At 41.3% G+C, this 1128852-nt stretch overlaps 27 protein-coding genes and 10 long non-coding RNA genes across 119 annotated transcripts; 16 read left to right on the plus strand and 21 right to left on the minus strand.

Annotated features, from left to right (window-relative positions):
* The first annotated feature begins 1028 nt into the window (after positions 1-1028).
* SPATC1 (spermatogenesis and centriole associated 1) lies at positions 1029-111586 on the plus strand. Of its 7 annotated transcripts, none has more exons than XM_056822876.1 (6): positions 1281-1420; positions 73738-73872; positions 77730-78428; positions 78676-79248; positions 79656-79795; positions 111102-111586. In XM_056822876.1, exons 3-6 carry the CDS (start codon positions 77795-77797, stop codon positions 111426-111428), a joined length of 1674 nt encoding a protein of 557 aa, XP_056678854.1. In that variant the 5' UTR covers positions 1281-1420; positions 73738-73872; positions 77730-77794; the 3' UTR covers positions 111429-111586. The 7 variants fall into 7 exon arrangements, with proteins under 7 accessions (XP_056678851.1, XP_056678852.1, XP_056678850.1 ...); XM_056822877.1 differs by having other exon boundaries at positions 1293-1420; positions 73765-73872; XM_056822873.1 differs by lacking the exon at positions 73738-73872 and having other exon boundaries at positions 1029-1420; positions 111022-111244.
* Positions 79973-115690, minus strand: LOC130458306 (uncharacterized). Its single transcript, XR_008917452.1, has 3 exons — positions 115551-115690; positions 81703-81743; positions 79973-80795 (listed from the first exon to the last, which is right to left on the minus strand). It is a non-coding gene; the product is annotated as an uncharacterized LOC130458306 (long non-coding RNA).
* Positions 115691-116572: 882 nt separating this feature from the next.
* LOC100617706 (sphingomyelin phosphodiesterase 5) lies at positions 116573-119271 on the plus strand. Its single transcript, XM_003340707.4, has 7 exons — positions 116573-117409; positions 117499-117571; positions 117811-117951; positions 118045-118134; positions 118328-118391; positions 118487-118622; positions 118785-119271. The coding sequence occupies exons 1-7, from the start codon at positions 116573-116575 to the stop codon at positions 118875-118877; spliced, it is 1434 nt and encodes a 477-aa protein (XP_003340755.1). The 3' UTR covers positions 118878-119271.
* On the minus strand, positions 118929-167754 carry OPLAH (5-oxoprolinase, ATP-hydrolysing). Of its 4 annotated transcripts, none has more exons than XM_007488728.3 (27): positions 167450-167754; positions 157855-158126; positions 157257-157448; positions 155922-156024; positions 155430-155553; positions 155032-155227; positions 154522-154687; positions 154075-154213; positions 149579-149646; positions 148931-149196; positions 148062-148174; positions 142979-143149; positions 142608-142745; positions 142378-142516; positions 141298-141410; positions 140872-141023; positions 122429-122589; positions 122136-122237; positions 121467-121641; positions 121089-121273; positions 120743-120889; positions 120440-120574; positions 120184-120333; positions 119933-120090; positions 119689-119849; positions 119386-119483; positions 118929-119175 (listed from the first exon to the last, which is right to left on the minus strand). In XM_007488728.3, exons 1-27 carry the CDS (start codon positions 167676-167678, stop codon positions 119023-119025), a joined length of 4206 nt encoding a protein of 1401 aa, XP_007488790.1. In that variant the 5' UTR covers positions 167679-167754; the 3' UTR covers positions 118929-119022. The 4 variants fall into 4 exon arrangements, with proteins under 4 accessions (XP_007488790.1, XP_007488792.1, XP_007488791.1 ...); XM_007488730.2 differs by lacking the exon at positions 167450-167754 and adding an exon at positions 159200-159533; XM_007488729.3 differs by lacking the exon at positions 167450-167754 and adding an exon at positions 159205-159422.
* A 2868-nt stretch (positions 167755-170622) lies between these two features.
* On the plus strand, positions 170623-177415 carry EXOSC4 (exosome component 4). The gene is made up of 3 exons (XM_001364391.5): positions 170623-171133; positions 175508-175714; positions 177021-177415. Exons 1-3 carry the CDS (start codon positions 170963-170965, stop codon positions 177378-177380), a joined length of 738 nt encoding a protein of 245 aa, XP_001364428.1. The 5' UTR covers positions 170623-170962; the 3' UTR covers positions 177381-177415.
* Positions 177416-183607: 6192 nt separating this feature from the next.
* GPAA1 (glycosylphosphatidylinositol anchor attachment 1) lies at positions 183608-193257 on the plus strand. The gene is given in 14 exon segments (XM_056822880.1): positions 183608-183676; positions 184726-184910; positions 185150-185243; positions 185782-185961; positions 186131-186242; positions 186651-186798; positions 187010-187111; positions 187600-187796; positions 189431-189627; positions 190997-191172; positions 191328-191425; positions 191769-191968; positions 192105-192281; positions 192498-193257. Coding segments are annotated over 13 exon segments (2109 nt in total). The 5' UTR covers positions 183608-183676; position 184726; the 3' UTR covers positions 192742-193257.
* Positions 193258-203581: 10324 nt separating this feature from the next.
* Positions 203582-208445, plus strand: LOC100017630 (cytochrome c1, heme protein, mitochondrial). Its single transcript, XM_001371092.5, has 7 exons — positions 203582-203970; positions 206198-206394; positions 206571-206697; positions 206923-207080; positions 207201-207361; positions 207844-207944; positions 208105-208445. Exons 1-7 carry the CDS (start codon positions 203857-203859, stop codon positions 208207-208209), a joined length of 963 nt encoding a protein of 320 aa, XP_001371129.2. The 5' UTR covers positions 203582-203856; the 3' UTR covers positions 208210-208445.
* Positions 208446-211890: 3445 nt separating this feature from the next.
* On the minus strand, positions 211891-215441 carry SHARPIN (SHANK associated RH domain interactor). Its single transcript, XM_007488736.3, has 9 exons — positions 215012-215441; positions 214676-214862; positions 214342-214458; positions 214001-214142; positions 213755-213845; positions 213468-213636; positions 213227-213342; positions 212285-212413; positions 211891-212160 (listed from the first exon to the last, which is right to left on the minus strand). Exons 1-9 carry the CDS (start codon positions 215207-215209, stop codon positions 212074-212076), a joined length of 1236 nt encoding a protein of 411 aa, XP_007488798.1. The 5' UTR covers positions 215210-215441; the 3' UTR covers positions 211891-212073.
* Positions 215442-258730: 43289 nt separating this feature from the next.
* LOC107651919 (uncharacterized) lies at positions 258731-261927 on the minus strand. The gene is made up of 2 exons (XR_008917175.1): positions 261775-261927; positions 258731-258891 (listed from the first exon to the last, which is right to left on the minus strand). It is a non-coding gene; the product is annotated as an uncharacterized LOC107651919 (long non-coding RNA).
* A 166-nt stretch (positions 261928-262093) lies between these two features.
* On the plus strand, positions 262094-272058 carry MAF1 (MAF1 homolog, negative regulator of RNA polymerase III). 3 transcript variants are annotated; one of them, XM_007488749.3, is made up of 7 exons: positions 262094-262394; positions 263582-263728; positions 268875-269040; positions 269253-269374; positions 270773-270892; positions 271037-271174; positions 271441-272058. In XM_007488749.3, exons 2-7 carry the CDS (start codon positions 263646-263648, stop codon positions 271460-271462), a joined length of 651 nt encoding a protein of 216 aa, XP_007488811.1. In that variant the 5' UTR covers positions 262094-262394; positions 263582-263645; the 3' UTR covers positions 271463-272058. The 3 variants fall into 3 exon arrangements, with proteins under 3 accessions (XP_007488811.1, XP_007488810.1, XP_056676703.1); XM_007488748.3 differs by lacking the exon at positions 263582-263728 and adding an exon at positions 268610-268738 and having other exon boundaries at positions 262115-262394; XM_056820725.1 differs by lacking the exon at positions 262094-262394 and adding an exon at positions 268610-268738 and having other exon boundaries at positions 263589-263728.
* Positions 263558-270773, minus strand: LOC130457934 (uncharacterized). Its single transcript, XR_008917177.1, has 2 exons — positions 270057-270773; positions 263558-263805 (listed from the first exon to the last, which is right to left on the minus strand). It is a non-coding gene; the product is annotated as an uncharacterized LOC130457934 (long non-coding RNA).
* A 102-nt stretch (positions 272059-272160) lies between the features above and the next one.
* Positions 272161-347340, plus strand: WDR97 (WD repeat domain 97). 7 transcript variants are annotated; one of them, XM_056820693.1, is made up of 33 exons: positions 272161-272338; positions 273236-273442; positions 273772-273914; positions 274176-274810; positions 275025-275146; positions 275539-276286; positions 276395-276537; positions 277598-277840; positions 277998-278088; positions 278268-278400; positions 278909-279027; positions 279977-280040; positions 280430-280585; positions 282683-282748; positions 287894-288013; positions 288126-288224; positions 315970-316104; positions 317761-317901; positions 318355-318594; positions 318801-318878; positions 319094-319168; positions 319420-319494; positions 319737-319823; positions 320405-320479; positions 320731-320805; positions 321025-321099; positions 322577-322774; positions 323194-323315; positions 328022-328184; positions 328300-328350; positions 330136-330830; positions 340902-340966; positions 341302-347333. In XM_056820693.1, the coding sequence occupies exons 1-33, from the start codon at positions 272194-272196 to the stop codon at positions 341508-341510; spliced, it is 5793 nt and encodes a 1930-aa protein (XP_056676671.1). In that variant the 5' UTR covers positions 272161-272193; the 3' UTR covers positions 341511-347333. The 7 variants fall into 7 exon arrangements, with proteins under 7 accessions (XP_056676671.1, XP_056676672.1, XP_056676675.1 ...); XM_056820694.1 differs by having other exon boundaries at positions 273320-273442; XM_056820695.1 differs by lacking the exon at positions 272161-272338 and adding an exon at positions 272573-272750.
* LOC107651918 (uncharacterized) lies at positions 276532-353077 on the minus strand. Of its 9 annotated transcripts, none has more exons than XR_008917167.1 (6): positions 352956-353077; positions 352540-352659; positions 316917-317011; positions 294090-294162; positions 277890-278066; positions 276532-277222 (listed from the first exon to the last, which is right to left on the minus strand). It is a non-coding gene; the product is annotated as an uncharacterized LOC107651918 (long non-coding RNA). The 9 variants fall into 9 exon arrangements; XR_008917173.1 differs by having other exon boundaries at positions 352876-353069; XR_008917169.1 differs by lacking the exon at positions 352956-353077 and having other exon boundaries at positions 352540-352949.
* Positions 334589-391336, plus strand: HGH1 (HGH1 homolog). Of its 2 annotated transcripts, XM_007488751.3 has the most exons (9): positions 334589-337547; positions 381900-382066; positions 383312-384488; positions 384726-385516; positions 386015-386115; positions 386209-386307; positions 386912-387003; positions 387107-387229; positions 390234-391336. In XM_007488751.3, the coding sequence occupies exons 4-9, from the start codon at positions 384927-384929 to the stop codon at positions 390417-390419; spliced, it is 1191 nt and encodes a 396-aa protein (XP_007488813.1). In that variant the 5' UTR covers positions 334589-337547; positions 381900-382066; positions 383312-384488; positions 384726-384926; the 3' UTR covers positions 390420-391336. The 2 variants fall into 2 exon arrangements, with proteins under 2 accessions (XP_007488813.1, XP_007488814.1); XM_007488752.3 differs by lacking the exons at positions 334589-337547; positions 381900-382066 and having other exon boundaries at positions 384465-384650.
* Positions 391140-400285, minus strand: LOC100018056 (testis-specific serine/threonine-protein kinase 5-like). 2 transcript variants are annotated; one of them, XM_007488750.3, is made up of 8 exons: positions 399447-400285; positions 397497-397604; positions 396971-397173; positions 395240-395295; positions 394345-394477; positions 393488-393603; positions 392896-393069; positions 391140-391427 (listed from the first exon to the last, which is right to left on the minus strand). In XM_007488750.3, the coding sequence occupies exons 1-8, from the start codon at positions 399648-399650 to the stop codon at positions 391339-391341; spliced, it is 1083 nt and encodes a 360-aa protein (XP_007488812.1). In that variant the 5' UTR covers positions 399651-400285; the 3' UTR covers positions 391140-391338. The 2 variants fall into 2 exon arrangements, with proteins under 2 accessions (XP_007488812.1, XP_001371428.1); XM_001371391.4 differs by lacking the exon at positions 391140-391427 and adding an exon at positions 392151-392665.
* A 2791-nt stretch (positions 400286-403076) lies between these two features.
* On the plus strand, positions 403077-610826 carry MROH1 (maestro heat like repeat family member 1). 13 transcript variants are annotated; one of them, XM_016432035.2, is made up of 46 exons: positions 403082-403223; positions 407800-407898; positions 423142-423209; positions 429525-429556; positions 430716-431167; positions 442187-442332; positions 454430-454561; positions 457168-457330; positions 464623-464721; positions 465535-465686; positions 466413-466553; positions 467345-467437; positions 472609-472687; positions 483320-483433; positions 484577-484650; positions 485103-485225; positions 492822-492932; positions 525908-526052; positions 526307-526347; positions 526646-526787; positions 527099-527151; positions 529229-529366; positions 533032-533151; positions 534169-534291; positions 535908-536054; positions 536292-536318; positions 538379-538501; positions 538906-538985; positions 539506-539617; positions 539848-539943; positions 541111-541215; positions 542839-542974; positions 543615-543727; positions 551439-551591; positions 553913-554067; positions 558775-558940; positions 560328-560524; positions 577459-577596; positions 590343-590457; positions 606346-606492; positions 607414-607602; positions 608164-608319; positions 608464-608598; positions 608770-608872; positions 609167-609232; positions 610405-610826. In XM_016432035.2, the coding sequence occupies exons 5-46, from the start codon at positions 431140-431142 to the stop codon at positions 610488-610490; spliced, it is 4962 nt and encodes a 1653-aa protein (XP_016287521.1). In that variant the 5' UTR covers positions 403082-403223; positions 407800-407898; positions 423142-423209; positions 429525-429556; positions 430716-431139; the 3' UTR covers positions 610491-610826. The 13 variants fall into 13 exon arrangements, with proteins under 13 accessions (XP_056676683.1, XP_056676684.1, XP_016287521.1 ...); XM_007488757.3 differs by having other exon boundaries at positions 403083-403223; positions 529259-529366; XM_007488756.3 differs by lacking the exon at positions 536292-536318.
* LOC103099623 (uncharacterized) lies at positions 415266-422983 on the minus strand. Its single transcript, XR_008917176.1, has 2 exons — positions 422731-422983; positions 415266-415601 (listed from the first exon to the last, which is right to left on the minus strand). It is a non-coding gene; the product is annotated as an uncharacterized LOC103099623 (long non-coding RNA).
* A 3046-nt stretch (positions 610827-613872) lies between the features above and the next one.
* On the minus strand, positions 613873-685483 carry BOP1 (BOP1 ribosomal biogenesis factor). Its single transcript, XM_007488760.2, has 16 exons — positions 685160-685483; positions 682375-682563; positions 656832-656927; positions 621184-621338; positions 620919-621036; positions 620726-620827; positions 620440-620652; positions 620154-620315; positions 619870-619950; positions 619682-619751; positions 619346-619478; positions 618466-618646; positions 618031-618319; positions 617826-617910; positions 614527-614634; positions 613873-614364 (listed from the first exon to the last, which is right to left on the minus strand). The coding sequence occupies exons 1-16, from the start codon at positions 685466-685468 to the stop codon at positions 614211-614213; spliced, it is 2445 nt and encodes an 814-aa protein (XP_007488822.1). The 5' UTR covers positions 685469-685483; the 3' UTR covers positions 613873-614210.
* Positions 625841-630750, plus strand: SCX (scleraxis bHLH transcription factor). Its single transcript, XM_056820727.1, has 2 exons — positions 625841-626570; positions 630239-630750. The coding sequence occupies exons 1-2, from the start codon at positions 626016-626018 to the stop codon at positions 630275-630277; spliced, it is 594 nt and encodes a 197-aa protein (XP_056676705.1). The 5' UTR covers positions 625841-626015; the 3' UTR covers positions 630278-630750.
* Positions 685484-685565: 82 nt separating the features above from the next.
* Positions 685566-753160, plus strand: HSF1 (heat shock transcription factor 1). 17 transcript variants are annotated; one of them, XR_008917164.1, is made up of 15 exons: positions 685568-686024; positions 713751-713859; positions 719929-720065; positions 720896-721020; positions 734758-734833; positions 735013-735074; positions 735245-735341; positions 735694-735830; positions 736198-736458; positions 736895-736981; positions 739010-739115; positions 739202-739267; positions 739512-739605; positions 739881-745950; positions 752696-753160. XR_008917164.1 is itself a non-coding variant. In XM_056820717.1 (14 exons), the coding sequence occupies exons 1-14, from the start codon at positions 685908-685910 to the stop codon at positions 752698-752700; spliced, it is 1479 nt and encodes a 492-aa protein (XP_056676695.1). In that variant the 5' UTR covers positions 685566-685907; the 3' UTR covers positions 752701-753160. The 17 variants fall into 17 exon arrangements, 14 of the variants coding, with proteins under 14 accessions (XP_056676695.1, XP_056676694.1, XP_056676696.1 ...); XR_008917163.1 differs by having other exon boundaries at positions 739881-745928; XR_008917165.1 differs by having other exon boundaries at positions 739881-745928; positions 752888-753160.
* On the minus strand, positions 734954-737955 carry LOC103100197 (uncharacterized). The gene is made up of 3 exons (XR_001629253.2): positions 737522-737955; positions 736854-736958; positions 734954-735054 (listed from the first exon to the last, which is right to left on the minus strand). It is a non-coding gene; the product is annotated as an uncharacterized LOC103100197 (long non-coding RNA).
* On the minus strand, positions 741666-744626 carry LOC103100694 (uncharacterized). 4 transcript variants are annotated; one of them, XM_007488763.3, is made up of 6 exons: positions 744497-744626; positions 743293-743348; positions 743053-743088; positions 742792-742929; positions 742611-742655; positions 741666-741789 (listed from the first exon to the last, which is right to left on the minus strand). In XM_007488763.3, the coding sequence occupies exons 1-6, from the start codon at positions 744586-744588 to the stop codon at positions 741782-741784; spliced, it is 375 nt and encodes a 124-aa protein (XP_007488825.3). In that variant the 5' UTR covers positions 744589-744626; the 3' UTR covers positions 741666-741781. The 4 variants fall into 4 exon arrangements, with proteins under 4 accessions (XP_007488825.3, XP_007488824.3, XP_056676707.1 ...); XM_007488762.3 differs by having other exon boundaries at positions 742777-742929; XM_056820729.1 differs by having other exon boundaries at positions 741666-742655.
* Positions 750130-792861, minus strand: DGAT1 (diacylglycerol O-acyltransferase 1). The gene is made up of 18 exons (XM_007488766.3): positions 792654-792861; positions 792164-792578; positions 774872-774959; positions 766420-766460; positions 766037-766122; positions 765820-765872; positions 763850-763955; positions 763420-763527; positions 763234-763308; positions 762610-762713; positions 762466-762504; positions 762314-762355; positions 762034-762078; positions 761797-761909; positions 761661-761726; positions 761424-761511; positions 761208-761270; positions 750130-761025 (listed from the first exon to the last, which is right to left on the minus strand). The coding sequence occupies exons 1-18, from the start codon at positions 792859-792861 to the stop codon at positions 760873-760875; spliced, it is 1893 nt and encodes a 630-aa protein (XP_007488828.2). The 3' UTR covers positions 750130-760872.
* On the plus strand, positions 792615-844508 carry LOC100018308 (TBC1 domain family member 20-like). Of its 3 annotated transcripts, XR_465632.3 has the most exons (10): positions 792615-792772; positions 822447-822650; positions 823985-824164; positions 826346-826426; positions 826766-826952; positions 827174-827275; positions 827492-827633; positions 827827-828011; positions 828212-828773; positions 844164-844508. XR_465632.3 is itself a non-coding variant. In XM_001371548.4 (9 exons), the coding sequence occupies exons 2-9, from the start codon at positions 822524-822526 to the stop codon at positions 828453-828455; spliced, it is 1248 nt and encodes a 415-aa protein (XP_001371585.1). In that variant the 5' UTR covers positions 792615-792772; positions 822447-822523; the 3' UTR covers positions 828456-828837. The 3 variants fall into 3 exon arrangements, 2 of the variants coding, with proteins under 2 accessions (XP_001371585.1, XP_007488827.1); XM_001371548.4 differs by lacking the exon at positions 844164-844508 and having other exon boundaries at positions 828212-828837; XM_007488765.3 differs by lacking the exons at positions 792615-792772; positions 822447-822650; positions 844164-844508 and adding an exon at positions 822674-823893 and having other exon boundaries at positions 828212-828837.
* Positions 829446-839508, minus strand: SCRT1 (scratch family transcriptional repressor 1). Of its 2 annotated transcripts, none has more exons than XM_056820724.1 (2): positions 838806-839508; positions 829446-835876 (listed from the first exon to the last, which is right to left on the minus strand). In XM_056820724.1, the coding sequence occupies exons 1-2, from the start codon at positions 838918-838920 to the stop codon at positions 834912-834914; spliced, it is 1080 nt and encodes a 359-aa protein (XP_056676702.1). In that variant the 5' UTR covers positions 838921-839508; the 3' UTR covers positions 829446-834911. The 2 variants fall into 2 exon arrangements, with proteins under 2 accessions (XP_056676702.1, XP_056676701.1); XM_056820723.1 differs by having other exon boundaries at positions 829446-835879.
* Positions 844509-884888: 40380 nt separating the features above from the next.
* LOC103101878 (cation channel sperm-associated auxiliary subunit TMEM249-like) lies at positions 884889-891092 on the minus strand. The gene is made up of 6 exons (XM_007488767.3): positions 890948-891092; positions 890388-890535; positions 890078-890172; positions 888113-888308; positions 886993-887078; positions 884889-885284 (listed from the first exon to the last, which is right to left on the minus strand). The coding sequence occupies exons 1-6, from the start codon at positions 891035-891037 to the stop codon at positions 885093-885095; spliced, it is 807 nt and encodes a 268-aa protein (XP_007488829.2). The 5' UTR covers positions 891038-891092; the 3' UTR covers positions 884889-885092.
* Positions 891093-904572: 13480 nt separating this feature from the next.
* LOC103102063 (cation channel sperm-associated auxiliary subunit TMEM249) lies at positions 904573-912360 on the minus strand. Its single transcript, XM_007488768.3, has 6 exons — positions 912216-912360; positions 911679-911826; positions 911369-911463; positions 907727-907922; positions 906678-906763; positions 904573-904968 (listed from the first exon to the last, which is right to left on the minus strand). Exons 1-6 carry the CDS (start codon positions 912303-912305, stop codon positions 904777-904779), a joined length of 807 nt encoding a protein of 268 aa, XP_007488830.1. The 5' UTR covers positions 912306-912360; the 3' UTR covers positions 904573-904776.
* A 3063-nt stretch (positions 912361-915423) lies between these two features.
* LOC103102772 (uncharacterized) lies at positions 915424-946675 on the plus strand. Its single transcript, XR_465633.3, has 3 exons — positions 915424-916079; positions 943552-943631; positions 946559-946675. It is a non-coding gene; the product is annotated as an uncharacterized LOC103102772 (long non-coding RNA).
* On the minus strand, positions 930343-949327 carry FBXL6 (F-box and leucine rich repeat protein 6). Of its 4 annotated transcripts, XM_056822882.1 has the most exons (11): positions 949203-949324; positions 946437-946565; positions 938775-939319; positions 938479-938637; positions 938066-938129; positions 934573-934704; positions 934357-934464; positions 934078-934191; positions 933360-933591; positions 932154-932400; positions 930343-931487 (listed from the first exon to the last, which is right to left on the minus strand). In XM_056822882.1, exons 3-11 carry the CDS (start codon positions 939272-939274, stop codon positions 931349-931351), a joined length of 1695 nt encoding a protein of 564 aa, XP_056678860.1. In that variant the 5' UTR covers positions 939275-939319; positions 946437-946565; positions 949203-949324; the 3' UTR covers positions 930343-931348. The 4 variants fall into 4 exon arrangements, with proteins under 4 accessions (XP_056678860.1, XP_001371748.1, XP_007488832.1 ...); XM_001371711.5 differs by lacking the exon at positions 946437-946565 and having other exon boundaries at positions 949203-949327; XM_007488770.3 differs by lacking the exons at positions 946437-946565; positions 949203-949324 and adding an exon at positions 942123-942170.
* Positions 949300-953101, plus strand: SLC52A2 (solute carrier family 52 member 2). Of its 2 annotated transcripts, none has more exons than XM_007488772.3 (6): positions 949300-949393; positions 950338-950407; positions 950689-950825; positions 950969-951896; positions 952109-952232; positions 952355-953101. In XM_007488772.3, the coding sequence occupies exons 3-6, from the start codon at positions 950699-950701 to the stop codon at positions 952565-952567; spliced, it is 1392 nt and encodes a 463-aa protein (XP_007488834.1). In that variant the 5' UTR covers positions 949300-949393; positions 950338-950407; positions 950689-950698; the 3' UTR covers positions 952568-953101. The 2 variants fall into 2 exon arrangements, with proteins under 2 accessions (XP_007488834.1, XP_001371785.1); XM_001371748.3 differs by lacking the exon at positions 949300-949393 and adding an exon at positions 949476-949779.
* An 8599-nt stretch (positions 953102-961700) lies between these two features.
* LOC103103391 (uncharacterized) lies at positions 961701-962774 on the minus strand. The gene is made up of 2 exons (XR_465636.3): positions 962688-962774; positions 961701-962071 (listed from the first exon to the last, which is right to left on the minus strand). It is a non-coding gene; the product is annotated as an uncharacterized LOC103103391 (long non-coding RNA).
* Positions 962775-985545: 22771 nt separating this feature from the next.
* ADCK5 (aarF domain containing kinase 5) lies at positions 985546-1028127 on the plus strand. Of its 7 annotated transcripts, XM_007488774.3 has the most exons (15): positions 985548-985707; positions 1004405-1004508; positions 1005803-1005952; positions 1021152-1021227; positions 1022161-1022361; positions 1022719-1022859; positions 1023980-1024093; positions 1024307-1024438; positions 1024639-1024722; positions 1025016-1025097; positions 1025196-1025274; positions 1025431-1025522; positions 1026885-1027137; positions 1027466-1027582; positions 1027681-1028127. In XM_007488774.3, exons 1-15 carry the CDS (start codon positions 985696-985698, stop codon positions 1027784-1027786), a joined length of 1743 nt encoding a protein of 580 aa, XP_007488836.1. In that variant the 5' UTR covers positions 985548-985695; the 3' UTR covers positions 1027787-1028127. The 7 variants fall into 7 exon arrangements, with proteins under 7 accessions (XP_007488837.1, XP_007488836.1, XP_007488842.1 ...); XM_007488775.3 differs by lacking the exon at positions 1005803-1005952 and having other exon boundaries at positions 985546-985707; XM_007488780.2 differs by lacking the exon at positions 985548-985707 and having other exon boundaries at positions 1005765-1005952.
* A 13-nt stretch (positions 1028128-1028140) lies between these two features.
* Positions 1028141-1050394, minus strand: CPSF1 (cleavage and polyadenylation specific factor 1). Of its 5 annotated transcripts, XM_016432039.2 has the most exons (39): positions 1049826-1049999; positions 1048287-1048353; positions 1046452-1046626; positions 1046073-1046100; positions 1045801-1045943; positions 1043810-1043890; positions 1043277-1043428; positions 1042839-1042985; positions 1040861-1041000; positions 1040592-1040702; positions 1040377-1040470; positions 1040001-1040088; positions 1039702-1039839; positions 1039451-1039502; positions 1039211-1039305; positions 1038612-1038686; positions 1038314-1038394; positions 1037788-1037877; positions 1037119-1037229; positions 1036682-1036823; positions 1036361-1036539; positions 1035806-1035942; positions 1035546-1035720; positions 1035082-1035288; positions 1034874-1034963; positions 1034210-1034353; positions 1033944-1034096; positions 1030655-1030771; positions 1030351-1030441; positions 1030116-1030200; positions 1029880-1030021; positions 1029645-1029797; positions 1029372-1029548; positions 1029216-1029282; positions 1029081-1029128; positions 1028781-1028936; positions 1028561-1028690; positions 1028339-1028477; positions 1028141-1028245 (listed from the first exon to the last, which is right to left on the minus strand). In XM_016432039.2, exons 3-39 carry the CDS (start codon positions 1046593-1046595, stop codon positions 1028198-1028200), a joined length of 4350 nt encoding a protein of 1449 aa, XP_016287525.1. In that variant the 5' UTR covers positions 1046596-1046626; positions 1048287-1048353; positions 1049826-1049999; the 3' UTR covers positions 1028141-1028197. The 5 variants fall into 5 exon arrangements, with proteins under 5 accessions (XP_016287525.1, XP_007488835.1, XP_056678862.1 ...); XM_007488773.3 differs by lacking the exon at positions 1048287-1048353 and having other exon boundaries at positions 1049826-1050394; XM_056822884.1 differs by lacking the exons at positions 1048287-1048353; positions 1049826-1049999 and adding an exon at positions 1050152-1050386.
* Positions 1050395-1061941: 11547 nt separating this feature from the next.
* On the minus strand, positions 1061942-1074450 carry SLC39A4 (solute carrier family 39 member 4). Of its 4 annotated transcripts, none has more exons than XM_001371832.5 (12): positions 1074265-1074450; positions 1072215-1072481; positions 1071258-1071459; positions 1070618-1070793; positions 1070349-1070517; positions 1069043-1069215; positions 1068552-1068695; positions 1068281-1068397; positions 1067749-1067803; positions 1064174-1064326; positions 1063780-1063967; positions 1061942-1063678 (listed from the first exon to the last, which is right to left on the minus strand). In XM_001371832.5, exons 1-12 carry the CDS (start codon positions 1074448-1074450, stop codon positions 1063550-1063552), a joined length of 1959 nt encoding a protein of 652 aa, XP_001371869.4. In that variant the 3' UTR covers positions 1061942-1063549. The 4 variants fall into 4 exon arrangements, with proteins under 4 accessions (XP_001371869.4, XP_007488846.2, XP_007488844.2 ...); XM_007488784.2 differs by lacking the exon at positions 1074265-1074450 and adding an exon at positions 1073943-1074174; XM_007488782.3 differs by lacking the exon at positions 1074265-1074450 and adding an exon at positions 1073180-1073934.
* On the plus strand, positions 1074347-1079141 carry LOC103104868 (uncharacterized). 3 transcript variants are annotated; one of them, XR_008917455.1, is made up of 4 exons: positions 1074347-1074483; positions 1076540-1076657; positions 1077009-1077118; positions 1078293-1079141. It is a non-coding gene; the product is annotated as an uncharacterized LOC103104868 (long non-coding RNA). The 3 variants fall into 3 exon arrangements; XR_008917453.1 differs by lacking the exon at positions 1074347-1074483 and adding an exon at positions 1074590-1074721; XR_008917454.1 differs by having other exon boundaries at positions 1076540-1077118.
* A 3723-nt stretch (positions 1079142-1082864) lies between these two features.
* On the minus strand, positions 1082865-1094486 carry LOC100015907 (vacuolar protein sorting-associated protein 28 homolog). Of its 3 annotated transcripts, XM_001364740.4 has the most exons (9): positions 1093932-1094486; positions 1093597-1093625; positions 1093308-1093345; positions 1092542-1092631; positions 1090354-1090459; positions 1090099-1090200; positions 1085149-1085202; positions 1084850-1084941; positions 1082865-1084614 (listed from the first exon to the last, which is right to left on the minus strand). In XM_001364740.4, exons 1-9 carry the CDS (start codon positions 1093966-1093968, stop codon positions 1084497-1084499), a joined length of 666 nt encoding a protein of 221 aa, XP_001364777.1. In that variant the 5' UTR covers positions 1093969-1094486; the 3' UTR covers positions 1082865-1084496. The 3 variants fall into 3 exon arrangements, with proteins under 3 accessions (XP_001364777.1, XP_056678864.1, XP_056678865.1); XM_056822886.1 differs by lacking the exon at positions 1093597-1093625 and having other exon boundaries at positions 1092542-1092645; positions 1093932-1094287; XM_056822887.1 differs by lacking the exon at positions 1093597-1093625 and having other exon boundaries at positions 1093932-1093950.
* A 1632-nt stretch (positions 1094487-1096118) lies between these two features.
* Positions 1096119-1103721, minus strand: LOC103105807 (uncharacterized). Its single transcript, XR_008917456.1, has 3 exons — positions 1103335-1103721; positions 1102166-1102299; positions 1096119-1096399 (listed from the first exon to the last, which is right to left on the minus strand). It is a non-coding gene; the product is annotated as an uncharacterized LOC103105807 (long non-coding RNA).
* Positions 1103722-1128852: the final 25131 nt, after the last annotated feature.

The raw sequence follows: 1128852 nt of genomic DNA on the forward strand, positions 1-1128852 counted from the left end.
ACCAAGTTATAATGATCAACAAGTTAGCTCAGGTACTGGTGCTACCCTTTTTCCCTTAACAAGACAAAGCTCTTCAGATGGACACAGCTGGGGAAGCACAGGAATCCTAATATCTGCTAACTCATAAAAGGTATAATATCTAAAAACATTATTATGGAAAAAGCATTTCTAGGATTTTTAGCACCATTTCTAGCATTCATTTCCCATGGCCAAACCACATCATCAACCCCTCCACCCCTACCGTTGTGAGATCTGGGAAGAATCCTTGGTTCACATTCTTCTAACCAGTCTTCTTTCCTCTCCAAGTAGATCCCTTCTCCCTAATCTGGACCTCTTCTTGCTAGTTGACCATACTGAAATTTCTAGGGACTGTCTAAGGGATGTGTTCAGGGTCCATGTTCCAAAAGAGAATGCAGAGACAGGGAAGGGTCCCTTGCCATACCCTAGTATCACTTGGACTCACAAAGTTGCCATTCTACATGACTGATGGTCATGACATGGGGTGGGGGGTGAAGTCCCCTAGTGGAAGAGCTCTGTAATAAAGGAGACAGAGAGGGTGAGGACATGGATCCAGGAGAAGGCCCTGAAGAAGTCAGAGGCCCTGGTGATAGAAATCTAGTAGAAGACAAATGATGTTGAGTCTCTGGCATCTAGACAAGAGTGAGACTGAGGTCTTGAATCCAAAAGAAAGAGGCATCCGGGGGCCCTGGAGAAGATACCAGAAGATATGGAGAAGACCCAGAAGATATAATTTGTATGGGATGTGCAGGGTTCTGTATCAGACCTGGTGTCTGAGATTCTAGTTTCTTTCTAACATTTAGGCTCCCAATGGCCCAGCTTTGCCAAAATCCCCTAGTTTTCTAGTTTGAGGTTTTTAATGTCAGAGGCCTGATTGGGCTGGAGCAGTCATTAGCCCCTTTACCTGACAATCCCAACATCTTATTAGGTCAGAGACATGAGGAGGAGAGGTTACCATAGCAAGAAAGGTGGGGTCTTCCTAGGTCTCTAGGACTCTCCCTCCAGATGAAGTCAGTTGGAGTCTAGGGTAGGGAGGGGCTAGAGTGGGGTGCCTCTGACCTCATAATAACCCTGGAGTCCTGCATAGCCACCATTGCCTGCTCCTCTATGCCTCCCAACAGCCCGGGGCTAAGGCCCCGGCCCCCTGGGCGCAGCCATAGCACTATTTCTATTCCAATTCCTAGGACCATGTCACTCCTCAGCAACTATGAAGGGCTGAGGCATCAGATTGAGAGGCTAGTTCGGGAAAACGAGGAGCTAAAGAAGCTGGTGAGATTGATTCGAGAGAACCATGAGCTGAAGTCAGCCATAAAAACCCAGGCAGGTGCCATGGGCATCAGTGGGCTCACCTCCATGCTTGGCGACGGGACGACTAGCTCTACCTCTCGGACACCTGATCGTAGTAAGAGGGTTGAAATTATAGAGATGGGTGTATATAGTAGGTGGGTGGCTCAGGAGGCCAGGATGATTTTTTCCCCCTCCTGTGGCAAGATGATATAAAGACAATTAAGATATTTTTATTTAAAGGGGACCCTAAAATCAGGAGGCAGTGGAAAGGTGGTCTGGTTACAGAACAGATAGCAAGACCTAGGTAGAGAAAGAGGGATAGGATTTCAAATCTCGGGTCTCCTCTTGAAAATTAAACCTCAAGGAGATGGGCCTCAACTCTTTCTCCTATGGAGGAGGATGATTCTCCGTCTGACATGTTTCTAATGTACCGCATTCTCTTATGTGAACCTCTAGAAGGACTTTCTCAACCTCTCCTGGCCTTAAAATTCCTCACTTCCATTCTCTCCTGGGCCTATGTTTTCCACGCTACCATAGCCCCAAGATATTATCCCTCAGTACTTTCCCAAGCTCCTTCCACTCTACAAAGTTCATCCACAACTGACACCCACCATAATCCTAGGATATTACCATTCAGTGCTTTCCTAAGCTCTATTTCACTCTACAAAGTTCATCCATAATTGACACATTTACAAAGTTCTTCCAGCTAGTGAAGGCTCCCCATCACTGACCCTTGAAGTCACTTTATTAATCATCTCTAAATGACCTGTCTCCCATTATTTGTCCCTGAATATCTCCCTCATTATCACTCATGCCTTAGTATGTTCCACCATCATTCACCCTTCATTGTGCCTATTAATCTCCTCAGTCTCAATCACTCCTTCCTCACAGTCCTCATCATCAGTTCTTTCATCACCCCTCTCAGAGTCACTCCAATATTTATCACTTAATTCCAATGCCAGCCATCACTCACCCTTCATTGTTCTCACCACTGTCCTGATTTTCCTTTAACTTGCCCTTCATTATTCCCATCCACCCCTATCCCAAATCACTTGCCTCCAAATCACCCCAGTCACCCTCACATTCACCTTTATATTTTCTTCTATGACTCACAAATTGGGCTATCCCACCCTTATTCCTCTTTTTCAAAAGTATTTGTTCTTATAAATTTGATAATGCTTTCTCCATAAGCAAATAAAATAAAATATTGAATCTTTGAATAAGACCATTAGATAGGAAATTATTACATTTTGATTTAAAAACAGATGAATAGGAGGATTTGGCCAACAATAACAATTTCTTCTGTGCAACCTCCCAAATGTTTTGCTGTCTATTTTTATAAAGATTTACTACTATTGTTAATTTTTAGTAGAAATAGCATCATGAATCTGGGGACAGATTCGGATAGAATGGCAGACCTGGAGTTAAGAAGACTCGCCTTCTTGAATTCAAATCTGGTCTCAGATATTTACTACCTGTGTGACCCTGAACAAGTCACTTAACCCATTTTGACTCATTTTCCTCATCTGTGAAATAGATTGGAGCAGGAAATGGGAAACTGCTTCAGTATTTTTATAAGGAAACCCAAATGGAGTCATGAAGAGAAAAATAACATATACGCTTACTGTTTTTGTTTAGTTTTTGTTTAGTAAAAAAATGACTAAACAAAAACAGTAAGCATATATGTTATTTTTCTCTTAACTATATCACTTAGCATAAGTCATATTTCTTTATGCTTTTCATATGTCATTTTAAGGTCATAATTTCACCACATATATATGTCTATGCACACATATCTATTCCATACACTACTATTGAACAAGTCTCTTACCATATTTTAGTTGGACAAGATCCTTCTCAGAGACTGTTTTCTTCTCTGTAAAATGAGGGAATTAGACTAGATGATCATAAAGGTCCCTTATAGCCCTAAATCCTAATATATTCAATGATTCACCATTTAAAAATTTTTTCTTTATTTTATTCCAGTAACAAATCTACACATAAGTTTTCCAAGGTAACATGATTCATGTTGTCTCCCTTCCTTCCTTGGGTTGATAAGTAATTCCACTGGGTTTTACATGTGTTATCATCACTCAAAGCCCATTTTCATATTGTTCATTTTTGTAATAATCTTTTAAAATCAAAACTCCAAATCCTATACCCATATAATAAGTGATAAATCATATGTTTTCTTCTGCATTTCTACTCCAACAGTTCTTTCTCTTGATGTGGGCAGCATTATTATAAGTCCATCAGAATTGTCCTGGATCATTGTATTGCTATTAGTAGCAAAGTCTATTACATTTGATCATCCCACAATGTTTCAGTTACTATGTATAATATTCTCCTGGTTCTGCTCATTTCACTCTGCATCAGTTCATGTAGGTCCTTCCAGTTCTTATACAAATCAACCATTTCATCATTTCTTATAGCACAATAGAATTCTATCACCATCATATACCATAATTTGTTCAGTCATTCCCCAATCAAAGAGACAACCCCTCAGTTTCCAATTTTTTGCTACCACAAAAGTTCAGCTATTAATATTTTTGTGTAAACAGATCCATCCCCATTTTTTTAATCTCTTTGGGATACAGACCTAGTAGCAGTATTGTTGGATCAAAAGGCATGCATTCTTTTAAAACTCTTTGGGCATAATTCCAAATTGCTTTCCAGAATGGTCACTCACAACTCCAATGGCTCACTTCACAACTCCACCAGCACTGCATTAATGTCCCAATTTTGCCACATCCCTCCCAACATTTATTATTTTCCTTTACTGTCATGTTGGCTGATCTGGAAGGTGTAAGGTAGTGAGTCACAGTTGTTTTGATTCGCATTTCTCTAATCAGGAGGGATTTAGAACATTTTTTTCACATGATTATTGATAGCTTTGATTTCTTCCTCTTAGAACTGCCTATTCAAATCCCTTGAACATTTGTCAACTGGAAAATGGTTTGATTTCTTATAAATTTTACTTAATTCTTTATATATTTGAGAAATTAGACCTTCATCAAAGAAATTTGTTATAAAAATCTCCCCCAGTTTGTTGCTTTCCTTCTAATCGGTGTTGCATTGGTACAATTGCAAAGGTACAAAAACCTTTTAATTTAATATGATTGAAATTATTCATTTTGCATCTTATAATGTTCTCTATCACTTGTTTGGTCTTAAATTCTTCCCTTCTCTATAGATATGAAAGGTAGACTATTCTATGTTCACTGAATTTATTTATATCATTCTTTATGTTTGTCATATACCCATTTTGAACTTATCTTGGTATAAGGTTGTGAGATGTTGATTTAAACCTAATTTTTCCCATACTGTTTTTTAGTTTTCCCAGCAGTTTTTGTCAATTATTGACTTCTTACCCTAAAATCTGAGATCTTTGGGTTTATCATAGACTGTCTTGCTGAGGTAATTTACCCCAAGTCTATTTCATTGATCTGTCCTCCTGTCTCTTAGCCAATACCAGATTGTTTTGATGATCATTATAGTACAGTTTAAGATCTGGTACTGCTAGGCTACCATCTTTCAAATTTTTTTAATTATTTCCCTTGATAGTCTTGATCTTTTGTTCTTCCATATGAATTTTGTTATTATTTTTTTCTAATTCTATAAAATAGGGTTTTTTGGCAATTTGATAGGTATGGCACTGAATAAGTAAATTAATTTAGGTAGTATTGTCATTTTTATTATATTAGCTCGGGCTACCCATGACCAATTAATATTTTTCAAATTGTCTAGAACTAGTTTTATTTGTGTGAAAAAATGTTTTATAATTATGTTCATATAATTCCTATGTTTGTATTGGCAAACAACTTCCCAAATATTTTATATTATTTAGTATGATTTTAAGTGGAGTTTCTCTTTCTAATTGTTGCTGCTGATGATTTTTGTTGGAAATATATAGAAATGCTGATTTATGTAGGTTCATTTTTTATCTTCCAATTTTGCTAAAGTTATTATTTCAACTAGCTTTTTAGTTGATTTTCTAGGATTCTCTAAGTAAGTCATCATACCATTTACAAAGAGTGATAGTTTAGTTTCTCATTGCCTACTTTACTTTATTATTGTTTTTTAAACCCTTATCTTCCATCTTAGAATCAATACTGTGTATTGGTTCTAAGGGAGGAGAGTGGCAAGGGCTAGGCAATGCGAGGTTAAGTGACTTGTCCAGGGTCACATAGCTAGGAAGTGTCTGAATTCAGATTTGAACCCAGGACTTCCTGTCTCTGGACCTGGCTCTCAATTCTCTGAGTCACCCAACTGCATCCCCCATTGCCTACTTTAATTCCTTCAATTTCTTTTTCTTCTCTAATTGCTACCACTAGCATTTCTAGTATTATATTAAATAATGATGATGATAATGACCATCCTTGCTTCCTCCTGATCTTACTGGAAAAACTTTTCTAACTAATGCCCATTGCAGATGATACTTGCTGATGGTTTTTGGATACTCATTATTTTGAGGAAAAGCCCTTTTATTCTATGCTTTCTGGTGTTTTCAATACGAATGGGTGTTATATTTTGTCAAAGGCTTTTTCTGCATTTATTGAGATAATCATTCTGTTACTCTGATTATTGATATGGTCAATTATGCTGATAGTTTTCCTAATATTAAACCAGCCTTGCATTCCTGGTATAAATCCCACCTGGTCATAGTGAATAATCCTTGTGATATATTGCTGTAGTCTCTTTGCTAGTATTTCATTTAAGATTTTTGCATCTATATTCATTAAGGAGATTGGTCTATACTTTTCTTTCTTTATTTTGGATATTCTTGACTTTGGTATCAGTACCATATTTGTGTCATAAAAAGAAATTGGTAAGACTCCTCATTTGTTTATTTTGTCAAATAATTTGTATAGTATTGGGATTAATTGTTCTTTAAATGTTTAATAAAATTTACTTGTGAATTCATCTCTCCCTGGAATTTTTCCCGGGGGAGTTCATTGGTGGCTTGTTCAATTTCTTTTTATGAAATAGGATTATTTAAGTATTCTATTTCCTCTTTTGTTAATCTAGGCAATTTATTTTTTGTAAATGTTCATCCATTTCACCATTGTTAGATTTATTGTCATATAATTGAGCAAAATAACTTCTAATAATTGCCTTAATTTCTCCTTCATTAGAGGTGAAACCACCCTTTTCATTTTTGATACTGGGAATTTGATTCTCTTTTTTCTTGTTTTTTTTTAAAATCAAATTAACCAATACTTTATTTTCTTTTCTTTTTCATAGAACCAGCTTCTAGTCTTATTTATTATTAGTTCAATAGTTTTTACTTTCAATTTTATTAATTTCTCCTTTAATTTTTAAATTTCCAATTTATTCTTTAACTGAGGATTTCTAATTTGTTCTTTTTCTAGTTTTAGTTGCATATCCAATTCATTGATCCCCCTTTTCTCTATTTTGTTGATATGAGGACTCAGGAATAGAAATTTTCCCTTGAGTACTGCTTTGGCTATATTCCATATTTTTTGATATGTTGTCTCCTCATTATCATTCTCTTCAATGAAATCAGTGAGTGTTTCTATGATTTGCTCTTTGACCCACCAGTACTGAAGAATTAGATTATTTAGTTTCCAATTAATTTTTAGTTTACCTGTCCATGAACCCTTAATGATTATAATTTTATTGCATTATAACCAAAAATATTATTTCTGTTTTTCTGTATTTGGTTGTGATATTTTTATGCCCTAGTACATGGTCAGTCTTTGTATATGTACTGTGTGCTACTGAAAAGAAGGTATATTCCTTTTTATCCCTATTCAATTTTCTCCAGATGTCTATTAACTCTAACTTTTCTAACATTTCATTCACTTCCCTTACTTCTTTCTTTCTTTTTTTGTTGTTAGATTTATCTAGTTCTGATAGGGGAAGGTTAAGGTCCCCCACTAGTATAGTTTACCATCTATTTCCTCCTTGAGCTCTTTTAGTTTCTCCTTTAAAAATCTGGATACTATACCATTTGGTGCATATATGTTGAGTACTGATATTTCTTCATTGTCTATAATGCCTTTTATCAAGATGTAATTACTTTTCTTATTTCTTTGAACGAAATCTATTTTTGCTTTAGTTTTTTCTAAGGTCATAATTGCTACTCCTGCCTTCTTTTTCTCAGTTGAAGCCCAATAGATTCTGCTCCAGCCTCTTACCGTTACTCTGTGTGTTTGCTCCCTCATGTATGTTTCTTGTAAAAAACATATAGTAGGATTTTGGTTTGTAATCCACTCTGCTCTTCACTTCCATTTACAGGTGAATGCATCACATTTATATTCACAGTTATGATTACCATCTGTGTATTTCCTTCCATCTTGATTTCTTCTCTTAATCCTGCCCTTTCTCCTTTCCCTCTTTCCTTGCACACCAGTGTTTTGCTTTTAATCACTGCCCCTTTCCTTCTACTTTATTGTACTACCCTCCCCACTACTTTCCTTCTTAGTCCCCTACTTCTCTATAGGGTCTTTTAATCACCCCCTATGCTTTTTCCTCCCTCATATTACTCCCCTCATCACATACCCCTTTCTTATTTCCCTTCTATTTCTCTAGAGGATGATAAGATTCTATACCCTAATGAATCTGACTGGTATTCTTCTTCTGAACCAATTCCAATGAAAGTAAGGTTTAAGTATTGCCCATAAGACTCTCCTTGTAACAGTATTCCCCCACCACCACCACATGCCTATTTATGTGCTATAATTTACTCAATTTTACTTTTTCCTTACCATTTCTTTTTAGTACAATCCTCTTCTTTTTCTTCTAACCTTAGTTTTTTTTACAAATCCTAAATAGTTTAATACCATATCCTTTGTCTATGTACACTTCTTCTAACTATAATAATAATGATAAAAAATTGTAAGATGATAGATATCATCTTACCATATAGGAATATAAATAATCTGATGTTGTTTAAGCCCTTAGATTTTTTCTCTTTCTTATTTATCTTTTTATGGTTCTCTTGAATTTTATATTTGGACATCAAAATTTCTGTTTAAGTCTGGTCTTTTCTTTAGGAGTGCTTGGAAATCTTCTAGTTTAATAAATGACCATATTTTCCCTAAAAGTAGATAGTCAGTTTTGATGGGTAGGCGATTCTTGTCTGTAAACCCACTTTTCTTGCCTTCCAAAATATCATATTCCAAGCCTTATAAGTCCTTCAATATGGAAGCTACCAGATCCCGTGTAATCCTGATTGGGGTTCCACAATATCTGTAGCAGTCCACACCTAGCTATGGACAAGGGAAACAGATTGTACAGAGTGGCTTAAAAGAAAGCATGCTCAGTCTTGGCTAGGAAAGCCTCTGACCCTTGATCCCAGCTTCCCCCAGGTTAGGCGGGAAAACAGGTTTCTTTGTGTTCACCTAGCTAAGATAAGCCACACCTATACCTTGTCGTTAACCAATGATAATCATCCCTATGTATTGTGTATATTTGCATATCAAAGAGATTAAAAAGAGAGCCACAGAAGTCTCCACCCTCTCTTGGATCTTAGCTCTCACCTATGTCTATCTTTGCTGGAGCTTGGCCATCTTTAATTCCTTTCCTTCTCTATCTCTCTCACCTGGGACCTGGCTTTTGGCCAGGCACTTTCTTTTCTCTATTATATCTCTGGCCTGTGTGGTATTAAATTTGGATCATTGGACAGAATTAGCCTTTTGAGAGGTCCACTGATCGGAGTTCTGCTGTGGCTCATTTGTAATCAATACGGCCTGGTTTCTGACTCATTTCTGACATCTCATATCTGTAACTTAGCTCCACCACACCCCTCGTGGAATCCTAAATTACTATCCTTTCTCTATCTTTCTTATCTTGTGGCTTCTTGCTGGCGAGAGGCTCTCGCATAATCCTAAATTACTATCAGCGAGAAGCCACAAGATATGAAAGATAGAGAAAGGATAGTAATTTAGGATTCCGTGAGGGGCATGAGGGAGCCAAGTTCGAGATGTCATAAATGAGTCAGAAACCAGGCTGTATTGATTACAATGGAGCCGCAGCCACACTCCGATCAGTGGACCTCTCAAAAAGGCTAATTTCCATCCAGTGATCCCAATTTAACACTTCACCAGTCAGAGGATGATATAGCTTAGCTGGGAGAATAAACAGACTATAGTAGGATGAATTAGAGAGTGCTAGGTATTAGCATTGGAAGGGAAAGACACCTAGCCGGAGGCCAGGGTTCAGGTGAGAGATAGAGAGGAGAAAGAGAAGAGATAGTGTTAAGCAATCCTGTGAGGTCTCCGAGAGAGATGGAGATGGCTTCGAGCTCTCCTTTTAATCTCTTTGACATGCAAATGTACCCAATACATATTGATGTATTACATAGTGTATTGCCATTGGATAATTGCAAATTACGACAAGGTGAAGGTGGGGTTTTATCCCAGGTGGGTAAGACAAAGGGAAGTAAGATTTCGCGCCCTAACCTTAGCCATGCTGGGAACACAGTTCATTGCCATGCGCAGAATGGCCATGTGCCCACACACAATCCTTGCCTCTTAATTATACATATGGGCTGGACTGCTACATATTGCCCAATTCTAATTTTCAAAGACTGAGTTTTTTCCATGATCTTTTGATCCTCCTTTTCCATTTGGTCCATGCACTCTTCTTCATTTGATAATTTTGTCTCTTTCTCCAGGTCAATTATTATTTTTAAACTGTCTATTTCTTTATTGATTTTTGTGCCTCTTTTTCCATTTGACCAATTGTGCTTCTTTAAGTTGTTATTTTCTTTTTGTATTACTTTCACTTCTTTTCCCCATTTTTCTTCAACCTGTATTATTTGGTTTTTTTTTTTAATTCCTTTTTGAGTTATTCCAGAAATTGCAACCAATTTGGGGCGGGGGGTTGTTTGTTTGGGGGGATATTTTGCATGTGTTTGCTTATATCTCACCATCTCTTGTTGCTTCTGTTCTTTGCTGTTTCCCCATAGAAATTTTCAAGGATCAAGAGGGGTTTTTTTTGCTTTGTTTTGTTGTTTTTTGCTGCTGTTTGTTCATTTTCCCACCAGTGGACTAGGAAATCTGCATCTTGCTGGCCATTTCTGCCTTAGCTTCTGGCTCACAGGGTTTTGCCCAGGGCTGTCTTTGCTGCTGCCCAAGGAGGCTTGAGAGCATTCAGAGCTATGTACCTATGGACCTCGCTGCCAGGGCCTGGGACTTCAAGGGGTAAGTCCAAGGTGCTATTTTGTTGGTATAGTCTGCGACCCAGGATCCTGATGTTGTCTACATCCTGGTTCTGAGTCTGATGTGATAGGTGGGGGTGAGGGGTGGAGTATGGTAGGCCTGCCCTTTTCTGTTTGCAGTTTTGCTTTCAGTTCCCCCTTATATTATGGAAATCCACTCTCTCTTCCTATCTTTCACGTTGTGTTCAGTGGGAGAGCCCCCTCACTTGTCCTGGTTTAACTTCGGTCCTTTTAAGGCTCCTTTTAAATATTGGTTTGAAAGGATATTCTGAGAGGTTTCTGGCTTTCACTGCTACTAAGCTGCCATCTTGGCTCCAGCCCCCCCACTCCCATCTACCAATTATTGGCTATGTTGGCAATAACCAATTTTTTGTTATCACAAATAATGCTACTTTGAATGTTTTTGCTCACTCTTCCTTTTTCCCTTTTCATAATCACTTTAGCCTGTGCTCTCAGCATTGAGATCCCAGAGTGAAAGGGTGTCATCAATTCTGTTCTATTCAGTTCAGTAAGGATTTAATCAATTCAATTCTATTCAATTTAGTATGTTCTTATTATAAACAAAGCATTGTTAAACCCAGGAATATAAAGATGAAAAATAGTCCTGGCCCCCAAGGGGCTTAGGGCCTCCTGGTACAGTGATAGAATAGCAAATATATATAATTTGAAGGAGAAATACTAACTACTAGGAGGATTAGGGAAGGCAAAAGATGAAATAGAATTGTGGAATAGAATTGACTAGACTTGGAAACGTACTTATTTTCTATAAAGAGAGGGAGGAAAGATAGTAGAGTTGAGAATGACCATGAGGTTCAACATGTGGGTGAATGGGTGCAGGATATTTCCAAAAGAAGAAGCAAAGTTTGGAGGAATGGCAAACTTAGAGAGCAGAAAGTCAGCTTCATTTTTTATAAGCTGAGTTTGAGATTTCCATGGAGTATTCAGGTAGATGCATCCAGCAGATAGTGATGTGGGCGAGGAGCTCAGGAAAGGGTTGTGGCTGGGTTATATAAATGTGAAAATATAATATAAGAGTTAGTTATAAGATCACTGAAAATAAAGTTTTTTAAAGAAAGAAAAAGGGATCCCAGGACCAAGCTCTACTAGACATCCATGCTTGAGGGATGAGGCAAAGATAATGATCCATCAAAATGGATGACGTCAGGGGCAACTTGGTAGCTCAGTGGATTGAAATCCAGGCCTATAAGATGAAAAATTCTGGTTCAAATCTGGCCTCAGACTCTTCCTAGCTGTGTGACCCTCTCATTGCCTAGGCCTTACCACTCTTCTTCCTTGGAAACAATTTTCAGTACTAATTCTAAGATAGAAAATAAGAATTTAAAAATAAAAAGAGATGATGTCAGACAGGTAGGAAAGGAAGCTGGTGTAGGAGATTCAGGAGGAGAGACTGATCAATAGAGCCTACGCATCAAGCTATTGCATCCTTGCTGCAGAGCAAGTAAATATCCTTTCCCAGATTCCCCTGCATCTCTCTACCACAATCTCTGTAAGACATTGTGTATTCTGAGTACAAAGTTTTCTCCTTTAATGCTGCATGACAGTACCAATGAAGTTAACACATGCTACTTGTGATGCTTTTTACCCCCACTGAGTCTCTAACTCTTCCAAACAATCTTGCCAAGAGACTCCAGCTTTCCCTTTGAGACTTTCTGTCCAACTCATCACCTTCTCTGACTCAGTTTCTTTCACTGTTTTGGTTCCTCTGAAGCCTTTCACTGCTGATTTCCTGTTGGAGGGTCTGGACACACCAGAGCCATAGTATTCACTTTTCTGTTGAAATGATTCTTGTCTAGAGAAAATGTCAACTTTAGGTCTAATATATTTGTCTACAAATTGTTACACAGCTACAAGGGATAAGGCTTTATGTGTATCATAGAGGTAAAGGCTCAGCCCCACTTGCAAGGTGCAGTGACACTTCTAAACTTAATTGAGACATTCAGTTTTCTGTAGGACTGACTTCTTTGACTTGTGGAGTTCCTACCTTTTAAAGCCACTCTTCCCTTTCAGAGGGCAGTCTAATATAAAATACCCAGGAGTAACTCCCTGTTGTCTTTTCTTAAGGTGTATGTCCATGACTGAAATTCTCAGGCAGGTCTAGAAATACTTCCTGAAATATTTCACTTGCCTTAAAGTTAATGGCCTAAATTTTACAGTCTTATAAATCACTTTTCTACCCATCTTCAAAATGCTCTCATTATTAAAGTTTGGATCTACTGATATTAGAATACCTCTATAATTATCTATTGTAAATGTGAAACAATACCATTCCATTGCCTCAATTCTAATCTTAATTTTTAAGAGAATGATCTCTTGATGAATACTTAAGTCAATACACAAATATTAATATAAACAATAAATTATGGTATATAGCAAACAGTCTATCTAGGTGGGTGCTTAAACAGCAATCTAGATTGTTCTGAGGGATCCTTTGCTGATCCCAAGCTTCCAGTGAAAACAAAGGTTCATTCTTTTAATATCAACAATCTACTGTTTTGCTATATGTTTAGCAGCAAGAAATGGAGTACAACTGCCTCAGAAGAATAAAAAAAAATTGGTACCCCAAAGAGGGCAATCGAGAAGTGTGTGGTGGGTATGATCAGGCTGCTCCATAAAACCAATGAGATGCACCAAAGAACAAGAGTAAAAGGTGCCATCAAAATCTTCTCTGAAAGGAAGAGAGGTTTAGTTTGTCACATGCTTCAGTGAAGATAACAGTTGGACAGCCAGAATGCTCCATTGTTACCCTGGCAATGCCAATTTGCTTGTTGGACTCTCTGAGGTGAACTTAATAGGAGGAAAATATGGGCAAGAATCAAAGTCATGGGATGATCAAGCAGGGATGCATTGTGCTCAACATTGTTGGAAGGAACTTTCAAGTTAAAGAGATTATAGATCTCTTTGAATATTTATGGTATACTAACATTCCATTACAGTCATTTTACTATAATTAATTTAGTCATCCCCAAATCCGGGTTTTTTCAGATTTTTTTCTTTGCATAAAATAGTGCTCATAGAAGTCATTTTGTACATAATAGATTTTTTTAAAAAAAATTTAAGTTCTTAACTTCCATCTATAAAGGGTAAAATTATGGTTGGACTGAATATATGAGCGTGATCGCCAAAATTTAAGAGTGTGGTCACCGAAATAAATTACTCAAGTCAGAATGACTTTTATGATAGTTTATTTACAAATAGAAAGAGAGAAAGTGAGGAAAATCAGAGAGAGAGAGACATAGAGAGAGACAGAGAGAGACAGAGAGACAGAGAGACAGAGAGAGACAGAGAGAGAGAGAGAAAATTACTCCAATCTAGTCCGAACCAGGCAAGGTTTCAGAGGCCCCAGCAAAGCGGGGCCCAGAGGTAAATTAAACAAAGATTCTAGCCATGAGGCCTTCCTCAAGATGAGGGGCCTCTCCAGAGGCTAGTGCTTCCAGAAAAACTAGGAAAGGGAGTCAGCCTTTTCACTTACCCAAGTGGCAGTCCAAAGGGAAGCAGTCTGAGGTCTCAAATGTAAGCTCCTCCAAGACCAAGTTCAAAGGGGAAAAACCTGGTCACAGGAAGTTACCACCATTTTTAAAGGCAATTCTTTGTGTCATTTACAATGCCTTCCTTCCACTTTTTATGTGGATCAATGGAAGCTTTAACTTTGCTTTGGACTGCCCAGGGGACAGTCAGCTGTTTTTTATTTGTCACTCGTTAGCACACGTGGGTCATAGCCCCCTCCCCCACCTTGACTTAAGGATTACGTAGGGGTATATACATTCCTGGTGGCTAAAATCTAAAGAATAAATAGGGGAGAGTTTATCCCATCTTCACACATCTTAGAATCAATACTTTGTACTAGTTCCAAGATAAAAGAATGGTAAGGGCTAGGCAATGAGGGTTAAATGCTTTCCCCATGGTCAAATAGGAAGGAAGTATTTGATATCAGATTTGAACCCAGGATCTCCTATCTCTAGCCTAGTTCTCAATACACTGATATCAGCTGCTCCACCAGGCTCTTTTTTTGATCATGGTTTTCAAGTTCAATGATTCTTTGATTATCTCACCTAGATCTATTTTCCAGGTCAGTTGTTTTTCCAGTGAGAAATTTCAGATTTTCTTCTATTTTTTTCATTCTTTTGATTTTGTTTTGTTGTTTTCTAATATCTTATGAAGTCATTGACTTCTATTTGCCCAATTTTAATTTTTAGAAAGTCATTTTCTTTCTTGAGTTTTTGTACTTCTTTTTCCATTTGGTAAATTCTAGGTTTTAGGGAGTTTCTCTAGTGAATTTTGTATATAGGAGACCCAACTATTGATTCTTTTCTTTTCCCAGATTTTCTTCTGCTTCTCTAATTTGCTTTTTTATTCTACTTTTTGAACCATTCCAGGAATTCTTTGTGAGCCTGACATCTTTTCACACTTTCCTTTGAGGCTTCACATGTTTCCATTTTGGCATTGTTCTCTTCTGAGTTTGTCCCTGATTTTGTTTGGCTCTCTGCTGCTTGTGGCTGACCTTGCTACCTTGAACTTGGAGCCAAGAAATGTAGTAACACAATGCAATGTGGAGAATTTTTATAGTGAGACTGACCAGGTGATATCTCTTTCTCCTTTTCTGGTTCTCTGTCTTGCTTTTCTTCTGGGACTGAGCTTCTCACCTGGGCAGGCACTGCTGTCCTTGTTTTATCTGACCAAGGGGCAGAAGACTTCCCAGAAGCCAAGAAGTTGTCCAATCAACTGGGACCATGGATACTGGAACCAGGAGGGTCTTTCTTTTGGCTCAGGCCACATCTTGAGTGAGGGTTCTCCTCACTCTGCTCAGCAATCTCTGATCTTATTTTTCCCATGCTGGGATTACAAAACAGGCTGGAGTCAGCTGGGAAACTGGGAACTGAAAAATGCAGCCAGCACAGGTGACTTTGGTAGCTAAGGGCAACCTGATAAATTTCTCTCTTTTTCTATCTCAATTTTACTAATAAATAACTCTAATTAAATATACTGTCTATGAGATTAATTTTAATCATAATACTAAAGTGTAAACTTTGAGGAGATTGCCTGGCTAGCTTGTTGTAGAAAGGCTTGAAGTTATTTTATCCAAATGCTGCTTGTCCTGGACTAAGATGGATTCTACTCTCCTTCCTCTCCCTTTGCTAGTTTCCTTGGATTTAGTGTCATGTGCTCCTTTGAGCTGGATTCCATTCCCTCTGTTGCCAGTTCACCTGGAGTGCCATATGGAGTCAATTGATCTCCCCTATAACCCCAGTAAGAGGAGTCTTTCCTGCTCTGTTTCTATGTTGTCTTGGGTAGAATACTGTTTCACTTTGTTTTTTGTTGGTTATGAAACTCCAGAATTCATTTTAAGGCATTTTTTTTAATGTGGTTGTTTGGAAGTAATTTTGGAGAGCTTTGAGCATTCCCCTCTTAACCTCTGCCATCTAAGCAACTAGGAGCAGAAGTCCCTTGAAGTGCTTCTTTATGGATGCTTGCAGTATTTTTTCTTTGATCTGGAAGCTCTAGATTTTGCCTATGATGTCCTGGGAGTTTTCTTTTTTGGAACTCCTTTCAGTTGATGATCAATGGATTCTTTGGATTTTCTTCTTGCCTACTTATTCTAATATCTGGAAATTTTCTTTTGTTTTTTCTTGAAATTTCATAATCAGGTTCCTCTTTTGTCAAAGTTTCCAGGTGTTTGAAGAATTATTAAATTGTCCCTCCTTAATCCATTTTTGAGAAAAAAAATAAATCACTTGTTTTGGATATGAGATACCTTACATCTTTTATTTTTTCAATATTTTACTTTTCTTTTCACATTTCTTCTCTCATGGACTTATTTATTTCTATTTGTTCCATTCTAATTTTTAGGAGGTCTGTTGTTTGGCAAGGTTTTGTTCCTCTTGTGAAAGCTTGTAATTCTCTTTTCAAGTCTGTCCTTCATAGCTCTCATTTCTATCAGTTCTTTTTTCCATCATTCTTATTTCATTTAAATATAATTTTTAATTCCTGAATATTTTCCTTAGGAATTCTAATTGATCCTGTAGATCAATTATATTTTTCTTTGAGGTTCTAAGATTCTTTGAGTTATTCTCTTCTGTGTCTGTGTGTTGGGCATGTCTGACCTCATAATAATTCTTTGTATTTTTTTGTTCGTTTACTTGGTTATTTCCTTCTTATTCTGCCTTGGACAATCCAAACTTTTTATCCCAACTAGAAGCTCTAGGGACTCTGTGTTCCTTCTCCTCTGGGAATCCTTCTTCTCTTCCTTCACACCATCCCCATTGTTATCCTGAGGACTGCATCCACCATCTTCTTTGATTTCTCAATCACTACTTGATCCAACATTCTTTATTATTGGGGTGCTTTTGAAGGGAACTAACCTATGCTTCATCTTACTCTACCATCTTGGTTTGACTTCAAAGGGACTATTTGTAAAACTGGCAAATTGTCCAGTATCCTTGTGACATAGTACAGTATGACTTTTCATTGGTTTGCTATCTTATGTGATCCATGAACACTAAAATTCCTTATCAGAATACTATCACTGATAAAGATTTTGACAATGTATTCAGGCATTTTTCAAACACTTATTTCTATCAGAGTTTTTCTGAGCTCTTTAAGACTATTTCTTAGCCAAATGCATAGGTTATGAGTCCCCCCATTTTCCCCATTTTCTTGAACTCCTTGAAGCATCAGGTAAGAGGCAGAAGTGGCTCCCTTCTAGATATTAGCAAGTTTGGAGAAAAACCTAAGACATTATTCCTAGTAGCTTTGTAATTATACACTGGAAATGCCACATGTTGAATCCTTTGAGATTTCAGCATAGATTTTAATGATTCTAACATATTTAGCAGGGTATGGTGGCAATATTCAGACTATAGTTCTCCCTCAGAGCATAAGATGTGGTTCTCACATTCTCCATTACTGACATGTTATATTATAGGGCAAAGTCTTTATCAGGATATGGCTTCCTTGCTGGAATTCATTCTAATCAACTCAGAGCAAACTACTCAAGGAAATAGTGGTCAATAGTCTTGTGGTCCCTCATTGAGTATGCTTCTGCATATTAGGTGAAATGGTCAATCACCACTAGGCTAGGGCTCGTGTGCTTATTGCCTGCTTCCAGAAATAATACATCTATGAAGCTAGGTGGCACCCTGGATAGAGTGCTAGACCTGGAGACAGAAAGACCTGAGTTCAAATCTGATCTCGGATACTTTACTGGTTGTGTAACCCTGGGCAAGTCACTTAACTTCTATTTACCTTAGTTTGTCTCCCAGGGTTGTTGTGAGAATCAACCAAAGCAAGATATTATTTGTAAAAAGCACTTAGCATAGTGCCTGGCAATGGTAGGTACACTAGCTATATTATTAATTCACAAAAGCTCCAACAGTTTGTTGGTGCCTACATTTTCTGAGTATGTAGCTGTAAGGGTTAAAATTAAGGGTTTGACTTAATTCAAAGTATTGATGCTCAAAGTTAAAGTGACCTTTTAATAGCTTTTATTTACAAAAGAGTGAAAGTAGAGAAATACAAAAGGGTATAGAAGACCTACTCAGCCAGGACTTGTTGACCTTCAACCAGAATTAAACTCTCTCCAGAAGACAGGAAGGGAAAGCCAGTTATCCATTTACCCAAGTTCTCTCCAAGAGGCAGGTCAAGACTATGACTCGAGCTGAAGGTGACTCCTGAGGCTGTCTTTTTTCCTTAAGCTGACTTCCTTCTTGAAGTCCAATTCCTTCTTGAAGCCGACTTCCTTCTTGGAGTCAACTTCCCTAGTCCCAGAAATTCAGGGCCTTTAATAGTGGCTTCTTGTCCCTTCTCTTTTTTTACAAGGACCAATCACAGTTTTCAAAATTATCTAGCACTGCCCAGGGGTCAATGTCTGTGGGATGGACTTCTTACCTTCTGAAGTTCAATTTTTCATCATAAAGATTCAGTTTCCTAACTGAACAGTTCCTGAGAGTGTGAACTCTTAAAAGAATTCACAAGTTTCTGACTGTGATTGAGTTATCATCCACTTTAGCAAATGACTTGCCAGAACTCTTACTTAGTGTTGAGTTCTGGAGTTATCACTCATTTTAGCAAGTGACTTGTGAACACCCTTACTTGGTGTTCACACTTCACATAGCCTAAATTGGTAGAACTTTCCTTGCACATGTCAAGGACAAGCTATATGATTCTTATATATATTTGCTACCATTTGGGGACAATCAAGCCTGTTCCTTGATAATTGATGGGGTTATTGTTTGATTCAATCCTCCCAAGTCATCACCCAATGCAATATCATGGCCAAAGGCATGAAATTCATAAGGCAGTGAAAATTGCTTCCTGGTAATATATGTCAAATCAGTTATAGACCAGTATATAGCTCTCCATTGCATAATTCCAACTTCTGCCATTGAGTTAACACTAAGATCTCCAAGGAACAAAACTTGAGTCCTCAAAGGTCAATCTCTTGATTGATTTGTTTGATTATTTTTCATGTTCCTTCATCATATATCTAATCTTCCGATCATCCAAGGTCAACTGAGGCAAAGAGGTTTGGATTGGTACAATAAGATACACATATCCATGTCTTCAACAGAAAATTCCAGACTTTCAATTGCATTTTTGATTACAAACCAGTACTTTGGGTTATCACAGATAGATAGCCTTTATCCCTTTTATGGGTATCGACCTAATTTTTGGTGTCATGAGGCCTATGGGAGAAAGTATCTGCATTTCTCTTGGTACTTCTGGACAACAGTCTGTGAATTGAACTCATAATTAGCTAGCACTGCTACCCATCTCTGGCAGGCAGTTTTAATATAGATCAGAATATGTCAGCAGGTTGTTGTCCATTCACACTGGAAATTTTGCTCTATTCCTAGTTTCTGGACTTTTCAGTGATAGCCTATTTTAAAGCTAAGAGCTCTAGTTTATAGATGGCATACCAAGTCTCCCTGCCAGTAAATGCTCTATTTTTGAGGACAACAGTATCTTTATGAGCATTATTCATTTAATGTAGGGCTTCTCCAAAGTGTTTTAAAGTTTTAAACTAGCATCAGAAGAAAACATAAAGAGTTTATTTGAGTCTGCATAATTCAAGACTGGTGTGTGCATGAAGCAGATGATCAAAATTTTAAAAGTTTTGCTCTCATTTCCCAGTCTGGGTCTCCAAATTACTTCCAAAAATTTGAGCCAATTTCATCTTTTTTGTCCCTCAGCTGCCAATTCTTTGCCATTATATATCCTCAGGTGAAACTCTTGAGAGATTTAACAACAGCAGCACAGTTATTCACAAATTCACGATTCTAGAAATGTCCTTAATTTGCACGAGTTCTTTGGACGTGAGTAGCTGAGATGTGTGTGTATGTATGAATGTGTGTCTGTCTTTTCCAGATCAGTGTTCACTCCTTGCTGAGATACTATATCAAAACTGAAAAGGCAACATTAGCATTTGTTAAACATTACTCTCTGTCAGGCACTGAGCTAGGCTCAGGCATTTCTCCACTGAGAGCTTTAGATCATCTTCCTCTGATCAGTTTAAAATCTTTATCAGAATCTCCTCAGGTGGTCCTAGTGTCTTTCTGAAGATAATGGTTTCAGTTCAAATCTACCAATACTTCCATGTAGTTTGTATCACTAACTACCTTTTTTCTAAGCTATTGAAAATTTGCTGTCTTGAGGCATGGGTTCAGACTGGCAAAATCCCACTGGACAAATGAATTACGATTTCTCTCTCTTCTTCTGCCATCAGAATCTGGCAGGATCCACTATGTAAATCCCAAACTGAGAACTGGTGACCACCTAGACCAAAGCTTCTTCAATCCTTGACATGGCATACTGGCTGTAATATTTATTGGGAAAAGAAATGGGGGGGAAATGGGAGATAATGGGAGGTTTGTTGCACATGGCCCATTTCGGTCCTTTTATTAAAATTCAGTAGTCTGAAGCACAGGGTGGGTCTTCCTAGTCTTTTTTTTTATGTTCTTACTCTAGGCAATGAATATGGATTGCTACCATCTATGATAATACTGGTTATTAATGACTCTTTCAGATTTCTTAGAAAGAGGAATCTTCTATGCCTGCTCTCAAAAAATGTCTGTTAGGTGACTTATATGAATATTTTCCCCTGGGCATGTCACACAGTTCATTCTTACATTGAGAACATCTTTGTTCTGCTGATTCTCCAGTAGTCCTTCCCCTTTTTAGGTGCTGAAAACTCAACAGTTAAATTTTGAACTATCTATCCCTGAGTCAGTAAAATTAGCACTCTCTTCCCCCACTTGCTTCTCTTTTCCTATAAGGTTCTGTTTAACTGTTTGAATGGTAAAAATAATTAGGTATTAAATCCTAGCTCGTCATTTATAGGGGTGCTAATGACATCTTTGTTAAGCTGGATTTGGTCCCAATCAAGATTGATACTTGTACTCAATGTTCTCCGTGTATGGACATATCAAAGATATCTACCTCCATACCTATCTCCATAGCTGTCTCCATAACTGTCAGCATCAACTACTTTAATAAACCTTAAGATGACTCTGATGTAGGCTAAGTATGGATAGTCTTTGTCATTTAAACCAGAGCCCTAACCCTTTCATAAGTTATAGGGGAATTTTTTTCATGAATCTTTGTAGGAGGACTTGAACAAAATGGTCACTTGCATCCACTGTCCAAATAGGGATGCATTTCATATTTCTAATCATCATTGTCACATTGATGTGAGGTCCTATAAATTCAGGTGCAATCCAAACACAAGTGGATTTGGAGATAAGCTTAGCATCTTTGGGGTCCTAGGACAACCTCCATCCCTATCCTTATATCCATCTCCTGATGCTGGTTCCTTGATTCACCTTCTCACACACCAACTCTCTCTCTCTCTCTCTCTCTCTCTCTCTCTCTCTCTCTCTCTCTCTCTCTCTCTCTCTGTGTGTGTGTGTGTGTGTGTGTCTCTGTCTGTCTGTCTGTCTGTCTGTCTGTCTGTCTGTCTGTCTGTCTCTTCCTCCCTCCCTCCCTCCCTCCCAAGTGGTAAGGGCTAGGCAATTGGAATTAAATAACTTCCCTAGGGTCACCACACAGCTAGATAGAATATGACTAAGGTCAAATTTGAACCCAAGTCCTGTTGTCTCCAGGTATGGGATACAATCCATTGTGCTGCCTAGCTGCTTCTCATTCCTCTTTCTTGCACACAAATCACTCCATTCAAGTCCAGTTGTATATAAGGATTCCTATGCTACAACTTTGCTTGTACTAGATCAATGGTATTCTTGTATAGGATGGTTAGTTTCTTATCCTTTGACACCTGGCTATTCCAAGTGGAATAATCCTATCTGTGGTTCCATTTCTCATCAGATGTTCTGTAGGTTCTTGCTCTTGCGTCTGAGTAATCAGAATTTGCTCCTGTTTGGTTTTGGTAGCCCATACTTGGGATGATGAGTTTTCCTAAGTTAAGTCATCTTTTGCTACCTGGAAATCACTCAGACCAGTTCATTATTTCTAACAACGGATAAAAAGTATGATATGTACGCCTCCACCTCTTTCTCACACACTTGCTTTGGTCTAATCAAATCTGACAATAAAAGTCCTTCTCTCTATTGTTTCTATATCTCATCATCCACCTGAGTTATCAACTCAAAGGGGCCTGTCTTCTTTTTGACCAAATGTGTAGACTTTATAAACATGGATAGGCTTTCCCTAGTTGCCCACCCACCATCAAATTGTCGGTCTTGTTTCTGTACTTGGCGTCAATACTCGCCAAGTGATGTTGACTTTATAACTGAACAATTTTAGACTGCTGTTCAAAATGCTGTGCCTTTATGACTTTCTAGCAGCTGACCTCCTTTTTTCCCACTCCATGTTCCTGAAAATGCTGCCCTGCTCAGGAATCCCTGAGGATTCCTCAGGAATACATTGGCGATATATCTGACCCTAATATGCCATGTTTTGTTTTTTGTTTTTGTTTTCAGGAAATATGGGTACTTTCCTAAGAAAAATTCTAACCTGAGGCTTGTGGTACTATGTAGTATTACACTCTACACTGTCAAGGGTGGGGAATTAGAGGGTCTTGTTCTGCAGATAGCCTTTCCTTTCAGTTCATTTCTGAAAACTGTCCCCAAATACTCCCTCATTGATGAACAGAGGTTTAACCCTATACAATATTATCTCAACCTTTAAGAAGGATATTATAACCAGGTTCCAAGTACTTTTGGAAACTTCTCTCTTAACAAACGCTTTAGATGGGTATATATTCTAAGGTAACAGAAAAACGAGGCAAGATTTTATTCTTTTCATATTGTTTAGAGAGTATTTCACATTTCCCCAAAATATTCAAAGTATCTTGCAAAATGCACTTAATGTCTTTGTCTCTTTGTCTCTTCTGTCCCTCTTCCAGTACCTTCTGCTTGAGATTACCCCCAGTTTACCCTGTTTATATCTTGTATGCATCTTAAAATGCAAATTCCTTGAGGAAAGAATCCATGTGGCTCATCAGATTCCGTATTTGTAATGACCTCAGCAATACATAAATATTAATATGTAAGCATTAAAATTAACAAAAGATATCTCAAAAGAACTAATCTGATATACAAAGAAAAAATAATAAAACTATCCAATTATAGTAAATAATAATTTTCTAGTGGATCCCCACAAAAAATAAAGTATCCATTAACAAAAGTTCTGAATAAGAAATCTCTCCAATAGGTCCCAACAAATGCGAAAGAAATCCAAATACATCTTAAATAAGTTTCTACAGTATATGTATGACCCCACTCCTTCTGTATTGGCTTGTTCTACTGAATTCACACTAAAAGGTAGGGATTCCTGAGCAGGGTAGTTTCTTATAACTGCTCTCAAGGGTCTAGGGATAATCTTTGTGGGTGACTATATTCCTCCTACTATAGGCCCTGAGCCCCCACTGGTGTGCTTTGTATTAACAAATCAGCCCATTGACTCAATTAACTCTTTTTTTTTTTAACCCTTACCTTCTGCTTTAGAATCAATACTATGCATTTGTTCCAAGGCAGAAGAGTATTAAGAGCTAGGCAATGGAGGTTAAATGATTTGCCCCAGGGTCACACAGCTAGGAAATGCTCAATTAACTCTTAACAAAGACATTTATGCAAAAGGCAAAGCAAGAACAATAATTATATAATATTCTACCCAGAAACTTAAGGTAAACTTTCCTACTAGAATATAGAGTGTCAAAGAGAGAGATTAGGAACAAACTTAAAGTACCATTATATTAAAGCATACATGTAGGGGAACATGTGGCCAAAGTAACTCACAATTCTAGAGATACAGAACTTGGTGTCCTTTCCCTTTCTCAGGGACTAACCTCACACTGTTCACTAATGGGCAAATCATCTAAGGTGGACAGGAGGTTCCGCTTTGCTATAGGGCCAGATGCCTCTTCTGATGACTGAGTCACATGTCTGCTGGACCAAGCTATTGATATGCTAATAGCCTTTTCTTGTGTTCTCTTTGGTTGACCTTTAACTTCATCTCTTTGAAGCTATAGTGTTCTATGACTTAGTCATGTGATAAAGAATATTAATATTAAATAATATTATTTTAAAAGATAAGCTTTGTTTCAGAGAGCAGCTGGAGTATTTAAAGTCAAACCCCAGCCTCTTCTCCTACTATTCAATTCTAAACCTTGCTTAGCATTCATTTATGTCTGTCCAAGATAACTATACTGATAACTATACTTATAGCTCTATAAGTTGTAGATCTAGCTGCATATCCATTCGCTTTAACGGAAATTCTAAATTCTAATTTGTGGAGAACTCCCATGAGATGCTTCTTCTAGTTCTCATCATCAATGTCTCTTGCAACTTGCAGTCTTAGAGTTGCATTTTACCCTGAGACATTACATGATTTATCCAGGGTTACACAGTCAATATTGGTTCCTGACTCTGAGACCAGTTTTCTTAACACACTACGCCATGAGCATCTGAACAGTAAGCATTCTAAGTCAGGCAGTCAGCAAGCACTTATTAAATATTACTGGGTGTCAGGTACTTTGCTAAGTGCTAGGAATAATGAAGAACAGGGAAGAATAGTCTCTGCTCTGAAGCAGTTCACATTTTAATGGGAAAGACCATTTGCAAACAAAAGATATTAAAAAAACTAGACTAGAGATATGGAAAAGGGAGGGCACTAGCACTATGGATGATCAAAAATTGGTTCTTAGCAAAGGTAGAATTTTAGCTAGAACTTGAAGGGAGACAGGAAAGTTAGTTATGAGGAGAGAAGTCTGGGCAAAGGGAACAGCCAAAGAAAAGGCATAAAGAGGAGACAAAATATCTTTTGTGAAGAGCAACAGGGAAGTTAGTGTCACCATACTTGTGGAGGGGAGAAAGGTGCAAGATTAGAAAGAAAGCCTGTTAAGAAGGGCTTTCTTCATCCAGTTGACTGTCCTGTGTGGATACTTGGGCCAAACTCTTTTGAGTTATTATGGGTCTTATGTGGATGGCTCTACAATGGTTCTATGTCCTTATATCTTGATTCCTTCCTCATCCTGACTCTTGAAACTATCCAAAAAATGGTTCCCACTTACTTTTTCAGACTTATTTCATACCATTTCCCATGATAGGCCTCATATTTCAGGCAAACTAGACTAATGGCTATTCCCTGAGGTCAATATTTCATCTTCAGTCTTCATGCCTCTGCACTTCCTTGCTTGGCATGCACTCTTTCATCACATCTACCCTTTATAATCTCTAACTTTCTTTGAGCCTCAACTCAGGTGCCATCTCCCATAACAAGCCTTTTCTGGTCCCTCCAGGTATTAGTGTCTCATATAAATCATCTAATATTTACTTATCTGTATATATTTTTATATGAGAGGAAGCATGATATAGCAGATAGAAAGCTGACCTTGGAGGGAAGACATGAGTTTAAGTTCTGATTTCAAATTATGTGACCTTAGGAAAGTAACTTTACCTTTCATTGCCTTGGAAAACTCTCTAAGTCTATGAGTTGAGGAGGAACTGGTAGAGAAGTTCCCTATACAATCATCACTCACTATAATGTAGTTTATTTATTGCAGCTTCACTGTATCACGGATTTAAAATATATATATATATATATATATATACATATATATATATACACACACACACACATATATATACACATAATTCTGTATCATGGAGTTTTCATTATATTGCAAGATTTTGTGAATGAATGCCTTATTGTACACAATGGAAATGCATTATGCCACTACCACTTGCACAAGTTTGCCAACTTGAGATTGTACATAGCACACTATTGGCTGATGGAATGAAAGGGGACCAACCATAGGGCTATATTCTGTATCCTGGGCTCTGATTAGCTCAGTGACTGTAGGTTAATAAGAGTGTATAAAAGGTTTATGGGAGAGTGGGGAGGGTTTATAAAGCCTTAGAATACATATAAATAATAAAATATAATACCACTACTTGATGGATTTTTACCTGTCGAGGGGGCCTTTGGAATGTAACTCCTGCAATAGGGGAGGGATCATGGTACTAACTAAATCACAGGTCCAGGCAAAAATAACTAATAGTGTATCCTTCCAATGCAAAGTCAGCTCCTTGAGGGCAGGGACTTTCCTTTCTGGCTTTCTATCTCTAGTACCTAGCACAATACTTTATCATAGTAGGTATTTTGTTTTGAACTTTATTAAAATTTCCATAATTTTCCCTCCAATGTCTCTATCACATATCACTACTTCTTCACTCCTATCTTCCCCATTCACCATCTTTGTCATTCAACTGCCCTATCACATGTAATTATCCCTTATCACTCCTATCTTAATGTCCCCATCAAATACCCTTTCTGGTTTCCAATTCTTACCCACTCATTGCCTCTATCACTCATCCTTCAAACGCCTCCACCATTTTACTTTTGGCATGTTCATCACACACTTCTCAACATTCCTCTGCCACCCATTCCTCAGAGACTCCATCATTTACTCACTCAATGTCTCCATTTCTCATTTCTTAAAATACCCACTTACTGCTCAGTTCTCATCATTCACCCCTTGCTGCTCTATCAATTTCCTCCCATCTCATCACTAATCTATTGGCCTTGGCATTTCTAAACATTTAGTGTGTTCTTATCATTTACTAGAGTGTTCTCCCCTCATTCACCAACTACCCCAACTACCACAAGTGAGCATTAATTTTACTTTCATTTTCCTACCATCTCTAGACATTACAGAGAGAGAAATGCAGGGGCTGAGATTCAAAATTTTCAGAAAGTCTGGTTATGTAATGCTGTAGTGGGACATTCAAAGCTGAAGCAATTGACTGCTTTATGGGAAACATTTCCAAGATGTAGTTTTCCAAGGTCAAAAGCCCTTGAAAATCATGCATGTCAGTAAGCAGATACTTCCAGCCCAACCGAGTCCCTACGGCAATAACCCTACAGGAGAGATTACATAATATTGTTTTTTTACTTTCACTTCTATTCAATAAATGTACTCTGATTTATAATGGAAGTGTATGTTCCTTTTGGTTCATTTAAAGTTGAGGAGGAAATTAAATTCTTAATGGTAATGGAAGCATGAGTCAAATAAATTTTGATAATCTTCAGAATAACAAGGATAAGAAATTTAAAGGGTGAGAGATGAGGAACCCAGGCAAGTCAATCTACACATGAACAAGGACAAAAGAAGGGGAGGGCAAAGGCAAGGCCCACATTCACACTTTACCTTCCTTCTTAGAATCAATACTGTGCATTGGTTCCAAGGCAGAAGAGTGGTAAGGGCTAGGCAATCAGGATCAAGTGACTTTTCTAGAGTAACACAGCTAGGAAGTGTCTGAGGCCAGATTTGAATCCAGGACCTCCCATCTCTGGACCTGGATCTCAATTCACTGAGCCACCTAGCTTCCCCCTATTTTTTTTAACCCTTACCTTCCTTCTTGGAATCAACACTGTGTTTTGGTTCCAAGGCAGAAGAGTGATAAGGGCTGGAAAATGGGGGTTAAGTGCCCTGGTTCACACAGCTAGGAAGTATCTGAGGCCATATTTAACCCAGGACCTCCTGTCTCTAGGCCTGGCTCTCAATCCACTGAATCACCCAGCTGCCCCCCATTTATGCTTTTGCAAAAGGACTGGGAACTTGGGCTTAGAGCATCATTTGATGTCTCACTGAATGCTCTTCCAGTTCCACCCTTGGGAGACACAAAGATATTGCCTTCCTGCCCACCTGAATTTCCACTTTTAGTACAATGTGTAAGAGAGGTACCAATCACTTGTATATTGAATGTTTACTCTTGAAATTGTTTTTAAATTTTGAAGTTTTGAGGATGTATATATATATGTAATATATGAATATGTGTATTATATATATATATATATATATATATATATATATATATATATATAAACCCTTACCAAAGTCTTAGAATCAATACTAAGTATTGGTTCCAAACTTGCCCAGAGTCACATAGCTAGGAAGTTATCTAAGGTCAGAATTGAACTCAAGACTTCCCATCTCCAGGCCTGACCACTCTACCCACTAAAACACCTAGCTGTCCCAAACTAAACAAGAATTGTTAGAAGAAACCTAGAAAGTTTAAGTTCTGAGCAAAAAAACTGAAGAGCTTAGAGCCATCTGTTTTATTTTCATCATTGTGGTTAATGGAAGGTATAGGTTCCAAAAGACAGAAAGATGAAAGAAGCTAACTGAGAAAGAAGATAATAGCATTTAAGGATGAGATTTGGATGTCTAGATCATGGCTTAAAATAATAGGAGTGATGGTCAAGAACATAGTGTATCTAATAGGAGTTAGTTAGAAAAAATAGATTTGTGAATCCACTCAAAAGAGTTTTCCTTTAAAATGGGAAGGAAGTGGGAAACTGCCCATATTCATCTGCCTAGCCAGAAACCATAGAGTAGTATATATGATATAGGAAGAATATCAATGAGAATGACCAGTTATTCATATATATTCAATATAATTCATATGTATTCAATATAATTTACATATTCAATATAAAAATAAACTATCCTAAAGGGAATAAGCATATATAGCACCTTGCTTTTCACTATGCTAAGCACTTTTCTAAATATATTCTCATTGGATCCTCACAACAATCCTACAAGGTAGGTGTTATTATTATCCCCATTTTACACCTGAGGAACCTGAGGCAAACAGAGAATAAATGACTTGCTCAGGATCACATAGCTAGTAAATATCCGAGGCTGAATTTGAACTCAGGGTCTTCCTGACTCCAGGCACAGTACTCTATCCACTTTGATACTAGTTGCCCATAGGCAGCTTTCCCTTCCTATTTGACTATTTTCCCTCCCCTGGGAATTTTTAATACCTCAGCCATGTTTTTCATGTGCCTTAGTCTGACCTTTTAAAACAGGAAATTATCTTTGTCTTGAAATTCCCACTACAGTAATTCCATCAAATCTCAGCCACCCTCTGTGTTTAAAGATGGCAGGAAAAAACTGCTCACCAGTCATGGTTAGCATATGATAGGGGGACTGTCATTTACTAAGTGGCTGAGGCACAATAGTATTTCATAATCTGATGAATCAGTGATGGGAAAGCGTGGATCTGAAGTAAAAAAGGCCAGAGGAATTCCCAAGTGGCACTGTCAAAAGTCACATTCCCCCCAAAGAACTCTTTAAAAGGAATCTCAGCACTTGGTAATAAATTTTGCTGGTGGGCTTCTGGGCATGGAGGAGACTTGAAGAAGATGTCTGACAACATGGTTGGGGGAGTTTCCCAAAGCCAATCATCCCATGGAAATATCAAGCAGAAAACTCACTTGACCAAGAATTGGTCAAGAGTAGCAGGCAAGGCTTGATGAAAGTCAGAGTCGGTGATGGGCAAGAGCCATGCCAAAAAGGCTTCGGTGGGTGAGATAGTTCTCCTTTTACACTAGCTCCAGATGGATGATAGCTGGAAGCATCCATGTACCAGTAAAGGCCTTTGCACCCCCAGTCTTCTTAAAAGATGGGAGAGAAGGAAATAAGGTATGGGGGACAGAGGAATTAGAATTCCATGCCCTTCCAGAAATGGTGGCAACAGTTTATTCTCAATTGTTTGAGGGCTGATGCTCATTCCCTCTACCTTTATTTTCATGGAAATAGATAATATATTTATTTAGTCTTTATATGGAATTAGTGAGTTCTTTGAGTTCTATCAAGGAAGCAGGTTTGGGATGCTCAAGTTGGTGGTGGCATAGGAATCAAGCTGTATGGCACAGCGTCTATAAATGCCAAGTCTGGAGTCATGAAGAACCAATTTCAAATCTGGCTTCAGACATTTCCTAGCTATGTGTGACCCTGGGAAAGTCATTTAACCTTTGCCTCAGTTTCCTCAACTGTAAAATGGGAATAATAAAGAGCGCCAGTCTCCCAGGGTTTTTGTAAGGAAGATAATATTTGCAAAGTGCTTAGCACTGTGCCTGGCACATAATTAATATAAATGTTAGGAATCATCTTTTCTGGGGAAATTAATCCATTCCCCAAAACTTTAATGCAAAACAGAAGCTAGAAGCATGAATGAAGGGCTGCTGACCATACCGCCTCCATTTGTAACTAAAAGTTGAGACACTACCAGGAGCATAAATTTATGCAAGCTTATCTGAATGTGCTGCTGTAGCTCATGCTTTGAGTATAAATTGGTGTCTTACATAGATAAAGCCCTGCAAGCAATTACACTGAACCATACTCCCTAGTGCAATGAACACTGGCTCTGTGGGGTCTCAAACTGTTCCTGGGAAGGGGCAAGTGTTGCACCAAGAAGAGAGGCAATAATAAAATATGTAATATCGGATGTCGCTGCAGGTCAGGTCAGAAATGTGCAAATTATAAATTATAAACCAGGTGAAGTAACAACTTGATTCAAAGAAGAACACTTTGCCTTGTGCCTTTTAAAAATGTTTACATTTATTTGTTTATTACATTAAAATTCCCAGGCATCTCCCTCTCTCCCTCCCATTCCTGCCCTAAAAAAGGCTATCATTAGACAAAAAGATATGTTTATATAAAACTATGTCATGCTTGTTTCTATTGATCAGCTCTTTAGAGGTAGACAGACATCATTCTTCAAACAATATTTCTATTGCTGTATAGAATATTGTCTTGGTTCTGCTCATTTCACTCTTCATAATTTCATGCAGATCCTTCTGTGTTTCTATCTTACAAGCCTTAACTTCAAGAAAGAAACCAGTGACGGATGATCGATGTCCTAGAAAACCAGCCCTTTCCTGTCTCTCCTTCAGACATGTAGATAGTTCTGTTTTGGGAGAGCCTGCCTCTACTTAGAGCCACTATGCTTCCTGATGGGGCAGCTGAGTGGTTCCTGTGCAGTGAGGTGGTGGATAGAGCCTCTCGCCTGGAGTCAGGAAGAACTGAGGTCAAATCTGGCCTCAGATACTAACTCTGTGACCCTGGGCAAGTCACTTGCTCCTGTTTGCCTCCGTTTCCTTATCTGTAAAATGAGCTAGAGGAAGAAATGGCAAACCACTCCTATATTTTGACCAAGAAAACCCCAAATGGGGTCACCAGACGACTAAAATGACTGAGAAACAAATGCCTCCTGATCTCATGGTCATTTGCTTTAAAGTCCCTCACCCCCAGTATGCCAGGTACTATTTTACATAAGGCTTATATCTAGTGCCTCCCCTCAAAAGATAAAGGAATATTTAATGCCCCATAGGAATCAATTCCAATACAAAAATTCCAACACACACAGAAAAAAAGGATGCTATGTATAAGAAACTCACAAACACATGTTAATAGAACAGGATTCAGAAATTTAACTGAGAACTACTAGAACAAAATGCTGCAAATCTAATCTGAAACAGCAAGCAGTTTGCAGGACTACTATTTAGGGAATTTTTATTTTGTTTCAGCTAGACCCGGTCCAAATAATCCCTGGAATATGTCTCTGGCTAAAATAGCCAAACATTGATAAAATAGCCAAGGTCGATGGGGATATGACTGGGGATGCAGATTCTAAATGATCACTGTAGTGCAAATATCAATAATGTGGAAATAGGTCTTGGTCAGTGACACATGTAAAACCCAGTGGAATTGTGCATCGGGTATGGGGGGAGGGAGGAGAGGACAGAAAGGACATGACTCTTGTAACCAAGGAAAAATATTCTAAATTAATTAATTAAATAAAATTTTCCAAAACTTAAAAAAATAAAATAGTAGCCAAGCATGCACCAGTCCCCACATCAATGTCAAGCTCCCCTGCCCTTAAACACCACCATTCCTATAGAAACCACATCACCACCCTCACAGGCTTCTGGACCTCTTGAAGTCACGAAGGTCACTATCAAGCCTAGATATGGCCATGACTCCAGGTTGCTATTCACTCATGAAAGGAGACACAAAAGAGGCAGCCCAAACCCAGCCTCAGGCTTGTCTTGGGCAGGGCATGTACTCAATGGCCATATGCTCACAGCCAGCTGCCTCTCCCCCATGCATCTAGGGATACAGTCCAAAACAGACCTGCATGATTTTCAGCTAGAAAAAAAGGAAGGATCACAGGCCAAATATGTACATTTTTTTCTGGGAAGAAAAAAAAAAGAAGGTATACAAGATATATTTTATTTTTTTAATTTATTTATAATTTTAAAATAATAAATTTCCACATAAGTTTTCCAAAATTAAATGGTCCATATTGTCTCCCTTCTTCCCTCCCCCCCTCCCAGAGCTGATGAGCAATTTAATCTGGTTTATACATGTATATTCCATTTTAAATTTTATTTTACATTTTACATTTTAATTTCCATTATTGTTTTCTCCATCACTTTTTAAGATCTAGAAAATTAACTAAACAATATATCAACCCCTGATTTGTAGCTTTGACAGTCTCTGAGGTGTAAATGCTCACACTAAACATTTAACAATTGGAACCTGTATGAGAAAGCTGCAGCATACCCATTGGGTAAGACCATTGGGTCGCCAGTTCTTCTGACTCACTGTCTGTAAAAAGACTCCTTGTTATCTTACAGTGTGAGCCCTTTTGAGATGAGTCACATATGGCCAGAGAAATCATCCCACCACCATCCTCCATCATCCACCACATGGTCACTATGAGCATGTTCCAAGGGGGTTGAAGGGGATGGCCTCTGCTACATAAGTATAACTGCAATGCACAGATGTCCATCTGTAATCTGCAAAAATCAGCCAGTCTTCCTCCTTTTCTAATTATACATTTCCTTGAGGTAAATCCTCATGCCTCCCCTCATGCCACTTGTGTAACACTGTTACTACAAGTAGTTCTTTGTAAACCTAGGCAGCAATATAAAGGTCTCTGCAGATTCACATGACTCCCTCTTCTGCTTTATTCAGATGAAGAGCTTTGAATTTGATCATAATCATTCTGGGCCCACTTAGGAAAATTCAGGACATTTTAACAGAAGTTGGACTCTGCCTGATTTGACGTTTGTTTCTATTTCTAGCTAACCTCCGGCCTCTTTGTGATTATTGGGAAATTTATTTTACTGAAAATGTTTGCGTAATGAAACAGCAAATTATATCATAGTGTCTGTGGGAGAGAAAATTTGGGAAAGAGCTGCTTTTTTCTCAGGCCTTAACTCAGCTTGAATCTTTTGCTCCAAGATGTCTGTGTGGTCAATGACCCTCCTCAGAATCTCCCTTCTCTGTCATAGTTCAGTCTTTCCTTCCTTTTTTTTCTATTACAGGTTGCCCCTGATCTGCCAGGTCTTGGCTCCACTCTGTATCCCCCCACTTCTTTCTCTCTCAGAATCTCTAGCTGGTCTGAGATAGCTCCTTTTCATAAAAATTCCTTAGGGTGCAATCACATTCCTCACACAATGTTTCCGATTCAAGTTGGCTGCAGAGGACATGCTCCTTTTCAGTTCTGACTCAGTCAATCTAGAGAAGTGTTTACTTAACAAAAAGTAATTACTTTTAAGTGGATGGGGTCAATGGATCCATACATTATACTTGCATGTTACCCACAAATGGAAATATGTAGCAACTCCTTCCCACCATAAATCTCCCCATTATCCTTTGGATCACGTGCAACTTTGATTAATCAGAAATTATAGTGTTTTAAGACTTGCAAACCTCCTAGAGCACTAGTATCCAAGAAATGTAAAAATACCTAGAGGAAGGACTACATATGTTGGGTAAATCTTCTGTGTGACATTTATAAGAGAACATGGAAAGGAATCACCTACTATAAGGCATGGATAGTTTGTAGTTGACAGATCACACAGATCCATTGTATCACTGAAGTAGAAGTATCATTCAGGCAATATGTGATTGATGACTGGACTATGGTTATGAAAAGGCATTACATTGGTTAAAAGGAGTAGAATATACATTTAAAAGAGTAGTAGAGCAACATTTTATATTAGGAATATATATGAAGACAAAGTATTCCCATTGATTAGGAAATGACAACAAATTGTAGAACATGAATATGATGGAATATTACTGTGCTATAAGAACTGAAAAATGTATTGAATACAGAGAAGCATAAAAGATCTGTATGAACTGATGCAGAATGAAGTAAACAGAGCCAAGAAAACAATATGTATGACTACAGCCATGTAAATGGAAAGAACAACCAAAAGAATCAAAAGTGAATGCTATAAAAATATAAAGAACAAGCATGACTTGAAAGAAGAGATATGAGAAGACCTTCTCATTCTACTACCCTTTGAAGAGGTGGGAGGTTCCATGTGTTGCCCATTACACATATTTTCAGACTTTTCCAATGTGTTAATCGGTTATTCTGTTATCAGTTCCCTCTTTTTCTTTTTTGCCTTTAAAAATATAATTTTATATGGAATGGCTTTCTGCAAGGAGGAGGGGAAAAGAATGCTAGGGAAAATACAATGAAATTTTTAAAACTCAAGAGATCACTGAAAACATTTAAAAAACAAACTATATATATATATATATGCAATCATGTATAGGAATCCAAAATTCAGAAAGGGAAACATAGCAGAGAGTTGGGTGAGAATATTATATATAAACTATATCCTTGACAGAGATTTCTAAGACATAAATACTTGGCCATAGTTTCCAGACTAACTTTTCCTAGTCAAGCACATCAATCAGTCTTTGTTCATGTTCTTCCAGAATCTTGCAAACTATATTGTCATCCACATATATAACAATACTTTGAAGTGAATATAGTTCGTTCTTTGTAAACCATTGAAATAACAAGCATCCCTGAGATACCTTAAGACATTTATTCAAACTGGCAAAAATCCATCTGGACAAGTCACTATGGAAAATTAATATTGAATTATAATGGTTTTTATAGAAAAAATAGATTTTTATAGAAAAAAGTGATTTACTCCTAGACCTTAGGACATCTAATGGGGCTGGCTCTTATTAGAGGTAAGGTGGAGGCCTGTTCCTTATTTAACTAAAAAAGAACTCTCTTAGGTAAGAAGAGTCAGCAAGCTTTCACTACCATTTTGGACTATAGTGACCCAGACACATGGTGAGGAGGAAGAGATATATTAGTGCCTCCTTGAGGCCTCACCCCCCTTCATGTGATGAAATAAATGAGGAGGAGATAGGATCTGTAACCCTACTTCCTCAGTGGCTATTTACCAATCAGAGATGTCTTGGGATGTCCAGGGGAGAGACTGAATGATGAGATCACAATATATAAGACATGTGCCAGAGGAATTTTCTCTCTTGTACCCCACTCTCACTGATTCCTATTCAATTATGGAGAGTGCTTACTGGCCATTTTAGATTTTCTTGAGAGATGGATTAACAAATTAAATTAAAATTAAGAAATACTGGCTGTCAAGAATTTTGATCATTACATCACTTAACTTCTGAGTCCTCCAGCTAGCTCTCTTAAGAGTATAAGTTACAGAGAAGGTGCCAACTTGCTCTGGTCAAGGGACTTTTCTCACTTAGGACTTCCCCATATTAGTGTAATCACAGGTCCAGTCTCTCTCTCTTTCTAGGTTGCCTGACTGATTCATGTCTCTACCAGTTTTACTCTCAGAGAATATGGGTACTTTCTTGAAAAAATTCCTAACTAGAATTGTGTCCCTATAGCAAGTCACCCATTCCCAGCACTACCAGCAAGGGTAGCATTATTTTCATATTTTATCAAGAGCTTCATCATACCCATACTTCTGTGCTTGCTCTTTTAAAACTAAAGCAAATTCTCTTCATTAGAGGGAAGCTCAGATTTCAATTTTCATAATATTATCTCCCATGTTGATCACATCAGAAAATTGGGAATGAACAGCTGATCATTATCTAAATGTGAAATGATCACATTTATCCAAGTCCTTTATAATGCCTTTCAATTCTTTTCACAATATTCTTGTTCATCTGGTCATCATCATCATCATCGTCATCATTGTCATTGTTGTTGTAATTGTTGTTGTTTTGAGTCATGTCCAACTCTTGGTGACCATAGCATGCCAGGCTATCCTCCACTCCATCCTCAAAGTCTGTCTAAGTTCATGTTCATTATTTTCATAAGACTATTTATACACCTAATTCTCTACCATCCTCTTTTCCTTTTGCTTTCAACATCAGGGACTTTTCCAGTGACTCCTGTCTTCTCATTATGTGGCCAAAGTATTTAAGCTTCAGGATTTGACCTTCCAACGAATAATCTGAATTCACTTTTTAAAATATTGACTGATTTGATCTTCTTGCTGTTCAAAGGATTCTTGAAAGCCTCCTCCAGAATCAACCCATATTCTATAAGTCAGGTCCTATTCCTGGAATTTTAAAAATCCTCTGCACTTTCTTGGCTCATCATGACACATCACATTTCTAATGTTTTTATTTCTATTTTGTTCGTATTCTAGTCTAGTAGAGTAGTTACTAGAAACTACCAAGCTGAGGTCACAGGCTATTTACATGTGCCAATCCTTATCCTTTCTTGCCTCTAGAGTTTGCCCATAGTTTAGCTCTTGAAAAAGCCTGCTTCTCAATAAAGGATGTAGTAGTCTTCCTATTTTTCACATTCACTGACTTATTGCCCTTATCTTAGTTACCATGGGGACAATTTTACTTTTGGTTCTAGTATAGCCTTTCCTCACAGTAGGGGAAATAAAAGAGGTAGCCAGTGAATTATATGAGTTAAGTAAAGGACAGGTCATTTTATTCCTGCACAGAAAGCAACGTTAAACAAGAGAATCATGGTGTGTATTAACAGAATGATTGTAACAAGATTCAGAAACTCAACTTATAGTGAGGTTATACTCTGTTGGGATGCTGGTAGCAAGCCTCATAAATAGTGCTATTTTACATTTTACCCTGACTGAGCAAAAAAGACAGACCAAACAGAAAAGATAATCTAGATGTAAAATTCTTTTCTGGGGCTTTCCCCCCTTCTCTCTCTGTGATGTCAACTCTTTCCTTGATGCCAGTCCACTTCTGATGCTACAACTGTAATCATCCCTTCTGATGGGTACTGCCTTGTTTGACCTCTCAGGACCTTTGGAACCTCACAAGGTTGCCTAGACCTGCCCATCTCAAGTTTGCTGTTTAGTTACTGTATTTGGGAAAGAAACCCAAGAGAAGTGGCTCCATCCCAGGCATGAGGATGTCTACATAGGATGTGTTAATAGCTGTATGGTACAAGATGGTGGAAAGACTTCTACTATTCCTCCAACCAGCTCTCCTGGACACAACTCTAAATAGTTTTCTCACATGTTAAATCAATAAACGAATAGGAACTTGGAGGGGTAGGTTTTTATTATATCCACAGAGTTCTGACTCAGCAACCAATCAGAGGAACTCAACTCAGCAATATGTAGAGGGGAGCAGGTGGAGGATATCTACAAATACTCAACTTTCCAGGTGGTCCCCCAAAATGATGTGGTCAGTCCCAAGTTCTTTTGCCTAGAGCAATGTTTGTCAAAGTGTCTAGGAATCTCTGAGGGTTCCTGAGACCCCTTCTAAGGGTCTGTGAGGTCAAAACTAATTTCATAATAATACCAATATGTTTTTATTCCTAATGTGGTCAGTAACTCAAGATATATTTATACCCATATGAACAAAAGCTCTTTGGGAGTCTTTCACATTTCTAAGGGATAAAGAGACCTTTAGACAAAAGAGTCTGAGAACCACAATTGTAAGTTCCTAAACATAATTCATCAAAATGCCTTGTGCACGTCCCATTCTCTTTAATACCATAATTTCTTCTCCAACTTGGAGTGATCTAAAAGGGGCTACAGAGTCACATAGACTAGAGTGCTTTTACTAGTTGAAATGGCAATTAAAAGATTCCACAAAATCCTTTCAAGGATGATCCCAACCATTCATAGAAAGATCTGGATCACAACTCCCTCCACCTTCCCAATTTGGAGCCTGTTGGAGGACCCAAATGATTTTGCTAGGTGGGGAGAGGACCACTTCCCGTGATCAAAGCCTCAAGGGGGAAAAGGGAGTAATCTTCACCCACAGTTTCCTGGGTTTTGACCCTGATGTTTGCTCGGATGGTCACCAGAGGCTCAAAGGTCAATAGCTGTCCTGGGTTGCACTCTTAGGGCTACCACAATGGTACACCAGGGCTCTACACCCTAGAACCCTGCTGCATACTATCTTAGGCCAGCAGAATCTCTTATGGATCCCCTGTATGTCTCTAGGAGAGTCTTCAGTCTCCTAAGTGTTCAGCCTCACCTGAAACTTTCAGGTTGCCTATTCTGACCCACGGATGCCTAAGAGGCAGAAATTCTGGGTGTAGTGGATGTTCTCTTTTTAACAGAAAACAACTCTAACCCTATGCCATGTTTTTAAGTTCACAGTCTATATGGCGTTTCCTTCTGCATATTTATAATGTTCATAAAGAGTCTTTCTTCTTTTTAAAACATCTCTCTGCTTCATAATATTAAACCTTAAGCAACATTACTTATTGTAATATATAATATAATGTTATGTAAAAAAACTTATGTAATAAGCATATTACAATCTACATTAACCTTCTGAAGCTATTCAGGCTACATACTATTTCCTAGAAGGTGCACTTATGACTTGTGTCGCCTTGGAGACATTTAACTTCCCTAGGCCTCAATTTCCTTCTCTGTAAAATGGGGATTGGGGTGGAAAACGGACTCCTTTGAAGTCTTTTCTGACTACATCTATTATCCTTTAGCTGCTAGGTGGCTCAGTGTCTCAAGCCAAGCTTGGAGTGAGGAAGGATTCATTTTCATGAGTTCAAATCTGGCCTCATATACTTACTAGCTGTGTGACTCTGGACAAGTCACTTAACCCTGTTTGCCTCAATTTCCTCATCTGTAAAATTATCTAGAGAAGGAAATGGCAAACAGCTCAATTATCTTTGTCAAAAAAATGGATTGATAAGAATCAGTCATGACTGAACAACAAAAACAACACTATCTCTTTAGTACTTTTAAGTTGGGAGAAAATGAGTTTTCTTTTCTGGAGATGAGAGTAGCTTACCTAAGTAAGACTTGGGGCTTAAAGTCATTCTTTAGAACCTTTGGGGAATAAAATGGGGAAACTGGTCTTAAACTTTACATGCTGATCAAAAAACTTGAGGCCAGGGCATTCCTAGATGAGTTCTAGCTGAATAAAGAAATAATAAAGGGGAGGGAAAGAACATGAATCATGTAACTATGGAAGAAAAAGAAAGAGGAAGGAAGGAAGGAAGGAAGGAAGGAAGGAAGGAAGGAAGGAAGGAAGGAAGGAAGGAAGGAAGGAAGGAAGGAAGGAAGGAAGGAAGGAAGGAAGGAAGGAAGGAAGGAAGGAAGGAAGGAAGGAAGGAAGGAAGGAAGGAAGGAAGGAAGGAAGGAAGGAAGGAAGGAAGAAAGGAAGAAAGGAAGAAAGAAAGAAAGAAAGAAAGAAAGAAAGAAAGAAAGAAAGAAAGAAAGAAAGAAAGAAAGAAAGAAAGAAAGAAAGAAAGAAAGAAAGAAAGAAAGAAAGAAAGAAAGAAAGATGGAGGGAGGAAGGAAGGAAGGAAGGAAGGAAGGAAGGAAGGAAGGAAGGAAGGAAGGAAGGAAGGAAGGAAGGAAGGAAGGAAGGAAGGAAGGAAGGAGGGAGGGAGGGAGGAAGGAAGGGAGGAAGGGAGGGAGGAAGGAAGGAAAAATAAAAAGCCCTAGTGGTGAAATGGAGGAAATCATTTTGGTGTTCAATGTTTGAAAAAAAAGCTTTGCAATGAATGAATGAAGAAAAAAAAGGAGGGAGTTGCTAGGGAAAATCCTATCTATTGTTTTATAATTCCAATTGCTCACTCTACCCATTAATGTCATTCTCTGAGGCATAAACAGGAGAATGTTGGGGTCAACTTTCCAAAGAACTAGTTGTTCTTTGTGAGTAAATGAGAGCATTTACCTCTCATAAATTGGAAACGCTACATCAGGACTTGATTTATTTAGTTAATTGTCCAGACTCAAGAAAGTGATGGAGAAAATGTTAATAATGCATCCTTCAGAGAAAATTGTTACATTCTCCACGTGAGAATTTATATTTGACAAAGTTACATATCAAAGCTTGATTTATTTTGTTGATTGCCTAGGCTTAAGTGATGGAGGAAAGGGAGGGCAGGTTAGGTGGATTGAAAACCAGGCCTAGAGAATGGGAGGCCCTGGATTCAAGTCCAACCTCAGACACTTCCTAGCTGTGTGACCCTGGGCAAGTCACTTAACCCCCATTGACTAACCCTTACCACTCTTCTGCCTTGGAACCAACACACAGTATTGATTCTAAGACAGAAGGTAAGGGTTTTGTTTGTTTGTTTGTTTTTAAGTGATGGAGAAAATGTTAATTCTGATTAAATTTTAAAGTGTTTCCCCCAGGGAGCTGGTTGTTAAACACTTACCAGCATACCACTTGGTACAGGGGTTCTTCTCCTCCACAAGAGTGTCTCTGTATTTTAGTACTAAAAGGAAAAGCAAGTGGGTAGTAAGTGCTTTTATATCTTGCAGGAGCTATATTGTTCAGCAGATAGAACAGTAGGCCTAGAGTCAGGAAGACCTGAGTTAAAATCCAGCCTCAGGTATTTACTAGCTATGTGGTCCTAAGGCAAGTCACTTAATATTGTTTGCCTCCGTTTCCTCATCTGTAAAATGGGAATAATAATGGCACCTACTTGACAGGGTTTGTTATAAGAATCAAATGAGATAATATTTGTAAAGCACTTAACACAGTGCCTGGCACATAGTAGGTGCTACATAAATGGTTATTACCTTCTCTTCCCCATCCTGAGGAACTCACTAGTGGATCCAAGCTCAAACTATTCCTTTTGAAAAAACACCTTCAGGATCTTAGTGCAAGTAGAGAAAAATCAGCCCAGATTCTCCAGAGGCTCCCAGCCTCCTCTTAGTGAATTGAAAATCATCTCAAATTCTATTTCATTTATTCTAGGTCATAAAATATTACTTGATCAATTATGGATAAATTTATTTGAATGGCTTCTGTACCATTTCTCAAATGATTTTCCTCTTTTTCCCAACTTCCTAGGACTGTTTCACATTAATAGATTAGAGTACATTTGCTCATTAGAATAAAAATCTGGCCTCAAATACTTCCCAGCTGTGTGACCCTGGGCAAGTAATTTAATCCCCATTGCCTAGACCTTACCACTCCTCTGCCTTGGAACCAATACACATATTGATTCCAAGATGGAAGGTAAGGGTTTTTTAAAAAAAATCCTTAAAGGCCTTCTGTCTTAGAATTGATACTAAGTATTGATTACAAGATAGAAGAGTAGTAAGGACTAGACAATTGGGGTTAAGGGACTTGCCCAGGGTCACACAGATCTAGGGAAATGTCTAAGGCCTAGAGTGAACCTAGGACCACCCAACTCCAAGCCTGCCCCTCTATCCACTGTGCTATCTAGTTGCCCCACCAGAGAACCATTAATGAAACATGCTGACATAAATATGGCGATGATGGACTCAAGATGCAAAAGGAGGCATCCATTTTTTTTAACATGGCTAATGCAGGAATTTGCTTTGTTTGACTAAATGTATTTGTTGAAAGGGTTCCTTTTTCTTTTTGTTCAGCTGGAGGAAGGAAAGAAAATAAATGCTTGTTAATTAAATAAATACATTAAGGAATCATTTCACTAACATCCAGACTCCTGGACAGCATCCCAGGTGGAAATTATCTGCTCCTGGTAATTTAACAGGCTGGTAACTGGAGCATCTAAAATCTTGGCATTCTCCCAGAGAGCATTAGCACAGCTCCTGAAATCCTCCCCCCACTTAGCACACTGCCTACATTTGCTCCCGCCTGGCAGGTCTTCTTGGTGTCTCTGGAATCCAAGCAGCCTTGCCCTCATCAGCAGTTCTAACACTAGCATCTTGACCTCTAAAGACCCCGGGGGGGGGGAGGGGGAGAAGATCCTCTCTTAACATTTACCAAGAAGAATGGGATCCCCCCCAATCTGCACAGTGGAACGTGGTCATCTGTCTCTGGCTTGAATCCACCTCTCCTCACTCTATTTCCTGCCGTTTGATCCCAGTTTCTCGATCATCTCCGTCATTTTCAGTCTCTCCTCCTATGGGGTGTCTCATCCAGCGTCCTGCCCCTTATTCCCCACCCCCACCCCCCCACCATATGCCTGAAACAGGCTTCTCCACAAACAACATGAGATGGCCCTCCATCCACCGGCCACAAAGAATTCTGGGTGAAGGAAGGGGAAAGACGCCTGCTCACGTGATGGAGAACTCAGTTTTGCCCCTCAGTTTGGTACCTGGCGGACTTTGTCCAAGTTCAAACATTTAACGAGCCCTAAATCTACATTCCTATAGGCTTGCTCCCGACAAAGACTCGGAGGAAGCTGGAGCCGCTACCTCTGCCGATTCCGTTAAGGATGTGCGGGATGCTCCGCCAAGAGAGAGTGTAACCGGTGGGAGTGGTGTTGGTCAGAGCAGATCTGATAGGCTGGCTCCAAAACCCCCTCAAAGACCTTCTCCCTCTTCTGGGAAACTGTCAGAGAAGGAAGCAATTGTCCAGACTTCTCTCTGGGAGAGGAACGAGTTGGAGAAGCCAGTTCTCTGCTCCATTTGGCAGAGTCCATTAGTGCCTGTGTATGCCCACATATTGTTCCCCTCCCCCTGTTCCTCTGTTCTTTTCCTGGATACTGTTTGTTCCCACTGTGATACAGAGTGTCCCAAAAAGGTTTCAGCTTTGATCACTTCAGGAGTGTAAATGCTAAAAAATTATCCCCCCAAAAAACAGTATTTAAAATGTAAATTATTTACATTTTAGTATTTCCTAGGCTTTGAGTGATAACAGGAGTAAAACCCAGAGGAATTGTTGGACCACTAAGGGAGAGAGGAGGGAAGAGGGGAGGGAGATAACATGAATCATGTAACCTTGGAAAATTTCTGTGTCGATTTGTTGCTGGAATAAAGTAAAGAAAAATTTAAAAATAAATAAAATGTCGGTATTTCCTATATAACCACCCTCTTATGCTATATACATCACTCGTTCAGTTTTTGACCCTTAGCTGATGTTCAGTAACTGAAAGGAACTCATTTGTAATCCTCACCTTAAGATCATCCCGAGAATGAAGTTTTGGTGTGGAGCGAACACAATGGTTTTGTTCTTTTTAAAATCCTTACCTTCCTTCTAAATTGACTAAAATTTTCAAAAGAACAAAACAAAGCAAAACAAACAAACAAACAAACAAAACCCTTACCTTCCATCTTAGAATCAATACTATGTATTGGTTCCAAGGCAGAAGAGCGGTAAGGGCTTATTGGAAGTTAAGTGACTTACTCACGTCACACAGAGGTCAGATTTGAACCTAGGACCTACTATCTCTAGGCTTGGCTCTCTATCCACTGATCCACTGTCCCCTACCCAACAGTTTTGATGTGACACCACCAAAAAAAAAAAAAATCTAAATAAATAGATCAGGTGACCTGAATGGTCAAGCATTGATCCACCAGAATTTTGCAGAAATGAGCACACAAGTAATGGATAATGACAAGGTGCTCCATCTTATTATTAAAATTTTATTATTTTTAATTTATGAGATGAAATATTAAATTTTTATTTTATTTTATCATTTTATTGTTTAAAATTCACACAACTAAGTATCAAAGAAATATAAATAATTAAACTCGATGTTTTTTGTAAGTTTGAAGCATTTATACTCCCAAAGTTCTTGAAGCTTCAAATTGTACTAAGACTTTTGAGAATTTCTGCATGAAGGAAATTAGTGGTCCCTTACCCTAGTTTGTATGGTCCGTGTTCTCTGCAGAATGGCAAATAGGAGAAAAGCTTCCTGAGAAAAGAGGAAGGAAGGGGATGTCCTGCACTTAGCCTGAGACATGGAACATGAGCTTTTTATTGTTTGGAACTCAACTTAGTGATCCCATTTACACTATTTATGTTGTTCTCTTGGATCTCTTTATTATCTTTGTTAATAAGAACAATAATAACTAATGCATTTTATTTTCGGGTTTTAAAGCACTTTACAAATATCATCTCATTTGCTTACTTCACTCTAAAACAGTTCCTGCAAGTCTTTCCCCATTTTTCTTAATTAACTCATATCCTTCGTTTCTTCTTCCATAATACTCCCTTAATTCATATGCTATTGGGGGGTTTTCCCAATTATTCTCCAATTGAATGGGTAATTGCTTGGTTTTCAATTTGTTGCAGTACAAAAAGTGCTATGATGACCTTTGTTTTTATCTTCGATGTTCTTAGGGTATGCACCCAGTCATGGGATCATTGGGTCAGAGGATATAGATCATTTGATTACTATTATTACATAATTTCAAACTGAAATCCAAAAGGGTAACACCACTTCAGAGCTCATTCAACAGGGAATTTAGTGTGTCTGACTTCCTACTGTCCCTGCAGTATTCCCATCTTTTTTTCATCTTTGCCAAATTTGCATGGAATGAGGTTAAACCCCTGGGTTGTTTTCATTTGCTTTTCTTTTAGTAATTAATGATTGGGGCTTGTTGCCATGTTACCTTTTGTAAATATTTTGAAAACTTTCATATTCTTTGGTCACTTTCCTATTGGGAAATGGCTTTTAATGCTTTATATTTTTATCTATTCACTATGTATTTTGGAGATCAGAATTTATTTCAGTGATAATTATTAACATCAGCATTTTCCCTAATCTATTATTTATTGATTTGTTCAATAAACGGTAGCTTTATTGATTTTATTCATGCAAAAACTTTTACAAACTTTCCATAGTCAGAATTGCCTATTTTATCTTTTATAATCTTCTCTATCCTGTTTTAATTAAATATTACCCACCAGTCATAGTTACAAAAAGTGTCTAATTTCATTCTTTACTAATATTTTTATAATGTCATAATTTTTTATATCCAAGTCACACATCTATTTTGAGCTTATTGTGACATGTGGTGTAAAATGTTCATGATCCTAATTTCTACCAACTTGTTCTCTAGTTTTCACTGTAGTTCCTATTTAAAAAGGAGTCCTTCCTCCCAGGGATTTGTATTCATGGGTTTATCAAATTGCAATGTTTTTTCTTTTTCTTTTAGATTTGCCTTTTTAATTTCTTTTCATTTTGCATTTTTATTCATGTAAGTTAAAATTTAAATTGATATTTCTTGTTTTCTACATGACCTTCAGATAGATATACCCTACCTTATCCAGTGAACCATCCCTTATGGTTTTTTTTTTATTAAAAATTTTTTTTTTAATTTTAAAAAGGATTTTTAAAAATGAAAAAAAGCACTTCAGCCAAACTAACCAACATTAGATCAACTATGTCTGATAGTATATAGAATATCACACCCAGAGAGTCTCCTACCACTGCAAAGAAGGGAAGGAGGTCTATTTTCCTATTTAATTTTGGGGGATAAGCTGTCATTATAATTATACAGAATTCATTTTCAGGTTCTCAGTTCATTATGCATAGCACTTTCCTAGTCCTTCTTATTGTTCAATTGTATCTGACTCTTCCTGACCCCATTTGGGGTTTTCTTGGCAAAGATACTGGAGTAGTTTGCCATTTCCTTCTCTAGCTCATTTTTCAGATGAGGAAACTGAGGCAAACATGGTTAAGTGACTTGCCCAGGGTTACAGAGCTAGTAAGTGTCTGAAGTCAGAGCAGAACTCAGGAAGACTTATCTTCCTTTCCATGACATCTGCTTTGTAATATAGGTTGATTCTTTGTAATGCCATGTTCCCTTCATTTGTACTTTTCTCCCTCATTTTTTCCTTTGAGATTCTACATATTTTGTTCTTCTAAATGGATGTCATCATTCTTTTGCCTAACACTAAATAGTCTTCCTTCTTTAATTCAATTGGAATTGAGCTAAATTTTTCAATTAATTTACGTATTATTGTCATTTTTAATTATACTGTCATGGCCTAAACCTGAGAAAATCTCTGTAATTACTGAAGTCTCCCTTCAATTCTCTAAAATGTGTTATATAAAAAAAATGTATAAGAGCCTTGGTAAGTTAACTCCCAGATGTTTTATGCTTTGTAGTTATTTTGAGTGGAGTTTTTCTTTTTTTGTCATTTCTTCCTTGTTTTTTTAGTACAGGAAATGCCAGGTTGTTGTTGGGGCTTTTTTGTTTTTATCACAGATCCATTTTATGTCCTGCAAATTTGCTCCAGCTTAATGAATATCTCAATTAGCTCCTTCACTTCTCTGAGATTTTCCAAGTATACCACCACATATCATCTGCAGAAAAAGTTCCAACTTCTCTTTGCCAGTGTTTATACTTGGGTTTTGTTCTCTTGTCAAAACTATACTGCCTAACTCTAGTCTCCTACCTCTACAAGGAAGAGAAAGAAGTACTTTGAAAATCTCTTTTTTGGGGGGCAGCTAGGTGGTTCAGTGGATTGAGAGCCAGGCCTAGAGATGGGAGGTCCTGAGTTCAAATCTGCCTCAGATACTTCCTAGTTGTGTGGTCCTGGGCAAGCCACTTAACCCACATTGTCTAGCCCTTACCATTCTTCTGCCTTGGAACCAATATACAGTACTGATTCTAAGACAGAAGGTAATAACTTTAAAAAAAGAAAAAATCTCCTTTTGAGGGAACAAACATATTTACTAGAATTTATTGTATATTATATCATATATAATATATTATTATTTTTTATTTATTATAATTACAAAACAGGCTCTATGTTCTTTTCATTTATATTGTAGTAGTCATTATGCACACATATTGCTCTCCTGGTTCTTCTTACATCATATTGCATGAGCTGCAATGCTCGCAAGAAATAGATCAAATCACAATAGAGATAGGCAACATCTTTGTTTTACTGGATACACGCTGGAAAAAATTCTAATGTCCCTCCATTGTAAGCAATGTTAGTTTTTAAATATATGTTTCTAAAAAGTGCATACAGTAGGATGCCCATACTTGTGCGGGAAACAGTCTAAGACCTACCATGGATGGCTGAAAGCATGGATGTAATCAAACGTAACTGACTTATCAGATTACTGGATCAGCAGATATGGGGGCCCAATTGCACTACCAGCGCCATTACTCTTGTGCTTTGGGGCCATTATGACAGCCCATGAGGGCTTCCTTAGATAAAGACACTGCTGTAATGATAGCACTAGAAGGAATGTGACCATTGAGAACACCAGAGGCAAACTGAAAGAAAGTTTCACATGGGAACATGGGTATGGGGGACAAAGGGAGATGAGTCATGTACTGGGCTGGCGGACTTCACCTTTTTATAGTCTGTACTCCCTTGTAGATAGTTTGAAACTTATCAACTATTATTTTTTTTCTGGAATTTTCCAAATTTTCCAATTTTTCATTCTTTTCCCCCTGAGGCACAACTATTTGTGGATGTTTTTGTGTATATATTTCTCTTTGTATACATACATATATGTATATAACTTTTTATTATATTAATGAAGCCATGCCCATATTTTTAGGATTTTCAATATGAATGAATTTTGCATTTTGTGAAAGGTTTTTTGGCATCTATTGAGACAATCATTTGGTTTTTGTTATTTTTTGTTTATATGATTAATTACGCTTATTCTTTTTCTAATGTGGAACAACCCTTGTACTCTTGATATGAATCCAATTTAATCATAGTGAACTTTTTTTTCACCCCTACAAATCTTACAAATCTTCAATCTCTTTGTTAAGATTTTATTTAAAACATTTGCATCAATATTCATTAGTGAGATTGCTTTATCATTCTCTTTCTCTGTTTTGTGTCTTCCTTGTTTTGGGTATCTGGACCATGTTTATCTCATTAAAAAAGTTTGGTAGAGTGTGCTGTCTCTATTTTTTTTTTAGATTAAATTTTGGAACACAGGTAACTGCTTTATAATTCACTTTTAAATCCATCTGGCCTGGGAATTTTTTCTCCCTTTGGCAATTACTTATGGCTCACTCAGTTCTTTTTCCAAGGCTCTAAGATGTACATTCCCTTTAAAATATTAATTATTGGGGGCAGCTGGGTAGCTCAGTGGATTGAGAGCCAGGCCTAGAGACAGGAGGTCCTAGGTTCAAATCTGGCCTCAGACACTTCCCAGCTGGGTGACCCTGGGCAAGTCACTTAATCTCCATTGCCTTGCCTTTACCACTATTCTGCCTTGGAGTCATATTGACTCCAAGATGGAAGGTAAGGGTTTAAAATATACATACATATTATTTTCTACTTTTTCTCTATTTCACTATTTTTGTACATTTTTATCAATTTACTTTGAATTCTAATTTTTGCTACCATGGAACTGTGTGCAATTAGTTCTGGGAATCCTTATTTTTCCTTCTAATGTGAATTCATCTTGTTCATTCCTTCTCAGTATTTTGATTTTCCTCTTTTTTTTCTTGATTAGGTAGACTAATGATTTGTTATTTTTCTTAGTCTGTTTAAAATATAGCTCTTAGTTTTATTTATCAGTTTTATAGTCTTTATTTTTTGTTTTATTTCCTCTAATATTCAAGATTTTTTTGTACTATGTTTAGAGTTTCTCTGTTTCTTTTATGGTCTTTTTAAATTGCATGAGTTCATTGATCCTCTCTTTTTTCTACTGTACTATTATACAGTTTTAGAGATAAAAAGTTTCCTCTGAGAACTGCTGTACAAATATATCAAAAGTTTGAGTATGCTGTCTCATTATTACCATCAATTTCAACATGATTGGTTATTGTTTCTGTGATTATTTTCTACCCAATTGTTATTCATGATGTCATTACTTGGTCTTTATTTAGGTCTACATCTTTTGTTCATATTTCCTTTGCAGAATAATAAATATTGGGATCTACTGGGTGAGGAAATTCCTTCTACCAATTCAAGTTGGCATCTGCTTGGCAACTTATAAGAGAATTTCCCAGGGCACTGGGAGGTTGCCTGACTTACCTCCAATCATAGACTCAGTTTATCCATCAATTTCAGTTGTATATCAACTAATTCATGATGACTCTCATGCTCTTGTCATTCATTATTAATTGATTGCACTATAGTCTATAATGGACCTAGAGAGAAGTAGCATGACATAGTGAATATAGAGCTAGCCTCAAAATCAGGATGACCTGGACCATGCCTCTCTGACACATACTGGCTGTTTCCTCACCAAGAGGTATTGTACACCAGTGAAATCACAAGCCTGTAAAGGATGTTTCTTATATTTGCCTTTGAGCCTCCATGTTTGATTCCCTTATGCCAATGGTTTTCAAATGGTGTTCACCAGATAATGTTTCACCAGTGTGTCATGAAATTTTTCTCTATATATATCCATATAAATTATGAGCTGTCTGTTTTTATTTCCACAGTAAATTTAGCTCCTCTTTTTGTCGTTCAGTCCTGTCCAATTCTTTGTGATTCCATGGTACATCAGGCCCTTCTATTCTCCACAATCTCCCAAATTCTGTCCAAGCTCATGTTAATTGTTAAATCTATCCATCTCATCTTCTCACACACTATCTGTCCATCTCATCCTCTCTTCTTTTTCTTTCAATCTTTCCCAACATCAGGGTCTTTTCCATTGAGTCCTGCCTTCTTACTACATGGCCAGAGTATTTAAACTTTGCCTTCCCATGAGTAGTGTGAATTAATTTCCTTACATTTTGACTGATTTGATTGCTTTGCTGTCCAAGGGACTCTCAAAATCTTCTCCAGCACCACAATTTGAAAGTATTGCTTCTTCGGTTTCTTCAGATTCTACACTGTGCAATTAATGTTTTAACAATTGTATGCCAAAGAAAATAACTACCCTCTTGTACTACAAGAGTGTGTGAACATCCACATTTCTCAAATGGTCATTTCATCTATATTCCTACACCCCAAGAATTCCAAATTTCCTATCCACTACCCCAGTCGCAGTTTGTTGCCTCCTTTTCCAGCCTTGAAGTTGGAAAGGACATAGTAGCAAATCTTGTTTTAAAATTTTTTAACATCTTTTGTTTTTTACATATCATAGTTTTCCCCAGTATTACTCCCCCCCCCCAAGAGCTATCCCATATAAGGCAATCAGTCAATAAGCATTTATTAAGTAACCTCCATGTGTCAGGCATAGTTCTAAGGTCTGGGAATACAAAGAAAAGCAAAAGATAGTTCTTGCCCTCAAGAAGTTCACAATCTAACAGGAGAGAGAAGTACATGAATATGAACAAGTAAGCTATATCCAGGATAAACAGGAAATGATTAACAGAGAGAAGACTCTAAGATGAAGAGATATTAGAAATGGCTTTCCTGTATAAATTAGATTTTAGCCAGGACTTGAAGGAAGCCAGAGGAGCCAGGAGGTGAAGAAGAGAGAAAGCTTTCCAGTAATTGGGGGGAAGAGGGAGTCAGAGAAAATGCCCAGAGCTCAGAGGTAGCCAGTATCAGTGGATTGAAGAGTACATGGGAGAGAAGAAGAGAAGCAGGATTAGATGTGGGGAAAGGACAGGGGAGAAAAGATTGTGAAGGAATTTTAAGGCCAGCAGATTTGAGATGATCCTGGAAGTGATAGAGAACTAGTGAAGTTTACTAGGAGGATGACATCTTCAAACCTGTCCTTTAGGAAAATCACTTTGGTGACTGAATGGAGGCTAGATTGGAGAAAGGGATACTTGTAGTGGCAGGGAGATCCACCAGCAAGTGTGAGGTGATGATGATTGCATCAGAGTGATAGCAGAGGAGAGGAGGGGAGTATATTGGTGGGATCCATCAGAGGAGAGAAGGTAGGAATATATCTGAGAGATGATGCAAAGGTGAAATCAAGAGGTTGTGGCAGGGGGCAGCTGGGTGACTCAGTGGATTGAGAGCCAGGACTAGAGGTTCCTAGGTTCAAATCTGTGTGACCCTGAGCAAGTCACTTAACCTCCAATTGCCTAGCCCTTATTACTCTTCTGCCTTGGAACCGATATACAGTATTGATTCCAAGACGGAAGGTAAGGATTAAAAAAAAAGAATTGATATCAAATCAGAAGGTAAGGGTTAAAAAAAAAAAGAGGTCATGGCAGCAAATTGGATATGGTGGAGTGAGAAGATAAGCCTGGAGATCAGGGAGGAGGATGGTGCCTTTGATAGTAATATCAAAGTTTGAAAGTTTGGAAGAAGGGAAGGTTTAGGGGGAACTTATTGTTTGAGATGTCTAAAGAGTTGAAGATGCAAGATTGGAGGTCAGCAGAGAAGTTAGGGATGAACAGTTAGATTTGAGAGACATTTATTATGTATATGTGGCTTTTATGCTATATTATGTATGTGATATGTTGCTAGACATCCATATGTGTATACACACCCATTGAGCTTTAAGCCTATGTGGTTTAAAAAACAATAATGCTATAATGAACTTGTGATCTCACCGATGCAGTACTACCTCCAGTGGTATAGAGCACAACTTCTTAAATGTTTTTCATTTTTGCTTCTATAAATGTCCTTTGGATGAGCCACACAGGCAGCTTTTTTCTTGATCTTTTAACATTCCATGGATCAAACAAGATAATATTTGTAGAGCACTTACACAGTGCCTGGCATGTTCATAAATGCTTCTGCCTCTCCTCCCTTCAGTGGATAAAACATTTGGACTGTTCCTCTATTATCCTTTGCTTTCTCTACATGGCTGTTCTTCATGCATTCCTAGCCTTACTGTTCTCCAACTCTAATACATCTTTAAGACAAACATAATCCTAGACCCCCAAATGCTTCATCAACAGAAAAGGACCTGGGTCCAAATGCCTGCTTTTCTACTTGCTGCTGTGTGACCTTGGGCAAGTCATTTAACCTTGCTGTGACTCAGTTGCTGTAAAATGATGGTTTTGAGATGGATGGCTTCTGAGGTCTTTTCCAATTCTAATATCCATGATCCTATAGATCCAATTCTAATATCCATAGATCCTATAGATATGACAAGTCTTATAGCAGAAGCGCATGGCACTGGGAGACATGTTTGTCTGGTCAAACTCAAGTTGCTCAGAATTTTTAGATCTCCCAGTTCCCAGCTGCCTTTTGCCCTTTGTCTTTTTTTCCTCTCTCCATAAACCTAGAGTGCACCCCCCCAACCACACTGTATTAGTGGGAAGAATGGGAATACCTAGAGACCGTACTAGGTGAGACTAGAAATTATAGGGAGTATATGTGGACAAGGCAACTCATTCCCCTAACACCACAGTACACAGATATCTTTTCTTCTTTTTTTTTCCTGTGGTGTCCTCATGCTTTCTCCCCTGGGCACGCCTCTGCTGAGCAGGTCTCACAGCTAGACCCCTGGACCTATTCCTTTTTGTAGTTCAACTTCCAACTGATTCTCTCTCAATTCTTACTACAGAGCATGGCACCTCCTACTGGGAAAGTTATTCTCCTACAAGAAGCCATTGCTAATGAGAATGAGGAGAAAGAAATCCTCGCTTCCTCCCCACTTGGAGAGCTGCAGTGATCAGGGACCAGTTTTCTGGGAGAGACCAGACCAGAGAAGGACAGAATTCTGTTGGGAAAATCTCAAGAGGGCAAGAGAGAGAGAGAGTAGGGATCACTTTCTTACCCCAACTTTCCCAGAGTTTCCTATCTAGACCTCCCATCAAGGTCCAGAAGTGCAGCTTCTCTTTTTAATCCTTTCATGACCTTTACTTGCTAGGAGAAGTTGGAATTTTTCCCCAGACACCCTGATCCCCATCGTATTGGCAGGATTAGTGGGGAGTAGTTAGGCTGAGGGCATGATGGATTAGCTCTTTCTTTTTTAGCCCTTCAAATGTATCTTGATCAATTTTTTTGCTTCAGGACAGTGCATGACCACAGAGTACATTACTAATACAACAATATGAATGTAGAGCAAGGGTTTGTCATAGAAAGTCCATGAAGTTAAAAAAATTATAACTATTTCAATACAAATGGCCTCTGCTTTTTTATTTTTATTTTTATTTATTTATTGCATTACATTAAAAAACATTATTCTGAGAATAGATCTATAGGCTTTTCCAGACTACCAAAGGAGGTCCATGACCTCTTCAACAATCTTGGCAAAAAGGGTTAAAAAAAAAGTAGAAGAATCATGACTAAGAAAGAGAAGTCCCAGTCAAATGGAGTTGTCCTCTGGGACCAAAATATTTTCATAATTTTAATATTAAAGGGAAGTATTTCACTTTTTTCTACACTTACTCCTAAGTTATTAATGATTCAGAGCCAGAGGTGCGCTGTGAGTCCTGGGAACACCGAGTGATGAGATGAGCAGTAGTCAGAGCATCCTGTAGCGAGGAGTAGCTACCCTACTTGTAGGAATGTCCTCTGATGCCAACTAGTGAGCTTGTGAGTTAGAGAATAGCCCCACTTGGCGGCCAAATTATTTACTACAGTCCCTTTCTGGTCAGTTGACTAGCTAGCTACCTAATAAATTGATTTGTTTTTCTGAAGGTTAACAGAAAGTAGAGCACAGACTAAGAGTGAGTTATTATTATTACTGTAGCACCTTAATGCCACTTGGGCTATCCACCAAGAATATACCCAGCTTACACTACTATAACACACAAGTGGGATTGTTACTGTTATTAATAACAACCTAGAGATATAAACTCAGCAAAGGAATTGCTAGATAAAAGAGAATAATGAATTTTTGTAACTCTTCTTGCACAATTTCAAATTATTTTCCAAAATGGCTGGAGAAATTAATAATTCTGCTTGTTATGAATTAGTGTGCCTTTTCCCACACTGCCATTGAGACTGAATTTTTCATCTGTAGTAAAGACCTACATCAGCAAGTTCAATCCCTATGGGAGATACAGGGGGCTCAAAGTTTGCTGTAGGAGAAATTGTCAGTGAGGCAGTGAAAGTGAAAGCACCTGAGAAGTTGCTTGGGGAAGGGATGAAGCTACATGAAAAGTATGGAATAGGGGGTAGCTGGGTGCCTCAATGGATTGAGAGACAGACCTAGAGATGGGCAGTCTTGGGTTAAAATCTGACCTCAGCCCTTCCTAGCTGTGTGACCCTGGGCAAGTCACTTAACCTCAACTTCCTAGCTTCTACCACTCTTCTGCTTTAGAGCCAATGCACAGTATTAATTCTAAGATGAAAGGTAAGAGTTTAAACAAGTAATTGATAGGAAGGAAGGAAGGAAGAAAGAAAGAAAGGAAGGAACGAAGGAAGGAACGAAGGAAGAAAGGAACAAAGGAAGGAAGGAACGAAGGAATGAACGAAGGAACGAAGGAACGAAGGAACGAAGGAAGGAAGGAAAAAGTTCAGGACAAGATTTAAATTCAAATTGATCTTTCATCCTTTTAGTCTTTTGGTGATTTTGCCTTTGGTTTAAGAACTAGGCATCTGAGACAGAGTGGCAGAGAACTGCTTTTGGAGCAGGAGGAGGAAAGGAATGGCATATGACCATCAGTGGGTACCACTTCTTGCTGCTACTGTGGCAGCTGAGATATCTACTGTGACCAAGACCAGGAATGAATCTCTTGCAAAAATGGCAAGATAGAGTAGAACTAAACCAGCCATTTAAAAAAAAATCTTATCAGAGGTTGGGATGAAAAATAGGACAGCTTTCTCTCTCTACTCCATGCTCTCTTAGGGAAGTCCTAACTTATGAGAAGCCTCAGAAAGCATGTCATCATATGAGATAACACATATAGCACTTTGCAAACTGTAAACTAGTTCTAGTTATTGTTATTGCTACTATATCTTCCACTAATCCTTCCGTGACATGCAGGTGTTATCGGAATTTGAAAGGTCTCTTCAGATAATCCGCCTGGAAATAATGGGAGTAATCATCAGAAATGGCAGAAAGCAATTACACTAAGCATCCCATTAAGTGGAATAAGTTATGTGGCCACAGTGTGGATAGCCTGAATAATATAAGAGAAAAGGTCGGTGGGAATTTCCCAGATACAAGATGGAGCATGATGCCCATGGTGATTTTTTCCTATACATTGACTAGGTGGTATTTCACTTAAAAACTGTGTGGACCTGAAGCATTAAATTTTCAGGCTGTGTATCTTCTAGTGTGTCAAAGAGATATTGCAGTCTTTAAGAAGGCTCCCACATGCAGCCCAGAAAGGAGACTCCTGCCGGTACTCTAGAGAGATTCTGATGCTGCCATTTAATTTTTGCTCAAATATAGTGCCACTTCATGGGCAAAGCATGAGTTATACTCCCTTAATGGTTAATTGACTTATTAAATGACAATTTATGTTCTATAAGCTTATAAAAAGCAAAATGCTTTTAAATAAAAGCATAATATGTCTGCATATGGGCTGATATTACCACTTAAGCAAGAAAACGTGTCTTATTTTTCACCTATATTCACTTCTTTGAGTTACGTTGCATGAGAGTTTCACTGTCAGTCCACTGGAGTCAAAATTGATTATTGCTTTAGCAGTCAACAAGCATTTATTAAGCCATACTATAATCAAGACACCTTGCTAGGCACTTCACTGATCTATTGTTATCTTTTAATGCTGTTTTCACTTACATTATCATAATCATTGTGTATATTGTTTTCCTTCTTTTTTAAAAATCTCTGCTTCACTTCATAATGCAGAATGTCTCCAGGGCAAAATTCCCAAGTTTGCCTGAATTCTTTAAATTTGTAATTTCTTGGGGGTATGATACCATTCCATTTTATTCAATTTACTCAGTCATTGGACAACTAAAGATCCTCTTTGTTTCTAGTTTTTTGCTGCTATAAATATTTTTTTGTAGATTTAGCATTCCCTCCAAGACTTATCCCCCTCACCTTTACACTCTCATTCATGAGTAGTGTCCCCACATTGGGCACCACCCTACCTTTACAATCTCAACTCATATTTTTCCCTTCCATGTGCTCCACAGTTTAGTCAGACTGGACTATTCCTCATACTCCTCTCCACAAACTCACGCCAATGCCCCACACGTATGTGTGTGCTGTCCCCATACATTATTTCACAATATCCCTTTTTCTGGAAAGTCTTTTTCCAAAGCATCCACCTTTTCTTCATCCACCTGCCCATTCTTTTAAGACTACCTCAAAATGTAACTCCATAATGAAGCCTTCCCTGATTGCCTCCAGACCTGAATGCCCTCAGACCTCACAAAGTAGTACAAGTATTTCTCTTAAACATTTATTAGCACTAGTTAGTATATATTCATTTGTATTATAATTATTTTGTACATTGTCATATGCCCCTATTAGACTATGACTTCCATTAGAGTATGGACAATGTTTGTTGTTGTTGTTTTTCAGTCATTTCAGTCTTGTCCAACTCTTTGCAACCCCCCATTTGGAGTTTTCTTGGCAAAGAACCCAGAGTGATTTGCCATTTCCTTCTCCATCTCAGATGAGAAAACTGAGGCAAATGTGCCCAAGGAAGAGTTTGAGGACAGATTTGGACCGTGTCTTAGTCTAACTGAGTTATTCATTATCTTTGGCTAGTTATATAAAATTAGGACATGGGATTATCTCTAAAATAGTTTCTACCTCCAAATTCCATTACCCTATGTTCTAAATTGTGTATGTCTCTCTAGCACTAGCTATTTTTCTGTACATAACAAACATTTAACATGTATTTGTTGAATTAAACTGAAGTGCCTCCAGAATACATTTAAGACTCCTTAGCTTTGCATCCAAGGCACACCAAAAACTGATGTTATCTCTTCAGCCTTATCTCATGTTAATGAAATAATATCTACTGGACTTATTTGCTATTTCCTGCCCACCCTCCAAAATTTCAAAATTCCTTGACTTTGCTTGTAATATTCCATTCATGCCCTTCAATTTCCACATCATTGGAAGCTCAAATCAAATTTCAATTCCTTAATGCAGTCAATCCTGGACAACTCACTCTTCTCTGTACATGTTTTGTACTTTCCCATTCAAAAGCATTCCCAAATAATGCCTTTGTTCATGGAATTCTCTATTCCTAGAACCTCCTTTTTCTCCCCTTCCAACTCCTCATTTATGCACCTCAGCAAGTAACTATTAAGATCTATTGTGTTCAAAGTACTATACTAGGTGCTGGAAATACTGAGACAAGATTTAAAACAGTCTTACCCTGTAGGGGCTTACATTCTATTGGGGGTGGGGCAGAAAGCATGTGCCTAGATAAGTAAATACAAAGTAATTTGAGGAAAGGAATTAGGAAAGGAAAGGCTTTCTGGAGAAGAAGACATTTGAGATAAGTCTCTAAGAATGCTTAAGATTCTCTGAGGTGAGTGCTGAGGAAATATATTCCAATTACGAGGAGGTTGTTCAAAAGGCACATGTGGGAGACATAATCCTGGGTTCAAAGAACAAAAAATGGACCAGTTTGGCTACATTTTAGAGAATGTGACTATAATTATGTGAAATAAACCTGTAAAACAATAGGTCAAGAATCACAAGAAAAACAATGACAAAGAGAAGGAATAAAAGGATTCCAGTAGTCAATAAACATTTAAGTACAAACTCAATTTTCAAAAATATTTTATTTTTTCCAATTACATATAAAAACAATTTTTAACATTTACTTCTTTTTTATTTTGAAGTCTAAGTTCTCTTCCACCTTCTTTCTTCTCTCATTAAGGCAAGCAATTTGATATAGATTATACACGTACTGTCATGCAAAACATATTTCCATATTAGTCATATTGTGAAGAAAAAAACAAACCAAAAAAAAGAAAGAAAGAAAACCCAAGAAAAATAGAGTTCCAACAAGTATGCCTTGATCTGCATTCATACTCCAACAGTTCTTTCTCTTAGGTGGATGTTATTTTTCATCATAAATGTTTTGGATCATTATATTGCTGAGAATAACTAGGTCATTCATAGTTGATCACCATATAATTTTTCTATTACTTTGTACACTGTTCTGGTTCTGCTTACTTCACTTTGCATCAGTTCTTATAAGTCTTCCCAGGTTTTTCTGAAAGCATCTTGCTCATTACAATAGTATTCCATCATAATATACTACAACTTGATCAGTCATTCCCCAATTAATGGATACTCCCTCAATTTCTAATTCTTTGCCATCAGAAAAAGAACTACTATAATTATGTGTGTACATATAACTCCTTTTTATTGTTGTTTTTAATCTCTTTGAAATACCAACCTAATAGTATGACTCCTTCCTGATCTGGCTCAAAAGGTATATACAGTTTTACAGCATTTGGGGCAGACTTCCAAATTGCTCTCCAAAATGGGTGGATCATTTTACAATTCCAAACAGTGCATTAATGGGAGTTCTAAGATGGTGGATTTCCTAACTTCCTAAAATTGTGGAGTAAGAAAGGCTCCAAGCTCACCAACCATCCTCCAGACGAACAAAAAAAATCAAACACACAAAAAAACAAAAAAATGCCTCAAAATGAATCCTGGAGTGATAGAACCAACAGAAGACAGGGTGAAGCAGTGTTCTAGCCCAGAATAGCATGGAGGGAGAGCAAGGAGGGTCCAATCTTGCTGAGGTAGGAAGGTAGGAAGGAGAGCAAGCCAGGTTAGAACTCAGGTGATTACAGCATAAGCAGCAGGGAAAAGGGCACAGCCAGGCTTAATTCAGCCTTAGATAGGGAAAGTAAAAACCAAGGTGATACAGTACAGGTAGCAATGGGAAGAACTCAGCCCAACAAGATTCAGCCACACAGGAGAGGGAAGAACACATTGGGACCCAGCAAAAACAGCATTCGAAGGAACAGCTACAAACCTTCCCACAGTAGACCAACCAAGCCACCTCTGCAGACTTTGCAATCTGGAACCCAACCCCAGGCATTGAACTAGACAAGTTTGGGACAGTACTCCTTCCACCCCAGGAATGGACCTAAACTTCAATAAATAGGCAAAATATGGGGGAGGGGGCAAAATAAGCAAAAGAGAAAAAGCCTGAGACTAGAAAACTATTTGAGCAACAGAAGTGACCAAAATGCAAGCTCAGAAGAGGACAGCAATAACAAAAAAAGTATATTAGTTTTCCAGTTTTCTCAATCCCCTCCAACATTTGTCATTTTCCTTTTCTGTCATACTAGCCAATCTGAGAGGTGTGAGATGGTATCTGAGAGTTGTTTTAATTTCACTTCTCGAGTCAATAGTGATTTAGAGAATTTTTTTCACATGACTGTTGTTCAGTTCTTTGACCAAGATACTGGATACAGCTCATTTTACAGATAAGGAAACTGAGGCAAATAAATTTAAATGATTTGCCCAGGATCGCACAGCTAATAAGTGTGTAAGGCCAGATTTGAACTCCTGACTCTAGGCCAGGTATTTTATTGACTGTGTCATCTAGCTGCCCTTCATATGACTATAGATAGCTTTTACTTTTGAAAAATGCCTGTTCATATCTTTTGATCTTCTGTCAATGAGGCAATGACTTATATTCCTAAAAACTTCACTCAGTTCTCTGTATATTTGAGAAATGAGACCTTTATCAAACATATTTCCAATAAAAGAATATTTTGCTTTCCTTCTTGGCTGCATTGGTTTTGTTTGTGCAAAAACACTTAATATAATCAAAATTCTCCATTTTATATCCCACAATACTCTCTTTTTCTTGTTTATTCCTAAATTCTTTTCATACATAAATCTGTTAATGAATATATTTTATATTCTTCTAATTTACTTATGGCATTTCCCTTTATATCTAAGTCATGTATTCATTTTTACCTTTTCTTGGCATATAGTGTGAAGTGTTCATCCATATCTAATTTCTGTCAAACTGCTTTCCAGTTTTCCCAACATTTTTTGTCAAATAACAAATTCTAAAAGCTTAAATCATTGCATTTATCAAACACTAGAATCCTAGGGTCATTTACTACTGTGTGCTGAGCACCTAATGTATTCCATTGATCCACTACTCTATTTCTTAGCCAGTATCAGAATGTTTTGACATTTACTGCTTTAAAATACAGTTTGAGATCTGGTACCTTCCTTCACATTTTTCCCACTTTAATTCCTTTGATACTCTTGACCTTTTGTTCTTCCAGATTAATTTTATTATTTTTTCTATTTCTATAAAATAATTTTTGGTAGTTTAATTGCTATGGCACTGAATAAATAAATCAATTTAGGCAAATTAGGCAGAATATTGGCTTGGCCTATCTATGTTTAGATTTGACTATTTGTGTGAAAAGTGTTTTGCAATTACATTCATAGAATTCCTGGGTTTAAATTGGCAGATATACTATTAAGTATTTTCTATTGTTTGTGTTATTTTAAATGGAATTTTTCTTTCTACCTCTTGCTGCTGGACTTTGTGAGTAATATGTAAAAATGCTAATGATTTATATGTAGGTTTATTTCATATCCTGTGATTTCATTAAAGTTGTTAATTATTTCAACTAGTTTTTTAGTTTATTCTAGGATTTTCTAAGTATATCACCATATCATCTGCAAAAGAGTGATAACTTTATTTCCTCATTGCCTATTTTAATTACTTTGATTTCTTTTTCTTCCCCTTTTGCTATAGCCAGAATTTCTAGAATAATAACAGTGATAATGGGCATCCTTGTTTTACCCCTGATCTTATTGGAAAGGTTTCAAGTTTATCCCTATTATTGATAATGCTTGTTGATGATTTTTGATAAATTCCACTTATTTAAAGGAAAGTTCCATTTATTCTTATGCTTTCTAATGTTTTTAATAGGAATGAGTGGTATAGTTTGTCAAAAGCTTTTTCTGCATCTATTGATATAATCTAATTTCTGTTGGTTTTGTTATTGATATGGTCAATTATGCTGATAGTTTTCCTAATATTGAACCATTCCTATATTCCTGGTTTAAATCCTACCTGGGCATAGTGTATGTAATTGTTGTAATCTCCTTGCTAGTATTTTATTCAAAATTTTCGTGTCAGTATTAATTAGGGAAATTGGTGTATTCTTTTCCTTCTCACTCTTCCTGATTTAGGTATCAGTACCATATTTGTATTTGGTAGGACACTTCACCTATTTTCCCAAATAGTTATATAGAATTGGAATTAATTTTTCTTTAAATGTTTTGTAGAATTCACTTGTGAATTCATCTGGCCCTAGGGATCTTTTTTTTAGGGAGTTCATCAATAGTTGGTTCAATTTCTTTTTCTAAGCTGGATTTATTTAGGTTTTCTATTTCCCCTTCTGTTGATCTTTTTATATTTCTATAAATATTCATCCATTTCACACAAATTGTCAAATTTATTGGAATACAATTGGACAAAATAACATGTGGTTATTGCTTTAATTTCCTCCTCATTGGTGGGAAATTCACTTTTTTATTTTTATACTGGTAATTTGATACAATGTTGGCATAATTAAACATTTTTAATTGAATTATCCAATGGTTTATCTATTATTGGTTTTTTAAAAACAGCTTTTATTCTTATTAGGTTAGTATTTTTCTTACTTTCAATTTTATTCATGTCTCCTTTGATTTTTAGGATTTTCAATTTGGCATTTAATTGGTGATTTAAAATTTGTTCTTTTTCAAGTTTTTTTAGTTGCATGTTGTATTCATTGATCTGCTCTTTCTTCATTTTATTAATGTAAGCATTTAGAGATAAAAATTTTCTTCTAAGTATTGCTTTGACTGCATCCCATAAATTTTGAAAGTCTCTTATCTCATTGTTGTCATTCTCTTCACTGAAATTAATTGATTGTTTCTATGATTTGCTCTTTGACCCATTCATTCTTTAGGATAAGATTACTTAGTTTCTAATTAATTTTTAGTCTTTCTACAACTCTTAGTTGAATATAATTTTATTATAGTCTAAGAAGGATGCACTTAATATTTTTATTTTTTCTGCATTTGATTGTAAGTTTTTTATGCTTTGATACATGGTCAGTTTTTGTTGTAGGTGCTCCATAATGCTGAGAAAAGGGTATATTCCTTTCTATTCTCATCCAGTTTTCTCCAGAGATCTACCATATTTAACTTTTCTAAAATTCTATCCAACTTTAACTTCTTTCTTATTTAGTTTTGTTATATTTATCTAGTTCTGAGAGGGGAAAGTTAAGGGTTCCTCACTAGCATACTTTTACAGTCCATTTCCTCCTGTAACTCATTTAACTTCTTTAAGAATTTGGATGCTCTACTATTTGGTACATATATGTTTAGTATTGATATTAATTCATTATCTATGATATGTTTTAGCAAAATATACTTTCTGCCTAGTTATCTTTTAATTAGATCTATTTTTATTTCCTTTGTCTGAAATTATGATTGCTACCATCTGATTTTTTTTTAACTTCAGCTAAAGCATAATAGATTCTATTCTTGCCCTTTATCTTTATTCTGTGTGTCTCTCTACTTTAGGTGTGCTTCTTGGAAATAACATATTGTAATATTCTGGCTTTTAATCCAGTATGATATCTGCTTCTTTTTTATGAGTGAATTTATTATTCATATTCACAGTTATTATTACAGTGAATTTCTATCCATACTATCTCTGTCTCTGTCCCTGTCTCTGTCTCTGTCTCCCTCTCTGTCTCTCTCTCTCTCTCTCTCTCTCTCTCACACACACACACACACACACACACACACACACACGTACACATACCACCCTATCACTCTTCAAAAGTGTTTTGCCTATGACCACAGCTTCCCTCAATTTTTCCTCCCTTCTTTCAACACCACCTTTCTCCTGTCCCCCTCTTCTGCTTTCAGATAGTCTAAGATACATTTATATACCCAACTAAATGTGCATGTTATTCCTCTTTCAGTCAATTTTGATGAAAGTGAGATGCAAGCATTGCTGGCCACACCCCTCCATCTTCCCTTTCACTGTTAAAGCTCTATTGTACCTCTTTTATGTGAGATAATTTACCCCATTCTCTCTCTCTCTCTCTCTCTCTCTCTCTCTCTCTCTCTCTCTCTCTCTCTCTCTCTCTCTCTCCCCTTTTCTCCCAGTGCTTCCCTTTTTTCCACTCCTTAATTTTTTTGGGGGATATCATCCCATATAGTCAACTCACATCTGTGCCTTTTGTCTATGTATACTCCTTCTAACTGTTCTAATAATGATAGAGTTCTTAGGAGTTACAAGCATCATCTTTCCATGTAGGAATATAAACAGTTTAACCTTATTGAATCCCTCATTATTTCTCTTTCTTGTTTGACTTTTTATGCTTCTCTTGAACTTTGTATTTGAACATCTAAATTTCTATTCAGTTCTTGTCTTTTTATCATGTTTGAATGCTTGAAAGTCCTCTTTTTCATTAAATATTTTTCTCCTGAAAAGTTATACTCAGTTTTGGTAGGTAGATGATTCTTGATTGTAATCTTAGCTCCTGTGAATATCATATTCCAAGTCCTTCAATCCTTTAATGTAGAAGCTACTAAATCTTGTGTTATTCTGACTATGGCTCAACAATACTTGAATTGTTTCTTTCTGATTGCTTGCATTATTTTTTCTTTGGCTCAGGAGCTCTGGAATTTGGCTATTATAATCCAGGGGTTTTGATTTGAGGATCTCTTTCAGGAGGTGATTGGGTGGAGTCTTTCAATTTCTATTTTACCCACTGATTTTGAATTTCAGGGCAGTTTTCTTTGATAGTTTCCTGAAATAGGATGTCTAGGTTCTTTTTTTGAGCATGGCTTTTAGCTATTCTAATAATTCTTAAATTATCTCTCCTGTGTCTATTTTCCAAATCAATTGTTTTTCCAATAAGATATTTCATATTTTCTTCTATTTTTCCATTCTTTTGATTTTGTTTTAGTTTCTTGATGTCTCATGGAGTCATTAGCATCCACTTACCCAGTTATAATTTTAAAGGAATTATTTTCTTCAGAGAGCATTTGTATTTCCATTTCCATTTGACCAATTCTGTTTTATAAGATGCTATTTTCTTCAGCATTTTTATGCGTTCTTTACCAAGCTATTGACTCTTTTTTCATTATTTTCTTGCATCGTTCTCATGTCTTTTCCTCATACCTTTATCTCTCTTGCTTAATTTTTAAATTCTTCTTTAGTTCTTCTAGGAATTCTTTTTTTTTTTACCTGAGACCAATTCACATTTGTCTGTATCTTTGGATGTAGCTACTTTGACATAGTTGTCTTCTGAGTTTGTGTTTGGATCTTCCCAGTCACCATAGTAACTTTATATAGCCAAGTTCTGTTGTTGTTATTTCCAGACTATTTCTTAACTTTTGAGCTTATATTGAGGTGGTCACTACCCCTAGAGTGGGGAGTGCAATGTACAACACTTCATATTTGGGGGACTGCTGTTTTCAGAGCTAGTTCTGGGGGTCTATAAGTTTTCAGTTCTTCCAAAGTGGTATGATCTAAGTAGAAGTGTGATCACTGATTTGACCATAAGCATTCTTTTCTACCCTAGAACTGTTATCAGGGTCCTGTTCCTGCTAGTATTGTTCTTTGCCCTGGGACTCTGGACCAGAAACATGTGGGGCCCCTTGTGCCACCTGAAACATTTGTTGAGCTCCAGTTACCCTTTAGATATGTAAATATGTCCTTTGATCTTTCTCCTTGCATCAATTCTTTAGGATCTTGGAGTGTGATGATATATTGCAGACCTCTAATTTCCAAATATCTTTACATAAGACCAGTCATTTTTGTAACTGGGATTAAAATAACATGAAGGGTGTAGTTTTGGGGAAAGGAGTGCCAGCAAAGGATTTCCTGTAACATCCTGCTGTTTTGGGAGTTGAGCCTGCAGTCTCCCAAAGTTGGGGGTCCTTCTGACTAAGTGGAGTGGTCAGATGAATAATTGAAGAGAGACAACTGAGTGCTCAGACCTGTGCTTAGGTATCACACAGTTGTTCTGCCATTGCATGGGGTTTATGTTTGTTTTATAGCTTCAGTGAGTACATGCTTTTTTGGCACATAATCATTTTTCAATATACATGATCTACAGATAATTGGATGTGTCACACATTAACAAATCACTTAATCAACATTCTGTGATCATTTACCATGTTGCCACAACAAAAATATTCATGATGGAGATGAATGACATGGATAGGGTGATCTGGAGGTTAGTTCCCTCTGACCTGTGGGATGACCAGCTAGGAGAATCATTGTTGCTTTTGATTAGCTTTTACAATCAATCACAATTACTTAGGAGATGGGTAACAAAACATTTCATAGCTAGGTACATGGTTAAAGGGTAATTTAAGACAGACTGAAATCAGGAATTTTCTCAATTTCCAAGTTACATTTTTCTTGTGTTGCATCAAAGCACCTTGACAATGTTGCCTGGTTATTGTAAACATAACGAACCAACGAAGTGTGTCAGTGGCTTGTGTTTCAGAGGAGTGATTGATTGTGGTGCTTGTGTGTTTGGCCAATAATGGGTGTGGGGAATCTAAGTGTACCTCTGCTAAGAGAGAAAAGGTAGAGGTAATGGGTAATGATCGTTAGGTTTTAATTCTGTCAAAGTAATCTTTTTAGGGTGATGATCTGGGGGGATTAAAGTTGGACATATGTGTGTTAATCCTGTAATTATTTGCTCTTATATTATTTCTCCTGTGCTGGGAAGAGAACAATTCCATTAGTAAGGGAAGTTGGAGGGAGAAATCACACAGAGGGAGTTCAGTGGGTGCTTCATCTTTTCTGAAGGCTGCTCTGCAGCCTTCATTTTCCCAAACTGAGACTCTGTCAGTCAGCAGGGGTATGATGACTCTCCACAATGCTGACCAATTGTCTGACTCCCTTTCTGTCTGTGGACTTTAGATCTCCAGAAGTCACTGCTGCTGAATCAAATACACCCAAGGCCTGCTGCTGGCTTGCAGAGGCATAGCTCCACTCTTACTCCAGTGAGGCAGACCTTTCCTGTTGACCTTCTAAGTTGTTTTGTGAGGGAAAATTGTTTCACCTCATCCTTTTGTTAGTTCTGCTGCTCCAAAATTCATTTTGAGACATCATTTTAAAGTTACTAGAAGAGGAATTTGGGAGAGCTCAGTTGAGTCCCTGTCTTTAATCCATCATCTTTGCTCTGCCCTCTAGTATCTCTTCAGTGCAATAAAACATTTATTAAGCATTTTGCCAAACATTGTGCCAAGGGACAAGGATACAGATATGAAAAGCAGACATTCTCTGCCCTCAAGGACCTTTTAACTTACTAGGGAAATACAACAGACAAAAAAATGTAACATGTAGAGTTGAGCAAAATTTTTTTTCATATTGGCCATGTTAAAAAAAAAAGACTAGATATTGAAAATGATTACCACCCTGCTCCTAGGTTCTAAGCCCTACTCTTACTTCTGAAATTTCTCCTTTTTCGGAACACAACCCAGGGTCTCCCTACTTGGGAACCCCAGCCCCAAGGCTCAGGTTTCCTTCTCAGTCCACCCTTGATCTGTGACTGGAACTAAGGAGTAGGCAACAAAGTTTCCAGTTAGAACCTGTTCCCACATCCTACACAAGGTCATGGGTACACCAATATGGGTCTGGTACATTTTTTTGCACTGAGATACTTTCTTAGACCTCTTTCAATCCCTCCATGCTAAAATACTCTGCAAGAACATCCCCAGTGTACTAAGACTTCTTTTTTTTAGTTTACTAAGACTTCTATTTATGCTAACCTGGACTGGAAAAATGACTCACTGTGATTTTAAATTCCCAATTAGGACTCAGTATGCAGCATTTTCTGGATAAGTGGAGGAGGTGTTGGGGAGATCTCATCTGTTGTTTCTTGCTACTCCTTCATCTTGGCTCCATGCCCCTAAATCTATGTATCTCTAGCTGTGACTTCTCTTCTGAGCTTCAATTTTTATTTTATTATTGTCTGTGAGATCTTTCCTTCCATATGCTGTCAATTCAAACCAAGTAGCAGGAAAGTTCTTATTAGGAAAGGCTCTTTGAAGCTCTAAATTTGTTCCCCTATGATATTTACTCCTAAATCTGCTGACTTCACAATTTCTGGCAATGACATCTCCCTTTACCTAGTCTCCTGTATCTGAAACTTTGCTTCCTCCCCACTCATGTCTAGTCAGTTAACAAGTTAGACTGATTTTACCATTACAGCATCTCTTGCATCTATCCCCTCCCTTTTCTCTTCCTATTGCCATCATTATTCCTATTTACCTGGACTGTTGCTGTAGATCCCTAAGAGATTCCAACCTTACATTCTGTCACTTCCTATCTACACTTTATATTGTTGCCAGAATATTTATTATTTTTATCAAGATATTTCAGAGAGTTAATCTTACATATATAAATACATATCAACAGGTAGATGACAAGCCCAAATACTAATTCACTTTAGTTGTTTGGGATATGGAATGACTTACACATTCAGACTGAAGATAATGGTGTCTTACAAATTTGCATTTGTACTCTTTTCTTCTATTGACCATTTGCTCTGATTGTAGAAATTTGCCATAAGAAGAAAAAATCAGGAACAGGATTATAACAGCATCAGATTTGATCTTTAGGGTCTAAAGGCATAAAGTGACTCAATATATGTTAACCAGGATAAAGCATCTTTAACTCTGTTTGACTTCAGGTAAGAGTCACTGTTGAAAACCAGTCATGCAATAATAATTCCAGCTCACAACCAAACTTAGGAATAAACAGATGGGAAACTTTCAGATTCAAAAGGAAGTAACATAATGTAGCAACTGGGTACAAGAGGATCCTATCTTGGGCTATTCCAAGGTCGTACTCTCAGCTTTTTCCCAGCTAAAAAAGACCTCCACTTATCACAGCTCAGGCTCACAGTCCTTCTAAGTAACTTGTGGCATTTCTCTTGAATTGTGGATTTAGTGATCCATCAGGCAACTGTACTTGAATTCAAAGTTCAAAATAATATCAGTTACAGTCCCAAGAGTTTTTACCTCAAATAACAAGTTTCACTAAGCACAATTTAAGGCTCAATACAATTAATCTAACTCATGAAGTTGCAATAAACAATAAAAGTAAAAGTTTACCAGAACTCACACTCAATAATGGACCTAACTGATAGGATCTCCCTCAACTATTGCAGTTCATCCTATCTGGAAGTTTTCAGGAAGGCTCAGGGCTTGCCCCTCCTGTTTCCATTTAAAAGTTTTTCTTTATGTAGTGGAGAAACAAAATAATTCTTAAAATTCAATTGAACAAATTATAAACCAGGTAAGAGACTCATATACTCCACAGCAAGGTTCTCCAATACAAACAATCTTTTTCTATGGACTAGTAAGAGGTTAATAATAGCCAGGAAGTTCCTAAGTTTTCTTTTTCTGAAACTTTTACTAACACCACCTCCAAACTAGTCTCTCTATATATAATCACTGATGACTTCATCTCCTACAAGAAATCTGTCATTCTGGGTGTTAGGAGATGGGGGAGTACTCTTGGATGCCTATTAGCTCAAAACTTATTAGCATTTATGAAACATTCAGACTTATCTCAGACCTACTGTTCACACTTTTAATACAGGTTGCAACTTTGCTTCTGCCTTTATTCCTCTTGCTTAGAACTTCTATACTAATTATATTTCCCCCTTAACATACTTCATACCTTGATTAAAGCCTCTTCACGTCTTGTTTCTTTTATATTCAGATCTAGCACATTTTGTATCTTCTTCTATTTGCTTTCACCAATTATATTTGACAAAAACTTCACTTTATTGTTAATTTTCTTTCTAAGTTATGTCCAAATCAGATGCTTCTAAGATTTCAATATCAGGACACAGATTCCTAAAAAACTCAATCTTAGAATAAAAACAGTATATTCATTATATTTCTGAAAAATAGTTTCAAATAATTTGCATCATTCCTTCAGCATTTAAAGGTACAATAATGTAATCAATAGGCCAAAAGAATCCAGATTTTTAAAAGAATTTGCCTTTTAGACACTAGGTATTAATTTGAACCATAATACAATTTAGTAAACTGAGATCACATAATGAGCAAAATGTTTGGTATAGATGCATTTAGTTCCAGTCACATTGAAACTTCATACAGAATTATCCAGTATGAGACTTTTATATCCAATCAATGAAATAATAAGGCAAATATTCAATGCTTATCATATCCCAGGTTCTGTATTAAATAATTTACAATCACCAAAGTGGCAGTCACATTTCAAATTTTAATCTATACCAATTATTTCACATTTTAAGAGCACATAATTAAATTTAGTTCTTCTGATTTTCATAATTACTAATAATAGTAAAGTTTAAAATGCCACAAGAATTCTGCTTTCAGAATGTCCCTAACTCAGTATAGTTTCTTCTTTATTTTACCTTTAATCAAAGTCAAAGTGCAATTTTTAGTACTATAGTTCCCCAAAAAATAAATTCATGAAGTTCCACATTTCCCAAAGTTCAAATTTCCTTCAAACTATTCTTAGTTTTGTGCACACAATTCTCTGAAAACAATCTTAATACACACAGACCACACAGCCACAGATACAGAGGAACAGATAGTAACAAGACTGTTAACAACATCCCTAATTTACTATCTCTGCCATTTGGCTGTTTCCACAAGCGAAAGTGAACTTATATAGACACAAATATGCAGATAAGAAGCTGCAGCTTTTTTTTTTTAAGCCAAGTTTAAAAAATGTTGTAGTGAGGGAATTTTATTTTAGAGTCAGCTCTGTTTAAACAATTTTATCCTGATCAAAAACCTCTCATGTGGCCAATAGTTATAGGGGTTACTTTTATTACTAATTATTAATTAGTATATATCATATATATATAGTATGTTACATATACTATATATATAGTATATATAATAATAATTAATTATATAAAGCTAAACCTTATGCCGAAATAATGGAGAACTCTCTTAACTACTGACACCGCCTAATGAAGATCTCTCAGAGGTCCATAAACCAAATGCATATACCCTACCACCACGTTCCTTTGGTGATTCTACTTTATTAATCCAATTTCCGATAGTCCACAGGAAATAACCAGATCAGAGGCCACTTTACCCTGAAGTCAAAGACTTCCCAGGAAGATATGGTCCTCTTTTCAGTCACAATGGTCAGTCCTCTCTTCAGTCATGACACCAGAAACTCAATCTCTCAAAGGAAAAAAGGTATTTCCACCAAAAAAAAAAAGAGAGAGAGAGCTTCAGGAACCAATATCAGAGAAGAGTTACATTCATTGCTATCTGCAGGGGCTCAAACTGAATTGAGGCAAAAGCCTCTGTAGGTTCCATAACTCAGCTAGAACCTGGAGAACAGAAGGGAGTCTTGCTTTCTGATCCCACCTCTGTAATACTAATTTACTGTCAATCCTTAAAAGCCAGAAACAGTTATCCCATTTCCCTGAAAACCAAAGAGCCATAGATATTATACCTACTAACCCTGAAAAACCTGAAAGCCACAGTGTTCTCAGCAACTAAGGGAATAAATAAACGTGTGGACATTGGGATAAAACCAAGCACAGGGAAGAAAGGAGCTTATAGGTTTTATAGTGTTCTAAGAAAAAGGGGGAAAAGAGTCTCTAGGATTGAGCAACAAGAGAGAAACTTCTGTGTATCAGTAGGAGATGTTTATTAGCATCTTGGAATGTAGATCAAGATGTCATTTCAGTTACATGGAAGAAGAAAGCTTTAGTATTATCAGCAGGGAGTTAGAGACTATTCAGGGCTAGTCTGAACTGTTCTCATGCAAGAAAATTTACAAAGTTACTTCCATCATTGTTAATCCTGATGTTCCTCATCAAGATCTAGAAACCAAGGAAATTCCAAAACAACACAAAGCCATGAGAAACAGCATTACCTTAACAACTCTCTTCTCGTTTTTTCCTCTACTTGACTGACTACTCCTTTTGAGTCTGCTTTGCTAGAATCTCATCCAGGTAATGCCTACAAACTATGCATGTCTCCCAAGGTTCTGTTCTGGCCCTCTTCTCTTCTCCTTACGCTATCTCTTGGTGATCTCATCATCAAACATGTTTTTTTTTTAATTTATTTGGAATATTTTTCCATGGTTACATGACTCATGATCCGCCCCCCCCCTTCCCCTCTTGGAGCTGACAAGCAATTCCACTGGGTTATACCTGTATCATTGTTCAAAACCTATTTCCATATTATTCATATTTGCAGTAGAGTGATCTTTTAACAACAAAACCCTAATCATATTCCCATTGATCAATCATATGTGTTTCTTCTGCATTTCTGTTACCACAGTTCTTTCTCTGAATGTGGATAGTGTTCTTTCTTTCTCATAAGTTCCTCTGGATTGTCCTGGGTCATTGCATAGCTGCTAGTAGAGAAGTTCATTACATTCGATTGTACCACAGTGTATCAGTCTCTGTGTACAATGTTCTCCTGATTCTGCTCCTTTCACTCTGCATCAATTCCTGGAGGTCATTCCAGTTCACATGGAATTCCTCTAGTTCATTATTTCTTTTAGCACAATAGTATTCCATCACCAACATATACCACAATTTGTTCGGCCATTCCCCAATTGAAGGGCATCCCCTCATTTTCCAATTTTTTGCCACCATGAAGAGCCCAGCTATAAATATTTTTGTACAAGTATTTTTCCTTATTATCTCTTTGGGGTACAGAACCAGCAGTGGTATGGCTAGATCAAAGGGCAGGCATTTATTTGAAGCCTTTTGAACATAATTCCAAATTGCCCTCCAGAATGATTGGATCAATTCACAACTCTACCAGCTATGTATATGTGTCCCAATTTTGCCACATCCTCTCCAACATTTATCACTTTCCTTTGCTGCCATATTGGCCAGTCTGCTAGGTGTAAGGTGGCATCTCAGAGTTGTTTTTATTTGCATTTCTCTAATCTGGCATCTCCCATGATTTCAATTATCACCTTTATGCAAGTGATCCCTAATCTGTTTCCTGACATCAAGTCCTATATCCAGTGCAAAACCTCTTGCACTAGTCTTTCTTCCTTTTTTCTTGAGGCCATCTGTCTGTTAAAATTAAAATTCTCTGGAGTTTGTATCTTAACTTTATAATTATTTATTAAATAAGTTAAAAGAGAGGGTCAGAGAAAGAAAAGACACAAGCCACACTAGATGGCTGTTTTCCGTTCCAAACCTCCTCACTCAATGAGTGCTTGCCCAAGCTCACATTTCCCCAGTTAACTTGTCTCACCATCCTTTCCATGTCAAAAGATGCTTTCCTTTCCCCAGACCTGAAACATAACGTCCACAATGCCACTTTTTGAGGTCACTCTGATTGGCTAGTCTTAACTTCAGTACAGATCAGAGACCAGTCACATGGGGCAAGAGGCAAGCATCTTCTAGGTGCCAGGGAATCATGAGACTTCTGGCATCCTCCCACAGTGCAAATATGCCCCCTTTATACAGATACGCCTCAGGCCTTGCCCTTAATCCAGTCAAGGGTTGGGGGCTGAACCTAAACCCAATTCACTAGAGAATGGGTTTTCAAAATCAACATGAAACTTTCCTTTTAAAACTCTAAGACTGATCTTAGGGTACCAAGAAAAAGGGGTGCAGACTAGTGTTAAATTCTCACAAGTCACAAGCTCTTTTACCCAACTCCATGCTTCAAAATCCTCTTAACATCCCCACTGTTATTAGAAGAACCCATTCTCAGTAAAAGCTAGTAGACAGAAGGGAAAGTAAGAGAAGGAGGTCCAGATGGTAATGAGTTTGTTAACTATGGAATGGGAATTACAGAGGGTACAGTAGAAAGGAGTGGTCAGGATTAGAGAGGGAAATTGGGGGGGGGAGTTAAGGAATATGCAGGAAAGGAAAATGTGGGAGTCAGGCATAATTTACTCCTATATGGCCAGTGATTGACTACTATGTAGATAATGAGACAAAAAGGTGTTTGGAGATTACTTTTGTTTTAAATATTTTCTCAACTATATGTAATCACAATTTCTAACATAATTTCCCAAAATTATAAAAATCCAAATCATCTCCTTTCCCCCTTTCCTTCCACCCTCCATGAGATGATAAGCAATTTGATCTGGATTATACCTGTATGATCATGAAAAATATACTTCCATATTGGTCATTTTATGAGAGAATACTCATATAAAATCAAAACCCCAAAATTAAAAGTTACAAATAAAATAAAGTGAAAAATAATATGCTTCTATCTACATTCAGACTCCATAAGTTCTTTCTCTGGAGGTAGATAACATTCTTTGTCATAAATCCTTCAGTATTATCTTAGATTGTTGTATTGCTAAGAATAGCAATTGTACAATTGATCATTGTTTGCTGTTACTGTATACAGTGTTCTCTTGGTTCTGCTCACTTCGCTCTGCATCAGTTCATGTAGGTGTTTCCAGGTTTTTCTGAAATCATTCTGTTCATCATTTTTATAGCACAAGAGTATTACATGATAATCATATACCATAACTTGTTCAGCCAATCAATATCATCTTCTTGGACCCAAATTGTGGTGCAACTCTACTAGTTTCTGGTTAGCCTCAAGAAAGTTTATCCTTAAAAATGAGGGGATGCCCTTTGTTTGGGGAATGACTAAACAAATTGTGGTATATGTTGGTGATGGAATACTACTGTGCCAAAAGGAATGAAGAACTGGAAGGATTCCATGGGGACTGGAACAACCTCCAGGAATTGATGCAGAGTGAAAGGAGCAGAACCAGGGGAACATTGTACACAGAGACTGATACATTGTGGTACAATCGAATGTAATGGACTTCTCTACTAGCAGCAAATGATGGAGGACAATTCTGAGGGACTCATGAGAAAGAATACTTTTCACATCCAGAGAAAGAACTGTGGGAGTAGAAACACAGAAGAAAAACAACTCCTTGATCACATGGGTCAATGGGGATGTGATTGCGGACATAGACTCTAGATGATCACCCTAGTGCAAACATAACAATATGGAAATAGGTCTTGATCAAGGACACATGTAATACCCAGTGGAACTGCACGTTGGCTACAGGAGAGGGTGGGGGAAGGGAGGGAAAGAATATGATTCTTGTAACCATGTAAAAATATTCTAAATTAACTAATTAAATAAAATTTTCCAAAAATTTTTTAAAAATAAATCTCTTGCAAATGGGGGGGGAATAAATAATTTTTAAAAAATAAAAAAAAAGTTTATTCTTGTTTGATGGATTTTTTAAAGAGACTCCTCTTGATGAATAATTACCATTTTATTTCACAGAGTCGCTATTTTCCCTTTTCTCTCTAGAGGGCCCAAGTACTCTACTTCCAGCAACCTGGATTGATATGTTGCTTTCCCCATTGTGACTGGTGGCAAGGAGGTTTACCTAATTGAAGATAACTAAGCCAAGCCAATGTAATAATAATATATATATATTTAAAAACCTGACATATATCACTTTAAAGTTTGCAAAATTATTTACATATGTTATCTCATTTGTGCTTCCTAACAACTCTATAAGGTGGTAGGTTCTGTAGGTAGTAAGCCCATTTACAGAAGAGAAAGTTTAAGGACAGAAAGATTAATTGATTTGTCTATGGTCATATTGATAAGTATTACAAGTTAGGGTCTGAAAACTCTTTATGCTAGGACATTCCTTATGGGGAAGCATCTACTCTAGCTATGCCATTGCACAGTATACCAGAGCATTCTCCCATTGCAAATTCCTCCCTTCCACTCCCTTCATTCATACTCACATAAAGTACCCCTTGCTGTTACCTTTGCCCCCTCATGATCTATGTACTCTTCATCAAACTCTATGCTTCAAACCCTAATGCCTTTGCCCTGACAATCCCTCATGCCTTAGACTGCTCTCCCTCCTCACCTCTGTCATGCTGAAAAATAATCAAAACTACCAGAGTAGTAGTTATAACAAGTTTTTAATCAGGACAAAGGATTCTATAATCAAAAAATACTGCACAGAGCCACTGCCCTGAGACAACTACAGTCTCAGGAAAAGATACACAACAATCTAACACTGGGAATTTCTGCTGATCTACAAAAAGTAGGGGTGCTTATATAATTTTTGCAAACATTTCAGAAAGCTGAGGTGGCCAGAGATTAAGATGACTAGGAATAGCCTAGACATCCTAGGACTGTGTTGGTGGGCAAAGGCATGGCACTTGTGCCCCAGTGCACCAGAGGGGGATGCTCAGTTCACCCATCTCCACTGAGCCTGAGAACAATTTTCACATGCACCACTCCTCTGCCCAGCAGTCCATTGTGAGCACTTCCTCCCTCTGCTGCCTGGGGTAATGCAAGGGGCTCATGGCTAGCCTGAAGATACAGTTTGGGCACGAAAACTCTAAAAGGTTCACCAGTGTTGCCCTAGGAAAAGCTAAAGTGACTGAAGAGATACTTAAGGTTTATTGTCTTCTTTGAACTCAGTCCCTAGTGCAAAGGCAATCACAATTTATAGTTAAATCAATCTTTTTTCTGTCTTTAGGGGTGGCTAGAGTGTCTAGGAGTGTATCTCCAATCTTCAGATTTGATTGTCCTCTTTCAAATTCAGTCCTCCAGTTTCTGGGAAGTAGGACAGAAGATTCATAGTCTATTCTGTCCTTTGAGTTCTTTGTTTTTACCTCTGGGAGAGTCAGTAATGGGATTAACTAAAATAATGGTGCCATCTCTAACTCTTAGATGTTGGTGTCTTCCTTCAAGACTCAATTCAAATTCCTCCTTCAGCTGAAGGGTCTTTCTTTCCTGGTTCCATCTGTGTTCCTGGCTGCTAGAAGGGCTTCCCCTCCAAGGTTACCTTCCATCTACTCCATGCATCATATGTGTGCCTATTTACTTTAATGTTGATTCCTCCATTCAAATGTAAGCTTCTTGAGGACAAGGACTGTTTCTTTCCTTTCTTTGCAAAATTGACTGGGCTATACTTTAATATAAACATCCTCACAGAGGGTGTCAAGCACTTTGAGAGCCATAATAACTCCAAAGAAAATTTATTTCTCTTTTATTCAGAGAAGAAAGCCTTAGCAACTGACCCAAGTTGGAGAGAGGGCAGGAAATAAGCTATTTTAAGGAAATAAAATCCCTTCTAAGGAAAAACATTATCCTTTTTCAGATTGACCCTGAATATTCAAACTGGTCCATGAAAACTCAGTCTTGAGTTAACTTGGCCATAGGTTACACAGTCAATGTTTTATTTTTCTTGTCATTGTTCAGTTGTTATTCAGTCTTGTCTGATTCTTTATGGTCCCATTTGGGGTTTTCTTGGCAGAGATACTAGGGTGATTGGTAATTTTCTTCTCCAACTCCTTTTACAGATGAGGAAACTGAGGCAAAGAGTGTTAAGTGACTAAAGTCACATAACTTAGTAAATATCTAGGACTGGATTTGAACTTCCAGGGCCAACACTCCACTGTGCCACCTAGCCCCCATCTTTGTCTTTACCAGGCACCATCGTTAAGCATCCTGGTACATCACTTACACATCAAGACATTTCTCTTTCTCCAGTTCAATAGCATCTCTGCCATTTTTCATAATTCTTATTCACAACACTCACGCCAAATCACCAGCCTGGACTCATTACCAAGCTAGGATCCTGGTACATTCTTCCAGACTCAGTTTCATTCATCAGTCAAGAAGCCTTCCAAAAGCATAGGGGGCTCATGGTGGGCCAGACACTGTATTACAGTATACAGTATTACTTAACTAACTAGTTATCTGATTACACCTCTGCTACCACTCCCAAGAAATAAGTAAATATGAATAGATACGTGGAACAGTTCCTATCCCCTCACAATCAGAATTCAATTCAATAGTTTAGCCCCCAGGTCCACAAAAAATAACTTCATTTTTCACAAGTGGTTTAATATTAAAAGCTAGCATTCATATAGCACTTACTGTGTGTCAGGCATTATGCTACATGCTTTATAAAAATAATCTTTTTTTTAAAACATTTACCTTCCATAATCAATACTGTGTTATTGGTCCTAAGGCAGAAGAGCAGTAAAGGCTAGGCAATAGGGGGTAAATGACTTGTCCAGGGTCACACAGCTAGGAAGTGTAAAAATTATCCTATCTGATCTTCACAACTGTAGGTAGGTGCTATTTTTTGCCCAGGGCTACACAGCTTATAAGTGTCTGTGACCCAGGTCTGAAGTCAGATCTTCTGACTGGCTCTCTTATCACATTGCCATTTAGAGGAAAAAATAAATTTTTGAGGATCTTTATTACAAGGGTTTTGGAAATATGGTCTTGGAGTCTAGGCAGATGGTTGGAGCTAGAGAAGTAAACTGGGGAGCTATTTTAATATAGGTGATAGATATTGGTAGCTACTTCATTTAGTTCACTTGGGTTCCATAAACACTATTTCATTTTAATTCATAGCATCATAGATTTAGGAAACTAAAGCCCTGCAAAATGAAGCCATTTGCCCAAGATCACATAATAAATAAATGGCAAAGATTTGAAACTCAATTCCCTTTACTCCAGGTCCAGCCTACTGCTTCTCTAATTCAATTCCACACTGCTTTTAAATTTAAATTTAAATAAAATTTAAATACCACACTGCTTCTCTAATTCAATTCCTACTATGTACAAGATGCATAGCCATGTTGTTGTTGTCTAGTCATGCCTGAGTCTTCATGATCCGGTTTGGGGTTTTCTTGGCAGAGAAACTGGGGTGGTTTGTCATTTTCTTCTCCAGCTCCTTTTACAGATGAGGAAATTGAGGTAAACAAGGTTATGTGATTTTTCTAGGGCCATACAGCTAGGAAGTATCTGAGTCCAGATTTCAACTCAGTCTTCCTAACTCCAGCTTAGTGCTCCAAAACAAATAAACTTGTGGGGCAGCTGGGTTTTTCAATGGATTGAGAGCCAGGCTTAGAGACGGGAGATCCTGGGTTCAAATCTGGCCTCAGATACTTCCCAGCTGGGTGACCCTGGGCAAGTCACTTGGCCCCCATTGCCTAGCCTTTACCACTCTTCTGCCTTGGAACCAATACACAGTATTGATTCTAAGGCAAAAGTTAAGGGTTAAATAAATAAATAAACAAACAAACAAACAAATAAATAAATAAACTCTGTTCTTCAAGAGAAAGCATAGATAAGATCATCAAGGGATGAGGATTATGTATGGCTAAGTAGGTGGTAGGAAGAAGCCACTTTCGGTTAAATAGAAGACCACGCTGGAATTTCTTCACAAATTCTTGACCCTCATGAGGGATCTGAGGTCTCACTAACTTCTTTTTGTTTCTTCCCAGGTGTCTTTACACCCTTACCTGCAGGAACACCAGTGCATGAACCTGGATTGAACGAGATAGGAATCATGACCCTATCGTCATTGTCTGATGTTCTGAACAACTCCCAGTCCAACTCTGTGACTAGCTCTCTTACTGGTCCTTTGCCTGTTCCCCTAAGTACTTCACTGCCTGCCAACTTGGCTGTTCCTACAAATAATACACTGTTAAACTTCCTAAACAGAGGCTTAGTGCCTTGCTCCCCCAATGCCTTTCCAAACAACATGCTGCCAGAGTCTGTGGCTAACTCCCTGGCCAATGCCCCCGTTACTAACGCCCCTTTAACAAGGGCTATACCTGGCTCTATGGCCTTGCCTAGCCCTACAAACAGCTCTCTTTCGGGTGTTATGACCAATGCCCTGACAGCCCCTGCAAGTATATCTCTAGGAAATTCTCGGGGGGGTTCAATGGCTGTCCCTCCAATCAGCCCATTGTCAGGCTCTCTGAATTCTTCCTTGGCTGCCCCTCTAGCCAATTCCCAGGTGACCTCATTATCAAGCTCTATACCTGGCTCTCCAGGCCACTTGTTACCCGGCTCTACAGTCAACAACATACTACTAATTGACTCCAATCGACCCCACTCCCCCTTGGATGCAGCGCGTCAAGTTTCCACCAGTCCCACCAACGCAGCCAACACTGTTCCTTCTGTCATGGTCCCCAAAGGTAACAGGTGTGTGGGGGGAGTGCCAGGGAAAAATGGTGAAGTTGCTGGGGGAGGAGGGCAGGAGGTTGGGAGGCAAGAAATCATAGGGATAAACCATTTGGGCATTGTAGTAACATACCCAGTTTTCTGATCCCACTTACTATTCAGACCTTATTCCTCGTCCTAATCATAATCACAGTTCTGACACTTCTCCAAATCCCACCTTGTTTTAATATCCTTCCTTTACTCTGCCTTCTCTACTCTCAGCAGTCAAAATTTCTACTGATTATAACAAAGTGGCACTAGGCTGGGATACATCTTCAAACGTGGATCCTTTCAACGCGTCCTTTGTGAACCCACCAACCCAGGCTTCCACACCCAGCGCTGTGGCCCCCAACACGGTCTTCTTTGGCCCCCCAGACTCCTCTGCAAAACGCAGTATTTCTGACAAGTCTTCAGCTTTGGCCAGTGCCCCCATGGCTGATGTTCATTCCCCTCCTGGCCTCCCAGCCTCTTCTAATTCCCAAGCTACTTCCACCTCTCTTCCACAAGGTGCTATCACATCTCCCTCAGTTATGAATGCATCCATTCACTCAGACACCGCCCATGGCGTCCAACACACTCACCGGCTGACTTCCCCAACACGTATTGCCCATGCCACACAGGCTTCCTTTTCTCCTCCAACTGCCATACGCTCCCCACGTGCTTCCAATTCCTCTCCCTCTGCCAATGATGCTCAAGGGCCCCGTTCCTCAGAAAACCCTCAAAGGAGGAGTCTAATAGAAATGGAGAGGAAGATGGCCCAGCGGAAAAGCAGCAAATTCAATGATTGTCCCAGAGGTTAGTGTTCCACCCCCTATTTCCATGGTGCACATGGCATAGGCTCTAAATAAATCATTCTCTCTCTTTCTTCTCCCTCTATCTATATATGTATATTTATCTATCTCTCTGGCTCTGTCTGTCTCTCTATATATATTTTTTTTCATATATAGGTATATTACCTATATATATATATATATTTTTTTTTTACCATGACCCATTCCTTTTTTCCTAGTGCCTTCAGAAAACTCATCTTTTGTACTCTTTCATTTTATTAAACTTCTCTCTCTCTCTCCATATTGATTCAACATTCCCTTATCCCGCCCCCCAACTCTAGTCTTGTTTTTTCTGCTGCTCCCCTCTTCTACTAATGCTCTCCTTCTCTGATAGTCTTCCCTTTCTGACCCAGCCCTCTTCCTTTTCCTCAGACAATAAACAGCTGGCAGGGGACCGTCTGGTTGGGGAGATTGCCTTCCAACTTGATCGTCGAATACTCTCCAGTATCTTTCCTGAGAGAGTACGCCTCTACGGCTTCACCGTCTCCAACATCCCAGAGAAAATTATTCAGGTCTGACCACAACCTCAATTCTTGATCTCTGACCCCTTCCCCATAGGTTTCACCAGCTCCTACATCCCAGCCCCTAGCTCCCTAACTTCTTCCTCCCACCTCTCAGTAACTGATAAAAGGCCCTGAGGTATAGAGCTACCCAAGAGTATATTATAGCATGGACTACAGACTACTAGCCAGTGTTAAACCCATTGTTAGATATGGTCTAGGTGTCTGTAGTATCAATGGAGGGTTACAAAATTTCAGTCACCATCCAGGTTACAAGGGGTTTAACATTATGGGCAAGATGAGGATAGTGGTAAGACAATCTGTAAACGTGGTGAGTTGGAAGTCAAATATCAGGACAAGGGTGAAGAATCCTACTCCTTAGTTCAAAGTAGTACCCAGGAAATCTCATGGGTAGTATCAAGAAATGAGATCAAAGTATTAGTGAAATTTAGAAATCACTGGATCCAGGAGAGTTCAATGTCAATAGTTCTTCCAAGTATATCTGCTAAACTAAACTAAACTTCTAAACTAAAGTGGTTCAGATTTGGTGCTTAGCCCCATACTTTTCTTCAGCTGGCTCTGACAAGATTCATTCCCTACCATTATCTTCTAGTAGGGCTGCTGTCTTGGGAAGAAAGTCAGGAATTTAAATGTTCAAGGTATTGGGTCTGGGAAACCTACCCACCTTCTCATCATCACACTATGAAAGTGGATCAGTGGCCCTAGTTACAGGAACTTTGACACCTTTCAAATTTTTTTTGGTTCAAGATTAGACTATATCTCTCTTTATTCTCTTCTGCTTCAGGGGCTGATATGTCATGCAATACCATTTATAATCACTAATTGCTTGTTGGAAGGAAAGTAGCACTTTTGTAAATTAAAACATTAAAGAAATATGTTCATCCATCTTCTCTGGCCCATTGTGGATCAATCTCATTGCCAATTTATTCACTCTCCTTTGGTTCTTAAAGTATATTTATGGATCCTGCAGTGTTATCAGGTCTCAGTAAGCCTATGGAGGAACAAACAAGGAAAAAACCACAAAGTTATCAAAAGTATTATATGTTCTTATCCTCAAATTATGTGCTATGCAGCATTTAATGTCATTATCTTTCTGGATGTTCTATCTCAACATTTATTCTCATTTTCTAGCTTAACTATCAAATGCCATCTTAAAAAAATCAGTTTCTGGTGCTCATCTCGCCTCCTTCTGCTGAAAGGAGTTTTCTGCATTTTCTACCATTTTGCCCATCAATTGTGATACTAAGTTATTTGATAAGGAAAGGATGAAATAGGACTCATCTGCATTAATGGGAAATCCTTTCCTCTCAGAATCTCTTAATTACCCTTTCCTTCACAATTTAATATTACTCAAGGCATTACTTTACAAGTTCTCCCTCCCAATTTAAAAAAGAAAATGTTAATTCTTCATTTAACATCATCCCTGAAAGTCTGTGGATGAGAAGTCTTTAAGTAGCCCCCAAAAAAACTGTCATTTGTGTATATTCCAAGACTATTTTCTATAGATATGCTGAACTCCTATGACTTCTATGACAATATCAGTAGCTTGGAATTAACATATTTCATACTGTTCAATTGTTTTCCCCAAAATAGGATAGTATCTCAGAAAACAATCTGTACTTAAATAGGAATCTCTTTTACAGCATCTACAAATAGCAACCAGCATCCATTTGGAGATCTACTATGATCATGAACTTATTACATACATAGATGGTCAGTTCTACTTTTGGAGGTTTAAATGATAGGAAGTTTTCCCTAACACAAAGTCTAAATATGTCTCTCTACAATTTCTGCCCCTGTCTAAGCTCTGCCCCTTGGGATTGGGTAGAGCAAACCTTATCTTTCTTCTACATGACAATCTTTCAAATAATTTGAAGACATCTAATTTGGGTGCTTACCTTTTTTTTTCCCTCCAAGCTAATCATTCAGTCTAGTGAATCTGTCCAAAAAAAAGGGGGGGAATAAGATTAGTTTTGTATATCTTGTTCTTAAAGTAACCATGCTGGTACTTAGCAATCACTATTTCCCCTTTCTAAATGCTCATCAATGATCTCTTTAATAATAAAACTTTTATAACAGATGTGCCCACATATACCTCCAGAAGGAAAGCCCTCCTCTCCCTCCCCCCCCTCTCTCCTCTACCTCCCTCCCCCAAACAAGGTGATATTCCCTGTCCATCTCTGATAAGGCATGATGTCACCTTATTGTGGGTATGTGTTGCCTGTGGACAACACATTGTTAATGAAATTCATGGATAATTCATACACTTGAACTATACACTTCTAATGTAGAAAGGAAGACTACTGATAGAGATAAGGATTCATTTCCATGGGAAGGAAGAGGCCTCATTTGCCTGGAGAGAGAGTAATAGTGGAACTCTTGGACCAAGCCAAGGACACAGATCAAGCCAAGAGTTGGAATCTGTGGAGCAGTTTGGCATAGAACTATGACAAAGGAGCAAACCTGGATCTGGCACTTTAGTAATACTGTGAGACAGGTGGAATGTATAACTTCAGGAGAGGAGGAATTGGTTATCTAGTGACCCTAGCTTCATCCTCTTTATTGATAACCTCTACTCAATATAGCATACTATAAATCTAGAGGACCATATCTAGGTCCTTCAGAAAGGACCATACCTTACCATAGAGGAGGGTTCTTTGCCTCTTAGGAAATCCCAAGTTCTTTCCCCTTACAAAGGGGAAAGGGAAGATCACAATAGAGTACTATAAGTCTGGAGTACTTGGGTAGGTAATGGAAATTGCTTTAACTGTTTATAGGTTCAGGTGTGAGTTGTTTGTGTCCTTTTGTCAAATTTAATAAAACCTTGATGTTCTCTAGCTCATTAATATCATCCTTAAACCATAAAACCCAGAAAGGAACACAGTATTCTATATGAGATCTGATAAAAAAAAAAAAAGCAGAGTGGAGAAGGACTATAACTACCTTATTCCTAGAAATTATGTCTCCTAAGGCAGGCCAAGATTGCATTAGCTTTTTCAGGTGCTGTCATATTGAGTTACTATAACTCACTGAGCTTGCTGTCCACTAAATACCAAGATCTTTTTTCAGAACAACTATTTTCCCCATTTTGTACTTGAGAAATTATTTAGAAATTATTTGTGCCCAAGTGTAAAACCTTACATTTATTCCTATTGAATTTCAGATCAATTGATTCAGCTCAGGGTTCTAGCCAATTAAGATCCTTTTGGGTATTAATAGGGTGTTATTATCCATCCTGCCTGGACTTATGCCATCTTCAAATCTGAAAAGGAAGTCATTTATACATCCAAGTCATGGATAAAATTGTTAAATAGCATAGAACTAACTATACATCCCTAGGGCACTCCACAGAATATCTACCATGGTAACAATGAAACATTAACAACTACTCTTTTTTTTTAACTATTTTATTTATAAGTAAATTTTTAAAAAATATTTAAATGGATTTGATGACATTCCTTTTTAATTTTTTTATTCAGCCCCTCTCCCCACACACACTATAGAAGGCAACATATAGGATATATGTTTCATGTTTCCACTTCTTAATTCATTCTCTGAAGATGAACATTCACAAATACTTCTTCAAATATTAAATCTATAGCTGTATAGACTGCTTTCTTGGTTCTACACATTTCACTCTTTATTATCTCATGTAGTTATTTTTAAGTTTTCTTAAAATTAATCTGCTCATCATTTTCTTATAGTGAAATAGTGTGTAGTGTTCTATCAAAACCATGTGCCACAATTTTTTTAGCCATTCCCTAACTGATGGACATTCCCTGGATTTCCAGTTCTTTGCCATCACAAAAAGAGCTGTTTAAATATTTTGGAACATATAGACCAACTTGTCATTTCATATAGCACATTAGTATTCCATTATAATTATATATAGTAACTTGCTCAGCCATTCCCCAATTGATGGGCATCCCCTCATTTTCCAATTCTTTCCCACCATAAAAAGAGCTTTTATAAATATTTTTGTAGATATAGGTCCTTTTCCTTTTTGTTTTTGTCTCTTTGGAATACAGACCTAGTAATGGTTTTGCAGAGTCAAAGGGTATGTATGTACAGTTTTATAAAGGCATAATTACAAATTACTTTTCAGAAGTATTAAATCAGTCACAATTCCCCCAACACTGTATTAGTGTCTCAATTTTCCTCCATCCCCTAACTTTTGTTATTTTCCTTTTCTGTGCAAATAGGCAATTTGATAGGAATGAGGTGGACCCTTAGAACTTTTTAAATTTGAATTTCTCTAATAGTGATTTAAAGCATTTTTATAGACAGCTTTGATAACTTCCTCTGAAAACCACCTATTCATATCTTTGGCCATTTATCAATCAGGGAAAGACTTGGCCTCTTATATACTTGTTTCATTTCTCTATGTATTTGAGAAATGAGGTCTTTATTAGAGAAATTTGTTATGATTTTTTTAATCATTATATTTACTGTGTATTGCCCTCTACTCTATTCCCCCCCCCCGTTATCCTATTCTCTCTTCTTTTACCCTGTCCATCCCCCAAAATGCTTTGCTTCTGATCACTACCTATCTTATTTGCCCTCATATATATCACCTTCCCCTTCTCTCACACCCTTCCTTTCCTACTTTCCTAAAGGTTAAGACAGACTTCTATACCATACTGAATGTATGTTCTCTCTTTGAGTCAGTTCTAATGAGTAAGGTTAAGGCATTCCTCTCCTTACTTCTCCCATCTTCCTCTCCTCTATAAAAACTTTTTCAAACCTGAATTATTCTTCTCACCCATTAATTTTATTTTTTTAGCTATCATCCCATCCTATTCAACTCACATCCTTTCCCTTCATTTATGCATATTTCTTCTAATTACCCTAATAATGATAAAGTTCCTAGAAGTTGCAAGTATCTTCTTCCCATGGAGGGATATAAACAGTTTAACCTTATTTGAATACCTTATGATTTCTCTTTCCTATTTGCCTCTATATGCTTCCTTGAGTCTTATATTTGAATATCATATTTTCTATTCTACTATGGGCTTTTCATCAGGAATGCTTAAAAGGTTCTCTATTTCATTGGAAAGTGAGCATAATCCATTGGAAAAAATTTTCTAGCTCCTTTGCCTTCCACAATATCATATTCCAAGCCCTTTGATCATTTAACATAGAAGCTGCCAACTCTTGTGTTATCCTAACTTCACAACATTTGAATTGTTTCCTTTTGACTGCTTACAATATTTTCTTCTTGACCTAGGAACTCTGGCATTTGGCTACAATATTCCTGGGAGTTTTCATTTTGGGATCTCTTTTAGGAGGTGATTGGTAGATTCTTTCAATTTCCATTTTACTCTCTGGTTCTAGAATGTCAGGACAGTTTCCCTGATAATTTCTTGATGTCTAGGTTTTTGTTTTTGTTTTTTTTTGATCATGGCTTTTAGGTAGTCCAATAATTCTTTTTTTAAAAACCCTTACCTTCCATCTTGGAATCAATATTATATATTGGTTCCAAGGCAGAAGAGTGGTAAGTGCTAGGCAATAGGGGGTTCAGTGATTTACCCAGGGTCACACAGCTGGAAAATGTCTGAGGCCACACTTGAACCCAGGAGCTCCCATCTCTAGGCCTGGCTCTCAATCCACTGAGCTACTCAGATTGCCCCCTAGTCCAATAATTCTTAAATTAACTCTCCTGAATTGATTTTCTAGGTCAATTGCTTTTCCAGTTATCTATTTTCACTTTCTTTTTTATTCTTTTGTCTTTGCTTTATTGTTTCTTAATGTCTCATGCAGCTATTACCTTCTACTTCACCAATTCTAATTTCTAAGAAATTATTTTCTTCAGTGAATTTTTGTAACTTTTTCCATTTGGCCAATTCTGCTTTTTAAAGAGTTCTTTTTTTAATGTATTTTTGTGCTTTTTTTATCAATCAGTCTATTCTGTTTTATGCTTTTTATTTTCTTTAATATTTTTTCCTCCTTTACCAAAGTGTTCTCTTCTTTCATGATTTTTCTGTGTCACTCTCAATTCTTTCCCCAATTTTTCTTCTACATCTCTTATTTGATTTTTAAAATCTGTTTTGAGCTCCTCCAAAAATTCTTTTTGGACTTGACATTAATTTACATTTTACTTTGAGGCTTTTGATGCAGCAGTATTATTTTATTGTCTTCTTCTGAATATGTGTTTTGGTCTTCTCTGTCACTGAAATAACTTTCTTTTTCTTTAAACCCTTACCTTTTGTCTTAGAAGCAATACTGCGTATCAAGGGAGAAGAGTGGTTAGGGCTAGTCAATTGAAGTTAAGTGACTTGCCCAGGGTCACAGCTAGAAAGTGTCTGAGGCCAGATTTGAACCAAGGACATCTCATCTCTTGGCCTGGCTTTCTATCCATCGAACTACCTAACTGCCCCCAAGGTAACTTTCTATATTGAGTTTCTTTTTTTGTTATTGCTCCTTTATTTTTCCATCATTTTTCTTGACTAACAATTTTTTTTTAAAAACTATCAAAGTTGAGCTCCATTCCTATTGTGAAGAGGACATTGTTCTAAGCTTTAAGTTCTTTGTGCAGCTGCTTTCAGAGCTCATTCCAAGGGTCTATATATTTTCAGTTCTTCCCAGGTGATATGATCTAAGAAGCGTGCTTATTACTTTCCTGACCTGTGCTCTGGTATGTAAACAAGTACAAGCACTCTTTTCTGCCCTCGAACTGTGATTAAAGTCCCCAACTGTGATGAGAATCTCCCAGTCTCTTGCAGTTGCAGGTGCTTGTGTGTCCCTTGCTCTGGGACTGAGACCTGGGCCTAAGACCCAAGACTTCGACCTGGATCTGCTTATGGTCTGAGTGTCTTGCTTCCAGAGCCAGCAAAAGGACCCCGTAATACTCTTTCTCTCCAGTTGTCTGGCCCACTGGCCATCTGTGGGCTGAGATCTCTGGAAGCTGTTGCAACTCAAGGCCAATGCAGACACACTACTCTGTGCTCTACTTGACCCCTGTGTGATAAACCTTTCCCACCAACCTTCTAAATTGTTTTGGGATGAAAAATTGTTTTACCCCCTTTCCTTTTGTGGGTTTTGCTGTTCCAGGATTCATTTTGAAGAGTTTTCCCAGAGTTGTTTGGGAAGGTCATTTGAAAGAGCTCATGAGAGTGCTTATTTCTTCTCTGCCATCTTAACTCTGCCCAACAAACTACTCTTTTAAATGCAGCCAGGAGAGTGACATGGTCAGAACTATACCTTGGGAAAAGTGTTTTTGTCACTGGTGTAAAGGATATATTAGAAAAGGGAGGAGATGGTGTCAACCAGTCAGGCATCTCTTCTAGTAGTCTAGGCAGAAGGTAATGACAGACTAGAGTAGCGGCCATATAGCAAAGGGAATAGATATAAGAAATGTTGCAGAAGGGGCAGCGAGATTGACTCCATGGATAGAGATCCAGGCCTGGAGATAAGAAGTCATGGATTCAAGCCTGGTCTCAGATACTTTCTAGCTATGTGATGCTGGGCAAGTCACTTAGCCTCAATGACCTAGACCTTACTGTTCCTCAGCCTTGAAACCAATACTTAGGTTAATTCTAAGACAGAAGATAGGATTTTTTAAAATATTGAAGAAGTAGATTTGGCAAGACTTAGACTGATAAATGTAGAAGTTAGAGAGGGGAAAAGTGGCTCCCAGGTTAGAGACCTGGGTACTAGGGAGGGCCATTTGCCATCCAGAGATTGCAAAGTTTGTATCAATTTATTGAAAGAAAGATGATGATGGTTTCATGGATCTCCCACCTCTTAATGCCCTCCATCCCAAATTTATATGATTTTTAAAATATATATTCTATATATACTTATATGTATATTATATCTCTTAATAGACAATAAAGTCCTTGAGAGCAAAGGTGGTTTTATCTTTGGCTTTGTATACTCCAGTTCTTAACTCAGTATTTGGTACAGAGTAGTAGGCACTTAATAAATTCCTGGTGTTTAAGGTGCTGATATGACATCCCAATAGAGAGATTCAGATGATAATTAGAGATGTAGAAATAAAGCTTGGGAGAGAAGTTAGGACTAGACAAAGGAATAAGCTAGATTTGGAAGGAGTATCATAGAAAGTCAGTCACAGAAACTAAAAGAATTATCATGCATGGGGCAGCTGGGTAGCTCAGTGGATTGAGAACCAGGCCCAGAGATGGGAGGTCCTGGGTTCAAATGTGACCTCAGACACTTCCCAGCTGTGTGACCCTGGGCAAGCCACTTGACCCCCATTGCCTAGCCCTTACCACTCTTCTGCCTTGGAACCAATACACAGTATTGATTCTAAAATGGAAGGTAAGGGTTAAAAAAAAAAAGAATTGTCATGCACTAGTGGTGGTCTGGTTGAGCTTAAATAATATAGTTTTGTTTTGTGGCAGTTTTGTTGCTTTAAAATTTTGGGAGTAACAATGGAGAAAGGGTGATCCCCCTTGATTATTGGCAGACAACAAAGGGTAGAAGGAAAAGCAAGTAAAAGATTCAAGGACAGAAAATAATGGTTAACTATAGGATTAATACTGAAGGAGAGGCCAAACTGGACTGGAAGAAAATAGAAGTATAGAGAGAATAGAAGTCACTAAGAAAACAAAGAATAAGTTTAGGAGTAGGTCAAAGGGACATATTGTAAAATGGAGATTTGAACCCCAGACTTCAATCCCCAGAAGCCCTTGGTACTTCCCAGAATTCCCTATAATCTCACCTGGGTGACAGGGCAGATGGCAAGATGTAGTCTGTAAGATGTACATCTTGCCATCTTGGAGTAGAGGAAGAGAGAGCCCAAAGTAAGCGGTACAGCCAGTTTAAATACAAATTGTGATCTCTCCCAGGTGGGGACTCAGGTGAGATTATAGGGAATTCTAGGAAGTACCAAGGACTTCTGGGGATTGAGGTCTGGGGTTCAAACCTCCATTTTACATTACCCCCCTGAGGCCTGAGGAAGACTAGTCTTTCCGCTGGGGCTTGTAAACACACCAACTTTGAAATTACAATAATTTGAGGATAAGAGGAAAAGAGAACAAAACCAATGATGCTAGACGCATTGACAATAAGCCAGTTGGGGGGCAGTCCCTTTGGCATAAGAGTATACATACAAGTAAATGTTCAATCAACCACACCCAAAGTTCATTCTTGATCTTCTCATGCACAGCTTGTGATCTGTGGAGGCATCTTCATGGTGTCTTCTCCAAACAGTTCAGTTTCCGGATTCGGAGAGGTAGCATGTTTCTGAACCTAAAATTACTCTCAAAAGGAATTTACACTTTGCAATTTAGAATAATAATAATTTTACAATATGGAATTAGGAGAGAGAGGCCACTAAGTTATGCATTGATTAGAACACTGGATCTGGAGTCAAGAAGACTCAAGTTCAACTCTTTCCCCAGACAATTACTAGGTGTGCAACCATGGGCAAGCCACATAATCATGATCTGCTTTCAGTTTACTCACCTATAAACTGGGGATAAAAGCACCTACCCTAGGTGTTCAAATGAGATAATATTTGTAAAGCACTTTACAAACACTGAAGTGATACATAGATGCTAACTGCTATTATTGTTGGTATCAGACAGGTGGATATTGAGTTCAGGATCATAGACATGGAAAATTTTGAGAGATGGTGAACTCTAAAATATGACCACCCAATTGGTTGAGTCAGTGTAGGGATGTAGGCTATAGGAGATGAAGAAGCTGATTAACTTAGGGGAATGTCAGAGTGTTCAAAGAGGCATTTATCTGAATATTGAACTCCCTAGGTCTTAGGGAGAGGTCAACTTAGAAATGAAGTTCATGATCTAGGTTCTGAATTTTTTTTTGTAAATGAAGAGCAAACTAGAGGCTAATAGGTAACATCACATAGGATTTGGACCGAGTAATAAAGGCAGACAGGGTGAAACTAGAAGGAAGAAAGATTGCTAAAAGGTTATGACAGATAGAGGTCTTATTCGTGGCCATTGGAAGAGAGGAATATGCTGACCCCTCCTCTTGACCCAATGCAACAGGGGATATGAGAAAAGGAGTGACCAGTAATGGAGAGGATGTCATAAGATGAAGTTCCTTCCAGAAGAATCCAAATTTCCATGAGAAACAGCTTAGGGGAGAATGAAAAGAAGAGTTCCCAGGATGAAAGAGAATATATTAACATTTAGCTAGAAGTTCCAAAAACGTAACAAAAAAGAAAAACAGAAAATTATAAAGGCTAGATAGAAAAGAGATAAGAGATTGAAAGGAATAAGATTGCCATTTGACTCAATGATCATAGGAATGAGAAGAATGGGAAATGGGAGTGTGCTATCCATGAAGTAGATAATATACCTATTGACTGTTATACTCAAATGATTGGACTTGGATACAAGAAATGAATGGTGTTGGTTGTCAGAAAAGTCTTGTATTCAAGGATAGTAATCCTGGATGAGCCACAGCAAGGATATCCACTAGACTTCTTCCCATTGCTTTGGGGGTTATTTTTGTTTCTTTAGAAAGCATGGAATTCCATTATTTCAGTTCCATAGCATCACTGAGAGAATAATGTGTTTAAAAGATGGACTTTTGTGAAAATTATCTCTTTGAGATCATTAATTGGATTTCTTATCCAGTATGATTTCCTTCATTTATTCAGGTATGGGGAGGGGGGAAGAATCTGTCAGATAGATAAATAGAGAGACAGACAGACAGACAGACAGAGACAGAGGGGGGAAAGCAAGGGAGGGAGGGAAGGAGAAAAGGAGGGAGACAGGCAGGCAGGCAGAAAGACAGAAAGATAAATAGGAAAGTTCAACAATCTGTTCATTCAAATACTTGGTATAGTCTGAACATTATCTGTCAATGTGACTCTTTAAATCAATCTCTTTGACACTGTCCTGGATTTCACTGAGTAGGCTTTGTAGTAATCTGGGGTTTAAAGTAATTAGCAATAATAACTTGCACTTACATAATTCTTTGTCATCTGTAAATAGGAATATTTAGATAACCTTACCATGAATAGAGAATGTTTTTGTTTTGACTCTGTGAAGGACATCTTCCATGCCACTGGCCAATACCTTAGGTGAGCATGTCTCCTTACTTTATAGCTGACTTTGTGCAATACTCAGTAGTTTGTAGGATAGTTATCTCTAGTTAAATCTGTCAAAGTGTCTTGTATAATTTTTTATGTTTGAGTGGGAAAACCTTCAAATTACATTTTTTCTACTGAATCAAATATTTGTTAAGGTTTGAGTTTTTTTTAAGAATCTGTAGGCAATATGCATAGTAGAACCTCATTTTTACACCTCTCGGTCAATTGTAAAGGAAAAAAATGTGTAATGGAAGAGGAGAAGATAGATAGAATTTGAGGTAAGTCTTGATTTGGAGAGACAAATTTTTAATTTATTAAGAAAAATGACAGGTTCTAATAAATTTTTAAGAGAAGTTATCTTAAGTTATTGGAAATACTCTAGAATAAAATTCTTATGACACAAATATCAATGATTACAAAAAAGAAAAGGAAAAACTAAAGAAAATCCTGGTATGAATGATAGGAAACTGATTGACCCATTTAGATTTTTTAAAAGATATATATATATAGAAAATTAAAGCAAGACAAATATAGATTCAAAAGAAAAGAGTGGCATAATCCTGTAAGAATCATAATCCTATAAGAAGAGAGTATCAGTATCAATAAAGTTCTGAATGAGCTGAGTCTACACATTAGGACTTCATTTTCTACACTTCTCATTCAAAGAAAAAGAAATATGTGGCAGGAGAGAAGATAGAATTTGAGGTGAACCTTGATTTGAGGAAACAAATTTTTATTTAATTAAGAATTCAGTTGAATGCTAGCTAAAACAAAGAGGCAAAGCAGCCTCAGTATAATAGAATGTGATATATTTCAAATGAGAGGACTTGAATTTCATACTTCCTTCTTCTTACTAACTGTATGACCTTGGGCAAGTCACTCAACTTCACTGGACTTCAGTTTTCCCATTTCTAAGGGAAGTAATCTAGATATTGCCTAAGGATTCTTCTAACTCTAAATGTATGTTCTGATTCTAGGTTACTAGGACCTAATGAACTATAAATCCCAGGATTCTAAAAGATAAAAATAATAGCTAATATTATATAATTATTGTGATGTGCCAGGCTCTGTACTAAGTAAATTGTAAAACAATTATTATCTCATTTAAACTTCACAACTCTGGAAGGTAGGCTTATTTTATGGATTAAAAAACTAAGACAATCAGAGGTAAGTGATTTGACCAGGGTCACATAGCTAATAAGTGCTTGAAATTAGATTTGAACTCAAGTCTTTCTGACACTTAGGCTTGGCTGTGCCACTTGGCTGCCTCACAGGTAAGATTCCTGAGTCACTGTCTGTAGCATCCCAGGTATATTATCATCTTAAAAGTATAACCTATGTGCCATGAAAATATTAATTTGAGATTGCAGGCAGACTCACTGTTATAAGGGCTAAAAGATGGTTAAAATATGGTGAGTGAGAGGGACACCATAGGACTGGAGAATGTCAGTGTTGTCACTATTTTTTCTTTTTTCCCATTTCTATTAAAGTCCATTTTTATTGATGCTTTATTACATCATAGTCAGTTTCCAACTCCCCACCAGACTCAACCCTCCTTTGTGACAAAAGCAATTAAGCATAATATCTAATATGTAATACATACATTATTACATCCTTGTAGTCTACAATTAGCTGTCCTCTAGGAACTTTTCTGATTTTTCTATTACTCAGAGATCAACTTTCTTTTAGTGCCTTTTTTTTCATTAACAATGTTGTTATATACATTATTCTCTTAGTTATTTCCTTCACTCTGTATCAGTTCATATAAATTTCCCCATGTTTCTCTGATTTCTTCATTCCTTCCTTCTTTTACAATAATATTCCATTATAATCATACACTATAGTTTTTCCATCCATTCCCCATTCCATAAGCACCATTAATCCCATGTTCCCATTTTCAAAAGAGAGAGAGAGACAGAGAGAGAGACAGACAGACAGACAGACAGAGAGACAGACAGACAGAGACAGAGAGAGAGAGACAGAGAGAGAGAGAGAGAGACAGAGAGACAGAGAGAGAGAGACAGAGAGAGACAGACAGACAGACAGACAGACAGACAGACAGACAGAGACAGAGAGAGAGAGACAGAGAGAGACAGAGAGAGAGACAGAGAAAGAGAGAGACAGAGAGACAGACAGACAGACAGACAGACAGACAGACAGAGACAGAGAGAGACAGAGAGAGAGACAGAGAGAGAGACAGAGACAGAGAGACAGAGACAGAGAGACAGAGACAGAGACAGAGACAGAGAGAAGTATAGATTCTTCAGGGCAGCTAGATGGTGCAATGAATAGAATTCTGAGCCTATAGTCAGAAAGACTCATCTTCTGGAGTTCAAATCTCGTCTCAGACACATATTAGCTGTATGATCCTGGGAAAGTCACTTAACCCTATTTGCCTCAGTTTTTCTAATCTGTAAAGTGAGATAGAGGACAAAATAGCAAACCACTCCAGAATCTTTGCCAAGAAAACCTCAAACTGTGGTCATGACTGAAAATGACCGAACAACTACAATAGATAATTCAGTCTATAGGGCAAAATGCTTGACTTCGATTTCTGTCAAAAGTCTAGATTTAGGGGGCAGCTGGGTGGCTCAGTGGATTGAGAGTCAGGCCTAGAGACGGGAGGTCCTGGGTTCAGATCTGGCCTCAGCCACTTCCTAGCTATGTGACCTTGGACAAGTCACTTGACCCCCATCGCCTAGCCCTTACCACTCTTTTGCCTTGGAGCCAATACACAGTATTGACTCCAAGACGGAAGTTAAGGGTTTAAAAAAAGTCTAGATTTTTTTAAAGGAATAGTCTATGTATTTAAAAAGTGAAGTGATGGTCACTAAAAACCAGCAAGCTTTCCAAGAATAGGTCATACCAAACTCAATTCATTTATTATTCTGAAAAGCTTATTTTTGATAAATTGGAAGATTATAAGATTGTCATTTACACAGTATTCCCATTTTTCAGTAAAACAGTTGATAGTCTTTGATAAGATCCTTGTGAACAAGACAGAGATATGTGGACTGAATTTTATAGTGCTATGAGCCTGATTCATATTGGTCCCTTTGTAGTTTAGACCGAATAATGGAATAAAATCAGACACCAACAGGTCATTTGTCAGTCTAACAACTATAGCATAGAAAAGATATCTGACAAAGATACTCATTTGTATAGATAAAGGCCTACCTTATTTCTATATCAGCAGATCTGGTCAGCAGGGCAGGGAATGGTGACTTGAGCAGCCTTAGAACATCCACCAAATCTGAAGGACCCTAATTTTGCCTGGGTAGAACTTTTTTATACCCTTAAGTGAAGAGGAAACTATATCAGCATAGCTTAAGATCACCATGGTAATTCCCGGGGCCAATCAGATCTAAGGAAAAATTCCTTAGTTTTTAGTAAAAAAAAAAATCAGCCTAAGAATATTGCATTGTTGGATGAGTTGTGAATCAGTATGATCATTTTGGAAAACAATTTAGAATAATGTAAATAAAGTGGCTAAAATGTTCATGGTCTTTAATGTAGAGATTTAATTATTAGGCTTATACCCCAAAGAGGCCATTGATAAGAAGAAGAAATTCTTATATGCCAAAATATTTATAGCAATACTTTTTGTGAAAGCAAAGAGTTGGAAATAAAGTAGATGTCCACCAATTGGAAAATGACTAAACAAACTATGATATGTGAATGCAAAAGAGTATTACTAAGTTGTAGAAAATGACAAATACAATGAATACAGAGAAGCATGAAAGATCTCCATGAACTGATACAGAGTGAAGTAAGTGGAGTCAAAAAACATATACGCAATTTTCCAGTATGATTTATCCACTTACAACAATGTAAATGGAAAGAACAACCCCCCAAAAAGTAAATGTTACAAAATTACAAAGAACAAGCATGGACTAAAGAAGAAATATAGGAAGTTCCCATTCCATCCCTTTGCAGAGATGGGAGATTCATGTGTTTGGTGCATTACACATATTTTCAGAATTTTTCAATGTATTGATCAGTTAATGCTGATTTTTCTCCTTTTTCTTTTTCTTGTCATTAAAAAAAACACTTTTTATATAGGATGAGTCTCTGGGAGAGAGAAAGGGAGATACTGGAGGAATTATAATGTAAAAAATAACTAATAAAAAATTTTTATAAACTCTTACCTTCTGTCTTAGAATCAATACTATATTGGTTCCAAGGCAGAAGAGTAGTAAGAGCTAGGCAATGGGGTTTAAGTGACTTGCCCAGGGTCACCCAGCTGGGAAGTGTGAGGATAGATTTGAACCCAGAACCTCCCATCTCTAGACCTGGTTCTCAATCCACTGAGCCACCCATATGCCCCCAAATAAAAAAAAAGTTTTAAAGGACTAACCTAAAGTGAATGTGCTCTTCCAATAAGAGTAATGATTCATATCTTAGAGTGAGTAGAAGCTTATTGTAATCTCTCAGAGCTCCTGAAGTTTGTCACCTCTAAGTGACTCCCTTATTTGGCAATATTTCCTGGTTCAGAGTAAGTTCCCTCAAAAAGGTTCACTTCAATCAGTGAGCCTTGAGAGGATCTGCTGAAGTCATTTTAGACAGAACTTTTGTAGGAAAGATATCCTAGGAAAAGTTCAGAATCTAGAGTCAAAGGGTTTGGGTCTGAATATTGGTTCTACTACTTTCTAGGACATCTAGGTAGGTGCAGGGGTAGAGCTCCAGGCCTGGAATCAGGAAGACCCAGGTTCAAATCCAGCCTCAGAAATTTACTAGCTATGTGATCCTGGACAAATCACTTAATGCTTTTTGCCTCAGCTTCTTCATCTGTAAATGAGCTGGAAAAGGACAAATGGCAAACCATTTTATCATTAAGAAAATTCCAAATAGTGTCACCAAGTTAGGCACAGCTGAAACAACTGAACAACATAAAGGATAAAAAAGAAGGCACATAATTGAGGATGAATATAGAAGAGTAGCCCAAGCTTCTTTAGAGAGGCAAGAGGAATATTAAAGAAGGAATAGGGCTGACGGGGATGGATGAGGTAATGATAATGGAGAATGGAGAAAAGGCAAGCTACTCTTTATTTTTCTTCTCTTTTCCCTACCAATAAAGGATAAAACTAAAAAGATTAATAGGGAATTAAAACCCAAGATAAGTAGAGATGGTAAAAAAAAAATATCAAACTAATCTCAGTGAATTTGAGTTACTAGTCTAAATGAACTACATCTTAGAAGATGAAAAGAATTGGTAGAGGGGGTTTCTAAGCTACATTCATCATTGAAAAATTGGAGAATGAAGGAGAAGCTGAAGTCCTGAAGATAGATATTTTTCCCAATTTCCAAAAAAGGGGAGGGCTAACATTATTTCTACATCCATCAGTCATAGAGGCCAAATCATCGTGGAATAATGTTAATTTTAATTTAACTAAGAACTGTGCCACATACATCCTAGTAAGACTCTTTAGTCCTAGGCACTGGGGGAAATGCTCAAGAGGGAACTATCTGAGTCACTAGAGAGTATTCAGGATTTTTATATGAATATATCTCCAAAGCAGCCCGAGGACAGATTTTTTTCTGATTATAGCAAATATTTAACTAGGAAGGAAGAATAAAAGGGAGTTGATCATTTATCAACCTCCCCACCCAGAATATAATCACACCCAAAGTAAAAGTCAAACAAGAAGGTGTTAAACTATGTAAAGATGTGGCCAGGCCCAGTGATTCTTTTAAGAACAAGTTCATAGCTTGAATTAGAAGGGAATATTGGCCTTCAGCTAAGTAAAAGGTAAAAGGCTTTTAAGGATGGAAGGAATTAAGCATTTATTAAGCACCTATACTATGTGCTAGATGCTGTGCTAAGTGCTTTGCAAATATTATCTCATGTTATTCCTACCACAATCTTAGGAGGTAGGTACCATATTATTATCTCCATTTTTTTATTCTTGAAGAAACTGAGAGTTAGAGGTTAAGTGTCTTGCCCAGGGTCAAAATAGAAATAGAATAGAAAGTCATTGAGAAGTCAATGAGAAAAAAGACATCAAAGCCCTGCAGTATTTAAAGCCTGAGTTACTTGATCACATATATTCCCTACATATATGCCTTGTTGCCTACCATTGTACTACAACTTGTGACAATTTTTCCCACAGATGTAATGGGAGATCATACCCTGGATGTATAAAAGGAATATTTTGTAAGAATTCTATGTAAGTCAATACATTTGTTTTGAGCTCCTTGTGTTTACTGGCTGACTGTTAATGGAAAACATCAGTGGGGGCTCAAGTAGTGTAACAGGAGGAGGAGGAAGAGGAGGAGGAGGAGGAGAAGGAGAAGGAGAAGTAGTAGCAGTATAATCTTAGAACCTTGGTATAAAATCTAATCTCTGGCGGGAGGTCCTAGGTTCAAATGTGGCCTCAGACACTTCCCAGCTGTGTGACCCTGGGCAAGTCACTTGACCCTCATTGCCTAGCTTTTACCACTCTTCTGCCTTGGAACCAATACACAGTATTGATTCCAAGATGGAAGGTAAGGGTTTAAAAAAAAAATCTAGTCTCTGGGCACCTAACTTAAGAATATGTACATGTTGTGTGATTAACTCAAAAGGGGGGGGGTTATACCTCTCAAACAGAATTAGTTTTCTTTTCTCTGACTCCAAACTCTAACCCCTGATTCTCTTCAATCCATCCTCCATATTGCTACCAAATTGATATTTCCAAATCTGACTATCACACTTCCCTACTCAAGAAGCTCATTGCCTCTAAAATAAAATACAATCTCCTCCTCTATTTAGTATTTAGACTTTCACAATCTGACTCCAACCTCTTTCCAGACTGATTTTACACTATTCCATATCACAAAGTCTTTGTTCCATCCAAGTGGCCTACAGGATGCTCTCTGAAACTCAACATTCCATAAATGCTTTTATACACATTGTAACTTGTGCGTGAAATATTCTTTTTTTTAAATATAATTTAATTTTTTAAATCTTATTCCATGGTTACATTACTCATGTCTGTCTCCCTCCCCTTTTTCCTCCCCCCTCCCAGAGCTAACAAGCAATCCCCTGGGTTATAGATGTATTATCACTCAATACCTATTTCCATATTAGTCATTTTTGTAATAGAGACATCTTTTAAAACCAAAACCCCAAATCCTATACATATATAAACAAGGGATAAATCATATGTTTTCTTCTGCATTTCTACCCCACCAATTCTTCCTCTAGAGGTGGATAACATTCTTTTTCATAAGTCCCTCAATTTTGTACTGGATCATTGCATTGCTATTAGTTGCAAAGTCTGTTATATTTGATCATCCCACAATGTTTTGGTTACTGTATACAATGTTCTCCTGGTTCTGCTTATTTCATTCTGCATCAGTTCATGGAGGTCTTTCCAGTTCTTATAAAAATCAAGCAATTCACCATTCCTTATTGCACAATAGTATTCCATCACCATCATATACCACACTTTGTTCAGCCATTCTCCAATAGAGGGATAACCCCTCATTTTCCAATTTTTTTGCCACCACAAAAAGTGTTGTGCATGGAATAGTCTCTGTCTTCGCCTCCACCTGGTAGAATCTCTACCTCTTCACAAGATTCAACCTAGTTGCCAGTTCCTGCATAAGCCCTTTCTTGAACCACCTTTTCTGACCCACCCCAGTTGTTAATGCTTCTCCCCTGCAAATAACAATAATGTATTTTGTATTAGTGTTAAACTATTACCTACGTACAGGTTTTACTCCTCAAGAAAAACATATGCTTCTTGAACAAAGAAATATTTTATTCTTGTCTTTTTATTCAGAGCACTTAGCACTATGTTTTGCATAAATTAGGGAAATAGTTATTAAATTAAATTGAATTACATAAGGAAATAGAAATAGAGAATAGTGATTTTCTCCAGGTTTCACCAAATATAAATGTGAGAAGGGCAACTAGGTAGTCCAGTGTATAGAGCACAAGGTCTAGAGTTGGGAGGACGTGGGTTCAAATTTGATCTCAGATACTTCCTAGTTGTATGACCCTGACTGAGTCACTTAACCTCATTTGCCTAGTCCCTGCTACTCTTCTGTCCTGGAACTGATACTTAGTATTGATTCTAAGGCAGAAGGTAAGGATCATAATTTTTTTTTAATCTGACAGTAGATACCTCCTAGGAATGTGATTCTGGATGAGTCATTTAGCCCCAATTGCCTAGCCCTTATTGCAAAGTCTGTCTTAAAGCTAAAGGGTTGCTTTTTGTTTTTAAGTATATTTGAGAGAGAAGACTAGAACCTAGATCTTCCTCCAAGTCCTGCATTCTAAAGACTCTGCTGAATCTGATTCTAAGGTCAAGTAATACCATTTTCCAGTGAGTAATAAGATAGTTTACCTTTTGCTCAAGAAAAATGAGGTAAATAGTCCCAGGAAGACTTGAAGCTCTTGATTTCTTTATCACAGAATAAATAATAGCATCTATATACAATTTTAATGTTTATAAAGTACTTTCTATATGCTATTTCATTTTATCCTCAAAAAAACCCTATGGAGTATTATGAAGAATCCTATTATTATTTTCATATTATCTTTACAGAGCAGGGAAATGAAATGATTTGACCAGGACCACACAACTAGGAACATCAGTGCCAGAATTTGAAACCCATTTTCCTCAATCCAAATCCAGTACTTTTTTCCACTAAATTAAACCAAAGATAGTTCTAATGTGAATATCCATCATTTTTGTAGTTTACCCTTTGAGTCAGAGGACACCTCTATTTTCAGTTGCATATCTTTTTAAGAAGTTGAATATCTTAATTTAACAGAAATTTATTAAATCCTTACTCTAGGACATGAAGACACAAAACAAAATAGTCCCAGCCCTAAAGACCTTACATTTTGCTGCCTTTTTATCTCCTACTAGTCTTTAATTTAAAGACTTAGGGTCTTCAACACAAATCAACATGTTTGTAGCTGGGGTTATTAGGAGAATCTCAGCTCAATTTGATGTCTCTTTTCTACCAGTCTCTAATCTACCCACTCCACCAATTGAGATGATAAAGTATAGATTTTTATCAAAGAATTGAGAACCTCCCAAGGAACTGGATATGTGCCTTAAACCTTGGATATGTGATCTTCTTGCTGCAAGAAGCTTTCTAATTGGCCATCGGCAACAATGGATCAAAGATGATTTGCTTCTGTAAAAGGAGACTGATTCTAATCAAAAGAATCTCTCCCTTTTCCCTTCTTCCCTCTTCCTTCTGCCCTAGCATAGTTTGGGAAGGAAGGAAGTTTCTGCCTTCCTGATTCTTCTCTGCAAAATGGGGAAAACAGGGCAAAGTCTTGGCAGCTCACCACACCTGGCACTTGGTTATCACTCTGTAGCCAATATTAACAGAGCAAAAAAGTTTCTGCAGATCAACTGACTCAACTTAGAGCCCAGTAGCCTGCTTCTTTAGACCTCTTTTCATGCTCATTTCTATGACTAGAGTCCTGCTGCTCTTTCTCTATATGAATTGACTCCAACTTCCTTTTCCTAGATGTCTCTTTTACCTCCCTATCATATTATAGGAACTCAGGCCCATGAGAACTTAAATACCAGGAACCTTCAGACTCATCCTGGAAGCCAATGGAAAATAACAAAAAAGGAGTCCATGTTCTCAATTAGTACAGGAGACTATGAGTTCTTCAGTTCTACAAGTCTTCAATTATTGCCATATTTTAGAAGATGGGAGCCCAGGGCAATGCCAGTTTGGAGTTCAAGCTCATTTACAAAACATGACCGAGAATTTTAAATAGTGTTGCCTCAGAAAATAGCAAAATGCAGTGGAAGCAAAAACAAGCCTACTGAAAACTCACTGTGACTAAACCAAATAATCCTAAGAGTATTTATAGATGAAATTGGAAAGACAATAAATAGAAACCGATTTGGAACAGATTTACCAGTGTCCTAAAGTAAACCAAATAATCCTAAGAGTATTTATAGATGAAATTGGAAAGACAATAAATAGAAACAGATTTGGAACAGATTTACCAGTGTCCTAAAGTAATCAATTTTCATCTTCTATGTAGAATAGTAGAACCACCACCCCATTTGAATGTATAATAGACATAAATAGATATGTTATACAAGGAAATATAAATGTATTTGAGAAGAGGAAGCCAAGAAGAAGCAGCTAGATCCAACTAAGTATGACAAAGAAATATAAGCTACTTTCAGCATAAGTTTTTAGGCACTTATTGAAATATCTGATAGAGGAAAAGATACTAGAAGAATAGGCAAAGTCACAGATATTTACTTTTTTAAAGGGTAACAGAGAAGGCAGAGCCAAGATGGTGGCTTAGTAGCAACAAAAACTGAAACTGCTCTGAGAATCCTCTCAAACCAACTTTAAAATAGTACCTCAAAATGACTGAAGTCACAGAACCAACAAGGAGATGGAAGGAGGGGCTCTCCTATGGAAAACAACTTGAAAGGTAGGCAGAGAGAGTCAATTTTCATGGGATAAGGGGTAACCAGAAGTAAAACTGGACACAGAGGAGTCCCAGCCAACCACTCCCTACCGACTGTGCCAGGTTCCAAGCCTGGGCAGGGGTCAAATTTGGTTTCCTAGGACCCTGACTAAGCCAACAGCAGCACATCCCACATCCATCCCTTGAAGCCTCAAGGCCAAGTATCAGTCTGCAGTGAGGTCCAGAAATCCGTAAGGCTTGACTCTTTTGAGCCTCTGGTGAAGCCCTTAGCCCCAGGGCAAAATAGCTCACAGTACTCTAAGTCCTATGAGCAATCAGTAGAACAGCAGAATCAGCAGTTTTCAGAACTTCCAATCCATAGGCCAAAAAACGGCTGGGGAAATAAGCAAACAGTAAAAGAAACACTGAATCATAGAAGATTTTTATGGTGACAAAGAAAAGACCAAGGCACAAATTCAATAGTGAATAGTGATAAGCAACTACATGCAAAACTTCAAAGAAAAATGGGAATTGGTCTTTGGCACTGGAAGAGCTCAAACATGAATTAAAAAATCAAAGAAGAGAGGTGGAAGAGAAATTGGAAAAAGAAATGAAAGTAATGCATTACAAAAAATAACAGCTTAAAAAAGCAAAGTTGGTCAAGTGGAAAAAGAGGCACAAAAATCCAATGAAGAAAAGAGTTCCATGAAAAGTAGAATGGACCAACTGGAAAAAAAATAGTAAAAGGTAACAAAAACCATAAATAATTATGCTCCTATCCTCTGGCAATCACTAAAACCTGGGTCCTCTCAATGATATAGCCTCCATAACCACTCTTTCCAATACCATCTGCATTTTCAATCATTCTTCTCTTGAGGCTCACTGATTGAGGTGAGGAAAATGGAATGAATACTCCTTGCTCTCCATTGCCATTTCCAAGTTTATTCCCTACCACCCTCACTCAGTATCATTTCAGAAATGCGATTGTAATTGTTTTAAGACCTTTTACTGGTGCTATTTTATAGAATAAGGACATTACTGTTGACAGTTTTTCTTTCCTTTTTTTGTTTGTGTTTCATAATTTTTTTGGTAACAGTAGCCCAATAACAAATGAAAAACTGCTTTGTTTAAACCGTTTTCTCAATTTTTAGAATGGAAATTGCTGAATGTCTAGAGTTTACCTTATTATAATGGTTTAATTAAAAATCAGTATTTCTCTAAAAAAAAAAAAGATCCATATAATCCACATCTTCCACCCAATCAAAATCCTAGTAGCTGTTGTCTACAAATCTCCAGGACTCTTCCCTTCCTTCCTCAATGAGTTCAGTACCTGGTTCACAATCTTTCCTTTCCAACTCTTGCCCTCACTTAATAGGAACTCAACATATAAATTCTCTCTCAAATACCCTCAATGCCTCAGTTCCTCAGCCTACTCACTTCCCATGGCCTAGTTGTCTACCCTACCTCATGAGGCTACACATAAAGATGATCATTCATGATTTTGATCTTGCCATTCATGCTTTTAATCATGCCATCACTAACATGTATGTTCAAGAGCTCTGAAATCCCTTTATTCTTTTATTCTGACTATATATTAGCGTTCTTCCTCTTGCTCTTTCCCTTTCTTTTCTCCTTTCCCATACCCTTCTCTTTGCCCATACTGTAGCCTCCAATCTCCTGATCCTTCAGCTTTCTCCCAAATGCTTGCCACAACTCTTTTCCCCAACTTGACCTTTTGGTGAACCAATTCAATTCTACACTGTCCTCTTCTCTTGAATCTTCATAATAATATTGCCAACTGTACCCTGTCAAGACTACCTTTAAGTTATTGAGATTGCCAAAGGAAATAGTATAGAGGGAAAAGAAGAGTAAAGGACAGTGCCCTATGGGACAATCATGATTAGTTGGAGTGACCTGGATGAGGATTCAGCAAAGGAAACAGAGTGATCAGTTAGGTATGAGGAGAAGCAGGAGAACATGATATTCTAAAAACCTAGAGAGAAGAGAGTATAAAAGAGAAAGGAGTGATTGACAAGTTTAAAGGTTGCAAAGAAGTCAAGAAGAATAAATATTGAGAAAAAGTCACTCAGACAAGGTTCTTACTTAGAAGGTCATTGATCATTTTGGAGAAAGCCATTTCAGTGGAATGATGAATTCAGAAGCTGGATTTTAAGGAGTTTAAAGAAAATGAGAAAAGAGAAAGCAGAGGCATATATATCAGATAATTTTCCACAGCAGACTGTTTCTTCAGTCACATAATTGACACAGTCATATAACAACATAGAGAATATGAGAGCCAGTGTGTGTTGATTACCAAAAAAAAAAAAATCATCTGATTCAATAGAACTAAAAAGCCTCAAAGGCTTTCCTGCAACAAGATTTCTCCCATCCATATGCTAAAACTATACAAGAGTCCTTGCTAAATGGAACAATAAGAGTAGAATCGTTCAATAATTCCCTGATTACCAACATCAAGTAAATCATAAAACAGGGAGACATGACATCAGGGGTATTTGCCAATATCCTGGGAACATTCTTTTTAGGGTCCAAATGAAAGATTTATGGTAAAGACCTCTCAGATCCTCCTATTGAAGATAACATATTAATTGTATCAAGCCCCAAAATATCAATGAGATCATTATCCAATAGAGAGATCTAATAGTCTTTACAAAAAAAATCAAATGAATAATGAAAGCATACAGTCCAAATTACACCATGCATAAATAGCCCATTGAATTAATCCCTTAGCACACATTTCTGAAATAAACATGACATAAAATATGAACAATGAACTGGGCCCAGAATTGAAAATTAGGAAAGCAAAAGGCTTGACTGTATTTGGAAAACTGCACAGAACTTTAAATGATTCTAGGTTACATCTTGTCAAAAAAAATCATCTTTTTGAAACCATAATTCTAGCCACAATCTTATATGTCTAAGAATCATGGAATATCACAATCTTCACACAATCAAAATTGTAGGTGACCCAAAGGACAGGAGAGAAGGTTCATGAAGGATAAAAGTAGAGTGTATTATGGACCAATGAGGATTTATTTACAAGAAGTATCATAAAGGACATCAAAGAAAATTTTTAAATTAAAAAAGGCAGGCTGATCCTATAATATGATTGACAAATATATGAATGAACAACCTCAGCTCTGTACCAGAACTCACACAATATTTAAGGATCTAGAAAGCTTGTAGTGCAATGGGTAGACTTACAATGGACTTATAGGAAAACATGAATAGGAGAAAGAATAATTGCATTGCATTCTATACCAATGGATGGAGTACTCACCCCAGTAAAGATCATATAGATCAATTCACAGATTTTAAATGTGTTAGAAAATTAATTATTACCTAATTCATTTTACCTTAACTGATTTTCTATATTTTTTTTCTCTAAAGTTTCAGAAAGGTGGATTGCCAGTCTTCCTTTATGAAAAAAAAAATGGCTCTGTTAGTCATCCTGTTGCAGCATAGACCTAAAGAAGGTCTATGTCTTAAGATGTCTATAGAAGCAATGTGATATAGCAGGAAGAAAGGTGGGATGAGAATCAGATGATATAATTGAATCCTGGCTCTGGGAATTCTAGGCACGTCACTTAAGCCTCAATCTCCTCATCTGTAAAAATGAGGATAACGGTGCTTGAAAATACACCAAGATTATCACCAAAAAAAGTTTTTTTGTAATCCTTAGAATGTGACATGAATGAGTTTTCACCATCTTGCTTTGTGTTGTAGGGCTGATATTGATTTTATTTTAACTACTACTATGCTAATGTCAAGCCAGTTCTATAGCCACCAAAGCCAAGATTCTAAGACTAGAAGACCACCATGGCACCTCAGTCTACATACTCACCTAGTTGGAATATTCATTTCCCTACACCTGTATAAAGTACATCTATAGTTTTCTATAAGTCTGATTTCCTAGAGGTCCTCTCAATTCCACTTTCATTATAGAACTGATAGCCAGGATTTTTGTTTGTCTTAAGGTACCACTAGGGCAGCTAGATGGAACAGTGGATATAGAGTGCTGGGCCTGGAGTCAGAAAGACTCATCTCCCTGATTCAAATCCAGACTCAGATACTTAGTAGCTGTGTGACCCTGGGTAAGTCACTTCACCTTGTTTGCCTCCGTTTCCTCATCTGTCAAATGAGCTGAGAAGGAAATGACAAACCCCTCTAGTATCTTTGCCAAGAAAACTCCAGATGGGGTCACTAAAAGTCAAACATAACTGAAACATCTGAACAAAGGTACTTATTACCTGTCCAAATTTGAAAGTTTATCCAAACTGTCACTATATTTGATGCAAGGTCCCACCTGAAAATGCCTACTCTGCCCTGCTTTCACCCAGGGATCTAGTGTCATCTCCATTTCTGGGTTTCTCCAAAAACTCTTTATGTCATTAACGCCTTTCTTCAAAACAAAGTTATAATTTTCCCTTCTTCAAAACAACATTATTTGGGCATCTAGGTGACTCAGTGGATAGAATGCTAGGCCTGGAGACAAGAGGTCCTGGGTTCAAATATGATCTCAGACACTCCCCAGCTGGATGACCCTGGGCAAGCCACGTTATTAACCCCCATTGCCTAGCCCTTACCACTCTTCTGCCTTGGAGCCAATACACAATAGTGATTCTAAGATAGAAGGTATGGGTTTAAAATTTTAAAAAGGATAGAATTGACAGAGCTTGACAATGGACTAGAAATGTAGGGTGAATGTGAGGAGCTAAGTATGACATTGAGGTTGAAAGCCTGGGTGGCTGGAAGGATGGTGGTACCCTCAACAGTTTTGGCAGAGTTTGGAAGAAAGAAGAGTTTGGGGGGGAGGAGAGATAATGGGTTCTGTTTGGGAAATTATGAGTTTGAGATATATGGGTGACATCCAATTTGAGATGTCTAGTAATGTTGGCAATATGAAATAAGGTCAAGAGAGGTTAAGGTGGAAGAAATGAGAATTACTTGCATAAAGATGATAACAAAAGCCATGGGAGCTAATGAGATCACAACGTGTAGTAATATTGAGGAAGAAAAGGATCTAGAGCAGAGCCCTGGGGGACATAGTTAATTGGAAGGACCTTGAGAAAGATCCAGCAAAGGAGAATGAGAAGAAGGGGTCATCCAGGCAGGAGAGAACCAAGAGAGAGCAGTGTCATGAAAACCTAGAAAGGAGCAAGTATCCAGAAGAAGAGAGCATCAAAGGCTTCAGAGAAGTCAAGTAGAATGAAGATTAATAAAAAGTCATTAAATTTGCCAATTAAGAAATCATTAGTAACTCTGGAGAAAGCAGTTTGAGGGAAGTCAGAAGCCAAACTGTAGAGGGTTTAGAAAAGAAGAGGCAATAATTATTGGCAATTTTCTCATGGAAATTAGCCACAAAGGGAGGAAAGATAAAGGATGATAGTTGGTAGGCTTGCTGATTTGATTGGTCAATCCACTTGGGTTTTCTTGTGTGTATAAATAAGACTCCTGAGTCCTGGTTCTCATTTAGAAAGCACTTAAATGCTCTGGAATTTAATAAAATTACTACATTGACATTTACAAACAGGGACATTTGGGAGACCTCACCATCAATAGGGATTCCTTCTTCAATTTGAACCCTGTGCTAAACCTCTCCTCCATGACAATGGTAAACATCTATTTTATATCTTTGGAGTTAGAGCTTCTGAAGCTTCCTATACATACCTAAATTTCTTACTTCTAAATTATAACTTTTGGCCCATTTCCACCTGCCCTGGTTTACAAAAAGAAAAAAGATTATCGGGGAGAGAGAGAGAGAGACATTTGAAGAGAAAGAGAATCCAGTTCCTCTATTTACCCACCTTCTGTTCATATCTATACTTCTTGCTGTTTTCAGTCCTTGTGTATTAGTGAAAAGAGCATTGAATCTAGAGTCATAAAATCTGGCTTCATATACCAGTTATATCTACACAAACTTGAACATGTCAGTTAAGCCCTCTGGGACTCAGTTTTTTCATTATAAAATATGATGATTAAACTAGTTCCAGATTTAAATCTATAATGACTTTTCCCCAACCATATTTCCCCTGATTCATGTCTGTCTTGATATCAATAATCAGAAAGTCACCAAGTAGTTATTTCTATTGTTAAATTTTTCAAGATACTTGTATAATTTTAGCAGATATATTTGTATATATGCATATATTCAAATATATTCATTGAGAGAAGATACCCCTTACTAGCCTTTTAAAGAAGCATTTTGCACAACTGAATCAAAATTTTATAATTTAAAAAGATAGGACCATCTCATAATGTCTTCACCTTTCAGTAAATTGAGTTACTTTAAAGATGTGATCTACTGTAGGATATCATTTGTACAAAAGTCTACCTTGTAATAACTTTATCAGGATTATCCTTATTGAATTATAGATTATTCTCATAAAATTTTACATAGATCAGAAAATAGGAATATTGGTCAGTCATTACTGATATTCTCTGTTGGCTTTTTATTGGTAGTTTAGTATTCAAAGATTCTTTCTATGCCTTCAGTATCCTCCTACTCTTTCATATGTTCCCAAGACAGAAATCATCTTCAGATCCCTCAAAATTGTCACCTCCACCATAGACCTCTCAAGTACATGGTCTAGTTCAGCTGCTTCTCTGAAATTTTCTTTATCCCATGCCATTAACATTTTCCCAAGCCTCATAGATGAGATTCTGATGTTCAAACTTGGGAACTTGATTTTAATCAAAGGATACTGAAAAGAGGTTATAAGGAAAATCATCGGAGATCTTTTCCATTTACCATCTGTTTGTTGATTTTCCATAAATGTTCTTGAAATTAATTTGCTTGGTTGGCTTTCTTGTCAAGCTTCTTTTTTTAAAATTTACTTTTCCTTTTCCTGCTTTTTTTTCATTTCTGAGGCAATACAGCTCATAATGTTCATGTAAGATTGAGTTTATGCTCAATGAGTTTATACTCTTGACCATCATATTTCCATGATTGTCAGGAAGATAAAATATTTGCTGAACAAGGCCATTTCTAGGCTGTTTTATCCCATTTTATGGTAGTTTATATGGATTAGTTAAATTTAAAATTTTGTTTTTTCATTATGTTTTTCCCTATTGCATACAGAAATAATTTTTAACATTGGTTTTCTAACATTTCATGATCCAAATTCTCTCCCTTCCTCTTTCCTCTTACTCCTTCCTGAGTTGTGGCAAGCAATATGCTGTTAAATATCTGCTATCATTTAATATATATTTCTACATTTGTCATGTTGTGAAAGAAGGCACATGTTGCATCTTCAAGAAAAACTCATGAAGGAAATAAAGTGAAAAATGGAATGCTTTGATCTGCATTCAGACTCCTTTAGTTCCTTCTATGGTGGTGGATAACATTTTTCATCATGAGTATCTTGGGGTTATCTTGCATCCTTGCACTGTCGATAATAATTAAGTCATTCACAGTTGGTCATCATACAATACTTCTGTTACTGTGTACAGTGTTCTCCTGGTTCTGTTCACTTCATTTTGCATCAGTTAATACAAGTTTTTCTAGGTTTTTCTGAAATCATCCAGTTGGTCATTTCTTATAGCATGAGAGTATTGCATTACAATCATATACAACAGCTTGTTCAGTCATTCTCCATTGATAGACATCCCGTTTCCAATTCTTTGCCACCACACACACACACACAAAAAAAAGCAGCTATAAATATTTCTGACCTCTGGGGGGAAGGGGGGAAAAAAAGAAAATCTTTCTTTCCTGTGATAACTCTTCAAATACTTAAAGACAATTGTGGTATTGTTTAGTCTTACTCTGTTCTACTATAATTCATGTCTATGCTAAAAAAGGAAAATAGTTTGAACTTTTATTTTCACATCCCATTTCTGGCTCTGATAGTTACACACAGTGTAATGATTAGCAGGTCATCCAACCTGTAATCACAAAACTGGGCTAATGACACCTCTAGTATTATACTTCACAAGGTAGTTATAAAGTCTAATTAAGAAAATGTATAAAGATAGTTTCCAAAAACTTTGAGTCATTCATCTAAGTCTGGTGACTGAGACTCATTAAAAGTGGGTAGGTACTTATCATCTGCTCCTTTACCTTGAGTTTCAGTGTCTTCATTAACAATTTTTGCTCTCTCCTTCCCAATCCAAAGTTCTTTTTTTTTTTTTTGGTAGAGAAAAAAGAAAATTGAGTTGAACAGTTCTATCTTTTCTCTCTTAATTGCAGTTTCATCAGTCTAAAACTGTGGTCCTTATTATTTCTGTCATCATTGAAACTCTTTCCCTGAACCTAGCCAGAAATAAGCTTTCACCACCAGTCTCTATGCTGAACTTGCTGAACTTGAATACTCCTGACACTCTTCTCCTACCACTATCTTGTTTTGTTCCTTAGTTCTTCTTAACTTTCATCTCCTGTATAAATCTTTTAAAAACCTAAGGAGTCAGTATCCATATCGTGTATCCACATTGGTCTGTTTAAATCACTTCTCCTATTCTTCCTCATCACCATCCTTTATGTTACCAGAATCTCATTCTTGAGGGCATTCTAACTCTTTTGGACCAACTTGTGTCCTTTCTAGAAACTATTGGAAATCCACTGTCCCAAAACCTAAGGTGGCATCTAACTATGATTAGTGTTATAAAGTGAGAAATGGATTGCTTTGACCTGCATTCAAACTCCTTTATTTCCTTCTGTGGTGGTGGATAGCATTTTTCATCATGAGTATTTTGGGGTTATCTTGTATCGTTGCACTGTTAATAATAATTAAGTCATTCACAGTTGGTCATTATACAATATTCTGTTACTGTGTATAGTGTTCTCCTGGTTCTGTTCACTTCATTTTGCATCAGTTAATATAAGTTTTTCTGGGTTTTTCTGAAATCATCCAGTTGGTCATTTCTTATAGCATGAGAGTATTGCATTACAATCATATACCACAGCTTGTTCAGTCATTCTCCATTGATGGACATCCCCTGTTTCCAATTCTTTGCCACCACCACCAAAAAAAAAAAAGCTGCTATAAATATTTCTGTCCTCTGGGGGGAAAAAAAAGAAAAAAGAAAGTCTTTCTTTCCTGTGATAACTCTTCAAATACTTAAAGACAATTGTGGTATTATTTAGTCTTACTCTGTTCTACTGCAATTCATGTCTATGCTCAAAAAGGAAAATACTCTTATCTTCACATCCCATATCCTCTAGATAAGTAGCATACCCTAGGGAGTGGTCATATCCACCATTTCTACTTCAACAACTCCTCAAAGAATATAATCAAGTTTAGAATTGCAGTTGGCCTCATCACTTCCTCCCCTTCCAGTCTCCTTGGCCGGATCTTCCTTTAGGTTACACCACTATCCAGGAGTGTCTTCCCCACTCCATCCACTAAGGCATGGTCCTTGGCGCTTGGCCCTCTTCTCCCACTTTACCACCTCTATATTTTCTAACCAGGCAGCTTGCTCAGACTAGGCAGGAAAAAAAAAAAAGCCTGTCTGTCCTCTCACGCAAGTGGGGCAATCAAGGGGGTTACAGTCAGTGGCTTTCATTGATATTTCTAAAACTTCCTGTTTTAGCTTTAACTGTGCTTCTAATTCTCTGCTCTTCAAGCTGAGGGATCATTCCCTAATTTCTTAGGCTGCCCTTTTGCCCAATAGAATTGAGACACAGAAGTGTGTCTTCAGCATTGACTTGCTCCTGACTCCCTTCCCCTCACCTCAAAGCTCCTGGTCTCCCCACTACCCCTTCTTCCCTTAGGCCTCCCTGATCCCCCTTCCCTCAGACCTCCCTAACTCACTCACCATTCCTTTCTCTCCTCCCAGGCCTCCCTCCTTCCCTTCCCTCTCAGGTCCTCCAGACACCATCCCTCTCAAGCTTCCCTTTACCCCTCCTCTCCCCCCAGGCCTCCCTGAATTCAAACCACAAGTTGGATGAGGAACTATGCCAGACACTCACTCAACGTTATGTGAGTGTCATGAATCGGCTGCAGAGCCTGGGCTACAATGGGCGAGTCCACCCCGGCCTGACGGAGCAATTGGTCAATGCCTATGGTATCCTGAGGGAACGGCCCGAGCTGGCAGCCTCGGAGAGTGGCTCTTACACCATGGACTTCCTCCAGCAAGTGGTTATGGAGACCGTGCCCCACAGCTTGCTCACTGATGCCTTGCTTCTTCTCTCCTGCCTCTACCAGCTCTCCCGTGATGATGGCAAACCTATGTTCATCTGGTGACTGATCTGCTAAGCACCAGTTGCTGGAACCAACCCCACCCTAATACTAATGAGGCTCACTATTAGGCCCTGGGTATGGCCACCTTAACTTGGGCATGGTTCCCTGGGTTCCCCACAACCAAGTAAAGCTATTAAAACTATTAATTGCTGGGCTAGGAATCAGGACTCTTGGGTTTTTGGTACCCAAATTCTAATTACGGGAAAGTAAAGAGAGCCATGCTAGAATTACCAGCACTCATCTTCCTTTCAGGGTCTGATAATGGGATTGGCTTCAGCGTCTAAAATGTACTTTTCTCAAAGCACAGATTTGTTTTGCCTAGAGCCTTTCACACCATTTTAGGCCTAGCTAAACCCCAAGTAGCCCCAAGTGTGGGAGATGTTAGCAGGAAGGAAAAGAGCAGAAATTTGAGTGAGTGACCAGGATATTTACTTCTTCAGCCACTGGATAAGAGGGTCCATCAGGGGACAGCTGGGTGGCTCAGTGGATTGAGAGCCAGGCCTAGAGATGGGAGGTCCTGGGTTCAAATTTGACCTCAGGCACTTCTCAGCTGTGTGACTCTGGGTAAGTCCCTTAACCATTGCCTATCCCTTACCACTCTTCTGCCTTGAAGTCAATACACAGTCTTGATTCTAAGATGGAAGGTATGGGTTTTAAAAAAATCCATCTATCCCATTCTCCCCTCCAACTTTCTCCTGCTCATAGTCCCTGTCATCTTCCACAGCTCTCTAAGAATAAATAATTCTCTATTTTAGTCATTCACTTGACATACATTCTATGTGATGGAGAGAGAGACATTCAGTCTGAGTGGGGTGGAATGGATCCTCCTTCCTCCTAGTTTTTTTGTTTGTTTGTTTTGTTTTGTTTTTTAAACTCTTACCTTCTGTCTTGGGGTCAATACTGTGTATTGGCTCCAAGGCAGAAGAGTGGTAAGGGCTAGGCAATGGGGGTCAAGTGACTTGAGCCTAGTTTTTTTTCCCCAAAACTGATCCCGAACCCAAAAAGGTTTGAAAGAAAAACCAGATCCCAAACTGGTTTCCTCAAAGATTCTGCTTTAGGAAATTCACCAGGTGGGCTCAGAGTTCTCTAGGCTCACTTAAAACATTATAATCACACAAAACCAGATCAGTTAAGCCCTCCTAGACTACAGGATTAACTGTGTCCCTCTCACCCCTGACTAAAATGATCAGTGAATGGTTAATTCATTATAGATACATTAATTCTTCTTGGGGCTTTTTCTTTTCCCTAGGAAAACAGAAAAATTAGAGTCATCAAGTCACTTTTTAAAGGTCTCATGGCTGATGAGTCCTATAGGATCATAAGGCTAGAGGTGAAAGGACTTTAAGGATTCCCTTCATTTTAGAGAAGACAATACTGGGACTCAGAGGAAATGATGTGTCTAAAGTCACCCAGCTAGTAAATAAATAGCAGAGCTAAGCTTTGAACTCAGGTCCTCTGATTCTAAGTCGAGTGCTCTTTCCATTCTTCCATATTGCTTAAACATTTCTAATGACGAACAAATCATTACAATAAAGAGCCTCTTGAAAGAAGTGACATTCAAGGTGGATCCTAAGGAATGGCTAGGATTTCAATATACAGAGAGGAGAAGCAGGTCATTCAAAAGAAAAGCTAGGTATATTTTCTGTGCAAAAGCATAGAAATAAATGCACAAGAGCTGGGAATGAACATAAGACCACCCTTTGGTCTAGTTTGGCTGATACTCTATATATGATGGCTGGAAAGCCAAGATGCACCAGATGGTAGGGACCTTGAATTAGAAATGTAGGTTCTACTCAGTAGGCAATAGCATTTTGAGCAGTGAATGTGAAAGTTGGGTTGGAAAAGATATTAAGTTAATATCTTTAAATCCTTTCAGGTCTGGTTGAGATCTAGAAGAGTAACAAGAGAATTTTTACTTACTACAATCCCTAGAGTCTAGGGCCTAGACAATAATATTACTTTTATATTTTCACTTTCTCCTCTCTTATTTTTCACATTCTTCTCTCTCTATCTCTCTCTGCCTGTTGGTCTATTATGTCTTTCTCCCTGTCTCTCTCTCCCCACCCCCTGGGAGAAAGTCACATAAGATTACTTGTTAAAGTAATGGGGGGAAAGCCAGATAGGGAAAGAATGAATGATTAGGGGGTGAAGTCAATTTTTCTAAGCTTTAGTTTCCTTATTTGCAAAAAGAAAACAAAATCCCTATCACAGCTGTTTCATCAAGTTGAATACCATACTCTATTATAAAGTGTGAAATATCTCTATTGCTTAGAAAATTAGTGAACTGAAGAGCTCGATTTTTATCTCCTGAGCTGGATAGGGCATCTGAGGCTTGTGGATTGCACTTTTTATTCATTAGAAACAGAATAATGATTGCTCCTCTGAAGTCCAAGGGTAGGGATGGAGTATCACTTGAAGGGAAGGTAAAGATAGACTCACCACCACCAGCAGGTTTTTTAAATTTAGCTTAACAAAGGACATTATGGGTTTGAGTTAGAATGGAGTTAAGCAATGGAACCAACCTAACCACTAGTTAAGACTCATAGAATCAGAGGCCTAGACCTCTTATTTTAAGAGAGATTAGTTGGTGGAAATATGGTAAAATCTTTTTCAATAATTTTACTCATCCTTTTTTTTTCCCCTCAAAGAGGCCCACCAAAACCAAGATGGCTCTGAGAGAGGCAGAGTCAGAGACAGACAGACAGAGAAGAAAAAAGTAAAAAAAGAAGAGAAAGAAAAGAAATGGAAGAGAAAGGAGAGAGGGGAGAGTTAGGAGGAGAGAAGAGGATAGAAAAAGAGGAAGGAGGAGAGAGAAAGAGAGAGGGGAGACAAAGGGATTAAGAATGAGAGAGAAAGGAGAAGAAAAGGGGAGAAAGGGAGAGAGATTGAGGGAGGGGAGGGGAGGGAGAGAGAGAGAGAGAGAGAGAGAGAGAGAGAGAGAGAGAGAGAGAGAGAGAGAGAGAGAGAGAGAGAGAGAGAGAGAGAGAGAGAGAGAGAGAGAGAGAGAGAGAGAGAGAGAGAGAGAGAGAGAGAGAGAGAGAGAGGCATCCGCAGGCATCATTGAGGACAGTATTGTGATACTGAATCCCCTGTCTACTATGGTGAGCTCTTTCAGCAGAGCCCCCGAGTCAGAAGACAGACCTGGGCACTTAATGACTAAAGCAATAAGGCAGGTCCTTTTCCACAGACTTGTGCCTTGTATCCTTCAGAGTAATACACTGCAGTAGACTTAACCAGGTGGTAAGACGGCCTCTGTCAGAACAATTCAAGAGGGAACAGAAGGAAGAAATATTCCAGTTTGAATAAACCAAATGTAGGAATAGTGACTGTGTGAAGTGAGGGAAAAAGAGGAGTCCAAGATAACACCACTGAGGTTTCTAGGCTGACCAATAATAGTAAGTTGGAGGGGATTAGGTCTTGTACGTGTTGAGTTTGAGATGGGTCAGCAGCCTGAAAACCAAAGTGGAAATGGGCATTTGGAAATGGAGGTCTAGAGATCAGGTCTGCAAAGTTGGGAGTCCTTTGCAGAATAATTGCAGAGGTCATAAGCTGAAGCTAGGTGAGGGTGACTGAGCTCTCTGGGAGGGAGGGGGCAAGTAGACAAGGGGATCCCTCAGCTTCTCTGCCTTTCTGCTGTCTTCTCTGATAAGCCTTCTCCTTGTGCTGTCCCTCATACCTGTGGGTATGGTTGGCTTTCTTCTCCTGTCCTCATAAGCTCCCTGAGGTCAAGGCCTGCCATTCATTCATATGGCCCCCTTCTGCTCCCGGCCTTGAAAGGCGCCCAAGATCAAACATCAATAAACGCAGGTTGAAACGTGAATGTTAACAAAGGGCAGCTTTGCCAATGACTAACAGCCACCACTGGTCTAGGCTGGGCTATTGAACTTTGAGGTGGGGTTGCATTCCGACGCTGGAGGTCCCTGCACACCTAACCGGTTTCTGTTCCCTTTTTCCTTGGCAGTGCTGGGATGGGCAGTATGAGAATACAACGGGAAAATGGGTTAGAAATGAGAATAACACTCCCAAGCCTTCCCCGGCCTTCCTGATTTTCTGAACCTGAAACCATAGGCCAAAAGGTTTGATTCCCGGCTACCTCTAACGCAAGTACTTTACAAATCAAAATACCTCAGCCCCAGGCTCAAAACACAATGGCCTGCCGCTCTTGGCACAGGCTGGCAGAGGTCTCCAGCCGGGTCCCTTTTCTCTCCTCAATGCCCTCTGGTAGCGCCCATTGCTCCTTTCTCCCGCTCTTTGCCGCCGCTGCTGTCCAGGAGGCAGCCATGACCCTGCCCTGGTCATGGGCGCCTGTCGGAGGAAGCAGGAAGACGTCTCGGTGGCAGAGTGAACGGAGCCACCCCGGAGCCGGGAAGACTCGCGGCAGCGTTTGAGCCCTTGCTAGGGGTGACCCCGGGCAAGATTCTTTACGGGGCTCCGAGCCGCTCCCCAGAATTCAAGTCGCAGAAAAGGGGATGCCCACTGTGAGAGCGGGAATGCCCCGCGCCCACGGCATTCCGGGGGCCGTTCGAATCCGCAAAGGGGAACTACCTTCACAGTGGTAAAGGGCTGTTTATTCCGCTAGCAAAGGAATTTCCTCAAGGTCCCATAAGCCGTGCCAACGCTAGAACGGCAGCCCAGATACCCCTCGAGGCTTAGAGCTGGGTGTCTGCGGCTCCATCTCCAAGCCTGGGGGCGGCTCCCTGGCGCCTCGGGCTGGGGGACGGCCTGGGCCCCCGAGCTTCCAGGCTATCTGCCGGGGCGGAACCGGCATGGCCAGACTGCAGGGGCGGGCTTTCGTCTTCACTTTCTCTTTCTATTTTCCTGTTTCCGCTGCCGCGGGTCTCCAAATACAGGTAAGGAGGGGGTGGGGGGTGAGTCCCCGGGATCCCCCTCCCGCCCCCGCCTCCAGTGCCCTTCCCGAAGCCCCCTCTTCACATTTGTTCTACTCCCTCCCTGTCTCTGTTCTCCAGGTTCTCTGGTCACCCTCTCCGTCCTCTGCCTTGCAGACTCCTTGGGACAGATGATCGGCCTCCTCCCAGACCCCCTAGCTGGGGGGGAAAGATGAAGCCCAGGGGCAGCCCTCTCTCCGCCTGTGAGCCCGGCGCTTGCCACGCGGGGTCCTTGGCACCTCGCCTTCCCCAGGGCAGGACATGGGCCCCGGAGCACCTCCCGCCAGCTGGTCCCAGAGTCTGGGAGGGTTTCGGTGCTCCCCCTTCCCCCACCCAGCCCTGCATGTTCTACACAGCCTGGCCCGGGCCCTGCTCTTCCCTGCCTACTGGGCTCTGGACCGGCTTCTGGTCTGCTGTGTGCCCACTCCCTTCTCCCAGGGGCCGGGGCATTTTCTAGGCGCTCTGCTAGGAGGCTTAGCTTCTCTGCTGCTGCTGCTGGCAGCCCTTCCGCTGCTGCTCCTGGGCCTGCTGCTCTGGTTACCTCTGCAGTACTGGCGACGGCCTTTCTGCTACCAGCCGCCTCCTGGGAACTGGACACCCCCCTCGCCCTGGTGTCCCCCCTCAGATCCCCCCCGAAGCTTCAGATTTCTCAGTGCCAACCTCTGCCTGCTGCCCGATGGCCTCGCCAGATTCAGCAACCTGAAGCACAGCCAGCATCGAGCAGAGTGGACAGGCACTGCCCTGCTCAGGGGGGCCAGGGGGCCAGGCTATGGGGCCACAGGCTCCAGCCCGCCCCGGGCCGGCTCCCTGGTAGGGCAGCTGGTCTCAGCCCTGCCCGGGAGCGTGGACTTTGTGTGCCTTCAGGAAACCTTTGATGTGCGGGCATCGAGCAGGCTGGCCCAGCGCCTAGCAACCACTCTAGGCCCCGTGATCTATGATGTGGGGACCACGGGCATTCATCCAGGCCCCCAGCTCAAGCTGCTGGGCAGTGGGCTCTTGCTGGTCTCCCGATACCCTATGCTGAACGCCCGCTTCTTGCCCTTCCCTAACGGCCGGAGGGAGGATGCTCTGGCTTCCAAGGGATTGCTCTCAGTTCAGGTACGCCAGGCCCCTAGGGCTGGAGGAAGGGCAGAGGCCAAGGATGGGCCCAGGCCCCGGGAGAAATAGAGGTGCCTGTGCTGTTGCAGGTGCAGCTGGGCATGCTGGACGGGCGCAGGATCGTGGGCTACCTGCACTGTACTCATCTGCAGGCCCCCGAGGGTGAGCCAGAACATCGTTTGGGGGGACTCACCTTCCTCTTGCAGCTGCTGCATGGGGGCTGCATTGGCCTTGGCTGTCCTAATGTCCCCACCTACTGTGGGGCTGGCCCCTCACCCGTACCCCTTAGGGCCAGGATCCAAGGAGGGCCACCAGTGAGCCCTCCTCTAAGCTGGAGGAGTTGCAGGATCCCGGTGGGGGGAAGGACCACAGGCCCCCGGCCCATTCCCTGCTTTCCCCAGAGGACTGGGCCATTCGCTGTGAGCAACTCTCACTCCTGCTGGGCTGGGCGGAGCAGTTCGAGGCACAAAGGGACAAGGACACCGACGCCGTGGCCTTCAGTGTGCTTATGGGTGACCTCAATTTTGACAACTGCTCCTCAGGTATGGAGCCAAGAGCCGGGGAGGAAGGGGGGAAGGCGGGCCACCCTGTCCTGAGAACAAGCCACTATTCCTTTCCCTCTATCTCTCCTGAAGACGATGCCCAGGAACAAGAGCACGAGCTGTTCACCCACTTCAGAGACCCCTGTAGGCTGGGGCCAGGCCAGGATCAGCCCTGGGCCATAGGTAGGAGAAGCCAAGGTCTGATCACCCTTCCCCATCCACCCTTGGGCCCTGAGTAGGAGTGGAGACATCTGTTCCACCAAGGGAAATATCCCCGGGCAGGGAACTGGGGCCCCACACCCCTACACCCCCATCCCTTTCCTCGGCTTCGGAGCCCAGGGCACCAGAGGAAAGCCAGGTGTGCTCTGGTCCCCAGGAACGCTGCTGAGTGCCCCAACACTGCATTGCCCAGTGGCCTGTTGTCCCGAGAAACTGAAAAGGCAAGTGGGGGGGGGGGGGGGAAGGGGGGAGGGGAGGCCTGGATTGCGACAGCTCGGCCTTTGCTGTAGCAGCCTTCCTTCCTTTATTGCTCTAGTGCTCTGGAGCAGGAGGATGGCAAGAACATGTACCTGGCAGGCCCTCCCTCGGGGGACCTCCCCTCAGGGACCTGGAGAGGCAGAAGAATAGACTACATCTTGTACCGGGAAGATCCAAACCCCCTTTTCATCCCTGTAAGTGCCCAGTGGAGTTCGGACAAGACCGGTAACACTGATCTCATCCCAGATGGGGGTGGAGGGGAGGGGGCTGGACACGATGGTACCTTTTGATTCTGGGAGAGGGGAAGAGCAGGGGTATCTCTTCCCTCCCTCATGTAGAATTCCCTCCCCCCACAGGCCCTAGAGCAAATGACTTTTAGCACAGGCCTGGCGGGCCTCACCGACCACCTGGCTGTAGGGCTACAACTCCGGGTTTCTCTGACCCAATAATGGCGAAGCCCACGGAAGGACCAAAAAGACTGTACAATGAAAGCAGCAAACTGTGATCCTGGCTCCTCCCCAGCCCCTCCTTTCTGGTATGGGGGCAACTTCAGGGATTTTTATTGTTGCCCCAGCCGGGTGCTCACCTTCCCCCTCACACACATTCCTGTGCCTGTTGGTAATCGAAGATGCTGCCTCGTGCAGAAAAGCAGATAGTGTGGGATTTGGAACCAGGGACAGAGAGAGAGGCTGGCTTCTTAGGGTCCCCGTACCCTCCTCCACCGGGTGTCTGAAGGCAGAAGACATCCTGAAGTGATAAAGAAAAGACTTGAGTCTCCCCTCCCTCCTTTTCATACTTCTCCCCTTCCTAAACGGAGCCAAATTAAACAATGAACACCAGCAATCCAGAGATCTCAGGCTTACTTTGTGGGTGCTTGGGGATAAGGGTGACTTGCTTCCCCCCATTCTCTAGGACTTTTTTTTTGACTCCCTCCAACCAGGTCCTTGAGCCCCTTACCCCAGGGAACACAGTCACAGATGTTTTCCCTCCCAAACTGATGGTCCGTCCATCTTTTCGGATTAGCAGATTGAGTCCAGGGGCTCCAGCTTCTCCCCCTGAGAAAAACCACACTGGTTAGATGGGAGAAAGGGAATTTCCAAGGCGGCAGCTCATAACAATAATGATCTTTTGTCACAGCTGGGCCCCCCTCTAGTATGGGAGCAACTTCAGAGATCGTGGGCAAAGGCCCCTTTGGTCATCCCACCAGTGTCCCCAAGTAGAATAAGCTGTGAAACTAATGCTGAGCGGAAAGGCCCTCACCATGGAGCCCATAGGGCTGGAAGGCTCGTCGCTCAGTCAGGACAGACAGCATGGCTTCTTCTCGGAAAAGCAATTCTCGGACCACACCATCCCCTCCTTGGAAGAGGCCCTTCCCTCCAGAGCCCACCCGTAGCTCAAACCGGCGAAGAATCACAGGATACCTGGGGAAACAAGGGGATCGGCCTGGTTCCTCCCTCTCCCCCTCTCCCTGGGGGCAGCTGCCCCTGACACCACACACACTCACCGACTCTCCAGGATCTCAGGGTCAGTGATGCGGGTATTGGTCATGTGGCTGTGGACTCCACTGCGCCCGTGCCAGCCTGGCCCTGCCCCTGTACCCCCTGCCACCGTCTCATAGTAGCCCACGTGGTCATTCCCTAGGGTCACATTGTTCATGCAGCCCTGAGGAGTGGGGAAAAGAATTCAGTGTGAGAAGAGCAGACCGGAGTCATCACCCACCCCACTGCACTCCTCGTCCCTGGGTGTGCCCCAGACCTGAGAAGCAGCACAGGCTCCAAAGGCAGCCAGTATGACATCCACGATGCGCTGGGAGGTCAGCACATTGCCTCCAACCACAGCTGCGTCTAGAGATGGATCCAGGATGGAGCCTGGAGGGATCACCACATCAACAGGAGCCAGACAGCCCTGGGAGTGAGGGAGAGGTCGCAGAAGGGCTAAGTGAGTGGGGAGTGACCCCTAATCACATCCCCGGGTCACGCATGCTTCAGAGATGTTACACCAGGGAACCCACCTGATTCAGAGGGATGTCCTGGCCCACCAGACAGCGCAAGCAGTAGATGAGAGCTGACAGTGTGATGGCCCGGGGAGCATTCAGGTTGCCACACACCTCTGGGCCTGTGCCACTAAAGTCAAAGATGGCACTGCCCTGGGGTCAGAAGACTATGTGTCATATCATACCCTTACCAGAGGAGAACACAACCAGCCCTACGCAGAGTCTGATCAACCCCCAGAGGCCCAAACCAAAGCATAAGCCCCTCTGTGTAGGCCGAACCCAAGCACCTGCCCCTGGCCTTCCCCTCAATACTGGCCCTACCTTTACTGGATCGATCTTCACTAGAAGGCAGATGGGGGAGCCGTCATCCATGTGATCTTCTGCCTTCACCTCCAGGGGCAGCCCTTGTGCCTGCCGACCTTTCCCAAAGGCACGGAGCATGTCCCGAACAGCCAATTCTGCATTAGTCTAGGGAAGCGGACATCATTCAGAGACCAATTCCTCTTGGCTGTGACCCAATTCCTGGCAGATTCTCAGATCCAGCTTCTGCTCAGGCTCTTCTTCCTTCTCCCCTCCCAAATCTCAGGAAAGGTTTGCTGAATGAATGTAAATCAACAGCCCTGGGAGAAGACCCCCTCACAGTCCATGCCTCAAGGCCCTCTCTCACCTGGATGTAGTCCATGTAGGCCTGTACCACATCTAGTCCATATTGGCCAATCAGCTCCGCTACCAGTTGGATGCCCTTCTGATTGGCTGCCACCTGAGCCCGGAGGTCGGACAGGTTGTCATGGAGATTTCGGGTACCACTGCAGCCAGGAATCTTTCCAGGAGCCCTCAGGATTTCTGCCACAGCTGGGGAGCAGGGAAGGAAAGAAGTATAGGGATCAATGGCTGACGTGCTCTCCTTCACCCCTTCTTCCTCAGTATCCCACCTTCTTTACACAATACACCTCAGCTCCCTCCCCAAGTGACCCTGGCTCCCATCTCCCTCCCACTCCCCCTTCCTGGAAGACACCACCTCAGCTCCCCCTCCCTGCCTCCTCACCCTCCTCCTGGAAGACACCCTTCTCCACCAGCTTGAAGGACAGAAAGATGGCCCCTTCTTGTTGCAGCATTGTGGAATGTGGTGGCATGGAGCCTGGTGTAATGCCTCCTATGTCAGCATGATGCCCTCGACTTGCCACAAAGAACACAGGATAAGGCTGACCGGGCCAAAACACCTGAGGCAATTGAGGTGGGAAGTGGAACAGAGAAGTTACTCATCGTTTCTGTCCCCCAATCAGTACCACAATGATTATTCTTAAGATCAATCTTGGGGCAGCCAGGTGTCTCAGCAGATTGAGAGCCAGGTCTAGAGACGGGAGATTCTGGGTTCAAATCTGGTCCCAGATTCTTCCTTGCCTAGCCCTTATTGCTCTTCTGCCTTGGAACCAATACTTAGTATTGATTCTAAGACAGAAGGTGAGAGTTTAAAAAGAAAAAAAAAGGATCAGACTTAGGAATTAGAGGAAGACTTCAAAGGCCATCTATTCCAATTTCCTCCTTTTAAAATGAAGACTTTGAGGCCCAGATGTAAAGTGACTTGCCCAAAGCGATGCAAACCTAAGTGACAGCCCTGTGGTTACCCAAAGGGCAGGTATCAACCCCACTCTATGATGGAGATGCTGATGTGGCTTCCCTCATCTAACCCAATCCCACTGGTATTCCCTCTTACCGGAGTGATGACTGTGAGGTCTGGCAGGTGGCTGCCCCCTGCTCTCGGGTGGTTGCTCAGAATTACATCCCCAGGATGTAGGTTCTCACCCAAATGATGGATCTATAACCAGGCACAGGGAGAAGGGTTAGTAAGGGATAGAGTTGCTGGGATTTAATCATAATGGGGGAAGGCCAGAGAAAAGGTAACTAAGACAAGTAAGCCATACAGTCCCTGTCTGTCACAGGGAAAGGAGATTGGGCATAGGAACTAGGGGCCAAAGGAAGAAAGAAGAGAATGGGGTTTGCCCAGACCTGAAACTGCACGGTTTCTTGCATGGCACCAAGATGCACAGGGATGTGAGGTGCATTGGAGACCAGGCCCCCATCAGGTCCAAAGAGAGCACAGGAAAAGTCCAATCGTTCTTTGATGTTTGTGGAGATGGCTGTACGCTGCAGGATGCGCCCCATCTGCTCTGAGAGGGGAGGCAGAATTATTTGCACTGTCTGAGTCCCCACTATCCTTTCTCATTCCAACCTTACTGTGACTCCCATCACAAAATAAACCCTCAAGAGCATCAGAAGGCACATAGTTCAACTTTCACCTAGAGTAGGAATTCTCTGAATAGTAACCTAGACAGAGTCATTCCAGCCATTACTTAAATATATTATAAGTCACTACTTCCCAAACTAGCTCATTCTAATGTGAAAGTTCTGATGGTCATTTTCCCATCATTTCCTCCTGCTGAGCAAACATCTCCTTCGGTGTCACTTTGCCCTCCCCCCATCCTCTGCTCCTGACTCTGTCTTCTGAAGCCAAGAAGAACAATCTAATCCCTCTTGGATCTGACAAAAATAAAACAAAAAAAATGCTCTTACTTATAAGTGGAAATTGCATGCTCCTAATTCTATGGATTCAGTGTCTACATAACTTATGCCCATGTGCTTCATGAATGGGGAAAAACTCAGAGGTGGGTATGCTTGACATGCATACTTCTCTGAGGCACAACTTCCTCCAGGCACAACCCTGAGTGAGATAGGGGGTCCAATTGCTCATACTGCAATTGGGTAGGTTTTATGGCCCTGACAAAGAAACAAAGCCAGGATGTTCCTGGCACAGGATGAGCACTGAGTCATTGTCCAGTCAAGATCAAGTAACTGGAAATGCAGTCAGGGGAGCCAAAGGGCCAGATGTGGTAAGCAGTACCCAGCAGACGTGGGGTAAAAACCAAGGCTTGAAAGAAGGAGCAAGAAATGGGATCTATGATTTAGCTGTAGTAGGTTGAAGTGCCAAGCTTGCTTGACAAAGAGTTTTCTCAACTTGCCTCCACCAGTGAGGTTCATCTGGACCTTGGAGCCTAGTAATGACATATTGCCCACTAAAGGTTTCCTTCGATTCTGGAGTATGAATGGAGCATGTTGGCATCAACCAAATCCTCTTTTCTGGATGGACCGTATTCCATCCAAGTACTAGCAAACCACCCTATATGAGCCTGGTATATGGAACATGGCAAGGGCCATCATGAGTAAATGCATATGGAGACAGGAAATTATAGGCAGATTATCTGCTCCAGTGGATCTGTGATTTCATGAATGGGGGTACTCCCTCCAACAATGACACTGCCTCCATCCTATGAAACTCATGTCCTTGTGCTCATGTAAATATACCACAACCCTATATAGATACCAGTGAAGAACACGGGCTATCCACTGGTTATCCCTCCTCCTCCCTAGATTAATAGCCCTTTTGCCCTCCAGTAATATATTTCTCTGATGACATTCATCATTTCTCTAAAATTTTTAGATTGTAATGTTCTGAAGCCTTTTCTCCTGCCCACCTAGTATTTTTTTGGGGGGGGGGAGTGATTTCAACTTAAATTTTTTAGACGCTTTAGTATTCTGCCCTCATCACCACATAATACCATCCCAAGAATAAAAGGTGGGCATTTATTTCAGGGAGGAACTCTAGTTATTAAAAGAACTGGCCACTTTCGCTAAAGCAATCCAGCCTACACTCCTTTTTTAATTCTGAGTTCAGCTTGTTCCTTTGTAAAGTCTGCCCAAGATACATAGTCTGGAAAATGGGCATTCTTCATTCATTTGGATTTTCATGAGTAGATCATTAGGTCAAACTCATTTAAGTGATTATGGATCTCACTGAAGAGGTTCCTAGTTGTTCCAGGGGGTTGATGCAATTAACTGACATTCAGGCACATGTCCTAGATTTTCCCCCACACCTTCAGCATCTTCCTCTCTTTTGGACACTTTGAGAACTGATGCCTGGATGCCATACCTAAATGAAATTTAGTCCAATTGCTGTTCATATCTTTGTTTTCTTCGGGGCCATTTCTGTTCCCCTCATATGACACATCTGGGACTGTGTCCAAATGCATGCACCACTGTTCTTGACAGTGAAAAGATTCTGTTGGAGAGAACTTGACTATCCGTTTTTCATCTGTTCCTTGATCGCCTTCCAGTTTCATCTTCAAATACCCGTGAGCTGATTTTACTTAGTAAAGTCCCTCACCAATACTTCTTTCCCTTGCCTTACCTCTTGCTATTTTTTGGCAAAATATTGCTCATGATATCGCATCATCTTGATCTGGAATAGTCTTATAAACAAGTTAATATTCATAGTCAATGTTAGCCTTGGCTTCCATTTCTCTCTCTGTCTGCTTAATGAGAAGAGCAAGTGTTTGCTGGCTGAGAAAATAGCCAGGCTCTTTAGGCCTACTCTTTATGACATTATTATTATTTAATTTATGCAATCAAAATTCTTTAGGAGAGAGTTGTCATCTATGTTGGTATCTATTCCTCCACTCTTTTCCACTTTTCAGCATCACTGGCTTCATCATGTCAAGATGGAGTTTAGTTTAGCTGCTCACCAAAATCTTTCTTCTCATATGGACTTTTCTGTTGCACAGATCAAATGAGATAATATTTGTAAAAACTTAGCACAGTGCTGAACACATAGTAGGCTCTAAGTAAATGCTTGTTCATTAATGTTGATCTTTTGATTTGATCTTTGCCCCTAATAAATCAGTGGGCTTCTTTTGAGAAGTTGATTCAGAAATGGCTTGTACATCAATGACAAGTCATTTACTGTCAGTCAAAATTTTATTGATTTAATTTGTGATATTATTTTGATGCTTATGACACATACAGCCCTCCACTTATTTTCTCAAAGAAAATATTCCTAACATATAGAAGAGAGGTTCCTTCAGTCTCTGAATCATAATTTCCAACCTTTTTTAAATCACTCTCCTCCTCTCCAGTAACCCTTGGATTTCAGACACCAAGTATCCAAGGATAATAAGTTCATTTAGGGAATTTCAGGAGCCCTTTATTTATAGCTTTTCTCTCTCTCCATCCTCTATAACAGATTCTGACACTGAATCTACAATTATTTTCTCGGTAGTCTTTCTGCAAATACTTAACATAAGTACTGAAATACAAGATGACCAAATGAAATATTTCTTGAAGCTTGTGGACTAACAACAAAACCAGCTCTTATTTGGTTCTCCAAGGAGGACCTTTACAATGATACAGCATAGGAGCAAGCACCTTTTGTTCTCTTTCATTTGTGAGGAGGTGGTTTCATTCTTTGTCCTTGTTTCCAAATACCTGCTACAGCCCTTGCATACTGCAGGTTTTTAATAAATTCTTGCTGCTGATTGACTGATTTCCCTTGACAATACCAGATAAGTCACTGAATTGCTAGTATGTCTGATTCTGCAGAGGCATCCTTGAAGGTAGCTTTCCACCTAACATGACATAAACACCCTTGCAATATGCCATGTAGAACAAAGACCACCAATGTCAAAGTTATGCTGAGCTAGCCACCCAAAACCTAAAATGACATGTGCATTAAAGAACTGGTGCCAAGTGAAGACACGGGCCTAGAAGAGTCAGAGTCAGGGAAATATATCAAGAAATGGAAGAGAACCAGTATACACACGCTTGCATGTGCATGCACACACACACACAGAGCTTCTTAGAAGAGGAGAAATCAGATAGAGACATAGAAGAATAAAAGTAGCCATCATCAGATGGCAATATGAGAAAGGAGGGTTGGCACACACTGTAGTGTGCCATGAGAGGGAGTAGCAAACCAGACCCATTCCTTCTCTGGTACAGTGAGTCACATGGACTCTGTTAAAGCCTAAAAGTAAGTGGGCTTCACTGGCAGCACACTCTAATAGAGCAGGCAAAGGGATTTGTCTAGAATAGTAATACAACACAAAAATATATGTAATATTATTATAATTACATTATATAATTATCATTTTATGTTACATATTATAATCAAGAAAGATTGCATAGGTCCTTGAGTTGGTGTAATCACATGGTGGGGTAGAGGGGGTATACTTGACTTTCTTAGTAATCTCCAGGTTCTTTCCCTTTAGGCATGTGCCATATAAAAACCTGGAAGACTATAGAACTCTTGGGAAGGAGAAAGTACTCTAGAAAAGTGTGTTCCTTTAGTTTCTCTAATACTTTGGAAGATTATTTCCCCTTTGGGGAAAATGAAGGGGAATCAAAAGGATCCACTTAGGGTAGTGCTATATATATCAGTCAATTGTTAAACATTTCATTAGCACCTATAATGCGCCAGGTGCTGTGCATAAGAGAAGAGAAGAAAGGCAAAAGGCAGTTTCTAACCTCTAAGAGCTCACAATCTAATAGAGAACGATAAATCTGGAGATCTAGAGAACCTGTTAACAAGAGCTTATATGGCTACTCAAAAAGGAAATTGGGATCCCCTGGGAGGTACTTGGTTCCCTCTCACTAGATGTCTTCAAACAGAGTAGGGATGATCATTTGAAAAATATATTGGATGATCCAGAACAATTTGGAGGGACTTATGAGAAATAACACTATCCACATTCAAAGGAAGAACTGTGGGAAGAGAAACACAGAAGAAAAACAACTGCTTGATCACATGGGTCCATAGGGATATGATTGGGGATGTAGACTCTAAATGACCACCCTAGTGCAATTATTATCAATAATATGGAAATAAGTCTTGATCAATGACACATGTAAAACCCAATGGAATCATGCGTCAGCTACTGGAGGGAGTGGGGGAATGGGAGGGAAAGAACATGAATCTTGTAACCATGGAAAAATATTCTAAGTTAACTTATTAAATAACATTTTCAAATAAATAAAGAAAATAAAAATAAAGAAAAATATATTGGATAAGTGATTAGACTAGAAGGTCACTAAGACCCTTTCCAATTCCTGAAATTTTACAATCCTGTGGTTCTAATATTTCCAGAAGAAATCCTAGATTAGGGCATTAGCCAGAAAATATGATCTTTGAAAAATCATTAAAACTGAGCCCAGGGGCAGTATGGTGGCTCAGTGGAAAGAGAGTGAATCCCTGGAGACAAGAGGACAAGGGTTCAAATCTGGTCTCGGCAATTCCCAGCTATGTGTCCCTGGGCAAATCACTTAACCTCAGTCGCCTACCCCTAACAGCTCTCATACCTTGGAACTAATTACCTAGAACTAAACTAATACTTGGAACTAATACTTAATATCAATTTTAAGACAGAAGGTAAGAATTTTTAAAAGAAAAGATAAAATAAGATTGAGGCCAGAATTTCAACAACAGAGTAACACTGGTTTGTAGCAGAAGTAGCATAAAGCTAGAGACAAATGACTTCTTTTGCAGCAGAGAAGCTGGGCAGGTGTGACATATTGAGAGCCCGAAGGCGTCAATCTGCCTTGCAAAAAGAGTCCACAGTACCATGAAGACAAGAAATAGGAGAAACCAAATTTTAAACAAGAGTAGTTTGAGACTCTGGAGTTTTGTAACTTCTTTGAGAGACAGGCACACAGAAAGGCCAAGAGTTACAGAGAGAGGGCCACCACTCCCAACAGCTCCAGGCTATGGGCCTAATAAAGCAAAAAAGAGCCTTGGAAACCCTTGGGTCTAGGGATCAGACTGAGAGTGATGTCTCACCCTTTCTAGATAAGATAATTCCTTCACTTGATATCTTTCCCCTTCACTAACCCAATCTTTTGTCATGGTTTCAAGCCTCTTCATCACACTGATTATCTTCCTCGGGAGATACCCTAACTTGTCAATGTCCCTTCTACACTGTAGCATCCACAACGTCACCTAATCCTGACCAGTTTGAAAGACAGTAGCACAATTGCTCTTGTTCCTTCTAGACGCTACACTTTTATTAACTCAGGTCAGGCAAACAGGTATTCAAGTACATGTTGTGGAAATGAATGTAATCTAACCACTTCCTTAAAAAATTCTCATTTTTAGAAGAGGCTTTAGACTGACTGACTAATTGCAGGCCTAAGTCTCACTTTTACCTGCTTCCTATAATTTCTTGATTTTTAGTTCTGTGTTTCTGAACTTAGTTCAGAATTCAACTGGTCTGTAATGGGTTAAGTTTAGAAATTCAGCTCTCTCACTAACCATAGATATTTTCCTAAACAAGGAATGTCTTCTGGCCTTGGGGAAATATGTGAGACAGAAAAGAAGGGCTTGGCATCTTTGGCCACCAATCTATCTTTCAAGGACATCTGTTTTGTTATCTGAAAGTGTGGGCTGCTACCTGGTGCCTGGATTCCAACAAGATCTTCTTAGTCCCCAGGGAAAAGAAGGGGCACATTGCTAGCCCCAATCACCAAACTTTCTAACCAATCACATCATTTTGTGCTTGATTACATGACGCCATTCACTGTACCCTGGGCTTTGTGTGCTTCCCTCTCTCCTACTCCCTTTTGGGATTTTTGTTTTAAAAGCCCCAACACAATAAATGGATTTTAGGCACTCTTGTATGACAGTACCTGAAGTGTCCCAGTATGCACATCCCCTGGTCCTGTCCAATTAAAGATACAATTTATAGACTAACTCCCCTGTTTTATTTATTATTTTACAGATAGAAAATATATACATGAGTTCATTTGGGGCCTTTACTCTTCTTGGATGAAATTAATTGAAAACCAGGGTCCTATCTCTAAAAAGCCTTCTGTTGACCTTTCCATTTCCTCAAGCTATGGCTGCCTCCACTTTTCCTAATTCCTTGAAATCTGACTTCTGAAGACTCAACTGAAACTGCTTTTTCCAAGATTACCATTTCTTAATTATTCAATCCAATGGTCTATTCCCAGTCCTCATCCCTCCAGACCCTGCTGGAGCTTTTGACCATACTGACCACCCTTTTCTCCTTGAGTTTTTGTTACAGAGAAGTCTTCATGCCTATCTGACTACCCCTTCCTCTCCTCTGCTGGATCATCATCCCTGTCTTTCCCCCATGTGTGGCTGTACCCCAATCCTTTCTCCTGGGCCCTCTTCTCTCCTGATGTTATCTCTCAGGGATCTCAGCTTACAATTAACTCATCTTTCCCCCCAAACTCTCCCCTCTTCTAATTTCTCTATTACTATCAAAGGTACTACTATCTTTCCAGTCACACAGGTACACAAACTAAGTCATTCAATTCTTCACTTCTCTTTCTTCAGATCAGGTTTCCAGTGTTCTGAAAATATCCGAGAGGCAATACAGCTTTCCTATGTTTGCACATTCACCCAGGTCTTGGCAATTTTTCCAGTTCTTGAACCCAGAATGTAGAAAGCACTCCCTGGAGTAATAGCACCTGACTGGGCTGAGCTCAAGTCAAATACCATCTGTTGGATTGTTGCCTCAAGCACCTATTTAAAGCACACTCCATAATCCAAATCCAAATCCAAAGGAGGCAGGTTCCTCAGTTCTAATAGAAAACAGGGCACCTACCCCCAAACCCAGGCACATTTCTAGAAATTAAAAGCAGAGGAGTTGTACAAAAGAGGCTATAACTGCCACACAGAGAAGGCCAATTCCTGAGTCTTTTTGCATTCTGAAATTAGGTCTAATATGCTAACAAACCAACTGAGACTATGATTCATAGAATCACATCATGAGAATCCTTTCAACCTGGGACCAAGACAGCATTTCTTTTTATTTGTTTGTTTTAATTTATTTATTTACCATGCAAAAGATATTTCCATATTGTTCATTTTTGTAAATGAATAATTATTTAAAACCCAAACCCCAAAATAAAAACTCTAAACTAAAGTGGAAAATCATAGGCTTTGATCTGTATTCTGACTCCAACAGTTCTTTCTCAGGAAATGGATATCATTCATCATAAATCACCCAGATTGACCTAAATCATTGTATTGCTGGGAGTAACTAAGCAAGACAGCATTTCTTAATCAATTCATCCTCTGTCACATTTCTTCCATCCATCCCTTTTCTCCACTTAATGCAGAAGCTGCTCTAATTTAAACTTTCTCACCTCTAGCTTGAGATTCTGTAATAGCCTCCTAATTGGTCTCTCTATACCTCAAGTCTCTTCTCCAATGTATTCTCCATATACCTGCTTAACTAATATTCCTAATTAATCAAAAATTAAAATAAATAGAGATAAAAAGGAAAAAATAAACTAATATTCCTAAAATAAGGGTTTGGTCATGTCAGTCTTCTGCTCAAGAAGCTTCATTGATTCCCTATTACCTCTGGGATTAAAAAAAATTAACTTTTCTGCTTTATTATCCAGTTTCATCCTATCTTTCCAGAAGTATTTCACATGACCCTGATGTTCTCTACCCTCCAGCCAAACTGGTCTAATTACTGTTCCCTGAAAAGTATTCTTTCTCTCGCATTCATACTTTTAACTAAGATGTGCACCATGCCTAGAATGACCTCCTTTCTCAGTTCTAACTCTTGGAACCCCTCACACTCCCTTCAAGGTCCATCCAGCTTAAAGCTACCTTCTACACGAGGCCTTGGTCTCCTCTCCCCAATTGTTAGTGGTCTCCCTATTATTTATTTTGTGTCTAATTGATATTGACTAGGGTCCAACTTGGGTTGTTTCCCTCTAATAAAATGTATGTTTCTTAAGACCAAAGACTGTTTTCTCTATATCTCTGTATCCCCAACATTGACTTACACATGGTCAATACTTAATGAATGCTTGGTAAATACAAAGTGTGAGAACAAGTCAGGCTGAAATTAAATAAATGGGTTTCATTCTTTTTTTTTATAACATTATTTTATTTGGTCATTTCCAAGCATTATTCATTGGAGACAGATAATTTTCTCCCCCCTCCCCCCACCTATCCCATAGCCGACGCGCTGGATTCCACTGGGAATCACAAGTGTTCTTGATTCGAACTAAATGGGTTTCATTCTAAGGACATCTGAAAACTTCATAGGAAAAAAGAAGAATAGTCTAGGGCAGCTGAGCAGTAGCTGACCATGCCCAACCTTGGCTTGGGTTATTCTACCCTAGTTGGCTGTCAGGGATCTCAAACCTGTCCACCAGAATCCTATCTTCTGTTATTTTAGCCCAAGATGTCTTCTAAATCTTAACTATGGGGGAAAGGGACATGGAGGAGAAGAGGAGAGGGGAAGCAGTCAAGAAAGGCTGATTCTACCTCTGCAATACAATATAGCACCTGCTTTTCTCCCAAAATTGCCACCACCTTGATGCAGGACCTTCTCATCTCACACCTGAACTCATTGAGGTTTCCCTACTTTGAGTTCCTCCCTATACTAGTCCATCCTCCAAACAGTTATCAAAAGGATTTGATAAAAGTGCATCATGTCATTCCCCTATACAATAAACTCCAACGTCACCTTCCTGATGCCTCCAAGATCAAATATAAAATCCTTTGTTTGGTGTTCAGAGTCCTTTTTAACCTGTTCCCTGCCTCCTTTTCCAGTCTTATTGACTTCCATGAACAGTCCTGTGACTCTAGTCTCCTTGCTATGTGTCTTGAACAAGAGACTATCTCTTGGTTCCAGGCATTTTCACTGGCTGTCCCCATGCCTGACATGCTCTCTCTCCCTGATTGCTTCCTTCTGACTTTCCCAGCTTCTTTCAAATCACACCTAAAATTCCAGCTGATATTTCTTAATCTAAGTGCCTTCCCTCTGTCATTATTTCCAACTCATCCTATAAATGGTTGTTTATATGTGGTCTCCTTCATTAGACTGAGTTCCTTGAGAATGGGGATTTTTTTTGTATCCCTAGCACTTTAACACAGTGCCTGGCACACAGGGGGGAATTAATAAATGCTTCTTGACTTGACTTGAATTCAAGACACAGAATCAAAGAATCAGCAAGTTGGAAGAGACCCCACAGAACTATCCTGGTCAACTTATACCTGACTAAGAATCCCTTCCTCTGAATACCTTTCACTTGCTTGAAGTCTTCTAGTCAAGGGGGGACCACATCCTACCTCCTAAGATGCATCATTTTATCTGAGGATAACTTAGTGGCAAAGATTTTTCTGTACCCAAACCTTTAGAACTCCAGTTCTTCCCTCTGGGGTCAAGCAGGAAAAAATCTAATCCATCTTCTTCGAGACAAGCTGTCACTTATTTGAATATCACTATCATGACCTCTCTGAGTCTCTTATCCAAGTGAAACATCCTAAATTCCTTCAAATAATCCTCATCTAATATCAAGAGGGCCTTCATCATTATGGTTATCTTCCTCCCGAGACTGTCCAGTTTATCAATTTCCTTCCTAAAATGGAACTTGAACATAATATTCTAAATGTGTTATAACCTTAGAAAAGTTATAGCAAGTCTATCCCTTCCCTTTTTCTGTACACAGTCTCATAATACTAAGATCACTTCGTTTTTTTCATCTACTTGTCATACTGTTAACTCATTCTTATTGAGTCAACAGTTCAGGAAAATCACCAGACCATTTTTAAATGAACCACTATCTAGCCATAGCTCCCCCATCTTATATTTATAAAATTTATTTTTTTAATTCAAGTGCAAGACTTTATATTTAACTTTATAAATTTCATCTCATTATCTTCAGTCCAAAATTCTAACTAGTTAAGAACTTTTCAGATAGTGTGTCATCCTATCCCTGTTATTTTTCTGTCTTCTGTAAATCTGACAAACATACCTACAAATTAGACAAATATATCATCTATGTATATGCCCATACCATTGATAAAAATTACTTTTAGTTAATTAATAAAACAGCACAGGGCTGAGCACAAATGCCTGAGAACTTCTATTGGAGACCTCTTTCCAAGCTGACATCAACCCATGAATAACTACATTTTGTATCCAACCCTTTAACTAAATACAAATCTACCTGATTGTAATATGAAAAGTCCATATCTCCCCAGGTTTTATACATGAACAATATGAAAAATTTTGTGAACTGCTTTGCCAAAATCTAGGTGAACTATCTCTACAGAATTCCCCTGATCTACACAAATAGTAACATGGTCAGAAAAGAAAATGAAGTTAGTCTGACATGATCTTTTTCTTGATGAAGTCATGATCATTCACTATGATTACTGCTTCCTTCTCTAGATATCCATTAACCATCCCTTTAATAATTACATCCTAAAAATTTCCCAGGAACCTAAGCCAAGCTCACTAGCCTAGAATTTATAGAGTCCAAATTCTTCCCATTTTGGAAACCAGAATTAACATTAGCCCATCTCCTCTCCCATTTTCCACAATTATTTTAATATAACTGAGAGTGAGTGGCTTAGCAATCATATCTGGGAGTTCTTTCAGTACCTTAGGATGTAGTTCATCTGGGGCTGGTGACTTGAACTCTTGGTATCAACTCCCTATTAGCCATTTGGGTTCTGTCCTTTCCAGTCCAAAGATCATTCTCCTTAGCAGGGAAAACAGAAGTAATATAAGAGTGGAACAGCTTGGCCTTCTTATCATCATCATTCATGATCATGTCTAGCAAAATAGGTGTACCCTTGCATTGGTATATTTCAATGACTATGTTTCCATTGCTATATTTAAATTTCAATATTTATTTCCTTTTGTTTTAAAATTCCCAGAATGCTTTTGTTCTTTTTGTTCTTTCAGATATGAGATATCTGAAGTCACATGTACTATTCCCATATTGCTTCCTCTTGAGGATGACTTGAAGCCTAATCTATTATGGTTTTTTCTATGTAATATGTATTATCCCTAGGATTCAGCTTTACAAATTCACCAGAGAATGTTCCTCCCTCCCACTGGAAAAGTTAGATGGCACAGAAGATAAAGCACCAAGACTGTAGTTAAGGAAGATCCAATTTCAAATCTGGCTTCAGATACTAGCTACATGACCCTAGGCAAGTCACTTAGTTTCTATCTGCCTCAGTTTCTTCAACTGTAAAATGGAAATAATAGCACATGGTTCTAGTATCATAAGCCATGGTCCAATATATTGAGTCCTGTTCTCTGAACACTCTAAGTGATCCACTGTCCTTCTTTCCCAATCTATCATCTTCACTTGGAAGAAATAAGGAAACATCTACTTCCCTATACCACCACTAAGTCCTTTGATTTTCTAGCCAGGACTTCAATCATTTTCCCTACCTGAGACTCAATTTTCTCATTTTTAAAAATGAGACTAATACTTGTATGTTAGCACAGTGCCTGGCACATAGTAAGCATTAAAGAAATACTTTATCCTACCTACCTGTCTTGTGTTATACACCTCAAAAGACTTTTTAGAGTTTAGCTAAGTGGCACCATAGAGTTGGTAATCCCATTTCAAATACTAGTTGTGTGACCCTGGGAAAGTCACTTAAATGTTTTATCTCAGCTTCCTCATCTATAAACTGGAGATAAAAATAATATTGAACCTCCAAGATTGTTGTGAGGAATATTTATTGTATAAATTTCTTTATTTGTAAATATGTGCATTTCTTGTTCAATGTTGTATTGAATATTTGGGTGATATCTGTAAAGCACTTTACAAACTTTAAGATGCTATATAAATGCTATTATTATTAGAAAATGCTTTGTGAACTATAAAATACTTTATAAATGGGAATGTCTATCAGAAGAACTCATTCCAGATTTTCCTGCCTAAATCATTTATTTCCATAAACACAAGGGTTGGTCAGTGAATTTCGCAAAAGTATCTTAGCTGGTTCTGTGAAGCCTTGGATTCATGTTCATGAAAGCAAAAACACTTCCTGATTTGTCATGTCATGCCTGTACACAGTCACCTCTGGAGAGTCATTCATCCCCACAGATGAACTGTGTGAGCAAAAAAAATCTCAGGAAAATGCTAACAGCACTCAAGTATGTTTTGAGTATTGGCCAAGATTCATCTTTAATGGGCAGAGTTTTACCTCTGTGTTGAAATGCAAAGTTTCTCTTTTCAGAGTTCCATTATTCTATTCACCTAATACCTCTTAATGCTAGCCTTAGTGCCCCCTCTACCCTCTGCAAACTCTTTTCTTCTTAGATTTCTCCCAAGATATTTTTCCCTAATTCTGCTTAGGAACTTTTCATTCTTTCTAGAAAGCCAGAGGATAGTGTTGTACCTCAAGCCATTTCATCTTCGTTTGACCAAATATGAATGGAGCTATTTTGAAAAACAATTTGAAATTAACAGAAGAAAAGGTATTTAGCCCAGAGCCAAAGTTCTACAGCTTCTAAAGACCAGTTCCCATCTTTGGGAGCATTTCACAAATTACTCTTCAGCTCATGCCACAACCCAGGGTTTTCCCTTAAGAGTATAGGAATATAGTTCATGTTTAGGTCTCAACCAAAAAAGATTAGTAAGTTCTTGTATTCCTTGCAAGCCTTCAAGTTAACCATACATCAAATACAGCACATGTGACTATGGAGACAGGAGTAACTGAAGCATAGCCCCTGGAGTAGTGGAGCAACAACTGAGGAGATCTAGGACAAAAGGAGGAAAGCTGGGAGAGAAGAATAGTAAGTAGTTCCTGGATATTGCTATGTTCTCGGACCAAGATTTCCTCACTGAGGTGAGAAGTTTCTGGTCTCATCAAATACAGCACTATTCTACTAGAGCTAAAACCCAAACAGAAAAGACTTATCATCAAGTCTATACAAAGCCAAGACAATTCTGTTTCCCTCTATCGTGAGTCCGGTGATTCTCCTATAAGAGAAAAGCACATTACAGAGAAGCACTCCTTTTTATCCTGGTGAATCCAGCCTCCCCCAAGAAAATAGAAAGTCTTCTATTCTTAGAAAAGTTGGAAGGAAGGGAAACAACAAATTGGGAAAAAATCTTCATAGAAACCTCTGACAAAGGTTTAATTACTCATATTTATAATGAGCTAAATCAATTGTACAAAAAATCAAGCCATTCTCCAATTGATAAATGGGCAAGGGACATGGATAGGCAGTTCTCAGATAAAGAAATCAAAACTATTAACAAGCACATGAAGAAGTGTTCTAAATCTCTTATAATCAGAGAGATGCAAATCAAAACAACTCTGAGGTATCACCTCACACCTAGCAGATTGGCTAACATAACAGCAAAGGAAAGTAATGAATGCTGGAGGGGATGTGGCAAAGTAGGGACATTAATTCATTGCTGGTGGAGCTGTGAATTGATCCAACCATTCTGGAGGGCAATTTGGAACTATGCCCAAAGGGCGACAAAAGAATATCTACCCTTTGATCCAGCCATAGCACTGCTGGGTCTGTACCCCAAAGAGATAATGGACAAAAAGACTTGTACAAAAATATTCGTAGCTGCGCTCTTTGTGGTGGCCCAAAACTGGAAAACGAGGGGATGCCCATCAATTGGGGAATGGCTGAACAAACTGTGGTATATGTTGGTGATGGAATACTATTGTGCTCAAAGGAATAATAAAGTGGAGAAGTTCCATGGAGACTGGAACAACCTCCAGGAAGTGATGCAGAGCGAGAGGAGCAGAACCAGGAGAACATTGTACACAGAGACTAATACACTGTGGTATAATCGAACGTAATGGACTTCTCCATTAGTGGCGGTGTAATGTCCCTGAACAATTTGCAGGGATCCAGGAGAAAAAAACACCATTCATAAGCAAAGGATAAACTATGGGAGTGGAAACACCGAGGAAAAGCAACTGCCTGAATACAGAGGTTGAGGGGACATGACAGAGGACAGACTCTAAATGAACACTCTAGTGCAAATACTATCAACAAAGCAATGGGTTCAAATCAAGAAAACATCTAATGCCCAGTGGACTTACACGTCGGCTATGGGGGGTGGGGGGGAGGAAAAGAAAATGATCTTTAACGAATAATGCTTGGAAATGATCAAATAAAATATATTAAAAAAAAAAAAAGAAAAGTTGGAAGGGAAGGAGAGAAGAAGGAAGGGATTTATTAAGCACCGGCTCTGCACCAGTCATTAAACTGAGTACTTTACACGTATCTCATTTGATCCTCACAATAACCCTAGGAAATGGGTTCTATTTTGTGAATGAGGAAATGGAGTTAGATATAGATTAAATGACTCACCCAGGTTCACACAGGTGGTAGGTGTATGAGGCCAGATTTAAACTCAGGTCTTTCTGATTCTGGGCCCCACGTTTTATTACTGCATCATCTAACTGAGACCACTAAAGAGTTGATCCCTCTGGTTACAACATGCAATACAAAATACTGACACAGAGTATATGTGATCTACTTTTGTTTCTCTACACTGTGGACCTGAATACCTCTTAGTTCTTTTTTTTTTTTATAAAAACCCTTACCTTCCATCTTAGAATCACTGTTGTGTATTGGTTCTAGGGCAGAAGAGCGGTAAAGGCTGAGCAATGGGTGTTAAGTGACTTGCCTGGGGTCACACAGCTAGGATGTGTCTGAGGCCAGATTTGAACCCAGGACCTCTCATCTCTGGGACTGGCTTTCAATCCACTGAACCACCCAGCTGTCCCCAATACCTCTTAGTTCTGACTCCTGTTTAGACTCAAAGTTCCTCCAACTGGTCAGCCTAGTCCAGAAACTCCTCACTTTGGTGAGGAAATCTTGGTCCAAGAACGTGGTAATATTCAGGAACTACCATTCTTCTCTCCCAGCATTCCTCCTTTTGTCCTGGATCTCCTCAATTGTTGCTCCACTCTTCCAAGGGGCTTTGTTCCTGCTACTGTCAATCTCCATAGTCACAAGATTCTTCTTCTGGGGCCACCTGTTTTCTTGGGGAGTTCTCTGTAGCCTGTAATCACTTCATAAATGCTCCTTGACTTGATCTGTAGTCTCTTCTCATCTATAAGCTTCTCCACCCTTATTCTTTCTGCTCTGTATCAGTCAATCGTCCAAAATATGTGGTCACTATGCCAAAGAGTATCCAAGGCAAAAGCACTCATTCACACGCCTCAGTCAGCCAGAACAAAGTCTGAAATGTGCTGCCAAAGAGGATGTTTACATCTTTGGTAGCAAGACTTCTTTGAAGACAGAACAGAGATCTTATCCTTTAACCTTCTTACCCCTGACCAGATTCCTCCTGACAGTTAACATCTATAGTTATAAAATCCTCCCGTACCTTTTCAACCCAAGAATCATCTTCCTGGGTTTCTATCCTAAGGAATTTAGGAACAAAAGAATGCACTCCTGCACACACACGGAATATTCATAGCAGTACTACCAGTAGTTTTTTTTTCCATTGTTTTTTCATTGCCAGTCAAAACTGAAACACACCAGATGCTGAGTGACTGGGAAACAAATGGTGGAGTGAGGATGTAATGGAACATTAATGTATCATGAGGAAAGATAAATATGAGAGACAAAAAGAAATATGGGAAAATGTGGATGCAGAGAGGCAAGCTGCATAGGACAAAACCAAAAGAATAATATACTATACACAATTACTACCACCACCTAAATGAAGACAGCTTTAAAAAGTCACAAATTCAATTTAAAAAATGGAGAACCTCAGTACTGACTTATAAAACGCATAACTAACTACCCAAGGGCAAGGCGGAACATTTTTTTTCCAATTCCAAATTCTTTCCCTCCCTCCAACCCCTCCATGTCCCATAGAGAAAGCAATGCAATACCCATTGTATATGTATAGTCATAAAAAACATATGGGGGGGGCAGGAAAAATAAAGTGGAAACAATTATGCTTCAATCTACGTTCAGAGTTCACTGCTTTTTTTCTCCAGAGATGATAACATTTTTTTTATTATGAATCCTATGGAATTGTCATAGATCATTATATTGATCAGAGTTACTAAGTCTTTCATAGCTGATGATTGTTAGAATATTGCTGTCCAATTCTTTGACACCACAAAAAGAGCTGCCATATTAACATTTTTGTACATTAATGGAATTGACGATTTTGGACCGCCCAGATTCAGTTTTAGGGAACTTCCCATAAATCACTCTGGCTCATCTTCCTGCCTAGGGTTTCTTATGGAATTCCCAAAATTGACTCACTTTGCCCCTGCCCCAGTATAACTCTCCTGGGAATGATGGAAGATCGGCTATGTCTCCATCCCTACAGACCTGGGTTAAAAGATAATGCTTCCATACAAGCCCATAAGCTAACTATATCAGATTCAGGGTTTCTTTTATTTCCTCCCACAACATTTTAAAAAACAAAATTCAAAGGAAACTATAAAGAGTTAAAACACCCCTCCTTTTTCCAATGAGTTCTCTCTCTTCTCCTCTCCCATTCCCACCTTCAGGATCTATACAATTTTCTAGATTCAAAGCATTTATCATGTAACTGAAACTTCTTTGGAAGGAAATGCACTTAAGACCAACAGATGACCCTTTATCCACTGGTGAGCTCCACCATGCCCTAGGGACATATTTAGCCCTCCAGACTTCTAATGCTCCTCTAATGTAAGGTTAAGGGCTCTCTCAGAAGGGAATTTTGTATTTGGAATTGCTTCTCACCTTCTGGGGACCTTTTCTAATGTCCCCTGATAAGCTATATAGTCTTTCTCACTAATGGTGCTCCCTAAGCTTTGGAAGCAACCCCAAAGAACAATTTGCATTTGGGTTGCTGGAGAGACAACTGTCTGTGGCTGAGGATGTACAGGTTTCATCCAACCCTTACCCTAACCCTTCAAAGGCCATTATCTATCCTCTGTAAACTTCTATCTCCAAAAGACCTCACTGCAAACTTTAAGAGGCCCTAGGCCAAAGGTGGGACTCATATCTACCCCCTGACAACCTCATATTCTCAATAAAATGTTAGTGGTCCAAGCCAAAAGGTACTCTCCACAACCCATTAAACAGACATCAGCAATGTTCTCAGTGAGGTCATTGAATTTGTACAAGGAGTTATCTTCAGTATATTTCTAGTTGCACCCTCTATACCAAATTGTTTTAAGGAATTACATATTGTGGAAGATAAATTTCTTTTTTTTTTTAAACCCTTACCTTCTGTCTTAGAATCAATACTATGTATTGGTTCCAAGGCAGAAGAGTGATAAGGGGTAGGCAATGGGGGTTAAGTAACTTGCCCAGCTGGGGTCATATAGCTAGGCCAGATTGAATTCTAGGACCTCCTATCTATGGGCCTAGCTCTCAATTCACTGAGCCACCCAGCTGCCCCTAATAAACTTCTTTATCAATAATTTGTTTAGCTTCTAAGAAGTTATTGTGATCCTAATTTAGCCTCGCGCTCCCCACTACTTGCCATAATTCTATGAAATATTAGCAATTTACAAACAGTTCCTTGCTCCTTTAATGCACATACACACACAATTCCCAAGAAAAACTCCCAGCAGAGACGACCCCATAGTCAATGCTCACAAGAATGCCCCGTCATCTCCCTTATATCCATGGAGAAATGAAAAATGCTAGAAAACATCTTAGTATGGAAGTCTAAGAGTATCAAGAGACTAAGAGGTTAAGGTCACAAGACACGAAAGGTTTAGGGAAAAAGGGCCTGGGGGGAGGTGGGGAAGGGTACAACAAGTAGCCATCCGTAGACTAGGTGAGAGAGATGAGGGAGAATGGAAGTTTGAACGAGATACAGTCACTCACCAGCGATGCTCATGAAACGATGGGAGAAGATAGACAGTTGGATGGGGTCGAGACGGGAGCTGACAGAAGTAAGGGACTGTGCTCCCACAGTGATTCGGATATCGCCTGTTTTGGTCACCTCAGCATGGCATCCTGGTTCCACCAAGATTGTACTGAGAAAAGAAAGGAAGCTTACTCTTACAGTCTCTGAAGAGTTCTGACCTAACCCTTCAGGAGGAGCCCTCCCCCAGAAAATATATCAATCGGAGGCTCAAGGCCTCCCAAATTGCTTCTGGTTGCGACTAACATGGACGCATTGTCACCTTCCATCCTCACCTCCACCCGTGTTTTTGTGACCCTCTAGACACCCGATCCATCTTCCTCTACCCCTGCACGCTCCTCCGCTTCACCCTATTCCTGTAACTCCCACCACAACATCCCCCTGACCTGTTGCTGTCAATGATGAGACATGGTCCTGGGAGTTGGTGTCCCTGGTTCAGCTCTCCCAGTTGGTACACAGGAGTTTTCTGGTACCCTCCTTCAAAGTAGCACTGGGTGACCTGGGAAAAGGCACAGGGTGAAGGCCCTGTCAAAGCCCCACTCTGGACAAGGAGAGAGGAATATGGGCTCCTTCCATAGCTTAGAGGAAAAGGATTCTCTAGCCTGAAACCCCGTGCTGTCCAAAATAACCTTGGGGTAAGAGGTAAGGCATCATCATAGAATCCAAGTGTTAGAAGTGACCTCAGACTCGTAACCATGGGAAAATATTCTAAATTAATTAATTAAATAAAGTTTTCCAATAAATAAATGAATGAAGAAATGAAGAAATAAAAAAAGAAGTGACCTCAGAGATGATCTAGAATGACCTAAACTTGAACGACTATATCACTAAAAAGCAGTGGCCTCTGCTTAAGGGCCTTCTGTGAAGAATTCACTCCTCCCAAGGCAGCTCTTTTCTCTAGCACAGTGCTAATGATTAGGAAGCCCTTCCTTATACTGAGATGAAACCTGGCCCAGAATCATGTTCCTGTGAGAGCAACACTGAGATTCCACATGGAATTTGCCATCTATCAGATAGCAGAAGCCCTTGGCCTTCACACCTGAGAAACTCTGAGGCCCCTGGACCTTGGGTCAGTTTTCAGCATCCATATATTCAGGGTGGTAGTAATATCAAATAAAAATGGGAACCACTAAACTGTACACAAGGATCTCTGCAGGCCCTTAATTTTAAAATGCAATATTCCCTGTATTTTACTTAATTAAATATTTCCTAATTACATTTTCATCTGATTTGAGCCATAATCTGGGCCTGTACCCACGGGCCACAGGTTGGACCTGCCAATGTAGAGAACCTCACCACTGGCATGTGGGGAACAAGGAGGTATCTTCTTGTATTCAGGGAATAGTTCTTTAGAAAGTCATTGCATCTACCAACTGAGAGTTGCTGTTAAGGAAAATGCTTTGTCCTTTTTAAAGTGCTATAGAAATGTGATGACCCCTGAGTTTGGAAGCTTGGTGGAATCTTACCAAGTCAACACGAGGAGGTTCATTCTGGGCCTGGACAGGGTGGTCCAGCTTCAGGCCGCTGAGGCCCATCCCTCGTACCCGCACATCATCCACAAGGACTGGCCGCTCCGGGATGATGAAGCCAAACTCTTCTTGATACCTATATCCCACCCAAGAGGGAAATTAGTCAAGGAAGCCCCTGAGGAGGGCACCCCACTCCCCCATCCCCTTACAGGCTAGGACTCCAATACCTCTCTGTGAAGGCTGTCCCAAAGTCCCCTTCTTGGGAAGAATAAGGAGTGGGAGGGTGCCGACGGGCAGAAACCATGAGAGCACAGTCTGTTCTTTGGTATCGAAGGTGCAAAAACTTCTCAGTTTGGATCTGGGATCTGGGATGAAAGGGAAGGGAAGTGTGAGAGAGGCTGAATGGGTAAGGGGCTGACAGAGAATGTCATTGCTGACTGTGACCACCCTCCTCCCTGTCTCTTAGACCTGGTCCTCCTTTTAGATTTTCCTCACAGGGCCCGTTTGCCCATTTCCCAGCCCAGTGTGGACAGCAGCCACCTTCCATCAGCCCTCATTAGCTGGGGCAACCCTGGACCCCACACCCGTGCCCTGATACCTGGGGAAGCCCTGGGCCTGCAGGGCCTCCACACATTGCTTCTCCAGGAACCTGAGACGTTGGTCAATCTGCGGGAAGTTTTCAGGGATGTAGAACAGGGAACAAGGCTCTTGAGCCTCATGTACAACATCTGCCAGGGCCAGCCCCAGTGCTGAGAGTAGCCCGCTGTGCCTGGGGAGGGGAGTAGGTGTATGTAGGGAGGAGTCACCCCACCTCAACCCTACAGATCCACCTAGGACACATATACTAAAAGCAGAAAACCAATTGGATTGGTAAGTCTTAGAAAAAGCAGTAACTTTGTCCTCTTCAAAATGGGATGGGAAATTCATGGCAGGGGGAAGCCAAAGCAAAAGGGCTGATGTGATGGTGGAAGAATGCCTCCCCTACAATGCCTTCTGTCAGTCCCTTCAGCCTTCCTGAGTTCCTCTTCTTCCTCCTTTCCTACCTAAGAACCCCTCCTGGGTGAAACCAGACTCTGCGACCTAGCCAGGTAAAGCGGATGAGAAATCTTCCAAAGATGTTTAAAAAAGCACTCTGCTCTTTATTATTTCCAGCAGATAAGATGCAGGTGGCAACAAATGGACCAAACTTAGATTGAGGTGAGGTTGGGTAGAGTGTGGTAAATAGAAGAGCAGATACGGTCCAAAGGCTCCTCCAGCCAGATCTAGAATCTGGATAGGCTCCAAAACTATTAATTAGGTAATTTTTCTAGTTTATGAACTGACCAATTTAGGAAACTAGACTGCTTTGAGACAGCATGGTACAAAAGACGAAGATTGGACTTGGTGCCAGAAAACCTGGTCCAGATGTTTACTAGCTATATGGAGATGAAAAGGTCACAAACTCTGAACCTTTGTTTTCTAAAATTACTTTATTTTGTGGCTTGTTTGTTTTTTGATCTTTTGATAAGTTTTTTAGTGTGGAAGGTATTCCCTAGGGTTAGGTGAGAAATTCCCTATACAAGGTCTTCCTGATTAGCAACCACTAAGAGCCCTGTTCTAGTATTGATGACATGTCTCCTTAACAAAGGATGAAATCCAGAGGCAGCTGGGAGCTCAGATAGAGCCAGGCCTAGAGATGGGAAGTCCTGGGTTCAGATCTGTCCTCAGATACTTCCTAGCTGTGTGACTCTGGGCAGGTTACTTGTCCGACCACTGCCTAGCCCTTACCACTCTTCTACCTTGGAACCAATATACAATATGGATTCTAAGATTAAGGATTATTTTTAAATAAATAAATAAAGACCATGTGAAAGTAGTAATTCAGATACTTCACTAAAATAGCAATGAGAGGTCAACCAGGCATGATAAGCCAGAACTTCACTGTCTAAGTTAAACCAGTGATACCTGACAGGGTAATTTACACCTTGTCAAATAGTTTAACTTTGTCAAGGAAATCTCAACCTTATCTAAGGGAAGTTGGCCTGTTATTTCCTGTCACCTTTATCTGATCATAATTTTTTGTTATTCCACCTCTCTTTCTGTTCTGCAATTCCAAACCTAGTTCTCATCCACACCAGGATCTCAAGTTCCCTCACCCTTCAGTTTTTTTCTCAGGCCATCATCCCATACACTCTTTTCCTTTCCTCATCTTGACTTCTTGGTGAACCATTTCAACTATTCACTATCCTCTTGAGTTCCCTCCCTTTTAAAAATTTTAGCTTTATCTTTTTACTAATTACATGTACCTTCCCTGCCTTTTTATTTTATCAGAGATCTTGCCTGGCTAAACCCCAACCTTGGATTTCTCCAACCCTTTGCTGTCTTCATTCCTCCTATATGTGCTACTCAACAAAGATGGAGAGAATCACAAAGTATGCTACCTGGGTTCACTACAAACTTTGTTATATAATCTAAACTGGGCTCTCACTGCAGCAGGACAATCTTTTTACACATCCCTCTCCCACTTACCACAGCAACTCTATCAAACTTTTTCATCCTTCTCAAATCTCCCCTGGCTCCTCCTCTTACCACCCTTCTCAACAGAGAACTTTGAGGCCATTTGCCATAAACTTTGTCTTCTCCTATCTGCCCCTATTTCCACCTACATCTTATATAAAGAAGTAGCCCTTCTTAACAAAGCAAACCTCTCTACATGCACAATTAACTTCTCTAGAAAATTATCCCTGCTATCATCCCCACTCTTCCATTTATCTTCAATCTATCTGTTTACTCACTGCTTTTCTTTTTTTTTTTTTAATATATTTTATTTGATCATTTCCAAGCATTATTCGTTAAAGACATAGATCATTTTCTTTTCCTCCCCCCCACCCCCCATAGCCGACGCGTAAGTCCACTGGGCATTAGATGTTTTCTTGATTTGAACCCATTGCTTTGTTGATAGTATTTGCATTAGAGTGTTCATTTAAAGTCTATCCTCTGTCATGTCCCCTCAACCTCTGTATTCAGGCAGTTGCTTTTTCTCAGTGTTTCCACTCCCATAGTTTATCCTTTGCTTATGAATGGTGTTTTTTTTCTCCTGGATCCCTGAAAGTTGTTCAGGGACATTACACCGCCCCTAATGGAGAAGTCCATTACGTTCGATTATACCACAGTGTATTAGTCTCTGTGTACAATGTTCTCCTGGTTCTGCTCCTCTCGCTCTGCATCACTTCCTGGAGGTTGTTCCAGTCTCCATGGAACTTCTCCACTTTATTATTCCTTTGAGCACAATAGTATTCCATCACCAACATATACCACAGTTTGTTCAGCCATTCCCCAATTGATGGGCATCCCCTCGTTTTCCAGTTTTGGGCCACCACAAAGAGCGCAGCTATGAATATTTTTGTACAAGTCTTTGTGTCCATTATCTCTTTGGGGTACAGACCCAGCAGTACTCACTGCTTTTCTACCACTTCCAAACATGCCCATGTTTCCCCCATCCTCAAAAAAAGAAACCCTTCATTTGATCTATGTATTCCTACTAGTCATCATCCTATATTTCTACTCACTTTCATGGCTAAACTCCTAGAGAAGGCTGTCTACAATGGGTGTCTCCATTACTTTCCTCGAACTCTTAACTCTGTTGTCTAGCTTCAGAACACATCATTCTACTGACATTGCTCTGAGAATCACCAATGATCTCCTAATTGCCAAATCTAGTGGCCATTTCTCAATCCTCATCCTTCTTGCCCTCCCTACAACTTTTGCTTTGATGCTATCAATTACCTTCTTTTCTTCTCTAGCCTTCCTTGACACTACTCTCTTCTGGTTCTGTCTCTCTACTCATCATGGCTCTTTCTCAAGTCTCTTTTGCTGGATCTCCATTTCTGCAAACTAGACGTAAGTGCTGGGTTCTCTTCTCCCTCTACTATTTCACTTGGTGATCCCATCAGATCCCATGGATCCAATTATTAGAGCTATGTAACCAGTCTTAAACTCTCTTCAGATCTTCAGTCTCATCTCTTCAACTGTCTATTGGTCATTTCAGAAGGATTTACCTTGATTATTTTCAACTCAACATGTCCATGGCAGAACTTATCTTTCCTCTGCACCCTTTGCTCTTTGTAGCTTTTCTATTACTGTTGAAGGTACCACAATCTTCCCAATTCTTCACAATCTACCACAATCAAAACTTCACTCTCTATCACCCTTATAGCTATTCTTTTGCTAAGTTCTGTTGATCATATCTTTGCAATATCTCTTGTATGGACCTCCTTCTCTTCTGACTGCCACCACCCATCCTGGTGTAGGTCCTTATCATCCCAGTCAACTGGTTATCCTCCATTCTTCAAGACTCTTTGGTTAGACTGACCTACCAAAGTGCAGTTCTGACCATGCCACTCCCTATTCTGTCAATTCTAATTGTTTCCTATCACTTCCAGAATCAACTATAAAATCCTCTCTTTGATTTTTAAGCCTTTCACATGCCAGTCCCCTTTCTATCTTTCCGATCTTTTTACACTCTATTGTCACCCCTATCCCTTTACTCTGCAATGTAATAACATTGACCTCTTTGCTATTTCTTGAGCAGAACGCCATATCTCCTGAATCTGGGCATTTTCACCAGCTGTCCCCCATGCTTAGAATTCTCTCTTCATCTCCACCTCCTGACTTCATTCAAGTCTCAGCTACAGTCCCATCTTTGATGAGGTTTTCTCAGCATTCCTTAATCTCAGAACCTTCACTCTGAGATTATCTCCAAATCATCCTGTTCGTGTATTGTTTGTATGTATTTGTTGGCATGTTGTCTTTCCCGTGAGGCTGTGAACTCCTTGAGAGCATACAGGGATTAGTTTTGCTTTGTATGACCACTAAGCACTTAGGACAATGCCTGGAATATAGTAGCCACATTCATAAATAATAATTAATAAAGTTAATACGCTATTAACTAGCTCTTCCTCCCCAGCCACCATGGGATGGGTGTAGGAGGTAAAAATAAAGAGATGTTTCTCATGTATTTATAAAAGAAGGCTGAACATTTGACCAAGCATGAAAAAACACAGGATAGAGAGATTTCTAGAAGGCATGTAGCTAAAGAGAGAGGAGGGAAATGTGTCTTATAGAACTTATAGAGAACTAACAAGCTAATCAGTGCACCCTGCAACACATTCTCTATGATGCTTCTGGATATCTGGATTTCAGACCTCTTATTCCCACTCCCCTCCCTGTCAGGAATAAATTGTCAGATGACACATGTAAAACCCAGTGGAACTGCTCGTTGGCTATGGGAGGGGGGTGGCAGGAGGGGAGGGAAAGAACATGAATCATGTAACCATGGAAAAATATTCTAAATCAATTAACTAAATAAAAATTTTCAAATTAAAAAAAGTTAGATGAGTTAAGGGCTAGAGTTTCTGTTTACTGAAGGAAGTATTCCTTGGTGAGCAGAAGCAGGATCGGATGAGGAAGAGGATGGGCTGGAGGATGGGAGAGATCATTCCCTGGGAGTTACTGGTAAGGGGAGACCCTTGCTGAAATCAGCAGGGAAGAGGTACACCCCATACAAGCTGACCTGGCATTAGTACCTTGGCAAACTGGCCACAACTCAGAGAACAGCTGCTATGCCCAGGTATGTACTGGAGAGAAAGCAGGCACAGAGGCATATAACCCAGCCACCCAGCCCCGCACACCCCAACAGGTACCTGTGTATGTGGACAGTGTCCATGCCCAAGGAACGTGCAATGGCACAGGCATGCTGTCCCCCTGCACCCCCGAAGCATGCCAGTACATGGACTGATGGGTCATGACCTCGAGCCTGTGGAACAGAGTGGGGAGCAGTTAACAGGGGTCCAAAGTCCATCCTCCAGGTCCTCCCTTCCCGGGATACCAGGCCCTTACTCCCTCCCCAGTCTCAGCACTACAATCTTTCCCTACACTAGCCTGGAAGCAAAGACATCCTATTTCCTCTCTCCTGGAAGGGGTTCTGAGATTTTTCTTGAGTGCCAGGAAAATAACCACAGTTTGGAGCTAGATTGGGGTTGGGAGGGTGGAAGGGGAGACTAGACAAAGCAAGCAAATAATGATTTGGAAAGGATGATCTGCTAGTATCCATGGATATGGATATCCATCAACCAACATCTAGGGCATATCAGTCACTGTGATGGCTAGTTGGGTGACCAAAAAGTGTAGCTGATCAGAGGTTGGAGCAATGGCCCAGGTAGAAATAGTCAGTGGTCCTGTGGTTGTTCAGTAGCCAGAGAAGATGGCCAGAGGCATGACTGTCACTCAGAAACTGAAAATCATAGTCAGCCTCCTGACACAGAATTGATGAAATCAGGGTTAAATATGAGGTGTACTTTTTGGACATGGTCAATGTAAGAATTTGTTTTGCTTGACTATATTTGTAAAAATAGTTTTCTTCTATCTTTCTCCCAACAGAAAGAGGTAGGCGGTAGAAAAAAATAAATTGTTAGAAATAAAATTTAGTTTTTGAAAAAGAAGCCAGTAACTTAGTATCTGTTTGTCAGTGAATGATCACAGTGGTGAGACAGCATCTGGGGAATGTTCATACCTGGGTAAGAGCACGAATGGGCCGGCACATGGCCTCATTGGCCACTCGTATAAAACCCATGGCCACTTCTTCAGGAATCATGACATCACCCCCATAGGATCCTTGAGCCATAAAGGTTTTGACCTCAGCTGTCACAGCATCTAGGGCCTTCTTGGAAGCCTCTATGGAGAGTGGCTGGTCCTCATTAGGACCAAAGATGCAAGGAAAGGAAGAGGGAAGCAGGCGACCCAGGACCAAGTTGGCATCAGTTACTGTCAATGGTCCCCCTGTAAGGAGGAAGATAAGACAATGATACATGTAAAACTCAGTGGAATTGTGTGTCAGCTACAGGAGCAGGGTGGGGAGGGAAAGAACATGAATCTTGTAACCATGGAAAAATATTCTAAATTAATTAATTGTTTCCAAATTTAAAAACAAAAAAAGGAGGAAGACAAGAGAATAGTGGGACTTGTTGATGAGAGCAAGGAAGAAAAGGCAACTTCCCAGGAGGAGGAAGGATGGAGATTTGGAAGAGGAATAAAAGACAGGATAAGGAAGAGTACTAGGGAGGAGGGAAGGCTAGGAATATTTACACCCACCCATTCGGAAAGCATCTGAGTTGGTATTCAAGTTGGATAAGCTGGAGTCAGGGTCATGGTCTTTACTGACCTTTTCTATAGCAAGCAGGACCAGGATGAGCACCAGCTGACTCAGGACCCACCACAAATAGGCCAGATCTGAAAAAAAGGGCATATGAATGAGGCCTGGAACTTAAGGAAGGAATCAGGGTTTGGCATGACATGAAGGGCCAGTGCAGAGAAGGCAATGATATCAAGGGTTTCCTTTGAAGGTTATTTCATCTCATTTCACCACCCTCCCTAGGTCACTGTTGCTGTCATGTACCACTCTCTAGGACATTCTCCCCCACACCACATCTATCTCATCGACCTCAAGAGTCTTGGCCTTATAGTCTTCCTCTCTGTCTTGGGCCTTGCCATCATCCTCAAAAGCTTCAATATTGACAGTGAAGACTCTTCTTCAAACCTCCTGGCTTCCCCATTCATCAACTCAGTTCCCAGAACCTCCATCTCCACCCAAAGAAGTAGTCACATCTCAGACCTTATTATCTCCCCCCAACTATAGGCAGTGACTAGAGGGCTCATCTTGTAATCAGGAAAATGGAGTTGAATCTTGCCTCAGCTACTTGACCCTGAGCAAGTCACTTCATCTTTTTGTGCCTAAGTTAGTAGTAGTAGTAGTAGTAGTCTCTTGGTAACCGAGGATGACTATTGTCTTTGTGTGTTTTTGTGCACAAAGACACTTGTGTGCATGAAGATTTAAGTGGAAAAGTCGATGCACAGAGACAGTCCCTAAGTTATTCTGTCTGTAAAATGGGGATAATAGTAGCACCTTCCTCAAAGGGTTATAGAGCAGATCAAATGAGATAATGTATGAAGAGTGCTTTGCAGACGTTAAAGTACCATACAAATGCTATCTGGCTAAACTACTCTTTACCTAAGATTCAGAACTCTGAAATTCCCTTCTCTGCTAACAATCTCCTTTCTTCCAAACAACCTCCTGAGCTGGCTCTTCTCCCAGTCTGTCTCCTCCCTTCTAGTTTTACTTCCATCTCTTCTCAATCTTGACTCTCAGTCAATCTTTTACTCTCCTTCCACTGTCCTCTGCTCTGTGAATCCCTGGCCCCAAGTCACACTCCCCTCTGGAGCTATTCCAAGCCTTTTCCTCTCTTCTCCAGCCTCCAAATTGATGCCCACATCCCCACCACCCCCAAGTAGAAGAGCTTACCCCCTGCATCAGAGAGAAAAGGAGCAATGGAAATCCATTAGAGGGTGGGTTCAAGGCTCACCTCTGTCGATGACTTCTTTTACAACCTTGGACAAGTCACTTAACCTCTTTCAGGGGCTCAGTTTTCCCATCTAGATAGCTTCTGAGGCTGCTTCAAGGTCTATAATTGTTCCTATCAGGACATCTATTGAGGGAACTCCTCTTGTTACCACATTTCTAAATCTCTGTGTCATTGCCCATGCTCTTCTCCTTCCCTCCAGTCAACAACTAGCCTATTTGCTCTTCCCTGTACATGACAATTTCCCAATCTCTGAGTTTTGACCCTGGTTGTCCCCCATGCCTGGAAGGGACTCCCTCCTCACCTCTGCTTCTTAGAATCTCTACTTTCCTTCAAAGTTAAGTTAAAGGGGCAGCAAGCTGGCTCAGTGGATTGAGAGACAGGCCTAGAGACAGGATGTCATCAGTTCAAATTTGGCCTTAGAGATTTTCTATCTGTGTAACCCTAGACAGTCATTTAACCCTGTTTGCCTCAGTTTCCTCATATATAAAATGGGCTGGAGAAGAAAATAACAAACCACTACAAAACCTTTGCCAAGGAAACCCCAAATGGATTCAGGAAGAGTCAGACACAATTAAAATAACAAACAACAGCTTTCTCCAGACCCATCGCTGTATCCACTGCAACACCTAGCTGCCTCCTCCATGAATCTTTTTCTATGCCCCCAGCTTCTAGTACTCTGCCCCCAAATTACTTTTTATTTATTTCTTTGCAGGAATGTGCTGGTAAATGTTTAAAAAGAGGCTGGAGGAAGGGATATCCATGACACACTTTTAAGTTGAATCTGCATTATTAACACTTTCTCCGTCACTTTTCTTAAGTCTAGACAACCAATAAAACAATCAAGCCCTGATTTGTAGCATTTGCCAATTTCCAAGGTACCAATGCTCACACTGAAAATTTAATGATTAGCTGGAGCTCACTCCAGGACACCACTGTGTCAACTGGGTTTTCTTCAAGTTTCAAGTTTGCCCCATCCCTTGAGAAATCACCCCTAAGAAAGTTTCAGACACACCTATTTTGGACTGAACAATAGACCTTGATGTGTTTGGTGACCCCAGTTTGGGTGGGGGTGGTAGGCAGAGTCAAAGGTTATTTGTCCTAGTAGCATCTCTCTTGTATTAAAGTCCTCTCTCTGGAAGTCCAGCTCTTGGTTTGTTTGATATTCATTGTAGTTGTCCACTCCCTGATACCCTGGCTCTTGCTGCAGTCTCTTTGCAGCCAGTCTATGCAAGCTTGCTATACCAAGTTCTCAAAAGGGTATAAAAGACCCCCAAGTTCTGTCACTCTTTGGAAAATTATCTGGTGCCCTGCAATCTCCCAGAGATACTGTTCCCAGAGTCCCAGAGCCCCTGGCTTTGTGGGCTTCAGTCTGTGTGGTGGCCGAAATTGAACACTATCTCTTTCCTGATTAAAGATTTGGTTTTGCTGACTACTTTAGTAGTTCAGTGTTATTTCCAAGTTAATAACTGTTTCCATGTATACATATTGTCTTCCCCTTCTTCCCTCTCCCCCAACTCCATATCCATTTAAGCTCTTGAGGGCAGGGAAGATTTTTTGGTATCTCTTGTACCTCAAACAGTTCCCGACACCCAATAGACATCTAAAAATGCTTTTTCACATTTGTTTGATCACGTGGTTCAATGAGGATATGATTGGGGATATAGACTCTAAATGATCACCCTAGTGCAAATATTAATAATATGGAAATAGGTCTTGATCAGTGACACATGTAAAACCCAGTGGAATTGCTCTTTGGCCAAGGGAGGGGGTAGGAGAAGGAGAGGCAAAGAACATGAAACATGTAACCATGGGAAAATATTCTTAATTAATTAATTAATTATTGAAAATAAATAAAATAAAAATGCTTTTTGATTGCTTGATTTATAAAGTATCCTAATGAAATCTGAAAGGAAAAAACACTTAGCTGGAAGAAAACCAAAGAAGACTTCATTGAGGAAATAGAACTTGAGTTAACTGTCTGCTGAATATCTCCACTGGATTTCCCACCAGACTTCAATACTCCAAACAGAGCTCCCTTCCAAATTCCTATTTTTGTTGACAACTCAATACCTCATTGTCACAGATGACACTTCTCTCTCTCCCTTATCTCCACATGGACCAGGCACTATGCTAGGCATTGAGGATATGAAAAATAAAAATTCTGCCTTCCCTGCCTGCAAGGGCCTTATCTTCTACTAGGAGACATCCAAACAGTACCCCTTTTGCCTCCACGGTATCATATCCATCTCACTTTCTCCCCACCTACAGAACCACCCTCTTTAATTAGACCTTCAACAACTCACCCCTACGCTATTGCATTAGCTTTTTCACTCCTCTCTCTCTCCTCTACAATCTGTCCTGCAAATGATTACCCCCCAAAAAATTCCTAGTACCCAAGCCTGATCCTATCTATTTCCCTGATCAAAAAAACTTTCAATCTTCTAACTCTTTATTGACATTCAAGGCCCATCTACCATATAATTTTAACGTACTTTTCTCTTATTACTTTCCTTCAAGCATTCAACATTCCCAGCTAAGTTGAACCACTAGTTGGCAGCTTCCTGAAAGTACCTTCCTGCCCTCTCTTGCTTCCATTCAGGCTCCTCCTTATGCCTAAAACATATTTCCTTCTCATTCTCTTTCTTAGAGACCCAAATGAGAAGCCACCTCTGCCAGGAAGACTTCTCAAGAATTCTAGATGAAAATGGTCTCTCAATGCAGAGAAGAGAACAAAAAGAAGGCCATAAAGAATCACAGGTGAGTAGACTCTAGATGATAATTAAAAAGAAAAACAAGCCATGAAGAACTGATCTCACAGACCAGCTTTTTTCTGTTCAATTCTGAATATGAAAATGCTCATTTTCTTTGGTTGTCTGTTAAGTTCAGAATAAAAATAAAATAAAAAAAGAAAGTGATCTCTCTCTCTCTCTCTCTCTCTCTCTCTCTCTCTCTCTCTCTCTCTCTCTCTCTCTCTCTCTCTCCTTAAATTCTATCAGTGATTTGTCAGAACCTTTCCTTTGCCTTCATTATAGACTACTTTTCTGGTTACACTTAATTCCACATCTCTCATATTCTTATTGGAGGGTAAACTTGAGACCAGAGAGGGGATCATTTTTCAACTCAGGACAATGGCATACCCAGAGTAGGACTTCACAAATATGGGTTTAATTGAAAAGAATTATACCAATGGCAGAGCTAAGAGGAGAAAGATGGCAGGGCATGGGCCTAACTTGAAGACAAGAGTAGAATTCCCTAAATAAGAAAAGAGGATAGGCAGGGAAGGAGAAAAAGACCTGACCTGAAGAAGAGTCTGGAGCCCCCTCCAGCAGCCACAGTGTTGATGTCCAGCTGCGGGGCCTGAATGGTGATGCCAGCAGTGCTGGCCTCAAATACATGCTCATAGTCACCAGCATACCGACTGACATCTGTGGAGGTACCTAAGAGTGGAAGATGGTACATGGGATACAGAGATATATTGGGACCCGGATTCCACAGATTTTTCCCAGAATAAAATTGGGGCTCAAAGCTCTTCCACTCCAGTCTCCCTCACTCCAGACTTCAGTAACCACCCTGTAGGTACTCTGATCCCCACAATTTGGAGTGCTCGGAACCACGGCACATTTTTTCTGAGTTTTGGGATGGGGGTGAGGGTGAAAAGGTATATATACCCTAAAGCCAGGCCAGTTCCATTAATCTCAATGCCCTGCCCCTATGAGATGAAATACCCAGCACCCATCCTCCATACCGCCCATGTCAAAGCCAATGACCGGATGTCTTCCCTCAGCAGAGTAGGTAGTAACTGCATAGCCGACAACACCACCTGCAGGGCCTGAGAGCACAGCCCTGGAGCCACTAAAGTTTTTCATGGGTACCAGTCCCCCATCGGAACGCATAAAGAGCACCTGTACGTCCTAGACAAGAAGGGACATGGGCAAAAAAAAAAGGATGGTAATTCAGGAGCCACCCAGGAGGGGGAGATCAGGACACAGAAGATGAATAGACACAGGGAGAACGTATCCAGGCTGGGGATACTGAGACACAGATAAAGGGACACAGGGAGCCCAGAGTAAGCAGACATGGGGAGGGAGAGCCAAGAGCAGCTGTGACAGGAGATAGAAAAGTCACAGAGTAGAAAGGGCAGAGGAGGACAGAATGAGGTGAGTCAGGATTAAAAGGAGGCGCTGAGTTGAAGACAACCAGACGAGAAGAGCGGGTAAGTGGATGCAGGATGAGAAGGCTAAGAAGGTGTCCTTACTTTCAGGTTCCCCTGGAAGCCCTTGCTGAAGCCCTTCAGGTAACGCTGGATGGTAGGAGTCAGGTAGGCATCAGCACATGCCGTGTGCCCTCGGGGAACAATCCTCACCATGGGCATCACATCCGATGACAAGGACACGTGATCAAAGCCCAGCTCCTGGGCCAGGGCACCCACTTGCTGCTCATGTTGTGCCCACCTGCCCAAGGGTATATGGGGTACATTTTAGAGCATAGGCTTAGCAAGGAACTGGAATATGTTCAGATCCTTCCCAGATTCCCTTTCTCCTGGTCCCCCAACTTCTCCAGCTTCTCATCATAAAGTCACCCCCTTTCCTGATCTGTGGTCCCTAGGAATCTGGCCCAGGATCAGTGTCAGTCAGGTCCCTGAAATGCTCTCACATGTATGAGTGCATGAACACCACAGCCAGGCTCCGGATGCCCCGGGCCAGTAGGTCCTTCAGCTTTCCTCTTAAGCTTCCTAGGTCCACGGGTCGCTTTATCTCTAGAAAGTCCCCTGTTGTACCTGGTGGGGAGAAATGACCAAGTAAGTGTCACACCAACCTACCTCCCCATCATTTCAACCCAAACTACTCATACATTGGCCCCTATGCAGACCAACTCCACAGGCTCCAATCCAGCTCCCAAGCCCCAAATCTAACCCCGAGTCCACTTCTGAGCTTTCATTTATCCCCACCAGAGACAGACTAGGACCAAAGAGGCAGAAGTTTAGCGCTGGGGGTAATAGACCAGATTTGCTGGGTTGTCAGAGGAAGAGGGAGAGAGGGAGGGAGGAAGGGAGGGAAGGAAGACAGGATTTGTGATTCAGAAGGGAGCTGAACTCAGAGGACCTAAAAGTCCAGGTTGAAGATCAGGGTAGAGTGAGGCACAGACCTTGTATGGGGGTCCCAGCCCCTGGCTCCCCTGGCTGATACAGCACCACCCGCTCATCCACCTCCACCACCTCCTCATACAGGACCTGAGGCATTGGCACTCTCTAGAGGGAATAAGGGGGAGGGTGGGATTAGGAGGGAAAAAACAAGAGCATATTCAAGAGGAAATGTCCTCCCAGTTCTGCCCTCAGGGCAGAGGTTCCCCAGAGTGAAGGTTCCCCTTTATACTTGAGTGATCTGAAGTCCTGTTGAAGATGAAAGGTCAGGGTGGGAGACATTTCTTAGACCAATCATGGGTTCCCTAGTAGAAGAAAAATTGTCCAGGAAACCAAGGGAAAAGTGGGGTATTCCAATAAGGAAAGTCAGAGATTGGGGGGGACCTGAATGAAGTGAAGAAATTATAGGGGATGAATTAGAGAATGATATCTCCAACCAGTTTTTAAGTTTCATGGGCCACGAACTGTGACTGGGGAAGGGCAAAATGGACAGTTCTGGCCAAGGAACAATATTTTTGGCCAGCTGCAGCTGCTGCTGCTAACTTTTTCCTGACCATTAATGTCTGTACTTGTCCAGGTTCTCAGCTGGCCTTTGGCCCAAGTTTTCATTCCAATCTAACCTACCCTCCCTCCAACAGCAACACCCCCCCCCCACCCTCCATGAGAGAACCAGTTAAGCCAGTTCTCTTCCTCCCAGTGGAGAGTAGACATCAGGTTATAAAAGTAGGGGGGAGGGAGAGGATAGATTGGGACACTGGAGGCTGTCCAGGTGCCCACTATACAAAGTTTATTATAAGAGGCCTCCTACACACAGAACAATGGAATGCTCTCAGGCATTTTCTTACACCAAAGGGACAAACAGGAATTAAAAAAAAAAAACCCTTTATTATCCCTTTTTTATGGAGATATTTAACCTTGGTTGTGTCATAGACCCTTTGGCTAGCCTAATGAAATCTATGGGCTCCTCTCAGAATAAATGCATAAAATAAATAGGTTTATGAAAGAAACCAATGACATTAGAATACAATTATCAAAAGAAAAACTATTCAAGAAAGTTCACAGTTAAGATCCCTTATTTTAAAATAATTCCATTTATACACAGTTTTGGTAAGGGCAGTCACTAAAAGTGAGAGGCACTGCCCCTAAGAAAGCCGTCTCATAAAAAAGGGGTTGGAGATAAGGTAGGTCTATAAAGACAGCCAGTCAAACAATAAATATTTATTAAGTGTCTACTATATGTCTGGCATTTGGTAGGCATGGCTGAACAAAACACTGGACAAAGGAGAGAATTCTCCCCTGAGTTGCCTTTATGAGGAATAGGCTGGTCAGTAGGCTCTCACCAAGTCAAAGAGGTCCTTTCGGGCCTGGTTCCCAATGTGCAGTAGGTCTTTGAAGCCCTGGGTGACCAACAGGGCCATGCGCTCTCCACAGCGCTCCAAGAGTGCATTGGTGGCCACAGTTGTGCCCATGCGGATCCAGGCAATGCGGCTGGTGTCCAGAGGCATGTCCCTGGGCAATGTCATAGAGCATTCCTGTGAACATAGAGCATCAGTGTCTGTCCCTCTTATCCCCTGTCCCAAAAAAAACAACTCTCCTCTTTTCTGGTAGATTCCCAGAGACTGGTGCTTCCCTGACTCTTGTGAATGACTGGGATCAGGATCCTCCCAATTTTGGTCCTAAAATCAGTGCCCCTCAACTGTTGGATATCTAAAGGTTGGATATCCTCCCCCTCCCAAGTTGCCTCATTTTTCCACAATCCAGGCATCTTCTGCAACAGAACCTTTAGCCAAAACTTGGAAGTGTTTCCAGGAACTCTGTGATCAGGATTGCCAAGATAAGGGAAAAGAGATAGTTGCTGCCTTTATCAATAGTTTCATTATTAATAGTAATAATAACAATAATTCCTATTTTCACAGTAACTTCCTGAGAGGCACTGACCTGCTCCAGGATTCGACGGATGCCCTCAGTTGGGGCATCTTGGTAGTTGGCTGGGTCCTCAGACAGCAGCTTGAGCACCCTTACCCGGCCCCCAGGGCATTGTGCAAACACATCTGTAAAGGTGCCACCCCGATCAATGGCAAAACGAAACTTCCCCTCCTCCCCCTCCTTTTTGGCCTTGAAGGCACCAGTGGTACTAGGCCTGGCCATTAAGTTGGAGAGTGGAAAACGCCAGTTGTAGGCCACCAGCTCCGCTTGTGTCTCTTCCTCTTCTGGAAGAAATGAGAGATGAGGCAGACAAGGAATCAGAGGATATGGGAATGGGGGTGGGGGCTGTTAAATCAGGGAATCAGGGAGCATGGGAAGTGAGGAATGGGGGCCTTGGAGGAGGAAATCCCTGTAAGGAATCAAGAAGCCTGATGGAAGTAAGGGCAGAGAATCAGGGAGCAAAGGATAGAAAGTACAAAGGCTGGACCGAAGGGCAGTGGAAATGGGGAACAGAAGAGGAGGGGAGGGGGACAGGGGAAGCAGGGCAATAAAAGAAAGGGAAAGGAGACAGATACAGTGCTGGTCTGCTGGAGGAGCACGGAACCCGAGAAAAGCGGACCAAGGAAGGTTGTAGTAGGGAGGATGAGGGAAGGTGGGATGGGAAAGACGGGTCAGACTACTCTGAGGAAGCCAGGAAAGGAGGGTCACACTAGTTACGGGATTTGGCACTGGAGTGCAATTGGGGATTCTCTCCAGGCTTCGATAAGAAATAGGGCTCCAGTGGACAGGCTTAGGATAGGCGCAAAAGGACAGGCATCGGGAAGCTGAGCCGAGGGGCGGGTATCAGGCCTGGGAGTGAAAGGTGGGGAACGCTGAGCTGAATTCCAATCAAGGAATAGGGGGAGTAAAGGACGTTCGGATCAGGACGCTGAAAAGGGAGGCTCTGAAAAGGAAGGGTGAGGGGTCTCTGACTTGAGATTAAAGGCAAATGGAAGAAGAATTAAGGCGGATTTTCTAACGAAAAGGAAAAATGAGTGGGCATTCTCAGACACGAGACCGAGGGAGTGAGGGTAGAGGAACAGGCTCACACGGAAGAGGTGAAGAGTGAGCGAGGCTGTCCTTGGGGGCTGGTTGGGACACAAGATATGAGGGGGAGGGGAGGAGAACCGCAGAAAGGAGCGATGCTGGGGAGAGAACAGACGGGTGGGGCGGGGGGAGGGGGCTATCCCAGAGGGAAGGAAGAGAGGTCTAAGGCTTGGGGTAGAGATAGGAAAAGGGGGTACGAGCGTGGGACTGGGGGTAGCGGAATGAAAGAGGTGGACAAGACCAGACCGGACTCGACAGGTTAGGGACGCACTTAACCAGGTTTCCTCCTGTTCAGGAAATAATGAGGTTTGAGGTGGGAATGGGGCTCCGGCTGATCCCCGGCTGGGGACAACTTCAATCTTCAGCGCTCGGCCCCTCCCTCCCTTCCTCTCTTCCTCCCTCAGCTTGCAGCCCGAAGCGATCAAGCTTTCGGGTCGGGCGGTGGAGAAACTGGTCCCATCCCGCCGAGACAAGTGCGGTAGTTCTATCCTGTCCTTCCCTGAATCCCACCCATCTCGTGCTACCCCACCCTCTCTCACCGCTTCCCCCCATTGGCTCTTCCCTCCTCCGGCTCCTCCTTTCAGCTCCCCCCCACCCTGCTCCGGCCCCTCTCTGGCCTTGGCTACTCATTCCTCTCCCGGACTCCCTCCCTCCTTTCCCCCTTCTCCCGACTCACTTTAGCTCCTGCCTAGCTTGGTTACCTCCTTTCCTCGCCACGATTGGCTCCCCTCTCCCCCCACCCTTCCCCACTTTCCTCTGAATTCCCTCCATCCCCCACCCCTGCCCTCCTTGGCTCCTGTCTCGAGACTCTTACTTGCTGGCTAATCCCTTCTCAGTTACGTAAACTCCGGGCCTGGCCCAGCTTGCCTTGCCCCCTCACCCGATCCCCTGGGGGAGGGGTGAGTAAGTCCTTAGTTAAAGGGCTGCAAACTGCTCTGGAAGAAGTGAGAAGCCTGGGGTCTTGGCTTCCGGCTCTCTCTGGTGATTTTCCTGGGGTGGGAGGGCAAAGGGGGAAAGAAAGTGAATGATAACGGAAGAGGGCGGACCAGGGGACCTGGGGGTTATGAAGAGGATAGAGAAAACCTTAATCCTCCCCTCTTCATAAAGAACTGTTTGAAGCTCCCACTGGGCGATACCATCACCACCATCCAAAAGGCTAGGAGTGAGGCAAAAGCGTTGTCTAGGCCGTCAGAAGATCTTCCAGTCAGTCAGTAAGAGAGGGCAGACGTTGAAAAAGGTGAGGGACAGCCACCACGGGCACTTAGCCTAGAGAGCTCACAAGCGAGAGAGAGAACATTTGGAGGGAAAGGGAGGGGAGTGGCAACAAGATAAATAGGGTGGTCTCTAGAGCCAAGAAAGTCACTCATCAAACTTGGGGGGGTGGGCGGCATGTGAATAGAATGCCTAAGAGCTCTTTAACGTCTTCCCAAATCAACTCCACCCGCCCACCCAAAAAAATAGATCCGAGGGCAAACTCCCATTTTAAAGTCAGTCTTTTCACTCCCTTTCTTTGCCCCTCCACAAGAGCAAAGTTGGGAAATGCTGAAGAGCATTATTAGCATGTGATGATGCCTCTGCTCTTAAAATAGACCAAGCCTCTCTATTCGAAAGTTCAGTTCTCTCTGCTTTCAGAGGCACTGACATTGGTTAACGAATGGCTACAGACTCTAAAGAAAGAATCTCAGGTTGTCTTCTTCACAGCCAAGGTTCCAAATCTTGACGGAAACATCATCTCTTATCTAACTCCATCCCTTCCCACAAGCATCAGCCCCTAAACTTAGTTTCAATGGAATTCATTTGAGGGCTTGGGCTCCTTCTACATGCTGATAGAAACCACCAAAAAAAAAAAAAGGCAGCCCTTCCTCACTCTCCTTAAAATGTGTCTGAAAAATTGTGTGGGTTAAATGAGACAAGCTATGAAAGGAGAAATAGGATTTCTTTGTAAACGGAAATGTCCTCTTGTCTGATTTAAAGTTCACGAGAATATAACCCATCTCTATGTAGCTTAATGTCTCACCCTGAGACCCAGAGCCAGAATGGAAAAAAGATAGATGAGGGCAGAGTTATTAGGAAAGGAGAGCTAGAGACGTTTATATAGGTCAAAATGGAGAAAGAAGTAGGTCATTAAATCTTAAACTTGGAAAAGCCATCACAGTTCATCTAGTCTGGCTCCTACCTGATGTATGAATGAATCCTCTCAGCTCTCAAAATTTTTATCTTTAAAAAAAATTAATGTTCTTTCTACTCCTTCCCTTCTCTCTCCATTGTCTGAATAAAATTGTGAAAAATAAAGGCCTCAATACTTATAGTCACCAAGTCCAGCAAAATAAATGCCCACATTGGGCATATCCAAAAATGAAAATAGACTACAACAAGGATTATTCTCTGTGACCAGGTGGGATTTATACCAGGAATGCAGGACTGGTTTAATATTAGGAAACCAAAAATGAATGTCCCTGTCAGCATTTTTAAACTCATCACACCTCTGTCAAGTAGTGTATTTCTTTCTTCCCTTTGAACTCATGGTTAATGAGTTTGATAGAGTATTAAAGGTCTTCCTAAGTTGTTTCTCCCTCCAATATGGTCATTATAAAAATTTTTCCTACTTCTACTCATTTCATTCTGCATTAGTTCATACAAGTCTTTTTTTTTTTAAAACCCTTACCTTCTGTCTTAGAATCAATACTGTATATTGGTTCCAAGGCAGAAGAGTGGTAAGGGCTAGGCAATGGGGGTGTCAAGTGACTTTCCTAAGGTCAAACAGCTGGGAAGTGTCTGAGATCAGATTTGAACCTAGGACCTCCCATCTTCTAGGCTTGGCTCTCAATCCACTGAGCTACCCAGCACCCCCCCCCCAGAAGTCTTCAGAAGTATTTCTTCTGGAATTGTGCATTTCATCTTTTCTTATGGCATAATAAAACTCCATTACTTAGCCATTCACCAAATAAATGTCTCTCTTCCCCTCCCACCCACATCCACCTTGGTTTCTAATTTTTAGCTCCCTAAATTCCCATAACCCCTCCAACATTTTTAATCTTCCTCTTTTTGTCACTTTTGGCAGTCTGACGGGTCTCAAATAGAACCTGAGTTGCTTTAATTTGTCTTTCATTAATTACTAGTGAATTACAGTATATGGTTGTTGATAGCTTGCATTTCTTCTTCCAAAACCATTTGTCCATATCCTTTGACAATTTATCTTTCAAGGAATGGCTCTTACATCTTATAAAATTTGAAGTGGTTTCTTTTATGTCTTGGATAAGAGACCTTTATCAAAGAAACTTGTGGAGATTTTTTTCCAGCAACTCATTTCTCTTCTAATTTTTAGTTAGATTTGCCTATATAAAACTTTTGTAATTTCTATAATCAAAATTGTCAATTTTATCTGATCAATGCTCTCTATTGCCTGTTTAGCCATCTTATTAATGCTCTCTATTGTTTGTTTAGTCATTAATTCTTCCCCATTAATAAATCCAAAAGGCGATTTCTTCCTTGTTCCTCTAATTTATGATGTGATCTTTTATATCTAAGTCATATATTCATTTGGTGTTTATCTTGGTGTGAGTGTGGGGTGTTGATTGAAGCCAAACTGCTGGCTAACTTTCTCAGCAATTTTTTGGAATACTCCTTCTACCAGTAATTGAAATCTTAGGATTTGTCAAAGACTATGCGTTTGTGTTTATCTGCTCCAATATGCTGTGAACTTCATCTTAACACTTAACACAGTGCCTCCAGTGCTTAGCACAGTACATGTTTATTGATTGATTGATTAATCTATTCCAATAACTTTCTTTGAACAGTACCAAATAATTTTAATGATTAATGCTTTTATAGTAGTTTGAGTACTAAGAGAACTAGTACTGAGACATCCTCTTCTGTTCTACTTTTTTTTAATTATTATTGCATTTGAGATTCTTGACCTTTTGTTCCTCCAGATGAATTTCATTATTGAATTTTTATTCAGATAGACTCTTTCTTGGTGTACTTTCTCTCTTCTTGATTATATCGCAAAGTTCCCAAGAGTAAGGACTTGTCACTATATGATCCCTGAGGGCACACCATTTTCCATCCTTATTTTTAGTTCTAATTTATGTATTAATTTTAATCTTTGCTCCAACATGTCAGTGGTACAGTGCCAGCTGATTTTCCTCGTATTTAAAATGGAGATAATAGCACATATCTCCTAGCATTATTGTGAGAATCAAATAAGATAACTGTAAAAGCACTTTGAAAACCTTAAAGTGTCATACTAGTTGTTATTATTATAGATCATGAGATAATAGATATATAAGGTTTCTCTCTAGTCTATGTTTCTGGCCCCTTTTGTCTCTTTCTTTTGAGCCATATTTTCCAACATCTATTTTGATATACTCTACATCCTCTTTCAAAAGGAGAGATCACAAAGACAGAATGATAAAGACAGAAAATCTCTAATTTTCCCAAAGGCCATCATTCTCCCTATCACCTCTATTCTTTCCTACAATTTTTTTCCAATTTCAAACACATATTCATATCCACCTTCTTTAGAAAGTCTTCTTTGACTTACTTTGACTAATCTGGCTTTAATTCCTAATAAGTCGGTGTTCTTGGTATAAAGTCATATTATGTACAGATTTTAACTTTCCTAGGAAGGTGATCTCATTCTTGCTCATATGTAACCCTTGCTTGTAACAGCTGTGCAAGGAGCACTTGTTTTCACCTGCATTTTCCTTATCTGCTTATAAGGCAAGGGAAGGTTATCCTCCAAGATCACGGGTGTCTCTATTGTCCATTTCTATAAAGAAAAAGGAAATAGTTGTCCAGTGACCATCATAGGAAGGGGAGAGGGTAGGGGGAAAGAGGTAGACATTGCTAACAAGATTTTTGCTAGTCCAGCTTAAAAGGCTGATTCTTCACCTAGAATATGATCACCTATGTTAACTTGGGAAAAACACAGAACTACCAAAGTAGTCAGAAAAAACAAATCTTTAATCAGGAAAGAGACAGTGTTCAATATTGGGCTGCCACATACAGTCGACCACTCTGGCAATAGTATCTCTGAGAGCATAACCATACTAGATCATCCTCTCTAAAGGACAATAGAATTTGGGGAACTTATATACCTCCTGGGGACCTCGGGACAGGGAAGTATGATTGACTGACATTACCATGGCTACAAGGAAATGACAGGCCCAAACTCAACTGACAGGACAAAAACAGGCTTGGGAAAGTAACCATAGCCAGAAACTGGGGTAGCATGGGCTAATTACAATAATACTAAAAGGATAGTCCCTGCCCAGGTGTTTGTCTTCTTGGGAACAGGATCTCTGATACAATGGAGGTAACTTCTAAGATTAAAAGAGTATTTAGCATTTGTTAAATCTGCTAGATCCACCTAAACTGATCATCAATTACTTTAAGGTCTATTGTTCAATCTGAAATGGCCAAACTTGGGGTGTTGACACCTACCAAAGAGCCAGTGTGGCTTAAGAAAGGGCCCAAGAATGATAGATATAGTGCTTGCTGCCCAACAATCCCAGGAGAAAGGCCAGGAGCAGAATAGAGGTCGTCAACCTAACCAAAGCCTTTGATTCTGTCAGTTATGAGAGCTTTTGGAAGATCATGGCAAAATTTGGTTGCCTAGAGAAGTCTATCAATATTGTACCACAGCTCCATGATGGCATACATCCCTGGGGTTCTAGAAAATGGACAATACTCTCAAGCTTTCTCAGTCAACCAATGGAGTGAAGCAGGGCTGTGTGCTTGCTTTTTTTTTTTTTTTAGCATGGTGTTTTCAGTGATACTGTCAGTTACCTTCAACAAGGATGCAAATGGCATCAAGGTCAGCTACCGCATTGATGGTAAATTATTTTACTTGAAAAGACTACAAGGCAAGACTAAAGTAGAAGAATTGGTGCACAACAATTGGTTCACAAACTGAGAGGCAATAAAGTATGGATCATTTCTCTGCCACCTGACAATTAACACCAAGAAAATAGAGGTTGTCCACCAGCCAGCACTGCACCATCCACATGTGGAACCAGCAGTCACAACAAATGGAGAAATTCTGAATGCTGTGGACACATTTATGTTCTCTACAGAGAACATAACTCCAATGGACTGGACCCATTTGAATGCCACATGTACATTTGCCCAAGTCTATTTCAAGTAAAACTCACACAAGGCAAAATCTCACACAGAGGTCAGAAGAAGCTCTCTGAAGAACTTTAGTAGCAATTTTGAGACATGGAAACACTGGCACAGGATTGTCCTGCCTGGCATGTCCTCATCAAAGAAGGCCTTGTGCCCTATGAGCAAAACAGAATTGCGATAGCTCAAAAGAAATGTAAGATGCACAAATTTAGAGACATTTTCATCCCAAATGTTCATATGAGCTATTTGTACCTGACCTGTGGTAGAGGTTTCTAAGCTTATATTGGTCTGATCAGCCACAGTCAGACACACTTTACATGAAACTGGAGATCACAATATCATTTTGGTCTTCTTCAAGTACAAAGGACAACAACTAACTAACCAAATACAAGGGTAATTTCTGCAACAGAATAACCTTGGGACTATGGTAAAGGGGACCCGTTAGAGGTTGTGCTGGTTGCTCTGGTCTGTGAGGAAATTTTTAGAAGGGAAAGACTATACTTTGACTGAATTGCTATATCTGTGAACTGCCCCAGCCATTCTAAAAAGCAGCTTGGAACTATACCCCATAAAAGTTACTAAGCTTCATAAGCTTTGACCCAATAATACCCCAGTGAAAATCAACAAAAGGGAGAAAATATCTATGTGTACAGAAAATATCCATAGCAGCTCTTTTTATGATGGCAAAAAACCAGAAACCCCAAAGTGTCATTGTTTGGGAAACAGCTCAACAAGTTATGGCATAAGATTTTAACAGTATAAGTATTATGCCATAAGAAATGATGAAGAGGCTGGTTTCAGAGAAATCTTGGAAGATTTGTATGAACTGATACAGAATAAAATAAGTAGAATGGGTACAATTTACATAACAACAACATTGTAAAGATAAGCAGTTTGGAAAGAGTTTTAAGAACTGTGATCAATGCCATGATCAACCATGATTCCAGAAGTCCATCGTCAAAGCATGCCATACACTTCATGACAGAAAGCTGACAAATTAAAGATACAGAATGAGAGACAAATTTTTGGATGTGACCAAGATGGAAATCAATTCATTTGCTATTAATATTTATTTAAATGACTTTGTTTTCTTTTTTTCCAATGAAGAGAAGAGAAAATTAATGTTAATTGAAAAAACTATATTTAAATTTTAAAAAATACTTTATGACTGACTTCATGCTTATGAGTATAGCTGAGATAAGTCAAGAGGCAAACTGAGTGGTCTGTGGGAGAATTTCCTGGAACCAATCCATAAAAATATAAAAGCATCAAATTTGCCTGGAGGCTAGCCAATAGTTGGGTACAAAGATGAAGGGAGTAAGCTTAGATTTGCACAAAAGCTAAAGAGAAAGCTAATGCAGGTGACAAAATCAATATTCCCAAAATGTCAACAATATAGAATGTTGGGCCAAAACTAATCAAATGAAACCAAATGAGATTAAATGTGGCTTTATACTTGGGGTAAATCGTCAACTACGCAAATATAATATCTGGAAGGCATGACTTAAATAGCAGTTCATTTAAAAAAAATCAGATAGTCTTAGTAGATCAAAAGCTTGATAAAAGTTACAATGTGCTTAGCCACCAGGGATCTTGGATTCCATTGAAGAAGGGACAGTTTCCAAGACCAAGAAGTTCACATAACTCTGCCCTATTCAGACATCTAGAGGGCTGGCTTGAGTTCTAGACACCACATTTTTGATGGACATTGGTAAGATGTGGGCAACCTGGGTAATAACATTCCTCCATATCATGCAATAGAAGGATCAGTTGAAGGGACCAAGGATATTTAGACTGAAGAAAAGACATGATATAAGGTGTCCACCAGCATTTGGAAGAGGTGTCATGTGGAAGAAAGATTAGACTTGCTCTGCCCGACCTTAGAAAATAGAACTAGGAACATAAAGGCAGATTTATGCTTAATGCCAGGAAAAACTTCCTTACAATTAGAGCTGGCCAAAAGTGAAATAGGCTCAGTAGGCCTCCTCTCAATCAATAAATGTTCCTGGACAAAGGCTGAACTTATCAGGCATGATGTGCAGAGTTCTATTCAAGTATGGATTGGACTCAATCATTCAAGGTGCTTTCTCTCGTCTCTCCTATTAAACTGGGAACTCTTTGAAAGTAGAATCGGTGTCTTATCCCTTTCTCCCTCAGCAATGAGTACTACAGGAGGTAATTAATACATATATGATGAATGGATGAACTTTCTCCTCTACTAGTTGGTTTGATGAGTTTATATCTGTCATTCCCTCATATTGTAGCAAATAGGGTACACATAGGAATTCTGGTAATTTTTTGTTGAATACTGTTACCCTTCCAATGACTGCATCACTTAACTGTAGCAATATGCTGGTCCCCTAAAATGCACCCTTTCCCTCTCAAAGCCCACCTTTCTCTGATTCCTCCAATATGACAGTCTTTCGTAAGGGGATCTGTGTAGCGAAGAGAGATGGTGTCTCTCTTGAGATGTTACTGAGATTCTCCACTGGGATGTTGAGCACTGCCTTCAGCTCATTGTTCTCTTGCATCAGGTGTACCAGCTTCTTCAGCTCCTCATTCTCTTGCACCAGCCTCTCAATCTCAAACCGAAGCCCCTCATAGTTGTCGAGGAGTGACATGCCCTGAGTTTCCAAGGTGGAAACAGTCCACCAGAGGTCAGAACATCTTAGGGGCTGGGGATGAAAAGGCCTCTTCCCAAGGGAATCTGCAGGGATGGCTTTGTGGGACTACAGGGTATTGTGAGGTCAGAGGCTGCTCCCTCCCACTCCTCTAACTTCCACTCCAACTGTACAGAGAATCAGAGGCTTTTATACAACAGTTTCATCATAACTAATACTGAAAATCGCCCAGGTTCCTTCTGGGATTACTTCAGGACCCCAGGGCTACTGCCAAATCCCCTCCCCTTTGTCCTTCTTTCTACTTCTGAGTTGCTAGCCCTGACTGCTTTCCTCAGTTTCTTCCCTTCCTGAAGCTATGAGCTGCCCCAAGGAAGTCTTTTTTTTTTTTTAATATCAGACTGAAATTTCTGCCCATTTCTCAGGGTCAAGAAAAACTAATTTAATCCTTCTTTCGCATGACAGCCCAAAGGTCTACCTTCTTGAAACAGAAGAAAAACAACTGCTTGATCACATGTGTCAATTGGGATATGATTGGGATTATAAACCCTAAATGATCACCCTAGTGCAAATATCAATAATATGGAAAGAGGTCTTGACTAAAGACACATGTAAAAACTACTGGAATTGGGTGTTGAATATGGGAGGGGGTTGAGAGGAGGGGAGGAAAAGAACATGACTTTTGTAATCCTGGAAAATGTTCTAAATTAATCAATTAAATAAAATTTTTAAAATTTTTAAAAGGACCACCTTCTTATTCTCCTTGCAGAGCTATCATGATAAAAACACAGAAATGTCAGCTATTAAGAGAAGATATTCTCCTAAGGGACTGTGAACTCTACTGGAGCCTACACCTGGAGGGGAGAAAACAGGGAAGGAGCCTTTTAACTATCTTTGTATCCTCCTCAGCACAGGGCAGGTGCTGAATAAATCATCTTTTTAATATTTTTTTTAATTTTGAAATAATTTTACATATATAAAAATTAGCATTTATCATTTATGGGGAGGTCAGTTGGCAGGACAGTACTTGAGACACATAAAGAATAAACAGCCATTTTCTTTGTGGTAATCTATTTCTTATGAGTCTATTGCTGCAGTACATCTTGCTTAACAATAGGTTTTCATTCCCAATTCAGCAGGTTTCTATCTTAGACTTGCTTGTTTTACTAGAAAAATATATTGGATGTTAAGTTCAACATTTTTTTCCCTTTGTGGTGTGATTGGTAGATGTGAAAATTTAGGGGAGGTGACATAAGAGAAACTTTTCTTTAAAAGGAGGCTAAAAATTCAGTTCGGAGTGTTCAGATGTTCAGAACTCAGTTCAGGAGATTGAGTTCAGTAGAGGACTGGAACCCAGCTTGGACATGGTCTCGTGGTAAGTGATAAGACTGACTCCCTTTCCTTTAGGCTCAGGGAGGCCTCTTTGGCTAAGGCCTTTAACTACTTCCTGGCTCATAGTGAGCCAGAGCAGTTTAAATTAATTCTCTCTCTCTCTCTCTCTCTTTGTCTCTCTCTCTCTCTCTCTTTGTCTCTCTCTCTCTCTCTCTCTCTCTCTCTCTCTCTCTCTCTCTCTCTCTCTCTCTCTCTCTCTCTTTCTCTCTCTTTCTCTCTTCCTTAATTCCTTCTCTCTATATTAATTAAAATCTCCATAATTCCCAACTGTCTTGGGTATTTTATTATTTGGGAATCAGCCCTGGCGACCAATTATTTAGATTTTAAGTCAAAACACTAAAATTATCTTACAGTGGTTCCCTTGTCAATAGCACACCATAAAGAGATGTAACAGACTACTACAGTACAAACCAACATGGAAGACAGTATTTTGATGTGAGTATCCCAATAAGAATGAGTACTTCATAGGCCATAAGTTATGTGAGAATATCTATTAAACCCCACACCCCAACAACCACGGCCACTTTAAACCATCAGACATAACGGTGACCTATGTTTGAATAAAAACACGACCCAAATTGAATATGTATAAAAATGAATGACACTTGTTGAAAAAAGCAAAGATCCCAGCCAATAAGAAATGCCATTCTGATAGTAGTATCTCAAAGAAGTCCATGGTTGTTGTGATCATTTTAACTTCACTGGTTTTAGTGACCAAGCGGCTAAGTTTCCCAAGTGGAAAGATATGTCTAGTGTACTACTGAAGCACCTAGTTGTTAGCACTTTAGTCAACTGGGCAGCTAGGTCACACAGTGGATAAAGTGCTGGGTCTAGAGTCAGGAAGAGCTGGGTTAAAATCTGTCCTCAAATACTTATTAACTGTGTGTCCCAGAGCAAATCAACAGTTTCCTCATCATTAAAATAAGTTACAGAGGGAAATGGCAAACTACTCTAGTATCACTGCCAATAAAACTTAAAAAAAAAAAGGTTATAGAGTTGGACACCACTGAAAACGACTATACAATTAGTCAACTAGAATTATCTGCAAAACCAAAAGAATATAACGATATCACAACAGTGAGCCTTTCTGCCTATCACAGATTGTCATTAATTGCCTACCACATGATAAGATCAACTCTTATTTCTATACAGTCCGTCAGGGCTGTCCCAATCATTTCCCTACACTAGCTCCGGGAGGCAGGCATTGTCAGCATTAGCTCTCATTTTTCAGATAGTCAATTATAGTATTATCTTGGATCGAGAGTTGTAAGGAACCTTTGAGGGTATCCAGTCTCGATTGTCTCTTTCTACAAATGTAGAAACTGAAGTGTCGAGAGACGAAGAGATTTGCCTAAGGTCATATGTATAATAAGTCAGGAGGCTGATTTTGACATCAAAGTAGATCCTGTATCCTTTTAATGCCAACTAAGCGCCTAGACGGTCAACAAACTAACGGTCTGTACTAGACTCAGTGCACAAGTGAGAAAGTTCCACTTATCACCGCCGGGAGAGACCAAGGTAACGAAGGGGGCGGAGCCCCAGGGACCGGAACCTTAAGGTTGTTACGTTCCCAGCAGGGACCGCTGGGAAATATAGTCAGGGCGCTGCAGTAGGAATTAGAGGACATTTCTTTCATTCCCAGCCTTGCCACCATTTAGCTTGGCAGACTCAAACAAGCCAATTTCATTCTCTTGGATTCAGACTTCTTCTCTGTAAAAATAAGGAGGTTGAATTAAATGGCTTCTGAGGTCCTTCCTTTGCCTAGATCCATGACCCGACAGTGTTAGAAAAGGCCAAAGGCAGGAAGTATAGGCCGCCGGAAGGCGGAGCCAGAAGCCGGAAGCAGTGGGGCCGCCGGGAAGTGTAGTCGAGCTACGCTAGGAGACACTACAAGCATGGCGGGATTGGAGCTGCTGTCGGATCAGGGTTACCGCGTGGACGGGCGGCGGGCCGGAGAGCTGCGCAAGATCCAAGCACGGATGGGTGTCTTTGCGCAGGCCGATGGTTCAGCCTACATCGAACAAGGCAACACCAAGGCGTTGGCAGTGGTCTACGGACCTCACGAGGTGCGAGGCTACCTCCAGATGCTTATTGGGAGGGAGAAGGGGGGGAGTGACCTCACAGGTCCCGGACCAATCGCAGTCTTTTTGGAAATAAGACCTCGGGCCGCATTGGGACGGGGGCGTGGCCTCACAGGTCCAGGACGAATCGCATTTCTTGAGAAATCCTGAGGCTGAGGAGAGGGCAGCCTGGTTCTTTAAGGGAGAAAACTGGAGACTGGAAAACGGACTGCGAGATTTTGCTATGATGTCGTTTTTGCTTCTGAGCTCCAACCCCACTCCCACTCCCAACTGTGTTGATACTAGGTTGCTGCTGCTGCAACCTGGTCTGAGTGTCTGAGAACCGGGCTTGGATTCGTCTTACCTCCCTGCCCCACTAACAGGCTTTGAGACTATGTCAGCAGGCATTCATTAAGCTTACTGTGTGCCAGGCACTGTGCTAAGCGCTGGAGATACAAAGAAAGCAGAGACAAAAACAGGCCCAGCATTCAAGGAGTTCATATTCTAATGTACAGGAGAACATATAAATAGCCATATCTAAGATATCAGAGTAGGAGAAGGGAATAGGGAAGGGCTCCTGCCAAAGGTTGTTGGAGGTTCTCTGGGCTGGGGGGGGGGGGGGGGCGGCAGGGGGGGATGGCACGGATTAGACAAAACTGGCCTTCAAAGTAGGCCAGTGCAGCTGCATGCTAAAATGAGTGGAGGGAAATCAAGTGTAAGAAGGCTGGAAAGGTAGGAAGCTGTCGGGTTGTAATGAGCTTCAAATGCCAGGAGAATTGCTTTCTTTTTTTTTTTTTTATTAAACCCTTACCTTTTGTTTTTAGGAGCAGTACAGGTCAGGCAGTTGGGATTAAGTGATTTACCCAGGATTGCAGAAGCTAAACTGTCTCTGAGGTCAGATTTGAATCATACCCTCCTAATTCAAGTTTTGTATTTAATCCTGGGTTCCTTCAAGATTCAGCTCAATTTCCATGTTCTCTTAGGATATTTTTCCCTCCAGGCATCTGTTTCCTTGTCACTTTCTCCCAACTCAGTGCCTTCCTTCTCAGATTACCTTCCATTTATATTGTATATAGTATCTTGTATGAAAATAGTTGTTTGCATATTGTATTCACCACTAGATTGTGAGCCTCTTTAGGTCAGAGAGCAACTAAATGGATATACCATGTATTTGCAAAATGGGTGGCTATTAATGTTTAACTAATTGACATCCTGGAGGGCCACTGAAGCTCATGAGAAGAGGGTTAACATGATCAAAACTATGTTTTGGAAAAATCTGTTCTTCTAATAGTCTCATGCCATTTATCCCTTTTGGATACCATAAGGACAAGCACGATAGTAATAAGAACCATTTAACTCTTACATATGTGATTGAACTGAACCTGTGATTTCCTTGATGGTTGGGACTCCCAGGGAGGAAATTCCCTTCTACTAATGCAGATCTTAAACATTGCTCTAGTGCTTGGCTCAGCCAGGACTTGTTAACCTTCAACCAGTATTAAACTCTCTCCAGAAGACAGGAAGGGAAAGCTAGTTATCCACTCACCCAAGTTCCCTCCAAGAGGCAGGTCAAGACAATGACTGGACCTGAAGGTGACTCCTGAGGCTAACTATTTTCCTTGAGCTGACCTTCTTCCTTAAACTGACTTCCTTCTTCCCTTTAGCCTCAGAAATTCAGGGCCTTTTATAGTGGCTTCTTGTTTCCTCTCCTCTTCACAGGGGCCAATCACAGCTTCCAAATTGTCTAGCACTGCCCAGGGGGCAGTGTTTGTGGAAACCAGTTTTCACCTTCTGGAGGGGTGAATGCTCATCAAAAGGGTTCACAGTTCCTAAGGGTGTAAACTATTAAAAGAATTCACAAGTGTCAGACTGTTTGAGTTAGAAAAAAAGGTGGAGCTCTCCAAATATTTTGCTGGCTTCTCACCTAGCACTGGGTAGGGTGGGAATTCACTAAGTGCAGTTCCTCCACCTAATTCAAGTTTGTGTTGATTCAATCAAAAGGTATACAAAAGAGAGTTAATCCTGTCTTCACAATCTAGTGAGGCACTTAAATTAGTGTTAATTCAGGATAGATAATAATTTTCTTTCACAATTCTCCCTGTGATCCTTTGGGAGACTAGTCTCCCCAATGGATCATTTTAAACTAAGAGGGAAATGAAAGAAAAGGAAGACAGAGAGAGAGAGAGCAAACCAATGTTGCTGGGTGCAATCCCCTGTGGCATACAAGTTTACATTCAAAATACTTGTGTTCAGCCCCTCAAAGTTGAATCAGTTTTACTCTAAAGTTTATGCTAGATCTTCTGGTGCTATGGAGGTTTCTTCAGGAATCTTCATGGCGCCTTCTTTAAACAATTCATCTTCTAGTTTCAAAGAGTAATTGAGCTCTCTTTCCTGAAATGTTTCTTTCTTAAATGATTTTTTTTGTTTGTTTTATGGCAATTATACAATCCCTGTGGTAATTATACAATCCCCCTGAGAAGGGTGTTGCAATCCCTATGACAATTATAAACTGTGTAACCATGAAAAAGTTATCAGTTTCCTTATCTGTAAATTTGGGATAATAACAGACCTATACCTACTTCTCGGGGCTGTCGTGAGGATCAAATGAGCTGATATTTATTAAAAAAATACTTTAGCACAATTCCTGGCACCTAGTAGGCATTATATAAATGTTTATTCCTTTCATTTCCACTCTTCTTCAGTGGCTCCCTATTGTTCCTGGGATACAGTATAAACTCTTTTGGATTTTTTTTTTGAAACCTTGCCTTCTGAAGAAGAATAAATGCTGAGTATCTGTTCCAAAGCAGAAGAGTGGTATGGGCTAGGCATTTGGGGTTAAGTTACTTGCCAGATTGGAAAATATCTAGAAATCAGATGTCTCCTCCTCTCTCCAGTCTTAGAGCTCTATTCACCAAGCCTCTGCTCTACCTGCTTCTCTATTTGGCATTTAAAACCCTCTACAACCTGGACCCAACCTATCTTTCTAAACTTACTATCCTCTACTATACTCTTACTATAAACTTAGCCAGAAGTCTCTTCCTTAAGGCCACTGGAACCCTAAAACAAGCTGAGTTCCCATGAACACCTGAGAATAATCTATCTCAAAGATTCTCTTTCATCCCAGAAAGGTCCTCAGAAGTTTGTGGTCCTGGAGAGGTCTTCCAAAATTATATTTTGCCTCCATATCCTCAGGGGATACATCTCAAGACCTACCATGGGTAGTTGAGAACTTCAAATAGGTGAACACCTGCTAACCACATATATAGTGTGCTCTCTTTCTCCATGCCTGCCCCTTTTTTCCCTGCTGCCTCCCACTCCCCTACCAATAAAGCCTTTAAAAAAGTAAAAGGGAAAACAAGATGGTAAGGGGGATGGGAACAGTACTGGACCCTCCCTGCATTTCTGCATTTCTAAGGTCATGACCTTAGGTAACTGAAACCATGGGAAAAAACAGCCTCAGATAAGGGGACCCTGCTGGGGGTGGGGTGGGGATGTATGTGGGTGAGTGGATCATAGGGGTGGGGGATAATATATGATAATATCTGTAATAATTATCTCCCAGCCCCAGACAGAGGTCAGACCTTCTGAACTCAGAAGGCAAGTTCTGCTTGCAGATGCTGAGACCTTCCTAGAGGCCATCATTCTGTGGGATTCATGGCCCCAGATAAGCCTTGTCTTCTCAGCCCCATCTAATTTCTTTGAGTAAACAGGAGCTGAGGGTCCATAGGAAAAGGAAAAAGCCTACAAGGCCCTTCCATGGAAGAGCCCACATAGAAAGATATTAAAAAAGATCCAGGATTCTTCCTCATTCCCTTGGAAAACAATTTTAGAATGAGGATCGTGGAATTAGTTCCATGAAGTCTAGGGGTAAGGTTAAACAAAGAGGGTTCCCTTGGCTGGGGGGCTGGTAAGCCCAGGATCAATGAGGTGACAGGTCATTATGTCTTGAAGTGAATATGGGTATTAATGAAAGGAGGATGCATTTAATATTTCTGCTTTCCTACATTCAGTTGTGAGATTTTTACATCCTATTAAATGAATTTGGAAAATAAAAATGTTTAAATTTTAAAAAGAAAAGAGAAAGTCATTGATGGGGAGGTAAAAGGGACCTTGGGGTTTTATCTACCCTCTCCTCACCTGAGAGATGAGGAATCCTTCCCAGAAAGTTTACAGAATTTGCTGAAAGTCACATGTTAGTAGGGTTTGAGTTCAAACCTGAGTCACCTTACTCCTTGGGACTGTTCCACTTTAATATGCTCATTTCTTCACTCATCTGACCAGGACACCACTCTCCCATGTTCAGTAAAAGGAAGGTTTGAGGGATGACCCCCATAGCTTCTGCTTAACATGTTCCTATGTCTTCTCTCCCCAATTTCCTAGATGCGGGGGTCTCGGTCAAGAGCACTGCCAGACAGAGCACTGGTCAACTGCCAGTATAGCATGGCCACATTCAGCACTGGGGAACGGAAGCGCCGGCCACACGGGGACCGAAAAGCCTGTGAAATGGGACTCCAGCTAAGGCAGACCTTTGAGGCCGCCATCCTGACCCAGCTCTACCCTCGCTCCCAGATTGATATCTATGTCCAGGTAAAGGTGCAATTTTTATTGGGAGAATAGGTTGGAAAGAGCAGACAGACCTTTGGCCTTAGATAAGTGAAGGGCAGGGGAGCACAAATAGGGGAGGTATTTAGGAAAGACTTGAGAAAAACACAAATCAGAAGCCTTGGTTTCTAGTCCCACTTCTGATCCTCCTAACCTTGGCCAAGTGCCATCTCCTTTTTTAAACCTCAGTTTACTTATCTGTCAAATGAAGGTGGTGATGCCCACTCTTTTCCTTCACAAAGTTCCTGTAAAAGTAGTTAGCACCATAGAACATCAGAACCAGGAAACGCCTCAACCCTCTCATGAGACAGAATGAAGAAAGGGAGTCCACAGATACAACCCACTTGCTCAAGGTCCCACCGGCAGTTAGGGACAGAACTTAGCCTTGACCCTGTGTCTCCTACCCCCTTATTAGAAATGCTCCCTTCTCCCCCATGCAGCCTGGCAGACTCCTCCTTCACTGATGCTGAGATGCCCCCAGCTGCTGGCAAGGATGCCACAGTGTAAGCTGTGCTGCTTGCCTTCCCCCAGCCCCATTATCATCTGCAATCAGTCGCTGTGCCCACATACTCTTCTTAGGAGTAGAAATAAAATTAAAGGAAGAAACATTACTCTTGCTATCACGGGGCTCCCTAGATGGAGTGTAGGGATATTATTCTCATAAATAACCATAGTTTGAGATGAGATGTGGTTCAGGTGATTAGTATAGACAGTATCTTTTGGGGTCTCAGATGGTGGCCTTCATACTGTCCAGGATGAGGAGGGCTCAAGGAAAAGTTCCTGGAAGAAGTGACCCTTGAACTGAGGCTGGAATGATACCCAGAATTTCTAAATACAGATGGAGAGGAACCAAGTTGGGGAAGGAAGTAGGGAAGAGAGTGAAGAAGAAGGTGCAGGATCTATAATAAATCATTCAGTCAACAAACATTTGTTAAGAGATTATGTGCTAGGTACAGTATCAGAGGCTTGAAAACAAAAGTTAAAAATGAAGCATTCCTTGCTCTAAGGAGCTTTTGTTCTCTTGGGGAAAATATTTACACAAAGAAATATAAACAAAATAAATATAAGATGATTTTGGATAGAAGACACTGATAGATTGTTTAGAGAGGGGGAGAATTAGTAGAGGCCTCAGGATATGTCCAAGAATTTAGTGGAAGATGACTCCAGCAAATAAAGGTCTCTTTGGATCAGCTACTCTGGGATTCACATTTTTCCTCTGTGCAATGAAGGGGTGAGAGGAAAAGACCTCTTGGATCTTTTTCATCTCTAAATCCTTTTGCCCTGTGACTAGGTGCTGCAGGCAGATGGTGGTAATTATGCGGCCTGTGTGAATGCAGCCACCTTAGCCGTGTTGGATGCGGGGATCCCAATGAGAGATTTTGTGTGTGCCTGTTCAGCCGGCTTTGTGGATGGTACAGCCCTAGCTGACCTGAGCCATGTGGAAGAAGCTGCTGGTGGGCCCCAGCTGGCTCTGGCCCTACTCCCTGCCTCCGGCCAGCTTGCTTTGCTTGAGATGGATGCCCGCCTGCATGAGGATCACCTACAGCAGGTACTAGAAGTGGCTTCCCAAGCTGCCCGGGATGTTCATGCCTTATTGGACCGAGTGGTCAGGCAGCATGTCCGGGAGGCTGCCCTGCTTCTTGGAGACTGACCATGACCCTGCAATAAAGTCTTTCAGCCCTTCTCCATGAGGCTGGTGCCTCCATTGCCTTCACCTCTGCATTTCTATCATCACCAAATCCTTTTCTCCACAGGGAACAGCCCTTTCTCCCTTCAGAGATGGGTCATTTGAGGCACGGAAACATAGATGGGCTCCACACAGGGGAAGAAGCACCCTAACAGTGGCAGTACTTATTAGAGCAGTGTTTGAGATATGTATGACCTTTCAATTCAAGAAGTATAAGAAGGTTTATAGGGATCTGCTTAAGAGGTGTCAACCCTTAGCCTGCCACTTGACTCATTACTATGTTTAATTTGATCACACCCAATGCTAAAGCAATCCATAAAAATGAATGTCTCATTCATTAACTAACTCTCACCTCACATCATTGAGTAATTTATTTGATGAACTAGAGAAATCTCTTCCAAATAGCAATACTCATTTTTCTATGTAGTGAATAAATATTAAAATTACTGAATATACACAGATTTTTAACTAACAAAAACAATGAATAAAGATACATAGAATTATTTACAATATTTGACTCTAAGAAAATTCATAGCCAGTATGACCTCAAATTAAAACCTTAAGAATTTTCTTTATATTTCTCTTCAAAATAAGAGCTAGATTCATTCAGTCTTTCAGGAAATAAGCTAGATTTATTCTTTTTCTTTGCCTTCTATTTGGTAATCTTTATTGAATACACTTGACTTATTACAGATTATTCATAGAATTCTGTCTCTTTAGAACATCGAGTTTAAAATAGTTCTAATAAGAGTTTCTCCTCCCATTCTTCCTCTTTGACTTCACAGATTCCTTAAAGAGCATTCTCTGACTCTATAGGGAAAAGCACCTCAAAGAAAGATGTTTTTCAACAAACCTACCATCTGCTAGCACAAACTGCCTTTGCTCAATATTCCTTTTGGCCTTTAAAGTAGTAAGTAACACTAGACATTGAGGAAGAGCCAAGGATTAATGTATTTCCTATATGCTCAATTTTAAGCATAGAAAGATGAAATTCAATGCAATCCTAATCTTTAGAGAGCTTTTGATCTAATGGGGAAACATGACACATATGACACAAGATACAACTGATGAGAAAAGTACCAAGGGAAAATATATACAGGATATCAGAGAAATCTAAGGAGCTTTTCAACCAAGATGGCTTCCTGAATGGTGACAAACCATCCAGCTCCCACATATATACTCTAGGAAGAACCTGAAATCCATACAACTGGATAATGATGAAGAAATCCAGCAAGAAATTATAGTAACTTCTCTCCCAAGAAGTACATACATACACACATGCCTGTTGGCAATAGGAAAGCCCCCTCTTACATTCATGCATACAAGCCCATCCCAGTATAGCTTCCCACCCTCCCAGAGATGGTAATGGACATGTGTAACCTATAAGGCTCTCTGTCCAAAAATATGAAGGTTTCCTTCCTCTCTCCCTTCTCACCCAAGAATGTCCCAGGCAATGATAGAGACCACAGTAGCATAGTTGTGCTCAGATAGCATAGGTATCCAAGGACTGAGACCCCTAGTATTCTGTCCTGAGATATCATACAGGAACCCGAAGCCTCATTACTTTGAAACTCAGAAATCCAAGAGGGGCCTAGCTCCTTGAAGGTGGAGTTCAGTGAAGGGACTGAGAAGAACCTAGATGAAACCAAACACCTCAGGGCAAACCATTCCACCTCACCGCATAAGACAACTCAGCCCTGGCACAAAGTTTCAATTCAAGAACTAAAGCTGGAGAGATGAGTAAATAACGGGAAATACAAACCAGTACAAAAAATTATAGCTCTGTAATCCCAAAAAGGAGTGAGTAACCTCATAACATCGGCAAACAGCATCTCAAGTGAACATGAATTTATACAAGGACTATGTAAATACCTAAAAGAAATGAAAGATGAAAACAAAAGCTCTGGAGAAAAGAATTAGAAGACTAAATAGCCTAGAAGAGAAAGAGGTGAACCATATCCAAATAATGGACTCCCTGAAAAGAACAGATCAAACATTTCAGTGGCTCCATAGACAACAATACATAGTAGGACAAAACCAAAAGATTAAAAAAATAGAAGAAAATGTAAACTATCTAGCAAAAAAGATTGACCTAGGGGGCAGCTGGGTAGCTCAGTAGACTGAGAGTTGAGCTTAGAGATGGGAGGTCCTAGGTTCAAATTTGGCCTCAGACACTTCCCAGCTGTGTGACCCTGGGCAAGTCCCTTCACCCCCATTGCCAAGCCACTACATAGTATTGATTCCAAGACAGAAGGTAAGGGTTCAAAAAAAATTTTTTTGACCTAGAAAAAAGGTAAAGGAGAGAGAATTGAAAAATCATTGAACTTGAAAACCATGATTTAAAAAAAAAAACTTGAGAAATCATAAATGAAAAATGTCCAGGACTTTTAGAACCTGAGAGAATTGAATTTCATGCAACACATCCTTTGAGTGGATTGGCTCTGTTCTGTGAGTTTGAAAATGGGAAATAAAAGAAGGGCCAAAAGAAATATACTGCTATAGAAAGGAGGAATAAAGGAATGGAATTTGCTGTTTCTCCTAATTGGTATAAATAAGAAGAAAGACTATATAAACACTTGAAGAAGGGAGAAACAAGCGTCAAATGAATCTCACTTATCTGAAGCAGACAAAGCAGGATTGAATATGTGCTTAAGTACATACAGTTTTTGGTGTAGAAACATCAAATTCCACAGGGAAAAAAAAAAGCAGGGATAGGAGAAAGAAGTTAAGAGGGAGGATAAAACCATGGAGTCAATAGCTATAAGCAAAAAAAAATTCCTGATCCCACAAGGGAGTAGGAAGACTAAAAAGGGAAATTAAAGAAAAACAAAGTGCCTTAGATCACTTGTCAGACAATTATGGCAAAGGTGAAAAAAGTATATAATAAACATAATGGAATATTATTCTACTGTATGAAATTGTCAGAAGAGAAAAGTTCAGAAAATCCTGGGTAGAATCAAGTATGCAGAGTGAAGTGAAAAGAGCCAAGATAATTTATAAAAAGACAGGACCATTGTAAAGAAAAACAAATTTAAAAGACAAGAATTCTGAGCAATACAATGACCACCTATGACTTCAGAGGACATATGATGAAACATATTATTTGCCCTCTGATAGAGAAGTGATGGTCACAAGTTGCAAAAAGACCCATGCATTTTTGAATTTAGCCAGTAAGTAGGTTCATTTGCTTGGCTATACCTATTTCCTTCAAGGAGTTGTTTTTCCTTTCTTTCTCGTGGTTTTTATTTGGAGGATAGGCTTAGAGTTTAGCAATAATGATACCAATTCAAGAGATCCCTTGAAATGCTTTCTTAAACACAGAAAAGAGAACAGAAGGAAGCATAAATGTGAATGACAATTTTGAGAATAACATGAAATGTATTGTATGCCCTGCCTCTCTTTTTTCAAGGCAAGTGGTTTGAAATGGAGATTCGTTTTTTCATATTTAAACCCTGTTTCATGTTATGCTGTGTTATGAGCTTTTTTTTGTTTAGGTTCAGAATAAAAAAATAAAAATTATTTCTTAAAAACAGCAGGACAAATCCATTAATGGTAAAGCTTATATATATATATATATATGTATGTGTGTGTGTGTGTGTACACACACACACACACACACCAGGTGAACAGTAAACAATTAAAAGAATTCCATCCTGATGTGAGAGTAAGTGACTTTAAAGGTTCCTAAAATATCCCAAATCAGGTAACATTTCTTCGTTTTTATTTGACCTGTATTGATTCCCTCTGTGGTCCTAGAGCATCTTCATTCTGCTGACCTGAAAAGATAATGGTATCCCTCTTCCTAGAACCTATCCCTATTTGGTTAGTCATTCATTGCCTTTCATATTCAAAGAAGACCAAAATGACTTCATGCTGTACAGGTCCATCTGCAATATGTCTGACTGTGGCTAATCAGACAAATACAAACTCAGAAAGCTTTACCATAGGTCAAGCACAAATAGCCCATATGAATATGTGGGATGAAAATGTCTCTAAATTTGTGCATCTTGCCTTTCTTCTGAGCTAATGCAATTCTGCTTTGCTCATAGAGCACAGTGCCTTTTTTGGTTGTATTCACACTATGCTGGATAGACCTGTACCAGTGTCTCTCATGTTTCACCATCCATACCAGAGTTCTTCTGGACAATTATGAGTATCCCTGTATCATTTTGTCAGATCTCCAAATGGATCCTTGACTTTTGTGAGTTCTCTATAAAAATGGTTTTTTAGGCAAGCATGCATTTGGCATTCAAACAACATGGCCAACCTATTGGAGTTGTGCTCTCTGCTGTAGAGTTTGAATGTTTGCAGTACCTCTCAAGAAAGAACCTCAGTGTCCTGTACTTTATCTTGCTAAATAATCTTCAGAATCTTCCTAAGACAATTCAAATGGAAGCAAATCAGATTCCTGGCATGGTGCTAATATATTGTCCATATTTTACAGGCATACAACAATGATGTCAACACAATGGCTTTGTATACCTTCAGTTTGGGAGGCAACCTAATGCTTCTTCTCTCCCATACTTTCCTTCAGAGCATTCCAAACACTGAGCTCTAGCTATGCCAATGTATATATCAATGTAATCATCTATATGAACATCCCGGGAAAGTATGCTGCCAAGATAAATGAACTTGTCCACATCACTCAGAATTTCTCCATTTGCTGTGATTGATGGCTTTACATATGGATGGTGCAGTGTTGCCTGGTGGAGAATCTGTTTTCTTGGTGTTGTAGGGCCAAAATTAGCATAAGTGGCAAAGAAACAATCTGTACTCTGTTGCATCTTAGCTCCACAATATGAAATATCCCTGCTGACTTAGGATTGATTAACCTAGCCAGGCATTCTAGACAAAGTCCATTTCTCTACATAGCAGTTCCAGCCAAGTTTACCTTGGAATTCTAGGCCAATCATTAATTCTTCTGATTGAAACAGCTTTTACTTATACCTTCTGATTTAACCACTGTCTTAATGCCATATCCCATCCCCAAGAGAGATAACATGACATGACAGGGAAAGACCATACATAACAATGATACTACAAAGACTGTCATCAGTCACCTCTGCCCTTCAAGGAAAAAAAAAACCTGAGGAGAAAGAGATTAGTGGAATCTTTATGAACGAGATGACACCTAAATTGTTCCTTGGAGAAAGATTCCAACAAATATTTGAGTGTGTACTATGTGTGAAACCCTTTGGAAGGCTTTGGAAGAGAGAAAGAGGTGAAAAATGACAGTACCCGCTTCTCAGAGTGCTAACAATCTAATGAGGGAGGGAGGGAGATATAAGTGATTGGTCTTTGGGAGGAGATAAAGACCTGTCAATAAGAGGTCCAAACAAAGTGTTCTGGGAGTGCCTACTATGTGCAAAGCCCTTGAAAGGAGATGGCACCTGCCTCCGACATTGAAGGAAGAGCGGAACTCTGATAAATAGAACTGGGGAGGAAGGGGATTCATTCTAGTAATAGGTGACAGAGAGTAAAATCATGAAGATGAGGTTCCTGCACCAGTTGTACCCAAATTTGGGGGGGATTTGATTGTCAAGCTAGGAAGTGTACCCTTTAATTGGCAGACCCTGTTCTCTGTGAGTGTGCAGGTTTACTCTGGAGTGGGGAGGGGAGTAGAGGTACAACATGAATGCCGATATTTGGTAATTTGGAAAGTGAAGGTAAGAATAGAATTTGAAGATAGGCAGGAGATACAGATGTGAAGGGAAAACAAAGATAAGGCTCTGAGGTGCTGTAATAGTGAAGGAATGAATTCCAGGCACCGGTGCAAATGCGGGGTGTGTGGAAAATGGCATGTTATAGGTTTTAGGTACGACTAGTAAGCCAAATTAGCCCGAGGGGGAGCTTGCGAAAGGCAGCAGCCTGAAAAAACAGGTTAGAGACATGTGGTGAAAGGTTTAAAATTCCTGAGGATTTGTATTTTATACCGAAGGCAGCAGGAAGTTCTTAGGGAGATAGATTACCCAAGTCAATGGATGAAGAATGGACTGAAGACATTGAAAAGAACTGAATGGGGCTAGGAGGCTTTCATGCCTAGGCGGGAGTACCAAGGCTCAGAGAAAAGAGGGAGCGGGCGCTTCTGGGCGTCCTTCTTCAAAAAGCCTGGCAGAGGCGCCTGAGCCCAAAGGACTACAACTCCCAAAATGCTCCGTCCATAGACAGGAAATAAGTGAGTCCTGGGCGGAAGTGGGCGGGCCCCGAGCTTGGTGTGTGAGGAGCGAAGGCAGCTGTGAGCTGGGCTGGGGGCGGTGTCGGTGCGTCCATCGTCCCATGTCCTTCATTCATTTTGTGTGTATGCGTGTGCATGTGCGTTTGTGTGTGTGTGCGCGCGCGTGTTTGTGTGTGTGTGTGTGTTTGTATGTATGTGGTAAGCGCGCTAATTGGAGGTCCTGTGAGGTGGCTGTGCCTGAGGCTCCTGCAAGAGAGGTTGCTCTGAGTGTGAAATTGTGATTGTGGTGTGATTGCGTGTGCAGATGGATCTGGGAGGGGTGAAAGCTCTGTGTGACTGAGTGTGGAGTGTGTGTGTCGCGCGCACACCTGCGCATGCTCACATGCTCGAGTTCCTGCTTATCTTGCAGGAGAGGACGCTCTGGGTGTGAAATTATGTGTGTGTGTGTCTGTCTGTCTGTCTTTCTGTCGCGCTGTGGTGTGTCTGCCCATCTGTACGTCTGTCCTCGCCTATGCATGCTCATATGCTCCCCTTTCCACAGATCTTGCAAAAAAAAGAATGCTCTGGGTGTGAGATGGTGTGTGTGTGTGTGTGTGTGTGTGTGCCTGCGCAGGGGCGTGTGTGTATTGCCTGCACACCTGCGCATGCTCACATGCTCCCAGTTCCCACAGATCTTGCAGAAGAGGATGCTCTGGATGTGAAATTCTCTCTCTCTCTCTCTCTCTCTCTCTCTCTCTCTCTCTCACACACACACACACATTCACACACGCGCACACACACACACACACACACGGGCATGCTCAGGCACTTGTTCCTGCAAATCCTGCAGGAGAAGATGCTCTGGGTGTGAGAGTGTGTGATTGAGTATGTGATTGCATGTGCATGAGGATCTTGCCAGGGAGGGTGCTCCATACATGACACTGTGTGATTGTGTGTACTGGCAGATCTTACAGGAGAGGATTCTCTCCAGGTATGAGACTGTTTTCACCGTGTGCCTGTGTATCTTTAAGGGGATGAGACTTTGTATGATTATGTGTGTGTGTGACTGTGCTCATAAATCTTGAAGGGGAAGATGCTACATGTATGCGGGGGCAGGGAATTGTATCTCTCTGACTCTGTACTTGTGTGTGGCAGAATGTGCATGGTTTGTGGAAAGGGCCCTGGACTTGGAATTAGAAGACCTGAATTCAAGTCCTGGCCGTGCCACTTATTAATTATGTGGTCTTCGGTGAATCCCTTCACCTCTCTGAACCTCAGTTTCTTCATGTGTAAGATGAGAAGGATGGACTTGATCTCCTTCCAACTCTGGCATTTATTGTGTATGTGACTGATTATACCTGACTGTGACTGTGTCTGACTGTATGTGTGACTCAATGATTGGGTCGTATAGGACTAGTAAGAAATGTTGGGCAGGTCAGTGTATTGGGATGGGGGTGGGGGTAGGAGGAGGGTCTCTGTTGGGGGGTGGAAGAGGTGATAATGAGTGAGGGAGTCAGGGAAAATCAGGGTGGCTGATGGTGGGAAATTCTGGTTATGCTCATCTGATTCCTTTCCCCAGGTTCTATTCATCCCCTAGCTATGGGGCTCCTGTTGGATTCACACAGGCGTCGGGCCTTGGCACGGTTGCTTCTGCGCCTAAACACTCCACTCTGGTGAGAGTTCTGTCCTGCTCAACCATCAGCCATTTGCTAACTTTTTTCTTTCTAACTCCTCAACCATCCATTCCTCTTCCTTCCCTTGGTTGTGTCCAGTGTCCCATCCATACTTCTTGCAACCATTACCTGGGTTTAGACAAATACACAGTGTGCCATGTATGTGTGTGTATATGAGATGCTGACTCAAAAGAAATATCTTTAGCCATGATCTCCTGTTTCTTTCCCTGCCCCCACACCCAGACTCCTTAGTCCCTGAGAGTTGGAGGGGAAGCAGAGGCAGGAAAGAGTGAGTCTCCCAGAAGGCTGTTATATGTTAAGTGAGGGCCTGGGTTCTAGAAGTCAAAGGCTGTCTGCTTCCCATGCCTCAATGATACCTCCTTCTCCCACCCTGAGTTTTAGAAGGAACTTGGATTTGGCATAAAGTGAATTATGAGAAAGAAACCCTGGAGAAAGGATTGGCAGTAAGGTCATTCGTTATGATGAGCTGTGTAGTGGCTGGTTGCCAAGGTCCCAATAACCTCTGTTTGTTCTCCAGTGTGGTGAGCTACATGGCTGGTGTGATCTGGTTCCTGGGCCTGGCCTTCTCACCACTGACCCAGAATACATACATATCAGAGAATGCTATGGGTTCCACTATGGTAGAGGAGCAGTTTGAAGGTGGAGAACATGCTCTCAGTTATGCCAGAGATTTCATTGCCCAACGCAGGAAAACAGGGTAAGTAGATAGGCAACCATTTGAGTTCCGTGGAAGATTCCCTTTTCAATGGTTATTCAGCCATGGGTTTCATTTTAGGAGGCCAGATTTGGAGGGTTCTTCTTAAAAAGAACACTAGGGGATTCACTCTCTCTAAAGGTCTTATCTACTCCTCTCTTCCCATAATCAGAAGCTTGCCTGTGACCTGGCTGGAGCGGACCATGCGTTCTGTGGGCCTGGAAGTTTATAGTCAGAGCTTCTCCCGAACATTGCCCTTCCCTGATGAGACCCATGAGCGATATGTACTGCAAGGGCCCCTTGGAGGATGGAGGGGACTCTGGGGTCATTCAGGAGAACAGAGGGGACACTATGGGAAAAACAAAAGAACCACTTACAGAAGATAGAAGAGATACTTTTGGAGTCCATTTGGAATTTAGTATCTATTATAGGTTCAAAAGGCACAGTTAGAGGAATAAAGGGGACCTCCCAGAGGAGATATAGGGGAAACATGGTACAAACCATTGGGGAAGATGGAAGTCACTATTTAGGCCCACTAGAGTGGGGAGGAGGAACACCATGGTGGAGGTAATTGGGGTTCAGACAGTGGGAAATAGAGCAGTAACAGTATTGGGAGCAGGTCATGAGTAAAATAAACTGTGTCACCATGTGTCTGTTTTCCCACATGGTGACTTGTGTTAGTTCCTCTGCAGATGGTGTCAGGTACCAATGTGTATGGGATTCTACGAGCTCCAAGAGCAGCCAGCACTGAATCACTGGTGCTTATTGTGCCCTCCAGTCCTGGAACCCTCAATGCTCAGGCAGTAGGACTGCTGTTGTCCTTGGCAACTTACTTCCGGAGTAAGGGGGTAGTGGAGTGGGTAATGAGGAGAGTGGTAAAGAAGTGACCTGGGGGAAGTGATCAGGGGTAACTTCCTAGGTAACTCCAGAGGAGTTGAGCCCCTGGGTCTGACCCTTGGGATATTGACCAGGGCTGACTCCATGAGGCTTACCTTAACCAAGTAACTGATTGCCACCTACCATCTCTTTTTTCCTCTTCCCTTCTGCCCAGGTCAGATTTACTGGGCCAAAGACATCATCTTCTTGGTGACAGAGCACGATTTGCTGGGCACAGAGGCGTGGCTAGAAGCCTACCATGATGTCAACATTACCGGTAGGACCCTCCAGTACTCTTTCAGATCCCTTTCTCCTATTAGGCCCCCCACTGATCTCTTCTCTTAATAATAATGTTAAATCTGTGAGTATAACCTCCTTCCTCCCCTTATCACAGCATCATAGTTAAAATGTGATTCCCCACCCCATCCTTTATCCACCAGAGAATATAGTCTTAAGACCCAGAGTGAACTATAGAGTCCCAGAATTAAAAGGGGTCTTCTAGTCCAATCCATTTCTGAGCAAAAATTCATTCTTCAGAATCCCTCAAAAGGCATTCCACAGTTTCCAACTGAAAATCTCCAGGGAGGGGAAAGTGACTCTTTGCTAAGGCAGTCTACACATTCCACTTTAGGATGACTCCCATCGATAGTTCAGCTCCTGTAACACAGGAGCAAATTGAGGCCAGGAGTTGTGATTTACCCAGATCCTATAGGTAATCTCTAATCTGAGTCCCACTGTGATGACATCCCTTCCTTCCTCCTTCAGGGATGCAGTCATCTCCACTTCGGGGCCGGGCAGGAGCCATCCAGGCAGCAGTGGCTTTAGAACTGAATAGTGACGTGGTCACCAGCCTGGATGTAGCTGTGGAGGGGCTGAATGGGCAACTTCCTAACCTGGACCTTCTTAATCTCTTCCATGCCTTCTGCCAGAAGGAGGCTCTGCTCTGCACCCTGCAGGGGAAGGTGGTCTTCTCCACATAGCTGCCTTGGCTAGATAGGGTGTTCTGGTGGGAGGTGTCCTCTCCTTCCCTGCATCCATCCCTTCTTTCTGTAGATGTCAGTGCCACACAGGATTTTCTGGCTTTCTGGCTTTTCCCTCACACCTTCTGATCTTGTGTTGCCCATCTCCTTTCCTCCCCTCTGTTCCCTATAGCTGTAGCAATTAGATAACATATCCCAGGTGCCTCCTTCCCCTGACCTAATTAGATCCCACAACCCTATATACTGTTACAATGCCCTTCTGACCCTCTGCCTTCATCTTGCTCCTCCCATAGCTGCTATACTCCAGATGAATTATCCTTGCCATAAGAGCCCTTAACCCCTTTGTACCTCCCCATAACCACCATGGTTAGATAGTATCTAACTGTGTTCCCTGTGTTCCCCCTTTAATTTCTAGGGCTGGACAGAGTCCTTCTGCTAGGCTTATTTAAACCCTGCTGCCCTGTAATGGCCCAGGCTAAGCAGGGCATCCCTAAGGGGACTGAGGTGACCCAGACCCCTGAGACTCTGTGCTTTTTACCCATAGCTACAACTTCTAGCCTGAGCTCCCTAGATGCTGCAAGGGTGTCCTAGCCTTCTGACCCAGTGAGCTACTTCCATGGGTGCCCATATTTGACTGGGGAACCTCCAAATCTCTGTACTTCCCCATAACTATCAAAAGTCATATATGTTAGAGGGCATTCTAGGCCAGCGATGGTGAACCTTTTAGAACCTTTTAGGAATCCATGCCAGGCATCACCCCCCAGACTGGATGCTGTGCCCTGCCTCGACCCCTACATTACAGGGAGCAGGGCTAGACTTCCAGCCTCCCCTCACTCCCTCCCCCATCTCCTGCAGCCACAGGGACCACCCCTGCACCCAGCTGTGATGGGGCTGCTGCTGCTGCCAAAGCCTGGAGGGGAAGGTGGGGGAAACCTGGGTGAGGAGGAGGCTGAGAGAACGAATGCCTGCCTCCCCACCCCCAACGTGGTGGGGCCACCTCCTATAGCCATGGGGACCTACCCCTACATCCAACCTCCCAGGGGTATGGGCTGAGGGAGGGGGCAGCTGCCTGGCTTCTATCTGCCAGGAAGGTAGGGGAAGCCTAGGGAGGAGGTAACCCCTTCCTCTGCTTTTGGGGGCTGACTCCCAGCCTGCTTGTGGCAGGGAAGGGAGAAGACTGGCCCCTGTATCCAGCCTCCCTTGGGCTGCATATTAGGTTGCAACCCACGTATGGGTGAGAACAGGGGGTGGAGGGAACACAGTTAGCTTTTGTGGGACAAGGCCACCACCCAGACTGGGAGGAAGGGAAGAAAGTGGAGCTTTTTTAGAGGGTGGGACCAGGCCCAGTGTTAGAAAAGGAGGCCCTCCCCCCAGCCCTTCTTCTCAGACAGGGGAGGGAGAAAGAGAGAGGCATGGCCTAAGTGCTACACTCAGAGGAGGGAATAAATTCGGAGGGGCAGAGGCATAGGGAGGCATGGTGGAGAGGGGAAAGGGAGCAACTCTGGGAGGGTTGTGAGTGTGCCCATAGAGACATCTCTGTGTGCTATCTTTGGCACATTGTTCCATAGGTTCACCATCATGGGTCTAGCCCATTGACCCCTGTGCTCCATTCACAGTTGCAACACTCAGACTGGGCATCTCTGGGAGGCTCCCTTCATGGACTACAGACATTGATGCTTATGGTACTGCGTCAAGCTTCTGGCCGCCCTCATGGTCCCCATGGGCTTTTCCTGCGCTACCATGTAGAAGCCATCACCCTCCGTGGTATCAACAGCTTCCGCCAGTATAAATATGACATGACCTCTGTGGGCAAGTAAGTTGTTAAGAAGGAGTAATAGTGAAATGGGTAGCATCCCTTCAGGGGGATCAATAACCAAAAGAGGTCAACATCTTGGGTAGATTTCCTCTCATCCAGGTAGCTAAAGCACTTTGACAGTAATAATAGTTGACATTTCTTAAACCCTAAACATTACAAAGCCCCCTTCTTACGACAATCTTGTGAGATAAGAACTACAAAAATGCTTTTGTTATGCCTTGAAGTACATCCTTCCCTTCCTAGATCTGTGCTCCCTCTAATTTTTTAATAGCTGGTTAATTTCATTATTCTTTAAGAGCCCTCTTTCCCCCACCTCACTGATGGGGATTCTGGGGATCAGATGGCCCCTTCTGTCCCCTCTCTAGCCTGGGACAGAGTCTGTCCTTCCCTTTGTCTCTGGATATGTCTTTCAGACATGGCCTGGCCCTTCCCTTCTCCCTTTTTTTCCTCTTCACCACATCTGCCCAACAGAATTTTAAATGCCCACTGTGTGCAGAGCCCTATACCCAAAGCTGGAAGAAACAGAGTTTAGGAAAAACCAAAGTCCCTGTCCCTGATGGAGTATTCAGTCTCTAAAAGAAAGGTAAAACATCAATACAGATAGCCCTGGCGCTATATTGTATGATAATGGCATTTGAGAATTACACAGCAAACTGCAATGTGAGGTCTGAGCAGTAAGGCCTTTACCAATTTGGGGGGAACCAGGGAAGGCTTCATAAAAGAGTTGGCTTTTTTGAGTTGGGTTTTAAAAACTCAGTAGGAATTAACAATGTGAACCAAGAAGCCAAGGCAGGGGAGAGCAAAGGGCATATTTGGAGACAGAGAGAAATGTGGTTTGGCTGGAGCATCTAAGGAATGAAGTAGAATAGTGTGGCATGAAGCTGGAAAGGAAGGTCAGCATTAGGTGCGGAGAACCTGCCTGTCCTCTGAACACAGACTGTGGGCATAGCCCTTACAGCTAAACCTAAAAAGGCTTCGAGGTGCCTTTTTACTAGAACCACCTTAGAGCTTTACAGAACACTTCTACATTTTAAAGGCAACTCAGTGTTTAACTTGAAGGGGTTCTTAGAGACTCTGGGCCCTTAGGGTTCTCAACCTTTGTGGTTCTTGGAACCCTTTGGTGAAGTCTATGGCTCTCTTCTCAGAAGGACTTTTAAATGCATAAAATAAAAAGGATTTCAAATGAAACAAGCAATACTGATATGCTATTACCCATTTCATCCTGCTGCGTCTGTATCTTTGGCAGCTTTTCAAAGATCCACTTCAGCTCGGCACCTCTTGCTACAGAGAGAGAGAGCTGTGGCTCTAGGTCAGAGGGGGCTTCCTTGAGGGAGGGCTAACTAAGCAGACCATATTCCTTTCCCAGGACCTTGGAGGGTATGTTCCGCAAATTGAACAATCTTCTGGAGCGACTGCACCAGTCCTACTTTTTCTACCTCTTGCCATCACTGTCACGCTTTGTCTCCATTGGTCTCTACATGCCTGCCATAGGCTTCCTGCTTTTCATTCCTGGTCTAAAGATATCCTTTCTTGTGTGACAGGGTGTTGGGGATAAGCAGTGGGAGGCTGCCCAGAGACTTGGGGAGTATTCCCAGATGAACTAGAGAGAGGGAAAGCAGGAGAGGCCTGGAAATCTTATCATATAGGGGGAAAGGGATGGACAGGGTCTCCCTAGGCCTGTCATTGCCCTTAACTAGACCATGCCCTGGAACTGTGGGTGAAACTCAATAAGGTGGACTTTGGCCCTGAGGATCGGTCAGGCCTCAATCACAGCCCTCCTCAACTTATTGGACAGGTGAGGAGATGAGGAAGACCAGTTGTGGGGTAGAGTTATTCCCAGGGGTCAAGGAAAAAGACTAGGTCTGACCTGCCTGTCATTGTACTTGGAAATGTGGCTCTGGAGGAAAAGAGATCTTGTTCTCCTCAATCAGTCCCCTTGTCTTCGTGGCTTGGGTGCCATCCTGCCCCTGTCCATCCCCCCAAACACATATCTAGGATTCCCTGGAGAGCGGCCCTAATACTGATTCCCTGGTGGTTTCTATAACCCCCCTCCACTTTGATTCCCTGCTGCCCCCAGGATGTGATTTTGACCCCTGTGACTCTCAACCATATGACTTTGATGCCCTGTGTCTTTCTAGGAAAACCGAGGTGTGGCCCTTACCCCTCTGGTAGCCCCTGTGCTGATATCTCAGGCCACTGGTTTGGCCCTCTACTTGCTGCCTGTCATGGGCCAGCATGTGGCTGCCCAACACTTCCCTGTGGCTGAGGCTGAGGCTGTGGTGCTCACACTACTTGCCATCTATGTGGCTGGCCTGGCCTTGCCTCACAGCACCCACCGGTGAGCTCCTAGTGGGATGGGGCTTATGGGACCCACTATTGAAATATGGGGGGAAAGAGGGCTCACAGTGGGGTGGGGTGGGGTGGATTCTGTGGGTGTGTGCCAAGACCTCCGATCCATGTCTCCTTGTCCCCAGGGTAGTGAGCACTTCTCCTCGAGGCCCAGATAGTGGATGGATGGCCCTGAAGCTCCTAGCTCTACTCTACCTGGCACTACAGCTGGGCTGTATCTCCCTCTTCAACTTCTCACTGGGGTTCTTGCTTGCTGTTACTATGGTGCCTGCTGCTGCCCTCACCCAGCCCAGTGGACCCAGGTTTGTATATACTCTCAACCCATCCCAGCCCCAACTTACCCTCTGCTCCCTCCCTAATGCTATTACACAGTCCAATGTTGCCCCATTTAGGACTCCTCATGTCCTGGATTCCCTTCCCTCAAGCCACCTAGCCCTTGTATCCTCCTGCCTTCCCATAGAGGCGTCTCCTTTCTGGAAACCTCCTCCCCTGATCTTGCCTCTTTCCCCCTCTCCTAGGCTTCTGTATGCTGTATTGCTAGTGCTGGTGAGCCCAGGGGCCACCCTCCTGGGCAGCCTTTTCCTGTGGCGGGAACTGCAGGAAGCACCCCTGACACTTGCTGAGGGTTGGCAGCTGTTCCTCAGTGCTCTGGCCCAAGGTGTCTTGGACCACCACCTCTATGGTGCCCTGCTTTTCCCACTACTCGCCCTAGGCCTCTACCCCTGCTGGTTACTCTTTTGGAATGTCCTCTTTTGGAAATAGTTACACTGTCCCCCTACTTGCCTATCCCCATCCCCTCACTATCCCTCGGGCTTACTGAAACCAAGAGGGAGCTGAGGAAATAGTCCCTTCCATGTCTGTGGTGAAGAATTTTGTAAATGTACATACATTTGGATGGGCCCTTAGAGGCCATCCAGTCCAACCTCATCTTTCAGAGGGAAAAACAGTATTGAAGTGGGGAGAAGTACCGCACTTAGGTAACAGAGCTGGGGCTTTAACTCGGGCCATACCACAGGCCAAAGTTTTTTGGGGGACATCCTCACAGCTTCCGGGAATCATTACTTCAATACTTCTGGGGATCAGTTAACCCAGGTCCAAAACTTACTGCTGGAAAGAAGTAGGACTGTGTGGCTGCCTACAGTGGGGGCAGGGAGGCTGAGGAGGGGAAAGGAGAGGGCTATACATGCCCCAGAGCAGCAGTTCAGTTGGGTTGCTTTGGGAGGCTCTCTCAATGTGTTTCTCTCCCATCCCATGGAAATAAACAGGTTTGGGGGGTTTTTTGTGTGTGGATTTTGTGGGTTTCTTGGTTCCTGATCTGAATCTTTTGGGGAAGTCTGAACAGGTGAAGGGGTCTTGGGGAGAAAGGACTGATTCCCCCACCTCCATATATCAATATCATAACATTTGGGGATTTTAATGGACTGCAAGGTTGATAGGAATTAGTGCTTTAATAGGGCAACCCAAAATATTAATACAACCTCCAGTTGTGTGAGGAGAGGCCTAGTGTCCAAGACTGGGAAATTGATAGTCCCAGTGCATTCTTACCTGCTCATAATACATTTGAAGCATTATTTCAAGTTCTGAGCACCACCTTGTTCAGGACAACTAGATACCCATAGAACATAGAGGGTTGAACTTACACTCAGGAAGACCCGAGTTAAATCCCATTTCAGTTGCTACCAGAGTGACCCTAAGCAAGGCACTTAATTTCAAAGTTCTCATCTATAAAATGGGAATAATAATAGCACCTACCTCACAGGGTTGTTGTGAAGACCAAAGGGGATAATATAAGTAAAACACTTTGCATAGTTTAAAGCAGACTGATAAGCTCCACAAAATATGATTCCTATACCCCATGACAGTGTGATGGTGACTTAGGACTCTCCAAAAGGCTATGTCAGCCCAGTATGGGCTCTAGCAGGTTGTGGCATGTGGAAAAGGTTTTGAGAATGGGTCTTATAACTGACCAAGACCCACCTGGCAGATATGAAAAGATATAGCCCCAGGGGGCTGGTCACTCACTGTGGCAACCCATGAAGAAAAATGCAAATAGCCCTCGATCCTCTACTGGCTGAGTGTTGGAAAAGAGGCAGGGAGTGCCAAGAACTTCACCATTTTTCTGACTGTGTAAAATAGTTTAGCTGTATATAATCTCAGTGTGAGATTCTTGCCCAATGTCTGAGAGAAGGTATATCTAAAAGAACTGAATCACATCAACTTTGAAATTTTCATCATCAACGACAAGGCAAAAGGACATCACAGCCAAAGGAACAGAGAGCTCCCAGGTTCTCCATGGAGAGGCAACTTAAGGAGTTGGCAAAGTTCACAGTTCAGAGCTGGAAGGTTTCTTGAGTCATCTCATCCAAATACATTATTTCTCAGTTGAGGCACAGAGGGCTCAAATGACTTGCCCACTATCACCAAAGGTTGTTTAGTAACAGCAAAAAACTTCAACCAGGTCCTTTTAAGTCTTAATCCTAAATCCAGAATTCTTTCCACTGTAGCACATTGCCTGACTCTGGTAAGTTTTATCAATGTTCCCAAGGCACCAAGAGACATTTCATAGGATGTTTGGTCATCTCATATTGCAGCACTCATGACAGGTGCTGGTAAATGATTGTAGGTCTCCTACAGAAAATGGGCAGTAGAGAAATTCTATGAAGAACTTGATGGAACCCTCCAAATTAAATGCACATGGACTTGGATACTTGATGACTTCATTGCAAAAAGAGGCAAAGAAGAATGGCCAAAAAAAAGCTATAAATATAATTCAGTAGAACAGATGTCCAAATTGACACTATTAGTCAAAGAGATGTAAATTAGAAAAACTTTGGAATGCCACCTGACCCATCAAAATGACCAAAAAACAATGAAATTCAGTGCTTTCAGGCTTGTGGAGAACCAAGCATGCATTAATTGCTCTTGGCGTGTTTCTGAAGAGTAATATGATAATACAAAGTTACAAAAATAGCCATAGCCTTTGACCCAATAATTCCAGCGTTAGGATAATGCTGTTAATACCCTGACTATTAAATAAACAACCAAAAAGTTATCTGTTGAATGATTTTCATAGCAGCCTTATAGGTTGTTGAAAAAAAGTGGAAGAAATGTAAATATCCAGCTATGGGGAAGGGGAGGTTAGTTAAGTTGTGGTTCAGTAATGAAAAAAGCAACTAAGTTGCTTAACTATTAAAAATATGAAAAAAACTAAGAATGAAGTATGAATAAACTGCAAAGGAAAATAAAGAACACCAAAGAATCCTCATGAGATGAGGGAGGAATAGAAATTTTCTAATTGATGTAAATAGTAAAACTAAGCTTATGTAGCTATTGGGGGCTAGAGGTACATATGTCAACACTGCCATAACTGTTCACCCACATTGGGTTCCTTCCCTTACTTTCTCGAATCAGTAGAGAGCAGTGGAACTGCCATTGGATTAATTCACCAACTGTGGTTGTAGCCACCAGACGGAATACTGATTGTACTCCCTCCAATCTGATCAAATTGAATATGTTAGTTTTGTCCTAGGTTTTATAAAGACCTAGGGTTGTGACCTGAATATTCCCCCAAATTAGCAAAAATAGGAAAGCCTCTCATTTCTACTCTATAACCTCCATCCTATTTTTATTCCCAGCTGTCATTTATTTTTTTCTTTAAAAAGTCCATGTAATTTATTGAAATAATACAACTAAAAAACAGCATAGCAACAAAAATTAAACTATATAAAGCTTTCAATTGGCAAGCAAGTTGTAAGACTTGTGGCAGCTCGCATTTGTTCCACCTTATCTTCACACATCCTCCCATCTTAGGTTTAATGGGGAGAATAGAAACCCCAACACCAATTAACATAAACAGATTTGGACTTCTAAATTGAATCAATTGATCAGTCAAGGATATGGACTGGACACAGGGTTACCAGAAAAGAGGAAACAGAATAGTCTAGCTCTCCTCACAATTACTCCAATAAAGATTTAAAAATACCACCAAGCCATGTGATCAGGAAATCTAAGGGAAAACTATATCAGATTATTTTCCCAGGGCAAGCGAGCAAGACTGGAGTTATAGACAGGGGTAGGCCAGCATCTCTATTGCTCTGATCCCAGACCTACATCTAGAATTCAACACAGGAATAAGTGACAAGGGTAGGTTTTTGTTTTTGTTTTTTTACTCTGAACCTACAAAACATTGCAGCTAACGAATGGACTAGGGCTAGTAGCAGGCAATTGGAACTCCACTGTAACCAGAAAAAGGGACACGTTTGTAGTTGTACTACCTAGCCTCAGCAGTAATACCTCTTCAGCATCTCTCATATCCACCCCATTCCCTTCATTGATAGCCAAGTTCAAGACCTTTTTCTTTCTCATCTAGATTATAGCAATAGTAGCCTAATTGGTCTCCCAGTATCTAGCCTCTCCCTCCCAAACCTGTCTTCCATAGCTGCCAAGGAAGGGAGGGAGGGAAGGAAGGAAGGAAAAGAAAGAGGAGGAAGAAAATACATACTATGTGCCAGGCTCAATGCCTGGCTTTATGAATATTTGATTCTCACAATCTCCCTGGGAAGCAGGTACTATTATTATCCTCCCCATTTTGCAGGTGAAGACCAGAGGCAGGCTTTGGTTAAACAACCTGCCCAGGGTTACACAGATTGTAAGTGTCTGAGGCTAAATTAAAATTCAGCTCTCTACTGTTCCACCTAGTTTACTGGGGACTGGTGTGGGAAGGGTGAAAGAGTGGGGTGGAAAGTCATGATTTCAAGGAGAGTGTGAATAGTAACCCATTACTGGGGATAGCCAATCATGGAATTTATTTCCCCAACAACTTTCTCTGCTATTAGCTCTCTGTGCTAAATTCCAGCCCCTTCCAATTTGCAAGCTCCTCTCTTATTAACCCAGTGTAGACTCCTCAGGGCAGTTAAAACCACTTGAAGCAGAGGTTTCATAACATGAAGTTTTCTGTATTGGCAGATACCTTGGGGATTTCTCATATCTCTGACTTGTCCCTTGTGTGGGATGCTCGCCCAGGGACTCCAAATAAAAAAAGAGATTTTGTTGTTTGTCACCAAGTCCCCTTGCAAATAGAGAGGTGAGAGACTCAAGTTGCAGGAGACACAATTTTGGACCATGACCAATGTGAGAATTTGTTTTGCTTGACTATGTATATTTGTTAAAAGATTGTGTCTTTTATTTTTTCAATTTCTTTTGGGGGAGGGGTAGAAAGGTGAATCTCACAGGAAGACTGGGGATAGAGTTGCTCCTCAAAAAGAAAAATAAAATAAAGGGAGTCATTGATACATTTTGGAAGTATATACAATCAGAGCAGCTTTGGGAATTACATTTGAAGTTACTATATACTTAAAAGAAAAGCTACACTGATAAAGATTCACAATTTTATGGACAATAGCTTTTTTTTTTTGGCCTACTTTGTATATGGAAATCCTTATTTTCTTGAGCATCGTTAAGCTGAAATTTTTCTTAAAAGCTGAAAAAAGAGTGGCATAGTCTCAGAAAACACTGAGTGGCTGATGCCAATACAGAAACCAAAGAACTCCCAAACCACAATTTAGCTACTAAGGCTAGAAATATCTGCTGTTTGCTGGTTGCAGACTTGTGGCCAAGAAAGAAACACAAAGGCAAAAGACGGTAAGGGTCCTGGGTTCAAACATACCCTCAGACTCTTCCTATCTTGGTGGCTCTAGACAATTCATTTAACCCCCCATTAACCCCATTACTTAGACTATTACTCTTCTGTCTTAGAACCAATATTGATTCTAAGACAGATGGTAAGGATTATTAAAAAAAAAATCACCGCCAACAATGAACCAAAGGCTCTGAAGGACTCCAGTTCACCCTAAGCAAACACAAAGCATTTTAGCTTGCTACTGCTACTGCCACACCAATGCCAATCCCCTACCATCATTTTATTATTATTTTTAAAACCTTATCTTCTGTTTTAGAATTAAGTACAGTGATCCCTCACCTATCACAGGAGTTACATTCCAGAGACCTCCATGATAGGTGAAGATCCACAAAGTAGAGGTGTTATATCTATTTTATTATTTATATATATTTTAAGTCTTTATAAACCCTTCCCACTCTCCTTTTCCACACTCTTGTTAACCTTTCCCACACTCATAAACAATGAGCCAATGAGCATCCAGGATACAGAACATAGTACTGTGGTTGGTTGCCTTTCATTCTATCAATCAATAGCGTGCTATGTACAATCTCATGTCAGCAAACTTGCACAAGCAGTAGTGGCATACTGTATTTCCATTATATACAGTATGGTATACATCCACAGAATTCTGTGATATAGTGAAAACTCCATGATACAGAATTAGGTTGTTTGTTTTTTTTTTAAACCCACGATATAGTGAAGCCGAGATAAGTGAACCACAATATAGAAAAGGACAACTGTATCAGTTCCAAGGCAGAATTAGCTAATGGTTAGGCAACTGGGATCACTTTTACTCAGTGGGGGTCTCAAAGCTTTATTGTATGCTTTCCTCTGTCTTATTTTCTCCATTTACACTTCTCTCTCCTTTTAAATTTTACTATAATAGCCCTGGGATGCTTTATTTCAGGGTCTCTTTCAAGGGATGCTCAATGTATTCTTTCATTTCTATTTTCCTCTTTTGTTTGAGGATAATCAGGCAGTTTTCACTGATGATTTCTTGTAATGTGGTGCACAGGCTTGTTATTGATCTTATATTATCTCTCCTGTATTTATCTTTCTAAATCAGTTGTTTTTCCAGTGAGATATTTCAGATTTTCTTCTATTTTTTCATTCTTCTGATTTTGTCTTATTGTTTCCTGATGCTCCATGAAGTAATTAGCTTCCATCTGCTCCATTCTAATTTTTAGGAAGTTATTTTCTTCCTTGAGTTTTTGTGTTTCTTTTTCCATTTGTCCCCTTCTAGTCTTTAGGAAGTTGTTTTCTTTGGGGGGGGGGAGTGGCCTCCATTTCTATTTGGATCATTCTAGTCTCCAAATTATTGATTCTTTCTATTCTTTCTTTTATTGTTTGATTTTTAAACTTCTTTTCAAATTCTTCCAAGAGTTATTTTGGGGCCCAGCATCCTTTCTCAATTTCCTTTGGGGCTTTATGTATTTTCTTTTTGCCATTGTTGTCCTTTTTCAAGTTTATATTTTGATCTTCCATGTCACTAAAATAACTTTCTATGATTTGGTTTTTTCTTTGACTCTTGCTCATTTTTCTAGTTATCTTCCTCCCTCCCCTCATTACTTAATCTATCTGTTGAGGTTCTGTTCAGAAAATTAAACCTCTATCTCCTTAGTCACTTCATCTTTTGCTCATCACCCTAGCTAATATCTACCGCCTCCCAAAGTCACTCCCATTCTTTTCTCAATGAGTTTTGAACATGGATCACAATTTTTCTGTCTTTCTCAAATCTTGGCCTCATACTAGGGGGCATAAATATACATACTCTTCTTCAAATATCCTATCCACTCAATTTCTCACCCTACTCACTTCCAGTGAGCTACTCCTCCACCATACCTTAGCCAGACACAAAGATGGTCATATCTATAGTGGAAGTCTAGTCACTATCCAAGAGACTGAGAAGCCATCAATTACAATGCAGTGATTTATTGAAAGAGAGAGAAAGAAAAATAACTGGGATACAATACCTCAGTCCTTGACCTGGTCTAGATTCAGTTGGAATACACTCTCTGGTCAGGGTTCAGTTAGAGATTCTATTCTGCATATAAACTCATTGGAATGCTCTGGTCAGGATTCAGTTAAAGGTTCTTTTTTTTTTTTAATTTAGAGTTTTTTCCATGGTTACATGATTCATCATCCCTTCCCCCTTTTCTCCTCTCCCCTCCCAAAGCCAACAAGCAATTCCACTGGGTTATATATGTATCATTGTTCAAAACTTATTTCCATGTTATTCATATTTGCAGTAGAGTGATCCTTTAACATTGAAACCCTAATTATATCCCTATCGCACTACATGATCAATCATATATTTTCTAATGCATTTCTGGTTCCACAGTTCTTTCTCTGGATGGGGATAGTGTTCTTTTTCCTAAGCTCCTCTGATTGTCCTGGGTCATTGAATTGCTACTGGTAGAAAAGTCTGTAACATTCAGTTGTGCCATAATGTATTAGTCTCTGAATACAATGTTCTTCTGGTTCTGCCCTTTCACTCTGCATCAATTCCTGGAGGTTGTTTCAGTTCACATGGAATTCCCCCATTTCTTTATTCCTTTCAGCACAATAATATTCCATCACCAACATATACAACAATTTATTCAGCCATTCCCCAATTGATGGACACTCCCTCATTTTCCAATTTTTTGCCACCACAAAGAGTGTGTCTATAAATATTTTTGTACAAGTCTTTTTCCTTATTATCTCTTTGGGTTACAAAACCAGCAGTGGTATTGCTGGGTCAAAGGGTAGGCATTCCTTTAAAGTCCTTTGTGCATAGTTCCAAATTACCCTCAAGAACAGTTGGACCAATTCACAACTCCACCAATAGTATATTAGTGTCCCAATTTTGCCACATCCCCATCAACATTTATCACTTTCCTTTGCTGATATAATGGCCAATCTACTAGATGTGAGGTGGTACCTCAGAGTTTATTTAATTTGCATTTCTCATTTTTTAAGTGCTTATTGATAGTTTTGATTTAATCCTGTGAAAATTGCCTATTCATGTCCCTTGACCATTAGTCAATTGAGGAATGGCTTGATTTTTTTGTAGATTTGACTTAATTCCTTATATATTTGGGAAATTAAACCTTTGTCAGAGAGTTTTGTTATAAAAGTATTCTCCCAGTTTGTTGCTTCCCTTTTAATTTTGGTTGCATTGGTTTCGTTTGTACAAAACCTTTTTAATTTGATATAATCAAAGTCATTCATTTTACATTTTGCATTATTCTCTTTCTTGATTGGTCTTAAATTCCTTCCTTTCCCACAGATCTGACAAATATACTAGTCTATGTTCACCTAATTTATTTATGATTTCATTCTCAGAGTTTCTAATCTGCATATGAACTCAGAATGTAAATTTGAGGTAAATAGTGTAAAGTTTACAGAAACTGGGGGAAAGGGCAAATTTACTAACATTTTAAAGTACAAACTTAAACACTAGTTGTTTCTGCCTTCTTCAGACCAAAAGGGATTAAGAGGAATGGGATGGGGTAATAGACAGGGAGGGAAGGCTGCAGACACAGGGTCTTTAGGGGCATGCCCTCCGTGAATGCCTGGGTCCTAGGTTGGTGGGGACCTGTTTGGAGATTTGAAGGATGTCCAGTGACTGCTTCCCCCGATTGGAAGACAGGTCACAAGGGGGAGAGTCAGCCCCTAAGACTGGAATGTAGAAACCAGGACTGGGGCAAAAACTAGAACACCTGATAGAAACAGAAATAAAATTAGTACAATAGCAATTGGCATTACACATTTGCATTTGGGTATCTTAGTCACAGACTTCTTCAGAAATCGTCTTCTGACAGGAATATATCCCTTTAGGAAATAGGATTCTTGAGTTGTTTGCAAAGTTGGTATGTGATGTCTCTGTTAAAGAATATCCTTTTGCAAAGTACACATTAACTATTAGCATCTATAAACACTTGAGTAACAATATTTTACAGATGTATTCCTTTACCCCAAATTCTGTGGGAAATTCAAGAAAGCTTTGAGCTATATATTCAGGCTCAAGATCCAAACTTCAACTGTGGCAAATTGAGGCTACAAATACTAGCCATCTATGAATAAACTTCACCTACTTCTCAAAGAATGTTCCCTAACAATTTGAGAATTTTCACTTATTAGGGTTGTTTGAGGAAATGGAAACTTTAATTTTACAATTTGCATTATGTGCTGATTATGGGAATTTGTCACCAAGGAAAATATTTCCTCATAGTGAGTGGCTTCTCATGAAGGTCAAAGCTATCACTGGCTCATGCCAACATTGTATCCCTCAAGGATTAACAGCCTAGATGGTCAGAAAAGATCCATTCCCAGATGAGCCCAGAATATGCCTCTGTAACCATCCCAGGACATTCTCTGTCCTTGGTGTACTTTGTCACCATTAGATCCCAGAAGCCTTTTTCTCCTTAAAAGACAAATCTTACCCATTACAGCTCAGAAATTCTGCTTACCAGCAGTCCAGAAACAAATTTCCATACCCTCAAACAAGCCTTTCTGATTATTTGTCCTCTCTAAGGATTCCTTAAAGCCTATGAGTCTACATTATACTAGTTATTATTACTTTGGCAATAATTTACATATCACACTTTAGTCACAAAAACCTGAAATAAAAAACATGAGTGCTTAACTGAGTAGCTCCATAGTAATATAAATCAGGGCTGTATCATCTCCTGGACCTAAGTCATCTGAAAGACTAAGATAAGATCAGTCAGGAATCTCTCTTAAGAATTTCAGAAAAATTCCAGAATCATTTGTGATTTTCCAAAACTACATACATCACACATCAATTCTATGACAACTATTTTCAGCAAATCAGTGATCCAAGACAATTCCAAAGGACTGATGATGAAAAATACCATCTTCCTCTAGAGAAAGGACTGATAGAGTCTGAATGCAGATAAAAACAACTATTTTTAATTTTCTTTATTTTTTGTGCATTTTTTGGTCTGTATTCTCTTTCACAACATGACTAATAATGAAATGTTTTGTATGACTGAATATGTATAAACTATCTCAAATTTCTTGCATTTCAGGGAGAGGAAGGAAAGAATTTGGGATTCAACATTTTAAAAAATGAATGCTAAACATTTTTATGTGTAATTGGGAAAATAAAATATTTTTAAAATAACATTTGGAAACTGATATGTGGGGGTTACAGAGATTGAGGAGTCAGAGATGGCAGCAAGTTTTTAAACACAGGGAACTGGAAGTATGGTGGTGCCCTTGGCAGGAATAAGATTAAATTTTAATGGAAAGATGAATTTTGATCTAGATATGTTGAGTGTGAGATCATTGGGGGGCATCCAATTCAAAATAGGCAAATGGTAATGTGACACGAGCTCAGGAGAGACTGGAATGGTATATAGATCTGGAAACATAGACACAGAGATAGCAACTGAATCCATAGGAACCGACGAGGTTACCAAGTGAGAGAGTGTTGGAGGCAAGAGAGGAAAACAAAACATTCGGGGTGACACTAATGATGATTGATGGAAAGAAACCAAAAAGGAGTGTTAAATAGATGGGGCAACCAGAATAGAGTGGTGCCATGAAAACTCAAGAAAAAGAGAGTATTCAACAAGAAAGAAAGTGAGCAATTCTGTTAAACAATGCAGAAGGGTAGATAAAGTTCTATAAAAATATCTAATGTTAATATTTTCTGTTTGTTCCTTGAGGATGCTGGAGAGGCAATTCCTGCTTAGATATGAGTTGGACCAAATGTTCTCCAGGAGCCCTCTTCCACTCTCACTCGTATTTTATTTCTATTGCCGGAGGAAGGGAGGAACTACCCACTTCCTAAATACTAGGAAAATGATGCCTGTTCCTATGACAACAGAAGAGGTCCATTTGCCATCCCTCTGTTCCCATGGCAACAAAGAGAGATTGGTGCTCCCTCTTGCATCGCCCTCTGGTGTTTGCAGAAGCTCTCGGTTTTATTCACCTGGTACAACCCTTGAAGGCTTATTCCTTGCGCAGGCGCACTTTTTCAGTACCCTGACATTCCGCCCCCACTTGCTTTCATCCTGGCTATGCGGCACTGAGGTTGGACAGTCTGGTCCCCGACCTCCTTGTTGAGGCTCCTCCTCGTTGCGGCGGCCTTGCCCAGCGACGCGGCTCTCGCGAGGCTTTCGGTCCTTGCTGCCGGGGCCGCACGGGCTCACGGGACGGCGGTGGCGGCGGCGTTGAGGAGGCCCGAGATGGCGGCGGCCGGGGCAGTGGGGCGCTTGTCTGTGCTGGGGCTTCCGCGCGCTCATGGCCGGGTTCTGCTAGGCGGAGCGAGGCCCGGGCCTCTCGTGCTGCGGCTGCCTCAGGTGAGCGCGTGCCGCCCCCTCCTCTCCTCGCTCCTTCCCTCTGTTCATTCCGGGCGGCCCCGCGCCTGTCTGAAGGTCACGGCTTCGGACGCGCGGCCTGGCCTAGCCTCGGCTCAGCGGGTTCTCACCACGGCCCCGACGCTGCTCCGTGGTGTCTGCGCCACAGCCTAGGCCTGGCCTGGCAGCGAGTCCTTGCTCTGCAGCTCGAGCCGGGCATAGTTGCATGTCCCTGCCCTGCAGCCCACCTTCCGGCTGGGTTTGGTTCCTACCCCGCTACACTAGCCCTACCCTCTTGTTAGATGGATGTCCCTAGTCCGGAGCCTGTCAAATGTCAGTCTCTGCCAGAACCACTCACTTCCCCAAATCCACCTCATCTCTCACCCTAAGGCCTTTTTCTAGCCCCCATTGGGCCCCTACCGACCCCCTTCCTCCCCCCCCCCCCCCAGGTCTTTCCACCCAGGCGTCCCTGTCTACCTGAGCTTCCCATTAAAACCCCCGATTTTCATGCCCCAGAGGTCACTGTAGAAGTCAGGCTTGAGGACAACCCCACCCTGTGGTCTGAGCTTTCTATGCATGACCTCCCATGATTTCTTACTGGTCGCTCTGAGTCTGTTGTGTGGCCCCCTCCTAGGTTATTTTGGGGCCACGGAGCCCCTCAGCTTGGGCTCAACTCCCATGGTCCCTCTACCCTTGGCATGGAGCCTGAGGTGACCTTGGCCCAGGACTATGGGCTAGGGAGGGAAGCTGTCACAAAGTACAAAGGAGGAGGGGTAAGCATTTGTAACTTATCTCTAGCCCTAGGCTCTGCGTCCTCTCTAGGAATTGGGAAGGGGATTGTAATGGGAAAGAATGAGATCACACCCCAGAAAAATTTCACCCCAGACACCTGCTGTCTGATCAGATCTCCTCTGCCCCATGTATAGGTGTAGGTCCTTTCCCTGACCCAGAGCTCCAGCCTCTAATCAGCTCCCAGCTAGGTGGCTGACTGTCAGGAAGTAGGTTTTTGCCCTTGGATTGCATTGTTTTCAAATTCTGTCTGTGGTTTGCAGCATCCCACCTTGCTCTTCTCAATATTTAGGACTCTGTGAGGTACATTCTTTTTACTCATTCCCTTACTCCTGGATTTCTCCACCTTTGTCAGTCCCCATATTGGAGAGCAAGGAAAGGTGTGACCTTGGTCTTTTTTTTGGCAAATTGAGTTCCCAGGACCTGGAAGCTGGAGAAGCTGATGGGAGGTCTGCTTTACAAGAAAGAGGGGGGCAGGCTATTTTCCATCCCTGCTACCTTAAAGTGGAGAGGAGGATATGAAGAGAGGTTAGACCACCAATGAAGTGTAGCTTCTTGATAGGAAGTAAGTGAGCAGGGTTTGTAGAGTCCTCTAAAGATAAGGTAGCTCCCCTTTACAAGCTAGTCTAGAAAAAGAAAAATTCTGACTAGAATTCCCGAGTATCCTGATAGGAGATATTTGTATACCTTTACTTGGCACAGTACCCCTTCTCTCTGGTGTCTAGGTATGACCTCAGTATCTAGCTACCTTTGACCTTGAGCTTCTGTCCTTATTTAAGAGACCTATCTTCCCCATGTTCTCCTAAACCACTTCTTAAAATTCATTCATTGTCAAAGGATGGGTTGGGTGAACCCTGAGGGTTGGTCTCCAGTTTGGATTGGAAGAAAAAGATGAGGGATTGTCACCTTTTCTGTTTCTAAGGGAGCAAGAATGGAGGGGACTCTAGGCCTTATTGAAAATAGTTTTTCCCTTCCCTCAGTTAGGAGAGGTAAAATAAATCTTAGACCTAGAAAGTACTTCAGCCACATAGGAATATTATAGGATTTGGAACTAGAAAAAGCAACGTTAGGGGTCATCTTTTACTGATTAAAAGACCAAGAAGACCACAGCAATTAATGAATGGGCTTCCTTAGAATTTAGTCACAATGAATCAATTACAAAGTCAGGACTAAAACCTAAATCCCAGTTTTCCTCCACCATTCTTTCAGGGGGTGGGGGTAAGCCTAGGAGTGGGGATGGCCATAGTCAATCCAACTATATATAAATGCCATTTCTTTGGGGATATGGGCTCTGAGATGAACCTGGGCTGGGGAGGTGGGTTGTAAACTAGTTGGAGTATTGTGGACTTCCCAGAATGGGAAGAAGAACCTTGAGACACTGAGCTGATGAGAGCCCTGAGTGAGGGTGGCATGAGCTCTGAGTTGAGTGGGTACCTTGCAGGCTGCCACAATGTCATCATTCTCAAGTCTCTCGAGGGGCCGGAAGGTGGTACTATCAGCCCTGGGCATGCTGGCAGCAGGAGGTGCAGGGCTTGCTGTGGCCCTGCATACTGCTGTAGGTGCCAGTGACCTAGAGTTGCACCCACCAAACTACCCCTGGTCTCACCGAGGCTACCTCTCCTCCTTGGACCATAGCAGGTAGGTCTGGGGTTTTGATATTAAAGCTTGGGAATTTTAATTAATGGGTAGAACATTCCGATAGGGTGTGGTGGGAGGTGGTAGAATGGAGAACAAAATCAGTTGGCTGCCCAGGAATTGGCCACAGTAGAGGGTCGCTTAAGGCTTCCCTGAATTCTTTGTCTCTTCCATTCCAGCATTCGCCGGGGCTTCCAGGTATATAAGCAGGTGTGTTCTTCCTGCCACAGCATGGACTACCTGGCTTATCGCCATTTAGTGGGTGTGTGCTACACTGAATCAGAAGCCAAAGCCCTGGCAGAGGAGGTGAGGAAGATGTGATTATACCAAAACAGAGGTCTAGGTCCTGAGAGAGTGAAATTGATCTAAAGAACAGAAAAGGGCTGGGGGTCTCTTCAAGGTAAAGGTATGGAGAGGGAACTTATGTCTGAACTTTCATCAGGGAGTCTTGTGGGATTTGGAAGAGGGAAGTTGGGTACTTGGGTATAAACTGCCCCTGAATAGCTCAGTAACTTAATGTCTGGGTTCTAGATAGAGGTTCAGGATGGCCCTAATGAAGATGGAGAAATGTTCATGAGGCCAGGGAAGCTTTCTGACTATTTCCCCAAGCCCTATGCCAACGCTGAGGCTGCTCGAGCTGCCAACAATGGGGCATTACCACCCGACCTTAGCTACATCATCCGAGCCAGGTACTATATCCTTTTTGTTTTTTAACAAGTCATTGGGAGCTAAGCTAGGTCCTGGACTTAAAGGACCCCAGTGGGTGATTCAAGGGCTTGGGCATTACTGACTACTGTGTTCTGGGCCAGGCATGGCGGTGAGGATTATGTCTTTTCTCTGCTCACGGGATACTGTGACCCACCTGCTGGAGTCTCCCTTCGAGAAGGCCTTTACTTCAATGCCTACTTCCCTGGCCAGGCCATTGCCATGGCACCCCCTATCTACAATGAGATCCTTGAATATGATGATGGTGAGCTTCATACCACACCCATCCTCCATTTTTTTTTCTATTCCTTTTCCCTACCTGCTGTGTCCTATTTGTATTCCATCTCACTATGCCTTACTCCTTCCCATTCCCCACTATTCTTAGCCCTCTTCTCCCATTCTTTATTCTGTTTACTTCCTGTGGGACCATTGGTAATTCTCTTACTTTTCTGAGCCTAGGTTTCCTCTTGTTGGGCTCTTTTAGCTCTGAATGCAATGACCCTTCCCTACCATTTCCTATTATCAGGGCTGAAGTGGAAGCTCAAGGCTCCTGTCAGAGGCACTTACTTGACCCATAAAATCAGGAGACACTCCTTCCCAAATCCTGTACAGCCCATAATCTTAGCATGAGGACTTGTCCTCATGGTCCCTTTGCTTTGGGTCCAATCCCTTCAGTGGTCTGGACCTATTTGTAGATCCTGTTGGTAGTGCTTTGCTTTCATCACATCACTATTCTGGTCTCCACAGGCACACCAGCCACTCTGTCACAGTTAGCAAAGGACGTGTGTACCTTCTTGCGTTGGGCATCTGAACCAGAGCATGATCATCGCAAACTAATGGGGCTCAAGGTGATAATGGCCTAGGAGAGGGTAGGGTTGGGGAAGGTGGGTGGAAAGGGAGGAAGGGAAAAGTGGGATATTGGGGCAAGGAGTCCTCAGCCTATGGAGGGAGGGAAAGGGGAGGGAAAAGGGAGTTCCTTCCTGAACTCTTTGAGGTCTGCCTCCCTAGATGCTGCTAATGTTTAGCTTGCTGATCCCCCTCACCTACGCCATGAAAAGGCACAAGTGGTCAGTGCTGAAGAGCCGAAAGCTGGCATACCGGCCCCCCAAGTGATCATACCTTCATGTGGACATCTTCCCATACCATTGGGCTTAGTTCACCTTGGCCCTGCCTGGCACATTTCGTCTATCCTACAGGCATGGTCAGCCTGGCCATCAGGTGCAGCCTGGTCTGATCAGTTCTCTTGGATGGGCAAGAGTGGGGGTGGGGCAGAAGAACTGGCTTTGCCCCACCAGCACTGCCAGCCTCTCCTCTCTTCCACCAGAAATAAATTAAGTTTCTCAATGTGATTGTGTGAATGGCTAAATGAGGAGACCGAATAGGGCCAAGTAAAAGTGACTAGCTTGAAAAACTAGGCTTATGAGAAAACTGGGTGATTACAGTTTAGGTGCCTTCAAGAATGAGGAATGGGCTATGCCTGTGCTCCTGAAGCAGTTTGGATAATTGTAAATTTGGTTTAGGCAGAAACTAAGCTCTTACCCTTTAATAGCAGAGACTTGATGCAGAGGAAGGGTCCAAAGATAGTAGGATCAGTTACCCATATTTTCATCTTTTTTTTTTAATCTGTCTTAGTAACAATTCCAAGACACAAGAGCAAGGGCTTTCTCAGGTCACACAGCTGGGAAGAGTGAGCTCAGATTTGAGCCCAGGTCCTCCCCACTCCAGACCTGATGCTCTATCCATTATGCCACTTAGCTGCCTCTCTTTTCATTTTTAGAGAGGAGGAAACAGCCCAGGAATTGCTGATTTGCTCAGGGTCATTGTGGGAAAGCAGCAGAAGGGTTTGAAGGGAAATTGACTTGGAAAAGAAAATGTTTGAGGGAGGAGTGCTGGAGGTGGGAAAGATAGATCTAAATTTCTTTATGATTCCTGAGTTACTTTCAGTGATGTCCCACCTTGTGAAGAGAACCCTCTCCTTATTGCTTCCCTTGAAGATATTTACCAGAGATGGTAAATTTGGTTTAGGGTCCCATCCCTAAGAGATGAGTCAGAGATGACCCATCCCTCAGAGATGAGGGAGGACAGAGCATAAAGGTTGATGTTTCCTATAATTTGAACAAAAAGTTGCATCCTATAAGATTGAATACCCCAGGATAAGGTGGAATTGTGCCTATCTTATCTTACTATTCCCTATCCCTCTTCCTACCCACCCCACTCCAGGGCAGCCCAACACCCAAGGCAGTGTAGGAGATGATACAGGAAGAAAATATTTACCCACACACATCCACATCTTTGAGAGTGCCACCTTATAAACTATCCCAGGCAAGACCAGGAGACTGTTGTGCCCTGCCTTGGGGAGTGTGGACACTGGGATTTTTTTTGGCCTTGAAGCTGTTACCATTACACAGCAATCCCAATTCTTCCCTTTGATATTCACCTAAAAGGGATTGGTATTCAGCATCCAGCTAGATTAGGTTCACATCCTGTCATCTTCAATGTAGACTCTTCCTCTGCTACCTTAGATCTTGCCCTTTTCCTAGTGCTACTGCCCTGGTTTCAGTCATTAGCCTTCTCTATCCCACTACTGAAGAGCTTTCCTCTAGCACCATTCTCATATCCCTCTAATCAGAAATCTTCAGGGATTCTTCACTAAGTAAAAGCACAAATGACAGGTCCCAGCCTGCAAAGCCTTCCATAATCTGACTCCAATCTCTTTCCTGCTTTATCTTGCTATTAACAAACCATTTGAAGCAAGCTGTACTAATGTTTCTAGTTCCTTCTTCCTCTCCTATTTCCCCAAAGGGCTAGAATGAACTGTTCAATCCTCCCAACTGCTGAAATGCCTGCATTCCAAGCCCATGTCATGCTCTCCTCCTATGTATGTAATTATAACTTTCTCCTTTCCTCCTCCAACCCAGTGAAAATGGTCTCTCCAAGTTCCTCAGAAAATACCTTTACCTGTCCTAGGTATTTATCTTGCTCTTGTATGTGCATGTCTGTTCCCTTCATGCCACATCAAGAAGTCTTTGAGATCATGGCTTATGTTTTGTCTTTACTTCAGTAATTTGTGTACAGGTGTGGCTTTGGAATGCATGAATTAAGGGAAGGAGGGGAGACAAGTTAGATACCCACTCTCCTAAGAGCCCGTCTTGGCCTATACATTTCATTAAAGATTAAAAGAATTTCCACACACTTCCTCAAGCCCTTCCTCCACTCTCCTCTTAGCAACTTGATTTCCCTAGTTATTCCTCAACTTAATAAGGTGAATCCTTCTATTCTCACCCTTCTGACTCCTCCAGAACTGCATTTCTTTCATTTCATCCCTTTATGCATTTTTAATTTCTCTTTCCATTGGTTCCTGCTCTTCACCTGCAATTATATAACATTTTATCCACATCACTATGCTGGGAGGATAGGTGATATTCCCATTTTGCAGATAAACAAACTGAGGCAGGCAGATTTGATCTTCCTGACTCCAAGGCCAGTACTTAGTGCACTATACCATCCATTTTCTTTTAGGAAATGCCTGATGATACCTGACATTTCTACCCATTTCCTTACCATTCCCTCTTTTCAATCTTGTCTGGCTTTCATCTCTACAGTTCTCTCTGAAACTGCTTTCTCAAAGGTTGCCAATGACTTCCAATCCCATTTCCAGTGGCTTCTATTTAGACCTCGTTCTCCAGTACTTCCCCATCATTTTACAATGCTGACCATGTTTTCCTGCATAGTCCAGTTTCTCCTCTGACTCAGGGATTTCTTAAAAGTGGGCATTCTCCAGGCAAATCTTCCCATGGCTCTCTTCTCTCTACACTCTGCCTTTAGTGATCTTAATTATTCCTATGGAGATGATGCCCCAAGCTACCTTTCTAGTTCTAAACTTTCCTCTGGGCTCAACAGTTAATCTCTACCTTGTATACCCTGCTAGAATCTTTTCCCCTACTAAACTTATTTTATTCTTCCACTCTCCTATATTTGTCACCTTGGATATCTTTTCTTTACCCCTTCTTATCCAATCATTAGCTGTCCTGTCAGTTCTACCTTACCAACATCTCACCCATGACCTTATTCTTACTGTCACCATGCCGGCATAGACTTTTATTTCTAACTATTTATATTATTCATAATAACCTTAAGTAGGTTTCCTTGACTGTTTTATATTGATCCCAGTCCTTCATAGTGATTCTTCCTTACATAAAGATTCAGTCACATCAATCCTGCTGCAAACTCTAGGAGCTCCCTATTCCAGAGCCTCCTGAGGAAAGTTGAAATTTCATATTGTGAAAAGGGAATTTTTAAACCAATTTTAACTCTTACAACACCCTGTCATTCAAGGACCTCCACAACCTAGTATTCCCTTTACTTTTCTAGCCTTATTTTATATTTACATCCCCAGCATTATTCTAGCCAAATTGGACAATTCACACACATACCCTGCACATTTCCACCTCTGATCTTTTGCTGTCTCACAACCATCTCTGATGGATTTTTACCTATCTTCTTTTAAAGTTCAAGCATCTACTCTTCCAAGAATCCTATTCTCATCTATACTCCCTTCCCCCCAAAAAATTCTTTCTAATCCCTCTTGACTTCACAGAATACCCTGGTTTTGATTTCTAATTAATTTAAGTAATGTTTATTATAGTTGTCTATTTTATTCCCTTCCTGCCTATGAGGTCTGTGAAGGGCAGGGATTCCATGTAGATATGTGGCGATGGTACTGACCAGACAGCTCTATAATACTCCAGCTTCCCAGTACATATTGGGGAGAGGTCTCAATCACAGAAGCCTGGCTTAGATTATGGATGTAAAAGTGCTTTTACTAAATCTTCTCCAAATATGATGGGTTATTTTTATTATTATAGTCTAATTTCCATCCTGTTGTCCATCTAGGCTTAAATGGGTAAGTCACTCTCGGCCTTCCTTGATCCTCTAAGTTAGGATATGTCCCCAGTCTGTCCATTTGACCCGCTTGGGTCAGGAAAATTCACTTGACAAGTGAAGGAAGCCATCCAAGGACCCGCTGCTGGGAGGAATTGCCAAGTCTTCTCCCCATCTTGTAACCTGAAGAGGGAACGATAAATGGGGATCAGTTCTAGTTCTTGGCCCAGTGCATTGAGTATAAGATGCTTCATAATGTTCACTTAAGAATTAATGATTGATCCTGAACACTTTTCCCAGCCCTTACCTTTGGGGGCTGTTGAGCAGGAGCCTCTGGCTGGGGGCTTCCAAAGGCCGGTCGCTCGGTGCTGCACATCTCGCACCCTGGTCTCCCAGGAACATTGATGAAGGTGCATGAAGGGCAGGACCAGCCGACCTGGTAAGAGGACAGATAAAGATGGAAGGGGGAAATCATTCAACCACCCTTTCTCAAGCTCTGAGCCTTAAGGATTGTGGATTAGACTATGAGGCAAGAGTCTGGTTTTAAGAGACATTTCCTGCAAGGGATGATGGTGGGGCACAGTGGGTAGAACATTAGACCTGGAATTAAGAAGACCTGAGTTCAAGTCCAGTCTCAGATACTTAATTACCTGTGTGACCCTGGGCAAATCACTTAACCTGTCTCCCTGAGTTTCCTCATCTATAAAGTGGAAATTCTAATAATATCAATCTCCCAAGGTAGTTTAAACATAAATGGAAATGTTTATAAGGTCCTTCATAAACCTTAAAGTGCCACGTAAATGTTGGTTATTATTTCTTCCCTTTCAGTTTGTGCTTCTATACAATCCAGATACTGAACTTCTAGCTCCGCCAGGTCTTTGTGTCTAGCATATAGCAGGTGCTTGCAGACTGAACAACTCAATGACCACTTTTTCATCATACCCTTCCTCAAAACCTAGGGAGTATGGGGGTAGATCAATGGAATAGACTAAGGGTAAATAAACTCAGCAATTTAGTGTTTGATAAACCCAAAGATCCCAACTTTTGGAATAAGAACCCATTATTTGAAAAAAGCTGCTAGGAAAAACCGGGGGAGGGGGGGGAGTATGGGATGGAGATATATGACAAGGCAGAAGTCAGTTACCTCCTTTCACAGGTAAGGAAAGTGATTTCATGAAACTTTCAGCCCAATCGCATTCCCCACCCCCTTCACAATGGGCTGGGAGACATTCTCACGTGATATACTCACTTGCAGACATCCAGAAAGGTTGGTGGAGGCTGGTGGACGAGAGGCTTGTGGGGGTGGGTGGGTGAGAGGGGAGCTGATCTCCCCATTTGACTTCTCCCTAGCTTCTAGCCTTCGGCCTGTGTCAGAGAGTGGATTACAATTTAGAAAGGAATAACCCTACCCTCGACCCCTTCTCCTTCAGACTGACCCCCACACCTGGCCCTGACTGATTCACCATCCCACCCTCCAAACGGTCACTGACCTGAAGGCCGAGCACCATGAGGCCCAGGGGGCCCAGAAAGCAGGTATAGGAAGGCGGGGTCTCCATCCCTCTGTACCCCATAGGAGGCCAAGCTCCTTTCGGGCACACACAAACAACGGCCTATTACCCAGCGCTGCACCCGCGGAGGGAAGCCGTATTCTTTGAACACCTATGGTCCCAAACATCCCAAGTCAGGAGGTCCCTTATCTCTATGGGGATTACAGACAACCACCCCACCCTTCCCTTCCTCCCCAAGGCCTCAGAGGCCCCCCCACAACCACTCTCACCTGCTCTTGTAGAGCTGCTACTGTGCAGTGAGGATGAACCCGCAGAGAGATGTGAGCTGATGATGCTGCATCCTCCACTGTGACCTGAAGCCTGGACCAACAGATGAACTGATGGGGGGAAGGATGGATGGACACCTTGGTGGCCTGGGGAGCTGTCAAGGGACCTCACAGAGATTCTGCAATGTCTCCCCTCTAAGGCCTGGGTGGGGATAGAATTGGTGGTGGCCAAAGAAAGGAGGCTCTCACCTGATGGGCCCTGGGGGAAAGCAGCTCTCCTGGAGCACAATGTTGAGAGGCACCTGCCTCTGGGCCAGGGCTGCTGCAGCTTGAGCTGCTCCCTGCTCATCGCCCCCACAGATGGCCCGGGTCAGTCGGTTTGTCAAATCCTCTGCAGGGGACGTGGGGAGAAAGGGAGGGTGTGTGACAGTGCTGGGCTTAAGGTCTTCCCACCCCAGCCCCTCCACCCTCTACTCCTCCCCCTCCAGGTAACCTCTTCTCTCCTCAGCCTCCTATCTTCCTGACCCAACTGAACCCCACCTGACCCAGACATGCAATCTCTGGAGATGAGAGCCACCATCTAAGCTCACCTTTCTCAGAAAAATCCTGAGGGCTCCATAGGGACTCAGCCTCAGAAGCTGGAGGTGGTGTGGAGATACTAGGGGGCAGAATGCCGGGGGTAGGAGCTGAGGCAGAGCTGGCAGCAGCTGAGAGGGAGAACATGAGACAAGATAGGCAACTTCCCACAAAACCCCGAGCTGGCCCCGATGATATGAACCCATCTCCTGTGACTCTGGTCATCTTCTATGACTCCATCTAATATGATCTCATTTCTCAAGCGCCTCCCCATCTTTGTGACCTCTACCCCTAATCCCCTCCATAAGCCCTGCAACCTCCTCCCTGGGGCTCCGGTTCAGAACTGACCTGTGCCCCGGAAGGCAGGATCCCGGGCTCTCTCCAGCAGCGTACTCCAGCGCTGGGCGTCTTGGGTATCTTGGAAACACAGTGTCACAGCACCCGGCCCAGGCCCTTCCTTAGGCGGCTGTAGCTCTAACTCACAGGGGCCACGGCTAGTGCAGGTCACGGATTCAAGGGGCCATTGCAAGCCCTCCTAGGAGGGGGACCACAGCGAGCATGCAACTAAGTCCAGTTGGGGGGAGGGGCACCCCGGACTCCAAGCTCATCATAGCTCAGACACTTTAATGCCTCCTCCACCGCCCATTCCATCCTCTCTCCCTCTTAGCCCCTAGTTGTGCTTACCCCGGGAGGGCTCCCAGAGCCCTGCAGCGCCAAGCGGAAGTGCCCGGGCCGCGCGGCCTCCGCGCTCAGCTGCAGCCGCCACAGCCCATCGGGCCCTGGACCCGACCCGGGTCCCAGGCCACGCACCTCCACGAACACTACCGCCTCCTCCAGCGCCGCGCCCTCTGGCTCCTCGCCCCCGCCTGCAGGCGGCGCCATCACTCCGGTCGCCTGGGGCCGGGAGTCCCCAAGCTGCAGACCGGCCTAGAGCAGGGGGGGCGGAGGAGCAAGCGGTCAAAGCTACGGGAAGGGGCCGGGCAGTACCAGGTGTAGTATGGCGGAGGGGAAGAGGGAAGGGCTCTGGTAGGACTCTACCACTGAGCCGCGGGGGTGGCTTGGGTGAGATACTGACATATGGGGCCTCTTTCCCAGAAGGAGCTAGAAGAGGACTATACCAATGATGGTGCTGGGGGGAGTGCGGGCTGTACCACTGAGGGTAGGATGAGAACAGCACCTGGAAAGCGAAGCACTCAGGGCGGGTGACTCAGGCGCAGAATCTAGGAGAGCAGGGGCCACCCTGCTGCATCCAAATTTCCTAATTTTGTGTGGAGCACTAACAACAATAAATTAATAAAGGCTAGGTGATTTGGGCCTAGTAAGGGCCTCAGGAAGGATCTAAGGTAGGATCTTGTGAAGATAAGATTAACTTTCCCCTCCTCTATTTTTAATCAAATCAAGAATAACTTAAAGTACCCCTACTTACCATTAAGTATGAGAGTTCACAAGTCACTTACTAGAGTGACAACTACAAAGGCACTGCCCCGCCCCCCCCTTGGGCAGTACTAGGCAAATTGAAAGACTGCCATTGGTTTCAGTGAAGGAGTGACAGGAAGTGACAGGAAGTGGGAAAAGGGGGTATAAATAGAGACCACTATGGTCTGGCATTCATTCCCTTCCTGGCATTTGGAGAGATTGGTTCTAGAAATATTTGCCTTGACCTGGAGGAGACCTTTTCCCTGGATCCTGTGTCTACATGCTGGGTGAGTAGAACTCTGGCTGAAGACACCACTAGGACTTCTGGCTGAGGTTTACCAGGAAATCTATGTGGGGAAGCCCCTGTGGGGCTGAACCTCACTTCACCAGAGAAGGGTTGGTAGGCTTGTTAAAATCTGTCTCTTTAGCTATATTTTTCCACTTTCACTCTTTCCACCTCTTTTATTTTTAAATAAAGCTGCTAAAAGTCATTTTGACTTAAGCTATAGTATTTTAAATTCTGCAACCACAATATTACTTTATAACTATCATATTTAGCATAAAACCTAAATTTAAACTCTTACAATCTGAACTCAGGTTTTCCTGATGCCTGCTCCAGAGCAGGTCTAGGCCAGATTCAGGAGGAGTGACCCAGAAGTGACTAGGTCCTGCACTGCTTCATTTTATTGCAGACTTGGGCAGAGGCAGGGATGGTCTCATCAAAGATGCACATGACCCAAAACCAACATCCTCTCAGGATCCAAGAAGATCTTGACAGGCTAGAATTGGATCAAATCTATTAAGAATGCAGTTCAGGAGGGGTAAGTATAAAGGTTTACACTAGGGTTCAAAAATGATGGTGAGTCTGAAAAAGATTTTGGGCTTTCAAAAGCTAATTTAGGCTTGAACTGCAGATCAGACATATTGTTTTCCACATTAGCTTATTTATGGTTTTATTTTGGGATTTTGTTCTTATTTGAATTTTTCTTACAACAATGACCAATGGGGAGGAATGTTTTGCATGATAATACGTGTATAACCCAGTTCAAATTGCTTACCATCTCCAAGAGGGGGAAGGAAAGGGAGGAAGAGAGACAATTTAGATCTTATCATTTTGGAAAACATTTGTTGAAAATTGGTATTACATGTACTTAGTAAAATAATATATCTATGCATTTTAAAAATAACAAATGTTTGTTGATTGATTGCCCATTGGCTGATATTTAGACTGGAAAAGAGAAGACAGCTAAGAGGATTTGATGTGTTCTCTTTGTTCCCAGAGGACAGAACTAGAAGCAAAAGGTTACAAAGAGATTAATTTCATTTAAATGTCAGGAAAATTTTCCTACTAGAGCTGGCCAAAAATTGAAATTAATGGAGTGGCCCATCCAAGTTATCCTGAAAATCTGCAGCAAAGGCTAGATGACCACTTGTATAGTGGTCTATTTCCTTCTATCATAGACTGGAACTGAGGGTCACTTGAAAATCCCACTATAATAGGGAGATTTTTAAAAATCACCATGCTTTCTAAAAGAAGATACTAAAAAGAGACATTATTTGCGAGAAAGATTCCAATGTGACCCCTGACCACTAGCCCTCTAGAGATTCAGCCATGAGGTCAGCAGCTTCACCAACTTGGGAATTATTAGGATTTGGAAGAACCTATAGAGAGGCATCAGATGTCAAGATGTTAGGAGACATCTTGTACTTTGTACCTTTGGACCAAAATGCTTTGTTCAGGGGACTTCTTAACAGTCTTTAGGTGTGCCTATATAAAATCAGGCACAAAAGACTAAATGGGAGAAGCTAAGATTCTAGAAAGTGCCCAAGAGTGGAAGTAATGCCCAGCAGTGGCCCATTACCCAGGAATGACCCTGATGCTCCTGAACTTGGTCCATTTCAATTCTCCTTTCATAAATGTACTCTGTACATGTATACATATACATGTATGTATATAAATAAATGTATGTATGTAAATAAATCTGTACATACACACATATATCCTCTCTGGAAGTGAAGATGAACCCAGAGGGAGATATAAGGAAATAATCCTTTTAGAATTATATGAAAAATCGATTCTATATGTGAAAATTTATTATTACATTAATTGGTAAAAAAATTTTTAATTAAAAGTTAAAAAAAAACAGTGATTCCATTCTGCCTTTACCAGCAGACTTCCTCTTCCATCATTCTCACTCTCTTCTTATCTTCAATCTTTCCCTGTCTACTAGCTGCTACTTTATTGCCTACAAACTTGCCCCCAAAACCCTCACTTCATCCCTCCATCCTTTCTAGTCAGCCCATAAATATCCCACTTTGAAAGGCTAAAACCCTTGAGAAGGTCATCTACATGACCTCTCACTCTCATCTTAACTCTTCAGTAATCTGGCTCTTGACCTCATCATTCAACCAAAACTACTCTCTCCAAAGTCTGAACAATTTCTTAAATTCCACATCCAATGGCCTTTCCTCAGTCTTTGTTCTTGACCTCTCTGAAGCCTTTGATACAATCACCCTTTTCTCCTAGATATTTTATTTGCTCTAGACTTTTATGACACCATCTCTTCTAGTTCCTCCTTTGCTTGCTGTATCTTCATCCAGGTCACTCCTGCTAACCAGACCTGTTATGAGTCTTCTTCTCTTCTCCCTCTATATTATTTTGCTTGAACTCATAAGCTCCCATGGATTCAATTATCATCTCTGTCCTGATGTTTCTCAGATCTAGTTATCCAACTTTAACCTCACTCACCCCCACACTCTCATCTCCAACTCACATCTTTCCAACTTTCATCTCAGAGTCCTGTAGATGTACCATAAACTCAACATATTTAAGTCTAAACTCATTCTCTTTCTTCCAAAACTCTCTCCTCTCCCTAACTTCCTTCCCAATTGCTGGCATCACCATCCTTCTAGCCCTCCAGTCTCAAACTCTGGAGGTCATCAGAGACTCCTCACTCTTTCTCATCCCTTATATCCAATCTGTTGCCACAGCTGTTGATTTTATAACATCGTTTATTCATGGCCCCTGCTATCCTCTGGCACCATTACCATCATAGTGAAGGTCCTCATTACCATATGCCTGGACTATTAGTGTCTACTCACTCCAGTCCACCTTCCATTCAACTGCCAAAGCAACCTTCCCAAAGCTTCCCTCTCCTACTTAAATTATTATTATATATTTTAATATTTATTAGTATATATTATACACAATATATAATATAATAAAATGTATTATACTTATATTTATATATAATATATATTATATAAATTATTATTATATAGTGCTTACTATACCAGTACCAGACACTGTGCTAAATACTTTACAAATATTAACTCATTTGGAGCATCAAAGTGGCTCAATGGATAGGGAATCAGGCCTGGAGTCAGGGCATCCTGGATGCAAATCTGTCACACTTTTTAGCTGGGTGACCCTGGGAAAGTCACTTAACCCCAATTCCCTAGACCCTGCTGTTCTTCTGCCTTGGAACTGAGACTCAATATTGATTCTAAGGCAGAAAGTAAAAGTTTAAAAAACAAACAAACAACCATTATCATCACATTTGAATCTCATGAAAACTGAGGGAGGTGTTATTATTACCCCCATTTTACAGATGAGGAAACTGAGGCAAACAGATTAAGAGATTTGCCCAGGTTCATACATTGTCTGAGGCCAGGTTTATGAAATCAGATCTTTCCACTATGCCACCTAGTTGCCTTGGTAAACTCCAGTGACTCTTTATCAACCCCAGGATCAAATATAAAATTTTTTCTTGGCATTTAAAGTCCTCATGTTGTGGGAGAGCTTTGAGGGGAAACCCTAGGTTCAGGACAGGCTATCTTTTACAAGAAAGCAAGACTCTAAAACTTAGCTTAAAAACAAAGCAAAAAAAGAAGTTTATGAATTTGGAGGTAAGGCTGAATGGCTGGGAGACAATGTGCAGGTGGAACACTACCTCCCCAAGGAGATGGGGTTTGGGGTTTTTATGCCCCTTTGACAACAGGGGTTACTGGATAAGAGAGGGGATGGGGTGAATCAGGAATGAGGTAATTCATTGGGTTGGGGGGGGGTATAAGGGATGATCTGTGGAATTCAGGGGATGATTGGATTAAGCACCCAATGCTTCTCTGGGTGGAATTGGAAGATGTATATCTATATTGAAGAGCTAAAGGAAAAGTCCAAGGTGGGGGAATGCTCCTCTCAGGTAGCAGAAAGGAATTTCCCATGTCCTCTTTGACCTAGAACACGTCTAGAGTCTAGGAGGAAACCTGTACCCCACCATCATTCAATAACCTTGTCCTCCTGAACACACCCCCCTTTTCAGTCCTCTTACACCTTATAACACTTGCCATCATGTGCCCTGGGATCCAGAGACCCTGACTTCCTTACTTTTTCTTTTTTTTTAAACCCTTAACTTTGGCCTTAGAATCAATACTATGGAGTGGTGAGGGCTAGGCAATGGGGGGTTAAGTGACTTGCCCAAGGTAACACAGCTAGGAAGTATCTGAGGTCAGACACTTTTTTTGAACCCTGGACCTCCAGTCTCTAGGCCTGGTTCTCAATCCACTGAACCACCCAGATGCCCCTTCCTTACTATTTCTTGAAAAAGATAATCCATATGCTTATTCCAGGTATTTTCATTATCTCTAAACCATGGAATGCTTTCCCTCCTTATCTCTACCTCCAGACTTCCCTGGCTTCCATTAAGTCCCAGATAAAGTTTCACCTTCTACAGGAAGCCTTTCCTAACTCTTCTTGATTCTAGTGCTTTCTTTCTGTTGATTATTTCTAATTTAACCTGTATATATCTTATTTGTACGTATAGTCTCTCCCATTTGATTATGAGCTTCTTGAGGACAGGTACTATTTTTTTAACTTTCTATTTCTCTTCAGCACATTATCTGGTACAGAGGAGACAATAGATGGTTATTGATTTACTCATTAGTATCTTGATTCCTTAGGAACCAAACCACAAGATATTTATGAGTTATCATTTAACTAGATAAATCCTGGAAAAGCCAAAGAGGGCAAGAATTTAGATTTCATGCTTGCATCAGGAAGAAGGTGAGAAGTAACATAAGCTTTTGTATACTCTCTACTGGCTCCATCCAGATAGAGATAACCACCAGGAAACAGTTTTGTTCACTAAAATTATCCAGGGAGTGATGGACAAGGTTGTACATCTCTTGTATAAGGTTGGGGAAATCTCTCCCTTTCTGCCTTAGAGCACCTCGATCATAGATGTTAGGGTTAAAATTCTCTGGAGACCATATCTTCATTTTATTACTATTTATTAAAGCATGAAAAGTAAGCCAGAGAAAGAAAAGGCTTTAGCCATGCAGCCTAGAGCTAGATGACATGCCTCCTCAGTCTGGGATTCCAAGGAAAAAAGAGCTACTTTCTCTCCCTTCTCCAATTTAAGCTCTTCATGGCATCCCTTTCCCAAGCCTATCTGATTGTAGGTCTCCAACCTCAGTCTGGAAAAGAGATGAGTCTTCCAGCTGCCCAGAGTCAGGAGTTAGAATGTTTGCACAGTGGACATATCCATTTTTCTCTGCTTGACTTTGCCTGGTTTATTAGTTGTTTCACTATTACAGCGATTTGGTTGCAAATAAACAAAGAACTTGTCTCCATCCAGATTCAGCAAGTGGGGAGAAGCAAGTTCATAGCTTCAATCTTAAGATAAAACTTTTTTTCCTTTAAAATCTAAAGGTTTTCTTGGGGTGACAAAAAGAGGTTCAAATTAATATTAACCTTCCCACTTTAGTTTCCCCAATGAATCATCCAAATATTATATCTATACATTTCCTTTTTAATTGTTGGTTCAAGAGATGGTTCCCTTGGTAGGGTAAGATATATTTTCTCTATATATACTAGTATGCATATATTTAGAAATGTAAATTATATGAGAAACAAAAAATGATCAATAAAATAGATTTATTTAAAATAATAATAAACAATATAAAGCACCTAGTCAGACCTAAACAATATATTAATTGCTTATAGGAAGGCCAAGCTGATATGATAAAAAGAACAAGTCTACCTAAATTAATTTATTTATTCAGTGCTATACCAATCAAACTACTCAAAAATTATTTCCAAGAACTAGAGTAATAACAAAAATAAATAGAAAAACAAAAGGTCAAGAATACCCTTTGATCCAGCAATATCACTACTGGATTTGTATTCCAAAGAGATCAGTCATAGGGAGAAAGGACCACAAAAATATTTTTAGCAATTCTTTTATAGTTACAAATGTAAAAATTAAATTTATTGTCAAAAATAAAAGTATATTTTAAGGGATTTATTAATGATCATTAGAAATCAAGGAATAAAGAAGTTACAAAATAAAAGCCACATGCCTGTGGCTGATCAGCCCATTTAAATTCCTCATGCTTAACTTACCACCACCACTATGCTGGCAGCAAGCCCAAGAAAAAGGCCCAAAAGGACCACCCGCTCACTAATATTCTGTGTCTACAGGAAGTACGTAAGAACCGGAAGTCAGTGGGCTCCTGGGAGATTTTATTTCAATAATAAAAAATGTTATATTTTAGGAGGTTTATTAATGATCATTAGAAATCAAGGAATAAAAAGGATACAAAATAAAGACCACATGCCCATGGCTGATTGGCCGGTTCAAATGACTGCCTTACCACCACCAAGCTCAGGACAGGAAGTAAAGAGGCAGGACCCTCCATGTCCCCACCTAATATATACCCTGTCTACAGGAAGTATGTAATAACAGAAAGTCAGTGGGCTCCCAGGAAATATAGTTCTTTTTTAGGGTAACGGATTTTCAATATACATCCCCCTGAGATCCGTGGAAGATAGTCTCTTCAATGGATCTTGTAAATATAACCAACTTTGAAATTATAATAATTTGGGGATAAGAAAAAAACCAATAACCACCTATGTGACAATTTAACAAAGCCAAAATGGAAGAAAAAGCTGTATCCTATTTAAGATTTTTGCATCTATATTCATTAGGGAGATTGGTCTATAGTTTTCTTTCTCTGTTTTTGATCTGCCTGGCTTTGGAATCAGTACCATATTTGTGTCATAAAAGGAATTTGGTAGAACTTCCTCTTTGCTTATTATGTCAAATAGTTTGTATAGTATTGGGATTAGCTTTTCTTTGAATGTTTGATAGAATTCACTGGTGAATCCATCAGGCCCTAGGGCTTTTTTCTTAGGGAGTTCTTTGAGGGCCTGTTTGATTTCTTTTTCTGATATGGGATTATTTAAGAATTCTATTTCTTCTTCTGTTAATCTAGGCAATTTATATTTTTATAAATATTCATCATTCACCTAGATTGGCATATTTATTGCTATATAATTGGGCAAAATAGTTTTTAATGATTGCCTTAATTTCCTCTTCATTGGAGGTGAATTCTCCCTTTTTGTCTATGATATTGTTAATTTGTTTTTCTTCTTTCCTTTTTTTAATTAGATTGACCAGTACTTTGTCTATTTTTTTGTTTTTTAAAAATACCAGCATCTAGTCTTATTTATTAGTTCAATAGTTCTATCACTTTCGATTTTATTAATTTCTCCCTTAATTTTTAGGATCTCTAATTTGGTTTTCTTCTGGGGGTTTTTAATTTGTTTGCTTTCAAGTTTTTTTGATTTGCATGTCCAATTCATTGAACTCTGCCCTCCCTAATTTGTTAATATATGAACTCAAGGATATAAATTTTCCCCTGAGTACTTCTTTGGCTGCATCTCATAAAGTCTGAAAGGATGTCTCATCATTGTCATTTTCTTCAATGAAATTATTAATTGTTTTTATGATTTGTTCTCTAACCAATTTTGGAGAATCATATTATTTAATTTCCAATCAATTTTTGATTTGGCTCTCCATGTACCCTTACTGATCATTATTTTTATTGCCTTATGATCTGAAAAGGTTGCATTTATTATTTTTGCTTTTCTGCATTTGTATGCCATGTTTTTATGACCTAGTATATGGTCAATCTTTGTGAATGTGCCATGTGCTGCTGAAAAGGTGTATTCCTTTTTGTCCCTATTTATTTTTCTCCATATATCTATTAACTCTAATTTTTCTAAGATTTCATTCAACTCTTTTACCTCTTTATTTTTTTTATTTGATTTATCTAAATTTGATAGTGATAGGTTCAGGTCTCCCACTAGTATAGTTTTACTATCTATTTCCTCCTTCAATTCTACTAGTTTCTCCATTAGAAATTTGGGTGCTATACTATTTGGTGCATACATATTGATTAGTGGTATTTCCTCATTGTCTATACTACCTTTTATCAGGATGTATTTACCTTCCCTATTCATTTTAATCCGGTCTATTTTTACTTTGGCTTTGTCAGATATCATGATTGCAACTCCTGCCTTCTTTCTATCAGTTGAGGCCCAATAGGTCTTCCTCCAATCTTTAATTCTGACCTTGTGAGTATCTACCCACCTCAGGTGTGTTTCTTGTAGACAACATATGGTAGGATTTTGGATTCTAATCCATGCTCCTATTCATCTAAGTTTTATGGGTGAGTTCATCCCATTCATGTTCAAAGTTATGATGGTCACTTGTGAATTCCCTAGCATTTTGATATCCTCTCCTAGTTCTGTCCTTTCTTCTTTTGCTATATCCTTTTCAACTAGTGGTTTACTTTTAGTCAATCCCCCTAATCTCCTCCCTTGATATGCTTCCCTTTCTGGTCCCTCCCTGTTTCTTTTTAAGGGTCTATTAAGTTCCCTTCCCCTCTCTCCTTCCCTCCCTTTTTGTACTCCCTCCTCCATCCTCCCTTTATTTCCCCTTCTCCCTTACCCTGTAGGATAAGATAGAATTCAAGATCCCAATGGATCTAAATGCTCTTCCCTCTCAGAGCTTATTTCACTGAGAATAAGGTTTAAGTATTACCTATTAGCACTCTCTTCCCTTCCTTCTTATAAACGGATTCTTCCCCTCCTCTTCCCATGTGTATCTTTGTGTGAAAAGGATTATTCTATTTATTTTATTTCTTCAAGTATCTCTTGGTACCATCATCGATTCTCCCCCACACCCCTTTTCTTTTTTCTTTTTTTGCATTTCATCTTATAGCCCTTAATGCCCCCAATCTTTTCCTATGAGTGATTCTTCTAATTACTATAATAATGAATGCAATTTTTGAGTTACAAATAACATTTCCCCATATATTAATATATATATATGTGTGTATATATATATATATATATATATATATATATATATATATATAATTTGAACTAATTGTAGCCCTTAAAGAAGAGAGTTTGAATAAAAAACCATTTTTCTCCTTTTCCCTCTTTTTCATATTTACCTTTTCATGTTTCTCTTGATCTCTGTGTTTGGATATCAAACTTTCCACTTAGTTCTGGTCTTTTCTTTACAAATACTTGGAAATCTTCTATTTTGTTGAATGCCCATACTTTCTCCTGGAAGTATATAGTCAGTTTTGATGGATAGGTGATTCTTGGTTGAAGACCCAGTTCTCTTGCCTTTCTTAATATGGTGTTTCAAGCCTTGCGGTCCTTTAGTGTGGAATCTGCCAGATCTTGTGTGATCCTGATTGGTGCTCCTTGGTATCTGAATTTTCTCTTTTGGGCTTCTTATAGAATTTTCTCCTTAGCTTGAAAGCTCTGGAATTTGGCAATTACATTCCTGGGAGTTGTCTTTTGGGGATTTAGTGTAGAGGGTATTCTATGAACTCTTTCAATGTCTATTTTGCCCCCTTGTTCAAGAACATCAGGGCAGTTTTCTTGGATCATTTCTTATATTATGATGTCCAGATTTCTGTTTATTTCTGGCTTTTCAGGTAGACCAATGATTCTCAAATTGTCTCTCCTTTCACTGTTTTCCTGATTTGTTACCTTGTCAGTGAGATATTTTATGTTTTCTTCTATTTTGTCAGTCTTTTGACGTTGCTTTATTAATTCTTGCTGTTTTGTAAGATCGTTGCCTTCCAGTTGCCTAATTCTGGTCTTTAAAGACTGGTTTTCCTTTTCAGTTTTGTCTATCCTGCTTTTGGTGGCTTCCAGCTATTTCTCCAATTGGGAGTTCTTGTCCTTTAGACTGTTGTTTTCTCTTTGAATTATTTCCCACTTTTCTTGCCAGAAGGCTTCCATCTTTTTGATAAGCTCCAATTTGAATTCTTCCAGAGCTTGTGGACAATTTTCTTTCTTTCCTTCTTTCCTTCTTTCCTTCTTTCCTTCTTTCCTTCTTTCCTTCTTTCTTTCTTTCTTTCTTTCTTTCTTTCTTTCTTTCTTTCTTTCTTTCTTTCTTTCTTTCTTTCTTTCTTTCTTTCTTTCTTTCTTTCTTTCTTTCTTTCTTTCTTTCTTTCTTTCTTTCTTTCTTTCTTTCTTTCTTTTTTGAAATTTTTGACTTTGTTTGAATTTCTTCCTCTATTTCCTCTATAGCCTGGGTTTTATAGCCTGGGTTTTCCCTCCATAAAAATTTTCCAGGGTCAATGCCTTCTTCCTGTTTTTCTTGGAGGGTGTTTGTTGGTCCTGGCACAATTAGCCATCCCTGTGGTGATTTTTCCTTCCCTTTTCAGTCAGAAATCTGAGTGAGATGGGCAGGTTCTCTGTTTATGGAGTTAAGGAGCAAGGTTTTTGCCTGAGGCAAGCTCTCAAATCTCCACAGCCTCCACTGTTCAGGAGAGCACCCATGGTCTGCATTCCCCAGCACGTCAGGGTTTCCAGTGTAACTGCTCTCAGGGGTAGGTCCCCAGCAGTCCTAGTCAGCTTCCAAGGACCTAGAGGTGCCTCTAGCTCACTCAATGATTCTGGCGTGTGCTGGCTCTGGCTCTGACTCTGGCTCTTTAGGTGGGGTGGGGGAGGGGAGATCGGCTCATGTTTGGGTGGGAGCTTTTTCACCCTCTTATAATGTAGAAATGCCCAAACCCCATGTATCTTCAATGCTGCACCCTACTGTAGAGTTCCTCTGTTCTTCTGAAAATGGTTTTTATGGTCTTTTGAGATAGTCTATTTCTGTGAGTGCTGGGGAGAGGAAGCATCCTGTGTCTAGACTGCCACCATGCTTACCCGGAAGTCCCACACTTTCACATATATTCCATTCTTTCTTAGAAGAAATATGCAGCAATAGCTTTAGGACCTTCCCTCTATATCCAGACTTAGTTTCAGCTGGAAAATTTTTTTTAATGAAATTAAATTAAAAAAAAATAACTGTTAAAAGAACAACTTTTGTCAGACTAACCTTATTCCTTTTTTTTAAAAGTTACTGAACTATAAATTAGGAAAATGCTGTAGCTATAAGTGTAACCTAGATTTTAGTAAAAGCATTTGATAAAGAATCTATTCTTCTGTGGAAAAGGAGGAGAGATGTGCTTATTCATCAATAATATAACTAAATGGATTTGGACCTTGTAGGATGGCTGAATTCAAAGTTGAGGCTTTTTTGTTTTATTTTGTTTTTGGTTTTTTTTAGTGGAGAAGAGAGTTAAGGAACATTGGTTCTTCCTTTTAAGACTACTGATTAATTGGCTTTTCCTGGCTCAGAACCCATCACATAGAGCAGGGGAGGCATATCCCTTAGCAAGCAGCTGAAATCCTTATCTCCCATGCTCCAGTAGGGTGTGTTCTACTCCATTATACACACATTTAATGATAAATGTAATTCATGTGAGATGAAGACAAGACAGATTTGGGTAAGGAGTGGGGGCACTTACAGATGGAGAGTTCAGGAAAGATGGAGATTGAGATGAATCTTAAAGAATACCAGGAATTCCAAGAGGTAGAGATAAATGGGACCTAAATTGTAAGCATGGCAGTTGGCCAACCAGTGCAAAGGCATGAAGGGCCAAGTCATGGAGCATGGGGTGTATAAGAACCCTGAATAGTCTAGATAACAGCATATTTTGGGGGTTGGAGTAATGGAGTCAGGAATCAGTGTGAAAGAAGGAAGACTGGAAAGAGAGGAAGGAATCAGGCTGTGAAGAGATTTAAATGCCATACAGAGGAGTTTATATTTGATCCTAAAAGTAATAGAAATAGGGAGTTTATTGAACTTGGGTGTAATATGATCAAATCTATATTTGAGAGCTGTGCAGAAGAAGAAGTAGAGCTGGGGAAGAGACCAGAGGCAGGGATGATAAATTGCCTAGTGAGGTGGAGTGGATAGAACTTGGCTCTTGGAGAAATACTTATTCAACTCCAGACTAGAACACATTAGTTATGTGACCTTGGGTATATCATCTAACCTCTGTTTTCTCAGTTTAGCTATAAAATGGGGGTAATAACAATTCCTACTTCTGTGAACTTGGAAATTACTCCACCCTACTCAGACAATGCCTTAGGGGAAGATAAAGTTGTAAACTCCTGATTGGACGATGAAAGTCCCCAACTCATACCTTATAGTAAAGCTAAAACCTTAAGCTAGGTCTATTTTAGATCTAATACAAACAAGGTGTTAAGTGCCTGTAAAGGTTAAATTAGTACCTAAAAAGGTCAAATAACTTACAAAAAGCAAGCTTAACAAAGAGGTGTGAATACTCAGAAGATTTAATATAACCAGAGAAGGTGAAAACCAAAGAAGGTAAAAACTAAGAATGGGCAGTCCTGGAAAAAAGCGTCTACTGTGATTGGTAGATGTGAAATTTTAGGGGAGGTGACATAAGAGAAAAATCTCTTTAAAAGGAGGTGAAGGAACCATTCAGGGTCAATTGAATTCAGTTAGGAGTGGAAGAACCCAGCTTGGAGACAATCTTGTGGTGAGTGATAAAGACTGACTCGCTCTCCCTTAGGCTCAGGCCTAGGCCATTTTGGCCTAGGCCCTTTCTACTGCTTGGCTATTTTCTTTCTCTCTCTCTCTCTCTCTCTCTCTCTCTCTCTCTCTCTCTCTCTCTCTCTCTCTCTCTCTCTCTCTCTCTCTCTCTCAATTAAAATCTCCATAAAACCCAGCTGACTTGGGTATATGGGAATTTTCCCAAGGTGACCACTTAATTTTAGATTTTAAATCAAGGCACTAAAAATTATCTTTACAGTTTGGCTGAAACCTTTACAGTTTTTAACATTCACAGTAGAGAGGCTATGGGAAAACAGGTACTATTTTTTTTTTTTATTTAAACCCTTACCTTCTGTCTTGGAATCAATACTGTGTATTGGTTCCAAGGCAGAAGAGTGGTAAGGGCAAGGCAATGGGTATCAAGTGACTTGCCCAGGGTCACACAGCTGGGAAGTATCTGAGGCCAAATTTGAACCCAGGACCTCCAGTCTCTAGGCCTGGCTCTCAATCCACTGAGCTACCCACTGAGCTGCCCCCAAAGCAGGTACTTTTAATTTATTATTGGTGGAGCTGTGAATTGGTCTAGCAATCCTGGAAAGCAATTTGGAAGTAAAACTTTGCAATCACTTTGATCTTACAACTAGGCTTATACTCCAAAGAAATCAAAGAAAAAAGAAAAGGAGCCATAATTACAAAAATATTCATGGTGGCTCTTTTTTTAGTGGCAAAGAATTGGAAATTGGTGGGGTGTGCATCAGTTGGGAAATGACTGAGCAAGTTATAGCATATGAATGTGATAGAATATTATTATGTTATAATAAATTATGAAAGGGGAAGACTTATATAAACTGATACAGAGTGAAATGAGAAGAACCAGAAAAACGATTGATTCAGTAAGAATAATGTTGTAAAGATAAACAACTTTAAAAGACTTAGGAATTCTGATCAACACAGTGACCAACCATGATTCCAAAGGTCTCACAATAAAACATGCTGCTCACCTTCACCATAAAGAGATGATGGACTCAAAATGCAGATGGAGACATTAAAAAAAAAGTAAGGCCAATGCAGGAATTTGGTTTGACTATACATATTTGTGAACAAGTGTTTTGCTTTGTTTTTATTTTCTCAGTGCAGCAGTATGTGTGGGAGGTGAGAAGAGAGAATGTGAACCTGAAAGTAAAACTGAGCTCAAAAGAAAGAAAGGAAGAAGTCAGAAGGAGGGAGAAGGAGGGTGAGGGAGGGAAGAGAAAAAGAAAGTAACCTGACTGAAGTGGTATTTTAGGAAGATTAATCCTATGGCTATGTGCAAGATATTCTTCGAATATTTGGGAGATTTTTCCACCATAAAGAAGACTGTCTTGACTCCCTTTAGGACAGAGAGGGGACAACAGAGGTACTTTGGGAGAGAAAGCTATATATCAGAAAAGAGAGGTCAGCAGTTGATTAGATTAGTGAGATAGAATGGAGAAAAATACTGGATGAAATGTCAAAAGACCTAGTTTTAAATTCTAGCTCTTGCACTTATGATATCTTGACTTGTGCATGAATTGGATTTAAGTGAGGCAGAATTGCACAAAGTCATAAACTCACTCTCTGCCAGAATATTCAAAGTCCAGTGGCAAGACAAAAATTAAGATGGCTCAGGTGGTTATTCTTTTAAGGATTATGGTAATGAAGAATCAGATCTGCCTCCCTCTTCCCTTTGTTGTACTCCTCCCTTCTCCATTGTAAACCTTAAAATTTCTTAGACTTATAAATGTTGGAAATTTCACCATTGGGAAATTTCATACTTGAAAAATTTCCTATTGATAGTGGGAACTCTATTGGAATGTGAACCCCATTGGCATGGGAGGTTCCTCCTCCTCCCTTCTTAAGATTACTTTAGGACAGAAACCTTTTGCTGAACAATGGAAAGGGCTTTGACCTATGCTTAAGCATAGAACAGGAAGTTCTTTGAGTCATGATTGATTTTAGAATTGATACAATAGAGATACTTGGAATGACGGAACCAGGTCTTGGAAAATACAATTTCTACCCCACTCAGTCCTAACAGGATTTAGGAAGGGCTGTAGCAAAGGATCAAGATTTAATTATTTGAGAATATGACCTTCAACAGACATGTGCAAAGCCACAGACCTCTGGGCGGTCCTGGGTTAAGCTCGAGCCACCATTGGCACAGGGAAGACATGGACAGTGATTGGTAGATGTGAGAACTGAGGGGAGGGAACTTGGATGGTTTCCTTAAAGATAGAGGGGTCTGAGGACTGAGGGGGGTGGTTGGTTGGAGAGGTTTTTGCTCTGAGAGGTGGTGCTTTGAGAAGTTTGCTCTGAAGGAAGCTGGAGGTGGAGGCCCCTGAGACTGTTTCTCCATTTTGGTCACGTGAGTGATAGGGACTGATCTCTTTTCTTTGCCTCAGCTATCTAAGGGCTTGGGCCTTTTGGCCCAGCCTAAACAGAGGGGATATTTAAGCCCTATTCCCTTCTCTCCCCTCTCTCTCTCTCTCTCTCTCTCTCTCTCTCTCTCTCTCTCTCTCTCTCTCTCTCTCTCTCTCTCTCTCTCTCTCTCTCTCTCTCTCTCTCTCTCTCTCTCTCTCTCTCTCTCTCTCTCTCTCTCTCTCTCTCTCTCTCCCTCTCTCTCTCTCTCATACCTTTCTTCTTCCTGTTTGTAATTAAAAACTCCATAAAAGGTTGACTGCTGACTTGAGTTTTCATTTAGGAATTACATAGCTGAATTCCTTGGCGACCTTAAATTAATATATATCAGTCTTTTAAAGTGATTTCCTTGTCACACCCTCCCACTTCAGTTAATCTCTTCAGTTGGTGACAAACTGGGATTCAGTTCTGAGTAAATTTCTTGATATATCTAATAGATAATTCCCTCTTTGAATGGTTGGATCAAGGGGTTTATTTAAGGAAGGGGAAGGAAAAGGAAATTGGATAGGAGAGAGGGTTTAGGGTTTCCTTGATTTTAAATAATCCTAAATTGAGATTAATATTGTAGTCGTGAATGAGGGATGTGGCTAACAGGGTTGAGGATCTTTGAGTCACTTCCTGATACAATAAAGAGAAAATTAGTAAGAAAAGGGTCTTCTAAGTCCTTACTCCTCCCTGTCTCAGGAGAAAGAGAGATCTCCAACAGTTTGGATGTTTCTTTTAACAGTCTTCTTGGAGCATTCAAGGAATGCTCCTTGGTTGACAGCTTCCGCAAACCTTCATCCGTTGCCTCTGTTTTCAGGTTTTCTTCAATTTTACTCATCCACAGATGCAGTGGATGATCTTTGCTTCTTTGATGCCTGACCAGACTCTAAGCACTCCCTAGTGCCTGCTTCGGCCACCTTTGTGGCCATTGGAACAAACTGTTCTCATCCACCATTGCACCTTCACATGCTTGGAGTAGACATTGTGACCACAAAAATATGGGTTCAAGACTTTGAATTACCAAAACTGTAAAGATAATTTTTAGTGTCTTGATTAAATAAAAAATAAGTGGTCACCATGGGAAAAATTCCCAAATATGAAATACCCAAGTCAGCTGGATTTTATGGAGATTTTAATTAATATAAATGAAGGAATTAAGGAAAGGGAAAGAGACAGAGTAAGAGGAAATAGTAGGAAAAGGCTAGGGCCTAGGCCATTCTCATTAAGAGAGAAACTAAGTCAGTCTTTAATCACTCCTCACAAGATCTAGCAAAACTCTAGTGTTCAGAGACCCAGCAGCCTCCTCTAACTCTTGACCTCCAATTCAGCTACCAAAGCTGAATTAATTTGAACTACTTTGAACTGGTTCAGACAGCTCCTTTTAAAGAGAAATTTCTCTTGTGTCACCTCCCCTAAATTTTCACGTCTACCAATCACAGTAGACGCTTTTCCTAGGACAGCCCATTCTTAGTTTTTTAGTTCTCACCTTCTCTGGGTAGATTATATCTTCTGAGTACTTCTCACCTTTTTGCTAAGCTTTCCCCTTGCAAGTTGCCTGACCTTTTAGTGATTAATTTGGCCTTCATAGGTACTTAGCACCCTTTTGTATTAGATCTAAAAACAGACCTAGCTTAAGGGATTTTGCCTCACTATAAGTATGAGTTAAGTACTTTTTCATTGTTCAGTAAGGAGTTTTACAACTTTATCTTCCCCTAAAGTATGCCTAAGTATGGGTGGAGTAATGTAATGTTCTCACATACATTCCTGACTAAGTACCTCCATTGTTTAAAATGGGGAATAGCCTTAACCAAATGTTCTAAATTAGAGTCTGAGAAATTTTAAGATTCACACATGAGCTAATTCATTGATTGGTTTGTGATCCATCAGTTACTTTCAACCTGATTTGACCCATTTGCTGAGATGGTTTTCCTGGGGTAGGGAAACTGCACCTGCTACAGCTTCCTGGAGCCACAGATGAGAGTTGGGTGAAAGGGGTATGAGCAGCCCTGGAAGACAAGAAGAAAAGTCTAAAAGATATGGTGAATAGAGCAACAAGATAGCAGAGTAGATAGAAGGCAAGACTTGGAGTTGGGAAGATATAGCTTCAAATCTGGTCTCAGATACTTCCTAACTGTGTGACTCTGGGCAAGTCACTTATAAGACCCCAGTTGCCTAGCCCTTACCTCTCTTCTCCCTTGGAACCAATACTTAGTACTGATTCTAAGACAGAAAATAAGGGTTAAAAATAAATACATAAAAGATACAGTTGGTGTTAGGCTCAAATTGTAACAGGCCTTGAATGTCAGATATAAATTGTGTGGAATGATTGTGCCATTTTGTGGGTAGATTATGGGGCCCTGAATTTGGTCGCAAATGTAAACAGAACAAGTGGGTTTGTAGCCTGCCTTCTTAAAGCCTGTATGTAGAAAGGCAGGCATTGCTGTGTTATAAACTGAGAGTATAATGTGCCTGTGTTTTCCACTAGGTGGCACTCTATGCTAGTCACCATTTAAGTGGTTTGGTTAGAGTCTCTCTAGCACACATCTGAGAATTTCTTACATTATAGTGTCAGAAGGTTCTGATCCACTGAGTGGTTTAAAACCCATGTATGGAGGGGCAGCGAGATGACTCAGTGGATAGAGAGCCAAGTCTGAAGTCTGGAGATCCTGGGTTCAAATGTGGCCTCAGATATTCTGAGCAAGTCACTAAACCCAATTGCCTGGCCCTTAGTGTTCTCTCACAAATAAAGTCAGCTAAACACCTGGGAAAAAATGAATTGCTCACATATTGACTGAGCGAGTATAACAAAGATGACAATTCTACCTAAATTAATTTATCTATTCAGTGTCATACCAATCAAAATTTCCAAAAATTATTTCAAGGAGCTAGGAAAATAAAATAAAATTCATCTGGAAGAACAAAAAAAAAACAAGAATATCAAGGGAATTTTAAAAAATAGGAAGGAACGCAGCTTAGCTGCAGTGGACCTCAAACTATATTTTAAAGTGGCAACCATCAAAAGAATCATACTGACTAAGAAACAGAATGATAAATTAATAATATAGATTAGGCACTTAACAGGAAATAGTAAACAATCATAGTAACCTAGTGTTTGACAAACTCTAAGATCCAAGCTTTTCAAAGACCTCATGATTCCAGAAAAACTGCTGGGAAAACTGGAAAATAGTATAGCAGAAACTAGGCACAGATCATGACATATACCAAGATAAAGTCAAAACCAAACAAGAGTCAGAGTGTATTAGAATATAAAAAAATGAATAATTTTGATTATATTAATTTTAAAAACTTTTTTACAAACAAAACTAATATGACCAAGATTAGAAGGGAAACAACAAATAGGGGGAAATGTTCATAGCAAATTTCTCTTATAAAGGTCTAATTTCTCAAATGTATAGTGTGAGATTTAAAATGGTTGAGGTCTTAAACTATAGTGATTAAAATAGTGGAAGATATAAATTGTGATAGATATAAGAGAGGGTGAGTAAATTTTGACCGCAGAAATATGTTTCACTACAGTGTCTTGGGTTTTAAAATCAAATATAAGGTGGTCGCCAGGGAAATATTCCCAATTATTCAAATACCCAAGTCAATTGGATTTTATAGAGATTTTAATTAACAATACAATGAGTAATCAAAGAAAGAGAGAGAGAAAGAAAGGAATAAGTATGAAGGGCCTCAAGCCAATATGGCCTAGACCTGAGTCTTAAAAAGAGAAATCAGTCAGTTTTTTAGCACTCACCACAAGGTCTGACTAAACAAGGATTCTAGTAACACCAGGCCAGCGTCCTTCCTCAAGGAGTCTTCCAGCCAGAGATTGTTTCAAAGGGCCTCTCTCAAGAGCCTCCAGAGCTCCTACCCCAGAGGGACAGAGCCCCTTAGAGGAGCTCCTCAAGGAGCTCTCCTTCAGAATGAGTCAGAAATCGAGATCTTTTCTTCTCTGAGCTCTTATTTTTAAGGGCAAAATCTCCTCTGTCACCTCCCCTAAGTCCTTACATCTATCAATCATTGTAGATGTTTCTAAAGGACCGCCCATTTTGAATTCACAGCTGAGTAGTTTTAATCTCTTTAGTAAGTCAGGAAAAAATGCTGCTATGTCGACAAATTTCATTAAGAAAAAAACCTCTGAATAAGTTATCACCCTATTAGGTTTAAGTAGTTTACAAGTTGTCCCACCTTTATAGGTACTTAGTATCCCATTGTATCAATTCTAAAACAGTCATGACTCAAAGAACTTCCTGTCCCTTCCATAAGCATGGATCAAAGTACTTTCATTGTTTAGAAGCAGTTTTCTGTCCTAAAGCAGTCTTAAGTAGGGTGGAGCAGGGACACTCCCATAGCTAGGAACCCCCTCACTCAAGTAGAGCTCTCACCATCCGCTAGGGAATTTTTTAAGTAGAAGATTCCCCAATGGGGGAAATCCCTAACATTCATAAGTCTCAGAAATTTTGAGGTTTACAATAGGGAACTGTGAAGCTGGGATTAACCCTCCCTTGCCCATTTTTAGATTTAATCACCAGAAGCATATATACCCCACTTACACCTGAGTGGGGAGGTCTATGATTCATGTGTGTGAAAGTGGGTGACGAATTAGAAACCACTGAGTGCCCCTGGGCAGTCCTAAGCAAAACTATACACTATAATTTGTCCACATAAAAAGTAGAGGAAGGCATAGGAAGTGATGCAAAGAAGTGTCTTTAAAAGGAGTTACAACTTCCTGTGAAGGAGTTCTGAGTTTGAGGCTGGTGAAGAATCTGCTTACTGGACCTGAGACCTTGGACTTGGTGAGACTGTTTCCCTTTGAACTACCATGTAGGTGAGTGAAAAAGGCTGACTCCTTTCCTGATTTTCTGAAGGGAGTAGCCTCAGGAGAGGCCTCCCCTCTTGAGAGAGGCTTTGTGACTGAAGTTCTTGCTTTATTCATCCTTGGGTCCTTGGCTCAAGGCTGAGGCCCCTCCAGCTAAGGACTAATTAACTCTGCTTGGGTTGAGCCAGGAGCTGGAGCAAAATACTTAGTGTGTTAGATTAGATATCTTACCTTATCCTCTCTGATTTTCTTACTATAACTCTTTTTTTATTTTATAAAGAAACTGCTAAAAAATTATTTGGAATTGATAAATTCCTGGTGACCATCCTCTCTGATAAATCTAGTCCAAACCTTTACATTCTAGCGAATGTAAAACAAACAATGTCCAACGTCCACATGGTCTTGAATGAACAGAAAGGGAGGGAGGGGGAAGAGGCTCAAGTCAGTCTCATAAAAGAGGAAAACAAAATAAAAGGACTGTTCTGGATGGGGGAAATGGGAGCAGAGGAGTTCTGACACTGGTACATATCTGATGTTCTCAAGAACTAAGTCAAATTTATAAGAATACAAGCCATTTCCCAGTTGACAAATAGTCAAAGGATATGTGAAGATGGGATTAACTCCACCATATTTATTCTTTAGATTTTAGCCACCAGGAATGTATACACCCCCACTAAAGGATTAAGTAGGGGGAAGGGGAAGGTCTATGGCCAACTTGTACTAGTGTTACAAGGGAATCGCTTTAAAAGACTGATATATATTAATTTAAGGTCGCCAAGGAATTCAGCTATGTAATTCCTAAATGAAAACTCAAGTTTGCAGTCAATCTTTTATGGAGTTTAATTACAATAGTAGGAAGAAAGGAATTAGAGATAGAGAGAAAAAGGGAGAGAAAGGAATAGGGCTTAAATACCCCTTCTGTTTAGGCTGGGCCAAAAGGCCCAAGCCCTTAGATAGCTAGGGCAAAGAAAGGAGATCAGTCCCTATTACTCACGTGACCAAAATGGAGAAACAGTCTCAGAGGCCCCCACCTTCAGCTTCCTTCAGAGCAAGCTTCTCAGAGTACACTGCCACCACTCCGATCAACTCCTCAACCCCCTCGAGTCTTCAGACCCCCCTGATCTTTAAGGAAACCATCCAAGTTGCCTCCCCTCAGTTCTCACATCTACCAATCACTGTCCATCAATTTCCCTGTGCCAATGGAGGCTCTAGCTTAACTCAGGACCGCCCAGAGGCTTTGCACATGTCTGTTGAAGGTCATATTTTCAAATGATTAAATCTTTGCTCCTTTGCTACAGCCCTTTCTAAATCCTGTTAACCTGAGTAGGGTAGAGATTGGAATAATTAAATTTTGATCTAGGCTGCAGCCCTTACTCAATCCTGTTAGGACTGAATAGGGTGGAGATTGATTCCAAGTATCTCCATTGTATCAATTCTAAAATCAATCATGACTCAAAGAAATTCCTGTTCTATGCTTAAGCATAGGTCAAAGTCCTTTCCATTGTTCAGCAAAAGGAATTTTGAGGTTTACACTAGCAAATGACAAATCAGAAACAACTGACTGCCCCCTTGGCAGTCCGAAGCCAAGTTTAAGCCACCATTGGTACACATAAAAGGTGGACCAAAGGCACAGGAAATGATGCAAAGAACTGCCTTTAAATTTGGTGGCTACTTCCTGTGAGGGAGTCTTTGCCTTTGAACTTGGCCTTGGAGGAACTCAGGTTGAGATCTCAGATTGCTTCCCTTTGGACTGACAGGTGGTAAGTGAAAAGCTGACTCCCTTTCCTTGGCTTTTCTGGAGGTACTAGCCTCTGGAGAGGCCCCTCATCTTGGAGGAGGCCTTGTGACTGGAAGCCTTGTTTAATTAGTTCTCTGCCCCTCCCCCCCTTTGCTGGGGCCTCTGAAGCCCTGCCTGGTTCGGATCAGGCCAGAGTACGCTGGCGCTCTCTCTCTCTCTCTCTCTCTCTCTCTCTCTCTCTCTCTCTCTCTCTCTCTCTCTCTCTCTCTCTCTCTCTCTCTTTGTAAATAAAACTACCACAAAAGTCATTCTGACTTGAGTAATTCATTGGAATTTAGTAATTAAATTCCTGGTGACTATACTCTTAAATATTCAGTCTAACCATAATTTTTATCCTTTTCAGATATCAACAAACAGTTTTCAGATTAAATCAAAGCCATCAATAATCATATGAAAAAATGTTCTAAATCACTCTTGATTAGAGAAATGCAAATTAGAACAACACAGAGGTATGACCTCACACCTTTCAGATTGGCCAATATAACAGTAAAAAAAAGTGATAAATATTGGAAGGGAAGTGGCAAAATTGAGACACAAATGCAATGCTAGTAGGGTTGTGAACTGATCCAACCTTTCTGGAAGGCAATTTGGAATTATATCCAAAGGACTATAAAACAATGCATACCTTTTGATCCTATAATGTCACTACTAGGTCTGTTTCCCAAAGAGATTTTTTTTAAAGGGGGAGGAAGGACCTACTTATACAAAAATATTTATAGCAGCCTTTTTTTGTGGTGGCAAAAAATTAAAGATTGAAGGGATGTCCATTAGCTGAACCAATTGTGGTACATGTTGGTGATGAAATGCTATTGTACTATAAGAAATGATAAGCAAGGTGATTTCAGAAAAAGCTGGAAAGATCTACAGGAACTGATGCAGAGAAAAATAAGTAGAACTGGGAGAACATCGTATTCAGTAACAGCAATATTGTACAATGATTACTTGTGAAAACTTGGTTACTCTCACCCATGCAATGATCTGAGACAATCCTGAAAGACTTAAGACAGGGAATGCTATCCACCTCTAGAGAAAGAACTCTTGGAGTCATCTTTCACATCAGGGTATTTATGGTTTTATTTTGGGATTTTGATTATGTATGAGTGTACTCTTGCAACAGTGACCAATATGGAAGTGTATTTTGCATGACAATAAAAATTAAATTTAAAAATTAAATTAAAAATGAATACATGATTTAGAAATAAAGGGTGATATCATAAATAAATCAGGGGGGCATAGAATAGTTTACCCATCAGATCTATGGATAAAAGAAGAATTTATATCCAAGCAAGAGAACATGACAAGCTGTAAAATAGATAATTTTGACTACGTTAAATTAAACTTTTTTTGCACAAGCAAAACCAATGCAACCAAGATTAGAAGGTAAAGGGATTGCCAGGACTGAAGAACAATGAGAGAAATGATATTGCCAACCTGCTACCCTGGATCTCACAGCAAAAGCTAGGAATCAGTAAAAACAAGATATTATTGCAAAGGCATTTTTCTTGTTGTGGCAAAATAAAAATACTCACGAGTTAACATGTCCTGACAGTCTACCTTTAAAAAAATAAAAATAATTAGTGGTCACTTCAAATTTCAAAAAGTCTATTCATTGACAATGTGGCTAAATTCACAAATGAAATTCAGCCTCTTCTGAAGGTGCTTGACCTAGCCTTTCTAATTAGCATTACAAGCATCCATAGCCACAAAAATAGACCTCTCAAGGTAGAATCTTTTAATATTGACCTAGTGTTTCCCAGATCCAAAGTCTCCAAGAATCTTGGTTCTCACCTCTTCCCAAACTTCCTTCTTAACTAGTCACATAGCTATAAAAATACGAGTGGGGCAGCTTGATGGCTCAGTGGATTGAGAGCCAGGTCTAGAGACAGAGGTCCTAGGTTCAAATCTGGCCTCAGACACTTCCTAGCTGTGTGATCCTGGGCAAGTCACTTAACCCCCATTGCCTAGCCTTTACCACTCTTCTGCCTTGGAGCCAATACACAGTATTCACTCCAAGAGGGAAAGTAAAGGTTTAAAAAAAAAAAAGAATCCAAAACTGTGATCCACCCTTTGTTCATCAGTGCCACTACTAAGTATATATCCCAAAGAGATCAAAGATAGGAGAAAATTACTTACAAAAATATTTATAGCAATTCTTTTTGTAGTGGCAAAGAATTAGAAACTGGAGGAATGTCTCTCAATTGGCAAATGGCTGAACAAATTGTGGTATATAATTGTAATGAAATACTATTGCACCATAAGAAATGGCAAACAAAATGATAACAAAAAAACTTGGAAAGATTAATATGAAGTGATGCAAAGTGAAGTGGGCAGAACTAGGAGAATGTTGTACACTGTGTCAACTTGAAATTTGGAGACCCCAAGTCTTTAACTGTCCCTTGAGAATTCACCCAGAGGTAAGTCTCAGACTGGCCCATTTTAGACTGAACAATGGACTTTAAGGTAGACCTAGTAGTAGTCTCTCGGAAACTGAGGATGACGATTGTCTTTGTGCGTTTTCATCTATGGATAGATGAGTGTGCACAAAGACACTTGTGCGTGAAGGAGATTTAAGTGGAAAAGTTGTTGCACAGAGACAGTCCCACTCTCTCTCGGTGTTGGAAGCCTGGGTCCAGTCGTTACACCTGGAGACTTCCTCAGCTGCATTGGATAGCCATGTTTTCTTTTGTGCTCCAACACACCCTAAGCACTACACAGTGCTTTGCTGTGTCGCCATCTCAGCCGTTGAACCTTCTTATTGGTTTCTTCCGCCTGTTCCTCTGAAGCAGTCTTCACATGCTGGGTGAGCAAAGCCCTAGTTCACCAGGGGTCCACAACGACCCAATGGCTACCCTCACAAGGTTTAGCCAGCCTGTTGAAGCCGTTGCCCGGGGTGTGACTGCTGCCGCATGCTAGCAGCTACTAGGAGCCACAAGTGAGAGCTGGGTGTCAGGTGGGGGTCAGAGGCTGGAGAGCTGCCCTAGGAGGGCACAACAAGCCCTCCATACCAGAGATACTACCCCTCCCTGAACACCCCATACACCCTAAGGTATGACCTTGGGCTAGGTATGACCTACCCCAAGGTAGACCTAATCAAATGCTAAGTACCCTTTTGTCCTAATAGTTTCCCAGATAGCCCAGCCCTTGGCTGGACCCTTCCCTTTTGTATTCATTGTAAGGCATCAGCCTCTCCCTGATCATCTCATCTTTGGACTTCTAGTTCCTTTTAACCATGGTAATGTCAATCAATCATACTTCCCTGTCTGTAGTTCCCCAAATGGTATGTGGTTCCCCAATTGTTCTTTGGAGAATCATCTAGCATGGTGTATTCTCCCAGGGATACAGAGCCCCATTGGTGCTTGGCTCTGTGATAGTGACCAATTACTAGTCCTATCTCTTTCCTGATTAAAGATTTGATTTTTCTGACTACTTTAGTAGTTTCTTATTATTTCCAAGTTAACAACTATAACAGCAATAATGTATGATAATCAACTGTGGATGATATATCTATTATCAACAATGCAAGGATCCAGGACAACCCCAAGGGACTCATGATAAGAAAGGCTATCCACCACCACAGGAGGAACTGACTGAGTCTGAATGCAGATTGAAGCATACAATTATTATTTCCTTCATTAATTTTTTTCCTAGTGTAAGCAATATAAATCTTCTTTTACAACAGGATGAACATGGAAATATGTATTATATGATAGTACATGTACAACCTATATATTACTTGTTGCCTCGGATGGGGAGAAGAGATGGGAGGGAGAGAGAGAACATGTGAGGGAGGCCCAAGCAGGGAGCTGTGCAGCACATATCACTATAGAACATCTGACCAACAGACCCCTGTCAGGGAACCTAAATGTGCCGATGCCCAAAACGTAGAGTCCAGGAGAAACTTGTACCAACGCCCAAAACATAGATTCCAGGAGAAACTTGTGGGCCATGTATGGTGGCTAGTGATATGCTATCAGGCATTGGGTATAAAAGACTCTGCACTCACAACTGCAGGTGGAACTCTTGTGCTGAGCTTCCCCAGGTGCATACCAGAATAAAGGACCCTTTCTGCTTGATTGCATTGTCCGTGGGCTTTTCCTTGGTGGTGGGCGACGTTCTGGACCCTAACATCTTGGGGGCTCGTCCCTAACCTCGTCCCCACCTTGGAACCCTCTGGACAAAGGGGCAAAAGGCGCTGCCTTGGACTGGACCTTCAGGTGAGCTGAGTGGGGTGTGAGAGAGTGTGTGACTGTGGTGACTGGATGTGTATGGGGGAGAAGAGGACCCTCAATGAGCATACGGCTTAGTGAATGACATGTGCCTGTGATCTAAACAGGACATTCTATGCCAAGCTCTGAGGCCCATCCCATTCTGGGGTGAGGGGGCTTGCCCCCGCGGCATCGGTCCGACCCTCCCACCTATTTCTGAGTGTTGACTTGGGAGTACCGCAGTTCTGTGTTCTTCGCAAGAAGGCCAGTCGGGAAACTAAGGAAGCATCTGTGATGGGGGGGGGGGGGGATACGGTCCAGGGCAGGTGCCCTCCTAGCCCTAGCCTCCGTGACCTATCTCATCATCTTCGCCTTAACCTCAGGACCCAATATGGGTCAAAGCCAGTCTACCCCCCTAGACCTGGTCCTCCAACATTATGAGGACTTTAAGTCAAGAGCCGAAAACCTAAGCCTGATAGTTCATAGGGGAAGGTTGTAGACTCTCTGTAACGTAGAGTGGCCCACTTTTGGGTGCAGGTGGCCCCGAGGAGGTACTTGGCAGAACAGTATCATCTCTGCCACTCAGGGACGGATCCGCCTCCCTGGACCAGAAGGACACCCAGACCAGGTCCCTTATATTTTGACCTGGCAAGACTTAGCCTTAGATCCCCCACCTTGGCTGAAACCCTATACTGAGGCTATCCATGTTCTAGTGGCTTCACTAGACAATAAGAGCAAGTCCAGGGAACAGCCTGAGAAACCTGATCTTGAAAAGACCTGTCTGCCTCCAATCCTCCCACCACCCGAGGAACCCCTCCCTGACCCACCTCTACCCCCTCCCTATAATCCCCAGTTGTACCCTCCCCTCCTCCTTGATGGAAACGAGGCAGCAGCGATACAGGGAGCAGGCTTACCCAGCCCTCCCCCAGATCATCGCACCAGGGGCTGAGTACCTACAATGCAACTTCCGCCTCCCATTCCAGCGGAAGCCCCCTCCTCTACCACTGTCCTACCAGTCCGCACCGTCGGACCTATGGTAGAAGGAGGTCCCATGGTTTTTCAGTACTGGCCTTTCACTTCTTCTGACTTGTATAATTGGAAACATCAAAACCCCCTTTCTCTGAGCAGTCCCAGAAACTAATAGACCTGGTTGAGTCCATTTTTCTCACCCACAGTCCCACTTGGGACGACTGCCAGCAATTATTCCGTATGCTTTTCACTAGCGAAGAGCGAGATAGGATCTTTGCGGAAGGGAAAAAGCTGGTCTTGGGGGAAGATGGGAGACCCACCACCGATCCTGTGTGCCTCGCCGCGGCGTTCCCCACCGAGCGGCCTGACTGGAACTTCGCCACTGATCAAGGTAGGGAGCGTCTTCAGTCCTACCGCCAGACTCTCCTTGCTGGGCTTTGGGCAGCAGCCCGTAAACCCACCAATTTGGCTAAAATTGATTCTGTTAGGCAGGGCCCTGAGGAGACCCCTGCCGCATTTCTTGAGTGGCTGCAGGAAGCTTTTCGCATCTATTCCCCGGTGGACCCAACAGCACCCAATAGCCAGACAGCTGTTCTTCTTGCTTTTGTCAATCAGTCTGCCCCTGATATTTGCAGGAAGCTCCAGAGGGCCGATGCATTTACAGCCCAATCTCTAACTGAATTACTTAAAGTAGCTGAGAAAGTTTTTAACTCCCGCGAAACCCCTGAGGAACGAGCTGACAGATTAAGACAGGAGGACATTGCTAGACAGGAACAGAGACAGAAAGAGACCGAAGAATGGGAACTCAAGCATTTGCAGGACCTCCAGTCCAGGGAAGAGAGGGCTAGAAAGCAGCTAATTCGGACCCAACAACACACAGCCCGGGTCCTCGTGGCAGCTCTAACCCAAACCCAACCCCCTCCCCTCAATGGACAACCGCCTGACTGGCGCCCACAGGGTCCTTGTTTTCTCTGCAGGAAAATTGGCCACTGGAAGCATAACTGCCCCCAGATGATGCAAGGCAGAATGAGGCAAGGCCGGCAGGGCCCCCCTCCCTCAAGGCGCTGGGATAGCTCCTCCAACACAGACAGGGGAAGGCCCAATAGGAATGTTATCTCCTTTGCTGAAGATGACTGAGGGGGACGGGTCTCAGGCCCCCTCCCTGAGTCCTGGGTAAGGGCTTATATTGAGGGGAAACCCCTTCCCATGCATGTGGATACTGGAGCCGAACATTTGGTCCTCCTGTCACCCTTAGGGAAGACCAGCCCCAAAACCTCCTTGGTCCAAGGGGTGACGGGGTCTAGCCGATACCCCTGGACCACAGCATGAACCGTCAACCTAGGAACCCGCCAAGTTTCCCATTCCTTCCTCGTCATCCCTGAGAGCCCGGCTCCCCTTATCGGGCGGGACCTCCTCCACAAGATCGGGGCCCACATTCACTTTTCTCGCGGGACCGTGTCCCTCACGGATGATTCAGGGGCCCCCCTCAGGGTCCTTACCCTAGCCCTCCAAGATGAACACCTTTTATATTCTGACCCAGGCCCCCTGGACATTCCCCCCCATGTGCGACCATGGGTGGACTCCATTCCTAAGGTCTGGGCGGAACTTTCCGGAGTGGGGCTAGCCATAAACCAACCACCCATTATCATTCCCCTCAAGAGTGGGGCCACCCCTATATGGGTTAAACAATACCCGATGTCAGCCGAGGCCAGAAACGGCATTCAACCTCACATTAAGCGCCTTCTGGCCTCTGGGATCCTCACACCTTGCAAATCTCCATGGAACACCCCACTCCTCCCCGTCCTTAAACCAGGCACAGGGGATTACAGACCCGTTCAAGACCTATGGGAAGTCAACAAGCATATTGAGGACATTCACCCCACCATCCCAAACCTGTATATTCTCCTTAGAAATCTGCACCCTTCCCTGACCTGGTATACTACTTTAGACTTAAAGGATGCCTTCTTCACCCTCCCACTGGCCGCTGTTAGTCAGCCCATCTTTGCCTTTGAGTGGTTCTCCCCTGAAACCCACTTGACTATACAACTCACCTGGACTCGACTTCCCCAGGGGCTAAAACTGAGCCCGACCATCTTTAGCAATGCTTTGGCGGAAGATTTGAAACCTTTTAGCCAGCTACATCCCACTGTGACTCTCTTGCAGTATGTAGAAGACTTGCTGATTGCCTCTCCTACGGAGGAATCCTGCAAGGAGGCTACAAGGGACCCCTTGCTCTGTCTCGAGGCTGCTGGCTACTGTGTCAGTGCCAAGAAAGCACACATAGCCCGCCTAGAGGTCACCTTCCTTGGCTATCACCTGCACGATGGCCTCCGCTGGCTCACCCCAGCCATGACCCAGGCCATCCTTTCCATCCCCACCCCCTCTTCGCCTCTGCAGGTACAGGAATTCCTGGGATCTGTGGGATACTGTCGCCTTTGGGTGCCCAACTTTGCAGAGATAGCAAAACCCCTCTATGCTGCCACCCAGGAAACCTCAAACTGGGTTTGGACGGAGGACGGAGGACGAAGGCTGGAAACAGCTTTCCAAGACCTCTGAAAGGCTATGCTGCAAGCACCGGCCCTAGCCCTTCCTGACCCAGAGAAACCCTATCAGCTGTTCATTGAAGAACGTCAGGGGGTGGCGAAAGGGGTCCTCACTCAGAAACTGGGACTCTGGGACCGGCCGGTGGCCTACCTTTCCAAACGGCTCGACCCGGTCTCAGCGGGATGGCCTTCTTGTCTCCGCATTATCACAGCAGTGGCCCTCCTGGTCAAGGATGCTGACAAACTCACACATGGCCAGCCACTGCTCATTGCCACCTCACATGCCATTGAGAGTGTCCTCCGTCAACCTCCGGTGTGCTGGCTGTCCCATGCTCGGCTGACCCACTACCAGTCACTCCTCCTGAATGAGGCTCGGCTGTCCTTCCGGGTAGTGTCCACCCTGAATCCCGCCACACTTCTCCCCACCGGGGATGACAACACTGAGACGCACTCCTGCCAAGAGATCCTTGTGGAGTCGATATCTGCACGACCTGACCTCAAGGACGTCCCTCTGGCCAGTCCGGACCTCGTCTTCTTCACCGGTGGCAGCAGCTTCATGTCCCCACAAGGTAGGAGAGCCGGAGCCGCGGTAGTAGATCATACTGGCCAGGTCATCTGGGACGTTTCCCTCCCCAAGGGGACGTCAGCACAGAAAGCAAAGGACAGGCGAGTCACTATATACACTGACAGCCGCTATGCCTTTGCGACCCTGCGTGTGCATGCACCGATATACCGGGAAAGGGGGTTTGTCACTTCAGCTGGGAAGTTGGTGGCCCACCTCGAGGACATCCAAGATCTCCTCACAGCCGTCTGGGAGCCCCGTGCGGTTGCCGTTGTCCACACTCCTGGACACCAAAGTGGCTCGTCCCTCCTCGCCATGGGAAACCACTGGGCAGACGAGGTGGCTAAGGCAGCGGCAACGCGGGATCGGGCCCAGACCCTAGTGCTGCCCATCCAGGCCGACCCAGAGCCACTGGGCCCCTCGTCCCTTATCCCAAACCCCCCACCAGACCCTCCACAATATTCGGACAGTGGCCACCGATGGATAAAAGGGAAAGAAGGACGGCCGATTGGGTCCTTCTTCCAGGACCCTGCTGGTAACCTGCTTTTACCTAGAATCGCTGGCCAACTTTTGTCCACCCACCTCCACCATCTCACGCACCTGGGTGCTAACAAACTCCATGAACTACTCCGGAAAGGACGGATTTGCTTCCAAGGCTCTCGGTCCTTCCTAACAGAATTGGTCGACAAGTGCACCGCCTGCCAGCTGATCTGGCCGGCAAACCCGAATTCGCACTTCGGAACCCGCCTCCGCGGCACCCGACCCTGTGAACACTGGGAACTCGATTTCACTGAAGTACGGCTTGGCAAATTTGGATTCCGGTACCTCTTAGTTCTTGTAGACACCTTCACAGGGTGGCCTGAAGCCTTTGCAACAAAGACTGAGACCGCTCAGGCAGTCGCTAAAATCTTGCTGGAAGAAATAATCCCTCGTTTCGGGGTGCCCTCCTCTCTAGGCTCGGACAATGGCCCTGCATTTGTGGCCAAGACCTTACAGGCGCTGGCAGGGGGTCTCGGGGTAAAATGGAAATTACACTGTGAGTATAACCCTCAGAGTTCAGGGCAGGTAGAAAGATTGAATCGGACCCTAAAAGAGACCCTTACTAAACTCTCTTTGGAGACTGGCCGGGACTGGGTGACGCTCCTTCCCCTAGCCCTTTTTAAAGCCTGCAATACCCCTGGGCCCCTCTCCCTCACCCCTTATGAAATCCTTTATGGTTCCATTCCCCCTGTCCTCTCTGCCTTCCCGGATGCGGCCCCCAGTAGCCCCCCACTGCGGGACTTTGTCCTCTCTCTCTCCCAGATTCAGTCTGACCTCTGGCCAAGGCTCCAGGCACGGTTCCAACCTCCTCCCCATGACCCTCACCCCTTCAAACCTGGGGACTGGGTCTGGGTTAAGAGACACTGCAAGGCCAACCTTCAGCCGCAGTGGAAGGGGCCCTATGTAACCCTCTTTGTCACCCCTTCATCCCTTAAGGTCGATGGAATTGGCCCTTGGATCCACCACTCGCACGCGAGAGCCGCAGAACCACCAAAGACCACCAAAGTCTGGACAGCCACATCCCATCCTGACACTCCTCTGAAGCTTAAACTTCACCGAACAGCATAACCCCCCCCATCTGCGAGATTTTGTTTTTTCTCTTTCCCAGGTGCGTGCCGAATTGTGGCCACGTCTTCGAGCCCGGTTTCAACCACCACCCCACGAGCCCCACCAGTTCAAGCCAGGTGACTGGGTCTGGGCTAAGAGACACCGAAAGGAAACCTTGCAACCCAGGTGGAAAGGACCATACATCGTCCTGCTGACCACCCCATCAGCGGTAAAAGTGGAAGGCATTGGGCCCTGGATCCATCATTCCCACGTCAGGCTAGCCACAGCACCAAACCTAGAGTGGGAAGTCAAGGCCCATCCAAACAACCCGCTGAAGTTGACATTGAGCAAACCCTAATGGCTAGCCACTTCCAGCCCCTGTTCCCCATCCTTTTGGCAATAGAGGTACTGAACAGCGGTCCATGCGCTGGGACTCGGATTCCCGGGTTTCCCGGGTTGTGGTGTGCGAGAGTTAATAATACTCTTGTACTCATCCGTGACTCTTCAACTTGTCCCCCGCCCACGACGACCCTGAGCACATCAACGACGGCCACTCCAGTGGACCAGGTAACCAGCACCAGCGACGGCGCCATCTCAACCACCACGACTGCCGCCAACACCGCCTTGACCCCTGAGATTTCTACCTCAGCCGAAACCCTTTCCCCAGCTAATGCCCCTTCACTGCCCCGGATTCCGCGAAGCTTATCTGTGCCACTTGCCAGTAGCCCGCACTGGCCATGGAAGTGGATATTAACCAGCGGACAGTCCACACGACCCGTGGAAGAGATAAGCACCGCAGGGTCTCCCTCCTTAATCGTGTATCCCTGCGACCTGGCCGATACTCCCCCCTGTCGCTGTGACACGGCTCAACGCGCCAGTGCAGACGGCTATACTCGAAAAGGGACGGACTATGACCCCAGGACCCGACAATACTAAGCCTGCCCGGCTTCGAACCCGGGAAGCCGTACTGCCACTCCCCAGGCCAGTACTATTGTTCTTCTTGGGGTTGTGAAACCCTGGCCACTAACTGGCAGACACAGGAACCCGACCGATATTTGCAAATGAAAAGACATACTGATGGCCAGAATCTCAACCTCACGGTACTACAGCCTGAGGACGTCAGATGGCTGTCCGGTAGGACTTGGGGGATTAGGCAGTATATGTCAGGAGCAGATGAAGGAGACCTCTTTCGCATCCAAAAGTTACCTATGGTGACCGCCCCATTTTCTTGGGACCTAACCAAGCCCTAAGACCCCGACCCCAGCCGCCGCCCAGACCTGAGACCACCACAACTCTTGCTCCGGCTGTCAACAACGCAGCTAGTGCCCCAACCCCCATTGCAACCGCTGGAGCTCTGACAGCTACAGCCTCCAGACCCGCAGTTCCCAGACCAAGCATTCCAACACCTAAACACTTATACCTGCTACAGGCGGCCTTCGCAACTCAATTCCTCCGCCCCTAATCTGACCACCAGCTGCTGGCTGTGCCTCGTGGCATCACCCCCTTACCTTGAAGCTTTTGCCATCAATGGCCCCCCCTTACCACCCACAGCGCCCAACAATTGCCTTGCAATTGGAGCGAGACAGGCACAGGTTTGACTGTTCCCCTAGTGGGAGAGAAGGGCACTTGCGTCCTCAGGAATTCCTCTGCAATCTCGACTGCCGAAGTTGAGGCATGGGCAAAACAAGCCCCAAACTGCCATACCATCGCCACCTTCAGTGGCACTGCAGGTACTCAGTATATGATCCCTCCTAACGGGACCCGGTTCTTGTGCTCAGTGACAGGGTTACAACCTTGCATATCCTCGGCAGGGCCCAGGGAGATTTGCCACTTGGTAGCGGTCACCCCGTGAGTCACCGTACGGTCACATCAGGCCTTCATGGCCTTGTGGGAAAGACCTCAGATCCTTAGGGAAAAGAGGGCGCCTGGAGCCATTGCACTAACCATTGCCACCCTTCTAGGGGCAGCAGGGGTGGGGACTGGAATAGCCGCCCTCACCACTCAAGAGCAGGGCCTGAGACACCTTACGGCTGCCGTGAACATGGACCTCACGAAACTCGAAAGCACTCTGAGGTACTTAGAGAAATCCCACGACTCCCTAGCCGAAGTAGTCCTACAGAATAGGAGGGGCTTAGACTTGCTCTTCCTTAAAGAGGGAGGACTCTGTGCAGCCCTAGGAGAAGAATGTTGCTTTTATGCCAACCATTCCGGTATCATTAGGGACACCCTCGACCAGCTCCGAAAGGATCTCGAACAAAGGAAGAGAGCAGCTATTGGCCCCTGGTACGCCCACCTTTTTAACACCTCTCCCTGGCTCACTACCCTGGTCTCGTCCCTCCTAGGACCCCTCACCATCCTAATCCTACTCTTAACATTTGGCCCCTGTATTCTCAACCGCCTTGTCCGGTTCGTGAAGGATCGTCTGGATGCGGTCCAGGTGCTGGCCCTCCGACAACAGTACCAACCCCTAGCCACTATCGAGCCCCAAGCCGAGGGCTACGAGATGCCCCCACAGGCAGGCCTTCCCTCTGACCCTTGAGAGAAAAAGAGTAGGGAATGAGGGAGGCCCAAGCAGGGAGCTGCTTGGTCAGTGCAGCACATATCACTATAGAATATCTGACCAACAGACCCCTGTCAGGGAACCTAAATGTGTCAACGCCCAAAACGTAGAGTCCAGGAGAAACTTGTACCAACGCCCAAAACATAGATTCCAGGAGAAACTTGTGGGCCACGTATGGTGGCTAGTGATATGCTATCAGTCATTGGGTATAAAAGCCTCTGCACTCACAACTGCAGGCGGAACTCTTGTGCTGAGCTTCCCCTGGTGCGTACCAGAATAAAGGACCCTCCTGCTTGATTGCATTGTCTGTGGGCTTTTCCTTGGTGGTGGGCGATGTTCTGGACCCTAACACATGGATTTGTGAAGATTAAAATTAATATTAATACTCCAAGTATTATTTTAATACTATTTATTAAAAATCAACTTAGAGCAAAGAGAAAGTAAAAAAAAACAAAGGAGCCTAGCCAGCCACTCCCTTCCTCCATGCCAATCCAGCCAGAGGGACACTCCTGGGAGAGAACCCCAGTTTGGAGGAAGTCAAAACTGCATACCAAATTAGCCAATGACACATAACAGGAAAAGAGGATTGCGGGAAATGTAGTCTCTAGGGTTCAAGATTCTAAATCAATACAGATTGCAAAATGTCAGAAAATGGTTATTAAAAATTCTATTGACATATAATCTGGAAAAACACATGGGCTGGGTTTGACACTTAAATTAATGGATGACATGAAATGTTGATCAGAATGATTAAAAATAGGAAATCTTTGACTCTTCCACTACCCTATATCTCTGTCAAAATAACTTCACATTTATAGGACATAGATATTCAGTATGATGTAGCTATGTGGTTTATTACACAGAGAAACAAATGAAAGGAGAATAAATGGCTGAGGTTTCCACATGGAACCTTCTGCTTAACTATCTCCCAAAATTCCTCTCTTATCCATAGGTCATAGAGAGGGAATAAGAAGAAAAGATAAATCAAGAGAAAGTAGAAATTTCATGAATGGAGCTATCTTTCAATCTGGCTACACCATCTGCTGTTTCTAATAGCTGCCAGTCTTTACGGCTTTGGACATGCATCTACTATGACCCTCTCTACCATCTGTGTCTTAGAGTGCTATAGATTTGGGGAGCACTGGTTTACAGTTTTGGCTCTATCTCCTCTAACCCTAGCCATCAGTAGACTATTCTGCTTTTGAGGCAGCTGCTACCACCCAACATCTCTAACTTCCCAAAGGTATGTCTCTTGACAGCATTTTGATTAGTGTATAAATGGAGATTTTGAACCCTTGTAACTGCGAAAATGTGGGTTTCAAGACTGTGAATTGCCAAAACTGTAAAGATAATTTTTAGTGTCTTGATTTAAATAAAAAATAAGTGGTCACCATGGGAAAAATTCCCAAATATGAAAATACCCAAGTCAGCTGGGTTTTATGGAGATTTTAATTAATACAAATGAAGGAATTTAAGGGAAGGGAGAGAGAGAGAAAGAAAAAATAGTAGGAAGGGACTAGGCCATTTGGCCTAGGCCTGAGCCTTAAGAGAGACTAGTTAGTCTTTTATCATTCACCACAAGATTGTCCTAAAGCAAAACTCCAGACCTTCACTGAAATCCTCAACTCCTGAACTCAGTTCCGAGAGCCAGCTCCTCCAAACTAACTCCAAACTCCAACTAAGTTCCAAGAGCCTCCTCTGAACTCCTGACCTCCTTTTAAAAAGAATTTTCTCTTAGGTCACCTCCCCTAAATTTTCACATTTACCAATCACAGTAAACACTTTTCCCCAGGACTGTCCATTCTTAGTTCACATCTTCTTTTGTTATCACCTTCTCTGATTAGATTATATCTTCTGAGTATTTCACATCTCTTTGCTAAGCTTGCCCTTTGTAAGTTGCTTGACCTTTTAGTGATTAATTTAACCTTTATAGGTACTTAGCACCCTTTTGTATTAGATCTAAAAATAGACCACCTAGCTTAGGGTTTTTGCTTCACTATAAGTATGAGTTGGGGACTTTTCATTGTTCAGTCAGGAATTTTACAACTTTATCTTCTCCTAAGGCACTGTCTGAGCAGGTTGGAGTAATTTTAAAGTTCTCAATACATTCCTGACTAAGTACCTCCATTGTAGAAAATGGGGAATAGCTTAATCAAATCTTCTGAAGTAGAATCTGAGCAGTTTTAAGATTCACACCCTAGACTTCATTCCCCAGAAGTCCTTGGTATTTCCCAGAATTCCCTATAATCTCTCCTGAGTCTCTATGATAGCGAGATCACAATTGGTATTTAACTGGCAGTAACAACTCCCATGCTCTCTTCCTTTGCAAATGATGTAGCAAATATAGTGGTAAGCTAAGTGCAGGGATTTTAAATGGGCTAATCAGCCATGGGCACCTGGTTTTTATTTTGTATCTTCTTTCTTCCTTGATTTCTAATGATCCTTAATAAACCTCATAAAATATAATATTTTTATTATTAGAGATATAATTAAATTTTTTACAGTTTTGGCAACCATAAGTTGGACTAGAACTTCTCATTTTTTTTAAGATAGCCTAGATAATTTTTTTTAGCCATATTTCTCCTGCCAAGGCATTTTGCCCACCCTTGCAAAGCTGCTTCTGATTCAGCTCACTTCTGGTGCCTGCGCCTGCCTCCTGCCATCCTCTTCTGACCTTCTTGACCCAGATCACTCACCCAGCCCCTGTCCCAACCCCAGGCTCATGCCCTAGCAACTCTACTCCTGATCTCTGGCCTCTGAGCCAGATCGGTCATCCAATCCCAGGCCCAGCCCCAGGGCCCAGGCTGCTGGTAGCAGCCACTGTGTCTTCAGAATCACAAACCAACTAGTAAAAACTGGGGTATTCTTTCCTTAGGCTACAATTAGCCTCCACATGGCTGGGGACCTGAGGGGAGAGGGGAATGAGGAGAAGGAAGAGACTTTTCCAAACAGGAAGTTGATTACAAACATGGCGTATTCTAGGAGAGAGCAGTGCATTGCCTATTTCAAAGGATGTTTTTTGAGTGCACTGATCCTTTTACTTATTTTACCTGAGATGCAGGGGAGAAATTCATCTCCCTGCAACTCTTTGCTATTTGGGCCTGCCCAATTTGAGATTCCTAAAACCCATGTTCTTCCTTGCTGTGGGATATTCCACAGTACTGACAAAAGGAATCTCAACAGATTTTTAAAAAATGAACTTTAAAGAGACTGGAGGTTATATTTTTAAGGCTTTTTAGATTCCAATGTTTTATAAAAATCTCTGTATTTTATTGCATTTTGCTGATCGTTTTAAGATTTAATTTTGTTGGTTTTAAGTTCATATATTAATGTAGTCAATACTATTCTGTTACACTGAATCATTTTAATGTACTGGTTTTTAACTACTGTTATATTCTGTTGCTTTTCCCCTATAACTATATTGAACAAACATTATTGAATAAGCCCATATATAAAAACAGTCTTTTTTACATTTTGGCTTTGTAAATTGCCTCATAGAGGATGGATGGATTTCATCAAAACTGGTTACAATTGTATAAAAACCTTTGAAAAATTTAATGAGCTAAATATCTCAAATTGATTTTAAGGGTTTTTTAGACATGATTTTTAGATTTTTTTCCCCAACAACTCTGATCATTTTGCCCGCCTCTAACAGGAGGTATGGTCCATTTTAATAGCTGAAGTGAAATACAATTATAATCTACACCTCCCACATTTATAAAAATGTGAATGGATGGGACATCACAGTCTCATACCAAAGGAGCTGGGAAGTTAATCCCAGGGCATGGTACCCCTAGATGGCTCCCAAAAGGGAGAATCTCTCACTTATAACTCTTCAGCTCACTTTACCCTTTCACCAGAATGATATCTAGATTTCTTGATGATGTTCTAGACCCAAATAAGTTTTACTTTGTTTAAAAATGTATTTGCCAGGGTTGAAACATTGCTACACCTAAAAAACTTGTGACAAGTATCCATTTCTTTATATGTCATACAGCAGATTCATGTTAAATATGATAGTGGTTTTGTTTGCTATTGTCATTAAATGGGCGATTATACCTTTGGGGATTTTGATATTTTTTGAATGTGCATTACCTGTTGTATTATTGTTCTTTATAAAAAATGGTTACTTTGTGAAATTTCATTTGCTTGTACTCACAGTGGATCATGGCCAGCTATGAAGAAGAAATAGATATCATTTTTGGTGAGAAACCTTTGTATTCTACATTTCCTTAGCTGACACAGTGTGTCAATGATTATAGGCTATATTTTTTATTTTTAAAACTTTTATTATTATATTTTTCTTTCATGTGCAATATGTTATTTCAATTTTTAATTTTTTCTTTTTTATATTTGAAGCACATGTCACCAGTATTAAGAAGATTTTAACTTTTTCTGATTTTTCAGTAATATAAGTTTAAATAAATGTTTGCTATAATGTCAATGTATACCCAAAAAGCTTTAGACTATAAAAAACAATGCCACTGATTGTTTAAAAAATTATGAGGCTTTGCTTAATGATTCTGTCTGATTCCAGGACAGGAGAATACAAAAAGAACCATTGCACAGTGCCAAAGAAGCACAAAGCTAAACTGCATAGTGCCAATCAAGCACAAGGTCAAAGAGACCAACCAATCCCAATAGGGTTGATGCAAAATTTTGAGCCATGACAAGAGGACTTGAATGTGTTTGGGGTTTGAGGTTGCGGCTGTTTAACGTGTGTTAAAGACAGGTATTCCTTGTTCCACATTCTAGCAAATATCTCAAATTTGGCTTCTACCTGGCTCCTATAATCTAGTCCCTTTTCTGTCTTTCATAGTGTGGCAAACTTTCTGACTACTGATTGGGTAAATGCATAATTGCTTAAATCATTTTAATTGGGCCCTGATTCAAGGACCTGTTATAAATTTATTTTTCCTTTACTTAGAATTTTTACACGTAAGACTTTGATAGTGTATATTTCATCCAGAAATTATCTTGTTTTAATTTGGATTTTTTTAAATGTTTTTTAATTTTCTTGCCAATTGATTCATGTACCTCATAACTCAGCCATGTATCCCTAAGAGATCCCTGTGTTTTTCAATCATCCTCTTCAGGGAGGGAATGTATAATTATTATTATTTTAAATTGCAAAGTTTAAATTCCTTTTGAGAGAGAAATTTTAGGTTAAGAAACATGATACCTCTCTGAATCCAGAAAGTGAACTGTTTGGAGAAGGCACCATGAAGATGCCTCCACAGACCACAGGCTGCACCAGAAGATCAAGAGTGAATTTTGGAATGTGGTGATTTGAACTGTTGGGGGTAGTAACATTTATTTTTTATGTATATTCTTATGCCAAAGAGGACTGCCCCCTAACTGGCTTTTTGTCAATGCGCCTAGCAATCATTGTTTTTGTTCTCTTTTCCTCTTATCCTCACATTATTGTAATTTCAAAGTTGGTATGTTTACAAGACCCATCAGAGAGACTAGTCTTCCTTGGTTCTCAGGGGAAATGTGTAAATGGAGATTTTGAACCCTAGACTTAATTCCCCAGAAGTCGTTGGTATTTCCCAGAATTCCCTATAATCTCTCCTGAGTCTCCATGTTGGTGATATCACAATTAGTATTTAACTGGCAGTAATGCTTCCCACGCTCTCTTCTTTTGCAATGATGTAGCAAGTATAGTGGTAAGCTAAGTGCAGGGATTTTAAATGGGCTAATCAGCCATGGGCACCTGGTTTTTATTTTGTACCGTCTTTCTTCCTTGATTTCTAATGATTCTCATAAAATATAATATTTTTATTATTAGAGATATAATTAAATGGAAAAACAGAACCAGTATAGTAGTCAGCAAGACTAAATCTTTAATCAAGATAAGAAACAAGTCCTTAATAACCTGCCACCACACAGAGCCAAAGCTATGTGGGACTCTGGGGACAGTGTCTCTGGGAAATTCACTGCCAAAGATGATATTCCAAAGAATAGAACTTGGGGAATTATACATTTTGGGGAAATTAAATATAATAAACATACACTGAGAGTTTACAAAGAGGCTTGGGAAAGAGGCTATAGCCAGAGGATGAGGTATCAGGAAGGGTCTTAATACTGCAATGGTTCCAGTAAGGTGCTGGTCTTCTGTAAAGGGTGAAATTATGGCTGAGACTGAATGTATAATTAATTTAGGTCACCAAGGGTTTTATTCATAAAAATCCTAATGAAAAACCCAAATAATAAAATACCCAAGTCAGCTGCCAAATTTTATGGTGATTTAATTGATATAGTAGAGAAGATTAAGAAGAAGGAAGAAGAAGGAGTAGGTTTTCTCTCTCCCCTCTTTCCCCCCCTTCCCCCCCCCCCCCGCCTGGTTAATACTGGATGGGGAGATCAGGAGATAAGGGAGTAAAGGTTTGGAATATGAAGGAGAAGGAATCAGCCTGACCTCCAAAGGGGCTCAGCTAAGATGCCCGAACCTGAAATCAGCTCCAGGGCAAAACTTACCACCCAACACTCCAGATGTTGGAACACTTAACACGCTGCCAGTTAGAGTCGTCTCTCCAGGGGAAGAGAAAGAGGCAGGAAGTGACATGCCTTGTATGGACGTTTTTACATCACTTTTCTGTGTCTCATCTGTACCAATAAGTACTTAGCTTGACTTAGGACAGCCCAGAGGTCTGTCCTTTTTTTGCACATGTCTGTTGAAGGCCATCTCCTCAGATAATTAAATCTTGAGTTTGATGCAGACCTTCAAAATCTGGTAAAACTGAGTAGGGTGGAGAATGTAGAGTTTCCAAGACCTGATTCTGTTATTCTAAGTATCTCCATTGTTATTGATCAGGAAATAGCTAAATCAGATCTTCTAAAGAATGGTCTGATTAGGGTGGAATAGTTTTAAAATTCACACTTCTTGGGAATGAATCTCTGATACAATGGGGGAAACTTCTAAAACAAAAAGGGTGATTGAGTATTTGAGCATTTCTAACATATTTATTCAGGACACTTAATGGATGCTTGGTGGTCCGTTGTTCAGGCTAAGACAAGGTCAGTTTGGGACTTCCCTTAAGGCAAGTTCCCAAGTGACTGGTATGAAGAGTGAATCAAACTCTCTTTGTCTATCAATCAACAACTTTTAAGTTAATCAATCAAAAACTTAAGTACCTCTATTTATCAGTCACTAAGTATGAGAGTTCATAAGTCACTTGCTAGAGTGGGTGACAACTCCAGAGGCTACTGCCCATCCCCTGGACAGGGCTAGACAAATTGAAAGATTGGATTCTGGTGAGATTCACTTTCGTATTCACATTTGCAGTCTGGAGACATTAGGATTAAACTTCGGTTATTTATAGCTAGGCAGTACTTTCTGTCTTTTTATCTATATTTTCCACTTTCACTCTTTCTACCTCTTTGTAAATAAAGCTGCTAAAAGTCATTTTGACATAAGCTGTAATATTTTTAAATTGGCAACCACAATACTACTTTAGAATTCTCATATTTAGCATAAAACCTAAATTTAAATTCTTATGCTGGGGCAAACTTTGGGTTTCCCAAAATATAGTTGACAAACCCTAGCACCAAACCAACCATTAAGAGACTGAGTTAATAGTATTTATATGGTACTTTAGGGTTCGTGCAGCACTTTATCCTAACTTGGAGCATAAGGGGTATTCAAGGAGGACTAGAATCTGTCATGAGGGTTTGCTGAGCCCTATTCAAAAAAGGGCTCTTCATCCCTGACTTTGGCGTCCCCCTTTCAACCAACTCTCATCTGTGACTTCAGGAAGCTGTAGCAGATGCAGTTGACCTACCCCAGGAAAACCATCTCAGCAGATAGGCCAAATCAGGTTGAAAGTAACTGATGGATCACAAACCAGTCAATGAGTTAACTCATGTCTACCCCAAGCATGTGAAGGTGCAACGGGTAGATGAGAACAGTTTGTTCCAATGACCACAAAGGTGGCTGAAGCAGGCACTAGGGAGTGCTTAGAGTCTGGTCAGGCATCAAAGAAGCAAAGATTGTCCACTGCATCCTGGGCCATCTTGATTTTTGTCTTGCCACTGGGTTTTGAATATTCTGGCAGAGAATGAGTTTATGACTTTGTGTAATTCCATGCCCCATGTGCCACAAACTTTGCACCTCAGTCTTTGGACTCCAAAGCCACATGAGGGTACACCGTAGATGAAACTGCACAAAGACAATAGTCATTCTCGGTCACCGAGAGACTACCACTACTAATTCTGTCTCACTTAAATTCAATTCATGCACAAGTCAAGATATCATACTATAATGTTATTGGTCCTTTTAAAAAAATGAAGGACAAACAACAACCTATGCTACTTCACTTGGGCCACACAATAACTTCATGTTATTATTATCATCATCATCCCCATTTATAGATGAGGAAACTGAAGCTGATGGAGATTAAGTGATTTTCCTCTGGTCATGCTTTCATGACCAGAGGTCATACTGAATCAGTATTTTAGTTAGATCTTTATGACTCTCAGACTAGGACTCAAACCACTTCTCCACCTGGTTGCCAATTCCTCTAAAAGTCTTTTCAGGGCAAATAAGTGAAAAACAGAATTACAGCCACAAGTGTTCTACATTAGGAATGAGAGGAGTTTCTCTTTCACTATAAACACACTTAGGGAAATTCAAGGGAGGAGGAAGGGCAGTTCCAGATCACAACATTAAAGGGATTGTCAAAATAAAGCGTTGCATTAATTTTTTGTTACCCGGTACATATAAAAGTTTACACTATACCATAGTCTATTAAGTATGCAATAGTACTGTCTAAAACAATGTACACACCTTAATTAAAAATATTTTATTGCCAAAAAATGCTAACCATCATTTGAGCCCTCAACAATTTGTAATCTTTTTGCTGGTGGAGGGTCTGGCCTCAATGTGATGACTGCTATCTGATCAGGTTGTTGTAGTGGTTGTTGAAGACTGGGGTGGCTGTGGCAATTTCTAAAAATAAGACAACAATGAAGTTTATCACATTGGTTGACTCTTACTTTCACTTTAACACAGAGGCCAACGTAGGGTTATTAATTGGCCTAATTTCAATATTGTGTCTCTAGGAATAGGGAGGACCAAGGAGAGAGAGGGAGATGAATAAGCTGGTCAGTGGAACAGACAGAACACACATAATATTTATAGATTAAGTTCTTTGTCTTACATGGGCAAGGTGCCCCAAAACAATTATAATAATGATATTAAAGATCACCATAACAGATATAATAACAATGGGAAAGTTTGAAATATTGTGAGAATTATCAAAATGTGAGTGACATAGGGATACAATGTAAACACAGGCTGTTGGAAAAACGGTACCAATAGACTTGCTCTATATGGAATTGACACTGTCATCATGGAATCTAGAAACCCCAAACTTGTAGCCTAGTAAGATCTAATGAACCCCAAGTTTTAGGACTAGATTGTAAGTTGGAAACCCCCAAGTTTGTACTTGTTTCCTGTTCCCTGAGAATCTAACTTGAAGGGAATCTCAGGCTAGCAGTTTCAGACTGAATAATGGATCCTGAGGTAAAAGACAAATCCATTTGATGTGGAGGCTAAGCCCAAGCCCTGGGACTCTTATCTCCAGAAGCCTCTCCCAGTATATCATACCCTTCTTCTGAGATCTAGCACAGTAGGCAGCACTCGGTCTTGAAAGTTGAAGGTTCTTGGAAGGGAATGTGGTACAATGGGAGAATCTTCTAAGGCAAAAAGAGGCACTCAGCTTATGCTTAGTCCCACCTAACTGGGAATGTTATTTAACTTAGGGTCCATTTTTCAGTCTGAAACTGCTAGCCTGGGATTCCTTTCAGGGTGAATTCTCATAGGAACAGGGAACAAGTATAAGCTTTGGGGTCTCCAATTTACAAGCTAGTCCTAAAACTTGGGGTTCTTCAGATTTTACTGGGCTACAAGTTTGGGCTTTCTAGATTCCATGTTGACATAATCAAAGGTAAAATTGACAGGTCTTGCTTGTAGGGGCTGTCAACTTGAAATCTGGAGACCCCAAGTTTGCCCCTGTCCCAAGATAATTTGCCCAAAGGGAGGTCTTGGACTCACCTTCTTAGAAGTTTCCCTCATGGTATCAGAGATCTATTTCGAAGATCAACACCTGTGCAGGGACCATCCTCTTAGCATATATTGTAAGTAGAACTACTCCCTGATACCCCAGCCTCAAGGGCTATGGTTTCTTTCCCAAGCCTGTTTACATCCTGTTAGTATAGGCTGGACTTCTCAATGGAAACATTGTAACCATGGCGATATCATTAATCATACTTCCCTGTCCCTTAGTTTCCCAAATGGTATATACATTCCCCAAATTCTATTGTTCTTTGGAGAAATCATCAGTGTAGACCCTGTGAAGCTTTTTGTGCTGGGTTCTGTGTAGTGGCCAATTATGGGACCTATCCCTTTCCCGATTAAAGACATGTTTTTTTTTTTTCTGACGACTTTAGTAGTTCTCTGTTTCCCAAGTTAACAGGACTTAGATATGGGAAACGAGAAATAGGAATCCAAGATGACTCCTTGTTTGTGAGCCTAAGGGAGTTGGAAGATGATGCTGCCTTTATAGTAACAAGGAGGTGAAGGGTGGGGTGGGAATGAGTAAGGGGAAAAGATGAGTTTAATTTTGAACATGTTAAGTTTAAGACGTCTACTACTAAACATCCAGTACCACAAAAGTTTGGAGAAGTAAGATTGGAGATCAGCAGAGATTGAGGCAGAAAATAAAATGGTAATTAAATCCTTGGTTAAGTTCTCTGCTGACAGAAGAGAGACATATGTGGGACTGTTAAGCTGGAAAAATACAGAGCTACAAAAGTAATTATAAGAGGATCCTTAATGGGGGTAGCCAGATTAATCTGGGAAGACAGAAGAGCCACAGTCCTTGGAAACTAAAGAAAAGGGGGAGCTTAAATCGATTTTAGAAAAGGGGATGGGGCTGTTACATTGAGTTTTCTGAAGTTTAAGAAAGATGTAATAGCCCTTGTCGTTGGTAAAGTTAGGGTGACTGAAAGGTACTTAAGGTTTTGATAGCCATTAACTAAATCTTGGCTAGATTGGAAAGGTACTTCGGATTGGCTTTTTTTTTTTAATACTTAGTTCGAGGGAAAAAGCAAACCCAATTCTTAGTTCAATCTTTGTCTTTGGGGTTCTTTCGTTTTCACAAACTGGGAAAGAGTCAATCTAGTGATTCCTTAAAGACGATGTTGTCAGGACATTTAAGAAGAGAAAAATTTAGAACACCGGTGTGAGGAATGTGACGGCGAATCAAATGAGGAGTACATGCAGGTTTGGGGGGTGGGGGCTCCAGTTGAGATTAGCTAACAGATTTGCAATGGACCAGTCAGTTTACATGACACAGTAGGGTTATAAGACCATAGGTTTAGAAAAAGGAGGATCCTTAGAGGCCATGGAGGGCTAGGCAACAGGACTGAGTGACTTGTCCAGGGTCACACAGCTAGAAGTTATCTTGAGGCCATATTTGAACCCAGGTTCTCCTGGGAAGAAGCTGTAACAAGCAAGATAAGGGGGAAAAGAGATTCAAAAGAAGACTGAATGAAGCCAGGGTCAGGGTGATGGCCTAGGGGTGGAGGTCAGAGGGACTGGGATAGATGAGGCTGCGAGACACTTCTCCGGCTGGCCGACTATCGCGGATCGTTCTGAAGGCCAACATTTGTGAGTTTACCCGTGAGACAGATTATAGAAGCGGCAGGCAATGCTCTTTTGGTTCCTTCTCGCATTCTTTGTCTCCGAGAGTCCAACCCGCAGGCGCGACCCAGCCCACTCCTCCCGCCCCTTTCTAATCCCACTCTATTCCCAGAGAGGAATCGGTACCTAAAGCACACAGAGAAAGGGTGGGAACGGATAACCGAGACGAGAATGGCAAGCCCGGCCACCAACGAGAAACAAGGCAGGGTCCGAAGACGCAGAAAGAAAACTACACCAATATGAGAGCTCTCTTCCAAGACAGACCAATCAGTGGGGCGGGCGCACAGGCTGTAAAAAATGACGAGCAGGAATAAGGACCAATAGCTATGAAGGACTTGATGAGAGGCGGGGACCTAAGCCAATGGAAATAGGCTAGTTAGACCAGGGAAGAAAAGGAGAGACCAATCATCAAGGCCAGATCCGTGGTGGGGGAGGGGCCTGGCCTAGCGGGCGCTTGTTGTTCTCGGGTTGAGGGAGGCGGAGGCGGCTTCCTGTGTTTGTCTGTCTCTAGCTGTGTTGCTATAGTCGGGCGCTGAAGGCAGCCAGAGCCGGATCGGTGGTAGGGCCATGTCGCGGAGGTCGCCCGCAGAGGCGGGCGGGACCCAGAGGAGAGGGCTGTCGCTGCGAAGTTTTCCTCGGTTACAGCGCGGCCCGAGCGAAGGCCGCAGCGTCGTAGCCCCTAGGGACTGAAGAGCCTCTCGGACCTCGGGATTTCCTGGTACCGTGCAGCTGGACGCCCCAGTCAGGTTGGTGTAGCTGACGCCTCAGTGGCTGTCTCTGGACTACAGCTCCCAGCAGCCCTCACACCCAGCCTTCTCCCTTTCTAGCGCCGCACTGCCTCCTGGGAGTTGTAGTTCCAGGGAGGCGGGGCTTGACCTGGGGGTGTGCCCGGCCTAGGCTGAGGGAGGGGTGAGCTGGGAGCGGGCTCCTGGGAGGCTCCGGTTCCTTTCCCGTGCTCGCGTATGGCGCCTCCTCCTTGCTCTGGGGAGTGGAAGCCGGTACTGTGGAGATCTCCCAGTACTTTAAGCAACCTGGCGTACCAATCCAGGTAAAGGAGACTCGGCCCTGCTCATTGTGGGGTGGGATGGAGGCATCTTGGGTTGGTTGGTGACCGACTTCTTAGGGTGTGGCCTTCGATTTCCCTTCCCCTCCCCTGGCCCCTAGTGTGGGGACAGCAGGTGTCCAGATCCTCAGACCCTGCCCTCACCCCCACCCCCTTTTGCTGAACCTCTAGACATTTATGGACAACTTCCTACACTGCACTCTCCCAACCAGCCCCGCCCCCCTTCCCTCCCCCCAGCAGCACCCTGGGGTGATAGAGGGATAAGATAGGTAGACTTCTATACACACACATATATATCTTTTTACACTTATACACATCTAAACACTAAGAAAAGGAGGGAGGAGTGGCTGTCAGAGAGGTTTTGTAAGTGCTTGGAAACCTTGGTGAAGGCTCTGGTCATTGATTGGGAGAGAAAGAGACACTATAAAAGGGACCACACCTCCCCTTTTCTCTTCGGTAAGAGGATCTGCCCTCAGAGATACCAGAGCCCTCCAGTAGGGGAGGGACTAGGGTTCTGGCCTCTTAGGGTGTAGGGACAAGAAGGGAAGTTGGCACTTGGCCCCCTTGCCTGCTGTTCACTCCACAAGGTCTGGGCCAGGGCCAGGTCTCTGCTTGTTTACAATTTCTCTACTTACAAAGCAGGCAGCTTGTGTGTTTGGGGCAGGGGAAGCAATAGGCTAGAGAGGGACCCAAACCTGGCTGGGATGGGTGATGAGAGATATAAGATTCCTTTTCTTTGGGACTAGAGGCACAGGGTTTCCCTGCCATGGTTGGGGTAGGTGGTTGTGGAATTTTAACAGTGATTTTCCCTACCCCTCTCTCAAACAAAACACCTCTGAGCCATAGTGACGGGCCCCATGTACCCAACAGGCACACTTTCTTTGCTGCCCTAACCCAAGGCCCTTGACTTCCTTGGCCCTGGCCCCTGCAGAAGATGAAGCTCTTAGAAAACTCCAGTTTTGAGGCGATCAACTCCCAGCTAACGGTGGAGACAGGTGATGCCCACATCATTGGCAGGTGAGGCCTTCAGCCCCTCAGGGTCTCTCTGCTTTAAGGGGAGGCACTTAATGAGACAGGCTCTGGGGTTCCTTTCCCTATGAAGGCAAAGGAAAGGCAGTGTGGTTAGTGCCTCCACCCTCCCATTTCCTTCCTCTTACTTTTACCTTCCCTTCCTCCCATTTCACTCACTGCAGCTTTTATGTCTTGTTTCTAAGGCTAGGTGCTTTTGAATTCCTAAATCTAAGGATTGGAGGTTCCACAGGAATTGCCCCCTAGAATCCAATTAGGCTAGATATATGATGAAGTAGAGTGGTGTTAAAGCAAATAGAAACAAGAGCCATTAATCTGTATATAAGGCTCTCTGGTGGCCACATTTTAATTTAGTTTTACACGTAATATTGTTTTTGGCTTGTTATATTTTTATTTATTTTATTAAGTATTTCCCAGTATATTTTAATCTGGTTTGGACTATACTTCAGAGTATTGAGGGCTGCTGTCATATGTTTGGAATCTCTGGGGGAGTAGAATACCTATCTTGGAATCAGGAAGAATTAGCTTCAAATCTAACTTTTGACAATTGGTCAGACTTCTCTAGGTCTCAGATCCTCATTCATAAAATGAAGGCATTGGACTAAATGGCCTCTTAACACCTCTTCCAACTTGATCTATGATCCTACAATCCCATACAACCCTAATCCTTGTCCCTTTTTCTCCTCTTTGTTCCAGGTACTGCCTCCCAACAATATATCTGCCATCTATTCCCTCTGTATGTGTCTATCCAGTTTTCCATCTTCTTGTGTAGCTAACATGTTGGTTTCAGGTTTATAACCTTTTCTTCATTCCTGTTTGTACCCATTTACTATCTCTTTGAGGATGTCCAGTCCCATTTCAGATTCATCTCCTATATCAACTCACAGACTGTTAGAATTAAAAAGGTACCTTGAGTTTAACTTCTCATCCTTCCTTTCCCTCATTTTATAGCTTGAGCAGCTGAGATCCAGAAAGGAGAAATGCAATTTATCAAAGATTTATTAAGCCCTTGCTTTTTTGCAGATTTCTATGCTAGGTGTGGAAAAGACATAAAGTTGATAATTTAATTAACCAACATCTGTCAAGTACTTACTGTGTGTTATACCAGCAGCTAGAAATTCAAAGACAGAAAACAAAAGTCTTTTCAATCAGAGTGTCTGTATTCTATGGGGTGAATACAGCATGTAACTAAATTAGTAAATATTAGGTAACCTGAATAGGACTAGGGCATGAAGAACTTGAGAAATCAAAGAAGATTTCAAAGAGGAAGTGACACTTGAGTTTAAAGGAATGTGAGAGCTGGAGGTGAGGTGAAAAGTACATTTTAATGATGTTGTGGCTTCTGCAAGTAGTAAGAGTCCTGCAGATAGAATGCCAACTTTGTGTTTTGTAATCTATTTTGCCTGGATTATGAAGGAGAATAATGAGATAGGAAGCTGGCAAGATTGTGAAGGACCTCAAACACCAAGCTTAGCTTTGGAACACAGGAGTAACATGATCAGGAAGTAACAGGTAACAGGTCCTAGGAAAATAATTTTGCTGTTTCTTGGAGGGTTAAATAGGGGAAATACTACAAAATTTCTAACTGTAGGAACATAAATAAGGGAAACTAAATCTCCAAGCCAAAAAGAAATAGGTTTATTGAGAGAGGGACAGTCTCACAATAAAGTCAGGCCTCTCTGTTCAAGACCAAAAGACCCCAAGCACTGTGAGAGGCCTTTCTTTATACCCCAAGAATATCACAATTTACATACCAGCACAGAAATAATCCAAGATAGTGATAAAAATAGAGAGATGTGGATTGGTTGAAGTAATCAGGAAATACTTGTCATTGGAAGAAAAAGTCACTTGATGACTTGAAAGTCACTTGATAGACAAAGGAGGAGTGGGGGAGCCCAAACCCTACTTTCTAAGCCTGATGATGTCACTGATATTGTTTACTAAAGTGACCGAGGAGGAGGAGCCAGGCCCCCAAACAGGGCAAAAGCCTGGTGATATATATTAGGGTGTATACAGAGGTGAAGGGGTATCACCAGGCTTCTAACTGAAGCAAAAGCCTCTATGCTAAAGAAGACCAAGTCACAAGTTCAAGACCATGAGTGCTGAGGGTGCATGATATAGCAAGTTAAAGGCTAAGGTTAAAACTGAGGCCTATGCTAACAATGATTAGCTATGTTAAAGCAGTTATCTTAATTTTAAAACCGTAGAAATTACACTAAAATAATCACAAAAGGTCTACTGAAGTCATCACTTATGCTAATATTATTTAACTGTCCTAGAATTACAATTATGATTAACTTAATACTACTGCTAACATTTAAAATCTAACCATCATAAAAGAGGGGGTAGGGGATTTTTCACTCACAGAATGATCAGAAATAGATCATTTAGAAGGTTATTATAACAGTTCAAGTGAAAGGTGACAGATGAAGACCTGAGCTATGGTAATAGCCATGTAAGTGAAAAGAAGACAGATTAGATATGATGGAGGTAGACTTGGCAACTGTTTGGATATAGGAGAGTAGTAAGAGATAGGAAAGGATTAAGGAATATTCTGAGATTGCAAACTTAGTTGATTATAGTATTCTTCACAGAGATAAGGAAGTTAGAAGGATGATGAGCTCAATTTTGGACATCCAGAGTTTTAGCTGTTGATGCGACATCAAGGAAGGGATGTCCAGCATATAATTAGCATTGCATTTAGTGAGGCAGGAGACAAATTCAGCTGGGGTGTATAGATTTTGGAGTTATCTGTCTAGCAATGATAATTGAACCCATGGAAACTGATGAGTTCACTAAGAAAAAGAGTACAAAAAGAGAAGACTGTCTTGAAAGACATTCATGGTTATAGGATGGGAAATAGATGGTGAATTAGCAAAGGAGTGGTCAGATAGGAAGAAAACTGAGAGAGTACTAAGGCTAAGGGATGAAAGAAGAGATGGGCAACCATGTTGAAAGTTGCAGAGGTCAAACAGGATGACTGAGAAAAGACAGATTTGAAATAGATTGCATAGCAATGGAAGAAAGGCAAAAGAGATAATAGGACAATAGTTTGAGGAGATAGAAGGTTCAAGGTTAAGTTTTTAAGGACTGGAGATACTCGAGCCTAATTTTAGGCAGCCAAGAAGAAAATTGCACAAAATAAGAAGACCGAAGATGAGAGGGAAGTAAGGATTGGAGATTGGATGAAATTCCTAGAGGGCTGTTCCTTGACAAACAGAGTCCCTTCTTCCTTAAGAGTCTACATCAAAGGAGGAATAGACAGATGAAGGAAGATATATAGAGTGGTTTTGAGATATGGAGGTGGGATGTTGATGAGGGAGCTCACAAAATGGACAGGTTCAACACTCAGTAAAGTAGTGGGGTGATTTGATAGGAAGAGATCAAAATAGAGTAAGAAGCTGGAGATTTTGAACAGCTGATTTAAAGAATGTGGTACTTAGTCCTATAAGAGCAAAAGAATTATTGGTCAGTAGTGAAGTCCTAGTACAGGTCCTTATTACTTGTACTATTACATAGTGTCCTAATGAGTTTTTCTGCTTCTAATCTCTCTCTCTCTCTCTCCAAATATGTCCTTAGTATCCAGAGTAATTTTCTTTATTTATTGATATGTTCTTGTTACTTCTATGTTAAAAAATGTTGATTGGTACTTTCTTGCTTACTAAGTCAAAGTCACACTCCCCTTTCTGATTATTTTAGGCCTTCTATAACCTGGTTTCACTTTGCCTTTCCAGTCTTATTTCATGTTATTTCTATCCATGTAGTCTGTACTCCAGCAGATCCGAACAACTCTCTTCTAAATACATCTTGCACCAGACCACTTTTATATCCTACCTTTGCTCAGATAGTTCCCTATGCTTTGACTGTCCTCCTCATTCTTTGTCAGTGGAATTCCTGCCCATGTTTTCCAGCTCAATTCAAATACATCTTGGACTTCATGTGGCACTTTAAAGGATCATCGATTTAGGACTAGAAAAAAAATTAAGGTCTATTTGATAGTTCTTTGTTTTATAACTCCTGAAGGCACTTTAAAAAATTGAATAGTAGGATTAGGGAGCTGGATAATACTGTGGATAGAGTCCTGGGTCTGGAGTCAGAAGACTTTATCCTCCTGAGTTTAAATCTGGCCTCAGACACTTACTACTTGTATGACCCTAGGGATTTCATTTAGCCCTGTTTGCCTCAGTTTCTTCATCTGTAAAATGAGCTGGAAAAGGAAATGGCGAGTGGGTATATCTGCCCAAAAAACTCCAAATGGGATCACAAAGAAGAGTGAGATAAAATTGATATACATATCTGCATTTGTATCATTATCTCCCTACTAGTAGAGCCAAGATCTTGGAGAGTAGAAACCAGTTATCTCTTTTTCACTGCCCATTTGTTTGTTGAATAAATGAATGAAGGACTGGAGAATGAACTAAGGGGAATTGGGGAATACTTCCTGGGGATTGGAGACCATTTGAGTTGGGCTTTAAAAAGAGATCTTTACGGATTGTCTCAAGGGAAAATATGAATAAAAGGCAGGAAAGCAAGATGGGTGTAGATGTCAAGTTGTTTCATGACTTCTGGGGTCACACAGTTCATTAGTAACAAAGACTAGCAGCCACATTTGTTGGAAAGAGCACTGGACCAGAGATCAGGAGGGATCTGAATTCAAATTCTAACTCTGATAGTTACTAGCAGTGTTTCCGGTACCTCAGCTTCCTTATTTTTCTTACATGATCTACTTCTTAAGGCTATTGAGAGAAAACTCTTTAAAAGCTTCAAAGCTCTAGAAATAGGAGTTGTTGTGGTTGTTTCCTGATTTCTAGTCCTGTGCTCTTTACATTCTCCACCCTCATCTGTGGATCCCTCCCCCTCCCCCCCCAGGATCGAGAGTTACTCCTGTAAGATGGCAGGTGACGACAAGCACATGTTCAAGCAGTTCTGCCAGGAGGGCCGGCCCCATGTGTTAGAGGCTCTGTCACCCCCCCAGACCTCTGGTCTCAGCCCCAGCAGGTATGGTCCGTCTTATAAGAAAGCTGGTTCTCCAAGCCCTAGGGGAAGGGCACCCAGGGATTCTGAATCTGGGGGTGGCAGGTGGGAACTGCCAGAAAGGAGGTGGAGAAGGATGACCCAACCATGTCCCCGACAGGCTGAGCAAGAGCCAGGGAGGGGAAGATGAAGGGCCACTGAGTGATAAGTGCAGCCGAAAGACCCTCTTCTACCTGATTGCTACTCTCAATGAGTCCTTCCGGCCTGATTATGACTTCAGCACCGCCAAGAGCCACGAGTTCAGCCGGGAACCTAGCCTCAACTGGGTGAGGGGGAGTAGGGGGGAACTTGAGGGGAGGGGACTGGGCATTAGCTGGGGCAGAGTGTGTGTAAGGAGTATGGCTTTAGTGGTGGATGGCTTTTTAGACCTGGACCCTACTCCCACATTTTTGTCCTGGCCAGAAGTTGTTTTGTTTTGGAAATGAACAAAACATTCTTGTCATGTTCCCCTCTCTCTGTCTCCCCTGTGCCCCCCCAGGTGGTGAATTCAGTAAATTGCAGCCTGTTCTCTGCAGTTCGTGAAGATTTTACTGCTCTGAAGCCTCAGCTCTGGAATGCAGTAGATGAAGAGATTTGCCTGTCTGAGTGTGATATCTACAGGTGGGAATCCATTAGGGATTTTGGAAGTCAGTCAGAGCATGTACAGGGAGCTGTCAGGACAGTTTATGCTCCTGGCCACACCTCAGCCTGCTGGTTCATCGTTCAGGTCTTACTGTGCATGGATACACTCATTTCATCTTTTTATACCTGGGGTTTATACCTTTCTGGTGTCCTGGACTCCTTTGGTAATCTGGTGAAGCCCATGGTCCCCTTTTAAGAATAATGTTTTTGAGTGCACAAAATAAAATACATGAGATTACAAAAGAAACCAATTATATTGAAGTACAATTAAAAAATATTAAAAACAACAAAAACAAATGCACAAGTCCAAGATAAGATCCCACTCTATACACCTAATACTCATCACCTTCCAAGGATTCAGATATACAGACATACAGACGTATCTCGCCCATAGGCATTTCAAATTCACTGCCTCCAAAATGGAATTCATAATCTTTCTCCAAGCCTACCCCTCCTCTGTATAACTTCTTATATCTGCCAAGGGCACTATTAACCTAGTCACCCAGATTCCAGACCTCATAGTCATCCTCAACTTGTCCTCCCTCATTTCTTATGTACAGTCATTTACAACTCTTATCAAATGTTCTTCCTCTTATAACATTATCTCTTATTTCCATTTACATAGTCCCCACCTCTTTGATGATGACTAGACCTTTATTACCTGGACTATTACAATAACTTCCTAAATGGTCTCCATGTATCCAATTTCTCTCCTCTCCATAGCCACAGAATTGATGTTTTTAAAGCACAAATCAAGAAGGTCCAGTGCTTTCCTGTTACCTCTAGGATAAAATAGAAAGTACTTGTTTGACATTTTAAATTCCTTCCCAATATGATTCCAGTCCCATCTTTCCAGACTGGCTTCACATTGTTCCTACAATGGGCCTTTGAACTTCCTGAACTCAGTATTGCCTCATCAGTTTTGGTGCCTTCCTACAAATATAGACTGAACCCCTGGAGCAGTCTCCTTCTTCCCCTCAGCCTCTTCTAGTCTCCAGGGTTCTGAAAGACTCACACTTCAGGGAGCACCTTCTATATGAGAGAAGCCTTTCATTGTCCTATACTTTGATGGTATTTTCATCATCTGGAAATTACTTTTGTATATATTGAGTGTTTACTTAATGTTGTCCATATTTTCCTCAGCAGACTATAAGCTTTCTGAGGACAGGAACTTTTAGCTTTACCTTTGTGTGCTCACTACCCTGTACAGTGCCTGGCTCTAATAGATATTTAATGAAGTAAAGTCATGCAGTCTTCATTTTTCCCTTAAAGATAGAACTCTTTCTGGGGCTCCCCTACCCCAAATAAGAGGCCTGGGGTGGGGGTGGGGTGTTCTGGTACCCGTGGGGATCTCTAACCTTGTGCCACCCCACCTAGCTACAATCCTGACCTGGACTCTGACCCCTTTGGTGAAGATGGCAGCCTCTGGTCCTTCAACTACTTTTTCTACAACAAGCGGCTCAAGCGCATAGTGTTCTTCAGCTGCCGATCAATCAGGTCTGCTCTGTCCCCCATCCATTGAGCCAGTGCCTTAGTCCTTAGCTCTCCTCTTGGGGCCAGTTGGGCTGTGTACGTATGGGAGAAGGGGTGTGAGAGGTAGAAGGGGGTTCTAAGGTCCCATCTCCCCTGCTCCTCCTACAGCGGCTCTACCTACACTCGATTAGAAGCTGGCCATGAATTGGACATGGACTTGGGAGAAGAGGAAGAGGAGGAGGAAGAAGAAAGAGGGGGGAGCAGCAGTGAGGGGGCAGCTGAGGAGACCAGCACCATGGAGGACAGGTTTGCCTTCAGGATTGGGGCCACTTTGCAGTATGTTCTCTCTCACCCTGGCCCATCCACAAGAGGGGGAAGTTTTCAGTAATCATGTTTTTCTCTATTTACCTCCCACTCCTTAATACTGCTCCTTCTTGACCCTGACCCTTCAAACCCCTATCTTTGGCTTTTTTATCCCCCTTCTACCTCAGCTTTTAGAGTTGACCATCTCAACTCCTTTTTCCCCACTTTTCGGCTCCTGACTATAATATCCTTCTGTCCTTTGTTCTTAGGCTCCAGGTGATCTGCATGTGAGAGGTGCCAGAACCACTCATCTTCACTGCTCTTGGGCGGGGACTTTTCCTGTCTGCTCGACCCCCACGGGCCTCCCAGTTGGCCATCCCTCTGCAACCAGCTGGGCTTAGCCCTCCTAGCACTTTGGCTCCAGACTGTGAGCAACTGACTCTTCCTCCAAACCTTTCCCATTCCTAAGGAACCAGCACCAGAGCCCCTGCCTTCTCCCTCATGCTGCCTAGCCCTGGACTCTTGGGGTAGGATTGAGTCCCACTGACTGTGTCCTTGGGGGCGGCAGGGCTAGCTTTGACCTACTCCCTTGGGCTCCCAGATTGTATTTTTATATTTTGTACAGGGGCACTAGCTCCTCTTTCCCCCACCATACTCCACCCCAAGTCCCTGGGGGCTGGTGGGGGAGGATGCTGTACTCTGGGCCTGCTGGTAGTAGTCTGGACTCTGGGCACAGCCTTCACCTAGTGGTGCTGGGGCAGGGCAGGATGGGACCCAGGCCCCAGGCCCCTCCTACCTCGGCCCAGCCCTGAAGGGCAGCCAGTGTGCACTGAGGGGTCACTTTGCTGCAGCTCTGTGTTTGTCTCCAATAAAGTTTCTGTGACTTAGCTTCGAGTGCCTGGGCTGGGTGGGGGAAGAGTGGAGTGGGGACATCTCTGAAGACGATCGCGGATCTAGATCCACTGGAACGGGTGGGGAAGAGGGATGAAGGTGCTGCAGCGGCAGGGGCATGGTCAGATTGGATGGATAGTGTCCTCGAGCCTCATTGGAGATGTCCTCCCATACGATTCTTTCCGTGGGGGGGAGGGGTCTGGTTCAGCGTCCTTGGGTCTCCTAGCAGCCAAGGGTGGAGCGCTTGGAGTGACCGGTACTGGCCTCTAGCTGTAGGTGAGTTACAACGGGAGCTGCTCCATCAATTGATCTAAAAGCTTGGAGGGGTGCCCTACTGCCCTTTCCCAAAGCAAGACTATTGGAAGAGTAAGTTAGGCAAGTGGTTGGTCCACCTCAACCCGGGAAAGCTGTGCCCGCGAGTCACAGTCACACGTGATTGAGTTCTGTCCCCGGATTGGACGCTGCTGAGGGAGGAGTTACAGAGCAGTTCACAGCGATACAGGCTAAGGACTGTGGCGCTGTGAACAGGGTGGTGGGGTTCACGGGTGCACTTGTGAGAGAGAGCCTGTGAGGGTATGGTATTTCCATCCCAGGGGGTGCAGTGTGGGACAGGGTCCTAGGACTCGGCGCTGCTTATGGGAGTTGTTGGGGGGCGGGGCCCGCTGTTGCTGCAAGAGAGATCTGTGAGGTGAGAGATGTGGTGGTCCAGACCGGAATAGGGTGCTGATGTGGGAGCATTTCTGGATGCAATGAAGAGGACGAGTCCTGGGAGATGTGGTTTTGGGGGGGTATTTCAGGATGGGGAACTATGGGAGGAGATACGCCACCCTGATGAGTGGTTAAGCCAGGTACTGAACTGTGGTGCTATCCCTGAGAGAAGTAAGGAGACGTGGTTATGGGGAAGGATCTGACCTCACTGGAGAACTACTACTGGAGGAATTCAGGAGTGGAGTGCACTACTCTGAGGAGGGATGATATTAAAGAGTCCTTGTCAGGGAGGAATTCTAGGGGTGGTACTGATGTGGAGACAGAAGTACTGAAGGATGTGTCTACAGGACTCAGTGTGGGGAGCACTACTTTGGGAGTGACTGTCCTAAGAGGTAGTTATGCTGGAGGGTGGGATTGGCGCTGTTACGCAGAGGTGCTTCAACAGTGGGGCACTGTGCCCTTTAGGAGTACAGAGGAGGAGCCCTGTCCCTCTAAGCATTGTTATTTCGAGAGGGAGCTATATTTGGGGTGACGAGCCCCCAACCTCAGGTCCCAGAGCCGCAATGGATCGGACAAAGTCGAAAGCTCAGAAAAACTCCCCATCGGGAAATGCCAAGAAGAAACATGAGCAACTAAAACGTATGGAAGCCAAAAGCCAGGGCGCTACCTCAGGTCAGTCACGTTTCATAGTATCCGTGTCTGAATTGATTTCGAGTTATCAGGAGAGAGATCCTGTCCTCTTGTCGTGCCTTGGTGTACTTGGGGACTCCTCTTACCGCCATTACTTCCCTTTCCCCACTTCCCATACTTGAGAACCCCGCCCCACTCACCTTTCCAAACTTCTCTGATAAGAGCGGGCAGAGGAAACAGGCTCTTCCGAAGCCCCACATTTTCCTCTTTTCTGGGCCCGGTGTGTGTGAGGGAGAGGAGAGGCAGGAGAAAGGGAATAGGGGAAATCCTAGATTATTCCTCATCTGGACTTCGGTTTTCTTGTCCAAAAGTTGAAAACACTACCTCGACTGCAACATCAACGACATCGGGCTCCTTCTCCTCTAACGAGCTGTGGTGGAGCATTATGCCTTTAACCCGGGCCCGCCGCCTGTGGAGTATTTTGCGGGATAGCTTGGAGTATTTGGTGGAAAGGGTAGGGATCCAGCTCCTATACTGTCTTGGCCACCTGACAGCTGCTTCTGCGTTGCCAGGTGGTTGTCTCTTGCTCTGAGCCCCCTACAGGTCCCCTTTCATTCCCTTGTCAAGTGCCCACCCCTGATACGTACACCCTTGGGCAATCTTTGCACAACCTGGTCCCTTTTCCCGATTTGAAGTTCCCTTCTTATTCACCCCAACTCCGTGCCCTTGGAGCCTATGATGCTCCTGCTCACCAGAAGTCTGGTTCTCTCTTCAGATGAAGCGCGATGAGCTGCAGGTGTCACACTTGAGGCACGGGCTGGAGCCCCTTCGACGCTTAGAGGTACCACAAGGGCTGGTGGCAGCTACACAGGATGCAGAAAGGTCACTCTTGGTGCTTTTGGATAGTCAAAGCCAAGTGCATCTGCACGCTGAAGATGGTTGGACCCGTGGCCACATCCAACTGCCAATAAAACTCACAGGGCTTGTGGCCCTTGTGGGTTTTCAACACATGGGCCAGAACTCAGGTCACTTTTTTGGTTGGGGACCCAAAGGAGTAGTAGTAATGGATAAGGACCTGCAACTGCTGTCCTTCAACTCCTTGGACCCCTCTCGAATTCCTGTGTGCTGTGCTTTGTTGCCTGGAATGGGGATGGTGGCCACTGGTGAGGTGGGTGGTGGACTGTCAATCTGGGAGTTCCGAGGTGGTGGCCATCGTCTAGTACTGAAAAATTCTGTACCACCTCTCCCACACCCGCCACAATCTGGCCCCCATGCTCTCAGCCGCATAGCTCTAGACACGGCCCCCCATGGGATCTTTCCCCACTGCTTCGCCATCAGTGGCACAGACCTGATCGTTTTCGACCTGGGTACCTGCTCAGTTGTGGAGGTGCGCCGGAAGCTGCACAAAACGTGAGATGTGGAAGTGGCCTCAACTGGAAAGGCACAGGGAAGGAAGGGGGCTCAGATTCATTGAGAAGGGAGCAAGGGAAAAGAGTAGGGGGTGGGGCAGCCTAGGGCTTCTAGGGCTAGCAGGATCTGGCACAGAGACCATTAGAGCACCTTTCTGGCATAGAGGGGCCGCCTTGCAGAGAGAGCTTAGCCTCACCCTCTGCTCCTTCCCCAGGGTAATGTCGGATGTGGTGTACTGTGAAGCTGCAGAGGCTGTGGTGACAGGCTCCCGGGACAGCACTGTGAAGGTGTGGGAGGCTGACTGGCAAATCCGTAGCGTTTTTGTGGGGCACAGAGGTAATGAGGGGACAGCCTCCAGACTTCACCTCCAGTTCTTCATATTCCACAGCTCTCCACTAAATTCTCCTCTAGTTGGTTAATCCGGGATCCCTGGGGCCTCCTGATATCTTCATCCCCTCCATTCAGCCCATGTGCCATAAAGATGCAGCACTCCTGGATCTCACTTGGGCCCCCCTCTTTATACTTCCATTTACCCCCATGATGTCACCCACTTCCATGGTGTGGGCCCCTCGGCCGCCTTGCCCCACCTTGCTCTGCCTTTCACTTCTCCCCTTATGTAGTTCTCTCCTTCTCACATACAAAACACATGTATGCCATTCCCATGTAGCCCCTGCCTGCAACCTCCTGCTTTAACTCCTGAGTTGGGATCCCTGGTTCTGGTGACGCAGGTCCAGTGACAGCTTTGGCCGTGCTACCCGGCACATCGCTGCTGCTATCAGCCTCCCAGGACCTGACTCTGCGCACTTGGAACCTGGAGGTGGCACAGCAAGTGGGTGAAGTATCTTTTCGGAGTCAGTCGGAGGCCTCGAGGTTGTCCCAAAAGGACCAGAAGGAGATGCCCACCTTCTCTTGCAACAACTCTGAGAATGTATACTACCTGTGGCCCCCTTCCCACCCTGGTGCTCCCCTGCTGGCGCAGGGCTTGGTGTTCGCGGAGCTATGGCTAGTGCGAGAGCTTCACCATATGGTGGCAACCTTTAGCTGCAATGTGAAGGACCTGCAGCTGGTGCCTCTGCCACAGCAGGCTGACCATGATATTCTGCCTCGCCGCTTGGTGGGCACGTGCTCAGATGGGACCGTGAGGATCCTCACTCCCGATGGGCAGGTGATCACCACCATGCTACTGCAGCCCCCAAATGAAGCTATTGCCACAGCCTATTGTATGCCTCGAGAGGTCCTGCTGGTGCTGACCAACAAAGGGGTAGTGCTGCGGGGCAACGCAACCCGCTGCCCCATCTCAGTGGTGCATCGTTTTCAACCACCTGAGCTGCCAAAAGGCCAACCCTGCTGTCTCCATCTAATTAGCCATGTTCCTGACCTAATCCATGCCAACATGACCTGGGAAAAGACTCAGCAATATGGCGGGGAGGTCCAAAGGAATGACTTCTTTGGTACCATTTGGGAAGACAAAAACAGGTCAGCAAGCACACTGACCCTGGGGAGGTGTGGTGGGCTTCTGAAGGTGGGAGAGGGCCTTGAGAACCTGGGGAGTGGAAGAAGTGACATCCTGCTTCTGGGCCATAGGTTCCTACCAGTGTTGGGCTACACAGATGGAATGATAACGGTCTTCGACTGGCATACTTTTCGGAGGCTCTTTCACGCAGAAGCCCACAACCCAGGCTCCGTGACTATCATTGCTTCCAATTTGCAGACTCTGGTGACTGCCGGTCAGCAAGTCCCACCCTCTTCTGTACAGACTTCCCACCCTTTGCTCAGGCAGCCTCTGTCCAGCCTTCCTCTCTCCCCTCTTTTCCAATGGGCCTTTACCCCTTTCCCACCTGTTAACCATCTCATCACCTAACCTGACTCTCATATCCCTCCACCTCAGGATCCCCACATCCCTTCTCCTCCCTGGCCCCTGCTCCTTTCTACCCTCTACACATATAGCTCCCACTTCTTCCTCATCCATGTTCTTTCCCCTTCCCTCCCCTTCTTGGTCCAGCCTCTCATGTCCCTCTGAAGTGGTCATATTTCTTTAAAATTTAAATTGTTATTGATTTTTTTTTTTGGTCACAGCTTCCGTACCTAATGCCCCTCCCCTCTGCAATCCAGAGAGCCATCTCTTAAAGGCCCTCACCTTTGTAGAGAAGGGAGGGAGGTTGATTGTCAAATCTCTCCTTTGGGGCCAAGCTTGGTCAATAATTCATGGAATTCAGTTTCTCTTTTGTTGTTTCCATTTAGGCACTGTGTGTGTTTTCCTGGTTCTGCTTACTTCACTTTGCATCAGATCTTACAAGTCTTCCCATGCTTTGTATTCTTCATCCTTTCTATAATTGCAGCAATGTTCCATTACCTTCGTGTTTCACAGTTTGTTCAGCCATTTCCCAAATGATGAGCATTTACTTTGTGTCCCTGTTTTGGAGGGGAAAGAAAGTGCCATTATGCATATTTTGTTTCCTATATTAGACCTTTCTGTCTTTGATTTCCCTGGGGTATGTGTTTAGCAATGGGGCTTTTGGGTAAGCATCACTTCAGTAGCATAATTCATAGTCAAAACAACCCAAGCCCCAGAAGACTGCTAGATCCTGCCCTGCTGCTCTGAGAGGCTCCTTGGCCTCACCCCTTGGCATGCACCAATATGTACCAGACCCTCCCAGAAGCCTCTGTGCATCCCAGTGATCCTCCCCCAGCCCCAGTTTTCTACCTAGGGACCTACCCCTCAGGCATCTTCATGTCCACAAGCAGGCAGACTCCCTGAGGCTTCCCACTTTTCTTTCTGGGGTGTAGGCACAGACATGACTATAAAGATGTGGCGGATATATCCTTACTCTGAAGAGAGCCTGACCTTGCTCCGGACATTTTTCTGCCACCAGCCAGCTGTGGCACTATGCCCCGTGATTAATCGTCTCACTGTGGCCTTTGAGGACCCCCAGAGGGCCATCTACAGCCTGGTGCAGTATACTTCATCTGACAGCGACCAGTCACGCTATGACCATCACCCCCAGGATGACTCCACAGACCACATCACAGGTCAGCAGCCTCCGCCTGTGACAGTGTGCCCTGAGCACCTGACACGTACCTTCAGGCACCAAAGAGGGCTTCCCCAAGGATGCCCTTTGCTCCCCTGGCCACACCGAGACCGCCATTTTGAGTCCGGCATCTCTTTCTCGGCTTTCCCAACTCCCAGGCTTGTGCTGCTGCTCTTACTTGAAGCTCTACGCCTCCTCCAGCCTGGATTGCACTTTGAGAATCTGGACTGAGGACAATAAATTGCTCAGGTATGTGTATTCAGAACCCAGGCCTGGTTCCTAGTGGACCTCGGGAGATTACTAACTCTCCTGCGGCCTTTCCCTCCCTCCCTGCAGAATGAAGGCTTCAGAGGAGCGAGGTTGGCAGGGACGTGGAAACTCTGTCCTTGACCTCCCCGCTTACTCTCCTCCCCACCCTTCCTCCCCAGGGTGCTACATCTGACCACGCCTCCAGAATCCATAACCTTCTGCAATGACAAGGGGGATCTGATTCTTGCTCTTGGCTCACAGCTTCACCTGCTCTCCCACAGACTCTATCTGCCCACGTCTTATCTAGTCAAGGTACCTGCCCACGCTGGGCTGGGCTTCAAACCTTGGCCCTATTTGTTGTCCCTTGTGTGATTTTTTTTTTAACCTTTTACCTTCCGCCTTAGAATTAATACTGTATATTGGTTCCAAGGCAGAAGAGTGGTAAGGGCTAGGCAATGGGGGTTAAGTGACTTGCCCAGGGTCACACAGTTGGGAAGTGTCTGAGGTCAGATCTGAACCTAGGATCTCCCATCTCCAGGCCTGGCTTTCAGTCCACTGAACGACCCAGTTGTCTCCATCCCTTGTGTGATTTTAAACAAATTCTGAGCTTCAATTTCTCCATCTATCAAGCGAAGGGGCTGGATTACATATAGGGGTGATGGTGGGAAGCACTTAGCTCTGACTCAGACTCCTGGAAACCCAGATATTCTCCTTCCCCAAAAGGGGCCCAATATGTCGGAAGGGGGATGGTTTGGAGGGCATAAGGAGAGTGGGCTCCCAGACCTAGTGCACACATTGCTCTCTCCTCCAAACTCCGCAGGTCCTGTGTCGGAAAGAACCATTCTGTAAGCCAGAAATCATCCTACCACTGACAAATCCTGAACTGCTGACTCCTGAAGACCTGAAAAGACTTGAAGGATTGGCACTCCCTACTATGGGGTCAGATCAATCCCCATCCTCGTCTTCACACACATCGTTCTCCCCCCAATAAACATGCTCTCATACCCCCTACATACTCTCATGTCCTCAGGCCTTTCCAGCTCTCTCAGGCACTTGCCCTTTCTCCCTTGTCATACTCATAGCCTCAGAGCTCATAACTACCAGGGATTTCTAGACGCTTAATACCCCCATACCCAAGTCCTGCAGACCCTCTGACCATCAGCCCTACTAATCCCATCAACTCTCCAAACCCTCCTATTCCCAACTTTCTGCCCCTCTCCCTGCCTCAGCTTAAAAACCGCATTATCTCAGGTCTCAGAGTTTCAGCAAAGCCCCACGAAAGCTCAGGACCCCGCTTCCCCCCCCACCTCCTCCTCACAACACCCCCTCCCACACACACCATCACCATCCATCAGCATGAGAAGATATCTTCTGATGTCTAAGCAGGAATTCTCTCATAATATACCTGACAAGAGGATCAGTTTTAGGGAATCTTTGGGCTCTTGAGGCGCCATTTCTCTTTCTGATAGGCTCTGATTGTTGAGAGGATTTTCCTGGCATAGTCTTAAATCTGCTTCTCTCCACTTTCTAGTTTCACTTTGTTGCCAGGTAGAACAAATCTGGTATCTCTTCAAATGAGATCCTGTATATACAGTGCTTTGTATATTATATAACTCAGCTATTTATTCATTATTTATTGCTTGACTTCCCCTGGTAATCCTTGAGATAACTGAAGAAAGCAGTCCTGTCATCCCTAAGTCTTCTAATAGCATAACACTCCCAGTACCTTCAGTCAGTTCTTATCTGGGCAAGGGGATGGGGTTTGGGGTTCCTTTCCTTCCAAGGCCACTCTGATCCCTCATTCTCTCAAGGTCCCCCTATGGGCCCCAGCTCCATCCCATCATGACTGTGCTTCATGGTCTGGATGGGTCCTATGTGTCCTGTGCAGGATGAAGGCGAGTGTTAAGAAGGAGTATGTGGAAGCAAGGAACAAGCAAAGAGAGATAGATAAGGTCTGTTGGGGAGGTGGATGAAATAAGTGATGGATAGAGGGAGTGGGGTTGACCTCCTTGGGCCCATCTCCTTCCCTAGTTCATGCCCTGAAAGTTTTGTCTGTGTACCTTGGTATCTTTTTGTCTCTATTCTTTCCTTTGATTTTGCGTGTCCCTGTATCTCCCTGTTTTTATCTCTCTGAATGAGTCTCTTTTTCTCCATTTCTAACCCAATGCCTTTTTTTAAAATCTCTGGTTTTGTCTCTTTTTCTGCCTCTGTATGGGTCAATGTCCCTGTACCTTTGCCTTCTGGGAATACCAATGGGCAATTTGGGGTGAGAACTTTCTTGAAATTGCTTCTTGGGAAGAAAATTGGACCGAATTTGAGAGAAACTCTTTGATTCCCTTAGGCCTGTGCCAAGTTGGCTGCCAGGGATGAGGAGTTGCAGACTTTGGCCTTTGGACGAATGGAACCCTTGGCCCATATGTTCGTCACTCCCGAACTGCGTTTAGAGGCCTTCCACAGTTACTTACAGGTCATCTATGGCAACCAATTGGACAGTGTGGTGAGCACCCCTTCCAGTTTGGTAATCCAGTCCTTGTATCTACTGTTCTTACACATGTTCCAGGCTTACATGCAGATGCTCCAAATTCAGACTGAGTAGTCCTCCCAGCTCCCATCTTTCTCCCTAAGAGGCCAAGTTCCCCTGTTATACCCTGGGGATTTTCTGGGCTGAAAGGCAAGAACAGTTGAGCCAAATATATAACTTGGCAATTTTGTGAAAATGGTGCTGGTGAGAATGTAGTGGGATTGGGAATGATTGCAGAGTGAGATGCACAAGGGTGATTTTTTTTTTAAACCCTTACCTTCTGTCTTGGAATCAGTACTGTGTATTGATTCCAAGGCAGAAGAGCAGTGTTAAATTTATTGGTTGAGACTGAATATAATAATTGGTGGTCCCCAGGGATTTAATTTCTAAATCCCCAAATGAATTACTAAAGTAAAATGTAATTTATGTAGAGGGAAGATATTAAGGAAGTGAGAAAAAGGGAAAGAGAGAGAGCTCTGGCTTCCTTAGACCCAGGTAGAAATTCTAAGCCCCAGCCAGGGGAAAGGAGCCTCAAGATGATGGGCCTTTCTCAGAGGTTCACATCTCCAGAAAGGCAAGGAAACTAAGTCAGCCTTTCACTCACCAAGGTGACTGTCTAAAAGGAAAGCAGTCTGAGGTCTCCTGCATGAGCTCTTCCAGGGGTCCAGTTCCACAGCCAAGAGTCTTCACCCTAAGTCTGAGTGTCTGTTTTCCAGTCTCTCCTCAAGTTTCTGTCTTCCAGTCCAGCTTTGAGTGACTGAATTCTGTCTTTTTTGTGTGTGTCCCTGTTTCTTCTATTTAAGGACCTTTTTCTCTTGTGTCACCTCCACTAAATTTTTATGTCTACCAATCACAGCAGACAGCTCCTCTCCAGGACTGCCCACTCAATGTATGAAATGAGTGTTCACAACTTTTGTATTTAGTTATACCTTTTGTGGTTAGTTAGCACCTTTTGTAATTAGTTAACACCTTTTTGTAGTAAAATGGGTAGATCAACTTTAAATACTGACAACACTTTGGGGATTAAAATCTAAAAATAGACCTGGGATTACAATTTAATCTTCCCAATAAAGGAAGAGCTAAGTATCTTCATTGTTACAATTAGGGGAGAGCTAAATCCAATATTCACAATGGTAAGGGCTAGGCAATGGGGGTTAAGTGACTTGCCCAGGGACACACAGTTGGGAAGTGTCTGAGATTTGAACCCAAGACTTCCTATCTCTAGGCCTAGCTCTAAATCCACTGAGTTACTCAGCTTCTCCCCACAAGGGTGATTCTGAGAACATCAAGTTAGGGAAGGGGATTTGCATGGGTAGCCCAAAGATTTGGGCAGGTAGAGGGAGAGTCTGTGCTAGAAGGAATGACAGAGTTGGTATATATACCCCTCCTGAGCATGGAGCCCATCCTCAGTGGGTTGGATGGATTCTGGGGCCTGTTGCACAAAGCAGTCCCAGTCTGGGCAGAAGTAATGACAGACAGCTTATAATTAAATGGCACAATTCTGAGCTTTCTCTGTTCTCCACATGGAAAACAGTATATACATAAGGAGGTTTAAGAGGTGCTAGTAGTGGGACTGACAGGATGTACAAGTGACTCTGTAACACATTCAGGCTCAGGATTTCTCCCTTCTCAAGTTTATTCCACACAAACACCCCCCTCTACTTTTAGGCCCAAATTTCTTCTCTCCTCCTCCCCCCCCTTTAAATTCTTTTTCCACACCCAGAATTCTTCCTTTCAAGTTTAAATGTGTTTCTCTCTAGGCTCGAGTTTTCCTCTAAGTTTTCTTCAAGATTCCTTCCCTTTTCTTGTTTCTCTCCCCACTTCAGTTCTAATTAGGTTAAAATTTCTCTCCATCCCCATCCTGTCCCTCCCTCCACCCCCCAGCTCAATCCCATTTCTTCTTTCTCCAGGCTCAATTTCCCCCTTTCCTGTCCTCTCAGGCTCAGATTTCTTTTCCCTGAACTTGGGTTGAGCAGCCCCCACATAGCACAGCTAAATTCTTAACATCATCCTACTCCACACTGAGACCTTCAGTTCATGACCTCTTTCATTTCTTCCCTCACAATGGCAAAGAGCAAAGAGGAGGATGAGGCTTTGAAAAACCCTTCCACATCTGAGGAGAAGCCTCCTGTGACCTCGGTGAGAATTCCCTAACTTCCAAAAAACCCAATATACCTTCCTTGGACCCTCCCCTGCCTATATATTTCTAGACTCTGCCCTGATATACCCAATGAACCCATCCCCTCAATGTCTACCTGGGACACTTTCCTAGTATCTTGTGGGACACCTACGAAAGGACTCCTACCCAATATTCTCTATTCAGTATTCCTTTGATTTATGCCTAGACCCTTCCCCTCCTTGACTTTTCAATATAACCTTGGATTTTTTCCCACCATCCCCTTGGACCTTTTCCCAATATTTCCCTCAGTCCTCCCTATCTATTTTCCCTTTATTTACCTCTAGTATCCTTTCCTAATAGCCCTATGGGAATCCTAATTATTCTTATGTGACTCCACTAATATATCTTCAAGATTCTCAATACTCTCCTGGAACCCTTCCCCTTCTTCAATGCCCCAGAACATCTAGAGGAAACTCCCTCATTATGCATGAAGGATACACTAGTATCCTCTCCCAATATGCCTGAAGGATACTAAGCTAGTATTTCTTTTGGACTCTCCCCCACAATGTGCTTCCTCAGTGCCCTCCCCCAATGTTTCTCCATGTACCCATAGATCCCTCTCAGTATCCCCTGGAACTCCTCCCCCAGGATCTCCCTAGATTTCCCTCCCAAATATTTTTTCCCATTTCCATGTCCCAGCATCTCTCAAGTACTCTTACCCAAAATCTTCTCGTTACCCTCCATTCCCCCCCAAAGTGTAGGACGTTGGCCCAGTACTGTCCTGAGATCCTCTGCCTGTTCCAGTCCCTCCTAGGACCTTTCCCTTCCTCAATATCCCTTGGGATCTTCTTCCTCTCTCTGATATATTCTCAGAACCTTTGTCCAATCTTGTCATTCCTCCCCCCAATTGTTTATATCCTCAAAATGTTTCCAGCACCCTCCCCTAATTAAATTTGCTTTACCCTCCCCTGACCCTTTCCCAATATATCTACTAATCACTTGCCAAATGTCTATTTGGCACTTCTCCACTTCCTTTCCCTTCCTTCTCCTCTCCACATTTCCTTAGGACCTAACTTCAATCTAACCCCTAGGACTTCCTCTCAAGATCTCAGGATATCCTACCCAATATCTGACTAGATCTTTCCCAATATTCATATTTTCAGCATTATCTCCTAATATTGCTTGGGGACCCTCCCCTAATATCCTTATTACCTCAGCTACCCACTATTAACTTGCAGGATTATATCCCAGGCACCCTTCTCCAATATTTCCACAGGACCCTCCCACAATATGCCTGCAGGACACTTGTCCAATAACTACCTGAACTCTTCCCTCCCCTGATATTCCCTGGGACCTTCCCCCTTCCCTACTGTATCCCTGGGACTCTCTCCTGATATCCCCTAGATCTCTCCCCCAATATTTGCCTCCTGTTTCTCATCCCCAAAGATCTTGTAGAACCATCTCCTAATAAGCCCTCAGAACCTTCCCTTAATTTTCTTGTGCGACTATCTCATAATATTACTGCAGGATGCTTCTCAGAATACTCCAATATCCTGGGACCTTGCTTGAATATGGCCCTCTCTAGGGCTGTCCTTCAACTTCTTTTCCTCTGTGTTTAGCCTGGAGAAGAGGAGGTTGGAGATGGGTTTAAGATTTGTTCAATTTGACCCCAGAGGGCAGAACCAGCAGCAAGGGATGGAAGCTGCCCATTTAGGTTCCATGTCATGAAAGCTGCTTAACAATGAGAAGCTCTTCACAAGTGACCTGGGTTGTCTTGGGAGGGAGTGGGTTCCCTCTCCATGGAGGTCTTCAAGCAAAGGCTGGATGACTACTTATCGACTATGTTGTGGAAGGGATCCTTTTTCAGGTATGGGTTGGACTAGGTAACTATGGAAAGATTTTGAAATTGGAAAGCAATTTTGTGTTTTGTGATTGAACACCCCTTCCCATATCCCGCCAATCCCTTTAGCATCCTTTCCTAATGTTCCAACTTGGACCCCACTCCCTAATATTTTATGGTACCTTCCATAATACATATGAAGGACACTTCTACCATGCCCTCTTGAGACCTTTTCCCAATGTTCTCCCAGAACAACTGCCCACCTGCCTGCAGGATATTTTCTAGTACTTTCCCAGAACTCCTCCCCAAGTATGTCCCTAGGACCTTCCTTCCAAATACCTATAGGATACCAATACCATACCCTCCTGAAACTTTCTTTTAATATTCTCCCTAGTATTCACCCCCTCCCTCCTTATGCCTGCAAGATATTTATCCTCCTGGGGCCCTCACCCATTGCCCAGAATTGTAGGATACTCATTTAATAAACTCTTGGTACCCCAATTAATTATGCCTGAAGGATATTTATATAACACTCTTTGGAGTGCTGTCTCTGGGACTTCACCTCAGTATGTCTTCAGGATCCTCTCTCAGTATGCCCAGGAATTTTCCCCTTCTTCCTCCTAGGCCTCTCCCTCCTCTATATCTATTCCCCTGTACCCCACCCCCAAATTCCCTTAGCACCTTTTCCTAATATCTCTTCCTATCCTTGTTTGATCCTCCCCTGATATATCCATAGTATACTTTCCCAACACTTATGAACCTTCCTCAACATTTCCCCCTATGATACTTGTTCAGTACTCTCCCGGGATTTCCTTTCAGTACCACCCAGGACACCCCAACTCTCCCACCAAAATTAGCCTCCCCACAACCCATCCCTAGTATTTCTTGGTACCTTTCCCCAATATAACCTCCTCTTTTTTCCAACTCCCAAATCTCTTGCTCCTTGATATGCCTTGAGGTCATGCCTTGAGGTCATGCTAATATTTTTCTGTGACCCAAAATAACTTGTCTAACACCATTCTAGGACATTGTCTAATACCCCCTAAGCCCTCTCCCCAAAATCTTTCCAGCATCCTTTTCTAATATCTCCCCCACCCAGAAGTCTCCTATAGAGAATTATTATAGTTAATATATTTCAGTATATCTTCAGGACATCTAATACCTTTCTGGGACTCTCTGTACCTAATATTCCCTAAGGATCCTTTTCCAATATCCCTTGTGACCCTCACCCAATATCCCACTAGGTCTCTTCTTCAGTTTTTCCTTTTCTCCATACTTTATTACCTTTTTGTAATATCTCCTCACATCCTTGTGTGATCTTCCCTCACACCAAAATTATTCAATATGTTCCTAGGACCCCTTCTTAGGCAAGAATACTTACCCTTTATTATCCTCTTGAGACCCTCTACCTCTGCCTAATATTCCTAGGGGATCCTTTCCTGTTTCTACCTTAAAATAGTCCATCAGTACTCTTAATTTTTCTAGAGGACCCTTTCCAGAGATTCTTCTGTGACCATTCCCAATATAAATGCAAGTTAACTTCCAGTACCTTCCCAGCATCTAACCTCCATCTTTCCTCAGGGTACCCTCCCAATATCCCTGGGATCTTCCCTCAAAATTCCTGTAGAATCCAACTAGGATCTTCCCTCTCACTAAAAACCCTAAAAACCCCTTTCCCATTATTCTCCAACATGCCCTCCAGAAACCATTTCTCTCTTCTCAGGTCCTCCACCAAAAAATATACTCCTAGGCATCTCCCCCAAAATATTTTCCTTTGTATCCACTCACCAATTCCCCCCAACAGTCCTCTAATACTAGGACTCCCTTGTGGTCACCTTTTCAAGATTTACCCAATATTGTCCTGGGACTCTCCCCTAATATTATCTGAGGCACACTTACCCAATTTCTTCTTCTGGGACCTTCTCCCAAAAGGCCTTCTCAGGACCCTTTCCCAATATCATCTGGAGTTCTCTCCCAAAATTTCTTCCCATAGTTCCTACCACCTAACATTTCCTCAGTATCTTTTCCTAATATTCCCCAGAGATCTTCCTTAACATTCTTCTGTGACTATTCTCCAATATACCCAGAGGATACTTATTTACCCAACACCCTCCACTGCCTTCCCCTAATATTTCTCCTACCTTCTTCAATATACTTATAGGACACTTTCCGAATTTTCCTTCTGTGACCTTTCTCGGGTATCCTTTCAAAACTGTTTCTCAATATTACTCCTCAGGACCCTTTCCCGATATCCTTAACCTCATGGACCTTGATCCCTTCCCTCAAAATCCCTCTATTGCCTTAGGGGGAAAAAAATCCCTCACCAAAAATCTTTTCCTTTGTATCTAGTCATTAACATCCCCTTAGGACTCTCTATCCCCTAAGGACTCTCTACTAATAGGCCAATTGAAACCCTCCCCCCTACAACACTGCCCCCCAGTATCCTTGTGTGATCCCCCAATAATAACTGTAGACTTACCCACAATCCCTTCAAGGACTCTCCCCCAATAACACCTTAGACTTTTCAACAATATATCCTGAGGACCTTCTCTCTGTATTCCTTGGGTCTGTTCCCCAAATATCTTTTCCCCTATTTCTTCTTAGCCCCCTATTTCTGCCACCATATATCCCTAGCATGGTCTCCTAATATCCTTGGGTGACCTTTTCCCAGTATACTGTAGGACATATACTCAAACACCCTTCTGGTATTGCCTTCCCCTACCATCTCCCTAGAATATACCCTCAGTATATAGGAAGTCTATTTCCCCAACATCCTCCTGGGACCTAGCCGCTATATCTCCCCAGAACTTGACTCCTAATATCCCTGTAAGATAGTTATGTAAAAGTTTCCTGGGATTCTCCTTCAGTATCTCTCCAGAACTCTTTTCCAATATGTTCCTTAGGACCTTTTCTCAATATCTCCTAGCACCTTTCCTTAATAATATACCCCTAGGACCCTCTTCCAAGATAGCCTGTGACTCCCTTCTCAATACTTCCCTAGGAACCTCCTCTGTTTCTTCTCACTATTCCTCTCCCCAATATTTCTAGAGCACCCTTCCTAATGTCTCCTAATATTGTTGTGTGACCCCCCCCCCCAATAGCCTTAACAGAATCCTCTCCCATTATTCCTCTAGGTCCTTCTCTAGTATACCTTTGGGGGCCTTTTCTAATATTATCCCAAGATTCCTCCAACAGTGTCCCACTGGGATTCTCTTTTAAACCCCCCACACCTTGGGGGGACTCTCTACCAACATCTTCCCAGTGACCCTTCCCTAATACCTCTTGGGGATCCTTCTCCCAAATCCCCTCTGGGACCCTTCTTCAGCTTGTGACTAAGAGCTCCCTATATGAGAAGTTGGAGCAGGACATAGATTCCATGTTCATGAATGGAGTGACTCCTGCAAAGAACGTCAGAATTCGTAGAAGGATCCAAAAGCGGAGCCAAGTGAGTGCCAGAAGGGTTTGGGAATTGGGGTGAGGGTTTGAGGTCTTGAGGGTTGTGGGAGGAAGTCTTGGCTTAGAGCTATCCTCAAGCTTTCCCATGCCCCATCCTCTAGGTCCCACTGACTGAGAGGATTCTGCTTCCTAGCATAGAATGCAATGGCTTCTTCCCCTCCCACATGACTCAGCCCCGACCCCCTTCCACCCCGAGCAAGGTGAGAAGTGAATTCCTATAGAGATAGGTATATTTGTGTTCCAGAGACACATGTATACAAAACCCCCCCAGAGATCTTATCTTTCACCAGAGATTATCCCCCCACTGAAAAACAGGTGGAAAGAACAACCCCACCCTCAAAAACCAGTTGAGGGGATATGACCTCCCTCAGAGACCTCTTCTAGGTATCTCTCCTTTAAGAGCCCACATACCCACCTCCAGGGATTTCTACAGAAACATCCCAGAACCCTATCTACCCCTTGTGCATGGAATCAGTCAACCCCAGGGCTAACCCTGCCAAGACTTCCCCTAACACAAGTGGAGTTCCCTAGAAATTCCCAGCAAGGTATGAACTTCCATTCATTGAAAACATGCAGAATCAAGTGAATACAGGCAGAAACAGGAAGGTGGAGTAGTTCTTCTCAAAGAGACATGCACATAGACCATCCTACTCCACTGCACCCCAGGAAGATCCTTCCACATAGAGATACCATTCCCTTGTATAGAAATTGCCTCCTAGAGATCTCCCAGAACCCTACCCCAGCCCCAAAGACCCTCTCTAGGAGACCCACTTTTGACTCCTCCCTCATTTACACCCATCGATTCCCCAGGGAGAAAATACACCCCAGAAAAATAATCCCAACAATCACTTTTCACAGAAGATCACTCATCCACTGGGACTCCTCAGTTTTGAGCTCTCTGTTCACTCCCATTACCCTTCAGGCTCCACTCATTTCAGGGGGTTCTAGGGGTTTTGATGCTAGTATTATCAGAGTACAAATGTACGCCAGAAGTAAAGTCCAGCATAGATAGGGTTTGTCCTCAGTTTCCATTGGACTTCAGAACACCCACCATGTCTTTTCCTTGATCTTTTCCCCTCCCCATAGATATTTCTGGGGCTGGTGCTCCTGACTTCTCTTTCATATTGTAAAAAAATTTCCCTCTTCTCTTTTCTTGTAGGTGAGGAGCCGTGGGTTCTAATTCGAAGGACTTTCACCAGGAATTGTATCTTGTTCTTACTGTCCATGTCAAGTGTCTTTCTCTTGGAAACCACAGGGAGTGTTTTGGGGTGGTATTGGAGCCCTCTTCCCTTAGGGGGCCCAGATATCATGGGATCATAGATTTGATTTAGATATCATTGATTTAGAGCTGGAAAGCAGCATTGAAATCACCTAGATCACTTCTGTTTTGCAAATGAGTAAACTGGGGTAAAAAAAAAAGGCAAGTGACTTTCCTAAAGTCATAGAAGGAGCTGGAGTTGGAATTCCAACTTAGGTCATTTTAACACATATCTAGGGTTCTCACCACCACCCACCCACATTGCCTTTTGGGATCAAATCATTAGACCAAAGATGGGAAAAACGAATACAGCTAACAGATCCAAGGTAGGACCAATGAGGCATGGCGCTGAGAACTGATTCACTGTGGCCCAACAAAAGCCCACCTTGGAAAAGAAGTTGGAGTGGGGTGGGAAGAATCATAGAATGTCAGAATTGTAAAGGATCTTAAGAAGCATCTAGTCCAACAACCCTTTTGTTTTCCAAATAAGGAAACAATCTCTTAAGGGCCAAGAGAAAGGGGGCTGAAATCAGCCCTTGAGGAAACTCACAGGAAAAGATGACACCTACCTTCAAGGAATAATAATCACTTGGGAGATAGATGGGAGATGAAATGAGAGACCCCAACCCTAATCCCACTTACTGTTAAATGGGTTTTGGAGAACATGGACAGAGACAGACAACTCATGGGCAGGGTGTGATTGCAAATTCAATCCAAGTCAACATGGCAGCCAAAAAAAAGGTAATGGTCTCCTAGGCTATTGTTGTTAAAGAGGCATGTTGTCTAGAATGAAAAAGGAATAATTTTGCTGTATTCTGCTCCACTCAGACTCTATCTTGTGCTTAGTTTGGGGTATTACATTTTAGGATGAACATGGGATTGGCTATAGAGTGTCCAGTGGAAGGTACCCTAAAACCATGCCAGATAATGGTTGGTTGAAGAAATCACTTTAAAGGAATGATATGATAATTATCTTTGGAGGGCTATCATATGAAAGAATGATTAGACTATTTCTGCTTAACCTTATAAATATAGTACTAGGAGCAATGGGTCATTGTAGAAAAAGGCAGATTTCAGTTCAAAGCAAGGAAAAACTTGCTAGTAATTATAGCTATCAAAAAATGGAGTTCTTGAGGCAATGAGTTCCCTGTCATTAAGGATATTTCAGGATGTAGTGCAGGGAAGATTGTAGAGATTTTTTAGGGTTTTTTTTCAGGTGCAGAATAGGTTTGAAGCACCTTTCCATCCCCAAGACTCTGTGATGTGCAGGGGCCAAGGCCAGAGAGGCCTTCAGGTGAATAAAGGAAGTTAAGATCAGACTGAAACTTAGAAGAATGTTTTGACCTAAGTCAAAAGGCCAATATTAGTTGTCAAATACCAGGTTCCATTCTATTAGCTGTGTTCTCATCCTGACACACTCATGTCTGCCCCCTATCTTTGCTACTTGGGTACCCTTCCTAGACTGTTCTCAGGCTCTTGCTCTGCCCTGTCCTGGATCCCTCTTCCAAGAAGGGGTGGAAGAGGTGTGGTTAGACAAGTTTATGAAAAAAAGTAAAGGTTTTAGAGCAGCGGTTCTCAACCTCTCAATTTGTAGCAATGAGAATACATAATGCATATCAGGTATTTACATTCCGAATCATAGCTGTAGCAAAATTACAGTTTCGAAGAAGCCACCAAATAATTTTTTGGTTTGGGGTCACTGCAACATGAGGAACTGTATTGCGGGGTCATGGCATTAGAAAGGTTGAGAACCACTGTTTTAGAGGATCATAAACTTGGTGAGTGAACGTTTTATAAGAGCAGTTTTAGGTTGAATGGAAACTGCCCAGATGGAAAGAGGTGTGGTAGAGGCAGGGATTATGGGGATTTTGCCCCAATCAGATCACAGCTGGAATTTTGGAGGCCACATTTTGGGGGAAACATTGATAAAATGGAAACTGTCAGAAGAGAAACATCAGGAGACCAGCTATAAATAAGTGCCCTCTCAGAGACCAGAAGGGACCACAGGATACTTCAGCCCAGAAGCAGTAAGCTGGAAAGTAGTGTTCAAAGAAGTATGTTCTCAAATGGATTTCTACTTGAGATATTCTTACAGATGGCAGCTGGAGGGATGTTTTCATTAGAACTCAGCAGGACACTGCTAATTATCAGTCATAGATGAAAAAAGGTGGCACCCTAGGGGCATGATGAGCAGACATTCCATGAGAAATTAGTCCAACGAGCTACCAAAAAATGACAGAAGATTATGGGTCATGTTCCCATAAAACGAGAAAGACAGCATTTTCAGTGACCTGTTCCAGAGGATACCATTTCTTTCTGCAAAGTGTTCTCCCTACTTGGATGTTTTTGTACTTTCTAACTTACCTGGTAGTATGAAATATATTCTTTAAAAGAATGGGAGAAAAGCTTTGAAGAGAAAAGTAATTTGGAGAGCAGATAACTTGTCATGAAGTGGAAAGAGATACATTGGAAGAATGACTCAGAAGGAAGAAGACTACTGAACATTTGGAGTTATGAGGATCAGTTTCTGGACCTCTTTGGCTGTCTGGTTCCTAGGTACCCTACTAGAAATGCCACTTCTAAGTTCACAAAATGAAATATGTAAAATTACTAAAGAAACCAGTAATATTGAAACAGTTATCAACATGTTTAAAAAATTCACAAGCCCTAAGATAGAAAACCCTATTGTATAGATTGGAGCTGTATCCTGAGAAGAGGAAACAATCTCTTGTTCATCAAAGAATGTTGATGAATACCCAAAAGGGCTTGCCCCAAAGAGATGACTGGCCAAGAGAAAAATAGTGATGGTTGACTCCATACTGAGTCAGGGCATCAAGGCAGCTTTGTACTGATTTGAACTGTAGAACAGTCTGCTACCTTCCTGGGGTATGATACTGCCAGATAAATTTATGGACTTTGAAAGAGGCAAAGATGAAGTCTTGAGAACAGATTTTGGATTTCTGGACCATGACTTGAGTGATAAGAATGATAAATTCGGTTCATGCCATATGAAGATTTATCCTAGAGAAGAGAAGACTTAATTGGGTTCATGATCACCACCTTCAAATCTTTGAAGGGCTATCATGTGGAAGAGAGATTAGTTTTGTCCTAATTGGCCACAAAAGGCAGAACTAGTAAAAATGGGAGGCTTTTGAAAGATAGAAATTAAGATCTAATGTAAGAAAAAAACCTGCAAGCCATTATGCACTACACCAAAATAAAAATGGGCTGCCCCCAAAGGCAAGATGTTCCCTTCACTGGACATCTTTTGACAAAGGTTGGATGACCAGTCCTCAGAATGTTTGTAGAGAAGATTATTTTTTTCAGATCACAGACTCAAATAGGCTCCTGAGGTTCCAACTCTGAATGAACTGCTTTAGAAGTCTACAGGGAATAAACGAGGTATTAATAAAAGGAGGCAAGTAAAGAGACTTGTGACAAGAATATGATTATGGAAGGATATACTATAGTCAGGGGAAGACTAGATAAAAGGAGTAATGGCATGACATGTTTAAGAACTTACTTCCTACTTGTGAGGAAACAAAATACATGAAACAAAATGGGAAGCATGATGGAGAGCATTCGGTTAAGGATCATTGGAAAGAAAGTGATGATGTCATGGGAATATACTACAGACTATTTGCACAGGAGGAGGGAACAGATAGTTTAGAAAACATGAACATTTTATGGTAGTGGAACATTTCAACTTACTGGACATTTGCTGGAGCTCTTTTTCTATCAAAAGCAAAATGGAAACTTTCTCAACTTGTCTTCATTTCATTTTTCATTTGGTGGAGGAAGCAAGGGGATAGGGATGCTTTCCTGAATGTGATTTTGTTTAGTAAGCTCTTAATTTATACTTCAGTAAAATAGTTACTGAAATATAAATGATAAGAACTTTGGGAGGAAATTATTATCTTTGAAATCATGAGAAAGGAAAGTCTACCATTGTCTTATAATTAATACCCTAGCTTTGGAGAGAGCAAATGCCAAAGACTATATACTACATAAAAGATTTCAGTTCTTTAAGGAAGTTGAGCTTAAGAGGGAAAGAAGGTTCTTAATGAAATTCTGCAGCCATCAGCAGGAATAATTCTAGTGAGGAAGAAAAGGAAGATTTAGATAGATGCATGCACACAGAAGCAACTCATGAATCTGATTAGAAGAAAGTGTATTAGATATTTATATTTATATCATATAATAATAATATCTTCCACAAAAGGCAGAGAAACTATTTTTTACATAGTATGATCCTTTTAAGTATAGGACCAGGAATACTAAAAGTACAATGGAGTGAGACTGACAACAAAATGTTAAGGACAACAAAAAGTATTTAAAAGCTATATTTGGAGCAAGAACTCAAGACTAATTTTTGAACTGACAGGATATAAACTCCACCAGGGCAGGATTTTGCCTGTATTCCAAGTACCTAGGGCACAGTGCCTGATACATAGAAAGTGCTCAATTGTTGCATGTTGCATCAATGAATAATGGAGACATTGGACAAAAGTTGAAGCTATTCAACACCTTTATTTGAATGCTACAGTTCTTTAAACTCAGGAAGGTTAGAATAAACCCAGTTAATAGAAAACTGAAACCCAGGATGACAGAAATATGTGATTGCTCAGTTACTAGACAGTCTTCTTGGAGAGACTGTGGTAAACAGAAAGACTATGAGATTGGAGGACTTTTTGTTTCAATTTCCTAAGAATAGGGTGGAGTCTTCAAAAGTACAGTCCTTCTAGCAAAACCAATTCCTTACAAAATTACAGAAATTCACCACCAGGTGGCATCAAAAAACACTCACCTGATGTTGTTCAAAAGGCATCTGGCCTTGAGTCTTTCCTGACTGAATCCTGGTGGTGTGTGCTTCCTTCCTGCTGAGTAGAAGTACTAATTTCAGAGCACTCAATGATTTTCAGAGAGCTATTGACTTCTTGTCATCTCTGACTTTTTATCTATGCATGTGTGGACAGTTCTGAGCCCCATACCTACTGGCTAAACCTCACCCCCATCAACAAGATATGAATCTTGGTCATGTGACCTTGGAATAATGGCATCACATTTACACTAGATAAATGTGCTTGGATACAGTATGCAGTGTTTGCTCTTAGCATAGGAATGATAAACGCAATAAATGCAAAATTGAATACAGAAGGAAAAAAATCTACCAAGTAGATACATATGCCTGCTACTCTCCTAAACCCCTGAAGTCCCCAGACTTGAACTGATCTGAACCTCCAGGAGTTTTAAGTTTTAACAGATGTACAGTTTATTCCCTGCACTGGATGTATCCACTTGATGTTTGACTCACTTCCTGTCTGGACTCAGGATTTCAAAGTAGCCCAACCTGGGATGTGGAACTCAAGCAAAGTTAAGTGATCTACTCTTAATTGAATTATCCTTGGCAGTGATATCTGATTGATCTTGGTCTCAGTTAACTTCTCAAAGAATAGGGTAGGTGGACTCAGCAGCCAAGCAACCTAATAAGAAGTAGCATCACCATTTCACTGCCTTGCAATCTCCCTGGTAGAAAGTATTCCTGAGCATAGTTCCCCATTTCTACAGCTTCGTTGGGCCATTTTCTATAACCTCCTTGCTCTGCCACACCAAAATCCAAAACTGTTTATCAGGAGAGGTGATGGGGGGGAAGGCAGTGTGAGAGAAGATATAATATTAATATGATTAAAAGGATAGTTTATGAATTTTTATAAAGGGAAGTAATGATAGCAAGAGCAAGTATTACTTGATTGAAAATACATCCTAGATCTGAGGAATGTCATAGAAACAGTAAATCTAGATTTAATCAAGGCTTTCAGCAATCTCGTGCTCTTTGTGGATGAGATATGTGTGGGTGTATGAAAAGAGATGGACTTGAGGATGGTAAATTTAGCAAGATTAAAAATGAATTAAATAGCAGGATTCCTCCTCTTCTCCCAGTGCATTATTAGTGGCTTGATGTCAGCTCTGTAGATCAGTGACTACATTTTTTGTCAGATGAAAACATAGCTGATACCCTTATCCATTTTACAGATAACACTAGGCTGAGGGATAACTGGTAAGATGTTTAGGATTCAAGGAGATTCCAACATGCCAGATGGGTGGACTGAATCCAAAAAGATAACAGTTTAATAGGGATAAATGTAAGGTCTTACATTTGGGTCTAGAAAACAAATCAAAGAAATATAGAATTGGGGAGGAGTAACTAGTTCATGTGGCAAAGATCTGGGAGTTTTCATAGGCTGCAAAGCTTCCTGTGAGTCTTATGCAATTTTGTGTTGCCTTAAGAGAAGTGTAATGTCTAGAACCAGGGAAAAGGTAGTCTTGTTGTACTCTTTAGGTCATACCTGGACATGGTAGTCATTTTAGAGAGCTACATTTGGGAAAGACATTAATAAATTGCAGAACATCTAGGATGCAGAACATCTAGGATGTGTCAAGTAGGATGGAAAATTGGTGACTATGCCACAAGAATTAGCTGAAGGAAATGTTTAACCTGAAAAGGGCACATGATGGCAATCTTCTAGTATTTGAAGGCTTCTCATTGTGGAAACGGAATTAGTCTTATTCTGCTTGGGACTAGAGGACAGAATTAGGAGTAAGAGGTGGAAAATACCTAAATGTCTAAATGTAGCAGAGGAAAAAGATTTGGTAGGGGTTGGCCTAAATGAACTCTGTGGTCCCTTCTAATTCTGACATCTTGTGATTCTCTCTGGGCCCCATCTGCCCCAATCTAGCAGACACAGCTCTCCACAACCTTTGTCTGAGAAGCAAGACAAGGGGGCCTGGGAAGATGGCCTAAGGCCTTGCCCTTCTCTGGACCAGCAACCCAGAACAGACTCACTGGCCCATCAAAGGCTGGTTCTCCTTTAGGCAAAGCCCTCTTGCTTCCCCACCTTCACCTTGCCTTGTCCCAAAGCCTCAGAATAGCTCCCTTTCCACATACACTGATGAATATATCAATCAAATCTCCTGGGATTCCTAAACATTTGAGCTGTCAAGTCAACCACTTCCATCCTCTTCCCTGTGAGCTCAAGCTGATAAGCTTGGGAGTCCCATTGGTTCCCTCCAAAAGGTCCCCTTTATAAGGTGTATTAGTCTGACAGACAAGGCAATCAGTGTTTGAGTTTGAATTGCAAGATACTGGAAGTGACTGTGTGAGTATTATGTTTAGAAGGATAGAGACACTTAACTGAACACAGAGGATCAGGTGAGAATTGACAGCCTCATGGTCCAAACCCAGCAGTCCATAAGTGAAAACCTCATTTGCAACACAGATGACCCCAAGCTCAAACTTCTTGCATTCTGGGGGTGCTGAAAAGCTTACTATTCAGAGGTGTATGGCTACAAGCAAGATATTACTCCAGTACTGAGTGAGCCACTCTTCTGAAGTTATGAGGTTTTTATGCTCCCAAAGAGGGCCTGGATGGAAAAGTCCTTATGATCCTATCTGGGTTTTTGGTTTTTTTGAAGGGTGGTCATCTGAGAATGCCTAATGCAAGACATTCCAGGGGAGAAAGTGGCGTGAAGGCTCTGAGAGCTCTTTGCTCTGGGAGGGGGCTAGAGGACCCCCAGATAAATAATCAAGTAGTAATGGAGTTGGCTTTCACACACAGATACTGAATGATTGCTGGGGTCATATCCTTTTCATCTGGTATCAGAACCAGACTAGGGCTATATAATCCATATTGTATGTTGGCCAGCCTGCTGTGGGTCCGGCTTCAGCCCTCTCTGGACAAAGATGTGCTATGGAAATTACTTGTTTTTAAAGGGACCCACTGGAGACAGATCTTAGTGGCCTTGAAAGCCTGTGTGTCCTTGCAGAGGTGAACCTAAAAGGACCAACATCCCAGAAATGACTGCAAGAAAGCCAAAGGGTGGACTTAAAGACCATACCTCTCACACTTAACCTACTTCATATGCCATATTAGGAGAAATCCTCACATTTGCAAACTTGGGCCTTTGGGGTCTGGGATGAACCACAAGTGTAAAGAGGAGAGCAGGTGTCCTTGGCCTATTTTGGCCATGGAAGCTCAGATGACTAAGACAGTATGACTAGAATGAATGTCCTCCCCAGGGTCTGGGGAATTGAAAATGCCTAGGTTTCAAAAATAACAAAAATCCTTTGGGCCCTTGTCATTCTCCTAATCCCTAGTCTTCTAGAGCATCCACTGACTAGTTCATTCCTCTTGGGAAACCAAACTCTGACCATCAGTCATGAGCTCTCCTGTATGTAGGAGAGCCTTGAATTGCAAAGGGGGATGTTGCCATTCACTAGAAGCTATATTTCCCAAGATACAGAAAGATGTGGTCATCCATTCGGCAAATTCTGGGTAGCAACTCTGTGCAGGATTATCTTAGGCAGAGAAAGAGACCTGCTCCCCAGAAGTTTCCAATCCATCCAAGGAGACAAAAACATGGAACCTGGGTTCCACATTGATAAACTGACATCCTCCAAAGCTGCATCAGAATATAAAGGTAATCCTGGGTTCTGGCAGTTTCTCCCATGTTGAAAAGACTTCAAGAACATGTTTGGTCACAGATCAATAGCTGACTCAATGCCAGGAGATTTAGCACTAGCTAAAAAAAAAAAAAGGACAATTTTCAACCAAATACTAGAGATTTTGGTTGTACCAGAAGAGGGACTGCTCATACCAGTACATTAGATCCCAGAAAGGTTGACAAGTTGGAGACCCTAGCATCAGAGAATTGGTATGAGAAATGGGAATATTTAACCTGAAGACTTGGGGGTAGGAGAGCATGATAGTTGTCTTCAAGTAATTAAAAGGCTGCCTTGTAAAAAAAAAAAAAGGTATTAGGTTTGCTCTGTTTAAACCTCTGCCCTCCTCCCTCTAAGAGAACACAATTAGGAGTAAATAGTAGAAGTTGTAGGGGGGGCATAGAAAATGGAATCAATGGGATTTAGCCTAACCATTTTCTCTTCATCTCATAAAGTTATAAGATTTACAGTTGGACAAGATCATCCAACCTCATTCTGTGGAGGAGGATGCTAAGGCTCAGGAAGAAATTTGTCCATGAACAGACAATGGCAGAACTGGGATGCCAGCTTGGGTCTTCTGACTCCCCCATCCACAGAATGTGCCTTCCATTACAGCACTGTCCAGCCAGACTCATAGAGCTGGAAGATAGAGGTCATTAGCTCAACTTCATTTTACAGATGAAGAAACTGAGGCTGAGAGAGATTTAAGTGACTAGCTCAAGGTCACTCAGGTATAAAGTGGGAGAACTGGGATTTGAACCCATGTCTACTGACTCTAAAACCAGTGCTTTTCCAAATGTAGCATGCTATCTTTCTGTTCTTCTCCTCAACTCCAGGGATCCCTTTCATGAGAATAGTTTTGTTCTGGGCCCCTTAATTTATTCTCCTCCCCCTATTCTGGGGGAGACACACTTGCTCAGTACTTTGTTGGTTCTGAAATCAGATCCATTTGCCTCTTAGTAACTGACAACTTCAAAGTTGAAGTTTATTCATCAATTTGAGATGGCCCTATTTGAGTGTTATACTGTGGGGTCATACACACCTCTGTCCTGATAGGGCTTGGGTGAAGGGTGGGGAGTCTGGAGGGGGAGGAAGGAATATGAAGCCTTGGCTATCGTCTTAGGGAATAGTTCCCTCCCTCCTCTACCTTGCTCTTTGTTCTGAGCCAGGGGAGGCCAGACAGGGGCCCTGAACTTTAACAAATTTACTGAGCACTTAATGTGTGCAAAATCCTGTGTTTGGTGCTGGGGAAGTTTCTGATCTAGCTAGGACACAGTTGCTGACCTCAGAGCAAGCAGTGAAAGTGTAGCCAGATAGTGACTCCCCCTTAGCTTCAGTGATGACAGATAGTATTCCTTTGCTCTTACCTTTTACCCATCCCCTTATGGAACCATGATTATTTACCATAGATGTGAACTCTTCACATAGCTGCTCCCAGGCACATCCCATGGCATTCTTCTTTGGCCAATATGGTTTTGTGCCCTCAAATTGCAGGCCCCTCCCCATTTCTAAAACCCTGTGCTTTCAGCTCCTTTTTTTTGAGGGGGGTATCCCTACCAATTCCCTGCTACCCCATTGCCTCCCCAAGGACTTTGAATTGGAAGCCAGTTGATCCCTTTTCCCCTAATCTCTCTTGGAATATCAAGCTCTGAAAATGGAACCATGAGCTTGGCTGATTGGAGAGGTGGGGAGAAGGAAAAAGCTTTCCGAATATCCTGGGAGAGAAGGTGCTGCAGTTCTGAATTCATTCTACTTGTACTGAGCACCAACTCTGAGCAGGAAGCCTTTCCCAGTGCAGACAGTGCTACCAAGGCAATGGAGGTAAGGAAGATCATGTTTGAATCTGAGCACCTTTCAGAAAGAACATTGACATATAACCAGAAGAGGGTGGCCAGCAAGGAGCTAGAGAGACTAGGACATATGAAGATTTGTGGAAGAAACTGGGAAAAGTAAAGTTGAGGTGGGTTGGAAGAACTGTAGCTGTCCGTGTCTATGAAAGAATTATTCCTCTTTGTCACAGAACTTGGGAGAAGGAAGCAGATTTGGAAGAAGGTAGATTTAGGGACCATGAAAGGAAAAACCTTAGTAGAGGTGTCCCAAAATTGAATGGGAAGTTCTAAGAGCTCCTATTACTTAGCTGTCTTCAAGTTGAGGCTCGATGACCATTTGAGGATATCGGAGAGGTGATTATTGTCCTGCTCAGGTACTGGTCAGGCCAGATGATCAATGATGATGGTATCCATAGAGCACTTTAAGTTCACAAAGCCCTTTATATATCTCATTTGATTCTCTCAATAATCCTAAACTAAGTCTGAGAAAGATTGACTTGCTCATGGTCACATAGCTAATGAAACAGGATTTGAATTCAAGTTCTCTTGACTCTAAGACTAGCACTCTATCCACTGTACTGCCTAGTTGTCTAAGGTCACCTCTGGAGTCCCTCCTAATTCTTAGATTCTGTGTTTCAGCCCTTTCCCCAGTAAGCACCAAAAGGATGTTGAGGGTACTACTAGTGCCATCTTCACCAAGGCTAAGGAAAGGGAATAAACATTTACATAAGCATCTACTACATACCAGGCAAATACCTGATTTGATCCTTACAACAACTCTGGAAGGTAGGTGCTATTATCCTCATTTTACAGTTGAGGAAAAAGACAAATGGGTTAAGTGAGCTGTTGTGGAGCCAGATTTGAACTCTGGTCTTCCTGATTTCAGACCTAGCATCACCAGTTGCCTCTAAATAAGTTCCATGGTCTATAGACGATGGCTTTCCCTAGAATAAGACTCCAACATTGGCATTCAAGGAGCAAATGGACTAGGTGGGGATGGTTAGCCTTGAGAAGTCAACATGCGTCATTTACTAAGATGTGCTTAGTGTGAGGGATAGAAAGACGAAAATAATTGCTGCCTTTGAGCTTTTAATCTAATGGAGGAGACAACATGCAAACAACTGTGTACTAATTATGCATTTAGGGTAAGCGAGGTGATTTTGGAAGGAAGTTACTAGTTTTGAAGAGAACCAGGAAAGGCATCTTGCAGAAGCCGGAAGGAAGAAATGAGGGAGAACATTGCAGGCGTGGGGAGTCATCAGTGACTAGGGCAGAGTTGGGAGATAGAGTGTTGTAGTTGAACCAAATCCCAGCCACTGAAGTTTCTTGAGTAAGATGGTGGTGACTTGATTAGGTCTGTGCTTTAGGAAGTCACTTAGGAAATGAGATGGACAATGGCCCAGAATGGGGAGACATGAGGTGATGAGATCCTGAAACCAGGTGGTGTTAATATTAGAAGACAAACTAAAGCCAAAGGTAATGACGGGACTTAGTGATAGATTGAATATGGACAGATGGAGGCACAGAATAACACTTGGCTTGTTAGCCTGGGTTATTGGGAGGATATTTGTTGCTCTCTACCTATAGTAATAGGGAAATTGGGGAGAGGGGAGGATTTGGGGGGAAAGATTTTAATTCAGTTTTGGCTATGCTGAATTTAAGGTGTCTATGGGTAATCCAGCTTGAAATGTCCAATAGGCAATTAAAGAGGCTAGGGTTGGGTAAATGGATTGGAGGATCATCTGCATGGAGATAACCATGGAAGTCAGTTAAGCATTAAGTACCTACTGTGTGCTAGGCACTGTGCTGAGCTCAAGGACCTCACAGTCTAATGGGAATGAGAAACATATATATACAAATAAGCAATATACAGGATTCAGAGGAAATACGATGGCATTAGAATTAAGACGACTGGGAAATTAAGTTGGAAGCTAGGGAAGACAGTAGGTGGAAGAATATTCCAGGCATGGAATATTGCCTAGAGCCAAGAGATATCCATGGAACAGCCAGAATGTCAGTGTCACTGGATTGAAGAGTAGCAGAGAATAAGCTTGAAGACTGCTTTTGCAGAAGAGAGGAAATCGGTTATGAAAGGCTTTGAATACCAAACAAGTTTTTGTATTTGATCCTGAGTTTGAGTAGAGTGACAGACAGGTAGTGGAAACTGCTTTAGGAAAAGCACTTTGGTGGCTGGCTGGAGGAGAGATTGCTGAGGCTTGATACAGGCAGATCCACAACTGCAATAATCCAAGTATGAAGTGATGAGTGGTTTCACTAGAGGGATGACTATCAGAGAAGAGGCAGGAATGCATAGGAGAGGTGTTGCAAAGGTGAGATTGACAGGTCTTGGCAATAAATTGGATCTGGGAGGTGAGAGAAAGGGGTCAAAGATGGCACATTGCAAGTCTGAGGAACTCGAAGAATGACAATTCCTTTGACAGTAATAGGGAAGTTGGGTTGAATTCTGTTTTGGACATGTTGAGTTTAAGATGTCTACTGGATATCCAGTTCAAGATGTCTGAAAGGCATTTAAAGATATAAGACTGGAGGTCAGCAGAGAATGTAGGGCAGAATAGATTTGAAAATCCTCAGTATAGACATGGTAATTAAATCCATAAGATAAACAAGCAGAAGAGTACAAAAGGAGACAAATGCCCAGGAAAGAATGCTCCGAAACACACATGGTTAGAAGGTATCTCCTTGTCTCACCTGGGTGAGACTCAAGCAAAGGAAACGGAGGAATGGTTTGATAGAACCAGAAGAGAGTGATCAACAGTGGCAAAAAGCTGCAGAGAGGTAAAAATGAGGATTGACAAAAGGCTGTTGGATTTGGCAATTAAGAGATGATTAGTAACTGGAGAGATTGCTTCAGTGGAATGATGAGGTTGGAAGTCAGATCACATAGGAGAGTGAGAGGAAAGAAAGTGGAGGTATTTGTACACAACCTTCTCAAGGAGTTTAAACACAAAAGGCAAAAGATACAGGAAAATAATGGAAGTGGAAGGATCAGGCAAAGGGTTTTTGAGGGTGGGGGAGATATAGGCATGCTTGTATGTAGTAGAGAAGAAACCTGTGGATGGGAGAGATTGAAAAGAAGTGTAAGAGTGGGGGTGATGGAAGAGACGATTTGTAGGAGACAGGATGGAATTGGGATCACTTATGGAGTAATTGGCCTTAGTCTTGGTAAGAAATAGGACCAAATGTTCCTGTGAAAGAGAATAGTGACAAGACATCTGATATGCAGAAGAAGGGAGAAGAGAGATCTCATGGTGAATGATTTCAATTTTTTCTGTAAAAATGAGGCAAAGTTCTCAGCTGGGAGTGGGGAGGAAAAAGTCATGGGAGCTTTGAGGTAGGAGGAAAAGGTTTGGAAAAGCCACTGTAAGCAGTGGAATATAGTTGATAGGGTGTAGAAGGATGGCCTAGTGCCAATGAGGGTGTTTGGTTGAGTTTTTAATGGATCCAGTTAGAACAATTTGATTTTCTCTACCTTTATTCAGCTGCACACATGTGGTAACAAAGCAGCAGATGATGGGAGTGATTGAAGGTAGAGGCTTGGCAGGGCCAGGGATTCAAGAGGACAATAGGGAAGGAGCCAATAGACAAAAGATTGAAAATAAGTGAAAGGACGAGGATAACTGGGAAAGTGTGCTGGAAGAAATGAGAAGAGGGTGGAGGTTAGCCCTGGTAAGGAGTTAAGACCTCTTTATTATATGAGATGGATGAAGGAGAGAATGGCAGTAGGAGCCTGAGTGGCAAATGAAGAAGGGAGGAGCTCTTGGCAAATGGCCTTAAATAGTAAATATTAAATATGGCCCAAGGTTCTCAGCTGAGAGGGGAGGGGAGGGGAGGGGGAGGAGAAGCCATGAGAAATTTGAGGGATGAAAAGGTTTGGAAGAGCGTCTGGGGAGAGTGGGATATAATGAATTGAAGGGGGAGGTATAGGGTTATCTAGTGCGGCACAGAGAGCCCAGTTGAGATTGAATAATAAATTTGGATGGACTCTCACAGGCCATCTCCCCTGCATTACTAGCCACTGCCTACTCAAGGTGACAAATGGTGGGAGACATTCAAGGCTGAGGCTTGGTTCAGTATAATAAAAAGGGGCTGGGGATACCAGAGAGGAAAATAGTGTAGAGCTGAAGTGGCTTACCAAGAGGTCAAATAATGAGAATGGCTAGTGCAGGGGAGATGGTCTAGGAGAGAACCGAGGGATTGGAAGTCATGATGCAGATGAATAGGAATTTGTGAGGGAAGACAGATTGAGGTGAAAAATAAATTCTAGGGAGAACTTGGAAGTAGTGATGGGGAGAAAAGAATATTCCAACTGCTCTGCCTCAACCAGGAAGCTGAGGGGAATGAAAGTGAAGCCTGCACTGGAAATGGTGGCCAAAGGAGGCTTTGTCATCAGGGAGGATGCTGGTTTCAATGATAAATAGAAGATGGAAGGAGTAGGAGAGGGAAAGATTTAGAATGAAGGGAAGCATGTTGCCTATGGAATAGGCATTCCAGAGAGCACAATGGAAGGGTTTGGATGGCATTTCATTGGGACTTTGGGGTGAGAGGATTGAAAGGATGAGAATAAGGAACCAGATGGTAGGGGATAAGGAATGGAGTCTGGATGGTGACCAATAAAGGTGCAGAATCAGTAGGGTATGTAGGAGATGACCAGATCATCATTGAGGGGAAGGGATCTCTCCTCTTCCTAGAGAAGGGTGGAGATCAGTCTAGAGACAAGTGTGGCAAGAGAAAGCAGATACAGGGAAATGGGGCACCCCCTCCCCTTTATAACTCCTTTTCATCTGAAGGAGATTAGGCAGGAGCTGGCCCAACAGGAGATAGAAGTCCCATTCTGCACAGAATTTCCTCTACCTCTTCCCTCCAGGGACAGGTGCTACAGGGGATGGAAGACCTGATGCCAAACGGATGGTTGTTCCTCTTTGTACCAGAAGCTTTTCCCTTTGAGAGTGGGAGATCCAAGTGGCAGGAGGTGGAAGTTGCCTTGCTTGCTCTTCCAGAAGGTTGCTCTGCTGCCCCCCCCCCTCCCCCATGAAGCCTTCCCTTGGGGCATGCGCAGCAAGAGACAGAAGGTGGTCACAGGTTCTTCTTGACTCTCTTCTGCCAGATATCAGGCAGGTGCAGCAGGTGTTGATGGGATCACCGAGTGGGCTAGTATGGAGGGAGAAGAGGGTCCACGACAGAGCCTGGACACTCATGGTTAGCAATACAGGAAACCGAGGAGCAGTCAGATCAGAGGAAACCAAAAAAGAAGGGAGTGTCAAAAAACTGCAGTGATCAAGAAGGATGAGTATGAAGAAAAAGATTTGGTCATTAAGAGACCATTTTGGAGAAAAGACTGAAGTGGGGGGTGGGTACAGCTAGATTGCTCAGTAGATAGAGCCAGGTCTGGAGAGGGGAGGTTCTGAATTCAAATTGACTTCAGCCACTTCCTGGACAAGTCACTTAACCCCATTTGCCTAGCCCTTCTCTTCTGCTTTGGAACTGATACTTAGTATTTAAGGTAAAGGGTTTTTTTTTTGTTTGTTTGTTTTTAAACATGGGTGTGTGTGGAGGGAAGAGACAAAAACCATTGTATTATTCTAATTTGCATTGGGACAGAATTAAGCTTCTAGCTCAAGACTTCCAGCTATGGATCATTTCTAATTTTTTCTAGAATCATAATTTATGAGCTCCTTGAGAGCTTGCTTTTTTTGTATCTCCAATGCTTAGCACATTGCCTAGCACAGTCAGTGTTTAATAAATTCTACCTGTCCTTACCTGAAGAGGAATTCCTTTTTCAACATCCTCAACAAATGGCCATCTATTTCTTAGGACTTGTTTCCAATTGCCTCTTGGCAATTCACCCTTCCTAATGCTTTTAGTTAGTTCTCTCTGAGGCCAAGCAAAACAATAATGTCACATACCCAAAATAGCTTTTCAAATACTTAAAGACAGCTAAGCTTCTTTCGCCCTAATTCATTCTTGCATTCTCATTGGCATGATCTCCACCAATTCTGCTCCCCCATCCTAGCTGCTCTCTGGATGCTTTCTGGCTTCTCAGGGGATCATAGATTTAGAACTAGAAGGGACCTCAGAGACCATTTAGTCTAACTGCCCTCATTTTGCTAAGGAGGAAACACAGGAAGCCTTAGAGGTGGGATTTGAACCTGGATCATCTGAATCTAATGCAAACGTATACACAATATATTCCACAGCAGTATACTGCCTTCCAGTGGCCTTCCTAAAATATGACATCCAGACTCTAGTTTGGGTCTGGCCAGGGCAGAATAAAACAGGACTATCCACCTCCCTCTTTCTGTACCTGGTACCATCCCATGCAACCTAATCAAGCTAACTCTTTAAAAAAAATTTTTTTTGGCTGCTTGATGAAGGTCCATCTTGATCCTCCAATTAGTTAATCCTTCTTGCCCAAAGAGCTTTTAAAAATATTTTACTTTTAATTCATAATTTTTCATTCCAATTACATGTAAAAACAATTTTTAACATTTATAATCATTTGAATTTCAAATCCTCCCCTTCCTTCTTCCCCCCCATCCTTTAGATGGTAAGCAATTTGATATAGATTATTAATGGACAATCATGCAAAAAAAATTTCCATATTATGTTGTAAGACATAAAAATACAAAGAAAAGTGAAAACCAAAATGCCTTCCATCTGCATTTTCTCTGGAGGTGAAGAACATTTTTCATCATGTGTCCTTTAGAATTGTATTGCTGAAAATGGCCAAATCATTTACAGTTGATCTTCATACAATATTGCTGTTACTGTGTACAATGTTGTCCTGGTTCTACTCACTTCACTTTGCATCAATTCATAGAGGTTTATCAGAAATCCTCCTGCTCATTTCTTAGAGCACAGTAGTATTCCATCATCATCGTATGCTATTCCCCAATTTGCCACCATAAAAAAGAGCTGCTGTAAATATCTTTGTAAAAATAGGCCCTTTTTCTTCTCTTTTTTAATCTTTTTGGGATGGGTCAAATGTATGCACAAATTTATATTTCCTTTGGGCATAGGTCCAAATTGCTTTCCAGAATCTATTCACAACTCCACCAGTAGTGCATTAGTATCTAAATTTTCCAAATCCCAACATTTATCATTTTTCTTTTCTGTCATATTAGACAATCTGATAAGACACCTCAGAGTTTTTTAAATTTCCATTTCTCAAATAGTGATTTAGATTATTTTTTTAATGTGACTAGATAGCTTTGATTTTTTTGACTGAAAACTGGCTAATTATTTCCTTTGGTCATTTATCAATTGGGGAATGACTTGTATTCTTATACATTTGGGTATTCTCTATATATTTGAAAAGAGAGGCCTTTATCAGTGACACTTGCTAAAAAAAAAAAGCTTTCCTTCTAATTTTGTTTGTGTAAGACCTTTTTAATTTAATATATAATTTACAATTAAAAAATCCATTTTATATCTTGTAATGTTTTCTGTCCCTTTTTTACTCATAAATTCTTTATCCATAGATCAGATAACCTTCCATGCTTACCCAATTTGCTTATTACATCACCCTTTGTCTAAATCATGTACCCACTTTAACCTTATTTAACCAAAGTGTTTTCTAACACAATCTTTTTATCCTGTACTTGTAAAGTTGACTTTTTAAAAACTTAAGCACAAAACTTCATATTTCTTCATGCAAAGGCAAGTAAAGTGCCTATGCTCTCACCCAAGGGCAACCTATGATTTATCTGGTCTCCTTCTCAAGGAATATGACTGTAAGAAATACTCTAGGAGTAGGGAGGTCAAATACAATGACCACAATGGGGCCTGTGACACTCCAAAATTTGGCCTACACCAGATTGAAATGTAATTGGGAAATATTTTGCAAAAGAAAGAATACAATAAAATCGATAATACGTTTTAAAACTAAGCCAATAGGCAGCCCTTAGGGATGGAGTAAATGGTCCTTGTTTCTATTTGACCACTTGTTCCAGAGCACAATATCTGTAAGTTTTAAACTGTCTTCCTGTTTAGATCAAGAATTCTTAACCAGTTTTTAAAAATCATGGACTCCTTTGACATTTTAGTAAAGCTTTCTTAAAATAATGTTTATAAATGTATCAAATAAAGCACATACAATTACAAAGGAAACCAATTGCATTATAAACCAAAATATCATTTTTTAAATTTATAGACATCCTCTCCCCTAAGAGAAAAAAAAATTATCCTTTATGTGAATTCCCTAAGAGCAGGAGCAAAAATCCTAGGTTAAGAATTAGATCATGAATATTCCCAATCATAAGTCAAAATTTATCAAATAGTTCTTATTTCTATAGGAATTTCCCCCAACTTTGAGTGCCTCTGAAAAATTATTCATATATTAATAGAACAATTATATATTCATAAGAGAAAAATTGGAAGACCGTTGCTAGAAGGAAAAAAAATGGAGAAAATTTGGGGGAGAATTAATAGTGGCAGAGCCAGGTAGGTGGTTCAGTGGATAGAGAATCCAACCTAGAGATGAAAGATCCTGGGTTCAGATTTGGCCTCAGATACTTCCTTGCTATGTGACCCTAGACAAGTCACTTAACTTTTATTGCCTAGCCCATACTGTTCTACCACCTTGGAACCTATATCTATATATGTACCTTCTGTCTTAGAGTTTCATATGATTCTAAGACAGAAGGTAAGGGTGTTGGAAAAAAAAAGAAAAAATTAATGGTGATACAAATAGGAAAAAAGTTAATATTTACTATAGTCCATCTAGGCAAAAAATAGTTAAGATCATAAATCTTAAACTAATAATTATTTTACTGTTAATTTCATCTTCCATGTGCCTACAGAACCAAAGATGCTTTAAAATTTTTTGTTACACTAAAATTCCCAGATAACTTATTTTCCTCTTCCCCTCCGTCCCTCCCTGCTCTAGAGGAGGGCATCATTTGACAAAATGATGTATGGATATTTAAAACTATGCCTTGTTTCTATCAGTTCTTTCTTTGGAGTTGGACATATACAAGTCATTCTTCAAACAGTATTTCTGTTACTGTATATAATGTTCTTTTGGTTCTGCTTGTTTCCCTGTTCATAATTTCATGTAGGTCTTTCCATGTTTTTTATTAATTTCTTACCAAGGAGTAGTATTCCAACACAATCATATACCACAATCTGCTTAGTCATTCCCCAACTGATGGACATGCCCTCAATTTCCAGTTCTTTGCCACCACAAAGAGATACAAAATACAAATATTTTGGAACATATACGTTCTTTTCCTTTTCTCCCAATTTCCTTGGGAAATAGGCCCAGAAATGGTATTGCTGAGTCTAAGGATATACACAGTTTTATAATGATGTATAATTCCAAATCCCTCTCCAAAATGGTTGGATTGGTTCACATTTCCACCAATAGGGTATTAGTGTCCCCATTTTTCCACATCCCCTCCAACATTTTTCATTTTGCCCTTTTGTTATTTTAGCCAGTCTGATGGGTGAGATGATACCTCAAAACTGTTTTGGTTTGCAATTCTCTAATCAGTGTGATTTAGAGCATTTTTTATCTTACCTATATATGGCTTTGATTTCTTTATCTAAAACTGTTCATATCTTTTGCTCATTTATCATTTGGGAATGGCTCTTATTCCCATAAATTTGACAAAGTTCTCTATATATTTTAGATATGAGACCTCTGAGAGACTTCTATGAAATTTCCCCCCAATTTTCTGCTTTCTAATCTTGGCAACATTTGTTTTATTTGTACAAAACCTTTTCAATTTAATGTACTAAAAATTATCCATCTTACATGTCACAATGCTCTCCATCTCTTGTTTACTCATAAATTCCTCTCCTGTCCATAAATCTGATAGGTAATATGTTCCCTGTTCTCATTTTTATATCACTTTTTATGTCTAGATCATGTGTCCATTTTGATCTTATCAGTGAATGGTGGAAGATATTGGTCTCTACCTAGTTTCTGCCAAACTGCTCTCCAATTGTCCCAACAATTTTTACCCAACAGTGATTTCTGCTATCTTTTTCAAAAGCTGATAACTTTCAAAAAAAATGACTTTCAGCTTTTTAAAAAGCTGAACCCCACCTCCTAAACTCCACCACCCCCTCTCCAGCATGATCCTTAAGTAGGGATCCAGGGACTTTCAAAGGGTCCTAGGAACTTGAATGGGGGGAAGGGAATCCTTGTTCCAGTAGAATTGGTTTCCTTTGAAAGTCTATGTTTAAAAATATTCTAAAAAGGGCCCTATAGGTTTCACCAGACTGTCAAAGGAGTCCAGAATACAAAAAGGTAGAAGAACCTCCCCAGCATTAGAAGAACTTTGGTCAATTCACTTAAGTGATATGCTCCTAAACCATTCAGCCTTGAATTTTCTGGACTTTCTACCCACCAAAAGACCTGGGAACTCTGAAGGAGAGAGAACCAACAGCTAACAGCTGAGACATCAGTTACTTTGAAGATTTGAAGATTAGACCTGCTATTCATTTGCATTTGATTTGGATCAACAGTTTCTGTTGATGAAATTTTCAACTTCCCACCTCAGCTTTGGGGTTTTATAAATGCCCGCTACAACAACCAATCCCTAATTAATTATGGTGTTCCCACCCTTCAGTAGCTGTTCCAAATCTTTCTTCATTACTCCTTTTAGCCAAGTATTTGCCTCATTTTATAGAGAAAACAGAAGTCCTCCATTGAGCTTCTTTTTTTCAACCTTCTTTGCATCTGGAAACCCCCTGATGTCATCTCTTATTTTCTCCTTTGTTCTAGACTGATGATGAGGTGGCCCTTCTCCTGCTCCCTTGATCCCACTCCCATCTCTCCTAGAAAATTGCTCCTGCTATAGTTTCTCCCACCTCCATATCCCTCAAACTTTTTCCTAGAAAAAGCTGTCTATGCATCTTAAAACTTCTCAGTGTTTTAAGTTAATTTTTATTTTATTTATCAAACATTTATTTTTTCTTTCCCTCCTCTCTTCCAGAAAAGATAGAAAAATCCTAACAAATGTTTGTAATTAAGCAAAACAAATTCCCATATTGCTTATGTTCAAGAAATGTTTCTCATTCTGTATATTTAGTCCATCACTTCTCTGTCAAAAGTCATTGATTTGATCAGAGTTCAAAAGCTTTTCAAAGTTGTTTTTCTCTATGAGGATGTCATATTGTTCTCTAGAATCTGCTTACTTCCCTTGGCATCAGTTCATAAAAGTCTTTCCAAGTTTCTCTGAAAAAGTCTCCTGATATTTTTTTATAACACAATAGTATCCCATTATGCTCATATACCAAATTTGTTCAGCTGTTCCCCAGTTGATGGTTTCTCTCTTATTTTTCAGTTTATTGTTCAGTTATTTCAGTCATATTTGACTCTGTGTCCCTATTTGGGGTATTCTTGGCAAAGATACTAGAGTGGTTTGCCATTTCCCTCTCCAGCTCATTTTACAAATGAGGAGACTCAAGAAAACAGAATTAAGTAATTTCCCCACAGCCACACAGCTGAAGCCTGAGGTCATATTTTGAAATTAGGTCTTCCGGAATCCAGGCCTGACTCTATTCACTATCTCACCTAGCTGCCCACTTTTCTGCAACTATAAAAAGAACTACCATAAATATTTTTGTACATTTAGGGCCTTTTCCTCTTTGATCTTTTTGGAGGATAGGCCTAGGTATGGTATCACTGGGTGATGAGTGTGCACAATTTACTAATTTTTTTACATGGTAACAAATTACTTGCTAGAATCATTATACCAATTAACTGCTTCACCATGATTGTATATATGAGTGCCTGTTTTCCCAAAACCCTTCCAAATTTGTCAGTTTCTCTTTTTGTCCACTTTGCTGATCTGATAGATTTGAGATGGAACTTTAGCATTGGCCTACTTTGCATGTCTTTTGTTATTAGTGATTTGGAACAATTTTCCATATTACTATTGATAGTTTGTATTTCTTCCTTTGAAAACTGCCAGTTCAAATGCCTTTGACCATTTATCTATAGGGAAATGACTCTTACTCTTATAAATTTGAATCAATGCCCTATACATCTTGGAAATGAGACCTGGATGAGAGAAACTTGTTGCAAAGTTTTTTTTTGTTTTTTTTCCCCCTCTCCAGTTAATTTTTTTCTCTACTAGTCTTAGGTAATTGTATTTATTTGTGCAAAAACTATAAAATTTTATCTACAATCTGGCTTATAACCAGTCTTATTGATTTGCCAAATCCAATGTCCTTTTCTCATTCCTCCTTCCTTGAGCTCTACAGAATTTAACATAGTACAGCAATGGTATCAAAGTCAGATCCCTGCTGGCTGCATTGACATTGACATAGAAAACATCAGTTGGAGTCATGAATCCAACCATTCTGGAGAACAAGATGAAACTCTAAAAGCTATAAAACTGTACATACCCTTTGATCCAGGTAGGTCTGAATCTCAAAGAGATTTTAAAAAAAAGAAAGAAAAAAGGATTGGTTTGTATAAAAATATTTATAGAAGCTCTTTTTTGTGATGGCAAAGAATTGGAAATCAAGGGGATGTCCATCCATTGGGGAATGACTGAACAAGTTGTGGTCTGTAATTGTGATGGAATACTATTGTGCTGTAAGAAATGAAGAACAGGGAGCTGATAGGCTCAATGGGTAGTCAGGCCTGGAGACAGGAAGTGCTGGGTTCAAATCTTACTTTCAACACTACCTAGTTGTGTAATCCTGAGCAATTCATTTAACCCCAATTGCCCAGCCCTTACCTCTCTTCTGTCTTGGAAATAATACTTAATATCTACTCTAAGATAGAAGGTAAGGATTTATTTTTTTTTAATGATGAGCAAGATGCTTTGAGAAAAAAACTGGGAAAGACTTATTAGCTGACGCAAAGTGAAATAAACAGAACAAGGAGAAAATATTATACATAAGAACAGCAATATTGTAAGAATGATTAATTGAGAAAGACTTATCTACTTTGATCAAAACACTGATCTAAGGGGGCAGCTAGGTAGCTCAGTGGATTAAGAGCCCCTAGAGATGGGAGGTCCTGGGTTCAAATCTGACCTCAGACACTTCCCAACTGTGTGACCCTGGGCAAGTCACTTAACCCCCATTGCCTAGCCCTTACCACTCTTCTGCCTTGGAACCAATACACAATATTCCAAGATGGAAGGTAAGGGTTGTATTTAAAAACAAACAAAGAAACCATTGATCCAAGACAATCCCAAAGTACTCATGATGTTGTCCTCTTTCAGAGAGAGAACTAATGAATTCTGAATGCAGATTAAAGCATACCTTTTTTTACCTTATTTTTCTTGTTGGTTTTTTTTTGTCTGTTTTATTTCCTAACATGGTTAATCTGGAAATGTGTTTTGCATGACATCACATGTATAAATGGTATAAAATTGCCTTCTCAAAGAAACTCCTCCAGAGTTTTCATGGCACTTCTCTCTTGGTTCTCTTCCTACTTACCTGACTACTACTTCTCAGTCATCCATATGGTGCCCCCTCTCCCAATATGGTTGTAATGGATTTTCCAAGGCTGTGTCTTGGATCCTCTTATCCTTCCCCTTGAACACATCAGTACTCATGGTTTTGATTATCTCTGTGCAGATGACTTACAGATCTATATATCCAGCCCTTCCAGTCCCTATTTCTCCCTTGAACTTTGAACCTGTGTTATTATTATTGGACATTTAGAAATGGAAATCCTGTAGGTATCTCAAACTCAACCTATTCAAAGCAGAACCCATTGCTTTCCATTTCTTCCAAACTTCCCCATTTCTGGTAAGGGTGTCACCTTAGAATCAGCCTCAGTCTTTCACTTTCACTCACCCAACAAAGCCAACAGGTAGTGATTAGGACACTTGATTGCCAAGGCTTGTCAGTTCTTTCTTCCCACTGCTGAATTCAGCCTTTTATCACCTCTCATTTGGACTACTGCAATAGCCTCCCAGCTTCAGTCCTCTCTCACTTCCAATCCAGCTGCCCAAGTGTTTTTCCTAACACAGGTATGACATTGCAATAAACTCTTGTGACTCCCTGTTACCTCAAGGATCAAAGTCAAACTTCTCTGTTTGGCATTTAAGTTGCCACAATCTATTTCCCAGCTACCTTTTCAGCCTTATTTATTACTACTGTTCACGTACTTTGCAATCTCACCAAAATGTCCCTCTTATTTCTTATCTATGAAAATTACATATCTTATCCCTTGGTCTTTGCACAGGCCCTTCCCTATTTTTGTTATATCCCCAATGCTTAGCATATATGGTACCTGGCACATAGGTGCTTGCTGACCAATTGAGCAGAGGATTAGGAAGGCCTAGGTTCAGATCCTGCCTCTGAAACTTACTTGTTGTGTGAAACAAATTACTTAACTTCTTTGAGACTCAGTTTTCTCATCTGTAAAATGGAGTTAATAGTTGTAGTTCCCATCTCATAGGTTTTTTGAGGCTCAGGAGATAATATACGTAAAGCTATTTCCAAACTTTCAGGTATCATATAAATGTCGGTTCTTATTAACATGACAAATAGTAAGCATCTACTGTATGTGGTGGGTAGACAGTCACTGTAGTCATCATGAATGACAAAACCAGGGGGAAGCTTCCTCAGACCAACTCTGAATGGGAATTCCCCATCCATCCATTAATCCATCCATCCATCCACTCCGTTTCATTCCACAGATATTTATTAAGTATCTTCTACTTGCAATGTCCCATACTGGGTTACAGGATGAGTAGACAAGAGAAGAATAAGATAACCTGTCCTTACTTCTTCCATAGAGAATGGCAGTTTACTGCCATTGTCCTACTTCCCTGACTTTTCCTATATTTCAGTTGCAGGACTTTCTGCCCATTCACCATAAACCAGGCTTTTGTTAGGCAGGAAATTTCCTCTGGCTATGGTCACCCCAAGAATGTCTCATTCTAGACTCTGAACCATCATTCCTGTTTGTCTGATTCCTTTCCATCATTGGGTTTCCTCAGCACAGATTAGATTGACTTCCCTGGCAAAATTATATACATGGTTAATAAAAAACAGAGAGGAGACCTGAATGGGGAAAGGATGAAAGACCATGTCATTCACCCTAGGTGGGAATTTATATTTTCAAGAACTTGACAGCTTCCATGTGGTCAACTTCAGACATGGTCCTAGAGAGCAGAAATGGAGAAATTGGCTGGAGACCTCAGGGAAGGGGGTGGGGGATGGAGTAATTCGAATTTAAAAAATTTATTTAATTAATTTGGAATATTTTCCCATGGTTACATGATTCATGTTCTTCCCCCCCCCCATAGCCAATGAGCAATTCCACTGGGTTTTACATGTGTCATTGTTCAAGACCTATTTTCATATTATTTTTAATTAAAAAATTTTATTTAATAATTTAGAATATTTTTCCATGGTTACATGATTCATGTTCTTTCCCTCCCCTCCCTCCCATAGCCAATGAGCAATTCCACTGGGTTTTACATGTGTCATTGTTCAAGACCTATTTCCATATTATTTTTTTATTTAAAATTTTTATTTAATAAATTTAGAATATTTTTCCATGGTTACATGATTCATGTTCTTTCTGGAGTAATTCTAAAGAGGCACATTTTGGCTTGATTTTAGAAAAAGTTTCCTATTAAAGCTTTCCATGAAGCAAAAGGATGCCTCCAGAAATGTAGCCCATTCCAGGAGGCATTGTAAGATCATCACATTTAGAACTTGAAGGAAACTTAGAAATCATTTAGTCAACTCCTTAATCTTACAGAGGAAGAAACTGAAATCCAGGTGCCCCAAATGGCTTAATGGTAGAGCCAGGATTCAGTTAGGTTCCCTAACCAAATCCAAGGGCTCTTTCCATTGTACTTCCATTCAATAGAGGTTAGATGACCTCTTGCTGGGGACATGGTAGAAGGCACTCCTATTCAGGCATGAACTTGAAGTGCCTGCTGCACTTCCTTCTATCTCTGAGGATTGGTGGGGGGCGCTAGAGTTCCCATTCTGTGATTCCTCTGTGTGTGTGGTGTATAGATGGAGCAAATAATGATTCTCTTTTAACCAGGGGTTATTCATTGACTTCTCTCTGGAGTTCCTAGAGGTTGTGTTACAGCTGCAGGTGTAGCCATGGAGCCCAGAGTGAGCAGTAGCCTACCTTTGCAGTTCAACCACAATCTAGTGTCTGTTTCCAGCAAGATCTGGGATAGACAAAGAGTCTTTAAGGTTAGGGGTGACTGGAGGCTCCGTGAAGGCTGAGCTCTGTCTCTCCTCTCACACAAGAGACTTTTTGAAGACCAGGGTGTGTCTCCCTCTCAGAATATCATACTAACGTTGAATGGGAGAGTCATTCACTGGTTTTCTTGTCTTCTAAGCCCTGTGTCCTCCTGGTCTTCTGACACTGTTTTTCCCCTCCTCTTTAGTGGAAGCTTCAAAGTATCCAGTTCCCAGGTTATATCCCTAATTCAGTGACATTACAACAACTATGGGATAAATCAGATTTGAAGGGGCTTGGGCACCTTGAATTCCTGAAGTCAGAGAGCCTCGAAATCTTTGAGGTATGGACACAAATGACCTTTAACTTGGTGAACCCCTACCTGGTAAAACATTCCCATGATCTCCCTTGTCATCACTCCAACCTTGAGACTGCCTCTTTCCAATGACCACCATCTCTGTGATCTTTCCTCACTCTTTCCTTTGAATCTCCATTCCCATAAGCCCTTTCCATTATCCCCCATTCCTTTGACTCCTGGGGCTACTATCTCTATGCCTTCCACTCCTATAACTCTCATTCCTCAAACGCTTATCTCTATGAGGCTAATTAGATCTGCATATGACATCAAACTAGAAGGGATAGTTAAGAACACTGAATGACAGGTAAGAAGCAGAAAGATTTTGAAAGACCAAGGCATTGGGCTGAATCAAATAAAACAAAATTCACTCCCATATAAATTCTTACAGTTGAAAAAAATCAACCTTAGCAAATCCAGGACAAAGAAGGTATAGACAACAATTTGTTTTAAAAAGATCTGAGTTTTAGGGGACCATAAGCTCAATATTAATCATCATATCATGTTTTCATTAATAGAGGCAAAGTTTAAGGAGATGATAGTCTCACAGATCACAAATGGAGTATTGTGTTCATTTCTGGGTACCAGTTTAGGAAGGATACTGATAAACTAAAGAGTATTTAGAGGAAAGTAGCCAGGATTGTGAAGGATCTTGAATCCATGGTTAAAGGAACTAGGATGAAGAAGAGAAGACTTGGGGAGGTAGAGAGGGAGAGAAATGTCATACCTATATTCAAGTACTTTTAGAGTTACTATGTAGAAGGAGAATTAGATGGATAGCTGCCAGAATCTCACCCTACCTGTGTGAGTCCACAGACTTTTGGGGTCTTTGGGCCATGGGTCACATTTATTCTGTTTGTCCCCAGAGACCAGCATCTGAAGCAATATATAGAACCTATAGAGGTAAATATAAATGCTGTGAGGGAAAAAAAACAACCAAACAATTTCCTCACAATTATAGCTGTCCAAAAACTCTAGACATGAGTTCCCCTACTTAGAGGTCATTAGGCAAGAATCGGAGAGCCACTTGTCAGATATGTTGTGGTGGGTATTATTCCTTTAGGTCAAAGTTAGACTAGAGGACCTCTCAAGTCCCTTATGAATCTCATATACTGTAATTGCATGATGTTATATTCTTCCCACCCTCCACCCTCAACTAGAATGTAAACTTGGGTAGAGATTTTTTTCCTTTTCCCCTTTTTTTCCAGAGATCTTTTTATTTTATTTTATTTTTCTTAGCACCTACCTAGTACACTGCTTTATACACATAGATAGGCTTATTGGATTGGATCCATCATCCCCAAGACCTTCAATCTCTATACCCCTCTTCCTTGTGATTCTTCCCCCTTTTCAACTCATATCTTTGTTAGCTCTCCCATCCCTCTGAACCCTATCCCTGAAGCCACTCATTCCTTTGATCCTGATCCCTGGAATCTTCTGGAACCATCCTCAGCATCCCAATTCCTCTTAAGTCTATTTGTGTGATTATTCTCCCATTCCTATGATCTCCTTCTATGCTTTTAGTCACCCTGACTGACCTTCCTATCCTTGTAACTCTTCTTCCCCAAATCCAATGATTTCTCCATTCCTGAACTTATTGATTCTCCATAATTGACCCATCTGTATTCTCTTGTTTGTGATCAGCGTGAACTGGACTCAATATGGCTTCCATGGGGCACGAGTAAGAAGAAAGAGCGAGCCTGGATGAAGAGAGCCTTGGGCTTGGGCTCCAGCTTCAAGTATCCTGAGGAACGTACAACGAAGAAGCCACTGAAATTCTTTCCTGTAGGTGACTAGACACATCTAGTTTTCAGTTTATTCAGATCTGGGACCCTACTCTACCCCATAAGAAGTCCCCAGGACTAAATCCTAGATAGCCCCTGGGACTCACAGGCCCTTCTCCTTCTGGCTCCCTACTAGGACCCTTAGACAGCTCTTGGGACTAACCCCCCAGATCTATTTTTAGGGCTTTTCAGTCCCTTCCAGGAACTTCTATCCCTCTTTGACCTCCAGACTCAGCACCCCAAACCCCCAGAAGACACTATATGCTGTATTTCCTGGACCTACCCTCAGATACTCTCTCAAAGTCCTCCCAGTCATCTTTCTGTTTACCCCACCTGTTGTCTCCTTGGAGTCCCACTCACTAGAGGAGACCCTATGGAACAGAATCAAGTTATCATTTAGTACCTTTCATGGAAACTCGGGACTTGGGCCAAACAATCCTTTTTCTGATCCTAGAGGTATTTGTTCTCTGAAGATCAAGAAGAGCTTTATGAGGATGATCTGCTGTCTGAGGAATTTATGACTCCGGAATTCCGAGCCCATCTAGAATACCTCTTTGGTTCTACTGATCCTGATATATGGAACAAAATCTCAGCTACTATGCCCACTGCACTTGCTAAGGAATTGCCTAAGTTTCTCTATTCTTTGTCGGTCCAACCATGGTTCCAGAAACTTTTCCCCAATTACAAGCCTGAGGTACATGGCAGGGGGTGGCATAAAGAAGAGAAGAAAAATGTTCTTAAGGATTTCACTTTCCCTTTTCCAAATCTTCTCCTAGCCCTGATCCTAGCTCCCTGACTTCCCTTCTCCACCCTAACAAATGTTATGGTACTCTTTGGAATCTCTAACTTAGCAGTATAGTTGATACATAGAACCCAGCCTCAATCTATATTCCCACTCAGCTCTCTCAGGATTCGGTGGAGTTTTTCTTGTTGATGCACGACTGGTTCCAGCAATTTTTTCCCAATTTCAGGCCTGAGGTACATGGCAGGGGGTGGCATGAAGGAGGGGAAAAATGTTCTTAAAAATTACCCTTCCTCATTTTCCAAGTCTTCTCCCAACCCTGATTCTAACCCCACTGATTCTCTTTTTCTACCACAACAAATCTGGTGGTAGACCTTGGAATCTCTAACTTTGGGATATAGCTGATATATGGAACCTGTTCTCAACCTATATTCCCACTCCATTTGCTCAGGAGTTCCAGGCTTCTGTCATCCCTTTATTGACTCAAGAGTGGTTCCTGAAATATTTTATCAGTTTTAATCCTGAGGTACATGGCAGGGGGTAGCATGAAGGAGGGAAGAAAAATGTTCTTAAAGATTGCCCTTCTCCCTTCTCCCTTAACCACAAAAAAGTTTGTCCTTCCCCTCCCTTCCAAGTCTCCTCCCAGCCCTGATCCTAGCCCTGACTCCCCTTCTCTACCCCAACACATCTTGTGGTAGTCCTTGGAATCTTTAACCTTGGGGAATAGCCGTTACATGGAACCTAGCCTCAACCTTTATTCTCACCTGGCTCATTCAGGAATTTACCACCTCTGAAATCCCTTGGTTGGCTCAAGAATGGTTCCAGGATTTTTTTACCAATTTCCAACCTGAGGTACATGGCAGGGGGTGGCATGAAGGAGGGAAGAAAAATGTTCTTAAGGATGGACCACCTCTCCCAACTCCCCACCAAAAATAGAATGCCCATTCTCCTTTTCCAAATCTTATCCTAGCCCTGATCCTAATGCTGCTGACTCTCCTTTTCCATCCCGACAAATCTTATAGTAGTCTTTGAAATCTTTAACTTTGGAAAGTAGGTGATATATGGAACCTATTCTCAACCTATATTCCACCCAGCTCACTCAGGATTTGATTGGCTCTGGAGCTTCTGTGTTGTTGACTCAAGAGTGGTTCCACAAATATTTTCCCAGATTCAAGTCTGAGGTACATGGTAGGGGAGGGGGTGACATGAAGGAGGGAAATAAAGTGTTCTTAAAGATTTCTTTTTTCCCTGCCCCCCCCACCTAAAAAAGATTGCCCTTCCCCCTTTCCAAGACTTTTCCCAGTCCTGACTTTGGCCCCCGACACCCCTTTTCCACCACAATGAATCTTGTGGTAGGCTTTGGAATCTCTAACCTTGGGGTATATGGCTGATAAAATGGAACCCAGATTCAGCCTATATTCCCACCCAGGTACTCAAGAATTGCCCCGTTGTCATACTCCTTTGTTGACTCCAGTGACTCCAGAAATTTTTCCCCAATTTCAGGCCTGAGGTACATGGCAGGTGGTGGCACGAAGGAGAGGAGAAAAATATTCTTAAAAATTGCCTTTCTCCCCCAACACCCCATCAAAAAAAGATTGTCCTCCCTTTTCCATGTCTTCTCCTAGGTCTGATCCTCACTCCCTGACTTTCCTTCTCCACTACAACAAATCTAATGGTAGTCCTTGGAATCTTTTTACCTTTTGGGGGTATAGCTGTTACTTGGCTCCCAGCCTTAATTTATATTCCCGTTTGGCTTATTCAGGAATTGCCTGGCTCTCAGGCCCCTTTGTTGTCTCAAGAGTGGCTTCAGAAATACTTTTACAATTACAACCCTAAGGTACATGGCAGAGGGTGACATGAAGAAGGGGAGAAAAATGTTCTTAAAGATTGTCCTTCTCCCCAAACCCCCCACCAAAAAAAGATTGCCTTTCCCCCTATTCCAAGTCTTCTCCCAGCCCTGATCTTAGCTCCTTGACTCCCTTTTCCCACCTCAACAAATCTTGGGGTACTCCTTGGAATCTCTAACTCTGGGGTAAAGCTGTTACATGGATTCCAGTCTCATTCTATATTCCCACCTGGCTTATTCAGGAATTGTCTGGCGTTTATACTTCTATGTTGATTCAAGAGTGGTTCCAGAGCAATTTTCCCAATTTGAAGTTTGAGGTACATGGCAGGGGTTGGTATAAAGGAGGGAAGAAAAATGTTCTTTAAGATTATCCTTCCCCCTTTTTCAAGTTTTCTCTCAACCCTGACCCTCGTCTCCTGACTCCCCTTCTCCTCCCTGCAACAAATCTTGTGGATCCTTTTTGAAATCTTTAACCTTGAGGTATAGCTGATGTGTGCAACCCAGCTTCAACCTGTATTTCCACCTGGCTTATTCAGGATCTGCCCAGCTTTATCATCCCTTTGTTGTCTCAAGCGTGGTTCAAGAAATATTTAACCAGTTTCAGGCCTGAGGTACATGGCAGGGGGTGGCATGAAGGAGGGAAGAAAAATGTTCTTAAAGATTGCCTTTCTCCCTTTCCCAAGTCTTCTCCCAGTCCTGATCCTAGCCTCCTGACTCCCTTTCTCTACCCCAACAAATCTTACAGTCCTTGAATCTCTATCCTTGTGGTATAATTCAAACCCCCCTAAACCTTTCCAATCTCCTGCTACAAACCCACCCCAATTCTAATATCTCTAATGTCACAGTGTAACCTAGCACCTCACCTCCCACTCCGCACCCCTACTAACCTTGTAGTAGAGTCCCAAGCAAGTGAAGTGCCCTTTGGCTGCCCAGCATGGTTTTGGTACACCCTGTCCCATCACCTCTACCCTCCTGGTATGACACCTAACTCCTCCAGTGGGATAGCTGAGGGACCCTGATACAATCTGTAACCATAGGAGGCCTTAGAACCCCACTAATGAGCTTCAAATTCATCCCTTGGTCCCCATCTGCTCCCATTTCCCTTTCACCCAATGTGCCAATGAATCAAGAAAGCTTGGTATCAATGCATTGCTCCCTCCTCCCCCAGAGGCTCCCAGACTAGGCCCTGTCTGCTTTCCTTATCCATCCCAACTCCGTCTCTTCCCTGCATTTCTCCCCTTCCATGGGACCCTAGAGAAAATGGATACATGTTTCTAGTATGTTTCCCCCCAAACCCCAACTCTCAGAGGTTGCCACATGACCCTATGTGAATGAAAACTTCTTTCTTTTTTTTTTCCCCCAAACCCTTACCTTCCATCTTAGAATCAATGCTGTGTATTGGTTTCAAGGCAGAAGAACATTAAGGGCTAGACAATGGGAATTAAGTGACTTGCCCAGGGTCACACAAAGAGGAAGTATCTTGAGCCACATCTAAACTCAGGATCTCCCATCGCTAGGCCTGGCTCTATCTACTGTGCCCCTTAACTGCCCCCAGTAGAAAAACAATGGAAATTTAAATTAAAATTAAGGAAAACAATGTAGAATGGTAGGAAGACCCTGGACCTAGAATCAGAAGAGACCTAGGTTAGAATTTTGACTCCAACACTTACAAGCCACTTGACTCTAGCCAAGTCATCTTCCCTCATTGAGTTCAGTTCTAGTCTTCCAGAGAATGAGAGGAGTCAATAATACGTGCACTGCTCATCTCAGTTGCTCTAAGGAATGTGCTTTGTAAAACGTAAAGCAATAGAAACTTGGACGCCATTGAGGGTAGCGTAGGTCAAGACAGGAATATAGAACGTAGAATATAAGAGAAGATTATCCAGTATCTGCTACTAATGTCTGCTTCTTCCCAGGTCTCCTTTTCCCCCTGCCTTGTGCCTTGAAGCTGAATCTGGCAGGAATTGGGACCCAAGCACACAGAGATCCTGCAGCTGGATCTTTGGGGGCCCAAAGGGTTAGGGTCGGGCTTCTGGCCCTGGTCCTCCATCTTCTCTCAGCCCCTGTTCTCTTGCCACTACTTCAAAGGAATGCCCAGAGAGCTTCACAGAGGAGGGCATAGCTAGAATGCTGCTGCAGGCCCTGGAGAAAGCTGACTGGGAGGAAGGGACCAAGATTTTATCGCTGCTTTCGGATCTGATACCCAAGCTGGGACACGATACACGAAAGCAGTTGCAAGCCTTGCTATTGAAACTTCTCAACAAAGATCCTCCCCCAGATCTTGTGGTATGACCTCACAGCACATCCCACCCCGACAAGCTCCAGACTTCATGTTCTAGCTAGGGGAACCCTCCTTACTGACTTCCCACTGGCCCGGCTCTGAGCAGGTGATAAAGCCCTGACCGAGGCCCCAGATCCTCTGACTTGACAGTAGGAACTTTAGGGCTTTTCTTTCCTGCATGCTTAACATCCTGAAATAGCCCTGGAAGCGCCTCCCTCCCAAGCCACGCGCCTCCCCCTTCACCTGCTCCAAAGGCCAGGAGAGTCCCCACCACTAACAATAAATGTCCCCAAACCCAATACCTTCAAACCTTAGGACCCCCTTAGATCCAAGGATGACGGCCCCCCGAGGGCCCGACCATGGAAGGGCTAGGACAGACCTGGCTATGTTGACACTGACTCAACCCCCACCTTGGGGTCCCCAGCACAAGATAGAGAAGAAATTTGTGATGATGGCCCTGCAGATGCTCATGGTTGTCTCCCTGGGCTCCCGGGACGTGGTCCTGGAACTCATGTCCTACTTCCTCTACTCACCCCCTCGATGCAGGTGAGATACTCCCCTCCCCCCCTCGACCCCCAGCACAGAGGTGGGCCACCCCTGGGACAACAGTGAGAACCCCCAGGGACACAGGTGAGATTCACCCACACGTGCACAGGTGTGATCTCTCCTGAGAAAGGAGGGCGACCTCGAAGAGAAATAAAGGAGAGCTACCACCCCCAACAGGTAAGACACAAAAGGATTCCCCACACAAGGGAGCAAGCCAGACCCTCCCTGTGACACCCAGGCACAAAGGAGACCCCCCTGGCCACCTAGCACAAGGGGAACCACTCTCGAGACTCCACTCACCCACCCAGGAAAGGTGTCCCTGGCGAGGGAAATTAACGCACAAGTAAGACACACACTAGTCCATTTAGTGCCTGCTCCGTGCCAGGCATTGTGCTAAGTGCTGGACATACAAAGTCAAAAACTGTTAAAAAACCAAGAAGTTCCTGCCTTCAAACAGGCAGAGCTTGTAAACAGACAGCTTATACACAGACTAGATTATCCAAGGGGAAGAGCATCGAGAACACTTGACAGCTGGGGAACCAGAAGACTCCCTAATGGACCTGGTTCCTTAACTAAACTGGGAATGAAGCTAAGGGGGCAGAAGTGAGGCAGGGAGGCATCCCAGGGATGGGAAAAGAGGCAGGCTTAGAAGCCAGAGGCTAAGGGCTCAGTTCCAGCAAGTGAGTTGGCCCATTTGGCTAAAAATATAGAGTGTGAAGAAGAAATGGGTAAAATCTATTTGGAAAGGGAGGCTGAAGCCAGATCAAAAAGGGCTGTCATGGCCAAGTGGAGTTTGCATTTTCACTAGCTCACAGGTACAGTTCATTGGATGATCACACCAACCCTAGGAAGCAGGTGCTATTAGCCCTATTTTACACATGAGGAAACTGAAGTTTAATGGCATGCCCAAGCTAGTAAGGGTCTGAGGCAGGATTTGAATTGAGGTCTTCCTTTCTCCAAGTACAGCACTTTATCTGCCATGATCTCTAAAGGTCTCCTTAGACAGGAGAATGTCATGCTTAAAACTGTTTTGGTCAGTTGTATGTGGGATGGATTGGAGGGGGGAAGGGAGACTGGAAGCAGGAAGTCTAATTAGGAGAAATATTATAATATTCCATATGATAGATGATGAAGGTCTGGATTCAAATGGTGACCACGTAAGTGGAGACAAGGGGAGAGATGAGAGATGTAATGGAATTAGAATTAATTAATAAGACCTGGGAAGTGACTGGATAAGGGATATGTGACAGGATGATGCTGAACATGAAGTGGTAAACATGGGGGACAGAAGGCACCCTGGACAAAAATAAGGAAATCTGGAAGAGGGGCAGATTTAAGGGACTGAGACTTGTTTTAGAGAGTTTGCATTTTTTCCTTTGTATCCCCTGCACTTAGCACAGTGTCTGTCACATAATGAGACCTTGTGGATTGATTATGGAGGGAAAATAATGAGTTCTTTTATGACATAATTGAGTTAATGATATCTATAGGCACTTGATATATATATATATATATATATATATATAATGATATCCAGCAGGCACTTTGATAATAGGGGAGTAGAATTTGAGAGATTAGGGTTATACATAGACCTGGGAATCAACTACATAGAGATGACCATTTAACTCATGATACCAAAGAGCTTACCATGATAGAGGGTCTAGAAAGAATAGGAAAGGGCTCAGAACAGATTCCACACAGGTAAAACCTCCCTCACAAGCACACGCACATCACCTATGTATTCAAAACAACCTGGATTCTAAAAAAAAAAAAGCACAGAAAATGGAAGCAAGGACAGGTAACAGATGGTGAATACAAAGGTAAGTAAGGTGCAGTTCCATAAAAAGAACATCAGAGTAAGCTAAGAAAGTGACTAAACATCCCTTGACCAGAGATTCTACTGCTAGGCATATACTCCAGGGAGGTCGGCAATAAAAAAAGAAAGACTCCATATACACCAAAATATTTATGTGTGTGTATGTGCCCTTTGTAGTAGCAAAGAACGAAAACCAAAGTTGTTTCTGCCCATTTATTGGAGAATAACTAAACAAGTTGTAATAGACTATTACTTTGTGATAAGAAACAAAGCATATGATTCAGAGAAGCATGAAAAGACCATACACAGATGCAAAGTGAGATTAGCAGAAAAAGGAAAAGGACTGCCGCAGTGTAAAGGGAAAGAACTACAGCTAGAAATAAATGCAACAGAGTGCTGGGAAACTATACAAGTTTGGCTCCAAAGATGAGATATGATAGAAGAAGTGGGGGACTATGGGCATGGACCACTGTATATAACGGACTTTTTCCGTGTGTTGGTTAGTTTTGCCAAACTATGAGATTTTTTTCCCCTGTTTTTTTTGTTCTGTTTTGTTTTGTTTTTTTGTTTTTAATCCTTTGCTCTGGGAGAGGAGGAGCAAATAACACCAAATGTAGGTGATGTTAAAATAGAAAGATAGCAATAAAATGGTAACAACAACAACAAAATTAGTATCAGGAGTGGTAAAGCTCAGAATAAGCCAAGACTGGTGAAGAGAGCTAAGGACAATGTTTAAAAAGAGAATTTTCAAATAGCTATGATGGTGACGAGAGGAGGTTCTGTAGCCATCCTGCAGCTATAAGATGTTCTTGTGTGGGTTGAGCACCTGAAAGGGAAGCTGGGGACTGAGGGAATATGGGAGGAAGGGTTAAACATGAAGTTAGGAAGGACATAAAGAGGGAAAATAGACACAGAAACACAGGAGTCAGCTTCACGTTCAGCTTGTCAGCCTCTACTCCGATGGTCAGGGAGAGAGTGTCCGACTGACTCCGAATGAGGGAGTTGATCTATTTATTAAGGATAGTTGCATAAGAGGAGGTGGCAGGGTGACCATCACCCATTCAGTACATCAAAAGTTTTAACAGTTTAATGACAAAGCCAAAAGGATGGATGATAACACAATAGGTTGCCAGGTATCCGGGCCAGGACTCTTCTCCTTTCCGGAAAGCCGGCACCAGCCTTATCTTAGGAATGCATGTGTGACTCTTTAATATTCCAAAGGACCTTAATTTAATAAATTTAATCTGTCACAAAGCAAAACAAAAGGACTCGAAAACTGGTCTGTGACCTTACACACAAGAGATAACAGCAGAGGTTTGGCTTTTAAGATCAACCAAATTTAACCCCATCCAAATTTAAGGACTCAGCAATCAATCATGTGAAATATTAGAAACATATCCATAAGTCTGGTCCATGAGCACTTTGCTCATTAGAGTTAGTTTTTGAATACATCCTTAATACCTTCATGATTCGTTATAACTAAAACCCTTTGGGTTCAAAGAAGGGATGATATCACTTTTCATAGTTATGATAGCTGAAACAGAAAAGGCAGAGCTCATCAGAGTTTATTTTGCTTCTATTCCTTCTACCAAGGAGGATGATCTTTAGACTGGAAAGGAAAGAACCACTATGGAGAATAGGTAGTTGATACCCAAGATTAGTAATGTGGGCAGAAACATGAAACCCCTAGATTTCTCTAATGACTTCTTTACTGGGTCTGAATGGACTACATCCAAGAGTACTGTGAAGGAATTGACAAGATGGGCTACTGTCAGTGATCTCTGAAAGATCAGGAGGAATGGGAGACGTACCTCTAGCTTTAATGAAATGTCCTGCTCTTCAAGAAAAAGGGAGAGAATGAAGTCTACAAACTCTAGGACCGTAAGCTTTGCTTGGATTTCTGGACAAAAAGGGATGATTAGTGAACTTTTGGAAAGGAAGCAATGATCACAGAGCCAAACATGAGAACATGTCATTCCAGGCTAACCTAATTCTCCTTTTTTGGGCAGATTATGGAAATATTAGGGGGATGGGTATAGATATAAATATATAATTTTAATAAGCATTTAATAAATACCTACTATGTGCCAGGAGATTTAATAAATATTATCTCATTTGATTCTTACAACTATATCCCCATTTTACAGTTGAGGAAACTGAGGCAGGAAGCAGCTAAGTGAATTGCTCAGGATCACACAACTATTAAGTATGGGAGAGCAGATTTGACCTCAGATTTTCCTGACTCCAGACTGCTCTATCCACTGCGCCTCCCAGCTGTCTCATTAGAGACCTTCAAGCTGAAGCTGGATTTAACACTGTTGGGTATCTTATAGATCAGATTCTTTTTCAGGTCTGAGTTGGACTGGATGGACACTGAGGTTCCTTCCAACTCGGAGATTCTCTGATTGTGTGTGAGACACACAGGTAACATCCCCACACATACGTGAAATCATACACACAGGTAAGATCTCCTTACAAGGGAGCTCACCTATGTAGTAGTAAAGACATCCAATCAAAGAGATAAGACTATCCACATAGTCCCCTCCCACAGGTGAGGCCTCACTTTCAGGTGAGACAGAGGGGAGACCAAACACACACACACACACACACAAGACTTCCTCCACACAGATAAGAGTCACATACTCCATGTAAACACAGGTGAGACCATATGCACTCAGGTAAGACAATATAAACACAAGTGAGACCATATACACTTAGATGAGACTCAAACAGAGGTGAGGACACATATACCACACATACAGACCCAAAGTGAGACCACACTCATCCACACTCACTGGGGAGACCCTCACACACACAGGCCAGACAAGTTCTTACTGCACACCTATAAATGATACCTTCTCCCCCTCAATTCTGTTCTCTCTGACTCTAGACCTGCACTGAAGAAACTCCTAGAACAAATGGGCCTGAAGGATCCTCATGGTTTCCTGTTCAAGGAAATGATTTCTTGGGCAGAAGGAAAAAATCTACACTCCAAGGCAGCTCTAAGAGGGCGCTGTGGGCAAAAGCTGGAATGTCTAATTAAGGACCTTAAGGTTAGGGAGGAAGGAAGAGAGCAGGGATGCTGAGGTGGGGAGGACACTTTTTTGAAAGAAATGGGGAAGGTCTGTGAACAGGCCTGGTCCTTTTGACTTGCCACCTTCTCTCTAGAGGGACATGGATAGATCCGTGGATTATGACCAAGGGAAGAGAAAGCGGAAGGTAGGGATGACCCTCCCTTCCTTACAAGGGATATGCCCCAATCCCTCCTACCCTTTTGTTCCTGTTTCCTCCCAATGTCTTTCATGCTTTTCATGTTTTTCTATTCCCTTGCTTCCGACCCCTTCCCCATTGCCCTATCCCTTTTACCCCATTTTCTCAATTATCCTCTCTTGCCTACACATTTTCAACCCTTCATCTCTGTGACCTTATGATAACTCAGTTCTCAGTCTCTAGTTCCTAGACCCCAACCCCCATCTCCCTGTCCCTGCATCTTCAATATGTTATTCTTTTTTCCCCATTCCCCTGTCCCAAGATCTCTACTTATCCCATTCCCCATGCCATCATATTCCTGCCATCAATCCTTTCCCCTCCTCTCCTCTCTACCTGACTTGATACTCTTAATGGAAACATTCCTTACTCCAGGACTCCTAGTATTCTTCTGATCCTCTATTGTTCCCACTTCCCTCCAGTCATCTCACTAATTTCCCATCTCCTGCCTTTATGGACTCAGTTTCCAAGTTCTTGGCCCATCTGCCCATTCTCATACATCCATTATGCAATTCTCCCCATACTCTCCAGGGCCTTCTTTGCTTCCCTATCTTCAATCCCTCCATACACCTAAACTGTATAACTCTAGTGTCACCACTCCTTAACTGTGGTCACCCAAGGCCAAGGTTCACCCCTTCTAATCCCACTTCCTCTACACCTCTAAATCCCTACCCCAAAGCCCTCGATGTTCCAATTAACTTGTATCTTTATTCCTATTACCCCCTATCCTGCCTCTCTTCCCCCAAACCTCTATCTCCCTGACTTTGTACCTTCAATCCATAGTCTTCAGGTCCTATGTCCCTAATACCCCATCCATTTACCCCTAATATGCTATACCCACCCCTTTCCTCATTTTCCCAACTTCTTATTCCCTTCCCAATCTCCCATACCCCTGGACTCTTATTACTATTATCCCCTCCCCTGCCTCTATATCCCCAATTCCCTAGCTCTCTTTCTTTGTGATCTTAATCCCTCCATTACTCCATTCCCTAGTCCCTGTGCTATCAATTCACCATATTCCTGCCCCCCAATTCTGGTTCCCCTGCCTTCAAACTTCCAGCATCCTTTTGCCCAGCCTCTGTAGCTTCCTTTTAGTCTCCTACCTTCCAGTTCTCAATGCTCTGTGATTTCTCATCCTCTGGATTCCTGGTTCTCCTGTCTTGATGTCACTCTGCTTTCCCATTCCCCTGGGCCAGTGATGGTGAACCTTTTAGAGATGAACTGCTGGCCCCTCCCCCCACATCCTGGATACACCCCCACCTCACCCCTTATCCCACACAGGGGAGGGAGGAAGAGCTCCCATTGGGCTACTGGGCAGAGGGAGCAGGTGAAGTGAGGAATGTCCTCAGTAAGTGTAGAGAGGGGGAGAGGAGTGGCCCCAGCTCTCTGCTCCCCTCCAGCTTTACTGCCTGTGAGCTGCCACCTTACCCCTGTGCACTCCCATTGGGCTGCTGGGTAGAGGGGCCAGGGATGGGAAAGTTTCAGGCATGGTGGAGGGGGGGGGGGAGAAGCTCTGCCAAAGTCCCTCAGATTTTCTAATAATGAATGGGAGGCAGAGGAGGGAGGATGGCCAAGTGCCCACAGAGAGTGCTCTGTGGGCCATCTCTGGCACCCATATTATACGTTAGCCATCATGGCCCTGGGCTCTCCCTCCTTTCCTACTCCCTGGGCTCTCTCCCCTTCCCTCCTTACCATGTGCTCCTGGTCCATTTACAGTGCTTGCCTTTCCACCCACAGACTTCCGCCTGGTACCAGGAGAAGCTAAACTTGACAGAATTGCCTGAATTCGGCCCTGAAGAGCCCCAACTCAAGCCCCCACAATCTCCCACCTCTGCCCTCTTAAAGGCCAAGAGCCCTATCCCACCCAAAACCCCAGTCATGACCTGGAGGCCACGGGGCTCCACCACAGTGAAACCCAAGGAGATCCCCAGGCGATCTCCCAGGGATATGCCCTCCAGGCTCTCCATCTCAACCCGTCCCTCCCCGCAGCCTCAACCGCCACCTCCTTTAGGGCCAGAGCCAATCCTCAAAGTCTCCCCAGAATTCCCTAGACCCGGCTCTGCCGATCAAATTCGCCTGCGAAGGACAAAGTCTGAGCCCCAGTGGTATTCTTCAATCTTTGAAAAGTCTTTGCCCCTCAAAGCCCCTGAAAAGCCTTTGGGCCGCAGCCTCTCGGCGCCCGCCTTGTTAGGTCCAGCCTGGGCTCCATTTGGCGAGAAGTCAGTTCGGTTTGCCTTCAAGGCCCAAAGGCGGGAGCCCCAGCCCTCTCCGATTCGTAAGGATACCTGGATCTCACCTATAGATGCTCTCAACTACTTCTGTGAGCAGCGGCTCAAAAGGCATCTGACCCGGCTCCAGTTGCAGAAAGCCTTACAAGAGTGCAAGCCGAACAGTATTATCCTGCAGCCCCTGGATATCTTATCCACCTTTCAGTGAGCAAGCACCCTTCTCTGAGAGCCCTCCCGAACAGTGGCAGGATCTGAAAGCTGTGGGGCTGGTGGGGAGGGGATCTGAGGAGTCACATGGTGTCTCCTGCCCTTAGCACCCTGATAGCCCAGAAGACAGTCTCACCGTCAACCCTGAACCCCCTTCCCATCCCCATCCCTTTCCCCTCTCCTGATGAGGAAGCCCCTGATCCCTTGGGGAAGTGGAAGGAAAAGGAAAGGGACCAAGCATTTGTTAGACACCTACTGTGTGCTGAGCAGTATACTAGGTGTTTCACAAATATTTCATTTGATTCTCATCACAAGACTGGAAGGTAGGTACTATTATTTCCCCCATCGTTTAGTTGGGAAAGCTGAAGAAGAGGTTAAGTGAATCACCCAAGGTCACACAGCTTGGCAGGATTTGAACCCAGGTCTTGCCGATTCTTAGCTCAGTGCTCTCTCTGCACCACCTAGGTCCCTAGAGCTATTTGGATGACTGGTGGTCAGGAAACTTTTCTCATAACCATCTAAAATTGGATGCCTAATAACTTTTACCCATTGCTCCTTAGCTCTACTCTCTGGGGTCAAGAAAACACCTTCCACCCTGCATCCCTTCAGATACTTAGAATGATTACATCTCCCCTAAGTACTCTCTTCTCCAGGACAATTGCAGTCCCACAGGGACAGTGTTTATACTAGCACAAGGAATCAAGTGGGCATAAGCCACCAAGTCAAATCTGCAAGCATTTATCATTTACTATGTTCCAGGCACTTGTTCTAAGTGTTGCTGATACAAATAACAGCTAATGATAAGGGCTAGCATTTATATAGTCCTTTAAGTTTGCAAAGCACTTTACAATTATCTTGTTGAATCCTCACAACTACCCTGCAAAGTAGGTACAATTATTATCCACTTTTACAGTAGAAGAAATTAAAACAGACAGAAGTGACTTGCCCAGAGTCACACAGCTAGTAAGTATATATCTGAAACTGGATTTGAACTTAGATCTTCCTGATCCCAGGTCCAGCACTCTATCAGTTGCAACACCTATCTGCCTAAAGAAAGGTAAAAAAAGTTCTTCAAGAAATTTGAATTCTAATCAGAAGATTAACATGGAAATGGCTAGACACACATTATCTCAGAAGAGAAGGTACAATCCTCTAGAGGGCCTGGCAGAAGGTGGGATTTGATCCGAGTCTTTAAAAAAGCCAGGGAAACTAATGGACAGGGTTGATGGAGCAGAGCCTTCTAGGCACCGAAAACATTGGAAATTAAGTCATAGAGTTTGGAGAGTCACATTCAAGGAACATCAAGCCATCTATTCTAGCTGGACTGTAGAACTGATGAAGGGGGGTGGGGGGGACAAAGTGTAACAACACTGGAAAGGTAAGAAGAACTTCATATTTGATCCTGGAGATAATAGGGAGCTGCTGGAGTTTATAGAGAAATGGATTGATACTTTAGAAAAATCACCTTGGTAGCTGAGTGATTTGGAGTCAGGGGAGACAAGGCAGGAAGAAAAGTTGGAAGGCAATTGGTGGTAGGAGATTTGCACTGTTGAAGCTGTGTGAGTGGAGAGAAGGGAATACACAATTATACACAAACAAACACACACACACGGGTGTATATGAATACACACACACAGAGTTGTTCAGTCAGTCATATCCAACAATCCTTATTTTCCTATTTGGGGTTTTCTGGGCGAAGATACATATTAGAGTGGTTTGCCATTTCCTTCTCCAGATCATTTTATAGATAAGGAAACTGAAGCAAACATTTAAATCAGTTGCCCAGGATCACACAGTATCTGAGGACACATTTGAACTCGGGAAGAAGAGTCTTCCTTGCTTCAGTACTCTATCCACTATACCACCTACCTAGTCCATATTTGCACACAGGCATGTGCACACCACATGAATGTGATTTTCCATAAAGGTTGAATGAACAAGACTTGGCAATGGATTGATTCAGGTGATTGAGAATCTACATGCCAGTACATCTTCATTCCAGTCTACGAGCATCTATGGAAACATTTCCAAGGGTTAGGGTAGATGGGGTAGGAGATATCAATTGATCTCCAAATTGATATTCCTTTCCCAGGTCAAAAATTTTCCATTTCCTGCAAAATCACTTGGAAGCACCATAGGGTTCTACAAATATACCACCTAAACCATATGATAAATATCAACACCTTATGTAGAATAATTATTCCAACTTTACAAGTAATTATCCAGTGGTACCTTTTATAGCCAAGCTTCATTAACATTACATAATACACTGCAAAGCAGCACCTAACAAACTGCTTTGGTGACTGTCTAAATTACACAAAGTATACCTAAATATGCATCCATCATGACAATACATGGGTATATTGTTGTTCAGTTGTGTCTGACTCTGTGACTCCATAGACTAGTGATAGCAAACCTATGGCACAGGTGCCAAAGATGGCACACAGAACACTCTCTGTGGGCACATGGCTGCCCCCCCTCCAAAGGCAAAGGGCCTTAGGAGGAGCTGCTCCCCTCCCCCTCTCCACTGTGCCTGATGACATTTTTTCACATCCCCCATCCCTCTGCCCAGCAGCCCAATGGGAGTGCATAGAGGGTAAGGTGGTAGCTCACAGGTGGCAGAACTGGAGGGGAGCAGAGAGCTGGAGCCACTCCCCTCCCCCTCTCTATACTCACTAAGGACATTCCTCACTTCATCCATCCCTCTACCTAGCAGCTCAGTGGGATCGCTTCCTCCCCTATGTGGGGTAATGAGGGGGCAGGGCACACCCAGCACTTGGGGGGGGCAGGCACAGCACTCAATCTTTGGAGGGGCCCAGCAGTCCATCTCCAAAAGGTTCGACATCACTGTCATAGACCATAGCATGCCAGACTCGTCTGTCCACCACTATCTCCTGAAGTCTCTCTAAGCCGATATTCATTGCTTCCATGACACTATCTCTTCTCCTTTTGCTTTTCATCTTTCTCAACATCAGACTTTTCCCCATTGTTTCTTATGTGGCCAAAGAATTTAAGCTTCATCTTCAGTATTTGTCCTTTCAATGAATAGTTTGAATTATTTTCTTTAAGTATTTATTGATTTGATCTTCTTGCTGGCAAGGGACTCTCAAAAGTCCTCTCTAGCACCACAATTTGAAAATGTCAATTCTCTATGGCATCCAGCTTTCCTTATAATCTAACTCTTATAGCTATACATTACTACTGGAAGAAACATAGTTTTGAGGATACAGACCTTTCAGGAAGGTAATGCCTCTGCTTTTTAGTGTGCTGTTCAGGGTTGCCATAGCTTTTCTAAGCAAGCATCTTTTAATTTCATGGCTACAGTCACCATCTGCAGTGATCTTTAAGATCAAGAATAAAATCTGACATTGCTTCCATTCTCCCTCTATTTGTCAGGAAGTGACAGAATCAGCCGCCATGATCTTAGTTGTTTTGTTGTTGTTGTTAACCTTCAAGCCAGGTTCTACTCTTTTCTTTCATTCTAATCAAGATGCATCTTAATTTTTCACTTTGTCAGAGACTGCATATATATGAGCATCCCTAACATAAAAATACTCATAATCAGCAAGAGGAAATGTAAACAACAAAACGACAGTATCAATAGGCCTATAATACACTGTACTTTTGCTAAAAACTTATAAATATATTTTATATTAAAATAAATGGCAAATAACTTACAATGTCATGGCTAACAGACTGGATACAACTATTAGCTGTAGCTATAGTGCATATAAAAATATAAATAGTAAGATAGAAAGGCAATCATGCTCATTAACATTAATATTAATACTTACTAATATAACAATGCATGTATAATGTGCAAGACAAACCTTACCTAAAGGAAGATTAGGATCACTGTCTGGCTATACCTGTAATCATTTTTCCTGCAACATCCTAAATGAGCCTGATCACAGATTAGGAAGGCACTACCTCCTTTGTGACTTGATCTTTCTGTACCTAGACCTGAGCTGGTTAATGGTAGGGATCACTAGCAGGATGATAATGATCACTAGTGTGATTACTATCCCATCTTCAGAGGGATAGGCCTGCATTTCCAGACCTGAACCTAGTGGGTGCCCAAGCCAACCATCAGAAATTCCAAGTTCTATATATTGTGTCCGTGTCTTCGAGGTCCTCCTAAGTGAAGTTCTATTGAAAAAAGGGTTGCCTCCGAGTTCTACTCTCCCTTCCCCTTTGACCTGGGCTCTTCTTCGGTCCCCGAGCAGGGGCATCCTATATGAGAGATAGTGTGGTAATAGGATAGGAAAGGTCAGCGTGAAAAGTCGAGGATGACGCTGAGGTCGTGAGCCTGGCTGAATTGGAGGGAATTCGTTTAGAACAGTTGGGAAGAAGGGGCTTGGCTTTTGGAGGCAGGGGAGAGAATGGGTTCTGTTTCGGACTGGTTGACTTTGAAGTGCCTACAAGACATCTAATCCAAAATTATCTGAATAGAAACTCTCTAAAGCATCTTCCAACAATGGTTATCTGATGGCCTCCACTGGAGCACTTTCAGTGATAGGAAGTTTGTTACAAAACAGTACATTCCTGTTCAGGTTTTTTTTTTCCCTTTAGACAACTATAATCATTAGGAACCTTTTCCTTTCACTGATACTAAAATCTTCCTTTCTGTCTTCTGCTCATTGCTCCTAGTTTTGAACTTTGGAGCTCTACAAAGCTCTTTCCTCTGGATGTACAATACCCCTCTGACATTCGCCTTTTTTATCTGCCCCAATCCTTTGGGACAAGGTCTGTCATATTCCTGTCTTTAGTTTCTTCTCTCTACATCTCAGTGATTCCCATATATCAGCATTTTGACTCTATTTGTGGCATATCCTCTGGGCTTATTGCACTGCAAATGTGGGTGACCAGAGATCGACTATTTCTCCTGTAAGGGATTTAACTAGAGGTAATTTGTGGCTTCTAATACTATCACTGATGGGTTGCACCCACCCTCAATGATAATATGATTATGTTCAACAAACCATTATGAATGATGGGTAAGAGGACCTGGGAGAGGCTAGACATATAATGGACACCTTACATTTTTCTGCATCCTCTCCTTCCTTCCTACGCTTTCTGGATACACTAAATAATAATCTGTCTTCCCTTCTGCAAACCACACAGTGTTTCCTGTACTTGCTGCTATAATATCTATGTGCATTCATTTATCGACCCCCCCAGATGTCTAGAGCAAACTCTACCACCCTGTTCTAGTTGTGGGAGCTCAAGATAGGTGGACAAGGTAATCAGAGAGTGCCCTCTTATATTCTTGCTGAGGAAGGCCTCCTCTGTGTGGGCACAGGGAGAATGGAGAGTAATGTGGAGACCTGAGAAAGATTTCCCCAAGGGGATAAAAGCTGGAACTGGGAGGGCTGAGAGGTTGTGCATGAGGTTGGTGCCCATGCCTTCCTGCCTTTCTACCACATTGGAGCAGGTTAAGAAAAGAAATGAGCTGGATAGTTCAGTGGATTGAGAGCCAGGCCTAGAGATGGGAGGTCCTAGGTTCAAATCTAGCATCAGCCACTTCCCAGCTGTGTGACCCTGCGCAAGTCACTTAACCCCCATTGCCTAGCCCTTACCACTCTTCTGCCTTGGAGTCAATACACAGCATTGATTCCAAGATGGAAGGTAAGGGTTTAAAAAAAAAATGACCTTTCATACAGTCTTGCCTTTAAAAAGAACTTCAGCTGGTAAGTGCAATATCAATCATTGTCAAAGGTGCAAACCCCCGTTCCAGCCCAGATAAATGTGTATTTAGCAGATGGGTGAGGGAAGGGGACTCCTTTCCTTTTTTGTTAAAAAAATTTTTTTAAGTCATTTTATTTTCCCAAATACACGTTGAGGGGACCCCTTTTCCTAAGGCAGCATTGGTGAAGGTTTTCAAGTTCGAGTGCCCAAACTGCAACTTCAAGCTGCCTGTGAGCCCCCCAAATTACCCCAAAGAGTGGAGGAAGTGCTCCCTTTGGATGGCTGGACAGAGCCGGGGGCAAACAAAAAACAATGTCCTGCGTTGCTGGACAGCGGGGGAATGGAGCCGCTCCCCCAGAAGCGGGACACAAGGGCAAATACTTCCGCCAACACTGCCCTATGGCATAGTGGAATTTAAAATGAAGACGAGCCAAGGCAACTTCACCCAGCTTTCCAGTGATATTGAAAGTGAAGCCTTTGAGTCAAGCTTTTAACTAAAAGCCCTTCAGTCGTTCAATTATCCCAGCTGCCAGAGAGCGATAAGCAGGGGATGCTTTGCCTTCCCTCCCATTCCTGGGGAAAAGCCGCACAAAACGAGCTTCCGAGGTCAGTGGAGCTATAATCAAACCCCCCACGGAGGTGATTCTGGAGGGATCGGACAGTGGCTTGTGTTTGCGCTTTTGCCGTTGTAGTCGCTCAGTAAGTACAGCGGAGGAGGTGAATCTCTAGTCATAGGACTAGAGGACTTCTCCCTTTAAGGCATTCTCTGTGATGGCATTGCCCGTTGGGGCACCTTCACACCCCGTGAAGTCTTTTCCCCACGATCTCTAATCGGCCGTGTCGCTGGTGACTGACATTTGTAATTCAGTATAGTCCTGCGCCAGAGCCTGGTTCTCATGCGGTGATGGGGCGATTTAACTCCCCCCTGGACCATTTCAAGGGCGCGTCGCTTTGGGGGTCCTCAGAAAAGAGGGCTTGTTTGACTGCTGCAGACCACAGATACGAAGCTTTGAACAAAAGACCAAGGTGAGGAATGTGCTGCCTCCGGGGCCTCCTATCCGTTTTGGCATCTCTTCCATTTTCCCGGGGAGTCAACATTTTGTCCTTTACCTGCTGCTGAGGTGGGTGGCACCGAACTCCGGCCATTGGGCTTCACAGGCTCCTTGGATTTTACAAGCTCAGCCCAGCCATCTCCCTTCAAAGGTTTTAAGAGGTCAGTCAGTGCCTGCTTCCCCCTCTTGTTCCAGTTGAACAACACAGTGTAACAGAGATGCAAGCTTGTAACCTCAGGAGGGAAGGGGCCTTTGGACGCTGTCCACTGGTGACAAATGGCAGGACTATCCACGAGGTGGGGCCGAGTAGGCGCACTCTATTTTTTCCTTCGGCCAAATGAAAGCAAATTGTCCCTAACCATCCTCTCAGAGAGACGGGAAAGAATTCATTTGCAGACTGGCCCATCACAAAGAGAATCCCTCCTCCAGTTCACTGAATTTAAATAGGGTCCCAAAATCTCCCAGGGGAGTCGTCCTTGGACCTTGACCCAGCCTTTCCCCCCAAAGTCAAGTCTTTGACCCGAGCCAAGTCGGGTTTTGGCTTGTTCCGGGAGGTTCTAGGAAGCAGAGCGGAGAAGGGGTGACTGGACGCGGAATCTTGGGTTAATTATGCTCCATCTAGTCTTTCTTCCCTTCTCCCTGCTCCCCCCCCCCCCCCCAAGGGCTCCAACACGCATATTTTTGGAGTAGGAAATTGGCTGTGGTCGAGGATTTCAAGTGCCCGTGCCCAGAACGCCATTGCGTTTGTTCTGGTATTTTTGCTACATAATGTCAGGTTTGGGATTCTATCTATATCTTCTCTGGGAATCCTTTAATCGAATGATTGCTACAAGAAAACAGACTTCCTAGAATCTGGCTGGGGGCTTCCGAGGGAGGGAAGAACGAAGAGCTTGCGGTTTTCTCCTAACTTCGCTTTCCTCTCTTCCGGGGCTTTCTCCCCTGCTCCTCCCGCCTCCCAGCAAAAATAATAGTAATAGAATAATAATTCCCAATAAAGTCCCTCTTGGCTTGCCCAGTTAGGGAATGAAGGAACAATGTCAGTGAAGCGCAGCGCTGAGGTGGCCAGTCGGGATATTCAGAGCCATGACAATAATCCATGTTCTCTGTGGCATGTTGACTGTCTCTGAGGGAATTTGCTGCTTAAAGGGAACTGACCGTGGGAAATACTTGGCCTACCCATAATCCCATAGGCATTGGGAGAGGTCTGCCCATTCCCGCGTAGGATGGGCTCGGGATTGGAAGAGATCTACAGAACATTCGTCTGCCAACCCCAAACCTAACTAACCCCATGCGAGTCAGGAACTGTAGGATAACTGAGGAAACAACACTGAGCTCCACCCCCATCTATTAGCCATTCATCCCGTTTCCCTATTATTGCCTTATGCCATTTTACTATAAGTCTTACAACTTCCCATTTCAGTCAGCATCCCTGGTTTGCGATCCCGGCTGTCCTCTCAGTAACCATGGGAGCAAATGTGTTTGTTTCTTTGGTTGTTTCACTTTCTCCCTTGCATGGCACCCAGGTAGATCTTTTGTAGTTTGGGTGACTCATTCCCTTGTCCACTGAGCTCACTTGACAGGACTTCCCAGAAGTCCTTGCCACCTCTTTCCAAAAGGATTCTTCCTAACCCTTTGGGATTCCCATTGCCTCATTCTAGAGAGAGATGGCCACAAACCATATACCCAAAAGGATTGTGGGTGAAGGACCAAGAAGGAATAGAAGCATTGGAAGGACCACAGGCATTACTCCATTTCTACAGTCCCAGGCACAAGCACAAGCCTGGTTTCAGATCTCTGGGTTTCTGTTCTTAGATTTGATTTTTGTGGTTGAGCAAGATTTTGATCAGTAGAGCCTTGCCTTCCTTGTCTAAATGTAACTGGTATGGGGTACATGGGAATGTCCCCTTATGTAGGTAGGTCAGTCAATGATCAAATGTGAAAGTCACATCAGTCAACTAGGGCCTAGCCCATAAGTCAGTTCTCACAGATACTTATTCACCTGAGATCTGGAAAGAATATGCATGAAATAAAACTATGTTTAGGGACACATGGCAGCAAGGCCGGAGATGGAGCAGCCTGCTCCAGCCCTCCAACCAACCTTTCACTTGAAAGATTCCAAGGAAGATTGCCTTCTCAGATTTTTTGTATGAGAATTAAGTTCTGGCTCCTCAACCAGTCAGAAAACTCATCACATGATACAGGCCTTTCATTTAAATGCTCATGGATAAAAGAAGGTTCCTCAAGTCTCATGTTGGGAGGAAATCGGGCTCATTTTCTGTATGTATTCCACCAGGAAGCACACATCCAACCATACCTTAAAGACTGGACTTTCATTGGTCAGTTTTTCCATTATACAATATTACATCCCTTATTTTTTTTTCACACACACTCTGAACACTGATGCATAGACAACCAAATTCTGATTAGTTACCCCGATGAGTGAATTCTCTGCTCCTCCTGTGACCTTAAGAGGCTTTAAAGTGGAGTAGAAAGAGTCATTGGGTCTGGATTGGAATCCTGGTTCTACTACTGTGTGACCATGGGTAAGATACTTTTTCTCTTTGAGCTTATTTCCTCATGTGGAAAGGGAAGGGATTGGACTAAATGATTCTTAAAAGTGAATTTTTATTGATATCCTTTGTTGTTATATCACTTAGAGTCCCTCTTGTTCCTCTCCTCCACTCTCAGTTATTCCTCATAACAAAATTTTAAGAAACAAAATTGAAAAAGAGACAAAAATTAACCAAATGTATCAAAACACTGAAAAAAAAATCTGACAAAAATCTAGTGGGGAGGCACAAAAGATTCCATATCTATGTAAAGGAGTAGGGGGACATATCTTCTATCTCTTCTTTGAAGTTTAATTCTTTGCCATTTTGCCATACCCATTTTTATCATTTTGGTGGTGGTGGTTCTTGATGTTTCCCGAATGCAAAATGAATTCTAAGATTTTTCCCTGTTCTAAGCCCGGTGAGCCTAATATCTTGCAAGGTCAGAGGTGTATAATCCTCACCTTTAAATTCTGTTTTCCCTACCCTTGGACAGCTGAAGGGTCGGGGCTGAGAAAACAAAAGTAGGAGGAAGGGCTGTGAGACTAGAAGGGACAAGACTAGGTTCTAAGACAAGACAAATTCTAGGACAAAAAGAGGGATCTACAGGAGAAATGGCCTTAGCAAAAGAGTTGGACCTGCAAGAAGAGGATAGAGTTTCAAGAAACACTGGGGCTAGGTGACCAGTAAGAAGGACTATAGGGAAGCATATGAAAGAGAAGGGATTATGGGAGGTGTGAGGGTTGGGCTAGATTCAGCTGGGCTTCCGTTTCTACCAGCTCTATTGAAAGCAGAAAAATCCTTCGACTTCAGGAGCATAAAGATACCTTGGGAGTCCTGGATGGTGAGTGGGGTGGTGAAGGGTGGGGTGGGGTGCAGTAAAGAGTGTTAGTGTCTGGGAGTCAGCTCCCTTACCTGTCTTTTCTTTTTCATCTTATCCCCCAGTTCTGACCCCAGTAATTTACCTAAACTTGACCTCCACCTCTCATTCCACTCCCCTGGGCCTGTCCCTCTCCAACCCTGTCTCCTGACACCCTAGCTACATTCCTTCTTTACCCCACAATTTGAATCTCCTAGTTCCTCTAATTCCGGAATCTCCTTCCCAACCCCCAGGTTCTCTTCCTTTTCATCAGCCTTCATCTTCTTTCTTCTCCCTTTACTGCTTGATTTCTTCCCCAGCTCCTAGGATGATAAATTACCAGAGAAGCCGATATGGGCAGAACCTCCTGAAACGGCGTTTGAAGCTCCCCCTGCCCCGGGTGGAACCAATTCCCTTCCCACCAATCTGGCCACCTCCATCCCGTCCGCAACCTCCCTTGCTCCTGGATGAGGCCTTGCAGCGCTTTTTTCTACCTGAACTTTCACAGCCTGACTCTGACTTTGGATGAGCCCATCTGGGCCTTTGACAACCCCCCACCCTCTACCCCAAATCCAACTACAGATCTATCCCTGGCCAGACCCAGCTCAATCTGGCTCAGCCTGGGCCACTCAGATGAACCCTGATTGTGGATAGACATGGCTATTGACTGGCCAGTCCAGACCTAGCCATAGACAGAACCTCAAACTCTAGTTGGCCCAGACATAAGAGACTCTTATCCCAAGAACCACTATAGGCATAGGCAAATAGTATTCACAATAGAATAGAATAAAGAGAGGATACTTTTACCTGACACAGACCCACTGGGACATTGACTTCAACTCTACCTTACACTGGATTAGGACTAACTGATGTCCTGGGATGGGCCACCATCCTGAAGGCTGGGATGAGAGTAGGGGGAAGTGGACTAGGAGGATGGATGAAACCAAGGTGCTAGGTACAATCAAAGATTTAGACCTAGAAGGGACCTTAAAAGAAAACTGAAGCCCCAGAAGGAAATTTACCTCCTCTCCTAGAAGGGAAGTGGCTTGCCCCAGACCCTAAGACCAGAGGCAGAGCTAGAAATGAGGTATTCTGACCCCCAAATGCAGTGCTTTCCCTAACACAGCACATTGCAAATCATCTGAATATAGAATCTCAGAATCTCAGAGTTAGATGGGACCTCAAAGACCACCTAGACCAATTTAAGATTGAGTCAGAATTTCCCCCACATCCCACCCAACCATTGGTCATGCAGCCTCTGTTTGAAAGTCTCCAGAGGTGGGGAACCTCCATAGTATCTCATTCTACTTTGGGTCCATTATCATTAGAAAGGTTTTCCTTATGTCAAGTCTAAAGTTATCTCTTGGCAACTGTCATTGCTCTTAGTTCTATCCTCTGGGACAAAACAGAGAAAGTCTAATTAATCCCTCTTCTGATATGGCAGCTCTTCAAAGATTCCAGAGCTACTTGACTTCTTAAGATTTAAGACTTCTTGAGACTCATCTAGTTCCTTCAAATGATCTTTACAAGTCTACAGAGTACACAGAGAGACATTTTTTGTCTTGGGCCTCATTCCAACAAGTCTACCTATGAGGCTAAACTTGCCTCCTATGGAAGAAGCTCTTTTTTTTTTTATGTTAGAGATAATTTATATTTAGTGCATTTATGTAAAGCTCTAGACTCACTCTCCCAAAGCCAGACTAGTTACATTTCTCCCTCAGGTTTCCAGTTTGAGTCCCCCATTCTGCTGTTCCTCCTCCCTGCCTTCCACCTGTGAAGTTATAGATTAGAAGTACCTACCACCTGAAGGACACTCTCTCCCCTCTACCACCTCGGTCCTTAAAGAAAGCAGGCTCAACCCTAATGTAGTTTCCACTTAGCATTTGCTCTATCAAGTTCCTGTCCAAATGTAGCATATCTGCTAGACGAGTTAGAATCTCAGCTACCTGTGAGAGGGGTCCCTAAAGTCATTCCTAAATGCTGTACTGGCTGGCTAAAAAAATCATCATGGACTTCACTCTCAGAACTCCATAACTTTTATGTCTATTCATCAAGCTAGACACTATGAAGAGTAATTGCAATGACAGAAAAATATTAGTAGTAAGGATTCCAGAAATTCAGAGGAGACAAAAATCTAAGAAAGGAACAGGTAAAAACCCAAACAAACAAACCCCTCTGGCTTTAGATGATTTATATACAGAACAGGAGGCTGATCCAGTCTCCTAACCTTTTAGAAACTTACAAGGTTGTAACCATCTTTAATCCACTTCACTTAAAGCAGGGTGGTAAGCTTGGTGTAGATACAAAGACCCATTGCCTCTCTCCCCACCAAAGCCTTAGTCTTTGCCTTTTCATTTGAGCATTCTAGGCAGGAAAAACCCATACCAAACAAGGGACAGACCTTGGCCAACTGGTACCTTTTGAATGAACCCTAGGGTTCCAGCTAAGCTGCTGATAAAAAAGAGAAAGCTCTTTATTACAGGGTTAACAGAATAGAACCAGTTTCAGAATGAAACTCTTCAGAATAGGAGATAAAGTACTTCTATTCTGTTATACACAGAATAGAAGGCTGATCCTGTCTTCCCATCCTCTTCCTCTTAGAAAACTGGATCACCTGTTATGGATAGAAATCATTTAAAGCCAGAGGGTTTTTTTTAAATCTGTTCTTTTCTTAGATTTTTGTCTCTCAATTTCTGGAATCCCTACTACTGATCTTTTTCTGCCATTAAAATTACTCTTCCTAGTGTCTAGCCTGATGAATCGACACAAGCAGTTCTCTATTTCTCTTTATCCTTTCAGTTAAAAATCATCCTCAGATTTGTAAGACACCAGAAAACATATTCTTGTCAACCCTTGATAAGTGCATTTCATCTCTGATCAGGAGCCTATCATTCCTATATTTAAGCTGTGATCCAGAAAGCCAAATCTCATTCCCAAACACCACTTACTTCACTAGCTGTTTACTTCCCAATTATTCTTAATTTTCTGAATCCTCTCTGATAGGCAGTAGTGATGAAAACCTCTTTTGTCCTAAGGTCTATAAGTTTCTTGCCTAGGTTTTATAGTTGAACAATCCAGCTTTAAAGATAAGGAAACAAATGCCCAGAGACATGAAATTATGTGTCCCAAATTACCCAATAAACAGAAGCCCTAAGATTTGAATCCAGGCCTTTGGGCTATAAATCTTGAGGCTCCATTATTCTACACTGCCCCATATTCTCTGAGGTTACACTGTGGTTCCATTGCATTTGTTTTAGAAAAAGGTTATGATTAAGCAAAAAACAAACAAACCACACATACACACAAACACATGAAAGAAATGGTGATGAAATGCTAATAATACAAATTAAAGTCCTAACATTAGGAGAGTCCCATATTTTGAGCTTCAAGGGAGCACCTCTGAGTACCTACTACATGCTAAAAGATAAATTCAGCTTCACACTTTCCAGAGCTTTTTTGCTAATCTCTAATTTAGCCCTTTGGGTCCCATCTTCCTCTGTGGTCAGACCAATTTTGCTAATTAATGATTCTGGCTTTGTTGATTTGGCCAATATTCAGATAGACAATGTAGTCTCATCGTTAATAGCACTGGTCCCCAGAATTCTCCAGCAAAGCCAGCTCTAAAAGTCAAGAGATTTGGGGATATGAACCATAAAGCCTATCAATCAATTGCAGTCCCAAACCACAAAATCTCAGGAGATCTGGTAAAGAAGGGACTGATGAAAGCCTTCTGCAGAAAGGATGATGGAACTTAGACGTGTGGGACTAGTAAAGGCAGAGAACAAGTTCTATTAGAGTGGCCTTTCAGTATCTCCCCAAATTGGGTGTCCCACCTACCCATTATCACCTACTGAGGGAAATAGACTGTCCAGAGCTAAGGATTTAAGAGAACAGAAAATAGGTAGCAAGTCTTGGGATTTAGTTCATTTGAATAAATCAACAAAGAATAAAACAATCTCTGCTTAGAAAGAGCTCATAGTCTAAAGGAGTGGGGTGGGGGGAGAAAGTAGAACAGAGAATTAAATGCATAATAGGGATCAAATACATGTCTTCCTACCAAGATGGCTACTGAATAGGAGGCACAACTCTCAGTTCTTACTGCAGTAAAATTCTGAAAATTCATTCCAGACTAAATAAGGATCAAGAAACCTAATGAGAAACTATAGTAAATTCTTCTACTCCAAAGCTGCTCAATAAAAGGTCATACAGAAGTGCATAGGTAATAATTGGAAAGGAACAGCTTACACAAAGTACCAGCATGCCTGGAAATGGCGCATAGTTTGTAAGGATCTGTGACCGGAGGCAGCAAGAGCAGAGGGCTCTCCTTAGAGAGAACCAGAGTGGTCAAAAAGTCTTAGAATGAGGACCTTGGAAACCCCAAAGCTTATAATGCACAGTGCTCCAATGGGGACAGTCCAAATTCAGGGACTTTAGAGTCTCTACCATTCTAACTTGAGATGCCAGAAGGAGCCCTAAAGATCCAGCTCTCTGAATCACAACTGTCAAATGAGAGCCTAATCTTGAGAGGTAGAGGTCAGTTCAGGAACTAGGGGGCCTCCGTGAGGCTATGCAGGGAAACAGCCATATATGAAAATGTAGCAGGAGTAAAGTCTGGCCCTCATTCAAAGACTTAATTAAGGAATTAATATTGGAGGGATGAGTAAATAAAAGAAAATACTATCCAGGGTAGAAAATTGTTGCAAATCTAACTTCATAACAACTGCAAGCAGAAAATCAAAGGGAAAAAATGGACTTTCACATGAACAAAATGAAGCAAGAGTTCTACAAATAAAATAAAAGCAGTTGGGGAAAAGAATTGGCAGAAGAAATAACTTAGAAGAGAAAGTAGTAAACCTTTTTCACGAAATAGAATCTTTGAAAATCAGAATAGGTCAAATAGAAATCAATGACTTCATGGGGTGGTTGGTGCTTGTCCTTCCTGCTCAAAGAGGAACACAGTGACTATGTCAGGTCACTACCAATTGTGGCTGGTCAGACCAGTACAAGCTTAGAAGTCTCTCCGACATGTCAGACATGAATAGTCTGTATAAATATTTGGGGAGGGTGATGTCTCAAAATTTGCACCTCACATTTCTTTTGAGCTATGCAATTCTGCTTTGCTCATAATCCACAGTGCCTTCTTTGATGCAGGCACACCATGCAGAATGGTCCTGGGCCAGTGTCTCCCATGCTTCACATTTGATACTAAAGTTCTTTAGAGAGACCTTGAAAGTGTCCTTGTATCACTTTTTTTCTGACCTCTATGTAAGTGCTTGTCTTGCATGAGTTCTCCATAAAATAGTAATTTAGGCAAATATACGATTGGCATTGAACCAGCATGGCCAACCCATTGGAGTTGTGCTCTCTGAGCAGAATGTGAATGCTTTGTAGTTTAGTTTGAGAAAGGACCTCTAGGTCTGGTATCTTATCTTACCAGGCAATTTTCAGAATCTTCCCAAGACGATTCAAATGGAAGCAATTCAGTTTCCTGGCATGGGGTGTACAACAATGAGGTCAGCACCATGGCTCTGTACACCTTTACTTTTCTTTCTCACACTCAGCTAGCTTTGGTAATGCATGCCTTAACCTCATCATCTCTGTGGACATCCCTGAAAAGTATTCTGCCAAGGTAGATGAACTTATCCACAGCATTCAAAATTTCTCCATTTTCTATAGGTTCCATGAAGGTTCCACGTATGGATAATGTGGTTCTGACTGATGGAAAAATCTATGTTTTCTTGGTGTTAATTGTCAGGCCAAAATTAGCACAAATGGCAGAGAAAAGATCCATACCGTGTTGTATCTCAGTTTCATCAAACCAATCCTGATGTTTATGAGTGTTGAAGACTCAGATGAATCAATGCAATACTATATACCAAATTCTCGGAAAGTAGCCCACTCCTTTTTGCTCCACTGTTGCCAACCATCCCACCAAATCATTAGCAAACTATTCCTGCATGGATAAGCACTCTAACCTACTGATAGGACTTTTTCCCCCCTAGGAAAGGGACAAGGTTCTTTATCATTCCAGTAACCTAGAACTGTTTACCCTTTCAATCTTTTTTCATTGCATTTTCCCAATTACACATGTAAACAATTTTTAACATTTATTTTCTGACATTTTGCAAACCAAATTCTTTCCCATCCTTCCTCTCCTCTCCCTTCCTTGAGGCAGCAAGCAATATGTTATACATTTGCTGCCATGCAATACATATTTCCATATTTGTCATGTTGTGAAAAGACATTACACATTCAAGAAAAAACTCATGAAGGAAATAAAGTGGAAAATGGATTGCTTTGATCTGCATTCAGACTCTGTCAGTTTCTTCTATAATGGTGGACAGCCTTTTTCATAATGCGCATCTTGGGGTTGTCTTGCATCCTTGCATTGTGAAAGTAGTTGTCATTCACAGCTGATTATCACACAACAGTGATGTTACCATGTTTAATATTCTCTTGGTTCTGCTTACTTCGCTTTGCATCAGTTCATATAAGTCTTTTCAGGTTTTTTTGGAAATCTTCCTGTTCCTCAATATTCCATCATAATCATATACCACGCTTGTTCAATCATTTCCCAATTGATGAGTATCTTCTCAGTTTCCAATTCCTTTCCACTAAAGAAAAGAGCTACTATAAATATTTTGTATAAGCAAGCCCTTTTCCCTTTCATTGATCTCTTTGGGTTATAGACGTAGTAGTGGCATTACTGGGTTAAAGGAAATCCCAAATTGTTCTCCAGAATGATTACATCAGTTCATAGTTCAACAGTGGTTACTTAATGTCCCATTTTTCCCATAATCCCTCCAACATTTAGCATTTCCCTTTTTTGTCATATTAGCCAATCTGATAGGTGTGAGGTGGAACACCAATTTTGTTTTAATTTGCATTTCTCTGATCAATAGTGATTTGGAAGTATAACAGAACAGATATACAACAAACAGCAGCAAAAGATTATAGTAACCTTATAGTTGACAAAAATATAGATCCAAGGTATTGACATAAGAAATCACTCTTTGGTAAAAATTACTGTGACGACTGGAAAGTAGTTTGGCAGAAACTAGATATAGATCAATATCTTACACCATTCATTAAGATGAAATCAAAATGAACATATGATCTAGACATAAAAGGAGATATTATTTTAATAACCTTTACCTTCTGTCCTGGAATCAGTACTGTGTATTGGTTCCAAGGCAGAAGAGTGGGTAAGAGCTAGGCAACCGGGGTCAAGTGACTTGCCCAGGGTCACACAGTTGGGAAGTGTCTGAGGCCATATTTGAACCCAGGACCTCCCATCTCTAGTCCTGGCTCTCAATCCACTGTTACCCAGCTGCCCCCAAAAGGAGATATTATAAACAAATTAAAACAGACAATATATTATCTATCATATTTATGGATAGGAGAGGAATTTATGGGTAAACAAGGGATGGAGAATATTCAGAGATGTAAAATGGATAATTCTGAGTACATTAAATAGAAACATTTTTGTACAAATAAAACAAATGTTGCCAAGCTTAGAAGGAAAGCAGAAAGTTGGGGGGAAATTCCCATAGACAGACTCTGGGAGAGAGGTCTTATATCTAAAATGTATAGACAACTTTATCAATTTTATGGAAATAAGAACCATCCCCCAATTAATAAATGGGCAAAAATGAAGGAATCAAACTAACAAATCTTAAAAATATGGTCATAAACTGATCCAAAAGACAATGGTCTAGGGACAGTTTAAAACAAGACATAGTTGTAAAAGCAGTTTTCTTGTTAGGATCATATTTGGAAATTCACAAGATTGATGAGTGCTGAAACCTTCTATTATCAAATTGATTCAGATTAAAAAACAAACTTATTCTCTTTCTAAAAAAAGGGCACATCCTTTTATCTACCAACAGAGTAAGCAGACTCCTAATCTACCAGCTTTTCAAAAGTCACATAGCAAAGGGTTCTCGTTATCTACATAAACACACATCTGTAACAGCAGGAAAGGGACACCATAGATAGAATTATAATACAAGGAAGATCTATGAAATAGATACAGCGTCATAACTTGGAAGAAACAGGTACTGTGCTTCATTTTTAAAAACAACAAAATTAGGCAGGAACATCATTTCCCAAAAATCCTGTTTGATCTAAGTGGAAACAGAAGTTGTAGCTTTTCAATGTTCTATTGTAACGGCAGTTTCTTGATCCCATTGGTTGATTTGCATATAAATATTGAGCTCCAGTCACCAAGGTTTGAAGTGGCTTCAGGCTCCTTCCAAATATCCTTTTGTGAGTGTGTTTTCTTGAGTCTTTTCTTTCACTCTCACTTTCCCCCTTGCCCTATGTTTTCATGTCAACAGTTTCCCTCCACAAATTAAAACCCCATGTCTCTGTATGTTGTGCTGGATGCAACAGCCATGTATAAGTGCATTAAAAATGCTCTAAATTACTACTGATTAGGGGAAGGCATTACAAAATAATTCTGAGGTATCATCTCACACCCATCAGATTGGCTAAAATGACAAAATGTTGAGAGGATGTGGAAAAATAGAGCCACTAATACACTGTTGGTGGAACTGTGAACTGATCCAACTATTTTGGAGAGTAATATGAAATTACACCCAGAGGGCTGTAAAATAGTGTATATTCCAAGACTCAGCAATACCATTTCTGGACGTATTTCCTAAGGAGATTGGGGGGGGGGGGAGGGGGAGAAAAGAACCTATATACTTAAAAATATTTATAATAGCTCTCTTTGTGGTGGCAAAGAACTGGAAATCAAGGAGATGTCCATCTTTTGGGAATGGCTAAACAATTTGTGATAAATGATTGTGATGTAATACCACTGAGCCAAAAGAAATGAGCAGATTAATTTTTTTTTAATCCTTACCTTCCATCTTAGAATGGTTCTAAGGTAGAAGAGTGGTAAGGGCTAGGCAACAGAGGCTAAGTGATTTGCCCAGGGTTACACAGCTGGGAAGTGTCTGAGGTCAGATTTGAACCTAGAACCTCCCAGCTCTAGGCCTGGAGCAGATTAATTTTTAAAAACTTGGAAAGAACTACACGAGACAATGAAGAATGAAACAAGTAGAATCAAAAGAACATTATATACAGCTACAGATTTAATATTTTAAAAATAACTTGTGAATGTTCACCTCCAGAGAATGAACTGAGAAGTGGAAACACAAAAGACATAATCTACATATACATATCTGTTTGCCAGCTGATGCCTACTATGGTATGGAGAGGGGAGGGAGGAGCTGAAGAAATTTTTTTGTTTCCTTTTGACAATTGATTCATATACCTCGTAACTCAGCCATGTGTCCCTGGGTGATTCTAATGTTGGTCAACACCCTCCTCAGGGGGGGGGGGGGGTTGTATAATTATCCTGAAATCCAAGGTTTAAAATATTTTGAAGAAATTTTAAGAAAAGAAAATTGCCAATACCCCAAATCAAGAAAGCAGATCTTTTGGAGAAGGTGCCATAAGGATGCCTGTGGAAACTACACACTACATCAAAAGATCCAGAGTAAACTTTGGGATATAATGAACTGAACTGAAGGGGGTTGAACATATTTATTATGAATTGTAAACTCTTACACCAAAGGGGAATGCCCCCTAATTGGCTTTTTGTCATTGCATCTATCAATCATTTTTGTTTTCTTTCTCTCTTATCCCTATATTGAAATTCCCTCTAGGTAAAAACCAATATTTTATAAGCCTCTAGTAAGAGAATCTTTAGAGGTATATATTGGTTATTTGAAATGATTCATTGGGGAGACTAGGCATGTTCATCTTCCAAAGACCTCAACTGAGGAGATTTCAACATGCTAGTCTCCCAATAGAATCACAGCAGGGATTATTGGAAGAGAATTTCCCTCTCTATTAATGTTGCTTTGTTTTATGTTACCTCTCAGTGACCTAAAGGTCAAAGAACACTAAGATGTGTAGATACAGACAGGCCCTCAGAGAGAGGAAGTTAGAGAATCCAAGAACCAACAAGACAGAAAGCTGATTCTACAGGCACTGCCCGTCTGGACAGTCCAGCCAAATGAAGAAACTATGGTTGGTTCCCAAGATATAATGTGTGAGAGTTAGTGGGTGGAGAAAACTGCTTATAAGGGGAGACCCAGCAGGAAGTAAATATCTTCTGGCTGGAGCTTGGATCCTGAAGGAACTCATTGGTGCTCCGCTCCAATCCATCATGGCGGCCAATAGAGTAGTAAGCTAAGCAACTTTCTACCTCTCCCCTACATTTCCCTGTCTTTACTATTACTACTTCAATGTAATAAAGTTATTAAAACTACTAGCAGTCTCATAATTTAATTTTAATTATGATACCTTCTACTTCTTTATAGGGTAGGATAGATTTTTGTAGCCAACTGAGTGTGGCTTTTAGTATCATTTTGATGTAATTCCAAGGAGGAAAAGATTCAAGCTTTGGCTACCACCTTGCCAATTTCCCATACACTTTATTAACTCTTACATTCCTCCTCATCTGAGATAATTCAACCTCATCTATTTCTCCTTTTCTCTTCTCCCAAAGTTTTCTTCTTTCTCTTCCCTTAATTTTTTTTTTTTGGATATCATTCCATCATATTGTTTACTCCTTCTTATTGCCCTAATAGTAATAAACTTCTTAAATATCTTTACAATCTTAAATACCTAAAGTAGTTTAAGTTCTTTAAGTATCTTAAGTATTACAAACATCTTAAGTATTTTAATTATTACCTTCCCATGTAGGAATATAAACAGTTTTTTCCTATTGAATCCTTAAGTTTTCTATTTACAAAAAAAGGCTTTTTTTGAGTGTTATATTTCATCCTCAGATTTTCTGTTCTGTTCCAGTCTTTTTGTCAGGAATGATTGGAAGTCCTCTACTTCATTAAATATCTATTCCCTCCCCCTGAAGTTTATGCTCAGTTTTGTTGGGTAGATGATTCTTGGTTGTAATACTAAAGCTTTTGCCTTCAGGAATATCATGTTCCAAGGCTTCAGGTCCTTTAATGTAGAAGCTGCTAGTTCCTGTGCAATCCTAACTGTGGTTCCACAATATCTGAACTGTTCCCCACTCCTGCTTATAGTATTTTCTCCTTGACCTAGAAGTACTGAATTTGTTTTTATTTTGCAATCACTTTCAGGAGGTGATGCGTAGATTCTTTCAATTTCTATTTTACCCTCATGTTAAAAAATGTCAAGGCAGTTTTCCTTGATGATTTCTCATAATATGATGTCAAAGTTATTTTTTGATAATGGCTTTCAGATAGTTCAATGATTTATATGATCTCTCCTGGATCTATTTTCTGGACCAATTATTTTTCCAATGAGATATTTCAAATTTTCTGCTATTTTAAAATTCATTTGATTTAATTTTATTACTTTATTGTTTCATTGAGTCATTAGTTTTAATCTGCCCTCATTCTAATTTTTATGGAGTCATTTTCTTTTTTGTATTTTGTATTTCCTTTTCTATTTGGCCAATTCTAGTTTCTAGGGAGTTGTTTTCTTTAGTGTATTCCATCCCCATCCCACCCCACCAAAAAACTTACTTTCACGTCTTTTCCAATTTTTTCTCCTACCTTTATTATTTGAAGTTTGAGTTCTTCCAGGAATTCTTTTGGGGCCTGACATCTTTTGAGGCTTTACATCTTTCAGTTTGGGCATTGTTGTCCTCTTCTGAGTTTATATTTTGATCTTTCCTGTCACAAAGTAAATTTCTTGAGTCAGGTTTTTTCTTTGTCTTTTGCTCATTTTTCTGGGCTTTTTTTGGTGTGACCTTTATATATATTAAAGTTTAGCTCTTTTCCTAGGGTAGTTTTCTCTGGTGTTTGGGGTTTGCTTTGCTGACTTTGGATACTGACTGTAGTGTGAACCTTCAGGGAACCAGCTTGCTGGTTTGTCATGGAGAGGCTTACAGTGCTGTCTAGTAGTCATTTGTGCCAGATTGACTTGGGCATTAATCCTCTCAATGCTGGCTCTCCTGAGTGTAGCTCACCTGATTGGGCTGGACTCTGCTCCCCCAACTGCCACTGGATTGAGCTGGGTTCTACTCTTCTCACTGCAGGTGGTGCACCTGACTAGGTTGGACTCTACTCCCCCAACTGCCACTGGATTATACTGGGTTCTGCTCTCCCCACGGCCAGCTCCCCCAGGTGTAGCCTGCTTGCCTGGGCTGGGCTCTCTTCCCCTAGCTGCTGCTCAATAGAACTAGTATTGGTTCTCCCTATTGCTAGATCCCCCAGATGCAACATGTTGGACTGGGTTGCCACTGGATTAAACTAGATTTTACTTCCCTCACTGCTGGCTTCCCCAGATGCAACAAGGGCTGCATTGTTTTCTCTTCTTACCCCATGTAACAGGTCCTTCTTGCCATTCTTCCACTTTGTTTTATTATGGAGCATCTTTCAACAACTTTTGTTGTTTCAGAATTTGTTTTGAGGCTCTGGGTGTGTGTGTGTGTGTGTGTGTGTGTGTGTGTGTGTGTGTGTGTGCGTGTGTGGTGTGTTTATTTGAAGGTGGGCTTGGGCAAATTTGGAATATTCCTTAGCACCAGAAAGTGGAAGTCTGACATTAAGACTTCTAATAGTCATCATATAATAGTGACATCTAATAGTCACCTTGGGGCTGCTGATTTGTGAAATATAAATGTTTAGCTAAGACAGGATAATTCTGTGATTGGTCCAACACTCTGCCCCACAAACTGACTTACTCACTCTCACAGCCTATCTTTTTCTTCTTACAATGACATAGTCTATTAAAAGCCAATGTTTATTGGGAAAATGCATCCATAACATTTTATTGTATTTAGCTAAACAGAAAACAGTGTTGGTAATGGGAAGATCCTGAGAGACACACATTTTCAATGGTAAGTAATTGTTGCTATGGCTATTTCTGATTCCATTCCTCCCAAGGACTCCCTGCAACATCTGATAATCAGTGCCTTCTCTGGCATGAAAGTCACCTAAAATTACAAGCTTGTCCTGTTTTAGCACATTGATGATAACTGTCTCCAAGTCTTAATGAATTTTTTTTACCTCATCAGGGTTCATCATAGTGATAACACACATAATGATGTGGTATAGCATCTTCCTGCCAATAGCCTGTTGTTCATTCCTTTCACAAGCTTTTTGAATAGATTATATATGATTGCAAAACCTATTCAACCTTACAGTGATCACTCTAGGAAAACATACATCCATCTCCAACTTCAAGAAACTGGACTTTATTTGACAACCTTGGTTCACACAAGGTTGCTATTTAGATGTCATACCTGCAGAGTTCTCTTACAAGAGCTATTTACCTTTCATGAACTGAAGTTCATGTTCTCTATATAAATGGTGAATGGAATTGACTTCACAAAAAGTTTCTGTACATTTTTTGTGCAGGGTAGGATCATTGTCTGCCTCAGCTAAGTAGTGCAGGGTTAGGTTGGATAAAACAGACATTTTTAGTGCACTTTTTCTAGTCACTTCCTCAGGCTGAGAAGTGAACAGTGTGGTTCTTTAAAAAGGCTGCTCAGGGAAAAAGAAATGAAAGTAATGCAAAAAGAAAATAACAGCTTGAAAAGCAAAATTGGTCAAGTGGAAAAAGAGGAACATAAATTCAATGAAGAAAAAAAGTTTCTTAAAAAACAGAATTAACCTACTGGGAAAAGGCCAAAAAAAATTTCAATGAATAAAAGAGTGCCATGGAAAGTAGAATGGAACAAATGGAAAAGGATGATAAAAAATTATGGTAGAAATTCATGTCTTTGAAAACTAGAATTGGAGGGAGCAGCTAGGTGGCTCAGTGGATTGATAGTCAGGTCCAGAGATGGAAGGTCCTATGTTCAAATCTGGCCTCAGACAATTCCTAGGTGTATGACCCTGGGCTAGTCACTTAACCCCCATTGCCTAGACCATGCCACTCTTCTGCCTTAGAACCAATACCCAATATTAATTTTTAAATGGAAGGTAAGGTTTTTTATTAGAATTGGGCAAATAGAAGTTAATGACTTCACACGACATTAAGAAACAATAAAACAATCAAAAGAATGAAAAAAAACAGAAGAAAATATGAAATATCTTGCTGGAAAAACAAGTGACCTGGAAAATAGATCCAGGAGAGACAATTTAAGAATTATTGGACTACAATTTAAGAATTATTGGACTACCTGAAAGTCAAGACAGAAAAAAAGCCTCAACATCATAATTATCCAAGAAAACTGCTTTGATATTTTTTAACAAGAGAGTAAAATAGAGATTGAAAGAATCCACAGATCATATCCTGCAATGAATCCTCAAATGACAACTCCTCGGAATGTTATCGCAAATCAGGAGTTCTCAAACCAAGGAGAAAATACTTCAAACAGGCAGAATGAAATATCATGGAGTCCCAGTCAGGATTACATAGGATCTGGCAGCTTCCACATTGAAAGACATGCAGGTTTGTAATATGATATTCCATATGACAGGGGAACTGGGCTTAAAACGTAGAATCACCTACCCATCAAAATTGACTATATTTTTCAGGGGAAAGTATGGTCATTTAATAAAATAGAAGATTTTCAAGCATTTCTGAAGAAAAAAGAAACAGACAAACAAAAAATCTGATGTCCACATACAAAATTCAAGAGAAGTATAAAAAGGTAAATAAGAAAGAGAAAAAATGTAAGGGCTTCAATAAAGTCTAATTGTTTATAGTCCTATATAGAAAGATGATATCTGTAACTCTTCAAAATTGTTATCATTATCATGGTAGTTAGAAGAAGTATACACAAGCCGAGGGTATGGTAGTAAACTATTTAGGATGATATATAAAAAAACTGGGGGTGAAAAAGAGGATTGTACTAAGTAATGGGAAGAGGGAAGTAAAATGAAGTAAACTATATTATATAAAGCGGCATGGGGAGAATACTATTATAATTGAGGAGAAGATGAATGTAGTGACAGGTAATACTGAAATCTTACTCTCATTGGAATTGGCTCAGAGAGGGAAGAACAGCCAGATGAATTGAGATATTGAATCCTATCTTACACTATAGAGAAGCTGAAGGGGAATAAGAAAGGTGGTGGGAAGGGAGGGAACTATTATTAGGGAGAGGGGAAGAGGGAGTGCTTAAAAGCAAAACACTGGTGTGGAGGGAAAGATTGAAAAGATAAAGGGCAGGATTAAAAGAAGAAATCAAGATGGAGGGGAATACACAGGTGGTAATCATAACTGTGAATGTAAATGAGATGAACTCACCCATAAAATGGAAGCAGATAGAGTGGATTAAAAAACAGAATCCTACCATATGCTGTTTATAAGAAATACATTTGAGACAGGTAAATACACAGAGTAAGGGTAGGAGGCTGGAGTAGAATCCACTGAGCTTCAACTGAGACAAAGAAGACAGCAGTAACAATCATGATCTCAGATAAAGCTAAAGCAAAAATAGGTCTTATTAAAAGAGATAAGGAAGGTCTTGATAAAAGGCAGAATAGACAAGGAAGAAATATCAGTACTTAACATATATGCACCAAATGGTATAACATCCAGATTTTTAAAGGAGAAACTAACGGAACTTAAGGAGGAAATAGATAGTAAAACTATATATTAGGGGGACTTCTACCTTCCCCTATCAGAACTAGATAAATCTAACCAAAAATTAAATAAGAAAGATGGAAGAGAAGTGAATGAAATTTTAAAAAGTTAAATTTAATAAATATCTGGAGATATTTGAGTAGGGATAAAAAAGAATATACCTTTCTAGCAGCACATGGTACATATTCAATATTGACCATGTACTAGGGCAGTTCTGGCAAAGCTTTTTAAATTTGTGTGCTCAAACTGCAACTTCAAGATGCCTTTGATCATTACCCCAGAGAAAAGAGAGATGAAGTACTCACTTTGGGTGGCTGGACAGAAGGGCAGGGCATGCAAAAATGTCCTCAGACACACATGCCAATACTTTGCCAATTCTGTACTAGGGCATAAGAACATTATAACCAAGTGCAGAAAGCTGCAATAATAAATGCAAATTTTCAGATCATAATGCAATAAAAATTATAATCAATAAGGGTTCATAGAGAGGCAAATTAAAAATTAATTTAAAACTAAATAATCTAATTCCTCAGTACTGGTGGGTCAAAAAACAAATCACAGAAACAATCACTGATTTCATTGAAGAGAATGACAATGAGGAAACAACGTATCAAAATTTATGGTATACAGCCAAAGCAGTACTTAGGTGAATGGAGCATACAACTAAAAAAATCAGAAAAAGAACAAATTTTAAATTGCTAGTTAAAGGCTAAATTGGAAATCCTAAAAATCAAAGGAGAAATTAATAAAATTGAAAGTAAAAGAACTACTAAAGTAATAAATAATGCTAGGACCTGGTTCTATTAAAAATAGTGTATTGATTAATTTGATTAAAAATAAGAAAGAAGAGAATAAGATTACCAGTATGAAAAATGAAAAGGGCAATTTCACCTCTAATGTAGAGGAAATTAAAGCAATCATTAGAAGGTATTTCATCCAAATATATGATGAGAAATCTGATAATCGAGGAAAAATGGATGAATATTTACAAAAATATAAATTGCCCCCTTGGGCAAGTCACTTAACCTCCATTTCCTAGCCCTTATCACTCTTCTGCCTTCGAAGCAATACATTGCATTGATTCTAAGACAGAAGGAAAGGTTTTAAAGAACAAAAAATTGCCTAGATTAAAAAAATGAGGAAATAGAATACTTCAATAAGCTCATTTCTGAAAAAGAAGTTAAAAGAGCCATCAATAAACTTCCCAGGAAGAAATCCCCAATTCCAGATGGATTCACAATGAATTCTATCAAACATTTAAAGAACAATTAATCCCAATATTAATCAAACTATTTGACAAAATAAGCAAAGAAGGAGTCTTACCACATTCTTTTTGTTACATAAATATGGTACTGATTCCTAAGCCAGGAAGACCAAAAACAGAGAAAGAAAACTATAGACCAATCTCCTTAATGAACATAGATGCAAAAATCTTAAATAAAATACTAGCAAAGAAACAACAGCAAGTTATCACAAGGATTAGTCATTATGACCAGGTGGGATTTATACCAGGAATACAAGGATGTTTTAATATTAGGAAAACCATCAACATACTTGACCATATCAATGATCTAACAGAAGTCACATGATTATTTCAATAGATGTAGAAAAAGCCTTTGACAAAATACAACATCCATTCCCATTAAAATATTAGAAAGCATAGGAATAAGCCTTTCCTCAAAATAACAAGTAGTATTTCTTAAAAACCATCAGTAAGTATTGCCTGCAATGGGGATAAGTTAAATGCTTTGCCAATGAAATCAGGGGTGAATTATCACCACTATTGTTTAATATTGTACTTGAAATGCTAGCTTTAACAATAAGAGAAGAAAAAGAAATTGAAGGAATTAAAGCAGGCAATGAGGAAACTAAACTATCACTCTTTGTGGATGATATGAAGGTATAATTAGAGAATCCTAGAAAATTAACTGAAAAGCTAGTTGAAATAATTAGTAACTTTATCAAAGTTGCAGGATACAAAATAAACCCACATAAATCATCAGCATTTCTATATAGTTCCAACAAAAATCAGCATCAGGAATTAGAAAGAGAAACTCCATTTAAAATCACTATAGAAAATATAAAATATTTGGGAATCTATTTGTCAAGACAAACACTGGAATTATACGAACCCAATTACAAAACACTTTTTGCACAAATAAAATTAAATCTAAACAATTGAAAAAACATTAATTGCTCATGGGTAGGTCAAGCTAATATAATAAAAATGACAATCCTACCTAAATTTACTTATTCAGTGCCATACCTATCAATTACCAAAAAAAAACCCTATTTTATAGAACTAGAAAAATAGTAAAATTCATCTGGAAGAACAAAAAGTCAAGAATATTAAGTGGGGCATCTGGGTGGTTCAGTGGATTGAGAGCCAGGCCTAGAGATGGGAGGTCCTGGATTTAAATCTGGTCTCCGACACTTCCCAGCTGTGTGACCCTGAGCAAGTCACTTAACCCCCATTGTCTATCCTTTCTTTCTCTTCTGCCTTAGAATCAATACATAGTAGTGATTCTAAAATGGAATGTAAGGGTTTAAAAAAATAAGAATATCAAGGGAACTAATGAAAAAAATGTGATAGATAGTGGGGTGGCAGCACCAGATCTTAAACTGTATTACAAAGCAGTTATCATCAAAGCAATCTGGAACTGACTAAGAGATAAAAGGATGGATCAATGGAATAAACTAGGGGCAAATGGTCTCAGCAATCTAGTGTTTGGTAAACCCAAAGATCTCAGCTCAAAGACCTCACTCTGACAAAAACTGCTGGACAAATTGGAAAACATTATGGCAAAAATTAGGTTTTTATCAATATCTCACACCCTATACAAAGATAAGGTCAAAAATAGCATCAAGGAAGGACTGAAGTTTAAGGGGGCACCCCAAATTCCCAGAAAACAGAACCTACCTATAATTAGATAGGAAAAATGAACAAACAATTTAAAAAAAACACCTAACTCTAAAGACTTTTTATGGAGACAAAGAGCAAGGTGTAGACACAGAAAGGGACAGTGAAAGCACAGGAAATACACCCAAAGTCCAAAAGAAAAATATGAATTGGACACAAATTCTGGATGAGCTCAAAAAAGACTTTGAAAACCAATTATTAGAGGTAGAGGAAAAGTGGGAAAGGGAATGAAAATGATATAAGAAGAAAGGAAATTAATGTAAGAAGAAATGAAAGTGATGCAAGAAGAAATGGGCCAATTGAAAAAAATAGAATCAAAAGCTGACAGAGGAAAACCAGGCCTTAAAAATCAGAAGTGACCATTTAGAAATTAACGATTTCACAAGAAATCAAGAAAAAATAAAGCAGAATCAAAGGAATGAAAAAACAGAGGAAAACATGAAATAGCTTATTAAAAAAACAACTGATCTAGAAAACAGATCCAGGAAAGATGATCTGAGAATTATTGGGTTACCTGAAAGCCACGATGAAGAAAAAAAACTTTGGATATCATATTATGAGAAATTATCAAAGATAACTGCCTAGAGATCCTTGAACAAGACAATAAAATGGAAATGGAAATAATTCACAGATCGCCTCCAGAAAGAAATCCTCAATTGACAACTTCCAGGAATGTTATTGCCAAATTTAAGAGCCACCACACCAAGGAAAAAATACTTCAAACAGCCAGAAAAAAAAACCATAAAAAACCATGGAGATACAATCAGGATCACTTAGGACCTAGTGGCTTCTACATGAAGGAATCATAAGGCATGGAATATAATGTTCAGGAAGGCAAAAGAGTTGGGTTTACAACCTAGAGTCACCTATCCAGCAAAACTGAATGTACCCTTTCAGGGGGGGAAATGGTCATTTAATAAGATAGAAGATTTCCAAGCATTCCTTAGGAATAAGCCTGACTCAAACAAAAAAGTTGAAAGCCAGATATAAGACACAAGAGAAGCCCAGAAAGGTAAATAAGAAAGAGAAAATTTAAGGGACTCATTAAGGTAAAAATGTTTATATTTCTATATGGAAAGAGGATTTCTATAATTCTAAAAAATTACTCTCAGTAGTAGAGAAGATAGAAGGAATTTACTCAAAAGAGGGTGGAAAAGTAAGTTGATTATCATAATATGATATGATGTATATGTAAAGATGATGATATAGAGCAATATGTATATGTGATATGTATGCATATTAATTACATGTAAAAAATCAATCAAGGGCTGAAACAGAAGGTTGCGTTGAGAATAAAGGGAAGGGAAATAAAGAATAGGATAAATTATACATAAAGAGGTAAGAAAAATCAGTACATAGAGGGGAGGATAAGGGTGGTGACAGGCAATGCTTATACTTTACTCTCTTTGTAACTGGCTCAGAGAGGAAAAAACGAATATCCTCATTGGAGCATAGAATTCTATATTACCCTACTGAGAAGTAGAAGGGGAACAAGAAAAAGGAAGCAGAGGATAATTGAAGAGAGGGGGAACTGGTGTGGTGGTGACAAAAAGCAAAATACTGGTGAAGAGGAATAGCATGAAAGGGAATAGAGCAGGATCTAAAGGGGATAATATGATGGTGATGGAAGGCAATACACAGTTAGAAATCATAGCACTTTATGTGAATGGGATTAACTCACCCATTAAACAGAAGCAGATAGCAGAGTAGATTAAAAACCAGAATCCTATTATATGTTGTTTACAAGAAACATATTTGAGGCAGGGCGATACACACAGATTAAAGGTAAAAGGCTGGAGCAGAATATATTATGCATCATCTAAAATCAAATAGGCAGGAGGGACAATCATGATACCAGACAAAGCCAAAATAGAAATTGATCCAATTAAAAGACATAAGGAAGGAAATTACATTTTGCTAAAAGGTACTATAAATAATGAAGTAATATCATTACCAAACATTTATGCACCAAATGATGCTGCAAGCTCAGGGACCGCCTTGCTCAATGTTTCAAGGGTCCTCAGTTAGGTGTGGTGGTGAAGGCATAAATGAGTGATGGAAGACAGCTGTGTGTGTTAGCCTGGGGTCATGCTTTGCATGGAACTGCTTCCCCAGGCCCATTTTTTAAAATATTTTTTATACCCCAATGAATACATATTCAACACACTTGTTCAAATGCAGATAATTAGATAAGTGATACATTAACTTTTAACAAATCATTTGATTAACAGTCTGTGATCATTCTATATATTTATATTATTACTATTGATTCTTACAGGATACATAAAGCTTTTGAAAAAGATAAATGATTTCATCACAAGTGGAGTAGTTAGAGGTTAGTTTTCTCATTAATATGTGAGGTGCTTGAGCTTGCAGACAATGAAAGAAAATAATTTGTTACTTTTAATAAAAATAGATAATCAATCAGAAGTTCTAGAGACAATTGACAAACACGGCAGCCAAGTTGAGGGATCAAAGGCATAATATAAACACAACTCAGTTTTAATATTAAACTAATCATATTTTCAGAGTTTCATGGGGAGTTCCCGTGATGGGTTTCAGTTGGTAAATCAAGTCACTGAGGCATGATGTATTAAGGCATGGTGTACAAGCCTCTCCCTATGATGATTGACGTACTGGCTTGGGAGAATTTGTTCTGTGCATAGGAGTGGGGAATTTCTGAGCACAGCTTTTTTAGAAGTTATATGCATAAGCAGAAGTTAACCCATGATAGTCTTTTGGGTTTGGTTTTGTGAGTATGATCTTTTGGTGGTATTCTGTGGGGGGATAATGTACAAGTATTTTGTTCTCATATTATTTTTCCTGAAGTTAGGGAGAGAACAATAATCATAGCAATTCCAGTAGTAAGGGATGTGAAGATTGGATTTGGCTTTCCCCGATTGTAACAATGAAGGTACTTAGCTCTTCCCTGATTGTGAAGATTTAAATTGTAACTCATGTCTATTTTTAGATTTTAATCCCCATAAGTGTAAACACCCTACTTAAAAGTTAAGTATGGAGACCTGCCTATTTTTAGATTCAATCACAAAAAGTGCAAACATGGTATTTAAAAATTAGGTATGAAGATCTTCCCATTTATTCCTAATCACCAAAAGTGCAAATATCCCACTTAATCATGAAGTGGGAGGTCTGTGACCCATGTGTGTGACAGTGGGTAACAAATCAGAATCCACTAACTGCCTTCCGGGCAGTCCTAGAGTAGAACATCAGCTATGATTGGTAGACGTAGAATTAGGGGAAGTGACGCAAAGAAAATGTCTTCATTTTTTCCCATTTGAATAAGTTTATTTATTCAATTTAGAACACTATTCCTTGGTTACAATAATCACATTATTTCCCTCCCTCCCTTCCGCCCACTCTTCCCCCACAGCCAACGGGCAATTACATTGTGTATTACATGTGTCCTTGATCAGAACCTATTTCCATGTTGCTGTTTACACTAGGATATTCATTTAGAGTTTACATCCCCAACCCTATCCCTTCGACCCATGTATTCAAGCAGTTGTTTTTCTTGGGTGTTTTTACTCCCACTGTGTTTCCTCTGGATGTGGATAGTGGTTTTTCGCATAGGTTCCTCCGAGTTGTTCAGGGTCATTGCATCGCCACTAATGGAGAAGTCCGTTACATTCGATTGTACCACAGTGTATCAGTCTCCGTGTACAATGTTTTCCTGGTTCTGCTCCTCTCACTCTGCATCACTTCCTGGAGGGTGTTCCAGTCTCCATGGAATTCCTCCACTTTATTATTCCTTTGAGCACAATAGTATTCCATCACCAACATATACCACAATTTGTTCAGCCATTCCCCAATTGATGGGCATCTCCTCGTTATCCAATTTTTGGCCACCACAAAGAGTGCAGCTATGAATATTTTTATACATGTCTTTTTCTTTGGGGTACAAACCCAGCAGTGCTATGGCTGAATCAAAGGGCAGACAGTCTTTTATCACCCTTTGGGCATAGTTCCAAATTGCCCTCCAAAATGGTTGGATCAATTCCCAACTCCACCAGCAATGAATTAATGTCCCAACTTTGCCACATCCCCTCCAGCATTCATTACTTTCCGTAGCTGTCATGTAAGCCAATCTGCTAGGTGTGAGGTGATACCTCAGAGTTGTTTTGATTTGCATTTCTCTAATTATAAGAGATCTAGAACACTTTTTCATGTGCTTATTAATAGTTTTGATTTCTTTAACTGAAACTTGCCTATTATGTCCCTTGCCCACTTTTCAATTGGAGAATGGCTTGATTTTTTTGTACAGCTGGTTAAGCTCTTTATAAATTTGAGTAATTCGACCTTTGTCAGAGGTTTTTGTAATGAAGATTGTTTCCCAATTTGTTGCTTCCCTTCTAATTTTGGATGCATTAGTTTTGTTTGTACAAAAACATTTTAATTTGATGGAATCAAAATGATTAATCTTATATTTTGTGGGGTTTTTTTCTAGTTCTTGCTTGGTTTTAAAGTCTTTCCCTTCCCAAAGGTCTGACATGTATACTATTCTGTGTTCACCTAATTTTCTTATAGTTTCCTTCTTTATATTCAGGTCATTCACCCATTCTGAGTTTATCTTGGTATAGGGTGTGAGATGTTGATCCAAACCTAATCTCTCCCATACTGTCTTCCAATTTTCCCAGCAGTTTTTATCAAAAAGGGGGTTTGGGTCCCCAAAACTGGGATCTTTGGTCTTGCTGAGGTCATTTACCCCAATTCTATTCCACTGATCCTCTTTTCTGTCTCTTAGCCAGTACCAAATTATTTTGATAACCACTGCTTTATAGTATAGTTTGAGATCTGGGACTGCAAGTCCTCCTTCTTTTGCATTTTTTTTTCATGATTTCCCTGAATATCCTTCATCTTTTGCTCTTCCAAATGAACTTTGTTATGTCTAACTCAGTAAAAAAGATTTTTGGTAGTTCAATGGGTATGGCACTAAATAAGTAGATTAATTTGGGTAGGATTGTAATTTTTATTATGTTAGCTCTTCCCACCCATGAGCAATCAATGTTTTTCCAATTGTTTAGATCTAATATTAATTGTGTGGAAAGTGTTTTGTAGTTGTGTTCATATAGTTCCTGTGTTTGTCTTGGCAGATAGATTCCTAAGTATCTTATTTTGTCTAGGGTGATTTTAAATGGAACTTCTCTTTCTAATTCTTGCTGCTGAAATGAGTTGGATATATATATAAATGCTGATGACTTGTGTGGGTTTATTTTGTATCCTGCAACTTTGCTAAAATTGTTGATTGTTTTGACTAGATTTTTGGTTGATTCTGTAGGATTCTTTAAGTAAACCATCATATCATCTGCAAAGAGTGATAACTTGGTCTCCTCATTGCCAATTCTAATACCTTCAATTTCTTTTTCTTCTCTAATTGCTACTGCTAGTGTTTCTAGTACAATGTTAAATAATAGAGGTGATAATTGTGGGGTTTTCCTTAATGGACTTCCCTGACCAGCAGGGTCCCACAAGGGAAAGGGGCTCACCTTTGTGATGGGACCCGAGGAGAGGTAGGAACCGAGAACCAGGGTGGAGAATGAAAGACACGGACAAATCAGTGATTGGATAGGGCAGGCAACCCTATGATTTTCCTTAAGGCGGAAAATGAGGATAATGGAATACAAGGTGGTTGAGAAGATTAAGATAGAGAATACAGGCCGAGATGGTTGCAGCCTCGGGGAAGGAGAAGGTCAAGAAGAGAGAGACATAGTCATTGAGGAGCCCAGTGGAGCTCCATGGAAGGGAGAAAGGCCAAGAGGAAGTTCATGGGATTGCCTCTGAATTTATTCATGTCCTGCTTGGGCGGTACTCCCAAGGACGTAGTAACCACATCACAAAGTATAGACAATTAAGATTGGGTGGCAAGGTAGAGGGAACACCTTTGGGTGTGTACATTGCAAACCGCGCTTTCCTGGGGAATTGACTCCGAGCATGCTAATGGACTTGTGTTGGGCAATAGGTCTCGTGATCAGGTCAAGGTTACCTTCACAAACCTTATCGGTAAAGCCTCATGCTTGGAGACACAGTAATAATACCGTCATCTCTATTTCATAGATGTGAATATGCTTGGGATGCTACAATAATGGGCATCCTTGTTTCACTCCTGATCTTACTGGGAAGGCTTCTAGTTTATCCCTATTGCAGATGATGTTTGCTGATGGTTTTAGAAATATACTCTTTATTATTTTTAGTAAAGGCCCTCCTATTCCTATACTTTCTAGTGTTTTCAATAGGAATGGTTATTGTATTTTACCAAAGGCTTTTTCTGCATCTATTGAGATAATCGTGTGATTTTTGTTGGTTTACTTGTTAATATGGTAAATTATGTGTATTGTTTTCCTAATATTGAACCATCCTTGCATTCCTGGTATGAATCCTACCTGATCATAGTGAATAACCCTCGTGATAACTTGCTGGAGTCTTTTTGCTAGTATCCTTTTTAAGTTTTTTGCATCTATATTCATTAAGGAAACTGGTCTATGGTTTTCTTTCTCTGTTTTTGACCTGTCTGGCTTTGGGATCAGTACCATGTTTGTGTCATTAAATGAATTTGGTAGAACTCCTTCTTTGCTTATTCTGTCAAATAGTTTGTATAATATTGGGATTAGTTGTTCTTTGAATGTTTGATAGAATTCATTTGTGAATCCATGTGGACCTGGGGATTTTTTCTTAGGGAGTTATTTGATGGCTTGTTCAATTTTTTTTTCTGATATGGGATTGTTTAGGTAATTTATTTCTTCCTCTGTTAGTCTAGGCAATTTATATTTTCATAAGTATTCATCCATATCACCTAGATTGCCATATTTGTTGCTATATAATTGGGCATAGTAGTTTTTAATGATTGCCTTAATTTCCTCTTCATTTGAGGTGAGGTCTCCCTTTTCATCTTGGATACTGTCAATTTGGTTTTTTTCTTTCCTGTTTTTAATTAGACTGTCTAATACTTTGTCTATTTTATTTCTTTTTTCAAAATACCAGCTTCTAGTCTTATTTATTAAATCAATAGTTCTTTGACTTTCAATTTTATTAATTTCTCCTTTGATTTTTTGGATCTCTAATTTAGTCTTCATCTGAGGATTTTTTAATTTGTTCACTTTCTAGTTTTTTTAATTTGCATGCCCAATTTATTGACCTCTGTCCTTCTTAATTTGTTAATATATGAACTCAAGGATATATCCCCTGAGTTCTGCTTTGGCTGCATCCCATAGGTTTTGAAAGGATGTCTCATAATTGTCATTTTCTTCAATGAAGTTATTAATTGTTCCTACGATTTTTTCTTTAACTAACTGGTTTTGGAGAATCGTATCATTTAATTTCCATTAATTTTTGATTTACCTCTCCATGTACCCTTACTAATTATTATTTTCATTGCATTGTGATCTGAGAAGGTTGCATTTATTATTTCTGCTCTTTTGCACTTGTTTGCAATGTTTTTATGCCCTAATACATGGTTAATTTTTGTGAATGTACCATGTGCTGCTGAAAAGAAGGTATATTCCTTTTTGTCCCTATTTGTTTTTCTCCACATGTCTACTAACTCTAATTTTTCCAAGATTTCATTCACTTCTCTTACCTTTTTCTTATTTATTTTTTGGTTTGATTTATATAGTTCAGATAGAGGAAGGTTCAGGTCTCCCACTAGTATAGTTTTTCTATCTATTTCATCCTTCAGCTTCAGTAGTTTCTCCTTTAGAAATTTGGATGCTATGCCATTTGGTGCATACATGTTGAATACGGATATTTCCTCATTGTCTATACTGCCTTTTATCAGGATGTAATTGCCTTCCCTTTCTCTTTGAACTAGATTTATTTTTACTTTGGCTTTGTCAGATATCACGATTGTGACTCCTGCCTTCTTTTTATTAGTTGATGCCCAATAGATTTGGCTCCATCCTCTTACTTTCACCCTATATGTATCTACCTTCCTCATGTGTGTTTCTTGTAGACAGCATATGGTAGGGTTTTGGATTCTAATCCATTCTGCTATTCGCTTGCATTTTATGGGTGAGTTCATTTCATTCACATTCAGAGTTATGATTACTAGCTGTGTATTTCCCAGCATTTTGATTTCTACTCCTGATCCTGCCTTTTCTTCTTTCACTATTTCCTTCTACACTAATGTTTTTTTAATTAGTCCCCCTAGTTCCCACCCTTATTTTACTTCCCTTTCTACCCGCCTCCCTTCTTATTCCCCCCTTATTTTCCGTGTAGTCTTTCTAAAATTACCCCCCCCATCCTCTCCCTCCCTTGTACTGCTTCCCTCCCCACCAGTCCATTTATTACCCTTCTACTCCCCTATAGGGCACAAATCTATTCTCTGCCCCAATGGATTGGATTGTTCTTCCCTCTTTGGGTCAATTTCAAAGCATGTAAGAGTTGAGTATTTCCTATCTCCAACCTCTTTATCCTTCTAGTCTATTGATGTTCTCCCCCCTCCCGCCATGAGCTTCTTTGTGACATATGAATTTACCTCCATTTGTTTCTTTTCCCATTTCTTTTAGTATTAACCTCTTTTTTTAGCTCTAGTTGTATGTATATATATTTATATACACATATATATATGTATTTATGTATGCATATATCTATATACCTATTTATGTCTTATCCTTTCATCCTATACAGTTTGTCACTGTTCCCTCTAATTGTAATTCTTCTAACTTCCCAGGTGATAACAACAGTTTTTAAGAGTTACCAATGACCTCTTTTCTTATAGGGATACATATCATTTTAACTTATTGAGGCTCTTAAAATTTGTTTTGTTTTTCTTTTTTCCCTCTTTTTTAATTTCCTTTTGATGATTCTCTTGAGTTCTGTGCTTGGACATCAAATTTTCTGTTCAGGTCTGGTCTTTTCTTTGTAAATTCTTGGAATTCTTCTATTGTGTTGAATGACCATACTTTCCCCTGTAAGAATATAGTCAGTTTTGCTGGGTAATTGATTCTTGGTTGTAGACCTAGTTCCCTTGCTTTCCGGAATATCATATTCCATGCCTTTCGGTCCTTCAGTGTGGACGCAGCCAGATCCTGTTATCCTCACTGTGGTTCCATGGTATCTGAATGACTTCTTCTTGGCAGTTTTTTTTTCCCTTTGGTCTGATAGTTCTTGAACTTGGCTATAACATTCCTGAGTGTTGTCAGTTTGGAATTAAGTACAGGAAGTAATCTGTGGATTCTTTCAATCTCTACTTTTCCCTCTTATTCTAGAATATCGGAGCAGTTTTCTTGAATAATTTCCTGTAGTATTGTGTCCAGGCTTTTTCTTTTGTCATGATCTTCTGGTAGACCAATGATTCTTAAATTGTCTCTCCTCGAAAGATTTTCTAAATCCTGTTTTGTGAATGAGATGCTTCATATTTTCCTCAATTTTTTTATTCTTTTGGTTTTGTTTTATAGTGTCCTGCTGCCTTGTGAGGTCACTTAATTCTAGTTGTTGTATTATGGTTCCTAAAAACTGGATTTCATCCCTGGCTTTTTGTTCATCCTTCTCTTTCTGGTCTGATTTTCTATGGAGGTCATCTTTCATCCCCTTTACCTCATATTTCATCTCCTTTGCCTCATCTTTCATCTTCTTTGCCTCATCTTTCATCTCCTTTGCCTCATTTTCCAGCTGATTAATTTTGGCTTTCAAGACACTGTTTTCTGTTTCCAGATGACTTATCTTACTGTTAAAGTCATCTTTGGCCTCTCTTAATTGTGTTTTGAGTTGCATTTTGGTTCTTCCAATTCAGTGGGATTTCTGATTTATCGTTTGCTGATCCCTCCCCCTCTGTTCTGTTCACTGTATAGAAGCTATCTGTTGTAATTTATTTCTTCTATTTCTGTTGTTTGCTCATATCCACTCCTTTTTTGTTCCCCGTATTTGTCTGTGCTCTTGCTCCTCTCATTTTTTTGGTTTTGGGGGCTTCTGTCAGTCTCCCCTCTTGGAGCTTTGACAGAAGATCTCTTGGTGCAGGCTCTGGGAGAGGGTTGTTGGAGGGGGGTTGAGCTTCCCTGTCCTCTGGAGGCTTTTGATTGGATTAAAGTCCAGCAGTCAATGAGGGAAGGGTGTGGAGCCTGGACTTCCCTGAGTTCTGAAGACTTTTTATGGGATTAAGCTCAGCTTGGTTGGGCTTGGTGTGCTCTGAGGCCAACACCTCCTGTAAGGCTTGAGCAAATATGGAGGATCTCCACAGCTCTGGCCAGGCTGCCAGCTCTATGCTCCCTTTCTATCTCATTCCCTGCCATCTATTTTCAACTCTCTGAGCTTGGCACTTTCCTTCCCACAAAGTACAACCCCCAGTCCAGCACCTTTGCCCGCCCAGAAGTTCCTGCTGCCACTGGAGTCTCAGAGCTCTAGGTGGGTGTGTGGGGAAGGGTCCTGGGACCTTCCTTCTGCCTTCCCCTTAAACCCGAGTGTTCTTGGATTCTGGCTTTTGGGGGGATGTACATTTTGAATTGAGTCCAGCACGAGGGTTCCTTTGCTCTGTCTTGTTGTTAGGTTTGATTTTCAGTCCCCTAGGAACATTCAGTTTGTGATCAGTAAGGAAGGGTATTCTGAGGTCTGAACATCTGCTCCTTCTAGGCTGCCATCTTGACTCCGCCCCTGGACTATGAGAAAATGTCTTTAAAAGTGGAGTTCGACTTGGAACTGGAATTCTTGGACCGGGGTTCAATTTGGACTTCCACTTCTGCTGGATGCAATTCTTTACGCTTTTGAATTGAGGTTGGCGAAGAGGGGCAAAAGGATCTGATGACTGGACTGACATGTGGTGAGTGAAAAGGCTGGCCCTTTCCTGGATATTTTTCTGAAGAGACTAGCTTAAGGAGAGACTTCCCCAGGTCCTTGGCTTTGCTGAGGCCAGTTAAGGACCAACTCTCCTGGTCCTGGTTTTGATCCAGGGGCTGGGAGTAAATTACTTAGTGTTTAGGCTAGATATCTTACCTTATCCTCTCTCTGATTTCTTATTTCACTTTTTCTACATTTTGTAATGAAATTGTAAATAAAATATTTTTGGAATTAATTAAATTCCTGGTGACCAAACACTTAAATAATCAAGTCCAACCCTTAAAAAATATCCTTATTTTCCCCCTTACACACTTCATTGATAGCTCCCAATTCGACCCCAGCACATCACACATTCTTTTTATTCCTCTGCTCCCATTCCATCCCCTTTCACAGGTGCTCCCATGTTATAATATAGTCTCTAGTGCATGGGTGCACACACACACACACACAGAGTGATGTACCTGTAGACAGTGTTGCCAGATTCTGTCCTGTAAAGGTTAAAAATTAAAGGGTTGGACTAAATTTATGAGTGTGGTCACAAAAATTATTACTTGAGTCAGAATGATTTTTTTATGGTAGTTTATTTATAAACTAGAGTGAAAGTGGGGGGGGGAGAGAGAGAGAGAGAGAGAGAGAGAGAGAGAGAGAGAGAGAGAGAGAGAGAGAGAGAGAGAGAGAGAGAGAGAAATAATTACTCCAGCCTGGTCTGAACCAGGCAGGACTTCAGAAGCCCCAACAAAGGGAGGCCCAGAGGTAAATTAAACAAGGGTTTTAGCCATGAGGCCTTCTTTAAGACAAGGGGCCTCTCCAGAGGCTAGTACTCCAAAAGCCAGGAAAGGGAGCCAGCCTTTTCACTCATCCATGTGGTAGTCCTAAAGGTAGATCCAAGATCAGTCTGAGGTCTCAAACTGGAGCTCCTCCAAGGCCAAGTTAAAAGAAGAAAAAACCTAATTACAGGAAGTTACCGCCATTTTAAAAATAAAAACCCTTACCTTCCATCTTGGAGTCAATACTGTGTATTGGCTTCAAGGCAGAAGAGTGGTAAGGGATAGGCAATGGGGGTCAAGTGACTTGCCCAGGGTCACACAGCTGGGAAGTGTCTGAGGCCAGATTTGAACCTAGGACCTCCTATCTCTAGGCCTGACTCTCAATCCACTGTGCTACCCAGCTGCCCCCAAGTTACCACCATTTTAAAAGACAGTTATTTGCATCACTTCCCTTGCCTTCCTCCAACTTTTACGTGGACCAGTTGCAACATTTGCTTTGCTTTGGAGTGCCCAGGGGCAAGTCAGTTATTTTTGATTCATCACTCATTAGCACACGTGGGTCATAGACCCCACCATCACCACCACTTAAGGATTCGGTGGGGGTGTATACATTCCTGGTGGCTAAAATCTAAAAAATGGGCAAGTGAGAGTTAATAGCATCTTTACAGTCCACATTTGCTTCTTCACTGTGACCAAACTTCCACCGTCACTCTTATATCCTTGTGTACATTTAGAAAGAAGTTTCTCATTGGTCTCTCTGTTGTCACTGTTAATATTGCTATCCTTGATTGCTATATTTATTCACTTTCTCATTTATAATTTGGGGTGTTCAAGAAGCAAATGATCTCTTCAGTTCTTATTTCCTTTCTAAAAGCTTCTTTATTTTTGATCATCCATCTTTTTTAACATATGGTTAAATTTAGATTTATTTGCAAGGTAGGTCAACACAGGCTGCATCCTGAGCTCCATTTCTTCTGAAAACATTATTCCATTCCCTCCTATGTTTTCTGGTAGGTCTTGGAGTATTGAAATTTCCATTCCTTTATATTTGAAAGTCTTTCCCTTGATTGCTTGTAGAACTCATTGTTTCTGAATAGAATTGTTAAAATTAACTCCCATGGGTCTTGAAGTTTGAAGTCTTAGTTTTGTTTTGTTTTCTGAAGGTGATATGTGAATTCTTTTAATTAGTATTTCAATTTCTATTTTTGGAAATTTCATTCTGGGTAGTTTTGTTATTTTCTCCAATATGCTATTAGGATTTCCTGTCCTATTGGGCTCTTCAAGGAGACCCATGATTCTTAGGTTGTCTCTATATACTCTCTTTTCCATATCAGTATGTTTTACTTGCAGAGGGAGTATGTTTTCTTTTAATATTATTGTTTTTTCCTTTTCTCCTTCTGGATTGTCCTTCAGTTCTGTATATTTACATTCACAATACATTATTCCTTTTTTTCAATAATGTAAAACATTTTCCCATATTAATAATTTTTTGGAAAATAACTTGAACAAAAACAATGAAGAAAGAAAGTGAAATATAGTATGTTTTGATCTACATTCAAAATCCATCAGTTCTTTCTCTGATGGTGGATAGCATTTTTTTATCATAAGTCCTTGGAAATCATTTTGGATTACTGTTTTGCTAAGAATAGCTGTCATTCACAATTGTTCATCATATAATATTGCTGTTACTATATACAGTGTTCTCTTGGTTCTGTTCACTATATTATACATCAGTTCATACAGCTCTTTTCAGGTTTTTCTGAAGTCATCCTTATCATCATTTCTTAAAGTATTGATAGTATTCCATTATGCTCATATATTACAACTTGTTCAGCCATTCCCCAATTGATGGATAATCCCATAATTTCCAAATCTTTGCCACCACAAAAAGAGCTACTAAATTTTTTTTAAATAAGCCCTTTCCCCTTTTTTAAAATTACTTTGGGATACAGACCTAGTAGTTGTATTGCTGTATCAAAGTATTTACCATTATAATGCCTTTTGGGCATAGTTTCACATTGCTCTCAGAAAGTCTAGACTATTTCCCAACTCCACCCACAGTGTGATAACATCCCAATTTTTCGGCATTTGTCATTTTCCTTTACTGTCATATGAACCAATCAGATAGGTGTGAGGTAGTACCTCGGAGTTGTTTTAATTTGTATTTCTCTTACTAATAATGATTTAGATTTTTTTAAATGTATTTATAGGTGTTCTTGGTTTCTTTTTTTTCTTTTTTTTCCCCACTTGCTCTTCATTGATTTACATTCTATTTTTTTTTTAATTTTTACTTTTTATTTCATACATTGTTCCTTGGTTACAAAAATAATTTTATTTCTCTCTCTCCCCTCCCCCGCCCCTCCCATAGCCAATGCACAGTTTGACTAGGTATCACCTGTGTTCTTGATCAGAACCTCTTTCCATGTTGTTGGTATTTGCGATAGGATGTTCATTTGGAGTCTATTTCCCCATTCATATCTTCTTCAACCCATGTCATTAAGTTGTAGTTTTTCTTTAGTGTTTTTACTCCCATAGTTTTTCCTCTGGATGTGGATAGTGTTTTTTCTCCTGTACCCCTCTAGGTTGTTCAGAGTCATTGCATTACCACCAGTGGAGGAGTCCATTACCTTCGATTGTACCACAATGTGTCAGTCTCCGTATACAATGTTCTCCTGGTGTAGGGTGTGAGGTGTTGGTCCAATCCTAATCTTTCCCACACTATCTTCCAATTTTCCCAGCAATTTTTATCAAATAGTGGATTTTTGTCCCAAAAGCTGGTGTCTTTAGATTTGTCATAGACTGTTTTGCTGAGGTCCCTTACTCCAAGTCTATTCCACTGATCCTCCTTTCTGTCTTTTAGCCAGTACCAAATTGTTTTGATGACCACTGCTTTAGAATATAGTTTGAGATCTGGGATTGCAAGGCCACCTTCCATCACATTTTTTTTTCATGATTTCCCTGGATATCCTTGATCTTTTGTTCTTCCAAATGAATTTTGTTATGGTTTTTCCTAATTCCGTAAAGAAGTTTTTTGGAAGTTCGATGGGTATGGCATAAATAAATAGATAAGTTTGGATAGGATGGTCATTTTTATTATGTTAGCTCGTCCCACCCATAAGCAGTTAATGTTTTTCCAATTGCTCAGATCTAGTTTTAGTTGTGTGGAGAGTATTTTGTAGTTGTGTTCATATAGTTCCTGTGTTTGTCTCGGCAGATAGATTTCTAAGTATTTTATATTGTCTAAGGTGATTTTGAATGGGATTTTTCTTTCTATTTCCTGCTGCTGTGATGTGTTGGAGATATATAGAAATGTTGATGACTTATGTAGGTTTATTTTGTATCCTGCTACTTTGCTAAAGCTGTTGATTATTTCCACTAGCTTTTTAGTTGATTCTCTAGGATTTTTTAAGTAGACCATCATATCATCTGCAAAGACTGATAGCTTGGTCTCCTCATTGCCAATTTGAATACTTTCAATTTCTTTTTCTTCTCTAATTCCTACTGCTAGTGTTTCTAGTACAATGCTAAATAATAGCGGTGATAATGGGCATCCTTATTTCACTCCTGATCTTATTGGGAATGCATCTAGTTTATCCCCATTGCAGATGATGTTTGCCGATGGTTTTAGATATATACTGTTTATTATTTTTAGGAAAGACCCTTCTATTCCTATACTTTCTAGTGTTTTCAATAGGAATGGGTGTTGTATTTTATCAAAGGCTTTTTCTGCGTCTATTGAGATAATCATGTGGTTTTTGTTGGTTTGCTTGTTGATATGGTCAATTATGTGGATGGTTTTCCTAATATTGAACCATCCTTGCATTCCTGGTATAAATCCCACCTGATCATAGTAGATAACCCTTGTGATGACTTGCTGGAGTCTTGCTAGTATCCTATTTAAGATTTTTGCATCTATGTTCATTAGTGTAGTGGGGGGCTGGCCCGCAGCCCTCCCAAGAAAGGAAAGATAGAAGGTTGACCTTGGGGGAAGGATTGGAGCCAAGGAGATGGATAAGGAAGCAGACACACTCACAATATTTATAATAATCAAGCTCCACAGAATAAACTCAGCTACTTAGCTTTCACTAGGACCTGAACCAGTTAAGTAGCTTCGAATCAACATATGGGAGTAAGCAATGAACATGGTGATTAGCTGAAAGAAAAGCCACAATCCCTTATAGCCTGGGCTGCAGGTATGGATCAGTCCAGCTTGAAGAGAGGAGATCAAGAAAGAAATCACCAGTCCCTTAGAGCTAGTACTCTAAGCATGGACCATTTGAGGATAGGAGATTAAGGTAAAAAGGTCTTTCAGAGAGAGAGGGAGAGAGAGAGAGAGAGAGAGAGAGAGAGAGAGAGAGAGAGAGAGAGAGAGAGAGAGAGAGAGAGAGAGAGAGAGAGAGAGAGAGAGGAAGTTAAAGTTGAGCTTGGCCTGAGGCCAAACTCCAGGAAAGACAGAGACAGGTGAAGGGTGATAAGGTAAAAAGAGAGCTGGCTCTCTGTGGACTCTCCTATTCATTATTATTGAGATGCAAATACAATACATGGATGAATACATAGTGGATTGCCATTGGTCAGTTGTAAATTACGACAAGGTATAGGTGTGGTTTGTCTCAGCTAGGTGAGCACAAAGAAACCTGATTTCGCGCCTAAACCTGGTGGATGCTGGGATCAAGGGTCAAAGGCTTTACTTTCCATGTGCAGGACTGAGCATGTGCTCTCCTAAGACAATATTTACATTTTAATTGTTTCCCTTGACCATAGATAGGTGTGGACTGCTACAATTAGGGAGATTGGTCTGTAGTTTTCTTTCTCTGTTTTTGACCTGCCTGGCTTTGGGATCAGTACCATATTTGTGTCATAAAAGGAATTTGGTAGAACTCCCTCTTTGCTTATTCTGTCAAATGGTTTGTATAGTATTGGGGTTAGCTGTTCTTTGAATGTTTGATAGAATTCACTTGTGAATCCATCAGGCCCTGGGGATTTTTTCTTAGGGAGTTCTTTAATGGCTTGTTCAATTTCTTTTTCTGATATGGGATTATTTAAGAATTCTATTTCTTCTTCTGTTAGTCTAGGCAATTTATATTTTTGTAAATATTCATCCATTTCACCTAGATTGACATATTTATTGCCATATAATTGGGCAAAGTAGTTTTTAATGATTGCCGTAATTTCCTCTTCATTGGAGGTGAGGTCCCTCTTTTCATCTATGATGCTGCTAATTTGCTTTTCTTCTTTCCTTTTTTAAATTAGATTGACTAGTACTTTGCCTATTTTGTTTATTTTTTCAAAGTACCAGCTTCTAGTCTTATTTATTAGTTCCATAGTCCTATCACTTTTGATTTTATTAATTTCTCCCTTAATTTTTAGGATTTCTCATTTGGTTTTCTTCTGGGGGGTTTTAATTTGTTCGCTTTCAAGTTTTTTTTATCTGGCTCAAGGTGACTTTAACTCTGGCTCCATAGGTGTGGTGGGGGAGGGTAGGTCAGCTCAGGTTTGGGTGGGAGCTTTTTTGTTCCCTTATATTGTGTAGATGCCCGAATCCCACGTACCTTCAGTGCTGGACCCTACTGTGGCATTCCTCCGTTCTTATGAGGATGGTTTTTTGGGGGTCTTTTGAGGTCATCTGTATCGTTGGGTCTGAGGAGGGGAAGTGAGCCATGTCTAATCTGCCACCATGCTTACCCAGAAGTCCCAGTTTCTTTGTTTGAAAACTGCCTATTTCTATCCTTTGACTATTTTTTAATTGGGAAATGACTTGTATTCTAATAAAGTTGGCCCTTTTCTCTATATATTTGAGAAATAAGGCCTTTATCAGAGATATTTGCTTAAAATCCACCCCCCCCCCCAGCTTTCTGCTTTTCTTATAATCTTGGTTGCATTGGTTTTTTATGTGCAAACCCATTGAAATTTAATTTAATCAAAATTATTCATTTTCTATCCAATAATGTTCTTCCCTTATTCATAGATTTAACAGGCAAACTATTCTATGCTCCCCTAACTTTTCTTTCTTTTGATAAGATTTGCAATTGCAGGTTCTAGTTTTTTCATTCTGCTCATTAATTTTCCTGTGCATCCCACAAATTCTACTCTTCTCTTTTTTTCTTTCCTAATTGTTATTTCTCCTTTGAATCGTTCAGGAATACTGTCTTGTGGTTCCATGTTCTTTTCACATTCTAAAGGGTCCTCTCTCATTAAGAGTTGCTTCCCAATTTCCCTTTGGTTTTGCAGTATTTATGAATTTGTTTACTATATCTAGAAGCCATTTTTCTATTTTTAGTATTTTTTACTGTTGATCTATCTATTTGTGTTCAAGGTCTCTGAATTTTCTTCCTAAGATCTTTGGTGAGTTTAGTTTTTCTCTCTCCCTTATTTTCCCTATCATTTACTTTCTTTGTACCCTCTGATGGTGGTTTCACTGGGAGATGAGTCTCCCAGCATCTCTGTCTCCTCCTGCACTGGACAATTAATACTTCACTAGCCTATGTCTGCCCCAAGTAACTTTTGAGTGGTCAGAACTGGCCTCAAATTTGGACTGTACCCTTTTCCTCAGACTTAGTGGAGTGCCACACCATTTCCCCACAATCCACCTCCCTCCACTCTTGTTCTGCTCCCTCCATTCCTTAGTTCTCTGACCCAGCACTGACAGTTCATAGCTTTGTAGCACTAATGCAGCGGGGTTGCGATCCCTTTTTGTTTGTTCAGCCAAACTTCCACAAGCTGGAGTCAGAGTCTGCACAGTACTGGAAGGTGGAAGGGGGAATCATGGTGTGGCGGTGGGTCCTTGGGTCTGGTAGTGCAACCTAGATGCTAGCATTTTGGGAGGTAGGGAAGGGGTGCTGAATATGCTCAACATTGGAGAGCATCAGTTTATGAGTGTGGGGTTTTTTTTAACCTTCTTTTTGATTCTGAGGAACATTGACCACTGAGGCAGTTGATGTTGCTTTGTCTTTGCTGCATAATTTCTGTTTTCAAGAGGTTTCAAAGGTCATGGAGGTCTTAGAAAATTTCTAGGCCTCTATTTTGTTTTATTTATTTATTTATAAAGATTTTGCCATGTTTACATGATTCAGATTCATTTTCTTTCCTCCCCTCTTCTCTTCTCCCTCCCAGAGTCAACAAGCAATTTCACTGGGTTGTATAAATGTTAACACTTGATATCTATTTTTATATTATTCATTTTTGCTATAGAGCAATTTTTTAAAGCCTTAACTCCAAATAACCTACCTGCCATGGGCAAGGTCCAGCCTCACTTGCAACTCCAGGGGTTCCCAACAGGTGGCGAATGATCAGTCAAGAAAATAACAAATGGAAGATAGCTGTATTTTTATGACCATGGGAATGCTTTGCATCTGATAGCTGCCCCATCCTCCCCAGAATTGGTGTTTGTTTTTATACCCATTTTCTTGGCACACAGATACATTACCTAAAACATATGTCTAAATGGAGATAATTGGAAAAGTGATACATTAACTTTTAACAAATCACTTGATTAACATTCTATATTCTTGTATTGTGATTACAGACAGCATAAAGGTTTCACTTAAGATGAATGATTTCGTCACAGGTGGCTTAATTTTCTCATTACCCTGTGAGAAGTTTTTGAACTTACAATCAAGGAAATTTACTTATTACTTTTAATAAAAAGAAATAATCAATCAAAAGTTCTTAAAAGACAATTCAATAGTCATATCATTGAGGCTGAGGAGTACTGGGAACACAGTTCAGATTTAATATTAGACTGATCCTTTCTCAAGGCTTACTAGGGAGTTTCATAAGGGGAAGAAATCAAATCACTGAGGCATGATGAAGCTTAGTGTACCTGTATGTTTTGTATGGGCCTTTATGATTAATTTGTGTGCTGGCTTCATGAGAAAAAGTTTCTGTGAGTGGTGTGATAGAGACATGAAAGAGAGAGATTTTGCAGGCCTTGTGGACCAAGATGCAAGAGAAGATTTCAATGGAATGTCCCCAGTTGTTGGCAGTTTGAGCTGATGGGGGGAGGGGCTTTTGAACTTGGTCTCTATTTCTCTGGCTCTGAGCAGTTGAAGTTGACACTGAGAGGAGAAACTGGGTTTTTGGACTTTGTCTCTGACTGGGAGACACACTCTCTCTCCTTGGAGGTTTGAAGCTGACTGAAAGACCTTTTTGTGAGACTGACTTGGCTTTTTGGGACTTGGTCTCTGGCTCTGAGCAGTGGAAGCTGATCAGGGGAGAAGCTTTTGAGTTGGTGATCTATAAGAGAGTTGAGCTGGCCAGGAGAAAAGGGGAGACTTTGAACTTTGTTTCTTTCTGGGGTCAAGCTGAGAGATCTGGCTGATTTGTGAGGAAGAAGAAAGAAGATTTTGAACTGCTATTGTTCTCCATCTTTCTAACTGTCTAAGAGTCACACTTGTGACTCCCCCAAACCCTCAATTTTATCTCATTTAGATTAGGGAAATTCCTCATCCCTCTTACCTCGGTTTCCCATCTTATTATCCCAATAAACCCCTTGACTGAGAAAGCAACTAGAATATCATTATAGTTCAATTCAGGAGGGAGGGAAGGAGCCAAAGGCTTCAAGAAGATCTGGGAGGTGAGGGAGGCAAAAGGGAGAGGTTGGTTAAGGGGAGGAGGAAGGGGGTTAGGAAATAGATTGATCCATCAGCAATCAGTAGAGATCAGTAGGCAAACCCCAGAGTAAACCCCAGAGCAGTGTCCCCTGTGTACCAGCCTTTCTGCGTGGCAGCATCCTCCAGCATTTGTCATTTCTACCTCCATTACCAATAAGCAGGTTCAAGTCCCTGTAGCAGCCCTCTGTAGTCATAGTCAGCCAGAGAACAGTCATTGCTGGAAAAACCAGTTCCCCTCAGTTTATCCTCTCTATTTCAATAAGTAACAGTTTACATCTTTATTAACAGTTTCTCTCAGTTTACATCTTTATTACAGTGGGAAAGTTCTGGGCTTGGTTTGTAGCTACAGTTTTACTGGGAATTATGTACCTAAGTAGAAGTTAACCCATAGTAGTCTTTTGGAATTGGGTTTTGAGGGTTTGATCTTTTGGTGATGTTTTGGGGAATTAGGGTACAGGTGTTTTGCTCTTGCATTATTCATTCTGAGACTAGGGGGAATAGTAATCATGTCAATTCCATAGGTAAGGGATGTTAATGAGACCGGTTTTTCCTTATTATCTCTTTGGGGTACAAACCTAGTAGTGGTATTGCTGGATCAAAGGCTATGCATTCTTTTAAAGCCCTTTGCACGGCGATAAAAGAAAGTCTACCCTTTGATTCAGCCACAGTACTGCTGGGATTGTACCCCAAAGAGATAATGGAGAAAAAGACTTGTACAAGAATATTCATAGCTGCGCTCTTTGTGGTGGCTAAAAATTGGAAAATGAGGAGATGCCCATCAATTGGGGAATGGCTGAGCAAATTGTGGTATATGTTGGTGATGGAATACTATTGTGCTAAAAGGAATAATAAAGTGGAGGAGTTCCGTGGAGACAGGAACGACCTCCAGGAAGTGATGCAAAGCGAAAGGAGCAGAACCAGGAAAACATTGTACACAGAGGCTAATACACTGTGGTATAATCGAATGTAATGGACTTCTCCATTAGTGGCGGTGTAATGTCCCTGAACAATCTGCAGGGACCTAGGAGAAAAACACTATCCATAAGCAGAGGACAAACTGTGGGAGTAGAAACACCGAGGAAAAGCAACTGCCTGACTACAGCGGTTGAGGGGACATGACAGAGGAGAGACTCTAAACGAACACTCTAATGCAAATACTAACAACATGGCAATGGGTTCGAATCAAGAACACATGTGATACCCAGTGGAATCACGTGTCAGCTATGGGGGGTGAGGGGGAGGAAAAGAAAATGATCTTTGTCTTTAATGAATAATGTTTGGAAATGATCAAATAAAATATTATTAAAAAAAAAAAAGCCCTTTGCACATAATTCCAAATTGCCTTCCAGAATGGCTGGATTAATTTACAACTCCACCAGCAATGAATTAGTGTCCTGATTTTGCCACATCCCCTCCAACATCTATTATTTTCTTTTCTGTCATATTGGCTAATCTGCTAAGTGTGAAGTGGTACCTCAGCATTGTTTTGATTTGCATTTCTCTAATTATGAGAGATTGAGAACACTTTTCATGTGATTATTGATAGTTTTGATTTCTTTGTCTGAAAGCTTCCTATTCATTCTATTCATGTCCCCTGACCATTTGTCAATTGGGGAATGGCTTGGTTTTTTTGTACAATTGACTTAGCTCCTTATAAATTTGAGAAATTAGACCTTTGTCAGAGGTTTTTGTTATAATCCCCCCCCCCCAATTTGTTTCTTCCCTTCTAATTTTGGTTGCATTGGTTTTATTTGTACAGAAACTTTTAAATTTTATATAATCAGAATTATTCATTTTATATTTTGTAGTGTTTTCTCTCTCCTGCTTGGTCTTAAATTCCTTCCTTTCCCATAGATCTGACAGGTTTACTATTCTTTGTTGATCTAATTTGTTTATGATTCCCCTTTTAAGTCATTTACCCATTAGGAATTTATCTTGGTGTAGGATGTGAAATGTTGCTCTAAATCTAATCTCCCCATACTGTTTTCTAAATTTCCCAGCAGTTTTTATCATATTGGGTTCTTGTTCCGAAAGCTGGCTTCTTTGGGTTTATCAAACATTATCTTACTACTGTCATTTACATCAAGTCTATTTCATTGATACACCCTTCTATCTCTAAGCCAGTACCATATTGTTTTGATGATCACAGATTTTTAGTATAGTTTGAGATCTGGTAATACTAGTAGGCCTCTTTTGTTGCTCACATGACCTGAAAGATGCTATTACCACTTTTTAACTGATGTAGCATAATGCTTCTTTCAATTCCTCCTTTTTTTCTCCTCTTTATCTCTTTCTAGTCTACCCTCCAACCCCCTACTGATGTCATAGGACTGTGGAAGGATCAGAAGACCACCTGGCATTTGCTATGTCTTGTTGGAGTTCTAAGTCCTTCCTGCCTTGAGTTGCATGTTTCCTCATGACCAGCACTACATGGAGTATGCCCTAACCAGAGAAAGTGTCACAGGTTTGCTTCACATTATACTCCACAAGCTACCTCACTGATCTGGGTTAAGAACAATCTTTTTGAATCACTAATCATTATGCACATGAAATTGTTATTGATGTTTTTGTTACTGTCTTTAATATGAGTTTCATCAGATGTCCTTGTTTGTGGATGGCTTTGCATCAAGTGCAGTCAGTCTTGAAATACTATATAATGGGTTCTTCTCCATGAGATCCAAAGCCACTCAAAAGAGACTTAGTCTAGAATTTTGCTCAGGGAAAATTAAACAGATAAAAACTAAGATATACCTTGGTATTGTAGAAAGAGTGGGAGTCAGAAGATTAGGACTTAAATCCTGGCAGTTAGATCACTCAATGGACAGACTGCTGTACCTGAAGTCAGGAAGATCTGGGTTCAAATCCAGCTTCAGACACTTACAGTGTTGTGGTCCTATGCCATTTACTTAATCTCTATCTGTCTCAGTTTCCTTCATTATAAAATGAGGATAATAACAGCATTTACTTCCCAGGGTTGTTGTGAGGACCAACTAAGATCATATCAATAAAGCTCTTGGTACACAGTAGATGCTAAATAAATATTTGTTTCTTTCCTTCTGTTACAACTTATTTCCTCTGTAACTATGGGAAAGTCACTTAATTTCTGTAGGTTTCAAATTTTTTCATCTGTAAAATAAAAGGATTTGACAAGATGATTCTAAGTATCTTCCAGCTCTATCTAAATATCTCATCCTATGAATAGTGTAAAAATTAAATTAGTCTCTAGTAATAAAAATAGTATATCTTGTAAGGTTTATTAAAGATTATTAGAAATAAAGGAATAATGAAAATACAAAATAAGGGCTGATTAGCCCATTCAAAGCTTACTTACTACATCATTGCAATTGCCAAGCAGGGAGAGCATGGGAGTCGTTACCAGTTAAATACTAATTGTGATCTCTCCCAGGTGGAGACTAAAGTGAGATGATAGGGAATTCTGGGAAATACCAAGGACTTCTGGGGATTTAAGTCTGGGGTTCAAATCTCCATTTTTACAATAGGGCATATGGCCCAAATTGTGCCATCCAATTACTTTGGCCACATATAGAGTTAGATGATTGGCACATATATCTCGAAAAGGTATTGAAGACGGACAATTATCTGGGTTCTAAATTTAACAGATGGAAAGTAGCTAGCTCATATTTGGGAAACTACATGATTATAATTGTCTTAAGTTACTCTCTGTTGCTCAAACCTATTTTTTTTTTAGAACACCAATATATTCTCCCAATGATGCACACAAGATTGTGACTTTTGAAGCATGAGAAGAACAAAACTACAGGAGACTCAGAAACATTGTAAAGTGGGTTGTGTCTAGGCTGCAGCATGTTACCAAAAGTGACTTTCTTATGAGAGATGGTATAAAAAGGGCATATGGAAATGATGGGTAGCCAGAGGGAAGATAACCAATGACAGCATTGAGGGAAAAAACACCAAAGTTTGTTGCAGGGTCTGGACTGAAGAATGGGAGGATCAAGAATCAGTTCTTCCCTGGAGGTATGAAAGTCTTTAAAGAAGAGGTTTAGGGTGATGATATGACCTCAGGGATGATGAAGGGGTGAATCAAGGTTTGCATATTTATCGAATAGTCCACCCCTAGGAATTCTGGGGTGTTCAGGTAGACGTCTCACTATGTTCCTGAAATGCCCTTATCTCCTTTGGGACTGTAGGGAGGGTACAATAGAATATAAGACCAGTATAAGCGATTAAAAATACACAACAGTACAATATTCATGTAAATACGGAACGGAACATTACAATACTATTAAAACTGATTAATAATATACAACAGTTAAATGCTTAGTAATACAGATTTTGTCATTTATGCTTGCTTAGGGCTAATAATACAGGTTTTGTGATTTATGCTTAACTAAAGTGCTAGCTGGTAAAAAATACAAGATCTCAAAATATGAGGGTCCCACTTCTTAACGCCCATCTCTTTCAACAGTTTGGGTAATCCCAAAGTATCCAAAGTCCAAGGAAGGCGTCCAGAACATTAAAGTCTGTGATGGAGAATTTATGACAGTAGCAAATTAACCTCTCGCAGCCTCAGTTTCTTCAACAACAAAATGAGGACCAAAGAAAGCAACAAACATTTCGGTGGAAGACCTTAGAAAGGATAAGTTGGCCAGTTTTCTTCTGAAATCCATAGCTGATCCAATCGGAGTTGGGAGCTTTCTAAACACAAGCTCTAAATTGACCTAAGCTTTCTGACATCCTCGCCCTTCCTTTCCAGAAACTACATTTCCCACAATGCTCCTCAAGACCTTCCCCGCCGATGGATGATTCCAATTGGTCAGTGGGCTCCTCCCTTCCTTTAATGCCGTTACCTCCCATTGGCTGTGCTGGGGCCCATGTGGTGGGGCGCCTGAGGCTGCTATCCCCAGGTAACGTGGAGGGTTGGTGCTGCTGGGCTCCTGTAAAGTTCCCTCAGTTCCAGTCCACTTCAGCTAGGCTCGGGCTCCTGGGTCCTGGGATGCGCAGGAGGATGCCTTGTTCTGTGCAGGGGCTGTAGGGGAGGAGAGAGCCTCCCTGCCGAGAGTTCCTGGGTGGGTGTGGGGGGTGGGGAGGACCTGGGCCACGGGAAGGAGAGTTAGCTGATCGGTACATTCCTGGGCTTTCAGATCAAGGACGAGGAGTTCACGGAGGCCAAGGCAGCTGGACCCCAAGACCTCTTCTGACTGCTGTGAATAAAGATCTGCAGCTTCCTGGAGGGAGCAGCAATCCCGGAGGGCTTGCTGGAGGAGGCGATCCAGGGGCCACAGAGGTGAAAGACAGCTTCTGTCACGTGTGTGATTCCCCCCACCCACCCTCAGGTGAGCCGCATGGAGTCCAATCTTGAGGCTGTGAATGTCGTGGTGCAGGAGTTGCAGTCCTTTCTGACCGTAGGTGCCCGGCCTGACATCCAAGCAGAGGCAGCTCGACATGTCTTGGGACTGACAGGGTCTGAAGCTGGACGGTCACTGCTGGCAGCACAGGCAGGACTGCTACAGGCATTGGAAAATCTCTTAGAGGCCCCCCCTGGGGCTGCGGCAGGAGCAGTGGGAGATGCCTGGCGGGCCATGGTGAACCTGTGTGCAGAACCCAGTGTTCATGAGTCTCTGCTGGCCTCTCTGCCTGGGCTCCCTGTCCATCTGCTAAACCAGGCTCTGGCCCCACACTGGCCCTGGGCCGGGGAGGCAGCAGCTGCACTGGCCAACCTGAGCCGAGAGTCAGGGCCCATCCGGGAGCTGTTGGAGAATGGCTTGGAGTCCAGTAACAATGAGGAAAATCAGGAGCCCAGCGTGGCCTGCATTGTGTCCGCCTTGACCACCCCTGGTTATAACCCCCATGCCCCACTCCACTACCTGGCCCCATTGCTCTCCAACCTCAGCCAACAACCGGGCGTCCGAGCCTTCCTGCTGGACCCAAATAGGTAGGGGTTGAATAGAGGGAAAGTTGGGAACCGGTATCCTTAGAGAGGCCTGGGGAGGAGGTGGGCCCTTGTGGGTGTCTTCTAGAAAAGTGTCCTGGGCTTAAGAGGTAAGGGTAGGTCTGCAGTTTAGACTTGTATGGAGGCAGCTGGGTGGCTCAGTGGATTGAGAGCCAGACATAGAGATGGGAAGTCCCGGGTTCAAATGTGACAGACACTTCCTAGCTGTGTGACCCTGGGCAAGCCACTTAACCCCCATTGCCCAGCCCTTACTGCTCCTCTGCCTTGGAACTAATACAGAATATTAATTCTAAGACAGAAGGTAAGAATTTTTTTTAAAAATTGGACTTGTAGGCCCCTTGGTGCTGAGCATAGGTCTGTGCACACAGTAGTTTAATAAACCTTTGTTAATTATGTGGATGTGTTGGGGAAGGGAGGAGGGTGAATTCCTGGAAGGTCACTGTATCCGTATCCTCAGGGAAGTATCTTTTGTTTTCCTAGGTGTCTGATCCAGCGTCTCCTGCCCCTCATCCAGTGCCCAGACTCTGCTGTCCGAAGGATGGGGGTGGTGGGGACACTGAGGAACTGCTGCTTTGAGCACCGTGAGTAGCTTCAAGGTCTTAGGGGAATCAAGGGGGAAGAGGGAGGGGAAGAAAGGAGTATTAGGGTCCCTCACAGGATCCCTATTTCTCTAGGTTCCCATGAGTGGCTCCTGGGGCCCCAAGTTGAGCTACTTCCCTTCTTGTTGATGCCACTGGCTGGCCCAGAGGAGTTTTCTGAAGACGAAATGGATCGTGAGCGGGGATGGTGGTGGCAGTGGTGATGGGGAGGGGGTATCCTTGAGGCCTTTGTTAGAGCCCCGAGGGTCCTACAGTGTTAGAACTAGGAGTCCTTAATCATATTAAGTAATTCCAAAGAGATTTGGAGCAGCTGGGTGGCACAATGGATAGAGCTCTGGGCCTGGAATAAGAAAGATCTGAATTCAAATCCAGATTCAGACACTTCTTATTCACTGGGTCTTATTATTGGGCAGGTCACAACTTCTGGCTCTCAGTTATCTGTAAAATAGAGATAATAGCACCTATATTCCAGGGTTTTGAAGATCAAATGAGATACTTGTAAAAGCTTAGCACAATATGCTTAGCACATAGTTATATGTTTATATATAAATGTTTATTACTTTGCTTCCCCAAACCCAACCCTCCTTCCCTCTCCCCCCCCAAAAAAGAAGGAAACTAAGACCTAAAGGGGATAAGGGACTTGCCCAAAATCCTTTAGTGAGTCAAGGTCAGAGGCTGTATTGGAACCTGGGTCTCCTGCCTATTGACTTGGCCCCTTGTGTCCCTGACATGGGAGACATGGGGTACATCCAGAAAGTCAGATCCATGGCCTCCCCAGGGTTACCAATAGACCTGCAGTACCTGCCTCCAGACAAGGAACGTGAGTCAGATGCTGACATCCGAAAGATGCTTATTGAGACTATTATGCTGGTGAGTTGGGCAAGTCTTAGGGGTCCCGGGGATTTGCCTGCACCTTTCCCTCTTCTGTTGCCTGGGGGGACTGGATCCCCTGACCTTCCCTGTGTCTCTGTAGCTCACAGCTACAGCTCCTGGACGGAAGCTGGTACGAGATCAAGGGGCCTACCTAGTGCTTCGGGAGCTGCATAGCTGGGAACGTGACCCTGATGTCCGGATGGCTTGTGAGAAGCTCATTCAGGTGAGTGGGAGGGACCAGAATGGTCTTACGAGCACCCCCTCATTTCTGGAACCTTGTGTTTTTCTTTCCTCTTACCTTGTAGCTGGACCCCTACCCTCAAGTCAGTAAGGTCTGAGTGCTCCATCCCATGGCTAATGCTTTGTTCTTTCCAGATTCTATTATCAGGTCTGAACTCTTTGGAGCAATCAGTCCTAATAAGTGCCAGGTACTGTGTTAGACTATGTGTTCAAAGACAAAAATGAAAGTCTTTATTTGTGAGGGGCTTACAGTCCAATGGGAAATACCACAAGGACATATACAACTATATACAGAATAAATATGAAATACATACATATATACAAAGTTAAATATAAGGTAATTTTGGAAGGTGGGACCTAGTAGTTGGGGGGGATCAGGAAAAGTTTCATACAGAAGGAAGGCTTAAGCTGTGACTGGACAGAAGGGAGGGATTCTTTGAGGCAAAGTTTAAGAGGGAATTCATTCCAAGATGGAATGGGGGAGCAGAGAAAAGATGGAATCGAAGAACATGAAAGGAAGTCTCCAGTGAGACTAGAAAGATGGGTTGGGACCAGAATTTAAAGAGTTAAAAAAAACTATACTAGTAATAGGGAGACATTGGGATTTCATGAGCACAGGGAACACCATGGTCAATTCTGCCCTTAAGGAAGATCACTTTGGTAGCTGTGTGTAGGATAAGTGGTAAGAGCCATGAGGCTGAGAGGCTCATTAGTAGATTGTTAAAATAATCTGGGGTTTTTTTTTGTTTTTGTTTTTTTAAACACTTACCTTCCATCTTCAAATCAATACTAGGTATTGGTTCTAAGGCAGAAGAGCGGTAAGGGCTAGACAATGGGGGTTGTGACTTGCCCAGGGTCACACAGCTAGGAAGTGTCTTGAGTCCAGATTTGAACCCAGGACTTCCCGTCTCTGGGCCTGACTCTCAATCCATTGAGCCACCCAGCTGCCCCAGGTTAAAATAATCTGGAAGAAGTAAGAGCCTGAACTTGCATGATAGCTTTGTGAGTGGAGAAAAGGGTATGATGTAAAACAATATAAAGTAAAATTTGGCATCTCATTCAATACATGAGGTGAAGAAGAATGAGATGAAGATAATGCTGAAATGAACTTGGGAGACTGAAGTTGGACCTTTAATAGAAATTGTGAAGTCTGGAAGTGAAGCTTTTAAAGGAAAGATGGATTCAGTTTTGACTATGTCTCTTGGACATCCATTTTGGAATGTCCAGTTGGTGATATGGAATGAAGGTCAGGGGAAAGATAAGGAGATGGAGATGCTGCATATATAGATCCGTGAATTCTCTTCCTGGCAATAACTAAGCCCTTGGGAACTCATGAGGTCCCCAAGGAAGAGAATAGAAGGACCTTGGGGAGCAATCACAGTGAGAGGGCATGATCTGTCTGATAAGTCCCCAGAGGAGACTGAGGAGAGGTCAGACAGATAGGTGAACCAGGAGAGTAGTGTCATGAAAACCCAGAGAGAGAATCCAGGATGAGATAGTGATCAACACCGTCAGGTGCAGCAGGGACCAGGAAGGTTGAAGAATGAGAAGAGACTGTAAGATTTGCCAGTTAAGAGGTTGCTGGTAACTCTGAAGAGAGCAGTGTCAGTTGCATGATGAGCTTGGAAGCCAGATTGCAAGGCCTGAGAAGTGACTTTAGAGAAAAGCGTAGATAGCTTTTCCTAGGATTTTGGTTGACAAAGGGAAGAGAGACGGAGGCCAATATTTTGAGGGGATGATGGGGTCCAGCAAAGGGTTATTTTTTATTTTTGAATATAGAATTGGGCTTGTTTGAAGGCAGTCGGGAAGGAACTGGGAGAGAGGTTAAAAATGAGAGAGTATAGAGAAGTCAGCTGAAGAATAAGGGAGTGGGGATGGGAAGGAGCAGCTGGGCGCACTGTGGATGGAATGCTGGACCTGGAGTCAGTAAGATTCATCTTGAGTTCAAATCTGTTCTCGGATACTTATTAGCTGTGTGACCCTGAACAAATCACTTCACCTTGCTTGCCTCAGTTTTCTTCTTTGTAAAATGCTCTGAAGAAGGAAATGGCAAACACTCCAGTATTTCTGCCAGGAAAACCTCAAATGGTGTCATGAACTGTACAATAGTAGAGATGGGGATGGGACCAAGAGCATAGAGAGAGGAGTTGATCGTATCAAGAAGGGCCACTTCATTGTCAAGAGACTTAAGGAAAGGAAGATAGAGTAGGGAAGAATACCAGTTGCTTTTGAAATGAAGAGAAAGGGAGAGGAAGCTTTTATGAAATGGTCTTAATTTTCTCAGTAAAGAGGCAAGGTCCTCTGCTGAGAGAGGAGGAAAAAGAGTTGTGGGAGGTTTGAGGAGGGAAGCAAAGGTTCAGAAGAACTTTTATAGGGAGAGAGGGGTTAGAGAGGAATCAAAGTACTGCCTTGCTACAGAGTGGACCCACCTGAGTTTAGATTAACTTTAATATATCATGTACCTATAAAGCATGTATCCATATGTGATACATGATTCACATATCAAATCAGCCATGTTGCATGACTTCCTCTGGTTCTATTCAGTGGCCCATGAATAAGAATGGATATGCCTGGTGGTAGGGGGGTCATGCAGGATTAAGGTTTGGCAAGAGATGAGTGGGAATGGGAAGTAGGGGGGGGACCAAGCCCCTAAAGTGCCTATGCCAGGAATGGAACTATCACTCTTTTACCTGGGGCTAAGAATCTCCTCTAAGCATAGTGACCTGTCTTGATCCTCATTATCTGGCCCCAAACCTCCCCAATAAAGGGGAGGCTCTCTTCTCTGTGACACCCCTTTGAATATTAGAAGACAGCTTTAATGCCTAGGCTTTTCTCTTGCCTTGACCCGTTTTTGTCCCCTCTACCTCTATGTTGCCAAGTCCTCCCTCCTTATATGCAGACCCAAGACTCTCAGCCCTATGATCTCGCCTATGTATTATGTATCTAGGCTCAAACCCATAAGATCCCCTTTCCCTGTGCCTGGGCAGGTGCTGATTGGGGATGAGCCAGAGGCAGGCATGGAAAACCTGCTAGAAGTGAGTGTCCCTCCAGATGTAGAGCAAAGGTTGCAGCAACTGGACCAGCAAGAGCAGCAGCAGCTTCAGCAGGAGCGAGAAGAGGCAACCCAGACTGCTAGCAGGGAAAGGAAGCTGGATGGCCTAGGCCCTAGCTGATGTCTTCTTCCCAGACTGGGACCCCTGACCCTCCCTATTTCTGCCATGGCTGCTGACCGAAGTGATCTTGTGACTGGTAGACACACTTGAGGTGCTCGATAAACCAGCCTTATTTTACTTTGGTCTTTCTTCAGCTGGGCAAGACCTGGACTGAAAGCCCCACTTCCCTACTACTACCACCTCCCTTCTTCAACTTGAAGATGAGAATCTGGTAAAGTAACTCCTGCCCCAAACTAGGGATTCAGAATGGACTGTGACCACTCTTGGGGTGCTTGTAGTTTGAGGAACTTGTAGTTGGGTGGGTGGTTAAGCATTTAGTCTCCCTGAATAAAGCTGTCCTAATGGGTCTTCAGGCACAAGATCATTTGCTAGACCCAACTCAGAGACATCCCGTTGTGCTTTTGAGAACTTGTAGTTGGTTAGTTTTTCCTTACCAGAAGCTAAAATCTGTCCCTTTCTACCTTCTCACTATGCTTAACTCTGTTCCCTCAATGTGGGTCAAGTCTTTTCTCTGCAACACCACTTTGAATATTGAAAGACAGCTATCATCGTTACAATCATTGTCTGCCCTCTCCCAACCTGGTTTCTTCCACTGTCCTGGTGAACCTCCCCTTCACAGATCTCAACTCATTAGTGTCCTTTGTAAAATGTCATGGTTCTCAAATTCTGAATATCAAGGGTGGTCAAGGATAGGAGAGGACAATAGGACCATCACCTCCCTAGTGTTGAACACTGTGCCTTTATCATTACAGCATTCCATGTCATATTGTTGATTTATATCTCCAAATCTTTAGTACACACTCAGTTGGCTTAGATCCATTCGTCTTCCACCTCCCTCCTCCCTCTTCTGTGTGGTTGATTTTTGAGCCCAAGTCTAGGAGTTTACATTTATTCCTATTAAATGTCATGTTGATTCAGTTCATTCTTCCAGCCTTTTCAAATCCCTTTCAGCCACATCATCATCATCATCATCTCTAAGTCCGATCGACATTGCTTCTATGACTTCATCTAGATCATTGGTTAAAAATGTAGAACATAAGACCAAGAATACGAGCTTTCCTACAGTGACCACAGTCCTATTAGTCACTGCTCTTGGTTTGGTTGTTCTGGTTTGAATCCCCCTAGCTCTACTATTGTCTACCTCCGTCTTGTCCATAACGATAATGTAAGAGATTGTAAGATGTTTTCCTAGAATCTGGGCATAATTCAGGGAGTTCCTGCAAGTATTGTGCAGTTTTAAGCTTTTAAGTACTGCTTTAGGAGATTAAAACTGCACAAAGATTTTTGGAACCCATTGTATTATGTCTTACGTTCCCCTGACTGATCAGTCCAGTAAGCCTATCAAAAATGGAAATAAGTCCTATAGAACCTTTTCTGGGTGATCCCATACTAGCTCTTGGTGCTCACTGCTTTTCCCTCTTAAGCGATTACAAAAAAAGGTGCTATCGGAGTTAGTAGGAGAAAATCACTTCTGAGAACTTTGTGGAAGGCTTCCTGGGTTGGGGTGCTGTTGTGGTTTCGGGAGGCAACCATCTAGGTTGCCCCTGATGTCCATTCCTGCTACTCTCTTATTCTCTGAGGGTTGCATTCAAGCTGAGCCTCTGTCTGATGGGTCTTCCCAGCTAATGGGGAGACTGCCTCTCCTTTCCCTCCTGTTCTCCCCCCAGTTCCTGGTCCAGGGCAAGGCACACAGAAGGCCATGTGCTGCTTCCCACCAGCCCTCCCCAGAGACATCTCCAGCAGCTCTGACAGAATAAATACTTTATCTGGCCCCTGTCCCCGCTCCCCTTCCCCAATCCAACCCCTTCCCTTCCCTCAGTTGACCAGGCGGTGCAGCGGGGCTTTCCGAATCACAGACATGGAGTAGAGGGACAGAATCTGCCGGGAAGTGTTGGGCCTGGCTAGGCTGCCCCCTGAAGGACCCCGAGGCCCCATTCCTCCCCATGTTGGCAAGTTCCCAGTCTTGTGGAAATTGGGCTTCAGGCTGGCCAGGATGCTAGGCCGACCTATTGATGTGGGGCGAGTGGGTGGGGATGCAGGGCCAGGACCTGGACCCAAAGACTGTGCCATCTGGGGAGCTGGCAGCTGGAGGAGGGAGCTGGGAGGCCGGAGCAGGGCTGGTGCTGATAGCTCGCTGGGTGGGGACTGCTCAGGATTGGCCTCAGAGGACCCCTCAAGCATCCTTATGGTTGTGGGGGTCAGGGTTCCTGCTTCCTGGTCCTGTGGCTCAGATCCCTCCAATTCCTCTATAACACAGAGTGGGAGTGAGGGGCCCCCTTGGGTGCCAGGATCAAGGTTAATGAGACGAGGGGCCCAGGAAACAAGGATTTGGTTTCTGGAAGGAGAAGCCCCATTAGATGTGGGGACATCTCAAAAGGTTCTGACTGGGATGGGAACTGCTATGGGAGGAGGGGATTACTTGGCAAAGGGGAATCCTAGCTCTGGGCTCAAGAAGTGGGGATGTGGGGAAAGTTACCTGATGCTAGCTCAGCCCTCTGGGCTTTCTCCTGTGTCCCTGGCGGAGTACTGAGCACATTGTGGAACAGGGCATGGGATGCAGGCAACATCCAGCAGTGGGAGGCCACCTGCTGCAGGCCCAACCGGGCTCTCGGCCGCAGCTGGAGCAGACCCTGGATCAGGTCCTGGCACTCTGGGTGGGGTTGGAGGTGGAATGTGGACCAGAGAATTATGGGGTGAGGATGTCACACCTCTGGCAGGAATTTGCTCCCTTTGCTCCCTGGCCTCTGTACCCCTACATCGCCATCATCACTGTGACTGGGTGAGGAGTTGGAATTCCCCTCGTGTTCATTTCTGTGGGTCACTTCCTGCTCCCAGCCCCCCCCCCCCAATATAACCTGGGTAGATTAGGAGGTCAGGATTTGAAGAAGGGATGTTAAAGATTTATCTAATCCAGGGCCCTTACTTTACTGAGGAGGAAGGGGAAAAAGGTCCTGAAAAGGGGAGTGACTTGTCCCAAGTCACATAGCTACCAAGTGGCAGAGGGTAGGACTGGAACCTAGGTCCTCTAACTGAATCCATTAAGGCCTTCCTCCCCAGGCCCGAGTTACCTTGGGACAGGCTAGGCCGGAAGGCCAGGCTCTGGCGCATGAGATGCAGCATTTTATGTGGTTGTCTCTCCTTGAAGGGCAGCTTCCCTGTCACCATGGCATAGAGGATCACACCACTGCACAAGGAACAAACCTGCCATCACCATCATCCCCGGCCCCTTATTTTTACAAAGAGCTTTCCTTGAAACCACCTTGTGAGGTAGGTAGCCCAAGCAGTATTGCCTCTATTTTACAGAGAGGAAAAGAGACTGAGGAAAGCCAAGAGGACTGATATGAGCAAACAATGAGGGCCTGGAGAAGCCCCGGGGGTGCGAGGCTCTCTACCTCCACATACACTTTGGCCTTAATGATTTACAAAGGGTTTCTCACATGGTGACAGGTCTGGCAGCTAGGATTTTACAGAGGAGATGAGCCCAGTCACTTGCCCAAGGTCACAGCACATGGGTCGGCCAGAATTTGAACCCAGAGTGTCTGAGTGGATCAGATGACATCTAAGAATCATTCCATTCAATTGTGGTCCTATATTTGTTTTTTGTTTTTTTCTACTTCATGTCCCCCATCTCAGCTCCCTCAGTCCTACTAGGACCGCTTTCTTGCCTCTTCTTGGGGCTCACTTGGTAGCCATGCCCCAGAAGTTGTTCTGTTCTTGTCAGTGGTCTTGGCCCCTACCCTATTCCCACTGTGCTCACAGCCCTGTTGTCTCGTCTTTTCTCCCTGGGGCTCACTTTCCTGCACTCTTGATTTGGGATTTGCTCCTCTGCTCCCTGTCTATTTCTCAGGCTTTCCTGTGTCCGTGAGACTTGTTCCCCTGTTTCCTGCTCTCCTCCCTTGGGGCCCCCCTCTGCTGGGTCACTCACAGGCTCCATAGGTCAGCCTGTTCCCCATTATACTTCTTGCTCATGAGGATCTCAGGAGCTGTGTAGGCCACAGAGCCACAGAATGTGCTCAATAGAGAATTCTTCACCGCAGTCCGGTTGGCAAAGCCAAAGTCTGAGGGGGCAGAGTAGAGGTTGGGGTAGAGGGGGTGGGGACAGAGGTAAAGGGGAAGCAGAGATGGGGCAGGGAAGAGGCTTTGGGGAAGGTCATTCTGAAAGATGAGGACAGCTCGGGATGATTAGAGGCAGAAGAGAGGACCTGGAGGCTGAGGAAGGGATGCTTCTAGGGGAGATCAATCATCCTTGACGTTTTCCCACAATATTTGTCCATATCCGAGGTTCCTAACTTTTTGTGTTCAAGGCCCCTTTGGTAGTCTGGGGAAGCCCAGGCACCCCTTTTCTGAGTGTTTTGGAATTCATAAAATACAAAGGAAACCAATGATACTGAAGTTGTTTTCAAAATATTTTAAAAATCAAGTCCACAGACCTCAGGTCTATGCTAAGGTGAAACTAAGTAAATATCAACATGATCACTAATGGTACTTTGAGACCCCAGAATTTTAACCTCTATCAGAGAGAGTGCCTCAGGATCTCAACCTGAACAGATCCTCTCCCAAGGCCATCTTATATTCAACCCATACTGGAATGGCAATTCCTTCCTTGACAACGCCCAGAAGTGAGTAACCTCCGGAGAGTGCCCTTTCCCCTTAGGGTCAGCTCTACTTGAAGTTCCTGCTTTGTATTGTGACAAATTCCAAAGGGGAAAATCTGTCTCCAAAGCGGGGAGGTGATTCTGGCATAGTCATAGAAGAGCTGGGATGGGGTGAGGGAGGTGACTTAGTCTTTAGGAAAGGCTGGGGCAGGAGGAGGGCCTTACCAGTCAGCTTCACAAACCCTCGATCATCCAGCAGGATGTTCTCACACTTTAGATCCCTGTCAGGGAAGAGGAAAGGAGATGGAGGCCAGAAAAAGGCCAGCATTTGGGTCTGGCTGGGAGTCAGAGGCCTAGTACCAAGTGTCAGATCTGATGGAGGAAAGAGTGGTGTTTGGGCAGCTAGGTTGTACAGGGGATAGAGTACTAGGCCTGGAGTCAGGAAGGACGATTCCTCATCTCGAGTTCAAATCTGGCCTCAGACACTTATTAGCTTTGTGACCCGGGGCAAGTCACTCAACCTCATTTATCTCAAGTTTCCTCATCTGTAAAATGGGCTGGAGAAGGAAATGAATGTCAAACTACTCTGGTATCTTTGCCAAGAAGACCCCAAACGGGGTCCTGAAGAGCTGAACAGGACTGGAACAATAATAGAGAGTGGTAATGGGGCTGGGGCGAAGAATGGGGCAGAACCATTGGGTCAGATTCTCCCCCTTGTACTCTCTGGTCTATCCCCTGACTTCTCCTCTGGGGACTTGGTCCTACCAATTCTTTCTTCTCTCTCATCTTCAGTCTCTTGCTAAAGATTTCCTCCTTCCCCAAAACATACAATTGCCAGTGTAATCTCCATAGGCACAGCCCACGATAGCCCCCCAAGCTTCCATCACGCTCTATTGCCTCCGTCTTTGAGGGTTGAATGACGTTAATGTTTGTGACAAGCTCAGCATGTAGCAGGTGCTGTTCTGTGTGACAGGCACTTAAGTGCTTTGCAATGATCACTTTTGAGCTTTTCAACAATACCAGGAAGATGTTATTATCTCCATTTTATAGTTGAGGAAAGGTTAAGGGACTCCTAGTATCATGCAGCTGGCAAGTGTCTGAAATGGGGTTTGAACTCATCTTTCTTCCCTCCTCCCATTTAAAGCCTTCCGCAATCTTGTTCTTAGCTCATCTTTTCATCATATTTTGTAACTTCCCTTATCATCTATGATCCAGCCACAGTAAGGCTGTTTCTCAAGCTTGCCATCCCATCAGACATCTTCATGCATTCAAATGGGGTATCTCTATGCCACTTCAGCTCCACCTTTCATCAGGGTCCATCTCAGATACCAACCTCCTCCATGAAGCCTTCCCTGGTTCCCCCTATACCCACTCATATTCATTTGTGCTCTTCAAACCCTTCATATTTACTGATTAACTGTATACATGGAGGGCTCCCACCCCATGAGACTGTAAGATCACAGAGATTATTTTGTTTTGGTCTGAATTCTCAACACTTAGCATAGTGTCTGGCATGGAGGTAAGCTTTTTTTTTTTTTAACTCTTACCTTCCATCTTAGAATCAGTTCTATGTTTTGGTTCCAAGGCAGAAGAGCAGTAAAGCCTAGACGTTGAGAGGTTAAGTGACTTGCCCAGGGTCACACATCTAGGGCATGTCTGAGGCTAGATTAGAATCCAGGACCTCCTGCCTCTGGCTCTCTATCCACTGAGCCACCTATCTGCCTCTGACAGGTCTGTGAACCTGAACCTGAGGGTTGTGGCAGACTGGTGTTAAGGGAAAGGCTAGACTGGGGCACAGTAAGGTCCACATGGGAGATGAGCGTGATCCTAAAGCTAGGGATGAACTGAAGGAGGGCACAGCAGTCTGTGCTCAGAAGTTTGGGGGCCGCCTCTGAAGTCCAGGTCAGAGTATGGAGCCTCGGGCCAAGCCTGTGTCTCTGAGGCCCCCTCCCTCACCGGTGGACGATGCCCACGTTGTGGCAGTGAGCCACAGCGCTGACAAGCTGTCGGAAGAGCCTCCTGGCCTCTTCCTCCTCCAGCCCCGGGCAGCATCGACGATCAGAGGTGGCGTTGATGTGCTCCAGCAGGTCTCCACGGGATGCGAGCTCCAGAACAAGATATGAGCGCTGGCTGTTCCGGTATGTCTCATAAAGCTGAATCTGTTCCTCAGGGGAAACCCATCCTCCTTAGGCCTCGCCTTGGGTACCCCCCCTTCTAGGAGGCAAGGCTTAATGTGGGCCAGACAAAGGAACTGAGGGGGACCAGCCCAAGCTTCAAGTGCCAGACCGAGGAGGTCGGGTGCCTGTCCATGGGGGATTGAGGAGAGGAAGTGGCGGACTGGGTCCGAGCAGGGAACCTTAGGGGCTATGGTGGGGAAGTGGGAGCTTCCCAAAAGCTGGACCCCGAGGAGATGGGAAATCGGGGGACGAGAGATCCCAGTGCTCCCTCCTCCTCCCCTCCCTGTGTCCCATCCTCAGCTCACCACATTGAGATGCTTGTAAGTGGCATTGAGTGAGTATATCTCTCGGGGAAGGAATTTCCTGGAGTATTCCAAGGGGGCTTCGGCAGTAGATATTATCTTAATGGCCACCTGTTGGGGGGCAGGGTTGTAAGAAAGGAAAATGTATAGAAAAGGCCTCCCAAGACCACCAAATTGGGTCTTCCCTGACCTCCTGAGATCAGCAAGCTCTCAGGGAAGGGATGGTATCCCCCAACAATCAGCCCCTTTTGATAATTAGGATGTTAGTTATATGCCATGCAATGCCCAAGCCCAGAGTAAGTGGTGAATAAATGCTTGCTGACCGACTGACTGACATGAGGGAGAGACAGAACCTGCCCTTGTGGAACCCTATAATTTCCATTCTCTTCCTAGTTTGCTTTCAGGACCTACCCAGGACTGGTGAAACCCTCTTTCTTATTGACAGGCCTCAGATATTTGAAGATGGCGGTTTTGGCCCCTACAGCCTTCTCTTCCATGTTAAACTTTGGCCATAGGATTTAGACCTCTCATTTTACTTTACTCATTTTAGCCCCTCATTTTACAGATACAGAAAAAAGAGGCCTTATGGGGGAAGAAGAGAGTTGCCCAAAGAACCAATATCAAAGCCAGAATTTAAATGTAGTTCTTATCACCCCAAGTCCAGGGTTCTTTCCACTCTACCTTCCTACTTTTCTCCTCCTAGGCAAATAGATGATGCGGTGGATAGAGTAAGTACTGTGATCAGAATCAGGGAGGCTTGAGTTCAAATCCAGCCTCAGACACTTGATAGCTCTGTGACCCTGGGCAAATCAATTTATCTCCATGTGCCTCATCTATAAAATGGGGATAATAGCATCTACTTCGCAGAGATGTTATGAGGAAAAAATGAGATCACATTTATAAAGTGCTTTATAAACCTTAAAACACTCTGAATACCAGCTATCACTTGTTTTGTCTAATTTCTTCTTCCATCTGGAAAACCCTTCATATATTTCAAGACAGTTGGTGTGTTCCTCATTTCCCCTTCTCTTCAGATATATATATGGAATATATATAAAACAAATCACTCTAGTTCCTTCAGCTAATCCACATAGGGCATAGTTTCCAGTCCTCCCGCCATCTTGATCACTCAGTTCTGAAAGCTGACTGGCTTCTTGATGTCCTTTGTATAATGTGGTCTCCAGAGCCAGGCACGATGCTTCAGATGGGACCTGACCTCTCTTTGGATAGCTTAGCTCTCAAGGCTAAATGTCCTGTCTTATTGTCATCTGTTAGCCCAGTTCTAGGCACCCAGAGGAAAAAAATGGCTAAATGGACTTGAGTACGATGTAGGGAGGGCAGTTAGGTGGCACTGTGGATATAGTGCTCGGCCTGGAGCCAGGAAGACTTACCTTCCTGAGTTCAAATCTGGGCTTGGCCACTTATTAGCTGTGTGATCCTGGGCAAGTCACTTAACCCTGTTTGCCTCAGTTTCCTCATCTGTAAAATGAGCTGGAGAAGGAAAAGGCAAACCACTCCAGTATCTTTGCCAAGAAAACCTAAATGGGGTCATGAAGAGTTGGACCAGACTGAAAATGAGAGAACAACAAGAATATAGGGAAATGATGGCTGCTTCAAGCATTTGAAGGTCTGCCCTACAGAGGAGGGATTAGATTGGTTCTATTTGGTCCAAGAAGGAAACAAAATAGGAGAGATGACTAGGCAAAAACTGTGGAGAGGTAGACCAGCCTGATGGAAGAGAAAAAGGGGTCACTTAAGTAGTCGGCAGGACCCCCTTGGAGGTCTACAAGTAGAAGCTGGATGAAAGCAATGAAGGGTATTCCTGCTCAATTTGAATTAGCTGGCCTCAGAGGCCTCTTCCTGTTCTTGAGATTGGGGGAAATCCCCAAGCCCAGGCGGGGCTGTGCCCTGTCCCCTCTCCCATCCCACCCTCTCTGTTCCCCGGCCACTCACCATAGTATGGCGTTTGGCCCGCAGGTCAGAGGACAGCTTATAGTTTTGGCGCATTCTCTCATGAGTGGCATAGCCCAGGTAGACTTTGGAGAAGGCTCCTGAACCGATCTTCTTAGAGGAGAGCAAATAGCCATTGTCTCTGCACTCCCGCACCTGATCCATGAACGCCCGCCGGTTCGAATCCCGCTTACTGCTACTCTTCATGTCGTTGCTGGAGCCAGTCCAGGGGAGGTGTGGCAGCTAGCAAGCTCACCTGGTCATAGAGAGAAACAGGGGGCTGGGCAGCGGGACCTCCCACAGACAGACTGGGGTTAGGGCCAGAGCATATGCAGGAGGCTCGGGTGAAGGGGCAGGGGCTGCCCCGGGCTCCCCACTGGGCTCAGGGGCAAGGACTAGGCATTTGCAAGGACTGAGTTCTCTGGTTGGGAAGGACGTGCTACTGCGGGGTTGGAGAAGGTATGGCGCATTCTAGAATGAAAGTTCACTTGGGAGTTCTGGAACCCGGGCCTGCATTGTCCTCTCCCGGCTGCTCCCCTCCCCCCCGCCCTGCCCCTAGGTGTGACCCGGCCACTAGGCATCACAGTCCCAGAGGCGGAAAGGGCTTCATTGGGAAGAGCTTCCCCTGACTGCCTGGGCTTGAAGACCTCCAAAGATGAGGAACTTACTCCCCTTTGGGGCTGGCAATTTCAATTTTGGACAGCTCTCATGATCAAGAGGCATTTCCTGTATGGAACCTCTCTTCTCCCTTCCGTCAATTCAGTCAATCAACAAGCATTTATTAGGCATCTATCATGGGCCGGTCTCAAATGCTAGCCACTGGTAAGACAAAGACAAAAATGAAAAAAGTTATACTTCCATCGGGGACACAGCAAGTACAGAGCATAGATGTAGAGCTGGAAGGAATCTTAGAGGCCAAAGAGTCCAACTCCTTCATTTTACAGATGAAGAAACTGAGGCATGGAGCAGTTAAGTGACTTGCCCTGGCTCACACAGTTAATAAATGTTTGAAGTGGGATTTGATATGTATATATTTTGTATATATGTATTTTAACTTCTTTATATTCTGTATGGACAGTTAGTGGTACAATAGATAAGGTGCTGGGCCTGGAGTCAGGAAGACGTATCTTCCTGACTTCAAATCTAGCCTTAGATTCTAGCTGTGTGACTCTGGGCAAGTCGTTTAACCCTGTTTGCCTCAGTTCCTCATCTCTAAAATGAGCTGGAGGAGGAGAGGGAAAGCCACTCCAATATCTGTCCCCCAAGCACCCCAAACTCCAATAGGGTCATGAGAAATCAGACATGCCTGAAAAATGATTCAATGACAACAAAATATATTTCGTATATGCCCTAGCATTTTAAAACAAATACAAGACGTCCATACACATATAATTATATGTAGAATAAATATGAAGAGAACAAAGAAAAGATAGAGTCAGAGGAACTGCACTAGAAGTTAGGAAGATCAGGAGGGCCTTTGTGTAGAAGATGGTAGGAATCTATTCCTTTTTTCACATGAAAACAATTATCATGCACCTTCTCTCTTAACCCTCCTTCCTCAAAATCTTGTGTTTCCTGGGGCAGTTAGGTAGTACAGTGGATAGAGAGCTGGGCTTTGGATTCTGAGTGACTCTGGACAATTCATTTAACCCCAATTGCCTAGCCCTTACTGCTGTTCTGCCTTAAAATCGAAACTAAGACAGAAGATAATGGTTTAAAAGAAAAAAAAAGGCTTGTGTTTCCTTCTCTAGTATAAACCTACCCAATTCTTCAGAATTAAGGATAGGATTAGAAATATACCAGAATGAATTAGTCCTAATAACAGCTTCCAGTCTCCTCACCAATATGTCACAAGATCATTGGGAAAAGAGCTTGAAGCAAGTATGGAAGCACCTGGTCCAACCTTTTCCTACTTATGGATGAGACAACCAATGGTCAGAGAGGTTGCCCACGAATAATAAATCTACTATATTCAACAGCTTTGATTTGAACATGGGTCTTCTGACTCCAGGTGTATTCTTTCTAATGCTCCATGGTCCCTTTCTGTGTCAAAGACCTTCCTAAAATGTGTTGTCCAGAATTGAATGCCATACTTAAGATGTGGTCTGATCAGCTGATGTGCTAGTACTTAAAAAAAAAAAAATCTTAATTCCTAACCTTTAAAATTCCTTTTCTGAACACCAAATGAAATGAGTCTTTCATAAATAATAATAGGAGAAAAGGAGAGAATTGTGCATGAAATTATGTGAGTTTCTATTATGTAAGGCTTGCTTTTCTTTTTAAGCATAAAATAAATACAATGTGTAACTTTCAAAGCTGTCCTGTTGTCTGTGATTCCCTCTGGCTGTCTTTCTGGTCTGTTCTGAGTTCCATTCATTCTCTCTCTTTTAGGGGGAGACTCTGGCCCTCTCTCACCTAGCTGAGGCATCTAGATGGTGCAGTTGCAGGTGCTGAACCTGGAATGGAGGACCTGAGTACAAATCTAGCCACAGACACTTATTAGTTGCATGACTTTGGGCAGGACACAACTTTTATTTGCTTCAAGTTCCTTAATTGTAAAATGTGTATAATAACAGGATTGTTGTAAAAATCAAATGATGTTTGGCATATAGTAGGCAGTATATAATTGTAAATGCTTATTCCCTCCCCTTTAACGTTTTTTTTAAACCCTTATGTCTTAGAATCAATACGAACTATTGGTTCCAAGTCAGAAGAGTGATAAGACCTAGGCATGGGTGTTAAATAAGTTGCCCAGGGCCACACAACTAGGAAGTATCCAGATTTAAACCTAGGACCTACTGTGTCCACACCTGGCTCTCTATTCACTGAGCTACCTAGATGCCACCAACATTTTATTTTAAAGAAAAGCAAAGCCATTACAATAAATATGCACAACAAAGCAAAACAAATTTCTATATTGGTCGCACCCAAAAATGTATATATTATTCTGCATCTTGAGTCCTTCACCTCTCTCTCAGGAGGTAGAAAGCATGGTTCACCACTGATATCCTAGAATATATCAACCAAAGTAAGTCACTTCATTGATTAGTTTTCTTAAGTCTTTCACAGTTTTTTTTTCCTTTACTATGTTGATATTGTTGTATAAAGTCTTATCCTGATTCTGCTCACTTCACTATTTTGATGCATTCAAGTCTTTCCAGTCCTTTATCATACAATATTCTATTACATTTGTATACCATAATTTGCTCTGCCAATGCCTAGTTTATGGACATCCAGTTAGTTTCCATTTCTTTATCACCATAAAAAGAGTTGTGTAAAGATTAAATTTAACTCTCCCCTGATTGTGAAAATGAAATTAATTAACTCTCCCCTGATTGTAAAGATTAAATTGTAACCCCTGCCTATTTTTAGATTTTAATCACCAAAAGTATAAACACCCTACTTAAAAGTTAAGTATAGAGATCTGCCCATTTTTAGATCTAATCACCCAAAGTGTAAACATCCCACTTAATCATTAAGTGGGAGGTCTGTGACCTGTGTCACAGTGGTTGTGGGTGACAAATCAGAATCGACTGACTGCCTCCTGGGCTGTCCTAAAGCAGTATTTCAACTGAGATTGGTAGATATAGAAGTAGGGGAGGGCACAGGAAGTGATGCAAGAGAAAGTGTCTTTAAAGGGGAGTTACAACTTCCTGAATGGAGTTCTACTGGCAGTTCTTCATTCTTTGAAGTGGAGGCTGGTGAAGAATGTGCTGACTGGACCTGAGACCCTGTTTCCTGGTGAAGCAGTTCTAAAATCTCTTCCTTTGAACTGACGTGGTGAGTGAAAAGCTGACTCTTTTTTTTTCCCATTTGAATTCATTTATTTAGTCAGCTTAGAACATTATTCCTTGGTTACAATAATCACATTATTTCCCTCCCTCCCCTCCCCCCACTTTCCTGCAACCAACGCGCAATTTCATTGGGTATTACTTGTATCCTTGATCAGAACCTATTTACATGTTGTTGTTTGCACTAGGATGTTCATTCAGAGTCTACATCCCCAACCATATCCCTTCGACCCATGTATTCAAGCAGTTGTTTTTCTTGGGTGTTTTTACTCCCACTGTGTTTCCTCTGGATGTGGATAGTGGTTTTTCTCGTAGATCTCTCCAAGTTATTCAGGATCACTGCATTGCCACTAATGGAGAAGTCCATTACATTCAATTGTGCCACAGTGTATCATTCTCTGTGTACAATGTTTTCCTGGTTCTGCTCCTCTCACTCTGCATCAATTCCTGGAGGTTGTTCCAATAAAGCTGACTCTTAACTGCTAGATTTTCTGAGAAAATTAGATTCAGGAGAGACTTACCTCTTGAGAGAGATTTCCCCAGGCACTCAGCTTTGTAGAGGCCTAAGGACTAACTCTCCCTTCCCAGGAGTAAATAACTTAGTGCTTAAACTAGATATCTTACCTTATCCTCTCTCTGATTTTCTTACTTCACTCTTTCTACATTTTGTAAATAAATTGTAAATAAATCTCTTTGGAATTAATATAAATTCCTGGCAACCACATTCTTAAATAATCCAGTCCAACCCTTTTAAAAATAACCCCTTTTCCCCCTTACAGTTGTCTTAAGTATTTTTGTACATATGGGTCCTTTTCTTCTTTCTTTGATCTCTTTGGAGTCTAAGTCTAGTAATTCTATCACTGGATCAGAGGATATTCCCAATATGGTGACTCTGGGAGCCTGGTTCAAAATTGCTTTCCAGAATGGCCCAACTTATTCCTAGCTCTAGTACTGTGTCAACACGCCTATTTTCCCAAAGCCTCTAAATTATTTGTCATCAGTTTAAACTGATGACTATGAGGTAGAACCTCAATGTTACTTTTAATTTGCAAACAAATCTATTATTTAGTCTATTTTTTCAAGTGTTTATTAATGATTTGAGTTTCTTTCTTTGGAAAGTGACTGTTCTGCCCTATTGCCATTTCTCTATTGGGGAAATTATTTTTATTTATTAGAACCTGTTCGGGTTTTTTTCAATGTGGCTGCCATTCTTCACTGTTATCTCATTTTTGAACTTGTAATTCTTGGGGACTCCCAGATCTTTTGCACACAAACCAGCATCTGTTTATGTATGCCTTCCTGCTTTGTACTTTTAAAGATGATTTTTTTCAACTGAAGGAAAGGTCTTTACAGAATCACCAAATCCCTAACTATTGGAATTGGAAGGAGTGTCAGCTAGCTAACCAATCCAGCATTTATCCTGGCTCATCATTAAGAATATTTTCACCTAAGACAAAAACAGGGTTGGCGAGAGAGATTGTGTTCACTTGATTAGTGAGTGACTGAGATTTAACCCACGTCTTCTGACTACATCTAATGGTCTTGCCCATATGGTTCATTCTAAAACATTTCATCTTTTTGCAGATATGGAAACTGGCTCAAAGAGGTAGCTTGCCCAGGGTCCCATAGCAAATGGCAGAGCAAGGAAGATACAGCTTTTTTAAAGTATTTGAACAGCTATTGGGTAAAGAAGGGATTTGCCTTGTTTTTCTTGGCCACAGCCTACCTTTCCAGCATTGCTCTAGTCTCTTTATTGTCACTCATGCTCTTGCAACCTAGAATGTCTTTTTCCCTTTTCTATGCCTTCCCTTTCCAATATTCTAGCTCCTTCCCTGAAAACCAGGGTTCCTGATTTGTGAGAATTCCCCACATATAGCCCAATATAGACCTATCAAGCTGCCATCTGATTATGTTAACTTTACTGTGGGTCCTGTACCCCTCTTTTCCACTTCTAACTCTGGAAACAGTAATCAAATCAACACTACCATTCTTGGAGACCACATGTCAATCAATTGCCCAATTGTTCCACTGAATATTCCATTGATTTTCCAGACCAAAATACCCCTCCCTGGCTCCTATATGTTTGTCTTCCAGAATTAAAATGTAAGCTTCTTGGGGGCAGCTGGGTGGCTCAGTGGATTGAGAGCCAGGCCTAGAGACGGGAGGTCCTAGGTTCAAATCTGGCCTCAGATACTTCCCAGCTGTGTGACCCTGGGCAAGTCACTTGACCCCCATTGCCTAGCCCTTACCACTCTTCTGCCTTGGAGCCAATACACAGTATTGACCCCAAGACAGAAGGTAAGGGTTTAAAAAAAAAAAGTAAGCTTCTTGAGGGCAGGGATCATCTTGATTTTTGTATTTGCATTCTCTGTAAAGTGCCTGAAATATAAAACATGCTAAATAAATGCTCATCCCTCCCTGCTTTCCTTTCTTTCTCCCTTTCCTTCTTCCTCTATTTTCTTTCTGCCTTCTTTTATGCCTTAATTCCTTTCTGCCTTCTTACCAAATCTTCAACTGTGCATAGTAATAGTTGGCATTTACATGGTGCTTTAAGGTTCCAAAGCACTTTCTCAACTGAGCCTCCAAGAAATAAAGTGACTGTCAGTGGTTGTATAGCTAGTGAGTGTCCAGGGCAGAATTCAAACCCAGGTTTTCCTAAATCCAAGTCCAGCCCTCCATTCAACATCTTATGCTGCCTTTCAAGACCTCTTTCAGGTCCTAACTCAACCATGAAATTTTTGCTGTCTCTCCAAGATACAGAAAAGTTTCTTTTCCCTGACAGAACATTTGTAGCAAGTTCTGTCTGTGTCACTAATACATATTCTCTTGTTATTTTTTATGGACACATTTCTTTTGTGTCAGCCCCTGAAGGACTTTATGCTTCTTTCTGTTCCTTACACCATGTGTAGAGAGTGTTCTTGTGTTGGATAATTTTGGGATTTGGGGATTTCAAGGCTTTGGGGACTCAGTGGAATTTCCTTTTCAACATAATCCCTCCCAAACTGTTTCAGCTCTTCATGCTAACTTATCTTTCCTTGTATTTTTCGAATTTCTAAATGCCCCAAAGAGATGAATGTGTGGAGGGAGGGACTTCAGGGAAATAATGTCAAGGAAAGGTGTCTGAAGTCCTTGTCCTAGTTGCCCTCTCAGGGAAGGACTTCTCTCTTGGACTTGAAAGGAAAGATGAGGGAATTTCCTGGATTCAACCCATACAAGTATTGTACAAGCAGATTTGCCTGGGTGATGGCCAAGAGTTGACTGCAGTTCCTTTAGGAATAGTGAAACAGTGTAACCTGGAGCACGGTGATGGTCCTCCCCAAACACCCCTTCACTTGTGACCCTGAAAATCTTGAATGCTTGATAATACTCGTCCACAAAAAAAAAAAAAAGACCCATTATGAGACAAAGTGAATCAGGATTCTGAAGAAAGGGTGGAGGGAGGGAGTTAAAAATTCAAACTGGGAAGCTGGCTCCCTAATGCTGGGGCTCAAATGCTGCTCTTTTTTTAAAATCTATAGACACAGAATGTGTTAATTATGCATCGAAGGAAGATAATATGTGAATTGTCCAATTGGTTTTCTTTATTTGAACCACTAGCTCAATCTAGTAAGTTACTTTTTCTGACTAATAAATATCTCCGAAGAATCTGCTATATCCCTGTTAGTCACCAGACAGACCTCAAACTAAAAACAGACAAACAAACAAACAAGTTGTCCTCCACCTCCAAGCTCACCTGGAGCAGGAGTGCTAAGCAACTTTGATTAATAGCTTCACTGGCTAGTGTAAAGTTAACCTAGGGGATGAAGTGAAATCTTACTCAAAATATTAAATTATAAAATCTGTTGTCCATATCTAGCTTAGAGCACCCACTATGTAAATATATTTCCTCCCTCTCAGTTCATTTCCCTTTATATTCATAGGTTTAGAGAGCATGCTACGGATCACATTGTTTATTAGTATTTAGAATAAAATTTAAATAGAAACTAAGGGGGCAGCTGAGTGACTCAGAAGATTGAGAGCCAGGCCTGGAGATGGGAGGTCCTGGGTTTAAATCTGGCCTCAAACACTTCCTAGCTGTGTGACCCTGGGCAAGTCACTTGACCCCCATTACCTAGCCCTTATCACTCTTCTGCCTTGGAACCAATACACAGTATTGATTCCAAGATGGAAGGTAAGGGTTTAAAAAAAAAAAAGAAAGAAACTAAACCAGATATACCTAGATGGAGGTATTTGCCTCTAAGCATCTTCTAGCCCTTCTTTCCATTGACCCCTCAGCTTTTTAGGTGTAGTTTGAAAGAATATTGACCTGTATATGTATAATATACCTGTATATTCCTTGTGGAAAAGGAACAAGGTAGAAGGGGTATGCATTCCCTGCCTTACACTCATGGACTAAAATAGAAAAGTAGGAAAGGTGGTGTTTCTCCTAGCTCATCTACCTGAAGGTACACATCATGGTAGCTGTTGAACCTTGGCTGTCTAGAGAGAGAGCTGTGTAGTAGGAGTATTATCCTAAAACCAATTATTAGATCAATTATCAGCATCTCATTTGGTTCTAATTTCAGACCCAAACTGTTTGTCCCGAGTCAGATCCAGCCCATAGCATGCTATGATTCCAGTCTTTCTGGAAAGAATTAGCCTGACTGCTCCAGGATCCCCTTTGGGTAAGTCATGATGCCTTCTCTCAGTCTGTCACCTACACTGGAGGATGTTCTCACTCTAAGCTTAGAGGAAGAGAATCATGAAAGAGATAGTGAGAAAAAAGGGGGAAAGAACATAAAATAATAACAATAAAAGATGTAGCATGGAGGTATTTATCTCTTTATCCTCTTGTGACTTGCTATCCCTGAGTGAACTTGGGGCAGGACAGCTCCTTTTCCATCCTAGGGAGAATCAAGGCAGCCTCATTTCTGATGGCATGTTTCTGCTCTCTCTAGGCCAGGATCATCAGAATTTGTTCTATTTCTCAATCTCTATCTCTGTCAAATTAAGTCAACAAGCATTTATTTTTGTTGCTGTCCAGTCGTTTTTCAGTTGCATCTGATTCTTTGTGATGCCATTTGGAGTTTTCTTGGCAAAGATACTATAAGGAATTAAATTCAGGGTTTGACTAAATATATGAGAATTCTAAATTAATCTTGTGGTCTCTGATTTAAAATATTATAGCTCAAGTCAAAATGACTTTTAATAGTTTTTATTTACAGAGGTGGAAAGAGTGAAAGTAGAAAAATGTAAAAAGAGGGTAGAGAAGATATCTAGCCTATCACACTAAATATTGCTCCGGTACTCAGCCTTCCAGGGCTTGTTAACCCTCCACCAGAGGACCCAGAGTTCCACCCACCTGGCCTCCTCCAAGAAGGGAAGGCCTTTCCAAAACTAATCTCTCTCCGGAAACTAGGAAAGGCAGACCAGCTATTCACTCACCCAAGAGACAGTCCAAGTCCCAAGTTACCTCTAAGAGGCAGGTCACCAGTTGAAGATGACCAGTACTTTTATAGTAGCTTCTTGTCCCTTCCCCTCTTCACAGGGGCCAATCACAGCTTCCAAATTGCCCAGCACTGCCTGGGGGGGGGGGGGAGGAAGTCTGTGGGATTCACACCTCTCATCCTCTGAAGGTGTTAACTCTTATCATAAGATTCACAAGTTTCTGATTGATTGGGTTAAACGGGTAGAGCTCTTCAAGTATGTGACTTGTGAATTCTCTTACTTCTTCAAGAAAGTGATTTGTGAATTCTCTTACTTAATGGCTTACAAAGTGTTAAGTAGGGGTGTTTTCAGTTTTGGTTGATCAATTTACAAGTTGCTGATGCTAGACAAAGAACGCCTGATTCACACTTCACAATACTGGAGTGGTTTGCCATTTCCTTCTCCAGCTCATTTTACAGCTGAGGAAACTGAGGCCAACAGGATGAAGTGATTTGCGCAGTCACATGAGTGGTATCTGAGACCAGATTTGAGCTAAGAAAGATAAGGCTTCCTTTCTCCAGGCCCGAAGCTCTGTGTACTTCATCACTTAGCTAATAAACATTTAAAAAGTATTTACTATGTGTTAAGCACTGGGAATACAAATATAAGCAGGACAGAGCCTATGTTCTAAAGGAGGAAGACAGTGCATAAAAAGGAAAATGGAAGTGGGGCCAGGAGGAGCAGGAAGTACCCACTATGTAGAGACATAGTGGAGAAAATTCAAAGAAGAATGGAGACATACATGACTGACCTGGGCATTTTCCTTAAAATGGGGGAAAGGGCCAAAGAGGCAGAATATATTTCAAATGTGAGAAGTCTGGGCAGACAGAATGAAACTGGAGAGTGAGAAGGTTGCTATTGCATGGTAGAGACAGTTCAGAAGTTCAGGAGTAGAACCCAAATAGGATACACTATTTGACAAAAGCTTTTGGGGAAATATTGGCCACAGGGGTTTTCTTTCAGAAGGAAGCTGATAGACACTCATACTAATACCCCAAATGCCTATAAATAGTTGATATACAAGTTGTTACCTCTGATGACCATAAGGTCCTTGATGTTCTTCATATCACTGCAAGATATAAAGGAACAAAATGTAGCCATGTGTCCTGGGACCGATAATCTGCATAGGAGATTCCTGTATTGCTATCTTGTGACAGAACTGAGACTGTTCCAGATAGAAAGGTTATTGGAACAGAGAACTGGAGCTCCCATTCTGCCTCTTTCTCCTTCTTATCACCCTGAGCCCAGAGGAAACAATAATTCAGAGAAATTAAAAGGACAGTGTAGATTCATCAAGGCTACAACACTTTGACAGAAGAAAGTATGCTCAGCCATTGTAGGGTTAAATGCTTTTACAATTTATTTTTTCATTTATAGTGTTGTTAACACACTTAACTCTTGTATGCTGAGTGAATGCATTCTTTGGGACTACACAGAGAAAGGAGCTGCGAATTGGGTCACTGATTTGAAAAGGAAATAAATTTAATTCCTCATGACTTATTCTTTAAAAAAAAAAGTCTGCCTGGACCTTATGAGGGCAGACAAGTGGTCCTCACATGGGACATGGGACACCTACTTTATGTCTGGGCTTTTGCCCTTCCTGCTGAGTCTTTCATGTCCTGCCCTTTCTTAATCACTCTATTCAAGTTTCTCTGAAATCTTTGCTACCTTTTAAATGGCAGCAAAACAATGCTTCCTAGTGCTTGGTGACTCACTTTTCATGTATTTCATGGGTAGTTTACATATTTGGTTTATGAGGTACAAATTCAACAAATCTATGAAATTAGCAATCCTTATTTAATAATGCCATAATCTTCAAACAGTTATAGGATTTCTGAATTCTGAGTTCTTCCTTTTTAAATCTAAAATCAATTTCATGCAAATGAGTTGTCGAACCACAATGTCCTACAGCTCCAGTCAATGATTTAGTTTGGTAGGTTTTTTTTTAATTCCATATCTTCCACTTTAGAATCAATATTGATTCTAAGGCAGAAGAATGGTAAGGCCTAGCAGCTAGCTATTGGGGGTTAAATGACTTGCTCAGGTCACACAGCTAAGAAGTATCTAAAGCAAATTTGAACCAAAGATCTCCCATCTCTAGGCCCGATTGTCAGTCTATGGAGTCACTTAGCTGCCCCTAGATTATTTTTGTAGTCTTTTTTTTTAAATCTTTAGTTTCTGTCCTAGTAACAACTCTAGGAAAGAAAGGCAAGGGCTGGGTAAACAGGACTTACTCGACATCAGTCACTTAGCTGCCCCTAGATTATTTTTGTAGTCTTTTTTTTTTTTTAATCTTTAGTTTCTGTCCTAGTAACAACTCTAGGAAAGAAAGGCAAGGGCTGGGTAAACAGGACTTACTCGACATCAGTCACTTAGCTGCCCCTAGATTATTTTTGTAGTCTTTTTTTTTTTAATCTTTAGTTTCCGTCCTAGTAACAACTCTAGGAAAGAAAGGCAAGGGCTGGGTAAACAGGACTTACTCGATATCGCAGAGCTAGTGTAAAGGATAAATTTTAGCATTGTGACCTAAATTATCTTAATTATTGGTCACCATGTATATCCCAAATAATAAAATAAAAATACCCAAGTCAGTCTGAAATTTTATGGTGATTTAATTAATATAGTGGAAAGAAATTAAGAAGAAGGGAGAAGGAAAGGGTGTAGGATTTTTCCCGCCTGGCTTGTGCCAGGTGGGAAGATTAGGGGATCTAGAAAGTAAGGTTTGGGAGTGTGAAGGAGGAAGGAATCAGCCTGAACTCCAAGAGGGCTCAGTCAAGATGCCTGACCCTGAATTAGCTCAAGGACAAATTCACCACCAAAACCCAGACAAATAGCTGTCACTACTCCAAGATCTTGAAACACTGCCAGCCAGAGCCCCGTCTCCAGGGAAAAAGAGGCCAAAGAGAGCAAGTGACTTGCCATATATATATATGGTTTTACATCACTTTCCTGTGTCTCATCTGTACCAATGTTAGCTTAGCTTGAATTAGGACAGCTCAGGGTTCTGTCTGCTGTTTCTGCATATGTCTGTTGAAAGCCATTTTCTCAAATACTTAATCCTTGAATATGATACAGACATTCCTGACCTTGTTAAAGTAAGTAGGGTGGAGAAATGTAGAGTTCCCAAGACTTCATTCTGTTAAACCAAGTATCTCCATTGTTGCTAATCAGGAGATAGTTAAATCAGATAAAAGTACGGTGTGAGTAGGGTGGAGTAGTTTTAAAATTCACATTAGGAAGTGTCTGAGTTAAAATTTGAACCCAGGTCCTCCCAACTCCAGGCCTGGCTGTGCTACCTAGTTGCTCCTCTAGCAGTTTGTTTTTTAAAACCAAAGTTCTTTTCCTACTTCTTTCAGATATCAAACTCTTCACAGACAAAAGGGGCTGTGTCTTATGCCCTTTTATCAGTTGATTTAATTCTTTAGGCAAAAAATCCCAAAGTGACAATATCAAGAGAAGGGAGAAAAGACAGATATTTTCTCCTTCATTCAACTTAAAGCCTCTCAAGTAGACAAGTCTCCCTAACTCATTCTTTTTGACACACTTAAGTCAAAAAAATCAAGGGACCAATCAGAAATTGTTGTGTCATATATCCCCTCTAGCAGTGGGCTTCAGCCCCATTACCCACAGTATAGAGTACATGCCCAGTGCTTTTGAAGTTAATTCTACTACATAAGTATCATTTTCCACATTTTTATAAGTAAAAATTCATGTGATCAAAAGTTTACAAAGTTTTTGCAAATGTAGCCTGGTGCCTGTTTCCCCTCATTTCTTTCTGGATTCATGGAGAACTGAGAAAAGTTGAGGAGAGAGAAAGGAAGGAGAGGAGGAGAGGAGAATAGAGGAGAAGAGAAAAGTGAAAAGCAGAAGAAAGAAGGGTTGGGGAGAGTGAAGGAGAAAAGAGAACAGAGGAGAGAAGAGGGGAGGAAAAGAGAATAGAGAGAGAAATTTCTGATGATCCCTTCCCCCTTCATATGGGGTTCATGGTTTAAATGAGTGAAATAAATGTAGGTTTGCAGGTATAATGAATCCTGAAAGTATTTTAAAAAGTATCCATAAATTGACTCTAATGAGCAAAGTGCTCATGGACCAGACTTATGGATATATTTCTAATATTTCACATGATTGATTTCTGAATCCTTAAATTAGTTGGGTCTTAAATTTTGTGGAACTTAAGAATCAAGACTCATGTGATCTGCAGTCTGAAAGTTGGCAGACCAGTTCTACAGGTCCTTTGTAATAGCAAAGACTTGTATTTACATAAGCTGATGCCAATGTGTTGGAAAGAAGAGGATTTCATGTGTGTTTCTTACCTGAGTACCTGGCTATACTGTTGTGGACATCTGTTCCTTTTGCTTGTCATTATTATTAACTTCTGATGTGCTGACCATTTTTGATTGACATCGTACCACTCCCATTCCTGAGATCCTATAATAGACTGTAATGGGCCAGGAGATGGGGAGACACATTGACTCCTGAGAGCTGATCACTGACTCCACAATAAACTTCTGTCTCTTTGTTATTTATCTCTTTATTCCTTCTGTGTCTCAAACTTTCTAGCCTATGGTCTTAACCCATTGTTTTCCAGCTTCCAGCTTTCCTCAACAGGTGATTCAAACCCATGGGAGAATGATAAGTGGAGCTGGACCTCTACAATAAAATTCAAAAAAATAAAGAGATTTATCTATGGTCCAAACAGCTGGTTTACTGTGGGTCTTGGAATTTGTACTGAGATCTTCTGATTCCATAACCAAGCAATCTATCCTCTGTTATGCTGCCCCTTCCAATTTGAGAGTTGGAAGGGTTCTCTTTGGTTATCTAGTCCAATATCCACAAAAAGTAAATCCCATTATACTATACCTGATGAATGATTACTTATTAGCCTTTGCTTGCAGACCTCCAAGGGAGGGGGAGCCTACCATGTCTGAAGGCAATCGGATCCATTTTGGGTCAGCTATCATGGTTAGGAAGTATTTCTTGACATCGAACATAAATTTGCCTCTTTGCAATGTTCACCATTGCTCCTGGTTCTGCCCTCTGGAGTCAGACATGATATTTGCTTTGTTTGGGGAGAAACTTTCAATTGTTTGTGATCAAAATAGCCCTTTTTATGTCCTTCCTATGACTTTTCCTGTTTTTTGTTTGGCAAGAATGCCCCTGCATAGTTGAATTGGTACTACTTTCCTGCCCCCTTACTTTATGATTTTACATTTTATATTAGAATCATGGATCTATTTGTAGCTTACTATGGTATATATTATGTGGCTAGTTTCCACCAGCCTGCTTTCCAGTTTTCTCGGCAGTTTTTGTCAGCTAATGAGTTCATACCCCAGCATTTGGAAGTCTTTCTGACTATGAATTCAAAAGAGGACTTTGGGGCCATAAAGTGCCAGGAACTGTGAGTTACCTTTTGCTGTACATATATTCTATATATCTGATTATTGTATCATCAGTTTGAGCCCACTATTTCTAAGGAACTATATTGGTGGGAGAGTGTTTTTGGAAATTTTTGGAAAGAATATTTTTGTATCAAATGTTCTTACTATAAAATCATAGTCATACATTTGCTAAAAATTAAGTTTATTGACTCAATGTTAATAAGCAGAAGCACAAGGAGGACATTGGTGGGGGGTTATGAGTAAATAAACCCAATCCCTCAAGGTTGTCTCTAAAACCTAGAGTAGAAGTAGTAGTGCTGGAAACCCAAAGATATGATACAATTTCAAGTTGAGAGAGCAAGCTCTATGGAGTGCTACACCTTAAATTTCTGGGTGGTCCAGTGGTGGTAATCATTGTCAGCTATTGCTGGTAGAAACAGCACCAGAAAAGACAGTGAGAGGACTGAAATCATCATGAGACCCATTGTATGGGAACTAACATTGGACAGGGAACCCTATTTTCCTCTTGATTTCATGATTTCCAGAACTAGAGCGAGACCCCTGGAATCCTATAACTGATTTTCTTTCTACAGTCTGTGGGTAGAAGAGGAAGTTGAGCCCCAAACATTTTCATGCATGAAATTTTTGATATATTAAATAGAGTAGCCAATGAATATTATTTATCTGAATCTCAGCAAAATGAAAAAGTGATGGTTTATCAACAGAGAACAAGAAATTTTCTAGGATTAGGGTGAAGTCTAGAGGCAAAAGTTCTATGTACTTAACATTCAGATCAATATTTTACTTTCCATGTCTTAGCATAATTCAGAGCTTGGATGAGTAAAGAATTCTTTCCTTCCTCCCAGGTCTAATGAAACTAATACCCTGGGAGGGTTGATTGGCCTGTACATGTGCATATAGGAATAATTACATCAACGTGCTCTGGGCTGATGGCTCAAATAGTACATTACTTGATGGGTAAAATTATGAACTACACTTCTCTTTTGGAAAAGAGTAAAATGATACTCTGTCTTTCTGTAGGATTACTGGAAATTTCTGTCCTATGGAAACTTCAAGTATCTTGTGAGATAACCAACAAATGCACACAAAGGCCAGCCCTGTATCACGTACTTGTGTGCAAAGCTTGATGTTACACATTAAGTCTCAAAGATTAAAAAACAGAAGACTTTACTCTGAAGGAGTTTACATTTTTAATAGTGGTGAGCCCATGGAACATATAACCAAATGGCGATGAATACATGCTTTAGCATTTTGAGAAAGAGAATGTTCAAGTAGAAGCTTCTATTTGGTACCCTGGTCACCATCATGGGGAAGATTTGGCAATTGAACAAGGAATAACTAACTTCTCAATGGCCTTTAAAAAGAGAGGACAATATGCTTCCCCCTTTCTCTAGCTTCCTTCAGAGACTTGAGACTTGAGACTTGGACTCTCCATCAGACTTCCTGCCAGGGGTTGGGGCAGGGATTCTCTTTTCCGTCCTCCCAGCAGCAATGATGACTCCCTACACATGACAAAGAGAATATATGATGGTCTAGATGCCCTTGAAACTTTTCCTAAATTCTCTAGCTCCCCTTTTGTTTCTTTTCAAGAGTGCAGATAATGAACTGATGCTATTGTATCTATTGCTTAAAATATATGCATAACAGACTAGAGATCTAATTACTTTGGCTTTAAGAGCAGATAGAATTTTAGGGAGCATAGTTGGTGTGGCAGTTCAAAGTGACAGTTGAAAAATGAATTGATAACAAAGCACAAGAATAAAAAGAGCTTACAGAAATAAATGACTATCATAAAAAAGAATAAGAGTTAATATTTATATAGAGCTTTGAGGTTTACAAGCACATTGCATATGTTGACAATTCGATCATCACAGTAATTATTACCGTGAAGCAGGTGCTATTTTTTAAATAATTTTTTAAATTTTACAAATGATGAAAGTGAAGCACTCATTAATTGTCTTGCCCAGGGAGTGCCTGGGGTAGGATTTTAACTCAGGTCTTCCTGACTCCAAATCTTGCACAGTAACCACTCCACCACCTAGCTAACCACAGCATCCTTCCTCCATTGGAGATAGGAAGGCACGATTATCTATGACCCCTGAGGATTCACAAAGAATCTGTATATGATAGACTCAAGGAGAGTGTGTATTTTACTTTTTTATCCATTAGGACCCACTTGATAAAATTATGGAGAGAGATGATTAAAAATGTTAGCTCATAAGAAGCTAAACAGAGAGGAAAGAGATTTGAGGAAGCTGCTTTCAATTTTATCTTATGAAGAAGAGTTAAGGCTTTTCTTATTATCTTAAGAGACAGTGAGTGGAACAAGACTGAGTTTCCTGAAAAGTTAAGAGGAGTCATTGATATCATTGGGGTGATTTGGGTGGTGACTTTGATCATGGCCAAAATATTCTAGATTTATTAGAGACACTTGTATTTGTGTCTATGTAGTCAGTTCAGGGTGTCCCAAAAGTTGCAATGAATTTAAGCTATTAAAGCTTTTCTTTCTTTTTCCCTCCTGTTTTCCCCCATTACATGTAGAAACAATTTTTGACAATTGTTTTCTGACGCTTTAGAATTCAGATTTTCTCTCTCCTTCCCCTTCCCTCAGCCCCCTAATGTGGGTGGTGAAGAGTGATATAGGTTATGCCCATACTTTTATGTAATACATATTTCCATATTACTCATGGTGTGATAGAAGATACATATCACACATACAATAGAAATCTTATGAAGGACATAGAGTGGAAGATGTCATGTTTTGATCTACACTCAGATTCCAATAGTTCCTAGTTTGGCTATGGATAGCATTTTTGTCATGAGTTCCTTATGGTTATCTTGAAGATTTGCTTTGATGATAATTGTTAAGTTCTTCACAATTGATCATCATATAATATTTCTGTTACTATATATATATTGTTCTCCTGGTTATGCACACTTTATTTTGCTTCAGTTAATATAAATCTTTTCAGGTTTTTCTGTTCATCATTTCTTAGTATTCCATTATAACCATATACCACAACTTGTTAAACCATTCCCCTGAGTGATGGACAACCCCACCATTTCCAATTCTTTGCTACTACAAAAAGAGCTGCTAAAACTATTTTTGTACAGGGAGGTCCTTTCCCCTTATCTCTGATCTCTTTGGGACACAGCACATTTTTGTAGTGGCAAAGAATTGGAAATTGAGGGGATGTCCATCAGCTGGGGAATGGCTGAACAAATTGTGGTGCCCATTGGTAATGGAATACTATTGTGTGATAAGAAATGATAAGTGAGATGATTTCAGAAAAAAGCTGAAAAGATCTGCAGGAACTGATGGGGAGCAAAATAAGCAGAACTGGGAGCACATTATACACAATAACAGCAATATTGTACAATGATTATCTGCAAAAACTTGGCTACTCTTAGCAGTACAATGATCTGGGACAACCCTGAAAGACTTATGACTGGGAATGTTATCCACCACCAGAGAAAGAACTGTTGGCGTTGTCTTTCATATTAATGTATTTATGGTATTTCTGAGGTTTTGGTTCTGATGAGGTTTGGTTATGTATGAGTATGTTTTGCATGACAATAAAATAAAATGAAATTTTCTTTTCAACTCTGTTTTTTTTTTTTGGTCAGGAAAGTGTTTCTTACCCTCTATACCTATGTTGAGTGACTCAAGTTGCCATCATTCCAGCTCTGCATTTTCATTGCTTTGGGTAAGAGCTGCAGCATGTTGGGCTGGTTCAAGTTCTGTTGGTTCTCACAGGTGCAGTGCTGCCTGGGCTACTCTACTTTCTATTCTTATTCTAGTGAGACATGTTCCTCCTGCTTTCTTTCTTCTTTTTTTTTTTGAGGTGACTTATTTTCTTTTTGTGTGTGTGTAGAGGGATTGGAAATGTGGTATATCCTTTACTCCACCATCTTAGCTCCCAGCATGTAACTCCATCAACTTTTCTTTTTAAAAAATGTCTTATTGTATTTATAATTTGCATACAGAAACAGTTTTTAACATTTGTTTTGTGACATTTTGTGATCTATATTCTCTCCCTCCTTCCATTTCCTATTCCCCAACACAGAAAGCAATAAAAGTTATATATTTACTGTCTTGCAATATGTATTTCCTCATTCATCATGTGAAAGAAAACAAATATTGCACCTTTAAGAAAAAACTTTTGAAGTAAATAAAATGAAAAATGGAATGCTTTGATCTGTATTCATAGTCCATCAGTTCCTTTTATGGTAATGGATAGCCTCTTTTATTATGAGTCTCTTGAAGTTGTCTTAGCTCCTTTAAGCTATTAAACCTTTAAATATGCACCAAGGCTTTTGGGACACTGTGAGTGTGTAAATTTATATGTGTGTATATATATATGTATATCTATATGTTTATTATTCTCTTTTGTTAAATTATACATATATAATAGTAATAGCTAACCTTTATGTAGTGCTTTAAGGTTGGCAAAGCACTTTACAAATATCTTCCTTACTCTTCATAGCCACCCTGGGAAGGAGGTGCTATTTTGATTCCCATTTTACATATTAGGAAACTGAGGGAGACAAAGGTTAAATGACTTGGTCAGGGTCGCCTAGCTACAAAGTATCTAAGTTAGGGTTTGAACTTGGATTATTACCTAGCTGTGTAAAGAGCTGATTGGCCCCTGGGAAGCCTATGTTTAGAACATGTACAACATCCTCAAGTGCTGCCAAATAGGCAGGGAGGCTTAGAGAGCCCAAAGGATAGATGAAGTCTTGCTCTGGAGGTTTTTTGAAGAGTGGGAGGTAGGATAAAGAGTCCAAGAACTTCCAAAAGCAGCATGTGTATTAAGCACTCCTTCTGTGATAAAAGAAATGAACATCTTTTTTAGATATGTTAGCTTCTATTTTATATGTTAATTTACTTTTCTAGAAGGGATTTATTTTTTTAATATTCATTAAGAGGGGATATTATTCATTTTGGTGATATCCCATTCACATACCAGACCTAAGCTTTGTTTTAAGAAACTCTCTCCAGAGTCATACTCTGGGATGGGGGCGTAATATGACAGACATACTAGTAAAGACCTAACTCCTCTCTTTGGGGATCAGGATCCCCCTGGGGCTGAATCCAATCCTTGTGAGTCTATAGCAAGGATCTCATATGAGAGAGGGATGCCCCATGAGTCACAGGTGACAACTTGTATTGGAGGGATAGTATAAAAAGGCAAGAAGAGATAGGGTTCAAAGGAGAGATTAAGTGCTCTAGGAAATTTTGAGGGAAAACTGACTTTCAGCATGGAGTAGATACATGAAAATTAGGTAAGACTTTATGAAAAGTTAGTGCTTGGCTGAGCCTTTAAGGAACATAGTGACCTCGGTTCTAGCCGCTGTGTACATTCCAAGAAGGAAGTGGTATGTCCAGTTTGGCAGGAATAGAGAGTATATGAGGAAAAGTAATGTTAAATAAAGTTAGAATGAAAGATTGAAGTTATATTGTAAAAAAAAAACATAATTGCCAATCTAAGGAAGAAAAGGAGTTTATATTTTGTACTCTTTTCAACAATAAAGAGCCACTGAACTAAGTTGGTGTACCTGTGAGTGGAGAGAAAGGGAAGGGATACAGGTTAGGAAGGTTACAAACAGAATCAACTGGAAAGACTTGGTAACCAATTTGATGCACCAAAAAGAGTGCCAGATGGAAATGAGAATTTGGATGTTAGGGAAGGGAGAAGAGCATAGATGAAAACTCTATTGAGAGAGAGAGAGAGAGTGAGAGAGAGAGAGAGAGAGAGAGAGAGAAAGAGAGAGAGAGAGAGAGAGAGAGAGAGAGAGAGCATGAATTAAGCTTTTGTGTTTTCGAGTTTTGGGAGCCATGTATATTCTAGGTTTTTTCTTTGTTTTTATCCCAATTTATCCCAATTGTCACTTGAAATATCAAGGGACAGAGGAGTATGTATTCTAATGCTATTGGCTCAAGTTCCTAGTGTTTTTTTCCTGATATTAGTGGTAGTCTCTTGGTGACCGAGAATGACAATTGTCTTTGTGCATTTTCATCTACAGTGTACCCTCATATGACTTTGAAGTCCAAAGACTGAGGCGCAGAGTTTGTGGCATATGGGGCATGGGATGCCAGTTGTTACAGGAGGTATTAACCTTCTCTATAACTCAATGATTCCCCAGTATCATTTAACATTACTTACCTTTTACAATTGGATATTTACTGAGGATATATATTTCCTCCTCACATCTAGGAAGCATGCTCTTCCTTGTCCCACCTTAACCCCTGGGGAAAGTGGGCTCAGATTTAATTAATTCAACCCATCAAGTTTATTTCTAGATTCAACATAGTTAGTGTAGAAATAGTTCCCTTGCTGAAGAAGGGCAAAGTGTTTTGGAATCAATGCACTAGTGCTGTGGGTCAAGCAGGTGCTCCTCAGTCAGTGGGGTCTCACCTGGCCAGGCTGAAAGAAAAATCTGGGATAGACTCCATTTCTTGGATTGACGGTGGCTTTCTTGAACTTTTGGAGCATACAAGGTCTGTTCTATTGTCAATCAATATTCCTTCACCCAAGAGCAAGAAAGAACATATATAAAGGTAAAGGAAGAGAGACACTATGTTCAAGGCCATGTGACAGCCCTGGGTGAGGAGACAGGCAGCTGGCAGCAGGAAGCCACCATTGCTGTTACCTCTATCCCCATCTCTTCCTCAATCATCCACTAAATAAGAGTTTGAGTTGCCAAAATGGGAGCCTTTTCTTCATTACACAGCAAACTGTAAGCAGTTATGCAATACACATCATGCGTATGCATTATCCTCATTATACCTTCAAAATTCAGTTCTATATTCACCTACATGAAATCTTTTCTTACTCCTTTTTAGTTTAGTATCTCTCATCCCACTTATTGCTTTGCACTTATTTTTATAAATATTTATGTTCATGTCTCTCCTTATTATAAAATTGTAAATTCTTTTTGAGGCCTGGGATTATTTCATTTTTGTCTATATCCCCAGTCCATAACATAGTGCTTGGAACATGGTAGGACCTTTTTGGTTGAAAGATTTTGAGAGGGAAGAAAAAGGAAAAAATAGATATTGAAGAAGGAATAAAAATTTTGATTTTGTGGGAGGATAAGAACTTGAATTATTAGGGGTGGGATAAAGACTTCTTTGTAGGAAGGAAAACTCCCTCATATGCATGGTTATTTTTCATATTTAAAGGTTTTCCTTTTGTTTCTGTTCTGGTCTAGATGTGTGAAGATTAAGTTTAAATCTCCCCTGACTATAACAATGAAATTAATTAACTTTCCCCTGATTGTGAAGATTAAATTATAACCCCTGACTATTTTTAGAACACCCTACTTAAAGTTGAGTATGTAGATCTGCCCATTTTTAGATCTAATCACCAAAAGTATAAACATCCCATTTAATCATTGAGTGTGAGGTCTGTGACCCATGTGTGCCATAGTGGGTGATGAATCAGAATGGACTGACTGCCATCTGGGCAATCCTAGAGCAGAGTGTCAACTGTGATTGGTAAACCTAAAATTAGGGGAAGACACAGGAAGTGATGCAAGAGAAAATGGCTTTAAAAGGGAGGGGTGAGTGAAAAGCTGACTCTTAACTGCTGGATTTTTCTGAAGAGGCTTCCCCAGGTCCTGGGTTACAAGGGCTGAGGCCTATTCTGTTGAGGACTAAACTCCCCTGCCTGGGTTGAGCCAGTGGACTGGAGATAAATTACTTAGTGTTTAGGCTAGATATCTTACCTTATCCTCTCTCTGATTTCTTACTTCACTCTTTCTACAGTTTGTAAATAAATCTCTTTGAAATTAATTAAATCCCTGGCGACCATACTCAATCAAGTCCAACCCTTCAAAAAATAACCCCTTTTAACCCTTACAGATGTGTCAGGAAAGGGACAGATGAAAATCTGACTGTTCTGAGTTGGGGGGAGAATCTGAATGGCCCTGGTTGGGAAGATGAGAATTGAGATGGACTAGTTTTTTAGAGGGAAGACAATCTGGGTGCTCTAGGTTGGTAAGGAGAGAATGAGAACCTGGATGTTCAACTAAAATCTGACCTACAGGAAGCTTTCCCTAATCACTCTTAATTCCAGTGTTTTCCAACTCTTTTATTTCCTTTTTTTGCTGTCTATAGCTTGCTTTGTATATATGTGTTTGCATGTTATTTCCCCCATTAGGTCTTAAGCTCCTGAGGGCAGGCTCTTTTCTCCTTTTTTTGTATCCCTAGTGCTTAGCACAGTGCCTGGCACATAGTAAAGTTCGAATAAATGTTTGCTATGATTATTAAGTGGTCTAGGTGGGGGTGGAGGGGCGGTTGGGAGGAAGGTGAAAACCTGGATGTTGGTGGGAGTGGAAAGAGAAAGAAACACTGAAGGAAAAGAGGTGTATGGGTGCCAGTCACAAGACAGGAGGGGAAGGAGGGATAAGGCGAGACTTTGGGTGTGGGTGTGAGATACACATTCTCCGCAGGAAACTGGAGATGACGAAGGAGGAGTGGACTCTGAAAGGCTGGGCAGCTCTATGAGTGGGGGCTGCGGGGCGTGGCGCCACCTTTGTAGGAGAAGGGGAGGGGGAGGGGCACTCCGCCTCTTACCGACCCCGAGGGTTTGTTTGGGAATCCCTACGGCCCCGCCCCCAGCTCACCTCAGCGGGGAGCGCGCACAACGCCCCCCTTCTCTCACTCCCCCGCCCCCAGTCAGCCCAACTGTCAGGTGCGGAATATCACGTGGTGATGAGCTTGGCTGATTGGGGAGCCCGAGGGGCTGCCAGAGAGGAAGCCCGGAGGGCGCGTAAGCTAGAGTGCGCGTGCACGCGAGCGCGTTGGGACCTCCCCGAAGAGGGGTTGGGGGAAAAAAAAAATCGGGGCCGTGGCAGGAAAGACCAATCGGAATGCAGAGCGCGGAGGGGGCGGAGGCCCGCGTGCCCGCCCCGGAGCCTGGGTTTGGTTGGACAGGAGAAAGAGGTGGGGCTTCCGCTCTCTCAGAGCGGGGCGTGGAGCACGGGTGCGCGGGCCGGCGGCGGCGTGACGCGCGCGCCTCGGCTTCCTCCTTGCAGCTGAGCTCGGGCCGGCGGCGGCTGCAGTGACTCGGGAGGAGACTCTGGAGGTGGCTGCTGCGACTGAGGTAACTAACTGGCGCTGGTCAGAGGAGGCAGAGGGCACCTAGTGCCCCCTCCTCAGGGAGCCGAGAACTTCTGGAGCCTGGGCTTCTGGGGGAGAGATTGTGGAGCCGGACCCGCCCCACCCTGGCTGCTGCTGTGGGGGGTGGGGGGTGTGGGGGACCGAGGCAGCGCCGCGGCAGGGGCCGCCTCCTCTGCCCAAGGTCATGGCCCACAGACTGGCTCCGGGTCTTCCAGCTCCTTGGCCTCGGGACTCCCTCCTGTATCCACCCTGCACCCCCTTCCTCTCCCACCTTTCATATGCAGGTATTCTCTCTCAGGTGAGGGAATCCCCCTGCACAGCATCTATCCTCCCGCGTAGCTCTGGGACCCCTGCCTGCTCCTCCAAGCCAGCGCTCCGCAGCAAAGCTCCCTGTCCACCTCTCTGGTGCTGTAATCCCTCGGAGACCCCTCAAGGATAGACCATTCTTCCTCCACCCACTTTATGTCTCAGTACTGCCCCTCCTCCCATCGTCCCTTGCAGGAATCTCCTCTCCCACCAAGTGAAGGCTATGCCCCCCCTACATCATTCCCCAAAAGAAGGTTCTTCCTCCTTGCACCTCCTATCCCTTTTCTTTTCTTTTTCCCCCAACCACTCTGGTCCCTCATTCCTTTTGCTGCTTCCTGCCCTTTATAGATGTTTCTGCCCAAGTTAAAGTGCCCTCACCTTCAGCATTACCTTTTAGTGTCCAACAGTGAAGTTGCTTGCACAGCCTTCTTAAAATATATCTTAAGAGTCAGGTAGATTATATTTGCTTCCTTGATAGGTTATCTTAATAGGGTCCATAGAAGTAACGTGATTGAAAGCCACACTGTGAGATGTGAGGGTCAAATAGGATAATGTATGTAAAGAGTTATAGAAACGTTAAAGCTTATATAAGTGTCCGTTATCAGTAGCACTATTATTATTGTTAGTGGTTCCTTGATGGTAGGCAGAGGGGCCAGGTCTCCCAGTCTATGAAGAATGTTGCAGCCTTGTCTCAATAGTCAGTGTAGTGGTAGTACTAGTAGTAGTAGTAGTAGTAGTAGTAGTAGTAGCAGCAGCAGCAGCAGCAGCAGCAGCAGCAGCCCCAGCCAGTACGGGTGAGAGAGAGGGAGAGGGAGAAAGAGAGAGAGAGTATATGAGAGTGAGTGTCTATGTTTGGAAAGGCCCCCAGGAGCCATGAGGTACAGTTCAACTGGGACCATACATTTAGTTAGAGGATATTTATTAACGGATCAATGGAAGGGCTGTCAAGAACTGTTGGTAGTGCTTTACTTAGATTTAGGATAAAATCTGCTTGTGTTTTCTTGTTGCATTATTAGCCATATGAGCCCTTATTTCCTGATTTGCAGTTTGGAGGGTCCCCTGTTAGGTTTTAGAAACATACCAGGTTTACCTGTTTGTACTGCTTTGTGGAGAAAACTGTTAAGAATATAGAAGTACATTCCACTCTAAAGAAGTTCTAAAGAAGTAGAGCATATAGAAATTTACTAGGAAAACTGAATGAAATTTTTTACATTTCTGATCTCACCCTTCCATGTATGTATTGAGGCTCCTTAGGTTGAGGGTATGGGTCACTTTGTTGTAAGTACAAATTCCTGGCCTGTTTTAATGCAGCTTAGACTCCAGCCCAATTAATTGTAGTAGAATCTCTAGTACAAGGTTACAAGTAATTCTCTGGGCTTGTCAGATGAGAGAATGAGGTTTATTTTCTGGATGTATGCAGAGGACAGGGTTTGGCTCTCGAATTGAAAGTATGAATCAAAATTGCAGGTGACCCCAGTAAACAGTGAAAAAGATGCTATATTACACCTCCCTCCAAGTGCTGGGCTTCTCTCCAACATGTGAACGTTTAATGCCTGTTTTTATAAAAAACAGTTTCCTTCATCAGTAAGCCAGACAGAAGGAACTGGTGCCTACTTTGAGGAATATTCCAGTTCAATTTGGTAATGCAGCTTGGTGCATGTTGAGAAATGACATTTAGAAGAGACCAGTATGAAGCAAACTCTATATCTTCATTTCTATAAACTAGCAGTAGCTATTTCTTTATCTTACTCTATCTGTAACATCTTGAGACTTTTCTTTCCTGTTTTGAGCCCTGGAGTAAGTAGCAAAATTTCAGTACTCATGGAGCAGGGGAATGGGTATGGATGCAGACTGAATAGTTGTCAGCACTCTCAGATCATAGGTAGATTCATATTAATTTTTACTCATAGGTCTGTAGCAGCTAGGTGATTTTTTGGCAAAACATGTTTCTGATCCAACAAATATTTATTTATTTTTAAAACCTTACCTTGTGTTTTATTTATTTTTTTGGGGGGGGATTTTAATTTAGGGTATTTTTCCATGGTTACAAGATTGGTGTTCTTTCTCTTCCCCTCCCCCATCTCCTCCTATAGCTGACATGCATTTCCACTGGGTTTTACATGTGCCATTGATCAAGACCAATTTCCATATTATTGATATTTTCACTAGAGTGATCATTTAGTTTATGTCCCCAATCACATCCCCATCAACCCATGTGATCAAGCATGGGTTGTTTTTCTTCTGTGTTTCTGCTCCTTACAGTTCTTCCTCAGAATGTGGATAGCGTTCTTTCTCATAAGTCTCTCAGAATTGTCCTATCATTGGCAAAACATTTTTAAACCTGTTTTGTCATCCGTACAACATACTATCTACCTGACAAAGTTGTGAGGAGCTAATGATATAAAGCACTTTTTAATTAAAAATTTATTGAGATGTTAAAAAAAAAAACAACACCTTACCATCTGTCTTAGAATCAATACGAAGTATCAGTTCCAAAGCAGAAGAGAAGAGCTAGGCAATTGAGATTAAGTGACTTTTCCAGGGTCATACAGATAGGAAGTATCTGAGGTCAGATTTCACCCCAGGACCTCCTCTTTTATCTGGCCTAGCACTTTTATCTGCTGAGGAACACAGTTGCCCTTGGAGGCATTTTGTTTTGATACCAAAGACTCCCTAATAAATACCTAAGCAACTTCCCTGGTGTGGAAAATTTACTGAAACAAATTAACAGAAAGGAATGTGTTTCTTTTAATTTTGGTAGAATGGGTATTAACATTGACCATAGGGATTTAAAAAACCCAAACATTTTATTGATGCTTTTTCTCTGCCAGGGATTTCTCACTTTTTCCATTCAGACTGAGCCTTCCTTTTTGACAAAAATAGTCATGCAAAACCCCACAGAGTTCTGGACTGACTGCATATGATATAGTTTATTGAGAGTTTTATTTTCTCTCAGTGTTGACTTTATTATTTTGGCATCATTGACTTTTTATCTGAATCATTTTATACATGCTTTGCCATGTTTCAATGCATTAATGATTTTTCAATAATTGTTATTTCTGGTGCAATGATAGTCTATTACATTTAGTTTGTTTCCCAGTTGTTGGGCACATATTTTGTTTCCAGGTTTTTATTATCCAAAATAAAACTGTTATGAATATTTTTGTGCAGCCAGGTTTGCTCTTGCTTTCATTAACCTTGATTGATGCAGTCCTGGTAGTGGAAACTCTATGTTAAAGGGCATAAGAATTTATTTATTCTTTAATATATATACCTATTGACAATTTATCTTTTAGGAAATGGCTCTTTAATGTTATAGATTTGTATAACAGATTTTGGACATCTGACTTAAGTCTATACATGCTTTTTTTTTCTTTTAAACTCTTACTTTCTGTTTTAATATCAATTCTAAAGTAGAAGAATAGCAAGAACTAGGTAGTCAGGATTAAGTGATATGTCCAGGGTCACAGAGCTAGGATCTGCCTGAGGTCAAATTTGAACCCAGGTCCTTCCAACTCCAGGCCTGGCTTTCTGTCCACTGTGCACCTAGCAGCCCCTATATGTGTTCTTGATCCTCTCTTCAGCATATTGCTTCCTTAATCATCCATCTCTGAACTTTAATATTGTCTTATTTATGGGTTTTTTTCCTACTGGGAAGGGTAATGAAATGACTATATGGAGCCTAGTATGTGTCAAACACTGTTCAGTGTTTTTGCAAAAATTATCTTGTTTATTGCTGATAACAATCCTGGGAGGTAGGTGCTATTATTATCCTCGTTTAAGGAAACTTTGGCAGACAGGTTAAGTGACTTGTATAGGCTCAGTTCGATTTAGTATGCATTTATTAAATGCCTACTGTGTGTCAGGCACTGTACTAAGCATTGGCTCACATAGCAAGTATTTGAGACAGGATTTGAACTCAGGTCTTTCTGATTCCAGGCCTAGCACTCTATCTACTGTGCCATTAGCTATCTTCAAATATGCTCAAGTCATCTCCATCCTTAAAAATAAAAACAGAACTCACTACCATCTCCTCAAACTATTTTCCTATCTCTCTTTCTTTTCTTGACCAACTTCTTTAGAAAAAAGCTATCTACATTGTTTCTACTTCCTCCTTCTCTCTTACTTTGTAATGTGACTCCTTAATTACACAGCTGAAATTACTCTCCAAAGTTACCAGTATCTCCTGATTGCCGAATCTGAAGGCTTTTCGCTCCTAGTCTTCATCCTTCTTGACTTCTTTGCTGCCTTTGACACTGTTGACTGGCAGGGTCCTCCCAGACACTTTCTCCTCTCTGGGTTAATGCTGGCACTTCTCTCCACAGTGAATTTTTACTCACTTCTCCCCATGTCTGGAATTTATCTTCTTCCTCATTTTAAATTTCCTGACCTCCCTGTCTTCCTTCAAGTCTTAGCTACACTGCTGCCCTCTGCAAGAAGGAACCCCTTAATGCAAGTGTCTTCTTTTTATTTGAGCTCTAATTTGTCCTGTATCTATGAATACATGGTTGGTGGTTGTCTTCCCCATTAGACTGTGAGCTCCTTAAGAGCAGAGACTATTCCCCCCACCCCCCACTCCCACCCCTTTCCTTGTATAGCCAGTCCTTAGCATATTACCTGGCACTTAGTGGGCACTAAATAAGTGCTTATTGACTTGACTTGGTTTTCCTCAGGTTGCTTTGCTGACTCATTATCTGTATCACACCCCTTAATTGTGGTATTTTCCAAGGCTCTTTTCTGGGCCTCTTCTTTCTTTCTCCCTATACTTTATCTCTTGATTAGCTCCATTATATTCTGTAAATGCCTTTTTTGAATATAGTTGTTTGCATGTTTTCTCTCTTTTAAGACTATGAACTTCTTGAGAACAAGAATTTTTTTTTTTTGGAAGCAAAACCTGTACATTTATTCAGAGAGGGATAGTTATACTAAAGAGAAAACATGAGGGTGGGAATCAGTGATTCAAATACTCATTTCCAGAAAAACCACTTTGTCAGACATAAATGTTCTCTTAATAATGAGATATCTTTTAAAACGTAGAAATGGATCAACATAAAGGCAACAGTATATGCAAAAGAATCAAAGAATCAAGGCCTGAGAATACTGATTTTATGTATTTATTCAGACACTCACTGGGATCATCCGAGTCCTCTGGGTGAAAAATGATAGTTAAAAATGAAAAATTTTCATCAAATTTGATTTTTTAAAAAGACTTTATTCATACACATTTTCTTATCTGCAATGTAATCTACAATTCATCTTCTATGGCCATTATAATTTCTACTTGGTCCAAACTATCCAAGCCCAAGCCTTTCATGAAGTGGGAAGATACTGAGAGCTTTTCTGGATCAATCTTATATAATTTCGAGACATAGAGGACGCAATCCTTAATGCTCTTCAGTGTCAGAGGGGGCATGTTGCTATATTGGTGTCCAAACTGTAGTAATATCCTTGAAACTGGCATGTATGCAGGGGCTGCCATGCATGGAGCGGAGTAGCTAGATCAAGGTGAGTTCAGGGGCCCGAGGGTGGGACAGCAGTGCCAAAGCCACAGGCCAGTGGCAGACACAGGCAGAGAGAATGCAGGCCACCATGTCTATGCTGACCCCAGAACAAGAATTTTTTACACTACCTTCTTTGAAAACTTTGATTTCTCCCTTACCTGCCAAAGCTCTTCTTTTCTAACTACTCTGTATTTGTTTTGTATATGTCCTGCATATATTCTTTATATGCTTACATATATGTGTGTTGTTTTCCTCTGATAGATTGTAACCTCCTTGAATGTAGAGATTAACAAAAAAAATGTTATTCCCAGTGCACATAGCAGGCATTTAATAAATGCTTATTGATTGATTCATAAAGTGCTTTATGAAGCATAAAGTACTATGGATATTTTAAACTTGTTACTGGTTTTACTGCCACTACTTAGTTCTGTCCTACTAGAATAGAATAATCTGAGAGTTAGTTTTGATAAAATGTTCTTTTACCCATATAGATGAAGCCCAGGAAATCACTTCAGGATTAAAGGTAACCAACTGTCCCCTCTACTATACCATTGTTCTCCTAATGGAGATATCTTTAAGAGTCAAGTGAATGGCTTCAATATTCACTCTTTTCTATCAAGTTCTTGTCTTGGGAGACTAGGCAATACTATTTCAAACTTCAAAGCCACGTTCTAAATTGTTATATACCTGGGACAGCTAGGTGGCTCAGTGGATAAAGAGTTAGGCAGAAGGTCCTGGATTCAAATTTGGCCTTAGACACTTCTTAGCTGTGTGACCCTGGGCAAGTTACTTAACCCCTATTGCCTAGCCCCTGCCACTCTTCTGCCTTAGAGCCAATACACAATATTGATTCTAAGACAGAAGGTAAGGGTTTTTTTAAAAAAAATTGTTATATGCTAATTCCCACCACTTACCCCAGTGCCCTCCTGTAACCTTAAATTGTATAAGCAGCTAGGGAAAGGAATAAAAATAATTGTGAAGGGTAGTCCAAGAGGTTTATATAAGAGGGCAAGAGTAGTTCCAATTTTTGGCTTTAGTGACTGGTCTCCATTGGGTAGGGAGGACAAGTTGTATATAATAGTAGCTAATATTTATATAGCACTTACTATGTGCTAGGCACCATGCTAAATACTTTATAATTATTATGTCATTTGATCCCCACAACAACCTTGGGAAATAGGTGCTATTATCTCCATTTTAAAGATGATGAAATCGAAGCACACAGCAATAAAATGATGCGTAGGATCACATAGCTAGTAAATGTCTGAGGCTAGATTTGAACTCAGATCCTCCTTACTTTTGGGCCAGTGTTCTATTCGCTGCTCCAGAAACTTTCAACTTTGGTTAGGGAGGGCCTATTGACAAACCCATCTTCACATTCTCCTTTCCTGAATCACTGATTTTGTTCTTATAATAGGGTGGTACCTCTAACATCTTACTCACCAACCTGAGGTTACCAATTTTCTTTGGCCTTCCCCTATGAGGGTAGGTGGTGTGGTGTGGTGTGTCTTCTCTTCCCTTCCCCCCTTTGAGTAGAAAGGAAACATTTCTATTTGAGAAGATTGTTCTCCATGTGGTCTTGCTTTGTCAACCTAGGGAGGAGGGATTTTATACATTATGTAGAAAAGTTAAACAGTAATAAATATACAAAAATGTTGAATCTGTTCATTTTTTCTTTGCAGGCCATAAAGGGAGAAAGATGCTCTAGAGAATGATATATCAAACATGTTAACTCCTGGACTGAAGTCTACAAAGAAACTCAACATTGAAGTGATGATGGAATAGCTTATTTATTATTTGCCAACAGAAACTATCAGAAGTTCAGAAACAGAAAATATTAAGCAAATGTGGATTGCTAACAGCTGGAAAATCAGAGAAGTTCATTTATACTTAATGGATGGCTTATAATCTTCTCTTTCATGGTTAAATTCAGTATAGAAATTTCAACATAAAATTTATTTTTTTCCAGTAGTTTTTGTAGTACAAAGAAAATCACTTGTTAAAAGCTGAGCTATGGTGTCGACACTTAGGAATTAAAATCTAGTTCTTTCTGGTGTTCCAGGCTTGAGAAGAAACCCATTTTTTGTTTTGGAGAAACTCCAGACTATGAAAATGACAGAATCAAATGTGAAAAGTAAGTGTGTCTAAATGTGGTCATGCTTGTACTTATTTTTGTGCCTGCTTAAACATTATAGAATACAGAATTCTAGAGCAGGGGTCCCCAAACTTTTTACACAGGGGACCAGTTCACTGTCCCTCAGACCATTGGAGGGCCAGACTATTAAAAAAACTGAACAAATCTGTATACTGCTGACTAGGATAGCAGAGGCTACAGCACTGGCTGTGATGTGCCTGTCACACCTTGCACAGGCCCATCACCACCACCACTGTACTGGGCAGCAATATACACAGTGCAGAATCCCCTCCCCCAGATTGCTGCTCACCATGCTGACATCTTCCATGGTTCAGCCACATAATCCTTTGCGCGGTGCCTCATTCTCCTTCAGTTACTCTCAGAACAAGGTGCCACGCAAAAGATTATGTCATTGGAAGTAGTACTGTACGCGAGTGATGCCTCGCTTTGCGGTGCTGCCACACACAGTGCTCCTGTCACTGACCACCAGTGAAAGAGGTGCCCCTTCTGGAAGTGCAGTGGGGGGTGGATAAATGGCCTCAGGGAGCCACATGTGGCCCACAGGCCATAGTTTGGGGACCCCCTGCTCTAGAGAATCTTAGAGATCCAGACTTGGAGGTTAAGTGACAAGGTTTCAGAATGGTAGTTTTAAGATTGAACTAGGTCTTTTCTTAGTGTTCTCTTTTTTACCAAACTTTAAGAATCAGTCAGTGACTTTCTTAGGTATGCCACCTGTATGCCCTGTTCTTGAGGCTAGGCATTAGATTAGTTACTTGGTGTAGAAAATAAAGAATAAGATATATTTCTTGCTTTCAAAGGGTAAACTGGCAAAAGTTGGAATTATATTTAGGTGGAGTGAAGAGCAACCTTTAAGGTTGTTTTTGGTCTCTCTTATCCACATTCCCAACATTTCACATTGTTTGCACAACCTCAGTTTCGAATAAGATGTGGAGAGTTTTTGTGACAGGAGACATGGGTTCCTATACTATTCTTCAGGAAATGAAGAATGTTTTCCTTTTCACTGGGATATTAGACCATAGTCTTAGTGGTGTTTCTTGGAACAACAAACTCTGAATGAAGAATAGCTGGCTAATTAGAGTTAATACCTATTAACATTGAGTTCCCTGCTCACTCTATCTTTCTTGACAAATCTGTAGCCCCAGGCATCTTCTTGCATTTTCTTTATGATATGATTGGATGTAGGATAGTGGAGAATTGGTAGACTAATTTTCTGTAAACTCTTTTTTTTTCCCCCTGTCATCTTTTTTCTACCTCCTACCTCCCCTTTTTTGAAGGGTCTAGTTTATGAACAAAGTAGAGGTTGTGTATTGGAATCTTTGTTCACCTCTATTCCTTTTTTCCTTTTTTTTTAAAAGAATTAAACAAGTATTTATTGAATGATTGCCTTTTGTCAAGCAATTTTGAATACAAAGTCAAAAATCAAAAATAAAAATTCCTGCCCTGAGTTTACATCTATGGAGGAAATAACATGTTCTAGAAAAATTAAATACAAAATAGATACAAAGTAAATAAAAAGTAACTTCCTGGGGAGGGTATTAGCCTTTCTTTTCTACATTCCTCTCCTATTTCTTGCCAACTGGCAGATCAGTATCTTTTTTTATTTTTTGGTTACATTTTGAGTTCTGAGTTGACTCCTTCCCTCCCTCCCAACCCCACATTAGAGAAAGCTAACATTTCATGTAGCTGTATATATGGAACCATACAATAAATACTTCCATATATCAGTTCTTTCTCAAGAGGGGGATAGCATTTTCCTTTATAAGTCCTTAGTTGGTTTGAATGATTATATTACTCAAAATAGCTTAGTCATTCACAGTTACTCTTTGAACAATATTCCTGTTTTTGTATTCAGTGTTTTCTTAGTTCTGCTTCATTCTATATTATTTCATGCAAGTGTTTCCATGTGTTTTCTAAAACCAACCTTCTTACAGCACGATAATATTCCATCATAATCATATACCATTGCTCATTCAGCCATTCTCCAAGTGATGGGCATCCCCTCATTTTCTAGTTCTTTACTACCACAGTATCTTTGCCATAACTGATGACAGATTTTAACAATAGCTGAAATCCCTGGGGAGTAAGTGGGGCTAACGAACCGCCAACCCAGGAAAAGAATACTAGACTCATAGATTCTGAGTATTTTGACTGGGCTGTCATGCCTTGAGGAAGCATAATGAATAGTGTGGTCTAATGGGAATCCTTTCTACAGGAGAGTAACCAATGCTATCCCAACAGCCAGTTTAATTATCCCACTTCATGAGTATTCTTTCTTTGGTGAGTTTATTGGAATGATGATCCTGTGTCCAAGGGGCACCTCGGCCAGGCTGGTTCCCCTTGACTTTTTCTAGCCTATGAATTAGGGTTACCTGATTGGGGTGTGGGTAGAGTACCATCGAGGATGGGACTTAGTAACAATAGCAGGCTGGGGGTATATAAAATCAGCTTTGAAGTGTTGCTTATAGTTTTAGTAGAGGTCTAGAGTTGAAAAATAGCACCAAACTTAGTAAGTGACCAATACCTTGGTACCATCTATTTCAATGGAGAGTACAGACAGTTCTTGTTTTACATAAGTGGATTGTTCAAGAGACCTCTACATTAAGGGATTTTTACTTAATGCAAATTTGCTGATGGATATAGGGAAGGAGGTAGGGAGGCAGGAAAGAGGCTGTGCGCCTTAGGGATAGAGGGGGCTGGCACACAGTTCAAGGACATGAGAGGGCTAGGTGGTGAGCGAAATCTGAAATAATTGAGGAAACAAAGGTTTTAGCTTCTGAACATACTGATTTATTAAGCATTATATGCCAATTGTATAACAAATAGGAACTAGGCCTCCCCAGCTTGGTACTTGTAAGAGTTTAAATTTAGGTTTTATGCTAAATATGAGAGTTATAAAGTAATATTATGGTTGCAGATTTTAAAATATTATAGCTTAAGTCAAAATGACTTTTAGCAGCTTTTATTTACAAAGAGGAGGAAAGAGTGAAAATGTAAATGTGGATAAAGAGACAAATTCCTAAGAAGTCTACCAAGACTGGATTTCCTGGTAATCGTCAGCCAGAAGTCCTTGTGGTATCTTTAGCCCGGGTTCCACTAATGCAGCCTACTCCAAAGCCTAGGTAGGAATCTCAGTCACTCACCCAGCAATCTGATGCAGGATCCAGGGGAAAAGTCTCTGTCAAGCCAGGAAAGGAATCTCAGGAACCAATCTCTTTAAATGCCAGGAAGGGAATGAATGCTACACTATGCTGGTCTCTTCTTTTATGTTTCTTTTTCCATATCACTTCCTGTCACTCCCCCTTCTTCACAAAAACCAATGGCAGCCTTTCAATTTGCCTAGTACTCACCCAAGAGGCGGGGGAGGGCAGTGGCCTTTGAAGGTGTGAATTTACTCTAGTAAGTGACTCGTGAATCCTCATAGTTTCTGGTTAGTAGGGGTACTTTAAGTTCTTGAATTGATTAGCTAAAAATAGACAGGGGGAAAATTAATCCTTTCTTCACACACTGGACCCCAAATACAGGGGGAAAACAGATTTTTATGCATTAAAAGTAAACAATGAACATGCTATAAACTAGGATACAAGATTAGGTAATCTGATTTCTAATTGAAGGAAAAACTAGGGGCTTTCCAAGTTGGGAAGGAGAAAGTCAACAGGTACAATTTGCTGAAATCAGAAAAAGAGGTGTCCTACTCCCTGAAGTGTCTATTTTAATCAAAGGATCAAGGAAACAATAACTGATAGACCAATATGGGGTCAGTTCTCAGATAAGATACACAGGTTTCTTGAAATGTATCATTGCAAGAAAACTCCTTTCATCAATCTTTGGCTCTCACTGGATTTATGGTTAGCAAAACCTAGGTCCTCAGTTAAATATCTCTAAGCAACAGGTAGAGGTGGTCCAGCTGCTCAACCATGCAGGATTAGGGGGTCTCAAGCCAAGCCCTCAATTAGTGGCAGAATTTATACCATGTCTTTTATTCTGCATTCATTTGGAGGGTTTTTGTTTTTGTTCTTTTGGTGGGATGGTGAGAGACTGCAGAATGCCAAGCTGCTGAACAGTAATGTTAACAAGTGTATTTTTTTGGAATGAGGATTTCTTTCAGGATTTTTTATCAAAAGTCAGATTTGTATAATGTGAATTTATGTGAAGTTAGAACTGTCTCTATGCTATTTGTCAGCCTTTCTGGGTGTTTAATGTTTGGGGTTTTTCTTTCTCTATGTTAGTGTGTGAAAAGATGTAGTTTAGGGATTTGCTTTTAAATTCTATGAATCATTATTAATGCCTATAATTAATGCCTACTACTACATCAATTAAGATGAAGACCAAAACCAAGAGAACAAATTTTGAATGACCTAGTAACTCTGATTAGTATAATACTACAATTCCAGAGGACCGATGATTCAACATACTAGCCATCTTTTGATGAGACAGATGAAAGATTTAAGAGGGCAGACATATATGTGTATATTTTGCATATATATATTTGGGGGGGGGAGAGCACTAAACTATAGCTCCTTGTACTGGGCACTGTGCTAAACAATTTTTATGCCATTTACAATTTACAGTTATTTCTATTATGCCCTTTACAATTATTAGCCATTTGATCCTCACAAAAACTTTGGAAAGTTAGATGTTATTACTATCCCTGTTTTACAGATTAGGAAACTGAGACATGTGGTGTTTAATGACTTATCCAGGGTCACACAGCTAGCAAGCATCTGAGGCCAGATTTGAACTTGGGTTTTCTTGATTTCAGGGCCAGCACTTTATCTACTGTTATAAATATAACATGTTATATATAAAGAGAATGTTATATATAATTACAAAATATAAAATAAAAATATTTTAATAATATATAATAAAAAGAAAAGAAAATCAATTACATGTCAAACAAAATAGATTTCCATATTAACTATGTACAAAGGGAAAAATATATGTATATCACATATACATACACATATCATATGTAATATATTACAATATAAATAATTTTTTTAATATGTCATGAAATTGATGATTTGTTATATGATATTCCTTTTGAACATGGCCATCATAGACATTTGTTTTGTTGGCCTATGTGTTGGTAAGTGGTTTTATTTTTCTTTTGTTCTCAAATAGGGGAGTGGGATTTTTGCTGATTGAAAAAAAGGAAAAAAAATCTATTCATATTCCTTCTTCAATGATTAATAGACTCCTCCTGGTCAAATTCTTCCTATCCCAATGATACCCAAATGATAGCCCCTGAAGGCTATCATTTAAATCCCTTTCTCCATCCCCAGTTGCCCATTCCTCTAACCTCTCTCCTAAAACATCATACTCTAATACTACCCAACCCTTCCACTGTGCTCTCAGTAATGTCTGTTTCATAGACAACAAACTTGCTTCCATCTCAGATCTTTTCCTTTCCCTTTACTTCCATCTGTTGGCTCTGTGAGACCTGGCTCCCCTTTATGAAACACATCCTCTATGGCCAACTTTTCTGGTACTGGCTACATTTTCCCTTGGCTCACTAGTTGAAGTTGAGGAGTTGGAATACTTCTTGCTCTCCATTGCCACTTTTGGGTTCTCTCTCTCTGCCCCCAGCATTCAGTAATCTCTTGTCCTTTTAGGTTTACTCAGCTGATATCTACCACCCAATCAAAATTCTGGTAGGTTGTGTCGACTGACACTCCCTCTCCTTTCTCAGTGAATTCAATGCTTGGCTTAAGGTTTTCCTCTCCTTCCTATGTTCATATTAGAGGACTTCAACAAACATATTGATACTTTCTTTTTTTGTTTGTTTTTTTGTTTATTTTTGTTTATTTTTTTAATTTTATAATATTTTATTTGATCGTTTCCAAGCATTATTCATTAAAGACAAAGACCATTTTCTTTTCCTCCCCACCCCCACCCCCAGTAGCCGACGCATGATTCCACTGGGTATCACATATGTCTTGATTCGAACCCATTGCCATGTTGTTAGTATTTGCATTAGAGTGTTCATTTAGAGTCTCTCCTCTGTCATGTCCCCTCAACCGCACTCGGTGTTTCTACTCCCATAGTTTATCCTTTGCTTATGAATAGTGTTTTTTCTCTTAGATCCCTGCAGATTGTTCAGGGACATTACACTGCCCCTTATGGAGAAGTCCATTACGTTCGATTGTACCACAGTGTATTAGTCTCTGTGTACAATGTTCTCCTGGTTCTGCTCCTCTTGCTCTGCATCACTTCCTGGAGGTTGTTCCAGTCTCCATGGAATTCCTCCACTTTATTATTCCTTTTAGCACAATAGTATTCCATCACCAACATATACCACAGTTTGCTCAGCCATTCCCCAATTGATGGGCATCCCCTCGTTTTCCAATTTTTGGCCAAAACAAAGAGTGCAGCAATGAATATTTTTGTATAAGTCTTTTTGTCCATTATCTCTTTGGGGTACAGACCCAGCAGTGCTATGGCTGGATCAAATGGTAGATATTCTTTTGTCGCCCTTTGGGCATAGTTCCAAATTGCCCTCCAGAATGGTTGGATCAGTTCACAACTCCACTAGCAATGAATTAATGTCCCCACTTTGCCACATCCCCTCCAGCATTCATTACTTTCCTTTGCTGTCATGTTAGCCAATCTGCTAGGTATGAGGTGATACCTCAGAGTTGTTTTGATTTGCATCTCTCTGATTATAAGAGATGTAGAGCACTTCTTCATGTGCTTATTAATAGTTTTGATTTCTTTATCTGAGAACTGCCTATCCATGTCCCTTGCCCATTTATCAATTGAAGAATGGCTTGATTTTTTGTACAATTGATCTAGCTCTTTATAAATTTGAGTAATTAAACCTTTATCAGAGGTTTCTATGAAGATTTTTTCCCAATTTGTTGTTTCTCTTCTGATTTTAGTTACATTGGTTTTGTTTGTACTAAAGCTTTTTAATTTGATGTAGTCAAAATTATTTATTTTACATTTTGTAATTCTTTCTATGTCTTGCTTGGTTTTAAAGTCTTTGCCCTCCCAAAGGTCTGACGTGTATACTATTCTGTGTTTACCCAATTTACTTATGGTTTCCTTCTTTATGTTTAAGTCATTCACCCATTTTGAATTTATCTTGGTGTAGGGTGTGAGGTGTTGATCCAAACCTAATCTCTCCCACACTGTCTTCCAGTTTTCCCAGCAGTTTTTATCGAATAGTGGATTTTTGTCCCAAAAGCTGGGATCTTTGGATTTATTTTATACTGTCTTGCTGAGGTCGCTTTCCCCCAGTCTATTCCACTGATCTTCCTTTCTGTCTCTTAGCCAGTACCAAATTGTTTTGATGACTGCTGCTTTGTAATATAGTTTAAGGTCTGGGACTGCAAGGCCTCCATCATATGTGTTTTTTTTCATTATTTCCCTGGATATCCTTGATCTTTTGTTCTTCCAGATGAATTTTGTTATGGTTTTTTCTAAATCAGTAAAAAAAATTTTTGGGAGTTCAATGGGTATGGCACTAAATAGATAAATGAGTTTGGGTAGGATGGTCATTTTTATTATATTGGCTCATCCTACCCATGAGCAGTTAATGTTCTTTCAATTATTCAAGTCTAGTTTTAGTTGTGTGGAGAGTGTTTTGTAGTTGTGTTCATATAGTTCCTGTGTTTGTCTCGGCAGATAGATTCCTAGGTATTTTATTTTGGCTAAGGTGATTTTGAATGGGATTTCTCTTTCTAGTTCTTGCTGCTGAGCTGTGTTGGAGATATATAGAAAAGCTGATGACTTATGTGGGTTTATTTTGTATCCTGCAACTTTGCTAAAGTTGTTGATTATTTCAATTAGCTTTTTGGTTGAATCTCTAGGATTCTTTAAGTAGACCATCATGTCATCTGCAAAGAGTGATAACTTGGTCTCCTCCTTGCCTATTTTGATGCCTTCAATTTCTTTTTCTTCTCTAATTGCTACTGCTAGTGTTTCTAGAACAATGTAGAATAGTAGAGGTGATAATGGGCATCCTTGTTTCACTCCTGATTTTATTGGGAATGCATCTAGTTTATCCCCATTGCCGTGGGGCTCTGAGATTGCCTCTGCTGCCTCGGACTCGGCGCTCTGGGTTGGGGGGGGGATGGGTCCTAGGACCTTCCTTCTGCCTGCCCCTTAGGTCCGAGTGGTCTCGGGTTCTGGCTTTTGGGGGGGGGGGGCGTACCTTTTGATCCAGGTCCAGGTCCAGGAGGAGGACTCCCGGGGTCTATGCTGTTGATCGTTTTGAATTTCGGTGTCCTAGGAGCATTCGGTTTGAGATCGGTAAGGAAGGGTTTCAGGAGATCTGAACTTTAGCTTTCTCTAAGCTGCCATCTTGACCGGAAGCCCTCATATTGATACTTTCTGAAGCACCTTAACCTCCCACTTTCTCAACCTTTGTCATTTTCCATGACACATTCCTCCATCCACCTCAGCTACCCCTATACACAGATGGTCATATCCTCGATCTTATCAATACCACAAAGGCTCCACTTCTATGTTCATGAATTCTGAAATTCTCTTATCTGATCAAGTTGATTGTCATTTACCTTTCCCTCTTTATCCATACCATGTCCTCCAGTCTCGTGACCCTTTAGTTCTCTCCTAGCTCATTAGCTATGCTCTCTGCCCCACCTTGACCTCTTGGTGAAACAGTTTAACTTTTTACAATCTGACTTCTGATCTCATCATTCAACTGAAACTACTCTCTTGAAGGTAGTCTTTTCTTTGTCATATCTAGTGACCTTTTATTAATGCTCATCCTTCTTGGGGCAGCAAACTGGCTCACTGTATAGAGTGCCAGGTCTGGAATGGGGAATACTTGGGTTCAAATTTGGCTTCAGACGTATCCTAGCTGGGTGATCCTGGGCAAGGCACTTTACCCTGTTTGCCTCGCCCTTGCCCATTTGTCTTAGAGTTGTTACTAAGACAGAAATGAAAGATTAAAAAAAAATACTCATCTTTTGTAAGCTCTTTGCAGCCTTTGATAGTGTTAATTGCCCTCATCTTCAGATAGTTTTGTGACACTATTGTCTTCTGGTTCTCTTCATAATTATGTGATCACTCCTCAGTTTCAATTGTTAGACTTTAATTCAGGTTATACCTGCTAACCACAGATATCCCATAGGACTTCTCTTGGACCTACTAGTTTCCCACTTTGCTGTTTTACTTGGTGATCTCATTGGCTCCCATGGATTCAGTGCTCATCCCTATAGTGATGTTTTTCAAATTCACTTATCCAGTTTTTGATTGTTTGCTGACTTTCAATCTCATGTCTCCAACTGCCTATTAGATATTGTAGACAATTAATATTGAACTTGGAAATAGTTTTTCCTTTTAGCACCTCCCTCAAGGAAAGGCTGAAATATCCTGATTCTGAGGTCAGATGGAGACAGTTTTTCTCCTAAGCTTTGAAACTGGGTTGGGTCCTCCCTTTTTTTTTTTTGTTTAGATCTTAAAAGGATAATCAGATGAAGCAAGGTGAATCCTGATTTAAGAGTGTTGGGAAGTAGTCACGTGTTGGGGAGGAAAGGGTGTATTGGCTCCTCCTGATATCTGTCTCTTCCTATGATGAAGTAATGGAGGTCTCTAAGTCCACCTCTTTAGTGGCTGTTTGGCAATCAGATGTCTTGGGATGTCCAGGAGTGGTAAGGTCACATATTGACCTTCACAGAAGGATCTCACACTCTTTGACCCCTCTCTTTTACCTTGCTCTTTGGCACTTGTTTGGATCATGGAGGCAATTCAAATTGTCTTGAATAGTTGATTGATAAATTAACTTATTGCCTCTCAAAAAAGTTCAGTTGTTAAATATTTTGAACTGGACCTCCTGTAGACATCTTAAACTCATCATAGTCCAAGCTGAACTCATTGTCTTTCTCACAAATTCTCATTTCCAAACTTTCCTATTCCTGTCAAGGGTACTAACATCTCCTCAGTCTTTCAGACTATAACCTAGTTGTTAATCTTGATTCTTCACTTTCATCCTCATCTTTCCCAGATATGATCTATTGCCAAGGTCTGTTGATTTTACCTTTGTAACATTTCTACTCTATGCTTCCTTCTCTGCTCTGACATTACTATCATCCTGCTATAGGCTCTTCATTACCTCACATGTGAACTCATAGTTTGATGGTCTCCTGCTACAAGTTTTTCTTTACTCCAGTCCATCCTCCACTCAACTGTCAAATTGATTTTCCTGAAGCTCAGGGCTAACCCCTCCAACTTCCTCTTCAGTGAACTCCAGTTATTCCCTATCACCTCTATCTAATATAAAATCCTCTTTTTCACATTCAGAGCCCTAGTAACCTGCCCGCCTCCTGTCACCCTGGATGTTTCTAGTCTTCTTACTCTTTATTCTAGTGATACTGGCCTCTTTGCTGTTCCTTGAAGACATTCCCATCCTGGGCATTTCACTGGCTATTCCACATGCCCAGAATTCTTCCCCTTCTCATCTCCACCTAACATCCTTCCTGGAGTGTAATATTGTTTCACATAGACAGGAAATACCTTGAGAAGTCAGTAAGAAGGGGACCATGATGGAAGGAATTATTGTGACAGGCTTTCATGAAGGGGCTGAGGAAATTTTAGATTGGTAGAATAAAGGGAAGAAGTCATTTTGGGTAACAGCATGAGCAAAGGTATAGAGGCTGAAATGAACATAGTGTGGAAGGGCTTCCTTGATTATAGCAGAAATTTGGTAATAGTATTGGGAGATAAGCTGAACTAGGTTGTATGGATTAGATTGTGGGACAATTCATATGCTTAAATGGGGCATTTTGTCACAAGGAGCCAGAACCATCCAGAAGACTGACATATTGAAAAAATCCATTAGGAAGTTTAGTGACAGCTATGTATAAGAAGGCAGGGAGAAGCAGAAGCAACTGTCGTATCCAAAACATGACTTAAGAGTCTTGGTTTAATATGGCTTTGGGGATGGAAAGAAAATTTGAGGGCAAAATGTCTGATGCATACAACTTTATGTTCCTGGATCCATAAAGTGTGTTTGTTACTTTCTCTTTTTTTCAGGGCTTGCCACGACACTGTTAGGTGCAATCACAGACAAGGACCCTTTAGTGCAAGAGCAACTTTGCAATTCTTTGTGTTATCTTGGAGAATCAAAAGCTGAAGAAACTCTTAATGCCTGTGATGAGTATCTCCGGCAGCATGAGAAGGTAATGTAGCTTTTAGCTTGTGGTATTATGTGGTGTGTGATCAAGGAACTGGTTTTAGGGGTAACGGATAACTTCCAGCCTCGTCTCTCTGAGGTAATGGTGGGGCTCACAGGTGACTTGAAGGTACAGTTTGGACATGTGAGCTCAAAAAGGTTTACCAATGTTGTGCTATAATACTCGGTAATGAGGGTTTGTAACATTTGATATGAAGTAATAAGTTCTAGTACAAGGTTAAAATAAAAAAATTTAATCCTCCAGAACTATCTTTCTACTTCTGGGAGGGGTTATGTCAAAGTAACCTTTCTTGGCCATAATACAGGCCAACTGAACCTGTAGTTGGCATAAATTTTCACAGGCTCAAACAACATTTTGACATGCGTAGTTTATTTTCCTCTTGATGTCATCAGGACAGCTGTCCATTCACCTTTCCAAATAAGCACAGCTTATTTCTTATAGCTTCCCTAGATAACTACATAGACCTGAAGTTTTTATTCCTCCAGCAGAAGCACTTAATCTTGTTAGTTGCTATAATATTCTAATTAACTATGGCTAGCATGCTATTATAATTATTCACAGTGTATATATATATATTTATATACAGTTAATGTAATAACTGGGTTTAACTTGTTCTAAAAATCATAATTTCAGTTATCTAGTTAATTGATTACATGTAATCACTTGGTTTATGATCAATAATATAAAAGCAATATAAAACAATTTCCCTTTCCAAAGACATTTCCCTCTCAGTGCTGCCTCATTGACTTTCCAGAAAGTTGGTTATGTGTTCCTTTCTCTTGGTGAGGCAGCTGCTGCTCTCTGTGTATATTTATTTTCTCTATAGTTAATGTCTTGTTCTGCAAGTTTCCTACTTGATTGCTCTCAATTCACTGAGCCACCTAGCTACCCCCTCTCCATATGATTCTTATATCTGCATATTTAGCATTAGTCTTTCTACTAAACTTTGGTTATGCCTCATCATCTGCCTTTTGGACATATCAGACCTTTTGTTCTGGAGGTATCTCAAACTCAATCTGTCTAAAACAGAACTCAGTATCTTTCCTCTCAAACTCTCTTCTTTTAAACTTCACTTTCATTGTATCAACTCCACTGCCAAGTTAGGTCTTTTCTGCCTTCACATTTTTTATATACATTCCCTTCTCTCCATTAATAAATCTAGAACTCTAGTTTAGCCTTTATCACTTCTCATCTGTACTACTCTAGTTAGTCTTCTAAATTGGGCGTCCTACCTCATCTTTCCCCACTCCAAACCATCTGATTCATTCAACTGTCAAGGATTTTTCTCAAACATAGGTATGACCCTATTATTTTTTCTGCTCAAGGAGTTCTATTTGCTTCCTATTACTTCAAGGATCAAATATATTCCTCCCTTAGGCATTTAAAGCTCTTCATTTCTTGACCCCTTCCTACCTTTCCAGCCATCTTACTCCCCTATCCAGCCAAATAGGCTTTTTTACAGTTTTTTAAAAATGTGACATTCCATCTTTCATCTCTGTGCCTTTGTACTGGTGGTCTCCCAGTATTCCTAGAATGCATTGCCTTTTCACCTTTCCCTCCTTGTTTCACTTGCTTCCTTTAAGATTCAGCTTAAACCTCACCTTCTTACAGAACTTTCTTGGTTCCCTAGGCAGCCTACTAATGTCTCTCTCACAGAACTACTTTTATCTATTGATGCCTTTTTTTTTAAAATCACAGTCATTTCTGGGTATAACAGATGAAACCTTCTCACCTCCCCACCTCTCCTCCCCATCAAGTTGAACTTTTTCTAGTAACAGACTTGTCCAGGGTCACTTGGTGTTTTCTTGCTTTTCTACAAAGAGGCATTCAGAGATTGTCTTTTTGTTAGTCAGATTTTCATTTATGTTATTATAGTTATTGCATATATTGTTCTTGGTGGCTGTCTTGGAGGTATATCATAGTGTGTCCAGCCACTTCCCAGTTAAGGAGCAGTGTCACATTGTTTTCAATTCTTTGCTAGCATAAAAGTTGTTTTGGCATGTCTCAGGTTTTTGTCTTTAACCTTGGGGAATGAGTAGTGGATATGAAGTTTAGTCACTTTTCTTGTATGGTTTCAAATTATTGTCCTGAACAGCTAAAGCTGTGAATTAGCCAAAACCCTGAATAGTAATTTGGAATTATGAAAAAAGTTTTTATTGAAAAAAATATTTTCACATTTTTTTTGTTGGCCTTGTTTAGTTGGGTCTTTGCTTTAACATCTGCTTCTTGATGTGTTATGTGGTGATACTAATTAATCATGTTTTTTCATCCTTTTCTGTAGGATTTTATAATGCAATTTATCTCCAAAACCAGTATTATGCAGGGCTTCCTTGTCTTTAATGCATAGCAAGGATATCAAGTATTTTCAGGCTAAATTGGTTTCTAGGTTCTTTTTTGACTCCCTGTTTAGCAGTTGATTTCTGTTCATTAAACTTTTAAAAGTTATGTGTATTTGCATTATTGCTCATTTTTCTTATTTCCCATTTTTCATAATCAACAATTTGTTTTAATAGGTTGGATTAAACCTATTTCAGTTTAGTATATTTCATCATATATTTTCTAGTTTTCTATTAGTAATTAATAATAATAGAAATAGCTAACATTTAGCTAGTGCTATAATGTTTAAAGAATGTTTATATACATCATTTGATTCTCATGATAATCCTGTAAGGTAGGTGATATTATTTTCCCTATTTTACAGTTTAGGAAATTGAGGCTGAGAGAGGTTAAGTGATTTGCTTAGGGTCACACAGCTAGTAAGTTGGTTAATAAATAAAAATTTATTAAATAACTGCTATATGCCAGCCTCTGGGCTAAGTGCTGGAAACTGTCTAAGGCTGAATTTGAATTTTGGTTTTCCTGCCTCCTAAGTCCAGCATTCTGATCTTTGTGTAAACAGATTTGTAGTCTGACAGACATTATATTTAGTAATATCGCTTAGCTGTATTGTTATCATTATCTTCATTATTAATAAATCACTTCTTGCCTGTTAAAATAATACTTTCATTTTTGTGATGTTAATTGGTGCTTGCCATCTTCAGTGCCTCTTAATTTTTTAAAAAGTTTTTGTGATGTATCAGCATAGGAAACTATGTAATTTGTAAATCTTTGTCCCTATTTCTTGCTATGCAACTATATTTTCCAACATGTTATTTTGTTGTCCTCCCCAATGCCCACTTTTGCATTTAAGTTACCAATAGCCAAATATTTGTGGATTTAATTTGGAGGGTCTTTCATAGACTAATTTTTCATAGACTATATCTAATGCCTTATCATTAGTGTAGTTTATTTCTCAGTGGTGTCATACTTTACATACTAGCTTCCTATGTGTGACACCTGACCCTGACATACTTGTGGCATTTGACTGCAAAAGCACAAGTTAGCTCATGCACTTAAAACTCATGTTCTAGGACCGTGTTGGCAAACCCATGGCATACATGCTAGAGGACCTTCTCTCTTCCCAGCACCTGAAGAAATTTTTCAAATGCCCTGCCCCTCTGCCCAGCCACCCAAAGTGAGCATTTCTCCCTCTGCTATCTGTGGTAAAGAGGAGGTGGAGGGGGGTACTCACTGGCTTGAGGATGTAGTTTGGGCACGAAATCTCTAAAAGGTTCACCATCACTGATTTAGGATAATAGTAAGCCATTGTATTAATTTTCCAGTAAGAGAATGTAATTATCCAAGTTGCTCTCCTGGAAGCTTACCCATCTAGGAGCTATGAGAAATTTTTTCTTTCATGAATATTTGTATGCTTCTAGAGATTGCAGCATCTCATTGTCCACGAGAGGGCACTTAGCATGTAGCCACATCAACTGGCTTCCCTATTAACAGGACTGAGCATCCATGGTAGTGCTAAGCAGTTTATACCCAGACTTGCTGGGTTTGCAATTATCTACGACAGCAGTCTCCAAACTTTTTTTGATTGTGCACCCTAATAGTAAACAAAATTTTGAATACATACCCTCAATAAATGTGTAGTCAATTATTCATTAATTTTACATATGTATATAGCTATTCTAGTAATTATGCACATTATAAAAATTACATAAAAACTAAAAATTAACAAACAGTGACCTCTAAAGATGATCCTGAAGTTGATCCTGGAGCAAATAGGAAGTCATTGGAGTTTTATTGAGTAGGGAAGTGATTGTTTGGATTTGATTTTGGGGAAAATCATTTTGGCAGTTTTGTGAAGGACCGATTGGATAAAGGGAGACATTTGGATCAGGGACACCATTTAGGGAGTTACTGTAATAGGTCTTGAATTAGCTCATGTGAGTAGAAAGAGACAAGTTTGAGAGCTCCTGAGCTAGTAGAAGTGACAAAATTTGGGAACTAATTAGATATGTAGGATGGGGGTGAGAGGTGGTGATTCAAGGATAAGGCCAGAACTGAATGATTAGAAGGGTATTGATGAAGAAATGGAAAGTTTGAAAGAGACGTGGATTTGAGGGTAAACATAGTGAGTTTTGTTGTGTATTGCTTTTTCTTTACTGCCAAATCACATTGCTAACTCACATCAAGTTTTCAGTCCCTTAAGCCCTGAGATCTTTTTCAGAACAATTGCTGTCTAATTATGCCTTCTTCATTTTGTACTCAAGAAATTGATTTTTGGGAGGTACCTAAATGCAGTACTACATTTATTACTATTGGATTTCATCTTAGATCTGCCTAATGTTCTAGCTTGTCAAAATTCTTTAAGATTTTCACACTTTAAGCCTTCTCTTTAAGTTATCCCTTCTAGCTTTGTGTGATGCAGATTTGATGAGTGCTTTCATTTGTGTCTTTGTTAAACAGCTCAGAGCCAGATTCCTGGGATAATCTACTGGATACCCTCTGCCATATTGACCTTGAACCATTAATAACTACTTTTTGAATCTCACCATCCAAGCAGCCCTGACCCTGTTTATATTGTCATTTAATCTATATCTCTTCATCTTTTCTATAAGAATAGTATGAGATACTTTATCCAAAGCTTTTCTAAGATGTAGGCAAGCAATGTCCACAGTGTTACTCTTATCTAATTTACTAATTTAGCAATCCTATTCAAAGGGAAATTGACAGAGGAGTAAGAAGAATCAGTATGATCTTCCATAATTACTCCAACCAAGTTTTGAGAAGAGCAACACACCAAATAGTGAGTTGGAAATACCAGGAGAAACTATACTGAACCATTATCTTAGCCCATGTCAACCTAACAAGATAGCTAGAAGCCTTCAGGCACTGGGAAAGGTTCCATGTAGGGAGTCCCAAACAGAGCTTTTCAGTATGGATACTAGGTGTTATTTATTTGGAAATGTATATCAAAATATATGTGTGTGTGTGTGTGTAGATATTGTATGTATATATCTATATGTAAACCTTGGGGTTCTATATCAGAATAAAGATTAGAATTGTAGATCCCATGAGAACAGGGTTTGAAGATTTATAGCATGCAAGGAACAGGAAGAGGAGCCTGAAGCTCTGTTGCTCTGAACCTGGGTCAAAGAAGGAGTTGTGGCTATGTGCCAGGACAAGGTACAGGTACAGCAGTGATAGGCAGTTGTGTGGTCCTGACCCTGGATTCATAAATCCCATCTGATTCCTACATCTTAGTAACAAGGGCAAGGAATTCTTGTCCTCTGAACCTGCAAGGCCTTTTTAACTGATAGGTCTGGATGTGAGCTGTAGCCTACTAGAGTTCCAGTTACATTAAATTCAACTATTCTGTTGCCCAGGGCCAAACTGATTTCTCAGAAGCTTGGAAAACTCACACCAAAGGCATTGCAATAAGACTTTGCCCCAAGTCAGAATGCTTAAGACAAGCTGAAAGTTTGTAGCTTTGTGCTTGAATGGCATCTGAGATCCTTAAATACCCACAGAGAATGGTAATAAAACCCCAGGGATATAGATTACAATCAAATATGGCCCAGATACTCTCTGGAAGTGCACAGAACTTAAGACAAGATTTCAATTTGAGAAGTAAGGCTGGAAGACTGAGTAATCAACAAAATGACATCTCTAATAAGGAGCTATTATGGAGTTTGGAATGCCCAAGCCCCAGAAGACAAACCCAGAAGAAAATATCTCCAACGTGTACCAGCAAAGCAAAGATTAAAAACACAATGTGACTGAAAGATCAACTAGAATTTTTTGAAGAAGTGTGAAGCAAGAGTTTAAAAAACTCAAATGAAGGAAGGACTTTCAAAATAAATGAGAGAGCTAGATAAAATATTTGGAAGGAGAATTAAAGCTTAGTATAAGGAATACATGAAACCTTACATAACAGGCTTCCTAAAAATCAAAATGGATCAAACAATTTCTGTTAAGAATATTGCCAAGTGTAGGAATAAATGGATGTTTCTTTCATATGTTAAGTAGTGTATCTGAAACTATGAGCCAGTATTATATAATAATGGGGATAAGTTAGAAGCCTTTTCAGTAATATCAGGGATGAATTAAGAATTTGTTTTTTATCATCAATATTACTTGATACTGTGCTAGAAATTCAAGCTGTTAACAAATAAGAAAAAGAAAATTGAAAGAATACATATACAGAAAGAAAAAATGACTGGTTTTTGTTAAATATGGGTCATTTATTTAGAGTCGATTAAAATTTTAATTGAAACAATAACTTCAGCAAAGTTGCAGGATATAAAATCAATTTACACAAATCATTAATATTTTTGTATATTACCAACAAAATCCAGGGGGAGATAGAAAAAGAAATTCCATTTAAAGTAAATGCAGATTGTTTAAAATACTCCTAAGATACACAGAAACCTTACCAGTACAACTACAAAACGTTTTATAGAAACAAAAACAAATAAATAATTGGAAATATATGAATTGCTTATAGGTAGGATGAGCCAACATAATAAAAATGATACTACTACTTTTTAAATTCATTTTCTTAGTGCCATGCAAATGCTTTATAGAACTAGAATAAATTTAATATGGAGGAACAGAAGGTCAAAGCTGTTTGGGGGAATTAGTGAAAAAGAAATTGGGAAGGAGGCTTCCCAGTGTCAAATCTCAAATTGTACTACAAAGCAATAATCATCAAAATAAACGCCAAATAGATACTCAGCTTATATATAAAAGTCACATCATAAACAAGTTATGGCTAGGAGAAAACAAGCAATATGTATGATTCCTGTCATACATATGAAGACATGCATAACATTTTCAAAACATTTCCATTGCCCACAAAAAAAAAGGAAAGAAAAATTAGGTTTAAAATTGGTATGCTTCAGTCTGAGCTCAGAGTTCATCAGTTCTCTCTCTAGAGGTGGATAGCACATTTTATCACTAGTTCTTTGGAATCATTGTATATCATTCTAGTGATTAGAGTAGCTAAACTTTATAGTTGATCTTCATTATAGTATTGCTGTTACTGTGTATATAGTGTTTTCCTGGTTCTACTCACTTCACTTTGTATACATTTATATAAATCTTCCCAGATTCTTCTGAAATCATTCCACTCATTATTTCTTTTTTTTTTTTTTAAACCCTTACCTTCCGTCTTGGAGTCAATACTGTGTATTGGCTCCAAGGCAGAAGAGTGGTAAGGGTAGGCAATGGGGGTCAAGTGACTTGCCCAGGGTCACACAGCTAGGAAGTGTCTGAGGCCGGATTTGAACCTAGGACCTTCCGTCTCTAGGCCTGGCTCTCAATCCACTGAGCTACCCAGCTGCCCCCTCCACTCATTATTTCTTATGGCACAATAGTGTTCCATCACAATCATACCATAATTTGTTCAGCTGTTCCCCAGTTGATGGGCATTCTCTCAATTTCCAATTCATTTTTTTAAAAATCCTTATCTTTTGCCTTAGAATCAATACTGTGTTTTGGTTCCAAGGTGGAAGAGCAGCTAGGACTAGGAATTGGGGTTTAAGTGACTTGCCCATGGTCAAAAAGGTAGGAAGTGTCTGAGGCCAAATTTGAATCTAGGACCCTCCCATCTCTAAGCTGGCCCTCAATCCACTGAACCACCTAGCTGCCCCTGGGTTTCTTTTTCTTTTTCTTTTTTTTTAAACTCTTACCTTCTGTCTTGGAATCAATACTGTGTATTGGATCCAAGGCCTGGCTCTCAATCCACTGAGCTACTACCACCACACCCCCCCCCCCCCCCTCCCCGGTTTCTTTTTGAAGAAAATGAAAGTCTCCTTTTTAAGTTTCTTTGTTGGTTGAAAAAGGATTATATTATCTTAGGAAGCTTCCTGGAGGCGTTGGGCTTACAGTAGTTGTTCAACAAGTATTTATTAAGTGCTTACTCTGTGCCAGGCATGGTTGAGTACCAGCAAATGGAAGCAGAAAGGAGAGTTCCTATCCTTTAAAGAGTTTATGTTTTAATGGGAATAGACAACACCAAAAAGGGAGTTGAAAAGAGTAGAATGGAGGTACACGGCTATGGCAGGAAAGTCCTGTGGAGATCATTCATTTGCAGTGAGGACATCTTTGGTCTGGGTCTCTTCCTTAATTGGAGGTTCTAGGAGGAACCAACCAATCAAAAGATGAGGCTACAGAGGCAGACAGTACTTATCCTGTGAGAAGTAGTGTGGAATGAAGTAAGCTTCCAAGGTTTGGTAGAGAAAGTCCTGTGGAGTTGTCAGCAGTGCAACCTAGAGAGGGATGAAAACATCTTTGGCTTGGGTCTCTTTATAATTGGAGATTCTGAAAGGAGCCAGCCAATAGAACATAAAGCCATGAGGTAGAGCCTTTATGGCAGAGTAGGAGGAGGAAATACAGTTGAGTTCCCATCCATAATTCAAAACAGATCTAGAAAATGCACCAGATTGAATCATAATGGAGAAATTAAAAAAAAGTCATAGTAAATCCTTTGGCCCAGATTGGCATATGGAGGCAAGACAGCAATTGACAATGGAGACCGGATTGGGACAGGAACATATAACACTTGAAGCAATATACCACCAGGGAGAAGCTGAACACTAGAGTAAAAAGAGACCCATACCGGGGCACCTCAGACCAATGTTGGATCCTTGCAGTGGGTACAGCTACCAACTGGCAACATAGAAGACCCATGCCCAGTGTTGTGTTCCTTGATATTGAATGGGATAGTGTGTTTTTTTCAGTAAGGTGTTATTAGCCCCCTGACTTGCACTTCAATATTTTCGGGGGTGAAGAACCATAGTTTAAAGCAGTTTTAAGACAGTTTTTGTCCTAACTAGGGGAAGACCTCGAGTAGAGGCTTAACTACATTGGAGGCAGACCTCAGTCTGGGAAGGATGCCAGCTCTAAGGAGTAAAAGATAACACCAAGACAAGAAGGAGAAAGGGAGGAAGAAACAGGGGGTTCAGATATGTCCCTGTTACTTCATATGTATCTTCTCTTGTCCCAGACAGAAGACCATCTGACATTAAATTATGGGGATTAGGAGTATGTCATTGTCCCTAAGATCCTGGAATAACACATCATTCAGTACTCCAAGAAAGCAGCAACAGAACCAGTTCTCCAGAAGTGTTGCAGAGCCTATCCCTAACATCAAGTCTGAATACAGGAATTAGGCTGAGAGAATGGGCAAACAAAAAAGAAATCCTCTGTAATGAACTGTTATTGTAGCCAAAATGCTCAAGACACAAACTGGAAGAAGAGAATGACTCCAAACCATTTACAGACAATGACTTGGAGAAAAACACAGTGTGGGCATAAACTTAGCTAGAATTCTTGGAGCAGATGAAGCATGAATTACAAAAAGTTAATTTTTTAAAAATGAAATAGCACTTGAGGAAAAAATTAGAAAAGAAATGAGAGCTATGGAAGAAAGAATTTGAAAATTAACTACTTGACACAAAAAGTACAAAACCTTGCCCAAGCAACAAACTTCCTGGAAGTTAGTGTATATCAAACATAAGTCAGTGACTCCAGGAGACAGCAAATATCAAAACTAAGTCAAACTGAAAAAAAAAAAGACAAGGTAATAGAGCAAAAATAACTGACCCAGAAAACAGGTCAAAGAGAAAAAATTTAGGAATCAATGTACTCTCTGAATGCCATGACCAGAAAAAGATTTTAGACATCCAATTTTAAGAAATCTTAACTTCCTAGATCTCTTAGAACAATGATGGTGAACCTATGGCACAGATGCCAAAGATAGCATGCAGAACACACTCTGTGGGCATGTGGCACCGCCTCCCCTCTTCACCCCAGTTTGTTGCTAGAAAGGTAGAGAAACTTGGGTGGAGCTGTTTACTTCCCCCTCTCCACCATGCCTGATGACATTTTTTCACATCATCTGCCCCTCTGCCCGCCCGATGGGAGCACTTTCTCCCTCTCCTGTGTGGGATAAAAGGGGGCAGAGCATGCCTGGCACTCCGTGGTGGGGAAGGGCATGGACCAAGTTTTCTGGGGGTGGGGGCCAGATATAGCACTAGGTTTGTGGGCTGGGGTCAGGGCAGGGCCTGGCACTCCATTTTGAAAAGGTTCACCATCTCTATCTTAGAACCAGAGGGCAGAATGGAAGGAAATCTAATGAACCCACCAGTCATATCCTGAAACAAACTCCTAAGTGAAAACTAAGATCATCACAGTAGGTCAAATAAAAAAATACTGTAAATAGAAAGAAAGGAACCATAATCAGGATCATCTAGTATTTAGCAGCCATCCCTAAAAAATGAGTATAGAGAACTTACAATATGATATTCCAGAAGGCAAAGGATATAGGCGAATAATAACTTGCCCAGCAAAACTAAGTATAATGCTATTTGGTGGGGTGTGGAATAAATTTTGAATGAAATAAAGGACTTCCAAGAATTCCTTATGAAAAGTCCCAAGCTGCATAGAAACTTAAATGGTAACCATGAATATTTACATTATATAAACTGCTTACATTCAAATATAGGGAGATGATGTAACCCTTCTGAATCCTGTTTTTGTCTGGGGTTATAGAGCTAGTCCAATTAGAAGGAATGAGAATGGCTCTATTATGTCCCAGTGGTCTTAAAAGAAGAATGGAAAGGAGGGAAGAGGAAATACCTGGGGAGAAAAAAGAGGGGAGAGTTAGGAAAAATGTTTCTTACATAATTAGGGTATGCAAATAGACACAAAGGGAATGGGAAGCAGCTAACACTTCAACCTCACTTTTATTTGAACTGGTTGAAGGAAAGAATACATACCCAAGCACAATTTGGTAGAGAAATGTAGTTCATTCAACATAGAGGAAGGAGGGAAAGGGGAAAAGAGAGGACTAGAAATTAGAAAGAGGGTAAATTATAGGAGGGATTAGTTTTAAGTAAAATGAACTCTTAATACTGTACACAAATATTTACAGCTCTTTTTAGGTAATAAACATTGGTAGTCTGAGGGCTAGGCTGTAAATGAGGAATGGGTGAGCAAGTTTGATATGTGAATGTGATAGAATACTATTGTGTAGGAAAAATTATAAAGGGAGTTATTTCAAAGAAATCTTGGACTTGTATGATCTGATGCTGAGTGAAGTAAACAGAACCAGAACAATTTATCCAATGACAATAAATATGGTAACGAGGCAAATGGCTTTATAAGAACTAGTGTCATAATGACCAAACATGACTCCAGAGGACAAATGATGAAACATGCTACTGCTTTTACGATAAGAAGTGAAGAATTCAGAGTGCACAACAAGACAAAAAATTTTTTTTGGATATAGCCAATGTGGAAAGTTGATACATACATTGGCATTTATTTTTTTTTTTTTAGTTTTCAAGGGGGTTGAGAGGATGAAATTTGGGTAGGAGGAAGTGAAGGCCAATTTTTGGTGACTCAATAGATATGTGTGTGTGTGTATATGTATATATGTGTCTATGTAAAAGTGAGGCCACAGGGGCAGAGGATTCTTCCAGTCTGAAAAGTGAAATGGGAAGGGTAGAGTGGAGCTTCCAGAATGAAGAGGTTTATATATGGCATGGTGGAGAAAAACCTGAAGAGATGAGTCATCAGTATAGCTTCAAGTGTCAGGCAGCATTCAGGAGAACCCAGTGGCTATGATTGCCATAATTTACTTTTGCTTCTTATCTACACAAGAAGCCTTTGCCACATGTCAGGAATTTATAGGAATCCTTCAGCACTCTCCCAGCTTGACCTGTAGATTTTTCTTTCCTTTTAGCTAGTATATCCATACCGAGTCATTATCCTGAAGGCCATGGAAACAATTGTGAAGAATAACATAGATGAGCTGGATCGGTGCACAGCCAAGATAGTTATCATTTTGGCCTCAAATGAAATGACCAAATCTAAGGTAAGAGCTGAATAAGCAGTTTTTATAGTCTTATTTACCTGCCTTGCAGAATGAAGTGCTTATTTTGTCAAAGGATAGTTCTCTTTCTGTCTTTATTTGTAGTTTTCTACATCAGCAACAACACTGAAATAATGTTTCCTTAATGCAGTCTTTCTTAGGGTTCAGTGGTAACCTCTAAAGCAGAGGTTTCAAATTAGGGTCCCAGTGTAGGCCCTGCACTGCCCAGATTAAAATGTAATTGAGAAATTTTTAACAAAATAAAATAAAAATATTATAAATCATAGATAATGTTATTTTGTAGTTTTCTCAATTAATATTTCATCTGAGTTTGATCCCACTCCTCTGAAAGACCCAGAGGTCTAATCCTCCCAAAGTCCCTGAAATGTAGATTTGGGTACAGACAAACTTGAGTTTTTCAGGTGGGGAAACTAAATCCAGAGCAAGTACTTAGGACATAATGGGACCTATTGCTCCTTGAAGGACTCTGCTTTCTCAATCAGACCCTATTTTTTATATAGTTTCTGCATCCCTGAAAAGGAGGTTGTGAATTTAGGTATACAGTATAGTGGAACACTTAAGGCCTCTTGATATTTTTTCTTTTTAACCCATACCTTCTTTCTTAGAATTGATAATTATGCTAATTGATAATTATCAGTTCCAAGGCAAAAGAGTGGTAGGATCTAGGCAATTAGGGTGAAGTGATTTGCCCAGGGAAGTGTCTGAGATCATATTTGAACCCAGGACCTCCCATCTCCAGGCCTGCTTGTCTTTCTACTGAGCCCTTAGATGCTCTGTTGTTTACTTCTTTACTTCTAAATTAACTACCATGGAAAGGAATGAAGAGAGCATGCCATTATGGAAAGAGCTCTGGCCTAGGAGTTGTGAGACTTAGATTTTAATCTTGGCTCTGTCGTTGATTTACTAAGTCATTTACCCTGCCTGGGCCTTAGTTTCCTTCTCATTAAAGTGAGGGCAAAGGACTACATGGCTGCTTGGTCTCATCTAACTCTGACATTCTGTGATTCCAGTGAATTAATTTTACCTGCAACATGAATGATAACCAGGGCCTTGTAGAGTTTTGAATAGAGCTTGTATTTTGGCACAAGCCATCATTTGGTCACATAGTGTTTTTTTTGTTTGTTTTTCCCTAGAAAAACATTGTGTGTTCAATTGTGTCCATGTTTATTGGTTTCTGCTCTTGTACTCTCTACTTTCTCCAGCCTCTTGAGACTAGTTTTTTTAAAATTTTATTAATAACTTTTGTTTTTATATCATCTTCACCATTCTTTACCCAGCAAGTCATACCTTATACAAATATTTTTAAAGGAAGAAAGGGGATGGAGGAAGCATTTTAAGAGAAAAAAAGTTAATATCTCAATCCAGTCTAACATTGTAGCCCTTTGGGAGATAAATTTTCCTAGAATCGCAGAAACTCAGAGTTTGAAGGGACCTCAGTGGCCATTTAGTCAAACCTATATATGAAAAGAATTCCTGTTTGAACATATTTGACAAGTTGATATTTAGCTTCTACTTGAATGACCCCCCAAATGGGATAACTTATCATTCTAGAGGTAGCCCATTTCACTTTTGGGCAGCTCTAATTTGGGGGCAGTTTCTCCTTACATCAAACCTAAATTTGTCTCCTTGTAACTTCTACACATTGTTCCTGATTCTGCCTTCTGGGACCAAAAAGAACAAATCTAATCCCTCCTCTATATTACAGCCTTTCAAATACTTGAAGACAGCTATTGTGTTTCTCCTGAGTTTTCTTTCCTCCAGGCTAAGTAAACATCTATTCTTTCATCTGGTTCTCATGATATACTTCACCAGCCTGGTTGTTGTCTTCTAGACACTCTCCAGCTTTATCATTATCTTTCTTAAATCATGGCATCCAGAGTTGTACACAACATCTCTTCTCCAGGGCCAAGTTTAGTTAAAATTACACTGCATTCAAGATTGGGTTTTTTTTTGTTGTTGTTGGGGTTTTTGTTCCTTCTCTTTATATGATCACAATCCTTATGTATATTGTTTTCCTTGTTTTAACTTAATTCATTTTGCATTAGTTCATGTAAGTTTTCCTTGAATCTTTGAATTTTTCATAGTCATTTTTTTACATTGCAGTAATATTTTATTATATTAACATACTGCAGTTTAGCTATTCCTCATTTGTTTTTAATTCATTGCTATCCCAAGAAGTACTTCTGAACATTTGGGACTTTACTTCTTGTCTTTGTTCTCCTTAGGGTACATATCTCTAGATCAAAAGTGACATTTTTGTTGCTTTTTAGTATAATTCCAACTTGCTTCCTGAAATGATTGTACTGATTCATAGCTCCATCAACAGTTTTTTACTATGGAGACCCTAATTATCCATGGCATGTAGGTAGCCATTGGTTAGTGTGGGGAAACACAGAAAATTGAATACCATCTCTCCCATGTTACACTGGTGATAGTGTCTCAATATTAGGATATCCCTATTGGTTTAGAACTGCTTCTCTTTTTACCTACTGATGGTTTTTAGTGATGCTTTTTATTTGATTCTCTGTTTCTGAATATTATTGTCAGATGCTTGTTAATATCTTTTGTATCTCTTCATGGTGGTCTAGGAATTAATCCTGGATTGGCAGCAGGCTGCTAGCAGTGTCCTTGTTGCTGTGGGGAAACGGTTTATCAACAGAGTGATGGAGGAGGTTTTGACCAAATTTCAGCCAGGGATCCTGCCTCACTATTTTGTCATGCAGACATTTGCAAACCTCTCTGTCACCAATGGTAGGTTTCAGTTATGTCCTCTTTTCTCTCTTTCCTCACCTCACCAATTTTGAACCTAGGTTAGCAAAAGCAGCAGAATGCTTTGGTGGCTGGAGTGATGGACATATAGTCAGGAAGACTAAGGCTGGACCTTACCCAACACTCAATAGCTGGGTCACCATGGCTGAGTAATTTCACTTCAGTAAGCATTAGTTTTCTTATCTGCAAAATGGTAGTAATTAGAGCTGTAAAACCTACCTCTGAAGTTTATTGTGAGGTTAAAATGAGATAATGTATGAAAAGTGCTTTAAAAGCTTAAAAGTGCTATCTAAGTGTCAGTTATTATTATAGTTGTTAAAGAGTCTAGGGCTTTCTAGTCACAGTGTTCCCATTGACTCACAATGTGACTTGAGGTAAGTCCTTAATTGCTCTGGGCTTCAGTTTCCTACGGGCCACATAATATCTGTTCCACCTGCCTTGTGTTGTTTTAGCAATTATTAAATAAAATTGTATATGTTAAAGTTTAAAGTGCTATGCTTATGGTGGTATTATTTCTCCATAGAATGCAATTTACCTTTTAGAGAAACTCCAGTTCTAAGAAGCAAGAATAGAAGTAGGTTTTGAGTTGTTCTGGAGTAGGGTTCCATAAAGGCCATAATATTTAGGCTTGTGGGAAGGAGTGCTGAGACTTTATAACTGCTATAATTCTATCTTAGACTCAGGGCCTCCCCAAGGTTTGAGAAACCCAAGATTAAGCAAATCCTAGAGAGAGCACTAAAGATCATCACAGTCAGGTCCAGGTGATCTTTGTAAACCCTTGCCCCATTCTTGGCTATTGTGTGCCTGGGATAGAGGACACTCAAATTTCCTTATGTGTCTTGAGGAAGAAAGCTTGTGCCATGTTTCCTTAATGAGTACTTATCCCATAACTCTGTTTCTTGAGCTCCCATTATAGTGAAAATCAAAGATCCTCTGGGAGACAGAAGGAAACAAACCACTGTTTTTCTGAAGGTTAAGGTCTCTTCAAAGAGATTCACAACTAAGAGTGTAAATTTTCTAAATCTCACCTAGTACTAAGTAGGGTGTTTAGTCAAGATAGACAATAGAGTAAATAATTCTCTTTAACAATACAAATAAGTAATCAAACAATTGCTACCTACAAAGAATCTTAAATTCCAGTGGAGAGGACAGAAAGGACATATATAAGTACATACAGAATGAATACAAAGGAAATGAATACAAAGTACCTAAATTCAAGGGAGTTTGAGAAGGCAGGACTCTTAAACATTGAAGAGATCAATCAGGAAAGGTATGTTGAAGATTATGCTTGAGTTGTGACTTGAAGAGAGATTCTGTAAGGTGTAAGTGAGGAAGGAGTACAACTAGCCACAAGAGGCAGCTAATGTAAAGACACAAAGAAGAGTTAGGGTGTCATGTGAGGGATGGAGAAAAGGTTAAAGGTTTGTTTGGTTGAGTCACAGTGGAGGACAGAGTAAAATGTACAGTGAATCTGGAAAGACTGATTAGGACAAGGTGACAAAAGGTTTTAAAGGCCAAACAGAAGTTTTTATTTGATTCTAGAGGCAAAAGGGAATCACTGGAGTTTATTGAGTAGATGGTTGACATGGTTAGGTCTACAAGTAAGGAAAATAATTTCTGTAGCAGTATGGAAGAAGGACTGAAATGTGAAGAGACAAGTCAGAGATACTAATAAGGAGACTGTTGCAATAATTTAGGCAAGAGGAGATGAGCATTTGAACTAAGATGGTAGTAGTGCAGGTAGCAAGGAGTCAGATTTCAGAGAACTTGCGGAGTTAGCAATAACAAGATTTGACAATTTTTTAGGCATATGGAGTGAGGAAGAATGAATTATGGTTACTGAGATCATATGAATCTGGAGGACTTGAGGATGGTGGTGCTTTTGAAGTTTGGAAAGAAATAGAAAAGTTTGGAAGATGAGAAAATTTAGGGGGGAAACATTGAATTTAGTTTTGAACATGTGGAATTTGGGGTTTCTCCAGGATATAAGTTTGAAATGTCCAACAAGTAACTGTTCCTACAAGATTGAAGCTTAGGGGAGATTTAGGGTCTGGATATATAGATTTGGGAGTCATCTGTATAGAAATGATAATCAAGCCCATGGAAACTGATGTGGTCACTAAGAAAGAAAGTATGGAAGAAGATTAAGGAGCCTAGGTCAGAGCTTTAGGAAATACTCAGCATAAACAGGAGGATCAGCAAAGGGGACTAAGAAGGAATAGTTAGCTAGGAAGAGAACAGTCAAGAAATTGTCATAAAAATCACAGGGAGAAGAGAATATCAAATACAGTAGTTAGATATAGAAGTATGTTTAAGAAAAGACCATTGGATTTAGCAGTTGAGAGATTTTTTCTAATTTTGAAGAGAGTAGTTTCAGTAGGACAATGAAATTGGAAGCAGGATTGCCAAGGGGTTGGGGAGTGAGTGAGAGAAGAGAAAGCAAAGGTAGAAAGTGTACTTAGAATTTTCTGGGAGTTTCACTGAGAAAGGAATGAGAGATAGACGACAGTAGGGTCTGGAAAAGTTGTCTTTTTAAGGAGTGGGAAGGATTGGGCTTTTTTGAAGGTAGTAGGGAAGGAACCAAAAAACAGGGAAAGGTTAACAGAAAGACTGGGCATGTCAATTTACACAAAAATTTTATTATAATTTTACTTTGAAATAAAAATTTCCACTCTATAATTAATAAATGGATATGATTTTTTAAATGAAAGATAAGTTCTTTCATTTTGTCCTTCTGGGTAAAAAATGTTCTGGGTCAATTGGTTCTTTAAGGTATTCTTAAATTTCTGTCCTTTTGCTGTTAAGGATTTGAGAGGTTGCCACGGGCAAGAGGCAAAGTCTACCCTTGCTCTCGACTCCAGGGTTTCCCGACAGGTGGCGAATGATCAGTCAAAAAAATAACAAACGGAAGATAGCTTAATCATTACGGTCATGGGACTGCTTTGCATCTGATAGCAGCTCCTCCATTCCCAGGCCTGGTGTTTATTTTTATACCCATTTTCTTGGCACACAGATACATTACCTAATACACATGTTCAAAGAGAGATAATTAGAAAAGTGATGCATTAACTTTTAACAAATCACTTGATTAACATTCTATATTCTTGTATTTTGTGATTACAGACAGAATAAAATGTTGCACACAAGATAAATGATTTTGTCACAGGTGGCTTAATTTTCTCATTACCCTGTGAGAAGTTTTGAGCTTACAAACAATCAAGGAAAATTACTTATTGCTTTTAATAAAATGGAATAATTAATCAGAAATTCTTAAAAGACAATTCAACAATCATATCATTGAGGTTGAGGGGTACTGGGAAAACAATTCAAATTTAGACTGATCATTTCTCAGAGTTCACTAGGGAGTTCCTGAGTTACTGGTTTGTGAAATTGAGTCACTGAGGCATATTGAAGCTTGATGTACTTATACTTATTGTATGGGCCTCTATGATTGATTTGTGTGGTAACTTCATGAGAATAGGTTTCTGTAAGTGGAAAAGTTTTGGACTTGGCTTGTAGCTGCGGTTTCACTGGGGATTATGTACCTAAGTAAAAGTTAACCCATGATAGTCTTTTGGGATAGGGTTTGAGGGTCTGATCTTTTGATGATGTTCTAGAGAATTAGGGTACAGGTATTTTGCTCTTGCATTATTCCTTTTGAGATTAGGGGGAATAATAATCATGTCAATTCCATAGGTAAGGGGCATTGATGAGAGAGGTCATGTAAGGGGGACTGAGTGGGCAATCACCTCTTGCCAAAGCTCCTTAGCTGCCATGCATGACTCTGTCAAGGTGTTGTGGCTTGATGGCTCCCAGCAAGAGGTGATGGTTGAGTGGATAGTTTGCTAGAGAATAAGGGAAGAAGAGATGGAGCTGGAGGAGGCAAGGGAAAGAACATGAATCATGTAACCATGGAAAAATAGTCTACATTAATTAATTAAAAAAATAAAGCTTAAAAGGAAAAAAAAAAGAAAAACAGGGATTTAGGAGACTTGGGTTCTAGAGCAGGCTGTGCCACTAGCAAACTCTATAATCACTTTTCTTCCAAAAATCTGTAGGTAGGTATAATGCAAGTATTATTGATCCCCTTTTACAAAAGTCACATCATGTCTCCGAGCCTTTGTTTCTTTATCTGTAAAATTAGTCTTTACTTCTCCCCTTCTATGGCTTTGCATATTCTGGATATGGTAGTGCACATTAGGGAAATAAAGGTGCATGAGACATAACTCTGACCTCAGTACTGCTCTGTCAAGCTAAAAGGAACACAACTGTACTAATGGGTTACATGTAGGTTCTCCAACTACACTTGGACCCTCCTTGCAGCCAGTCACTGCTTTTCTGTTCCTCCCTAATTGATTTCCTATCTCCCTCCCCACAGAATCTGTGCCAAACCTTCTCTTCCCCCTTAAGATTCCTGCAATGCTTGCTTTTTCCTTTCAACTAAGGACCTCACCTCATACTTTCTGGAAAAAACTGAGACCAGATGATATGAACTCTCTTTTCTCTTTGTCTCATCTAAAGCCTATTGATATCATCCCCCACTTTTTTCTTCCAGTCTCTGACAATAAGGAGGCCCTACACTTTGGCAAGGTGAACTCTTCTTTATCTTTATCAAATTTTTAGTGCGCCACACAGCTTCCTATTTCTCCAGCTGCTCTGGGAAAATCAGTTGTGTTTCTGCTGAGTCTGCTGATTCTAAAGTGCCCTTATTTGTGGCAAAATTGGGGCACATAATGCATTGCTGATTGAGTTGTGAATTGATCCAACTATTTTGGCCGACAATTTGGAACTATGCCCAAAGGGCTTTAAAAGACTGTCTGCCCTTTGATCCAGCCATACCACTGCTGGGTTTATACCCCAAAGAGATCATAAGGAAAAAGACTTGTACAAAAATATTCATAACCATGCTCTTTGTGGTGGCAAAAGAGGAGGGGATGCCCTTCAATTGGGGAATGGCAGAACAAATTGTGGTATCTGTTGGTGATGGAATACTATTGTGTTAAAAGAAATAATAAACTGGAGGAATTCCACGTGAACTAGAACGACCTCCAGGAATTGATGCTGAGTGAAAGGAGCAGAACCCAGGAGAACATTGTACAAAGAGACTGATAAACTGTGTCACAATTGAATGTAATGAACTTCTCTACTAGCAGCAGTACAATAATCCAGGGCAATTCTGAGGGACCTATGAGAAAGAATGCTATCCATATCCAGAGAAAGAACTGTGGGAGTAAAAACACAGAAGAAATACAGCTGATTGATCACATGGGTAGATGGGGATATTATTGGGGACATAGACTATAAACGATCATCCTAATGCAAATATCAATAATATGGAAATAGGTTTTCATGTAAAACATGTAAACACATGTAAAACCCACTGGAACTGCTTGTTGGCTACAGGAGTGGGGTGGGAGGAGAGGAGGGAAAGAACATGAATCATGTAACCATGGAAAAATACTCTAATTAAATAAGTAATTAATTAAATAAAAAATTTCAAATTAAAAAGATTATCAGAAAAATGAAAAAAAAAAAGAAAAAGAAAACCTGACTAACCATTTGCTAAAAAGGTTAATTCGGAGGATACCCCCTTCAGGAAGGCTGTGGAATGTGATGGGGTGATGTCATTTAACCTGAGGGGTATATTTTCCTATAAATAAGGAGTTTTCCTGTAAGCTGGGTCTTTTTTGCCCTTTTTTTTCTGGCCAACCTTTTCTTTTTCTCTTTCTCAATAAAGTATTGCATTTGAAATGGTTAAAAAAAAAAATAAAGTGCCCTTATTGCCTCTTACATAATAGCTTGCCATTTCTACAACATTGGAGTTTGGTGGCCCAAAGGGAATGTATCCTTAGATTGGGACACTTTTTATTTTTAAATATTTTTTTATAATTTATATAATTATATTTTTAAAATAAATTTTAAATTAAAATATTTTTCCATGGTTCCATGATTCATGTTCTCTCCCTCTCCTCCTCCCAGAGCTGACAAGCAATTCCACTGTTTTATTCATGTGTTATCACATTCATTTTTTGTAATAGAGTAATCTTTTAAAACCAAAATCCAAATCCTATACCCATATAAAAAGTGATAAATCACATTTTCTTCTGTGTTTCTACTCCCACATTTCTTTCTCTTCATCATAAGTCCCTTGGGATTGTCCTGGATCATTGCATTGGTACTAGTGGCAAAGTCCATTACATTTGATTGACCCACAATGTTTCAGTTACTGTATATAATATTCTCCTGGTTCTGCGTATTTCACTCCGCATTAGTTTATGGAGGTTTTCCCAATTCATATAGAAGTCAAGCAGTTCATCATTCTTTATAGCATAATAGTATTCCATCACCACCATATACCACAATTTGTTCAGCCATTCCCCAATCAAGGGACACCCCCTCATTTTCCAATTTTTTGCCACCACAAAGAGCATAGCTATGAATATTTTTGTACAACCTTTTTTTTTTTAATTATCTCTTTGGAGTACAACAAACCTAGAAGTGGTATTGTTGGATCAAAGCATACGCCCTTTGGGCATGATTCCAAATTGCCTTCCAGAATTGTTGGATCAATTCACAACTCCACCAGTAATGCATTAGTGTGGGACACTCTTTAGTCCACAGCCCATGGTTGGAGCAGCCTTTGAGAAAGACCACATGCATAGTTAGTTCTACTTTGGCCCTGAGTACTTGTTTATAGGCTTTTATAGGAACAAGCCCTGCAGAATTCTGTGCTGATCTCATCTTTAGTCAGTAGCTATGGCATGATTGCATGTAGCATCTCCTTATGGGGATGCCAGGACCTAAGTACATTCTTGTACTTGTGGGGTCACCTACAGGTTATGGCAAATCAAATTGTATGCAACTCTTTCCCCTTTTACCTGTCCCCCTCTCCAAAGAATTTTATATAGGTGAGACACTTGATGAAAAGTCACAAAAAGGCAGTCTGAACAAAGGGAGGTGGGTAAAAGGAATTTAATGGGCTAATTATTTAAAATGAGCTTCAAGCTTTTTTGCAGTACCTTGTGGCAAAGTATCATCTCTTCCTTTTCACTGCCTAGGTGAAACTTTCAGAATAGGTTTCTTGGGACCATGAATTGTATTTTCATTTGTCCTTTCTGTTAGGAAAAGGCTGCATTAGATGCAGTTAAAATGTACTACTTATGCTGGAAAATGTCTTCCATGATCCTTGGGATAGATTTCTCTTCCATGACTAGAAAAGACTTGATGAAATGTAGGAAGACAAAATGATCTGCAGTTTTTTTTTCTTCTTCTAGTATTTGGCATGGTGCCCTTCTTGAATTCCATTCTGACAACCATGTTACCGATGCTGCACCTGGCTCGACAAGACCAGATGAAGGCTGTATTTTGTTTTGGTAAGAACAAGGCCTCTGTGAACTTTCCTTTTTTTGTTTTGTCTCAGTTTGCAACCAGAGCAAAGATTCTGGAAACAGCTTCTCTTCAAGAAGCTGCTGGCCTGCAGATAATTGTGAGCCAATGTAAGCCACATGGCAGCTTGGCTTCAGGGGAGTGGGGGGGGAGGGGGAGGGTGGTGATGATCCCAGAGTAGAGAAAAGAGCAGAACCTGGCTCTCACTGTGGCCTTAAGCACCCTCCCTTGGGGCCAAGGAAAGCAAACAAGTACCTTTGACACAGGGATACTTGGCCCTAGTAGTACATGTGACAGTTCTAGGCAAGTAGGTATAGAAATGAATAGGTGAGTTCTACCCTGCCTCACCTTCTTCAGGAGGTTTCATTTTTCTTGGTCTCAAGCAATCTACCCATTTGAGGGTAAGATCTGCACCCCAGAATGGACAGTTTATCTCAATTTCTGCCCCTTAGCTCAGAGAAAACCCTCTTAATTCAGTTCAACAAGCATTTATTTCAGTGACTGCCCTGTACCAGGAGCTTCACTAGATACAACATATACAAAGTTGAAAGATGTCCCTATCTTTAAGGAGCTTAATCACTCATAATATTAAGGTGGAGGTGGCACATGAATGAAGAAAGGATTTCAAAACATAGAGACGCAAAGTGAGTAGTGCACTCCAGTCATGAGTTTGGCCATAAGAGTTGGCACTGTTTACTTGCTGGCCAATTTGTAAATTGATTTTGAAATGATGATGGCAGTATTGATGTTTTGCCAACAATCAAAAAGCAGATACTCATTTGATACTGTTTTTATTGCAGCTCTGCAGCACTTTAGTGACAGTATCCTAGAATACCTAGCCAACCTGGATCAAGCCCCAGACCCCACAGTCCGGAAGGATACATTTTCCACTGAGATCTTCAGTGCTTATGATGTCCTTTTCAACCATTGGTTACAGAGCCGAGAAGGGAAGGTAAAGAATTTGGGCTGCCTCCTAACTAGTCACTGTTATTTTTAAGCACCTTGACAACAGAAATTGTGTTTTATATTTCCTTATATTCTCCCCTCAACCAGACTTTTCAACACAGGATCCACTTTAACATAGATGTTCAGTAAAAGTCTTTGTTGAGTAAGGTGACAGATTTAAAATGGAATCCTTTGGAGGATGGGGGGTGGGGAAGACATAGGACTTCAGTCAGGGGGTTATTATAATCCTGTCCAAGTAACTTCCTTCTGATATTTTTGGGTTTTTTTTTTTTTTGAGCTGGACTGTAAATCTATGCTTGATGCTAAATTGCATTAAAGGTGTTGATGTTCCTTTCTTAGGCTCTTGTTCATGATGCTGTTTGACTGGGGAAGGACCCACACAATAGCGATGTGTCTAGACCAGACCCAACTCCTTTTTGTTGCTGAAGGTTTTTTGGATCACCCAAGGCCACAGGGATCTCTTAACCTGACTGTAATTTCACTTAGTTTAAGTAGTTCTCAGGGGCAAGACTCCTATGCAGCTTTGTATTCTCTGTGTTTATATATGTCTCCCTTCTTAGACTGCAAGGTGAAGTTTACTGGGAGCAGAATCATGGTATCTCATGCACTCCAATAAGGCCTATATATCACTTTACCATAATTAAGGTTCGATTAGTATTCTCCAGCTAATTGATATCTGGTTGGAATAAACAGTGACTTTTTTTCCCCCCAGCTTCGACTGGCTGTAGTTCAGGCACTGGGGCCCATGAGTCACCTAATGCCCAGTGAGAAGCTAGAAGAACAATTGCCCAGGCTCATCCCAGGAATCATTGCCCTCTATAAGAAGCATTCCGAGACCTTTTATGTGTCCAAGGTAAGCCACTGGGCTCAAGGTTCTTGGTCTACAAGAGCTGGCACTTCATGGTGGACATATCCCAAGAGCTAAGTCCTCATCATCTGGATGTTGGTGTACTTGGTATGTATATATGCTTACTGAGTATACACAGTCATTATACTTTTCCCAAAGAGCTTGTCATTCCTTAAAAGAGCAAAGGGTTTATTGTGAAACTAAGTTGTATAGGAGGAAGAAATTTCTGACTGTCAGGGTAGTGGTTGTTAAAGCTTCATCCTTGGAGACTTAAAAAAAAAGAAAGGGAAGATGATCCCCATAATGTAGCCTTATCTACCTAAAGGCAGGTATTCCAGGTTTCTTTAGTTCTCTTGTCAGAACTCCCTTTATATTTGTAGCCTTTTGGGAGAGTTCTCTGGGAGTCTGAACTGAATCAGACTCTCCTGACCCATTGGAGTAACTTTTAACATCTGGGTGGAGTCTGGAACCACTTAGTCTCGTTCTTGTTAGATCTTTTCTGTCCTGAAAACCAGCCTTCCCAACTGAAACAAGCCTTCTATAGTAGCTTTGCATCCTTAACACACTATAAATCCAGACTTGCAATTCTGAAGTTATTTTGGGATATACAGTGGGGATGGTCTGCCCCCAAAAGAGCATCCTTATTCACCACTGCCTAGTTCAGTGACAAAGAGATGGCAGTCGCCAACTACAAAATCTTCGTCCCCTTCTCCCTCATCCTAAATTCCTGTCAAAGAATTGTGTCTTTAACTTCTTGCCTGAATTTATACAGTTTTGTCTTTCCACTACATGAACAGAGTCTTGGGCAGATTCTTGAAGCTTCTGTGAATATGGGGAGCCGCACATTGGAAGTTCAAGTTGATATGCTTCTGGCTGCTTTGCACCCTCAGGTACTAACTGGAGGTTGTTTGGTACTAACTGTAGGATGATGATTCCTATATATGAGTTTGGCCCAAAGAATTGCCTCAAGCTAGGAAAAAGGAACCTTTAGTTTTAATGCTGAACTTCTGGAATACTGGACCAAACACCTGTGGGGGAAAAAGTAGGGCTATTGATCAAGAACCTCTTCTTGTCTGCCTTTGGGTGATTAGCGTCCAAAAGGAAGTGAGTTTTTCAACTATATAGCAGAGTAGCTATACATTTAGCCATGAGTATACCTTCTGGAAAATTTTGAACTGTTCCTCATATGAATTTGGAAGCAAATGACCCTATTGCAGTGGAGTTGATTTGGAATCTTTATTTAAGAGAGTTTGCTTTGATTCATGTGACTTCACAGAAAAAGGATGCTTCTTAGAATGAGGTCCATTGTAGCATAGAGAGTAGTTTTCATAACTCTTAGATTGGATGGGCATTCTGGAATTACATCCAGAGACTTATAAAACTGTGTATATCCTTAGGTCCAGAAATACCACCCCTGAGTCTGTTAAGGAGATCAGAGAAAAAGGAAAAGAACCAATATGTTCTAAAATGTTTGTAGCAACTCTCTTTTTGGTGGCAAAGAACTGGAAATTGTGGGGATACTCATCAGTTGGGGAATGGCTGAACAATTTGTGGCATATGATGATGATTATTTTTTTTAAACTTTACCTTTGGCCTTAGAATCAATATCCTGTGTTGGTTCTAAGATAGAAAAGCTGTAAGAGCTAGGCAATGAGGGTTAAGGGACTTGTCCAGGGTCACACAGCTAGGAAATGGATGAGGCCATATTTGAACCCAGAACCTCTCATCTCTAGGCCTGGCTCTCAATCCACTGAGCTACCTAGCTGTCCCTGAGCAGGTTACTTTTAGAAAACATAGGTAGACCTATATGAAATTAAGAAAATAAAAAAGAGTAGAACATTTTACACACACACACACACATAAATATAACAAAAGAACATCATATACAACTACCTAATGTTTGAAGAATAACTTGTGAATATCTACCTCCAGCGAAAGAACTGATGAATAGAAACTTGAAAGACAGTGTTTGTTTATATGTATGTGTGTGTGTGTGTGTGTATGCATATTTTTTTTTTTGTCAAATGATACCTTCTCTAGTGCATGGAAGGGAAGGAGGGAGAAAAATACATGAGAACTTTAATGTAATCAATAAACTAATTAAAAAATTTTTAAAAGATAGCTTGTAAGGGAACTTGTAGACTACATAATCCTTTCCTCCTAATAGAGAAATATACTTTATATCCCTTACAAAAGGGTATCCACCTTCTGCCTGATTACTGCTAGTGGCAGAGATTTCTTCTTTAGTCATGAAGAGCCCACTTATTCAGTCATCAGATATATTGTTAAGAGGCAGTTAGATAGCTAGATAGAGAACCAGGCCTAGAGATGGGAGGTGCTAAGTTCAAATCCACCCTCAGATAATTCCTAGCTTTGAGAGGGCAAGTCATTTATTGTCATATTGCCTAACCCTTACCACTTTTCTCCTTTGGAACCAATACACAGTATTGATTCTAAGGTGGAAGGAAGAGTTTAAATAAATAAATGTATACATTTATATGGAGAGAGAGCAGTTTCTATGTACTTCTCTGAAGGATATACAAAGATGAATAAAATAGAGTCTTTGTTTTAAAAAATGGATTCAGGACCTAAAGGACTGCCCATAGCCATATCCCAAGAACAATTTGATCATCACTGGACCGAGGATTTAACCTAGAGTTGGTAAAGTGGTGGATACTTCTGTCCCTGTCCTTTGGCCACTGAGGATCCTGGTTCTTCTGTCTTCAATGTGGATGTGTACTCAGGTTCATATTGAGTTAAATCACTTAACAGAGTTAACTAAAATGGTTGTGAAGCCAAATTATCTATCAATCCATTGCACACTCTCTTGTTCCTCCTGTCTTTGTCTCTTACAGAACCACATAAACAAGGCTTTATTTTTTTCATGTGGTGACCTTGTGCCTTCTTGGCACTCTATGCCATTATTGACTTGCTTAGAAGTCTGGGTACTGTAAAGATTAAAATTTAGGGGAGACGGGGAGACTGAGACAGGTAAGGCAGGTAGAAATTAGTTTCTCTCTGCAAGAAGTATTATATTTTTTAGAGATTTATTAAAGGTTAAAGATTAAAGAATATACAAGTAAGAAACATATGCCTAGGCCAGAGGCCTAGACAAAATAACCTCACATCATGCAAGAGACGCGCCTGCTCCAAAACAGAAGTCCAAAAAGAGCCAAGAGAGAGCTCTCAAAAGCCTTTGAATCAGCTTAAATACCTTCTCCATCTTGGCCCAGGTGAGATTACAAGGCATTCTGGGGAAGTGGAGCAAAGGCTCGTGGGGATTGTAGTCCTGTATTCGAGTCTATTTTTTACAGTACCAGGGTGAAAACAACTTAGGTAAGGGTATTCTGCATCTCAGCCAGACTCTCCTCTCTGTGGTTCTGTTCTGGTGTTCTGCAGATTGAGGAGAATGGAACATGGGGGAATTCTATTCTCAAGTCCCTTAGAGTAACAGGAATAAAAATAGAATGAGTTGAAGTTGCAGAGAGGCAGGTTTTTGCTCTATGTCAGGAAAAATTTCCCAACAATTAGAAGTATCCAAAACCAAACCTTATAAGACAGCCATTTCCCTGGCACTGAAGTTCTCCCAGAAAAGACTGGATGGTCATTTGGTTGGAGATATTTTAGAGGATTCCTTTTCTGATGCAGGTTGGACTAAATATCCTCTGAGGTTTTTTCTATCTCTGGAAAGAAGGAAATGAGTATATATTAAGTTCTTACTCTATACTAGGCACTGTGCTAAATTCTGGGTATACAAATAGAATAAAAAAGAAAGGTAGTCCCCTGCCCTCAAGAAACTTAACATTTTTAAAAATTAATTAAGTAATTTAGAATATTTTTCCATGGTTACATGAGTAATGATTTTTCCCACCCTTTTCCCCTCCCTCCTCCCAGAGCTGACAAGCAATTACACTGGGTTATACATGTATCATTGTTCAAAATCTATTATTATATTATTTTTATTTGCAATAGAGTGATCTTTTAAACCCAAAACCCTAATCATCTCCATTGAACCACATCATCAATTGTATGTTTTTCTTTTGTGAATAAACTTAACATTTTAAAGGAAAGAAAAACACAAGAGAACTGAAAGCAGAGGGGGTTTGGTGTGAAAAGCAGGAGAAAACTAAAAGTACTTGACACCAAACATGTTTTTGAAGTCAGGAAAGTCAAGAGCAAAATGGGAAGAGAATGAAGACTGACTGGACTGGTTCCCTGCACAAAATGGAAGCCCTAGAAGGAACCAGCAAAGGGGGAAGGAGATTGATCTGTCAGGGGAATATTCTAGGGTTAGAAAGCCACAGGGAATAGGTGTTCCAGGGGGAGGAGACCCCAGGCATTGATGGACAGTATGAACCTGTAGCCAAGTTATGGTTTTGGAATCAATAAGCTAAGATCAGAGCCTGGAGGGAATGAGTAGGATTTTCTTATTCAGTAATTCCACCCCATTGGTTCTGTACCCAAATGGTAAGGCTGCTTCATTTTGGTGAGAAGGTAATAAGAGGGAAGCATTGCTACTATTTGTTCACAAGTCTTGGAATTGTGGACTGAATCCTTAGGTTATAGGTGTTGTATGAGAGAGGGAAAGCTTATCCTAATAGAACTATTTTTGACCTTGACCATTCTAGTTCCCTAATAAGGGGTCCCATGGAAAGCCAAACTGCAGAAAGTGATTCTGATCCAACATCAGACTATATTTTTTTATTTCTGATGACTCATTTTAGTTTTTAGATCTTCCATAGATGAAAAATTGTCCTAGGAAATATGACTTCAGATAGTTCAGAGATGTATGGAGTTGAGGCATGGTTTGCAGAACCAGAGGCCTGGCCTTAGTAGGAAAGGGAGGAACAACAGATTTATTAGCTTTGCTATTTATGCCAAAGGTAAATAAGTAAGGAAAAAGCTAGTGATTCAGACCTGTCCCTGACCATATTTTATGCTAGTTGATGCTAGACTAGGGAGCAAAATTAAAATTTTTTTTTAAAACCTTTACCTTCAGTCTTATTGGTTTCAAGGCAGAAGAATGGTATGATCTAGGCAATGGGGATTAAATGATTTTCCCAGAGTCACACAGCTAGGACGTGTCTGAGGCCAGGTTTGAACTCAGGACCTAACTGTAGACTTCACTCTCAATCTACTGAGCTACCCTGCCCTCAAAGTTAACTTTTTCTAGGAATTTCCCCAGGTCTTACAACTTAGAGGAACTAGCTATCCTTTTCATTTGCTGATAATTTCTGCTTCTCTCATATCCCAGAAGTGAGAAGACACACCAGAATTCTAGGTCCTGAGATTTGACATGAGATTCATGGTAACCTTTCAAATGTTTTTCAGAAGTTTGTAATATTCTTGGGGGCAGTTGGGTAGCTCAGTGGGCTAGACGGGCTTAGAGACAGGAGGTCCTAGGTTCAAATCTGGCCTCAGACACTTCCCAGCTGTGTGACCCTGGGCAAGTCACTTAACCCCCATTGCCTAGCCCTTACCACTTTTCTGCCTTGGAACCAATACACAGTATTGATTCCAAGATGGAAGGTAAGGGTTTATTTAAAAAAAAAAATTTTTTTTTCAGTTATCCTAGGAAGGTTCTCTAAGGTAGCTGACATGATATTTGTTTCCATTTGCTTTAAAAATGTTGGGAGGTTGGTTATTATTTGCTACATTTTGTAATATGGAAAATGAAGCAATCCATAAATTGGGAACATATCTAGAGATGCTATACAGTTTTGGGAGCCTGGGTGGCTTTCTTCCAGGCCCCTCTATATCTCTAATTCTACTGTTCTGTCTTGGGGGCTTTATTATCTTAGCACTTGGTGGAAGGACAAAATGTGGGAGAAGTGGATCCTCCTCAGACACCTTTTAGGAGCCCTGTGTTTGTATATGTGTATTGCACAGTATGTTGGGAAAGCTTGCAAAGGGGTGTATGGTGGTCATTTGCCCCTCAATGTGAGCATTTCCCCAGCATCTAGGAATTGGTCCTTTCCAGACACATAGGTGACTGCCACAAAGTGAGGTTACTTAGGCAGTGATCATCTTGGTAATTTCTTTCCTTTGTTCCTTGGAGCAGATTTGTGCCCCAGTGGATTCATTCAACCCCTTGGTCATTAAGAATCACAACGAAGTTCTACGTTGCTTCACAATTCTGGGTAAGATGGGAAATTGGGTAAGATCTGGGAATGGGGTGAGGGAAGAAGCTCTCTGTCAATGAGAGGCAGCCTAGCCTGGTGTCGTTTCTTCCAGGTAACAGGCAGAGTTACTCAGCACTCCAGTGTGGTCTGCAGAACTGAATATGCCTAGTGCTTGCCTAGTTTGGGGCTTTAATAATATTGATCATGGGAATATATGTGGAAGATGCTGGAACAGAGTAGGAATGGCCGGAAAGAAAGGAGGCATGATAAATTATGAAGAGGGTTTAATGAATTTGTGCAGGTATACATGAATATGGACAGCATGGATCAAGTTTAGCAGTCTGAAATTAATAACTTGCTAGTCCACTACTGGGGGGCCACAGAGATGTCACAGCCTTCTTCTCTTCTCCTTGGCTGTGATGATGTTTCTTGGAGCAGCTAAGGTGCTCTCTTGTCATACCATCACCTGTATTAAGGCCCTATTAACTAGCATTTTTGCAAAGACTATCCCAGGAATCTCTAGTAACTTGTACAGCTTAGGGTTTGGAGTGAATGCTTTGCATAAGACCATAGTAAACTGGCTCAAAAATCCCTATTTCTGTCTGGCATTGCAGAGACCCCATTGTAGGCCATAACATGCAAGTAAGGACATAATTGATAAGTGAAGTGAGGGAGTATAGTATCCTCTACTTGCAAGGCTCTTTGTTCTGGGTTCTCTATAACAAAAAGAACAAAGACCATCTTTGTTCTCAAGGATTTTATGTTGTTCTAGGGATGCAGAAGATGGAGGAGAGAGTCCTCTTGTTATATAAAAGTCAGTTTTGGAATCTCCAGACCTTTGGAAGGGTATTCAGAGCAGTTTCAGGATTTTGCTGCTACTATGCTGCCATCTTGGTTCTGAACCCCCTTCCCCCAACCTCCAAACCTTTGGGAAACTATATATATTAAGAAAGCTCATGGCAAGAAAAAGAAAAATGGAGCCTAAGGCCATGACAAATGCTTTTGTGTGGTAGGAAAAGGAAGGAAGGGAAAATGCTGTGGATAAAGAGCCACTTGAGTAGAAGACCCCCTCTGACACCTGCTGTCTATCTGACCGTGGGCAAGTTGCTTAACCTTCTAGGCTAAGAAATTTTCCAAGACTACAAATTGCAAAAAAGTCACTGATCTACATTGATAGTTGAATTTCCTCCCTGAGAGTTCCCTCTAATGATGAAATCAAAGATCTTTTTTTTTTTTTTTAAAGGATCCAGGGGGAAAGTGGGGTAGAATAGAATGGAGAAATAGCTAGCTTTCTCTGTCTACTCCCGGTAATTTTACTTTCATTTCTGGAATATATTGGTTTTCTAGCAAAAAATAGATTCCTATTAGATTAATAGTTCTTACAGGACTCCCACTGAGTTAATCCTTTATCCTGGTAATCTTGGTGGAATTTATTTAAATTGCGTATCTTTCTGGGTATGACTGAGGAAACTATCTGATTCATAAATCCCTAGTAGCAACTATAGGTGGTGGCTTCTAGGACATAATGTTAAAGGACAATAATTGACATGTATGCTATACAGTAGAGTGGGTAAGAATGTCCACTGAGGGCTACAAGATCCTAGAATCACTCCTTAATATGGCTTAAAAGAAGTATTGTGGACCTTCATGTTTAAAGCTCTGTTCTTTCCCCATTTGTACCCCAAACATGATTTTTCAGACCATTCTTATATGTGAATTGAACTTTTTCCTTCAGGACCTTAATGGGAGAGAATTGTATTTCTTCTCCCTCATCAGGCCATGGTTAGGGATTCATTCAGGTGGTATCTTAGCTAATGGTGAAGAGAGTCTAGGTTCTAGGCCTGAAACATGAAAGCCTAGCCCGAGATTAATTTACCGTATTTTGCAAGAGAAATAAGAATTTCTCTTTATTTTGAAAGCTTTGGCCTCTGTTAGAACTTATTCACAATCATGATAACTGGCTCAAAGAGACTTTGATCCTATTACAAAGCAATCAATCACTAAGCATTTATTTTGAGGTGACTCACTTAAACAATTTAGCCACAAAAGGAAGGAAAGATACAGGATGATAGCTGGTGGGGACAAATAGATAGAATGAAGGTTTTTTGAGGATGAGGGTGATGTGGACAAAAGGACATGTTTTTAGGTAATAGAGAAGCAGTCATTAGACAGAGGCAGAATTATGATTAATAAGAGATTGGGAATGACAGATGAGACAGTCCACTAGGGAAGATAGGATGGAATTGGATCACTTGTACTTGAGTGGTTTTCCTTGGCAAAGAGAAAACTCACTCCTCTTTGGAGATAGTAGTCTATCATTAGAAGCAAGAGCTCTCAGCAAATTACCTCAGAGTCAGTAAAATTTGAGAGAAGGTTCTCAGCTAAGAGGAAAGGGGTGTGGGGCGGGGGGAAGGCTTGGAAAAGGATTTGGAAAAACTGCTTTAGTGATTGAGATAGTGAATCAATTAGGGAGGCTTAAAACAATTTCATTCCTATACTGAGTACCAAATTGAAATGATCATAGGCCCAAGCAGCATGGTTTTGTGATTTTCTCCATCTTTTTTTTCAGCAGTATGTGAATAGGATTGAGTGCTGCCGATAGTAGATGAATATAATGCTGGTGCTTGGCAGGGCAGGATTGATAAATGGAAAAGGGACTAGAGAGTAGAGTATAGTGTAAAGTTGAACTGATTCAACAAACTATCATAATAAGAAAGGGAGGAGAATATAGCCAATATAGGGGTGATCACATGGAAAAGAACTGAGAGATTGGAGACCCTAGTGGGGATGAAGAACTGGGTTTGGGGTTGTATGGCAGAAGAAAAGATGGAATGATAAAATATTAGAATATCCAAAATGATTGGTAACTAGGTGGCACAATTGATAGAGTGCCAAGCTGGTAGTCAGAAAGACTCATTTTCCTGAATTCAAATCTGGTCACAGATATTTATTAGCTATGTGACCCTGGTCAGGTTACTTAATCCTGTTTGAGTTTCCTCATCTGTAAAGTGAGTTGGGGAAGGAAATGGCAAGCCACTCCAGTATTTTTGTCAGGAAAACCCCAAGTGGAGTCATAAAAAAATAAACATGCCACAAAATAACAACAACAAATCCAGAATGAGATGGTTAATGGTGTCAAATGCAGAAGGTTTAGAAGTAAGAGAGAAAGTGGGAGCAGAACTGTGGATAATAAGTTTGGACAGTTTTTTCAAGGAGTTTCAGAAAAGGAGGAAAGAGACGAGATGGTAAGGGATGGTAAAATCTAGTGAAGATTTTCTTTCAGGATTGTGTAACCTTGGGATGTGTTTGTACACAACAAGGAAAGAACCAGTAGATAGATTGATTTGAGAGAGAAGGGATGATAATGGGGGAAATCTCTTGGAAAAGATGGAAAGAGATACAATAAAGGGTACGTGGAGTAGAATTGACCTTGAGAAGGAGAAAAACCAGTTCCTTCCTCAGATATTCTGAGGAATCTGATTTTAAAAGAAGTGACAATGGGGAATTTTAAGTATTGTAAGATGTAAAGAAGTGGGGAACAGGGTGGCCCAGATTTTCCAAGTGAAGTATGAATTAGGTTCCTTAGCTGAGACATTGGGGGTAAGAGTCAGTATGGAAGACTTAAGGAAAGAAGAGAGGGGTTTAAAAACCACTGTAGTGAGTGAAATACAGAATCAATTAGGAAGGAGTAAAAAGATTTCCCTGTTGCAGTGAAGGGCCCGGTTAATATTAAGTAACATAGATTTAAAAATCTTTATGTATGTTAGGCACACAGTTGCATGCCTTCATTTGGCATGATGTTAGTAGAAACAGAGAACCAGAGAGTGGGAGTAATCTAAGTTTAGGTTTAGTAGAGTATGATGTGATAAGACCAAGGATGAAGGGATTCCATGGTAGAAGATAATACAGAATTTAATTGGCTAACCAAGGAATGGTGATTGGGAGATGGGAAAAATATAACCAGAGTAGGGGTGATGCTATAGGACTATACTAAGGGATGAAAGGATTGGAGGTCATAGTGAGGACAGAGATTAGGTTAAGGAAGAATAGAACATAGAAAGTAAAGAAACGATTTAAGTTATTCCTAGATAAAAAATTTCAGAATTCTTGATCAAGGAAGTGGAACACTTGTGAGTGATTATAAGAGAAAGGGTATGGATTTCCCTTTGTGTAACTGAAACAGAATAGAGAAGCAGGTCATGGGATTTGAGGAGACTGAGAAATAGAGATTACGGTGTTTGAAGAACATTAATGTGTATGTTGAAGTCCTAGTAAAAGAATAAGTTTTGGGATGGAAAGAAAGACTGTGAGTGAGGCAATGAAATCATTGAGCAAAGAAAGCCAATATCTGGAGAGCCAGCAGCTATATGGCTTTCTTTATATTTTTTAAAGATTGTTTTCAGGTTTTGCTTTGTCATGATGATGTTTTGTTTAGTTTTAATTAAAAGAACAAGTCATGCCAAACTAGTCTTATTTCCTTGTTTGGTAAGAGCCTTAGCCTAAATAGGTCAAAGGAGTGCTATGAAGATAAACCTAGTTTCAAAGATTATATAGCAATAACTACTCTTTTACCTTCATTTTCTACCAGTTATCAGTAACTGACTTATACAACTATTCCAGCAGGTATTTGGATCCAATCACTTTTTTTTTCTCTATCATAAGAGAATCCATTCTTGTACCTAAAGAGATGCAAAATTCTTTTTATTTTTTTTTTTTAATTTAGAATATTTTTCCATGGTTACATGATTCATAATTCCCTCCCCCACCCCCACCCCCCCACTCTCTCCTCTCCCCTCCCAAAGCTGACAAGCAGTTCCACTGGCTTATACATAACTGTATCATTGTTCAAAACATATTTCTTTATTATTTGTATTTGCAGTCGAGAGAGTGATCCTTTAACATCAAAACCCTAATCATATCCCTATCGCACTATGTGATCGAACATATATTTTTCTAATGCATTTCCGGTTCCACAGTTCTTTCTCTGGATGTGGATAACGTTTTTTCTCACAAGTTCCTCTGGATTGTCCTGGGTCATTGCATTGTTGCTGATAGAAAAAGTCTATTACATTCACTTATGCCACAGTGTATCAGTCTCTGTGTACAATGTTCTCCTGGTTCTGCTCCTTTCACTCAGAATCAATTCCTGGAGGTTGTTCCAGTTCACATGGAATTCCTCCATTTCTTTATTCCTTTTAGCACAATAATATTCCATCACCAACATATACCACAATTTGTTCAGTCATTCCTCAGTCGATGGACACCCCCTCATTTTCCAATTTTTTGCCATCACAAAGAGTGTGGCTATGAATATTTTTGTACAAGTCTTTTTCCTTAACTCTCTGGGGTACAAACCCAGGCATTCATTTCAAGCCCTTTGGGCATAGTTCCAAATATCTCTCCAGAATAGTTGGACTAATTCACAACTCCACCAGCAGTTGTATTATAGTGTCCCAATTTTGCCACATCCCCTCCAACATTTATCGCTTTCCTTTGCTGTCATATTGGCTGGACTGAGAGGTGTGAGATGGTACCTCAGAGTTGTTTTAATTTTCATTTCTCTAATCAGGAGGGATTTAGAACACTTTTTCATTTGCTTATTGATGGTTTTTATTTCATCCTGTGAAAACTGCCTAGTCATGTCCCTTGACCATTTGTCATGCGGGGAATGGCTTGATTTTTTTGTAAATTTGACTTAGTTCTTTATTTATTTAGGGAATTAAACCTGTCAGAGTTTTTTTTATAAAAATGTTCTCCCAGTTTGTTTCTTTCCTTTTAATTTTGGTTGCATTGGTTTTGTACAAAAACTTTTAAATTTGATATAATCAAAGTCACTCATTTTATGTTTTGCAATATTCTCTATCTCTTGCTTAGTCTTAAATTCCTTTCTTTCCCACAGATCTGACAGGTATACTAATCTATGTTCACCTAACTTATTTATGATTTCACTCTTTATATTTAAGTCATTTACCCATTTTGAATTGATCTTGGTATAGTGTATAAGAGGTTGATCTAAAGGGATACAAGATTCTTTAAGAGTTTGAGGCTCATCTGAAGCACTATGATAATATAGCTCTTGTGCTATATTGTATTTATAATGAATAGAAGGTTGATCCAGGGAAATATAGTTTCACCACAGTTATCTTCATTTTATAGTCAAGGAGGCTGAGGCAAATAGAATTAAGTGATTTACTAGGGGTCATGCAGCTTACAAGTGTCTGAGGTGAGATTTGAATGAGGTCTTCCTGATGCCAGATCAAGTACTCCATGCATACCTGGCTCTATTAAGCACCTAAAAAATTCCAGTCAAAATGCTGGACCTAAGGCACAAATAAAATGTTTCCTACCTTTAAGGAGCTAGATGAGTAGCTACCTTACTATGTGTTTTGGTGGATATAAAAGTAAGAATTTCTTGCCTCCAGAGAACCAAAGCCTAGTGGAGAAGACATGTCATAACAATTATATGGGGTTATTTAAGTATTCTATTTCTTCTTCTGTCAATCTAGGCAATTTATATTTTTGTAAACATTTATCCATATCACCTAGATTGCTGTATTTATTGCCATATAATTGGGCAAAATAGTTTTTAATGATTGCCTTAATTTCCTCCTCATTAGAGGTGAGGTCTCCCTTTTCATCTTTGACACTGTTAATTTGGTAATCTTCGTTCCTTTTTCATTAGATTAACCAGTACTTTGTCTATTTTATTTGTTTTTTCAAGGTACCAGCTTCTAGTCTTATTTATTAGTTCAGTAGTTATTTCACTTTCAATTTTATTAATTTCTCCTTTAATTTTTAGGATTTCTAATTTAGTTTTCATCTGGGGATTTTTAATTTGTTCTCTTTCTAGTTTTTCAATTCGTATGCCCAATTCATTGACCTCTGCCCTCCCTAGTTTGTTAATATATGCACTCAAGGATATACATCCCCCCCCACCCCCCGAATACTGCTTTGGCTGCATTCCATAGATTTTGATAGGATGTCTCGTCATAGTCATTCTCTTTAATGAAATTATTTATTAATTCTTTCTATGATTTGTTCTTTAACCGATTTTGGAGAATCATTATTTAATTTCCAATGAATTTTTTATTTGCCTCCCCATGTACCCTTACTAATTATTATTTTTATTGCATTATGATCTGAAAAGATTACATTTATTATTTCTGCTCTTTTGCACTTGTTTGCCATGTTTTTATGCCCTAGTACATGGTCAATCTTTGTGAAAGTACCATGTGCTGCTGAAAAGAAGGTGTATTCCTTTTTGTCCCTATTTATTGTCATAACAGTTATAAAGAGATCTCACAGGGCAGCATGTGGTTTACTTGACTTTGATTAGTATGGACAAAATGTGCTCTGAATTTGGAAGAAGGTAAGGTTTTTATGGGCTGGGTTTTTTTGGGAAGACTACAGGATGAAAGTATGAGGAAATCACCTGAGCAAAGGTACTTGATCAGGAATAGATTGTAATTTAAATTCCATGAGGGAAGGGAATCTTATTTTATTTAAACTCCCCAATTGCCTAGCACAGAAAACATATTTGAACTGAATATATTTGGTTGGCCCAGGTTTCATCCTTTTAGCTCCAGCACTGATTTGTAACCTTACCACAAGTTTTCATCCAATATGAATTTTCAGCCATATTGTATAAATAGGATTTTTAAAGCAAATAGGATAATAGAGCAAGAGCTAGAAGGGATCTCAAAGTCCATTTAGTCCAACTCCTTTATTTTACAAAAGTTAAGGCCTAGGGATGTTTTTGATTGATCAAGGTCACATAGCCAGTATGTATCAGAGGTAGAAACTTCCTGGCCTTTAACTTCCTAACAGCTTCCATAGGAGTCAGAGTATTCTCCTTTTTAAGAGCTACTTTCAGTCATCTATTATTTTTCTTTCTTGCTATAGACTAGTCCACTTCCTCTTCTTTTTTTTTATTTTTTTATTTTTTTAAACATTATTTTATTTGGTCATTTCTGAACATTATTCATTGGAGACAAAGATCATTTTCTTTCCACCCCCCCACCCCCCAACCTATCCCATAGCCGATGCACAATTTCACTGGGTATCTCAGTGTTCTTGATTCAAACCCATTTCCATGTTGTTGGTATTTGCATTAGAGTGTTCATTTAGAATCTCTCCTCAGACATGTCCCCTCAACCGCACTCGGTATATCAGTATATCAGTATATCAGTCTCTGTGTACAATGTTTTCCTGGTTCTGCTCCTTTCGCTCTGCATCACTTCCTGGAGGTTGTTCCAGTCTCCATGGAATTCCTTCACTTTATTATTCCTTTTAGCACAATAGTATTCCATCACCAACATATACCACAATTTGTTCAGCCATTCCCCAATTGGAGGGCATCCCCTCATTTTTCAATTTTTGGCCACCACAAAGAACGCAGCTATGAATATTCTTGAACAAGTCTTTTTCCTTATTATCTCTTTGGGGTACAACCCCAGCAGTTCTAAGGCTGGACCAAAGGGCAGACAGTCTTTTATCGCCCTTTGGGCATAGTTCCAAACTGCCCTCCAGAATGGTTGGATCAATTCACAACCCCACCAGCAGTGAATTAATGTCCCTACTTTGCCACATCCCCTCCAGCAATCATTACTTTCCTTTGCTGTCATGTTAGCCAATCTGCTAGGTGTGAGATTTTTTAGTTGTTTTGATTTGCATCTCTCTGATTATAAGAGATTTAGAACACTTTTTCATGTGCCTATTAATAGTTTTGATTTCTTTATCTGAGAACTGCCTATTCATGTCCCTTGCCCATTTATCAATTGGAGAATGGCTTGATTTTTTTATACAATTGATTTAGCTCTTTGTAAATTTGAGTAATTAAACCTTTGTCAGAGGTTTTTATGAAGATTCTTTCCCAATTTGTTGCTTTCCTTCTGATTTTAGTTACATTGGTTTTGTTTGTACAGAAACTTTTTAATTTGATGTAGTCAAAATTATTTATTTTACATTTTGTGACTCTTTCTAAGTCTTGCTTGGTTTTAAAGTCTTTCCCTTCCCAAAGGTCTGACATGTATACTATTCTGTGTTCACCTAATTTTCTTATAGTTTCCTTCTTTATGTTCAAGTCATTCACCCATTTTGAATTTATCTTGGTGTAGGGTGTGAGGTGTTGATCCAAACCTAATCTCTCCCACACTGTCTTCCATCCACTTCCTCTTCTAATTATGTTCATTTATAATGTGTCCCAAATGTCCTTTTTATCTTATCTAGTTCTGTGAATTTTACATACAAATTTTAAAATTGAACAAGACAGAGCACCATGTCATTATACTTTGCAGATGCAATAATTTCTGGACAATGACTTCCTCAGGACTGTAGCCTAATAGAAGAGTCCTTGCATGACCTCTTGATCACCTGATCTGTTCCCATTAGACTTTTTTTGTGGAATCACATCAGAACTATCATGTATGCAACTAAATCTCCTTATTTGTATGATCATAAGGCTAGGGTTATAAATGTAATCCTTTCAGTCACTAAAGAGCAGCTGATAAAAGTTTTTGCAAAGTTTAAAAAGTTGACTAGAGCGATGCAAACATAGCATAAGATAGAGGTTATGTCAAATTTTAATCAAATATATCAATATATTAAAATGTTTAGGTAACCTTTCAAATGTTTTTCAGAAGTTCGTAATATTCTTAGGGGCAGTTGGGTAACTCATTGGATTGAGACAGACCTAGAGACAGGAGGTCCTAGGTTCAAATCTGGCCTCAGACACTTCCCAGCTGTGTGACCCTGAGCAAGTCACTTAACCCCTCCATTGCCTAGCCCTTACCATTTTTATGCCTTGCAGCCAATACACAGTATTAATTCCAAGATGGAAGGTAAGGGTTTAAAAAAAAGTTTGTATTATTCTTGTGAAGTAGTTAAAATTTAAAACTGCACTAATACTTTTTGAAGCATTTACTAAACGTGCTAATGCTATAGAGAGAGATAAATATATAGAATTATTTACATAGAGATGATTATTTAATCCATGGGAGTTGACAGGATTCCCAAGAGAATGATGAAAGATAAAAGAAGAGGTATTTGGGGCTGCCTGGAGTAGATGACTAATAAATGTTGACTAGAATATTGGATAGGGACTGAACCTGTGGTTTCATTAGTATAGGGAACTCCCCAAAAAGAAAACTCCTGCTAGCAGTGTAGGTTATCATTTTCTCTGCAGCCCATAGTCTTAGTATTACTTAGACCACTAAGAAGGAAAGCAACTTAATCAGAGTTTCACAGCCACACTGCATCTGAGGTGAGACTCAAACTCAGGTCTTTATGCTCCAGAGGCATCTCTAGCTACTACATCACAGAACAGAATTTTTGCCTAATTAAGTGTTGATGAAATTAAATGGAATAATAAATATATAAGGCATGGAAAGAAGAAAAGAAAAATATATGAATGAAGAGAACAGTGTGGCTAGAGCAGTGAGAGTGAAGTTTATTTCCAGTTCCTGGCTTAGCTTGTTCAGTAGAGCAAATGGTACTAGAGAGATCAATTTCCTGTCCTTAGAACTTGCAGACTGAATCCTCCTGAGGACTCATGCTTTGGATCTTAACTGTAGCAGATGGTTTTGACCCTATAGGTTTTTTGATGAACCCCTAGTCTGACAAACTAATCTCAGACATTGTCTTGTCCTGCAGCTTGCTCCTTTCCTGATCGACTTTTGGCTTTCTTGCTTCCTAAGCTGGAAAACAGCAATGAGAGAATTCGAGTGGGGACCCTGCACATCATGAGGCAAGTCATCAACTCAGCCTGTAAGTAACCTCCTGTGTGTACTGACCATATTGTTCAGTGGTTTTGGCAGTTATAGAAGGGAAGCAGTTTGGGGGGCTGTCCAGAGAACTAATTTCCTTTTAAAAAAGGCATTCCAGTAAGTCTATTTGCCTCATTAGTAGTGAGTTACTACTTTAATAATGTAAGAGGTTATCTGTTGGCTGAAATTTGAATTATTTATAGATTCCAGTAATATTTGCCATTCCTGTCTCTGGCACTGATGATGTAGGATGTATTTTGGGACAAAACCCTGAGCTGAGTATTGGGAGACCTGGATTCTAATCCCGATTCTATAGTTAATTTGCCTTGTAACCTTGGGTCCCTCTAGTGTTTGGTTTCTCCCAAAGGGCTGCTGAGTTTGGAGGTTACTATTGGTGAGCTTTGAGGTCTGTTTTCAGGCTCTGGTTCTGTGATTCTCTGCCATGATTCCCTCTCCCAGGGTTCTTGTACTAACAGGTTTCATGGAGCCCATTTTATTTTGAAAAGGAGTCTCCTAGATATCTTTCTGAATGAAATACAAGATTATGTCTGAATTAATGGATTGGGCAAAATGGCAACTAGGGAATGTGCAAAGAGCAGTTTCCTTTCTGTTAAATATTATATGATCAGTAGATTTCCTTCTCCACATTGCTGACTTATTTCCTTGTTTATCTCAGCTCCCTGACAATTGGACAACTCTTAAGAGTGAATAAATCTTAGGGAGTCAGAGGAACCTTCCCTCTAAGGAAACTCAAGTGGCACAAAGCTCAGCCCTATTCCCCATACCTGTATGTGCCTAGAGTATGTCTTCGTGGCCTCCTTGGGCATAAAGGTCCTAGGGGTGATAAAAGCAGTAAATATAAATCTTTTATAGCATCTAAAAGACAGAATGGACCATCACTTTTCCCTTTCCTTGCTGTGACCAAAATCCTTAGGACTAAAAATAGAAAAATAAATGAAGGAGGGTCAAAGTCACATAGAAATTTGGGAGGCTGGGGTTCAAGGATTATTTAGACTAATCATCTTGCCCTCAATCTGTTTTAGGGAGGATTTTGGTGGGGAAAAGGGAGAGAAGATGGGGAAGGTTAGGATTAGGAAGACTGGGACCAGAGGAGACTGAGCCACACTTTTGGGGTTTTTTTTAGCTGTTCAGATGGAGATTAAGAAGCCATTTATTCTGTCTTCCATGAAGTTTCCTCTGGTGGACACTAACAATAAGGTAAAAAAGAGTGACTTCTCTGCCTCTCTAATCAAATAGATGTAGGATTTGATAATTACCACTATAGATACTCTACCAGGAAATTGCTCAGCACTGTCTAGCCTGGACTCTTTTTTTTGAGCCTAATTCTGATCTGGGATATGGCAGAGTACAGGCACAAGATGAGTGACTTTATATGGACAATGAGATCTTTACTTAGCAACAATTAGGATCTATTCCTTTAACTCTTAACTCCACAGGGTGTCCTATTGACTTTGATATTCCTTATCTTCAGGGGAACCCTTAGCACAACTTGGAGTTGTGACCCAAATAGCAATTCCTATAGGGGGTTGTTTGGGTTCATTTGACTTCATTGCTTGGTCTTTAAAAATGAGATGTTCAGTTTGTGGACCTGCCTGAGGGATACTGGTCACAAGGCTCTCTTGATCTTATTTCTGTTTTCTCCTGAATAGGTGAAGCGGGCTGTGGTGCAGGTAATCAGTGCAATGGCCCATCATGGTTATCTGGAACAGCCTGGGGGTGAGATGATGATAGAATATATCCTTCGGCAATGTGCCCTGCCACCAGAACTAGGGGTAAGGGGGACTTTAACTTCCTCTGAGTTGTAAGCAGGTGTCTGTAACTTGGAATAACCAAGAAACTAATCTGGTACTAAACATCTGGCTATAATTTCTCTTGGGTATAATTAGCCATAGGCACAAGGAAATAGGGAACAGACTTATGGAGGGGTCAAAGATTGTGGTTCGGTTGTTTTTTTTTTGTCTGTTTTTATTTTGAAAAACATAATTAACATGTAAAGAAAAAACATCATACTGTATTCTGCCCATGGTCTTCTATTAATGACCTTGAATATGATAATTATGTTAGGGTATATCAGTTACTCAACATTTATCAAGTACCTATTCTGTGTCAGACATTGTACTAAGTGCTGGGCATACAAGAAGAAGTAAAATACATCCCCTGTCCCCAAGAAGCTTACAATCTAATGGAGAAAATAGGCAAATAAATATACACAAAGAAAGATATATACAAGATAAATGGGAAATAATTAAGAGGGAAGTTCCTAGAATTAAGATGACTTGGGGAAGTCTTCTAGTAAAAGCTGGAATTTTAGTTGGGACTTAAAGGAAGCCAGAGAGGTCAGTAATCATACAGGAGGAGGGAGGGCATTCCAAGCTTAAAAAATAGCCAGAGAGAATGCCTAGAGATGAGATGAAATATCTTGTTTTTAGAACAACTAGAAGGCTGGTGTCACTGAATCAAAAAGTGTATGTCTTGATTCTAAGAAGGAAAAAAAGTACATGTTGGGTAGCTAAATGCAAGAAAACTAAAGATAGGTGGGGGCTAGGCTATGAAAGGCTTTGAATGCCAAACTGAACATTTTGTATTTGCTCCTGGAGGCAGTAGGTAGTGGGGGGTGGGGTGCAGGGTGATATGATTAGACTTGTGTTTTAGGAAAATCACTTTAGCTGAATAGTTGATGGCTTAGAGTGGGGAAAGATTCAAGGCAGACATTCATCAGCAGCAGGCTATTACAGTAAGACTTGAGGTGATGAGAGTCTCCACTAAGGTGGTGGCAGTATCAGAAGACTTTTTTTTTTTAAACCCTTACCTTCTGTCTTAGAACCAATAAGGCAGAAGAATGGTAAGGGTAGACAATGGGGGTTAAGTGACTTGCCCAGGGTCATACAGCTGGGAAAGTGTCTGAGGCCAGATTTGAACCTAGGACTTCCTGTCTCTAGACTTGGCTCTCAATCCACTGAGCTACCCAACTGCCCCCAGAAGGGATCTTATTTGAGAAATGTTGCAAAGGGAAATCAATGGGCCTTGGCAACAGATTGGATGTGGAAAGGGAGATATGGGGGAGATAGGAGTCCAGGATGCCTCCTTGATTGTGAGCCTAAAGGACTTGGAAAATGGACCTCTATATTAATAGGGAAGGTAGAAGGCAAGGAGGGTTTTTCAGGTGTAAGAAATTAAATTTAGTTTTTATGTTAAATATAAGAATTCTAAAGTAATATTGTGGTCACTGATTTAAAGATATTATAACTTAAGACAAAATGAATTTTAGTAGCTTTATTTACAAAGATATGGAAAGAGTGAAAGTGGGAAAATATAAGAAGTTAGAGAATTATCTAGCCTATCACCCTAAGCGCTGCTCCAGTATGGGACTCACCCCCAGCAAAGCTTCACCACATCCCTTGTCCCCACGTGATTTTTCTGGTAATTCTCAGCCAGAAGTCCAGTGGTGTCCTCAGCAAGGGTTCTACCAACGCAGCCTCCTCCAGGAAAGGAAGACTTCTCTGGAACCAATCTCTCAAGAAGCCAGGAAAGGAAGGCCAGCTACTCACCCATCCAGGGTGAAGTCCTCCAACACCAAAATCCAAAGGAGAAGATCCAGGAGCAGTTCTCAAGAAGCAATCCAAGAGCCAAAGTCCCAGCTTGAAGTGAAGCCAAAGTCTGAAGTTATCTTGGACAGGAAGTTCAGGACTTTTTATAGTCCTTTCCCCACATCACTTCCTTTCCTTTCCTCTGTGGGAACAATTGAAGTCTTTCAATTTGCCTAGCACTGCCCAGGGGGGCAGGGCAGTGTAGCATCTGGAGTTGTCACCCACTTTAGGAAGTGACTTTCGAACACTCTTACTTCATGTTAAGTAGGAGTGCCTAAGTTTTTGAGTGATTAACTTTAAAAATTGCTAATTGATAGTTTGATTCACTCTTCACAGAGGAAAGATAATTCTGTTATGGCTATTTTGAGTTTTAGGTATCTATTGGACATCCAGTTTGAGATGTCTGAAAAGCAGTTGGAGAAGTGAGATTGGAGGTCAGCAGAGAAATTAAAATTTTTTAAAATTTATTTAATTTAGTTACATGTAGAAACAATTTTTCACAATTGTTTTCGTATTTTCTCCCTTCCCCTCTTCCCTGAGGCAGTAAATAGTCTGATAGAGATTATACCAATACTTTCATGCACTACATATTTCCATATTGCTCATGCCATGACAAAAGATATATATCACATATATAATAAAAAACTCATGAAGGAAATATATGGAAATAAAAATGGAAAATGGTATGTTTTATCTTCAATCAGATTCCAACAGTTCCTTCTTTGGCTATGGATAGCATTTATATCATGAATCTCTTGTGGTTATTTTGGAGACTTGCTTTGCTGTTAATGATTTAGTCCTTCACAGTTGCTCATCATAATTCTGTTACTGTATACATTGTTCTCCTTGTTCTGCTCACTTCACTTTGTATCAGTTCATATAAGTCTCTCCAGGTTTTTCTGAACTCATCCTGTTCATCATTTTTTAGGGTGCAGTAGGGTGCAACATTACATCCATATACCCCAACTTGTTCATCCATTTCCCAAGTGATAGATAACCCCTCAGTTTCCAATTTTTTGTCACTAAAGAAGGAGCTGCTAGTTTTTTTTTTTTGTTTTGTTTAGGTAAGTTCTTTCCCCTTATTTCATCTCTTTGGAACATAGACCTAGCAGTAGCATTGCTGAATCAAAGGGTATGCATAATTTTGTGGCCCTTTAAGAGTAGTTCCATATTGCTCTCCAGAATGGTTGCATCAGTTCACAGTTCTACCAGCAGTGTATTAGTGTCCCAATTTTTCCACATCACCTCCAATATTTATCATTTTCCTTTTTGGCCACAGTAAGCAAACCTGGTAGATATGAGTGTGGTTTCTCAGAGTTGTTTTAATATGCATTTCCCTAATCAAATAGTAATTTGGAGCATTTTTTTTTATATAGCCATAATCATTTTTATTTTTCTCTGAAAATTGCCTGTTCACATCTTTTGACCATTTTTCTACTGGGGAGTGCTTTGTATTCTTATAAATTTGACTCTGTTTTCCACATATTTGAAAAATGAGGCCTTTGTCAAAGACATTTGCTATAAAGGTTTTTTTTTTTTGTAATTTATTGTTTCCCTTCTAGTCTTGGTTGCATTGGTTTTGTTTGTACAATGTAATGTACAGATGTACATTAATGTAATCAAAGATATCCATTTCATTTTTCATAACATTCTCTATGTCTTGTTTGGTTATAAATTCTTCCCTAAGTCTGACAGGTAAACTTTCCCATGTTCTCCTAATCTGTTTATGGTGTCGCCCTTTCTTTCTAGGTCAAGTATCTACTTTGACTCTATCATGGTATATGGAGTGATATGTCAAGGACCCAATCAGGATAGTTGAATGAAATGTTGTCTATGCCTGGTTTCTGCCATGCTATTTACTCAGCAGAGAAATTCAGGCAGGAAAGGTAGATTTGAGAATCATCAGCATAGAGAGAAGATGGTAATTAAATTTATGGGAGCTGATGAAATTGCCAAGTGAAATAATATAGAGGGAAAAGAGAAGAGAGCCCAGGATAGAGTATTGAGGGATATGATCTGGAAGAGGATCTGGCAAAGGAAACATAAAAAGAGAGGAATCGGGAGAGAGTGGCATCCCAAAAACCTAGAAAATATCAAGAAGAAAAGAGTAATCAGCAGTGTCACAGTCAGCAAAGAGTTCAGAGAGAGTGAGGATTGAGAAAAGGTCATTGGATTTGGCGATTTAGAGATCCTTAATAGCTTTGGAACAAGCAGTTTCAGTGGAATGATGAGGTCAGAAACTACATTACGGAGTTAAGAAGAGAGTGAAAGGAAAGAAATTGGAGTCACCAAAGGCAGATGGCCTTTTGGAAGAATTTAGCTAAAAGGGTGATAATTATCTGGGACTGAAGGATCAAGTATAATTTTTTTCAGAGTAGCAGAGACACGAACCTTTTTGTAGGCAGTAGGCAAAGGAGATAGAAAATAAGTGAAAGAGTGGGAAAGCAATCTGTTGGAGTAGATGGAATAGAATGGAATCATTTGAACAGGTAGAGGGGTTATCCTTTGTGAAGTGTAAGGTCACTTCATGTGAGACAAGTGAAGGAAGAGTGAGTGGCAAAAAGCATCTGAGTGATAGATGAATAAGAGGGGAGAAGAGGGAGTTCTTTTCTGTAAAATATAAGGCCAAATTCTCATCAGAGAGTGGGAGGAGGTAGACTCATGAGAGATCTGAGGAAAGATAAAAGCTGTTCTGGAGAGTGGGAAAGGAAGTTGATAAGGGAGGTGTTTATCAGATTTGCCTTGCAGCAGCAGTGAGGGCCCAGTTGAGGTTGTGTAACAAAAATTTGTCATGGATGTAATCAAGACAGTTTTTCTCCCTCTTCATTCAGCAGCACATATATAGGAGTGAAACTGACAAATAGTGGTGTATGAGTACATTTTTCAAGACCATGTAGTCCTTCACATGAGAAGTTGTAGTTCATATTAACAGTAGCATGTTCATCTATTGGTTCATGGGAGGGTAACTGAAAAAAGGAACAAAATATACTCCATTTTGCCAGTTCTTTTAAAAAATCTTTTATGTTCTAAATCCCTCCTGATTAGAGAAATGCAAATCAAAACAACTCTGAGGTACCACCTTACACCTAGCAGAGTGGCCAATATGACAGTAAAGAAAAATAATAAATGTTGGAAGGGATGTGGTTGTGAATTGATCCAACCATTCTAGAAATCAATTTGTAATTATGCCCAAAGGGCTTTAAAAGAATGTATGCCCTTCGATCCAGCAATACTACTACTGGGTTTGTATCCCAAAAAAATGTTTTTTAAATGGGAAAGGTTCTGTTTGTATAAAAATATGTATAACTGTGCTTTTTGTGGTGGCAAAAAATTGAAAAATGTAGGGATGTCACTCGATCAACTGAACAAATTGTGTTATATGATGGTGATGGAATACTGTTTTGCTATAAGAAATAATGAAATGATTGATTTCTATAAGAACTGGAAGCACCTACATGAACTGATACGGAATGAAATTAAGTAGAACCAGTAGAACATTATACACAGTAACTTAAATGTGTGAATGATCAAATGCAATAGACTTTGCTACTAAAAGAAATGCATTGATCCGGGACAATGCTGAGAGACTTATGAGAAAGAATATTATCCATATCTACAGAAACGACTGTGAGAGTAGTAATCCAGAAGAAAACATATTATTTATCACTTGTTTATGTGGGTATATGATTTGGGAATTTGGTTTTAAAAGATTATTATAAAAATTAATAATATGGAAATAGGATTTGGGTGATACTATATGTATAACTCAGTTAAATTGCTTGCCAACTCTGGGAGTGGGGAGGGAAGAGAGGAGGGAGACAAGAATCATGTGATCATGGAAAAAATTTTAAAAATAAAGTAAAATTGTCCTTTAAAAAATAAATGAAAATAAAGACATTTTTATTAAATAGTATATGTATAGTAAATAAACACTAATCTCCATGTAAAAACAAAGTGCTGCCCAGTATTGCATGATTAAAATAAAAAAAAATATACTCCAGGGTATTGTTTATGTTGCTCAACTTAACTATTAAGCTCTGTTCTTATATTGTTTTACCCAAGCACTGTCAGGGATTATCCACAACATTGGTCTTGTATTTCTCTGGTATGGCCCATTGTATGCTTGTCAGGGAAGATTTCAGTTATGCTTATAACAACCCCTGTACTTTTTTGCATTCTGGTCATTATTTCCTGGCATGGAGAAACTGTTTGATTTCTGAACAGAGGTCTATTGTTGCAATTACATTTTCAAACGTATCTATTTGCTGATCCCTCACCATTTCATCAACTAGTCAGGCAGCAGACGTTTTTTAAAGTACCTACTATGTGCCAGATGATGGAAATACACGTACAAAGAATGAAACAATCCCTGTTTACAAAGAGCTTGTATTCTAATGAGGGAGACAAGTACATATAAAAACATGTAAAAAATGTGAAGTTGTCATACAAATTCACAAACATATGCAAAGCCCTTAAATACTAGATCAAGATTTTTGTCAACCTGGTAGAATCTCTCTCAAGAGAGTTTCTCCATATTCCACCTCCCTTTTGCGCACATCTGTTTGCCCTGCTTTTTGAGTCCTATTAAAAGAATAGAATGCAGTTAAAACAGACATCAGAATATTTGTGAATGTATTCATTTTACTTACAAAATAGGAGATTCCTGGAGTTGAATTTCATGATTACACATTTTTAGTTCAGAACTAGAAGTAAGGTTTTGCAGTTATTTTTGATAAGCTGTTTTTCCTTTACATAAATTGCTTCATCTTTGTGGACCTTTATGTGTGGAAATGGAATTTCATTAGATCTAGATCAAAAAATGTCCTACATGGTTTACTCAGAAAGGAGGAAGCACCCATTAGATACCCTCTCCAGCAAAGATGAAGAGGAAGGATTATTACTAGTCACTAAGTTAGTTGCCAGCATCTGTAGTGTGGTCTGCCTAGGTTCCACTGACAAAAGGTTTGCAACCAGAGATGTTAATCAGTAAACATCTATTAAGTGTTGCTTCTGTGCCAGGCTCTATGCTAAGTATTGGGGATATGAAAAAGAGGTAAATGACAATTCCTGCCATCAAGGAGCTCACAATCTAATGGGAGAAACAATATATATACAGAGCAAGCCATATAAAGAATAAGTAGGAGATAACTAAAAGAGGGAAGGTACTAGAATTTAGAGGGATTGGGAAAGGCTTCCTGTAAAAGAAAGGATTTTAGATGGAAAAAGGAAGCCAGGGAAGCCAGAAAGGGGAACATTCCAGGCATAGAGGGGACAGCCAAAGAAAATGTCCAGGACAGGGGGGCCAGTGTCACTAGATCAAAGTGTACATGGCAAGAAGTAAGATATAAAAAGACTAGAAAGGTAGATGGTGACAAAGGACTTCGTATTTGTTCCTATAGGCAACAGGGAGCCGCTAGTTTGAGTGGGAATAACATAATCAACAATATGAATATGAGATTTTGATATAGGTGTCATATAGGAGTAATGCTGTCAGGGCTTTATCATTCAAATGAACTGCAGTTATTCTTCCAATCTCATTGTGAAAATTAGTAGTACAGGCCGTTGATGGATGTGAAGGGGGGAGGAAAGAATCAAAGATATAATTCCTGATGTTGTGCCCAAGTGACTCAAAGGATGATGGTGTCATTAACAGAAATGGGAAAGTTGAAAGGAGGAGTGAGTTGGTGAAATGGGCCTTATATTGACCGACAGTGTGAGAAAGAAGAATAATTGGACGATCATGATCCTATTTTCTTACATTTTTCTCCTTCCTTGAAATAGTCTAAGAAGCAAATATCAGAAATTGAAGACTCCTTAACTAGTGACAGTGTTCGGACCATCAGCATCAATACACTTTATCTTATCAGCACCACTGTGGACAGGATGAATGATGTAAGTTTCCTAGATTCCTTTATTTCTTTGTGTAAATGGAAATTACTACTGCTACCTTTAAAGAGCAGGTCTCTAGCAAATCATCAAATAGTAAAGCTACTGACATGCCCAACCTATTGATTAGGAATTTTCTTTGTAAACTCAAAAGACTGAGTTGGACTGGGTAGGCTGGATCTAAGAAGGCCATTTGAACATGTTATTGCAGCAAAAATAGGTCTGAAGAAGAGTAGGCTGAACTTGGGTCATTAACTTGTCAAATCCTGGTTTGCTGCTGTACTGCCCTAGACAGGTTCCATAATCTCTTGGAGTCGTTTTTCCATTTATAAAATATGGAGAGATCATATGACTTTCAAGGTCCTTCCAGTTTTTGTTGTCTGATCTTTTGACTTCATCAGGGACTTGGTATCAAAATCCACCTCTGACCCTCTGTAAAGTTCCTTAACCTCCCAGAGTTTGTTTTCTTATCTGTAAAATGAAGAATTTGAACTAGATGGCTTAAGGTCTCTTAGCTCTATGCTTGTGAATCTGTGATTGTAGCTCATCCAGGCCTGCTTGTCTTGTATGACTCTTGTCTCTAATCCCTCCTAATTTTTCCATATTTCAATTTCAACATACTGAATATCTTCCTTGCTTTTTTTAAGAAAAAATTGGTGTCTTGTTTTTAACATCAACTACATATTCTAATATATTTTCTCCCTTTTACTCCCAGAAAGCTATCCCTTACAATAAAGAATAAAAAATAGGAAGAAACAACTTGCTTAACAAAAAGTAAGACATCAAGTCCATCATTGTATACAATATTCCACATCCATAGTCTCCAGCCTCTTTTAAAAAGGGAGGGAATTACAGTCTCATATTTCTTCTTTGGGACTAAGCTTAGCCATTATAATTTTACAATATTCACTTGAAATTGTTTTGTGGTTGTTACCATTTATGTTGTTGAAATTATTGTTTATATTATTTTCCTAGTTCTGTTTACTTAACTTCATTTCATAAAAATCTTCCCATGCTTCTCTATATTCATCATCTTTTTTTCTTTTTTTAAACAAGTTATTTATTTGTTTTTTCAGGAGATACATATAGAAACAATTTTCAACAATTGTTTTCTGACATTTTAGAATTCAGATTTTCTACCTCCCTCTCTTTGCTCTACCCACCCATCTAATGCAGTAGTCTGATATAGATTATACTAGTGCTTTCAGGCAGTACATATTTCCATATTGCTCATGTCATGAGGAAAGACACATATCACATACAATAAAAACCTCATGAAGGAAATAAAATGAAAGATGACATACTTTGATCTGTAGTTAGATTTCAATAGTTCTTTCTTTGGCAGGCCTTTTTCATCATAAGTCCCTTTGTAAAGATTAAAATTTAGGGGAGACTGAGGCAGGTAGAAATTAGTTTCTCTCTGCAAGGAGTATTATATTTTTTTAGAGGTTTATTAAAAGTTAAGGATTAAAGAAAATACAGGATAAGAAACACGTGGTGCCTAGGCCACAGAGGCCTAGACAAGACCTCACCTACATTATGGAAAGAGCCACGTCTGCCCCAAAACGGAAGTCCAAGAGCAAGAGCACTTAAAAGTCTTTGCAATCAGCTTAAATACCTTCTCGATCTCGCCCACCTCAGAATTCCGTGAGATTACAAAGCATTTTGGGGAAGTGGAGCAAGGAATTGTGGGGATTGTAGTCCTGCATTTGAGTCTATTTTTTTACATTCCCCTGTTTGAGCGTTTGAAAAAAAATTAATTTTTTTCCAAAGGTTCATGAAAATATAATAAATTTAAAGATTACAATAATTTGAGGATAAGATAAAAAAAAGAATAAAACCAATAATTGCTGAAACGCATTGACAAAAAGCCAGTTAGGGGGCAGTCCCCTTTGGCATGAAAGTATACATACAAATAAATGTTCAATTTTGTGCAACTTGTGGTCTGGAGGCTTCTTCATGGTGGCTTCTCCAACAGTTCAGTTCTGGATTCAGAGAGGTAGCATCTTTTTTACCTAAAATTCTTCTCAAAAGGAATTTAAACTTTGCAATTTAAATAATGATATTTTTATATTCCCCCCATTAAGAGGGTGATTGAGAAAAAAAAAGGATCACTTAGGGATGCATGGCTGAGGTATGAGGCATATGAATCAATTGGCAAGAGATATTAAAAAGACACCAGAAAAATCGAAATAAAAAAAGAAAAAACTGGATGAAAATATAGACTATCAAAGTCTTTATGTGTAAAAATTCCAAGTAAAGAAAAATAAATCTATAACAGATCCTTCAATCAGGGCCCAATCAAAATGATCTAAGCAATGATGCATTTACCCAGTCAATAGCCAGGACTACAGAAAGGTACCACACTATGAAAGGCAGAAAAGAAAGGGACCAGATTATAGAAGCCAAGTAGGAGCCAAGTTTGGGGATACTAGTCTGTGAGTATCTTCAGAGTGAGTGTGGACACAAGGAAAGCCTACATCTTAACATAAGTCAAGTGTCGCAACCCCAAGTCTCACACTAGATTCAAAACCTTTGTATTGGCCTAGAAGTGCATCAATCCATCCTGGATTGGCTTTTCTTTGGCCCCGTGCAATGGCTCTTGTGCCTGATACAAAATATCTTGTGCAAGATACAAAAATATCTTGTCCTGGAATCAGACAGAATAATTAAGCAAAGTCCCATAATTTTTTGAAATAATTAGTGGCATCATTTTTATAGTCACAAGCTTTTTGGGCATGCTCTGACAAATGTATTTCAAACTTGTACTACTGAAAAATCAAAACCTTAATGCTGGTGACATGTGCTTTAAATATAAAAAGGAGAGAAAAAATAAAAAATACTGAAAAGTATATTGCACATGTGAGAACAATATAATAATAAAAGAGCTTTAAAAAATTCAAAAATGTAGCTTATAATCATTGACACTCTGTGTCAGCTAAGAAAATATAAAATACAAGGCTTTCTCACCAAAAATGAGATCCATTTCCTCTTAATATCTGGCCATGATCACTGTGAGTAGAAGGCAAATGAATTGAACAGTAGTACAAATATATAGGTATCAATATCCCCAAAATTCTCAATAGCCCAATTAATTACAATAGCAAACAAACACTATCATATTTCACATAAGTTGCTGTATGGCATTTTTTAAAGCCTATGAATTGATGGATATTTGTCACAATTTTTACACATGTAGCAATCTTTCAACCTTGGTATTCAAACATATTTTTTATACAAAGTAAAACTCATCTTGGGTTAAGAACATAATCAAGAAATCTATATATCATTCTGGTGGAAGTAAAATAGTGAGCTGAAGAGTATAAATAAAGGGGTGCTCCATTTTTTTGGAGGCTTTTTAGGGGTACAAATGCCCTGAGATTAACTGCCCAACTTCCATTCACATATTTAGAAATGCGGGAAGGTTGGGGGTTATAAAATGTATTTCACTTCAGCTATGGGCCTTACCTTGTGGTATGGGCAGGTAAAATAACCAGAGATTGTTAAAAAAAAAATTTCCAAAAATCATATTTAAAAAACCCTTAAAAACAGTTGAGATATTTAGCACATTAAATTTTCCAAAGGTTGTTCTACAATTGTAACCAGTCCTGAAGTCCATCTATCCTCTATGTGATAATTCAATAGAAAGGCTGTTTTTTTTTTTCATATGGGCTTAATTACAATAATATTTATTCAGCACAGTTATAGGGGGAGAACAACAGAATTTAACAGTAGTTAACTCAGTACAGTTAAAATGAATTCAATCAACCTTCAGTGTAACAGAATAATCAATCCAGTAATATATGAATTTAACATCACAAATTTAAATCTTAAACCAAGCAAATATCAAAATGCAATAGAAATACAGAGATTTTTTATAAACCATTGGAGTCTGAAATGCCTTAGAACCTCCAGTCTTTAAGTTCCTTGGGTTCTTATCCATTTAAATGTCTATTGTTCGAAGGCAGAGTGGTAAGGGCTAAGCAATGGGGGTTAAGGGATCTGCTCAGGGACCCACAGCTGGGGAGTATCTAAGGCCAGATTTTAACCCAGGACCGCATGTCTTTAGGCCTGGCTATCAGTTCACTGAGCCACCCATTTGCCTCCCCAAAGTTGAATCTTTGGGCTGAATCTTTCTTCTGATATCAGGTCTGGATCGGGGGCTGAAAGCCCGCAGGCAAAAGCGGCTGAGCTGGGTGGGGTGGACGGCAAACGCAACAGGTCTGGATCGAGCAGCAGCTTTGTGAGGGTAAAAAAACCTTGGCCAGAGTAATGTGGCTCAAAAAAATTTCTAGGTACTAGATATTAAAAGTTGAACTAAAGATCAGAAAAGAAATCAGAAGATTGAGAGTTTTTTCTCCTGAAGTGGTTATGCCAAAACTGTAAAGATTAAAATTTAGGGGAGACTGAGGCATGTAGAAATTAGTTTCTCTCTGCAAGAAGTATTATATTTCTTAGAGGTTTATTAAAAGTTAAGGATTAAAGAAAATACAGGTTAAGAAAAATGTGCCTAGGCCACAGAGGCCTAGACAAGACCTCACCTACGTTATGGAAAGAGCCACGTCTGCCCCAAAACGGAAGTCCAAGAGAGAGCCGCCTACGGGGAAGACCCTTTAAATAAAATTTTGTTCTCGTCCCAGGTGAGAATTCAGTGAGATTAGAGGGCATTCTAGGAGCTAGCAAGGACTCCTGGGGAATGGAGTCCAGAGTTCAAATCTCAATTTTACATCCCCCCCCCCCATTTGATCCTCTGGGAAGAAGTCCTTCCCCAAAGGATCCAAACTGTAAAGATTAAAATTTAGGGGAGACTGAGGCAGGTAGAAATTAGTTTCTCTCTGCAAGGAGTATTAGAGGTTTATTAAAAGTTAAGGATTAAAGAAAATACAGGATAAGAAACATGTGGTGCCTAGGCCACAAAGGCCTAGGCAAGACCTCACCTACATTATGGAAAGAGCCACGTCTGCCCCAAAACGGAAGTCCAAGAGCGAGAGCACTCAAAAGTCTTTGCAATCAGCTTAAATACCTTCTCGATCTCGCCCACCTCAGAATTCCGTGAGATTACAAAGCATTTTGGGGAAGTGGAGCAAGGAATTGTGGGAATTGTAGTCCTGTATTCAAGTCTATTTTTTTACACCTTGTGGTTATTTTGGAGACTTGCTTTGCTCATAATGGTTTAGTCCTTCACAGTTGATCACCATATAATTTCTGTTTCTGTATACGTTGTTCTCCTTGTTCTGCTCACTTCACTTTGTATCAGTTCATATAAGTCTTTTCAGGTTTTTCTGAACTTATCGTGTTCATTATTTCTTAGGGTGTAATAGTATTATATTACAACCATATGCCCCAACTTCTTCATCCATCCCCAAGTATTGGACAACCCCCCAGTTTCCAGTTCTTTGCCACTACAGAAAGAGCTGCTAAAAATATTTTTGTTCAGATAAGTCCTTTCCCCTTATTTCATCTCTTTGGGATACAGACCTAGTAGTGGCATTGCTGGGTCAAAGGGTATGCTTTATGGCTTTTTGAGAGTGGTTCCAAATTGGTCTCCAGAATGGTTGCACCAGTTCACAGTTCCACCAACAGTGTATTAGTGTCCCAATTTTTCCTTATCCCCTCCCAACATTTGTCATTTTCCTTTTTGGTCATGTTACACCAATCTGATAAGTGTGAGTGTGGTTTTACAGAGTTGTTTTAATTTGCATTTCTGTAATCAAACAATGATTTGGAGCATTTTATCATATGACCATGGATCATTTTAATTTCTTTCTCTGAAAACTAGCTGTTCATATCTTTTGTTGATTTTTCTACTGGAGAATGCTTTGTATTCTTATAAATTTGACTCTGTTTTCCATATATTTGAAAAATGAGGCCTTTGTCAGAGACATTTGCTATAAAGGTTTTTTTTTTTTTGTAATTTATTGTTTCCCTTCTAGTCTTGGTTTTGTTTGTATAAAACTTTTTAAATTTGATGTAATCAAAGATATATATTTCATTTTTCATAGTGTTCTTTATGTCTTGTTTGGTCATAAATTCTTCCCTCATCCATAAGTCTGACAGGTAAACTTTCCCATGTTCCTCTAATCTGTTCATGGTGTCACCCTTTATTTTTAGGTCAAGTATCTATTTTGACATTATCATGGTGTATGAAGTGAGGTGTTGATCTATGCCTAGTTCTGCCATACTGTGTTTTCCCAGAAATTTTTGTCAAATAGGGAATTCTTTACCCAAAAGCTTGGGTCTTTGGGTTTATCCAACACTAAATTGACTATGGACATTAATTACCATGTGTTGAATAACTCACTTATTCCATTGATCCGCTACTCTGTTTCTTAGCCAGTTCCAGATTGTTTTGATGATTACCACTTTATGCATTCATTCTTTCTTCAGTAGAGTGATATTACATTACATTCATGTACCATACCTTGTTTAGTCATTCTTCAGTTTATGGGCATCTATTTTGTTGCCTTACACAACAAATGGGAATAAAATATTGGAGCTTTATTTTTATTCCAAACCTCTTTGGGATATATAACCTCTGTATGGTAGTAACATATTTGGGTCAAAGATATATATTTTAGTCATTTTCTCAGTGTAATTCCAAAACTGTTTTCCAGAATAGTTGAAATCTCCCATGTTCTAAAGTTTATAGCTGATTATCTGTAGTTTACCTCTCCTCTTCTATAGAAAATTGCAAATGGAGTGATTCTTTCTACCCCAAATTTCCATCCCTTTTCCTTCAGTGGTAAGGCTAGAAGATGCTTTTAAATCATCAACAATCTCTAATTTGACTATTGATGTTGTAAATGTGACATCTTTGTCATTCTTACATTTTTTAAATTTACCTATATATCTTCCATTGATGTTTTTGATGCAAAGATTTTCTTCCCCAATCAATTGTTAAATAAAATACTTTCAGTTTCACACAACAGAAATTACCATTTTATCTTTTGTGATTGCTGTTATCCTTTGTTTGGTTAAAAATTCATTCTTTAGTCAGAGCTATGAAAGGTTTCTTATTCGGTTCTCTTCTAAGTTTTTTATGTGTGACATACAATGTTTGGGTCAAATTTACACTTTTTGTTTACTGTGGTGTATTATGTAGACATGACCTTTCTGAAGCCATACTAATTCTTTATGATCGCTTTTTTTCCCCTAGCTGTTAGTTAACAATTCCTTTAATAATACATTTTAGAATTTGGGTAGAAATTAATGTCAACCTTATTAGCCTAGAGCTTACAATCTCTACTCCCTTCCCCTTTTTGAAAATGAAAACAACTTTTACCCTTTGGCATCTGTTCCATGCTTCAGTGACTTTCCAAAGATCGTTGTTAGGTGAGTAATCACATATGCCACTTCTTTTAACATTAGAAATTGTAGTTTGCTTGGCAACTTTATAAGAATTGAGAACTTCAGAATCAAGGGAGAGATGAATAAAATTAAAGTAAGAAAACTGTGGACTAATAAATCTAGAAGCTGGTTTTATGAAAAACAGCAACCATAAAATAGATACACCTTTGGCTCATGTCATTTTAAAAAGGGAAGGAAAAAACCAAATTACCATTATCAAAAATGAAAAGGATGATTTCACCACCAATGAAGAGATTAAAAACAATTATTATTAGGAGCTATTTTTGTCCAGTTATATGCTCTAAGAAAAAAATCCCAGTGCCAGATAAATCCACAAGTGAATTCTATCAAACATTTAAAGAATAATTTCAATACTATAAAAACTCTTTGGAAAAATAGGCAGAGAAGGAATGCTACCAGAATTCCTTTTAATAAACAAATATAATGGTGATACCTAAACCAGGAAGAGCTAAAACAGAAAAAGAAAACTGTAGACCAAATCTCCCAAATGAATATTGAAATGTTAAATAAAATATTAGTCAGGAGATTATAATAATATCACAAGAATCATACACTATAACCAGGTGTGATTTATGCCAGGAATATTGAGTAAAAACATCAGCTTAATTGACCATAACAATAGCAAAACCAACAGAAATCACATGATTATCTTATTTGATATAGAAAAGCTTTTGACAAAATACGATATCCATTCCTATTAAAAAATATTAGAGGTGTAGGTAGGTGGTTCAGTGGATAAAGCACTAGGCCTGGAGACAGGAAATTCAAATCTAGCCCCCATCCTATGTGACTCAGGGCAAATCACTTAACCCTAATTGCCTCACCCTTGATCAATTTTAAGTCAGAAGGTATGGGTTGTTGAAAAAAAAATTAGAGAACATTGGAATAAATGGAACTTTCTTTAAAATGAAAAGTAGTATCTATCTAAAACTATCAGCAAACATCTGTAATGGATATAAGATAGAAGCCTTCCCAGTAAGATCAGTGGTGAAGCAAGGATTTCCTTTATCACCACTATTATTCAGTATTGTACTACCCATGCTAACTATAGCAATAAGAAGGGAAAAAGAAATTAAAGGAATTACATAGGCAATGATGAAACAGAACTATTACTCTTTGCAGATGCTATAATGGTATACTTGGAGAATTGGCTAAAAAAGTGGTTGAAATAATTAACAGCTTTAACAAGGTTGTAGGATGTAAAATAAGCCCATATAAATCATCAGTTTTTCTTTATATTACTAATAAAGTCTACCAGCAAGAGATAGAAAGAGAAATTTGATTTAAATTAACTATAGACAATATAAAATTCCTGGGACTCTACCTCTGAAGACAAATCCAGAAACTATATGAACAGGATTACAAAAAGCGTTTCCCACAAGGTCAGACCCAAACAAATAGAAAAATAATAATTGCTTATGGGTATGCTGAGTCAATATAATAAAAATGGCAGTTCTACCTAAATTAATCCAATATATTCAGTGCCGTTCCAGTCAAATTACCACAAAAAGTCTTTTATAGAGCTAGCACAAGTAATAAAATTCATCTGGAAGAAAAAAGGTCAAGAATATCAAGGAAATAAATGAAAATAAAAGTGAAGGAAGTTGGCCTAGAAGATACCACTTCTCAAACCATATTATAAAGTAGTAATCATCAAAATAATCTGGCACAGGCTAAGAAACAGAGTAGTGGATCAATGAAATAGATTAGGTACACAATACAAAATAATCATAGTAATTTAGTGTTTGATAAACCTAAAGAACCCAGCTTTTGAGAGAACTTACTGTTTGCCAAAAACTGCTGGGAAAACTAGAAAGCAGTATGGCAGAAACATCTCTCACTATATATACCAAGATGAGGTCAAAATAGGAACATAATTTAGACATAAAGGGTGATGGCATAAGCAAATGGAACATGTATTAGTTTCTATGAATAATGGAAAGAATTTAGGACAAAATAAGAGATAGTATTGAGATGTGAAGTGAATAATTTTAATTATATTAAATTATTAAAGTTTTACACAAACAAAAACAATGCAACCAAGATTAGAAGGAAAGCAGAAAGCTATAGAAAAAAAATTTTTTTACAGTATCTATGATAAAAGCCTTATTTCTCATATATAGAGAGCTGAGTCAGATTTATGAGAATACAAGTTATTTCCCAAATGATGAGGAGATGAGCTGCCAATTTTCAGACAAAGAACTCAGAGCTATTCAGTCATGAAAAAATGCTCTAAATAACTATTAATTAGGGAAATGCAAATAAACTCTAAGGTACCACCATATACCTATCAGATTGGCTAATATGACAGAAAAGGAAAATGATAACTATTGGAGTAGATGTGGGAAAATTGATGTAGTAATTGCACTGTTGTTGGAATTATGAACTGATCTAACCATAGTGGAGATCAACTTGAAACTATGCATAAAGTATTTTAAAATTTTGTATACCTTTTTATCCAGCAGTATTAAAAAAAAATCCAACTATGTCTATATCTCAAAGATAAAAAAATAACCTATTTGAATAAATATAATCTCTTTTTGTGGTGGCAAAGAATTGGAAATTGAGGGTATGCCCATCAGTTGGGTAAAGACTGAATAGGTTGTATTTGATTATAATGGAATACTGTTGTGCTATAAGAAATGTTGAGTAGGAGAATTTCAGAAAAACTTGGAAAGATTAAGATGAACTGATGCAGAATGAAGTGTGTAGAACCAGGAGAACATTGTACACAGTACCTACAATATTGTATGATGATCACTGGTAAATGACTTCAGTATTCTCAACCATACAGAGATCCAGGACAATCTCAAATGACTCATGGTGAAAAATGCTATCCACTCCAGAGAAAAAACTGATGGAGTCTGAATGGAGCAAAGCATACTGTTTTTTCACTTGTTTTCCCCTTGAGTTTTCTTCCACAAAATGACTAAAATAGCAAAAAGTTTTACATGGTTGCACAAGTATAACCTATATCAGATGGGCTTACTGTCTTGAAGAGGGAAGAGTAGAAATAGGGAGAGATGCAGATTTGGAACTCAAAATTTCCTTTTTTCCTTTTTTTTAATTAACTTTGGACATTTTTATTTAATTAATTTAGAATATTTTTCCATGGTTACAAGATTCATGTTCTTCCCCTCCCCTCCTTCTATTCCCTCCTGTAGCTGACACGCAATTCCACTGGATTTTACCTGTGTCATTGATCAAGACCTATTTCCATATTATTGACATTTGCACTAGAGTGATCAATTAGAGTCTACATTCCCAATCATATCCCCATCAACCCATGTGATTAAGCAGTTTTTCTTCTGTGTCTCTCTTCCCACAGTTCTTCCTCTGAATGTGGATAGTGTTCTTTCTCATAAGTCCCTCAGAATTGTCCTGGATCATTGCATTACTGCTAGTAGAGAAATCCATTACATTCGATTGTACCACAGTGTGTCAGTCTCTGTACAATGTTCTCCTGGTTCTGCTTCTTTCACTTTGCATCAATTCCTGAAGGTCATTCCAGTTCACATGGAATTCCTCTAGTTCATTATTTCTTTTAACACAATAGTATTCCATCACCAACAGATACCACAATTTGTTCAGCCATTCCCCAATTGAAGGACATTCCCTCATTTTCCAATTTTTTGCCACCACAACGAGCACAGCTATAAATATTTTTCCTTATGATCTTTTGGGGGTATAAACTCAGCAGTGGTATGGCTGGATCAAAGAGCAGGCAGACTATTAGCACCCTTGGGCATATGGAACTCAAAATTTTAGAAGAAAACTGCTAATGTTTTTACATGTAACGGGGGAAAAATAAAATATTTTTTAAAAGAATTGAGAATCTCTGCTATCATTCTATCATTCAATCCTTTTTTTTGGTTGAGTTTCCTCTTTTTTTTTTCCATTGTAGCTTAAAAATAACCCTTTTGGTTGTCTTTGGTATACCTGATGAGCCTCAACTCATTCTGTATGTTATTGCTCCTGACAATTTTTATTGGACTGTGTCCTACTCATTTTCTCTAAGTGTTTTTTTTTTTTAGTAATCCAAGTTGGGTGACGGATTTTCTTTATATCCACATTGATCTCTTTGGCCAGTTCCTCCTTAATCTTCTAATCAAAATTTATTTTCCTTTATGTAATCAGAATTTAGCTTTCTATCCTTCTTCTTCTGACTCACCATGTAAAATTTTAGTTGAGAACATACCTATTATTTCTCAGAATTCTTTCAAATTTACTCTCTCTAAATCTAGAGGCTGTGTATGGATATTTGCAGATTTTCTCTCCTCTTATATAAGAAATTACAAGGTAAAGTAGTTACTTTTCCCCACATTCTCAATCCTTTTTGCTTCAACTGTAAGGACAGAAGGTGCTAAGAATCACATGTTTTTAGATCTTGAAGAATCATTAACTGTTGATATTATCAATTGTGATTCTTGTCCTGTGACTAATGGAATGGACATGTGACTAGAGGAGCTAAATCAGATTAAACAAAACTAGAAGAAAGGAGAGAACAGATAAATTGGATGATCCACTTAAAAAATTAAATTGACTATATTTTAAAAGGAGAATTATTCTTTTAAAATTTTTTATTTTTATTTTATTCCAATAACAATTTATACATAATTTTTCCAAAGTGACATGATTTATGTTGTCTCCCTCCCCACAGTTGATAAGCAATTCCACTGGGTTATACCCATATTATCACTCAAAACATATTTCCACATTATTAGTTTTTGTAAGAGAATAATCTTATAAAACCAAAACTTTAAATTATGTACCCAGATAAACAAGTGATAAATCATATATTTTCATCTGCATTTCTACTCCAACAGTTCTTTCTCTGGAGGTGGATAGCATTCTTTGCCATAAGTCCCTCAGAATTGTCCTAGGTCATTGTTTTGCTATTAATAGCAAAGTCTATTACATTTAATTGTTCCTGTGAATAATGTTTCCTGGTTACTGCTTATTTCACTCTGCATCAGTTCATGTAAGTCTTTCCAGTTTGTTCTGAAATCATCTTGTTCATTATTCCTTATAGCACAATAGTATTCCATCACCATTATATGCTACAATTTGTTCAGCCATTCCCCAATTGAGGGACATCCCTGTAATTTCCAATTCTTTGCTACCACAAAAAGCACAGCTATAAATATTTTTGTACAAAAAGGTCTTTTCTCATTTGTTTTTATCTCTTTGGGATACAGATCTAGTATTGCTGGATCAAAAGATATGCATTCTAAAAGGAGAATTATTCTTGACATAAAATTTTCCTTTGGTTGGATGTCTCAGCCAAGTAGTGTAGACTATTGATTCATCAGAGTTCTAAGATCATAATTTATAATAAACAAAAGAGAATAATAATTAGAAAAGGATATGACACTCATTTAACAGTTTACCCTGAATTATTTAAGCACATTTTTTTAACATTTTTTTATTTGGTCATTTCCAAACATTATTCATTGGAAACAAAGATTATTTACCTCCCCCCCCCACCCCTCCCATAGCCAATGCATGATTCCACTGGGTATCACATGTGTTCTTGATTCAAACCCATTTCCGTGTTGTTGGTATTTGCATTAGAGTGTTCATTTAGAGTCTCTCCTCAGTCATATTCCCCCAACCCCTGTAGTCAAGCAGTTGCTTTTCATCGGTGTTTTTACTCCCACAGTTTATCCTCTGCTTGTGGATAGTGTTTTTTAGATCCCTGCAGATTGTTCAGGGACATTGCATTGATCCTAATGGAGAAGTCCATTACCTTCGATTGTACCACAGTGTATCAGTCTCTGTGTATAATGATTTCCTGGTTCTGCTCCTTTTGCTCTGCATCACTTCCTGGAGGTTGTTCCAGTCTCCATGGAATTCCTTCACTTTATTATTCCTTTTAGCACAATAGTATTCCATTACCAACATATACCACAATTTGTTCAGCCATTCCCCAATTGAAGGGCATCCCCTCATTTTCCAATTTTTGGCCACCACAAAGAGTGCAGCAATGAATTTTCTTGTACAGGTCTTTTTTCTTATTATCTCTTTGGGGTACAAACCCAGCAGTTCTATGGCTGGGCCAAAGGGCAGACAGTCTTTTATCGCCCTTTGGGCATAGTTCCAAATTGCCCTCCAGAATGGTTGGATCAATTCACAACTCCACCAGCAATGAATTAATGTCCCTACTTTGCCGCATCCCCACCAGCATTCATTACTTTCCATAGCTGTCATGTTAGCCAATCTGCTAGGTGTGAGGTGATACCTCAGAGTTGTTTTGATTTGCATCTCTATGATTATAAGAGATGTAGAGCACTTTTTCATGTGCTTATGTAATGGTAGAAATTTTAGGCTTCTGGGAGAGGTTATGAGCACTGTAATGGTTAAAAATTGTGGCTTCAGGATTTATGTAATATTGAACAGTGGCCGCTGTAATGGGGAAATTTAGGGGAGATGGGAGAGGTTATAATATTGTAATGGTTAAGAATGTGGCTACAGGATTTATGTAATATTAAACAATGGCCGCCAAGGAATTTACTTGTGAAATTCCTAAAAATGAAACACTCAAGTCAGAATGAAGTTTATGGAGGTTTAATCACACTGGGAGTAGGGAAAAGGATAGGGAGAGAAGGAGAGAAGAGAAAAAGGGAAAGGGGCTACTCAACCTCTGACCAAGGCAGAGGGAGTTTTAGGCCCAAAGGCCCAGGTGGAAAGAGTCAGTCCTTAACTCACGTGACCAATCTGAAGGAAAGCTGTCTGCGGGCGTCCTCCCTCTCCAAGCTCCTAACACCAACTCTTCCTAACACCAACTCGCGTCTCGCTCTCCCCACAGGAAGTGAGCGAATTCCAGAGGCTGTTCCCTACCTCACTTCCTGTGTCTCACAAAATCCAATGGTTGGCTCTAGCTTGGCTTAGGACAGCCCAGGTGGGCAGTTAGTTATTTCTGATTTGTCATTGACTAGCACATGCCCGTGTAGTGTGGGTGTGCACAATTTTGGGTGCTAGACCAAGATGGAGACTTTTAAAATTCACACCGCCAAGGAATTTACTTATGAAATTCCTAAAATGAAACACTCAAGTCAGAATGGAGTTTATGGAGGTTTAATCACACTGGGAGTAGGGAAAGGAGAGGGAGAGAAGGAGAGAAGAGAAAAGGGAAAGGGGCTACTCAACCTCTGACCAAGGTAGAGGGAGTTTTAGGCCCAAAGGGCCAAGGTGGAAAGAATCAGTCCTTAACTCATGTGAGTGATCTGAAGGAAAGCTGTCTGCGGGCGTCCTCCCTGTCCAAGCTCCTAACACCCACTCCCGTCTCCCTCTCCCCACAGGAAGTGAGCGAATTCCAGAGGCTGTTCCCTACCTCACTTCCTGTGTCTCACAAATGCCAATGGTTGGCTCTAGCTTGGCTTAGGACAGCCCAGGTGGGCGGTTAGTTATTTCTGATTTGTCATTGACTAGCACATGCCCGTGTAGTGTGGGTGTGCACAATTTTTGGGTGCTAGACCAAGATGGAGACTTTTAAAATTCACAATCCCCCCTGATGATGATTGGGAGACTAGTCTCCCCAATTGATCACTAAACATAAGCATACTGCACCCCAAAAATTTCTAACTGTAAATGTATACAAAAAAATTTTTTACCCACTAAGAGGAAAATTATAATAGTTGTAAATATGGGGAAATAGAGGAGAGAGAAAGACAGCAAACCAATGTTTTGCTGGGCGCATTGACAAAAGCCAATTAGGGGGCAGTCCCCTTTGGCATAAGAGTGTACATTCAAAAAATGTTCAATCAACCACACCCCAAGGTTCATTCTGGATCTTCCTGTAGTGAAAAGGTTTAGATATCTTTCTGCAAACAGTTCATTCTCTGGATTCAGTTAGTTAGCAAGCTTCTTCTCTGAAGATTTATCTCGAACAAAATTTAAATCTTGGATTTGATGAAATACAATCCCCCCTGAAGAAAGTGTTGAAAAAACACTGAGTCCAGCTGAGGATTCAAGTTTTAGTTGTGGGGGTGTGTGAGTTAATTCAAAAGAAAAACAGAACAATATGAAAATAAAATCAAAAATCAAAATCAAAAGAAGAAAAAGGAAAAAATTAAGGGAAAAATATATAAACCCTTTATATATGCATATCTATTAAAGAAGAATTCAAAATCAGTATCAAAATTCAAAAAAATCTATGTATACAAAATTTTGAGAAAGCAAGAGAAAAAAAAAATTTTTTTTTTCCCACAGGCCCCTGTATTAGGGTCCAGTTAAGTAATTTCTAATCCCACAAGTCTGTAGGACAGAATGCAGCATATTTTACTTCCCCATTTGCAGCCAAGGCTACAGGAAGTTGTCATACTATAGGAGAGAAAAAAGAGGACCAGATTTTTATTTTATATCTAGGGAAGTGTCATCCCCTCGTCTGATTTTACCTTCGTTCTCAGGAATAGATGGAGTCAGGATGGTAGCCAACCTTAGGTACTTGTCTGTAGGTATTTTCACGAAGAGTGTGGATACAGGGAAGGCCTACATCTTAACGTCTGTCAAGTGTCGCAACCCCGAGTCTCACACTAGGTTCAAGTCCTTAGTATTGGCTTAGAAATGCATTAATTCTACCTGGATTGGTCTTTGATTTTTAGACCTGTGAGCTCTTTTGGCATTAACCAGGTTATCTCTGTGCTCCTTGTTTGATCTCGTTCCTAGAATCAGACACAAACATTAATCATAGTCCCACAACAATTATCAATAAATGGCAGGTTCCCATAGTCTAAAGCTGTTTGGGTGCGTATTAATAATAACAGCAAGTATATATATTTAAACTAATATTGTAGAATAAAATTAATATTGATCATATATACCTTAAGTACATAGAAATGAGAAAAAGGGGAAAAATAAAATAATGTAAAAATAATAATAAAATAAGGAAAAGAGAAAAAAAGGGAAAAAGGGAAAAAATTAAATTTAGGAATTCAATGTGTCAAAAGCAGAATAAAACAGTTCCACTTGTCAATGGGTAGTTATCTCCAATGCATGTATAGGATACAGTCAATCAGTCTCAACAGAAGATGCTCTCTTTACATGAGAACAGTGAATCCAAGAGTCCTTTTCTCCAACCTTTATAGATGTTGGAGTAGTTAACAGTATTTGGAATGGTCCTTCCCATGAAGGCTGGGTTGCTCCTGTACGCTGGAAGTTCTTTATATACACGTTGTCTCCTGGGTTCAGGTCGTGAAGTGAGAAGTCTAATGGTCCAGCTTGTACTGCAGCTCCGGATTCATGTAGCTCACGCAGTTTGTGCTGTAATTCCTGTATATAGGAAGCAATAGTAGTATCTCCCCCTAATAGCGATGTATAAGCCGGGGAGAAAGGCTTAGCCTGTATAGGCGGATGTCCAAAAAGCATCTCAAATGGTGAAATATGTAAGTCTCCTCTAGGCCTGCTTCTAAGATAAAATAGGGCCAAAGGGAGAATTTCAGGCCATTTGAAATGGGTCTCAGTGCATAATTTTCCAATCATAGTTTTAAGTTCTTTGTTCATCCTCTCAACTTGGCCTGAACTCTGGGGATGATATGGAACATGGAATTTTGGAGTTATCCCCAAGCAAGAATATATCTGGTTTAGAACAGAATCAGTAAAATGACTCCCCCTATCGGAATCAATACGTGCTGGTAGGCCAAAGCGAGGAATAATTTCTTTTAAAAGCACCTTAGCAACAAAAGCTGCTGTGGCTCGGGCTGTAGGAAATGCTTCCGGCCATCTGGTCAGTTGGTCTACTATGATCAAACAGAATTTATATTGTCCAGCCTTTGGCATCGTTATAAAATCTATCTGCAGGTGCTCAAAAGGTGTGTAAGCCAGAGGACGTCCACCAAAGGCTTTACCACGAAAGGCATGTTGGTTATATGCCTGGCAGGTAGGGCAGGATGAACACACTTTAGAGGCTATGGTAGTTATACCAGGGGCTATCCATACTCTCTTAACAGAGTCCACGATGCCCTGGGTACCAAAGTGGCCATTATTATGAACAGATTGGCAAATTTGGTGATAGAAACTTCTAGGGAGCAGGGGTTTTCCTTCAGATGACACCCAGACTCCATTGATCTGTTTTGCTTTGAATTTCTGTTTCCATTTTTCCACTTCCTTCTCATCATAGGAAAGTGATAAATTTGAGTCATCAGTAGTTGTTAATGTTAGAAGTAATTCAGGCCCTTCTATGGCTGCTAGCTTTGCAGCAGCATCTGCTCGGTCATTTCCCCTAGAGACAGGGTCGGTGCCACCTGTATGGGCTGAGCAATGAACTACAGCTGGGGCTTCAGGCAGCTGAAGAGCAGAAAGGACTTCATTAATAATTTCAGCATTAGCTATGGATTTTCCAGCTGAGGTTAAAAATCCTCTCTGGAGCCATAGCATCCCGACTGAGTGACAAATGCCAAAAGCATATCTAGAATCCGTATAAATTGTTGCCTTTTTATCCTTGGCAATTATACAGGCATGTTTCAGAGCTATGAGCTCTGCTCCTTGAGCGCTAATGTTAGAAGGTAATGAGGCTGACCACTCAGTGGCAAATTCTGAGACTACGGCAGCTCCACTATAGCGTATGCCATCCCTCATGAAAGAAGAACCATCAGTAAATAAGATCAGGTCTGAGTTCTTTAAGGGAGTGTCCAAGAGATCATCTCGAGGCTTTTCTACCATGGACACTAGTGTTTCACAACTGTAATGGTTCTCCTGAAGTTGGTAAGTCTGGAAGCAAGGTGGCAGGATTAAGGGTTGAACAGCGTTTCAAAGTAATATTTTCATTATTTAGCAAGGTTATTTCATACCTTGTAATTCGCTGATCAGAAAATGCCTGTGTTCTCTGTCTTAGCAATAATGCTTCTACCTCATGTGGACACATAATTGTCAATGGGCATCCTAATACTAGATCAACGGTTTTTGTCACTAGTAAAGCAGTAGCAGCCACTCCTCTAAGGCATGGTGGTGCTCCTGAAGCTATTGGGTCCAGCTGGGCTGAATAATAAGCAACTGGACGCTGAGAAGGCCCCAGAGTTTGAGTTAAAACGCCTGAGGCTACTCCTCTTCGCTCATGTACATACAAAGTAAATGGCTTGTTGTAATTTGGGATGCCTAGAGCAGGAGCAGATAGGATAGCCTTTTTTAGCTCTGATAGAGCTGACATGTGTTCAGGCTCTAATTTGAGGGGTTCAGGGACTGCATCCCTTGTTAGTGCTATAAGAGGTTTAGTAATTTCCCCATAGCAAGGAATCCATTGTCTGCAAAACCCTGTTGCTCCCAGAATTGCTCTTAACTGTTTTTTAGTAGTAGGAGCACTCAATTTTTGAATATTCTCAATTCGCTTGGGAGAAATAGAGCGGGCACCAGCTGTCAGAATGAACCCCAAATATTCTACTTTGGGGAGACACCACTGAACTTTATCCTTTGAGATCTTATGACCTCTTTTGTGCAATTCCAAAAGAAGGTGTTTACTATCTTCCTGACATGCTTCTGCATCCACGGAAGCCAAGAGTAGGTCATCTACATATTTTATTAATTTGCTGTTTCTAAATTTTATATTATCTGTATCTTGTCCCAAAATTTGTGCAAATAAGGTCGGACTTTCTACATAACCCTGGGGCAGACGACTCCAGGAATATTGTATGCCATTCCAGGTGAAAGCGAAAATATGCCTCGAGTTCTCATGTATGGGTATAGAGAAGAAGGCTGAGCACAAGTCTACTACTGTAAAGTATGTAGCTGTGCTAGGAATAGAAGAAATAATAGTATTGATATTGGGAATATGGAGTGTCTCTTTATAACGTGATTGTTCACAGCCCTCAAATCCTGTACAAATCTATAGAGGTGTTTGCCATTGGGTCCCCTTTTTGGTTTTTTAATGGGGAGGATGGGCGTGTTGTATTCAGATTTACAAGGGAAAATTATTCCTTGGTCAATTAAAGAATTTATTATTGGGGTAATGCCCTCCATTGCCTCCTTGGAAAGAGGATACTGAGGAATGCAAGGAGGTGGGCTGGATTTAGTTTTTATTTGCACGGGAGTAGCTGATTTAAGTAAGCCTACATCAGTAGAAGATGTGGCCCAAAGAGACTCTGGTATATCTGTAGGTATTTCAAAGGTGGGAGGCTCCTTTGCCTCCTGGCTCTCTGAGAGAAATACAGGGAGTAAATTTAAGGTTTCCTCGGGCACTTCTAAAGAAAGGGAGCCATCTGGGGCACACATTATTGTGGCTTGTAATTTGCATAGTAAATCTCTCCCCAGCAAATTTGTGGGAGATCCAGGCATTAAAAGAAAAGAATGTTCAACAGTTAGGGGTCCCACACGTACCATGCGAGGAGAAAGTTTTGGGACCTTTAACAGTTTTCCTGAAACACCTACTACATTTAAAGAGCCAATAGAATCACATTTCTCATCTGGTTTGCTTACTAGAACTGACCTAGATGCTCCAGTGTCTAAAAGACAGTCATAGTATGAATTTCCTACCTTTAAAGTGACATGAGGTTCCTTACTGTTTGGGGGGGAATATATAGGGATTATTGGCATTAAAATATCAGGGTCTGGAAAATCAAAGGTCTCATTCTTTGATTCCAGGGCCCTCACCCCCCCCTTCACACCTTCATAAAGATGCTTGGGCAGTTTTTTGGGACCCTCCACGCTGTTGGGGTTGTTCACCCTGAGTGTAGCGTGGTCGAGCTCCATTTCTTATATTTTGTTGTTGGGCATTTTTTGGGGTAGTATCATTTTCTGTATTTTGAGCACTGTCATTGTGGTTCCTATAGTTATTATTCCTAAAGGTGTTATTATTTCTTGTTTCCCGTAGCCTGCTCCTACAGACTATCATTGCATGGCCTCTCTTCCCACAGAAGAGGCATATTAAGGGGTTTGTTAATGATCTATCTGTGGATTCCTGCAAAGGGGCCATGGTCTCTCCCTTACTTTTCAATTGTTCCTTTAAAATTTCAATTTCTTTTTCTAAGTCTGACACTGATTTATTGTGTGTCTCAGGTTTTTTTGTACGATTCTTATAGGCATATGTTGCTACTTTCCTCAGTTCGTCAAGGTCCATAGACTCCCAGTTGGGACAGTTGGTTTCAAAGTAGTCTTTTACTGCTGAACAACAATTCCTAACGAATTGTCTGCGTATATGTTTAATGTCTTTTTCTCTGGACAAATCAAGGTCCATATATGTACTTCCTACGTCAATAAGTCTATCCATAAAGTGGGAGGGGGTCTCATCAATTTCCTGTCGGGATTGTTCAAATTTTTCCCATGCATCAGGGCTATCAGAGCAGTCTCTCATGGCTTTTAATAATGCTTCTCTGGCCAGGACTAGTTTTGTGTGATCCTGTATAATATTGGGGTTCCAGTGTGGATCTACAGTTGGCCAGTGATGAGCTCCTCTACCACTTTTCTTATTAGCTAGAGAGATGACATTATTTTTCTCTCTCTTTGTCAGAAATGTATCTAACAAAATTCTCCACATCCAACCAAGAAGGGTCAAAGTTTCTGAATATATTTTCTAATTTTTCTATAACCAACATTGGTTCTGCCTCAAATGATTGAACATTGTGCTTGAATTTTTCTAAATCATCAGGTTTAAAAGGTGTATAGTGTCTTACAGACACCAAGTTCCCTTCTTTATTAAAGGTGGCTACTTCCCTCAATGGAAATAAACTTCTGTCTAAACTATCTGGTGTTACTGTTTCTAGGCTACTTGCTCCATTTTCAATGTTAGGATTATTGGCTGTTGGAGCATGGGGGTTGGAGATTAGAGCATGAGTGGAGGGGAGGGCAGGGGGAAGGGCTGGGACAGGAACAGGGGGTGGGGCTGGAGCATGAGCATGGGTGGGGGGAAGGGCAGGGAGAGGGGCCGGGGCAGGAACAGGGGGTGGGGCTAGAGCATGAGCATGGGTGGGGGGAAGGGCAGGGGGAGGATCCGGGGCTGAGGAGGCAGGGTAAGAGGCATGAATGGAAGGAGGAACCAGGGTGGGAGGGGCAAGAATGGCAGGGGGAGGGGCTGGGTGGTCAGGATGGGGAGGAGCTGGTTGGTGTGAAGGGGCTTCTATTTGAGTCAAATCGTTTTGGGCAGGGTTGGTCAGGGAATCTGATAAAGATGGGGGATGGAGAGTTAAATCACTCCTATTGTAGGATGTTTTTAACTCCCTATCAATGTTTTGCAGGAAGGTTCTTATCTCTCTCCATTTTTCCTCCCTAATTTCATCCAGGGAAGTTTTTACCTCTCCCCATTGTCCCTCCTTAATTTCAGCCAGGGAAGTTTTTATCTCTCCCCATGTTTTCTCCCTAACTTCATCCCGTTCCATCAATTGTTGATAAATAAGAGTATTTTCTTTTTTAATTTGTTCAATATAAGTATTTTGGTCCCGAATTCTTTGATCAGTGATAGTATTCAATTCTTTATGTTGCTGATCAATAAATGTGTGCAGTTCTGTAATTCTCTGATCAGTTATAATATTCTGTTCCCTAACTCTTTGGGTAATATTATTCTGTTCCCTAAGTTGCTCCTCAATAAAAGTGTGTAATTCCATAATTCGTTGCTCGGTGACAGTATGTTGCTCCGTGATTCGTTTATCCATAAAAGTGTGTAATTCCTTAATTTGTTTAGTAATAGAAGGAACAAGGGAGTGTTCTCTCTTAGAGGTTAGGTATATTATTGTAAGTACAACAATTACAATCCCAAGGAAGATGAATGTAAGGGTCACGAAGAGGTTTATATTGTCTGAAAAATACCATCCTAGAGGAACACCTACTAAAAATCCAATGTACTTGGTCATTGAACTTATAAGCCAATTTAGAAGCAAAGCAGACATTGGTTGTAGCCACATTTTTTTCTTCTTTGAGTCAATTGCTAGGTTGCCTGTAACTTTTTTTTTTTTTACAGTAGGTGGCTCCCTAGTCTACAACCCTATACAGGCTAAGGGCCTATTGTGTTGTAAATTGCCCTTATCAAGCTTCTGGGAGGGGTTACAAAAACCCTCTTGCAGGAAGGTAGAAGCTATGAAAGGGCTGATTAGGAGTGAATAGACCGTAAACAAAAAGGTAGAGCTAAACCTCCTTCTTTTACAAAGTGTGTATATGGGAGGGTCCCAGCAATCTTCCTTAGCCCTCAGGCTAAAACCGCTAGGACCATGTGCTATCTTCCTTGAGCAAAACCCACTTAAATTTTTAAGACTAGAAAGGCCAGGAAACAGAAAAAAATGGGTTTTAAATTAGCTCCCTAGCTGTATTCAGCTGGTTTTTTGTTTTTTGCGGGCTAGGAGCTCCTAAGAGCACTTCTCCTGAGGTTCCTCGTTGCTAATCAGTTGATTAGGTAAGCCTGGCCTGCCTCTCAATCTACTGAGCCACCTCCTTAAAGTAAAAGGAGACGGAAATGAGAGACAAAGGGGAGAAGGAAAAAAAATCCTGTTGACTCCAATTTAACTTAAGGAGAAAAGGGAAGATAGAAAAAATGTGTTTTATACTCACCTGTTCTGGCAGCTGTGTCTTTAAGCCAAGGTATTTGGTAAAAGGACTGACGGAGTGAGTAATAAGTGGGGTGAAAGGACAAGAAAATTCAGTAAATTTATTGAGGTTCTAGAAACCTTTGAAGCACTAAAGCAGGGCCAAGAGCCAGAGGGGGTAGCCGGGGTGGGACCTCTCCCAGGTGATTAGTAAGGAGATCAGAAGACTGATATAGTTCTTTTTCCCCGAAGTGGTTACGCCAACTGTAATGGTAGAAATTTTAGGCTTCTGGGAGAGGTTATGAGCACTGTAATGGTTAAAAATTGTGGCTACAGGATTTATGTAATATTGAACAATGGCCGCCAAGGAATTTACTTATGAAATTCCTAAAATGAAACACTCAAGTCAGAATGGAGTTTATGGAGGTTTAATCACACTGGGAGTAGGGAAAGGAGAGGGAGAGAAGGAGAGAAGAGAAAAGGGAAAGGGGCTACTCAACCTCTGACCAAGGTAGAGGGAGTTTTAGGCCCAAAGGGCCAAGGTGGAAAGAATCAGTCCTTAACTCATGTGAGTGATCTGAAGGAAAGCTGTCTGCGGGCGTCCTCCCTGTCCAAGCTCCTAACACCCACTCCCGTCTCCCTCTCCCCACAGGAAGTGAGCGAATTCCAGAGGCTGTTCCCTACCTCACTTCCTGTGTCTCACAAATGCCAATGGTTGGCTCTAGCTTGGCTTAGGACAGCCCAGGTGGGCGGTTAGTTATTTCTGATTTGTCATTGACTAGCACATGCCCGTGTAGTGTGGGTGTGCACAATTTTTAGGTGCTAGACCAAGATGGAGACTTTTAAAATTCACACTTATTAATAGTTTTGATTTCTTTATCTGAGAACTGCCTATCCATGTCCCTTGCCCATTTATCAATTGGAGAATGGCTTGATTTTTTGTACAATTGATTTAGCTCTTTGTAAATTTGAGTGATTAAACCTTTGTCAGAGGTTTTTATGAAGATTGCTTTCCAATTTGTTGCTTTCCTTCTGATTTTAGTTACATTGGTTTTGTTTGTACAAAAACTTTTTAATTTGATGTATTCCAAATTATTTATTTTGCATTTTGTGACTCTTTCTAAGTCTTGCTTGGTTTTAAAATCTTTCCCTTCCCAAAAGTCTGACATGAATACTATTCTGTGTTCTCCTAATTTTCTTATAGTTTCCTTCTTTATGTTCAAGTCATTCACCCATTTTGAATTTATCTTGGTGTAGGGTGTGAGGTGTTGATCCAAACCTAATCTTTCCCACACTGTCCTTCAATTTTCCCAGCAGTTTTTATGAAATACTGTATTTTTGTCCCAAAATCTGGGTTCTCTGGGTTTGTCGTATACTGTCCTGCTGAGGTCACTTACCCCGAGTCTATTCCACTGATCCTCCTTTCTGTCTCTTAGCCAGTACCAAATTGTTTTGATGACCGCTGCTTTATAATATAGTCTTGAGATCTGGGACTACAAGGCCCCCTTCCTTTGTATTTTTTTCATTGTTTCCCTGGATATACTTGATCCTTTGTTCTGCCAAATGAACTTTGTTATGTTTTTTTTCTAAATCAGTAAAAAAATTTTTTGGGAGTTCAATGGGTATGGCACTAAATAGATAAATGAGTTTGGGTAGGATGGTCATTTTTATTATATTGGCTCATCCTACCCATGAGCAGTTAATGTTCTTCCAATTATTCAAGTCTAGTTTTAGTTGTGTGGAGAGTGTTTTGTAGTTGTGTTCATATAGTTCCTGTGTTTGTCTCGGCAGATAGATTCCTAAGTATTTTATTTTGTCTAAGGTGATTTTGAATGGGATTTCTCTTTCTAGTTCTTGCTGCTGAGCTGTGTTGGAAATATATAGAAATGCTGATGACTTATGTGGGTTTATTTTGTATCCTGCAACTTTGCTAAAGTTGTTGATTATTTTGATTAGCTTTTTGGTTGAATCTCTAGGATTCTTTAAGTAGACCATCATGTCATCTGCAAAGAGTGATAACTTGGTCTCCTCCTTGCCTATTTTGATGCCTTCAATTTCTTTTTCTTCTCTAATTGCTACTGCTAGTGTTTCTAGTACAATGTCAAGTAATAGAGGTGATAATGGGCATCCTTGTGTCACTCCTAATCTTATTGGGAATCCATCTAGTTTATCCCCATTGCATATGATATTAGTTGATAGTTTTAGATATATACTGTTTATTATTTTTAGGAATGACCCTTCTATTCCTATGTTTTCTAGTGTTTTTAATAGGAATGGGTGTTGTATTTTATCAAAGGCTTTTTCTGCATCTATTGAAATAATCATGTGATTTTTGTTGGTTTGCTTGTTGATGTGGTCAATTATGTGCATGGTTTTCCTAATATTGAACCAGCCCTGCATCCCTGGTATAAATCCTACTTGATCATGGTGGATGACTCTCCTGATCACTTGCTGGCGTCTTTTTGCTAGTATCCTATTTAAGATTTTTGCATCTATATTCATTAGTGAGATTGGTCTATAATTTTCTTTCTCTGCTTTTGGACTGCCTGGCTTTGGAATCAGTGCCATGTTTGTGTCATAAAAGGAATTTGGTAGAACTCCTTCTTTGCTTATGTCAAATAGTTTGTATAGTATTGGGGTTAGCTGTTCTTTGAATGTTTGATAGAATTCACTGGTGAATCCATCAGGCCCTGGGGATTTTTTCTTAGGAAGTTCTTTGATGGCCTGTTGGATTTCTTTTTCTTACATGGGATTATTTAAGAAATCTATTTCTTCTTCTGTTAGTTTAGACAATTTATATTTTTGTAAATATTCATCCATGTCACCTAGGTTGGTATATTTATTGCCATATAGTTGGGCAAAGTAGTTTTTAATGATTGCTTTAATTTCCTCTTCATTGGAGGTGAGGTCCCCCTTTTCATCCTTGATGCTGTTAATTTGCCTTTCTTCTTTCCTTTTTTTAAATTAGATTGACCAGTATTTTGTCTATTTTGTCTGTTTTTTCAAAGTACCAGCTTCTAGTCTTGTTTATTAGTTTAATAGTTCTATCACTTTTGATTTTATTAATTTCTCCCTTAATTTTTAGGATCTCTGGTTTCGTTTTTTTCTGGGGTTTTTTAATTTGTTCGTTCTCAAATTTTTTGATTTGCATTTCCAATTCATTGATCTCTGCCCTCCCTAATTTGTTAATTATGCACTCATGGATATGAATTTTCCTCTAAGTACTGCTTTGGCTGCATCCCATAAGGTTTGAAAGGATGTCTCACCTTTGTCATTTTCCTCAATGAAATTATTAATTGTTTCTAGGATTTCTTCTCTAACTGATTTTGGAGTATCATATTATTTAATTTCCAATTAATTTCTGACTTGGCTCTCCATGTACCCTTACTGATCAATATTTTTATTGCTTTATGATCTGAAAAAGTTGCATTTATTATTTCTGCTTTTCTGCATTTGAGTGCCATGTTTCTGTGACCTAGTGTATGATCTGTTTTTGTGAATGTGCCATGTGGTGCTGAGATGCAGATGCATTCTTTTTTGTCCCTATTTATTTTTCTCCATATGTCTATTAACTCTAATTTTTCTAAGATTTCATTCACCTCTTTTACCTCTTTCTCATTTATTTTTTTATTTGATTTATCTAAATTTGATAGTGATTGGTTCAAGTCTCCCACTAATATGGTTTTACTGTCTATTTCTTCCTTCAATTCTCCTAGTTTCTCCATTAGAAATTTGGTTGCTGTACCATTTGGTGCATACATGTTGATTAGTGATATTTCCTCTTTGTCTATACTCCCTTTTAACAGAATATATTTACCTTCCCTATCCTTTTTGATCAGGTCTATTTTTGCTTTGACTTTGTCAGATATCATGATTGCAACTCCTGCCTTCTTTCTATCAGTTGAGGCCCAAAAGGTCTTACTCCATCCTTTAATTCTGACCTTGTGAGTATCAACCCACCTCATATGTGTTTCTTGAAGACAACATATGGTAGGGTTTGGGGTTCTAATCCAGTATGCTATTTGTCTACGTTTTATGAGTGAGTTCATCCCATTCACATTCAAAGTTGATTGTCACTTGTGGATTCCCTGGCATTTTGATATCTTCCCCTAGTTCTGAGCTTTCTTCTTTAGCTATATCCTTTTGAACTAGTGATTTACTTTAGTTCAGTCCCCCTAGTCCCCTCCCTTGATATGCTTCCCTTTCTAGCCCCTCCCTTTTTATGTTCCCTTCCCCTCCCCCTCGCCTTCCCTCCCTTTTTATACTCCCTCCCCCTCCCCGTCCTTAATTTTCCTTTCTTTCTTACCCTGTTGGATAAGATAGAATTCAGGATCCCACTGGATTTAGATGTTTTTCCCTCTCAGAGTTGATTTCACTGAGAGTAAGGTTTAAGTAATACCACTTCACGCTCTCTTCCTCTCCTTCTCATATGAGAGATCTTCCCCTCCCCTTCCCATGTGTATCTTTATATGGGAAAGATTATTCTATTTAGTCCCCCCCCCAATTTCTTGAAGTAAATCTTAGTATTATCGAGATTCTCCCCCCTTTTTCTTACTTCCCCCCCCTTTCACCAAATCATCTTAATGCCCAATTCTTTCCCTATGCATGATTCTTCTAACTACTCTTATGATGCATATAATTTTTGAGAGTTACACAATACATTTTCCCCACATATTAATATATATAATTTGATGTAAATGTAGTCCTTATAGAAGAGAGTTTGACTTAAAGAAAAAGATAAGATTTATCCCCTTTTCCCTTTCTTTCATATTTACCTTTTCATGTTTCTCTTGCTTTCTGTGATTGGATATCAAATTTTCCACTAAGTTCTGGTCTTTTCTTAGCAAATGCTTGGAAATCTTCTATTTTGTTGAATGTCCATACTTTCCCCTGGAAGTATATAGTCAGTTTTGCTGGGTAGTTGATTCTTGGTTGGCGACCCAGCTCTCTTGCCTTTCTAAATATCATGTTTCATGCTTTGCAGTCTCTTAGTGTGTTAGCCGCTAAGTCATGTGTAATCCTTATGGGAGCCCCCCTATATCTGAAGCTCTTCTTCTTGGCTTCTTGTAGGATTTTCTCCTTTTCTTGGGAGCTCTTGAATTTGGCAATTACATTCCTGGGGGTTGTCCTTTGGGGATTTAGTATAGAGGGTGTTCTATGAACCCTTTCTGTTTCTATTTTGCCCCCTTGCTCCTGAACATGTGGGCAATTTTCTTCTATAATCTCCTGTAGTATAGCATCGAGGTTTTTTTATCTCTGGTTTTTCAGGCAGACCAATAATTCTCACGTTGTCTCTTCTTACTCTGTTTTCCTGGTCCGTGGCCTTTTCAGTGAGATATTTTATGTTTTTTTCTAATTCATTAATTTTTTGGCTTTGCTTTATTAATTCTTGCTGTTTTGCAAGCTCACTGTCTTCCAGTTGCTTAATTCTGGTCATTAGGGACTCGTTTTCAGCTTTGTCTGCCCTTCTATTAGATACTTCCAGCTCTTTCTCCAATTGTAAAGTCTTGTCTATCAAACTGCTGATCTCTTTCTCCGATTTTTCTTTCCAGAAGGTTTCCATCTTTTGGGAAGCTCCAATTTGAGTTCTTCCAGAGCTTGTGGATAATTTCCATTTTGGGAGGCATGTTTTGATTTTGTTTGGGTTTCATCCTCTTTCTCTTCTTTTCCTTGGGTACTCCCACCATAAAAGTTTTCAATAGTCACCTTTTTCCCTTTCTTCCTGGAGGTTTGATTCTGGGCCGTGTGATCCATCCCTTTGGTGGTTTTATTCCCTTTTCCTTTTTGGTCTGGGGTCTGGGTGATATCGGCGGGTTTTCTATGAATTTAGGTTGCCTCACACTAGTTCTTCCCAGCCTCCAAGGTTTCTTAGAGCACAGGCCCCTGTGATCAGCGCAACCGCCCCTGTGTTCAGCGCAGGATTCTCCCGTGGAATCACCCTGAGAGGTCATTTCCTAGCAGTCTTTAGATCCTAAGGACCCTGGTGTGCCCCCCCAGACAGAGACGTTCCTCACTCACTCGCTGTCCCAGTGAGCGCTCTGATACTTTACTCTGGTTTGGTGGGGGAGGTGGGGAGGAAGGGTGGCTCAATTCACATTTTTGTGCAAGCTTTTCCTCCTTCTTATAGTGTGGAAATGTTCAAACCCCACGTACCTTTATTTCTGTGGGGTACTGGAGAGTCCCTCCATTCTACCAAAGGTGATTTTTATGCTCTTTTGAGGTAGTCTATTTCATTCGGTGCCGGGGAGAGGAAGCCATTCACTTCTAGATTGCAGCCATGTTAACGCAGAAGTCTCTATTTAAGCAAATTTAAGCAACGTTTTGAGAATAAAAATAGGAAATAGAGAACACATATGGCACTGACACCAATGAAAATTATTTCATCGAGAAATTGAATAAATATCTACCAAATAGTACAACAAAGAGGCCAAATGTAGTTAGAAAGTATATTAGTCAGGAATGTTTGCTATACTTTCCAGAGATGACACTGGCATAGATTATAAACTTGCCTGTAAAATCTTATGAAGAAGGATGATGGTTGATTAAAACATTTTGGGGGGACAGATCTTCCCTCTAGATGTCTTGACATTATATGGATACTAGTAGAATTTGTGGGCTGTTCATTGGTTTTCCCTCATTCTCATTATTTAATTAGTCCATCTTTTCCCCATCATTTATTTCTCTGAGAACAAACTTAAATGCAACTTCTCCTTTCCATTTTTTCAATTATTATATGTTCCAGTCTACATATTACCTTCCTTATGCTTCTCTTTGACTGATTTTCAGACCTTTGGCTGATCTTCAACTTAATTTCTTTAGAGACAATGCTAATTAATGATTCATAGGCACACAACATCACCAGAAGGATTATTGTTTTTGTTCAGTCATTTTTTTCAGTCCTGTATAATTCTTCAAAACCTGATTTGGTTTTTCTTGTCAGAGTTGGTGGAATGTTTTACCATTTCCTTCTCTGTGTCATTTTACAGATGAGGAAACTGAAGTAAATAAGGTTAAGGAACTTGACCAGGATTACACAGCTAGTAAGTGTCTTAGATCAGATTTGAGTTTAGGAAGATGTCTTCCTGAATCCAGGCCCAGCGCTCTATCCACTGGGCCACCTAGCTCTCCCACCACAAGGATACATATATCAGAAAAGAAAGTTTTTGTTTTAGGAAGAAGATTGGAGTAAAAAAAAAAAGAGCTGTAATTTTACAAATGGAATCAATCCATTTCTCCTCCTGCTAAATTCTGGGTTGAAATTATTCTTATAAATGTTGTCCAAGGAATATATACAGGAGGCAGCTAGGTGGCTCAATAGATTGAAAGCCAGGCCTAAGAACAGGAGGTCCTGGGTTCAGATGTGACCTAAGACACTTCCTAATTGTGTGACCTTGGACAAGTCACTTAACCCCCATTGCCTAGCCCATACCACTCTTCTGCCTTGGAACCAATACACTGTATTGATTTTAAGACAGAAGGTAAGGGTTTAGGGAAAAAAAATACATATTGATGGAAGGGTTTTATATGGGTTGCACATCTAACTCTTTCATAGTCTGGATAGTAGATGTTCTTTATCCACTTGAATTTTCTTGTATGAAGAATTAGGCCAGAATTTGGCCAGAAAATGATTTTAGCATTTATTCAGCAATCTCTACATTATAGAATTCCTCCTGAGTGGAGGAAAGGGAGAGAGAATTTGAAACCAAAAATAAAATTGAATTAAGAATTTAAAATTCCAAAAAAAAGAATAAAAAATTCCATTATGGGTATCTTTTTTTTTTTTTAAGATTCTTTGCTTTATATAGCATTTTTCTCATTGAGATAGATAAGATAATCTGTGGATGTAACTCAGATGATAGACCTTTTATTTTCTCTATGTGATTTTATCATCTCTTATGGCTTCAGCCAACATCTCTAAGCAGAAGACTCCTATATCTATATCCATTCCTTATCTCTCTTCTGAGCTCCAGGTTCATATCTCTATCTACCTTCCAGACCTCATCTCCTGGATATCCAATAAGCATCTTTTTTTTTTTTACCTCTTACCTTCCATTTTAGAATCAATCTGTGTATAGGTTCTAAGGCAGAAGAGTAGTAAGGACTAGGCAATGGGGATTTAAGTGACTTGCCTAGGGTCACACAACTAGGAAGTGTCTGAGGCCAGATTTGAACCTAGGACCCTCCTGTCTCTAGGCCTGACTCTCAATCCACTGAGCCACCAAACTGCCCCCTCCCATAAGCAGCTTAAACTCACTGTCCAAAATAGAAATTATCTTCCCTTTCCTAAATCCATCCCTCTTCCTAACTTTCAATTTTAAAAAATTAGAGAGCATTTTATCACAGAGTGAACCATTTAGGAGGATGAATAAGCAGTAAGATTAGAGTTATACAGTATAGTTACAGAAGCCTGCTTTTCACAAATAGCATTGTATGTTTTATTTTTTTATTAATTTATTTTCTCTCTTCTCGTCTCCCATATCATTGAAAAATAAAACTGCTTATTGAATGCACATAGTTAAGTAAAATGAATCTACACACTAGCCATATCCAAAAATATGTCTCCTCCTGCTTCTTCAGCCCCTCAATTTACTTTCAAAGAAGTAAGTATAATGCTTCATTCATAAACCCTGGAATCATGTTTATTCATAACATTAATTAAGTCTTTCAAAGATATTTTTCTCTATAATGTTATCATTGTACTACAAACTGTTCTCCTAGTTTTGCTCAGTTTACTCTGAATCATTTCATACAAACCTTTCTAGTTTTTTCGGAGACAATTCCTTTTGTTGTTTCTTACAGCCCAATAGTATCCCCTTAATTTCATATACCATAATTTGGCCATTTCCCAGTTGATGGACACCCACTTTGTTTACAGTTCTTTTCCACTACAAAAAGAGCTGCTATTTTTTTGTACAGATGAATCCTTTCTCTCTTTTTTTATGTATACATAAGCCTCTCATTGTAGATCTGGGTCAAAGGGAATACATAATATAGTAATATTTGAGGTATTGTTCCCAGCTGCTTTCTGACATAGATGTATTAATTCAGAATGCTGCCATCAGGGGATGAATATGTCTGTTTTCTGAATTGCTTTAATTTACATTTCTCTATTAGTGAGTTGAAACAATTTTTCAAATACCTTTTGTTAGCCTGGATTTCTTCCTCTGAAAACTGGCTATTCATATCATTTGACTGTTTATCAGTGGGGGAATAGCTCTTATTCTTACAAATTTGAATCCACAAATTGCTTACTATCTCTTAATTTTGGAAAATATATGTTGAAAATTGTGATTACATGTAATTGGGAAAATAAAATATAAAATAAAATAAATTTGAATTAGTTCTTAATGTATCTTGGAAATGGAACCTTTGTCAGAGAAACTTGCTGCGATGATTTTTTCCCTAGTTACTTATTTCCCTTCTAATTTCTTCTTCACTGGTTTTATTTGTACAAAAGATTTTTTAATTTTATGAATGTTATCTCTTCCCCTGTTCATAGCTATGAAAGATAATTTCTTCCTTGCTTATCTGAATTGTTTATAATGTATCCCTTTATGTCTAAGTCATGTACCCCTTTTAAGTTTATCTTGGAATATAGTGTGAAATGTTGATCTATACTTAATTTCTACCAGACTGCTTTCCAGTATTCTGAGCAATTTTTGTTTGATATTAAATTGTAACCTAGTACTTGGGGACTTTGGATTCATCAAACAGCAAGTTACTAGGGTCATTTCCTTCTGTATGTTTTATACTTAATCTACTTCACTGAGCAATCTCCCTTTTTTAAACATTACTGAGTCATTTTAATGATTATTTCTTTTTCAGTATTATATGAGAATCTGGTACTTTTAGGCCCCCACTCCTCACCACTGATTTTTTTCCCCTTCCCCCTCCCCCGAGATTCTTGGCCTTTTTTTCCCTCTCCAGATGAATTTCATAACATTTTATACCTCTATAAAATATTGTTTAGTAATTTGCTATACTGATATAATTCCCAAGTTGTAGGTAGTTGATATTGCTTATTTTTAAGGTCTTCTCTGTTGATCATTGACCATAAATATTTCAACTGTAATTATAAATATGCTCTAGATCTGTACCTGTCAAATGCAGAAGAGTATAGCAACCTACTTCTTTGAGAAATATGTTCTATTACTTAGATGTTCTGTCCCAATCCAGGTTCTTTGGCCATATCTTCTGGAGTTCCTAATCCCTGTCCAGTTCACTAATGCCCTGACACCACTCTGCAAGAGTCTCATGCATCTGGCAATGAAGAGGCAGGAGGAAGGGGAGAATTCATTCCTCATTCAGTATGATTCAAATGGTTTGTATCATTTATACTATCTGAACTCATAGTTCCACTGTTTATAAACTTTGGGTATATGGAATTGCAAGAGGAAGATTGTTTTTTTCTTTTTTTCTTTACCCCCAAGGGTGTGGAATGGGGAAGGAGGAAGGAAATAAACATTTATTAAGTGCTTATCTTGTGGCAGACAGGGTGCTAAGCACTGGGGTTAGGGAGAAGATATTGGAATTCATGTTTAATTCAGTGAACATTTTTATGATTTTTTTTTTCAGTAAACCTTCCCTCTCCCTTTGCTTTAACGACAAGACTCTTGGTAAGTATTTGTGGCCTAACCTTAGAGCTTCCAAAGGAACTGGGCTGTTTTCTTTGTAGAGGTTAGGGAGATTGACTTAGTGGACTCTTCTTGGATCTTATCTGATTCTTAAGGAGGTCAGACTATGGAGAAAAATTTCCCTGTACCTCAGGGTTTTTCTTAATATTCTTCCAAGTTTTACTTGCTCCTGGACATGGTAAATTAGGATCCTAGCCATGTAAATTTGTGAGCATTCAATATTGAGCTCCTGCTTAGAGCTTTCAATTTCTGGTTTTGATTTTCTTTCTCTTCCTCACAGATTGTGTCTTCCAACCCTTACCTTGGGGAGGGCAGAGGAGCAGCCTCTCTACGGCTACTGAATGTTTTACATCTAAATATCCATCCACTATTGGGTCAGCGGTGGAAGAAGACAATCCCCCCCTTAGTAAACTATCTAGAAGGTGAAGCTTCCATAGGTAGAGGGTGGCAAGGAAAAAAGGAGGGAAGGATCTGATAGTATGGGGAGAATTATACCTGTTAAATGAAATGCCTATTTCTTAATGAAATTTAGCTGAATTCCTCTAATGAGTATGTCTTAAAATAGCATCTCAGTACTCTTAATTGGTATTTTGATATTGCCTATTCTGCTTTGATCTCCCTGGAGGGTACTAGGTGAGCCAGGGGCTGGGTGATTGGGTTCAGGGGAACTCCTCGTGTTTTTGAATGACTGTGATCAGTCTCATGGGTCGGTCTAACTGAATGATTATTTCAGAATTCAATGAAGAAACCCTGTCTCAGAAGGAATGGGAAGAAAAGCTGCTGATGGTAGGAAATGGGAAAGGATGCTTCACCTTTTCTGATGGAAAAACAGAGGGAGGAGATTGAAACTTTAATAGATAAAAGACTGAGAGGACAAAAAGAGTGAAGAGTCTGATAGTAAGGGGGAGAAATGTACTTGTTCAATGCAATGCCTTTTTCTTATGAAGTTTATCTGAGTTCCCATAAGGACTATGTCCTCAGATAGCATCTCCATGCTCTAATTTGGTTCTAAAATAAACCAAAGAACTTGCATGTGAACAGTACACCCAGGTTAAAGTAGAGCTTTTAAAAGTAATGGAAAGAAACTCATATTTGGGAATTAAGGGACCATACTTTGAATTCTGACTTTAATTCTTAGAAAAACTAGGAGTGTTGCTGTGGGCAAGTTATTCAGCTTCTCTAAATCTGTTTCCTCATCCTTAGAATGGAAATTAATAATGCTTCAACTATTACAGAGTTATCATAAAGGAAGTGCTTTATAAATTTTTTAAGCACTATATGAGTTTGAGCTATGCCAAGAAGAATTGTATAGCAGAGAAACAAGGTACCAGATAGTGATGGAGAGTAGCTATGGTCACCAGACACCTAGGAATCTTTCCATAGGGGTTAGAGTTAGTATGTCTAGGGAAGAGTTTGCTATCCCCTAATAGGGCAGATTGCTTTATTCCTTTACTTTTCCCTTAACTCCACTAAATTGAGGGCCTATGTTAGCAAGACCAGCTATTGGGAAGAAATCAGGGCAAATTGGTGTGCTAGGGGAAGGAAATGTGGTATACTAATTCTTTTCTTATAAGGGAGATAAACATTCTAGGGGTCTAGAACTCCACCATCACCACCTCCAATTCTGGCTGACCTTGGAGTAGAGCCTAAGGGATACTTTTGGAGAGAGGCTAGCCTGATATGTCAGGCTAATCTCAGTATAAGGGGGCCATCAATTTAGGTTTCCATCTGGACCACTGACTCACACTAGAGAAATGACTGCTTCTAGAAATCCAGTTCCTGGTCCCTAAAGTATGGGATTAATTAATTGCTAAACATATATTATGCACCTATGATGTATACCAGGCACAGCCCTCTAGGAGATTTCCATCTAATGGGCAGATAGTACACAAATAGAAACAGGAAGGGGGTGGGACAGAGAGGGACAGGAAAGGTTCTTAGAGGCTTAGTGGAAAAATCAGAGAAGCCCCAAAGTAATACAGCTAGGTGTGAAATGAGATACATAGAAGGTACCTGAAGAGATGAGTTTGCAGAAGGCTATATGGCTGCACTGGGCTATATAATGCTACCTTCTATTTCTTCCTTGGTTTGCCAACTTGAAAATATTACAAGCCTCTTTATGTGGCAGAGATCATATTGAAGCCAGCTCTGGCACTAGATGAGGTTTACTTATTGGGAATGTGAAGAATTCAGTGAGGCAAGTTAGGATCTTATTCTGAAGCTCAATTTCTTAAGACTTTCCTTTTTTTACATAAGGCTCTACCTCTTGTTCAGAACTGGCCAGCTCCTGAGGCCCAGGTTGAGACTTGGTTCAGGAGGAACTAACTTTCTGGTTGTTACATGAATGAGACACTCCATCTCTAGGCTCTGGGCATTTTCTCTGACTATCTCCCTTGCCTGGAACTCTCTGCCTCCTTTACTCTGATTACTGACTTCCTTTACGTCCCAATTAAAATCCCACCTTCTACAGAAAGGTTCTTAATTCTAGTGCTTTCCTTCTTTTAATATTCCCTATTTATCCCATATATAACTTCCTTTGTATATATTTATTTGCAATTTATCTCCTCTGTTATATTGTAAGCTCTTTGTGGGCAAGGGATGTCTTTTTATTTTTGCAGTCCCAGAAATTAGCACAGTGCCTTATGGTTAATAAATGCTTATTGATTGATTACTGGCCCAGTATTATCCTGCTGAGCATTTCCTAGCACCTCAGGAAGTCTGAAGAGAGAGATTCAGTAAAGCTCTGGTGACCGTGGCAAATTCCCTATGGTACAGAGCTTATGATATTAGCTACCATGGTTGGGTGTGGGGAGTGGTTTCTGAAACTGAACAGATATTCTGGTTTTACTGCTTTCCCAAACAGCTTGCACTGGTGTCTATTATGTGTTTGCAGTTCCTCCGGGATACCCTTACTGTTGTGTCTGATAACACATGGATTTGCCAGCTGAGCTTGGAGATGTGTAAACAGCTGAACTGCTATAATGGAACGCCTCTGGAGAAGGTCTGTTCTTGCTATTTCTAGTACACACACTAGGAAGACATGGGCCCTTGAAACAAGTCTAAGCCCCTTGCTTGCTTTCCTCAGCCCACCTCCCTGACATTAGGGTAGGGTGGGAAAGGATCATCTTAAACAAGAAGAGTCTGATAGAGTTCCCTGAGGTTAGGAAGACAGACTTGGAGCAGTGGATATAAAGTTTAGGATCCAAAGTACTTTTAATGGTCCTAACTCACAAGCCTAGCAGCCTCAGCCTGGTAAGAAATCAATCAGTCATATTGATGATTTAACATGTGAGATCAGTATGTTAGTGTCACTTGGCACTGGTTCATGTTCAGTCACTGGACCCTTTCAGCTAGCCTTCAATATAACTATACTTCTAGGAAACAGACCTAGGGCTAAAGTCTAGTCAATAGAAAAATCTATTGCTGTTCCCATGCTGTTAACTAGACCACATTCCTTAAAACAGGCTTGATGAAAACAACTTCTTTTGTTTCTTGCTGTTTCAGATTTTGCTTCATGGTCCTCCTATACTATACTTTTGTATAGCGTGAAACTTGACTAATCTCTTGTGATACAGTGCAAGGTTTCATCCCAATGATGACAATTTACAAGATTCTCCCTAAGCCACAGGCCCTCCCTAGATCCTCACATTCCCAGGGAACCAGTTTTTTATTTGGTTTGCCTTCAGGACCTTATTTCTTTGGCCCAGAATTTCTTTTGGACCTCTGCGAATATGGAAGTTATTAGTTCTCGATGAATGCAACTGAGTAACTCAATCACAATATTCTATTAGAATCTTGAGCTTTAGAACCCAAAAGGTCCCTGCAGCTACTCATCCAGGTTACCTTAGCTTTACCCCGAATTCAATTTAGCAAACATCTATTAAAAACTCACTTCGTTTATAGTTTTGGGGATACAAAGAAGAAAGCCAGTACTGTCCTTGACCTTTAGAATTTACGGTCTAATGGAATGGAGGAGGCATGTAAACATAGCACAAATACTTATATAGTTAAGTAGGATCCTAAATAGAATGTAATAAGGGCAAACTAGAGATCCAGACCAAGTGCTCAAGAAATATTTGATAAGGCAGAAATCATTTTGGTTTGAGCATGATTAGAAGAGACTTCATGAAAGAGATGACTTATGAATTGAGCTTTGAAGGAAGAGAAGAGAAGCCTTTCTGAGATGAGGACTTCAGTTTTAGATATTTGGAGTTTGAACTGCCAGTTGGGCATTTATATGGAAATGTCTAGCAGGCAGTTCCTAATGTGAGACTAGAGCACAGGACTGAGATTGGTGCTGGAGATACAAATTTTAAATCTATCTTCATAGAGATGATCATCAAAGCCATGGGAATAGATAAGTTTGCTAAGAAAATATTAGAAAGTTAGAGTTGGGTTAGGAAGATAAACCATCAAAAGAGACCATGAAAAGACAGAAGAAGCAGAAAATAGTATTGTATAAATTGAGGGAAGAGAGTATCTGGTTCAGAACAGTCAACCAAATTAGTTGTTAAAAAAAACCTCATGAGATAGAGATTTGGGAAATGGCCTGGGAATATTTAGCCTGGAGAAAAGAAGACTAAAGAGATATGATATTCACATATTTACATTCAGGGATTTAAAAGTAATTATGTGGAAGACAGATTTGACTTCTTAATTTGGTTCCAAAGGGCAGAACTAGGTACAAATTGCAAAGTGGCAAATTTAGGCTTAATGTGAGAGAAAACTTGAGCAGCTCATCTTCCTAAGTTCAAATCTGGCCTAAGACACCAGTTGTGTGACCCTGAGCAACCTGTTTGCCTCATTTTCTTCATTGTACAATGAGCTGGAGAAGTGAATAGCAAACCATTCCAATATATTCATCCAAAAAATTGGGTTAGAAAAAAAATTGGGTTAGGAAGAATTGGACCCAACTAAAAACAATCACAAAGGGAAAATTATCTAACAATTAGAGCTGTCCAAGAGTTGGCTCAGTTGCTTTGAGAGGTTGTGGATTCCTCTTCTTTTTAAATCGGAGATCTAGGGCATTATACTTGGGTTTCCTGTCAGGTACAGGTTAAACATATTATTTGCATGGTCCTTGAGTCAAAAGAACAGCAAGGAGCAATGGTAAAGGGCTGGAACAGAGGGTCTAGATGGCAAGTTTTGATTGAATAAAGTAGCTGTCTTAAAAAACACAGAAAAGTCAGTGATAGTGAAGACTGAGACAACTACTCAGTTGAGTAGAAAGGAAGGAAATCATATTTCAGGGGAAAGGAAAGTTCATTTGGTATAGATGCCAATTAAAATGCCAATGCTCTTGAGCAATGCTTTTTAAGAAAGATTCATCTGTCTTCCTGGGTTCAAGTTCTAATGAGGAGCTGTCGATCCTGGAGGTCCCTGACTCCCTGGCTTTCTGTGGATTGAAAAGGAAATGAATTTCTTTTTTGGAGCCAAATCTCAGTTACTTAGAATGGCATGATTTGCATGAGTCACCAATATGGTACAAATTATGAGAGTACGGAAATTTGATACTGGATTGTATGATGAAGAAAAGGTAGCCCTAGACTGAGTGGAGAAGACCTTTGCTGTGAAAGATTATTTCTCTCAGCGTTTGGTATGCTCCTCTTTTAAAACATAGATACCAGTTTGGAGCTTTCCAAATTAAGGAAGAGACTGTAGAGAAGCAGAAGAGAAGGTATAAAGTTAGAGGCCTGGAAGACAAGGCTGAAAAGTCATATTGATGGGTTAGGTAGCTGTGGGAATGTATTTATTTTGCATTTATTTTGTATTGTTTGTGTACCTGTTATTTACCATGAGTATAATGTAAACCAGGATTTCTCTGGTTTTGCCTGTGTTTTCCATTGTCTAGCACAGTGACTAGGCATGTAATAAATGCTTGTTGAAGAGGCACACCAGGCAGAGATATAAATGGAATATGTTACTGGCATAATTTCATAGGCACATATTAACTGTGCAAATGCATAGCAGGGAAGTAGTAGACTAAAAGGTGATATCAGTGCATAGAAGTCCAGTTTTGTAGGAATGTAGAAAGTTTGAATTGGATATATGAGACTAGAAGAGTAGGTTGGAGACAGATTTGGTGGAGAGCCTTGAATACTAATATAGAGGAGATTGTATTTTATTCTTTTATTGTTTACTCTAATACTTCTAACATATTCATAATAATATTATCATCTTAAGTAGTCTGCTAGTGTTGTCATCTTTATATATGTTTTTTTTTTAAGTCTAATAATTTAGTTGGCAAGTTCCTTACTGTTTCTTTAGAAAACTCCTCTTTAAATAGACCTCATGATCTTGAGAAGCAGGTTGGATTTTCCAGTGTGGCTGTATAGCAGGCAGTTGGGCATTTGGGACTGGGGCACAGGGAGGGAATTAGAAATGAATCATCTGCAAATGGGGGTTCTTTGAAGGCGCATGAGAGAATGAGCTCACCAGTAGAAAAACTAAAGAGAGAAGAGAGCTTCACTTGTTACTATAGGCTTCATGGTATAACTGCAATTTCTTTCAGGCATTCATTTATAAGGACAAGGAAAACTAAACAAGGTATGGTTTAGGTAACACAAATAATACTAGCTAGTACAGACCAAGGGACTTGAATTTGCTAATCTGTTCTTTTAAATTAATATCTATAAGCAAATCTCATGTTTGTTTTTTTTTCTCCAGAATTTCCTATATAAATGTATAGGAACTACATTGGGGGCTGCTTCAAATAAGGAAATAGTGAGAAAACATCTTCAGGAACTTCTTGAGACAGCACGGTACCAAGAGGAAGCTGAAAGGGAGGTGCTGGGACTTTTTCTTTTTTTTAAGTTTCTAGAAGCCAGAAGTGTTTATGTCTGGGCTAGCCCTTGTGTTATCCTTGTTTTTACAACCAGATAATAAGTTATTTGTGTATTTATTCCCCATACTCCCTTTCAAGATTTCTGTGTTAAAGTTAAGGATGATCAGCATTCTCCCTTTCCACCCTAATTGTACTTATTTGATGTTCTCATATTTTAAGTAACAAATTTCATTGTCCTATCTCCAGGCTCAAATTCTTTAAAATCTTCTACCATTACTTCTCCCTAACCTTCTCTCATGCCTTTTAGAATTGTTAGCCTTTTAGATAAACAGATGAGGAAACTGAGTGGCATTATGAATTTAGAAAATTTTCAGGGGGCAGCTGGGTAGCTCAGTGGATTGAGAGCCAGGCCTAGAGACGGGAGGTCCTAGGTTCAAATCTGGCCTCAGACACTTGTGGTATGACCCCAAGCAAGTCACTTAACCCCAATTACCCAGCCCTTATCACTAAACCTAACTCTCAGAAAGAGATAAGACTCTTTCCCAGGCTATAGAGCCTACATAGAGAGGAAGTATATACTCTTCAACTGATCCTTAGTGTAGAGGATACATTGCTAACTCATGTTTTCCCCTTCTACCTCTTTGGTTAGATGCCTTCAGGGCAAGCGCGTCTAGTTCTTGTAAATCACATTCTTTTCAAACTCATGGGTATCCAGGTGAGCGGCTAAGATGAGAGTTGGAGAGTTACTGCAGATCATTGCTATTGTTGTTTTTCCTTTGGAGAAGCTGCTTACAGAGGATACCTGGCCTTATAGACTGCATCCCCAAGCTTTCAAAAGGGTTACTCAGGCTTGGATGAAGTATTATATTGACTGGCATAAAGAGGATGGTAAAGACTCTTGGAAGTCCTCAGTGGAGAGGCCAAAAGGAATGGTTTCAAGACTAGTCAGTTTGAACAGAAAACCTGAGCTGGGACATTAAACTCTTTTCCCTCCTGACTCTATGTATGTACATCCTTAGGGCTTGGCGTGTAGCTTTGGGATTTGTGCCATCAATCACCTAGATGACACCCTGGCAAAGCTGGAGGACTTTGTGAAATCGGACATCTTCAGGAAATCTGTGGGCATATTTAACATTTTTAAGGTATGGAGTTAATCTTCAGAAAGTGACTTGTGAGAAGACTTATCCTGCTTTCCTTGGCCTTGGGCCCCTGAATCCCATTGTGTTCCCACATCTTCTCCTTATGGTATGACACTGTTGTGGATCAACCTTTTTGTCTCATTAATATTCATGATGCACATTTTGTCCCCTTTTCACATTTGGGAAACTGATACCCAAAGAATCAGAGATGGTAAGTGATAACTTCAAGCAGTTGAGTTAGATTGAGGTTTAAGCACTCACTAAATAGATTGATGAAGGTACTGTAGGAGACAGCAATGCTTTTGTGGTATCATTCAAACTCTTGGTTTGACTAGAATATAGCATGTAAATTATCTTCTTTGACGGGCAGGTGGTCTAACTCTTTCCATGACTTCTAATTGAGAAGAAGGGAGTAAGGGAGTAGAATGCTCCTACTAGGGATAATGCCCCAGACAGTTGACTTTTCCTAAAAATATCTGCTTCCACTGAGAAGATGCTCATCAGTTGTTGGCTCTGGGACTCCTGGCCTTTCTTGAAGTGTTGGAATTGCTAGGTGAGGATCTTTTAAGCTTTTTAAACCCTTCCTGAGGTCTTATCATCCTGCTAAGGCCCAAGGGCAGTCTTGGTTTGAGAACTGGTCACCAGAGTTTTCCTTATCAGTCTATGTTGTCTGATGGCCAAAAGGAACTTTGTTCTTAAATTGGCTTTAGTGGTATTTAGTATTAAATCGCAGAGGAGAGAGAATTCAGCACTTAAGCTGAGTCAGAAGTCCCATCAGGAATCAGACCCCTCTGACAAGTAATGGACTGGTTTCTCAGATGAAAACTCTTCTAATGTTTTACCTTTTAATTAGAAACTTCCTGCTTCCTCATGTCTTAAAGCTCAGAGAATCTTAATGATCATCTAATTCAGAGGTTCTTATCTGGGATCTGTAAACTTGTTTTAAAAAATATTTTGACAACTGTAATTAAATATAATTTGTTTCCTTTGTGATCCTGTGTGTTTTATGCTGTGAAAGGATCCCTAGGCTTTGCCAGATTAATTACCAAAGGAGTCCACGCTAAAAAGAAAAAAGTTAAGAATCCTTCCTGGTCTAGTTCAACCATTTAATTTCAGAGATGAGGACACAGGACCTACAAAGGGAGCCTGGCTTTCTTAACATGAGAAATAGTGAATGTAGAGCTAAGTAATGCAGGTTTCTTGATTTTCAGTTTCATTCTTTTCCCACTACCCCACACTGCTTCTGAGATAATGATTTGCTGTCTCACTTTGCCCACCAGCTGTGATATCATTTTCTTGCTATTTTTATTCTCTACTATATCCTTTTTGTAGCTTTCCTCCCTTAGATCTCCCCAGGCCCATATTCCTCACTTGTATTTTTCAGGCCTTAGTCCTTAGACCTCTTGTCCATCAGGGTTTAGATAGAGTAGATTCCTCCTGGAAAGGAAATTCACTTTACACTATCCCAGTAACATTTAAATTTATCTACTAGAAAACAACTTCTGCTCTTTTCTTCATTTTTTCCTTCTTTGAATGGTTTATAGGAACTGGGGACTGCATTGGGGAGATGGAACAGTAAATAAGAATTCTCAGTGTTGATTTCTTCTCTGTCTTGGCAGGACCGCAGTGATACTGAAGTAGACAAAGTCAAAAGCACACTGATCCTGTGCTATGGGCATGTGGCAATGCGTGCCCCTCAGGAGCTGGTATTGGCCAGGATTGAGTCTGACATACTCAGGAATGTCTTCCAGTACTTCAACACCAAGGTGGGCAGCTAAACAGCTTTTGCCCAGGGCATGGGGAGGTAGTAGGAGGGTATCAGCCTGGAAGTTGACTCCTGTCAACAACTGGCCCATTACAAAGCCCTGGCTAGTCTAGAGGTGGGCCAGGTGAGACTTAGCAGGGCAGGGGGATAGATGTGATGAGAACTCTAGGCACTTAAGTGTTTGATCATACTACAGTTGCTCATTTTAATTTTTTGTTTTACTTTTTTTGTTGTTCAGGTTCTGGGAATAAAGGTAGAAACTAAGGTACAGTGTTGAGGAATTAAAACTGAATTCTTTGTTCTTCCTTTGCTATTTCTATCTTTTCCTCTATACTTGGTAATGAGCATCAGGGTGGAACACTCTAAGGGAAAACTTCCTGGATGGGTCCCTGTGTTCAGAAGGAGGAAACTGAACATTTGAGGAAATTCTGTCCATACACCCCACTCTACCCACTCCTCACCCTAGCCCTTTCTTACTAGGCCTTTCTGAGGCTGGTGCTGGCTGGAATCTATGGAGTAGTATGGTGGTGGGCCTATACACTTCCTGCCCTATAAATAAATATTCATACATCCTTCACTTCTGAGCTTCAGTGATGTGTGTGCAGTCTCCTTTGTTGGCCAGGCTTGTCCTGGGTCCTCCTACCCCTTGCTCAGCCATATCCCTGTCATTCAGGGTCAACAAGCCGGAGAGACAGACAGAATGTTGTCTTACCTCTAGCTTTGCTCCCCACTGCTTGTTTAGTGCCAGATCCCCTGATCCCCAAAAGAACTTCTTAGAAAGCAGCTGAAAAAAGGCATTTCAGACTGTTCTTGGATTCTTACATCAGGCCCAAAGAGCCTTACTTTTCCCAGCTCCACTAATGTATTTCCCTCCTGGATTTGTGTTGGCACTAGCCTGACAAGACAGAGCTTCTGTAAAATGACTGGGGTCCCCTTTCTTTGGGACAATTGAGCCATTCTCTCTGAGAACAGACCAAGCCACCTGGCTCCTGCACCTTTGTTTCTGTACTCCCTAGGGGATGTGTGGTGGTTGAAGCAAACCTAATGGATGTAATTAGGTAATGACACCTGGGGGAATGGGACAGTAAAGGTAGGGACATAAATTGGGATTAATGTCTCTTCACTCATTTCATAGAATGTCAGAACTGGCAGACATTTTAGAGATCCCCTAGTTCATCTGTATTATTTGTCAGAGGAGGATTCTATAATTCATGGTATTGCTGGACAAACCTTCTACCTCCCCAAAGAAAACCACTTGTTGAACAGCTTTTTTTAGTGTTGACTGGAACCTTCTTGTTCTACCCAGTAATCCTACATATTGGGTAGGTTTCTACTGGACAAGGTCTCCTGGACACTAGGAAGGACAGGTACTGGCTCCATCCTATTTATGGGATCTTGGAAGATTTTTTCTAAATCTACCCTGTTAGCTTTTCTCCCCTTCTCACTATCTCTAGTTAGAAGTGCTGACAAGGAGTACAAATTCTTAACTTCTCCATTTAGGGAATTACATTTCACTTTTCTTAATTCCCTTTATTAGAGACTGATTGTATATATGTGTCAAAACATGACCTTCTTGGTAATGGACATGTGATGTATTAATGTATTACTGATACCTTGAACTAGAATTGCATACTTACAAAAATGTCTAAATAATAACAATGGTAATAGTGATACCTTATCACAGGCAAAGATAGACTCTTTCCTCAAGGGCTGAGGCACCATTCTTCAGCTTTGGACAGGGTTGGACTTCATAAAGTATATGGTCCTTGGGTTTGAGGATAATAAGTCCTAGCAGAGTTGAGTATCTTTGGATGCAATGAATAAATCACTTGTCCTTTTGGGCTTTGTTTGGAGAAGGACCAGACCTTCAAGATAACCAGCTGCAGTAGAGGAGGAAAGAGAAGGCTGCTTCCCTTTCCAAAAGAAGTAGAGAATATTTCTGCCTCTAAGGGGAAAAAGCCATTGTTCAGCCCTTTGGTAGTAGTCAGCAGCATGGAATGATGGGGGCCATTTATTCTAGGTTCTGAACCTAAGCCTTATTTATTTGGGTATATTATACTCCATTTCAGGAGATTCAGGAATATTGCTCCTAGTCTTGGGGGGACCTCAAGCATTCTGTTTTTAGCCCTAGAATACTTCAAAGACATTGAACAGAGAGCTGAGGCCTCTTGTCCTTAGATTCCTTTGTCAGAAGATTGCACTTGTCCCACCTGATGTAGGCTTGTGTAATTGCCAGTTTCGATGGTGGTAACTGGCTCTGGCAGGCCTTCTGGCTGTTCCTTAGTGCCCATGTCCAACCTTTTCTCCTGGGATGTTTGTCATCAGGACCTAACTCTGAAGCTGTGCCTCATTCGGAGTATCTGCATGATCAGCCAGGCCATCTGTAACAGTGTTCAGTCTTCTTCCTTCGTCTTCTCTCAGAAAGCAGAGTTGGTGACTCAAATGATGGTGAGGCAGAACTAAGCTGGAACTTTCCTTCACCTTAGGGATGACTGGGTTTTTCATAGGAGGTTCTGGGAAGCCCAAGACTCCAAGGTGGTTGGGGCTGGCAATGGGCATTCATAGGGACTATGTAGCAGTACCAGACGTCTTTTTCTCGGTTTTGGAGGACCTACATGAGCCAACACAGTTATTGGGAAGTATGTGTGGGGTTCATTGAGAGGGCCTGTGAATTTAGATTGAGAGACTTAGGAATTGGGTGGAAAGATTTGAAATGTATGCAGGAGGGACCTTCCACATCAAGGGATTTGCCTCCATAGAGGAGAAGGAAACCTTCTAAGAAGGTGAGCTACGGGTAGCAAAAGAGAAGCCCTGAGACAGACAAGTGCTGAGTTCTGAATTTCTTTGCTTAGGAATTTATCAGAGCAGAGCCCATGGACTTTCTGAAGACAGCAATACGCAAGAGAGCCATGATTGCCTGTACTTACCTATCGTATCCTTTTCTTCATTGGAAAAAACCTAGATTGGATGTTAGATAACTGACTGAGCTGGGGAGAATGCCTGCTGAGTCAGGTGATATTTAAGAGGTTGTTATAGCATTCACCAATTGACTTTAGAACTAGGGGCACATACATCCTCAGTGGACCACAGCTCTTTCCTATCGAAGTAAAATCAGATGCCATTACTGAAAGCGTCTTACTCCTGCCATAGGTCTCTCTCTTTTGTCTCTCTTTGCCTTCCTTCTTTCAACTGTGCTCCTTTGGGCACTGATAATCAACAGCACAGAGCAGCCTCTCACTATCCAGAGCTCCTCTCTCAAAGAGGAAAGAGGCACTCAATCTGGGTACATGGCTATTTCTAATGCAGTTAGTCTGACACAACTAGACTGTAGACATCAGGGTCTCTGATTGCCCTCTATAGAACTCCTATCTGGGCTTAGTCTTTAGAAGTCCTATGAAGTGAAGATAAGATTTCAGATACTCAAGAGGGGGTTTCTTTGACCTATTGTCAAGAACATTGGAGCCTCCACTGGAAGACCTGGACAAAGCCGAGTTGATCCACAGCTGCCTACATAGTGTGTTGGCCCTCCCATCGGATGCTGGGATAACATCCTACTTCCAAGAGGTGAGGAGGGTCCTGAGAAGACTTAAACAGGGAGCCTCACTTAGGCCAAGAGGCATGGAGTGACTGGAATTGGCTTTACTGCTTTGATGGGCCATACTCTGGTCCCTGGAAGACCATGATTGTGGCCTGGAGTTTGCTCTTGTATTGAGTGTTTTCTTCTCCCTTTCAGAGCTCTTTGGAGGGCATTGTTGTAACATGTGATGTAACAGTTATTACTTTTATTCATCTAGACCCTGTACTTTGATACTATGACTGCACTCAAGGATTTGCTGACAAGACTTCTGCTTCGAAATTTATCTCCCCAAGGCCTGCAGAACATGTTTGAGGTATGATCAGGTGGGGTGGTGAGCTCCACAGAACAACAGAGGACCTAACCAGACCTTATTATTCCATCCTCCCAGCCCCAGAAAGTCTAACCACATCTAGACCCTAGATCTTGAAATGGTTTTCATTTCTCTTAACAGGAGATATGGGACTTTTCTTCCACTTTACTTCCTCCTTTAGCTGGGAGCTGCTTTCTTCAAGGTCCCTGTATTAGAGGGAGCTAGATGTTTTCTAGGAGAACCCCTTCAGCATAGTCTTCTGACACTCCATATATTAGTCTGACTGGGCTGTAAGGGGAACATAAAGCCTAGTGATTGCTTCTCCTATGTCCCAGAATGACTTTGGTTTTATGAACCACTGAAGCAGTGCCCATGGCCCGAATGTGGGCATGGCTATGTTTCTCTGCTCTGCATCTTGCCCTTTCATAGATAATTTTCTCTAATCCCCTAAGGGAGGTCTAGGAGCCCAGATGTGAAGAGGCCCAGGACTAGCAACTTTAAAGATTTACTTAAGTTGTAACAATTCAAAGCTAAATGGGAGTTGAGACATCTTACTAAGACATTGTTTATACTTGGCTCTCAAGTGAGGCTCCTCTTTATTTATGAAAGCTTTGTCTCTCCATTAAATATTGAGTTCACAATGGCTAAATTTATAGAAGTACTTCCAACATGGTGATTATAGGAGCTAGTCAAGCCAGGAATTAAGGGATGGAACTCATGAACAGGTATCCAGGACTATGGTCCTCAGGTCCAAGGACAAAAACCTCATGGATTTGGAGTAACCAACAGATGCTTGTCAAGATAGGGTCAGTTGAACATATTTTGGCTGACAGAAAGGATGAGGCCTGAAAGTCAGCAGGATAGCCTGAAAAGTTTACAGATTCTATTTGTTTCCAAAGTGCTGTCACAGCACTCCTTTATTTATCCTTCATTTGGCCAGATTTGGAAAGGCTTTCTTATTCTAGCACCATTCCCTGCTCCTACTCGTACATCTCTAAAGGTGGGGTTGATACTATATTAGAACTGACTAAGGGGTTGGTACCCAAAGGGAACTATCTCTTCCTATAACTACTGAGCATTCCTGCCAGGGATGGGGCTTCTACCTCTGAAATCCTACCTCCATCCCAGTTGGTTATGATGAAACTTTTTTCTTCTTTATCATCCTTCTAGCATTTGACTCCATGGATCAAATCCCCCAAAGGACATGAGCGGGAACGTGCCCTAGGATTGAGTGCCTATCTGCTGCGCTACTTCTTGGAGCATTTGAATGTTATTGTAAGTTTGCTCACATGGCCCCCAGTTACTATCAGGCCCCACTCTGTTCCCTCATGGTACCAATATCTTCTTTGTCTCCAGGTGTATTTACTATCTCCTCTCTTGCCAGACTTGGAAGGTGCTTCTGATAAATGGTTGTCAGTCTGTGTTTGAAGACCTCCAATAATGGGGAATTTATTACTTCTTGAAGCAACCCATTTGACTTTTAGAAATCTCTAGTTGATAAGTTTCCCCTTTAGTCTGCCTATCCTTTCTTTTTTCTGATTGCCTGGGTTATACTTAGGCCTATTTTTTCTATATCCTCATCCTGTTTTGTATACTCTGCCACATTGGACTCCTTTAGCCTTCCTCTTTATCCTTCTTCTCCCTGCCTTCTGTTATACCTTTCATCTGATTGGGGATTGAAGTTAGAGAGTGGCCCCTATTAGGAGAAGAGGCATTTTTCTTATTCAACTGATATTTACTGAATGCTTGTCATGTGTGGAGAATACAAAAATTTAATATGATAGTATGGCAGTATTACTGTCCCAGTAAGTTTATAGTATCCAATGAGAGATAAAACTTGCCATTAATCAAAATACAAGATACCATAAAAGACCTGAAATTCTCTGGGAATTTAGAGGAAGGAAGTCACTTCTAGTTGGAAGGGTACAAGAAAGTGACCTGAAAGTGAGTATCATTTAAACTGGCCCATGAAGGATGGGGAGGACTTTGACAGTTAAAGATTGTGAGGGAGGCAGCAATATGAGAAAAGTCATCACGGCAGGAATAGAACAAGTATGTTTGAGTAATGGCTTTGAAAGGCAGCCTTTTCCCTACTGAGTTAACACTTTGAAGTACCATGTCTAGTTCAGTTGAAGGAAAGAATTGTGTTTGAGATACTGCTCCCCTACAGGAATCTAAGGCTAGAAATTGAGGCAGGGATCTGGGTGTGGGAGATGGGGGGCAACTGCAGTGCTTAGTCTAACCAGTTTAGATTTGCTTCTGGATAGAGTTGAGGTTATCATTAAAGGATGGTAAACAGGGTAATGACTGATCACACATACATTTATCATACATTCATCTGATACTCTGTGTAAGGATTGATAAAGACAAAGAGAAACTAGTTAGGAGGTTCTTTCATTTGTCCAGATGAGAGGTGATAAGGGCTAAGTGGCTGTGAGGGTGGAGAGAAGAGATGAATTTGAAACATTTATAGTGATAAAATAAAAATAAACATGAAATACAAATTAATATGAGTACCCTAAATATACCCTACCCTGACACATAGTGGATTATGGCTAGAGTAACTGAAGACATGATACGTCAAAAGATTAACTTAGTAGGGAGGAGGTTGCCTTTCAGAGTTATAACTACCTCTCATCTGCAACTTGGCTTTGTTTTCCTGAGTTTTTCTAGTCCTTTTGGAACATGTTAGTGTGTTTAATTGCACTGGTCCTTTGGGTGAAAATCCTGGAGCAGAAATAGTTAATGCAGCAAGTTTCAAGATACTACCTTTACTAGCCCTGGGCCAGAGCTTCACTAGGGCTCTACCTGACCTGATCTCTCAGGTATATGAGTGACTGCTGCCTACAAGGCTCTAAACTTCTTTTAAATTCCATTCTGGGTACCCTCTCTTTCCAGGCAATTGTACCATTCTATAACCTGGGGCTTCTTGTTGGGATCTTCTCTCCGAGGTGTGCAGACTCATTGTCTACTCTCCGACACAATGCCTTGGACTGTGTTTACTCCTTACTCTACATACAACTCTTCTATGAGGGTGAGAGCCAGTAGGCAAATTGAGAGGGGTTGGGGAGATGAATGGTCATTTCAGGGCTGCCTTATGAGCCACCACTCGCTTCTAATCTTGATCTGACTAGTTGTAGGATCATGGGTAAGTCATTTTCCCTATGACCTTGTGGATGTTTTTTGCTTTGTACAAAGATAAGTTTTCTGAAGATTTAGACCTTCTGTTGATGTCTAAAGATACACAAAGTGAGGTCTCAGACAGCACTGTGGGTGAAACTTTTGTTAATTCTATTGTTCAGTTATTTTTCAGTCATTTCTAACTCTTTATGACCAAAGTTCATCCCATAGCTACTTGAGAATGCCTCATAGGTGATAAAGTTATTTTGTAGCTAGCTTTCAGGCTTTGCACTTATTGTTCCCCCTCTTCCCCAAGTGGGTTAGTTTTGGTATTCTCTACCTGGTGCTTATAGAAATGGGGGGTGGGGGTGGGGGTTCTCTGAGCTGCCCTGGAGCAGACCATCTGGCCCCAGCTGCTTAGCTTAACTTGCTGGAAGGGTTGCTGCCAGGAGAGGGCGCCCTAACTCTAGGAATTTGAACTTCCTACGCTGCTGTGTCAGGCTGGAGAATGGCTTTACTTAGATTATACTGATGAACTTTCTTTTCCCCTACAGGTTTTGCCCAAGATTATCAGGATGAAGTAGCAGAAAAGCTCTTATCTCTCAAAGATAGCCTAATTGATCCCAATGTCTCTATTCTCTTCCATACTTGCTACAGCATTGCTCAGGTAACAATAACCAGGATCTTAACCGTGAAACCCTACTACAGTGGGACAGTGGCTGATGGAGGATCCACAACTAACCCGTGCTTACACGAGACTCTTGCAGTATAGGAATATTGGAAGCTTTAGATCAGTCAGCTGTCAATAGGAATAGTGATTGGGGAAAAAATATAAGTAGGAGACCTCAACTGTTTTCAGTAGTTATTGTGAACAGAGTTGGATCAGGTAGGGCAGGCACAAACCATATTTACATAGAGGAATTATTTAGAAAAATCAGGCCAAAATGGAATAATTGCTTTCCTTAATCATAACCCTCTACAGGCTTTGGTTCAAGTGGCTTCAGATAAGGAGATACCAAGGCCTGAGTTCACTTTTGAGACCATGCAGTCCCCTATCTCCCTACTAATGCCTCCTTTTTCCCCTTAATGGAAACTTCAAAGTGATGTTTGTTGGCTTTTAGCTTCAGTTTCACTAGCAGGGAGCTTCAGCTCCTTAGAAATTCAAGAAGTTGCCCAGGGTCTCTTGTACTTCTGGTTTATGATCCCTCACTGCCCTCTCTGGAGACCCAGCATAGATCTAGGAGTTATCTAACAGCCAGTGGGGTAGGGACATTTATCAAGGTCCTTGACACTTCACACAGAGTTAGAAGGAACTTTGTGATACTGTGCCTATTAGTCTCTGGAAAGTCAACATAGGTTACAGATTACAGACATGGTCCAGCCTAGGGATCTTTTGGCACCATCTGGATCTTCTGAATTAGCTCCCAGGAGGCCTCAGTTACAGGGCATTGCTGTAGTCCAATATAGCAGCCCCTCAGGGATGAGTTTGCTCTGGTGAGGTCCACTTCAGAGGGAGGAGGTCAGACTGCCTGGTTGAGAGAGTCTGGTTAACAGCATTCTTGGCTGCAGCTGCCACCTGGGAATGCAAGAGCTGCTGGGAAGCCAGGAATTGTACTAAAGCTACAGACCTCAGTAGGGAAGGGAAGAAGGCCTCTTATTTGCCAGACCACATGTTTGGGGCACAAAAGATTTACTTTGTCTCCCCTCTATCTGTGGATCATCTGATACTTTCTGAATTCATCCTTAGTTGAGGAACTTTACTGCTTGATTTAGCTAAATGCTATGGGAAGAGGTAAGAAGGAAATAGAGGGGACCACCCAGCCTTTTCCCCAGTTGTGGGAACCAGCCACACACAACATTAAGCAAGATGAGGGTCCCTTATGTAGCTTGAGATCTCCTATTAAGCTTTGTGAGCCCAGCCTTGAGAAATACTGTATTTAATTCATTTAAATATTTGTCAAGAACCTAGCCCAAGGGATAATTGGTAGCTCAGTGGATAGAGATGGAAGGTTCTGGGTTCAAATGTGGCCTCAGACACTTCCCATCTTTGTGACCCTAACTCCAGTTAACTCCAGTTGCCTAGCCCTTACTGCTCTTCTGCTTTGGAACTGACAGATACTTAGTATTAATTCTAAGACAGAAGATAAAAGGTTTTTTAAAAAAGCAAGAGAAAGAGGGGAAGAACCCACCTTGGGCTTTGATTGTCCTGTGCTAGGCAATGGAGATAAAAAGAGAATTATATAATCCTTCACCTCATGGAATTCATAAAGAAGTAGAAAGATGACAAATAGATTCTTTAATTACAAGTTAGAATATGATTATTGTAGGAGAGATTTTAAAGAAAAAGAATAGAGGTTGAGGATGGGGAAAATTCATTTTCAGGTAGGAAATTAAGGAAAGCCATATGGAGAAGGTGGTACCTGGTCTGGGTCTTGAAGGAGAAAGATTTTAGTATCTAGAGATGTAAAAATCATCCCTTCTACGCATGTAATTAACCTGTGCAAATGGATGGAAGTTGGAGTGTGCAGGATAAAATGTTTGGGCTAGAAAGTAGAATGTGAATGGGAGTCATGTGCAGTAAGGCAGAATAAGTTGGGGGCTATATTACTGAAGGCTTCTAACATCAAGAGTTAGAGCTGTCCATTCCCAGGAATGAAGCTGAATTCTTTCTGTGTTACCATCACTTTACTGATGAATCCACTCAGTTCCATTTGAACAATAGCCACTAAGTTGCTCTCTTTTGAGCTAACTGGAAAAGAGAGCGCTTGACATCTCTTAGGAGAGAACATTGGGCTACTATTACTAGTGATCCAGCATTGGAGGACAAGGTGACCTCTGATGAAGATGATCATAGAGCCAGGAAGCAGTGAGTGCCAGTAGCTATAACCACAAGAAAAGATTTCTTTAGGCACGCTCTACCCCCTACCATAAGCTTGGAGGAAGCTGGCTCCTCACTTTATTGGGAAAAGAGGTTCTGGAGTTTCTCCCTGAAGTACACTCTAAGATTTGATTTTCTCCCAAACTTTGGTCTGGATGAAATGTTTTAATGACTTTATTCTAAAACCTGGAAGAAAGATCTGTGCTGGAAAAACTGACAGCCCATCCCTTCCTTTCTTCATCCTACTTGGCCTCAGAGGCATCATTGATGGCAGATAAGGAGTCATAGCGCATATTTCTCCTTTCCTTCTCCCTGACTATCCATAATTAATCTCATCTTACTTTAAGGGACTAGGAGAGTGGGTGTTTTGCCTTTTGGTGAAGATCCCTTGTCTTTAATAGGATAGTGGCTCTTTCTTATTTCCAAAAGCCCTAAACAGAAGCTGTATATCTAGCCATTAAGTGACAGGCTACCACCATGATTTCCAAACTATAGCCATAGCCTTTGGGCCAGAGGAACAGGAATACTCCCACTCTATCATCATTTCATTTTGCATGGGGCAAATTGAGGGACCAAAATGGAATAAAACTGTTGCCTGGTCTGCAAAATACCAGGATTCATCTTATCTCTTCAGCAATTGTACTTTCCTCAACATTTTCTACTCCCTGCTTTTTACTTCTTGCCCAGGGAATAGTAATCAATAACTATTACTATTCCGACTAGAAATGACAAGATAATCTACTGAGCTGTGCCTATACAGACAATCCCTATGCCTGCCCAAATCAGGGCTTCTTGACCTCTTTTCTATCATAGTCCCTTTGGCAGTCAGGTAAAGCCTATGAACTCCTCAGAATAATGTTTTTAAAGGCATAAAATAAAATATATAGGATTTCAACTATATTCAAATAGTTAGAAAAATGCTTTTAATAAATTCAGGGACTCCAGGTTTAGAAACATTGGTATACACCATAATTTTCTTTCCTGACTAACAAATGTATTTGTGTTCCCCTAGTAGAAGGTAAACAGAGACAACCTCACTTCTTTGTTTGTATCCCTGGTACCCAGCACAATGCCCAGCATATAATCAGACCTAATACTGTATACTTGTTGATTGACTGATTAAAGGACTGTTTGACTGTTGTTTGAGCCTTAAAAATAAATAAATGAGTGAAGCAAGTGAGAAGAAAATGGGATATTCAACTAAGTAGTCTTAGTTCCATCAGTGGTTTCCCTCAGAAACACTCTAGGGGAGAATGAACCCCTCTTTAGCTAGTGGAGCCAGTTTTAACTAGACTTGTTTTAGGGAATGAAGAGACAGCTGCTATCCTTAGTACTTCTTATCCTGAAGGGCATGCACACTTGAGAGAGGGTAAATGGAAGGACACAGGAACCTTCTCAGTCCTCTGGGACTAGAGAGAAGACTTGTTGAGGAAGTGTATTCAGGATTGCTGACTTCTGACATTTGGAGGGCTATCAGTGAGGAAAAGTAAGTTTCTGTATCACCAGAAACTCAGAACAATTGGTAAAATTTAGAGGAAGGCAATTTTGGGCTGAATATAAGGAATTTAGGCTAAGTGATTATATCAATTCGACAGTAGATGAAGTTGACTTAGAAGTCAGTGAACTTTTTGTCTTTATGGTGTTCCAGCAGAAGGGATGCTGTAGATAGGCTTGATTCATTGGGCAATATAGATTAAGTGAATTGGGGCAAACATGGGGTTGGGATAGAAAGATGCTGCTCAGCTTCCTTGCAGCTCTAATATCCTTTGATTTCCTGTGCCTGGAATGAACTCCCCTCACTGCTCCACTTCACTAAGATATCTATAGCAGTTGTCACTTTATCCATTCAGTCACCAAACATGTATTGAGGATAGGTGGAGGGACAGGCACTTATTAAGCACCTACTATGTGCCAGGTACTTTGCTAAAGCACATGATGAATATTATCTCATTTAATCTTTTCAAAATTCCTGCGAGGTGATTGCTATTTTTATCCTCATTTTATGGTTAAGGAAACACAGGCAGAAAGAAGTTAAGTAATTTGCTGAAGACCACACATCTAATAAATGCCTACGGCTAGACTTGACCTCCATCTTCTGACTCCAATTGTCCTAGGTCTTCAATGTGTAAGGCATAGTGTTAGATGCTGAAGATAGAAGGGGGGAATGGCAATCCCTATCTTAAAGTTTATATTCTTGTTTTTGTTGATCTATTTTTTTCATATAAATTGAATTTCTAAATCTGTTCCTCCCCTTTTCTCTACTTATTGCATGATGGTTTGATTTTTTTAACTCTTACCTTCTTTCTTAGAATTAATACTATGGGGGGAAGCTGGGTAGTTCATTGGATTGAGAGCCAGGCCTGGAGATGGGAAGTCATGGGTTCAAATCTGGCCTCAGACACTTCCCAGCTGTGTGACCCTGGGCAAGTCACTCGATCCCCATTGCCTAGTCCTTACCACTCTTCTGCCTTGGAACCAATAAACAGTATTGATTCCAAGACGGAAGGTAAGGGTTTAAAAAAAAAAAACAATAATTAATACTATGAATTGGTTCTAATGCAGAAGAGTGACAAGGGCTAAGCAATGAGGGTTGGGTAACTTGTCCAGGATCACACAGCTGGGAAGTGTCTGAGGCTAGATTTGAATTAAGAACCTTCTATCTCTAGACCGGGGACTAAATCCAGTTGTTTGTTATAAAGATGAGAAAAGAAAGAAGAGAAAAGATATTTTAAAAAAACTATTACACAAGCCATGACTTAAAACTTATGTTTTATCCATACAATTTATCCATAGCTTACATCTTATCCAAATCCATAGTCCCCTAACAGCGAGATCTCTGGGTCAAAGGGTATGGACATTTTGGGTACTTTTTTAAAAATCATAATTCCAAATTTGTTTCTGGAATAATTTGACCATTTCACAGCTCTATTGTTATTCAGCCATGTCCAACTCTGATTTTGTATGGGTTTTCTTGACAAAGATACTGGAGTGATTTGCCATTTTCTTCTCCAGCAGATTAAGGCAAACAAGTTAAGTGACTTGCCTAGGGTCACAACTAGTAAGTGTCTGAGGCCAAATTTGAACTCACGTTGTCCTGACTGCAGACCCAAACCTTTAGCCACTAAGCTTTCTTGTTGCTCTGTCAACTTCTACAGACTGTATTTAGTGTTCTTGTCTTTTCTTTGATATTAACTATTTTCTTGTCATCTTCACAAATTTGTTTGGTGTGAATTGAATCTTCAGTTGTGTATTTGCTATTCTTTTGGTGCTAGTGATTTGGAGCAGTATTTCTTATGGTTTTTAGTAGCTTACAGTTTTTCTTATCCTTGGACGACTATTAAGCCTTGGGGAGTGGCAAGGAGCTTAGATTTTATAGGAAATCTTCCCTGAGCTCCTCCAGGTATTAAGTTAATTTCTCCTTCCCATTCTGAGCCTCATAATACTTTACCTGGTTAATCTCTCCTTTGCACCTATCTGAACCCCTTCCTTCATTTTGTGACATTATACTCTTGAATCTCCTCTTTTTCTCATTACTCTTCAGTTCTCTTTGCTGGGTCATCATTTGAGTCCCCTCCCTTAAACATGAGTTAAGGGGTATCTCCTAAGACTGTCTGTCCTAGACCTTCTTTTCTTTTTCCTTTGTGTCCTCTGTCTTGGTGATTTAACAACATCCATAAGTTCAGTTATTATTTCTATATAGATGGCTTCAAAATCTAAATATTCAATTCTGATTATTATATCTCCCAACTAGATGTCCTGTGAGCATCTCAAAGTCAGTGTATTCAATATGTGAAACCCGGTGGAATTGCCCGTAGGCTGTGGGAGGAGGTAGGGAAGAGGGGAGAGAAAGGACATGAATCATGTAACCAAGGAAAAAGATTCTGAATTTTTAAAAAATCAATGTGTTCAAAGTAGAATTCATCCCCTCTTCCACATTTACCTGCTTCCATAGAGAGCACCTCCATCTTTTCTATTTACCCATAAACCTTTCAAGTTATCTTTAATTTCTCCCATCAATAACCTCCCCTAGATACAGTTAGTTGCCAAGTTTTATTAGTGTTACATTCCACATGTATTCCCTTATTTTCACTCCCCACAAATCTTGTTCAGGTCCTGATTGCTTTTTCTTTTTTCTTTCTTTTTTTTTTAAACCCATACCTTCTGTCTTGGAATCAGTACTGTGTATTGGTTCCAAGGCAGAAGAGTGATAAGGGGTAGGCAATGGGGGTCAAGTGACTTGCCCAGTGTCACATAGCTAGGAAATATCTGAGGCCAGACTTGAACACAGGACCTCTAGTCTCTGGGCCTGGCTTTCAATCCAGAGAGCCACCTTGATGCCCCCTCCTGATTGCTTCTTGCCAAGATTACTGTAATAGCCTTCTAATTGATCTAGTTTCTCCTCTCTTCAATCCATCCTCCACTTAATTGTCAAAATATTTTCCTAAAGGACAAATTGGACCATATCATTCTTCTGCTCAAGAAGCTTCCACTGTTCCCTAGATTAAATGATGAACTTCATTGTCTCTAGCCTTCCTCTCCAAACTTAAATTTACTTTACTTCTTTTCACATCCTCTGTTCTTTTTAACCTATTTCTGTTCCTTTAATTTGGCATTCAATCACTCACCTCCATGCTTTTGCACAGGAAGCCTCTACTGATGCTCTTAATTGTCAGTGCTCACGTGGTCTGATTACAGGTTGTATCTTCTTAAATTTAAGGAGAACATAGCCTTCTTGAGGGCAGAGACTATTTTTAATTTTTTTATACTGCACATATTTAATATTTGTTGAATGAATGTATAGTTGACTTCTCCTTAGATTATAAAATTTTTGAGAGCCTTTGTATCTCTAGAACCTAATATGGTGCCTTACACATTGCACATACTTAATAAATATTTACTGACTTGAATTCTCTGTTCTCCACAAGGGAAGTACAGTATAGGGCTTGTTTATGAGTCCTGGACTGAGCACCTAAGGACCAGTCTCTTATGACTAGAACATCATGAGCACTTTGATTTTTAGCACACTGGGTTCCTTCATAAGTATTTAACTTTGCCATTGCCTGGATCTTACCTAGAGATTATACCAAGTGCACCACAGTCTGATCAACCAGAGATGTCTTAGGTGCCACCTTCTCCCTGCTTCTTGACCACTGCACATATGGACATTAGACCATGTTGGTTCAAATGTTTTACTTAAATTCCACTTGAGAGGAAAACTAGTCTTGTGCAAATGTAGGATTTATGGGGGGGGGGGGGGGGGACAGGTAATAGTCATTTTTACCCTTTGCCCTCCCTTGATCTTTTACTGTCCCTCAGACATGAAAGGGCAAGAGTCCAGACTTCGAATTATTTTCCTAACTCATGCATTGGTTTCTTATCTGTCCCATTTTTTGGTTGGTTCTTTTACCCACTAGACCCTAACCAGAACAGCCTGGGGCTAGGGATTGGATCTGAATCCTTTTCTCCTTGGTTCCCTGCCATCTAACTTTTCTCTCTATAGATTATTGGGAAGCGCCTCCCCCCAGATCAGTTTATTTCCTTTCTACTGACAATATTTGAAGGACTGAAAGACTCTGATGCGAATTGTGCACGTGCTGCCACAGTCATTATCAACTGCCTGCTGAAGGAGAGGGGAGCTGTGTTACTGGAGAAGGTAAAGAACTGTTGGGACTCAGTGAAAGCCTTCCAATCCTCCCATAGAAGCTGATTTTGGTGTCCAGGCGTCATTAAAGGGAAGCCTTCCTGTGTATAGCCATAGTTGTTAACTGTCTCTTGGAAGTGGAGTAAGGAAAATTTAATGTGAATGACATTTTAAGCTCATGGCTCTCACCTTACCTGAGAGGCAAGACCATATCCCAGGAGGAGGATGTACTCTGCAACAGTTCAGGGAGGTTTGTAAGAGCATGAGAAGACAAACTACTATGGTCTGACAGATCCTAAATTGAGACCCTGAAGCTCACCACAAAACGACCCTTAATCTGCTGCTCTAGAAATGGACCCCTGAATATCCACCTCTTGATGCTGCTATAAAACTGGGTCCCTGAACCTCCACCTCAGACAAGCTGGAGGGTTTGAAAGGAAGAAAAGGCTTTAGGGTGACTCCCTGCTTGCCTTTAGCCACCTTGCTTAGTGTATTTTCTTTGTCCCTCAGAATGGGCCTGGTTTGCTAATGAATAAGGGTGACATTATCCTATTTTGCCAAAGACTAGTCTTAGTTATGCAAGGAAGTTAGGATTTAAGATCATAGCCTTCTGGTCAGAAACCAAAAAAGTCTTCCCCCCCTTACTCCAGTTTCCTGGGACATTTTCCTTCATGGCACTGTCACCATTTGGGATTGTTCTGCCTATCTATTCCTCCCTCTGCTCTGTAGGTTTCCCTTCAAAGCCAACTAGTATTAGGCCTTAGGGGCAAACTGGCTTTGGGTCCAAATCCTAGCCTGGAAACTTTAGGGGGAAGAATAATTCGTGAAGAAGCAGGAGTCAAAGGTTTTAACATGCCTTCTCTTTTCTTTTTAAACTTTGGATTGAATTTTCTTTTCATTTCCACCCACTGGCATTTGGGAGTTGTAATTGGAAACACTAGTTTTCTTCCTCCCTTTGCTTTCCTGTTACTTCTAGAATTGCTGCAGAGGTCCAGCTTTTTACCTATTAGAGTGGACTGTACCTGGGATTGCTCCAGGCTTGATGACTCACCTTGTAGTCCTATGCAATCCAGACTAGATCCTGAAACCAAAAGTTATGCTAATTCTTCCCAAGGATTTGGGGGAAGGACCTAGTTCAGCTGGTGAGAGGGGAGAGGAGAGTTGGATTTGGCAGTGACACCTGAGGATTGGCTATGTTTCTGAATTTGCTGCTTGTAGCCTATCCTTTGCTTTCTTTGTCAGAAATTATCTGTTTTCTGCTCTTAGGCAAAAGTAGGTGACTGATAGGCATGACCTTGGAACTAGCCTTTTGTGCTCTTAGTATCTTAGTGAAGGCCTTAACAATATTAACTGAGATTAGAACTTGCAGGATGAAATCGCACCTTGGGTCTGCTTCCTGCATCCCACTTACCAGCCCTGGATTCCCAGACAAATAAATGGACTTGAATGTGTTGGGAGTGAGGGTGGAAATAGGGGTATTGGTTCTAGGATTGGTTTGGGAAAAAGAGTAATGAAATATTTACTGGGTGCAAGACACTGTCCTTCCTGTTCACTATGAACAATATTTGGTTAAGCTGTGGATGGGCTCTGTATCCAAGCAATTCTCAATCAAGGGAAATATATGGATACAGCTATATCAAAAGTCAGAGTCTGGTGCCACAAGAATTCAAAGTGTAGAAAAGTCATTTGAGACCTGGGAGGTCAGGGAAGACAACATGAGTATGAGGCATTTATACTTATTGATGCAAATTCATTCTACCTTTTTGATAGAAGATTGAAGGGCATTCCAGGCAATGAACACAGTATGAACAAAAGTAGAAAGATAAGAGGTATGTTCACAGAACAGCAGTCAGTCTGATATGGCTAGAACATGAGAGGTTTATAGGGGTCAAGGCTAGAATTCTCCAGGGTTAGAAAGTTGCTTCTACCCAGCCTGTCTTCTTGTCTTTCCTTTCCCCCAGAGGGCCTAGCACATGATTCAGTACATGGACACTTCTCATTAATGCCTATGTCAGTCATTCTAGGCTAGGTTGTTAAGGAAATGTATGTATGAGATGCAGGTGCCAGAGAAAGTGGAAGACAGACCCCCATTCCAACTACTAGCTAGGTTTGGACTTAGTACCATGTTTGAACATTAAAATTAAAAATTGAACATTGAAAATTGAAACATTCAACTGAACATTGAAATTTTAAAAAAGTTTAATCCTGTTTGGGAAATTGACTGGCTTTACCTGTAATCTATTCCCTGATTGGGGGAGGGGGGGAAATGGTGCTTCTTGTTTTTGTTTATCCTTTGGTCCCGTGGCACATGTTTACTATATATTTCTCTCTAGGTGCCAGAGATTATGGGGCTGATCCATGGTAAGCTATGTGAAGTAAAGGATGAACATGTGGTGAAGGCTATCCAGCAGAGTGTGTATCTCCTTGCATCTCAGCATAAGGCAGCAGTGGTGGCTAGTCTTTTGGCCAGTCCCTTGCCCTTTGACAGGTATGGTTTCTGTGGGGGCTGGTGTGATCTGCTTGCAGGGCTCAAGCTAATTCTCTGGTTCTGTGGTCATGAAGGAATATCCTTCAGCATTTCTCCACTGCATAACATTTTCTTATTTACACATTCTGTAGAATCATTTACTGTATTCCATGTCATATAGGTAGCATAGAGAAGTGAGATTCTGAACCTGATTGAGTGACAGGGCTTTTTGTTCCCTTGTTCTACCCTGACATCAGGGCCACCCACTCTGAGCCTTCTATTAAATTAGTTCAGACACCAGAGCTTGTGGGGTTCTTTCACACCTTAGCTATGACCCTTTCATTCCTTGAGCTATTCCCTATGTACAGTTTCTTTTGTCTCATCATTCTAGGACAAAGATGAAAGGCAGGAACAGAGAGAGAAAGCCTCACCTGCACCAGCTAGCTGTAGATCTGAGGTTGTCCTTGCATACCTGGCCTTGCCTTCTTTGGAGGTCCACCTGGGATCAAGAGTAGGAAGGAAGGAGAGCAAAAGTATAGCCTGTTTAGTATCCACACACAAACTGCACCTGCTCTTAGAATTTCTTAATTCTTGGTAGACTTTTTTTTTTTAATTGTTTTCTTCTAGTCTTAGAGTCCATCACAAGCTCTTTAAGAGATCGGGCCAGGTTCAGACTTTTAGTAATAGAATTATAGAATCTTAGGTTTGGAAAGAATGTTGTCAGATCTCCCATTCTTTAACATTGTTGACCATCTTTCTTGAATCTTTCTCTTCTTTTGGTTGTTCTGTCAGTCTCCTAATCTTGATCTCCACATATTCTCTCTCCTTCACTGATTTCCTTTTTCCTTATAACCTCCAACTTTGGATATTGGCCAAGACTCAGCTCTTTTGCTGTTTTTTCTTTATGTTCCTAATCTCTGAAGTTACCATTTCAAAAAGAATGGCCTTATCTTAGTTTGTATCTTCCTTGGGCTATATACAATCTTTCAGTCCATTTATTTCTGTTGTCTGGATAATTTGTCTTTTCTTTGTTTTCATGACACTGCTTCTTCTTGGGTCTCTTGCTTCTCTGGCTATTCTGCCTGGCTATCTTTTAGTTCATTTTCTTTCTCCAATCCTTTAAATATGGATGTCTCTAAGCTCTTGTACTTTCATTGTAATTCCCAATACCATAATGCAAATGACTTCCAAAAGTTTATCTCTAGTCCACATCTCTTACCTGAGTTCCAGTTGCATCACTTGCCTCCTGGACAGTTGGATTTTAATGTTTCCTCACTACTTCAAATTCATCATATTCAAAATCAAACTTGTTATATTTTCTCCAAATTAGGAGGTTTTAATCTGAGTCTAAAAATAAGAGGGTTCACAACTATGGAAAGATTTCAGAGCATCTGAGAAATATATAATTGGTTTCTTTTGTAATCCTATTTAGTTTATGCATTTTAAAACATAATCTTTTAAGTCTTGTCATTCCTTCATTTGAAATTCTTTCTATTCCTTCATCTCTATCTCCACCTAATTCAAGTCTTCATATCACTTTCCATAGACTATTGTAATGGTCTAGTCTTCCTGAGTATGTTGCCAGAATAGTCTTCCTTAAACATGGCTTTCATCATGCCACTGCTCTGATTAGAAACCTTTAGTGATTGCCTGCCTCGAACTTCTGTTCCAAACTTCTAGTCAGTTAACTGACTCTACCATCTCTAGTCAACCTTATTTCTACTGCTTTCTAATAAGCACCTTCTGCTTGAACCAGGAAATCATAGTATTTGGGATCACACCTTTCTTGGAACCTTTGTTCTTTTTTATCTTTACTCTCTTTCTCTACTCTCTTTTCTCTTCATGCCTATAAATGTTTTAAGGACTTACCATCCCTAAGTAAAACAAAACAAACAAACAAGCAATGAACCCTTCTTAGTCCTGTCTAAACTATTATTTTACTTCTCTTCTTTTTAGATAGAGTAATCTGTACTTCATACATGCTATCTCCCACTTCTTTATTATAACCATTCACTTTATATACCCTACAAAGTAACTTCTATTCTCACTACTCAATATAAACTAATCTCTCTGAGGTTACTACTATTCCAAAACCAAAGACCTTATCTTAGTCTTTATCTTTCTCAGCATTTCAACAACTTTTGAGTCCATTTATCTCCCTTTTGTCTGGATAGTTTCTTTTCTCTTTGTTTCCATGACACTGCTCCTTCTTGGGTCTCTTGCTTCTCTGGCTACTCTGCCTGGCTATCTTTTGATTCAATTTCTTTCTCTATTCTCAACTCTTTTGTCTTCATACTTTCTCCCTTTGCAGCCACATTTTTTTGAAGACTTCAGTTGTTTCAACTCTATGTAGATGTCTTCCATATCTTTATGTCTAGCCTTGATATCTCCAGGAATTCCAATCCCATGTTTTCAGTTGCTTGCTGAGCATCTATTGGCTGTCCTGTCATCATATCTAACCCAACATATTTAAAAACTAACTCAATTTTCTAAAAATGCATTTTTTTTGCCTTTCCTATTTCTGTATTCTTCTAGACATCCAAACTTAAAACTTCAGAGTAATGTTTGCTTGACTTCCTTATACCTTGAAATCCATTTAGTTGTTAAGTCCTATATGAGTCTACTTTTATTTATTTATTTAGTTATTAAACCCTTACCTTCTGTTTTAGAATCAATACTGGATATAGGTTCTAAGGCAGAAGAGCAGTAAGGACTAGGCAGTTGGGGTTAAGTGACTTGCCCCGGGTCACACAGCTAGGCAGTGTTTGAGGTCAGATTTGAACCTCGGACCTCCCATCTCTAGGCTTGGCTCTCAATCCACTGAACCACCCAGCTGCCCCCTGATTCTACTTTTAAAACCTCTTCCATGTTAGACTTGTTTTTTTTCTACCTTTTAATCTTCCTAATCGCCTTGCAGAAAGCAGGTTCCTAATAAATCCTTATTGAATTGCAAACTGAAAATTTCTACGCCAGTGACACTGACAAATATTCTATCTGGCCTTCCTATTTCTTAGACTTGCATGTGTGGCCCTCATAATAGCCTAGAGAAGACCACAAATTTGAGGAGCTACCTTTCTTTTGATACCACTTGATGAGCAGAATATCTAAAGTTCTGCTCTGTATAATGAATATGACTTTATGTTTGTGAATCCAGGCTCAGTCCATTTTGCCCATAGCTTTATTTCATTGGGGAATGAAGGCAGGAGGGGTACCAAAGCCCCTTTGACAAAGTGGTTCTAGAATTCTTAGAATATTGGAGCTTAAGAGGACTTTTGCAGTCAGTCTAACTCACTCATTTTTTTCTCCTTCCTTCTTTCCCCAACTACTTATCCTTATATTGACCCTGTCCAAAATTGAATGTCTTATACTGCATATTAGCTCATAACCTTTCTGTCAAGAGGTGGGCAACATTTGTCACCAGTCCTTTGTAATCATGGCTCATCGATCAGAATTATTCATTTTTAATTTAACATTCATTGATGTTAGAATATAAATTATTTTGTGGTTCTGTCATTCCACCTTGCATCCGTTCATGCAAGTCTTCCTGCTCCTTGGACAGAAGGGTTTTGTGTTCAGCCCCATGGTAATGGAGAACATTGAACTTGAGTTGAGAAATTTGTGGCTTTGAGAAGTCCTGGGTTCAGATGTGACCTTAGACACTTCCTAGGCAAGTCTCTTTACCCCATTTACCTAGCCCTTGCCCTTCTGCCTTAAAGTTGCTAGTAAGACAGAAAGTAAAGATTATTTTAAAAAGAGAAAGATGTGTAGCTGGTAGCAAACTATTTTACCCCACCGAACCTCAGTTTTCTCATTTGTAAAAGAGAATACTTATACTGTGAGGAAAATACTCTGTAAACCTGAAAGTAATGTATAATATGAGTTATTTTTAAAAGCAAACTTTAGGCCTAGCAAGATTTTAGGAACCTGCCCCCCCCCCCACCCCCACACACACATACATCTTCTCGTAGACCCGTAGTTTTTCTGTTATACCACACTGCCTCACTGTTGACCTGTTTAAGAATTCTATTCTACACAGGTTCTAGATGGCCTTACTCTTATCACTTTTCAGTTGGATGTATAATAAAGATCAATTAGAAGTAGGTGGGTGCCACACAAACTTGGCATACTCAGTTTAGGGCCGGCCCAAAGAAGGGCATACTTGTTTGGGAGTTGTCTCTGGGGATCTGATTCTCTGGGAGGGGGTAGGTGGTCTGCATTTAACTGTATCTCCCTAGGAACCTCCCATTAGCAGGTTAGGGAAATTTTAGGGGGGGAGTCCTTTGAAGGTAGAGGTTCCTTAGGATTTAGCAGCATTGTTGGGCTTTTGTGTTATGGAGAGGATTATGATGGGAGAGCTACTGCTCTCCTTTATTACCCACATTATCTGAGACCATGACTGGCATGTGGGGCACTATAGGGCAGGCTAAACTAGATTTCTATAATTACTTGTTACACCTTTGGCATTCAACATGTGCTCATATCATTTATTACTTTGTCACATATGATGTCTCTCCAACTATACTTTGAGCTTCTGGAGGGCAAGAACTGAATTTCCTACCCAAATAATGCTTAAGCTCCTAGGTTATGAAAGTGGGAAGAGACTTTGCCCCAAGCACATCAATGAGAAGCTACATAGATTCTCAGGAAATGTCCATTTATGATTATGAAGGGATTGTGGTCATCCTGGTGTGGTGTTGACTTCTCCCCTGCCTTCTCTGCTTCATATAGCCATACCTGTTCTCTTTGGAGAGCTCTGGCCACAGAACCCACCCTCACCTCCCAAGTCCTGGAGCTGCTTTTAGACAAGATGAATAAAGATGTCCCATTCACGGAGAATAAGTCCTTCTTGTTGAGTAGCAGTTATGACCGAGTGGCTACAGTGATCCCTCTTGCTGTAAGTATAGTGGCTTTGGTCTATCCCTTGCCTTTGATAGGCAGGTAAACCATGGGTTTCCAGTGGGCTTTGAAGGTCAAGGAATAGGTGGCAGGTTGATGACAAGAGGGACGAAATGAAGCATTAGAGTGAGTATTTGGCAGCCCATGAGGCTCTGGGGTAACCTCTGACAGAGGTAGGTCTCCCTTGACTCCTACTGCCATATTATTGCCTTCTTTCCTCCCATCTGGCACTTCACCTATCACCAAGGCACCTGTCATGCCGAAGGAAGCTTTACTTTCCCTTAATGAATACGTCCCATGTGCTACTTTCCCTTCTTTTGGCACATGGTCTGTCCTTATTCCTGTTCCTAGGCATGTGGATGGGGAATATTATGGGCAGGTTCCACACAGAGTGGTCTTAAGAGACAATGGTATGTACTCACCTATCTTGCTCTTCCAATATCTTTCATCCTTATCTCCATATTCTGTCTCTCACTCTGATGCTGCTTCTTTAGCCTCTCCATTTCTCTCTTTCCTCCGAAAAGATGTATTTGAGGTGGGGTGAATGCAAAAGGGAGTCAGCAAGAGAATCTTGACCTTTCTAGATGTCATTCTGGACACCACAGCCTAAAGTGCTCTTTTCATTTCCTCACTCAGGTGTCTGGTGCCAGGCCCTACTTCGGGAAATAACGCATCACCATATAATGCCTATTAGCTCTAAGCTCTAGCCTCATAAAAGTCCTCTCAGGTGTTCATCCCCAAGGGAGATCATTTTGCATTTTATCCCTTAAAAAAAAAATAAACCCAGCTTGGCAGCTTTTTAAGCAGTAAAACAGCTGTGAAAATTTCCTCCTCTTCTCTGAAGAGCCGAATACAGATGGTACAGAATCAATCCCTGTGAAAGCCAACACTCTGCCCCTCCCTCCTTTTCTCCCATGTGCACATTGCAATCACCCCCAGTGTGTTTGGTGCTGGGTAATTACTGCACTCTTTAAATCAGCCGGAATAAGGTTATGCAAGTGTAATGTTTGCATGTGTGTAGTCTTCCTGCCCATAAAAATCTGAGCTGTCAGATCTCCTGCTCTCCCCTTCCCCCCCATGAGCAGAGGAATACAAACTCCTTAGCATTTCATTTTCAAAGTGAAATGGCCCTTAATGGTGGCTTTTGGGCTTTGTTTCCAATGGCCCATTTTTTGATACCCATAGGCCTCCAACTCAGAGTAACACAAGGCCTATGGAATCATTATGGCCTTCTTAGGGATCCAGAATTGGAAAAGGGCAAGAGAGCTGGCTCCCTTTGTTTTTGTAACTGACTGAGCTTAACCCAGTCAGGTATTGTGGTAGTATTGGAGATCTTTTCTTTAATCCTCTTCTTTTTTGTCTCCCCCTCCCCCTTTCTCCTCCAGGCCACATGTGCTCTGTATGAGATCATGTCTGCTCCAGAGTCTGGGGCAGCAGTGTTGGGCCTTTACCCTGAGCTGTTTGTGACTCTCCTGTTGCGAGTCAGCTGCACTGTGGGTGTCCAGCTCCCCCGGAACCTGCAGGCCAAGGAGAGGAAGAGTACCAACCCTCGCCTAGCACCCAAGATTCTTGAACCCTGCAGGTAACTCATCTTGGATGAGATTTTAGCTCCCATGGCCACCAGCCATGTGGAACTGATTATTTTTCATAAACATAATCACACATGCTAGTGGGTAGGGAGGGAGAGAGAGAGAGAGAGAGAGAGAGAGAGAGAGAGAGAGAGAGAGAGAGAGAGAGAGAGAGAGAATATTATAATGGTTGGCAAAATAATCCTAGGTTGTGGCAGTGATGGTAAGAGGAGTTCCTTTGCTTGTCTTGGGATAGATATTTGACCCAGTAAATGCCTCTGCTTGGGAGAGAATTATCCTTTTTTCCTGACTGGAAAGCATATTTTAAGTTTAATGGATTATATTTATAGAATGTGCTTATTGCTCATTTAGTCTTCAAGTAAATTTATTAGGAGCTCAGAAAAAAAGGCCTTCCTAATCAAAAGACATAATGTAATGGTAATAATACTCATCTTCGAGTCAGGAGAGACCTGAGGTTAAATTATGACTCTTAATACTCAAGCTGTTTTTTTTTCCATCTTTAAAGTCTGAATAATTATACCTGCAGTACTTATCTCCTCAGTGTTTTGAAGGTAAAAGGAACTGATATATGTAAAGTGCATTGTAAGTCATTATATAGTTATCAGCTATTGTAATTTCTGTGCCTTAGACAGGAACATATTAAATTCACCCTTTCCTTCTTTTGCCACACACATAAGCAAACCTATTGGGTTTGGAGCCATAAGTGGGAATAGTGGTCGTGAGTAATCCCTGATTCTCCTTGTCTCTGTCCTTAGTGGGAATAAGATGGGTAGAGAGGTAGCTTGTAATAAATTTGGGTAAAGTGCCTAGGCCTTTCCTTTCTTCCTTGGCTTTGTCTTAGGGTAGAGATATGGTTTGGACTTCAGGCTGATTCTAGATCTGTAGTAGTAATTTTGTCATCATCAGGAACCTCGAGGTACCCAACAAATTGAAAACCAGGCTTAGCTTCATCCATCCATGTAAAAGGTACTTAATAAAATAATGGTTGGATTGAACTCTAGAAATGTGACAATATTGTCTGGATCACAAGTATTTACTTCTGAAAGAACTTTCCTTCTTTGGAAGTTTTATGTAGAAGGATGGAATGGGGAATATGGGTCAAAGGACTCTTGAAGTTCTGCTCAGATGCAGTGACCTTTCAAGGTACCTTCATTCTCTGAAATATTCTTATTCCTAAAAACCAACCAAGGAGGTCAAAGCCCTAGTGGACATTTGAGTATAAAATTGGTAGAATGGTTTCCAAACCTTTGAGTGGGATAGTGCAAGGTCCCTGGGGAGCCAAAACTAGCATGGATTTGTTAAGAAGTCCAAGAGGCCCTTGCAGCAGTCAGAGAACATTCATGGGCAGTGCCCAGGGTTGTTGCCTTGTAGTCCAGGTCAGAAAGGAAGATGGTACCTACTGATCCTTTAGGGAGGTGACCCTACTTGTGGATAAGAACTTCCCATTCTTTCTTAAACAAGGTAATTCCTGACTTGCCATGTACCAAGTTTTCCTTGTTGAACCATGGTATCTTTCATATTTAAAGGGCTTTATTGAGATTTAAGGCATTTCCACGGAAGTTAGCTCATCAGTATTGCCGAAAACAAAAAGCTTTTAGCATGGCTATATTTTACTTTCCTCTAAGGAACATGATTATCTTGAGATTCTCGGTGCCAGGGAGGAACAAAAGGAGAGTTCAAAGAGAAGAAGGGAGAGAGTAAAGGGAAAGAGAAGAAGGGGTGAGCCAATTCTTTTGACATGTGTTAGGATATCTGTACCTCCAAGCTTCCTTGTGGACCTGGAATTTGCTTGAATTCCCTTCCCTCCCTAATGAACTCTGCTTTTGGAAATTTCTTTTTTTCATACTAACCCGAGGCCCCAAGGAGGCAGCCTTTGCTATCTGTTGTCATCAAAGGATCATCATCTTGATCCTTTTCAGGAATTTTCTTGTCATTGGTCTTTTTTTTTTAATTTTTAAATATTTTTCCATGTTTACATGATTCATTTTTTCCTTCCCCTCTTCCCTCTCCCCTCCCAGAGCCAACAAGTAATTCTACTGGGTTGTACAAATGTTATCACTTGATACCTATTTCCATATTATTCAACTTGGCATTGGTCTTGACAGCCCAGCTCCAGTTTTTAATTGTGACCTGCCTGATACCTGTGGGGACTAGAGGTATTGTTCCATTGTCCAGTCAGGACTGAAATCTTAAGTATCAGTTTGGCATGGCTTGTGTTGGTTTTAGAGATAGACCCAGGGATTGATTATGACTTCTGTATAATAGGACCAGGCCTCCTACAGAGAGCCCTTCAGTTCTCAACTAACAAAATGACATCTGTCCTTCTCTCCAACATTGTCTACCTGCCACTTCTTTTTTTTCCCTTTTAAATATTATTTTATTAGGTCATTTTCAAACATTATTCATTGGAAACAAAGATCATTTTTTTCCCGCCACCCCTCCCATTGCCAGCGTGTGATTCTTCTGGGTATCACATGTGTCCTTGATCTGAACCCATTTCCCTGTTGTTGGTATTTGCATTTAGAGTGTTCATTTAGAGTCTCTCCTCAATCATATCCCCTCAACCCCTGTAGTTAAGCAGTTACCTTTCCTCGTTGTTTTTACTCCCACCGTTTCTACCTGCCACTTCTTGAAGTGGCCCCACATACTTTACTCTATGGTGCTGCCATCTCCTCAGCAGCATCTTCTGAGTAGTAAGAAGAATGACCAGAGGTAGGATTAAGACGTTGGCTAGAAATAAAAACTGAACTGCAGGAAACAAATGGGAAGCCTCCTCCCTTCCCTCAATTTTATTAGTGGTCTCATTCTCTTTTGAGAGGCTTTCCATGCCAGGTCTGGGATGACCAACACCAACGTGAGGCTAATAAATGTCAGGGGATCTCTCCAACTATAGCTGCCATGCCTCCTATAGAGTCCAAAACAGATTTAGCACTATGGTGTGTATGACAAGCAAATCAACCCGTACTCCACAGATGGTACTAGAAGAGAGTACCCAGAACCTCTGTCTCAGTCTGCCAAGAAAGTTTCCCTTCTTCTCCCACTTGAAGAATTTTAGTCATCTTCAGCCTCCTGGCCTACAAGGCCCCCCTGGTCCAGAAGTGGCTTTCAGCCCAAAGGGGCTGGTACAACCTGTCCGATCAGCCAATGGGTGGTGCTTTAAGTCTGGGCAGCTGCCACTGCAGCCTCAGCTCACCCAGTCCTCAGGATTATCTCATAAACTTTATTTATAGGAAGCCTATCTGCCAGAACCTTCTAGGCACCTCACAAAACAAATGGAAAATATGAAAGGGGACAGAGACAGCGCTAAGGCTGAGCAGGAGGGTTCAGTCCTGGAACTCAGAGTAGCAGCCCACTTTAGAAGAACAGTAGCCTAAGATAGCCTAGAGCAGTGATGGCAAACCTTTTAGAGACCCTGTGCTCAAACTGCAACCCTCATGCACATGGGAAACAGCCTCCCCTCCCCCCCTTACCCCCCCATACAGGGGAAGGAGGAAGCACTCTCATTGGGCTACCAGCAGAGGGGCAGGGTTGGTGAAGAATGTCTTAGGCTCAAGGAGAAGGAGAAGGGTGCACTCCTCCTCTCCCCATCCCAGCACCTGTACCATAGGTTCCCTACCCCTTCATACTTTGGAGGTTGGCAACCTACAGTGAAAGCTGTGCTGGGGAGAGAAGGAGCACCCCCATTGAACAGCCTAGCTTTGGCTATTGACATGACCACTATGTCAGCCTAAGGATCCTAAGACTCAGTTCTAAGGAAAAGAGGGGCCTACACATCACTGTGGGAGAAGTATTTTTAGGGATGGATGGAGTACTCTGTCCACTTCATTAATATTATATTTTATAATGCAGCAAGATCTTAGCAGTGTTAAAAGTGAATGCTATGAAATCATACTCTTAGAAATAAGTATCTTTTAAGGGGGACAACCCTGGGGGCTAAGAAAGGGAAAAGAAGTAGAAACACTGATCTAAATTGCTAATGGATTCCTAAGCCAAAAATGAGTTTTATCACTTTAAATTTGGTGTAGCTAACCAAAATTTAAAGTGATAGGCTCTGTTTTTAACTTGGAAAGCTGCCACTAATTCAGATGGTGACTTTTCCAGCCAAAAAGCTGTAATGGATGGAAGCAAGTTATTTTGCTGGATAGGAAAGCTGCTATCTGATTAGGATTTTATTCAGGCCACATGTTCAATAAAATGGAAAAGCCACCACTGCCCATGTCCTCAAAGAAAGAACTTTAGTAAACTAGGTGTCCTCTTTCTCTTTACATTATCTGAATGGAGATAACCTAGCATCAGATAGAATTTTTTTTTTGTTCTCCTAATTTCAGTAATGCATTTTACTTTATTTGGTCTAATTCTGTGTGTCTTTAGAATTGGCCATCACAAGGGGACAGCTGGGTAGCTCAGTGAATTGAGAGCCAGGCCTAGAGACGGGAGATCCTAGGTTCAAATCTGGCCTCAGACACTTCTCAGCTGTGTGACCCTGGGCAAGTCATTTAACTCCCACTGTCTAGCCCTTACCACTCTTCTGCCTTGGAATCAAGATGGAAGTAAGGGTTTAAAAAAAAAAAAAAGAATTGGCTATCACAGCTATGTTGTCCCACCCAGGCAGGTGGCCTGGCTGGTCTTTGAATAGTACTAGAGGAGAGACTTTTCTTTTGCTTCCAATGGTTTTCTGTACTGGCTTTGTTGCTTCCTAGCTCTCTGTGAAGAACCTAGCCAGACCCCAAACCAACCAAACGTGAAAAACATTTAAAGGCACTTGAAACAACTATTTGTCACCCAGGGAAAACAATTCTGGAGCTGGCAAATAACATCTTGACCACTAGGAATATTGAATGTTGTTTAGAAGCAGAAGGCCTCCCCAGTAGAATGTTTGACCCAATTCAGTCTAAGGTTCTAGACATCATGTGCTTAGGGGAAGTTCTTCACTAACTTGAATGAATCAGCCTTTCAGTGACATCTTCTTACTCCTAATCAACTTTCCACTTTCTCCCAGGTTGAAAAAGAGCTTGTGATCCATGCATGACTACTGATCATATGGACATTTTCTTTCTTTCTTTTTTTTTTGCCTCCCTTCAGGAGGCCTTTCTAGATTTCGGTATTTCTAGGATTCATTAACCCTTTCTTCTCCACTGAGAGAGAGATATTTCCCACATGAAAGAGAACCAAGACCCCTGTTTAGCTTTTGACTTGACTTACCCCAGTTAATTTTTCCTGTTTCCATAGGCTATTTGTTACATAATCTTCCCCTTCATATCTCTCTATCATTTTACCAAGTCCCTATAAAGAAGTGCAAAGTAAAAACTTATTCATTGCTTTGTGAATCCTGCCCATAAGTTATTGAAGACTGAAGATATTGTTCTGGAGGGACTCAGTGGTCACTAATTTCCAGCTGTGGGACACTGTAGAGAAAGGAAACTTAGAAGGAATGGCATCAGTACCCTATATTTCTTCAGGGACTTCTTCCCTTTTCCAGTTTGTAACTGGTGCTGGGAAGGGGGAAGGGTAGAAGTGATTGAGACAGAAGGGCCAGGAAGACTTGGGACCTTCCTTTTGTCTGTGTAGGGACCTAAAGTATGGTGAGGGAGCTAACATAGTCATAGGCCTGTTTCTCCAAGGCTCCCTTTGTGCTCTGCATCATCTGGAGATCCTCAGAATTGGTTTCAAATGGAAAGAAATGTGATACAGGCTTCAGAAAGACTTTTTTTTTCTACTTCACCCTTCTTTGCTTCATGCTGCAGGTGTGATTTCAGAGTGTTTGTACAGGAAGGGGTAGTAAGGGGGAAGGGGGGTGAGGTTTGGGTGGGAGGCGCCAGCCTAGGGGTTATGGTAGGGCTGGAACCCAGTGCCCAGCTATGCCAGCACTAACTCTCATCTGCTGCCCTCTATGCAAACAGGCGATGCTGGATTCCTCACCCCGACATCATTGCTGATTAATAGGGGAAAATAGTTTATCCAAAGTAGAGAAAAATGCATAGCCTCTAACTTCCAGACTTGCCCCCAGGAGATGGTTACAATATCAAAGTAATTTCCTGTAGGACTTTTGAGTTAGAAGGCTTTTGTGGTTCCTAATGCCAGAGAGAAACCGTGAAGGTAAATAGGATAGCTTGGCTAAGAGCAATTCTGGAAGCCCTTGGCTTTTGTTGGAAAGGGAAGAAGCGCCTGTGGGACACTGTGGAGAAAGGGAACTTAGAGGAGGAATGACGTTCATGATCTACAAGCAAGTGTTCTCAACCAGCCAGCATCTTTCCAGCCTGGAGAGAAAGGGATGGGCATATAGCAATTGGGGCAGCAGATGAGCCCAGTGGTATTCCCCAGCTCCCTAAATTCAGTGGGCATTCTTCTGGCCCTGAGGCCAACTGCCCAGAAAATAGGAGTATTGGAAGTCATATTCCCACCTCCTCCCCCCAAAACCCCAAAACAAACATACTGATGGGAAGGGGGCCTGAGTTCCCAGTCAGCCTTACTACATTGTTAGTCAATTTTTTTTCCTTTTTCCTTATAGTCAATGTGGTCTTTTGAATTCTAGATCTTGCCCTTCCCTAGCCACCCTTTCCCAGCCTCCCCTTGTTCCCACTCTTGGTCTTTTCCCTGGCCCCTTCAATTCCCTTAACTTTCAGTCCCTTCCCAGCCTTTTTCTCTTTGTATTCACTTGCTGTATTTTCCCCACCCCAACTCCTTTTCCCATCCCACTGCCCTAAGGCATTCCTTTTCTCCATTATTCTCCCAAAGCATTGCCTTTCCTCTCTCTAATTTACCTAACTGATCACATTACCCCCTTTCCCCCTATGTCCTACTCTTCTGATTTAGTGACCTTCATGCCCTCCAGCCTGGACTTTTAACTCTGGACCCCTTCTTTTAGTTCTTGGTGGCTTTCAGGTCCCACAATTTCCCTAGAGCCCAAATGTGGAGACCTTTTCCTCTTACAAGAATCCCTCACTTCATTTCCCTTCTCTAATCCTGCTCTCACTTTCCTTCCCGCTCCCAGATTTATAGACTTTTCTCCTCCCTAGACTCAAGGATTTCTACAAATTGAATGCAAGAAATATCCCTGAATCCTTACCCATTAACTGTCTACTCTTAACTCTCCATTCCATTGTACGCCACAAAAAAGACTACTCTACCCTGGCTCTGGATATTTCTCTTCTCTTACGCCTGCTCCTCTAGCTCAGCCTTACCTTGGTTGTGATAACACTAAACTGAATGGGACCTGCTTCTGAGGGTTAGGTTTGGGTGGAAGATGGGTTATTAATCTAGGAAACCCAGTTGGGCCCCAAAGAAACTTTGACATCTTGGAGTTCTGTGGAATAAAAAGGAATGGCTTAATGTTCAGAGGATTGCAAACTCCCTGAGGACAGGAGCTATCTCATGTTTGTATTTGTAATATCAGTTCTTAGTACAGTGTCTAACATAGTGGGAAAGAAGTTAATAAAAACAAATTGATTAGTCGAAGAATGAGACTCCCTCAGGCTCCAGTGGCTGAAACATTGAACTGATCTAGTTGTCATTTCTAGGGGGAAAGTCTGAGAAAGAATGAAATACAGAACAAGAAGAAAGGCAACTTTGGTTTGGGAGCCCCATGACAAGTGGGTCAGGCTAGAGGAGATGTACTTTTCTGGGCAGCAATCTCAGGCTGATATCTCTAAAAACTGTTTCTCAGAGGGCGGTGGGGTGAGCAGGGCAGGTTGTAGTGCTTGCTTTAACTATGACATGTTTGGTACCTGGGAAACCTCAGTAGTGTCCAGATATCTAAGATTGAGCTTCTAAGAGTTTTTGCTGTGAATGCTAAAGCAGATCCATCCGATGTGCCCCTCATCTCAACAGTACAGGTGCTTAAGTGTCCAATGAAAGAGATCTGGAAGGTCAGCCAGGTCTGGCCCTGTTCATGCCTAGGAAAGGGAGAAAGAAAAGGTGGCTCAAAGGTGAGATAGTCATCTATCTGATGTTCCCATCCTAAAACAGACTGGGATAGGGAGGAGAGAAAATAGGTTCTGTAGCTAGTCCTAGAGGAGTTTGGGGTGGGGAGGTACCCAGGTGCCATCTTATCCCCTAGCAGTAAAAACTGAAGGCAGCTGGAAGGGATGTAAGAGGAGGAGGAGAGAGTACTTTGGACTGGAAGGGGGCCATAGCAGCTTGGTTGGGCTAAACAAAGTTAGCTCAGAAGTGTTCCCCACACATGGCACAGAAGGTGCTAAAGGAGCAGAGCTGGGCGGCCCAGTGTGCTTTATGGAACAATTAAAATTAACAGTCCAGATGTTGGGCTTAGCCAAGTGGAATGAGATGGGAGCTTGGATTAGAAAGCTGGAGTGGCCAGGAAATTTCCTCGAGGCAGCTGGAGACCCATGCAGCCAGAAGGCCTGGCCTTGGTACCACCCACCAAGTAGTGCCCCCACCCTCATCTGATTTATCTTTATGGTCATAGTCAAAGTTCTTCACTTTCCTGTCCTATGGAAGCCCTAAGACATCAGAATTAGATGAACAACTTGAGACGTTGGTTTTTATCAGAGGGAGATGCAGGCTTTAGTTTTATTCGTAGCAGGGAACTTCTGTGTCCCCCTCACTCTCATGTTTCCTTTCATTTATGTATTAATCCAGTTCAACAGATATTTACTAAATACATATATACACTGCTTTTCACTAGAAGATACAAGTAGGAATAAAATAGTCTCTGCCCTGAAAAGCATCTGAAGTTTATTAGGAGATAAGACTTGGATAGAATTTCCTCTAATAGGTGGTAGGATGTAATGAGGGACATGAGAGGTCCCACAAAGTTCTCTAATAGTTTAATGGAGGGAGGAATCACTTTTGGCTAGGAGTAAATGACATTTGAATGAGCCTTGAAAAATAGGTAGGATTTTGACAGTGTTATGGTGGGGAAGGACATTCCAGACAGAGGAAATAGCATTAGGAAAGGAAGAAAGTTGGGAAAATGCCCAGTTTGTTTAAGGAGTACAATGGAAAGAACACTGGAGTTTGTGAGTTTAAATCTGAGTTCTGCTACTAACTAGCTGCTTAACTATAGGTAAGTCACTTAGCCTTTCTGAGATAAAATAAGAATATTACCATTAATGGAAATAATAATAGTCTCTTATTTCACAATGCGGTTGTGAGAATTGCTCTTTGTAAACTTAAATTTCTATATTGAATATGATTTAATTATTATGGAATCATAGGTTCTTAGAGTTGGGGATCATGTAGTCCACCTTTTATTTCAAGCTTCTTTAAGTTAAAATGTGTTTATGCATGCACTTGAGAAAAAAATATTGTGGCTCTAACTCAAGGCTGGAGTTGGGAACCCTCAGAATTATCTTTGGTTCCCCATCTACTCTTATCTCACTTAAATCCTGGAAATTCTACTTTTGAGATTTCCCTAGAATATATTCCTTCCCTTTTGGTCCCACTGCCATCACTACTCTCATCTCTTGCCTGAATTATTTTTTAAATAGCCTCCTTTCTGATATCCCTGCCACCAGTTCAGTTTTTCTTTTTCTTTTTAATAAATTAAGTATTTTCCCCCAATCAACAAAATTGTGCCTTTTCTCCCTTGCATTTTCATCTCTCTATGAGAAGATGGATAGCATGTTTCAACATTAGTGTCCTTGGTCATTTTGCTGATCAGAGCAACTAAATTGACTTTATAATATTGTTGTCTTTGTAAATTGCTCTCCTGGTTCTGCTTGCTTCACCCTGCATCAGTTCATACAGGTCTTCCCAAGTTTCTCCAATATCATCCCCTTCATTATTTCTTATAGGATGATGATATTCCATCACCTTTATATTCCATAACTTGTTCAACTATTCTGAATTAATGGATGCCTCCTCAGTTTACAATTCTTTACCATTTCAAAAAGAGCTATAAGGTTTTTTAACATTTAGTTAGAATTTGTTTTCTTCTTCCCTTAGCCTACCCTCCTCTTATTCCCTCTTTTCCTCTTCCCCTCCTATTTCTCTGTTAGTGCAATGTATTTCTGTATAAACATGTATGTATGTGTTCTTCCCTTCTTTGCCTTTATGAGGCCACGAAGTAGCAGAGCAGATAGAATGCTGGGCCTGGAGTTAGGAAGGGTGAGTGATCCTAAGCAAGTTACTTAACCTCAGTCTGCTTCAGCTTCTTCATCTGAAAAATATGGATAATAACAGCATCTACCTTCTAGGGTTGTTGTGAGGATCAAATGAGATAGTATTCATAAAGTGGTTAGCACAATACTTGGCATATGGTAAGTGCTGTATTCCCTTCCCTTCCAGACTTTGACCAGCTCAGATGAGAGTGAGGTTCAAGTAGCAGCTGCTCCCCTTATCTCTTCCTCCTTGTTTGTATAGTTTTCTACTTGTAAACTTGGTTTTCCCTAACCTTCCCCTCCCTTTACGCTCTAGTGAATTCTACTTTCCTACCTTTCCATTCTTCTTTTAAGATCATTGGTAAAACCATTCCCAGACCTTCAAATTAAATTTCCTCTGTGATCCATGATGATTATAGGGTTCAGAGGGGAGCATGTGCATATCATCTCATATTAGAATATAAATAATTTGTCCTTCCTTTGTTCCTTATTATTGTTCATTAATGCTTATCTTTTAATTTTTCTCTTCACTACAGTGTTTGTACTTCAAAATTTTTATGTAACTGATTATTTTATTAAGAATGTTGGGAAAATCCTTTGTTTCATTAAAGGTCTTAATTTTTCCCTTGTTGCATTATATTGTTTTGCTGGGTAAGTTATTCTTGGCTATAAGCTCATATCATATCTAAGCTCTCCATTTCTTTGTCATTATGTGTACTCCTGACTGTGTCTCTTTAGGCCCTGAATTCTTTTTTTTTTTGACTGCTTATAGTTTTGTCTTTAGATATGCAAATTTTAGATTTTAACTGTGATGTTCCAGGAATTTTCATTTTAGAGTTTCTTCCAGGAGGAGAGCAATGGATTAAATGTTTTTCTACTTGGCACTCAAGTTTTAAGGGGGCCAGTTTTTCTTTTATGATTTTTAAAAAAATAGGATGTCTAGGCTTGAGTCACAGAGACCTAGGATTGTCGCTGTGTTAGTTGGAAGATGGTATGCTTTGATCTGCATAAGACTCTTAACAGTTCTTTCTTTGGCTGTGGATAGCATTTTTTATCATGAGTCCTTTGGCATTAACTTGGAACCTTGTTTTGTTAACAATCATTTATTAAGCACTTAATATATGCCAGGCACTGTGTTAAGCACTGGGAATCCAAAGAAAAGCAAAAGCATGAGGTGTTCTCATTCTAGCAGAGGAAACAACATATAAATTAATAGTTACAGACAAGCAAGCTTTAGAGAGTGTGGGCAGAAAGCAATCTGAGAGGGGAAGGCACCAGCAACTGAGAGTCCTGCAGAAGGTGCAATTTGAACAGAATCTTGAAGGAATCCAGAGAAACTAATAAGCAGAGGAGAGAGTGGTCTGAGTGTTCTAGCCTGTGAGACAGCCAAAGAAAAAGCCCAGAAACAGGTGATTGAATGTTATTTGTCAGGAGCAGCAAGTAAGCCAGTGTCACAGGATTATAGTCTGGAGGGTTATAAAGTATGAGGGAGAGTTAAAAGGTAGGAAGGAGCCATGTTATGAAGAGTTTTAAATACTAAAGAAAGGAATATATATATATATATATATATTTGATTCTGGAAGCAATAGAATAGAAAATCACTAGTAGGTGCTGACATGTTAAGACAAAGACTTTAGAAAATCAGCTTGGTGGTTAAGCTGGAAGATGGATAAGAGTAGGGAGAAACTTGAGTCACAGAGACCTAGGATTGTGGCTGTGTTAGTTGAGAGAAAGTGATACATACAAAAGATTTTGTGAAAGTAGACATGAAATTTAGAAATAGATTATGTGCTATCAGAGTTGTAGGCCTGGGTGAGTGGGGAAATAGTGATGCTCTCAGTAGTAATAGGAAAGTTCAGAAGAGGGAGGTTTTGTGGGAAAAATAATGAGTTGTGTTTTAGACATATTGATATATATTTAGGTACATGTAGACATATCAGTGTATTTAGACATATGATATATCTACAGGACATCCATTTAGAGATATCTAAAAAACAGTTGATAATGCATATAAAACTAGCTCAAGAGAAGGACTAAGCTTGGATATACAGTTCTGGGTATCATCTGTGTGCAGATAATTGTACCCATGGGACCTGATACAATTGTCAAATGATTATAGTATAAAATGAAAAAAGAAGCAGGCCAACCACTAAGCCTTTTTATAATCAGTAAGAAAATAGCAGGGTCTTTGTATTCTCTCTAATTTTAGTCAGTTGTTTGACTTTTTTATATAACCTACTACAAAGAGTTCTTTATGAAAGCTTCCTTGCTCGCTTCTCATATTTTCATCAAGAATAGCCTTGATATTCACATAAATTAGTGATGGTAAACCTATGGCACGGGTGCCAGAGGTGGCATGCAGCGCACTCTCTGTGGGCACATGGCCATGGTGCACCCTCCCCCCTGCCCCCCACTAGAAAGGAGAGGGACTCTGGCAAAGCTGCTCCCCTCCCCCTCTCCACTGTACCTGATAACATTTTTTCACATCCCCTACCCCTCTGCCCAGCAGCCAATGGGAGTACACAAGGGGTAAAGTGTGTGGCTCACAGGCAGCAGAGCTGGAGGGGAGCAGAACACACAGGCTACTCCCCTTCCTCTCTCCTGAGGATGTTTCTCACTTCACCTGCCAAGTAGCTGATTGGGAGCACTTTCTCCCTGCCCTGTGTTGGGGTAAGGGGAGGATGAGGTAGTCAGTCACTTGGCCTGAGGGTGGGTAGAGAGTGAGGCGGAGCCTGGCACCCTATCTCTAAAAGGTTTGCTATCACTGACATAGATCATTCTTGTTAAGAGTTTATAAAGACAGTATACATGGATCCGAAGTTCATGGTATTTTCTTGTTTGCCTTTGTTGAGTATTACTATTGTCTGTGTTTTTTTCTGTCCTTAAGATCATTTTACAGATAAGGAAACTAAAAGATTTTGTGATTTTTAGGTGTTTTCTTGTTAACAGTTGCTATGTTCTTTTGGCTTCCTGCTGTGGCAACTGTTTTACACCAGCCAAACATTTATACGAAATGTGATAATCAAAGTATATATCTTTCTTTTTTCCATTTTTTACTTTTTGATTGTTTGAACAGGTTAGGTTTAAGTTGTTGATTTTTCTTAATGTCATCTTTAATCTTTTTTCTAATTTGATGTTGGTCTTGACCATTGCTCTTTACTAGTCTTTGAGCTGATTATAAAGAGAATACTGAGCCTAGTACAGTTTCCAAATAAATATTTTCTTTTCTTTAAAATAGAGTCAGTTTCTTTTTTGTGTGATTTCTCTTCAGTCCAGATATTCCTCATGCCTCCCTTCTCATCTCTGACTTCTGACTTCTCTAGTTTTCTTCAAGACCCAGAAAAAATCCTGTCTTCTGCAAGAAGCCTCTCTCAGTTCTTAATTCTCATGCCTTCCTTCTGCTGATTATTTCCTGTTTATCCTATAGATAGCTTGTTTATACATACTTGTTTGCCTGTTATCTCCCTATTAGATAGTAAGCTCTTCCACAAAAGGGACTGGGTTTTGCCTTTCTTTGTATCCCAGCACTTAGCACACTACTTGGCACATAATAGACACCTAATAAAGACTGATTGGCTCACTGACTAAAGCATTGCTGGCATGCTAGAATCTGCCATAACATTTACTGTTTTCATTTAGTTTTAAATTCTGAGCTTAATTTCAGCTATAAAATGAGCATTTCCATATGTATAGTAGAACAGAAAGAAAAAGTTGCACATAAAGCTGCATCTCTTATGTACAGACAAGGGTTTTTTTAGTATACAATTCAGCATGTTACTTTCAAAGCTATCCAGCTTTTCCACCATTTCTCTTGACCCTCAGTAGCTTTTAAGGACCCTGAGACACCTCCAGTGTTTAGGACATAACCTAGGTAATTATGCTTTTATAAATAAAGAGATGTAGTTCTTTATTAAAATAACAAAGACAACTTCAAATTGATCACATATTATTTAGGACAAAAATTTAATTAATATAATATTAAAATGCCATATGCTAAAATGCTTTTCTCATTAAAGTTCAACTGTCAATCATTGCTTGATTTGAATTCTAGTTTTATCCCAGAGATTGAGTAAACAATTTCATACAGTTCTTAAGTTTTCCTCCAAAGCCTTGGGGGAAGGGGAAGGAAATGGTATTTAAAAAAAAATACATTTCAGACTTACGGTAATCAATTTTAGCAATTTGACCTCCAAACCACCTTACCTAAGGTTTTCCATTTTCTTTAACATGTTGTTATCAAGAAAAGGTGATGGTCTCCTATTGCTGTGCCTTTGATAAGTCTATGAGCCAAGCTTCATTTCTGGACTGAGCACTCACACTGTCATTGCTGCTGACAAAGTTCTCTCAATGCATAGCTAGTTGGCATTGACAGCAGGGAGCACACAGCTGTTATGAAGCTTTTTTTTTTTAACAGGAATTCCAATCTAACATTTGTTAACTTTCCTGGGTCATCATTCCTCACTCATTTTAGATTCTCTCTCCTTTTGTCACTGGACATCTTAGTCTACCAATTTCCCATTCATTCTCTAGAACTCAATCCCTGCTTAGTCCCAAGCCTTGATGAGCATAGCCCTGAATTGTCATTTCCAGCTGTTCTGGGGGGTGGGGTGGGGGTGGGGCCTTCAGTAGAACCTACAGAGGAGTGAGGCCCCACAATTAGATCTTACTCTCCAAGGACTCTGCATTCTCTTTCTCCTTCTTTCCCTCCCTCCTTTTCTCCCTCTCTTTCTCTCTTTTCCCTTAGTACTTATTGTATGTTTAGCTTCTATGGGTTTCAGTTTCCAGGGTGAAACATAAGGACTTTTCACCAGAATCCTCTGCCTCCTTCAGACCTTTGTGTGACTTAGATCTACCCTTGTCTGCTCAGGGCTTCCCATTTTCAGCTTCCTGCTTGTCTTCATGAAACATCCCTTCCCCAACTTGGTTCTCCCCTAATTTAGAACCCTATATTCATTGCCCTTCTTGATGCGAAACTAGAGAATCACTCACTCATTCCTGCATGTATCAGAGAATTGACACTGGGAATTCATATGACTCTAGCTTTTCCTTTTACCTCATGAACAAGTCATATAATAGGGCTTTGTAGATACATGCTTTTCTAGGCTAAATTTTGGCTGGGATATAGATTGATTTTGAATATCTTCTCTCTAAACTTGATAGATTTCTTTCTTCTTATTTAGCTTTGTATCAATATATGTATCCTTTTCCCTCCTAAAAGTCTCTTTATTCCTTCAGATGAAGGGACAAGGAAGTAACTTAAGAAACAGATGTGAAGTTGGAAATTGCAAGGAGGCAGATAATTTCAGCTTGACAAAGAGAAAAACTTCCTAACAATTTTAATTGTCCTAAAGTGAAATGGGCTGCTTCAGGAGTAGGGAGTTCCCTGTCACTTTAAGCAGAGACTGGATAACCATCTCTCAGAAACAATTGAGTGGGGATTTCTGTTTGAGTACAGTTGGGACTAGGTGACCCTTGAGAGGGGAGGGGTCATGTGGTGTAGTGGGGAATGTGTTAGGTTTGGAGTTAAGAGAGATCTGAATTGAATCTCTCTTCTGACACCTCCTTGCTAGATGACCATGGGCAAGTCAGTAATCCCTCTGAGCCTTAGTTATTACCTCATCTGTAAGATGAGGATAATAATACCTGTAGTACTTCCCATGTAATAATGAGGATCAAATAGAATATAAAGTGCTTTGTAAACTATGTTGTTATTCAGGCATTTCAGTTGTGTCCCAACTCTTTGTGACTCCATTTGGGGTTTCCTTGGCAAAGGTACTGAAAGAGTTTATAATTTACTTCTCTAGTTCATTTTACAGATGAGGAAACTTAGGCAAGGGGGATTAAGTGACTTGCCTAGGGTCACACAACTAGTAAGTATCTGAGGCTAGATTTGAATTGAGGTTTTCTTGACTTCAGGCCCAGTGTTCTAGCCACTGTACCACCTAGCTGCCCCTTACAAACTATAAAATGCTATATAAATGCCTATTGTCAATATTATTTATTCTAGGTATAAGATCTTGAAATGGTTGTTTATCCCCAAACACCTCCCTTCCCTTGAGAGACAGACAGACAGACAGACAGACAGACAGACACACACACATACACATACACACACACACCTCTATTTTGAAGGATTGGCAAAATTGGGCTTTAACTGGCTAGATGCATAGCAACTTACTTTGCCATTTGTGTGATGGATCCTTTCCAATTCATTTTCTTTCACTCAGTAGTTTAAATTCTGGACATGCGGGGGAGGGAGGGTCAGAGAAGATTTCACACACTGGGCTGCAGTTGTTTGAAGAACACCAATGTATTCTTGCATGGTGGACCATATAAATGTATGTGCAGAAGTATGAGTGTGGATCAGTTTACATGTTCAGCGATATGTCTCTGTAAGGTCATGTGCAGGCATTTCCTAATCTTGGGGTGGTGGCCAAATATCAGTAACAAGCCCAATATTCTATGAACTTGCAGGTGTAGAGATAAGAACATATAACTTTAGATATAGTTTTTCCCCAGTCAGTGAAAGAAGATTAATCCATAAGTCCTATTTATTTGAGTCTGACAGTATAATGTTCCACCTGATATGGACTCTGTACTGGTGGAGGGTGACTTCTTCCAACCACAGATGTGCTATCTATCTCGGCAAACCCTTTGTCAAGGTGGCTTTAGTTACATATAGAGGCCTCTGTGTACCTCCAGGTACATCCCTCCAGTAACTCATTTGGGCCTTAGGTTTCATCTTGCTGCTAGGCTCTGATAACCAGAGGAAAGGAATAGAAAGAAAGGTTCTTCTAAAACTACACAGGGGAGAGAAAAGGCTGTCCTTGGGACAGGACAAGTAGACAAATCATGTTTCTATCTAGTTGTGCTGTGGAGACACTGCAGGCCATGCTGTCCCGTGGAGGAAGTGGGGAAGTCATCACATGCATGGGTCTGGAAGGAGGCTGGGAGCTGATGAAGACATCTGAAGGCCATGAAGAAGGAGTTACTCTTCTTGCCAGGTAAGGCGGGACACAGAGGGGAAGAGGTGGTTTTATGCTTGTTGTCCCACTTGGCCCCCATCTTGGTCAATGATAACTATCTCCCCATCCTAACCCTGTCCTCTTTCTGATCTTTGGTCACATTCCTAGAATCAGAAAAACTTAGTGTTGTAAGGGACAATTTTAAAGATCATCTGGTTGTCCTTGACTAGGTGATTGGCAGCACTCATTTCTGAGTTTTACAGATCAAATGGTTTTCATAGCAAAACCTTGGGCCCTTTATAGGTGGTAAACAGTCTCATTTCCCTAACAGGGTTCTAGACAGAATATATATAGTTAAACAAAATTTGTGCCAAGTAGAACTGGCAATAGTGACAGAAGGAATTTCTTCTACCCCATGCTTGCATTAGGCTTTCTTGGGGTTATGGGGACACTAAAAGCCAGTTCCCCTATTCTCTTCACTCACATATCTTTGCCGGATAATTCCAAGAGAATGGACCACTCTATCATACCACCCAAACTTAGAATTCCTGGTAATAGATGAATGAATTCAGAGATATCCATCAGGACCAGGGCTCTTGTATAAAGGCCAGCTCTTTGAGGGCTTATCATGACAATTTCTCCAAAGCAGTATTTGGATGGTCTGAATATGCTCCCTTTGGAAGTCAGAATTAGCAGGTAATGAATGAGAAGGAAAGAGACAAGTTAGAAATAATAATAATTTAAAAAATAAATTTAAAAATAGAAGAAAATAAGTCCAGAGGAGTTGTCTTCCCTTTGCTCTGACAATCTAGGGGCCAGTGGGCCCAGGGTACAGTTGCAACCATAACAAGCATTTACTCAGAATCATGCCCTGTGCTTGGGGCTAGAAGTACAGATACAAAAGTGAGACAAACTCTTATCTGAAGTTCTCTTCCTTTATCTTTCCTTCCTTTCTCAGCCAAATTCCTAGAAAAAGCAGTCTTCATTTGCTGCCTCCCCTTCCTCTTCTCTCCTTCCCCCCCACCCCCCTTCAATCCAGTTCTGACTGGCACCCAACCTTATTTGCCAAATCAGACAGCCTTTTCTCAGTATTTGTGCTTCTTGACCTTTCTGCCATATTTGACACTGCTGACCACACACTCCTATGGGATATCCCCTCCTCTCTAGGTTTTTGTAACTCCTGGTTTTTTTTCCTTTGTTGGCTTATCATCCATGAGGCACACACTTTAACTGTGGATATTTCCAAAGGTTCTCTCTCTAATCTTTTCTGTTTCTCTCTCTAACTTAATCAGCTCCCATGATGAGACAAGACAGGGAGACCAATTATGTGGCTGTTAACATCTCTATGCAGATGACCAGCAGATCTGTATATGCAACTGCAGTGATTCTCAAGAACTTTATTCCTGAATAACTAATAATGTATTGGAGAGTTTCAAACTGGATGATCCTAAGACATCTCAAACTCAACATGAAAACTGAACTCTGATCATTCTTCCCCTCAAACCCTTCCCTCTCCCAAATTCCCCTTATTTCTACTGAAGGCACCACTATATTTCTAGTCTCCCCATTTTATAATGCAGCATCTTCCTTGATTCCTCTCCCTTAACTCTATAAATTCAGTCTGTTGCCAAGTCCTTAATGTTTCTACCTTCATAACATCTCATAGTAGACCTTTTCATCCACTTACTCTACCTTCTTAGTGTAGGCCTCTCATCACTTTTTACCTACATTGTTGCAACAGCCCCTTAATTGTTCTCCTAGCCTAATCTCAGAATTTTAGTCTATCCTACACACTTACCAAAGTAATTATCCTTAAACATATTATATAACATAACCATATGAATCCTCAGCTCAGTCAATTCCCATGACTTCTGTTGATTCTAGGATAAAACTGAAGTTCTCTATTTAGCTTTTGAAGCCCTTCACAATCTACCCCCAACTCATCTTTCTAGCCTCATTGGGCATCACTGCCACCCCTCCTGCATTTTACAATTCAGCCAAATTAGCCATTATTCCTCACACAGGACTCAATGCTTCCCATTTCTAAGACTTGGTACTTGCTGTTCCCCAAAGCCATTATTTCTCCCTCAGGTGCTAGTGCTTTTCTTCCCAAACCACTCTATTTTATTTTTTACATATTTATTTTTATTCATGTTATAGTTCTGCTGTATTGGGTTATATGTGTGTACATATATATGTCCCATTCTGTGTGTTTGCATCACCAGTGCCTAGTACAGTGCCTATTACATAGTAGGCTCCTAATAAATTTTTTGTAGATTGAAGCTCCAGAGGCACTGTAGTATGTTCATAGATAAGTACATACAGGCCAAATGCAATGTAAATACTAATTTTTTTTAAATCCTCACCTTCCATCTTGGAATCAATACTGTGTACTGGTCCAAGGCAGAAGAATGGTAAGGGCTAGGCAATGGGGGTCAGGTGACTTGCCCAGTGTCACATAGCTGGGAAGTGTCTGAGGCCAGATTTGAACCCAGGACCTCCCATCTCTAGGTCTGGTTCTCAATCCACTGAGCCACCCGGGCTGCCCCAATACCAAGTAATTTTTGAGGATATGAGTGGAGCACTAGCGATTGGAGAAAACAGCCTCTTGAAAGGAGATGGCACTTTTGCTGAGCCTTGAAAGAAGCTTGGCATTCCCAGAACAGGAAGCAGGGAGGAAGAGTGCTCCTGACAAAGAGAGATAACCTGTGCAAAGGTTGTATACAGGGAACCACAAGTAGGCCAATTTGGTTGAAAGAAAGTGAATGAAGGGAGAGTGATATATAATAAACCTGGAAAGATAGGCAGCTCCAGATTGTGAAGGACTTTAAATGTCAAAGAAAGGGTCTGTATTTCATCTTAGAGGCAAAAGGGGACCCTGGAGTTTCTTGAAGTGGGGAAGTCACATGGTCAGACCTGTGATTTAGGAATATAAAATTAGCAGTTGTATGGAGGATGGATTGTAAAGAGGGGAGACTAGATTCCTGGAGATTAATTAGGAGGCTCTTTCTATTGTTCAGGTGAAAATCGATGAGTGGTCTTGAGAGGAACAGTATGCAAGGGCACGGATCCACCAGATTAAGTAATTGTTTGAATTTAGAGGTTAGGTCAAAGATGCCTTCCAGGCTGTGTCCATAGTGACTTAGAAGAATTGTGGTTCCCTCTCTAGAATAGAAACGTTAGGAAAGGGAGTGGAGAAAAGGTAATGAGCAATATTTGGGACATATTGAGTTTGAGATCCTAATGGGGTACTCAAATGAAGATGCCAAGCAGGTAAATTAAAATGCAGAACTAGAACTCAGAAGAGAGACTAGGGCTAGATGTATAGATTTGGGAGTCATCTACATAGGAAGGAAGGAAACATTTATTAAGTACCAATTGTTTATCAGACATTGTAATAACGATTTTACAAATCTTATTTTGTCCTCACAAAAACTCTGGAAGGTAGAGAGGCTCTCATTATCCTTACTGTACAGTATAAGGAAGGTGAGGTAGACCAAAATAAATTACTTGCCCAAGGTTATTCAGCTAGTGTCTGATGCCAGATTTTAATTCATAGCTTTCTAGCAGCCTGTATCTGTTGCTCCACCTAGCTACCTCTAGAGATGATAGATGAACTTAATGGAAATTTATGAAATCTCACCAAAAGAAAGGATGTGAAGAGAAGATCCCAGAGATGGCAGCCCTGGGGTATGCCCACACAAAGAAAGAAGGACATAAGTAATAATCTTGCAAAGGAAATCTAGAAGGATTGGTCCAAAAGATGAGGAAAGAACTATAACAAAAAAGTAGCACAGAAATTAACAAGCATTTATTAGGCACCTACTGTACTAGTAGGTACTGGGGATACCAAAAAAAAACAAAACAAAACAATCTCTGCCCACAAGGAACTTACATTCTAATGGGGGAAGACAAGAGAATGGCAGAAATATAAAGCGAATAAATACAAATATATACAGAGTAATGAAATACAAGGTAGTTAGGAAGGAAGTCACTAGCAGTTAAAAGAATCGGGAATGTCTTCATGCAGAAGGATGCTGCTTGAGTTATCTTACAGAAAGAGAGAAACTGAGGCCAAAAGTAAGGAGGAAGTGCCTTCCAGGGAAAAACTTATGCCAAGACACAGAGACAGGTGATATATATGTATATTATATTAGTGTATAAGTATTGTGTGTGAGGAACATAGAAATCTAGCTTGGTTGAATTAAAGAGTTCAGGAGAGTAAGTAATATTCATCAAGGCTAGAAATACAAGGCAAGGCCAAATTGTAGTTGATTGAGGAAAGAGGAGAGAATATTCAGAAGGAGGGGATAGTCAACAGAGCCAAACACTGCAAAGAGGTCAAGAAGGATGAGGGCTGAGAAATGACTTTTGGATTTGGCAATAAAGAATGAAGTTTCAGTCCATTGGTATGGATGAAAGCAAGACTTCAAAGGGTTGGGAACTGAGTGGGCAAGAAGGAAGTAGAAGCAACAGGTGTTGGGGGCTGTATTGGGGTGATTTCAAGTGTGCAATTGGGGAACTCCAGATAAGTGGCCTCAATTTTTTTCAGTGAAGTTTGAGGTAAAGCCTTCTAAGAGGAAGAAGGTGGTAGAGTACATGGTTTGTGAAAAAGTTTGGAACATTAGCTGTGGAGAGAGAGAAGAGAGTATCAGTCAAGGAATGGCAAAATAATTATTATGGAATAGTGAAGACTTAGTTGAAAGTGAATAATATATTTGAAGGGGAACCAGTCAGCATACTTAGTTGTAAGATTTCCTCCATCATTATAGGAGCAGGGAAAAAGAAAGTGGATGATGGGCACAATCCAAGTTTGAGTTTTAGAAAAGAATGAGTGGTAATAGGATCAGGAGGCAAGGATAAAGAGAACAATGTGAAGTTAACTAACAAAATACCTTAAGGGAAAGAAAATGATACCAGATCAGAGTGATGGCCTGGAAAAACAGGGAAGAGTAGAATGACTGGAAGTTAGAGGAGTAAAGCACAGGGAGAGGTGGAAGGATGAGGAGAAAGAATTTATTATTTTTTTAGTTAAAATTTTTACATGATTCATGATTTCTCCTTCCCCTCACCCCTCCCCCCTTCCAGAGTTGACGAGCAATTCCACTGGATTATACATACATATATATATTATCCCTCAAACCCTATCATTTTTTAAAAGAGTAATCCTTTAAAACCAAAATCCCAAATCACATATTCGTATAAACAATTGATAAATCATATGTTTTCTTTTGGATTTGGAGAGCAGTGATAAAAAAGAAACATATCAAACTATATTATAGCAAACTTTCTGCAGTACAAAGAATTGCAAAGAAAGTAGATTCCATCAGTTGGGGAATAGCTAAGCAACTATGGTATATGAATGTAACTGAATATTATATTATCAGAAATGACAAATATTATTAAAAATAAAAAGAATCAGGGAAAGACATGAACTGAGGGAAAGTGAAGGAATCAGAAGAAAATATACACAAAGCTATAATGTAAAAAGAATTAATACAAAACAATAAAAAACTAATATTGCCAAATTACAAAGGACATATTTGTTCTCAAAGTCAATAATAATGGATAAACATTTATTAAGCACCTACTATGTGCCGAGCCCTGTGTTAATCCTGGGAAAATTCCTTTCCCTTCTCCTTTGGAACATTGCAAATTTTTTTTCAATATAGTGATGAATTTTGCAGATTTTTTTCTTCGTGTTTTTGAAAAAAAATTTTTTTTAATGAAACAGCTCTCTGGAAGAATACAGGAAAAGGGACACAAAAAATTCAGGCAATACAAAAATAAAAGATATCCATCAAAATTCATTCAGAAAAAGACCTGAGGATTTTAGAGAATTTGAGATTAAATATGAGTCAGTAACATAGCACAGCAGCCCAAAAATCTAGGGCCATTTTGGACTTCATCAGTGGAGATATAATATCTAGACATTCAAGACCTGGTGCCATGTTTGGGGAAGGATATTGACAAGCCAGAGCAAACACCAACCAGAGCAACTAAGGTGGAAAAAGGACCAAAAAGCATGCAATATATGTAAGAGCACTTTTTTTTGGTAGCAAAGAATTGGAGCATAGTATATAATATCAGATTTGTGTGTATATACTTGTTTTGTTGAATTGCTTTTTTCTTCCTTGTTATAAGGAGGAGGTAGGGATATTGGAAAGATGATATAAAAAGTCAATCAAATCATCCCACTCTGCTTAAAGTATTTGATAAGAAGGCCAGATATCTTAATGATCTAAGTCTCAATCAGTCTCAGCCATAGACTTTAGTTTCAATCAATTAATCAGTCATAGGCTTTAGACCAAGTGGGAAAAGTCCTTTAAAATGGAGTGATGTTGCATAGGAATTATGTTCAGTTTGAGGAAATTTGGTCAGGCCATAGAAACTATATATAAAATACCAAGCTAGTTAAGAACCTGGGTCATTTCTGAGGTTGGATTGGATGTAGCATTTCAGTAAAGCCCCTGAGGAGAAACTGCTTAGTAGAATGAGGAGGGGATAGGGAAAGGAGAGGCCATAGCTTTGAACTCAGTCTAAGTTTCCTGCTCCCTCCCTTCCCTTGGCCAGAAATGAACTCATAAGTTTCAAAGGATTGGGAGAATGTGGGATTTTCCATCTTCCTTATGGTACCCTGGAATCAGCTGACCACAGTATCTGCATTGTGAAACAACTAGTGGTTTTAGATTTACTTGCTAATAGATATCATGCCTAAAGGGAGCTTCCTAAGCATATATCCCTAAGACTAAAAGGATTTCCAGTAACCAGGAGATTCAGGATTCAAGTACCTTTTTGCCATAGTCTCTAATGAGCTAACTATCCCTTGGACTAGTCATATATCATTAGGAAAGCAGTGTCACAGACTTGCCAAAGGAGGTACTCTTATACAAACTAGGTGGCAAAGTGGATAGAGGCCTAAAGTCAAGAAGATGCGAGTTTGAATGTGACCTCAGATTACTACTTACTTGCCCCTCCCTCCAGGGTTGTTGTGAGAAACAAATGAGATAATATTTATAAAGTGTGACTGGCACACAGATGCTTAATAAATGTGTGTTTCATTCTTTCTTTACTGTGCTTTATAAATACCTCTCTCTAAAGTGCTACTTAAATTTGGCTTACCTAATTGATTTTTACCTGATAATCTCTGTGGGAAGCACATCAGAATAGGAACTTAAGTCAACAGTACTGAAAAATACAATCTCCCATCCCCTCTAGGGACTCCCTAGCACTCTGAGCAAGGGGACATAGTAGCCACAGAATGGGGACCCAACTTGTTAGTTCACATGTGAGTTGGAAGAGTAAGCCCAGAATCTTGCCATACATGCAATGATTGGTTCAAAGGCAAGAAGATCTGAACAAGCAAAAATGCGTCCTGTCCTTTATCAGTAAGTTGCGGGGTAAAAGAAAGTCATACAAAGGAGTGAAAAGAATTCTGGACTCATGGAATTAAGAAATAAATTTGAGACTATCTGAAAAAGATAGTGCTGGATAATCCAAGGAGAAAATAACTGCTTGTACTTCAAAGAACAATAACTCAGATCCACAGTGTTTTGAAGTGTGAAGTGTGCCAAAAAGGCACAGAGGAAGAGGAAACAGTGGAGCCTCACCATTTGTCAACATGATTATAACAGTGTCAAGGTGTCTCCTCTCCTCTTGAGATAAAATAACCAATATGTGAAAGAGTTTCCTAATTCTTGTTAAATAAATAACTACTACCTATTCATAGAGACTCATATGGGCACAGTTGATGTCACCCAAAAGACCTGCCAAAGGTTGTATTGAAGGCATGAAGTAAAAGCCTTAGGATCACCAGGTAGTATTTGTTTCACTTTGCTGAACAAAAGTAAAGGACCCATAAAGAAAAACAGATTAGGGAAGTGAGTTGTGCTTAAGATGATGTCTGAGAAGGATAGTTGGATTTCTAGACCCCAGTTTAAAATCGGTGAATAGTGAGCTCCCGATTAGGTATGGTGAGAACATATGTACAAATCAAATCAAAGGGGTTTTAATCTGAAAAGGTAGGAAAGAAGAGGGAAAAAATGTAGAACTTCTGGGCTAGATACTATAGAGAGTACCTAAAGTGTAATGCAGGAAAGGATAACAGCAAAATGAACTAGACAGCCTTACACGAAGTATTTGACTTCATAGATAATAAGATTTAGTAGGATAAGATTTATGATTACAATATATCTAAGGAAGGATATACCTTCTTCCAGTGGAAACAGTATAAATAAAAGAAGATAGAAGAGAAGTCTATTTAGAAGATAAACTTTCATGAGGAAATAAAGCAGAAGGGGAAGGCAGGGGAAAAATCATTTTGGTAAATATTATTGTAGAAATAAAAATGATAATTTTATCAATATATACTACAACCTACCTGGTCAAAAAATAGTAAAGAGATGTTCAAGAAATAGGTCAGAGAGTTTCCTCTTACCTGTGGAATCAAATACAAATTCCTCAGTTTGACAATTAAAGCCCTTTGCAATCTGGTTCTAACTTATCTTTCTAAGTTTCTTATATATATATATATCTGTTCTCATTCATTCTCAGGTCAAACTAAACCACCTTTTTTGCTTTTCCTTAAGCCAGGACAAAAAACATTTTCACTATTTACAGTGGTAGCCTGGAGTCATCTATATTTGAGTTCAAATTGGACCCTAGACACTGGGTTGTTGACTGTGGGAAAGTCATTTAACCTTTGTTTGCCTCAGTTTCCTCCACTATAAAATCAGGGAAATAATAGCAGCTCCCTTTCAGTGTTATTATGAGGATCAAAGGAAATAATACTGACAAAATACTTAGTTTGCACAGTGCCTAATGTGCAGTATACACTTAATAAATGCTTATTCCCTCTTCCTCCTCCCTTTCCTTTTCTTTACATTTAATAGTTTGTCTCATCTTTATACCTTTGTGCAGACTATCCTCTGTCTTGGGATATAATCCTTTCTTTCCACTTCTTGATGTCCTCAGTTAATTCTCTTTACATTCTAATTTTTTTTAATTGGCCCTATATTTTATTAGCATAAGGAGCTCAAGGTGAGAAACTCACATGATCAAATCGGTCAGTGCCTTTGCTATATAGCCTGTCCTCTTAGAGAATTGACTAGGACAATTAAAGGTTGAATAACTTGCCCAGATCCACGTAGCCATTATATATCTGAGGCGCAGGGTATGAAACCAGGTCTTTGTGTCTTAAGGCTAAGCTTTATCTGCCCTGTAGTTATATGTATACATGCTATCTTTCCCAATAGAATGGAAGTCCCTTAAAGGCAAGCATTGTTTGATTTTTGCCTGTGTAGTCTCAGTGCTTGATGGCACACAGTAGGTGCTTAATAAATGCCTGTTGATTGATTGACAGGTTATGAAGAACAAATCTGAGTTGGAAATGATCCTGTGAGAATATTTTCAGGAATGACAAAGCATAGATGAGATTGAGTGACAAGGGCTTTTTCACCTTTGTGGGATAAAAGAAAGGAACAGGACCTCTGTTTGGTGTAAATGGAATGAAGATGGTGAAGATGACTGAAGAGAGTGTAGACAGAACTACTCTACTTATTTTACTTACTGATACTTCAACTCACCTTGACAGAACAAATATGACTATTAGAGAATTATATCTAAGCTGAGTAAGGAACTAATAAGAGAACTTACTTAACTGTCCTTAATGAACTCCATTCCCCTGACCCAAATAAATTACATCCTCGGGTTCCAGAAAAACTGACATGATACCGAGTCCTCTTTAAAGTATCATAAAGACATAAAAATGTATCATAAAGGGAAGGAATGGTTTGTAGGTATCTAGAAGAAGTAATAGTGAACACATATATAGCTTCATTAAGGACAGGTCATGCCAGACTAACCTTATTTCTTCCTTTGACAGAATTATTAAACCAGTAGATCGGAAGAATGCCTTATGTTTGCTAAACTAAAAGCTTCTTTGCAGTCTGTATAGAAAGATGGAGAGATCTGAGCCAGTACTAGTAGAATAAGATGGATTTGCATCTGGTTGACTGCCCTTATCCAAAGAATAGTCAGTTGATAATTTGATACTATCTTGGAAGAAAGTCTTTAGTGGAGTTCCCCAGGGATCTATGCTTTGCCCTGTTTTACTTAACATCTTCATTAGGGGCTTGGATAAATGTATATATAATATAACCAATATAATAATTATAATAATTATCAAGTTTGCAGATAATATAAAACTGGGAGGGATAACTAATGCACTAAGTGACAGATTCTATATTCAAAAAGAGCATAACACGTCAGAATATTGGACCAAATCAGACGAAATTTAATAGGGTAAATGTAAAATCTTATAGTTGTAAAGTCAATTTTTCAAACCAAGTACAATATGGAGGAGGTGTGACTACACAGAATATCTGAAGTAAATCTGGAACTAATATAATTTGATAACTTGACACTTGAGTTGGAGAACATGCAGAGTCGGGCCCTTATCATGGTTGATTTCATATCATATAAATATCAGTTGAAGGAACTGAACAAGAACTGGACAAGAAGGTCCATGGAGGGTACAGTTGTCAGAGACTTCAGCAGTGCTCCAGCCCAACTCGTATCCAACATGACACATAAATACCCATTCGTGTCTGATGACTATGGGTGACAGAACCTTCTGTTGTGTGAAGGCAGTGGGTTTTGCTTGTGAACAGCTCAGCTTGGTCAAGCAGATTCTGATGTCAAGCCTAAACTGGTTTCTGCAGTTTCTTCCTGTTGTTCCTGGTTCTTTTGCACCAAACAGTACAAACCTAAAAGCTGTTATATTGCCCCTCTGCTGAGTCTTCAGGTTAAATCCTCCCAGTTCATTTTACTAATTCTCATATGGCATGTGCTTAAGGCCCCTGCCATGTACCTCAAGTGTGGTACAGTAGAGAAAGAGCACTGATTCTAGAGTTGGAGAACCTGGATTCAAATCCCACCTGGTATATATTACTTGTGTGTCTTTGGGCAAGGTATTTAATATTTCTGGGCCTCAGTTTCTTCATCTGTAAAATGTGGGAGTTAGACTAGATGGCCTCAGAGGTCTCTTCCAGCTCTAGGTACTCTAATTTCACCATATTGTTTGCCCTTGTCTAGACACCATCCAGCTTATCAACATCCTTAAAATATAGTGCTCAGAACTCCTCATAATACTTTCTACATGGTCTGACTAGGATAGATTATGCTTTTCTTCCTGGGAGTTCTTGCAGCCCAAAGTCATATTAGCCATTTTGGCTGCCACATTCTGTTGCTAGCTCAATAAATTTGCAGTACATTAAAACCCCCAGATCTTTCTTAGGCAGACTTCTAATCGTGCCTTTCCCAGGTTGACATAATAGCCTTCTTCAATTATTTAAAGAGTTGTAACTGGAAGAGAGATTAGAATTTTCTAGTTTGGCCAATAGGTAGCACTAGGAGTGACATGCCAAAAGGCAAATTCAGGCTTGATATAAGGGAAAACTTGCTACCTATGAGAACTTTTTTTTTAAAGGAAGGGGCAGCTAGGTGGCTCAGCGGATTGAGATCCAGGCTGGAAGATGGGAAGTCTAGGATTCAAATGTGGCCTCAGACTGTTCTTCTGCCTTAGAATCAATACACAGAATGTAATTACAGGTTTTAAAAAAATGGAATGAGACACTTTGGGAGGTCAGACTCTTCATTTAATGTCTTCAAGTAAGACTGGATAACTATTGATTATATTGTAAAGGGACTTATTTTTCATGGAGTCCACTTACAACTTTGAAAACATTTGATGCTATGAACAGGGAATGTTTATTTTGGAGAAGATAGTGGAGGATATGATGAGTTCCTTTGTAGGACTGTCACCATCTCTCTCACTCACTGTTCTTATTTTTACCCCTCTGATTTCAATCAGGACCACAAACAACAGGCAAAAATTGGAGAGACGAGAGAGACGAGATAATGAGAGAAAGGAAGAGATGAGTACAGAAGAGGGAGAGAGAATGAGAGAATAGAGGGAGAAAGAAGAGGAAGAAAGAGGAGAGGGAAAGATATAGCTCAGTATAAGGAGAAATAACAAAATACTCTCCCAGACTTTGACTTTCCTATCTATCATTCAAGATTTCCAAGCAAAAGTTAGATGACCTCTTTTCAGGAATACTGTAATAGGGATGCTTATTTAACTAGACACCCTCTGGGTTCTCTTCTAACTCTGAGTTTTTAAGAGTCTGTGACCTTACCCTCTAGAGGAATCTGAACTGCTCAGTCACTGGGAAAACCAGGATATCCTAACTCTGCAACATATACTGCTATCTCTCCTTAAGGTGTGGAGCTGGCATGAAATGTAGCCTTGTAGGGTGTGAGGAAATCCTCCAGTCAGGGAACTTAAAGCTAAGTCAGCTTCTCCTATTTCTGAATTTTTGCACTCTCTGATGATCCCCATGCTTCATAAGTTGCTGCCCACTCCTGGTGATAGCCTGAAGCACAATGACCTACAGTTGGCATTAATTGCTCTTTTTTGCCTTCCTGAAGTGTTTTCTTCCTAGGGAGCCCCCAAGACCTGTTAGAACTAAAAGTACTCTTTGGGGAGAACATGGGAATGATAAACCTTGGTGTTATAGATGTATTACCTTTTCTTTGGGCTGCAAGTGTCCAACCTGTGGGAGGTGGGGATTAAGAGCAAGGGAATCTCTTACGGGCAAGCTTCTAGAATATGGGTCAGAAAGATCCTTGGACAGGGCCAGACATTATGGTGGTAGTTGTCTCCATCTATCTGCTTTTCTGCCTGTCTACCCAGGCATTCATGTGCCTGGCATCTATCTCTGCAGAGCCATGGCCAAGCATTCAGGTCCCAAGCTCCCGTTGATTGTGAAGACGCTTATCCCTGTGCTCAACAGCGTGTACGAGATCCAGAGGATCACCACCATCGCCTACTTTGCAGAGGTGAGGATGCGGCCGCCCTCCCACCTTCACTCACCAGGTCTAGTCTCTCCAAGGCCTTATTTCCCTTTCATGCCCCCTAGCATGGCCAGTGGACCCTGGCATGAAGAGATGATGTATGCTTCCTGCTACTTTTGACTCTGACTCGGAAGTCTGCTTACGTTTCCTCTGTTACTCAGGAAAACTTTCAGAAAATCCATGGCAATTAGTGATTGTTTAATTCTTTATATTTGTATCCCCATTGTCCAGTATGGTCTCTGGCAGATAGTAGGCACTTACTGAATACTTGTTGATTGATGATGGAAAAAGAAGAATTTTATTTCTTTTGCTAAAAGGAAAGTGAGTTGCTTCTCCCCCTCCCTCCCCTTTTTTAAAGCTTATAATATTTGGGGACAGCTGGGTGGCTCAATGGAGTAAGATCCAGGCCTAGAGATGGGAGGTCCTAGGTTCAAATCTGACCTCAGACACTTCCTACCTGTGTAACCCTGGACAAGTCCCTTAACCCCTATTTTTGCCTAGCCTTTATCACTCTTCTGCCTTAGAACCAATACACAGTCTTGATTCTAAGATGGAAGGTGAGGGTTATGGGGGGGGGAAAAGTTTGTAATATCTGAAGATTTTATTGGTACAGTATTTGACTTATATTAGTCATTTTATGCAAATTTGAAGTTTTGAGTAGAAAGGCTCTTTAGATTTGTTGCTTCTGACAGAGCCACCTTGAGCTAGAGCAGCCACCACAAATATGTCAAGAATTCAGTCTGGCCCAAGAGGACCCCTTCCCTTAGTATTCCCCAATAGTCCTTTCAACTTTAAGCAGGCTGGCTGAACTTAAAGGTCATGTTCCCTCGCTCACTATCCCTGTTTCTCCCACTGGATGAGTTGTGATGTGCCTAAAGTCACATAAAAAGGACCCAGGATGAGGCAAGGTAAAGAAAGTTGACTTTTGTTTTACTAGGTGAAGCACCTCTGCATTTGTGGTGTATGCTGGGATTGAAGCCAGAGCCTGGAGGGTAGGACTTAGCCCTAAATGTAGGGTTGCCTTTAGATACACCAGGTTTATGTATTGAGGCTTATAAGTTCTGAAAGTTAAGATATTCTGCCCAGCAATCATTTGGGTCCCATGGAATATCCCTTTGTGTTATTGGTATCATGGATGGATCCCAATGGTCATCCTCTTGCTTTCTGGTGGGTTCTCTATGTATATGTATAGAAGTTCTAACTGACAAGGGGAGTGGAGGGAGGTGGGCCAGTGTATAGACCTCAGAGAAATTACAAACAGATGCATTTAGATTTGACATAAGGAAAAGCTTCCTAATAATTAAGAACTATCCAAAAATAGAGTGGACTATCTCAGGAAGCAGTGGGTTTCCTCTCCTTTGGTATCTTCAGGCAAAGACTGGATGCCTTTTTGTAGGGAGCATATTGAAAGGATTCTTAGGTATAGATTGGGCTAGGTGGCCCCTGGAACCCCTTCCAGTTCTGAAATTTTGAAGCTTAAATCTTATTGGTGATTTTCCATTCCCTCTTAAGGCCTTAATGGAGAAGAATTTCTGTCAATCTATCTCTGAGCTCACTCTAGGCATGGCAATGCCCTGAGCTAGCCAACACTCCTTTTCCCCTGCCTGACGTACCGACTTCAAGAATGAAGTGACTCAAAGCCTCTCCCCTCCCTTCTACACTCACTGGGAGGGAGGGAGGCCAGGCAGTGCCTCCCTTCGACCTGTAAGCAGAGCCTTAACACCCTAGGTCAGGGCCAACAATACATAACTAGCCCTCCCTCTCTTCTCCTTGTAAACCACCTTTTAAATTTCTCCATGGCTGCTGCTGCTGCCACTGCTCAGCCTCAGCCCTGTTTTTGTTTAGTGTTTGGCTGAGTTGGAAGGGAGAAAGGGAGGGAATTGGGGAAGGCCTGCCGTTGGCAGAAATCCAAAATCCAGCTCTGGCTGAGAGTGAGGGTGGCTGGCTCCCACTGCATCCTTGAAGGGTTTAAAATAGCCCTTTGGCTTTTACCAGAGTGATTGGGGGAAGGAAGCTGCTTCCTGCCTCTCTCCTTCTGAATGGCTGATGAGGTGAGAGTGTGAGTGATTTTTTCAATTACAGCCCCTTCCCTTTTCATAGCAATGGAGAGAGGCTGGATAGTGAGGTGAGGCTGGGGGCAGGGTAATGTCTGGATCTGAGGCCAGAGGGCTCATCACCTGAGGGGACTAGATTGTGGCTCATTGTCCCTAATGCTGCAAGGTCAGATGACCTGAGTTCCATTGTAACTCTTTGGTTCCACTTGGTTCTGTACTGGATCCTCAAAGGGGTGAGGGTCCAGATGTAGAAGAAGCCTTCACAGATGCATGAAGAGTCCAGAAATTATATTTGAATTGGCCTTGGTACCTTCTTTTGATCCTGCCCAGTCTGGGGACCCTAAAAGGAACTTAACATGATTTGTATTGGTATTAGGAAGGGTACAGTTATTTGGAGGAAGATGGAGGGAGAGATAGGACAAGATAGGTTGAAGAGCCCAAAGTTTTGGAGAACTGGACAGTGGAGTGTAAGAAAGATGGCTCTGGTTTGGAGTATGCTGTTTCAAGAAGGATCTAGCCTGTGGTGGGACTAAGGGCCAGGGCTGTGCAAGATAGCCAGTGTTTATTTAGGGTTATCTCATTGCCTTGAATGACCAAGGAATTTCCCACAGTTCCCTGGTCCCCTTAGGTAGTCCCTAAATTAGTCTTTCATTTGAGTTTTCTTGTGAACCTAGCCATGGACTCAGCTGCTGCAGTACTGTGAGGGATAGAAAGGAAGAATAGACCTCATCCTTATAGAAAGCTTCCAATCTGGTTGGAACATACTTGTTCCAAGGACATACTTGAAACACACTTCAAAGAACACTAATACACATACACACATATAATTTAAGTGTTAAACTTTAGGAGGGCAGAGGAGAGAAGTAAAGCATCATGGACTATAAAAAGTAGAAAAAGCATCATGGTGGAGGAAGTTCTTGAGCCCTGGGCCATGAATGATGGATAAGATTTGGGTAAGTGGAAGAAAAGCAGGGACAGTTTTAAAAGCTAGGTAGAATTCTCAAAGGAGCTATCTAGGAACCTGGGGATATTGAGGCAGCCCAGCAAAGGATGAGGAGTTACGCAGCTTCGAATGTATGCGGCATGAGTTAATTTACATTTCATTGGTAATGTTAGCACCAGCATGGTCAGGGGTTGCCTGTTCCCCACTTGCCCTGAAAAAGCCACCCTAAGAAGAACCTGCTCTCTCGCTCTCTCTCATCCAAGCTTTTCAGACCCAAAGAAGATCCAAATGCAGATACCAGCCTGAGCTCATCTAACTATCCATCCCCGGCTAAGGAATATTGGCTAGGGTGACAAATATACTGGATTTTGGAGTGATGGGGTAAGGTTAACCCCTCTGTTTCAGTGTCACCACCACTTTGTGGAGACATGGACTTTACCCCAGAGTGACATGAGTATAAGCTATATTGTGTACCATAGAAAAGAGGGTAGGTGAGGTTCTGGAGAAAATTCTGATGAGGAAAGAGAGAGAAATGGATGTGGACATACAGGGAACTCATGGAAACTAGAAATGGCTAAAGCTTATTACATCTTGCTAAAAACAACAACAACAACAAAGCAAAGGCCTTAAGAAAAGTCCCTTATTTGTTGAAGTGACTCAAAAGAGAAGGTGGATTTGGGAGTTATCTAAGAAGTTATGTATAAAAGTGACCTTTATACTTCTTAACCACAGCTTCGAAATAAAGCAATGATGATTGGAGAGTGGGGGGGTGGAGACTGGAGAGTTCACTGGATTGAGAGTCGGGCCTAGAGAGAAGAGAGTAGGCCCTAGATTCAAATGTGGCATCAGACACTTCCTAGCTGTGTGACCCTGGGCAGGTCACTTAACCCCCATTGCCTAACCCTTACCACTCTTCTGCTTTAGAACCAATACACAGTAGTGATTCCAAGGCAGAATGTAAGTGTTTAAATAAATAAAGTAATGATGGACTGTAAGCTGATGAACAAATACACCTCCAAGGGCTAATAAAGACATATTCTCATAGAGTATCAGAAATATGAGTGCTTTGTAGTGGAAAGGGATAGGGAAGGAGAAAACAGCCTATATAGATCTGGCAAGTCTGGTAGTAAAGCAGGTAAGGAAGAAGAAAAGCCACAAGAGACAAGGTATAAAACGATATCTGGCCTCAGATATTTACAAACAAATGCACAAGTCACAGAAAGTAAGAATTAGAGATGCTGATTGAAGAAAGCAAATCTAACCTCAGACATCACAATTTTTTGTAGAGTAGGACTCATGAGTGCAATATGGCCTTAGAAACCTTAAAAAGTATTGGATAGAATGATTGGGCCATGGAGTGGAATTGCATATGTTAATGTTACACTCCTGAAACCTAGAAACCAAAAGAATTGGGAGAGAAATCAGTCAGCATTGATTAAAACTTAATATACCAACAATCGAATGTAATGGACTTCTCTATTAGTAGCAATGCAATGATCCAGGACAATTCTGAGGGGCTTATGAGAAAGAACGCGATCCACATCTAGAGGAAGAAATGTGGGAGCAGAAACACAGAAGAAAAGCAGCTGCATAGTCACATGGGTTGATGGGGATATGATTGGGGATGTAGACTCTAAATGATCACTCTAGTGCAAATATCAATAATATGGAAATAAGTCTTGATCAAGGACACATGTAAAACCCAGTGGAATTGCACATTGGCTATGGAGGGGGTGAGGAAAGGGGAGGGAAGGAACATGATTCTTGTAACCAGGGGAAAATGTTCTAAATTGACTAATTAAATAAAATTTAAAAATTAAAAAACAAAAACAAAAACACCTCACATTAAAAAAATAAAAATAAAAAAACAACAACTTAATGTATCAAGCCCTGAGCAAAGGGATTGGAATACAAAAGTGAAATAGTTCCCTCCCCTTACGGAGCTTATATTGTTATGGGGAGAGACAACTTGTATAATATACATATACAATGGTGTAAAATTAACTGAAACAAAGAAAAAGAATGAAATCTGTTGACTTATTAATGCAAAGAGAAAATACGGTATAATTAGAATAGTACAAGCTTTGCCTTTGATACAAGTCATTTATTCTGGGCAAATCATTTAAATTCTCAGTGCCCTAGGCAATTCTCTAAGACTATAAGTTGCAGAAAAGTTGGCTACCTGCATTAGTAGAGAAAATTTTCTCACTCAGTAACTACTTATATTAAGGAAATCATAGGTATAGCCCCTATCCCTACAATAAACCTTGTAACATCTTCTTTCAAAAAAGAAACACACACACAAATTTTAATATGGATTATGTCTTTTTGCCATGTTGCTTATTTTTACATAATTTACACAGATTCACAGGTATTGAGTTTTGTATTGAGTTTCACATATATCCTTTTTTTTTTTTAACCCTTACCTTCCATCTTGGGATCAATATTGTGTATTGGTTCCAAGGCAGAAGAGTGGTAAGGGCTAGGCAATGGGGGTTAAGCGACTTGCCCAGGGTCACACAGCTAGGAAGTATCTGAGGCCATATTTGAACCCAGGGGTGTATGGGGTGTTCAGGGAGGGGTAGTATCTCTGGTATGGAGGGCTTGTCATGTCTTCTTAGGTCAGCTCTCCAGCCTCTGACCCTCACCTGACACCCAGCTCTCACTTGTGGCTCCTAGTAGCTGCTAGCATGCGGCAGCGGCCACACCCCGGGCAACAGCTTTGACAGGCCCGCTAAACCTTGTGAGGGTAGCCATCGGGTCGTCATTGACCCCTGGTGAACCAGGGCTTTGCTCACCCAGCATGTGAAGACTGCTTCGGCGGAACAGGCGGAAGAAACCAATAAGAAGATTCAGTGGCTAAGATGGCGATGCAGCAAAGCACTGTGGAGTGCTTAGGGCGTGTTGGAGCACAAAGGACAACACAGCCATCCAATGCAGCTGAGGAAGTCTCCAGGTGTAACGACTTTTCGTACCACTGGACCCAGGCTTCCAACGCCGAGAGAGTGGGACTGTCTCTGTGCATCGGCTTTTCCACTTAAATTTCCTTCATGCACAAGTATCTTTGTGCACACTCATCTATCCTAACCCCGTCCACCCTCTTCAAGACCTGCGACGATGGGGGAGTGGCGACGCAACAGGTGGAGGTGACCACTGGCAGTTGTAGTCACGATCGTGCACGAAGGCGGCCCACGGACCAGTGGTCGCTCGGCCTTGTGGGCAGCAGGGACGTTCGGCAGCATCCTGGACAACTGAGCAGCCCTCTCTAGGACAGCACTGCTCACCCTAATCAAGGGAGGGGACTAGAAAAGGTGTCCCAAATATTGCCTGCCCTATAAACACCCGGTCAGCACGGCTGGCGGGTCATCCCCTTTAAGCGGTCAAAATCAAAGAAAAAATACAAAGAAACTCCTACTAGGAGCATGGAACATCAGGACGTTACTTGACAGAGAAAATACGCCAAGACCTGAGAGAAGAACAGCCCTAATTGGTAAAGAATTGGCGCGATATAACATCGACATCGCAGCCTTAAGTGAAACACGCTTACCAGAAGAGAGGGATCACTCAGCGAACCCACCACTGGATACACCTTCTTCTGGAAAGGTAGAGCCTCAAATGAAGACAGAATCCATGGTGTTGGCCTGGCTATCAAGACAAGTTTGCTCAAACAGCTGCCAGACTTGCCTGTGGGCATCAGCGAGAGGCTCATGAAGATCCGTTTGCCTCTCAGCAAAGACTGGTATGCCACAATCATCAGCACATATGCCCCAACACTGACCAGCACAGAGGAGACCATCGAGCAGTTCTACTCTGACCTGAGTGCCATCCTGCACTCAGTGCCCACAAATGACAAGCTGATACTACTGGGAGACTTCAACACCCGCGTTGGCCAGGACCATGAAAGATGGAAAGGAGTGCTCGGCAAACACGGCGTGGGCAAAATGAACAACAACGGCCTACTGCTACTCAGCAAATGCTCAGAGTTCGAACTCACCATCATGAACACTATGTTCAGAATAGCAAACAAATATAAAACAACATGGATGCACCCACGATCAAAACAGTGGCATCTCATTGACTACATCATTGTACGCTGGCGAGACATCCAGGATGTACAGATCACCAGAGTAATGAGAGGAGCTGAATGCTGGACAGACCACCAATTGATTAGAGTGACTCTTCAAATGCGCACTGCGCCTCGCCATCCAAAACGCGCCCAGACAGTTTGCATTTTACAATGTGAGTCTTCTTAAAGATCCAGCTTATTTGCAAACATTCCAGTCCTGCCTGGACGACAAGCTGTCTGCCAAGGGACCACTGACTGGAAGCTCAACTGAGAAATGGAACCAGTTCAGAGTCGCAGTGAAGGAAACATCAAAGGCAGTCCTAGGCCCCAAACAACGCAACCACTAGGACTGGTTCGACAAGAACAACACTGCTATTGAAGACCTATTGTGCAAAAAGTACAAAGCCTTTATGGAGTGGCAAAATAACCCAAACTCTGCTCCTAAAAAGGACAGATTCAAGTCTCTCCAAGCCACGGCACAGTATGAGATCAGGAAGTTGCAAGACCGATGGTAGGGAAAAAAGGCAGAAGAAACCCAGCACTTTGCTGATACAAAAAACTACAAACAATTTTTCAGTGTCCTCAAGACTGTCTGTGGGCTATTAAAACCCACCACCACTCCTTTGCTATCCTCTGATGGTGATACTCTCATAAAAGATAAAAAAGGAATCGGCAATAGGTGGAAAGAACACTTCAGTCAGCTTCTCAACCGACCCTCTTCAGTTGACCAAAGCGCCCTTGACCAGATCCCCCAAAACCGCACCATTGAACAACTCGATGTCCCTCCTTCAATAGAGGAAGTCCAAAAAGCCATTAAACAAATGAGTGCAGGCAAGGCACCCGGTAAAGACGGGATCCCAACCGAGGTGTACAAGGCCTTAAATGGAAAGGTGCTCCAGGCATTCCACATAGTGCTGACCAGCATATGGGAAGAGGAAGACATGCCCCCAGAACTCAGAGATGCCTCCATCGTAGCCCTATACAAGAACAAAGGCGCACGAGTAGTCTGTGGCATCTGCAGAGGCATCTCACTACTCTCCACTGCTGGAAAGATCCTCGCCCGTGTTATACTAAACAGACTCCTGTCATCTGTTTCAGAGCAGAACCTGCCTGAATCACAATGTGGCTTCCGACCAGATCGCAGCACTATCGACATGGTCTTCACGGTGAGGCAAATGCAGGAAAAATGCCTTGAGCAGAACCTGAGTCTCTACATTGTTTTCATAGACCTGACAAAGGCATTTGACACAGTGAACAGGGACGCATTGTGGGTGATCCTCAGCAAGCTCGGTTGCCCAGCAAAATTTGTCAAACTGATCCAGCTCTTTCATGTCGACATGACAGGGGAAGTCCTATCTGGTAGAGAGACTTCCGATCGCTTCAACATCTCCAATGGCGTGAAACAAGGCTGTGTCCTCGCTCCGGTACTATTCAACCTATACTTCACCCAAGTATTATGACATGCTGTGATGGATCTAGACCTGGGTGTCTACATCAAATACTGACTGGATGGCTCCCTATTCGACCTTCGCTGCCTGACTGCAAAAACAAAGACAATAGAGAGACTCATCCTGGAAGAAAATCTGAGAAATTCATAAAATTGAAAGTGAACCATCAAACTAATAAGACTAGGAGTTGATTTTATTTAAAAAAACAAATAAAATAGAGCATTGGTTAATTTGATCTAAAAAAGAAAACCAAATAACCGGTTATCAAAAAAGAAAAGGGTGAATTCATCACCAATGAAGGGGAAATTAAAGCAATCATTAGGAGCTATTTTGCCCAGTCATATGCCAATAAATCTGGCAATCTACATGAAATTTATGAATATTTACAAAAATATGAATTTCCCAGATTAACAAAAGAGGAAATAGAATACTTAAATGATCCCATTTCAGAAAAAAGAAATTGAACAAGCCATCAATGAACTCCCTAAGAAAAAATTCCTCAGAGCTAGATGGAATCACAAGTGAATTCTATCAAACATTTAAAGAACACTTAATCCTAATATTATATGAACTGTTTAGGAAAATAGACAAAGAAGGAGTCCTACCAAGTTCTTTTTATGACACAAATATGGTGCTGATTCCAAAGCCAGGAAGTGCAAAAACAGTAAGAAAACTATAGGCCAATTTCATTAATGAAGATAGATGCAAAAATTTTAGGAGACAGTATATCACAGATATTATTCACTCTGATCAGGTAGTATTTATAGTGAGTTCTTTCCCAGTAATTGCAATCTTTAGGTTAATCACACACAATGCTACTGTATTTGTTCATTTCTGTATATTGTAGACCTAGTGTGTTCCATTGAATGATATCTTTCTTCTTAAGCCAGTGTCATCATACTGTTTTAATGGTTACTACTTTGGGTGTTAAAGATATAACACTTCAAATGTGAGGACTTGCTAAGGCCATTTCAGGGCTGCTCATCCACCTCTGGTGTGCACCTGACACTAGGCTCTCACTTGTGGATAGACTTCAAAGGCTCTGGAAAAGAGAATGAGGCTGATAACTTTATGCAATTCTTCCTCCCTTACATCCAGTTGATGCACAAGGCAAGAAATTTCCTTGGGGTGTCATTGGCCCTCTTCAAAAACAAAGGGGCAGCTATAAGCAACAAACTGGGAAAAACATTTTATAACAAATTTCTCTGCTAAAGGATCCATTTCTCAAATATATAAAGAACTAAGTCAAATTTATAAGAATCCAAGTCATTCCCCAGGTGATAAATGGTCAAGGGTCATGAATAGGCAGTTTTCAGATGAAATCAAAACTATCAATAATCATATGAAAAGATATTCTAAATCCCTCCTGATTAGAGAAGTGCAAATTAAAACTTAACTCTGAAGTACCACCTCACACCTATCAGATTGGCCAATATGACAGTAAAGGAAAATACTAAATGTTGGAGGGAATGTGTCAAAATTGGGACACTTAATGCATTGCTGGTGGAGTTGTGAATTGATTCAGCCATTCTGGAGGGCAATTTGGAATTATGCCCAAAGGGCTTTAAAAGAATGCATGCCTTTTGATCCAGCAATAACACTGCTAGGTCCATATCCCAAAGAAATTTTTTAAAATGGGAAAGGAGCTGTTTGTACAAAAATTTGTATAGCTGTGCTTTTTGTGGTGGCAAAGAATCGGAAACTAAAAGGATGCCCTTCAATTGAAGAATGGCTGAACAAATTATGACATATGATGGTGATGGAATACTACTATGCTATAAGGAATGATAAACAGGATGATTTCTGTAATAACTGGAAAGACCTACGTGAACTGATACAGAGTGAAATGAGCAGAACCAGGAGAACATTATACACAGTAACTAAAATATTGTGGGACAGTCAAATGTGATAGACTTTGCTATTAACAGCAAAACAGTGACCCAGTATAATTCCAAGGGACTTGTGAGAAAGAATGCTATCTACCTCCAGAGAAAGAACTGTTGGGGTATAAATGCAGATGAAAACATGATTTATCGCTTGTTTATTTGGGTATAGGATTTGGGGTTTTGATTTTATAAGATTATTCACTTACAAAATGAATAATATTGAAATATGTTTGAAGTGATAATACATGTACAACCCAGACTGAATTGCTTGTCAACTCCAGGATGGGGAAGGGAGACAACATGAATCATATAATTTTGGGAAACTTGCATGTAAATTTGTTTTTAAAATAAAGATAAAACAAACTTTTTTAAATTAAAAAAGGGGGGCAGTTTGGTGGCTCAGTGGATAGAGAGCCAGACCTGGAGAAAGGAAGTTCTGGATTCGAATTTGGCCCCAGATACTTACTAAGTATGTGACTCTGGTAAAGTTACTTAACTCCAGTTTGCCTGGTCCATACCACTCTTTTAGAATCAATACTTAGTATCAATTCTGAGACAAATGGTAAGGTTTAAAAAATGAAAACAAAGGACAACAGACTACTTGTAGTACAGTTTGAGATCTAGTACTGATAGACCCCCTTTCCTTCATTTTTCCATAATTAATCTTGAGATTCTTGTCCTTTTATTTCTCCAGATGAATTTTATTATTTTTCCTAGATGTATTAATATTCTTGTGAGTTTGATTGGCAAATAATTGAATAATTAATTTAGGTAGTTTATTTTTATTATTATATGTTGGTTCTACCTACCTATGAGCAATTAATGTTTAATTATTTAGGGTTTTATATCTGCAAAAATATTTTATAATTAAATTCATGTAGTTGCAGGGTGAATATGAATAAACATTCCCAAGTATTTTATAACTAATATAGGCATTCTGAATGGAATTTCACCTTCTTTCCCTGCTTCTTAGCTTTCATGGGTTTATATACAGGAGTTCTGATGACTCCTGTTGACATCTTATATCCTACAACTTTGAAGAATATATTTCCAATTTTTAGCTGACTCTCTAGGATTCTCCAAGTATATAATCATTTTATCTTCAAAAAATAATAATTTTCTTTTCTCTTTGCCTATAGTTATTCTCTTGATTTCTTTTTCTTATATTATTGCTAGAGCTAGCACTTCAAAAACTGTTAAGAAATAGTAGTAATAATGGACATCCTTGCTTACCCCTGATCTTATTGGAAAGGCCTTTTGTGTGTGATGTTTGCTCTTGGATTTTGATAAATACTACTTACTATATTAAGGAAAGGTTCATTTATTTGCTTAAAAAAAGGAAGTGGTAGAGAAAGGGACAGATTAAATTTTTAATTAAAATTTAATTACTACCTTTAAAAAATGGCCATAGTTTGTGCATGGCAGCTAGAAGAGGGGCTTCTCTAAGTGAGCTTAAGCTTGAACTTCTGGCTGCCTTTTCTTTGTTTTTCTTATGCTGAATTTAGACAACCAAACAGTAAATCTGGTGGATGTTTCCAGCCTAAGAGATAGCTTTGTGAGTTTAAGAGCTCAGTAATTCCTGGGTACATTATTTAGTGCTTGCTGTTTTATGGGAATTCCCCCTGATGGCTACCATTTTGCCTTCCAGAGCTGCTGTAAGGATCAAAAAAAGGCAGCCTAGGTAAATCACTTTATAGACATGATAAATAATCATAATGTATAATATGATTATATACAATTAATAATATAATCATAATAAAAATAATGATATAAATATCAAAAGACAAAGCATGTGTTAAGTATAAAATAAATATAAATCATAAAAAATTTAAAAATAATAAAGTGTATGATACCTTAGAATCCTGGGTCTCGAGCTGGAAGAGTCTTTTGGGCATGATCCTAGTCCAACCCCCTAGTCTTTACAGTTCTTTTGCCTTGGAATGATACTTAGTATCAAATCTAAGACAGAAAGTAATGATTTTTTACAAAATCAATCACTAGTTATTAAGCACTATGTGCCAAGCACTGTGCTATGTCTATGTGGGGGTGACTATTATTCAGGCTTTGTTTTTATCATTGATTCTCTAGGACCAAGATCAGTCGTAATTAATTTATTTACCTTTTAATATAGTTATAATTCTTATATTTTTCCCTTGACTCTGCTTTTTTCCATTTGAATCAGTTTATATAATTCTTCATAGTCATCATTTCTATGGCATAGTAACACTCTGTTACATCAGCTGGCATTTATTAAGCACCCAGCATGCCAGGCACTGAACTAAGCATTGGAGATCCGAAAAGAAGCCCCCAAAAGCCCAGTCCCGACTCTCAAGGAGTTCATAGTGCTGTAAGGCAGAGAACCTGCAAACACAAGATATTTACAGGGGAGTTGGAGCATGATCCTGTAGGGAAGATGCTCAGGCTAAAGAGAACTAAGGAGAGGCTTCTTGCAGAAAGCGAGGCTCTAGCTGAGGATGTGGAGGAAGCCAGAGAAGCCTGGAGATGGGGATGAGGAGGAGAGTAATCCGGAAGGGGGAACCACAGGGAGGGCACTGTCACCGGAGGCCAGTGGAAGGAGAGAAGTAGGTGAAGGAGGACTGGCAAGGTAGGAGGGGGCTGGGCAATGAAGGGCTTGGAAAGCCAAAGGGGTTGATCCTAGAGGTGATAGAAGGAACTACTGGAGTTTATTTGAGTCGTGTGGTGAGAGGGTTCAAGCTGTGTCTGGGGAATGTTTAGGAGTGTGACAGCTGAGAGGTGCGTGGATTGGAATGGGGAAGAGTCCGAGCGAGGAGAGCCTTGCCTGCTCCTGGGGCAGCAGCCTCGGAGGAGAGAAGCTGTTACCCAGGGAACATTGACAGGACTCGCTCATGGATTGGATGTAAGGGCGAGAGAGGGAAGTTGCCGGGGTTACTGGGAGGGGGGTGGCGTTCTGGTAATAAGAAAGATGAAAAGAATTTAGGAAGGAGAATGAGTTCTGTTTTGGACATGTCCAGTTTAACGTCTATGAGACAGCCAGTCTTGGATGTTTCAGGGATAAGCAGGTGCAAGACAGAGTTTAAGGCTGACGAAGTCGTTCTGGGAGTCTTCTGCACCGAGATAGTCATTGAAAATGAAGGCGCTGATGAGAACAGCAAATGAAATAAAGTGGGGTGATAAAGGGGCCCAGGACAGAGCCTTGGGGAACCACACTGTTAAATAGCTGTGATGAGCTGACAGAGGAGAGAGAAATGCCACAGAGACGTAGAAAGAAGGAGCTTATTAAGGAAAAGGGGCTTCAGCACTGTGGTAGGTTGCAAAGAGGTCAAGTATGAGATCATTAGCCACTTTGGAGAGGGCGGTCATCAGTCAAATGATGAGATCTGGAGCCGGGCAAGAAGCAAGAAGAGAGTGAGAGGAGGCGTGTGGAAGGGCTCGCCTCTTCATGTGAGTGCAGCAAAGGGCATCACAGAGGCGAGAGGAGCAAGGGCAAAGAGGGACCTCGCTGAGGGTGGCCTGTTTTTAGTGAAGTGGGAGCCAAGGAGGAGGTAGGGAGCAGGGAAGCTATGAGAGTTTTGAGGAGGGAGGAGAAGTTTGGAAGAGCCACTGTGGGAGTGAGATGGGAAATGGGTTAGGGACATGTAGATAACTTGCCAGAATAGAGGCCATGTTGAGGTTATGTAACATAAACTTGTATTAGACCCAGGAGCTTTGTTTAGCAATGCATACAGAGGAGTGAAAGCAGGACAGGAGGAGTGATTCAAAGCAGAGTTTTGACCAGAGGGATCTTTGATAGAAGAAAGGGCAAGAGAAGAGGATGCTGTGGTTTTGAACCTGGTCACCAGAGAGGCAAGATGGGGAAGGGAAGAATATGTATGGGGTGATGACCTGGAAAAGACCTGGAGCTGCAGGGCAGAGAGAGAGCAGCAATGACAGATTATGATAAAAAAAATTATTTCAGAGTTCGTAAACATAGCTGTAGAACACTTGAGGATAAAGGCAAGATCGAGGGTCAATTCATCTATCCTACCCAGTTCCTAGAACATGATCTGCTCAGAACTATGGCTTACAGCCCTCTATTTTCCTCTCCAGCTTCCCCTGCCAACCAGTTAAGCACACCGCTCAGTGATAGTGCAATATGACACTTAAAATAGAACAAAAGTAAATAGAAAGGAATTTTTAAAGGAACAAATATATCATCATCTTTTTCCCCAAACTAGCTCCTTGGGCCCTGGAGAATACAGCCATCACTTGCCTCTGTTCCCTGTGTGGATTTCTCTGCACCGCCAGTTGTATGTTAGGATTAGAACTCACAGCCTTAACACTGGATGTGCTAGATTCCAGGCACAGGAACCAGAGAGGTGATCCTGGAACCCTGAACTGCAGGCTCACTCTGTCGTGGCATAGTGCCAGCTGGATTCAGGAGGCTCATGTGGAAGGATAGGATTGCTGCTTGTGATGAGGGGGTGTGAAGATAACAGAAGAGAGCACTTTTGCCCAATTTGTATTTTGTTTCTGTCTTCTCTGCCAAGGAGAATGGCCTTTGCATGAGAAGTGACAAAACAAAAATGGCTAACAAGAAGTTAACACAAGATAACAAGATATGGAGTAGCACCTCAGTGAATCTCAGTCGCTTGGTACAGGTGATCCTGAAAGAATGTGGTGGCTCACAGTGAGAATTGAGAGATCATGGAGAATAGAAGGATCTACGGGATGAGCCCCAAGAAAAGGACAGATTCCTGGAAGAGAATAGTCTACAAGCTATGGGCCCAATGAGCTTGACTTTAATTTCTGGGAAAATTCTAGAAGGACCCACTAAAAGAGATGGTTAGGGACCATGCAGACAAGCAAGCAGAGATTCCTGAGAGCTAGCATGGCTTCTTCAAGAATGGGCCAGACTGGGCTAGTCTTGTCTTTTGACATGGGTACCAAACTAATAGATTAAATGAATGCTATGCATAGCCTAGATTCTAGCAAAGTTTTTGCTGTAAAGCAGGGATTCTTAACTTTTTTTTTATAGACCCCCCTTTGCAATATGGTGAAACCTATGAATTCCTTCTCAGATTAATATTCTTAAATGCATAAAACAATACACAGAGGATTACAAAGGAGGCAAATTGCATTGAAATAGTTACCTCCACCTCTCTAGTTATATATAAAGGCATCGATAAATTTTTTTTTAGGTACCAACACCTTTGATCACTTTTTAAGCTTAACCTTAAGGGCTAAGAACTCTTGATCACTCCAACCCCACATCCTTAATGTCCTTGACCAAATGCCACTTATTCTATGAGGCATTTCTATGGGGGGAGTCTTAAGGGGAGCTTGGCCAAAGATGAGTTGGGTTTTGAGAGTAAGAGTTTTCTGAAAATGGTACAGGCTGCCTTTGAAGGTATTGCGTTCCATATTAATGGAAGTATTCGAAGAAGGATAGGAGGTGACAGACGGTTCCTTTCAGAGATGAGGTTTCATGGTTCCTTGATTCTGATTTGTTTTTCAGCTACTGAGCAGCAATGTGGTGAATGATCTAATCCTCCTGGAGTCTCTGTTGGACAACACAATGAGTAGGCAGAAAGATGTGTGCCCAAATGTTCGCAGGTTGGTACTTCGTGGACTGGCCAACATCGCTACAGGCTCCCCAGATAAGGTATGGGGCTACGCGGGCTATGAAGATGTTCTTGAGGGCACTCATGCCTGAATTGTGATGCCTATAACCACCCCCGAGGGAGGAGAGGGCTGAGCATTGGATCTGGACATAGACAAAGACCAACTAGGAAGTAATGGGGGACCTAACTCTCTGGGCTGCCTTTATTCAGGTCCTGACCACCCCGCCATCTCCATTCCATTCTTGGGGATCTCAAAGGCTTTGCTAGGGTTGAGTTGAGTTTGAAGTGTCAGTGAAATGTGTAAGTAGAATCCAAAAGAGAGCCAGGGTGAGAGTGTCGACTTGGGTGTAACGGCACACACTCGATAACTAAAACTGGGAGAGTGAGCGTGAGGACATAGAGAAGTGAGCAGAAGGGGCCCGAGCCTTGGGAGAAGCAGCTAGGCGGCTCAGTGGACAGAACGCTGGGCCCCAAGTCAAAATCCAAATTCAGATCTGACCTCAGACATTTCCCAAGTGTGTGACCCTGGGCAAGTCTCTAAACCTGTTTGCCTCAGCTTCCTCATTTGTGAAGTGGCCATCATAATAGTATCTGCCTCCCAGGCTTGTGAGGATCAAGTGATATTTTTGAGTGCTTTGCAATCTTTAAAGCCCTAAAGAAGGGGACAAAGGAAGAAGACGTTGAGGTCTCGGGGAGGTGTCAGAGTGAAGGGATTCTGGGAGGAAATGGTAGGCAGAAGTGCACAATTACCAACATTTCAGATGATGGGAAGTGGCTGGGGGCTGGGGGGGGTGGCTAACACCCTGAGTGACAGAAGCAGGGCTCAGAAGAAATTGGGGGGTGTAGAAGAGCAGCTGGCAGTTTACAGAAAGCTCACTCCAAGAGCCCTGAGGCACAGAAAAGTGGAGGCAGCTCCCGGAGCCTGGGCCCAGGCAGACTGTACGTCTCGCCCGTCCCTGTAGGTTCGCAAGCACGGCCCCCAGCTCCTCACAGCGATGATCAATGGCTTGGATGACAAGGATGATCCTCACAACCTGGTGGCCCTGGACGCCATGTTGGGTCTCTCTCGCCTGCTGGATCTGGCAGAAGAATGGGATGTTCGCTCCATCCTGTTGCACATCACTATCCGCATCCGCCCCTTCTTTGACAACGTAATCTGGGGAAAGGAGAGCCGGGGAGGGGGGGAGGCCGGACCTTGATGGATGAAACCTCCTTTCCCAGGGTCTGTCTGATGGGCAGGCCTGGCTGAGAGGGGGGTCCTAGGAGGGATCTAACCAAGGTGAATATGTGTAGCTGAGGCGTCTGATCGAAGGCCTTCCTTAGTCTTAGCTTTCATTAGGAATCCCTAGGAGGGGACAGCTAGATAGCACCCTGGATAGGGCACTAGCCTGGAGTGGGGAGACCCTGGGTTCAAATCTGGCCTCAGACATTTCTTAGCTGGGTAACCCTAGACAAGTCACTTAGCTCCAATTCCTAGCCCTTACTGCTTTTGTCTTTAGAAGTGATACTAAGAAAGAAGGTAAGGATTGTTAAAAATGAAATAATGAGGAGGTAGGTGGAGGCACGCCCAGTTTGGAGAGGGAGTAGGACCCTACAGTACAATCTGGGACACTGGGGTTCAGAGAAGGGGAACAGGAGGCTAGTTCTGAGTTGCGATGGGAGTCGGGCCTGGAGCCCCTGGGATTTGATGGCCCTGCTCTTCCCTCCTAAAGGAGCGGGATGAGTTCCGGAGCTCATCCATCAACCTCTTCGGACACCTGAACAAGTTCTGCCACGGGAACTGCGAAGATGTCTTCTTTGAGCAAATCATCAATGGGCTAGTGAGCCTGTTGCTGCACCTGCAGGACCCCAAGCCCTCCGTCGTCCGTGTGAGTGCCGGGGCGAGGGGGGCTGCCGGGCCGGGGAGGCGTGGGCTTCTGGGCGCCCGCTCCCGCCGCCGCTCACTACATGTCTAGTGGCTGCTGGCTCAGGAGCCCGGGGAGCCCCCTCAGCCCTGCTTGCTCTGCTTCCAGGCCTGTAAGTTTGCCCTGCGCATGTGCGGCCCTAATATGGAATGTGACGAGCTCACAGACTTGTTTGAGAGGCAGCTGCATGACGGGCGTGGGCTACACTTTGGGGAGTTCATGAATGATACCAGCAAATACCTGGTGAGGCCCGGGCCGCTGGGGGAGGTCTGGGCCGGTGGGGAAGGCCTGGGGGAAAGCGGGCATCCAGCAGGAGGTTGGGGTGAGGGGAAGGCCGAGTTTGGGGTGTGCGCGTGCGTGTCCCAGGAAGGGATGAAGATGGGCTGGGACGAGCCCACTCTGTGCTGCTCTCAGATGCAGAGCTTCCCTGACACGCTGAGCCGCATCATCAGTACCAACTTGTTCTACTTCAAGAGCTGCTGGGAGGACATCCGGGCCGCTGCCCCCATGTTCATCGGTGAGCGGGGGTTTCCTCCCCCTCTTCCCGCCTTTGTCACATGGGGCTCCGGGGTTTTCAGGGGTACAGAAAGGCCCTCAAACTTGGGCCAGAATGGAGAATGTTGGAGCACTGTATGAACTGTCAGACAGACTGATTCTCTCCTGATTCATTTTGCAAACTGTTTCCATTCCCTTTCATGAAGGCTGTATGTAGAGAAGAGGGGGGTGTATTCAGAAATAAAAACAAGATCCTGCCCGGCCCATTCCCGTGTCCTCCTGAGGTTCCTCCTCCACTCACGTCTTTTCCCCTCAGGTTTCCTAGTGCTCCATGCGGATAAAGTGACTTGTGAACAGGTGGATCTGAACCAGCTGCTCTCAGGTAAGAGGGCGACACAGGCCCAGGCCCAGGGAGCCGCCCCGGCTGTTTCTGGTCACGTGGGGCTGGCATCCGGCAAACCCTCACGAGTCCATCTGATCCAGACACTAGTGGCCTGTGAGGAACGTAGAGGGAAAAGCCCGGGACAGACACACACACGCACACCTACGTCCTGGAACCCTGAACTGGTGCTGATGGCGCGTCTTCCTGCCTCCTCAGTCCGATACCTTCTCTTCCCTTTAATGTGGAAGATGTGAGCCTCTCCCCTGGGGGCCCCCGTTTTCCTCAGACTGCTGGGTGATCGGTCGTAGACTGGGCCCCCGAGCCTGTGTGGAGGTGGCTGGTGCCTACTCTATGGGGAAGAAGTTACTGACGCCGCAGGTCCCAGAAAGGGGTTTGGGGTGGGTTAAGTGATTTTCCTGGATTTCAAGGATTTTTTCCCTGTCACTGGTGACCTCATCGTCTCTAGTAATTCACGGAAACTTCTGAGTTGTTCCAAAGGAGCTTAAAAAACACTAAAAAAGGAAAAACTATCTTTCCGTTGGCTCCTGGGGCTCTTGCAAAAAAGAGGCCTGTCTGTTAAAGGGTAGCTTAAGTCCCCTTGGTGGGGGGGAGAGGGGGAGGGGAGAGAGAGGGAGAGCGCACTTGAGAAAGCAAGTAATCACTGGAGTTAGCAGTTTGGGCTTGGACAGCCTTAGCTTCCTGTATTGAGTGGATTAGCCAAGCAGGGCCAGGTTCCCCCTCCTGCCTGGGTCCTGCACCCCCGGGAGCCGGCAGCTGGAAGAAGCGGCTCAAGGCTGAGGACGGCAGAGCAGGAAGCCAGCGGCACATAAATCAGGGCTTGGCGGCCAGTGAGCGAGGGAGGGAATGTGGGAGGGAGGCCGGCAGTCGGTCGGTCGTCGGGCAGAGCTGAGCAGCCATCAAGGGGATTTGCAGGACGGAGGAGCCTCAACTTCCCAGTGTAAACAAGCTACTGGAAAACTACTCAGGAACTCAGAAGGGAGGGGAAAGCGTTACCTGCCCTTCTCAGTCTCCGTCCCAAACTGTTTACTGCCCCCTGTGTGACCTGCTTGTCTCCTCATCTGGGATTCCCTCCCCAGGGTAGGCATTCATTGTGCATGTCACCACCCCATACAACGTCAGGCTTCCTAAAGCAAACCTGTCCTTCCCATCAGCGCTCCAGCTGCTGCTGAAGGACCCAGCACCCACAGTGAGGATCAAAGCTGCAGAGACTCTGGGCCGCCTGGTCAAGTTCGCCTGAGCCACGCACAAGCTGCCGGACCAGCCTTTCTATGAGCAAAGTGGACCAGATTTCTAAGAACCAACCCTCACTGCCCCCAGCTGTGGAACAGCTGGATCCTGATAGTCCTCCTATTCTCCCCCCCCCCCCCATGGCTCCTGCTCCTGGGGGGTCATGAGGGTCACAAACCGTAGCTCTAAGTTGGGCCTGGATCAGGGGCTACAGTCGGGACCAATCCCATCCTCTTCACCTCCAGCAGAGACTCAATCCAGGCAGGACCCAAAGGTGCTGGAGGAAAAGCTGTACATAGGACAGAGCACACTGTACTTATTTTTCAATAAAAGCCGTTTGCTCTTCCTTGGCCGGTAGTGTTTCTTCCCCATCTACTACCCCCACAACCTCCCCAGGACCACTTCAGTCCCTGAGGGTAAGGTATCCATTCCCAACACAAGGGACAGCTCAGTGAAGAATATAAAAAGCATGGGGAATCATCGGGAAGTCATAAGAGTAACAGTGGAAGCAACAAATCTAGGATGAATAAATATTAAAAACAGCGATTCTCTAAGGATTGTGGCAGGGAACTCCGAAGGTCAAAACAAGAGGAGTCTCATGGCGGGGCAGTGGGCAGCTATTCCAAATGGCCAAACGTTAATGGTGAAGGAGAAGGCCAGCTCACTTTGGCCTGCTAAGGACAGAGTGCAAAGTTGGCAGAGCTGAGATCTAAAATAAATGACTAAGGGCCCCCCCCCCCCATTCCAAACCCACAAGTCTCCATTGTCCCCGGTCAGTTGTCTGTCTGAACTGCCCAGTTCTTTTAATGCCCCACATGAGTTTATCCAGGCCTGGACACTTGAACATGTCAAGGAAAGAGATGCTTCTCTCTCGCCATCTCCTTCAGAACTTCATCAGAGGCTCTTGGCCTAATCCATTTTCCTGTGACAGTTCATCTTCGGATTAAACATGGCTTCCAGTCCCCTCGTTCTGGTTGTCAGAGTCCTTCCTCAAATACGAGACACCGTGTACTACACACCATACTCTGGATACAGGTGGTCTGACCAGAATAAAATGCAGGGGGAATGACCAGCTTTGGCAGAAGTATTTTACTTATTTTTAAGATAAAGTGGCTTTAAAGTGAAGCGAGTGTCTCAGGCTAGATTTGAACTCGGGAAGATGTATCTTCTTGACTGCTACCTAGCTGCCTCCAGAGTCACCACTCAACATACGGTTAGCTTTTTGGGGGGAAGCTGGGCGCACGCGCACGCACATACATTCAGGTCACTGTATCCTTAGACACAACCCACTAAAATCCTCAGAACTTCCACTGTTGTCTACCTCCATGTCCATCCTCTAGTTGGGCAGTTTTGTTTTGTTTTTTAACTCATCTCAGTTCGGAATGGTTTTCAGCTGCTATTGTAACTCGATGGTCTTCTGGGATTTTGACTCTTCTGTCCAACACATTAACTATTCATTCCAACTTTGTGTCATTCAAGACTGTTGGCTGCTTTCATTCAAGTTAATGATAAAATAATGTTAATCTGAACAGAGAGCCCAGGAAAGACGTCTGCAATATTCCACTTTCTCTCCACGACCCCTTGACAGCAATGCCTTAGTGGCTTTGCTTTGGGTTCGGTTTTTCAGGGCACTTCTGAATGCAACTAATTGTCCTATGTCAGGGTCACTGGTCTCCAGCTGATCCAGGACACTATGACAAATTTGTCACATCAGGCTGAAACACCTGGACGTGCCTAAAGCGTTCTCTGACTTGCCAATGTAGTCACTGTCCAAAGGGGAAAAGGAAGCTCATCAGGCATGACACATCCCAAATGATGATTACCAAGACTTCACAAATTATTCTTTACATCTCTTCTAGAATTTTTCTCAGTACTTTGTTCATCAGCCTGATGTTAGGTAACTCCAGGCTCTTCCCTTTGAGGGAATTCGGGGCCTCTCCTGTTCTGATGTTTTTTCCCCCTCTCATAGGAGCTCAGATTTAGAAGGAATCGTAAGAGTGCCACTAGGTCCAACCTCCTGTAACACTCAAAATAGGAGCGTCCTTACAATCTGGATCCAGCCTCTCAGTTAATCAACAAGCATTTAAAGTACCGGCTGTGACTCTCCCAAGGTATAAAATACAGAAGGAAACACTCCTTGCCTTCTGGGAGCTTGCATTCGATTGAGGAAGACGTGTACATAGTACATAGAAATACATACAGAATAGATGCAAGATGAATACAAGACAGTTCTGGAAGGCTATTATAGTTGCAGGGGATTTGGCAGTAAAGGCTTCATGTGGACTTCAGAGAGCTAAGAACAAAGCATGCTGGGATGGGAGGCAGAGACTCCTCTCACAAACCACACTCCTGACACAGCCCTGCCTGCAGTTCCTTGACCTAGGTGGTCCTCCTCTTGCTGCTGCGCCCTGACTGTGCCTAGAGTAGTACGCTGCCCTCTGAGAACATCTGGCTTCAGGCTGTGGCTTCCCATGGGAAGCCTTTCTTGATGCCCCCGGTCGAGAGTGCTTTCTCCCTGCTCAGATAATCATGCACTGACTTATCTACTTACACATTTCATCCCAACAGGTGTAAAAATGGAGATTTTGAACCCTAGACTTCAATCCCCAGAAGTCCCTATAATCTCACCTGAGTGAGATCACAATTAGTATTTAACTGGCAGTAATGCCTCCCACTCACGCTCTGCCATTGCAATGATGTAGGAAGTATAGTGGTAAGCTAAGTATGGGGATTTTGAATGGGCTAATCAGCCATGGGCATGTGGTTTTTATTTGTATCTTTTATTACTAGATACTAATTTTTTACACAGGTCAGGTCCTGAGAAAAAGAGCTGGTTTTCTTTTTGTCACTGTTTACCCAGCAACTGGTACAGTTCCTTGACAAGTGGTAGTGCCCAAGAGCAAGAGATGTGATGTAAGGGAAAGGTTCCCGAGGGGTAGTGTTTTCTAAAAGGGCAATGGGTTCTTCCCCCATCACTCAGTTTTCCAGAAGAGGCTTGGTGGCCAATTACTAGAGATGCAGAACTTGGGTAGAGTCTGGAGGGCCCAAGTTTTGCCTCAGATATTTTCTAGTGACCTTAGACAAGTCACTTACTCTTTGCCTGCTGGTTTCTTCAACTGTGAAATGGGGATAACAACCCCTATTTCACATGACTGTGAGGATCATGAGATAACAGATATAAAGTGCTCACTATAGAAATGCTTGGTATTATTACCCCCCTGAGGGTAACTGATGCTGTACTGATGCTGTAAAAATGATTCCTATATTGGTTACTGGTTGATTAGATCAATGGTTCTTAACTTGGGAGGTGACAGACCCCTAAGGGGTGAGTGAATTGGTTCAGGGAGTCCTGTAAACATGGAAGGGAAAAAAATTAGATCTTATTTCAATAATTCATTTCTCTTTCAATCTGATGTATTTTATTTATTAACAGCATGTTTTTCTGAGAAGAGGCCTATGGGCTTCACCAGATGGCCGAAAGAGTCTATGACACCAAAAGATGAAGAAGCCCTGAAGTAGATGGTGAAGGCCCTTTCCAACAATGAGATTCTATTGTGTGTGCAGCAAGAAGCAGAAGACTCAAAGTGGGACATCAAAGAGTCGGTCAGCCTTCTGAGTAATCTGACTTCTTGCTTCACTCTTCTTGCCAATCCCCAGCATCTAGACAGAGGCAAGACCAACACCAACAAACAAACGTCCCTTTAATACCCCATCCCACCCCATGTCATCTCTAGGTGAAGAGTCGAAGGGTGCCATCTGCACCAGAGGAGAAAAGCCAAGGCTGCGTGGGGTGGAAGCTCACATCCAGCACGCCAAGGTCCCGGTGCATTGTGTGGCCTTTGAGAACTTTCACTGGCACCAACAGTGGGTTCTGTAGGAGGTCACTGGGGAGGAAGAGAAAGGCTACATCAGGGCTCATTACTGGGGAAGATTACTTAGAGGGACAAGAGAAGGTTAGATGAAGGAGAAAGGGTTCCAGAAAGGGGGGAAAGGAGAAGGAATCCCATTACTACCCCACCTGGTCTAGGGAAGGGACTAGCACTTACTTGTAGACCATGCCATGACACACAATGACGCTGCCATCATCAGATCCAGAGGCAAAGAGTGGGTACTTTGGATGGAAAGCAACAGCTCTGAGGGCCTTCTTGTGGTGCCTGTAGGGTCCAGGGAAGAGGGGAGATCTTTGTTGGGGAGGGTACATTTAAGATGTGTCATCTACTATAGTATATATAAGCACCCTTGTGTGACCTTCAATTCCTCCATATTTCCCCATTTCCTTGCTCTGCCAACCCTACCCTGGCCTCATTTTCCTCCCTAAACCACGCTTGACCCTTCCTCTAACTTTGAATCCTTTGTCTTCCTGATAATCTCCAACTCCTACAACCTCTCTCCCTCCACTTCTATTTCTCAAGTGACTTCTGTATGATGAATTTGTGCCAGCCAGGTCCACTACAAATCATGCCCTTCATTATGGCATGACAATCCTCTTACTATCTTATCAACTATCCAAGGCTATCCCCCTACCTTCTATTCTCCTCCTGCCCTCTCCTCTCTTCCTGCTCTCCAGAGAATGACACTAATTGGACTGTCTTCATTTATCTTTGTTTTCTACAGTTTTTTAATGACTTGAAACTAAGAATGTATCACTTAACAGCTTGGATTTTGAAAAATATGATGTCAGTTTTGAAGCTATCCCATTTGTCTGTTTCTCCTCCTGTTTTTTTCTGTGCATTTTAAAACTATTCTTTAAAACTTTTTCTAATCTGTATATATTTTTTCTCATGGTTACATGATTCATGTTCTTTCCTTCCCCCCTCCTAGAGTTGACAGGCAATTCCACTGGGTTATATATGGATTATCATTCAATACCTATTTCCACATTGCTTATTTTTGTAATAATCTTTTAAAAACCAAAACCCCAAATCCTATACCCATATAAACAAGTAATAAGTCAAATATTTTCCTTCTGCATTTCTACCCCCCAACAGTTCTTTATCTCTATGTAGATTCTTTCTCAAGTCAGGCAGGATTGTCCTGGATCATTGCATTGCTAGTAGTAGCAAAGTTGCTAATCTGTGCATTTGTTTTTTCCTGTAAGCTTTTTATTTTTTAATTTAAATTAATTTTATTCAATTAATAACATTATTCCCTGGTTACAAGAATCATATTTCCCTCCCTCCCCTACTCCCACCCTTCCTATAGCCAACATTTAATTTCATTGGGTATTTATTACATGTGATCGAAACCTATTTCCACGTTGATGTTTGCACTAGGATGTTCATTTAGAGTCTACATCCCCAACCATATCCCTTCGACCCATGTATTCAAGCAGTTGTTTTTCTTCGGTGTTTCTACTTCCACAGTTCTTCCTCTGGATGTGGATAGTGGTTTTTCTCATCGATTCCTCCTAGTTGTTCAGGATCACTGCATTGTCACTAATGGAGAAGTCCATTACATTCAATTGTACCACAGTGTATTGGTCTCTGTGTACAATGTTTTCCTGGTTCTGCTCCTCTCACTCTGCATCAATTCCTGGAGGGTGTTCCAGTCCCCATGGAATTCCTCCACTTTATTATTCCTTTTAGCACAATAGTATTCCATCACCAACATATACCACAATTTGTTCAGCCATTCCCCAATTGAAGGGCATCCTTTCATTTTCCAATTTTTTGCCACCACAAAGAGTGCAGCTATGAATATCCTTGTACAAGTCTTTTTCCTTATTATCTCTTTGGGGTACAAACCCAGCAGTGCTATGGCTGGATCAAAGGGCAGACAGTCTTATCTCCCTTTGGGCATAGTTCCAAATTGCCCTCCAGAATGGCTGGATCAATTCACAACTCCACCAGCAATGCATTAATGTCCCTACTTTTGCCACATCCCCTCCAGCATTCATTACTTTCCTTTGCTGTCATGTTAGCTAATCTGCTAGGTGTGAGGTGGTACCTCAGAGTTGTTGTAATGTGCTTATTAATAGTTTTGATTTCTTTAACTGAAAATTGCCTATTCATCTCCCTTGCCCATTTATCAACAGGAGAACAGCTTGATTTTTTGTACAATTGGTTTAGTTCTTTATAAATTTGAGTAATTAGACCTTTGTCAGAGGTTTTTGTTATGAAGATTGTTTCCCAATTTGTTGCTTCCCTTCTAATTTTGGTTGCATTAGTTTTGCTTGTACAAAACCTTTTTAATTTGATATAATCAAAATTATTCATTTTACATTTTGTGATTTTTTTCTAGCTCTTACTTGGCTTTAAAAAGTCTTTCCTTTCCCAAAAATCTGACAAGTATACTATTCTGTGTTCACCTAATTTGCTTATAGTTTCCTTCTTTATATTCAAGTCATTCACCCATTCTGAGTTTATCTAGGTATAGGATGTGAGATGTTGATCCAAAGCTAATCTCTCCCATACTAATCTGTGCATTTTAAAAAAAGCTACGATTACCTGTTCTTATTGGAAGGTTTTTTTTGGGGGGGAGGGATCCTTGTTAATTCCCTTCTTTCATCTTCAAACTTGCCCTCAAACCTTTAAATAGGTTTGTTTTCCTCTATAATAATTTTTAACCTTCTTGACTCTAACACTCTCCCAAGCTGGGAAGCTTTCCCTACTCCTTTTCCTTGCCAAATCATTACCATTACCGGGCCAAAGATGCCCCGATTGTGACCCAGGCTCATCTCAGATTGACACACTCCCTTCTCTTGTACTCCGCCCCAGCTGCCCATCCTAGCTGTCCAATCCTATAGCTTCTCCCTCCTCTGTCTAGTGCAGACTCTCCTGCATCTCACCCAGAGTATTAAGTGCTTCTCAAGTCACCCTCCCAGCAGGCTGCTCTGACCCTGTCCTTCCACTAAGTCTCCAATGGCTGGCCCAAGCGGGTTTCCCTCCATGTATTCACTTCCATCCAGGAGTCTACATCACTTCTCACCCTCAGGGAGGATCTAGGGAGCACATGGTTCTTCACACTCTTATCTGTTGCTGACTCCCCTCTCTCTTCCCCCAAAGTCTGGTGACTGAGGAATCTTCTCTGTGAAGCCCCTCCTGAAAGTGCCCCATAAACAGGGGCAGCCCCTTGGCCTCCTTCCTGAGCCTCTCCACTGCACTCATGTTCCCAATTGTGACTCAGCCCCCTACCAGCTGCCTCCCTCCAGTGAATCACTTTGTTACTCTGGGCCTCAGCTTCCCACATCTAAAAACAAAAGGGTTGGACCAGGCATCAATTCATGATGCTCTGAGCCCTTGCATTTATTATTTCTTGGGGGTGATGCCTTTCTCTTGATCAGAGCAGGCTTCTGCAGGAATGAACAGTAGGTGATCCCCTTGATGGCTCACTAGGACCGCCTTACCTCAGCACCTTGTAGGGCTTGGTGGAGAGGTCAAGATCAAACCAGATCAGCTTGCTGTCGTAGCTGCCACAGATCACGTTGTCTCCTATGCAGGTAAGAGGGGAGGAGTGAGGCCAGACCCTCCAAAGCTTCCCAGCCTGCACTTCCTCTCTCACCCCAGGTGAGGAGGGGAGATGTCAGTTCTTCCCCCTCTCTGCCCTCTCACCTTGGGGGTGGATAGCCAGGCTGGACACCCATTTGCAATTAGGCATTAGCTTCTTGGTGAGCTCCTGGCGAAGTAGGTGGTAGAGGCGGAGGCTGCGCTGAGAAGCCACAAACAAGAAAGGCCGAGAGGGGTGGAAGGCCACACACTGCACTTGACCGTGGCTTCTGCGGAAGGGGCTCTGGCTACGCCGGCGGCTCACCTGGTGCATCAGCACCTGTGTATGCTCGGCAGCTGCCACCACAGAAGCCAGGTAATCCCCACGTCCGTGCCAGGCCACCTGCTTCACTGGCTGAAGAAAAAGAGGAGAGAGGATGTAGGGAAGGGGGTGACATCCAAGGGAGACAAGCCAATAGGGTTCCTCACACAGGCTCAACAGTCAGCCTTCCTCTAGGCACGTCCCATTCCCTCCTTGCTTGTGGTCAAGGACTGTGTTACCTTATGATGACGGATTTGTAATCTTAGGCCTTGCTCACGCTCCTCCCCTGAGGCCTCCTGCCACTCTACAGGCTGCCGGGCGGGCTCCTCGGGGGGCGAGAATGCACTCAGCAGCTGGTCCGTGCTGCTAGCTACCTGCTGGTCAGCCAGACCTGGATTCAGCAGCAGCACCGAGTCTCCGCTGAGGAGAGAGACGCCCTTCAGCCCCCGGCCTCGCCACTCTCACAGCTCCCAGAAACAGGACTCCCAAAGATCTTTGCTCCCCACGGCCCTAGGAGGGAGCCTGCCCAAGGATCACCACCCCCATTTTACAGACCGTGGCGAGTAGACAGACTCTGGAATCAAACCCAAGTTGTCTAAGACCAGTGCTGCATGCACTCCACCAGGCTGCCTCTCAGGAGAAAGAAAAGTCCCTCCCAACTACAGTCTTGGATTTATAGCCACAAGTAAACATTCAAAGTTCCAAGTGATCCCCTCATCATCTTTATCACCCAAAACCTGAAGGAAGTTGCTCCTGGAGGATGCTGAGGCCTCAGGGAGACCATGGACCACCTCGCCAGCAAGGCCAACCGCGAGGGAAAGCCGCGGTGCCCAAGAGGGGAGAGGCCCGAGCGGTGAGGTGGACGAGGCAGTGCCAGGGAAAACTTTGGTCACTGGTGATGTTGGGTACAAATCCTGCTTTAGACTGAGTGACCACAGACAAATCACTTGGCATGAAGATGGGAACATAAGAACTGCTGCTGCTTCCTTGGGGGCCCCGTGAAAAGTACTGAGCAAGCGAGAGGGGGACTCGCACCGTTGCTGCCATTTTCCCTCAGAGCAAGCTAGGAGCTGGTTGTCCCAGGGGAAGCCCGGAGGGCTCTGGGCACCGGACACTCACACGGCCACAGCTACCAGACAGATGGCAGGGTTGGGATTCCAGGCAATGCTCTTTACCACGCCAGACACTGGGATCGTCTTCAGACACCGACCGGCGTACACGTCCCACAGTCGTACCGAATGGTCATCCGAGCCTGCGGAAACCAAGTCCCGTCAGCGGAGGGCATTCCTCGGCTCCCTGCGCTTCTCCTCTGGCCTCACCTGACATGTGAGATGAAGCTTCGGCCCCAGCAGTGTGAGGACCGTGTGTGGCCGGCTCCTGCCGGTCGGCGGGATCTACAGGAGGAAGGAGAGCAGCCCCTCACGTCTCCCTTTCCCTCTCCCCCTGTGGACGTACCTGAAGCCAGCCAATGGCCGTTGGGGGAGACGCTGAGGCATCGTACCAAGTCGCTGTGGCCCCTGTACACCTGTAAGGACGTGGAGGAGCCGCAGGGCACCCGGGCTGAGAACTGGAACAGCCACAGGTCGCCCTCTCGGCAGGACCCTCCTGCCTCTCCCACCCTGTGCTGGGCTCAGACCCATTACCATGGATTGCGTGGTAGGGAAAGGCTGCAGGTCCCGAGGTTTGGGCAGTTTAGGGATCAGGTCTTCAGGGTCCACATTTACCTAGAATACAGCACAGTCCTGTCACCTCCAGCCCAACCCAGCCTCAGGCTCACAAATGGATAACGGGGAACTATGGCGCATGCCCTCATGCCCTCAGCCTGGGCATGCCGGGCGTGGCTCCTGAGTGAGCATCCTGCTTTCTAGGCTCTGGGCCTCAGGGAAGCATCCCCCCTTCCCCCCCATGCCAGGGCTCCCAGGCGCACCCTCATTTTACGCTGCCGGGGACACAGGTAAAGGTCGAGGCAGCGCTCAAAGCGTTCATGGATGAAGCGGCTGTAGGCGGGCACCGCCCTCAGGCACTGAAACTGCCGTGGCAAGAAGTTCAGCTTCCTCTCCCCAGGCTCTTGCTGCTCCCATGCCAGTCGCTGCAAACACAAATATAATAAGAGGCTGCTGGGCCGAGGCCTCCACCCCCAGGCAGCACATACTTGCACCCTATCCGGGGAGGCCCAGCTCCCACCTGCTCTGGGTCTCTGCCCCCCCACTCACCTCCTCTTCACTGAGCAAATACTCGGGTGGCGGATTGTAGGACTCGGCATGGCCAGGCAGCGCCAGCTTGGGTGCAGGAACGTGCATCTTGTGGCGCCCCAGGATGGCATTGTGGTCCTCGTGGGCCCACAGGTCATAGTACTGAGGAATCGAGTCCTTTGGCCGCCGGGGCTGAATCCAGCCCATCTTAATGGCATGGACCATCCGGGAGACCTGAAACCAGTCGGGGTCGTGTGAGCGAGGCTGAGGACTGACGGGGGAGGAGCGGGAGCGGGGAGGGCCTTACCTTCTCCTTCTCAATGAGGGACGGGATGAAACTTCGTTTGTCAGCAGGACGGTTGGTCACCGGGTGGATCATCACACTCCCACTGAAGAAATCGAGAGCTGGCTGGTAGCAGGGGTTAGAGGGAAAAGGGGGGGTCAAGTACTGCTAACTTTTCCTTGCCTCACCCCCCTTCCCGGCCCTCCCTCGGCCATACCTCATAGGGATCATAACTGGCATCTCCAAACTGGCCCTTCTGTAACCGCTGTACCAGGGCCACCTGCTCATCCGTCAGCTTCATGTCCTGCCCCGTCATCTTGTCCTGTACCGTCCGCCTGTACAAGCATGAGGAGGGGGGCCTGTGAGACCACCTCATGGCTAATGCGTGCTCTGACCCCAACACAATGCCCTCTTCTACCAGCCGGATCTCTTGCTGACCTTCCCTCCCCGGCCACAGTCACTGCCCTCATTCTCAGACTGACCAATAGTCTGGGTCATCCATCTTGTCCAGGAAGCGATCAAGTTCATCTCGGCTACGAAGGGGTTTATAGATCCGCTTCCCGTCGAGGTCGTAGCCAATGTGGGGGAAATCCTCGTACCACTCCAGAGGAACATTCCCCACTGTGTTGCGGATGTCCTATGTGGGGTGACAGGACAGGACGCTTGAACTGCCCCACTGGACCGAGTATAGTCCCTGTGGCTGCGCGGTACCTTCTGAGCCCCTCTACCTCTCCTGTCCCTTAGGGATGAGGGATGTGCCCACTTTGCTTCAACCAACATTTCATGTTGTCATTTCCAAATGTGAGAACCCCACCTTCGTGCCCCTTCCTCCCTCCTCTCTGTAGACCCTCCCTCCCTTTTACTACTCCCCCCCAAAAGCCTCAGATTTCTTGGCCATAGCCCTGGGAAGCCACAGCAGTGACCTCATTGCCCGCTTGCTCATTGCCCTGGCATGTGGGCCAAGTACCTGTTGCCAGGGCTGGGGGCACAGAGCCAAGAGCCATTCACTACAGGGCAGAAGAAGCAAAGAGCGGGGGGGGAGGGGGGGGAGAAGCGTGGTAGGGAGTCAGGCGCAGGAAGACAAAGACTAACAGTTGATCCTGCCCAGCTCCAACGTCCCTGAACTCCCATGGGGGCAGCATTCTTGCCCAGTGAGAGTTCTCCCCAAGTGAGAATTCTGCAAGCTGACTATGGTCCTGGCTGGCTGGCACTGAAAGGAGAGAAGGAGCAACAGGGAGCACAGGTGTCTCCCACACCCAAGGGGGAGCCATAAGCTCTCCCATGGAAATGGGCAGTCTGAGTCCAAGCCCCTCCCCCACAACCATCTGGTCTCCATAAACACCCCAAGGAGCACACGCCCCATGGGGCCGAGAGGATGGGGACTAAGAGAAGGGAGTAGGGGGGGAAAAGACTTCCACCCCCTCCCACATTCACAGCCCATTCGGATGCTTAGTGATCTTGGGGAGAAGAAAAGAGGTCCTCCCACAGGGCCCCTGGAGAAGTCACAAAGGCGGCTCTACAAACCAGAGACTAAGAGAATCGGGGCTTCGGGAGGGAGCTCGTCTCTTCTGCTTCCACTCCCCAGTAGCAGCAGAAGCTGCTCTTGGATATGGCCTCCCTTCCCTCCCCTGTCCCCCACCCCCATGCTATTCCCTTCTCAGAGAATTCAGGGAGTGAGCTCAGCCTCTCTGGGTCGTCTCCTCCACCCCCACCCTATCGACTCCTCTCCTTCGAAGATCTGCCGTCACCACTCTGCGCCCTCCCCGATCCCCCCCTTCCCCAAGTCTGGAGCTGAGCTTGGCCAGAGTCAAAATTGCATTCCGAGACGCACATTCCTGGCAGGAGCTCCCGACAGCCACCACTACGCTCACTGCTCCTCCCGAGTTAAAGGCATCTTTCCCCAGCCTCCAATACCATGGCACTTCCTTCAGCAGCATGGTCTATGTCAGGCAGAGAGGGGCAAAGGTGGATTGAGAGAGGAAGAAAGGATCCTACTATGTGCCTGGGGGACAAAGGAATGGGAGAGGAGGCAGGATGTCAGCCTGGAAGTCTAGGAAAGGAAAAGGTTCTAGATCCAGGGTCACCCCACCACCACCACTGGAGCTTAGGGGGTAAGAGGAGGGGGCACAGAGTCCAGCTTGCCTATCCTAAAGACAAATCTGAGTCCCTCCCTGGAACTTATTATTTTCTGGCTGCTGTCCCATACGCAGTGGGGTATAGAGAATCAAGAGAACTGGCTTCCAAGTCAGGAAGACTTGTGTATGATTCTTCTATCAAACAGATCAGGAAAATCCCTGAATGCCTCCATGCCTTCAGGTCACAGAAACAGTGTTGATGTGCACAGGCAGGAGAGTGCCCACCAAGAGTTCCCTAAACCAGCAAAATCACATCTGGACCCCAATGACCTAAAAAAATTTTTTTAAATAAAAAAATTTCCTTTCCATCCCTGAGACCTATATGTGTGTGCGTATGCATGTGTGAAAGAGAAAATGAGTATGTGACAAAGTGAGGACATATATGTAAATGAACTGGGCACATGATTCATCTGCCAAAGTTCTCCAAATCTCTAGGTTCAAATGCTGCTTCTCTCTAGCAACCCGTGGGATGGCAGGCAGTAAAGCAACAAGCACTTCAGAGATACTTAACAATGTGCCAAGCACTGTGCTAGGTGCAAGAGAAAAAAAGAAAGGCGACAACAGTCCCTGCCTGCATCTGAGTAAGACAACACTCAAACACTCAATGGGATAATCTGAGAAAGGCCTGAGGGTGGAGGAAGCCCAGGAAAGCCTCTTGGAGGTCTAGAAGGAAGCCAGGAAAACCAAGGGGCCTCTAGAGTTGAAGGGAAAATGTATTTCAGTTATCAGGGACAGTCAGCTGGTGTGAAGGCATAGGAACAGCAAGTGTCACTGGATCAAAGAGAAATGGAAGGGAGAAAGAGTAAGAAGACTGGAGAGAGTTCAGACCAGGATGAGAAGGGCTTTAAGTGCCAAAGGGAAGAGTCCCAGGACCTTGTGCAGGGTGACATGCCCAGAAAGAGGCTTTAAAAATCACCATGGAAGCTCCATAGAGGACACACTGGATCAGAAAAAGACTCCAGGAGACCCAACAGCAGCCTACTGCAATGGTCCAGACATGAGGTGGCAAGAGCCACCACTAAGGTTTTGGCAGTGTGGCAGACTGGAGAGAAGAGGACATTCGCAAGGGATTTTGTGAAGGGAGAAATGACAGGTTTTGGCATTTGACTGGATAGGCACAATGAGTAGATAATGAGGAGCTGAGGATGACATCAAGGTTTTGAGGCTAAGTGGTGGTGCCCTCCACAGTAACAGGGGAGGAGGGGGTCAGTTTGGAATGCAATGAGTTTGAGATATCTCCCGGCCATCCAGCATAAGATGTCCAAGAGGCAGCTGGTAATTCAGGTCTTCATAACTGGCTCAGGAGCTGGATTACAGATGGGAATGATTTGCAGAAAGATAGTAATTGAACTCACAGGAGCTGATGAGAACACCAAATGGTAGCACCCCTAATTCAGAGATGAGCCAGAAATATTAAATGACTTGTGGGAGGTGGGATTTGAACCTAAGTTGGGTGGATCCAAGTTTGAACATTCTTTTTTATTTTTAGGGGTGATAGGTGTAGGAAATGTATGGCCGTATGTGTGTATGCATAACTGAGATGTTGTGGGGGTGAAAGTATATTTAAGAAAGACACCTTATGCCAGAGAGAGCAAGCAGATGTATTTGTGTGACTGATAGACTGTGATTAAGTGAGAAACACTTCATGTGTGTGAGTGCATATAAACTGGAAATGAACTGAACACAAATCGGAGAGTATATCTAAGAAAGTGAATCTATGCAGTATGATGGTGGGCCTGATTTATAGTGTGTCCAGCTGACACCAAAAGGAGAGCATGCATATGATGGAGCCAAGTATGTTGTGCATGCGTTGCTGACAATTTTCATGTGACAGTGACTTAAAGCCAGTATACATGTGAGATACAAGGTGGACAGACACAGGATGTATGTAACCTCCTGGCCTGGAAGAGTTGGTGTGTAGGTGAGAGAAGGAATGTGTTGCACATGTTATATGTATAACACTGTCCCCTATCTAGCCTGCTGGGGGAAAAAAACAACAACATCCAAATCTCCACCTCCGGGGAGTTCTGGGTCCTTTAGAAAGAAAGCCTTGGCCCTGAAAGAGTTAATATTCCAGCCATTCCTCATACAGCAGCTGGGTTAGTTTGGTCATGCTGGGGTGAGTGTGTGTGTTCAGTGGGGGGGAAGAAGGGGCAGAGAGAAGCAGGTCACTGATGTTATTTGACCCCCTTCTTCCCTCCCAGTGGTGCTGAGAAGACTCCTGGTTTCCTTCCCTCACAGCTGCCCTAACACCTTTTAACATTCCTTAATACCTCCCCTCCACATGGGAGTCAGGACCCCAAATCTCCCCCTGCTAAGGTGACCAGAAAAAGTCCTCCTCCAAGCAGAAATCCAACCCACCCACCATCTCTAGGATGAACCAGAGGAGCCAAGCCTGCCTCCTAGCAGCATCTGGGGAAGATTCCCCTATCCCAGCACTAAACCAAGAGAACCTCCCCAACCCCTCTACTGAGTCAGAGAAATGCTCTGTCTCTAATGCTATCAGTGACCCAGGCCAGTCTTCTCCCCTTTTCCCACTCCCCTCACCCCACACTGGCCCTACTAGGGAGGTGCTGAGGATTGTAGCAGCCCCTAAGGCCCAAACTCCAGGGAGAAGGAGAGCTGGGTAGATGAGCAATTTTATGGAGGTGTCTAGAAGTGTGGCCCCTTTTCCACAAGGGAAAGCTCTGACTCTCTTCTCAGCAAACGCACACCCTCAGGAGGGAGAGAGAAAGGAAGGCTGTGGTACTCTAAGGAGCCCCCCGGAGCCAGTTCCAGGCAGTGGGAGGGAGCTGTGTGTGCTGTGGGGGAGGGGCCAGGCTGACCGCCCTGTGCTGAGCTGCTGGCGGATGCCGAGGCTATAAAGCTGCTGGCTCCTGCCACGCTTAGTCTTAAGATGCACATGTGTGCTGAGAAGACAGCACTAGCAGCAGCGGCGGCAGCAGCTGCCATAGAAGCCTCTACCTCCGACCCTGAGACAACTGGGATTTCACTCCTCCTCCAGAGACCTGAAAGCACCCCTGCCCACAGAAGACATCACTGAGCAAGTCGCCTCTGTGCCCTAAAGACACAAGGAGAGAAGGAGGCATGAGCTGTGGCCAGAGTTGAGGGCCTGTGGCCAATCCCCAATCCTTGCACCCTCAATCTCCCCGAGCCCGAGCCCTCCCCCAGCCTTCACCATGTCTTTTGCCATGCTGCGCTCGGCACCCCCCAGCCGATACCTGTACCCCGAGATCAGCATGCTATCGGAGGATGATGAGAATGGCAGTGAGAGTTCAGGCTCCGACGAGAAGCCCTACCACCTGGATACGGATGGCTTTGGCCTCAAGGGTTCTAAGCGGCGTGCAGGAGGCAAGAAGGGGAGCAGTGGTGGGGGGCGTCTGAGCCGAGAGCCCAGGCAGAGACACACAGCCAATGCCCGAGAGCGGGATCGCACCAACAGTGTCAACACTGCCTTCACTGCCTTGCGCACCCTTATCCCCACGGAGCCTGCAGACCGCAAACTGTCCAAGATTGAAACGCTGAGGCTGGCATCCAGCTACATCTCCCACCTAGGCAACGTGCTGCTGGTGGGTGAGGCCTGTGGAGATGGGCAGCCTTGCCATTCCACACCAGCCTTCTATCACCATGCTGGCGGAGCTAGTCCCCCACCCCCACCTCCACCTCCTCGGGACAGCGAGAACTCCCAGCCCAAACAGATCTGCACCTTCTGCCTCAGCAACCAGAGAAAGTTGGTGAGTGGCAAATTGGATCTGGAATTCTATGCATATGTTTATGAGAGGGTGGTGTGTTCAGGGTCTAGAGGAAAAAACCATGGTTCCCAGCTTTGTCCTGGGAATAGGCCGGGGACCACAAGAATTTAGAATTGGAGTAGGCTAGAAGTAGTCTCCCATCCAAAAGGTGCCCACCATGGCTAGGCATGGAAGTGGCTAAGCAGGGTGGATCCTAAATCTCTCTTAAGAAAAGTTATTGATCCTTACCTTACTCTTAACCAGATACTGAAGAGATAAAGTGACAATTCTGCTTGGCCATGCTCACATCTAGCAAACTCATTTGTGACTTCTCCCTACCCTACAGCATCCCAAAGGCTTCCAGAGGAAGCACTACCCAAGACAATTCCACATGGATGGATAAGAACAGATCACTAATAGGTTCTCCCCTGTCTGGTCCTGACGCCAAGGGAGACACTGAACAGAAAGAAGTATGACCATCAAACTCAAGGTCACTGAGGCTAGGATCATCAGCTATGGATTTGGGGCTTGAGGGTGGGGTAATTCGTCCCATTAATGCAACACAGCTTCCTCGGAAGCTAAGGCCTGGGGGAGCCCATTAAATCCAAGTCATCTGCCATCTGTAGCAGCTCCAGAGCTCTCAGAAACTCTTCTTCCAACAAGATCTAGGCTAGGGGGCTTCTATCTAGAGGCCTTCTAATCCAACCACATTTATCTTCAACCCTACAAAGAATCCTGCTCTTTAGTATCCCTTCTCCAGAGGACCTTACAAAGCCAGCCCCAGTCTCAACCCTATGCTGAGCCCAGAAATGAGACAGAAATGTCCCAGTCACTCCGCCAGCTCTTTCTGCTTCCCTGTCTCTGCTGATCACAGTAGGCAGTATCAGTGAAAAGCCCTCCCCTCCTATGCCTCCATCCCAACATAGTACAACCACAGGTCAGATAAATCCCCATTCAGATTAGGATCCTAAATCTTCCCTTCCTGATAACCAGAACTTTGACGCTTATGGGACAAGTTTGTGGGCACCTACAGTCTCCCAAAGTGAATGCAGATGGTGGTATGTACCTCCTGCATCTATAGATTTCTCATGGGAAAGAGAAAAGAGGGAAAAGGGGGGTTGGGAGGGAGAAACAGAGACAGACAGAGATAAGAGAGACAGAAATGAATAAAAGCAGGTCTGAAAGGGTCTGTGGGCAGCCAGAATCTCTCTCTAAATCAAGTTCCTCTCACATTTCTTAGATACAAAGGTTCCTAACATGAGACTTCCAGGAGTATGTCCTTTACTCCCCCAAACCACCTGGAACCCTACCCCACCTCTTACTTCAAAACTGTCCTCAGAAAGAATGGGAAGGTTCAGTAAATTGAGAGGTGTTAGGATGGTGCAGGGAAAGGGAAAGAACCAAGCTCCTGCCTGAAATAAAACATACTGAGAAGGAAGAGTCAGATTTGGAAGATTTTAGTAAAGACTAAGGCAACTGCTGAAATCCAACTACCTAAGCAAATTGAGGGAAGTTCCTGAATTCTTTCCCCTACACCTTCCCCAAGAAGGTATGCAAAACCAAACCAAGTGGTCTAAAATGCTATTGGGAAAGAAATCACAGGATTTGGTGGGAGAGGCTCATCAATATATTTAACCCCCTGAAGCAAGTAGGGCTGTGTACTACAGTGCTAAGACAGCAAGTCCAGGAGTCATCATGGAGTACATAGGAGGTTGGGAGATAAGTGTATAAATCTTTAGGGACAGATGAAAACTCAGGTTAGATATAGCTTGAGAGGGAGATATCTTCTAGGTAGGGGAGAAGTGACTAGAAGTGGGGGAAAGATCTATGGACCAAGAGATTTTGATCCAGATCAGAGAAAGGGTACTTACCTGACAGGGACCAGGTGGCTAGAAAGGCAATTGGGCAAGAGCTTAGACAGATCAAGTCAGAGGAGGCTACTGAGTAAGCCAGGGGATATGGGGGGAGAAATGAGGACAGATGACAGGGAGCTGCAAGAGAATGTTAGGAAAAGACGCACACATTGGTATGAGAACTGCATTGGTACTGGGAACTCCCAAGCAAGGAAACTCCCTCTAACAATTTAAGTAAAACTTATGTAGAATTCTAGTTTTGTCCAGAAAAGTGACTTGCCTTCAAATCAGGTAAGAAATTAGGAGGGAGAAATGAGGAGAAACCATAATAGAAGAACCAGGGATAGAGAAAAAAGGGTTGAGATCAGAATGGCCTAAGGAAGAACAGAAGGCTTATGCTGGGTCAGTTTCAGTAGATGACGGACCAGAAAAGACTCAGTTCAGATAAACCCTTCCCCCACTGCTTAGGAAAGGAATAAGGGCAGACCCATTTCACAAAGCAACAAACAGGTTGTTGGAGAGCTATCACCATCTCTGACACACAAAGAAGGAGGGAGGAGAATGTGGAAGAATAGAGACTACCAAGGAAAAATACAGTGTCACTCAGTGGCACAGCCTGAGAACAGAAATACTCCAGAGGTAGGGGGATCCCAGGCACAGCTGCCAAAATGGTTTCTTTTTTTCTCTTGGGTTAACTGTTTTTAGAGCCCCATGATCCCCCCAGTGGTAAAATCCCTTTGGACAGCTCCTGTTCAGTTGCTTACTTTGGGACAGGTTCCCCCTCCTTCCTTTACAATCAGCAAGAAATGAGGCCTTGAATTTTTGCCCTAACCTGGAGAGGGGGATGAAATTGCCCCACAATCCTACCTCAGGCACCACCAGCCAGGTCTACATGAGAGCAAAATAACCCACAACTCAAAGAAGTGAATTCTGGCTGATTCACAACAATGAGGTGGGGCTGGTGGCCCCATCTGGAAAATGCCCAGCTATTTCTCAACAAATTAATTTGGGGATGTGTGAATCAGTAGAGCAACTAAGGAACTTCAGGGACCCAAAAGTAAATTACTCTAAACTGGTATAGACTTGGGTCATGGAAGAGAGAGTAGGAGAAAGGCAGAGAGAAAAGAGAAGAAAAGAGGAGATGAGGAGGAGAGAGTCATGGGACAAAGAGCTCAGGAAAACAGTTTGGGGGCTGAAAGAACCTTTAGGGTCCTCACCTCACCCCCTTGCATTATCAGGGAGATGGGTTAGCCCCAGAGTCTAGTAATTTATGGTCCTTCCTGCACTTGGTGGTACCGGAAAGGCAAGGTGAGAGGGGAAAAAATACGAGGCGGGCTTTTCCCAATCCCCATTTCCTCTCCAGACAGCACGAGAGCGAGCTCCTGGGGCCTGAACATCTGGGAAATTTAATTTTACAATTTCTGTTCTGCAACCCCCCCCTCCCACTCCAGTCTCCCCCTCCCCAAACTGTGGTAACGAGAGACGAGGCAGTCTGCATGGAAGGAGGCAGGGGGACTCAGGAAAAGCTTCCCCCTTACACTCCCCAAAGCAGACAGACCCAGCTAGGTAGGGGGAGGGGTCTAGGACCTGGCTCATAACAGGAAGGAGAGAGGACTAGGCCTTTAGGGCAACCCTTCCCATCATGACCCGAACAACCCCATAGTGAGCCAGCCCAAAGGCAGGGCATTCCATCTTTCTGACTTAAGAGTCATGGTAGGTGGACATGTGGGAGTAGAATAGTTCCCTTGGGGCCTCCAATGTCATCCTTTTATACCCTTACCCCGAATTCCCTAACTATAGTTTCAACCTTCTTTCCAGAGTAAAGACCGGGACAGGAAGACTGCGATCCGGAGTTAGGAGCCAAAGGTCAACTCAAGGAAGGGGGTGGGGAAGCAGAAGGATGAGAAATGACAACAAATAGAGACAAAGAAAAAAAAGCTACACATCATACATCTGCTCCCTGATTCTGGACCCCCTGGGGACATGGGCCTCAGTACTCAGAACTGTATTAAGCTCACTGGGTAAGCCTCCCCCCTGTCACAGAGCAGACTCTGGGTTCTTGAGACCCTACTAAGAGCACTGTACAAAAAGGAAAAGACTCCTATGTGGTGGACACTTGGCCTGAATAAGGAAGACTGTGCCCTCTACCTCAGAATGAGGCCATCAGCCAAGTCGGCTGTGCCTGGGAGAGGAGGAAGGAAAAGAAGATGGTGTGAGGAGGAGAGGACTGTCAGCATCCACCCTCCCCACCAAGAGTTAAGTGTTCTCTCCCCAAAGACCCTAGCTGGCTTTCTGGTCACTGAAGAACTTTAAACTATTCTGAATTCTGACATCCTGACTTTGGTTTTCTTTCTGAATCAATACATGCTGGTGTTTCATGTCATTGATACAATAATATAAAATCCAAGTCATTTATAGAATTAAAAATTAAATCACAGGGCCCAACTCTGGAGGAAGACCACTGTCTCCATTCCAGGTCCCTCCTTCCCTTTGTTCTAACACTTCCTTACAACCTGAGACCTTGGAAGTTTTATAGTTAGAATTCTGCCTTTAAGGGAAAGTATAATCCAGGGATCTCTTTCCCAGCCCTGCCAGCCTTCAGTCACTGGCCAGGAAGGAACCAGTGAAACTGAAGGGCTCAGCCCTAGGATAATCAAAGGAAGCCTCTCTGAACCCACTGCTATGGGAGTATAATACCAACTGAGGTATGAAGGAAGGGCCTTCCCAAAGGTAGATCACTCATTCTCAGGGGTTTGTTCATAATGAAAGTCCCTGTGTCCAAGGTCAGCTTCCTGTACCAACAACCACCATGAGAAGCATACACTCCCCAGGCCACCAGATCAGATTTGGCCCTGTGTAGGTAACAGAAGGCATCCTCCTGAAAGACTGGGAACTTGAAGAAACAGACCAGGAACACATACAGGTAAGGGGAGTGAAAAGTAGGGTTAGGAAGAAGGTTCAGAAACAGAAAGGAGAGAGAAGGAAGGTGAAAAAAAAGATGCAGAGACAGAATAAGACCAAGAAAGGACAATGGAAGAAAGGACAGATATCACACTAATAGATGGAGAAAAGGAGAAAATGACAGAGAACAAGATCAGGAATGGGTGGCAGAGTGGCAGGAGCATTCAGGGAGTCTGGTAAAGCAAAAAACCGTGGAACTACCCCCCCTAAGGAAAACAAGGTCCTAACCCTGGATGAAGGAAAAAAGACTGCCCAACTTATAAACTATCTTCTGTAGGTTGCAGTTTACCTAGGAGTCTAGGAAAGAGAAAAAAACATTTCAGCTAAAAATCAGCCCCTGATGAGGGTGAAGTGATGTCTGGTTTTAAGGAAATTTCTTTGATGAGGTTAGTCTGCTAAACCTTCATTCTGCTCTACCCTAACCCCCAAACAGGCACCAGGAAGCTTCCTTGCACTGAGAAATACTTTCCCCCCAGAGCTGGGCCTGTAGGGGATGTAAATATTACTTAACACCCCCTCCTCCATTTCCTTTACCCACACCCAGAGGGGTGAGGAAGGATCAGAAAGAAGCTCACACTTTGTTCAAATCTCCTGGTGAAGCTCAGAAGGCATTTCCATAGTCCTAGCCTTGATGACCACTTGTATGTAAGAGGAAGGTTTTCCTATAGGGCCATGAATGCTGGAGGTCCCAGGTTCTGAAGAACAGAGAGAAGGAGCTCAGGCAACTGCCTAGCAGGATTTCCATTCAAAATCCAGCAACAGCAGGCCTCCTTCCCTCTTCTGCATCAGCAGCCTGGCCTAATGCAGAGTTGAGGTTTCCAGACTTTTGAAAACTAGAGAAATGAAGGTTTGAAAAGGTTCCTGCTTATAGCCCAACACTTCAGGCCCAGAAGCAGAGAGATGCTTCATACTCTGTTCAAGGAAGGGAGAAGATAATATATAAATACACAATGAGCAGGGCAAGAAAGGCTAAGAGTGGAACACAAGAGCTAGGTACCTATAGTCAGGCAAGGAACATTTATAATAATAGCTGGTATTTGTATAATATTTTAAGATTGTTATCATGCTTAACCTCACAACCTTCTGAAAGGTAAATTTAAAGTTATCTCCACTTTACAAATGAAGAAACTGAGACTTTATGTCTCTAGACCATGATCACACAGCTAAGAAGTACCTGAGGGATAATTTAAACCCAGTCCTCAACTGCTACCACCCCCATGCTTTCATCCCATGTGCTTACTTAGACACATGCTTTTATAGAAAGAAGTGCTCATGAGGTATCTCTCTCTGTCTCTCTCTGTCTCTCTGTCTCTCTCTGTCTTTCAAGTGTCCTGAGTGCTTCCAACATTCCTGGTCACTTGGTCTCAGCAGGCAGTGGCCTGGGGTGGGGCCCAGTCATGTCACGGATCTGATCTATATTAGCGGGCTATGACTGCAGCAATTTGAGCTGGCCCTATGTGCTGCTGGATTCACTATGAGCCCCCATTCTTCTCTAAATACCTACTCCTCACAGCTATGTGGGACTGCTGGAAGTCAAAACTGCAAAAGGCAAAATCCTAAAGAAGTGAGAGGGAACCCAGCCACAGTCAATGAGGAAATCTTGAACAAGTGGTCATCCACTTGAATACCCACAGAATATCAATACTAGAAAGCACCTCGGATATCTCACACATCCACTATCCCAGAAGGGAAATGACTTGGGCAAAGTCCCGCAGCTGGTAAACAGTAGTGAGGCTCTGAGACCAGATCATTAGGATATGGGTAAGCAGCCTTCTACCAAACCACCTGGGAGGAACTCATTACTTTCTAAGACTGTCTATTCTTCTTTAGAGCTAGATAGCCCTAATTGTAAGGAAGTTTTTACTTATACTGGGCTGAAATTAGCCCCACAAGAATTTCCACCATTTCTCCTATGCCTACCTTCCCAGGGCAAGCAAAGTAAATTTAACCCATCATCCACAATAATTATCATGCCCCTAAGAATTCTTTTCTCCAAGTTCATGTTTACCCTCACCATTCCAATGATCTTCCTCTTCTTAGGGACATGTCAATACTTTTCCAAATGTGGTACTCAGAACTGAACCAAAGGAATCAATATTCCAGTTATGCCTAACCCAAAGCAGAGTCCAGAGGGACTATACTATCTCCCTAAACAAATAACACAGGGAGAAACTATGTCATAGCTGATATAATGGGACTAGAAATCAGGAAACTCATAGGAACATAAAAAAGAAATGGAAGGGATTATAGAGATCATCTAAGTCAACATCCTCATTATACAGTTGATTAAACTGATGCCCAAAGCTAAATGACTTTGCCACTAGTATTTAACCCCAGGTCACTCCAAATTTGATGTCCTTTTACACTGAACTATATATACTGGGTTCAAACCCAATCTCCAATTTGGAGTTGGATAACATGGGCAAATCACATAGGTCACCTCTCTTAGCTTCAGTTTCCTGGGGAAACAATTATAGGATCCATCTCAGAGAGCTAATGTGAGTCTCAAATGAGATTATCTATTTAGAGCAGTTAGCAAACTTTGATGTACTCAAAGCATAGAGGCTGGACCTGTGATTTCACTAGCATGGGGACCTCCCAGGTGAGAAAACTTTCAAAGAAGTTGGGCAATTTCTCTGCAACTCTAAATCTTAGAAAGCTGCCTACATCACTGAGAAGTAACCTGCTCAGGAAAGTCATCCAGCAAATATGTATCTGAAGCTGGAATGAAACCCATGCTCTTCCTGGTTTCCATTATCTCTTACTACTTCTCACTTATCAATATAAATTTCAATTTATTATTTCTCTATTAATGCAGCTTAAGATTGCATTAGCTTTTTTGCCTGCCAAACTATGAGGAGAGGCAGTAATACAGTGGGCTTAAATCTTGTCCTTGTCTTTGTACTACATGGGTGACCTTGAGAAAGTCACTATAGCTCCCTGAGCCTCAGTTTCCTCAATGGTAAAATGAGAAGTCTGGATGGCCTCTGAGGTCCTTTTTGACTTTAGATTCATAACCATCCTTCTTTAACTTGGTGGATTCAACAACTACAAATACAAAAATGAGAGTTCCTCCATGGAAGAGGAAATATTTAGACTATTCAATAGAACCCTAAAGGCTTTCACACATGAATCATTACCTAACCTTTATCTCTCCCAGTTGGTCAATTAGTAAACATTTATTAAGTACCTACTATATGCCAAATACGGTGCTTAGCACATTAAAAAAAAAAGGCAAAAGGCAGCCCATGCATTCAAGTAGTTCACAATCTAATTAGGGAGGCAACAGGCAAATAAACATGCACAAACTATGTGCAGGATAAACAGGAACTAATTAAGAAAGGGAAGGCACTAGAATGAAGAGGAACTGGTAAAAGTTTTCTGTAGAAGATGGGATTTTATCTGGGACTTTGAGGGAGACTATTCCAGTTGTGACAGATAGACAAAGAGAATGCCCAGACACAAGAAATGGGTTGTCTTGCTCTCAGAACCAGCTAAGGGGTCAGTGTCACTGGACTAAAGAAAACATCACAGGGAGAAAGGTGTAGGAAGACTGAAAAGGCAAAAAGGACTAGGCTGAAAAGCTTTGAACATCAAACTTTAATCTGTGCATTGGATGTCTTTCTGAACCTAGGCTTTTTTTTTTTTTAATGTTCACCATTCCTGACTCTAGGTTCATATGACCTAATGGAAAGAGGGCTGGACTGAGAGTGAGAGAACTTGGGGTGGAATCTCCTTTCTGTCACTTACTATGTTTTTGAGTTTTGAAAAGTCGAAATCTCTCTATAGGCCTCAGTTTTCTCATTTGTAAAATGTGACACAGCCTACAGAGCCTATAAGGTCTGTCCCAGTTTCACAACTATGATCCTAGGATCTTCTGACTCTTCTTACTGCTGACCTCCCAAACTGTGAATGCAACCTAGTTGACTTCAAGGATGGCCAATATCCTTTTCAGAGTTGGATGAGACCACAGAAGCCAGAGTCCAACCCATACCTAAATAAAAATGCTTTTATAAAACACCCCCTGGGAAATTTTTCAAAGCATATTCAATACCCATCCACTTCGTAACTTTCAGGGTGAGCTCTAAAAAGCTATGACCTATCATTCATCTCCCACCCCCACTCTGGGCCTCTATGCCACAACTATAGCATTATAAACTTCAGCTTAGTTTTGGATCAGTAGTCAGTGTTGGCTCTGGGGGCCAGATAATTCTTTTAACTCCTATAAGAGACAGTAAAGACCATAGAACAACAATTTGATTTTAAGAAGTCACTGCACACTTGGAGGAGGGGGAGTTGGGGGGGCCAGTGAGGCACTCATGCTTCTCTCTGTCTTACATTATGTGTCCTAAAGAGAAAACCCTATTTATCCTAAGACTCGGCCCTACTACAGGAGGTACTACCAGAGGGTGATTTAGAGCCGACTCCCCCACCCCACCCCAACTCTGCACAGCTGGCCAGCCATTAAAATCCTGCAGGTGATGATTATAGTTTAGTAGTAAGAGCTGCACTGGGTACTTGCAAGAAAGGCTGAGCTGGTGGGGGAGGGGAAGGTCCCTGGTAAAAATGGAGACAGTAAAGCAATCTTACACAATCATGCTACCCAGCCTCAGCTGGCACCCATAAGATCTGACTTCTGGACAGGGAAGAAGAGCCCAGTAAGTCTGAGATGACAGATGATCTTTTTACCTATAAAGACTATGACTATAGTCTTAGGGGTTTCCAAATCCTTTGAGGTTTAGGACTACTATGCCACTCTTCCCATGTCTCTCCTCCTTGAATCCAACTTCCTAGACACACCCAAGTTCATTCTTCAAGGAGGGGGGGGGGGGGGATCAAGACTGTCCAGACACCTCACCCCCTGGAGCAGCTGCAAAGGCTGAGTCACTGTCGGGAAGGCCTAACCTCAGAGGGCCTAACCACAGGAGCCCTGGAGCACCCCTGGTAACCCCGGCAGTGCTGACCTCACTCTTCCCTTAGATTGGCAGAAAGGCCTCTTGAAGAAGTCAAATCGAGAGTGAAAGAAGCTCTTCAATGTAATGCTGGTCCCTCCTGGCATGAGATGCACAGAATTTCTCAAGGGAAAGAGGCAGTAGCAGAGGCACGAGCAATCCGAAAGCCAGGCCCTAGACTCCCAATACCAGGATCTCAATGAGTGCATCTATCAGCTTCCACTTCCTAAGAAAATCATTACTGTAACTCACACTTAAAAAGTCTGCAAAGAGCTTTACACACATTATCCCATTTGAGCCTAACAACCATGAGAAACAGGCAGGTATCACCTGTATTATCATCATTTCCATTTTAATGAAAATGCCAACATAACAAAGCTAGGTCAGTGACATAGACAAGATCCGTACACAGAGCTTCCCAATCCCAAGTCTAGCCTCTAGTCATTTCATAAAAGAGACCCACCCACAGAGACCATTTTACAAGCAAAGAAATTGAAGAAAAGTGAGAAGACTTGCCTAAGGACACATGGGCACAAAGTAACAGTCAGGTTACATGGCTCCAAATTCAGTGCTTTTTCTCCATTTTTCAACCCAAACATGGTCCTCAAACACACACACACACACACACACACACACACACACACACACACACACAATGAGACAACATACATACCTCCAGATAACCCACATGTGCATGCATATATAATACACATACACACATACACCCACCCCAGATATAGAGATGCACACCCCGTTAGATGAAACACATACCCCAGACAGAGTACGCCCTAACAAGGTCTCCGCTCCAGAGATCTCTCTCCCCTGGCTCCTCTACACAGCAGCAGACTCCAGAGACCTATGGAAGCAGGAAGCCAGGAGTATAATTTTGGAGGAAATTCTCAAAGCCAAAGCCATTAAGGGCTAGGAAAGGAGGCTGTGTCCAATTGATAGAAATATAACAGGATAAAAAAAATTATAATGGCAAGTTCAATTCAGAGAGAAACTCAACTCCAGATTTCCTCTCCTTAATCCTGAATGAGCCCACAGCTGGCTGAGCAGGGGAGGAGAATGAAGAAGGGTGGGTATAGACGATGGGGCAAATATCTCCCCAATTTCAGTGCTCCAAAGACAGACAGAGGTATGACAGTTAAGAGACAGCTGCTACCATGTGCCTCAGCTAGGAGAGGGAACCCTAATCTTCCATTTCTCAGGAACTTAATTCTCAGGTCCTGGCTGAATCTTACAGTCTCTTTAGACTAGCATTCTCTAAACCTGGGCACTGGTTCTAAGGGCCATTTCTCCTTTCCTGAGGGTCTCTACCTTGTACTTCACTTAAGAGGAAGATTGAAAAGGAAATTAATAGGGGACAGCAAAAAAAGGGGAAAAAGAACATTTTGCTTTTAAATCTGTCCTGAGAGAAGCCATGTACCAATACAATTCAAATGCATTTTACTCCTCTGCCACAAACCTATTTTGGAGAAGAAACCAAGAACCCCAAATAGTTTAGTATCCCTGAATGACAGATCTTAGGGATCAGTCTCAACTATCTCAAGGCCCTTTGTCTGGTTATCCTCCTTGCCCTTACCACTCCATTTCTGATCTAGATCTGGAAAGGACCTCATAGACCATTTCTAGGCCAAACCTCTTATTCTACAGATGAGAAAACAAAGCTTAGGGAGGTAAAGAGACTTTCTGAGGTTACACAGGTGATAATCAATGTTCAAAATGGTGTACACTTAAAAAAGCAAAAACCTTACCTTCCATCTTAGAATCAATACTAAGTATCAGTTGCAAGACAGAAGAGTGGTAAGGCCTAGACAACTGGTGACTTGCCCCAGTCACATAGCTAGGAAATATGAGAGGCCAAATTTGATGCCAGGACCTCCTGCCTCTAAGCTTGGTTCTCTATCCTCTGAGCCACCTAGCTGTCCCTTTTGTGTATACTTTTAATCATCTCTCATAGATGCTTATGGTCTAACTCTTGTCTAAGCCTGTGCACCTAACCTATGAGGCATCTCTTGTACACTAAAAGGATTGAATCTATCATCAGGGCCATTTCCTGTCATTTGACAGGTTTCCATCATTCTCCTACTTCTTGACCCCTGACCCTGTTCTTTGGAGGAAGTTCATTCAGGGGCACAGAACCATGCTGGAGAGATAGAACATGACTTGAGATCTAGAGGCCCTGAATTCAAACCCAGCTCCTAGCTATATGACCTTGGGCAAAGGCTGAGTACTTTCCTTATTTATAAAATGATAACCTCAACAGCACCTAATGCTATCCTGATGAGCATGCAAAGTAATACAGAGAATGTGCTTTGCAAGTCTTAAAGTTCTAGGTGAATTAGCCTGTGAATTGAGATATTTAAATAAGTGGCTTCTTAGCAAAATTGTATTGGCTAATATCTATTCATGATGGCAGGCAAACTGCACAACCAAAGTCATCAATGAAGACCCAGGAAGAAGTGCAGGCTTACAGAACCTAGGGATCTCCTCTGCCCTAGTTTTGGTTGCCTAGTTATCCATACTATCCCCTCCCTATGCAGGGCCATGGAGAAAAAGAGCTTTTTCAGTCTAATGGGAGGGCCTATATCTTCAATGGTGAAGACTGTGGGTTAGTGGAAATAACAATGGACTGGGAGTCAGAAGCTCTAATGTTCTATGAGTCCCAAGAAAAATGGAATGTTCAACCCATTCCAGTCCCTGAAAGTAAGCCAGGGATCAGAAGACATTAGAACTGAAAAGGACTTCCAAAGTCATCTAACCTTGATTTTGAGGAACATGAGGCCCAGAGGCTTAGTGACTTGTCTATACACTGGTTAGACCATATCTAAAATACTCTTATTTGTTCTAGGTACCACATTTAACAGGAGAACTGACAAAGCTACAATATAGCTAAAGAAGAATACCCGAATGATGATGATACTCAATTGAAGTAGGAAAAGTCTAACCTAAACTTATATAACGCTATCTTCAAGTATCTAAAGGGTGGTAAAGTAGAACAAAAGTGTCAACCTCAAATAGATACTGATCCCTGCTGACTCATGCTGACTTAGAAAATCACAAATTAACATTATCTATGTTGTGTTTTATTTTTATTTATTTTGCTAAATATTTGCCAAATACATTTTAATCTGGTTCTGGCCAAACTAGGGAATTTTGCAGCCAGCATGCAACCCATATGCCCCAGAATTTCGCACCTCTAATGTAAAAAAATTCCATGTATTTTGCTTGGATTTAAAGGTTTAATCCAGATCTGAAAGCCAAGGCCTATTTTACCTAGAGCCCATCAATGCAGACTTTGATTCTTTCAAGAACCTGTATCTTCCTTCACTCATCTGAGCACCAATTCTGCCACTGTTCCTGACCCCACTCTACAATCTCAGTGACTTTCAAAAACATTAGTTAGCAAAGTCCTTGCAACATAGTAAGGGCTTAAACTTTATTTTCATCATAGTAATTTTCATTTATTTGGGTCAGGGAATTCAATTCTAATATAGGCCAATTGGTTGGCCAAAGAAAAGCTCCATTTCACATTCATTCACTACAGACTGTACCTGTAGGCCTACCTTAAAAATTACAAGTTAAAGGGAGAGAAAAGTGGAAAAAGCCCCAGAAAAAAAAGTGATGGCTAACTTACTGCAGCCTATTCACACTAGTCTAACAAGCCCTAAGGACCTTATGAAGCCAAACTGTTCTTCTATTCCCTTCAATTCTACTTGGCTCAGGAATGGACTAAAGAAACAGAAGAAGGTGGGTCCAAGTTCAACTTCTATAATTGGGTCCCCTTATCCACAGTTTCACTTTCCACAGTTTAAATTAGCTGAGGTCAACCCAAAGTGCTGGAGGTCTACCCACTAAGCACCAGAAGTCTGCCTGAAGCATTTCCACTTTTTTGGGGTTGTTTTTTTTTGAGGGGGGGGTACAAGGAGGGGGGGCATCCAAGGAATGCTGAGCCAAGGGGAAGGAGCGGGGGAGAAAGCACATATATGTGAAGGTCAGCAAGTGTTCATCCTCAGTAGGTCTTAGAAGGTATCCTGAGCAGATATGGGGCCCTATTGTATAATGGTGGTGAGAGACTAAGGACTGTAGGAGCAGAGAAACACTAGATGTCGAATCAAAGGCCCTGGCCGTAAATTCCTATTGTGCTACTAGCTATGTGACCTTGGGCAGATCATTTCCATTCTCTGGTCCTCAGTTTCCCCACCTAGAAAATGAGGGGTCTGGAGGGGATGATTTCTCAATTCTCTTTTGGCTCTAGAACCTAGACAAAGAGAAAGTACCTCTTTAGGGCTGGTCAAACCCCACCCACATAGATATACTCCCCCCACCTATATCAGTCCTCTCCCCCAAATCCCAAAGGATCCCATGGCTTCTTTCTCATTCTTAACCCAGGGAAGGCAAAGGGAAAACTGGCATGGCAATGGTACTCTTTAGATCAAATATCATCATCCCCAACAAGCCCATCCAAGGAAAAAGATCCCCGAGGTGGGGGAGGGTTGATAATAGTTGGTGGGAGAGAAATGGTCTCTCCCAACCCCCCACCATGGCTCCTCAGGGCATGGCAGCCCAGCCAAAGAACTCAGCAGCTATGAGCCTGTTATTCCTTCCATAGTTTGGCAGGGCTTTGGACCTGGGCAAGGTTCCCAGCTGCTCCCAGAGAGCGCCATCAGTAGCAGCCGGGATCCTGGCCCGCCAGCCGGGGGGGGGGGGGGGGGGGGGGAGCAGAGAGGGAGGGAGAACTCCGTCACCCTCCACTGCTCTGAGAACACAAACCAGATCCTTCAAAAGAAAGAGGGAGGGAAAGAGGGGGTCACAGAGAAGGGAGGCTAAAGAAGATGAACATTCCTTGATTCTTAGCCCCTCTTCCTTCCAATCAATCCTCAAAGAATGATCTCAAGGTGACTGGGGCCACCCAATGGCCAGTGAATCAAAGAATGAGCTGGTCATTTGGTGGCAGGTGCCATCAGTTAGCCATCTCTTACTACAATTAGAATCTCCTATCCCCTGTACATGCAAGATCTCTATCCCAAGCAGAAGCTTACTTGGCTGCCCTATGGTCCAACTCCTCTGACAATGAAACCATCATTCCCCATCCTTCTGGAGAGAATGATCCTCAGATCCCTGGTTATCCTATTAATACTAGTTCCCCCCAGACTTAGGGGTGCAAACTTAAGACAGCAATCTAGGATATATTGAGAAAGGGAGGGTCCCTAAAATGAGAGTTAGTGATTGGCCTCCTAACCCCCCACCCCATTCCCATCTCACCAGTCCACCTTTTTGAGAGCCTGGGCTGGACTGGAAACACTCCACTTGGGGCCCTCAGCTATCAACTCCCTGTCCCCAGGCCTAGGGAATGAGCTGCTGCCTGCGCCACATGATTCATCACAAGGTCCTTGCTCCCTCCCTCCCTCTGCTGCTGCTCAGCACCTGCAATGCTGCCAGGAAACACATGTGACCCTAATCGGGCAAGAGCTGGAGGGCTGCTGCTCCCTCTGATTTAGTTTCTGTAAGCCCACTCCTAACCCCACCCCCAACTACCCTTCTTCAGGGACTGACTCTCCCCTCCCCTCAGTCTTCTCCCTCTGGCAGATGGGCATTGACTGTGCTTGACCTTGGCCAGAGGAATAAACAATGCAAAGGGCAGATTTCGCCTCAGGAAGAAGAGAAGGTAGGGAACTCTTGTGACAGCCTCCATGGTGATGGGCCCAGAGGTTACTCCTCTGTAAGATGAGGGCAGGCCCAAGGTCCTGCCAAAATGGTCAAGAATGCTCACAACTCTCCTTTGTTTCCTAAACCCATTCCTCTAAGCAGGGCTGAGTAAGGGCCTGTTATGGTTGATATGTCGGCTATGATTTTTCCAATCTCTCCTGAAGCATCTCCCCCTACCCCATCCCCCTCTACTCCCCCTTTTCCTCTTTCCTTCCCACCCCCTTCCCTTCCCCAAAGTGGCTGCAGCTGTCAGGGCTACAGATTGGAAGTGCAGGTACAGAGCTGGCCCACTGCCCGCCTCCCTGTGTCTGTCTGCCCAAAGAGGAAGCCAGTCCACCTCTGGAATCCTTCACTCTCTCCTCGTTCCGCCTCTCCCCACCTGTCCCCAGGGAGCACAGGGTCAGCCGCCCTCTCTCGGTCTCTCTCTTTTCCCTTGCCCCCTCTCCGATTACAATGCCGGCAGTGTTCATTCCCAACTCCCCCACTGCACGTTAATTCTGTGCCTCTGTCTCTAAACGACCAAACTGCCTTCCTGTGCCTCCTGTCTTTCCATTCCTCCTCCTCGATTTTTTATCTCTGACAAACAGCACAAGGCAAGCCCCGGAGGGGGTTGGGGGTAGGGGAGGCCAAGGAAAGGAAGACCAGTCATTCCACTGAGCTTGCCTGGTTAGAGGATGAGGGTGGGAGACAAGCTTGTCCCATACTCTGACCAGTCCGATTTCTGACCACCACCACTACCTCCCCTTACCCCAGGGCCTCAGACCACTTACCTGTCCTAAGTGACCCCAGGTTTTAAAATAGATGTTTCTTTAAAAGATAGAAAGTGTTTACTGAGAAAACTTCTTGTGCAGTCAAAGCATGAGGCTGAAGACCATATAAACTAAGTGAACCACCTCAGTGATAAATTTCTTAGTCAACAATTTAGCAAGCATTTACTTGGAGCCTATTATATACACAGCTTGAAATCAGAGGCAGCCATTAAGCCAAAGATCTTAGAATCAGGAAGAATTGGGCCCTTCACACCTTGCTTCAGATGCTCCTTAGAAAGTCATTTAACCTTTCCAGAGCAAAGTTTCCTCACCTGAAAAATGAGAGAACCAGTCTTGACCACTAAAGCCTCTTCCAATTCCACCTCACTATCTCTCCCTAACTCTGAGCTTTGTTTAGGCTCATACTCTGCAGTCTCATAGGAATTACTAACAGGGAGCAGGGAGCTACAAAAGAAAAGCTGGAAAACTGGGACAGCCCACTGGCTCAGCACATAGAGAGCCAGGCTGGGAGTCAGGAGATCCTGGGTTCAAATCAAGCCTCAGACACTTCCTAGCTATGTGACCCTGGGCAAGTCATTTAACTCCCATTGCCTTGCCTTTACTCTCTTTTGTCTTGGAACTGAAACTTAGTATCAATTTTAAAATGAAGGGAGGAAGTGTATTTTAATCTTTAAAGGAGGGATGAAGGAAGGAAGGAAGGAAGGAAGGAAGGAAGGAAGGAAGGAAGGAAGGAAGGAAGGAAGGAAGGAAGGAAGGAAGGAAGGAAGGAAGGAAGGAAGGAAGGAAGGAAAACTGGAAAATCTTGTACCTCCCTCAATACAGTTTCAGGATTTGTTTTGAAATCCTCAGTGTTTCCAGAACATCAGCCACACCCAGAGACTAGAAAGACACCTTCTCCTAGGAGAAGCCTATGAGAGACTAGGAACCTTCCCAAAAGGAGACATGTCTTTTTCCACATCTGTGTCACCTGTCTACTCCCCCTTCTCCCTCTCTCACCCAACACAATAGGATATTTAGGGTATTCCCACACAAGTCATTCCTTCTTGAAACCATGGGAATTGCAGCCATCTCCCAGTTAGATGTTACAAGTCCCTCTGCCCACTCAACCCACCCTCAAACACTGAAGTACCCCTAAGAACCTGGTCTTCAAGAGGCAGGATTTATAGCCAATATAGGTGAGACTAGGTCAAACCCACAGAAACCCTGCCCTCATACCCCTAGGTCTCTCTTCTCTCTAGTCAGCTATTCCCAGCAAAGAAATGACCACCGAAGCACTTCCTGGTCCCAACCTAGTCTCTCCCTTCTCCCAATATTTTTCCCCTCCCCCCCATCTTTCCACATTGCTCTGTTGTTCACAAAGAAACTTTCCCCTTCCCAGGACCAAGATTCCTGACATTTTGGCATCTGAATATCCCAACTACAAAAGCCTTCTCTCACCCAGAACAGCTCAGCTTCTGCAATGACAAAGATTTGACTTTTCTGGCTACCCAGGCCCACTCACAGTCCCTCCACTCCTCATAAATAGTGGGTTTCATGAACACTCACTCTCCCCTTCCCAGAACACTCTGGTTTGGCATCTTCTACTTACTCAGGTGTCCCACTGCCCACCCCAGCCAACCCCACCCCAGGAGGGCAAGCAGGCAGGTGCTTATTAAGGGCTTCCGGAGTGCCTGACCCTGCAGCCCTGGGGATGGAAAATGCTCTCCACCTGTTCCCTGGACTGGGGAACTTGAGGCTACAGTAGGGTATGGTTTGGTGCTTTAAAGAGCTCAGAAGCAGAACTACATGTTGGGAAATAGTAACCCTTACTCCAATTTCCCAAGTCACATCCCTCAAGCAACAAAGATAGCCCTTCAAATATGCCAACTGGTCAAAACAAAATTTCTTTGCTGTCCAGAATCAAACCAATGCTGTTAGCAACCTATAGTCCAACCTCACAGGGAAATCTACTATTCTCCACTACCTTTCAAGGGACTGATCTGTCTAATCAACCAGTTATTCTGAATCAGAAAGCTCAATGCTGTACCTATGAACTCCACTATAATACCCCAATGCCCTCCCTTCCCTTCCCTCCCAATAAGGCACAATTGGCTTTAATCATATGTCCCATTCTCTCCCCCCTGGGAAACTTGTCTCTCCCTGGCTGGAAGCAGAAGCAAAGAACCGGATGAAAGGAAACAGCTTTAAATACAAAGCAGCTCTCAACTGCACACAAAATGACAGGTGGCTGGCTGGTCCAGCAGACAAGGCAGAGTTGTCCTTCACCACTACCACCCCCAAAAGAAAATATACACATGCACCTGCATACCGCCCCTCTCTCCAAGAGTCCAACACATAGAGTTGGGCAACTGTGAGTAGCCACTCTCTCAATATATCATTGCTGCCTTCAAGAGAGAGGCAGACAGTTCTTCCATATCAACATGGCTTGCCTAAGTCAAAGAAAACCACTACCATTCTGAACAGAAATGTTTCCTGCTAGAAAAAAGCTTCAGCCTCTTTCCATAGGGATGAGAACAGAGAATGCTTGCCAACTTTGTTAATTCTAAGCAATTATTTTTCATTAAAATACTTGTCCTCAGGGTTACCAATCTCCATGTTTGATTCAGTCAAAAATACTTCTTAAACTCCTACTATGTGCTATACACTGTACTAAACACTGGAGATGCAAAAAGCAGAAAACATTTTCTCAAAGAGTTCACAATCTAAGGAGAAGACTATGCAAACAACTATGTACAAACAAAATATATACAGGATAAACTGGAAAAATTAAAAGATGGTAGGAGCTAAGATTAGGAAGAGTTGGGAAATGCTTCTTAGAGAATGTGGGATTTTATCTGGGACTTGTAGGAAGCAAAGGAGATAAGAAAAATGAGCATTCCAGGCATGGGAGACAACCAGAAGCAAGATGAAAAATCTTATCTAGGTTACAATGATTAATGGGTGAAAGAGGACTAGGGTACCCTTGTCTAGTCATGTATGCATTCATCCACATTCTCGTGTTGAAAGTGAATGCTCCTAGAAGAGTCTAACTCTCTCATAGGAGGAGGGATAAAGGCAGGAAATTCCCACAAAATCTAGTGCCTTCTCAGAACAACTATCTTCAAAAGATGTGTGATTTTGTTAGTGAGGGTGATCTCTTTTGAGATTCATATCACAACTTCTCCATGAAGTGAGGAGTCCTTCCACATTCCAGCTAGTCATCAGACAAGAGACAGTCATGGACATAGGGTCATATCTGGGAGTCTTTCTGGTTTAATAGGACCTGCCACAGCTGGCAGAACCAGCAAGCACCCAGGGTCACCTCTGGTGCAGTGACTAGGCATTTGGAAAGGGCTTTAGCAAGGATACAATTCAATTAGCTTGAGGCAAAGGAAATCTCACTCTCCTCAAGGAAAGAGAAAGAGGGGTTTATCAGAGGCTCTTTTCTCCCCACCCTAAACATAGTCCCAGTCTTTGGGGAAAGGAAAGGGTCAAAAGCTAGGAGATCCAAACTCTTTTACCCCTATTGACAAAGTAGGAATGTGAAAGGATTTAGGGGTGAGAAGCTATTACAAGGATAGGATGTGAGTGATTTTCAAGATGCAAACAGAAGTCAGAAGTGCTTCAGGGCTGATCACAAACATAATGGGGAGGGCCCTAGAGCTCAGGAAACCTGAGCAGTGAGAGCTCCCCCTGCCAGAACAGCCGAGACTATTCTGAGTGCAACTGGGGGCTGAGGGAATGGGGGGGGGGGGGGGCCTCCAGGAGCAAAGGGAGGCCGCCAACACTGTAGGCAGCTGCTGGTTCGGTAGCCGGGAGAAGCCATTAACGGTGTTTGGCTAGAGAGCAGAGGGGATCGTAGTTCCTGGACACACATATAGGCCTGGGTTTCATCCCTGTGGGATCTCAGGTTACAATGGAGTTTGGGGGGTGGGGTGAGTTGGGGAGAATGTCCAGAGCCATAGCCCCCCCCCCCCCCAGAGCTCAGTCCTGGGTCAAGTTCAAGCCAGGCAGCATTCACTCTATTCTTTCACCAAACTAGCTTCATTGATCCCTAAGCAATTATACCATGTTTTTTTTCATAGAAGAGAAATAGGTATTTTTCAATATAAGAATAACTCTAACCCTAGTATCATCCCCTTCATGGGGTAAAAGTTTTGGGAATTGGAGTCTCTCTACTCTGCACAGACACCTTCCTTCTCCCTTGTCTGGCCATGGGTGAGCCACATTCAATTAAAGTTCACAGTATCAGCCTGCAGAACTCTAGTGACCCCAATTGCACTTCCTAGATAAATAAAGCTTTGTGGAGATGTATTAAGAAGTAGCCCCCTGACAAAGGTTTAATTACTCAACTTTACAAAGAGCTAAATCAATTGTACAAAAAACCAAGCCATTCTCCAATTGATAAATGGGCAAGGGACATGGATAGGCACTTTTCAGATAAAGAAATAAAAACTATTAATAGGCACATGAAAAAGTGCTCTACATCTCTTATAATCAGAGAGATGCAAATCACAACAACTCTGAGGTATCACCTCACACCTAGCAGATTGGCTAATATGACAGCAAAGGAAAGTAATGAATGCTGGAGGGGATGTGGCAAAGTCGGGACATTAATTCACTGCTGGTGGAGTTGTGAATTGATCCAGCCATTCTGGAGGGCAATTTGGAGCTGTGCCCAAAGGGCGATAAAAGACTGTCTGCCCTTTGATCCAGCCATAGCACTGCAGGGTCTGTACCCTAAAGAGATAATAAGGAAAAAGACTTGTACAAGAATATTCATTGCTGTGCCCTTTGTGGTAGCCAAAAATTGGAAAATGAGGGGATGCCCATCAATTGGGGAATGGCTGAACTAATTGTGGTATATGTTGGTGATGGAATTCTTTTGTGCTAAAAGGAATAATAAAGTGGAGGAATTCCATGGAGACTGAAACAACCTCCAGGAAGTGATGCAGAGCAAGAGGAGCAGAACCAGGAGAACATTGTACACAGAGACTAATACACTGTGGTACAATCGAACATAATGGACTTCTCCATTAGTGGCAATGCAATGTCCCTGAACAATCTGCAGGGATCTAGGAGGAAAACACTATCCACAAGCAGAGGACAAACTGTGGGAGTAAAAACACTGAGGAAAAGCAACTGCTGGACTACAGGGGTTGAGGGGACATGTCTGAGGAGAGACTAAATAAACACTCTAATGCAAATACCAACAACATGGAAATGGGTTCGAATCAAGAACACATGTGATACCCAGTGGAATCTCGCGTCAGCTATGGGATAGGTGGGGGAGGGGGGGAGGAAAAGAAAATTATCTTTGTCTCCAATGAATAATGTTTGGGAATGATCAAATAAAATATTGTTTAAAAAAAAAAGAAGTAGCAACAGCAACAACAAAGCTTGAGATAGTGGGCAGACAGTAAAGCAGAGGCCAAGAGCTTGCAAAAAAGACAAGGGTGAAGTAGAGGAAAGGCAGAACACCCTGTACCTCGGTTTCCCCTATCCTGAAAAGCAAAAGAATAATCCTTTTTGCTTACAAAGCCGCCTTTCCTTCCTTCCTCCACTCCCCTAAACCCACCTCCCTGGGGGTCTGGACAGCTGAATGAGATCATGTCTGTGGAAAATGCTACAGCTTTGTGGGGAGAAGTGTGAGGTGGATAGAAGGAGACAAAGAGGTGAACAGCTGGTCACTGCTACCCCCAAACTCCTGCCTTCCTTGGTTTTTAAGCAGAATGACCAGGAGATAAAAAAGGGGTGCAGAGATGAGGATCAGAGAACAGCTCTAAAACCAGATAACAAACAGATCATCAAGAGGGAGTATTCTAGCCCCCTTAGTCTGTAATCAAAAAAGGTATTACCAAATATCAAACTCCCTCTTAGTCTTACCTATTTTAGAATAAAAGGAAAGATAATGGGGAGGAGCAGGGGGGTTCTGCAGAAAATAGAGATGGCCCACACTTTAAGAGAACCAACTCTTAAAGCCATAATACTTCTGAGAGGGCCAAAAATCTATTGGGGGATGAGGGAGAGGAGATAATGAGGCTTCAAAATGGAGGAAAAGGTCAGCTCTGGCCTCCTAAAAGCAAAGAGTTTTGGATGGGAGACCCACACAATTTAATAATGACTACAGTTTCCATTCTTCAGTTCAGAGAGGCAGTGGGTCTCCTCTATTTCCCTCCCCCCTAGTGAGGGGAAGGAGATGAGTTCCTACTGATGTCATTTCTTCCAGAATAACACACACGCCACACACGCCACCCCAGCCTTCCCCAGCCCCACTGCCAGGGCTCTGGGTATGCTGTGGGCCAGCCAAAGAGCCAGCAACACCTCACTGCTAATGGTTTCCTTTTGCTTTGGGGCTCCACCGCCACACCCCACCTCTCACCCCTTAGGACCCCACAGACAGAACTGGAAGGTAATAGAGTAGGGGGAGGGAAAGGAGATAGGTTAGAAGGCGAGGCTAACGGGCCTGGAATAGCATTGTGGCCGCTCCCCTCCCTCAGTGCCAGCAGCCATCCCAAGGCCAATCTGTTTTTCCATGCTATTGTGCCAGCCCGGTCTAGTGGGGAAAAAGCCAGCTTGGCTGGCTGGCTCAACTGCTAGAGGAGGGGATTTTGGCAGAGAGAGGCCCAATGCCAAGGATGCAGCAGAAAAAAAGGGGTCTGTGATGCTAAGCTATCTCTTCAGAGCTAATTCGAACACACATACCTTATCCATCTCCACAACTCATCAGACAGTTTTATGTAAAAGCATGCCAATATATAGGCAAAAAGTATTTACCCCAAACAAATACATCAGGCCCATTGGGAGGCTGCACCCCAACATGTCACACACCAGGTAGACATCCAAACCAAATGGGGGATTCAGACCTCTTAAAAGAGAGGCAAAGTCCACATACTTGAATACACATGCACACTGGGCAAAAGGAAACTTTCCATTCTGGCCCCAAAAGTTGGCAAAAAGTGCTGCTGATCTGGATTAGACCGTCCCTTTCAGACTGCAAAAGTTCTCTTCCCTTCCACCCAAACTAAGCACCCTCCCTACCATCCCCCAAACACTGGGGCCTCAAGCTCAGTCTAGGCAAGGAAGCCATTTCCATCACCGGGACTTCAGGGATGATGGGAGTCCTAGAGATAAGTGAGAGAGCCACTAAGGAAGGATTATCTATTGATCCCTTACCCTACTCCAGAGTTCCAGGGAGGTTCAGAAAGGTTTTGCTTTCAACAAAATATTATACCTATTGCCTCCCAGGAGCACACCAGAGTTTAATAATCCTGGGAAAGGTCCTCTACACATTCTCCCTTGGACAACTCTAAGGAGTCAGCAGGGCAGAGTGGATATAGCCCTAGATAAAAAGTTAAAATGCGTGACTTCAAATCTCAGCCTTACCACTTCCTACAAGTCTGACACTGGGCAAACTAACTTCTCTGGGACACAGAATTCCTTCACCTATAAATTAGAGGGTGAGCTAGATTTGTGTTGAGGTCTTTTTTCTAGCACTAACAGTCTATGAAAAATCTATGGAATAAATTTTAAATGGCATATCTGTCTCTGATCTCTCCAATTAGATCCAAAGTTTCTTGCGGGCAAAGATCATACACACAAACTTATTATCCAACTAAAATAGGATACAGGGACCATATGTCTCCCACTCCTTCATACAGGAGGTATCTGGGTAGATAATGAGACCTAGAACTTGAACAAATTTTAAAAGTTATCTGGTGTATTAGCATTCAGTTTACAGTCACATGGATAGTGCTGGTACTCAAATCATATCTTCCGATTCCCAAACCACTGAGTTTGACATCACTATCTCAACCTCTCTAATTGCTTCCCCCTGTATCTTTTCCCTCTGAAACTCCCAGAAAGAACTGCCCATAGCTCCTTGCCGGGCAGCCACCACACAGACATAACTGCTGAGAGACTCAAATGCTACAATAAAGAGTCAACCCTGGGGAGTGATGACATACACATGGCCCCTAGAGGATGGGTGAGTAGCTCATCTGGAAACACCCCATTCTGGAAGGACCTCTCTCTAACTCCTGACTACTTAGCTCCTGAAAGTTGAGCTCTGACGCCCCCTCTATCCTACGGTCAGCTGTGTGGTCACAGTAGGTGGGAGGTACAGTGGGAGGGAGGCAGTGCTGGAAGGAGCAGGCAGCACTGTGCGGTGCACTCAGCACACTGTCATTCATTAGCATGGACATATGGAATAGTCATCGTGGGAGGAAGCAGACCCAGGCAGCCCCCAACCTGTTTCCTCCCAGTGCGGCCATGCTGCACCACCACCCCCACCCCCCCATCCCCCAGTGGGCAAAGGGATCAGACAGTAAGACTCAAGGGGGGAAAGATGGGGGACAAGAAAAGAGGGGCTGCTTAGGGTCAGGACTGGGACTCTCATACCCCTAACCCAATTCTAATGGAACTTCCACCCACCTTCTCACCTCTGTACTCTATTTGCTATCATCATTGATTTTATAAAATACAAAATATAAAAAAAGTAGCCGACAGGATGTGGCTGCTGACAGCCAGAGCCCTTGGGGTGGGGGGAGGTAAAGAGCCGCACCACTGAGCTCGTTCCCTCCCTCACCCGAAGCGCGCCCGGCTGCTCCCGGCCAGGAAACCAATTTATTTTGTTTTGTCTCTGTTCTCTGAAGGCACAGCAGAGACCGGATCGGGCTGACAGCCAAGGCTCGTGCAGTCGGCTGCCAAATGAACAGGAGGACAAGCAAAAAGGGGAGGAAACAGAGTTTGGAGAGATGGGGGTGGAGAGGGAGACTCCTCCTTTTACCCTCCATGTCCCAAGAGAAAAGATTAGGAATTGACAGAGAAGAGCTTCCTTGATAGATCAGTGACCTGACACTATCAGTCCTAAGAAGAAAAAAAGTCACTTATTGGGGCCACAAAGCAGGTCATTTGGCCCTAAGAGCACTGGTTTGGGAGAACAGTGGTCATTGATAAGATGTAAATCTTGGATCTTGGAGGAAAATCCCTCCTCAGGGAGAGGTCCAAGGGAGTCCTGGGCCTACTCCAATATATAAAAACTACAAATCCCAGCATTCAGTGCAGCCTGGACAGCACCCTGGACTTACACAGGAAGTACTTTCCACCTCTCTGGCTGGGCCCCACAGTACTACCATTAGCCATGGGGAAGGAAGGGGAACCAGGGAGCCAGCTTAAATTTGGGCAGCTATGGGAAAGGATGCTGACAGGAGTTAGGAAAACCTGGATTCAAATAGGGCCTCAGACACTTCCTAGCTGTGTGACCCTGGACAAGACACTTAACCTCAAATGCCTAGTCCACTCTTCTGTCTTAGAAATAATATTAAGAAAAAAGGTAAGGGTTTAAAAAAATTTTTTTCTAGACAAACAAAATCCAACACAGCAAAGGAAAGTATCAGTTAGAAAAAAATGTTGACACAATATTTATGATAAGGGTCAGAGGGTTGGAAATATATGAAACAGAACCATTCCTCTAATGGATAAGTGGTCAAAGAATATAAACAGAGTTCTCAAAAGAATTGCAAACTATTAATAACCTTAAGTATTGCTCCAAATAACTAAATAAAAGAAATGTAAATCAAAATAACTCTCAAGTTTCATCTTTTCACACTCAAAAAACTGGCTATGACATCAAATATGAAGGAGCTGCAGAAAAATAGTACACAATTGGTGGAGCTGTCAACTGGCCCAATGGATCTGGATAGTTTGGAACTATGCTAAGAAACTGACTAAACATCCATACACTTTTAACCCAGAGATTCCATCCTATGGAAGTCAAAGGCAGAAAAGTCTTATGAACAATAAAACATTTATCTCTGCAGTTTTTGTGGTAGACAAAAAACTAGAAATAAAGTAGATGCTCATTGAGCAATAAAGAATCTGGAGAAATATGGAAAGATAGATGAAGAGTGAAATCTGCAGAACTAGGAAAACCATAACTCAACCACAACAAATCAATAAAAGGGGGGAGGGGGGGAAGATAGTCAGCATTATTTAATTGTAATGTCCTTGGAGGAGAATCAAGATGAACAGAGCCACCCCAGAGAAAGAGGACTATGGATATGGGCTGCTGCACACACTCTCAGCTCAGTTGCTAACTGGTTGATTCAGCTGAACTTTTTTTCTCATTCTTTTTTTTATCTTTTCCATGAGGCATGGCTCACTGGACAGGGGCAGAGGAGAGGGATAAATTTGGAAATGAAGATGATATAAACACAAAAGATATCAAATAAGATTTTTAACAGGAAAAATGAAACAATCACCTAAGTGAATCTAGCACGCAGGCAACTGAAGACTGCCTCCCACTTTAAGCCACCCTTAGGAGGCAAAAAAAAGTTGTGTCCTCCCCTTTCTAACCCATCTCCAATTCCCTGATGTGTCTTGACCCCAGTTTACTCCCTAGGGCCAATAATGTCAAACCTATGACATATGTACCCTCTCTGTGGGCATGCCTGCAGTCGCTCACCAGAGTTCCTTACTAGAAAGCCAGAGGGACTGGGGTGGAGCTATTCCCCCCCCTTCCCCTCTCTAAGCACCTGAGGACATTTTTCACATGATCCACCCAGTGGCCTAATAGAAGCGATTCCTCCCTCCCCTGTCAAGGGTAAGGTGCTGATGGGGAGGGGCTCACATACTTCGCATGAGGTTGTGGCACAGATGGCAGCCAGTTGAGTCTATGGTGAAGGTGATTCCCAGGATGGGGCTGGAGAAGAGCATAGCTCATAGTTGGAGGGGAATGAAAAGCTTGGGCCACTCTCCTTCCTATTTACACACACACCTTCCTATTTACACACGCCTCTCATCACTTGCCCCCGTGCCCAGCAGCCCAATGGGGGCACTTCCTCCCTCCCCTGACTGGAGGTGGAGGGGATGGGGGTCCCCCATGGCATTCAGTCTTGGGGTGTCAGAGTCAGCACTAAAAGGTTTGCCATTGCTGCCTTAGGGCTATCTCAGTAATAGGATGGGGGTATTTCTCTTAGGAACATCAGTCAGTCTGTCTAGAGATCTTTGTGGGAGTAGGAACAATCTTTACCTGGGACAAAGAGGGGAAAGTGTTGAATGAATGAAGGGAATGAATTACAGACAACACTGAGTCTTCCTATTCCTGACTGTCTAGAGTAATTATGGCCTCTATTAAACAACATATCACTTGATCCTACATGGTCTTATTGTGTTCTTTAACTGTTACTCTCCTACACAAAGATTCTAAACTCTTGACAAGGAAAGATATGGTTCAGTAAAAAGAATTTTGGATTTAGAGTCAGAGGACCAAGTTCAAATCCTATATCTGCAACTACTTAGATGATCCTGGGCCAATTCACTTCCCACCCCTGAGACTAAGCTCTTCATCTATAAGAGGAGAGGGTTAGACTAGAAGGCCTCTGAAGTCTAAATACCCACTGAACCAAATGGTCTGGAAGGGGCATCAACCCCCCACACTAGGCATATCAGAAACACAGCTGCAAACTGAGAGTATACATCAGCTCCCACTAAACAAATTCCTAAAGGATTGTGCCTTGAAATGGAGGTAAGAGGGAAAAGGGGGACATTTTAAGGATGGTGGGAGACCGGAATCTGGGAAGGGAGAGAAAAAGCTAAAGGAAACTACTGATGTCACCAAGTCCTGAATGAGCCTCTCCTGCTGGGGTGCTGATGCTGGATCTGCTGCGTAGGAGAAGCCTTGAGAGTCTTTCATGAAAAAGCCCTTGGCCAGCTTGTGGTTCCCCCACCCCCAGGCATGTCTGAGACATTACACAAGTGCACATTTTCTGTCCTCATATATCTCCCTAGCTCCCAAAGCTTTATTCCAGACCTGGGGGCAGAAGACCCTAAGCCAGAATACTTGTTCAGGCATAACCCCCAACCCCACCAATGACACTTCCCACTCCAGCAATAGCTTCTCATGGTTAGTAGCAGCTGCTCTCCTAGGAAGTTAGGCCATTAATTTGTTGGTTGGGTTCCAGGATTCTATACCTCAACACCAATCCTCTGGGAACACCAAGACAACCAAATAGCTCTGATCTGATTCTTATCCCTACAACCCTCAAAATATCGTCTGACCTCAAATCCAACAGTTCCTCCACCCCTTCACAAATTTTCCACAAAGGGCAGCCAGAAACCCCCAGAGGTTGGCCTGGGAGAGGGCAATTCCTGCTATAAGCTAACAAGGGACCCCCCTCCAGGGCTTGCCCAATCCTGCTCTATGCTTAGAGAAGCACCACATGAAGAATTGTAGCACCCACACTCCTGTGTACTGAAGACTGAAGAAAAGAGCCCTGGCCACCAACCCTCTAATTCCATAAAACTTTAAGTGGGTTCTGCAGATTACAGGCTGCTTACACTTGTAATCTCATAAGCCTTCTAACCAACCCTCTGAGGCCAACAGGGGAAGGCTTTTGATCCCCATTTTACAAATAACTAAACTAAGGCCCAATAGCAAGTAGCCAGTCAGTGGCATAACAAAGACTAGGATCACATTTTCTAGATCTTCCTACTCCAGTGTTCTTCTGTCCTTTTTACTCCACTAGGAAGTTAGTTCCAGCCCAATGAAGGCTTTCGCTGACAGACCTCTGGAGGGCAAGGTCTATCTGATATTCTTCTTCAAGTACACAAGTTAACTTGATTTCTATAATATTCACTAGCCTGTGAAGACAGTTTGATAAAGGTTTCTGGATGGGGAGTAGAAAGTCAGGTCCCAAGTCTAGAGAGAACAATACTCAGAAGAATAGTTCCAGTCCTAACTCCTTTAGGAAGTTTTCCCTAACTATACAAGTTCATATTGACCTCTCCCTTCTGCCAACTACCATTGCATTTACCACAAAATCTAGTACCCAGGCAGAGACTCTTGGCTATGGCTCTCTCAAGAGTGCCATACTGTGGAACAGAGCATCCCCTTTAGAGCTCAAAAGCTATGCTAGCAGGATTCAAGCTCTGGCAGGTCCTACAAAGTTAGGAAGATTTCTATTGCCCAAGGACTTGCTTACCTAGGTGCAGGAGGTATTGGAGCCACCAAGGGATACATTTTTTTTTTAAACCACAACTACTCACAAAGGATTACCCAGTGTTCATCCATGAATACGCCTAGGGGTTATTATGATTCATGTTCCTGTGGGGAATACTCCTTAATGAAACCAGGGATCATTTGACACATTAACATGTGTCTATGTGGTCTACTCAGACAAACTGTAAATACCTTGAGAGAAGGGACTGAGTTTCATATCTCTTTTTTTCTCCCACATGCACAGAGTAAAAATGCTCAAAAAAGAGTTCTCTATAGAGGGTAGTTTGGTAGCTCAGTGGATTGAGAGCCAGGCCTAGAGACGGGAGGTTCTAGGTTCAAATCTGACTTCAGACTTCCTAGCTGTGTGACCTTGGGCTAGTCACTTAAACCCTTACCTAGCCCTTACCATTCTCCTCTGCCTTGGAATCATACAGAAGGTAAGGGTTAAAAAAAGAGTTCTCTATAAAGCCGTCTTATTTAATTGCTTCATGTTTGCCAGTCTTAACTCTCCCAACTAGATTATGTGTGAACACCTTGAGAATACGGCTGTATCTTCTGCTTTCTTTGAAATAAACATGAAATCATTGGACATTGAGCAGGTCCCCACACACACATTCCTGTTGATTAACTTACTAGGGTTATACATGTGAGATAGGATAAAGTCCTTGAATCCTTCTCAGCTTCCTCCCATGCAAAGATGCATAAGTCACTACAAGACCCACCAAAAAGCTGTATCTGAAGAGTTTGATTTGTCTCTTAGTAGTGGAGGAAAACACATAACTCTGGTGTTTAAGTCATTACCACTTCTAGGTTTAGCTGGCTGGGGGATGGGAGGATGGGCAGTTTGCTTTCAAAAAGAAGACCCTATCCAACATAAAGAATCATACTATATATAAGAGAAAGTAAGGCACAGACCAAAAGCAAACCAAAGCCCAGGTTGGGAACCATTCGGGAATCAAGAAGGAAGGAAAAGGAAGCCTCACATTACAGCTGTATCATAGCCCCTATCTTATCCCAACAGGTTACTGGAACCCTACCTCTTCATCAGAGCTGTCCTCTGCATACTCATCTTCTTTCTTTGGTTCTTGGCTCTGGTTACTGGCTTCCTTTGTGTTCTGCAAGGTGGCACCAGCCTAAGGACAAACAGGAACAGATTAGCTCATCATGAAAGAATACCTGAAACTCACATACATAGTGTCAATCACATGACCATCCAACAAATCTCTGCAAAAATCATTGTTTCCTATCATGGGATATGTCCCATACCCACACACCCCCAGCAAAGTGATCCAGGGAATAAATTTCTTGGGTCCTTCCCTCTCTCTACCCCAAAATCTTCAGCTCAGTCAACAGTAATAAGTTTCCAAGGACAGAGAGTCTACAATTTCAAAGAGGAAGGATTATCCCAGAGCCTCAGGCATGTTGGGGACAGGAAAACTCCCATCTCCCCACCACCAAGCCTCACTATGGCCCAGGCTTCTCTCCACAAATAGCTTTTGTAGTTAATTTTACTCATGCCTCTGGCACCTTAGACAGGCACTGTGCTAGGTTCTGTGGGTTATGAAAACAAAAATTAAATTTCACTTGCCCTCAAGGACCTCCCATTTTATAAGGGGAAACAATATGTACACAAAATATAAGATAAATATAAGGTAAATTGTTTCATGAAGAGAGCACTAGTACCTAGGAGACTAAGAAAAAGCTGTATGGAGAAATTGGTAACTGAGCAGTTTCAAAGGAAATGAGGAATTCTAAGAGGCAAAAAGCATAGCAGGAGTAGATTCTAGGCCTGGAGACAGGACACGTCAAGTAGTGTGAAGGCCAGCAAGGTCAGTCTGGCTGAATTTTAGAGTATAATGGTTTAAAAGGTAATGTTTGGCTATGGTGTAAAGAACTTTAAAAAATAAGCCCCCAAACCATTGGAGTTTACTGAGAAAGAGAGTGGTCAGACGTGCACTTCAGGATAATCACTTTGGCGGCTGGGTAGAGGACAGACTGGAGAGGGGGCAAGGAGGCCAATTAGGAGACTAGCACAAAAGACCAGAGAAGAGGTCATGAGGGGCTGAATCAGGATAATGGCCATGTAAGTAGGAAAAAGATACTGTAGAGGTGGAAACAATAAGATTTGCGTTCTTTCTGATTAACTAATGGCTTCTGCCACCTCCTTCATAGGAACAAGAGAATAACTTCTAACTGCTGGATTGCAAAGTGAGATGGTGTGGGGCTTAGGGCTGGTTAAGTAACAAAGCAGTTCAACTAAGGGCTTCAAAAATCCTGCCCCCCCCACCTCCCCCACACACTCCGGTAACTTAAAAAACGGCTGTAGGGATGCTGCTCCAATGGCCCCCACACATCCACCCTACTCTGGGCTCAGACCCAGGAGGGGAAACTGCGGCCCCAAAAAGGGGAGGAGGTGGGAAGAGGGTTGGGGGGAGCTGTTGGAAAACTACAAAGAAGGAAAGAACCACTAAGATACCAAGGCCAGTGCTGAGAGCTGCTTACATATCACAAAGCAAGAAAGTATCACTATATCCACCATTATTCTTTGTAGTTCTTATGTTATAACTTGGCTCTACTTTACTCTTGAAAGGGGCACCAATTCACTGATGTGGCAGGGAAGTTGGTACCTACAACATCTATGTTGTGGGGAACAAGAAGTACACAGAATGGTATTGGATTTGACCAAGAGAAAAACTTCAAGGAAAGTTTCTTTGCTTTGTCCACTCTCCCAAGCAGCCTGAATCTATCTCTAGTTCAATGAGACTGGTACCTAGAGGACCCCTTTCTCTCTCATGATCTGGCTGCAGACACTTCCACTTATAGGGCAAGAAACTCTGAAGTGAACGGATTTAGGTCACCATTACAATAGAGAGACAGCATTATCCCAGGCAGAGAATCGGGGGCTGGAATTGTAACCCCTTCGCCATCTACCACACCCTGTCTGGTCTATGCCAACAGCCACCACAGCAGGTCAGTGAGTGGGCGAAAAACAGCATTCGGATCTTGCCCTGGAAAACAGATTCCCCCATCTCTTTACACCCCCCCCTCCACTGGGGAGGCCCAAACCAGATCAAGTTTACTGGAGGAACTGGGGAATGATTGGAAAAACAGCCCCCAATACTGATTCCCCTGAGGAAAGTAAACTTCTTGCTGTGTAAAGATCACCTTTGCTCTCTTTAGCCAATGACTACACCCCCCCCCCAACCTGATACAAAGCACTGCACCCTATATATCCTTGCTATGAAAACAAAAAACTTGATAAAATAAATTTTATTTAAAAAAAAAGGGAGAGATAAGTTTTTTTCCAGGCAAGAAACAGGACGGAATTCAGTTTCCACATCTTCCTTCCATTTCTCCCTTTCCTTTGCTCCCGCCCTGTGTTCATAGGAACCTCCCAAATAAAAGTGGGTCAAGACTGCCTTGGGAAGCACCTCAAATCAAGAAGGCTAAGGGAATGCTCAGACATCTTGCCTGGTTAGATGGTACTACCCTCAAAGTGATCTTCTGATGCCTGTGGGAAAAGGGATGGCAATACTCTTATGGTCCTTCCTATCACCAACATCATATCTTAATGAATGATAAAGTACACATACCACTGTGTATAAACCTTAATTCTACAAATATGAGGTGGTTCCAGGTCCAAAAAAGGGTCAATCAATCCATCGTGTCACAGAAGGAAAAAAAATGTGACCCAGAGGACAATGATAATATTGAATTAATAGAGATGGTTGCTTCAGTATTCTAGGGAGACTATGCTAGACTAGGACCCGAACGTCATTTCTGGCTCCAAACTAAGGCATTTCTTCTCTTTCAAATCTGTTTTCCTATAGGTATTTGCCCTAGATTTGTACTTCTCAGAATATTTAAGGTCTGGCAATCCAATTAACAGATTCTCTTTTAAAACTTCTCTTTTAAAAGCTAATGATTTACTCATTACATTAAGGTCTATCTGATCAAAGGTGTTACCAAATGGACATATTTGATAAGCCTGGCTTCAAGGTAGAAAAAGATTCAAATCTACTTATGAAATTCAAGTAACTTGCATAAATTTGAAATCCAGGAAGAATCTCTAAAAAAAGAACAAAAATAAGAAGATAATTTAGGTACTCTATTTGAGGAAAGTTAGAAATAAATCTGAGTGGTCAAAAATGTATGAGTAGTATGCTAAGCTGGACTCAAGAACATACCAACTGAGGATGAACATAAGAATGGCAGAGTTGATAAGAATTCTGTCAGAATTGCTAAACCCTAGAATTTGGTGAGATTGGCAGTAAATCCTAAGGACAATGAAAAGGCTTTTCCAAACTATGTTGGGGGTCAAAGAAGGGGGAGGATTGCTGAACATAAAAGTAAGTATGATTATAAGAGATGACAGTGAAAAGGAAAAATAACTGACCTTTTGGGGGGCTCGTTTTATCTTTTAAAAAGAATGACTAGGTACAAGAATAGATAAAACAAAAATCGTTAACAGGAAGCTCAACCCCCAGCTCAAAAAAAAGTGAAAAGATGGTCACCCAGCAGAGTTGCCCTCAGGGTGTTCAAGTCACTGGGCTCAAATAAACTACATCCTAAAGGACTATAAGAAATAAGAGGTCTGATCACTAAGGAGTTATCAGTGACCTCTAAAAGGCAATAAGTTGAGGTTTCTTCTACTTCTATATGAAGTCCCCATAGCATGCAGCAGAAGGAAGGAACCTAGAATACTGGGCCTCCTTGAATACTCATGAGAGAGACTGAGTGGTCTCTGCCCAGAATAAGTATGAGAATCAGGCTAATATAGACAAGACAATAGAGCTGCAGACTGCACAGTGTCCACCAGAGGGCAGCAGGACTTTCGAAGAGCTGACCAATGAAGACGTACATTAGCTGGGAATACTTAGGGGCAGACTTAGGGAATACTTAGGTTCTCCCCAAGGTGAGGTCAGAGTACTTTTTGTCTAGACTGCTCATTTGGCAATCAGTCATATATTTCTTTGTAATATCCCCTAGGTTGCTGCCTTCTGCTGTTATTTAGCCTTTGCATGTTTATTGTGTCCCTAAGAAGTAAAGGGCAAAGGCAAGATCTTATATTATATGTATCATCCACAGCACCTGGCATAGGGGCTTGAATACAGAAAATGTCAAGTGTTGGAAAGAAGCAGCCCACAAACAACCCCTTACCACTTTCCATTATAAATTGAACTATCCTAGCTGTCACTCCTTCCTGTCTCTTCAATTGCCTCCAATTGCCTTCCTCCAGTTAATTTCCCCACACACACACACACAAAGGTGCCTCCAAACCTAGAAGGGAGGAAGCCAAGAGGATTAAAGAACATTATATCACAACTACCACCAAAGATCAAAAGAGACTTAGTCCAAAGCTATCTCCCACACATCCAACTTGCTCTGGGCTCAGAAGTGGTATCAAAGGGAAAGTTAGGACAAAATCAATGCAGCTAAAATAAGAAGGGAAGCAAATAACTGGGGGGGGGGGGAGAGGGGGGAATCCCTGCAGCAAGTTTCTCTGATAATGGTCTCATTTCCAAGCTATATAAAGAACCAGCTCAAGTTTCTCCAATTGATAATTAATTGGAGGATATGAACAGGCAGTTAAAAAGGAAGAAATCCAAGCTATCAATAGTCACATGAAAAAATGGTCCAAATCACCATTAACTAGAGGAATGCAAATTAATGCAACTCTCTGCCTTAAATCTATCAGACTAGAAAAGTTGGCAAAAAAGAAAAAACAATAAATACTGAAGGGCTTTGGGAAAAATAGACCTACTAATGCACTGTTGGTGGAGGGCTGAATTAATTCAGATATCTGGAAAACAATTTGGAATTCATGACCCAAAAGTTACTAAATTGTTTATCCCCCTTAACAAAGCAATATAACTACTAAGCCTATACCCTAAAAGAGATCAAAGAATGAGGAAAAAGACCTATATGTAGTAAAATATTTATAGCAATTCTTTTTACACTGACTAAGAAACAAAGGGGGTGCCCATTGATTAGAGAACAACTGAACAAATCACTATCTACAAATGTAATAAAATATTACTAAGCTATTAAAAAAAAAAACTACCAAAGGGATGGTCCAGGGAAGGCTGGGATAACCTAGTAACTGATAGAGTGAAATGAGCAGAAGTAGAAAAACAAGTTATCAATTAAAAACAAGTCCCCTAGAAAGGCTTAAGAACTATAAACCAAAAAAAAAGAACCTCAATTCCAGAGGACCAGTGATGAAGCATGCTACCCACCTCCTGACACAGAGGTCATGGATTCAGGATGCAAAATGAGCCATAATTTTTAGACATGACCAATAGGAGAATCTATTTTGCTTGACAATGAATTTTGTTACAAGAGTTTTGTTTTTCTTCCCTTTTTTCAACTGGAATGATGGTAGGGAAGGTAGAAAAAATAAAACAATAAAGATCAGGCCTAATCCTGTGTGACTCTGGGCGAATCACTTAATCCCCATTAACTAGCCCTTACCACTCTTCTGCTTTGGAACCAATTGGTTCTAAGACAGAAGGTACAGGTTAAAAAAAAAATTAGGCCTAATCTCTAATTGCACCAAACTTCAAAATAAAGTCAAATTTTCTTGTTCAAAGTCATACTCTGCCTTAGACCAAAATCTATTGTGTTAAATAATTTATTTCATTCATGTTACTAGTCATCCTTGAGATACAGCAATCATTCTCTCACATTTCAGAAGTGAAATCTCTCACAAAGAGATTATGACTTCCCCTTGATCTCATAGAAAGTCCAAGAATTGGGCACTGGACCTAGGCTTCCATGAATGTGAATGCCAGTAGCTGCATAGCCTAGAGTCCACAGCAGAATCTGACCATCATCAGCACTCACTAGCTATGTAACCATGAACAAATCACTGGTGCTTGACCACTTTAGGCTTAAATTTCCTCAGTTTTTAGATTAGAGTAATAGAAGCTACCAGACAAGACTTTATCAAAGATCAACTGAGATAACTAGCCAATCTAGCATTATTTAAATGTAGGCTATTATTAGTTTGCTGTCGAGGCCCTCAAATCCCCTCCCCTTCAAATCCCAATTTCTCAGCTCAAACTCTAAAATGTTCTAAAATGTTCATTCATATATATATATATATATATATATATATCTTACTAGGTCTCATTCCTCAGCACATAAATTCCCCACGGCACTCATATCCTGTAATGTAATAGAAAGGATGGATCAGAAGTTAGAAGAATTGTGTTTGAGTCCTGGCTCTGTAACACATAATACCATATAACTAGGGCAAGTAATTCAATACTAATAATAATAATGATAGCCTAACACTTCCTTGCAACAATTCAACAAACGTTTATTAAATACCTACTGAGGGGCAGCTAGATAGCTCAATAGATAGAGCATCAGGTCTGTAGTCTGGAGAACTTGGGTTCAAATCTGGTCTCAGACACTTCCTAGCTATGTAACCCTGGGCAAGTCACTTAAAACCCTATTTGTCTGGCTCTTGCCCTTCTGTATTAGAGTTGTTTCTAGAACAGACAGTAAAAGTTAAAAAAAAAAAAGCAAACACCCAATGTAAAAGAAATGGAGTAAATGTAAACACAAAAATAAAGAGTCCCTGACTTCCAGTAGTTTACATTCTATTCAGTGAGGCTAAGGTTGAGGGAATGACATGCACTCAGATAAATAATACAAAAATACCAAGTAAGATAAGTTGGAGAAGCAGAAAACACTTACTATAGAAATTAGAGCAATGTGGGAAGTAGCATCTGATCTCTTATAAGGATAAAGGGATTCTAAGACGGAGGAGCCAAGGATGTCAAAGGTTTAAATATACATATAGAGATAGATAGATAGATAGATAGATAGATAGATAGATAGATAGATAGATAGATAGATATGTACGTATGTACAAGGAACAGCAAAATAAGCCAATTTGGTTGGCTCACAGAATGCATGACAGTATAATTAAAAATTTTTTAGAAAGATAAGCTAAAGCCAGATAGTGAACAAGTCTTCCTTGGCCTTGTTTACTCAATTTACATTTCCTAATCATAACACCTTAGGAATGAATAATTAAGGCTTTTCTAAGTACTTTCACATTTATTATCTCATTAAATCTTTATAACAATGCCTCGAAGCAGGCCACTTATTTCCCCGTAACTTGACAATTGAGGAAATAACCTCCTGGGCTGGTTAATAGCAGAGTCAAAAGGAGAACCCAGGTAATTTAGGTCTCTAATACACTGTCTACTCCCTAGACTTAGATTCAGAAGACCTGGTGGAGTCCTTCAACTAGGCTTACTTTATAAGCTTTGTGACCTTTGGGGAAGTCACTTAGTCACACCATGAACACAGGGAGTTTCCTCATCAGTAAAATGAGGATAACACCTGACCTAGCTATCTCAAAAGATTGCTCAGAAGATGAAGTGGAATATACATATGCTAACACTTTTTGAAACAAGTAAGTGCAAGGTATAAACCTACCATAAGGGCAGCCTTAGGACCTTAACAAATTCTCAGCTAAATGTTCTACTTTTAATCATGTTGTTCAGTAGCTGCTAGAGACCAGGCAAATAGATAGTAGCAAACACAGAAAGTGAAGAAGCTGTGTTTCCCCGCCATTTTCTCACATGAACACTGCAACAAAGATCTAAATCATGGTTAAAATGCTTAGGGCAAACTGAAAATAAAAGGATCTTGGAGGACATCTAGGCCAATTTGTAACTAACTAGAACTCCCTCTACAATTTTAGCAAGTGGTCACTCAGCCTTTACTCCAAGACCTCCTCAGTAGTGATTCTATCACTTTTATATAGCTCTAATTTGTTTTGTTTTGGATTTTGTAAAATAATTTCTGTTTCTGGGTACTCCAAATTTGATAAATATTAACAAACACAAACATCTCCTATTCAAAGCACAACTAGAAAGATGGCAATTTGAACCATGAATCTTTACAACAGTCTACTCTTTTTCAAAATGTCAGCTTCAAAACTTTCTGACTTGTTTGTATGTCTCTCTGAACTTCATTCTATTTTCTTATTTTTTTTGAACTTTTGCCTTCTATCTTAGAATATATAATAAAAGATATATATTACAAAAACAATCGTCTTTCTCGGTTACCAAGAGACTACTACTACTATATGTAAAAAATATATAAAATAATATATAATAAAGGTTTGTACCCCCAAGAGATAATAAGGAAAAAGACTTGTACAATAATATTTATAGCCACGCTCTTTGTGGTGGCACAAAATTAGAAAATGAGAGGATGCCCTTCGATTGGGAAATGGCTGAACAAATTGTGGTATCTGATGGTGATGGAATACTGTGTTGAAAGGAATAATGAACTGGAGGAATTCCATGTGAACTGGAACGACCTCTAGGAATTGATGCAGAGTAAAAGGAGCAAAACCAGAACATCGTACACAAAGACTGATACATTATGACACAATCAAATGTAATAGACTTCTCTACTAGCAGCAATGAAATGATCCAGAACAATTTGGAGGGATTTATGAGAAAGAACACTATTCACACCCAGAGAAAGAACTGTGGGAGCAAAAACACAGAAGAAAAACATATAATCAATCACATAGTTTGATATGGCTATGAGTAGGGTTTTGATGTTAAAAGATCACTCTACTGCAAATATGAATAACATGGAAATAGGTTTTGAACAATTATACCCGTATAGCCCAGTGGAATTGCTTCAGGAGGGGGGAGGGGGAAGGAAAAAGTGGGGAGAGGGGGCGGATCATGAATCATGTAACCATGGAAAAATATTCTAAATAAAAAAGGGGGGGGGGAAGAATATACACTAAGTATTGGTTCTAAGACAAAAGTAGTAAGGGTTAGGCAGGTAGTTAAGTTGACTTGCCCAGGGTCACACAACTAGAACAAGTCTGAGGCCACATTTGAATCCAGGACCTCCTATATCCAGGCCAAGCACTCTATCCACTGAGCCACCAACAGGTCCCTCTTCTATGCCTTTAAAAAAAAAAGTCAATGGTCTTTTTTTCTTTTCTGATACCACTGAGGCATGATCTCCTCTCCTCTCAAACCCCCTCAATTAAAAAATAAAATAAAACAAAACTCTTCTTTAAGGCTTTATATATACATTGTTAGGCAAAACAAATCCATACACTGAGGTAGAAGAGGAGATAAAGCATTTACTATATATGTGGCACTGTATCAAGCACAGGGGATAGAAATATAAGCAAAAAAGACAGTCCCTACCCTCATGGAGCTTACATTCTTGTGAGGAAGAGAATATATAAAGAAAATCTAGAAAGAGGAAGGTCATTCATAATAGCACAGCATGGGAAGGTTAGGGGAATTAACAAGACACTTTAAGGCCAAAGCCTATCAGAACCCAGGGTGATGCCAACGGTAGAACCCAAAGTTCTAGTGCATTAGTAAAGATAATGACCTAAGGAGAGTGGAGATTGTGTGAAGATGGCCATGGAATGTTATAACTAAAAATATATATCATTCTGTATTTCAGTCCCCCCTCTCTCTGACAGAAGATAGGTAGCAAAGCTCTGTCATCAGTCCTCTAGGTCGTGGTTAACCATTGCATTGATCGGAGTTCTTAAGTCTTTTAGAGTCAATTTTCATTATTATGTTGTATGAACAATGAATAAATTATTCTATTTCTGCAGATTTTACTTTGTATCAGTTCATAAAGGTCTTCTTAGGTTTCTCTGAATTCATCCATTTCATCATTCCTTAGGGTAGAATAACAAAAAGTTTTATGATTAGAGAGTTTTTTTCTTGTTGAGCCTAAATCTGTTCTACAATTTCGCCCTGTGCTCTCCATTCTATCCTTTAGGGTCAAGCAGAACAATATATAACCCTCCTTCCATATGACAGAACTTCAAATGCCTGCCAATAGTTATCATATCCCCTCCTGTCCAGACTAAGCACAACCAGTTCCTTTAATGGAGTCTGGCATTGGATATTCTTACGAGGACTCTGAAGCCCAGAAAGGTGAAATGATCTGCCCAATGCGACACTAACAATGTGACAGAGTAGAGTCAAACACAGATGTTCTCTTTCTCGTGGTATAGTGAAGCACACAAATGCTAATGCTCAGGCCTCTGAGAGTCTGTTACCTTATCTGTAAAATGTGGATGATACAATCTGTAGTGCCCAGCAGCTAGGTGGTACAGTAGACAGAGCATTGGACCTGGAGTCAAGAAATCCTAAGTTCAAATCTAGCCTCAGATACTTACTAGCTACGTGACCCTGGGTAAGTCACATAAGCCTAATTAGCCTCAGTTTCCTCATGTAGAAAATAAGCTGGGAAAGTTAACAGCAAACCACACCAGTATCTTTGCCAAGAAAACCCCAAATGAAAAACCCCAAATCAAAAAGTGTTAGACATGACTGAAAAACAACTGAACACCACCTATCCCACAGGACTATTGTGTGGCTCAAATAAGAAAATGGATCAAACTACTGTACTAATTTTAAAATTTATATATATATATATATAAATTTACATATATATATGTCATCATCATAGAAGGCCCACACACCAGAATTTTGGGAGCACTAGAGAAACATACTAGAGCAGGATCCATAAGCAACTAGTTCTCAATGTTTTCCAAAGCATGTAATAACCATGACTTCCAAAATCTCATATTTCTTCTTTATGCAAATGAGTTGAAGAAAAATCAATGGAGATGTTTAAGTGGCTGCTGCTTAATAAGATTTCTATAGCACTTTTTAATATTTGTAAAGCTCTATCCATGCATTCTCATTTGAGCACTACAACCCTATATCTACATGAAAGGTAAATAATATAGGTATATTAATTCCTATTTTTCAGATAAGGAAACTGAAACCTTCAAAGGTTCAGTGACTTGCCTATGGTCATATAACTAAGTAGAACAAAACCTCCAGCATGTGAGCAAATCCCACCTCCAACCCTTACTAGGTTACTAGATGAAAGACCGACTTTCCAAATCAGAGAAGAGTACATACTATCATATTTTGGCGGTCTTTTTATACTGTGGGACACAATCTCTGATGTGGGAAAATATATAAAAGATTTCTACTTAACTATGATAAGGTCCTGTGCTAAGCTGTAAACATCACGAAATGAAAAAGATGTGGTCCTTATCCTCAAGGAACTTACAATCTAGCACAAGAAAAAGGCATGGAAACATAAACATAGCAAAAAAGGTGGGCACAATTAAGTACCATAAGAGAGATATAAACAATATGCTTTTATGCTTTTAATTGCTAGGCTAGTTTCACTCTAAATTTATGCTATGGAATTTCAACTGAGCCTGGTTAAAATACTAATGTATTTGCTAAATTTGCTAAATTCTCACTGACCCTCTTACTCACAAGTATTACTCTATAAATTATTTTCTCAACCTCATAATTTCATTCCCTCTTCAATTACTTTGAGTAGTTGACCTCAACTCCAAATTACTGAAAAAAAAAAATCAAGGCAGGGAGGGTAAAAAGTAACAGATATTATAAGGTTGTAAACTTGACTGAATTGACAGAAGTAGGAAAGTTTGATAGAAGGGTGAGTTTCAGAGGAAGGAGAATGAATTCTGTTTTGGACATGTAAAGTATAAAATGCCTGTGGCATCATTTTATTTTGTTAGCATTTGTACAGTGCATTGAGGTTTGCAAAGCTCTTGACTTATGTTATCTCATTTGATTGTCACAATGATCCTGGGAGATATATTCTATTATTATCCCCTTCTTACAGATAAGTAAACTGAGCTGGGTAGCTAAGTGAGTTGCCCAAGACACAACGTGTCTGGGGCAAAATTTGTATTCAGGTCTTCCTGACTGCAACCCCAGCACTTTGCCCACTATACTATACTGCCCATTATGTACCTACCTGCCCAGGTTGAAATGTGTAAAAGACAGATGGTGATAAAAGACTAGCAAAACAGATATGAATATGAAGATCTGGGAATCATTCATAGAAAGGATAATTGAACTTAGAGTAGCTGATGAGGTCACTGAGAAAAAGAAAAGGGTCATGGCAAAGCTTTGAGGGACACTCAAAATTAGGCAAGTGATATGGATGATGATCTAGCAAAGGAAACTAAGACAGAATGGTTCCATAAGTAAAGGGGGGTTGGGGGGGGAGAAGAGCAATGTCATAGAACTCCAGACCAGTCAGATCAGGAAGGAAGAAAATTCAACACTGTCAAAAGCTGCAAGAAGGGAAGGTCAAGAAAAATAAGTACTAGGGTGTTATGGTGATGTATGAAACAGAAAATATCAATAAAAGCCCTTAAAAAAAAAAAAAGGAGATTATGGCTAACTTTGGAGCAAGTGGTTTTGGTTAAACATTGAAGCCAAAAGCAGGGAAAGTGAGAAGAAAGGAAGTAGAAGCATCTCTTATAGGCAGCCTTTTTCAAAAAGTTTGGCTATAACAGACAGAAGAGATATGAGATCCATCAGAGGTAGAAAAACCAAGTTTGGTTGTTTTTTAGGTTTTTAATTTTTTTATTTGTTTTTAAACCCTTACCTTATGTCTTATTATCAATTCTAAGGCAGAAGAACAAGGGCTAGACAACTAGGATTATGTGACTTGCCCAGGTCACTCTGCTAGGAGGTATCTTGAGGCCAGATTTGAACCAAAGTCTCCCCAACTCAAGGACTAGCTCTCTAGCCACTGTGCTCCCTCGCTGTCCCCAAATGAATTTTTTGAACATGAAGGCAATATGGACATGTTTGTAGGCAGCAGAGACATAGCCAATAGACAAAGAGACAGGAAGTGATAGAGTAGGGATAATAAAGGGGGCAATCTCCAGAAGACAGGATGGAATGTGATTGCCTGTTTAGATAGAAACTGGGTGGCAGATGTAGACTATGGGGACTTCAAAGAAGAAGTTATTTACTGATGGAACTAAGAGGAGAGCCTGGCAGTGGCAATAGGGAACAAGAACTATTCCAACTCCCTCACCCTGACCAATGAGCCAAGGAGAATGAGTGAAAGTGCAGCCAGTACTGGAAAGGGTAGTCAGAGAGATGGTCATTACCAGTAGTCAGGTCTCAGGCAAAGCCAAAAAATGGAAAGAGTGAGAAAGGAAAATTTAAGATGTTAAGATGAAGGAAAGTTTTTTTTTCCCCCTATGTAGAACAGTGAAAGGGACAGATGCCCACACTTGGAGTGAATGGATTGAGGGGAATGGGAATAAGAAATCTGGTGGCAAAGAATAGGGAACCAGGTTTGGATGATGATCTACAGAGGTTTAGAATCACTAGGATTTAAAAGGGTATGACCAGATGCTGATATGTTAGCTGTTAAGTGAAAGGCACTCTCCTCTTTCCAAAGGAGATTAAAAATCAGGCAGAAGACACATGCAGCAAGAGATAGAAGGCAAATAGTCCGACAGAAGGTCCTCTTTCTCCTTTCTTCCCTCAGAGGGAGGCTGGAGATCAGGTAAGAATAATGGAAGTCATGTTATAAAATAATAATGGGAAGCCTTTCCTCTTCCTTTTACATCACTCATGTGAGGAAATCTAGGAATTATAAGATAATTATAAGCTTTATAGAGAGTATTTGGATAAAGGTCAACAGAGGGAGAAACAAAAGTGATTTGTCACTAGAGCATATGGCAAACTGCCCACAAAGAAGAAATAGATGAGCAGTATAGAGCCACTTCAAGCCTGAAAAAGAAGTATAACACAGTAGTGATGGTGAAATTAATTTAAACTTTTGCTAGAATTCTCTCTGCCAAAAACAGAGCTGATAACTTCTTGACTTGTCTTGGGGATAATTTCATCCTTTAAAAGGCAGAAAAATCAACAATAGAAATTTCCATTGTGTCTCACTAAAAGGGAAGAACTTTGAAATAATGAAAATTCCAGATGAAAGTGATCATATCCTCCTAGAATTTGTGATAGAGAAGGAAAGAAAATCTGAACTTGTCTGACACGCACCCAAAATTTGGAGAAAGCAGATTTCAAAAGGTTCATAGGAGAGAAAGATAGGATCCTATAAATGAAAAGGCCACAAAGAAAATCAGCCAGGATGAATGGAAGATACTAAAAAATGAAAATATGATGACACAAAAGGAAACAATTCTAATAATGGAGAAAAGGAATTTGTCAAAAGAGACTGATGTGGATTCACAGGAAACTTACCAACCACATCAAATGTTTTATTAAAAATGTCTAGAATATAGAAGCAAAGCTAAATATCAAAGCACAAATACAAAAAAGTAGTAGTCCAATGAAAGAATTTTCAGGAAGTATAAAGCTCAAAAGGATCTGAAGCTGACAGGTAAATTAAGAACAGTTATTTTTAGCTAAGCTGAGGGAAAAAAGAAGGGACTTTGCTCAGGGTGGATGAAACAAAAAACAACAGAAAAAAGTCAGAGCTGCTCAATTCTTACATTTCTGCTATTTTCTACCAAGAAAAGTGACCTCTGAATTGGATATGAGAGGTAAAAAAAGTGATAGATCATCCATTTCCCTTTGACAAACTCCAAGTCACTTGGTTCAGATGAATTATATCCCTGGATATGAATGAACCTGCAGGAGCAAGTGATGAGTGACTATTACTGATTTGAAATTCATAGAAAATAGGAGAAGTCCCACAAGATCGGAGCAATACAAATGTCCCAATTTTCAAAAAAGGGAAGAGTACAGAGTGGTCAAATGATAGGCAACAGTGTATTTTAATCAATCAATAAACATTAAGTGCCTATCGTGTGCTGGACACTGTGTTAAGCTGAAGATACAAAAAGAAGCAAAAGACAATCCCTGCCCTCAAAGACCTCAGAGTCAAAAGGACTGATTAACTGATCAACTGCAAATTCAGTGAGTCAACATTCTGATGTAGCAGTTAAAAAGCCTAATGAGATCCTGGGCTTCATTGAGAGGCAAAACTTTCAGAAATAGGGAGGTAATAATTCCACTATACTACACCCTGGTTAGAATACAGTTTCCAGTGGAATAAGCAGAACCAGGAAAACATCATACACAGTAACAACAATACCATGGAATGATTAATCGTGATAGACTTGGCTATTATCGGCAATACAATGATCCAGGACAATTCTGAGGGACTTATGACAAAGAATGCTATTCACCTCCAGAGAAAGAACTGTTGAACCCAGAATGCAGATGAAAGCATATGATTTTTCAATTGTTTATTTGGCCTTATGGTTTTATAAGATTACTCACTTACAAAAATGAAGAATATGGAAATGTTTTGCATGATAATACATATATAACCTAGATCTAATTGCCTGCCAGCACTGGAAGAGGGAAGAGAAGAAAGGGAGAGAGATAAGTTTAATCATATAACTTAGGAAAACTTGTGTGTAAATTTGTTATTACATGTACTAGTAGTCTCTCTCTCAGTAACCGAGGATGACTATTGTCTTTGTGTGTTTTTGTGCACAAAGACACTTGTGCATGAAGATTTAAGTGGAAAAGTCGATGCACAGAGACAGTCCCACTCTCTTGGTGTTGGAAGCCTGGGTCCAGTGGCACAAAAAGTCGTTACATCTGGAGACTTCCTCAGCTGCATTGGATGGCCGTGTTGTCTTTTGTGCTCCAATACGCCCTAAGCACTCCATAGTGCCTTGCTGCATCACCATCTCAGCTGCTGAACCTTCTTATTGGTTTCTTCCATGCAATAGATTAAATATACATGTATATACACACACATATAAAAAATATATAAAAGAACACATCTCCCATATTGTTCCAAATTAAGGTCATTGATGAATTGAAAAGTGTTCAAGAGGTCAGACAGGATGGTGAAGGGCTCTGAGTCTTTGCAAATAAGTATGTAAGTACCTACTTGAGACAGCTATATGGTACAGTGGATAGAGTCATGAAGATTCAAGTTAAAATCTGGTCTCAAACTCTAGGTGTAGAATCCTGGGCATGCCAATTAACCTCTATTTGCCTCAGTTTCAACTGTAAAATAGGAATAAGGACACTTACCTCACAGGGTTGTTATGATGATCAAATAAGAGAACATTAGTAAAACATTCAGTACAGTACCTAGTACACAGAAAATGCTAATAAATGCTTGGTCCTTCCTCTCCTCTCTCTTCCTCTTCCCTACTACATGCCAAGTGTTATAGCAGGTGGTGATGTGAAGATTGGTTGAAGGAAGTGGGGATTTTAAGCTTGGAAAGAAGATTCACAGAGGATGTCATATATATATATATCTCTATATGTAGATATAGAGAGAGAGCTACCTTCAAGTATCTGAAGGGCTCTCATCTGAAGGAGGGATTTGATTTGTTCTGTTAGGTCCCAGAGAACAGAACCAGGGGCAGTGGGTAGAAGTTGCAAAAAGACTTGTCAAGAAGGCAGTCAATTCTGCCTCTTGAAAATCTTAAAAAAAAAAAACCAAAAGCCTACAATACACTAAAATACTACAGTGGGAAGATCACTTGTCAGGTATGTCACAAGAGGACAGATGTCCAATGAGGTCCCTTCATCTCAAATTCTGTGATTCTAATTAAAGCAAATGATAGTACATGAATGTAGTGGAATATGATTACATTGCAAGAAATTATAAATACAATGAATACAGAGCACAAAAAGATGTATATAGATGCAAAATGAAGCAAACAAAATCTGAAAAAGAAAATATATAACAATATAAATTTTTTTAAAATCAAAATAAAACTGAATACTATGTACTTATAATCTAGTCTCAAAAAAAGAGAAGAGAAAACACATCTCACTCCCTTCTTTGCAGAGGTAAGGGACTATGGGTATGGAAAATTGCACTGTCAGACTCAACTGATATACTGATTAATTTTATTGAACTGCTTTGGGGGAGGGGTATCAAGAGAAAGATAGAAAAATAAAGATGACATAAAAACAAGATATAAATTTAAAAATTTTTTAACTCCCTCCCTTCCATCAATGCCCAATTCAAGGACCCTCTTCCTTGAAGACTTCCCTGATGTCCCCATATTGAACAAGATCTATCCCTCCTCAAATTTCTCATCCAATTTCAACCTTTGCTCTTACTGAGTACCTTTTAGGCAAATTTTGGAAGATTTCATGATTGTAAGCTATCCAAAATTTTAAAAGGCTAAGTATCTTGCCCAAAGACATAAAGCTAATAGAGTAGAGGCAGAATCTGAATCCAAGTCTTCCTGATTCCAAATTCTGCACTTGGTCTACTCTATCAGAATATCTTATGCTATAATTAACTGTACAATCTTGTACCTCCTAAGATCTTGAGTGTAGGGACTGTGCTGGACTTGAACTCTGTATTTCAGAAGAGTGTCTTGTACATTGTAGATACTTAATAAACTTTTTAAATTGAAATTGAATTCTAGGATATGGAACTAGTAGAAGCAAAGGCATGTTAAGTGGAAAAGCAAAGAGTTTTGTGACTGGGGGAATAGTTCAGTTCAATAAGAGCCTACAGTGGGTGAGAATAATACACAGCTGATAATTGCCCATCAAGACTTGGTCCCCAAATCCTCCACACACTGTAGGAGCCTCCCTACAACTCTCACCAAAGCAGGGTGGGGTGCTGTTTTTCAGCATATCTCTGATTTCATCCTCATAGGAGGCTCCTGGTGAACTTCCTCTGCCAATGTAGACTGACTTTCTCTGTAACTTCTCAAAGTGCTGCGAGTACCTATTCAGACATTAAGAGGTCAAGTGACATGCCCATGGTTACACAGTAGTATATGGTTGAGGTGACTTGCACACAGGTTTTCCAAGTATCAAATCCAAATCTCTCCATTGCAACATGTCACTGTGCTCATAAAGTGGGTTAGGTGGAATCACAAACTATAACCACTGGAAGGAATCTCTGCAGCTAGCTAGTTCAGCCCTTTACCCAACTGTAAATCCTTTCTACAATATCCTAGGGAAGTAGTTCTCTAGTCCCTGATCAAAGACACCCAGTGAGGGGAAATTCACTACTTCATGGGGCAATTCATATTATTTTTTACAAATTGCTCTAATTACTAATGTGTTTTTTCTTGTTTTAGTTTCTACCCTTTATTTAATGCCATCTGAAGGCAAGCAGAGCAGAACTACCCGTTTCACATAATAACCCTTAAAATATCTAAAGATAGACCTCATCTCAAAATCTATTCTTCTTTAAGTTAAAAATCCACAGTTCCTTCAATATTAACTTATGCTAGTTTGTAATCCCTTTACTAGCCCAGTCATCCTCCTCTAAATGTGTCCTAACAAGTTAATAGTCCATCCAAAACATGACACTCATAGGTGAACATAACATTGTAAATGTTGGCTGTCTAAGGTAGAGGTAAATTCTCCTTCCTCTGAACTCCTTTAGAACGGGTCTAAATTCTTTATCAGGCATTTGCACAAAATCATATGCTGTCATATAATATACAGCATTCTAATAGCAAGGTTTTGAAAACTCTTTCCTTAAGACCTTAAGCAAATAAGATTAATTTCCATTTAAAACATGAGGAAATTGAGTCTCAAAGACATTAAGTAAACTGTTTTTGGTTTATATTTCTGACCAGAACTGTGATTTCACTGGTATGAGGAAAACTATCTCCAGTAATGCAGGTCAATATCTGCTCTGCAACTTACTGTGAGTTTTTTAGAGCCCTGAGAAGTCCAAGGACTCATCCAACCAGTCAGAATTGGAATTTGGACTCAAAGTCAGAGAGCCCTGACTCTGAAGTAAGCTCACTATGCACTCACTATACCAGTGGCATCAAATTCAAATAGAAATGGATCCTGAAAAAGAGCACACATGATGAGTATTTGGGTATGTACTGTATTCTTATTTATTCTGTTAAACAATTCCCAACTACATTTTAAATTGATTCACACAGGGGAGTTTTACAGGCCTTGAGTTTGACACTTCTGACCTATATCACAGCATCTCTCTTAAAGGACTTGTTCAGGGTGGCATGAAGTCAAACCCAGGCATCCTAACTCCAAACCCTGGGCTCTTCCCAACATACCATGCCACCTATATCTTACTGTTCATCACCTCTATTTATGAATATTTAGGCTGCTCAGCTGGATAATCTTCTTGAGGACAGAGACTGGTTTTTTTACCTCTCTGAATCCCCCCATGGGATTTATTAAAGAGGAGTTTCTCCCAGACTCTCCATTCTGAGGAAATGCCCAGACCATTCCTAACTCTCCTCTTCTCTCCCAAGGCAGTACCATTTCCCTGCCTTTTCATCTCCTTTTTGGTTGTTTTACCTCATTAGAATGTAAATTTCATGAAGGAAAAAACTGTCTTTCTTTTCATTTGAACTCAATAGTGCTTGGTACATTTATTACTATTTGCTTAATAAATGCTTATTGTTGACTTACTGACAACTAAATGAAAGAAGTTCTAAATCATTAATAAGAATATAAATACAAATAAAAGTAACCCTAAGGTTTCATCTCATATCCAGAATACTAGTAAAGATGACAAAATATAAGAAGAGTTGGTGTTGGAGTAATTGTAGAAAGGCACACTAATATATTGTAGGTAGAATTGTAGATTGGACTGACCTTTCTAGAAAATAATTTGGTATCATACAAAGAAAGTGACTAAAATGTTCATATTCTTTGACACACCCCTAGGTATATAACCCAAGAAAGTCAAATGACGAAAAAGAAATATCCCCATCTACAATAAAATATTTATATTAACATATGTTGTAGCAGTAAGTGGAAACAGAATAAATATCCATTGCCTAAAGAATGGTTAAACAATATGTTGTAGAAGAATGTAATGGAATATTACTGTGCTGTAAGAAACTACAAACATGATAAATTCATGATAAATGGTTAGACTTATATAAACTGATGCAAAGTGTAGTAAGCAGAACCACTATACATAATGTCTACCACAATGTAAATAGATAAATTGACAACAGAGCAACTGAAAATGGCACTGCAGATTTACAAAGAAAAAACTTGGTCCCAAAGAAGAAATGAGAGTATCTACTACAAGGATTGTATCTTGTCTTTTTCAACAGGGATCAGTATTGAAAGGATTAAAATATAGATTTTTTTGTTGTTAATTGGAAGGTTGAAGAAAATCAAATTAAATTCTTTAAAAAGAGAGATATGAAAAGATACTTCTTCCATTCTTCTGTATAGTGAGGGAGGGCATGGTGTCCCTATATTGCATATGTCATAATAAATTGATCAGTCAGATTGTAAACATTTATTAAGTGCCTATTATGTGACAGGCTATGTGCTAAGTGCTAAGGATACAAAAAAAGAGGCTCCTTGCTTTCAGAGTTCCCAATCTAATTGGGGAGCCAACAAGAAAATAATTATGTACAAACATGATATATAAATGATAAATAGGAAATAATTAACAGAGGAAGAATGGAGAGGAATTAGGAAAGGCTTCCCATAGAAAATGAGATTTTTGTTATGACTTGAAGAAAGCCAGGTAAGTCAGGAGGCAGTGATGAGAAGGGAGAGTATTCCAAAAAAGAGAAATGCCTGGAGTATGAGATGGAGTATCTCCATCAAGTAAAAACAAGGAAGTCATTGTCACTGGAACAAAGAGTAGTATATGGTGATGAAAAAGGTATAAGACTGAAAATGTAGAAGGGATGCGCTGATTTATGAAAGACTTTGAACATCAAACAGATTTAAGTATTTATTTGATCCTAGAGGCAACAGGGAGTCATTAGAGTTTAAATAGTATAGGAGTGACACAGTCATAGGAAGATAACTGGCAGCTAATAGAGGATAGACTAGAGGAAGAAGAGGCTTGAGGTAGGCAGACCCACTAGCAGACTGATCCCCTCCAGGCATGAGAGGAATAAAGGCCTATTTCAGAGTGGTGATAGTATAAAGAAGAGAGAAGAAGGCATATATGAGAGATATTGCAGAGGTAACATGGATTTTTGCTTATTTTTTTCTTCCTCTTTATTGCTTAAAAATTTTTTTGTTATGAAAGGTGGCTAGAGGAGGGGAGGAGATAGATAGGAAATCTAGTTGATGAAAAATCAAGATATCAATAAAAATTTTATTTAAAGAAATTGAAAAATGAAAAATTGTAACAAACTTGTCTCCAAATAAGATATGAGAAGATACCTCTACCCACTTTTTAGAGAAATCAGAAATGTGGGACATTACATATAAGACTTCTTTGATATATTGATTGATTAGTTTGATATAACCTTTTGGGGGGTCAGAGAGGGATAGATTCATTATAAGGGAATGGTCCTTTGGGAGGATGTAGAAGGCTACAATGGCAAATGTTAAGTGATATAAAATAAATCAATAACAAGTTAAATATATGTATATATGTACATATATAAAATTCATTGCACATAACCAGCAAATATATCAACCCTCAAAACACAGGGAAAAAATATCCAAAAAAATGCAGTGACTTTAACAGAAATAAGATTTGTCTCCATCCTATTAAATGCCAGGTAGTCCCCACACAGACCTAGCAGGCCTAATCAGAAAACCAAAGAGTAGACTTTTGCATATAGACAAGTGGCTCAAGGGTTCTCCTATACCTGCTTATCTTACAAAAATTGTTCAATAGGATCAACCAATAAATGTTTAATACAAGTGAAAAAATTGGAGAATTTAAATTGAATATGATTAATAGCTTAATTATGTGTTTCTGAATGAAGTGTTATGAAGCTCCAAAAACAAGGAAACTGAGAGCTGATATCATGAGAGATGGCTTCACAAAGGAGGGATGGCAAGACAGCTCAGAACCACCTTCCCTCTAATCTTGGCTCAGCACCAGAGTTAAAACAGATTATACCCAATTAATTTAGACTCTCTGTTTTTATTTACCAAGCACTTATTTAATGCCTCTTCTGTGCAAATAACTATTCTAGCATCTGGGATGCAAACTTCAGATATGAGGGCTCTGGAGCTCTAATCATTTAATCAGTGTTAGTCAGCACTTGGTGATGGTGGTTGTCCTTCCTAAGATGATATCTTTTTGACTCACATAAATTCAATTTAAGTGAGGCAGAGTTGCACAAAGCCATACAAGATAAGTCAAGATGACCAGGCATGAGTCTGGATACAGTGAATGACTGTGGCTCCTTCAATGTCTGACCAAGCTCTACCCCTGTTTCTGCCACCTTCATGGTCATTGGAACAAACTGTTCTCTCTCTTTCCACTGGAGAAGTCTTTACATGCCTGGGTAGACACCTCCTAACTGACAGATGGGTTTGAGGCCTGTCAGTTACCCTCAATCTGGTTTAGCCAGCCTGTCAAGATGGTTTTCTGGGTTGTAACTGCTGCACATGTTATAGCTTCTTAGAGCCACAAGTGAGAGTTGAGTGACAGGTGTACACCAAAGGAGGAAAGTATCCCTGAAAACGTTTGGCAAGCCCTCACACCAGAGGTACTAGTCTTCCCTGAATACTGGTACTTATGAGTCCTAGGTATCCAGTCTACAATCTAGCAGAAGAGACACAAAATACAACTATAATACATAACATCACAAAACAAGTGCATTAGAAAAGTGGAAACCCAAATACCTCCAAAGGTCAGAGGAACATTTCAGTTATCCATAATGGGGATTAAGACAAAATGGAATTTTCATTGGGCTATATAAAAGATGGATGAGGAATTTCACAGATGAAGAAAGGGAATGTGATAGACACAAGGACAGGCATAAGCATAGACCTGTATTCAGGAAACTACAGGGCATACCTGAAGACAGAAAATAGTCCAGTTTAACTAGACCACAGAGTATTCCAAAGTAATACACAAGTGAAGGCTGGGAAGTGGGTGGAAATTTTAAAATTCTTTTTATCTTCCAGACTTCTGCAGCAGCTGAGAGATTTCCCCAGAGAAGGGCCTCAGTTATTTGTGGAAGATTCCTGAAAGTCTCCAGTTTTTCACAACAGATTCCCAAAGGGGCATAGGTTATAATTTCAGTCACAGGTAGCCTTTCTGAAGCTCTGAAGACAATTTTTCTACCAATATTTCAGGAAGAGGCAATTATATATACACTGAATATATACTTCCAAATAAACACACTCACCAGGGAAAGCAGTCTTTGAAACCAGCTACATTTCCCCTAATTTACAACACAGGAGGGCACAACTTTAGTCTTTTCTCCATTACCATATTACTGGATGAACCCAGTCCAGTCCACTTAGCACCCAAAAGCTTTAAGGTGGATTCCTGCCTACACTGAGGGCCCTACAGAAGAAAACTCTTAAACTGCTGGTAATCAAACCCCAGCATTACAATAATGCTGCCAGTATTTGGACACAGAAAGGATAAACTTCTGGGAGCTACCTCAAATTAAAATACAGATTGGGGTCTACTAGAGCCAGGCACAGAATACTGGAGCAGGAGACCCTACCTCTTTATAAGTAATATTCTGATTAGCAATTTGATTCCTCAGAAATTCACATCATTATCTTAACTCCTATCCAGCCACCTCTATTCACCACCAAATAATACCAATGCCACACTTTTGTCAGCCCTTAACAATTAAAAAAGAACTTAAATATTAATTTTCATTTTATCCTTACAAAAAGCCTCCATGAGATAAATAGAACAAGCATCATCATGCCCATTTTACATACAAGGAAACTGAGACTCAGAGTAGTTAAATGACTTGCTCAAGGTCATAAAATTAGGAACTGGTGGATCTATGACTAGAATTCAGGCCTTTTAGGAATTTCCAGCTACTGTTGCAAAAACCTGAAATTCACAACAGACTAAACAACAATCAAGAAATTAAATTAGAAACCACAATATTTAATTTCTTCTACTCCAAACATGGAGGATGGCGTAGGGGAGCAGGAATCAGATGAATCTCACTCTTTCCTGAAATGAACAAAGGAGGGTTGATCACACATACAACAGTTTGGTGCAGAAATACACCAAATCAACAGAGAAACAAGCTGGAAGATTAAAAAGGAGGATAATACAAGGAAGAGTGGGCCACAAGCAAAACACATTTCCTTATCCTGAATGAGGATGGGGGGAAAGGATTAACAGGAAGAACTAGAATGTAAGGAGCTACCTTAAATTTCCTCTTAGATAATTGGAGAATATAGTATATGAATGTAAAGATTCACTGAACTAGAAAAGATGGAAGATTTCAGAGTAGAGTATGAACTGATTTCAGAGAAGAGTATAATAGTATATAAACTGATGAAGAGTGACATACACAAAATCAGGAGAACATCTTATATAAGCATAACAACACTATAAAGAAAAACAACTTTAATCAATCCAATGACCAGATCTCTGGAGGACCTATGACAAAACATGTCATCCAAATCCTGACAGAAGTGACAAACTAAAGGTACAGAAAGTGATATACATTTTTGGGCAAGGGTTTTTTTTCTCCCTTTTCCTCAAAAAATTTTAATAGAAGAGAAGTTGGTGTGGAGGGAAAGTGAGAGAAGGTTAACAACACTGATGCCCTGAAAAACAGACCACTGAAATATTTTTCCCAAATACACAGAAGAAAATAAAACAAAATTCAGAAGAAAATACAAAGAATCAGGGCAGTTTTAAAGTATGCATATGTACACACTTTATCCTTTTTTTTTTAAAGCTTTAGGGGGCAGCTGGGTAGCTCAGTGGATTAAGAGCCAGGCCTAGAGACAGGAGGTCCTAGATCAATGGTTCTCAACCTTTCTAATGCTGTGACCCCACAATACAGTTCCTCATGTTGCAGTAACCCCAAACCAAAAAATTATTTTGGTGGCTACTTCAAAACTGTAGTTTTGTTACAGTTATGATTCGGAATGTAAATACCTGATATGTATTATATATTCTCATTGCTACAAATTGAGAGGTTGAGAACCACTGTCCTAGATTCAAGTCTAGCCTCAGACACTTCCCAGCTGTGTGACCCTAGGCAAATCACTTAACCCTTATTGCCTAGCCCTTATCACTCTTCTGCCTTGGAACCAATACACAGTATTGACTCTAAGATGAAAGATAAGGGTTTAAAAAAAAAAAGCTGTATAAAATGGAGATTTCTATTTTTCAAATATAATCCTCTTTTTATAAAATCATGCTATATATGTGGAAATGTTCTGGCTTTTAAGTTAAAATTTTTTAAATTCAAGTTCAATTTTTAAAATTATATATATAAATTTAAGTTCAAATTTTTAAAATTAAAAAATAAAATGAAATAAAAGAATTCAGGCCAGTTAGCTCCCAACCCAGTCACCTTTCCACTGCCTAGAATGTAAGCTCCCTGAAAAAAGGAATTTTTGTCTCTCTAGCCTTAGCACATAGCACTATAACCAGACCTTAAGGCCTTAAAAACTTAATGAATGGGGGCAGCTGGGTAGCTCAGTGGATTGAGAGCCAGACCTAGAGATGCGAGATCCTAGGTTCAAATCTGCCCTCAGATACTTTCCAGCTGTGTGACCCTGGGCAAATCACTTTAAGTCCCATTACCTAGCCCTTACCACTTTTCTGCCTTGGGACCAATACACAGTATTGGCTCCAAGATGGAAGGAAAAGGTTTAAAAATAAATTTAAAAAAATTAAAATAAAAAAAACTTTAATGACGAATTATACAAATGTCAAAGATGCTGAAGGATAGAGCCCTCAGGGTTCCTAAAAAGAGTGCTTAAAGAAGAATCAAGAACAGCACACACTCTCACCATGTTTACAGAATAACCTTTACCTAATAATGCCTAAGAGCTCTTCACTTACCTGGGACTTGTCCTGAGTGATCTTTGGAATGTTCCTGGATTTTCCATCTTCAATACTGCTGGCATCATCCTCACTACTGTCACTGCCAGAGTCCTCCAGTCCTGAGAACACACTCTCTTCACTATCAGATGAGTCAGACTCGCTGTCTGCAGCACTCTGACTGAGGTCTGGACGAGTGAAGGGAGATGGCTGCCAAAGAAGCATTTATATTATGGTACAGAACCACCAATGAACCCCTCTCCATTTATGCTATGATGTCAGTCAGAGGTAAGCAGACAGGTTAACAAGCACCATTAGCTAGCTAGGCTGATCAGGTTCGAGACTGATCATAGAAGACAATGTATGTAAAGTGCTTTGCAAAAGCTACGTAAGTGCTAGCTATTGCTATTGTTATTTCCAAAGGCCATAAATTGCTCCTATTGACTTTATAGCCCCATTCATCTGGTCATTCATAGTCTCTCGGCAAGCACACAATTCTATCCTAGGTTCAACACAGAGGTGTATAATATATGGACTATACCCTTTAAGAAAGGTATTCTGATTCTTCCAAAATCACATGCCTCGAATAACCAAATTACATCTGAGATATGCCATCCCCTATGGACCAGCAAAACAGACCTATGATGGAAAATAGCCTTAGGCAAAAGTACCTGATAGTAAGGGCAACAATAATCAATTCACAGATCACATGAAAAGGTCTGGCAAAATCCAGGAACTAAGGAGTACTGGGACACCATAAAGCCTTGCTTCAGGACCTGCCCCCTTAAAAGTCCTTTTCAGGTTTAACACTACCCTTACTAGTCTGATATAGAGTCCACACTTGCTATAAAAAAAAGTCTCTGGTGCACCTAAGAGAGGTAAGGATTGCAGAAAAAAAAAAGCAGAACTATGCTCGGAAGGTCCTGGTGACAAGAGTACCCAGTGTCCATAAAGAGAGCCACTCACTCAGAAAAATAGAACCAGAGGAGGGACTGAAAGAAAGAGGGTAGGGGAAAGGGAATGGGAAGGGAAGGGAAGGTTTTATTTATAAATGCTTCGACATCTCTGGAGACTGAATTCAAAAAGATTAGCTCTTTTCCAAGGATATTCTCTACTGGGCCCTTAGTCCCTTCTCCTCTATCTGGCCCCTTCATCTTTCAAACCTTTCTCGCCTCCTCTACCTCTATTCTTTCCTTACTTCCTTAGACTCTTCTTTCAGAATGTCTACTTCCTAAGCAAATCTACCACAAAGTATCCTACTATCTCCTCAGTTTTTTCACTTCAACTCTCAAATATTCCAGTTCTGTCTTCCTATGGTCCAACAATTTCAACTATTTCCCACTGCAATAACCCCTGTATCTTATAGCACCAATTGTTCAGGCATACCCAGTTTACCTCACACTCTTTTCATGAAGTTCCCTTACCACTACTCTACAGGTTTTCTCAGATCTTTTCAGGCCTTTCTATCACTTCAAGGATTCTCCCAACCACTCTGTTCCTTCTAGTAGCCATTTCCTGGCTCCTACTAATTCCAAACCCAGTCCTTTCACCCAAATCAACCATTTAAAACTCTCTACTAAATGTTATCAAATCAGGGATTGGTCTTTTCCTTACCTTCCAAATCCTCACATCTTAAGGCCACCACTCCTACCTCCTCAGCATCCCTTTCATCCTAAAATCTCCTCTTGGTCCCAAGTAACATCCTTCAGTCACATTAAATTCCTTTACCTTCTAAATCACTAATACCATATAGCAGACAGAAGCATTGACTTGCCCTGCTCCCAACCCATTCTATCTCCTACAGTTCCCCAGCCCTGTTGTCTTTTTTAGCAATATCCTCATTGGCCCCCACATTCAGTTCCTTTCCCATCAGTGTCCCCTTCCCTTCTATTTCTCATTGTCCCAGTTCCCTCAGTGCCCATTTGCTTCAATGCTCCCCTCTCCAGTAAACTCCCATCTTCCTTGTTCCTTCAGGACCTTCTATCATACCTGTTCCCTCAATGTCCTTCTCCCCTATATATCCCTCCTCTCAGCACCCTATCCTCTATGTCCCTTCAGGGCTCCCTTTGAGGATTCCTAAGTGTCTTTATCTCCTCAGAGGAGAGGACTGGCTCCCCAGGTTTCATGTCTTATCTTCACCCTCAGTTAATTACATCCTCTTTATCCTGTATAAAACATGCTCTCTCTCTCTCTCTCTCTCTCTCTCTCTCTCTCTCTCTATATATATATATATATATATATATACACACATACATACATATACATATACATATATAGTTGTTTATATGTTGTCACCCTCATTAGATTGTAAACTCCTCTAGGAAGGAATTGTCTCTTGCTTCTTTGTATCCTCAGTGCTTAGCATAGTGCCTGGCACATAGTAGACAAACTTAACATTTACTCTTCCCTCCCTGACCCCCTTTTTATCCCTCTCACTTTTCAAGGTCCTCTCCCTCTCAGTATCCTCTGGCTACTTTCATCTTTCCTGTCCCCTCAGGACCCCTGGCTTTCAATGATCCTCCATCCTCTGTCCCCTAAGGGTCCCTCCCTGGTCTCCCACCCCGTTCCCTGGGTCCCATCCCCCTCCATCCCCGTCCCTTAAGGACCTCTCCTCTCAGCATTCTCTCAACTTCCCTGCTCTCTCAGCCCCACTCCATTCCTGACCCTTACGGGCCTCTTCCCTCAGCATCGCCTCAGAGTCCGGTTCCCTCAGCACCCGTTCCTAATCCCTCTCCTCAGAGCTTCCACATCGCCCCCTCGTCCTCTCCCTCCGCCCGCGTGCACGTGGCCCGCCCTGCACTGTCACCTCCTCGCTGGACCCCGCCTCCTGCAGTTCGGGGTCCTGCTCGGCGGGCCTCTTCCCGGTCCTTGCTCGGGCGCCTGCTTCCATGCCTGCGCGCCGTCCGCCCCGCGCCCCGGCCATGTTCCCGCCGTTCCTCGCGCCGCTTCCAGGCAGTGGCGCCGGGAGACCTCGCCTCTCCTTCCCAACCCTTCCTGTCCAGTCCCGGATCAGAGACAGTATGCGCCTGCGCGAGACGTAGCGACGGGAGCGCCACAGCTGCCGCGGCTGCGCAAAGGAAACCCTTTTCCTAGGAACAGAAGACAATATGCGCATGCGCCGAAGCACTCGTCTCTGGGTACGGAAGAACTAGGAAAAAGAGAGGATGGAAAGAAATTAACGCGCACGCGAGAGGCGGGGCTGGGATGCCGTTGGGCGGAGGGAACGTCGCGCGCGCGCGCGTAGGTAATCGACGCCGCCGAGAGCGAGCCCGTCGCAAGATGGCGGCGGCCATGCTGGGCCCGGGAGTTCTGTCTGCGCAGCCGGCAGGGGTAGTGGCTCGGGCACTAGCGAAGTCGGCTACGGCGCCTGAGGCCGAGGTGGCGGATCCCCTGCAGCCCCAACGGCAGCGGCACTAAGCGGAAGTCTTCCTTTTCTCCGTACCCGGTCCGCTCGCAGCAGGCCGGCCCTCTCTTCCCCTACCTGCCCCTGCTCTGCTCGCCTCCCTAGGTGCCCGCCTCCTTGCCCTGCCCTACCCAACCCGCCGGCCCCCGGAATGGAGTTTCCCGGGGGCCCCGGCATGGCGGGGCCCAGCAACGTCCCTGCTTTCCTGACCAAGCTGTGGACCCTGGTGGGCGATCCGGACACAGACCCGCTAATCTGCTGGAGCCCGGTGAGGGGCCTGGGACGGGCACGGGGTGACGGCGCGTTATCCCTTGGAGTCTGGCGAGGGTCCGGGAGCGCACTGAGTGGTGGTCCTCTCTCAGTTGCACTCGGGTCGGGAGGGGTGCAGGGTGACTGCGCCTGGTCCTCCTTTGGAGACTGGAGAAGAGCTAGGCGCATGGGGTTTTTCTCTATTGCTGCTTGGGGCGGCGGGGGCGGGAAGGGCACTGAGTGACGGCGCCTCGTTCCCCTTTGGAGACTGGAGTGCTGGGGCGCGCAGGGTGTTGATCTCTCCTTTGCTGCACCAGCAGTGGACTGCTGTGTGAGAGGAGTGTGGTGCACGCGGTTACTGCACTTCCTTCGCTGGAGCCGGGGGAGGTTTCGAGGGAGCCTGAAATTTTCGTTCGCCCTGCTGAAACCTGGCTAAGGGGTTGGGGTGTTTGAGGTTGTCCCTCCTCTTTTTAGGAGTCGAAGAGAAGTGCATGCCTGGGGTTATTGCCACTCGGAACAGCACAACATTTGCCAGAGTTTGGGGTGGGAGGACTATGGCAGTAGTTTCTCAATCACTGAGATAGTCTGAAAGGTATACTCTAGCCCCCATAACATGTCCTCACAGCTCAGCCCTTTGGGGAGGAAAAAGAGACCGTGCCTTGGGCCATTTGATCTAGAAGGGGAAAGGTAATATTAGACTTTGTTTGGGGGGAGAACAACCCTCCCCAAAATATACACTCGCTAGAAACATCAATAGGACTTGGACACCACATTTTTGGAGCGTCTACAGAAAAGGCCTTAACAATGGATCAGTAAAGGACTGAAAGACCTATAACTGTGGTTCTCAACCTTTCTAATGCCGTGACCCTGTAATACAGTTCCTCATGTTGCAGTGACCCCAAACCAAAAAACTATTTTGGTGGCTACTTCAAAACTGTAATTTTGCTACAGTTATGATTCGGAATGTAAATACCTGATATGCATTATGTATTCTCATTGCTACAAATTGAGAGGTTGAGAACAGCTGACCTATAAGATCACTTCCAACTCTAAAATATTGGGATCCTAAGTTAGAGCCTGGTAATGAGGATACATAATATAACTTGCCCATTTCACAGGCCCCAGGAAAAAAGTTGTGAACTAAACCTTCATCAATCTGAACCCTGACTAGGGAGGCACTATATTCCACCCTGTTTGTCTTCCATTTAGGGTGGGGCTGGAAATTTTTGAATTACTTGGAGCTGCTAGGTAGCACAGTAAAAAAAAAAGTAAAAAAGGGACTAGAGTCTGGAAGACCAGAATTTAAATGCAGCCTCAGACTTTTACCAAGCTATATAACCCTAGGCAAATCACTTAAATTCTTTTTGCCTAAGTTTCCTAACCTGTAAAATGAGAATAATAGCATCATCTACCACCCAGAGTTATGAAGCTAAAATGAGATACTGTTTATAAAGCACTTAGCACACTGCCTAGCTTATATTTGATACCATATAAAAGTTAGCTTTTATTATTATTACCTCTTTCATTAGCTGTGGTCTTATAAAAGTAGTAATAAGGAAGGGAGAGAGAAATAAGGGGACAGCAGTACGTAGCAGCTAGGTGGTAAAGTGGATAGAAAACTGGACCTGAAGTCAGGAAGATATGAGTTCAAGTGTGACACCTACTAGCTGTGAGACCCTGAACATAACACTTCACCTCAGCCTGCCTTGTTTCCTTCTCTATAAAATAAGGATAATAATAGCACTTATCTCCCAGGATTTTTGTGAGAATCAAATGGGGTCTTGTAAATTATGTAAATAACAGCTATTATTTTATCCCTCCTAATCTTAAGATTCAAGAATGTAACCCCCTTGGAAATGTCTGTCCTTTGTACCTGGTGGGAAGCCAGGCATATGTTTGTCCCAGACTGGTTGGACTGAGGTAGAAGAAAGTTTTCCTCTAGACCCACAGAAGTAGAGGTGAACAAAGTAATATATAGATCTTTGTTTTTCCTGGAGTTCTCAACCATTGTCAGATTGATTAACCATACATCCCTAAATCCTAAGCTTTGCCTGATTAAGCTTCCTAGTGGTTCAGCTGCTGCTCAACTGACATTTCCCTTGGATGGGCAGAACTAGAAAGGAATGGGCTGGGCTGGGCCAGGCCTTCTCATTCTTTGGTCCTTACCTAACGGTGAGACAACTAGAAAAGTATCTCTGTCAGTCTTAACAAGCCCAGAGTTTAAATAACAAACACCATTCCCAGGAAGTTATACTACACCGTAATTAATGTATGTGTTGCCAAGGGCCCTGGGAGTAGAGAATGCTGCATGATTTGGCCCAAAATATTGGACTGTAGCATGTTAAACCAGTAGCTAGGTATGTGATGAAAGACCTTATGGGAAAGTTCAGAAAAAGAAAATTGAAAGCAAAATGTGATAGAATCTTAGGTGTGGGAAGGAACTTCCAAAGAGATAGCAGCTGGTTCTCTCCCTCCTCTCCCCCCTCCCCCCCAACTAGCTACTTGACAGAGCAAACTAAACTGCCTCACTCCCATAGACCACCTCCTAGCAGGGTAACTGATTTTGCCCAATAAATCAGTGAGTACATCTGGAGTTCTAGATCAAAGCTCCACTGGATAGGAGCTACTGTTTATTTTCATTTTTGCAATGATGTCCCAGGATACCTTATAAATTCCACAGAGGAAAGGTGATTAGAGCTAAAGGGGAAAGGATATCTCTCTTTCTTTGTGTCTCTGTCTCTCTGTAAACTCCTCACTCACCTGAGGTACTTGATTTTCTTTCTCAGATCAGTCCCTTGAGAAACCAGGAAAAGGAAATCCATGAAGTAGCAAAGTACCAACTTTTGAACCATCCCTTGCTTAATTCAGACTTGAAATTCCCAGGCTAGGCTCACTATGCTTATGTACAGCTCAGCTTTTCTGGGGCAATTAAACTGAATTTCACATTTGTTTGTTTTTGTTCTCTTGGTCTAAAAGATTTTTCTTTAAATGCTGCATAGATCTAGAAATTAAGCTTCCCACAAGTAAGTGCTTCCTTAGTCTATAAGTTGATATCTCCTATTTTCTCCTGGTCTTGGGTGTTTTTCATCAGTAAAATCTCACCTATCTCTTATTCCTAACATTAATCTTTCTAAAAGCAGAATGGCTACATCAGGAGTTTAGTCAGTCAGTCAATAAACAATGTGCCAGACAGTGCTGAGTGCTAGAGGTATGAAAAAAAGCAAATGTTCCCTGCTCTCAAGGAGCTCAATGTCTAATTGGGGGGGAGGGGGAGAAAACTGTGCAAAGGTATGTACAGGTAGGCTATATATAAGTAAATTTGGGAATAATCACAGAAGGCACTAGCATTCGGTGAAATTGGGAAATGCTTCCTGTAGAAAGTGGCTTTTTAGCTGGGACTTGAAGAAAGCCAGAGGCAGAGATGGGGAGATTTTTCATCATTAAAGGTCTTCAAACACAGGTTGGGTGGTTATATTTGCATTGTGTAGTAAAGGAGATTCTTACTCAAATAAATGCAGAACTGAATACTCTGATATCCATTCCAGCTCTGAGATTCTGTGGTTGTAATTATAATAAGTTTTGGGGAAATGTTTACTTTACTATTTACTGTTCCCTTACTTTTTTGGTTACCACTTCAAAGGCCACCATCTTGGGTTTTCCATTTAAAGAAGCAAGTGTTTTGTCTCTTTCCTTTAGTCATCCTTTCTACAACTTCCCTGTCCTGTATAACTTGAAAGGAACTTTTTAAGTCCTTGGCTGTAATTCTGTAGCCCAGTCATTTTGTGAGCCTTCTACATTAGATCTGAGGTTCTTCTCTACAATCAGGGTTACAGACAGCTGGAGGGAGGGTATCCAGGGGTCACCAAATGGTAGTAGCCTTTCAGAAAAGTTCTCTTGCCCTTTATTCTTGCTTGAAGCTTAGGGAAGCATCTAGTTGTGGAAAGTCCAGGTGTTAGAGGTCTACAGAGCTGGCCAGACCTCAATTTCCAGATGAACCTGGTAGGAAAACTGCAGAGAACTTTTGCCAAGAGAAGTTGCCTCTATTTTAAGCTGACATGGAACAGTTTCAGTGGCATCTCTAGATTCCTGGTGAGAGAACGTTCAGGACTCTTGAAAGCAGAATGTTTGGTGGGCACTTATAAAACAAGGTGAACAGAGGTGACTTGCCTTTTTAGAGTTCCCAGCTAGCTTTGTTACCTGCTCATTGTATTGCAATCTTTTCCCCTATTGTAGAAATGCAAGGTAGGGATTGGGACCAGCACTTGTTTGTGGCCTGTTGTCTAATCCTGCCTAATCAGCATCCTGGTAAGACTGGGATTGGTGCATGAGATGGCTGATTGAATGCCAATGATGACAGTGCAGAAACGAGTGCTGAATAGAAACAAGAAAGGGACATGAATTGGTGGTACAGAACACAAAAATCCATTCCTATCCAAGCCAGGCAACAGACCACAAAACTGCCTGAGGTTGGCAGCTTAGCGCTCACAATAAACACGTTTCTGTGGCCAAAGAGTCTGCCATGCCTTTTTGGAACAAGAGCGCTACAAAGTTTACTGTCCCAAGTCTCTCCCTGCTAGGGTGACTATCTTTTCTCCATGAGAACTTTTCATCAATCCTCCAGGGCAGATTGCCTATTGGACAGATGAAGACATATAAGGTTACTGGGAGGCTAAGTGACTTGCCCACAAGAGATGCCTGCCAACCCTTAACTCTCCAGTATGTTACACCACCTTACATCTCAGGTGGATATTTCAGTGAGCCTTGTTAAGGGCCAAATATGATAGACCTTTCCAAGGAATCTTACATCCAGAAGATTGGGGGGGAGGGGGGAGTCCTATCCGGAGACAGGGGAGTAGCCTAAGTGGCCTCTCAAAAACATGGAATTCCAACCCTTCTCAACTATCCCAATTTTGGAAGAAACCAGCCTGAGTCACCTTCCTCAAGAACAGGAGAGATGTTATAATGACTGCTGTGTTCCTGTAAGTAAGATACTTTATTTATTTCTCATTCCCACCCCCTTAATAAACAGTCCTTTGAAAAGAGGGTCTTTCTGAGCAACCAAAGTCATCTAGAAATTGTGTTCTCCCTTCTCTCCAGTGCTGTTCTAAAGTATGGTTCCACCTTGCTGCCTGCCTGAGATTGGTTTTAGTGGCCTTGAGGTCAAGATCAAAATGAGCTTGAGTGTAGGTATGAGAGCAATCTTTTTATATCTGTAGCATAAGAAAGGAAGGAGATAATAAAGGATAATAAAAGAGTTCTCCTTTTGAGATGTTAGTAATAACTTCCAATGTCTTAGCCCTACCTTCTGGGTAGTGTAGACTTTTGTCTCACTTTATCTCTTCCTATTGACTTGTTAGCCTCTCTGAACTAGGTGTTCTTGGTACTCTTACAGTTGTTGTGTTATAGAAAGAGCACTCATTATTTCAGGAATAGCTTGTCTCTGTGACCTAAGGTCATTAGATGCAAAGATCCTTCTTGGATAAGTCAGTGACCTGAATGCAAGTCATTTCTCTGTTGGGGCCATGAGCCATGTTTTCCCAGCCGTCCAGCCAAACAGGATGTATCTGACAAATACTGTTAAAATCCAGGGCCTAGGCAAAACCTAAGCAAACAGGGTCCCCATCCTTGGAAGTAAGAGTTAGTTGAATAAAAATTAATACTGGCTATAGGGTAAGTTCTTATTCTAAAGTAGGGACTATTTAATTTTACATGCTCTGTATGGGTAGCACTGCATTTACAGGATATCATTTTAGCCAGGAGGATGAGATGGCACCTCTCAGGGATATGGATGCTATAACATTACCTCATACCCAACCTATGGCTGATATCTCAATACTTCTGAGAATAGGAGAGCTACTGTTGGGTAAGAACCTTCAGGTAGGCCTGTGTTGGTTATTTTTCTTAGAAGAAACAGACATTGTGGTGTAGTAGAACTTGTAGCCATATAGCTGAACTTGGAGTCAGGAGAATTTGGGTTTGAAGCCTACCACATAGAAAATTAAAATAATCACTCCTACCTCACAGGGTGCAGTGAAATTCAAATGAGATGGTTTATGAAAAGCACTTTTGTCGACCTCAAAGCATATACATTTATTGTGGTTTGTGAGGATCAAGTTTCACTTGTAGATAGAAGTTTTTAAAATGTATATCCATGACATGGTGGTTCTGCAGAGCTACTCTTGATTTCAGCAAAGAACAGAAGAACCAAATTCCCGCTAGTGGACTTCATAGGTACCTATGGACACCAAAAATGATAGCTCCATGTAATACCTAACTAACTGATTGTTGTTTAGTTGGACTTCTTAGAAACCACGTGGTACATGGTACAGCAGCTGTACTGGAATGATTTGCTTTGGGGTAATTTCAGAACTTTGCTTCCTACTATCACAATTGATATCACATTGTACTGGCTATATTATTTAGAGGAAGTTTAGCTTTTAAAGGCCAACTGTCCTGTAGCTGCAGGTGGCATATGCCCTTAACAAATGAACATGAGTGAATATAAGAAAGCTTTTATTAAATGCTTACTGAATGCTGGGGATACAAATGCAAAAAAAAAAAGTCCTCTTTGTAAGTCAGGAGCTTATATACTAATGAGGGAGGCCCGAAGGGGGCACTTTGGTGTGGAAAGTTTCTAAGTTCTACTTTCCTTCAAGAACAGTGGCAGAATTGATTGATCTTGGTTCCAGTGCTTAGCACTTGTATTAGACACATTCTTAAATGTTTGTCGACTTGGTTTGTGGTCCCAGAACTGGAGAAAGGCAAAAAGAAAAAGTATGGCTCTCAAGGGCAGTGAATAATGTGGCCAAAGAGTAGAGAGAGTGAGGCTTTCTTGAAATCCTGATCCTAGTCACCAATCTGGAAAATGGAATACCAGGGCAAATGGTTTCTGGTGTGATCTAGATGGTTAATTAAGAAGGATGTGTGAGAGTTGGAAAGGCTTGCTTCATAGGAAGAGCTCAATAAATGTTGGTTATGTTTTCATATCTAAATTCAGAAGCTCATAATGGGGTTTCTGAGTCCAAACTTATAAGCATATCATAAAACAGGAAGGAATCTTAACATCTTCCCCATCCTAGCATTCAGAAAATGTACACTTTACCCTCTAAAACAGCTACTGTCTCTTCTCTAGAGCTGAGAGTCAAGCATGGAATAATTGAAAAATCCTAGATCTGGAACCTTAGTATTTTTTCACCTGTTGAATCTCATAGAAGCCCTTCATTTTCCAGAAAGGAATATCAAACAGGAAGCCTGGGTTCAAATCCTTCCTCTGATTTTTTTTTTTAATTAGCCTTTACCTTGTGTCTTAGAATTGATACAGGTATCAGTTCCAAAGGTTGAAGAGGAGTAAAGGCTAGTTGGTTGTGATTAAGTGACTTGCCCCAGGTAACACATCTAGGAAATGTCAGAGGCTATATTTGAACCCAGGTCTTATTGACTCCAGGCCTGGTACTCTATATTCAGCTTCCTAGCTGCCCCTCTTTTGCTCTGCTTATTATTAATTATATGAGTCATTTAATCTTTCCAGGCCTCCATTTTGTCATCTGTAAAACAGAGATATAACTTGTACCACAATCCTCAGGATTGTTTAAATGAAAGAAGTTTGTAAATCTTCAAGTGCTACATGTTGTTGCTGTCCCCTTGTTATCCTATTCTATTGATGAATGTCATCCTATACCCAGCCAAATGTTGTTCCCCTTCATAGAATTCTAGAGTTGGAAAGAACCACACAAGTCATCTGATTCAATTGTTCACCTATTGTAGGCCTCCCTTTCTACAGTATAATTTGGACATTTAGGTGCTGTTTAAATACTTGCATTGATAGGGAACTTACTGCTCTTCAAGAAGCATTTATGTCAGGCCTACTATGCACCAGGCACTGTGCTAAGCACTGTGGATACTAATACAAGCAAACAAGATAACCATCACCATCAGTGAGCTTGCACTCTAAAGGGGGCAAAGCATTTGGAGAACAAGAGCAGAAAGAGTGTAAGTACAGAGACTAGCTAAATGAAGTGAAGCCAAATGTGGCCTTTCAGAAGCAGTAATCTCCAGGCTGGCAGTCACCAATCAGAAGAGCAGGGTTTCAGAGCAGAGGTTTCTTCAGAGTAGGAATGCCACTTACAAAAAGAAGTCTAGAGAGTGAAACCCTAGTTTTTCCTTTGAAACCACACAGAATAATTCTAGTCCTCCTTTTCATGTGAGAATCTGTTTTCTTTAAGTCCCAGGTAAAAAACCACTGGACAGGGACCAGAGTTGTCTATTAAACCAGAGAGAGGTAATTAGGATACTGATCAATCCCAAGGTATCATGAACAAGATCCTTGCCTCAGTTCACTCTCCAGGAAGCCTTGGTCCTCAGTTCTTCCAACTAGGACTAAGAAATAAGGATGAATCCCTGGGCAGCCGTGATCTCAACCTAGCTACCCCACCTATGACTTTGGGAAGGGATGTGGCACAGAGACTAGGATCACAGGCTCAGATATCCCACCTAAGACTGGGATCTCTTCCTTACTGTCCCATATCAAGACTTGTGGCTGCTTACTCCTGGCCAGTGACTGAAAGCTGAGGATGATTTCTTATAGCTGTAGACATCTACCATGGTCCCACACTGAAACATTAAAGTGAAAAAAACCTTAGAAATTATAGTCAAGAGAAGTTAGAAAGAAACATCAAAAAGGACCTTCACTAGCCATCCCTAGCAGAAAGTGTGAAGACATGAGAAAATTGAATCAGACTCCTAATATGATAAAGAATTACTATGATCTAAAAGAATTAAGCATTTCAACATAAAATTCCAGGGGAAAATTATTCTTCAATAATTATGAATTGAATCCCTAAATGCGGAGCAAATTTTTATGAATCTCTAGTGCATTGAGAAAGACAAGAAGCTCGGATTTGTACATCTTCCTTTTTTTTTTTAACCCTTACCTTTTGTCTTAGTAGCAGCTCCAAGACAGAAGGGCAAGGACTAGGCAGTGGGGTTAAGAGACTTGCCCAGGGTCATACAACTAAGTTGGGTCTGAGGCCAGATTTGAACCCAGGTCCTCTGTATTCCAAGCCTGGCACTCTACGCTATGCCACATAGCTGCCTCTACATCTTCCTTCTAACAATGATTTGGGATGTGCTGATAATACCTTTTCTTGCTTCTGAAAAGGAATAATTTGATGAAAGCCTGGAGCAGAATATCCTATCTTCTGACAAATCAAAATAATCAGATTCTTCCAAACCACTGAACTGTCCCCAACACACATATACCCTTGTGAGGGTAGTATAAAAAACATTGGCCAGAATTATAAAATATTTCTCAATACAATTTCTGCCTAAATATATCTACTTCTAAAAAAAATAAAAGTTCAGGTCACAGTCAGCAAAAGAACAAGTAAAATGTCATATTGTATTTGCTCTAGCTGATGATAAATGTAGTGTGAAGAGTAACCCAACATGCACAGACAAGGTCAAATTTAAATTGGCCTGTTGGAATATGCCATCATAATTAGTCAGCATAGGCTCATGACTCATGAGTTGTTATTGCTATGCTTATAGCCTTTGACATAAAATATGAATAATCTAAAGTTAATCTTTGTGTGGATATTAAGTAGAGATGATTATTAGAAATGTTCAGTTAATTTTAAATTTCATTCTTCAATATATCATAAAAGATTTTATCAGTAGATATCCATATCACATTTTTGTTTAAGATTTGTGTGGACTAAAATTATAATTAAAATTTTATTCCATTTTAATAAAATGAGGGCTTATAAAACTTAAATTATGTAGTTTATCTTATTAAAAGAGGGAAATATTGACAGCTTATTGTCAGGGGATGATATGGAAACCACTGATAGACATGTTCAGGTCTTTCAACCATTTCTCATATGTTATGGTTTCTAGACCCTTCATCTTGTTCTTCCTCTATACACACTTTGGTTTGTAAAATATAAGCTCACAGTACTCTGGTTTGATCATTTCAGGTCAAAAATTTTCCTCTGTAAAATGAAAGGTATGAACTCTGATCTCTAAAGTCCCTTCTAACTCTCCAACTGTGATTTTTTTACTATCACCTCCCTAATTCTTATATATACAAAGCCTCAAATTTAAGCCTTTTGCCTCTTAATTTGGTCCTTTACAGAGTTACAGAATAACTCATTGCATTCTTTCTCATAATAGTCCTCTAGGGAGAAGACTATTAAATTTGTCCGAATCTTCCCACCTACCCCCATTCTCTTCTAGATGCTTTCATTATCTATTTACTGACTATCTACCATGTCCCTAATCCTGTGCTAGATACTAGGGAGGAGGGGTACTGGGAAGAAATATAGCCCTTTCCTTCTTATGGCATACATTTTAGTTAGGGAGATGAAACACAATAACATGAAATTATGACTGGAGAACAATACAAGATCACATAATTAGTGTTCAGCTAATTGTATGTCGTTGTGAGCTAGAATCAACAGAGAAGACTTTATGGAAGAAGTATGAGAATTTGAAATACTTTAAAAGTCCTTCTCTTTGAGGTCTATAAAGTCTCATTCTTTCCTCATAGGTTATATAATTGTTGGTCCTTCCTCTCCCCCCCCCCCATTATTTTTTTTTCTGAATGTTTCTTCCTTTCCCCCCCCCCCCCCCCCAATCTTCTCCACAAAGGTGATTGTTCATTCGTGTTTATTCGTTCAGTCAGGTCTGACTCTTTGTGATCCCATATATCATAGCATGCCTGACACTTCTGTCTTCCACTATCTCCCAAATCTGTCCAAATCCATGTTCTTTGCTTCCATGACACCATCTATCCATTTCATCCTCTGCCATCCCCTTCTCCTTTGGCCTTCAGACTTTCCCAGCATTTGGATCTTTTCCATTGAGTCCTGTTTTCTCATTATGTAACAAGTATTTATGCTTCAGCTTCAGTTTTTTGTCATTTCCATGAGTACTCTGAATTAATTTCTTTAAGTATTGACTGATTTTTATTTCCTCACTATTTAAAGGTCTCTCAAAATTCTTCTCCAGCACTACAATTCAAAAATGTCAATTTTATAGCACTCAGCTTTCAATCATACATTACTGCTGGAAAAACAAACAAACATAACTTTGACTATATGGACCTTACCAGAGCTATAGTATCCTCCTATGGATTAAGTAGTATATTTTAAAATTGGGGGGGGGGGGCCACCAGGTGGCTCAGTACATAGAGAGATGAGCTGCACATGAGAAGACTTGGCTCCAAATCTGGCCTCAGACACTTCCTACCTGTTATGACCCCAGTTGCCTGGCCCTTACTGCTCTTTTGCCCTAGAATTGAAAGATACCCCTTTTAAGACAGATGGTAAGGGTTGTTTGTTTTTTTAATAGCTTGAGGAGTGTGATTTTCTAGATTTTACATATAATTTTTTAGTTAAATTAAGTTTAAATTAAATTAAGATGAGAAATATTAAATTCAAATCTATTTACTGAAGGAATATGGTCCTATTAACTCATTCAACAAGTATGCCCAGTCTTATGCCAAGCAAGATGAAGGATATATCTTACATTCACATACTGAATGTTATTCACAATAATTCTATCATATATATCTATTCTATCTATATATGTTATTTATATATATATATATATATAATCCTGTCTATATATATTAACCTCATTTTACAGATGAGCAAATGAGGGAACACAAAGACAGGAGGCTGTATTCCCTGTCTTCTGATAGCTTATGGCCTGTTTGGGAATATAAATTATATATGAAAAAATTAAAGAGGAAAGCAGTAAAATAAGATGATTTCTAACCTTATCTGGCTTTCTATATAGTAGGATTGGTCTTGCATATTCAGCTACTAGGTGTGATAAAATACCTTTTACTTTTTTTTTTCACCTACCCCCTTGGTGTTAAATAAACCCTTGGAGTTGGCTGGGCCTATCCGGACATCCTGGCAGAAATCATGGAAGATGACCTCTTAAATGTTCCTTCAGACCAGGGCCAGATCCCTCATTGAGCCCTGGCAGTAAAGAGAAGACTGAGATTCACCTATCATCAATATTCTTAAGAGAAAGAATTCATAACATGATTTGACCCAGAAGTTTCCAAATGAACCTTTTTTCATTTGCTCTTTGTCTCTGAATTGGAGCAAAATCAAGGGGATCATGAGATTACATATTTGAATAGAACTGGAAGGGACTTCAGAAGCCCTTGGGGTCTCATTTTACAGTTGAGCAACTGAGTCCCAGAAAGATTGTGACTTAATAAAGTTTGGCTGTGTGCAAGCATTAGAAAGTGGGATTTGAACCCATGAACTTTTGACTCCAGAGCCAGTGATCTTTATTCTGCAATTGAAGGCCACACTCCTCTCCTGATTTGAAATCCTCCTGGATTTCAAATTAAGTGGATTTGGCAGCAACATTTGGCTTGGAGATTGGCCATCTAACTCTTCAGAGTTGAATGGTTGACTTGTATGATTTTTTTTAAAGACCTAATGAACACTTGCTAGATGCTGGATATTGATGTGAATGTTCCTACCAATGGTATAGATTGAATCCCATTTTTGCCTTCTCATCTTGTGCAGAAATGGCTTCAACTAGTAAGACAGCCACGAGTCCTGAGAGATTCTTGATTCTGGCACCTGTGCCCTGTTTCTTCCTGAGGTTATAGATGGGATAGCTGAGTTGTGATTCTGTTGGTCTGAGGGCTCTTCTATATTTCTTGGTCTTAGGTGGGATTGGGGAAGCTGGGGACCAAGATCTTCTGGACAGGGAACCTGAGTCATGGATCCTCTTCTTGACACCTTGAAATTGAGAATAGGAGAAGGGTAAGGCACCCCAAGTACTGGATTAGACCTAGAACAAAATCCCTTATGGTTAAATTTTGGGGTTTTTTGGAGGGGTTAGGGATTACCCAGACTTTTGTATTTGTTGATCCTCTGTTTTATTTCACTTTGTTTTCCACTGTTCCTAAGATGGTCTTAGAAGGAGCAAGACTTGGCTGGAAACTTTCATGTTGCCATTCTTGCCAGCAACCCTTGATCTGCTTTCCCAGTACCCAGTTTTTGGTCTGAGTTTTCCTAATTTTATTTATATTCCTAAATGTTCCATTTGTCCTTTCTGCTAGCTCACCATCCATTACCTGTGACTCCCTCAGCTTTGTCAAGATTTCAACATGGTTTTACGGACACTATAAAGGACACTATAGATAGAGTACCCATCAACATGTATATATGAGATGAACAGAAAATACAGATCAATATTGAACTGGGCCTAAAGGAGACACAAAGGAAAATGATCGGATTGCTGTCAGGAAATCGTCAAGTTTGTTTACAGACCCTAAACTTCCCATGAGATCACAGGCCCATCTTTTCAGCACTAAGATTTTGCCAGTGTTGCCACAGAGAGACATGACTGCCAAATGGATTGCCACATGGTTTCCCTTCACTATAGACCTTCAAACAAAGGTTAAAGGATCAAGTGTTGGTTGAATTCTAGAAGAGAGTTCTTATTCCCCTTTGGTTTGTACTGGTATGCCTCTGAACCATCTTCTAAATCCTGTGCTTTATTGCCTCAGTGAGGTTGGGAAGGACAGAGAAAGGCCACCTTTTAGGACAAGATAGGCCACCTATAGGATTTTACAATTGCCAAAAGTTGGAAAGCCCCTTCCTAAATTGTTCATGAAAAAATCTTTTAGGACAGGATCAGTGACCATATCAAAATCTGGATAGGTGTTCCTTATTGTATTCCCTTTGTCATCATCTCCAAGATGACTCAAATTTATCACCTCCAAGCATCTTACTGTGTGCTTCTACCAATTAGGTCAAGAGATGGTTTCAAATTGATTCTTCACATTATTCATTGATTGTTCATCAGTTATTGGTAGAACATTTAAGGTCATCTAAAATTTTTAGGCTAGTGGTTCCTTGGTTTCCATGGTCTTTTTGAGCTATTGCCCTATGCACCATAGAGGTCCAGCATCCTTAGTCCCAGAGCCTTATCCCAGCCAAATCAAGGGCTAACTAAAGAGGCTCAGAGAAGTTCTTAGACCAGAATCAGGGGGTGCTTTGTCAAGCAAATTCTCTTAGTTACTGATCCCTTGGTGGACATCCAGGCTTTGGCTTTGCCACATGGAGCTATGGAGTGAGAGGAGAGTCAGATTCTTGGCTTTCCCACCCAAAACATGGTGGGGCTCCAGAGAAATTGCGGCCTCTCTTGTCTTACATTTTTCTATATTGCTCATAAAGCCTACTGTTGGCAGATAGTGAGAAGCCATTTATACTTGATTATTTGACTGATTCAGTGCAATTCTGCAAACATTTATATAGTGACATCTCCTTTGTATAGAGGTATGGTTTGGCTACCCCAAAGGAACCCCAGCTGATGAAGACCTAGACTCAGCTTTCATGGAACTTGGATCTAGTTCAAATATACAATAAGGAAAATAAATAGAAAAGTGCATGAGATAAGACTAGAAAAGTAGATAAAGCTGTGACTACTAAGCCATGAAATTTAAATTTTATTCCTTAAAATTGTAGTGAGGCATTGTAATGAACAGGGAAATGCTAGACAGAGTTGTGCTTTCAGAAGCCTAATTGGACAGCCTCTGAAGGAGAGATAGAAGTAATCCAGGTGAGGGATGAGGTACTAGAGTCAGAGGGCCGGGGTGGAATCTTCCATTGGCACTTGAGACCTACCTGTGGGACCTTGTCATTTTCACTTCTGAATCTGTTTCTTCATCTGTCAAATGAGGACTAGATGACTTCTAAGATCTTCCAACCCTAGAGCTGGGATCCTATAATGAAGTGAACCAGAATGGTGGCTACTAGTAGTCATGAAGAGGAGGAGTGAATGAAGGAAACATTGTGAGAAACCTCAGGAATAACAGAAATTGGTAATTCATTAGAGGTCAAGGATAAAAGCGTCAGTTAATCAGACCATAAACATTTATTGTCTCTGTACTAAGCTCTGGGATTCAAAAAGAAGCAAAATAAAGTAATTTCTCTCAAGGAATTTACATTCTAATGGGGAAGTTAGTGTACAAGTAAAAATACAAATAAATAAATAGGAAATAATTAACAAGAGGGAAAGCATTAGAATTAAGAGGGACTAGGAAGGATTTTTTAATAGAAGATAGCAGTCTAAGAGAAGGGGACCGTCAGAGAAAGTATATGGAACCAAGAGATGAAGTGGTGGAACAACCAGGAGATCAGTGTCATTAGATCAAAGAGTACATGACAAGTAATGAGATGTAAGAAGACTGGAAAATGGAATGAGCAGGAGTGTGCTGTGGATAGGTTACAAATGCCCCCAGTATTTTGTATTTGATACTGGAGGCAATAAAAATCTCCTGGAATTTATTGATGTCAAATCTGTCCTTTAGGAAAATCATTTTAGTGACTAAATGGAGGATAATGGAGTGGGGAGAAACTTGATGCAGGCAAACCCCCAGTATCTATTATGCTAGATGGGGCATGAGATGATAAAGGTCTACATGAAAGTGGTGGTATCAGAGGAGAGAAAGGGGCTTTTTCAAGACATGTTGCAAAAATGAAATTGATAAGATTTAACAGGTTGAATATGGAGGTGGGAGGATGAGAGTTGCAAGCTGGGGATGACACCGAGGTTACAATTCTGAAGGTCTGGAAGGATAGTGTTGCTTTCCACAGCTATTATTTAGGAAGTTGGGGATTACAGAAGTTACAGGATAGGAAGGGTTTAGGAGCAAAGAGGATAAATTCTGTTTTGGACATATTGGTTTAGGATATCTAATGTCCGTCTGGTTTGAGATGTGAGATGGCAGATCAACAGCACAGCAGGATAGGTAGAGTTGACAGTCATCAGCATAGAGATGGTCATTAAATCCATGAGATCTATTGAGACCACCAAGTGAAGTGGTATTGAGAGAAGAGGGCAACCCAAGGTAGAGCCCTGTGGGACACATAGGGTTAGAAGGTATGATCTAGTTAAGGATACAGCAAAGGAAACTGAGAAGGAGCAGTCAGCTAGGTCAAAAGAAAACCAATAGAGAGTGGTGTCCCAAAAACCCAGAGAGAAGAGAATATTAATAAGAGGATGATTAACAGTGTCAAACTGCAGAGAGGTTGAGAAGAATGAAAATTGAGAAAAGGCCACTGGATTTGGCAACTAAAATCATTGAGAATCTTGGGGAGAACAGTTTAAGTGGAATAAGAAGATTGGGAGTCATATTATAAGAGATTAAGAGTAAGAGGGGAGAAAGTGTATATATTTATTACTTTTGCCATGTGTTTTCCTTTTTTTTTTTTTTCAATTAGTTCGTTGTAGTTACCACATGTCAGAGTAATACTGATTTAATTTGGAGGGTTTTGTAGAATTTTTCTCCCTCTTGATATTTTGCCTCAGATATTGGTTTATAAACAATAATTGTTTTCATGGTGGTATTTTTGCATGTACTCATAAGTGTTACAATACACATGACTAAATGTCCCATCAAGTATTTTCTTGTTAACTTGGAACACCATAAAGCCAAACTCCAATTCCTTTTTTTTTTAACCCTTTCTTTCTTAGTAACACAAGATAGAAGGGCAAAGTCTAGACGAACAGGATTAAGCTAGAAGTGTATTAGGCCACCGTTGATTTTTAAATTTTTTATTTTAATAAATATCCACATACGTTTTTCAAAGTTATATGACCCACATTGTCTCCTTCCTTTCTTTTCTCCCCCCCCTCCCTGATTTGACAAGCAATTCAATCTGAGTTATACATGCAGTATCACACAAAACCTATTTCCATATTATTCATTTTTTTAAGTGAATAATCTTATAAAACCAAAACCTCAAAACATGACCAAATAAACAAGTGATAAATCATATGTTTTCATCTACATTCCTACTATTTCAACCATTCTTTCTCTGGGGGTAGATAGCATTTTTTGTGGCCCTGAGGCCACATTTTGAACCTAGGTCCTCTCCACTCAAGGCCTGGAGCTCTCCCCTAAGCCATCTAGCTTTCTTCAGCCCTCCACTCCCCTCAGTTCCTTTCATTGCTTCCACAAGGAAAACTTACAAGCCCCTCTTCCCTTTAGCTTCAATTTCTTTCTGGTTTCATATATAGCAAAAAGTTCAAGGTAAGTGTAGTTTACTTCCTCTAGAAGTATATGATGTCTTCTTAGTCACTGGATAAGGGTCTCACATTTATAATATGAATAGCCATGTTAAAGTATATGGACAATCTAAAGACTTCTTAGCCTGTCCATTCTTCTGCCATTGTCACAGCGGAAACAGAAGAGGGCCACATTGGACTGAGGTCTTTTTTGTTTTGTTTTGTTTTGTTTTCTTTTGTTTCATGGATTGCTGACACAAAAGTCCTTGTTACTGAATGGCCTATTGGCAATAAGCCTCTTCCTGCTTAACTAAGGCTTAACTTAAAAAGTCTAAGTCTGGGAACACACTTAGAGCCTTTCTAAAATGATAGAACCTGCCAGAGTTTACATTCCACTAGTATACTCTTCAAAACACAAAGTCACCTGTATTCCACAATGAGGTATCAGAGTAAGACTTTGGTTTGGTTAGGGTTATAAAAAATACTAAAGTGTATAAGTATTCCCTGTCAACATTTTTTTTTTTACTTGGAGAGAGATTTCTGTTGGCTTCAGAATGTCTGGAAATAATTCCATCTTTTCTCTGGACCTGATAAACTGGCACTCAATAGGGCCAAGCTTTTTAAATTTATTTATATTTTTAATATCGCTTTCAGAGGATCCAATAATTTTTTTTTTTAATTTTAAAACCCTTACCTTCCATCTTGGAATCAATACTGTGTATTATCCTATCCTATCTCATACTGTAGTATGTCTTCCTGTTTTTATATTGCGCAATATATATATCGTTTTTGTGTCTCCTACTAGATTCTACTGTAAAGTCTTGTTCAGGTGCCTTATTATTGTATGGTGGTGTAACCTTTTCCTGGAAGTCTAAACCAAAGGAATATCATCTCTGGCAAGTTCTGCCCTTGAAAAGGCTTCAGGTCCAACCCTAACAGATTATGTCTGTTCTTCAGCCTCTCTAAGCATAGAGACACACATTACCAACCTGATGAATTCTTAGGCCGTGAAACAGAATACAAAATAACCTTTAGTCTTCTATGACCCATTTCCATTTCTGCATTCTTAGGGATAAAGAATGTTAAGAATCACAGTTTTTAGACTATAAGCACTTAATATAGGCTCTCAAAATGTTACATCCTTGTCCATTGATAATTAACATATAATTGCACTCACTAAATTATATTAGTATTGAAATTCTCCATATAAATAAACCAGAATGCATAAGGAAGTTGCATCATCATGGAAAGATGAGTTAGATTTTCCTTGGAGAAGCAAATAAAGAATTTGGCAGGGTTGATTTTATCGTGACCAAAAACAAGTGAAAATATAAAATACTTAGTCATTTTGCTTTGTAGTGCTTATGATTTGTATAAACAAAAAGACCACCATGGAGATTGATTATATCTTAATTACCAACATCAGTCATAGATGATAAGAAATTTTATGAGTCCCTCAAAATTAAATCTACATAAAGCTGTCTAGTGGAGAACAGTGAAAAGAATTGGGAAAAATATGGCTCAAGATCAAAAAATGAAAGGCCAGAGTCTTACAGTCTTAAATAGAGGCCTCCTTCAAGAAAAGTCAGGAAGTAGTGCACCTGGTAAGCACCAAATAACATCACAGAATAAAACTACCAAGTAGGAAATGACTGGTTTCTTAATCAGTTGTCGGAGAGTCATTCCCCAGTAAATAACTGGTCAAAGGAGATAAATAAGCACTTTTAAAAATATAAGCTATCAACAGCCAGATGAAAAAATTCTCCAAATTACTAACCATTAAAGAAATACAGATTAAAACAGCTCTAAGGTTCTATCTCACACCCATCAGATTGTCAAAGACTACCAAAAAAGGAAAATGACAATTGTTGGAAGAGCTACTTGAGAACAAATGCACTATTGATGAGGTTATAAAATCAGTCCAATCTTTCTGGAAAGAAATTTAGAGTCATCCCTAAAAGTCACTCACTTCATATGTGTGTCCTTTGACCAAGAATAATACTAGAAAGAACTGGATACCACAGCCAAAAAAAAAAAAACTGGAAACAAAAGAGATGCTAGTCAATTGGGAATAACTAAATGAATCACCAGTTATTCTGACCTAACAGATGATGAATATAATGGATTCAGAAAAACTTATATAAACTGATGTAGAGTTAAGTGAACAAAATTAAGACATATAGAGGGATAACTATAATAACATGAAAGAAAACAACCTTGTAAGACTTTAGAGCTGTAATAAATGTAAGGACCAGTTATGATTTCAGAAGACTAATGATGAAACACACCTTTCCTATTATATCTTAGCCAAGAAGAGATAGACACTGGAGGGGAGTGGAAAGGGACATGTTTTCACAGATATAATGTGTTGATTTTTTTTGCTGGTCTCCTTTTTTGAGAAGACTTGCTTCTTTCTTGCCAACAAAAGTCAAAGTTTTGTTTTTCTAGTATGGCTGTAAGTGTTGGATTATAAGGAAAGCCGAATGCAGTGGAATTGATTCTTTCTTATTGTGGTGCTGGAGAAGACTTTTTGGAAGTCCCTTAAACAGAAGATCAAATCAGTTGATTTAAAGAAATTAATTCAGACTATTAATTGAAAGGACATATACTGAAACTGAAGTTTAAATACTGACTGCATAATGAGGAGACAGGACTCATTGGGAAAGACCTTAATGTTAGAAAAGATTGAAGGCAAAAGAAGGAAACAGACACAAGATAAGATGGATAGATAGTGTCATGGAAACAACAAACTTGAGCTTGGACTGACTTCAGGGGATAGTGGAGGATGGAACGGTCTAATGTACTATGGTCCATGGAGTCACAGAGTTGGACATGACTGAACAACAAGCTTCTTTCTCATAGGTGAGGAACAAACTGGTAGGTAATGAAAGAGACACCCCAAAAATGAAAATGAATGAATGAAAAGACTTTTCAAGTGCTAAATTTCTTTGTTTTTCCTATTTTTCTTCACCTTACAAACATTCACTAAAGCAAGCATTTCCACATACACAGTAAAATAGAACATTATACATAAAACTGAGGCTTTTCTTAACAGCTATAAGTATTTACTTATACACAGGATTGCACCCTGCACAGGGTTACAGGTTTTAAAAGCGAGACAGCCTGAGATAGACAAACACATAGGGAAGGTGTCAAATTGAAAATACCTGTGGTGGCTCAGATGCCTAGAAAAGTAGGAAGCACCTCATCTATCTCATGTCATTCTAATTGAGAAAACCACATGGTGTCTGAAGTTGAACTATTTGACAAAATGCTAAAAGACTTTCTTTGTAGGTCCTTGTAGAAATGGAGAATTTTCTTTTCCAGGTCCTTAATAATATCTTTGCTTACCATGGAAAGGTAGGAGCTGCAGCAAATATGGAGGCACCAGTCTCATCACTTAATGGGCTATCTCTCAGGACAGTGGCTGTTGTAGCCAGGCAGGAAAAAAGCATTATTGAAATACACAGGGGGGAAGAAAAAGAAAAGTTCAGGTTACACAGACAGAGAAGGCAGCTTTGTTAATATCTTATTATATTTAATCCACATCAATAGGTTTGCCACTTAATATACAATGTTCTTTAATTTTTATTGAAATATTCATGGTTGATTTTTATGTTCCTAACAAAAATGAAAATTTTAAATAAATCATCTGGATAATCACACTGTCAGTTTATTATAACAAAGATACAATTTAGCACAAAATTAGAAAACTGAGATGAGACAATGTAGTGTACCACTAAAACAGCTTGTACCAGATCATCTATCTAGGCAGTCTTTTGACTCTTAAAAAGTGAGAAACAGGTAAATACAGACATCATCATGGACTCCCACAGTTTCCCAATGACAATAATCATTATAAAGCAGTTGCCACAAAAAGAGACCAAAAGATCCTGTAAACCACTTCATCCACTAGAAACTTGACCTCTAAGACATCTAAGGGCAAAGTCCAGACCAATTTAGGATATAAACTCATTTGCAAAATCTTATGGAGGATAAAGGTGGAAGATTTTTTCACTTTATAAGACTAAGAAGGAATTCTAAGAAAAGCAAGATTTTCAAAAGTGTGGCTTACGACTTTAACTAGATCATTCAGAGAGCATTTGATTAAACCTGATGCTTCAATGATAAATATGAAAAAGATATAAAGCCATCACATTTGGATTTGATCAATCTTTGATGTGAAGAAGCAGAAATGGCAATTTAAGAAAAGAAAGAACTGGACCCAATCAAATATATGAAAATGTATATGTGGTTTAATGTCAATAGTTTCCAAACTGCATGTGATGTAAACTACCCTCTTTTTTAAAAACTGTCCCTCCTCAACACTTTTCATATGATAATCTATAAAAACAATTTTCTTAGCTCATCCTATTCAAATAAAATTAGGAATATTAGGCTATGAGAATATAAAAATACAGTGTATACAGATTCATTGGAAAAAATCCTTTTATTATTTTCATATCTATAATTTATAAACATGGCCATAACAATATAATGTATGAGTGAGCTTGTTTGGTTGAAATTTTGTCATGATAATGGTGCTACTCATAATTATTTTTTTACCACTAATTGGGATTGCTATTTTGTCTGTATGACAGCAATAGAAGAAAACTGTCTCACAAATAAAATATTGCAAATGATAATAAAAATTTTACTTTGATAAGCCAAAGAGCTCTTTACTTACTGGCGTAGTGGGTTTGGATTATTCTTTTTCTTCTTCCTAGATTAAGTGACCTGCCCAGGGTCAAACAGTTAAGAAGATTTGAACCTCTTCCTGGCTCTCCATCTTCTACAAAATTCCTTCATGCTTTATTCTCATTTCCTGCCACTTCGATTTTCAGGGCCACATGGTTTTCAATATACTCCAAGTCCTCTTTGACCAACCAGATGCATTCTATTTGTTCATAGTAAATTGGTTTCTTATTCCATTCATATTTAGAAATGCATAGCTCTTTAAAATGAGAAATGCTTTTGACATTGTGACCAGAGTAAGGAAAACCTAAGTTCAAATTAAACCTTAGACATTTAGTAGTTGTATAACCCCAAGAAAATCACTTAACTTCTATCTGCCTCCATTTGTAAAATGGGAGTAATAAAAGCACCTACCTCACAGAGTTGTTAGTAGTGTTGAAATAATAGTTGTGAGTTTGGGATTTTTTTTAATTATAAAGATATTTTACCAATAACATGCAATAATAAAGTTTTCTAAAGTTATATGATCCTTCTTTCCCTGCTCCCAGTGTTGGCAATCTGGTTATACACCTATTATCTTGCAAAATATATTGAAATAGTTTTTTTTAAGCATTTTTCAAACACTACATAAGTGCGAGGCATCGTTATTTGCATTTTTATTGCACATCAAATACTTAATAAATTTATTTTCTGTAGCTCTAACTTCTTCATAAATGCTTTCTGGATCAGCATAAGAATTCTCAGTTTTACAGAAGTAGCCATCAAAATAAAAATACTAGTTTCAGGAAGAATTTTTTTTTAATAAAATAAATTTTCTTTATAAGTAATAAAAATGGCAAATTCTTTCAGTTCAAATACCTTTGAATTATTTTAGCATGAGAAAGCCAACTTTTTCAGCAATTATATAGAAGCAAGCACTCTCATCTCCCTATCCCAGTATTGTCACATAATTTTACAAAGTCTTGTGGTGAAATATTTTTATAAAATTGATTACTCTTATAACCTGAAAAACTATATGGAGCTCTTTTTTTATTTCTCAATACAAGTAATTGTGAAGCATGCAACATAGCCAGATTACACAGAGACACGTTTTATAGCAACATAGCTCCATCACTAAGAGAGTTCTCTCATTTTCATTAAAATTTTCAATTACAATGAAATTTTCTTCTAATGTTGCATTGAAAAATAACAAATCTTCCCTAAAGTCATTTATAATATTGTTTACTTATAAGTATATTTTAAGTATGTGTTTATAAGTATAATTCTTATCTGTTTCTTCATCTATTCATATTGTAAAATATGAAATTTTTGGTTTCCCAGTTAATTGATTGCAAAGATTTTCAGATAGATGGACAGTTGTCCTTCCCACTATATCAGCAGGTAGAACTATTCAGAGCTGCTTTGCATCATTTCAACCATATCAGTAGTTATAGAAAACACCAATATTTCCAACTGCTTATACTATCCCTTATTGGGGGCGGGGGGGGGGGGTTCCTTCTAGTTTCGGCTGCCCTGGAAGATCTTTCTCTTCAAAACAATTGTGAATTTATTCATCATGAGAGTTATTATTTCACTAATAAAATGTATAGACGGTAAAAAATGTGACCAACTGTTGAAAATATGTTAATTATAATTCTTGGGCTATATCAGTTTTTTTTAAGTTGCAAATTATTTTGGGTGCTACCTTTTTATATTGTGCTACCAAAATGAATTACATTGAGAAATATAATAAATTTGGCATTTTTACCACATTAAGCCTGTTTAACTTTGTCAATTGCAGTTAGCAGAGCAGTCTAACTCACTTATATCATAAATGTATGATCAGTGGCAGTGGCAGATCCCCTGGCATTGAAATTTGACACAGGCTGATTCATGTGTGACCTTTTTTTGGACGTGCCTTGTTAGATGTTTGATGTGCTGTAGCAGAGTAAAGTCAGCACATGAGTCTCTTTTGTTGACTGATTTTATTTTTTAAACTCTTACCTTCTGTCTTAGAATCAATATGGGGGGGGGGGGGGTGGAGGGAGGGGTGGAAGGCAGCTGGGTTGCTCAGTGTTTTGAGAGCCGGGCCCAGAGACGGGAGGTCCTGAGTTGAAATTTGACCTCGGACACTTCCTAGCTGTATGACCCTGGGCAAGTCACTTAACCCCCATTGCCTGGCCCTTACTCTTCTGCCTTAGAATCATTGCACAGATTGATTCTAAGATGGAGAGTAAGGATTTAAAATAAAACAAAGAATCAATATTAAGTATTGGTTCCAAGACAAAAGAGCAGTAAATGCTAGGCATTTGAAATTAATTGACTTGCCCAGGGTCACATAGCTGGGACATATTGAAGCTAGGTCTTCCTATCTCTAGGCCTGACTCTATTTACTAAGTCACCTAGCTGCCCGGACTTTGATTTTTAAATTTATTTTCATTGAAATGTCCTGGGAAATGCCAGATTATTTTGTCTTATTTCATGCTACCATCCCAAGAGAGTTTCGTACCTTCCTCCCATAGAGACATGCCTCATAATTTGAAAAGATCTTTTTAAAAAGATAAATTCTTAAATTATCTGAAAGAGAAGCAGTAACAAATAAGGGTAGGCAAAACCACTGACTGCATTACTGCTGAGGGGTCAGGCAATCAAGAGGGTAGCAGTATACAAACTCCCTGTATACTTTGCTTGACATCTCTACAGGATCTTTAAGAATAATCAATATATTTAAGGGTATCCTTAATGAAAATATGGAGACGTTAGGCACATTCTTATAAATTATAATCTCCAACAGACCAGGTCTTTACACCACATATTTGAACGATTCAGAGAATACAAGATCCCACTGTTAGTTGACTACCAAAAAAATCATTTTATTTGGTAGAGGAAAATACAGGCTTAGACATTCTAAACAAGATGTTTTCCATTCCCTGTGTTAAAGATCATATAAGATTCCTCACCAGACACACAAGAATTTATTCAATGATCCTCTTAGGTTAGGTCCTAATTAGTACAAGTGATGAATCACCCATAGTAATATCATATATTTGAATTCACACTATTTGAAGTTGTAATTATGTAAAATATGATCATTGGTTCCAATCCAATGGAAATGTGCTATGCAGATTCAAATGATGTCACCATTTGGGGGGAATTAATTGTTCACACAACAATAAGGACCTGGCTTTATTGATGTCTGAGAATATAGGCGTTCAAAATAAGTTCAGCTTATCAATTCAGGTAAGAAAAATGAAGTGTTTGAAGTGTCCACTCCTGATTATGATATCTAGTTGATCCATTTGTACATGTGTCTTGTCCAAGCAGTAAAAATAGACACAGTGACCTCAGTCACTGTTGAAAAGTTAGAATAAAGTGAACTGAATGGGGCTTAGGAAATTGTATACTTTCAATAGTCCCAGACTTCTTAAAACCACTTTTTTCATGCCACTATTCTACTAATATATTCTTCCACCTAATGTCAAATAATAGAGTACCATATCTGCCAAGAATCAAAATTGAGGATGAGCCAAAGAACAGTGGAGAGAGAGATAAATGATTGGCATAAATAAGCTATGCCATATTTTAATGTATAAGAAGTGTTATATGAGAGATGAATGCCAGAAATAAGAGATGGGCAGGTCCTGTAGCAAAAATAAAAGATAACGTAGTTTAAAGGGACTTGGCATTGTTATGTTCAGATGCAGAAGGAAGGCATGGTTTACTCTACCTTTGGAGAGAATATCCATACCAATGAAATCAGGTTCATTTAAACTACCCTTCTCCAAAGTCATCAGTGATCTTTTCATTCTAAATTCAATGGTCTTTTCTCAGACATCTTCCTCTCAATTGAAACTTTTGTCAATCACTTTTGCAGGTTCGTTGTACATATTTTGTCCCTTATACATAAGTGGATCCCAAGATTCTGTTCTGGGCCCTCTCTCTATTCTCTCTCCCAGTAACCTCATCACTCCTGAGCTCAGGCCCTGTATCTCCAACTGCCTGCTTGACATATCCCTCTAAATGATCTGTCAACATCTCCAAATGTCCAGAAAACAAATCATTTTCTCCCAACTTCTCTATTTCTCTCAAGTTCCCCATTCTTCTAGTCACTCTGATGTACAACCTAAGTCATCCTTAATTCTTCACCCTCAGTCTCCATATTCAGTCAGTTGTCAAGTGTCCTAGATTGAGTCTCCAACATTTCTTGGTTTCGTCCTCTTTTTTTCTTTCCACAGCCACCCCAAACAAGCTTTCATCCTCTCCCAGAGGTGTCACAACAACCTTATCTTTGGTCTCCCAGCCCTCAGCCTTATCTTTTTAATCCATCCTCCACACAGCTCCCCAATTGGTACCCTAAAGCACAGCTTTAGCTATGTCATCCTGCCTAGAAGGTTGGAATGGCTTTCTGAAATGCCCTGAATAAATACAAAAATATAAATAAAATACAAACTCCTCTGTTTGGAATTTCATACACTTCACAATTGGGCTCCAATCTGTTATTCAGAACCATTGATGTCTTATTCCCTCTCTTGTATTTTACACACACACCTCCACCCCCTACCAAACAATACTTCTGTGGCTTTCAGCAGACCCAGCATTCTTTTCCTCCTTGTCTCCATCCCTAGAACCTTCTGTTTGCTTCAAGACTCCAGGTCTACCTTCTACAAAAAGCCATCCTAATCTATTTGATAATGTCCCCTAATACATTAAAAATTTCTTGAAGGCAAGGACTGCCTCACATTTATTTTTATCTGTATTTATACTCACCAGTGCCTAAAACATAGTATGAAAGGTCTTAATAAATAAATGTCTTTTGTTTGTTGCTTGGAAATCCAAGGAGAATGTGGTTTTTTCATGAGTGGTACCAGGGAATCATTTCTTACTTGTGAGCTAGAAGCTTATGGTTTTGAGTTATTGCCATGTAACTAGGGAATGGTCAGCAGCCTGCCTGACAGAGGGGGAAAATGGAGCTAGGACAAGCCTTGCTTGTGAAAGAAAATTTAAGTTATAAATTGTGCCCCATTTACCTTCTGAGGCTTTGCCAAAAAGAAAATGTTCCGGCCAAGTGTTATAGACATTGTGATGTTTGATATTATTTACTTTCTACTTCGTGTATCAGAAAAGTATCTACCTTTTATTCCCCAAAACATTGTCATTGTTTTTCCTCCCAAATAGTTGAAATACAAATCTCATTTTCAGAGGCAGTTTGTCTCCAAGGACAGTGCTCTGGAAAAGAAAAAGCCTAAGGAAAAGGAGAGGTCCATTTCCCAGAGGAGGGAAACCTAGTGTTAAAAGCAAGCATTTAATTGCCTAAAATGTGTTAGCCTGACAGGAAGGAGAAAGGAAGGAAGGAACTAGCTTGTGCTAGATCTGAACTAAGGTCTTCCTGACTCTAGGCCCACTACTCTAAGCTGCCTCCCAGGAGCCCACCAAGCTTTCTGCAAGAGTCTGAAAATAACCTTCATTCTTTTCTAGGCTTTCCAAAGTTTACTGCCAGTCATGGCCTACATGCCATGAGTAATTGAGTTGTAGGCTGTGAGGTGACCTATGGCTTTCAGTTTGATTAATGGTATGGTCCATTTGGGTGCTTACAGTCAGTGAGCAATGGGGTCCATCACAGCACTGTGTATGAGAGGCCTTTAGCTGGAAAAGAACCAGAATGGTTCAGAATAGAACTGGAGCAGTCTCAAGAGAGAGCAATAGATTCATGGGGGTCATGCCAGATAGAACATTTCTGACTAAAAACTGTTTTCAAACAATACATGGACTTGCCTTTTAACTGAACTTTCTCCTAGCCCTTTGCTTTTAGTCTGGCTGTTATGGGGTTTGTGATCCTGCTTTACTCTGTCAATGTTACAGAGAAGATACTAGTGAATTATTTCTTTCTCAGGCTCCTAGACATACATACCTCCAATTGTCCCTAGGGCAGTCTGAGGGAGGGAAGGAAAATTAAAGACAAGGAAACATCCTATGCCCTGTCTCATAGCCATCACTAACTCCCCTCTGCTTTATTTCTCCACAGAGTGGGAATAGCTTCCATGTTTTTGACCAAGGCCAGTTTGCCAAGGAGGTGCTGCCAAAGTACTTCAAGCACAACAACATGGCCAGCTTCGTTCGGCAACTCAATATGTGTGAGTAATCCATTCTCCTAAGGGTAGCAGCCAGGCCCAAGCCACCACAAAGAGGACAGGCCAGAAGGATAGAGCTGGAAGAGGAAGGGAAGTGGGGGAGATGGAGGCTCTAGACTCCATGGAGGACCAGGTTGCTAGAGCTTACAGTCCCATTGGGGCACAAGGCTAGCACAGTGTTGTGAAGAAGAAAGAGGCCTGTCCAGGGCAGCTTCTGGTTCTGGCCCTGCTCCTACTGACCAACTGGCTAAGGATAACTTCTTGAACGCCTCTAGGTGAGGGATTCTCTGTCAAAAGAAAGACTTGCCTGGGTGATTTCTCAGGTCACTTCCAGTGCTAAAATACTGTGATTCTGGCAGCAGTCTCTAAGATGAAGTTCTGTGCCTTCAGCACTGTTTTCAGGGGTCCTGCAATTTTGCTCATGTGAGTCTTCCCAGCAGCTCATGGTCCATCCAGGCCTTCTCAGCAAAGCATAGATTAACCCTGCAGGGATAGCACAGCACCAACACATCAGAGACTTGTGAGGACCAGTGGAACATGTGACCTGTGCCATCAGCCATCCCTTGTTCTTGTCACACAGATGATCCAGCTCCTTGGAACACACAGCTCCCTCAGGGTGGGCTTTAATTTGCTTCTTGAATACAATTGTCCTACCAGCTCATTTGCTTCTAATAGAGGTTCTCTGGTGCCCTTTGAATAATGCAAAACTTTGGTTCCTTAGAGATAGAAAGTTCTAATATTCAGAATTGCTAAGAGAATATTTGTATTGAAAGTGGGTCTTCACACAAAATAATAGGAAATAAAGAAATAAGTATTTATTAAGCACCTACATGTACCAGACACTACACTGTGTGCTTTACAAATATTCTCTCATTTAATCTTCACAACAACCCTTTAAGATAGATACTATTTATTATTAACCTCATTTTACAGGAAACTGAGGCAGACAAAGATTAAGTGATTTACCTAGGGTCATATAGTTACTAAGTGTCTGGGGCAGGATTTGAATTCAGGTGTTTCTGACCCCAGCCCTAGCTTATAATTGTGGGATCATAAAAAGCCCAGCATGAGTTCTCAAATCACTGCCTTCTCCAGTTATAGATCCTGCTCATTATTCATCTGTAGCACCTGGAACAAATATATGTATTAATGAACTTTGTCAGTGGACTGACCATTAAACTGGTATCATGGTCTAGGTAGAAGGCATTTTTTTCAGCCATTTAGTTTTTCCTGAATTTGAGTCAGTCTCTTTAAGATCACAGTTCTCATTGAGGAAACTCCTCCCTATATGTTCTCTCTGGGATTTGATGAAGTCTGTACAGTATCATCCATAAGCTGGACCATCCCAAGGTCCTTACTGTATATTTTTAAAAATCTTTTCCATCTGGACTTTATTTTAAATATCCTCAACCAGAGGAGTTAGGTGGCTCAATGGATTGAGAACCAAACCTAGAGATGGGAGGTCCTGTTCAAAAGTGGCCTCAGACACTTCCTAGCAGTGTGACCCTGAGCAAGTCACTTAAACCCCATTACCGAGCCCTTACTGTTCTTCTGAAGCCTTGGAACCAATACACAGTATTGATTCTAAGACAGACAGTGAGGGTTTAAAGAAAATATCCTCACATTGTTACTTTTGGAAAAAAAGATATCTCCCTGTTTTATGGTTGTTGGTGTTGATCATTGATGTTGATAATCAGAGGAACATTTTTCAAGAAATCTTGTGTGATTTTAACATATACTTGAGAAATCCTTGTTGAGAGAGAGCTTTTAAGGCCATATTTGGATCTTGCTATGCCAAAGGCTTTTGTGGGGGTTTTGGTTTCTGTGTATTCCCTGTGATGTTTCACTAGTAACTATTTTTATCTCAGTTGCCTTTGGGGATATTAAAGTCATCTCTGATTTATTTTGTCATTCTTTTGTTTAGCCTTTCTAAAACTTCTTATAAATGTGTCCCTGAACTCCAGAGGAAACATGCTATCCGCCTCCTGATAGAAAAGCCGTGAACTCAGAGTATAGATAGATTATATTTGGAGGGGCATGGCCAACGTGAGAATTTGTTTTGTTTGACTATATGTACTTGTAAGAGTTTTTGTTTTTCTTGCTATCTCAATTGGGGAAAGGTAGTAGGTGATTGAGATTCTGAAAACAAAATTTTAATTTGATAATTTATGCTTTCAAGTTTATATAGTATCCAGCATAGATTTCTATGGTATATACCTGTTCTGATCCTTTCACTCTTCCTGGCTTTTCTTTTCCTTTCCTTTTCTTTGCCCTTTTTTTTTGGGGGGGGGAGGGGAGTGAGTAAGTAATAGGACTGAATTGTCCCTATTTTTCCCAGCTTGCAATTACAGTGGCCTCTCATGGGCCATATCCCAATAGTGATGGACTTAAAAGCTATAACCTGCTTCATTTTTCTCACCTGGGCCAATTGATCTATCCTTAAGTAGCTTGGAGACCTTCATTCAGCCTTTGTGGGGCTCACCTTATTGATACTTGTTGGGCTTTAGGCCAATTACAGCTTAGAACTCTTGGACTCAAGCAATCCACCAGCATCAGTCTCCCCAGTAGAAGGACCCAGCTAGACTTCACCTTTCTAAATGCCATGTCTGATTCATAACACTGAAGACTAAAGTTTTAGTATCCATTTGTGATGGTTCTTTTGACAGAGATTATGAAAATAGAACAGTATGAAAATTTTGACAAATTTGTTTCGTTTTGTCTATTGTGCTCCTGCCAACTTTGTCTATTAGTGTTCTTTGATTATGATTCATTGATTCCCAAGCCAAGTTTTCTGTAGACTTATTTTCACTTGCACTATTCTATAAAAAGCTATTGCATGTAATCTACTGTCCTCTTCCATCATAGTTTCCAACTAACTTTGTATTTTAAATTTGTGTTGTCCTTAACTGGCATGTCTATCTGTTTGACATTTGCTGACTAAGGCATTTTCAGACTGTTTTTGGCCACTTCCTTGTGGCAACTGTTTAACTCTAAAAGGAAATGGCAATACTTAGGATCAACATTTTATCTTCCATTTCTCTCTACACAGTGTCAAAGCTCATTTGAATAGATCAAGTTGAAGCCGTAGCTACATTCCCAGTGTCATCTTCTCACCTTTGACCTTTCTTCTAACTTGTTGATTTTGACCCTTGTTGTATCTCATCATTGTTCTGACTGTAACAGAGAGTTTATTCCTGTTTGATTCCCACATCACTAACCAGTTTCCTGTTTAAGTTATAGTCAGTTTTGTTTTTTGCAATATTTGATGCCCACCGGGACCAACACTTTCTGACTCTAGTTTGAAATAAAGTATTTGTGATATGTAGGTATAAAACGTCAAATAGTCTAGAAACTTTTGGCCATTTTCGTTTCTCAGCTCTGAAGTGTATTTTCCAACACATTTTTTGGTGTTTCTTTCCTCACTTATTAATTAGCCTGATGGATCAACTGATCAATAGTGACTACATCAAAAAGATGTTGAGGATCAACTTCTAGTTGAGGTCTTGAGTCCCCATTCCCACTAGCCCCACAGTGACAGGCCAATTTATTATAGCTGACCCAATCTAAATTAGTCATCTTCACACTATCCACATTCAGAGAAAAAACTGTGGGAGTAGAAACACAGAAGAAAAACAACGGCTTGATCACATGGGTTGATGGAGACCTGATTGGGGATGTAGATTCTAAATGAACATCCTAGTGCAAACATCAACAACATGGAAATAGGTCTTGATCAAGGACACATGTAAAACCCAGTGGAATTGTGCATAGGCTACGGAAAGGGGTGGTGGGAAGGGAGGGAAAAAATATGATTCTTGTAACCAAGGGAAAATGTTCTAAATTGACTAATTAAATAAAATTTTCAAAAAATAAATGTCATCTTCCCTCCTAGAAAATGTTTCAGGCCCACATATCAAAGAAGTACACCAGCAAGCAGGATATTGCCTCGTCACCGAGCCACACTGCCCACCCTTCTGTGTTGATTTAGGGTTTAGGTTTTTTAATACTCTCTCAGAAGAACTGGAAAGAAAACACTGGCATCTTGGCTTGGGACTTTGTCTTATGTTATATAATTGGCTTGAATAATTTTACCTTAAGGAGTAGGTGAGCTCAGGAGACTGAACATAAGCAACATAGATGAGATAATATTCTTTCTGAAGGGAAAAGGAGGTACAGCAATTACCATGAAGAATGGTATATATAAGAGGTGTCAGTGTGCAGACTAGGAATTCCACTGTCTTCCTTCACATTAAGAGCATCAAACAAAACTGAGGTTGACTTGGGAAGAGCTTGTCAGCATCTTCTCAGAATTCCTCAACATCTTATAAACAAATTGCCACAAAAAGCAAATATCTTCATTGTGATCTTTTTGCTCAGGTTCATCATGAGTACTACAAGATATGATGGCCAGGTGTCCCATGACATGTTTTCTGTTGCCTTTAGATATATAACAAAACCAGCTCCTTTGCTCCCCAGGCAGAATCTTTGAGCTAGTCTTCCATTTGGCTGCAACTTCCTTTTGTTTTTTGTTTATTACCATACATGTTTAATACAAGTATTAATATGATTATCTTCTTTATAATAGTGTGTCAGTTCAGTGGTTACTGAATATGCATTTATGTTCATAAAGAGGGCAGAAATGAGAAGTGATAGCACTCAACCCTCTTCTCTGCCATCATCACAGTAGAAACAGAAGGGGACAGCATAGGCTTACGGACCAGTTTTTATTTTTGTTTCTTAAGTGCTGTGGTCAAAGGATTCATCATATAGCTTTCAGTCTACTCCACTCTTAGTTTAGTTAATCCTTGATCAGCAGAGTCTGTTGCCAGGACCTTTTGATACTAAGCTTTTCCAGATTGATGCTTTGCTTGCACAGCCTTCAGAAACTCAAGAGTCACACTTCACACAACAGTCAGTCATTTGTAGAACAGAAGTGTTAGTACCACAAACATTTCTTAAGTTTTACTTAACATTGCAGCTGGGTGGCCCAGTGTATAGCGAACCAGGCCTAGAGACAGAAGATCCTGGGTTCAAATGTGGCCTCAGATACTTCTTAGCTGTGTGACCCTGGGCAAGTCACTTAACTTCCATTGTAGACTCCTACCATTCTTCTGCCTTGGAACCAATACACAGTATTGATTTTAATACAGAAGGTAAAGGGGTTTTTTGGGGGTGGGGGGTGGTGGTTTTTTTTGTTTTAAGTTTTACTTAAGATAACATGTCTTAGGACATTAGCTAGATAGAGAGCTAGGCCTAGAGTCAAAAAGGCCTGATCTCAAGACAATTCCTAGCTGTATTACCCTGGGCAAGTCATTTAACCTGATTACCTAGTTCTGTATTGGGGTTGATAATAAGATAGACGATAAGGTTTAAAAAAAAAGGCTCCATGTCTTAAATGTAGGAATACAGATCATATTCTTTATAGGATAGGGACATCAACAAGATCTGGAGTTGTCAAGAATTTGAGGGAGAAGTTACAACCTAAGCCTGAGCCTGAAGGCTAAATAGGACTTAGACAGAGAGAGGAGAAAGTCTGGAAAGATTTTCTAGCTAATCCTGAATGGTAGAGTTAGGATTCAAAAATATTTTGACAAGCAAGAACATTGGGCCAGATCTAATAAGATGAAATTTAATAAGGATAAACATAAAGTATTAATACTTAGGCTCAAAACTCAACTTCATAAGTACAAGATAGATGTATGTGGATAAGTAACATCTCATCTGAAAAATATCTGAGGATTTTAATGAACTGAATAATGATATGAGTCAGCAATGTAATGCAGAAGCCAAGAAAACAAAGGTAAATGTTAACTGCAGTAGGAGAGGCCCAGGCCTTCCCTAGGGCAATAGCCTTTCTGTGCCTCATCCCCATCCTAGTCAGACCTATCTGAAGCCTTGTGTACAATATGGAAAGGACACTGATGCAGCCGGGCCTCCCTCCCCATCACTGGCCAGGGGCCTTTGTTAAGTGCCGAAGGCTCTTGCGCTGGTTTCTACTTCCTCCATGGCATGGAAAGGGATGCATAGATGCCCCAGACATTTGTTTCTCTTCCTCTCTTTCTTATGATACAGATGGTTTTCGGAAAGTTGTCCACATTGAACAAGGTGGCCTGGTAAAGCCGGAGCGAGATGACACCGAGTTTCAGCACCCATTCTTTATCCGAGGCCAGGAACAGCTCCTAGAGAACATCAAGAGGAAAGTAACCAGTGTGAGTCCCTCTGCCTCCCTCCTACTCTTGCTGGATTCCATCAGCCCACCCCAGTGTAGGCAGACCTCCCCCACCCCTCCCTCTTTGGAGGAGGCTATGAAGACAGAGGTAGTGTCCAAGCCAAGGTGAAGGCACTCTTTCTTCCTCCTCCCTCCACTACTGAGCTACATCATCTCCATAGGAAACTCCCTTCCCAAAGAATTTCAGAATTACACCAGACCCTGAGTCAAGTCTGGAGTCTCTGGTTTGGGTGCAGAAAAGCCACTGACAGAGCAAAAGTGATACCTGGGCTTCCTCTCTTCGCCTTCCCGATATGTATGGATGAGGGCAAGTCAGAATCAGGAGTCCTAGAATGTTGTGAGTGGGAGGCAGCCCATTAAAGCTTACCATGCTATGTTATTATGTAGCCAGAGAAGCATTCCCTGCTCCTGCTAGAAATGGAGGCAGCATCTAAGCTAGCTTAGGGCTAAGGAAGAGCTCCAGAAACCCCAAGCCTCATTGTGTCCCTCCCCATAATGCCTTTAGCTGATGTAATGGGCAGCTGCCATTCAGAGCCAGAAGTGGTTAGTCTAAAGTTAAGAATTCCTGGCACACTCCCTTCTCATTAGCTCAGTGGTTAGTTTGCTTCTGCACCCAGGAACTGGAAAGTGAGATGTCTCTGTGGGTGAGAGAGAGAGAGAGAGAGAGAGAGAGAGAGAGAGAGAGAGAGAGAGAGAGAGAGCGTACACGTGTGTGTATGTACACGTGTGTGTGTGTATGTGTACACATACATGGCCATCCTTGGAATAGAAGGGGGGCCTCACTAACAGTCCGTCTTCTTGGACCCCCAGGTCTCCAGCATAAAGCACGAGGACATAAAGGTCCGACAAGACAATGTCACCAAGCTGCTAACAGATGTTCAGATGATGAAGGGCAAACAGGAGAGTATGGACTCAAAGCTTATAGCCATGAAACAGTAAGTACCTGGGGAAGGGAGGGGGGTGCACAGGGCTATCTACTTGGAAATTGTAACCATACGGAAGTATTCCTGGATTTGGGGAAGAGAGTGGGGTCATGAGCCATTTGGGAAGAAGTTAGATTTGTCCTTCCCTCCCTCTCCCCAACTCCACTGAGAGCTGCTCTTATCTGACAAAGTGATGGGAAGACCATGTACTCAGGCCTCAGTTAGCACCACAGCCCTATTGCACTGCTCTGCCACTGCCTTATAATTGGGGGAGCCATCTAAAATGCAGATAGCACCTCCTTTCTCATCCTGGGGCTTTTATGCCAGCTCCCATTCTTCTCTCCCTCCCCATTCACCCCAGCACCATCATTTTGGGCCTTGGAGTTTACCCTATCATTCTTTTTTTTTTAACTCTTACCTCCTGTCTTACAATCAATACTAAGTATCAGTTCCAAGGCAGATGAGCTGTAAGGGTTAGGCACTTGGGGTTATATGATTTTCCCAGGGTCACACAGCTAGAAAGTATCTGAGGTCAGTTTTGAACCTAGCTCTTCCCATCTTCAAGAAGGAGCAAGAGTACCTCCCCAATAGAGTAATAGAGTAATTTTTTAGCTTCACTTTGGGATTACAAAGGTAGCCACTCCCTGGGAACTAGAGAGGAACAGTGCCCAAAGGGACCTTCAATCTGTCAGATACAAGTTTTGGAAGAGGAATGGGCCATCTACAACTGCTGTCTGCCTCCTAAAACTGAGATAGAGCAAAGCCCTGAATGTGTTAGTAACAGGAATAGCTTCAGTTCTTTACAGAAAAGAAAGTCTGTTTGGTTTTGGTCTCTAGTTATTTGTCATTTCTCGTAAGTTATGAGTCAGTGCTCTGCAATGAAGATTTGCGCCTTGGGGCAAGCAACCAGGGAACAGCTGTTCCTACCTTAATTCTTCCAACTCAGAAAGACAGGTACACTCTGCTGCTATCAGTCTTCTAGAGTGACCTGCAGGCTTCCCAATAGAGAAATATTCTCTGCCACATTGGGACATGACCAGGTCATGAAAGCACTGATAAGGGTCCTGTGACTTGATCCAAAGTAAATCCTTCCACCACCACCACCCCAAGTCTTCCCTATATCTTTATCCTTCTACTTTATCTACATTCTGTGTTCCAGCCACACAGAAGAAAACATAATTTGTTTTTTTCCACATCCACCTCTATTCATTCTGCTCCCTACATCTGGAATGCCCTATTCTACCTTTTGAAATATCTCCCCTTCAAGGCCCAACCCAAATGCTGCCTCCTTCAGGAAACCTTTCTTCATCACCCACAATGAAAAATGTTCTCTCCTTCCATTGTCTTAAGCAGACCTAATAGTTATTTCTGTATATGTTTGATCTCCTCTCCTCCCTGCCATGAGCTCCCTAAGGGCCAGGACATGGACTTGTTCATTTTGGCATCAACAGGTTATATTTCACTACAGGGATCTTTGCAAATAACAAGCATCCACAAGTGTTTGTTGATTGAATTAATAACAGTGATATTTTTATAAATGAGTCTGACAAGAGTGCATCATGACTCAGAGTGGGGAAAGAAGGAAATTTAATACCTTCATTGAGCCCTTTGCACCCGTCATTCTACAAGCATTTATTATGTGCTGGGAATACAAAGGCCAAAAAAAACATAGTCCCTGCCCTTAATTAATTCACATCCTAATTGGGTAGGGGGTGGTAAGATATCATACACACAACATTGTACATACAAGCTCTGTACTGAATAAACAGAAGTTCCTCTTAAAGGGAGGGTGCTCGCATTAAAGTCCCAACAGTGAGGACAATGGGGGAGAGCACTGGATAAAGACTGAAGAGTCTGGTGTTTTGCTCTTAAGAGTCTCTGCCATTGACTAGGTCTGTGATTTTGGACAGGTTGCTTTTTTCTCTCTGGATCTATTTTATCACTCATATGAAAGTATTAGGCTAAGTATTTCTTCCAGTTCTAACTCTGTGAGTACTAAGAAATCTGCAATAGATTTCATAGGCCAATAACAGGATATAGTAGGGAGTTAAATAAATGTTTTGTCAAACTGAATTAGAAAATTGTTTCCTCTATCCCCTTTTTATAGATGAGAAAACTGAGGTCCAGAGAAAGAAAGTAACTTGTCCAAGGTTATATAGGTAGTGATTCGCAGAAATGGATTTTAACCCAAGGCCTCTGACTCAGAGAGCAGTAATCCAGTCTTCTCCTGCCTCTCCTTTCCAAAGAAGTAAGAGCAGGGCTTAACAGCAAACTAGATAAAGAGAGGAAATGAAGGAGAGAGAAAAGATTATATCACTCATTGTGTCCTGCCTACAAGATTGGAGATTGGATAGCAACTCTAGTAGACTGAAACCCAAGAGTCTGCATGATGGTGGCAGCAGCTGCTGTATTTCTCCCATTCTGCCCTTAGTGGCCTTTAGCTCTAGCAAGAATTTCAGAACATCCACGATTTAAAGCTGGAGGGCCTAGAAGACCAGTCCAGCCTAATGCCCAAACAGTGGGCCTCACCCATGGTCACATGGAGATGTCCCTGGGGCAGGATTGGATCTCTAATCCTCCTGCTTTTGTGCCTTGCTACCTCCCAAGCTCAGACTTCTTTGCCCAGCACTTAAGAATCTCTGCAGTCTTATCCTGCCAGCCTTGCTTTCAAATCTTATATTTTTCATGTGTACATACTCTAAGCTACAGTCAGAATAGAGATTACTCACTTTGCTTAAAAATATGGCATGCACATTCCTGCCTTCATGTCTAGAATGTTCTCCTTTCTCCTCTCCCCTCCTTATTAATTATGCATTATAGAACATTTGAGAACTTTTTTTCTGGGTGGAGCCTTAGAGTGCATCTACTCATGGGTTCATACATTTATAGCTCATAGAAACCTTTGAGTTGATATGGCCCAAAGCCTCCATGGACCCCACAGTAATTATGCTCTAGAGTGATAGAGACATGAAGAGAGAGAGGTTTTGCAGGACTTATGGGCCAAGATGCAGGGCTGGAGACCTAGCTCTAGATGTCAGACAAGAGAAGATTCCAACAGACTGTTCACAGGAAGGCAGTTGGGAGTTTTTGCTGGCCACACTGAGAGGAGAAACTTGGCTTTTGGACTTTGTCTCTGACTGGAAGTCACTCTCTCTCTCTCTCTCTCTCTCCCTGGAGGTTTGAAGCTGACTGAAAGACCTTTGTGAGACTAACTTGGTTTGGGGGGTTTCTCTGGCTCTGAGCTGTTGGAAGTTGACACTGAGAAGAGAAACTTGGCTTTTGGGACTTGGTCTCTGTCTCTCTAGCTCTGAGCAGTGGAAGCTGACCGGGGAGAAGCTTTTGAGTTGGTAGTCTATTTGAGAGTTGAGCTGACCAGGAGAAAACTGAGAGACTTTGAACTTTGTTTTTCTCTGGGGTTGAAGCTGAGAAAGGAGACCAGCCAGGCTGAATTTGTGAAGAAGAAAGAAGATTTTGAAAAGCCTGCTATCCTCCATCTTCCTGTCTAAGATTCACACTTGTGACTCCCCAATTTTATCTCATTTAGATTAGGGAAATCCTTATCTCTCTTACCTCAGTTTCCCATTCTGTTATCCCAATAAACCCCTTGTCTTGAAAAAGGAAAAGAAAAGAGAATCTTTATAGTTTACTCAAGTGGGGAGGGAAGGAGCCAAAGGCTTCAAGGAGAACTGGGTGGAGAGGGTTGGAAAAGGGAGGGAGTGAAGGGGGGAGGAGGTTAGGAATTTGATTAATCCATCAGCCATCAGTAGGATCAATAGGCAGAACCCCAGAGTAAACCCCAGAGCAGTATCCCCTGTGTACCAGTATCCCTCAGCATTTCTCTGTTCTACCTCCATTACAAATAAGCAGCCTCAGGTTCCCTTAGCAGTTCTCTCTAGTCACAGCCAGCCAGAGAACAACAGTTTATTTCTCTATTTCAACAAGTAATAGTTTCTTCAGTTTACTCTTCTATTTCACTAGCCCAATATTACATTTTTAAGCAAACTCCCTTGATTAAAAGAAGATGCCACTTTGGCCCAGAGAGGTTAGTTCAAAGTCACACAGGTCATAAGTGACTTAACCAAATTTTGAACCTAGTCTTCTAACTCCAGATCTTGGGCTCTTTCTGTTATAATATATCTCCTTTAGCAGTTATCAGTATTCTGAAGGGCCAAAGAGTAATAAATCCCTTGAGATGGATCTATAAAGTAGCAGAAGGGTTAAGGAAGAGAGGTCTTTTGGCTCCCAAACAGGGCCAGGGCAAAGAGGATCATAAATGCTGACACTGCAAAAAGTCATGGCGACCTGAGAAAACAATCCTAAAGATAGGAATGGGCTTGTCACACAGGGAATTAATGGCAGAATGAGGACTTACAGCCCAGCCCAGTGCACTGTTGTCAAGAAGATGCCTTAGCCCGGGTGGCCTTCTGCCTCCTTTTCTCCCCACCACCTACCCAATTCTTTTCTTTTCTGACCTGCCCTGTACCCGTCTCTGCACTCCTCAATTCTCTCTCCTGCCATTACTCCACACTGGCTATACTTTCCAGCGTTCCCTAACTCTTGTGGATTGAATCAGTTCAATTCTGCACTGCCCTCTGCTCACCACCTTGCCCTCTGATCCTTCCAGACCTGGCTTATTTCCTGTCTTCTGTAGGAGGTCTTTCCCTCCACCCGCTGCCAGAGCCTTCCTGCCTGAGGTAGCTTTCCTCTTAGACAGGTTATCTCTTCTCATATTTAGTTTTTTGTGTGTTGTCTCCCTCGTTGGCATCTTAGCCCCCTGAGGATAAGCGATTCATAAACATATATTAACTATCTTCCCTCACCTGCTCATGCTCTTGGCTTCCTCTCTTAGAGAGGCTCCACAGCATTTCCCTGTTCTCCTCCCTTCCCCAATAGAGCTAGAGGGCAGCAGGACTTGGGCATGCATAGGAAATACTTATAGTGAAGGACTTGGATATCCTCTGCCCTGTCCAAGGAAGGGCCCTTAGGTAACCAAGGCATCCAGTGACCATCCTTATGGCTATGATATGGCTAAGAGCCATCTTTCAGACTGACCTTGGGCTCTCTCCTGCATGCCCTTTGGGGAGTCGCTACTACTAGCCATATCTAGCTAGATAGTGAAGTAGATATCGAGCTGAGCTTAAGGGTCTGGAAGACCCTAGACAAGATCTTAATTTATCCTATGCCTCAGTTTCTTCATCTGTAAGAGGAAGTTAATAATAGTGCCTACCTCACAGAGTTGCTGTGAAGATCAAATGAGAAAATTCAGAGAATTTGCCAACCTTAAAGCAGTCTTTAAATGTTAGCTATTATATCAAACATCTGTCCTTCAAAGCTTATACTTTTCCCCCATATGCATCAAGTCCAAAACATTATTTTTCTTCCACTCTGTGTTCCAAGCGTCTTTTTGTTATTCCATTGCCATAGATGCTGTAACCTCTCTCAGATCAGAAATTCCCCACCAAAGGCATTGTCCCTCTAATTACTATACAGCCCCTAGAGAAAGCCCTCATGCCACATACTCCATAGAACAGCTGAGTCTTGGTGAACTAGAGAAAGTGGAATATTTCCCCTAAAACTCAGTTGCTGTAAGGATGAAATTCATTTGGAGAACTTTCTCTTAGATCTGGTTTTTTGAGCCCAGACCATACTCCATTACTGTGAATTCCCTCAGCCACATACATACCCAGGTCTGAACTTCCTGGGATGTTCCTTCATCTTCCTTAGCCTTTGGCATGTGTGTGTGTTTCCCCACTTAAGCAGCTCTCCCTATATTTCCACCTATTCTTCAACTTTTCACCTGAAAGACCAGAAGAGTCCTAAGCACATTTGGAGTTTTCCTTCAGGCAGCCTTTGTTCCCTAAGTAAAAAGTTTGCCCCACCCAGAGGTCCTTGATTCCATCTGCCGCCATAACTGAGTGATGAGGAAATATAATCAGAGCCCGCACAGCCCACCCCCATTTCCAGTGACATGTCCTTGATCTCCTCTACCACCCGTGCCTAGTCATTTCTTTCTCACATGCATTCACATTTGGATAAGGAACTTCTTGGTGTCTTACAACCTCCTGACAAGCACTCATATGAGGTCTAACTAAGCAGTCAGACCATACCTTTTGATGCCCTTGCTCCCAAGCCACAAATATAGCCTGAAGTGGAACCAGGACATTTTCCCCTAGCCCTCTAAAGTTCCTAATCAGGGGCTTCACCTGTTGGCTCTTAAACATTCCCCAAAAAGTTAATTTAAAAATCCTTTCACCAGCTCATTCTTTACAGAGCCTTGTAGAAAGAGTAAAGACAGTTGGTTCCCTCAAATCCCATTTTTGGTGCCAGACCCTCTGAAATTCCTGACCCTACTAGGCTTAGGTTGCAGCTGAAAGCACTGAGGAATGGATATGAAGGTTCTGGATTTCCTTAGAGAATAGCTATGAGATCCATGAGGAATTTCATGTCCATATGGGTTGAGGCAATGTCCTTCTTGGACATAGAGCAGGGGATTAAATAAAATTTAGGGCTCACTCCCTATGACTCTTTTGGCTAAGACAATGGTATGTTAAGATCTAGAGGACCTCAGCTTCCCTCTACCCCCGCCCAAAAAAACATTGTAAAGCTCTAGAAATTCACAAATAGAAGTGTTAATAAAGAAAACCAAAGAAAAATGGCTAGAAACTCCTTTCAGTCCAGAACTACACAAGAAGACAATCAGAAACCTGTTTAAGTTCTGAGTTTAATTAGTCTCCAGAGTAGTATAGCAACTGGACCCATAGCAGGAGACAGTACCAGAGCAGCACTGGGTCTGACAGGAGGCTCAATAGATGTCTGACTAGGGAGCCATTAGGATCAAAGGAATAGAGTCAGTTTGAGATCAGGACTAGGTAAGGAAAGAGATGTGGGCCAAAGCCAAAACCTAAATCAAGCCACCAGGAGAATAAGTCAAAACCCAAAAATAAGGAGGGCAGAACTTAGTCTCAGCCACCACATCCAAGACCGAGTAAGGGCCTGCCTACACCATGCAAAAGGAACAATGATAAATAATAACACCAGCATTTATTGTAGCACTTTAAGGTTTGTAAAGCACTTTACATGTATCATTTCATTTGATACTCAAAAGTCCTGTGAGGTAGTAAGTGCTATTATCCTTCCCCATTTTACAGATGAGCAAACAGTCTGAAAAAAGGTTGACTAACCCATGGTTATACAGGTATTAAGCATTTAAAATAGGATTCAAACTCAAGGCATCCTAACTCCAAAGCCACTGGACCACTTTTGTATAGGAGGGAACAGAGTCTGACTCAGCCAAAAGGCCTCAGCCCAGAAACTGAGGCTGGAGAAGAAAATGCCAAACAAAATGAAGAAATGGCCAAAATATAGCCTTAGAGAAAACAAGGACCTAGTCACAAGGATGAGAAGATCCCCTAAAGCTAGAAGTAAGTGAGAGAAAAAGATGTCATGTTAAATGAGAGCTAGGGAAGAGAGAATGGAGAGCTTAGAATTGAAGGGAGTCAGCAGCTGGGTGACTCAATGGATTGAGAGCCAGGCCTAGAGATGGGAGGTCCTGGGTTCATTTCCTAGCTGTGTGACCCTGGGTAAGTCACTTAACCCCTATTACTTAGCCCTACCTAAATCTGCCTTGAAACCAATATACAGTATTGTGTGCTTTCATCACTATGTGTTAAAAAGGTTTTTAATTTTAAAAATGAAATTTTTTAAAAGGGGGTAGGAGCAGCTGGGTAACTCAAAAGATGAAAAATAAGGGTTTTGGTGTTTTTTTAATGGATCTTCAGTAGAATTGAGATCTTTAAATTGGCTTAAAGAGCTATGTAGAAGCTTCGAAATGCAAACAGTTGTCAGAGAAAAATTAGAGAGAACATTTGGAAGAGGCAATAATGATGAAGTGCTAACATTCTAATGTTACAATACATTAGATACAAAATGTCCCTTCAGACTTCTAATGTCTAGGATGATAGAGGATCATGGAAATAAACAAAGGGCCTTGGACTAGTTCTCTTCTGTTTTAGTAATCTTAAGAAGAAAGAAAAAATATGGGAAAAGGAAATATACCAGGGAAGAAAGGAAAAAAAAGAAGGAGGAAGAGCTTACTATCTCCAGTACTAAGAGTAAGGGAGTAAGAGAAATGTACAAAGTCCACTCATTTTCATCTGAACCAGACACAGCGGGATTGAGTACATGGCATGTGCACATATAAGCACATACCCAACATGCAGAGTTTGTGGTGAAAATACATTGAATTCATAAGAAAACTGGAAGATTTGAATCTAAAGGAAAAGATAATCTGAGTACAAGGAGAAATCATCAGTGAAACTCTTAAGTCAGTGTGCCGCTTTTAGACCTAGGTAACAAATTTAAGAACCTTAATAGAATCTTAGAAAAGTTAGAGATAATCTCTGGCCATTATTGAATGGGAACAAAAAAGATTCTATATATAACCTTTACCAAAAATTGACTGTGGTGCATAAAACCTTATAAACAAATGCAGAAATGTTAAGACACATCCTTTACTCATAGCAGTGCAATGAAATAAAAGCAGATTCAATAAAAAGCCATTAAAGAAAGAATTAAAAATTAATTGGAAGGGGCAACTGAGTAGTTCAAAGGATAGAGAGCCCCATCTAGAGACGGTAGGACCTGGGTTCCAGTGTGGCCCCAGACCCTTCTCATTGTATGACCCTGGGCAATTCACTTTAACCCTTCTTCTGCCTTAGAACCAATATTTAGTATCAATTCTAAGAAGATATGGGTTTTAAACCCTTACCTTCCGTCTTGGAGCCAATACTATGTATTGGCTCCAAGGCAGAAGAGTAGTAAGGGCTAGGCAATGGGGGTCAAGTGACTTGCCCAAGGTCACACAGCTGGGAAGTGTCTGAGGTCAGATTTGAACCTAGGACCTCCCATCTCTAGGCCTGGCTCTCAATCCTCTGAGCTACCCAGCTGCCCCCTGTTTTAAAATTTTTAATTGGAGACTGATCCTAAAGAATTAATTGGTGGGTCAAATCACAAATCATAGAAAAATAGAAAAGTTCATCGGGGGCAGCTGGGTGGCTCAGTGGATTGAGAACCAGGCCTAGAGACATATTCAGATGTGGCCTCAGACACTTCCTAGCTGTGTGACCCTGGGCAAGTCACTTGAGCCCCATTGCCTAGCCCTTACCACTCTTCTGCCTTACAGAAGGTAAGGGTTATTAAAAAAAGAAGAAAAAAGTTCATCAGAGAAAGTGGCAATGAGCCAACATCACAAAACTTTGGAGAGGCATTCAAAGCATGCCTTTAAAGAAAGATATACCTTTTTTGAATGTTTTCATCAGCAAAAAAGAAAAAATCGCCGAATAGGGCATGTAACTAAAAATTGAAACCTTAAGGTCCAGTTTAACACCGATTGGGAATTCTAAAGAACAAATAAGTTATTGACAAATTTGAAGCAAAAATACTATTTAGTTAATGAAGCTAGAAACTTTAAATATTTTTATTCTGTACTTTACCCCAACAAAAAAAAGAGTTAGGTATGAAACCCTGAATCCCTATTCCATTCCATTTGTTGTTATTGTTTAAGTCTGTATTTCCCTCAAACTTTAGTTCTCCTTTGCCCTTTAAACATGTTTCAATGGCCCTCCACTTGTTTCTTCTGTGTCACCATCACTACCATACCCCTCCTCCCCTTTAAAAATAGAATAGGGGAGAATCCTTACTTAGAAAAAGTCAAGAAAAACAATTGCAATCAGTCAAAAAGCATTAAGTACCTGCTGTGTGCTGAAGCACTATACTAAGCACTCGGTGTTTAAAGACCCCCTCCCCCTCCTCCCCATCTCGACCCCCCCTCAAAAAAACAAACTTGCTATTGGGGAGATTACAGTTTAATGGAGTAAACAGCATGCAAACAACTGGGGGGAAAAAACCCCAAGATACATGCAGAATAAGTGATGATGTCATGATGATGAAGACACTTAGGAAAGGTTACTTGTACAAGAGAGGATTTTAGCTGAGACTTGCGGAAGAGAATTCTTGATGTAGAAGGAAGGACAGCCAATAAAATTGTCAGATATGGGGAGATGGAGCATCTTGTTCTAGGGACCATAAGGAGGCCAGGTCACTGGACTGAATATGCCATAGAATAAGATGCCTTCAGGTGTCCACACACTCCCTCTCTGCCTATCCCCTCTTTCTTTCTCCTTTCCTCTAATTTCCTTTTGTGTTGTCTTCCCCTATTAGATTGTAAGTTTCTCGAGGATAGTAACCTTGTTTGTAGCCCCAACATATAGCACAGTGTCTGCCACATAGCAAGCATTTAATGTTCATTGAATCAAATTCAGTCAGGAAGACAGGTTCAAGTCCATCCTGAGACACTTATTAGTAGCTATATGATCCTGGACAAGTCAGACTTCCAGATATTTGCTCATCTGTAAAATGGGGATAATAATAGCACCAACCTCCCATCTACTATGTAGATGATGAATGTGGTGTAAGAGTAAGCAATAGAGGGTGACATTTAGATTACAAGCCTAGGTGACTGTGAGAATAGCAGTAGAATCATGACCACATTGTATGGCTGTCATCTTCTAAGAATGTGCTTCTACCTCTCTAACCCCAGCCCCTTGTTTGCCTGTGTTCTTGTGGAGCTTTCCTCTGATCTGACCACCCAAGCTGACTCAGATGCTGTCATCCTCTGCAATTTCTCTTTCTGATCCCAAAACATAGGCATATGCATGATCACATTCACACAAGTACTCCCAGATGCTAATCTTTAACTGCTCATTGGCAGCCCACAGTGCTGGGATACTGGCAGGACTATACAGCCCTTACATCCTGAATTTTTTGGTTTCGTTTTATTTGGAAGCTGTGGGTAGAAGGTGAAGAGCTAGACTGCCCAGCTCCCAGAGCCTGGGACCAACAATATCCTATAGTCACAGCCTCTCCTTCATTCTCAGGATCTGCCAGGAGCTAATAACTAAGGGACCTTTTGCTTAGAGTCAGAGTACCATTTCTCTTGCCTTAGAGCCCTGGCTTATGGTGGAACTGGATGGAAGCCAGTCTCCTATAAGAACCTTGGTTCTCCTAACTCTACTCCCAGCTTATCTGAGTCCATCCTTGCCCTCCATGAAAGACACCTCCAGGACTACTATGCCTTTCCAGTTCACTATTTACCTCCCTCCAAATAATATATTTGGGACCACTAAATGGCACAGGCCTGGATTCCGGAAGACTCATTTTCCTGAGTTCAGATCCTACCTCGGGCATGCAGTAGTTGTATAACCTTGGGCAAGTCATGTAACCCTATTTCCTTCATCTATAAAATGAGCTAGAAAAGCAAATGGCAAATGAGTAGAATATCTCTGCCCAAGAAAACCCAAATGGGGTCACAAAGTGTCAGAGATGACCAAAAAATGACAACCACCACAAAAATTATATATTCCTGTGCTGGGGCGTGGGAGTAGTGGGGGGTGCCAATTGTACATTAAGACACATGTTGAAGAACCCTTGTCTTTGTGGGTAGGAAGAAGGGGCTCTGACACAGGCCACATTGAGGCCCCTTGTTTTCCATAAAAACTATTTGTTGAAACTATCCCCCAGCCTTCCTTGCCCAGCTTCAAAGAGTGAGTAACATATATGCAGGCTGACCCACAGTCCTTTTTCTTGACAGTAAAAAGAGTAAGAGCACACCCCCATACCTCCCAGCAATCTTAGCTTATGGTTTCAAAATGGGTATCAGGCTAGCAGCCCCTCTTCACCTGCTGCTTTGGGGTTGGGATTGAGGCTGTGAAATCCTCAGGGGCTTAGGAAATATTCAGAACACTCCTATAAGGGCCACAGCAGGGATCCTAGCCAGATTTGGACAGACTGGATTAAAGATAAGGAGGCAATTTTCCCTTCCACCAGTGGAAACAGTTCTCAACTCGCCCTTGTCATAAAAGATATAGCAAAGCTGTACAGAAAGTACAGTTGTTGGTGGCTGGAGCCCAAAATATAAATTAGTGTGATGACAGACCTTAGTGACCCATGACATTGAAGACCAATATTCGTGTATTTTAGTATGCTTAATCCTGCTTCACTTTGATTTCCAGAAGAATAGGGACCCTACCTAGCACAAGGTCACAACCCCCTGAAGTAGACCCAACTGACACCATCTACCTCTCCTCCCCATAAGTCCTTCCAATAACCCTAGTGATCCTGAGACTTATACTTGACCCCAGAAAAGTCTCACTCCACCCACAGCTCCATGCAATATGTCCGATTGCATCCCAATGCCATTTCCCAAGAAGCCTTCCCCAGCCCACCTTTTTTTAGGAAAGTGTTTGGAATAGATGGTATCCAAGAACCCTCCTAGTCAGAGACAGCCCAGATTATCTTCTAGTCTCCTGAGTTTTTTAAGAATTCCATTTCTGGGGGCAGCTGGGTGGCTCAGTGGATTGAGAGCCAGGCCTAGAGACGGGAGATCCTAGGTTCAAATCTGGCCTCAGACACTTCCCAGCTGTGTGACCCTGGGCAAGTCACTTGTCCCTCATTGCCTAGCCCTTACCACTCTTCTGCCTTAGAGCCAATACATAGTATTGACTCCAAGACGGAAGGTAAGGGTTTTTTTAAAAAAAGAATTCCATTTCTGGGGGGGCAGCTGGGTGGCTCAGTGGATTCAGAACCAGACCTGGAGATGGGAGGTCCTAGGTTCAAATCTAGCCTCAGACACTTCCCAGCTGTGTGACCCTGGGCAAGTCACTTAACCCCCATTGCCTAGCCCTTACTGCTCTTCATCCTTGGAGCCAATACACAATATTAATTCTAAGACAGAAGGTAAGGGTTATTATTTTTTTAAAAAAATTCCATTTCTGGGTTGCTCATAGAAGCCAGAAGCTGACTAAAAAGTGGGAGCAGTGTGGAGCCCAGCACACAAAGAGCAACAATGTACTGACTGAGCCGTTGTCAGGGCTTCTAGCATGCCTTAGTCCCAGGAGCTCTGCCCCATCAGATAACCTGTTCTAATTGCTATATGATGAGATCTAGGGGTGTGTTTTAATCAAGCTGCATCAGTGACAGCTCCAAGGGAATGAAATTGTTACCTCAATGTTTCCCTGTCTCTTCCTGATTTTTAGAATTAGGGGATTGGAGGTGCTAAGTTCAAGACTTTCTTCCCTAACTCCAGCCCCCCTCTTCCTTCTCTTGCTCTGAGGCAAGACACACTTGTCCCCCCTTTGCAAAGGAGCTTTGTTTGGATGAATTCCCTACTTTGCCAGCTGAATGACTGGCCAGTGAATGGGAAGAGGAGGAGGAGAGAGACAGGCCATGCCCCAGACTCATCAGCCTTGCCATGCTAGGGCCTGCTCAGGTTCTCAAGCAAGCTCAGCCCGACGGGAAGCATCAAGGAGTTTGGAGGGCTCCTCCAGTGTTCTCCCTCCCTTTCTTCACTTAGCCAGAGGAAAACCCCAGAGCTGGAATCAGAGGATGTTGGTTCAAATCCTTTCTTTCTCTGCTGCATCTGCCTAATGTGACCTTGTGCAAATCATTTAACTTCTGGAAAATAAGATGATTAGAGTGAATGACTTTGTATATGTCAGTTTCTTTGCCACATTTATGTGCTTCCGTGTCGTATAATTATTTGCCTCCAGGTCCCTAGTTCTGTGAGGGTGGTAACCATGTCTGATCTAGACTTCTCTCTCCAGGGCACTGTGAGTTCCCAGAGGCTCTTCATTCATCATCATCATCATCATCTCTTCTTCCCTCCCTCCCCCCTCCCACTTGCTTTTCTTGCAGTGAGAATGAAGCCCTTTGGAGAGAAGTTGCCAGCCTTCGGCAAAAGCATGCCCAACAGCAAAAAGTAGTCAACAAGGTGAGAGCTTGTAAAAATAGAGGAGAAAGGGGCATGGGCCTGGGGTTAGGATTGGGCTCCCGGGGGTCCCACAGCTACTTGCTTTCCATTTCTGGGTTCATGAAGATAGCAGAGACATGCCTGAAGTCCCAGAAACTCATGTAGATGGCCTCTCTCTTTCTCTTTCTCTCTCTCTCTAGCTGATCCAGTTCCTGATATCTCTGGTCCAGTCAAACCGGATCCTGGGGGTAAAGAGGAAGATGTGAGTAGTTGCTGCCAATTCTCAGGGCAGCACCCAGACCGTGAGACACATCTCACCCACGTCCAGCCTAGCCTTCTCTACCCCTGATTCTTTTTATTGGTAGTCCTGAACACTCCCTCCCTCCTTCCTGCCTGCCTGACCTCTCCTCCTTGTGACTCCCTCCCTCACAGCCCCCTGATGTTGAATGATAGCAGTTCGGCACATTCCATGCCCAAGTTCAGCCGCCAGTTCTCCTTGGAGCATGTCCATGGCTCCTCTCCCTATACGGTGAGCACACAGGGAGGGGAGGGCATGGGGACAAACATCTATAAATGCCAGGCTCCATAATTAGCACTTGGCAAATCAGTTCTCACTAGATGATATTCCTGGGAGGGGGGAATGTCGGGGAGATGAGAGAAGGGAGAGAGACCAGGAATGAGCCAGGAAGCTGGGACTGGGTAAAGTCCACACCCCTGTTGCCAGGACAGGGAGGAGAGAGCTTGCCTCTGGAAAGGAGTCCCAAATGGAAACCTTCCCAAGGCTAGACCTCACCCTTTAATAGCTGGGGGAAGGAAGAGGAGGGAAAGAGAAGGTAGGGTTGCTGCCCTGATTATACCCCAACCCTGTTTGGCTGTTCCAGGCTTCTTCCCCAACCTATAGTGGCTCCAACCTATACTCCTCAGACTCTGCAGCCAATAGTGGACCCATCATTTCAGATGTCACAGAGCTGGCCCAATCCAGCCCCTCGGCTTCCCCCAGTGGCAGCGTGGATGAGAGGTAGGGCCCCAGCACCATACCCTCACCCCTGGCCCAGCACCCCTCCACAGCCTTAGGAATACTCAGGCCTTAGTGACTCCTTGGCAGGCTGACCCTCTGCCAGCAAGGCTATAGGGAACCTTCTGGATTAGTGTTGGCCCTTCTTCTGTGGCCTTTTGTCTTCACATGTGGAGCTCACTCCTATAACCCTACCCTGCTAGGCCCAGATCTCAGTGGCAGAAATGACAGGACATGCCACCCTAGGGAAGAAAGAGGATGTGAGGAGGCAGCACGAGCTGGGCCCCGGGGAGGACTCCCCAACCCCCCAGCTGTGCCAACTTTGCCTCGGGGAGTCTGCATGTGTGGGTAAACCCCTCTCTCTCCTCAGGATCAGCCCAATGATACGAATCAAGGAGGAGCCCCCCAGCCCACCACGAAGCCCCCAGATCGAGGAGACCAGTCCGGGCCACCCCCCCTCAGTGGTGGAGACTCCCCTGTCCCCTTGCACCTTCATCGACTCCATTCTTCAGGAGAGTGAGCCCAGCACTGCCGCCTCTGTTTCTGACACTGTTGGGGGAGTCATCTCCTCTCCACCTCCAGGCCCCCCCCAGACTCCCGAAAAGTGCCTCAGCGTAGCCTGCCTCGACAAGTGAGTGTGGGTATGCAGACAGCACATGCACACATCACCCAGAGCCATCCTGAGAGGAAATCCATTTGAGGAGCCTGGGGCTACCTCCTGACTTGGGAGCCTGGACCAGACTGAGCTCCACCAACACTGCACCCAGCCTGCTGCCTCTTGGTTCTCTTATTAACCTGCTGGCTGCACTTGGCTCGCTGCTGCTTTCTGTCTATTCCATCTCCCTTCTTGGAAGGAAAAAGCGTTGTGTGTGTATGTGTGTATACTTCTAGGGAGCCAGGCACCCATGACCCCAGCTTCCCCACAGCTCAGGGCCTAGGGCTAGCCACAGAGAAAAGGACGAGAGGCTCCATTCTCTAACCAGGACCCCTCCAGACCCCACCCCCACCCCACCCCCCAGGCCTTACTTTGAATTGGGCGTGTGCTGTTGTCTTTTTGTATCTTGCAGTTTGACTTGCACTCCACAGATGTCTGAGGTCACCTGCCTCTTCCCCAGCCCTGCCTCTTCCTCTCTGCATTGCCGATCACAACCAGGGTTAGCATTGCCCCCAAAGGGGGAGGGAGGAAGGGCATGTTTGGGAAGAGCTCCTGACCCATGCACGGAAGACCCAGACTAATGCCCAGCCCAGCCTACTGATGCAGTCTGCTAGGGTGAGCTTTTCCCCCAAAGGATGGTTTGGATGAGGCCAGTAGTAGACAGGATCCCTTCCCTTTCCTGTGCAGGGGAAGGAGGGACTCCCAGTGAAGCCACATCAGTCCCACCCTCCTGGGCTTGATGCTCCCAGGAATAGATAGTAGACTTGCTGTTTGGGCCTAACGGTGGCCAGGGCCCTCTCTCCCAGCCCATTCCTCCCTGACATAGTTAGGGGACTTGGCCAGTCAGGATGACCTGGAGTGCAGAGGCACAGTGGACTATAAAAAGTCAGTAAGTTTTAAAAATAAATTCCTTCCAGGCCTCTGCCACCTCTCCCTTCATTGGTAGAGGGAACAGATTTCTATATTAGTTGGTTAGATGGGATTAGTATTAACCAGTGATTAATTTGTGGCCCAAGAAAAAGTTGTTTGCTTCACTAACCTCTGTTCCCAGCCTCCTATTTGGCATCTTTCCTGTCCCACACTTCTTTTCCAGGAGTTCAACACTAAAGAGCATCCAAAAATATCTTGCAATTGAAAGAAATCTCCAGGGCCATCCTGTCTAGCCAAATACTCCCTTCCACTAACGAGGAGCTGGCCTCCCTCTTATCGTGTTCCATTGTTAGAGACCTCAGTTACTTGAGAAGATTTTCTTCTTGTTCACAGCTGTTGGTCCAGGTCTGATGCCACTTACAGTTAATCTAGTCTCTCATCTCATGTCTGATACTCAAAGGAATTGTATTGGCTCTTCTCTTTAGTCTTCTCATTTAACATTTTTTCCTTCCTAAACTCCCCTGATCCTCTGAGAAAAGCACCAGGCTGGGTGCCCAAGGGTTGGTGAGCATGAACAGCAAGGCTCTTTTCTGGGGAGTGAGCCTTTCCTGCCCATCTTCTGGAGATAATTCCGATGTGGACATCATAATGGAGGAAGAGCATTCCACACAGATGGGGGTCTTGTGTGCAAGAAAGTAAAAGAAAAGGCCTGGGCTTGATGGGTAGAGCAGAGGACTTTATCTGGAGGAACAGTGGGAGAAAGGGTTACAGGCCAGACAAAGGGGTTTGGAACAATTAGACCTGTCCCCAAATGTAACAGTCTTGGGGGCAGCTAGGTGAATCAATGCACTGAGAGTCAGGCCTAGAGATGTGGGGGAGGTCCTGGGTTCAAATCTGCCCTCAGACACTCTTAACTGTGTGGCTCTGGGCAAGTCACTTAACCCCCATTGCCTAACTCTTACTGCCCTTCTGTCTTGGAACCAATACATGGTAGTGATTCTGAGATGGAAGGTGTGTGTTGGGGGGGTAGGGGAGGCTGTAATAGTCTGCCTAAGTAGTGAGGCCCTCACTGGACAGCTCCAAGGAAAGCCTGAAAAAAGCATTTAGCCAGGATATCATAGAGGGAATTCATGCTCTTTTCCTTATTGGGCCAGATTGTAGGGGTTCTTGAGTAGGGGAATGCCATGAAAACAGCATTTTTAGTGGACTAGGTGATAGTGTGAGTGTCCAGCCAACACTTGGGCATTGGGTGGGGGCACATAGCTGAGTATACAGTGGGCGACCAAAGCCCAGAGACAAGAACCAGGAACACTGCCTAGAGGAGAGGGATTGTCCAGAGTGATGTAAGGAGCCCTGGGGTAGAAAGGAGTAGCAGCATCCCACTGGACTGAACTCTCCCTCCACATACCTTTCTTGGGGCCCCTTAGCATTTTAGCCCTGCCTCTGTCTTCTCCCCATCCCCCACAGCCACGTGGTAGTGGTCGTTTCCCATCATAGACACCCAAATCTTGATTCTCATAAGCAAGCAGGCCCCTTCCTGCTTCCTCCAGCTTGTGACAGCATCGCAGCCTCGACCCAGGCTTTGAATAGCCACGTCTGTGTTCCTGCTGTGTTCCTGCCCCTCATCCTTAGTCTCTTCTTTTTTTTGCCTGGTCAGAAATGAGCTCAGTGAGCACCTGGACACCATGGATTCCAACCTGGACAACCTACAGACCATGCTGACCACTCATGGCTTCAGTGTAGACACCAGCGCCCTGCTCGATGTGAGTGCTCCAGGCCTGGCCACGCCGCCCCATCCTCCGGAGCCAGCCTGCCCTTCCCACTCAATAATCTGTCTTCTCTCCGGCAGCTCTTTAGCCCCTCAATGTCTATGACAGATATGAGCCTGCCTGACCTAGACAGCAGCCTGGCCAGTGTGCGTAGCCAAGGGCCCCGGGAGGTGGGGGAGGGACAAAATGGTTAGCAGGTATCCTGGGTTCCCCATCTGGTTGCTGACATCCCAGGAGCCCCAGCTAGGGGCAGGGGAAGAGGAGGCGGGGGGGGGGGGGGGGGGGAGTGGATGGGAGGGGAAGGAGTGGGAGGGGGCAGATCAGGGTGGGATAGAGATATGGATAAGGTTTTGGTCCCAGACCCAGATGCCCCCCTTCCCCTTCCCACAGCCCCTCACTCCCCACCCCCTACAGATCCAGGATCTCCTCTCCTCTCAAGAGCAACCAAAGCCTTCGGAGACTGATACAGGTGGTGCCGACTCAGGTGAGCAGGACCCAGCTCCTGGGCTGCTACCCATCTGAGGCCCTGCCCCTGCCCCTGCCCCTGCCCCTGCCCCAGGAGCCCCAAACACCCCTGCTAGAGGGCCTCATTTCTCCTCAGCTCCAGGCTGGCTTGGGGCCTGTGCCCCTTCTCCCTACCCCCTCTCCCCAGTGTCGTGCTGGCCTGGGCAAGGGATCCCCATAATCCCCACCACCTCGAGCTCTACCACCTCCATTTTCTCCCCCCACACCCATGACCCTCTTCCTCTGCCTACCCAGGGAAGCAGCTGGTGCACTACACAGCCCAGCCCTTGTTCCTGGTTGACTCCAGCACTTTGGATACAACAGGGAATGACCTGCCCATCTTCTTCGAACTAGGGGAGGGGCCTTACTTCTCGGAGGGGGATGACTACACTGATGACCCCACCATCTCCCTGCTGTCTGACTCTGAGCCAACCAAGGCCAAGGACCCTGCTATCTCCTAAGGCCCCCTTCCTCTGGGAGGGGGATGATCCGGGCATCAGGGTCCCCCTCCCTTCCTTGCCAGCTTCCCCAAGGGTGGAAGAGGGGCACTGTTCCATGGGTTTGCGCTCAGTGAAGTTGCTGGGAATCTAATCTGGGGCCAGACAAGCCTGATGGAGGGGACCTGGCAGCAGATAGGACCTAGGCCATAATTGAAGGGCCACTCGCCTGAGCAAGGGGAGAGTGCCCAGGGGGCCATTCTGGACAGAGCCTGGTAGAATGGAAGCAGCCCCAGGTGAGCAGAGGGCAACAGGAGAAAAGACCCCGGCCTGGACACCATGCATGCCATGGGGTGGGACCCTGCCCACCACCTCTCTCTTTTCCCCCGTGGCTCCACTGGGCAGCACTTTATGCTTGCCCCTCTCCCTGTCCTTGGCTCCGTATGTTCTGTTGGTTGGTTTGGGGTTTTCTCGGTTACACTTTGTACTGACCCCGCTGATTGTTGATAGAATTGTATTTTGGATTTTTACACGAGAGAAGTTTCTACTTCTCCCCCTATATATATAGAAAATATATATATATATATATATACACACACACACACACACACACACACACACATACATACATACATACATATATATATATATGAAGACAGACAGACAGATTTATAAACAGACGGGCTATGTGGTTGTGGTTTCTCAGCTAATGGGGAGTGTTATTCCTGACATGGGGGGATTGAGGGGTTACCCTGAACTCCACCTGTGCTGAGGGTGCTAAGATGACTTCAGTATTGGGGGAGGGAGGCCAGGAAGGGAAGCAAGCAAGAGGCAGGGGCTAAGCTGTCAGCTGGGGAGAACAGACCCAGGCAAGTGGATAGGCCTCTGCTGAGGGGGAAGGTGCCAGGTCCTGGTGGGTTTTTCTGTGCTCCCTCTGGGTGGGGTGTTTGAAGGGTTACACACACACTTCCCCAGGGTTATAGAATTTAGAGCAGGAAGCAACCAGCGGAAGTCATTGGGCTCCAGATTAGTTGCGTGATCTTGGGACAAGTCCCTTAACTCTAGGCCTCAATGTCTTCATCTTTAAAACAACAACAAAAAAATACTGTCCTAGATTACCAAATCCCTTCTCTAAATCCTCTGATCCTGAGTGACCCACCCAAGGTCACAAAGCATAGTAGGGGGAACCAGGATTCATAAACAAGTCTTCTAGATCCAAATTCCTTGTTCTCCTGCACCCCCTGCCTCCTCTCTCAGGCTGTTCTCATCTCCCTTCTTTGTCCATTTCTCTTGTAGGTCTATTTCACTGAATAAGTTCATGATGTTTTAACCTGGATTTACCCCCCACATTTCTGTAATTTCCCTCTAAAAAGGCTTATTTCATCCTTCTAACCTTTTGTGTGAAGAAATTTCGCAATTGACAAGAGCATGCAAGTCACACTGACCCAAGCTCCCCCTAACCCCCTGCTACTAACTGATTGGGTCACTAGATTCCCACCTAATATGGAAGGTGGTAGATGCCTTCAAATTTGATGGATGCCAATTTAACCTAAAGCCAGATACCCCTGTCCCTAGTCCACAGCCAGTCCCACTAAGGCCAGGATTTTCTCAGATGCATTTATTAAGAAGATAGAGCTGTTGCTCAGGAATAAAGTGGGGGCAAAGAACAGGGTAGAAGAACCAGAAACAGATTCTTAGCAAAGGCTCCTGGCAGCAACTTTATAGGCCTGTAGGGTACAAAGAAAAGGATGTCAGAATGGGATTTCTCATTGAGCCAGCTTCCCTTCTGGTGCCCTAACACCACCAATCCTTAGGGCCTGTGTTGACAACCAGATTTCACTTGGGAACTAGATCTTGGACCAGGTCTCAGGCCTCAGTTTCATGTGGCTACACCACCAACTTGTCCACTAAGGTCTTCACTTCTGGGGGTGTTAGGAGGATGAAGATAAATCTGGTGTTGACAGATCTCTGACAGTGACCTATCTAGTTGAATGTAGCAGCTTCTCTCACCCATCCTCTCCCACGTTCCCATATCTTACCAGTATTAAATGGGGCAAATCCTTCATAAGTTTCCTCTCAGATGTTAGTCTGAGAAATAGTCTGAGGCAGATGGAAGTTTCTTCCAGCATGCCTTTCAGAAAGGGGCCTTGAAGGAAAGCTGATTTCCAATGCTGTCCCACCCACAGCCAAATGACCCATGAATCTCAACTCTAGAACTAGGCATGAACAAGAATCCCCTCCCTCTGCAATGTTGTGGCTCAGCTTTGCCACGAAAATCTCTCCCAAGAGAGAATCTTTGCCTTCTGGCTTTGGGCAGACTGACCCTTTCTTGTACACAGAAATCCTTCAGACATTTGATGAAGGATGATGTCCCAGCCTTAATCCTCCAAGTTAAAGACCCAAGATTCCATCTATCCTTTTCAGGCCTGCTTTTGACTTTCTATTTCCTGCTCAGTATCCCTTGGTGGCCTTTTTTGTCACTATGTCTACATATGTGCACTCACGCATTCCCTTCCCCTGGGGTCCAGGTGGAGAGTGCTGAGCTCACCTCCAGTCTTCTGGAAGGGGGAATCCTCTTCCTCTTCCTCTTCTTCTGCAAAGGGCAAAGAAAGGAGAGTGCAGCACCCATCTCCCATATCTCTTCCTTGGGTGAGTGAGCACAGCCCCAGTAGTTAGAGGGTCATTGCCTTGATGCTCAGCCTAGAGAGTCTTACCTGATGCATTCTCACCTTCATCCTCATCTCCAAGATCCTCACTTCCTTCATCCTCGCTTGAGTCAGAATCAGGTTCATCTTGGAACTCAGACTCTATAGTATTTCCCTCACCCTGAGTCTGCAGGATACGCTTTTTTGACAACGGAGCTTCCACTTCAGGAGAAATTTTAAGGGGCACAGTGAGGGGAGATTGGGACCCCAGAGATTGGGGAAGAAGTTGGAGGTCAAAAGGAAGGAGTAGGGTGGAGATCTTGGCAACCTAGCCCAATAGCCTACCTTCATACAGAGTCTTCAGAGTGGAAACCAAGTGATCTGCAAAAGATGGCAGAGATTCTGTTTCTGAGATACACTATCACTGCTTCCCTTCCCCTGACAGCTGGGATAGATAGATGGCCTCTCCATAGGACTGAAAGGCATTGCAATCCCAACTCTGCTCTGTATATCCCAAATGCACAACTGCCCTTTCCTCACTCCTAAATTCTTGGGTTAGACAAGGGAAAGGGAAGTGAATCTCACCTTCTGTAGCCACTAGAGCCAGAAACAAGATCAGCAAAGAGACAGGTAGCAAGAACCTGAGATCAGAATAGGGGGAGTTACTTGGAGGGGTCAGCTGACTCTGGGGCTACACATGTCCAGAACTCCATCCCAGATGGACTGTCCAAAAGTCCATACCTCAGGACAGACCATGTACATCCCAGACCCAGAAACCCTCCTTCCTTTTAAGCCTCTAACCCAGTGTCCCATGACCTTACCGAGTGCTGGGAGCCATGTCTGCATCCAAATAAAGGGGGTAAAGGACAGTAGTCCCCTGGACAGAACCATAACTATATAAAGGGAGGGAGGGTGGGGCCTCGGCAGGGACCGCCTCTCCAGTCACTTAGGTCTGTCCCTCCTACAATTCTATCCCTCTTCCACCTCAGTATCCTTGCTTATTGGCTCATCTCTGTCTTCCAAGGAAAGGCATAGAAAATGTAAAGTGAAAGGGATCTCTGAACCCCCCCAGGACAATTTCCTGGACCCAGATAGTCATGGTCTCCTGCATCCTCTTCAACCCAACACTTGCAGGCCCTGAGCTAAGGCAAGGGAGTTGGGTAGAAGGGCCTCAGAAGAAGTTAGGTCAGGAAAAGGATTAGGGGCAAAGTAAACAGAACAGTACCAAGGAGGGGAAAGGAGAAGGTACCAGTGCCTGGGACAAAGCAGGAAGAGAAAGCATGGGCTCAGGCTCTAGATGGTCCTGGAGCATGGGGAAGACCTAAGAACAAAGGGCCCTTTCTAGGGAAACTAACTCAATGCCCCCTTTGTCTTGCCCTGAGAGAGCTGGAAGTGGGGTGGTGTACAGCCAAGGGCAACTCTGAAAGGGCTTTGTTGTCCTTGGATGAGCTGAGACGGGACCTTGGCCCAGCCCTGTACCCAGGAGAAATACATGGATTAGCACTGCTCTATACAGTCCTATTGAATTTCCTCAATTTCTGCTATCCCTTAACTGGGCATCTTCCAGGAAGAGAACTCCTAGGCATCTAGTTTGCATGCTGTTCCCCTCCTCAATGTTCACATTTCACCAGTCACCATTTAGAGATCTTTTGTGTAGATTAGAGGCTGGTGACCCAGTGGTATTGGGAACCTGATGAGCCATCCTGGACCTCCTAAAATACTTAACCATCAAGGCTGCCAATAGGGATCACAGATCTGTACCCAAAACCAAAGAAGAGTAGAGCCAAACCTGGGCCAAGCCTTGCCTACTTTCTGAAAGAAGACAGGACCCATTGTACTTGGAGACCCAGAGGGCTTTCCAGTCAGTCTGAGATGCCTCATCAGCCCTAACACTACCTCCGTCTCCTTGGACTGACTTCTTCAACAATGAGCCACCAGAACTGATGGGAGTAACTGTGACCTATACAGCGTTCTTTGAGATACCACATATAACTCCATAGCCCTAGCAACACTACCAGAGTTCCATTCCAGATGGTGCCAAAACATCTCTTACACCAGGGATCTTGGTGTGGGCCCTCTTCTAGAGGCATTTGCCCTCCTAGGGGTCATGGTCTTCAAGCCAGGACCCATCCTCCAGGATCAGGGTTTGTTTTCTCTTTCAGACCACCACATCCATTCTTCTGAACTTGGTGTACTCCATCTGGCCGAACATCTACCCCTCAAGGGTCAGGGCCCTTCTAGTTGGAATCATGGCATGTTTGCCCAACCACATCCCTGCTCAGGGTTACAACCTCAGGTGTAGAATAATCTCTGAGGTCCTAGATCCCATGATCCAGCTAGAAAGTATTAATTCTGCACTCATGATAGACTATCCACCATTACTAGACATCACTGTCTTTCCCACTCTAGCAATGGGGACCTCCATTAGTATCCCGCATTTTCTTAGGACCCCCAAAACTGAAGCTAGTCTCCTCTAGGACATGCTACACAAGCCCAGTGAGAAATATGCCAAAGTACATAGCCTGATTACTGGACACTACAGAGGTTAAGCTCCCAAAGGTCCCACAAACTCCCTCGTTTTATATTCCATGAAACAAAATGCACACACAGTCTTCCAGGTCAGGGTACCCTCTCAAATTGAGGAGAATTATTGCAGGAACCATCACATACTAATCCCCTGGCATAGTTGGGAAAGAGTATCACCATACCAAGGAATACAGAGATGGAATCATCAGGACATGATCTGTGAGGATTATGGCTTGTGGGGAAGAGAAGACAAGTGAGAAGCCTAAACTTAAGAGCCGAGGCAATTGATCTGAATTGTGGAGCCACATCATTGTGGCTGGTTTCAAATCCCAGCTCTGCTACTTTCTAATTGAGTCACCTGGGACATGTCAGGCACTTTGCCTCTCTGAGCCTTGGTTTCCTTATCTGTAAAATGAGGGAGTTGAACTAAATATGTCCTTTCAAATTCTATGAGTTCTTTTATTAAGTTCATTCTAGAATCTGCTGAGGGTAAGGTCCTGGCTGGAACACAATGGCAAATGTCTTGGAGGCAACCAGATGCCCAGCTAGAGCTCAGAGGAGTCAGGACTGAAGATTTGGGAGTCCTCCACAGAAATGGTAGATGATGCTAAGGGAATTAAGGAATTCATGAGAGGATAAAGGGAAAGAGTATGGAGTTCCAAAAGTAGCTGTCCACTGATAGGTGCACCAGAGAAGTAAGTGCAAGTAAAGTGCTATGTAAGTGAAGGGAGGATAATAAGGTAATCCAACTGGGAGAAGAGGGAGGGGGGGGGCGCAATCAGGGAAGGTTTCTTAGAGTAGAGGACATTTGAAAGAATGAGCTTGAAAGAATTTTTAAATGAAAGAATCAGAGTAAGAAGGAACCATAAATATATCTCAGACAAAAAAAACAGGTCCTGGGATGTTAAAGGGAATACCTGAGGTCATACAGCAGAATATGAGTCTAGGTTTATGTTGGTGAACCTATGGCATGTGTGCCAGAGGGGGCTGTTCCCTTCTCCCTCTCCACATGTGCACCTGAGGACAATTCTCACATCAGCCCACTGGAAGCACTTCTTCCCTCCCCTATCTGGGGAACGGGTGGCTCACATGCTATGTGAGATGGTAAAAGTTTTGCCATCACTGTTATAGTTCCTCTGATTCCAAATATAGGGCTCTTTTTGTAGAACTTTAATATTAGACATTAAGCACTCATAACAGACCAGGAGGTTGGAAAACAGTGGTGTGTGTGTGTGCAAAGGGGGAGTTGGTGCAGCCCCAAGTAAACCATTTTAGTTGAAATGGCTTACATATAAGAATGTTATGTAAAAGTGAAATGGCACCATGTTGCTGATCAAAAACACAACATACGCAACTTCCTCTGTCAAGACCTTTACTATTAAGTCCCAGGGATTTATCAATAAGCATTAAGCACCTACTACATGCTAGGCAGGATGCCAAGTGCCACCTTTAGACTGGATAGATTGCCTAACCATGAAGGACTGTCAGCATTGCTGACCTCACTGACTTTTCTCAAAGTTCCCCTACGGGAGCCCAGCTTTCTCTCCTTTTTGCTCAAGGCCCACCTTGTCCTTCCTGTGTTCTGTTGGGCTTTAAGGCCCCTCTCTGTTCAGCCACTGTACCCCAGGAGCTACCATCTCAGCGGAAAGAAACTTTGGAACATCAATCTCTCATCTACTCCATTCCTGAACAGGATTTATCACTACAGCATTCCCAGCAAATGCTGATTGTCCAATCTCCCCTGGAACATCTCTAGGAATGGGGAAGTTGCCATTCCCAGAGCGGCCCATTCCTTTTCTGGAGAGTTGCAGTTGTTTTTTGCTTCTTTTGAATTGCTTCTCAGCCACCACTGCTCCCAGTGCCCTTGACCCCTCTTGGAGCCAAGCTAAGTCTAATTCTTCTTTCGTACCACAGGCTTTCAAAGTGGAAGGCAACTTTCATTCCCCAGACCTGGGCCTGTGACCTTCAGCTAACTTCCAAGGGTCTTCTTAGCTCCTCTGTTCAAAACTAAGCCCCAAGGAACCTTTGCATCTCTCTCTTCCCTGCCTCCCCTCTAGGTGCCTTACATGCCTTACCTTGGGTAAAAATAGCCCCAAAATTCCCCTAGTTACCTTCCCAATTCAAGAAAAAAGTAGGTCTTCCTTCTGAGTTATACACATTGGCAGTGCAACCATTTCAGAGAATTTAAATTAAAGAGAAAGTACCCTCATTTCTCATTGCCCCAGGTATCCTTATAAGCTCTGGCCTGCCTTTTCCAGCCTTATTTACTTACCTCTCTGCCAGTCCAACTGGATGACCAGCTGTTCCTTGAGCTTGGCATGCTCTCACCTCCCAGTCTTTGTACAAGACCTTCCTTCATGCCTGGAGTGCTCTTCTCAGAATCCCTATCTTCCTTCAAGGCTTAGACTAGGTGCCACCTGCTCCACAAAGCCTTCACTGATTTCCCTACTAGAGACCACTGGTCAAGGAACTTCCTCTTCTAAAATTACTCTGGTTATCTATGCACATACCAAGGTCACTCCAATAGAATGTAAGTTTCTTAAGGACAGGGATCCTTTTTGGTTTTGTCTTTGTAGCTGAGATTTTTCCAAAGTCCGAAATAAGTGTTTTGGTTGCTTTGTTTTTTAATCTGATATCTGAGTCCCAACCCAAGACTAGCAAACCTTTTGGATCTTGCCCTTGTAGCTATTTGGATCTCTGGGATCAGAAAGAAGCCACCCCAATTCCCGATGGCCTCTTTGGCTGCCAATGTGGTTGGACATCCAGTTCTAGCAGCTGTTCTTTCCTCTCTGCCAATCACTATATCTTCCAGGCCAAGAGTGTGTTTTGTTTTGTTTTAGGGTTAGTTTACAAGGGAAAGACTGACATTCAGCTCACTTGCACAGACCTTTGTTAAGTGCCTAACAGAGAAAAACAACATACTTTTTGACCTCAGGGAGCTTACAGTGTTCAAAGGGAAAATAGGACTTTTCTTTCACTAGGGTCTTTAAGTGGAGGCTTCATGAACATTTGTTAGAGATCTTATAGAAGGAATTCCTCTACAAGAGGAATATAATCGGTCAACAAGCAATCAACCAATAGAAGTATAATCAGTCAAGAAGCATTCATTAAGCACTTCCTGTGCACCAAGAACTAAGCCAAACACAGGCTGAAGTAAGTAGTCATTTAAGGTTCCTCCCAACTCTCAAAGACTACATAGAAGGATGACACCAAGCTGGTAAATGAAAAATAATTTTGAGAAAAAAATTACTTTCAGCTGTGGAAAATAGGTAAAATTCCATGGCAGAATGATAGTCTAAAAATTAGAAGGGACCTCCAAGGGTTCCTAATCCCACCTGTCCCTGACCCAAGATCCCTTCTTGTGTTATTCAATCATGTTCTATTCTCCTCTCATTTGAGGTTTTCTTGGCAAAAATACTCGAGTAGTTTGCCATTTTCTTCTCCAGCTCATTTTACAGATGAGGAAACTGAGGGAGAGTTAAGTGACTTTCCCAGAGGGACAGCTAGGTTACTCAGTGGTTAGAGCTAGGCCTGGAGTCAGGAAGTCCTGGAGTTCAAGTTTGGCCTCAGCCACTTCCTGTGTAACTCGTTGTATAAGTCATTTAACTCCTGTTAGCTCCCCCTTGCTTTTCTTCCATCTTGGAACCAATACTTAAGTACTGATTCTAAAACAAAAGGTAAGGGTTTTATAATTTTTTTTTAAATGTTTAAAGGTGACTCCCAGGATCACACACCTAGTGAATAGCTGAGGCTGGATTTGAACTTGAGAAGATGTCTTCCTGACTCCAGTCCCAGAACTGTAATCACGTTACCACCTAGCTGCTTTACCCCTTCTATAATATCCAAAGTAATTGATTGTGCAGGCTCTGCTTAAAGGGCAGTTAGATGACACAATGGAGCACTGGACCTGGGATCAGAAGATCCAAATTCAAATCTAGATTCTAACACTATCTGGGTACCCTGCTCAAGTCATTTAATCTCAGGCTGCTAGTTTCCTCATCTGCAAACTGAGATACTAATAGCACTTTATCTTCCAGGATTGTTGTAAGCATCAAATAAGAGTATGGTGTAAAGTGCTATTTTATCCAGTGAGGGTAAACACCTGATTATCTTGACAAAGTCCCTTACATCTTGGATAGCTATAATTCTTTGGATGTTTTTCCTTCTATTGAACCTCAACCTGCCTCTCTGGAATTTCCATCCATTGGAAAGTCTTACTTCTACCCTCTGAGGCCAAGCAAAAGTATTCTAATCCTTCTATAGGACAACTCTTCGGAGCTTCCGGGGAGCAGCTTCAGAGGCAGAGACATTCCACCAGGCACACAATCACAGGAGTGCGATTTATCTGAGCAGCGTGTGTTCCTTTCTTCCAGTAGTAGTTTGGGATTCTGGGAAAGAGTATACCCCTAATATATGCAGCCAAGGAGAGTCAGAAAGGGTTTTTTTATTTGGCCTTTTTTACTAATGATATCTTGCATCAAATCTGGTTTGCTATGCAAGAGAATACATTGAATGGAAAATTTTTAAAAGACATGGATCTAAAGAGTATCTCGACTCTGGGTAGAACTCTTGGTAGACCATGTTGAGGGGAGCCTGGGCTACAGTTGAGAATAGTTTATCTGTGATCTTTTACTCATCAGATTAAACACCCCTAGTCCCTTCAACCTAGCTTCCTATGGGATGTTCTCAAATCTCCCCTTCCTGGTAAAATTCCAGTGCAGCAATTTGAAGGGTTATTTTTGTGAGTCCTAGGGAGTTTAAGAAACAAACTTGTTCAGTTTCTCCTGCCCATTTTTTAGTTCCTACATTCGATGTCAAAAGCTCTCCAAATAAGTGATTAAGTAGTAAACCAGCATTTCTGCAAGGGAGAGGAAAAGAAAAACACTGGCACCATACTTATGTGTCCAAATAAGATTTATTCAAGGATATTCTTTACACGAGTGACTAGAGGGATGCCAGAGGCTTCCAAGTCTTCTAGATTTGAGGCTCCACCAACTGAGTGACCATTCCGATGATGGCTTTCTAGATTTTCAAAGGCTCTGATGTTGTGACCATGTAAAGCAAAGTATCTGTTATCTTCTTTTTCAGATTTTTAGTTAGGTGAAGGGACTGGTCAAGGAAATGGAGAGCATCTGAGTCTCCATGGCAGATTTGGGGTCTGTTTTCATAGATAGCCTGTTCTAAGGAATCTCCTGAACATGAGTTCATACAAATAACAAAAGGGCTAAAATCTGCTCACAAACCAAACCTTTGATCCAACTCAACTCTTCTAAACCAATGTCCAGACTCTACGAGGCAAGCTACAAGTACAACAGACATATTAAAATTACTGTAGGGCCTTTTGTTCAATACTTTCTATTTGGAAGTGTCTTCTCTCTATGAGATGGGATAGTAGAGGGTTGTCCAGGAGTAGAGTAGGCCCCAATACAACTAGTCACCCTCTTCTGGACATGTTCCAACTGATGTCTTTCCTAATGTAACAGTCCCCACTCAACAGTTTGCTGCAGGAAAGCCTCTATTCATACAGGAGGCAAATTACTGAGCAATGTCAACGCATCTAAGCATAGTAAAACACAATGAAGAAAGTCCATAGGATAAAAGCCATTCTCAGTCTCTTGCCTCCATTGTATCCCCTCCGACTCTCTAGTCAGTTTTCCTAAGAGTCACACTCCAAGGACCCCTGTTGCTACTTGAAAGCTTTTCTGAAAGAGAGCAAGGTCAGTCCTGTTGGCTAGGACTCTGTACCCCTTGCCTGTTCTAGAAAAGGCCAACTGGAGCATGTTTGGAGGGCTATGTTAGAGTTAATTCCCCCAGGCAGTCTGCCTTGGGGAGGGTAATAGTTACTACTCTTTTATAATAATAATATTTGCAATAATAATAACTCATACTTGCAATAATAATAACTCATCTTTGTTAAGGTTTGCCAAGTGCTTTGCATAATTCTTTCATCTGATCTGGTCAGACTGCCCAGGGAAGATCCCCGGCCCCTCACCAGCTGTTCTTAGAGCTATCTTTTTATATGCCTCACCACTTTGCCTGAATGCCACTGAAAAGTGCACATTTATTAAGAGTACTGCAGATTTTTAAAAAATCTCCCTCACCCAAGGAGTCTCCAGAGTTCTTACTCCCAACTGGCTTAGAGTGAGCGTACTCACCTCTTCCCAACCCCAAGGTACAAGTAGCTAAGGATCCTCACCTTTCACTGCCTTCTTCTGAAGCTAGGGACAAACCCATTCCCCCTCCTCCATGTGGCCATTTCCATTCCCACTCCATCCAGTAAATCTCAGGAGTGTTATTTAAATTGGGAGGACAAATTGGCTGGCTGTCAGCATTTTCACTGGCATGGCAAAAATCCTGATCACCTTTCTGATAAAATGTGAATCCCTTTGCTCATGTGTTCTAACAAGGCCCAGGTAGAGCAGAAATATTGTCTCCTTCTGGACAGCAGCCCTCTTCTAATGCAGCTTAACAAAACACTGTGCCCTCTTCTGGCTACCTTGTCCCACTGCTGACCTCATTGAGCTCGTGATCTACTAAATACCTTTCCCATCCTGTAATTTGGGAAGTTGATTGTTTTAGCCTGGGTAAAACTTTACATTTGACCCTCATACATCTCCTTACTCGATCTGTTCCATCATTTTAGTCTGTTGAGATGGGTTTTGACCTGGACTGTGTCTTAGTTATCTCTTCAAGCTTCATGTCATCTGCAAATTTGACATGTATGCTATGTATTCATCCGAGTCACTGATAGATGTCAAATGGCACAGAGTCAAGGGCAGACCCCTGGGGCACACCACTGAAGACAACCCTCCAAAATGGCATCAACCCATTAATAATTTCTCTTTGGATCTGGTCATTCAAGTTTCCTATCTTATAAGCCAATGGTTCTCAAAGTGTGGTCTGGGAATCCTCGGGGGAAAGGGAGCCTCAGACCCTTTCATGGGGTCCACAAGATCAAAACTATTTTTATAATTCTATGACATTTTAACTTCTAAGTAAATATCAATAGTTATTACCAGATGTGCTGGTGTTTAACAACCACCTCTCAGGGAAAAAATGCACTATACACTTTTTAAGTTTAATATGCATTCTCACCATTATTTTCTTAAGCCTAGACAATCAACAAAATAATTCAAGTCCTAATCTGTAGCATTTTCTGAGGTATAAATGCTCACACCAAAAATTTAACAATCAGCTCTCTCAATCCAAGCTGGTTTAAGCTGACTACAGCACACTCCTGGATAGAATACCTAAACAAAAGCTGTGTTTGCATGTGTGTATGAGAGAGAGAGAGAGAGAGAAGAGGAAAGGAGGGGTGGCTGGAGAGACAAAGAAGAAGAGGGAGGGAGAGAGAGGAAAGAGCACCCTCAGTAGTATAGAAGGGGTCCTAAAAACAAAAAAAATTGGGGTGGGGGGCATCTGTGATCTAACCTCTAGCTTTCCATCCTATACATAAATACAGCATGAAAAACCTTGTCAAAAGGTCCATGGAAACTGGCTACATCCCTCCTCTAATCTGCCCAACTAGGAAAAGGAATACTGGGAGTTTGGGAGAAACTTTCTCCCCCATAAAGAAACCTCCAAGACTAAGGAAACGTGGGGCTGGGTCAATAGAGACGAATCTCAGGCTGTGCTTTATTCCACTGCTCATTAGCAACGAGATGAATAAGGCCCATTCCAACTTGAAGGAGGTCTCTACAGTCCTACAAACTACGACAGAGAACAGACCTGGTCTTTACTGATTCCTGTGGCTCCAGGGTTTTCCTTCACTCTCCCTGATTTCTTTGCTACTACTCAATGCTGTTGGTTGGCTGTATACAGAGAGAGCCCAAGAAGCTATAAGAATCCAACCCACATTCTAAGCAGTTGAAGCTGCTACCAGCTGGAGCAAGCTCCCTTAGCAGACTAATAAATTTCTTTTCCTTTCTGTTTGGCTTCTCATTTTATTTGCCTCCTAGTCTTGTCGAGCTGATGGCGGGCGTGACTCTCCATAGACTCACAGGGACCGAGGCTGGGAAATTCCCACAGGTTACCCCGGTATGAGCTGCACTTGATGAAGTTAGACCAGCTTCTAGTACCTTCTGCTAAATGCTTCCCTTTATAAATGCTCACAAACTAGCCTCTTAATGGTGTGGTCGGTATAGAATTTCAGGATACTCCCCAGGAATTCTCCAAGTTGCTGCTCTATAGAATTTGAAGATTCCACCTCTTCGGTTCTGCTTTGCTTGAAATTGGGATATTCAGCCTCTCTTGTCCTGAAGCGCAAGGCAGCAGAAGGAAGAGGATCCTTGCTGGCTGCTGCAGACTGACTTAGAAAACCACAAATGAGTATTATCTATGTTCTACTGTATTTTGATTTTGTTAACTGTTTCCCAGTTACATTTTAATCTGGAACAGACCTGATCCCTCTCCTGTAGCACTCCTTCCAAAGATCTTTCACTGACAAAGTTTAGCAATCACAACTCTTATGCCCAGGGCCTGACATAATGATTGATTAACCTAATATTTTAGCACCCTATGGTGTAGTAGTTTGTCTGGGTCGGGTTACTTGTACTCATTGACAATAAGAAGATGCTAATTATAAAGAAGCATTTCCCAACAACAAACCTAAGTTTGACTCTTTACCTTTTGTCTTAGACACGATAGTATGTATTGGTTCCAAAGTAGAAGAGCAGAAAGGGGCTAGACAATGGAGGTTAAGTGACTTGCCCAGGGTCACATAGCTAGGAAGTATCTGAGGTCATATTTGAACCCAGGACCTCCTGTCTCCAGGCCTGGCCCTCTTATCTACTGAGCCATCCAGCTGCCCCAATTTGTTGCTTTTCAACTATTCCCCTTTCCTCCCAGTTCTGCAAAACCTTATATTTATTCTATTAACTTTTATCTAATCAAATTTGGCCTAGTGTCCTAGCCTTTCAAGACCTCTTTAATACTTTCTTTAATGTTAGCTATTCCTCCCTGATTTGCATCATCTGCAAATATAAGCATGCCAATATGCTTTTATTCAACTAGATACTTGATATGGGACTAGTGCACTGGGGAGAGATTAAGGCTGGATATAGAGATTTAGGAATCATCTGTAAAGATAAGACAATCTAACCTGTGGGAGTAGAAGACAACACAAAGAGAATGGAGAGAGAAAAGAATTCAGGTCTTGAGGGACACACCTGTTATGTGTACAGGATATGGATGGCAAATCAGAGGAGACTGAAAAATACCACTCAGATAAAGGAAGAAAATCAGGAAAGAGTAGTGCCCACAAGTCAAGGGAGGAGAGAGTTTTCAGGGCAAAAGGAGGAAAAATCAACACTGTTAAAAGCTGCAGAATGGTCAAGGAAACACCACTGGATTTAACAGTGAAAAGATTTTTGGAAATGGGGGGGAGGGGGCATTTCAGCTGAATGGTTGGATAAGAAACCTGATCATAAGGAGCTGAGAATTTAGTGAGTATTTATTAAACACTTCTGTGCTAGGCAATGGAGATGAAGGGAATAAAAAGAAAGGGTCCCTTTCTTCAAGGACCTTACATTCTAATGAAAGAGACAAAATGCACAAAAATAGGTATATACAAGACATATAGGACAATTCCTGGCGTACTGTTTATTTCATTCCTTCCATATATGATCAGTTTTTGATAGACTATAAACCTGTACAAAGACTATTTTCCTGCCAGACCCCTATGTGGAAATAATTCTTGTGTGATTTTTAAAATATACTGATAACTGCATTTCAATGAAAAAAAAATAAAAAGGAATATAGAGGATCAACTAGGTGACTCAGTTGATAAAGAACCAGGCCTGGAGGCAGGAGGACCTGGGTTCAAATCTGATCTCAGATGCTGTGTGACCCTGGGCAAATTATTTAAGCCAAATTGTCAGCCTTTACTGCTCTTCTGCCTTGGAATTAATAATAATTAATAAGGTATTAATTCTAAGATGGAAGGTAAGGGTTAAAAAAAGAATGAGGAACACCTGAGCAAAGGAGGGAGGGAAGATGAAAGGAATGGGATAACTGCTGTGGCAGACACCTACAGGAGATAATGAAGGGAAACACAGGTAGAGGGGTAGTCTGTCAAGGAGAAGGGTCTACCTCTTCCTCAGACTGGAGAAAAAGGAGGAATGGAGGGCAGATTTTTTATAGTAAAGAAGAAAACAAGATCAGATAGCAAAATAAGGAAAGGTGGTAGAGGCAAAGGGAAGGTTTGGAATAATTTAACTCTCAACCAATCAACAAGAATTTCTTAAGTACCTACTAATAAGAAGCAGGCTCTGTGTTAAGACACAAGATGTATGCATAATGAAACAATGTCTGCTCACCAGGAGCTAACATTCTAATGGGAGAGAAAAATACATGGACAAATATATACAGGATAAAGAAAATACAAATACATAACTCACAAGGTAATTTAGAGAGGGAGAAAAGGTGCTTACTAGCAACTGGTGGAATCAGAAAAGCTTCATATAAAAGTGGTTCTTGGACTGGATCTTAAAGAGATTGAGGCAGAAGTGAGGAAGGAAGGACTTTCAGCCTGAAAGTCAGTGCAAAGGCACTGATATCTCTGAGATGCAATATCTTTTGTGAGAACAGAGAGGTCAGTTTGGCTGGGTCACAATGCAGGAAAGGAAAAATGTTGAGTGAAGCTGTAAATGTAAGTTAGAGCCAGGTTGAGAAGGGTTTAACAGCTAAACAAAAAATATTTTGTGCTCAAGACAACAGAAAGCCACTGTGTTGAGTAAGGGAGCTACGTAGTCAAGCCTTGAGAGTATTAAAAAAAACCCTTTGGCAGGCAGCAGCATGTAGAGATTGGCCATAGGGATATTAGGCTATCGCAATAATCCAAATGAGAGGTGCCAAGAATCTGAACTAAGGCAGTAGCTAATATGAAAAGAGCGGAGTTAGTCATAAGAGACAATGTAGAGAGAGAAACGGTAGGATTTGCCAACTGATTAGTGTGAAATAAGGTAGTATGAAGAGTTGAGGATAATGCCAGGGTTATGAACTGCAGAGACTGGAAGTATAGTGGTACCTTCTAGAGAAGAAAGAAAGTTTGGAGAAGGGGGGAAGAGATAATGTTGTGGGCATGTTGAAATTGAGATGTCCCTAGGAAATCCAGTTTGAAATATCCAATGGGCAACTGGTGATGTGGGACTGAAGTTCAGTGGAAGCAAATCTGAGTCATCTGCATAGAGATAATTAAACCCAAGGGAGCTGATAAAGTCACTGAAAGAGAAAAGGGCTCAAGGCAGAACTTTGGGTAACACCTATAGTCAGAATGTAGGGAAGTCACACAGAAGGAACATAGGTCCCCAATCAGGTTACACAATTTTATTATCTCAAGAGGATGTGGCAGGGGGGCAGCTAGGTAGCACAATAGACTGAGTGCTAGGCCTGAAGTTGGGAGGACCTGGGTTCAAATCTAGCCTCAGATGTTTCCTACGTGACCAGGGGCAAGTCACTTAACCCTGATTGCCTAGCTCTCTCCACTCTTCTATCTTAGAATTAATCCTAAAACAGAAGAGTTTAAAAAAAAACTTTTTTTAATGGGATTTGGGACAGATCTTGAACTACAATGACTTTCATTTAGTGATGAGATTTGATGAGTCTGAAATTTTTGAATCTCTACCTTAATTTGTCACTGAAGAATATTACAAGTTCCTCTCCTAGCCCAGTTGACTATGGGCAGGTATAAATGTCCTTTCTAGGGAGTCACCCCAATAAGCATTTATATGCCAGACAGTGCTAAGTGCTTGAGAGAGAAAGGAAGGCATAAAAAGTCCAGGTCCTACAGTGTAGTGAGGGAGACGACATGCACACAAGTACCTATGAGATATCTCCAGCATAGATGGAGGGTAATTTTAGACGGTTAGGCCTCCCCAAACTGAAGAAGGGTAGAAGGTAGGGAAAGAGAGGACAACAGCTATCTCAGTGGAATGGAATCGTGTTTTCCTGTTCCTCTTCATTTCACTATGCCATGTGTCTGAATCATGTGGGTACAGAAGGCAGAGAAGTTGAAAGATCACTATCACAAAGTACAAGAGCAGATCCAAGAGAATTACAGTAATTAATTATTTATTAATTATCCCTAGATGTTACCTCAAGAAGCTGCAGCATGGGCACATGCAAAAAGAAGTTGGCTGCCAGCCAGTGGAATGGACTGCAGAGCAGTCCCACTAAGGAAGGGTACAGCCTACAGGAAGTCTAAGAATCTTGCACAACTAAGACAAGGGAAGGTATAGTTCAAGGAGAGTGCCCTCTGGTGGCCACCTCAGAAAGAGTATAGCTGCTTCCAGCTAGTCCACCCCAACATACAAATATCACACATGTAATTTTTAATCTACAGGCCCTACATAAATGTCAGTTGCCACTAATTCTACAGGCAATCCATGTTTGGGTAGCTAGGTGACACAGTAGACAGAATGCTAGCCCTGGAGTTGGGAGGTCCCATGTTCAAATCTGGCCTCAAAAACTTTTTATCTGGGTGACCCTGGGTAAATCACTTGCTTTTGCCTCAGTTTCCTCATCTGCAAAATGAGATGGAAAAGAAAATGGAGAACTACTCCAGTATCTTTGCCAAGGAAACCCAAAAAGGACCAGGAAAAGTCAGACACAACTAACTAAACAAGTTAGGATTTTTTTCCCTTCAAGCCTAAATTTGTACTTCCTTCATTCTTCCCTAATTCCTCCTAATTCTGCCCTTAAATCAAAAAGAATAAATCTAATCCTTCTTCCACCTGACAAGTCATAGCATGGCACTCTACATTCTGAAAAACGGAGGTTAGAAGGGACGAGAGAGGCGACAGAGTTCTGGCTAGGCAAGACATCTTGATCAATAAATCCTTGGTGCATGGCTGAACTGATCTTAGCCTCAGGCTCAAATAGCAGGCCATGAAACACACCCAAAGGTAGCAAAAATGCACATAGAGTCAGTACTTGTGTCCAAATCTCTGAGTCCTGGAAGCACAGCTTCTTTAGAAAAATCTTTGTCAGCCTTCAGGTTGGGATCTTTGTCTCCTCTATATGCTCTCTACTCTCTATAAATCCGTGTCTCCAGACATTGCCATGATTCCAGAAACTTTAGAATCCTGAGGCTCCAGATTTTTTGTTCAACTGCCTAGGAACTCCAATGGATGAATCTTTCTGTGTAGGTCCTCTAGAGGAAGGTTCTACTCTTAGCTCTGCCCCTAACCTTGTGCAATTTCCTTCCCCGAACTGGGGGGAAAGTTTCTACCTCTGAAAATACAATTCAGCAGTATCATCTCTAGTCAGTGGTGCCATTTTTTTCCTTTCTCCTTAAGGACTAAGATTAGGGCACCCTGAGAGCCAGGCAAGTTAGAGACCCTCATCCTCTTCCCTTCCTCCAACTGCCTGCAGGAATTACACCAGATCATGGCTCTATCTGGGAGTATTTTATAAAAGTCAGGATTTTCTGTTTCATTTTCTAGGCCATGATGGGGTGGAAGAATCTAGGGAAATATCATATGGCACAGGAGAAATACAGGTAAATACAACTGGTTGTGAAGCCATCCTGGAAGTTGTACAATGATTTGAGCTCACTTAAGAGAAAACTTCCTAATAATCTGGAATGATCTACCTTGGGTAGGTAATGGTTCCCTCTTCTCTGAATGGAAGCTAGAAGTTAGTGAGCTTATGCAGTGTTCAGGTACCAAGGACCCTTCTAGTTTTGAGATTCTGGGATGTTGAGTCAGGCTAATAGGAGATCATATTTTGAGGCTATAACATACCTATAAAATCAGCATATATAAGAGTGTGTGAGTGTGTGTATAACATATATATATGTAAAATAAGTGGTAGCAGCCCTTAACTTAGAGGCCATCCATTCTACATGTGAGTAGCTCATACAGTTGGGAAATTTGTCCTTGTGACACTTCCATCCATCTATTCATCTTAGTTCTGCCCTCTGGAGCCAATCAACAATAAACTCCCTCTTCTGAATGTCAGCCCTGAACTCATTCACCATAACTCCCCTCCTCCACCACCAGGGACTTGAACCAATCTTTATAAGGATATCTCTTCTTCACTCTGGTCACTCTCCTCACTCTGGTCACTCTCCTATGCAAACACTTCCTACAATTTAATGTCTTTAAATGGAATACCATAATCCAGATGTAGAAAACACTGGAACCACCACCTCTCTTGTTCTTGACCCAATTTAGTATTAATGCAGTCTAAAATTGAGTTAGCTTTTTTATTATGTTATATGGCTCACTCATATTCTACAGAAATCTTATTTCATTATGTTCTCATAAATCCCAGATCTTTTTCACATAAACTGCTAAACTAGTCCTATCATTTGTACAGTTGTTTTAACCCAAATACAAGATGTTAATTTCATGCCAACTTAATTCCTTATTAGATAGAACCCATTGTTCTATTATTAGATCTTTTTTAGATCCTGTGATCCAAGTTGTTTGCTCTCCTTCCCAGCTACCCCATCATCTGGAAGTTTGATCAGCATGCCACCTAAGGTTTTTATCCTGATCACTGATAAGAGGAGAGGCCAGATCCCTGGGGAGCTCCACAGAAAGAACTCTGTCCTTTCTCTCTTTCCCCTTCTTTCATTGATGTCTACTCATTAATTACTATTCTGAATCAGTTCAACCACTTTCAAATCTGACTGTATATATAATCAGTTAGCCCGCCATTTTTAATGTAAAAATAGTACCAGAGACTGTCATATCCACCATCTTTATAGTATTTTCCTGATCAGTCAATACCCCAGTCAAAAAGAAGGAAATAACTTTTTCTTGAAGAAGTCAGATTAGTTCTTTAGTGCTCACTGCTTTTCCCCACTGATTAACCTATGTTAGCCTGGCATGAAAGCAGGGGAAATCAGCACCATATAGCTTGAGTGGGAAGGACCCTCGTAAAGGTGGAGGAAAGTAAGAGAGTAAGACCACATATCCAACACTCCCCACCCCCCACTGTCTTATTGCTTTTCTACTGAACATCACCCCATATACATTTGTCTCCAGCTCCTTCCCCACCTTTTGTCTTCATTGAAGATTCAATGAAGCTGGGGTCACTTTGGACATTGCTTTAATGACAGACTTGGTCACATGGGCAGAATCATTAAAAAGTCACTATCAGGACCAGTCCTGGGAAGAGGATCCCCATTCCTCCTCCTTGGCCTTTGGAGAGAGCCATCCATGGCCCACACATTCTGAGGTCAGTGGGGAAAGGAAGGGGAGGGGAGGGCAGAAATCCTGGGGGGGGGGAGGGGGATAATACCTTCATACCAAAAGGGGAGAGGAGTCAGAGGAAACCAAACCCATAGGGCCAATGTCACCTTCACATGGGGCCCTAGGGACAGAGATAGTGGCTATTGGTGACAAATCCCATAGGAACAGGACAGCTTTTCCTCCCTTCGTAGAGATGAACTAGGAGTAGAGGAGAGAGGATAGGGACTCCAAGGGGACAAGCCCAAGAGGGATGAAAGAACTTTTGTACCCCCATTCCATAAGGATAGAACCAGTAGAATCAAAGCCCTCAGGGAAAGGACAAGTCTTTCATAAAGTGCCATGGAGATAGCTGCAACACAGCTGTAGGAGCAGTGTCCTGTCCCTTAATGTTCCTGGAGCAGAAGCCTGGTTTCCCCAACACAAGGCCTGTGTCTGGGGCTTAGGAAATCATCTGGGCCTCATAGTTGAGCACGTAGTAGTCATGGACATACATAAGCACAGCCACAGGCTGCCCGATGATCAAAGACAACCACACTGCTGCATTGCCATAGTTGCCCTGAAGGAATCGGCCCACGATCCAGGCCAGAGGGATCTGGGGACACATAGAATAAGTCAATATCCCTGACCCTAGAACACAAGGGCAGGGTGCCACAGATAAGGCCATTGAAGAAGGTATCAAAGGAAGTGCAGAGGGAGAATATGCAAGGCAGGAGGAGATTCTCAAGAGGAAGGGGCAATGAGAGTAAGATTTTGGACATTTTTAGGGCATCTCACCTGTGCCATCATGCCAGTGAAGGACCAGAGCCGGAACATCCTGAGGGGGACACTCACGAGGTACTAGGTGGGAAGGAGGTAAGGAAATGGATTATGGGGCAGTTCTGAAGTCCCTTCCCACAAGGCTGAAGGAGCATGACCTTATTCAGGAAACATTTATGTCTAGAGACCCAGAATATCCCCATTCTTCTCTATACCTCTTCTGGGTAAACTAACCTCATGAAAAAAGGCTGAAGCTAGGAATACACCAGTCTTAGCCATCCACTTACTGACTCCCATCCTCAGCGCTGGCTTATAGAAGTGTCTGGCAAAGAGGAGAAAGAAGACAGAGTTCGTTCCCTGGATTTCAGGTTCAACCTGACAGAACAAATCTCCTATTTTTCCCATAACTCTATCCTCCCACATACAGAGCCCAGAAAAAAAACCCTCTTCAACACCAGCCCAGATCCCCACCTGAGGCACCATTTGTGGACAGGAATATTCCAATTCTGCCAGAAGTAGGTGACCGACTCTGAGTTCCTGTAGAAACAACATTGTCAGGGTCATTCTCTGAGAAGCTACCATCCCTCTCTGCCCCTGTTCCACTCACCACCAGTCTCTATAGAACTCTCGGTCACCAAACTGCATGAGTTCAGCCAAAGCATTGAGGCAGGAGTGGAAGAACCAATAGAAAAAAATGAGCCATATGAAGTGATTGGGCACCTGAGGAAGAAAGGGGTTATGTGAATGAGGGGCTCTTGAAGGTCAGACTCCATGACATGCTTGCTTCCCACCCCATCCTTCTTCTTTCCTTTGATACCCCCCCTCAAGACCACATAACACTTACTGCCAACTTTAAAAGCCGCTCGATGATACGGGAATAGTCCATGTCCTAGAGATAATATGGATCAATCTCATATCTCTTCAACATATTGGGGGGCAGGGAGAATAACATCCCTGGCACAGCCCACCCCAAAACCACCCAAACAGAAATTCTATTCCCTCCTCTACCTAATCCAAGTAGAAATTTCCATCTCCCCATCCACTAACTCCTACCACTCTCAGCCAGAGAGAGACTTCTGTTTTTCCACCCACACATATGCCAGATATCCCCAAATGTCCCTCACCCTGAATGGTTTCATGGAGTTCTGAATGGTGGGGACCATCCACTGAAAGGAGAAGGATTTTACAGCCATTAGTCCCTAAGAGATCCTATGAGGGAAACCTTCCACCAACCTGGGTACCTTTCCAGACCCATACCCCATTTCCCCTCCTGTACCTGCTGGATAAGTCCCACCAGAAGCTGAGTGAAGAAGAGCTAGGGAAGAAGGGGAAAGATTGTCAGAGAAGAGAGGATGGCAACAATTCTGTGCTCAAGACTCAAGCCAAAGGGACATTCCCTATTCTTCCCCTCCAAACGTACCATCTCAAAGAGCCTTCGTAACAGGAAACGTTTCCGAATCCGGGGGGATCGAGGAAAGTTGAGCTCATAACACAGAGTGGGGGCAAATAGGAAGTAGTACAGATCTGTGAAATGGAGGAAAGAAGATAGGTATCATTACTAGACCCTCACTACCCCCCAAAGTATGATCCCACTGACCTGGGTCTACTCTATCATTCTTTTTTTTTTAACATTTACTTTTTATTTATTTATTTTTTTACTTTTTAAAGATTTTTCCATGTTTCCATGATTCATTTTCTTTCTCTACCCCCCCCCCCAAAGCCAACAAGCAATTCCACTGGGTTGTACAAATGTTATCACTTGATACCTATTTCCTGATTATTCATTTTTGCTATAGAGCAATCTCTTAAAGCCTAAACCCCAAATCACATAGCCATATATACATGTGATAAGTGAGGTCATATGTTCTCCTTTTGCATTTCTACTCCCATAGTTCTTTCTCTCAATGTGGATAGCTTTCTTTCTCATAAGTCCTCCAGGAGTGTTCTGGCTTGTGCAATGCCCTGTTGTTCTTCAAGGACTCAAGGGGTGGGATAGAGAGATCCCCCAACCTACCCCCTCCTCCTTTCAGGTTTCCTTGCTTACCTTGGTAGGTCAAATTGGCAGGGTACTTCACCCCACCAGATACCACATCCCCATTGGCTTTTCTGGTTTCTGAGGCTGCAATCCCAAAAAAGATCATCATGAGAAATGTAGGACAGGTTTAATGGTCCTGACCCCCAAGTACCCAGTACTTTCCTGGCCCTACCTTGCTACCCTATTCCTCCTCACCTGCTTGTTTCTTGGCCTTGTACTCCCTGCACCACAGGTTGACTTGATAGTAGGAGACCATCTTGAGGAAGAGAACTGTATAGAAACCCAGAGCCAACACTGAGCCCACTGTTGGAAAAGAGAAGAAAAATGTTTTAACTTACCTGGTTCATGCCCAATAGAAAAGAAGCCCCTCCTCAACTCTGAATAGAGGAAAAAGTACAGCCCAGGACCAAGCAAGGCTCAGGAAAGGCTCCCAACTCTGTCGTCCAATACTATCTGTCAATCTTCAATTTGGGGAGGTAGGAAAGGTCACCAGAAGGACTGCCCCAATTTAGGACCCCAGAGGCAAAGGTGGACACCTGGATAAGAGACAAAACCCAGGGCCTCCAACTAGATGGTGAGGTTTGGGGCCTAGGAAATAAAAATGAAATAATGGGCAAGGGGCTACCTGGTGTGATAGATTTGACCATAAGCACCACAGCTGCAGGAAAGCAGAGCATAGTGATCAGGTTGGCCATGTGTAGAAGCAGCCCTACTCGCTCTGTTATGGTACCCTGGAAGGAGAAATGGAAAGACTCAGACTCTTCTGGTTCTTTGGACACTACATCAAAGCCTCAATTTATTTTACACAAGCTGCCAGAGTCATCTTATTAAAGCAAGATTATGTTTTTCTCATAATGTTTCTCCTCTGCTTAAAAAAAAAATCTTCAGTGACTTCAGTTACCTATTGAATAAGTTCTAAATTCTTTAATTTAAGACAATCAAGACTCTATAACCTGCTTTCCTACAATTCTGGCAAACTAAGCTCCTTGTAGAATTATAGAAATAGAAAGAATCTCAAAACAAACTTAGTCCATCCAATGCATGAATACTTTTTTATATCTAGTCTCAACTGGGTCCTTGCTTATCTTTTCCAGCCTTATTTCATATTAATCTCCTTCATGCACACTATGTTCCAGCCCAATTTAATTACCCCGATTTGGCCATCTATCTCCTGCCAAAAAAGCAATTGGTAGCACTGTGATTAAGAGCACTGGTTCTAAAGTCAAGACCAGAGTTCAAACATCTTGGGCAAATCACTTAGCATGCTTGTCTCAATTGTAAAATGGGAGTGATTATGGCACCTAGATTAAATGAGATGTTGTTCGGTTTTTTTATTCTCTAGCATGCCTTGCATACCTAATAGATGCTTAACTAGCCTATTGAATTGAGCATCCCCTAGACAAGTGATCATCCACATTCCATTTAAAAAACTTCCAGCAATAGCAATTTACCATCTCCAAAGGCTGCCTAGTCCATCACTGAAGAGTTCTAATTTTTCTTTAAATTGCGGCAGAATCTGGTTCCTAGCAATTTTAACCTGTTGCTTCTACTTTTGCACTCTAGAGCCTCTTAGTACAAGTTTAAATTGTCACTATCATAATTCTTCAGATATTGAAAAACAGTGACTATACCCTCATGATCTTTCTTCTTCAACAAACTCCATGGCTTTCTATCATCATGCTCTTGGCTCACAATGTCGCCTGTGCCTGGACTAATGCTTTCTGTTTTATCTCTACTCAATGAATTCCAGTCTCAAAGCCTTACTCAAGAATCAACCCACTCCGAACTAAGGGAAACAACCAGTCCTTTGGAGGAATTCCACGGAAGCTTTACTTAAACTTTTCCCATAACATGTCTCCCACTCTGTGGACCATTAGATTTGAAGTTTCCCAAAGGCAGTTTTTGTAACATAAGCTTCTTCTGTAGGAGGGAACAGATAAACAAATATACATTTGTAAAGGGAAAGCAACATATATTTAGGAAAAGATGGGATCTGAGATACATGTAGACTAACATAGAATTGATGAGTATTTCCAATAGAATGTAAATAATTTTGGGTATTCCAGCCTGTCATCCAATCTGGTATCTTCTGGCTAAAGAGATGAGATACATGGGGAGATACAGGTAGGCAAACTGGGCCGGAAATATATGGGGCCTCACTAGAAAGAGGAGACCCAACACAGTAGGCAAGATGTTCATATTCTATGATACCTGACTCATACCTACAGGGCTTTTCCCTGAAGTAAATGAAGTAATGCTTAGAGAAGAAGGCTAGGGGTTGGATAAAGGAAAGTAGACATCCAAGATTATATAACAAAACTCAATGTGGAAGTTCCTGGTCTGATTAGCTAAGAATAAAGAGGGTGGAGAGAAGGGACTGATCAGAAAGGAGATAAGACTGGTGGTAACCAGGGTCCCAAGACAGGCATGCTCAGATTAAAGATAAGGAATCTTTGAAAAAGAAAAAGGCATAATAAAAAGGAATATGGATATGTTTTGGGGGGAAAAACAGAACCCTCGACCCCCCACCCCATCCCCACACAAAACAGACTAAGGTAGGCAGCATATGTAATAGGAATAAGGAAAGACACTCACCTTAGCCAGACACTTCTCTACTTGGAAAGCAGCTAATGCAAACCCATTGGTTACTGAAAGAGAAATGGAATAGCTGTGGGGATTACTAAAGCTTCACCATGAAGGCACCCAGAGAGGCAGGGACTGAGCCTATTAGGATGTCTACTCCCACCTTTCCTTGAGACCTGGCTTGGGCTCCCGGGTCCTCTACCCTCCCTATTCCATGTATCAAACTCACCTATAATGAGGCACAAGGAGGGCCAGCTGTAGGGGTCCTTCAGGAACAACGACACCACCTGGATTGGGTCCACTAGAATGCCGTACCTGAGGGCAGGAACCTAGGGCATTGGGGGCTGGGGCACTAGGGTGGGTGGGGGGGCCGCTGGGCATCAGCTTCCGAGAAACTGAACCTGAGCTGCAATAAAGCCTTGCTGCCACAAGGGGGAACCAGCACTCCAGCCTTGTGTAGCCTGCAGGCCTAGGCTAAGCAGATTGGGTTAATGGTCCTGCCACAGGAAGGGGACTTGGGGGGACAGGGAATGGAGAGGGATTAAGAGCTGAGATGACCCTTAGCCCTCTCCAGTTAGGGACAGAGGGAAGGCCACAGTGAAAAGCACTCACTTGATGATGTTTTCCAAAAATAATCTAGCATTGCTCAAGATCTGTAACAGAGAAGAGGGAGAGAGTGAAGAGACACAAACCTTCTTAAGCCAAGGTAACCCAAAGCCCTGCCAGGTTCACCTCCCTCCTCTAACCACCCAAAGAGCTACCCACCAAACTCAGAGAGAAATTCAGGCCCCTCAGAGAAGCTTGGCCTTATAGAGGAAGCTGAGGGCACAGCGGATAGTGAACTGGGCCTGGAGTCAGGGAAAATATGTGCTCAATACAGCCTCAGACACTAATGATCAAACCTTGGGCAAGTTACTTAACCTCTGCCTCAGTTTCCACAACAATAAAATGGGGTGTATCTTGACCACTACCAGCAAGACCTTGCTAATTCTGGACCTCCCTGGGGCTTTAGCAAAGGGTGGAACAGTAAATTGCCATCTGGATTGGGAGACTAAAGTGGGATGGGCCACTACCAGCCTGGTAACCCCTGTTATTGTGACCCATGCCTGCCAAGTCCCTTTGGCCGAGTAGCTGAGCCATGCCAAATGGCCATCTGAGACATTCCGGTCAGTGCTCTCTGGCTCACTCCAAAGTTGGCTGGAGAATCCTAAAGAACTATAGGTTATTCTGAAACACCAGGCTTACTGGAGAGTGGGAGAAATGAAAGCAGTGGTCGGGTTATAACTATTCAACGAATCACTGGTGAAGTCAATGGAACTGTAAGGTTTAGAAATTGTTGGGTGACAGAGAAGAAGAGACAGATGGCAGAGAATTTAGGCTGAAGTTAATAAGCCAACTAATAATGGGGTTCAGTGAGGGAAGCCTGACTAGGCTGCAGCATCAGGCAGATAGATACTTGGGGTCACAAGCCTTTTTTTTTTAAACCCTTACCTTCTGTCTTGGAATCAATATTGTGTATTGGTTCCAAGGCAGAAGAGTGGAAAGGGCAGTGATGGGCAACCTTTTGAGCTTGGTGTGTCAAAATTCGCCAAAAAAAGAGCATAACTCGGGTGGTGTGTCACTTTGAGAAAAAAACATAATTTTGTGATATTTATAGTTTAAGTAACAAAAATGTATAATTATAATACATAACTGTATTTAATAAACCAAAAACTAATTAACTTACCTGCTTAGTGACTTCTTTGTTCTTCTGCCAGTCAGTTTCTTTTGTTGGTCTTGATATTATTTAACTTGTGTGGGGTGCCCTGAACTAAGATAAGTGAGGAGGAGGGGGAATTCTTTAACTAACCTGTCTATTAGTGACTTTTTTGTTGTTGAACTTCATTGGCTAAATCTTCAATTGAAGGTTGGTATTTTGTACACTTCAAGCCCAAGCAAGCACTACTAAATTCATCTGTCAATCTGTTTTTGTTGGTTTTGATATTATTTAACACTGAGAATAAGGTCTCACAAAAGTACGTAGAGGGGAAAATTGTGAGTAAAGCCATTGCTATATTTTTCAGGGTGCTAAAATTACCAGGGTCTGGTAATTGGTCCAGACACTCCTCTGCAGGCAAGCAGCTCCCAGGCCCCAAGGCATGCTGAGCCCACATACAGCTGCGTGTCATTGAAAATGGCTACATGTATCAATGCTGACATATGTCATAGGTTCACCATCACGGGGCAAGGCAATGAGGGTCAAGTGACTTGCCCAGGGTCACACAGCTGGGAAGTATCTGAGGTCACATTTGAACCCAGGACCTCCCATCTCTAGGCCTGGTTCTCAATCCACTGAGCTACTCAGCTGCCCCCCACAAGCCTTTTTTTGCTTTCAAGCCCAAGCTACCTCTTCTGCCTTCCTTTCTTTAAAAAAAAAAAAACAACAGCCTGTCTCCTTCTAAAAGTGCAACTTCTATCGCATCCTTCCCCCACCACCCAACCCATTCTGCCTGCTCTGGCTGCCATGCCTGAAATGAACAAATGAGCCTTCAGCAGATATTCATCAAGTTTTTGAGGCCCCTGATATAGGAGAAAGATCAGAGGAGTCTGAGGAAGCCCTGAGTTCCTGCTATGCTCCTTATGGCCCAAGTAACATTGAATGAACTGCTCTTCTCTCCTGCGCTTCAGATCTCTAAGTTCCCTTTCAGTTATTAATCCTGGGATATTACTTTCAGGGTCCTCTGTCCTCTGATCCAATACACATAACACTCAGAAACACACTCACACTCTCACTCCCTCTCTTCCTCTCTCTCTCTCCCTCTCTTCTCTCCTCCCTCTCTCTCCTCCTTCTCTCTCTCTCTCTTCTCTCCTCTCTGTCTCTCCTCTCTCCTCTCTCTCTCCTCCCTCTTTCTGTCCTCTCCTCTCTCCTCTCTCTCCTCCCTCTCTTTCTCTCTCTCCCTCTCTTCTCTCTTCCCTTTCTCTCTCTCTCTTCCTCTCTTCTCTTCTCTCTCTCTCTCTCTCTCTCTCTCTCCTCCCTCTCTTTCTCTCTCTCAATTTTCTAATTCCCATTGCATGCTCCTTCCCTCTATCTTCTTTAGCCCTCTGAATTGCTCCCATCCCACTTAGCCTGAATTGTCCACTGTCTTGTATTCTTTTCTCCCCAGATGTACTTCTAAAGGCAGAAGCTAGGCCCATAAGAAACCCTGAATAAACATTTGGTGGCTGATTAACTGATGTTCCTATGAATCTTGCCTCTCCAACTTCAGTGTCTAACATTTGTACCTACCACTGGACCAAGCCTCCATGTGCCAAAGACCCTTAGAGAAAGAATGGTCTCGGTCTAATAAGTCCGTTCCCTCTCCTGAATGGGCTCTGCCAAGCTAGCCCTGCTCTCTAGAAGCATAGGCCCTGAAGGAAAAAAATGGCCTCTAAGTACACACAGAGACCAAAGCATCAACTCTTTTGTAGAAGTGATTATTTCTTGACAATCTTTTATCTTCCTTTGGAATAGAGCTTGAATGCCACCTCTTTCTTACTACTTTTCCTAATTTCTCTAGCTTTCCCCTCTCCACTTCCCCAAAGCTTACCCCTGATTCCTTCCCCTCCTCAACTGTCACCGGAACACTGTTAGATCTCTTCATCTTTCTCTATCTAGCCGTATCCTTTTCAATGTGCATTGTCACACTTCCCTTATGGTAGAATATAAGGTCCAGAAGAGCAAAGGCTTTTGTTTTTATGCTAATATTCCCAGCACCTAAAGGCCTTGTATACAGGAACTTCATAAAGGTTTGTTAAATTGAATTTATTGTTTAATTCTCTTCTCATCAAGGCTCCAGGCTCCAATCAAGAAGTCTGAGACTTCAAGGCAGCTGAGTGGATCAATGGATAGAGACAAGCCTGGAGACAGGAGATCCTGCGATCAAATCTGGCCTAGGACACTTCCTAATTGTGTGAACCCAAGCAAGTAACTCTATCCCCATTGCCTAGCCCTTAATGCTCTTCTGCCTTGGAACTGAAGCATAGCATTGATTCTAAGACAAAAGATAAGAGTTATTTAAAAAAGAAGAAGAAGAAGATTGAGACCTCGAGAGGTAGAAGAGCCACATGGCAGTCCTGTAATGACAAGGGAGAGGAGGGCACACAGCTGTCTGATAGTTGCCTAACAAAGTAGATAGACTGAGCAGACTTATTTGCCTGCTCATGTGTGAGGGGGAAAATGCTGGGCCCTTTTTGGCTGTCCAAGTTCCCATGGGTTCTTCCACCCTATCTCAGTAAGACCTAGGCCACCAAAGTATCAGTCTGGAAACAGTCATTTTCTACTCTTTTAGGCATCCAACCACGTCCTCTCCTTAAGCAGTAAGAATAGAGTTCACATTCAGTTACTTGATTCACCTCTCCTATCTAGATCTGTTCCCCTAAATTACTGACTTATCAATCTCTACCTGATAGACTCTGGAAAACATCATAAATATGAGGAATGATATAGCTTTCAAAGCCCAACTATGAAACCTTTCCTGATCACCTAACCTAATTTCAATTCAATGAATACTTTTAAGCATCTGCAGTACAATGCACACTGTGAAGAGTATGATATAGTGAGACAAGGGAGAAATTCCAAGTAAGAAAGCCTGGATTTGAATCCTGCCTTTGACACTTATTGGCTATGAGACAAATTACTTTATTTGTCTGAGTCTTGGTTTCTTTACCTTACTAAATATTGGGTATTTTCAGTATCTTACAGGGCTTTTTTAAGTGGCTCAAATTAGATCAATTCTATAAAGCACTTAAGTAAGTATACTATATAAGTAAGTTCTTATCAATAACATAGGTGCTGATCAAGGAGTTTACAATCATTAGATTAAAAGTCATAGAAGAGCTCTCCTCCTGCATGTCCCACCCCCCAATACAGAACTTTGGACTGCTTGCCTTTGTTTATCAAACTCTGCTGAATTCCATTTGTCTTATCTCCATACTGAAAGTCAAACTTTGTGAGGCTAGGAACTAAAGGAAATTCTGGAATAAATCAAAGGAATGTTCAATAAATGCTGAACTAAATTACCTCAGGAATATGACTCTATCTTGAACAATTATGGAATCTCCTATGCTTTGAAACTATCCAAGCTAATACACCTTTTCTCTACTCTTTCCCCACCCCTCCTCTCTCACACTCACAAACTGTTCTGTACATACAACCTATGTAGATAACTGCCAGATCTAACTGTTGGGCCTTCATTTCTTTCCTCAGTTTTGATCCCTCATCACCAAGTGTCTGCTGAATACCTACCTTAGGATATTTTGGAGGAATTTCAAATTTTAGACTATGAGGACTAGAAAAGACCTTAGAAATCATGAAGCTGTTAAGTCAAAGATCCTTTTACTTGCTTTACTGTAAGGTCAAGTATTTTATCAATGTATAGTAGACCTACCATCATTTAGAGGTCCCTGAAATTTGACATTAAAATGGGATATTCATATTTGAAAAGGTTGGAAGCACTGATCCAGTCCAATGTGCTTATTTGGTAGTTGAGGAAATAGTGTTAGAAAAATAAAATGACTTGACCAAGTTCATATAGGTCTTAAATTTAGCTAGTTCACTCCTGACTCATTTCTGAATTCAGAGCTGTTTGCCAATTGCTATGGATAGCTGCACAGTCTTTAGGTGAAGTTCAAATTCTAAGTCTGCTGCAGTCATTTGTTCTGGAGCCTGCCTTAGGCAGGTCCACACGTGTTAGGTTCAAGCATAAAGAAGACTTATTTCCATGTTACAAGACCCTCTGGAACCTCCCATTAACCTATTTTAATTGTTAGTTGTATTACAGGAGCTAAGATAAATAGAGCTGCTTTGAGCTTAAAGAACACTCATACCTTTCCTACCCTAGGTTCCCAGCTCCTCCTTTTCCTAAATGAATTTTAGACGACTCAGTGTACAAGGTCTCTTAGAGACATTTTCTGGAATCTCACCTTATACTTGTACAAAATCAAGCATCTAAGCACATAGTATATCAAACAACAAAAAAAAGGAAGGGTGCTTTCATCAAAAAGGATCACTAGGGACAGCTAAGTGGCTCAGTGGATAGAGAGCCAGGTCTAGAGATGAGAGGTTCTAGATTCAAATCTGGTCTCAAATATTTCCTAACAATGTGACCCTAAGCAAGTCACTTAACCCCAATTGCCTAGCCCTTAGCACTTTTCTACCTTTGAACCAATACTTAGTATTGATTCTAAGAAACATATGGGTTTAAAAAAATACTTTAAAAAAGCATCACTTCCAGGTAATTGTCAGTAATATAGAATAAAGAAAATAAAAAATCAAATGATACCCAGGGTATACCCCCTTCTGAGGTATCACTCTACTTCCCCACACCAATTCCAGACAACTGAGAGAATCCTGGGTCCTCCTTGCAATCCTCTGTGTTCTTGATAAACTGGCAGACTTGTAACATTTCATCATTGCCTAAGATGTACTCAGAGGAAACTACGACTCCTCAAAAAGCTAAGCAACCACAATACACTGGAGAGGTCATAGTCCTTTCTTTTGTAATGTGCCAGAATATAAACCAGCTCCCAATCCATGTCAGCAGAAAGGGGAGGGGGGGGGAAGAGTCTCTAATCAAGAGCAAGGATTGGTGAAAGCACAGATTGGCCTAAACTGAAGGAGTCTCAAGTCAGGCATGTGCCCTACAGTGCCTCTCCCAGTATAACATGCCCCACCCATCCCTCCCATCAAGGGCCTCCCCAAGGAACAGCAGGAATACCCCAGATCTGGGAAGCAGTATGACCTCTAACCTGCAAAGCAGTAATTCAATAACTGTTTATTCTGTCCCTGTTTCCACATAGGACTTCAGGGCATAAGTCACCTATAATCAAGCATTTAACACCAGGATTTTTTTTAAATGACAACTAGAACTATGATAGCCAGATCCCAATTTACAGGCTGCAACAGTCTTCTGCCTAACAAGGCCCAGAGCCAAGCTTCCTGAGCCCCACTTCCCCCAAAGGGTAGGAGGAAAAGGGTTGGCTGCCCTATATACTTACTACCTGAAAAATCAAAGCAATTCTATTGATAAGGACCAGGGACAGTAGAAAATACAAAGTGAGGGGTAAAAGAGAAATACAGAATTCAGGTGGAACAATCCTTAAAGGCTGGGTTATTTTATCCCAACTCTGTCTTGGATGCTATTCCCTCTATCCAGTGCCACATGAGACGGGCAAAAACAGCCCCCTCTCAGCATACTTGGAAATGTGCCAGAGGCCAGGCCAGAAGTCCCAAATGCCTTTGGAGAAAGGAGGTGGAACCCTAACTCCTGCCAGGACACACAGAGAACTTTAGCCTAGTCTTTTCTCAAACCAAGCAAGCATTAGCCTCCATTCCCTAAACACCCACCACTCACAAATCATGTACATGACACTTGAAGTAGAAGCCTAGGGCAGATCTTATCTAGATCTGATCTACTCCCTTATATGCTATCTCATCCATCTCTGTTAGGCTTTGAAAATATCACAAGCTGCCAAACTTGCACTACCTAAGCCAGGACAAGACTGAGGAGGGTTCTTCCTAGTCTATCTTCAACTGAGAGAAAGGAAAGGCTGGGGCCAGCTTTACTTGGCTTCACCATGGGGATGGTCAGGAGAGAGCTCAAAGCTGGGCTCCTGCCAAAAGGGACAGTTTTTCTGGGGCTGTAGCAAGCTATTTATAGGGATGCATGTAATCAGTAAGCTCTCCTATCCAATTCCTCCCAAAGTCATCCCCTAGCCCACAGCTTTCTCTACACAAACAGAGAGGTGTCCCATCAAGCACTTAGCCCCCAAGAACAAGACTGCCGGCCCATCACAGGCACATTCCAATAAACAGACCTGTGGTCACCTGAACCAGGGAAGTGTGAAGGTGAAAATTCAGAGTAGCAGGCCCCAGTAGAGAGGAAAAAGCAAAAGCTGAGAAGGTAAGAAAGCCTTCTCTATCCTGTCTCAGTCAAGAGCTCCTTCAAGCTTCAATATATCTCTTCCAAGAAAGGCTTAAATTAACTTCTCTGATTGTTCTGGTGAACCTTAGCACTTCTATACATAGCTTAGGTCACAGCTAACAAATTATCTTCTTGGTCTGTTTGCCTTATGTCCTCTTTGTATTTTATTTTCACTCCATCAGATGAGAACTCCCTCACCAAGGCTCTGAAAGTAGATGAAGCTCAGCATCAATCATCTATCCCACTTTCCTAATGGCTATATGACCTTGAGCCTGGCCTAAACAGGTATATGGCCCAAACCTCTACCTACTGACTATGGAGTCTACCAGGGTGGTCACAAGGGATCAATACCCTCCCTTACCCCTCTATGTAGCCAGGGACAAGAGAACAGAGCAGAGAAGACCAAACCTTGGCTGCCAACAGTAGGAGAGCCTTCCTATCTCCTCTGCCCCAACCCTGGAGAAGCCTAGTCTGACTCTTACATGGCTTTCACTTTTAGGGAAAGGCTGGTCCTGGATAACATCATTAACACATGCGTCCAACCCCAATTAGATCCAGGAAGCAATTTGGAGACAATATTCTAAGGGAAGAGACTCTTCTCCACAGACCACAGAGAGCACAGACACTAAGCCCTTTTAGCTAACTTCAGCTCACTGGGCTAAGATCTAGTTCAGGGAACCTATCTGAAGAAACCATTCGTTTCTGATCATACAATGTTAAGTCAGTGTAGCCAGGGATATAACATGAACAAAAAGTTGCTGAGGCAACTAGCAGGAGCTGGAAAAGGCTCCCTGCTGGAAGGACTTCATGGGGCTAAATTTCGATATACATCTGAGAGAAGAGAGACAGTTCATCACTAGGAACCTCCTTCCGTACCCACCATCTTCTTTAGGGGTGTATGGTGTTTGGTGCTAATGGGTGCTTAGTAACACAGGTCATATTAGGATCAATGCTCCTTTCCTTCCCTAGAGCCAAGAAGCAGAAATGGCATGTGAACAGGCACACGTATAGGGTAGGAGAGAAGGGCAAGAACCTGAAAACCTCAAGAACCAAGTTATTCAACCAATGCTACACTATGACTTGGCAGGGAAACTCAAGAGTCAAGAAAACCATAGACTACTTACCAGCATCACCACACACCAATTGAGGATACCTCTGTAGTTGCTGAATCCACTAGCGGAGCTGAACAAAGATTCCTGTACCCGGTGGCACCTGGTGGTTTCGGGGTTGGAGGGGATAGAGTGAAGGAAGGGGAAGAATAAGAAACAAGAAACTTCAGTGAAAGGTCAGCAGCATACTAAGTAAAGGCAGGGAACTAAGGCCTAAGTCAAAGTTCTACAGCTTGGTCCAAAGTAAGCTCTCCTCACAAAATTGTGAAAGTGTCACTGGAGAGAGTAGCAAGGTTTGGGGAGTCAGTCCTGTGACTTTCAACATCTGAGCCCTTCCTGTCTATGAGGTCTTCTGTCAGACATCAGGTATAAGGGCAGAAGGTGCACTTTAGTGAGCTCAGGCTGTAGGAAGGAACTGGAGTGAAAACAAAGCAATGCCCTCAGAAAGTCATATACAAATGAAGACAGAGCAAACTAACCATCTTCAATACCTAGGCAGCCTAGGAACAAAGGAACAATCTGAGTCCAATGTGAGTAATCATAGTATGATCTTATGTTATAATCAATCTTATATGGGTGGTCTTAAGTTCTGCAGGGATGAAAACTCTTTGGTTTTCACTTGAAGTTGAAAGAGGAAGTATCAGTTGTCTCCAGGTCCCTATTTCCCTGGAGGGAGAGCCCCAAATGTTCTGAAAGCTCATTTGGTACTACCATTTTCCCAAGAAAGAAACTTGACTTTCTCCTTTTCATTCTCTTTTTTAAGTCCTTACCTTCTGTTTTAGAATCAATACTAAGTATCAGTTCCAAGGCAGAAAAGCAGTAAGAACTAGGCAATTGAGATTGAGTTGATTGACTTGCCCAAGGTCACACAGTCAGGATCTCTTGACTCCAGGCCAGGCTCTATTTTTTTTTCCAATTAGTTTTGTTTTCTCTCCTTCCTACCTCATTGAAAATAACAAACACCCAACCTTTGTACCAAATAATCATAGTTAAGCAAAAACAAATTCCTATATTGTTCATCTTCCATGTCTCTCTCTCTCTCTCTCTCTCTCTCTCTATATATATATATATATATATACACACATACACACATATACATATATATATATATATATATATATATATATATATATATATATGAGTCTATCATCTATCATCAGTCCTCTGGAATTAGGATTGGCCATTACACTGATTAGAGTTCTAAAGTCTTTCAAAGTCATTTGTCTTTACAAAATTATTATATAAATTGTTCTCCTAGTTCTGCTCACTTTACTCTGCATCAATTCATACAAGTCTTCTCAAGTTTCTCTGAAACAATAACCTTCTCTTAAAGCAAAAGAGTATTCTATTATATTCATATACCACAATTGGTTCAACCATTCTTTCTAAGTGATGGGCACTTCTAAAGAAAGTTTCCAGTTCTTTCCATAAAAAAAAAGCTGCTATATTTTTGTACATATAAGTCCTTTTCCCTCTTCTTTGATCTCTTTGAGGTATATTAGGCCTAATGGTCAAATGGTATGCACAATCCATTAACTTTCTGTACACTGTTCCAAATTACTTTTCAGAACTGCAGGTCCAATTCACAGCCCTTTTCACAGTGTATCAATGTGCTTATTTGCCCACAGGAGAGGAGATAATTTTTTTTAATCCTTACTGTTGTAATAACAACTCTAAGACAGAAGAGCAAGGACTAGGTAAATAGGGTGAAGTGACTTGTCTAGGGCCATACAGCTAGGAAGCAGCTTATGGTCATATCTGAATGCTGGTCCTCTGGACTCCAGGCCTGGCACTCCATCTACTGTGACACCCAGCTAACCCAAGCTAGATAATTCTTAAAGTCTTTACTCACTTACTCTCCCCAAGGTGAGGAAGGGAAGGAAGCTTTTCTATCTTTTTGTTAGTTATTTTGATATCTGTCCAAATAAGATTTATTTTATAATTTCCTACTGATATACTTTTGTTTTCAGTTTTTTTGGGCATCATCATAGTTTTCCTCAGTATGTACCCTGTACCTCCCAGAATGTCATACCATACAACAAAATATTATTTTTCAAAGGAAAAAAAAAGGAGAAAGGGGATCAGTACAACCAATGAATGCAATGAAAAAGTTCAAAATCATATGCAATGCCTAACACTTTTGGACCTTCTACCTCCACAAAGTGGGTTGGGACTATCCTCTTATATTTCTTCATTTGAGGCACTCTTGATCTTTATCATTTTGCTACCTTCACTTTTGCTTTTTTGGGGTGAATGGTTGTTCCTTCCATTTATACTGCTTTAATCACATAATAATATAATAAATGTATATATATATATAGTTTTCTTGGCTCCACCTACTTCACTTTGCATTTGTTTGGGCAGATCTTTCCAAGTTTCTCTATATTCATAATTTCTTATAGCAGAATAATACTGCATTATCTGCAACAACCATAATTTGTTTGGTTAGTCTCCAGAGCATCTACTTTGTTTCCAATTCTTTGCTATTGTAAAAAAAGTGGTGCTATAAATATTTTGGCATATATGGGGACTTTCTTATCAATGACTTCTTTGAAGTATAAACTCTATAATAAAATCTCTGATTAAAAGAGTATGGAGGAGGGGCAGATAGGTGGCTCACTGAATTGAGAATTAGGCCTAGAGACAAAAGGTCCTGGATTCAAATGTGACCTCAGATACTTCCTTGCTGTAGGACCCTGGGCAAGTCACTTATCCCCAATTTCCTAGCCCTTTACCTTTCTTCTGTCTTAGAACACAGTATTGATTCAGAAGGTTAAAGAAAGAGAGAGAGAGAGTATGGACATTTTAATTACTTTATTTGCATAGTTCCAAATGGCTTTTCAAAATGGTTGTACCTTACAACTCTACTTATAATGGGTTATCATCCCATAACCACTGTTTCTAATATCTAGCATTGACTATTGCCATTTTTTGAGATCTTTGTAATTTTCAGAATGTAAGGTTTTCACCTCAGAGTTGTTTTGATTTGCATTTCTCTTGTTATTACTAATTTGTTGCATTTTTTCACATGGTTGTGAATACTTAGCAATTTTTCTTTCAAGAATTACTTGTTAATATCCTTTGCCAAATGCTATTTCATCACCATTGCCTGACCCTGTCATTCCAACTTTCTTCTTCAAAGGGTCATTCTTAGTGGCCCTGATGTTAGACTGGAACAGATAGTCATCCCATTTTGCAGATTGGGAAATAGAGATTAATAATATGGCCTCAGACAGAAGGTTCTACAAACCTGGCATGGGAGGCCTGGAAGGATCTCATGACCCCTGGCCATTCAGATGGAGTAAGATGCAGAGGCTTTGGCTACCACCTAAACTTCTCCTCAATATGTCACTGGAACATAGTTTATGCAAGGGACTGTAGTGAGGAAGACAGGTTGCCACTTTTGCCAGTATCTGCTACCTCTAATCATCAGCTAATGTAAGTACAAAGAGCTATGAATTATGGATCTTCCCTCCTGGGTTAGGGCCCTGTGCACTGCCTGGCAAGTATCCCTCACTGTGGTCCTTACTGAGCAACCTTCACAGTACTCATTAGTGTCCCAGTGGAATTTAGGAAAAATTTAGGGCCCCCCTAAACTGAACATGCACTTGAAGAAGGAATTTCCTTACTTGAATGTTTTCAATACTAATGAAATCACAGATCCAGTGTCCTTCCCAATCCGAATGCAGGCCTGACCTAGACAGACAGGTGGGTCAGCCGCCCTCTTCAGCTTTTCTTAATCCCTAACCTTAGCCTTCTCATTTTACCTCCAGACAGGCAGCCTATCTCCTACATTTGCACACTCTCCCTGCAGGGTAGCCAGGACAAAGAGTCTTCTCTACCACTTTGGCCCTGAGCCTTGACTCTGGAGCAAGTCACACTTGAGAGGGTCAGAGGTTAAAAAATGACTTAAGTCCTTTCTGTTTCTTGACCAGAAAAATCCCCAGGGTTCCCTACTCCTACATCTGCCACTGGCACTGGGAAAGTTCTCTTTTTCTCAGCCTGCTAGAGCTCTACCAGAATAGTGAGCTCTTCAGAACGTGAGTCTTTCTTCATTTACCCCCAAAGGGAGTCTACACCCCTTCTAACAAGGAGCAAGCGAGTTCTAGAACAAGGGCTCCTCAAGAAAACTGAGGGGCCTGGGGACCAGTACAGGCCCAAGTCACACTGCTAGGGAAGCTAGTTTCAAGTGCCAGCTTGAAATAAATCACAGCCTTTCCCTAATTCACCAGCCAGGATTAAGGCAGGCCCTTCAGGCTATATCTTCTTCACCTCAAAGCTCAGTAAGAAAAGGCACTTACAGAATAGAATACCCATACCCACTCCAGGCTGCCTAGGATCCTAGACCCTCCCTAATCACCTTAAGCAGTATTAATTTGAGGCTAGAAGGGGAATGAGAGGAAGAAGGAACATACTAAGACCTAGATTTAGACGAAGGAACCACTGCTGCTTCCTACTGTCCCAACTTGATTCCGGCAGAAACCCTAGGGTGGCACTGGCAAAGGTGTGGCAGGTGGACAGAGCTGGCACTTGGGGAGCTGCTCTGTTCCCCTCTTCCCAGAGTCCGAGGCAGCCCAAAGCAAGCACCTTCTCCCTCAGCTCTCTCCCTAAAGGGGTAACAGGGCTCACAAACAGTTTGAATTTGCCCTCCGGGCACTCAAACTGCGTAAAGGTTCACCAAGGCTGCTAAGGCTTCTCAGCCAATAAGGTAAAGCAACACACTGAACACAGAGAAAGAAAAAGTTTGGAGGGAAGAGAATAAGCATTTATACAGTGCCTACTATATGTCAGGTGCGGAACTAAGTGCTAAGTGCTTTACATGTCCCAAGTAAGCACAGCAGAAAAAACTTCAGGGCTCAGAAATTGGTTAGGAGGCCCCAAGAGGAGGCTAGACTTTCACCTACTCCTCTAATCTAGCCACAAAACCCCCAGCTCCCTAAATTCTGCCTTCCAGCTCAATCCAGGCAGTTGACTCACAGGAAACAGACCTCCCAAGCCATTACTGGGATAGGGGAAGCCTTATAGACATTGGCCAGACAGCCCAAGGGGAAAGTTATCTTTCCCAAAGGCAAAAGGAGGAAGGGCCTAAACCTAAAGGTTCAGAAGAGAAAAGAAAGGAAGGGGTTATTCAAAGTACTTATTAGCCAGAATGGAGACAATGGGCAACTGACCTTTGCTTACCCCAGATAAGACCATCACAAAGTCACTTGGCACAGGCCCTAATTCTACCCACACCCTCTTTAATGGAACTGGAGTCAGTAAAACCTGAGTTCAAATCCACCCTCGGACGCTTTCTAGTTGTGTGACCCTAGGAAGTCATTTCACCTCTGTATGCCCTGGGGTTGTTGTGAAGATTAAATTATTTTGGCTGAAGATCAAATATTTGTAAAGCACTTAAGCACTGACTGGAACAGAGTAGACACTATATAAATGTTTATTCTTTTCCACTTTTCCTCAAAGTTTAGTCTTCTCTAATCTCTCTCTCTCTCAATCTCACCCACTCCTAGGGCTTTAACTCTCCCTTTCTATATTCTATCCATAAGCCAACCTGAATTAATGGTTATCCTTAAACACCATGCACTTACCTATTTCCAGACCTTTGCTCACATATCACCTACAGTGCCCTTCTACCATCTCTCTCTGTCCATTCATCTTCTACCCAACTTTATTCCTTCTTTATGGAGACACCTCGGCTAAAAGCTCCCAGAGACAAGAGGCAGTGAAGATGTTCATATAAAGAGGTGACATGGTCAAATCATATTTTAGAAATATCACTTTAACAGCTCTGTAAAAGACAGATTAGAGGAGGAGAAACTAGAAGCATGGAGACCAATTACAAGGCTTTTAATAGTCCAGGCAAGTGATAAAGGTGTGAACCATGGTAAAGGTTATGTGAGTAGAGAGGAGATTAATTCAAGACATGTTGGGGGGCAGGAAAGAATGAAGAGTCAAGGATGACTCCAAAAATAGTAAATTTGAATAATTGGAAGGCTGGTACTATCCTTAATGAAAATAGGGTAGTTTGGAAGAGGGATGGGATTGGGCAAAAATAAAATTAGTTTCCTTTTGGACATACTGACTTTGAAATGCCTACCAAAGTAGAAGTGTCCAGCTGGCAGATGACAGTATGAAACAAAAATTCAGAAAAGAGATTAAGGTTAAATATATAGATTTGTAAATTGTCTACACAGTATAAAAAATAAAATTCATGAAAGGTAAATAGATCATAAGGAAGACACTATAGAACACTAATGGCTAACTTATGACACATATAAAAAAAAAGGACACATAGAGCCATCTCTGTGGGCACCTGCAGTCGCCTAATGGGAGCACTTCCTCTCTCTCTCCTGTCTAAGTTAAAGGGCTGGGGAGGCTGAGGGTGGGGGGTGGGGGGTTGGAGTCTAGCGCTCTGTCTCTAAAAGATTCACTATCACTGCTATAGGATAAGAGGATCCAGGACAAAGTCTTGGGAAGGCTCCTAATTGTGGAGCAGAAGATGATCTAGCAAAGGGTTAAGAAAGAACCACAAAGTAAAGAAACCAAGAGGGAACAATGTCACAGAAGCCAGGGAAGAAAAGATTGCTAGAACTAGGTGGTAGTCAGTTGGGTCAAAAGCTACAGAAGAATATTCCATAATCACAACATTTTTGAGTTGAAAGGAACCTCAGAAGCCTTTTAATCCAACCCATTCCTAAAGAAGAATCTCCACTACAAGCCTAACAAATAGTCATACAGACTTTACTTAGAGGCATCCAGTCAGGGTGGTCACCACATTTTGAGGCAGCCCACTTTACTTTCGGATAGCCCTATCAGAAAGTTTTTCCTGATATTAAGCCAAAATTTGCCTCTTTACAAATCTGACCCATTGCTCTTAGTTCTGCTCTCTAGGGTCAAACAAAACAAGTATAATTCTTCTTCCATATGAAAGACCTTCAAATAAAGATAGCTTTCAGCCTTGCACAGTCTTTTCTTCAGGTTAACTATCTCCAATTCTTTCAACTGATCCTCACACAGCACACAATGCTTCATCATCCTAGCTGCCCACTGTGAATATGGGATTGACTCTCCTCTTGCCTATTTTTTCATTAATCAACCAAAGCTTGAACATCCCTACTTAACACTAAGTAGGGAAGGTCCCCAAGCCACTTAATAAAGTGGGTAACAGTGGGCAGCAGTGTGTAGTCAGCTGTGTAGTCAGTGGATTGAGAGGCAGGCCTAGAGACAGGAGGTCCTAGGTTCAAATTTGACCTCAGACACTTCATAGCTGTGTGACCCTGGGCAAGTCACTTAACCCCCATTGCCTAGCTCTTACCACTCTTCTGCCTTGGAACCAATACATAGTATTGATTCTAAGATGGAAGGTAAGAGTTTTAGAAAGAAATAAATGAATAAATAAATAAAGAGGGTGACAACTCCAGAATCGACTGACCTGGGCAGTGCTAAGCAAATTTAAAGACTGCAATTGGTCCCTATAAAGTGGAGGAAGGGACAGGAAATGGACTATAAAAAGGACGACTATAAAAGATGAACTTCCTGTGCAAGAAGTCTTCGTCCTGAATTTTCGGGTTGGAGGATCTTCTCCTTGGGGACTTCACCTTGGGACTTTGGCTTTTCTTGAACCTTGGACTCTAGCTCTTGGACTACTTCTGGTAAGACTGCTCCTAGATCTCCTCACTCTGGAACTTTGGCTTAGTGAGTAAAAAGCTGACCTTCCTTTCCTGGTTTCTAGAGAGATTAGTTCCAGAGAGGCCTCCCCTTCCTAGAAGAGGCTGTGTGGGTTGAACCCTTGCTTAATTCACCAAAGAGTCCTCTGGCTAAGGGTTTAAGGAACCCTGCATGGGTTTAAGCAAGCACCAGAGAAATATTTAGTGTGGTAGGATAGACATCTCCTCTATCCTCTTTTTCATTTCTCTACTTTCACTCTCTTCACCCTCTTTGTAAATAAAGCTACTAAAAGTCATTTTGACTTGGGCTGTATTAATTTTAAAATTGGTGACCACAGTATTATCTTAAAATTCTCATATTTTAGTCAAACCCCTTAATTTAATTCCTTACACAACTCTGGATGTTCTTTAGTTTACTTAGAAAATGATCATGTATTTTTGACAAGAAATCTCCCCTGACAAAGGTAGAATAAAGAGAGTACCATTACCTCCTCTTTCCTGAAAACTATTCTTCTCTTAATGTATCTCAAGGTCATACTAACTTTTTTAGCTTACACTTAACTCATATTGGTCTCATAGTCCACTAAAATCCCATAATCTTTTTCAGACAAATTGGTATAAAATTATGCTTCTTTTAATTTTTGAACCCAAGATCATACATATATATGTCCCTAGCAAATTTTACCTGCTTAAATTTAGCTGTATTCTTTGGCTTGTCAGAGATGTTCTGGGAATATGATGTCATCCAATATGTTAACTATTCTTCCCACCTTTTAAATATCTATGAACCTCATAAGCATGAAAGCACATGGGCAAACACAGATCCCTGAGGCACTCCATTGGAAACCTCCTGCCAAACTAATAAAACTATTAATGAGGTTATTTTGAATCTTGTACTGTAACCAACTCAATCAAGAATTTATTAAGGATATATGTTGTCTCCCCCAGTAGAATGTGAATTTCATCAGAGCAAAGACTGTCTTACTTTTCTATTTTTACCCCTAAGGCTTTTAGCATAGTACTTTGCATATTTCTGCTACTGAGTCATTTTTCAGTCATGTCTAACTCTTCATAATCCCATTTGGGGTTTTCTTGGAAAAGATACCGGTCCAGTTTGCCACTTCCTTCTCCATGTCATACAGATGAGAAAACAGTGGCAAATAGTATTAAGTGACTTGTCCAGGGTCATACAGTTAGAAAGTAACAAAGACCAGATTTGAATTCGGGAAAGATGAGTCTTCTTGACTCTGGGTCCAGCACTCTATCTTCTATGCTACCTCATTATCCACTTTGCACAAATACTTACTAAATGCTTTCTTACTTACTTCCCTCCTTCTATCTCACTTGATATAATATATAGATGTAGATGTAGATATAGATATAGATATAGATATATCAAGTGAGATAGCCCCTTTCTTCAAGGAGATATATGGGAAGATATATATTCACAAATAAGTAAATAAAATATATACGATGCATCCAAAAAAGTTTCCATGTAGCTTTAAGGTCTACTTTGGGGATGCCCTATGTACAAAATAAATACAATGTGATTTCAGGGTGAGGAGGGTACTGACAACTGGGGGTCTCGAGGTTTCCAGGAGAAGGTGGCACTTGAAGTGGATCTTAAAGGGCATGTAGGCGTTCCAAGAGGCAAAAAGTGAAAAATAAAAGCATAGCAAAAATATGGAAACAGGGCATAATTTCACACATGTAGGAGAGCAGCAAAGAAATCAGTCTGTTAATTAAGCAAACAAGAGTGATATGGAGTAATGTGTAATCACTCTGGAAAAGTAGGCTGAGGCCAGATCATCAAGGGCACAATCACCAAGCAGAGAAGTCTCTATTTGGTCATAGAAGCATCAAGGAACCACTTGAGCAGGCATCATAACCTTTTTTTGGTGCCATGAACTTCTTCGGCATTCCAATAAAGCCTATAGACCCCTTCTCAAAATAATATCTTTAAATGCATAAAATACAATTATACTGAAATATATTTATTAAAATTTAAAACAAAAAATAAGTGTATGAACTCTACATTAAGAGTCTCTGAAACATCGAAGGTGATGGACTTCTCCATTAGTATCAATGCAATCCCTGAACAATCTGCAGGGATCTAAAAAAAAATACTACCCACAAGCAGAGGATAAACTGTGGGAGTAAAAACACCGCTGAAAAGCAACTGCTTGACTACAGGGTTGGAGGAGATAAGACTGAGGAGAGACTCTAAATGAACACTATAATGCAAACTCCAACAACAGGGAAATGGGTTCGAGTCAAGAACACATGTGATAACCAGTGGGAATCATGCGTCGGCTATGAGAGAGGGAAAGGCGGGGGGGGGGGGGGGGGGGGGGGGGAAGAAAACGATCTTTGTTTCCAGTGAATAATGTATAAAAACGACCAAATAAAATAATATTAAAATTTAAAAAAAAAAGAGTCTCGGAAACTAAAATTTCTGAGCAGGAAAGTGATATGGTCAGATATAGCCTTTAAAAATATCCATTTGCACAACTACAGAACACTCTCCACACAATTAAAACTAGATCTAAATAATTGGAAAAACATTAATTGCTCATGGTTAGGATGAGCCAACATAATAAAAATGACAATCCTACCCAAACTAATTTACTTATTTAGTGCCATATCCATCAAACTACCAAAAAACTTTTTTACTGAATTAGAAAAAAACCATAACAAAGTTCATTTGGAAGAACAAAAGATCAAGGATATCCAGGGAAATAATGGGGAAAAAAATGTGAAGGAAGGTGGCCTAGCAGTACCAAATCTCAAACTATACTATAAAGCAGTGGTCATCAAAACAATATGGTACTGGCTAAGAGACAGAAAGGAAGATCAGTGGAACAGACTTGGGTTAAGTGACCTCAGCAAGACAGTCTATGATAAATCCAAAGACTCCAGCTTTTGGGACAAAATCCACTATTTGATAAAAACTGTTGGGGAAATTGGAAAACAGTATGGAAGAGATTGGGTTTGTATCAACATTCACACCCTACACCAAGATAAACTCAGAATAGATGAATGACTTGAATATAAAGAAGGAAACTATAGGTAAATTAGGTAAACACAGAATAGTATACATGTCAGCTTTGGGAAAGGAGAGATTTTAAGACCAAGCAAGAGTTAGGAAAAAATTACAAAATGTAAAATAAATCATTTTGATTACATTAAATTAAAAAGGGGTTGTACAAACAAAACCAATGCAACCAAAAATAGAAGGGAAGCAACAAATTGGAGGAAAAAAATCTCTGACAAAGGTCTAATTACTCAAATTTATAAAGAGCTAAATCAATTGTACAAAAAATCAAGCCATTCTCCAATTGATAAATGGACAAAGTACATGAATAGGCAGTTTTCAGATAAAGAAATCAAAACTATTAATAAGCACATGAAAAGGTTTTCTAAATCTCTTATAATCAGAGAGATGCAAGTCAAAACAGCTCTGAGGTATCACCTCACACCTAGCAGATTGGCTAACATGACAGAAACAGGAAATAATGAATGCTGGAGGGGATGTGGCAAAGTCAGGACATTAATTCATTGCTGGTAGAGTTGTGAATTGATCCAACCATTCTGGAGGGCAATTCGGAACTATGCTCAAAGGGTGCTAAAAGACTGCCTGCCCTTTGATCCAGCCATAGCACTGCTAGGTTTGTACACCAAAGAAATAATAAGGGAAAAGACTTGTACAAGAATATTCATAGCTGCGCTCTTTGTGGTGGCAAAAAATAGGAAAATGAGGGGATGCCCTTCAATTGGGGAATCCCAATTGAAATTAGAATTTCATGGGAACCGGAATGACCTCCAGGAACTGACGCAGAGTGAGAGGAGCAGAACCAGGGGAGCATTATACACAGAGACTGATATACTGTGGTACAATCAAATGTAATGGACTTCTCCATTAGTAGCAATGCAGTGATCCAGAACAACTCTGAGGAATTTGCAAGAAAGAACACTATCCACATTCCGAGGAAAAACTGTGGGAGTAGAAACTCAGAAGAAAAACAACTGCTTGATTACATGAGTCAATGGGGATATGATTGGGGATGGAGACTCTAAATGATCATCCTAGTACAAACATCAACATGGAAATAAGTTTTAATCAAGGACACATGTAAAACCCAGCGGAATTGCGAATGGGCTATGGGAAGGGGTTGGGGGAGGAGAGGGAAGAGAAAGAATATGATTTTTGTAACCAAGGAAAAATGTTCTAAATTGACTACATAAAATTAAAAAAAAATTAATAAAAGGAGGTTTATTTAGTCATAGCAAAGGAAGGAAGTAGTAGCAGGTTCAATCTGATTGGCTATGGAGATTGGGTTCTTATTTTATTATATAACATGAAATCAATAACATACATAAAAAATTGGAGTAAAAAACGCCAGAGACTCTGTGGAAGTATTTAGGAACTAATCTGAAGTTAAAGGCTCATCCCTTCTTTATGTTACTTCATCATAACAAAATGTTTCCATCTTTAATCAATAAAATACTATTATGGTGCTACCCCCCCCCCAAATAAAAAATATATATCCCTTTGGCAGTTATGTGGAAGACAGATTAGAGAAGGTAAAGCCTTGGATGTAGAGAAATCAATTAGGAAGGTACTGAAATAATCAAGGCAATCAGGGTCTGTTTGTGGCCTAAATTACATGAATGATAGATGGGAGAGATGTCATTGTAGCAAAACTGACAATATGATTAAGTAGGGGGACAGGTGTCAGCTCACTGACATCTTTCCAACTTTTCTACTAGATTAGTATGAGAAACTGGATCAAATGCTTTGCTAAAATGAAAGTCAAGGTAAACTATATAGCATTCCCAAAATCTAGCAATTTAATGAATAACTGACCAAAAAAGGAAATAATATTAGGTTGGTAGGATTTGCTCTTTAAGATTCCTGCTTCCTGTTCTAGACATTCCCTCACCATCTCCAATTCATAGAAAATCCAAGAACATAATACTAAAATCAAGCCCATTAGCCTCTCATTTGTAGACTCTTTTCTCGTTTTTGAAAATAAGAACATTGCCTTTCTTGGGTCTTACAAGTTACCTTTCCTGTTTGTGTTCTTTCAACTATCACTGACAGTGGCTCAATAAGACAGCTCAATAATCACCACTGCCAGGTAGTTAGTTTACCTGGGCCAGGTGCTTTAATCCTCTGAGTACAACTGGTGCTTTCTTATGATCTCCTTTCTTATCTTGGGTATCAACTCCTTGATATCCATTTTTGTTCTGTGCTTTTTTGGATAAAGGTCACTCTCCTTGCCAGAGAAAATAAAAGCAAACTAAAACCTGAGCAGTTCTGCCTTCATTCTGTAGTAACTAATCTTCCTCCTCTTCCAAGTAAGTAAGCACTTTTCTCTCCCCCAGCAAATCTCCAAAAGAATTCCATGAAAGTCCCTTGGGTAGCCTTAGCTTTCCTCTGCAGTCTCTCCTGCACTCTTGTTGCCTTTTTTTTTTTAAGTACTGCAGTACCCTCCTGTGTTCATACTGTTTCCTGTCCTTACCTCCATCTTTTTTTTTTAATTCTAAATTTTTTTTTTAATTCTAAATCACTTGGTGAATTCCCTATGCATTCACATTGGTCTCTTCACACAAATCCCATTTTTCTTCCATCAAACATGCTTCTTTTTGTGTCTTCAGAATTTTATTCTTGAGATCCCTACTGGGCTGTGTTACAAATTACAAGGTAAAATTAATTTGAATTTCTTGGCTGGCTTCTCTGTCGAATCCTCCATGAGATTTTACCAGTCTTTCCTCCAAAACCTGCTTTTCCAAATCTGGGGTTCAGTTAAGATTATGCTCAATTACAATCTCTTCTAGGAGATTGGTCACTTATCCCTAAGGTTCCATCATTTTAACCCTAGCAACCAAGAAACAAAACCAGAAGAGAACTTCCTAGTATGGATTCTTCTACCTTTTGAAGGCTGAAAATTATCTTTAAAATAAGTCACAAAACTGTTAGGTAGAGAGAGAACCCCAGCAAAATCTGGATAATTAAAGTCTCCCAATCATTACTACATTAAACTTCTGCACCAGGCTTGTGATTTGCTTCTTGAATTCCTCAATTATTTCCTTTTTATATCCAGATGTTCAATAGAATAAAGGTTTTGAAAAGGTCATCGGATTTAGTAGGTAAGAAATAACTGGTAACCTTGAAAAAAGAGCAATTTCAGGCCAGGAGCAGAGTCAGAAACCAGAATGAGGACTTAAGGATTGAGAAGTGAATGAAAGGTAAGGAAATAGCAAGGTAAGCAACAATTAAAACAACAAAGAAAAAGGCTGACTAACCCTGGACACATCCTCTATGGTCCTCTTGGGGAGGCCTCCACAAAGCCTACCTAGCCTTGCATATCAAAGACTATTTGGAAAGGTTTTCCTTCTAATGGAGAAAGAGTCAGGTCCCATAGAAGCTATGGAATGGGTAGAGGGAAAAGGAGCCAGAAGAAAAAGTATCAAGTTTCCCTTTCTTCCCTCTCACTCAAAAGCCCACATTGCTCTAAACAAAAGATTTCCATTTTCCTCACATCCTCACTATCCTCCCCTCCTCTACCTAGGGAAAGCCACATGATGGCTTTCCCAACCACTGGCCAACTAGTTGCATTCCCCCAAAGAGTTACCTTCTCTTTGTCTTAGTCAGTTAAAATGGGGATCCGGAGTCAAGTTCTTGAAGAACAGTGTTTTGAATGCTCAGGCCATTAATACCTAGCCTAGGTCTAGTATACTAGTTCTGTGTCTAGATAGCTTCAGAAACACCAGGCCCAATACCATCTCAGGACTCTTCAATACATGTCCCCAAACATCATTTCCTTCCCCTGACTATACTTTCATTTCTAGAACTAAATAATATCAGAATTAGACTAAATGACTAACTGGCCCCTTCTGATCCTATCTGAATGAGAACCCCCTTAACAAGATTCCTAAGAAGCCTCCACCAATCGGGAGAAATAATTTTTTCCAAGGAAACTAATTTCCTACTCTATTGTTGGACAGCTCCAATTCTTCCAAAGATCTCCCCATATAACAAGCTAAAATCTGCCCTTCCTCCTACACTCAAATCCCCCTTACTAGTGTTAGTAGGTCTGCCCTATGGAGTCAAAGAGCTTTAATCCAATCCCTCCTGCCCCCCAAAGAATGAGCTTCAAATATTGGAAGACAGTGATCATGTCTCTCTAAATCCAGTTTATAACTCATTGCCTTCCTGAAGAATAAGGAATCTGGGGTGGAGAATAAGTAAGGTGATTCAGAAGATGAATGGTAACCCCTTCTAGATTCTTTCCCTACAGTCTCACCTTGCGACAGGGGTAGGAGGAAACTAGCTTACACTCCAAACCGGAACTGTCTGCCCTGCCCAAGCTGAGCAGGAAGTGTTGGGAAATTATTGAAAAAGCTGTTCTCTACAGGGTCATGGGGCCAAGCAAAGGGTAGCAGAAAGGGAAGGGTTAATGATGGGAAAAGTCAGGGAAAGGTCAGTGATAAGGAAAGGACTGTTGTAGGGAAAAGAGAAAAGCAGTAATAGAGTAAGCAATGATTGGGGAAAATAGAGACAAGAAGGCTCTTAAGATAATAAAAACACATTTAGATAGCACTTAACTGCTTACAAAGCATTTTATATGTATCATCCCATTCAGTCCTTAAAATAACCATGTGAAATAGGTTGGTAGCTGGGGAAACTGAGATCTAGAGCTATTAAAATAATATGCCCAAAGTGGCATAATTAGTTGGTGGTAGAGCTGGGGCTCAAACCCAGATCTTCAGATCCCTAGTCCAGGACTCATTCCACGATACTCTGCTCCTATGAGGAAGGGTGGTGGTGGAGCAGGCAAAAAAAAAAGAAAGAAAAGACAGATGGTGGTCGGGAAAGATGGGGACAGGGTATATATGAAGATGTGGGAGGGATGGTAATGCATATATCATCCCCAATCTGGCAGGATCCTTCTGGTGTCATTTTATCCATTCTCTTGCTTCTAAACAAGATGGCAACTGCCCCTAATATAGTGAAAGAGGATTGGGAGGTTGGGGGGGGAAATTCCCTTCTTTTTCCAAAGCAGATTTCTCAGCTTCTATTGGATATCCATTCCAGGGCTACCTACTAGCAAGAGCTCAATAATGTTATCTCTCTCTTAATCATTCTAATTAGAAGTGACCTTTCTCTACTCTAATTGCTCTTAGCACTGTGTTCATACTAATTATATGAGATCATATTTTGTCTCATATTATGTCAGGTCACCCTGAAGCAGAAAAGCTGAACATAAGACTTTGCACATAGTAGGGTCTTGATAAAAGTTTGCTGACTTGATGGCATGGAGAATTCTTCCTCATAGTTCAGATGGAAAGAGACGAGGGCTTGAATTAGGGTAGGTAGATACCTAAAGGGTAGATGATATATAAAGTGGTGTGGTATTGAATCAGTTCCTCTATGCCTGCCACTCCCTTCCTGTCTATGCTGTACAGGTAGCTCTGGGATGAAGGGCTTCTTTATAGTGGTTCTATAGGGTCTTGATTACTTTGGAGTAGCTTAGTACTAAGGTTGAGGCTGAGGAGATAAGGAACCCAAAGGTGGCTTAAGACTGCCCCATAGATAGCAAGCACTACCAGCTTGTGGAGCCAACCTAAGGAAGAGTTGAATGTTAGCTATGAGAAATAGCCTCCTATCCAATCTAACTTCTCTCAGATTCTCCTGTCTAATTCATCCCCCAGGTGCTGGCTGATTTGTCTTTATGGTTTCTATGGTTCTGATAACATTACTCAACAATCTTCAATGTCACACAGGAAAAAAATCCAAATTCCTTAGCAATTAGCAAAGTGGCTAGCACATAGTAAGCACTTAATATTTGTTGACTAACAGCCTGACATTCAAGGTTTTTCATGATCTGGCTACAGCCTAAACTCCCAGACTTCTCTCTTACTATCCCCCTACACATAAATACCCTCTGTTTTAGCAAGAACAAATTTCCTACAATGACCTATACCCATACCTCCCTCAGACTATCAAAATTCTAGCCATCCTTCAAGGCCTGGTTTGAATATCACTCCCTCCACAGGAGCTTCCCCTGAACCCTGGGCCAAAAGTGACTCTGCTGTCCTCTGAATTCCCATAACACTTTCGTTCCCCTCTTTTTTCTTGTTTCCTTCTTTCATTTGGCTTGTTGACACTGTTTTTAGACGGAACCCCACCATCTATGGTGTTATGAGTAATTTGTATCAATTACTGAAGTTCATTTTTTTTTCCCTCACATTCCTCTGACCAAATAACTTATAAATGCCTTAATGGCAGGGACTGTATCCTATTTTTATTTCGTATTGTCACTGCTGAGTACAAAGGGCATTTTATTTTTGTTTTTTCAACAAATAGAAAGGCTCCCTCCCTCTCAGTCTCATATATAGACTGGGGTAAAGGATCAGACCTAAGAGTTTGGGGGAGGGGAAAGAGGGAGAAATCTGGGCAGTCCCAGGAGGAAAGAGTCAGGACAGGAGGGAGCTGGGGAAGTAGCCGCTACGGGGAATCAAGGGCGAGAGGGGCTGGCAGAGGGCGGAGAAAACAATCAAAGGGTGGCTGGAGGCAGGGGTCGGGTAGGAAAGGGTCATCCAGGGGTCTGAGGGGAGAAGGGTTAGAGCCCATTACCTCAAGTCTGAGTGTTCTACACCCTCTCCATCTCCTTCTCCGGCGGGGGTCCGGGTGAGCGCAGGAGCAGCGTCCGGGGTCCGGGCATCCCCGCCTCCGCCTGCGTCTGCTCCCGCTCCCGCCGCCGCCGCCCGTAGCTCGTCCTCGGGCTGACTTCCCGAGCTCCCGCCACCGCCGCTGCCCCCGCTTGCTGTCCGCGGGCCGGTCCTCCGACGCCGAGAGCCGCTCGCGCCACCTCGGTCCCCCATCTCCTTGGGCTCAACCTCACCCACTGCCACGGAGCGCCCAGCCGCGCCGCGGCACAGGCACCTCTCGGCCCGGCCCGGCCCGGGCCCCGCCCCTGCCCCGGCTTCCCCGCCCCCTCGGCCAACGGCCGTTAACTGCCAACCGCTGCCCTCTGCCGGCCGCCGTAGGCCTCAGGGTCTACAGCTTGGGGAGGTGGAGTCGGAGGTGGGAGAGAAGCGGCAGTCTAATGAAAGCGCAGGCGCACGCCGCCCTCGATGGTTTGTAGGTCCCGCGGAGGTGGGGCGTGGCACGTGAGAGTGTGAAGCGCAAGGGTAGTGGCGACCATAGGCACGCCGGGATTTGTGGTCAAGAAAGAGAGGCAAGGTAAGCATCTCCTCCTCCAGATAAGCAATAGATGGAAAGAAGGCTAAGACGGAGGCCTGCCCCGAAGCTGCTACGGTGTCATGATGCATCCTGGGACTTGTAGTCTGCAGGTGACTCAAGCACGTGGTTAAGAACGAGCTATGTTTCCTAGTTCTGCATTCCTGAGTTTCGGTGCCGTTCCGCCTGTGATTCTGGTCACCCGAATATTGAGAAAACCACAACAAATTACGTGAATTGTAGTCACTCTCCCTTACTATCCCGGAAGGTTTGCCAGAAAAGTGTGCGTGTGTGCTAGTGCAGATACTCCCAAAAAAGGAGATTACAGAGCCCTTTCCTTTGTTAGACTCTCAGTTTCCTGGCAAATTGAACAGTCGACAAAATAATCTTTCTGTTCCATAATTGACCATGTTTTTGCTACAGCTATAACAGTGAAGGAGTTGAACAAATGATGTATAAAGTTCTTTCCCGCTCTTCTATATTTTGTTTCCACCCAGTTTGAAAACCTTGCTTTTCTTGGGCTAGAGTGTTGTGGGAAAAACACTCTCCAAAGTATGTAGCAGGGTCTCGCTCCAAGAATGGAAGGCTCAGAACTCTGTTCTGGATCAGAGGCATGAAAATCTTTCTTTAAAGAAAAGATTAGGGCAAAGAAATACCTCTGGGCTGGTGGAGTGACCCCCAAGATGGAATGGTCTCCGGATTAGTAATAGGGCCTTCTCTCCCCCCCCCCCCCGCCCCCCCCCCGTTTTGGAATGGCCTTGGGGCTGATGGAGTAGCTATTGGGGTGAATCAGAGTTTGCATATTTATTGATTAGTCCACCCCTGGGCGTTCTGGGGCGTTTCAGGAAGAAAACCCCAGCGGAGGAGAAGCCTCGCTATCTCCCTAGAAAGTTCTTATCTCGAAGTGAAAAGTAGGGAGGGTACAGAACAGTATAAGTGACGTAAATCCAGAACAGTAGATACAGTACAAGTGATTAGTAATACGAAACTGTATAAGACTGACCTAAATACAGAACAGTGCAAGACGATGATAATTGATTAAGAATATACAACTGTTTAAATGCTTAGCAATACAAATTTTGCGATGTATGCCTAGGTAGTGCTAATAATACAGTGCTAATAATAATGAAAAATATGAGACTTCAGAGCATGAGGGTCCCGCTTCTATCACTGCCCACCTGCGTCAAGAGGATAAAATACTTCTAAATTTGGCATTTAAGGCTTTCTATAATCTCACTCTAACCTGACTTTCCGGCAATATTTCTTATTACTTCATGAACTGTATATTCCAACCAACCTGAACAATTTTCTGGTCTCTGGACTCTCGTTACATTTCCCCAGGTCATTAGTCATGCCTAGAATGCACTTTGTTACTCAAGGCCTGTCGAAATTATTCTGCCCAGAATTCCCAGAAAGAGGGAGGAGTGAACATAACTTACTAAATTCAACTCCCCAAAACACAAATACAATAAGGAGAAAGAGAACAAGAAAGGAAGAATAAGAAACAGAATGTAGGGGGGGAAATTTCAAGGAAAAACTAACGGAACAAGGAAATGAATAAGCAAAGAAAAAATAACAGATCCCAATACAATGGAGTAAATATGAGGTAAAAAGAAAACAATGAAAATCTTGAGTTTTGAACTGTAAAGTAAGGAGAAATGAAGAAACCAAGGCTCAGGGATGTTAAGTAATGTGCCTAAAGTTACAAATAATAAGTGGCATATTTGACTCCTAAATCAGTATATTTTCTACTGTACCATGTTTCCCTTTTCCAGAAGGAAAGAACACAACTATAATAATAACTATGCTGTTAGCAAAAGTAATGGACATACCACAAGATCCTCCAGAACATTTAAAATTATAATAAGAGCTGTAGGGGGCAGCTGGGTAGCTCAGTGGATTAAGAGTCAGGCCTAGAGATGGAAGGTCCTAGGTTCAAATGTGGCCTTAAACACTTCCCAGCTGTGTGATCCTGGGCAAATCACTTAACCCCCATTGCCTAGCCCTTACCACTTTTCTGCCTTGTAACCAATATGCAGTATTGATTCCAAGATGGTAGGTAAGGGTTTTAATAATAATAATAATAATATCTATAAAGAAAACTCAGCCATCTATAAAATTGGAAATAAGCTTATTTAATGGAAAAATAAGAAAATGAAAATTGATAAGATGTGAGAATGGGAATGGACTAGAAAATTTCTGAGAAATAGGATGACTCAATCAGAATAAAAAAATACAGAAGCAGAAAAACAACAGAGCCAACTTGTTTTTTTAAAAAAATAAAACTCAGAGATTTTAGCTCTCTATAAAATCAAAGCAACAGTTAAAGGGCTGAGATCAGCAAAATAAGAATTTTTTGTTTCCTAGAAAAAAGAAAAAGCCTAAAGATGTAAATGTTGTATTATAGGTATATGGAATACTATATTCTAGAAATTTGTCTAAAAGTATAAGAAACAGAGTGAAAATGTGTAGAATCTTAGGATATTAACAAAGAGAAATTCTAAATTTGATTCTATAAGAAATATAATCACCAAGTTTCAGAGCTACACTGTCAAGGAGAATTTTGCAAGAAACCAAGAGGATGCATTTCAAACAACAAAAAAAATACCCATTCATATTGTGCAAGATTGCTCAATAACAACAAAAATTGAAAAAAGATGTATATAAATAAAATGTGATATACTGAAAATCAAAGGGAAGAAGAGACATGCATCCTAAAATTGCTTTTCCTGAAAAACTCATTATACTCTATTAAGAGAAAAGATGATTCTTCAAAGAGTTCAGAAAGTTCAGTTCTTTCCTGTTGTGAAATCCAGAAGTAGGCAGGACATTTGGCGTGCAAATTGAACAAGAGGAAGAAATAGTCATCTAGATTTGAATGCATGTTGTCAATAAAGGATGAATCAGTCAGTCAAAGTTTTAAGTATATAAGTTTACTGTAGTAACTTTTAAGTCCCTGGTTAAGGCTTATTGAAACTGCAGGGAAGAATACCTTGAAAAGGAAACACAATGAAAGAATCCAGTGGTATATAAATTTGATTGAATACTCTGCCAGTTTAAAAAAAAAATTGAGCACAAGGGGCAGCTGAGTGATTCAGTAGATTGAGAGCCAGACCTAGAAATGGGAGGTCCTGGGTTCAAATATGGCCTCAGAAACCTCCTAGCTGTGTGACCCTGGGCAAGTCACTTAACCCCCATTGCCTAGCCCTTACCACTCTTCTGCCTTGGAGCTAATACATAGTATTGATTCTAAGTGGAAGGTAAGGGTTTTTAAAAAATTTTTGAGCACAGCTCTTATAATGTATGTATGTGTATATGTGTGTGTGTTATATACAGATGAACATTATAAAACATTGAAAAATATAAATTTTCAAAAGTGAGATAATAGTATATACAGCATGGCATAGTGGAGAGGAAGCCAGCCTCAAAACTAGGAAGACTTGGTCTCAAAGGCTGCCTCTGACACATATTGGTTATGAACAAGTCAACTTAACCTTTCATTGTGCTGGGCAATTCTTAAAATGATATATTAGGACGAAGATGCTGATCTGCAGTGGGAGAGGGAGTTTTTTCACGTGGGAGTTCACAATATCAATAAAACCACAGATCTGACTACTTTCCTACTAAAATCCTTAATGAGAGCAATGTGATTGAGTTTTTTAAAAATTTTGACAGCAGTGTAATTTAGCCATTTGAAGGTCTGATTCCAAGTTCAATATACTTAGTTCCTTGGATATAATGACTGTCACAGCTGAAAATGAGTCCTCCCAAAGATATGTACATCTTAATGGAAGCAGTTCACTGCCAACCTGAAATTTTGCAATCCCAACCACCAATTATGTAAAGGTTTTTGTTGAAAGTCAGCTAATACATTTCCATTTTCATTGTACACAAGTCAGAAAAAATGTTGCATTTTTAAGGTTTTAGTAAATGGGTTCAAAATCCACTGAAACTTTCTAGAAGGTTTTAAAAGAAGTTAAGAATTGTGCTTCCAAGTCTTTAAAGTTCATGGCTTTAAAAATGGGGTGTCTTTGAAGTGAAGGAAGCAAACAGTTGTAAATGCTGCTTAGGGGGTTAAGGAATATAAGGTTAAAGAAGTAAACAAATTGGCAATTAAGAAACCATTGATAACTTGAGAGAGAGAAGAGAGAGAGAGACAGAGAGAGACTTTGCTGTTTCAAATGAGTGGTGAGATTAGAAGTTAGTATTTAGAAGAAAATTAGATAAGAAGAGGCTTGGAATATACTGTACACAGACCCAAAGAATTTAGGCGAGAAGGGGAGGAAAGAGAAATGATAACTGGCAAATGTGAACATATCAAAAGATGGCATACACAAAGTGTTTTGAAAATCTTAAAATGCAATATAAATGTTTTAGCTATTACTATTATTATCTGGTGAGAATTTTTAAAAGATAGAGAAGGTGTATTCATAAGTAGCTGGGAAGACACCAGATAGGACATGATTAGAGAGAGAATGGAGATGATAATGGTGGGAAATATGCTAGGGCAAACAGTAGAGCTCAGGATCAAGTGTGCATATAGAAGGGTTGACCTTGGCAAATAGGATGTCCACCTCAACATCAGAGACTGAAGTAAAGGAGAGTATAGTTTGGAAGAAAGTCAGAAGAAGGAGGGGCAAAGAAGGCATCTCTGTGAATAGTCTCAATTTCTTCAGTTAAGTACCCAAGTTCTTTGGCAGGGAGGGTAAGGGGGAGGAGGTACCAAAAAAGAAGGAATGAAAGTAGGCACCCAACACTCATCTTTGAGAGTGAGAGTTGGGATAAAGTTTCTCAGAATCTACATGAACTTGAACTATATACAGGCATTCCACTGGTCTGGTAGTTTGGTAGGATAGAACCTATATTTCATCAATATAGGGAATTCCCAGGCAAGAAAACTCCCTCTACCAAAGCAGATTGCATTCAAATCTGGCCTCAGACACTTAATAGCTATGTGACTCTGGGCAAAGCACTGTTGGCCTCAGCTTCCTTATCTATAAAGTGAACTAGATAAGGAAATGGCAAACCACTCCCAATATCTCTGCCAAGAAAATCCCAAATGGAGCCACAAAGAGTCAGACATGACTAAAAAACAATCAAACAACAACTGCAACTTAGAGTCTTAGAGAATTTTCTCCAATCTTGAGAAGCTAAGCAATTTGCTCAGTCACACAGCCAGTATGGGTCAGAGGTAGCACCTGACACTGCCTCTCATCAGTTGAATAACCCTTTTGAAAAAATGGGAATATTTTGGAATGATCTGGCCTTGATAAAGCACTTCTGCTCCTCTGTGCTCACCTTTCCTCTCCTGCTCTGCTTCTGACTCTCCAGATTCAAGGTGCTTTAGCTGCCGGCTCACCCTGGAACATCCCCTTACTATAGTGGGCTTTCTTCCCTCTTCCTCCCTTTTCAGCTCTCTTTTCGGTATTGTCTTTCCCTAATAGCATTCTATTGGCTCCTTCAGAACAGGGATTGTCTTTTTCTTTTGCATGCATATCCCTATCCCTTACCCCTGTGAGGAAGAAGAACTCACTATTGCACAAAAATTGCTGGTGAAACTGAAAAATAGTGTGGCAAGAAACTAGGCACAGATTCACATCACACCATATATCAAAATCAAAATGGATACATGATTTAGAAATAGTGAAGTCATAAATATATTAGGGGAGCATAGAATAGTTTACCTTTCAGATGTATGGATAAGGGAAGAATCTATATCTAAACAAAATATAGAGAACATTATGAGATGTAAAATAGATAACTATGACAACATTAAATTTAAGAGGTTTTCCACAAATGAAACCAATGTAACCAAGATTAAAAGGGAAATAATAAATGGGGGGGGGGGGGAAACTATAACAAGGGTCGCTGACAAAAGTCTCATTTCTCAGAGATCTAGGAAACTGAATCAAATTTATAAGAATACAAAACATTCCTCAATTGACAAATGGTCAAAAGATATTGACAGTTCTCAGATGAAAAAAATTAAAACTAGTCATGAAAAAATGCTCTAAATCACTATTTATTAAAGGATGTAAATTAAAACAACTCTGAGGTGTCACCTCACACCTATCAAACTGGCTAATCTGACAGAAAAGGAAAATAATAAATGTTGGCGAGGATGTGGGAAAATGGAGACACTAATACATTGTTGATGGAACTGTGAACTGATACAATAATTCTAAAGAGCAATTTGGAATCATGGCCAAAAAACTGTGCATACCCTTTGACCCAGCAATACTGCTACTAAGTCTGAATCCCCATGAAATCATAAGAGAAAAGACCTACTTGTACAAAAATATTTAGAGCAGCTTTTTGTGGTAGCAAAGAACTAGAAACTGAAGGATATCCATCAACTGGGAAATGACTGAACAAGTTGTGGTACGTGATTGTAATGGAATTCTATTATGCTGTAAGAAATGACAAATGAGATGATCACCAAAAAACAAAACAAAACCCTGGAAAGGCTTATATGCAGTCATACAAAGTGAAGTGAGCAAAATAAGGTATGTAGTAATAGCAAAGATTACTAAATGGGAACAGGTGGGTAGCTCAGTGGATTGAGAGCCAGGCCCAGAGATGGGAGGTCCTGGGTTCAAATGTGACCTCAGACGCTTCCTAGCTGTGTGACCCTGGGCAAGTCACTTAACCCCCATTGCCTAGCCCTTGCAGCTCTTCTGCCTTGGAACCAATACTCAGTATTGATTCCAAGATGGAAGGTAAGGGTTTAAAAAAAAAATTAGTAAAAACTGAATTTCTTAATTATTATTAGCAATGCAATGATCCAGGATGAAGAAAATGCATATCAATTGTATTATTTATTAGTAATATTTTTATGTGAAATCATTTTCCCCTTAGCCTGAGGTCAGGCTAAAATAACCTGCTTCCAAGCTAAGGTTACTCCCAGCACCAACCTCTCCCCCTTCAAATCTATCCAACTCTCTGGGACTTTTGGCCTTTTGCTAAGACCTTGAAAGGATTAAAGACAAGGCTGATCAGCTATGGTGAACTCTGACCCATTTGAAAGTAAGGTGGACCAGCTAAGTGGTTGGGAAAAGGGTTTACTCTTTAGAAAATTAGTGCATTTGCCCTTTTCCAATGCTACAGAGACTTGAGTTCTCCATTATCTTCCAATATGACCACCAGTAGGTCAGTACTTATGTTCAATAGTTCTTTTAGTAACTGAGAAGACACTTATAGGCCTAGAGCCTTGAGTTCATCTTAGATGAATCGTCTGTTCCCTCGGAGTCATTTTTGTCCTGTTCTCTAGTGTGAAGGTCATTCTCCTTGGCAGAGAAAACAGAAGCAAAGTAAGAATTGAAGGGTTCTGCTTTCTCTCTCTTGTCAGGTAACATCATCCCATCCACCCTAAAGTAAAGGTTTTATCCCTTCTTGGAGTTTCCTCTATTAGCTATGCATTACCTCCTACATGTAGGTACATCTGAAAGCTATGTTCTATCCTCTCCTCTCCTTTCCCTCTTCTATTTTTTCCTTTCCTCTTCTCTCCTTTCTTTTCCTCTTCTCTTTCTTTCTCTTTCTCTTTTTGCCTCTGCCTCTTTTTGTGATCTCCTCAGCTGCCATCAGTTTGTTTCTCATCTCATCCCTACGCTCATAGCTCCCAAAGTTGCATATCTAGCTCTACTCTCTCCCAAGCTTCAGGCCCCTATTTCCAACTGCCTGTTAGATGTATCCACCTGCATATCCCATAGGCATCTCAAACTCAACACCTGCTTACTCACCTAACTTCCCTGTCTCTGTCAAAGGTACCACCATCCTTCCAATCACCCAGGTTTCCAGCCTAGGAAATCATTCACTCCTCATATCCAATCAGTTGCCAAGTCTTACTGATTCTACTTTCTCAGCTTCTTTCACATCCTTTTTTGCTTTCTCTCCACTCACACCATGATCACCCTAGGCCAAGTCCTTATCAACTAACTCTTGCCTAAACTTTTACAACAACCCCCTAATTAGTCTTCCCCCTCCAGTCTCTCCCCTTTCTAATCTAACCTCCACATACAAGTGTTATCATGTCATTCCCCTCCTCAAGGAACTTCAGTGGTTCCCTATTGCCTGTAAGATAAAATGAAAATTCTTGTTAAGACTTTTAAAGCCATTCACAATCTGGCCCTAGCCTGGCTTTTTTAGGTTTGTTGCACATCTCTGCCAATTGTGAAATAATGGAACAAGTTGTGGCATAACGGATGAATACAATGGAATTTTCTTGCACCCAAACAAATGGTTAATATTAAGGATTTAGAGACATATGGAAAGACATGTATGAATTAATGCAGAGAGAATTGAGCAAGGGCTTATTGATAGCCACAATAAGGATGAAACAGGAGAACAACTTTGAAAGATTTCTAACCTCTTGCCACAATAGGGTTCTCTGGTCAGAACTTCCACCCAGGCCTGCCATGTCTTTTTTTTTTTTTTTAAATCCTTACCTTCTGTCTTGGAGTCAATACTGTGTATTGGCTCCAAGGCAGAAGAGTGGTAAGGGCTAGGCAATGGGGATCAAGTGACTTGCCCAGGGTCACACAGCTGGGAAGTGTCTGAGGTCATATTTGAACCCAGGACCTCCTGTCTCTAGGGCTAGCTCTCAATCCACCCAGCTACCCAGCTACCCCCACCCCCCACCGCCATGTCTTTATACCTCTCCAGGCTACCCTCTAGACTTTCTCTACAATGCCCTGTGTATGATACCTTCTTCACCCACTCTTTTCTCCTTTCTCCTTCTCCCTTTCCAGATTCCTTTTATGTCCCATTAGAATATAAACTCCTTTAGGGAAGATATTATCTTTGTTTGAATTTGTATTGCTAAAGCTTGCCAGAGTCTCTGGGCTACTGTGTAAGTATGTAGTAAAAACTAGTGACTGACTGACTGAGAAGTGACAGACTAGAAATTTAGAATCAGACATGCATTTTCAGACAAAGCCAATATTTTGATTTGTTTCATTTGATTATAAACATTTGTTAAGAGGGAGGCGTTTAGTTTGGGGTGTGGATGAATGAGTAGGAATTAGTTATAGACACAAAGAAAGGAGCATCCATAAGACATTTTTAAAAATATGTCCAAGAAGAACTATTCATACTATATTCTGCATTTTAGGCACAAATCTGCCAGAAACAATTTAAAATTAATCTGACATTTTTATACTAAATTCAAACTTTTTTTAAAATATTTTATTTTATCATTTCCAAGCATTATTCATTAAAGACATAGATCATTTTCTTTTCCTCCCCCCCAACCCCGCATAGCCTACGCGTAAATCCACTGGGCATTACATGTTTTTTTGATTTGAACCCATTGCTATGTTGTTAATATTTGCATTAGAGTGTTCATTTAGAGTCTCTCCTCTGTCTCCTCAACTGCTGTATTCAGGCAGTTGCTTTTCCACGGTGTTTCTACTCCCACAGTTTATCATCTGCTTATGAATGGTGGTTTTTTTTTTCTCCTGGTTCCCTGCAAATTGTTCAGGGACATTACACCGCCACTAATGGAGAAGTCCATTACGTTCGATTATACCACAGTGTATTAGTCTCTGTGTACAATGTTCTCCTGGTTCTGCTCCTCTCGCTTTGCATCACTTCTGGAGGTCGTTCCAGTCTCCATGAAATTCCTCCACTTTATTATTCCTTTTAGCACAATAGTATTCCATCACCAACATATACCACAATTTGCTCAGCCATTCCCCAATTGAAGGGCATCCCCTCGTTTTCCAGTTTTTGGCCACCACAAAGAGCGCAGCTATGAATATTTTTGTACAAGTCTTTTTGTCCATTATCTCTTTGGGGTACAGACCCAGCAGTGCTATGGCTGGATCAAAGGGTAGATATTCTTTTGTCGCCCTTTGGGCATAGTTCCAAATTGCCCTCCAGAATGGTTGGATCAGTTCACAACTCCACCAGCAATGAATTAATGTCCCTACTTTGCCACATCTCCTCCAGCATTCATTACTTTCCTTTGCTGTTATATTAGCCAATCTGCTAGGTGTGAGGTGATACCTCAGAGTTGTTTTGATTTGCATCTCTCTGATTATAAGAGATTTAGAACACTTCTTCATGTGCTTGTTAATAGTTTTGATTTCTTTATCTGAGAACTGCCTATCCATGTCCCTTGCCCATTTATCAATTGGAGAATGGCTTGATTTTTTGTACAGTTGATTTAGCTCTTTATAAATTTGAGTAATTAAACCTTTGTCAGAGGTTTCTATGAAGATTTTTTCCCAGTTTGTTTCCCTTCTGATTTTAGTTACATTGGTTTTGTTTGTACAAAAGCTTTTTAGTTTGATGTAGTCAAAATTATTTATTTTACATTTTGTGATTCTTTCTATGTCTTGCTTGGTTTTAAAGCCTTTCCCCTCCCAAAGGTCTGACATGTATGCTATTCTGTGTTTACCCAATTTACTTATGGTTTCCTTCTTTATGTTTAAGTCACTCACCCATTTTGAATTTATCTTGTTGTAGGGTGTGAGGTGTTGATCTATTCCTAGTCTCTCCCACACTGTCTTCCAATTTTCCTAACAGTTTTTATCGAATAGTGGATTTTTGTCCCAAAAGCTGGGATCTTTGGGTTTATCGTATACTGTCTTGCTGAGGTCGCTTTCCCCCAGTCTATTCCACTGATCTTTCTTTCTGTTTCTTAGCCAGTACCAAATTGTTTTGATGACTGCTGCTTTGTAATATAGTTTAAGGTCAGGGACTGCAAGGCCCCCATCATATGTGTTTTTTTTCATTATTTCCCTGGATATCCTTGATCTTTTGTTCTTCCAAATGAACTTTGTTATGCTTTTTTCTAAATCAGTGAAGAAGTATTTTGGTAGTTCAATGGGTATGGCACTAAATAGATAAATAAGTTTGGGTAGGATGGTCATTTTTATTATATTGGCTCGTCCTATCCATGAGCAGTTAATGTTTTTCCAATTGCTCAAGTCTAGTTTTAGTTGTGTGGAGAGTGTTTTGTAGTTGTGTTCATATAGTTCCTGTGTTTGTCTCAGCAGATAGATTTCTAAGTATTTTATTTTGTCTAAGGTGATTTTGAATGGGATTTCTCTTTCTAGTTCTTGCTGCTGAGCTGTGTTGGAGATATATAGAAAAGCTGATGATTTATGTGGGTTTATTTTGTATCCTGCAACTTTGTTAAAGTTGTTGATTATTTCAATTAGCTTTTTGGTTGAATCTCTAGGATTCTTTAAGTAGACCATAATGTCATCTGCAAAGAGTGATAACTTGGTCTCCTCCTTGCCTATTTTGATGCCTTCAATTTCTTTTTCTTCTCTAATTGCTACTGCTAGTGTTTCTAGTACAATGTCAAATAGTAGAGGTGATAATGGGCATCCTTGTTTCACTCCTGATCTTATTGGGAATGCGTCTAGTTTATCCCCATTGCATATGATATTAGCTGATGGTTTTAGATATATACTGTTTATTATTTTTAGGAATGACCCTTCTATTCCTATGCTTTCTAGTGTTTTTACTAGGAATGGGTGTTGTATTTTATCAAATGCTTTTTCTGCGTCTATTGAGATAATCATGTGGTTCTTGCTGGTTTGCTTGTTGATGTGGTCAATTATGTGGATGGTTTTCCTAATATTGAACCAGCCCTGCATCCCTGGTATAAATCCTACTTGATCATGGTGGATGATCCTTCTGATCACTTGCTGGAGTTTTTTTGCTAGTATCCTATTTAAGATTTTTGCATCTATATTCATTAGGGAGATTGATCTATAGTTTTCTTTCTCTGTTTTTGACCTGCCTGGTTTTGGAATCAGTACCATGTTTGTGTCGTAAAAGGAGTTTGGTAGAAATCCCTTTTTGCTTATTATGTCAAATAGTTTATATAGTATTGAGATTAACTGTTCTCTGAATATTTGATAGAATTCACTGGTGAATCCATCAGGCCCTGGGGATTTTTTCTTAGGAAGTTCTTTGATGGCTTGTTGGATTTCATTTTCTGATATGGGATTATTTAAGAATTCTATTTCCTCTTCTGTTAGTCTAGGCAGTTTGTATTTTTGTATATATTCATCCATATCACTTAAATTGGTGTATTTATTGCCATATAATTGGGCAAAGTAATTTCTAATGATTGCCTTAATTTCCTCTTCATCAGAGGTGCTGTCCCCCTTTTGATCTTTAATGCTGTTAATTTGCTTTTCTTCCTTCCTTTTTTTAATTAGATTGACCAGTACTTTGTCTATTTTGTTTGTTTTTTCAAAGTACCAGCTTCTTGTCTTACTTATTAAATCAATAGTTCTATCACTTTCGATTTTATTAATTTCTCCCTTAATTTTTAGGATTTCTAGTTTGGTTTTCTGCTGGGGGGTTTTAATTTGATTGCTTTTGAGTTTTTTCATTTGCATTTCCAATTGATTGATCTCTGCTCTCCCTAGTTTGTTAATATAAACATTCAAGGATATGAATTTACCTCTGATTACCGCTTTGGCTGCATCCCAAAAGGTTTGAAAGGATGTCTCGCCATTGTCATTTTCCTTGATGAAATTATTAATTGTTTCTATGATTTCTTCTTTAACTAAACGATTTTGGAGTATCATATTGTTTAATTTCCAATTGGTTTTAGATTTGGTTTTCCATGTACCATTACTAATCATTATTTTTATTGCCTTGTGATCTGAGAAGGCTGCATTCATTATTTCTGCTTTTCTGCATTTGTGTGCTATGTTTCCGTGACCTAATGTATGGTCAATTTTTGTGAATGTGCCATGTGGTGCTGAGAAGAAGGTGTATTCATTTTTATCCCTATTTACTTTTCTCCATATGTCTATTAATTCTAATTTTTCTAAGATTTCATTCACTTCTTTTACCTCTTTCTTATTTATTTTTTTATTTGATTTATCTAAATTTGATAATGGTTGGTTTAAGTCTCCCACTAATATGGTTTTACTGTCTATCTCTTCCTTCAATTCTCCTAGTTTCTCCATTAGAAATTTGGGTGCTATATTATTTGGTGCATACATGTTGATTAATGATATTTCCTCATTGTCTAAAGTCCCTTTTAACAAAATATAATTACCTTCCCTATCCCTTTTGATCAGGTCTATTTTTTGCTTTGGCTTTATCAGATATCATGATTACCACTCCTGCCTTCTTTCTGTCAGTTGAGGCCCAGAAGGTCTTACTCCATCCTTTAATTCTGACCTTGTGGGTGTCAACCCGCCTCATGTGTGTTTCTTGAAGACAACATATGGTAGGGTTTTGGATTCTAATCCATTCTGCTATTCGTCTACGTTTTATGGGTGAGTTCATCCCATTCATGTTCAAAGTTATGATTGTCATTTGTGGACTCCCTGGCATTTTGATATCCTTCCCTAATTTTAACCTTTTCTTCTTTGGCTCTACCTTTTAGTCCAGTGATTTACTTTGAATCAGTCCCCCTTGTCCCCTCCCTTGATGTTTCCCTTTTTAGTCCCTCCCTTTTTGTTCTATCCCCCTCCCCTTCTCTTTCCCTCCCTTTTTGTTTTCCCTTTCCCCCTCCCCCCCTTGGTTTTCCCTTCTCCCTACCCTTGTTGGGTAAGATAGAATTCAAGATCCCAATGGATCTGGATGTTTTTCCCTCTCAGAGTTGATTTCCCTGAGATTAAGGTTTAAGTAAAAAACCCTCTCTTCCTCTCCTTCTTATAGGAGTTTTCTTCCCCTCCCCTTCCCACGTGAATCTTTGTGTGAGAAAGATTATTCTATTTGGTCTTTCTTTACCCCCTATTTATACATTACATTTTCCCCACATGCTAGTATACATAGATTGATAGAAATGTAGTCCTTATAGAAGAGAGTTTGAATAAAGGAAGAAGATAACATTTTTCTCCTTTCCCCTTTCCTTAATATTTACCTTTTCAGGTATTCCTTGCTCTTTGTTTTTCGGTATCAAACTTTCCACAGAGCTCTGGTCTTTTCTTTGCAAAAAGTTGGAAATCTTCTATTTTGTTGAATGCCCATACTTTCCCTTGGAAGTATATAGTCAGTTTTGCTGGGTAGCTGATTCTTGGTTGAAGACCCAGCTCTCTTGCCTTTCTGAAGATCATGTTCCATGCCTTATGATCATTCAGAGTAGAATTTGCAAGGTCTTGTGTGACCCTGATTGTCATTCCTTTATATATAAATTGTCTTTTTCTGGCTTCCTGTAGGATTTTTTCTTTTGTTTGAGAGCTTTGGAATTTGGCAATTACATTCCTGGGAGTTGTCTTTTGGGGGTTTAGTGTAGAAGGTGTTCTGTGAGCTCTGTCAGTGGCTGTATTACCCCCTTGTTCTAGAATCTCTGGGCAATTTTCTTTGATTATATCTTGTATCACGATGTCGAGTTTGGTGTTTATTTCTGGCTTTTCTGGAAGTCCAATTATTCTTAAATTATCTCTTCTCCCTCTATTTTCCAGATCTGTCACCTTGTCGGTGAGATATTTTATGTTCTCTTCTAATTTCTTGGTGTTTTGGCTTTGCTTTATTAATTCTTGATCTTTTACACGATCGTTGTCTTCCAGTTGCCTGATTCTGGCCTTTAAAGCCTGGTTTTCCTTTTCAGTTTGGTCACACCGGTTTTGTAGATGCGTGAATTTCTTTTGCATTATTTCCCACTTTTCCTCCCAGAAGGCTTCCATCTTTTTGGTCATTTCTGATTCAAGTTCTTCATGGGTTTGTGGAGAGTTTCCATTTCCTTTGGAAGGTTTTGGAGCATTTTCTTGTATATCGTCTTCTATCTCCTCTGTAGTTTGTATTTTGGCTCCGTAGAATGTGTCCAAAGTCTCCCCTTTCTTCTTATTTTTCTTGGGATTTTGGGGTTTCTGTGCTTCTGTGGAGTTTGCCATCTCTGAATGGGGAGGATTAGCTTTTCTTATCTCTGTCTGGTGTTCAGAGGCTTTAGTCCTGGGCAGATTGTCCATTCTATGAGCTTTCCCTGGGTTAAACTGAGTATGCCTTAAGGCAATGACTTTCACTGGAACTGGAATGGAAGGGTCGGACCAGGGGGCCACACTCTCCCCCGGCTCTCTCTGTTTCCCTGCTGCTAAGGTGCCCCCTCGACTGGACTGGGTCGGGTTGCTTTCCGGAAGTTGCCTTCAGAATAGCTGGCCGTGAGGCTGTCTTGTTGGCCCTGAGGGTTACTGTTGTTTCAGACGACCCTGCTCACTGAGGGGGGAGGGGCCGTGGCTTCCTGGAGCCTTGGACTCTGAGCTCCTACCCCTTAGGTCCTAGTGATCTCGGGTTCTGGCTTTTGAGGGGGGCCGTACCTTTTGATCCAGGTCCAAGTCCAGGTCCAGGAGGAGGATTCCCAGGGTCTATGCTGTTGATCGTTTTGAATTTCGGCGCCTTAGGAGCTTATAGTTTGAGATCGGTCAGGAAGGGTTTCCGGAGATCTGAACTTTAGCTTTCTCTAAGCCGCCATCTTTAAATTCAAACATTTTTAACTTAGAGACTGGCATAATCCCTTCCCTGCCCTCAGACATCTTTCTACACCAAACTAGGTGGCACAGTGGATGATTGAGGGTCAAGCTTGGAATCAGGAAAACCTGAGTTCAAATTTACTGTTAGGAACTTACTAAGCTATGTGACTCTGGGAAAGTCACTTAATCCTGTTTGCCTCAGTTTCTTGCTTTAGGACAAGAATACACATAAGTTATGAGTTTGCCCATATCACTTGAGAGGAAAGATCCTGATAGTGAACTATCACCTAGATGCAGCTATAGATTTCTTACAGAAGATATGTGTGCATGCATGCTTTGAGGATAACAACGAAGGGTATCTATGACAAGGGAAATGAAAGGACTTAGACCTTATTACAGAAAGTGATCCTGATAGTACAGATCTGGTAAGAAGGAATGTTGTTTATTCAGCAAGTCTAAAATATGATTGCCTTTTTTGGAACTATGCCCAAAGGGCTTTATATGACTGCCTGCCCTTTGACCCAGCCATAGCACTGCTGGGTTTGTACCCCAAAGAGATAATAAGGAAAAAGACTTGTACAAAAATATTCATAGCTGCGCTCTTTGTGGTGGCCAAAAATTAGAAAATGAGGGGATGCCCTTCAATTGGGGAATGGCTGAACAAATTGTGGTATATGTTGGTGTTGGAATACTATTGTGCTAAAAGGAATAATAAAGTGGAGGAATTCCACGGGGATTGGAACAACCTCCAGGAAGTGAAGCAGAGTGAGAGGAGCAGAACCAGGAAAACATTGTACACAGAGACTGATACACAGTGGTACAAACAAATGTATTGGACTTCTCTCCTAGCAGCAATGCAACGATCCAGGACAAATCTGAGGGACTTATGAGAAAGAACACTATCCACATGCAGAGGAAGAACTGTGGGAGCAGAAACACAGAAGAAAAACAACTGCTTAATCACATGGTTCAATGGGGATATGATTGGGGACATAGACTCTAAATGATCATCCTGGTGCAAATATCAATAATATGGAAATAGGTCTTGATCAAGGACACATGTAAAACCCCCTGGAATTGCTCATTGTCTATCAGAGCGGGTTGGGGGGAAGGGAGGGAAAGAATGTGATTCTTGTAACCATGGAAAAATATTCTAAATTAACTAATTAAATAAAATTTTCCAAATAAAATAAAATAAAATATGATTGCCTTCTAGAAGAACTTTATAAGCTATTTGAATACCTGATGTGTTTTCTATATCTGCTATGAGTCTTTTTGTGGCACTTATGCATTTTCTTTATATGTTTATGATCTCATGTGAGTCTTTTCTATGAAGTGAAATAAAGGTACTCCCATACCTTCTATCTATATTGTTACCTTGAGTGCTTAGGTAGGAACTGGGGACCTTTTTTACCCACATTTGGGGAAATCTAGACAAGAGTTTTATTTGGAGATTTCTGAGGAATGACTTCATAATAAGGCAAAGAGAAATTGACCCTTTTGGGGGTAGTCCCTAGATTAGAGACTGTATAAACCCAGAGTCTCAGGGGCTCCTGGAATATAGGTTATAAATAGATAAAGAATTCACAACAGTTCCTTTGGAAGGAACTAAACTCAGAGTTTGCCATTCATTCTGGTGAATCCATAGCTCTCTCACTGGGTCTTACCTGACCTCTTCCAGATTCAAAGTACCCCTGGTGGTTTTTACTTTCTCTGAAAGGCAACCATACCTTTCAGCTGCCAGATTCGTAGACCCTTTTACGTTGGACCTACACTTTCCAAATGATTCACTGCAATAGTGAAGCATATGATTCTGGAGGGAGAAATGGTAAAATTCTTATCTGCTCCCTATTTTGTGACCTTTCACATTCCTCTGACTGCAGATGTGAATGAGTGAACGTCTTCTTTCTCCAATAGAGAAGAGCTCTCTCCACAGCTCCCTTTTTTCCTAGGTCAGTCCTTTGACCTCTTTAACTTTAGGAATACTCCTAAAGCAAACCCCAATGTTGTGTTATCCTGATAAAGTTCCCTTTTCTAGCTAAATAGGCATGATCCCTGAGACATAAAAACCCTCCCTCCTCTGTATAAGTGGTTGTTGTTCTCGAGTATTGTTCATATTCCCGTCTTGTATCATATAAGTAAACACATTTCTGTTTCTGTAATAACTCTGGTCATTGTCCTGACCTCTGACATCTCTTGGTCTGGAAACTCTACTATCAGGTCTTCAATCACTAACCTGTGCTCAGAAAGTTGTGAGCCAAAACATTTAATACCCATGTTCTTCTGCCCCAAGGCAGCCAATTGCTATCCCTGAGGGGAAGAGGTTCTTTATATGTTCAAGCTTCTCATATATACCTTTTAAAGTAATAGAAAAACAAAGGACCCAGGACAAAGACCTCTGTTGCATACTGGTCTGTCCTATGAACAGGGAAATGGAAAAAAATTAGAGAGCTCTCTATTGATTGTCTTCAATAGACCAATAGAGACCTAGAAACAGTTACAATAATTAGCTAATTTTAAGCCTAGGAGCAATACAATGGCCCCTCAGCTCCACATAATTCCCTCCTCTGCTGCTTTAGAAAGTTTATATTAAACAAAAAATTAAGAATACTATTACAATTGCTTTGAACCCCCAGTAAGGACATTCCTAATGTTTGAACAGAGGTTTGGCTCTCCACCTTAGTTTACATTCACATTTATATTTATCTCTTGCTAACTCTTTGCCTCTTTATAGTGGAAGCAAAATTCAGGTTACCAGAAACATTGTTACCTTAGTGTATCATTACAGTGTCTATTAATAGGCCCTGGAAGGGAAATTGGAAAAATAGTAAAACTTTTCTTGGAACTTCCCTCAGTCCTTGTGGAATTGGGTACAACTGATTGGCATAAACTTCAGTTCTTTCTTCCAAAGATGAGATGTTCACAGGTCAATAGCCCTCCTCAGTCTCCTTCCTTCCTTCCTTCCTTCCTTCCTTCCTTCCTTCCTTCCTTCCTTCCTTCCTTCCTTCCTTCCTTCCTTCCTTCCTTCCTTCCTTCCTTCCTTCCTTCCTTCCTTCCTTCCTTCCTTCCTTCTTTCCTTCCTTCCTTCCTTCCCTTCTTTATTTCTTTCTCTCTCTCTCTCTCTCTCTTTCTTTCTTTCTTTCTCCTTCTCTCTCCCTCTCATTCTATCTCTCCATCCTTTCCTCTTTCCCTCCTTCCTCTCTTTCTTTCAAAAAATCCTACCTTTAATCTTACAAATGATACCAAAAAAAAATAGTAAGGGCTAGCAATTGGGCTTAGGTGACTTGCCCAGGCTCATACAGCTAGGATATGTCTGAGGCCAGATATGAAAACAGGAGCTCCTATCTCCAGGTCTGACTTTCTATTCACTGAGCCACCTAACTGTCAAGTCTCATCCTTTTCTAATCCAACTCAATCCTACTTTCTCTTCCTCCTCTTGTCAGTTGTCCTAGTGTTGCTAACAACTCTTCAGCTCAGCTATTGATATGCCCACTCCTTTACTGCTAGACTTTCAAAAACTCCTTTTTCTGTTCTGAACTAACTTTTCCTTTATACTAGTTCCTCAGGGATAACCAAGTTCCTCATTTAATCAGAACAGATTTCCTGCTGTACCTAATCAAAATATTTCTGATCAATTCCAAGAAGAGTTGCTCACACCTAATGAACAATTCTGTGTTCTCCCCTGATAAATGGCAGTAGGTTGATTTAGTTTATTTATTTAATAGAACCTCCCAGGAGTTGGAGTGTAACAAAGGTAAGAGAGGTCCATTTTCCTGAGTTCAAACTACAGTCCCTACCTGGCTAAACTCTACTTGACTGAATTAAGAAAGTAGTTACTCTATAGCTAAAAAAAAAAATAGTCACTTTGTTCATCCTGTTATATCCATATAAAATCTTCCCTAAATCACTTATCATGATTCACTGGGGAATAATAGATCCCAAACCCACTCCTTACTATGCTCCCCTCACAACTTGCCTTTGTTTTTTTGGTTTTGCTTTTTGTTTTCCCAAATAGAAACTGACTGCTGAAGTATGACTTTGTAGGTAAATAACTATTCTATCTTAGAAACTTTGGAAAAGAAGGGAAAGAAAACCAGGCTTAGTTTGACATGCCTCCTAGTCTGGGAAAAACAAATTCCAAGGGGTTCACAGAAAGAACAGGTAAGCTGCTATGTTGGGGCAGCTAAGTGGTGCAGTAGATAGAGTTTCAGATCTGGAGTAAAAAAACACATGAGTTCAAATCCAGCCTCAGATACTTACTAGCTGTGTGACCCTGGGCAAGTCACTTAACTCTGTTCGATTCAGTTTCCTCATCTGAAAAATAAGAAGGAAATAGCAAACCACTGCAGTATTTGTGCCCCCCTCCAAAATATAAATTGGGTCATAAAGAGTTAGACATAACTAAACAACAATAGTGAGATTTTATGGAACAGGCAATGGAACAGTCTTCAAGACTTAAATGGTCAAGAGGAGTAACGTTCAGACCTTTTTTACTTAAATATAAGAGCCCAGAGAATGAGAAGACAAATGATCCCGATGCTTGACATACCCTTTGGCTTGGTATACCACCATGGTGAAAGCAGAGACAAGGAAAGCTGTATCCACCTATATAAATTTGATATCCTGGGGGACCACAGGAGTCCATCAGATGGGAAATGGCTCAAAAAAAAAGTCATAGAGCAAGAATATAATGGAGTATTACCATCCTGTAAGAAACAAATATTAGTTTAGAGAAGCATGGGGAGGTTAATGTGCCAGGTGGAGTGATCAAAACCAGGAAAATAATATAAACAATAACTACGATGATGTAAACAGAAAGAACACTGTATATGATTAAGATAACAAATGTGGGTTTCTGAAAGTAGAAGAAAATGTCCCTTCCTCCTTTTGAAGAGATGGAAGATGATTGTTTGGAATATTACTCATAATGTGTAAGGGTTAAAATAGGGGTTTTGACAAAATAAGAGAGCAGCTTTTAATAACTTAAGTTTTAATGAGAATATAGTAGAGTTGTAAATTAATATTATCCTTTTAGACCAGAGAAAAGAAAACTTCTAGCTGCTTTTAACAATTAACAATTTCATTTTATTAAAATAGAGATAGTAAAGGAATATAGTAAAAGGAATATAGTAAAAGAGGGAAATATAGGAAAGAGGCAGAGAAAGAAATTTTCCTATCTATACTAGTTATCCCCAAACTGCCTATAACTACTATCTAAAACTGTCTATATTTACCTATAACTACCACTAATAACAACCACCCCATACTGTTCCAACCCAATCAGGGTTTAATCCAACCCAAATTAGGTCTGTCAACAAAGACCAACCACCACCAAAAAGTTCAAGAAAGTAAAAAAAAAAGTAACAACCCAAACCAAAAGCCCCAAACCCAAAAGGCAAAGTCCTCTAAAGGCTAAAGCTAAAAGCCAGTAAGCTCAGGCCCGCCTTTATATTCCAGCAACTAAATGCCATCCACTAACTAATTACCAACCACACCACCAGCAACCAATACCCAATGACCAATTCATGCACAGCAGCCAACTTCCCCACAACTGCCAGCCCTAAGGGTCAGCAACTGACAGAACACAACTGTTAGCAACTGACCCCTCCCCCTCCCCCCTGCAATGATCAGCAACTGACAGGCTGACCAACAGATGCTGGGCCCCTTTTATAACCTTCTCCTATCTCACTTCCTGTCTCTATGGTTTCTACTTCTTGTTACTGTGGGCTGGTTAATACCTACTATAAGTGTTAGAATTAATGGTTTGACTAAATATATGAAAATTATAAATCTTTTATTTACAAAAGAGGTGGAAAGAGTGAAAGCAGAGGAATACAAAAGGGTAGACAAGACATTAACCTATCTAACTAAATATTGTTCCAGTGCTTGGCTCAGTGAGGACTTGTTAACCTTCAACCAGAATTAAACTATCTCCAGAAGACAGGAAAGGAAAATCCGCTATCCACTCACTCAAGATCCCTTTAAGAGACCAGTCAAAACAATGACATGAGCTGAAGATGACAGCCAAAGTCAACTCCTTCTTGGAGTAACTCTCTTCTTGGAGTCCACTCTATCTAGCCTCAGAAATTCAGGGCCTTTTATAATGGCTTCTTGTCTCCTCCTCTCTTCACAAAGGCCAATCACAGCATCCAAATTGTCTAGCACTGCTCAAGGGTCAGTGTTTGTAGGAACTAGTTCATACCTTCTGAAGGGTTAACACCAACTAGGCAAAGAGAATAAAGGATTCCCTTTTCACAAGTGTGAACAAAGAGGACCAAGAATTTCCTTTTACACTACACATCTCTATGGTAAGAGGATCTTCAGGTCCCCTGTTAAAGAAATTAAAGAATTCCTTTTTACAACTGTCAGATATATTAGAGTGTGGGTTGTTTTTTCAGCATTGGTTTTCTCTCTTTATTTTTTTAAGATAAGTTTTTATTGTTTTATTTTGCTTTTTACATAAACATAATTTTCCCTTGTGTCCTTCTTTCTCTCCCTCCCAGAGAGCCATCCCATATAACAAATGGGATTTTCTCTTTGTTTTTTAAAAATGAGTTTTTTCTTGATTCTTTTTCTCTACATCAGATAGTTTTCTCAAGTGTCCTTCTTCTCCCTCCCAGAAATCCATCCTATATAACAAATAGCATTTTTTCTTTATTTTTTCATCTCTACTACAAGGATAGTTTGATAAATGGAAGGAGGAATATAACCAGAAATAAGTGTCATGTGAAAATAAGTTAAAAAAATTTTTTTAAAGGTAGCAAATTTTCATTTATTAGAGTTCTTTAAGGAAAACCTGATTGACTTCTTGTTGGGTATGGTGAAGAGAACAATTCATTTTCCTCTTGCATTCATTGTCCTCTGAGATTCCTTCCAGCTTTGAAGTTCTGTAGTTCAGCTACCATTCTCACATTTCAGTCCTATTCCTGGTGGAGAGTCACATAGAAATGGTTCTAGGAAACCAATAACAGGCTTGGGCCTGTGCTGGCTATGGTTGGGAGGGAGTGGAGATGGAGTGGGTAGACAGAAGGAATCTGGGATTGTGGGATTATAACAAGAGCTACCAAATCACATGGCATAAACCTATCCTGAACTCATAGAGGCAAGCAGCTCAGAACAAATACCAGCCAAAGGTCCCTCTAGGGGAAGCAGAGATGGATTGCAGAATGAGTCAGAAGCCATGTAGCTTTTCTCCTGGCTTGAAGGACATGCCTGTGATGAAAATTGAGGAGTGAGAGGCACATAGGATAAAAGAAGCACAGCCCACTCCTAAGGAAACCCTTAGTTTATTATTTTTTTTTTGAAACCCTTAGTTTAAAAGCAGACAACTGCCCCACCTTCAGATAACTTTCCTGTCTACTCCTACCCTCGAATACATGAGTTTTTCTACAAAGGGAGTTTCATCCTTGAAGTGTTTCCTTTTCAGAGGGAGAAAGAGCAAAATCTGCGTGCAGTTATTTTGACTCCCAACTTCCACCAAAGGGGCAGGCTAGGATACCAGAGGGAACAATACTACTGTTCCCATCAGGTTTCTAGGGTTAACCTTGAGGGGTTGGGATTTTTAGTGTGTTTTTTTAACCTTCCATCATAGAATCAATACTGTATATTGATTCCAAGGCAGATGACTGTTAACAGCTAGGCAATGGCGATTAAGTGACTTGTCCAGGGTCACACAGCTACACTTGAACCCAGGACTTCCTGTCTCTAGGCCTGGTTCTCAAACCACTGAACACCTAGCTGCCCCCTGAGATCTTTATTATTGTTGCTCATCAGTTCCATGTAGTATGCCTTGGACAAATCAGCCAGTTGACATCAATTAGCTTTTATAAGCGAGAATTTATATGAGATTTTATATGAGAAGATATTAAGAAGTACAAAAATTACAAAACATTCTTGAAAACAAAGGTGCACTTTTCCCTCTGCACATACCTATTCCTTGGCAAGAATGGGATCAAACTTAAAACACAAATGTAGTGAGGCATAAATTAGAGAACAAATGGGGCCAAGGGAAAACTTTCAATTACGGAGTCCTTTTTTCTAGTTGAGGAGTCCCCATCAAGTAACTTCAGTGCAAAGCATCTCTAAATGATAAATCCCTCCCTTACTCAATTAGCATTGCATTGTTCAATTCAATGCATTGTTGGACTGGGTCAAGGCAGACTGGTGGCTCCTCACTGGACTAAGTTGCTTAGTGCCACCAGCTCTTCTCTTCCAGAAAGGCTAGCCTTGATTGAGTGGAGTTATCTCCCACCCCCACCCCCCAATGGGGACTGTCAGGTATTTATTCTCCTATGATACCTTTTCTGATTCCTGTGTTGCTATAATATGGATAAATGGATTTCTCTGCTATTCTCTTTGGCATAGGCATTTTGTGGGAAAAGAGTCATCTTGGAAATATAATTTAGGATCCTTCTTCCTCTCAAAGTAATCAAAAGTTAAATAAAAGCTGATCATATCTCCTAGCCTAACAATATAATTCTAGCTTGGGAGCCCCCCTCTCTGAGGAGAGCAGTGTGGCCTCCAGCCCCATCTTCTTGCTTTCCATTCTGGCAGGAATCAGTCTTCTTTGGAGAAAAGTAGGGGGGGGGGCCAAAGGTAGAGATGTCTACACTGCCTCTCTTCAAGGCACCCAACATGTGAGTCCCTCTCTATACATGGGGCCCACTCTTATACTTGGCCTTTGAAAGTGAGTTTCTGTTGGCCCTGTAGGGGACAGTGGGCAGGTTGCTACATCAGACAAACTAAGAATCCTTTGCTGAGCAGCCATTGTCTTGTGGAGCAGTCATTGGAAAGTGGATTCCTGGGTTCTCATGCTAGAGAATTTGTGTTTGCCATTTTGATACAGGAAAAAGAGAAAGATTCATGAGTGGGCCCAAGGCTCCTTGTATTATTGGCAATTACAACCCCTGCTAACTACTGTGGTTAATATAAGTGTCAAGATAGCCGACATTAGACTGTGAGTGATGATAGTAGCCATGACTTGAACCAGCATTTGTGAGAATGAGGACCTATGGAGCAACTATTAGTATAAGTGACTGGATGAGGGGGGCAGCTGGGTAGCTCAGTGGATTGAGAGCCAGACTTAGAGATGGGAGGCCCTGGGTTCAAATTTGACCTCAGAAACTTCCTAGCTGTGTGACCCTGGGCAAGTCACTTGACCCCCATTGCCTAGCCCTTACCACTCTTCTACCTTGGAACCAATACACAGTATTGATTCTAAGATGGAAGGTGAGGATTTAAAAAAAAAGAAGTGACTGAATGAGACCAGGAGCAGAAGTAGAGGACTCAGTTGAGTTGGGAGTTCACCCTGCCAGGGTGCCAGCTATTGTGAAACTCAGAAGAGTAATTACAAGGCAGGGACACCAACCTCTCTCCTGTGCTGCCCTTGCCTTCCTGTCTAAACTCCAATGTCCACGGGAGGAATGCATTCCCCCTCCCTCCTTCCTGGCTCCCATTCCCATCCACATACCCATGAGCACATACTTTCCCCCTTTGATTCTGCTACATGAGCTCTGGTGTTTTTTATCTTTTCCAGGAACCAAAGAGCTGAATGAAAGTCTGGTTGAGAGCAACACTTCATAGAGGAACATTTAACTAATTTTCTTTCATATTTTGCAACCATAGTTCATATAATTCCTCTGATTAAATTTAGAACTTGGTCAGCAATTACAAAAAACTTATGGGAGCTTATGGGAAGGATGGTGTTCTGAGCATGTGTAAGCCCAGTGCCCTCTGGTGGCAAGTGGTGGTTTGTAGGAATGAATGCTCATGAATATGAACCAAGGCCTGATGGGACCCCCTTGGGTCAAGGCTCAAGTAGAGCATCTCATGATGGACAACCTACATATTGAGCTCTATTAGATTAATAAATGATACCCTTGTTGTCTTGTAGATTTCAGGAAAGCCTACAGGGGAAAGGAGTGGGTTAATATTTTTCCTAATATATCTATCTCCTGTCACATGGTGGTACACAGCAAATGTCACATGGGCCTACCTCTGGCCTATAAATATGATAGCATAGAACCCAACTTAGAAGTACTAAATCAATGTTTATTGAATAATGATTAGATAAACACAAGATGCAGGTAGTTCTTCAGGGTTCCTAAATTCGGAATCAAAATGTAATAGACTTTTCTACTAGCAGCAATGCAATGATCCAGGAAAATTCTGAGGGACTTATGAGAAAGAATGCTATCCACATCCAGAGAAAGAACTGTGGAAGTAGAAACACAGAAGAAAAACATATGATTTATCACTTATTATATACATATATATATATAATATTAACATATTATATATTATTTATCACTTATATGGGTATGGGATTTGGGTTTTTATTTTTTAAAAAATATTATTACAAAAATGAATAGTATAGAAACAGGTATTGAGTGATAATATATGTATAACCCAGTGGAATTGCTTGTCAACTCCAGGAGGGGGGAGGGAAGAGGGGAAGGAGAGAATATGAATCATATGACTATGGAAAAATACTTAAAAATAAGTAAATTTTAAAAAATAAGGTAGGGATCAAGAGATATCAATGTTTATTGAAACATTCTGGGCTTGCTATGTTCCAGGTACTGGGCTCTCAAAGGATGTCAGAGGAGTGGGGAAAAGGAAGAGGTTACAGGTCGGGGCTTGGGCTGAAGGGGAGAATGGGAAAAGCAGACCATGTCATAGCTGAGATTCCCAAGGTGCTTTCCCAGTCATCAATTGTTCTCTGGGAGCAAGATGTTATTTACACAGACCTGTATATATCATAAGGGAGAAAGAAGGTACCTAGGAATAGCTAGGATTTATTTCACAGGGGAAATAGGATTACCAAGCACTGTGGGGTAGCAGGATGTTGTTGGGCAGTAGCCCACATAGTCAGCTAGAATATGTTCTTTTGTTTCATGCATAATTTAAGGCTTTGCACAGGTGACATCCAGAATATCCTCTTCCCTCTATCTTTATATAAAACCATTCCATGATAATACATGTATAACCCAGTGGAATTGCTTGTCAACTCCTGGAGCTGGGAGGGAAGAGGGGAAGGAGAGAATATTAATCATGTAACCTTGTGTATATTTTTTATAAAATCCAAGATTTAAAATTTTTGTTTGAGAAAATATTTCAGGAAAAGAAGCTTGCTTACTCCTTGAATCAAGAAAGTGAACTGTTTGGAGAAAGTGCCATAAAGAAACCTCCACTGCATCATAAGATCAAGAATGAACTTTGGGTTGTAGTGAAATTGAACTCTGTGTGTGTGTGTGTGTGTGTGTGTGTGTGTGTGTGTGTGTGTGTGTTTGTGTAGGGGGGGGTATTAAATGCATTTATTTTGAATGTAAACTCTCATGTCAAAGGGGACTGCCTTCTAATTGCCTTTTAATCAATGTGCCTAGCAAACATTGGTTTTGCTCTCTCTCTCTCTCTCCTATTTCCCTCTTATCTCTAATTATTGTAGTTTTCTCTTAGAAAGTACAATATTGTATGCACCTTTAGTTAGGAGACCTTTAGAGGTATGACACACTCTTGTGTGTGAATCTTAAAATTTCTCAGACTTGTGAATCTTAAAAAAATTCTCAGACTCTACCTTAGAACATTTGGTTAGGACGATTCCCTATTTTAAAACAATGAAGGGACTTTGGTCAGGAATGTGGGAACTCTAACATTACTCCACCCATACTTAGGCATACTTTAGGGGAAGATAAAGTTGTAAACTCCTGATTGAACAATGAAAAGTCCCCAACCCATACTTAAAGTGAAGCAAGAACCCTTAAGCTAGGTCTATTTTTAGATCTAATACAAAGGGGTGCTAAGTACCTATGAAGATCAAATTAATCAGGCAACTTGCAAAGGATAAGATTAGTTTACTCAGGTGTGAATTACTCAAAAGTTTTAGTTTACTCAGGTGTGAATTAAGAATGGTCAGCCCTTTGGAAAACATCTACTGTGATTGGTAGACGTAGAAACTTAGGGGAGGTGACATAGGAGAAAATTCTCTTTAAAAGGAGGTCAGAAAGGCCTCTGAGGTTAGTTCAGCTTAGGAAGCTGAATTGTAGGGGTTGGTGGCAGAACTTAGTTGAGCTGAGGAGCTGAACTGGAGGGTCTCTCTGAACACTAGAGTTTTGCTTGGAAGGATCTTGTGGTGAGTGATAAAAGACTGACTAGTCTCTCTTAAGGCTCAGGCCTGGGCCATTTTGGCCTAGGCCCTTCATACTATATTTCTCTTATTCTCTCTCCTCTTTCCTTAATTCCTTATTTGTATTCATTAAAATCTCCATAAAAACCCAGCTGACTTGGGTATTTCATATTTGGGAATTTTCCCATGGCGACCACTTTATTTTTAATATAAAACCAAGACACTAAAAATTATCTTTACAGTTTTGGCAATTCAAAGTCTTGAAACCCATATTTTCGCAGTCACAGTTTATGGCAACCACTCTTTTAATTGTAACAATAGTTATGTTTAAATGATCCATTGGGAGGGAGCACCTGGGTAGCTCAGTGGATTGAGACAGGAGGTCTTAGGTTCAAATCTGACCTCAGACACTTCCCAACTCTGTGACCCTGGGCAAGTCACTTAACCCCCATTGCCTAACTCTTACCACTATTCTGCCTTGGAACCAATACATAGTATTAATTCCAAGATGGAAGGTAAGGGTTTAAAAAAAAAAAAGTTCCATTGGTGAGCCTACTCTCCAAAAGGATCATAGGGGTATTGTGTAATTAGAATCTCTTACCCTAAAAAATACAGTTCCCAGAACCCCACTCTACTCACATTACCTGATGTAGGGAGGATATAAATTTGTTATAGCCCCTCCTCTCACTCTCTTCTCTTCCTGTTGTGGTTTTGGTGGAGCAGGCTTTTTAAACAGGCAAGGAGAACTTAGCCACATGGTCTTAATTTTGTTAAATAATTAGGTTTTTTTAACTTCTATTTCTTTTTTATTCCTTCTACTTCAAGTGATTATTAATAAACTCTATAAAATATAATTCTTGGAGTGTTGGATATTAGTTTAAGGCCTATACTTGGAAAACTTATGTGTACATTTATTACTGGAACAAAAAAAAACACTCACACTCAGGCCAGAGGACCTGGTACCTACCTCCTTAGATCTGAGAGTGTATCATCAAAAGTATATGTGAATTTTTTGTAATGAATCATTTCAGTTTCACTTGATCTTAGATGATTGGCTGTGAGCAGATTTGATTGATAAAGGATTTTGAGAAGTGATAGCTAAAGGGGTGGAAGGGAGGTTAACCTCCAAGATTAGACCTATTCTCCCCCAGCCTAGGGTTTGATGGTTCCTAGGCCAGAGGTTATTGCCCTTTGGAACCAAGAAGGAAGAAGCTCAAACTTATAGGATTGTATACACATTGTTGCTGTGGAGAAGGAAAGGAAGGCTTCCCTTTCTATGTCTAGGTCTATATCTTGTTTCTACATAATTTTAAATAGACTGTCAGTTTTTTGAGAGCAGTTACTGCTGAATTTTTTCCTTTTGCATTCCCAGAAGCCTGGCACACAGTGTAGGGCATAATGGATGCTTCTTGACTTCTTAAAGAAAAGTCTTGCTGGGGGCAGCTCGGGGCTCAGTGGATTGAGAGCCAGACCTGGAGATGGAGAGTTCTGGGTTCAAATCTGACATCAGACACTTCCTAGCTATGTGACCCTGGGCAAGTCACTCAACCTCCATTGCCTAGCCCTTACCACTCTTCTGCCTTGGAATCAATATTGATTCCAAGGCAAGGTAAGGGTTTAAAAAAAGAAAATAAAAGAAAGGTCTTGCCACTCACCTAGCAACATAACAAAAGTCAGCACTGCCAACAGTTATCCTTGGTCTGTATTCAGCATCCCAGTCCTTATGAGCTAAGAAAACCCACTTAAAAAAAAATAATTCCCTTCTTGCGCACCATCTCAGCACCTAGATTTTGGAGCCACCCAAGCACACCAAACTTCTTATAGTTCTCTTTTTCCTACTTTCCTGCACCAGATATGTTCAGGCATTCTCCAATCAACGTGCCCCGTCTTTTTTCCAGCTTTTGTTGTAATTGGCCCCATTTCCCAGAGCTGGCGGGAGCTGCCCCCTGGCTTCATATCCACATGTTCCTGTGCCACCAAATCCAGGAAGCCCAGCTAGGGAGTGAGTTGCCCCACCCTGCCAAAGGGAACCAACTCTGGGAAATCACTGGCGAAAAGACTACATTTCCCTGGCGGCCTTGCGTGCAGGGCCTTGGGCGCCAATTGGCGAAAGTGTGGAGTGAAGGGTTTGGTGACCAGTGAATTCCTTGGGCGGTTCCTGTAGGAGCCAATGAACAGAAAGGAACGGGGCTTGCCGCAATTGCCCGGCTTTCTGGACCCGAGAACTGAGGTGGCAGCAGCATGAGAAGGGTCCGTGGTATCGGAGACCGCCGGGGAAGCCGGAATCCAGGTGGGACCGGAGCCAAGGCCAGCGAGGGGAAACTGACATCGCAGCACGCCCAGGGCCTCAAGAGTAAGCCGAGCGCTGGTGAGTGAGGGGCTGGGAGGGGGGCCGCGGGACGGGACGGGTGGAAGGAGGAGGTGACTGGGAGGAAAAATCCAATGGAAAGACTAGCAGTATGGAATCTGACCAATAGCAATAGGACTATTCTTCCTAGGAAGACCGTCCTGTGAAGGCAGGAAAGACTGGGGGACGACTGGAGAAGGAGTCAGGGCAAGGGGGGCGGAGCTTGTTGGGAACCTGTCGGATGTGGGTGTATCGTGTAATTAGTTCCATTTAATTTAACTAGTATTCAGCGCCTACTAAGTGCCTGGCACGTGCTATCCCCTGAGGGTGCAGAGATTAAAAAAAAAAATTCTCCACTATCCCTGCGCCCTAGGAGTTTAGATATCTTCCTGGTATTGATCGATTGAAAGAACTGATCAGTAAAAACGAATTGTGTACCAAGTATTTAGAAATGAATTGGGGAGGGAGGATAATCCTAGGCCTCGGATAGGAAGGACACTGGAGCTGAGCCCTGGAGGGAGGACTGAGAGCATTCTAAGATTGAGGGACTACCCTGGGATGAGCTCTGTGCTAGAGTGAACTGTTAGGGGACAGACCCAGAGCTCAAGGGTTCTTAACTTTTTTTTTTTTTTAATTAATATTGAGAACTATTTCAATATAACTTTGTTCCTTTATAACCCTGTTTTTCATTTTATACAATTAAAAACTTTCGTCTGAGGAGGTTGCACTATCTTGGACACCAGCATAAAAAGGCAAAGAGATTCATGACAGAAAAAGTGTAAGAACTTCTGGAATAGAGTACAGTCTGTGCAATGATTGAAGGTGGGAGGCTTTTGAGGATAATTTCAGTGAAGACTGAGCTTATTATAAGGAAGAGGACCAGGGAAGTATCCACTGCTGAATTGGAGAGGATTGACCTTCTTAAGGAAGGCTTCTAAAGCCTGTCTTCTTCTAAGGCTCTGTTCAAGGGTTACCTCCTATCTGAGGCTTTCCTGTATTCTCTTCCCTTTTCAATTCATTTGTATTTACTTGGCAGTTTGTTGATCTTCTCTAAGCTTAGAAGGTGTCAGGCTAGAGGAAAATTTATTCAGTTAAACAGTTTTATCTTGAAGGGTATGGGGAGGTGGCATCTATCTGTTCATCTGAAAGCTCTAACCCCATGAATCTGAGGAGAAAAAGCCCTCTGTCAATCCTCTGGGAGCTCACAAACTTATTTAGTGAATTTCAGAGTAAAAAATGAAAAATTCTTGGAGAAGATAGGATGGTGAGTACATAAAGAAGTGGGTCTGGGGAATTTTAGGAGTCTGGTAGCTATTTTCTGGACTTCATGGGGATTTTGGCTCTTGTCCCTGCAGAATCCTGGAGAAGGCAGAAGCTGTTGCAGATTCATGAAGCCCTGAGCCAGGATCCAGTAGATGTGGAGTTTCTTCGAATGGCTGCCCAGAGTCGAGGGGGCCTACTTAGCGACCAGGTCCGGAGAAAGGTCTGGCCCCGGCTTCTGGGCCTTAGCCCCTATGACCTGCCACCCCATCCAGGTGTGAGGGCAAGGGTGTGAAGGGGAGACTGGGAGAGAAATGAGAGGGAAATAGGGATGAGCACTAGCTTATTCCCCAATCCTTCATTACCTTTCATTTCTATCCTCACATGTCTGTAACTTCTATGGGGAACAATGGGAATCTCTGGGCATAGAGACAAGCAGAATTTCAGTGCTCCAAGGCATTTGAAGAATCCTCTTGTCCAACCTATTCTCTAACTTATACCTGAGCAGGTGTCTTTGGGATTTAGTTTCTTGTTTGTAAAATCAGAAAGTTGATCTAGATGAACTATAAAATGAGACCAGAATATTATAATGAAAAAAGCCCTAGATTTAAAGATGGAGGACAGAATTCAGATCCTAGTGCTGATGACTTATTCAGCTTCTTGGGAAAAGTCATTTAACCTTTCTGGACCTCACAGCCCTCATCTGTTAAATGAAGGGGTTATATTAGATGACCTCCAAGTTCCCTTGTAGCTCTACATCTGTAATCCTATGATCTCCAGCCAGATGTAGAGCTCTACATCTGTAATCATATGATCTCCAGTAGTCATCCAACCTTTGTTTGACGTTCTCCTGTGATCTCCAGTGATAGAGAACTCCTTATCTCCAAATATAAAGCATTCCACTTTAGGCAGCTTAAATTATTGTAAAATTCTTTCTTGCTATTGAATAAAAAATTTGCCTTTCTGCATCTTCCAGCCCCTTTGTCTAGTTTTACACTGTGGAGACACTGCATAGAGTACTAGAAAGTTTTTAAAAATTCTAGGTCCTACCATTTCTATGTCCTAGCTATTTGACTTTGAACCTTTTGAGGCTTGGTTTCCTCATCTGTAAAATGGTTATTAGAAAAAAAATCTATGGCAAGAAAAAGCACAGTATAAGAGGAAGCTTGAGTTCAAGCCTAACCTCTGTCTTTCAGAGGCTTTAAAACTAAATTATACAAAAATTGCTGATCTCCATCAATGGAAGCAGTTTCCTTTTATGCTAGTAGTTCTTTGTAGAAAGGAAGGAAGAAAATAAGTTGCAAGCATCTACTATGGGCCAGGCACCATGCAAACTATTTTAGAAATATCTCATTTGATCCTCACAACAGCCCTGGGAGGTAGGTGCTATTATTATCTCCCTTTTACAATTGAGGAAAATGAGACAGAGAGAGCTCAGGTGATTTTCCTAGGGTCACAAAGCTATTCAGTGTTTGAGGCAGTATTTGAACTAATGTCTTCCTGACTCTAGTTTCAGTACTCTTTTCACTGAACCACATCTAGCTGCAGAGTGAAATTACAGGTCCGGATGTGTATGGGGTGTGTGTGTGTGTTTGTCTGGACTTGTGATTTCTAGAGATGGATGGACAGACAGACAAATAGTATGTTAAGATAAAACGAAATAATGCATATGAAGTGCTTTCCAAACCTTAAAAAGTTCTAAGCAAATATCAGTTGTCATTGTTAGTATTACTGCAAACCAGTATTTTTTAATGGCATTATCCAAGGGAAAAGGAATTAGACTTTTTCTGCAAACCTCCAGAACCTCTAAAGCCCTGAGCTCACACATAGATTGTGTTCAGTCACCAAGTTCAGCCCAGTATAGTACCATCTTCCTGTCTCTACCCAGAGTCTACTCTGGGAAGTCTTAAAATAGTGATTCGAGCTAAAGAGATGGTGATTTGTGTGTGGGGCGTGGGGGTGGGGGAGTGTTTTAGCTGCCCAAGTCCAGAGTTTGGGGGCCAGGTTACATTATCCTTTGGAGTCCAGCAGAAAAAGTCTAAATACCTCTTCCCTATGACAGCACTACAACTAAAGATCACAGACTTGGAATCCCAAGACCTGGGGTTTCTGATTTTAGCTACCTGTGTGACATAAGGCAAGAGACCCTTCTTGGTGTCCTCATTTTTGAATTCTGTAAAATGAGGAAAGTGAGGGTCTTGGACATGTTGATTGTGAAGGCCTGATGCCTGCTCCAAATCCTATGATTTTTTTTTTAAATACTTGAAGAAATGATTAGGTCATTGGCTTCTTCTCCTTGACCTACTCCTTCTATGGCATGGACTCAAGTCTGCTGATCAGCTGAGAGTATCTGGGAGAGCCGAGGGTGGGTGGGAATGAGTTGAAGTCTTGGGGCCTTGGAGGAAGGAATGCTTCTGATCCTGAATTCCTGCTTGCTTGTCTTTCTCTTCCCACAGGCCGAAGCCCCCTCCAGGACCACAGAGACTATCACCAGGTGCAAATGGATGTGGAGCGCTCCCTGGCCCACTTTCCCCGAGGTGAGGTGCCTAGCATGGGCTGGACAGGGAGGGGAGGGGACAAAGAGGGCAGCCAAGGGTGAGTGAGGAATTGGCTTCAGGGAGATAGGATGGTGTGATAGAAAGAACACTTAATTTGGAGTCCAATAGTCCTGGATTCAAGTCTTTTTTAGGATTCCTGTGGCCTTCCTCAAGTCGTTTTACCTTACTTTTCTCATTTGTAAAATGAAGGGTTTGGATGAGATGGTCTCTAAGGTCCCTTCCATCTCTCAGTTCTGTGGGGGAGGGAACCTGGAGAAGGCAGAGAGGGACAAGGAGAGTGAAGTGACAGTAGCTTCTCCTCCCCTTCTGCCTGGGCAGGGATGCGCCCAGAGCAGCGGGCAGTGCTGCAGGAGCAGCTGGTGGCTGTGATCCTGGCTGTCCTGAGCGCCCGGCCAGAGCTGCACTATTACCAGGGCTACCATGAAGTGGCATTGGCTCTGCTGCTGGTGCTGGGGCCCCGTAAAGCGGCTGCCCTGCTGGACCAACTCTCCATGCACCACCTCAGGTACCCAGGGAATAAGGGGCATGCAGTGACCCACATCACCTCAGTAGCTAGGGCCTGGGAGTGGGGGGAGTATTCAGGCCTGGGGAGTAGTTCTTCTTGAATCAGCCTAATGGGCTTAGGGCATGAAGGGACACAGAGCTGCTCCCCTGATACCCTCTCAGAGGAGCTGGAGGGAGGCATCACTTGGGCAGCTGACCTCTAATGCCTGGGACACCTATCAGGGACTTCATGGATCCGACAATGGATAACACCTGGCACATCCTGAACTACCTGCTGCCTCTGCTGGCCCGGGAGAGTCCTCAGTTACACAGCTTTATGGAGAGGTAGTGAGCCCTAAGGCCAGAGGGAAGGGAATCTGAGGCTAGAACCCTATGGGCAGGGCCAAACATGAGCCCGGGAACTGTGGGGAGGTGGTCAAGGGACCCAGGCAGTGGCCCGAAGGCTGTGCAGGAGAGAGAGGGAGGGTATTATCAGGAAAGTGGGACGGACCCAGCAGGGTGAGAAGGTGCTCAGCCTGAGGCCCCAGTCTGTTGTGCCAGGGCCGAGGTGGGTACAGTATTTGCCTTAAGCTGGCTGCTGACCTGGTTTGGCCATGTGCTACCTGAGCCCACCCACGTGCTGCGCCTCATGGACTTCTTCCTAGCTTCTCATCCACTCATGCCTGTCTACGTGGCCGCTGCGGTATGGACTGGTCAGGGCTGGTAGGGCTGGGGATGAGGGAGGGCTGGGATCAGAGTTGTACCCTAATCGTTTTCTAGGTGGTTCTAGGTGGTGGGGTGGAATCTATTGGGGGCTGGCTTTGATCCTGGAGGTCCTGGTGGGGAAAGAAGGGTCCTGGGGCCTTGCTCTGATCTATGCTTCTACCTGTTCCCAGGTAGTTCTGCACCGGGAGCCAGAGGTCCTAGCAGGGCCCTGTAACATGCCGAGCCTGCACCAGCTGCTATCTCGCCTGCCTCAGCCCCTGCCCACTGAGTCCCTCCTGGCCCAGGCCCTGAACCTCTTTACCCAACACCCTCATTCCCAGCTGGCCCAGGAGGTTGCCATGAGGACCCATAGCAGGTGACTTATTGTATGCGGGGCACTAGGGCTTGTGGGAGATCCCATGGAGAAGGGGAGATTACCGGGCTTTTGGTAGGTGGTGAGATGCCAGGGTGGGTCCTTGAGGAAATGGATTGAGAAGGAGACCCGGTCAGAAAATGTTCCATAATCCAGACTCAGGATGTATCACTGATTTTCCCCACCTCACCCCCCTTCTCCAGCTTATCCATCGAGGGCTCCTTCACAGCTCTACAAGTAGCCTCAGCACACCAGCGACCTGACTGGGTCCTACAGAAGCAGCGACAGCAGGCAGGGTGCCAGAAGCCCTTAGGGAGTCAAGGTGGGCCCAGCACCCTGGTGAAGGCAGCCGTATGGGGTCTCTCAGCGACATTAGGGGCAGCAGCCCTGGCTGTAACACAGACTGCCCTGGGCTGGAGCCCTGAACTTCTGTGGAAGATCTTCTAGATAGACACATGAACCATTGTGACCTTAGTTGGCCCCCAACCAGTGGACTGGCCATCGTTGGACTGAGCACAGCTCAGATAGCCATGACTGGACTGACCAATCATAATAGCACTGGTAACAGTGGCCAGTTGGACAGAGGACCTGAAGAGATGGCCAGGAAAGGAAGGTTAGACACTCCCTCCTCCCACCTCCCATCTCCTACTCCCCAGAGGGATAGAAGCCTTGGAGAGGGTTCCTCTGAGAACACCGTGCTGGGGGACTGGGCACAGAATAGAGGAGACCTGTCTGGGCCAGTCTCTTGCCTCCCCCAGGGCAAAGGTGAGCCATCATGGTTTTGTACTTGGACCAATAAATTCAGAGCTGCCTGGCTCCTGGGGAGTAAGTACATCCTCATCTCTATCACTAGGCCAAGCCAACACAGACAGGCTAGGAGGGGGAGTTTATCAGTAAACTGTGTGTCCCCTCCAGCTCCTAGAAGCCTGCTCTGCTGCTGCCTCCACATGGTTGGTTCAGGGAGAACAGCTGGGCACAGGAATCATTTCACCTAACTTTTCTACTCCTCCTTGAGGCCTGGTATTTGAGATGAAATGATCACAGACAGAAAGAGAAAGACAGTCAAACATACAGACAGACTGAGGAAAAAAGAGACTAAAAGAGGTCTGACAAACTGAGGTGCAAGTAGACAGATTCAGAGAGAGAGAGAGAGAGAGAGAGAGAGAGAGACTCAGCATCCTAGGAGGTATGCTGCCAAATAGACAGAAAAAGAATGGACCCAGAGATAAAGGCAAATAGAAGGGGAGGGAGAGACAGAGACCCAGACTCCAGAAGAAAGGTGAGACACTAGAATGCCACTGTAGTTTAGAAGATGAAACCCAGACAGGCCCTTTAGCTGCCTTCCCTCTCATAAGACCTCCTATTCCTCAGGGTAGGGGGCCCCAGTGTTTGAACACCACCAGATCACAGGAAATTAAGTCTCAGGAACAGAAGCAATTCTATCAAGAGTCGCGTTTATTCTCCTCTTGGAGGTGCGGTGCTCCGGGGAGCTGGTGCTATTGTGCTTAGGAAGGAGGTCTGTCCGTCCGTCCGTCTGTCCGGCCGGCCCCGAGCCCCCCGGGCCGCAGCCCCAAAAGCGGGGCATGAGGAGTCAGGCGGAGGGGAGGAGGGGGACGGCCCACGTAAAAATCCCAGCCTGTCGGGGCAGGGCAGGGGAGTATGTACAAGGAAGGGGGAAGGGAAGGGAGTCATGTGCTGCAGAGGGAAACAGGGGGAGGGCACAGCTGCCCTGTCCCCTCTCAGCCCTAGCTCTCCCACTCACGCTGGGTGGCCCCGGGGCCTGTTGCAGTCAGTACAAAAACAGAGGTGCTACCTATACACGTTCCTTCTACCTGAATTCGCTAAGGTGGGATATTGTGCTGATTCAGAGATGGGGACTTGGGGAGGGAAGAGAAGGAGGGACCCATGGCTTTCCACGGTAGGAAGGGGGGGGCAAGGCATTGGGGAAAGGGGGTCCCTGGCCTGGCCCAGCGGCTGTGAGACCTGCTCACTGCTTAGGTAAGTAGGTAGACCAATGTGTGTGCAAGCACAGAGGAGGAACACAGGGGAGGTAGGGAGGGGCCCAGAGAGGTCCTGATGTGTGTGTGTGTGTGTGTGTGTGCGTGTGCGTCCGCGCGCGTGCATGCATATACCAAGTGACTGTTTGCCAAGAGACCCGTGCCACTGTGTGTTGTGTGTATGTATATGACTGTGGTAGTGTTCCTGGGCATGTTTGTGTGTGTTTGTGTATGTTCCTGTGTTCCATGTACAGCTGTGTTGGTGTGCCTCTGTGTGGCTTGTCTGGGTGTCATGCAGGCTGGAAGACTATCTGGCTGTGCTTGAATATGTAAAGTGGATGTATAGCCTCCTTGCTATGTGTCATTGTGATGGAATGAGATTGGAAGCTCCTTGAGGGCAAGGACCATATCTTAGCTTCTTTTTATGTCTCCTTTAGTAGCTAATGCAGGCTTAGGCTAGGTGAATGTTCTATGAAGATGATAGAATCTCTGAGCTGAGAGAGCCGCAGCTGACGTGGAGTGAACACTGGATCTTGGAGGAGGTGGTCTAGTGAATCCCACCTCCAGCACATACTATCTGTGTGAGTTTCCTCATTTGTAGAATGAGTAGAATACTTGCAGTACCTACTCCACAGGGGTATGATGAGGAATAAACAAGTAAGACAATGTATGGATGTCAAATACTTTGTAAACCATAAAATGTTCTAGAAACATCGGCTCCAATTAGCCCAGCCTGAACATGAGCTGGAATCCTCTCTATAATTAACTCTAGCAAATGCATCCAGACTCCTGATTGAAGACTTTCAGTGACAGGGAGTTCACTTCCTCACAGGGCAGCCATTCCCCTTTAGGACAGTTCCAATCTTTAGAAATGGCCTTTTCCCTCACATCAAGGGGACATCTGCCTCTCTGTGATATATCAACTCCTTTCCTCCCAATTCTGCCCTCTGGAGCCAAGCACCAGTTGAGTAAATGAATGAATGTGTATGCATATCTACCACCATGTATCTGTGCCTATGTACATGGTAGTAATTGGGGGAGAGGATTGTGATGGGGGGGGGGTGGGCAGGGGAGAATGCTGTGATTGTGTTCTGCTATACAATTGTATCCCTGGGTGCATCATGTAGTGATGGGTGAACCTAAGGCAGAGGAGCGGAGGTCTCTGCACTTCCCCAAACCCTCCTCCTGGGGTTCCTAGAGTTGGAAACCTCATCTCTCAAAGAAGTTGAGGTGGTGGCTATATGTATGACAGTGTGTGTGAGGGAGTCAAATCTGTGTTAGTGTTTATTTCTGAGTATTTCTATTTTTCCATACATTTTTTTCTAGTCCTACTGTCTGCGTGCCTCTATGTCCATCCAGATCTCCATACAGCTCAGTGTCTTGTCATTGCAGAATTTCAGGGCTGGAAGGGACCTCAATAGCCATCTAATCCAACTTGTAACTGAAAAAGGAATTCTTGTCCTCAATCTGGTTTTAGTGTCAAAGGATCACAGTACATCAGAGCTAGAAGGGTCCTTTTTCACCATCTAGTACAAGCCTCTCGTTTTACAGGGGAAAAAAACAGAAGCCCAGTTGCTCAAGGTCATACCTAGGAGTGACAGGATTGGAACTATAGCCAGCCCAGTTCTCCTGATTTGCTGTACTTTTTCCACCACACAATACACTGCCTTGAGTACCTCAGTGTGGAGTAGGAAAGCTGTTGCCAAATCATTCCCCCCCCCCCCCCCCTTCATCTTTTGGTGATTCTCTTCTGCATCTTACTCAGTGTCTCTTCACTTCAGGCAGGGGTGTTCCCCCATCCTTGAAATTCTCAAACCTCTCTTTTCAATCTTACTATTTGTGCCCCAATATTCTAATTAGAAAAGAGGAAGAAACAGATGCATTATCCTCTCCTAGACTACAAGCTCTGTGAGGGTAGATACATCATTCTCCAACACAGTGTACCAGAGAAGTTTAGCTGTTAAGTGGTATTTTGTTTCCCTTTGTGCCTCTTGCTTTATTTTCTCGAGCCTCCTTATTTCTGTCCCCTTGTCTGGCTTTCCATCCGATTTTATTGGTCTCATTGCCTCCTTGTTCCGCTCTCCTTGCGACCATGTCCATTTCTGTCTCCTTGTCTTCGTGTGTGTGTGTGTGTTTGTGTGTGTGTGTGTGCGCGTGCGCGTGTGTGTGTGCGCGCGTCCTCCGCCTCTCTCCCCAATCTGGGGTCTGTCCCTTGGTGGTCGCCTCCCCCGCCGCCGCCGGGCCAGCCGAAGGGGCCTTGGTTGGGAGCCAGGGCAAGGGATTATTGGATGGGTGGGATGGGTAGAGAAAGTCTGCGCGTATGGCCCCCGCCCACCTCGCGCAGTGTCCCTGATATCGGCGCGGGGCGGGGCCTGGGGCGGGCTTGGGGGGAGAGGGAAGTGGGGGGGTACCTGATTCTCTGTAACACTAGAGGCGGCGGCAGCTTCGCATGCAGTGCGCATTATTGCTCTATAGTCGGTATCGGACTATCTAAGGGGAGGGAGGGGGGTAAAGAAGGAAGGGAAAGGAGCGGGGGCGGGGCAGCCCCAGGGAAGGGAGGGCGGGGCTGCATGCAGTGACGTCACAACGGCGGCGGCCAATGGGGTGGGGCCCTGGGGGGGCGGGGTCGCCGCCGAGGCTTTGGCATAGACGGGCAAAAATTGGCAACTGAGTGGGAGGAGAGAAGGGCGGAACGTGAATGGAGTTTCTGGGGGTGGGGAGGAATCTGTATGTAAGGAGGTATGGGTGGAGCTCCGATGAAGGACAGAGCTGACGGGGGCGGAGCTCCGAGATTGGAGTAGGGACCTGGGAAAGAGTGGAGCATGTGGGGAGGATTTTTAAGAGGGGCGGAGCTCCGATGACGAGGGATGCATGTGGGGGAGAAGAGCTGCCAGAGGGGCGGAGCTCCGAGGAAGCGGAGTTGGGGGGGGGGGCGCCTATTCTAGGAGGAGGGGGCAAGAAAGTTTTAGCAGGAACTTTCTCGCAGAAAAGCCCAGGGCAAGGACCGGGACAGCCCGACCCGAGTGCAATCCATTCATCAACATATAAATAACAGAAATAAATAAACCCAACGCGCTTGAGAAGCCCCCCTGAACCCCCAGGGCTTTACCCGCAAGGCGAATACTGAGAGGTGGTGGGGGAGGGGGGTGGGCGACGTGAGCGTCACTATTACAGTTTGCCCCGCCTTCCCCAGGGACATTTAATGCCTAGGGGGTTGGGGCTTGGATAGGGTGAAGGAACCCAGGGCTAGGGAAGGTCGGATAAGTCCATGCGATCCGATATGCGTCATTATTATTCGTTAAGGGGAGCAGGGACTGGGGGCCCAGGTAGCTGGACCGGAAGAGTTCGGATTTGGCGGGCGGAGGCAGGGCAGAGGTGAAGGAAGGGGAGGGCGGGGTCCGAACTGGCCCCTTCCAGGTCTGAGCTAGAGAGATGAGGGGAGGGGTCTTCCCAGTCCTCATCTCCCTGCGTCCCAATCCCCAGAGAACTGTGGGGAAATTGCCCTCTTGCCAGCCCCTCGTCCTCCCTGGGGCTCCACAAAGGAGGAGGCTGGACCCAGGGTCCTACAGTCCTCCCTGAGCCTGCAGGCAGGGGGCGGGGCGGTCCCGGGGTACTCAGCCTTGAGGAACCTGGGGCTGGGAGTCCCCTGGGGTCTAGTGGACCCTAGAAGGAGCCGCCACTCTCCCAAGTTGTGCAAGGCCCTGAGGGAGGACGAGGCCCTGTGACCCTATTGCTGGGGGAAAAGGTGGTAGGATGGGAGGTCCCTAGGCCCCAGCCTGTGAGGGATACTGATCGGAGAGGGCAGAGGCAGGGCACCGCCGCCTCAGTAGCCTATTGCTTAAAGGAGGTGGACTGCCGAACCCAACCCAGTTTCCCTATATCCCCTTCAGCCAGTAAAGGCCCAAGGTGGCTGGGGGAGGCGCTGTCTCCGAGACCCTATCACTGAGGTGGGGGTGACACTTTCCCAGCCTAGGGGACTTCAGACAGGGAAGGTTTCCCTGGGTGACCCTATTGCTGAAAGAAGTGGGGGATACCCATTCCCCAGCCTGGGGCTTCCCTTAGGAGATAGGCCAGAACCTTTCCAGGGAGACCCTATTGCTGAATAATGGCCTGTACACCTCTTACCCAGATCCTATCCCTAGCCTGCCCCAAAGTGGGAACAGAGGGACCAAGAGGTCGCCTATCAGTACCCTATTGCTGAGCAATGAGGGACTTGTCCCCTTCTCCAGCCCAGGTCTCAAAAGGGGGAACTAGGTGAGATCAAGGCAAGCCACCTTCTCTGTGGCCCTATCATCTATTAGATGGGGGAAAGGGGGATCCTTTTCCTAGACCGGTTCCTAAAGGGGGAAGAGAACAGAGACTGCATTCACCTTCCCAGGGAACCCTATTGCTGAGTAGTAGGGACAAAATCCTCCTCACCCATTTTCCCCAAATGGGGGTGGGGAAGAGGAGAGAGGTCACCTTGGGAGGTCCCCCCTCCCCAGTCAAGGGCCCTCAAGAGGGGAAACAGACATGAAGACAGAGAAGAGGTCGCCTTGGGGGGAAGAGTGCCCTCCCCAGCCTGGGGTCCAGAAGCTGGGACAGGGGCAAGGCCACCTTTCCCTTCCTCAGGGACCCTATTGCTGAATAGTGGAGGATGCTCCCTCCCTAGCCTGGAGCCCAGAAAAGGGGGCCAGAACGGAGGCCATCTTTTCCGGGGACCCTATTGCTGATCAATTGGGAACACCTCTCCCCCCACACCCTTCAGCCAGAAGCCTGGAAAAGATCAGAGGCTAAACTGCCTTCCTCTTCCCAGGGGAGGGGAGCCCTATTGCTGAGAGGACAGGTGAGGACCCCAGCTCTCTCCTCCCAGGCCCCTATTGCTGCCAGAGGAGGGAAGGGAGATGGAGCTCTGGTAACCCCCCCTTCATGCCCGAAGTGGGCTGAGAGGAGGCGGGCCGTGCACTGAGGAGGATGCCGAGGGAGGCGCAGGGCCGGGCGTAGTCGGGGGGCTTATGGTCCCTCCCCCACTTCCCTCCGCGGCTCCCCCTCCGGCGCTGCCGCCCTTGAAGCAGGCAGACTCGTAGTGTTTGTTGAGATAGGACTTGAGGGCGAAGGCCTTGTGGCAGCGCTTGCACTGGAAGTGCTTAAAGGCCGAGTGCGTCTGCATGTGCGCGCGCAAATTGGAGCGGTCAGCAAAGGCTTTACCGCAGTGCGCACAGCCGAAAGGCTTCTCACCAGTATGCGAGCGCATGTGGCCCTGCAACAGCCAGGGTCGTGAGAAGGCCTTGCCACACACACCACACTTGTGGCGCAGGTCGTGCGTGAGCAGGTGCATAGCCATGGCTGGCATGGACACGTACACCTTGCCGCACGTGGGACAGCGGCGCGCCAACTTGCTGTCCAGGCTGCGGTGCGTCTGCTTGTGCCGGCTCAGGTTAGACGACGTGGCGTACGTCTTGCCGCAGTCGCTGCACGCGTGCCGGCCAGCGCGCGCCTCGGACCCCTGTCCCGCCCCGCCTGCCTGTTGACCCCGCCCTCCGGACCCCGCCCCACTCCCGGCTCCTCCTCCTGCTCCTCCACCGCTGCTGCCGTCGGGTCCGCCTTGGGCCGAGGCTGCGCTGGCGCCCTTGCGGCGAGATCGGCCGTCGGTAATGAAAAAGGAGTCTGCAGCGTACCCCTCGCTGACAGCTGCATCACCATTGATGTAGCCTCCTGCAGCCGTGGCCAGCTCTGGTCGCGGGGTAGGCGGTGGGGCCGAAGCAGCAGGCGGGCCCAGCTCTCCGCGGACGGCCGCTGCATACATAGGCTCCTGGGACGGGCCCTTGAGCAGGGAAGCATCTGAATCTGCGGCATCGTACACGGCTGGGGCGATGTAGTCACTGAGGTATCCTGCTGGGGGCAGGGAAAAGTAGGAGGACACGAAAAGGAAGAGAGGGACACAGGGAGAGATAAGAGAGATAAAGACGAGACAGTGATATGGAAAGACAAGTAGAAACAGGTGGAGGAGGGGAGAGAAGGAGCAGTCAGAGAAAGATGGAGAGGAGGAGACAGATGGGAGAGAGAGTAAAAGGACAAGGACATAGATACAAAGATAGCAATAGGGAATGGGGAAGCAGGCAGAAGAGGAATTGTGTGGATAGTGAAACAGTGACAGAAAGGGGGCCAAGAGAATACGCAAGGACAGAGATTGTAGACACACACAGAGACCCAGGGAGTGGGGGCAGGGGGTGAGAGAACAAAGAGGAACCAGAAGCAGGAGTCACAGCGAGGTAAATGATGAAGATAGGATAAGAGGGACGAAAGAGAGCCAGAAGAGACACACAGACAAGGTGAGAGAGAGGAGAGGAGGCAAGAGAGGATGGAAAGAGATGAGAAGGGGATTGACCAAATCTAGGCCCCTCCCTTTCCCCCCATTCACTTCCCCTGGGGGGAGCAGCTGTGCGGTAATGATTCCCCCTTCAACTCATTCCCCCATCCAATCCAAGGGAGCCTCAAGGTCGGGGGAGGGGGGTGGGGAGGGTTGTGGTTGGGAGACTCCCATCTCTTCCTTCCCCCTCCTCTTCCTACTCCATCCTCTCTTCCTTTTCCTCCTCCTTTCCTCCCTCTTCCTCTTCCTTTTCTTCCCTTCCTTCTCCCTGCTCCCTTCCCCTACCTCCTCCCCCCTCCTCTTCTCTCTCTTTCTCTCTCTCCCTCCCTCCCTCTCTGGGTTCTCCCCACTTCAGCAGTTTTGCCTGATTATGCAACACACTGCAGACGGCTGCTGCCTCCTCCTCCAGGCATCAGCAGTGGCAGCTGCACAAAGCCCTGTGGTACCCCCCATCCCTGATGCCTACCCCTCCCATACCCCCCTGCCCACTGGCCTCTCCCACCCCCCACACCCTAAGGACCAGAGGGGAACTGGGGTGTTTGGGCCAAGTAAGGCTAGTGGGGGTGGGGATAAGGAGGGTGGGTGGGAAAATGGAAGAGGAGTGGCATAGTCACACTGCCACACACATGGCATCATGCAGGCCACATGCCGTGTCCCTCAGAGTCGCCCACAGAACACACAGAGATAACGTCAAGCATTGATATGGTCCCATAGCACAGCCGCACCCACAACCCCTAAGCACATGGAGTCATCCCACTCATCTTAGGTCATGATTTAGTATAGATGGCATAGGGTCAGCTGTAAACTATTAAAGACAACCAAGGAGTCACATGTACTGTCACTCACTCATATAGGGCCATTCGGATCACACATGTTCTTATAACATATAAGATCAATATCATGTTCCCTTACAGCCACATGTTCACCCACAGCAACACATACATATACAGGGTCAGATATGGTTGCACACAGATGGATATACTGTCAGAGTCAATCCTTGTCTCACACATACAGGGTAACCTGTGGTGATGCAGTCATATATATGGAACACATTCAGGGCAACACATTCAAGTCACAACAGAGGGTCACAGACATGGTCACATGCACACTCGAGGTCACACAGGGTCACACATTTGGGATTGTACAGTCACAAAACCCTACACACCTATGTTCACACACATGATCACACACATGCAGAGCCCTACACATAGTCATACAAGTAGTCTCTTCAGCACAGCCCACTCTCTCCCTGGCCTAGATCTAACAGTTGTCCTTGAACTTGTGTGCCCTCAAACAAAGAGGCATCTCTCATCTACCACAGACCCCTGCCACCTCCCAGTCCCAGATGTCCCCAACTCCCCTATCAGGCTCACAGACTCTGCTTTCCACTCTTCTGCATCTCCACACATACAGATTGAGCTTCTACAGTGATACAGTTCTTCCAGGACAACTCAGAGACATCTTTGCTCAGGCTCATCCCCTCATTCGTCTATGATTCTCTTATCTAAACATCCACAGACCCTTTCCATCCAGCTCTGGTACTAGCTTTAGCCCTACTTCATCCCCTTCTGTGTCTGTCTCCCCCATGTCCTGATGGGGAGATGTCTGGGTTGCATGTGTAACCATGTGTCTGTGTTTCTGTGCATGTCCCTACATGTTGATGTGTTTGTCCCAGCTCTGTGTGTGTGTGTGTGTGTGCCACCCCCATCCTCACCTACCAGGCCCTGGTCTCTACCTTCAGTTTCTGTTCCCCATCCCAGTGGCTTCATTCTATTCCTGTCTTTAGCCCTGTTCTGTTCTTGGTCCCCATTCCAGTCCCCTGTAACCAGGTTGCTTTCCCCCCCTTTCATCCTTCTGCAGTCTGTAGCTTGCCCCATCCTCCTTATCCTGCTGCTGTGTTTAAATGGCTAGTGCCTTTAGTCTTAGACCCCCTACACTTTGGACCCAGCTTCCCAACCCCACATCTCAGCGGCAGAATCTGTGATCTTCCCCTAACCCCTTGTAATGTGGCCTCCTTGTAGCCCTTGGCCCTGAATATCTCCCCATGACCTACCATGTTCTGCCTTTTCTAAAGTCCCTACTCCCCTATTCTAACTACCCATATCTCAGTCCCCTAGAGACCCTGGCCCTCTCTTTTAGTACCCGACAAATAGTCAAGGTTCTCCCACCATATCTCAGCATTGTAAAGACCCCATACCCTTGTTCTCTGGAGCTCCCAGAGTCCCAGCCTCATATATCTCATCACTCTCCGTTTCTGTTCCCTGGAGCTCTGACCCCCATATTCAATACCCCAACTCCTGCCCCCACCTCATATCAGTACCTATGCCGCTCACACCCTAGTCCCGGGAGCCCTGTGCCTCAACTTCCTATACCCCAGAGCCCCAAGCTCCCCATATAGTGGTCCCCTGAAACTCCCAGGTTCCCACATCCCCAGTCCTTTAGCCCCCTCACCTTTCTCTGGTAGCCGGGTTCCGAGGTCGCTTCGTGCCCGGCCATAAGGCCCCTCCAGGTCAGAAGAGGAGAACGCATCAAGTTTGACCTTTTTGACCAGGAAAGATCTGGGCATGGTTCCTGCGGGGCTGTGGGGCCTCTGCGGGGCCGGGGGACGGAGGGCGGCCCGGGCTAGGGCCTGGGCCGGGCGCGAGGGGGCTGCGGCCGCCGCGGAGCCCCCTCACCATCCGCGGGGCGGTGGCCGCGGGCCAGGCAGAGCTGGGGGCTCGTCTTCTTATACAGCGTCCAGCGGCTCCTTTCGGCCTCAGCTCCTCGCCAGGCCGCCGTGGCGTGCGCCGCCGCCTCCTCTCCTCCTCCTCCTCTTTCTCTCCTCCTCCTACTACTTCTCTCCTCTCCTTCTCTCCTCCTCCTTCTCTCCTTCTTTCCCCCTCCTTCTTTCCTCCCCTCTTTCTCCTCCTCCCGTCCCAGCCCTCGGACAGGAGTGTGTCTATGGGGGGGTCGGCTTTGCCCCCAGGTCTCCTCCCAGGCCCGGCCCCGGCCCCCCCGGGGCCCCGCCGCCGCGGCGGGCGGGCGGAGCGACGGTCCCTCAGTGGCCCCCCATAGCCCCGTGGGGCTCCGCGCGGCCGGGGCCCGGGTTGGGGCCGGGGCGGGCGGGCGCACGCTGCGCCTTTCAGCACCACGGCCAGCACCCGCTCCGAATCTCAGGCTGGGGCTGGGGCTGGGGCTGGGCCCGGGGGCTGCGGGCAGCCTGGGCTTTATTGTTCTGCCGGCGGAGCGGGCGGGGGGCTGAGGGAGGGGGCGGGGGGCGGGGGCGGGGCTCAGCGCTCGGACAGCTCCCGCCGCCCGTGATCGCCTCGGTCTGCCTCTGCCTCGGTCTCTGCCTCTGGCCGGGGCCCGGCCGCTCACTTATAAAGCTGGGAAGGGGGGGGAGGAGTAGGGGGATACGGCGGAGGCGGGGCTGGGCTCCCCTCTTCCCCTCCCCCGGGGGCTTCCCCTTCAGCAATGCGAGTACTGGGCTTGAGAAAGAAGAGAAGGAGAGGGGGTCCTGACCTCCCCGGGAGGTTCCGAGGATAAGGAGACCCAGGCATTTGGGAACCCTGCCTGCCCTCCGAGTCAGGGTCCTCGCCTTCCCCTCCCCCTGGGCTGCGGGTCTCGGAGGCCCCGTGTCCGCGGAGGCGGGGGGGGTGGGGGTGTGTGTGTGTGATGCTGAGGCAGCGGGACTGCATTGGGGCCAACGCGGCGCCCTCTGCCGCAGTCTCCCCCCCACCCCCACCCCCCCGTCTCATTCTCATATGCTTTGGCCTCCTAAAAACCTCGGACACCTCTCTCCCTGTCCCGCGTTGGGGGTATTTTCAACCTTCCTCCTTCCTCTAAGAAAGATTCAGACTTTTCTTCTCTATTCATTATTATTTATTATTGTTATTATCTATGGAAGAAATACTATTTTCCTTGCCCGCCCGCTATAAAGCCATGCTGAGTAGGATGCCTGGGAACCAAGGGGACAACACCCTCTCCCCCGCCCCCCACCCGCCCCATTAACGTCTCTCAGTCCCGAACTTTACAGGCCGCCCCCTGACGTCAGGGAGGGCCCTGCCAATGGAGAGGGGCGGCCTGGACCCTAGGAGAGGGGAAGTGGGGGAGGGTCCTCGTGCACAAAGGCCGTGCTCGGAGGAGGGGTTTATGTACATGTTCCCAAGAGGAGGGAGAGATACCACTCGGACCCATGCCAGGGCCTCATTCCAACTCGATTCTTCCCCTAAATTCCCCAGACCAGATAGCCCCCAAATCCTCCTAGCACTCCGTGAGTCCAATGGAGAACCGTGGGCCCTCTGACGCGTGCGAGGGCGTGGGTAATGTTCCAAGGTCACGAACAGGTTTGAGTGGGAGGCCGTAGGCTAACATGTTCCAGGGGCCTGGCTTTGGGACGGGCATTGTGCCTCTGTGGCTGCGACACATCACTGGCATCAGCGACAGCGCTGGTTGCGTGACCCTGATTTTATGTGACATTGTGTGAGTGTCACAAAGAGTCTTACCCAGTATTCTACACCCTGCGTGTGTGGCATTAACGCTGCCTTGTATGACAGGGATAGCATGTATGGCGTTGTGTGAATCTGGCATTTTGTCTGTGACCTTGTGTGTGACACTCTCTACCGAGAGCAGTTGTGGGATGAGGATGCTCACAGAAGTTCAGATTTAGAGCTAAAAGTGACCTTGGAGGTTATCTACTCTAAGCCTCTCATTTTACGAAAAAAGGAAACTGAGGCCCAAAGAGGCCAAGTATTTCGTCCAAGGTCACACAAAGTATTAGAAATGGAGGTCCTATGATTCCCATCGCGACACCCAGGACCCTCCAATTACTTAACTTCTTCTATAGGACATTGTCTGTGACACTCACTTGTGTCGCTAAATCCGATAGTCTGACTGACATTGTGAGACACTGTGTGGTTGTCACCAGCTCTGTCACAGTGTGTGTACCACAATGTAACAATTCTTTGAACAAATCTTCAGGGGTGTGTTTTGGGGGCCGGGTTGGATCAGGATCTCTAACCTGAGTGCGCATTCGCTGAGAGTGGGCGCGCACGCAGCTGTGGGCCAAAGGCCCTAGGTCGGCGGAGCCGAGCTGAGGGGAAGTGCTGATCTCAGCTCGAACAGGCTCCGCCTTCCTATTTGCATAATCTTTGGGGGCGGGGTCGAGACTCCGTTGCTGCTAGGTCTCATTTCCCAGGCTGTAGGGCCTGATGGCTAAGAGAGCTTTCCTGGGCTGTATGAGAGGGACTGGAGCATGGCGACTGTGTGTGGATACATGTTGCGTGATTGTTTACAATTTTGTGCATGTTTGTATGTATGTGTACGTGTGACTGTGTTGTGCGTGCATACAGAGATCACTTTGTGCCAGGGTGTCTGGGGAAGGGGAGGAGGCGGGGTCCCAATGTCTTTGTGGCAGCCGCCAGGGCCTGGGTGGGGGCGGGAGCTGCGGGGGGACATTCATCTTGAGTGTCAGGCTGTCCCTAGGGGTGGAGCCGCCCCCTTATCTCGGTGCCGCAGCCGGGACGGGACCTAACGGGGAGGGGGAGTGGCGGGGGAGGCTCAGGGCCTAGGAGCCCGATTCATCTGGGCCAGGCCTGGGGTTACTGTGGGTGGACGTGAGTGTGAGCGTGTGAACGAGTTGAAGGTTGGGAGGGGGGGAGGGTTGGGGGCCGCAGCCGGAGAGATGAGGCCAATTAGCATTTTGATTGCGGGCCGGGGGCAGCCTGGGGGAGGGGGGGCGCATCTGGGCAGAGCCGCCTCATTACCGTCCACCAGCCCCCCGGGGCTGGGACCCAGGCTCCCCTAGCTCCCAGACCCAGCCTCCTGGCTCCACTCGATGGTCCTCTAGTCCCCTATCCTTCTGTTTCCGAACCTCTCTTTTGCTGATACCTCTACTCCTGTCCCCTCATTCTTCTATCCCCTTGTATCCTCATTCTTTTGTCCCCCAGCTTTCTGTCCTCAGCCCCCCATCTTTGTGTTCCTTAGCTATCTTCCCCTCCTTCCTTCCACTCTTCTGTCTCCATCATTCTATATTCTTCACGTCTCTCTGTTGCCCATCCCTTGGTCCCCATGCACCATCACCCATCTCTCTGTATCGTTATCTTTCTGTCCCTATAGCTCCCTCTCAGTCCTTCTGCTCATCTTTTTTTATCCCCTTTACTTTGCCCATTTTCTGACCTTTGTTCTTCATCTTTGGCACTCATTTCCTTTCTTTCAACTTTGGCAAACATCTCTTTTCTCCTACTATGTACAAAACCATCTTCCTGTTCTTTTGCCTCCCCCTTATTCCCATCCCCCATCACTATACTTTGTCTCTCAAATTATTCTCTCCCCATCCATCTGACCTCTGTCCTTATCCTGTCCCTCCACTACTATCTCCAAGTTGTATGTGTGTGTGTGTTCATCTTCTATTCTCCTCTCTTTTTTTTTTGCTGTTCCTCTGCCTTATCTCAGGCCCCTATGAGTACATCCCTCAGTTCCCTTACTTCTCTGGCACTATCTTCTGTTCCTGTCTCTTCCTTTCTTTGCCACCCAGTTAGTTCATCTATCTGTTCTTCATTCCTCTGTTCTGTCAAATCTATTCCCATCCTGTTTTTTCCTTGTTTCTCTTAGGTACACCTCGTTCTTTTCTTTCCATCTACTTCTGTACCTTCAGTCTGTTTTCTCTGTGATTCATTGATGTCCAATTCTCTCTATTTCTCTGTTCCCCCATTTCTCTCTTTTTGTTCTCCCATTCCTATCCTTGTTTCTCCTCATTTCTGTCCTGTCCTTCATCTCTGTTCCCCCATCCTTCTTTCCCTCTCCCCATCAGTGACTGGATAATGAGGTACGGACACATGTGTGTCAACTCTCTCCCCACGGGAACACTTGGGGTAGCACGTGTTCCATGAGCCCCCTGAGTCCCTGACCCCCGCTGAGGATGGGCAGCCGGCACTCGGGCAGGACGGACACAGCTGGGCTCAGGGAGCTGCCATCAACCAGAACAACCCAAGCCCAACACACACATGCGGCCCCAGGTCAATTATCAAGCCCCGCCCCCAAGCAAGGCTCCATGACAGAGCTCACTCTGACTCAATTACTCAGGCCCCACCTTTTTCCCTACCTCAATTATCCAGCCCAGCTTCCTATCTTTGCTTCAATTATCCAGGTCTCACTTCAACCCATATTCTGCCAAACAAGACAAAAATGGAAAATGACAATGGTTGAAGGCTTGCAGGAAAACAGGTACATTGATGTACTTGTCCATATAGCTGTAGATAGGTCCAAACTTTCTGGAAAACAATTTGGAACTATGCTCCCAAAGTAAACTGTATATTTGACCTATATCCCAAAGAAATAAAAGACAGACTAAAAAGATGTATATGTACAAATATATTTGTAGCAGCTCTCTTTGTTATGTAACAAGGAACTAGAAACTAAGAAGGGATACCCATTATTTGGGGAATAACTGAACCAGTTGTGGCATGTGAATGTAATGGGATACTATTGTACTAAAAAATGAACAAAGGTGGTTTTGGAGAAACTTGGAAGGACTCATATCAACTGATGCAGAATGAAGTAAGCAGAATTATAAGAACAATTTATGCAGTAAAAAATACCATGAAGAAAACTTTGAAAGACTTAAGAGCTCTGACTAATTCAATGGACAACTGCAATTCCAGCCTGCTATTGAAACATTCTTTGCTTTTTGGAAAAAAAAAAGGTAATTGACAGAAGTTGCAGAATGAGACACACATTTTTGGTCAGGGACAATGTGAGAATATATTTTATTTTGACTAGGAACATATTTATTTGAAAAGTTTTGTTTTCATTTTTAATTTTTTTTTTCAGTTAGAGTTGCATGGAACATGAGGACTAGGGATAAGATAGCCAGAGAGAGGGAGGGGACATCATTGAAGCGTTAAAAAAATGAACAGAAGAGAACAGAAGGAAGGCCAGAAGAATCACAGATGAGCAGAACAACTTGGAAAGTTTCATGTTGAATTATATTTTAAAAGAAAAGCAAAATGTACATAATAGAGACTCATTGTTTCATGAACAATCTTCTTTCTCTCTCCTACTGTGTATATGGAAATGCTAATTGTATTTGGTATTTGTTAACTTTGGAATAAAAAAGTCTTTTAAAAAGACAGCTGAAAATAATAAAATCTTAAGTCCTGAAAAAAAATCAATTGCCTTGTCAAGATATTGACTTCTGGGATTTCAGTCCTTGTTTAATTGTGCAAGTCTGAGCCCTGTCCCTGGATCAATTATCCTGGCCTTATCTGTAGCTATTGGGACACACAGCTCAACTCAGTTCCCTAGACTATGCTTTCCTTGGCTTTACCCTTGACTCAGTTATCCATCACCAGTCCTGCTGCCATTCTCTGGGAATCTTCACCTCTAATGTAGTTAATAAGGGATTGTCACACAGGGATCATATCCTCTGGTATTGGCCTCTCACAGATTCTCTGATGCTATCTAGTGCCCATTTCCCTTCATAGCCCCAACACTCCTTCTACCCTTATTACCAAGGATGTTGAAAGAGGTACATATAGGTCTGAGAATTAAGGATTGGTGATATTACTGGAGATAGAATTTCATGTTACTAGAGGTGTTCAAACAAAGAATTGGATGTTCCTTTGTGAAGGAAGCTATGAAAAAACCATCTAGGATTCTGGGACAAATTGCCAAAATTCTTTTACATTTATAGACTCTCCACTTAACACCTAACTCAAAAACCTTATCAGAGATCCAAGTTCTATTTCTGGCTCTGCCACATATTCTATGATCCCAGAAATCCCTTTCCCCTGGACCTCAGTTTTTCCATCTGCAAAATGGGGGTGGTTAATCCTTTCCTTGATTAAAAAATATGGAAATATTTTGAAAGTGTTATACAAATATATGAGATTATTTTATTTTTAAGAATGGGCTGAGGCTGAATGGATTATGATAGGACCCTATTTGCCATAGACACTACAACAATTCCCCCAGTTTTATAACAATATAATGAATTTGATACCCTGTATAAGAAAGCTGTATAAAGTTGTAACCAGTTGCCTTCCCATCACTGGAGGTCTCTAAGCAGAGGCTTGGTAAATCATTAAGGATATGGTAGAAGATACTGTTTTTTCAGTTGCCTTTGATTCCTGAGATTTTTTGGGTCATCACTGTATATCTCTGTGTATCTGACCTCCTCAACCTTTAGCCCAGAGCCACTTCTGCTCATCTGGAGCTCTTGCCTTCCTTTGATTTCTGCCTCTCAGTTTCTCAGACTGCTATACCCTTATTTTCCTCCTTTTATAATTTCTTTTCTCTTTCTAGTTTCTTCCCTTCCTTCTCCTTTTTGCTTATCTTTCTTTTTCATTTTCATAATTTTCTCCTTCTTTTTCTCATTCTCATCTTTTTCCCTTCTACTATTCTTTCTCCCCTTCTTCTGCTCTCATATTCATTTTCTTTCTCTCCCTTCTTCCTCATTTTTCTCCCTCACTCCTTACCATTGGAAAGGACTATGGGTATAAAGCTTATGATGATTTTAGCTTTTAAGGGTAGGGGCAGATATAGGCCAGACCTGCTGGAGCAGGAGCTTAATATTTATATGAAAAATGTTTGCTTTTTCATTCCCTGAGTAATACTAATTCTTGATAGAGACTGGAGGGAAACTCACTTCTGGGAAGTTTAAGAATTCTTGCTGCCTTGGAAGCTGCAGTGCTGCCATACTCATGCTAGAGGGGATGGGGCAGAGGGAGGAAGAAAAACCTCTTGATAGATGAGTAGATTTATTGGAGGATAATGCCCCTTTGTGTGGGCGTGGCTTGGGTTCCCTAGAGTCTTATGTGAAACATCATGACAAGTGGTGCTATTTGGTCATAGTAATAAAACTGGGTTAGTAGCAGGACCCACAAGGTAAGGATGAGCACATTTGTAGCTGCCCAAGCCATATAGGGCCCTGAACATAATTCTAGCCTCTCACACTTAGCTTGTCTAACCTGGAGCTCCTTATCTCTCCATGAAACCTGCCCTTTCTTCCAACTTTCTGTTTCTGTTGATGATACTAACATTGGGTCAGCAAAGTCTCCTTCCCTGTTTCCTATTCTTCCTCTTGCTCTTAAGTGTCCAGTTGCCTTTGGAATATCCCCCAAATTATTCAGCTTTTTTCTATTCTTCCCCTCCCCCCCCCCAAGAAATGTAGACCAATGTTTCTAAAAGTCCTCATCATAGGCTGATCACTTTCCCTTTGCCATTCAGAGACTCTTTGAAATACTATTACAAGATATCAGTCACTTAAGAAAAATATACATAGATATAAATTCCTTCTAGATGGTTAGAGACTGGGAAAGAGTCCACTTGCTTGGGATCTACTGCTTTCCTTGGTCTCAGTGCTGAACCAAGCCAAACAGCTAGTCCTTTCACCACTAATGCTGGCCATGGTGCTGACTGATTCTCTAAGAAAATAGTACTATTGTACGTCTAAGATCCTCCCTCCCTCCTTTATCTTCCTGGGAGAAAGGTTATTTGTTCACTTGTAAGATCCTAAATTTGACTGAAGAAACTGACTGTTTAACCTGGAGAAAATTGACTAAGACGGGCCATGAGAGCAGTCTTCAAATATTTGAAGTTATGCCCTGTGAAGGAAGAGAGGGATACAGATTGCTTTATTTGACCCCTGAGATGAGAACCAAGAATAGTGGGTGGAAATTGCAAAGAGATAAATTTAGGCTTGCTGTTGGGAGAAACTTTTTGATAAGAACTATGTAAAAGTGGAATGGGCTGCCTTGAGAAGTAGTAAGTTCTCCTAATCAGAGGCTAGATGATTACATGTTATATTTTAGGGAGATTTATGTAATAGGTTGGGCCAGATGGACTCTAAAATCCATTTCAATTTTCAATTTATGTGATTCTATATAGTTGCTAGTATCTTGATGACTATTGTTGGTCAACTGCCTTTCTTCGTGTTAGCTCTCGGGCTTATCTGAAAGCCTTTACTGCATACCTCAACAGTCCCATGTCCAGAATTTTCTCCTCATATCTTTCTTCTTGCCTTTTTTTCCCTTAAAAAGCTGATTAATGCTGATGGCAACCCCAGTCCCAGCTGTACTTTCAGGATTTCGCCAGAAGAAGCAGATTGCTAACAGTTACTTTGTTGTATGTCATCTCACTCAAGGCCAGCAAATCTCCAGGTGCAAGATACATTGCTAAATGATCCTTTAAATTCTCAGTCCATCTGAAAGACCCCCATAAGCACCACCTTCTCCCAGGAACAAGGGAGAACTTGTTAATATGTGTTAGCGTGGAGCAATCACTTGCCCTAAACACATTCTCAACATAACTATAGCTGCTTATGAAGGTACTTAAGAATTGAATTGTTTGGCTATGGAAAGGGGCAGAAAAAGTACTTTGGCATGAAGAATATAAAATTAATAAAGAAGCAGCTACCTAATACGGTCGTAGAGTCAGGAGAACCGGAGTCAAAACCTGCCTCAGACACCAGTTTTATGTCCCTAAACAAATTAGCTATAGTTTCCTCTGAGTAAAATGTTATTAATAATCATACCTACCTTACAGGATTATAGTGAAGCTCAAAAGAAATAGCACAAAAAATAAAGTTACAAACTTTCCTCTCTAAAAAATGCTATTTGTTATATGGGATGTCTCTCTGGGAGGGGGAGTTGAGGATACTTGTGATAACTATGGTGATGTAAGAAATAGAAGACATCAACAAAACCTTATTTTAAAAAGGGAATAAATCTACCTGTGAAAGTGAAGGCCGTCCCTTTCATAGATGAATAGTTGTTGGTAAATGGTCAGGAAAATAACTTATCTAATTAAAAACTGCTAAACTTCATGTGTAAATGAACAATTTTAAAATAGAATGTGAGTAGTTTAGTTTTCAAAAGGGCAGAAAATAGTCTTTTGCACAAATAAAAGAGATTTAAATCACCTTGAAAAAGCATGTAAGGTGATTCCCCTTTCATAGGTTAACAGTTTGATGGCTTAAAAGTGGCATTAAAATGATTTTTATGCTCCACAAATAAAATGTAAATTTGAAAAAAACATAGTTTTTGGAGAAGACAGAGAATGTTAAGAGGTCCAGAATGGCAGAGGCTGCAGGCTACTGTGAACCCCTAGCTCATTTGCAAGAGGGATGATTGCAAAAGGATTATTGGTTTTATGACTTAAGAGAACTGGAGAGTTCTTGACATTTTTACCTCATAAGTGAAGGTGCATGACTGATTACCAAAAAAGACATTTATTTGAGCCATTGAAAACAGTAAAGAGTTGATGAAGAACTTGATAGGAGTGGTCAAGAATGGACTAGAGGGCCAATAGAACTAGCTTACTGAAGGTGTGAAGAAACCAGCAGAAAAGGAGTCAGCAGACAAGAAAATATCAGTTTCTAATTCCTGATTGTCTGGATTCCTATTTGCAGATAAATGAATTGTCTTCTAGCACTACCTACAGTGTTGAAAAGGAAAGAGGCCTCTCAGAGGTACCTGTCAATCTTTGCTACTCTCTCTGGTTCCAATGGTAACAGTAGAAAGGGGAAAGGCAGCTTTGCAGCTGATTTGCTGTTGGATCAGCTGGCTAACAGCTGATAGAACTTGGTAGAATTCTGGTGAATGAAGAGGTGGCTGGACTTGTTTGTTCAGAGAAGACAATCTGGCTTAAAGAGAAATTCTAGCCCATACAATAACATAACACCTTCTCAACCCCCCCTTTAAAGACGATTATAAGTTAAAAGTAAAAGAGCTTGTCAGTGCTCCAATGTTTGAGAACAGAAGGAAAGATTATTTGCCCAGCAGGAGAGTAATGAGATCTAGAAGAAAAGTGGTTAGCAAAGAAACTGTTTTCTGTGACAGATCCTGATATAGACCAATAATATCAAGCTCTGCAATCCAGAATTGTGAATTACCCCTAGCATATAGAATTTCCTAATTCATGTGTCTCCATACTAGGTTTATATAAGTGACCACTATCCCCACATGCACTGAATGCATTCGTGGGAGAGTATAATCAGGGTTGATACTGAATACTGACATATTCTTTTCTGAGGCTAAAATTGGATGACTAACAATAATTAACATTTAAATGTTAATTTTTACATTTAATTTACATGTTAATTTAAACCAAACCACTTTCTGGTTCACAAAGAACATTTTAGGGGCAGCCAGGTGGTTCAGTGGATAGAAAGCCTAGAGATGAGAGGTCCTGGATTCAAATGTGGCCTCAGACACTTCCTAGCTGTGTGACCCTGGGCAAGTCATTTAACCCCCATTGCCTAGCTCTTATCAATCTTCTGTCTCCTTTAGACCTGATACTTAGTATTGATTCTAAGAAAGAAAGTAGAGTTTTGTTTTTTTTAAACCCTTACCTTCCGTCTTGGAGTCAATACTGTGTATTGGCTCCAAGGCAGAAGAGTGGCAAGGGCTAGGCAATGGGGGTCAAGTGACTTGCCCAGGGTCACACAGCTAGGAAGTGTCTGAGGCCAAATTTGAACCTAGGACCTCCCGTCTCTAGGCCTGGTTCTCAATCCACTGAGCTACCCAGCTGCCCCCAAGTAGAGTTTTTTTTAAAGAACATTACAAATATTATCTCATGCTACCCTCACCATTCTGTGAGGTAGTTCATTCAACCAGCAAAAGCTGGTTAAATAAATAAATAATAAAGTACCTACTATGTGTCAGGTACTGTGCTAAGTTCTGCTGAAAGGCAAAACCAGTCAGTCCCTACTCCTAAGAAGCTACATTCTAGTGGTAGAGATAGAAGACAAATAATTTTGTGTACATAGTTTGTGTACAAGATATCCATAGCTGCAAATGAAAGGGAATCTCCTAGGGAAGGCACTAACTGTGGTAGTGGTGGGAAGAATGGTCTCCTGCAGGAGGAAGGATTTGAACTGAGTCTTAGAAAAGAGGAAGTAGAAGTGAGAGGCAAAAAAAAGCATTCCAAGCTTCATGTGAAACAAACAATAAGTGGCCAGTGTGGCTAGGTCACAGAAAAGTGGGAGAAGACTAGAAAGGTAGGTGGGGAACAGGATATCAAGATCTTTATGTGTCAGAGATTCCAGGAACTACAGGAATTTACTGAGCAGGGAGGCGTCAATGACGTGGTCAGATCTGCATTCGAGGCAGAAAATGTTGGCAGTTGAGTGGAGGATGGATTGGAGTAAGGAGGAACTTGAGAAAGGGAGAGGAATCAAAAGATCATTGTAAAATGAGCAACAGGAAATGCAGAAGAAAAACATATGATTTATGTTGAATATATAGGTATAGGATTTGGGGTTTAGGTTTTAAAAGATGATTCTATTGCAAAAATGAATAATGTAGAAAGAGGATTTGAGTGATAATATATGTATAGCCCAGTGGAATTGATTGTCAACTTCGGGAGGGGGGAGGGAAGAGAGGAAGGAGAGAACATGAATCATGTAACCTTGGAAAAATGTTTTTTAGTAAATAAAATTTAAAAACACAGGAAGAAAGAAAAATAAAATAAAATGAACAATATGGAGATATTTTTTGCATGGTAATGTGTGTATAACCCGGATGGAATTGCTTGCCAGTTCCAGGATGGGGAAGGGAAGGGAGGAAAGGAGACAATTTGAATCATGTAACTTCAGAAAACTTATATGAAAATTTGTTATTACATGTAATTGGCAAAAAACAAACCAAATAAATAAATAACCTCCCGTCTACCAAAAAAAAGGGTATTGTAGTAGTCTAGGAAATAAGGTGATTGAGAATATGTACCAGCCAGTGGCTGTCTGAGTGAGGAAAAGAGGACCTATCTAAGAGATATTTTGAAGGAAGAAAAGACAAGACTAAGCAACAGATTGGCCATGTGGGGTGAGTGTTAGTGATGAGTCGAGGATGACTCTGAGGATGAAAGCCTGGGTGACTGAAATAATAATGCCTCACATTTATATAGCACTCCATTTCCTTTTTGTGCCTTTGTTCACACTTCCACCATGACTAGAACAGACGCCTCCCTACCCCAACCACCTCCATCTGTTCAAATTCTTTCCTTCCTCTAAGGTCCAGGTCTGGGGCTAAATCTTTCATGAAATCTCCTACTGACCCCACTTGCTAAAAGTGACTTTCACAACACCTGGTTTGGATTTTTTTTTTTCATTTGTATAACACTGCATCAACCACAACTCACCTGAGACTTCTGTCTTCCTGACTCAGGTTGGGACATTTTTTCTGTCATTTTTTGAAGAAGATTTTAGTTTTTCAAAGACTTTAATATTTTGACACTTGTGGTGAGAGAAGGGTGGGGAGGAAGAACTCTCTGACTAAGACCTTCAGGAAGGGATGCAGAGGCAAGGGAGAAAGCAGAGGGGATAAATGTGGGTCCTCATTGGTCAGGAACTGGTTCAGGCACCTCTGGATCTCTGCTAATTTATATTAGGCCTTTTTTAGGCCTCAATGCGAAGAATAATTAATATGCTGTATGTTGCCAAAGAGACTGACAAACCAGAATGACAGACTAAATTTAATAGGAATAAAGGTAAAATTCTACATTTGGACTTAAAGAATCCACCGCAGGTCATTGGTTGGGGGAAGTATGGCTAGACAACAGTTTCAGGAGATACCAACTCAGTTTGACACAACTGTGTTACCTAGGGGGCTAAAAAGATAGAAATCAATCTTAAATTTTACATAAAAGGCTATAGTGACCAAAATAAAGGAGATGGTCTCCAGATTTTTCTGTTCATGTACCCATCCTTATCAGTAAAAAATTTTTGAGCATGCACCCAAAATAGATCTATATTTACTTACTTACAAATTCTATATACATACTAATTATATTATTTTATTATGTACATTATAAAACATGCACAGAATGTGAATTTTAAAAGATGAGCTAAAATGAAATAAGCAATATTTTTTAAATATTTGATGTACTAATGGCACAAAATCTTTTTTTCATTGTTCAGTTGTTTCAGTTGTATCTAACTCCTCATGACCTTATTTGTTTAGTTTTTTTGGGGGGGGGGCAAAAACACTGAAATAATTTGCTGTTTCATTCTCTAGTTCATTTTGCAGATGAGAAAACTGAGGCAAACAAGGTTAAGTGATTTGCCTAGAGTCACATAGCTACTAAGGCCTGAACCTGGATTTGAATTCAAGATGAGTCTTCTTGATTCTTAGTCTGGTACTCTACCTACTGTACCATTTAACTGCCCCCTCCAATTATTATTACAAATAATTATTATCAATATTGTGTTGAATTACTTATGGATTCATTATTAATGATTTTATTAAGTTATTGTTAATTTTAGTGAGAGGAATATGATTAAAAATTTGCTTAATTATTTTTTGTGTCCATTTTGATCTTCTCTTAGTAAGTGGTATAAGACAAGTAAATGGTACAAGAAACTATACCTAATTTCTGCAAAACTGCCTTCCAACTGACCCAGCAGTTTTTATCAAACAGTGAAATTTGATCCCCAAAACTTGGATCTATACTGTTGTCAAATAGATTACTATCATCTTTTATTAGTTTGTTGTATATGTATTCTGTTCCATTGAACTACCTTTCTATTTCTTACCTAGTACCAGATCTGATAATTACTGCCTTATCGTACAGCATAAAAAGTCTGGTTCTGCTAGATTGCCTTTCTTTACATTTTTTTCCATAAATTCCTTTTATATTCTTGATCTTTTGTTCTCCAAATGAATTTTATTTTTTCCCTAGCTCCCCCCCCCAAAAAAAACCTTTTTGGCAATTTAATTGGGATGACATTGAATACATAGGTTAGTTTAGGGAGGATTGTCATTATAATTATATTGGCTCTGCCCACCCATAAACAGTATTTCTCCAATTATTTAAATCTGACTTCATTTGGTTAAAAAAGTGTTTTATAGTTATGTTCATGCAGTTCCTAGGTTTGTTTTAGCAGACATGCTCCCAAGTATTTTATTCTATCTGTGATTAATTTAAATGGGGTAGCTCTATTTCTTCTTGCAGATCTTTGTTAGTGATATATAGAAATGCTCATGATTTATGTGGGTTTATTTTATATCCTGCTACTTTGCTAAAATTATTGATTGTTTCAGTTAATTTTTAGTAGAATCTCTAGGATTTCCCTATGAAGGTGAATGAAATAAGCAATACTATAATATATATATATATATATATACCCACATATCATCTGCAAAAAAGAGATAGTTTTATTACTTCTTTGCCCATTCTTATTCCTTCATTTTCTTTTTCTTCTCATTGCTATTGCTAGCATTTCCAATACAATGTTAAATAATAATGGTGATAATGGGCATCCTTGTTTCACTCCTGATCTTATTGGAAATACTTCTAGCTTATCTCCATTACAAATAATAATTGTTGATGGTTTTAGGTAGATGCTTCTTATAATTTTAATAAAAAAGCCCATTCATACTTATGCTTTCCAGTGTTTTTAATAGCATCTGTTGACATGATTATGTTATTTTGTTACTTTTGTTATTGATATGTTGATAATTTTCCTTATATTAAACCATCCTTATAATTCTGATATAAATCCTATATGAACACAATATATAATCTTTGTGATATATTGTTGTTGTCTCCTAACTTGTATTTTATTTAGAATTTTTACAACCATATTCATTAACTAAATTGGTCTGTAATTTTTTACTCTTAACAGTTTAGGTATCAATACCATATTTGTTTCATAAAACAAGTTTAGTAGAATTCTTTCTTTACCTATTATTTTAAATAATTTGTTTAATATTGGAATTAGATGACCTTTAAACATTTGGTAGAACTCATTTATAAATCCATCTAGTTTTGATGCTTATTTTTGTCCTTAGGAAGCTCATTTATGGCCCATTCAATTTCTTTTTCTAAAACAAGTTTATTTAGATATTCTATTTCCTCCTCTGATAGCCTAGACAGTTTATATTTTTGTAGGTGTTCTTCCATTTCACTTAGATTGTTAAATTTGTTGACATATAATTGGGTAAAAGAACTAATAATTGCTTTGATTTCATCTTCACTGCTGGTATATTTACTCTTTTTATTTTTAATATTAGTGATTTGGTTTTGTTCTCTCTTTTTAAAAAGCATATTAACAATAGCTTATCTATGCCTCATTATTTTTGAAAACCTTGATTTTATTCTTTGTGAATCTACAGTTTGAAGATCTGGTTCCAAGTCTGGTTTATTTTGAAATTTCGTTTTAGTGGGTATCATAACTGAAAAAGATATCTCACAAAGATATGTAGCTTCAAACAGAAAAAGTGCATTGCTGGTGTTACATAATTCACAATTAACTTAATGTGTCACCTAAGTCATAATACTAATTTTCATCCCCATCCAGAAATTATGCTCTTAGAGTTTTTGGTGAGCCAGTAAATTTCCATCTACTCTAATGCCAGCCAGTTGCTTCTGCAAGCTAATAGGAAGATGTCACAGTCAGTCTATTATCTTTAATAACTGGGTTCAAAACTCAGTGATACTCTGTGTTTTGAAGATTTTTAAACAAGTTGAAAATTTTTGCTTATAAGTCCTTTAAATATATGGCTACAAACTTGAAAAAATTTTTAAATTTTTTTTGCCTTTACCTTCCATTTTAGAATCAATACTGTATATTAGGTCCATGGCAGAAGAGGGGTAAAGGATAGGCAATGGGAGTTAAGTGACTTGTCCAGGGTCACACAGCTAGGAAGTGTCTGAGGCCATATTTGAATCCAGGGCCTCCCATCTCTGGGCTTGGCACTCAACAAATATTTTTATAGATGACATCCTCATACAATTTTCAGCCACAAAAAAATTTAGTTTTTAAATGTCCAGTTAATTGAGATGACTCCATGTAATCATTAGAAGGCATTTCAAGACAAAATATGCACTCAGCACAGTTAGGCACACAGCAAATAATTAATACCTGTTGACTGAATGGCAATTAAGGCAAGGTTTGTATTAATGATAGTAGATTCAAACTTGTATTTCCAACAATATTCTTGAACAATTAGAATTTTTGCCAGGGACAACTTTTTACCTGCTCTGAGCCAATCATCATTGTTTTTACATCATAGTGGGGCTGAAGAACAGTCTAGAAGGCAGAGAATGGAGAACTCTGTTATTTTCTTATTCATTTGTGATCATACTGATCCAACCAATCAATATGATTTTCAATCTTGGTGTTTCTTTGCAAGAATCTTTTAAAGTTATTTGTCCATTTTGTGAAAATGTTTTCAGTCATGTCTGACTCTTTGTAACTTCGAATGGGTTTTGTTTTGTTGTTATTTTTTTGGCAGAGATACTGGAGTGGTTTGCCATTTCCTTCTCCAGCTCATTCTACAGATGAGGAAATGAGACAAATGAGGTTAAGGGACTTGCCCAGGGTCACACAACTAGTAAGTGTCTGAAACCAGATTCTAATTCATGAAGATGCATCTTCTTGACTCCAAGTCCAGTACTCTATCAACTGTGCAATCTAGATGCCTTGTGAAAGTTAGTTAAGATACTATAATCCATAAATCCATTTACATGGGCACATCTCACAAGACATTAGAAGTGAATGAATGAGGGTACAACCATCAATTCTTTTGTGTTCTAGAATCCCTGCTGTTCTCAAGATATCTGGTGTATCATATTTGATATATGATCATATGATAAATATTTTGACCAAGTGAGAGCACCATTATTAATCTATATGTTAAATATTAGTAAATTTATCAAGGGGAAAATCTATTCTTATTTCCCTATATCCCAATGAATCTTCTTAGTTCTACTGTCATCCCTCTATTATTTTCTACTTCTCCTGTGTGTAGCTTGTTTATGTATATTTACTTGCATGCTGTCTTCTCCATTCGATTGTAAGCTACTGGAGGGCAGGGGACTGTTTTTTCCTTCTTTTAGTAATCTCAGTGCTTAGCTCAGTACCTGGCACATGGTTGTTGTTATTTGGTTGTATCCAACTCTTCATGATTCCGTGGTTGCTAATGCTGTTCATGGGGTTTTCTTGCCAAGGAGACTGGAGTAGTTTTTCATTTTCCCTCTCCAGTGGATCAAGGCAAACAAAGGCTTAAGTGACTTGCCCAAGGTCACATAGCTAGTAAGTATCTGAAGCAGATTTTAATTCAGGTCTTCCTGATTCCAGAACAAGCATTCTATCCATGGAGCCACCTAGCTTCCTGGCACATAGACATTTGATAAATATTGATTGATTACACACCCCTTGAGGTACATCTATCCTACTTGGAGACCATTTGTGTAGACATGTAGACGATTGTAAGTATCAGTCTTAATTTAATTAATCAACCAAATGAAACACTTAAATACTAAGGCACTGACTGTGCTTGGTGAAGTAGATACTCAAATACTCTGTGATCCCATTGATCTGTAAGTTCTCTTCATTGAGGCAGATTGCAATTTATCATTCATGATGTACATCTTGTGGGGATTCTGGTCCATGTCCCCCAACAAGTATTCCAAAGGGGATTCATTCAATGTGCGGTAAGCCTTCTGTACTTCCTCCTGATGTTGTGACATACCAGGGAAGCACTCTAGTTGTCTACTGGTCATCCTTGTCCTTACCACAGAAGCAGTCTTTTCTTCCTATTATACAGTTCCCGGATGACATCTTTGCTCCTTTTCTTCTTTGCATGCCTCATTGGTCCTATGTTATAACCTATTCACACCCACCTTATGCCTGTTCATTGCCCTCTGTGGGATATTCATTTTTAATCCTTTGGAAACAATTTTTTTCCAGACATATAATAACTTACATGGGGAACTTAAGATCATTAAAGAAGTTTTTGTGATTCCCTGAAGGCGAGTCTATTTCTGTGACCCAGATATACAAACATAAATAAATATAAATATTTCCCTGTGAAAAAAATAGAAAAAGAAGGCTTAATATTAAATGACAAATCTCTACTCCGTAGAGCTTATTTTAATATAGCCTAAGTTTCCTCTTCTAACTCCTCCCTCCTACTCCCAGAGAGCCATTCCTTGTAACAAAGAAATTGTTTTAAAAAGAAAACAAAAATTCAGCAAACTTGATCAATACATTGACGGGGGGGAAAATCCAAGATTCTATACAGAATTCCACCCTCATGGGATTCTTCTTCTGCAAAGGAGAAGGGGAAAGTATCTTCTCATATCTCTTCTTGATGGCCCTGATTTGGATAAGTTTGTAACATTTTCAATTGTTTTGTGGTGGTCACTGTATCCAATTATATTGTTGTAGTCATTATGTATATTGTTTTCTTGGCTCTGCTCATTTCATTTTTCATCAAATTATGTTAAGTCTTTCCATGCTTCTCTGTATTCAACCCCTTTGGTATTACATAACAGCTATATTTTGTTACATTCATGTATTGCATAGCAAAGACTTGGAAACTGAAGGATTGTCCATCCCCTGAGGAATGGCTAAATAAGTTGTGGTATATGATTGTGATGGAATACTATTGTTCTATAACAAATGACAAGCTATGGGGACAGCTGGGTGACTCAATGGATTGAGAGCCAGCCCAAGAGATGAGGGTCTTGGGTTCAAATTTGTCCTCCAACCCTTTCTAGCTGTATGACCCTGAGTGAGTCATTTAACTCCCCATGGCCTAGCCCTTATCACTCTTCTGCGTTGGAAACAATACATAGTATTAATTCTAAGACAGAAGGTAAGGGTTTAAAAAAAATTGAAATGACAAGCAGGATGATTTTGGAAACATTTGAAATGACTTATACCAACCGATGCAAAGTAAAGTGAGCAGAAGCAGGAGAACATTGTTCATAATAGCAAGTAATATTTTTTGATGAACAAAATTGTGAATGACCTCGTTATACTCAGCAATGCAGTGATCCAAGATAATCCCAGAGATTCATGATGGAAAATGCTATCTGACCTCCAAAAAAGAACTGATGAAGTCTGAATGCAGACCAAAATATATTATATTTCATTTTCTATTTCTTCTTCTTTTTCCATTTGAGATCTTTTCCACAAATGACTATTATGGGAAAATGCTCTACATGATTGATTGTATATGTAAAGTCCATATCAAATTGCTCACCATCTCAGGGAAAGAGGAGGGAGGAGAGGGAGGAAAAAAGGGTAGGAAGGAGAGAAAGAATTTGGAACTCAAAACTTTTTAAAAAATGAATGTTAGGGGGGCAGCTAGGTGATTCAGTGGCTTGAGAGTCAAGCCCAGAGATGGGAGGTCCTGGGTTCAAGTCTGGCCTCAGACACTTCCTAGCTGTGTGACCCTGGACAAGTCACTTGACTCCCATTGCCTAGCCCTTACCATTCTTCTACCTTGGAACCTTCTAAGACAGAAGGTAAGGGTTTAAATAAAAAAAAATGAATGTTAAAAATTATTTTTACATGTAATTGGGGGGAAATAACATATTTTAAAAATAGATAAATAAGTTTGTTTCTTAAAAAAATACATTTGTGTTCCAAAAATTGTTTAACCATTTCTCCAATGGATAGTTGTCTATTTTGTTTCCAGTTCTTTACTACTACAATAATTTCTGCCATAAATATTTTGGTTCTATGGGGACTTTCTTCTATATTTGTGACCTCCTTGGGGCGTATATCTAATAGCAGAATCTGTGAGTGAATGGATATGGATGTTTTAGTCACTTTATTTGCAACAGTAGGTTTTTAAAAGCATATTTGGAATTTAACATGGTAGTTCCAACATTATCCTGTTGTTCTTCTCTTTCTTCCACATTTTTGTGTGTATGTAGTCCCATATCAGCCACATAGGCTCCTGGGAGTCTTCCCAGCCAAAAAGAGGTTGATGGATCTTGAAATCTGGAGAAGATATAGGGACTTTAGAAAGATAGGAGCCATTTGAACAGCAGCCAACAGGAAAGAGGATGAGATAGAGGTTAGTAAACGCCTTTTGAATGCACCCCAGATTTCCTGCCCAGCAGCCAATCAATAGTCCATGTCTTTATCATATGTTTAGCAGACTGGAACCAATTGTAGTATGTCTGCTCATGCTACAAATTGGGGAGTAGGGCACTTCCATTAAACATTATCAATGTCTTACCAGAAACAGGCTTTTCAGAAATAGTCTTCCATGTGGAGATTGAAGCCTCACCCCTTACATTAAACACACACACACACACACACACACACACACACACACACACACACACACACACACACACACACACACACACACGAAGGACTCTGATATGAAAACAATAAAGAAAAACAATTTGGAGAATCAGAGGGAAATTATAACTTTGTCAGAAAGCTGAAGGATAGATGAATATCACATTAAAAAAGAGAACACACATAGCTAAAAAAAATAAATGGGTAATACTTAAGAATAAATTACAAATAATAAGAAAAAGGCAAAGCAAAGCAAATCTGAAATTTCGCCGTCTATCCTTCAAATTGACAAAAATGACCCACAAAATGACAAATATTAAATATTGCATGGGTTGTAGAATGCTAATACATTGTTGGTGGATCTGTGAAATGGGACAACAATTTTTGAAAATAATTTGGAACTATAAGATTAAAGTGATAAAAATGTCCACATCCTTTGAACCAGAGACTTCATTTCTGGTTTATGAACCAAAAAAAGTCATTGATAAGAAGACAGTTCACACATATACCAAAATATAGAATCATTTTTTTTGTGATAGCAAGGAATTGTAAATAGTAGCTGCCCATAAATTAGAGATTGGACCAAACAACTCGTGGTACATTAATGTAATGGAATATGACTGCTAAAAGAAATGATGTGTGTGATGAATACAGAAATGCATGGAAATATCACTCTGAATTTTTTTAACCCCTTACCTTCTGTCTTAGTATTAATTCTAAGATAGAAGAAGGGTAAGGGCTAGGTAATTGGGGTTAAGTGACATCTATAAAGTGTGTGAGGCCAGATTTGAACCCAGATCTCCCAACTCCAGGCCTGGCACTCAATCCACTGTGTTAACTAGCTACTCCAAGATCTATGTGAATTGATAAAGTATGAGGTAAGTGAAGCCAAGAAAACAATATACCTAATAGCCACAATGCAAATGGAAAGAATAAACATACCTCCTACCTCCAAAAGTGAATATATTAAAATTATAGAGATCAAGCAAAACTCAAATGAAAGGACCTCCTCATCTCACCCTTTCATGGAGTTTGGAGGTCCACTGCTCTTCAGACTTTTTCAATGTATCAATCTGTTGTGCTGACTTGTCTGGGGGGCAGCTAGTTAGCTCAGTGGATTAAGAGACTCAGAGATGGGAGGTCCTGGTTTCAAATGTGGCCTCAGACACTTCCTAGCTGTGTGACCCTGGGTAAGTCACTTGACCCCCATTGCCTAGTTCTTACCACTCTTCTGCCTTAGAACTAACACACAGTAATTATTCCAAGATGGAAGGTGAGGGTTTAAAAAGAAAGAATGCTGTCCAAGAAAATAGCTCTTGGTGTAGGACAGGGGGCACTATGCATGGGATATTTTGGTGATGTAGGAAACAGAAAATATTTTAAGTATATATTAAAAATAAAGTAAAATCAATGAAGTCTTTTGCCAAGAAAAGAAAAAAGAAAAATGAGGCTTCTCCCAAAGAAAAGGAAACATCTGCTTCTCCTCCAAGGAATTATGATGTAGATTCATGGGAAGAGATCATATAATAAAGGTAGGATCTGTTGTTAACAATAATAGAGATGACTTCCCAGGTCATGCATCCTGGAATATGATAGACAACTTCCCAAGATTTATCAAGCATAATGACTATGAATTCTGATGACTCATAGAGACCAATGATGCTGCTAGAAAGAACTGAAGCCTTAGGCGAGAAACTGGGGACCTGAAAGGCACGAGTGGTATGCACAGCTGAACACTGAAGACAAGAGCTTCAGAAGACAGGCAGATCTGGGATGTGAGCAGCTGCTTTAAAAGATGGTGTGGGAAAACGGGATCTGGATTTCCTGACCATGGCTTAAAAGGTAGAAACGCCAGTTTCAAAGCCAGAGTCTGAGTCAACCTAAGAAGGGATGGTTAAAAAAAATAATAACTACAGTCTTGTTAGCCTGCTCATATGGGCCTTAAAGTTTAAAAGTATGCACTTTAGGGGACAGCTGGGTGGTTCAGTGGATTGAGAGCCAGGCCTAGAGATGGAAGATCCTTGGTTCAAATCTAACCTCAGACACTTCCTAGCTGTGTGACCCTGGGTAAGTCACTTAACCCCCATTGCCTAGCCCCTACCACTCTTCTGCCTTAGAGCCAATACACAGTATTGATTCCAATACAGAAGGAGAGGGTTTAAAAATAAATAAATAAAAATAAAAAAATAAAAAAGTACACTTTGGCTGAGCAGGGCTCCTTGATCGATTCATAAACACAGCTAGCATTGGGTTAAGTATCCACCTTTAAGAAGATTGGATTAACTCAGGATGCAATATAGGAGTTAGCCACCAGGTGGCATTCTATTCAAACTGTCAACCCAGGCTGGCTAGAGGGTGTTGAAGCATTTATGAGTATTTAGTAGCCTCGGTTGTATTGTAAAAGTTATGAATTAATTTTATAACAGAGTCCTGGTGTCTGAAGTTCTTGGTATTTCTTGGGTAAAGACCTATTCAGTCTTCCCTGAATAGAAGACCTAACCAGTTTCAGTGGGATCATAATTCTCAGAGAAGAGATCATGATGAAAGAAAATTTATCATATTTGTGGCCTCCAAACCAGGAGTGGAAATGTTTTTTTATTTATTCCAGCTAGGAGAGGGGTCCTTTCTTTACCCCTGACAAGATCCTTAGAGGGAGTAGATTTGGCGAAGGCATTTTTCGCTAAGAATTACCATTAACGTTAGTATCATTTTCTTTGTGTCTTTATTTTGCTTCAGCACAGAATTGCATCTTCTCTTTCATAATTACAGTACTACAAAATGTAAGAGGGAAGTTCCTCATGTCAGAGAGGATATTTTGATTCCTCAGGTGGTCTCAGCCTGCCTAAACCTCTCTCTCAGAAGAAATGAGTGCATATTAATATGGTCTCTGGCAAATCTTATCTAAAGTAGAGCATAACTATTCTTCTTTTTTGGGGGTGATCCTTTCCTCCTAATGCCACCCTCCTCATCAACCAGGCAATGCAACTTTTCCATTCTTGGCTAGGAGTCAGCATTTAATTATACCCTGTCGGGGTTCTAATTGAGTCAAGGGTAGAATTTTTTAAGCTATAGAGTACCCAGAGGTAACCTGGTAAATGTTTTATAACTGGCTCTCCTGAAAGAAATTGAATACAGGACACATTTTTAAGTTTAATCTGCATGATTTATATTTTCTACATAATTTTCTCAAGTCTATACAATCAACAAAACAATAAATTAAGCCAACGATAATGAATTTGCCCATTTCCAAAGTGCAAATATTCTCTCTGAAAATTTAACAATTGGCTCTCAGGATGTTATAGGAATTGGCTCTAGTTCACCTCTTGGTGCATTTCACCTTCTGAAGGGGTGATGTACAAAGCAATGGCCAAACTTATTGAATATTTTTATTGCATTTCCCACTTAAATACACCCCCTTTCTTGAATGAAAACAAAATGCAAATAATTATCTTCAGACTAACTGAGCTTACTTGATGAATTTGCTTCAATGACAGGCAATGCAGTGCGACAATTACTTAATAGAGTCTGTGCAAATAAGATCAGGTTTGAATTCTCTGATGTTTAATCTTAATACAGGCACAATCTGCCACCATTGTTTTTAATCAGGGTAGTTTCGTGAGAAGAGATGACCTGTGTAATCTTGCTTTTGACATTGAAGTGTATGATTTCATAGTTGATCTTTGTGTGGACGCTTTAAGTATTATAATATCTGTTGTATTTCCCAACATACATCATTTTCCTAAGTGTATTATAATAAAGCTGATTTCCACTCTCCTCACGAAAAAACCCTGCAACTTAAATTTAATTATTTTACATCTTTTATTCAGTCAATAAACATTTATGAAGCACCTACTGTGTGTCGGGTACTGTGCAAAACTCTGGGGGGATACAAAAGAGAGGCAAGAAAACCCATCCCTATCCTCAAGGAGCCTACAATCTAATAGGGGAGACAACATATAAATAAATATGGACTAATAAACTATATACAGGATAAAGAGGAAAGAATTAAACCAGGGAAGACAGTAGAATTTATAGGGTTTGGGAAGGGTTTCCTCTAGGAGATGGGATGTTAGCTGGGAATTAAAGGAAACAGTAGCTGTATAGGTGAGGAAAGTGAGTATTCCAAACATGGGGACAATCAGAGAACATTCCCAGAGCCTAGAGATGAAGGGTCTTGTTCCTGAAACAGTCAAGAGGCCATGGTCACAGGATGGAAGAGGACGTTGTGGGAAATAAGGTGTAGAAAGGCAGGAGGGGGCTAAGTTATGAATATCAAAGGATTTTTTATGTGATTCTGGGGGCTACTGGGAGTCACTGGAGTTTATTGAGTAGAGGAATGACTGTGCTTTAGGAAAATTCGTTTGGTGGCTAAATGGAAGATGGATTGATTGGAGGAGGGAAAGACTTCAAGGAGGCAGACCCATCAGCAGCTATTGTAATAGTCCATATTGAGAAGATAATGGTCTGCTCCAAGGTGGTGGCAGTGTCAGAAGAGAAAAGAGGGTATATTTGATAGATACTCCAAAGCTGAAGTTGACAAGTCTTGGCAACAGATTGGATACAGGGAGTGAGAGAGAGTGAGGAGTTCAGGATAACACCTGGGTTAGGAGCCTCAGGAACTGGGAGAATGGTTTTACCATCTACCACAATAGGGAAAGTATGTGGGGACTGTTTTAGGGAGGAAGATAATGAATTTGGTTCCAGACATGTTGAGTTTAAGAAGTCTGATGGATATCCAGTTTGAGATGTCTGAAAAGTGATTGGAGAGCTGGATTAGAGGTCAGCAAAAAAGGTAGATTTGAGAACTGTCAGTATAGATGGTAATTTGGGGGAGGATCCAACAAAGAAGTTTGAGGAGTGGGTCAGATAGGTGATACCAGGAGACAGTTGTATCTTGAAAGCCTCAGGAGAAGAGTATCAAGGAAAAGAGAGTGATCAACAGGACCAAAGCCTGCAGAGAGACCAAGTAGAATAAGAACTGAGAAATGGCCATTAGATCTTTTATTGTCTAATTTTTTTTAATGGAAAATCCTTCATGATGGCTATATGCATAACCAGTTTGGAGAGAAAATCCCCTGAATCAGCTCAGACTAGTACAAGAAAAACTAAAGAGTCAGTTTAATAACAGAAAAACAGAATCTCCAAGTAAAAAGCTTAAATCCAGAAAATACAGCATACTATTTTTATCCCTTTTTTAAAAATCTCAAGATCAATCAATCAAAAGAGCTAGTGTTGTCAAGGAATGGTTCCGGTTCCGTATAAGCCCTGTCTTATACTGGCTATGTAACTCTGGACAAGGCTCTTCACCTTTCAGTGTCCCAGATGATTCTATAATGATAAATAAAATAAAGATAACAAATTTTAAAAAATAAAGACAATAAATTTCAGAGTAGGTGCCAATAGGTATTGGTAGAGGGAATTTCCTCATCCAGGAGTTCCTCATATCAATGAAATCAAAGGTCCAGTTCTTATCCTTAGCCTGCGAACTGTGCTAATGTTATTAGTTCTTTTATTTAATTTTTTAAAAAAATTTTGAATTTGACAGTCACTAACAAACACCAATATCCAAACACATGAAGAATAAAAAAGTTCACTAAATAAAACTACAAATTTTTATTTTTTATTTATTTATTTTTTTTTTCATGTGCGACTGTCCTTTATTCCCCCCCCCCCTTTTAAACATTATTTTATTTGGTCATTTTCATACATTATTCATTGGAAAAAAAGATCATTTTCTTTTTCCTACCCCCCCTCCCACCACCCCTCCCGTAGCCAATGTGCTTTTCCACTGGGTATCACATGTGTTCTTGATTCGAACCCATTTCCATGTTGTTGGTATTTGCATTAGGGTGTTCATTTAGAGTCTCTCCACAGTCATGTCCCCTCCACCCCTGTAGTCAAGCAGTTGCTTTTCCTCAGTGTTTTTACTGCCACCGTTTGTCCTCTGCTTGTGGTTAGTATTTTTATATAAAGTTTGTTTTAAAGATTTTTAAAAATTTAATAAGTTGGTAACAAAATTATGGCAGCTGGTTGGCACAATGTTTAGAGTGATGGACCTAGAGTCAAGAACTTTAAATCTGGCCTTGGACATGTAGTAGCTGTGTAACTCTGGGCAAGTCACTTAACCTTTTTGCCTCATTTTCCTTATCTGCAAAATGAATTGGAGAAGGAAATGGCAAACCACTCCAGTATCTTTGCCAAGAAAACCCCAAGTGGGGTCATGAAGAGTCAGACCTGACTGAAAAATGACTAAATGATAACAAATAAAACTGTCCAGTTTGCTTCTGTATATCTTTATTAATTTCTTTTGTGTGTATTTTGTTATGCTTTATTGATGCTCTTTTGATTCTCTTTCTTTTTGTAGCTTCCACTTCCCACTAACTAAGTCTCCCAGGTCCCCAATAGATCCCAATATCTTTAATAATTGTGATCTTTGGACTTTTCAAACATTATACCTCTGTTTGATTACTTATGGGTCTTGTTTACTTAATGTGTTCCACAAATTAACTTTTCTATTTTTTTAGCCAGTGCCAAATGGTTTGAATGATTATTTGTTTTATAATATAGTTTGAAATCTTATAATTCTAGATTCTCTTCCTTCCTATTTTTCTTTTTCCCATTATATTCTTTTTTTTTCTCCAGATAGATTTTGCATCATCTCATAAAGTTGGTAGTTTGATATAGTACCATTTTTTGTATCTTAATGTAGGTTATCTCATTGTAAAAAAAAATATGGGCACAATCTAACTGTGAACAGCTAACATCTTTTCAATCATTTGACTTCCTTTATTTTGTAGATTTTTTGTTTGTGATATGGCGGGGAGGGCAAGACCTGTCATTTCAATGGTTTAGGAAATTCCCAGAAAAGAAACTGTCTACAACATGACAAACTGGTATTTGTTCTGTAACTTAAGTTCTTCAAGAGTTGTGGGGGACATTGAGAATTTATGATTTACATAGGGTCCCAATAGCCACTGTGAAAATGGAATTATCCTCCTATTTTTTTTTTTTAGTTTAATCAGTCAGGAACTTGAAGATACTTTAGCATTGATTGCTAGGAATTTCACACCTCAGAGAAAGGAAGTTGTTCTCACAGGTGCTTCCCCCTTGTCAGACAAATTAAGGAACTATGATTGGTTCCTGAGGTATGACATGGGAAGGGAGATTGCTGATGGTTGGAGAAAACTGCATATAAGCAGGACCTAGGGACTGTTCAGTCTCTTTTGAGTTGGTGACTCGTTTGGGTTGGTGACCCTGGCTGGAAACATTCTCTTTTGGGTTGGTGACACTCTTGCTGAAGGCTCATACTCCCGAGGACTTCTGTCTTGAGATTGGGACCTGAGGTAGCTTTTGTCAGTGGTGAGCTGGATTTCATCAGATCAGTACTTAGGGTAGGCTAGGCAATTCTCTATCTCCTTCCTACATTTCCCTCTCTTTACTATTTCTATTTTAATGAAACTAAATTGTTAAAGCTACTAACATCCTCATAGTTTAATTTTTAATTATTACAATTGGCAACCACACATTTTTAAACTATTAAAAACACCAAGGAAAGGCAACAGCTTGACTACAGGGGCAGAGAGGATATGATTGAGGAGAGACTGTAAATGAACACCTTAATGCAAATACCAACAACATGGAAAAGAGTTTGGACCGAGGACACATGTGATACCCAGAGGAATCACACGTCGCCATTGGGAGGAGTGGTGGTGGTGGGGAAGAAAATGATCTTTGTTTCTAATGAATAATGTTTGAAAATGACCAAATAAAATAATGTTTAAAAATAAAAAATAATTTAAAAATAATAAACTATTACACACTATGGTATGAGGCAGAACTCGATTCCAGGTCTTCCTGGCTCAGAGGCCAGCTCTTTATCTAGTCTTTCATGTTGACTTTTCATTATATAGTAATATTCACATAAAACCTGGACATGCCTGGGTGGGTTGATGGCCTGATATTTTATATATTTCATACTTATTTTGGATGGATTTTTTCTTTCATTTTCTGCTATATGTTAACAGGAATATACAGAAAAGTCAATATTTTTATGGGTTTTATTTTACATCCTGCTATTTTACTAAAATTATTGTTTCAATTTATTTTTTACTGAATCTTTAAGGTTCTCCAAGTAAACCATAATATCACCTACAAAGCAGATAATTTTGTTTCTTCTTTGCTTTCGCTTCTCTCAATTCATTTTTTCTTGTCTCATTACTACAGCCAACATTTTTTCAGGACTATATCAAACGACAAATAGATGACCTGGGTCCAAATCTAGCTTCAGTCACAAAACCTAGGTGACTCTGGGCAAATCACTTATCCTCTGCTTCCTCATCTATAAAATGGGAATAATAATAGTACCTCCCTCTCAGGATTGTTGTGAGGATAAAACAAGATAAAATTTGTAAAATACTTTGTAAACCTTAAAATGCTATGTTATTTTCTTGATCTTAGCTGTGGTTACATGAAACCTAACACATTGAAATGATATCTCAAAAATGAATATGAAAAAATGGATGAAATAATTTTTAGGGATAATTACATTCTTTTAATGAGAAAAAAATTTTAATGAGAAAAAAATGCATTTGTAAGATAGGGATGCCTAAAAATAGCTGTCTAAATGTCGCTCATAAGCTGCATAGTTAGAGATAAAGAGGCCCAGCCCACCTCTGAAAAGAGGAGAGTCAAGAGAAGTTATATATAGCAATACCACCACCATCTAAGTGTGCCCATTCTGATAGCATAGTTCAAAGGTCCCTTTTATTACTCTAGTAGAATATTTACATGGAGTTTTTCAAGGACTTTTGAGAAGTGTTAAAATATTAAGTAATTATTGTTTCATTAGGAGACTTAGAATCTGGGGTGTTTAATAATGAAAATTATAGGGGCAGCTAGATGGCATAGTGGATAGAATGCCAGTTCTAGAGTTGAGAGGACCTGGGTTCAGACACATCCTAGCTGTGTGGTAAGTCATTTGACCCTATTTGTTTAGCCCTTGTCCTTTTGTCTTAGGGTTGTTACTAAGTCAGAAAGTAAGAGTTTAGGAAAAAAAATAAAACAATGAAGAACACAGGCATGACATACTAAAAAAAAATTTTTTTTTATTGCTCTTCTGGGAGCTAAGATTGTGCAATAAGGAACTCTCAGTTTACCTAAATCCTTCAAACACACAAAAATAGAAAATAAAGAGCCTTGAAACAAAAGAAGGTGGGAGGGATCATCTCACTGGGATGAGAGGGGAGAGTAGCCCAATGAGTGCTACATGGGTAGCTTGCCCAGTGCTTCCACGTGGCCTGAGGCAAGAAGGCAGCCAGTAAGAGAGCAGCCCTACTAACTGCCCAGTGGCTTGAAATAATGAAACAGTAGGCCAAGCAGCTCCATGCTCCCCCCACTTCTACTAGGCCTGAGGTAACAAAAAGGTGGAGTGGGGAAAGCCCTAAAGGCTGCCAGGTGGCCTGGAGTGATGGAACAGCAGATCTCAGAATAGCATTAGGCTGCTGCCAAAGAGCCTGAAGCAACAAGATGGCAGAATGAAGGAGCAGTCTACATGCTGCCACTTGGCCTGAGGCAACAAACCCTAAGAATGGAAAAACAGCTCAATATCTAGGACAACAGGGAAACTGAAAGCAGGGGGAGTGGAATCCAGTTGGAAAAAAAATGCCATAAGCCTCTCCACAAGAAGAAAGCTGAGTGGCAGGTAGGTGGCCCAGTGGATTGAGAGCCAGGACTATAAATAGAAGCCCTGAGTTCAAAGCTGGTCTCAGGTACTTCTAACTGTATGATCCTGACTAAGTCACTTAACCCTATTGAGGAGTCCTTACCTGATTCTGCTTTGGATTCTGCTTAAAAAAAAAAGAGGAAGTTAGTCCACTTCTTGGAAGTACACATTGAAGAACCTCAAAATAGCTAGAGAGAAGTCTACACTATAAGCTTGAAACAGCATTCCCTCCACCCCAGAAGCCGAGTAGAACCTCAAAAGATAAATAAGGTAATAGGGGAAGGACGGGAATAATAACTGGAAAAATGAGCAAAGGACAAAGAAAAAAACCTAACCATAGAAAGTTACTTTTAGTGACCAGTATTAAAAACTGTTCGACAGTCTCTAGACTCAGTATCTAATTGTTATTTTTAATCAAGATTAAAATATAAACTCAGAAGAGGACAACAATGGCAAAAAGGAAATGTGAAGTTTCCAAGGAAAGTGAGAAAGTATATCTGGCCCTAAAAAAAAGTCTTGGAAGACTTGAAAAGGAGTTTAAAAAATCAAATAATAAAAAATAATAAAAAGATTCAACAACTTGGAAACTAGAATGGGCCAAATGGAAATAGAAGACTAAAAATAAAAACACTGAAGAAAACAACTTCCTAAAGATGAAAATGGACCAAATGGAAAGGGAGGAGAAAAAAAACACTGAAGAAAAAATTAAAAATTGTTTTTTCCAATTTCATGTAAAACAATGTTTAATGTTCATTATAAAAAAAAAGTTGAATTCCAAATTATGTTCTTCCCTCATTCCTCCCCCCCTTGAGAAAGTGAGCAATTTGATATAGATTATACATATGAAGTCATGTAAAACATTTCCATATTAGCTATGTTGCATAAGAAAACAGATCAAAAACAACAAAAATAAAGTTTTTAAAAGTACGCTTCAATATGCAGACTCTATAAATTCTTTCTCTTGAGTTGGATAGCATTTTTCATCATAAGTCCTTCAGAATTGTGTTGCATCATCATATTACTAAAAATAACTGTCTAATTCCCAGTTGATCATTGTGCAATATTTCTTATTACTGTGTACAATGTTCTCCCGATTCTGCTCACTTCGCTTTGTTTCACTTCATATAAGTCTTTTCAGATTTCTTTGTTATCATCTTATTTGTCATTTCTTATGGCACAGTAGTATTTGATCACAGTCACATATTGCAACTTGTTCAGCCATTCCCCAATTGATGGGCATCCCCTCAATTTCCAATTCGTTGCCACAACAAAAAAAAGCTGCTATAAATATTTTTGTGTGTATAAATTCTTTTCATTTTTTAAACTCCTTGGGATACAAATCTAGTAGTGCTATGGCTAGGTCAAAGAATATGCACAGTTTTATAATTCTTCAGGCATAGTCCCAAATTGCTCTCTAGAATGGTTAATTCAGTTCACAACCCCACCAACAGTGCATTAGTATCTCAATTTTTCCAAAACACACTCAAGTTTAATTTGCATTATTAACATTTTCTTCTTTACTTTCTTAATTCTATAAATCAACAAAGGAATAAATCAAATCTTGGTGTTTAGTTTGCATAATCCAAGGGTAAATGATCTTATCAAAAAATTAACAATAGGCCAGCCAATTTGAGCTGGCTCCAGCATACCTTTGAGTAGAATATCAATTTAAACTTGTATTTTATCAAAGAATAATGCTTTCCTTATTTAAGTTTTTTATAAATGTTGTTTCAACTTGTCTTGTATCAGAAATGTTTGGGGGGATTATGGGAGTAGGGATGCTGAGCTCTATGTCAGTTTGGATATTTCTCTAAGCTAGAAATATCTGGATTTGGAATAATGTTAAATTAATAAAAAATGTTTCTAGGAGACTTGTGCCTAAAAACATAAAAATATAGCATGAATTCAAATCCAGCTTCAGATACTTACTAGAGATATGACCCTGGGCAGGTCACTTAACACTGTTTGCCTTAGTGTCCTCATCTGTAAAATGGGCTGGAGAAGGAAATGGCAAATCACTTTTGCCCAGAAAACCTGAAATGGGATCACAAAGATTTGAACGCAACTAAAAAAAATGACTGAACAATAGCCACAACTAACATTTTTTCTTACTTTGGCAAGGTATTTGTAAGTAGCATCTACTGCTTGCTGGTTCCATGTATTTGAGATCTGGCCACAGTACCATAGAGCCCTCTACTGTAGAACTCCAGCATCTGCCAGTTAGTTGTCTCATCAGTAAGACGACTTCTGTTGACTGGAACTTGGGACTCAAGATGTTTAGAGTAACTACCTTGATTTTCTGGTTTGTATTACTTCTCTTACTCCTTCATCAGCCATCTGTTTTCTGAAGACAATCATCTGCAGACAACTGAGGCAAGGAAGATAAGTTCAGTGAAATAATGCTTAAGTATATACACATTTGCTATTCAATTTGGCAGAAGTCCCAGGCTCTCAGATACCCTTTCACATGGCTGTAGTCCAGTTCCTCGTAAGGTCTCACAGATTGCTGTCATGCTTTCTAGTCTTACACAGCACTCGTTTTCTGTAGTATTCTGGACAGCATCTTCAGCCACACTAGTTTTTCTAGGTCTGTAGTGTTTACTGAGGAGCCACTAGGTGGCACAGTGGATAGACAGATTCCTTTACCTGAGTTCTAATCTTCAAAGTAAGTCTCAAAACCTTACTGTGAGAACTTGGGCAAGTCACTTACATTTATTTGCTTCAGTTTCCTCATCTGGAAAAGGAGCTGGAAAAGAAAATGGCAAACAACTCTACTATCATTGCCAAGAAAACCCTAAATGGAATCATGAAGACTCAGACACGACTGAAAAACAACTGGACAATAAAATCATATTTGCCTCATGTTGATAACTATCTCTAACAAGTATTATCTAACCTGGTACTGCTCAAAACATCTATCATTATTTATCAGTTGGTACTTAGAGTTTTGTTCCAAATGTATAGTATAATTTCCTGCGAAGAGTTTATGGAGGGATTAAAAAGACTGTCAATCAAAGCTCTCCTGCCAAATACAAATAGTTTGTGGAGACCAACATTCTCTTTGCACAGGACAGTTCCCAAAATTTCCAGACTGCAGTGTGTATATATGTGTGGAAAAAAGATTTGCTTGAATCTGCATAAACCTGATGAATAGGTAAGGCAGTCCCTAAAAGATTTTTTCTTTGTAGATTTGGGGACAATTTTTCCTTTTTCTTGTCCTTTTGCTTCTGGTTCTAAAAATGATGGAACAAGTGGCCTCCATACTGACTAGAAGCTTTGTAAAGTTGGGACTTGTCAGTGGAGAGTTTCTGATCAGCTCCTTTCAGCAGGAGTAGCTCCTCATATTCTTCCTTTGTTTTACCAAAGACAATGATTCCATCAAAGTACTACAACACTGCCAGGTCGTTAATATTCTCTTTGATCATTGGAAAGTAGCTATTGTCCTTAGATGCTCTGGGCACCTATGTTCAAATTCATAATAAAATCCAGCTGGACAAATGGATGCAGTTTTTGTCTTCCTTAGACATAGGAATCTTTTTTTTTTTTTTTTAAATTTTAATATTATTTTATTTGGTCGTTTTCATACATTATTCACTGGAAACAAAGATTGTTTTCTTTTCCTCCCCTCCCCTCCCTCCCCCCCCCCCCCCCCCCCCCCGCCTTTCCCTCTCCCATAGCCGACGCATGATTCCACTGGTTGTCACATGTGTTCTTGACTCGAACCCATTTCCCTGTTGTTGGAGTTTGCATTATAGTGTTCATTTAGAGTCTCTCCTCAGTCTTATCTCCTCCAACCCTGTAGTCAAGCAGTTGCTTTTCAGCGGTGTTTTTACTCCCACAGTTTATCCTCTGCTTGTGGGTAGTATTTTTTTTTAAGATCCCTGCAGATTGTTCAGGGATTGCATTGATACTAATGGAGAAGTCCATCACCTTCGATTGTACCACAATGTATCAGTCTCTGTGTACAATGTTTTCCTGGTTCTGCTCCTCTCGCTCTGCATTACTTCCTGGAGGTTGTTCCAGTCTCCATGGAACTTCTCCACTTTATTATTCCTTTTAGCACAATAGTATTCCATCACCAACATATACCACAATTTGTTCAGCCATTCCCCAATTTATGGGCATCCCCTCATTTTCCAATTTTTGGCCACCACAAAGAGTGCAGCTATGAATATTTTTGTACAAGTCTTTTTGTCCATTATCTCTTTGGGGTACAAGCCCAGCAGTGCTATGGCTGGATCAAAGGGCAGACAGTCTTTTATCGTCCTTTGGACATAGTTCCAAATTGCCCTCCAGAATGGTTGGATCAATTCACAACTCCACCAGCAATGAATCAATGTCCCCACTTTGCCACATCCCCTCCAGCATTCATTACTTTGCATAGCTGTCATGTTAGCCAATCTGTTAGGTGTGAGGTGATACCTCAGAGTTGTTTTGATTTGCATCTCTCTGATTATAAGAGATGTAGAGCACTTTTTCATGTGCTTATTAATAGTTTTGATTTCTTTGGCTGAGAATTGCCTGTTCATAGACATAGGAATCTGTTAGTATCCACTAAGCAAATCCAAGACTGAAAAACAATGGCTGCTTAGCAGATAATTCAGGGCAACTCGTCTACATGGTATAATATATTAATCCATTTAAAATCTTTTGTTCAAAGTCTATCAATCTTCACACATCCAATCAATCAATCCTCATCTTTCCATCCTTGGACATCACCACTATGGGTGATGCATAAGGGCTGCTGGACTCTACGATGACGTTGCCAGCATTTCTTTCAGTTGGGTTTTTGGGTCTTCCATTATAAATAAAAGGCATTATTCTAGTTCTTTCTCTGATTGGTGAGAGATCAATTATCTGGATTGTGTGGGTTTCACCTCTACCATATCCTATAAGCCATTCATGCAGTGAAAACATGCCTGTCTTCCTGCCAAATTTCAGCCTCAACCTAATTTTATACTCACTCTTTTGTTACTGTGGGATCCCTAAAGACAAATACTCCAGCATCCGAGATGGGCAGAGAGGAGCTGGATTAAATACATTTAGGGAGTCTCAAGGAAAGCCCAGCCTCCAGAAGGGGCTACATAACAACCAAAAGCCCATAGAGCAATTCGTGGCTTTGGGCTAGAGCAAAATCAGCTTACAGTCAGCAGCTGCATTCAACAAGGGTCACCAAGAGTTGGACATCCTGAACAAAACCAACCTATGTCAGGCACTCTGCTAAATGCTGAGTGAATGAAGAAAAACCAAAATAAATTCGTGCCCTTAGGAGCTCACAATCTAATGCACACCAACAAGGGTTTTCATTAATCAGGCTAAATGCAAACAAGAAAGGAAGGAAATAAGCATTCATGAAGCAGCTCCTTTTTGCCTGCTCTGGGCTAAATCCTAAGGCAAAAATAAAAAAATAGAAGCAAAAAGGAAGCCAGCTTCTGCTCTCAAGGAACTTATATGCTTTTTTTTTTTTTGGTAATGTATTTATTTACCAATTACATATAATAATACATTTTCACATAAGTTTTCCAAAGTTATAGGATCCAAATTGTTTCCCTTCCTTCTTCCCTCCTAGAGCTGGCAAACAATTCAATCTGGGTTATACATATAGTCTCAAGCAAAATATATAAGGAATTTATAGAGTAGAATTACTGAGGGAAGAAAACACACAAAAAGTTAAAAAGTGGGGTGGTGACTGGGAGAAGAGAAGATATCTGAAGGCCAGAAGGTCAAGAACAGAACCAGGAGGACAATAAAGACAAGCCAGTCTGGCCCCTTCACCAACAGCTTTATTCATTCCCTTGATATTGCTGACTTTTTGTTCTTCCAGGTGGATTTTATTGTTTTTTCTAGCTCTATGAAAAAATTTCTAGCTCTGTTTGAGTATTTTAACTGGTATAACACCAAATGTGTAAATTAACTGAGGTAGAATTGTAATTTTTATTCTATCAAATGCTCAGCCTACCCATGAGCAATTAATGGTTTTCTAGGTTAGATCTGACTGTATTTGTGCAAAACCCCTGAGGGGGTTGGGAGCAGGAAGACTGGACCTTGGGGAAGGATATTCTGTGGAGAGGAGGAAGGATGTTTCAGGATGAGGGACTTCCATGGTGAGACACGAGGCCTGATTTTAAAGTCCAAAGTTCCAAAACAGGGCCTGGAGGGGAAGGAAGGCAGAACAGCCTGGTCTTTTCATAATGTAGAGGCAGCAGGAAAGATAATGGTACCTAAGAGCAAGGGCAGTCAACTATTCCAAAGTTTGGGTAGTCATATGTCTCACATTTCCAGCTAAATCTTTCAAGGCTACATCCAGAAAAGACATTCATAGTGCAGACGGACTCCTCTAAGATGTTTCTAGTGCCATCTCCCTTTGCTTGGCCTTTAGCCTCAAACTCCCTACAAGTAAAAGTTCATTTATTGGGCATAACATAAACTTAGAATTGACGTTTCTGAATTTTCTCAGTTCACCATACCTTGAATGTCTCAGTAATTTTTTCCCCATGCCAAAAGAAATACATGGAGTTCCCTTTATTAAGTAGTTAGATCCAAACAATTTAAGTATTTATGTCCTGATAATTAAGTGGATTTTTTAAAAAAAATAATACACATAAAATTTCCAATAATTATGTGCTTGGCAGATGAGGCCAGTACAATGTGGTTATTAGAGAAAAATGTTAACCAAATTTTTGTACAGCAGCAATGACCAATAATTCATGCTGCCAATTCATACAACTTTCCACTTTTGTTCCATCAAGTGCATTATGACAAGCCCTGGAGACAAAGTAAAGATTACTTTGTGCAAAAACAAGCAGGGGAGCAGAACAGGATTTCCTATAATGACTAACAGAAGCTAAAAGTAAAATTAAGTCATAATTGTTTTGCCTTAGTGGTGATAAAAGGCCATACATTTTGGCTGTCGGTTTCCAAGTTACCTGGTCATTCCCAGAACGAATTTGGGTTGTACTTGTGAAAATACCCTCTGCAGTGGTTTCATGCAGTCTTCAAAAACAAATGTGCTCACATTTGTTCATGGCTAGAATTTTTCTCTTCAATTCCCCATTCTTCATTTTTCAGACTCAGCCTCTGGAGGAGCAAAAGGGACCTTCTCATTTTTGTAACAAATAAAAAATGAAATAACTGAGGACACAAAGATTTGATCTTCTGAGTATATTGATTTATTAAGCAATGTATGACAATTGCCCAACAAATTGGGATCAGGCCTCTTCCTCATCATAGGGCCTGAATGCAGGGGATATGGACCTATACATTAAAAACAATTAATTAAATAAGACCAATTAATTAAAAGGAAACAACACAACTTTAGAGAATCTGATTTCTAATTGAATAAAAGATTAGGGACTTTCCAAGTTAGGAGGAGGAGAATGAATAGATGTATTCCCTAAATTCAAGAAAAGATGACCCACTCCTCCCCAAATATCAGTAAACAATCAAAGGATCATGAAAACAATACCTGATCAGCATGGAGCTGGTTTTCAGTTAAGACATTTAGGTTGCTTGAGATGTATAATTATGAGAAAATTCCCCACATCAGTCTTAGGATCTGAATGCATTTCTGGTCAACACAACTTAGGTCCTTGGTTAAAGGTCCCTAAATAGCAGATACAAGTGGTCCTATTTCCTAGTCAATGAATATTTCTTCATTATAAGAGTAGAGGAAGTTGTAGTTAGCCCCTCATTCCCAATTTCCAACCAATCATATTGTCCTTTATAAAGCCTCAGCTCTGTAAACAGTCATCTTGATTTTGCCATTCAAGATGTCAAACTCTCAATTTTTGCATAGTATTGGTACTAATCATTCTTTTATGTTTCTTTTTTATTTTATTTTTAAAATTTTATTTAGTCAATTTAGAATATTATTCCTTGGTTACAAGAATCGTATTTTATCCCTCCCTCCCCTACCTCTACCCTTCCCCATAGTCCACATGCAATTCCACTGGGTATTACATGTATCCTTGATCAGAACCTATTTCCATGTTGTTGATGTTTGCATCAGGATGTTCATTTAGAGTCTATATCCCCAATCATATCCCCTTGAACCCATTTAATCAAGCAATTGTTTTTCTTCTGTGTTTCTACTCCCACAGTTTTTCCTCTGAATGTGGATAGTGTTCTTTCTCATAGATATTATTCAGGTTCACTGCATTGCAACTAATGGAGAAGTCCATTACATTCGATTGTACCACAGTGTATCAGTCTCTGTGTACAATGTTCCCCTGGTTCTGCTCCTCTCACTCTGCATCAATTCCTGGAGGTCATTCCAGTTCCCATGGAATTCCTCCAGTTTATTATTTCTTTGAGCACAATAGTATTCCATCACCAACATATACCACAATTTGTTCAGCTATTCCCCAATTGAAGGGCATCCCCTCATTTTCCAATTTTTTTGCCACCACAAAGAGCGCAGTCATGAATATTCTTGTACATGTATTTTTCCTTATTATCTCTTTGGGGTACAAACCCAGCAGTGCTATGGCTGGATCAAAGGGCAGACAGTCTTTTAGCACTCTTTGGGCATAGTTCCAAATTGCCCTCCAGAATGGTTGGATCAATTCACAACTCTACTAGCAATTCATTCATGTCTCAACTTTACCACATCCCCTTTAGCATTCATTACGTTCCATTGCTGTTGTTTTAGTCAATCTGCTAGGTATGAGGTGGTACCTCAGAGTTGTTTTGATTTGCATCTCTCTGATTATAAGACATTTAGAACACATTTTTCATGTGCTTACTAATTTTCTTTAACTGAAAATTGCCCATTCATGTCCCTTGGCCATTTATTAATTGGAGAATGGCTTGATTTTTTTGGTACAATTGATTTAGCTCTTTATAAATTTGAGTAATTAGATCTTTGTCAGAGTTTTTTGTAATGAAAATTGTTTCCCAATTTGTTGCCTTCTTTCTAATTTTGGTTGCATTGGTTTTGTTTGTACAAAACATTTTTAATTTGATGCAATCAAAATTATTTATTTTACATTTTGTGATTTTTTCCTAACTCTTGCTTAATTTTAAAATCTTTCTTTTTCCCAAAGATCTGACATGTATACTATTCTGTGTTCACCTAGTTTATTTATAGTTTCCTTCTTTATGTTCAAGTCATTCACCCATTCTGAGTTTATCTTGGTGTAGGGTGTGAGATGTTGATCCAAACCTAATCTCTCCCATATTGTCTTCCAATTTTCCTAGCAGTTTTTATCAAATAATGGATTTTGGTTCCATTCCACTGATCCTCCTTTCTGTCTCTTAGCCAGTACCATATTGTTTTGGTGACCACTGCTGAGGCTTCCCGAACCTGCGAGAAGCCACCAGGTAGAAAGATAGGGGAAGGATAGAATTTTGGATACCGTGAGGGGCGTGGCGGAGCCAAGTTAGAGATATGAGGTGGCAGGAATGAGTCAGAAACCAGGCCTTATTGATTATATTGGAGCCACAGCAATACTCCAATCTGTCTGGACCTATTTCCAAAAGGCTAATCCCGTCCAGAGATCCAAATTTAATACCACACAGGTCAGAGACATGATAGAGAAAAGAAAGTGCCTGGCCAAAGGCCAGGTCCCAGGTGAGAGATAGAGAAGGAAAGGAATTAAAGATGGAGCTTGGCCTCGCCAAGCTCCAGCAAGGACAGGCATCAGTGAGAGCTGAGATCCAAGAGAGGAAGAGGACGGAGATTGCTGTGGCTCTTGCTTTTAATGTCTTTGATATGCAAATATACACAATACATAGGGATGATTATCATTGGTTAATGACAAGGTATAGGTGTGGTTTATCTTAGCCAGGTGAGCACAAAGAAACCTGTTTTCCCGCCTCATCTGGGGGAAGCTGGGATCAAGAGTCAGAGGCTTTCCTAGCCATGCACAAGACTGAGCATGCTCTCTTCTAAGCCATTCTGTACATACTAACTGTTTCCTTTGCCCACAGCTAAGGGTGGACTGCTACAACTGCTTTATAGTATAGTTTGAGATCTGGTACTGAAAGGCCATCTTCCTTTGCATTTTTTTTTCATTATTTCCCTGGATATCCTTGATCTTTTGTTCTTCCAAATGAATTTTGCTATGTTTTTTTTCTAATTCAGTAAAAAAGCTTTTTGGTAGTTCGATGGGTATGGCACTAAATAAGTAAATTAGTTTGGGTAGTATGGTCATTTTTATTATGTTAGCTGGTCCTACCCATGAACAGTTAATGTTTTTACAATTATTTAGATCTAGTTTTAATTGTGTGAAAAGTGTTTTGTAGTTGTGTTCATATACTTCCTGTGTTTGTCTTAGCAGATAGATTCCCAAGTATTTTATATTGTCTAGGGTGATTTTAAATGGAATTTCTCTTTCTAATTCTTGCTGCTGAGATGTGTTGGAGATATGTAGAAAAGCTGATGACTTATGTGGGTTTATTTTGTATCCTGTCACTTTGCTAAAGTTGATTATTTCCATTAGCTTTTTAGTTGATTCTCTAGGATTCTTCAAGTCATACTAATGATAATATTATGAATATAGAATGTAAATATATACAACATATATTATATATACATATAATATATATTATATATTTATAAATATAATATAAAAATATAATGAAAATAAATAATAAAAAATCATATCATCTGCAAAGAGATTACTCATTGCCAATTTTAATACCTTCAATTTCTTTTTCTTCTCTAATTGCTACTGCTAGTGTTTCTAGTACAATGTTAAATAATAGAGATGATAATGGGTGTCCTTGTTTCACTCCTGATCTTATTGGGAATGCATCTACTTTATCCCAATTCTTTGCTGATGGTTTTAGATAAATACTGTTTGTTATTTTTATTCTATTCCTATACTTTCTAGTAATAATTTCATTGAAGAAAATGACAATGATGACATCCTTTCATTATTATTTTTATTGCATTATGATCTGAAAAGGTTGCATTTATTATTTCTGCTTTTCTGCATTTGTTTGCCATGTTTTTATGGGTGACAAAAAAAACTTGGAAAGACTTATGAGAAGTGTTAACAAAAGTGAAGTGAACAGAACCAGGAAAACATTGTAAATAATAACAGCAATCAAATACAATGATCAATTGTGATTGACTAAACTATTATCCCATTTCAAAGGGACTTGTGATGAAAAAGGCTATTCATCACCATAGAAGGAACTGATACCTTCTAAATTTAGACTAAAACATATTATTCTTTAATTTATTAATTCCATGAATTTTTCTCTAGTGTGATATGTCTTGTTTCACAATATGATAGACATAGAAATATGTATTTTATGATAACACACATACTACCTATATTGTATAATTGAAAATCTGTTACCTTAAGAAAAAGCCCACTACATTTCCGGGGAGCCCACTGACTTCCTGTCATTGCATACTTCCTGTAGACAGGGGATAAATTCAGTGGGCATGCCTGCTCTGGCCTCTTTGGCTTCCTAGCAAGGATGGTTGTGGTAAGCAAGGGGGTTTTGAACAGGCTGATTAGCCATGGGTATGTGGTTTTTATTTTGTATTCCTTTTATTTCTTTATTTCTAATCATCATTTAAAAATCTCTTAAAATATAATATTTTTATCATAGACTAATTTTAATTTTTACAATTTGGTGACCAGAAGTTGGAGAAAAGAATTCTTAATTTTTTAAGATAGGCTAGATAAATATTTTTAAACCACATTTCTACTGCTATGGCTTTTCATGCCCCCCCCCCAAAAAAAAACCCAAACTCTGAGAGAACTCAGAACTCTCTTCAGAGCCTTACTTCTGCCATCTCTACTTTTTGCCTGTCTCCTGCCCTACCAGCTTGGCTGTTTTTGTTTGAGGGACTTGGTGGAGAAGCGATAAGCCACTTCTCTTGCCCATCTGCCCAAGTCAGTGTTCGTTGCTGCTGCTTCTGGTGTTACTGCTGCTGATCCAGTCTCCTGGGTTGTTTAGCCTTCTGTTCCTGATACTGCTTGCTCCTGCTCTGGCCCCGGCCCTGGCTGCTGTTGCTGATCCTGCTGAGTTGCTGGTAGCTGCTACTGTGTCTTTGGAACTCACAAACTGGGAGTCCTTGGAGCTGCGCTCCAGGCAGCTGGTAAAAACCAGGATGTGTTTTCCTTAAGCAACAATTAGTCTCCAAATTCCCTGTTCACATGGCAGGGGAAGCAAGATGTTTCCTAGTGTTTTAGTCTATGGGGGAAGGGGAAGGAAGTTTACTCTTCCAAACAGGAAGTAAAATTGTAAGCATAGCACACTCTATGAAAGAGCAGTACATTACCTATTTCAAACAGCTCCCAGTTTTAAGATATTTTTTTCTTCCTACCATTCCTGGGTGCACTGGTCCTTTTAATTATCTTGTCTGAGATTCAGTGGAGAAATTCATCTCCCTACAACCCTTTGCCATTTGGGTCTGCCCAGTCTCTAAGATTCATCCAATTTGCGATTCTGCCACACTATGCTCATCGAGGAATTCTCCCTTACTATGGGAGATCTCAGCTGTGTGACAAAAGGAATCTGAACGTATAGAGAAAGGAACTTTAAAGAGACTGGAGGTGAACATTTTTAAGCTTTTTCAGACTCCATTGTTTTATAAATGTCTCTGTATCTTATTGTATTTTACTGATGATCTGCTTTAAGATTTAATTTTGTTGTTTTAAGTGCATATATTAATGTCTTCAATACTGTTCTGTTACATTGAATCATTTTAATCTACTGTGTTTTGGCTATTAGATATATTCTGTTACCTTTCCCCTATAACTATACTGAACAAAATATTGAAAAAGCTCATAAACAGTCTTTTCTTCCATTTTGCCCTTATAAATTGTCACATAAATGACAAAAGGACTCCATCAACCTAGTTAACAACCTTTAGAGAATTTAATGAGCTAAATACCTCAAATTGATTTTAAGAGGTCTTCAGACATGATTTTTTAGATTTTTTTCCTCCAATAACTCTGATTGATCATTTTGCCTGCCTCTGAGTTATTTGTAACAAGAGGTAAAGGGTCCATTTAGTAGTTGAAGTGAAGTGCAATAGCACTATTATAATCCCCACTTCCAAATAGATGAGACATAGCAGTCTTATACCAGAGGAGCTGGGAAGTTGTTCCTAGGGTGTGATACCCCTGGATGGCCCCCAAAAGGGAACATCTCCCATTTGTAACTCTTTAGCTTACTCTACCTTCCACCAGAATAATCTAGATTCTTGGTGATGTTTTTTAGACACAACATTAACAGTACAGAGGTTTGTATCTTTTCTAGACTCCTCTGCCACATTTTTGTAATGACAGCAGTAATAGCTTTAAAAAAGAGATATCTCAGCCAAAGTGGAAAGATTGCTAAACCTGAAAAAACTTGTGACAAGTATCCATTAGCTTCTAAGGTTTTTTTTTTAATGTCACATAGCAACTCATGTAAAATATGATAATGGATTTGTTGGCTATTGTCATTAAATGGGCTATTATAACTTTGCGGATTTTGATATTTCTTGAATGTACATTACCTATTGTACTACTTTTATTTATAAAAACTGTTACTTTGTAAAAAATCATTTGCACTCACACAGAGGATCATGGCCAAGTTTGAAGGAGGAAATGGATCTCATTTTTTGGGTGAGAAACCTTTGTATTCTACCTCTTATTAACTAACACAGAGTGTCACTGATTGTAAGCTATATATTTTTTATTTTAAAAACTTTTTTATTATTGTTTTTCCTTGCATGTGCAATATCGTATTTCAGTTTTATTTTATCTCTCCTTTTGTAATTGAAGCACATGTCACCAGTATTGAGAAGATTTTCTTTAATTTTTTTTTGATTTAGCAGTAATATAAGTTTAAAATACATTTGCCCTAATATCAATGCATACCCAAAAATCTTTAGACTATTAAAATGATGCCATTGATTGTTTAAAAACTATGGGACTTAGCTTAATAATTCTGTCTGATTCAAAGAGAAGGGAATGCAAAAAGAGCCATTGCACAGTACCAAAGAAGCACAAAGCTACTTGCATAATGCCTATAGAGCACAAAGTCAAAGAGACTGATCCCAGTGGGATTGATATAATTTTGAGCCAAGACAAGAGGACTTGAACTTGTTTGGGGTTTGGGATTGTGACTATTTTGACATATGTCAAAGGCAGGTCTTCCTTGTCCCACATTCTACCAAGTATCTTAAATTTGGCTCTTACCTGGCTCCCCTAAAATCTACTCCCTTTTCTGTCTTTCATAGTGAGGCAAACTGTACTCCTGGCTACTGATTGGGTAAATGCATAATTGCTTAAATCACTTTCATTGGGCCCTGATTCAAGGACCTGTTATAGGTTTATTTTCCTTTACTTAGAACTTTTACACATAAGACTTTGATAGTCTATATTTCCTCCAGAAGGTTTTTTTCTCTTTTATTTGCTTTTTTAAAATGTTTTTGATTTCTCTTACTATTTGATTCATATACCTCATAACTCAGCCATGTATTCATAAGTGTTCCCTGTGTTTTTCAACATCCTCTTCAGGAGGGAATGTATTATTATTCTAAAATGCAAAGTTTAAGTTCTTTTTGAGAGTAATTTTAGGATAAGAAACATGTTACCTCTCTGAATCCAGAAAGTGAACTGTTTGGAGAAGGCACCATGAAGATGTCTGCACAGACCACACACTGCACCAGAAAATCCAGAGTGAACTTTGGGATGTGGTGATTTGAACTGTGTGGGGTTGAATGCATTTGTTTTGTATGTATACTCTTATGCCAAAGGGGACTGCCCCCCAATTGGCTTTTTGTCGATGCGCCTAGCAATCATTGGTTTTGTTCTTTTTCCCTTTTATCCCCAATTTATTGTAATTTAAAAGTTGGTTATGTTTACAAGATCCATTGGAGAGACCAGTCTTCCATCAGTTCTTGGCAGGGGGTGGGGGGGAGTAATGTATAATTGAAAATCTAAAAAAGAACTACATTTCCTGGGAGCCCACTGACTTCCTATCATTATGTACTTCCTGTAGACAGGGGATAAATTCAGTGGGCATGCCTGCTCTGGCTCCTTTGGCTTCCTGGCAAGGATGGTGGTGATTAGCCATGGGCATGTGGTTTTTATTTTGTATCCCTTTTATTCCTTTATTTCTAATGATTACTAATAAATCTCTTTAATTTAATAATTTTAATTATGTGAGATTAATTTAGTTTTCACAATATCATATTACCTGTTTTCTAGGAGAGGAGAAGAGAGCTAGATTGCAAAATGTCAGAAAATGATTATTTAAAATTGTGTCAACAGGTACTATGGAAAAAATTAAATAAAAATATATTTCCTGAAATAATTATGTCTTCTTCTCTAAACAATCACTCTGGTGCAAATATAAATAATATGGAAATGGGTCTTGATCAATGATCAATGATCAATGATCAAACTCAGTGGAGTTGCTTGTTGGCTATGGGAGGGGGTTGGGAGGAGGAGAGGGAAAGAACATGATTCATGTAATCATAGAAAAATATTCTCAATTAATTAAACTAAAAAAATAATTGTCTTATAGCTCAGTTAACTTTTCCTTTATGAATTTAGATGCCAAAGCATTTGGAAAATAAAATTTAATATTGATATTAGTTTATTAGCTATTATTTCTTTGGATGTATTAAGACGTTCCTTCTTTATCTTTTTATATTTTGTGAATGTTTATACTGACTTTATCTGATAGCATGATTTCAATTATTTTTTGAATCACTTGATAGTTAATGTTTCCCTACCCCTTCAATTTTATCTTAAGTATGTCTCCTTGTAAAAAGAATAGGACATCATATAAATGTGTTGTTAAATGACAAAGACCACTTAGAACATTATGGAGGTGGGAGGAACCAGTTTTATTGAGGGGGGGGATGAGCAGGGATAGGCCTCAAACCCTCATTACCCAGGGGTAGTAAGGGCTACAGGTGGGAAAATAGACAGGGAAGTAAAAGACCTAAGACATTTGGGTGGGATGTTGAGGAAGGGGGATGGGAACTGTGGGGCCACTCTTTCACCACAATCCATGTTGGCTGTTCTCAAGCCTCGTCATCATCTTGATACTGGCTAACCCGAGGTTTATAGCCAGCCAAGTTGCGTTTGGTAATTCCAGGGCTGTATAGAGATCCCAGTGGCCAGTGGCGGATAACATGGCGGTAGGACAAAGATGAACAGTCAAAGTAGTTCAAGTTCAGTTTGCGAGCCATATGGCGACCCAGGAATTCCAATTGCTGGAGAGGCAAAGAGGAGGACATAAGGGGAGGGGGACAGGACTTTCCTGTGGGGAACAGGGGCCCAGAAAGATCTAGAACTTGGTCTCTTAGAGCCCAATCTTCAGGGACATGAGCCCTTGGCCTTGATTCACTGAGGAATCTTGGGAAAGGCCCTTCCTTTCCCTCTCTGCACCTATCCTCTCATATTTAAAATAGGTATAGTGTGGGAGTGTGGTTTTGTTTTCAAGAACTTTTAGGCTTCCTTGGGCTAGGAGAGAAAGAATGTGAGCCAAGGAGTCAGGAGTTGGAAGCTTTCCCCTCTAAAGAATGTGGACCCTTGGCTCTCTCCTCCACTGACTGATATGGGCTCATAGACTAGAAAATAGTGGAGCCACGTGCTAGAGGGCCCTAGGGGAGGCCAGATCCACTGGCCCTGGTGGCTCCTGTTCTTCCACAAGGCTCACAGTCCCCCAGTCCTCATAGGAACTAGGGTCCCCACTCCAGGACCCTAGGCAGCATCCTCTATCCAAGAACTCAGCAAATATGAGGCTGGATGTAGCTTTCTGTGTATATGCACATACGTGAACGACTGCTGTGTGCTAGAGAAAGTCACTGTTTGTCATGAGCACACCATGGCTGTGTGTGACCCTGAAGCTCTGACCATTTCACCCTCTTACTTTCTCTCTCCTTGTTGCCCTCTATTTCACCTTCTCGTTCTTTCTCTATCTTTCTTTTCTGCTGCTTCTTCCCCTTTCTCTGTCCCTCACTTTTTGTTTCTTTTTCTGTCTCTGACCTAAATTATTCTGACTTTTAACTGATCACTCTGCCTCTGTTCAACCTGGCCTGAACCAATTTTTGCAGCCTTATTGGACGTTACTTCCTGAGTTCTGTGATCTAGCCAACTTTTTCTCCCTCTTCTTCACACACTTATAATAAAAATAACAATAGTAAACATTTAAAAAATCATATTAATAATAATAATGCCCTAAAATATGTGTATCACTTTAAGATTTGGAAAGAACTTGATAAATATTTTCACGACAATTCTGGGAGGTGAGAGCTATTAATATCTCCACTTTATAGATGAGGAAACTGAGGCAACACTCTGTCTCCATCTCCAGCCCTTTGCATTGGTCATATTGCATGCCTGGAATGATCTCTCGATTTATCTCCACTTTGTAGGAAAGTCCTTCTCTTCCTTTGAGGCGACATTTCCTGAATGAGGTCGTTCCTGACTCCAAATTGCTTGTACCCCCTCACCACCAAGTTAACTTCTCCTTAAGTGTCGTATATGTGTGAAGTTGTTCACTTTATATCGATGTCGAGTGTATTTTCATGGACTCTCATCTCTCCCAGTGGAGGATAAGCTCGATTTGAGTAGGGAGCCATTCAGGCCTTGATTTTGTGTCTCTAGGAACTAGCACGGTTCCTGCCATATAATAATAGGCACTTAATGAATGCACACTTGTGCATCTGGTTTGGCCTGATTTGACCACAAAGGATCCTCATTGTAAAAATCTCTTCTATGCACTGTGGGTTATTGGATGCAATGCAAATGGCTAGTGATGTGAGGGGCCAGAGAGTCATGGGGGCAACCAGGGTGTAAGCAGGTTAGGAGGAGGGAGAGGACATCATCACAGAGAGAAGTGAAGATGGTCAGCAGGGCAGGGGAGGGGAGAAGTCGGGAGAAAGCCCAGGGATCAGGAGAGGGTGGTCAAGTCCTTACCTCATAATGTTCTGACAGCTTAACCAGCACCAGTGGCTCCAGTTTGTAGCCACAGAAGACCAGTTGGAAGAAGTACCTGCCATAGGCTACAGAGGGAGAAGGCATCTCAGTGCTACCCTAGCTGGCAGCCAGGGACTCCCCCTCCTCCCATTTCCCCCACCTTAGAAGTAAAAGGGGAGAGGCAGCTCTGCAGCATAGTGGCTAGAGAGCCAGGCCTGGAGTTGGAAGGTCTTGGGTTCCAGTGTGGCTTCAGACACTTCCTGACCCTGGGCAAATCACTGAACCCCAATTGTCTAGCCCTCTCCACTCTTCTGCCTTTGAATCGAAATAGTAATCATTATAAGACAGAAGGTAAAGTGTGTTTGTTTTTTAAAGAAGATGAAGTAACAGGGGACCTGAGACCTGTTCCCTACTCTTAGTTCTTAGTCCATCCCAAGCCCTATCTCCACGCTCTCAATTTCAATCCTTGATTCCCTGTTTTTGTATCTGCTCTTACTTCACAATCCTGTTCTAAGTTTTTTGACTCTGTCTTCATTTTCCACATCCCTGTTTCCTTCTTCATCTCCCTGGCCTTGGCCCAAGAACCTTCTGATCTCTCACCCCTTGCCCAGTTCCTTGGACATGTTCTCAGTTCCCTTTCCTTATCACAGTGCCACAGACCCTATTATCAATACCTTAGTTCCACTGATCCCTTCCCCACAATCCCATCTGTTTTTAACTCCCTGGTTTCATTCCTAACTTCAACACATGACGTCCCACTTTCTGGACCTGACCTGAGCTCCTTTTTCTTTTACCAGCTTCTTAACTCTGCCCTTAGCTCCCTTTTCCAGCCCAGTTTCCTGAACTCATTTTTTAGCTATTGGGTTCTAGCTCCCTCTTTCTCTCTATATATATAGTTCCATGACTTGAAGCCCTTGCCTTTATTCCTCTGACTCTCTAGGTTCTTGTCTGTTTCCAATTTCCCATCCTAATTTCCAGTATCTTTGTCCCAGTGCCTGGCTCATTAGCCCTGTCCCATCCTAGACCCCAACTTACTGTTCCTCTGGTCTCTGTCCCCAGGTAGCCTGACTCCATTCCCACCTCCCAGTCAGACTCTTTGCTCCCCAGCCATGTTGAATACCATCAGATTTCACAGCAAGGCGAATGTAGACACGGTGCATGGGTCCTTGACACACAGTGCGTCCTTGGATGGAGAAGTGGTACATCCCACGAGTATGGTTCAAGATCAGGCGGCGCTTTGGTATTGATGACAATATGAGCCACAGACCAATACCTATTCCGTAGGCGGGGAAACCCCATGTCTGCTGACTGCCCACCTGTAGTCCCAAGGTTAATTATAGAGACATCATCAAAAATCCAGAAAAGGGATGGAAGAGGGTAGAAGGTGGATGGACATGAGGAAGTAGGATATAAAAGGGCATATAGGGAAGATAGAAGGGAGATAATTCAAGGCTTCAGCATAGCTTTGGCTTTAGCAGTTCAGATTGCTTCCCATCCACGTTTTCTTAGTCTGTGCCATACTTATCAATTTCTTCTCATTGGTTTGCCCACAAAGAATCTGGAAATGTGCTGGAGGTTTCTTTTTAGGTCTTTTACTATTTCATAGGAACCAACATTCTATTCATCTATTATCTTCTCTTCTGGCTAGGTGACTAACCGGACCTCCATTTCCAACCCTGCATTATCTAAACTGATATCTTCATGCCACTTCTTGTAAGAAAATCATATGGTATGGTCTAATTATGTCTATTGGATATCTCTTCTTTGACTTTTGGGACACCCAAAATTTTGATTCCTCTATGATTGTGATTTTGATGTGGGCTGAAATGTCCCACCAAATCCTTCCAGGTAGATGTAAACAATCAAAAGAACATGGAAACAATAACTACTTTATTAGTATGGAGCCACATTTCAGATAAGATGTATGGGTTGCTTAGATTTACAAGTATGAGAAAACTCCTTACATCAATCTTTAGACATAACCTGGGCCCTTGGCTAGGGGCCTCTTACAGGTGCTTCAGTCAAAAACTGATGTCTGTTCTATGTAGTGTTTGTAGCTCTTTAGAAAATGTTTCATTCTGGGAACAAAGCACAGCTTGAAAAGTTCTCCTTCAACCAGGTTTTCCCCCACATAAGGTCAGATTAGTTTTCCAGATGTTCCTATTTGTGGATGATATTGTGTCAAGTCACAAAATACTTCAGAGTCTCTCCAAGTATAACGTGACCACACTATTGGCCAAACAATCCACAAAAGAAAAACCAGGTGGATGAAGAATGCTTATTGCCTAGTATGACATGTAATTGGAAGGGAAACCCACAGGGCTCATCTATCAGTACACAAATCTTGAACAGGCAGGGTAGATGAATAAGGATGTGGACCCAGAATCAAAATGTAAGAAGAGAGTAAGCTGGGCTGCATTTGGGTAGTTGAACAATGGTCCCAAGTTGATCTTTGATACAAAAACTCATCTAAGGTGTCACAGTGGGAAAAGCACCAAACCTGGAGTCAGGAACACCTGAGTTCAAATTGAGCCTCAGATACTTACTATCTGTATGACCCTGGACATGTGCCTTATCTTCTTTCTGCCTCAGTTTCCTCCTCTGTAAATGGGAAATTATAGTAGCACCTACCTCCCAGGGTAGTGGTGAAGATCTAATGAGGTAGTGTTAGTAAAGTGCTTTGCAAGCCCTTAAGGCATCATATAAAGGGCTAGCTGTAATGATTGTGATCTTCTTAACACCCAGTGTCTTCTGGTGATTCTCCAAGGTGGTGAATCATGGAATATCACAGTCTAGGAAGAATCAAAATCATGGGTGACACAAAGGATCACAGAGAAAAATATCATGCCTGGTCTGATTCAGCATAAAGTATATCAGTAGAGAAAATGTAGGATTGAAAGGGAGAAAGCCTGGTCATGGATCCAGAATGAGGGACAAGAGATACCCAGCCTGAGGGCTTCACAGGGAATAGATGAGGAGGGCATAGGTGAGAAAGGAGGAGGTAGGTGAGAATGTGGGAGCAATAAGAAAGAAGAGTCAAAAGAGGATATGGAAAATATATAAGGAGATAGATGGGGATTCCTACCTTAGTGAAAATCCCAAGGCTCAAGAGTAGAACGCAGACTAAAAAAAGCAGAGTCCCCTTCCACAAGGTGTCCTGGTAATAGTCTAGCACATAAACTGTTGGAACAGCAGGTAGAGTGTTAGATCAGAGTTGTCTTCTGTCCTTTCACCTGTCCACTTTACTGATACCTCTTGTCTTCTCTTGTCTGGTTTTTGCCTTTCCCTGTGTCCCCTCTGTTCCCCATGTTCCAGTGTGTTCCCATATCAGCTGCCAGTGACCTGTTTCCCCCTCACCTCCCTCTCTCCCTGATGTTCCCAGCTCCCTACTTCACCATTAGGCTGCTGCTGAAAGAAGGGATAGAAAGGATTTTGCTTGAGCTTCTTGGCAAGACTGCGCTCAGTGCTGAAGTAGCCAATTTCCCATAACTCAAAACCAGTGCCCCCAGTGCCAGTGCCAGGGATATGGATTGGCTTGGGGCCCTGAAAGAGAAAGGAAGGGCATGAGGAGAAGACATTAGGTCATCAGGTCATCAGAAGAGGTGGGGGATATTGGGAAAGAACTGGAAAAGGGCAGGAGAGGAGAGAATGTAGAAAACATCAGGATGAAGACATGAAGGAAAGGATGGAGGGAACAGAAAAAAGGCAGGTTCACAGAGTGAAGATAAGGAGAAGGACTAGAGAGCAGGATCAAATGAGGACGACAGGGTAATAATAGCAGGGAGAATGGGCCTCACAGGCAGGACAGACACTTATAGAGAAGATGGGTTCACAAGGAAAGCATGAGACGATGGGATAGATGAGATGAAAGAGAGAATAGGGTCCCTGAGTAAGGACTGGGTTAGAGAGGGAAGAAGGAGCTAGCTTCTCTGATCCAGAATGCCTTTGGACATACCCGAGAGAAGAATTCCATGATCACAGGTGTGGGATAGATAAAGCAGCTGGAAAAGCAGTTACCCTGAGGGTTAATTTGAATGAAAGACATGGGTTCTAGAAGGGCAAGTTGAATCCTGGATTGTCTGAGACTTCTAGAATCATCAGACCTTGTCTTCTGGTGGAAGTTAGAACAATCTTTCACCTTATTCACAGGATGACACAGAACATCAGAACTGGAAGAGACTGTCACTAGCCACCTAATCCAACTGTTACCTGAACAAAAATTCTCTCTAAAACATGCCTGGTAAGTGGTCATCCAGGCTTTACTGAAAGGTCTTGTGGAAGATGGAGTCACCTCTGTACAAGAAGTAGTCTATTTCATTTTTTTTAACATTATTTTTATTTGGTCAATTTCAAACATTATTCCTTGGATACAGAAATCATTTTCTTTTCCTCCCCACCTCCCCCGACACCCCTCCCATAGCTGACGCGCAATTCCATTGGGTATTATATGTGTCCTTGTTCCGGACCCATTTCCTTGTTACTGGTATTTGCACTAGGATGTTCATTTGGAGTCTACATCCCCAATCATATCCCCTCGACCCCTGTAGTCAAGCATTTGCTTTTCTTTGGTGTTTTTATTTCCACAGGTTTTCTTCTGCTTGTGGATAGTGTTTTTTCTCATAGATCCCTCCAAATTGTTCAGGGACATTGCATTGACACTAATGGAGAAGTCCATTACACTGGATTGTACCACAGTGTATCAGTCTCAGTGTACAATGTTCTCCTGGTTCTGCTCCTTTCGTTTTGTATCACTTCCTGGAGGTTGTTCCAGACTCCATGGAATTCCTCCACTTTATTATTCCTTTTAGCACAATAGTATTCCATCACCAACAGATACCACAATTTGTTCAGCCATTCTCCAATTTATGGGCATCCCCTCATTTTCCAATTTTTGGCCACCACAAAGAGCACAGCTATGAATATTCTTATACAAGTCTTTTTCCTTATTATCTCTTTGGGGTACAACTCCAGCAGAGCTATGGCTCGGCCAAAGGGTAGACAGTCTTTTAGAACTCTTTGGGCATAGTTCCAAATTGCCCTCCAGAATGGTTGGATTATTTTACAAGTCCACCAGCAATGCATTAATGTCCCAACTGTGCTACATCCCCTCCAGCATTCATTACTTTCCTTTGCTGTCATGTTAGTTAATCTGCTAGGTGTGAGGTGATACCTCAGAGTTGTTTTGATTTGCATCTCTCTGATTATAAGAGATTTAGAACACTTTTTTATGTTCTTATTAATGGTTTTGCTTTCTTTGACTGAGAATTGCCTATTCATGTCCCTTGGCCATTTATCAATTGAAGAATGGCTTGATTTTTTGCACAATTGAGTCAGCTCTTTATAAATTTGAGTAATTAGACCTTTGTCAGAGGTTTTTCTTATGAAGATTGTTTCCCAGTTTGTTATTTCCCTTCTGATTTTGGTTACATTGGTTTTGTTTGTACAAAACCTCTTTAATTTGATATAGTCAGAATTATTTATTTTACATTTTGTGGCTTTTTTTTGTCTTGCTTGGTTTTAAAATCTTTCCCTTCCCAAAGGTCTGACATGTATACTATTCTGTGTTCATATAATTTACTTATTGTTTCCTTCTTTATGTTCAAGTCATTCACCCATTCTGAGTTTATCTTGGTGTAGGGTGTGAGGTGTTGATCCAAACCTAATCTCTCCCACACTGTCTTCCAATTTTCCCAGCAGTTTTTATCGAATAGTGGATTTTTGTCCAAAAAGCTGGGACCTTTGGGCTTGTCATAGACTGTCTTGCTGAGATAACTTACCCCAAGTCTATTCCACTGATCCTCCTTTCTGTCTCTTAGCCAGTACCAAATTGTTTTGATGACCACTGCTTTATAGTATAGTTTGAGATTGGGGACTGCAAGGCCACCTTCCTTTGTATTTTTTTTCATGATTTCCCTGGATATCCTTGATCTTTTGTTCTTCCAAATGAACTTTGTTATGGTTTTTTCTAATTCAGTAAAAAATTTTTTTTGGAAATTCATTGGGTATGGCACTAAATAGATAGATAAGTTTGGGTAGGATGGTCATTTTTATTATGTTAGCTCATCCTACCCATGAGCAGTTAATGTTTTTCCAATTGCTCAGATCTCTATTTCATTTTAAGATAGCTCTAGTTAATAGGAAATTTTTCCTTATGTGAAGCCTGAAACCTGTCCATCTGTAATATTGATCCATTATTCCTAGTTCTGTGAAGTAGACGCCAGTAAAAAAAAAAAGTCTCATAATCTCTTTTTCCACATGAAAGTCTTTTAAATACTGGAAGAGTTTTTCATTCATGCCTCAGTACTTCTTTGGGAATCTGTAATTTCCTGACATTACACTCTTTATCTCCATTTCCAGAGTTTCCCCGCCTAATTTTAATTCAATCCCTGCCCCACCAAATTACATGTAAAAAGAGTTATCAACATTTTTCAAAGAATATTGTCTCAAATTCCCACCCCTCCCTCTTTCCTCACCCCAAACCTCACTCTCCAGTTGAGGTAGTAAGCAATCTCATATCGATTCTGTCAGTGAGATATCTATTGATCCCATGTTTGATCATGTAAAACATTTTCTCTTATCAATCCTTTCGTGGAAGGAAACTCAAAAGAAGAAACAAGATAGAAAGTTAAAAATGTTTCTTTGATCTCGATTCAGACTTCATCAATTCTTTCTGCTGAGAATAGCTAAATTATTTATTCATTGTACTGCATTTTTTTTACAGTGTACAAAGTTCTTCTGGTTCGGTTTATTTCACTCTGCTTCAGTTTGTGTAAATCTTTACAGGTTTTTGGAAGTCCTTCTGATTGTCATTTCTTACTGCACAATAGTATTCCATTACTGTTATATACTATGACTTAGTCATTCCCCAGTTGATGGTTGTCCCCTCGCTTTCCATTTCTTTACCTCCACAAAAAGAGCGATTCTTTATCTATTTAGGATACAAACCTCGTAATGATATTGTTGAGTCAAAGGGTATGTACTGATTTATAGCCCTTTGAGCATAGGTCCAAATTGCTTTTCAGAATCATAGAATCAGTTCATGATTTCACCAACAGTGCATTAGTGTCTCAATTTCCCCACATTCCCTCTAAATTTTGTCATATTCCTTTTCTTTCATAATAGCCATTCTGATAAGTGATAAATGGTACCTTGGAATTACTTTAATTTGCATTTCTCTAATGAATAATGATTTAGAACATTTTTTTCGTAACTGTCAAGAGCTTTAATTACTTTGAGAATTGTCTTTTATATCCCTTGACCATTTATCAATTGGGAAATGACATATTTTTATGTATTTGATCCATTTCCCCATGTATTTGAAAAATGAGGCATTTATTAGAGAGACATGTAAAAAAAATTTCCCCATCATTCTTACTGTGCATTACTTTCCATACCATTTCTCTCTGTTTAGTTTCTGATCCCCACTTCCTTCAGTTTGCCCTCTTTTCTATCAGCCCCATTCTTCTTCTTTTATTCCTTTCCTCTCCTGGTTTCTTGTAAGGTAAGATAGATTTCTACACCCAATGGATGGTGTATGTTCTGCCCTCATTGAGCCAGTACTGAGGACAGTAAGGCTCACATGCTCTCTTCCCACCTCTCCCATCTTCTCCTCCATGGTTAAAGGTCTTTCACACCAATTTTATGCATGATAATTTGCCCCATCCTATTTTTTCCTCTCCCTTCCCCCAATGCATTCCTTTTTCTCATGTCTTAATTTTATTTTCTTTTAATATCATTCCATCATATTCAACTCAAACCTCTTGCCCCCTGTCTAGGTAGACACCTAACTACCCTAATGTGACAAAGTTCTTAGGAGTTACAAAAATCATCTTCTCTTGTAAATCATTTAGCCTTTTAATTAGACATTATTGAATGACTTTTGATTTCTCTTTGATGTTTACCTCCTTATGCTTCTATTTGAATCTTGTGTTTGTGAGTAAAATTTTCCATTCAGCTCTAGTTTTTTCATCAGGAATGTTGGAAAATCTTCTATTTATTGAATACCCATTTCCCCCCGTCCCCCGAAGAATTATGCTCAGTTTTTCTGCACAAGTGATGTTTGGTTTAATCCAAGATTCTTTGTCCTTTAGAATATCATATTCTAGATCCTCCAAAATTTTAATGTGGAAGCTGCTAGATTTTGTGTTATCCCAACAGGGCTCCAGAATAGTTTATTTCTTTCCTTTTGACTGCTTACAATATTTTCTCCTTGACTTGGGAGTTGTAGAATTTGACTATAATATTCCTGGGAGTTATCCTTTTTGGAATTCTTTCAGAAGGTGATTAGTGGATTCTATTTTGCCCTCTGGTTCTAGAATATCAGGGCAGTGTTCCTCAATAATTTCTTGAGAGATGATGTCTAAACTCTTTTTTTGATCATGGTTAAATAATTCTTAGATTATCTCTCCAGGACTTTTGTCTCAGGTCAGTTGTTTTGCCCATGAGATAATTCACATTTTCTTCTATTTTTCATTCTTTGGACTTTGTTTTATTGTTTCTTGACATCTCATGAGTCATTAGTTTCCACTTGCAAAGATCTAATTTTTAAGTGGTATTCTTGGTATTCTTGAGTAAGCTCTTGTACCTATTTTTCCATTTGACCAATTCCACTTTTTAAAGAGTTGTTTTCTTCAGTGAATTTTTGTACCTCTTTTTGAATATTACCAATTCCTTCTTTTAAGAACTTCTCTTAAGTGCATATTTTTCAGTTGTGTATATCTTTTCCCATTAGGCCATTTATGCTTTTCAAGAAGTTCTTTTCTTTATTGTAGTTTTGTGTCTCTTTTATGAATTCACATATTCTTTTTGTTAAGACAGTCATTTCTTCAATATTTTTTGTGCCTCCTTTACCAAGCTACTTGGTCTTCTTTCATGATTTTCTTATATCACCATCCTTTCTTTTTCCAATTTTTCTTCTACCTGTTAAGCCACCTCCCAATTGATGGATATCCCCTCAGTTTCCATTTTTTTTGTCACTACAAGATGCACTGCTATAAACAATTTTGAACAAAAGGTCCTTTTCCTTTTTATTTTTTAATTTCTTTGGAATACAGACCTTGTAATAGTACTGCTGGTTTCAAAAAATTGGACACTTTTATAACTCTTCAAGCATAGGCTATAGTTATTTTAAATTTAATTTCTCTTTCTAGCTCTGTTTTGTTGGCTTTGTGTTGTTGGGTTATTTTATATTATATAACTTTACCCAAAATTGTTCATTGTTTCAACTAGTTGACTCTCTACGGTTCTCTAAAGTGTGCCATCATAGCATGTACAAAAAGTAATAGTTTTATTTCCTCATTGCATATGCTCAATTTGTTTTTCTTGACATTGCTATAGCTATCATTTCTAGTATAATATTGAAGGACTTAGAGTTTATTTCCATTAAAAATCATGTTTACTTTGGAATTAGGTATTACTCAGTCTTTGCTTATATTCTCAGATACTTTATAACATATTTAAGGAACATTGTTCCTTAAATGATTGGCAGAATGTACTTGTAATCCTTTCCCACCCCCACCCCCACCCCTAAATTTCTCATTAATGGCATAGTCAATTTCTTTTTATAAGAAAAGGTCATCTATATTTTTTCTTTCCTTGAAACAATGAACAATTTTAGCAAAGCTACAAGATACAAAATAAATTCATATAAATGATTAGCAATTCCATTTACTACTCCACCAACAGAGTTCAACAGCAAGAGATAAAAAGGAACTTCCATTTAAAATAACTGTAGCCAATATAAAACACCCTAGAGTATACTTACCAAAACAATCTCAGCTACTATGTGAACATAATTACAAAACACTTCACACAAATAACATCAGACCTAAACTATTGGGAAAATAGTCATTGCTTATGAATACCCCACACCAATATAATAAAAATGATAATCTTACCAAAATTAATTTATTTTTCTAGTCACACACCAATCTACCCAAAAATTATTTTCTAGAACTACAAAAAATAATAATAATAAATCAATTGGAAGAAAAGGTTAAAATTATTAAAGGAGTTAACAAAAAAAATGAAGGAATGTTGCCTAGCTGTACTAGATCTCAAACTACAGTATAAAACTATAATCACTAAAACAGTCTGGTACTGGCTAAGAAATAGAATTGATCTGGAATAGGTTAGGAAATTAACACAGGGAAATTAGTGACCAAAGCAATTTAGTGTTCAATAAATGCAAAAATCTAATGTATTGGGAGAATTCACTAATTTATGGAAAAACTTCTGGGAAAACTGGAAAGCAATATGGTAGAAATTAGGCATAGACCAATATCTTACATCATATACCAAGATAAAATCAAAATGGTTACTTGAAATCATAGTCACTAGAAATAAAGAGACACACCATAAACAAATTAGAGGAACATAGAAAAGTTTACTTGTCTTATGTTTACATAAAAAAAGTTTACAGTCTTATGGATAATAGAAGAATTTATGACCAAACAAGATATAGAGAACATTATAATAAATGAAACAGATAATTTTGATTATACAAATCAAAAAGTTTCTATAAAAACAAATTCAATGTAACCAAGATTAGAAGGGAAACAATAAATGGGAGAAAATTTTATAGCAAATGTCTCTGGCAAAGGTCTAATTTCTCCAATATAGAGAGAATTTAGTCCTATTTATAAGAATACAAAGCATTCCCCAATTGATAAATGGTCAAAGGATATGAACAGGCATTTCTCAGAAGAATAAATTAAAACTACCTACAATCATATGAGGAAACACTCCAATTACTTCTGATTAGAGAAATACAAGTGTAAACAACTCTGAGGTACCACCTCACACCTATCACAGTGACTAATATGATCAAAAAGGAAAATAATAAAAGTTGGAGATGTAATGAGGAAAGGAGAGAAATGGGTGCAAACAGGTAAGAGAAAGGATATTGCACAGAGATCAGTGAGATCAGTGTGCTGGATATTACTGCATGCTATGGAACTGGAGACCTTGTTCTGGAATGTGAAGAATATATAAAAGTGGACACAGAGAGCAGCCAAGAAGCTTTTGGACTTCCTGTTGGGGAAACAGCCTGAAGCTGGTTACTTCCTCCCACTGAGGAGAGGTTTGGTTTGCTATCCCTTTGAAGTCAAAGCTACCTCTCCTGTTGTCCAGTTGGATAAATCCAGCCTACTTTGTGATCCACTCATGTTCCAGTGTCCTGAGAGAGTGTTCCCAAGTGCTGTGAAGATCTCTGCTTGCAAGCCAGTAAATTGTCTGTGGGGAAAGGCCTGAAGCCAACTTGGGACTAACCTGAAGAGGGTTGATCCCTGAGATAAAGGGTCAACCCAAACTACTCTGAAAGACTATAAATCTTACCTAATTTTGTCTGGGAGGATTAGTAGCATCAGGTAGTCAGATAGCCGGGGAATTTTAGACAGTCAGTGTAGGGATTTTAAGGAGCATGGAAGACCAGAAGAAATCCCTTTGTAGGGGATGTAGCAGGGAAATTAGCTAGATCCCTTAGATTAGGGTGTCCTACTTTCTTTAATCCTCCCTTTCATCATACCATGTTTATTTATTTTTTTAATTTTTTAAAAATTTTATTTAATTATATGATTTAGAATATTTTCCCATGGTTACAAGATTCATGTTCTTTCCCTGCCCTCCCCCCCCCACCCCTTCCAGTATCTGATGCACAATTCCACTGGGTTTAACAGGTGTCATTAATCAAGACCCACTTCCATATAATTAATATTTGCACTAGAGTGATCGTTTAGAGTCTACTTTTCCAGTCATATCCCCATCAAACAATGTGATCAAGTAGTTGTTTTTTTTTCTGTGTTTCTTTTCCCACAGATTTTCCTCTGCATATAGTATTCTTTCTCATATGTCCCTCTGAATAGTACTGGATCATTGCACTGCTGCTAGATGAGAAGTCCATTACATTCGATTGTACCACAGTGTATCAGCTTCTGTGAACAATGTTCTCCTGGTTCTGCTCCTTTCACTCTGCATCAATTCCTGGAGGTCATTCCAGTTCACATGGAATTCCTCCAGTTTATTATTCCTTTGAGCACAATAGTATTCCATTACTGAAGAGAGGATGGCAGTGCAGAGATCACTACTTGATCCTGACTTGAAGTCAGGAAGTCTTTCTCACATTCCATTCTTTTTCTGAGGTCATATCAGCAGAATACTCACACTCATACCCTCTATGTTTACTCCTTTTAACTACCCTAATGATGATAAAGTTCTTAGAAGTTACATGTATCATCTTCCTAAATAGCAAAGCAAACAATTTAACTTTATTGAGTCCCTTATGATTTCTCTTTCATTTTTACCTTTTTAAAAAATTTCTCTGGAGTCTTGTGTTTGAATGTCATAATTTCTACTCATATCTAGTTTTGTTCATCAAGAATACTTCAAAGTCCTCTTTCATTAAATAGTCAATTACTCCACTATAGGATTACATTCAATTTTGCTGGCTAGTTTATTTTTGGTTATAATTCTAGCTCCTTTACCTTTCTAATCCAAATCCTTCATTCCTATATGGTAAGTTGTAGCTGTTAAGTCTTATGTGATCTTGATTTTAGCTCCATGATATTCTTTCTTTCTGACTACTTGCAGTATTTTCCCTGTTGACCTGGTAACTCTGTAATTTGGATATCATATTCCAGGGAATTTTCCTTTTGGAACTTCTTTCATGAGGTAATTGATGGATTCTTTCGATCTCTACTTTGCCTTCTGTTTCTACAATATTTGGATATTTTCCTTTATAATTTCTATACACATGTAAACCAGATCAAATGTTTGCTAACTCTGGGAGGTGGGAGAGATAGGAGAGGAGGGAAGGAGATAAATCACATCATATAACTTTAGAAATTTTATGTGGAAAGTTGTTATTACATGTAATTCATAAAATAAAATATCTTTATAATTTCTTGAAATATAATGTCCTGGCTCTCTTACTGTCATGGATCTCAGGTAATCTAATAATTCTTAAATGATCTCTCCTCAATCTATTTTCCAGGTCAGCCATTTTTCCAATAAGATATTTCACTTTCTTCTTCTATTTTTCAGTCTTGATTTTGTTTTTATTATTTCTTTTAATCTTATGGAGTTTTTCTTCCACTTGGCCAATTATAATTTTTAAGAAGTTCTTTTCTTCTACAGTTTTTCTTCTTTAACAGATTTTGTAATTATTTTTGTTGTTGTTGTTTACTTTGTTTAAAACCCTTACCTTTTATCTTAGAAACAATAAGTATTGGTTCTAAGGCAAAAGAAGGGTAAGGACTAAGTCATTGGAGTTAAATGACTTGCCCAGTCACACAGCTAGAAAGTATCTGAGTATAGATTTGCATCTAGAACCTCCTGCCTCCAGGTCTGGCTCTCTTTTCTCTTTCATTCTCTTTTCATAATTTTCTTGCATTGTTATACTTTTTTCCCAATTTTTTCTACATGCTTAGATTTAAAAAAAAATAATCTCTTTGCTCCTTTTTCATCTCTTTCTTTAGCTCTTCTAAAAAATCTTGTTGGACTTAGGTCTAATGTATATTTTTATTTGCAGGTTTGTTTGTTGACATTTTTCAAGTCATTGTCTCCTCTGAGTTTGTGCCTTGAGTTTCTCTGTCATCACAGAACATTTTTACAGTCAGGTTCTTTTTTGAGTGGGTTTGTTTGCTCCCTTTTTCAAGCCTATTTCTTAACTTTGGACTTTATTTTAAAGTTGAGCTTTTCTCGCTTCTGGGATGGGGGGGATGATGGCTAGCCTGAGCATCTGTAGCTGAATCTCAGAGTCTATAGATTTTCAGTGCTTTCAAGGTGGTGTGATCAAGGGAGAGTTCTGGTCACAGTCCTCCTAGTCTGTCCTCTGGTTCTTACCCAGGTAGGACCTCTGCTCTCTTGTAATCATAGACCTTAATTACTCCTCTTCACCCTGAAACTGAATGAAGGGCAAAAGAACTGCCAATTGTGCCTAATCTTCTCTTCTGTGTTAACAGGGTCTGGCCAGGTGAGTACTCCTGGTGCCACCACTACTCTTCTAACACTGCCCCCAGGTCCTGCATCTAACTGCACTTCCAACCAACCCCACCCTGATATTCACAGACCTCCCTTGTTGTCCTCCTAAGCTGTCCTGGACTTGAAAACCAAGTTTCTCTCGTTTTTTATGTTGTTGTCCCACTCAGAATTTGATTAGACATTTAAAAAATTTTGTTTAGAGACTTGTGTTGATAGAGCTCAGTAGCAATGCTTAATTCACCCTGTCTTTTTTTTTTTGGGCACCACTCTCATCAGTCTGCTCTTTTTTTTCCTTTTAAGCATTACCTTCCATCTTAGAATAAATACTGTGTATTGAATCTAAGGCAGAAGAATAATAAAGGCTAAGCAGTGTGGGTTAGGTGACTTGCCTAGCATCATGCAGCTAGGAAGTGTCTGAGGCCAGCTCTGAACCAAGGACAATATGTCTCTGGGCCTCAACCTAAGGAGCCACCTATTATCCCCCCATCAATCTGCTCTAACTTTGAGAGGCTTTTTTAGTTGCTATCCCATATTGGAGAGCAAGTGAGATTGTCAATAGATGCCCTGAAGAGATAAAACCAAGGAGCTAATTGCAGAGAGAAGCTTGGCAGTCATGAAGACCAGTGAAGATATGGCACTAGGAGACCAGTGAGTATTCAAGATGACTGGGGATCAACACCTTGCTACCCCAGCCAGAAACACAGTGGAGGCAGTGTAATGACATCAACAAAAATCATCGGTAGCACTTCAAGATAGTGTCAAAAATGTATAAGCCTTTCCATATATTTTTACTCCTCTAATAAATGATATATGTATTTATAGGCTTATGGGGAAATACTTTATTTTTATTTTTATTAGTCTCCTATTTTATTAAATACCTTTTGTAGTGGTAGAATTAGGAATAAGATAATTAGGTATTGCTAAATGAGTTTGCAAAGCAATCTTGCAAACCTGTAGGTCTCATGCACAAGTGACAGGTATGACCAGGAGTTTGGAACGGGGGAAATCTAGGTAAAATTCTCATGCTGGCAGTTGAGAACATTCAGGGAATTGAAAGTCAGTTGGATTTGGTTACTGACCAGGTCAGGCTGCTTTTGGTTTTTGCTCTGAGGGTCTCATCTGAGCTGAAGAGATTTTAACCTGGTTTTGTTCCCACTGGCAATATTTTGGAGAGATTTCTAGGAAAGACCTCCTTGTGACAGCAAAGTCCTTGAGCTGGCCTGCCTTAGAACCAATACACAGTATTGATTCTAAGACAGAAGCTAAGGGTTTAAAAAAAAAAGTCCTTGAGCTGGATTTGAGGTCTTTGTGAATTGTTCTTAGGTCATCTCTCATCTGGAAGAGATCGCAACTACCTCCAAAGGTTTCCTGGTTCCTTACTATATAGATAACACCAATTGTGAGTAAGAATGCTTCAAGGAAGAGGGAGAAAGAGGACCCAGACTTTTGGTGGCCTGGCATTTTGAGGTTTCATCTCACTGCCAAGCCAGTAGTTAAACCCTGACATCTTTGGGTTTACCAGGTCACTCTGTGCAGAGGCAAGGCTATATACCTTTTAAGAGATAAGGCTTGTGTCAGGACAGTTAGATAAGTGGGTTTTTTATTAGTCAGTTAAGGAGGGATTTAGGATTAGACCTTATAAGATCTGAAGGCTAATCCTTGTATGTAGTGAATTTTAGGGAATCTTTAGCTAGATAAAATCTAGATTAGGGATTTCCTTATTTAATACCTTTTAATCAATTTTTGTATTATTTTATATTAATATTTTATTTATAAATATAATATTTATATTACTAAGTCTTTATTTTTATAAACCCTTGCTCTCTAAGACAGTGTGTACCCTGGCCCAGTACAGGGAGGTTCATACTTGGAATCTTTCTGTAGGTTGAGTAACTGAGGTAGAACCATCAAATACTTCAGTACCAACCTCGAAGACTGACATTATATATTTAGTCATTCATTTCTTCACTTTGCTTCCACCAGGTCAGTAGCAGAAGTAAACAATTTTGCAAAGATGATAGTAGAGCTATGAATTTTTGAGTGGATGTAGATCCATGCAGCACATTGAACCTGATGTAGACTTTCTCCTCATGAGAGGGAGCACCCCAGATGCCACATGAATGTGTCTTCCCATCCTATATACATATAGTCCAGATCCTCCTTGTTCTAGGGCTCCCCTTCCCTAGGGGTTCTAGGGAAGCTTCTAGGGCTGCCCACAGGGAGCCATAAATTGGGGACTCATAAGCCCAGCTAACCCCTCCCTCCCTATGTCATAACTAGATGCTGATCTGTGAGTATGCCTTCTTTACTGGTGAGGAGCAGACCTTTATTCCCTTCTTCCCGTGGTAGTTTATCTGGGTAGGAGGAAGGGGTTAAGGTTGTGGAATCTTGGAGGAGGAGGAAGACACCCCTGCTGCACTGTGTCTAGAGAGCTCCTTCTACTCACCTGTCATAATTTTTTAAAAGTACCCCCGGGGAAAACAAAGCAATACAAAAAAAAAAAAACCTGGTTCTGATATGGACTGACAATGGGCAATAATGGGTAGTAATAGGAACAGGACCCTCAAACTCTGAAATCTTGCATTTCTCATTTAGCACTGCTTAAACATCAACTAGAAAAGCCCTAGTTTCAGCATTAGTAAAGCATGAAGTGTAAATTGTTCAATTATCCACTCTGTGTACTAGATCTGTACCATTCTATACTAGGCATTAACTTTGCATTCTTGGGAATAATTACCTATAGAGGTCCTCCAATGCACAACACTCCCCTCCTCATGTTCCCACTCTAGAAGGGCAGCAAGACCTCTCCAAGTTGACAAATGACAACAAGGTGGACAATGGAGAAAAATGAACCTTTTGCATTGGGGACTCTGGCATTCCAGAAGAATCCCTCTTCTTGTGCATGCTCCTTCTTCTCTATGGCAACAAACTCCAAAACATACCTCCACCTGAGTTTGGAAAGGGAGATGCTAAGCTACCAGACCTCAACAAATATGGCAACCCTGATCCACAGGGTGTGGAAGCTGCCACTACTTGATGGTAGCTGCCACTCTGCAGTGGAAGCTCCACTGCTATGAGGAAGCTGCCACTCTATGGCTAAGCTACTATTCCATGCAATCAAGCTCCAAAGATGCTACTCTAGTAGCCCCTGGGCTTATCCATCAGCCTTAGGGCTACCCGATTAGCCCCCAGACTATTCCACCAACTATTAGGCTATTATACTATCAAAAACCACTTCTTCAAATTATTTTCTTTTCTTACTTCTGGACTGAACGAGTTTGAGTCTCCCATTATTGGGGCAAGACCCTGCTACAAATTTAATTAATTGTTGCTCCCATGTCAATTCTGATACTTAGCCAGAGACCGAAGAGGCAGAGGGATTATTGGTCTTTGAGGTAGGAGACCCAAGTTTGAATTCTGGCTTATATTGACAGTATGTACTACCTTACTAAACATCTATAGACTTCAGTTTCATCATTTGTAAAACTGAGCATTTTAACTTTTCTACTATACTATGTCCATATTGTTGAAAAGGACTGTCCTTGTAAAAAGAATAGGACATCATATAAATGTGTTGTTAAATGACAAAGACCACTTAGAACATTATGGAGGTGGGAGGAACCAGTTTTATTGAGGGGGGGGATGAGCAGGGATAGGCCTCAAACCCTCATTACCCAGGGGTAGTAAGGGCTACAGGTGGGAAAATAGACAGGGAAGTAAAAGACCTAAGACATTTGGGTGGGATGTTGAGGAAGGGGGATGGGAACTGTGGGGCCACTCTTTCACCACAATCCATGTTGGCTGTTCTCAAGCCTCGTCATCATCTTGATACTGGCTAACCCGAGGTTTATAGCCAGCCAAGTTGCGTTTGGTAATTCCAGGGCTGTATAGAGATCCCAGTGGCCAGTGGCGGATAACATGGCGGTAGGACAAAGATGAACAGTCAAAGTAGTTCAAGTTCAGTTTGCGAGCCATATGGCGACCCAGGAATTCCAATTGCTGGAGAGGCAAAGAGGAGGACATAAGGGGAGGGGGACAGGACTTTCCTGTGGGGAACAGGGGCCCAGAAAGATCTAGAACTTGGTCTCTTAGAGCCCAATCTTCAGGGACATGAGCCCTTGGCCTTGATTCGCTGAGGAATCTTGGGAAAGGCCCTTCCTTTCCCTCTCTGCACCTATCCTCTCATATTTAAAATAGGTATAGTGTGGGAGTGTGGTTTTGTTTTCAAGAACTTTTAGGCTTCCTTGGGCTAGGAGAGAAAGAATGTGAGCCAAGGAGTCAGGAGTTGGAAGCTTTCCCCTCTAAAGAATGTGGACCCTTGGCTCTCTCCTCCACTGACTGATATGGGCTCATAGACTAGAAAATAGTGGAGCCACGTGCTAGAGGGCCCTAGGGGAGGCCAGATCCACTGGCCCTGGTGGCTCCTGTTCTTCCACAAGGCTCACAGTCCCCCAGTCCTCATAGGAACTAGGGTCCCCACTCCAGGACCGTAGGCAGCATCCTCTATCCAAGAACTCAGCAAATATGAAGCTGGATGTAGCTTTCTGTGTATATGCACATACGTGAACGACTGCTGTGTGCTAGAGAAAGTCACTGTTTGTCATGAGCACACCATGGCTGTGTGTGACCCTGAAGCTCTGACCATTTCACCCTCTTACTTTCTCTCTCCTTGTTGCCCTCTATTTCACCTTCTCGTTCTTTCTCTGTCTTTCTTTTCTGCTGCTTCTTCCCCTTTCTCTGTCCCTCACTTTTTGTCTCTTTTTCTGTCTCTGACCTAAATTATTCTGACTTTTAACTGATCACTCTGCCTCTGTTCAACCTGGCCTGAACCAATTTTTGCAGCCTTATTGGACGTTACTTCCTGAGTTCTGTGATCTAGCCAACTTTTTCTCCCTCTTCTTCACACACTTATAATAAAAATAACAATAGTAAACATTTTAAAAATCATATTAATAATAATAATGCCCTAAAATATGTGTATCACTTTAAGATTTGGAAAGAACTTGATAAATATTTTCACGACAATTCTGGGAGGTGAGAGCTATTAATATCTCCACTTTATAGATGAGGAAACTGAGGCAACACTCTGTCTCCCATCTCCAGCCCTTTGCATTGGTCATATTGCATGCCTGGAATGATCTCTCGATTTATCTCCACTTTGTAGGAAAGTCCTTCTCTTCCTTTGAGGCGACATTTCCTGAATGAGGTCGTTCCTGACTCCAAATTGCTTGTACCCCCTCACCACCAAGTTAACTTCTCCTTAAGTGTCGTATATGTGTGAAGTTGTTCACTTTATATCGATGTCGAGTGTATTTTCATGGACTCTCATCTCTCCCAGTGGAGGATAAGCTCGATTTGAGTAGGGAGCCATTCAGGCCTTGATTTTGTGTCTCTAGGAACTAGCACGGTTCCTGCCATATAATAATAGGCACTTAATGAATGCACACTTGTGCATCTGGTTTGGCCTGATTTGACCACAAAGGATCCTCATTGTAAAAATCTCTTCTATGCACTGTGGGTTATTGGATGCAATGCAAATGGCTAGTGATGTGAGGGGCCAGAGAGTCATGGGGGCAACCAGGGTGTAAGCAGGTTAGGAGGAGGGAGAGGACATCATCACAGAGAGAAGTGAAGATGGTCAGCAGGGCAGGGGAGGGGAGAAGTCGGGAGAAAGCCCAGGGATCAGGAGAGGGTGGTCAAGTCCTTACCTCATAATGTTCTGACAGCTTAACCAGCACCAGTGGCTCCAGTTTGTAGCCACAGAAGACCAGTTGGAAGAAGTACCTGCCATAGGCTACAGAGGGAGAAGGCATCTCAGTGCTACCCTAGCTGGCAGCCAGGGACTCCCCCTCCTCCCATTTCCCCCACCTTGGAAGTAAAAGGGGAGAGGCAGCTCTGCAGCATAGTGGCTAGAGAGCCAGGCCTGGAGTTGGAAGGTCTTGGGTTCCAGTGTGGCTTCAGACACTTCCTGACCCTGGGCAAATCACTGAACCCCAATTGTCTAGCCCTCTCCACTCTTCTGCTTTTGAATAAATACAGTACTGATCTAAGACAGACAGAAAGTCATGGATTCTTTTTAGAAGAAGGAAAAATCCTGTCTCCAAACTCTAAATTTCAGTCTTGATTCCCTTTCTTTATCTTGGCTCTTACTTCACAATCCTGTTCTAAGTTTTTTAACTATCTCTTCAGTTTCCACATCCCTGACCCTGATGTGCATCTCCCTGGCCTTAGTTCTAGGTTCTTCTAATCTCTTACCCCAGGTCAGTTCCTTGGACATTTTCTCAGATCCCTGACCTGATCATAATGCTACAGACCCTATTGTCAACACCTTAGCTTCATTGATCTCTTCCCTATAATCCTGTCTCTGTTTTTAACTCCCTCAATTCATTCCTAACTTCAACACATGACCACCCACTTTTGAACCTGACCTGAGCTTCCTAACTCTGTCTTGGACCCTCTTCCTCCAGTCCCAATTTCATGAACCCATTCATTAGTTTTGGGATTCTAACCTGAGCTACTTTTTCTATACCTTGTTCCATGCCTTGAAGCCCTTGCCTCCATTCCTCTGACTCTCTAGGTTCTTGTCTGTTTCCAATTTCCCATCCAAGTTTCCAGTATCTTTGTCCCAGTGCCTGGCTCATTAGCCCTGTCCCATCCTAGACCCCAACTTACTGTTCCTCTGGTCTCTGTCCCCAGGTAGCCTGACTCCATTCCCACCTCCCAGTCAGACTCTTTGCTCCCCAGCCATGTTGAATACCATCAGATTTCACAGCAAGGCGAATGTAGACACGGTGCATGGGTCCTTGACACACAGTGCGTCCTTGGATGGAGAAGTGGTACATCCCACGAGTATGGTTCAAGATCAGGCGGCGCTTTGGTATTGATGACAATATGAGCCACAGACCAATACCTATTCCGTAGGCGGGGAAACCCCATGTCTGCTGACTGCTCACCTGTAGTCCCAAGGTTAATTATAGAGACATCATCAAAAATCCAGAAAAGGGATGGAAGAGGGTAGAAGGTGGATGGGCATGAGGAAGCAGACGGATATAAAAGGGGATATGGGGAAGATAGAAGGGAGATTCTTCAAGGCTTCAGTATAGTTTTGGCTTTATCCATGAGGATACTCCTTTTAGCAGTTCAGATTGCTTCCCATTCACATTTTCTCCTCCAGTGCTTGTCTATGTCTTCCCACTGATTTTCCCACAAAGAATATACAAATGTTCTGGAGGTTTCTTTTTAAGTCTTTTTTTTTTTAAACCTTACCTTCTGTCTTAGAACCAATACTATGTACTGGTTCCAAGGCAGAAGAGCAGTAACGGTTAGGCAATGGGGGTCAAGTGAGTTGTCCAGCGTCACACAGATACAAAGTATTTGAGACCAGATTTGAACCTAGGACCTCCCGTCTTTAAGCCTGGCTCTCAAGCCACTGAGCCACCCAGTTGCCCCCCTTTTAAAGTTTTTTAATATTTCATATGAGTCAATGTAGCCCTTATTCTTTTCATCTATTATCTTCTTTTCTGGCTAGGTAACTAGACACATCTCCTTTTCCAACCCTGCATTCCTGGACTGATATCTTTATACCATCTCTTGTAAGCAAATCAAATGTTATCATCTAATTATGTCCATTGAGCATCTCTCCATTGGCTTTCTGGCCACTCACAATTTTGATTCTTCTAAGTTTCTGGTGTTTTATGATTTAACACCCATAATAGCATTAATAACATGGTCTTTTGTGTCAGGAAGGAACCAAAGATCATGGAGAATACCGTAGGACTTCTTAAACTGAATTCAACCTTTTTCTTTTTCCTCTTTAACTCTCCTTTCAACTCCTTGTCTATCAGAAGTACTTATTCAATGATAGTCTAATTCAATCATTTAACTGAATGTCCTATTTGGAATGATGTGCATTTCCCTTTAATTTGTTTTTTTGTGTGTATTGTTATGGCAATCTCCTCTGAGTGGTTGTACATCTTTTAAGGTTGCTCAGGAATATTCAAGGCTGTGGAGGAGGTGGAGAGAACTATGTTATGAACACAATGCCATTCACAAACAGGAACATCTGCTAAGCCTTAGCATTAATGGAGGATGTCCTCAATGACAGCCACAAAACATTTTGACCTGCATGCCACCTTATTTTATGAATCACCTGATATCAGAAAACATTGCCATTAAACAAGACCCTAGCCTCAAGAGTAGGAGGGTTACTGGCCTTGCAGTCCAGGACCTCAGATGCTTGCTGTCTTTGTGACTATAGCCAGACTATTCTTGGGCCTCAGTTTCTTCAGTTGTAAAATGAGATTGACTTGATGATTTCTGAGGTCCCTTTCAGCACTAGACTTATAATCCTATTATCTATACAGGAACCTGATTTGGAAATTATACTTGTAGTAGGACATCATTAATCATTCATTTCCAGCCTTGACCCAATTTTGTGGGCGAGTGAGTGTGTGCCTCTGTGTGTGTGTGTGTGTGTGTGTGTGTGTGCCTCTGTGTGTGTGTGTGTGAAAGAGAGACAGAGACAGAGACAGAGATGTTCAGTGCTTGCCATGTCTGGCACCTTATGATTCTCTTCTTGAAAGAAATAGTCTTGGTTATGTCTTCATGTATTCTGAGTTCACTGATAACAAGAACATCAACACTGATGTGGTTCAGGACTCCCAACTATCTATTAACTTGGTGGTCACTGGGCCAAGCAAGAGCTCACACTTAGAGTCTGAGCAGTTAAAATTAATCCTTATAGATGGTCCCCAAATGGTGATTCTTATCCTATTCTGCTCCCTTTATAACGCTTTGCCACTATCATCGTGGAAAGGGAAGGGATCCATTTGGGACCAGGAAATATTTGGTCTTTTTCCTGGGGACATGCTTTGCCACCAGCAAAGAATTAATGAATTAATCACCTATTGACCAAATTGCGGGGATGTATCACTGTGCCTAGCAATGGCTGGATCTCTGAAAACAGGTGCATTCACCGACTAGGACCATATTTGGTATCCATCAACCCATCTATCAGTATGTCACTTGTTAGAAACGCCTTCTGTAACCATGAATCTCCACCCCAGCTTCAGAGTAGAGAAAAAATTAGACAATAATAATATTGCTGATAAAAACAAAACAGTGACTGAGAAGATAATCAATAACTACTAGCCCACCCCTATGGCCCCTTTCTCAGTTTTATAAACCTCTGTGAAAGGACCTATGCACATTTCAAGGGTAACATTAATATAAAATATAAGAAAGGAACAGACAGGCTTTTAAAGTCTATTTTCCCCAACAGAACAAAGCTTGGGTCAAAAACTGATGTCTGTTCTATGTAGTGTTTGTAGCTCTCTAGAAAATGTTTCATTCTGGGAACAAAGCACAGCTTGAAAAGTTCTCCTTCAACCAGGTTTTCCCCCACATAAGGTCAGATTAGTTTTCCAGATGTTCCTATTTGTGGATGATATTGTGTCAAGTCACAAAATACTTCAGAGTCTCTCCAAGTATAACGTGACCACACTATTGGCCAAACAATCCACAAAAGAAAAACCAGGTGGATGAAGAATGCTTATTGCCTAGTATGACATGTAATTGGAAGGGAAACCCACAGGGCTCATCTATCAGTACACAAATCTTGAACAGGCAGGGTAGATGAATAAGGATGTGGACCCAGAATCAAAGCATAAGAAGAGAGTAAGCTAGGCTGCATTTGGGTAGTTGAACAATGGTCCCAACTTTATCTTTGACACAAAAACTCATCTAAAGTGTCACAGTGGGAAAAGCACCAAACCTGGAGACAGGAACACCTGAGTTCAAATTGAGCCTCAGACACTTACTATCTGTGTGACCTTGGACATGTGCCTTATCTTCTTTCTGCCTCAGTTTCCTCCTCTGTAAATGGGAAATTATCCTACCTCCCAGGGTAGTGGTGAAGATCTAATGAGGTAGTGTTAGTAAAGTGCTTTGCAAGCCTTAAGGCATCATATAAAGGGCTAGCTGTAATGATTGTGATCTTCTTAACACCCAGTATCTTCTGGTGATTCTCCAAGGTGGCGAATCATGGAATATCACAGTCTAGGAAGAATCAAAATCGTGGGTGACACAAAGGGTCACAGAGAAAAATATCATGCCTGGTCTGATTCATCTAAGCAGGCAATAGCAAATTGCCAGAGATGACTTGATGGCAAGAAACAGCATAAAGTATATCAGTAGAGAAAATGTAGGATTGAAAGGGGGAAAGCCTGGTCATGGATCCAGAATGAGGAACAAGAGATACCCAGCCTGAGGGCTTCACAGGGAACAGATGAGGAGGGCATAGGTGAGAAAGGAGGAGGTAGGTGAGAATGTGGGAGCAATAAGAAGGAAGAGTCAAAAGAGGATATGGAAAATATATAAGGAGATAGATGGGGATTCCTACCTTAGTGAAAATCCCAAGGCTCAAGAGTAGAACGCAGACTAAAAAAAGCAGAGTCCCCTTCCACAAGGTGTCCTGGTAATAGTCTAGCACATAAACTGTTGGAACAGCAGGTAGAGTGTTAGATCAGAGTTGTCTTCTGTCCTTTCACCTGTCCACTTTACTGATACCTCTTGTCTTCTCTTGTCTGGTTTTTGCCTTTCCCTGTGTCCCCTCTGTTCCCCATGTTCCAGTGTGTTCCCATATCAGCTGCCAGTGACCTGTTTCCCCCTCACCTCCCTCTCTCCCTGATGTTCCCAGCTCCCTACTTCACCATTAGGCTGCTGCTGAAAGAAGGGATAGAAAGGATTTTGCTTGAGCTTCTTGGCAAGACTGCGCTCAGTGCTGAAGTAGCCAATTTCCCATAACTCAAAACCAGTGCCCCCAGTGCCAGTGCCAGGGATATGGATTGGCTTGGGGCCCTGAAAGAGAAAGGAAGGGCATGAGGAGAAGACATTAGGTCATCAGGTCATCAGAAGAGGTGGGGGAGATTGGGAAAGAACTGGAAAAGGGCAGGAGAGGAGAGAATGTAGAAAACATCAGGATGAAGACATGAAGGAAAGGATGGAGGGAACAGAAAAAAGGCAGGTTCACAGAGTGAAGATAAGGAGAAGGACTAGAGAGCAGGATCAAATGAGGACGACAGGGAAATAATAGCAGGGAGACACTTACAGAGAAGATGGGTTCACAAGGAAAGCATGAGACGATGGGATAGATGAGATGAAAGAGAGAATAGGGTCTCTGAGTAAGGACTGGGTTAGAGAGGGAAGAAGGAGCTAGCTTCTCTGATCCAGAATGCCTTTGGACATACCCGAGAGAAGAATTCCATGATCACAGGTGTGGGATAGATAAAGCAGCTGGAAAAGCAGTTACCCTGAGGGTTAATTTGAATGAAAGACATGGGTTCTAGAAGGGCAAGTTGAATCCTGGATTGTCTGAGACTTCTAGAATCATCAGACCTTGTCTTCTGGTGGAAGTTAGAACAATCTTTCACCTTATTCACAGGATGACACAGAACATCAGAACTGGAAGAGACTGTCACTAGCCACCTAATCCAACTGTTACCTGAACAAAAATTCTCTCTAAAACATGCCTGGTGAGTGGTCATCCAGGCTTTACTGAAAGGCCTTGTGGAAGATGGAGTCACCTCTGTACAAGAAGTAGTCTATTTCATTTTAAGATAGCTCTAGTTAATAGGAAATTTTTCCTTATGTGGAGCCTGAAATCTGTCCATCTGTAATGTCAATCCGTCATTCCTAGTTCTGTACAATAGAGTTCAGTAAAAAAAAAAAATAAAATCCTTCTTCCACTTGATAACCTTTCAAACACTGGAAGAGTTTTTCCTACCTCCTCCCGCCCTCCCTTGGTAATCTGTCATTCCTTCTCAGTATACAGACATTTCCAATCTTTAAAGAAATCGTTCATTTCACTTATGATGTTCCTCCAATATAAACAGAGCCTCTCCAATGGTTTTATGAAAAATTTATTTCAGTTAATAAACATTTATATTTTTCCCTCCTTTTACCCACCAAAAATATGTAAGAAACACAGCCATGTCTAAAAATGTATGTTTTAATTTGAATCTAAGTACTGTCAGGAGGAGAGTAACATTTTTCACCTTTATCTTTTCCTATGCACATTTTTTTGAAGCTCTCCAGTGACCAGAAATTGCATTTATTCGGAAGTTTTTCTTTCTATCACACTGGAATATATGTTTCTGTGTAAGTTCTGTCAGCTAAGGACAAACAGAATAAGTCTACAATCCTCTTTCTCAAGATAGCCAATCTGATACTTGAAGGCCATTATTAGGTCCTTTTCTTTGTTAAGCTTACCATCACCAATTTCCTCAACTATCTCCTGGCACATCCTGCAAATCTTGTTACAGTTTTGGTCACTCCGTTCTGGAAATGCTCTAGTTTGTCATAGTTTTTCCTGAAATGTAAAATCTAGAACCAGGCACAATCTTTCACATTTTCTTTGGCCAATGCTAAAGACAGTAAGATTTGGATAGGGGGAATTGACACTGTCCCTCAGTTTGTAAAGCCTAAGATCCAAATGGGCAGGTAGGGTAGCACCTGGAGTGCTAGGGTGGACCTGGAATCAGGAAGAATTATGTTCTTGATTTCAAATCTAGCATCAGACACTTTGCTCGATGTTTGGCCCTGGGAAAGTCACTTAAACCTTGTTTGTCTCAGTTCCTCATCTGTAAAATGAGCTGGAAAAGGAAATGGCCAACCACTCTGGTATCTTGGCCAAGAAAACTCCAAGTGGGATCATGAAGGGACACCACTGAAATGAGTGAACAAAGATCCAATTAGACTTTTTTGGTTGCTCTATTATGTCATTGGCTGATAATAAGTTTTCAGTACATTAAAACCAGCACCACAAAATTACAAAATTTTATCTTTGGTTCCAAAAGACCTTAGAGGTCAACTAGTTCAACCTGTAATTAAAAATAAATTGCCTCGAAGACATTCTTTAAAAAAAAAACAACAACAATTTTTCTTCATTGGATTTTTGTGACTCTTTTTCCATTCAGCCAATTTTGCTTTTTGAGCTATTGTTTTCTTTTTGCATTACTTTCATTTTATTCCTCATTTTTCTTTAACCTGTCTTATTTGATTTTTTTAATTCTTTTTTTTGTTCTTCTAGAGCTTGAGACCAATCCCCCCCCCTTTATAAGTTTTACATGTGGTTGCTTAGATCTCACCATCCCCAGTTGGTTCTGTTCTTTGCTCTTTTTCCCTATAAAAATTTCTGAGTGGTAAATGGTTTTTTTTGTTTTGCTGTTTGCTCATCTTCTCAGCCTTTTTTTTCCTGGTGGACTGGGAATTCTGAAAGTTGCTTGTTGATTTTGTCTCTTCTGTTGGCTTGCTGTATTAGGCAGTGTGGCTATTTTGCCCTGGCCATGTCTTCACCACAGCCGAGAGGCTTAAAAGAACCCAGTGTTATAGATTTCCAGATCTCACTGAAGGCTAGTGCCAGAGCCTGGGATTTCCAAGGGAAGATCTGAGGTGCCCTTTGTTGGAGTAGCATGAATCCTAGGATCTTGATGTTAGCCTAGTCCCTGGTACAATGGGGGGGGGGAGTTGTCTTCAGCCAGCACTCTACTGTGTGCAGTTTTACTTCCAGTTCCCCATTGTCCCATGAAAATCAACTCTCTCTGCCTACCCCTCAAGTTGTGTTCAGGAGGACAGCTCTCTCACTCCATCCTATATTGACTCCTATTTTTTGAAGAATTTTCTAAAGATTGATTTGGAAGTATATTCAGAGCTGTTTTGGCTTTCACTGCTACTAAGCTGCCATCTTGATTTGAGTCTGAAGACATTCTTGACTAAAGGGCATCTAATCTCTGCTTGAAGGTCCTATTGGAAAGGACTCTGATTCCTTCAGACAGCTCATTTCATGTTGTGACAGCTCTAGAAGGTTCTTCTTCTGAGCCAAAATCTCTCTCTCCAACTTTCACTCTTTGAATTTAGTTTTCTGGAGCCAAGTGGAACAAGGTCAGTGTGGCCTCTTCCACAGAGTCGCCCTTTAAAGACACAGATGGCTTTTATATGCTCTCCTCCCCCTCTGATTTCTCTCATCTAGGTTAAACATCCCTGCCTCTTTCAAAAGATCTCCCAATTGTCATATCATGGATTGAGGTTTCAAGGTCATCTGTCCCAATCTAGTACATTTTAGAGAGGGCAAATGAAGCCCATAGATGTGAAGTGATTCTTGCCCAAAATCATACAACTAGTGGTTATAGAAGTCTCCTTCAACCTTAATATTCAATAATTCTCATTCTTAGGCTGCATTAATTCAAGTCTAGTATCCAAAAGGAGGAAGATAAAAGTCCACAGTGCTATGAATTGGTCAGACTAGGAAAACCCTATTGTCTTCAGTTCTTGAGCCACTTCTATTAAGAGGTGTAATAAAATGGGCATGTCCATAATCCTTGTTGCTTGGGAATTTGGACTAGTGAATTGTTTGAGTTGGGAATTTCTGAGCTGCAGTACAGTTAAAGTCAATGGAGTGTTTGCACCAAATCTGGCACCAATATTGTGATCCCTTTGGAGTGGGAACCCATTCAATTGTCTTGGGGTGGGGTGAGGGCTGTGATGAACCAGTCTAGGTCACAAACAAAGAAGGTCAAAGCTTCCATGCTAATTATTAGTGGGAGAGCCCCGTGAGTAGCCACTGCACTTTTAGCCTGGGTAAGATAGGTAGGCAAAATATCAAAAAAATGGAATGGTGGCATATAAAAATGCTAACATAAATACAAAAAGAGTAGCCATGATGGTGAGGGAATTTGAAGCCAAGTAGTATAAAGAATTGTGAGTCACTTCCCCTATGCCATTTGATTAGTGAATGGTTGAAGGAACCAGACATATATAACCTGGAGAAGAGAAGACTTAGGAAGGATAGGAGAGCTGTCTTCAAATATCTAAAGAACTATTATACAGAATAGAGATTTAAAATATTTTTATATTTTTATACTCCTGAGTAAAGAGGTAGATTCAATGGATGGATGATATAGAGACAAGTTTTGGCCTAACATAAGGAAAAACTTCCAAAGACAGCTGTACAAAAGTAGAATGGGTTAACTTGGGAGGTCATTAGTTTCCCATCACTTGAGGTTTTCCTGCTGAAGCTGAGTATAAGGATGATGAAGAAAGAATTCATGTTTCAGGTAAGAGTTGGACTAGATGACTTCTGAGGTCTCTTTTAGTCATGTAACCATGTTAAATTCAAAATGCATTTTGAAGGAAAAAAACTGTAATTGATTTGTAAAATGTGTATGTGTGTTTCCCATGTAGGTTAATATTGTAAAATTATAAACTGTAAGCAATTAATACCAAAAAAATGAAAGTAAATGTTGCAAAATTACAAAGAAGAGATATGAAAAGACAATCTTCAACCCACTCCTTAGCAAAGATGAGAGGTACATGGGTATGGGACATTGCATTTTTTACCCTATTATGCTCTGATTTTCTTTTCTTTTTTCAATTATAATGTAAATTTTTAAACATTTATTTTTAAAATTTTTGAGTTCCAAATTCTCTCCCTCCTCCCTCCTTGATAAGGCAATTTTATATAGATCATACATGTACCGTCATGCAAAATACATTTTCATATTAGTCATCTTGCAAAAGAAAACACAAAGTCAAAAACAAAAACAAAGCCCCAAGAAAAACAAAGTTAAAAGTTTGCTTCAATCTTCATTCAGATTTCATCATTCTGAATAGATCAGATAACATTTTTCATTCTGAATAGATCGGAAAACATTTTTCATCATAAACTCTTTGCAATTATCTTGGATAATTAAATTGCTGAGAATAACTAGTCATTAAGAGTTGATTATTGTATAAAATTGGTGTTACTGTATACAATGTTCTCTTGGTTCTGTCCACTTCACTTCGTATCAGTTCAAATGAATCTTTCCATGTTTTTCTGAAACCATTCTACTTGTCATTTCTTATAATAAAATAGTATTCCATGACAATCGTTGAACAACCCCCCAATTTATAATTCTTTGCCACCCCAAAAACTGCTGCAATAGATCTAGTTAATATTGCCAGAACACAGTCTTATAGCCCATTGGTCAAAGTTACAAATTACACTCTAGGATGCTTAGATTAGTTTACAATCCACCAACAGTGTAGTAGTATCTCAATGTCCCAGTTTTTCCACATTTCCTCCAACATTTGTAATTTTCCTTTTCTGTAATTAGTCAATCTGATTGGCGGGAGATGGTACCTTAGACTTGTTTTAATTTGCATATTTCTAATCAATAGTTATTTAGAGCATTTTTTTCATATGACTATGATAGCTTTGATTTTTTCTTCTGAAAACAGTTTTTTTCCTATCCTTTGACCATTTATTAATTGAGGAATGACTGTTATTTTTATAAATTTGATTCGGTTCTCAGTATATTTGAGAAAGGAGGCCTTTGCAGAGAAAACTTGTAAAAAATGTTTTTCTCAGTCTTTTCTTCTATTCATGACTGCATGGGAGTTTTTGTGCAAAAATTTTTAAATTTAATGTAATCAAAATTACACCTTTTTTGTCCTGTAATGCTCTGTCTTGTTTGGTCATAAATTCTTCCCTTATCCATAAATCTGACAGGTAAAGTTTTCAATGCTCTCCAATTATCTTATGATATTACTCTTTATGTCTAAATTATGTACCCATTTTGACCTTATCTTGATATACCGTGTGAGATGTTGCTCTATACCTAGTTCCTGGGAAACTGCTTTCCAGTTTTTCTAACAATTTTTGTCAAATAGTGAGTTCTTGTCCCAAAAGCTTGAATCATTGGATCATTGCATATGTTTTCAGATTTTTTTTGATATATGGATCAGATTTGCTGGTTGGTTTTTCTCTTCCCCTTTTTCTAAAAAAAAAAAAAAATATATATATATATATATATATTTTTTTTTTCCAGGTCTGGGAAGGAGGAGGGAAGAAAAGGGAGACAATTAGGATCGTATAACTTCAGAAAACTTATATGGAAATTTGTTTTTTCATGTAATTGGTAAAATAAATATTTTCATGATAAAAATTTCTTTGTTATATGGGATTGGACAAAATTGAGATTATATTAAAACAAAAGATATCAGTAAAACTTATGTATAATTAGAATTTTGAACCCCAGAACTCTCTCACCCAGAATTCCATGTTCCTTCTCACATTTAGTGCTAATGTAGGGAGGATATAAATTTTGTGTAGCTCCGCCCTTGCTCTCTTCTCCCAGAAACGTGGCTGTGGTGGTAGGGTGAGGTGAGAGGCAGAAAAATTTTACTCAGAAGTAAAATTTACTTAGGTTTTTACTTTTGTTCTTTTTATTTCCTCTACTTCAAGTGATTATTAATAAATTTTATCAAATATAATACTTGGAGTTATTGGATATTAATTTAAATTTTACATTGTTGGTGACCAGAAGTCTGGAGTTATAGGACCCGAGTTCCACTCTAAGTTGTAGAGCAGTTTTTAAGGACAGATTAGCTTTAGAAGCCTCCAGCAGTTTCTGCTTTCCACAAGCTACTGCAGTTTGCACCATCACTCCCCTCACTCCTGCTGCGGCCTCCCTACCACTGCTATTTGCTGGAAGGTTTGAGAGCTGTTTGGAAGCACCTTATTTTTCCTGCCAGGAGGGTGAGATCCAAATCCCCTGGGGCTACCCTTTCCTACATCCACATGGGTCTCAAGCCTGCACTACCTGCTTGTCCGCAGGGGAAAACAGCATGGAGTAGCCAAACCATGCTATCCACCCTGTTGTCTGGCTAACCTAGGGGGGCCTCCATGCTCCTGGCTGTAGGGGTGGGGACTGAGGTGTCACATGGCCACTGGCTTTACCTCTAATGGGGAGGGGAAGGAAGAATACTAGGGTAGCACCATCTATGGACAGGAAGTAGAATTGCAATCATGGTCCAGTTTCCTACTTATCTCAAACAGTCACCGTTCCCAGAGAGCATTACTGCTTGCACAGCTCACAGTTTTGGGATATATTTCCTTGCTGCTGTTCCTGGGAGTTCTTGTATTGATTGGATACCTTGCAGTTGATAGCTTGAGTAATCTTGAGATTCAGAGGGAAGAGTTATCTCCCTATATCTCCTTGCCATTTTGGCCTGCCCAGGGTATGCAACACATCCAATATGGGATTCATCCATACTATGCTCAGTGTGGGAATCTGACACTATATGGGGAACCCCAGAAGTGTGACCAAAGGAATCTAAATGGTTGATAATACTCAGGAGGGGAAGGAACCTTAAGGAGTCTGGAGGTAAATTTTAAGCCTTTTCAGACTCTTTTTGCCTTATTGATGTTAACTGTTTCAGTTTGTTCCCTTCCAAATAGTGAAGAAGTCTCTGTAATGAAGCTATCAGAAATGGAGAAAAGAACTCTTGAATTCAGTGCCTGTATCCTGTCACATATATTGTATTTGCTGATTGTTTTAAAATTTAATTTTGTTTTTTAAGTTCACATATCGATCTAATCTAATATCTTCTGTTATACTGTGTCATTTTCAGCTACTGTGTTTTGGTCATTAGCTATATGTTCTGTTACATTGTCTTTATTTGTACCCTCACCCTATGACTGGACTGGAGAAAATGCCATTATAAAAGTTCATAAACAACTTGGACAAATCCTTTTCCATGACAAGACCATAGGTCCTTATGGATGCTGGGTTTGTCACCAGATCCATTGAGGTCACATGTTGCCTAAATAGCCTTTTGTTCTTTTTTGCCTTTCTTGATTGTCACATAAATGATGATGGATGGACTCCATCAAATTGGTTAATCCTGTATACAACCTTTGTAGAATTTAATGAGCTAAAAATCTCAATTGATTTTAAGGAGTATTCAGAAGTGATTTTCAGATATCTAGTAGCACCACTACCTCTGACTGATCATTTGCCTACCTTTGAGTTGTTTGTAACAAGAGGTAAGGGTCCATTTAGTAGCTGAAGTCAAGTGCTATAGAACTATTGTAGTCCCCATCTCCACATTTACAAAAATGTAATGGATGAGATATCAGAAGTGATTTTCACTATTTTAGTCCTAGCCTCCACATTGCAATGAATGTGGCATATAAAGACATGCCTTTGATGGCTGTACAATCTCATACTAGAGGAGGGAGATTTCCCAAGGGGCTTGGTTATCCCATGATGGATTATAATCTTATCCAGGAAGTGGGAAGGTTTTGCCAGGGGGCTTTGTAACCCCTAGATGTTTTTTTTATATTTGTACTCTTCAGCTACCCTTCCACCAAAATTGTCTAGATTCTTGGTGACATTTTAGAGCCAAAATGTTTTCATCAGCAGAACAGAGATTTGTTTTTTTCTGGGCTCTCCTGCCATATTTTTGTATTATGGCAGTAATAGACTTTGTTATAAATATATTTGGCAAGGTTGAAAGATTGGCTAGATCTGGAGAACTCAGACAAGTATCCATGAGTTCATAGGGTTTTGTTTGTTTGTTTTTAACCTTTACTTTCCATCTTAGAATCAATACTAGGTATTGGTCTCAAGGCAGAAGAGTGGTAAGGGCTAGGCAATGGGGGTCAAGTGACTTGCCCAGGGTCACACAGTTAGGAAGTGTCTGAGGCCAGGTTTGAACCCAGGATCTCCCATCTCTGGGCCTGTGAATCCTAATGATAGTGGATTTGCTTGCTATTGTCATTATTTGGGTTATTATGATTTCGGGGAATTTTGGTACTTCTTTGAATGTGCATTAGCTGCTGTTCTACCGTTTTAAAAAAGCTATTACTTGGTGAAAATGATGTGCACTCATACTGTGGATCATGGCCAAGTTAAAAAGGAAATGGATCTCATTTTCCAGTAAGAAAACCTTTGTATTGTGCCTCTCCTTCACTAACACAGTGTGTCACTGATTGTGAAATATATATTTTAATTGTTTTAAATTTTATTATCGTTTTTCCTTGTATGTGCAATAGAGTATTTGAATTTCCTTTTTGCTCTCATTTTTTGTACTTGAAGCACGTTACCAGTATTAATGGTTTTTTGATTTTGCACTAGGATAAATTTAAAATGTCCATTACCCCTAATGTCAATGCATACCCAAAAGCTGTAGATTATGGAAACCTGCCATTGATTGTTAAATATTATGGGACTTTGATTAATGATTATGTCTGATTCCAGGAGAAGGGATCACAAAAGAGCCACTGCACAGTGCCAAGGAGTACAAGGTCAAGGAGACCAACCAATCCCATTGGGATTGATGAGATTCTGCACCAAAACAGGGGACTTAAACTTATTTAGGGTTTGAGGAATCAGCTGTTTGCAAAGTCAAATGTAGGATTCCCTTTTGCCAGATCCAGACTTCTACCAAGTACCTCAGTTGGGCTGCCATTTTGGCTCCCATATTCCTGAGAGCAAAGGTAAAATAAGACCAGGGAATGCTATTTCCCTTTTGCTTCAAAAATCTAGTCCGTTTTCTCTTTCTTTTATAGTATGGTAGTTTTCTGTAGTCCTGGCTGCTGACTGAGTAAATGCAAAATTGCTACTATAGGCTTGTGGGACATAAATCATTTTAATTGGGCCCTGATTCTAGGACCTGTTATAGGTTTATTTTTCCTTACTTAGAATTGTTATACATGAGACTTTGATATTTTGTTTCATCCAAAAGTTACTTTTTTCTCTTTTATTTGGGTTTTTTGATGTTTTTTATTTTCTTTTTAACAATTAATTCATATACCTCATAACTCAGCCCTGTATTCTGGAGTGACCCATGCGTTGGTCAACACCCTCCTCAGGGGAGATTGTATTATTATCCTATAATGCAAAGTTTGAATTCTTTTGAGAGTAATTTTAGGATAAGAAACCTGCTACCTCCCTGAATCAAGAAAGTGAACTGTTTGGAGAAGGCACCATGAAGATGTCTGCAGAAACCACACACTGCACCAAAAGATCCAGAATGAACTTTGGGATGTAGTAAATTGAACTGTGGGGGTTGAACGCATTTATTTTGAATGTAAATTCTTATGCCAAACGGGACTGCCCCAATTGACTTTTTGTCAATGTGCCCACCACTCTGGTTTTGCTTTCTTTCTCTTTTATTTCCCTCTTATCTACAAATTATTGTAATTTCCCCTTAGAAAGTACAATATTGCATGTACCTCTAGTTAAAGATCTTTAGAGGTATAAGTTGGTTATGTGCATTGATTCATTGGGGAAACTAGACATATAAATCTGGACGATTTCTACATGCTCATTTTCCAGTGGAATCACAGGGAGGGAGGGTTGCATAATTAGAATTTTGAATGCCAGAATTCTCTCTCTCAGCATTCCATGTTCCTTCTCACATTATGTGCTAATGTAGAGAGGATATAAGTTTTGTGTAGCTCCACCCTTACTCTCTTCTCTCAGAAAGCATGGCTGTGGAGGTGGGATGAGGTGAGAGGCAGGCAGGAAAATTTTACTCAGGTGTTTTAACTTAGATTTTTACTTTTGATCTTTTGATTTATTCTACTTCAATTGATTATTAATAAACTTTATAAAATATAATACTTGGGGTTACTGGATATTAATTTTAATCTTACTTTTTAAAAAGTTGTTATACATCTAGAAATTCTCCAAAGGAATGAGTAACAATTGTAAGCAAGGACTCAAAGGGAAATATGGATTTTCCACAGACTACATGAATGCTGAGAAGAGATGAAGCAAGAGATAAAAAATGAAATAAAAGCTTTTGAGAAAAAAATTGGCAGAATAAAAAAAGTTGTAAACCTTGCCTAAGAAATGGACTCCCTAAAAATGAGAATAGACCAAACAGAAATCAATGTCTCCTTGAGGTAGGAAAAAATGTTAGAATCATAAAAAAGGATTGAAAAAATTAGAGAAAATGTAAGTTATCTGATATTAAAATAGATAACCTGGAAACAGGTCAGGAAAGAAAACTGAAGAATCGTTGTACTGTTTGAAACCATGATTATATATAAAAAAAAAAAAACTTGTACACTATTTCAAGAAATCACAAATGCAAACTGCCCAAATAAATTAAAATGATAGGTCAAATTGCAGGCAGAAATTACCTCATAAGGGGACTCTGGAAAGGAAAATCCCAGAAATGTTTTACTCAAAATTCAAAGCTCTTAAATAAAAGCAAAATATATAGTGCATGCATATAGAAAGAAGCAATTAAAGTATCAAGGAGCTAGGACAGCTATGTGGCTTAGTGGATAGAGCACATGACCTGGAGATGGGAGGACTTGAGTTCAAATGTGGTCTCTGACATTGTCCCAGCTGTGTGACCCTGAGAAAGTCACTTAATCCTATTTGTCTAGTCCTTGTCCTTTTGTCTTAAAGCTATTCCTAAGATAGAAAGTAAGGGTTAAAAAAAAAAGTACCAAGGAACTACCCTGGAAATCATCACATAAACCCTGGGAAGTATCTTGTATAAATGAAAAGAGATCATGAAATAAAATATTTCAAAAGATAAAAATGATAGGTTAATAACCAAGAATAAGTTATTCTATAAAACAGCATATAATTCTACAGGGGGGGAAATGCAAAGGTCTCAAACATTTATAATGGAAAGTCCAGACTGAATAAGAACTTTGAAATACAAGCATAAGACTCAAGAGAAATTTAGAAGGAACTTTAATTTGTACAAACGGAAAAGGAATATGTTGTAATGGAGGTTGAGAGAAGCAAGTGGCCCTTAATGTCCTCAAAGGGTATTAAAGAGCATAAAGTAAGAAAAAGAGGACTTGGTGAGGGGGATTGGTTCTGCTCTGTGGTTGGGAAGAGGGTAAAGTGAAGGGAAGGTGTAAAAAGGAGGAAGAAGGGATGGAACTTGTTTCTCATTATTTGGATTACATGAAGGGAATACAAACCTAAAGGAAGGGTAAGTGGGCATCAAGTGAATTTCACTCATTTGAAATGGACAAAGGAGGGCTAAACATATACCCATACAGAGTTTAGTCTAGAAAGACATCAAATTCAACAGGGAAACAAGTGGGGATAAGGAGGAAAGTAGTGTTAAAAAGGGAGGAAAATACCAAGGAGGGAATATTCGCAGAAAATTAACTTTTATGGAGGAGCTTAGGACAAATTAGACCCACTGAGGAAAGCAGCATAAAAAGGCATGCCTGTAAGTTTTCCTGAGATTGCTGGTGAAGCCTGAATCTCTCACACAGAAGCACTGCTGCTCTCGACCAAAAGTCATGTACAAAACTGAACTGTTGCAAATGTCTTATCTGGAGAAATGTTCAAGGCTTGTTGTCAAGGATTTTTTGTAAGCCTCTAAGAGATGTTCATGTTCTGTTCCTGGGAAAGCTTCAGACCTCTTGTACCATCCCCCCCCCCAAGAACTTTGTGATCTCATGGGCAGATATCCAACCAAATGCATGTACAGCTTGATGTACAGAGCTATTGACTATAAAAGTATGTCTGTTGTAAAAAATGGAGATCATGGAACCCATGCATCTTCCCATATGGCCCTTGCTTTTGTTCTCTCTCTCTCTCTCTCTCTCTCTCTCTCTCTCTCTCTCTCTCTCTCTCTCTCTCTCTCTCTCTCTCTCTCTCTCTCTCTCTCTCTCCCTCTCTCTCTCTCTCTCCCTCTCTCTCTCTCTCTCTCTTGCTCGCTCTCTCGCTCTGTCTGTTTGTCTCTGTCTCTGTCTGTCTGTCTCTCATTATCAGAATCCTGACTCTCTCCACATAGTGCCTGCATCAAACTTCCTTGGGGAACTGGGTGGCTCAAGGAAGAGAGCCAGGCCTGGAGTCAGGGGTCCTGAGTTCAAAGTTGGTCTCAGACACTTCCTAGCTGTGTGACCCTGGACAAGTCCCTTAACCCCCATTACCTAGCCCTTACCACTCTTCTGCCTTGGAACCAATACAAGTCAATTGATTCTAAGACAGAAGGGAAGGTTGTTGTTAATAAATAAAAAAAATTTTTTTTAACTTTCTAAACCTGAAAGGGGAAAAAAAGAGCCATAAACAAGAATCTATGGAGCACTTTAGATTGTTCAAGTGGAACAAACTTTGATATGTAAATATAACAAAACATTATTGTACCTAAGAAATGACAAAAGATACTATCTCAGAGCATCATGGGTAGTATAAACTGACACAGGATAAAAATTAAGTAGAAGTCGAACAATTTATTCAAGGATAAAAATAAAGAAAAACAACTTTCAAAGAATTAAGAACTCTGATCAATGCCATGACCAACCATATCTCCAGGAGGCCTGTGATGAAGTGTGTCACTCGCTTCTTGGCAGAGATGTGATAGGTATAAGTGCAAGGAAAATTGTTTTATTTCCTTTATGTTTCTGATCTTAAACAAAGTGATCATATATAATCCTTTAGATACGTAACTGTGATTTTTTAGAAAAAGTTAGACCCAGTTAGTAAACTATGTCCATTATAATAATAGAATATTAACCATACTATTAGAAAGGATATAGTTTGATATATTAGAATATTATAGCAACTAAATTTATAAAGGGCTTCTATTGGAGGAATAAAAACTTCAGGTCTATGTAGTTATCTAGGGAAGCTGAAACCTATGCAGGAGTTGGGTTCATTGGGAATGGTGAGTGGACAGCTGGCCTGATGAGATCATATGTCAAGGTGTTGTTTGATCTTTTAAAGATTTATGACAACCACAGGCTCCCTAGAGTATTATGGCCAAGAAAGGTTACTTTGATCTACTAACCTTGTACTGAATTTAGGACTTTGCATCAAATGTTCCAAACCCTTGTTCCCAAACACTACTGCATGTTTCTTAACATCCTCTGTACTTTCTGCTGTTAATGGCATCCTAATTAGCTCTCAAAAATCTATAAAACATACTGTTTTGCATCCATATAGGGTCTTATCCCAAACTGGGTATGTTAAGATTTCTAGCTTTAATTTACCACAATTAAAGTTTGGATCTTCAGCTCAGAATTACAGGTCAGAGATTTCACTTCCTTTTTCCTTCTTTCTTATTTATTTTTTGGTTTGATTTATCTAGTTCTGATAGGGGAAGGTTGAGGTACCCCACTAGTAGTTTTACCCATCTATTTCCTCCTTAAGCTCCTTTAGTTTCTCCTTTAAAAATCTGGAGGCTATACCATTTGGTATATATATATATATATATATATATATATATATATATATATATATGTTAAATACTGATATTACTTCATTGTCTATAGATTATTTCTAACACAAGGTGCACATCTATTTGTGGACATGATCCCTATGTGGATTCATTTTGCTATTAATATCCCTATTTTACAGTTGTGGAAATTGGAGACAGAAAGCTGCTAAGTGACTTCCCCAAGCTAGTTAAGAGACCAAAACAAGATTTGAATTTGAGTCTTCCAGACTCTTAAGACCAGCATTCTATCCACTCTAATGCCTAGTGACCTTTTATCTTCTTGGAAGTAAACAAGTACTACAAAACACTCAGAAATTCAAGTTGTGAAGTCAGAGAGAAAAATAATTCTGATAAGTAAGAAAACTCATACTCATGTCTAAAGATGATTCATTTGTTTTCAAAACTTAATTTGATGTCAGTATAATTACATTTATAATGCAAAAAGAAAATTTGTTTTAACCAATATTCTGCCCAAAAAAGGATTATATATAAAACTATGAATTTTATACTAGTTGCTTCTTTTAAAAGTATGCAATATAATCGAAACTGTCCTGCTTTTCTGTCTTTCCTTCCATCTTTCTCTTCTCTTCAATATGTTGTGTGTGTGTGTGTGTGGAGTTAATTTGGGAGCCTGTTTTTTGCTACTCACCCCAGAAGTCAAATTCTTAGTTATGGCCCTATTGACTCATGAGCAACCCCTACAATTACATCAATAAATCCCTTGTGGTAGGGTGGGGAAAGAGAAGTGAAGACATATTTATATAGTGCTTGTTCTAAGTACTTTTCAAATATCATCTTACTTAATCCCCAGAAAAACTCTGGGACATAGGGGGCCATTATTATCCCCATTTTACAGTTGAGAAAAGTGAAGCATTAAATTGATTCTAAGACAGAAGGTAAGGTTGTTGTTAATAAATAAAAAAAATTATAAAACTTTCTAAACCTGAAAGGGGAAAAAAAGAGCCATAAACAAGAATCTACGGAGCACTTTAGATTGTTCAAGTGGAACAAACTTTGATATGTAAATATAACAAAACATTATTATACCTAAGAAATGATAAAAGATAAATAATTAAATAATTAATTTAAATAATTTGCTCAGGGTCATGTAGCTGATAAGTACCTCTGGCCAGAGATGAACTCAGGTCTTGAGCTCTGTCCACTGTGCCACCAGGTGCCTCATGTACCTACATCATTTAAAGAAATGGATGTTAAAATTCAAAAACAAAATTATATTTAAGGACACATAGAGAATAGAGGTAGGTAGACCAAAGTATGCCGAGTCCTATAAGAATAGTGTCAGAAGAGGTGACATTCAAAATAAATAAAGAACTTGCTGGTAAGGAATGCCAAGGACAAGGGCATTTTTGATTGGTTTGGGTTTGGTTAGCTGTAGATAGAAAGGGCCTCCACATCCTCTACTCTGCAAATCAGTGCAAAAAAAAAACACCATAAAAAAACAAAAACAAAGAAACAAAGTGGGTGTCCTTGGATTGAGGATATCTAAACAAACTGCTTTGTGGACACTATTTCCAGTTTTTTATCACAAGGAGCAAAGGAAATTTGGTAGGGCCTTACAGAGTGTTCCATGTATTTATATATACCAAGTACACACTCCTCTGGATTATAACAGAAAAGAGTTGTGCTGCCACAAGGGCTGCAGATGAGACTTCTGGGATAGGTGGTGATGTGTGCAGACCTAGAGAAGTCTAGACTTAAAAAAAAGTACCAGAAATAACAATGAAATCAATGCCTAAAATTAGCTCCATCCAGGTTAGGGCTGCCCAAGAAGAGTGTGAGCTGAGACAAATTAGGTTAGGCAGAAGAAACATCATGGAAATAGCAAGTACCCATAGTTCTCGGGCAGTCCTTTGCCCATGCCATAGCAAGACAAAGGGCCAGGGCAGCAGCTGGGAGGCAAAGCACCCTGAGCCTTGTGAGAGGCCCGTAACCAGTGAAATCAACAACATCTGGATGGGGAATGTCAGGGTCACAGCATGGGACAGAGCCAAAAAACTCTGGGTTTGGAACTGTACAAGGAGACAAAGGAACATAGGCCAACATCCAAGTTAACCCCACAGGAAACCAAGCCAGAATGCAGGAATTCCTACAGAGGAGGAGGCTAGTTTCAAGTTCTACAGATCAAAGAGAATCTTAAGAATCATCAGACTACCTAATAAACAGAAACTGTCCAGATATATTAGAACTAGAGGGCAGAGAAAAAAAAATCCACCTGTCTCTTCCTTAAAGCTCAAAATAAAAATTTAGGAATATTGTTGACACAAGAAACACACATGGAGTTTTATGAACTAAGTTGACTAGGAACCAATGCAGCATAATGTTCACCACAACATCACTAAAAACAGTTCTGAAAGGTGGCTGATTATGGTGACCAAACTCCTAATTTTTCTTAGTCTAGGAGAACAGATGACAAAACACATTCTCCTTTCTGTAGAGGTGGGGGACACAAACTATCAAAAGATAGCTGCAACATTAATTGACTTTACTGAACTGTCTTGATTATAAGAGTTGTGGAAAGGGGGGATGTTGATATGATGAATGACTGTGAGGTTAACACAGAAAGTATAAATACAATTTTTTTTTAAAACTCCTACCAGATTCTGCCTCAGAACTGAAACTGACAGGTAAGGGCTAGGCATTGGGGTCAAGTGACTTGCCCAGGGTCACATAGCTAGCAAGTGTCTGATGCTATATTTGAACCCAGGATCTCCTGGATCCAGGTCTGGCTCTCTATTCACTTAGCCACCTAGCTTACCCTATCAATACAACTTTTTTTTCCTTTAGAATACTTCTACATGATTACATGATTCATGATATTCCCCCCTTCCCTCTTATCTCCCAGAGCCAACAAGCAGTTCCACTGGTTATACCTGTATCATTGTTCAATGCCTATTTCCATGCTATTCATATTTGCACCAGGGTGATCATTTACATCCCCCATCATATCCCAATTGACCCATGTGATCAAGCAGTTGTTTTTTTCTTCTGTGTTTCTGCTCCCACAGTTCTTCCTTTGGATGTGGATAGTATTCTTATAAGTCCCTCAGAATTGTCCTGGATCACTGCATTGCTGCTAGGAGAGAAGTCCATTATATTCTATTATACCACAGTATATCAGTCTCTGTGTATAATGTTCTCCTGGTTTTGGCTCCTTTCACTTTACATCAATTCCTGGAGTTCTTTCCAGTTCACATGGAATTCCTCCAGTTCATCATTCCTTTCAGCACAACAGTATTCCATCACCATCAGATACCACAATTTATTCAGCCATTTCCCAATCAATGGACACCCTCATTTTCCAATTTTTTGCCATCACAAAAAAGCACAGCTATAAATATTTTTGTGCAAGTCTTCTCTTTGCGCCACAAACCCAGCAGTGGTATGGTTGGGTTAAAGGGTAGGCATTCTTTTAAAGCCCTTTGGACAAAGTTCCAAAATGCTCTCCAGAATAGTTGGACCAATTCACAACTCTATCAGCAGTGCCACATCCCTTCCAACATTTATCACTTTCTTTTGCTGCCATATTAGCCATTCTGCTAGGTATGCGGTGGTACTTCAGAGTTGTTTTGATTTGGATTTCTCTAATCAGGAGTGATTTAGAACACTTTTTCATGTGATTATTGATAGATTTCATCCTGTGAAAACTGTCTCTTGATCATTTGTTGATTGGGGAATGGCTTGGTTTTTGGTAGATTTTATTTAGTTCCTTATATATTTGGGAAATTAAACCTTTGTCAGAGTTTTGTTATAAAAATGTTCTTCCAGTTTTTGCTTTTCTTCTAATTTTGGTTGCATTGGTTTTGTTTGTACAAAACCTTTTTAATTTGATACAGTCACTCATATTACATTTTGCAATGTTCTCTTCCTTCCTTTCCAAAGATCTGACAGGTATTCTATATAGTCTATGTTCACCTAATTTATTATTTCACTTTTCATATCTAAGTCATTTACCCACTTTGAATTGATCTTGGAATAGGGTATAAGATGTTGATCTAAACCTACTTTTTCCCATACTGTCTTCCAATGTTCCTATCAGTTTTTGTCAAATAGTGAGTTCTTGTCCCAAAAGCTGGGGTCTTTGGGTTTATCGTACACTAGCTTGCTGAGGTCATTTACCCCAAATCTATTCTATTGATCCACCCTTCTGTCACTTAGTCAGTAACAGATTGCTTATCAATACAACTTTTAATAAAAATGAAAAATAAACATTTGGTTAGACCAAAGGCTGCGATCAGTGGGATCCCCATGTTCTAGTGTGTTAGTATGACCTTTCAATGGAGGATTTCCAGAATAAGGTAAAAAATCTCTCATGGGCTAAAGAAGGACAATGGGGCTTAGACTTTTTATTCCCATATCCTACATGGATACAGGGAAGAGGGTAAGTTCCAATCAATCAATCAACAAATATTTATTAAGTACTTTATGCCTCTTGTGGTGCTGTGCCCTGGTAATACAAGTATAATGAAAAAATTCCTCTCAAAAGCAGTTTACATTCTAATGTATAAAATATAGATATAAAAATATAGATAGCATAAATATAAAGTGAATGCAAATATATACAAAGTAGTTAAATACAAGATAGTTTGGGAGGAGAGGGCAGCTAGGTGGCTCAGTGGAATGAGAGCCAGGCCCAGAGATGGGAGGTCCTGGGTTCAAATCTGACCTCAGACAGCTGACCTAGCTGTGTGACCCTGAGCAAGTCACTTTACCCCCATTGCCTGGCCTTTACTGCTCTTCTGCCTTAGAACCAATACCCAGTATTGATTCTAAAATGAAAGGTAATGGTTTTTTTAAAAAAAGATAGCTTGGGAGGGGGGCACTAGCAATTGCAGGGTAGGAATCAGGAAAAACTTCATACAAAAGACAAAGGATTTCATCCAGAGCTTTTTTGGAGATGTTGACATTAAGAGGTCTCTGGACATTTGAAATCACCTTCAACTCCCTCAGACCTTTGCTTTCCTGACCCAGGATGGATATAATTCTTGTTATTTTTAGAAAAGGATTTTAATTTTACAAAAATTTCTTAAAACCCTCACCTTCCATCTTGGAATCAATACTGTGTATTGGTTCTAAGGCAGAAGAATGGTAAGGGCTAGGCAATGGGGATGAAGTGACTTGCCCAGGGTCACACAGCTAGGAAGTGTCTGAGGCCAGATTTGAACCTAAGACCTCCTGTCTCTAGGCCTGGCTCTCAATCCACTGAGCCACCCAGCTGCCCCCTACAAAATCTTTAATATTTTTAAAAATGGGAAAAAGGGAAGAGACAGGAACCACCTTCTTCAAGAAGGGATGCAGGGACAGGAGGCTTGTGAGAGGCTTTAATTGGGTCCTAGAAGATGGTAAGCAGCTGGTCCAAGCACCATTGGATCTCTGCCTGGCCTCGGTAGGCTCTCTTCAGGCCCCGAGGAAGGTATCGGCATGAGGACAGGTTGAGGTAGCTGAGTGCTGGGCAGCTGCTGATCACAGAGCTGTGGAGAGACAGAAAAGGAGCAGTCAGAAAAGGGGCATCTGAACTGGTTCTTTGTCCCATAACCTGTCAACACTCAGTCTGAGAGCTGTGGCTAGATACAACTAAGTCCCACAGCTTACACAACTGCATATTAAATAGAAACTACTCCAAGGTTATTGAGCTGAGGTTAAAGAATCAAGGGAAGGAGGTGCTCCCGAGTCTTCCCTGTAAAGTGAGGAAAGGAAAATTTGGAGGGAAAGAAGTGTTTTGTAGTTGGAGGGAAAGGAAGTTGGGGGGTGGGGGGATTTGGGGAAGAGAATAAAAGAACTGGGAGAGGGAAGGCAAGGAGAATGAGGGAAAACAAATCTGAGGGATAGATGTTTTGGGCAAGGGAGAAAAGAAATGTTTCAGGAAGGCAGAGATAACATATAACCGCACTTATCACATGTATATATGGGTATATGGTTTGAAGTTTTGACTTTAATAGATTACTCTATAGCAAAAATGAATAATATGGAGATACGTATCAAGTATACATTTGTACAATCCAGTGGAACTGCTTGTCAGTTCTGGGAGGGAGGAGGAAAAAGGGGAGGGAAAGAAAATGAATCATGTAAACATGGAAAAAATATTTTTAAAATTAAAAAAAAAAAAAGATGCAGAGCCTGGAGGCCTGGGTCCTGACCTGATAGTTGCCACAGTAACTTGGGTGCCTTTGAGGCTAAGAGAGCGAAGGATGGGGCTGTGCCCACTGTCTGTGCTTGAAAAAGCTGCCAGGGCCTGCTTCAGATCTCCTTCGTGGTAGCACTGGCCATTGAGGTCTAGCTCTTGGAGAGTCCGACGCCACTTCCATGTGATCAAGGAGCTACCCTCCTTGGGCAGGGCCACCCAAATCACTGAGCCATACAGACCCAGGTGTAGCTGTTCTACGACTGAGTAGAGGGAGATGGGGAAAGGGGAATCAGAGTTGTACAGACCAGAAACACTGACTTGAACTCTCAGGGCAGACTCCACCCTGAGGTCAAAAACCATACCAGTTCTCAAATCCTCCACTCCTATGTTTCCCACTTTCTCCAGGATCTCTGGCTTAGCCTTCCTTACCCCTGGTATGAGTAGGTTCCTCATTTGAAAATCATCTCCCCCCCTCTGATCTCACATAATACTATACTTTTTTTTTTTAATTTAAAACCCTTACCTTTTCTTAGCATCAGTTCCAAGACAGAAGAGTGGCATGGGTTAGGAAAATGGGGTTAAGTGACCTACTCAGGGTCACACAATTAGGAAATGTCTGAGACCAAATTTGAACTCAGGCCTTCCTAGACTCCAGGCCTGGCAATCTACCCACTATGCTATCTACCTGCCCCATACAATACTCTTCTGAGGTATTGACCATGCAATATTGCATATTAGTTATTTGTGCCTGTGATGTCTATATCTTATAATTACTTATATTACTACAAATAATAACTAATATTTAAATATTATTTAAATAACATTTAAATAATTTTTAAATTAAAAAGTAATTAAAATTTTTTAAATTAAAAAATAAAAAATATTTAAATAATATTTAAAGGTTACAAATCACTTTACATTTATCTGATGTAAGCCATACCACAAAACCGTGAGAGAGTGGCACTACAAGCATTATTCCCTTCCTTGTACAGAGACTGAGATCTGATGAGATGAAGTAGTTTGCTTCTGATCACATGGCTAATCCATGTCAGAGGCAGGAAATGAACTCTCATCTTCTCTGTCCCAAGCCCAGCACTCTCTCCTCTATCCCAACTGCCTTTTGAACCTCTGCACCCTCTTTAGCTCCCCATGCTCCCCAAACCAGGCAGGGCCAGGTGAGGAAGGCCAAGCCCCTTGACACATCAGGCACAATACTCACTAGGGCAAGGCAAGCGGCCCAGGCCTGCAGGAGTGAGGCGGGCACAGCCTCGGAGGTCCAGCACCCGCAGGTGAGCAGACTTATGCAGCAGGCGGTAGAGAACTTCATCACTCACATAGGTGATTGTGGATGTGGCCAGGCAGAGCTCCTCCAGGTCTGGGAAACCAGGTCCCAGGGCTACCCCACGCCCTCCCGTCTTGGGGGACCAAACTAAGTTCAGTAACCGCAGGACCTGCAAATGGAATAAGGGGACCCCAGGCTCAAAGCTGGCTAGATGTTCCAAGTGGTGGGAGCTCAGAGTCGAACTTTTAGGCTAAGAGACATCAAAGTGCAAGGGAAGGAACAGATATATATACACCAAGAAGCAGCTTTACTTTGTAACCAAGGCAGGATAGGGGATCTGTACCTAGGAATAAAGGTGAATAGAGCAGAACTCAAGAGAGGGATAGCTATAGTATGAACTGAAGGGAAATGAGGTAGGAGGTGAGAGGGGAGACAACTGTATGATAACAGAGGCATATCAGTAGTTGAGGACAGAAGTGCTACTGGGGACTAGGGGCCTGGTACTGGTAGCCAGGAATAAAAGTAACTGAAAATGAGGGACACTTGGGGCAGGGAATACTAACAAAAGCTGTAGGTGAGTCTTGGGGGATACCTAAAGCTGGGAATGAGGAGGTATCTGTGCCTGGGGATGGGAGTACCTGAAGACAAAGGGTACCTGGAGCTTGGGACAGCCAGCCTGCAGAGCTTCAATATGTAGCTGAAAGTGTTGATTATTGGGCTTTATACCTGTGTCCACTTCAAGGAGTTGGAGTTGGGGACAGCAGCCATTCTGCCAGAAAGACCAAGAATGAGAAAAATTAGGGAGTAGGAAAGTGGCTCAGGCACAGGAAAAGAAGTCCCCATTCCCCTAAAACAGTCTTTCCTATATTCCATCTATCCCCTCATCTCTATCCCCACTCCATTCTTTCTCCCAACCTCTCCAAGTGAGGCTCACCGACAGTAAGGAGACAATGGCAGTCATTTGGCTACTATAAGTTAGCCATAGCTGTTGGAGTTGTGCGCCTGCTGCCTCCAGAAAGCTAACAACTGCTGTTGACTCCACCTGAAAACAAACATGAAGCAGATCATTGCTAGGCTCCTTTTTGGTGGTGAGGCTGAATGGGAACAGTGACTTGGAGAAGGGCAGAGATAAGTGAGAAAAGGCACTTACCTGGGAGTTCTGCAGGTTAAGGCTATCCAGCTTGGGGCAGGTCCTAAGCAGGGAAACCAACGCCTCTGTTGTCACAGACTGACAGTGGGAAAGCTTGAGAGATGTGAGGTGGGGGCAAGATACCCCAACAGCCTATTAGGACAGATAAGATCTTGGCATCAGACAAGTCCATCATCACCACAGATGCCTTCCCATTATGGGCCAGTTCTAATACCACTCTAGAATCCTCTGGCCCACCAAGAGGGGGAAGCTAAGCCAAAGCCAAGCCTGATCTATCCTACCCTTTCCACCCTCTTAACTCAGGCACCCAAGTACCTTCCTGCCCATATTTCCTATTATTTGCCTTTATATACATCAACAATCTAGTCAAATGGGAATACTAACTGATATACCGTCTTCTGTTTTTGTTCATTTGCACAGGCTATACCCCATGTCTACAATGTTTCCTCCTCATCTTTGCCTTTATTTTGAGGCTCAGCTCAAGAGCCTCTGGCAAGAATTTTCAGGATCCTTGATAGCAAAGGGGGTGGGAGGTGGGGGGGTGGGGGACCAGATTAGATAGGTCATGTTGGCAAGTAGTTTGGGGTCAGGAAAAAGTGCATTTTTAGCAAAAGGAAAAGAATGTTCTAACTGTTGCAAAGGCCTTTAGCAGAGTCATTTATGCCAAACCTGGATGCCTAATTAGATAAAAAGAGGTGTGAGAGTTTCTGGAACTATTCAAAGTGCTGTGGGTCTTCTTTTTGTAGCTGTACAGTGACTGGGGGAGAGAAGTAGTAATATTTGGATCACACAGAAAAAAAATCTAACAACAGCAAATATAGTACAAGATGGAATCAGTTATGTTCCCTCCAAACTCCATTTTGAACAGTCTATATTTTGTTTAGCATTCACATGACTCCTTTGTATTAGATTCTGATCCCATATCCCTATCCCTCACTATTTGAACTTCAAAACCATTACACTTCCCTACTGCAGGTTCATCCTGATGCTTTTCTCAAGACCTGGGGCCCCCCTTGCTCTAGAACAGTCTAATGCTCCTATGGTCTCCTCACCTGGGAATATACCTCTCCTTTTCCAGGCCCAATTTTGGCTTTTTGGTCTTTAAAACCACACCCTCAAGCCAATACCTTCTTCCTCATACCACACAGTTTGTATTTTTATCTTGGGCATGTAGCAGAGGGCCGGGTACATAGTAAATAATACTTATTAAATGCTTGTTTTCTATTTTTATTATACTTATTTCTTTATAGGTCTTTATAGGTCAAGCCCCCACCCTTAAGTAAAAAGTTAACTTTTTGAGGGTAGGGGTTATTTCATTTTTATATTTGTAAATGTTTGTTAAACTTGAATTTGTTGACTCAACCAAGGAAGACAGATGTCTCCTCCAAAAATACTTAGTAACCTGCTAATAGCCCAGACCAAAATCCCATCATTCTATGGCTTTCCACTATTTTAAACTTAAAGAGATCTACCCCCTTTCCTCAGACATAATCAGACATCCATGTGTCTTGAGATGAGCAGAGTGGCACTAGATGGGACAGTGCTCAAAGAAGTTCAAAGTATGTCAGGGGCAGTATTCCCTCACGAAAGGCAAGCTGCCCAAGGCCAGATAGTGTGAAGCTCAGCCTCAAAGGCAAAATGTGAGCAGAGGTATATCATATCCTCTCCTTTCCCTGAGGAAATAGCCATTGTGTAACTTCCTCTGCTCCCTTGTAACAGATGTGGAATTTGTGAAAGTTTATTTACATGAAGGCAGAATGAATGAAAGGTCTCTCTTGGTTTCAGACATGCAATGATTTCTGCTTGAACCCAGCCCAAAATTTCCTTATGTCATGTGCCATATAACATCTATGTGTTGAACCATTGGTAAACAACCACTGGGCAAGATCCAATTACAGACCTTATCTTCAAATAACTCCATTTAACATTTTTCCCAGCTCAAAACCCCCATGATGCTAGGAGCTCCCCAAAAAACCAGGTCACATTGCAGGGATGTTTATAGGGCCTTTCAAACCCTGCTGCGAGAAAAGTCAACTCTCTATCATTTATCTTTTCCCTTGCTTTAGTAAAATTATCTTCTGCTACAGATTGTGACTCTTACTGCCTCAGTGTTCCCCACAATCCCTACTTAGACTCTCAATGGTCAATATTCCTAAATAGCATTACCCACCCTCCTAGAGCTGATGCAGGGCAAATTTGGCCTTGCGAAGAAAGGGAAAACTGGAAGTCCCTTGCCTTGGAGAAGTTTACATTTGACTGGGAGGGAACAACTCATACATTTCTTTTTGATCAAGACTCTGCTATGGGGAAAGTCCCAAAGCAGATCAGCAACTGTTCTACAACTTACAGGCTGAACAAGCTATAGCAGTGAGAGGGTCCACCAGTCAAAGGCTGGCTTCCCAGGTTCTGGCATGGGCTCCACCCAGGTCAGTATGCTGCCTCCCCAAGATACAAGACCTATACCCAACACAGTTTGTTGGGGGCTTCTGGGAAAATAAATATAAACATCTAGGAGAACTAGGAGATAATCTTGGTGGGGGAGGGGGAAGGTATCAGGATAATGTTTCGAAGAAAGGTAGGGACTCTACAAAGTATAGATGAAGAGGAAGAATATTCTAAGCAGGGCATTCCTGTGTAAAGGTATGCAAAGGGGTAGATGGGATAGCCTGTATTGGTAACAAGCAAGCCATCCAAACTGGCAACAACACAAAGCAATATATGATGGGGAGTGATGTGTGATCAGTCAGGAAAAATGACTTAAAGTCAGATTGTAATGAACTTAAACTGCCAAACAAAAAACTGTATGCAATCCTAGAAGCAACTGGGGGCCACTGAAACTTCTATCTATGATAGAAGCAATGATACTGCCCACACCCATGGGTGTTCAACCAAGGCTGGGACCCACTTTTCTTTTCCTCAGGTTCCTATGTCCCCCATCTCTAAATTGAAGAGAACTTTTGAGAGTGGAAAATAGGTGATGGGTGGGAGAGAGATAAAATAGAGGAGGGAGGGAAGAAGGGAATAAGCATTTATATAGTACTTGGTGCCAAGTACTGAACTATGCACTTTTTAACAACTATTATCTCATTTTTTCCTCACAATCCATGGGAGATAGATGTTATCATTACTCCCATTTAACAGTTGAGGAAACTTGAGGCAAACAGAGATTTAAATGGCTTGTCTGGAGTCAGCTAGTAAGTCTCCAAGGATGGATTTTAATTCAGTTCTTCCTGACCACCAGGCCCAGAGCTCTGTATCTTCTGTTCTGATCCTGACCAGAGGGAGGGTAAATAAATAGCAGGAAGAATTCCTGCCCTCTAAGCCTTCCTCCTGGCCTAGGTAAGAAAGGTTCAAACTAATAGGAAGTGTTAGCACCTACAAAGCAATTTGATACCAACAGAATAAATTGTCTTTTAGTTTAAGAAGGAACATGTCAGAGTGAAAGGCCAGAAATAGCATATCCCTTCCCAGCCCTCCATCCCAGTCTTCTCACCTTCAGCATCAGAGGTACATGGTTTTTCCAGTGGGATAGAGAGAGGTCCCGGAGTAATGAAAATCTGCCATAAAGAAAAGAGTATGTATCCATCTCTTTCCAAGATCTCATATTCAGTTCCTATCTCCTCACAAAAAATGGCATCAGAGAGGCACACCTCCAACCCCATCTATCTTCCCATGTCCAGGTAAAGAAGGAGGACCCAGGGGAGCAATTCTTCCTGAAAAGAGAGTAGTTCTAGGTACCAGGAGTAATCCCTTCCATTACTACTCCCTTCAGCAGAAAGGATTATCACCCTTTAAGGGAAGTCTCAATGTAGAGATAAGCTAATGCCAAAGAGAGGCAGATAGGTCAAAGGAGGAAGAAGGTCGAAAGAAATCTCACACTAGGTGGGATGGGAGCATTCTCTTCACCTGTTGGGTACCAGCCACTCCAGAGAACTAAGAATCCTCTTCTCCACTTTTGAAAAAGGACCCTTTGAGTGAGGAGGCCAAGGTGGGGCCAGAGACACCTTCTGCCACAGCACAGAGTGGGAGGTAGCATCATACCAAAGGCGACACACACGGGCAGCCCTGAAAAACAAATAGCCTTCATCCTGAGCACCCCCCACCTGGGGTACTAAAATAAATAAAATAGCCACCTCCCCTACTTGCCTTGCCAGTCCCACCCTTAACAATCTAACCCAGCCTTTAAGGGAATGATTGGATACCTGCAAAGGAAGGGCACTGCCCCCTCAGATGCCACTATCATTTGAAAGATTCGAACCAAGATCTCCAGAGGAATGTGGTTTCCCCAACCTGGCCCTGAAATAGTGCTATCTTCAGGAGAAGACTGTTTCTCCTGCCCTAGGCTGAGATCTACATCGTGTCGAGTCCGTTCTCGGCGTGTACGACGATGCTGGTGGACATTAGTGGTAGGTCGAGCTAACTTCCTAAGATGGCAGGCCTTTTTCCTATGGGCCCGTGCTGCTGGCTCTTCCAGATTGGGTACAATCAGCAACATGTCCTCAGCTTCATGAATGTGGTAGCCAACTCTTGCAGACGGCCGTCTCCATGAACTTTTTCTTTTCTTTCTCTTCTGGGGGGGCCCAACTGGAACTGAGGGCCTTAATCTCTTGTTGGACTTAACCTGTGATTGCTGTGATGAACTGGAATCCTCTTGGGGAGGTAAGGCCATTCCATTGCTGGACTCCTCAGGGACCTCCTCCATGTTATCAAGAAAGTGGGCAAATCATAATGGTACCCCTAGGGGATCCTACAAAAGAAACCAGATGGGTCAGTGTTAAGAAAAGGGCACTAGGGGGCAGCTGGGTGGCTCAGTGAGATGAGAGTCAGGCCTAGAGACAGGAGATCCTGGGTGCAAATCTGACCAGACATTTCCTAGCTGTGTGATCCTGAGCAAGTCACTTAACCCCCATTGCCTAGCCCTTACCCCTCTTCTGCCTTGGAAGCAATATACATTATTGATTCTAAGATGGAAGGAAGGGTTTAAAAAAAAAAAGAAGAAAAGGGCACTTGTTATGAACAATTTGTTATGATGATTAAGAACCCACATTTTTTATAGGGGTAAGGTCGGTGTCACTAGACTAGTGCAAAGCACATGCCAAATGACTCATTTTTCTGCACCCCACAAATCCAAAGTGACCACACCCTGTCATTTCTACCTCCACATCTCTCATATACAACACTATCGTTCTACTTACAGATTACCACCTTAGTGCAGGCCCTAATTACTTCTCACTTGAACTATTGCAATAGCCCACTAATTGTCAGTTTTGAGTCTCTCCTCATTCCAAACCACCTTCCACACAACTGCCAAAGTGATTTTTTTTCTAAAGTCTAGGTCTGACCACAATTCTCATACTCAGTTGCTTCCTATTGTAAGATAAATCATAAGCCCCTTTGTTTGCCTCTCAAAGCCCTTCACACCCCAACCTACTTTTTAGGCTTATTTTATATTATTCCCTTTTTCAACACATTATGGTCCAGCCAAATGATCCTGCTATTCCTCATATGTCATCCTATCCATGTTCAATGCCTCAATGTCCTTTTCCCCTTTGCCTCTAGAATTCTTCACTTCTCTTAAGACTCAGCTCAAGTCCCTCCTTCCATATGAAGATTTTCTTGATTCTACTAGTTGCTAGTGCTCTCTCTCCAAAAATCACTCTGTATTTATTTTATATGTACTTATATATACCTATACATTGTACCCCTGCATAGAGGCATTTGGGAATAAGAATTGTTTTGTCTGTCTCTGTATCCCCAGTAAATAGCACAATGCTTGGCATATAGCACACTTAATAATGGTTTATTGATTAACTGATGACAATAATAGCATATTTCCAAAGATGACATATACAAGTGTCATAAAAATAAAGTGTAACATGAATGAGGGACAGATCAATAATCTAGATATTGTACTAGTATTGACAAAATATTAAAAATCCCAAAAAACCTATTGGGTAGATCAGAGGTATCAAATTCCTGATCCACTTGAACAAGATTAAAATGTAATGGGGGGAGGGGAAGAGTTAGATGGCTCAGTGGATAGAGCATCAGGTGTTGGAGACAGGAGGTCCTAAATTCAAATTCAAATATGGCCTCAGACACTTCCATTAACCCCAATGGCTAGTCCTTATTGCTCTTTTGTCTGGAATTGATATTTAGCTTTTTTAAAAATATTTTTTCCCCTATGGTTACATGCTTCATGTTGTCACCCTCCCTTTTTCCCTCCCCCATCCCAGAGATGACAAGCGATTCCACTGGTTTATACATGTGTTATTACTCAAAACCTATTTCCATATTATTCATTTTTTGTAATAATCTTTTAAAACCAAAACCTCAAATCCTATACCCATATAAAAAAGTGTTAAATCATGTTTTCTTCTGCATTTCTACTCCAACAGTTCTTTCTCTAGATGTAGATAGCATTCTTTTTCATAAGTCCCTTGGGATTGTACTGGATCATGGCATTGCTGCTAGTAGCAAAGTCTATTTGCTCATCCCACAATGTTTCAATTACTGTGTATAATGTTCTCCTGGTTCTGCTTATTTTACTCCTCATCAGTTCATGTAGGTCTTTCCAGTTCTTAAAGAAATCAAGCAGTTCATCATTCCTTATAGCACACTAGTATTCCATCACCATCATATACCCCAATTTGTTCAGCCAATCCCCAATCAAGGGACACCCCTCATTTTCCAATTCTTAATACCACAAAAAGGGTAGCTATAATATTTTTGTGCAAACAGATCTATCCCCATTTTTTTTATCTCTCTGGGATACACATCTAGTAGTGGTATTGCTGGATCAAAGAGCATGCAATCTTTTCAATCCTTTGGGCATAGGAATTGATATTTAGTATTTAATGATTGATTCTAAGATGGAAGGTAAGGGTTTAAAAGACATATAATTGGGAAATGCTTAACAAAATAAATACCATACAACAGAGAGTGTTGTTAATTTTGGGGTTTCTAAGTTGTTATGTATTTTTGAGTTTGACATCATTGGAACAGACCCTCTAAGGATTTTTCAAAGTTCAAGGATGTGACTTATTCAGGGTGAGAAGGCATAGTAAGTGTCTGATTTGTACCAAAGAAGGAAATTTTTGGTACTGGTCCATAAACACATATTGGGATGGGAAATCAGGGAATGCTAAGGATAAAATATACATAGATTTTAGGAAAACATTTAATTGATAAAATCTCTCCTACTCTCCTTGTGATCAAGATAAGAAAAGCTGTAGGGCAAATGATTTGTACAACTGGGTGCGTTCTGAACTAGTTAAATGCTAGGACCCAAAGAATACTCATTAACGTATTAATGTCAAAATGAAGAGAAGTCTCTGCTGGAGGGATTCCATCTTTGGTTCTATGCTATTCAACATTTTTGTCAGTGACATGGGTAAAGGTAAGTGGTGTGTGAATAGTCAAAAAACCCCTCTTTGGTTTGGGGACTAAGTTTCATAAAGCTTACTTGTAAAAGGATGCTTCTTCTCTAATACATCCTCTATTCCTACCCAACACCTCACTACCTTGCCTTTTCCTGGAAACTTCCATACCTCCTGCTGGAAACTGCAATGTTTCATGCTTGTATGGTAAGGGTGGGGTAGGGTGGGTTATAATCAGTCAGTCCCTAGCCTCACTCTGCCTATGACATCAGAGATGGGAAAACAATCAGAAATAACCAAGTGAGAACCACCTCCTTATCCAGGGCCCACGTCTACATTTCCAAACTACCCTGGGGTGGAGGAGACCAGATGCCACCCACCTCCTCTACAATGAGAAGTAGCAGAGTAGTGTTGGCAGATAAGGGTGTACCAAATCCAGGGGGCAGTCTCTCTGAAGGACCAGCAGCAGTAACCCCTCCCCACCCAACTCCTCCCATGACCTAAAGACCATACCCCAGAGGTTGAGAGACCTCTTTGCTGTATCCTTTCCCTGTTGCCCTATATTTCCTTAGTGTCTCGTTTTAGGCCTTGGGTTTTCCCCCGTGCGAGTTAAAATGTTCCATAAGTATTACTAGCCTATTTGACTCATTAATGGAAATTTCCCTAAGTCCTCAAAAGGTTGGGATGGAATGAGACAGTATATAAGATTTGTGATTCCACAGTTTGAAGGGATAATTAGAACGCTCAACAATAAGATTTAAAAAGGCCTAATGGACTGAATTATACCAGATGAAATTTAATAGGGATATATGCAATCTGACATTTGGATTGAAAAAATGAACTGCATCTGTATATCTGGGATGAACAGATAGTGGAACAGATAACCAACCATTCATGTAAACAAGATCTGGGTTTTTTTGTGGACTCCCAAGTTCAATGGGAGTCAGCTTTGAAATGTAATGGTCAGAAAGATAATGTAACCTTGCAGTGAGAAGAATAGTATCCAAACAAAAAGAGGTGATACTACTATTCATAATTTTTTGTTCCATTTGGCCCATATGTGGAACAATGAGTGTAGTCCTAGACACTACTTTTTTTGGAAGGATACTGTTAAATTGAAGCATGTTTAGGAAATCAAGCAGTACAGGGGGAAGCCTGGTGAATATATCATAAAATGACTACTGAAAAGAATCAGGGAAATTTAGCCTGGAGGAAAAAAGGCATGGAAGGATTTGGTCTTATATCATCTCTGAAGGACTAGTATGTGAAAAAGGTGTACTTGTAGGAGCCTGTGAGAAGAGAGGGACACACTGATAAATATGCCCTTGATGGTGCTGTTAGATGGTCCACCTATTTTGATTTCCATCTGGAATTGGTGACCTAGCAATCCCACTATCCTGAAGTACTCAAAGACCTCTAGAAATAAAGGATTAGCATATATATGAACATTAATAGCAACACTCTTTTATAGGAGCAAAGAATGCAAAACTATGGATTAAAAAGCTGGTATATGAGTATGTTATCTAACTTCAACTGGGCATTCAATGTTTCATGTCACTCCATTTATTTGTGTTTTCGTTCCATTCCACTCCCCAAATAGGTTGTTCAAATGTTTTCTTCTGTCCTCCCTGGTGGAGAGAGTGTCTTCAAACAGAGGCTGTATTACCATTTGTCGAGTATGTAAGTAAGGGTTCCTTTTGGGTATGAGTTGGATTTGAGCCTTGCTGAGGACCCCTTTACCTCAAATTTTACGATTCTGTGAATCCTCAGATCTTTCACACTTCGTTTTCCCCCTACCCTCTCAATTAAGAAAGTTTAGGCTACACCACTGAGGCTCCCTCTTATCTCAAAATCTTTCAACATCATTTTTCATTCTCTCCTCCTTTCCTCCAGTCTGAGATAAGAAGTGGCCCCTTCCTTCTGCCAATACTGATCCCTCCTCATGTTCAGATTGGCCTTTCAATCATTCCTTCTCTATGTAATCTTCACTCCTTCCCTATATATTCCTTAATTTCTTCAAACAAGCACAGGTCTCCTTGATCCTTAAAACATTTTTCACTAGACCCTACTATTTCCTCAAGTTGTAGTGATAGAATTTCTTCTCCAATTCTCAGCCAGACTCCTAAGAAAAATTAAACTTAGTGTCTCCTTTTCTCCTCTCACTCCTCAACCTTTTGTAATTTGGCTTCTGACCCTACCACTAAAATGAAACTTTTCTCCATCATAATCTCTGGATGGCCAAATCCAAGGGCATTTTCTTTGACTTCATCCTTCCTAATTTTTCTGCTTTGGACACTACATTGAACACTGCTTATTTCCATCCATCCTATGTCCACTCCTGGACTTTCTAGGCACTCTCCTATGGTTCTCTTCCTTTCTGCCTGCTCTTTCTCAATCTCTTTTGCTGACTCAGCATCCATATCATTTACCCTCCCCTAACTATGGCAGTTCCTCAAGGATTCTGTCCTGGAACTTTTTCTCCCTTTAAATCCCCTTTTAATGACCTCATCTTCTCTCATAGGTCAGTAATCACCTCTATACAAATGACTCACAGATCTATGAATCTTGCCCCAATCTCTTTCCTGAATTCCAATTCTACATCACCATATGGCTACTGAACATGTTGAATAGGATATCCTGAAGACAAACAACCATCAAACCATAAATTCACAGCTAGAATGGGCCTTAAGGTTAATTCCAAGCCCCTCATTTTATAGATAAGGATACTAAAGGAAACCAGAAGTTTTGTGCTACTCTATGAGGTAGTATTCAAACACTGATCTTTGCTTAAATCAGCACTCATTATCATAGCTCCCAAATCTACCTCTCTCCCATACTTCCCTATTTCTGTAGAAGGCAACAGCATATTTCCAGTGTTCCTGTTTTGTGATCTTGATACCATCCATGACTCCTCACTCTTACACTATTATTTTCTTTCTGAACTATTTCCCACTTTTCTTGCTAAATCTCTTCCATTTTTCTGACAATCTCAGATTTAAAGTCTTCAAGAACTTCTGACAAATTTCCATTTTATTTTTGAAGGTTTGGGTGTGTGTTTAACTGGTTGTCATCTTCTGCTGTTCTCTAGTTTGGGTTTTTTCTGCATAAAAATTATCAAGGGTCAACATTTTCTTCTTCTTTTTTTTTTGGTGTTTGTGGATTTTAGTTCCTGGGAGTTGGTGGCCATTACCTGGTTCAGATATCTAAGGGAGGAATGTGGGTGATCTCTGTATTGGGCTCTGAAGAGGTTTTTGCCCAGAGGATAATTTTCCCAGTCTTCAACAGTGTCCAACAGCTCTTAGTGGCAGGTCCAGCCCCTAAGAACTTATATATTGCCTGGGAAGAGGTCTGGGTGTGGAGTGTAGGCAAGTCTCAGTATAGAGCACTGGAGAGGTTTTTGCCCAAGGGCTTTTTTCAGTTCTCTATGGTATTTTGCTGTAAGCTGCCTCCTCTCCCCAAACTCTGCAGCCTATCTCAAGGTTTCCTCAGCCTCCCAGTGTTCTGAGTCTAGTTTTTCTTAGGGGTAAGTCTGTGTTGATCTAAGCCAGTCTCCCTTCTAGAACTTAGAAGTTTGTTCTGTGTTCCCTCAGACTCTAGAAAGGTAGGTGAAGTGGGGGAGGGGTGATAAGCTCACCCCTTGGTAGGGGAAATTTCACCCCCTGTTAGCGTGGAAATGCCCTAATTTTGCCTACCCTCCGTGCTGTATCCTACCATGGAACTCCTTCGCTCATTTGATTTTGGTTTTGATGTTTTGAGGCACTGTCTGGATGGAGGGAGAGAAGAGCTCTGCTTCTACTCAGTAGCCATCTTGACCTGGAAGAACCTCACTCCACTAATACAATTAGTTGCTAAATCTTACCTTTTCCATCACCAGGACTTCTCTTATATACAACTCTTTCTACTCAAACAGCCACCATTCTAGCTCAAGCACTCATTACTTCTCACTTGAACTACTGCAATGGTCAAACAATTGGTCTTCCTAATTCAAGTCTCTCCCTACCCCAAGCAATCCTCCACACAGATAACAAAATTATTTTTGTCAAGTACAAATATGATTGTGTCACTCTTCTACTCAATAAAATCCAATGCTCCTCCCAACTTTCTTTGTATCCCCAATACTTAGCATAGTACCTGGCTTGTAGTATTAATAAAAAAAAATAAATTAAAAAAAAAAGTTGGCTAACTGAGAAAGGTGTCATATACTCCAAAATACCTGCATTAGCATGTTTTGTAATGGGAAAGAATTAGAAATAAGTGTGCACTGAGGAATGGTTAAACAAGATGTATGAGTATTACTGTACTGTACAAAAACAGTAATTATTATGACTGTGTACACGAAATGATGCAAAATGAAGAGGAACTAGGAAAACAATATTATCACAGACTACAATAATATAAATGGAAATATCAACAGACTAACTTAAATTGAATTCTGTGAAGTAATAATGACTAAATTTAGTCCAAAGAGAAAATATGAGAAGGTACCTTCCTCTCTTCTTGGTTGAGGTGAAGAACTATGGTTATGTAATATTATAGATGATATTCAACCTTCTTGATGTGTTAGTTTAGTTTTTGGTAAATTTCTTTCTTCTTTTTAATGGTTACAGATGATGGCTCCAGGAGGAGAGAAAAGGGACACATTGGGAAATGTAGGTGATGGAAAAAATGAAAAAAACATCAATGAAAATCTTTTTTTTTTTTAAATAAAGCTTTTTACAACCTGATTTCTTTCTACATGTCCTCTACATGTCCTCTACAATCTACAGCTTGATTCCATTTCATTCCTCTCCATTCACTTTACAGTTCAGCTATCCTGACTTCCTTATCGCTTCCCAATTGTGCCATTCTATCTCTTCCTCTGATTAAGCCTTTACCCTGGCTGTCTCCCTTGCCTTGAATCTTGAATGCATTCCCTCTTTACCTTTGGAATCCTTGCCTTCCTTCTGTAGTGTCCCCTTTTATATGATGTATTCTGGGATCAAACCTGTATTCCAAAATACCTTGTATTTCTTTTGTATATAGTCTGTATGTTTTATAAAGACGAATGTTGTCTACTCTATTAAAATGTAAGATCATTAAAGGTAAGGCTTGTTTCACTTGTTTTTATATTTCAAGCACTTAGCAGAATACCTGGCTCTGGGATTTGGCAACTAGGATCAGGAAATACTTCATATTGAAAATGTGACTTGACCTGGGTTCAAAGCTGATTCTTCCTAGCTTTGTGACCCTAGGCAAGACACTTAACACTAACTGCCTAACCCTTACTGCTCTTCTTAGTATTAATACAGAAGGTAAGGGGGAGGGAGGGAGGGAGGGAGTGAGGGGACTAGAATTGGGTCTTGAAGGAGAGAGTCTGAGGTTTCAAGGAAACACAGAAGTAGAAGATAGAATGTCATGTTATGAGGAATAGCAAATAGGCTATTGTGTATCCAGATGCTTAATAAATGCCTATCCATTGAGATATCCCTAGATACAATGCTTCTCTAAATGAAGCCCAAAACCAAGTGCTTTTTTGTTGCCAAATCACACTGACTCAGGTTGAACTTGCAATCACACTAAAGGCCCCAGATCTTTTTTCAGACAAACTGATGTCTAAACATATTCCTCTCCATTTTGTACTTATGACACTGATTTTTTTAAAACCAAAAGTGTAAGCCTGTATGTTTATCTTTTACTGAATTTCATCTTCTTAAATTCAATTCCATATTTTGGACTGTTGAAGGTTTTTTCGGATACTGTTATCTAGTTATTCCTTCCAGTTAAATATCATCTATAAATGTGATGAGCAAGAGACATTATACCTTGATTATATTTGGGGTATTCCTTCATAGACCACCCCCAAAATGAACAAACAATGAATCCTTAACAGCTCCTCAAATCTGACTACTCAACTAGTTCCAAAATGACCTAATTTAATCATAAAACACTTATTAATGCCCACTATATACCAGGCACTGTGCTGTTGCTGTTATCGTTCCAGGATATAAAGGCAAAAACCAGACAGCCCTTGCCCTTTAAGGGTCTTACATCCTACTGGAGATAAAATATCCCCAGGAAGTATGTAGGCAAATAAACCAACTCAAAAAATATAAAAAGTAACTGATCAAGAGAGCTGGAAGGGGGCATGCAAGAATAGCATCCTGTAGGAAGAGGTGCTTATGAACAAGAAGACAGCTTTGCAGGAATGTAGAGTGTGTAAAGGTGAATAACATAAAATTAATTTGGAATCTGTGGGTCAACTGTGAAAGGGCTCTAACTGCCAAGGGGAGGAGTTTATATTTTTTCAAAGGTAACAGGGAGCCACTGAGAGGTATGACTTGGTCAGATGCTCTTTAGGTATACTGATTTGTTGGAGGAAGGACTGGAAAGAGAGGAGCCTAGAGGCAAGGTGATGTTTTAGCTATTGTAATAGTTGATGAGAACCTTGAACAGGTTAAGTAGAGAGAAGGAAAAAGAAATGCAAGCAATACTGAATCAATAAGATTTGGCAACTAACTGGATATGAAGATGGGGGAAGAAGGAAGAACTGAAGATAAAGTAGTTTCCTTTTGGAGATGATGCCTTTGAGACATATGGCTGGAAATTTCTGGCAGGCCACTCTTAATATAGGATTAGATGTGACAGTCATCTGTATAGAGATAAAAACTGAACTCATAGGAGATGTTAAGAACGCTTAGGGAAAAAGTATAGCAAGCAAAGCTCTGGAGTTCAACCAAACAGTGGGGTGGCACCAGGACGACAATCTTGCAAAGGATTCCCTTGCTGTCTATATTCAGTGGGTCCCAAAATTCTCCTAGGTAATAGGCCTTCCTTTTGTCTATATACAAACCAGGACTTTTGGGATACTTTGAATTTGTACGTAAGTACATAGTGTGGTTTCACCACGGCAGAAGCTAAGCTCTTTAAGAGCAGGGATTCGTTTTGTTTTTGACTTGTGTTCTCAGAGCCTGGCACTTGCTGAAGGAAGGATCAAGACAGGTAGGAAAAGCTATGAATCAAAAACAGGAGGCGAGAAGGGATTCTCTAGGAAGGAGCCCTAGCAATGGGGAAGGGCTCTCAGATGGAAAGAAAAGACTGTCTAGGAAAGGTCCCTAAAGATGGGGAGGGGCATGGAAAGGAGGAGACCTGAGAGGGAGGAAGCACTAAGTGAAGGGAAGGAGTGCGGTCAGTGCTCGAATATTCCTAAAAACGCCCCATAGGGCATCCCTGGACCTTTGCGAGGAAGCAAGGGGGAACAGTCGGGTCTCTCACCTGACTTGGGCCTGGGTCTCTCCCTCAACCTCCTTTTGGACCTTCCGTCTTCGGCGCGTTCAGCCTCCACTTCCGGGCACGGGACGGTTGGGCGGGACTTCCGGTGCAGGAGTGGCAGGCTCGACTCGGTAAGAGGGGCGGGAGAAGAGCAAGGGGCGGGGCCCCAGGGAGCCGGCGCCGGGTCGCGGCACGTGAGTCTCCTTCTCTCCCCTCCCACTCCCCCACCCCCCTATCCCCCCACCCCCCTCATCTCACCCCACCCGTGTTCCCGCGCCCCTCTCTCCCCTGGTACCCCTCCTCTCCCCGCTCCTCCCCCGCCCCTGTCCTCGGTCCGGGCCCGGCCGGTTGGCTCCAAGCTCCGCGGGGCCGGCCTGGTCGCCGGGCTCCGCTTCCTCCACTTCATTTGCACGGAGCTGGGGGAGCTGCTGCACACCCTTCCCTCTTCTCCCTTTCCCCCACCTGGCCCTGGGGTCCTGGAGAGGCGCGCGGTGGGCGCCAGGGCCCAGGCTTTGGACTCCGCGGGTCTGCCCAGCAGGAGGAAGAGCAACTTCCACCTACCCTGCCTCAGTTTTCCACTGTATGTTGGGAATGGGGGTAGGGGCATCTCCCGGTGGTGCCAGGCGCTGCCAAGAGTATGCCTAATCCCAGAGCGGAAGTGAGGCTAGGGAATTACCTTTATCCCCCGCTTTGAGCCCCTCCGCAGGTGCACCTCTGCTTACATCACCTGTTACTTTATCCCTCTCTAAGTCGCCCCAGGCCTACCCCCCCATCTGTTTCCCCTGCAACCCTTACTCTCTTTTTGCTTGGCTCCCCTGAGCCTCCAAGGGAAACCTGGTGCCCCTTCAGAGACGTCCCTGCCCCCCCCCCCCACCCCTGTAGAACTATTCCCCATCCTTACCCCCCTTTCCCCAACTCGAGCTTCAAGCCGTCTTCCAATTTTGCCCTCGCTGTTCCTTGCTATGAGAGCCCCTAGACCCTCATCCTTCCCCAGAGTACCAGGGAGATCCTTGGCCTTGGGCCAACGGAGCAAGGCTCTTTCCTTCTCCTCCTCTTCCTTTTCCTCCCCCACTGGAAACCTTGGGTCCTACCTTTTCAATCTCTGCACTAGTCAGGTTGACCTCTCCCCTGTCTACAGTCCTAGGGCCCCAGGAGCCCGGCAAAGCCAGTCCTAACCCAGGTGGCCCTTGAAGTCTCAAGACCTTCAGGTACTGGGGGGGAGTAGGGGTGGAGGGGGGATAGAGGCTATGTCTCTGGAAATCCAGGAAGTTTTGTGGGTACAGGCTATGAATTTAAGACTGACTTCCCTCTACATGTATTCTTCACCTTCCATCACCTTAGCTGAAGTACAGGTTTTTTTACTTGTCTAATGACCCTTCCAAACCTGGGGTTCTAGTATCTTTGTCCTTATTTCCCTTTTATTCTATCTCACAAAGTCTCAGAAATAATCTCAGACCCCAAATCGCTATGATATTTCTTTTATCTCCAGGCCAGCCAGGATGGCAGCCCCCAATGGTAAGACAGCATTCACACACATCCTGGTGGCCCTCTTTGCCATGGGTTCCTGGACTGCCATTAATGGGATCTGGGTAGAATTGCCAGTGCTGGTGAAAGACCTGCCTGAGGGTGAGTGAAGAAGGAGGTGGAAAGGACTTGGGGCCAGGGCTCAGGGATGGAAACCAGGGGAGTAGAAATGGAGGTAAGGGACACTAAATTAAGAATTGGGTTTGGAAGAGTTTATCCTCAGCCTTTCCTCCTCTCCTTTGCAGGTTGGAACCTCCCCTCCTACCTGTCAGTACTGGTAGCCTTTGGAAACCTGGGCCCACTGGCTGCAACGCTGTGGGGCCGCCTGTCCAAGGGTGAACTGGGCCCAATCCGGGCAGTGCAGGCTCTGGGTGTGGTGGGCATGGCGCTGCTGGCCCCGCTGTGGTCCCATGTGGTACCTGTGGCAGGAGAGTCCCATGCTGTGGCCTTCCTAGCATTATCCTTTGCACTGGCCCTGAGCTGCTGTGCCTCCAATGTTACTTTTCTTCCCTTCATGTCTCGTCTGCCCCCAGCATTCCTACGCTCATTTTTCTTGGGTCAGGGTCTTAGTGCTCTGCTTCCTTGTGGGCTGGCTCTGGCCCAAGGTGTGGGCCACCTAGAATGCCAACTGGCTTCGTCTCCCAGCCCTTGGACCTCTTTCTTGGCAGCCTCACCAGGTCCCAATGTTTCTCTTTCCCCTGACATCTCCCCATCAGGCCCCATGGTGCCCATCTACTTTGAGGAACACTTTTCAGCCAAAACCTTCTTCTGGGTGATAACTAGCCTGCTTGCCATCTCAGCAATAGCCTTCCAAGGACTATTGCTGTTGTTACCACCAACACCCACCACAACTACCTCTAGAAGTGAAGGGCAGAGGCAGGGAGCTACCCCAGAGGAAGAGGTGTCACCACTTCGGGAGCCAGGAGAGGAGGTTGGGACACCTGAACCAGAATCAGAGGAAAGAGCCCAAGATCCACTTCAGCTATGTTCAGTCAGAGGGGCCTGCCTGCTGGGGCTGCTGGGGGTCACAAATGCCCTCACCAACGGAGTGCTGCCTGCTATACAGAGCTACTCCTGCCTACCTTATGGGCGCCATGCCTACCACCTGGCTGTGGTGTTGGGCAGTGCTGCCAATCCCCTCGCCTGCTTCCTGGCCATGGGCATCCTTTACAGGTGACAGTAGATCCCAGAAGGGGAGCTTAGGGCAGGAGAGCCCAGGGATGGGAGCCCAAGGAGAGTAAAATGGGCAAAGATCTAGATGAGGACACAGGAGGAAGTTGTGGGTCAGGGGTTGGGGATGGATGGGTAGTGGTATGGGAAGTGGAAGTTGGCCCTGCTTCTCTCTATTTCTTAGATCCCTAATTGGCATCCATGTCTTCCCTCAGGTCCCTTCCTGGTCTGGGTGCCCTTTCGATGCTAGGCACCTTTTTTGGGACCTATGTAATGGTGTTGGCAGCCCTGAGCCCCTGTCCCCCCCTAGTTGGCACCTCAGCAGGTGTAGTCCTTGTGGTGAGTAAATGACTGACTTGGGCTCCAGAAACTGATATATATCTGGGGAACATGGACGAGAGATCTCTTCCTGGTTGGGATGCCTACTCTCAGTCCCTCTGCTTCCTCCTTCCCCCTTCCAGGTGCTGTCGTGGATCCTGTGCCTAGGTACCTTTTCCTATGTGAAGGTGGCAGTGAGCTCCCTCCTGCATGGCGGTGGCCGAGGTGCACTGCTGGCAGCAGGCATTGCCATCCAGGCAGGTTCTCTGGTGGGAGCTCTTGCCATGTTTCCCTTGACAAGCATCTACCACCTTTTCCACCAGAGCCAGGACTGCGTGGACATGTTTTGCCCCTGATGATCCCTTGGGGGGTTGTTTGGTTCTTGGTGGGAGTCTCTTCCCTTCACTACCCCTTCCTTCCCAGGAGTAAAATAACCCCATTCCTGCTGGAGTGAAATGTGCCTTATTCCCATGGGGGGGGGGGGTGAATCCCCACCTCTCAGGGATGGGCCCTGGGGTTAGCTTAGGACACAGAGCCCCAACCCCTGGGACCCTTTCTTCCCAACAACAACAAAAGCCAAACTTTAGGAATAGAGGCTGAGGACCAAAGACAAGGGATTCTGTTGTTTTCCCTCTTGGGAGGTTTCCCCATTCCCTCCCCTCAGGCCACTTATTCCCTGAATCCCAGAACTAAACTCATTTCAGCAGACATTTCCAGAAACCAGCTTTATACAAGATTCTGACCTCCAGGCCAGGGATAACAGAGATGACTACTGACTTCTGTGCTGGACACATGGGAGCAGGCGACACTCCAGATAGTGTCCCTTGGGCTCAGACCCCAAGTTCAATCCCAACTGTAGTTTTAGAATAAAAGTTCTATTTTCTATCTGAGTGGGACTCATCAGTGTGGTCAAGTTCCTTTCCTGAGTCCCTTCCTTCCCTTTCCCCTCAGTGCCTAGCCCACAGAGCCCTGACATCCAGCTGGGAGGACAGGCCTCTCAGCCTGTCTGATAGCTGCTGCTTTGTGGGAGCCCAGAGGAGCAACCATCTCAGACTAGGCCTCTTGGGCTAAAAGCTCACTGCCACCAACTTAAAGGTTTCTCCCTCATAAGCTTACTACCCAGATCCAGAGAAATTAAAAGGACAAAGCATAGCCCATGGGCAGGGCATGTCCTCTCACCAGGCTATCATCCTGGTGCCCAGCAGTGTGAAAGGGTTAATTACACTGTGCTTGGAGACTGGAGGAGTAGGGGCAGAGGGTCCACCTTCTGCTCATTGTTCCCTTCGATAAGACTGGGAATTTTACAAGGTTCCCTGTCCCTGACCTTACAATCCCTGTCCACACAGCCTTTGACTTGGCCCTGGGCCCTGCCCATCTTCGCCTCCCAGAGTCCACTACCACAACTGTTAATTTGTGGTGCCAACAGTGTTTCCTAAAAGCCTCACCTCTCCCTACTTCAGCCCCCTGGCCTCCCCAGCAGGAAGCCCTTGGGAAGACAACCTCCTGTGTCATTTAGTCCAACTTCCTCATTTTACAGAGGGAAAGGACTCACAGGCAGTTAGTGGTAGAGAGCCAGGAGCTCCAACCCAAGTCCTATAACTCCAAATAAACCACTGAAGAAAGATGCTTGGTTCCAGACTGGAGTGAAAGGTTACAGACCTCGAGAACCTTACCTGTACAGTCTTCTCCATTCAGTCCTGCATAACACTTGTCAGATTTCTCTTCCTCTGGGAGAAATCTGGTTAAGTCACAACACTGCTAAAACATCTTCAAAGGCTCATTCTTTCATCCCAAATAAAATTTAAATTATTTTTGCCTGGAGTTCAAGATTCCAGGATCCTCAGTGCTGTGATCTAGCTAGCCCAGATGCCTCTGCCCTTCCACTTAATCAGTTGCAGGCTTTTTTCTTATGTCCTGCTTCCCCCTGTTCTGGTAAGTTTTGGGGGTTTTGCCTTAAGTTTATTTACCCCTATTTACATGTAAAGACAATTTCCAACATTTTAAAAAGAATTTTGAGTCATTCCCTCCTCCTCCCCTATCCCCACTGTTAAATGGTAAATAATCTGATGGATTTCACATGTACAATCATGTAAAATATTTTTATATTAATCCTTTTATAGAATGAAACCCAAACAACAAAATTTTAACAAAGAAAGTGAAAAAAGGTTGCTTTGGTCTGAATGCAGACTCCATCAGTGCTTTCTCTGGAAGCAGACAGCATTTTTTATCACGAGGTCCTTTGGAATTGCTTTGGATAATCATATTGCTGAGAATAGTTAAGTTATTCACAGTTGTTCCTCCTCCTATATTGCCTGTTTCTGCTTACTTCACTCTGCTTCAGTTCCTGTAAGTCTTTTCCAGGTTTTTCTGAGCTCTTCCTCCTGCTTGTCTTTTCTTACAACACAGTAGTATTCCATTACAATCATATACAATTTACTGAGTCCTGGTGAATTTCTACTCACCTTTTATGGCCCAGGGCAAATGCCCAATTAATCAGAAAGCTTTCACTGATTTCTTTGGCAGTCATAACCTTCCCTTTAAACCTCCCATAAGAAAGTAAAAAATGAACCTTGCATATCACTGTTATATGTTTGTCTTATATCTCTTTAATGCTCCTGGACTTCACTGAGCAAAGGACTGAGTGTAGTAAATAGTTCCCATTGCAATGACGGTTTAAAATTTGCAAAGCATTTTCTTCACTTTTTTTATCTACCTGGTAAAAAATACAATACCTTCAATGTACAAATGAGGGAACAAGAGAGGTTGAAGTCCATTATGAACAAATCACTTTAAGAAAGACTGGGAGTTCTGAAACAAACCAAGACAATATCTGCCCTCAAGGGGCTTACATTCTATTGGCCTGGGAAAAAACTAGCACTAAAAAAAGGAGGGTAGGAGGGGGCATCAGAGAAAGTTTCCTGAAGGAGCTGGTGCTTGAGCTGGGACTTTTGAAAAGGCAGATTTAAAGTGAAAGTGCACTCAGGGCATGGAAGACATCCTGTGCCAGTATGGACCAGAATGGTAAGTAGTGTAAAGATTAAAATTTAGGGGAGATGGGGAGACTGAGGCAGGTAGAAATTAGTTTCTCTCTGCAAGGAGTATTATATTTTTTAGAGGTCTATTAAAGGTTAAAGATTAAAGAATATACAAGTAAGAAACATGTGCCTAGGCCAGAGACCTAGACAAAATAACCTGACATCACGCAAGAGACTGCCTGCTCCAAAACGGAATTCCAAAAAGAGCCAAGAGAGAGAGAGACGTCAAAAGCCTTTGAATCAGCTTAAATACCTTCTCCATCTCAGCCCAGGTGAGATTACAAGGCATTCTGGGGAAGTGGAGCAAAGGTTCGTGGGGATTATAGTCCTGTATTCGAGTCTATTTTTTACAGTAGGCAGGGCATTTGGCTGGATTGCACAGTAAGGGAAGAAGAGAAATGTGAAAAGGATCTAGAGAAATAGGCAGGAAATCAGTTTGTGGAGCAAATGTCAGGCTGAGGGATTCAAATTTTATACTTGAAACAATAGGGAGGACAGGGGAATAACATTTGTTTTAGAAATACTAATTTGGCAACTATATGAAGGATAGATTAGTAAAGGGAAAGGTTGGAAGCTGGAAGACCAGTCATGCAGCAATTGCAATAAACCAGGCCAGAAGATAGGAGGGCTGTTTTGTTTTTCCCCTCTGGGGAAGTTGGGGGTAGGTAGGAGGGAGAATACATGGTAATAATTTAAGGAAACAAAACAATTATAAATAAAAGTTTTTTAAAACAAACTAAAAAAATCAAGGCCAGACAGGCAAGGAAAATCTAAATCCCAGTCCAGCAGCTTCTCCTATACCCTGGCTGTGTGACCTGGGGGCAGGTCCACTCTCTCAAATCTCAAAGCACTCCCTAGGGCCATACATTGCACAGAAAGTACTAGTCTGTACTGGAGAAGGAAGTTCATCTCTGCACCAGTGAAATCACAGGGCAATCGAACCTGAATTTTAAACTGTGAAGAGGAGGGATTGGAGGGTAGAAACTGAACATCTTGCCAACTATTGGGCTGGGGAAGAAAGGAGAGTCATGATTGATTCTCACACTTCCTTAGGAAGTCCATACAGTGACTACACAATAAGTTATTTGTTATTGAATTGAATGGAATTCCCAGGAGACAGAAGCTACAGGCCTGAACCTAGGTTTACTCCCTCATGGCCTTGGCTCTGGTGAAGGCATCTCACCAAGGAATGTGAGACAGAAAGGAGAGAGCTGCATCTTGGGGCAAAGCCAGGACTGAGGGCTCTGGAGGCAAGGGGTTGTCTGGAGCCTGTGGTGGCTGACTTGGGGCTGGGGTCTCCAGTAGAGAGTCTGGTTTCTCACAATTCTGAGAAGTGACAAAATGTCCCCAAGTAACACCTGCTGGGGGCCCCACCCTCTGGGTAGCCTACTCCCAGCCCAGGTCTGGGTCAGAGGCCCTGAACCAACCCTGAGAGGCTTTGATACTTGTTAGCTCTGTGATCTCATTAGAGCAGGCTCCATCAATCTCCTATAAATGATTTACCCAAGGTACAGAGGGAGGAGGAGAGGGTGTTTTTTTTTAAATTTTGTTAATAGTCCTTAGATATCAGTGATGTGCTAACCATTATTCCTCACAGACTATATGATTGACTCACCTCCATGAATGGACTTTCAAGCCCTTCTTGGAGCAATGGGCATCAGCAATAAGCTGAAGCTTACTCACGTGATTTCTCATGGCATTTTAGGTTCCAACTATATAGTTTATTTCTGACTAAACCTGTGATTTAATTGGTAATTGGTACAGGGAACCACTATTTCCAGAAAGGAAATTCCATCTACTGCCAGGAGCCATCAAATCCAAGCTATCTGACATGGTCACAGGTGGAAACTAGGGACTGTACGGAGGCCCTCAGGAAGGATGGAAACACCCACTCAGACCCCCTGTGTGACTTCTCTCTTAATAATACCCCCTAACATTGGAATTGTTACAAATACTGTTCTCACTCAGCTCCAGGAAAACTCCACCCTTATATGTAATGATACAGAAATTCCCCTTAGAATATCATCAAGAGATTCTACTTACAAAATCAGATTTAAGAACTCCTATGTACCCATTTAGATATGGGATCATAGATGGGACTCTCTTTAGGAATAAACCCCCAACAAAACTGTACTATATATTAATTGCCTCTTATGGAAAGGCTGGTACGTACCACCTCACTGAATTGTGTTGTTAACTCTGTAGGCAAGGCAATATGTCAAGGATACCTTAGTAAAACATTGGAGAATGAAAAATTATTACTGGAATACTACTTAAACTGGGTTATGTTGACTATACCCAATAACCTTGAAGACTAGGTAACAATGCTGTGTTGATTGTATCCTTAGAAGTCTGATTGATTATGTAACTGATGACTGTAACGAATAATTATTCTTAGCTTAACTGCACGTCTGGTACCTCACAGGTTAATGAGAAAGTGACCTCTAGTTGAGCCTTACTGATGAGGAGAAAAGCTTTGCGTTTGTTGTTAGAATCCATGGAATTAAAGTATGTAGGATAATTATAGAATGTCAATAAAATTTAGTAAAAGATAATACATGACTTATTCCATTGCCTGTAAGGAAGCATGTATGTTGAAAATGAAACTGTGTGCCAAGTATATGTGTAATCATTTGAGGTTATAAAAATAAAATCAGTCTGAGCCAAGGTGGAGCAGTTTTGTGACAGGTGAAAACTTTAACTGTCTCCCATCTTCTTCATTCACCAACACCATCCTCCAGCCAAGGACCCCTGATCCCCACGAGGGCTGGTTTCCCCTTGGCAATCTACCAATACAGATCATGTATAACCCAGGAAAAAAAATAAAAATAAGTACAGATCAGTAACTTTTCTGTGTCTTACAGTCTTTAAGAGTTGCCTGGGGTCTCTGAGAGATTGAATGATTTGCCTGGAGACATACAGCCTTTATGTATTAGGGGAAGGATTTGAATCCAGTTTTTTCCTGACTCTGGGGCTAATTCTGCATCCATCAAACCATATGGCAGTTATATAGTATTATAGGGAAAATATTGGTATTGAAAAAGTGGATACTCTTGGAAATGCTTCATAATGACCAAAATGAATTCCAACTGGATCTCCTCCTGTTCAATTCTGGGGCACAGATTATTTTCTATCTGAAGTTTTTGTCACAGATATTTGTGATGTATCTTTTATCCACTTTGTTTTTAAAGTGTATACAGTCAAACTATCTCTTATTACTGTAGATTTCTAAGATGTTTTTTCATTGGAATTCCCCTCCCCCATAGCATGCACAAACATTCTCTGCTTGTCTCTAGGGGACCACCACATGCCCCATGGGAACTCCAGAGCTCAGCTTTTAGTCGCATATGACTCATCACTTAAGATGTCTGATTTTGCTGCCAAGCCAGAACTCCATAGTTATTTTTACTTTTTTAAACCAATATTTAAGTGAATAGACTTTCAGGTAGTTTTAATCACACATTACATTTTACAGGGATGAATAATCAAATACCTGGTAAGTGCGATATAAACTCGAAAGAAAGAAATATTACATGAGTAAAAACTAATTATAAAATAGATCACAAGAGAACATTATGATACATTGTTTATCCGATCATTCTATTGCAAATATTAATAATATGGAAATAGGTCTTGATCAATGGTACATGTAAACCTAGTGGAATTGCTCATTGGCTGCAGGAGTGGGGAGAGGGGAGGGAAGGGAAAGAACATGAATCATGTAACCATGGAAAAATATTCTAAAATAAATAAATTAATTAAAAAATTTTAATGATACGTTATCAATCAATAGGCACAATCATTTCTCATTAGGTTCTCCCCAAGCTCTTATTCTAATTACTGCTTCATGCTTTTTATATATTCAACATATATATATATATACATATATATGTTCCATCTGATAGAGTCCTATATCATCAGTTTCTTCAGGATGCTAGCATACTTGGACTGATATTTAATTTAGATAACACAGTGTCAGTAGGATACCATCCTCTAAGGGCCTTCATAACCTTCCTAGACAGACTGACATATTCTCTGATAATATTTCTCAATGTTGCCAGCTCTGGCTGACTGGAAGGCAGAGGGTCTATTTACAAAGGATATGGTGATGTCTCTGATAATGGAAGTCGGGTCCTGTTTCCAAGATTACTAAATCTGGTCTTGAAGCCCCTTCTAGTCCCAGAACAATTAAATTTCTTTGATCTTGGTAACTTTAATGAGTCTATTTAAAATAGATTCATCAGAAGATAACTCCATTCAGTTGAGGACCACAGTGGCAGAGGACATGTGGGAATGTTTCATCTGATGCTCAGTGCTCGTTTCCAGAGCCAAATCAGAGCCCTTCAATGGGGCCCAATGCAGTCTGGTTGGGTGAATGAATTGCCAGTCTGAAGATTAGCACAAAGACAGGAGATGGAGGATCATATGTGACCTAGCAAGTAGGCCATTAAATCTAGACTATAAAAAGGAATAGATTGTAAGAAGACTGGAAAGATAGAAAGGGGCCAGATTATGAAAGGTTTTAAATGCCAAAAAGAAAAACTTCATATTTTGATCTTGGAGCCATTGGAGTTTATTGAGTAGGGAGTGACATTTTGACAGCTAAGTGGAGGATGGATTATGGAAGTGGAAACACCATAATTGTGTTGGGTTTGTTTTTTTTTTTTTCAATTAACAAGCATTTAATAAGTGCTCACCTTATACAAGGTGAGCCTTTGTACTATGCCAGGCTTTAGGAACACAAATACAATAAGCAAAACAATCCTTCCTTACATGGAGCCCTTACATCAGAAGATCTGATATAACAAATATAACAAAGACATATATGCAGATTATACTGTATGAATAAAATAAATGTAAAAAAGAATAGCTACAAGGGAATGTAGGTGGCTTAGTGGATAGAGGCAGTCCTGTAGATGGGAGGTTGTGGGTTCAATTATGACTTTAGATCTTTCCTAGCTCTGTGACCCTGGGCAAGTCACTTAACTCCCATTGCCTAGCCCTTGCCTTTCTGTTTTAAGAATTGTTATTATGACAGAGAGTAAAAATTAAGGAAGGAAGAACTCTCTTAATATGGAACAGCAATTATGACCAATGTCTTTTTAGATTGTGTCTTCCAAGAGTGCCTTACATATGATGGAGAAATGGATTATACAACCTATGTAGACTCTGTGCTAGCATTAGAAAACCAAAAAGAACCTGTAGCATTGTAGTATATTTTCAAATCGCTTGATTTAGAGAACAGAAGATATCTGAATGTCTTTTCTCTTAATTATTTCTTCAGGACTATTCAGGAATGAATAAAAATCCATGGACAATATCCTATTTCATTTCAAGATGTCAAGAATGAAATCTTTGACATGGTAAAAGCTAAGGATCCTTTGAAAATATTCCTTCAGGATTTAATCAATAGTAACCAAGGAGACACAGTCAATATCATTCTAATTGATCTGAATGACTTTTGGACTTAAGAGAACAGAGAGGCTCTTGTAGCAAATGATAACAAAAACATAGCATACCTGAAGGACCCATGATCTTTAATAAACTAACTGTCTCCATTGAGGCATATTTGAATGCTGTGTGATCATATAACAACTGAATAAATTGTAAAGGCAAAATTAAAAATTTTATGTACCTATAAAAAGGAGAATAATATATCCGACTACAGCAATGTAAATAGAAAAAAAAAACATAAATCTAAACATTATGTAATTATAAAGACTAACTTTGATCCCTGAAGGAAAGGAAAGAAAGGGAACAAACAGTATTGATTCTAAAATGAAGATAAGGGTTTAAAAAAAAAGATGTATTATAGGAAATGCATGTGGTGTCAGGCCCAGTCTAACAATTACTTGGGTAGATGCTATTGTGCTGATGAGTAGAGGGCTGATTATTTTCTGTTTTAGGCCCCCCCCTTCCAAGTGTGCTTCACTACCCTTTTTTAGTTCTATCCCTTGGGCATAACTTTCTATTCACTCCAGGAAAATTCCTGGAGAGTCACATCACGTCAGCAACTCCAGTGTGTTCCAGTTCCAACAAGCTGCTAGTTTTGTTTGCTAAGGAATAATCCAGAACCACATTTTTCTCATTACTCTGAGAAGTTATTAAAATAGATAATTTTCCTTTCTTCAACTCCAAATCCCAATACCAGGAAGCGTTCCAAGAGTTCTCTTTCTGTCTCTTTCCATTTCTCTCTCTCTGTCTATATTTTTCTGTTTCTGTCTCTCTTTTCTCTTCTCCCTCTTACTCTTTCTTTCTCATATCTCTCTTTGATTTTCCTCTTCTCTTCTCTCTCCTTTTCTCTCACTCTTGCCTTTCTCTTCTCCCTCACTCTTTTAAAACTCTTTTCTCCCTTCTCTCTAACACTCCTTCCTCTACCCTCCCCCCTCCACTTAGTACTTCATTCCTCATTGCCTTTCTTTCAGCTGCCTTTGAGTAAAGAGATGAATAAAACAATGGTTAACTTCTTTATCTTCGTGAAGCCAGTTTTCAAAACAATTGAGAAGGAAAGCAAAACAAACTCTTAAGATATAGAGGCTAGAAAAATAAGCTGGGTTCCTGAGAGAGCAAGAATATGGGAGTAAAGGGAAGGATCACCATTTTTGGTCTGAGTAACATAAACAATTATTCAGCAGATCTGTATTTAGTCTATGTAGGTTCCTTATTGCCTGGTCACAGTCCCTCTAAGGGCGTTTCAACTTCTGCTCCCCTTCCATATCACTTGTAGTCATGGTCACTCCAGCTTCTTCTTCCTTGCCTCCTTCCCATTCTCCCAGTTTGTTCCTTGTCTGCCTCAGGGGCTCACCTCTTGCTCCATGTTCTCTTCTGTAAAGGAGGAATTAGTTGGTGGTAAAAGGGACAGAGGAGGAATGAACATCTTTCCCCTCAAAGCAGGGTCCAGGAAAAACAGTTGATATTTGAAGCTGACCCAGAGAGAAGAGAGAGGGAGTGAGCAGTTTCCCCCCTTCAGCCTTCCCTCCTCAGCTATGCCTGCTTCCCTAAACTGGCTCTTGAATTCCCCCATTACTAGAGCCTAAAGGTTTCTTCTCAGGGAGATTACTCTTCCCTTCAAGCTGTCCCACTCACACTTGAGTCACTTTGGGAAAAGACAACAACCTTATTTTAAACTAAGTCAGCTAGGGTAACACAAAGAAATGGCTGGCAGGAAGGGAATTAGTTGGTGAGGAAAGCCGGGGAAGGTGTCCCTTCTCTAAATACCCCTTTTTCCCTCCCTCTGAAAGTAGGGGAACCTAGGCCTTCGCAGCCTTGGGCCCCCTGAGAGAGTCAGACTTGGCTTGCCCTGATTTTGGCCCAACTGGCACAGTTCAGACCCAGGGCACCAGGAGCTGTGCTATAAGTTTGACAGAGGCTCAAATGTCTTCTTCAGCTGTCACTTCGGTTGGGAATTGGGGGGTGGGAGTGGGGGAAGATGTCCAGTCACCATGAGAGAAAAAGGTGAGTATCTCCTCAGGAGAAAGTTTTGGCCAGACCTCCATCCTAGGCTTCTCAAGGCTGAGAGATCTAACTGAAATCTCAGAATCTTCTGGCTTCTCAACATTCCAGACCTCCTGGGACCTCTCCCTGTCAAGGTGAGCAGATCCAGCAACACTTCAGCCTGTCACTTTTCCTTGAGTGCAAAACCTCTGTCAAACTCCTCACAGAGCTTTTCCTTGTTCTTCCTTTTGATGAGAAATGGGAGGAATTAGATTATGAGCCTCAGGGTCCCAATGACTCCTGAAGGATTCAAATAGAAGAACAGTGGGGAAATTCCTACCTGCTTGTGGGCATTTGTCTTCAGCTTCCTGGAACAAAGTTGGTACTGTGATTAGTTTTGCTCAACTATTATTTTCCTCTTTCTTTTTAAACCTTTATTATAAAAGATGGCTCTCTGGATGAGGTAAGAATGTACACAGAAATGAATGTGTTATAAAAACCCAAAGAATCTATAAAATACATCAATATCAATGATACATGTCAAACCCAGTGGAATTGCTCATAGGCTATGGGAGGGGAGAGCAAGGAGGGAAGGGAAAGAACATGAATCAGGTAATCATAGAAAAATAGTCTAAATTAATTAAATAAATAAATGATTTTTTAAAAAGATATCAATAAAATTAAAATAAAGTAGAATAATAATAATATATAATAATTAATTATATAAAGACATAAGAATATTATTAAATAAATAGGAAGGAAATAAGAAAAGCAACTGCCAAACATTTCCTGCATAAACCAGGAGCACATTCTCCCATATGTAACCTATGATCTGGGGCACTCCCAAAATTCCAAATCACCAAGACTAACTAAGCCCAGTTCTAGAGGTTTCCCAAAGGGGTCCTTTTCTCTCTTTGACTTTTAATGCTGAATTATTTGTTATGCCAATTATTGTCTCAAGTGAGATGATAACTCTAAAGCACTTAGCACAGTGCCTGGCATGTAGTAAGTGCTATATAGATGTTAGCTATTATTATTATTATTATTATTATTATTATGCTTCCACCTAATGTTTGCTCTGGGAAGATTTCCAAGCCTACCCCATGTCTAGATTTCTTCCATTGTGGATAGCAGGGTTCCCAGCTCTCTACAGATACTCGAGGTAATAAAGGAATACAAGCAAATTAGTCTTTATTTTACTGCAGATAAAATAAAGCAGTAATCATCAAAACAATCTGGTACTGGATAAGAGTAGGAGACTACCATGTCTTTGAGATGGAAAGGAGTAAAGTAGTCTGGACTTCTGAAATCAGTATATTTTCTGAATTGTCTAATGAGGAATGAAGGGTAGGGACCCAGGAAACAACTCTAATTGTGCCACAACAAATTGGGTGGGGAAGAGGCAATGCCCAGTCACCAAGTTAGTTGAACCTAGAATATCCATACATCCTGGGTACTGAGACTGTACCATTTAAATAAGTTTCACTGACTCCCATTAGGAAATAAAAATTCTATTCCTCTCCATGGGAGGTTGGGGTTCAGGAATAATATCCAGGAACTACCTCTCAGGTCACACATCTATTTCTACCCTGTGTTTCAACTTTAGGAACTGTATCATTGTCTCAGCTGCCACCACCTCTTGGGCAAGGAAAATCTACTTTTCAAGAATTCTAGTCTCTGGCCCATCCTCAGAGAGTTGTATGATGACCATGTGGTTTGTTCCAAGGCCACCATTACCAATCCCTGGGCAGGGGAGACTACGCATGAATAGGTTTTTGCCATATGGAACATAGGTCTGCTTTGTTGTACTCTGACTTATCCTCTGGAAAAAATGGAAAGGTATATTGTGGAGTACTGGGGGTTTTGGTGCATGACCTGATCACTAGAAAACTTTATCGCTCATTCACTCTATCTTGTAACAGATACTATACGCACATTTGCCTCCTGTGGGCACATTGCCATATCTAGTTGACCATGGAACTTTCCTTGTTGGCTCTGGAAAAAACATCCTATCAGGCCTGGGAAACAGGTCTTGCAGACCCTGACAACATCCTCATCAGCACAGTCCCAAACAGCCTATGTGAACGCTTGGGTCCTGTTATGTACGCTTACATTTAACCCTCTCTCTAAAAAAAAAAGACCCTCGTCAAGACAATGGTATGGCTGTATCAGTCTACCCACTAGTCATCACGGAGAGCCCTTTACCCATGTGTAAGTTATGTGTAAAGTGTCTTTAATAAACCTCTTTCACTTCTTGGCCATTTCTTCTGTATCTCCTTTGGGCTTAAAAGGAAATCTGTTCTCCCAAGTCCCTCCTGTTGTTCCTTCAACATACATAAAGTAGCAAGTCCCAGAGAGGCACCTTGTATGAGTAGGGGATTTGGTTAGCTATCTTCTACTAGGAAGGTATTAAGGCTGTTGCTGCAGATAATTCAGAAACATTTCCTAAATATAGAAGTGCCTGCCCCTGACTTTGGCCTAGAATTCTCCTGGGATTAAAATGTAAAATCATATGCATGCAATCTGTTATAAATTTATCTCTAATTGACTCATTATGCCCCAACCCTGAACTCTAAGGAAATCTCCAAAGAGAGCACCTGTCTCTTTTACTGTTAAAAATTTTATCTTCGGGGGCAGCTGGGTAACTCATTGGATTGAGAGCTAAGCTAGAGATGGGAGGTCCTAGGTTCAAATCTGGCCTCAGACACTTCTCAGCTGTGTGATCCTGGGAAAGTCACTTGACCCCCATTGCCTTGCCCTTACCTCTCTTCTGCTTTGGAATCAATATACAGTATTGATTCCAAGACAGAAGGTAAGGGTTTAAAAAAAAAAAGAATCTTATATTCACCCTAACCATGTGTGACCCAAAAGGAAAATACTTTCACATTATGTTTTGGAATACATTTACAGCATGAAATAGAAAGATAATAAAATACAATACTGAAACATATGGATTCACTTCTCAACCTCACTTTTGTCAAGGTTTGCTCTGGGAAGCAAACACCCAAGATGTCCCCCTGCCCACCCATACCCTTGCTTACTCACACACAAATACAACCCACCCTGGGGTACTGATTTCATCTCTGCAACATTTTCTTGAATCCACTCCCTTCTCCCCTCTGACACTGCTTCTCCTCTAACACATGCCTTCATCCCCTCATATCTGAATTGTTTTCAATAACCTGGTGCATCTGCCTGCCTCAGGTTTCTCCCCTCTTCAATCTATCCTCCATTCAGCCTCCAAAGTGATTTTTCGGAAGCACAGATCAGACCACATCACCTCCCCACTCAATAAAGTCCAGTGGCTTCTTACTACCTCCAGTATCAAATACAAAATGCTCTCCTTGGCATTTAAAGCTCTTCATAACCCAAGTCCTTCTACCTTGCCAGTCTTCTTACAATTTACTTTTCCATCCAGTAACTCTGGCTTCCTGCCTGTCCCATGAAAAAGACACTTTTATCTCTTGGCTCTGGGCATTTTCTCCTGCTGTTCCACAGACCTAAAAAGATCTCCCTCTTACATTTTGACTTCTCAGGCTTCCTTTAAGTCTCAATTAAAATTCCACCTTCATAATTGTAGTCCCTTCCTTCTAGTAATTATTTCCTATTTATCCTATATATCCATTTTGTACATATTTATTTATATGTATTTCCCTCATAAGAACATAAAACTCTTTGAGGACAGGGACTGTCTTTTACTTATTTTTATATCTCCAGGGTTTAGCTCAATACCTGGCACATAGTAGATTCTTTTTTTTTTCTCAAATTTAAACATTATTTTACTTGGTCAATTTCAAACATTATTCATTGAATACAAAAATCATTTTCTTTTCCTCCCTCCCCTCCCACTACCCTTCCCATAGCCCACAATAGCCGAGGCGCAACTCCACTGGGTATCATGTGTCCTTGTTCCGAACCCAATTCCATGTTGTTGGTATTTGCGCTAGGATGTTCATTTAGAGTCTCAATCCCCAATCATGTCCCCTTGGCCCCTGTAGTCAAGCAGTTACCTTTCTTCAGTATTTTTGTTCCCACAGTTTGTCCTCTACTTGTGGATAATGTTTTTTCTCATAGATCCCTACAGGTTGTTCAGGGGCATTGCCTTGACACTAATGGAGAAGTCCATTACATTCGATTGTACCACAGTGTATCAGTCTCTGTGTACAATGTTTTACTGGTTCTGCTCCTCTCACTCTGCATCACTTCCTGGAGGTTGTTCCAGTTCCCATGGAATTCCTTCACTTTATTATTCCTTTGAGCACAATAGTATTCCATCACCAACATATACCACAATTTGTTCAGCCATTCCCCAATTGAAGGGCATCCCCTTATTTTCCATTTTTTTTGCCACCACAAAGAGCACAGCTACGAATATTTTTATATATGTCTTTTTCTTTGGGGTACAAACCCAGCAGTGCTATGGCTGGATCAAAGGGCAGACAGTCTTTTAGAACCCTTTGGGCATAGTTCCAAATTGCCCTCCAGAATGGTTGGATCAATTCACAACTCCACCAGCAATGCATTAATGTCCCTACTTTGCCACACCCCATCCAGCATTCATTACTTTCCTTTGCTGTCATGTTGAACAATCTGCTAGGTGTGAGGTGGTACCTCCGAGTTGTTTTGATTTGCATCTCTCTGATTATAAGAGATTTAGAACACTTTTTCATGTGATTATTAATAGTTTTGATTTCTTTAACTGAAAACTGCCTATTCATGTTCCATGCCCATTTATCAATTGGAGAATGGCTTGTTTTTTTTGTACAATTGATTTAGCTCTTTGAAAATTTGAGTAATTAAACCTTTGTCAGAGGTTTTTGTTATGAAGATTGTTTCCCAATTTGTTGCTTCCCTTCTGATTTTAGTTACATTGGTTTTGTTTGTACAAAACCTTTTTAATTTGATGTAGTCAAAATTATTTATTTTACATTTTGTGGCTCTTTCTAAATCTTGCATGGTTTTAAAATCTTTCCCTTCCCAAAGGTCTGACATGTATACTATTCTGTGTTCACATAATTTACTTATTGTTTCCTTCTTTATGTTCAAGTCATTCACCTATTCTGAGTTTATCTTGATGTAGGATGTGAGATGATGATCCATATCTAATCTCTCCCACACTGTCTTCCAGTTTTCCCAGCAGTTTTTATTAAATAGTGGATTTTTGTTCCAAAAGCTGGGGTCTTTGGGCTTGTCATAGACTGTCTTGCTGAAGTCACTTACCCCAAGTCTATTCCACTCATCCTCCTTTCTGTCTCTTAGCCAGTACCAAATTTTTTTGACGATCACTGCTTTATAGTATAGTTTGAGATCTGGGACTGCAAGGCCACCTTCCTTTGTATATTTTTTTCATTATTTCCCTGGATATCCTTGATCTTTTGTTCTTCCAAATGAACTTTGTTATGGTTTTTTCTAGTTCAGTAAAAAAGTTTTTTGGAAGTTCAATGGGTATGGCACTAAATAGGTAGATAAGTTTGGGTAGGATGGTCATTTTTATTATATTGGCTCATCCTACTCATGAGCAGTTAATGTTTTTCCAATTGCTCAGATCTAGTTTTAGTTGTGTAGAAAGTGTTTTGTAGTTGTGTTCATATAGATCCTTTGTTTGTCTTGGCAGATAGATTCCTAAGTATTTTATATTGTCTAAGGTGATTTTGAATGGAATTTCTCTTTCTAATTCCTGCTGCTGAGATGTGTTAGAGATATATAGAAATACTAATGACTTAAGTGGGTTTATTTTGTATCCTGCAACTTTGCTAAAGTTGTTGATTATTTCCACTAGCTTTTTAGTTGATTCTCTAGGATTTGTTAAGTAGACCATCATGTCATCCACAAAGAGTGATAGCTTGGTCTCCTCATTGTCAATTTTAATACCCTCAATTTCTTTTTCTTTTCTAATTGCTACTGCTAGTGTTTCTAGTACAATGTTGAATAATAAAGGTGATAAGGGGCATCCTTGTTTCACTCCTGATCTTATTGGGAATGCATCTAGTTTATCCCCATTGCAGATGATGTTGGCTGATGGTTTTAGATAGATAGTGTTTATTGTTTTTAGGAAACATCCTTCTATTCCTATACTTTCTAGTGTTTTCAATAGGAATGGGTGTTGTATTTTGTCAAAGCCTTTTTCTGTGTCTATTGAGATAATCATATGATTTTTGTTGGTTTGCTGGTTGATATGGTCAATTATGTGGATGCTTTTCCTGATATTGAACCATCCTTGCATTCCTGGTATAAATCCCACCTGATCAAAGTGAATAACCCTTGTGATGACTTGCTGGAGTCTTTTTGCTAATATCCTATTTAAGATTTTTGCATCTATGTTCATTAAGAAGATTGGTCTGAAGTTTTGTTTCTCCATTTTTGGCCTGCCTGGCTTTGGGATCAGTACTATATTTGTGTCATAAAATGAATTTGGTAGAATTCCCTCTTTGCTTATTATGTCAAATAGTTTGTATAGTATTGGGATTAGCTGTTCTTTGAATGCTTGATAGAATTCACTTGTGAATCCATCAGGCCCTGGGGATTTTTTCTTTGGGAGTTCTTTGATGGCCTGTTCAATTCTTTTTCTGATATGGGATTGTTTAAGAATTCTATTTCTTCTTCTGTTAATCTAGGCAATTTATATTTTTGTTAATATTCATTCATATCATCTAGATTGGCATATTTATTGCAATGTAATTGGGCAAAATAGTTTTTAATGATTGCCTTAATTTCCTCTTCATTGGAGGTGAGTTCTCCTTTTCCATCCCTAATACTGTTAATTTGATTTTCTTCTTTCCTCTTTTTTTATTAGATTGACCAGTATTTTGTATATTTTGTTTTTTTTTTCAAAATACCAGCTTCTGATCTTATTTATTAATTCAATAGTTCTGTCACTTTTGATTTTATTAATTTCTCCCCTAATTTTTAGGATCTCTAATTTGGTTTTCTTCTGGGGATTTTTAATTTATTCACTTTCAAGTTTTTTTGATTTGTATGTCCAATTCATTGATCTCTGCCCTCCAATAATTTGTTAATATATGAACTCAAGGATATAAATTTTCCCCTGAGTACTGCTTTGGATGCATCCCGTAGAGTTTGAAAGAATGTCTCATCATTGTCATTTTCTTCAATGAAATTATTAATTGTTTCTATGATTTGTTCTCTGACTAGTTGATTTTGGAGAATTGTATTATTTAATTTCCAATTAGTTTTTTTATTTAGCTCTCCATGTATCCTTACTGATCATTATTTTTATTGCCTTATGATCTGAAAAGGTTGCATTTATTATTTCTGCTTTTCTGCAGTTGTATGCCATGTTTTTGTGACCTAGTATATGGTCAATCTTTGTGAATGTGCCATGTGCTGCTGAAAAGAATTCCTTTTTGTCCCTATTTATTTTTCTCCATATATCTACTAACTCTAATTTTTCTAAGATTTCATTTACCTCTTTTACCTCTTTCTTATTTATTTATTTATTTTATTTATCTAAATTTGATAGTGGTAGGTTCAGGTCTCCCACTAGTATAGTTTTTACTATCTATTTCCTCCTTCAATTCTCCTAGTTTCTCCATTAGAAATTTGGGTGCTATACCATTTGGTGCATACATGTTGATTAGTGATATTTCCTCATTATATATACTCCCTTTTATCAGGATGTATTTACCTTCCTTTTCCCTTTTTTTTTTTTAATAAACCCTCACCTTCCATCTTGGAGTCAATACTGTGTATTGGCTCCAAGGCAGAAGAGTGGTAAGGGATAGGCAATGGGGGTCAAGTGACTTGCCCAGGGTCACACAGCTGGGAAGTGTCTGAGGCCAGATTTGAACCCAGGACCTCCCATCTCTAGGCCTGACTCTCAATCCACTGAGCTACCCAGCTGCCCCCCCCCCCCCTTATCCCTTTTAATCAGGTCTATTTTTACTTTGGCTTTATCAGATATCATTATTGCAACTCCTGCCTTCTTTCTGTTAATTGGGGCCCAATAGGTCTTGTTCCACCCTTTAATTCTGACCTTGTGAGTATCTACTCACCTCATGTGTGTTTCTTGTAGACAACATATGGTAGGATTCTGGATTCTAATCCACTCTCCTATTTGTCTACGTTTTATGGGTGAGTTCATCCCATTCACATTCAAAGTTATGATTGTCACTTGTGAATTACCTAGCATTTTGATATCCTCTCCTAGTTTTGACCTTTCTTCTTGTGCCATATCCTTTTAAACTGGTGGTTTGCTTTTAGTCAATCCCCCTGATCCCCTCCCTTGATACACTTCCCTTTCTGGCCCCTCCCTTTTTGTTCCTTTCTTGTTATTTAGGGTCTGTTAAGTACCCTCCCCCCTCTCCTTCCCTCCCCTTTTCTATTTTTCAAGATCCCTACCCCCTACCCCCTTAGTTTCCCCTTCTTCCTTACCCTGTAGGATAAGATAGACTTCAAGATCCCAATGGGTCTAGATGTTCTTCCCTCTCAGAATTGATTTCACTGAGAGTGATATTCGAGTATTACCTATTAGCACTCTCTTCCTCTCTCTCTTATAAGAATATTCTTCCCCTCCCCTTCCCATGTGTATCTTTGTGTGACAAAGATTATTCTATTTATTTTATTTCTTCAAGTATCTCTTAGTACCATCATCGATTCCCCCTCACTCCTTTTGTAATATCGTTTTATAGCCTTTAATGCCCCAATCCTTTCCTATGAATGATTCTTCTATTTACTATAATAATGAAAACATTTTTGAGAGTTACAAATAACATTTTTCCCAAATATTAATATATATAATTTGGTCTAATTGTAGCCCTTAAAGAAGAGAGTTTGCATAAAAAAAAAGAAAAAGAAAACATTTTTCTCCTTTTCCCTCTCTTTCATATTTACCTTTTCATGTTTCTCTTGATCTTTGTGTTTGGATATCAAACTTTCCCCTTAGTTCTGGTCTTTTCCTTACAAATACTTGGAAATCTTCTATTTTGTTGAATGCCCGTACTTTCCCCTGGAAGTATATAGTCAATTTTGATGGATAGGTGATTCTTGGTTGAAGACCCAGTTCTTTTGCCTTTCTGAATATTGTGTTCCAGGCCTCTCAGTCTTTTAGTGTTGAAGCTGCCAGATCTTGTGTGATCTTGATTGTTACTCCTTTGTATATGAATTGTTTCTTTTTTGCTTCTTATAAGATTCTCTCCTTAGCTTGAAAGCTCTGGAATTTGGCAATTACATTTCTGGGAGTTGTTTTTTGGGGGGTTTAGTATAGAGGGTGTTCTATGAACTCTTTCAATGTCAATTTTGCCCCCTTTTTCAAGAACTTCAGGGCAGTTTTCTTGGATGATGTCTTATAGTATGATGTCAAGATTTCTGTTTATTTCTGGATTTTCAGGTAGACCAATGATTCTCAAATTGCCTCTCCTTCCTCTGTTTTCCTGATCTGTCACCTTGTCAGTGAGATATTTTATGCTTTCCTCTATTTTATCAGTCTTTTGACTTTGCTTTATTAATTCTTGCTGTTTTGCAAGATCATTGGTCTCCAGTTGCTCAATTCTGGTCCTTAAGGCCTCGTTTTCTGTTATAATCTTTTGATTTCCTGCTTTAACCTTTTGGCATTCAGCTATTATTTCTTCATTTGTTTTTTGAACCATTTCCCACTTCTCTTTCCAGAAGGCTTCCATCTTTTCGATAACAAGCTCCATTTGAGATTCTTCCAGGGCTTGTGGACAATTTCTGGGTTTTTTTTTTTTTCGGTTTTGCCTTTGTTTGAGTTTCATCCAGTATTTCCTCTGTAGCCTGGGTTTTTCCTCTGTAAAAATCCTTGAGGGTCACAACTTTTTTTTATGTTTTTTTTTTGGAAGGATTTTGAGGCTCCTGTGCACAATTAGCCATTTTTCTGAATGTTTTCAATTCCCTCTTTAGTCAGGAATCTGAGTCAGCTGGGCAGGTTCTTTGTGTATGGGGTTAAGGAGCAAGGGCAGGCTCTCAATTCTCCACAGTCCTATGAGGCTTTTCTCGGTGCTGACCTCCCAGGGGTCTGCGCTCTCCTGCCCGCCTGGGTTTATGGTCTTGCTGCTTTCGAGGGTGGGTCCCCTGTGGTCTTAGTCTATTCTCAAGGACACAGAAGTACCCCCTGCTCGTTCCAGAGGCACTCCTCGTTCACTCCCTGTCTCCATCGGGCACACTGGCTCTGGGCACCCAAGGTCTGCACTCTCTTGCATGCTGGGGTTTTCTGCCTAGCTGCCTTCAGGGGTGGGTCCCCTGCTGTCCTAGTCAGCTCCCAAGGATGCAGATGTGCCCCCTACTCACTCCAGAGGTGCCCCTTGCTTGTTCATCTTGGTGTGCGCTGGCCCTGGCTCTGGCTCTGTAGGTGGGGGTGGGGGAGGCTGAAATGGCTCATGTTTGGGTGGAAGCCCTTTCACCCTCTTATAGACTGGAATAACCTCAATTCCATGTAACTTAAATGCTGCATCCCACTTTGCAGCTCCTTCGCTCCTCTGAAAATGATTCTTAAGGTCTTTTAGGGGTAGTCCTTGTTGGAGTGTGCCGGGGAGAATACATAAGCCACTTTTAGACTGCCACCATGCTTACCCGGATGTCCCCATAGTAGATTCTTAATAAATATTTATGTTAACTGATTAATTGGAGATTACTGACATACCATACCTAACTCCCACACTCTCAGACTCTCAGTCTTCTTTCCTTCTAGACTTTAGCACCTTCCATCAGGTGAGACTGAACATTTTTTATCAATCGGGTGTTCTTTCCCTAGTCAACAATTAGGTTCCCTGTGGCAGGGAACCTTGGGGAGGGGGGTGGGGACTGGGAGACAGAAGTCACTCTTCTAAATAGGTAGTTGATTAAAAGCATGGCTTATTAAACGAAAGAGCAGTGCATTACCAATTTCAAACAGCTTTTACCATTCATGAATACACTGATCCTTTTACTTATCTTACCTGAGATTCAGGGGAGAAATTCATCTCCCTGCAATGCTTTGCCATTTGGGCCTACTCAGTTTGAGATTCTTAAAACCCATGTTCTCCCTCACTATGGGAGATACCATAGTACTGAAAAAAGGAATCTCAATGGATAGTCTGAATGATTTAGTCCACGGAGTATAAGCCCTTCTGTAGGATGTAAAGTTATTTTTCTTGAGTGTCTCAGAAAATTACTTTACTACAATGATCATGCTTTGTATGAATATCAGTTACATTGTACGAATTATCTTTTTTGATGGATAATTTATTAGCTAGAAATGGTCATGGGATAAGTCCTTCTCTTGCCATTATTATTTATATTGAATGTTCTGTGAACTTTTGCATGGGATGACAAAATAATTGCTTCTTATAGTTGAAAAATAAAGTTAGGATATAATTTTTGTCCTCTCCACACTAAATAAAAGCAACTTTGGTACCACTCTAATAGCAGACAAGACAAAGGCATTTATACTATTTTGACATGATGTTGATATCCTCTACTAGGTTTCTTTATTTTCAAAACTCTTTGTTTTGTGTAGTTTGGAGATTGAAGTTACTTAGGAAGGCAGCTGCTAAATATCTAAAACATTGTTATTAAGTTGTTCTTTTCTTAATCTTTACCTTCTGTCTTAGAGTCAATACTAAGCACTGGTTCCAAGGCAGAGGAGTGATAGGGGTTGGCAATGGGAGTTAAGTGACTTGCCCAGGGTCACACAGTTAGGAAGCGTCTGAGGTCAAATTTGAACCCAGAACCTCTCATCTTTAGATCTGGTTCTCTATCTGTTGAGGCACCTAACTGCTCTTGTTCTTACATTTTAATGGACAAATGGTATATTTGGGAAACTATGGGAAACACATTGGTCTATTATAATGGTATGGCTCCCATATAATTTATTGGTTGAGTTATCCAGATTATTTTAAGGACTGTATTTGCTATTAGTATACTTATTTTATAGATGAGGAAACTGTGACAAAAAGAAGTTAAATGATTTGTCTAGGGTCATACAACTAGTTAAGTTCCTGAGGTCTGATTCAAATGATTTTATATATATATAAAATGAATAGGATACAATAGAATCTAGTCTCCAGCATATATCCTGGCACTCCACATGTTTAATCTACACACTCATTTCTTTATGAAGTCCTATGAATTCAGGTGAAATGAACTCATATTAAGCAAGGAATGAGGTCAATACTCTTCTGAGATCTGAGATGATCTCTGTCCCTCGCCCAGGTCTTATTTTCTGAAGCTAGTCTTAGTCTATTGAGGTTTTTGACAAACTAACACTTGATTTTCTTCTTGAGTACATTCAGTACATGAATGACCACCAAGTTCTTATTTGTAACAAAAGACTGATCTATTTCTTTGGCTAAATTCTGCCGATAGTGTTATTACACTTTGACCTTGACTCTAATTAATTGCTCAGAGGCTCCAAGCATTGGTTTCTTTCTCAAGTTTATAACCAATACTTCTCCACATGAGTGATCATGACCCCTGAAGTTATTACCTTTCTCAGGTGACTGTCTTTCCGTATCTCATTCTCCTTGTGCGAAGAGAGAGAAAGGGACAGACAGAGAGGAAGAAAGAAAAGAATAAAGAAAGAGGGAAGGAAACACAAAAGCACTTTAGTCAGTAAACATTTAAATTACTTGCCAAAATGAAGATATGTAGCTGCCAAAGGCAACATGAAGTTAGAATCTAAAATCATCTATAAAATCTTTCTAAAAAAATGATGAACAATTAATATACCTTCTCATAAAGCAGAAACAGTGGATGGTAAAACCTATTAAAAAAACACCAAACAACCCAAACTTAACAAGATACCTAACTAAGCGAAATTATCTCAAAGACATTTAAGAGTGAAATGGAAGGAAGGTTACAGAGGAAAAATGGAAAAGATTTGCTAAAATCACTTCAATAAACTGTTCTCTCCAACAAAGGTAACAGACCTACTGCAGTAGACTATAATCATCACAGTCCCTGAGATACCTAGCGGAGACAAGTAGAGGACTTAGAAATGACACTAAAGAGAATAAAGATCTCACAATTAATTGAAAGATATAGAGAATATAAGATCCCATTATGTTTATTTTATGAAAAACCATTTGATTTAGTAGGAAAAAAACGATACCTTAACAGGCTTTCTTATAACAAAATGTCTCTTATCCATATCCTAAACAAGATCATTCAGAATTCTTTGGAAGACTTAACACCAAAAAACTGATTTAATGATCCTTTGATAATAAATTCCAAGATAGGCATAAAATAGTCAAATGTATGTTCAACAACAATATTCACTGCTGTAATGAAGAAGATCCAATGCAGAGTCCAACTTGAGTGGGGATTATCTCTGGATAGTAAGGTCCTCTAAAAATGTTTGCTTGTGGGTAACAATATTCTGGTTGTATCAAGTCTCCAGGCATTGGAGAGGGACCTGGAAGAGATCTGTCTTGACTCAAAGGAATTTAACCTATTCATCTTTACAGCAAAGACCCAGCAGATAAGGAATGTCTATTGCCCAGATTTCAACATATATTTGGGTGAACTCTCTATAGATCTTATCTACCAATATGGAACAAAAAGGACAGCTGTTAAATGAGCTGGCCCTGGACTTAAAGAGAAGGGGAGTGAGCTAGATTGCTTTCAGAAATTACAATGTTCATTTTACTGACCCCCAGGATTCTAGTGAAGACTAAGGTCCATGGTTTCAAAACTAACATTTTACTGATATTGTCACATGGCACCTAGATAAGAACCACCACTAATATCCTAAAGATAGCAATGAAAAGGCACATGGTGAATATGATAAGTCTGTAACATGATGAGGGCCTCTGAAGACAAATGATAGTAAAGGATATCAAGGAATGATAAGTCAGGAAAATAGATGAACTAATCACAGGGCAAGAATAAGGAATGGCAGGAGAACAACTAGAGTATTTCACTGATTTATTTTTTATGTCAGGATAAAGGAAGGGTAACCTCCAGAATGTTGGATGAACTCCCTATGGCTCACTCTGGGAAGAACATCAACAGAAGTCACCCAGGATAGGTCATCAAGGACAGGTTATACTCTGCATCTTTGGAAGAAACTCCTGAATACATGAGATCCCAGTCTTTTTGAGCATTTGAAATATTGGTAAAACATTAAGTAGTAATGAAAAATTAGTATAATATACAACATAATTTATATGCAATCAAGCAAATATTAACACAATAATATTATTAAATTTAAGCAAGAGTGATTAATATTAGTGTGATATTAACAGAGGTCTGAAATCCACATGCAGGATAGATTTTCATGAAATACAGTGGATCAATTTATGAGAAAGGAAAATCTCAAGAGGATCAAAAAACATACTATCAAAATCTAGTCTGACAACTGCTTGATCACATAGTTTGATGGGGATATGATTGGGGATGTAAGACTCTAAACGATCATTCTAGTGCAAATATTAATAATATGGAAATAGGTCTTGATCAATGACACATGTAAAACCCAGTGGAATTGCTCTTTGGCTACAAGAGTGGGGTGGGAGGAGAGGAGGGAAAAAACATGAATCATGTAACCACAGAAAAATATTCTAAATTAATTAAATAAGTAAATAAACTTAATTTTTAAAAAATCTAGTCTGGAAAGAAATATATCCAATGAAAAAATAAGAAAGTATTAGAAATGAAAATTGAAGGGGAGAGGAACTGAGGAAAACTGGAAAATTAAGCTAAAAACTTTTTAAAAAAATCCATAGAAACAAAAGACATCCTGGACAAGACTTCACATGGGAAAATATACATGTGATAGTAACCCACACAAACACATGTAGCAATAATACTCATATGATATGATAATAAATATTCATATATTTTATGGGAAGTCCCAGAGGTAAAAATTTAGCCAATGGAGTTTGCATTGCCAGCATTTGATATCTGAGTTAGCCATCAGGCAGGTGATCTATCCAAGATACTAGCCATAAGGCATATGAATACTTTCAGCCTCTGAATAAACTCTTTTGACTCAGAAAAGGTATATTAACCTCTTACTATTTGGAGTCCCAATCTAGCTTGAAGGGTAACCAAGGGGGTTTTTAGTTGTTGTTGTTGCTGTTGTTGTTGTTGTTTCCCAATTACTGTAATAACAAATTTCCACATAAGTTTTCCAAAGTTATATGATCTAATTTGTCTCACATCCCTCCTTTTCTCCCCTCTCCCAAAACTGGCAAGCAATTTGATCTCAGTTATACATGTATTATTATGCAAAGCATATTTCCATATTGTTCATTTTTATAAGTGAATAATCATATAAAACAAAAATCCTCAAACAAAAACCCAGATAAATATGCTTTCATCTGCATTCCTACTCCAATAGTTCTTTTTCTGAAGGTGGAGAGCATTCTTTATCATAAGTCCCTCAGAACTGTCCCGGATCATTCATTATATTGCTGAGAGTACCTAAATCTATCACAACTGATCATTCCACAATATCACTGTGTTAATATTCTCCTGGTTCTGCTTATTTCACTCTGCATCATTTCATGTAGATCTTTCCAGCTCTTTCTAAAGTCATCCTGTTCATCATTTCTTATAGCACAATAGTATTCCTCTACCATCATATGCCACAATTTGTTCAGCCATTCCCCAGTTGATGGACATCTTGAAGGGTTATTATGTTAAAGAGAGATTCAACTTATTATGTTTGACTCTGGGGTCTATAAAGAGAAGTTATAGTTTGGAAAGTACAAAAAGGCAAATTGGAGCTTGATGTTGGGAAAAACTTCTTCCCATTTCAAGAGCTCTAGAAGTAGAATGGGCTGCCTCAGAGAGGTTACCCTTTCATTGGAGGTCTTCAAGCAAAGACTGAATGATACCTTGTTGGTATACTATAGGTGGAAGGGGTAGGGTTTTTTTTCGGGTATGTATTGGACTAGATAGCTACCAAAGTCTCTTTAAGTCTAGAAGTCTATTAGATTCTTCCTTCCTTCCTTCCTTCCTTCCTTCCTTCCTTCCTTCCTTCCTTCCTTCCTTCCTTCCTTCCTTCCTTCCTTCCTTCCTTCCTTCCTTCCTTCCTTCTTCCCTTCCTTCCTTCCTTCCTTTCTTTCTATCATTCAAACCCAATTAAGAATTCACTCTCTTTAATTAGGGCATCCTTTCCTGATCCCCACAATTAGTGTTCACCCCATAAAACTGCTTTGTGCATACTTGTATTTACTTAACTATTTATATGTTGTCACTATTCCTCACCACTCAAAGTAGAATGCAAGCCCTTTGAGGGAAGGAAATGAATCTTTGGGCCTCACTATCACAGGCAGTTCTATTTCCAGCAGCTTCATAAGGTTTTCTTTTAAATTTCAAATATCCCAGATTGAATGCCTGGGTACTTGTTGCTCAATGCACTTTTAGATTCAAACTGACCAGACCTAGATAAATATTTTTCTTTAAAAGGCAGAGTATATGGGGTTTTGCTCAGATGTTATTTATTATATTAATTGTTCTTTCCCAGAGTTCTTATGGAATTGGGCACCCAATAGGATTTCCAAAGGGGAAATGCTCTAAGACCTTTACCTTATATCGTAATGGGCTCAAGAAAAAGAATATGACAAATGTTTTTTGGACACAGACAATGTGGAAATTTATTTTTCTCAACTCAGCATTTTTGCTACAAGGGTTTTCCCTCCTTTTTTTATTTGGGACAAAATGAAAGAGAAAGGGCAGCAAGGGATAGGATAAGGAAAAGGGAAAGGAAAGAAAAGGTCATGGAAGCTTTTTTTAAAAAATCATTTTTTTTTCAATCATCAAAAATCTACCTCTATTCCTTTCTCCCCCCAACTAAGCAAGAAAGAAAACCAAAAGTCTTGTTACAAACAGATAAAGTAAAACAAATTTTTGCACTGTTATGTTAAAAAAAAAATGTCTCAATCTACACTCTTAAGTCCTTAGTCTCCTTGTCTGGAGGGTTTAGTAATATGAATCCTTTGGAATGGTAGTTGATTATCATGCTGATTAGAGTTCCTAAATTTTTCAAAGTTCTTTATCTTGCCAATACTCTTATTGTATAAATTGTTTCCTGGGTTCTGTTCACTTTGCCTTAGTTCTTATAAATCTTCTCAGGTCTCTCTGAATCCCTTTCATTATTTCTCATGGTACGATAGTATGCCATTACCTTCATATACCATAACTACCACAACTTGTCCAGCCATTGCCCTGTTGATAGATACCCTTCTCAGATTCCATTCTTTGCCCCCTCAAAAAGAACTACAAATATTTTTGTACATCTTTAATTAGAATGTGTTTTTAATCTGCTTGCCCTCTTATTCTCCTCTTAACCCTTTCCTTCCAGTTTCCCTGACGAGTCATGAATACTTCTAGGAGTGTCTGGGCTGGTCCTGTAGCTGCTTTCTTGGAGTATTTAGTGTTGTGTTATTTCAGGGTGTCAAGTATAGCTCAGTCTGGGAACCTGTAAACTTCCAATATTCTCAAAGTGGTCTGATCCAGGGCAAAATCTGATCTCTGTCCTTCTGGTCTGAGCTCTGCAAGTTCCTGACCTGGATTTGGGTTTGAGCAATAGGCTTGTGGGTTTACTCTGATTGGAATTCCAGTATACTACTGCTTTATTATCAACCAAGTAGAAAGTTCTGCTGGTTCAAAGTGACAACCACGGGCTTGATCTGGGATTTCTGCCCCAGTTGTTTCATGGAAGGGTTTAGACTGGGCAGAGGCTAGAATTAAGACTCTGCTTCAGGGTCTAGCCAAATAGCTACTACTTACTTATGAACTTGTTTCTCATTCAGTATATACAACATAAGAACTAGGACTGCTCCTCACCCTGGAACACCACCCCTAGACACCCCTACTTAGACAGTCCTTTATGTATAACCCAGAACTTGGTGATCAGCAATCAAGCTTCGAGTTTTCACTTTTCACAAGTAGAACCTTCTGTGCTATATCTAGGACTTCTTGACCCTGTGCTAGTAGAGCTCTGTGGTCCTTCCCTTGATATACACTGTTGCTAATATCTGCAGACCTCTCTAACTTCCTATGCCAACTTGAACTGGAAAAATGACTCGTAATTTTTTAAAATTAGATTTCCCAATTGGGATTCAGGTTGGTACATTTTCTAGATCTGTTTAAAGAAACTGGAGATGGGAAAAAAACTCGTGTTTCTTTCTGCTTTCCTGCTATCTTCGCTTCAACCCCTTATTGCTTATCATAAGTTTTCTATAAGCAACATCATTGTAAGGAAGGTTTGTGCCCTCTAGAGCTATTGACAACAGCTACTACTTTTCTATTCTAGCACTTTAAATGTGCTTTTGCTAACAGCATCATAAGCCAGTCAATCTAAAATTGGTCCACCCTTCCCTAGCACAGAGGGAAGGAAGCGGGCATGATCTCTTATTAAGGCATCCCCCCCAAAAAAAAAATACAAAGAAGAGAGCAGAAAGGTCAAAAGAAATCACAAACAAGTAGGGCAGTTTTGAAAGTTACATGTCAAATTTATTATATATTTTAAAAGAAAAGCAAAGTGAACATAATAAAGATTCATTGTTTTGTGTATAATTCTCTTTTTCTGTTCTACTACACATGGAAATGGCCATTTTATTTGGTCTTTGTTCAGTAAAAAAATACAATCTTTTGTCTCTCTCTCACTAAAAGGTCTCAGAGTAAGGGCCATTGACTACCTATACTGTCATACTTCACAATATGTTTTTTAAGACCAGGGGTTGACATAACTCCTTTGTATTGGTATTTTTCAATTCTCATTATGGCCTTCAGGTCATGTATAGAGTGAGTCTCTTGAATGTCTTTATGTATCCAGGGAGGGGGGAGTCACTTACATTAGCATCAAGTTAGCATTCATCTCCAGCCTCAGCATTTTCTAAGCCTTTTCTTTCTTTTTTCTTTGTAAAAGATCTCCATAAAGGCAGTTAAATAGACTGGGGGTTTTGTTTTTACACCACAGTCATTTTCCTTTAACTTTATCCCTCATAGGGTTCTAGATTTTACTTGGAAGAGCTCTTATAGGTTGGTCTGGGCATCATCCATAAATGTACACTTCCATGTTCAAAAATTCTGCAATCCCCTTAATCTCTACCTATGCCCCCTGTCTCATATGATGAAATAGCTTTATTCTTTGTCAAGGCTAATGTAAAGATTGAAATTTAGGGGAGACTGAGGCAGGTAGAAATTAGTTTCTCTCTGCAAGGAGTATTATATTTTAGAGGTTTATTAAAGATTAAGGATTAAAGAAAATACAGGATGAGAAACACGTGCCTAGGCCAGAGAGGCCTAGACAAGATAATCTCACATCATGGAAGAGACGCGTCTGCTCCAAAATGGAAGTCCAAAAGAGACCACAAAAGCCTTTGCAATCAGGTTAAATCCTTTCTCGATCTCGGCCCACCTGAGAATTCAGTGAGATTACAACGCATTTTGGGGAAGTGGAGCAAGGGCTTGTGGGGATTGAAGTCCAGAGTTCAAAATCCATTTTTTACACTAACTCTTCTATATGTTCAATAGATCTCATTCCATCCCATCTCCTTCAATAGATAGCCCCTTCTGTTATCCCACTCTTTCATTTATTTTCAATCTCTGTCTATAGGCTGCTTACCTTACTGCCTATAAACTCATGGCTATACCATCCTGAAAAAATCCTCACTTGATTCTTCCATCTCCACTAACTATTGTCATATATCTTTTCTGCTCTTTATAGCTAAACTCCTTTGAAGAAGCCATATACAATAAATATCTCTACTTTCTCTTCTCTCACTTTCTTCTTGACCCTTTATCAACTGACTTCCTACTTCATCATTTCAGAGAAATTGCTCTCTAAAGTTACTAATGATCTCTTAATTGCCAAATCCAATGGCCTTTTATCAATCTTCATTCTCCCTGACCCCTTTGCATCCTCTGACACTGCTGATCACTCTTTCCTCCTTGATAGTCTTTCTAGTTTTTGGACACTACTCTCCTGGTTCTCCTCCAACCTTACTGATTCTTTTCTGTATTCTTTGCTGATCCTTATCCAGGTCATACTCTCTAACTATAAGTGTCCCTCAAGTTTCTAGCTTGGGCTTGCTTCTCTTCTCCCTCTATATTACCTCACTTGGTATGTTCATTAGCTTCCATAGATTTAACTACAGTCACTATCCTGATGATTCTCAAATTTACCTATCCTACCCAACCTCTTTACTAATCTCCAATCGCAGGTCTCCACATGCCTTTCAGACATCTCAAACCATATGTCCAAGAGATTTAAATTTAATTTGCAGAAAACAGAACTCATTATCTTTCCCCTCAAACCCTCCCTTCCTCCTACTTTCCCTATCACAGTAGAGGGCAACATCATTCTCCAAATCCTTCAGGCTTGAAACCTAAGAGTCATCCTGGATTTTTCACTCTCTCTCACTCCCTATATTCAAAATGTTGGCAAGGCCTGACCAATTTCATCTTTGTAACATCTCTTGCATATAACCCCTTCTCTCCTCTGACACTGCAACCCCTCTGGATTATTACAATAACATGCTGATGGGGTCTTCGTGCCTCAAGTCTCTTCCTACTGTAATTCATTTTCCATTCAGGCACTCAAATGATCTTCCTAAAACTCAGGTCCCTTCATGTCATATGCACTTCCTCAATAAAATCCAGTGGCTTCCTATTGCCTGTAGGAGCAAATACAAAATACTCTAGTATCCCAAATCCTTCATAACCTAGTCTCCTCCTACTTTTCTAATCTTCTTATACTTTACTCTTGGCCACATGTTCTTCAATTCACTGACATCGGCTTTCTGGCTGTTCCATGAACAAAACACTTCTCTCAGACTGGAATGCTTTACCTCCTCCACTCAGACTATTGACCTCCTTGACTTCCTTCAGATCCCAACTAAAATCTCCACCTTCTATAGGAAACCTTCCCTGATCCCTCTTAATTCCAGTGTTTTCCTTCTTTTAATTATTTCCCATTTATTCTGTATTTGTCTTGCTTTGTATATATTTGTTTCTGCGTTTTCTCCCCCATTAGATTGTAAAACTCCTTGATGGCAGGGATTGTCATTTGACTCTTTTTGTATCCATAGCCCTTAGTGTGTTGCCAGGCACATGGCAGGTGCTTAGTAAGTATTTTTAGAATTCAATTGAATTTGAGATTCCAATCCAACCCCCTCATTTTACAGATGAGAAAATTCTGTCTCAGAGAGGTTAAATGACTTGTTCAAGATTACAAAATTGGCCTTGGCAAGTCAAGATTTGAACTCATTACCCTTTCCAACCGAAACTTTCTTTATAACTTTAAAAAATATATTTAAAAACAAAACTAATATTTTTGCCAAGAAAATCCAAATGGAATCAGGAAGAGTAGGACACAATTGACTAAACAATCCCCATTAAAATATTAAATCTTTGAGGGCAGGGATTGTCTTGCCTGCTTGTATTTATATCCCTAGTGGTTAGCATAATTATAGGTACATAGTAAGTGCTTGACAAATGTTCTATCTGTCCATCTAGCCATTTATTTTGTATCAGAAGAATGTATGCTCCTTGAAGGCAGGAACTGATTTTTCTTTGTTTTTGTATTCCTGGTCTAGCTCAATAAATATGCTGCCCAAAAGTGGATACAATAATCCAGATGAGGTCTGAGCAGGGAAGAGAATGAGAGAATTTATTCTAGGCAGAGTTGATAGGAAGAACAGCCTTGAAGAGGAATGGGGCATAGTTTTACTAAGGGAGAAGGAGATTGTAGTGGTGGAATATTTCATTTGGAACCATGGAGTAACTTGTAGAAAGCCTTTTAGTTCATTTGGGAGAACTGGTACAAACTCACTGTGTGATCTTCGGGGAGTACTTGTGCCTTTTTAGTTGTTTCCTCATTTGTCCAATGAGGACAGAGCAAAAAGGTCATCTGAGATGACTTTCAGCTGTGATACTCTACTATAGCCTTGGGATTCTGTACTCAAATTCTTTTTCTTCCTTTAAAATGCAACTCACTTATCTTTTTTCCATAAAACCTTTCTTGATTTCCACAAATACCTTGAAAGTACCCTCCATCTCAAATATCTTGTATTTTATACTCACATTCACGATATTTATATACACACATATACATATAAATATATGACAAATATAAAAAACTAACAGATAACATAATTCATTCCTAAAGCTGGGACTTTATATATTTGTGTATGCATATATATATACTTATATACATACACAGACATATGTATGCACATATATTTGTATTTATTACTTTTATATTTACAGTTAATATTTTTTGATATGTCTTTGTCCCTTCCCCTTCCCTCCCCAAAGTAAGCTCCTTGGGAGTTGAGATCGTCTCATTCTTTGTATTTATAACCCCAGCGCCTATCACAGTACCTGGCAAACAGCAGGCACTTAATAAATGCTATTTGACTTATTTATAGGGCAATAAGGAACCAGGAAGTTCAGGGAAATTGGATTCATTTCCCAGTTCTCAATTCCATGAGTTCTGCAATAAGGACTTTTGCCCTATATTTTGTCCAATCAGACTAATAATTAGATTCCTTGAGAATAGGGATTCTCATTTTTCGTGCTTCCACCCCCAGAGCATAGCCTATCTAGCACACAGTAGGCGCTTGATAAAGGCTTGTCGACTTATTCACAGGAAATAGGAAACCAGGCAGTTCGGTGGGATGGGGAGACAGGACTAATTTCTCGTGATGAATGAATTCTGTAATCAATACTTTTGGTCCAACCAGAAACCAAAATAAGGTAACTTCTAGTCCTCCCCCACAGACTCCCTTTAATAAGAATATAGCGTCACCCGTGCTCTTTCACCCTGGTCCTTTGGTTCCTCTCCTCCCACGGAGGAAAGGGGCGGAGTCTCTACATAGCTGAGAGTGGGCCATTCCGTGAGACGCGGACGAGAGGATGAAGGAGGGTTGTGCGCCTGCCCGTTGTAAGGCCTTTCTCTGGAGGCGGGGCCGCGAGGCAGGCGGGGGTGCGCCTCTGGGTTGAGGGCGCGCGCACGTTGTGGGCAGCGCGGGGACTGCCGGTCCTGGTCTTGGCGTGAAGCGGCTGCGTGATCCCAGAGTGGGAGCGGCTGAGGTGGCACAGCTGGGATGTCGCGCACGGTGAGAGACCCCCCACCCCAACCCCAACCTCCCCAGCCTCGGGGTCCGGGGACCCCTGCCCAGTCTGGCCCAAGGTCGGCCCCTTCTTTCGAGACCTCTGCCCACGCACTCGAGATCTCTCTCACCAGAGACCCCAAGATATCTACCCCTTAACGCTGTGTACCCCCCTCTCCTTCATTTTCTCCCTACCGCTGCCAAACTTCGAAATACCTCCCCTCTGAGACACCAGACATTAACCGCTAGACCACCAGCTAGCTCTCCCACCAGCTAGCTCTTCCCGGCCATTTGATATTTCCTACCCAGACACCCCAGACTCCCAGGCTTTTTGACCGGAGAGACCCCGATTCTGCAATGGCTCAGATATTTCCCTGGGAGAGGTCTTGCTCCAGACTCTAGATATATCTCCACTCTGTGGAGAGAAGCTCTGTTATTTGCCCTGATCACCCACCCTACCTTGACTCCTCCCCCCCTCACCTCACAGATCCTACCTTCTCTAGTGTGTTGATAGAATAGCAGAGTTTCTGATCCCCATCCCCCCACTTATTTATTAGGGAGGAGTCCCCATTTACCAATCCTCAGCAGCCACTGCTCAGTCTTATTGGAGCTGTAGATGGTTATGTTTATCGTGCTTTGCGTTTCAGCTGACTTTACTTGGTTATTATCTCCATGATACAGCAAGGAATATGAAAGGCAGCCTGAAGAAAGTAATGGATAGAGGACCAGTCTGAAAGTTTGGAAGATTTAGGTTTGAATTTTTGCTTGTGACACTTAGTAGCTAAGTATCAAACTCTTGTAGCCCAGACAACTTAAGACAAATTAAGTTGTCCATGGTACAAGGAATTTTCATACTTAGAGTTCCCTCAATAAAAGAACAGGTGCAGATCAAAACCAAAACTTATTTAAGGGACTCTGACTTTGAATCTTGTATGTTTTCAATATTCTGTATCCTTTTGCTTCCCTCACAGAATAGGGCTCCATTTTTTCCGATTTCCCAGAGTCCTGAAATTTAGCTCTTAGAATATCCTGGAGGAGTGTGTTATAATGTGATCTTTAGATTGTATTAAAGGTAATTCTGCCTTGATTAGCCCACATCTTTGAGTATTGTGTTTAATTCTAGGTGTTACATTTTAGGAAGGACAGTGATAAACTGGAAAGTATCCAAAGGAGAGCAGCCAGGATAATAATCATACCATAAGCAATTCTGGGGATGTCTTAAAAGTATTTGAAGAACTGTCACATGGGAAAGTGATTAGATTTGTCCTGCTTGGTCTCAGAGAGCAGAAATAGGAGCAATGGGCAGAAGTTACAGAGAGGCAAATTTAGGTTTTATATAAGGAAACATTCCTAACAATGAGAGCTATGCAAAATTATAATGGACCACCTCAGGAGGAGGTGGAGGCTTTTCTGAGCAAGGGCCAAATGGCAACTTGTTAGGGTATTGAAGAAGGAATTAATTTTATGTATGACTGGGACTAGATGGCTAAGTCTCTTATGACTGAAATTTTGTAGTTCTAAGTTTATCATACCTTTTTCTCCAGCTTAGATTATTCCTACCCCCTTTTGTCTTATAAGTATATGATTATAATAGTGTAGTTGGATTTTCCCAGGATTTAATAACTTCTTCATAGACCTAGCATTGAGCCATTTTAGCAGCTACTATTCTTGGCTCATTTTCTCTTTTTTACAAGTTTTTCTTATTTGTAGTAATGCTATGATTTACCACCATATACTGCATACCATAAGCTCAAAACTGTTGGTTGTAACCGGTGCTTGACATCAAACTTAAAACAAACCTAGAAGGATGTTTAGAGATTACTTGACTTAGCACCTTCTTTTTCCAGAAGAGACTTATGCCAGAGAGGGAAAAAAATCTTACCTAAGGTGACAGCAGATTAGTGCTCTCCTAGACCATAACTAGTTCTGATTTCTCTTGATCCAGGGTTCTTTTTACCATAAGACATCAACTCTCATCAACAATGCCGAATCAGCTGACTGTGAAATTGTTAATAATGATGAGATAATATTAGATTAGGTAGGAGTCCTTTATATATGAGTCCTGTTTTGATGCTAATAAACTCTGTGACTTTGGTAAAATCTACCTCTTTTGGGGTTCAGTTTTCTTTTCTGGACAATGAGAGAGAAATTTCATAGCTTCATATGAGGAAAATACCCTGTCCCAATATAAATTGGACTCCTGCACAAATAAAGTAGATTGAAGGTCTAAAAGCAGTTGTCGAAGAAGAGATTTTCATGCCAGGACAGGTTGGAATAGATGGTCCTTTTCAGCTTTGAAATTATAAGCTTCTATGACTGGATGATTTCTAAGAATCTGTTCTAGTTCTCAGATTCTGAAGCTATGATTCCATCTTTTACTTGGGTGACTTTTAAAAAAAAATTTGGTAGGGATTGACATGATTTTGAACTTTATGTATCAAAATGTGTATAATGGGCTTTTTTCAAAATGGCATTCATTCCATTCCAATTCCACAAACATTTATAGAGTACCTACTGTGTTCAAGGTGTCTCTTTAGTGAATAGAGGACTGACTTCAAAAGACTTAATAAGTTCCAGTCTTGCTTCTGACATCCAGGCTCTGTGACCAGACAACTTTTTTATCTTCTCAATGCCTGTAGCCATCTAAGCTTACAAGTTATACACATATACACCCACCCACATATACTATATACATAAATATTTCTTCTCCTTTAGTCATTCTGTGTCCAGGATGACTTTTGTATAAATGAAGGAAAGTAGCTGATATAAATATACACAAAGAAGTGATACTTTGTAGAATGAGTGAGTGTACTTTGACTTGGCTTCTTAGAAGTGCAAATGAGGTCTCCCTGCTATTTTACAGTCTCTTGTGACCAGTTGCCTCAAACTGTCTGACCGTGACCCTTTGGTTATGCAGTCTGTATCCAGGAAATAGAGTTTTGTTTTTATGCAGAAGTGGCTGGGATTCAAGACTGTAAAGGGAAGAAAATGAAGTCAGTAGGGGTGACTCCAGAAGATAAGAAAGGACAGAGGGACTAGAGATCACCAAATTTCAGAATGGAAGGGACGTCAGAAGTTTGACAGCCAACCCATACTTGGCAAAAAATCTCTTACATATGATACCCTGAAAGAGGTCATCTAGCCTTTATTTAAAGATTGACAATGTGGGGGAACCTATTTCCTCCTGGCAGTTAATTATACTCTTGGATAGCTCCAGCAAGTATTTCTTCTAGCAAAGCCTAAATGTATCTCTTTATAACTTTTGCTCACCTCCCAAGTTATGGTTTTTGAGCAAGGAAAATAATCCATTTTCCATGTGACAGAATTTAAAATACTTGGATGTATCATTTCTCAGGCTTTTCTTATGGAGGCTAAATAGCCCCAGTTTCATTCATTAGGTTTTCAAAGTATGATTTGGGTATCTGAGACTCTTTTAAAAGGTCCTTGAGTTCAAAATTATTTTTATAATACTAAGACATTATTATAGATTCATGATTTCATGAGTGAGGGTACTCTGTTGGTAAAGATTCCAACTCTTTTCACACACACTTACGCTGTGTTATTGTCCATGTCTCTTCATACATATTAAATAAAATAAAGAGATCCTCCAAAAGACCTGACCCTTAATATTTCAGAGAGTAAACTACTATAGCTCATTTATGTCCTCCAGGCATCTTTACTGTGTCCTTTAGACTCCTTCTAATTGTGTTTCCTCTAAGATCTTGGTGTTTTATTATACTTAGATATCACAGAGAGAACAATATTATTGAAATGATGAGCTTTTATAGCTGCAAACTCTTAGGTTCATTTTCAGTGGCACAAATTCCAAGGGACCCAGTCTATTACTCATACACTTTCTTGGACTCCACTTAACTGGCTTAAGGTTATAGACGTATAGCTGGAAAGGAACTTAAAGGTCATTTTAGTCCAACCAAATCACTTTCTAGATGAGAAAATCAAGGTCTAGAGATGCCAAATGGCTTGCCCAAGGTCACCCAGGAACTAAATATCATATTTGATCCTCAGAAATTTTACAGAAGAAGAAACTCAGGCTCAGAGAGACTGTTACTTGCTCAGCAGTACATGTCAGGGGGAGGATTTAAACTTAGGTCTCTCCTGACTCCAAATCCAGCTTACTGTCCCTTGTGGCATCTCATTACCTGTGTAATACCTGTTCAAAATAGTCAGGGCAATATTGATATTAATAATAGCCCTTAAATTTCTGTTGTGCCTTGTGGTTTATGAAGTCTTTTCTTTACAATAAACCTGTGAGGTAAGTAGTACAAATATAATCTTCAATTTCAAAAGCAGGAAATTCAGTCAGAGGAAAATATTTTTGCTATCACTTGGCTAGTAAGTGGCAGAGCCTGTATTTAAATCTTAGATCTTTTGACTCAGAATCCACTGTACTTTTCATTATACTATGTCTTGGCTGATTGCAGTACCATGGTCATATCATTGTCAGGCTCAGGTTTTTCATATGTAAGATGAGGATAATGATATTTTCTCAACTTACTTCCTGGAGTCATTGTAAGTATTAAAAATTAGAATGTAGGGGGCAGCTGGGTAGCTTAGTGGATTGAGAGCTAGGCCTAGAGATGGGAGGTCCTAGGTTCAAATCTGGCCTCAGCCACTTCATAGCTCTGTGACTCTGGGCAAGTCACTTGACCCCCATTGCCTAGCCCTTACCACTCTTCTGCCTTGGAACCAATACATAGTATTGATTCCAAGACAGAAGGTAAAGGTTTAAAAAAAATTAGAATGTATATGAAAAAGCTTAGAAAAAAAATTTTAATTTCATACAGCTATAAGGCATTATACTCTTACAGTTATACCTTATTCATTGGACATCATTGGAGAAAGAGCTGTTCTACAGAGGCAAATTTTCCCTATAACTATATCTTACCTTTAAAAACAGCTTTTTTCAGACTTTAAAAACTGCTTTGGTTAGAAACTTGACTAATTAGCTGTGCGACTTTGGGTTAGTGTATCTTTTCTTTTTTTTTTTCAAATTTCCTCATTTATAAATTGCATTATGTGGGACAGCTAGGTAGCACAATGGAGAGAGTGTCAAGCCTAGAATCAAGTCAAGAGGACCTGAGTTCAAAAGTGGCCTCAGGTACTTCCAAGCTGTGTGACCCTGGGCAACTTACTTAACCCCTATTGCGGAGCCCTTACTGCTCTTCTGCCTTAGAATCAAATGATTCTAAGACAGATTCTAAGACAGAAGATAAGGGTTTTAAAAAATAAAAATAAAAAATAAAATATTCATCAGTGAAATTGAGGATGCCCTAAAGAAGATCTAACAAAATAAAGATTCTTTTCTTATGATGAGTTCTAATTTCCCTAGTCATAAATACATTGTATTCATTACATCAAGCCCTGGAATATTACAAAACCTCCTCAAATAAATTCAATGAGAATGACCTTTTATATGAAACAGATGAGAGAATGATTCAGAGCAGGTAAACTCACCCATGGTTACATTTCTGTTAAGTTTCAGAAATAAAACTTGAACCCCAATCTTAAATGCCCTGCAAATCTAGCTTTCTCTCCACTACCTGGGACTTTGAACAAAGCATTTTACTTGAGTCTCAATTTATGTATCTGTAAAGTGGTTTGACTAGATCATGTCTAAGAATCCTTCCAGCTGTAAATCCTCTGATCCTTGGAGCACAATTTAATCTTTACTGAGAGACACTCCTTAAGTCCAGAGTTCTTAACCTAGGGTCAGGTCAATGGACCCCAAAGGGATCTGTGAATAGATGTGGGGGGGGGGCGTTATGAGCTTAGATGGGGAGGGGGGAATTACAGCTTCATTTTCAGTAACCTCTAATTGAAATTTAGCATTTCTTTCAATTATTTTATAATTGATATATTTTATAATTATCTGAGGAGGAGTCCATGTACTTCACCAGAACATACACACAAAATATCTCTGGTCTTGGTGCTTAAAATAACATTATATATAGTAGGGACCCAAATACTTGTTGAATGAATACATGATTATGAACATCATATTCTCTGCCATGCTATGATAGAGTAGTATGAGGAGTCCTCAAGGGCCTACTAAGTTATGGAAGGTTGTTGGCTAGACTTGGAATGGGCCTTGTGAATTCTTGTGTTTGCAATAGACTTTTTGCTCCCCTTTAATTTACTGCATCCAATTGTTGCAGGCTAAGAAGCTAATTTGCTCAACTTCATAAAACCATATGTAGAAGGAGAAAACTATAAAGGCCACTTCTGACCACAGGACATGAGTTATAGTGCATAGTCTTCATGACCTCAACTTTGGCTGCTTATTTACTTTGCAAATTTCCTTTCTGGTCCTCAGCTGAGTTCCCAGTACTTAAAATTCATGAGTAACTTACCCCAGATATTCATGACAGAGATTACTAGATTAGGAGTTGAGGCCTAAGTTTGAGATAGAATTTTGACACTAACTCTGTAACTCTGGGAAAGGCATTTCCCTTCTCTCAGATTCTGTTTAATCATCTGGGCAACAAAAGTCATTATAACCTGTACTATCGGCCTCCTTGGAATATGCACTATTATTGCAGGGCTAGATTGTGCTGATAAATTAAAAAACATCTTGAGCGCCAAATATCTTTCCCTTTTGCATAGGATATATATCTATATATCTATATGTATATATATATATACACACACACACACACACACACACACACACATATATATATATATATATATATATATATATATATATCCCTTACCTTCTGTCTTAGAATCAATATGATGTATTGGTTCTAAGGCAGAAGAGCAATAAGGGCTAGGCAATGGGGGTTAAATGACTTGCCCAGGGTCACACAGCTAAGAAGTATCTGAGGTCAAATTTGAACCTAGGACTTCCCATCTCTAGGCCTGGCTCTCAATCCACTGAACCACCTAGATGCCCCCTTATATTCTTTTTAATAGAGGTTATACTCCCCAAAGTGTCTTTGAAAAGAAAAATATGTGTATACATTAGAAAAAGGTCTGGTTTTATACAAAACACATTTTGGGCAAAAGTGTGGCTTATATTCAGACCACTACTCTTTCTCTTTCTTTTCTTCCTTTCTTCCTTCTGTCTTTCCTTCTTCTCTTCCTCCTCTTTCCCTTCCCCCTTCCTCTCTTGTGCCCCTCCCCCCTCCACTGAACCACTTAGTTGCCCCCAGAACAATATATTTTCAACAATGAAGGCTGTGTTATGATGCCTTTATAGCATTTTTTCAGATAGTTTGGATCCTTTGAGATTGAATTTTGCCTTACCCTATTCATCCCCTCACATTTCTCTAAAGCTTTAATAAGTGTTTTCCCTTAGCCCTGGGAGGTAGGTCCTGTAGATAATATTTTCCTCCTTTTATTGATGAGAAAATTGAGGACTGATGAGGTTAGAACTAGCATGATGTACTGGATTGAGAGCCAGCCTCAGCCAGGAATGGCTAAGTTTTCAAGTGCTACTCTACCTGATTTGTCCTGACTTGAAGGCCATTTAATGCTCTAGCCATCTTTCTAAGACTAAATTGCAGAGAGAGTACAAGCCAGCATTGGTATAGGGAGTTTATTCATTTAGGAGTTACTTCTATGATGACATCTCAGGTCTGTCCCAATCTTTCCTTCTGCTTTGTAAATAAGAGCCTAAGAGCAATTGTGTTTGCCTCCCTCTCTGATGTAATGAGATGTTTGGTTCCTATGCAGATAACAGTTGGACAAGATGAATTATGAGACCTCTTGTGCTCTAATTGTGAAATTCTATGATTTTGGACTAAGCCATAGAAGTTTCCAGCAGGAAAGGTCCAAACACCCAGGTTTTGCCTCTGAAGTGAATCAGCCTATTCTGTATTGTAAGGAGACTTTACCCATAATGAAATCATAGAGAGCTGAGCTGCTAAACCAGTACAGCTGGTGCTTCTGGGCAAATGCTGCCAGAATTTGCCATTTCTTGTTGTATGAATTCCCACGTGGAGGATCTGGTTAGGCCTGTTGATAGTTTAAAACTTTGGGAGACTCTATACTGAGATCAGAGCTGTTGAGTGGCTCAGTGGATAGAATGCTGGGCTTGGAGTCAGGAAGACTCATCTTTCTGAGTTCAAATCTGGCCTCAGACACTTAAATAGCTGTACCACCCCATGAAGGTCACTTCACCATCTTTACCTCAGTTTCCTAAATCTGTCAAATGAACTAGAGAAGGAAATGGCAAATCACAACTGAAAAATCACTGAACAACCAAGTAGTGAGGTCACAAGTAAGGCTTCACAGAACTTTCTTTTGGATATTTTAAACTAGGTGTCCCATAAGCATCTCAGGCATCATATCTAAAACAACTTAATCTGTTTCATTCTCCCTACATCTCCCCTTTTTCCAACTTTCCTGTTACTATCAAGGGTACTAGCATTATTTCTCTTTGAAATTTTTTTTTCTTCTCAATTGCATCTAAAAACAATTTTTAACATTTTTTTTAAATTTTGAGTTCCAAATTCTCTTCTTCCCTCCTTGAGTAGGCAAGCAATTTAGTAGAGATTATACATTTATGATCATTCAAAACATTTCCATATCAGCCATGTTGCAAAAGAAAATAAGGAAGAAAAGAAAAAAGTTTTGAAAAAATATGTTTTGATCTGCATTCAGACTCGCATCAGTTCTTTTTCTGAAGGTGGATAGGATTTTTCATCAAAAATCCTTTAGAATTGTCTTGGATCATTGTATTTCTGAGAATAGCTAAGCCATTCACAATTGATCATTGTACAGTATTGCTGTTACTATCTACACTTTTCTCTTGGATCTGCTTACTTCATTTTATATCAGTCCAAATAGGTCTTGCCAGGTTTTTCTGAAATCACCCACCTCATTTATTATCACACAATAGTATTCCATCACAATCATATACTACAACTTGTTCAAGCATTCTCTATTTAATAGGTATCCCTTCAGTTTCCAATTCCTTGCCACCACAAAAAGAGCTGCTATAAATATATTTATACATTTGGTGCTTTTTCTTTCTTTTTTTAAAATTTCTTTGGGATACAGATCTTATGATCAAAGAATATGTCAGGTCAGAGAATGTGAAGTTTTATAACTCTTTGGGCATAGTTCCAAATTGCTCTCCAAAGTGGTTGGATCAGTTCACAACTCTATCTACCAATAGTATATTAGTGTTCCAATTTTTCCACATCCCCTCCAACATTTATCATTTTCCTTTTCAGTCATATTAGCCAATTTAAGTGTGAAGTAGTACCTCAGAGTTGTTTTATTTGTATTTCTCTAGTCAGTAGTGATTTAGAGCATTTTTTAAAATGACTGTAAATAACCAGCATTCTCTTTTACATTTAATTATTGTTTTTTTCTCAATTTCATATAAACAAAAAAATTTTTAAATTTGTTAAAATTTTTGAATTCCAAATTCCCTCCCTCCCTTCCCCTCTCCCCTCCTTAAAAAGACAAGCAATTTGATATAGACTGTACATGTGTAGTCATACAAAACATTTCCATAGTAGCCATATTACAAAAGAAAACACAAACCCACCTCCTCCCCCCAAATAAGAAAGTCAAAAAGTATGCTTTGATCTGCTTTCAGACTATCAGTTCTTTCTCTGGAGGTTGATAGTATCTTTCATCATAAATCCTTCGGAATTATTTTGGATCATTGCATTGCTGAAAAGGGTTAAGTCATTCACAATTGATCTTTGTACAATTGCCATTACTGTGATATAGTGTTCTGGTTCTGCTCACACCATCTTGCCTTGCATCAGCTCGTGTAGATCTCAGATTTTTTTTAAATCGTCCTCATTATTTTTTAGACAATAGCATTCCATCAAAATCATATAGCACAACCCAGAATTCTCTTAATCAGCTATCAAGGGCACCAGCATTCTTTTTTTTTTTTTTGCAACTTAGTATCCTCAATTCCTCTTACCCCATATAGCCAATCTGTTTTCAAGTGTTGCCATGCCAACCGTCAAAACATCTCTTGTGTACATCCTATTCTTGCCAGACCTGCCACCATGAGTTTCTTATAGCTTAGCAGGCCTGACCACTCTACTTCTCTACTCCATAAACTAGTGGCTCATTATTATTTCCAGAATATCAATATAGAACTGTCTCTTTTGCTTTTAAAGTCTTTTACCACTTGGCCCCTTCTTATGTAAAAATTAAATTAGTTTCTAGATATAAAAGTATTATATTTTATGAGGTTTATTAAGGATTATTAGAAATCAAGGATACAATATAATAAACCATGTGCCATGGGCTGATTAGCCCATTCACAGCCTACTTACTACATGTCGCAATGTCCGAGTAGAGGAAGAGAGAGCCCGAAGTAGGTGTTAACAGCTAATTTAAATACAAATTGTAATTTTGCCCAGGTGGGGACTCTGGTGCAATTATAGGGAATTCTGGGAAGTACCAAGGACTTCTGGAGATTGAAGTCTGGGGTTCAAATCTCCATTTTACACTTATCAATCTTTTTACCCTTTACTCCCCTCTTCATACTTTATAATCCAACTATACTGGTATTCCTGCCATTCCTTAAACATAGCCCTCCATCCCTCTCCTGAACCCTTTCAGTGGCTCTTTCCTAGCCTCTAATATACTCCTTCTACCTAAACCTCCTGGCTTTCCTTCAGGCTTAACTCAAATCTCAGTACTTCAAGAGGCCTCTTCTGATCCTACTAGTACCTTCCCTTGGTGATTACCTTCCATATACATTCAGTTATCTGCATATTGCTTCAGTCTTCAAAGTATGAAGTCCTTGAGGGCAGGAAAGGTGCCTTTGCTGTTCTTTGTATCCACAATACTTAGCACAGTTACTGACATGAGTAAATGTTTTATCTGGGCTTGTTGGTTTAATCAGGACTTTCTGATCTGATGTAAACTGTTGGATCTTAGAAGACAGCAACAACATTGATACTTGTGATTTCTTTTGGTTTTAAAGTCAGGATGGGAAACTCATATTGGAGAGTGGAGTGGAGACAGTGAATGTAGAAATGTATTGCATTTTAAAAGTACAGTTTTCCTACGGGAAGCCTTCCTCAATGCCTCTTAATTCCAGTTCCTTCCCTCTTAATCATTTCTTATTTATCCTTGTATAGATAGCTTGCTTTATATATATATACATATATATATATATATTTGTTTGCATGTTGTCTGTCCCCCTAGAATGTAAGCTTCTTGAGGGCAGGGGCTGTCTTTTGCCTCTTTTTGTAACCCTAGTACTTAGCACAGTGCCTGGCACATAGTAGGCACTTAATAAATGTTTACTGATTGATGGATTAATTGGTTGGAAATCCATCCCCTCTAATTGTATCACCTCTTTGAAGTCCAACCACCCCAGGCAGCAAGGTTGACTGGTATTGCTGATTTACATTTTGCCACCATGGAATGTCATCCATTTGCTGCCTTTTCTGTGTGTCAAGAGGCAGTGAGCAGGAATGTGTCATACATATCTAAGACCCATGCCCATGGCCATGCTATGGTTTATCCTTCATTCTTTAATCCTTCTTCCTCATCTTTAAAATGGAGATAACCATTCTTGTACCAGAGGGGAAAGGAGTGCCTACTATGTGCCAGGCACTATACTAAGTGCTTTTTACAAACATTAACTCATTTGATCCTACCTCATAATAACCCTGCAAGGTAGGTATTATTATTATCCTCATTTTGCAATTGAGGAAACTGCAGTAGAGATTAAGTGACTTGCCCAAGATGACTCACCTAGTAAGAATGTAAGGTTGTATTTGAACTTAGATCTTTCTGACTCTAGGCCTAGCTTTCTAGCCACCAAGCCATCAGGTGCCTTGAACTAGCTCAGTTCCAGGATGGTTGTGAGAAAAGCATTTTTCAACCTTTACATGCTATAGAAATGTGAGTGCTTATTATAATAACTCAGTTACAGATACAAATTCCATAAAGAACCATAAATTACATTCTGTGAAACTTTGTTTTACAGTTTTACCCATAGTTATCTGTGAGGTAACTTGTATAGATATTATTTTCCTAATTTTACAGATGAGGAAACTAAGGATCAAAGAGATTTCATGATCATACTCTTTAATTGTTGGAGGAAGCATTCAGATCCAGGTATCCTAATCCTTAGAATTTTCTATACTATTTTTATCCTGGAATAGAAAAAGACCAAGGGGTATTAGTAGACTGCAGAGGTAATATGAATCAGTAGTGTGATGTGACAGCTAAAAGAACAAATGCATCATAGGCTGCATTAAGAAAAATATGGTGGCCAGAGCAGGGTAAGTAACAGACTTTCTGTCTAATGCCCTAGATCCCATCTCTTTTGTGTTCAGTTCTGGATGTCAATATTAGGTCTGTATTCCAAAGATGCCCTACTTTTTAGTTTAAAGATATTTTATTTTCCCAATTATATGTAATAAGTTTCAACATACATTTTCCAAAATTACAATGTTTACACCATCTCCCTCCCTCACTTCCTCCCTCTACTCACAGATGGCAAGCAATTTAAACTGGGCCATACATGAATTATCATGTAAAACACACTTCCATATTAGCCATTGTTGTAAGAGCACACTTATACAAAACCAAAACCCCAAATAAAACCACAAATAAACTGATATGAAAGATAGTATGCTTTGATCTGCATCCAACTCCCAACAGTTCTTTCTCTGGAGGTGGATAGCATTCCCTGTCCTGAGACCTTCAGAATTGCCCCAGATCATTGTATTGCTGAGAGTAACCAAGTCTTTCATAGTTGATCATTGAAAAGTATTGCTGTTACTGTTGTACAGTGTTCTCCTGGTACTGCTTATTTCCCTCTGCATCAGTTCATGTAGATTTATCCAGCTTTTTCTGAAATCATCCTGTGTATCATTTCTTACAGTATTCCGTCATCATCATATACCACAATTTGTTCAGCCATTCCCCAATTGATGGACATCCCCTCAATTTCTAATTCTTTGCCACCACAAAAAGAGCTGTATAATATATTTGGATAAGTAAGGCATCTTTGGGATACAGACCTAATAGTGATATTACAGGATCAAAGGGTATAATACACAATTTAATGGTCCTTTGGGCACCAAATTGCCCTCTAGAATGGTTGGATCAGCTCACAACTCCACCAACAATGTATTATTGTCCCAATTTCGCCATATTCCCTCCAATATTTATCAACTTTCCTTTACTGTTATATTAGCCAATCTGATAGGTATGAGGTAATACCCTAGAGTTGTTTTAATTTGAATTTCTCTAATCAAGAATGATTTAGAATATTTTTTCATGATTATTTTTAGCTTTGGTATCTTCATCTGAAAATTGCTTGTTCATATCCTTTGACCATGTGTCAATGGGAGAATGATTTGTATTCTTATAAATTTGACTTAGTTCTCTATTGACTTGAGAAATTAGACCTTTATCAGAGAATTTTGTTATAAAATTTTTTCCAGTTTGTTTCTGGATATCACATTTTAGGAAGAACATAGACACATCTGATACCTCTCCAGGAGATAATGAGAAGACAGACCAATTATTGACCATAAATAGATGAAAGGACCAGCAATGATTAACTTGCAGAAGAGATTTAGAAAGCCCTAATAGTCATGTGGAGATATTTGAATGGCTTTCAGTATGGAAGAAGGGACACTTCAAGGTTAAAGTTAAGGTCAAGTGAATAAAAGTGGCAGAAAAGCAGATTTCGCCTCTATGTAGGAAAGAAGCTCCTTGACAATTAGAGCTGCCCAGATGGAGAGGATTTAATGACCATTTATTGCATGAAAAAAACTTTGGTTAAGGGCAGCTAGTAGAAGAGTAGGTCTGGGATCAAAACTAGTTTCAGATACTTTCTAGCAGTGTGACCCTGGTCAAGTCACTTAATCCCATTTGCCTAGCCCTTACCACTCTTCTGCCTTAGAATTGATACTAAGACAAAAAATGGGGGGGGGGGGCAGGGAGAAGAGTGGGTGGGGGAGAAGACTGTTTGGAACTAGACTATGGGCTCTTCTAGTTTCCAGTGATGGTGAACCTTTTAGAGACGGAGTACAGGGCCCCACCCCCCAGACGGAGTGCTGTGCCCTGCTCCCCCTTACCCCACACAGGAAGGAGGAAATGCTTCTATTGGCTGCCTGACAGAGGGGCAGGTGAAGTGAGGAATGTTCTCAGTGAATGTAGAGAGGGGGAGGGGAGTGGCCTGAGCACTCTGCTCCCCTTTAGCTCTGCTGCCTGTGAGCCACCCACCTCACCCCCAGTGTGCTCCCATTGGGCTGCTGGGCAGAGGGATAGGGGATGAGTAAAAATGTCTTCAGGTGCAGTGGAGAAGGGGAGGGGAGCAGCTCTGGCCAAAGTCCCGCTGCCTTTCTAGCAATGAACTCTGGGGTGGGGGGGAAGGGGCGTGTTGGTGGACAGGCTATGTGCCCACAGAGAATGCTCTGTGTGTCATCTTTGGCATCCATGCAATAGGTTTGCTAGCAATGTCATAGTCTCTTAAGTATAAGGAACTAACATTCTCATTGAGGAAATAAGGTAAGAAAAAGAAATAATAAAAGCCTGCATAATTGTATGACCAGATTGGGGGTGAGTGTCATCAATAAGTGGAATTTGAAGAAGGGAAGCATCATCAAAGGCTGGAATAACCTAGGACATTTTCCTGGAACAGGTGACACTTGAGCTAAACTCTAAAGGCACAACAGGATTTGAATAGGCAGAGGTAGGAGGAGCCAAAGCTTAAGAAAGACTTGTCTTCTTTGCATGCTATATAGTTTATGAGAATACAGGCCAGTTCTTCGTATTTCCTCCCTTTAGAATATGATATGGGAGATGCAGGGTGAGGGTGGGGTTGGACAAATCACTTAACCCTGATTGTTACCACTCTTCTGCCTTAAAATTGATACTTAGTAAGACAGAAGGCAAGGATTAAAAAAAAGATACAGCTCAGGAACCATCTCCTTCATGAAGCCTTTCCCAATTCCACAACTTCTACCTTCCCTCCCTAAACTACCTTGTACTTAGCTTTGTGTATATTTTCACTTTATACTTATTTGGTGTGTGTGTGTGTGGTATATATATATATATATATATATATTTATGATTTTCTTAGTGCATTTGTTGGCTTCCCCCATTCAAACAGAAGCTCCTGAGCAGTGGTGATTGTTTCATTCTTTGCACTTGGATCCCCCTAGTGCCTAGCATAGTGTTTGGCACATAGCAGATATTTATTAAGTATTTTGTGATTGGTTTGGTTTGAGTGAGGGACTGGTTCCCCTCCCTTCCCCCACCCAAGGAAGCGCTATATTTTCCTTATGATGCTTTAACAGGGTTGTTAAGATCACAGAGAATATTTATTTGATGGGGATGGCCATCAGACTACATATAGTATGCTATCTCTTTAATGAACCTGGAAGAATTCTGAGGGTGGATAGCCCTGACTCTGCCCTTTATTGCATTTCTCACCTTTTCTGAGGTTCTCTTGATATATCAGGGCTAGTGCCCTAGTTTATGTGGGTGTAGCCTTGCTAATGAGAAGTTTTTCAGCCAATCTCTGTTCCTCTGTAAGAAAACAGTTCTTTTAGTACGGTAGTTCAAGGACCTTTCCCTTTGAATTTTAGATTGTTTTGCAGACCTTGAGATTGTCTGAAATGCCAAGTTCCTTGGCTAAAATACATTGCTGAGTTGGTGCCATTATTTGGTCTGTTGTGAGTTTGCAAGCATTTAGTAGTGGCTTACATCTGCCCCAGGGGTCAATACCCAAGGTACTGTGAATGTTGCAGTCACCTGCTAGTCAATTGAGGGAAGCATAAGAGTCCCCCAAACCAGATGAAACAATTACTACCTGATTTTTTTTGTAGGGGATGACTGACCCACAACAGGAAGAACATCTACCAGAGTTCTGGTTCCAGGGGACAGATCAGGATTTGAAATCCAGATATAGGAATTTTCTACCCTTTTCCTTCATCTCTCTTCCTGGGGTCAACTTCTCCAAACCATTCCTGCCTTTCACAATGGTTGCCTTGCTTTTTCCATTTCTGATCTTCAAAGGGTTTCCCTAAGGTTTTTATCCACCCCAGCATCACTTGGGTCACAATCCTCACTCCACTGATTTCTCAGGACAAAGTTTGTCTGGGGGGAAGCTTATTCATACATCAGTTTTACTTCATTTCTCTTGTTCTTGTGGAGCCATATCTATAAAGCCCAGTGGTCCAGGAAATGAAGTCCCAAGTGTAAGGATCCTTGCATTAGCTAGCAGAAGCTTTAGCCTGACACTTCTAAAGAGTGGCCTATCCCATCCTGTTCCCTTCTTGTACCTCTTCAAGTGAATAATCTTATTCCTCTTATCCCTCCCTCCCATAACTGCTTTTCTATCTCATGGTCATCTTTGTGATCTAGTCTAAGGATTTTTTTCTTTCTGAAGTTGAAGAGCCCCAGCTGTAACTCAGATGCTCTCTGGGGATGATGGGGGCAAGGATGGGAGCTGCATTTATGGCCTAACCATGCTCCAACTGTGTGTAGGATGGACTGGAGGGGAAAGAAATGAGGCAAGGAGACCAAGGAGGTTGTATCGATAATTTAGGTTAGAGGTATTGAGGTCCTGAACTATAATGGCAGTTATGTAAGTGGCTGAGGTAGAGTGAAAGAATTTAGGGTAAGGTTTTACAAAGTGCTTTCCTCCCTATTTACAGATAAGAAAACTGGGATTCTTGCCTTTTGTGATACAGCTAGTGAGCATATAAAGAGAAATTCAAACCCAGCTTTCCTGACTCCAGGTCCAATACTGTATCCATCATGCTCTGCATCCCTAATGCCTTCAGGAGCAGAACCTCAGGCTCCAGGTTTTTTCTTTCCCCATCCTAGTGCTGCTTGGTGACTGTTGGGCTGCTCTGATCACCAGTGTTAGCATAGAGAAGGGAGTCAAGGTCTTAAGGAATAAAAGGGTAAGGAAAAGTAGTCTGTAAAGGGAATAAGAGTGACCAGACAAGTGGGAAGAAAATAAGAGAGTAGAGTCTTCTGGAAGGAAAGAATTTTAAGGAGATGATCTGTGGTATGAAGTACTGCAGAGTTAAAATAAAGACTTAAAAGATTTCTCCAGGAATTTGTCATAGCATATAATTGTTTTTTTTTTTAATTTTAATTTTTAAAAAAGATTTTTCCAGGGTTGAAAGCTTAAGTGACTGGTTGGGTAAGATACAATGTGAAACACAAAAGAAATGTGCTTAAATAAGTAACCCAAGCACTGAGGAATGGGGTTGGGGTGGTGGTGGATAAGAATAGAGTTACATTTCTATTTATACTAATCAATTTGCTCATCTCTGAATGGATTTTCTACTTTGTAGGTCATTGATGTCGTGCCCTCTTCCTGTGGTGGGCACCGACTATTGTAGAGGCTTCTGGTGGGGTGGAAAGATCACTAACCTTGGACACCCAAAGTTTGACACCCAAAATTTGAATTGTTTTGCTACTTATTAACCTTGGACAAGGCAAAACTTCATTCTTCTGAGCCTCAATTTCTTCATTTGTAAGATATTCATAATGACCCTGACTATGTCAAAGGGCTTTTTGCAAGGATCAGATATAATGTATGTAAAGTGCTTTGTAAAACTTGAAGCATAGTATAAATAGCAACTTGTAAAATTCTTTTTGTACCTCTTTTGCCTGCTATCCTCTTTGCCTGCTATCCTCTTCCTCACCTGTCAGCCCCTCTCACACTCTGCCACCCCTACCTGCCTGTTACCTACTACTTGTTCTACTTGGCAGAGCCTCAGGCTGTAGACTTCCCTACCTCCGACAGAACTTTTATGGGTGCCTAAACTAGCTCAGATGAGGAAGTGGCTAGATATGTGGTGTTAGCATCCACAGGTATAAAGAAAATTTTTTTCTGTGGTAAGGTTAAGAGATGCTACCACTACTTGTGTTTGTTTCCATAGCATCCACCAAAGTGTACCTGCTTAGGATTGCCCTGGGTTTCCCCATTCCTTCTGACCACTGATCTCAGCTGGACTTTAAAAGGAAGAGGACCTGATTGTTCAGTGTTCCTTCTGGACCTCTGCCCTACTCCTAGGAATGTATTTCTTCCCTTGCTTCTCTTATGGTATTAAACCAGCTTCCATCTCTATGGGGCTTTACAGTTGATGTTTGCTCTCCTCCTAGTAGCACTAAAGCAGGGAAAAAGTGATGTGACTTCCCCACTATCACATAGCTGGTAATTGTGGAAGCCAGAATTAGAGCCAAACTGTTCAAGGGCCTTTCCGTGTCCTAAAGACTTTAGAGTGCTATACTATCAACCTGTTTACCCAAGGGCCAAAGGAGGACCAGACTAGCTTGTTCTGGGATTAAAGCTAGCAATAAGCAGACACTGTCTAATAAAGGGAGAAAAGTTTGAGGCTTGTATTATCCTCAACAAAATCCAGTGTCTTGAAGCATTGAAACTTTCCTCAGTCTATAACAGTGATGACAAACCTTTTAGGGGGATGGATGATGTGAGAAATGTCCTTAAGTGCCCATAAGCGGGAGGGGGGGGGGAAGCAGCCCAGCCCATATCCCTCTAGTAATGAACTCTGGCAAACTCTGTGCTGGTCCAATGGTACATGTGCCTTCAGAGAGGGCTTTGAGTGTTCCCTGTGGAACATATGCCATAGGGTTGCACCATGGGTCCATTATATATATATAAAGATAATGCCCTGAGACTAGGGGGAAAAAGTTGCTATTTGAGCCTGAACCTTACCCCATTTGTTTGTTTGTTTGTTTCCAGTTGCAACTTTGCCGGTTTCATTCAACATTGTTGCAGAGCAGGCAGCCACCTTGGTTGTCCCCAGTTGTATTCTTCAGGAAAAACTTGACACCGGGACCTACAAGGTAATGAGCTCTCTCCAGGCCACTGGGATCTTAGAGATCTTCCTATCTCTAATGCATGCTTAAGATCCAGCTTTATAGTATGCTCTCCAGATTTCTTGCCATTAGTTTTGTGTCCTGGCCTCATTATTAACTCTGGTAGAATAGGGACTGTCTTATCCTTTTATATTCTCCTTGTGCCTAGGACAGAACACAGATTACGTATTCTGCAAATGTACTTATGTATTGACTAGCTAAGAGAAAGTCCCTCATTTATGAATACATATTGATTGATTAGGGATGGCTTTTCTTTGAGTTATCCAATCAATTTGTGAATGTATTTACTGAGGCCTTGTGCTAAGTACCTGTGAAGGCTGCAAAAGTACAAGATGTCTTGCCTACCCCCAGGAGTTTGTCTGTTTGATGCAATCAGCTTGTCAACAAGCATAATGTGTTGTAATATGCACATGATCAGTCAGGAGACCAAATAATAACATATTCCACTTATGTGCAGCAGCAGACAGTTTATCAAATACGTTCCTCCCACCACCACTGTGGGACAGACAGTGCAAGTATTCCTAATCCCATTTTGCAAATGAGCAGACAAATTCACAGAACTGAAGGTTGTCTAACTTGTGTGTATCAGAGCTGGGGGCTCTCTCCAGGCTCCACAACAAGACCTGTTCCACTGCATTATTGCTACTTCTGCAAACATGGGCAAGTGCCAGATGATTGTGGGCATGAAGGGAGGAGTACTCAGAGTAAGAACCAGGCTTTTCAATTATCTGGCCTCCATCCTTCTCTCCTTTGGGTGTTTGAGGCACTGTGTTACATGAGAATCAGAAGAAAAGAAATCCATGAAGCATGTAACTGCCTGAGGGGCACGATATATATGGGAAGAGTAGCCTATCACCTGGGCCCTCTATGGTCCAGGGCTCTATTTGTGGGGCAACCTGGGGTTAGGGCAATCTGTGGAAGGGCATCTTTCCAGTTTATTGCTGCCTTTGGGGCAGTAATATAGGATCCCAGTTAATACTAGGATATGTGTGTATATAGCTTGTTTGTACTAGTGGCAGCAAACCTTTCAGTTCTTTGGATGGTGAAAAAGGCAGAATGGAGGAAGAAAAGACCTGCAGAACCCTGCAGATTCACCCCCTAACTTTGGGAGCTTCTGTTCAAATGATGGTCATTGGAAATGGGGTGGATGTAGGAGAGGGAAATTGCTGGTAGGTGATGGATGATGGAGAACAAGGGTGAGGGCTTGGGATTTTTGGCAACAGGAAAGAGAATCATCACTAGCCCTATGGCTCCCCTCCAGCCCCAAGGCTTCCAGACCCCTATGGAAGAAGGCAGTTTCCGTCATGGTGGTGGGTGTGCCCCTGCTGTTTGGGCTCCGCTACGTCATTGCTGAAAAACGCGAAAGGAGGAAGATGAGGCTTTTGGCAGAAGGCATCGGACGATTTGGCAGGTTGGTTGGCTGTGTGTGAGGGACCTTTCCTGGGCTCATCTTTCCAATTTGCTCTAAACCGCAGAGGATTTCCTTTATAGCACTGCAGTGATCTACCTGATTGGGTCTATTTCTATAACTTTGTTCTGAGCACAGAAGATACCGGTTTGGGCATCGGGAAGACCATAAACCAAGATGTTACTGACCTAGATCCTATGGCTACTGGAGCTTTAGTAGGCAGAAAATGAGGCTAGAGCTGGGGCTAGAGCTTTTAAAATAAATGCAAGTATCTTCAGAAATCAGTTGTTGCATGTGTAACATTTAAAGTCTTTGGGAAAAGTATAGTCTAAACCTCAAGGCTGTGAAGCAAAGAAGTGGGGATTGGGGATGCTAAGGGCCAGACTGGCTCAGGAACTTGTAGATCCTGATTTGTCTCTTTGACTGTTAATTCAATTAAACATTTGTTAAATGCCTGTACTAGATACATTCACTAGATACATTTTTAAAGGAGTTTGACCTTTTTTTCTCTGGTGGTTATTGATCATTTCTTTTGAGAACTTCGAGAAGTATAAAGGTGACTTTGTATATCTCCAAGGAATAAATTGCTGAATTTCTTCACATTTTGGATAGTAGTGATTTATAATGGAAAGAGTACTAAACTTGGAATCAGTATAGCAGGGTTCAGATCTTAGCTCTGATGTTTACCAGTTGTTTGACTATGGGCAGGTCCCTTTACCTCTCTGAGCCACTCCTCATTTTTACAGATGAGAAAGCTAAAATCTAATAAGGTCAAATAATTTGCTCAAAGTTACAGAGATGGTAAGTGATAGTAAGGATTTGAATTTTGGTCCATTAGCTCCAAATTCATAGTACTTTCCACTGTACTGCAGTACCTTCAGTGGTATTTCCCAAGGCTCCATTCTGGCCTATTTTCTCTATCTTAATGGTCTCATTACACTCTCCTAGGTTTATTTATCTCTCTGAAGATGACTCCCAAATCTACATAACCATCCCTGGTCTGAATTTTGAGCTCTAATGACTACTGGATATCACCACCTGTATATGATCTGTAGGCAACTTTAATTTATCATATCCAAATTGGGAACTCATTTTCTTTATTCCTATGCCCAACCCCTTTCCTGACTTTTCTATTTCTATCAAGGATACCACTGTCTTTCTAGTCATCCAGATTTGCAACCCCAGAGTTGCCTTTGACTCCTACCTCTCCCTCACACCCAGCATCTGGTCAATTGCCAATACTTGTCTATTCAACCTCTACAAAATTATCTTAAATCCATACCTCTATCTTCACTCATACAGCTACATACTAGTTTACATTTCTTGAGTCTTGTAACAGCCTCTTAAGTTTGTTTTCACTCAGCTTTCAGCTTCTTCCTTCTTCATCTTCCACACAGTTGCCAACAGATATTACTCTCATCGACCATGTCTCTCCTTACTCAAAAGTTTCAGTGGTTCCATACTGCCCAGAAGATGGGTTCTTAACTTTTTTTGTTTCATTTTTCCCTTAGAAAAACCCATAGATCCCTTTTTAGAAAATTTTTAAACTAATAAATTAAAAAATAAATATAGATTTACAAAGGAAACCAATTATATTGAAATATATATTTTTATATATTTATATATATATATATAATATACATTTTTTAAAGCATATTTATAGACTCTAAGTTAAGAACTCTTGCTCTAGGGCCATCCTGGCCAAAGATGTGGCATGTGTGCCCAGGTATGCTGGAGGGGGCTGCTTTGTCTCCCCTTTCCACCATACTTGAGGACATTTTTTGTATACCCTGCCCCTCTGTCCAGCAAACCAAAGCAAGCACTTCCTCCCTCCACTTTTTGAGGTAATGCAGAGGGGCTCACAAATAGCTTGAAGTGCAGTTTGGGTATGCCATCTCTAAAAGTTCACCAATGCTGCTCTAGGGTAACCTTTGCTCTTCTTAGAATCCTGCACTAAGAGTCCAGAGACCCAATTTCTGTGCCAAACACTTGAGTTGCTATTGGTCTTTGTGTGTGATACTTTCCCTCTTTGGGCTTTAGTAAATGGGTTAAATGTAGTAGCTTGTCATGATACTGTTCCTCTGCTTTCCATGAGTCTTAGTGAATCCCAGACAAGATTCCAATTAGAATATTTCCTAGAGAGAGAAAACTAACTCACCATGATTATCCAACCTAGTCTCATAGCACGTTTCTCTGTAATGCACTTGGGTAATCATATTCCCACTCCTGAAGAGCTTATAGTTTGAGACCAAAGCCCCATAGAACAAGCAGATTTTCCCATCCTTAAGTATTTAGTATCAACGTTAAGGGCAAAGTCGATTTCATTTTTGTTTTTGTATTCCCAACACCTAGAACAGTACCTGGCACACAATAGGAGTTTAACAAATGTTTGTTGATTTGGCTGCTATGTAGGATATGAGAGACAACATCTCTTTTCTTCTTTGTATGTATTTAAAGGTTTTCAAAATAATTTATTTTTATTTTATTTTTTCCCAATAACATGTAATAAACATTTTTTAACATTTTTAAAATTTTAAGTTCCATATTCTCTCTTCCTCACCCCTACTTGAGAAGGCCAGCAATTTAATATAGATTTATAGATTATACATGTGCAGTCATGAAAAATATATTAACCAAATTTCAAAAGAAAACCAAGATTAAAAAAAAAAACAAAAATAATAAAGAAAGTTTTAAAAGTATGCTTAATTCTGCACTCTCTTTATATACATACATATATATATTCTCTGGAAGTGAAGAGCATTTTTCATCATAAGACCTTTGGAATTATCTTGGATCATTGTATTGCTGAGAAAAGCCAAGTCATTCATAGTTGATCCTCATACAGTTCCAAGATCCTTTTCTTAAGGAGCTTTCAGTCTTGTTGGGAAAGATGAGGCTTACACAAGCAATATCCAACATAAACAGTTCTTCCAGGAAGTGCTACAGAAGAGCCCTAGTGGAGACTACTGACTGAGTTCATATGACCATGGATTTGGAATGAAAAAAAAAAAAAAACCCAAAGGCCAAAATCTAGTTCAACCTTCTCATTTTACAGATTAGGGAACTGAGTAGTTTGAGAAGGGTTAATAGAGGGAATAGAACTTGAGCTAGGCCTTTAGAACAAGTAGAATTTGGAGAGATAGAAAAGAGAGAAAGAAGAGAGCTCTGAGTCAGGAGAACCTTGTGAACAAATTCTTGAAGGAATGTTTGGTGTGTTTGAGTGGGGCTTAGTGAGGTAGAAATGACTTGAAGAAGGATGCCTATTATCACCTTTTTTATTCAATATTGTACTAGAAACACTAGCAGTAGCAATTAGAGAAGAAAAAGAAATTGAAGGGATTAAAGTGGGCATTGAGGAGACTAAACTAACACTCTTTGCAGATGAAACAATAGTATACTTAAGGAACCCCAGAAAATCAACTAAAAGGCAACTAAAGGAAATAATTAACAACTTTAGTAAAGTTTCAGGGTACAAAATAAACCCACATAAATCATTAGCATTTCTATATATCTCCAACAAAACTCAGCAGCAGGAGTTAGAAAGAGAAACTCCTTTTAAAATCATTCTAGACAATATAAAATATTTAGGAATCTGCTGTAGGGTGGGCCAGCCTCCCACAGGGGATGGGGTCTAGAAAGTGGGACAGTGTTGGTGAAATGATAGATAGGACACAGCTTTTGCATTCAACTCGAAGCATAGGTTTCACAGGATAAACTGCTCCACCTTGGCTGAGGCCTGGCTTTATTTTATACCCTCATGATCACACATCTACTTGGCACACAGTTTCATTCTCAACATACATGTTTCCATGGAACCTAACAACAGACAGGAAGCCTAGGGAGATAGTCAATAAAATATTGTTGCTAAGTGCAGGATCAGAGGGTAGAATCAACATAACCCAGATATAGGTTAGGGAATTCAGAGCACAGATTTGCCAGAAGTTTTTATGCCTAAAAAAGAGGGTCCTATCTAAGTGGGTATATAAGAATCCTTAAGTTTAATTTTGTAAGGGGGGGTCTCCTGGTAATATCCTAGGGGGACAGAGTGGGACATCTGTATTGACCCTGCAAGCATGTTGTTCTCATCTATTTTTCCTGGGGCTAAGTAAGAATAATAATCATAGCCATTCCAATAATAAGGAAAGTCATTTAGGGAGGTTTCAATGTGTGTTTATATCCTTCCTGGGAGCTGCTTTGCAGTCCCTGGTTTCCATGTGGACTGTGTCAAACAGCAGGGTCTTTGATGACTCCCAGCAGGAATCTATCTGCCAAAACAAACACAGGAATTATATGAACACAACTACAAAACACTTTTTACACAATTAAAACTAGATCTTAACAATTGGAAAAACATTATCTGCTCCTGGGTAGGATGAGATAATATAATAAAAATGACAATCCTACCCAAATTAATCGACTTATTCAGTGCCATACCTATCAAACTACCAAAAAACTTTTTTATAGAATTAGAAAAAATTATAACTTGTATTTATCTTGACTTGAAGAAATGGGATACTTGGCCTAGATTTTAAAAAGCCTTTGTCGAGACAGACCTATTTTTTATAATATCTTAAAAGGCAGCATGTAGATCTTCTAAGACAAGATGGGAGATCAATAGCTAGAAAATGAAGACAAGTAGATCTCAGCTTATTAGGAAAAAAGTTGAATATGAAAACTAGAGTTGACTCAAAGCGAAATGCTACCTTGGCAGGTAGATTAGTTCAGAAGGAAAGGTTCATTAGTCACTTGAGAATTGTTTGGGGCATACCTATTTAAGTGGGGTTTGGCTCATGTGACCTCTGAGGTAACTTCTAATTCTGAGATTCTGGTTTGGAAGAACCTAAAATGCCAGCCAGGTTGTAGAGTTTCTCTCACTCTCTTTGTAAAAAAAATTAAATTAGAGGATTGCTAGATGGCTTGGTGGATTGAGTCTCAGGCCTGGAGATAGGAAGGCCTGGGTTCAAATCTGGTGGTGCAACCCAGGGCAAGTCACTTAACCCCCAGTGCCTAGCCCATACTGCTCTTCTGCCTTGGAACCAATGTACAGTATTAATTCTAAGGTGGAAAGCAAGGGTTATTAAAAAAATTAAATCTTATTTTATTTTCACCAAGATTTATCTTTTCTTCCTCCCTCCCATTGCCCCCATTGAAAGAGCAAAAAAAATGAAAGCCCTGTTACAAACATGTATAGTCAAACAAGACAAATTTCCACATTGGCCACATTCACAAAAAACAAAAAAACAAAAAAAACAATTTATTTTGCATGATGAGTATATCACTTCTCTATCAGGAAGTAGATAGTATATTTCATCACAAGTCCTCTAGACTTATGGTTTGTCTTGTGTGGATCAGAGTTCTAAGTCTTTCAAAGTTGTCTTTACAATATTGTGTAAATTGTTTTTCCGATTCTGCTTACTTGTCTCTGCAGTCAGTCTTACAAGTCTTCATAGATTTCCTCAAAACCATCTCCTGCATCATTTCTTATAGTATATATAATACTAATCCATCATAATCATATACTATAGCTTCTTCATCCATTCCCAATTTATAGGTATTCCCTCAGTTCCCAGTTCTTTGCTACCAAAAAAAAGAAGCTGCCACAAATATTTTTGGTACAGATGAGTTCTTTATTTCTTTAATCCCTTTGGAGTATCATAGTAATAATAGTATCACCAGCTCAAAGGGTATGGTGTGGTTTAGAAACTTTTGGGGCATACCTAGTTCCAAATTATTCTTCAGAATGGCTGAACAAATTCACAGCTCCACCAACAGGAACTGTTGCTCTTGTTTTCTCAAAACCCCGCCAATACTTTTTATTTTCCTTTTATCATCTTTGCCAGTCTGATGAGTGTGAAGTAGATAACGGCTTGCTTTAATTTGCATTTCTCTAATTATTAGTTTGTTTGTTTTTTTAAAGGATGCTCATAGGTTAGATTTCTTCCTTTGAAAACTGCCTAGTCATTTCTTTGACCATCTATCTCTTAGGAAATAGCTCTTAGTTTTATAAATTTGTATCATTTTCTTATATATTTTGGAATGTGAAATATTTATCAGAGAAACTTTGTTCAGTTACCTCCTTTTCTGATTTTAGCTACATTTTAGCCTCATTTGTTTTATTTGTGCAATTTCTTTCAAATCAAAATCTTTCAAATATTTCTTGTTTAGTCACAAACTTTCCCCCTTCCATAGATCTGAAAAGGTATGTCTTCCTTGCTTCTCTAATTTCTTTGATATGCCCTTTTATATCTAGATTATGTAACCATTTTGAGCTTATCTTTATACATAGTTAAAGGTATTGGTCTAAACCTACTTTCTGCCAAATTGCTATCCAGTTTTTCTAACAGTTTTTATCAAATAGTGAGTTTCCTACCTCAGAAACTGGAATCTTTGAGATTATCAAAGACTATGCTATTTTGTGTGTTTGCCTCTTTTTATAATATACCTAATCTGTTCCATTAATTAACCTTCATATTTTATTTTGGTTTGACCTACCCATGAGCAATATATTTTTTTCCATATATGTCACTAAGAAAGAGTAAATAGAATTTGGTACCTGATGTTAGGAGATGAAAGAGAAAAGAATGATTCTTCAGTGTTTTGAAATATGCATATTATAAGGTAAGCAATGAAGTTCTTATTTTTTAACCAAATCTGGAGGTACCTGACTTGTGAAAGTCAGTTTTTTACTGGATGGAGTGGGATACCAAGTTAGGGAATAGTTATCTTCCTCTGGCTTAGTGGATTATCAACAGAGGTTGGCATTTACATGCTAATTCCTCATGAGTGAATCTTTGTTTATTTGGTTCCTGTATTACACAATGACCTTTTTTCTTCCTCTGAGTGCCTGTTGTCTGTTCTAACCTCTCAAAGTATTCCACTGACATAGTAGTCTTCAAGAACCATGAGGAAAGATGAGAATAAGACAGCATGGAGTGAAAGGACTGCATTTCATTATTAAGATGAAAAAATGAGACCTGATTCCCTCCTTCATGAAACTTACAGCCTGGTTCTGGGACAAGATATGCACACACAGAAAGAAAACTGACCATAAAAAACAACATGAGAAGGGATTCCTGAAAGTGGTGTAGATTGCATTGCTGGGGAAGCTCAGTAAGGGCACTTGAAGCTGATATTGATCTTGCCAGACAAAATTCCAGCTCAGACCTCCTGAGGGAACTTAATTTAGTTCAGTATTAAGTGCCTATTGTATACAGAGTCAGCCTTGAGTGAGACATAAAATTTAAATAAGACAAAATCCCTACTCTGGAGCTCTCTATCCAACTGGGACATTAATTCACACCTTCTGACCAGGAATAATGGTTTGAAAAGTCTTTCTGGATCTGAAGGATCCAAGCTAATCCTTAACCTAGTCTTTAGAGGCTTGGGGGTGGGAGTTTGGAGGATGAAAGTATTTCTAACCATAAGGTAAAGTGTGAGCAAAGACTTGTGAAATAGGAATCCAGTTTGATAACAGTGTGTGGTGAAGTACAGTAAAGATGGAGAACTAGAGAATAAGGTTGCCCCTGAGAGCTTGTTCCAGCCCACAGGGATGTCTCTTCCCACTGAACACCCTTCCTTTGTACTCTTTGGTGTGTATGGGGTGGTGGGGGTGGTGGAGGGTTCTTATTCCCACCATAAAGTAAGTTGCTTTAAGCCTTGGACCCTGCTTTAAATTCATTTCTTCCCTGATTCTATCCTGTCCAGTTGTAGGTAAGGATGTGAGAACATAGGAGGTATTCAGTAGACCCTTACTCAATAAAAATGGAACCCAAGAGTTGGAAGTTCATCTCAAAGTCATCTGGTTAACCACCATGGCTCATGCAGGAATCCCTTCTCCAATACCTCCATCCTGTGGTCACATTAAGCAATTACAGAGTAATTAGGTAGATTAAGTAGAGTATCTTGTAAACTCCTCAGGTTTACAAGATAGTTCTGACCAAGTTTGCCTTTCACTCTGGTTATCTCCCTCCAATTTCTTTCCTTCTCCCTTTCTCCAGTCTGTCTTCTATCCTAGGCCCCTTTTTACCTCACTTCTCAATCAGCTATCATCTAGCCCTTGGCCTGAGTAGAGCTGAATATCTCATAACTGGGTAAAAAGTCTGCTTCCTTCCTAGGCACAATTTTCTTCCAAAGTAAAATCCTTGCCTTTTTCACCTCATTCTCCCTTTATCACTGACAGAGCCATTTGGGGATTATTGATAGGCCCCGTGATGGTTCCATTAGTAATTATGGTCATTTTTCCCATGTACAAAAATCATGGGCACTAGCACTGCAGGGAGTTGTAGCTGGGACCTGAGAAAAGCCAAATATTCAAGGTGTTAGAGATGAGGATGGATTGAAGATAGAAAGGTGTAAGAAGACAGGAAAGGAAGAGGAGGGAGCAGGTTATTAAGGCTTGAAATCCCAAACAGAGGGTTGCCACTGACATTTATTGAATTATGGAGTGGGAAGGGGGGGGAGGATGAAAGAAACAGGAAGAGAATCAGACCTGTGTTTTAGGACTATCAATTTGACAGCTAAATGGAGGAAGGACTGGAGTTGGGGGAGACTTGAGGCAGGAAGCCCAACCAGCAGGCTGTTATAATAGTTGACATGTAAGGTGATAAGGACCTGTACCATCGTGGTGGCAGTGCTTTACAGGAGATATGTGAAAGTGGAAGAAACTGTTAATGAGCAAAAAATGAAATGACACAGAAGTTTGATCTTATGAGCTTATCAGTTTATTAAGTAATATATGCCAACTGCCCAACAAATTTGAACCAGGCACCTTTCCTCAGCTTTAGCTGAGGGCTGGGACCCAAATATAGAAAAAATAACTAAATAAGGCCAACCTATTAAAAGGAACAACACTTTAGGTAATCTGATTTTTAATTGGAGGAAAGATATGGGGCTTTCCAAGATGGAAGGAGGAGAGTGAACAGATTCAGTTTCCTGAATTCTAGAAAAGAGGTGTCCTACTCCTCCTCAAGCATCCATAAACAATCCAAAAGATATGGAAACAATTAGTGATTGGTCATATGGGATCAGTTTTCAGATAAGACACTTGGGTTGCTTAAGATGTACAATCATGAGAAAACTCCTTACGTCAGTCTTAGGAACTGACTACATTTCTGGTCAACATAGCCTATGTTTTTGATTAAGGATCTCTAAACAGCATATATAGATGGTCCAGTTTCCAAAGGCACAGAGGGCTCAGTTCAAAAAAGTACAATAAGGTTTTCTCCCAATTCCCACAATTGAATAAATGTTTCTCACTGGACAGAATTTGGACTAAGCCCATAATTGGATAGAAGAGGAGCTAAGCTAACTCCAGAATTGAGTCACAAGATATAATCAGTAATGGTTCACTCAACTCCCACAATTATCCATTTGCTGTCCTAATCCTCTCAATTCTTTATACAACAGGTTTTAGCAACTGATTGGATATGGGGGTAATAAGAGAGCAAAGAGTCAAGAATTGTGGTACCTTAGGAAAGTTAGGAAGAGGGGAGAGCTTACGGAGAAAGATAAGTTTTGTTACGTTTAAGTCATCTAGGGGCAGCTGGGTAGCTCAGTGGATTGAGAGCCAGATCTAGAGACCTGGCCTCAGACACTTCCCAGCTGTGTGACCCTGGGCAAGTCACTTAACCCCCATGCCTAGCCCTTACCACTCTTCTGCCTTGGAACCAATACACAGTATTGATTCCAAGACAGAAGGTAAGGGTTTAATAAAAAAAAAAAAGTTTAAGTCATCTATTTTGGACATCCAGTTAGATATAATAGTTTGGAGATCATGAGAGAGGTTAGCGCTTGATAAATAAATCTGAGAATCATCTACTCTATAAAATGATAACTAAAGCCAGAGGAGTTGATGAGATCAGCATCAAGTAACTTGTAAAGGGAAAGGAGAAGAGGACTCAGGACAGAGCCCTGGGGGACACTTTGAGTCAGCAGGCATGACCTAGATGAAGATCCATCAGAGGAGTCTGTGCAGGTGTAGGACCATATCAAAAACAGTGAAAGTGAGTATCAGGGAGAACTTTACCAGTGTTAGAGGCTGCTGAGAAGTCGAGAACAATGAAAACTAAGAAAGGACCCTTTGATTTAGCAATTCAGAGAAAATTGGTATCTTGAGAGAAAGCAATTTCAATTAAGTAATTTTTGAAGCTAGCCTTAGAAAGAGAGTGAGAAAAAAGAAAGTGGAAATACCCATTGTGGATGACCTTCTCAAAGAATTGGTCTCAAAAGAGAAGAGAGAGATGAGATGGTAGAGATGAATGGATCAAGAAAAGGCTTTTTGAGGATCAGGGAGACAGGCATGTTTATAGGCAGAAGGGAAGCATCCAGTAGACTGGAAGAGACTTAAGATTAGTGAGAGAGTGGTAGAGATAGAGGGAACAATCTGCTGAGAAAGTCAGGATTGTATGAGATCACTTGGGTGTACAGGCAGTTTACCTTAGCAAGAAAAAGGCCCCCTATTCATATGAGGTATCGATCAAGGAGGAGATTATGGGAAGACATCCAAGCAATATGGGATTAGGAAGAAGGGCCCAAGCCAAAAGCTAGTTCTTTCTATATGCATTGTACCCAGGAAACCAGCATGACCCAGAATGAGTAATCTCCACTAACTCTAGGTCTCCAATATCATAAAGACATTTATTAAATCAACCTGAGGGGTCCATGTCAAATTATTGTAGATTGTTCACTGAGAATATCAACTCAGTGTGCTCCAGAATCCAAAAAGGCTAACAGTGCTAAATCTCACAGGATTTTAAGAGTTGGAAAAGACTTTAAATGTCACCACTATAGCATCCAACTTCTGCTTTGAGTATCTCCTATGATGAGGAGATCACTATCTAACAAATCAGCCCACAAAATTGTTGCATGACTATAAGCTGATATGTTCTTCCTTACTAAGCCAAGTTATCTGCCAGTTAGTCCCAATTCTTCCTGCTGATGGTACACAAAAATCAGTCAAGTTCTTTTAACACAATCCAAATCTTGTCCATAATAACCCTTTAGTTCTTCAAGGATAGTTGTCACATTTTCTTATTCAATCTAAACATCCTTGGTTTCTTCTGTTGATATTTTATATGGTTCCCTAATCATTCTCTGTTTGTTTCAGTTTTCTAGTATCCTTCCTAGAATGTGGCCCCTGTAAGTGGAGATGGTGTTCTAGATGTGGTCAGATTAGGACAGAGACAACAGAATCATCATCTCATCATTCTGGATATAAGACATCATTAATATGTGTTTTTGACTCAATACTGAAGTTGTGGACAACTAAAATCTTTTCTTTTTCATATGAACAATATTATCTAGGTGTAGTCTGTCCCGTTTTTAGAACCCAACCCAAATGCAAGACTTCACATTTATTTTTATCACATTTCCTTGGTTTGGTTTTGATCCACTGTTTAACACTGTCAGGATCATTTTGAAATTTAATACTTTCCTTCAGCATGTTAGTTGCCCTCCAGATTTCTTGTATTATCTGAGGATGTATAATCTTAGATTTATTATTGAACCCTGACACCCTAGAGTTCTTTGTGAGTTAGGTAAGTTTTAGGTAAGTCCTTCTTCCTTCCCATAGCAGGTAATAAACCTAGAAAACATCCTAGTGAAACTCTCATCCTTTTCATTTCTGCCATAGTGCAGGCCCTCATCACATCTCATTTGGACTCTTGCCATTACTGTCTCTACTTCTAATCTCTCCATCCCTCCAATTCATGCTGTTCAAACTGTCAGATTCATCTTTCTAAGCAGTTTTGCTCATATCCCTTCCTTGCCCCCAAGCCTTCAGTAACTCACTATTTCCTTCAAGAACATGATAAAGTTTAGTCTTCCTGGCATTCCAGGCCCTCTACAATCTTTAGAGTATTTAGATCTGGCAGATACCTTAGAGTTCATATTATTCAACCCCAAGCCTCATTTTACAAATGAAGAAACTGATTGAGAGGTTAAGTGATGGGTAATGTGCCATAATTAGGATTTGAACCCAGGTCCTCCAACCCTGGATCTAGCATTCTTTCTACCATTTTATCTTTTTGGCTGTATCGCCTACATATCTCCTTTATGGACTCTCCAGTCCATTCAGACTGAATTCCATACAATTTCCCAAACATGTCTTTGACTTTCCTGCTTCCTGTGCCCTTGCTCACACTATTTTCTTTCTCTGCTTCCCAAAATCTTACCCATCCTACCAGTCTTTGATCTGGTGTCACTTCTAATGAGCTTCCTGTGTTTCCCCACTAGAGGAGAGGGAACTGAACTCTCGTGGCATCTCTCCATGGTCTTGCTTTTCTCTAATCCCCTGCAACAATTCTTTCATCACACAGAAGTAAAGAATATGGTCACCACTGTGATGGGAGGGAAGGAGCCCTGTGAAAGGCATATAGGTTCATGTCTGAACTAGAAATTCTGTCATTTGTCTCATCCTTCTCTAGTTTCTGCATTGCTGTTTTCATCCTTAGCCCCAAGCCTTGTTAAACCTGACAGCTTCCCAGGGCACTTGCTCTTCTGCTTGGAGCATCTCCTCAGGAAATGTGCCTTATGCCCCAGGGATTTCACCTTCCATAGCTCTTTGTTAACCATTTTTGATCCCCAGACACCAAAATAAAGCCCCAGAGCTCCTTGGACTTTTCTGACCCTTGAGTCATCTTAGTTTCCAGAATGCAGAGATCAAATGCCCTTTAATTCCTTACTTACTCTGCTAATGCCACTGTGATCAGATACCTAAGAGCAGCATCTGCTCCCTCCTCCCTTCTGACCACTGTCTTTCTAAGCTTTAGATCACAAGAGGAAATTTTCTAAGGTTTGTTCACAAGGAAGAAAGAAAAGATGTGAATTCTGAAGTCCCTACCAGAAGGTAATTTGAAATGGAGATAAAAGAAATCTTCTCATTCTGGACAGTATTTCACTGCTACATTAGCTTCTCTTAGCCACAGTTCTTCAAGCCTAGATTAGCCTGTAACTCATTCTTCTTCCCATCGACTAAGATGGGAATGTCTTCCAATCCAGAGAACGTAGTGGGCAGGTATTGATTTGGGGATTGGCCTACCTGCACACACTGATCTAAATTTTAGACCCTTTCCACAATACCAGCTTTTAGCTCAAAGATGGTCCCTTCCTGTAGTGCTTGAAAGTATACAGAGCACTTTCTTCACAATGACCCTGTTGGGTAGGGAAAGCAATGGAGAAAGGCTGTGAATTTCCAAATGAAGAAACTTGAGACTCAGAGAGAAAGTGACTTGCCCAGAGGTATTTATTAAGCACCCATGATGTGATACACATAGTACTAAGGGCTGGGGAGACAAAGAAAAGTAAAAGATATTCCTTGTTCTCAAGGACCTGCTCATAATCTAATGGGGAAACAACATGCAGACAGCAATGTATCGTCAAACTATAGAGAGGATGAATTGGAAATAATCAGTAGAGAGACAGCACTAGGATTAAGAGGTAAGGGGGAAAGCTTTCCTAAAGAAAGTGGGATTTTAGTTAAGATTTGAAGGAAGTCTGCGCCCTAATACATGTTAGAACTGGGACTTTACATAATGTGTCATTGATGCTCAAAGGAAAAAAATCACTGTCACTGTCTAGCTAATAGAATTTTCCTTTGTAACAAAATAGTCCAGTTAAGCCAAACAAGCCAACACAGTGACCATATCAGACACATGGATCTCATTGTACATCTGCAGTACATCTACCCTGCCAGGAGAAATATATATTTTATCAATTGTCTTTTGGAGTCAGGATGGGTTATGACATTGATCTGGATTTTTAAGCCTTTAGTACATTCCTTTACATTATGGTGATCAGAATGATTTGCACTTACAAAGCCCTTTCCCCTGCATTTTCTTATTTGATCCAGGGCAAAGGGTGGTTATTCCCATTTTAGAGATGAGGAACTTGAGGCCCACAGAAGGGAAATGATTTGCCCAAGGCTACAAAGCTAGTAAGTAAGCTCATTTAGGGTTCTTTTCCCTTCACCATGCTGTCTGAAAGCCCCAGATCCCCTAGGGGACAAATGATAGGGAGTTGTATGGGCAGAATTTTTATTAAACATAACTGTTATACTCTTGGTTCTCTTTATTTTCTATAAATTCAAGTCTTTCCAGAGTCTTCAGAATTTGTCATAATAGTCATTTTTTACAATGTAGTAATATTCCATCACATTTGTTTGTATACTGCAGTTTATTCAGCTATTCTCCCAATTGATAGGTACCCATTTTGCTTCTACCTTTTTTGCTACCACAAAAAGTGCTTCAATAAATATTGGTTCTTTCTTTCTCTCTTGACTATGATTCTCACCCTCTCCTTGGGAAATATATCCAATAGTAAGATCAGAATGTATAAAAAGTCTAATCCTCTTTTTAGCATAGTTACCAATTGTCTTTGGAATCAAGATTTGAACCCATCTTTTAAAAAAAACTTTAACTTGAGCATTCTTTTTGCTATGCCACAGAGTCTTCTGGTGATATTCATAGTGGACTGTGCTCACATTCCTATGGAATCCTTGGGTTAATTAGATGTCCCTTTCTCATGGTTCCCCATCCCCCAATGAAAAAGTAGAGAAAAATGCATAGTGAGGACAGAGGCCCCATCAGTTAAAAAATCAGGGTTATTCAATCAATGCTTAAATAACTCTTAGAGTTTTCTTAAAGATACCCTATATTTGCATAGGATTCACAAAGCAAGTCTCTAATATTTCATAATAATTAAAGAGAGCAACCCTCTGTGACTAGACAGAAGCCACAATGTTATTGTTGTTATTGTTATTAGTATTATTGTTTTTCATGTAGATGATGACTGACACTTACAGAGCCCTTTCCCCTGCATTTTCTTATTTGATCCAGGGCAAGGGTGGTTATCCCCCTTTTAGAGATGAGGAACCCGAGGCTCAGAGAGGGAAATGATTTGCCCAAGACCACACAGCTAGTAAGTGGTGGAGCCTGGACTTGCACCCAGGTATTCTGATTCCTAGTTCAGGGTTCTTCCCCCTATATCATGCTGCTGGAGGGCCCTGGGCCCCTGAGGGGACAAATGATGGGGAGTTCTGTAAGCAGATTGCCCCAATGGGCTGGCCTCGTGACCTTGAGTCTCCCAGCCATAAAATTCCCCTTTGCAATAGGGGCCCAGAAAGAGTCTGTCATCTGTGTGGGACTATTAGATTCTGGAGAATGACTTATTTCCCCCACCCCACCCCCTGCTTTTTATCCCATGGCAGGTCTCTCAAAGTGGGCCTGCAGATCTCCATGGATTACTGGTGGTGCACAAATGTGGTTCTCCAAGGGGTGGAAGAGGTATGTCTCCTGTTGTTGGCAAGAGAGGGGGCATGCCAGGAGCCGGGGAAGCCTAACAGCCCTTGGCTTTGGGGATTCCCTTCCAAAGACCCATGTTCTCTAGTGCACAGGACAGGTCGGGTACTGTCAGCATTACAGTGTGGATTAGTTGTGCTGTTTTGTCCTCCGTGTCCCTGAAAGACTATTATCAGTCAAGTTTCCATTAGAGTTGAGGGCAGAAGTTAAAAATTGGGAGGCAGCATGAGGTAGTGGGAGAAAATAAGAAAATAGGCTTAGGTGTCATGGAATCACGAGATTTGAACCCAGGGCCTCCGAGTCCAATGCCTGTGATTCTTCCCACTAGACCACACACTCTAGGCCTCGTTTTCTTTCTGTAACCCGAGGTTGAACTCAGTGATCTTTACTGTCCCTCTAAATTCTTAACAATCTTCCTGTAAAGCTGTGAATTGAATTTGGTTGATCAAAGAACCTTTCTTCTAGGTAGGAGCTGGCTTTGAATTATGGCAGAAAGGACAAAAGAGAATAAGAAGTTTTAGAGCTGAAGGAGGCCAACTCTTTTACTTTACAGATATGGAAAAGACTAGAGAGGTTATGTGAATAAAAAGATTAGAAGTGAAACAGCTTGGTCGCTGAGTAGAAAAAGTGCCACATCTGGAGTCAAGAGGTCTTGGGTTCAAATTTTGCCTCAGACACTTCCTGCTATGTGACCCTGGGCAAGTCATTTAATCCCATTTGCCTAGCCCTTACTTACCCTTCTTAGAGTTGTTACTAAGATAGAAAGTAAGCGTTTGAAAGAGAAAAAAAAGATGGAAAAAGGCTATTTGAGGATGATGGGACACCTAAGCAAAAAGGCCATGAGTTGCCATGAGGGTTGGGGGTTGTATTGGGGCAGACATCCCCTCCCCCATCCCTTCTCTCTGTCCCTGTGGCCAGAACAGCCCTCGCTACATGGAAGTGATGTCATCATGTCACCAGCGGGCAGCTGATGCCCTGGTGGCTGGAGCCATCCTCAATGGAGGCCTCTATGTGAAGCTGGGCCAAGGACTCTGCTCCTTTAACCACCTGCTGCCCCCTGAGTACATTACCACCCTGCGCCAGCTGGAGGACCAAGCCCTCACTCGGGGCTACAAAGAGGTTGGCAGCCCCTGGGCCTAGGGGGCTGGTTGGAGGGCAGGGGTGGCCTGAGGGGTCGCCAGCAGCTCTGAAGACCCCCAACCCCATGCTGAGCACTGGGGAGGAGTTGACTTAAGAGGCAACTGGAAGGACAGACTTTCCCTTCTGGAGAGATGAGAATGCTCTGGGTCCTGGGAGGAGGGTGGTGCGGGATGGTGGGGGGAGTGGACAGAGATTATTTTATGGCTGGACTAGGATGCTACTGGGAACCATAAGAAAGGAAATGAGAAGCTACCCTAGATCTGAGGCTGAGTGTGGAGACTGTCCCTGGACTGGGCTTGGGTCCTAGGGCTGAGGGAGGCTTCTTTTCCCCTGCAGGTGGATGAGCTGTTCCTGGAGGATTTCCAGGTCCCAGCCCATGAGATGTTCAAGGAATTTGACTATGAGCCCGTAGCAGCAGCCAGCCTGGCCCAGGTGCACAAAGCAAAGCTGGAAGATGGCACAGAGGTGGCTGTGAAGGTCTGTGTATATGTGGGGGCACTTCTGCGTGTCCTTGGGCTCTGCCCCCTCACCCCCACCCCCTGAGATGTCCTGGGCTTCTCTGAGGCTCACAGGCCCTGCCCAAGGACTGGGGGCTGGTGGAAGGAACTGGGAGGATTACTGCACATCAGTGCAGTGTGTACTTGCCAGTGCCACTCGTAGTAGGGTATTACCATGCCTGGTTCAGGTTTGGCCTGGAGTAGATCCAGGGAGGTTAGGATAGAGAGCCTGAAATCCCAGGATCTCACAGATGTTAGTAATCACAGAGTCTGACTTTGCATTTTGCAGAGGAGAAAAATAGTTCCTGAGAGACTGTCTTGTGTTGAGGGCCAGTGGTTGGGATTCAAACATAGCCCCTCTGACTCAAATCCTGCTCTTGAATCTATTACCTGGTCCTCTTCACTGCACACAGTAGTACAGCCACTAGCTGCCCCCCTCCACCCCCATTTCCTCTAGCTGCACAGGTTTAAAGCAAAGGCTGCTTTAATCAGGGCACTACACTGCTAGGGAAACTTTACTGCTTTCCCCATTGCTCATGGAATAAAATAGAAACTTGTGGTACTCAAGGCTCGATCATGACCAGGGCCTTCCCAGCCTTTCTACTGTTAGACCTCCTTGGTTCCTCCTTTTGATCACTACCCCCCAGACATACCAGGCGTGCCTTCCCTCCTCCTTTGCCCTCCAGAGCCCATTTAACCCCCTGCCTGCTACTCCTGGGAAGTTTTGCTGACCTGTTTCAGCCCCCACAGCTCTCTTCCTTTTGGAAAACCCTTACCGTAGTGTCTAGGCAGAAGAGTAGCAGGGGCTGCTCTCTCCTTTTTCTAAGCTGGTCCATGCCCAAGCAAGTGAGCACCTCACTGTTTATTCTTTCCATAACTGATCATTTGTCAATGGTTCCAAGTTGTTAATTGGATCTCTCCTGCTAGATAAATACAAGCTAATTCAAGGGACAAGAGAACACTAAGAATGGGAAATCAGGAAAGGTTTCAAGTAGGAGAGGATTCCTGTTTCTTGAAGGGATTCTAAAATGGGATGGGACAGGAGAGGACAGTGTATGTGGGCGGGGCAGAAGATGACTCAACCCCTGCATCCAGTACAGGTGCAGTACATTGACCTAAGGGACAGGTTTGACGGAGACATCCAGACCCTGGAGCTTCTGCTACAGATCATCGAGTTCATGCATCCCAGCTTCGGCTTCAGCTGGGTCCTCAAGGTAGCTTTGGCTCCGGCCCCTGCACTCAGCCCGATATGCACTGCACGTGGGTCTGGGGGGAGCTGGGGGAGCCTCTAGTCTAATGGGGTATCTGCCTCTCTTGGAATGTTCCAAATCTGCTATTTTCCCTCTACCTCATGACTCCCTTCTTCATCTCTACCACCACCCCAATCCCCACAGTAACACCTACCCCTGTTGGATTCTCCACCTCAGGACCTGAAGGGGACCCTGGCCCAGGAACTGGACTTTGAGAATGAGGGTCGGAACTCAGAACGCTGTGCCCAAGATCTGAAGGATTTCCACTACGTCGTGGTGCCCCGAGTTCACTGGAACAAGTCCAGCAAGGTTTGAGTCTTGAGGTTCCCTGGAAACCAATTCAGGATCCTCTTTTCCTTCTACAACTCCCAGACTCTACATGGGGGTGGACTACATGGTGTTTCTCCCCAGTAAGCTTCTCTAATCCCACCCCCCTAACCCCCCATTCCTGTCCCCCTCAGGCTGAGCAGGGTTAGCCTGCTTATCAGCTCTTGTGTCCCAATTTCCAGAGGGTGCTGACTGCCGATTTCTGTAATGGATGCAAAGTCAGCAATGTGGAAGAGATCCAGAATCAGGGGCTCAGTTTGAGTGATGTGAGTAGGAACCTTAGTTTGCACTTCTATGCATAACCTATGCTTGTTTTGTCTACTGGATTGATCATCAGGACAGGAACTCTTATCTAGATGTTGTATTAACAGAGCACTATAGTTTGTTGGGATTTTGTTTTATTTTTGCTAAATTAGCGTGTGAAAGAGTGGGACTGTACCTTTATGGGAGAGATTGTGGCTTGGGGAAGACTTGTGCCACTCCTGGCAGTGCTGGGGATGCCCCATTTCTGCTGCTGAGGAAGTGGTTCTCACATCTTAATGGGCATCCACTCCTTTAGACATCATCTAAATTGATCCGAGTATTTGCTGAACAAATCTTTTATACGGGTTTCATCCACTCGGATCCCCACCCTGGAAATGGTAAGATTGGTAACCCTTGGGAGGGAGGAGATTGGATTGGACTAGACTTATCTAAGGCTGGGCTAAGTTTGGATACTCCCACCCATATTCTTTCTTAGTATTGGTACGGAAAGGCTCAGATGGGAAGGCAGAATTGGTGTTGCTGGACCATGGCCTCTACCAGTTCCTGAGTGAGAAGTAAGATCCAACACCTATGGCAATACCCTAGACCTGCAGGGAGGGAAAAGAACTATTTGCACTGGATCAATCCTGGGGGGCCCCCAAAGACCATGCACTTGTGAGGAACAAGGGATGGGATATCTGACCTGACCAGAAAGGCTCCTCCTCTCCCAGGGAACGCTTGGCCCTGTGCCAGCTGTGGCGGGCTATTATCTTGCGGGATGATGCAGCCATGAAGAGGCATTCTGCTGAGCTTGGTGTTGAAGGTAAGAAAGGGGAGGGGTGAGTTTACTTACCCTTGGACCTTTTTTGTATGGGTTTTGCACAGCAGGCATCAGTTGGAGGTCAAATTTACCCTCATCTGTCTCTAGCTGGTTGAAATGTGTTGCTGGATTAAATGGCATCAGGGTTCAAACAGGCAGTCAGGCTTTCCACACAGGTGGTCAAAATGAATGTTTTGTTTGTTTTTTTAAAACCCACCTTCAGTTTTAGTATCAGTTCTAACACACGAGAAGCAAGGCCTAGGCAGTCGGGATTAAGTGATTTTGCTCAGCATACAGCTAGGAAGTGTTTGAGGTCATATTTGAACCCAAGTCCTCCTGCCTCCAGGCTTGGTGTTCCAGCTACCCCAACATTAAATGGTGCTCAGGATTAAAGCAGTTAAAAGGGCTATGATTAGAATGATGAATGACTAGTACAATTAAGTTTTTTTTAAATGCAGACAGAATCTGAAGGGTTTAGATACCCCAAGGCCTAATGTCACTGGTGCCAAACTCAAATAGAAGGAGCCACTAATGAACCCTGTACAGGAGTTACTGATGTTTTTATTTTGTTAAATGTCTTCCAATGACATTTTAATTTGGTTCAGGATGCATTTGGAATATGGTGGGCTCTGTGGGTGGCACCTCTGTGCAAAATTTTAGGCAGTTATTTTCCATTGTTTAACTGACCTCTGGATCTCTGCTCAGTACTAAGTGTATACTGTCCTTAACTCACATTTTAAGCTTCCAAGGAGCCTTTCCTCCTGGTTAAGCAGACTTCCTTGCCCAACAAGAACTTCTCAGTCTAGTCCTCAAATTTATATATAAGGAAAAATGGACATTATGGCATGACACTTCCACTCAATACTTCAGTGGATTCCTGCATAAAAGCCAAAAGTCAAAGGGAGCCCTATCCTGTCTTTCTTTTGTTCCTCATACATCAGGAATTTCCACAATCTTACCTTTCATGATTAACTTCACCAGTTTTTTAATGTAACATTTTTGTAAAAAGCCAGCCCAGGACAGCTCATTCCACTTTTGGAGATAGTAATTGTTAGTTGTAAGGCCGTGTCCTCACTTGAAATCTACTTCAGTAAACTTCTCATTGCTTCATATCTGAGCTCTGGGCTTAGTCTAATAACTCTTTCCCAGTAGACCTTAAAGCAAAAGTGACTTAGAAAACCACCACATTATCTGTTGTATTATATTTCTCTTTTGTTAAACATTTCCCAATTACATTTTAATCTGATTCAGGCTGGGCTTTGAGTTTGCTCCCTTTGCCTTAAAGTACTTAGAGATAGATAGCTATTAGATTCTCCTGACTCCAGTCTCTAAACTAAGTATCCCCTCTCTTTCCCCCACTCCAAGACTACTTCCTGTTCTGTGAGATCCTAATGCAACGACCAATTCAAATGGGGCAGCTGTGGCAGTCAGGCATCCTGAACAGTGCCGAGAGAGCCTACATGCAGGAAATGGCCAAGGAACACTTTGCCCGAATCATGGAGGTGTTAAAGGCCTTACCTCGCCCCATGCTGCTCGTCCTGCGAAACCTCAACACTGTGCGCTCTATCACTATGACTCTGAAGGCCCCTGTGAACCGTTACTTCCTCATGGCCAAGAGGTCTGTGCCACCGGAACATAGAAGGGGGCCAAAGAAGGGATGGGATTTGCCCATATCATAGTCTAATCTATCTCAGGCAAATTAAGCCAAATGTTAGCCCAATACAATAGGAGACTCTGTAGTTTAAGAGCCACTGAATCTACCAGTACCCCACTCTCTCAAACCCCACAGCAGAGAACGGTGGGTTGCTTAGCTATCTTGGCACTCCCAGAACAGTTCCCAGGGGAAGGGAAAGCCCAGGGTTTAGAAATTAACAAAGAATTTATAATATAAGGGGAGAAAATGCTAATTAATGTTTTGGGGGTTTTTTTGGTGGGGTGGCGGGAAGTGCTGTGAGGAGTTGGAGTCGCCAGGTGAGAAAGAAGACTCAAAAGAACTTCTACAGAAGGTTTCTGAATTGGGTCAAAGTCATTTGGGAGAGCTTCAAGTTTGAAGCTATACTCAGGTAAAGATATAAGGAATGGGGGGCTGGGGTCAGGGGGATGAGGGAGGGCTATAGCCATTGCTAGGTTCCATATTTTTTACTCCCTTTCCTGGCTTCAGATTGGAGATGTTCTCAATGCAACTAACCTCCAGGATCATCAAATTCCTGGTTCGCCTGGGTGTCATGCCTGAGCCTGAAAAGCTACTCAATGAAATGGAGCACTAGGTCTGGGTGATCCTGTCACACCCACCATGAGCTGCAGATTCACCTCCCCCAACAAAGAAAGAAAGGAGGGACAGACATCAGCCACCAAGGCAGCAAGTCAAGTGGCCAAGAACAGGAAGATGATAGACAAGCACCTCTCTACTTGCTCAGACTAAAGGGGAGGGAGGGGTCCCTTGGGGCACAGAATAAAGGAGTGGATGTAACTAAGGCTCAGCCTCCAGCTGCAGCTTCCTTGGCTATGGGATGGCAATAGAGCAGAGCCTTCAGTGATAGAAAGGCTTCTCTTACTTCATCCCATAGTAGCTTCTTCACAGAAAATAAATAAAACTCCAATACTCTTACATACATCCCCAGTTTCCTTAAAACAAAATTTCTGTTTTATCCAAAAGTGTGTATTTGGGATAGAGGTAACTAGAAATGAGCTGTAACACGATCAATCTCCAAAAGGTCATCCAGAATCTGTAAAAGATGAGACAGAGGAATGGATAGGGTAAAGGCACAGGCAGATAAATATACAGCAATAAACTTGAGAAGTCTGGGAAAGATCCTTACAATGTCAGGTGTGGTCCCAATTTTCTTGGCCAGCTCTCCACGTTCCATGGTGCTAAGGTAGAGATAACGATTAAGGAGTTCCCCATCAAGGACATTGCGTACAGCATTCTGAAGTATTCGACGGTCAACATGTAGCATCCTGCATTTGGGAGATTAAAAACAGATGGTGTCATCTAAGGAAAGAAGTAAAGACTATACAAGAAGGGGGTGGCAGAGTCTCACCGAAAGGCACGGGGGTTGAGACCAGCATGGTGAGGCAGCATTGTGGTCAGGGCATTTTGCAACATCAACAGCCGCCGATATGTCTTCTCCTGCATGGGCAATAGGAGCCCAATACCACCATCTAATGTGGCTGGGGAACAGATAGAGCAAGCATTATTAGCCAAAAGCCAAACACAAATCCCCCACAGCGTCACCTTTCCGTCTCAATGACTTAACTTACCAAACCATGTGATATGCTTATTTTCCCAGACAATGGATTTCTTGCTGGGCCCTTCCGCTGCTCCCCGGCATGGTGTCCTCCAGAACGTGTTCACATGGGCACCCACGTGGAAGTCTGCTCGTCGCAGCAGCCGCATCCCCCCAAAACTCTCTTTGGCTAGGAGCAGGGGAATAAATTGTCACTTTCTTTTAGCCTCCTGCCTCCCTCAAAACTTCTTAGCATGGATTTAGAGCAGTAATTCAATGCAGCTTTAGTGACTCTCTCTAGTCAGTATTATAGGGAAAAGTCATTTATACTCACCTTCGGGGAGATACATATAAACCATGAGGTTGCGGTCTCGGTCTGACACTGTTGGGCAAGAAGAGGGAAGGATCATCAGAGTCAAGTTACACCCCCAGAAAACGACTACCTTCTTGGGGTTTGGGGCTCACTTACCCAAAAAGCCAAGTTGAGCACTGTCTACCATGAAATCCACACTGTACACTTCCAGGGGCTTGGCATCCTGGGGGTAAATTGGGCTTAGTATCTTCTCTTGTGGGCCCCAACCCTCCTCCCATCCCCTCCTTGGTTCTGGGTGCCTCAGTCCCATACCCGGGACACCAGGCTCAGAGTTTTGCTCTCCTCCTGGTAGCGAAGTAGAGAAATGCTCTTCATGACATCAGCTGCCAAGATGAAATTCTTCACACTGATCATCTGGTGAATGTAGAGCTGTGTGTCAATGAAAGCCATGCCTGTCAGCTCACTGGCCCGAAGACTCCACAGGAAAATCTGGGAAAGCAGAGGAAGGAGGACAACCTGGGTCAGAGGCTAGCCTGGTCAGAGCACATCCCTGCAATCTCACCTTGAGCTAGACAGGGTCATTACCTTTTGGCCAATGGCTGATACCAGGTGGCCATTGCAATGACAGAGAGCTGTCACTGGGCCCTTTTGCTCTTTCTCATACAGCACTTTGAACTTGTTCTTTGTCAATGGTTGTCCTGGCTCTGGAACTACTTCAATCACGTCCATGATGAGAATCTGTGGGGAGTAGGAAATTTAAAAATTCAAGACCAGCAACCCCCAGAACCACATCCCTCCCATAATATACCCAGGTGCTCACCCTGCCTCGACACGTGACCTCCTCCCCCTGCATGAGGCATGTTCCAGCAGCCACATAGCCCTTGAGGCCAGACACAGTCTCTTCACTTCGAAGGGACACTGTCTTCATGCAGGTCACATGCTCCCATTCCTCCAGCTCAATCCTGCAGAGAAGGCCCAGGAACATTGGATGGGACCTAAAGGGATACACTAAGAGGAAGGAAAAGAGGATGGGGAAGTACTGACCCAAGGTCTTACCTGGCATTGGGGATGGCCTCCCAACTGACTGGAGAGATGAGCTGGATAGAGAAGGCTTCCTGCAAGGGGTGGATATACCGTTCATCTAGGAGGAGAGGAGAGTGATAGTCAGCCCTTCCTTCAGTCCCATTACACTAGAGAGGACACAATATATTAGTTGGAGAAGTGAGCTAACAGGGTTGTGGAGGATGTGAGGGTAAGAAAAAAAGGAAGGCAAGGCAGGGAAATCACTAACCTCTCTCTATTGTCTCAAACTCCTTCTCTTCACCTGTCATTCGAGGAATGCGGGTACACAGGGCATTGGTGCTTGTGGCTACAGCATAGACCTATTTGGTTTGTTTGGAGGGATTAAGGTTAAGGGGTATTACAGTTAATCATGAGCAAGGGGCAGTAGTGACAGGAAATTCTCAAAAAGGTATAAGTACAGAAAGAGTGGAGGATGTTAGGGATTTTATTCAAGGCATCTTCAGGTATGGTGGTTTGGGTGAACAGTTCTGAGGGGAGGGGAGGAGTAGGAGGCATGGGGGTAGGCTGCTGACCTTGGACTCCACATGATAGGCAACGTAGTGAGCGGTGCACCGCAATGGAATCTTTCTTACTGGCCAGGGAGCATCATAGGACAAATAGGCTGGGAGTACACTGATCCGAAGCTCCCCCTGGAGGACCCAGAAAGGGAAAGATATCAAACAGTCCTAGACCTGGGCACAGCCCTTGATGCCCACTGATCTTCACCACTTACACTTGATAAAACACTGCTCTTCCAGGTACCCATTCAGCGAATTAGTAATACACTGTGCCAGGAATTCCCTCTTAACTTAACCAAGAAAATAGATGCCATTTACCACAAGCTTTCTTATCTCTTAAACTCTGGAATATCATTATGCAAACCCTCTTTTGCTTCATCCTCTGATGAACACCACTGTATTTATTTAAGCTTCTCTAAGATCTTCCCTTCAGTTGCAATCTCCATCTTCTTGCTGCTTATAAACATGCTGGACTCTCCCAGAATTAAAAAAAAATAATAAAACAAAAAATCCCTTCACTTGACCTGAATGGCTAAAAATATCTTTCTATATCTTTTCTCTTCACAATTAAACTCCAGAGAAATTGCCTTGTCTTTATTTCTCTCCCTTTCTTCCAACTCACACAAACTAGCTGATCTAAATTCATCATTCAAAATACAACTGTTCTCTTACAAGGTTCCCAACACAAGCTCTCTAGCCTTTTCTCAGTCATTCTTAATCATTCTGCGATGTTAGACCCCTTCTTCAATACTCTCAAACTCCTTGAGTTATCCTAACACTGCACTTCCTACTTGTCTGAACATGTAAACCTCAAATTTCCTTAGACTTATAAATGTTGGAAATTTCACCATTGGGATATTTCATACTTGGAAAATTTCTTACTGATAGTCTATTGGAATGGGAACTCCATTGGCATGGGAGGTTCCTTCTCTTCCCTTCTTAGGATTACTTTAGGACAGAAACCCTTTGCTGAACAATGGAAAGGACTTTGACCTATGCTTAAGCATAGAACAGGAATTTCTTTGAGTCTTGATTGATTTTAGAATTGATACAATGGAGATACTCCACCCTATTCAGTCCTAATAGGATTGAGTAAGGGCTGCAGCCTAGATCAAAATTTAATTATTCCAATCTCTACCATACTCAAGTTAACAGGATTTAGAAAGGGCTGTAGCAAAGGAGTATAGATTTAATCATTTGAAAATATGACCTTCAACAGACATGTGCAAAAGCCAGAAACCTCTGGGCGGTCCTGGGTTAAGCGAGAGCCTCCATTGACAGGGAAATTGATAAAGAGTGATTGGTAGATGTGAGGACTGAGGGGAGGCAACTTGGATGGTGTCCTTAAAGATAGGAGGGTCTGGAGACTCGAGGAGGAGGATTGAGTTTTTGGTCGGTGTGGTTCCTGGGCTCTGAGGAAGCTTGCTCGGAAGGAAGCTGAAGGTGGGGGCCTCTGAGACTGTTTCTCCATTTTGGACACGTGAGTGAAAGGGACTGATCTCTTTTCTTTGCCCCAGCTATCTAAGGGCTTGGGCCTTTTGGCCCAGCCTAAACAGAAGGGGTATTTAAGCCCTATTCCCTTCTCTCCCCTTTCTCTCTCTATATATATCTCTAATTCCTTTCTTACTCCTATTGTAATTAAACTCCAAAAAAGGCTGACGGCTGACTTGAGTTTTTCATTTAGGAATTACATAGCTGATTCCTTGGCGACCTTAAATTAATATATATCAGTCTTTTAAAGTGATTCCCTTGTAACAAACACCTGGCCTTTTTGCTGAATTGCCATTCATATCTCGGCATCCCAGGTATCGTCCTGGCTTGTCCTTTCTGAATTCTCTTAGTGAATTGATATTCCTGTAGGTTAAAATAATCTACCTTGTAGGTATTTTCCCATTTTAAATTTCTAGCTCCAATTGCCAAATATGACCCACTGCCAGTTGGATACCTCCAAATGAATCTCATGGGCATACCAAATGCTGCATTTCCAAAATAGGGCTTACTCTCACCCCAAAACGTACCTGTCTTTCTATAATTACCTATTTCTCCTGAAGGCACCATGATTCCAGACACCCTGGTTCAAAATCTTTGTCATCCAGGAGTGTTTTTTCCTCACCACCCTGCATCTAATCAGTTGCCAAGTCTTGCCAATTTCTCCTTTGTACCCATCCCCTTTTCTCTATTCACAATGACACCACCCAGTTCAGGACCACATCACCTCTTGCTTAGGCTCTTACAATGGCCCCTAATTGAACTCTGGGCCTCCAGTGTCTTCTCTGTCCCATCCAACTTCCCCACAGTTGCCAAAATAATCTTCCAAAGCAGAAGTCTGTCCATGTCACACAATGGCTAAATCAGTGGCTATTTCCTCCAAGACTAAATACAACCAAATCAACTTGGCTTCTAAAGTCCTAAACAATTTCAACACATGCCACCTTTCCAGGCTTAATGCTTGTCTCCTTCACATACACAATGTTCCAACCAAAAGGAACAATTATTATTCTGCAAATTTAGCATTTGTACCTTCCTTTACCCAGGCTGTCACCCCATCCCTCACCTATGCCTCTTAGAAGCCTTCCTTTCATTCACAACTTAATTCATTTGCCAACTCCTAAGGGAAACTTTTCCTGAGTTGTCAAATTATATATATGCTTCTCAACTGGCATGCTGTAGGCTCCATTAGCATTTAAGCTCCTTGGAACTGGGAACTATTTTGCCATTCTGTCTGTTTCTTCTCCCTTACATGGGAACAGACTAAAATGGCAAAATAGTCCCCAATCTCAAGGAGCTTGCTCAGGGTGCAAACTTAATAAATGTTTCTGGATGAACTGGGAGACAAGCTTCATATACATAACAAAAAAAAGTCCAAGACTAGGTAAATCCAGTGCTAGATGCAGAGTCTGGATTTTCAGTCAGAGGCACAGCAATTAAGAAGAGTAAGTTAGAGAAGTTGGGAAAAGGCTTCCTAGAGCAGAGGAGAATGGGTCGGCACCCAGCAGGCAGGGCTATTGAGGATTGGGAAGCACAGTGTTAGCAAAGACATAAAGAAGGGCATAAATATGACATATCTAGGAGATAATTCAACAACCTTGATAGGAAGACTAGATGGGGCCTGTACAAGGTTTCAAGAGGCAGGAGAAGGAGTTCTAAGGGCCATGTCCTACAGAATTGAAGGAAGCTCTGAAGATTTATAAGCATGGTAAAGTGGTGCTGTGGGAAATACCAATGCCTAAGTCTATGAGTGTGATCCAGTTATAGGGAAGGATAAAGGATGTGTGAAGGACTTTTGTTCCTACTCCATTCCTACCTGTCTGTTGAAGTACAGGAATCCCCTCGGACAGTTGACATTGTGGAAAGGGGCAAAGGAGTCGATGGGACCATCAATACCCATAGGATGCAATCGAAGGGCTCCCCGACCAGTCACCAGCAACCAATGGGGTGAAGGACCACAGATAAACACCTTGGTAAGAGAGGAGTATCAAGAATATTTGAGACCTCATCCAAAGCTTCCACCCTGTCCTACTGACCACTCTTCACATCATCAACCTGCCCAAATTCCCATGTCCCACTGACCCCTGAATAGCCATAAATATCTTCAAAATATCGGAACCGGGCTACACGGCCCCGAGCACCAGCACCCTCTTCAGTCCCACCCCCTTCTGGTTTCTTCTTTGATGGCTTTGGCTTCTTCTCCCTGAAATTGATGTTGTGGGGGACCTAAGGCAAGAAAAAAGAAGAGATGGAGTGAAGGAAAGGTAGAGCACACCTGTCATACCAGAAGTTCCAGGTAGAATGAGCCTTAAGAAGGATATGTGCATCCGGACACTAGGAGATAAGTCATCTAATGCAACCCAATTGTTTTATAGTTCACAAATCTTGTTAAAATAAAGAATGAGCTTTGTTCAAGGTCACACAAACAGTTTAAATATTAAGAGAGAAATTTCAAACCCAGGTCCTCTTCCTGCCTCCAAGTCTAGTGCTTTTACCATAACACTTGTCTTCTACAGCCTCTCTGACAGTGTTTCTCTGCTCCAGATGCTACTCATTCTTCAGGACTTGGCTCCTATCACCCCACTACCCCGGCATTCCTTAAGCTTTCCTTAACCCCATTATGTCTGTATGAGTCTTCTCTTCTCCCACAATCTGAGAACTCTCCAGTCCTGTCCCTGGACTATCATGAGTGGGCCTATGTGTTAGAGCCTAAGGATAAATTGGAGGAGACAAAGAACTTGGGTACCTTTTTGAATCGCACTTTGAGATTGCTCTGGCCGAGCTGGGAGTCATGAGCAAAGGCCTCATAGATCAACAGTTCCTGGTCAACATGTACCTGAAGGAGATGGTGAGGAAAGAGGCTACAGTGTTTGGAGGGTAGAGAAGACTCAAGACCACTAGCAAATAAGAGAAATCATTTTGGAAAAAGAGGGAGTCTTGCATATAAAACTCACCAGTAAATAGGGACGGGTCTGGCGGTTACCTAGGGCAACCAGTAATACCTCCTTAACAAGAGGAAGTTCCCCTTGCCTTGTCACCTCTTCTTTCTTGGTGTCACCCTGTGTGGCTGGCTGTCCAAAGGAGCTATCTACTAGCACCCGCTGTCCAACAGGAAAATTTTTCACTAAAAATACCAGGCGCCAGTCTGGGAGCTGATAGATCTAAGGTCAAAAGAAGAAAGGGGTTAAAGGGCTAAAAATCTCTTCCCTTCCCAACCCCACCTTCCTGCACCAATGCACAAAGGTTAGGGGATCCCAACTCTATAGCCCCATTCTTCCACAGAGGCTATATCAAGAGGTTGGTAGTAGATATCATTGTCCTCCACAGGCCCACAGAGCTCAGGTCCAAGAGTTTATTCACCTAAGAACTCTCACTCTTTGGCAGTGGGGAAGAGGGAGGAGGGTTAAGGGTCACTCACTTCCATGGCCCCACTCTCTCGTACTAGCACACACCAGTGGGTGGGCTCTGCTCTGTATGGTGGAGGGTCCCGGTCAGCAGGTGGGAGACTGCTCCTTCGAGCCTCTTCTTTACTAGGACTGAACAATGAACTGGAGTCTCCATACAGCATCTCTTCTTCATCATCCACTGTGGGGCTGAGAGCAGAGGGTGACAAAGCATAATCAGGTTTCACACTTAAAAGCTTTAGCCCATGACTCTGGAACCTCCCTGCTTATATACCTGATCTCTGGTCCCAGGCCCTCAGCCTCCAGGCCCCCTCGACCTCCCAGCTCATCTCGGAGCCCAGCTGCTCTACTCTCAGTGGTGAACATCCCACTGACATCCCGGTACACACAAAGTGCGATCACCTTTGACTGCTGTTATCAGGAAATAATGAGAAAACAGGACATCAGGTCAGAGGAGCAAGGGCAAGACAGTTGGTGATTAGAGAGATGATTAAGAATATGATTTGGAGAACAGCTAGGTGACTCAGTGGCTAGGGAGCCAGGCCTAGACACAGAGGGTTTAGGGCTCAAATATGATACTTCTTGGCTGTGTGACAAGTCGTTTAACCCCCACTGCCTAGCCCTTACCTCTCTTCTGCCGTGGAACCAATATTTAGTATTGATTATAAGACAGAAGGTAAGGGTTTAAAAAAAAAAGAATTGGTTTGGATATAAGAAAAATCAAGGAGTTATTTTCAGGAATTATGGAGTTTAAGGGGGAAATGAAGGAAAATAATTAGTTCTGAGATCAGTGATTGAAAGGAGTCAGAGAATACTAGCATTCAATTACATGATGTAAAGGGGGCTTGTGAAGAGCCAGGCGATGGTTCCTTCCTCCATAGGAGTCACTTTTCAGAAGGAACATAGTCACATGACCCTCAGCACTCATGATGACCACATAAGGATCAGCAACAGCACACTGCACAATGGGAGAACCCAGGTCCACAGGAATGAAATGCAACTGGTTCACTGCAAGGCAAGTGGCAAACTCATCACTATCCCAAGGTCAGACCCAATCCCCCTACTAATGCATAGGCCCAGGCGCTTAAGCTTAACTCTTCCATTATACTTCTTATGTCTTACCCCCAATCCCAGGCTCTAAAGTGCTTACCTCCTTCTAGCAGACGAATACCAAGGGGTGATACTTGGACAATATATCGATTGTCACCAATATTACCAGCATAGACAGTGGGACCTTGTGTGGCAAAGCCACTTGTGTCCAGCTCCATGATCTCCTGACCTGTCTGTAGGATCTAGGGGATGGGGATGGAGATGTTAGACCTTTCCCACAGAAGAGCTATAAAGGTTTATAAATAGATATAATGTCTAAGGACAGTAAGTCAGAGATCATCTAATTAGTCTCCCACATTTTTCAGAAGAGGAAACTGAGGCCCTGAGAGGTGATTTGTAGAAAGTCACATAACAGAACTGGACTCCAGTCTAGGGCTTCTCGTTTCCAGTTCAGTCTTCTTTTCTCTCACATCATCCTGTCTCTCAGTACCCCATCCTCACCTCCCATCAGAGGGCCCCTCTCTTTTGTCCCCTCACCATGGTAGAATCCTCTCGGCTAAGAATGAGAAAGCCATGTCTCTTCCCATCATCTTCTGTTTCTGGGGAGCTAGGCTCCTGTTCTGCCCCTTCCCCCTTAGTAGTCTCATCCTGGGAGAAAAGGGAGATGTAAGATTAAGGAGCCCACAATAAAGAGAGAGGAAAGGAGAGATGGCAGAGGAGGACTATATGGAGTGGGAGAGATGGAGATGGGAATGGACACGAAGAAAAATATCAAGGTTTTAAGTGACTCTCCAAAGATCATTCATATAGTTAGAAAACCATTTTGAAATCAGGTCCCTTTACTCCAAATCCAAAGCTTTTTCTATTCCACCATATTTCAAGATACGAGTCACCTACTTGGTAATTAATAGTTATTCATTAAATTGTCTTACTCTTCATTTTAACAGTTTTATTTTACAGAAGTATCTAGATTATGTGGTAAACTATATTCTGAGTTATGCATGCCTAGCAGAACAAACCTAATCTGTTGGCTTATAGTTAAGCTCTAGTACTCAAAAATAACATCAGAAAGAGATAGGAAAAGAAGAAAAGAATTGGAGAGAGAGGGTCATCCCAGGAGTAGAGCTTCCCTAGCTTTTTTAAGTTAACTTTGACAAGACGTAGAGGAAAGGAAAGGTGAGGGGATCCTCAAGGGCAGGGTCTGACCTCTTCCTTGCGCAAAGGTGCAATGACTGTCCACATGTCATAACAGCCGGGCAGCTCAAAGGTTGTCACCACCTGGGGTCGAATGCTCTTCTAGAAGAGCAGATTTGTTGGAGAAGTTATCAATTGCCATCAACCATTTGTGTCCAATTCAGGCCCTGCCCCATTCCCTACTGCCTCCTCGTGGGGCATGTTATGAGCAGAGAGAAAAGTGGTACATGTTGAGATTTAGTCTTCCTGACTCTTCCCCTAGAAATCTCCTTGTGTTCCCAGCTGCTGCTCACAGGCAGCCCAACAGAAGTCAGGCAGCCCAGGGTGGGGCCAGGAGAAGCAATTACTGTGGCACCAGTACCAGACCTACAGCACATGCTCTCTGCTGTAGGCCTTCGCAGGGTGCAGAGCCAACTTCCCAAGACTTTTCCCCTTTGCTCTTAATCTTTTGTCAAGACCACCTACCCTGATAGCCCATCTTCACTTTAAACCAACTCCCTGCCCCTCAAGTCCCAAGGAAAGATAATTAGCTCATCACCTGAAGCACAGACAATGCTCCGTTCTTCCCATAACCTGAGCAAACCACAATTTCCAGGTCTGGCTCTGGACTGTTCTGAAACTGCAAGAAGATAGTGGGGAAAGGGCATCAGTTAGAGGATCCCCACTAGTTGCCAGCACGGGCCCCAATACCTTTATCAACCATGGTCCCTCAGCTCCCTTCACCCTACCTCAGGACCCCAACCACATATGCCTTTGCCAGGATTGAGCCAAACCTTAAGAGCTAGAACCCCAGATTCCTCCCTGTGTAAGAAAAATGTCCCAAATGGGGTTGATACCTCCTCGGACAGAAAAGCCGGTTCCCCCATGGCAGCATTAGCACAGGGTCCAATGTTCAGGATGCTATCACACACCTGAAAAATTGAAAAGCAATAGAAACATAACAACAGCTCACATCTATATGGTGCTTTAAAGGTTTGCAGAGTGTTCTGTATACATTATGATTTGACCTTCCCAAAAAACCTGTGAGGTAAGTCCCATTATCATTCTCATTTCACAGATGAGGAAACCAAGACTCAGAAGGTTAAAATGTCTTGTCTAGTGTCACACATGCATAAAAATCTGATGTGAGACTTGAACCCAATTCTCCCTGATTCCAAGTCAGGTATCTAGCCTGATATGTTTCCTCAACTGAACAGGCTATAGAAGTTAGAGATGAGAAAACAGAACAGATGAGAGAAGACAGTCTAAGAAGGGGAATGGGGCATAAACTGGACAAGAAGAATATCACAGACTGTGAAGTTGGAAAGATGGAGTTTCAGGGCCCAATCCACCCATTCTCACACTTCAACATCTAAGTAGAAATGGGAAAACTGTGGGTAGGTATTTCAAGGACATTTCAAGGACAGCTCCCTTTCCCTTTCTAATTCTCTCTCACCTCAAAGGAGTAAGTGGCCAACTGGGTACCAGACTGGGCTTCACTGCCATACACCTCAATCTCATCCACTTCATCCTGGGGAGCTGACTTCCCACCTGCAATATCAGCTCCATCAGACACTTTCATCCCCAGGGTCAGATTCCCCAGAAACATGCTCACCACCCCCATTCAGAATCCCAGCTACCTTTACCTTACCCACCCACCACCCAACCCCAAGACCAGACCAAAGTCCCCCACCACCTGCCCAGCCCAGCGTGGACTCCACTCGCTTCTTTTTGACAGGTGGCTCATCCTGAGGAAATAACAAAAAGAATTCACATTTATGTAATATTTTAGGGTTTCCATAAAAACACAAGCTGGGGATAGGAATAAGGAAGAAAGGGTAACTTATTATGCCTACCCCTTTCTATTCTCCAAGCCCCTGTACTGAGGCCCCTTCCCTTGAAGTAAAGGGTGTTCAGGATGTTTTCATGTGTCATAAGAAGTCTAACCTTGTCTGAAACTTCCCGTGATGGGGCTTCTCGGGCAGCACTGGCTGGTGGTTCTTGTAGTTTCTCTGTATATTTGAGTAGAAGTGAATTCCCAAGGCGGGAGCCCAGAAAAAGGTAACCTGGTTCCATGGTGATCATCTGAGGAAAGAGAAAAGAGGAAAAAATATTCTACACAGAGCCTAACACTTTCTATTTCTAAGAGACCATTCCCCACCCACTGTTTTCCAGGGTCCTCCCCTCTTCTCCATTGGGTCCTTCCTAATCCCATCTGTGTAGATATACAAATCACATGGACTCACACAGGTGGTAAGAACACTAGCAGCTGCTTTGTCAAAGTGAAAGGATCGGACACTGCGCATTCCATCTGTGATGAGGGTCAGCACATAGCTGGGAAGAGAGGACAGAGTCAGGACAGAATTCAACTTAGATGATTAGATCTAGAGCCAAATGCCCTGAAGAGATCATTTGAGCTAAGTCCTTCATTCTACTAGGGAAGGAATGAGGCTTGAGAAGAGGGACTTAGTCAGTCATACTAGCAGGGAGCAGAAGAGCCTGGATCACACTCAAGTCTTTGGGCCCAGACTCAGGGAAGGAGAAGTCAAAATTAGAGACAGGGCAGAAGGAGAGAGGCTAGGACTCAAGGAAGGGGAGGGACAGAAATCAGAGCAGGCTCACATCTCGCCTCCCTTCAAGGAGATGACCATCTTGTCATAGGATATAAAAGCAGCTTGAGCACAATCCAGGGTGATCTTTACTCCATCCTGCATGCCTAGAAGCAGAGAAGAACAATTAAGGACTTCAGACCTACTCCCAAAGTTCCCCTTTCCCCCACCTAAGCCATTTTCCTCCCATCTATACAGCACCTCCCCTCTATTCCCAGGTTGGCTCACGTAGAGGGAAAGCTGTGGTGCCAGCTGTGAGGCTGTTGAGGGAAACACCATAGGGTGGGACACTCTGGTTCAGGTACAGAAGAGAGTTGACAGCAAAGATCACTACTCCACCTGGAAGGAGAGGCAGATAGGCAGGTAGAGTTTCTCAGAAAAGTCTCCTAACCCCTCTGCCAGCCTCCCAACTCCTACCCTACATCTGAGCCTTCCTTAGAGAAAGGAATCCTCTTTAGATAAATAGGTTGGCCCCTGGTCCTTGGCCCATTACTCACCAATTGGTTTGGGTACTGCTAGTGCCTGGGTACAGTCAAAAGGCAAGTTGGTGAGGGACCAGATGACTGGGTGAACCTTCTGCAGAATGTTCAGAGAGATGGCAACAATGGAGCATGTATCTTGTCGTACAGCTACACGCCTAACCAAAGGAAATACAGGGGTTCAGAGGCTGTCATGAGGGATTTGGGGGAAAAGGGGAAATAGGGGTGCTAGAGAAGGTTTCAGGCTCTTCACAGAGCCATGTAACCCACCAGAAAACCACTTACTATAGGAGGAAGCACATTGGTTTTATGAGGGGCATATGTCACGCTATATAGTTCTTTCTTGGTTAGAGTAGGAGATGGGTAGATAAAAGTCATCAGAGGACAATGGGGGCACAAGATATATCAGTACAGGGGTGGTAATATGCTTAGCCTATTTAACTTTATTTAAACTATATTCCAAATTGGATAAGTACAAAATATTCAGAAAGAATGAAGTTTAAGCCTATTATAAAAGCAGCCCAAGTATATGAATTAAGAACATCCAGGTTGAGAGCCAGGCCTAGAGACAGGAGGTCCTAAGTTTAAATCTGGCCTCAGACACTTCCCAGGTGTGTGACCCTGGACAAGTCACTTGACTCCCATTGCCTAGCCCTTACCACTCTTCTGCCTTGGAACCAATACACAGTATTAATTCCAAGATGGAAGATAAGGGTTTTAAAAAAAAGAAAAAGAACATCCAGGGCTAGACTTTTCTCTGGGGTCTGATTTACTAAGTAACCCAGAAACCTTTGCCATAACCCCTAGAGATAATGAAGCTACCAAAGTAAAGGCAAATCTCTAAATCAAATCGGTTTTGTGTGGAATTTAAAAACTAGTCAGAGTAAAATCTAGTAAACAGTGACTTGGAGGGCACATATTTGGCCCAAAGACCACATATGAGATGAACAATGGTCATGTAGGCCTTTTGGGATAAGCTATAAGATATGGGAAAACTTACAATTAAGCAGGCAGCCAGGCTTTCTTTGAAGGGCAAAAGGAAACACCAAAAGGTTTGTATCTGTTCTGGGACTGGGCTTCTCTATCATGTAAGGATAGAGTAAGAAACCTGACATGATCACCAAGACTCTTGAAGCTATCAAAGAGTGGCTAGAAATAGAAAATAGACTGATCTCTTTACTGGTTCAAACCCCTATTCTTAAGCATTCTCTAAGCAAAAAATCTTAAGAATTCAAACTGCATGGAATCTCAGGGCTTCTTTAGTGCATACCTGGGCAGAAATCCTTTCTATAGCATTCCTAACAAGTGGGGACACTGTTGATCCACGCTCTGCTTAAAGAACTCCAATATTGGGAAACTCACTACCTTCCAAGGCAGTCCTGTTTTCTTTTGAGCAGCTGATTGTTGGGAAAATGTCTTTAGATTGAACTGGTTCACTTCTCTGCCCTATTATTTCTAGTTTTGTCTCTGAAACCCTTCCCTGTGACAATGAATGCATCAGGTAATGAACTCTATGCAGTGTTACTATAAAAAATACCAGACTATATATGGCCTCTTGACATTTCAGAAGAAAATTAAACCAAGGAAAAGTATTGTCTCACAATTATTTGCAGTAATATAATAATGGGTGTTGTATTAAGTCCATTAGGGAAATGTAAAATCCTCTATGGAACCTGTCTTGAAAACTCAGACTTATTCTGAGTGGCAGTATACTAGGAAAGTCTTGGATTAAGTTGGAAAGAAGCAGAATTCAAAGCCTGTCAATTGTATTCATTAGTTCTGTGACCATAGGCAAGACATTTAACTTCTCTAAGCCCCTTTCCTTTTCTCAAAGATAGGGATAACATCTGTAGTATGCATCCCAATGGTTCATGAGGGTTAAAGGAGAGATTGTTTATAAAACACTTATTCTAAAGGCCCCAAAGCACTATATATTTGTCCAGTGTCACTGCTACTTTCATAACAAATATCAAAGAAGACAGAGGAATGTCCTTACCCTGGCCAGGTCTGATTAGGCTCAAACAAGATGAGGAGGGTGGGTTCATAGTACCCATGAAGAAACTGCAGATCAATGATGTTCAAAAGCTTCTCGTCCAAGGCCCGAACATCAATAATATAGCTCGGCAGGAAGCTTGACTTCTGCCTGGGGAAAAAGATTTAGAAGAGGGAGGAAAGTTCCAATTAGAATCACTATCCTAGACAATCCCAACTCATTTCCCCAAGATGGATCCATATATCTCTCCCCAAACAGGGAGCCCTTACTCTTTAAACCCAAGTCTATATCCCCCCCCCCCCCCCAACAGGGGTAACAAGAATAACAGAAGAATTCTAGAATAAGCCCAATTCTAAATGTATAAGGAAACCCCAGCCTCATAGGTCCCAATCTTTATACTGGCCCTCAGGAATCCCTCAACCTCCCTTCATTGACACTTACCCTTCCCCTACCAGTCCCTCATGCTCCTCTGCCAGACTCTCCCTTCGGAAAGGCAGCACTACAAGTCGTGTTCCATAGATCAGCATGACTGCACAGCGCCCATCAGGGTCCACCCGCACCCGAGGTGTGTGTACATTCTGGACAAAACCATCCTGGGACAAGGGGAAGTGTTACGGGAGAACACAGGTCAAAGTTGGCACCTTTCAGGTATAAGGGCCCATATAAACCTATCCTGAGAGGAAGGGTAAAGGGCAATAGGTAGGTAGTGTCAAAACCAGCACCAATTCAGGTCCATAATGAATATATTTTAGGCAAAGAGATCTTTCTTATTGGAAAGAAAGGGAAACCCTTACCTCTTCCTTAGGGGATTCCAATCCAGTTCCCCCACTTAAAGAACCCAGAGATCTTAGGTTTGTCCTGAGAATGGTAGGAAGCCACAGGCACACAGACCAGGTATTAGAGAATGAGATCAGATATTAGAGAACGAAGAAGACAGTTCATAGGACCTGGGAAGGGGGTTCAGAGACTCTTACCCTCAGCTCAGGCTCCTCAAAGTAATGTAGTGAAAGAGTCTTCAGGTCATGTGTCCCAGGGTCATACTCTACCACTGACAGCTGAAGACCAGGTGGAAGAAGAGAAGGAATTAATCTTATTCTCAGCCTTTCACATCATCCCAGGCACACACATAGGGATTCTATACTCATGCCCTAGCACTAGACTGATAATGCCACGAGGGCAAAGCAAGCTCAGAGTCTGGAGCAGTGTAGGAAATCCAAAAGTTCAATCAGTCTTTTCTAAGGTCTACCTATGCATGACCCAAGGTTAGCAGAGATTTCTCTTAAGTCAGGGCCCCTCACTCCATTCTTCCCCATCCCCCAGCAAGAACCATAGTTAGTTGACCTACGGATAGAAGGTACTGAGCTGGGACAATATGTAGATGTTCTCCAAATTAGATACCATCAGTTTTTGTTTTTTAATTGTACTTTGTAGAACTGCTATAGAGAATCAGATTCTCAGCTAGGGAAAGAACTCCTGCTGGCAGGGAATTTCTCTCAATCCTTGAGCAAAAATTCCCACTACAATATTCTTTTTTTTCCACTATGACATTCTTAGGAAGGCCATTCCATTGTGAGTCAACTTTTGAATTTTAATAAATTTTTCCTTATCCAAGACCAAGATCTTCTTTTCTAGAGCCAAGGTTCCCAGTTCTTCTCTTTGGGGCCAAGCAGAACAAGCTTAACCCCTCTTCCATGAATGCTCTCCAGATATCTGATAGTACTTCTGACTAAAGTGAAGGTAGTGGAAAGGCTGCCTTGAATCATGCAGATAAGATAAACAAAAATGGCCTTTGGAGACAAAGGTGGCCTTTGGGAAAAAAGTATCTGGAATGCTAGGAGATGGGGAAGTGATGGGTTGTGGAGCTTCCCATTTGGGAATCATGGGTAGAGTCTATCTGCTGTTGCTGTAGCACTTCCAGGACCTTTACTGAGCAAGCCAGAGAGGCAAGAAAGCCATATTTTATATTACAAACCACAGAGTAATTTAAGTCAGAAACAGAAGCCCACATTATAGACTTTTGTCTGTGAATAAAATAACTTTTTCCTTTGTTTACAGCAAAATATTAAAACTAAAAAAAAAATCTAGTAAAATAACCCAAATGGGGTTAATTTCATGAAGTCGAATCAGAACCTTCATTCTGGTTTTTAGCCTACAGTTCATTTTAAGTGGGAGTACGAGTACTTTGTCCTGTTTATTCACATTTTTGTAGTTTGTAGGCTGAATCTCTGAGAGTACGGGAATACTGAACAGATATGGGTCAGGAGATGTATTCACATATCTATCAGCCCTTTGACACTTATTTTGGCTTCATTTCTCTGGGAATAAATTCGCTAACATTAGGAAGCTGGACTAAATAAGAATTGCTAATCTGGAGTCTATGAACTTTTCAAAAACCATCGATAACTGTATTTCAAAAAGATTGGTCTCTTTTGTAATCCTGTGTCTGGTGTTTTATGGTTTTAAAAAACATTATTCTGAGAAGCAGTCCATAGGCTTCACCAGACTGCCCAAGGGATCCACAACACACAAAAAAGGTTAAGAGTCTCCTATATCAGATAATCTTTAAAGTTCCAAGCATTTCTAAATTCTATGATCTTATCACTTTTCTGGGTCTGTTTTCTCACCTTTAAAGAAGCTATTATAATGGTCACATCTCAAAAGCGTATGAGAAATATACATTGTAACATTCATCATTATTATAGAAAAAATACTTTCTATACTTTTTAAAGTATTTTTGATGGGGTTCAGATAGAAATAGTTCTAGGTCTAGTAGCTATCTGTTGTTATCTTTTCACATTTAATATTCTGTGGACTGCTGCACACAGAAAAAATTTTTTTTACAGTTAAATAAAAATACTTGGATGTTTATTATTACTATATTGTAGAGATGGAAACACAGAAGGGAAAGTAGCTCACTTCTGCCGTGTCCTCCTTCCCTTCACCCCTATCCACGTAGCCCTGGTACCTTGGCATCTTTGAAACTGAGAAGTAGGGCATCTCTTTTGGCTCCAGCAAGCTGCACACTAGCCATAGACATAACATTTCCAAAAAAGGAGAAGGAGGCCACCAGTTCTAGCTTTTCTTTGTGTTCTTTGTGTAACTTCCCTTCTGAGGATAAAAGCAGAAGTATATTAGGGTGAGGGACCTACACTTCTGGCTCTGTCCACAAAAAACACTGTTTTCTAGAGTCTTTATGACCCCAGACCTCCCTCTCCATCTGCAGACCCAGTTGCTTACCTGCATTCCTATCACTCTTGGTTGAAGTCTTAAGAGAAACAAACACAGAAGTCAAGTCAGTTCACTGTCCTACCTTTGGCTGCAGAGCAGATTCCCCTCCCCTTGACCCTCACTGCTACCCTCCTCTCCTAGGGTCAAAGGATAATGGATCTGTCGGAGGATTCAGGTTGGAAGCCTAAGCAGCAGCACCTGGGATTACCTTTCCTACTGCTACTATGGCTTGATCTCACTGTGTCTCACTCTCTCTGTGTCTGTCTCTGTGTCACTCACGCACTCACTCTCTTTCTTCCTCTCCCTCTCAAGTATTCTCCTCCCCACACCACATAGAGGGCAGGGAATTGTTGGGAGAATGTGAATGTGGAGAAGTAAAGAGGTTTACCTCGGCATCATGGTTCAGACGATATACATAAAGCTGGGAAGTCCCAGCCACCACAAGATTGCGTTCAGCATTGCTGAAGAAGTTGCAATACATAGAGAACTCGAGCCCTGTTGGGGGGTGAGCTTGCTTATATACAGCATACATGGTGGTACTAGGGGGAAGGAGTTCTCATAACCTATAGATGAAAAAGGATGGGAGGGTTGAGAATGGGTACTAATGACCATTATGTGCCAGACTCAGACATTTGCTCAGAGATACAGGGCGCTAACTGACCCTTACAAATTATTATCCCTGCTGTGCAACACCTCAAGAGACTACAATTTGGGCTCTACCCCGAATCTCCCTTACACATACACATTTCCCTCTGCTACTGCCCTGGTACTCTCCTTTCCCAGGATTTTCAATCACCCTTATGATCCTTTCTGAGCCCTCACCTTCCCCATAAGCTAACTCCTTCATATCCAAGCTTCCTAAGGCTATGGTTATCGCTTCCACCCTGCCAATTTTCTTTGCAATGCTTTTCATAGCCAAGATCCACCCACCATTCTCTTCTCAATCTCTACGACGTAACTCTTCCTATACTCCTCCTCTCTCTACAATCTATCTTCTCAGTCCTCCATCCTATGCTCTTAAGTACATACATGTATGAATACATTCTATCTTCTAGAATCTAACCCTCTTATTTAATTACTTCTTCTCTTTACTCAGTATCCCTTCCCAGTAAAAGCCAAATCTAAGGTCCAAAGTCAAACTCAAACTCTGCTAGAACCCCTCACCTTCAATTTCTTGAAGCCTCTTTACAAACAATTCTAGGAGTCACCAAACCATGGCAAATTATAGTCTACAAGTGGGCATGGTCTTTTATATTTCATGAACTAAAAATGTTTTATATGTTTTTAAGTAGTTTTATTGAGCTTAAAAATATAAAACCATTCTTGGTCCCAGCCAACACAAAAACAGGCAGTAAGCTAAATTTGGACCTCAGGCCATAGTTTGCTGACCTCTCTGTTAAGACTGTGAGTTCCATGAAAGTATAGTCTCCAAATTACCTTTATTTCTTCCTTGAGAGCCTAATTTTTACACTTAGTAAATACCAAGTAATATTTTGGACCTAAAAAGATGCTTAAGTTGCTAAATAATGATCTAATTCTTACTCTCTTCTTTAAAGAGGTGGGAGATTATGGGCATAGAATGTTATATGTCCTATCTGAATTCATGTCTTCCTTTTTTTTATTCTTTCTTACTGGAATTACTATATAGGGGAAAAGGAATATCTTTATTAATAACAGTGATGAAAAATTAAAAATGTAAAAACTACAACAAAAATATAGCCCAATGAAATAAAAAATATGTAACCAATGAATCTTATTGCCCTAGCCTATCCTTGTTCATCTCCCTACCTTCCTCAGGCCCTTTCCTACTTCCCTGATTATACCCTTCAAAAACTTGCTCCTGCCATTTATCTTCTCTCTCAAACTACAATTTCTTCCTTACTGCTTACAAACATCAGATTTCCCCAATCCTAAAAGTTACTTCCCTTTATCCCATCTAGTTACTATCTCATCTTTCTTTGCCCATCCTTGGCCAAGACTTCTAATATGCATCTTTTTCTCACTATCTACTTTCTCTTCAACGTCTTATAATCTAGTGTGTTCATCCAACTCTACTGAAATTTTCTCTCTCTGATATAACAATGAATCTTGGAGAGTGTGGTATCTCTATAAGTTTTCATCTTTAATTGTTCTATCCTTCTTATTATTTCACAAAATGCTACAGGGTCCCACCTCTACACTTTCAACTGCCAATCTCATTCATTCCAAAATTTTAATTACCACCTCTATGGAAGGCTCCAGTCTCCAGCTCTGGTCTCTCTTCTAAGTTCAGAACCACATCTCCAACTACCTATAAGAAATGTGGGGGGCAGCTTGGTAGATCAGTGGATTGAGAGCCAGGCCTAGAGATGGGAGGTCCTAGGTTCAAATCTGGCCTCAGACACTTCCCAGCTGTGTGATCCTGGGCAAGTCACTTAACTCCCATTGCCTAGACCTTATTACTCTTCTGCCTTGGAACCAATACACAGTATTGATTCCAAGACAGAAGGTAAGGGTTAAAAACAACAACAACAAAGAAATGTGGACTTGTTTATCCCACCAATAGCTCACACCAAATCTCTATCCAAAATTGGGGTTATCTTGCCCCTTAATTTTCTCTTCTTTTTGACTTCACCTTCATACCCTTGTTGAAAACCTACCATCTTTTAAAGTCTAACTCAAATACTTCTTGAGGAGTATTTGGGAAAACCACAATTTGAGGAATCTGTAATTACCATTTGCCCTTCTACCTCAAGCAGGGATTTGCTTTTTAACTAAGGTATTTAGCATAGAATACGATGATATATTAGAGGTATGTGTATCTGAGTCTTATACCTCCATAAGAATGTAAACTCTTTATAGTTAAGAAATCTCTCTTATCTAAACTTTGCTTCTTCTCTAGTACCCAATATCCTCTACAAGACACTGTACACCGTAGGTGCTTAATAAATGAGGTAGCAAGAATGGCACAGTACTTAGAGTAGTACTTAGAGACTGGACCTGGAGTCAGGAAGAACTGATTTCAAATGTGACTTCAGACACATGGTAACTGTCATCCTGTGTGCCTACATTTCTTCTATAAAATAAGAATCCTAACAGCACCTACCTCCAAAGGTTGATGTAGGGATCAAATATTTGTAAAAGTGCTTTGCAAACCCTAAGGTGCTACATGTGAATATTATTAAATCAATCCATTAATGTTTGTTTTAAATGCCTGTTAACATGCTATTAATTTCCCTTTTTGATGTAGGGTGATTAAGAGGGAAATTCCCTACCTCTCTCGTTGTTCCTCTAGATCAGACGCTCCTCATAGTCCCTTAAACTTTCTCATTCCTAGCCTTCTCCCCCAGAATCAAGCTTTATTTTTTCCCCTTCGTACTCCCAAGCCTGATTCCGTCAGGATCCTTAGGCCTCTCTCAGCCTCCTCCCTTACCTCACCCCCGAGTCCTCCCCAACCTTCCTTCAGCATCTTTCCTTTCCTCTCAGGGATCACCTCTCTAGGACACCCCAGATTGTTAACTTTCTCCTTTCCCCAGGGCTCTCCTCCCTTCCTTCCAAACCCTTTTCTCTGCCTTGCCCCTCACTGCCCCCCAGGACTTTCCTCTTCTCTTGCCCTCACTGCCCCCCTCTGAACACTCTCCCTGCCCAGCTCTTCTGCTCTTCACTGTCCCCCCAACATGTTCCTTCCTCCAGGGTTCTTCTCCCCCTCCCCCCTTCAGAGTTCTTCGTCTTCTCCCCGCCCCCTGGGCCCCCTAATCCTTAACATTCTCTGCCCTCCCCAACCTGTGCCGCGCGCCGCCTCCTCCGCCTCAACCCGCAGCCTCACGCGTTCTCCCTACGGCGCGCACCGGCCGCGGCCGTCCGGCTCGCGGAGGAAGGATGGGGAGAAGGGGGTTGGTGGAAGAGAACGGGCTACAGGTCCTCCAAGAAAGCGTTCCGACCTAGCTGAGGAACTCCAGCACAACAGTTCCGGCGCTGTCATTTTCCCCTCACGTCGTCCCCTCCCCCCATTCACGCCCTACACCCGCCCACACCCTGCGGCGCGCAGGCGCAAATCATAGTCCCGAGCATAGCGTGGCTGTAGATCTTGTACTTCCTCTGCGCAGTACCTGCGCATTGAGTATATAGTGCAGATGGAGAGACCGTGGTTTTAGGTCCTGGATACTCCGCTGGTCGTGATGTGGAATTGCGGCGTATTCCCTCTACTCCTCTATTCAGTCAAAAAGTCCTTCTATCGCTTGGCTTGTCCCGAGCCCTTTCACTGGCAGCCTGGTGCTGTGTGACTGGGAGAGTCGCTTGCCCTCTCCGATGCCCAGCTTCATAGGCGCTCTCCCTCCATTTTAGTGCATAAAGGAACGCCTTTGACACTATTTCCCGGTCCCGCCTACTCTGGGCATTTTCTCTCACACACACCCCAGCGCGCCGTGCTCTGTCCCACTAGAGTCCCACAGCGCCCTGATCCCTTAGGTCTAGTGCCTCCCTCTATTCGTTATTTCTCCTCGTCTAAGTGCCTTGTTTGTGCTTCTCTTGTTTACAAGTTGTCTTCCCCCTTTAGACTGATATCCTTGAGGGCAGGAACTGCCCTTTGCCTCTTTTTGTAGCCCCGACGCTTAGCCCAGTGCCTACCACTCCGTAGATGTTTAATAAATATTGACTGATGTCCTTGGAAGTTGTGAACCAAGAGCTTCACAAAGGTTAGGGGAGGTTGTGGGAGGGCGGGTCTCCATAAAAAGTAGGCAGGTAAGAACCCAATTAAAATTAAGTGCAACTCAAGGTGGAATAAGAATAATGTAGGAGGGTATCAACTAGGAAGCTAAAGAAAAGGGAAAGCCTAAAAGACTTCATGGAAGAGGTGGTTTCCTCAGCTCACCTCCCTGATCTCTAGAAACCTATACTCCTTTTTGTGAGGACCCCAAAATTTGGATATGATGGATCCCCCCCACCCCTGTTTATTTCATGTTAGTTGCCTTTTAAATTCCATGCCATCTAGATTACTAGCTGTTTCCTGCTCTCTGCTTTTGTGCATTCAAGCTTATCTCCTCTGTCTTGAAAAGTACTTCCTCCATGACCATCTGAAAGTGATCTTAACTTCCTCAAAATTTCCTAGAGCACCTGGTCCAAAACTTCACCAGTATGACAGTCTATCTTGCATCTTTTACACAGTTCTCAGCCAGCCCAGGTCCCTCCTTATTTATAGGAGAAGAGTGTATTCTGGTGGGCATATGGCACCTCACAAGACTCAATCTCCATTCCCTTTCTCCATTTGACCTGGGAAATTCAAAAAGTCAGTTTAGGAACAGCTCCTCAGTTAGGATTCAGATATCCTCCTCTTTAGTTTGGCCCCCTCATCCCCTTTCTTTAAAAGTCTCTGCCTCTGTTTGCCTCATCTATAAAATTGAGAGAATAATAATGCCCACCTCTCAGAGTTGTACAGGATCAAATGAGATGATAATACAAAGCACTTAGCACAATGCTTGACTCACATATAAATGATAGGTGTTATCATTATTATTGTTATTCAGGACCTAGCTGTAACCATGGAGAAGATCACTTCATCAAAAGTAAATTAGGGGGGCAGCTGGATGGCTCAGTGGATTGAGAGCCAGGCCTAGAGATGGGAGGTTCTAGGTTCAAATCTGGCCTCAGACACTTCCCAGCTGTGTGACCCTGGGCAAGTCACTTGACCCCCATTGCCTAGCCCTTACCACTCTTCTGCCTTGGAGCCAATACACAGTATTAACTCTGAGACAGAAGGTAAGGGTTAAAAAAAAAAAGGAAATTAGATGTGAATGAGTACTTAATGTCAAGATAAAAATCTGCAATGAGGAGAAACTGAGGCACAAAAGTCTGATCATAATCTATTTATTAGCAAGGCTGGCAATTACCAATAAGAGACGTCAGTGGTATCTCAGTGATCAAAGGTACACCTTAGAGCAGCTTTGCATACAGTTTGGTGGTCCACTAAGGCTGTGATTGATCTGTAGAAGTAAGGTCATTCCTCATTTTTGCTCATTTGTAAGGGACATCTCAAGAGTTATGGGGAAACACAGAATTAGTTAATATTCTCTGGAAAGCCAGATACTCCCTCACATGTACCTGTACACTAGGGAAAAAACAAAACAAAAAAAAAACTTCTCATGGCAAGATTGAGTCATCCTCCATTCACCTTCTTTATCTCCCTCAAGAGACAGGTCTGATCTCAGTCTTATGCACAGTCTTCTATCAAGTACCATATTTTTAAGGCCTATATAAAATAGTTCTAAATCTAAGCCCTAGAAATTGGTTACAATGAGTACTGCTGTGATTATCAAAAACTCTTAATTATTCATCAATAATCAATTTCACATAATCAATTTGAAAGATCTTAGAAGCTTCAAGGAACTGTGGAAGTAGAAACACAGAAGAAAAACAAATGACTTATCACTTGTTTATATGGATATATGATTGGGGTTTTGGTTTTAAAAGATTATTCTTATTGTAAAAATGAATAATATGGAAATAGGTATAAGTGAGAGAAAAGGGGAGGGAAAGAAAATGAATCATAATAACATGGAAAAATATTTTTTAAAAAAGATATATAAGTTCAACTTGTAAAATTTTTTTATAAAAAAGAGCTCATAGGTTTTGGAGCAGTTAGGTGACACAGTGGATAGAGTGCCTAGAGTCAAGAAGACTCATTTTGAGTTCAAATCAGACCTCAGAAACTTATCAGCTGTGTGATCATTGGGAAGTCATTTAACCCTGTTTTCCTTAGTTTCCTCATCTGCCAAATGAGCAGGAGAAGGAAATAGCATACAAGAATCTTTTGCCAAGAAAACGCCAAATGGGGTCAAGAAGAGTCAGACAGGACTGAACATTAACACAGGACAGGCTTTGGATCAGTGGATGAAAGCAGGAAGTTTCTGTTTTGATTCTGCCTTCTAGCCTAGTGGAATTTAGTGATGAGGAATTAAGGAGGGAAAAAAGAGTTTTCCCTCTTCTTTCTTGCCCCTCCCCACATTGCCAATCAAGATCAGATTTGGAGTTCCCATTAGGAAGGTAGCAGCATCCAGGAGAGATGGAAGTGGTCATCACTTGGCCCCACCTAACAAGGAGGAGATGCCTCTGTGAGTCACCTACTAGACAAAAGGCTTGATTGAATACAGTGCCTTGGACATCACAGGCTCTTTTTTTTTATTTTATTTTTTTTAACACTTACCTTCTGTCTTAGAATCAGTAAGGTGCAAATGGTGATGCAGACTGGGTGCAAAGGAGCTGATATCGTGTACACTGGCACAATTGACTGCTGGAGATAAGGGTGGCAGAGCTTTCTTCAAGGGTGCCTGGTCCAATGTTCTTAGAGGCATGGGTGGAGCTTTGGTACTTGTCCTATATGATGAATTGAAGAAAGTAATCTAAGTACATCCTACCTAAAAATGGACACAGTGAATATAGATCCTGTAGAATACTTAACCATACTTAGCATTTTGGACCACCGACCTTCAAGAAATGCCTGTTGTCTTTTTATCCAGGCCAGATCATGTTTATAAAGGAGCCAAGAAAAGCTCTTAGAAAAAGGGACTGGGGGCAGCTGGGTAGCTCAGTGGATTAAGAGCCAGTCCTAGAGACAGGAGGTCCTAGGTTCAAATCTGACCTCAGCCACTTCCTAGCTGTGTGACCTTGGGCAAGTCACTTGACCCCCATTGCCTAGCCCTTACCGCTCTTCTGCCTTGGAGCCAATACACAGTATTGACTCCAAGACGGAAGGTAAGGGTTTATTTAAAAAAAAAAAAAGAAAGAAAAAGGGACTCATTTATTGTGATCCATTATTCACACAATGGAACTGATGATAATTCAGTATATTGATTCTATTGGTTTTGGGAAAAATAACAGTTACTTTGGGTCCAAGGAGGCAGATCCTTGACATGACCTCCAAATGAATAAGTTAGAAAATAGGTTTAATGCATTTACTAAATCAAAAGAAAAAAAGTATAGTTTTAAAACTCTAGTATAACTGAGTTATTCCTGCCCTGAAAAGAAAAGAAAATTATTTCTAGAAAGAGCATGTCAACTGATTGCCCAATTGATCAACTCACTATCCCAGTAATTTCATTGATACTCCCTTCCCTAGACAGCAATTCCATATGTAATTTGTCCCCCTTTTTTAGAATAGAACCTCCTTGAAGGTAGGGACTTTATCATCTTTGTATTGTATCCCCATGACAGCACAGTATTGTCTTCGCTTAACTAATGCTTTTTTCTTCCATTCCTGGTAAACATGGAATTTTCAATTCTACCCATCCTGTCTTCTACATCTTTAAAAACAACAGCAACAATAAACAGGCAGATCCGCCAAAGATCCCAAAGTCATGAGGTGACAGGGAACCATATCACACCACTGAAGCTTTTCAAACCAGGAAAGGATAAATGCTAACTATGGAAATAAGAGAAGAAAAAGAAATTGAAGGAATTAGAATAAGCAAGAAGAAAAAAAACTATGGCTCTTCAGAGACAATATGATAGTATACTTAGAGAATACTAGAGAATTAACTAAAAAACTCCTTGAAATAATTAACAACTTCAGCAAAGTTGCAGAATTTAAAAGAAATTCACATGAACTGTAAGCATTTCTATATATTGCAAATAAAGTAGAGCAAGAAGAGAAATTTAAAATTTTTTAATTTAAAACTGGAAACAATACAAAATACTTATGAGTCTACTTGCCGAGATAAACCCAGTAATTCTATGAACACAAATACAAAACACTTTTCACATAAAGTCAGTTCTAAACAATTGGAGAAATATTAATTGCTTGTGAGTAGTCTGAGACAGTATATTAAAAATGACAGTTCTATCTAAATCACTTTATTTAGTGCCATACCAATGAAATTACAAAAAAAAAATTATTTTCATAAAATTCATCTGGACAGATAAAAGGTCAAGAATACCAAAGGAATAGATGGAAAGAAAAAAAAAAGTGAAAGAAGGTAGCTTAGCGGTTCCAGATCTCAAACTGTATTACAAAGAGGTAATAATCAAAACAATCTGGTACTGGCTAAAAAATAGTGAATCATTGGAATAGATGAGGTACACAATACACAGAAATAAATGACCAGAATAATTTAGTGTTTGATAAAGACAAAAACCCAAGATTTGGGGACAAGAACTTACCCATTTGACAAAAATTGCTAGGACAATTAGAAAGCAATTTGGCAACAAAAGTTGGTATAGACCAACATGTCACAGTGTATATCAAGATAAGGTCAAATGGTTACCCGCTTTTGACATAAAGAATGATATCAGCAAATTAAGGGAATCCAGAATAGTTTACCCTTCACATTTATGGATAAGGGAAGAATTTATAACCAATCAAGAGACAGAAAGCATTAAAGGATATAAAATGGAAATTTTTGATTACATCAAGTTAAAAAGGTCTTGCTCAAAACAAGGCAGCCAATATTAGAAGGAAGCTGTTGGACTATAAAATTCTGCATGCCCTTTGACCCAGCAAAACCACTATTAGATCTATGTCCCAGAGAGATCAAAGGAAAAGGAAAAGGATCTTATAAGCTTATACAAAAAAAATGCTTATAGCAACTCTTTTTTTGGTAGCAACAAATTGGAAATTGCAGGGATGCCCATAAGTTGGGGAATGGATAACCCCAAAATGACTGTGATGGAATATTATTGTGCCATATGAAATGATAGCAGAATACTTTCAGAAAAACCTGGAAATACTTACATGAACTGATGCAAAATGAAATGAGCAGAACCAGGAGAAAATTGTACACAGTAACAGCAATGCAGACTGAAGCATACTTTTTAAACTTTACATTTTTTGGTCTCCATTTTCTTTTGCAACATGGCTACCATGGAAATATTTTACATGACTGCATGTATATAATCTATCATCAAATAGTTTGTGTTCTTAAGGAGGGAGGTGGGCAGGGAAGATAAGAGAGAATTTGGAATTTCAAAATTTTAAAATGATTGTTAAAAATTTTTACATGTAATTAAGAAATTAAATGAAATTAAAATTAAACATTTAATAAAAACAGGGAAAAGACTAAGTTAGAATTGTGTTTTAGGAATATCAGTTAAGGAAATGAAGAAATATCAGTTAAGTAGTGGAAGATTAATTGCTTGGTTCCTTGTTCTTAATACTTGAAGAGAACCAAAATAATATTATTATGTCAAGGTGAGAGTACAGTTTGTCAGACTGTGACCACAGGTCAGCACAAATGGCCTTTATGAACATCTGGGGTAGAGATGTCCCCGACTTTGGGCCTCTCATGTTTCTCTTGAGCTAATGCTATTCTGCTTTGCTCATAGAGCACAGCGCCTTCTTTGTTTCCCCTACACTATGCTGGGCAGTCCTGTACCACTATCTCATATGGAATGTGAGATACACAAGACCAGGCAACAGGAGTAGTCTTTAGGTGATAGGAGTTGCTACAATAGTTTAAATTGATGAGATGTGACCTTTAAGTTAACCACATTTCCCTGCAAAATAGGTGACAGGCATAGTTCCGATGTGGGAGAAATATACTCAAATTTGTGGCCGGGTCTTGCCCCAAGAATGGGACATTCAAACTCCATTCAGTCCAGAAGTAAGAGAAGAATTACATTTGAAGAAGAGTTGATTTATGGTGGTGGAATAGTCTGGGAGCTAACCAAGCAATCTTAGGGTCAATGGAGAAGCCCAGGGGCTAGTAGAGTAGCCTCTGGAACTTGATAGCATGAAATAGTAGCTCTGCTATAGGGTGGTAGTGGCATCCTCAGGAATGGCGCCATCCCACTCTGTGGATCAGAGTAGGCATATTTATTGGACTCTGGAAGCTTAGCATCTCCCATTCCAAACTCAGGTAGAGGTATGCTTGGGGGTTTGTTGCCATGGGGAAATAAGGAGCATGCAAAAGATTGGGGGATTCTTCTGAAATGCCAGAGTCCCCATTATGCAGGTTCCATGTTCCTCCATTGTTCACCTTGTCATCATTTGTCAGGGAGAAGTCTGGATGACCTTTCAGAGTGGGAGCTTGGGGAGGGGATACTACACTGGAGGGCCACTGCAGGTAATTAATTATTTCTAAGAACAATGTAAGCAATTAAAAAAACAAAGAAGGTACACAGCTGATGCCTAGCATAGAATGATATGGATCTAGTACACAGAGTGGTTAATTGAACAGTCTACAATTCATTTGTAGATTGACTAATGCTGAAACTACAGGTTGTGCAGTTGATGTTTAACTAGCACCAACTAGTGAGAAATACAAGATTTCAGAGTATGAGGGTCTCCTTCCTATTACTACCCCACACTGCCCCACTGGTAGCCCACTTCAATTACAAAGGTGGAGGGAATTACAAGACAAAACTGGACTTTGGGGTAAGTTTCTCTAGGATGTGGATGGTGGGTGAAGTTTACAAGGGGAGGAACCCTGTAAGGGTATATTAAATGTAGTTTGATTGTCTCAGTAAAATCAAATTAAAATCGTTTTTTTAAGTCCTCACTTTCCATCTTTGAATCAGTACTGTGTATTGGTTCTAAGGCAGAAGAGCAATAAGGGCTCCACAATGGGTGTCAAGTGACATGCCCAGGTGTGAATTTCAAAACTATTCCACCCTATTCAGACCATTCTTTAGAAGATCTGATTTAGCTATTTCCTAATCAATAACAATGGAGATACTTGGAATAACAGAATCAAGTCTTGGAAACCCACATTCTCCACCCTACTCAGTGTAACAAGATTAGGAAGGTCTGCATCAAACTCAAGAGTTAATTATTTGAGAAAATGTCCTTCAACAGACATGTGCAAAAAAAGGACAGACCTGAAGTGAGGTAGAGAACTCTGGAGTTCTCAGGACTTCCTGTGAGAAGGGCTAGAGTTCAGTTCGATCCTAGAGCTTGAGGTTGAAGGATCCCTGCAGACTGCTTTCCTTCAGATTGGTCACGTGAGTGATAAGGACTGACCCCTTTCTCTGCCTTGGCTCTCCAAAGCCTTAATGCCCACTTTGGCTCATCCTGAGCCAGAGTGGTTCTGAGTTAAACTCCTTTCCTTCTCTCCCTCTAATATTTTCTTCCTCCTGTTGTAATTAAATCACCATAAAAATTTGTCAGCTGACTTGGGTATTTTATTATTTGGGATTTCCTTAGGCGACCATTTAAATTTAGATTTTTTTCAGTCTCAACTATAATTTTAACTGTTACACAAGGTCACATAGCTAGGAAATGTCTGAGGCCACATTTGAACCCAGGACCTCCAGTCTCTAGGCCCGGCTCTCAATCCACTGAACCACCCAGCTGCTCCCTAAAATCAATTTTCAAGTCTTGAGTTATTAAAGAGCTCAAAAAATATTTTATAGACTTAGAAGCAAAAGCTTTCCTATGTCATGTCCTAGGAAGGCCAATCCAAGTCCAATCAATGCAGATTCCTAACACCTGAAATCCCCCTGGGAAAGATTTTGAAAGTTAGGGGAGGTTAGAATCACCTAGGTGACCAAGTGATGTAGTAGATTAAGTGCTGGGCTTAGAATAAGGAAGACATCAGTTCAAATGTGGCGTCAGATGTGCACCATGGGATCTGAGATAAGTCACTTAACTTAACTCACCAATTCTCTCTTAATAAATTCTTGTTGACACAGCTTCATATGAGAAATGGATGAGCAGAGCAGTTTGGGAATGACCAGGCATTAAATTAAGTGTACAAAAAACCCAAACTGCAGGCATTGGAGGTCCACAGCTTCATAGGCGATCTTCTTTGTCTAGGGAAATGTCCAAATTTGTTGATGTCCATCAAATATGTCATTAAAAAAAAAAGCCAGGGGCAAGATGGACTGACAAAATTTCACCAGCATAAATCAGAGATGGATCATTGTTCTAAAATAACCCTTACCTTCCATCTTAGAATCAATACTGTGAGTTGGTTTCAAGGCAGAAGAGTGGTAAGAGTTAGGCAATGGGACTTAAGTGACTTGATCAGGGTCATACAGCTGGGAAGTATCTGAGGTCAGATTCAAACCTAGGATCTCCCATCTCTAGACCTGGCTTTCAATCCACTGAGTGGCCCCACTATAGATAGATAGATAGATAGATAGATAGATAGATAGATAGATAGATAGATAGATAGATAGATAGATAGATAGATATGTATATATATTTTTTAATCTGTGACCATAGTAATCATCTACAAGTGGGTTTCATTGAACTACAGTAATTTTAAAATACTAATGAGTATAAATGATATTTGGAGATATCAGCAATGCCTGTAAGGGGATGTGCAAATACCTGGGATTTCTGTTTAGTCACAAAGTCACAAGTGTTGCTGCTTCTCCCGAGGCTTTTTGCCTACATTCATAAATGCTAAAACTCAGAACTTAGCAATATCATTTTTTTTCCTCGTCGAAGTCGACAGTTCAAAAGTCCTCCATCTTCCATCTTCCTTCAGTGCCCTGCCCAGAGTACAGTAAGTTGTTCCTAGAGGGCTGCCCAGGCTTTAGAATTAACTCAGTCACTGAAGGCCAGCACAATAAGGGAGTCCAGAGACTCAAAGAAGGCAACGTTGATTTCCCCTTTCCTTGGATTGTTAGCTCCAAACTGTCCTCCTTGCTTCCAATCTTTCTCTCATATAGCTGTCAAAAATAATTTTCCAGGTGCCCTGGTCTCATCCTACTCTGCCTCAAAGATATTTGGGGGCTCACCATTGTCTGCAGGATAAAATACATCTGCTATCCTGGCATTTAAAGCCTTCTCTATGGCCTTATCCTATCTTCCCAGTCTTATTTCATAGGATTTCACATTGCTAGTCCTTTTACACACTCTCAAGTCCCCCCAAACAAAACTAGGATCTCATAAATATGAGGTGATTTGAGGAGGCATCAAGCATGAGTGACTGAAAGAATTACATTTGAGGAAATACTATCATGAAGATTTTTAGAGGTAAATGTAAGAAATATAATGTTACTTTTACATAGCGTGTCCCAAAAGTCTTGCTGCATTTTTCAGCTTTAATTGCTTAAGACTCTTGAGATGTTCTGTGTAACACTTTCACATTTGCTTGGTGATTTGATTAGCTCATTAAAGCCTCATAGCCCTGAGATGTAGGCACTACAGGGATCACTCAGTTATTACAGGAGGAAATGGGTGTTAAGATTAAAATTCTCTGGAGACTGTATCTTAATTTGTAATTATTAAGTAATAAAAGGCAGGTCAGAGGCAGAAAAGACATGAGCCATGTATGGCCAGTTGTCCCAGGTTCTTAGCCAGACCTCAGGTGCCCTGGAGCTCCCCTAGCCAGGGCTCACCCTCTGGCTGCCTCATCTCACTGTGATTCCAGCACAAAAGAGCCAGGTGCTCCCCAGACTTCAAATTTATATCCTCTCTGATGTCACTTTTCTGGATCTCTGATTGGCCAGATTTGGCCTCAGTCCAGGTCATTGGTTGGTCTTCTAGATGCTAGGAGTCCCTTGGGACAAGAGGCAAGTATCTTCTGGATGTCAGAGGCCACAAGGCTACTGACCTCCTCCCAGAATACCGATGTGACCCCCATATAGGAATAAGCCTTTGACCTTGTTCTTCAGTCAAAAGGTGGAGTTGTTTCAACCTCAAAAGAATAGGGGTTCAGACTAGTCAATGGTCACACAAGAAAGGTAAATGACTTGCCCAAGATCACAGCCAATAAAACACTGGCTATGAAGGAGAGTAGGCAAAGAGATGGACAATGGATTATAGAATTTGTGGAACATCTAGTGATCTAGTTGGGCAACAAAATAACAACAAAATAAAGGCAACAAAATAAAGGAAAATAAAGTGAATTGAAGCTGAAAACGCACATTGAAGATGTCAGAGATCCTTGGATGCCCAAATAAGAACTAAATGTTAGAAGAAGCATTTTACTTTTTTTCTCAGACCCAACAAACCCAACTATCCTGAAATCTGAGACCAATGCACGACTATTCTTCAGGATATACATTCAATTTAAGAAATACTTACTTATGGCTCTCCTATATAGGTTCTTGTGTTGAGTTTTGAGAGATATTAGATGAAAAATAATGTAGTCCTTATAGTCAATAATATATGCCCTAAGAACCTAATCCTTGGTAACACAGTGGATAGAGTCCCAGGCCTGAAGTCAGGAGGTCCTGGGTTCAAATCTGGCCTCAGACATTTCCTCCCTCTATGACCCTGGCAAGTAACCCCAATTGCCCAGCCCTTGCCACTCTTCTGTCTTAGAATTGATATACTAAGAAGGTAAGGATTAAAAAAAAACCCAAATAACCTGTGAATTTTAAAACTACTCCACCCTACTCAGACCATACTTTAGAAGATCTGATTTAGCTATTTCCTGATTAGTAACAATGGAGATACTTAGTTTAACAGAATCAGGTCTTGGAAACTCTATATTTCTCCACCCTACTTAGTTTAACAAGGTCAGGAATGTTTGCACCCATACTAAAGGATTAAGTATCTAAGAAGATGGCCTTCAACAGACATGTGCAGAAACATCTGACAGATCCCTGGGCTATCCTAAGTCAAGCTAAGCTAACATTGGTACAGATGAGAGGCAGGAAAATTATGTAAAACCATCTATGTAGGGTATATCACTTCCTCTCTTTGCCCTCTTTTCCCAGGGAGGTGGCTCTAGCTGGCACCATGCTAAGCATTATGACATCTTGGCATGGTGGCAGCTATTTATCTGGGTTTTGGCGGTGAGTTCGACCTTGAGCTAATTCAGGTTCAGTCATCTTGGTTGAGCCTTCTTGGAGTTCAGGCTGATTCTTTCCTCTTTTACTCTCAAAAATCTTACCTTACTGAAGCCTCTAATCTTCCCCCTGGCTCAAGTCAGGAGGGAGAAATCCTACACCCTTTCGTTCTTCCTTCTTAATTTCTTTCCACTATATTAATTAAATCACCATAAATTTCCAGCTGACTTGGGTATTTTTTTTATTTGGAATATCCATGGACACCAATAATTAATATAGTTTAGATCACAATGCTAAAATTATTCTTTACAAACCTAATCCTCTAATGGAGATGAGCTGATGGGTACAATGATACCTAGGATGTATAAGTAGGCAGAGTTGAGGGAGAAGGTCCCAGAAATTCATTTTCCTGAAGGCTGAACTCAGAGAACAATATTAATTGGGAGGAAGCCTAACCATTCTGTTGTCTGCCAGACTCTTTCCTGGGTTAGAAGTACTAATTTTCAGTGCTGGGCAAATGATTTATGTCACCTGCACATTCTCTATCATTTAATAACTAGTAATTATGTAGGAAAAAAAAACAAAACAAAAACTCAAATATAGTTCCTGTATCCTAGAGAGGTTTATTTGTGGAAGAGAACAACTACAGTTATTCAGCTCTTTGGGGAATGGCCAGTATAGGTGACAGCTCTGTGAAGAAGGGTTTCTGGCTCATTCTTTATTATGTGTGTATGTGTGTATATATATAACTCTATTTCCATATAAATATTCACCCTTGTAATTCTATCTGTTTTATTTTATGCATGTTAAAAAGCATTATTCTGAAAAAGGGTCCATAGGCATCACCAGACTATACACACACACAGAGTAGACCCAGGCCCTAGGAGATGTGGGTTCTAGCCCTCCTACTACAGCGAACCTCATCTCAGCAAAATGAGAAAACATTCTCAGTTCTGCCTCCTGCCAAGAGCAACTGTAGAAATAGAACTGAAGGAGGAAGGTGAGACATGGACACTTCTACATGCCACCCCTGAGGCATGGCTGAGGCTACAACCAGGCTGGCTGACAGTCTGTGATCTAATCTGATGACATCTAAAGAATCAGTCTGTTGAAGTACGAGGGAACAGCCAGGCCATCTTGTCCTGAGCTGTTGGACCTGAGCAGAAACTACTCTACACCATGAAGGCATCCACAGCTGCCCACCATCCTTCCCACCCTGGGCTCTATCCTTTCATTGTCCCTCCCCCTGAAGGGCAGGGCAGACCAAAGCAGTCAAGAAAAAGGAAAATGTAGGTTTCTAAAGGTCACCTGAAATGGGGGTTGTGGGGGAGGGAAGGCCCTCTGGAACTCCCTCTGGGTCATTCTGCTCTCCTGTGTCCAGCACAAAGGTAGCATCAGGAACTCACAGAGGCTTGAGGGGCTGAAGACCAGGAGCATGGATGTCTAGGATCCTGTGTTCATTGGAGGCCAGAAGGCAGTAGGGGACAAGGACAGTGAGTGATGAGCTCCTCCTCACCCTTCTGGTGGAAGGTATATGCACATTCTACGATGTGTTGAAAGTCTTTTGTAGAAATTCTTTCTGAGATTAATGAAGGGATGTTGAAAGATTCTAGAGGGGGGAGGGGATGGGGACAACCTAGGGACACCTCAATTCAAGAATTAACAAAGAGCATCCTGGACAAGTGACTACGGCATTACAGAGGGTGACAAAAGAAGTGAGAGGACTAAGCTGAGTCCAATTCAGAGCTCGGGAGTCGATGGCAGACAGAGGGTACTGGGTGGGCAATGAAGCATCAGTTGTCATACACGGTGCCAACAAGGTGAGCAAAGGATCAGAAGGTGATGTTCTTTTCATATATGGACAGAACCAGCAGGATGGCCCAGCCACCTAGGAGCCCCAGATTGTGCAGGAAGAAGAGTAGCCAGGGTCTCTTGTCTCTCACATTCATCATTGATGGCAGCTAGCAGAGGGAAAGGAAGATGGTTCATTGTGTGGTATGCCTCCCCCTACTTCTCAGGCTCCCCAGCACCATCCACCCTACTTCCCTATCCCAGCACTGACCATATCACAGAGTGCCACATAGAAGAAGAGCCCAGTGGCAGCTGTGAGGATCCAGATTTCACTTTCCTCATTGGACCCAATGCCCAGAGCCACATAGAGCCCAGCAAAGGCTGTCAAGCCGGCAATCACGTTCAGCAGCAGGGCACGACGCACTGACAGCCCTGCATGAAGCAGGGCACCAAAGTCCCCTGAGGAGAGGAAGGAAATCAGTATGGGACATGGGATGCCCCCTCCCCCTGGGCACAGCCTCCCATGGGTCATAGGAACCTGCTGCTCATCCACCCTGCTTCTTCCTACCTCCCAGGGTCCTTGTCCTTGTCCAAATCTGGATCAGGGGGTCCCTGGGGGGTCTAGCTTATTCTCTAGGATCAGGAATTGGGGATAGGTGCCTCACCAAGTTCATGGGGCACCTCATGGCATAGAACAGCCATGGAGGTAGCCAGACCAGTCTTCCATGAAGCAGTAAAGGCAGCACCCACAGTCAACCCATCTGCAAAATTGTGAAGAGCATCTCCAATGGTGATCATGTAGGGGAGAAGCTGCAGTTCTGAAGGAGAAGGAAACAGAGGCCAGGAGTCACCAGGCAGTTGGAGGAGGAGAGTCTCTGGGAATCCCCAAAGGGTTCATGTAAAGGAGAAAGACAGCTCTTCCAAATACTTTCCAAATAATATTCTCTTTTGGAGAGACTTGTAAAACAAATTATGACCTAGGGCGTCCTTCTCCCACAGGAATGTCCCTTTAACCCTCTGTGTCTATTTTCTCTTCTGCAAAATGAGGCTCTTGGATTAAATGATATCTGAGGTCCATACCAGAGCAGGTAGGTCATTCAGTGGATAGATCACTGGACCTAGAGTCAGGAAGACTTGAGTTCAAATCCAAACTCAGACACTTAGTAGCTGTGTGAACCTGGGCAAGTCACTTTACCTCTGTTGGCCTCAATCCTCTGGAGAAGGAAATGGCAAACCAATCCAGTTTCTTTGCCAAGAAAACCCAACAGACATTATTAGTGTCATATGGTCTGTGAGGTTATGAAGAGTCAGACATAACTGAATGGCTGAACAAGGTCCCTATAGGCTCTAACCAACCATTAATCAATCTGCCTAGATGGCATCAAGTAGCAGAAAGAGGTCTAGATTTAGAGCCAAGACTTGGGTTCTAGTGTCAGCTGTGCTGCTTACTACCTGTGTCTTTGGGAAAGGTGCTCAACCTCTCTGGCTCTCAGATTCCTCACCTGTAAAAGGAAGGGTTGAACTAGCTGATCTCAGAGGTTCCTTTCAGTTATTAACCTTTAAATCAGGTTGGGTGAATCCTAGAATTCCCAAAGATGAGGTTTTGCAATACTTGAAAATGGGTGAAACATTACAAATGTGTCAGATCATTAGAAAGCTCTGTGATTAGGGGTTGGCCATGTGTCTCAGGGGATTGAGAGCTAGGCCTAAAGAGGGGGAGGTCCTGGGTTCAAATCTAGCCTCAGATACTTCCTGGCTGTGTGACCAAGAGCAAGTCATTTAATGCCAATCCCTACCCCTACTGCTCTTCTGCTTGGAACCCATGCACAGTATTGATTCTAAAATAGAAGGTGAGGGTTTAAAAAACAAAAAAATGTAAAAGATGATCATGAAAAGCTTTGTGATCCATTGCGGGGCAGTCTAGGGTAATGGATGAGAGCAATGAACTCCAGCTAAGAATCCAAAGGTTGACCAATCCCAACTGGTGAAGGGGAAAATTAAAATGTATTTTCCAGCAGAGGCTTTGAAATAATGACATCAGGGTCAAGGTTAAAGGCAATGGGCCAAGAAGGGCTGAGAAGGTTTAAAGGCAGCTGGTGACAAAAAAAAACCCCACCAAACAAAAACCCTTTCATCCATTGGTCTCAAGACTTTCCCCAGAGCAATTCTGAACCAGCCCCTTTCCCTTTGGAGACAGCTCAGTAATCCCTCCACAGTTTTTCCTTACACTGAACCAAATCTGCATCCTTGCAAATCCCACTCATTGCTCCTCCATTCTGGAGCCCAAGCAGACACAGCCAGCTCACAAATCAAGGCAGGCCAGGAGGCTTGGTGGCCTCTACATGGCCTTCTTTGGCTCCCCACACCTCCCCTCAGGCTTAGTTTGCCTTTCTGCCTAGTGTAGTTAATAATCTGTCTCTCAGGATTGCTATGAAGGTGAGCTCCTTATTACTTCTGGGCTGAAACACAGAATCCAAGATTCATAGCCTGAAGACTGAAAGACAGCTTTAAAGATGATCTAGAGGGCAGCTAGTGAGTAGTTGGCTCAGTGAATAGAACACAGAGTTCAAGTCTGGCCTCAGACAATTCTTAGCTCGGTGACTCTGGGCAAGTCATTAAGTCCTGTTGTCTAGGTCTTACCCTTCTGTTCTATCTCAGAGTTGTCACTCAGAAAGGTAAAGGTTAAAAAAAAAGACAAACTAGACCAACCCCCACCTTTTACAGGGAAAGAAACTGAGGCCCCAAGTGGGAAAGGGACAGAGCTGGGATTGGAACCCAAATCCTCTAATCCAGAGTCAGGTCTCTTTCCACTACACCAAGCCCTCCATGATATGACTCTCACCTGTCTATTATTATTTCACATTATTCCCTTACACTGATCCACCCTCTGTTCAGTCAAACTGGCCTAGTACAACTGTATGATATGCACAAGTAGTCTCTCCCATACCTGGAGGGCCTCTTAGAACTCCTAACTTCTAGAGCATATCTTGGGGTCAATCTCCATCTCCTTTCCTGATTCTGCCCTCCCCAGTCTCCTCCCTTTCAGTGCTAGCTTGCTCTCTCTCTCATCTCTATCCCTCCATTCTTCCCTCCTTCTCTCTCTCTGTCTTTCTCTCTTCCTCCATTCCCTTTCTCTCTCCCTCCTTCCCTCCCTCTCTCTCCCTCTCTCCTTTCTCTCTCCTTCATTCCCTCTCTTTCTCTCCCTCTTTCCCTCTTTCCTGCCCTCTCTCCCTCTTGGTCTGCTCTATCCCTTTGCCACTCCCTCTCCCTCTTCAAATGCCATCATATAGCTTTGTATCTACTTTTCAGTTTATATGTCTGTATCCTCCCCCAGAAGGTAAGCACAAGCTTTTGGAGGGTGGAAACAGTTTCCTTCATAAAATGGTTTTGTATCGCCACTGCCTGATACAGGGTAGGAGCTTAATACACGTTTATTAAATTGTATCAGGCTCATTTGCCATCTCCTGCATCGAGAGCTCCTGATTGTCCCCATAGGCTTGTTAGCAACCTTTCCCCAGACTTGGCAGAGCACCCTGCTTGTACCTCTCCAAAGCACGCAAGTAAAAAATAGGAGGGACTCTGTGTTTGTGTCTTACCCTGTACATTGCAAGAAGACAAGAGCTACATATTCCTTTCAGCCCATAGTAGGATCTACATGAAAAGATGGCACCATGGAAGAGCACTCAAAAAAGAGGAAGACCCTGTTTGCAAAGCCAGGGAAAGCTTTCAGTAAGAGTTGAGACTTGAAGCAGAGGAAGGATTTTGAAAGGTTCAAAAGATTCCTAGCTGTATGACCCTGGGTAAGTCACTTAAGCCCCATTGCCTAGGCCTTACCACTCTCCTGTACTACATGGTATTGATGGTAAGGGTTTGGGGGGGGAAGGGACAGAGGAGGAACATGGGGAGGGGGTGTCCTGTACCCCAAATGACTAGGCCTTGCCACTCTTCTGCCTTAGTACTGATTCTCAGACATAAGGTAAAGGTTGGAGAGAATTTTAAAAAGAGTGCCCAGCTTTGGGATCAGATCGCTGGGGTGCAAACTGTGGTTCTGATCTTTAAAGTTCCCGCTCCTGCTAGGAATGGAGAATTGAGGGAGGGCCCCAGCTTTGGGATGCGTAGGAGGTAGCAGGGGTGGGAAGGAAGGGAGGCCAGTGCTTGGAAACAAAGAGGAAAAGATGGGCAAGGAAAGACAGAAGAAGGAAGAGCCCAGGCAGAAAGAACCGCTCAGTGCCTGGCTTACCTCGGCTCCGTTTTTGGTGATCCAGACCAGAAACCTGGGGGTTCTCATTCGATACCTGGGACAGAAGAGGGGAAGCAGGGCAGAGGCAGAGGCTCAGGGAGGTTGGCCACAAGTCAGGCCTCAGCAGGCTTCTGCCATTACCCAGCCACCTCAGGTTCCTGGTGGTGGTTTGGTAGAGCCTTGCTGGGGCTGAGGCCTGACCTCCTGGGAATCCACCTGACCCTTCTTTCTGGAGGGCCTCCTACCTGGGGCAGGGAAGCTCAGGCAACCTCTTTGGGCTCCCTGGAACCTAGGACATTCATTCCTATTGTCCCCTCCCCACCGTACTGGAAAGGGGCTCAGGAAGTGGGGGAAAAGGGAAGGAAGGGCAACCAGAATTTGTCCAGGAGAGAGCCTGGGGCTGGGCTGGGGCTGGAGCTGCACACTGTATCATCCTCCAGGGATAGCTCCGTTATTCCCTGACCAGAACAGGCCCTTAAGAAATCATGTCGGTTCAGTGGTAAGGAGGCTGGGCGGTGGACATGGCCATTACCAGGTCTATCCTGGAGTCTGCCTGCTGCTGTTGCTGCTTCTGGTGTGACAGTTCTTCTGTCACCAGCTGCAGAGATATGCTGTGGCTGTGGTTGCAGGCATGACTTTCCTCTTTCTCCTGCAGAGACAATGGATGTCCATCTCCAAAGGCCAAAGGACACCCTCCTCTCCTCCTTCCCCCAGACACTAACCCTAACCCTCCCCATCTCCAGACCTAGACAGGCACATTCCCTTCCTCCCCATCATGCCATCCTCCTCTGGCATCCCCTCACCTCTGAATCCCGGGGCAGCAGAATGCTGAAGAGGTTCTCCAGGAGGAAGAAGGCATAGAGGCCACCCAATAGGCCCAAGAGCCGCCACACAAGTTCAGGACCCTGATGCTCAGTTGCCTCCCCATGGGAATGCTGGCCTACCACCTGGAGGGAAAGAGCCAGGAGAATCCATCCATCCTGCCTGTTCTCTGCCTTTCTTTGGATTGCTAGTGCTTAGCACAGTGCTTGGAATGCAGCAGGCACTTAATAAGGGCTAACTGATGCCCTGACTGATCATAGGGCAGAGCAGCTGGCACAGAAGACAGGCGTCACAGACTGGGGGCAGACCCTGACCAAGGGGAGCCCTGACAGGCAAGGGGGACCCCACCTGGGGCCCTACCATTGAACTGCCCTAGAGCTCAGGAAGGAGTTGGCGGAGGGGGGGTGGGGGTTTGGGGGGCCAGGTTGTTGGGGGGCGTGAGGGGGAGGGGACTTTGGGCAGTTGGTCCTACCTTAGGAATGAGATGGAGAACAGCATCCCCAGTAAGGGAGCCCACAGCCAGACCCAAGAAGGTTTGGATGACATAGTGGGAGACATTCTTGCAGGAGGCACAGAACACAACCACCAGGCCAAAGACAGAGGCGAGACAGATGATCAGTATGGCTAGGGAGCCATAGAGGTATCCTGGAGATGCAGGGACAAGAAGGAGGGATTGAGGACAGGTATCCTACGGGTCTAGATAAAGGAGAAGAAGGTGAGCCTGGGGACAGACAGGTCACCCACTGCCTCCTCTTCTCCTGGGGCTTCCATACACAGGAAACCTTGAGCGCTTTCCTTCCTAAGGTAGAAATCATGGAGAGGACAGAGAGAGAGAGAGAGAGAGAGAGAGAAGGCAAGGAAGGAATACTTGATTTGGGAATCTCTCACTGAAAGACCCAACTACCCAGGTCCCTCTCCCCAGGAATGATCTCTGTGTAGGAAGTGGGGAGTAGAGAAGGTGTTGAAAGAGCAGGGCCAGAAAGGAAGGGCAGGGAGGACAAGCAAGGAAGGGAGGGAAGGAATGATTCAGATTTGAAGGTGAAAATTCTTTTTTATAATTTATTTTTCTTTTCAGCTCCAAATTATCTCCCTCCCTGTGCTCCTCCCACAACCACTGAACACACAAGGAACCCAGTACCTATTATCTATATGAAGTCATACACAAAATATGTAACATGCAAAGAGATGGAGCATTTGTGGCTGGCATGACATTCCTTTCTAGCAAGTCATGAATTCTAGAACTGGAAGGACCCTCAGAAGATTGAACCTGAGGGGAAGTTGCTTCTGCAACATTCCAGACAAGTGGGCATCCTAGGCTTTCTCAGTGAAGACTTCCAGGAACAGGGAGCTCATGACCTTTCAAGGCAGCCTGTTCCATCTTGGGACAGCTTTCATCGATAGGAATGTTTTTCTTGGAGGACTGAGTCAATATAGCATTGTTTGCTCAACTGGGAGGTCAGGAAGACCAAGGATTGACTTCCTGATTCTTAAGCCTTGGGTTGCCCCTTGGATGCCCACTCAAGGGAGCCTTCCTCTCACAAAGGATTCTCTGTGGGTGCCTGTTCCCATAACCTTTTGCTGCTGTGACTAGGTGATATTCTGACTGTCCTGACCATTGATGCAGGCCAGGCCACATAGGGGCTGTCAGCCCACCCTCAGGTGGCAAGAGAAGGCCTGAGCACTAAAAAACAAAAGGAACCTGCCTCAAAGGCCAACCCAGGTGAATGTGGGCTGAAAGAGTGCCAGCACCAGCTGCCAACCTCTCGGGTGACACTCACTTGCAGACACACTGAGCTTGTCATGGGGGGTGATGTGAACGGATAAACAGGCCCCACTGAGCTGCTGCTGGAGTAGGGCTGGGCTGAGCTGGGCCCAGGCATCTGGGGACACCCCATCATCCTCTGACAGCCCGTACACTTCCAGGACATCAGAGCCACTCAGGCACAGCTAGGAGCAAAGATGGCAGGGGAATTAGGACATAGAGGGGGAAGTATTTTATCCCCTCTCCCCACTGCTTTCCTCCCTCCTCCTCCTCCTCCTAACTCACAGTGTCCCATACGCTGTCAGGGTGTCTTGCTTGGGTCCTTTGAGGGAGCCTCAGCTGATGTCTGGTCCTCCCCTCCAGGCTGTGCTCTCTGTGATGGTGGTGCTCTTCCTTGTTGTCATGGTGATGGACCTCAGCCTCCTTCCCTACTCTCAGCTGGCTCATCAGAGTCTGCAACTCTGGGTAGGCAAAGGAAGAGGATGCTCTTAGCCACAGCACCTGAGCTCCTTCTCTTCTCTACATCTCCCTCCTCCCCACTCATCTGCCTCTGCCTTCAGGAAGCCTTCCAGGACTGACCCACTCTTTTCACTTGGATGTTTTGCTAAATTGAATTGAGGAGGGCCAAGGATTGGGGGAGGGAGAGGGAGAGGGAGAGAGGTGGAGAGATGTGTGTGTATGACAGGGCCATCTTAGCTCCCCAGATCGTCTTCTTCACGACCCATTGCTAAACCTGTTGGTTGAGTTCTTCCCCTTGGAGAACTGACTTTTTCCCTCCTGGAGCCTGAACCCTTCCACACCCACAGGTCAATCAAAGCATTCCTGGAAGAGATCCCACCTGAAGACCGCTCTACTACCCCAAGATCCATTTTTCTTTTCAATCTCACCCTCTTGTTTCTAGCCTGGATGACCCCCAACTCCTTACCAGACAGAGTGAGGTTTCGTGACTCATTGCCATGAAGTCTGAAGATGAAATCAATAAAGTACTGGGGACTGGGCAGGACATGGAAGCAGGACCCAGCTAGGATGTGGTCCAGGATGGCAGCCAGAGCCCGGCTTGGACCTTGGCCTTCAGGTCCTGGGGCCCCTGCTGCCTCCTCCAAAATCTGGTGAGTGTCCATACAACCCTGAGGAGCAGAGACTGGAACTCAGGTCCCTCCCTGCCCCATGGTTAGGAGTGGGAGGCTGGGGGACAGGATAAGGGAATGAAGATGGCTCCCAAATCTGCATTTCAAGCCCTGACCTCTCTCTGGAGCTCCAGGATGCTATGTCCAATGGTCTAGGGATACTCTCCACTAGGATATCCAACTTCACATGTATATCCTTAACTCAACTTCTTCCTGAAACTGTTCCTCTGGCCCCACTTATCTAATCCCCAGGCTTGAAATCTCAGTCTTCTCTTTGATTCTCACATGCAATCAATCCTCAAGTTCTTTTGATGCAGTCTCCACACCTTTAGACTCCCATGCCTATACCCCACTTCAGGCCCTCATCACCTCTGGCCTAGACTATTCTTCTAGCCTCCCATCCAGCCTCCAGGCCCTCTCCTCTCCAAATCAGCCTTCATAGAGCTAACAGAATCATCTCCCCACTATACACAGCATTCTAGGATTTAGAGCTGCTAGCAACTTAGAGATCGTTTTATCCATGTCACTCCCTCCTCAAAAACTTCACTGACTCCTCACTGCCTACAGGATAGCCCAAGCACCTTAGCTCTGAGGTCACCGAGTGCAACCCCCTCATTTTAGAGACAATGGAAACAGAGAGAGGGAAAGAGTCATGGCCAATGGCCACACAGAACCCAGGAGAGGCAAAACTCAAGCCCGGATGTCTTCCCTTCCATGTGCCTTGGGCTCCTTCCCTGACCCAATGATGTCCTTACCTCACCATGGCCTGGCTCTTCTGGGTAATGCCCTTGGATGTGCTGAAGAAGGCGATTCAGGATGTCAACATGATGGGCCCCAGCAGAGACCAAGGACCTCAGGAGGCTATCTGCTTGGGACCCCCAGCTGCCTCCCTGGACAGCAGCACAAGTGCCCTCTGGATCACTGAGATAGAGAGCCATCCCAGCACACACTCGGGCCACATCCTGAGAATGCAGAACTGAACTCTGCCCCCCCAGGGCCAGGACATTCTCCACGGTTATGCACTGTGGGCACAAAGACAAATTCATAGGAGTCAGGGGAGCGATGGGGAGATGGGAATAAGCATTGGATAGCATACTTCTTACCCATATTATCTCATCTGATCCTCCTGATGGCCCTGTGAGATAGCTGCTTTTATTATTACTCTGATAGTTGAGGGAACTGAAGCAAATGAAGGTATAATGACTTGTCCAGGGTCTCACAGCTAGTGAGTGTCTGAGGCCAACTTTGAACCCATCTTCTTGATTTTGAGCCCAGCTCTTCCTCATAGGAAGAAGTCAGTATTCCTCATCTTCATCCTCCATCTGGCCTCCCAACTTTCCTCTGAATCTCTGGCCTGTCCCCAATCCCATATCTTGCCCCCACTGTTCCTGAATTCCAAGGGGCACACGCACACACACACACACACAGAGTCATTCCAGGCATCAGCACCATGCCTAGGTCTGAAGAGAGAGAAACCCCAGAATGAGGTCATGACATGAGACAAAAGCAGTCAGGAAATTGGGGAATGTGTGCTCCTGGGCTCACAGAGGAAGATCTACAGAAAGGAAGGACAGACGCCACAGCTGGGAAGTCCCATTACATCTAGAAATGCAACACTCTGCCTACACAGGCTGCCATCTTCTTTGCCTCCACCTTTCTCTTTTAGACAGTCAATGAAGCCCTCTCCCAGACAGACGTGGCTTAGAGCTCCCTCACTCACCCCTGGAGACAGAAATCCTGCCTTCCTCTTCCACACATAAAACTTCCAACACCAAGAGATGTAGGGGTGTCCTCCCCACCCCCATTCACACACTGACACAGAAGAGCCCTGTCTCATTCTCTAAACCGATGAAAATAACCCAAGAGAATGAATCTTCTCACAAACCATGGTCTTCTAACATACATACAAGACTTCTGCTTTCATATTTTTCCTCTCTACAGAGAAAATACAAGCTTTCTCACCCATGGAAGAACTTATCTCCCTTTCTCTCACAAATGACAGTTCCTTCTCTCTCTCTAACATACACCCAGGAGATTCCTTTCATTCATTCACACACACAGGCACACACTGACACTAGGCTGCTGGGCTGGTTGTCCCATTTCTCTGTGAATGCAGAAGGGAAGACCCATTGCAGCCTCTCACTCATACAGACAGGAGAGGAAGAGGGGAGACAATACAATCAATGGCTCCTAGGCACCATCTGCCCCTCTCACTCCAGGGTGACTTCCCATCTCTGGGCTGTGAACCTGAGGCAGAGTCTGGAGTTTCAAGGGAAAAGGGAGGAGGGGAAGAAAGGAAAAAGAAGTCACTCTGCCCCTGGGCTCCAGGCTTCCTTTCCTAGTGGGATATAAGCTCCTCTCTTTTTCTCATGGAAAATTTTCCTCCCATAAAAGTTAGCATAGGTCTGCTCAACCCACCCATGGAGAGACTACCAGTCTATCTCCCCACCCCAATTTCCCAAGGGAGCAAGGATGGCTGAGACCTGGTTCCTGCCTGTCTCCCCTTTTCTATTTCCTATCCCAGGCTAAGCTCCTTCTCAGTCTCCGGAGCACTGGTCAAAAGTAATGAGTTGAGGTGGAGGACCCTCTCACATCCCATTGCTTCCTTGGCTTTCCCTTGCCTGCTAAGACACCCAAGTCTTGTCCTATCTTATCTTCTCTCCTCCCTGCATCTCTGCCTCCCTTCCCCCCTTCTTGGAGTTTGTCCCCTTTGCTCCCGGCCCTGCTGGGGCAGGGCTTTTGGCTGATCAGATTAAGGATGGGGTAGGGCACAGGGGAGTTTAGGGATCCTTTGCTGTCTCTTACCTTTCCACACGGCTCATCGAGGCATTGCACACGGGCCACCAGTGTATTTAATAGGGAGCCCAGGGCTTCCCGGTCCAGAGAGCTTTGGTTTGAGGTGAGGAGCATCAGGAAGCTGGCAGGTCTTGGGGTTGTCCCCATGGCCATCCCCAGCCATGCCCCCAGCCAGAGCCAGACCACACCCTGCATAACTCAGGTTTCCAGGAGACCCTTGGAGCAGAGGTCAGGCAAGTTTCAGGGAAGGGGGTGCTACAGGATGTCTGGGGGTGGAGCTGGTGACTTGGGGGCCTGGGCTATGGAACTCTGGGGACCTTGTTGAAGGGGGCAGTGAGGGTCTTCCTGGTCTGAGATCTTGGTCTGAGAAGAAGAGAAAGAAGAGGACCCAGATTGCAGCTGGCCACAAGTAGTCCTGGGCCAGGACCGGGCTGGGCTGTGAGACTCCCGGTGATCTTCCAAGCAGGTATTTCTTGCCAGGTACTGTGATTGGCTGCTGCTCAGATTGTCCCAGGTTAACCATTCCAGCAGCTGATCTTCCCTAGATAGAGTAATCAGAGCTATTCAGCCTTATCTCTTCACTCCCTTTCCTAGCACCCTACTTTCACTGCACACATTTTGGGAGCCTTGAACTTTTTCAAGCGTGTAAAGCCTTCTTCCTTCCTTCACTTCTGGCTCCATATCTTTCTATCTGGCTCCTTGTCCTTTGAGATCTGTTCCTCTTAACTGTGTCTGCAAAGAATTATGAGAGCCTGAATACTCCCAGGAAGATGGAGACAGTTCAGGGTTTCCTTCCTGTATTGATTACCCAGGAATATATCCAACTCAGATCAGACCTTGGCACTGGTACAGGTAGGCAGAGAGAACCCATGGCATGCCAGCTCCAGTCCCACTGCAAGTTGGGTCCGGCAGACTATTGTTATCTGTACCACCATAATACATAGAGGGACATTACACATGGATATGCACATATTTACTTAAAAACCTGGAGAGGCAGGCTCATATTTATAAAAATACAAATATAACCAGAAATGGGCTGTTTTTATTCTTCCACATTTTACAAAACAAGCATTTACATACATATTTACAAAGAAAAAGAAGATAGTACACAAGTGGAATCACAAAATTCCCCTTTATCTTCCTTCACAGCTATATAATAAACCCCTTAGCTGTGTATAATGTTCTGCTTCTACTCATTTCAACGTTCATTATTTCATATAGTTCTTTCCAAGTTTTAAAAGTCAAATCTTGGTGGCTAAGTGGATAGAGAGGCAGGCCAGGAGATGAGAGGTTCTGGGTTCAAATATGACCATAGATCTTTCCTAGCTGTGTAACCCTATAAACAATGATTATACTAACCATGTATCTCTGCTGGAACTTATATTCATTTGCCCAGACATTTCCCTTTAGAATAAAGAGTCTAAGAATAATAACTTGCCCTGGCTGTTTCTGGACCAGGACTGAGAACAATCCTAGGAATCTTTCCTTCATAAGATGATTGTTATTTCTCCAGGATTGATCTCTAGAGATTTCCAGATAATTGTTGTTAGCCAGTCTCAAAAAAGTCACTCCCAGTAATTATTCAAGAATTTGCTGGTCTTTCCCTCAAGCCACAATCTGTTGTTTTTTTCTTTTTGCTCTTCTTCATCTTTGAAACAAAAAAAGTTGGCCAGTTTGCAGACCTAAGGAACTCCTTTTCTCTGGGAGAGTTCTGCATGCATGCTCACTATGCTGAGAAGAACACATTAAAGTAACCATTTGCTTCTTCCACAATTTCTAGTGTCTTTCTCCCACTCAGTTCGACTCTAGTCCAGTAGCGTCCTAAGCTTGGGAAGACATCCCCCTTGCCTTGTCCTTACTGCCTTTCTGCCTTAGAATCAGTACATAAGATGGATTCTAAGATGGAAGGTGAGGGTTTTTAAAACAAAGTCAGGTAGGGGAAAAATAACAGAAATTCATCCTGTCTTCTGGGCCATGTGCTTTGGGGGGAGGCAGGGGAGAACAGAGCTCTGGGTCACAAGCTTCCCAGAGTTTATGTCATCCCTGTCCCTGTTCTGGACTCCTCCCTCCTTCCCTGAGTCATATCTGAGAAATTCTCTTGGCAGCAGATCTCAGTCTGGGGGGGAGAAACAGGAAGAGAAAGATCAGAGAGGAGAGAGGCTATAGGAGAGGAAGTTTTGCCATCCTGGAGCCAGAGCACCCAATTCCTAGGGATATCCCAGCACTGGGAAGGGAGCTGTGGACACTTCCACTTCATCCCTTCTCCCCACCTTTCTCTCCCCAGACCCTTTCCATGTCATGAACAGAAACAATCTGGGACCAGCAACAAAAATTCCCAGAATTATGCCGCTTTACCATCACTCTTTCACAATTCCAAATACCAGAGCTGGGAGTTTCACCAGGTTGGTAGGAACTGGTTACAGTGGAGGGAGGGTCAGAAATGGGAGGAAAGGTGGGTGCAGAAATCATTAGTTTCACAATTGGAAGGGACCTCAGAAACCATATGGTTCAATGAATAACTGAAAGGAGTCCCCTCTATCACCTACTCAAGCAGCTATTCTACCCTCTCTGGGAGCCCTGGTTAGAGGAAACTCAACTTAAGGAAGTTTATCCTGCCACCAACTCATGTGCCTCTTCTCATTATCCTAGTTCTGACTTCTGGGGTCAAACAGAACAAGCTTTATCTTTCTTCCAGGTCTTTAAAAATATCCATCATGCCTGCTTATATCTGTTCTTCTTTTTTACCTGGGCAGGGTTTTTCAGAGGACCTGTGAGGTTCAGCTGCTTCCAGAAGCGTGGGTCAAGGATCTTGAGCTAATCGATGGGGTTTGGGCAGCTCAGTGACATCGGTTGGGGTTTTGAGGTTGGTTCCAACTGTATTATGCTCTCCCCCTAGAAAAGGCAGAAAGTGCTGCTCTTGCTGCTGCTATTCATAGAGCCAGAGGAAGGATCTCGCACATGATCAGAGAAGATTAGAAATTCATCATTGATAGTTCCTGTTCACATGCTCCAGTCCCCTGGTTGGGGGCCTGTGACCCCACATGGGGAAATCAAAGACAGGAGGGATAAGGTGTCCTGGGGGGATCCAGAACCACTGCTTCCAACTCTTGAAACTAACATACCTGGACATGAAGGTGATTGATGGTGGTTCTCAGGGGAGGGAAGAGCATGTCCCTAGGATATGAAGGAACTTCAGAAGACAATCCCCACTATACCAGAGTAATGGCAATGCCTTCCCTAAAGTGGCCAAGGCTACAGTGATCCAGGCCATGTGGCTGCCTTCAAGCTGGGTTCACTAAGGAAACCATGTCCAAAGGAGATGGAGGGCTGAGAAGCTGAGGGTCAACAACACCACGGTGTTTCTTGCCAAGTCCTTTCATCAGATTGGCCTCTCCCTGCCATGTGCTCTCTGTGGCCTTTGCCCACCTGGTTTTATCAGGCGCTATTAAGCCAGCTCAGCAGGTCTGGGGGAGGAAGGGGCAAGTCAACAGGCGGGGTCAGGGTCAGCTCATAACTGTCTGGCTCCAAGAATTCAGATAGGCCAGCCAACTAAAGACCTAAAGCTTCCAGGTGAAAGAGTGTGTCCTATTGCAACCATCAGCCACACTTGAGTCGCTCCATTCCCTCTCCAAGCACAGCCAAGAGAAGGGCCTGGGATACTGTCTCCTTCTAAGTCAAATGGAAAAGCCTAAAAGGAGCTGCTCCTTGACAACCCGGAATAGCCTTCTTCCACTCCAGTTTAGTCACTGTTATGGTGCCATGGAGGAAAAATGACACTGAGGAGTTACAAATCCAGTCCCAAGGCTAGGAAGGTCAAGGCCCAATAGTTTCTATATTCATTACATCTGGCAGGGACAGGATAGATGTAGGTAAACTTCCTCTGACTCTTTGGCATTATGCCTTTATTCTTGAAGAGGATAAGGAGAGCGGCACACCCAAAGATCTGCCTAAAGAAGTCCTCCCTCTAATAATCCAAGTTGTGGGGAATAAAGGAAACTTTCAGCTTATACCAGCTTCTCCTTCTTCTTGTTTGGCAGAGAAGAAGCACATTTTTCTACCTCATAGCCAGAGGAATGCTAATTCTAGAAAGGGGGAATTCATCCCCTCCCTGTTCACTACTTCCTCAACTCTGGTTCCCAGAATCCTACTCATTAACAGTGAATACACAAAGAAGCCTGAGAAAGATAGAAGAGGCCCATAACAGCTGCCCTATATGGCAACTCCCAGCCTTTTCCTTTTACCATCTTTCTTTGGTGCCTAAAGATACAGAAAATTGCTGGGAGAAACTGCAAGTACTATTTCTAACCTAACCCCTATTTGGAAATATATGGGAGTAATAAATAACCTGCTCAAATGCCTTCACAATCCAAGAAGTGCCAACCAAGACAACCTTAACCCTACCTTTATTTGCACAAGAATGGTAACAAAAGCAAAGGCCAAGATGCAACTTCAGTGGGTGTGTGGAGGAAAAAATATGAGTTCTATTAGGCTGTCAGCAGATCCCACTCCAGAGAGGGCCAACAAGTGACAATGTCACATGTAAGTTACAAAATATTTACTCTTTCATTCAATTATTCCACGGCTAGGACTTTGTCCATAATGTATCGCAAAAAGGTATCCACAGAAAAATATTCACTGTTCTTTATTTGTAATACAGGGAAACAACTTCTGCATTATTCAATGGCTGATTGATGGTATGATGTGACATTATAAAAACATGGAAATATGAAAGCTAAAAGGAAACACGGAAAGGCATGAATGAAATTTTGCAAAGATGAACAGGAACAGAACAATACATACATAGTAACTACACAGCCAAGAATAATGAAAGAGTTAATATTTAAAATATTCAATATACTGTGTTAAGGATTTTATGTAAAATTCCACTTATTTTGCATGTTTTGTTAGCTCTACTGATGCTTGTGTATAACATTAAAAAAAAAAAAACCCTTACCTGCCACCTGAGAATCAATACTGTGTATTGGTTCCAAGGCAGAAGAGTGGTAAGGGCTAGGCAATGGGAGTCAAGTGACTTGCCCAGGGTCACACAACTGGGATGTGTCTGAAGCCACACTTGAACCCAGAACCTCTAGTCTCTAGGCCTGCCTCTCAATCCACTGAGTCATCCAGCTGTCTTCCCAACTTTGTAAAAAATATCATTGAATATCAGCTGAAGAGAGAAATAAGTAACTTATAAGCTATTAAGGATATCTTAGATCTTTACAAGTCTGATCAAATCATTTCCTTGCTCAAAAAAAAAAAAGTCTAAGAGGCAGCTTCCTGTTGCCCTTGGGATAAAATACAAATCCCTCCTGTTGGCATTTGAAGCCTTTCACACACTGACTCTAGCCTCTTCAGAATGGGTCCATATAGCTTTCTCTCTTACTCTCAGAGGTGGCTCTTAAGTGACATTGCATCTCCTGCCTCCACCTAGCTATAAGGGCTATCCCCAAAGCTTGGAACTCTCTCCCTGACCCCAGCTCATGGAAATAGGTATCGTCTCTACTCCCAGAAAGGGGTGCTAGTTATGGACACAGCCAGGAGAGGAAGATAGGCCACATGTTGGGGATGGGGATAGGCAGGTGGTAGGTACTTCAGTGTGGATAGATGGAAGACAAACTGGTGGATAGAGCTGCTTCAAGTGCCTTGTTTTTCTGCTTCTACTTGGAGGGTGTTATTTTAGGATTTTTGTTTGGGCTCTGAGGGTGGGTAGCTGCAGAACACAGGTGGGGGAGGGCACAGTATTGTACAGTATAATTAAAACAGGGATCTTTTGGAATGCAGATTCCTTTCAGAATTCCTTACCTAAAGCTGAACTTGAGTAATTTGAATGGACAAAGTGGTAACTCTCTATTTTACATTCACTTATCTGTGTACTTTCTATTTTAATAGAATGCAAGCTTCCAAGTAGAAATCACTGTTTCTTGGTATTCCCTACACTTAGCTAAGTGTCTAGCACTTATATAGGAACTTAATTAGTGCTTGACAAACCAAATAAAAATTCATTAAAAAAAAATCACACATCCACACCCACCTGTAAATCTGTTTCGGTAGCTCCCTTCTTAACCCAACATAATGGGCTATTACATTGGTGAGGCAGATTTGTAACCCAAAAGCAGAAAATGACTCCAAAATGTTAACAAGAAAGACCGCAGAGAAAAACACAGACTGAGCAGAAACCTAATTAGAATTCCTGGAAGAGATGAAGCAAGAAATTTAAAATGCTTTTACAAAAGGAAGGAAATAATAATGGAAAACGTGGTCCAGTTTCCAGAGAGAAGAGAAAATATCCAAGGATTACTTTGTAGAGTTAGAAAACATAACAACAAAATCAAGAATGTCCTACACTACAAAGCAGTAATCATTCAAACAATTTGGTGTGCTGGGCAAAAAACAGAGGTTGAGTAGTGCAAAGGAGCAGGCATACAACACAGAGAAGCAAATGAGCACAGTAGCCTCATGTGAGATAAACCCACAAATCCCAGCTACTAGGGGAGGAACTCCCTGCATCAAAAACTGTGAAATTGTGAAAACCAGAAAGCAGCTGGGAGAAACTAGGTATAAACCAAGAGCTCACAGTCAGAACTGAAACCATCTAAATAGGAACATGGCATAGACTCAAAGGATGGCACCTTAAGTAAATTAGAGACCAAGGAAGAAATGACTTCTCAGATCTATGGAGGAGAGAAGAGTTCATGACCAAACAAAAGAAACAAAGGGTCAAGTAAGGCAAAATGGACAATTTCCATTGCATAAAATTATAAAGTTTTTCAACAAACAAAACCAATGTGCTAAAATCAGAAAAACAGGTAAAGGGTGAAAATCCTCATAACAAGTCTCTTTGATCTTATTTAATAATATGTAGCTTTGATACAGTGCTTTAAGGCTTGCAAAGCACTTTACAAATATTGTCTCATTTGATCCTCACAATGATCCTAGGAGGTAGATGCTATTATTATCCTCATTTTACAGAGGAGGGAATTGAGGCTCACAGAGGTAGAATGACTTGCCCAGGATCACACAGCTACTGCTTGAGAATGGATCTGAACTCAAACCAAACTGAGTTCTTGTCTCCAATCTCAACACTCTATCTACTACAGCACCCAAGGGAGATATCATAGGGCAGAGATAGCAAACTCAAGTTGTCCCCAAAATCGGGAAGTGTTTAACAAAATAAATCAAAATATAATAGAACACAGATAATAGATACTGTTAATTTGTTGTTTTCTAAATCAGTGTGTGGCTGCTGGTAAGGACCTGTTTCTACCTGAATTTGATACCACTGGATAAAAGAGAACTGATTCAAATTTTTAAGAAGACCCACTCCTGAATTGGTGAGTAGTCAAATATGACTACACCATCTGTCTTCAGGGGAAGAAATTCAAACTATCATAATCCCATGAAAACATACTGTAGTTAGAGAAGAACAAATTTAAACAACTGAATTTGTAAAGTTGACACAAATGGAAATTGACAAATGCTGGAGGGGCTTTGAGTTGGTACTCTGGCCATTCTGAAAAGTAATTTGCTATTCAATCATGTACATTCTTTGAGCCAGCTAAATCACTACCATGTCTACCTCTTCAGAAAGATCAAAGAGAGAGAGAACAGGTACAAAAACAACTATAGCTGGCTTTCTAGTATCAAAGAATTGGAAAGTGGAAGGGGTAACCCTCATCAACTGGGGAATGACTGATCAAGTTATGGTATAGGAAATGTGACATAATACTATTGTACTCCAAGAAATTATGCAGGGGACGGTTTCAGAGTTTCAGAGAAACTTGGGGAAAACGTGTATGACCTGATACGGAGCCAAGTGGGCAGAAGCAGGAGGACAATTTATACAGCAACAATAGTGTAAAGATAGTTTTGAAGTACTGGGGAACTCTGCTCAGTACAATGACCAACCACAATTCTATAGTATAGAAGAAACATGTTATCAGAGTCCTAACAGAGGGGTGATGGACTCGGAGAGGAAGAAAATGAGGCTTTAAAAAAGACCATAGCCAATGCAAGGATTTCTTTTGCTTGACTATGTTTTTAACACGGATTTTGTGTTGATCACTATTTCAATCAGGAAGTGAGGGGGAAGGCAATGTTCATCAGAAAATAATTAATTAAAATAATGAATGCACCTATAAACTCCTTGAGACTTGGACCTATGGAGTCATTTTTCTACTCTGTATTTTCCATAAGCCTGGAGTAAATGAATTCTTGTTGACTCTTGAGAAAGGTCTGAGAGAAGAGGAAAAACATAAGGAGTAAAGAAAAAGAGGAGTCAAGACAAAGCTAGAAGGATTTTCTGAATTACATCTATTGGTGGCAGTGTAGTGAGGTGGAGACAAGGAAGGTGACATGGAGATCAGAGAAAGTTCAACCCACTTTTGCAGACATACAGTCCCTCATTTGCCCACAGAGAATTTGTCTCATAGTAAGGCTGGGCTGAACCACTCTGAAAACGTTCAACACTCAAAGATTAGTCCCATATAGTTTTTCACCCCTTAGTACTAGAAGGAAAAGAATTTAGGAATATCTCAGAAGACCAAGCTGCACTGATTGACATTGTTTTGTTTTAATCCATAAATAAGGCCAAGAAAATCAGAATGAAATTTTACTTTCAAAATAAATTTTTAATAAAGAATTTTATGTCAACTAACATTCCTGGTCTTTCTAGTGTTAATACTTGGTGACCTCTTGCTCGATCCAACTGTTCGTCCATCTAATGGTGTCAGGATTTCTTGTATCATTTCAAATTCAAAAATACAAGGATGGAAGGCCAAAGCCAAAGCCTAACATTCATGAATCTGAGCTGGAAAGAGACCATGGGGTCTCATGTGGCTTGATCATTCACCTCCTACAGAATTTCTTACTGAAGTGGTCTAAACAATCTACTCTCTGTGCCAGAGCAAATCCTTGCACCCAGAATAATCCTGTTTTCCTGCCTGAGTGTTGGGGTACATAGCTTTGGATTAAGGCCAATTACCTGTGGAGAATAAGTCTCAGAGAGCCTCACCATTGTGCTCCCAGAGTTGTTTCTTCTTACACAGGGAGGACTATAGCCTTATATACTGACAGAGGTGAGGAACATAGTTACACGACAACAGAAATTTAGGTTGAATGGGGATTATAGACTGGACACAGGTTTCCCTGGGTATGGAAGATCTCTGGGATTATCTGGCTGGATAAAGTGATTTTAGACTCTTAATTCATATCAGTTCATATCATAATATGACCATTCTTGCAGAGGTTAGAGGCTGGGCAGGCTTGGGCTATCCTGTGACCTACCCTGTAGGCCCCAGACAATGCTGGGTCCTTTGTACCCCACTGACCTGCCAGAGAAATATCCATGCCCAACCTGAGCAAGAGGCTCCTGATTAAAAGACAAGTACCTGACTTTGTAAACTGCTTTAGGGAAGTGGGGATGACTTGATTCAGAGCCTTACCTGGAAAAAGGCCCAAAATAAAAAAATCTCAAGGAGTCAGAGGGATACAAATTAAGTTCCAATTCTTAATTCCACTGCAAGGATTTAAGAGAAATTAAGGGGGGGGGGAGAATAAGCATTCATAAAGTGTTTACTCTGCATCAGACACAGTGCCAAGCTTTTTACAAATATCATCTCAGTTGATCTTAACACAACCCTTAGAGGTGAGCACTGATATTTATGCCATTTTACAGTTGAGGAAACTGAGACTGAAAGAGGTTAAGTGACTTGTCCAGGATCACATACTGCTACTAGGTGTGAACTCAGGTCATCTAGACTACTACCTCTGTAATCCCACACCCATTCCCCCTTCTTCCAACTTAGAGAGATTTAAATGGCTAGCAGTAGATGTGGGTTATATGGATTTGAAAAGAAGGAAGGAGTGGGGAAAAGCACTCTCCAAGGAACCCAAGAGTCCCTGATGCCTTGGCTCAGACACCATCTGTGAGCAGAAGTGATTGTGTTAATGCACCCTGGATTATAAGGGCTGGGGCCAGCCCAAGCAGAATGCTCTGGTAGGAATGAATCCCAGGCCACCACTTCTCATCATCTCTTGGAGAAGTGGTCAAGGAAGAGCATTCTTATGCAACCCTGAGATAGGTGCCCTCCCAATCCTTATCACACCAAGCTGGAAGAAAGGGGGTGGAAGTATGTAGTTTATTCTAGGCTCCTACCCACAAGTCAGGGATCCTAGCCCTGTAATTCATAGTCCTGGCTCTCAAACTGCAGCTGAGTAGGATGGACCAAGAGCCCTGGGGCTTAGGCATGCAGAAAGCGGTTGAAGGCATTGTAGGCAGACTCCAGATCAAACAGCATCTGTCGGACCTGAGAATCATCCAGCTCATCTGCAGCAGACATGCCACTCAGCGTCTGAAGCCTGTGGGAAAAGGAGAAGGGTCACTGGGAGTGGCTATTCCCACACAGGCCTCAGAAACTGGACTTTCCCCCAGGACCTCCTAACACTATGGAGCTGTTAAAAATGGCCGTGCTTTTCTGGCTCTTCAGGATGCTCTTAATAACTTGGAGATTCTCAGATGACTCACAGACAGGCTTGTTTAGTCTCTCTTCCCAGGGACCAACCACTTTCAAGCCATCTCCCAGGGGACACTCACCACTGGCTGACTTTCTGTCGACCCTCAAAGTCAGGAGGCAAGTGGCTCATGCGGTTCATGGTCTCCATTAATTCTCGAAGATCAGGCTGGATCTGAAGGTATTGTTCTCTCAGATTCCAGGAAGGATCACCCTCCCTTACTCTCTACTCCCACCCAAACAGCCAAGCTTTTACAAACATGTACAGCACTCTGCTCAAAGTCTGTCTTGCAGAAGTGCCCCCCACCCCTCCCCAAACCCTCCCTAAATAAGAGCATTTCCTTCTGTCACTTTCCCTCAGCCAGGGGGATAGACACCTCACCTCATCCATGGCACGGATTTCCAGACGGAGCTTATCCATTACAGTGATAAAGAGCTGAGGAGAGAATACAGACATTAGGTAAAGGCCTTCCAACCCTAACTGTCAGAGACTTGAAGGTACTTGAGGCAGAGCAGTTGTCTTCCCTCATATTAAAAACAAAGATTCTAGCTATGTGGCTCTGGGTAAGTCACTTAACCCCAATGGCCTAGCCCTTACTGCTCTTCTGCCTTATAGAATCAGTATCAATTCTAAGACAGAAGAGTTAAAAAACAAATCAAAACTAAAACTAAAACAAGAAAGGTCAGGGATGTTCCAAATATTTTATTTCCTTTGAAAGTACATTTGATTTTGCCATCTATTAACGTATGCCCCCCCCCCCATTTGCATTTGTAGTCAATGTTACTTTTTGGGTAGTATCTAAGCTTGTTTGTTCAAGCTTCAAGGATTCCCCTTTGTTAAGTTTTAATATGATTCCGCTCCATACTTTTCATAAGCAGAGGCCTGGCTTCATCATCATAACCACAATCAGCATTTTCCAGGGCAGTTTTGCCAGAAGAGACAACCTAGCTGTGTCCACCTATCAAAGATTTGGAAGTGAAGTGAAACTAATGGAATGCAATCAGTCTGCATTTCATGGAAAGCCAATATTTATAAGGTGATGGCCCTCTTTGGAAATAGACTGAATCATCAGTTATTTCAGTCTGAGATCAAGGATACCCCTTTGTAATGCATTTTTATATGGTTCCTCTCCACACTTTTCATAAGCAGAAGTCTGGCTTGATCTTCTGTCTTTCCAAAGCACAACTTTTGCCTTTCATCTGAGTCATCCTTCTCATGCCAATCCCCAGTTCTGATATTAGGTCCTGTGATGTACAAGGATCATAAGCCTTTTAGACTTGAAAGAAACCTGAGAGATGATCTTGTTCCACTTCATTTATTTTATTTTATTTTTTATCTATTTATTTATATTTATAAATATGTTTATTTATTTATTTTATCTGTATTTTTTTTTGAAAATTTTTATTTAATTTAGAATATTTTCCCATGGTTATATGATTCATGTTCTTTCCCTCCCCTCCTCCAGTAGTCAAAGAGAAATTCCACTGGGTTGTACATGTGTCATTGATCAAGACCTATTTCCATATTATTAATATTTGCATTAGGGTAATCACTTAAGAGTCTAAATACCCAATTATATTTCCATTGACCCATGTGATCAAAGGAGTTATTTTTCTTCTGTTTCTTCCATGGTTCTTTCTCTGGATGTGAATAGTGTTCTTTCTCATAAGTCCCTCAGAATTGTCCTGGATTATTTGCATTTCTACTACATTCGATTGTGCCACAGTGTAGCAGTCTCTGTGTATAATGTTCTCTTGCTTCTGTTCCTTTCACTCTGTATCAATTCCTGGAGGTTGTTTCAGTTCCCATGGAATTCCTCCAGTTCATTATTCCTTTCAGCACAATAGTATTCCATCACCAACAGATACCACAATTGTTCAGCCATTCTCTAATTGAAGGAAATTCCTTCATTTTTCAATTTTTTGCCACCACAAGAGTTAGGCTATAAATATTTTTGCACATGTCTTTTTTTTTTATTATTTCTTTGGGATATAAACCCAGCAGTGGTACCACCTCATTTATTTTAGACTATGGCTCAAAATGCTAAAATGATTGCCTAAAGTTATAGAGGGAGTTGAGTGGCAGAGCAAGGATTAGAACTCATAGGCCTCAGACTCTCAAGCCAATGCTAGTTGTGGCAAGCAGGGCACATGCCAAGCTTCCTCCTCTAATACTTTTTTCCAAAATGATTTATATGTGGCAAGGAAATAAAGCATTTGATTAACATGACCCAACTGATGCTCAATTCTCTGTAGGCCATCTGGCCACAGCTACACATCCAGGTATTATCACAGAATTCTCCAGAGATGTCTAAGAACTTCTGAAATTTGTAACTAATGTTGATGTTTTGTGATATCTGTATTAGATCAGTTTATTGTGTCTTGCTGGCATTTACAATACTACATAGGGCATTGACAACCACAGGGAAAGCAATGTAGAATGACAGATTCATTTCCTCTAGAAGCTACAGTTACTAGTTTGTACTTGTACCATTATCATCACCTCTCCCCCCTAACTCCCCCCACCCCAAAAGGTCTATTAAGTTACTGGTATTTGGTTTTACTTACTATTTCCATATTCAACTTCTCTTCATAATCTATTGGTCCCAGATATACATTTTTGTTTAATGTTAATCTTACATGAAATATTCAGCTAACATTAATTTAAGAATTGCTGGTAGGATTTAATATTGTCTGTTAGATAACAACTAGACATACATCATTTTCAAAATTGTACAGGTACTAATTTTCTTGGGTATAAATGCTTTTTTAATTTAGGAACTCTGAATGGACCAACAATAAGATAAAATAGAAAATTACTAGGTGTGAGATAACACTAAATGATTTCTTTAGTGGAATAAGTACATGAATGTATATTTCATAAGATTCTTATATATGTATTTAAATAGTCAGGGCTACCAGAGAGTCTTTTCTCATTATTAAAATGTATGCAGGAATAAATTTTGTTTTGTTGTTTTGCCATGTGTTTACCATAACATAATTCCAGACCAAGTTAAAGTGTTAAAATACACTCATTTAAATTTTAATAAGAATTTTTGTGTGTTTTTTAAATAGTAACAGAATATAAAGGACATGCCCTATCACTGCTAAAGGAATGTGAACTTCAAGAATTTAATGGGTAGGTTATTTTACATATGATAAATTATTCTTTTGGAACTAGGACTTTTGAATACTTAACTTCCTTTAACTATTTTATCTTTACATTTATCTAATTCTGTGAGGAGGAAGTTTAGATTCTCCACTATGATGGTTTTACTATCTATTTCCTCCTTTTTACTCATTTAACTTCCCAGGAAGTGGTTTATCCACCTTTTGAAGGATGAAGTAATCATGAAGGAAGATTGAGCAACCAGCTGCTTAGCTATAGGAAGAAAGGGAATTCCAAAAGACATGTAGATGACTAAAGAATCTCAACATGACTATTCAGCAGGCCCCCATGTCATGTTCATAATGTTTCCTGAACTCATCTATTTCCTCTTCCTGGTATACATTACTTTCTACTGACAGTTCTGCTTCCTGTCTTTACCTCTACTAAACATCACCAGAGGCTTTATATGCTTCCTTCTCTGATTTCTAGACTTCTTCAGGAGAATTTCCTCTGTGTGTGTGTGTGTGTGTACACATGTGTGTGTATATAGATAGATAGATAGATAGATAGATAAATAGATAGATAGATAGACATGTGTGTGTATGTATCAATGCTAAGGGGAAGTAGCTATGTCTTCCCAGAGTAGTTTATCCACCTTTTGAAGGATGAAATAATCATGAAGGTAGATTGAGCAACCAACTGCTTAGCTATAGGAAGAAAGAATTCCAAAAGGCATGTAGATAACTAAAGAACTTCAACATGACTTCTAATCATGCCTTCATGTGTCATGTTCATAATGTTTCCTGAACTCATTATTTCCTCTTCCTGGTCCAGATTACCTTCTACTGACAGTACTGCTTCCAGTCTTTACCTCCACTAAACTTCAGCAGATGCTCTACATGCTTCCTTCTCTGACTTCTAGACTTCTTCTTCTTCAGAATTTCCTAATTTACAACACTATTTGGTAGTGTTGCATCTCCCTTTTACCTATACCATAGTTCTTTCTGAATAAAGGTTCTTCTAGAACATGATCCTAGTCTGGGATCTCTATGTGGTCATATTTATTTTGCTCCATCACTATCTCTAGGACTCCTTCTTTGGGAAGCCATCCTTTGTACCTTTGTACACTGGTTCCTTTTATGAATCTCCCTTGAATATGAAGTGATACTTCTTGTTAATTCTCTTGTAATCACTCTCTCTGGTCTCTAGTTTTTTTCCCTCTACAAGATGCCAAGCAAGTATATATGTATCAGTCCTAGTTAGGTCTACTATATCTCTGCCACAAGTCTGATAGATCTATATTTGTCCAGAAATCCAAATCCCACTCTCAGACACTATCAGCTTAAACAAATGATTAATTCCTAAGTCTGACTCTTTTCCTTTCCATTTATCCACAATTGGGATGCCAATCATTTTCTAGATTCTTTATGATAGTATCACTTGTACCCTGTGACTCACCAGAGGTGGATAGTAGTTATCCATTTTGATAAGTCTTCAAAAGTTCTCTCATGTTTTGGAAGTAGTGGATATCTGTGTTTTATTATCAAGTCAAAGATAGCCAAATTAATACCTCTCAGCTGGAAATCAGCAACTGCCACTATTTATCTTTTCTTTCTTGGTCCTTTTCTGGAATAGCTCTTATATGGCAACAAGCTTGGATCCAATCATCATTCCTTAAAGGACAAATGGCTGCTTCCTCCTTGGAGAATCAGTTTTCTCCTCTTCCAGAAAAACTTTCCATCTGTTACTTAGATGTAAATGATCACTGCTTCTTCTTCCTTTTTTCTTCTGTATCCTGCTCTTCTACCTTTCAACCTTCCTCTTCAGATTCCCTTTAGTTTTCTTATTGAAATCCTTCCACTTTTAGAGAATACACTCTTCTCCAGAATGGCTTGGAGAATGAAGAAGGGGTTTTCCAGTTCCTTCATTTTCTCTTTTAGAACAAAGACCAACCTATACACAAGTCACTTGGCCAAGGCAGAAATACAGAAATTGCATACTTTATGCAGGGCATTGAAAAATTCTTCATGCTTTCTCAAATAACTGAAAGTTGGCGCCTCAATCATTTTTTGTTCTTGCTAATGGATTCCCCATCAGTCCTCCAGTACAGTTCCTCTTGCCCACTCTAATGATAGCACATAAATGAGGCTGAGGAGATATGAGATTCCTGTCTCTTAAGAGACCTGAGGCCAAAGTGACCTGTCTTAAGGGTGTAGGACTTACCGAGACAATGTCAGCAATACATCGGTTGAGGTTGCCCTTGTCATCCTTGATGGTGATTGGTCGGTCCTCCTTGATCCTCTCCATTGCTAGTGGGCAATCAAGCTGCCAGGGGAGTGAGGAGATGTGAAGTTATGTCATATACCTGAAAACAGTTCTAGAACCCAGGGGAAAAAGTCCATACACTTGGAAAGAAAGTTCAAGAGCAGGGGCAAGGGCCAAAGTACCCTGGGGCAGCCTCATCAGTGGGTGACTCACACGGAATTTTCGGCAGAATTCATCAATGGAACTGATTTCTGAGCCTTGCACCTGCTTGAAGGCAGCTTTGTACTGGACCAGGAGTCGGGAACAGGCTGCAGTATACCTGTGGAGAAGAAAGCCTCAGCATGGGCCATGTCCTAAACCTTTACCTAAGACAGAGGTACAGGAATTTCTGGTTCTCTAGATCAGAGTCCAGCCCAGAATAGAGATGGACTTAGGTCTTAAAAGATCAAGGTACAACTAAGAGATTAATTTAAGGAAAACAAACTTATGCTAAGGTAAAAGAAATGCAGGGTTCATAGCTGAAATAAGCCTTAGCAGTAGCTAGTCTAATCCTCTCATATCACAAAGGAAAAAGCAAAATTTCAAATAAATTATTTCCTCACAGGTACACAGCCAGTACCACTTAGTAGGTAGTACAGATAGGATTCAAACCCAGATTTCAAACCTTTAAGTCTCCAATGTCTATACTCCCCTAATAAACTCATATGCACTTTCATATTTTACATATCACATAGTGCTTAGTAATGTTATTATTTACTTGACTTCATGATTTGAACAAGTTTAACTCTGGGCCTCAGTTTCCTCATTTGTAAAATGGGGATTAAAAAGAACTATCCTATCTATTTCATACTATTGTTTTGAAGATCAAATGAAATAAAGGATGTAAAGTGCTTTACACACACCATTAAGCATTATATAAATGCCAGCCATCATTATTTTTACCCTTTTCTGGACTATACACAACACTTAAGATAGTGGTCATGCCATTTACCTATTCAGTCAACATAGGTGAAGACAATATGCAAAGCAGTAAAATATGATCCCTGGCCTGAAGAAGCTTTCAAAATAGTTATGCTAACTGTAATACAAAATAGTTCAGGACAAGTACATTAGGGTGCTACAAAACCAAGTGTTGAATGAAATCTAAGGGGGAAATTTCATCACTGAGAGAATCAAGGATGATTTCAAGAAAGAGGGAGTGAAGCTTTTTAGAGGATCAGAGTTCTTCATCAGTTTACCGATTTAGAACTAAAAAGCATCTTACAAATCTTCTAGTTTAACATATCCCCTCTCCCAGTTTTATGAAGGAAATTGAGCAGAGAAGAATGACATATTTTAACCAAGGTCATATGGGTTTTAAGGGACAACATCTAGAATCTGAACTGAGAACCTCCAAATGCAATGTCTCCACTATGTCATACTGCCCAAAATATTTTTCTTCATTGTATACTCAACATGATCTGGCAATACAGCGTCCTCATAACAGAGGCTCAAAACAGTCACAGAACTGTAGAATTGGAAGGAAACAAAGGGGTAAATTTCAACACATGTAGCAAATTTGTACCACAATATTTACCTAGTGCATTATCCTGCATATAGAAGTATCTTAATGGTTTTAAAAATTAGAATGTTATGGAAAGAAGGACAGCTAGGTGGCACAGTAGTTGGAGAGCCAGGCCTGGAATTAGGAGACCTGGGTCCAAACTGGCTCAAGACACTTCCTACCTGTATGATCCTGGGCAAGTCATCTACCTCCATTTGCCTAGTCCTTGCCCTTCAGTCTTAAGAGTTGTTACTAAGGCAGAAAAAGTTGTTTGTTTTTTTAAAAATAAACTTAAGAAGGAAAGAAAGAATTTAATGAAAAACAACAACAACAACAAAACCACCAAGTTGGAGTTAGGAAATCTGAGTTCTACTCCCAGTTCTGTCACTGACTTGGTGTCTGACTTTGGCTAGGCCCTAGCTGTGTCTGAGTTTCCCCTCATCTACAATAGTCATGAATACTGGTCTAAGTAAGTGACCAATAAGGTCCCCTCCAATCCTGTTTTAGGATTCTGTGAATCTAATAGGAACAAAAGAATGAGAATAAAAGGTAGACAAGTCTTTGAATTTGTTTGGAACATTAAAAACCTAGTCTAGTTTGACTCTAACCTGGGTATGGTTTGGAGTTAGCAATATTTCCACAGCTAGAGGATTCTTTCTAGTCACCATTTCCTAGATCTACCTTATGTCTTTATACACAGAAACAGGTGGTGATGGAGAGTAGAAGTCAGCTGTTCAATCACAGAATTTCAGAGTATCCAGAAAACCAGAAAGCATACCTAGAAACCAAGTCAAAGGTCAAAGATACCTTTCTTCTTTCCCTTCTTTTCCACCCCCCCCCTTCTGTAAAGACACTCACTCATTAGGGGTGACACAGTCCTTGATGTATGCCTTCTCCAGGGCTTGCATTGTCTTCACCACGGCAAATAACTCTGCCATGTTGTCATACCTAAAGGTATGGACCTGGTTAATCAAGGTGATAGTTCCCAGGGTTAAAAAGCATGTTACTTCACTCTTCTCCTATGAGCAGTCATGACTCCCTCTACAACCTATCCTAGACTGCAATGCTGAAGGCTCAGAAGAAAGAAATGTCCACAGAGAACCAAGGAGATAAGAGTAGGGTTAGGGGAAAAGTGATTCCTTGATGTTTCAATACTACCAAACAGAAGGAATAGAGAGCAGCAGTTATAGCCAAGCCCACTGAGATTCTCTCCAGGGTTCTCTAAGTACCCTTCTGTAACTGTAGCCTTCAATGGCCTCAAGGATGCAACAGAGCATGACCCCCAGTGATTGGTCTAGAGAGGACCAACAGAAGGGAAGGCTATAAGGTGGTGAGGACCCTCCCCTTCACCCCCTCCCCCTTCAATAAGGCCTTATTCTTTCTCCATGTTCTCTCTTTTTTTTTTAAACCCCTACCTTCCATCTTGGAGTCAATACTGTGTATTGGCTCCAAGGCAGAAGAGTGGTAAGGGCTAGGAAATGGGGGTCAAGTGACTTGCCCAGGGTCACACAGCTGGGAAGTGTCTGAGGTCAAATTTGAACCTAGGACCTCCCGTCTCTAGGCCTGGCTCTCAATCCACTGAGCTACCCAGCTGCCCCCTCTCCATATTCTCTTAGGGACTCACTTCTCTCTTTCCCGGGCATTCTTGTACAGCTTCACTTCCTGTAAGAGAGAAAAGAGAACCTTTCTAAGCTCAGTCTTATTAAGCAAGAGACAAGCCCAGAGCCCATTTTATTTAGGCCTACAGGAAATATGTAGATGGCAGGTGATTAAGAGGAATCTCTCTCAGACTCTCTCCTCTCTTCCTACCAACAAGGATGAGGGGGAGGGACCTGGGGAGGAGGGAAGAGGAGGCAGGGCCTCGGCTAATGGGGACTTTTGAGGAATCCCCCCCAACGGAAGGTAGCACTCACCTCATACAGCTCGGGCTTATTCCCAGGGGCTGAAAACAAAGAAAATAGTAGACCAAGTCTCCATACTTACCTACTACTTCCAGCCATCCCGACACCTATTCTCTGTAGGTGTTCCTTAAATAAACACGAAGCCTTCCCCAGTACTACTCCCAGAACTCAGCTCTTTACCTCTAAGGTCCACAGCAGAGGAAGCCTGGGGGCAGCGCCCCGCCCCCTCCTTTAGGCCCAAGCTCCAGGCGCCCTCTGCAGATGATGGTCCTGCTTCCCTCCCACACCCCCAGTCTCTCTCGGAGAGCCCTCCAGCCTGTCCCCCGCCTTAGGGATAGGTCACTCACCTCCCATCCCGGGAGTGGCAGGGATTCCGTGAAACATACTCGGTGGCTAGACCCGGGCCCACCCCTACGCTCACAATGCTGAAACCGAGGCAGGGTCAGGGGAGAGCTGCCGCCAAGCCTTCTCTTCGAAGACAGGGCTCGGGGACGCTTGAGATCTTAGGCCCCGGGGCCCGCCTCGGAGCCGAACTGTCGGGACGCAACCTGGATCTGCTAAGCACCCAGTTCTTAGGGCTCGCTCTTCTCAGCGGCACTGGATCTTTCAAGTCAAGATGGCGCTGTATCGGAGCGATGTTTCGGCGCTCGTCTAGTATGCCGAAAGCCCCACGCCTGCGCACATCCTGAGTAGTGAGAGGCTGCGGGCGAGAAGAGCTTCACAGGCTTCGCGGGGTGGACAGTGTAGACTTAGAAAAACACAGAACTATTAAATGCCAGGAAAATCACTCGTTAATTAAGGGTTTCAGTGTGATAGTAGACCTCTACACAGAACTGTGCGCCACACGCCTACCCAGAGTCCGAGAACTGAACTCTCGTTGCTCTGGACACTGACCCCTCGTAAAGCCAATGGTGCTAGATTGGACAGTTCCCAGGAGCCATTAAAGTGGGCAAGCTTAAATACCTTTCTAGGCGAAATATGGGCGCCGAGAATGAGAGGGACAGTTGATTGACTTTACAATGATAACAAAGGAAAATGAGGAGTCCCAGACAGGAATAACAGTGAGGGGCTGATGCTTTACAATGGACAGAAAAGGGAAAGACCCAGCTAAGGACCCGGCCACCTGGGTAAAGGACTTTGGTCTAAAGGGGAGAAACCATTGGGACAAAAGGGATACTTAACATCTGCTGTGATTAGCTATTTCCACCCAAACTACCTTAAAGTCTATTGTTAGTCTGAGACTAATGAAGCCTCAGTGAGGAACTCTAATCATTAAATCTTTCTAGGCTGCAAGTTTGGGGTTTCTAGATTCCATGTTGACAATAGGTATAAGTTGTCCTATGCTCTACTGGTACACCTACCTGAGTGGTGGTCTTGACTCCTGGAGAGACCCCTTATTATATTAAGGCCCTTTGGAGTCCATTTTTTGTTTGTTTGTTTCCATGCACAAAACTGAGTCAGCTTGGGTCCTGTAGCTGGTTCTTCCTATCCCATTTAATATTGGGCTGATTGTACTATGTGGGCATTAGTTTCCTCACAAATCCTCCTTCCCTGTCCAGACCCGCAGGCCCACAGCAAATGAAAAGGGTAATCGGGTCTCTTGGCTCATTCTCTCTAAAATGGGACTAGAGGCAATTCCTTCCAGCACTAAATCTAGTCTCCTGAAAAAATTTCAAAAGCCTCTCTTAGGTGGTTTCTAGTCACTAAAGAACAGGAGACAAGTGACAAACACTTTTCTAGGAACTTGAGGAGTGTGTGAGCTTCATTTTGGGCCAGAGAGAAAGGTGATGAGACAGTTTGTTGTTAAGTCTAGACGGTTATTTTGTGCTGAAACAAGGGGAGCTGGCCCTGAAGAGCTTGTTTCTGAGGACTGAGGATGGGAATATAATGAGGCTGAAGAGAATACCTTTCCTCAACTGTTGGAATTTTCCTGAGATCCTGAACAAACTAAAATAGGGGTGAGCTCTGTTTCCAGAAGGTGCCACACAGTCACAATGAGATCTGAGATGGCTATTTTTATAAATGCAACAGGTAAATAATATGCCTATTATTAATTTCAGTTAACAAATTATATATTTGGTAACTAATATTTATGAAGCCCTACATCAAGGAATTTCATATATAAAGGAATGAGTGCCTACCAGTGGGAAAAGTTTCTCATTCTATGAAATAATATTCAGTGAACTGAGGTAGGGTACTTTGGGCTTAAATGGACTTTGAGATTTTGACATTTCTTTAATGAGGAAATAAACAAACATACTCCTGAATTACCTTAGAGCCTAGAATAATTGTGGAAACAAGTAGCAGTCTTAAGGGTTGTTCTCCTAATTCTACACACTACTTGGGCAACTGAAACTTGCCTATTACTCACCTAGGTGACCAGAGGGATTTGGGTCCTAGAAACACCAGTTCCTTAAGAGGCCTTGTGGCTCCTTCAATTATGTCAATGAGTTGGGGAATGAGCAATGAACACCTAGGACAAGGATCAACATTGGGGTGATGTAGATAAATAAAACAAGAAGCAGTGATTTATTGAGGATTTTAAAAGGCTAAGGCCATGGGTGGGTTTATTGGAGCTCTTCAGGTATATAAATAGCAGAAGGAGAAACAAGGGATGCTGCTCAATGGCCTTCAAAGAAAAGTTTATGATGGTGGGTCAGTATGAAGGAGGCAGGATCCTGTTTGTAGGCCAACTGCTGGCATAGGACTTGATGGTCAGTAAGTCTCAGTTTGCTACTGCACAACTGTAACTGTTGAAGCTGCGAAGTGATTTTATCCCACGTGCAGCTGCCCAAGGGCCCTTCAATGGAGCATCCTATAAAGGGAGAGACACAGGAAAAGCTTTATGTGGAATATATCAAACAGACACTAACATGTGTGAGTCTATGGAATAGGAAGCCCAGGTACCATATGATTAAATAAAAAGAGAAATTCATAATCTTGTTTCCCATGATCCCAGTGTTCCCTATTATCTATGCAATAAATGACAGTACAGCTGAAGAGCTAAAAGAACTTGGAAGTCATTTAGTCTAACCCTCTGATTTGATGGATGAACCAAAGTCTATTCTAATTCTAAATCCTGTGACATCTTGGGTCCTATGGTATTTAAATTTGTTTCTTCAGCTGTGAAGTGAGGGTATCCTCCCCATCTGGCCTGTTCCCCAAAGGATGACTAGAAAGAAGAGGTGGATATAGAAATCACCATAGAAATGTAAATGACTCACATTAGCTTTGGCAATGGACTCAGATGGTTAAATCCACAGTATTAATGAGGCCAATGAGGGGTTTCCCCAGAGAGCAATTCACTTTCTGGAAAAGCAGCATGGGATAGTGAAAAGAGAACTGGATTTGAATCAAGAGAATCTTGGGTTTGAGTTCCAAATCTAACATCATGTGACTGCCTACCCTCCCCAAACCTGTTATCTCATCAGAAACTTAGGGATACTATCACTTGTATTTCCTACCTCAGAACCCTTTCAGGGTGGGGGTATCTTTATAACTTTAAATGTTTTAGTGAGTAGTAGAATACTCAGCTAATAATGCTTATGATCCAATTCCTAGGTTCTAAAACTTTGCCAGTGATCTCACAAACATGCTGTATGCATACCCTTTGATCCTGTAATACCACTACTGGGTCTGCATCCCAAAGAGATCATAAAAAAAGGGAAAAGCCCTACTTATACAAAAGTACTTTGAGGTGGCAAAGAATGAGGAAATTGAGATGTCCATCAGTTGGGGAATGACTGAAGAAACTGGTATATGTTGGTGATGGTATACTATTTGCTATAAGAAATAAGCAAAACAATTTCAGAAAAAGCTGGAAAGATTTGGTAACAGCAACCTTGTACCATAATCAACTGCGAAAACTTAGCTACTCTCAGCAATAAAATGACTTGGGACAATCCTAAAAGAATTATGATGGGGAATGCTATCCACCTCCAAAAAAAGAACTGTTGGAATGAGATGGGTGTGGGTCAAAGCAAACTATCTTTCATATCAGTGTATTTAGGGTTTTAGTTTAGGGTTTTGGTTATGCATGAGTGTGCTTTTAAGATAATGACCAATATGGAAGTATGTTTTACATGATAAAAAAAAAAGCCCAGATTAGAGAAGCTAGTAAATGTTAGTAATAAATATGTATGGCCATCATAGCACAGATTTCAGAGGAGCACAGGCTCATATTAGAGTTGGAAGGACCCTTAAAAATAGCTGAAAAGGGCTACCACAGGAAGGCAATAGGGAAACAAAGGAAACAAAGGCAAAACAGGAAAGTAAGATGAAAAAGCAAGCACAAGCCAACAAGTACTAATTCTGACAAAAAAACAACAACAAAAAAACAACAAACCTTCATTGCACATGAATAGGCAGTTTTCAGATAAAGAAATCAAAACTATCAATAAACACATGAAAAAGTGCTCTAAATCTCTCATAATTAGAAAAATGAAAATCAAAAGAACTCTGAGTTATCACCTCACATCTAGCAGACCGGCCAATATGATAGCAAAGGAAAGTAATAAATGTTAGGGGGGGATGTGGCAAAATTGGGACATTAATGCATTGCTGGTGGAGTTGTGAATTGATCCAACCATTCTGGAGGGCAATTTGGAACTATGCCCAAAGGGCGATAAAAGACTGCCTGCCCTTTGATCTAGCCATAGCACTGCTGGGTTTATATTTCAAAGAGATAATAAGGAAAAAAGACTTGTACAAGAATATTCATAGACATGCTCTTTATAGTGGCAAAAAATTGTATAATGAGGGGGAATCTCCCTTGATTGGGGAATAGCTGAACAAATTGTGGTATATGATGGAATATTTTTTTTATATTTCTGAGCTTTATTTAATGATGAATTGCAACTGTCTCAGTAGCACAGCACTTTCCTTAAGATATTATTCTTTTTATTGAAAAACTTTATTTAATTAATTAATTAATTTAGAATATTTTTCCATGGTTACATGATTCATGTCCTTTACTTCCCCTGTTCCCTCATTCCCCAGCCAATGTGCAATTCCACTGGGTTTTACATGTATCATTGATCAAGACCTATTTCCTTTTATTGATAATTGCACCAGGGTGATCATTTAGAGTCTATATCTCCAGTCATATCCCTCTGATGGAATACTATTGTCCTGAAAGGAATAATCACAAGGAATAATTCCTTGTGATCTGGAAAGACCTCCAGAAATTGATGCAGAGTGAAAGGAGCAGAACCAGGAGAACATTGTCCACAGACTGATACATTATGGCTCAATCAAACGTAATAGACTTTTCTACCAGCAGCAATGCAATAATCCAGGACATTTCTGAGGGTCTTATGAGAAAGAACGTGATCCACATCTAGAGAAAGAAGTGTGGGAGCAGAAGCACAGAAGGAAAACAACTGCTTAAACAAATAAAATAATTAATTTTTAAAAATAAAAAAAAGAAAAACAACTGCTTGATCACTTGATTCCATGGGGATATGATTGGGAATGTTGACTTTAAATGATCACTCTATTGTAAATACTAATAATATGGAAATAGGTTTTGAACAATGATACATGTAAACACACCCCTCAAATAGGTTATAATTATTATATTGCCAGAGCAGGAGTAGTTCTTCAGCCTCTTGACACAGATTAGTATCCCTTACCTCATCTGATCCTTTTTATTATATTTACCCCAAGACATTTCCCCCCATATTTCCCATTTATAATCAATTATAAATCATCAAAGTAAAAAATAAACTTTCATTGTTTTTCTGGAGGCTCAGATATTTCCATATACAAAGACTAAAAAGAAAGTATGGGACAATAGGATGGATTGTATAGAAATCAGCTAAGAAGGGGTGGAAAGAGTTACACTGGAAAGTCAAAGGAAAATTAAACTTAACATTATTCAGCACCTACTATGTGTAAAGTCCAGCTTTTATCTCTATAAAGGCTGAAAGTCAAAGAACAGAAAACAAGAAAGGAGATAGAATACTGATGGCAAATTGGTGTGCACTTATCACTCGTAGCAAGTATATCACTAAGCTCACCACCTGATCACACCAAGCTATGTAATATTAAGTTACTACATTAAGTAACTTAACTAGAAAACTAAGTAAATTAAGTCCAAATTCCCCTGCCTCACAAGATCCTAGAAAATTTGGTGCCCACCCAACCTTCCCAAACCCCAGCTGTTTCCTTTTCCTGGAATGCTTTCCTCCCATTACTTCATTTGTTTTTTACTATTTCTATTTCTATTTACAATTACTATTTCTCTCAAACTCCACTTGGTCACCATTAATAACAACTTTCCTTCAGGGTGGATCATACCACATTACGGGCGCCTTTCTAATGCTTCTGTCACAAAGTTTTCCGTCATCTATGTTCTGGCCATTCCTCCACTAGAATACATTCTATATCTCCTCTCAGCATTAGCACAGTGCTTTGCAAGCACAAAAGAGGTGCTTAATACATATGTTCAGTCAGGGCTGAATAGAACCATTTAGAACACTACATAATAGATTCCCATGGTCTGCTGACTGACTTCCAAAGATCTTTCCTTGACTGCACTGACCCTAAAGCAATGAGGTGAGTCCTATTCTAGCCATGATCATGATGGGGATACTGAGGCCTATTCCCCCTCATATCATGTCAGAGTTGGAAATGTTTTCAGAGATGGTCTAACTCAATGAGTCCTAGAGCAGTAATCCTCTTCAATAGAACTGCACGTAGCCATCCAGTCTTTAGGAGATCTTGAGTGCTGAGGAGCCAACACTTCCATAAGTAGTCCACTGCATCCACGGAAAGGTCTAATTGCTAAGACATTTACCCAGAAACCAAGTTTTAATTTGTTGCAATGGACTCCTACATTCTTTGATATAGTACACCTAGTTCTGTTGTCTTGCAACCAGGCATCAGAAGTCACTATTAATTGGCTTCAATGGAAAAGACCTCTATTACCTGAAGACAGATACAGTGTCCCCTCACTAAACCATCTTTGCTCCAAGCTAAAACCATTCCTACTTACTTTATTGATTTTTTGATAAAAACTCTTTCTTTCTTAGAATTGATATTGTATATAGATTCTAAAGAAGAGTGGCAAGAGGCAATAAGGCTTAAGAAAATTGCCCAGGGTCATACAGGTAGGAAGTATCTGAGGCCAAATTTGAACCCAGTACCACCCATTTCCAAGCCTTGCTTTCTATCCACTGAGCCACCAAACTTCTCTCCTACTTACTTTAATTAATGAATCTACAAAAGGATGCTGTTGAGGATCTCAACCTTCCTGGTTTTTCTACTTTCCAATCTGGTACCCAGAAATAACACCTTTCTTAATTTACTATGATTGTTATGATTGTCTTGTCTTATTTTCTGGTGGCCATAGCAGGCTGTTGACTGATTCATACTGGATTTACAATGAGAACTTTTATTTCAAAACTTCTGTGTAGCCACATTCCCCACATTTTGTTTGTGAAGGTGATTTTTTTAACCCAAGTCCAAGACTTTACATTTGTCCCAATTAAATTCAATATTATTAGACTCAGCCCAATGTCCTGGCCTCTCAACATATTATTAGATCCTGATTCTGTGAACTCTGCTAATTATTCCTCCCTGCTTTGAAAAGCAAACACTAAGTTGGATCTTAAACACAGATGTGCAGAATGCAGAGGCATAACAGTCCATTGGCTTACCTTCTTGGTCACCTCATTCTTTTTTTTTTTAAGTAAAGTCCTGTGGCTGGGATTAGATCAGAGATCTCCAGTTAGCCTCTGATAAATGCCTTGGCTTACATTTACTTTTAATATTTCTTACAACAAAAGCTGCTAATGAGTCAATTAGAAATATTACATGTGGCTAATGAATAGAAATTTGGTGAAACAATGATTACTAAGGTATCTCAAGAATTAATTTCAGTTTCTTAACTGGCAGCATTCCTTTCTCCCACCAGGCTTCAAGGAAGAGTATAATGCCAGGACTTTTTAATGCTATCTGTGGTTGATAAGATCATATCTAAAGACAAAGGAAAAGCTCAGTCAGGAGGCTTACTGATTAAAATAGGGCCTGGACAGCAAATAACTAGTTGAAAAATCCCAAGAAGACAATTTCCCAACATTTGGTTCCTCATCCTAAATCCCTTCTCCTAGGACAGGAAGGGGATGTGGAGGAATTTGTTAAAACAAGGAGCTTAGAAACTTTGATGACCAATTCTCTCAGAATCAAACTCTGGGTACGAATCATTCCCTTTGGGCCAGGCCAAGTGGAAATGCTACTTCCTCTCCACAAAGGTCATAAGAAGGGATGTTAACCCCTACCTTTCAAATTCAATAGAATACCAAGTTCAGAAGGTTATAGAATAAGGATTCAGGTTCCCCAACCTGCCCATGACACCATGTTTCCTTCCTTTGGGTCTTCCCACAGCTCCTAGAACAAGCTTTCTTTAACAGGTGGCATTTCTCTCACTTTTCTGAGATCATTTTCTGCATCATATTTCATTCATTCCAAGATGGCATTATATCCATGTTTGGATCCATATGAAAGTTGAGACATAAATTATGCCAACTAAATTGACTTGGGTTTGGGGGTAAAAAGTCAGGGTGACCCAAATTCTCACCTGCAAGACCAAGGAAATCAAGGCCAGAATTTCTTTCCTGAAGGGTTGACAGGATCTCTTCCAGGCTGACACAGCTAACTTTAGGATTGGCAGTCAAGTCCAGTGAGATTAATGAGGGGCAGATGGAAAGACATCTAGAAAGATGAGACAAAAGGAAGTGGGGAATAGATCCAGAAGGGAGAGAAGGAAGAAATTGATAGCCAACAACCACTGGCCCTTCATGGTCAACACACTGCTAGGGAATCTTTTTCCACTCGATTCAACAAACATTAAGTTCCTAGTGAGGAGCAACAGCCGTAAGATAAAAAATTAAAATAGTAGCAGGCAGAAAATACTAGTTTTAGATTAGTGCTTGGAATTCAGGTACAGACAAGGCAAGCTCCATCATACCAAATACATTTATATTTCAGGATTCTAAAGGAAGCTTTCCTTCGTCTCTTCAAGTAACCTCAAAGACAGGTCAGGTAGGAGCCTTCCTTAATACAGACTAGTTAAAGACAGAAGCTACTGGTTCCTAGGAGTAACTGTTGAGTTACAGTCCAAGGGACCAGAAGGAGGAAAGCTTGTCCTAGTCTTTGTCTATATAGCTCCTTGAATTGCCATGCTGTAACTGATGCATTCTGTCATGTGGTCTCAGTAAACAGAAGTGTGTTTATAGGTGTTAATGACTAACAGGACTGTAGACAAAAAACAGAAATGTAAGACTGAAGGGCACCAGGACTCAGGTGAACAGATAAAGGAAGAAGGGGCTTAGGAGCCTAAGCAAAGGGGAGAGAAAAGAAGGAAAACAGTGTTTGGGCTGAAGATGAAAGCAAGATAAATGAAGAAGAGAATTTGGGACAGTCAAGTAAAATAGAGGAGAGAGTGGGCTAGAAATAATTGGAATTACACTTGCGTGGTCAGACAGAAGCATCTAGAGCCATGAAATTCAGTAAGGCTTGACTGGCTTTATGTCTGCCACCCTGGATTAACTATCTTCATGTTTGTGGTCAAGGATTGTTTGTGTTTTCAAGATATCTGGTATGAGAAGTTGTTTGCCTGCTGAGAGGGACATTGTAGGAAGCAAGGGAGTTGGGCTGTATTTTCTGGACTATCCCCTCATCTTGGCTAGTGTAATACTAGCAGAATGTTAGTCCTCGGTATGGTAGAAGCCCTGGATCCCATGTTACCTGGTCAGACTTCTTATGGCTTCATCATTCAGGTAGTTGCCAGACAGGGTCAGATGTGTCAGAGCATAGCCATCCTAGACACAAATAGTAGGAACTCAAGAAGGCACAAATGAAAGGAGAGAAACATCAAAGAGTTTATGACACATGCCCAGAGTCAAAGTCAGATGAAGGCTCTGAGGAAATGAACATCCCTGGACAAAAGGAGTCCAGTCCGCGAGGTTGAAAAACTTGTGCCCCGCGTGTAGCTAGGTGGCTCAGAGGATAGAGAGCCAGATCTGAGATCTGGACAGGGGAGCTTCTGGGTTCAAATCTGGCCTCAGACACTTCCTACCTGTGTCACCCTGGGTAAGTCACTCACCCCCAATTGCCTAGCCATTAATACATAATATTGACTCTAAGACAAAATGTGAGTAGTTAAAAGAACAACAGACTTATGCCCTATAGAGCCTGAGTGAGCCCATATTCCTGACTATTATCTACCACTGGATGAAGACCTCAGAAATGGACAGGATATGGAACTCCAGGCTCCTCAGGGAAATCCACCTCTGTGGGTAGAGCTGGCCTGTAGGATTCTGAAGGACAACATATCGCCAGGAGCACTTAGAAGTCATAAAACATTATGGAAAAGGAATCAGCACAGTCTGAAATAGCTGGTTTCTATGCCCAAAGGGAGATAAAAGACTGTCTGCCCTATGATCCAGCCATAGCACTGCTGGGCTTGTACCCCAAAGAGATAATAAGGAAAAAGACTTGTACAAGAATATTCATAGCTGCACTCTTTGTGGTGGCCAAAAATTGGAAAATGAAAGGATGCCCTTCAATTGGGGAATGGCTGAACAAATTGTGGTATATGTTGGTGATGGAATTCTATTGTGCTAAAAGGAATAATAAAATGGAGGAATTCCATGGAGACTGGAACAACCTCCAGGAAGTGATGCAGAGCGAAAGGAGCAGACGCAGGAGAATATTATACACAGAGACTGACACACTGTGGTACAATAGAATGTAATGGACTTCTCCATTAGTGTCAATGCAATGTCCCTGAACAATCTGCAGGGATCTAGGAGAAAAAACACTATCCACAAGCAGAGGACAAACTGTGGAAGTAAAAACACCAAGGAAAACCAACTGCTAGACTACAGGGGTTGAGGGGATTTGACTGAGGAGAGACTCTAAATGAATACTGGTGCAAACACCAACAACATCCAAATGGGTTCAAATCAAGAATACTTGTGATACCCAGTGGAATCGCACATCGGCTATGGGATAGGTGGGGATGGGGGGAAGAAAATGATCTTTGTCTCCAATGAATAATGCTTGGAAATGACCAAATAAAATAATGTTTAAAAAATAAAATAAAATGAAATTAAATAGCTGGTTCAACAAGAATCTCAGCCTTGGAAATCTGGGAGAGCCTATAGAGCTGGAAAATAGAGAAGAGAAGAAAATCTAGGAGGGATTTTAGGTTGAGGGACATATGTATTGATCTCCTTTGAGTTTAAGCCTTTCCTCATAGAATCAAATGTTTGTGCTTAGCATAGTGTCTGGCACATAGGAGCTTCTTAATAAAATCTTGTTCTCTCCTACCTTTCCTTTGTTCCTAGTTACCCCTCCTCTCAGGAGTGCCAAGACCTCAAGACCTCTTGGGAGAACAGGGAAATCGTAACTGCTCATTTTTGTGTTGAGATCTGACAACACTTTAATATATAGAATTCTCCTCAATATTTTAATTTCCAAGTTGTAGCATCCCATCATTCACAGCCTACAAAAATATGACAGGGGGCAGCTGGGTGGCTCAGTGGATTGAGAGGCAGGCCTAGAGATGGGAGGAACTAGGTTCAAATCTGACTTCAGACGCTTCCCAGCTGTGTAACCCTGGGCAAGTCACTTGACCCCCATTGCCTAGCCCTTACTACTCTTCTTCCTTGGAGCCAATACACAGTATTGACTCCAAGATGGAAGGTAAGGGTTTAAAAAAAAAACAAAAAAAGACAGACACAAAAAACACTGTCTTTGTTTTTCATAAGGTTTCCAATGCTCACTTTTCAAACTCAGACACAGGGAGTCTTTTTTCTGAATCCTTTTTTCTTTTCTGTCCTAATGACTCAACAAGTCAACAAGCCTTTATGGAGTGAGTACTATGTGACTGGCACTGTCCTAAGTGTTGGGGATACAAGGAAAGGCCTTCATCTCAGAAAAACAAAAGCAAAAGTATCATTATTACTTTGCTAGTTTCTGCCCTGCCTGCTTTCTCCTCCCCTATCCCAAAAGGCTCTACTGCATACCTGAGTCAGGTATCTGATCAGAGGCTCCATGAATCCCAAGCTGTTCTTGTTGACCATCACTGAGCCAAGCTCCAGCCGAGCTAAGACACTATGAGGTAGGATCTGAAGAACCCTAGTGAGGGCTGGGACTCCCATTGTGTTATAGGACAGAGACAATATCTTCAGGTGCTGGGCACCTACGCTTCAAGCAAGACACATTCCAAAAATGGTTAGAAACTACTCAAATCCAAGAAATTGCATTTTATACAAGATGAGGCTCAAAGTCAAGTAGGTAACTAAACTAAGCCTCTCTTCCCACTCCTAAAAGCCACAGTTATTCTTCAAATGGCTCCCCAACCTGTGTCTAACCCTATCCCTCCCTCCCCCTACCCCACCCCAAAATCCCATAGGGAATTCTCAAGGCTCAGAAGAGGTTCTTCCACTTCTAGGCTACCTCCTCTAGGAAGCTGTTCTTGGGAAATCATGTACCACATTCAAAGAACTGTTGATTCTCAAAATTCATCATCATATGCAGTTGTGCCCTGCTTTTAAGCAAACCTGAGCTAGGAAAATGTCATTTCATCCATCCTCACACACAGGGATCTCTTGATCTCCTCTGCAATATTCCTTATCTAAGTTATGTTATCTAGGGAGTGGGGGAAAACACATGGTACAGTCAGCTAAACCACAGGTGTCAATAAAACGTTAACACTATCTATGTCCTATTGAATTTTTATTTACTTTGTTAATTCTTTTCCAATTATACATTAATCTGGCCCAGACTACACTGGGGAGTGCTGCCTGCCATGTGTTTGACACCTCTGGGCTAAACAATGGATCTGTAATCAAAGGACTTAAGTCTGAGACCCAGTTTTGCTATTTGCTACCTGTGTGACCTTCAGCAGTTCACTTGATCCAAGATTGCTTCTTCCTCTGTCAAATGCTGGGTGTGGTCTAGATGATCACTAAAGGCCCTTACAGATCTATATCCAGTGATACTATGTGGTCATACACCCTCTGAGCAAACTGCTCTGGCGATACAGAAGCAACATTTCCTGTCCAAGTAGCCCTCTCTACTTTAGAAAAGCAATAATTACTTAAAAATGTAGCACACAGACTTTGCACTGGCTGCCTCCCTCAAGCCCCAACTTCTTCCATCTGAAGTCTTTCCTGATACTATGACTGCTCATGTCCTCCCTCCCCTCCCTTGTATTTATTCTGCACATACTTATATATGTATTTGTTCTCTTCCTGCTCAGATATAAGCTCCCAGAGTTGGGACTGTTCCTTTTTTGTATTTCTATCCCCAGTGCCACAGCACCTGATGCCTGGCACACAGTAGGAGCTTAGGAAATGCTTGCTGATAGAATGATTCATCTGAGTGTTGGAGCTGCCAGCTCACCCTGCAAGGCACTGTCCATGGTGTGCTGATGGCTCTGTAAGAAGTTGGAACTGAAGCCACATGCCTGCAAGTGCAGAGTGCTGAGAACAGGGCAGGCCTGCAGGAGGGAGGCCAGGGCCTGGGAGCAGCCATCTCCCAAAGGATTCATGCTTAAATTAAGTTCCTCTAGATTCTGCAAAACAAGTGGATAGGAGACAGGAGAGAGAGGAGGTAAGAGAACAATTTTCTTAGGGGGAGGTCCATTGTGAAACATGGGCTTTCCTTTTCTGGCCTAGTGTAGTGGCCAGGACAGTTGGGGTATGGGAGCCAAAAAAGCTTTTCCTGTGAGAACCAAGTCTTCTAAGAGTGGGGGTCATATTTATAGCATTAGACAAAGGTTCTCTTAGGAAGGAGGGCTACACTTCTTGTTTTAAATGAAACACTACATGAAAGCATGTAATGGGTCTTCTGCAGTGGGGCCTATATCTTTCCTAACAAAACTAAAGGGTTTCTAGGAACCGGGAATATGTGTTCCCTCCCTCTTGAGGGTCTTGCCCAGAGAAGGAACCCAAGGTGGTCTTTACTCCATTTTCCAGTAAGTGTTCAAAATGAGCCACTCTATTACAATGACTTCTATTGGCCAAAGAGGCAACATGGCATAGAAGCATGACTTCTGGGTTTGGAGGCATGTAAAGATAATTTTAGGATTTTGCCTTAAATCCAAATTAATTGGTCACCAGAGGAAAATCCCAAATAAAATGCCCAAGTCAATGTGAAAACTTATGGTAATTTTTATTAATATAGAAGGAAGGAATTTGAGGCAAAGGGGAGAAGAGGATATAGGATTTCTCCTGCCTGGCCTGTGCCAGGGGGATTTTAAAATCTCTACCTCTAGGTCTCTAAAGAAATGAGAGGCTTCTAAGAGGATAACGTTGGAAAGTAAACGTGGGAAACTTCAGCCAGAAACTCACCACTGAACCGGAAAATAGCTGTAGCCATGTCAAGATGCCGAAAGGCCCAGTACGCTGCTGTCAGCCACCTCTCCACCGCCAAAGGTACTGGAGAGAGGAAGTGATCCAAATATATATACCTTTCACCCTTGTGTCCCTCCTCTAAATGCCTCACCTTTAGTTCTCATCTTCTTTGATTAGATTATATCTTTAGAGTCACTTCTTTATTAACTTCATCTTTTGTTAGTTACTTGACCTTTTTGTGATTAATTTGACCATTTATAGTTACTTAACACCTTTTTGTATTAAGATACTTGTTCTTTTTATGATTAATTTAACCTTTATAGTTACTTAAAATCTTTTAGTATTAAGATCTAAAAATAGACTTAGCTTAAAGTTCTAGCTTCACTATAAGGTAAGAATTAAGTACCTTTATTGTTCAATCAGGAGATTACAACTTTATCTTCCCATAAGGTAAGGTCTAAGTAGGGTGGAGTAATTTAAAATTCACAATCCCCCCTGATGATCATGGGAGAATAGTCTTCCTATTGATCATTTAACATAATCATCTTGTAGTCCTAAAGCACTTTCAACTATAGATGTATACAATATTCAATTTCCAAGAAGAAATTAACAATAGTTAGGGAGAAGTAGAAAAGAGAAAGCAAAACCAATGTTTTGCTAGATGCATTGACAAAAAGTCAAATTAGGGGCAGTCCCCTTCTGGCATAGGAGTATACATTCAAATAAATGTTCAATCAGACTTCAGTTCAATCAACCATATCCAAAGTTCATTCTGGATCTTCTTGATGTAGTATAGGTTTTCTGGCATCTTTCTGTAGCAGAATAGCAGAGTTACATGAAATGGGCTTGATACAACAAACAGTACCCCTGGATTACAATTTGCACAACATCAAACCAGGAGACAGAGTATACTTAAAAAATTTCAAATAGAAAATTGGCTATAGACATAAAATGGACTGGACCACATGAAGTATTGCTTACTACCCCAACAGCTATAACAATTGCAGGGAACAACTCATGGTTTCACTGTTCCCACATAAAACCAGAAAAAATTCAACATCACTGTAACAGACATAGAAGATAATTAGACAAAAGATTGTGCTGAGAAATGAAAACAAAAACTGATTAACACCAAAAAGTATAGCACAAAAAAACCAATAGTGACACATAATGTTCAAGACAACAGGATCCCAGCAGTCAAGCATGGCATAGTGAGAAGATAACTTTCCAGCCCAGAGGAAAAGCATCACAGAGGAAAAGTATCCCTGAGGAAAAGATTTTAAACAAGCCCAGAGGAAAATATTTTAAAGCATCCCAGATGAAAAGCATCAAGAAAAGCTGCTAGAGAGAAGAAACAAAGAGGAAAAGCTGAAATGGACAGCAAAGACTTTGAACTTTGTACATTTGTTTATACAAGAAGAGGACAGATGGAAAACAAGACTTATATGTAAGACTGAGTGTGTCAAAATCATAAAACAAAATTAATTTCATATATTAGGGAAATGGCATGCACACTACATAACTTGCAAGATAGAAGAGATCCATCAGTCAACATGAGAAGTAGAAATCTGAAGAAACTTGATAAGTATTAATTCAACACAACACTATGAGACACAAAAGAGAAAATCACAAACTGAAATATATTGGGAGACCTTGTTAAATATACAAGTGTCTGAAATTTTATTTATGCTAAATGTAAATATCTATATAGTTAATTCCATAAGGTCTTAGGCAAATAGAAAGATCAATATATATTTCTATTTGACTGACATCAAGATTAGAGAACTATGTATATTATATTATATTATATTATATGTAAATAGTCTCTATAAATAATGAACATACTATAATTAGGTTAGTAACATAGTGATAGAGTCTATAAATATTTAGCATAGCGTGTATATATGTTGTACATAAGACTGGGTTGTAGATTAGACTAGAGACTTAGATAATAGTTATAAGTAGGGAATAGATTAGGAGTAAGTTAAGTGAAACACAGCATAGGCATACTTAGAAATAGACTTAAGCTGCATTTGCAAATAGTAAACTTTTAATTGTGTAGTGTAAAGCTGATGCTGAAATTGCATTTAATGGAAATATATATAGATAAAATAGTTTGCAAATAATAATAGATATATAAAATAGGAAAACTGCTTGTTTTAGATTAACTTAGCAAGAGTAAATAGTATTAGCACTAAGATTCAAATTTCTTTGTAATGGCTTTGTTCAAACATTAATTGTACTGAATTTATTGTAAAACCCTAAAACTACCCTTACCCAAATTTTCTTGCAAAGAATTCCTTAGAGTAGACAAAGTTAGCATAGAATAGTGATAGAGTAATTGAGGAAATTTTATTATTTTGGGGGAAGTAGTTAGAAATTAGATTTAGTAGATTGGTAACTATAATAAAAATAAGTGACCTTAGGAAAGTCACAACAAAAAAAGGGAACAATTATGGAAAGGAAAACTAAAACAAGTTCTGGACTTTCTGCCACTGAGTTGGAACAAACAACAGTGGGAATATTAGATAGAGAAGATATTGACAAGATAGACAGTTGGTGGGGGAAGGGGCAACTGGGAATGGCAGTTGGTCTTGTGATAAGCACTTCCTTCCTGGCCCTGGAATTGAAAGGAGCTTTCCCCCTGTCTCTGGAGAGAAGTGGATCTATTCCTGATTTTCCCAACTGTGTGCTCTCTTTGGATTTCTGTGATCATGTTCATTGGACAAAAGGACTTAAGGGAAGCAGTTTGAACTGTAAGGCTGGCCTTTAGGGGCGTCGGCCTAAAGAGAGGCCCAACCAGCTCTGAAAGTCAGAACTTTTCTTCCTCTTACTGTCTACTGCTAAGACTTTGAAATTAAGAAAGCTAGCCTAGATTAGCATAGACAGGAATAGAAGAAACCCTCTATCAGCCTGTGAGTCCTGGCCTCAGCTCCAAAGCTAAGAGAGACTCAAATCTCATCTAGGAAAATCCCTCTTCCCTCTTCCTTGATACCCTCCAAACCCAAACTTGTTATTAAAATTATCTTTATTTGAATATCAAAGTCAGATAAGAGGACTAACATTTCAAGGGACATAGAGGGAGCTGAACCTCAGGACAGCCTTTCAACAATAAACTGTCCTTATGGGACCCCTGCTGGGCGACCTTGGTTTGGGGGGAGGCTTGTCCCTCAGGAGAGTCTGTGCTTACTTGCTCTGGGGCATCTTCAGTATCAATCCATAGAGAAGACATCCCCTCAGGCTATCATAAGTGGCCCATTTCTCAGGAACGTCATTTTTCAAAAATAGCCTCTCGGCAGGGGCATATCTCTCCTTTTATCTCACTGGCAGCCATATTCCCTCTCTCCCTTCAACTTCTCCATTCCATGCACAAAACCTTCAGTATCCTGTCCTGTTCTTCAATTCTTCCCACCTCATTTTCTCAATAAATATTACGCCCCAAAGGAATGATTCACCAACTTTCGCAATCTTTTAGGACTCTACTCTGAAGAAGAGTCCTAAGCCCAATTCAAAGTGTTGGGCTGGCAGAGGGGTAAGAGACTTACTCAGAAAGAAAGATGCTCTTCTTGATATAGTCACTACAGAGCTGGTTGCTTCAGACTGTCAAAGGTCAGGCCCAAATTGAGGTAGAGGCAGGTCCTTATCTTACTCAGTTCTTGCTGGGTTAGGACTCCTAAAAGAAATCCCCCAACCCAGGCCTTCAGTGGCTCTGTCCATTCTCCACCCAATGCCTCCAATTAACCTTGCCCATTTTCCAAGCCTCTGATATGACCCTAACTTTCTTCCCTCAATATCCTTTCACCATTGATCTCTTTGGGATTATTCCTGCAAAAAAAAAAATAAGGTACTGGAAATTTTAATTTGTATTTGCATTTGGTGATTGTAACTGTGAAAATATGGTTTGAGGTTTTGCCAAGACTGTGAATTGCCAAAACTGTAAAGGTTTCGGCCAAAACTGTAAAGATAATTTTTAGTGTCTTGATTTATATTAAAATAAGTGGTCACCATGGGAAAATTCTCAAATATGAAAATACCCAAGTCAGCTGGGTTTTATGGAGATTTTAATTAATACAAATGAAGGAATTAAGGGAAGAGAGAGAGAAAATAGAAAATAGTAGAAAGGGCCTAGGCCTGAGCCTTAAGGGAGAGAGAGAGAAACAGTCTTTATCACTTACCACAAGATCATCTTCAAGCTGGGTTCTTTCACTCTGAACTCAAACTAGCCTCCAAACTGAATTCAAATGGTAACTGAATTCAATTCCCCTGAACTTGTTCCTTCACTTCCTTTTAAAGAGATTTTTCTCTAATGTCACCTCCCCTAAATTTTCACGTCTACAATCATAGTAGACACTTTTTCCCATGACTGCCCATTATTAGTTTTCACAACTCTTTAGTTCTCACCTTCTCTGGGTAGATTATATCTTCTGAGTACTTCACACCTCTTTTGTTAAGCTTACCTTTTGTAAATTGCTTGACCTTTTACTGATTAATTTAACCTTTATAGTTACTTAGGATCCTTTTGTATTAGATCTAAAAATAGACCTAGCTTAAGGTTTTGGCTTTACTATAAGTATGAGTTAGGGACTTTTCATTGTTCAATCAGGAGTTTTCAACTTTATTGTCCCCTAAGGCGCTGTCTGAGTAGGGTGGAGTAATTTTAAAAGTTCTCAATTCATTCCTGACCAAGTATCTCCATTGTTAAAAATGGGGAATAGCTTAATCAAATCATCTGAAGTAGAGTCTGAGCAGTTTTAAGATTCACATGATGGAGAGTAGGACTAAGCTCCCTTTCTAGGAAGAGAAGCTTCACAAGGGTAAAGCCAAGTCTCCCACATGAGACTGGTATTCCTCAAAAGCTGAGGCTGTATCTTCCTTATAAGGACAGGACTTTTAACAAGGAAAGGGACTATTTCCCGATCTCATATGAGGGCAGAAGTCATACATATTCTTTATTATAACTTTCCAAAGGCTTTGTACAAGGCCCTCATCTCCCAGTTGGTAAATAGAAATTTCTCTCTGCCTGACTCAAGGGACAAGGAAAAAGCAAACCAGTGGGTCTCTTCTCTGAATAGCTGGCTTTCCAAGGTCAAGTATCTAGAGGCACAAAGATGTTCTGACAAGCCCAGGAAGCTGAGGGAAGTCACCAACTGTGGGAGACTGATGTTACCCCTGACTCATTGCTAGAGAACAGCTCAGGATCCTAGAGCCCTTCCTCTGCCTGTCAAAAAGCTGCTTGATGGATAAACAGGTCTTCTTGCCTTCCAGATCCCCAGCTTGGATCATAAAATAGCCCTCCCATTCTCTTGCTATTCTCAGAGGAACTCACTCTCTAACTTCTCATCCACTATTGCCAAGCTCTTTTCAAAAGCAGCCTGTGCCTGCAGAAGTGCATCAACTGATTGGCTGTAGTCATAGCTGGCCAGATAGGTTCAGCCAATGGTTGCCCAGGCCCTCTGCTACTCAATGTGGCTGGACAAGGACTGTGCCAGCTCTAGATGATGATGTTGGTGCTAGGGATAAAGTAAAACAATCAAAGGTGTCACACACATATGCACACATAGCTACCACTCAGATTTACACCTCCCCAAACAAAAAATTCATAGCAATAAAAGGACACAGATTCCATTCCCACAACTTCCTCCTCCCTCCTGGAAACCTCATTCAAGTCAACGTGTATTTATTTGAGCACCTGCCATGTTCAAGGACCTATGCTTGAATAAATCCAGCTTCTTTTGGTAGCCTCAATTACTCTAGCAACTGAATAAAGATGAAAAAAAAAAGGAGGCCTACATTAATCTCATCAACTAACATATGTGAGAAAAGCAAAAAATGAAGGCCAAGGTTATAAAGGTTTCTTTGTTGCGTAGTATAGGGAAGGTGTCTTGGAACAAGAAATCCCAATTCTGATAACTCTTTATGAGAACTGGAGAATTCTCTTCCTTTCTCTAGGTCTCAAAGTGGATTAAATGACTGAGATCCTTTCTAGTTTTGAATTTCTACCTTTCCAAGGGCTTTGTACAAGGCCTGGAGGTCCTCTTACCATAGAGATGTGTAAGGATTAACCAACCCACAGTTATAGGAAGTAGAAACAATAGAGACAGGAAGGGGGAAATACAGTTATATACAATGCATATTATGTATTAGATGCTGATTAAGACTCAACTTAGCAGGTTATGGACTGATGACTTTTTCCTTGGTGGGGAAGGCACAGTCACTTCCTTTCCTGTTCTTCTTTATCTGAGGAAATGTCCAAGTTTGTTGACATCTGTCAATTATATCATGTTTTTAAAAAGTCAGAAAGGTGCAGCTGGGTAGCTCAGTGGACTGAGAGCCAGGCCTAAAGACAGGAGGTTCTACATGATTCATATTCTTCCACTCCTCCCCCCTCCCCCCCCATAGCCAACAAGCAATTCCCCTGGGTTTTACATGTATCACTGATCAAGACCTATTTTCTTATTATTGATAATTGCACAAGGGTTGAGCAGGGGTCCCAAAACTTTTCACACAAGGTGCCAGTTCATTGTCCCTTAGGCCATTGGAAGGTCAGACTATAAAAAACAAAAACTATGAACAAATCTGTATACTTCTGTCTGGGATAACAGAGGCTGCAGCACTGGCTATGATGTCACACCTTGCACAGGCCCATCACAGCCAACACTATACAAGGCAGCAGTATACACAGTGCAGAATCCCCTCCCCCAGATCTCAGCTCACCATGCTGAAGTCTTCCATTGTACAGCCACATAATCCTTTGCATGGCACCTCATTCTCCTTCAGTTACTCTCAGAACAAGGCGCCACTCAAAGGATAAATGTCACCGGAAATAGTACTGTACGTGAGCGACACCATGCTTTGAGGCGCCACCACATAACAGTACTCCTCTCACTGACCACCAATGAAAGAGGTGCTCCTTCCAGAAGTGCGGTAGGGGCTGGATAAATGGCCTTGGGGAGGCCCCATGTGGCCCATGGGCTGTAGTTTGGGGACCCCTGGTTTAGCCTCTACATCCCCAATCATATCCCCATCGACACATGTGATCAAGCAGTTTTTTTTCTTCTGTGTTTCTGCTCCCACAGTTCTTTCTCTGGATGTGGATAGTGTTCTTTCTCATAAGTCCCTCAGAATTGTCCTGGATCGTTGCATTGCTGCTAGTAGAGAAGTCCACTACATTCGATTGTACCACAGTGTATCAGTCTCTGTGTACAACGTTCTCCTAACTCTGCTCCTCTCACTCTGCATCCATTCCTGGAGGTCCTTCCAGTTCACATGGAATTCTTCCACTTTATTATTCCTTTGAGCACAATAGTATTCCATCACCAACATTTCACTGCAGATTTTTATCTTGACATTAAGCACTCATTCACATCTAATTTACTTTTGATGAAGTGATCTTCTCCATGGTTAGAACTAGGTCTCAAATAACAACAATAATGATAACACCTAACATTTATATGTGTCAAGCATTGTGCTAGGTGCTTTATATTATCATCTCATTTGATCCTCATAACAACTCTGAGAGGTGGGCATTATTATTCTCTCCATTTTATAGATGAGGCAAACAGAGGATAAGCAACTTGTCCAAGATCACAAAGCTAATAAATGTCTGAGACCAGATTTAAAAACAAGTTTTCTTCACTTCAGGCCCTGTCTACTGAAGTAAAGGAAAAAGGGCACAGGACCTCCAACCCATCTGATAAACACATCCTCCAGCTATGCTGCCCAGTCAAACATTTCAGCAGATAACTGACCGTAGGGTGTTTCAGGACTGTTGCAACATTTCAGAGAAATAACTGGCCATCAAGTGCTCTAGGGTTTAAACAATTATCCAGGTTAAGTAATATTGTGAAGTATATATGTAGGGTCCCAACTCTGGGAGGACGGAACTGCTTGGCTGAGCTTTCCCCTAGCATGCTAGTGGTAGTGTGCTAGTAATAAAGGCTTTCCCTTGCTTGAATGGCATTGTCTTCGTGTGCTCCTTGGGTGGTCTGCAACTTGGACCCTAACATTTGGGGGCTCGTCCCTGTGACTCCATGAGGACCACTGTGACAAGGGAAACTCTTTTTCCAGGTCCTGTGACAATTCTCAAGAGGTGAGACTGGGGAAGTGTGAATGATTGTATGAATGTGTATAGGGGGATTTGGACTCTGGTTAGACATAAGGCTTAGTGGACAAGAGATCCCGTACCCCTGGATTGTAGGGGTTGTCCTATGCCAAGCCCCCAGGGAAAAATCCTAATCCTCACTTGTTTCTGAGTGTGGACTACCAAGTAACCACATTTTCTGTTTTTCCACGAGGAACCAGGTCGGGAACGGTGGGAAGTGACTGTGCTATGACAGATGGGGAGAATTGTCCAGTGCCTTGAAATCTTATCCGGAACATGAGGGGGTTTGAGTCCCTCTGTCCCGACATTGTGTAGGGGGCACCAGAGTTCAAGTCTCTGGTGGTCCAGGGTTCAAGTCCCTGAGACTGGGGTTTAAGTCCCCGACAAGGTAAGTCCCATAGTGGACGCACTAGGGCACAGATTAAGTGAATGGGCACTGTGCAGTGCAGGCACAGGACAAGTAAAAGGAGGGAGTTGAAGGAAAATTCTTCATTTGTCTGTTTGTCTCTTTGTCTGTCGTGTTCTCTTTGTCATTGAGCCACAGAAAAACCCTCTGTTTGGCACTCAGCCTAACACTTCTCTATCTTGTTCTCTTCCTCTTCTTTTTTTTGCCCTTGGTCCTTTCCTCCATCCCAGTCATGGGCCAGGGGCAGTCAGTCCCCCTGGACTTGGTTCTGAGCCATTATCTGGACTTTAAAGCCCGTGCCCATAAATTGGGAATGAAGGTAAGGCAGGGAATGTAGTGGCTGTTCCTCTACTTCCCCCACCTGCATCTCAACGGGGTAGATTATGGGGGAGGGGCTGTGCCTGCTCTGGCAGCAAGCTCCTAAGCAGGAGAGAGTCTGAATAGGAGGAGATTTAAAAGTTCCTTCCTTGAGAAAACCAGGGAGCCTCAGGAATAGCCCACCTCCAACTCAATTTGCCAGATACTCCAAGATCATTTTGTTAAGAAATCTCAGTCAAAAAGAGTCAGTTTGTTTTAATAAGATCAGTTCAGAGAGAGATAGGGAACAAGAAAGGCAGCTCAGCCAATCAGATGGCTTAGCTCATCACAGCTTCCCCAAGTATGCTGAAACTGTTTTAATGAATTTTTCTCCCTGCAAATATTTTTTTCTTAAGAATGGATCCTAAAAACACCTATTTTTTTCTCTCAAAGCATGCTTGTCACAGCTTTGTATGTTACTGTTTGTCTTTTTCTTTGTCACAGTCTCCTCTCTATGTGAAAAGAAGGGTGGAGTTGCAAGCTTGAACTTTCCACGGTCAAAAATCCTCAGCAAAGGACAAAAGCAAATACCTGTTCAATGATATTTCCCTCTTTCTTCCCTTGGATGGGCCCCCAAAGGAGTGAAAGAGAGAAATTCTGAGCAGAAAGGGGAGATTTTTTTTACTCCACAGTTAGCAATTTTCATTTAAAATCAATTCTCAACTTGGGAGGATTGCTAATGATTTTTGATATGGTACAAATGTAATATATTGTGATTACTGTTTGTCAGTACATGTGAAATGTTAGCCAGATCCTATTAAGCACAAAAACTCATGGTTAGAGGGTTGTTTTGTTAGATCTTGCAATGCATAATGGTTTCAGTGAATTTTTGAGAATTGTCCAAATGTGATTGCCTGACACAGAGAAGAAATGTTTTATTCTATGAGGACAGAAATTGTATGGCTACTTTATGGATGCAAAAGTGGTCCAGAAGAAACTGTTATGTTGTTGAGAAGAACTTATTCTAGAATTTAAAATTGGGAATCTTTCAATTCAGTTTTATTTTAATGCATGTGCTGTAAGAACTAGAAATCATGTAACACAAGAAGTTTTCAAAGTGGTTAATCTGTGCATAGGATTTAATAATACTAGTACTGAACTAAACAGAATTTTCTTTGACTAAGGTTATATGAATTATTTTAAACATGTGCAAAATGCATAGAAAGGAATTTGTGATCTAGAGATGAACATGTACTCAGATATAAATTATGTGTGCATTTGTACTATATTTGTTCCACCTAAAAAGGTTAAGGGCTTATGATATGCAAACCGTATGTCCTTAACAAGACAAATTTAACCAGCCCTGAAATCTAGAGGGCTTGTCATGAGGAGTAAATACAGTCTAGTGCCTTTCCTCTACTTACAATAATGGTACAGAAGAGAAGCCTGAAGAAATAATGAAGTAGTCTCCCAATAAGAGAAGACAATTAAATTGAAGTAGATAAAGCAGATCTATTCCTTCCTACATTCTTCTTAGGAAACAGACCTAGTCCCCTTCCCTACAGCAGGTCACGCAGGTTAGGCAGGCCACAGAATGGACTATAATTAGCCAAAGGATAAGAATTAAGAGGGTCAGGAAACAAAAGGAATTTCAGGAATATCAAAGAAGTCAGGCTGGAATGCCAGGTAACATGCAGCTAACTAGGGAGAAGTGATTAAGTATATGTGGAAGAAACCAACCCCTGAGGACAAACCTAAGGATTGTCTACTCATCACTGACCTCTATGCATAACTATGTCTGTGATAAGGTTTGCTTGATTGCCAAATAAGAACCTGTATGTGAAAGGAAATAACTTTGTCTTATAACCTATCTATATAAGTTAATAATTGAAATTTGGGGTGTCTGGATTTGTTCTATGAAGTGCTCCACTTCAATAGGAGTAATGAATAGAGATACTAACTGATACTATGAATTATGGTATGAAATAGATATAATTGGAATAATATTGATGGAATTTAATTAGGAATGCAGCAATATTTTGAGTTAAAAGAAAACTAAATTGAAGGTTCTATTCTACTTTGGACAGGTTTGAGAGAAGTACAGGAAAATGCTTCGCACTTCAGTTTGGTTACACTGAAACATTGCTAAAGGACATAATTAGAGTTATTTGGAAGTTGTGGGGTTCAAACTGAAATCCATTGAGAGTGAATTATAATGAAAAGGGGTTTGATGCATTCAAACTTTTAAATTATAGTAAACTCACTGGTTAAAGGATGGGCCAAGGTTGCTAAGTAATAAAATCTAAATCAAGCCAAGCAGCCTTAGGATCAATTGCTCAGAAGCTATTAACCCCTTCCTTGCACACAGGAAGGAGAAAGAAGTGCTTATAATTTCTCCACACTGATACTTAGGGACTGAAATAGGGATCTCAAAAGGTTGACAATCACTGTGTGATAGAACTTAAAGATGAGCACATTTTAATTGTACATTTTGGAGGTTTTAAGGTGCTCCAGCAAGTGAACGTTGTCAGCCCTGTCTGACCAAGATGCTTGCTAGAAGCTGTGGGATATTAATGCAAACATTCCATGTCTAGAGTGATAAAATGAGTTGGGTGATATGTAATTGATGTTACCTCACATGAGTTATGGGGATTTGTTGATTGATGTGGGGTTTTCCTTAATGGACTTCCCTGACCAGCAGGGTCCCACAAGGGAAGGGGCTCACCTATGTGATGGGACCCGAGGAGAGGTAGGAACCGAGAACCAGGGTGGAAATGAAAGACACGGACAAGTCAGTGGTTGGATAGGGCAGGCAACCCTATGATACTCCCTTTGATAGGAGAGTATGAGTACAAAGGAACAGGAGGTGGATGAGATTAAGGTAGGAAATGCAGGCTGAGATGGTTACAGCCTCGGGGAAGGAGAAGATCAAGAGGAGAGAGAGAGATATAGTCATTGAGGAGCCCAGTGGAGCTCCATGGAAGGGGAGAAAGGCCAAGAGGAAGTTCATGGGATTGCCTCTGAATTTATTCCTGTCCTGCCTGGGCGGTACTCCCAAGGACGTAGTAACCACATCACAAAGTATAGACAATCAAGATTGGGTGGCAAGGTAGAGGGAACACCTTTGGGCGTGTAGATTGCAAACCGAGCTTTTCAGGGGAATTGAGTCCGAGCATGTTAATGAGTTTGTCTTAGCCAAGGGCCGCATGGCCAGTTCAAGGTTACATTCACAAGCCTCATTGGTATAACCTTATGCTTGGAGACACAGTAGCCATACAGTCATTTATATTTCATAGATGTGAATATGCTTGGGATGCTACAGTTGATATTTTGATTACATTTTTTGATCTGTATAAGGATATATGTTGCAAACAGTAGTCAAAGAGTGGGTAGGATGTTAAAAAAAAGAATATATATGTGAAAAATGCTTGCTCAGAATTTTACAATTGTTATATGAGAGTTGCTGCTAAAATATGTATTTTAAGTATTGTTTGGATGTAAACAAAAGCTCATTGTAAACCTGTGCCATAGATTTTGTTCAATACTCAGTGGTTACCTCAGTTTACCAATTTGTACTAGGAACTGAAATGTATAATGGATGAGCACTATGGTACAGATAGTGTTTCAATGATGTAATCCTTTAAATCAGAATTCATTTGGGTTACTGATTAGGAATTGAAGTAATACCACCAGTGTTTGTTTGATATGAGTTAGTCAGAGAAGGTGGGATAGTGTGTTGGATTTGAATTTAGAAGGAAGGGACTTTGATCTAAAGTCCATAAAGCTTCCTTAGAGAAATTCCTGACTGATCTTGTCTTAGTTCCTTCAGATGGCCTAAGGTCAGGATTTGATCTGGCCCTGATTTGTGTTTACTGTAGAGCTAATGAGTTCAACATTCCTGTTCAGGTTTTATGACTAAATTGTGACAAATTAATTATTGCCAAAATATGTAAGAATAATTGCTATGTAGACTCATAGGCTTCAGGGAATCCTTAGAGAGGGCAAATGGTCAAAAAAGCTTGTTTGAGGATATGGAGATTTGTTTCTGGACTGCTGATAAGCAGAAATTCTCTGAAGCTGTAATGGGGTCAGACTTGTCCTTTAAGGAAAACAGAAGGCTTCTGGGATTCAGTGGCAAGTGCTCTAAGGAGAGAGAAAGTCCTAGGATGGTTAGAGAAGGCAGCCCAAAGCTCACCTTGGACTGGACTTTCCTGACCATCTAGGCTGCTAATCGAGTGAAACAATAATGGCAGTGACAGCCTTGCTTGGTACACAAAGTCACTCACTGTGTCCTTTGTGACATGAGGAGATATTTTCCCTTCTGGGTCTTCTTCCTTTGTGACATTCCCATAATCAGCACATAATACAAATTGGAAAATTAACGTTTCCATTTCCCCAAACAACCAACCTATTAGGTTAATAATTGAACATTCTCAAACTATTAGGGAACATACTTTGAGAAGTAGGTGAAGTTTATTAATAGATGACTTGTATTTGCAGCCTTAATTTTACCACAGTTGAAGTTTGGATCTTGAGTTTGGAAATATAGCTCAAAGCTATCTTGAATTTCCCCCAGAATCTGAGGTAAAGGAATACATCTTTAAAATGTTGTTACTCAAGTGTTTATAGAGGTTATAGTTAATGAGTATTTTGCAAAAGGATATTCTTTAACAGAGACATCACATACCAGCTCTGCAAACAACTCAGGAATCCAATTTCCTAAAGGGATCTATTCCTGTCAGAAGATGATTTCTGAAGAAGTCTGTTGGCTAAAATACCCAAATGCCCAGATTCCCAGCTACCTAGGACCCAGGCACTCACTGAGGACATGTCCCTAAGACCCTGTGCCCACAGCCTTTCCCTCCCTGCAATCTTAACCCCTTTTACTTTAGCCTTTAACTACCTGGTGTGAGGTTTAAAATGGTTAAGCCCTTAAACTGTAGTGATTAAAATAGTGGAAGATATAAATTGTGATAGATATAAGAGAGGGTGAGTAAATTTGCCCGCAGAAATATGTTTCACTACATTGTCTTGGGTTTTAAAATCAAATATAAGGTGGTTGCCAGGGAAATATTCCCAATTATTCAAATATCCAAGTCAATTGGGTTTTATAGAGATTTTAATTAACAATACAATGAGTAATCAAAGAAAGAGAGAGAGAGTAAGAAAGGAATAAGTATGAAGGGCCTCAAGCCAATATGGCCTAGACCTGAGTCTTAAAAGAGACATCAGTCAGTTTTTTTAACACTCACCACAAGGTCTGACTAAACAAGGATTCTAGTAACACCAGGCCAGTGTCCTTCCTCAAAGAGTCTTCCAGCCAGAGATTGTTTCAAAGGGCCTCTCTCAAGAGCCTCCAGAGCTCCTACCCCAGAGGGACAGAACCCCTCAGAGGAGCTCCTCAAGGAACTCTCCTTCAGAATGAGAGTCAGAAATCGAGATCTCTGAATGAGATCCAAGCTCTTATTTTTAAGGGCAAAATCTTCTATGTCACCTCCCCTAAGTCCTTACATCTACCAATCACTGTAGATGTTTCTAAAGGACCGCCCATTTTGAATTCACAGCTGAGTAGTTTTAATCTCTTTAGTAAGTCAGAAAAAATGCTGCTGTGTTGACAAATTTCATTAAGAAAAAACCTCTGAATAAGTTATCACCCTTTTAGGTTTAAGTAGTTTACAAGTTGCCCCACCTTTATAGGTACTTAGTATCCCATTGTATCAATTCTAAAACAGTCATGACTCAAAGAACTTCCTGTCCCTTCCATAAGCATGGATCAAAGTACTTTCATTGTTTAGCAAGCCGTTTTCTGTCCTAAAGCAGTCTTAAGTAGGGTGGAGCAGGGACACTCCCATAGCTAGGAGCCCCCACACTCAAGTAGAGTTCTCACCATCTGCTAGGGAATTTTTTTAAGTAGAAGATTCCCCAATGGGGGAAACCCCTAACATTCATAAATCTGAGAAATTTTGAGGTTTACACTGGCTATAACTATTTCTTTCCTTAAATTTTGGGTCTTCTTCTATGTTTTAAATCATGCATACCCAGCCAGCTGGACATATAATTCTCTGATTCAGTTTGGAGAAGCAGAAGCCAAAGTAGGCCCCTCTAACTGTTGGGTCTGTATGAAGCACCCCCAAAGTGGAGAGAACCCCAGGCCTCTAGCCCAAGGTCTCAGTGCCTCTGAGGTGTATCCAAGATCTGAGGCTTTAAGGTGATTAGCAACCACTCCAGTTTTGTCTACTCCCCTGTGAGGAATGTGGACCTTGTATTTGTAACCTTGTCATCTCTCCAGTTGCTTCTAGGGTAAAAGCACTCATGGAAGTCACCCAGATGCCAGATGCCACCATAACCTCGACAACTATCCCAGCCTGATGCTCTGGATGTGGCCAACAGTCAATACCTCTCTCTCCTAATATAGGCAAGGAATACTCTACGCCCATTCTCAGCTGTGAAGAAGTTACAGAAGACAGAGATCGCCGTCCCTTTTCCCTTACATAGTAGGAGAGGGGGGAGATGACATGGGTACTGTACCCCAAGAAACTCGGGCTGACTATTGTCAGGGAAATTCCTTTGCTCCCTTACATCCTCATGACTCCTAGCAACAGTAAATACCTTCTGCCACCAGAAGGCATCCAATGGTTGTGTGCATCCTCAGGTTTGACCCCCTGTGTAGCTAAAGACTCCATAGACTCAAAGGTCTTAATTGGAGAGGGCTAGATCTTCTATTCTCTGTGCTGCCCTTTGAGAGAAGTGTTGCTTCTATACAGACCATATTGGAGAGTCCCTGGCAGAACTTCAGAAAAGCCCAAGTTCCTGCGACCTGGCTCTGTACGAATCTCAGGCGTGGTACCTGCAAGTTTTTCAGACATCCCCCTGGCTCACTACTTTGATCTCAACACTTGTAGGCCCCCTCCTAGTACTTCTCCTCCTATTAACCTTTGGGCCCTGTACAGAGATATCCACCCATGGCTACAGAAGAGGGTTCCCCCATGATGAGGCCTTTCCCATGAGGATGATTCCTCATGGTGGTCCCTGAAAAAAGTGAGGAATGAAGTAAAGGAAAAAGGGCACAGGACCTCCAACCCATCTGATAAAGACATCTTCCAGCTATGCTGCCCAGTCAAACATTTCAGCAGATAACTGACCATAGGGTGTTTCAGGACTGTTGCAACATTTCAGAGAAATAACTGGCCATCAAGTGCTCTAGGGTTTAAACAATTATCCAGGTTAAGTAATATTGTAAGTATACATGTAGGGTCCCAACTCTGGGAGGACGGAACTGCTTGGCTGAGCTTTCCCCTAGCATGCTAGTGATAGTGTGCTAGTAATAAAGGCTTTCCCTTGCTTGAATGGCATTGTCTTCGTGTGCTCCTTGGTGGTCTGCAACTCGGACCCTAACACTATAAACCACCTAGCTACCCTATATCCTGAAGCAGTCACACCCTTATTTAGGAACATAAATTTGGCTACCTAGGGAACTAAATGGGAGAGGGGAGACACTTGAAACAGGGAGACCATTTAAGAGACTATATAGGGATAGCAGTTGAGGGGTTCAGTGGATTGAGTGACAGGCTAGGAGGTCCTAGGTTCAAATCTGATCTCAGTGACACTGAGCAAGTCACTTAACCTCCGTTGCCTAGCCCTATTGCTCTTCTACCTTGGAACACAGTATTGATTTTAAGAGGGAAGGTTAATTTTGTTTGTTTTTAAAAGACTTTTAAAGAAAGGGGATGAGGGGGCCAAACTAAAGAGGAGGATATCTGAATCCTAACTGAGGAGCTGTTCCTAAAATGACTTTTTGAATTTCCCAGGTCAAATAGAGAAAGGGAATGGAGATTGAGCCTTGTGAAGTGCCATATGCCCACCAGAATACACTCTTCTCCTATAAATAAGGAGGGACCTGGGCTGGCTGAGAACTGTGTAAAAGATGCAAGATAGACTGTCATACTGGTGGAGAAGTTTTGGACCAAGTGCTCTAAGAAATTTTGAGGAAGATCACTTTCAGATAGTCATGCTCTCCCTGAGTCACACAGCACCAGGCTGTCAGTGAAGCGACCCGGACAAGCCAAGCAATATAAGGACTTTTTAACTGAATAGTGACGTGGAGGGAGGAGTCCGCATCCTCTACCCCATGACCAGCGGAGTATCCAGGACCTAAAACGACGGTCTCTCCATCAACACGATACAGCCAATGCGCAGGTACTGCGCAGAGGAAGTACAAGATCTACAACCCCACAGTTCTCGGAAGTATGATTTGCGCATGCGCGTCGGCTGGGGCGGGGTTAGGGCGTGGATGGGAGGAGTGGATGACGTAAGGGAGAAGTGACAGCACCGGAACTGTTGTGCTGGAGTTCCACAGCTAGGCCGGACCGCTTTCTTGGTGGGCCTGTAGTCGGGCTCTCTTCCACCCCTGCTCTTCTCCCCATCCTTCCACCTTAGTACTTATCCTCCCCCCCACCCCACCCCCAGTACTTTTGGGGAAGATAAAAGTTGTAATCTCTTTATTGAACAATGAAGATACTTAATTCTCACCTTATAGTGAAGCTAGAACTTTAAGCTAAGTCCATTTTTAGATCTAATACAAAAGGGTGTTAAGTAACTATAAAGGTTAAATTAATCACAAAAAGGTCAAGTAACTCACAAAAGGTGAATTTAACAAAGAAGTGTGAAGTAACTCTAAAGAGATAATCAAAAAGAAGTTGAGAACTAAAAATATGGGCAGTCTTAGAGAAAAAAAACCTTTAATGTGATTGGTACATGTGAAAAGATGTTGCACTTACTTTTCTGGGCTTCTGTGCTCATAACAATAGTAATATACTGGACATATTATATCATCTACAACACCGTAACATCTGTAATGATGGACATGGTGGAATTGATTGCAAACACCACGTCTTTATAACGATGATACTGTTCTCTAACTCAGTAGTTTGGCAGGTGATGAACCAAATCTACGTGATCCTTATGGCTACCATTCAAACCCTATCTTATATGAAATATGTTTTGAGGATGCTGTCACCAAGAAAGTCAACACAAATACTAATTTTAGATAACAAACTGAAAGACATTGTAAAAAAGATATGCAAGGACTATTTGGCAAACAAAGATAAGGACAATGTTAGTGAGATGGGGACTGCTGAAACAAATAAGGATAAAGTTGAGGACAAAGTTAATCCGGAAACTAACAAAGACACAACCAATGACACAATGGTTATGGACAATGTTTCTAGCAATACTAAGGATGGTAGCAAACAGGACAACACAATAACAGAGGTCACAGGGGCTCACAAAATCATACCTCTCTGTGACACGAGGCCCAGCTCACTGACAATCTGGCATTTTGCACACAAAGGTGCACGTGTCTTTTACCACCCAAGACTTGGAGTCGCTAAAGAAATGGTTTCAAAATTTGTCTCTGAGCCTTGCAAATGTATAAAGGATCTGAAAAGGGCATTCAAAGTTTATGAACCCAATTATGCAGATATTAAACTTCTAATGGGAGATGTTTTTAGCCCCTGTCAACTAGAAAAAACACAGAACTATTAAATAGTCAAAATCACTCTTTAATCAAGGGAAAAGGGGTTAGCTCTACTAATATGACAACAGAGCTGCTTCCCAAGACTGCACAGAGTAAAGACGCCCTGGTCACTAGCCCCTGGGAGTGCCACCTCAGGATGGACTCCTGAGGACTCAGGATGGACTCCAGGGAGCAAAAGAACTTGGGGAACCTATATACCCTTTGGGAAATCCAGGGGCAGGGAAATATGATTGACATTACTATGGCTACAAGGAAAATGGGAGTGTTCAAACTACCCTGACAAGATACAATCAAGCTAGGGAAAGAATCATAGCTAGAGGCTAGGGTGTAAGAGAAGGGGCTGCTTACAATGGATACTAAAGGATGGTTCCTGCCCAGGTGTGGATCTTCCAGAGAAAGGTTCTAGTACAATAGGGGAAGAAACCTAAAACAAAGAGGGTCCTTAGCATATGCCTATCTCACCCAACCAGGATTGTCATTTCCCTTCAGGATAGATTCCCATGGGAACAGGGAACAAGGACAAACTTTTGGGGTCTCCAATCTACAAGCTAAATCTAAAATTGGGGTTCATCAGATCCCACTAGGCCACAAGTTTGGGATTCCTAAATTCCATGTTGACACCCCCATGAACAGAGACAATTTGTGGAAAAGGTCAGGCAAGATGAGAGCTTGACTGACTGGACAAGGACACAGGAATGTGAGGATTTCAATTTTGCAAGACTGGCTAATTTCATATATCTCAAAAGATGCAGGGAAGACCTCCGCAAGCAATTAGATCATTTTGCTCTAGACCAAACACTTGGAGCAAGTTCGACAGGATGGTCCAAGATAAAAATGAACACACTGCTAATTATATTGACAGACTAACTGAAAATACTGAATCAATAATGGGAATTAGCCAAGACTCACAGGAACCAGTGCCCCATATCCATTGGCAGTTTCTAAAGGGATGTAACCAGCAGTTGAGAAATTTCTTTAGGAACTTTTTTCCCTAAGTATGACTCCATCTCAGTATCTGAACTCAGGGTCACAGCCACATACCTCCATGAAAATCAGAGCAGGAAAGAGAGAAAGATGAGCTAAAGCAGAAACTCCAAGAGACTAAAGAGTCATTAAAACAAAAAGAAACTAAAGAGGTGAAAAACTTACACCATTAGGACATACTTTAGACATACCAAAATCAAAGGGGTCAGAGAGAAACGAGGAAATGTTTCCTGTGCAATAAGATCGGGCACATAGTTAGAGATTGTTATATGAAACAGAAATATGAGCAGGGACACAACAAATGCAAGACATCAAATAAATACCCAGAGCAAAAGTTATAAGAATACCAAGAGCTGTTGTAAACATTGTAAACTGAAAGGAATCAGTCATATCAGATTTGAAATCTATACAAGAGGCTATACAAAAAAGGAGAAAAACCATGTAACTCAGATGTTTTGGCAAAAGAGAGATATACAGCATGAAGCCAGGATCCAGAGCTCCTAGAGCAAGAGACTGGTATGAGAGAAATGAATGGACTAATACACCCTGATCTCATTCTGTATTCTTCCCCATCCCTGAATTCATGAAAATCATCCCCCAGGAGATGGAAGGCATTCCTGCCATGACTCTACCCCCTAAAGTCACAGGCAAACAGATCTGTAAGGAGACCAGAGAGACCATCTGGTCCATCATTCTGATTTAGAGGTGAAGAAATCCAGCCTTAGAGAAGGGAAGGGATGAGACCAGCTGGTGCAAGGCCAAACTCAATTCAGTTAGCATCAGGTGCCTACATTGTGCAATGCACTCCTAGGCCCTGGGGATACAATGGGAAAAACAAATGGTGACCATCCCAAGCTGAACTCACCTTTAACTCAGGGCACAGATAATAAGTACACAGTTTAATAAGTATAAGTATAAGGTGATTTGAGGAGGCATCAAGCATGAGTGACTGAAAGAATTACATTTGAGGAAATACTATCATGAAGATTTTTAGAGGTAAATGTAAGAAATATAATGTTACTTTTACATAGCGTGTCCCAAAAGTCTTGCTGCATTTTCCAGCTTTAAATGCTTAAGACTCTTGAGATGTTCTGTGTAACACTTTCACATTTGCTTGGTGATTTGATTAGCTCATTAAAGCCTCACAGCCCTGAGATGTAGGCACTACAGGGATCACTCAGTTATTACAGGAGGAAATTGGTGTTAAGATTAAAATTCTCTGGAGACTGTATCTTAATTTGTAATTATTAAGTAATATAAGGCAAGTCAGAGGCAGAAAACACATGAGCCATGTATGGCCAGTTGTCCCAGGTTCTTAGCCAGACCTCAGGTGCCCTGGAACTCCCCTAGCCAGGGCTCACCCTCTGGCTGCCTCATCTCACTGTGATTCCAACACAAAAGAGCCAGGTGCTCCCCAGACCTCAAATTTATATCCTCTCTGATGTCACTTTTCTGGATCTCTGACTGGCCAGATTTGGCCTCAGTCCAGGTCATTGGCTATATATCCATATATATGGATAAGCCTTTGGTTCAACGGCTGAGAGGGCGATGCAGCAAAGCACTGTGGAGTGCTTAG

This window comes from Monodelphis domestica, chromosome 3, assembly GCF_027887165.1.
Source record: "Monodelphis domestica isolate mMonDom1 chromosome 3, mMonDom1.pri, whole genome shotgun sequence".
Classification (NCBI taxonomy): Eukaryota; Metazoa; Chordata; class Mammalia; order Didelphimorphia; family Didelphidae; genus Monodelphis; species Monodelphis domestica.

Excerpts from the sequence above, each read along its gene's own strand:
- LOC103101878 (XM_007488767.3), bottom strand. The coding sequence starts at position 891,037 with ATGTCTTTCATTCAAATTAACCCTCAGGGTAACTGCTTTTCCAGCTGC. Across the intron at positions 890,536-890,947 it reads TCATGGAATTCTTCTCTCGG|GGCCCCAAGCCAATCCATAT; the intron begins GTATGTCCAAAG and ends TTTCTCTTTCAG. Across the intron at positions 888,309-890,077 it reads GCCTTGGGATTTTCACTAAG|GTGGGCAGTCAGCAGACATG; the intron begins GTAGGAATCCCC and ends TTGGGACTACAG.
- SLC39A4 (XM_001371832.5), bottom strand. The coding sequence starts at position 1,074,450 with ATGCAGGGTGTGGTCTGGCTCTGGCTGGGGGCATGGCTGGGGATGGCC. Across the intron at positions 1,070,518-1,070,617 it reads CTGACAGCGTATGGGACACT|CTGTGCCTGAGTGGCTCTGA; the intron begins GTGAGTTAGGAG and ends CTTTGCTCCTAG. Across the intron at positions 1,063,968-1,064,173 it reads TGAGGTGCCCCATGAACTTG|GGGACTTTGGTGCCCTGCTT; the intron begins GTGAGGCACCTA and ends TCCTCTCCTCAG.
- BOP1 (XM_007488760.2), bottom strand. The coding sequence starts at position 685,468 with ATGCGCATATTGTCTTCTGTTCCTAGGAAAAGGGTTTCCTTTGCGCAG. Across the intron at positions 621,339-656,831 it reads AGGACAGCTCTGATGAAGAG|GACATCCGCAACACAGTGGG; the intron begins GTAGGGTTCCAG and ends CACCCCACATAG. Across the intron at positions 620,653-620,725 it reads CCCTCATTGAGAAGGAGAAG|GTCTCCCGGATGGTCCATGC; the intron begins GTAAGGCCCTCC and ends GACTGGTTTCAG.
- LOC100617706 (XM_003340707.4), top strand. The coding sequence starts at position 116,573 with ATGGGCCCCGGAGCACCTCCCGCCAGCTGGTCCCAGAGTCTGGGAGGG. Across the intron at positions 117,572-117,810 it reads TCATCTGCAGGCCCCCGAGG|AGGACTGGGCCATTCGCTGT; the intron begins GTGAGCCAGAAC and ends TGCTTTCCCCAG. Across the intron at positions 118,623-118,784 it reads CAAACCCCCTTTTCATCCCT|GCCCTAGAGCAAATGACTTT; the intron begins GTAAGTGCCCAG and ends CTCCCCCCACAG.
- SLC52A2 (XM_007488772.3), top strand. The coding sequence starts at position 950,699 with ATGGCAGCCCCCAATGGTAAGACAGCATTCACACACATCCTGGTGGCC. Across the intron at positions 950,826-950,968 it reads GGTGAAAGACCTGCCTGAGG|GTTGGAACCTCCCCTCCTAC; the intron begins GTGAGTGAAGAA and ends TCTCCTTTGCAG. Across the intron at positions 951,897-952,108 it reads GCCATGGGCATCCTTTACAG|GTCCCTTCCTGGTCTGGGTG; the intron begins GTGACAGTAGAT and ends GTCTTCCCTCAG.
- OPLAH (XM_007488728.3), bottom strand. The coding sequence starts at position 167,678 with ATGTCACTCCTCGACAACTATGAGGGGCTTCGGTTTGAGATTGAGAGG. Across the intron at positions 141,024-141,297 it reads CTCATCATTGACAGCAACAG|TACAATCTTGGTGGAACCAG; the intron begins GTCAGGGGGATG and ends TTCTTTTCTCAG. Across the intron at positions 120,334-120,439 it reads AGGACATCCCTCTGAATCAG|GGCTGTCTGGCTCCTGTTGA; the intron begins GTGGGTTCCCTG and ends CCTCACTCCCAG.
- LOC100018056 (XM_001371391.4), bottom strand. The coding sequence starts at position 399,650 with ATGAAGAGTAGCAGTAAGCGGGATTCGAACCGGCGGGCGTTCATGGAT. Across the intron at positions 393,604-394,344 it reads CAGGCTGACCTATGGAGCCT|TGGTGTGATCCTCTATGCCA; the intron begins GTGAGTGACCCA and ends TTCCTTGTGCAG. Across the intron at positions 392,666-392,895 it reads GAGGGCTGAGCTAGCATCAG|AGGAATTGGAGGGATCTGAG; the intron begins GTAACTTTCCCC and ends TCTGTGTTATAG.
- HGH1 (XM_007488751.3), top strand. The coding sequence starts at position 384,927 with ATGGAGTCCAATCTTGAGGCTGTGAATGTCGTGGTGCAGGAGTTGCAG. Across the intron at positions 386,116-386,208 it reads GAACTGCTGCTTTGAGCACC|GTTCCCATGAGTGGCTCCTG; the intron begins GTGAGTAGCTTC and ends CTATTTCTCTAG. Across the intron at positions 386,308-386,911 it reads TTCTGAAGACGAAATGGATC|GGTTACCAATAGACCTGCAG; the intron begins GTGAGCGGGGAT and ends TGGCCTCCCCAG.
- MAF1 (XM_056820725.1), top strand. The coding sequence starts at position 263,646 with ATGAAGCTCTTAGAAAACTCCAGTTTTGAGGCGATCAACTCCCAGCTA. Across the intron at positions 269,375-270,772 it reads TCTGAGTGTGATATCTACAG|CTACAATCCTGACCTGGACT; the intron begins GTGGGAATCCAT and ends CACCCCACCTAG. Across the intron at positions 271,175-271,440 it reads ACCAGCACCATGGAGGACAG|GCTCCAGGTGATCTGCATGT; the intron begins GTTTGCCTTCAG and ends CTTTGTTCTTAG.
- SCRT1 (XM_056820723.1), bottom strand. The coding sequence starts at position 838,920 with ATGCCCAGATCTTTCCTGGTCAAAAAGGTCAAACTTGATGCGTTCTCC. Across the intron at positions 835,880-838,805 it reads AACCCGGCTACCAGAGAAAG|CAGGATACCTCAGTGACTAC; the intron begins GTGAGGGGGCTA and ends CCCTGCCCCCAG.
- LOC103102063 (XM_007488768.3), bottom strand. The coding sequence starts at position 912,305 with ATGTCTTTCATTCAAATTAACCCTCAGGGTAACTGCTTTTCCAGCTGC. Across the intron at positions 911,827-912,215 it reads TCATGGAATTCTTCTCTCGG|GGCCCCAAGCCAATCCATAT; the intron begins GTATGTCCAAAG and ends TTTCTCTTTCAG. Across the intron at positions 911,464-911,678 it reads CTTTCAGCAGCAGCCTAATG|TTTATGTGCTAGACTATTAC; the intron begins GTGAAGTAGGGA and ends CTGTTCCAACAG.
- SPATC1 (XM_056822871.1), top strand. The coding sequence starts at position 1,126 with ATGCCTCCCAACAGCCCGGGGCTAAGGCCCCGGCCCCCTGGGCGCAGC. Across the intron at positions 78,429-78,675 it reads TTCTGTCATGGTCCCCAAAG|CAGTCAAAATTTCTACTGAT; the intron begins GTAACAGGTGTG and ends CTCTACTCTCAG. Across the intron at positions 79,249-79,655 it reads ATTCAATGATTGTCCCAGAG|ACAATAAACAGCTGGCAGGG; the intron begins GTTAGTGTTCCA and ends CCTTTTCCTCAG.
- LOC100018308 (XM_001371548.4), top strand. The coding sequence starts at position 822,524 with ATGAGAAGGGTCCGTGGTATCGGAGACCGCCGGGGAAGCCGGAATCCA. Across the intron at positions 826,953-827,173 it reads CTCTCCATGCACCACCTCAG|GGACTTCATGGATCCGACAA; the intron begins GTACCCAGGGAA and ends GACACCTATCAG. Across the intron at positions 828,012-828,211 it reads GCCATGAGGACCCATAGCAG|CTTATCCATCGAGGGCTCCT; the intron begins GTGACTTATTGT and ends CCCCTTCTCCAG.
- SCX (XM_056820727.1), top strand. The coding sequence starts at position 626,016 with ATGTCTTTTGCCATGCTGCGCTCGGCACCCCCCAGCCGATACCTGTAC. Across the intron at positions 626,571-630,238 it reads TCAGCAACCAGAGAAAGTTG|AGTAAAGACCGGGACAGGAA; the intron begins GTGAGTGGCAAA and ends CCTTCTTTCCAG.
- WDR97 (XM_056820693.1), top strand. The coding sequence starts at position 272,194 with ATGGATAGTGTCCTCGAGCCTCATTGGAGATGTCCTCCCATACGATTC. Across the intron at positions 273,915-274,175 it reads TGGAGTATTTGGTGGAAAGG|ATGAAGCGCGATGAGCTGCA; the intron begins GTAGGGATCCAG and ends TTCTCTCTTCAG. Across the intron at positions 319,824-320,404 it reads TTCCCAGATTCAAGTCTGAG|GAATTGCCTGGCTCTCAGGC; the intron begins GTACATGGTAGG and ends TGGCTTATTCAG.
- CPSF1 (XM_007488773.3), bottom strand. The coding sequence starts at position 1,046,595 with ATGTATGCTGTATATAAGCAAGCTCACCCCCCAACAGGGCTCGAGTTC. Across the intron at positions 1,034,097-1,034,209 it reads ATATTTATGGCTATTCAGGG|GTGTTTATCTGTGGTCCTTC; the intron begins GTCAGTGGGACA and ends TCTCTTACCAAG. Across the intron at positions 1,029,283-1,029,371 it reads CTCTGAGCCTGGTGTCCCGG|GATGCCAAGCCCCTGGAAGT; the intron begins GTATGGGACTGA and ends ATTTACCCCCAG.
- FBXL6 (XM_001371711.5), bottom strand. The coding sequence starts at position 939,274 with ATGGAGGAGGTCCCTGAGGAGTCCAGCAATGGAATGGCCTTACCTCCC. Across the intron at positions 938,638-938,774 it reads GCAGTGCCCTTCCTTTGCAG|GGCTGCCCGTGTGTGTCGCC; the intron begins GTATCCAATCAT and ends TTTGTTTTTCAG. Across the intron at positions 934,705-938,065 it reads ATGTACCTCTGATGCTGAAG|GCTGTTGGGGTATCTTGCCC; the intron begins GTGAGAAGACTG and ends CTGTCCTAATAG.
- ADCK5 (XM_007488774.3), top strand. Across the intron at positions 1,025,275-1,025,430 it reads TACCAGTTCCTGAGTGAGAA|GGAACGCTTGGCCCTGTGCC; the intron begins GTAAGATCCAAC and ends CTCCTCTCCCAG. Across the intron at positions 1,025,523-1,026,884 it reads TGCTGAGCTTGGTGTTGAAG|ACTACTTCCTGTTCTGTGAG; the intron begins GTAAGAAAGGGG and ends CCCCACTCCAAG.
- LOC103100694 (XM_056820728.1), bottom strand. The coding sequence starts at position 744,588 with ATGAGGCATCTCAGACTGACTGGAAAGCCCTCTGGGTCTCCAAGTACA. Across the intron at positions 742,930-743,052 it reads TCTGAAGACTCTGTATGAAG|TGGAAGCTCCGTTGTCAAAA; the intron begins GTAGGCTATTGG and ends TTTCTCCTGAAG. Across the intron at positions 742,656-742,776 it reads TGAAGGTGAGAATGCATCAG|AAGAAGAGGAAGAGGAAGAG; the intron begins GTAAGACTCTCT and ends TGCCCTTTGCAG.
- DGAT1 (XM_007488766.3), bottom strand. The coding sequence starts at position 792,861 with ATGCATCATGACACCGTAGCAGCTTCGGGGCAGGCCTCCGTCTTAGCC. Across the intron at positions 765,873-766,036 it reads CTCCTTGTGCCTCATTATAG|TAACCAATGGGTTTGCATTA; the intron begins GTGAGTTTGATA and ends TTTCTCTTTCAG. Across the intron at positions 762,505-762,609 it reads TACGAAGGCTCTTTGAGATG|CTCTTCTTCACTCAGCTTCT; the intron begins GTACGTTTGGAG and ends CTTCTTCCCTAG.
- MROH1 (XM_016432035.2), top strand. The coding sequence starts at position 431,140 with ATGAAAATGACAGAATCAAATGTGAAAA. Across the intron at positions 454,562-457,167 it reads ATGAAATGACCAAATCTAAG|GAATTAATCCTGGATTGGCA; the intron begins GTAAGAGCTGAA and ends ATGGTGGTCTAG. Across the intron at positions 606,493-607,413 it reads CTACAGGCTCCCCAGATAAG|GTTCGCAAGCACGGCCCCCA; the intron begins GTATGGGGCTAC and ends CCGTCCCTGTAG.
- SHARPIN (XM_007488736.3), bottom strand. The coding sequence starts at position 215,209 with ATGGCGCCGCCTGCAGGCGGGGGCGAGGAGCCAGAGGGCGCGGCGCTG. Across the intron at positions 214,863-215,011 it reads GCTCTGGGAGCCCTCCCGGG|GAGGGCTTGCAATGGCCCCT; the intron begins GTAAGCACAACT and ends TCCCCCTCCTAG. Across the intron at positions 213,343-213,467 it reads TCATGGTGCTCGGCCTTCAG|GCCGAAGGCTAGAAGCTAGG; the intron begins GTCAGTGACCGT and ends TCTCTGACACAG.
- EXOSC4 (XM_001364391.5), top strand. The coding sequence starts at position 170,963 with ATGGCGGGATTGGAGCTGCTGTCGGATCAGGGTTACCGCGTGGACGGG. Across the intron at positions 171,134-175,507 it reads TGGTCTACGGACCTCACGAG|ATGCGGGGGTCTCGGTCAAG; the intron begins GTGCGAGGCTAC and ends CCAATTTCCTAG. Across the intron at positions 175,715-177,020 it reads AGATTGATATCTATGTCCAG|GTGCTGCAGGCAGATGGTGG; the intron begins GTAAAGGTGCAA and ends CCCTGTGACTAG.
- LOC100017630 (XM_001371092.5), top strand. The coding sequence starts at position 203,857 with ATGGCGGCGGCCGGGGCAGTGGGGCGCTTGTCTGTGCTGGGGCTTCCG. Across the intron at positions 207,362-207,843 it reads GATCCTTGAATATGATGATG|GCACACCAGCCACTCTGTCA; the intron begins GTGAGCTTCATA and ends TGGTCTCCACAG. Across the intron at positions 207,945-208,104 it reads GCAAACTAATGGGGCTCAAG|ATGCTGCTAATGTTTAGCTT; the intron begins GTGATAATGGCC and ends CTGCCTCCCTAG.
- LOC100015907 (XM_001364740.4), bottom strand. The coding sequence starts at position 1,093,968 with ATGTTTCACGGAATCCCTGCCACTCCCGGGATGGGAG. Across the intron at positions 1,093,346-1,093,596 it reads ATAAGCCCGAGCTGTATGAG|GAAGTGAAGCTGTACAAGAA; the intron begins GTGAGTGCTACC and ends TCTCTCTTACAG. Across the intron at positions 1,084,942-1,085,148 it reads AAATCCGTGCCATGGATGAG|ATCCAGCCTGATCTTCGAGA; the intron begins GTGAGGTGTCTA and ends CAATACCTTCAG.
- HSF1 (XM_056820708.1), top strand. The coding sequence starts at position 685,908 with ATGGAGTTTCCCGGGGGCCCCGGCATGGCGGGGCCCAGCAACGTCCCT. Across the intron at positions 736,459-736,894 it reads AGCGTAGCCTGCCTCGACAA|TTTGACTTGCACTCCACAGA; the intron begins GTGAGTGTGGGT and ends TGTATCTTGCAG. Across the intron at positions 739,606-739,880 it reads TACAGGTGGTGCCGACTCAG|GGAAGCAGCTGGTGCACTAC; the intron begins GTGAGCAGGACC and ends CTGCCTACCCAG.